This window comes from Pleurodeles waltl, chromosome 5, assembly GCF_031143425.1.
Source record: "Pleurodeles waltl isolate 20211129_DDA chromosome 5, aPleWal1.hap1.20221129, whole genome shotgun sequence".
Classification (NCBI taxonomy): domain Eukaryota; kingdom Metazoa; phylum Chordata; class Amphibia; order Caudata; family Salamandridae; genus Pleurodeles; species Pleurodeles waltl.
In genome coordinates this window covers 1,489,642,678-1,490,796,110 of record NC_090444.1, presented here as the reverse complement: position 1 = coordinate 1,490,796,110, position 1,153,433 = coordinate 1,489,642,678, and the positions used below count along the sequence as shown (strand labels likewise).

The 1,153,433-nt window shown below is 45.3% G+C and overlaps 1 protein-coding gene across 1 annotated transcript; it reads right to left on the bottom strand.

Annotated features, from left to right (window-relative positions):
- Positions 1 to 296,437: 296,437 nt before the first annotated feature.
- Positions 296,438 to 1,104,594, bottom strand: BMP5 (bone morphogenetic protein 5). The gene is made up of 7 exons (XM_069235783.1): positions 1,103,504 to 1,104,594; positions 911,237 to 911,429; positions 761,467 to 761,615; positions 481,217 to 481,414; positions 400,836 to 400,912; positions 319,734 to 319,844; positions 296,438 to 297,155 (listed from the first exon to the last, which is right to left on the bottom strand). The coding sequence occupies exons 1-7, from the start codon at positions 1,103,988 to 1,103,990 to the stop codon at positions 297,006 to 297,008; spliced, it is 1,365 nt and encodes a 454-aa protein (XP_069091884.1). The 5' UTR covers positions 1,103,991 to 1,104,594; the 3' UTR covers positions 296,438 to 297,005.
- Between the last annotated feature and the right edge of the window lie 48,839 nt (positions 1,104,595 to 1,153,433).

The following is a 1,153,433-nucleotide window of genomic DNA, read 5'->3' as shown; positions in this document are numbered from 1 at the left end:
CAGACTTAAGCCTCAGTCTAGAGCTACTCATTGGGTTCCCACATATCTGGAAGAGATGAAAAGGTTTTTAGGTTTGTCTTTTTTGATGGGGTTGATCAGGAAGCCGTCACTGGCTTCTTATTGGTCTACTAGTCCCTTGATGGCAACTGGTATATTTCCTGCAACTATGACACGTAATCGGTATTTGCTTCTTCTTCGTATGCTGCATTTTGTAGACAATGCTTTAGCCTTGCCACGAGATCACCCTGATTGTGACCGCCTTTTTAAGATTAGGCCTGTCCTTGATCATTTTGTGGATCGGTTTTCAGAGGTCTATGTTCCAGGCAAAGAGATAAGTGTGGACGAGTCTTTGGTCCTTTTCAAGGGGCGTTTAGTTTTTAAGCAGTACATTCCTAGTAAGAGGGCACGGTATGGGATTAAATTGTATCTGCTGTCAGAAAGCAGTACAGGATATGTGTATAATTTCCGGGTCTACACTGGTAGGGATTCCAGTATTGACCCTCCTGGTTGACCGGCCACTTTTGGAGTTAGCGAAAAAATTGTGTGGGAACTTGCTAGACAGCTGTTTAACAAAGGTCACCATTTGTACGTAGATAATTTCTACACTGGAGTGCAGTTGTTCAAGGAGTTGTTTAGGGTGGACACTGTTGCTTGTGGCACAATCCATTCTAACTGGAAAGGCTATCCAAGGGAGCTTGTCTGTAAAAAACTTGAGAGGGGACAGTGCAGTGCCTTGCGGAATAATGAGCTGCTAGCTCTGAAATTTTCAGACAGGAGGGTTGTGTACATGCTATTGACCATCCATGATGAGAGTACTTCCCCTGTGGCTGTTTGGGGTCAGGTTGCGGAAGTGCGCAAACCTGCGTGCATTTTGGACTACAATAGGCACATGGGTGGTGTTGATAGAGTAGATCAGAGGTTAGAATCTTACACTGCTCTTCGTAAGTCATATGTGTGGTATAAAAAGTTGGCCCTACATTTATTTCATTTGGCAACTTTTAATGCCTTTATTGTATACAAGGATTGTTCACCCGAGTCAAGGATGGCATTTGTTAAATTTCAGGAGTCGGTGATAGAAAGCCTTATTGTGGTGGAACCGGCAAGAGTTCCTAGAGTAGAAGTGGTGGAGGATGTGGCTAGATTGAAAGATCGGCACTTTCCAGATCACATTCCTCCCACTCCCAAAAAAGACATGCCCACAAAGAAATGTAGAGTATGTGCCCGGAGATCAATCCGGAGGGAGAGCCGGATGTACTGCCCCGAATGCCCATCAAAGCCTGGGCTGTGTGTGCCCAGCTGTTTTAGAAGTTACCACACAAGGAAAAACTTTTGGGAAATACCGTGAGTGTAAGCTGTCTGTTTTATATTTTCATATGTTTCACGGTTGGCATCTGTCGTGTATTTAGTTAGAACTTTTGTGTTTGTAGTTTTGTGCTTATTTTATAATTAGTAGTTTCTTTGTTGTTTATAAATTAAAAAAAGTGATTGAGGTGTGCGTGGGGTGGCGCTTGGCTGGCGGTGTGCGTGGGGTGGCGCATGGCTGGCGATGTGCTTGGGGTGGCGCTTGGCTGGCGGTGTGCTTGGGGTGGCGCTTGGCTGGCGGTGTGCGTGGGGTGGCGCTTGGCTGGCGGTGTGCGTGGGGTGGCGCTTGGCTGGCGGTGCCAGCCAAACGGCAGTCCACACTCCCATCAGCTGGTGTGATTCTTGTATCAGGCATGTGGGCGTATGTAAGTGATGGGCCCTTGAGTGGCGCGGTCTGTCGATGTGAGTGTTGTAATGTGCTGGGCCCGTGGCTGGCGGTGTGAATGGTCTTGTGCGTGTCATGTATGAAAGGTGTGTGAGTGGACTGTAAAGCGGTTGGTGCCTTGTGGCGGCTTTACAGCTCACGAGCTGTGAGTCATTGGTTCACTTTTTTGCCTTTCAGTTATTAGCAGTGCATTTCATTTTTGTGAAATCTCTTGTTAATAAAATTTGATCCACTGAACCATCACTCACCCTCGTGCCAAATCCAACCAGTATGTGTTGTAAAAAATGACAAAACCTGCTCCGCCGTAATCAGGCGTCGCAGCACACCTGTGACACGCTAGGTGCCTCGGGTGGGACCCCGATGATGAAGCATGCCACCAACTTGGTTGGTGGGTGAGGGGTCTTCTTCACATAACCTAAGTGTGTTTCTTTTCACAATTTTAGTGTTTGGCACATCACGGACGTATGTGCACACATCAAAGTGATATATTCCAAAAATACCTGTGTTTGGGGGGAGGGCCCACCTATGTTTTTGGTCCTGCGTGCGGCCTTCATGTAGGGAAACCTACAAAACCCAGAAACGTTTTAAAACTAGGCACCCCAAGGAGTCCAGGGAGATGTGGCTTGCATGGCTCCCCCAACATTTTCTTACCCAGACTCCTCTGTAAACCTCAAAATTTGCATAAAAATGCATATTTTCCTGATTTTTCTTAGTAGGATCACCGCTCCAGCACAAAATTCCTACTCCCCAGTTTTCCCCTCAGTCTCCCAAGTAAAATGACACCTCACTTATGTGGGTCCCCAAAGCAGAGTCCGTCTAAAGATGTATAAAAGAATATGCCCTTATAAACCTGCTGTGCTATCCCTTCTATCCCTTCAGGTTTTGGGCCTTATTCTGTTGCAGGCACCTGGCCCACCCACACAAGTGAGGTATCATTTTTATCGGGAGACTTGGGGAAAGCTGGGTGGAAGGAAATTTGTGGCTCCTCTCAGATTCCAGAACTTTCTGCCACAGAAATGTGAGGAACATGTGTTTTTTTAGCCACATTTTGAGGTTTGCAAAGGATTCTGGGTAACAGAACCTGGTCCGAGCCCCGCAAGTCACCCCTCCTTGGATTCCCCTAGGTCTCTAGTTTTCAGAAATGCACAGGTTTGGTAGGTTTCCCTAGGTGACGGCTGAGCTACAGGCCAAAATCCACAGGTAGGCACTGTTTTCTTTCAAAAAATGGGATGTGTCCACGTTGCGTTTTGGGGCGTTTCCTGTTGCGGGCGCTAGGCCTACCCACACAAGTGAGGTATCATTTTTATCGGGAGACTTGGGGGAAAGCTGGGTGGAAGGAAATTTATGGCTCCTCTCAGATTCCAGAACTTTCTGCCACAGAAATGTGAGGAACATGTGTTTTTTAGCCAAATTTTGAGGTTTGCAAAGGATTCTGGGTAACAGAACCTGGTCCGAGCCCCGCAAGTCACCCCATCTTGGATTCCCCTAGGTCTCTAGTTTTCAGAAATGCACAGGTTTGGTAGGTTTCCCTAGGTGCCGGCTGAGCTAGAGGCCAAAATCTACAGGTAGGCACTTCGCAAAAAACACCTCTGTTTTCTTCAAAAATTTTGGATGTGTCCACGTTGCGCTTTGGGGTGTTTCCTGTCGCCGGCGCTAGGCCTACCCACGCAAGTGAGGTATAATTTTTATCGGGATACTTGGGGGAACGCTGGGTGGAAGGAAATTTGTGGCTCCTCTCAGATTCCAGAACTTTCTGCCACAGAAATGTGAGGAACATGTGTTTTTTTAGCCAAATTTTGAGGTTTGCAAAGGATTCTGGGTAACAGAACCTGGTCCGAGCCCCGCAAGTCACCCCATCTTGGATTTCCCTAGGTCTCTAGTTTTCAGAAATGCACAGGTTTGGTAGGTTTCCCTAGGTGCCGGCTGAGCTAGAGGCCAAAATCTACAGGTAGGCACTTCGCAAAAAACACCTCTGTTTTCTTCCAAAATTTTGGATGTGTCCACGTTGCGCTTTGGGGTGTTTCCTGTCGCCGGCGCTAGGCCTACCCACGCAAGTGAGGTATCATTTTTATCAGGAGACTTGGGGAAACACTGGGTGGAAGGAAATTTGTGGCTCCTCTCAGATTCCAGAACTTTCTGCCACAGAAATGTGAGGAACATGTGTTTTTTTAGCCAAATTTTGAGGTTTGCAAAGGATTCTGGGTAACAGAACCTGGTCCGAGCCCCGCAAGTCACCCCTCCTTGGATTCCCCTAGGTCTCTAGTTTTCAGAAATGCACAGGTTTGGTAGGTTTCCCTAGGTGCCGGCTGAGCTAGAGGCCAAAATCTACAGGTAGGCACTTCGCAAAAAACACCTCTGTTTTCTTCCAAAATTTTGGACGTGTCCACGTTGCGCTTTGGGGTGTTTCCTGTCGCGGGCGCTAGGCCTACCCACAAAAGTGAAGTATCATTTTTATCGGGAGACATGGGGGAACGCTGGGTGGAAGGAAATTTGTGGCTCCTCTCAGATTCCAGAACTTTCTGCCACAGAAATGTGAGGAACATGTGTTTTTTTAGCCAAATTTTGAGGTTTGCAAAGGATTCTGGGTAACAGAACCTGGTCCGAGCCCCGCAAGTCACCCCTCCTTGGATTCCCCTAGGTCTCTAGTTTTCAGAAATGCACAGGTGTGGTAGGTTTCCCTAGGTACCGGCTGAGCTAGAGGCCAAAATCTGCAGGTAGGCACTTCGCAAAAAACACCTCTGTTTTCTTTCAAAAAAATGGGATGTGTCCATGTTGCGTTTTGGGGCGTATCCTGTCGCGGGCGCTAGGCCTACCCACACAAGTGAGGTATCATTTTTATCGGGAGACTTGGGGGAACATAGATTAGCAAAACAAGTGCTATTGCCCCTTGTCTTTCTCTACATTTTTTCCTTCCAAATATAGGAGAGTGTGTAAAAAAGACATCTATTTGAGAAATTCCCTATAATTCACATGCTAGTATGGTCACCCTGGAATTCAGAGATGTGCAAATAACCACTGCTCCTCAGCACCTTATCTTGTGCCCTTTTTGGAAATGAAAAAGGTTTTCTTGATAGCAATTTTTTACTCTTTATATTTCAGCAAATGAATTGCTGTATACCCGGTATAGAATGAAAATGCACTGCAGGGTGCAGCTCATTTATTGGCTCTGGGTTCCTCGGGTTCTTGATGAACCTACAAGCCCTATATATCCCTGCAACCAGAGGAGTCCAGCAGACGTAACGGTATATTGCTTTCCATAATCTGACATTGCAGGGAAAAGTTACAGAGTAAAACGTAGAGAAAAATTGATGGTTTTTTCACCTCAATTTCAATATTTTTCTTTTTCAGCTGTTATTTTCTGAGGAAACCCTTGTAGGATCTACACAAATGACCCCTTGCTGAATTTAGAATTTTGTCTACTTTTCAGAAATGGTTAGGTTTCTGGATCCAGCATTGTTTTCATGCCCATTCCTGTCACTGACTGGAAGGAGGCTGAAAGCACAAAAAATTGCAAAAATGGGGTATGCCCCAGTAAAATGGCAAAATTGTGTTGAAAAATTGGGTTTTCTGATTCAAGTCTGCCTGTTCCTGAAAGCTAGGAAGCTGCTGAGTTTAGCACTGCAAACCCTTTGTTGATGCCATTTTCAGGGGGAAATCCACAAGTCTTCTTCTGCAGCCACTTTTTTTGAAAAAAACGAAATTTTCACTGTATTTTGGCCAATTTCTTGGCCTCCTTCAAGGGAACCCACAAAAGTCTTGGTACCTCTAGAATCCCTAGGATGTTGGAAAAAAAGGACGCAAATTTGGCTTGGTTAGCTTATGTGGACAAAATGTTATGAGGGCCTAAGCGCGAACTGCCCCAAATAGGCAAAAAAAGGCCTGGCACAGGAGGGGGAAAAGGCCTGGCAGCGAAGGGGTTAATTTGATTTTGTATTTTTTATTGTTTTTATTTATTTTGCCTCAATCCATCCATACATCCACCAAGGTGCATAGCCGAGCAACAGCATTCAGTTTTTTTTGGTATAATTCCAATTCCTCTTGGACAACCTGCCTGCGGTGCACTACAGACACAACCAGCATCATTCACTTTTTTAATAATTATTCCATTTTCACTTTGGCCATATTGCCTGCCATAGGTGCACACTACCCTTCTTTTTTTAATGATTATTCCATTTACCCATGCACTTCCCTGACTGCCACAGATGTCTCCTTTAGACATTAAGCAAAAGGCTAAATTTGTATGTTGTGTGTTATGTTATCCTGATTGGAAATTCACTTTAATGGTAAGGGGCTGTGGTTTGACTTTAAAGTGGCTGGTTTATTATTACCTAAGTAACCAACCACATCATTATTTCCTTTGTCTGTACCAAGTCAAAATGTAACAATGCCGGGTTTCACTAAATGTTTTTCCCACTTGTTTGCTTTTAGGTGCAGAAGAGAAGAATAGATATCATCCACAGTACTGCCAAATAGAAAGCCTGTACAGTGACGTCAGTCCTCCAATCCCTTCCGCTTGTGCAGCTCAGTGCTGCTGCCAACTGAGAGCTTTAAGATGACCAAAGAAAGTTGCTTCCAAGAGAGTGGTCGCTGAGAAGAAGCAATTTTCCACCAGTGATGTGCTGACCACAACCTTTTTTGGCAGAAGTGTGCCTGTTGCACCAGCCTCTGGGTAGAAACCTGGGAGCGCCACTCCGGCATCAACAGCACAACACCAACCTAAGCCCAAGATCATGTCTGTCAGAGAGGCAGCCACTGCAATCAAGGTGATGCAAATGAGCAGTGAAGCTGAATTTTATTTCTCCCATTCGCAAAGTAGTATACAATAATTTCAGGAAACACAGCAAAGTGGACAGCAGCCGCCGCCGACAATAGTAGATCTTCCTGAAGTAGGAGCAAAACAGGAGGTCAAGCTTCCTGCCAAGCATGAACCTCCTCTTTTGTTTCATTGACTCCAAAACCTCCAGCAAGAAAAAGCAAGGCTACTACTCCACCATCTTCTCCTAGCACCACTTCTGATGATGATAGGGACATGGAGTAGACCCAAAGCTCTGCCGGGAAATGTCCGGTGAGGCAAGGGAAAAGTTACGTTCCTGAAAGCCTTAGAATTATGGAAGGGGATGATGATGAGGATGACGACTATGAGCCAGTCATTGTGGAAGCTGGCACAGAGGAGTCTGACATTCCTGTTGAACCTGCTCCAAGGGAAGTGGCGCAAGTAGCACTGCCAGCTCCCATATTTGTAAGGTTCCAGCTGAGACCTGCACCAACCCCTACCTCAGTAGAAATATGCATTGCAGAGAGTCAATCAATGCTACACCCATCTACCTCCAGTTCTTGTTCAGACATTGGCAGTGTCCCACTAAGAACGTACTACTGCCCAGGTGGGGACTTTTTGTACGCTTAGCTAACAGGAGGAGAACATTATAATATGCTACATTTGCCACACAAGTGCTCGTCGAGGTAAGTCTGGTTCACATTATGGTGCTGGATGACAAACAACCCACATGAAAAAACATCACTCTATCCAGTAGGAGGAGAACCCTAAAAAAATAGCTGAACGTGGTTGTGGTGGTGAGGGTGAGGAGAGGATGAAGAGGGTGACATCCTCACGCGAAGCAGTCCTGTCCCCAGCAGTGTACCAGAATCACCTGCCTCAGCGACCTCACAATGGCACAAGAAGACCCAGAGGTAGTAGACTCAGAGTCTGATGAAGACACCATGACATACACTGTCTGCCCCATGATAGACACTGAGTCTACCACCAAGTACTTCTAGAAAGTCACCTTCATCAGTGGCCCAAGAAAAGAAGAAAATCCAGGCTACTGTTAAGGGCATGTTTAAGCAGGAGGGGCTCTATGACTGCAACCACCCAATGGTACATTTGTAGAATTGGAAGCTGGCAAAAATGTTAGCACTGAACTACCTCTCTTTTTTTTGTGGAAGGAGTGGGATTCTTAGAATTTGTGGCAGCCATCTGCCTGAAATGGAAGGTTCAGAGTGGGACCTATTTTGTCAGAGTTGCTGTTCCAGTACTGCAATTGTTTGGGGAAGCTTTGCATCAAAGTGTTGCCCACACTATTTGCCTGATGACGGACAGATGGACCAGTTGTCAGGTGACTGATGAAGTACATCACTGCACACTGGATCTCTTTTGCAGGAGCAAAGAAAAAGCTATCTACAGGCCTTGGCCCAGAAGAAAGTTTTAAGAGCTTGCAGCAACTTGCAACAGCAGCCATGTTCGCCATGGAGAAATAACAAACAGTTGTAAGCATCTTGGATGAATTTAACAGCAAAGTGTCAAAATGGCTGTGACCCAGAGGTTTCCAAATTGGATTTGTTGCCACGTACAATGGAAGTAACATGGTAAAGGCCATGGCATATGGTGGCTATTTCAGGGTCCTGTGTTTGGTGCGCTGCATCAATCTTGTTGTGTAACACTTTCTCAAAACGAAAGACAGAGGGCCTCATTACGACTTTGGCGGTCTTTTGGCAAGACCGCCATGGTGGATGCTGCCAAAAGGCCGCCATGTTGGTGGCAATCCGACCACCATATTGCAATACACACTGTGAAGAAACAGCCACATTTCCGAAACTGCCAGGACATTGGAGGACAGAAAAGAGGCAGTTCTACCACCAGCCCGACAAAAATCCACCAATCAGATTAAGATCCACAAATCACCACAGTGGATCTTCCGTGGTGAAAAACAATTGGCGGTGGAAACCGCGGCGGTCTCAACTCACTTCTGTCAGAACACCACACCACATTGGATAGTTTGAATACCACACATCCACACACCCGACACACCTACTCACTGCACTATAAATCAAATCCCTACATAACCCACAATCCTTTCTGTCCATAACGCCACTCACATTCACTAAGAAGCCAAATCTGAAACTAATCCTACTTGGACACAATAGGCGCTCAGACACATCTCACTCAGCACATACCCCACATCAGCACAACTATCAAATTACACACATCACTAGCACACACAATCCATAACTACTGTCTCAAACTCACATTGCAACACCCACATCTCACCAATTACCCAACACTGTACCCTTACACTCACAACACCCCCATACACCGTCTACACAACCACATGTCGTCACAAAAACACCTACCCATGTTTAACTGATGACAAATTGAGGGTCATGGAGAATGAAGCTGTTAGGGGAGAGCCACACCTGTTCGGAGCACAGGTCCAACAAACATCTATTGCGAGGAAAATGGAGTTGTGGCAAAGGATACTTGACAGGGTCAATTCTGTGGGCAGTCATCCATGCACAAGAATGGATATTAGGAAGAGGTGGAACGACCTACGAGGCAAGGCACATTCATGGCATCCAGGCACCAGGCATCCAGGCACCACATAGCCGTGTAGAAGACTGGCGGTGGGCACCCACCTCCTTCCCCCTGTTCACATCATGGGAAGAGAAGGTCTTGGACCTACTGCATCCTGAGGGCCTGACTGGAATACCTGGGAGACTCTAGTCTGGTAAGTACCCACAACACTCATGTCACACAATTGACTAGTCCTGCATGCTTCATCACCACCCAAATCCTCCCTAGATAACTAATTTTGCCACTTCACCTCTCATCTTATCACCGAATGGCGGTCTCTTGCATGCAACCTCTCCACTCAGCCCAACTGCCCTCACATGGACATGGACATATTTATGTTGGACATTGATTGGGGATGGGGAAAGATATGGGAGAGGGGTGGGGCTGATGTGGGTGGAGAGAGTGGCTTTTACATTTTATTATTCATATTTTATTTGTTAGAAAAGGGGAAAAGTTTATAATCCACTCATGTCTGATGGTTTTTGTGTGTTTTACACAGCATTTCTTTTTAATGTATGCTTGTTAGGAGAGTATGCTTCCACCCCCTATATTGCCTACAGAAACATAGATAAACAAGCACTTAATTCATCTACATTAGAAATTAGTTACGTACCAATTAAAGTATTTGACTTCAACCCATAGTTCTCTAACCTGAATAGATGATGGCTGGCAGCTGCTCCTTCCAAGTTCCAACACCTTGCTGAAGGGTTTACCAAGGTGCCTTCTTTATGGTAGTGGTAGTGTGCTAACAAAAAAGGCATCACAGCGAGGCCCCACTCTCATCTAGGTTATCTCCAACTGTAGGATTAATCAAAAGGATTAAAGGCAAATAAATTGAAAGAAAAACAAGAGTTAGTAGGTTCTACATATAAATTTATATTATAGCTTTAGAAAGACTGAGGACAGACTACTACCATTATGACACATTAAAGAATACCTCATAACAAAAACTAGCAATAGTAAATTATTCTGAGCAACGGTGAGCATGGAATGTAATAACTAGAGTTATAAATTCCTTTAATCAGGAAAAATTTACTCAAAGTCTGTACTTTGTAGTCAACAAGGTTAACTGGTTTATTTATGCATAACAAAGGGTTGAATGGTGATGATGTTGAGGAATTATGTTCTTTTTTACTTATGTGTGGTTGCGTAAGTGGGGCTAGTATGGGCTATTGCTCAGGTAATAGAAGATCCCACGGTGAGTTGATATAGCTTTTATCCACATCTGCCCCACCAAGTGTGGGATCTATTTGGTGTAAATTGAGTTTTACCCAAATAAATCACAAAGCTCAGGGGAAGAAGGTTAGGGGTTTAATGAATGGATGGGAAATAGGATTTGGGGAAATGTGCGACAAAGACAAACACAACACAACAACAGTATTCATCAGGGCAATGAGCAGCACATCATCATCATCAATCTGTTCTGAAAGGAAATGAAGGAATGAGTATGACACATTTCAAGTGAATGAAACGCAAACAGTACTTCTGTCTCAGAGACCCAAGTTATATATATCTAAACGTTCTGTCATCTAGGTTTGAAAAAAATCAGCTTAAAAATATGATTGTAAAATGAAAGCTTATACTGTATTGTCAAATTGGGTGGTGCATCTGCATTCTCCTCAGAATGTCTGTCACTCTTGGGTGCCAGTCCGGTAGGTAAGCAAGAGTGCTGAGCTCATCTTTCCCATTTCGTTCGTAGAGGAGAGGAGAAGGCATGCAGATTGTAAAACAGAAACTGTACTGTAGAGTCAGGAAGAAGGACAGAAGAAAGGTAAGCTTCACAAGGAGTGTGCCAAGGAGACTTAGAGACAGAGCAAAAACCTAGGGGACTCAGAGTTTCACTTTTTCCACCAGTGAAACACACACACTCATCAGCTTTTCCCAAATCTATGCACCTCTCTCCAATTAACATAGCTGAGTACTAGGCCTCAGAGTCGTGGTTTGCATTTGAAGTTGATAACTCCCTTCTTCTAACTGTTGATGAGCTAGTTCCACCCTGAGCCCTTCCATCCTCCTCCTGACCCTGAGTAACTCAATCCCAAGCCCGACCTGAGCAAGATAGACATGCAGTGCACTGCTGTTGAAGAACAAGTAGAGAAACAGAATTGCCGTATATTGTATAGATTTGTATTTGTTAACTAAAGTGATTAGTCTGGTCTCTGAAGAACCTGAAAAAAATGGTCGACCATACAGGTAAATGTTTGCTAAATAAGTTTGTAAAGGCCAATTATCTTCAGGAAAAATGATCACCCATCAGGCGCCAAAGATTGAACAACGTTTATAGGTAATTGAACACCCTCCCTCACTGTTTTCCACAACATAAATCATAATGCATCACTCACAATCACTCATTCATTGTTGCAATGGTTGTAGTTAATTATAGTTACCTCTTCCAATACAAACACAGGTAGGTTAGGTACACAATTGTATCTTTGACACAGGCAACACATTGGAATTGGGTTTTATGATCTTCTGTGGCAGCCTTGCAAAGTGAGGCAAAAAAAGGACAGGTATGAGAGGGAGCTAAACATTGTCTCCAATGTCATGAAGGTAATGTGGAAGCTTTTCACTGCATATTGGCCCAACTCCAATCTGGCCATATATGTGGTGGGGCAGCATTAATCAGGCACAAACATAAAGTTCTACTAGCACCTTTTTTTTCAAAGAAAGAAGTTCAACGAGAAAGTAGTTTGTACTCAAACTCAGGTGGTTCACCCAGAAGTTGGTCAGCTAACACACTTGGGGCCAGATGTATCAAGCTCCTGGTTTGCACTTCCTAGCTAGCGATTTTTAAGAAATCGCTATTTGAGAAAGACAAAATGGGATGCATGAAAAGTGCGATTGGGTAATAGTGATTTCTTAAAAATCGCAATTGCTATTAGCGAATTGCAATTAAGGAATGGGACTCCATACATTCCTATGGGCCTTTAAGCCCATAGGTGCGAACGGTTTTGCATTTCCGAATTTGCGATTCGCTAATATCGATTGTGAATTTTAGGAAATGTGATGGAACCATCCGGAATCTGCAGGAATCCACAAAATTCCTACGACTCAGCATTGTCGCATCTATACCGATAAAAGTTCTACCCATATGTCAGCCTAGATTTTTTTTTTTCCAAACTGCCCTTATGTACCCGCTTTGGTTCCCCCTCGATTTCGACATGTTATTGGCTCTTCCCTGTCACAGGCACTTGGCCCACCTACACAAGTGAGGTATAATTTTTATCAGGAGACTGAGGGGAACATTGAGTGGTAGGAAATTCATCCCGGTGTGGTGGTCCCACGCCGAAATGTGGGAATTTTTTTGCTAAATTTTAGGTTTGCTGAGGATTCTGGGAAAGGAAACACTGGGGGATCCATGCAAGTCACACCTCCCTGGACTCCCTCAGGTGTCTAGTATTCAGAAATGTTTGGGGTTAGTAGGTTTCCCTAGATGGCTGCTGAGCCCAGGTCTAAATACGCAGGTGCCTCCCACGCACAAACTGGTAGTTTTGTATTTGATAATTGTGATGTGTCCATGTTGTGTTTTGGGGCATTTCCTGTTGCAGGCACTAGGCCTTACCACCCAAGCGAGGTTACATTTTTATCGGGAGACTTGGAGGAATCCTTGGTAGAAGAAAAGTTGTGGCTCCTCTCGGATTCCAGAACTTTCTATCACCGAAATGTGAGAAAAAAGTGTTTTTTGTTTGCCAAATTTTGAGATTTGCTAAGGATTCTGGGTAATAGAACCTGGTGAGAGCACCACAAGTTACAAAACACAACTACCCCACCCCTCCACCCACCCCTCAAAACTACCTCATAACCCCATGCCCATTATGAGCGCTAAAACGTACCACAACCTCCCCCCATCCTAAAAAACAACTTACTTCCCCAAAAATAAAACTATCCCGCCCCTAAAAACAAAATTACCCCGACCCCCACCCTAAAAATAAAACTACCCCAACCTACAAAATAAAACTACCCCAACTGCCTACCAGCCCCTAAAAACTACCCCTCACCCACCCTGAGCCCTAAAACCTACCCAAACCTCCACCCTAAAATCAACCGACCCCCACCCCAAAAATAAAACTACCCTACCCCTAAAAAGAAAATTACCCTGACCCCCACTTCTGCCCCTAAAATCCCTCCCTAAATGCAAAATTACCCCGAGCCCCCACCCGCCCCTAAAAACAAAATTACCCCAACGCCATAGTCCCCTAAAACCATAGTACCCGACCCCTCTACCCCTTAAAAAAACTGTGTCCAACCCCGACCCCCAGCCCTGCTATAAATATAAAATTACCCGACCTCCTACCCTGCCCATTAAAACCTGATCCCTCAACTGCCCTAAATACAAAATTATCCAACCCCCAACCCTAAAACCCACCCCCCAACCATCCTAAATACAAAAATACCCCGACCCCCGCCCCTAAAAACCTGCACCTTCACCCTCTCTAAATACAAAACTACCCCAACCCCCACCCCACTCGTAAAAAAAAAAATGACCCCCACCGCTCCTAAAAACCCACCTCTCACCCGTCCTAAATACAAAATTACCTCTATCCCTCACCCCTACCCCTAATAACAAAATAACCCCAATCCCCCACCCCACCTCAAAAACAAAACTAACCCCCAGCCCCACTTACCTGACCGCGTCCTGTCCCGGTGCTGACTCCGTTTTTCTCTGCCTTAACCACACATGTGCAGAGGCAGAGAAAAAGGGCAGAGAAAAAGGGAGTCGTTGTTCTGGATGTTTACTGATCAGATGTACTGTTCTGACCAGCCCTTAATGCAACACAATAATCTTCTGTTATAAATCACATATCACATTACCCTTACTACTTTTACAGTGATGACTATAAATACAGTAATATTAATTGGTTTCCTTATGTCTAGTTTAATTTCATTTTTAGACATTATTATTTATTGGCACAAATACTGTGAGGTCATAAACATTACATATGCTGTGTAAGTTATAGTCTGAATTGCTGTTGTGTGAGTTATGGATTGTGCTCTTAAAAATAACTTGAAAATGTCATTGGTTTTATGGTTTTAATTCCGAGCCTAACTACACTTTCGCTCTGGATTCTTAGGTGAATTTCTCTGTTCTTTTTTAAAAATATGTAGAGGGTTGCCATTGCAACTTTCAAGTAGATTTGTCAATAGGGGTCAGAAAAGGAGATGGTCAAAAAATTACATTTCCAGTTTTAAGTTGCATAGGATTATTTGCTCTCCAATACAGAATAAACACCTGAATGGAATTTTGTTAACTATGGTGTAGAAATAGAACTTTTGTCAGGGAAGTACCTTAACTTAGTTATTGGTAAAAATCTGTTAAATAGTTTTCAAGAAATTAGCAGTATAAATGTTTTGCATGCCTCACTTGGAGCCAAGATGTATATCCAATTATAGATATCTGGACTATCAGTTTGTAGATAATTCCGCCCTCAGACAAAAATCATGAAAAATGCTCATATATCATTGGCAAGGAGGAGATATTCTCCTTTCATTCATTTCAGGTCTGTGAATCTGAATTGGGGTCCTTGGGCCATGGCTCTCTGATTCCCTTGATACAGCATATCAAAAATGCTGCCGCTTTTATTACAAGACACAAAGACTCAGTGGCTGCATTGTGAAAAAATAAAGGAGCAATAGAGTGACATGGGGAACATCACCTCAATGCCCTCGTCCAAAGCGATCACCCAGTTGTTACAGACAAATTGCTGTGTTGTTCGTGGACTCTGAAGCTGGGATCCCAGCCTGCAACAAGACCCCCAGGGCTCATGAACTCATGTCAATTGCCCTCAAAACATCTGCAAATTGGTTTTGAAGACCTGGTGGGCATGTCATAGGTTTTTTCAACCCTATACCAGGTCCCTGAACCCCACAGGAAAACAAATATGTGAAGATCTGCAAACTTCAAGACACAGTCCCATAAAAAATGTAGAGTAAAAAATAATTTGTAGGACCAGAAGGTATCTAATTGTCTCACCGCCTTTGGAAGATATATGTTGTGGCTACAGAATGCAGGGCCTCACATTGTGGGTCCTTATGGAAAGAAACTGAAACATAACCTCCAGAGGAAGCTCCTCTGACCCTTGGATAAAGTAGGAAGGGACCCCAAAGGACACCCCTAGTTGTTTAAGAAATTCTGATTTTGCAATGGGGTTCACTGAACCCTCAGTTCTTCAAAATGCATGGGATGCTCAACAAACTTATTTGAGTTTGTGTGGGTCCACGAAACACAAGACTTAAACCCTCATTATGACATTGGTTGTAAGTGCTGCTTACCGCCATGCTGACTGCCTCCAACATACCATGATCGAAGCGGTATACTGCTACCCGTATTATGACCCACACAAAGAAATCTGCCAAAAAATACAGACACACACACAAGTCCGCCAGCCCAAAGGTCAGTGATAAAATGGTGGTACCAAAACCCATACCATTACGCCAACAGAAATAAACCTACTGCATTGTGACACACGAATTACTGTGGCGGACATTCAACCACGGTAAACCATTGGTGGTACAGACCGCCGCGCTCAAAATACACACAACCTAACAAAACACCACCACATTGCACAATTCAAAATACACACACCTGACACCCACCACACACCCACACTACTATAAAACACACACATACACTACCCATAACCCTTTACGAAGAAAATAATTGACAACTGAGAGAGAGACAAGCCAGGAGCACCCACTGAATCAGAGCCACAAAACACCATCAACCATACACCATCCACCCACCTCACAGCACACACCCCAACACATCACCCCACACACCCTCAAACACACCACTCATACTACACCCATGGCACCACAAAGACACCTCAGGTTCTCTGAGGAGGAGCTAAGGGTCATGGTGGAGGAAATCATCCAGGTAGAGCCACAACTATTCGGATCACGGGTGCAGAAGACGTCCATTGCTAGGAAGATGGAGCTATGGCAGAGAGTCATGGACAGGGTAAACACCATATGACTGCACCCTAGAACAAGGGATGATGTCAGGAAGAGATGGAACAACCTACAGGGAAAGTTGCATTCCGTGGTAGCAAGATACCAGATTGCTGTACAGTGGATTGGCGATGGACCCCCACCTCCTCCCCCACAACTAACAACATGGGAGGAGCAAGTCTTGGCGATCATGCAACCTGAGGGCCTGGCAGGAGTAGCAGGAGGACTGGACTCTGGTAAGTCAAATCTTTACTACTTTATCCCCCCACCTGCATGCCATCACAAACTCCTACCCCTACCCTCATTCCCATCACTCCACCACCTCACATATACCCAACCATCACAATCCACCTATCCCAATACCAAGCCCTCCATGCAACAGCAATGCATGGACTCCCATCACAGACCTGCATGGACACCCATCACCACAGCATGTCCACAAGTGACAATCACTTAGCCAACCAAATCACAACTCACACAAGCCAAAGCTGCCTTGGTAATAACAACCATAGGGGAAACATACCTATGTACAAGATGTCACACGTAGAAACAATAACACTGCATTTAAATCCCCACATGACCCCCATACAACATCACCAGAGAGGAGGTACCAGCATCATCCAGTCCCCCCGAAGAGGCCCACAGTGATGACAGCAGCTCTGCATGCCTGGATCACGGTGACCAACCTGGCTCATCAGGGACCTCTGGACAGTCGATGACCCAGCCACAGTCCCAAACCACCACAGAACCGCCCCCTCAGGAAACACCAGCATGACACCCACCCAGTGGGCCCATTCCTCTGTCCCCATAACATGTCAATCAGTAGTGTGTCCACCACTACAGGGACCCCAGGCAACCCCACAAACACAGGACAATCAGGGACCTGGGGTCAGTGGCAGTGGGGACACGGTTCAGGGGACAGAGGCACAAGACAACAGGGAAGCTCAGAGGACTGCTGTGCGACAGGGGGAGGACAGGCCCAGGGAACCGACTCTCCATGAGGCACTCACCAACATCCTGGGAGCATACCACCATTCCCAGGAGACCATGGGCCAGATACTGGCCAAGTTGCAGGAGACCCAGTGGCTGCAGGAGGGACAGTACCTGTGGATCAGGGAGGACCTGAGGCACATCCACAAAACCCTGGACACCATTGCAGGGGTGCTGCAGACATGGCCCACACTATGAGGGAGGCAGTGGCACACCAACGGGTCCCTGACATTAGCCACACCGATGAATAGCCCTCCACCTATGCTGACGCTAGTGGACAGGAGGCCCCGCACTGGAAGAACAGGCCACCAACCACCGACCCCCTGCAGAAGGAGACCCACCACGCAAAGGTCCCTGCGATCCAGGCAGAAGCCAGAAAATATTGCCAAGACCCCCGCCAAGAAATAGGACTCCCCTGAATGTCATCCTTGTGTCCCACTCTGTCACCCTGTCCACCATGAACTGCCATTGCTCTACTTCCTATGCCCCCTTGGACAATGCACATGTGATACAAATTGACTGTACTCTATCCTGGACATTCCTTCACCATCAACCTAACCCATTGCAATACCGCCTACACTTATTATCTCAGAAATAAACACCATTGGAACTACTACATGTATGGAGTCTGTCAATTGATTGAAAAATTTATTAGTTTAACGACCTGTGAACATTGCAATTCAAATGTACCATTACATATATATAGGTATGACCTGTAGTGGGCAGCAGTAAACACACCAGGAGCCAGAATGGGGCACAGATATCTGAAAATAGAGATGTCAAAGGGTTTAGTCAGTGGCCATCGAAATCAGAAAACCAGGCTGCCATGTACAATGTCCAACACAAAACTGCAATGGAAGGTGAGATTACAGTGTCTTACCTGTGTGTCACTGGAAGTACTGTTGAATTACAGTAGTTCTGTTGTCCACATCCTCTTCCTTTGCCTCCTCTTCATCACTGTCCACAGGCTCCATTGCTGCCACACAACCATCTCCAGCCTCATCCTCCTACAGAAAAGGCACCTGGCGTCTCAAGGACAGGTTGTGCATCATGCAACATGCAATGATGATCTGGCACACCTTCTTGGGTGAGTAGTACAGGGATCCACCTGCCAGATGGAGGCACCGGAATCTGGCCTTAGGGAGGCCAAAGATGTGCTCAATGACCCTCCTTGTTCGCCCATCTGCCTCATTGTAACGTTCCTCTGCACTTGGAATACATTTTAGCCAGACACTCATCCATAGGGCCAACCCCACACCTATATACCTACATCAACTGTGTGGGGACCATGGGCTTACCTATTATCCACACCCTCTGCCCCTGGAGTTGAGACATCACATATCGGATTCTGCTATTCCTCAAGATAAAGGCATCATGCACAGAGCCAAGATACTTTGCATTGACATGGGAAATGTACTGGTCTGCCAAACACACCATCTGCACATTCAGAGAGTGAAAGCTCTTTAGATTTCTGAACACCTGTTCTTTTCTCCGGGGGGGGACAAAGGCAATATGTCTACCATCAATAGCACCAATGATGTTGGGGATATGTCCCATTGCATAGAAGTCAGCCTTCACTGTGGCTAAATCCTCCACCTGGGGGAATACGATGTAGCTGTGTATGTGTTTCATCAGGGCATACAACACTTTGGTCAGCACATTTGAGAACGTAGGCTGTGACATCCCTGATGCCATGGCCACTGTCACTTGGAAGGAACCACTTGCCAAGAAATGGAGCACCGACAGGACCTGCATTAGTGGGGGGATACCTGTGGGGTGGCGGATAGCTGTAATCAGGTCTGGCTCCAATTGGGCACACAGCTCTTGGATTGTGGCCATTTCAAGTCTGTAGATTAGGATTATATGCCTATCCTCCATTGTTGCCAGGTCCACCAGGGGACTGTACACAAGGTATGTCTCTATCTCCTATTCATCCTCAGCGCTTGAACTCTAGGGTGAAAAACGGTGAGCAGGTGGTCATATTCAAACATATCCTCAGATTAATATGCTTTTCTTTTTTTGCAGAAACAGTATGTGAACGTGTAGGTCTGTTGATGTGCCTATGTCTGCTGTGACGCAGGTAGGTGCCATGGCCTGTGCCCCCCTGAAATGGCAGACGCCTGACCTGTGAGGAGGGACAAGTGGAAATTAGGTAATTCTACTGGCATTGTGCGCCGTTGCTGGAGGTGGTCGACGGCCGCCGTACAACACCGCATTGGTTATCATTGGGGCCGACGGGTTCCAGGAGCCATTGGTAATGTACGCCAGGGGTGACGGTACGCACTGCTGTGGACGTGACCACCATTTTCTATCAGTTTACTCACTTGCTACCTGACCTTCAACAGGAGAGGACTTACACTGCAAGTGCTACTGTGACCTGTGTCTGGAAGCGACCATGGCTCAAGTGTCTGGGGAAGGACCCCTGCCTTCACTTTGGAGGAGTTGGAGGGACTGGTGAATGGGGTCCTACCCCTGTACTGTTTAATTTATGGTCCTCCAGACCAACAGATGAGCACACTGTGAGCATGATGCGTGGGGCATGAATGTATGGAGTGCTGTGTGTGTAAGCCTCGTGTAGGGGGGCTGTGGGGTCCTGGGCAGAGTGCTGCATGTATGGTGGTCAATGTATGTGCATAAGGGGATGGGAGGGATATTGTGGGCCATGATTATAACAGTCCTGATAGTATGAATATTACCTTTTCTGCTGTATCTTTTTCTGCAGGTCAGCTCCCACCAGAAAAAGGGTATTTGGCGTGCCATTGCCAAGGAGGTGCGGACCCTGGGGTCTTTGACAGACGGAGCACCCACTGCCACAAACGGTGGGAGGACCTGCGTCACTGGGCAAGGAAGACGACGGAGGCCCAGCTGGGGCTGGACTCCCAACGAGGAAGGGGTGCCCGTCGTACCCTGATTTCCCTGATGTTCCGCATCCTGGCATTGGCCTATCCGGAGTTGGATGGGCGCTTGAAGGCATCACAGCAGCCACAAGAGGGTGAGTACAGATTCAGAATCATGACTTTGCACGCGTTAAGGTGTTACCTGGGTGGGGGATGTGGACTTTGGGTGCCCCTAGTCCACGGCGAACATGGCAGGGTAGGTTCCATGATGGGCAATCTCAGATGCACTCCAACCCCAATAATGTTAGTGGGCATCTACTACTGGGCAGGTTCCTGTGGGTTTCAGGTGTGCAGCTAATGGAGTTAGGCATTGTACCAAATGGGCTGGTGACTAGCAGTGTAACTGGTAGTGCATGGCCTAGTGCATAGGGCTGTTTCCAGTGAGTTGTGTACGCCAACGGCAGTGTTGTTTCTGGCATTGACCAAGTGTATCCTCTGTCTCTTCCCCCCGCTTTTTGTTTTGTCACCCTGTCCTTGTGTGCATAGGCATCATCTGGCGGAGAAGCAGAGGCACCGGCGATGGAGGAAGCTGCATCGCACATGGGCCTGGAGGCTGAATCCAACGACGGTGAGGGAACTTGTGGGACGGAGGTCGAGGGGAGCACCATGACAGATAGGAGGGGACAGTACCGACAGCGACACCTCCTCCGATGGAAGCTCCCTGGCGGTGGCAGAAACCTCTGTGCCCACCCCAACTACAGGTACATCCGCCACCCCAGTACCAGCACCGCCCTCCCAGCAGCCCATCAGTGAGTTTCCCATGCCCGCTCACCAGGAGGGTGGGCATCTCCTTCGCACCAGGCACCTCAGGCTCTGCCCCAGTCAGGCCCTCCTGCCCTCAGTGAGGAGGCTATTAACCTCCTGAGATCCCTCTCTGTTGGGCAGTCAACCATACTGAATACCATCCAGGGTTTAGCAGGGCATTTGCAAAAAACAAATGCATACCTGGAGGGCATTCACTCTGGCGTGGCGGCCCATCAGAGAGCATTCCAGGCTCTGGCCAACTCACTGATGGCAGCCATTGTCCCTGTCTGCAGCCTGCCCGCTCCAACTTCCTCTACCCAGTCCCAAACCCCTCAACCCCAGCCTATCCCAAGCACACCTTCAGACCTGCATGCAACCAAAATAAACAAACAGAAGTGGCTCAGGCAACACAAGCACCACACTTCATCCCACAGGCACTCACACAAGCACCATCCAGAAGCAGACATGCCAACATCCACTGCCTCCACTGTGTCCCCCTCCTCCTCCTCATCCCCCTCCCTCCCAGTAGCATCTCCACTCACACTTGCATGCACTACATCCTCACCCACTACCTCCATCACCAGCACACCTATCACAACACACCCCTCACTGGCAGTCACCACCCCCACATCCATGCACATGTCCCCTGTGTCCTCTCCCACTGTGTCTGTGCCCCCTCCTCCCAAAGTCCACAGACGCAAGCACTCAGACACCCAACAGCCATCCACCTCATGACAGAATCCAGCCCATGCACCTGCACCCATTCACAGCAGACACCTCCTACATCCACTCCCTCTTCTTCCACTCCCAAACCTTCACCCTCTTCCCACCCCAGTGTCCCTAAGAAGCTTTTCCTTGCCACCCTTGACCTATTCCCTGCCCCTCCCCGTCCTTCACTTTGGGCCAGGGTGGCCAGAACCCAGCTCAGCACCTCAGCCACCCAGTCCACAGCCACTGTAGATTCTGCAGCTACTGCAGGTGTGAGAGGCTCTAAGGAGGCACCGGTCAGCACAGCCAGTGTGCCTACACCACCTGCCAAGGGCAAGAAGGAGCCGCCAGCTAGCAAGGGCAAGAAGGGGACACCAGCCAGCAAGGGGAAGGTGGCACCACCAGCCAGCAAGGGGAAGGAAGCATCACCAGCAGGCGAGGGGAAGGAGGCACCACCAGCCAGCAAGGGGAAGGGAGCACCACCAGCCAGCAAGGGGAGGAAGGGAACACCAGCTGGCAGAAGCAAGGAGGCACCACCATCTATCAAGGGCAGGAAGGGGACAACAGCAACCAAGGCCATTGTGAAAGGAACTGATGCCGCGGGCAGGATGGATCTGGTGCCTGGGGCTGGAGTGGCATCTGGGCAAAACCAAACCAGCCATAGCACTTCAGCCATCTGAGCCTGCAGGGGAAGGGGTGGAGCCCCCCCCCCCCACTGACAGCACTGCCACCTGCACCGCCACCAGCACTGCCACCTGCACCGATAGCAGCAGCACCCCCAGTGGGCAGCCATCCGAGGCTGCAAGAGAAGGTCTGGGGCCTCCCACCACCACTGACAACACCGCCACCAGCCCCGCAAATGCCATCCCCTGAGCAGCCGTCACAACCGGCGAGCAGTGTGCAGTCGTGACTACATGGACTGTAATGCATCCTGTCCCCTGCAACACCTGTAGGTGTGACACCCAGGTGAGAGACTGTGACCTTGCACCATCCAGGATGAAGCACATTGGGCACAAGGCCCCTTCCAGAACCAGTGGAAGAAGGCATTCACTCACCCACTCCTTGACCCCCTCCTTGCCAGGATGAAGCACACTGGGCACAAGGCCCCCTCCAGAACCAGTGGAAGAAGGCTTCCACTCACCCCCTCCTTGGCAGGATGAAGCATACTGGGCACAAAGCCCCCTCCAGAACCAGTGGAAGAAGGCATCCACTCACCCCCTCCTTGCCAGGATGAAGCACACTGGTCACAAGGCCACCTCCAGAACCAGTGAAAGAAGGCATCCACTCACCCCCTCCTTGGCAGGATGAGGCACACTGGGTGCAATGCCCCCTACAGAACCAGTGGGCAAACCACCCACTTGAGAGACTGTGGCTTTGCACTCCCCAGGACCAAGCAGTGGGAAAACCACTCACTTGAGAGACTGTGGCTTTGCACTCCCCAGGACCAAGCAGTTGGCAAACCACCCACTTGAGTGACTGTGGCCTTGCACTCCCCAGGACCAAGCAGTGGGCAAACCACCCACTTGAGAGACTGTGGCTTTGCACTCCCCAGGACATCGCAGAGGGCATGTTGTCCCCTCCAGGAGCAGTGGCATTTTACCATCTTACAGCTGAGGTCCCCCCTCCCCCATTCCCTGTTCCCCTGAGGTGCCTGTGTGTTTTCGACCTGATGTCCGTGCAGTGTTATCTCCATATTGAGGCAGGAGTCAAGTGTGGCCTTGGCCTATGTGTTATGGCCCCGGGCCATGGACATTTTGGTGTGGACATTGTCCCTCCTTTTGTATACATAGTATATACTGTTTATTGATTCAAGGGCACATTTATCTTAAATTGTACTATTACACTCATTTTACTCCATTCCTTTTGTCCTTGCGTTATTCCTGAGGGTTAAGGGGTGTATATGTAATGTTGTTGCATCTGTTTGTGTATATGGTGTGTGTGTCACTCTCTTTTTCCTCACCACTCCCTTGTGTGCTAGGTGTGGTACTCACCGTGGTCGTCTTCGCCGGCGTTCGTGTTCCTGGTGTAGGAGGAGGTATACCAGCATGGGGAAGATCTGCAGTTCGGGCTCCATGGCGTCGTGGTTCTTCCTTGAGTGTCGAGAGGTGAGTTGTTTCCTTTCTGTGTACTGTTTCCGCTGTGCTTTTTATGGTGTTGGTACAGCCCCGGAAAAGCTGGCGGATTGGCTTGTTGTAATACTGTGGGCGGTACATTGTCTTCCGCCTGGCTGTTGGCGGTTTGTTGCTACCGCCGCTTTATCACCGACCGCCAGGGTTGTAATGAGGGCCTTAGTCCTCTAACCCTTAAAACAAGGGGAGGCCCCAAAGCCAACTCTCTGTGTGTGCAGCTGAAGGTCGTGCATTGGGGAGTGTGGCCATCCCTATGTGTCCAAGGTTGAAAGCCACGACTGTACACTGCTACGTATGGTTGCCTGCAGTTGGTGCAGGGCCTGGCTACAGGCCACGATTTTTTCAGGGTTATTAAAAGATAGCTTGCACTTTACTATTTGTTCACAGATCTGAGAAAGTCCCATGGACAACTCACATTGACTCATCAGCAAACTCCAGAGTTCTGCATCCTGCTAGTTGTTATTAGCACTCTGCACTTCTTGAGCTTTAAATCAGTGTACAGAATCTTTTTAAGGAGCTCTCTCTATCATATTGGAGCAGGAAACTGTTTCTTATGCATCAGTGTTAAGATTTCTCCTATGTAGTTTCTTCACGTCTGTCGGCCTTCATAAAGCACATTTGCAAGCTAATATTAACAACACACGACAACCCTTTTGAAATTGAATCTGTTGTTAGAAGACACCGGGACAATTCATGTGACATATGAGTCCATAAACAATTGACATAGGAGTTATCTGCACCAAAGCATATATATAAAACAATTTAATGGAGAGGAGAAGGCAGTTTGATTGATGTCCGGTTGTGTATGTGTTGTGGTATGTACAGCCTTCATAGTATGTGTTTCCATTCCCCACAGAATATGAGGACGTTTTCCAATATATTTGACCCACCTTAATATGTCACTGCATGTGGTGTGGTAGCATCTGGCAAACTAAGGTATGCAACCTTTCATATTTGACCCTCTTTTTAGGACGGTGTGTTGTCTATTTCTAGCGTCGACACCAGTTTTATCTGATGAAGTTAAGGTTGCACTGGAGAGTCACCTGAGAGCTGCAGAATTCCATCAAAAGCCTCCAATAATGATACTGGAAAATGTGAGGGAACATAGTAAATAGTGCATATATTTCCAGGTTTCTGACAACGGAACAGGTAGGAATGATTATAGTCGTACATACATGGCAAACTCACCGGCATCCGTATCCTTTGAGACTGTCTGAGAGGGGGCAGGGTCTCTCGGAAGTGAACATGAGGTTTGTGCATTCTTTGCCAACCATCTTTACAAAATCCAGAACAAATACTCCTTTGCTGAAGTCTATGTTTTGGAGAGGGCCATGTGAAAAGGTGTAGTTGCGTGCACATGCTCTGCGCATTTGTTTTTACAGGCACACTCTAAAACAGAATTACTATAAAATGAAACACCATGCAGTTTCACTCACTATCACTTTAGTATTCTTCCTAAACATTGAAACACTGTAGAAGGTAAAACCTATTGCAACCGTAAATGTTTGTTTTGTAGAAACTATTTGTAAATAGTAATTTCGAGGGGGCTGTGATTCCTTTCTGTTATTAGTTTCATTAATTGAACAGTGTGGTTATGTACCCTTCAAGGTATCAGTAGTTTTATATTAGAACCTACAGGGTTACAGATTGTTGAGCTATAAACGTGCTGTTATCCCTGAAAAGTGCGTTCATAGCGGACAAGTACTTCAAAGTAAGAAAGAACCATGGATTCCAATCCAAATGTACTTGATATCTTTGGAGATGCTTGCCTTCTGTTGTAGGAAAATTGTGGGAGGAACAACCGATAGTTGCAAAATAATAAGAGTCTTTTGAAGGGTCCAGGTAGATTAAAAGACAAAACAGCACTGCTTGAAGCCTTGAAGGGGCACGTTTGCTGCACTGCATTGTGTGAAAAAGAGAGAGCAGGACAGGTGGAGGCATAATTATTTGCCACAAAGCCCTGCCTACCATTACAAACATGTGGGTGGTAGCATGGCAGCACCCATCAACCACTCAATGAAGACCCCCTTCAAGGAAACTAACGCAATGCAGCACAAACAACCACTCAATGAAGACCCCCTCCAAGGAAACTAATGCAATGCAGCACAAAGCACTACTTTGCGTTACTTTTAGGCAATGTTTTAGAACAAACAAGTTTTGGGCTGGAAAGTGAATAACTAAGCAGCATGTTTGCTCATTTGCGCCTCTTTGCACCAGCACAAAGGGTGTCATTCTAACCCTGGCGGTAAAAACCGCCAGGGCGAATGACCGCGGTAGCACCGCCAACAGGCTGGCGGTGCACCGCTGGGCATTCTGACCGCGGCGGTTCAGCCGCAGCCAGAAACGGAAAGTCGGCGGTGTACCGCCGACTTCCCGCTGCCCTTGAGAATCCTCCATGGCGGCGGAGCACGCTCCGCCACCATGGGGATTCTGACACCCCCTACCGCCATCCTGTTCCTGGCGGGTCTCCCGCCAGGAACAGGATGGCGGTAGGGGGTGCCGCGGGGCCCCTGGGGGCCCCTGCAGTGCCCATGCCAATGGCATGGGCACTGCAGGGGCCCCCGTAAGAGGGCCCCAAAAAGAATTTCAGTGTCTGCCTAGCAGACACTGAAATTCGCGACGGGTGCTACTGCACCCGTCGCACTCCAGCAACTCCGCCGGCTCCATTCGGAGCCGGCTTCATCGTTGCTGGGTCTTTCCCGCTGTGCTGGCGGGCGGCCTTTTGGCAGTCGCCCGCCAGCACAGCGGGAAAGCCAGAATGGCCGCCGCGGTCTTGTGACCGCGGTGCGGTCATTTGGCGGTAACCGCGGTTAGAATCACCGCCAAAGTGTTGATGAATCTGGTGCTAAGTGTCCCAGAAGTTAATAACAATTATATGGCTAGTGTAGTGTTGACGTCTTACCCAGGGCTGGTCTATCTCACCCATATCCTGCAGGGGTTTTGTAGCCCACCCCCTGTTGTTACCGGGATCAATGGGCACACCCTGGGTGATGTAGAAAAAGGTATAAATAAGGAGAGGGGGAAGCGGGAAAAGGTTTTCTCTGCCGACCCGAGCACAGTGAATAAAAAGTCAGTTACTCACCATAACCTGTGTCAGCGTGTTTACTGTGACCTGACAGCTAGCGACGAGGGCGGGCCCATGGGCCCACCCAGTCCCCTATGACATAGGAGATCTCGGGTGTGGTACCTCTGCACACCGGTACCGCATCTCACCAAGCCGGGTGCCGTCAGCGTGTGTGCGCAGCAACACACCCTCCACTGGCCCATAGGTCTCGGCGGCCACTTCCCAGCCCGGCCCTCTGCACGAGCGGTAAGGCATGGCTCCTCCAAGCGCAGCCCTTGGCCCTTTTATCCACCGCCGCAGGTGCTTGTGCGCCCCGCCCCCTGAGCCGCGCGCGACTGGGCCTCCTGCTGTGCCTCAACGTGTCATTTGCAGAGAAGGGCAGGAAAACCCTGCTGGACCCCCAGACACTCAGCCTGCCTGCAACAACGGATGAGCTCCAAGGGAGATGCCTCCAGCTACCTCTTCCAAGGTGCACAACGGGGAGGAGCCTGTTACCTATCAACCCAAGCAACCAGGTCATCCCAGGTCCCACATGCTGCTACACCTGCTGGACAGCAGATCCCACGTGCTGCTACACCTGCCTGACAGCACATTGTGTGTGCGAAGTGTGTCACCTGCAGGAGTCCGTTCTACATTTTTGAGGTGAGGAGGCCGCTGCTCCCATGGCACGGACTGTGTAGCGTTTTCGACATCACGGGAGCTGGCCCTACACAATCCGCATGGTGGAAGATGTGGATGGAGCGCCTCGAAACCTACTTGGAGGCTATGGACGTACAAGCGGAACGCAAGAGACCCCTCCTCCTCCATCTAGGGGGGGCGGACATCCACAAAGTGTACAAGTCGATAATCGAAGCAAGACCTCACACGTATGACACCCTCAAGAGGGCAATTGCGGCGCATTTCGAGTCATATGCAAACCCCCCGACTATGAGAGTTTCTTGTTCGGCCAGGCGCGCCAAACGCCCGACGAGTCAGTTGATGTCTTCTATGCGCATTTGAGGGAGCTACCCAGCACATGCACGCTGCCCGACGAGGAAGACGAAATCCTGGCGCAGTTTATCTAAGGATGCTCCTCATTGAAGCTCAGAGAGTGCATACTGCAACAACCTAACATGCGAATGAAGGACATCCTAACCCTCGGACGGTCTCTTGAGCTGTCAAAGGCACGCGCTGCGCACATGGAGCAGGTGTCAACAGTCCAAGTCAAGACAGAGCCGGTAAATGCAGTGTCCACGAGCACACCACGGACGAAGGAGACAGCCACAGACAGAGACACAAGGACAGACACTGCAAGTGGAGTAGAGGATCATTAATGCACCCCGGAGGGAGGGAAAATGTGCAGCGCATGTGGGAAACTGAACCATTTTGCGAAGGTCTGCCGATCCGCGCCAAGAGCCACGGCACCTACATCCAATAAAACGATCAGAGCATTAGATGCTGCCCCACCCCTGCATTCGGACAGTGATATGGACGACGACCACCAGGTAGTCCATGTGGTGCACACCATCGATGGTCGACGGCTACCCACATGCCAGGTGCTGCTGCAAGGCCTACCCGTACCTGCATTAGTCAACACTGGGGCCTTGATAAACCTTATGGCCGCAGAAGGATTCCAGAGACTTTCCAAGCCGCCACCACTCAAACCGACACAAGTACAGGTCTATGCATTTGGCAATGCTGGACCACTGGAAATGGCAGGAGTCTTCACGGCAGAAATCGCCCATGAAAACACCACCATATTTGCTAAAATCTGCGTGTCCAAAGAAGGCTCAGGGTTCCTGTTGGGCTGCCAGACCGCCCAAGAACTCAACTTAGTGAATTTTGCATTTAGCATCCATGCCAGCAATCTGGAAGACCTTGTAAAAGAGTTTGACTCACTCTTCAAATGGATTGGTTGTCTGAAATGACCGCCCCTCAAACTCCACATTGACAACTCAGTGGCCCCAGTCGCACTCAGACACCGACAGGTAGCTTTCCACCTATGCCGGAAGATAGAGCAAGAACTACGACTCCTAGAGAAGGCAGACATTATCGAGAGGGTGTCAGGGCCCACCCATGGGTGTCCCCGATTGTGGTCACACGAAAACTCAAACAACCGGAGGCTGTCTAAATTTGCGTGGATAGGCGCCTACCCAATCAGGTGACCAAGAGGCAAAGACACCTGACCCCGACCATAGACGACATCGTAGGTGAGCTGGCAGGATCCCGGTGGTTCTCCAAAATGGACCTCAGATCAGGGTACCATCAGATTGTGCTACACCCAGCATCCCAGCCGATAACCACCTTTTCGACACATCTTGGTGCATGCTCCCACCCTGGAAAACCATATGGCAAGACTACGAGCATTCTTCGTGAGACTGCAAGAACACAGGCTGACAGTCCACAGGGAGTAGTGCGATTTCCTCAAGTAGGAAATATGTTTCTTCGGTTACCGTTTCTCTGAACAAGGCATCGGCCCTGACCCGCACAAGGTAAAGGACATCCATGAAGCCCCAGCCCCTACGTCTGTATCAGGGGTCAGGAGTTTCCTTGGCATAGTCACTTATTGTGGCCGATTTATGAAAAACCTGTCTGACATCACCGGCCCCCTGAGGATCCTCACCCGGACTGACCAACCCTGGATGTGGGGTGAAGAGCAGGAGCGGGCTTTTCAAGACACCAAATACGCCCTCTCTGCTGAAACCACATTAGCCTTCTTTGACCCCTGTTGTGAATCACAGCTATCTGTTGATGCCAGCCACACAGACTGGGTGCCGTCCTGGCACAAGAATAAGACTCAAGAAAGTGGTCCCCAATTGCCTTTGCCACCCGCACACTCACACCTGCCGAACAACGGTGCTCCCAAATAGAGCGGGAGGCCATTGCCATCCACTGGGGGTATCGCCACTTCCATCTGTACCTGTATGGCAAGGCATCTTCCGTGGTAACAGATCACAAACCCTTATTACCCCTCTTTAAAGGGTCTTCATCAAAACCGCCTCCGCGGATCGAAAAATGTATTTTGCAGCTACAAGAGTTCGACTTCACTGTCGAATACCAACCAGGAACATTAAATCCTGCCGACTTCTTGTAACGCAACGCCCATCAGGCCACCCCTCAGGAGGTGTCAGAGGCTCTAGAGATGGAGGAGTATGTTCGATGTGTGGCCGACCGAGCCAGACCACATGCCGCTTGAGGAAGTAGTGGCAGCCATGAGCCAGGACGAGTGCCTAGAGATTGACGTGCCGGCTACCTGGTTGAGGGACTACCGACCGCTCCAACATCCCGAGGCTTTCCGCACAGCCAATGCCAAAGCCAGACTGCAAGCCCTTTTCAACGTAAGGCACGAACTGTGGGTAAGCGAAGAAGGGTGCCTGCTAAGGGGGCTCCGCCTAGTAATCCCCGCTAGCCTGGCCACCCGGGCTGTGTCACTGGCCCACAGGGCCCACCAGGATATTGTCAAGTCCAGAAATCAGCTCCGGAGCAAGGTCTGGTTCCCAGGTTTAGACCAGCTAGTGGAGGACACTGTCAAGGGATGCCTGGTCTGCCAAGCCAGCGGAGCCCCGGATCCTCCAGTGCCGGTCATCACGGAGAAGGGTCCCTCAGTTCCCTGTCAGAGAGTCATCGCTGACTTCGGGAGCCTGCCCGAGGGCTCCTACATGCTTGTGATAATAGACAATTACTTGAGATACCCAGAGGTGGAATTAGTGCAGTCTACAGCGGCATCCACAGTCATCCCGAAGATGGAGAATCTGATGGCCACCCATGGCCTATTCGGGGAAGTCCGCTCAGACAACGGACCCCCGTTCAACAGCCGCGAGTGGGCCGACTTCATGAGGTCCACCAACACAAAACATCGCTGAATTACACCCCAGTGGCCACAGGCCAGGGAAGTAGAACGTTTTGATAAAACAAGGTGCTTCGCATTGCTATGGTCAGAGTCCCAAAACGTCGAAAGTGCAATGTACGCTTTCCTCTGGGAATACCAGGTCACCCCCCACGCCACCACGGGTGTGACCCCAAGTCAGCTGTGTTTTGGGTGAATAGTGACAGACGCTATCCCACATCACCTGTCATGGGCAGTCCAGCCGCCGCCCCAGAGCCAGTCAGAAAGACAGAGGTCCCACACCAACGCCTATTCCTCTTGGAGGCGGAGGGTCGAGAAGTATCCATTCAAGTGGGAGACGTTGTTCTAGTGAAAGACCGCCACCCTGGAGGCAAATTAGGATTACCTTTTGAAGCACGGCCCTGGACAGTGACTGCTGTGAAAAGCACCATGATAACTGCACGCCGCGGGTCGGAAGAAGTAACCCGAAACACTGCCCAGTTCAAACGCCTTCCCTGCCCCAATTCCGGGGGTATGGGAGCGATAATCTTGCCACAACTAGAGTCCAGAATGACCATGAGAGAAGCCCAACCCTTCCTGGAGACACGGAAAAACAAGATGGCCCCATAGCAGGAGAGGCCTCAGAAGGCCACCCAGAACTGGCATCCACAACGACGCCAACACCGACTGAAGACACAGTCATGGAGGCAGGTGCCGCCAGCCTAGACCCAAACCATAGGCCAACTTAAGGAAGGTCTTGAAGTTGGTGCTACCAACTAAGGTCTAACCCCAGCCCGTCCAGGCGATCTGCAGACTTTGCACTTGGCTGAACTGTGACATTCATGTGGACGCCCCCCGTCACCGCTGCCCTGTGGACGTTTGACTAATGTTACAATCTTTCTATCTTTCAGGTTGATTCCGTTGTTTGCCCTGTTTGGTTTCCATCCTTCAAATGGGGAGGGATGCAGTGTGGACGTCTTACCCAGGTCTGGTCCATCTCACCCATATCCCACAGGGGGTTTGTAAACCACCCCCTGGTGTAACCGGGATCGAGGGGCACACCCTGGGTGATGTAGAAAAAGGTTTAAATAAGGAGAGAGGGAAGTGGGAAAAGGTCTTTCTCCGCCGCCACGAGTACAGCGAATAAAAGATCACAGTTACTCACCATAACCTGTGTCATCGTGTTTACTGCGACCCGACAGCTAGAAGAAAGTTGAGACTGTGAGAAAGGGAATGGGCTCTGTCTTCGATGCAGGGTTGTTTAAATTTCTTATGTCATCCCCAAGCACGATGCCAGATTACTGCACAAACCATTTATAAATGAGTGCCATATATTGTAGAGAACATTCCTCTTGTGAGAACTCATACGCCCACTGAGCGATCTCTGTTTCCTGACCCCAACCTTTGATCCTCACAGCAGCAGCAGCAGCAACAATTGCAAAGCCCTTCCAAAGCGGGATTAGCTCTGTCCTCTCTAAATAACTGCACAGCCGGAGACAGATGTGCAGCTCTCCCTCGGCGGACCCTAGAGCCTCTCTTGCTACCACTCCCGTAATTCTTGCCTTACGTTTATCGGTGTCTGAATGTTATATATTTTATATGTGTGTAAAACATTCTCAGAATGTTCAACAATAACAAACCAAAGCTGGAAACGGCTGAATTGCAAAAACAGATATTGCCCAGCTGTAAAAATGTAACTAGTCACTGAGTTATCAGACAGTGAACTATAAATGTTAGCTTTATTAAGACCTTCACACGAAGAGAGCTGCATACAGCGGACTCGTGTGTTATCTCCATTTCTGGTAGAGATAGAAAGTTATAAAAGTTTTCTTATGTCGACAAGATAGTTCAGTAAGTTAAGTGTTTGTTCATGGAGTCTGATCTGAAGTGCAAGTTGCATGTTCAAACCCACCAAATCAAGCTCTTCGTCCTTCGGAACAGTTGAGTATAATGTAAGTAAAATGCTTTGAAAATAAACAGGGTACTCGCTTTGGCTGTGTGTTTGGCAATGGAAGCACATAACAAAGGGGCATATTTACAAGCCCTGTGGCTCAGGGCCTCGCAGGAATGTCACAAGTGACCTTGCTGCGCTGCCCTGCACCACAGAAAAGGGGCAGAAATGCACCATATTTACAAAATATGGGACCATATTTATATATTTTTTGCACTGCGTTTGTGTCATAATTCGACGCGAAAGCGGCGCAAACTTACAAAATACAATTATATTTTGTAAGTTTGCACCATTTTTGCATGACAAAATGACGCAAATGAGGCACAAAAGTAGTGTAAATATGGGCGTTGGTGTATTTCTGTCCTTTTCCCATGCGCTGATGCACAAATTGCTGACTAGTGCCAAAGCAGGCACCCTTGAACCATAGTGCAAGGGTGTATGCATTTTCAGAAGGATTGTTTTTGTGCGGGGAGGTACACCTTCCTGCACAAAAACAATCCAGAGAGGCAGTTATAAACTTTGGGTGCAGGGTAGTGTTGCAAGCCTTTTTGTTGCACTGCCCTGTCTCAAAACAAAAGGGCAGCAATGCGCTGTATCTACAAAATACAGTGCATTCCTGTTCTTGTCCCCCATGCTGACACACACATTTATACCACTCTTCCACCATGGTGCAAGGATGCCTGCATTGCGGAGATAATTGTTTTTGTGTAGGAAGGGAAACCACAAGATGCCTTTCATGCAGCACACATAGAAAGAGGAAAAAACAGGAGAAATAATGTTATTTTTCCTTGTTGTGCCACTTTAACTCCACCCATGAGGCAGTGTAGGAATCTGACACATTCTTAGGTTTAAGAAACCTTGCAAAGCTCGGAATGCGTCAGATTCATGGGTGTTGCATGGGAACACCCAGAGCAACACACATGCAATGCCCCTCTTTACACGTGATGCGTGAAAGGGGCCATAACTACAAGGCCATGTAAAGCCACGCAAAGTGATAGGCCACATTCATTGAGATTAAGGGGGTCATTCTGACCTCGGCGGTAAAAGGCCCTTACCGCCGGTCAGAAGACCGCCATAACACCGCCGCGGCCGCGGTTAACCGCCACGGTCATTCTGACCCACAACGGCCAAACCTCCAAAATTCCGTCCTCCACTGCAGGCCGCCACATCAGCGGGCAGCGATAAACTGGAGATGACCAAACCTCCACCGTCACGCCAACAGAAATACGCCCATGCCATTACGACCCACGAATCCACACGGCGGTCATTCAAACGCGGTATTCCATTGGCGGTACACACCGCCGCGGTCAGAATACACACACATCACCAAAACACAGCCACATTGGACAATTTGAAATACACACACCTGATACACATACACACACCACTCCCACACAATCAACCAACTATAAAACACACACCCACATCACCCACAAACCCCTGCGACCAGAATTACTGAGAGAAGGAGAGAGAGACACAGCAGACAATCCAAAGCAAGACACACTGAGGCACACTACACCATCACACACACCACATAGTAGCACAAAGCACCACTCACCAACATACTTATCATCACATACACCACCCCACACCACACCCACACCACCCCATGGCACCCCAAAGGCACCCACGCTTTTCGGACCAAGAACTCCGGGTCATGGTGGAGGAAATCCTAAGAGTGGAACCCCAGCTCTTCGGCTCGCAGGTGCAGCACACCAGTATAGCTAGGAAGGCGGAGCTATGGCAGCGGATCGTGGACAGGGTCAACGCGGTGGGACAGCATCCCAGGAATAGGGAGGACATACGCAAAAGATGGAACGACCTACGGGGGAAGGTCCGATCGATGGTCTCCAGGCACAACATCGCGGTCCAGAAGACTGGCGGCGGACCCCCACCCACCCCTCCCGAATTCACATCGTGGGAGCAAGACGTCTTGAACATCCTGCATCCTCAGGGCCTCGCAGGAGTAGCCGGAGGAATGGACTCTGGTAAGTCCAATCTCAACTACTATATCCCCCCCACCCCACCAGCATGCCAACCCACACCCCCACCCTCACCCCCAACCCCCCAGCACACATCCTCCCTGACAATGTCTCACCAGCACAACCCACCCATCCCAACACCAACTCCTGCATGCCAACACAAATCATGGGCACCCATCACCTAAGCATGACCACTGCACTAACCCCCCCCCCTAACTACTCTCACAACACCTCCCTCAAGGGAATGCCTGCACTGGGGGACAAGGGCACCCATAACACGCACGCTATTGCACACACAGAAACAATAACCAAACTCTCTTACCCCATGCAGGACCCGAACGACAACACACCAGCCAGGAGGGTCCAGAAGTGTCCATCCCACCCCCGGAACAGGCCCACACTGAGGATAGCAGCTCTGTCGACAGTGAACCTGATGACCAGCCCGGACCATCGGGGACCTCTGGGCAGTCGGTTCCCCTCAGGCAGCCACAGGCCACACCAGACCCGACCCCCTCTGCCAACACCAGCACAGCTCCCACCCAGCGGGCCCATGCTTCTGTCTCTAGGACAGCTCAATCAGCGGTGTGTCCGCCACTACAGGGCACCCAGGCTAACCCAACACCCCAACAACAACAGGGACCTGGGGGCAGTGGTAGCGGGCACACCATCCAGGGGACAGAGGCCGGGGGAAACCGGGCAGCTCGGAGGGCTGCTGTGCGACAGGGGGGGAGGAGAGGCCCAGGGAACCCACTCTCCAAGAGGCCCTCACCACCATCATGGGGGCATACCACCACTCCCAAGAAACGATGGCGACGGTACTGGCCAGGTTCACTGAGATCCAGGCACAGCAGGAAGAATGCTACATGGGGTTCAGGGAGGAGCTGAGAATCATCGGGACCGCAATGGGTACCATCGTCCTGGCCCTCCACAGGATAGAGGACGCGTTGCGGGACCATGGTGCACCACACAGGGCCCCTGTCACTAGGCCGGACCAGGAACAGCCTACCACCTCCGCCGGCGCTAGTGGACAGGAGGTCCCAACACCTCGACAGCCCCCCAGAACCCCACCTCCTGCTGAAGAACAACCACCCCGTAAGAGGAGCCTGAGACCAAAAAAAAAGACAGAGTAGGATGTCAAGACCCCCGCCAGCAGGACATACCCCCTCAAGTCTTCCCACTGTCCCACATTGCCACCCTGTCCAACCATGAACTGCCTATGCTCCATCCTTCCACAGGCAAAAGAACAATGCACCTGTGAGACTGAGAACTGGACTCTGCCATGGATATTCCTCCACCCCCACCCATCACCCTTAGAATCACATGTACCGATATCTAGCACTGTAAATAAATCACATTTTGCACACAAATCTGTTTTGAGTCATGCTGTATTATTAACAAATGTATTACATATTACTGTTCAATTTCTGTTCTGTCAATTAGTCATGACAACATACCAATGTCAATACGCTGTATTTCATGTGCGAACCAAGCAGAAGTCAGGTACTGAGTCAGACAGCACTGAGAAGGGAAGGGAAAGGCAAAAATTAATGAAAAACATCTGTGGGGAACTACAGAAAGTACAGATGCAGGAGGCTATAAGCAATTGTGAAATGGCGTGGGTGATTCTTACCTGGGTGTTACTGGAAATACTGTTGTATCACTCTGTCCCTATTGTCTGTGTCGTCCTCAGAGTCTTCCTCCTCTTCACTCTCCACAGGCTCCACGGCTTCTACAACACCACCATCTGGACCATCCTCCTGCAGGAAAGGCACCTGGCGTCGCAAAGCCAGGTTGTGGAGCATACAGCACGCCACGATGATATGGCACACCTTCTTTGGTGAGTACATTAGGGATCCACCTGTCATATGCAGGCACCTAAATCTGGCCTTCAGGAGCCCAAAGGTTCGCTCAATCACCCTCCTAGTACGCCCATGGGCCTCATTGTACCGTTCCTCTGCCCTGGTCCTGGGATTCCTCACTGGGGTCAATAGCCACGGCAGGTTGGGGTAACCAGAGTCACCTATTAGCCACACACGCTGTCTCTGTAGCTGGTCCATCACATAGGGAATGCTGCTATTTCGCATAACATACGCGTCATGCACTGACCCTGGGAACTTGGCATTTACATGGGAGATGTACTGGTCAGCCAAACAGACCACCTGGATATTCATTGAATGGTAATTCTTCCTGTTCCTGTACACCTGTTCATCGTCATTTGGGGGGACTAAAGCCACATGAGTTCCATCAATTGCACCAATGATGTTGGGGATGTGTCCAAGGGCATAGAAATCAGCTTTCACTGTAGGCAAATCACCCTCCTCTGGGAAAATGATGTAGCTCCGCATGAGTTTCATCAGGGCAGACAACACTCTGGATAAGATCTTGGAAAACATAGGCGGAGACATCCCAGATGACATGGCCACTGTTGTCTGGAATGAGCCAGTTGCAAAGAAATGGAGGACTGACAGAACCTGCACCAGAGGGGGAATTCCTGTGGGTTGGCGGATGGGGGACATCAGGGTTGGCGGATGTGGGACATCAGGGATGGCTCCAGCTGGGCACACAGTTCATGGATGGAGGCACGGTCAAGTCGGTATCGTAGTATTATATGGCGTTCTTCCATTGTCGACAGGTCCACCAGCGGCCGGTACACGCGAGGATTCCTCCTTCTCATCGCTAGTCCCAGCGGACGGTGCCTAGGAAGGAGAATATGGAGTACAGAGTCAATCCACTCACAGGTACGTACAACACAGCTTGCACAGTACAGGTAAATTTATGGTTTGATATGTTTGTATGTGTGCCATTGCAAGGCCTAGGCCTGTGTGACGCATTAGAAATTAAGCCATGTGGGCCCTTGAAATGGCCAATGCCTGACCTGTGAAGTGGAACAATGGGATGTGAGGTCACTGCGCTGGCGGGGCACACCGTGGCGGTAGGCGGTCGAAGACCGCTGTGCGAAGACGCATTGGTTAACATTGAAGCCTATGGGTTTCAGGAGCCAATGACGATGTGCGCCGGCGGTCGCGGGACGCACCGCCGCGGTACGCACCGCCGCGGGCGTGACCGCCATTTTCTATCAGCTCAATCATTCGAGACCTGATCATCCACAGGAGAGGACCTATACTGCAAGTGCTGCTGTGAACTCGGTCTGGAAGTGACAATGGCTGCTGCTACTGGTGAAAGGGCCCCCGCCTTCAGTTCAGAAGAGTTGGAGAAGCTCGTGGACGGGGTCCTCCCCCAGTATGCGCAACTCTACGGTCCTCCAGACCAACAGGTGAGTACACTCAGTGCACATTGAATGGGTTATGCCTGTGTGGAGGGGGGGGGATGTAAGTTGGTGGGGTGTGGAGGGAATGGGGAGTGCAACGCACGACAGATGAGAGAATGGGAACCATGACAAGGTTGGGGAGGGGGGGCATGTACTCCAAACATGCAGATATGTGACGGTTTCTCTTTCCCACCCTGTACATGTCAAACAGGTGAGCGCCCACCAGAAAATCGATATTTGGCGTGCCATCGCCGAGGAAGTCCGGAACTTGGGGGTCCACAACAGACGGGGCACCCACTGCCGCAAGAGGTGGGAGGACATCCGCAGCGGAACGAGGAAGACCGCAGAAACACTGCTGGGGATGGCCTCCCGACCTAGGAGGGGTGCCAGTCGCACCATGACCCCCCTGATGTCCCGGATCCTGGCGGTGGCCTACCCTAATTTGGATGGGCGCTTGAGGACAGCACAGCAGACACCAGGGGGTGAGTATCTGCACATTCTCCCATCTGTATGCGCATTGGAGGCGTCTGGGGGGGGGAGGAGGGCTGTGGGTGACATTAGGCCCGGGCGCTCTCTGTAGTGTAGTCCGCTCCCTTAGGCATGGCCCTGTGCCCCCGCCCCCCACCTCTGTAGGGTGCCAAGTGCAGCTACCCATGCTCCAGCATCACCCATGTGCGCGTGTGTTGTCCCTAGACCTGTTTGCCTAGTCAGAAGTACTGAGTAGTGTACCCCAAGTTCGCGACTTAGTGCACAAGGCACCTGTGTCTGTCCTCTCCGCAAAGGGTATTGCTAAGGCATGCACTCAACTTTGTTTAATTTCTCCCCCCACCCTAAATCTTTGTCTTCTTGTGTTTTAGCATCATCAGGCGGAGGAGATTTGGCGTCGGAGCAGGAGGGAGCTGCAGGTCACCAGGCCCCGGTGGGCACTGACACAGACACCGAGGGCACCAGTGATCCAGAGGGCGAGGGGAGCACCACAACGGGGGCCGGTGGAGACACCAGCGACACGGACACGTCCTCGTTTGGGAGGTCCCTAGCGAGGGCGGCACCATCTGTGCCCCCCGCAACAACAGGTACAGCCGCCACCCAGCGCACCAGCACCGCCCTCACAGCAGCCCCTCAGTCTTCGCTCCGTGGCCGCTCGGCCAGGAAGGCGCGCGTCTCCTTCGCCCCAGGCACCTCAGCCCCTGCCTCTGTTACCCCTGCTGCCCTCAGTGCGGAGCTCATTGACCTGGTGAGGACGCTCATTGTTGGGCAGACTACCCTTCTGAATGCCATCCAGGGGGTGGAAAGGAAGGTGCATCGGAGCAATGCCTACCTGGAGGGCATTCATTCGGGTCAGGCTGCCCATCAACGAGCGTTCACTGCTCTGGCCTCAGCACTGACGGCAGCCATTGTCCCTGTCTCCAGTCTCCCTCTTCTATCTGCCTCCACCCTTTCTCTGTCTCCTGTACCTCAACCTATCCCATCCACACCATCAGACCAGCCTGCACACACCTCAACACCCAAGGCCAGCTCATCCAAACATAAGCACCACAGAAAACACAAGCATTCACCCAAGCAACACACAGATGCAGACATATCAACAGTCACTACCACCTCTGTGTCCCCGTCCTCCTCATCTCCCTCCTCCCTCGCTGTGACGTCTACACTCACACCTGCATGCACCCCAACATCAGCCAGTTCTTCCACCACCAGCAAACCCTCCACTACAGTCCGCACACCTGCAGTCACCACCCCCACTGGCATTTACACGTCCCCTGTGTCCTCTCCCACTGTGTCTGTCACCCCCTCTTCCAAGACACATAAACGCAGGCAGACACCCAAACAACAGCCAACCACCTCACCACAGCCTACGTCCCAGTCACCTGCACCCAAGGACAGCACACCTGGCTCTCATACAACCACATCCTCTTCCTCCACTTCCCTCACCACTACTCCTACCCCTTACCTTGGTCCCAAGAAAAATTACCTCTCCAGTTTTGACCTCTTTCCCTCCCCCGACCCACCCCCTCCAACTGGGAAAAGTCCCAAGGGCACCTCAGCCACCACCAGCCCAACTACTACAGTGCAAGTGGTGCATGGCATGTGGAGTCCACCCTTTGGCGGCAGTAACACTTCGGTGAGCAGCAAGGGGACAGCCAGCCCCCCCCAGGCAAGAGGACCCGGAAATTGAAGGGCCGCCGTGAGCGGACAGAGACGGCTGCCCCCAAGGAGGTGACTCCGGCCACTTCACCGGCCACAGCAGCCAGGGGAGGCAAGGGCCCGAGAGCCCCATCTAAGGAGCGGAAGGACAGCAGGGCGGAGAGGACAACCACCAGGAGCGCGGAGCAGGAGGGCCCCACAAGCCCCATCCCGGCTGCAAGGGACGACACCAAAGGGCCCAGGACTCACTCCCCGAAGGGGCCTGACACAGCACGGTCGGAGGGCGACTGAGCAGGGTGTCCAGGCCAGGTATGACTCCCTTGACATACTGCAAGAGCACCGCTGAAGAGGGCCCCGCCGTGAAGACAGGTACCGCTGAAGAGGGCCCCGCCGTGAAGACAGGTACCGCTGAAGAGGGCCCCGCCGTGCAGAAGAGCACCGCTGAAGAAGGCCCCGCCGTGAAGACAGGTACCGCTGAACAGGGCCCCGCCGTGAAGACAGGTACCGCTGAAGAGGGCCCCGCCGTGCAGAAGAGCACCGCTGAAGAGGGCCCCGCCGTGCAGAAGAGCACCGCTGAAGAGGGCCCGCCGTGAAGACAGGTACCGCTGAACAGGGCCCCGCCGTGAAGACAGGTACCGCTGAAGAGGGCCCCGCCGTGAAGACAGGTAACGCTGAAGAGGGCCCCGCCGTGAAGACAGGTACCGCTGAAGAGGGCCCCGCCGTGAAGACAGGTACCGCAGAAGAGGGCCCCGCCGTGAAGACAGGTACCGCTGAAGAGGGCCCGCCGTGAAGACAGGTACCGCTGAACAGGGCCCCGCCGTGAAGACAGGTACCGCTGAAGAGGGCCCCGCCGTGAAGACAGGTACCGCTGAAGAGGGCCCCGCCGTGAAGACAGGTACCGCTGAACAGGGCCCCGCCGTGCAGAAGAGCACCGCTGAACAGGGCCCCGCCGTGAAGACAGGTACCGCTGAACAGGGCCCCGCCGTGAAGACAGGTACCGCTGAAGAGGGCCCCGCCGTGCAGAAGAGCACCGCTGAAGAGGGCCCCGCCGTGAAGACAGGTACCGCTGAACAGGGCCCCGCCGTGAAGACAGGTACCTCTGAAGAGGGCCCCGCCGTGAAGACAGGTACCGCTGAAGAGGGCCCCGCCGTGAAGACAGGTACCGCTGAAGAGGGCACCCGCCGTGAAGACAGGTACCGCAGAAGAGGGCCCCGCCGTGCAGAAGAGCACCGCTGAAGAGGGCCCCGCCGTGAAGACAGGTACCGCTGAACAGGTCCCCGCCGTGGAGACAGGTACCGCTGAACAGGGCCCCGCCGTCTCAAGCACCGCTCCGCTGGGCCCCGCCGTCTCAAGCACCGCTCCGCTGGGCCCTTCCTGTCAAGCACCGCTCCGCTGGGCCCTGCCGTCTCAAGCACCGCTCCGCTGGGCCCTTCCTGTCAAGCACCGCTCCGCTGGGCCCCGCCGTCTCAAGCACCGCTCCGCTGGGCCCTTCCTGTCAAGCACCGCTCCGCTGGGCCCTTCCTGTCAAGAACCGCTCCGCTGGGCCCCGCCGTCTCAAGCACCGCTCCGCTGGGCTCTTCCTGTCAAGCACCGCTCCGCTGGGCCCTTCATCTCAAGCACCGCTCCGCTGGGCCCCGCCGTCTCAAGCACCGCTCCGCTGGGCCCTTCCTGTCAAGCACCGCTCCGGTGGGCCCCGCCGTCTCAAGCACCGCTCCGCTGGGCCCTTCCTGTCAAGCACCGCTCCGCTGGGCCCTTCCTGTCAAGCACCGCTCCGCTGGGCCCCGCCGTCTCAAGCACCGCTCCGCTGGGCCCTTCCTGACAAGCACCGCTCCGCTGGGCCCTTGATCTCAAGCACCGCTCCGCTGGGCCCCGCCGTCTCAAGCACCGCTCCGCTGGGCCCTTCCTGTCAAGCACCGCTCCGCTGGGCCCCGCCGTCTCAAGCACCGCTCCGCTGGGCCCCGCCGTCTCAAGCACCGCTCCGCTGGGCCCCGCCGTCTCAAGCACCGCTCCGCTGGGCCCTTCCTGTCAAGCACCGCTCCGCTGGGCCCTGCCGTCTCAAGCACCGCTCCGCTGGGCCCTTCCTGTCAAGCACCGCTCCGCTGGGCCCCGCCGTCTCAAGCACCGCTCTGCTGGGCCCTTCCTGTCAAGCACCGCTCCGCTGGACCCTTCCTGTCAAGCACCGCTCCGCTGGACATCGCCATGTCATGCACCGCTGCGCTGGGTCCCGCCGTCTCAGGCACTGTTTATGGTTCACTGTGCCCACCATGCCTCCTCCTTGACCAGTGGACTCTGTAATCCACCTGAGAGACTGTGGCTTTGCACTCCCCAGGATGGTACAGTGGGCAACCCACCCACTGTAGAGACATTGAGAGACTGTGGCTTTGCACTCCCCAGGATGGTCCAGTGGGCAACCCACCCACTGTAGAGACTTGAGAGACTGTGGCTTTGCACTCCCCAGGATGGTACAGTGGGCAACCCACCCACTGCAGAGACTTGAGAGACTGTGGCTTTGCACTCCCCAGGATGGTACAGTGGGCATGGTGGCTCCTCGTGGATCTGGCGTCGTGGACTCATGTGGCTGTGGTGGCCCCCCTTCCCTTCCCCCTGAGGTGCCTGTAGTTTTGACATCGGATGCCCCTGCAGTGTTCTCTCCAAAGGACTCAGGTCTCGTGTGTGGGCTTTGCCCTTGTTTCGCAGAACCTTGGCCCACGGACATGTTAGATTCGTAGGATGTGCAGGACTTGTTACTTCAGTGATACACTGATGTGTATTTCTTTTTGGTTTTTGTAAATATTTTTCACGGTTGCTCAATTATTTCCAGGTGCTTTTTTTGAACATGAAAATTTATTCCAAATTTGGTTGTGTCATTGTATTTTTAAAGGGTGTTTGTGTGGTGTCACTGTGACTTCCTGCTCTGCATTGGTGTGTACATATTGGGGGGGTCGCATATGTGTATGCCCGTAACCTTTCTTCCTCCCCCCTCCCGTGTGTCGTAGGTGCAGTACTCACCGTTGACGTCTGCGCCGGAGTTCGTACTCGTGGTAGATGAGCAGGTAGACGAGAGCAGGTATGATGTTCAATTCGGGTTCCATGCTGTCCGGATTCCGCGTGGAGTGTCTCGAGGTGAGCGTTTTCCATTGGAAATGTCTGTTTCCGCCGTGTTTTTATCGGCGGTGCTCCCGCCCCAGAAAAGGTGGCGGATTGGTGGGTCGTGATAGGGTGGGCGGTACATTGTCTGCCGCCTGGCTGTTGGCGGTGACCGCCGCGCTGTTTGTTTGTTCCGCCGTGGCGGTCGGAGTGTTAATGCGGCGGGCTGTGTTGGCGGTTCCCGCCAGGGTCAGAATTGCATTTTTTTGACCGCCGGCCTGTTGGCGGGTTGGCCGCCGCTTTATCACCGACCGCCAGGGTCAGAATGACCCCCTAAGTTTCAGTTTTAAGATATTTTTGTATATATTAAATATTGACTATGTGCATTAAATATATTAAGTGTGTTTAAGGGAAGCATATTTTGTTATTAGCTATACTTACTGTGACACCTTGACTTCCAAATGGGGTAGCTCCTTTTTGATACAGAATTTTTAAGATCCATTTCTTACTGTACGTGCAGAAAAATTGGTTTGTCATATTCTTGTATCAGTGCATACCTTTTCAAACTGAGTTCACAGCGCAGCTATTATAAGACATTAGGGCCCTCATTACAACCCAGGCGGTCAGTGTTAAAGCAGCGGTAATATCGCCAACAGGCCGGCGAAAAAATAAAATGGAATCACGGCCATGGCAGAAACTGCCAACATAGACAGCCACTTTAACACTCCGACCGCCACGGCGGTAGAAACAAACACCGCGGCGGTAACCGCCAACAGACAGGCGAACACAAGGTTCCGCTCAGTGTATTACAACATGCCTATCTGCCACCTTTTCCGGGGCGGTACCAAGGCTATCAAAAGCACGGCGGAAATAGGACTTGGAACAGAAACCACTCACCTCTCGACACCCAGCGAGGAACCAGGACGCCACGGAGCCCAAACTAAAGGTACTGCCCATGCTGGTCTACCTCCTCTTGTATCAGGAGCAGGAAAGACACCGGCAACGACCATGGTGAGTACTGCACCTAGTACATAGGGGAGGGGGGAGGGAAAAGAGAGTGACACATACATGCAACACCCCCACCTCCCACCCTCACCCACAACACCACACACAAAAATACATGCAGCAACATTACATATACACCCCATCACCCCCTGGAAGAATGCAAGGACAAAAGGAAATGATTGTTACAAGTGTAATCTATTAAATATCAGATAGGCCAAATTCAAAAATTAGTATATACAAATATGTACACTAACTGCACAGGTCCGGATATAAATTAAATCATTGTCCGTGGATCAGTGTCCCAAAATGCATGGGCGAAGCCCACACAAGATACCTGACTCAAAACGGAGACAACACTGTAGGGGCATCAGATGGAAAATAAACAGGCACCTCAGGGAGAGGGGGAGGGGGGCACCTCAGCCTGATGAACGGACAACGCCACTGCTCCATGAGGGGGCTCCATACCCACTGATTGGTCCTGGGGAGTGCAAAGCCACAGTCTCTCAAGTCTTTCCAGTGGGTGGTTTGCCCACTGCATGATCCTGGGGAGTGCAAAGCCACAACCTCTCAAGTCTCTCCACTGGGTGGTTTGCCCACTGCTTTATCCTGGGGAGTGCAAAGCCACAGTCTCTCAAGTCTCTCCAGTGGGTGGATTGCCCACTGCTTTATCTTGGGGAGTGCAAAGCCACAGTTTCTCAAGTGGATAACAGCCTCCACTGGTTCTGGAGGGGGCTTTGTGGCCAGAGTGCTTCATCCTGCCAAGGACTGAGGTAGTGGATGTGAATCTCTGCTTGTTCTGGAAGGGGCTTTGTACCCTGAGTGCTTCATCCTGCTAAGGAATGAGGTAGTGATGTGAATCTCCACTGGTTCTGGAGGGGGCTTTGTGCCCTGAGTGCTTCATCCTGCCAGGGACAGAAGGAGTGGATGTGAATCTCCACTGGTTCTGGAGGGGCCTTGGTTCCCAGAGTGCTTCACATGCAGTGTGGCAGGTCCCATTCCCTCACCTGGGTGTGTGTGCCACGAGATTGTCTGGGAACAGGTAGCATGATACTCCATGGAGGCAGGGACACATTCCACCCTGCTGCGACTTCGCCTGCCACCTGCAGGTACAAACAGTGATGGGAGTCATGCCTCATGTACGCTTGGCAGAGTCCAGGACGTCTCCTGCAGCCTCGGACAGCTGCCCACTGGGGATGATTGCCATGTCAGCTGTGGTGGCACTGTGTGAGCATGTCGCGGGGCTGGTGGCGGTGCTTGCGGCGGTGTCTGTGGCAGAGGTGCTGGCAGTGGTGCTTGTGTCAGCACCTGTTGAGGGACACAGCAGGACGTCTCCTGCAGCCTCGGACGGCTGCCCACTGGGGATGATGCTGGGGACTGCTGCTGAGGCAGCAGACATGCAGGTGGTGGTGCTGGTGGCGGTGCAGGTAGCGGTGCAGGTGGCGGTGTCCACCGCCATACAGGTTGATGTTGTGGTTGACAGAAGGGGTGACTCTGGTCCCTCATCCGGAGCCACTGTGCCCTGTCCTGACCTGCTCTTCAGCTTGTGTCCCTTCCCCACCTTTGATGTTGCTGCTGGGGCCTTGCCACTGTCCCCTTTTGGCTTGGTGGAGCCCTTGCTTGCTGGTAGGCGCAGCTTATCCCTCCAGAATGTGGGCACCTTCTTCACCTTGGCAGGTGGCAGAATAACCTGCTCCTTGGCCTTGCTAGGTGGCACACTAGCAGCCCTGATGGGTGGTGCTGCAATGAGACCGGACTTGCTGGGACCACTGTGCTGGAGGATTTGGTGGCTGAGGTGCTGGGCTGGGACCGGGACAGCCTGGCCCTAGGGGAAGGATGGGGGGGAGGTGTAGGGAAGAGGTCAAAGTTTGCGAGGAAGAGTTTCTAAGACACACTGGGATGGGAAGTTGGAGGGGGTTTGGGAGTGGAGGAAGAGGTAGTGGTTGTGGGAGGTGTACGTTTGCTGAATTTAGGTGAAGGTGAATGAGCCGGAGGCTGTTGTGAGGTGGATGGCTGTTGGGTGGGTGTGTGCCTGCGTTTGTGCAGTTTGGGAGGAGGGCTCACAGACACACTGGGAGAGGACACAGGGGATGTGTGAATGGTAGTGGGGGTGGTGATTGCATGTGAGTGGTGTGTGGTGATGGGTGTGCTGGTGATGGAGGTAGTGGCTGAGGATGTAGTGCATGCAGGTGTGAGTGGAGACAATACAGGGATGGAGGAGGAGGACTTGGAGGAGGGGGACACAATGGAGGCAGTGGATGTTGGTGTGTCTGCATGGGGATGGTGCTTGTGTGAGTGCCGGTGGGATGTGTGGTGCTTATGTTTGCCATGTCCACTCTTGTGTGTTAATGAGTGTGCATGCTGGTCTGATGGTGTGCTTGGGATAGGCTGAGGTACAGGGAGTTGGGTCTGGGTGGAGGAAGTTGGAGGGGGGAGGCTGGACACAGGGACAATGTCTGTCATCAGTGTTGAGGCCAGAGCCTGAAATGCTCTCTGTTGGGCGGCCTGGCCAGAATGAATGCCCTCCAGGTATGCATTTGTTTGCTGCAAATGCCTCTCAACACCCTGGATGGCATTCAAAATAGTAGATTGCTCAACAGTGAGGGATCTCAGGAGGTCAATAGCCTCCTCACTGAGGGCACCAGGGCTGACTGGGGCAGGGGCTGAGGTGCCTGGGGCGAAGGAGATGCCCACCCTCCTGGGTGAGCAGGCATGGGAAACTCGATGAGGGGCTGCTGGGAGGTCGATGCTGGTAGGGGGGGTGGCGGCTGTACCTGTTGATGCAGTGGGCACAGAGGTGCCCGCCACCGCAAGGGAGCTCCCATCAGCAGAGAAGTTGCTGTCGCTGGTGTCTGCTCCTTTCCCAGTCGTGGAGCTATTCTCGCTCTCCGTCCCACTGGTGCCTTCTGACTCCGTTACTGCACCCTCCAAGGCCATGTGGGTTGCATCTCCCTCCAGCTCCAGGGCCACTGCTCCTCCGCCAGATGATGCTAATGTATGCAAGGACAGGGTGACAAAACAAAAGGGGGGGAGGACAGAGGGGACACATGTTCAATGTATGCAACACCACTACTGTTGGCGGACACAACACACGGAGCAGCCCTATGCACTAAGCCATGCAGTGACAAGGCAGGGGAAAATGCCCAAGGGGGACTCTGTCTAGACCCATTTCATGCACAGCAAGAACCCATGGGAGCCTGACTAGGTGTAGAGGGCAAATACCACCTTTGGGGTTGGAGTGGGAATGAGCCTGCAAATCAATGGATCTACCGTTGCGTGTCTGCCCTGGCCTAGGGGAACCCACAGCACACCTCCCCCACCCAGACACCTCGTCAAGCGTGCAGAGTCACCTGAATGAGAGTGTACTCACCCCCTTGTGGCTGCTGTGATGCCCTCAAGCGCCCATCCAACTCAGGATATGCCAGGATCCGGTACATCAGGGGGGTCATGGTGCAACTGGCACCACTTCCACATTGGGAGGCCATCCCCAGCTGGGCCTCCGCCGCCTTCTTGCTCGAGCGGTGCAGGTCCTCCCATCTTTTACAGCAGTGGGTGCTCCATCTATGGTAGACCCCCGGGGTCCGCACTCCCTTGGCAATGGCATGCCAAATACCCTTCTTCTGGTGGGCACTGACCTAGAGGCAAAGTAAAGTTATAATGGATGTTACTCTCCCGTACAGCTCTTCTCACACATTGCCCACAAACCTCCCACCCTGGCCCAGACATACATACACACACCATCCTCACATGCTGGCCTGTCCCCCCTTCCATCCACGACACTCCATACAATCATGTGCCATCCACCATGCACACAGTTGACTCATGTGTTTGTCTGGAGGACCGTACAGTTCCGTGTACTGGGGGAGGACCCCATCCACGAGTTTCTCCAACTCCTCCTCAGTGAAGGCAGGGGCCCTTTCCCGAGACACTGTAGCCATTGTCGCTTCCAGACTCCGGTCACAGCAGCACTTGCAGTGTAGGTCCTCTACTGTAGAAGGTCAGGTATCAAGTGAGGGAACTGATAGAAAATGGCGGTCATGTCCGCCACGGTGCGTACCGCCACCGCCGACGTACATCGTCATTGGCTACTGGAACCCATAGGGCCCAATGATAACCAAAGCTGAATTCGACCGCCTACCGCAATGGTGTACAACGCCAGCACAGTTACCTCATTTTCCCTTGTCCCACCTTACAGGTCAGGCAGCCGCCATTTCAGAGGGCCACATGAAAGGCCAAATAACTGCGTCACACCTATTTAGGGCAGGAATATGGACAGACAAAGGCACATAGAGACAATTTAACGTTTGTGCTAAACAGCCTTGTGAAACCTAAGTGTTGTATGACCTTCTGCTCACCGGTATCCTCCATAGGGCACGTCCGCTGGGGCAGGTAATGAGATGGCGGCATCCTCCAGTGTACAGACCCCTGGTGGACCTGTTGACAATGGAAGACAGACACATCATTATCACTTACAGACTTGACTGTGCAACAATCAAATCAAATCAAATCATTAACATTTATAAAGCGCGCTACTCACCCGTGCGGGTCTCAAGGCGCTAGGGGGGAAAGGGAGGGTTATCGCTGCTCGAACAGCCAAGTCTTTAGGAGTCTCCGGAAAGCGGAGTGGTCCTGGGTGGTCCTGAGGCTGGTGGGGAGGGAGTTCCAGGTCTTGGCCGCCAGGAAGGAGAAAGATCTCCCACCCGCCGTGGAGCGGCGGGTGCGAGGGACGGCAGCAAGTGCGAGGCCAGCGGAGCGGAGGGGGCGGGTGGGGACGTAGAAGCTGAGGCGTCTGTTGAGGTATTCCGGTCCCTTGTTGTGGAGGGCTTTGTGTGCGTGGGTGAGAAGACGGAAGGTGATCCTTTTGCTGACTGGGAGCCAATGCAGGTGTCTCAGGTGTGCGGAGATGTGGCTGTTGCGGGGTACGTCGAGGATGAGGCGGGCCGAGGCGTTTTGGATGCGTTGCAGGCGGTTTTGGAGTTTGGCGGTGGTCCCGGCGTAGAGGGTGTTGCCGTAGTCCAGGCGACTCGTGACAAGGGCGTGGGTCACGGTTTTTCTGGTGTCGGCGGGGATCCAGCGGAAGATCTTGCGGAGCATGCGGAGAGTGAGGAAGCAGGCGGAGGACACGGTGTTGACTTGCTTGGTCATGGTGAGAAGAGGGTCCAAGATGAAGCCGAGGTTGCGGGCGTGGTCTGCGGGGGTCGGTGCGGTGCCGAGGGCCGTGGGCCACCAGGAGTCGTCCCAGGCGGCGGGGTGTTGCCGAGGATGAGGACTTCCGTTTTTTCAGAGTTCAGCTTTAGGCGGCTGAGCCTCATCCAATCTGCGACGTCCTTCATACCCTCTTGTAGGTTGGTCTTGGCGCTGGCGGGGTCCTTGGTGAGGGAGAGTACAAGTTGGGTGTCGTCGGCGTAGGAGGTGATGATGATGTCGTGCTTGCGTACGATGTCGGCGAGGGGGCTCATGTAGACATTGAAGAGTGTCGGGCTGAGCGATGAGCCTTGAGGTACGCCGCAGATGATCTTGGTGGGTTCTGAGCGAAACGGAGGGAGGTAAACTCTTTGGGAGCGGTTAGCGAGGAAGGAGGCGATCCAGTCTAGGGCCTGGCCTTGGATCCCGGTGGAGCGTAGGCGGGTGATTAGGGTATCCAATCCAGGAACTGTGTGCCCAGTTGGAGCCTGGCCTGATGTCAGTTATCCGTCATCCCTCAGGAATCCCCCCTCTAGTGCAGGTCCTGTCTGTACTCCATTTTCTGACCAGTCGGTCTTTTCAAACAACAGTGGCTATGGCATCAGGGATGTCCCAGCCAATGTTCTCTAACGTGTTGTCCAGAGTGTTATCTGCCCTGCTGAAACACATGCGAAGCTACATCATTTTCCCTCAGGTGGAGGATTTGCCCACAGTGATAGGTGACTTGTATGCCCTGGGACACATCCCCAACATCATTGGTGCCATTGATGGTACACATGTGGTATTTGTCCCCCCCCCGCAGGAATGAACAGGTGTACAGAAACTGGAAAAGCTACCATTTTATGAATGTGCAGATTGTGTGTTTGGCAGCCCAGTACATCTCCCATGTGAATGCCAAGTATCCTGCCTCAGTGCATGACGCTTATATTTTGAGGAATAGCAGCATCCCTTATGTGATGGGGCAACTCCAGAGGCACCGTGTGCAGCTAACAGGTGAGCCTAAAGTCTCCACACACTTTAATTTGCTGTCTGGGTATGGGAGATTCCCTAATGTTTGGAGGATGTCTAACAGTTGTCCCTCGATATTTGCAGGTGACTCTGGTTACCCCAACCTCTCGTGGCTACTGACCCCAGTGAGGAATCCCAGGACAAGGGCAGAGGAACGCTACAATGAGGCACATGGGTGAACTAGGAGTATAATAGAATGCACCTTCGGCCTCCTGAAGGCCAGATCCTGTGCCTCCATCTGACAGGTGGACCCCTATACTACCCACCGAAGAAGGTGCGCCAGATCATTGTGGCCTGCTGTATGTTGCACAACCTGGCTTTGCGACACCAGGTGCCTTTTCTGCAGGAGGATGGGCCTGATGGTGGTCTTGTGGCAGTTGTGGAGCCTGTGGACAGTGAAGAAGAGGAGGCAGAAGAAGAAGATGTAGACAACCGAAACAACATCATTATGCAATACTTCTAGTGAGACACAGGTAAGAGGATGGAACTGCTTCCCACATCTCATACTATTTTAGGACCTAGCATAAGTCTGCCTTTTTATCTCTGTGTATGGACCTTGACTTGTCACTGTGGCTTTCCATTTCACAGATCTGGGTCCCCATTTGTGCCCTCTGCTATGTTTACTCCTGGCCTACAGCTGTGTAACCTTGGTATGTGAACAGGTACATTGACATTGCTATATTTCAGAGATTTTGCAATTACACATTTGTGAAAGCACAGACTGAGTCCAGATTTTTTGGTGATTCAAGTGTGTTTATTTCTGTGCTAATAAGTAGAGGGCGGTGGGCAATGGGCTGGGGTGATGGTGGTGGAATGTCTATAGCAGAGTCCAGTCTCTTGGTCTCACAGGTGCATTGTCCAATGGGGCATAGGAAGGGGAGCAATGGCAGTTTAAGGTAGACAGGGTGACAAAGTGGGACAGAAGGGTGACATTCAGGAGGGTCTTATTTCCTGGCAGCGTCTTGGCAATGTTATCTGTCTTGTTCCTGGATCTCAGGGACCGTTTGCGGGGTGGTTCTCCTTCTGCAGGGGTGGGGTGCTGGTGGCCTGTTGGTCCTGTGGTGGTGCCTGCTGTCCACTAGCGCTGGCGGAGGTGGAGGGCTGTTCATCGTCCAGGCTAGTGTCAGGGGCCCGTTTGTGTCCCACTGTGTCCCTTGTGGTGTTGACAAGGTCTGCCAGCACCCCTGCAATGGTGACCAGGGTGGTGTTGATGAACTTCAAGTCCTCCCTGATCCCAAGGTAGTGTTCCTCCTGCAGCCCCTGGGTCTCCTGAATCTTGGCCAGTACCGTGCCCATGGTCTTTTGGGAATGGTGGTAAGCTCCCAGGATGTTGGAGAGTGCCTCGTGGAGTGTCGGTTCCCTGGGCCTGTCCTCCCCCTGTCGCACAGCAGTCCTCCCAGCTTCCCTGTTATCCTGTGTCTCTGTCCCCTGAACCGTGTGCCCACTGCCACTGACCCAAGGTCCCTGATTTTCTTGGGTTGGTGGGTTTGCCTGGGGTCCCTGTGGTGGTGAACACACTGCTGATTGACGTGTCCTGGGGACAGAGGGATGGGCCTGCTGGGTGGGTGCTGTGCTGGTGTTTCCTGAGGGGGGAGGCTCTTTGGTGGCTAGTGACAGTGGCAGGGGAACTGACTGTCCAGAGGTCCCTGATGGGCTGGGCTGGTCATCTTGATCCAGACGTGCAGAGCTGCTGTCATCACTGTGAGCCTCTTCTGTGGGGGGACTGGATATGTCTGGCACCTCTTGTCCAATGATGTTGGGTATGGGTCCTGCAGGGGTGTAAATGCATAGTGTTAGTATCTGTGTTTGCCATCTTGTGCATTGGGTGAGGTACCCTCTACTCCTGTGCTTGCATCATTGTGTTTGCCCTTTTGTGGTAGTTGGTTTGGGGTCTGTGTGGGTATCTGTACTGGACATGCTTTGGTGACGGTGGTCCATGCATAGGTGTTGCATGCAGGGCCTTGGTATTGAGATGTGTGGGTTGTGATAGTGGTACATATGTGAGATGATGGAGTGATGGGAGTGAGGGTAAGGGTGGGGTTATGTGATGGCATGCAGGTAGGGTGGGGGATATGGTAGTAAAGATGTGACTTACCAGAGTCCATTCCTCCTGCTACTCCTGCGAGGCCCTCAGGATGCAGTGTTGCCAAGACTTGCTCCTCCCATGTCGTTATGGGGGAGGAGATAGGGGTCCACCGCCAGTCCTCTGTACAGCAATCTGGTGTCTTGAAACCACGGAACGCACCTTCCCCCATAGATCGTTCCACCTCTTCCTGATGTCATCCCATGTTCTTGGATGCTGTCCCACTGTGTTGACCCTGTCGACGATTCTCCGCCATAGCTCCGACTTCATCGCAATGGAGGTGTGCTGCACCTGTGATCTGAAAGGCTGTGGCTCTACCCGGATGATTACCTCCACCATGACCCTGAGCTCCTCCTCAGAAAACCTGGGGTGTTTTTGAGGTGCCATGATGTGGTGTGGGTGATGTGTGAGGTGCTGTCTGTTGTGATGTGTGGGGGGATGTGTTGGTGTGTGTTGTTTAAGGTGCGTGGATGTTGTATGGGTAATGGTGTTGTGTGTCTGTGGATGCTGGTGTTGTGTTTAGTAATCTCTCTCTCGCTGCTTCTTCCAAAATTTTCGCTGAAAGGTGGTGTGGGTAATGTGGGTGTGTGTTTTATAGTGGTGTGTGTATATGTATCAGGTGTGTGTATTTCGAATTGTCTGATGTGTGTGTGTATTTTGAGAGTGGCGGTGTGTACCGCCAAAGGATTACCGCGGTTGAAAGACCGCCGTGTTGATTCATGGGTCGTGATAGTGTGGGCGTATTCCTTTTGGTGTGACAGGGTAGGTTTTGGTATCGCCAGTTTATCAGTGACCTTTGGTGTAGCGGACTTGTGTGGGTGTCTGTATTGTGGCGGATTCCGAGATGTGGGTCGTAATACCTGTAGCAGAATTCCACCACTGCAACCGTATGTTGTCGGTCTTCAACACGGCGGAAGTGGGATTTACCGCCAAGGTTGTAATGAGGGCCTATGTGATCAAACTAAATAGGAGCTTTCAGGTGTGATACAGAGAGGAACATTGGCTCCACCCACGTTTTGGTAGCCATATTTAAAAAACTTGATTCGGCAGAAATTATGTGCTTTTTCTGAAAGAGTGCTTGTATTACATTTCTAATGGGTGTTGAAGGGTTTCCCCTCACCTAACATAGACACTTTGTCAAAACGGAATGAAATGCAAAAGGCTGGCAGAGGCCTGGCGTGGAACAACAAAGCATTGCATCCAGCCTCTTCTTTTAGCCCCATGCCGTGGCATAAGCAGACTAAAATCTCTGTGATGCTCCTGTGGGATGCAATCATAGTGAAGAGCAGTTGCCAACACTGATAAAACATTATGCTGACACACAGTGTACTAAGCATGTGAGTAAGACCCAAAACCGTTTATTGCCTTTATTTATGCCCTCAACTTCACCTGGCTGAGAGGGTTGAGGTGCAGTCCATAGTGGCCGGGAGGCTCACTACATTCATTCACAACTGTACTCTGTCTCTCAGGACTGTGTCTGGCATACAAAGTCATTCAGTCTCTGACTGAGTTGGGGATTTGAGCACAGGTTACAGTGTTGGCTCCGAGGCTCGTGTTGCCCTCCTGTCTATGACTGCATTCTCCTGATGGTCAAGATCCATTGACTCAAAGGCTGGGCAAAACTTCCACCCTGAATGTCGATACCCAAGAACTGTATGGTATTTAGGCCCTAATTAGTGATGCCAAGCTCACCACTGCCGGCTAGCCCTTGTATTGGTCTGTTCTCTTCTCGCTTGTGGGCTCTCTGGTTCATACTCAGAAGGGAATCACTCACAGTGGACCGGAATGGTGTTTCATCAATTCCCGTTCAACATAAGGGTCCATAGGGCTCAGTTGGTTGTGCAGTGTGGTGTTCCTTGATATTCCTATAAGAATTGGTGTACCAGGGTCAGCTGTTTTGTAGATAGTGATCCGTAGCTCCTTATCCAGAGTTCTTATAAAATGCTCAGAATTGCAGTTAACTTGCAGCCACTGAGATATGATTCATAGCTATGGTGAGGCAGTGTGGGCAGCTTTGTAATTCAAGACCTGAAAATGCAGACCATTACCAGTCCTAATCTCCTCTTTGAGACCAAAAAGGACCAGGACCTTTTTCCAGGCCAATGTTGGGGAGTACTGTCAACCCAACTAGTTCCACTATGGGGTATTTAGAATGAGTGTGTACCATCACCAGAGTGAGTGGTGTGCCCATCTGGGAAACTGCCAAAAGCCGAGGCTGACTGTGCTTCATGGAGCCTCACTTTGTTCTTCTGTTATGACCTGTGCTGGGGCTTCTGGGCTGTTGGTCACTTGGCAGGCCTCGCACTGTTGTACAAAATCATCCACAGCTTCTTCCAGACTGGAGAACCACAATTTTTGTCTCAAACGGTTATTTGTCTTAACAGTCCCTTGGTGTCCTCCATGAGCTAGTTCCACCACTTGACATGTTAATCCTGTTTGTATGACTATACGGCGCCCTCATAGCAAGGCCATCTTGGGTGGAACTCAATTCATGCCTGAACCTCCTGAATTGCATCAACTACTCCTTATCTGAGCCTCCCCACTGGCTAGGGTCCTACAGGAATGAGGTCCAGTCACCTTTCCAGGGTGTTGCTGTAACTGTTCCAAGTACCGCATTCTCCAAATGCCTTGGCTGATCTCCTTGAGGCTCAGCACTCTCAGAGATGCTCATTTGCACAAGTTCCGGATGTATTTCTTTGTCTGTCCTGCATCTTTCTCCACCTTGCTATTCTCCGGTGACTGATGTTGGGAGAAGAAATCAGCTGGGTTCTGGGAGCCTTGTAGCTATACAGTTTCATACTGATACTGCTAGAGCTATATCACCCACTGTTGTATCCTGGGCAGAGAATGGGGCGCCATACCCTTGAATAGAAGGACTAGTGGCTGGTGGTCAGTAACCACGTGGAACAGTCGCCTACTGAGGTACGGATGGAAAGGGCCACAAGCCCGCTTTATGGCAAAGGCTTCTCTTCGATCTAGGCATATCTGGCTTCCATAGGGGTGAGGGCTCACCTTGCAAAGATGAGCGGCACCCACCACCCTGATTCCCCCTCTTGCATCAGTACATCTACTGGACTGGCATAAAGTAGGAGCTATGTTCTCTACTTCGGTGTCCATGTATGCCATTGTTGACTTAATGAGGAGTACAGTCTCAATAGGTTGAAACAACTCATCCTCCATGGGGCCCAAGGCCCACCAGGCATCAGCCTTAGTTAGTGTTCTGAGAAGTTCAGCAATGGTAGCCAGGTTGGGGATAAAGTGCCCTCACTAAGTGGACATCCTGAGGAAACTGTGAACTTGCATTGCATTTCAGGGCATAGGTGCTTGCTGGACCACTTGTGATTTCCAAAGAGCAACCTGAATGCAGTTCTTTGGGAAGACATAGCCAAAGAAGTATGTCTCAAAGGAGGAACATTTCACCTGATAAACGGTGATGCCCTAATCTCACAGCCACTGCAGTGTGGCCATGAGTCAACTGTGATGTTCTTCTACCATAGTGCAATATATCACCATCATCACTCACAATCATCATTCCCTGGAGGCCAGACAGAACCTCCCAAATTACAATTTGGAACACCTTGGTTGTGAACAAGATCCCAAAGTTCAGGTGCTCTGGGTGTGTGGAGAAAGCTGTGATGTATATGCTGCTTTCACTGAGCTGTAGTTGGTGGTATGTTGAGATCAAAGTGATGTGCCTCTCCTGTCTGATGGCTTTGGCAGGGTCCAAACTGAGGTGGCATGGTGGGCAAAATAACAGTGGATTGGGATGCAGCCCAAGCGATCACCATTCTCCAATGTCTCAATGCCACTTGATTGATTGTCAGGTTGATGTGTAGTTTTATTAGGGGTGCTCAGAAGCCCTTGGAAATGTCTGGGGAATTTGTTTAAGAGTTCAACTATTTGGAAGGTCTGCATGTTCTGGGTAAAGGACACAAGTCCATGGTCTACCACTGGTATGACACCCAAGGAGGGTCTCAGCTTCCCCTTCAATGATGTGTAACTTTGCTGGGATCTCCTTGCCATTAGACTGGACAGGTGCAGTCATTTTCCTTTTGAGTGGCAGGAATGTGTGTTTCCTGTAGGTGTAGATCCCGGTTGCAAATAGCAAGATCATTGGCCTCGGGTGGACGCTTCTGTAACAGTGGTAGCACATGACTTTGACAGACACCCCTGTATTGTGAGGACTCTGATGGATGTGCCTGCTATAATGACTTTATATGTGGGTTGGGGCCTCGGTGACTCTGGAGGCCTGAGGGCTTTGGTCACTGGTGTTTGCCATTTGCTGCTCTGGGCCCTCAGGCATCTGCAACGTGGTTTCGCTTGCCACAGTTGGAGCATATCTTACATTGGGCTAGGCAGTGTTCCAGAGGGCAGTCATCTCTCCTGCAGTTCTAGCACTGGGTTGTGGTTGAGGATGCCATTGTCTGGGGGAGGGTGTTTCTCACCCTGGTGGAAGCTGAGCCCACAATTTCTGACTTGATGACTGCTAGAGCACTGCTGCTATGTTTGTAGGTCAGCGTCATGTACATTTCAGTGGCACGCACCACCAACAGGTCATGGGAGCATGCAAGGACAAAGATGTCATCACAATACTTATCTTCCTCCCTGAAGTTGGGTTGGCACAAGATCAACCCCGAAGCATCTTGGATCAGCATCCCTGGATGAGCTGTGCCTCGATTTCATTAGGCTGTTATTGGCTGTGCAAGAGTTGGCTAACTCACGGAGGTGGGCGTCAAATTTATTGATTGATTCCCCTTTGCATTGGCTGGCTTGGCACATTTTGAAAGGCTCAAAATCTGGCTTTACCTGGGGGTTGAAATGGGCATTCAAAGCTCTCACTGCAGCATCTTAGTCATCATCTGCACCCACACCAGGGAGGTGTTCGAACAGTTTGTCTTCCCCAGCATAGTGGAGCAGGAGGAAGCACTTCATGATGGTGTCTTGTGGGTTGCCCTAAAATAGTTATTCAGGCAGCTGACCCCCATCCTCAATCTGGGGATGGCGGTGGTGGAATAAGGTACCTCGGGCTCTGTAGCAGGATTGGGATGTGGGAGTTATTAGAGCATGTGCAGCATTGGGATCGTCCACCATGTTGTGCAGGGTCCTGGAACACTAGGAGCACCTTCTGTGCCTCTGGGGCTAGGGGCCATGTGGATAGTCCCTACCCAGCCTTCTGTAGGTTTACCTGAGCCTCATGGAGCAGACACCAGCTCTGATAAAGAGTACCACTGGCACACAGTGCACTGGGAGTGTGCTTAAGTTCCCTCGGTCTCACATGCCTTTATTTGGACCTTCATCATTGATCGGCCGTGAGCGTTGAGGTGCTATATTTCTTGGTCATCGGGCTGTCCATAGTGGCCAGGTGGCTCACTGTAGATCCTATAGGAGTAACATGCACGAGGAAAAGCAACAAGTGCTGGTTGGTGTTGTGCAGCATCACCTTGTTGTTGAAGGTGGTGTTCATGGGACAGGGTTGTGCTGGATGCTCTGACCTGTGAGCTGATGGAACTAGCCACTGGAGCCATCCTCTTTGTTGATGTGATACCTGAAGTCTCAGGGCAGTTTATTTCTTCATGGGAGAAGATGTCCAGGCCTTCAGCGTGCTCCCGGGCCACACGTAAACAGTATTGTGAGCTGATTCAGGTGGAGATGGGGGAAGCTCCTCCTGTTCTAGCCCCAAGGATTTCACCGTGAGGTTGGGCCAACAGCAGCTGAGTGGCTTTTCACAGCCTGCCTTCCTGAATCTTCAACTTGTGCCTCTGGGAACGGTGGCAGCAAAATACGAATTAGTCTTTCAACCAAATCATGGCATAATTTTATGTCCCTGATTTTTTAAAAAAACATGTTGTCCTGCCATTTTCGGTGATGCAAAGATTAGATTTCAAGGCACATAAAACTACTACACAATGGTTTTTGGTTACACAGCCATTTGTTGCAGGTGCCATTTCAATATCTGCAGCAGGAGTTCAGTGCCTGAGACAGACTGGTGACAGGTTTGTCTGCTGAAGCCCCAAGTCTGTGCTGCAAACTAATCAGTGCACTTCACTTTATAGGGCAGCGAAAGTACAGTACAGTCCCTCTCCTTCCAAAGGGGCTGATGCCGGGAGGGATACAAGTGCCACCCTCTTAAAGACTACCAGTTGGAGGTAGCCAGAGAATCTTGCCATTAGTTTTAGGTACTGAATTGTTTAGGTTTGTGTGAGGTCAGCCACAGTGATCAAGATGAAGTGACACCTCTTTCTCCCCTAGTTTTCTTCTAACAGCTTCAGTGTCCTCAAACAAAAGTGAACATCTACTGTCAACCTTGGATATGCTATCTGTATAAATATTTCACAGTTTCAGAAAGTGACTGTACCTATAAATCACCTCTCCATAATGCCATTAATGGTCCATAACTGTGGCAGTGGTCTCAGGATAAATGATTCTCTATAAATGAAAGCACACTTCCCTATGTGCTCCTCATGAAGGGGACAGCCCAGGTTTTTTATGCTATCCTGTCCCTAAAGGTTATAGCACAGTTACCTTTTCAAGGGGTTAGATAGCTTTTCTGGGTTTTCTAAGTTCTCCCTTGAGGGATGTGCAGGCAACTCCTGCCACCTACAGATCTGGATTACCTCCTTTGTCTACCAATGTACAGCCAAAGGACCAAAAGTGATTTCAGGGTGGGTTTCTAACTACCAACTTACTATCATCATCTAAGCCACTTCAGATAGCAAACCCTGAAACTGATACTTCAGCTATGGGATAGAGTTGAAGCTAAGTACTTGCCTGGCCAGCTAGGACCTCCAGGGTTTGCATAAAGAATAAGCTCACAACGGGAGATCACTTATATGCCATGTAGGAGGATCTGGTGTGAGTGACAGGTCCCAAATAAAATACTTATCTCCCTCCCTAGGTAGAAGGATGGGAAGCAGGGTCATGTTTATTCCATATGCCTCTCCTGTGAGAGAAGGAAGCACCAGGTCCTTGGGCCTTCCTCACTGCCTCCTACACTAGTCTTCTCCTGTGAAGTCCTCAGACCTTTAAAGAGGTTGTTTTGAAGACAAACACCCTAAATCACTCTGCGCTTACCCGCTGGTAGCTTGGCATAGAGCAGTCAGGCTTAACTTAAGTGGCAATGTGTAAAGTAGCAGTACAACTCTTAATTTGCAGTAACCCAGTGAAAGACACCACAAAAAGACTTCACACCAGATAAGAAAAATTAAGAATATTTATCTGAGTAAAACAAGAGCAAACAACAAAAATTCAATAAGTAGAGGTCAAGATATGAATCTTTAGAGTGCTTAGAAGTAACTAGATATCAAAGGTTACTTGAGGTCACGCGGGACGGATACAAATCCAAAATTCAGGCTGACCATGATGGAGGGTAGGCCAGCTACAGAACCCACACAGGGTTTGCTGAAACAGGGTCTGCTGAAACAGAACAAATTAGCTGCAGAACCCACTTCTGAGTCCCAGGATTAGATGGGGCTACTCCAGAAAGGGTATGACTCACAGATGGCGGAGTCCAGCAGTGCTAGAAGAGTTGCAGGCAGTCTTTGATGTCCCTGATACTGCAGAAAACAGGGGACAAGCCAACAAGCCCTTGAAGAATTTTGAGTTCAAGGATGTAAAGAACAGCTCTAGTCCTCCTTACTCCAGGCAATAAACAGCAGACAGCAGGCCAAGACAGCAAAGCAAGTTGCAAATTGGCAGCCCCTCCTACAGCACAGGACAGAGAACATAGTGAGCAGTAGGTCAACACAGCAATGCAGTTGCACATGGCAGTTCCTCCCGGCAGCACAGCAGTCCTTCTTCGTTGCAGTGTGTCCAAGGTTCCAGTAGAGTTCTGATTTGGTGGAGTTTGAGGTCCAGTACTTATATCCAAATGTGCTTTTGAAGTGAGAGAGGTTTCAAAGAAGCCTTTAAAGATCACAAGGTCCCTGCCCTTCCTTCCCTTGCTCCAGGCACTCTACGGGGAGTTATGAAGCCCTTTATGTGGGGAGAGGCATGGACCTAGTAAGGTGTAAGTGAGGCAGTGCAAAGTTCTGCCCCCCATCAAATCAGCTAATGGCCCATTAAGGCCCATTAAGTCACACCTAAGCTCCCATTGTGTGTGACTGTCTGGAAGGAATGCACAAAGCACAGCTGTCACCAACCCCAGACGTATTAACAGACAGGCAGAGGCACAAAATGTAAGTAGGAAAATGCCAACTTTCTTAAAGTGGCATTTTCAGACTTACACTTTAAAATCGGACTTCATCATAAGTTGTGATTCTAAATTATGAGTCCAGAGGCACCAAACTCCAAATTTCCATATTTTCCCAATTGAAAGTTACACTTAAAGGCTGCTTCAAGGTAACCCCTATGTTAACCCATGGGAGAGATATTCCTTGCTGTGGTGTAAACCACATTTGATGGGTTTTTTAATACCAGGGCATGACCAACTCTTTAAATACATTGCACCCTCCCCTTTGGTTTATTTATGGCCTACCTTAGGGGTGACATATGTAATAAATAGGAAGGTTTGGGCCTGGCAAATGGCTACTTTGGCAATGACTCAGTGGTCAGTTGCCTTAGCAGGATTTCTGGGATTTGTGACACCAGTGTCTACAAAATGTTGATGTAAATCTTCAAAAACATTTCTCAACCTTTCAATCAGGTAATACAAATTTTCACTATTATAACATTGATCATAAAATCAAATCATTCTCTGACTCCCACCCAAAAGTGCTACATCTGGCAAGACTGTTTCATATTGTAAATTAATTACCAAGGCTTGTTTGAGGAGATAGCCAATCTTCTGATATGTCAAATAAAGAGAAGGGATCGGAGGATTTTGTGGTCCAGTGTACACCCTCCAGTCAAACTGATAATATAATATAATACACTGTTCCAAAACTGGTGAACGGGAAAGGGGAGAAGTCCTGATAATCAGGAGCACAAGTCCTCACACACCACATTTGGTGTCATGCTTCATCATAGGACAGCTCCTCGTCAGGCCGGCACTGCAATGCCTGACGGGCACCCCCCGAAGGGGGGCTCTTTGCCGGAGATCTTTTAGTTAATGATGAAGCCGCGGAACCACATGTGGGTCCGAAAAAGAGGAAAGAAAAAAGACAAGAAGAGGATAAAATTGGCTCAAAACCCTCACTAAATAATTTATTGTTCGCTGTTGGGAATTGGTCAAGATTAAAAAAGTAGCAAGGGAGTGAAACAAGAGGTAATGCTCAGACACTCGTACAAAAATCAAGACAAAGGAAGACGGTAATTATCCGAAGTCCCTCAGTATAAGGTCAATATACGGTCGACATGTTTCGCGTCTCTCATGGTCCAACAGGATCCCTTGACGCTTCTTCAGGACCTATTTATTCATTGGACTTCTCCAATTGAAAACAAAGGAAAATTCATCAGCTCCTGCAACCTAACGCTCACAGTCAAGACATCATTGGTCACTTACTAGAGGTAAACCGGACTGGCTTCCCTTTCCTATTAGTCACCCTAGATACAGGGAGAAAAATGAGATTAATAAATTGCATAACTACTTCATCTACGCTCAGGGAGTAGTACATATAAATGCAAAGTGAAAAATAGTGACAAACTGTGCAACTCATAGTGATAAAGTGGATGGTAGCAACCCATGCTCGTGATATATAGGAGGGCTTACCATCTCTATTTAGAGGAAGTGTTTCATGGGATCACGCAGGCCTGTTGCCCGGTTCACAATGAATCTAATTGCAAGATAAGCATAAGCAATGACAAAAGGACAAAATGTCTCCGTTACTAAATCATCAATAAGATCTATAACATGGTCACTGGAAGTAAGCAGAAATTCATTATATAGTAAGTGGTGCAACACTGGGTACAGATAAAGTGTAGCATACATCCATACGCATATAATAAAGCCGAAATATAGCAGTATAACTACAAATATCTCATCATTAGTTAAAAGATGATAGTGATAATAACCCTAGTATTGGGTATATGTCCAAGAGGTCTGTAAATAGACAACCTTCAGGGAAAGAACTACAACAAGAGAAACAAGTCCTAGAATTACTAAAGGTCGGAGAGCAAGTGTGTGAAGGACACTCAGTAATAAGTGTGAATGGCAGTGATAGGGGGGCCAGGATATACTATCTGTACTGGCTACCTTCCTATTATATGCACAATCACCTTAAAATGTAAATAACACAAAGCCCAGGTGGTAGGGGGATAAATGTTACATAATGGACAACAAGCCGATTACTGTTCCGAGTAGCTAGACAAACAACACTCCCCAGCCAGGCTGCTAAGGGACATGAACGGGAACAATATCCCTAAGTATCGCGTCCATAACGCTCTAAACGGACCTGGAGCACTTACTTGTGAGGTTACGGGCGTGCAATGAGACACCTACCCCCGCGGCTTTATACACTAATATCCCGCAGGCAGCTACACTGAAGGTAGTTGAGACATCCCTTTTGACTGCTAGTCTAAATTCTATGACTCCAGTTCACTTCATCATGCATTGTGCTAGCCTAGCCATGACTAAGAATTTTTTCCAGTTTGAGGACAAACTCTTCCACCAGATTCGCGGTACTTCTATGGGCAGTACTTTTGCCCCGAGCCTGGCCTGCATGTATATGTATGATTTTGAGAAACGTTTCATCCTGCCTGAGTCCAACCCCTTTTTTGACAACATTAAACTATGGCGTCGATACATAGACGACATTCTTGTCATATGGCACGGCCCCACATCTGAAGTAGACTCATTCACCACATGGATAAATGGTCTGGACCCCTTTCTGAACTTTACATCTTCCATCTCCACTACAGAGATCTCGTTCTTAGACCTACTGATTAGTATTGAGGAAGGCCAACTGAGAACTCGAACCTTCCATAAAGTGACGGATCGGAACAGCTTGTTATTATATGACAGCCACCATCCAAAGGCGTTAAGGGACAATTTACCGTATGGGCAGTTTTTACGCCTTCGACGGAACTGTAGTAACCTGCAACAATTTACTATTCAAGCAACTGATTTACAGACCAGACTACATGACCGTAATTACCCGATGAGGGTTATTAACACAGCCTACAAGCGAGCCAAATACAGTGACAGAGAATCCCTACTACAGTTGACTCCTAAATCCACGGAAACCAAACTTACCTGTGTATCTACATTTACACCACTCTCCAATGCAGTCAAAAAAATAATTAACAAAAGATGGTCGGTCCTCTGCAGTGGAGGCGAGAACATCCCCAAGCCTGTTTTTGCTTTTAAACGAACTTCCAATATTAAAGATATGCTGGTACATACTCGACCAAGACCCACCATAACTCCGACCAGTCAAAGGTCACTTTGGGACCTCCCTCCAGTTAAGGGTCATTTCCCCTGTGGAAATTGCAATGTTTGTTCTCTAACCAAACGGGTAGATACCCTTGAACTAGAACCCTCACTAACATGGCGATTGATGAAACATACCAATTGCAATACTCGCAACTGTATCTACCTGATCACGTGTCCATGTAATCTGCGATACGTAGGGATGACCACACGATCTGTGAAAGTAAGGATAAACGAACACCGCAGCAACATTCGCTGTGGACGCGCCACGACGAAACTAAGCATCCACTTTATTGAATCTAATCATACACCAGATGACATGTGGTGGGTAGTACTACAGACCTGTGCCCTGACAGGTACTCGCCCTCTCTTTGAGCTTGAACAACGTTGGGTATACAGACTTAATACCCACCGTCGAGGATTGAATGATGACATACCTTGGTTCAATCTCTCTATGTAGTTGGTTGTTGACAAATCCAGGCTGAACCCCTCCCTGGTCTTGACTGATGCATTATGACTATTGACAGAGTCCCTGATCACAACACACAGTTGTGATTTTTATTTTTCCACGCTTTCTAAAAGAAGCCTTCTTGTAGTTATACAAGGAGTTGATGACCGTTGTCCTCATAAGTCACGTGGGTGGCGAGTCACCAATTTATTCTCAGAATTTGTGACTGGTATATTTATCTGCTTTTCTGGTGATTATTCACCAGTCTAAGATGGCCGCCGCAGTGGTTAAGACTACAGCGACCTCATAGGTGAAGTCCTTTCTCCCTTTTGAGATCTCTCTTACCAAGCTTGACATGGTTGCTTGGTAACAAATTGATTTATTGCTCAACGCGGGTTATTTATACTTCGAGTTCTTAGGCTCGTCTCATATTCGGGAACGCAGCCGCGGGGGTAGGTGTCTCATTGCACGCCGGTAACCTCACAAGTAAGTGCTCCAGGTCCGTTTAGAGCGTTATGGACGCGATACTTAGGGATATTGTTCCCGTTCATGTCCCTTAGCAGCCTGGCTGGGGAGTGTTGTTTGTCTAGCTACTCGGAACAGTAATCGGCTTGTTGTCCATTATGTAACATTTATCCCCCTACCACCTGGGCTTTGTGTTATTTACATTTTAAGGTGATTGTGCATATAATAGGAAGGTAGCCAGTACAGATAGTATATCCTGGCCCCCCTATCACTGCCATTCACACTTATTACTGAGTGTCCTTCACACACTTGCTCTCCGACCTTTAGTAATTCTAGGACTTGTTTCTCTTGTTGTAGTTCTTTCCCTGAAGGTTGTCTATTTACAGACCTCTTGGACATATACCCAATACTAGGGTTATTATCACTATCATCTTGTAACTAATGATGAGATATTTGTAGTTATACTGCTATATTTCGGCTTTATTATATGCGTATGGATGTATGCTACACTTTATCTGTACCCAGTGTTGCACCACTTACTATATAATGAATTTCTGCTTACTTCCAGTGACCATGTTATAGATCTTATTGATGATTTAGTAACGGAGACATTTTGTCCTTTTGTCATTGCTTATGCTTATCTTGCAATTAGATTCATTGTGAACCGGGCAACAGGCCTGCGTGATCCCATGAAACACTTCCTCTAAATAGAGATGGTAAGCCCTCCTATATATCACGAGCATGGGTTGCTACCATCCACTTTATCACTATGAGTTGCACAGTTTGTCACTATTTTTCACTTTGCATTTATATGTACTACTCCCTGAGCGTAGATGAAGTAGTTATGCAATTTATTAATCTCATTTTTCTCCCTGTATCTAGGGTGACTAATAGGAAAGGGAAGCCAGTCCGGTTTACCTCTAGTAAGTGACCAATGACGTCTTGACTGTGAGCGTTAGGTTGCAGGAGCTGATGAATTTTCCTTTGTTTTCAATTGGAGAAGTCCAATGAATAAATAGGTCCTGAAGAAGCGTCAAGGGATCCTGTTGGACCATGAGAGACGCGAAACATGTCGACCGTATATTGACCTTATACTGAGGGACTTCGGATAATTACCGTCTTCCTTTGTCTTGATTTTTGTACGAGTGTCTGAGCATTACCTCTTGTTTCACTCCCTTGCTACTTTTTTAATCTTGACCAATTCCCAACAGCGAACAATAAATTATTTAGTGAGGGTTTTGAGCCAATTTTATCCTCTTCTTGTCTTTTTTCTTTCCTCTTTTTCGGACCCACATGTGGTTCCGCGGCTTCATCATTAACTAAAAGATCTCCGGCAAAGAGCCCCCCTTCGGGGGGTGCCCGTCAGGCATTGCAGTGCCGGCCTGACGAGGAGCTGTCCTATGATGAAGCATGACACCAAATGTGGTGTGTGAGGACTTGTGCTCCTGATTATCAGGACTTCTCCCCTTTCCCGTTCACCAGTTTTGGAACAGTGTATTATATTATATTATCAGTTTGACTGGAGGGTGTACACTGGACCACAAAATCCTCCGATCCCTTCTCTTTATTTGAAGTATTTAGAACAGCAGGCCTGCTGTGGGATTACTGATTAGATAATTTCTCTGAGATCCTCGATATGGATAATTTCCAAGGTCTCAGCTTCGACGATGATATTGTGTCTGCTATTTTGCAGACCCCCTCCATTCTTACCAGCGATGGTGCAGGACCATCTGGTCCCACCAAGGAAGAATGGGACAAACTGTCCTCACTTAAACGTGACTTAATAAAAACAGTTCTACATGGGACCATTATGACCGAATACCTCAGAGCCAATATAGCTCCCAATGGACTACTTGTGTCCAACATGCCCAGGATCTTCCTACAGGACCTTGTCTTTAGGAAGGACTGGGCCCAGATTGCATGGAAGTGCACTCGGGACTGGCTAGTCCTGATCATTAATACATCTAGACGACTAGCAGAGTCCATGGCTATACAGATCACTTTTATGGAGAATACACTTAAAACTACAATCTCTATAGCAGCATTTAAGAGCCGATTAGCAGAAATCAATACTGATTTAAATGAAACAAAAGAGTTTCTAACACAACAGAAGATTACTAAGTTACAGAAAGATATCAACAAGTTCAATAGAGAGAAGGTCTACCCTTATATCAAGGAAGACTACACGACAGACACGCCTTCCGTCTCATCAGATGAATCTTCATCTGGTAGAAGACCTCGCAAATTCAGTCAGAGCTCATCCTCTGATGGATGGAGCACTGAAGACGAGAGACCACAACCTTATTACAACTTCCCACAATACCATCCAGGTCACCCGATGGCTTGGCAACATCCCTTTCCTTTTTATCAACCACGCCCCATGCCACCATATATGCCTTTTTTAGGCCAGGGCAGGGGCAGAGGAAGAGGCAGAAGACGAGGAAGAGGCAGGAGAGTTCATTGGTCACAGGAAGAACCACAGATGGTCACAAGGAGCCAGGGCAAGACCCCCCCAACCAAGATCTAGTGGTGAGTTTGTCCTCCAGGCCTCTCTCCCTTTATGAAACAAGGGCACTGAATAAAGGATTGGGGTATGTCCCCACCCCTAAAACCGACATTTTCCGTTTGCAATGTGAACTTTCTCGGTTCTTCAGAAAAATTCGTCTTCAATTCTTTTTCAAAGACAGATCCAGTGATGACTCTCTCCAGGACTCTGGTCTCAGACGACCTTCCAAGTTCATGCCTCCCACTTCCTCTATGCCCTGTGAGGTCCTGGCTTTCGAAAAAGCAGTTACCTCTGACGTTACGAAGATAAGACCAGAACACAGATTTATCAACATACCTAAAGCTGAGAATGACGCACTCCGAGACCTATCCGCTGATACCAATATCACCATCAAACCAGCGGACAAGGGAGGTGCGATTGTTGTGTTGAACACAGCGGATTACAGACAGGAATGTCTTCGCCTTTTAGGTGATTCCACTTACTACGCGCGGATTGATCAGGATCCTACAGCTAGTTTGCAAATAGAGATCCGTGATATGATAGAGGAGGCCTATAGTAATACTTGGATATCTCAGAAAGAAGCAGAATTTCTGGACACTGAGGATCCGCGTATTCCATATTTTTATTGTCTCCCGAAAATCCATAAGGGCAGATCTCCCCCCCCTGGACGCCCGATAGTCTCAGGGATCGGTTCCGTCCTTGAACCACTATCCATATTTTGTGACCACTTTTTACGACCTCTTGTACAACAATCTACTACTTATCTTAGAGACACCAAAGATGTCCTTAATCTTATTGAGTCCATCAACTCAACAGTCCACGTTAATGCCCTCATTACCCTTGACGTTGAGGCTTTATACACTAATATCCCGCAGGCAGCTACACTGAAGGTAGTTGAGACATCCCTTTTGACTGCTAGTCTAAATTCTATGACTCCAGTTCACTTCATCATGCATTGTGCTAGCCTAGCCATGACTAAGAATTTTTTCCAGTTTGAGGACAAACTCTTCCACCAGATTCGCGGTACTTCTATGGGCAGTACTTTTGCCCCGAGCCTGGCCTGCATGTATATGTATGATTTTGAGAAACGTTTCATCCTGCCTGAGTCCAACCCCTTTTTTGACAACATTAAACTATGGCGTCGATACATAGACGACATTCTTGTCATATGGCACGGCCCCACATCTGAAGTAGACTCATTCACCACATGGATAAATGGTCTGGACCCCTTTCTGAACTTTACATCTTCCATCTCCACTACAGAGATCTCGTTCTTAGACCTACTGATTAGTATTGAGGAAGGCCAACTGAGAACTCGAACCTTCCATAAAGTGACGGATCGGAACAGCTTGTTATTATATGACAGCCACCATCCAAAGGCGTTAAGGGACAATTTACCGTATGGGCAGTTTTTACGCCTTCGACGGAACTGTAGTAACCTGCAACAATTTACTATTCAAGCAACTGATTTGCAGACCAGACTACATGACCGTAATTACCCGATGAGGGTTATTAACACAGCCTACAAGCGAGCCAAATACAGTGACAGAGAATCCCAACTACAGATGACTCCTAAATCCACGGAAACCAAACTTACCTGTGTATCTACATTTACACCACTCTCCAATGCAGTCAAAAAAATAATTAACAAAAGATGGTCGGTCCTCTGCAGTGGAGGCGAGAACATCCCCAAGCCTGTTTTTGCTTTTAAACGAACTTCCAATATTAAAGATATGCTGGTACATACTCGACCAAGACCCACCATAACTCCGACCAGTCAAAGGTCACTTTGGGACCTCCCTCCAGTTAAGGGTCATTTCCCCTGTGGAAATTGCAATGTTTGTTCTCTAACCAAACGGGTAGATACCCTTGAACTAGAACCCTCACTAACATGGCGATTGATGAAACATACCAATTGCAATACTCGCAACTGTATCTACCTGATCACGTGTCCATGTAATCTGCGATACGTAGGGATGACCACACGATCTGTGAAAGTAAGGATAAACGAACACCGCAGCAACATTCGCTGTGGACGCGCCACGACGAAACTAAGCATCCACTTTATTGAATCTAATCATACACCAGATGACATGTGGTGGGTAGTACTACAGACCTGTGCCCTGACAGGTACTCGCCCTCTCTTTGAGCTTGAACAACGTTGGGTATACAGACTTAATACCCACCGTCGAGGATTGAATGATGACATACCTTGGTTCAATCTCTCTATGTAGTTGGTTGTTGACAAATCCAGGCTGAACCCCTCCCTGGTCTTGACTGATGCATTATGACTATTGACAGAGTCCCTGATCACAACACACAGTTGTGATTTTTATTTTTCCACGCTTTCTAAAAGAAGCCTTCTTGTAGTTATACAAGGAGTTGATGACCGTTGTCCTCATAAGTCACGTGGGTGGCGAGTCACCAATTTATTCTCAGAATTTGTGACTGGTATATTTATCTGCTTTTCTGGTGATTATTCACCAGTCTAAGATGGCCGCCGCAGTGGTTAAGACTACAGCGACCTCATAGGTGAAGTCCTTTCTCCCTTTTGAGATCTCTCTTACCAAGCTTGACATGGTTGCTTGGTAACAAATTGATTTATTGCTCAACGCGGGTTATTTATACTTCGAGTTCTTAGGCTCGTCTCATATTCGGGAACGCAGCCGCGGGGGTAGGTGTCTCATTGCACGCCGGTAACCTCACAAGTAAGTGCTCCAGGTCCGTTTAGAGCGTTATGGACGCGATACTTAGGGATATTGTTCCCGTTCATGTCCCTTAGCAGCCTGGCTGGGGAGTGTTGTTTGTCTAGCTACTCGGAACAGTAATCGGCTTGTTGTCCATTATGTAACATTTATCCCCCTACCACCTGGGCTTTGTGTTATTTACATTTTAAGGTGATTGTGCATATAATAGGAAGGTAGCCAGTACAGATAGTATATCCTGGCCCCCCTATCACTGCCATTCACACTTATTACTGAGTGTCCTTCACACACTTGCTCTCCGACCTTTAGTAATTCTAGGACTTGTTTCTCTTGTTGTAGTTCTTTCCCTGAAGGTTGTCTATTTACAGACCTCTTGGACATATACCCAATACTAGGGTTATTATCACTATCATCTTGTAACTAATGATGAGATATTTGTAGTTATACTGCTATATTTCGGCTTTATTATATGCGTATGGATGTATGCTACACTTTATCTGTACCCAGTGTTGCACTACTTACTATATAATGAATTTCTGCTTACTTCCAGTGACCATGTTATAGATCTTATTGATGATTTAGTAACGGAGACATTTTGTCCTTTTGTCATTGCTTATGCTTATCTTGCAATTAGATTCATTGTGAACCGGGCAACAGGCCTGCGTGATCCCATGAAACACTTCCTCTAAATAGAGATGGTAAGCCCTCCTATATATCACGAGCATGGGTTGCTACCATCCACTTTATCACTATGAGTTGCACAGTTTGTCACTATTTTTCACTTTGCATTTATATGTACTACTCCCTGAGCGTAGATGAAGTAGTTATGCAATTTATTAATCTCATTTTTCTCCCTGTATCTAGGGTGACTAATAGGAAAGGGAAGCCAGTCCGGTTTACCTCTAGTAAGTGACCAATGACGTCTTGACTGTGAGCGTTAGGTTGCAGGAGCTGATGAATTTTCCTTTGTTTTCAATTGGAGAAGTCCAATGAATAAATAGGTCCTGAAGAAGCGTCAAGGGATCCTGTTGGACCATGAGAGACGCGAAACATGTCGACCGTATATTGACCTTATACTGAGGGACTTCGGATAATTACCGTCTTCCTTTGTCTTGATTTTTGTACGAGTGTCTGAGCATTACCTCTTGTTTCACTCCCTTGCTACTTTTTTAATCTTGACCAATTCCCAACAGCGAACAATAAATTATTTAGTGAGGGTTTTGAGCCAATTTTATCCTCTTCTTGTCTTTTTTCTTTCCTCTTTTTCGGACCCACATGTGGTTCCGCGGCTTCATCATTAACTAAAAGATCTCCGGCAAAGAGCCCCCCTTCGGGGGGTGCCCGTCAGGCATTGCAGTGCCGGCCTGACGAGGAGCTGTCCTATGATGAAGCATGACACCAAATGTGGTGTGTGAGGACTTGTGCTCCTGATTATCAGGACTTCTCCCCTTTCCCGTTCACCAGTTTTGGAACAGTGTATTATATTATATTATCAATCTTCTGATATGAACATCTTTCAAGTATATGTGTTGTGTGCACATTATAAGGTCAAAATAGTTAGTGCCAACTGAATGTGTCCTCACTCATGCCACAGGTCCCAATTATGGCCTCAACATTTTGTGCATGAAGTAATCTATGTAAAAAGCCTTTAGCCAATTATCAATGTCACCACTCCTTTTGGGTGTCTGGGTTTGGGTTTTCCTTGGTTTAAAAATTGCTTACCATGCAATTATTGTTTCTGAAGGCAATGGGTATCGGACGTATCTTGGTCACAGTGTTCATGAACTTTGTGCTACCAGCAATAACGTTTGTTTTGTGTTCTAGGAATTGTCAAAACTCTTATATCTTTCTTTCTTTTTCCCCTCATCTGGTGCCAAATTAGAAAAAAGATACAGCACGTTAGGCATCTGGCATCAAGGAATGGAGTCATGATGGCCGAGACAGCCAGTAGCTGGCATGAGTTGTTTTTAGCTTAAGTTTCACTATTTTGATCTTCATTCCCTTCCAAGTACCCAGTTTCTATGTGGTTTAATGGGAAAGAGGTGGGCAAGAGGAAGGGTGTCTATTGGACAAAAAAAGTCTTACTGCACTGGCAATGTGAAGATGGCCTGAGGCTGGCCTGGAAGCTGAACAGTGGTGTCTGCTGTTTTCAACATATGTGACATGGTTGCAATTGTAAGTGAGATTCAAGGCAGTGGTGGTTTGTGTGTTTTTATGTAGTTGCATGTATGTGCTCCCTCAGCCAAGCCTCCATTTTCTTTTCTTTTTTTAAATCTCTTTTTATTAAGGTTTTTCAAAAACAAACACAGGGTCACATTGTTTTGGGTACATCATAGTATTGTGAACAAGAACATAAAGTATTAGCAAGAGTACAATATCATGAGCAGATATAAATTTGTGTTGTATTCCTGAACACACCTCGGGGTGCATCAATAGCACTTAAAGCATGTGGGCTCTGCAAGGTCAATATGTTTGGCATATCTATGACATGGGGCAAATCCAGGAGTGGTGTCCTATGTGACTGTGTTACTAAGGAACAGGGAGAAAGAATGCAGCGATCCAGGTATATAAAAGGAAGGATCAGTATGCCTAAGCGAAGCTGTAAGCCAGCCAAATCATGGAAAGTTTCTAGAGTCTCAACATGAATAGCATGGTTGAATAGCATGGTTGGAGGGGAAAAAACATGATGCACTAGAGCAGGTCGGTGTGAGGAGAGGACATGTGCTGTGCTAGCGCCACACAGTGTGGGGGAAAGGGGTCTGCTTGATGCTGTGGATCAGGCCAGGATCCTGTGACTGGGGTACCCCTGGAAGGGGCAAACGGCCCACCAGATCTGAAGGCCAGACGGGAGAGGGGGTGGCGGGGATTAGTTGATAAAATTGGTCCAGTAGTGTGTCTCAGGCATCAGAGAGGGGGACTTTGCTTAGTCATCGGGCTTCCTCATATCTGTTGGCCTCGCCCCTCAGCCCTTTCCCACTTACAGGCCACCCCATGCCATACCACCACCGCTGGTGCCGACAGCACTCTCCAGTGCATTGTCTGAGTACTCTTTGTCAACAGGAGGGCCACGCTGGCATAATGGGCCTAAACTTCGTGCTGTTTCCTGCATTTGAAGATGCCCAAGGAACTGGCCTCCTATGAGTCCATGTCTGGTAGCTCTGTCATGTCGCAAAGGGTTGTGTGTATGTAAGAACAGCAGTGGGAAAAAGATAGACAGGACAACAGCATGTGGCATGGGTCGGTGGATTCCCTAACAGCACCAGGGGCAGCATAATTATGCACGAGAGAAGTAGCAATTGAGTTGGTCAGTGTTAGAAATGGGGTCTCTGGGTGGCAGTCAGTTTGCACTCTGTTCATGGAGGGACCCCCACTCTAATCAGGGTAAGAGAGTTACACGCCTAAGACAACCCCCGCACGCCCCCTTGGCAGCTGGGCACAAGCAGTCAGGTTTATCTCAAAGGCAATGTGTAAAGTATTTCACCAACACACACAGTAATACAGTGAAAACACTACAAAATAGATACCACACCAGTTTAGAAAAATAGGGAATTATTTATCTAAACCAAACAAGACAAAAACAACAAAAATCCATCATTCACAAGTCAAGATATTAATTTTCAAAGTAAAAAGAGTCTTACTCCATAGGAAACATTGGAAACGTTGATTTTACACAAAGTACCTGTTTTGCATTAAAAAAAAAGCGGCACGGGTGAGCATGCATTGGAAAAGTCAGCTATGCATCGCTTCCTTACTCACAAGTGAGGAGATGCATCATTTCTTCTCCGGTAGGGTTGTGATGTGTCGATTTCCTCTCCCGCAAGATAGTGGTGCATTGATTTCCATAAAGGGCACCTCAGGTCTACGCAAGGTCATGATGACTTTAATGCCCAGCAATGATACTTGAAAATTCTAGTCGCGTGTCATTATCAGCAGCCACAAGCAGGTGTTGCATCATTTCTCCCGCCACAATGTGTCGATCTCCTAGCCATAATGCAGGTGGGGCATCAATTTCAGCCGTAAAGCCAGTGGAGCATCATTTTTCAGCTATGTTACAGGTGGTGCGTCGCAATTTTCCCCACACAGTGTTCTCTGCATTTATTTCAGTTCTTGTTCTGCCAACTTCACCTCTCAAGGGCCCAGGGACTAGATAGGAAACCACTTAGCAGGGCAGGAGTCTCAACAGAGAGTCCTGGTGCTGGCAGAGGAAGTATTTGACGGCCCTGAGACTTCAAAACAGGAGGCAAGCTCAATCCAAGCACTTGGAGATTCTTCACAAGCAGGAATATACCACAAAGTCCAGTCTTTGTCCTCTTTCAGGCTGAAACAGGCCAACCCAGCAAAGCACAGTCACAGGAAAAGGGGCAGTGCTCCTCCTCATGCTCTTCAGCTTTTCTCCTTGGCAGAGTTTCCTCTTGGTTTCACAAGTAATCTAAAAGTCTGGGGTTTGGGGTCCACTAATTACACTCCTTTCTGCTTTTGAAGTAGGCAAACTACAAAGGAAAGTTTCTCAGAAGATCCTGCCGTGCCCAGGTCTGACCCCAGACACACACCCAAGGGTTGGAGACTGCATTGTGTGAGGGTAGGCACAGCCCATTCAGGTGCAGTGACCACTCCTCCCTTCACTCTAGCTCAGATGGCTGATCAGTATATGTAGGCTACACCCCAGGTCCCTGTGTGTCACCATGTAGAGGATATTCACAAATAGCTCAACTGTCAGTCTGACCCAGACAGGGAATACACAAGCAGGCAGAGTCACAGAATGGTTTAAGCAAGAAAATGCCCACTTTCTAAAAAGTGGCATTTTCAAACAAACAATTTAAAAAACAACTTTACCAAAAGATTTATTTTTAAATTGTGAGGTCAGAAACCCCAAACTCCATATCTCTATTTGCTATCAAAGGGAAACTGCACTTTAAAGATATTTAAAGGAAGCCTCCATGTTAACCTATGAGAGAGATGGGCCTTGCAACAGTGAAAACCACATTTGGCAGTATTTCACTGTTAGTACATGTAAAACACATCCATACATGTCCCACCTTTAACAAACACTTCACCCTACCCAAGGGGCTACCTAGGGCCTACCTGAGGGGTGCACACATGTATAAAAAGGAGAGGTTTGTGCCTGGCAAGTGGGTACACTTACCATTTCGAATTGGTAGGTTAAAACTGCACACACAGAGAGTGTTTACAGGGGTACTCATGTGGGTGGCACAATCAGTGCTGCAGGCCCACTATTAGCATTTGATTTACAGGCCCTGGGCACCTCTAGTGCACTTTACTAGGGACTTACTAGTAAATCAAATATGCCAATCATGGTAAAGGCAATTACACATACAGAAGGAGCACTTGCACTTTAGCACTGGTCAGTAATGGTAAAGTGCCCAGAATAGCAAAAACAGATTCCAGCACACAGTCAAAGCATGGGCAAAAAAGACGGGAGACCACACAAGGGATGCCAGGTCTAACAGTCAGGTGTTAAGTAGGCCTGATGTACAATAGAAATTGTAATGCTTTTGAAACCTGCATTCCATGAGACCAATTGAGAATATTCCAAAGCCTGTTCCTACTCTTTGTCATGCAGCAGTCTCCCAATATTGTCCTCCCCCACGAGAGCGGGGTTAATAGTGAAGTTCAGGTGTGCACCTTGAGCCCCTGTATAGCCAGGTAATGAGATGCCTTCCAGTTACCATCTGAAGTGGCACCTGGAGGACTGCCTGGGTCAGGGGCTCGTCGTCCGCTATGGACCAGAGAATGGAGAGAGTGCTGCAGAGCTGCCCGTACATTAGGAATTGGCTGGGAGGTATCTCATGGTCAGCTCTGAGATGTTAAAAGTAAGTAGCCATCCCTCAATGAAAAGGGCCCCCACCATGTCCATGGAATGCTTGTGCCTATGGTATAAGTGTCATGCAGTGTAGGTCCTGGGGGAGAATGGGAGGCATTGCAGTGGGAGCATACGGGCATATGATGTAATGTGATGCCTGAAGGAAATCGACCCTGATCATGTATCGCTGAACTCTGGCAATGTGGATGGATCCCGGAGTAGGAGGTGTGTGTTTTGGAAACAGAAGGCTCCGGGCTGTGGTTGCCATGAGAGTGTGTGACTCCTTCTACCATCTCACCTAGCCAGTAGGACAGCTACTGCAGTGGAGCCACCAAACAGTATGCCTCATAAGAAGGGGTTCCCAGCCTTCCCATACTGGTCGTCATCTGCAACTTTGCTAAGGCTTTGCGGTGGTGCCGATCTCCCCAGAACAGTTCTTTCAATAGGATGTCCAGTGTGAGAAAACTTGGCTGATTGCAGAAGCCTCCTAACCGTTTGCCCCCGTTTTTCACTTTTTGCTGGTGTTTCCTGACTCTTATTGTGCCCTGGGCATTGCTAACCAGTTCTAGGGCTTGTGCTCTGATTAAAATGACTATGTAAATTAGGCTAATTATAATTGACAGTATCACCCTACCTAGAAGATGGTAGGGCACGTAGGTTTAGGGGCCTCAGCATAGGTAGTGCACCCATAGGTGCACTGCAAAGGTGCCCACTGTCATTTTAAAAGTAGGTCTGCCTTGCTGACTGCTTTTGAATTGAAGTTGCATGCAAATTAGACTTTGGATTAGAAGTCATTCCAAACTCTTAAACTACCTTATTTTTAATTATATGTCACCCCTAAGGTGTGCTGTAGGTGCCCCCGGGGTTTGGTGCACTGTAACTATAAGCAGGGACCTTATACAAATGGTTTTATAAGCCCTGGTGAGGAAAAAGAGCCAAATTTGTTTTTCTTCATTGTAGTGAATGGGCTCCTTAGTCTAAAATAGGGAGACTGTCAACACCAGAACAGTACGCGCTCTATTGGCATCAAAAATTGCAAAAAAACATCACTTTAAAAATAACATGATTAATGCATTGTGCTGATATGTTGTATTTTACCCTTTTGCATTGCAGAGTTCAATCCTAAACACTTATTCCTAATATGTTTACAAATACTGTTTCTTTGCAAGGTATTGCTACAGGTTTTCAGAGTGGGTTAGGGTCTGGCCTCTTTCCAGGGCCTTCCAGAGACTTTCCCTGCAACATGCCTGGGCGTGGTTCTGGGCTGGGCCAAGACTCTACATAAGGAGAGTCAGTCCAACTCCCAGTGCTCACTATTCAGAGGTTCCAGTGCAGAAGAGCAGCTATTTCCAGAACTTTAGTTCCAGTGGCCTTTTTGATCTCCCAGTTCTGCTTTGAAATCTTCATTGGTGCATCTTGTTCCTGGGTGGTAAGACGGTAGTTGGGTTTATTCCCAATACCGTTTATTTTATCTAGAATTATCTCATTCTAAGATCTGATTGTTTATTTATGTTAACAATTTGTTTTAAGGTCATAGTCATAAAAAGTGCACTCAAGTATTTTTGTTAAAGTGTGTACATGGATGTTTATGAATCGTCAAGAAGCGCGATTTGTTTATAGTTTTGAAACTCATGTTACATTGCGGGCCAGTGTTTATTGACATACACGTGGATATGTATGAATCAGCAGGAGGTGCGATTCGTTTGAAAAGCTTTGAAATCTTGAGTTGCATTGCGCGCTGGCATTTATTGACAAATACATGATTGATCACGAATCGGCAAGAGGTGCAGTTTGTTTATGAAGCTTTAAAAGCTTGTGGAACATTGTGTGTTACTATTTATTGACATTTAAAAGAAGGTTTTGAAGTGGCACGATGTATAATTCGATTTAAGATAATTTCAAAACCTGTCGTTATTTATTGTGCAACCATTTCTTGACTTTGCATGGTGGCATTCGAGTCAGCAGGACATGCAATTTTTTACTAGAGTTTATTTATGTTGTGAACTGCATATTACCATTCCAGGATAATTGCTTGGTACAATTCAAGTTAACAAGTATGGGAAATATTTCTTGAACTATTGAACCCATTGAAAAATATTTCTTCTCTAGTGTTTTAAGAGTGTAATCTGTGTTGAAAACATTTCAAGGAAAATATATATAGGATCAGAAGTTCTAAATGCAATATTATATGCTCCTATTATGCATATTCTTGTTATTCTAATTCATGCTTGAATAAGAAAAGTTTTATTTCAATTAATCTTGATTCCATTACAGGTATCTGATCATCACAAAATCTGTTCATTTTTAAAACTGCAATTCAAGATTGCTCATATTTTCAGAAAGACTTTGTTTATTAATATTTTATTTACTTCAGGTTATATTGTGTGTTCTAACCTTTTTTCCCATTAAAGGTCTCCTTCCCAGCAGTACCCTTCCTAATCCCTTCTTCCCCTCTTGAACTCTCACAGTCTCTGTGAATTGTCTATCAGAGTCTTGGAGTTGTTCATTAGAGGACGTGTTGGGAACGTGCGTAAACCACGAGGATCTGGTGACTCTGACAGAATGGTGAGCCCACAAATTATTATCCTCCTGGTTTTTGTATGTTCTCAGCATGGCCACTCTAGACGAGTTAGTTAAGGCTATCACCCAGCTCCAAGCAGAGGTGGTATCATCCAAAGAACTGACAACCAGCTTAGCAGAGAGAGTGAGTCAGTTGCAAGATAAAGTAGAGAAGAAGGAGCAAAGTCCCACAGGGGTGTTTTGGCCAGGTACTTCTTCTCAGGCTTCTGGAAGTAGTCCAATTTCCCTAAATGTTCCTGCTGCTATTCCTTTAGCTCCCCCAGAACGTTTCTCAGGTAACCCATTGAAAGCGCAATCTTTCCTGGTTCAAGTGGAACTACACTTCACCTGCAGACCAAATACCTTTCCCGATGCCCAGTCCAAAGTAGCTTTCTTGTTATCATATCTGACTGGAGATGCAGCTACTTGGTCAATTCCTCTTGTGCGTAAAAATAGTCTCTTGTTGTATAATTGGAGAAATTTTGTTCGTGAATTTGAGAGAGTTTTTGATCGTAGATCTGTAACACAGTCAGCAGATCATGAATTATTAAACTTACGCCAAGGAAATCAAGACCTAGTGTAGTATTTAGCCAACTTTAACCGGCTGGTTGCCGAGACTTCCTGGCCTGAAGAAAAACAAGCAGTCTTGTTTTACAAGGGACTCAAAGAGGAATTAAAAGATATCTTAGCGCAAATCGATCCACAACCTACAGACTGTCAAGAGTTAATAAATCTTGTCTTGAGACTTGACCATCGTTTAGCAGAACGTAAAGGAACGCACAAAAAGATTGAAAAATATTCATGGCGCGTTCATGATAACAGAGATTCAAGAACTCCGAAAGAAAGAACGTCGGAACCGATGGAAATTGGAACCATCAGAAGACCTTTGACTAAAGATGAAAAGGACTTACGCTGAAAAAATGGACAATGTCTTTATTGTGGGCGAAAAGGTCATTTTGCCAAAGATTGTCCCATCAAACCAAAGAACAAGCAAGGTCCAGTTCAGAAGGTCGCAGCCAATGCACCAGTCGAGTTGGAAAACTAAAACACCCGAGATGCAGAGAAGGGTTGCTCTTGGGTGTCACCGTGGACCCTTCACAATCTAGACATCTTAAACTGGAAATAAGAGTTCAGGTCAAGAAAGAGATCTATTTCAAAAAAGCTCTAGTCGATTCTGGAGCTACTGGGAATTTTGTTGATGTCCAATTGGTTCGTGCATGGGGGATCCCATGTATTGAAAAGAAAAACCCAGAAATCATCCAGGCAGTAGATGGAAAACTCTTGACTGGTGGTCCGGTAACTCTTCAGACTATCCCCTTGTCAATGATTTGTGAAGATAAGATTCTAAGAAAGAAACATGAAGAGAAAATCATTCTAGATGTGATCCATGCTCCCCAATATGGGATTATCCTTGGCTTGCCATGGTTAACTCATCACAATCCAGAAATCAATTGGGCAGAACGACAAATCGTGTTCTCATCTGCGCTATGTAATGAACAATGTTTCCAAAAAAATCAAGTACCAACAGTTTGCAACTCTAACATAGCTACTGCTGCGGAGAAAGAAACTCAGTTGCCCAAACAGTATTCATCGTACAAAGATGTATTTGATGAGAAAGGAGCAGAGACTCTACCTCCTCATAGATCTTATGACTGTCAAATTGACCTAGCCCCAGGTGCGACACTTCCCAACTGTCGTGTATATGCTCTGTCAGAACATGAAAACCAACATTTACGAAAATACCTAGATCAATTTTTGGAGAATGGCTTCATTCGCCCCTCTAAGTCTCCTGCAGCTTCGCCTTTATTTTTTGTTACAAAGGCTAATGGAGAACTTCGAACTTGCATTGACTATAGAGGTTTAAACAAAGTCACCATCAAGAATAAATATCCTTTACCCCTAATTCCGGTTTTATTGGAACAAGTAAAGAGAGCAAAGATCTACACGAAGCTTGATCTTCGAGGTGCTTATCATTTGGTCAGAATGAGAGAGGGTGACGAATGGAAAACAGCGTTCAAGACAAGATATGGCCTCTTTGAATATACCGTCATGCCTTTTGGTCTGTGTAACGCTCCAGCAGCTTTTCAATTTTTCTTGAATGACGTTCTTAGAGAGTACCTCGACATATTTGCCATAGTCTACATCGATGACATTTTGATCTACTCAGACAATGAAAACGAACATGTACAACATGTCAAGAAAATTCTTGCAGCCCTTCGAAAACACCATTTATATTGTAAACTAACCAAGTGTGAGTTTCATGTTACCACAGTGGAGTTTTTGGGGGTTATTCTTACCCCTCAAGGTATGGTGATGGCAGAAAAGAAAGTAAAAGCTGTATCTGAGTGTCCCATTCCAAAAACTGTTCGTGATGTACAGTGCTTCCTGGGGTTTGCAAATTTTTACCAGAGGTTCATAAGTCATTTCTCCCAGACAGTGGCTCCAATCACTAAGCTACTAAGAAAGAAAGAAAAGTTTGTATGGTCCCCAGAAGCTGATCAAGCCTTCTCGACTTTAAAGAAAGCTTTCTCCACTGCCCCAGTTTTAACTCATCCTGATGCGAATCAACCTTTTATAGTGGAAACTGATGCTTCAGATGTAGCAATAGGAGCCGTCTTATCACAACGAAATAAAGACACTGGTCAACTTCATCCTGTAGCTTATATGTCTCGGAAGTTGAACGAAGCCGAACAAAACTATGTAATTGCTGAGAAAGAACTTCTGGCGCCTTTAAAGAATGGAGACATCATTTATTGGGTGCCAAATACACTGCTACAGTATATACTGATCATCGTAATCTTCAATTCATGAGTTCCGCCAGACTTTTGACCCCTAGGCAATTACGCTGGATGCTTTTTTTTGCCGAATTTGATTTTGTAGTAACCTTCCGGCCTGGTAAAGATAATCGCAAGGCTGACGCCTTGTCCCGTCAAGAGTCTACCACGTTGCCTGCATTTCAAGCCTCCAGAGCTATCATTGCTCCAGACAAGGTTCTATGTATCATAAAAACTGAAGATTTCTTCGAAGAAATTCGCAATTCCTTCACTGTTGAAAAATGGCAAACATGGGCCCAAGCTGATCCCAAAAGGTCAATCAAACAAGGTTTACCCTTTCATGATGCTCGTTTATTCTTACCCACTATCAAACTTCGCAAGATAGTGTTTCATTGGTTACATGTTATACCTACGGCAGGTCATCCAGGTATTCTTAAAACTCTTGAACTGATCCAACGTTATTTTTGGTGGCCTACCCTAACAAAAGATGTAAAAGCAATGGTAAACAACTGTGAAGTTTGTGCTCGCATTAAAACAAGTCATTCTAAACCAAAAGGATTATTACATCCACTTCCAACTCCAAGTCGTCCATGGTAACACATTTCATTAGACTTTATTACAGGTCTGCCAGTGGTTCAACAGCATTCAGTAATTCTGGTGGTAGTAGATAGTCTCACAAAATATGGACATTTTATTGCCTGTAAAAAATTGCCCACTTCTAGTGAATTGGCAAACATTTTACTGAACAGAGTGGTTCGTTATCATGGACTACCAAAGGTTATCCTCTCCGATCGGGGGTCACAATTTTCCTCCAATTTCTGGAAGACATGGTGTAAAACACTCCAAGTGACATCTACACTATCTACTAGTCACCATCCTCAAACAGATGGTCAAATAGAAAGACTAAATCAGACTTTAAAACAATACCTACGTGCCTACGCTGAAAAAGCACTTCATTCTTGGACATCTATGCTCTGGTTAGCTGAGTTAGTTTACAATAACTCATTCCACACTTCCATTGGCGTTACACCCTTTTTTGGTTTATTTGGTTATCATCCTAACACCTTGCCCATCACAATTCCTCAAGAAAGTTCTCTTACTCCAGCTGTGTCAGAATCCATTCAGCATTTACATCAAACCCAGAAGCTGATTCAACAGTATCTAGAAAAAGCCAAACAAAAATATAAAAGACATTATGATAAGAAACATTGTGAGGGACCGCAATATCAACCAGGTGACAAAGTGTGGCTTTCCACAAAACATATAGACTTCAAGAAGAAGCATATGTTTAACCCCAAATTCATAGGTCCTTATACTGTCCTTCAGCAAATCAATCCAGTGACTTATAAACTACAATTACCCGGATCCTTACGGATTCATCCAGTGTTCCACACTTCCCTCTTGAAAAAGGCAGTCCAAAAGGTCCATCCTCATCCAGCTCCTGTTTTAGTACAAGGGGAAGAAGAATATGAAGTCAAGAAAGTGTTGGATTCTAAACTGAGAGGACGTAATCTTTGGTATTTAATCTCATGGAAAGGTTATGGTCCTGAAAGCAACTCATGGGTTTCCGCATCAGATCTTCATGCTCCAGTACTTGTGAGACACTTTCATCGTCTTAATCCAAGCAAACCAGGCCCTAGAGCGCGTCTGGGAGAGGGGAGTACTGTCAACACCAGAACAGTACGCGCTCTATAGGCATCAAAAATTGCAAAAAAACATCACTTTAAAAATAACATGATTCATGCATTGTGCTGATATGTTGTATTTTACCCTTTTGCATTGCAGAGTTCAATCCTAAACACTTATTCTTAATACGTTTACAAATACTGTTTCTTTGCAAGGTATTGCTACAGGTTTTCCGAGTGGGTTAGGGTCTGGCCTCTTTCCAGGGCCTTCCAGAGACTTTCCCTGCAACATGCCTGGGCGTGGTTCTGGGCTGGGCCAAGACTCTATATAAGGAGAGTCAGCCTAACTCCCAGTGCTCACTATTCAGAGGTTCCAGTGCAGAAGAGCAGCTATTTCCAGAACTTCAGTTCCAGTGGCCTTTTTGATCTCCCAGTTCTGCTTTGAAATCTTCATTGGTGCATCTTGTTCCTGGGTGGTAAGACGGTAGTTGGGTTTATTCCCAATACCGTTTATTCGAGTATTTTTGTTAAAGTGTGTACATGGATATTTATGAATCGGCAAGAAGCGCAATTTGTTTATAGTTTTGAAACTCATGTTACATTGCGTGCCAGTGTTTATTGACATACACGTGGATATTTATGAATCAGCAGGAGGCGCGATTCGTTTGAAAAACTTTGAAATCTTGAGTTGCATTGCGCGCTGGCATTTATTGACACATACATGATTGATCACGAATCGGCAAGAGGCGCAGTTTGTTTATGAAGCTTTAAAAGCTTGTGGAACATTGTGTGTTACTATTTATTGACATTTAAAAGAAGGTTTTGAAGTGGCACGATGTTTAATTCGATTTAAGATCATTTCAAAACCTGTCGCTATTTATTGTGCAACCATTTCTTGACTTTGCATGGTGGCATTCGAGTCAGCAGGACATGCAATTTTTTACTAGAGTTTATTTATGTTGTGAACTGCATATTACCATTCCAGGATAATTGCTTGGTACAATTCGAGTTAACAAGTATGGGAAATATTTCTTGAACTATTGAACCGATTGAAAAATATTTCTTCTCTAGTGTTTTAAGAGTGTAATCTGTGTTGAAAACATTTCAAGGAACATATATATAGGATAAGAATTTCTAGATGCAATATTATATGCTCCTATTATGCATATTCTTGTTATTCTAATTCATGCTTGAATAAGAAAAGTTTTATTTCAATTAATCTTGATTCCATTACAGGTATCTGATCATCACAAAATCTGTTCATTTTTAAAACTGCAATTCAAGATTGCTCATATTTTCAGAAAGACTATGTTTATTAATATTTACTTCAGGTTATATTGTGTGTTCTAACCTTTTTTCCCATTAAAGGTCTCCTTCCCAGCAGTACCCTTCCTAATCCCTTCTTCCCCTCTTCAAACTCTCACAGTCTCTGTGAATTGTCTATCAGAGTCTTGGAGTTGTTCATTAGAGGACATGTTGGGAACTTGCGCAAACCCCGAGGATTTGGTGACTCTGACAGAGACTTTATTTCAATTAATAAAGTCTCTAAAGGAGCTAAATATATCAAATATGGTATCAAACTTATTCTTATAATAAGTCCAAGAACTTGCCATTGTTGAATTAACTAGTTCAGGGAAAGAGTTTTAGAACTCTATCTGAAAGTTGCCACCTTCAGCTCTGATTGGCCAGCCTCTGGCAGCCTGGCCCGGCTGCCTTGATAAGGTGTGAAGTGGTCTGAGCTGAAGACAAAGGAAGTGCCTGGGGGAGTAAAGCTGCCTCAGCAGATGGTGAAACTGGTCTTCAAAGGAGGGAAGGACATTTGGAGCAGCTCAGGAACTTCCCCATTTCCTACAAGCCCAGACAGCCAGGTATGTTAAGCAATCTTAGCCACACCAGTGGGTGGACTTAGACAGACCTAACCTCCAAAATTCAGATTCTGCCATTTTGTATTTTTAAAGAATGTTGCTCCCTGAGATTGATTTTTGCCACACTTTCCACGAAGTGGTCATCCAAGAGGGTGATGGCCTGCCTGTGATTGGACAGTTGCCCCTCCCCCTTCCACCCCAGGAGCAAGGATAAATAAGGCAGAGCTGCACCCACACCTCAGATCCCTACAAGGAACAAAGACAGAAGAAGGACTGCCCTGCTGGACCCCTGACCTGCACTTGGACACTGCACTCTGAAGGACTGCACCAGCTGCACACTTGGGCTTCACCACTAAAAGGACTTTGCCTGTCTTCATCTGGTTTAATAAGGGACTCTCTGCTAGCTACAGTTGAAAAATAGCTAACCAGAGTCCCCTAAATCAAAACCTGAAGGAACTGAGTTCCATTAGTTAGTGGTCATTTTTGGATTTGAACCAGGTGTATTCTGGGAGCTGGCGTCCTAACCCTCAAGGAGCAACTCAGAGCTTCTGGAACCTTGGGATGAGTTGTGGACTCCTTAAAAGACCTGCTGGAAGAAGATCCAGAGATTTGGAGATGTTTGGAGAACTTTTGGAAAAAACCTCCATAAGGGGACTGTCCCGACTTGGTGAATCAAGCCGGCTCACCTCAACCGTGGCCTGGCCTGACTCGAAGCTTCATCGGGCTGAAAGCTCTCGAGCCTCAGACTTCCAGGATTTTCATCAGGGGCTCCTTGAAAGGCAATCCCATGACATTGACTCATAATTAGCCTGCTATGGAGGGTTATCCCACATCGGATAGAAAAAGGTCCAAAAAACAACAAAGTCCGAACATAAAAAGTTGACCGGGGCATCGCGCGCAGCGTATCCGAGGAGGGTTCCAGGGACGTCAGATCCAATTTCAACTTCGGCCCGGACAAAGATTTCCATCCTGAAAAATTGTCTATGTACAAAGGCAGATTTCTCCGAGGTCTCCTGTGACATGTATCTGAAGAGGGCTCCAGGGAGGTCGGATCAGATTGGTGACTTTGTCCTGCTGAAGAAAATCTTCAAGAAAAAGACCAAGGGCCTCATTATGACTTTGGTGGTCTTTTTGGTCTTGTGGGGGCCGCCAAAAGACCGCCATGTTGGTAGTCATCTGACTGCCGTATTAGGAGTCACACCGTGAAGACCGCCAAAAAACAGTCAGAAATCTGAAGCCACCAGGATACTGGAGGGTGGGAAAGAGATGGTTCCACCACCAGCACCACCTGCCCGACACAAATTCACCCACCAGATTACGAGCCACAAATCACCACAGTGTTTCTTCCATGGTAGTAAACAATTGACAGTGTGAACCGCCACAGTTCAAACTCACATCAGGCAGACCACACCACTATGGACCGTTTGAATACCCCACACCTGACACACATTCACACACCCAACAAACCTACTTACTGCACTATATAACACATCCCTACACAACCCACAATCCTTTGCAACAAAACCGCTAGTCACAAACCCAAAGCGTAGGAGAAAATAATTGAAATAGCACCTTCGCACCATAGGCACACAAATATATCACACTCAGCACACACCCCACATCAGCACCACAAATACAATACACAAATCAAAAGCACACACAAATCTCGACACCCGTCACACCCTCACAACGCAGCACCCACACCTCACCTATTACCCAACACTGCACCATTACACTCACAACACCCCCATACACTGTTGAAAGAAACACTACCATGTCCCCACAAAAACACCCACGTTTCATGATGAGGGTCATGGTGGATGAAAGTGTCAGGATAGAGCCACTACTGTTTTGAGCACAGCTCCAACAAACATCGATTGCCATGAAAATGGAGTTGTGGCAAACGATAGTCGGGAGGGTCAAATTGTAGGCAGCCATCCACGCACAAGGGATGACATCAGGAAGAGGTGGAACGACCTACGGGGAAGGTATGTTCCATGGCATCATGCCACTAGATAGCCATGCACAAGACTGGCAGTGGACCCCTCACCTCCTCCCCCACAGTTCACATAATGGAAGGAGAAGGTTATGGACATACTGAATCCTGAGAGCCTGACTGGAATACCTGGGGGACTGGAGCCTGGTAAGTACTCACAACAGTCATGTCACATAACTGTATTGTCCTGCATGCTTCCTCATCACCCAAATACTCTCAAATTAACTACATTTCGCAATGCACCTTACACTTATTCGCCTAATGCCCCTCTCCTGCATGCCACCACTCCACCCAGCCCAACTGCCAAATAGCCCTTGGCAATGGCACGTTAACTACTGACAAATCACATCATTATGGCTCCTAAAATTCACTAACCAAACTTTTTGAAAACCTTGAATGGGCACAACACATCACATTTCATGCATGTACAACTGAAGTACTAGCAACCACCATTTAGACTGACTTAGTGACGACCAGTACAGGGCAATGACAGAAATGCAATGGCACATATCCACCCCAGTCACGACATCCGCGGACATCACAACCACAGACACGTCTACATGCAGCATATCCACCATTTCTGCAGTCACCACCCCAACAGACAGTCACCCATACACCACGGCATCTCCCAGAACCTCCACGCCCTTCCTCCCATGGTGCATAAACGCCAACACTCACCCACCCAACAGACACCTAGCACACACAAACATACCTCGCACACACATGCACTGAAGACATCCACCAAAACACCTCCTACAACCACTCCCTCTCCCTCCACTCCCAAAACCTTTTGCCATGACTGTCCCCGTGTGTCGAATAAATTTTTCCTCTCAGAGTTGTCCCTTTTCCCTATTCCTTTCCCACCCCGTGTGGCCCCTAAAAGATCTGTGTCCCTCCCCAAGTCCAGCCTTTCCACCTCCAAGTCCTCCCCTGGCCCCCCTGCAGGTAGCCATGCCCCTTTCCCTGCCAAGAAGTCGACCCCTCCCAAGAGTTCACAGCCCTTCCCTAAGCCTTGACCTAAGCCCCCTCCCAAGCCCAAAGATCCAGCTTCCAAACCTAAACCCAAACCCCCTTTCAGCCCCATACCCTGAGGTGCCTGCCTGCCTGCCCCTTTGTGCCCCTACCTGTGGAGGTTATATGGTAGTCAGGAGTCAAGTAGAGGCACTTGGATGTGCCATATGTGCTTGATGCACATATGTGTTTGGACTGGCCTATGTATGGCCTTCTTATGATGTACATAGTTCTATAAATCTATTTATTTATTGCCATACATCTGGGCCAACCAGTTGTTGGTTCCAAGGTTACAATTTTGTTCTGCCTTTCATTCCTTATGGTGGTTTTGGTCTTGGTGGTTTTAGTTTGTGTGTGAATATGTTTTATGTGTGTGGTGGTTGTGCTAAAAGTTGTGTCTGGCCAGCACGTGTCTGTGTATGCATTCTATTTATCCCCCAGAGATGGGTGTGTATTGTGTGATTGGCATGTATGAGTTTGGAACATGAATTTATGTTGATATTGTGTGTTGTGATTGTGTCGACATGTGTTATTTGGAGTGTTGTGTGCCCTTGTGTGGTTGTACTGTGTACATGAGTGGTGATGGGTATGTCAGATCCGTTGTTATGTGTGTTTGCAGGGTATGACGTCTGCTTTGTTGTGTGGATGTGTAATTGTGTGTGTTGATTCTTTGGTGTTGTCACGTTGTGTTGTCTGTATGATTAGTCAAATGGAGGTGTGTATTGTAAATGCTTAACAGTGCTTTTGAGGTGTTGCTGTTGTGGTGTAGTTTTGTCATTTGGTAGGGTTGTGCTTGACTGTGCTGGTGCTGTGTATCTATGGGTTGGTGTGTTTTTTTGTGTTGGCCGTAGTGTGTACTATGTATGTGCGTGTGTGTATGTGGCTGTGTGTGGGTGTGAGTGTCAGTGTGAGGGTACGTGTGTGTCACGATGTGTATGTTGTGTGTGCGTAGATACGTTGGCATTGTGAAACGGTGACAGATGAGTATGCGTACTCACAGTTTCTGTTGTCGTCACTGGTTCCAGAGTCATTGGGTGAGCAGGAGTAGCAGGAAGACGTGTGGCTCAGGTTCCATTGAGGCTCAAGACAGGTACGTGTTCCTGAAGGTCAAGGTCTCCTTTAATAGAGTTGGTTTCCGCCAGGGTTTCGTGATGGTGTGACCCCGGCAGAAACCTTGGCGGTGTGCAGCCTCATAATCTGTCCAGTGGGAACATGGTCTCCGCCTGCCTGAAGGTGGCTACAGTCGTCTGTGGGAGCCTGACCACAACAGCGGTGCCGCCAGTGGATTGGCTGTAGTCTGTTGGGTGAACCGTCATGGTCATAATTTGGTGGTCTGCTCCGCCAGCCTGTTGGCGGTATGACCGCCACCACCAACACAGTGCTCATGAGACCGCCAAACTCATAATGACCCCTTAGTCTAAAGGTGAACTTTTGACTGAGGCCTCCACTTGCAGTAGCTGTGCAGGGCTCTGTCGCAGTTAGCCTTAAACTTTTACTTTGCTCCAGTCGAGGTGCGACCACATATCCTGAGTGGCGCTTTTAGTTTCTATGTACTAAAAAATACTAAGGCCCTCATTATGACTTTGGTGGTCTTACAGTGCTGACATTCTCCTGCCCACCAAATCACGGGTACTGCCAGATTTCTGCCACACTTTGGGCCGAAATCCAGCAGTAGTCATGCTGGTGGGAGGTGGAGTTCTGGCGGTTCGACCACTGGCCCGCTCCGCCATTAAGACACTGCCCGCCATATTATGGGCCACAATACAGCCTGGCCGTGTCCTGCTGGCGGGGTGCTGCCGGCTGTGGAAGTACCCCTTCCTGTTCCCTGCCGAACAACTTTCTCCCAGGAACAGGTAAGGTCATTGTCTGACAGGGGAGGTGGGTGTGGGGTGTGAATGTATGAGTGTGTGGTGTCTGCGTGTGTGCATGAATGTGTGAATGCTTGGTTGTATGCATGTCTGAATGTTGAAGAGAGTGTATGTCTGCCTGTAAGTGTGTATGCATGTGAGCCATCTATTGGTGACAGGTAGCCTTTCCGCCATGGTTTTTGTGGCAATGCTACTTCTGCGGAAACCATGTCGGAAGGCCGGCTCCTAATACCGTCCGCTGTCTTCTCTGGACCGTCAGGTCGGAGATGATCATCTTAGGCCTGGTGGTTCCGACCACCATGGAGGTATGAGTGGAGAAGTACACTCATAATGTGACGGTCTGCACTGCCAGCCTGTTGGTGGTGGGACTGCCACATTTACCCTGGCAGTCAAAAGGCCGCCAGGGTCAAAATGACCACCTAAATCTTTAAAAATGTGTGTTTCCGAATTCATGGCAAAACGAGGAGAAATGCTTTCGTTCCTCCTAGTTTTTACTTTTTGTATGTGTGCTGCTTTCTACTGCACACATAGAAGAAGCAAAATACAATGGATGATTGTTTATGTGCAGGAAGGTGTCCCTTCCTGCACATAAACTGTCAATCCCCTCCATGTAGACATCCTTACACTATGGTGCAAGGATGCCTGCGTTGGCGCAGGCATTTCAATTTAGTGGCAGCGCCGAGGGAAACACAGGACTGTGTGTATTCCTGTAAATACAGTACATCCCTGCCTTTCAGAAGTGGCGCAGTGCTGTGCTGCTATTTTTGGTGCAGCAGTGTGCTGGGACACTTTGGCTTAAATCATGCCTTTACCTCCTAAATTAAGCCTTGTTGCTTGTTGCCAAGCTACCAAGGGTTGAGGTAGGGTTAATTTATTGGACTAGTGGGGGTTAGTGGCCTATTGCTAAGTGTGGGTACTTACCTGCCCTTGCCAATAATCCACTTTCCCATATCCTGATCACGGAAGAAGGAACCGGGGGAGATGTGTGATATAGTACAGCAGTTAGAGGAAGATAACCATGTTTGATAGGGCTATCTTCCTCTTTACCACTAGCGGAAGTTGCTTCCAGAATTGCACCCTGTTGGAAAATGGGTTATTGGTAGGGCAGGTAGGTACCTACACCTAGCAACAAGCCACAAACCTCCACAAAAGTACAGTTAGGTCTCAGTAAATTAATCCCAGCTCTACCCTTGGTAGCTTGGCATCGAGCGTCAAGGCTTAACTTAGGAGACAAAGTGTAAAGCATTCAAATATCACACAACAGTAATTAAATAAAACACAGGAAACAGTTTAAAAATCCAAAACCAATTTATAAAAATAGCTTATATTTTTATCTTTAAAATGACACAAAAACGATTAAAATCGGTTCAGGGGAACCGGAGATATGAATTTTTAAAGTATTATTATTTTCTAGCGCATAGAAACAAAAAGCGCCAATCGGGTCATCTGGTTGCACCAGGACCGGGACAAAGTCAAACTTTCAGGCCGACCGCGATGGAGCCCTGCTCGGATACAGGTCGCGGGAAGCCTCGGTTAAAAAGTTACCTTCTGACTTAGTCTTTATTTTGAAGTTTTTCTTCACCGGGACGAACCTGCCAGTTGGATCCGACCTCCTGGAGCCCTTGTCCGGATACGCGAAGTCGGTTTCCTCGGTGGTGATTTCTACCTTCGGACTTAGTCGTTTTTTCGAGATGAAAATCCTTCGACCGGGGTAAACCTGGATCTTGATCCGACGTCCGTGGAGCCCTTCTCGGATACGATGGCTGGAAGGTCCCGGTCAACTTTTTACGTTCGGACTTAGTCTTTTTTTCGGATGTTTTTCTTGACCGGGACGAACCACGAAGTCAGGCCGGGTCGCGGTTGAGGCAAGCCGGCTAGAATTTCCGCGTCGAGTCGGTCACTTTATGGAGCTTTTTTCTAAAATTTCTCCAATCTTTTCCAAACTTCTGGGGCTTCACCCAGATGTTCTTTTAAGGTTCTTTTGGGGTCCACAGCTCACTCCAAGGGTCCAGAAGTTCTGTGATGGTCCTTGGGAAGTGCGGACTTCAACTCCCAGAGTGCACCTGGCGCAAACTCCTTTTTGGCCACTGGGCAGTGGTCAGCTGGTCACTTTTTCAGGAGTTGGTGCAGGGGACTCTGGTTAGCAATTTTTCACCTGTAGCAAACAGGGAGTCCCTCCTTGAACCAGTGGAAGCCAGGCAAAGTCCTTCTTGTGGTGAAGCCCAAGTGTGCAGCTGGTGCAGTCTTTCTGAGTGCAGGGTCCAGGTGCAGGCCAGGGGTCCAGCAGGGCAGTCCTTCTTCTTCTTTAGTTCCTTTCTTGTTGATTTCTGGAGGGGATCTGAGGCGTGGGTGCAGGTCTGCCAGTTTTATCCTTGCTCCTGGGTGAAAAGCAGGGGGGCCCTGGTCCTCCAATCAGGGACAGGGTCGTCCCCCTGTGATGACCACTTCCTGGGAAGTGTGGCTAAAATCCATCCCAGAAGGCAACAGTCTCTAAAAATCCAAAATGGATGAATCTGATTTTTAGAGGAGAGATCTGGCTGAGCCCACCCACTGGTGTGGCTAAAAATCATAAACACACCCCTCTCCTGCCCTCTCCTAATCTAATCAAGGGGGCACCTAGCTGTCTGGGGTTGCAGGATGTGGGGGTGTTGCTGGGTGCTCCAGATGTCCTTCTCTGCCTTTGAAGACCAGTTTGGCAGCCCTCCCCCTTCCTGCTTCCCCATCTGCTGAGGGGAGATTCTCTCCCCCAAGCACATTCCTTTGTGTGAAGTCAGGCCACTTCACACCTCATTAAAGTAGCCTGGCAGAAGCTGCTGCAGGCTGGCCAATCAGAGCACAGCAGCAAAAACAATGCAGAGCTGAAATTGGCAACTTTTTAGGTAAAGTCTAAACTTTTTACCTGCACTAGTTATATTAAATCCAACAACTGGAAGTTGTGGGATTTATTATAACAATCAATTTGATACCAAATTCTTGGTATGTAACATTTAAGGAGACTTTAAAATTTTAAATAAAGTCTGCCCATTCTAGCCTATGAAGGCCATTTACTTCCATGAGGGAAAAACGAATTTGGCTGTTTTTACCTCACCAGGGCTTATAAATCTACTTTTATAAAGTCCCTGCTTATAGTTACATGGCACCCAGCCCTAGGGGCACATAGGGCACACCTTAGGGGTGACTTATATGTAAAAATAAGGTAGTTTAAGACTTTGGAAGTACCTTTAATTCCAAAGTCGAATTTGCATATAACTTTAATTTAAAAGCAGCCAGCAAGGCAGGCTTGCTTTTAAAATGACACTGGGCACCTCAGCAATGCACCTAGGTGTGCACCACCTATGCTGTGGCCCCTAAACCTACATGCCCTACCATATACTAGGGACTTATAGGTAGGTTAACTTAGCCAATTATAATTAGCCTAATTTGCATATCCATTTTACACAGAGCACAGGCCCTGGGACTGGTTTGCAGTACCCAGGGCACCATCAGAGTCAGGAAAACACCAGCATAAAGTGGAAAATGGGGGCAAAAAGTTAGGGGGCCTCTGCAATCAGCCCCAGTTTCTCACACACCCATCGTCACAGTGAGGACAGGGCCTGTCCCAGGTTCCTGCAAACTAGATCAGCAGTTGAGTGGTACAGGTGTATTCTAAGGTACAGGACCGGGATGCTTTGCCAATGAAATGCGACACCGCCTAGTGACACCTCTCGGGGGCATAACAAGTAAATGCAGGATTTAGCCCAGTTAACGCAGAGGCTTGCGAAATTGGCAAACTTGTGGAACATACCAGCCAGAGGGAAAGAGGTTAGAGTATCGCATGTGGGCTGTCACCTAGGAGGATGCCCCAATCGCATCACTCGTGATGGAGGCAAACAGCAAACAGCTCAATCGCTATCAAAAAGAGAAGGGGAGGACAAGGACCAAAGCAAAAACAACAAGTGATGGACGGAATGCTGAACATTGTCAAACACTCACCCCCAGTCATAGATCTGGGTTTAATCCATCGTTCTGGTCCCCCTGGCTACCAAAACAGCCAGTGAAATGAGCATCCTATGTCACAACCTGGAAGTGGGCATTGTGTAAAGAAACTTTGTGTACCAAAGGAGGCACACGCCTATCCTCATGACGGTCAATACTCAGAACAGGTACTTCCACATCAGTTTGTGAATGCCTTCTTGAGGTCCAGGATGAGGAACATCACCTCAGGGACCCAAGCTGGGACCTGTTCCTATACACAGAAAAGACGTCTGATTTTTTTGAAGACACTCCCATCAGGCTCAAACCTGTTATAGTCAGAGTGTATATGTGTAGGGAGGACCTATGGATTCCTACCGGCTAAAACTTTGTCAAGTATTTTGTAATCAGTGCCAAGGATGGCTATCAGCTGATGGTAGGCCAATAGAGTAGGGTCCCTGTTGGATTTGTACAGGGAGGCCAGGAGAGATTCACAGAGAGACGGAGGCACCTCCACCCATGCCCCTGTGATCGCTCTGAGCATTTTGGCATGTGTTAAATGCTGTGTTGTGCTTTTCAGTCCTGGCCTCTGTATAGAACTGCATTTGAGCACTATGGGGGTCAATATAACCCTGGCGGTTGGTGTAAATGTGGTGGTACATAACGCCACATTATGACATTGGCGGGTTGGCTGAAGCCAACCCGCCAATATACCACACCAACCGCCATGGCGGTAGCAGGCGTTGGGCTGGAGATAACAATCTCCAACCCGGCGTCCACTACTATACTGCTGCTGGCATTTTGACCCTGCCTACCGCCATGGTTTTTGTGGCGTTAAAACCTTGGCGGTAGGCCCTACTAGTGACAGGGGATCCGTTCCCTGTCACTGGTAGGAGATACACCCACCCCCCCAACACTCCCCAGACAACCCCCACCCCCTCCATCCACACTCCCCCCTTCCAATCCCCTCCATATACACACACTCACAGGCACACACCACGCATTCACACACTCACTCACACAGGCACGCATGCATTCATACACACATGCATCCATTCATTCACGCACACATCCGTACATACATTCACACTGACATGCAGGCATGCATTCGCATTTCCATTCATACACGCATTCGCACACATGCACATACAAACGCGAACAACACTACACACACATTTGCATTCACACACATACTCACACATTCATGCACACACACACCCCAAACACACAACACCCCCCATCCCCCTCCCCTGTCGAAAGCCTGACTTACCTGCATCCACAGGGTCTTCCAGCAGGGGACAGGACGGGGCACTGCTACCACCACCAGCTTCCGCTAGCAGAACACCACCAAGCCGTATTATTTTTCATAATACGGCTGGTGGTGTTCACCAGGCGAGGCACTGCTGGTGGTAACAGCCCCACATTAACACCGTCCGCCAGCATGGCCACAGCTGGATTTCTGCCCTTCTTGTTGTGGAAATCTGTCTGTTGTCATATTATGGCGGATGGATGTTAGCCACGGCAACAGCCTTTTGGTGGCCGTCGCCTCGGTAGTAGGTGACATTTACTGCCATTGTCATAATTAGGGCTTATGTGAAATTTGTTATGCCCTGATGTTTCAATGCAAACATCTCTTGACTTTCTGATAGCTGTATGCTGATCATGAAATACAGACCATTTTATTGTCAGCACAGTGTAAGAATTTGGGTTATTGGTTGAGGGGGGTGTAGCTCTCCTTACTCAAGCAGCAACCCAATCCTTTTCAGGATGGGATGCAAGCAAACCTCAAATTACCCTGTGCTAAACCCTCTGGTAGCTTTGCACAGAGCAGTGAGGCTTAACTCAAAGGCAATTTGTAAAGTAATATGTAGCATATCAAACACTAATAAAGTGAAACACAACACACCAATTTAGAATGAAAGAGAAAATCTAGTAAATAAATCAAGACCAAAATGCCAAAAATCCAATCAGTCGAATCAGAGATATGGAATTTTAAAGATTTAAGTGAAAAGAGAACCAAAAAGCCCAAAGCACCACTCGTTGCTATCTGGATGTGCGAGACTGGGAGAAAATCACAAGTTCAGGCCGATCGCGCTGGAGCACGGGTTGGATACAGGGATCAGGGTAGTCCAGCTGAAAAATGATCTTCTCAGTCCAGCCCAAAGAGTCCTATTCACGTTGGAAGGGGCAGCGAAGAGCAGGAAAGTATCATCTGAATAGCTCAAATAATAGGCCTGGCATCATGAACCGCAATTGCTGCAACATGAAGATCCAGTTGATCTTGTGAACAGTCCAGCCTGGGCTTCGCACTGTCACCCTCCACAAACTGTCCATGCTGAAGCATGAAAATGAGGCTGACTGCTTTCCGTTGTCAGGCAGTGCACGCAACAAAGTTTTGGCACCAATGGGCCCATTTGCAGTTGTGAAGAACCCAAAAGCTTCAGTTCATCTCCACTGACGCCACACGAAGGGTCCAGGACCTGAAGGGCTCCACTTGGGCATCAGGGGCTGGCTCCAACTGGATCTGGGTGCAGGTTCAGATGGTTGGAAGCTTGCTATGTCGTGTGGCTCTGAAAAGGAGGCCAGCAGACTAGCCCTTAGAGTCACTATGGGAGTTCTGGGTTCAGCTGCAGTTCTAATCCCTCTGCAGGAGGGCAGCTGGGCAACAATCCAGCAAGGCAGAAGTCAAGCAAGGCAATAGTCCAGCAGGGAGCAAACCAGAAGAGTGGCAGTCCTTTCAGCAGGACAACCATCATTCTTACTGGAAGAGTCTCCACAGGTACTGAAGTATACTGAAGTGTCGGTGTCTGAGGTTCAGTATTTTTACACAGTTGTGTCTTTGAAGTGGGAGAAACATCTAGAGGTTTCTCTTTACAGTACACATGTTTTCTGCTCCCCTTGCCCTGGCTGCAGACTAACTGCAGGGGGTATGTGGTGATAGGACATAGCCTATTCATGTGTAAGTGGAGCTGTGTCCAGCTCCTCCCTCCCATCCTGCCAGTGATGGCCCATCCAGTCACACTAAAGCTCCCATTGTGTGTGGCTGTCTAGGAGAAATATACTGGACCAACTATTACTCACACCCAGCCATGTGACCCAGAGACAGGCTGCAGGCATCAAATGGCTAAAGCAAGAGAATTCCAATTTTCTAAAAGTGTCATTTTCCGAAGTGTAATTTGAAATCTGACTTCACCACAAGTTAGGGTTCTAAATTGTGATCACAGAGACACCAAACATGAACTGGTTGTCTCTTTCACCTTTGGAAACTACATCTATAAAAGTAGTAAGGCAATTCTGCTGGTATCCTATGAAAGAGATATGCCTAGCAGTAGTGAGTTAAGAGTTTTTCACCACCAGGACATATAAACTTAAAAGTACATATCCTACTTTTTAAAGACACTACAGTCTGCCCTATGGCCATGTTAGGGCCTACCCTAGTGGTGACATATGTCTTAAAAAGGAATGGTTGGGCCTGTCAAAAGTTTTTTTGACAAGTTGAAATAACAGTGAAACTGCACACACACAGGCTCTGCAATGGCTCTGAGATATTTTTAAAGTGCAACTTAAGTGGGTGGCACAATCATTTTTGCAAACCCACTAGTAACATTTCATTTACAGGCCCTGGGAACATGTAGTGCCACCTTACTAGGGGCTTACAAGCAAATTAAATATGTCAATTGGGTATAAGCCAATTCTACCATCTTTTAAGGAGACCGCACTAACACTTTAGAACTGGCTAGCAGTGCTAAAGTGCACAGAGTCCTAAAGCAAAACAAAAACCAAGCCAGCTAAAAGTAGGAGGAGGAAGGCAAAACATTGGTAGGTGACCCTGCAAAAAAAGTCCAGGTGCAACAGATATACACACACAGCAAAGAAAGTTTAAAGATTGAAAGAAAGCACTGGAAAGACACACACAACTATTCGAAATCATACTATATGAGGACAGCAATAAATAATGAATTTGTTGAAATGTCAGAGAGCCCAATTATCCCCTAACATTAAAAAACATAGCAATCTGTATTACAGGATCTCAGGAAACCCAGTACCAGCTTCCAAGAGTCATAACACAACTTTAAAAATGATAATTTCAGTGTTTCCTAATATACTACATGCCAGTTCCCTGCAGTAGATAATTTAAAAAGACATATCCAGACTAGAAAAGCTACAAGAGAAACATCTGGTCCTCGGAAATGAGTCAAGAATGTTAACATTGCAGAAACCCTATCCTTAACATACACAAATGATCCCTTCCTTTTATACAACAATGGTAAAAATGAGAAAAGAATAAATATGCCACTGATGAGAAACTAGTAAAACTTACTGAGAGCAACATATAGATGATGGATGCCATGCTCAAATCATGCCCTCCACCATCCTACACAATCCGTGGGTGTTGGACCTGGCCCTTTTTGCAGGGTCATCCACACACTTTATGTGGTCATGTAGTGGTCTGCACTGAAAACAGTAGTGTTCACTTAATCACTGTATGTCAAGTACAAATACAAGTTCTATCCTCACTGCTGGTTACCAATGTTAGAAATCGGGTCTTTGGTTGGCAGTCAGGTTGCACGCGTTCACTCTAGTCAGGGCAATGGAGAAACACACCCAGTTAACCCCCACTCACCCCCATGGTAGATTGGCACAAGCAGAAAGCCTTAACTTAGAGGCAATGTGTAAAGTATTTGTACCCAAAACACAAAGTAATACAGTGACACCCTACAAAATGGACACCACACAGCAAAATGTGGGGAAAACAGGCCGGTGCCTAGAGTCGGGGAGCAAGGCATCCCTGGATCTGATGTGGCGTTGCTCTCTGTGCTGCAGGGCGAAGGAGCAGAGGTGTCACAAAGAGGCGTCGGGTCCTTGCTGCGGGGCAGTGGAGGTGAGGCAGCATCAGTTGCGAGGAGTCACTCCCTTGGCACCTCCAGCAAAGTCGAAATCCGACAAAGTCACAATGCTGTTGGGCGACCTCAGGGCGTCGCGATCATGTCACAGGGTCACAGGGGTTGCAATGGATCGGGTGTCACGAACATCAGGTGTACAACACTCCAACTCACAAGTTCGTATAAACATCAGTGGCTGCAGCGACGTTGGCCTACGTTGACGGTGGAGTCGTCATGCCTTGGTGAGGTCCACCTCAATTTAATAGGACAAGTGACTCAGGAGCAATAAGTGAATTGCTCAGTGAAATAGTCATTAAGTAATATTTATGCAAATTAGTCACTTGACAGTAACTTGAATTTGTGGAGGCATTTTATGTTAAAGCACAAATAAAAGTGTACCAGTGCTGATGGTTGGGATTACATGAAACAAATCAATTATGAGGTTGCTGAAAAGGAATAGCAATTGAGTGGTTAAGCAGTCCAAGATGATGACTATGCATGCGTTAGTGGAGTAGTCCTTCCTTTTTTTATGCACATTGTTGTTGTGGTTCACATTGAGTGTATTCAAATGAGTAAAAAATGCTTGGCACAGCTGACGTAATCAGGGCACAAGCCACAAAGCCTTGTCAGTTCTTCAGATAATAAAGACAGTTTTGCTATCGTAACCGCTGTTGGAGTGCTGACCTCTTCTGTAATTACGAGGGTTTTGGATATTGCAACACGGGCAGCAGGCGTGTTAGCGGCACCTCTGGCGTTTGGAGCACACTGACACCGCAAGCCAGGGAATATGAAAATGTATTGAAAAAACAAAGATTAAAGTAACAGTATAGTTAGGTGAGAATTGAAGTCACAATGCAATGTGAAGTTTAAACATAGAAAACCACTGACCGTCACCAGTTATAGCTAACTTCGGTAGCTATAACTCATGACCTAAGGTAATTCTAACTCACTCCCTCGCCATGTACAGTTTTCTCATTAATAATTTCATTGCAAGTGAGGCAGTGATATTAATGATGTCTTAGAATATAACATGAGTGATGTAACATGTGAGTGGTCCAACCTCCCTTCAGAAAGCGACCTCACGCTGCCCATGGCCTTCGGCTGTGCTTAGTTGTGGGTTGGCCAAAGGGCATGGTCTGCAGCCAACCACCCTGAGGAAGTCAACAGCATTTGGCATAATAAGATGGTTTGTGGTTTTTAAGATACAGAGAGGGTGTGCTTCATTTTACACTTGATGCCCATGGTGATTTTTAAAAATAATTTAATTATGACATATAATTTAAGTTTTGCATTGTCAGATCAGATGGCCCCAGTTTATGTCCCCGACCTTTATGAAGAAAGGTGAAATGAGGACCACTGATTTATTTTTATTTTCTGCCTCTTTAAGTACCTTGATATCTAATTTTAAGGTTTCCCCCAAGTGTGTTTTTTTATCATAGTTCACCTTAAATTTGTATTTGTGTTGGAGGACAAAACAAACGAAACAATAGGCTGGTGGTTAAGTATTGTGAAAATCAAGGTGTCTGGCTAAAATGGGATAAAATCTACCATACCAGTTGGTGAAAGACCTTTTTTTCAGATAAAGGTAATCAGATAAAAAGTGCCTTAGCCCTGATGGTGATCTCTCTGAAAGTAAATGCCACTTTCAGTCCCTTCGTGAGACCATTAGTAAATGCAGGTTGGGCTGGTTTAACAAAGTGTGCTCTGTTGCACATAAGCAGTTCTTTACCCGTAAAATAGTACCTCGGTCAGGGAAGAAGTCTGGTCTTGTGGAAATAATTATAATCAGGCGCTAGAAATACTAAGCAAGGAAATTATTAAAAAGGCCTCGGATGGAATGGAAGTGTCTGAGAAAGGCAAAAAATACTGGAACTTTCTGGAGAGTGGTGAATGCAGCTTATTTTAATAAAACCACCACGACTCTCCAGAAACTATAATTCCTGCCGATAAGTGGGTTGACCATTTTTTTAAAGTTGTCTTCACAGTTTTCAATCCTAATGACTTGGATTTAAATAACCATCTTTCCAAATCATACGTTATGACTTGTGAAACTAAGGGAGCTAAGGTCAGACCCCACTCGATTGCTAATGGAATTCTAGAGAGAGTAACTCATTTAAATTATTGGGGTTTACCATTTGCCTCATCCCTTGACTGGAGAAATATTTTAGCCATTAGAACTCAGCAATTCCTGAGATCAACCAAGGCAGAGTACAGATTTGCTGCCAACTAAGGAGAAAGGCCAATTAAGCCCATTCTTGAGGTATATAAATCTGAATGTACGTTAGTGGGTTCCAATGAGGCCAGGGTTTGGGAATATACCAACCCGATCCCCTTCAGAATGTCCGAAATACGTTTTTATGCCAGTTGGTGTCTGGTCCAAAAAACAGTCCTATTTGTATCTGTCATTTGTAGACAGATATTCCTTATAAGAATGATTTTATAAAAAAATCAGCCCGACATTGCAATTGGTCTCTAGGCAAAATGAGAAACAGCTTTTTCAAAAGCAGTCATCAAGGATTGATTGGCGCTGTATAATAGGGTGGCCATTACTTGGCTCAAATATATAAAACAAACATTTGCTGAACTGGGGGTGTCAGAATTGTTTGAACACCCAGAATGGATTTACGGTTCAGCCAAGATAAGAGTGAAGAACATGTTTTATGAACATCTTGAGACAAAAAGCATTGAATACCTGTTTACAAGACCAGAAGTGAAGGAATACTTTGCACTGGTTTTATCTCTATGAATTGTACGTTGGAAATGAACAGTTTAGATTTTACTTTACTTGCCTAAGGTTGAACGCATTGCACTTTTTGATTGCACTTCACGTTTCAGGCACTTGGTTTGCATGTTTGCCTTCCTGTCCATGTGACAATGTAACCTTACAAAGCACTTATACGTTATTTCGCACATTAGTTTCCCTCGAAACATGTTCTTTTTCCTGTATTGAAGACTATAAATACTGGAAGTTATAAAAAGGCAAAGATTTTAATACAACAACTTTGCTTTGAAATTAAGGCCCATATTAAAGAAAAAGTGGTGCATCAGAGCTGATGCGCCACTTTTTCTGCGCCTTCCTACCGGCACCTAAAAATACCATGGTTGTGCTATGTTTATAATACGGTATGCCATGGCAGTCGTTAGCACAATAGTGTCAACATTTCTGACGTTATTTTGGTGCTTTGCTACACTATCATCAAAAATGTTGATGCTAGTGTAACAAAGTGCATGGAGGACCATAGGTTTGTATGGGAGAGTCATTTTAATACCTGATCTAAGCAGGCATCAAAAATGATGCCAAAAATGGCGCAGTGAAATCTGTTAAATTTCACTGCGCCATTTTTTGCAAGCCTCCTAGTGCAGGAACGCCCCTTGCATATGTCATGCCTGGCACTGGCGTAATGTGGAGTAAGTGTTTACACACATGCATTGCACCACTTTGTAATTATGGTACCTGAAAAAAGCCACTTTAGAGCTGCCTTAGCTTAAAAAAAATTACGCCATGGCGGTGCTAATGTGGTGTTAACAGCTCTTAAATATGCCCCTAAGTGTGCGGCTGTAATCAGTTTTATACGCTACACTTAAAAAATCTATGTTAACCCGTTAAATGCGGGCGTCGGCCACTGGCCGACGCCCACACACCCTCCCTGGTGCGGGTCACGACCAGTGGCCGACACCAGGAAGGGCATTAATAAATCCTCGGGTGCGTCGCACCCGAGGATTTATTTTTTATTTTTTTTCCCCCCCCCGGGAGACACGGAAGCTACCGTGTCTCCCCCCGCCCCCCACCCGCCCCTTTGTGACGTCAGCGCGCCGCGAGGCGCGCTGACGTTGCAAAGGTGTTTTCCCCATGAAAGCAGGAAGCAGCCTTGCGGCCGCTTCCTGCTTTCATGGGGAAAACGGCCTTTTTCACGTTCGGGAAGGCCTCGTAAGAAAGGGGAGAGTCTCCCCTTTCTTACGAGGCCTTCCTGAAAGTGTTTCCTGGCCCCCGATCGCAGCACAGCGAAACACTTTCAGGAAGGCCTCGTAAGAAAGGGGAGACACTCCCCTTTCTTACGAGGCCTTCCTGAAAGTGTTTCCTGGCCCCCGGTTGCAGCTGTGCTGCGATCGGGGGCCAGGAAACACTTTCAGGTTTCCTGGCTCCCCCGATCGCAGCACAGCTGCGATCGGGGGGGTCAGGAAACATTTTGAAAAGGCCTCGTAAGAAAGGGGAGACTCTCCCCTTTCTTACGAGGCCTTCTGAAACTGTTTCTGGCCCCCGATCGCAGCTGTGCTGCGATCGGGGGCCAGAAACAGTTTCAGAAGGCCTCGTAAGAAAGGGGAGAGTCTCCCCTTTCTTATGAGGCCTTCTGAAACGGTTTCCTGGCCCCCGATCGCAGCACAGCTGCGATCGGGGGCCAGGAAACCCCACTAGACACCAGGGATTTCACTTTTGGGGGGCAGCCCCCCCCCCCCGGAAAACGGGCCGCCCCCCCCCCGGATAATTTTCCTAAAAAAATAAAAAGGTAGGTGCCCCCTGGGGAGGGGGGGTGGCGCGATCGCGCCCCCCCCCCCCCAGGGGATTTTTAAAAAAAATAAAATAAAAATAAAAATAAAAAATAAAATGAAATGACAGGGGGTCGCCCGTGGGCAGGGTGACCCCCTGTGGGGGCAATTTTTTTTTTAGATGTTGTAGGGTTTCCCTGGGGGCCATTTTGGCCCCCAAGGAAACCATACAACAACTAAAAAAAAATATATGTATATATCTATATATATATATATCTATGTAGATAGATATATCTAGGTACATGGATATATCTATAGATATATCTATGTAGATATATATTTATATATATATATATAGGTAGATCTGTATCAAAGAGATTTATAAAGCGCGCTACTCACCTGTGAGGGTCTCAAGGCGCTGGGGGGGGACGGGGGGGAGGGAAAGGGGCTAGGAGGTTCACTGTTCAAAAAGCCAGGTTTTGAGGCCCTTCCTGAAAAGAAGTAGGTTTTGGGTCTTGCGAATGTGGGTTGTGAGTGCGTTCCATGTTTTGGGTGCAATGTAGGAGAAGGATCTGCCCCGGTGGTGGTGTGTTTGATGCGGGGGTCAGAGGCGAGAGAGAGGTCAGCTGAACGGACGTTTCGTGTGGGGGTGTGGAAGGTGACTCTCGTTGAGGTAGGCAGGGCCTGTGTTGTGGAGTGATTTGTGTGTGAGGATGAGGATCTTGAAGGTGATCCTTTTGTCAATGGGGAGCCAGTGGAGGGATTTGAGGTGTGGAGAGATGTGTTCGTGTCGGTGGAGGTCGAGGATGAGTCGTGCTGCTGAGTTCTGGATGCGTGTAGTTTGCACTTGAGTTTTAGAGTGGTGCCGGCGTAGAGGGCGTTTCTGTAATCAAGCCTGCTGCTGATGAGTGCGTGAGTGACAGTTTTTCTGGTCTCTGTGGGGATCCATTTGAATGTTTTTCAGTATACGGAGTTTGTTGAAGCATGAGGAGGTAAGAGCGTTGATTTGTTGGGTCATAGAGAGGGAGGAGTCTAGGATGATGCTGAGGTTGCGTGCGTAGTTGGCGGGGGTGGGTGCAGGGCCTAGCGTGGTGGGCCACCATGGGGGGTCCCAGGTTTTTTTGGTGAGGGCCAAAGAGGATTATTTCGGTTTTGCTTGAGTTGAGTTTCAGGTGGTTGGCTGTCATATATACATCACTTTTGTCAATATGTGTGTGGTTTCCCTGGGGGGAAAAGGGTCCGACTTGTCTAGTGGCAGTTTTAGTGCCATAAAGAAGCGCAGAAGGTTTATATGCCTACTGCAAAGAGCACATCTGTATTTTATGTAAATAGCTGAGTACATTAGTAAAGTCTATGGAGAGATGAAGGGCACTTTTGCTGGGTGGTAATGAGGAAATCCGAGGAGGAGGGAGTGGGAGCACCAATAATGATTGTTGGACTGGGCGCAGGAGGTGCTAAAGACTGTGACGAATGGTATGTGACAAGGTGTTTTTTGAGTGTCTTGAAAGTACGTGCTGATTGAGGGAAGAAGCGCAGGTAAGGTGGCCTCTACTGTTGCACGTATCTCACACACACCATCGATTTTGTGACTGTCTACGTAGGCTAGTGTTTTAGAGCAACAGTTTAGCCAATAGCAGAGATGGCATCTTGATGGATGACTGCTGCCTGCACTCGGGTTATAGAGGACCGCTCTGACATAGGATCAGAGACTGAGACATCAGATACTGAGGCAGCATCTGAGGGATAGGACAATGGCGCAGACTCTGGGAGTGATTTTTCAGTCAGAGGAGTCCCATTCGAAAACTCCTCTTCCAGTACATTATGAGGGAGGTGATGAGGACAGTCCTGCTGTCCCTTCGCAAGCTGTTCGTGCAACTGGGTAATAGTGGGTTAGGCCAACCCAGAGAGCAGGTGAATGCGGCGGCAAGCAGAGAGAGAGTGCTCTCTTGGGAGCTCACCAATTTAGTTCAGCCCCAAATTCCACCACCCAAATCATATTGTGGAGACATCAAAATTGTCTATGGCAAAACAAACTGGTTTTGTAAGGCAGGCACCTGTGTTTTTGGTCCTGGATTCGGCGGCCATATAGAGAAACACACTAAACCCAAACATTTCTGGAAACTAGACATTCGGGGGAGTCCACAGAGGTGTGACTTGTGTGGATTCCCCAAAGTTTTCTTACCCAGAATACCCTGCAAAGCTGAAATGTTGAGAAAAAACTCTATTTTTCTCGCATTTCTGTCACACAAACTACAGGAATATGCTGGGATCCACAACATTCCTACCACCCAGTGACTCCTCACCTGTCCTGATAAAAACACTACCCCACTTGAGTGCCTACACCTAGTGCCTGTGTCAGGAATGGATCACCCCAGGGTCAACAGCTGCCTCACGTAAGGACCAACATTGACCGTTGTGTGATCTATTCCTATCGCAGGCACCAGGCCTAACCACACAAGTGAGGTATCATATTTATCGGGAGACTTGGGGGAACGCTGGGTGGAAGGAAATTTGTGGCTCCCCTCAGATTCCAGAACTTTCTGTCACCGAAATGTGTGGAAAACGTGGTATTTTAGCCACATTTTGAGGTTTGCAAAGGATTCTGGGTAACAGAACCTGGTCCGAGCCCCACAAGTCACCTCATCTTGGATTCCCCTGGGTTTCTAGTTTACAAAAATGTGCTGGTTTGCTAGGTTTCCCCAGGTGCCGGCTGAGCTAGAGGCCAAAATCCACAGGTAGGCACTGTTTTCTATGAAAAAATGTGATGTGTCCACGTTCTGTTTTGGGGCATTTCCTGTCGCGGGCGCTAGGCCTACCCACACAAGTGAGGTATCATTTTTATCGGGAGACTTAGGGGAACGCCGGGTGGAAGGAAATTTGTGGCTCCTCTCAGATTCCAGAACTTTCTGTCACCGAAATGTGAGGAAAACTTGTTTTTTTAGCCACTTTTTGAGGTTTGCAAAGGATTGTGGGTAACAGAACCTGGTCCGAGCCCCGCGAGTCACCCCTCCTTGTATTGCCCTAGGTCTCTAGTTTTCAGAAATGCACAGGTTTGGTAGGTTTCCCTAGGTGCCGGCTGAGCTAGAGGCCAAAATCTACAGGTAGGCACTTCTCAAAAAACACCTCTGTTTTCTTCCAAAAATTTTGATGTGTCCACGTTGCGCTTTGGGGCGTTTCCTGTCGCGGGCGCTAGGCCTACCCACACAAGTGAGGTATCATTTTTATCGGGAGACTTGGGGGAACGCCGGGTGGAAGGAAATTTGTGGCTCCTCTCAGATTCCAGAACTTTCTGTCACCGAAATCTGAGGAAAACTTGTTTTTTTAGCCACTTTTTGAGGTTTGCAAAGGATTCTGGGTAACAGAACCTGGTCCGAGCCCCGCGAGTCACCCCTCCTTGTATTGCCCTAGGTCTCTAGTTTTCAGAAATGCACAGGTTTGGTAGGTTTCCCTAGGTGCCGGCTGAGCTAGAGGCCAAAATCTACAGGTAGGCACTTCTCAAAAAACACCTCTGTTTTCTTCCAAAAATTTTGATGTGTCCACGTTGCGCTTTGGGGCGTTTCCTGTCGCGGGCGCTAGGCCTACCCACACAAGTGAGGTATCATTTTTATCGGGAGACTTGGGGGAACGCCGGGTGGAAGGAAATTTGTGGCTCCTCTCAGATTCCAGAACTTTCTGTCACCGAAATCTGAGGAAAACTTGTTTTTTTAGCCACTTTTTGAGGTTTGCAAAGGATTCTGGGTAACAGAACCTGGTCCGAGCCCCGCGAGTCACCCCTCCTTGTATTGCCCTAGGTCTCTAGTTTTCAGAAATGCACAGGTTTGGTAGGTTTCCCTAGGTGCCGGCTGAGCTAGAGGCCAAAATCTACAGGTAGGCACTTCTCAAAAAACACCTCTGTTTTCTTCCAAAAAATTTTATGTGTCCACGTTGCGCTTTGGGGCGTTTCCTGTCGCGGGCGCTAGGCCTACCCACACAAGTGAGGTATCATTTTTATCGGGAGACTTGGGGGAACGCCGGGTGGAAGGAAATTTGTGGCTCCTCTCAGATTCCAGAACTTTCTGTCACCGAAATCTGAGGAAAACTTGTTTTTTTAGCCACTTTTTGAGGTTTGCAAAGGATTCTGGGTAACAGAACCTGGTCCGAGCCCCGCGAGTCACCCCTCCTTGTATTGCCCTAGGTCTCTAGTTTTCAGAAATGCACAGGTTTGGTAGGTTTCCCTAGGTGCCGGCTGAGCTAGAGGCCAAAATCTACAGGTAGGCACTTCTCAAAAAACACCTCTGTTTTCTTCCAAAAATTTTGATGTGTCCACGTTGCGCTTTGGGGCGTTTCCTGTCGCGGGCGCTAGGCCTACCCACACAAGTGAGGTATCATTTTTATCGGGAGACTTGGGGGAACGCCGGGTGGAAGGAAATTTGTGGCTCCTCTCAGATTCCAGAACTTTCTGTCACCGAAATCTGAGGAAAACTTGTTTTTTTAGCCACTTTTTGAGGTTTGCAAAGGATTCTGGGTAACAGAACCTGGTCCGAGCCCCGCGAGTCACCCCTCCTTGGATTGCCCTAGGTCTCTAGTTTTCAGAAATGCACAGGTTTGGTAGGTTTCCCTAGGTGCCGGCTGAGCTAGAGGCCAAAATCTACAGGTAGGCACTTCTCAAAAAACACCTCTGTTTTCTTCCAAAAATTTTGATGTGTCCACGTTGCGCTTTGGGGCGTTTCCTGTCGCGGGCGCTAGGCCTACCCACACAAGTGAGGTATCATTTTTATCGGGAGACTTGGGGGAACGCCGGGTGGAAGGAAATTTGTGGCTCCTCTCAGATTCCAGAACTTTCTGTCACCGAAATCTGAGGAAAACTTGTTTTTTTAGCCACTTTTTGAGGTTTGCAAAGGATTCTGGGTAACAGAACCTGGTCCGAGCCCCGCAAGTCACCCCTCCTTGGATTCCCCTAGGTCTCTAGTTTTCAGAAATGCACAGGTTTGGTAGGTTTCCCTATGTGCCGGCTGAGCTAGAGGCCAAAATCTACAGGTAGGCACTTTGGAAAAAACAGCTGTGTTTTCTATAAAAAAAATAGGATGTGTCCATGTTGTGTTTTGGGGCATTTCCTGTCGCGGGCACTAGGCCTACCCACACAAGTGAGGTATCATTTTTATCGGGAGACTTGGGGGAACACAGAATAGCAAAACAAGTGTTATTGCCCCTTATCTTTCTCTACATTTTTTCCTTCCAAATATAAGAGAGTGTGTAAAAAAGACGTCTATTTGAGAAATGCCCTGCAATTCACATGCTAGTATGGGCACCTCGGAATTCAGCGATGTGCAAATAACCACTGCTCCTCAAAACCTTATCTTGATCCCATTTTGGAAATGCAAAGGTTTTCTTGATACCTCTTTTTCACTCTTCATATTTCAGCAAATGAATTGCTGTATACCCAGTATAGAATGAAAACCAACTGCAGGGTGCAGCTTATTTATTGGCTCTGGGTACCTAGGGTTCTTGATGAACCTACAAGCCCTTTATATCCCTGCAACCAGAAGAGTCCAGCAGACAAAACGGTATATTGCTTTCAGAAATCTGACATCGCAGGAAAAAGTTACAGAGTAAAACATAAAGAAAAATGGCTGTTGTTTTCAGCTCAATTTCAATATTTTTTTATTTCAGCTGTTATTTTCTGTAGGAAAACCTTGTAGGATCTACACAAATGACCCCTTGCTGAATTCAGAATTTTGTCTAGTTTTCAGAAATGTTTAGCATTCCGGGATCCAGCATTGGTTTCACACCCATTCCTGTCACTAACTGGAAGGAGGCTGAAAGCACCAAATATAGTAGAAATGGGGTATGTCCCAGTAAAATGCCAAATTTGTGTTGAAAAATTCGGTTTTCTGATTCAAGTCTGCCCGTTCCTGAAAGGTGGGAAGATAGTGATTTCAGCACCAGAAACCCTTGGTTGATGGCATTTTCAGGGAAAAAACCACAAGCCTTCTTCGGCAGCCCTTTTTTCCCATTTTTTTGGAAAAAACAAAATTTTCACTGTATTTTGGCTATTTTCTTGGTCTCCTCCAGGGGAAACCACCAACTCTGGGTACCATTAGAATCCCTAGGATGTTGGAAAAAAAGGACGCAAATTTGGCGTGGTTAGCTTATGTGGACAAAAAGTTATGAAGCCCTAAGCGCGAACTACCCCAAATAGCCAAAAAAGGGCTCAGCACTGGGGGGGAAAAGGCCCAGCAGCTAAGAGGTTAAGGACATGATAATTGTTTCCGTGCTCCTGATCAATTAGGTTAGAACACTTTATCATTTCTGTTTATGTTTTAGCACTTGCATGGTATGTATTTTTTAACTAGGTCGCACTTTTACAGGTTATTCTTAGCTGAATAAAGACTATTAAAGTGATATGTGACTATCAATTGTAATCTATCATCAGGGACCATTTGGTAACACTGGCTTGTTATTTGGATGATAATTCATATTTTTTTCAGACTTTTGCTGGACCAATGCTCTGCTATATTGGTATAAATTAAATGCTTTAGTGTACATACATTGCACTCATCTGTTCGATGGAAGTTGTATTTTCTGTTATTAGATGTGTCTACTTGCCAATACTGAGGCAGTATTGGTGCACAAGTCAAATACCACGCAATTATTAAATACAGCTACATGTCTATAGTTGCTTTCATTATTTCTACAAAAAAACTGATTGTTTTTACATGGGTCTCCATTAATGTCAATAGAAATGAGCGAATTTTGACATAATTTCATGGTAAAAGTCAAAAGTTCAAAAAACCTTTGGCAGTTTCCCACTGGACTTGTTTTTGTGTTACTGTTTGCCTCGAAGCAGTTTGGTTGGCAGTCGGTGCGTTATAAATAATAAATAAAACCATTACAAAATAGTAAGGGTTTTAAAAATTATTATCATGCTCTTTTCAGTAAGTTGAATGCCTTAATTATTAGTATGGATCCGAAGTGAACTCAAAATCCATGTTTGCTATTGTCAATATTAATCATGAGTCTGTAGTAGATGCTACATATGCAATATTTCATCTCAAACTTTAAAATTGAGTTAATATGTATATATTTTATTACTCTTCTGTTCTTTGGTAGTCCTTCCGTTCTAGTTATTCTTTATTTGTACGTTGTGATACTTTTTATTAGGCCAACAAAGGAAATGAAAAGATGTTTTGCTCAATAAACCTTCACAAGCATATTAAGCAGCATTATTAGGTTCTAAAATCGCTTAAAACCATTGCACTACTCAATGAAATGCATGTCTGTTAAGTTTACGAGCAGTTTGAAGTGGAGTGCCTGGTTTATGTAAATGCGCATGTACTTCCTTTGGTTGTTATAAGGTTTTAAGGCATCAAAGTTTCCTCTAACTTGAATACTAACATTAAAAAGATCGAGAGCGATATATTTGACAACAGGAAATAACATAAAGGATTTACTCTTCAGAGCTGCGTAATTTTATTGTGTTTTGTTGTTTGCGTTAATGCTAACATCGCCACAGTGTAGCTACAGAGCAATCAGAGAGAGACTCAGCACATAAAAACAGAAGAAATAATAGCTAGTTTACTCAAAATCGAGGTATTTCTGGACTAGTTAGAAACCTTAATGATTCCAAGATTCCTACAAAATGAAGTCACTAATGAATCACCATACCGTTGTCAACTAAATTCGACACAAGAAGCAGCACATGAATGTCCTACGCACGGATCTGGACTGGCCACCAAAAGGCGGTCTATCAGAAATGTGCATATTAGCTCCACATTGCACCCTGCAAGCCGGCATTGCCGCGAAGGCTTGAGCACACAAGAGATGAATGGTGGAAGAAATTCTCCTCTCAAGTACATTTTGGTCAAAATGTCACAACGGTTAAACTGAGTACAATTATTTCAAAAATATCAAACAAAACACAGGTTTCCCAGATATTTCTGATCGAGACGAGCCATTCCAATAAACGTCTATTAATAAGGAGAAAGCATTTTCAATAGCTGAAAATATGTGTTTTGCTTGTAAGAAACATTGGGTCAGATTTACAAGGAACTGGCACATCAGTACTGATATGCTAGTTTGCTTGCGTTGCCTGTTGAAGCAGATATGCTAATTAGAAATTATTAATAAATGCTTATATTTTATGTTTATAAAAGTTCATAGAGAAATTAATCATAGAGAAAAATTAATGTGCACATTTGAAAATGTGCCCACGGGAAATGGCAGCCACTTATATGAACTTGTATTAAAATGACAAAAAATGTGTGGAATAATGAAAATGTGTAACAATAATGTAGTAATGTGTCATATTAAGATGTATAACCTATGTTTTGCATTATATTGTAGAGTTAACTGAGTTGTGGCCTAGTCTTTTTCCAGGCCTCATGCAGGAACCAAATTAATAGACGCACAATATGGAAGTTGCTGGTGCATTGAACTGACCGGGAACTGTTTGCTGTTTAATAAAATCTGCTTTGCTAGAGTTTTCTGCAGTGTACCGATATACAGGAAATGATGAAACTAAAATTGTTTCAGTTTGGTGTAAGGTGGACTCGATGTACTTTCCCGGGACTCAAACAATAAAGACACTGACTGGAGAAGAAGATGCAACATTTTCGATACCTGGACCCGGATGATGAGGACATCGTACAGTGAATCAATCAACGAATTAGGAGCATAGAAATATTAGAATTCATAGATTTGCAGAATTAATATTGTAGGATAGAGTCATAACTGCTAATCAACTGACCAATTAGGAATTAGGGGGATGGACTGAAAACTCTAATAAAAAGTCATGACAAGGAGCTAAAAACGTCAGATGCGAGGGGTGAATGCTGATGCCAGAAGACGCGATTTGAGATTATGTCATTGGGCCCATGCTCTTGAGAGCCTGATGCGTTGCTGATCGATTGATTACCTGAGGACAAAGACTGACTTTGTTGCAGGGCACAACCTGAGAGCTGGTGACTGGGTCATTGTCAGAAAGAATGTTCGCAAGACCTATTGGAATTGCATTGGAGGGGTCCTTATCAGGCGGTATTAACAACTACGATAGCTCTGAAGTGTGCAGGACTTCCAAACTGGATACACGCGAGCCATACAAAGAGAGTGGTATGTCTACCAGATCACGAAGAAGCGTTGTTGAAGGCACCAACAACAGGGAAACAGGTCACCACACCTGAGCCAGAAAGAGAGCCAATAAAACGTAAAGTTGAACCAGAGCTTGTGGAAGGTGGTTCTATTACCCATGTAAGAGACGAGAGTGGAGAATTACAGGAGGGTGCAGAAGAACCAATCTCAACGGATACAGCAGGAGAGTCTTACTCATCAGAGGTTCTCCCAGAAGCAGACGTGCTGAAAAGCAGACAGAGCAGGTGGCAGATCAAGAGGGGGAAAGAGTTGAGATGGATCAAAGTCAAAGTGATCCAACTCCTCCAGAGTCTGTTGAAGATCCATCAAGAGAAAACACCAAAAAGAAAGAGAAGGAGAAGAATCCATTCTTGAGAAGAATATTAACAGAAGAAAGAAGAAAAGGAGATAATTGGCCTGAATCGCAGATAGGGAAGAAAAAGGAACTAGTCATAAATGAAACAATTGAGGAAGAAGTGGATACTCTGAGAAAAGAAGAATTGAGTGAAGGAGAATTAAGTAGTGATCGAAGGTTGAAAAGAAAGATAATAGCAAGTCAGCAATACACAGGTCCTGAATCGGCATATGCAACTACCAATGAATGGCAACACAAGTTTATGTTTTTTTGTCTTGATAGAGAAGTTCCGGGTCAGTACCTTGATGTAACCTGAATGTAATCGAGGAAGCTGAATTGTTGAGCTAATCTGAAAAACCTAAGAAAGAGTTTGTTTGAAAAAAAATTCTGAAAGAGACATTAATAACCTGATTTGACATTGAAAACCAGATGTGACAAGCTGCTAATCGATTTGACAAGGATAAAGGGTTCCTGAATGTGAAACTGAACTGTGAGAGAATAATTTTTCTTCATTTTTTATTTTTATTGCACTTTATATGAGAGTTATTTCTGCTTTCTGATTATTTACAGATCATGGTTGCGCTAAATAATCAAGATAGAATTGCTAGGCGTTGTAGATACATGAGTGTTGGATTGGCAGTTATGTGTGGAATAATGTTTATAGTGATGATTGTGGGAATGTCTGTTCATGATATGAAAAGATCTACTATTACTTCTGATCCTGAAACTTCTACACTAACAGCTTTAGAGAGGTTTAAGCTAGATAAGAAGTATTTGTATGACTATACTAATGCTCAAAGAGAGCTTTCTTCTAACATTTTCTATCGCTTGTTGAGTGAGTATGTTGAAACAATGGATGCGAAGATTTGTCTTGTGTGTACGCAAATTCCTTCGTCAGTAGAGGAAGGTGACACGTACCAAAGTTTACCATTAACCTATGGAGTAAGCTGCAGTTTTCTACTAACAAGGTTCTATAACCAAGAGCATATAAAATATTTGTATTCTAACCATGAGGTCATGTTTTTGTTTGTTCCTATTATTAGATACCTGAGTAAAATAGCTAGAGAGCATAATATAGTGTTAGTTAGAGGATTCTTTGAGCCTACATTAACATTTGGGACAGCCTATGTGAATCGTAACAACCTAAAGTGCTTGCTTACACCTTTAGAGAAAAGCTTCATAGGGCATACTGATGATAGGAGAAAAGCACTAAAAAGAGAAATTAGAGAAGGATTTAGAGAAGAGGACTCACAAGAATGATTATGCTTACACTGCTTTTAAAACACAATGGACATTAGCCTTAGATGCACTACATGTGGTACAGCTTTGTATTTATAGGCCAAAATCACGCACCAACACTTTATTTGTGGGAATGAGTGAATGTAGGCATGTGTTTTTGTTTCAGAGTAAGTGGAGTTTTATGCTGAATGGTCAGGACCCTGCGATTCCTGGGATCTATTATGTATGTGGACTAAATTCTTATTACCGTCTTCCAAGAGGATGTATGGGACATGTTATTTGGGATAGTTTTCCCTAAAATTTACCAGATAGATGGCTTAAAGAAGTTTCCAAAATTGACAGAATTACATCATAAGCGACAGGGGAGGGAAACATCTTCTGCAATTGTGGGAGATATCTTTGGTGCAGTGATTCCTTCAGTAGGAGTCATTCTGAATTTGATCAAGATAAAAAAGTTGTCTACTATGGTGGATAACATGCTGGCAAATTTTACAGGGGCAACACTCCTGATAGATACTGAATTAGCCGCGGATAGAACTATGACGCTTCAAAATAGGCTTGCTTTAGACATTCTTTCAGAGAAACACAGCAGAGTCTGTAAAATGGTTAACTCTAGGCATTGTTTTTCCTACATACCTAACAATAGTAAGGAGATAAGAGACTTAGGGGGTCATTACAACATTGGCGGTATAAGGCTCTTTCCGCCGTTCTGAAGACCGACAATTCACTGCGCCGGCGACGGTAGACTGCCACAGCTATTATGACACACATCACGGAATCCGCCGAAATTCAGACACCCACACAAGACCGCCACACCAAAGGTCAGCGATAAACATGCGGAAACAAATCCTCCACCTCCACGCCAACAGAAACACGCCCATGCCATTACGACCCACGAATCCACGCGGCGGTCTTTCAACCGCGGTATTCCATTGGCGGTACACACCCCCACACTCAAAATACACACACATATCCAAAACACAGCCACATTGGACAATTCCAAATACACACACCTGATACACATACACACACCACTCCCACGCATCCAATACAATATAAAACACACACCCACATCACCCACAAACCCCTACGACCAGAAATTCTGAGAGAAGGCCAGAGAGAGAGCACGGAATAGACAACCCCATCACACAGAGGCACCAACACCATCACCCACACAACATCCAAGCACAAACCACCACATACCACTACACTCACCACACTCATCACCACATACACCACCCCACACATCACACACACCACCCCATGGCACGCCAAAGACACCCCCGCTTCTCCGAGGAGGAACTCAGGGTCATGGTGGAGGAAATAATCCGGGTAGAGCCACAGCTATTTGGCTCACAGGTACAGCACACATCAATAGCCAGGAAGATGGAGCTATGGCAAAGAATAGTCGACAGGGTCAACGCAGTGGGACAGCACCCAAGAAATAGGGAGGACATCAGGAAGAGGTGGAACGACCTACGGGGGAAGGTGCGTTCCACGGTCTCCAGGCACCACATCGCTGTACAGCAGACTGGCGGCGGACCCCCACCTCCTCCCCCACAACTAACAACATGGGAGGAGCAAGTCTTGACCATCTTGCATCCTGAGGGCCTCGGAGGAGTCGTTGGAGGAACGGACATTGGTAAGTCAAATCTTAAATATCACATCCCCCACCCTACCTGCATGCTATCACACACCCCCACCATCACACCCTCCCCTATCACCCCAACTCCTCACTAATGTACTAATAACACAACTACACATCCCAAACCCAAGACCTGCATGACACAACTAAGCATGGGCACCCATCACTAAAGCATGCCCACTGCACATACCCAGAACACCCCCAACCATCAGCACACAAGCCCCCACACAGGAATGCCTGCACTGGGGTTCACGCACACCCACCCATTGCACACCATGAAACACACACATGCAATAATCATGTTCTCATACCCCTGCAGGAACCCGAAGGAACGTCACCACACCAGAGGGTCCAGACAACACCACTCCATCCCCAGAAGAGGCCCACATTGACGACAGCAGCTCTGCCCTACTGGATCTTGATGACCAGCCCGGACCATCGTGGGCCTCAGGACAGTCGGTTCCCCTTGCCCAGCCACAGCCCAACACCAAAATTCCATCCTCTGGTAACACCAGCACAGCACCCACCCAGCGGGCCCAAACCTCCCTACCCAGGACAGGTCAATCAGCGGTGTGTCCACCACTACAGGGCACCCAGGCTAACCCACCACCCCAACAACAACAGGGACCTGGGGGCAGTGGTAGTGGGCACACAGTCCAGGGGACGGAGGCACAGGAACATAGGGGAACTGGGAGGGCTGCTGTGCAACAGAGGGAGGACAGGCCAAGGGAACCAACTCTCCACGAGGCCCTCTCCTCCATCATGGGAGCATACCACCACTCCCAGGAGACGATGGCCACGGTCCTGGACAAGTTGCAGGAGACCCTGCATCTGCAGGAGGAGCAGTATTTGGGGTTCAGGGAGGAGCTCAAGACCATCGGCTCCACCCTGGGCACCATCGTAGGGGTGCTGACGAACATTCAAAAGACCTTGAGGGACACTGTGGCACTCCAAGGGGCCCCTGACACTAGCCAGGACGATGAACTGCCCACCACCTCTGCCGGCGCTAGTGGACAGGACGCCCCGCCACAGGACCACCACACCAGCACCCCATCCCCTGCAGACGGACAACCACCACACAAGCGGGCCCTGAGATCCAGGAACAGGACAGAGCAAGATGGCAAGACCCTCGCCAGGAAATAAGACCACCCTGATTGTCCCCCCACTGTCCCACTTTGTTACCCTGTCCAAATCGGAACTGCCCCAGCTCCACTTCCAATGGGCAGATGTGCAATGTACCTGTGAGACTAATAGACTGGACTCTGCCATGGACATTCCTCCACCATCACCCATCACCATTTTACAACCCCCCTTCATTTTTTAGCACTTAAATAAACACCCTTGAAACACTAAAAAAACTGGAGTCCGTCTATGATTTGTACTATCAATTACAGTGTCATAACGGGTTACCCATTGGAAGGCTAACATACCAATGTCACACATCACAAGCCCTTCAAGGATGCAAGCAGTTGACACGTAGGTTACCACATTTGTGAAACTGAAATGTAAGGGGACAACTCAGATAACAAATAGTGAGTAAAATGTCGAGGATAGAGGTAGACGTGTGAAAGTTACTGTAATGTTAAACATGAAAATGTACTCACCTGTGTTTCACTGGAAATATTGCTGGATGACTGACTCCCTGTTGTCGTTTTCTTCTTCCTCAGCTTCATCCTCATCACTGTCCACAGGCTCCACAGCTGCTACAACACCGTCATCTGGATCATCCTCCTGCAGAAAAGGCACCTGGCGTCGCAATGCCAAATTATGGAGCATGGAGCAGGCGATGATTATGTCACACACCTTCTTCGGTGAGTAGAATAGTGATCCACCTGTCATATGGAGGCACCGGAACCTGGTCTTAAGGAGGCCGAAGGTGCATTCGATCACCCTCCTAGTCCGCCCATGGGCATCATTGTAGCGTTCTTCTGCCCTGGCCCTGGGATTCCTCACTGGGGTCAATAGCCAGGAAAGGTTGGGGTAACCAGAGTCCCCCAATAGCCATACACTGTGCCTCCGTAGTTGACCCATCATATCAGGGCTGCTGCTATTTCGCAGGATGTAAGCGTCATGCACTGAGCCAGGGAACATAGCATTTACCTGCGAGATGTACTGGTCTGCCAAACAGACCATCTGGACATTCAGGGAGTGATAACTCTTCCTGTTCCTGTACACATGTTCACTCCTGCGGGGGGGACCAGAGCTACATGGGTCCCATCAATGGCACCTATGGCGTTGGGGATATGTCCAAGGGCATAGAAGTCACCTTTCACTGTAGGCAAATCTTCCACCTCAGGGAAAATGATGTAGCTCCTTACGTGTTTCAGCAGGGCAGACAACACTCTGGACAAGACGTTGGAAAACATAGGCTGGGACATCCCTGATGACATGGCCACAGTTGTCTGAAAAGACCCACTTGCAAGGAAATGGAGCACTGACAGCACCTGCACGTCAGGGGGGATTCCAGTCGGATGGGGGATTGGTGACATCAGGTCTGGCTCCAACTGGGTACATAGTTCCTGGATTGTGGCACGGTCCAACCTGTAGGTGACGATTAAATGTCTCTCTTCCATTGTCAACAGGTCCACCAGCGGTCGGTACACCGGAGGATTCCGCCATCTTCTCATATGTCCCAGCTGACGGTGCCTAAGAAGGACAACAACGAAGAAACAGTCACTATTCCTCCAGGTATGTACCCACAGTCACACAGAACACAGCACCAAATACAAAACCCTTCCTGTATGTGTGTTGAGTGTAGGCCTAGCTATTTGTGACGCAGTAGTAACTGAAGCCATGTGGGCCCCTGAAATGGCGGCTGCCTGACCTCTAAACTGGGACAATGAAATTGTGGGGTAACAGCGCTGGCGTTGCACACCGTCGCGGTAGGCGGTCGTAGACCGCGGCGCAATGCTGCATTGGTTAACATTGGACCCTATGGGTCCAAGGAGCCAATGAACAGGTGCGCCGGCGGTGATGATGCGCCCCGCCGCGGACATCACTGCTGCGGACGTCACCGCCATTTTCTATCTCTTCAATCACTAGATACCTGACCTTCGACAGGAGAGGACCTACACTGCTAGTGCTGCTGTGACCTCGGTCTGGAAGCGGCGATGGCTGCTGCGTCTGGGGAAAGTGCCCCTGCCTTCACTGCACAGGAGTTGGAGAAACTTGTGGATGGGGTCCTTCCCCAGTACATGCTACTCTATGGTCCTCCAGACCAACAGGTTAGTACACAGGGAGCACGTTGTATGGGCTAGGCCTGGGTGGAGAGGGCTGGGTGGAAGAGGGAAGGGGCCAGAGTTCATACTACAGTAAAGCATGGGAATAAATGGGCCACATGGTCAGAGTAGGGAGGGGGCCACTCACATTGACGGTGCAGTTGGTAATGACTGTTCCTCTTTCCTTGTGCATGTCATGTAGGTCAGCGCCCACCAGAAGAGGGACATTTGGCGTGCCATCGCCAAGGACGTCCGGACCCTGGGGGCCCACCAGAGACGGGCACCCACTGCCGGAAGAGATGGGAGGACATTCGCTGCTGCAGCAAGAAGACGGCGGAGGCTCAGCTGGGGATGGCCTCCCAACGTGGGAGGGGTGCCTGTCGCACCATGACCTCCCTGATGTTCCGGATCCTGGCGGTGGCCTATCTGGAGTTGGATGGGCGCTTAAGGACATCACAGCAGACACAAGGGGGGGAGTACAACCTCATTCTGCGGACTTTGCGTGCAGTGGAGGGGTCTGGGTGGGGGAGGTGGGCTGTGGGTGTCCCTAGGCCAGGGCGAGTTCGGTAGGCAAGGCCCATCCGTAATGTAGGCCATGTGGCACTCTACCCCACCTCAGAAGAGTGGCAAGTTGAGGGATAGTTGCCCCTGTGGCATCCATGTGCGCAGATTTCCACCATTGCCATGTAGGCCATATCCCAGAAATTGCATGTGCAGAGGCCAGGAGCACGGCGTTATGCATGGGGCTGCTGCGTCTGTCTTGTCCGCCAACGGTAGCGGTGTGCCATGCACTAAAACTCTCTTTCTTCTGTCCCCCCCCCCTTTTCCTGCTCTCCCTGTTCTTTTGTACATCAGCATCATCAGGCGGAGGTACAGTGGCACCGGAGCACGAGGGAGCTGCATCCCACATGGCCATGGAGGGCCACACCACAGACTCTGAATGCACCAGTGGGACGGAGGGCGAGGGGAGCTTCACGTCGGCTACCGGATCACCAACCAGCGACATGGACTCGTCCACCGATTGGAGCTCCCTGTGGTGGCGGCACCATCTGTGCACCCCACTTCTACAGGTACAGCCGCCACCTCCCCTACCAGCACCACCCTCCCAGCAGCCCCTCAGCATACGCCCCGTGCCCGCTCACCCAGGAGGGTGGGCATCACCTTCGCCCCAGGCACCTCAGGCCCTGCCCCAGTCACCCCTGCTGCCTTCAGTGAAGAGGCTATTGACCTCCTGAGGTCACTCACTGTTGGGCAGTCTACCATTGTGAATGCCATCCAGGGTGTAGAAAGGGAGTTGCAACACGGTAATGCATTCCTGGAGGGCATTCATTCTGGTCAGGCTGCCCTTCAGCGAACCCTGCAATCTCTGGCCTCAGCACTGATGGCAGCCATTGTCCCTGTGTCTAGCCTCCCCTGCCAACTTCCTCCACCCAGACCCAATCCCCTGTACCCCAGCCCATCCCAAGCACACCTACAGACCAGCATGCACACAAGTCAACACCCAAAAGTAGCTCAAGCAAACATAGGCACCACACACACCACAGGCACTCACACAAGCATCACACCCATACAGACACAGCAATATCCACTGCCTCCACTGTGTCCCCCTCCTCCTCTTCTCCCTCCTCCCTCCCAGTCTCGTCTACACACACACCTGCATGCACCACATCTACAGGCACTAGGACTCGCACCAGGACACCCAGCACCACAAGCCGCTCACCTGCACTCACCACCTCCACTTCCATTTACACGTCCACTGTGTCCTCTCCCAGTGTGTCTGTGACGCCCCCTCCAAAAGTACCCAAACGCCGGCAATCACTCACCCAACATCCATCCACCTCACAACAGCCTCCAGTACCTGCACCTGCACCCAAAACACCTAAAGTGACACCTCCTACAACCACCTCCTCTTCCTCCACTCCCAGACCCCCTCCAGCTACCCATCCCAGTGTCCGTCAGAAACTGTCCCTCTGTCAAATTGACCTTTTTGCCTCCCCCCCTCCAATTCATCAGTCCCGTCATAGCGCCTCAGCCAAAAAGCCTCCAGTACCAGTGGTGCGTGTCCCAGGTTTTTGGAGTGCACCGTCCACCAGGGCAAGCAGTAGGACCCGGAGCCAAGACACTGGTAGCCCACCCCCTGTAAAGGCTTTGAAATTGGAGAGTGGACGACGGGACCGTGTCAAGACTCCTGGTGGGACAACAAGTGAAATGGGATCGAAGGCGATTGGTGAGTCATCTGTAACTCCAAAAAAGGTGGGGAAGGTCCAGAGGAAGTCTCCCCAGCCTGTTGGTAGTGTCCAGAGACCACCGCCGGAGTCACAGCCCAGGAGGGCCCAAGTATTGTTTCTGGTCAGGAGACCCCAGCCGGACTCACAGCCCAGGAGGGCCCAAGTATCGTTTCTGGTCAGGAGACCCCAGCCGGAGTCACAGACCAGGAGGGCCCAAGTATCCATTCTGGTCAGGAGACCCCAGCCGGAGTCACAGCCCAGGAGGGCCCAAGTATCGTTTCTGGTCAGGAGACCACCGCGGGAGTCAGTCCCCAGGAGGGCCCAAGTATCGTCACTGGTCAGGAGACCACCGCCGGAGTCAGTCCCCAGGAGGGCCAAAGTATTGTCACTGGTCCAGAGACCACCGCCGGAGTCATAGCCCAGGAGGGGCCAGGATGCCACAGCCCCGCTGCCCAATGATGGAACGTCATGCCACACAACAACGTCCAGTTTGGAGATCGTCATGCCACACACCAATGTCCAGTGTGGAGATCGTCATGCCACACACCAATGTCCAGTTTGGAGATCGTCATGCCACACACCAATGTCCAGTGTGGAGATCGTCATGCCACACACCAATGTCCAGTGTGGAGATCGTCATGCCACACACCAATGTCAGTATCAGAACCACCATGTCAAAGCACCGCTGAACAGGGCAAAGACCGCCATGGCAAAGCACTGTTGAACAGTCCAAAACCGCCATGTCAAAGCACCGCTGAACAGGGCAAAGACCGCCATGGCAAAGCACCGCTGAACAGTCCAGAACCGCCATGTCAAAGCACCGCTGAACAGGGCAAAGACAGCCATGGCAAAGCACCGCTGAACAGTCCAGAACCGCCACGTCAAAGCACCGCTGAACAGGGCAAAGACCGCCATGTCAAAGCACCGCTCAACAGGGCAAAGATCGCCATGGCAAAGCACCGCTGAACAAGGCATGCACCATGTATGAATGAATGGACCGCCACATCAGGCATCCTTATCCCATGTGCAGCTGGGACAGTGACAGGACAGGTACTTTCACGGGGAGACTCATCCAGTCTGGGCACCAGTCACCCTCCAGCACCAGTGGAGACCTGCATCTACTTGAGAGACTGTGGCTTTGCACTCCCCAGGATGGCACAGTGGGCAACCCACCCACTGTAGAGACTTGTGAGACTGTGGCTTTGCACTCCCCAGGATGGCACAGTGGGCAAGCCACCCACTGTAGAGACTTGAGAGACTGTGGCTTTGAACTCCCCAGGATGGCACAGTGGGCAAGCCACCCACTGTAGAGACTTGTGAGACTGTGGCTTTGCACTCCCCAGGATGGCACAGTGGGCAAGCCACCCACTGTAGAGACTTGAGAGACTGTGGCTTTGCACTCCCCAGGATACATCAATGGGCATGGAGCCCGTCGTGGATCTGGCTCCGCATTCATGTGGCTGAGGTGCCCCCCCTTCCTTTCCCCCTGAGGTGCCTGTAGTGTTTCTATCTGATGCCCCGGCAGTGTTCTCTCGGATTTTGTTCGGGTATCTATTGTGGGCCTCGCCCATGCATTTTTGGACTGTTGGTGCACGGACATTGTTGTGTACATATCTGCACTACTTCTTGTATTGTATATATAATTATGAGCGATTTAGAGATATATATCTGTATATTTTTTAATTACATGTTTATTGGCACATTACAATGTTTGACCGAAATTTGCTTTATCTTTGCATTCTTCCGGGGGGATTGTGGGTTGTTAATGTGATGTTTTTTTACTGCATTGGTGTGTATGTTTTAATATGCAAGGGTGGGGTAGTTTGGTGGGTGTCCCCCTAACTTTTGCCTCCCCCGTGACGTAGATGCAGTACTCACCGGTATCTTCTGCGCCTACGTCGCTGTTGGTCGTAAATGAGCAGAAAGACAAGGGCAGGGAGTATTTGGAGTTCCAGGTCCATGGAGTCGTCGTTCCTCGTGGGATGTGTTGAGGTGAGCGTTTTCCCATAGCAAAAGCTGGTTCCGCCGTGTTTTTAACCACGGTGAATCCGCCCCGGAAAAGGTGGCGGATTGGCGGGTTGTAATGGTGTGGGCGATACATTGTCTTCCGCCTGTCTGTTGGCGGTGACCGCCGTGCTGCTTGTCTGTACCGCCGTGGCGGGCGGTGTGTTAAAGTGGCTGTCTTTGTTGGTGGTTTCCGCCAGGGTCATAATTCCCTTTTTTTGTCCGTCGGCCTGTTTGCAGTATTACCCCACCTTTTACACCATCCGCCAGGGTTATAATGACCACCCTACTTACTAACCAGACTAACTCAAGTAAGAATTTGAAAGAGTTAAAGGAACCAGGTGTTTGGGAAAAGGTTGGAAAAGGATTTGCTTCAGTGGGAAATTGGCTTAGTCAAATTTGGGATTGGGTATTATTAAAAATCATACAGGGAATATTAATTGTGATTGCTTGCATATTAGGATTATGGGGTTCATATAAATTATGTCAAAAGGTAAAATTGAAAAGGTCTAAAAATAATCAAGGAGGGAAGAACAAAACAGGGAAAGAATTTATAGAGACGATTTGAGAAGCAGGCAAAATACAGCAGAAACCGAATTGTGAAATGTGATAAAGATTGGTGTGATGACATATTGAGTCATCAGAGGAGGGACTGTTGAAGAAGATATGTGAATTAGAAATTATTAATAAATGCTTATATGTTATGGTTTATAAAAGTTCAAGAGAAATTACTCATAGAGAAAAATTAATGTGCACGTTTGAAAATGTGCCCACGGGAAATGGCAGCCACTTATACAAACTTGTATTAATATTACAAAAAATGCTTGGAATAATGAAAATGTATAATAATAATGTAGTAATGTGTCATATTAAGATGTATAACCTATGTTTTGCATTATATTGTAGAGTTAACTTGTGTGTACACCATATTTATAATACGGTGCACCATGGCGGTCGTTAGGCCAATAGAGTCACAAAGTTTGACACTATTGTGGCGCTTTGCTCCCCTAGCATCAAAAGGTTTTGACATTAGTGAAGCAAAGTGCAAGGAAGCCCATAGGTTACTATTGATGCATCATTTTAACATCTGCTCTGAGCAGACATTAAAAATGAAGCAAAACATGGTGCAGTGAAATCTTTTAGATTTCACTGCACATTTTTGTGGGCCTCCTAATTCCGGAGTGACTCCCTTGCATACATTAGGCCTGACGCAGGCATAATGTGGCACAAGGGGTCGTAAAGTGGCCCAATGCATGCATTGCGCCACTTTGTAAATACGACATGGTGAAAATTGTGTCATCGAGCCACATTAGCGTGAAAAGATGACGCTAGTGTGGTACAAGGAGGTGCTAGGGCATTGTATAGCTGGCCCTCTCTATCTATTTAGAAACATTGGACTAACAAAGGTGAATATGTGCTGTACAGATGTGCCTAGACAATTTAGTGTGACCAGCTAGAAACATTTCCATAGAAAATCCTAAACCAGCAGAAAAAGCTAGTTTTGAATAATGAGTTAGGACCAAATGTCCATCCCTTTAACAGTGTCAGTTAATAGTTTGTTTGCATTCTGATGGGGAAACACTTATGCGTGCCATGGTAAAGCCCAAAATACCAGTCTACGCAGAGTTCTCACTGAAGTTCAAACAGGCTGTCTGTTGAGACAAGGTGCATTACTTTGTGCAAGAGTGTTGCTCACAGTGCCCTGGTAGAGTATCAACAGTTAACATGCAGTGGCTGGGTTACTTTAATTAAATGTAGTCACTGCTTATTTCTTTAGGTCACCCTCCACTTTTTTTTCCTCAGTGTGCTATTATAATCCTTTATGCACAGAAGGGGTAGTATCAGAAAATAGTGGAAAAATAATCTAGTGCGACACACAATTGTAATAAAAAAATCAACTACTAAGGTATCATCATGGTAAGTATATACAGGTAAGTGTATTCTATCCTTCCTTCTCTCTTTTCCATCAACTTTCCATCTTTCTTTTTTCCTTCCTACCTTCTTTACCTGTGTCTCTCCTTCCTTCCTTCCATGCAAAATAGCATCCTTCCTTTTTTCTCTCTTCATTCCCTCTTTAGTTTTGCTCGCCCTTCATTCCTTCCTAACGTCTTTTCTTCATTCTGCCCGTCCATCATTTTCTTTTACCTAACGTCCTTCCTTATGTCTAACATCCTTCTTTCCTTTCTTAATTTAGTTATTTTTTTCATTTCTTCTTTTCTTCTGGGTGACATCCTTCACTCTTTTCCCACAGCCTCACTGCCACCCATCTTTCCTTCCTTTGTTGCATTCATTATTTTCTTAATATTTGTCCACTTTTCATTCTTTGTTTCTTTCTTTGTTTCTTTCTTCGTACATTTCATTTCTTCCTTCCTTCTTCTGGAAAATATGTTATTGTTTCTACCCTTCCACCATGCCTACTAACTACTTCAGAGCATTCTTCCTGCTTCCCTTTTTCTCTTGTCTCCCAAACTACCACCCATCCTTCCTTTCCCCTTTGCTTTTTAATCTCTTTGTTTATTTTTCATTGCATTTCTACCTTCAATCATTGCTTTCTCCCTTTCGTCATTCTTTAATTCTTTGCTCCTTTCTTCTCTACTATCACCCTCTTCTCCTTGCTTTCTGTCTATCCACTGTCCTCTCCTAATCTTCTTTTCTTCATTCTGTCTGCCTCCTGTTCTTTCTCCTTAATTCCTTGATCTTTTTTACTTTCTTCCTTTCTTCCGTCCCCGATTCCCCCTTTCTCCTGCCCTTTTCTGTATCTTCCTTCTTCCCCTCTTTTTTAGGGTCAAGCGCAAAGCGCTCTTTCACTGGTGTAATCTCTCTGTGGGCCTTTAACCACGCCCATGTCAAGCCCATCAGTTTGGTTGGTTCCTGGGCTTGCCTTTTAAAATTAGCGGGATTTAATTAGTGGAAGAAATGCATACATCATACCTTTCCCGATGTATAGCCCGCCTCGAGCGCACCAGCCAACTACTGAAAGCATGCGAGGCTCCATGTTTTTGGTATGGTTTCTGCACAATATTTTCTCTTTTAGTGTGATCTCGCTAGGCAGTAGTAGAGCGCTTTACATGACATCGTCCCCGTTACATGGATTTTTTCACTTTTGCCGGTTCAATGGATAATTGCACTTTTGCTGGTAGGTTTCACTGCTAGCGAACTTCTGTTTCCTTTTGTGTGTTTGCTTTGTGCTCATGGCGGCTGTTGGCTCGCTTATGTGAAACTGTTTTATTTTTCAGTTTATGTGGCAAGAAAAGTCCAGTTAGGAGTTTATAACGCTAATAGCTTTAACTCCAGTAAACGCGAGACCCATTGCATTGCAAATGTCTGTTCATTTATTGCTTCCATCATGCCTGTCTACTTGCTGCACTTCCCTTCTTTTCCCTTACCCTCTAAATAGATCTTAACCCTATCTTTCCTTCATTGACTTCTCCTATTCCTTGCTTAGCAATGTTTTTGTCCCTTGCTCTGTTCTAAGAACATTAGTAATTGTGTAGATGGCGCATAATGTTTCACTATTTTCAACTGCTATATAACTTCAGTTTAAATCGTATATTTTCTTTACTTTTTCTTTTGCTTACCCCTGTGCACTCGTTGTTGCCGGTGATGAAACGAAGGTTTATCGTACCCCAGCGGATGATGATTATATGATCCATGAACGAACTAAGGTTATGACTTTCTTTTACTTCTTTCTGCGTTTTATCCTCAGGGGAAACGAAAAAAGAGAAAGAGAAGCTATTGGCAACGTGAAAAATGAGCCTGACAGGCCTTGCGCCGAAGAATTCACATAAGGGAAGTTAAAGGGTTCTTCAGGAGTTTTTATCTTGTGATACATTAACCTACATCAGACTATGACATTTTCAAACGCAGGTAGTTGTGTCGGAGCTGATCTGTTGATCTCATCTGCCGTCTGCCATTTGTTCTGTAGCACGAAAACTGATATCCAATCCTACTTCAAAAGCAAATGTAGGAAGTAAAGTTTGGCAAGTGGTCGAAGAGACGACAGTCACTCTGCAATAAACAATTTGTACAGCTGATAATTCAGAAATCTAGGCTTCTCTCAGTATCCCAAGAGATGCGGTTGCAAGTCTGCTCAGCACAAAAGAAACAGATTTCACCACACGCAAAAAGCTTTACAACGTACCCCATTCTTGACACAATATTAAGCCAAGGGACGTGACAAAACTTTTTTAACTGGCGCTGTTTAGTGCCCATGGTAGTAAGTGCTTGGTCTACACCAGGAGCAGCTCCCTGTGCCTAATAGGGACGGGGCTGCGCGTGGGGATGGGGGGAGCATTAGTTAAAAAAAAAAAAACTTACCTGCATCATTGCCGCCACCGCCACCACCCAGGCACACTGAGAGCCTGCTCTCTCCAGCCTGGCAACACAGTGTTGGGCTGGAAAGAGCACAGTAACAATACGTGTATTTGGCTGGCCCAAGACAACCGGCCAAACGTACATGTGCACTCCTCCTCAGTGTTGTCATAGCCCGGGCACCCGCCCATTTTACTACAAATCGATAATAAACACAGTTCATTATCGTTTTGTAGTAAAAGGTTTGCAGCTGCTGGCAGAGGGGACGACGTTCCTCCTGGCGAGGAGCCGCACCTGGTGTACACATACTTTACAAACATATAATGAAAGTAGATTTCTGCAGGTGTTGGTGCATATTTATTTTGGGGCATTTTGTTGTGCTGGTGATGTGCTGTGAAGGTCTTTGTGCTGATATGATTTTTGCAGCAATATTGAGATATGATGTTGTTCTATTGTATTGTAGTTGTTTGTTAGTGTTTCACATTTTGTTGTGTGCTGCTTTGTTTTAATTTTGTTGTTATGTTCTTTTGTGCTTGTTACTGTATTATGTTCAGTTGTTTACCCTCAAGGGGCAATAAATGCTGCAATATTTCAAGCCAAATGCAGTCAATGACTTTAACCTCTGAAACCGTGAGGCTTTTTCACCCCCAGTGCTGAGCCCTTTTTGCTATTTGGTATACTTCACAGTTCCACCTTCATAACTTTTTTCCACATAAATTATGGCAAAAACACATGATACCCAAAGCAACAAGTGAGCTGCACCTTAAAATGAGTTTTCATTGTGTAACAACTATATAGAAATTCATAGGGCAAAATATAACTGTAGGAAGTTGGCTCTGTATGCACTATTTCAAAGTAAGGAATAGTATGCACAGAGTCCAAGGGTTCCCCTTAGAGGTAAGATAGTGGCAAAAAGAGATAATACTAATGCTCTATTTTGTGGTAGTGTGGTCGAGCAGTAGGCTTATCAAAGGAGTAGTGTTAAGCATTTGTTGTACATACACACAGGCAATAAATGAGGAACACACACTCAGAGACAAATCCAGCCAATAGGTTTTGTTATAGAAAAATATCTTTTCTTAGTTTATTTTAAGAACCACAGGTTCAAATTCTACATGTAATATTTCATTTGAAAGGTATTGCAGGTAAGTACTTTAGGAACTTTGAATCATTACATTAGCATGTATACTTTTTACATAAAACACAATAAGCTGTTTTAAAAGTGGACACTGCAATTTTCACAGTTCCTGGGGGAGGTAAAGTATTGTTAGGTTTCACAGGTAAGTAAGTCACTTACAGGTTTCAGTTCTTGGTCCAAGGTAGCCCACCGTTGGGGGTTCAGAGCAACCCCAAAGTCACCACACCAGCAGCTCAGGGCCGGTCAGGTGCAGAGGTCAAAGAGGTGCCCAAAACACATAGGCTATAATGGAGAGAAGGGGGTGCCCCGGTTCCAGTCTGCCAGCAGGTAAGTACCCGCGTCTTCGGAGGGCAGACCAGGGGGGTTTTGTAGGGCACCGGGGGGGACACAAGTCCACACAAAAAGTACACCCTCAGCAGCTCGGAGGCGGCCGGGTGCAGTGTGGGAACACGCGTCGGGTTTCCAATAGTTTCCCATGGGAGACCAAGGGGTCTCTTCAGCGATGCAGGCAGGCAAGGGGGGGGCTCCTCGGGGTAGCCACCACCTGGGCAAGGGAGAGGGCCTCCTGGGGGTCACTACTGCACAGGAGTTCCGTTTCTTCAGGTGCTGGGGGCTGCGGGTGCAGGGTCTTTTTCAGCCGTCGGGAAATGGAGTTCAGGCAGTCGCGGTCAGGGGGAGCCTCGGGATTCCCTCTGCAGGCCTCGCCGTGGGGGCTCAGGGGGGACAACTTTGGTTACTCACAGTCTTGGAGTCGCCGGAGGGTCCTCCCTGAGGTGTTGGTTCTCCACCAGTCGAGTCGGGGTCGCCGGGTGCAGTGTTGCAAGTCTCACTCTTCTTGCGGGGAGTTGCAGGGGTCTTTAAATCTGCTCCTTGAAACAAAGTTGCAGTTCTTTTGGAGCAGTGCCACTGTCCTCGGGAGTTTCTTGTCTTTCTTGAAGCAGGGCAGTCCTCAGAGGATTCAGAGGTCGCTGGTCCCTTGGAAAGCATCGCTGGAGCAGGTTTCTTTTGGAAGGCAGGAGACAGGCCGGTAAGTCTGGGGCCAAAGCAGTTGGTGTCTTCTGTTCTTCCTCTGCAGGGGTTTTTCAGCTCAGCAGTCCTCTTCTTCTTGTAGTTTCAGGAATCTAAATTCTTAGGTTCAGGTGAGCCCTTAAATACAAAATTTAACGGCGTGTTTAGGTCTGGGGGGTTAGTAGCCAATGGCTACTAGCCCTGAGGGTGGGTACACCCTCTTTGTGCCTCCTCCCAAGGGGAGGGGGTCACATCCCTAATCCTATTGGGGGAATCCTCCATCTGCAAAATGGAGGATTTCTAAAAGTTAGAGTCACTTCAGCTCAGGACACCTTAGGGGCTGTCCTGACTGGTCAGTGACTCCTCCTTGTTTTTCTCATTATTTTCTCCGGCCTTGCCGCCAAAAGTGGGGGCCGTGGCCGGAGGGGGCGGGCAACTCCACTAGCTGGAGTGTCCTGCTGTGCTGGCACAAAGGGGTGAGCCTTTGAGGCTCACCGCCAGGTGTGACAGCTCCTGCCTGGGGGAGGTGTTAGCATCTCCACCCAGTGCAGGCTTTGTTACTGGCCTCAGAGTGACAAAGGCACTCTCCCCATGGGGCCAGCAACATGTCTCGGTTGTGGCAGGCTGCTGGAACCAGTCAGCCTACACAGATAGTCGGTTAAGGTTTCAGGGGGCACCTCTAAGGTGCCCTCTGGGGTGTAGTTTACAATGAAATGTACACTGGCATCAGTGTGCATTTATTGTGCTGAGAAGTTTGATACCAAACTTCCCAGTTTTCAGTGTAGCCATTATGGTGCTGTGGAGTTCGTGTAAAACAGACTCCCAGACCATATACTCTTATGGCTACCCTGCACTTACAATGTCTAAGGTATTGCTTAGACACTGTAGGGGCACAGTGCTCATGCACTGGTGCCCTCACCTATGGTATAGTGCACCCTGCCTTAGGGCTGTAAGGCCTACTAGAGGGGTGACTTTTCTATACCTGCATAGGCAGTGAGAGGCTGGCATGGCACCCTGAGGGGAGTGCCATGTCGACTTACTCGTTTTGTTCTCACCAGCACACACAGACTGGCAAGCAGTGTGTCTGTGCTGAGTGAGGGGTCTCCAGGGTGGCATAAGACATGCTGCAGCCCTTAGAGACCTTCCTTGGCATCAGGGCCCTTGGTACCAGGGGTACCACTTACAAGGGACTTATCTGGATGCCAGGGTGTGCCAATTGTGGAATCAAAAGTACAGGTTAGGGAAAGAACACTGGTGCTGGTTAGCAGGCCTCAGCACACTTTCAATTCAAAACATAGCATCAGCAAAGGCAAAAAGTCAGGGGGTAACCATGCCAAGGAGGCATTTCCTTACAATAACAAATTAAAAATGAGTATGAAGGAAACCTGTGTATTTTTTAAATGCATGGAAGATGCTGAGCTTAGGAACAGCAGTTATTTGTACACCCCTGAGTTTGTGTATTCCTATACTATCATGTGATTCAGAGAGCATTTTGCACTATGTCTCCTTTTATGCTCACTTTTTTGTAAACCAGAAATGCAAATGATATACTATTCTGTGTTCCCTCATGTCTCCCAATAAAAAAACTCAGTTGTGTGGCTGAGGCTAGCACCTGTGACACAAAACACAACCCAGATGCATCACATTTCATCCAGTAAATTCAACACACATTTCACAATGTGGGTAGCTGCAAAATTTGGGCCCTAGTTCAGACCCCACCCAAGGAAACCTACCATAGCCAGATTGTTATGAAAACTAGACAACTAGGAGTTGCTAAAATACACATTTTCATCACATTTCTGGGAGGGAAAGCGCCAGGAACTGAGGGATCCATAGGTTCCCTACCACCCAGCTTGTCTACATGTCTCCACTTTTGTGTGGGTGCGCCTAGTGCTGATAGCAGAAAAAAGGCCCAAAGCGCAACATGGACATATCAGATTTTTCCACTCAAAACCAAACCCTAGGATTTTGGTTCCTAGCTCTGTCAGCACCAAGGAAACCTTATCAAACCCAGACATTTCAGAAAACTACACACCCAGGATAGTCCAGTGTGGCTCTCACAAGCTTTTGATCCAGAAGCCACTCCAAGCCACAACATATGGATAAAATGCACATTTCCCTCACCTTTCGGTGAGGAAATTTCTAGAATCTGTAGAAAACTATCCTGCAAACCACTCTCTCCCAATAAAAAAGGTACCCCACTTGTGTGGGTAGGCCTAGCACCTGTGATGAGAAAGGCCCCAAAATGCAATGTGGAGGCATCAACATTTCCTGTCAAATTCTTTTTGATTTTACAATGAGGCTAATTGTAGTATTTGTACTCTGGCTCGGCTGCAATCCAGGGAAAACTACCAACCCCAGACATTTCTGAAACCTTGATACCAAGAGAGTCCAGGGTGGTGTCCTTGCATGGATCCCTTGACTTTTTCGTACCCACAATGACCCGCAAACCTCAAACTTTGCCTATAAGGGCTCATTTTCCTTGCATCTCTGTGACATAATTCCCCACTTATATTGAAATAATGCTACCCCACTTGTGTGCCTGAACCTAGAGTCCAAGTCCAGAACCAATCAATTCAGAAAAAATGGGAGTCCTTACAAAGGACAAACAGGCTGCTGAGGGAATCCTTTGTGTTGCTTTCTAATGTACTACAAACTTTCAACAGTTCACTAAACACGTGGACTCTTAAATAGAATTTGTCTAAATACTGATTATAACATGTATGAAGTAGAGATTGGGTAAGCTCCCATTCGATCTTCACAATAGCACCTGATTTGACAGGGCAACCCACAGGATTTATTGCGGAATCACTAGAGCTCTCATAAACATGTACATCTTAAAGCTGTAATAAGTTCTATCACTTGGTATGTACTGCCTGAACAGCCATCCCCTGTTTGACACTATCAAGGACAAGTTGACAACTATAGTGTTTCTAGGAGTATAAAACTCTGGAAACGTGGCAGTGAATGACAAACCCAAATTTGAACAACCTGTCAGGGTCTGGCTGGTCCCTGAGCAATGCAGCAGAATTATTATTGAAATGCTGCATAAGGTATAAAAACAAACATCTGTCTCTATTCCAGACCAGTGCGAAGCTGGGTGCTATCCAAACCATACAAGATCAGTAGGTTGGGACGGCTGCTCTATGCACTATTCCCATGTTCAGCATTAGGCCCAGGATTTTTTCATCCTCCCAATAGAAGTGGGAAGTTGGAAAGTTATAAAAAATGAATGTATAAAAAATAATTTGGTTGCAACCCAATAAGACAGAAGCACATTATGCCAAATTTGTCCCAGACACCAGAAGAACCTTCTTTGTAATCCATGTTTCTTGTGAAAGAACAGCTTGTAGGTTTTTCACAATGAAGTAGGCCATGTGCCCCATCTTCTTCCACCTACCAATGCTCAGGCCAAAGTGTCAGTCCACTTCAGCCATTAATCAATTATTGTAATATTTACATTTTACTTCCACCCAGCGCTCCATAAATCATTGGGGAAATGGGTGAGCACACCTCCATTACTGAGCTATTCACATTTTACTTCTACAGACCATGGAATACATACATCATGGGGCAATGTCTGAATTCACTTCAGCCAATAATTAGTTAACTTCAATGCTAAATTGTATCTGCCCACCACAGCATAGGTCAATGTGTCAGACCATGTCAGCCACTAATCAGCAATTGAACCATTCACATTTTATGTCCACCCAGCACAGAACACATCATAGGACAAAAGATGGAACCACTTCAACCACTATCATTTATTTAGCCAGTCACATTTTACTCCGACCCACCACAGCCTCTTTAATAATGTGGACATAGCAAAACTTGAATGACTGAAAAACAGAACAGTGGCCCCGGGGCAAAAACTGGTACAAAAGAAATACCTGCCATTATTTTCCTTCCCGAGGTGTGATCTTGTCCACCCCAGGGAAGGGAAAACTTAAAAAATCATTGTGTGCCGACATAAGAGGGTGTACCCAATCCAAATTGTTTTGCTTGGGCAGTGACAAAAAGCCACTAGCACATCTATATACATTTTTTTTTTAAATGTCTGCCATATTTTCCCTCCTACGGGGGGCAATTAGAGGCCCTCCAGGGAAGGAAACATCTCAAAATCATTGTGTGCCCCACTGGGGGCTCAACTCAGTTGAAGGAGGGCTGACCAGAATATTGTGTCCGACTAGCTCTAGAAAGCCCCAGGCATATCTACATAAAAATTTATTTTCCCTTCCCTTGGGGGGAGCCAAGGGAAATTAAAGTCTTCAAACATGTGTGCCATAATGGAGGTGGGGGAGCTCAACCCATGACAAAGAAGGCTGACCTGCCAAAATGTGGTGCCTGGGAGTGCCACAAACCTCAATCAGATCCAAGTAAGTAATTAAATGACCACCATATTTTTCCTTCCCTAGGGTGTGGAGGCTTCTTGTGCCTACCTTTGAGGCCAGATTAGCACCTTCGAGGGAGGGAAAAACCACAAATATGACATACGTACCCCATTGGGGGGGTCAACGATTGCCTGGCGGCTGAGCCCCTCTCAAAACAAAAACATCCCTGGTGTCTAGTGGATCACTGCACATGGATCACAGTGTGTCTGTGATCCATGAGCAGGAATCAGTTTGAGAGAAGCATCACTGGAATTGGGAGACTCTCCACATTCCAGTGATGCCTCCTTGAAAGGGAAAAGTGGCAACTTGCAGCCAAAATCCCATTGAACATGTGCATAACTCTACTCAACTGATCATGCCATCTGGTCGGATTTGTGACCTTAGCACCACATGTTTTTTTGACCCATTGACATCATCTGCACTGCAGAGGTATAGCAGTGAACATCAATGGGTCATCCTTAGCATATAAGGGGTTGACGTTGTCTTAAGAAACCATTTACCATTGTAAAAAGTGATGGAATAGATCTTTTTTAGCTCTTCAGATATTTAAGACAAGAGTCACCCAAAACTGAAAAAGAATCCTGTCTCAAATTCACACTTGTGGGGTTCATTTTCCGTGATACTATCAATGGGATTTTGTCATGTTCCAGGTCTGTGCGCTCCACTGATGCAAAAGGAGTCTGTATTTTTCTCCAACTCCCATCCCCTATCTACAGCACATATGTTAATTTGAAAATCCTTGAGTTAGTGTCTGTACTGCTGACAGCACAACATAAGAAACTTGAAGATGGAATTACTGCTCTGTGTTTTAAAGCTGTGCAGTCTTCAACTCATGCACTAACTTTTTTGAGTTAACGTTTGCACTTTAGAAAGGGGAAAAAAATGCACAGACTCCTTCTGTATTGACACAGCTCAGGGAAGGGGAACATGTTGCACATGATGGAAGTACTTGGGATGTGTACTGTTAGCTCATTCTCATTTTTATCAGAAAGTAAACATACTGGGGTATTCTTTTATAGTTACAGGTGGCTGAATAGCATCCCAGTAGGAAATGGGTTACTGGTCAGAGAGAATGTGACTCCTACCCAAGGAAAAAAACAAAAGTCCTGTACAGTCAAATACACAGATTCAGTAATTTAAACCTGGAGTCAACCTGTGGTAGCTACAACACATACTGAACAGGCTTAATTTAGCAAAATGTACAAAGTGGCACGCAACACTAATACAGACAAAAAGTTTAAATATAAAACAATAAATATCTCTCAAACAATTTCTAGAAAATATGCAAAAGATAATTAGAACAGCATAGGCAAAGACAAAGGGTCTGGCATTGGCTGCCAGTCTTTTAGCCATTCTTTTTTTGACTTGTCATGATTTTGAAAAACATTATTGTTCAGAAAGCTTCTGGGCCCTCACTAAATCTGCAAAGCATGTTGTCTAAAGGCATTTTTTCCTGGTCTCAAAAAAGTACACATTACCATGATACATCCAGCAGTGAAGGGAACTAATTTGTGTATGGATGTGCTCCTTGTGAAAGAGTAGCATGCCGTAATTCTTAGTTAAGTCAGTCATTAACTGAAGAAGCATAACATTGCCCCTTGATACATGCAGGAGTGGGTAGAAGAAAAATGTGAATGACACAGTCACAGACTAATGCATGAAGTCTGGCTGAAACCCTATAAGTAACTATGTTGTAGACATTTTAGTATAAACAAAAGGTCTTGGCTAACAGAGACCTAATAAAGCAATATCAGTCTGGCATTTGCTACTAGCTTTCCCTTTGAAAAAGAAAGCAAGAAAAAAGAGAGGAAAGGAAGGAATGAAGGTGGAAAAAGAAGGAAGCTGGGCAGACAAAAAAGGGAGGAAAAAGAGTGAAAGGAAGGAAGAAAAGCAAAAAGTTAGGCAAAAGAAATAAAAGAATGAAAATTGCAAAAAGAAAGAAGAAGCATAAAGGAAGAAAGAAAGAAGAATAAAAGAAGACAAGAAAGAAAGAAAAAACAAAAGAAGAATGGAAAAGAAGAAAGAAGCAAGAAAGAAAGAAGGCAAAACAGAATACAAAGGAAAGAGGGCAAAAAAATGAAGAAAAGACGCAAAAAACAAAGAAAGGAAGAATGAAGAAAAGTAAGAAAAAATTAAGGCAAAATGAAATAAATAAGGAAAAAAGGAACAAAAAAGAAAGAAGGCAAACAGAAAGGCAGGAAATAAAAAGAAGGCAAACAGAAAGAAAGTAAAAAGGTAGAAGGAAAGAATGAAAGAAAGAAGGTAAAACAGAAAATAACATGGAAAGAAAGAACAAAGGAAAATAGGCAAAAAAGAAAAAGTCGGGAAGAAAGAAGTCAAACCTCAAAAAAGAGAGAAGGAAAGACAGTGAAAAAGAAAGAAACAAATAAAGAAACAAAGATGCAAATGAGTAAAGACTACCGGAAAAATGTAAAGAAAACAGAAAGGAGGCAAAATAGAACAGAAGTAGGAAAGAAAGAATGAAAAAAGTAAAGAAAACAGGAATAATCAAAAGAGAATGAATGAAATGCAACATAGCAGGAAATAAGGAACAGAGAAAGAAAGAATGGAGGAAAGAAGGAAATAAAGATGAAGTAAAGGAAAACAGGAAAGAATGAAAGAAAAAGGGAGGGCAAACATGAAAAAAGTATGAAAGAAGGAAGGAAGGCTAAAAGAAGGAACTGAATGAAGGGAAGAATATGACAAGACAAAAAAGAAAGAAAGAAGAAAAAAGGAACAAAACAAGAAAAGGAGAAAAGAAAGATGGAAAAGGGAAAAGAGGGCAAAAAAGAAATAAAGGAAAGAGGAAAATAAAGTGGGGATGAAAAAAGGAACGGAAAGAACAAAGGAAAGGATGAAAGAAGTAAAGAAAGGGGGTTCACAGCATAAAAATATTGGATACTAAAACCCAAAATACACCCATGATGTTTAAATAAAACGGTTACAAGTGTGCTGCAAATGAAACATAACAAAGTTTGGTTTTCTTCCCAGATACTGTTTAATGAACAACCATTTGTGAAACCAACCAAAGGAACACAACATGGTATGCTGTGAAATAGCAGAAGTCTACTTGAAAAGGAATTTACAGCTACACTGGAAGGATACATGAACTGATAAAGCTGGAATGTGCCCCTCTGCTCACTTTAAATGTGTCCTAATATCAAAGCAAGCAACATTGACACTATAGAGAATGAAACTACCTTGTTTGTGGATTGCGCTCCTCGCAAAAGAGCAAAATACAGTCACTCATGGTGACAGTACCAGAGGCTTAAGTAGGCTAAGCCATTGCCCCATACTGTATGCTGTAGTGTGTGGAAGCAAACCAGGAATGACACAACAGGGAGAAGTGGCTGATTATTATTTGTCAACAAGTCTTGGCTCACACTAGAGCTAAAAATTACACCAACATGACTAAAATCCAAGAAGGGGGGACTGGAAATCTGCAAACATAAAGCATCAGCCTGGAAATCACTGTTTGCATTTTATAAGGGTCTTAGATGCCATTTCCAACAGGATGTCAGATGCATCCATTGGGCCATCCTGGTCAAAGTTCTTACCTTCTGACTTAGGGCCTGATTTAGACTTTGGCAGAGGGGTTACTCCATCACATCGATGATGGACATGCCTCCCGCTGAAATATAAATCCATCACATCCTACAGGATTTATATTTTGGCAAACGGGACATCCATTGTAGTAGTGATCTCTTCACCAAACACTAAATCAGGCCTTTAGACTTTTTTCTTATGAATGTCAAAATCCTACATGGGGCAAGGTTAACAAAAATAGTCCTCTCCATTCCAAATAGCTGCTGAATGCAGCCCCCCTAAAGCTACTGGTTTTAGAGGAAAAAGGTCTGAGCCAGGAAAATTAAATGGTAATATCTGAAGGAGTCAGATGCTGTTTTGGCACACCTTTGTGCTAATTGCAGGGTTAATGCTCTTAACCTGTGCAGGGTCAATGCTCTTAACCTCTGAAGTCATTACGGCTTAACATGTCTTTCATACGTCCTACAGAGGCCTCAAGTTGTAGAACACATTTTCTTGAGGAGTCAAGGAGGAGTCAACCAGACTTGAATATGGTTTGAATAAACAAAACTGGACACTTCTCAAATAGAAATAGGATAGGGTTGTCTACTAGGTGATACCATTTTCAAGGACTAACTCCCGTAGGGACTGCATTAACAAAGCAAGAACACAGCCATATTAGATAAAGTAATTTGGTAGAACTTGTTTTTGTTTGTCACAATACTTTGTCTTTTGTGAATGTTGTTTTTTCAGTGTTAGATAGCTTTGTATTTTATGTGTTTGCATTCAAATAACATAAGCATCTTCCAGGTGAGGAAACTAAGGGTGTGGATGGGTACAGTTCTAAGACACTTCATTCAAAAATCTTTACACTGAATTACTTCATGTGTATGCCAGTGAGTAATTTATGTGGTCATTTCTTGGCTTGAATTTACCTACGTTTGCTTCCCACATCATACCATAGTATATGTAATGAAGTCCTCTTGTTGGGCAGATACTTTTCATAATTTCACTGAGTCATTATTTCTACCATCGGAATTAGTCTTTTTTGAACCTTCAAAAATCTTCCAGCAAGGCAAGCCTGTAGTCCTTCAAAAATTGGACACCTTTGTTGCTCTGAATCTTTATTGAATGATATCAAAACACCTCATTATTAAGGTGTGTGTCTTTCTGCATACAGTATACATTTATTCAACTAACCTCAAAAGAGAAGTGTAGGATGTCATCAGTCATTGTATTAATTAATAACCCTGGTCATCTAAATGAGATATTTCACGGGCTGGAGAAACTACACAGGCCCCAGGGTTGTGTCTGAGCGGCAGTCCAAGCTGCTCAGACCAATCCTGACGCTGCTTTCATGCTAAGTTTAGCATGTACGCAGCACCAGGTTTGTTGGGGAGCCTGTGCTGGTGTCCCAGTGAATGCTGGGACACCAGATGAAGAGGAATGATGAGCGAGGCAGCAGGAGACGACGGCAAGTAGAACGCTGTGTTTTTCTTTTTCTTTTGTTTCCCCTGTCCCCGTCATCACCCCGGGTCCCTCTCAACATTAGTGGCCACCGCCGCTGAACATCCATCAGTTTACAGTAAATTAAAAGGGACTATAGAGAGACAGCAAGAGAGAAAATGAATGACTTGTTTCTATTTTGCTTCTCTTTCTGTTGCAGAAGAAAATGAAGTGGAGCCTCTCATTTATATGAAATATTTCAAAGGGTTTGGGTAATAAAATTCAAAGGTGGGAAGTCATGTAGTGGGCCAGTTTGTTTGGCCAAACAGCAATTTCTAGGGGTGTATTAAGTTCCAATAAACACCTCATGTTCAGGTTGTGCGTGTATATGTGCATTATGTCATTTATTTAAGTGCAAACCTCAGTGGTTAACAAAAGAGGTCCTTACATAAGGAAACCAAATAGTTTGTGATGGTTTCCATGGCAGAATCTCATTTGGAGTGGGAAGGGGTAGCCAATGAGTTTGACCTAGCTGCTAAAGGAGCTGTGTCTTAACTATGTGGGGTGAAGTGCCTGTTGAAGAGATGTTTGTTCAGTTATTTTTTTTAAGTCAAGGAGTAACAAACCTATTCAGTTATGTGAACTGGGATGGATGCACCCGCATAAAAAAATATGTGGGGAGGGTATCATGGTTTAGGGAGTGTAAATTTGATCCGGACGAGATGGCTATATTAAGCTCTCATTACATTTACATCTATATCCATTATTTTTCAACATTAGACTTTCACAAAAACAGAATAAACAACATTCTCTAAAATTATGCTTATAGGAACAAGGTCATGTCTTTGGTCAGGCTCAGAAGATGTTAACAGATATTGTCATAATCCCATGTATTCCTCCATTTAAACATGTATTTTACCGTATTTATGGCGAAAATATGGTGACTTAATTGCTCCATGCATTCTATACAAAATAATGCAAGCATATTTCAGTTTTGTGTGAATAACTGGAGTTTCATTTAACCACTTTTTATCCTACACTGTGTGCCTTATAGCATCATTAAATCACCATCTCATTACATTTAGTGTGTTCTAACATGGCGCACAATGACCCCTGACCTTGTAAAATTATATGAAACACACCTCAAAGTGTAACTCGATCTCCAGCGTGTTAAGGTCGTGTCTCATCAACCACCTCATCTATAGCTCTCACAAACCCAAAGTATGAAGGTCTGTCACTCAACCCTGTTGACTATGATGGAGGGTGTTGCAGTCCATGATACTGGTACCAACTCACACAAATGAAACAGGTAGTGGAAGTAAATGCTGCTCAAGCTCAAGAAACTATGTTTTCTGACAGCATGGGAGCTGTATTTTGTTCACCATTAATATCACCTGAGCAACCAACGGGGCAACACAGATAGAGAGTCTAACATGTTGCACTTTAAAGTGGCTGATGCCAGTGGAGCTTGGACAATTTTCCAAGCTTCATAAAGATTGTGTAAAATCCAAGCAAAGAGCAAGTATAGCAAATGAGCCATGCCCATTAAGGAGGACAGATATAAGGCAGTAGTATGTAGCTGACAGGTAATTTTGGAGCACATTGTCACATTGGCACATTTTCCAGTGAAATTTGGATTAAATTTGCAGAGTCATGCAGTTTAACTGATAAAACTATTCACTAAAAAACAAAGGTTACTTGGATGTTATAGTTAGGTTCAATCAATCAATCAATCATTATTTATAAAGAGCAGCTTATCACCCTCGGAGTCTCAAGGTGCTACCTGGGAGATGGCAGTCAGTTGAAGAGCCAGATGTTGAGGTCCTTCCTGAACTGAGGCAGTCATCGAGACAGCCTGAGGAGGAGCAATATCGTGTTCCAGGTTTGCGAGGTAGGAGAATGATCATCCTCCAGTCGTGCTTTTATGGATCCTGGAGATGGTAGTAAGGAGTTTTCTGGAGGGGGTGTAAAAGGAGAGGCAGTGGTTGAGGTAGGCAGGACCTGCGTTGTAGAGGGATTTGTATGCGTGGGTTAGGAGTTTGAAGGTGATACGTTTGTTGACGGGGAGCCAGTGTAAGCCTCTCAGGTGTGTGGAGATGTGGCTGTGGTGGGGATGTCCAGGATCAGTCTAGCCTCAGCGTTCTGTATTCTCTGCAGTCTTGATAGGAGTTTTATGTTGATCCTGGTGTGTTTACTGCAGTCAGGTTTACTGATTAAGAGTGCCTTGGTGACTGTTCTTGCGTCAATGGGGATCCACTTGAAGATCTTCTGGAGCAGGCGAAAGGTGCAGAAGCATGATGACGAGACGTCGTTGACTTGGGGGGTCATGGACAGTGATGAGTCGAGAATGATGCAGAGGTTGCGGGTTCAGAATTTACAGACACAAAACAATAGAAATCCAGCTGTTATAGTTACAATTATTTCAAGTAACTGTAACCTGTGCCCTAAGGTAACTATATTTCACGCCCCTGCCCTGCAAGTTTTCTGGTCAATAGTTTGACTGCAAATGTTGCAATGGTATATTCTGTGCTGTCATAGAAGATGCAATTACTGCTGTAATATGTGGGGGTAACTGGCAGTGCATGGTGAGGAAAAGAGTTATAGTTATCATACAGTACGAGTTATGTATCCAACCCCCTAACCACTAAACCTTGTGCCACACACGGCCTTTAGCCTTTGTCCATGCGCAGCAGGAGCTCACAGTGGACTGTTTTTCAGGGTGTGAGAATAGGTATGAAAGGGTGTATCTGGGTATAAGAGTGGCTGTGAGAGTCTCTGTCTGGGTGTGAGAATGAATGTGTCAGTGTCCTAGTGGGTTTTGAGTGGGTGCATCAGGGTCTCTGTGGGTCTTTGAGTGGGTGTGTGAGGGTTTCAGTGGTTCTGTGAGTGGGTGTGTGAGTCTGAGTGGGTCTGTGACTGGGTGCAGAAGTGTCTGAGTGGGTCTGTGAGTGGGCAAGTGAGGGTCTGAGTGGGGCTGTGTGTGAGTGCATAAGGGCCTGAATGGGTCTCTGAGTTGCTATATGAGTGTCTGAGTGGGTCTGTCAGTGAGTGAACATGTATGGGTCTGAGAGGGGCTGTGAGTGGGTGCATAAGGGTCTAAGTGGGTGTGTGAGTGGGAGAAAGAGATTGAAAGAGAGAAATTGAAAGTGAAAAAGAGTGAGAGAGAGTGTTTTTTAGGCTTTGATGAATGATGTACTTAGAATAAGATATTTCTGACAAATTGAAAAGGAAAATGTATTTGTCAATTAAGAAGAGTGAGATCACCTTTTAATATGAACCTTAAATTTTTTAGGTTTAAAATAAATTAAAGAAGGAAAATGACCACGGACACACCAGGAGTAGAAATATCATCTTTCAGTGTGAGGGTCTGTGACCTTATCCTTTAGGCCTTAGGTGACTCCTTACTGTGATGCTTCTAGACATAGCGATGACAGTCAACCCATGCATGTGATTGGGAAGAAACATGAATGGTCCATCACTAGGAAGATGTAGCAGTCAAAACACTAGTAAATAAACAAACACACTGGCAAGTGGTAATTGGATTTGAACCATCAGCCTACTGACCGCTCTCCATCCAAACGTAACTCTAACATTCATACCAAACATCTTGCTAGTCTGACTTTTTGAAGTCAGTGTGTGGAGAGACTATTGCAATGGCAACCTCGCTCTCTCTTTCATCCCTCTATGGGATGGACAAGAGAAACAGTGTGACAGGACTGCAGGGGAGAGCCTGAATGCCCCCATGGACCTATCTGTCTCCCTGTGTCCTGTGGGAGCCGGCATTGCTCCCACATGCAGGTAGCTGCTTCAAAAAACCGCTCCCTGCTCATGGAAGCAATGTTTTCATCTGTTTCCCTGCACGCATGTTTGTGTGAAGGGAAGCAGATGAAAACTTCACTTACTGCAAGGGAGAGCTATTTGACAGCTCTCACTTGCAGAAAGTGAAGTGTTTGCTCTGACTTGGTGGGAGCTGTCAAAGCTCCTGCCAAGTCAGAGCAAATAGCTATGTCCTGGGGGTGGACACCATCTATGGCTCCTCAAGGCCGCACCGCCCCCCTCCAATGGAAATAGCTTCGAGAAGTTGGCCCAGGAGAGGTGGCATACCCTGGGAATGCAGGGGGCCCAGTGGCCCCCCTGTATTTCATTTGCAATAGTGCCCCAGGGATCTGGTGGTCTTGAGGCTGTGGGGAGGGAGGGCAGGCACCCTCCCCGCATTTAATTTAAACTGTGCCCTGGGAGTTGGTGGTCCCTGGGCTGCGGGGGTTGGACAGAACCCCCCATACATTTTGTTAAAGACCCAATGAGTCGTCAGTCCCTGGGGCTGCAGGGGCCATAAGCCCCCCACTTTTAATTAAACATTAGCCCCTTGGAGGTGGGAGTCCCCAGGGCTGTGGGGGGGGGGGCAGGTGGCCCTGCATACCTTATTAGTTTAGCCCTGGGGAGGTGATGGTCCCTGGGGCTTTGGCCAGCCTCATGCACCTCCCTCCTTAGTTTTTGCCATGCCCTCAGAAATTGCCCCACCCGGCGTGTCATTAAAAGGGCAGGAAACCACCCATTTGTTTAATGTCAGAGAAATCCATGGATCCCTCTGCAGATTTTTCAGATTTAGTTTTTTTTAAAATTACTTTAAGCCATGGTGGGGTCCCTCTTGGACCCAGGAACAGGGCTAAGGGTTGAGGTGTCCCTACCCAGGCCCCTTTTCTTTTTTTAAATCTTTTTTTCTGTGTCTCTGCTGAAGCTGAGTCTCAAGATGGCTGCCTCCACTTCCTTGTTAAAGTTTTGCAGCCAATCAGATATCTGCACTGGCACAGTCAGATCCATGGAGGATCCATGTCCCTATATAGCTATATTTTTAAACTCTAATTTATCTAAAACTACTAAATGGATTTAGACCAAATCACATAAAGTGTGCTTTTAGATAGATAGATAGATAGATAAACATATATAGAGATAGAGAGGTAGATAGAGAGGTAGATAGATAGATAGATGGATAGATAGATAGATAGATAGATAGATAGATAGATAGATAGATAGATAGATAGATAGATAGATAGATAGATAGATAGATAGATAGATAGATAGATAGATAGATAGATAGATAGATAGATAGATAGATAGATAGATAGATATTTCAATCAATAAATCTGGATTTGTAATGGGTATCCAGGAACTTGCAGATCACAGAGAAAGCAGTGGAAACAAGGTAAAAGCATGGAGAAGGCAAACAAAGAACAGGGGGAAAATAAGGGAGAAAACAGTAAGAACAAGGGAAAAGCAAGGAGAAGGCACACAAATACAGGGGAGAAAGCAAGGAAGATGCAGTGAAAACTAGGGAAAAGAAAGGAGAAGGCACACAAAAATAGGGTTCAAAAGCAAGGAGAAAGCAGTGAGAATGAAGGAAAAGCAAGAAGAAGGCACACAAGAAATGGGGAATAAAGCAATAAGAAAACTTTGAAAATTAGGGAAAAGCAAGGAGAAGGCACACATAAAATTGGGGAAAAAGCATGGAGAAAGCAGTGAAATTGAGGGAAAAGCACAGAGAAGGCATTCAAAAAACATGGGGAAAAACAAGGAGAAAGCAGTGAGAATAAGGGACAAGTAAGGAGAAGGAACACAAAAAATGGGGGAAAAGCAAGGAGAAAGCATTGAGTACAAGGTAAAAGCAAAGAGAAAGCACACACAAAAATGCGGAAAGCAGGGAGAAGGATGTGAAAATGAGGGATTAGCAATGAGAAGGCAGACAAATACAAAGTAAAAAGCAAGGAGGAAGCAGTGAAAACTAGGGAAAAACAAGCAGAAGTCACATAAGAAATGGGAGAAAAAGTAAGGAGAAAGCAGTGAGAATGAGGGGAAGCAAGAAGAAGGCACACAAGAAATGGGGACTTAAGCAAGAAGAAAACTGTTAAAATTAAGGAAAAAGCAGTGAAAACTAGGGAAAAGCACAGAAAAGGCATTAAAAAAACAAGGACAGAGCAGTGAGAATGAGGCAAAAGCAAGGAGATCGAGCACAAAAATGAGGGAAAAGGAAGAAGAAAGCAGTAAATATGAGGGAAAAGCAAAGAGAATGTACAAAAAAATGGGGAAAAAACACAGAGAAAGCAGTGAAATGGAAGGAAAGCAAGGAGCGGGCATACCAAAAATGGGACAATACAAGGAGAAAGTGGGGAAAATTAGGAAAAAGCAAGGAGATGGTACACAGAAATGGGGAAAAAAGCCAGGAGAAAGCTGGGAGAACAAGGGAAATGCAAGGCAAAGGGACTTTAAAAAAACAGGGGAAAAAGCAAGGAGCTGACAGGAGCAAGAGCAATGCAGCAGCACAGGGAGAACTGGGTGTTTACATTTTTGCAGCAGATTTGTGGATCTACCACAAACTTAATGGCAAAAGTTAAAAAATCACGTTTTTGGCCCCTGAAGGGGTCCCTGTGAGACCCCACGACCAGGCCTAGGGATTCATGGTATTCCTCCCCTGTCCCCTTCTGTTTTTTTGTTGTTTTTTTTATACATTTTATTTTTAGGACTCGGCTGAGTGCAAGTCCCAAGATAGCTGTTGGCAGTTCCTGGATGAAGTACCCACAGTCAATCACATCTCAGCATCTGTTGGATCCTAAGAGGAATCATGTCTCTAGATGTCTATATTTCTTTTTTTTTTATAACTCCAAAACTAGCAAACAAACTTCCACCAAATTACAAAAAGTCCTCTTTCTGCACAAAGAGCTAGCTTTCTACTAAATATGGTGTAATTCTGTCCAGCAGTTCAGGCTGTTTTTATGTTCAAAATCCCTATGGGAAACTACATGGGGAAACATATTTTCCCAGCCTCCACTTCATGGATCACCCTGAAACCTTCCAGACAGTAGCTAAAGTGACCAGGCCACTACTTTTTTCATGATTCTTCAAAATGTATCACCATTATTGGCAAATGCTTCACCTATGGAATTGGGTCCTATCTATAACTAACTACTGGCTACTGGCAGTAGGTACTGTAGCATACAAACAAAAATGTGTGAAAATTGGTTTAAGTGAATATTTATCATTTGTGCATCATAAATGTAGTGGCTTGATTTGTTTTTATCCTATTATGGCCTTTGTTTCAATCACATATCTGAGATACAAATAGTGTGCTTCATTTTTGTGTTTCTAACTTTGGCTATATTTTGAAATATGTGTACAGTTAACTTATACTTATTTCAATTTTATTATGTTAGAAAAAATATATCCCTTTCTGCCTTCCAATTCACATTCCCCGTACCTTTGTCAGTATGATCGTCCTCATATAGTTCACATTGCAAAATTCTCTCAAGCTTCAGTTCAAGAAAGGAAAATTAACACAAATTTCCATTTTAAAAGAATAAAAAGCAATTTTTCAGAAGCCATTGTCTGTTTGCCGTTTGACCTTAGTCTGTGAACACACAGCAAATAAGACTAGATAAAAATAAAATATAAACTGTAAAATGTCAAGGCATCTTTAATGCTCACCTATGGAACCCCAGATGGGTATTTTGCACCCCTACTGCCATTGAGATACTCTCCAATGGACCTGTGAGCCCAGCAGGGAGGTGGCACATGCAGAATTCCGGGTGTGAAGCCATCCTGCAGAACCGACTGAAGACGCCAAGGACTGATGGTCCACAAGCTAAGGAGGACACCACACACCCTGAAGCCACACTCCCAGAGGTTCATGACCTAAGGCACGTATAATAGTGGGAAGATGGCACGAAAAGGTGGTAGGCAGGCCTATTGGCCATGAATGAAGGAGTATGATGAGTCCCAGCATGGTTTCTGAAACTCTTTTTGTACATTCCTCACACAACAGCATTGCACGGTAGTGTCAGAGACCACAGGGGAAAGAGGTGGTAGGCTTTCGTTTTGCATTAGCACCATACTTGGGCTAATAACAGTATTCTTTTTTTTTTTTTATTGCCAAGGGCCACTTCATTCCTGAAGCTGGGACCTGGGAGGAAAAGGAGCAATCCTAACACCTACCCACAACCAAAAACTGAAAGGAAGTTGGAGAAACAAAGGAAAGAGAAAAGGGACTTTGCTATTACTCGTTGTGTATGATTGCACTGAACAATAAACCAGTTTGACTTTGGCTCCCTTCCCCCTTTACAGGAGTCAATTTCATCCAGCAGCAGTGAGCTGCTTTGCTGCTTTTTGTGTGGTGGCTGACTCCTGCATTGGGACTTCGTACTCCAGGGTCCACCTTACTCGATGCACAGGTGGGGATAGCTCCGTGAGAGTGCTTTTAATGCTTTTTGACTCGTTAAGGCCCCTGCACCCAGGACTGAGGTTAAGTCACCCATCCTGGTCTGGGGTGTTTGTGGAGTCATGGATCTTATTAGCCACCTCTTCTCTTTGTTCTGACGAGGGAGTTGAGACAATGGGGAAGAGGAAGGCAGTGGTTACTGTTCCCACAGAGGAGGTTATTACAACCCTTGATTCCTTTCTGACGTGAGCTGCAGGCATTCTGTCTAAAGAAATTGAATTAAATGAGTGGCGATTATCATTGGAGCTAGGCCAGGATGTTCGGGTATCCTGCAAGTCACCAGTAGCCACCGCCGGGGGGGGGGGGAATTCCCAGTCTTGTGGAATGCCGACACCCATGCCTGCTCTTGACTATGGGTGACTATTATGTGCAATTGGATTTGCCCCACCCCAACGAACTTAATGAACCTCTAGTAAAAAGGAAAAAGGCAGGGACTGCAAGGAAAAAATCCCCTGGGGTAACTGTTTCTGGGGTACAAGGGTGGAGGTGTCGGACGGGCTCCCAGTTTGATTGTGATGTCCAGTGTGCTAGGGTAGAATTAATGTTGAAACTCTCTCCTAAGCCTTTGCAAAACTGGCTGGGTGCTATTGAAATTAAATTGTAATCAATAGTGGGCCAACTCTCTGGTACTTATGCTGGCAGTGGCCACAGTCAATTGAGCAGGGGGGTTGTGATCATCCTTCTGGGCGCTTATGGTCCCAGTACTTATACTGCACCCACATTCCCCACTAGCATCTAGGTTTAGGAACGGTCTGTGGTTGTGAAGGTGCAATGGGGGTTCATGGGCCCAATATACCTAAGTGCAACGTGCCACCTACTCATTCCCAGGATGTGGCAACTGTCCGCACAGGGAGTGCTCTTCAGGAAGAAAGTGGTCAGGGAAGAGGCTCACAATGTCCCTCGAGTAAGTTCAAGGGGCCTGCTGACTTTTTTGCTCAGATGAAAAGTAAAGATCATATGTGTTTCCAGTTACCTCCAGCTTCTACCCCGTATGTGATTATCCTGGCAAATGTCCCCTGCTTAAGGCCAGACTAGTATGAGTCCACTAAGTAGCTGATTCTTAAGTCCTCTCATTGGCTGTCTATGAAGTCCTCACAGATACATGACAGATTATCCCATATTTTTATGGCTACATGGGTGGGCTGGGTGGGTTGTGACCCCCAATGTGTTTTCAGGGGACTGTGTTGTTATTAATTTTGATGTTGCTGGGTTGGTCCCCAATTTATTACAGCTAATCCCATCCTCTTGTAATAAGCGGACCAGAATTTGTGTCCTCCCCTTAGGTTTCTTTTATAGACCTCATGGCCTTGCTGTATACAATGAGGGAGGGGGCAGAGAGTTTCAGGGTCCTTGAGTCAGTCAAGGTTAGTTGGTTTCCCCCTTGGGTTTCACCCCAGAAACAGATATGAGATTTTGAAGCGGTTGGAGGATTGCGATTGACTCTCTGTGAGGCCAGTTATTGTGCCCACTCTCATCATCAAGCCCTTGGTCCTACTGAGGCAGGGGCCTAGGATAGCTGTCCACACAAATTCAATAATGGTGAAGATCTTATCATGGAATATTGCCGGGTTGGGGTGGGAGAAGGACAACTATGTATGGATGGATTTGGTTGCAGATTTTTACATAATGTGTCCCCATGAAACATAGGCAACTGATTCGCCTGAATTGGATGGGTGTTAGAAATGGGGTCTCAATTTGGCAGTCAGTTTACACCCTCTGTCCAAGAAAAACCCCTCACTCTAGTCAGGGTAAAGAAGATACACACCGCAGATAACTCCTGCTCACCCCTTGGGTAGCTTGGCACAAACAATCAGGCTTATCTCAGAGGCAATGTGTAAAGCATTTGCACTCACAAATACAGTAACACAGTGAAACCACCACTAAATGACTCAATTACAATTTAGAAAAATAGCCAATAATTATCTAAATCAAACAAGACCAAAACGACAAAAAATCCAAAAGAATCTGAACCCATAGAAATCAATGGATGTGTTATTTTAGCACAAAGAACCTGGTACACGTAAAAAATAAAGCCGCGCGGGCAAGCGTACGTTGGAAAAGCAAGCAATGTGTTGATTCCTTACTCACAAGTCAGGCTGTGCATCGATTATTTCTCCTCCAGATATGCATTGTTTCTTTCTACGCAGGGAAGTTGATTTCTAGACAGGCAGCCTCAGGTCTGTGCGCTGATGTTGAAGATTTTAACGCCCAGCATCAATGCATGGAAAATTCAGACATGCTGTGTGAAGGGTCTGCATTGAGAACTGGTGCTGTGTTGTATTCTTCAGCCGCGAGGCAGGCAAGGCAGAAGCAGCAACTGCAGGCCAACTCACTAAAGCACACACAGCAAAGGGGTAGTACTGCTCCTTCAGCTCTTCTCCTTGGCAAAGGTTCCTCTTGACCCAAAAGTGTTTTAAACATATGGGGGTTTAGGTCCACTGCGTATACTCATTACTGCATTTGAAGTAGGAAAGTCACTGTTGTTCACAAGATCCTGCCTTGCCCAGATACACTTCAGGGGATTGGAGACTGCATTTTGTGAGGACAGGCACAAGTATTTCAGCTGCAGGTGTCAGGATTCCATATGCAGACAGAGGCACAGAATTATTAAGCATGAAAATGCCTGCTTAATAAAAGTGGCATTTTCAAACAGACAATCTAAAAACCAACTCTACCAAAATATGTACTTTTAAATTGTGAGTACAGATACCTCAAACTCTACATCTCTATCTGCTTCCAAGGAGAAACTGCACTTAAAGGACATTTAAAGGCAGTCCCCGTGTTAAGCTATTGGAGAGATAGGCCTTGCAACAGTGTAAACCTAATTTGGCAGTATTTCACTATCAGGACATGGAAAACACACCAGTACATGTCATACCATTTCAATACACTGCATTCTGGGGGGCCGCCTAGGCTCTACCTTAAGGGTGACTTACATGTAGTAAAAGGAAAGGTTTGTGCCTGGCCAGTGGGTACACTTGCCAGGTCGAATCGGCAGTAGAAGACTGCACACTTAGACACTGCAATTGCAGGTCTGAGACATGTTTAGAGGGCTACTCATGTGGGTGGTACAATCGGTGCTGCAGGCTAACTAGTAGCAGTTGATTTACAGGCCCTGGGTACCTCTAGTGTACTTTCCTAGGGACTCACTAGTAAATCAAATATGCCAATCAGGGATAACCAATCAAAATCACAATTTATACAGGGAATACTTTCACTTTAGCACTGCTCAGCAGTGGTAAAGTGCACAGAGTACCAAAAGCCCGCTAAAACAAAGCCCAGCACACAGTCAAAAATAAAGGAAGCAGAGGCAAAATGATTGGGGAAACCACTCCAAGGATGCCAGGACTAACACATGTCCCTCACAGCAGAAAGTGGGGAGGACTATACAACCTCATTGGAGTTCTCATCACTAAGGCAGGAGAATCTAGACAAACTATCAGCATTGGCGTGTTCTGTGCCAGGGTGGAATTCCACTGTAAAGTCCATTCCCTGTAAGGAGATGGACTGCCTCAACAATTTTGGGTTCTCACCCCTCATCTGCATTAACCATCTGAGGGGGCTGCGGTCTGTCTGAACCCGGAAGTGAGTTCCAAACAAGTAGGATCTTAGGTTCTTCTGTGCCCAGACCACAGCAAAAGCTTCTTTCTCAATTGTGCTCCACTTCTGCTCCTTGGCGAGTAACCTCCTACTAACGAAGGCTACAGACTTTTCTATGCCCTCTTTGTTTAGCTGTGCTATAACTGCCCCCACATCATGCTCTGAAGAGTCAGTCTGCACAACAAATTCCTTGGAGAAGTCGGGTGCTATGCACATGGTTGCCTTCAGGGCATCAAAAATGGCCTGACAGGCCTCAGACCAGGTCACTTTCTTGGGCTACGTCCTGGAAGTCAGCTCTGTCAAGGGGGCAACAATGGTGCCATAACCCTTGACAAACCTCCTGTAGTAACCAGTGAGACGTAAGAAGGTTCTCACCTCTGACTGAATCTTGGGGGGTTTCCCAAGCCAGATTGGAGTCACTTTTGGGTTGTAGAGGGGCCACCTGGCCATTGCCAACCTGGTGTCCCAGGTAGATCACAGATCCCTGCCCCATGTGACACTTATTAGCCTTAATAGTGAGGCATGACTTCTGCAGGGCCTTCAGCACTTCACAGAGGTACTGCAGGTGTTCCTCCCAGCCGGAGCTGAACATTGCAATGTCATCCAGGTAGGCACTGCTAAAACCCTCCAGCCCAGCCAGAACCTGATTGCCCAACCTCTGAAAGTTGGCAGGGGCATTTTGCAACCCAAAAGGCATGACTCTGAACAGGTATTTCCCCTCTGGTGTAGAGAATGCTGATCTCTCTTTGTCTCCATCAGTCAGGGCAAGCTGCCAGTACCCAGACGTTAAGTCAAAGTGCTGAGGATCTTGGCAGCTACTAGCCAATCTATGAACTCATCAGCTCAGGGGATGGGTGTGCGTCAGTCTTAGTGATGGCATTGAGTCCACGGTAGTTCATGCAGGACCTAAGTTAAGGAGTGGCACTGGGGCAGCAGCATTTGGAACCAAGACCATTGGGTTGGACCAAGGGCTGCTAGAGAACACTATTACCCCTAATGCTAGCATCTTGGAAACCTCATCCTTGATACTGGCTATAGCCTTGTCAGTCACCCTGTAGCTCTTATGCTTCACAGGCGGACTGTTCCCAGTGTCCACATCATATATACACATATGAGTAATCCCTAGGGTCAAGGAAAACAGAGAAGCAAACTGTCTCAACAACTAGTGACAGTCCCTCTGCTGTTCCTGGGTCAGTGTGGGGGAGAGGTTCACTTTCTGGCCATGTAGTACTTATTGACATATTTTGAAGAAAGCACTGGTTTTTAGAGTAAGTTGAACAGTAGTATGGTGGATGATGCCACAGCGATGTCAACAATGATGTCACTGAACATGTCATTAATGATGCAATATGTGAGGTCATAAACAGTGGATGTTGGGGTCGAAATGTATGCTAAACTCAATAAACTATAACTGCCAAATTATAATGTTTTCTTTAAAATTTTATTTTGTAACTGCTGTTTTCACCTAACTAGAGTATCACTTTACCCTATGTTTTTATTAGTAAATGTCCATGTGTGTTTAATGTATTATCAGACCTTTCTATACAATAATTTTTTTCAATGACCTTCTGAGTTCTTATTACCCTACCTAACTATCAAACTCTAACCTTTCAACTTTTCAGTGTTTTTCTAGGGTTTTCTAAATTAAAAATATCATCTTACTACCATGCCTAACCATAATGTCACTGCCATGTGGTATGCTGGACCTGCACCCAATCCCACTGGGGTCGCCTCCCATGAATGACCAGAAAGTGAAAGTGCTTATCACAAGATGTAGGGGTATTAGTTTTAGTAAGTCCAGTCTGTGGGCTTTGTCAAAGGGCTCACCATATCAATGTACAAGGCAAGCTTATTGCCTTTGTCAGGGGGTCACCACATCATTATATGAATGCAAGCCTATTGCCTTTGTCAAGGAGTGGCCACCTCACTTAGGGAATCACTCTCTTAATAAAACAGCAACCATGTGATTATCAAACAGTAAAACCAATAGAATCCTATACTATATTAAAATACATTTATTATTAATAACATTTCTCAGTTGAAGGACAAAAGCTTCTGCTCTGGGAATGCTTAGAAATGCTCTAAATCTTTCCTACTGTCACGCTGTTTGCACACCAGGAAAAATAGGGTTATTTTTAATAAATTATTTCTGAGGGGCATTGGCTTTTTGTTGCAGTTCCCCATAATATTTTTGTGACATGTTGGTGGCGCCTGTGCCCAGAGTGGGGTACCACAAAGCAGGAAAACCTATGTGCATAACCCTATGAAGGGTGTTATGGGGCACTTCTTGCCAGGATTGGTGAATTATATATAATTATAAATGAGTGGCTCTGGCTGCTCACTTATTGTCCATTTTTTAAATCTTTAATAATTTTTTTGGCGTACCCCGATCCTACACAGGAATACCCACAGCTTACCATTGCTGGGGCAGTGGGGGCCCCAAGGCTCACAACCTTGCTGGCCCCCTAGCCAGCACCTATCCTAGGCCACACCTTTTTGTCATTTCTTTTTGTGTGTGTGCTCCCATCCCAACCTCATCACCCACAAGTCAGCTGCCCATTGGGGTCATGAAAGGAAGCCCAATACTTGGGGAGGGTGATACTCATCCCAGTTTAATATAAAAAAAATATCAAAATGCACCATAACCCCAGATCATGTCCCATCTAGAAGAGATTTTAATAAAAAAGGGCACTCTGTCCTTTTGGTTTGCAAAGAGTACCACAGGACCATGAAACAATTAGAAATACTTTTTTACTTCTTAGGGGACTTCCCCTTTAAGGATTTAGTGTATCCCAACTCTCTCTACTTATGTCCTTTTCTAATAATATATTCAGGACAGAACACCAAGTCCCCAAGTTCTGTAATGGCTGCCACAACATTTCAGTTCATGTTGCCGCCAGCCAATCAGAGTGTTCCTATCCATTCTGAAGGCTTGAATTTTTGAATTTCAGACCTACTGTCAATATATCTAAAACATGAACCTTAATATTTCAAAGCTACAGAACATATCTACATTAAAGCACAAAAACTCACGTTCTGGGTAAAGATCTAGCGTTCTGCCAAACTTGATATTTTGGAGGCAGCGCTGTCTAACATTCCCTTTAGAAGTTGGATGGTGGAAAAACATTTTAATCCCCCTTTTTTCTCAACTTCTACTGGATTGAGCATCCAAAAAATGTCCAAGAAGGAGCTGAGGTGAATTAACATTTTTTTAAAAACTTTTGTTACAATTCATTTAATGGGGCCACAGTAATAAGCAAAACGAAAAAAACTCCACCTATGGAAATTTTGACTTAACTATAAATTCTCATTTTACTTTGTTATTATCTTTTCAAGACTTCTTAGAAATTGAGAACAACAGGCAGTTGAGGACAGTAAGGGTGATTGCCCACTTGGAATTTATTTATGTAGAGTATTTAGGAAAGACAGCTGTATTACATTTACATGAGATGTTGTACTAAAATTTGAAATGCACAGTTTATGCTATTAAGACTAGAAAGTTGTCTGATTATACAGTATGACTATTAATATGCATAGCGATAATGTACATTTTGTCCTCAATCTTACTAAAGCCACATAAAGATGCCCCCCATGCACATACCTTGATCTGATGTGCTGTTTAGCCCTCTGTTTAATTTTTATATGTATCTAGAAATATGTTTAAGGTGCTCGCGCCGCTTAATTCAATATGCTAATTTGAGTTAAAACAGTGCATATTGTATGCATATGCAATGCGTTTATTTTTGTTTTTGCAGAATGAGTTTTTAGAATCTACTTTTTTGTACATCAATAATGTATATCTTGAATAGAAATCTTGTTCAATAACCCCATAAAGATGACCGCCATGCACATATACTTATTTGACTGACTGTTTAGTTCTTTGTTTATGTTGTGCATGAAACTGAGATATACTTGAGGTGCTTTACCAATTACGCTTGACTAGAGGTGTTGATGTGACTTCAACAGTGTTTATTGAAAACATATATAATACACTCTTTGTACTGATGCATTTTTGTATTACGCATTTAGAATATTGAGTATGTATTTTATATGCTCAGTAACATTCGTCTTGGGTGTTTCAAGAACTCATAGGCCATTGAAGTTCATTGCTGATTTTCACACATATTGTGTGCAGGGAAAGAGATGAAAACTCAGCTTTCAGCAAGCGGTAGATGTTTGACAGCTCCTGCTTGCTGAAAACAAACAGCTACCTTCTGAAGGTGAGCACCTCAGGAGGTAGCAAGCTAGCCCAGAAGAGTGGTGGTCCCCAGTGCCATGTATGGCTCCAAGAAGGGAGACATGACTCCCTTCCTTCATATAAATTTAGCTCCAGGAATGTGGTGGTTCCCAGGGCTGGGGGATGGTGACTCCCCCCCAACATATTCGATTAATTCACCCAGGGAGGTGGAGGTCTCCAGGGATGAGGGGACTGCGTGGTACTTTTACTCCAGGGAGGCGGCTGTCCATGGGGCTGTGGGGAGGGGCGTGTAGGGCACCCTCCTTTCATTTAAGTGTATTTGCCCCAGGGAGGTGGTGGTCCCCAAGGTTAGGGTTCCACGACAGACCCCTTCTTAAATATATTTGTAGCCACAAAGAGGTGGAGGTCACAAGGGCCTCGGAAGTCTGTAGGACCCCCCCTATTTTTTTTTTCAGTTGTTTCCGTGGAGAGGTGATTGTCCCTGGGTTGTGGGGGGTACATGGTCCCCCCACATATTTGTAATACACTGACCCTGGGGAGGTGATGGTACCCAGGTCCAGGGGGGTCCACAGGGCCCCCATTAAATATATGTGGTGCCCTGGGTAAGTGATGATCCCCGGGAGGCAGGGGACCACGTGGCCCCCATGCATATTTTATAAACATACTCCTGGGGAGGTGGCATCCCCGGGGCCCAAGGGTCCACAGGACCCCATTATTTTATTTTAAAGATAGCCACAGGGAGATGGTTTTGCCCAGGGCCCGGGGGCTCCACACAGCCCCCAGTATCTATACTTGCTTTTTGCCCCGCGGAAATGGCGGTCGCCAGGGCATTGGAGGGTAATTTTATATCCTGCACCGGGAAGGTGGTGGTCCCCAGGGCTTTTCAAAGCCCTAGGAGGAGAGCCTGATGGGGGGATTCTATTGTAGAACGGGTTCCACATTACACTAAGCCTGTGGCTTTTAGATAAATGCTAGCATCAAATACTTGATGTGTTTTGGCAGACTGTTTTCACCTGCATACCACACTATAAAACACATTGCATTTCAAACCATTATCCTTTGCTATTCCACTGCAACACAACATTGTCCAGGAGAAGTTTAATTAGTGAAGTCATGTTTTTTTGCTTTTCCTGTTTCTTGATAACTTTTAATTTGTCATTTCTTTACTAAGTAGGTTAACAAATGTATTTAATTTCTTTACCTGATAATGGAAGGGAGAGGAAATCCCCATTTCACTGAGGGAGAATTGTCAGTCATGGTGGATGAAATTATTAGAGTAGAGCCACAATTGTTTGCAGCCCAAGTACAAAATACAACTAAACGGCAAATGTGGTCCAGAATAGTTGACGGAATGAATGCTGCAGCACACAACCTGCACACACAGAAGGAAATTAAGAAGAGATGGAATTACCCGTTCAGGAGTGTGTGTTCCCTGACCTCCAAGCGTCACCAAGAGGCCCAAAAGACTGATGGTGGTCCTCCCTGCTTCCCTCAACAACTATATCCCTGGGAGAAGAAGGTTTTGCAAATCCTATACCCTGAAGGCTTCACAGAAATCCATGGTGAAATGAAGACTAGTAGGTTATACTTCTGAATCTGTCACTAAACCTAAATGTCATTTGTGCTTTTAATTTAGCTGTTGCTAATGTGTTCTTTACCTTTTCATGCATATAAGCCTATAAATATTTCTATTTTGTGCTTGATATTGGCAATTTGTAGTATTACTGATGTTTCTCTCCATTAGTTAATAGTTAAACTGTTATGTGAATTTGGAATTTTTTCTCCATGTTTTAAATTTATTTTTTCCTTGTTTGTTTGTTTTTATGAATGTATTTTGTTGAATTAGAGAACACATGTTTCAATCTCCATCAAATTGTATATGATATTATAGTGCTTGTAAGTATTTCTTCACCTAAAACATATTTCGTATCTGTGTCCATTATTGTATATGTCTGTTTTTTCTACTGCATATTTTAATAGGCATGTTTAACTTACAGTTTGCAAGTATTCTTATTGTTGATTTAAGATGACTACAACTCCTGTGATGCCTTATTTTTGCTTTGTTCAAATAATATTGCAATGTTACTTTGGTCAATCTCTTTTAGTTTATATATTTCACATAAGAAATGTAATCCATACATTAAAAATAATGTTTTGTTGTAATTACTCATAGGCCAAACAACCAGAGTATGTGGACAACCATCTGCCACCGCTCCTAAGGATACCTCCATTCCAGTTAAGGAACACGCCTTCAGTGAGATATCCACTCCTGCAAGACCTAATGATGAGGAGCAGGCTGGTCTGCCTGCACAGACAGCTCCAGTGAGTCTCACTCAGCCCGTACCTGCACCTCCCACTCCACCTGTTACAAATCCCCGGTGGAATGGAGAGTATGAAGATATACTTTTGAATCTGGATACCTTTACTTCCTGTGTCCAAAGGAATATCACCCCAATCTTGTGCCCTCCCAGTCCTGACTGCTGTTGATCCAACACCACCTTCAGTTCAGCCAGGACCCAGTGGGATGGGGCATACTGGGTGAAGGGCACAAGGTAGTGGGGGTAGGGTGGATGGAAGGGAATCTATGGCCCAGCAAAGTGAGGCCGCTGGGTTAATTGTCACCCAGGCCACCCTCAACCATGTCTCGGGATCTCTCAAACAGTCCCAAGACATGAAGGGTCGGGTCCATACAGAGCTCTGGGTGATGAAGCAGTTGCAGAGGGAGCATCATTTCCAAATGGAAAAACTGAACTCAAATTTGGGCTCCCTGACTGGGGTGCTCCAGGATTGTATTAAACCATATGTGCAGGGCTTTTCCAGCAACATTGTCCTATGCCTGTGGTCCAATAACATCTTGGCCAAATACATCTTCCTCAGCCAAAGACAGGGAGACCCTGCCACAAAAGGAAACACCTGTACTCACCTCAGTCCCTGCAACTGTGGATCTTCTAGTCCCCATCAGGAGGGGGATGTTCATGTGGACCAACAGGAGAGGATGGCAAGACCTACACCACCACCAGCAAGAGATGCAGAACTTTATTTCCTCCAGTGTGTGACTAGCATTCACTTTTCGGACTATTTTTGGACACATTTACCATTCTGATGCCAGTTGTCTTTTGCACATAGGACTTCAAACTGTTTTGGCTATTCAATACCCGTTTCATTCACTGTGATTGATTTTTAAAATGTGTGTGCTTTGTTTTGTTTCAGAACTTTTTCTATGTTCTATTGTCTTGTTGAATAAAATTAAAACATTACTGTTAGACTTTTCATCCTTGGCGTGGTCTCCCTTAACTTTTTGCCTCTGTTTCCCAGGTTGTTGATGTGTTCTGGATTCTGATTTTGCTGTTTGTGTTACTCTGGGCAATTTACCACTGCTATCCAGTGCTAACGTACAAGTGGTCCTTCACAAAATGTGTATGTACTTGGCTTATCCATGATTGGCATATTTGATTTATTAGTAAGTCCCTAGTACAATGCACTAGAGGTGCCCAGGGCCTGTAAATCAAATGCGACTAGTGGGCCTGCGGCACTGGTTGTGCCACCCACATAAGTAGCTCTGTAATCATGTCTCAGACCTCCCACTGCAGTGTCTGTGTGTGCGGTTTTAACTGTAAATTCGACTTGGCAAGTGTACCCACTTGCCAGGCCTAAACCCTTCCTTTTTCCTACATTTAAGGCACCCCTATGGTAGGCCCCATGAAGGGTACAGTGTATGGTTAAGGTAGGACATATAATAATGTGTTTTATATGTCCTGACAGTGAAATATTACAAAATTTGTTTTTCACTGTTGCAAGGCCTGTCCCTCTCACAGGTTAAGATGGGGGCTACCTTTAAATCTGATTAAAGTGTAGATTCCCTTTGGGAGCTGATAGACATGGGGAGTTTGGGGTCTCTGAGCTCACAATTTGAAAATACATCTTTTAGTAAAGTTGATTTTAAGATTGTGTGTTCGCAAATGCCACTTTTAGAAAATGAGCCTTTTCTTGCTTATACCACTTCTGTGACCCTACCTGTTTGTGGATTCCCTGTCTGGGTCAGTTTGACCGTTGGGCTGGTTGCACCTCACACTAGACAGTGACACAAAGGGAGCTGGGGTGTAGTCTGCATTTCCTGATGAGCCATCTGTGCTAGGAGGGAGGGGAGGAGTGGTCACTCACACCTGGAAGGGTTGTGCCTGCCCTCACACAGTGCAGTCTCCAACCCCCTGGTGAGTGTCTGGGACTGGCCTGGGCAAGGCAGGACTTCACATTCAAGAGAGACTTTGCTTTGAAGTAGGCCTAGTTCGAAGGAGAAATTGGGTAAAAGGAGGGCACCCAAAACCACAGACTTTAGAACACTTCTGGAAACCAAGAGAAACCTCTGCCTGGAGAATAGCTGAAGAGCTGAGGAAGAAGAGCTGCCCTTCCTGTGACTGTGCTTTGTGGAGCTATCCTGCAGTTGCTGCTTCTGCCAGAGTAGGAGGGCAAAGACTGGACTTTGTGTGCCTTCCATCTTGGATCTCCAAGGGCTTGATTTAAACTTGGCCTCCTGTTGTTTGAAGTCTCAGGAACAGCAGACTTCTCTCTGCCGGCACCTGGAGTCTCTGGAGAGACTCTAACTCTGTCCTGTGGTGCCCATCCAGTTCCTGGGACCCTGAATGGAGAAGCTGGCAGCCTAAGAGGAAGAAATCCACGCACAGAATGCCATGCGGGGAAAAGTTCGACGCAACTCTGATCTGGTGCTGAAAAATTGATGTGCCACGTGGCTGAAAATCGATGCTTGCCTGCAACGCGACCAAAGAACTGATGCACGGAGCTGGTGAAATGACGCACAGTATCACTGACAGAGGCTGGTGAGATTGCAACCCATGCTGCGTGGTTTTTGGGGCATCGTGTTGCTGGATTTCCGACGCAAGTACCGCTGGGCATGTAAAAACAACGCAAGGCCTGCCCAGACCTGAGAGTGCTGACCAGATCGCCACAAGCTCTCCTGCGGAGAGACGAAACAACACGCCCCGACCCAACGAAAGGAGAAACAAGTCCTGCAAGGTCCCGTGAGTGGCATCGATGCATCGCAAGCCCTTTTTGACACACACTCGCCTGTGCAGGGTTATTTTTTTTAACTCACTCAAGGTACATTTTTATGCTAACAGTGTTAGTGTGTGGTTAAAACTACATGAAGACTCTCTTTGCTTTTTAATTGATAACTTGACTTGTGTATTGTGAATTTTTGTTGTTTGGTCTTGTTTTGTTTAGATAAATATTTCCTATTTTTCTAAACTTGTGTTGTGTCATTTTGTAGAGTTTCCATTAAGTTACTATGTGTGTTGGTATAAATACTTTACACAGAGCACTCTGAAGTTAAGCCTACTGCTTGTGTCAAGCTACCAAGGGGGTAAACAGGGGTTAGCTGAGGGTGATTCTCTTTTACCCTGACTAGAGTGAGGGTCCTTGCTTGGACAAGGGGTTACGTGGCTGCCAACCAAAGACCCCATATCTAACAATTACACATTCAAAGACTGGTGTGTTTCTTTTCTCAATTTATTCCATTTGCAGGTTTCATCATACATTTTAAAAAGTTACAATTAAGAAGGTTGCTTATGCATATATAAATGACATGCATTTAATGTTTTTCTCATTTAAAAAATAAATTACAAAAACTACTTATCAATATATGTATTATTATTATATATATATATATATATATATATACATATATATATATATATATATATATATACATATATATATATATATACACACACACATATCTCATGTCCACAAAAATTCACCACATACGTGAAGGAAACATGAACTCAGCAGTGCAGTGAAAACAGTAGTTTAATCGATCACCATAACCTACAATAGCACCAACTGGACAAAATATATTTATTTTCATGTTTAATTCTAAAAAATAAAAAGTAAACGGAAATTAAACGGAAAGTAAAAAAATTAACACATATTTAGAATAAGAACTAATATATATATTTCTACATACCAAAACAAAATCTTTTAAATTTAGAAATTCTGACAAATGACAGCCTAGATGATGTCCCTGGCCTGGATTATTAAAATAAGGACATAACAAGGGATAAAGTTACTATAAATTAGATTTTTGTGTGGGGAAGGATTTAAGAAAGACAAAAGGTTATGCTGTTGTAATGTTTAAGAATGTTTGTGACCGATTTCTCAAAGTAATGTTAGATCAAAACCTAAAAAAACTGTTTTGTTATATTTTTTGTATCCATACAAGTCAACTCCTATCAGAAGAATGAGTTATGGAAGGTCATTTCCAAGAATGTGCAGAACCTCGAGGTCTACAAGCGAACCAGCATCCACTGCAGGAAGTGATGGGAGGACCTACGACGTTGGACAAAGATGTCACCAGAAGTTCAGACCAGTCAGTCCTCCCTACATTCCAATAAGTAAACAAAGGTGTTGCACGGAGTCAGGGAGGTGAGGCATCGCTGGAGCTTGTGCGCCTTTGGTTCCTTACTGTTACCTGGGAGGTGAGGCACCGCTTCCTTACCGTTGCAGGGGAGGTGTTGCTGCTTGGGTTGGGAGTTGTTAGTTCATTACGACAAGGTGGGGTGGATGAATCCAGCAGTTCAAGACGCGATGCGTTAACTTTGTGATTTCGCGATCACACCATTAGGCCACAGGTGCCGTGGCAGAGTCGGGTGTCATGAGCATAGTGACATGGCACTCAGGACATATGTTGTGGCGGGACTTCAGAGGCGCTGCACTGGTGTCGGGCTTGTGTTGTTAGTCGAAGTTGTTGGGCTCAGTGGGGACCACGGCTCATTTGTAGGCAGCGGCATGGAGTAGGACAGCTACAGCATCCAACTCTTTGTCCTGGCAGAATGTCCTCAGTCCAGAAGGATTCTAACTTTGGGAGTCAGAGGTCTGGTACCAATACCAATTTTTGCCTTTGAAGCAGGCAAACTTAATTGAAAAGTCTTTATAGTGCACAAGACCCTGCCTGTCTTGACCTGGCCCCAGACACATTCCAGGGGGTTGGAAACTGCTTTGTGTAAAGACAGGCATAGCTCTATTCAGATGCAAGTGTCAGCTCCTCCCACTACTCTAGCTCTGGAAGAACCATCATGATATACAGGGCACACCTCAGCTCCCTTTGTGTGACTCTCTAGAGTGAACTCACCAACAGTCCTGATGCAGACATTATTTTACAGACAGAATGGTTAACCAAGGAAATGCCCACTTTCTAAAAGTGGCATTTTCAAACTTACAGTTTAAAAACAAACTTCACCAAAGGATGTATTTTTAAATTGTGAGTTCAGAGACCACAAACTCCATATCTCTATCTGTTCCCAATGAGGAATTACACTTAAAAGATATTTCTAGGGAATCCCCATGTTACCTTATGAAAGAGATAGTCCTTGAGATAGTGAAAAACGGATTTTGCAGTATTTCACTATGAGGACATGTAAACTTTTTGGATTTTTTCAACAGCATAAGTAAATACTTAAGGCATGATACATTAATACGCAACTTAAGTACAGAATTGAAAAATGTCATTTGGACTTCTAAAAAATACCTATGTTTTTCCATTGTGAAGTGAGCAAAAATTAAATTATGATAGAAATTATTATTATAGAATAATGGCACAACACTACAGTAAATATTGACACACATTGATTCATATTTTTATTTTTATAAACATAATTTCTAATCAGCCATTTTTAGTCTTGTACACACAATGTACCAAGGCCCATATTTATACTTTTTGACGCACAACTGCGCCAACGCAGTTGTGCGTCAAAAATTTTACCGCCAGCTAACGCCATTCCAACGCGCCATGCGGGTGCCTCATTTATGGAATGACTTTAGCCGGCGCTGCGGACTGGTGTGCGTCAAAAAAAATGATTCACACCAGGCAGCGCCGGCGTATGGGAAAATGGGGGTTGTGCGTCAAAAAATGGGGCAAGTCAGGTCTGAGGCAAAATTCAGGCCTCAAACCGGATTTGTGCCATTTTTTTTGACGCCCAACCTCCATTGACATGACTCCTGTCTTAGCAAAGACAGGAGTCATGCCCCCTTGCCCAATGGCCATGCCCAGGGGACCTCTGTCCCCTGGGCATGGTCATTGGGCATAGTGGCATGTAGGGGGGCCCAAATCAGGCCCCCCTATGCCACAAAAAAAATCTGAAACAAATACTTACCCGAACTTACCTTTACTTCCCTGGGATGGGTCCCTCCATCCTTGGGTGTCCTCTTGGGGTGGGCAAGGGTGGCAGGGGGTGTCCCTGGGGGCAGGGGAGGGCACCTCTGGGCTCCTTCCCAGCCCACAGGTCCCTTAACGCCTGCCCTGACCCAGGCATTAATAAACGGCGCCCATCAAGCTGTGCGTAATTTTTTAAGGCCCACCCCCTCCTGTGCGTCAAAATGACGTCAGAGTATAAATATGGGGCACAGGCCTTAGAGTCATTTTTTGGAAGGGAATGCCTACCTTGCATATAACTAACGCAAGGCTGGTTCCCCCTTCCAAAAAATGACGCACATGGTGGAAGTTTGACGCCCGCGGGGTCGGACGTCAAAGTATAAATATGGGGCAGGGTTTGCGCCGATTGTGCATCAAAATTTTTGACGCACATTCGGTGCAAGCAGAGTATAAATATGCCCCTAAGTGTTTTTTGTTTGATCTAAGCATAAGTTCACTATTCAAAACAACAAATCTGGAACATTCAGAAGTGTGAAACAGTTGCTGAATATAATAGAATATGCAATTGAAAAATTATCACAATTGAATTTGGAGCAATAATGGCAAATATAAAACTGTGACCAAATGGTTCCTGAAAATGTTTCCTACATGCAGGACATAAAGATATATTTAAACCTACATTTAAAACCCTCAAAGCAGGCGAAATTTGAAAATCAGTTATGTTTACACAGACACAATAACACTATTGTATATTTCTTTACAGCATCTTCGAAGGCAGGCGAAGGAGACATTGGCCAAGAGTGCAAGGAAGCTGCTGGTTACTGAGTTTTGGTTGGGGAAGCATCAGGCACTGATATATACAGTGGCATGGAGGGTGAGTGAACTGGAACGGAGGCCAGCACATCTTCATCAGAGGCCTCCAGTGGACCCTACTAAAACTGTGCCAACCTCATCCATATCTACCACCCAGAGATACATCTCAACCATCCCTCTTGCTCCCCCAGTTGGCCAAAGCCTGCATCTAAAAGGGCTGGGGTTTCCTTTGCCACAGGTGCCTCACCACCTGCCGCTGTCACCATGGCTGCTCAGAGGAGGCTATTGACCTCTTACAGAGCATCTCTGAGGCCAGACTGCGATAGTGAATGGCATTCAGGGGATAAACTGCCAAATGCAAGAAATGGCTGCATTTATAGATGCCATTCGTAGTTCGATATCTGCCATGCAGAGATTACTTGCAAAAATAGCAGCCTCCTCACTGACCTAAGCCTCCCAACCTGCCCAACTGTCTGCCCCAACTCAGGCCCCTTCTTTAACCCAAATGCCAACTTCCACCCCAATCCCAAGCACACTCACGTCTTTGCAGGCAGCCACTCAAACATACACATGCTGCACAATAACATACACACAAACACACAAACCAACACAAAAAACACACAAACAACATACATACACAATTGATACTACACCCACAAGCACCATAAGCATAACATCCACAAGCAACAGAAGCACCACAATCACACCACACCCACAACCACCATCACTACCACCACAATACCCCCAAATACCACAATCACCATACCCACAACCACCAAAATCACCACCATAATCACAAGTACCATCACCACACCTACAAGTACCACAACCACCACTGCACCCACAACCATCACCACACCCACAAGCACCGCAACCACACCATTCACCACAACACACTCATCAAAACCAACATGCTCACACAAAACCACAGCTACATACACAACAACAGCAACCAAGAGCAAACAAGCACCCTCATCAGAATATTACACACCAGTCAAAAGACACACATCCAAACACACATAACAAACACCAGACCCACATGCAACTGCTCAACCTACAGACATAAACACATCACCCCCCTCCAGCTCTGTTTACCTCCCCAAGCCAATCCTCTAGCACCCCTCCTACCCATACTCCTTCTAAATTCTTCTCTTACCTTGCCTTAACCCCTACCAAACCTAAACCCACTTCCCCAAGAAAAAGTCTGGTGTCTGCTCTGTGCCCAATAGATGTCCATTCCTGAGGAGGTTACCCTTCGACCATGTATAGGAGGCTAGTTATGAGCAAAAAAACAACAACAAGCTGTTATGTTGGACAAACATTTTGCATTCATTTTTTTATTTCAAATAAATATTGCAAGAGAAAATTATCTAATTTATTAATAAAACTTTTAATTTTACAAAGTTTGTCCTACCATTATTATTCATGTACAATTCACTTATTATTAAAAAATGTAATGATGAAAATGTGAAATACATGTTCTTACTTACATTTATAATAGTAAATACAAATTAATTTTATTATGACATATTTGTAAAGTCCAAACATTAGAAAAAATTCAAAATGGACATTAAAATGTTGGTGTAAGCATTTATCATGATAAAGGACATTTACATAAAAAAATACAATTCATATTTTTACTTTTAACTGTTAATAGAAGTGTGTTTATTTTAACTTAATAAGTAAACAAAACATATACATTACACCTTAACCTTCTGTGTGCCCAGGACAAGGTAATCTCGTCCAAGGCGCCGGTTCCCCGGTGCCTTGGGCGAGATCACCTCGTCCTGCTAGGGGCCCCTGATAGCCAGGCACCCCTCCCCTAGGCAGGGATGAAAGGGGAATCGCTTCCCCTTCCACCCCTGCCCTCCCGTGACCCCCCATGGCGTCTGATGACAGCGCGCTTTCGCGCACTGACCTCATCAGAGGCCTTCCCTCTGGCACTGGAAGCTCAGCTTCCAGCGCCGGATCGGAGGAGGAATGCAAAGTATTTCTCCTCCGATCACGTGGAGGGGGCCTGAAAGGAGAGGAAAGGCCTTTCTGAGCATTTCTGCTGCCCGATCGCAATGCGATCAGGCAGCAGAAATACCACTAGACACCAGGGATTTTTTTTATTTTGTATTTACTAAATAAGGAGAGCGGCGCCTTGGGCAAGGGCCGCTCTCCAGGGGGGCAATTTGTTTTTTGGCTGTTTCTGCCCCCCCCACCCGGGGGCAGATCGCCTTAAATTATTAAGCCGATCTGGGGCAGAAATCCACTAGACACCAGGGATAATCTTTTTTATTGTTTTTTTTATGTTTGGGGAGCGACCCCTTGGGCAAGGGTCGCTCCGGGGGAGGGGGGAATCATTATTAGTCCATTTCTGCACCCCCTGGGGGCAGATCGGCCTTGCGATCTGCCCCCAGGGGGATCAGATATATCTATTATTTCTTGGCCATTTCTGCCCCCCCTTTTTTATGTATGGGGAGCGACCCCTTAGACAAGGGTTGCTCCCCTGTGGGGCAAATTGTATTTAGGCCATTTCTGCCCCCCTTGGGGGCAGATCAGCCTATTTTTGTAAGGCCAATCTGCCCCCTTGGGGGCAGAAACCTCTATACACCATGGATTGGCATGTATGTATGTGTGTGATTTGTTTGGAGGGGGCAGCCCCTTGGGCAAGGGTCTCTCCCAATGGGGGCACATAACTGTTGACCATAACTGCCCCCCTTGGGGGCAGACTGGCCTATTTTGGAAGGCCGATCTGCCCCCAAGGGGGGCCGAAAGCCCACAAGACACCAGGGAAGATTTTTTTTCAAAATAAGAGGTTGGGCCATACCCGCACCCCAAATAAATGGCGCCAAAGTTGTTCTGCCCACCAGTGGGCACATTGGGCAATTACCCTCACCCCGGGGGGGGCAGAGAGTCTACTAGATGCCAGGGAATAAAAAAAATAAAAGAAAATAGTGGGTTGGTGGATACCAACCAGTATGGGCCTGGTTATGCCCCCACCCGAACTGAAGGGGCTAACAGTCTTTCAGCTCTCCCCCGCACACTAAAACATCTTATCCCATGGCAAGCAAGAGGACATTTGATTATATTTTATTTTTGTTTTACATTTGGGCCATGAGAGCTTGGTAACTCTTAAAATCGTCCTACTTGGAATGGTGAGGGCTGCACTTTTTTTTTACTTTGGGACGCTGCCATGTAGAAAAATCCACAAGACCTAGACACATCTGGAAACTAAACATCTAGTTGATTCCAGGGTGGTGTGCTTCACATGCACCCCACACCATTTCCTTACCCACAATGCCCTGCAAACCTGCAACTTTGCTGGAAAGCACATATTTTTCCCACATTTTTGTGATGGAACCTTCCGGAATCTGCAGTAATCCACAAAATTCCTACCACCCAGCATTGTCTCATCTATACCGATAAAATTTCTGCTGCACTTGTCAGCCTAAAAATGTTTTTTTTTCAAACTGCCCTTTTGGTCCCACTTTGGTTCCCCCTCAATTTTGATGTGTTTTTGGCTCTTCCCTGTCACAAACACTTGGCCCACCTACACAAGTGAGGAATTGTTTTTACCGGGAGACTGAGGGGAACGTTGGGTAGAAAGAAATTTGTGGCTCCTCTCAGATTCCAGAACTTTCTGTCACCGAAATTTGAGGAAAAAGTGTTTTTTTAGCCACATTTTCAGGTTTGCAAAGGATTCTGGGTAACAGAACCTGGTGAGAGCTTGACAAGTCACCCCATCTTGGATTCCCCTAGGTCTCCAGTTTTCAAAAATGCACAGGTTTTGGTAGGTTTCCCTACTTGGCGGATGAGCTAAAGGCCAAAATCCACAGGTAGGCACTTTGCAAAAAAACCTCTGTTTTCTTTGAGAAAATGTGATGTGTCCACTTTGTGTTTTGGGCCATTTCCTGTCGCGGGCACTAGGCCTGCCCACACAAGTAGGGTACCATTTTTATAGGGAGACTTGGGGGAATGCTGGGTGGAAGGAAATCTGTGGCTTCTCTCAGATTCCAAAACTTTCTGTCACCGAAATGTGAGGAAAAAGTGTTTTTTCAGCCACATTTTAAGGTTTGCAAAGGATTCTAGGTAACAGAACCTGGTGAGAGCTCGACAAGTCACTCCATCTTGGATTCCCCAAGGTCTCTAGTTTTCAGAAATGCACAGGTTTGGTAGGTTTCCCTAGATGGCGGCTGAGCTAGAGGCAAAAATCCACAGGTAGGCACCTTGCAAAAAACACCTCTGTTCTCTTTGAGAAAATGTGATGTGTCCACTTTGTGTTTTGGGGCATTTCCTTTCGCGGGCACTAGGCCTACCCACACAAGTGAGGTACCATTTTTATTGGGAGACTTGGGAGAACGCTGGGTAGAAGGAAATGTGTGGCTCCTCTCAGATTCCAGAACTTTCTGTCACCGAAATGTGAGGAAAAAGTATTTTTTAGCCACATTTTGAGGTTTGCAAAGGATTCTGGGTAACAGAACTTGGTGAGAGCTCGACAAGTCACCCCATCATGGATTCCCCTATGTCTCGAGTTTTAAAAAATGCACTTGTTTGGTAGGTTTCCCTAGGTGGCGGCTGAGCTAGAGGCCAAAATCCACAGGTAGGCACCTTGCAAAAAACACCTCTGTTTTCTTTTGAGAAAATGTGATATGTCCACTTTGTGTTTTGGGGCATTTCCTGCCGCGGGCACTAGGCCTACCCACACAAGTGAGGTACCATTTTTATTGGGAGACTTGGGAGAACACTGGGTGGAAGGAATTGTGTGGCTCCTCTCAGATTCCAGAACTTTCTGTCACCGAAATGTGAGGAAAAAGTGATTTTTAGCCACATTTTGAGGTTTGCAAAGGATTCCGGGTAACAGAACCTGGTGAGAGCTCGACAAGTCACTGCATCTTGGATTTCCCTAGGTCTCTAGTTTAAAAAAATGCACAGGTTTTGTAGGTTTGCCTAGGTGGTGGCTGAGCTTGAGGCCAAAATCCATAGGTAGACACTTTGCAAAAAAACACCTCTATTTTCTTTGAGAAAATGTGATGTGCCCACTTTGTGTTTTGGGGCATTTCCTGTCGCGGGCACTAGGCATACCCACACAAGTGAGGTACCATTTTGATCGGGAGACTTGGGGGAACGCTGGGTGGAAGGAAATTTGTGGCTCCTCTCAGATTCCCATCCCCCCTCCCCGCTCCCTTGTGTTGTAGGTGCAGTACTCACCGTGGTCGTCACTGCCATCGTTGGAAATCCTGATAGAGGAGAAGGAAGACCATCATCGGCAGTATCTGCAATTCGGGCTCCATGGTGTCCTGGTTTCTCGTGGGGTGTGGAGAGGTGAGTGTTTTCACTTCTGTGTACTGTTTCCGCCGTGTTTTTGTTTGCGTTGGTTCTGCCCCGGAAAAGGTGGCGGATGGGCATATTGTGATAGGGTGGGCGGTACACTGTCTTCCACCTGTCTGTTGGCGGTGTCCGCAGCGCTGTTTGTTTGTACCGCCATGGTGGTCGGAGTGTGAAAGTGGTTGTCTATGTTGGAGGTTTACGCCACTGTCGTAATCCCATTTTTTCTTTTCTGCTGGCCTGTTATTGCCTGTAATTGTTGTTGTTATTGTTGTTATGGCCTGTTATTGTTATTGCCTGGCGGTATTACTGCCGCTTTAACACCGAATGCCAGGGTTGTAATGAGGGCCCAAGTGTTATTGACCCTTGTCTTTGTCTACATTGTTTCCTTCCAAATGAAGACAGTGAGTAAAAAAGAACTCTATTTAAGAAATGCTCTGTAATTCACATGCTAGTATGGGCACCCCCAGAATTCAGAGATGTGCAAATAACCACTGCTCCTCAATACCTTATCTTGTGCCCATTTTGGAAATACAAAGGTTTTCTTGATACCTATTTTTGACTCTTTATATTTCAGCAAATGAATTGCTGTATACCCGGTATAGAATGAAAAACCACTGCAAGGTGCAGCTCATTTATTGGCTCTGGGTACCTAGGATTCTTGATGAACCTACAAGCCCTATATATCCCTGCAACCAGAAGAGTCCAGCAGATGTAACAGTATATTGCTTTCATCGCAGGAAAAAGTTACAGAGTAAAACGTAGAGAAAAATGGCTGTTTTTTTTACCTCAATTTCAATATTTTTTTATTTCAGTTGTTATTTTCTGTAGGAAACCCTTGTAGGATCTACACAAATTACCCATTGCTGAATTCAGAGTTTTGTCTACTTTTTAGAAATGTTTAGGTTTTTGGGATCCAGCATTGGTTTCACACCCATTTCTGTCACTGACTGGAAGGAGGCTGAAGGCACACACAATCGTAAAAATGGGGTATGTCCCAGTAAAATGCCAAAATTGTGTTGAAAAATTAGGTTTACTGATTCAAGTCTGCCTGTTCCTGAAAGCTGGGAAGCTGGTGATTTTAGCACTGCAAACCCTTTGTTGATGCCATTTTCAGGCGAAAAAAACACAAGCCTTTTTCTGCAGCCCTTTTTCCCAATTCTTTAAAAAAATAAAAAATGTTCACTGTATTTTGGCTAATTTCTTGGTCTCCTTTAGGGGAACCCACAAAGTCTGGGTACCTCTAGAATCCCTAGGATATTGGTAAAAAGGACGCAAACTTGGCATGGGTAGCTTATGTGGACAAAAAGTTATGAGGGCCTAAGCAAGAACTATTCCAAATAGGCAAAAAAAGGCCTGGCACAGGAGGGGGAAAAGGCCTGGCAGCGAAGGGGTTAAAAATTGAGATTACATGTAATAAAATACAGTAAATGATATCTCAATAAGAGGATATATAACATATATATCCCAAAGTTATGATTTAAGTTTAGAACTAAAATTGATTTCACATTTATATTGAAAAAAGTTTTACCATGTCTAGTGCTATTACTGAATTACATTTGATTTAAAATATAGGAAACAGTGTAAAAAATGTCTAATACATATGTTCATAATGAAAGTTTATTATATATAAATAAACACATCCGTATGAACAAATTATGGATTTTGATTTATGCCAAGTTTTGCGTAACTAGCCATTATTATGATGTAAGTTTGGACCAAATTTGAAAAACAAATATAATGCTAATACAGGTGTGTTTCTATTATTTTTTAAACAGCAAAATTACACACACATGTGCATTACACATAAAAAAATACATGTAATACATTTTTGTAAATGCATGAATCCATAGCAAATGTAAACATACAACTCAAATGGCATCAAGAGGAAAAAAAGTTTACCTTTGATTAGGGTGAGAATCGGGGGGCTTGGACGATCAGGTTCATAATGGAAATGGAAAGTTTCTATCTTATATACCTTCAAAACCACCAATTTAAGTGTCAAGGTTTACCTGCCGCAGTTACATCAATGGGAAAGCACATCCTCATTGACCCGGAGGAAATATTGGTTATACTTCCTCCGACAGCGGCGAGGCGGGAGGAAAATACCAGCAATGAAGACAGGATATGGACAGACTATCATCTGTAGACCCATCAGGTTCTAAATTGAGCTGGCGGACTGCCTAGTAGGCGGACAGATTCACCGATGGATAAAAAGATGGCGGGACAGATGAGCCAAGATCAAAATCAAGCCCTAAGTGAGTTGAAGAATGAATGTTTTGGTATTGTTGAACGAGTGACTTTACTAACATGTAATAGATTGGCTAAATTTGGTAGTGTTAGAAATTGGGTCTCCTTTTGACAGAAGTATATACCTTGTCCAAGTAGGGAGCTCAATCCTAGTCAGGGTAAGTCAATCACACACCATAAATTAACTTGTGCTCACCCTCTGGTAGGTTGGCTTAATTTAGGATGCAATGTGTAAAGTATTTGGGCAACACACTATGCAGTACGACAGTGAAAACACAACAAAAAGACTATACGGAGTTAGAAAATTAGATTTTAATTTATTTAACAAAACAATATCAAAACAAAACAAATCTAATCAGTAGAAGTTGAGATATGAATTTTTAAAGAAGATGTGCAATTGTTGTGCTTAGAAGCATAAAGCGCCAACCGGGGCTAACTAGTCAGACTAGACCTGGATAAAGCAAAAGTTCAGGCTGACCGCGGTTGAGCACAGGCCAGCTATTGGGATCAACCTTGTCCTTCTGAAAGAGTACATTATGCTTCCGAATGGAATTTGATCCTGCGCCACTACTTGAAGATCGATGACTGCGCACCTCAACATTGATGTATCCCCTGACTTCACAGTTCTGAACTGACACATCACCTTCACATCGTCTCCTCTGCTCCTCACATCTGATTCTTGACCTTGAGGAACCTGCTACCGCCGGAGTGGCCCGCTGTAGGGAAGTAGCTGTTTGTTTTTGCTTAGTTGGAGCTAATAGCTTCCGCTAAGTAAAAGCAAACATAACTTTGCATTGAGCAAGCACTGGCTTTAAAAATGCTCCTGCTAGCTGAAAGCAGAGTTTTCATCTATTTCCCTACCCACTAATGTGGGTAGGGAAAGAGTTGAAAGGATTCCTTCTGCATGCATGGAGCTGCATTTCCAGCAGCTCCCTGCATGCAGGAACAGTGCTGGTTCCAATAGGAGACAGGAGTCGGTGGGACCAGTGGGGGTTTGAGGCTCCCCCACAGTCCCATAGGTTTTAGTGGGTGGCCTGGGTACCCTTGAATATATGGTCGGCTTCTGGGGTCCCTGGTGCTAAAATTGGCCTAGGAATGGGGTAGGGAATGTGTCACTCCTCTCTTTTGAAAACAAGTTTTTGGTCTCAGGATGTAGTGGTCCCCGTGTGGTCTCTGCAGCCCCCCATGAATATTTTTAGACAGCCCTGGGAGGTGGTGGTCCCTGGGGCCCAGAGTGTCCAAGTGGCCTCTCATATAGTTTTAAAATGTAGCCCTGTAGAGGTGGTGATCCCTGGGGGCACTTCTACATATTTTTTCTGTACGGTCCTGGGGAGGTGGTGTTCCTTGGGACCTGAGAGTTCTGCTTGGCCCCCCTATTTTATTTTAGTATGAAGCTCCAGGGAGGTGGTGTTCCCTGGGGCCTGAGAGGGTCTGTGCGCCCCCCATATATTTTTTTAGTGTTGCCTGGTGGAGGTGGTGGTCCCTAGGATTGGGAGGGGTCTGTGCAGCCGCCCCGAGGTTTTTTATTATGTAGCCCCTGGCAGATGGTGATCCCAAGGGCCTGGGGGTTCCGTTCGACCACCTATATATTTTTTAATGTTGTCCCAGGGAGGTGGTGGTCCCTGGGTCCTGGGGGGGGTCTGAGTGCCCCCCTGCATTATTTTGTTATGTCCCCCCAGAAACGTGGGGGTCCCCAGGACCTGGAGTGGCTATGCAGCCCCCTCTCTATATATATATTTAATGTTGCCTCTTTTAAGCTCCAGACCCCCTTGGCTGTGCATGCTGTGGGATTTGGAGTATAATGGGGGTTGATTTCAGCTACTGGCCTGCAACCAGGCCCTGTAGTCAACCCATGCCAAGCATGGTTGAACACTGTGCATGGTGCAGAATTGGTGTGTTTATACAGGGGTTGTCTTCAGAGCCCAGCTGGAGGCTCTGTTACCAACCCCCACTGTGCACGGCCAAAGGCCATGCATGACGTGGGGTTGGGAGGTTGTAGGGCGGTTGGCTGCATGGCTTGGTTGCATGCCAGGTCCGGTGGCCAAGCCCCACCACACATGGTCAAAGGCTTTGACTATTGTGGGATTAGGTGGTTCTAGGGCAGTTGGCAACAAGGCCTGGCTGTAGGCGTGGTTGGATTAACATATAGTAATTAAAATCACTTTAGGTTAAAAAAAAACATAGCAATTCACTGAAAACAAAAAGGTTACAGGGACGTTATAGTCAGGAAACCCAATTCTAAAAACATAGAAAGTCACTTAAAAACCAAAGGTTATGGGGCATTATAGTAGGCTCACATTCAAAATGTACAAAACCATAAAAATACACCTGTTATAGTTAGAGTTACTTCAAGCAACTATAACCTGTGCCCTAAGCTAACTATAACTCGCCTCCTTTCCTCACCTTTGGGAATGCGCGGCAGGGGTTGGCAGCAGGGCCTGGCCTGCGATTACACCAGATTACACCAGATTACACCAAATTTGTCAGAAAGGTAAATCATGGTCGAAAAAGATTTTTTTTGTGGTTTGATGTACATCTGTTCAGTAGTTTTGGAGATATTAAAGGAAAAAGAAATATAGAAATATAGGGATGATGATCCTTCACCGATCAACCATGGCAGATCCACATGCCACCAGCAATGCCGTGATTGGCTGACAGCAACCTAACATGGAAGTTGTGCCTGCCTTTATATGCCCAGGTCACGTCCCAGGGCCTCACAATTTAAGTGCATTGTGATCAAAGTGGTCAGGGTAGAAGTACCCTGAACACATGGATGTGTTTGACAGGGTCACAGAAGGACCACTGAAGGGTGAGAAAGTGCCTAAAAACCTTTTTCCACATGCATCACACACCCACTCAAAGACCCATACATCCACTCACACACCAACTCACAGACCCATACAGCCACCCACAGACCCAGTCAAACACCCACAAAAACCAGTCACACATCCACTCACAGACCCACTCACCCACCTACTCACAACCTCACGTAACTCATGGGCACACTGGCACCCTGATAAAGCCACTAACATACCCACTTACACACCTCACACACCCATTCACAGACCCACACAGCCACTCACAAACTCGTTGACACACCCACTAAGCTACTCATACATCTACATACACATCCACATAACCACTCACACACCCACTCACAGACCCATATAGCCACTCACATACCCACTCAATGACACATACCTCCACCCACACATCATATTATACACCCATGACCACTTACACAATTATTCACAGACCCATACAGTGACTCAAACACCCACTTGTAGACTCACACACACTGTCACACCCCACCGCCCCCATAGGTTTTAGTGGGCGGCCTGGGTACCCTTGAATACATGGTCAGGTTCTAGGGGACAGACCCACATAGTCAGTCCCAGACCCACTCATACACCCATTCACACACTCAAACACTTAGTTATAGATGCACAAAATAACTGGTACATCCACTCACAAACTCACAGAGCCACACATATGCCCACTGTATTAAGTTTGTTGTTCTTTTAAATTAGTGCTTTTGGTTGGGTGCAGATCTGTAGGTCCATCAGAAGCCAAAAGTGTTATTGTTTTGTATTGAAGGTTTGTTTTAGTTTTGTGGGTTTGAGACAGATCCACAGGCCCTAATGAGAAATGTTTTAAAATTCTTTGAAAATAAAAGAAATTAGTGTTTGTGAAAAGGGTTGGATCTGAAAGATCCTTTGTGTTTATGATATGTAGATGATTACATCTAGAACAAGATGTAGTATTTCAAGTTGTTGAGAAACACACTGTTGCCTCTATGAAATTGACTCCATGTTTTCGATTTATTCTGTCCATATTGAAGCGTGGGTTGTTGTGGTATATACAGCCCATGTTGTGGTCTTGGAGGAATACAGATACAGTTTTAATTACATGTTTCCTGGATTTCTCTATCTGTGAACAAAACTTGGTTGACCACTTCCATTCCTGTCTTTGGCAAATGTTGGAGAACACAAAGGTGGTATGTGGGTAGGGTATCATTATTTTACCAAAAGTATCCTTCATTAGGATTTCGGAAAGTGTGCCTACGTCATTGCCACCACAGTGCAGAGTCATAAGGTCTTGATGTTGGTAATCCACAATGCTTTCAACCCAAGGCTGCAATTCATGTAACTTTAGCCCTCTCTAGTCAACGCAAGTGATGTCTACATTAGGTAAACCTCGGTCCCTGTGAATGCCACTCTTCTTAGTACTCTTTCTGGACCGAAACACAATCCACACACAGGAGGCTGCAGCTGAGGGAGGTATTTTTGAAGATGGAACTGTGTTAAAATGGAGAACAGTACCAAAAATATAATATAGCACATTTGATTGGATAGTGGAGATGTACAGGGAAGTCAATTATGTAGTGACTTGAATAAAAAAAAGTAAGTAACTCTGTTATTGGCTTTTGAGAAACTAAACAAAAGATGTGGTGATTGGGATATGCTTGGAATTGCAAACAGTCAACCACATCTGCTACAATTTAATTTAAAGCTAGTATGCTGGTCATGGAATGTGTTGTGAACGTTTCAACTACTGCTAGCTGAGAGTGTTACAAGCATGGTTACTATGAAAACTGAGCTAAAAGAGTGCGGAGGTAAGGGGACCATAGAAGACTGTTCTGTGAAAGTCAAAAGGAGAGTGGTGTTGCTTATTAGGCAGTGTTTGCCTTCTAGTTCAATAGTTTCTTACAAAATGAAATGTAGATTCAAAGTATTATCAGTACAATGCTAAATGATTTTGCCGGATTCCGTGTGGATCTGTGGATCCACCCCAAATTTACACGAGGCATTGATCTGCAGATCTGCCCAAAAACACTACCAAATTGAGCTTTTTAACATGAGTCTTAAGAAATACGGACCATAAAAAGTGTTATAACAAAAATAAAAGATTAAAGGAAGGTTGTGATTTGAGAAGTACAGGACTATTTGTGAAAGTAGAGTGGGAACAGTAGCCAATATTGGTACTTTTGTACTGAGAGGTTAGCACCATTCCTATATTTCTGAATTGAGATTTTCACTGACAAGAGATTCTTAGTGCTACTAGATAAAAATTGGTGAACAGCAAAGAAATTTCACAGGTAGGTCAATTAGCATGTACTTTTAAAAATTATATGTATCTCAAAAGTATGAGTTTATATAAGATGAAAGAAAATGTGTAGGTTCTACACAGATGCAAACAGGATAATAAAATGGGAAGATAGAGGAAGATATTAAGTAAAGACATAGGTGGTCATTACAACCCTGGCGGTCGGTGTTAAAGTGGCGGTAAAACCACCAACAGGCCAACGGATTTTTTTTTAAATCAAGACCGTGGAGGAAACCGCCAACATAGACAGCCACTTTAACACTCCGACCTCCAAGGCGGTACAAACAAACACCGCAACGGTAACCGCCAACAGACAGGCGGAGGACAATGTACCGCCCACAGAATTGCAACAGTCCAATCCGACACCTTTTCCGGGGCGGATTCACCGCGAACAAAAACATGGCGGAAACAGGAATTGGAAGGGAAAACGCTCACTTCTACACACGCCACGAGGAAGCAGGACGCCATGGAACTTCAGATTCTCCCAGCACTTGTCTTCCTGCTACCAGGAGCATGAACGCCGGCGGCAGAGTACTGCACCTACGACACAGGGAGGGGGGAGGGAAAAGAGAGTGACTCTCACACACAACACCCCCACCATCACCCACTACAACACACACACTAATACATAATGATACACTACAGTTACCCCCCCAACACCCCTGGAAGAATGCAAGGACAAAAGGAAATGAGTCGAATTAGTGTAATATATTCAAAGACATGAATCAAAAATATATACACATATAAAGATATTCACACTATAAACAAAAATATACACCAAGAATACAAGTCCAAGGGATTCCACCATAATAGTCCGTGGACCACTGGGCCCAAAATGCATGGGCGAGGCCCACACAAGATACTCAAACAAGACAGAGAGAACACTGCTGGGGCATCAGAAAGGGGAAAGGGAGGGGGGGCACCTCAGCCGGATGAGTGCACGACGCAAGATCCACGAGGGGGGTCCATGCCCATTGATGTATCATGGGGAGTGCAAAGCCACAGTCTCTTAAGTCTCTACAGTGGGTGGGTTGCCCACTGCTTTATCCTGGGGAGTGCAAAGCCACAGTCTCTCAAGTCTCTACAGTGGGTGGTTTGCCCACTGCTGCATCCTGGGGAGTGCAAAGCCACAGTCCCTCAAGTCTTTACAGTGGGTGGTTTGCCCACTGCTGCATCCTGGGGAGTGCAAAGCCACAGTCTCTCAAGTCTCTACAGTGGGTGGTCTGCCCACTGCTGCATCCTGGGGAGTGCAAAGCCACAGTCTCTTAAGTCTCTACAGTGGGTGGTTTGCCCACTGCTGCATCCTGGGGAGTGCAAAGCCACCGTCTCTCAAGTCTCTACAGTGGGTGGGTTGCCCACTGCTTTATCCTGGGGAGTGCAAAGCCACAGTCTCTCAAGTGGATAACAGTCTCCACAGGTTCTGGAGGGGGCTTTGTGCCCAGAGTGCTTCATCCTGCCAAGGACAGAGATAGTGGATGTCATTCTCCACTGGTTCTGGAGCGGTGCTGGTGGCGGTGGTGTCCTTGGCAGCAGTGCTGGTGGCAGCGGTGTCCTGTTCAGCGGTGCTGGTGGCGGCGGTGTCCTGTTCAGCGGTGCTGGTGGCAACGGTGTCCTTGGCAGCGGTGCTGGTGGCGGCGGTGTGCTTGGCAGCGGTGTCCTTGGCAGCGGTGCTGGTGGTGGCAGTGTCCTGTTCAGCAGTGCTGGTGGCGGCGGTGTCCTGATCAGCGGTGCTGGTGGCGGCGGTGTCCTTGGCCGCGGTGCTGGTGGTGGCGGTGTCCTTGGCAGTGGTGCTGGTGGCGGCGGTGTCCTTGGCAGCGGTGCTGGTGGTGGCAGTGTCCTGTTCAGCGGTGCTGGTGGCGGCGGTGTCCTTGGCAGCAGTGCTGGTGGCGGCGGTGTCCTTGGCAGCGGTGCTGGTACGCGGCGGTGTCCTTGGCAGTGGTGCTTGTGGCGGTCTTGTCCGCCGTGCAGGTTTTCCCAGACTTGCCAGTTTTAGTGTGCCCCTTCCCCACCTTGGATGGTGGCGTGGCTGGATCCACACTCCCACCTGTACCCCTGGGAGCGGCTTTGTTTGAAGATTTTTTCCCTCTCTCCCGCCGGGCACCGGCCAACTTTTGGTGTTTTTGAGGTGGGGGACTGTCCGTGCTCTGGCTCTTTGGCACACTGGCTGCCCTGCTGCCTGGCACACTCCAGAAGCCGGTCACTATGGGCACCACTGCTCCTGCTGATGTTGTGGCTGAGGTGCTGGGTTGGGACCTGGAGATGCGGGCCCTAGGAGATTGAAGGGGTGGGGGAGGTGAGGGGAAGAGGTCAAGGTTGGACAGGTAAAGGGCCGTATTTATACTTTTTGGCGCACAACTGCGCCAACGCAGTTGTGCGTCAAAAAATTTTACGCCGGCTAACGCCATTCCAAAGCCCCATGCGAGCGCCGTATTTATGGAATGACGTTTGCCGGCGGAACTGCCTGGTGTGCGCCAAAAAAAATGACTTACACCAGGCAGCGCCGGCGTAGGGGAAAATGGAGCTTGGGCGCCAAAAAATGGGGCAAGTCAGGCTGAGGCAAAATTTTCGCCTCAACCCGATTAGCGCCATTTTTTTTTACTCCCAACCCCCATTGAAATGACTCCTGTCTTAGCAAAGACAGGAGTCATGCCCCCTTGCCCAATGGCCATGCCCAGGGGACTTAGGTCCCCTGGGCATGGTCATTGGGCATAGTGGCATGTAGGGGGGCACAAATCAGGCCCCCCTATGCCACCCAAAAAATTAAAAAAAAAAAAATTGTTACCTGAACTTATCTTAAGGTCCCTGGGATGGGTCCCTCCATCCTTGGGTGTCCTCCTGGGGTGGGCAAGGGTGACAGGGGGTGTCCCTGGGGGCATGGGAGGGCACCTCTGGGCTCCTTCCGAGCCCACAGGTCCCTTAACGCCTGCCCTGACCAGGCGCTAAAAAATGACGCAAAAGCGGCTGGATGTCATTTTTTTTTACCCGCCCACTCCCGGGCGTCATTTTTGCCCGGGAGTGTAAATACGGCGCACATGCCTCGGAGTCAATTTTTTAGACGGGAACGCCTACCTTGCATATCATTAACTCAAAGTAGGTGTCCACGCTAAAAAATGACGCAAACTCCATGGACTTTGGCGCTAGACGCGTCTAACGCCAGAGTATAAATATGGAGTTCTTTTTGCATTGAATTTGCGTAAAAAAAACAACGCAAATCCGGCGCAAACGGAGTATAAATATGGCCCAAAGTTTTTTGGACACACTGGGACGGGTAGATGGAGGGGGTTTGGGAGTGGAGGAAGAGGTAGCGGTTGTAGGAGGTGTACGTTTGGTGACTATGGGTGAAGGTGCATGGGCTGGAGGCTGTCGTGAGGTGGATGGCTGTTGGGTGGGTGTGTGGCTGCATTTGTGTACCTTGGGAGGTGGGCTCACAAACACACTGGGAGAGGACACAGGGGGTTTGTGAATGGTAGTGGGGGTGGTGACAGCACGTGAGCGGGGTGTGGTGGTGGGTGTGCTGGTGATGTAGGTTGGCTGATGATGTAGTAAATGCAGGTGTGAGTGGAGACGGGACTGGGAGGGAGGAGGGAGATGAGGAGGAGGGGGACACAGTGGAGACAGTGGCTGTTGGTATGTCTGCACGTGTATGATGCTTGCGTGAGTGCCTGTGGGATGTGTGGTGCTTATGTTTGCCTGAGCTTCCCTTGTGTGTTGAGGTGTGTGCATGCTGGTCTGAGGGTGTGCTTGGGATAGGCTGAGGTACAGGGGTTTGGGTCTGGGTGGAGGAAGTTGGAGGGGCAAGGCTAGAGACAGGGACAATGGCTGTCAGCAGTGCAGAGGCCAGAGTCTGAAAATCTCGCTGATGGGCTGCCTGACCAGAATGAATGCCCTCCAGGTATGCATTGGTTTGTTGCAACTGCCTCTCTACACCATGGATGGCATTCAAAATGGTAGACTTCCCAACAGTGAGGGAACTGAGGAGGTCAATGGCCTCCTCACTGAGGGCAGCAGGGGTGACAGGGGCAGGGTCTGAGGTGCCTGGGAATAAGGAGATGCCCACCCTCCTAGGTGAGCGGCCACAGGGCAAACGCTGAGGGGCTGCTAGGAGGGCAGTGCTGGTGGGGGGGTGGCGGCTGTACCTGTATATGCGGGGGGCACAGAGGGGCCCGCCACCGCAAGGGAGCTCCCATCAGAGGAGGAGTCCGTATCGCTAGTTTCAGCTCCTGTCCCCGCCGTGGAGCTCCCCTCGCCCTCCGTCCCACTGGTGGCTTCTGAACCCTTTGTCTCGCCCTCCAGGGCCATGTGGGATGCAGCTCCCTCCTGCTCCGGTGCCACCACCCCTCCGCCTGATGATGCTAATGCACACAAGCACAGGGAGACCACAAAAAGTAGGGGAAACAGAAGAAAGACATGTTGAGTGCATGCAATACCGCTACCGTTGGCAGACACTACAAACACATATGCCCCCTGCACTACGCCGTGCACTTGGAGTTCCCTAATCAATCCCAGGGACATGGTTTACAAGGCTATGCCCGATTGCTGCACATATGGATGTCACAGGAGCCTGACTAGGTGTAGTTGGCTCTGTACACAGGTGGGGTGGGGTGCCACAGGACCTGCCTTAAGAAGGGACCCTGCCTACTAAACTCACCCTGGCCTAGGGGAACCCACAGCCCACCTCCCCCACCCGGACACCTCAACTGCGCACTGAATCAGCTCACTGAGAGTGTACTCACCCCCTTGTGGCTGCTGTGATGCCCTCAAGCGCCCATCCAACTCCGGGTACGCAACCGCCAGGATCCGGAACATCAGGGGAGTCATGGTGCGACAGGCACTCCTCCCATGTTGGGAGGCCATCCCCAGCTGGGCCTCCGCCGTCTTCTTGCTCCAGCGGCGAATGTCCTCCCATCTTTTCCGGCAGTGGGTGCTCCGTCTGTGGTAGACCCCCAGGGTACGGACTTCATTGGCGATGGCACGCCAAATATCCTTCTTCTGGTGGGCGCTGACCTACACGAATAGTACAGGGGAAAAGGAGAAGATATAAGCGCCCGCACCACCACAGTCATTGGCCCACATCCCTACCCTTGCCATGTCGCACATGCACTCGCCATCGTTTCAAGCTCGCCTCATTCTCCTCCCCCATTTTTCATCCACACCACTCCAAACAGCCATTGCCCATACAGCATGCTCAGAGTGTACTCACCTGTTTGTCTGGAGGACTGTAGAGTACAGTGTACTGGGGAGGACCCCATGCACTAGTTTCTCCAACTCCTCCGTGCTGAAGGCAGGGGCCCTTTCCCCAGACACACGAGCCATTGTCTCTTCCAGACTGAGGTCACAGCAGCACTTGCAGTGTAGGTCCTCTCCTGTCAAAGATCAGGTATCAAGTGATTGATCAGAGAGAAAATGGCGGTGACGTCCACGGCGGTGCGTGCCGTCACCACCGGTGTACATCGTCATTGGCTCCTGGGACCCCTAGGGTCCAATGTTAACCGATGCAGGTTTGCGCCCCGGTGTTCGACCGCTTACCGCGACGGTTTACAATACCAGAGCAATTACCTCATATCCCCTTGTCCCACCTTACAGGTCAGGCAGCTGCCATTTCAGGGGGCCACATGGCATTAATTTTAAATGTGTCACACATATATAGGCCTTGATTATACACTAAGACAGCCATATGTCGATTTTGAAAAATTTTCATTCAAAGTTGTGTTTACGAACCTCAGTGTTGGTTGACTCTCTGCTCGCTGTTCTCCTCCATAGAGCACGTCCGCTGGGGCAGGTGAGGAGATGGCGGCATCCTCCGGTGTACAAACCACTGGTGGACCTGTCGACAATGGAGGAGCGACATGTGATCATCACCTACAGACTTGATTGTGCCACAATCCAGGAACTGTGTGCCCAGTTGGAGCCAGACCTGATGTCATCTATCCGCCATCCCACTGGAATCCCCCCTCTAGTGCAGGTGCTGTCAGTACTCCATTTCCTGGCAAGTGGGTCTTTTCAAACAACAGTGGCCATAGAATCAGGGATGTCCCAGGCAATGATTTCCAACGTGTTGGCCAGAGTGTTGTCTGCCCTGCTGAAACACATGCGGAGCTACATCGTTTTCCCTCAGGTGGAGGATTTTCCTACAGTGAAAGGTGACTTCTATGCCCTGGGACATATCCCCAACATCATAGGTGCCATTGATGGGACAAATGTGGCCTTGGTCCCCCACGCAGGAGTGAACAGGTGTACAGAAACCGGAAGAGTTACCATTCGATGAATGTGCAGATGGTGTGTTTGGCAGACCAGTACATCTTCCATGTGAATTCCTAATTTCCTGGCTCAGTGCATGACGCTTACATTCTGAGGAATAGCAGCATCCCTTATGTGATGAGGCAACTCCAGAGGCACCGTGTGTGGCTATTAGGTGAGGACATGGACCCAATACAGTGTGACTAGATGTCAAGGACTGGGGATGTCCCTAAGAGTTAGTGTGTGTCTAACAGTTGTCCCTCGATATTTGCAGGTGACTCTGGTTACCCCAACCTGTCATGGCACCTGACCCCAGTGAGGAATCCTAGGACAAGGGCAGAGGAACGCTACAATGAGGCACATGGTTGAACTAGGAGGATTATAGAGAGGACCTTCGGCCTCCTGAACGCCAGGTTCAGATGGCTTCATATGACAGGTGGCTCCCTATTCTACTCACCAAAGAAGGTGTGCCAGATCATCGTGGCCTGCTGTATGCTTCACAACTTGGCTTTGCGATGACAGGTGCCTTTTCTGTAGGAGGATGGTCCAGATGGAGGTGTTGTGGCAGCTGTGGAGCCTGTGGACAGTGAAGACGAGGAAGCAGAAGAAGAGGACATAGACAACAGTAACACAGTGATCCAACAATACTTCCAGTGAGACACAGGTAAGAAGACAACACTGCCTGCTACATCTGTTTGATCCTTCTACCTCTCATCTGTCTGTCATTTGCGCGCAGTGTATGGACCCTGAGTTGTCACTTTCCCTTTCGATTTCACAGATGTGGGTCCCACTGTGTGACATCTGCTTTGTTTCCTCATGGACTAGAGCTGTGTGACATAGGTATGTTGAAAATACAATGGATATAGGATTTTTTCACAATTATTGCAAATACACATTTTCGAAAGCACAGACTGACTCCAGATTGTTTTGTGATTTAAGGGTGTTTATTTAAGTGCTAAATAGTGGAGGGGGTTGTAAAATGGTGATGGTGGAGGAATGTCCATGGCAGAGTCCAGTCGATTAGTCTCACAGGTGCATTGTCCAAAGGGGCATAGGAAGTGGAGCTGGGGCAGTTTAAGGATGGACAGGGTGACAAAGTGGGACAGAAGGATGACAATCAGGGTGGTCTCATTTCTTGGTGGGGGTCTTGGCATTGTTCTCTGTCTTTGTCCTGGATCTCAGGGACCGCTTGTGGGGTGGTTCTCCATCTGCAGGGGGTCGGGTGCTGGTGTGGGGGTCCTGTGGCGGTGCCTCCTGTCCACTAGCGCCGGCGGAGGTGGTGGGCAGTTCATCGACCAGGCTAGTGTCAGGGGCCCCTTGTTGTGCCACAGTGTCCCTCCTGGTGTTGATGAGCTCCTTCAGCACCCCTACAATGGTGCTCAGGGTGGAATTGATGGATTTCAGTTCCTCCCTGAACCCCAAATACTGTTCCTCCTGCAGCCGCTGGGTCTCCTGAAACTTTGCCAGTACCATTGCCATTGTCTCCTGGGAATGGTGGTAGGCTCCCATGATGTTGGAGAGGGCCTCGTGGGAGTGGGTTCCCTGGGCCTGTCCTCCCCCTGTCGCACAGCAACCCTCCCAGTTCCCCTTTTTCCCTGGGCCTCTGTCCCCTGAACCGTGTCCCCACTGCCACTGCCCCCAGGTCCCTGGTGTTGTTGGGTTGGTGAGTTAGCCTGGGTTCCCTGTAGTGGTGGACACACTGCTGATTGACGTGTCCTGGGGACAGAGGTATGGGCTCGCTGGGTGGGTGCTGTGCTGGTGTTTCCAGAGGGGGAGGCTCTGTGGTGGCCTGTACCAGTGTGAGGGGAACCGACTGTCCCGAGGTCCCAGATGGGCCGGGCTGGTCATCTAGATCCAGTTGGACAGAGCTGCTGTCATCACTGTGGGCCTCTTCTGTGGGTGGAGTGGACATGCCTGGACCCTCCTGTCCGGTGACGTTGGACAGGGGTCCTGCAGGGGTGTAAAGGCATAATTATTGCATCTGTGTGTGCCATGGTGTGCAATGGGTGGGTGACCCTGTACCCCAGTGCTTGCATTCCTGAGTAGGACCGTGTGTGATAATGGTTTAGGGGGGTGTATGGGTATGTGCAGTGGCCATGCTTGGGTGATGGGTATCCATGCTTTGGTGTTACATGCAGGGCTTGGGTTTGGGATGTGTGGTTTGTGATATTGGGACATACGTGAGGAGTTGGAGTGATGGGGGTGAGGGCGAGGGTGGGGGTATGTGATGACATGCAGGTGGGTGGGGGATGAAGTAATGAAAGATTTGACTTACCAGAGTCCATTCCTCCAGCCACTCCTGCGAGGCCCTCAGGATGCAGCATAGCCAAGACCTGCTCCTCCCATGTTGTTAGTTGTGGGGGAGGAGGTGGAGGTCTGTCGCTAGTCCTCTGTACCACAATGTGGTGTCTTGAGACCACGGAAGGCACCTTCCCCCGTAGGTCGTTCAACCTCTTCCTGATGTCATCCCTAGTTCTTGGGTGCTGTCCCACTGCGTTGACCCTGTCCACGATTGTGCGTCATAGCTCCATCTTCCTAGCTATGGTGGTGTGCTGCACCTGTGATCCGAATAGCTGTGGCTCTACCCGGATGATTTCCTTGGTCATGACCCTGCACTCCTCCTCAGAGAATCTTGGGTGTCTTTGCGGGGCCATGGGGTGCTGTGGGTGATGTGGGGGGTGGTGTGTGTTGTGATGTGTGGGGTGATATTTAGAGGTGTGTTGTGTGAGTGATGGTGTAGGGTGTCTGTGGATGCTATGGTTCTTTCAGGTGGTGTCTCTCTCTGGCCTTCTGTCGCAATTGTGGTTGTAAGGGTTTGTGGGTGATGTTGGTGTGTGTTTTATATTGTATTGGGTGTGTGGGAGTGGTGTATGTATGTATATCAATGTGGTTGTGTTTTGTAAATGTGTGTGAATTTTGAGCACGGCGGTGTGATCCGCCAATGGAATACCGCGGTTGAAAGACCGCTGCGTGGATTCGTGGGTCGTTATAATGTGGGCATATTCATGTTGGCGTGACGGTGGAGGTTTTATTATCGCCAGTTTATCACTGACCTTTGGTGTGGCAGACTTGTGTGGGTGTCTGGATTTTGGCGGATTCCGAGCTGTGGGTCATAAGGACCGTGGCGGAATTCCGCGGCCGTGGTGGTGTGTTGGCGGTCTTCTGCACGGCGGTAAGCGTTTTTTACCGCCAATGTTGTAATGACCCCCATTGTGAGCAGCAAAGGAGAAAGAAACATGGTTATAGAGAAAATATAGTTATTTTATTAAGTTACTGTGAATACATGTGTTTGGATGTAGATGTGGCTGATCGATTACAATGTATAATTGAATAGTATATAATTTGGACCCACTCACACAGACAGGCAGAAACTCATACACACAGGAATAGTCACAGTGATATAGCCTGACAGTAACTGACTCACTGAGAAAGACAGCAATAAGACCATTCACACACCCATTTACTCACCTATATCCACTTACATAGTCATTCACAAACCAATGCAGGCACTGTCATATCCACTCGGACAAATATGCAGTCATTCATGTACCCAGCACTCACTCAGTTACAGACAGATGTACACAGTCATACATCCAGTCACGCACCTATACAGCTACTCACATACCTATTTACAAACCAATACAGCCACTAACACACCTAGTTAGAGAGCAACAGAGGCACTTACACATTTGTTCCCAGCACAAACAGAGCTGGATAGTGGTAAAGTGCATGTGCTCTCCCATTAACAAGGTTACATCGTTTGATCCACAATTGGGATATCTAATTTAACTGTAAGAACATAGTGCCCAGGGTTTGGTAATTAAATGCTAACTAGTGGGCTTGCAGCACTGATTGTTGCACCCACACAAGTAGCCCATTAAACATGTCTCAGGCCTCCAACTGTTGGAGCCCGTGTGTGCAGTTTGACTGCCATGTCAACTTGGCATTCAAAACCGTTTACCGAGCCTTAATCTCCCCTTTTATTACACATCTGTTACTCCCACAGTAGGCCCTAGGTAGTCCAAAGGGCAGGCTTCTTTGTAGTTAAAAGGTAAGACATGTAATCGTAAAACTATTGTCACTTGGACACATATTTACAGACCCATAAAACTACTCACATTGCTATTTAGAAAATATACTGCAAATTGGTCACCCAGTCAGACAGTGATAGAGGCACTTATACATCTACTCACACACCCACACAGCAGTTATGCATCAACTACTAATAGAGTCATTTGCACACAAGGTTACACACCCCAAAACTGACTAATATAGACACTTATCAATCCATACAGCCACTTACATGCCCATTTGGACATGCATACAATCTCTAGGACACCCAGTCAAATATCCAGACACCCAGTTGGCCTTAGCACTCTATCTACTTTACCACTGCTAGGTAGGTTTAAAGTGCATGTGCTTCTACCCTAAACAATGTTATATTGGTTGATCCACAACTTAGATATTTATTTAATTTATAAATAAGTCCCTAGTAGAATGTATTTCCTGTGCCTACAGCCTGTAAATTAAATGCTACTAGTGGACCTGCAGCACTGATTGTACCTCCCACACAAATAGCCTGTCAGACCTGCCCCACACTTGCACTTGCAGAGCCTGTGTGTGATGTTTTAAGCTGCCACTCCAACTTGCCATTTTAAACCTTTTACCAAGCCTTAAATTCCCCCTTTAGTTACATATGTGAACACTAAGGCAGGGTGATATGTACTGAAAAGATAAGAAATGTACATTTAAATTTTGAGTATCCTGGTAGTAAAAACTACTAAGCTTACTTTTATTGTGTGAGTTCTACTCCTTTCATAGGATAAAATTGGAGGATTCCTTTTACACTTAATAAGCTGTCATTCTTGATTGAGAGGGAGTAGAGCTGTCATGTTTAATACCACTGGAATGGTGTGTAATGTGGTATGTAATGTAAAATTAAATGCATTCAGTATTTGGTTTTCAGACATCTACTTGTGTTGAAAGAGGAGGATTTACAATGGCAAGCAAGGAGGAGAGGAGAAAAAAAGAGGAGAAAAAGTACTAGCTGTACAAAAATGAGATAAAAAAGGACCGAATGAAAAAAAGTAATAAAAAAGATTTGTTGGTAAGAGAACTAAGGAGTTTTTAAAACAGTATGCAAAAAAATGAAAAATGTATAAAATAGTGCAAATACAAAATGAAGGGCCCTTCATCTCAAGCGCCGCTGCACTGGGCACCGCCGTCTCAAGCACCGCTGAACTGGGCACCGCCGTCTCAAGCACCGCTGAACTGGGCACCGCCGTCTCAAGCACCGCTGAACTGGGCACCGCCGTCTCAAGCACCGCTGAACTGGGCCCTTCATCTCAAGCACCGCTGCACTGGGCACGGCCGTCTCAAGCACCGCTGAACTGGGCACTGCCGTCTCAAGCACCGCTGAACTGGGCACCGCCGTCTCAAGCACCGCTGCACTGGGCCCTTCACCTCAAGCACCGCTGCACTGGGCACCGCCGTCTCAAGCACCGCTGAACTGGGCACCGCCGTCTCAAGCACCGCTGAACTGGGCACCGCCGTCTCAAGCACCGCTGAACTGGGCCCTTCATCTCAAGCACCGCTGAACTGGGCACCACCGTCTCAAGCACCGCTGAACTGGGCACCGCCGTCTCAAGTACCGCTGCACTGGGCACCGCCGTCTCAAGCACCGCTGGCCCATTAGCGGCAGGGGCAGGCCCGCATCTGTGTCGGGCAGGGCTGCACGAGCACTCTGGGCACCAGTCCCCCTCCAGAACCAGTGGAGACATGCATCCACTTGAGAGACTGTGGCTTTGCACTCCCCAGGATGGCACAGTGGCCAAGCCAACCACAGTAGAGACTTGAGAAACTGTGGCTTTGCACTCCCCAGGATGGCACAGTGGGCAACCCACCCACTGGTGAGACTTGAGAGACTGTGGCTTTGCACTCCCCAGGATGGCACAGTGGGCAACCCACCCACTGGAGAGACTTGAGAGACTGTGGCTTTGCACTCCCCAGGATGGCACGGTGGGCAACCCACCCGCTTGTGAGACTTGAGAGACTGTGGCTTTGCACTCCCCAGGATGGCACGGTGGGCAACCCACCCACTTGTGAGACTTGAGAGACTGTGGCTTTGCACTCCCCAGGATGGCACAGTGGGCAACCCACCCACTGGAGAGACTTGAGAGACTGTGGCTTTGCACTCCCCAGGATGGCACAGTGGGCAACCCACCCACTGCAGAGACTTGAGAGACTGTGGCTTTGCACTCCCCAGGATGGCACAGTGGGCAACCCACCCACTGCAGAGACTTGAGAGACTGTGGCTTTGCACTCCCCAGGATTGAACAGTGGCCATGGAGGCCCCTCGTGGATCTGGCGTCGTGCACTCATCTGCCTGAGGTGCCCCCCTTTCCCTTCCCCCTGAGGTGCCTGTAGTTTTCCCATCTGATGCCCCTGCAGTGTTCTCTCTGTTGGAGTCAGGTATCCTGTGTGGGCTTTGCCCATGTGATTTGGGCCCAGTGGTCCACGGACAATGCCTGCTACAATGCTCGGACTTGTACATATATGTATATAAGTGTTTTTGATGTGTAGATATATATATATATATAATTCAGCCAGTAATACAATATATTCCAATGTTTAGAATCATTTCCTTTTGTCTTTGCATTCTTCCAGGGGTTTGGGGGGGGTAACTATGATGTATTACTGTGCATTGATGTGTGTGTTGTAGTGGGTGAGGGTGGGGGTGGGTGTGTCGCGTATGTGTGTCCCCGTAATATTTTCTCCTCCCCCCTCCCCTGTGTCGTAGGTGCAGTACTCACCGTTGTCTTCTGCGCCGGCGTTCGTGCTCCTGGTACAGGAGCAGGAAGACAATCGCTGGAAGGATGTGGAGTTCGGGTTCCATGCTGTCCAGATTCCTCGTGGGGTGTATGGAGGTGAGCGTTTTCCATTTGAAATGGCTGTTTCCGCCATGTTTTTATCGGCGGGGCTACCGCCCCGGAAAAGGTGGCGGATTGGTGTGTTGTGATAGGGTGGGCGGTACATTGACTCCCGCCTGTCTGTTGGCGGTGACCGCCGTGCTGTTTTTTTGTGCCGCCGTGGCGGGCGGTGTGGTAATGTGGCGGTCTCTGTTGGCGGTTTCCGCCATGGTCGGAATTCCATTTTTTTACCCGCCAGCCTGTTTGCGGTTTGGCCGCTGGTTTAACACCGACCACCAGGGTTGGAATGACCCCCTAAATGTGAGAAGACGGAGATAAAAGATATGTGGGAAAATAGTTCTGCTAAAAAGTGTTTAACAAAGAAATTGTACAGCTTCAGTTTGAAGATGCTTTCACACAGGGAAATTGGATCCTATGAGCGCTGTGATTGTAGAGTTCATCTAGTTTATATCCTAAGTCAATCTGTGGGTGAGTCTGTACTAGAAATTCAACACCTTGCAGAATTTGACCAAGAAATGACAGACGTAAAAACAAACATGTTGGACACTACTATTTAAAAAACGAGTATACATCTTGAAAATGTTTATCTTTATGAAATACTTCAAAAATAGACGTATAGAAATAATGTCAGAGAAAATGTGGAAGAAGATGACAGGAAATTTGCAGTGGTTGAATATGATCATTGTTTGGCAGGAGCCAGCGAATTAAGTATGATTATCCATTGAAATCTGAGTTGCAGACTGCTGAAAAAAAAAAGAAATTCTATTTAGCACGTCTGCAGCTGTTTAAGCCTTGACATTCTGAATCAGGATTACTAGGAAATGGACTGCCATGAAAACTCTTTCAATGTTGCAAAGGGTAGTACTGAGTATTTCTATTGAGTTTAACTATTTGAAAATATCAAATGCTGAAACTGAACAGAAAGAAACAAATGCTGCTGGAGTAGCTAAGGAGAGTTTTAATCATCGATGATGTGAGCATTATATACAACTTAATGCTTGCCTTTCTACAGTTGAGAAAGCAACAGACTCTAAGAACAGACTACGATGTCCTATTAAGAGGACAACATTTGATTGTTGTATTGGTGATCTACTGCAACTTATACCTGTCAAAGGACAGCCTGTGTTCAAAACACTGTTTCATGATGAAACTCAGAATTCTTTGGGAATCTTTGGAAATGTAAATATTTGGTTAAACTTACAACACAAAGAATTACTTAAGTATATGTGACAAGTATCTGACATTGAATATGGGAATACTCTGAAGGATTTTAGAGTAGGCATTCTTTCAAAAGAGGGAAGACGCCTACTAGAAAGTAATCTTCTCAAAAAACTGTTTCCAACTAGGAAGACAGCAGCGCAGCTAATGTTCACTTTCCTACAAGCAGGAAAACCTATTGTGTGCCTAATGCCTACACTAGAGGAGTGTGTCTCTTTGTGCCTCTTTCAACAAACAATTGCTGGAGTTGGAGAAAGAAGAAAACGGAAGACTAGGGCATCACAATATTGCTAAATGAAAAGTTACAGGCAAAATTGGATTTATTGGAAAAATCTGGTTCACGATCTGCAGAATTGGAGAAATATTTAAGTGTTTGCAGGAACTGTAGAGTACTTTTGCCTCAAAATGTAAATGCTGGAGAAGGATGAGTTAATAGTGCTGTGAATAAAGTTATTGATTTTGTTAGCTTTATTAGGTGGAATAACTAGTAGGTCTTTAGCTTGTAAAGGAAGTCTCCCATTTGTTTGGCTCAAATTAGCTCCCAGAAAGAATTCCATCCCTTTTATATATCTGCACAGATGGAGTGGCTATATTCAGACCATCCAGTTCTACTCAACCTCCTGGTAGATTCAGGGTCCACTGGGAATTTCATGGATGTTGCCTTTGCAAAACAACTCAGGATATCACTTCTGCATACAACCAGTCCTGAGGTAGTTAAAACTATTGATAGCACTTTGTCCTCAGGCCCCGTTACCAAACCTATTTGTGAGTTAACAATGGGCGTGTACTCCAATCATGATGAAATCATACAATTCGATTTGATATGTACCCCTTAATTTAAAGTAATATTAGGAATTCCATGGCTATAAAAACAGAATCCCACCATAAACTGGGTTACACAAAGTGTTACCTTCCATTCTTAGTTCTGTAAAGGCCCTACCAGTTAAAGGTATTGCTTTAAGCATAGGTAATGCAGAAAAAGGAAAACATAAGTTACTTTTGGTATGCCAAGATTTTGCAGATGTCTTTGATGAAGGGAAGGCCACTACATTGCCACTGCATTGTCCCTTTGACTCTAGAAATCCTTCAATGACACTTTTGGTGGCCATTCATATCCAAAGACGTAAAGATCTTTGTAACAAATTGTATGACCTGTGCCCAAGGGACGAGTTCTCACCAAGGCACCGCTGGTCTTTTGCAACCCTTACCTGCACTACCTGGACCCTGGACCACTGTATCTTTAGACTTTGTAGTAGAATTACCAAAATCTCAAACTGGGTTTACCACTGTTCTAAATGTGGTAGATCATTTGACCAAGATGGCACACTTTATTCCTCTAAAAACCTTACCTTCAGCTACACAATTAGTCCATATAGTCCTACAATCAGTAGTCTATTTACATGGTCTTTCTTCAGTAGTCTTGTCAAACCGAGGAACAATTTGTGTCCAAATTTATGAAATGTCTTGTCAGGAATAGGATATGGATGTTCACCTGTCATCAAGTCATCATCTATAATCAGATGGGCAAACCAAAAGTGTTAACCTGTCTATGGAACAATATTTATGTTATTATCTTCTAAACTCAGAAGTGGATTGGGCTGATTGCTTATGGGCAGCCGAATTTGTGTATAACAATGTAATCCATGTATCCACTGAATATTCACCTTTTTAAAGGCATCAGGATCCAAATTATGAAGGACAAAAGGTTTGGTTATCAACTAAACACTTACATTTGAAAGGTGCAAAAAAGTTTCATCTAAGGTTTGTGGGTCCTTTTACCATCATCAAAAGGATTATCAAGGTGGCAGTGATACTAGAACTTCCCACTTCTCTACCAGTTCATCTAGTATTCCATGGCTATTTCTTAAAACTAGTAGCAGACTTTATGCATTGCCCAAAAAGACCTCTCCCAATCCTAGTGGTTAATCAACCAGAGTATGAGGTCAGGGCCATACTAGACTAAACGAATAAGAAACAAACTTTATTATTTATTGGACTGAAAAGGTTATGGGCCAGAAGATTGTTCATGGGAACCAGCAGGACACATACATGCTCCCAGATTGGTTTGTTATGTCCACCATCAATACCCCAACAAACCAAAACCAATTGGGATAGCCCTGGGAGGGGTGTACTGTCAGACCTGCAAACTCGGAAATGCCCCAGTAAAAAACCTTTGAGTTGATAATTTGCATTTGCAGGGACCAATGCTTGTTTACAGAGACCAATGCGTGTTTGCAGAGAACAATGCTTGTTTGAACTAATGCTTGTTAGAGATCAATGCTTGATTGGGAACACGTGTTGCACAAGCCTCCAGCATCCCTACGACTCAGACGGGATGTGGCATCCTATGACTCAGACTGGGAGTGACTGGATGCACCAGGTTTTTAAACCACACCCAGCCTGAGTGAATTGCTTGCTGTAAAGGTCACCGACTGCTGAGAAGGAATCACTGCTCCCCCACTTTTGATCTTCACATTCTGTAATGCTGAGCAATCTTGGAGGCCGCTCATGGAAGAAGAAGAAACTGAGGGAATTAACCCTTAAAAAAACAGGTATGCGCTGCGTGCGATTTAAGAATATTTATTGTTGAAACTTGCTGACTTGAAACTTGATAAGTGAATGTTTCAGTATGTGATGCTTGTAAAAGGGCACACCTTTAGGTTTTAAGGTCATTGGAATGTTTGCCGCTTGTCATGCTATAACGCTTATTGTAGTTGCTTGCATTATACCACAGAAAGGAGTTTCTATTGAACAATTATTATGAAAATGATATACTGTGAACACGTTTATTATCTCTGAGTTTAATGTGGCCTTACTATTGTTGTTAGCGATATGATATACTGTGAATACGGTTATTATCACTGAGTTCAAAGTGCCATTTGCATTACTTCAAATTGTTGCTGGTGATGCAGAAAATTCTGTGTTTCGCGATTAAAGGGAGTTGAAGCTTGTCTTTGCCATGCTCAAAATTATGCTGTGAGAGTGGGAGATATAGACAGTATAGGAGATTCAAGGCTCTTATTTAATTACAGGTAATCCACATTGTTTCTGAAAATTCCTAGAGAAGGGGAGAGCCATCAAATATAGGAAAGGGACCCCAACAGGTACATCTAGCTTGAACATCATGGTTTAACAGTAGAGTATACCTGGGTTATGAAATATTAGTTATTTGACTGATGTGTAATTTATCATAGGAAAGACCGGCTCTTCAAAAACCTTCACTAAGCATCCAGATCCAGCCCTGCCACTCCTTCTCTCATTCATCCCCTTTCCCCCAGGATATTGCAGTGCTGATCATGTGTATTTAAGTGGGAGGCACACAACGTTTAGGAGGAATTGGGAACAAGCAGCTTGGGCAACATTGTGTCTCCATGGGGAGAACAGGTTAGTGCTTGACAATGTCTACAAGGCCATGAAAAGCATGCTAGGTGGCTGTGTATGGCCTTGTAGAAATGGGCTGCCCCACTGTGTCACCAGAACATAAAAAATTACACTTCAGTGGGGCATTATGCCATAGGGACTCGTAAATTAGGTCCTTAGTGTGGCAGGTGTATACAAGCGTTGTTGATGAATCAGTCACTGTAGACAAATTATGTTTTATTAAATGTTCAACATGTCAGCATTCCACACATGACAATGCAGTTGAATGCCTAACTCATGGCCACATATACACAATGCACCAATGATGACATGTGTCCATACCTTCGTTGTGTTCTGATAGGTATAAGGATAATGGGGCTTATTAACAAACCTCTTGTACCACTGGTGCGTCACTTTTTATATGGGAGAAAGTGACACACCAGCAGTGCCATGGGCTTGTACATAAGCTCCAATGTGTTCAGCCCCACAAGCATGTATGCACACTGTTGTCTGCATGCAAGCCATTTCACACTCCACCTAATGCTGTGGTTGCACATACTAAGCTGGAATGGGTTCTTTACAGAGGTGGATACTCAGGAGCAAACATTCTCGATGTCCTGACCTCTTACTTTTGATTGAATCATATCTTCTTGATATAGGTACCTTACATGGTCAAAGTATTAGGTGATTAACATGCATCTTGTGACAGTTGTGCATGATAACAGATATAGGAGTAATTTGTAGAGCTGTATATGCCACTTGTGCAGCTATCTGTTGATACTTATGGCACAGGTTCATGCATGTATATGATCACAGTAGGGACAAGTTCATCTTGCTCTCATACATCTGCCCTTCCTCTCCAACAGGCAACATAAACCAAGACCAGGAAGATGCATATGTCAACCATCTGCAGAGGTACCGCCACATCAGACATGTCTGCAAGGCATTCAGGAGAATGTGGCAGAGGTTCTCAAGGTGCAAGGTTGAAGGATCCTGGAACTCACCACTAATGGTGGGTATAATGAGAGACAGGAGCTGTCACTGGCCCCTCAACTACCCCACCACCCTTGCTACCACAGGTACTCCATGCTACACCTGCTCCTCTCTCAAGTGCAGTACAGGACAATAGTGACTTTCACCAGAGGCTGACAGGCTTGGAACTACAGGTTGCCACTGTGTTAGCTAAACTGGACAGACTACAATGATCAGTGGACACTCTATTGGCCCAACTGTAGTAGACCTGAACATGCTGGCCCTACCCTGTTTTTTATTTTTTTCATGTAATTCTGATGTGTGCATAACATAGTATAGGGATTAGAATAATTTTAAAGTTTTTAACGTTTCATATTTGTTATTCAGCAATTAGGGTGGTTTTTATATATATATATATATATATATATATATATATATATATATATATATATATATATGTGTGTTAGAAATGGGGTCTCTGGTTGGCCGTCAGATTGCACTCTGTCCAAGCAGGGACCCTCACTCTAATCAGGGCAATGGAGATACACACTCAGATAAACCCTGCTCATCCCCTTGATAGCTTGGGAGAAACAGTCAGGCTTATCTCAAAAGCAATGTGTAAAGTACTTGGACCAACATACACAGTAATACAGTGAAAACACTACAAAATGAACACCACACCAGTTTAGAAAAATAGCCAATATTTGTCTAAATCAAATAAGACCGAAATGACAAAAATCCAACATAAACAAGTCTTTTGCTTTTCACTAATGACCAAACTGAAACACTCATGCATGGACAAAAAATTCTGGAATGCGCTTCTTAGTCCAAAGAAGACATTTATTATTTCACTACTCAAGGTTCCTAAAAGGAGATTAGCATGTTGAAAGCACAAGTTTAAACATAGTCACAACATAGAAATTAAAACATACACAAATGATTCTCCACTGCAATATACACAGCAAATTTATGTATCTGTATTATAATGCAAAGCAAATAATGAATTAAAAATGCATCACCGTAGGGCCTGTCAAGTGCTTCATCTTTCTCCTGCCAGCAAGCCGATGAACCCGTTCGACTGCGAGAAAGAAAGATCTCTACCCTCATGGTTGCAGGGATATATAGGGCTTTTAGGTTCATCAAGAACCCTGGGTACCCAGAGCCAATAAAGAAGCTGCACCTTGCAATGGGTTTTCATTGTATACTGGGTATACAGCAATTCATTTGGTTAAATATAAAGGTTAAAAAATAGATATCAAGAAAACCTTTGTATTTTTAAAATGGGCACAAGATAAGGTATTGAGAAGCAGTGGTTATTTGCACATCTCTTAATTCTGGGGTCCCCATACTAGCATGTGAATTATATGGCATTTTTTAAATAGAGTTATTTTTACTCACTGTCTTACATTTGGAGGGAAACAATGTAGAGAAAGACAAGGGTCAATAACACTTGGGCCCTCATTACAACCCCGGCGGTCGGTGTTAAAGCGGCAGTAATACCGCAAACAGGCCGGCGAAAAAAAAAAAAGGGATTACGACAGTGGCAGAAACCGCCAACATAGACAGCCACTTTAACACTCCGACAACCACGGCGGTACAAACAAACAGCGCGGCGGACACCGCCAACAGACAGGCGGAAGACAATGTACTGCCCACCCTATCTCAAGATGCTTATCCGCCACCTTTTCCGGGACAGAACCAACGTGAACAAAAGCACGGCGGAAACAGTACACAGAAGGGAAAACACTCAACTCTCCACACCCCACGAGGAACCAGGACGCCATGGAGCCCAAATTGCAGATACTGCTGATGATGGTCTTCCTTTTCCTCTATCAGGAGCTCCAACAATGGCGGCAATGACCACGGTGAGTACTGCACCTACAACACAGGAGAGGGGGGACGGAAAAGAGAGTGACACACACACGCAACATGCAACACCCCCACCCCCACCCTCACCCACAACACCATACACACAAATACATGCGGCAACAGTACACATACACACCCCACCTGGAAAAATGTAAGGACAAAAGGAATTGACTTGAACAAATGTAATCATGTGTAATCTCATTATCAAAGTTCAAAATCCAGTAAACTAAATTATGTACACCAACTACACAAGTCCGGATGGTGCACCAATCGTTGTCCTTGGAACAATGGACCCAAAATGCATGGGCGATGCCCACACTAGATACCTGACTGGAAACGGAGAGAACACTGCAGGGGCATCAGATCGAAATGAAACAGGCACCTCAGGGGGAGGGGGGGCATCCCAGGCAGATGAACGCACAATGCCACTGCTGCACGAGGGGGCTCCATGCCCATTGATGTATCCTGGGGAGTGCACAGCCACAGTCTCTCAAGTCTTTCCAGCAGGTGGTTTGCCCACTGCTTTATCCTGAGGAGTGCAAAGCCACAGTCTCTCAAGTCTTTCCAGTGGGTGGTTTGCCCACTGCTTTATCCTGGGGAGTGCAAAGCCACAGTCTCTCAAGTGGGTGTCTTCCTTCACTGGTTCTGGAGGGGGCTTTGTGCCCAGAGTGCTTCATCCTGCCAAGGACTGAGGTAGTGGGTGCCTTTCTCCACTGGTTCTGGAGGGGGCATGGTGCCCAGAGTGCTTCATCCTGCCAAGGACTGAGGTAGTGGATGCCTTTTTCCACTGGTTCTGGAGGGGGCTCTGTGCCCAGAGTGCTTCATCCTGCCAAGGACTGAGGTAGTGGATGTGATTCTCCACTGTTTCTGGAGGGGGCTCTGTGCCCAGAGTGCTTCATCCTGCCAAGGACTGAGGTAGTGGATGTGATTCTCCACTGGTTCTGGAGGTGGCTTTGTGCCCAGAGTGCTTCATCCTGCCAAGGACTGAGGTAGTGGATGCCTTTCTCCACTGGTTCTGGAGGGGGCTTTGTGGCCAGAGTGCTTCATCCTGCCAAGGACTAAGGTAGTGGATGTGATTCTCCACTGGTTCTGGAGGGGGCTTTGTGCCCAGAGTGCTTCATCCTGACAAGGACTGATGTAGGGGATGCCTTTCTCCACTGGTTCTGGAGGGGGCTTTGTGCCCAGAGTGCTGCACTTGTAATGTGGCCAGTACAATTCCCTCACCTGGGTGGGTGTGCCACGAGATTGCCGAGGTACAGGTAGCCTGATACGCCATGGAGGCAGAGACATACCCCACACTGCTGCGGCTTTGCATTCCATATGCAGGTGACAACTGTGATGACAGTAATGCTTCATGGAAGCTGCCCAGGGTCCTGGAACTCACCACCAGCCTCGGACGACTGACCACTGGGGATGGTAGGCATGTCTGCAGTGGTGCCACTGTCCGAGGATGTCGCAGGGCCACTGGTGGTGCTTGCGGCGGTGTAAATCGTGGCGGTGCTGGCTGCGGGGTCTATGGTGGCGGTGCTGGCTGCGGGGTCTGTGGCGGCGGTGCTGGCTGTGGGGTCTGTGGCAGCGGTGCTGGCTGCGGGCTCTGTGGCGGCGGTGCTGGCGGCGGGGTCTGTGGCGGCAGTGTTGGCTGCAGGGTCTGTGGCGGCAGTGCTGGCTGCGGTTTCTTTGGCGGCGGTGCTGGCTGCGGGATCTGTGGCGGCGGGGTCTGTAGCGGTGGGGCATGTGTCAGCACCTGCTGAGGGAGAAAGCAGGATGTCTCCTGCAGCCTCGGAAGGCTGCCCATGGGGGAAGAGACTGGGGACTGTCGCAGTGGTGTAGACGTGCCGGAGGCGGTGCAGGTGGCGGTGCAGGTGGCGGTGTTCGCCACCATACAGGTTGGCGTAGACATGGACAGAAGGTGTGACACTGGTCCCTCAGTAGGAGCCACCATGCCCTCTCCTGACCTGCCCTTCAGTTTTTTGCCCTTCCCCACCTTTGATGGTGGCGCAGTTGACCCCCTTGGTGGCAGGTGTTTTTGGCTTCTCCCTCTGGGATGTGGGTACCCTTTTAACCTTGGCAGGTGGCGGAATGTCCTTGCCCTCTCTCCGTGGAACACTGGCAGCCCTGATGGTTGGCGCACTCCATGACCCCGCAGTTGCTGGCACCACTGTGCCTGGGGATGTGGTGGCTGAGGTGCTGGGCTGGGACCTGGAAAGCCTGGCCCTAGGGAAAGGATGGGGGGGGTGAAGGGAAGAGGTCAATGTTTGACAGGAAAAGTTTTTCAGACACACTGGGACGGGTAGATGGAGGGGGTTTGGGAGTGGAGGAAGAGGTAGTGGTTGTTGGAGGTGTACATATGCTGAATTTGGGTGAAGGTGCATGGGCTGGAGGCTGTTGTGAGGTGGATGGCTGTTGGGTGGGTGTGTGCCTGTGTTTGTGTACTTTGGGAGGAGGGCTCTCTGACACACTGGGAGAGGACACTGGGGATGTGTGAATGGTAGTGGGGGTGGTGATTGCACGTGAGCGGTGTGTGGTGATGGGCGTGCCGGTGATGGAGGTTGTGGATGAGGATGTAGTGCATGCAGGTGTGAGTGGAGACAAGACTGGGAGGGAGGAGGGAGATGTGGAGGAGGGGGGCACATTGGAGGAAGTGGATGTTGGTATGTGTGCATGGGTATGATACTTGTGTGAGTGCCTGTGAGATGTGTGGTGCTTATGTTTGCCTGAGCCACTCTTGTGTGTTGATGTGTGTGCATGCTGGTCTGATGGTGTGCTTGAGATAGGCTGAGGTACAGGGGATTTGATCTGGGTGGAGGAGGTTGGAGGGGGGAGGCTGCACACAGGGACAATGGCTGCCATCAGTGCTGAGGCCAGAGCCTGAAATCCTCTCTGATGGGCTGCCTGGCCAGAATGAATGCCCTCCAGGTATGCATTTGTTTGTTGCAAATGCCTCTCAACACCCTGGATGGCATTCAGAATGGTAGACTGTCCAACAGTGAGGGATCTCAGGAGGTCAATAGCCTCCTCACTGAGGGAACCAGGGCTGACTGGGGCAGGGCCTGAGGTGCCTGGGGCGAAGGAGATGCCCACCCTCCTGGGTGAGCGGGCACAGGACACATGCTGAGGGGCTGCTGGGAGGGCGGTGCTGGAAGGGGGGGTGGCGGCTGTACCTGTTGATGCGGTGGGCACAGAGGGGCCCGCCACCGCAAGGGAGCTCCTATCAGAGGAGGAGTCGGTGGTCTCTGCTCCTGTCGCCGCCATGGAGCTCCCCTCACCCTCTGTCCTACTGGTGGCTTCAGACTCCGTTGCTTCACCCTCCAGGGCAAAGTGGGATACAGCTCCCTCCTGCTCCGGTGCCAATGCTCCTCCGCCTGATGATGCTATAGCACACAAGAACAGGGAGACTATAAAAGGGGGGGGGGGGACAGAAGAAAGACATGTTCAGTGCATGCAACACCACTACCGTTGGCGGGCACAACAGACACAGCAGCCCTCTGCACTACGCCATGCACTTATAGTTCCAAGATTAATCACATGCCCATAGGGTACGAGGCCTAAGCCCAATTGCTGCGCACCTGGAAGTCACAGGAGCCTGACTAGGTGTAGATGGCTCTAACCACTAGTGGGGTTGAGGTGCTACATAGCCTGCCTCACAAGGGACCTTGCGTACCAAGATCGCCCTGGCCTAGGAAAACCCACTGCCCACCTCCCCCGCCCAGACACCTTGTAATGCGCGCAAAGTCAGCTGAATGAGAGTGGCCCCTTGTGGTTGCTGTGATGCCCTCAAGCGCCCATCCAACTCCGGATAGGCCACCGCCAGGATCCGGAACATTAGGGGGGTCATCCCTAGCTGGGCCTCTGCAGTCTTCTTGCTCCAGCAGCGCAGGTCATCCCATCTTTTACAGCAGTGGGTGCTCCATCTGTGGTGGACCCCCAGGGTCCAGACATCCTTGGCGATGGCACGCCAAATAGCCTTATTCTGGTGGGCGCTGACCTAGAGGAATGGTACAGGGGGAAAGGAAATTCATTACCCGTCTGGACCATTATACTCATTGCCCCCCGTTCCCATCCTTGCCCTGACGCACATACACTCACCGTCCGCACATGCAGGCCTCAGCCCCCTCATGTATCTTCCATCCACACCACTCAAAACAGGCATTGCCCATGCACCATGCTCACAGTGTACTCACCTCTTTGTCTGGAGGACCGTACAGCTGTGTGTACTGGGGGAGGACCCCATCCACTAGTTTCTCCAACTCCTCCGAAGTGAAGGCAGGAGCCCTTTCCCTAGACACATGAGCCATGGTAGGTTCCAGACACAGGTCACAGCAGCACTTGCAGTGTAGGTCCTCTTCTGTTGAAGGTCAGGTACCAACTGAGTGAACAGACAGAAAATGGCGGTCACGTCCAGGGCGGTGCGTACCGTCACTGCCGGAGTACATCGTCATTGGCTCCTCGGACCCATAGGGCCCACTGTTAACCAATGCAGAATTGCACCGCGGTCTTCAACCGCCCACCACGACGGTGTACAACGCCAGCGCAGTTACCTCATATCCCCACCTTACAGGTCAGGCAGTCGTCATTTCAGGGGGCCACATGCCATGAATTTTAACTGCGTCACACCTATGTAGGCCTGGAATACACACAGTTACAGGCACACTGTGGATTAAGAAATGTGTGCAAATGACATTTTGTGATACCTCAGTGTTGGCTGACTCTCTGCTCGCTGCTCTCCTCCATAGAGTACGTCTGCTGGGGCAGGTGATGAGATGGCGGCATCCTCCGGTGTACAGACCGCTGGTGGACCTGTCGACAACGGAAGAGAGACACATAATATTCACATACAGACTTGATCGTGCAACAATCCAGGAACTGTGTGCCCAGTTGGAGACCGGACTGATGTCAGCTATCCGCCATCCTACAGGGATACTCCCCCTCTAGTGCTGGTCCTGTCAGTACTCCATTTCCTGGCAAGTGACTCCTTTCAAACAACAGTGGCCATTGCAACCATGATGTCCCAGCCAATGTTCTCTAACGTGTTGTCCAGAGTGTTGTCTGCCCTGCTGAGACACATGGGCAGCTACATCGTGTTCCCTCAGGTGGAGGATTTTCCCACAGTGAAAGGTGACTTCTATGCCATGCGACATATCCCCAACATCATTGGTGCCATTGATGGTACCCCCCCGCAGCAGTAAACAGGTGTACAGAAACCGGAAGAGCTACCATTCAATGTATGTGCAGATGGTGTGTTTGGCAGACCAGTACTTCTCCCATGTGAATGGCAAGTTTCCTGGCTCAGTGCATGACGCTTATATTTTGAGGAATAGCAGCATCCCTTATGTGATGGGGCAACTCCAGAGGCACCGTGTGTGGCTAATAGGTGAGGCCAAGGACCCTATACAGTGTGAATAGGTGTCTGAGTATGGGGTTGTCCCTAAGGGTTAGTGTGTGTCTAACAGTTGTCCCTCGATATTTGCAGGTGACTCTGGTTACCCCAACCTGTCATGGCTACTGACCCCAGTGAGGAATCCCAGGACAAGGGCAGAGGAACGCTACAATGACGCACATGGGCAAACTAGGAGCGTGATCGAACAAACATTCGGCCTCCTGAAGGCCAGATTCCAGTGCCTCCATATGACAGGTGGTTCCCTCTACTACTCACCAAAGAAGGTGTGCCAGATAATCGTGGCCTGCTGCATGCTGCACAAGCTGGCTTTGAGACGGCAGGCGCCTTTTCTGCAGGAGGATGGTCCAGCTGGTGGTCTTGTGGCAGCTGTGGAGCCTGAGGACAGTGAAGAAGAGGAGGCAGAAGAAGAGGACATTGACAACCGAAACAACATAATCATGCAATACTTCCAGTGAGACACAGGTAAGAAGATGTTACTGCCTCCTACATCTCATACACTTTCTGGAGCTAGCTTAAGTCTGTAATTTTTACTCAGTGTATGGACCCTGACTTGTCACTTTGCCTTTCCATTTCACAGATGTGGGTCCCACTTTGTGCCCTCTGCTATATTTCCTCCAGGCCTACAGCTGTGTTACATCGGTATGTGCACAAGTAAATTGAAATTGCTATATTCCATGGTTACTGCAATTACACGTTTGTGAAAGCACAGACTGACTCTAGATTGTTTTGTGATTGAAGTGTGTTTATTTCTGTGCAAATAAGTGGCGGGGTTGTAAAATGGCCTGGGGGATGGTGGAGGAATGTCCATGGCAGAGTCCAGTCTATTTGTTTCACAGGTGCATTGTCCAAAGGGGCATAGGAAGTGGAGCAATGGCAGTTGAAGGATGGCCAGGGTGACAAAGTGGGACAAAAGGGTGACATTCAGGGGGGTCTCATTTCCTGGCAGGGGTCTTGGCAATGTTCTCTGTTTTGTTTCTGTATCTCAGGGACCGTTTGTGGGGTGGTTCTCCATCTGCAGGGGGTGGGGTGCTAGTGTCGTGTTCCTGTGGCGGTGCCTCCTGTCCACTAGCGCTGGCGGAGGTGGAGGGCTGTTCCTCGTCCAGGCTAGTGTCAGGGGCCCCTTGTTGTGCCACTGTGTCCCTCCTGGTGTTGACAAGGTCTGCCAGCACCCCTGCAATGGTAACCAGGGTGCTCTTAAAGGACTTCAGGTCCTCCCTGATCCCCAGATAGTGTTCCTCCTGTAGCCGCTGGGTCTCCTGAAACATTGCCAGTACCGTTGCCATTGTCTCCTGGGAATGATGGTAAGCTCCCATGATGTTGGACAGTGCCTTGTGGAGAGTGGGTTCCCTGGGCCTGTCCTCCCCCTATCGCACAGTAGTCCACCCAGCTTCCCTGTTTTCCTGTGTCCCATGAACTGTGCGCCCACTGCCACTGTCCCCAGGTCCCTGATCGTCCTGTGTTAGTGGGGTTGCCTGGGTTCCCTGTAGTAGTGGACACACTGCTGATTGACGAGTCCTGGGGACAGAGGGATGGGCCCGCTGGGTGGATGCTGTGGTGGGGTTTCCTGAGGGGGGAGGCTCTGTGGTGGCTTGTGCCAGTGTTAGGGGAACCGACTGTCCTGAGGTCCCTGATGGGCCGGGCTGGTCATCTTGATCCAGTTGTGCAGATCTGCTGTCATCACTGTGGGTCTCTTCTGTGGGGGGACTGGATATGTCTGGAACCTCCTGTCCGGTGACGTTGGGTAGGGGTCCTGCAGGGGTTTAAAGGCATGATTATTGCTTCTGTGTGTGCCATTGTGTGCAATGGGTGAGTGGCCCTCTACTCCAGTGCTTGCCTTCTTGGCTTGGTCCTTGTGTGATAGTTGGTTTGGGGTCTGTGTGGGTCTCTGTAGTGGACATGCTTTGGTGATGGGTGTCCATGCTTTGGTGTTGCATGCAGGGTTTGGTATTGGGATGGCTGGGTTGTGATAGTGGGGCATATGTGAGGTGTTGGAGGGATGGGGTGAGGGTGAGGGTGTGGGTATGTGATGGCATGCAGGTGGGGTGGGGGGATAAAGTAGTAAAGATTTGCCTTACCAGAGTCCAGTCCTCCTGCTACTCCTGCGAGGCCCTCAGGATGTAGTATTGTCAAGACCTGCTCCTCCCATGTTGTTAGTTGTGATGGAGGAGGAAGGGGTCCACCACCAGTCCTCTGTACAGCAATCTGGTGTCTGGAGACAAAGGGACGCACCTTCCCCCGTAGGTCGTTCCACCTCTTCCTGATGTCATCCCGTGTTCTTGGATGCTGTCCCACTGCCTTGACCCTGTCGACAATTCTGCGCCATAGCTCCATCTCCCTTGCAATGGATGTCTGCTAGACCTGTGATCCGAATAGCTGTGGCTCTACCCGGACAATTTCCTCCACCATGACCCTGAGCTCCTCCTCTGAGAACCTGGGGTGTCAGTGAGGTGCCATGATGTGGTGTGGATGATGTGTGAGGTGGTGTGTGTTGTGATGTGTGAGGGGGTGTGTTGTTTGAGGTGCGTGGATGTTGTGTAAGTGATGGTGTTGTGTGCCTGTGGATGCTGGTGTTGTTTTATGTAGTGTCTCTCTCTGGCATGGTTTCAAAATTCTGGTAGTAGGGGTTTGTGGGTGATGTGGGTGTGTGCTTTATATTGGATTGGGTGTGTGGTGTGTGTATGTGCATCAGGTGTGTGTATTTCGATTTGTCCAATGTGGTTGTGTTTTGTAAATGTGTGTGTATTTTGAGCGCGGCGGTCTGTACCGCCAATGGATTACCGCGGTTGAAAGACCGACGTGTTGATTTGTGGGTCGTGATAGTGTGGGCGTATTCCTGTTGGCGTGACGGTGTGGGTTTTGTTATTGCCAGTTTATCACTGACCTTTGGTGTGGGTGTCTGTATTATGGCGGATTCCGAGCTGTGGGTCGTAAAACCTGTAGCGGAATTCAGCAGCCGCTGCGATATGTTGGCGGTCTTCTGCACGGAGGTAAGCGGCATTTACCACCAGGGTTGTAATGAGGGCCTTGATCTCCTATTCTCTGTTACCCCAAGTCTCCCAACAAAAATGGTACCTCACTTGTGTAGGTCTAGTGCCCGCGACAGGAAACGCAACATAGACACATCACATTTTTACATTTCAATCTGTTTTTACGAAAGTGCGTAGCTGTGGATGTTGCCCCTAGGGAAACCTACCAAACTTGTGCATTTCTGAAAACTAGACACTTACAGGAATCCAGGATGTGGTGACTTGTGGGGATCTCACCAGGTTCTGTACACAGAATCCTTTGCAAACTTCAAAATCTGGCAAAGAAAACACTTTTACCTCACATTTCGGTGCTGCAAAGTTCTGGAATCTGAGAGGAGCCACAAACTTCCTTCCTCCTGGCATTTCCCCATGTCTCCCAAAAAAACTGGTACCTCACTTGTCTGGGTAGGCGTAGTGTCCGTGACAGGAAATGCCCCAAAACACAATGTGGACACATTACATTTTCCCAAAGAAAACTGACCTGTTTTTTGCAATGTGCCTAGCTGTGGGTTTTGGCCTCTAGCTCAGCCGGCACCTCGGGAATCCTAGGAAACCTGGACATTTCTAAAAACTAGACAACTAGGAGAACCCAGGATGGGGTAACTTGTGGTGCTCTTACCAGGTTCTGTTATCCAGAATCCTTTGCATACCTCAAAATTTGGCAAAAAAATACTTTTTCCTCACATTTCGGTGATAGAAAATTCTGGAATCTGAGAGAAGCCACACATTTCCTTCCACCCAGCACTCCCCCAAGTCTCCTGATAAAAATGGTACCTCAATTGTGTTCGTAGGCCTAGTGCCCGTGTCAGGAATAGACCATACAACGGTCAATGTTAGTCCTTACATGAGAGCAACTATTGACCCTGGGGTGATCGTTTTCTGACACAGGCACTAGGTACAGGCACTCAAGTTGGGTAGGCTTTAATCAGAACAGGTGAGGAAACACTGGGTGGTAGGAATTTCGTGGATCCCAGCATATTCCTGTAGTTTGTGTGGCAGAAATGTAACATTTCACCTTTGCAGGGTATCCTGGGTAAGAAAACTTTGGGGAATCCACACAAGCCACACCTCTGTAGACTCCCCCACTGTCTAGTTTCCAGAAATGTCTGGGTTTGATAAGTTTTCCTATATGACCGCTGATCCTAGGACCCAAAACTCAGGTGCCTGCCTTAAAAAGCCAGGTTGTTTTGTGATAGATAATTTTGATGTCTCCACAATACGATTTGGGCAGTGAAATTTGGGGCTGAACTAAATTGGGGAGCTCCCAAGAGAGCACTCTCTCTGTGCTTGCCACCACATGCACCTGCTCTCTGGGTTGGGCTAACCGGCTATTGTCCCACTACACAGACTGTGCTTGCGAAGGGACAGCAGGACTGTCTTCATCACCTCACTCAGAATCACTGGAAGAGGATATATCAGATGGTACTTCTCCTAATGAAAAATCGCCCCAAGTCGGTGCCATCGTCCTATCCCTCAGATGGTGTCTCAGTATCTGCTGTCTCAGTCTCTGATCTTACGTCAGAGCAATCCTCTATACCCCAAGTTAGGGCAGTAAAACGAGACACCATCTCTGCTGCTGGCTAAACTGTCTCTCTAAAACACTAGCCTACGTAGGCAGTCAAAAAATTGCTGGGGGCTGTGCATGTGATGAGTGCAACAGTAAAGGTCACCTTACCTTCGCTTCTTCCCTATTTCATCACATTTTCTCAAGACACTCAAAAAAACAAAAAAGACACACTATTACTTCACCTTGTCACATGCCAATTGTCAGAGTCTTTTGCGCCTCTGGCGCCCAGTGCGACAATCATTATTGGTGCTCACACTCTCATCACCTCCTCCTTGAATTCCCTCACCACAACCCAGGAAAAGTGCCCTTCATCTCTCCATAGCCCCCGTACTCGCAACTACATTTAATTTTGTATCACAGCACAGGTAATGGCTGGCTTTACTAATCCACTCAGCTATTCATATATAATACAGTTTTGATATTTGCAGTAGGGATATAAACCTTCTGTACTACGTTACGGCATCAAAACTGCCAATAGATAAAAGTCAGATCCTTCTGTAGCAGAAACATATTCGCAAGAATTACTTGACTTTTTTATTGCTGCCTAAAAGCTACAGTTGAAACGTGTTAGTTGAAGTATGTGCATTAGTTTCAAGACGCAAGCTCCAAGAGAACTGGTGGCGAATATATATAAATATGCCCCCCCAGGGTAACCACATAGCTATTTAAAAAATTGCCCCCACAGGGGGTCAGCCCTGCTCACGGGTGACCTCCTGTCAATTTCATTTTTTTTGTACATTTTTTACACTAATTTTTAACCCTGGGGGTGCTATCCAACGCCGCCAGGGGTAAACTCACATTATTTATTTTTTAAATATGCCCGGGGGGGGCAGCCCGTTTTCAGAGGGGGCCGACCCCCCTAAAGTGAAATCCTTGGTGTCTAGTGGGGTTTACTGTCCCTGGATTGCAGAGTGGCTGCAATCCAGGGCCAGAAAATCGTTTCAGGAAGGCCTTGTTTGAAAAGGGAGAACCTCCCCTTTCAAATGAGGCCTTCCCGAATGGAGGTGAGGCCTGTTTGAGCCTGTTTTCCCCACTGGAGCAGGAAGTGGCCTTGCCTGCTGCTTCCTGCTCCGGTGGGTAAAATAAGTGTGATGTCAGCACGCCTTGCGGCACACTGACATCAGAAAGGAGCAGGTGGGACTGCAGGGGGGACACGAAAGCTCTTCTGTGTCTACCGATGGGGATTTAAATAAAAAAAGTCCTCCGGTGTGACGCACCAGAAGATTTCTCAAACCCCTCCCTAGTGTTGGCCACTGGTCGTGACCCGCACCGGGGAGGGTGTGAGAGCCGCGGCCAGTGGCTGACACCCGTACCTTTTGGGTTAAGGTGGGTATTAAGGTGGTCGGTAGGTATGTTTAATCGGTCTAATGTGTTTATGTGTAGTAATACATATGTTAAGGATAGGTAGTTTAGGTTAGAGGTTAGGATAGACATAGTTGGTTTTGGAGTGTAAGGTAGGTTAGTGTAGTTTTTTTTTTGGATATAGGGGGTCATTCCGACCGTGGCGGGCAGCGCCCGCCAGGCGGAAACCGCCCAAAGACCGCACCGCGGTCAAATGACCGCGGGGGTTATTTCAACTTTCCCGCTGGGCCGGCGGACGATCTCCAAAAGCCCCTGCAAAGAGGAAGCCGGCTCCGAATGAGCCGGCGGATTTGCAGGGGTGCGACGGGTGCAGTGGCACCCGTCGCGATTTTCACTGTCTGCTAAGCAGACAGTGAAAATATTTGTGGGGCCCTGTTAGGGGGCCCCTGCACTGCCCATGCCAGTGGCATGGGCAGTGCAGGGGCCCCCAGGGGCCCCATGACACCCGTTCCCGCCAGCCTCTTCCTGGCGGTGTAAACCCGCCAGGAACAGGCTGGCGAGAAGGGGGTCGGAATCCCCATGGCGGCGCTGCAAGCAGTGCCGCCATGGAGGATTCCCTGGGCCAGGGGAAAACCGGCGGGAAACCGCTGGTTCCCCTTTTCTGACCGCGGCTTTACCGCCGCGGTCAGAATGGCCCGGGAAGCACCGCCAGCCTGTGGGGGTGCTTCCTCTGGCCTCCACCCTGGCGGTTTGAAACCGCTAGGGTCGGAATGAGGGCCATAGTGCTTACATTTTTGTGTATAAAATATTTTATCTGGATTTACAATACTGCTTCCTCACTCACAGTGTGGCAGTTGACATATCGGACTTTGCTGGATTAGGTCCATGATGTTGACTTCCATGACATTACTTGTAAACATGGTTGACAGGCTGAAGGACTAACGGAGTACCGAATGATAAGTTTGATCAGGAATTGCTGAATGGATCATTCACCATGTGTGCAGACAAAGGGGGTCATTACAACCTCAGCGGTCTTTTAAAAAGACTGCAGAGGCTGCGGGAGCCAGAATACCGCCATTGCCGGCGGTATTCCTGGCTCCCTATTATGACTTTTCCACTGGGCCAGCGGACGGTAACAGTGTTACCGTCTGCTGGCCCAGTGGAAAAGTCACATCAACATTGCTGCCGGCTCGTAATAGAGCCGGAGGCAATGCTGATGTGCAGCGGGTGCAGTAGCACCCGTCGCACATTTCACTGCCCGAAATTCGGGCAGTGAAATGCGCGACGGGGCTATACCTGGGGGCCCCTGCCAAGTGCATGGGCAGTGCAGGGGCCCCCAGGGGCACCCCAAGTCCCCTTACCGCCAGCCTTTCCATGGCGGTGTTTACCGCCATGGACAGGCTGGCGGTCGGAACTCATAATCCCTAGGGCAGCTGGGGATTAGGACTGCCAGGCGGAAGCCTGACGGTATAGTGGAGGGGCCTGCGGTATGGCCGTGGCTATTGCGCAACGGTCAAAATAGCTGGGGGAACACCGCCAGCCTGTTGGCGGTGTTACCGCCAACTTACCGCCGGCCGGCAGGGTCGTAATGACCCCCAAAGTGTTATTTTTGTTGTGGGTAGCCAACAGGCTACATACAGCTTTTCATCCAAATATTATACTATGTGATGCTACATGTAAGGTAAGGGCAAATCCCTGATGTAATTCAAAGTTCTCAGGGATGTGTTACCTCACATACATTTCCTACACACTTCCTCACATACCCTTGCAACACTTGTAACACATATTTGTCACATCATAGTTGAGAGATGGCTAGAATCCACTCACATATCTACCATATGGACAGTCACATATTTCCGCATGTTCATTGAGCTATATTTGAATGGAGAACTTCATACATGTGAACTTGGGGACTGCTTGCTAGTTCCCATGTACATACATTTCAAATACATTTGAGTCCTTGCCCTGGGCTGCATTCTGTAATTGTCTATTCCATTTATTTTCAGTTTGCGTATCAGTACAGTTTCATGGGCCAGCAATAAGGACATGGTTTACTCCATTTCATAATTACTAGTCATAAAACAAGCTGCATGGGTTGTCATGTACACTAGAATGGAGGAACACAAAGCAAAGGAGAAACAGACAATTTAGTACAGAGAGATGCTACCAGTCAGTTTTACATTTGAAGGTGCTAAAGTCCACATCTTCCACCTCTGATGTGTGTGCTGCTACTTGTGAGGGAGGTGTTGGAGGTATCTGAGGAAAAGGATGTCCACACTCATCAGGGGCCTAAGATGTGGCTCCCCTGTCAACAGCAGCATTTCTCTGTGCCAAGTGGTAAGGCAGCATTGCAATGAAAAGGGCTTTGTGGTTGGCCAGGAAAGCATCAATGTTGGGTGGTAAGCACCCATAGTGGTAATGTACATGTCCAGCTTCCGCTCCAGGAACTCCAGGATGTTGTGTATTTCTACCAGTTGTTTGGTAAGCTCGCTGGTGCCACTTTGGCAGGGAAGTTATTCATGCCTCTGCCTCATGACACCAGCGATATCAGCCAGAGACTGTTGGAGTCCACAGTGTTGGTTGTAGGTGCAACAAATAGCGGACAGAGGCACCTATGGACTGCCTCTAGGGTGGCCACCATGGTCTCCATCACCACTCTTAAAACATCTAGCATCTCCCGCTGGACCCCTACAGCACAGCGATGAAAAACTACTTGGGGTCCTCAGAGTCCAGGGCTGGGGGTGCGGTAGCAGGTGATGTTTGGTTTATGCTGGGTGGATCCCCAGGAGCCCCACTATGTTGTTGGCCCTTACAACAGCTGCAGGTGTTGTGTTGAAGCAGTCCAGTATTTCCCGGAGGGTGTCTAAATCTAAATCTAAGGTAGGTAGCCTGTCATCATCATCCAGATCGTCAACTCGGACATGCAGCTGTTCAGGAATGGTAGGTACATCCTCTGCAATGTGAGAGAACAATATCAATGGTGTCTTATGTTAGATGTTGACTTGATTAATGTGTATTTCATTCAGACTCGCTAATGCTTCCAATTGCATACAACATTGTAGCATTGGATATCTGTTACTTCAAGGCATGGGCTCCGATTTCACATGGCAGTATCTATACAACTGTGTGGCAGACAAGGCAGACATCTCTTTCACATGACACATTTTGCAACACAGTTACACAGTTCACTAAGCCTACCATTCCTGCAGTCATGAAATGAGATGCTGTTCACATTTGCCAAGGTGATTTGCCTTCTTTGTTGTGGAGCATATGCTGATTTTGCCTTAACATGTGGACACTACTACTGTTAAGGTTACAACTAATTCCTAGCACGGATGCATTCCATGTGACCATCATAATACCCACTGCTTCTGTGCAGGTAATGTGGCTTTTGGACACATTCTGTAAAGCATCTGTCATCTGAGATTCACCCTGTACACTATGTCACAGTGCCTTGTTGTGCTGTCTTGCATGCACATTGTTTATTCTTGTGACCAAAGGTTGAATGGTATACTTATCCAGGTCAAATATACACTCCAAATACACCTTTTGTGAGGCCATGTGCTTCCCATGTCTTTCGGTCTCCTTAGATTGAATTGTTGCAGTCCATTGCTGTAACATCAATGAGGACAGAGGGCACTGTGTATCAGAACTGAGGCTATGCTCAATGTCACACATCTGTAGGTTACTTGCGCATCCCCCAACCCGCAGTACACGTTTCCATTCTGACTTCCTTGCTGTGCCATGTCTCACAATTCTGACACAGTGGTAGTTCTAACTACTAATCCAGCACTTTCAATACACTGCACACCTATGGGCCCACCAGGGCATGAGACCATATTGGGTTTCAGCACACATGGTCCTATAGCTCCTACTATATCACTTATATCATATGGACAATATCATAAGAAAACACAACGTTCAGAGTTACTAAAAATAAAGGTACTTTATTTTTATGACAATATGCCACAAGTATCTCAGTGAGTACCCTCAGTACGAAGGTAAGTAATATACACAAGTTATATGTACACAAACCCAAAACAGGTAAGTAAGAGTCAGAAAAGTAATGCAAACAGTGTAGAATTACAATAGGTTGTAATAGGCAAACATAGGTCTAGGGGCAACACAAACCATATACTCCAAAAGTGGAATGCGAATCACAAATGGACCCCAGACCTATGGGAGCTTGTAGAGGGTCGCTGGGACTGTAAGAAAACAGTCAGGCTGTCCAAGATACACCATCCCAAGACCCTGAAAAGTAGGAGTAAAGTACACCTACTACCCCAAAAGGACACAATAGTCATGATAGGGGTATTCTGCAAGAACCACAAACACCAGCAGAGCACTGAAGATGGATTCCTGGACCTGAGGACCTGCAAAGCAAGGGGACCAAGTCCAAGAGTCGGGATAGGAGCCCAGGAAACCCCAGATGAAGGTGCAAGGAAGCTGCCTCCAGATGGAAGAAGCTTGGAATTCTGCAACAACAAAGAGGACTAGGAAATTCTCCTTTGGATGGAAGATGTCTCATGTCGCGATGAAGGTTGCAGAAGTGTTCCCATGCAGAAATACTGCAAACAAGCCTTGCTAGCTGCAAGGGTCGCAGTAGAGGTTTTTGGGTGCTGCTGGGGACCAGGAAGGACCAGGATGTCGCCCCTTGGAGGAGGAGGCAGAGGGGGCACTCAGAAACTCAGAGAGCCCCAACAGAAGCAGGCAGTACCCGCAGAAGTACCCAAACAGGCCCTTAGGCAAAGGAGGGTCCCACAACGCCGGAGGTCAACTCAGAGGGTTGAGCACTGCAGGACTGAGTGCTGGGGACCCAGGCTAGGCTGTGCACAAAGGAAATCCTGGAAGAGTGCGCTGGAGCCGGAGCAGCTGCAAATCACACAGTACACCGGTTTGAAGTCAAGCGTAGGGAGGCAAGGACTTACCTCCACCAAACTTGGACTGAAGGATCACTGGACTGTGGGAGTCACTTGGATAGAGTTCCTGTGTTCCAGGGACCATGCTCATCAGAATGAGAGAGACCTCCTTTGAGTAAATGTAAATGTTAGTTCTCCATGCTATATATGTTAGTTTTCTGATCCATTTGTTTACTTTGATATTGACATGACGCTTCACTCAGGGGATGGGTGTGCCCAAAAGAGATCAGGTTGTCTCACTGTTTTAGAACTTGGTGTACAGCTTACTCCGTCACAACAGTGATGGATATCCCATCCGCTGAAATCTAAATCACACTATATTCAGCAGGATTTAGATTTCAGTATATGGGATTTTCGTCACCATTATATGGAGTAACCCATCTGCCAAATTCTAAATTGGGCCTTAAGTCTTAATCATATGTTCAGATAAATTGAGGACTGGGACCAGGTGATAGAAGTCTTACATGGAAGCCTCTGAGTCACAATATCTTGTTTATAACACAATAGACAGACTCTAGTGTGTCCTCTGCACCCTTCTTTTTTGCCTAGGTATTACTCCACTGACACTGCCTGGCATTGCCTGTATGTCCCCCACACCCAGATCAGTAGAGATCACCTTGCTTAATGTAAGTGGACTGACATACTTCAACAAGAGAAAGAAAGCACTTACCTAAAATCTCATTACCCTGATGTGGTTCTGGTTGAGGAAACACACTTGTCGGATGCCAAACATGTCAAATTGAGATGGGGATGGGTGGGTTTAGTGAGATATGTTAGCAGAACACAATGCAGCCATCTGGTCATGCCACCCCACTGAACATAGAAAGAATGGAGTGGGCATTTTCCTGCACAAATCTCTGGGGATACACACACTACAGATGTGGAAAGATCCCATGTGCAGATATGTTTTTGCAAACTTAAAGACCAAGGGTGTAACACTAATTGTTAGCTCGATATATGCTCCAATAGGAGACAAAACAGAACTCTTCATTACATTAGCCAAACTCTTACATCACTTTAGTCCAGCCAAGCTGGTGATGGGAGTGACTGGAACATACCTCTCAACCGATATCTCAACATATCTGTGAATCACAGTGTTGGACATCCCCGGGATAGGTATATTCTATATGTCACCATCAGTGACCATGCCGTAATAGAACTCTGGTGACAGACATACCAGATGGATAGGGACTATGCCTTCACCTCCTGAGTCCCTGGCACATTTTCACACATAGATTTTGTTTAATTGATGACATATTTATCCCCTAATCTGGTAGCATCCTTTATTTTCCAAACAGCACAGCTGACCATGATTTAATCTTGGTTGACTTAGATCTTCAAATCTTGCAAACCTTCAGGCCTACTGGTGCATGAATATGATATGTTACAACGCCCCTGATCATAAACGCAGACTGTGTGGGTACTTACCTCAATATTTGGAGGACAGCACTGACACAGTCTCCTCCATGCAAATGTCCGGTGGCCGGGAAGGCTGCATTAGGGAAAACCTGATAAAAGACTCTGCAGATTTTAAGAAGCACTATAAATCTGAACAAAGCAGATATATAATTTCGTGAAGACCACCATTGTACTGAAAGAATTGCAAAAGGTCAAATTTGATCTGAACACACATTACACAGCCCACGCAGACTCTTTAGCCTGAAACAGCAGCATTATGAGAAAGAATAAAAGCAGGACGAATGCAGGTGATGCAGTTGAAACAGACACAATCTCACAATGCAATACTGGCTACTAGGACCACAAAAGCATACTACTACTGACTTGCATGAAATCCTCCAAGAACACACCACTTTCTGTGAATACTTATAATTCTCAAATGCAGAAAACAACTCACAAGAGGAATAGGAATTTATAGGCAGCCTCACTTTACCAACACTTACCCACGACCAAGCCACATTACTTGGAGACAACATTACAAACAAGGAAATAGCACAGGTAATACATGACATGGTAATAATGAAGGCACCGGGAGGCTATGGTCTCCCAATAGATTTTTATACAATAACTGATCTCTTTATAGTATCTCCACTGGGCAGGTTATGAAGAGAAATCTCAGAAGGTAGTGCTCCCTACAGTAATTTAATAGAGCAACGATATTGCTGGTTCCTAAGCCAGGCAGGTATCTTCTTCAATATGCCAATTATCACCTGATCTCTCTTATAAATGCAGATTTGAAGATCCTAGTGAAGATCCTGGCTACCAGTCTCAAAAATTACATTCCACTCCTCTCAAGTTGAGTTGGTGGCTGGCTGCTCCTCAGCGAACCACCTGAGAACTCTCTCTCTCTCTCTCTCTCCTACTATGACAGGTAAATCAAGATAAGTATGAAAAGCCATTTGGCCATGTGGAATGGCCATATTTGTTTAGAGTGATAGAGTTGATGAGGACAAAGATAGCATTCATTGACACTGCTAGCTCTATAGCTCCCCAATGGCTTAGGTCTCTTGCTGGGGCTTCTCAAACTTTTGTGTAGCATGAAAGGAGTGAGTCAGGAGTGCCTGCTCTCCCTTTTACTCTTCCTGACAGTGTTGGACCAGTCAGCAGCCTCTATTTACAACACACTGCATATCGATGGGATATCCACAATGGCAGGAGCCCATAAACTGTTCTACTATGCAGACGCCATTCTGGTGGTCCTTTCCAATCCCCAGGAATTGGGACAAGCCTTTATGAAAGTGATTGAGACATTTTCATTTTTTTTTTCTGGGAACGGAGTAGACTGGCCAAAATGTCAATGACACTGACAACCATCCTAGCATCCTTAGGGACCTCACCATTCACTTGATGACCCAGCTATCAAAAAGTACCTTAGCATAAACTTAAACAGGGACTTGTCCAAGGTAATACAAGATAACATTACCCCCATCATTGACAAGGTAAAAACTGAATTTATGAATTGGTTGACACTTCAGCTATGACTTTGGGGTAGATTGCAGATTATTAAATGGAATGTGATTCTGAGATTTTGCTACGTTTTTGCCATACTCTGTTTGAAAATCCTATAGACCCTTGTGCAAGAGATTGATCGATTAATTCAGGACTTGGTGTGGGAGAACAAAAGACCCCACCTCAAAGCTAGTAAGTTGCACAGAGAAACTAACAGGGTACTGTGCCTTCCACACTCAGAGCCCTATTTGTTAATCTACCAGTTGGCGGACACCATGCAAATGCTAAAACCTCAGAATGAATCACCTATGTGGGTCTTTTTAGAATGCCACATACTGCAAAGGAAATCCTCATAGCTCTCTACATAACACAAGTGCAAATAGGCCCCCAGAGGAATCATCATCCACACTACACAATACTCCTGGTACCGAGCACATAAATTGTTCAGATCCCTGGACATGGTTCACCTGTGAGCGCCACTGTGGAGACAACGGAGTATCACTATGGGGGGGAGGAAATTGACTGGTCCCAGTGGAGGAAAAACGGAATTCAACATATAGATGTCCTGCTTCACGAACAGGAGATAATTCCATTTGACTTACTCATACACAATTTTGTACTCACAACACTGTAAATATCGCTAACTCACATTTAGCCTGTGAAAACCACTAGGAACAGCATCTTATGAACTAGAGGCCCACTGCTACAATAGCTGTAGGAGGACAATGTTGCAACCATGTGCCACTCTGCTGGGAACGTAAAATAAACCCCTCAATATCTGAGGAAAATTGGAATGACATACTAGAGGACAATGATAGGCTACTTCGGGAGGCCAGGCAGAAAGTTAGCTACTTTATGGTCCTTAATCAATGGCACTGGACACCAGAAAGACTCTACAGGGCACACATCAAGGAAGACTCTAATTCTTGGAGGTATGCTACACTGTATTGCAATACAGTACATGCCCTATGGGATTGCAAGACTCGCTCCCATTATTTGCAATCAGTCTGGATCATGCTGAAGGGTGAACTCAGGGTTGTGGTACTGCTGACGAGTCACCTGTCTTTGCTCCAAGATATGTCAGCCATCCCAAACCTCTCCTGCCCTGAAAAACATTGGTTGAACACAGCCCTGGCAGTGGGAAAGGTGGAGATCCAACGCCAATGGAAATCCACCACACCATTGTCTTATAATAAATGGCTATTGGACTTGCACATAATTGCTACCTTTGAAAAATGTACATGCAAATTTAATGAACAAATGCAAAGATATAAACAGGTCTTGGCCAGTGGGATGCAAGAAATGTCCTCTAATATAATGTTTTACTGACAAAACACACTTAGGGCAGTGTACACGTCTCCTTTCCTGGGGACATTACACACAACATTAAGACTATTGAAATGTTTCAAAGTTCTATTTCCGAGGTCACTTTATAAGGTAGAGATATGTGTGCACATGCATTCCGATGGATGCCCGCAGCTACTGCAAAGCATCACCGGTCTGGACGACTTGAAACCATGAATGAGTCTATTAACACACACATAGTGGGGTGAATGAATGCAAGAAGGAGGAGACAGGATACACCTATACTTTTTTAAACCTCCAAAGGATTAATCTATTCTGGACTTAGGTCCTGATTATGACCTTGGATGGATGGGATACTCCATCACAACTTACCTGTTGGATATCTCGCCCCCATTTTACAAGTTCCACGGGATATAATGGAACTTGTAATATGGCAGGTGGGATATCCATCACCTTTGTAATGGAGTATCCCATCCACCAAATTCGTAATCAGACCCTTAGTATATATTATTAGCCTTTAGAGCAATGGAGCAGTGGAAAATGTTTCATAGTAAGCGGCAGGGGGAACTTGCCATGTCTCTTCACTTCCCCTACCACTTCCTCCCCCTGTGCTCCCCTCTCATTGTCCATCTAGAAGCTACTTACCTTACCTACCTGGTGGCGACTCCTTTATTATAAGTTGTTCTGTCTTGTACAAACGTTTGATGTTGCTGCCGTTCAAGTACATCCATGTGTATGATGCATGTATAACATTATGAAAAAAAACAATAAAGACTACAATATCCCCCACTTCCTTATGCTAAATGAGGTTGCTGAATGCACACTAGAGCAATATGGTTGATTGTCCTGACAACATGTTCTTTATCATTCACTACTTCTATCAGTTCAGGTTCCTCTATATCAACACCACTATTTTAGGTGTTGGTGCTATAGGAATGAATATGTCTTTACTTTGGCCAGCAGGCCACAGGACTATGATGTCTACCTGGCTTTCCATGCCAAACTGTTTTCTGGTAAACCGTGTCAGTCTGCAATGAATTTCATGTATGGCCTAATTGTAAGAAGTCTCAAACTGGAAAGAAGAGCTTCCTTATGGAGCCACCCCAAAAGAACATGTGTTGAAGCAAGGTCAGAGTTTCTTATGTTTTGGTTAAGCTGGGACTGTAGTGGGTGCTGTTGGTGGTTGTTCTTGGAATTTTAAGAAGATAGAAGTATGTGGTTCCAGTGCAAGAGCACATTGAATATAGGTTATTTGCAAAATGTCAGTGTCACTTTCAATATGAAAATCTTTCTTTCTGTCAACTATGTTGGCCTTCTGTGCATCAGAGGAATAGATGGCAAAGACAAAACAATATGATAAAAGAGTAGTTACAGCATCCTGTCATACTGCAAGCCTAGCTCCTTATTCTGCTCCTACCCCAGGTAGAGCAGGTTAGGTAGACTATTGTTCCCATTCAGATTCCAGAGAATTCTTGATTTGCTGGGACACTTCCATTTGTGACTAGCCCATCCCAGTCATTACTGCAGCCACTGCAACAATTAAAGATTTCCGCGTAGGTGTCAATACTAATGCAGTTGTTAACCCAAGGGTAATTCCAATGTCTTCTGCCTAGAGGAATGTGTTGAACACCTTCTCAGAAAAAAAGAAGAGGTTTTAATGCCGGTGCTGTTTTCAGTGGTGGTGACACACTACTTCTCCCCACTGTCCTCTTTATTGGCAGGAGTCTGCTTCTTCTGTGTCATCTTCTTAAATTCTTATTGTTTTGCAACTTGCCAGGGACATCTCTAGACTGGTTTCCACTAATTCACAGGTTTTTTTTTATCTGTCTCAAGCTCATTTATCTGCAGGCATTTAAAAATTAAGAAGGAAGACAGTCAGCTATGTCTATTGTAGAAATGACAACCTAGACTACCTTGATGCTGACTTGATACAATGAGTCTAACACAACATCACAACAACAATTACAACAGCCACAGAGGCCTATGTTAAAAAGAAAGATAAAATAAATGCTCAATGTACCTCCAGGGTTCAGGGGACTCTTGTGTGTGTTAGGCAGGGGCTGACAAAAAGTAAGTAATCTAATCAGAAACTACAACTATAGACAACATTGACAACAACCAGCCCATAAGCAAAATTATAGGAAGTGTAATTAAAAAAGGGTAAATGACAAAAACCTGTGGTCTCCTAAAAGATCATAATGTATAATGCTCCCAGGAGAAAGCCTTTACAAGGTGAAGCACTTTGTTACTAATCATCAGACACATGCACTGGGTTTACAAAATTGTGGAGGACTCTGAGCCATTTTAAGGAAGAAGGTATGAAGTCAAAATACCTGCCAATCTGACACACACTGGCTTTACAAAATTAATTTGTTAGAAATTGGGTCGCTAGCTGGCAGAGGTTTGCACTCTTTCCAAGTAGGGACGGCAATCCTAGTCAAGGTAAGTCAGATACACACCCTAAATGAGCCTGTGCTCACTGGCTGGTTGCCTGGCACAGCCCTGGCAGGTTTTTTTAAGAGGCAATGTGCAACACACACACACAGTAAAAACACAATAAAAACACCACAAAAAGACCCACACCAGGTAAGAAAAATAAAAAATATTTATTAGTAAAACAATACCAAAATGCCAAAAATCAAATCAGTAAAAGATGAGATACAAATTTTTAAAGATTAAACTAAAAATAGTGCTTAGAAGTCACTAGCAGTCAAAAGGCTACTTGAGGCCACAAGGGACCGGTGCAAATCTAAAGTTCAGGCTGACCACGATGGAGGGTAGGCTGGCTATAGAACCCACGCAATGTCCATTGACCAAGTACCTTGGATGGAGGAAAGGTCGATGTCGAGGAGCTAATAAGTAGGCGATGTGGTGATATTTTCCACACAGTCAGGTCCTGCATCAGTGTTGAGTTTTGTAGGGATTAATCCAATGAGTCATCATCGAGCCATGCAGCGAATCATCATCAGGCTGTGCAGGCTGCAAATCTGATGTCATCAAACAGCCTCTGTGTTGGTGTTAAAGGGGCAATGAGTCAGTTCTGACCGGTGCAGTGGTGGCAATACATCGGTTTTTAGCAGAAAGCAGCTGCACACCCCACTTCTGAGGCCCAGGACTAGAGGGGGCACCTCAGGCAAGGGTATGACTCACATATGGCAGAGTCTTGCTGCACCAGGAGAGTTACAGGCAGTTTTTGATGTCCCTGAGACAGCAGAAGAACAAGAGGAAAGCCAACAAACCCTTGAAGTCACTCTGGATTCAAGTAAGATTGGTCCAGTCCTTGTCTTCAACACAGCAGAAATCAGCAGGGAGCAGGGCCCCTCAGCAAAGCAGAGAAGCAGTTCCTCAGAAACGTAATTCCAATCAAACTGGTAATCCTTACAGCTCAGCAGTCTTTACTCCAGCAGAGTTCTTCCCATGTCCAGTAGTGATCCAGTTTGCTAGGGTCAGAGCCCTCGTAATTATACCTGAAAGTGCCTTTGAAGTGGGAGTGACTTTAAAGTAGCTACTTGAAGTGCACAGGTCCCCCTTTCATCCCAGCCCTGGCTCAAGACTATCAGTAGAAGGTAATCATCCCTTTGTGTGGGGACAGGCACTTCCCTAATGAAGTATAAGTGTATGTTCCACCCCACCCTTCCTGTCCAGGAAGGCCAATCAGAGTGTAGATGAATGTGGATTAGTGCTTACACATACCAACCCTTCCTGCACTTGTGGCTGCCTAGAGGAAATGCTCAAAGTGAGCTGTCACCTACCCCAGACATGTATTGTCGAAAGGCTGCAAGACACACAAAGTAGTAAGAACAGAGAAATGCCCACTTTCTAAAAGTGCCATTTCTAAAATAGTAATAATAAACCTGACTTTATCATTAAAGATAATTTATCACTATCATTCCAATATAAAACATGATGTAGCTACTATTTTGTGATCAGGAATTACAATTTAAAAGTGTATTAAGGAATACCCAATACTGGCCTGTGAGAGGAATAGGCTTCACAGTGCTGAAAAATGACTTTGGGATACTTTTATAACCAGGAAATGTAAAACTTAAAAGTACATGTCCAGCCTTTTACTTACAGAGCACCCTGCCCTATGGGCTACCTACGGCCTACCTTAGTGGTGACCTATTTGTAATAAAAGGAGAGATTATAGTTTGGCAAGAGGTTTTCCACGCCAAGTCGAAGTGGCAGTGAAACTGCACACACAGGCTCTGCAGTGGCAGGCCTAAGACATGTTTACAGGCTATTTAAGTGGGTGGCACAAGCAGTGCTGCAGGCACACTAGCAGCGTTTAATCAACAGTCCCTGTGTATATTGTATACCATCTTGGAAAGGGACTTACAAGTAAATTAAATATGTCAGTTGTGAATAAACCAATGTTACCATGTTTAGGGGAGAAGCAGGTGCACTTTAGCACTGGTCAGCAGTGGTAAATTGCTCAGAGTCCTAAGGTCAACAAAAAGATACAGCAAAATGTTAAGGCTAACAGGCAAATAAATTGGGGAAAGAGGACCCTAATGCTGTCAAGTCTGACAAGGGGACAAGCATATGATGTGTCAAAGAAGAAGGCATGGAGGACAAAAAATAATGGCCACTTATCAGACACACACTGGTTTCACAAAATGGTAGATAAGCAAATGGCAAAGAAGGAAGCGTTGAGTCCTGGAATGCCTTCATTCATGGATTGCCCACAAAGAGCTACAGGGCTGATCAGCAGGGACTGCACAAATATATACACCAATTGTAATATGAAAAAATCGTATTTTGAGGGTCAATTTTGAAGGAGTTTTTTATAAATTTTAAAAATGAGTGGGTAAGGTAATTACATTAGATCCCAAAAATTTCAAAAATCACAACAAAAATATTCATGAAGTCCTTAATTGGTTAAATGATTGAGTTTTATGTGCTGTAGTTTTGGCATTCTTCTTGCGTTCATTTAGACTCATGCTCAATAACAAACAATCAAAGTTGTGTTTGTATGCATAGGTCAGGTTTTCTTGTGATAATGATCAGAAAATATGCTGCATTTAAAGATATATGCTAGGACAAGCAGACAATACATTTGTGCTCAGAAAGAATAGACAACACATGTTTTGGTCCCTTAAAGCATGTCAGGCTGGGGCTTTCTCAAGGCTGGAAAGCAATATAGTTTTATAAACCATACTTAAATCTATCAATAATCAAACACTAGAAGTGAGTGTGAAGCTCCCCTGTGCACCATCTGTTTGATCATGTAAGTCCTTATATGTGTACTTAACCCAGGTGTTATCACGCAGTATGATGTGTCTAGGTTAAAGCAGATAGTAAGTGTAATGCTATTCGACAACATGAGATTAACGGAACAGCTTTTATGATTCTGCGTTTTTGAGGACATCTAAGTATAGGTTCTGAATGCTGGCATGCTTTTAAAATAAAACATATTAGTATATCAATACCTTTTTTTAAAATTGATTCATGTTGATTCCTGTGGGCATTTCTGATAGGAATCCTAGTACACTCCTGTCAAGTGCAATATGGTACATTTTAAGGTGGAGTTAAAGTATTTCTAATACAAGTTGGTGCACAAGGCAATTAATTAAAAATCTGAGTAAAGTTCAGATATTAATCTTCTACCTTAGCAAGCCACCATCTCTTGTGATGACAGAAACAGTCACAATTTGCAATCTATCTCATTATTATACAATGGTAGGTAAGATTACATTACATAGAACTGACCTATTATCACATACGTTGTAGTACTGAGGTAGTTCTGCTAAATTTTCTACTGGTTTTAAAGATAGTGGTCACAAATTGCAGCCAGATCTTTGCAAATTAGTAAATCCGGCCCTACATTCCCAGACCCAGCAACTACAATACGCTCATTGTAATTTTATTGTAATGCTTTAACCTCCATGGACTTTTCTTGAATTTCCTAGTTCAAATTCCAGGTCATCCAACAACCAACCAATCAAAAGAATGGTATGCCACCATGAAGCATGAAACAATACATAATATTTTACAAAGTAGTAAGCTGAGCTTAATTGATTTTTTAAAATAAATAAAAAATCGAAGGATGGGTGCTTCGCCTCTAGAATCCAAATCCAAAATGACCCAGAACTCCAAAAAGCACAAGGAGGTGTTTTCAGGTCAGAAAAGGAAGTGTCAATGTTGAAGATCTTCAGGGACAGTACAATGCATGTAAATGGTCCACCACTAGGTACCTCTACAGAACTTTAGAGTAGCCGAACAATGAAAAAGGAGTTGGGGAAAGGAACTGCGTGAAACAATATCTGAAAAGAGAATTAAACAAGGATCACATTTTGTGTAGGTCTTTCTTCCTCATTGTGTTATGTAGAGAAGAAATCCCTGGATAATCATCCTAAAATTCTGTTGATTGCCCCTTGACATCTGCCATTTTGAGGTACCATCAGTCAGTCCAACAACATACCTCTGAATACATAAAACATTGATTACAACCACAATCTTTCTCCTTGAATGATGAGCTTTCACTCAGCGTTTCACCACTTGAAAAGAGAATTGCATACCATAATCTCAGCACCACAGTGATGATAAGAAGATTACCAACACCAGTGTTTTTTACACACTGATGCAACAAACATAAGAAATTAACAATCTACCTCTTTAGCTCAAACCATTATGACACTCTTCTGAGCTTTCCTTCCTGTCTTTGATTCTGTATTATAGTCACACAGGCACCCAGGGAATTCATTCACTCAATCCGGTTATGTTTAATGAGCCATACATGCATTTTACATTTCTACACAATGCTCCCTCTTTTAACTTGAGTTCAACAATTGACAATTCTGCCTATCCAATGCCCTTAAAAATCCTTTTATGAAATCTTTAGTGAGTTTGTATTGATATAGTGGCTGACTCACATTTTCATGTAATCAAAACAAATGGTGCCAAGTCCTTTTATACAAAAATAAAAGCAGTTCTTCAGAGGCCACACCTGCCTGGGTTTTGCCTTGGTCTTGAACTTTCCTTGGCAAGACCCTCTGCTCCTCAAAAAAATCTTCAGAATTGTGAGCAATGTGTCCTGTGTAGGGCCACTTTTATAGGAGGGCCCAACCTAGCTGACTGCCACTCCTGGAATTCTGGGGTATGTAGTCTTGCATCTGTTACAATTATCACACAGTCCTAGTGAAACATGGCACCCATCCCAAGATGAACATCTGCAGCAGGTCCAGAAGCAGAACAATCACCACCAATTTGAAAAAGCTCACAGATGATGTCGCCCACAGAGGATCTTGTACTACCATTTACCCTTTATATCTTTCTAGATGACCAACACAGAAACAGCAATAAAGGCATGGATTCCTGGCAGAACACTTAGGGGGTTATTCTAACTTTGGAGGAGTGTTAATCCGTCCCAAAAGTGACGGTAAAGTGACGGATATACCACCAGCCGTATTACGAGTTCCATAGGATATAATGGACTCGTAATACGGCTGGTGGTAAATCCGTCACTTTTCCGTCACTTTTGGGACGGATTAACACCTCCTCCAAAGTTAGAATAACCCCCATAGTCTGACTCTTTATGGTGTTTCTCCAGTAAAAATAAAATGGATTTAATTTCCCCAATTATGCTTTTAGGTAAAAAAATGTAACTATAAATAAATTTTGATCAATAATCAGTGCCGGAAAGCAAATTACAGTGCGTACATCAGCTGCTCACATTCAAATAAAGCTAGTGCTGTCCCCATGTTTCCAAGATAAGCTTTTAAAGCAAATTATATTTTGTTTTTGCAATGTGATATAAGGAAATAATCTTTGGTGTTTTGCTTTAGAAGCAAAATGCAAGATACAAGATGGGTTTACCTTTAATGCTCCAGCTTAATGTCCTACCAACAAAAGGGTACATTGGCTATACTATGCAAATCCAGAGAAATCAATTTAGCATTCTAGTGATACCAAAGTAATATTAGAACATTGGAATAATGAGAGCTCCGTTGAAGGAAGTGGAGCAGCAGCTGACTATAAAATCTGGTATAGGTCCGCTGCTTTTACAATTACAATATCCTAATATACCACCTCTGCCTGTTCAAACTATATGGATTGTACAGGAAAAAGCAAAAAACAGAGCCTGTGCAGCAGGGCACACAAGAGGCTTTCACCTCCTTTCTCCCTCCTCACTTCTGCTTTCTTTCACAGCTATTGCTATCAATGTTTGACATCAAGCAGCCTTGGCCCTGCACTCAGCTGTTATCAGTTGAGCAATCACATCAACAGCTATGAAGCAAAGGCTTTGGAGACAAAGGGAGTTTCAGCCCCCTCAAGATTCAAGGTGCCTTTTTTTAATTAGGACATTACGCTTTAATGTGGAAGAAGATCAATTCACAGAGGCCCAGGAATATCAAGACCTAGTATACCAGTAAAAGGAGGACTAGGATGAAAAAGAGGACCATGGCAAAGTAGGCCAGGATGGCAGGACCCAGTATGGCCAAACCAGGTGGCTAAGAACAGAACGACCTGAACAAAGAAGACCAAGACTAAGTGGATAGATAATGCTGAATCAGGATGACAATGAGCAGGAGGACCAAATCAAAATGTTTAATGACAAATTGAGGGGCCAGGAGAATTAGTGAGGCCAAGAGCAAGTGGACTATGGCCATTAAGACCAGGGCAAGGTTAGGGAAGATTATGTGAAATAGAATGATTAGAATAAGCAGGAACGGGACTGCGAGGACTAGAGAGGTGACAGCCAAGGGGACCAGAATCTGAGTTACCCAGTGGAGCAGGAAGACCATAAACAGTGGTATCACAGTCAGGCTGGCCAGGATCAGGGGACCAGGAAAGCCAGAGCCACAAGGACCCATAGGACTAAACCAGGACCATAATAAACAGATCCATCCCTAAAGTAGATAATATGAAGACAAGGACCAGGGCAAGGAGAATCAGAATGAACCAAGGCAGGAAGATTAGGAATGCCAGAACTAGGAGAACCAAAATGACAGGATTAGATTGAAAAGGACCAGCACAATAGCAGGATCAGGGTGAGGATCTGTAGTACCATGAGCAGGAGGCCCAAGAAGGGCTAATACAAGGAAGTGTCAGAAGCAGGGCCTAGAAGATGAGGGTCAGGAAGGACTAGACTAAGAGAGTCAGATTCAGGAAACCTTTATCAGAATGACCAGAACTAGTTGGACCAGGCCAAAGAAGAGGTTCTGTAGACCAAAACAACCCAGAAAAGGAGGACTTGGAACAGGACCAGGAGCAAGGCACAACACCAGAAGGCACCGAATGATCTTGAGGAGAAGAAAGAAGACCAGGAGCAGGAGGACACCTGTGGGATTCCTATTCCACATGTATAAGGATATCCCTTTTGTAAATAGTTCTTCTTCATGTTTCTTACGCTGTCAATCCCTAGAAACCTCAGCCTTTTTTACTACACCTATTTTATTGGTAAGTATTTGCAGAAAAATCTGAGCTTGCGAAGGGAATAAAAAGCCAGGACTGTAACACTCTTACCTCTGAGTGATAGCAGGCACTGGCTGGTGCTTGCACAGTAGTCTCAGTGTGGATCTGGTGGGAGAGAAACTGAAACATGGCAGAGAGGTCTTAAGGTGGATGGGTGTAAAAGTGTATGGTCTGTGAAGAGTAGCAGAAAGAGTCAAAGGGCTATGACAGTAATCAAGGTGAAGCTAAGGATCATAGGAAGGCTCGGGGAGCAGAAGAGAGAGTGAGGAAGGCTCCAGATAGATTGTCTCAGATGGTAGAAGGATTCTGAGTAACAAAATGCTCTTATTGCCAACTGCGATAGCACTAGGAACCAAGGCAAGAAGTGATATGATTCAGCACCAGACTAGTGAAAGGTGTTGGAGATACATATGTGGTAAAAGCATTTTGTAAGGCCATCTATAAGGCAATGATTGTTAACATTGAGAGCATAGTGTATGTGAATCCCAGACCTTTGAGTTGATAATCCATGTGCTTTTATGTGTGGTTGATATGGAGCAAGTGTATAGCAATAAGACACCATTTGTGGTAAAAGTCTAAGTGGACCAATCATTTTGCATGATGTAAAGGATAGAAGATACAGCCTACCTAGAGAGAGGAAGTGTATTAAATGCATCATTGTTCCCGGAGAGTGAGACACAGATATTGAAGTGAGGGTGCATGAATTGAAGGCTATGCACAGAAATGTGCTGAGATCCTTTTTAACAAAAGACTGCTGATTAAATCTTCCAGAGTGACACAGGGTAGATGTTAGGAGAGAGGGGTAGGTCAGGGTTTTCTCTTGTTAAATATGACAACGTTTGCAAGGAGGGCTGCCCTTTTGTCTGTTCCTAATGACTGCTCAGGAAGCCTGACAACAGCCAAGTGCTGAGATCTCATGCTTCATTGTGTCCTTGATTTAGATACTCGTGCTTGGAGCCAGCACTATTGCTGCTTCTCTCAGAGCCATCACCTAGCGCAAAGGCAGTGTCTGACTTTAACCAAAAAATTGCATTTAAAGGAGAATCACCCAAATCAGTTCTGCAGGTATGTACCTAGCAACGGGACACTCTTTCAGAGAAGCTTTGAGCTTTATAATTATCTTTCCTTCAGTCATTCATTCAACAATGGGTCAACCCACATCAACCGTCTAGATAATGAGTATAAAAGGAGAACTGTTAAATGATTGATCTGTAGGTCACAAGAATGAAGGTAACAAAATGTCTGTTTATTCTGTGTCTTATTTCTTACAATATTTGTCATAACGTCAATGAATAAAATATCTCTATGATTTTTTTTATTTTATTCTGTGTCTTTGATACCTATGGCCTTTCTCAGGTTCACTGGAAATATTCGTTCATAAATCAATGACATTCAGCACAATTAAGTATAGTCCCATTACTTTGCATGTGGCTACTTAATGCAACACTTCCTCTGCTGCCATAACAGAGTAGGGATCTTTGGGGGACGCACTTTACACTGCCCGTCATTATTTAAGGTAAAACCTGGCTGTAAGGTACAGGGAAAAAATAATGACCCAGACAACCTTGGAGACACCTCCCAGTGAGAGGGGGCCTTTAGTTTTCTGTTTTCCAAAACAAACTTCAGCTTCCAGAACAGGTCACTTAATACTAAACTGATGTTTCTGGTTAGAAATGTTGCATCAAAACCAAGCAAGTGTAAATAAACCCTTGGAAAAAGGCTGACACCAGTGTGGGTGCAGTAGTAAAACCCAACCTCACAAAAGGTCGGTACAGATCAGGGGCATATTGATTAAAAAAACCTATTTCAAGCATCCATCGACTTCCTGCTCTTCCAGACATTTTAAGAAAGCAGCGTACACTTTAACATAGATCTGGGCTGCCTAAAAGATGTGAATATATTAAAGTATCCTTACACTTCTGAAGTGCAAGGAGTTTTAAAATAAGTTCAAGAAAACATAGAAAGTAAAATCTATAGAATTTTATTAAGAACATGAAGTGCAACCGTGATTGTTCCGACAGTCCATCGCACGGACAGACAAGTAATCTGTACGCCCAGTGCCTGGAGACATATGAAAAACAGAGAAGTCCCCACACTGTACCTGCCCTAAAATCGAAGAGAAGTGATCTCGCCAAACATGTAAATTTCAAGGGCAAATAGATCACAGCCTCCACCGAGGCTAAGGACATAAAAAAGGCCCCTAACATAATCTTTGATTAAAACACCTTCCAATCTTTGGCTGAGACAAAAATCAATATGACGGAACTTTGCCAACCTCTTATCATGCTTGGTTTAAGTAACCAGTGCAGAAAACTTTCCTGGGAGAATTCATTAAAAGACATACAAATGTTTTTCAATCAGGGGCTGGAAAGGCCCATGTCTAAGCTGAGACAATCTGATATAACCTTCCTATTAAAACTTGCCTCAGCATTAGACCACACACTGGCCAAAATCAGGAGCGAGGACACTTTAGCTGCACTTGAAATACATGGTAGATTTAAGTCTGAATGCAAAATAAAATGAGAGCAGGAGGGCGAGAGATTGAGAAGACACCTACAGATCCAGTTTTCTTCGACCTGTGTAGGGGAGGGGTTTTGGTGTCCCCAGAGCCCAGCACTATGCAGGGCCACTGAGACACATTGCAAATTATTATATATTTTGTTGTAGTTGGAAATAATCCCCCTATCTGCAATCTGTGGTAGATTAAATAAAGCTCCCATCTCCCTACTTAGGGGCATATTTGCAAGCCCTGTGTGCTGCCAGTGTGTCACTTTTTGTGGTGCACCAGCGGAACACAGTGAAGCCAATATCTAGCCACTTTGCATGGCTTTTCATGGCCTTGTAGATATGTTGTAAGGCAGTGCAATGCAAGTTGCTAAGTCACCTAACACTGTGTCAAGGAGGCATATCAAGGGCGTTGCAGTGGGTGTTTCCACACAACATCCATGAGTTTTGACACATTCCCAAATTTGAAAGAATCTGTAAACCTGGGAATGTGTCAAAACTGTACAACTCACCAGGGCAGATGCAATGAGTTGTTTTCTCAGCACAGATAGAAAGAGGAAAATGCCTCCCAGGATTGTTTCTGTGCAGGAAGGTTGCCCTTCCTGCACAAAAACAATCCTGCCAACAAAGCAGACACCCTTGCTGGTGCTAGGCAGCAATTTATGCCAGAGCATAGGGAAATAACAGGAATGCACTGTATCTTGTATCTTGTAAATACGGTGCGTCTCTGGCCTTTCCCTGTGGCTCAAGACAGCAAGGCAAGGTCGCAGCCATGGCTTTGTCCTATAAATGAGATTAAATGTGGTGGATAAATCCATAAAAGCCAGGAACAGTGGGCAGCGCCTGGCGATGACATACTTGCCCATAATGAGGTGCAGGTTCAGGCACTGTTTCACTGTACCTAACCGGGGATGATTGGCACATACCTGATTGGCATATTTAATTTGCATGTATGTTCCTTGTAAAGCACTATACCATATACCCAGAGCCTGTAAATGAAATGCTGCCAGTGGTTCTGCAGCACTTATTGTGCCACCCACTTAAGCAGCACTTTAAAACATGTCCCAGGCATGCAATTGCAGCTCGAAGGCAGTGTCCCACTGCCATATCGATTAGGCATTTAAAACCCCTTGCCAAGCCCTAAAGTCCTAGTTTATTACATATATGTCAACCCTAAGGCAGACCCTAAGTAACCCATAGGGCAGGGTGCTGTGTAATTAAAAGGTAGGACAGTTTGACATGTTCTCACTTTGAAGTCAGAGAAAAAAAAGCGAACACCAGATTCCCTTGGAAGACAGTCTGACATTTGATCTCTATCTTTGAAGCACAGCAAATGGGACAAGATAAGAACACGATTTAAAGGCCTGGATACAGAAGCCAAGAATTTGTGGAAAAATACCAAGGGCAATGCTGAACAGGCTTTACTCCTCTAGAGGGACGAAGACATGTTGATGAGTCAAAAACAAATACAATCAGAAAATAGAAGGCTAGAAAATGTGAGTTACAATCCACAAAGCCAATGGAAAGCAATGGCCCACTGGCCAGGGAAGTTTTCAGAATGCCCACAAGATGTATTTTTGCAACCAGACAGCTGGGCTGTCTAGTAGGCATCCACCTAAAAAGGGAACAAAGAAAAGAAAGGAACTCTCAAAGACATTCAGACACTTTGCTCCATGACAGACATGACAGGTAGATACGTGGATGGTAAACAAAACTATTTGATTAGAGAAATGAGGGAGGGACAATCTTGGGTCCCTCTCATCTTGGGTCCCCTGGGTAGTTATTGGACACTTTCTGGTAAATATTTTCCTGGAACATGAGGATTTGTGGTATGCATTTTCAATGAAGCGCAGGAGGTGCTAGGAAAGACATGACAGAATTGTGGGGGAGATTTGCTATAATAAGCTCATGGAGCATACTGATCACTAGTACATTAAGCCCTATAAATTAAAGTTCAAAACACTCACAACTCAGATTGCAAAAAAATGAATCTTGAAAGACAAAGATAGGATGACTGCTAATGAAGGCTTCATGTTACCTAATGAAGAACTGTGGACTTACTCCAGTTTCCTTTTGAATCTCTGAGATACAAAGCTATTGTCAGGATTAATGAAGGTAGTCACTTGTTGGCACTAGGTGAAGAAGGGCTCAGTATACATCAGGTAGAGGCTGAGTTTTCTACATATGCTTAAAGAAAGCCAGCAACACAAGGTGGAACTATGTATTCGACTAAGGTCCTTAGGAAGTGTGATGGGGATATTCCACTGTAACATGTATACCAGATATTATTCCCTGAAAATGTGGGGCCTATGTGAAATGCCCCATAGAGTTTAGACTGGATCTTGTCTGTCACTTGGCTGACTGGGAGCATATGACAGGCTCAGTCAGACACCAGGCTTCCTTTCTCATCCTAAATGTGTGCACAAGTTTTATATATGTCAAGTGTGCCCTAGCTAGATCCACTTACCCTAGTGGTCAACAGGATTCTGACCTTATACTAAAAGGTGGGGAGTGGAGATTTCAGCTTAAAACCATTTTTTTCCAGGAGCATTATAATAAATTAGACTTTTAGGTAGTCTTATGCCACAGAAGAGGTCAAAATCCAGAAGCCCAAGAGCAAAGAACACAGGGGGCTTTCACTAGTAGAACCCATCTCTGATGAAAAAGCTCACACTGCACTTCATTAACCCTCACCCTAGCCAACGGCCTATTGTAGTAGAGCCTTGTAAACTTGGATTTTTGTCATAATTCTTTATTGATTTTCAATAATTTCACAAAACATAGGGTATTCAACAAATGGTTATGTTTCAATCACCAAACATCACAGAACTGCAGATACAAATTCTAATTCAAACTTAGTAGATTCCAATAAATGTCGAACATATGCAATAAATGCGTGGAAATAAATAAAAATCAAATTTCCAATAAATAACATGAAAAAAAGTCTCCCCACTTGCCTATGTCTCTCTATTACTATTATATCACTCAAACACAAGGGATGTATTTTGTCACTATCCTATCTTATGAGTTCAAGGGCCTATTTTGGCCTTCTGCCTTCCATGTACTCTACAGTCTCTCTTTTCTGCCCTGCATTCCCTCAAGGCCAATTGTTCTTTAAGTGTCCACTTTTCCTTCTCCTCCCCTTATCTTGCTTCTTACCACCATCATTGCCAACAAAACTCCCTGCACCCCAGTTTTGAATGAAAAAGAAAACTGTTACCAAAACATTCCCTAGGTAAGTACTTATCTGAAGAATATGACTGAGGGACATGGCATACTGTATTGGGTGTATTTTCTCTTACATTTAGAACTCGGCCAGTGGCGCTTGCCTTCATCTTTCTGAAGGGCTACAATATAACAGCCATGTAATCATGGATGCCATTTAGGGGTTGACAGGGGTCACATCTGTGACCCCCTCGCTTGCCATTTGTGACCCCTGGCACTTCCTTTGTGAGCCCTGGCCTCAGAGGTGGCAAAATCAGTTCCTGGAACACAGGAGTAGATCGTCCTATTGGACGTCGGTTGGGGCACTGCTTTCATGCTTTTCTGGCAATTCTTTTTTATTACACAAATAGGGAATCATAATATTCACTATTTGTGTAAGAAAAATGGAGTACAGTTCGCTGGAATATGATTCTATCTGGCAGCAAAGGTAAGTAAAAAATGTTTTCAAATGTATGTGGTGTGCATGTTTGGGGTGAGAGGGTGTTTATGTGAGCGAGAATATGTGAATGTGTTTGCATGTGTAAGAATGTGTGTGTCACAGTAAACGTCAAGTAGCATGTAATGTCACTTCCACTACCCTTGGCATTTTGGCGAATTGACGCCCATGCTTGTAACAGCTATAAACGGTGCAGTCTCTGTATATGTACCTGACTCAGAGCAAGGTCCGGTACTCTCCAAGGTTGCTGAAGCTATGATCATCTGTGCTCCCCCACCAGCATGGATATGAGTAGAGGGCAGTTGTGTTTTACATTAACTACATGACACTTTGTTACCAGATTAGGAGTTATGTTTTACCTGATACCTCATCTGAAAGTAAAAAGTATGACCATGATTGGTCCTTGGTTGTACCTTAATTAATTCAAAATGTCTTCTGTGAAATAACATCAGTTTGATTTGAACCCTTATTATTTAGGGCCTGATTTACTCTCTTGGCAGAGGGACTACTCCATCACAAGTCTGACGGATATCCTGTCTCCCTTATTACGATCTCCATAGGATGTCATGGGATCATATTAAGGTGGACAGTATATAGGCACATTTGTGACTGAGTATTCCCCTACACCAGGACCTAAATCAGATCCTTAATTACCATACAAACCACCAGGCATTACATATTACATTGCATTATATCAGATACTCTGTAGTTATAGTTAAGATTCACAGGTATAGGAGTTCTTCAGAAATTAGGGCCTGGTTTAGATGTTGGCTGAAATGATCCCACTGTCGACTTTTTGACTGAAAACCCTTTTGACACCGTGACAGTCCACCCACATCATTTAGATGTTGGCGGTCCCACAGACAAAAGCCAAGAAACTGCGCGCCTTACATCTGTTTCAGTTACCACACTCCACTGTATGCCACTCCACTGTATGCTACTCCACTCTAAGCCACTCCAGTATATGCTATTCCACTCTATGATATGCCACTCTACATCACTCCACTCTACATCACCTAAGTATTTGCATTTCACTCTATGCTAATCCACTGCATGCCACTCCACTCTACCCTACTCCACTCTACACCATTCCAGTCTATGTCACCGCACTGTACGCAGTTACACTCTATGCCACTCCTTTTCCTGACACTCCACTGTATGCAAATATACTGTGCAGGGGAGGGAAAAGTGGATGCCAGCAGGGTCCCAGCCACCCATGCCGCCATGCAGATTTGGATGTACCTTACTACCAAGAACTTCTGAATTGGTGGATGAGGGGGAAAGGGTGAAAAGTCACCCTTTCTTCCCATTCTGCTTCCATCTACAACTGGACATACCTGGACAACACCTCTTGTCAATGCTGCACTGACCCATGGAGAAAACATGACCCCCCCTCCTTCATCGGATTCAAAGGTAGGGATGCTGCGTTGCCAGGCTACGTTGGGTGGGCACTGCATGGGAGGTTGGGACCACTGCACACATTTACGTCACAATAAAATTTTAAAATCACTGTGACATGCATATGTCAGTGAGGCAATAGGGTTACACATGGTTGTCACACAATGGCACAACCCGCATATTGCACACATACACACTTCATTGTGGTGTCATCATACATTTCCAAATGAATGCTAGCACCATAATGACGGTACACTCACACTGGACAATGGTCTCCATGTGTGTGGTATGGGTAGGTTTATGCTATCTGTTGTGTATGTGAGCCAGTATGTGTAGGTGTGTGTGTGTGTGTGTATTGACTAGTTAAGGTGGAGAGAGCTGGAGTGAGTGATGTGGTTGTGTCCATATGTGTGTCAATTGCATGTAAGACTGATGTTGTGTTCTGTTGCCGTGTGACACCCCACGGTGAGTGTTGTTGTTGTGTGGTGGATGTTGTGATGATGTGTGCAGGGAGAATTTAGTATGGTTGTTTGGGAGGTCATGGTAGTAAACTGAGGTTTGGGGTGAGCTAGATGTGGAAGAGGAGGGAAGAGCTTAGGCAGGGTTATTTTGGAGATGAAAGAAGTCGAATGGGTTTGGGATGAGTCAGAGTGGGGATGGACGATATATTGATAGAGATATAGGGTGATTGGGAGACAGAGTAAAGCTTACAAGGGAGTAACATTTATATTATTTTGTATTTATTTATACAGTATATATATATATATATATTTATATATATATATATATACTGGTATATATATATATGTATATATATATATATATATATTTTAATTTAATTTAATTAATTATATTTTGAATTTTATTTATATGTATTTATAGATTTAAAGTCACAATAATGTTTTAAAATCACTGTGACATGCATATATCAGTGAGACAATTGGGTCACACATGGTTGGGGACACACTGGTACAACACACATATTACACACACAAATACACATGTGCCATTGTAGCGTCATCATACATTTCCAAAAGAATGCTAGCATCACAATGACGGCACACTCACACTGGACAATGGTGTCCATGTGCGTGCATTGCAGGGGACCTGTATGGGTAGGGATGTGCTATCTGTTGTGAATGCGAGCCAATATGTGTATGTGTGTTTGTGTGTGAGGCTTGGCTAGCTGAGGTGGAGGGAGATGGAGTGAGTAATGTGGGTGTGTCTATATATCTGTCAATTGCATGTGAGACTGATGTTGTTGTATATGTTCTGTGATGGTATGATGGACAATGACAGTACACTCACACTGGACAATGTGCATTGCAGGGGGACGTGTACGGGTAGGTTTGTGCTATCTGTTGTATATGTGAGCCAGCATGTGTACGTGTGTGTGTGTGTGTGTGTGTGTGTGTGGATTGGCTACTCGAGGAGGAGGGAGCTGGAGTGAGTCTGTATGTGTGTCAATTGCATGGGAAACTGATGTTGTTTTCTATGTTCTGTAGCCACGTGACACATTATGGTGAGATTTGTTGTGTGGCAGATGTTGTGATGATGTGTGTAGTTGTGCTTTTGTGTGTGTTCATTTGTGTAGCTTACTATGAGGGGGAGCCCAAAACACCTTTTTCCAGCAATTCATTTTCCATATACTTGTGTATCTTGCACAGCGAGAAAACCACTGAAGTGAATTACATGAAATTTAGCAGGATGAGACATTATGGTGCACAGATAATCCTTTTGGGGACTGCAGGTAAGTAGGGTAAGTATGTGTTAAGTTATAAGGCACTTTCACTTAGTGATCTCTGGGACTGCAATATTTTCGGGAACTTTTGCAGTGCCTTGCAAAAGTACAGGGGTTGAAAGCAGCCAAGCAGCCATGTTGCTTTTAGGTACACTTTGCCTGTGTTCTGGGTTTCACCCTAAAATGTAGGTAAATATTAGGCTTGATATTTTTCCTGTACCTGCTACCACTCTATTAAAGTAGTAATATGTAGAGAAAATATTTATAGGCCTCTATATATTTTTTTTGAAATGTGCAGAGTACCACTGTACTGCCTCAGGTGTACTGTGATACCAAAAAAACCTAAAGACATATATGTATGTTAAAAAAATACAAATATACTGTAGTATCATATAGTTTACAAATTTACTGTGCTACAGTGTATTTTCCATTTTTATTTATACATCTTCAGTAAAAAGTATATGCAGTACCACTGTAAAACTTCAAAATTACCATGCGACTTACACATTTTTGTTTAAAAAAGGCCCAGTTCTCCCTGAACTGCTGTAAAAATGTATTAGAAATTATAAATACATTTCTCTACCTACCAACACTTTATTAAGGTAGTACTAGATAGGAAACGACAATAAAATATGCTACTTATCTAGAGCTAAGACCCTAACCAAGAACACAGTGAAACACAGAGAAAATGTCCTAAAAATGATATTGCTGCATTTTACCTTTGGTAAACCCAGCCATTAGCTAATCACATACTGCATTATCATATGCATGTACTTCAGTATACAACAATATATGACTAAGGGCCTGATTTAGAGCTTGGCAGAGGGGGTAAATCTGTCCCAAACATGATGGATATTCCATCTGCTGTATTACGATCCCATTATCAATGAGAATTGTAACACAGCGAATGGGATATTCTTCACATTTGTGATGGAGAAACCCATCCGCCAAACTCTATATCAGGTCATGAGTATTTTAAAAATTATAACTTTGAAACTACTCACACTACAGCTTCACTACCACAAATTACCATTTACACCAACAAAATATATTTTCCTGCCACATTACATCTACATCTGTTAACACATTTTGACACTATATCTGTTTCAGTTACCACACTCCACTGTATGCCACTCCACTGTATGCTACCCCACTCTAAGCCACTCCAGTATATGCTATTCCACTCTATGATATGCCACTCTACATAACTCCACTCTACATCACTTAAGTATTTGCATTTCACTCTATGCTAATCCACTGCATGCCACTCCACTCTACCCTACTCCACTCTACACCATTCCAGTCTATGTCACCGCACTGTACGCAGTTACACTCTATGCCACTCCTTTTCCTGACACTCCACTGTATGCAAATACACTGTGCACCCTCCCACTCCACCATACTCCAATGTACGCAAGTACTCTATATGCATCTCCACTCAACTATATTACACTGTATGCTATTCCACTCTACGCCGTTCAACTTCACCCACTAGACTCTACACCACTCCATAATATGCCACTCTACTCTACAACAATTCACTGTATGCTATTAAACTGTACATTACTCCATTGTATGGCAGTACACTATACACCACTCTACTCTATGCCAATCCACTCTACCATACTACATTCTATGTTATTCTACTCTATGCCACTCTACGCTATTCCACTGTATAACACTTAATTTATGTAACTACACTGTATGCCAGTAACACTCAATGTTATTCCACACTATGCTGCTTGGCTGTACACACAGTGTACACCACTTCGTTGTTCACTATTCCTCTGTACACAACTGCAAGTTATGTGACTCCACTGTTAGTCGCTGCTCTACTCTATGACAATTCAATGTACGCTATTACACTGTACATCACTCCATTCCATGGCACTACACTCTACACACTCTATCCTACGCCAATTCACTCTATCCTACTACACTCTGCACTATTCCACTGTACAAAACTCCACTTTACGCCCTTCTACTCTACCCTGCTTCACTATGAGGCACTACACTGTACACCAATAACACTCAATGTTATTTCATTCTACATAATTCTACTGTATGCTACTCCACTGTATGATGCTCTACTTCATGCCACTCCACTCCATTCCACTACACTCAACACTATTCCACTGTAAGTCACTCTGCTGTATGCCAATCCATAGTACACTATTACACTGTAATCCACTAAAAACTTTCTCACTACACTGTACCCAACTCCACTCTATAACACTCCATGTTATGATATTCTACTCTATAGTACTCTACTCAATGCCATAATACTGGATGGCACTCCACTCTACACTACTCCAGTCTATGCTATTACACTGTATGCCTCTACACTGTGCCTCACTCTACTCTACGCCAGTCTACTGTATTCTACTCCACTATAACCTCTCTATTCTGCTCTATTGCACTCTAGAACTCTCTACTCTTACCTGTCAAGTCTACAAAACTTCACTGTACACACCACTCCACTTTATGCCACTCCACTCTTTGCCATTCCACTTTACGATGTTACACCCTATGCCACTCCACTCTAAACCACTCAAGTATATACATTTCTCTCAATGCTAATCCACTGTATGCCACTTCACTGTACCCCACTCCAGTCTGCGCAACACATCTATATCTCTGCACTGTACGATATTACACTCTATGCCATTCCATTTTATGACACTCTAGTGTATGCCAATGCACTGTATGTCCTTCCACTCTATGATACTCCAATCTATGCTATTCCACTTTATGCAAATGCATTCTACAACACTGCACTCTATGCTACTCCACTCTCTGCCACTCCTCTGTACCCACGTTAGTGTACGCCACTGCACTGTACACTATTCCTCTCTATGCCATTGTACTTCTCCAGCATAAGCCACTCCATTCTACAACAATCCACTGTATCTTATTACACTGCACATCACTCCATTGTGTGACCCAATCCTCTATGCCATTATATTGTATACCAATCCACTCTACAGCACTACACTCTACAGTATTGCACCATATGACACTCTACTCTATGCTAATCACTGTATCCCAGCAACACTCAATTTTATTCCACTCCACACCATTCTGCTGTACACTACTCGACTGTATGCCACCACACTCAATGTTATTCTGCTATATGCCACTCCACTATATGCCACTCCACTCCATGCCACTCCAGAGTATGCTATTACACTGTATACCATTACATTATACAAAACTCCAGGCTATGGTCTTCCACTCTACAACACTCCACTCTATGCCACTAGACTGTACGCCATTCCTGTCTATGGTACTTCAGCCTACGCTATTCCATGGTCCACCACTACACTATACCTCACTCCACTCTACGCACTCTAATCTATGCTGCTCCACTGTATGCCTCTCTACGCTATAGCACACTATGGGGGTCATTCTGACCCTGGCGGTAGACTACCGCCAGGGCCAACGACCGCGGGAGCACCGCCAACAGGCTGGCGGTGCTCCCATGGGCATTCTGTCCGCGGTGGTACAGCCGCGGTCAGAAACGGAAAACCGGCGGTGTCCCGCCGGTTTCCCGCTGCCCTGGGGAATCCTCCATGGCGGCGCTGCAGGCAGCGCCGCCATGGGGATTCCGACCCCCTTACCGCTAGCCTGGTTCTGGCGGTTTTGACCGCCAGAACCTGGCTGGCGGTAACGGGTGTCGTGGGGCCCCTGGGGGCCCCTGCAGTGCCAATGCCGATGGCATGGGCACTGCAGGGGCCCCCTAACAGGGCCCCACTAAGATTTTCAGTGTCTGCATAGCAGACACTGAAAATCACGACGGGTGCAACTGCACCCGTCGCACCCTTCCCACTCCGCCGGCTCCATTCGGAGCCGGCTTCCTCGTGGGAATGGGTTTCCCGCTGGGTGGGCGGGCGGGCGGCCTTCTGGCGGTCGCCCGCCCGCCCGGCAGGAAACTCAGAATAACCGCGGCGGTCTTTTGACCGCGCAGCGGTATTCTGGCGGTTCCCGTTTGGCTGGCAGCACCCGCCGCCAGCCAAACTCAGAATGACCCCATATGTCTCTCCACTCTACGCGATTCCATCCCATGCCACTGCAGTGCACACAATTTCACTGTATGCCACTCCACTTTATACCACTCAATTCCACTCTATGTCACTCCACTTTATGCCACTCCAGTCTACGCCACTTCACTTTATGCCACTCCACTATACACCACTCTACTCTACGACAATTCACTCTATGCTATTACATTGAAGATCACTCAATTCTATGCCACTCTAGTGAATGCCCCTCCACTCTACGCCAATCCACTCTACCCTACTACAGTCTACTGTATTCCAATACATGACATTCCGTTCTGTGCCACTCTACTGTGCACTATTCCACCCTATTCCATTATATGCCACTCCACTATAAGTTACTACGTCAATTCACTATACACCACTCCACTACACACCAATTCACTCTACAGCAATACACTCTATGCTATTACACAGAAGATCACTCAATCCTGTGCCACTATACCGTATGTCACTCCACTCTATGCTTATCCACACTACCCTATTGCAATCTACCTTATTCCAATGTATGACACTCCATTCTGTGCCACTCTTCTGTACGCTATTCCACACTATTCCACTATATGCTACTCCACTATAAGTCACTGTACTGTACACCAGTAGCAGTCTACGTTATTTCACTCTACATCATTTCCCTGTATACAACTCCACTGCATGACGCTAAAGTCTACCCCACTACGTTGTACCCTGTTCCACTCTACAACATTCCACTATGCGGTATTCTATTTTACGGCACTCCACTCTACTCCACTACTTTTTACCTCACTCCCTATACCAATTCATTCTACGCTATTCCACTTTATCCACTTCATTCTATGCCACTCCACTGTACCCCGGACTAGTGTACACTATTTGAAAGTATCTCACTCCAGCGTGTGCTACTCAACTCTATGCCATTCCACTCTACACTATTGTACTCTATGCACTACACTGTACCTCACTCTGCTCTATGCCACTCTACTCTATGCCAGTCTACTGTACCCCACTATCTACACTCTACTCTATGCTTATCCAGTGTAAGTCAATCCATTCTAATACACTCCAGTGTACACCACCGCATTCTACACCAATCCACTTGTACGTTATTACACTTTTTGGTGCTGAAGGCTGTTACACTGTACGTCAGTTCACTGTTCCACATTGCACTGTACTCCATGTCCCTGTACTCCACTTTATTACACCATGCTTTGTGACAGTACATTTTACAGCACACTTGTTGGAATTGGGGGGTCCTCGTTGTCAGAGTATGTATCCTGCATGAACAAGACGCACCACTTTTAGTCAGCGTAAGCTACAAACACACTTAGAGAAAACCTTTGCTCACTCTCTGGTAGCTTGGCACAGCTAGCTATCTGAAGAGGCAATGTGTAATGTTATTGTGCAACACACACAGTAACACAATGTAAACACCCCAAAAAGATTGCACACAGGTTGTGAACAATGGAAAATATGTGTCTGAGTAAAATGAGACCAAAATAATCATCCAATCATTAGAAGCCAATATGTGAATTTTTAAAGTATAAACCAAAAATAGTACTCAAAAGTTAATAGCGCTAAAAGAGTTCTTGAGGAGACGCTAGAGTGGGTTAAATCCAAAGCTCTGTCCAACCAGGATGGAGGAACAGGCCAGCAGCAGGACTCCTGCAGAGCCTGCTGAAAAAGTACCTTGGATGCGTTGATTTTCAGAAGCAATGCGAAGACGATGCGTCGGTTCCGATCCACACATTCAGGGTAGATGTGTCGGTGTTGAGCCTCACAGTCATTTCAGCCTTGAACTCTGTTGAAATTCATGCAATGTACCATCATTCAGCAATGCAGCGATGTTCTTGTATCAGCGATGTGTGGTCGAAGCTCACAGTAGGGTCCTGTGTCATCAAACAGCAATGTGTCGGCAATGTGTCGGCGTCACAGGGCACTGCATCAGTTCTGAGTGGTTCAATGACTCAGATGCATTGATTCTTGCAGGGAAAGTGCCACAAAACTCCCTTCAAAGGCCCAGTACTGGATTGGCACCTCAGACAAGGGTGGAGCTCACAGATGGCAGAGTCCAGCAGCAGTGGCAGGGCTGCAGGCAGTCTTTGATGTTCCTTACACTACAGGAGAAGAGGGGGAAATCCAGCACTCTGGGTCAGATTAGAGGATCCGGTCCTTCCTCAGCGGGGCAAAGAGTAGCAGGCAGCAGGGTGGCTCATCAAGGAAGAGAGCAGTCCTTCTTGGAAAGCAGCCCAGCAGTGGTGGCGCTAGCAATGCACTACACTGCCCTTATTTTACAAACTGACACATTGGACCCAATGCATCAGTTTGGAAAGAGCTGCGTAGGTATAATGCATGCAGGGTAGGCGTTTTCACAGGAAAAGCCATGCAGAACTGATTCAGTGAAATTTACAACATTGCACTGCATCATTCTGCGACTTCACTACATAAAAATTTTACCACCGGCTCAGAGCAGCTGTAAAATTGATGCAGGGATTTTTCCTGTGGGAGACTCTTCACACTGCTGGAGTTGCGTCAGTTTAATGATGCTACTCCAGCAATGCATGAGTTAAGTGCCAACAGATGGGTTCGAATTTCTGACAAATCTGTGTAAACATGCGCCATGGAGTTCTTTATTGTAAATACAGCTCAACCATGGCGTCATTCATGGATATGTGGGAAGCACAAGAAATCTGACACATCGATGGTGATGCATCACATCTTTGTAAATGAGGTCCCCAGTTGTTATACCTAAATGTGCCCTCGCAACATAGTGAGCCAGCCCTGGAGGTTGACGGTTCTCAGAGCAATTTATGGTCCCAGAAGAGTAAACACATGTCCCTCCTCCTTTCCTTTTTAGGACCAGCCCTAGGCAGTTTGTGCTCCCCACAGCTGAATAGGGCCCTCCTCCCCCTTTATTTAGTATTTGTGGCCATAGGAAGGTAGTGGCCCCTGGACCCTACAGGACCAAAGAGGGGGTCCACGCAGCCCCCCTTCCAATTTTTCAATGAAGCCCTGGGGAGGTGGTGACCGGGGCTGTTATGAGCCTAAGGAGCTGTTGCCACTAGGTACTTATAGTTAGGATTTTTTTTTTCGTAGACGGAGCAATTTTTGTTTTGCCAATAACTTTGGAGCCGCTTGACAGATCTTCACGAAACAAAAATTTCAAAACCTACACTTTGTTCAGTTCAGCTACTGTCTTGAAAGTTTTTGGGTGATCCGTCAAGCGTGGGCTGAGAAAAAGGGGAGTCCAAAAACACTTTTTCCCCATTTTAAGTCAATGGGATTTTTTTTATTTTTGAACATGACTACAGCCTGAACCGCTGGACAGAATAACACCAAATTCTGTGATTTGGTGTAATTCTGTTCAGTAGTTTCTGAGATATTAGACTTAAAAAATATAGATATCTAGGAACGCAGATCCTTCACTTATCCAATCGTCCCCATGCTGATATCTGATTGGCTGCCAACACTTAAAGAAGGAAGTGTTGGCAGCCATCTTGGGACTCCACTTCAGTTGAGTCCTTGAATAAAAAGTAAAAAATAAGAGACCAAGGTAGGGAGACCTTGAAACCCTATGGTGCTGGGGTCACAGAGGGACCCCGCTAGGGCTTAAAAGCGTAAAAGAAAAAAAGACTTTGTAAACATTTTCTGATATTTAAAAAAAAATCAGGCATTTTCCTGCCCTTTTAATGAAGCCCCCAGGTGGGCCAAGTCCCAGGGGCATAAGAAAAATAAGCAGGGGGTGCAGGGGGCCCATCTCGTAGGCTTGCCAAAGCCCCAGGGACTGCCATCTCCATGGGACTCAGCTAATAAGGTATGCAGGGGGACCACCTTACCCCCCGCGGACCCAGGGACCACCACCTCCCCAGGACCAATGTAATATGTTATATGGGGACCACGCAGCCGGCCCTACAGCCCTGGGGACTTCCACCACCCTGGGGCAAATATTTAGTTTTGTGTGGGGGGCTAGGTCGCAGCACCAAGGTCTGCTACCTCCCCAGGGTGAAGATTAAGATGTTTGTGGGGATGCCGCACAGCCCCCCACAACCCAGGGGACCACCACCTCCCTAGGACCAATGTAATATAGTGTGCATGGGGGCCACCCGACTCCCCCCACAGCCCTGGGGACTTCCACCTCTCCAAGGTGAAGATAGCTGTTAATGTGGGGTGGTGCATGTCCCACATGCAGCCCGGGGACCACCACCTCCCTGAGGCAATGATTTAGTTTTGTGTGGGAGCCACACTGTTCCCGCCACATCCCCAAGGATCAGCACCTCCCTGGGGCCGATGTAATATGGTATGCAGGGGGTCCACCACCTTCCTGTGGCCAATGTAATATGGTATGCAGAGGGCCGCACCCCAGGGACTGCAACCTTTCCGTGGCCAATGTTATATGGTATGCGGGGTTGGGCAACCCTCTGACAGCCCTGGGAACCAACACCTCCCTGGGGCAAATATTTAGTTCTGTGCAGGGGCCTTCATGGCCCCTCTCAGCCCCAGGGACCACCACCTCCCAGGGCTAAAATATAATAATGAGGGAGGTCTGTTGGGGACCCCCAGCCCTGGGGTCCACCCCCTCCCAAGGGCAATAGGTTGGAGAGGGGCCATGTGGTCCCTCTCAAGGAGCCAATGATGGCCCTGGTAACTGCCACCCTCCCCAAGTCCAGCTCCTGCTATGTGCTGGGATGCCCACTCACGGGAAATAGCTGTTTGCTTTTGCTTGGTGGGAGCTGACAGCTCCCGCCAAGCAAAAGCAAACAAAGTCCGCTTTCTGTCAGTGAGAGCTGTCAAACAGTTTTCATCTGTTTCCATGTACGCAAATATGAGTGTGAGCAGGTGGGAAGCTGCTAATTAAAGCAGCTCCCTGCTTGCGGGAGCAGTGCTGGATCCTGCAGGAAATGGGGAAGTGGCTAGGACTGCGGGGTCCTTGATTCTCCCCCCAATGTCCTGTCACTCTCTCTCACTCTCTTCCATACCGTACTGGGATGGGAGAGAGAGAGAGAGAGAGAGAGAGAGAGATTGTAATTGAAATGGTCTCTGCATACACTCATTTCAAAGAGTAAGACTAGCAAGATATTTGGTACAAATGTTTAGTTACGTTTGGATGCAGAGCGGAACAGAGTTACTTCTGGGATACTAGTAAAGGTCTTATGCTGTCACTCAGTAAACTGAATGTTCAAATCCTAGTATCGATTGGCAGTGTTTGTTTATTCACTAGTGTTTTGACTATTAAGCCTTCCCAGTGATGAAACATTCACATTTCTTTCCAATCACATGCTTGTGTTAATTGTAGTAGGTATGTCTGGAAGGATCTAAATAAGGAGTCCCCTATGGCCTAAATCTTAAGGTCACAGACCCTTGCACTGAAAGTTGAGAGTTCTACTCCAGGTGTGACCAAGGTAATTTTCATTCTTTAATTTATTTTAAGCTCCAAAGTTTAAGGTTCATAGTGAAAGGTGATCTTACTTTTTTAATTGACAAATACATTTTTCTTTTAAATTTCTCCAGGGATTTCTCATTCTAAGTGAATCATTCATTGAAGCCTAAATAAATTTCTATAGCTCTCCCTCTTCCTTTTTTCTCTCTCTCTCTCTCTCTCTCTCTCTCTCTCAATTTTTCTCTTTCAATCTCTTTCTCCCACTCACAGACCCACTCAGACTCTCATGCTCCAACTCACAGCCCCACTCAGACCCTCTTGCACCCACTCACAGACCCACTCAGACACTCATGCACCCACTTACAGACCGACACGGACACTGACACACCCACTCATAGACCCACTACGATAATGATACCCTTAGTCTCACACCTAGACAGACACTCTCACAGCCACTCTCACATCAAGATACACCCTCTCATACCTATTTTCACATCGAGGGAGACAGGCGGTGTTTAGCTCCCACAGCATATGGCCAAAGGCCATATGGGGCTTGGCAGCAGGGTCTGGCCACTGGACAGGCCTTGTTCCCAACTCTCTCCGTGCATGGTGATGCCATTTACCATGTCATGAGTAATGTAATATGTGAGGTCATAAGCAGTGTTTTAGGGGGTGCAAGTTATAGTTAGCTCAGGTCTTGAGTTATAGTTACTTGCAATAACTCTAACTATAACTGCTGAATTTCTCTGTTTTTGTGCAAGTAAATTTGGAACCTAGCTATAACAGTTTACTGGGGATTCATCAAGTGGGGGCAGAAAAAAAGGGGGGTCTTGAAACATGTTTTCCCCATGTAATTTCACACAGAGATTTTAGACACAACTACACCCCGAACCGCTGCACAGAATTACACCAAATTTAACCAAAAGCTAGCTCTTGGTCCAGAAAGAGCCCTTTTTGTTATTTAGTGTAAATCTGTTGAGTAGTTGTGGAGTATGTAAAGGAAAAATAAATGTGTATATCTAGGGATGCGGATCCTTTGCAGAACCACTCATGTAGGATTTGTCGATCTGGGAGAAAAGCAAGGCCCTTATTGGCTAATAGGAAAGATGTGGCCACCATTTTATCTCTCGCATCAGGCTGGGAGACGAAACAAACCCTTAAAACTGACATAAGGAGAGATGGATTGTCAAAAAAATGGCCAATTTTTGTTTATTGTCCAATTCACAGATCCACCATGGGTCTTAGGGCGGACTCCGTGTAAACTTGTGAAGGATCCGATTGAGTGCATGCAGGAGGGTTGGCTGTGTGCGACGGTGGTTTTATTAATGTGTGGTAATTGGATATTACTTTATGGTAAAAAAATGTAGAAATTCACAGAAAAAAACAAAGGTTACAGGGACGTTGCAGTTAAATTGCCATTTTACCCATACAAAACCATATAAATTAAGCAGTTATAGTTACAATCATACATATATATTATTTGTATATTATTTGTATATATATATATATATATATATATATATATGTGTATTCATTGAAGAAAGTTAAAATGAGGGGAAGATGTCAGTTGAAACATGCAGAACACTTGTTTTAAACAGACAAAACCCTAGACATTCACCAGTTATAGATATGTCAAGTATTACTAATGCCTCCGCCATGCACAGTGTTGTCATCAATGAGAGATGTTCTATGTGAGGTATTTAGCAGTGCAAGGGAGGGCACAAGTTATAGTTAGTTTAGGGCATGAATTATAGTTTTTTTAGATAACTGTAACTGGTGAATTTCATTGTGTTTGTACATTTAAAATTGCATTTTTTAACTCACCTCTTTACCTAACTATAACATCAATTTACCCTTTCTTCAGTGAATTTCTAGGGGTTTTATAAACATAAAATAATAAGGCACAAACAGTCTTTAGTTGTGCGCAGCTGGAGGATGAGCACATGACTTGACACATGTTAAATGGACCTGATGTTGTCCCTTTACCATATTCTCATACTCTCAGATTTGTACTATGGGTGAGACTTGTAGGTCTCATGGGGGTCACCCTAATGTATTTTGTAGACACTAATGCAACTGTAGATATTATCTCAATGCAACACTGTCCAATTAGGTATCATTTAAAATCATGCATAGCATTTTAACAATACCTGATCAATGTATTGTATAATACTTGAAAGGCTGATAAGAAAAATGAACAACACGGGATATGACCAAAATGACACACTTATACAAAGAAATAACATATTCAGATTTATAATCAGATGCATCATATATCTACATAAAATCAATTTGAAAGTATTCAGTGTGATGTGAACACACAGTGGTCAAACGTTCATGCAAGCACGGCCCAAAAGTTAAAAGGGTGACCTTGATCACATTAACACAGCGGAGTGGCTCGATTGGGGGTGCAGGTTCCAGAATAAATGTTGGTAGTCCCAAATTTTAAAACAAACAGATACCTGTCCCAAAGGGGTCAGTCAATGAAAATCTCTTTTAGCCAGAAGGATGCCAGTGGTGTTTCTACCCTTATCAATAGAGGCTCATCATCGGGAAAGGAAGGTAAGGACTGGCACAAATAGTTCAGAATGATGAGAATCACAGTGGCAACACACATGACTGCCTGTATGTGGGAATCGAGGCACAACTAGTTCAAAGACTACAGACAATCCAGAACATCCCACCAAGACTCATTCTAGATCTCCCTCAATGCACCCACATCACCCCCCCCCACCTCAAAAAACTCCACTGGCTCCCAGTTCAGAACAGATGCCAGTTTAAGCTCTTCACCCATGTGTTCAAGGCCCTGCATGATTCTGGATCTGCCTACCTCAACCACCGTCTGAGATTACACAAACGCTCCAGACACCTCTGCCTCTTTCACGCGAGCCCATACCCCCTGTAGACGGGTCTCCGCGACCGCGTCCTCTCTCCCTCGCAGCCGGCACCATTCAACCAGCTCCCTCGATACATTTCTGCGTTTCCTTAACGACAGGGGAATGCGGCGCCACGTCACAAGCAACAACTTCCTGGTCCCGGAACTACAAGAGACGAAGGACTACACCCAAGAGGGGTTGAACACCACGGAGAAGGAGAAACCCGGTGGATCGATAGAGACGGAGACGGCAGTACGGAACGTGGACGAATCCTCCAGCGGAGCTGACGAGACTGCAGCTATTCCCGATTGCAGAGAGGAGACGAAGACGCGAGACGCCCGCCACGAAGGTACGGTCCCTCCTAGGGACGAGGGGATCACAGGGAAAACGGGCACCGGGGAAGGGAACAGGGGAGGCGGGAGAGGGGAAGGAGAGGTGCGCTAAAACACTAGGGAGGAAAGAAACGGAAACGGGCACCAGTGACAGACCCCAGCACAGTGGGATATCCTCACAGACCAACCCTGCTTGCTCCCTTCCCACCTTGCAAATAAAGAGTAATACCCGGATCATCCAAAAAGACTTACCTCCATTTATTTTTTTTCTGTTGTTTAATGGTTTTCCGGAAAAACGCCTGAGTGGTCCAACAACCGGACACCTTCTCAGAAAAACCCAAAGAAGGGGACAAGAAAAGAGGAAAAAGAGGAGAATATTAACAAAGACAAGACCAGAACCAAATAAATCCACAAAGAAAGTACTGAACCTGGGACATTCTCTACAAAAGTTAAAAGATAATAAAAGTATACGTTAATTCCCACAACCTATACTTACCTTTCTGTTCTCGTGTACCGCCACAGCCTACCACACCCCCATAAGTAAAGCAGCAGAGCAAATGGGTGCTCCTCTTATCTCACAACTAAAGTCTGGTACAGCCTCTTCCTGCACCTCAGGACCTCCCAAAATCTATGGGAGTTTTGCAGGATGCTGAGCTCCTAGCTCTTCAACTGATACCCTAGACCCTGTCAGCACCTGATTACCCTCACAGGTGACAAACCACACTTTACAAGTTGACTAAGAAAAAAGAATGTCCGGATGTGTGCTCACAAGGAAGTATCTTGCCTTAGTGTAGCCAACAGGTCAATCAAATGCAAATGTATTGCAGCCAACAAGAAAAGAATGAGTGGAGTCCTGCAATCAACCCTTTGGAAAGTGTCCTACGGATCAGCAAAAATGATCACCAGAGGCCATCTGGAAGGGCAAACTTGATGATGCAGTTTATGATAGTCAGCCAGTCAATGTGCTTCCAACAAGGAAAAGAAAGGGGAGATATGCCCCCGTTCATTTACTGGGATACTGGGTTTTACCCATGCTTTAACCCAGCCTGTGAATCAAATTCAGGTTTTGCAACTTTTTGGGACATTTGGAGTTTGGAGTTGTCTTGCAACAACTGAAATGATTTGAGCCTATTAGTCAAAGCAAGGTGGTTTATACAATATTCTCAATATTCTCCTGTTGACTCCCATGTTGTTCACCATACCGTATTTCCACCTCTACATAGAACAGCATTTTACCAAATAGGTGCATGCTTGTAGAGCCTAGCATGTACTTTTAAGGTTTTATGACTTAATAGCCATGTTCTCATAGTGGTTTGTATTATCGGGTTATCTGTTGTTGTGCAATGCTTTTTTGTTGAATGTAAAGAGGACAGCCTCTACTTACTGCCTGTGAGGCATCTCTTTAGGTTCACCACCCAGAACAGCACCTCCTGAACAGCGGAAAACATAGTTGCCTGTTCTGAAATATGTAATTCCATGTGCTAATATTGTATACATGATAGGCCAGACCCCCAATTATCTTTCGGCTATCAACTTATGGCTTTTAAGTATCAGTTTTATGTTACCCCAACAAACGATGAAATGCTTTTTGTCTATAGTTCTTAAGAGTTTAAACAGTACCCTAACTTGCAGCATCCCTAGTATATAATTAAAACAAGGCAGCACTATCATTTTGATAGTTGGGGTTCTGCCCCACTTAGATAGCTGCAAATGTGTCCACCTTACAAAGTCTTTATTAGTCTTTGCTATTAAGAGTAGGATGCTGTCTTCCACATTCGCAGGGTGGATCATTAGTTGTGTGGCCTGCACAAGTAAAGGCTCCACACTCGACCACCACTGGGAATCAAACACCCCACTGTTGCGCTTGACTCCCATAGTGTACCATTGCAGAGCAGGTCAAGACTTACTCAAGGGAGTTGTATGGGCTTAATCACCGTTCATGAGCACACAAGGATAAACACTCAATAAATGATTGTCAAGTCTGTGCTTTTTCTTTTGATAAGGTAAAGATATATGTATCACACACACACATTACTCAATACTACACAACCTACAAATATACACAAGTTGATGGATTTACCTTTAGATGACATTGCGTAATCATTCTTGTCTCTCCTGAGAGAAGATATAAACCAACAACCTACATAGCAGAATGTTCACTTGCAGTCTACTGCAAAATTTGACTGGGAGCAGAAAACCTGATACTGCAATAAAGTACATCTACTTTGGTCACTGGTTGGCTGTCAGACTCATGACTCAAATCAGCATCAACAAGGACCATGTCTAAGCAGACTGGAGTGGTTGGCGTTGCTGGGATTACTCTCAGCATGATCTATATAATCTACCCACACCCCTAAAGGGTGTGGGCTAAAGATCATCATAATCTGTACTGAATTACTCAACATAAAAATTATGCACAGTTGACACAGTCCCTAAAGGACATCACTTGGCTGTTAATCATGATGTAATACCATTGTTCACCAATAGAGGGTGTCTTTACATTTTTAAAACACATTTAGCATAACATGCTACCATTTTAGCTATAGTCCCTAAGTGACTTGACTACTGGAAACACCTGTAATTGCAGACTTTCACTCCTAGAGGGTGTTCACCATTACAACAATCCTGTTGCTATCACAATTCAGGCTGCAAGGACTGTAGCCATGATTTTTGCCCCTACAAGGCCCACCACTCTGAAACAATAGTTCCAGCTGGGACATTGTTTACAAAACATGGGAGCCTTTGTGGGGGGGAGGTGTTAGCCTTTTCATGCCCTACCCAACCTAGGTTGGGGACACAAAACCTCCGGTTGGGGGGAGGCTGCACTGCTCCTGCAGCTCCCTCTATACATTTGCTTCCATTTGGTGGTGAACCCATCCTCCTGGGGGAACGGACAGAATACCCAGATGTGGGTCCCATGCTCCTTATGCCACTGGAATCAAGCTAGCCTTGCTGAGGAGGGGTGATACCCTGAAACCGGTCCCAGGATGCTTGTTTCCAGTCCAGGGAAGACCTGGCCTGGCAGTTAGGGCTGGGATGTTCCCATGGGGAACAGGGTCAAAAAGAATTTGCATAAGGCTGGGTCAAAAGTGGAATGACATGGGTAGCAAAAAAATGATTGATTTAGGCCCAGATCTCTGTACTGGGGTGAATGTTTGACATTGATCAGCATTCCATCCATCACTTGTTCTTTTTGCAATTGTTGCCCTAAGTGGGACAAGTATGCCCAGACGTGGGTCCCATGATCCCCATGACACTGGATTCAGGCTAGCATGGCTGTGGAGAGGTGATACTCCGAAACCGATCCCAGGATGCTTTTTTTCCAGTCCAGGGAAGACCTGCCCTGGCAGTTCAGGCTGGATTGTTCCCATGGGGAACAGGGTGAAGGCTGATTTGCATATGGCTGGGTCAAAACTGGAATGGCATGAGTATGCAAAAAAATGGTGGATTTAGGTCCAAATTTCTGTACTGATGTTGAATGTTTGACTTTGATCATCTTTCCGTCCATCATGTGTTCTTTTTTCCATCCTCCTCAGTTCACTACAAGCCACAATTGAGTGATTTCCAAGCAGGAATGCGGGCAGACCACCACGGGGTATTATGGGTGCTCCTCGCCAGAGCATGCATACTTGATGAGCGGCTCACCCACTGTGCTGGGAGAGCTACTTTGCCTCTTTCTTCATTTTCCCTTGTTTTTATTCATGCAGCCTTGCACTGCATCTTTGTGCCTCATTGGGCATCTGTTCCCACCCAGACACCCCATGTGGTTTCCCTCGTTGGAAGGCAGCTCGGGGAACCCACCCTTGGCTGCCCTCACCGGCTCCCAATGCAAGCAGTGGCTCACAGGCTTCTGGGGGGAGTCGGCAGCACCATTCTAGTCTTCCCACTCCTTTGATACCGTGGCTACTCTATACAGTTTTAATAATTGTGCAAGGGATAGTTTTATGAACTGGTATAGCCACCATGTATTTTTAGAGCTCACATTGTTGCTGGTGGAAGTGTCCTTGGACTTTATTTTCTTTTCTGATTCTAGACTTGATAAGTGTGTTTCTTGTAATAATGCAATCTCTGCTCATGTGGAGGCTATGTAGAATGCCTTTTTGCCATAATTGGATATGCCATTAACATTCAAAGATGTGATCATAAGGATGACTGGAGAAATAATAAATGTGTATCCCAGTTTCTTGAGGAGCCCTCTGTTATGAGCTGTGATTGCTTGTTCCTAATTTACTGGAGAATACCTTCTAACTAATATGGTAAGAATCCTACATGTCTGACAGAAGAATATGGGGTTAAATTCTACTAACAAAAAATCAGATCAGCTCCTTTATCAGCCCTTACTTCCATCGGGGTGCTAAATTCCTGGTGTTTTGCTCCATCTGCGCATTTTGTTTTTGGGTCCTTTCAGGCACCAGCCTCTAAGTTGTTCTGTGAGCCTTTATAAGTAGGAAAATGAACTAGGTGTGGGACAAAACAAGTTAACTCTCAAATACACAACAACGTGCTCAGTAGCACTTCACAGGGGGTCATCAAGAATTGGACTAGATTAGAATAAATCAAAGAATGCATATGTATAATTGCCATTTGTCATACAACTCTTAAAGCTGGAATAGCCAAGTGTGGCAGGTTCATGTGGTCTCCCCTATCAGCTTTTTGAAGACAATACAGATTTGTCCCTAGCATTCTTGGAAGTTTTGTCCTCCCAAACTTTTAAGTTTGTTCTTGTCTGTCTGTGAAAGGTTGGGTAGGGTACAAGTAACAAGGGAGGTGGAACAACAAAGTGCCAACACTGTTACAGTCATGAGTCATGGGTTTGATGGTGTAGTTGAAAATTCAACTAGAGGGGGGAATGTTAATATTGGATCAATCAATGCATACCACAACAAGACACTTTTATGCAAGAACGATACATTTTCATATAAGAACAAAGTCACATCACCCCTTTTGGATTCCCAGCCATGAACTCTCCGTCCACCCCAGCACGTAGGTATGTGATCAGGCAGGCTCTGTCACCCAGGCCTGAAGGTTAATGACTGACAGGTCACAGATGCAGTAACACTTAGCGGACAGCCAAAAACTCATAATCTTAGATCAGATCGCACAGATAGGCAGCAGCACTGCAATGGTGCCTGGAGATTCGTGCCAATAAAGCACAAATCGCCGGAGAGATGCATGCATTCCAAAAAACACCATAATGTTAGATGCCACATGAAGTTAGGTGCACTTAGTCAATCAGGATACAGCACACAGTGACCACGTGCACCTACGGCCAGACATCTGGACATGTACTCACTGGCCCATATCGTGTCCATGCCAGGTCGAGGCCCACCTTCATTCCCTATATGGAAAATGTATCTACAATTGTTCACATATTTCATCAGGGAAAGAATGTTTTACATGTTTATTGCTCCCAGAGAAATTTATAAAATGTGGGTTATTTTAATGTGCTAAGCAAGACAGTCCTCATACCCTGGTCCTGTAACAGCTCTCCCTGGCCTAATGTTTCATTAAACTAGCCATTTCCTGTTTTGCCAGACACTTCTTGTCTTTTGTTTTTTGAGGTAAAATCTCATTCAAGCAACATGAGATATTTCTGTGATACTCATGTAGTACATTCTGCTCGTACCGCCTTTTGTTGTAAATTTCTCTTACTTGTATATACAAATAATGGTTTTTTCTGCCTTATTTCATATAGGGTAGTATTGTTTACATGTATATTTCAGCTATAATTCATACTTTGTACATTTATATTACTTTATTTTGAGTAAATCATTTCCGCTCATCCTTGGTCATTCATAACTGGTTTTACTCAATGCCTTTTCTCCGTTAATTGATTGGATTTTTGCTTAGCTCCCTGGATTGCTGCATAGGTTTAATTTTGTGCCTGAAATTTGTCACTTCACTAACTTCATATACTTTTTTTGCTGCTACAATTCTTTTAAGCCTTGAAAAATGCCTGTAAGGTAAATTGTAAATCAAATTCTATGGATGGAAATCCGGTTGTCCTATTGTTAATGTGAATGTTCATGGTATCATGACACATACTAGGAAAATTCTCAAATACTTTTAATTCTTATTCATTTCCTTCTCACATTACTGGAACATCATCAGTGCATTTCTACCATTTTACAAGATTACCCTTCTGCTTTTATTCTTGCAGTATTGATGTTTATCCTATATTATGCATGTACATTTTTGCATAGGTTGGGGCCTTGCTGGTTCCAACGGGTACTCCCCCAGCTTGTAGAAAATATTTGTCATTAAATTTAAAATAGGAATGGTAAATAATTGAATGTAACACTTGTAATGGGGGATATTCTTATACTTAAATAATTGATGTCTTGAGGTCAACATTTCCATTGTCTCTTTTCCTTCCTCGAGTGGAATATCTCAATTTAAATGTAAGACATCACATATGGGTACACTTATTCCTTAACTAAGTGAGAGAAGGGGTTCCTAATGATATATGTACAAGGGATTTGGCAAAAATTGATTAATTGTCACATCTTCACCACCTGCTGGGGCATTTGTGTTCTTTGTACCCAAGAAAGATCAAACTCTTTACACTTGTATTGAGGTTTGCAATATTTATGGTGGATAACAGTTCCTAATAATGTTCAAGAGTATTTCTTGCTTGTACCATCTGTGCCCAGCAAAAACCCTTACTTACTAAGCCAGAGGTTTTTAGCATTTTGATTTTTGTGTACCCCCACTGAATTACTACTGAGATCTAAGACCCCGACCTAGTAAATTTCTATGATTTGAACTGAAAAACAATGCACAGAAATGCAGAAACAAGCATACTTCAAACAAGCACACAATTTATAAGATATTGGCCCTCATTATGACATTGGCGGTAAATCCTGCTTACTGTCACGCTGACTGCCACCAACTTACTGCTGCCACTGCGGATATGCGTTCACCATGTTTTGACACACACAGACCAATCCGTCAGTATTCAGCCACATACAAAAATCCGCCACACCAAAGGTCAGTGATAAACTGGTGGTATCCAAACCCACACTGTTACGCCAACAGAACAACACCCACCACATTATGACCCACAAATCACTACGGCGGACATTCAACGGCAGTAAACCATAGGCAGTACATCCCGCTGCGCTCAAAATGGACAGACACAAACAAAACAACACCACATTGGACAATTTAAACAATACACGTCTGTCACCCATGCACACACCACACACATACACCACTATAAAACACACACCCACATTACCCACAACCCTTTACCATTTTAAACCATTGCCAGCAAAGAGACATCAAAACCACTGACGCAACTAGAGCAACACACTATTCACACCTATACACCACTCAGGCACCCCACATCACACACCTCAACACATTACCCAACACACCCTCACCAACACACCTCACACAACAACTATGGCACCACAAAGACACCCCTGTTTCACAGAGGAGGAGCTGAGGGTCATGGTGGAGGAAATTATCAGGGTAGAGCCACAGTTCTTTGAAACTCAAGTGCAGCAGATATCGATAGCTAGGAAGATGGAGACTCGTGAACTGGGTCAACGCCGTGGGACAGGACCCGAGAACTAGGGATGACATCAGGAAGAGGTGGAACGACCTACGGGGGAAAGTATGTTCCATTGCAACAAGACACCAGCTCGCTGTACAGAGGACTGTCGGTGAACCCCCACCTCCTCCCCCACAACTAACAGCATTGGAGGAGCAAGTCTTGGCAATCCTGCATCCTGAGGGCCTGCCCGGAGAAGGAGGAGGACTGGACTCTGGCAAGTCAACTCTCTACTACTACCCCCCTACCTGCATGCCATCACATACTTCCACCCTCACTCCCATCACTCCACTCCATCCCACACACCCCACCTTCGCATCTCAGTTATCCCAATGCCAACCACTGCATGCTCTACCAATGCATGGACACCACTCATAGCCCTGCACAGGCACTCATCACTAAAGCATGCACACTATAGAGAACTAATCATTCCACCATCACCAACGTACACAAGTGAAAGCTGCCAGAGCAAATACACCCAAAGAGGTCAAGCCACGGATGCACAATATGTCAGACACAGAAACCATAACACATCATTTACATCCCCATAGCTACCCCAGCCAATGTCAGCGGAGAAGAGGTGCCAGCACTATCCAGTTCCCCAACTGAAGAGGCCCACAGTGATGACAGCAACTCTAGTCTTCAGGATCTGGATGACCAACCTGGCCCATCAGGGACCTCTGGACAGCCGGTTACTCAGGCCCAGTCACACACCACCACAGAGCCTCCCCCATCAGGAAACAACACCACAGCACCCACCCAGCGTACCCACACCTCTGTCCCCAGGACACATCAATCAGCAGTGTGTCCACCTCTACAGGGACCCCAGGCCACACCTCATACCCAAGACAATCAGGGACCTTTCAGCGATTCTCTGAGCCTATCAACATTCCCAGGACACAATGGGCCAGCTCCTGGACAATGTGCAGGAGAACAGGCAGCTGCAGCAGGGACAGTACCAGGGGATTAGGGAGGACTTACAGGCTATCAACAACACCCTGATCTCCATAGAAGGGTTGCTGGCAGACATGGCCAATATTATGAGGGAGGCAGTCTCACAACAGCGGGCCCCTGCCATTAGACAGACATGTGAATAGCCTTCTACCTCCACTACCGCTAGCAGACAGGAGGACACACCACAGGACTCACAGGCCACCAGCACCCCTCCCCCTGCAGAAGGAGAATCACCCCAGAAATGTTCCCTGCAATCCAGACAGAAGCTAGAGACACTTGTGTAGGAGGCTGGCCTGGCTTATAGTGGGTATCTGATGGTACTTACACTTTGTGCCAGGTCCAGTTATCGCTTATTAGTAGATTAGTAGTGTTCTAACAGCTTAGGGTGATAGAGGTAGCTATAGCAGAGCAGCTTAGGCTGAACTAGGAGACATGCAAAGCTCCTACTATACCACTTATATCATATAGAACTATATCATAAGAATCACAATACTCAGAGTTACTAAAAATAAAGGTACTTTATTTTAGTGACAATCTGCCAAAAATATCTTAGAGGATATACTCCCTTAGGAGGTAAGTAATATACACACAGATCAAAATCAGGTAAGTAAACAGTTAGACAAGTAGTGCAAACACTGTAGAATACAATAGAATGCAACAGGAGACAATAGGCATAGGGGCAACACAAACCATATACTAAGAAAGTGGAATGCAAACTTCTTAGGGACCCCAGGCCTAGGGTAGTGTGTAGAGGGTCGCTTGGAGTATAAGAATACACTAAGGGTGTCCAAAATACCCAACCTCAAGACTGAAAAGTAGGAGTAAAGTTACCCTACTTCCCCAGAAACACACAAAATTCGTGATAGGAGATTCTGCAAAGACAACAACTGACTGCAAAGCACTGAAGACGGATTCCTGGACCTGAGGACCTGTAAAGGAAGGGGACCAAGTCCAAGAGTCACGAAAGTGTCCAGGAGGGCAGGAGACAACTAAACCCCGGATGAAGGTGCAAAATGGCTGCCTTTGGGTGGAAGAAGGTGAAGATTCTGCAACAACGGAAGATGCCAGGAACCTCTCCTTCACACAGAAGATGTCCCACGGAGTGCTGGAGGATGCAGACTTGTTTCCACGCAGAAAGACCACAAGCGAGCCTTGCTAGCTGCAAACGTCATGGTTGAAGAAAATGGGTGCTGCCCGGGCCCAAGAAGGACCATGAGATGCCCCTTGGAGGAGGAGACAGAAGGGGTGCTCAGCAGCACAGAGACCCCATGCAGAAGCAGGCAGCATGCGCAGAAGCACTTAAACAGGTGTTCAAGAAATCTGAGCATGGTGGTCGTCTCAACACTACAAAGGAAGGTCCCATGAAGTCGGTGGTCACCTCAACAAGTTGAGCAATGCAGGATGGAGTGCTGGAGACCTGGGCTATGCTGTGCATGAATGATTCCTTGCAAAAGTGCACAGAAGCCATAGCAGCTGCAGTTCATGCAGTACACAGGATTACTGTCTGGCATGGGAAGGCAAGGACTTACTGCCACCAAATTTGGACAGAAGGACTACTGGACTGTCGGGATCACTTGGACCCAGCTCCTGTGTTCCGGGGACCACGCTTGTCGAGATGAGAGGGGACCCAGAGGACCGGTGAAGCAGAGGTTTCGTGCCTGCGTTACCAAGGGAGAGATTCCATCGACCCACAGGAGATTTCTTCTTGGCTTCCAGTGCAGGGGTAAAGGCAGACAGCACTAAGAGCAGGCACCACCAGGAAACATTCGAGAAAGCAGGCAGGCTTAGGCGCTACAATGTTGCTGGTAGTTGTCTTGCTACTTTCTTGCGGTTTTGCAGGCGTCCTGGAGCAGTCAGCGGTCGATCCTTGGCAGAAGTCAAAGAGGGAGATGCAGACAAACTGTGGTGAGCTATTGCATTCGTTATCTGAAGAGAAACCCACAGGAGAGACCCTAAATAGCCTTCACAGAAGGATTGGCCACCTAACCAGGTAAGCATCTATCAAGAGGGGTCTCTGACGTCACCTGCTGGCACTGGCCGCTCAGAGGCCTCCATTGTGCCCTCACACCTCTCCATTCAAGAGGACAGAGGTCTGGGACACACTGGAGGAGCTCTGGGCACCACCCTTGGGATGGTGATGGACAAGGGAGTGGTCACTCCCCTTTCCTTTGTCCAGTTTTGTACAAGAGCAGGGGCTGAGTATCCCTGAACTGGTGTAGACTGGCTTATGCAAGGAGGGCATCATCTGTGCCCTTCAAAGCATTTCCAGAGGCTAGGGGAGGCTACTCCTCCCCAGCCCTTAACACCTATTTCCAAAGGGAGAGAATGTAACACCCTCACTCAGAGGAAATTCTTTGTTCTACCTTCCTGGGACTGGGCTGCCCAGAACCCAGGAGGGCAGAAACCTGTCTTAGGGTTGGCAGCAGCTGTAGCTGCAGTGAAAACCCCAAAGAGCTAGTTTGGCAGTACCCAAGGTCCATGCTGGAGCCCCGGGGATTGCTGGGATTGGCACCCCAATACCTGATTTGGCATGGGGGGACAATTCCATGATCTTAGACATGTTACATGGCCATACTCGGAGTTCCCATTGTGAAGTTACATATAGGTATTGACCTATATGTAGTGCACACGTGTAATGGTGTCCGCTCACTCACAAAGTCTGGGGAAATTGCCCTGAACAAAGTGGGGGCACCTTGGCTAGTGCCAGGGTGCCCTCACACTCAGTAACTTTGCACCTAACCTTCACTAGGTGAGGGTTAGATGTATAGGTGACTTATAAGTTACTTAAGTGCAGTGTAAAATGGCTGTGAAATAACGTGGACATTATTTCAATCAGGCTGCAGTGTCAGTCTGGTGTAAGAATTGTCTGAGCTCCCTATGGTGGCAAAAGAAATGCTGCAGCCCATAGAGTTCTCCTGGAACCCAAATACCCTGAGTACCTAGGTACCATATACCAGGGAGTTATAAGGGTGTTCCAGTGTGCCAATCAGAATTGGTGAAAATGGTCACTAGCCTGCAGTGACAATTTCCAAAGCAGAGAGAGCATTAGCACTGAGTTTCTGGTTAGCAGAGCCTCAGTGGCACAGTTAGGCACCACACAGGGAACACATTTAGGCCACTAACAATGAGCACTAGGGTCCTGGCTAGCAGGATCCCAGTGAGACAGGCAAAAACAAACTGACATACAAGTAAAAATGGGGGTAACATGCCAGGCAAGATGGTACTTTCCTACACAAATGGATTTACCCTTACTACCCCTATCTTTTGGGAGCACTTGGTCCATTGTTCTCGGATCCGTGTTTCCCTGTCCTCTTTGCTTCTTGGCCTGAATCGTTGTCAAAGCAAAGCTATGCCAAGGAATGCCCAGCATTGCTGAATGAACCTCCAACTCCACTTCAGCCCAAGCTGATGTCTCCAAATCATTGCCTAGTAAGCAATCTACAGGTAATTCAGTGGCTACCACAACTTTCTTTGGACCAGTAACACCCCCCAATTGCAATTTACAACAGCCATGGGGTGGCTAAGAGTGTTGTTATGAGCATCAGTCACTTGGTACTGCTGACCAAGTAGGTGTTGATCAGGGTGGACCAGTTTTTCAATCACCATAGTGACACTGGCTCCTGTATCCCTGCAGGCCTCAACACCATATATTAGGGGAAGTTGCTTGTACTTACCCATATTAAGGGGACAAGCAACCAAGGTGGCAAAGTCAATACAACCATCAGAGACTAAAACAGCCTCTGTGGTCTCCCTAGCAAGACCAACCCCAACTACACTATCAATGGTGAGCCCAGCTACACCCTTAGATTGGCTATTTGTAGTAGACTTCCAAACACCACTGCTATTACTAGGGGCACTAGAGGTTGCAGTTGGGGTTCTGGTAGTGGGAGCCTTGGTGTTTTTCTTTGAACAAGTAGAATCACTTGCCCAATGGTCTTTACTCTTACATAAATAACACCATGGCTTCTTTTGATTGTGGGAAGAGGATTTGGACCCACCACCCCTAGAGGATTTTTTTGGGCCTGATGAAGACTCAGAGTGTTCTTTATCTTTGTCCCCACCCTTGTCAGAAGATTTACCATCCTTCTTCTTGCCATCCGTGTCAACCCATGTATGAACTTTTCTGTTCACTTTTGTTCTGACCCATTTGTCTGCCTTCTTTCCTAATTCTTGGGGAGAGGTCAGATCTGAGTCTACCAAGTACTGTTGCAACAAATCAGACACATAATTGTTCAAAATATGCTCTCTCAGGATTAGATTATACAGGCTGTCATGGTCAGTCACCTTACTGCCATGTAACCAACCATCCAAGGCCTTCACTGAACAGTCTACAAAGTCTGTCTAGTCTTGAGAGGACTCTTTTCTGGTATCTCTGAACTTTATTCTGTATTGTTCAGTGGTTAAGCCAAATCCGTCCAAGAGTGCATTCTTCAAAACTTTGTAATTATTAGCATCACTTTCTCTGACAGTAAGGAGCCTATCCCTACCCTTACCAGTGAAGGATAGCCACAAGATAGCAGCCCACTGACTTTGAGGGACCAACTGTACCATACAAGCCCTCTCAAGTGCAGAAAACCACTTGTTAATATCATCCCCCTCCTTGTAAGGGGGGACTATCTTATGCAGGTTTCTAGAATCTTGTTCTCTTACAGGATTGCTATCAAAAACACTGCTGCTGCCACCATGGGGAACTAACCCCAACCTCTGTCTTTCCCTCTCTACATCTAGAGAGTCCCTGTCTAAGGCCAGCTGCAGCTGTCTTAGCTTCAGCCTGGCCTCTTCTATCCTCAGCTTTCTGAGTTCCCTTTCCATAGTGTTATGCTCAGGGTGGGAGGCTTGGGAATTCTGAGACACAGAAGAAATTTGGGAATTGGCAGAGTTTGACCTGTCTCTAACTTGCTGGACTCTAGTAACCTGGCCTTTTGGAGTGAAAGGGGCCCTACTAGTTTGTGACTCCCTCCCACTACCAGTGTCACTAGACGGCCTGTTAGGTGGCAGGTCTTTGTATGAATCCTCCCTAGCATCCTCAGGGGGCTCCTCTGAGTCTTGCTGGGTACCCCCCTCCTCTACCTCCTGATCCTGGGGTGGGCCAGACTGGTTCTGGTCACTTTCTAGGAGAAGACTAAGGAGAAGATCTTTGGTAGGGTTCTTACCAATGCTTAAACCTCTTTCTATGCAGAGACCCCTCAAACGTTTAAAGTTTAAACTACCATAGGTTGCCTGGACAACTGTAGGAGTAAGTTCCACTGCAGACATGATTGTTAGAAAGGGTTTAGGACAGAGAGAAAAAAGTTTAGAAACTTTCAGGGAAAAGAGAAAAACTTTTTCAAACCTTTGAAAACTTTTCTGAAAATTTTTAGAAAGTTTATAGGAAGAAAGTTAAACTGTTTAGGTTAACTGTGTATATTTGTAAGTATTTGGAATATGTTTTTCAAATGAAAAGCACCAATGACAAAGTGGTAAAGCAGTTACAAGTACTTATCCCACCGCTGCACCACCAATGTAGGAGGCTGGCCTGGCTTATAGTGGGTATGTGATGGTACTTACACCTTGTGCAAGGTCCAGTTATCCCTTATTAGTAGATTAGTAGTGTTCTAGCAGCTTAGGCTGATAGAGGTAGCTATAGCAGAGCAGCTTAGGCTGAACTAGGAGACATGCAAAGCTCCTACTATACCACTTATATCATATAGCACTACATCATAAGAATCACAATACCCAGAGTTATTTATTTTAGTGACAATGTGTCAGAAATATCTCAGAGGATATACTCCCTTAGGAGGTAAGTAAAATACACAAAATATACACACAAACCAAAATCAGGTCAGTAAAGAGTTAGAAAAGTAGTGCAAACACTGTAGATTACAATCGCATGCAATAGGCCTAGGGGAAACACAGACCATATACTAAGAAAGTGGAATGCAAACCACTTAGGGAACCCAGGCCTAGGGTACAGTGTAGAGGGTTACTGGGAGTGTAAGAAAGCACTAAGGGTGTCCAAGATACCCCAAGCCAAGATCCTGAAAGGTAGGAGTAAAGTTACCCTACTTCCCCAAAAACACACTAAAGTCGTGATAGGAGATTCTGCAAAGACAACAAATGACAGCAAAGCACTGAAGACGGATTCCTGGACCTGAGGACCTGTAAAGGAAGGGGACCAAGTCCAAGTGTCACGAAAGTGTCCATAGGGGCAGGAGTCCACTAAACCCCGGATGAAGGTGCAAAATGGCTGTCTCTGGGTGGAAGAAGGTGAAGATTCAGCAACAACAGAAGATGCCAGGAACTTCTCCTTTGCATAGACGATGTCACATGGTGTGCTCGAGGATAAAGAGTTGATTCCACACAGAAAGACAACAAACAAGCCTTGCTAGCTGCAAAGGTCATGTTTGAAGAAAATGGGTGCTGCCCGGGCCCAGGAAGGACCAGGAGGTCGCCCTCTTGGTGGAGGAGGCAGAGGGGGCACTCAGCAGCACAAAGAGGCCATGCAGAAGCAGGCAGCACCCGCAGAAGCACTTGAACAGGCATTCAAGAATTCTGAGCACGACACCCGTCTCAACACTACAAAGGAGGGTCCCACGAAGTCGGTGGTCAACTCAGCGAACTGACCAATGTAGGACAGTGTGCTGGGGAACTGGGCTATGCTGTCCATGAAGGATTCCTTGCAAAAGTACACAGAAGCCCTAGCAGCTGCAGTTCACGCAGTACACAGGAATACTGTCTGGCATGGGGAGGCAAGGACTTACCTCCACCAAATTTGGACAGAAGGACCACTGGACTGTCGGAGTCACTTGGATCCAGCTCCTGTGTTCCAGGGACCATGCTCGTTGAGATGAGAGGGGATCCAGAGGACCGGTGAAGCAGAAGTTTGGTGCCTGCGTTAGCAGGGGGAAGATTCCATCAACCCATAGGAGATTTCTTCTGGGCTTCCAGTGCAGGGTGAAGGCAGACAGCCCTTAGAGCATACACCACCAGGAAACAGTTGAGAAAGTGGGCAGGATTAGGCGCTACAATGCTGCTGGTAGTCGTCTTGCTACTTTGTTGCAGTTTTGCAGGCGCCCTGGAGCAGTCAGCAGTCGATCCTTGGCCGTAGTCTAAGAGGGAGATGCAGACGAACTCCGGTGAGCTCTTGCATTCGTTATCTGAAGGAAACCCACAGGAGAGACCCTTAATAGCCTTCAGAGGAGGATAGGCCACCTAACCTGGTAAGCACCTATCACGAGGGGTCTCTGACATCACCTGCTGGCACTGGCCACTCAGAGGCCTCCATTGTGCCCTCACACCTCTGCATTCAAGATGGCTGAGGTCTGGGACAAACTGGAGGAGCTCTGGGCACCACCCCTGGGGTGGTGATGGACAGGGGAGTGGTCACTCCCCTTTCCTTTGTCCAGTTTCGTGCCAGAGCATGGGCTGGTGGATCCCTGAACCGGTGTAGACTGGCTTATGCAAGGAGGGCACCATCTGTGCCCTTCAAAGAATTTCCAGAGGCTGGGGGAGACTACTCCTCCCCAGCCATTAACACCTATTTCCAAAGGGAGAGAATGTAACACTCTCTCTAAGAGGAAATTCTTTGTTCTACCTTCCTGGGACTGGGCTGCCCAGAACCCAGGAGGGCAGAAACCTGTCTGAGGGGTGGCAGCAGCGGTAGCTGCAGTGAAAACCCCAGAGAGCTAGTTTGGCAGTACCCAGGGTTCATGCTGGAGCACCAGGGATGCATGGGATTGGCACCTCAATACCTGATTTGGCATGGTGGGACAATTCCATGATCTTAGACATGTTACATGGCCATACTCGGAGTTACCATTGTGAAGCTACATATAGGTATTGACCTATATGTAATGCACGCGTGTAATGGTGTTCTCGCATTCACAAAGTCCGGGGAAATTGCCCTGAACAATGTGGGGGCACTTTGGCTAGTGCCAGGGTGCCCTCACACTTAGTAACTTTGCTCCTAACCTTCACTAGGTGAGGGTTAGACGTATAGGTGACTTATAAGTTACTTAAGTGCAGTGTTAAATGGCTGTGAAATAACGTGGACGTTATTTCAATCAGTCTGCAGTGGCAGTCCTGTGTAAGAATTGTCTGAGCTCCCTATGGGGGGGGGCAAAAGAAAGGCTGCAGCCCATAGAGATCTCCTGGAACCCCAATACCCTGGGTACCTAGGTACCATATACCAGGGAGTTATAAGGGTGTTCCATTGTGCCAATCAGAATTGGTGAAAATGGTCACTAGCCTCAGTGAGAATTTAAAAAGCAGAGAGAGCATAAGCACTGAGGTTCTGGTTAGCAGAGCCTCAGTGGCACAGTTAGGCACCACACAGGGAACACATTTTGGCCACAAACTATGAGCATTGGGATCCTGGCTAGCAGGATCCCAGTGAGACAGGCAAAAACAAAATGACATAAAAGTAAAAATGGGGGTAACATGCAGGCAAGATGGAACTTTCCTACACAAAAGGATTTACCCTTACTACCCCTAACTTTTAGGAGGACTTGGTCCATTGTTCCAGGATCCATGTTTCCCTGTCCTCTTTGCTTCTTGGCCTGAGCCCTTGTCAAAGCAAAGATATGCCCAGGAATGCCCAGCATTGCTGAATGAGCCTCCAACTCCACTTCAGCCCAAGCTGATGTCTCCAAATCGTTCCCTAGTAAGCAATCTACAGGTAATTCAGTGGCTACCACAACTTTCTTTGGACCAGTAACACCCCCACATTTGAGATTCACAACAGCCATGGGGTGGCTAAGAGTGTTGTTATGAGCATCAGTCACTTGGTACTGCCGACCAAGTAGGTGTTGATCAGGGTGGACCAGTTTCTCAATCACCATAGTGACACTGGCTCCTGTATCCCTGCAGGCCTCAACCTCAACGCCATATATTAGGGGAAGTTGCTTGTACTTACCCATATTAAGGGGACAAGCAACCAAGGTGGCAAAGTCAATACCACCATCAGAGACTAAAACAGCCACTGTGGTCTCCCTAACAAGACCAACCCCAACTACACTATCAATGGTGAGCCCAGCTACACCCTTAGATTGGCTATTTGTAGTAGACTTCCCACCACCACTGCTATTACTAGGGGCACTAGAGGTTGCAGTTGGGGTTGTGGTAGTGGGAGCCTTGGTATTTTTCTTGGAACAAGTGGAATCACTTGTCCAATGACCTTTACTCTTGCATAAATAACATAATGGCTTCTTTTGATTGTGGGAAGAGGATTTGGACCCACCACCCCCAGAGGATTTTTGTGGGCCTGATGAAGACTCAGAATGTGTTTTATCTTTGTCCCCACCCTTGTCAGAAGACTTACCATCCTTCTTCTTGGCTTCCTTGTCAATCCATGTATGAACTTTTCTGTTCACTTTTCTTCTGACCCATTTGTCTGCCTTCTTTCCCAATTCTTGGGGAGAGGTCAGATCTGAGTCTACCAAGTACTGGTGCAACAAATCAGACACACAATTGTTCAAAATATGCTCTTTCAGGATTAGATTATACAGGCTGTCATAGTCAGTCACCTTACTGCCATGTAACCAACCCTCCAATGCCTTCACTGAACAGTCTACAAAGTCTGTCCAGTCTTGAGAGGACTCTTTTCTGGTATCTCTGAACTTTAGTCTGTATTGTTCAGTGGTTAAGCCAAATCCATCCAAGGGTGCACCCTTCATAACTTTGTAATTATTAGCATCACTTTCTCTGACAGTAAGGAGCCTATCCCTACCCTTACCAGTGAAAGATAGCCACAAGATAGCAGCCCACTGCCTTTGAGGGACCAACTGTACCATACAAGCCCTCTCAAGTGCAGCAAACCACTGGTTAATGTCATCCCCCTCCTTGTAAGGGGGGACTATCTTATGCAGGTTTCTGGAATCTTGTTCTCTTACAGGATTGCTATCAAAATACTGCTGCTGCCACCATGGGGAACTAACCCGAACCTCTGCCTTTCCCTCTCTACATCTAGAGATTCCCTGTCTAAGGCCAGCTGCTGCTGGCTTATCTTCAGCCTGGCCTCTTCTATCCTCAGCTTTCTGAGTTCCCTTTCCATAGTGTTATCCTCAGGGTGGGAGGCTTGGGAATTCTGAGACAGAGAAGAAATGTGGGAAGTGGCAGAGTGTGACCTGTCTCTAACTTGCTGGAGTCTAGTAACCTGGCCTTTTGGCGTGAAAGGGGCCCTACTAGTGTGTGACCCCCTCCCACTACCAGTGTCACTAGACAGCCTGTTAGCTGGCAGGTCTTTGGATGAACCCTCCCTAGCATCCTCAGGGGACTCCTCTGAGTCTTGCTGGGTACCCCCCTCCTCTACCTCCTGATCCTGGGATGGGCCAGACTGGTTCTGGTCACTTTCTAGGAGAAGGCTAAGGAAAAGATGTTTGGTAGGGTTCTTACCAATGCTTAAACCTCTTTCTATGCAGAGACCCCTCAAACGTTTAAAGTTTAAACTACCATAGGTTGCCTGGACAAGTGTAGGAGTTAGTTCTACTGCGGGCATGATTGTTAGAAAGGGTTTAGGACAGAGAGAAAAAAGTTTCGAAACTTTTAGGGAAAAGAGGAAAAACTTTTTCAAACTTTTGAAAACGTTTGAAAACTTTTCTGAAACTGTTTAGAAAGTTTATAGAAAGAAAGTTAAACTGTTTAGGTTAACTTTGTATATTTTTAAGTATTTGGAATACATTTTTCATATGAAAAGCACCAATGACAAAGTGGTAAAGCAGTTACAAGTACTTATCCCCCACTGCACCACCAATGTAGGAGGCTGGCCTGGCTTATAGTGGGTACCTGATGGTACTTACACCTTGTGCCAGGTCCAGTTATCCCTTATTAGTAGATTAGTAGTGTTCTAGCAGCTTAGGCTGATAGAGGTAGCTATAGCAGAGCAGCTTAGGCTGAACTAGGAGACATACAAAGCTCCTACTATACCACTTATATCATATAGCACTATATCATAAGAATCACAATACTCAGAGTTACTAAAAATAAAGGTACTTTATTTTAGTGACAATGTGTCAGAAATATCTCAGAGGATATACTCCCTTAGGAGGTAAGTAAAATACACAAAATATACACACAAGCCAAAATCAGGTAAGTAAACAGTTAGAAAAGTAGTGCAAACACTGTAGAATACAATAGCATGCAATAGGCCTGGGGCAACACAGACCATATACTAAGAAAGTGGAATGCAAACCACGTAGGGAATCCAGGCCTAGGGTAGTGTGTAGAGGGTCCCTGGGAGTGTAAGAAAACACTATGGGTGTCCAAGGTACCTCACCCCAAGACCCTGAAAAGTAGGAGTAATGTTACACTACTTCCCCAGTAACACACTAAAGTCGTGATAGGAGATTCTGCAAAGACAACAACTGACTGCAAAGTACTGAAGATGGATTCCTGGACCTGAGGACCTGTAAAGGAAGGGAACCAAGTCCAAGAGTGACAAAAGTGCCCATAGGGGTAGGAGCCCACTAAACCCCGGATGAAAGTGCAAAATGGCTGTCTCCGGGTGGAAGAAGGTGAAGATTCAGCAATAACAGAAGATGCCAGGAACTTCTCCTTTGCATAGACGATGTCACACGGTGTGCTGGAGGATTCAGAGTTGTTTCCACACAGAAAGACCACAAACAAGCCTTGCTAGCTAGAAGAAAATGGGTGCTGCCCGGGCCAAGGAAGGACCAGGAGGTCGCACTCTTGGAGGAGGAAGCAGAGGGGGCACTCAGCAGTACAAAGAAGACCATGCAGAAGCAGGCAGCACCTGCAGAAGCACTTGAACAGGCATTCAAGAAATCTGAGCACGGCGGCTGTCTCAACACTACAAAGGAGGGTCCCATGAAGTCGGTGTTCAACTCAGCGAGTTGAGCAATGCAGGACGGAGTGCTGGGGACCTGGGCTATGCTGTGCATGAAGGATTCCTTGCAAAAGTGCACAGAAGCCCTAGCAGCTGCAGTACACAGGATTACTGTCTGGCGTGGGAAGGCAAGGACTTACCTCCACCAAATTTGGACAGAAGGACCACTGGACTGTCCGGGTCACTTGGATCCAGCTCCTGTGTTCCATGGACCATGCTCGTTGAGATGGGAGGGGATCCAGAGGACCGGTGAAGCAGAAGTTTGGTGCCTGCGTTATCAGGGGGAAGATTCCGTCGACCCACAGGAGATTTCTTCTGGGCTTCCAGTGCAGGGTGAAGGCAGACAGCCCTTAGAGCATGCACCACCAGGAAACAGTTGAGAAAGTGGGCAGGATTAGGCGCTACAATGTTGCTGGTAGTCGTCTTGCTACTTTGTTGCAGTTTTGCAGGCGTCCTGAAGCAGTCACGGGTCGATCCTTGGCAGAAGTCGAAGAGGGAGATGCAGACGAACTCTGGTGAGCTCTTGCATTCGTTATCTGAAGAGAAACCCACAGGAGAGACCCTAAATAGCCCTCAGATGATGATTGGCCACCTAACCAGGTAAGCACCTATCAGGAGGGGTATCTGACGCCACCTGCTGGCACTGGCCACTCAGAGGCCTCCATTGTGCCCTCACACCTCTGCATTCAAGATGGCAGAAGTCTGGGACACACTGGAGAAGCTCTGGGCACCACCCCTGGGGTGGTGATGGACAGGGGAGTGATCACTCCCCTTTCCTTTGTCCAGTTTCGCGCCAGAGCAGGGGCTGGGGGATCTCTGAACCGGTGTAGACTGCCTTTTGCAAGGAGGGCACCATCTGTGTCTAAAGGTCATAATCTTTGATTGACCCTGAGACTTATAGTGAGTTTCTAAATGCCTTTGAAGGTGTCTTCTGCAAATTGTTAAGGCCCCACAAAATTGGAAAATAAGGCTGTTGTGCCCCTTCCCCTCCTTGGGGCACCAGAAGGAAGATAAATATTTAAATAGTCTGTTTGCAGGGCAATGTGGAGCACAAAGTATGCAATTTAGATGACTGGTCGCACCCCTGGCACAGTCAGCCTCCATGCATGTTGGGCAGCCATAGGGGAGCCCAAAGTCTCTCGTGCACTTGCCTGCTCCCTGCTTGCAGCCCCTGTCCTCTGGGGCAGTGAGGAAGCAGGCAAGAACATTCTGTGCTCCCACTAGGTGGGAGAAGGATTCCTCATCTGCTCCCAAGGCGGAAGCAGTGAAGATTCACCCTGCCTGAGCGGCAAGGGAGTAATGCCGTTGGTGCTGCCCACCCCCCCCCCAGACAGGATATGGTCAACACATACAACCAGATTTCTTCATGGTCAGAGGATGAGGGCCCCTGGTTTGTCTGCTCTGTCGACCACTAGGGAGATGGGAAACCCCAAGGCAGAAGATAAGCACAGGGATGAGGCCCCACAGACACCTCCTGCCCAGAAGGGGTAATAAAATAAATATGTACTGACCTCTAGGCTTTGGCCCTCCAAGATGGTAATTTCCAGTGATGCAACAGAGATCCATGCACTCCATTTTCGATGGCACGGGGTGTAATGTCAAATTTTGCTGGGGCATGCTTCTGGTGTAAATGGGCTGATTTTCAAGGTCTTTGGCTTGTTTTGCTCTTGGTGACATACTCTAGTCACTAGAATCACTTTCACCAAGCAATCAGGCCTCTACAGGGTGCACTTTGTTCATAGCTGGTGTCACTGGATCCCTGTGCTAGTCTTTCCCTTTCCTGGTGCTCCTTTCCTGCTGATGGAGGCATCTTGTGTAGCCCTTCTGCTAACAGCCAGGAGAGTACACTACTGCCTAACGTTCAGGCAGTTAGAGGCTCCTGGCTGTCTTGCAGAGCATGTGGGATGGCAATGGAGCCCAGATTTTACCTAACTGGTCCTCGGGGTGTTCGCTAGGTGCATAGGAGGGCTAGTCCTTGGGATCAGCTGCAGCCAAACTCTTTAGCATGGCATAAGGTGGCTTTTCCTCCCTGATGTCCATGATTCTGCGGCTGTCACCTTTCACATCCATAATCCTTCTTATTATATCTCTCTTATGCAGGAGTTTACAAGTGGGGGGTGGAAAGTTCTAGATGTCAGGTACAGCTGACTAATTCTAGGATGTCATATCATCCCTCCACCCTTTCCCAGGCTTCATAAATAGCATTCTGAAACATTCCAACATAGCACTGTCAGGTTTTTCCTGTAAAGATACCCTTTGAGCGTCTCAGCTCCACCTCCAGCTAATATCACTACCAGACACCTTCCCAACAAAATTTCAAAGGAAAGCCTTCTCTGTGTTGGCTCCAGATGCCTGGGCTTCATCTTTTGTTCAGTAGGCCTCGGCTTACCCAGTCTATATGCAATGACACAGCTAATTATCAGATGCAAATTTCTCATATACCCATTTCCTCTCCCACAAACTGGGTTAATCACTGATAATTGCTCCATTTTTGGGGGGAGGTCTTTGTACCCTTTGCTGGGGAGCAGAGTAATTAACTCCAGGAGGGTGAGCCAAAGACCTGAAATCTGATTATGACCTGAATGAAAAAAAATGAAAAAACTGGACGGCTCATAAGGTGTATAAGTATGTTATTGGAATCAGCATGCATGTTTTACCCCAGTTTGACATGTTGCTTGTCTATGGTAGCTTAAGTTAAGTGAAGCTTCATTTTAAAGTATATTTCCTCCATATGTGTAATACAGAGAAAGAACTACAGATTTTCCAGTAAAGCCTACTGACCTATCTATGAATGCCCACTAATATTATTAGGCTACCAAAGATCAACAACCATCCTTGTAGAGTTCCATCTGTGCCAGTCTACCTGTGAGCAATTACTGGGCTGTACACAATGGTAGACTCACACTCACAACCCGCACACATTCAATGCTGTGTGTTCACACATGTTCATATTTTACCAGCCCAGTGCCCCTTACCCTATCTGCACTGCAGTGACCTTTTCTTAAAAGGACAATGGTAGTTAATACAATCAATTTGATTACCATAAAAATGTATTTGAGTGAGACGAAGTTTGTGAGGCTCACCCAAAGTAGGGGTCCATAAACCAAAAGCAAACTAACCTGGTTGGATAAATAGGCATAACACCTTTGCAAAAGCCAGTATTAGCATAAACGTCCTTTCATGAACTTGCTTAGACATTTTATTAGTTTTTACCAGTAAATAATCCAGCAGGTTCTTAAATGATAACCGAAGAAAGTAATTTCTATTGTCATGGCTAGCAATAGTCTATTTGAGGGCACAAGTAACAGGAGACCCTGTCAGATTTGTTTATCGTTGACACTACTTGTCAGTCCAGGTACTCACAAAGCCTCATGCATCTGCAAAGAATGATAAGGCATCAAGGGTAGACACATTATATGAGAGAGATAGTCATGGCTGTTTTTATTATAGCATGCATGGCAGTAATTTTTCCTCAGGGGGTTTGTTATCTTGCCTTCGTTGACCAGCACATTATCTGAATGCACTATACACTCATGATTTGAACAATATATATAGCAGGACAGTGCTTTCTTTATTCTGAGGTAAGGTGGTCTTGCCTACCATAGCTCCCTTCATTTGAACCATTATTCATTGTAATGTTACTATGGAGGAGAAAAGTTAGAGCAAAAGTTAGAGCATGTCGAGTTAGAGTCGAGGTGAAGAAGGTAGCTTGTAGGACATGGAAGATTACAGACATGATCAAGTGACCCTACATGTGAAATACTTGCTACTAGACCTGTTGCCTTGGGTTAAGCGCCTTTACTTAGAGTGATGACAAGTTAATCTAGAGCAGTGTTACTAAAGTGAAATACTTTATGTAATGTTTTATTCACACTTCAGGTACGCCAGTTGAGATGAAAGTTTCTTTTTGCTAATGAGAGGATAATGTTAGCCATTTCCATCTCTAGGTTAGTAGTTTAAACAGAGCTATTCTTAGATTTGACTGATGAGACTAGCCTCAGAACAATTAATGATATTAGTAACAGCAATCAGTAGGCACCCAGATGGGTTTTCCTTAAGGCCTGGTTGTACCCCAACAACAACATTCTGATAGTTATACACAGTACCTACAGTAGTCCAGAAAGTTTGCTGTATCTTTGATGCCACATTCAGATTGACATCTGGTAGTGTTGATTATTTCTTGTGTGCTCTTCATCCTGCCAACATTCCAAGAAATAATCCTAATCATTAAATTGTCACCAGGAATAGTCAAGGTCAAAGCAGCCATGAAGGTGCAGTATTTTGAGAATCTCTGAGTGCTATCATATAATGATCTAATGAAGCTCAATTGTATTGCATCTGATACATTATCACCATAATATTCTCCAGTCTTACTTTCACTGTCCCTTCAACAGATAATTAGCAAGACTCAAAATTTAGTTATGTGACATAGTGGGGCACATTCCTTCTACAGGGCTTTTCAGTTTAACCTGTATCATTTTTCCCTTTTCAGGAATTATTTTCCTGTCCTCCAGCCATTGCCTGTTAACTTGATCATCCTTGGTGAAAGGCAATAGATCAGACCCTTGTATCCATGTTTGAGCTGCGTATTGCAATATCAATTAGAGAACAGCTACAAAGGAAACTTGTATCACCATATGCTGCACAAATTCATGTCTTGGTTGCTTCATGAAGCAAATCAAGTCTCTGTCTGGAGAGAGAACAAATCCAGGATCTATTTAAGGTTAATCAAATTGGTTTTATAGAAAAATAAAAGCTTCCATGACAGAGCTGTTGCTCACAGGGACATTTGTCTCCAGAATGCTTTGATTTGACTGTTGGAGTTGTGTCACTAAATTGAGGGATTTTGTGAGTAATCTGGAGATGATTGATTGAGGCAGAAATGTTTGAGATTGGCTATGTAGAAATTTTTAAAATATTTGTATTTGTGGATTATTGTTTCCTTAACCATTTTGCGGTGTCCAATGGCTGGGCGCCCCCTGACACTGCAGCGCTCCTGTGCTTCCGATGGCTCCCAGCTGGCCACAAACATGGCCCTCAAAATTCCTCTGGTGCAAGCACCAGAGGGATATCCTCCTGCAAAATACAGCCTCGGGAGCTGATTAACAGTGTACTCATTTCTCAAGGCTGTTTTTTGGTTTTCAGGGAAATGATGAACAGCGCACATGGCGCACTGATGTCATTTCCCGGAAAGCAAAAGTGAAATGAGCCAATTGGCTCATTTCACTTTCACTGCCTCAGTGCTCAGGGGACTGTTTCAGGCCCCTAAGCACTGAGGCAGATGGGAGAGGTGCCATTGGAAAGGGGAGAATCTCTGGTTTCCAGTGGATCCCTGCTTGGGTATCACCCAAGGAGGGCAATCTCCAGCAGGGATCTACTCCACTAGACACCAGGGAGGTGGAGTATCCCCTTGGGCAAGGGCTTTGGCTCCCCCTTCTTTTTGGGTACCTTTCAGTCTTTCTGCACCTTCCCCCCAGGGGGCAGATGAGGGCCATAACCCCTGATCTGCCCCTCTGGGGAAGAAAGGCAGAAAGCCCCATAGCACACCAGGGAATATCTTTTGCAATTACCGTAGGGGTGGGGGATACCCATGATAGACCTATCAATGCCCCCACCTCCAAAAAAGGCCAGTCTTTCTGTCCCCCTTGGGGGGAAGATGGTGGTAATAGCCCCTGATCTGTCCACCAGGGAGGCAGAAAGCCCACTAGGAATAAGGGATTATTTTCATTAGTGTAGGAGTGGGGGCTGGCCATTATGGGCAAGGCAATGCCCCTACCCTCAAACAAAATAGGCACAGTCTTTCTGCCCCCTTTGGGAGGCAGCAAACCCTGATCTGCCCCCATGATATGTCCTCCTGAGGGGAAGAAAATCCACTAGGCACTAGCAACTATTTTGTTTTATTACTGTATGTGTGGGGCTGCCCAGTATGGGCTGACAATGCCCCCGCCCTCCAAAAAAGGGCAAAGTCTTTCTGCTCCCCTTGGGGGGCGGATAGGGACAATAGGCCCTTATCTGCCCATGAGGGGAAAAAGCCTGCTAGGCACAAGGGACTATTACGAGCTGCCCAGAATAAGCATGGCTATGCCCCCAGCCCCTCCAAAATGGACACAGGCTTTCTGCCTCCCACCCCTGACTAAAGCATCCTATCTCAATGACAAGCAAAAAGAGGATTTGACTCTTTTGGGTGTTAATTTCACATATGGGCAAGAACTTGTCAAACTCCCAATATCATCTCACTTGCAAAGGTGAACAGCTGCATTTTTTGGCCTTGGGTAGGCTGCACCTAGAAAATCCTACCAGACCCAGTAACCTATAAAAGGTAGACATCTGGAAAAGTCCAGACTGGTGTGCTTCAAATGCACCTCACACAATTGTCTTACCCACAATGCCCTGCAAACCTCCAACTTTGCCTGTAGTCACACATTTTCCCTATCTTTCTGTGATGAAAATGTCCAGAATATGCAGGAATCTACAAAATTCCTTCCACCGAGCATTGCCCCATCTGTAGTGATAAAAGCTCTGCCCCACTTGTGTGGGTGCCCAAAGCAGAGTCAGTCTAAAAATGTATGGAAAAAAAAAACTGCCCTTTTGGACCCAAGTTGGTTCTTCCTCAATTTCAACAAGTTGTTGGTCGAGGGGAATGCTGGGTGGTAGGAAAATTGTGTTGGCAGAGTGATCCCGCTCAGAAGTGTGAGGAAAATGTGATTTGTTAGGATTCTGGGTAAGAAAACATTGGGGGATCCACGCAAGCCACACCTCCCTGTACTCCCCAGCATGTCTAGTTTTCAGAAATGTCTCAATTTGGTAGGTTTCCATAGATGGCCGCCGAGCCTGAGACCAAAAACACAGGTATGCAGGTTGTTTTGTGATAGATAAGTTTGATGTGTCCACTATTCATTTCGGCCCTTCCTTGTGAAGTATTATTTTATAGGGAAACCTGGAGGAACACAGGATGGTAGGAAATGTGTGTCTCTCCTCAGATTCCAGAACTTTCCATCACAGAAATGTGAGGAAAAATGTGTGTTTTTTTCGAAAAATTTTTAAGTTTGCAATGGATTCTGGATAACAGAACCTGATGAGAGCCACAAAAGTCACCCTAACCTAAATTTTTGGGGAAACACTACATCAGCATGTCAGGTCTAACACGTGTGTCCCCCAGCCAAAAGGGGCGGTGGAGTTTACCCAGTTTCTAGGTATCCTCCTCACTGAGATGGAAATGTCTAGACAGACAGTCTGCATTGGCATGGCCCAGACTACTGCAAAGGCTTCTCTTCCTCTGCTCCTGAGGAAGTAGCCTCTGGGAGCTAAACGCTACCGGTTGGTCTAGGCCCTTCTCATTCAGCTGAGATCATACCACCCCAATACCATGTTCAGAGGCATTTGTCTGAACGATGAGTTCCCGGGAATGTTCAGGAGCCCAGAGAATGGGGCGGTGCATATGGCCTGGTTGAGTGAGTCAAATGTGGCCTGGCAGGCCTCGGTCCATATTACACTGCGGGGCTGCTTCCTTAAGGTCAGCACCATCAAGGGACTCAATAGTGCCATATCCCTTGATGAACATCCAGTAGTACCCAGTGATGCCCAGAACGGCTGTGACACCCGTCTAGGTCTTTGGAATGCTCCCAGGCTAGGATAGCCTCAATCTTAGCGTAAATGGGTTTGCACCTTACCCCTGCCCATTCAATGTCCTAAGTAGACCACTGATCATTGCCATATCTGCCAGATACTGGCATTGATTGTGAGGACTGCCTGCTGCAAGGGGGCCTGGAGTACTTCCTGGAGATGAAAGAGATAATCCTCCTAACTCTTACTGAAGATTGCGATGTCATACAAATAAGCAGCTGCAACGGCTTCCATTCTGGCAAGGACTTGGTTTACCAACCTCTGAAAGGAGTTGGGGGCATTCTAGAGTTCAACGGGCATGACCCTAAATTGGTAGTGCCCAACTGGAGTGAAGAAGGCAGTTCTTGCCTTGACTCCCTTTGTAAGAGCGATCTGCCAGGTGAGGTAGAAGGCACTCAAATACTGGGCTCCTCCCAACCTATCGATCAACTCATCCGCCCATGGAATGGGGTGGGCATTCATCTGGGTCACCGTGTTCAGCCCTCTATAGTCCACACAGAACCTCAGCTCAGGTATGGTGCCTGGGGGTGGCTTTTGGTACCAGAACCACTGGACTGGACCAATGGCTGCTAGAGGGTTCTATGACCCCCAGCTCTAGCATTTAGACACCTCGTCTGGACACTAGACCTAACCATATTCGACAACCTATGAGATTTGCTCTTGACCGGGAGGTTATCACCTTTGTCCACCTCATGGGTACCCAGATTGGTCGTTCCCTGGATAAGGGAGAACAGCAAGGGGAACTGCCCCAACATTCATTTGTAGTCCTTCTGCTGGTCAAGAGTGAGAGTGGGGGACAGAATCACTCCTTCCACTGACCCATCCCGCTCCTTAGAGCTCAGGAGGTCAGGGAGTGATTCACTCCCCCCCTCCTCCTCTCTATCCATCACCATTAACATGGTGACCTCAGACCTTTCGAGGCAATTGATGTGTGGCACACTGAGAGGCTGCCTCAGGGCACTGAGATCCACTAGGTTGGGGATCTCCTCTCGTCTCAATTACCTCATAGGGCCTGCTCCATTGGTCCAGGAGGGCCCTTGGTTTCACAGCCTCCATTACCCACAGTGTCTGCACAGGCATCAACTCCACCGGGGTGGCGTTCTTATTATACCACTCTTTCATATCATCCTGGCTGGCCTCTAAGTTGCAGGAGGCTTGCTTCCACTAATGGGCCATTTGGCTACGGACGACCAGCATGTAGCTTTCTACATCCCATGGCATTCTCTTGGGAGACTGCTCCCAGCCCTTCTTGACCAATCTCAGAGGTCCCCTGACCGGGTGCCCGAATAGAAGTTAGAAATAGCTAAACTCCACTTGCCTCTGAGGGGCCTCCTGGTAGGCAAACAACAGGCATGGCAAGAGGTCAACCCACTTTTGTTCAGGGCTCTGGTAAGCATCTGATCATGCTCTTCAGGGTCTTTTTGAATCTCTAAACAAGACCATTGGTTTGGGGGTGGTAAGGGATGGAGAACTTATATGTCACTCCACACTCCTTCCATATGGCTTGCACATACAAAGTGCTGAATGTCATACCCCCTGGAATGAAGCACAACGTCTGGTGTGGGATGACTTGAGCTGCACCAGACAATCTGGTTAACACACGAAGATTTCACTTGTGTACCTCCCTGAAATGAGACACATCTGATGAGTGATGACTTGAGTCCTATCAGACACTTCCGATCACCAACACAATGGGCCTGATTCCGACTTTGGCGGGCGGCGGAGGCCGCCCGCCAAAGTCCCGCCGACAAATGACCGCACCGCGGTCAAAAGACCGCGGTGGCCATTCTTACATTTCCGCTGGGCCGGCGGGCGCTCTCTAAAAGAGCGCCCGCCGGCCCAGCGGAAATGCCCCTGCAACGAGGATGCCGGCTCCGAATGGAGCCGGCGGAGTTGCAGGGGTGCGACGGGTGCAGTGGCACCCGTCGCGTATTTCAGTGTCTGCATTGCAGACACTGAAATACTTTGTGGGGCCCTCTTACGGGGGCCCCTGCAGTGTCCATGCCATTGGCATGGGCACTGCAGGGGCCCCCAGGGGCCCCACGGCACCCCCTACCGCCATCCTGTTCCTGGCGGGAGACCCGGCAGGAACAGGATGGCGGTAGGCGGTGTCAGAATCCCCATGGCGGCGGAGCGCGCTCCGCCGCCATGGAGGATTCTGTAGGGCAGTGGGAGACCGCCGGTTTACCCTTTCTGGCCGCGGCTGAACCGCCGCGGTCAGAATGCCCTTGGGAGCACCGCCAGCCTGTTGGCGGTGCTCCCGTGGTCGGTGACCCTGGCGGTCACCGGCCGCCAGGGTCAGAATGACCCCCAATGTGTTCAATGGTATGCCTCTCTGGAATGAGGCATAACGTCTGGTGTGCGATGACTTGAGCCACAGCAGACAATCCTGATCGCCAACACCAAGTGCTCACTGTTGTACCACCCTGGAATGAGACACAATATCTGGTACATGATGACTTGAGTTGCACCAGACAATCCTTTAGGACACACGCAAAGTATTCCAATTTTGTACCTCCCTGGAATGAGGCATAGCATCTGGTGCTTGATTCACACCAGATGATCTAGCTACACACACAAAAGTTGCAAGTTCAGTGGGGCTGCACTGGTAGGATAATGCACTGCTCCTGGGACGCCCACTCCTTCGAGGGTTGTTATCTATGACACAGACAACACACACAATGAGCATGCAGTTCGGAGCCGCATGAGAGAAATGCAATGCTCTCGACAAAGTTGAGCCACACGGGGTCCGCAATGGTGATTCTGCTCACAACAAGCCAGCCGCTCATGCATGTAGGCGCCCCACAGTGAAGGGCCATACTCCTTGAAATACAGGCAATACTATGAAGGAAGCGCACTAGGCAAAAAAAGGTCTCCTTGCTTCAGTGCTAGCTGCTGCCCGATGAACTCCAGCCAACAATGCATGTGCTTACGAGAGCATCGCTCTCCAGATGGCACCGGCAGAAGATGTAGTTCCCTCACAGGAAGTCTTTCATGTCCCTGAACCTCTATGAGAGAACAGAGGGCACACAATCATACACTTGGATAGCACACTTCAGAGTGCCACACTGCAGCAACCAGTTTGCCCAGGCCAACCACAATGTTGGAAGGGTGTGCAGGCCCTTCCTGGGGCAGTAAATACTTCTTGTATACAACAGAGTTCTCTGGCAATGTGCACCGCGCAGTCCACTGTTTCCGTCCGACATTCCTGCAAGGGTAGTTCTAAGTTGCTGAAGTGTGGTACCAGTAAATACACTGAAGTCTGCCTTTGAAGTTGAGGGTGGTTCAAAGGGTCCCCCTTTGCACCACAGATGTGTCCCCAAAATGTTAGTCTGTATGCCATAGGCTCATGGAATACAGATAGTTATCTTTAATAGGGCCATGAGCTGGCTCCGAGAGGCCAAGTATCAAAACCTCTTCTTCCAATCTATCCTGCCAGATCATCGACTGGCAGTACTGTCATTCCAGGTACCCAGGTTTTATGGCTGTCGCTGGGAAATGCACAGATGTACTTTCCTCAGTCTCCAGTGAAATGGAGTTCGAATTAAAAGGGCACCAAAACTGAGTTTTTAGAACATAGATATGTTCTCTTCTTAGATGTGGCATGTCTAGAGCCTTCCTGACAAAAGGGCCTGTATCATGGGAAAGAGTTTGTCCTCATGAATCCAATGATAGGAAACACCATGAGGCTGCTCCAATGCAATACAAAGAATCATTAAACTAGGTAGAAAAAGCTAAATATTTGGGGAAACACTACCTCAGCATGTCAGCTCTAACAGAGCTGTCCATCAAACTTGCAATGCATTGACAGGAATCACCATGGTGGTGGCTCCTGCACATACTAGAAATGTCCGTTAGGTCAATGAAAATTTCAAAATGTGGTGGGTGGCACCTTCGATAGGCTGATTGAGTAAATTACTCTGTTTCCCTGGTAGAGAAATGGGTCACCCATCAAGATATAAATCAGGACTTTAGTCTATCCTTCCCAACCAACCACAGGAGTATAACTCTAAGGCCCCAAATACATCAGGAGAGGCACATAAGAGATGCAGAGGGTGTCAGGCAGAGCGTACTGAAGAGGATGGCTGGGGATTCAACATATAGGCCTGTCACCAGCTAATGAGTGGGGGTGGCTTATGGCCTCTCCCTTACCAATGGGGGGAATATCCCAGGCCCTAACTGTAGGAAAGTACCATCTTGCCTGGCATGTTACCCCCAATTTTTACTGTATGTATGTTTGTTTTTGCCTGTGTCACTGGGATCCTGATAGCCAGAACCCCAGTGCTCATAAAGTATGCCCTGTATGTGTTCACTGTGTGGTGCCTAACTGTATCATTGAGGCTCTGCCAACCAGAACCTCAGTGTTTATGCTTTCTCTGCTTTTAAAATTGTCACTGCAGGCTAGTGACTAATTTTACCAATTCTGATTGGCACACTGGAACACCCTTATAATTCCCTTGTATATGGTACCTAGGTACCCAGGGTATTGCGGTTCCAGGAGATCCCTATGGGCTGCAGTATTTATTTTGCCACCCATAGGGATCTCAGACAATTCTTACACAGGACTGACACTGTAGCCTGAGTGAAATAACGTCCACGTTATTTCACAGCCATTTTACACTGCACTTAAGTAACTTATAAGTCACCTATATGTCTAACCCTCACTTAGTGAAGGTTAGGTGCAAAGTTACTTAGTGTTTGGGCACCCTGGCACTAGCCAAGGTGCCCCCACATAATTCAGAGAAAATTCCCCGGACTTTGTGAGTGAGGGGACACCATTACACGCATGCACTACATATAGTTCAATACCTATATGTAGTGTCACAATGGTAACTCCAAACGTGGCCATGTAACATGTCTAGGATCATGGAATTGTCCCCCCAATACCATTCTGGTATTGGGGGGACAATTCCATGCATCCCCGGATCTCCAGCATAGAGCCCGGGTACCCCCAAACTAACTTTCCGGGGTCTCCTCTGCAGCTACCGCTGCTGCTAACCTCTCAGACAGGTTTCTGCACCCCTGGGGCCTGGGCAGCCTGGTCCCAGGAAGGCAGAACAAAGGATTTCCTCTGAGAAAGGGTGTTATATCCTCTCCCTTTGGAAATAGGTGTGAAGGGCCTGGGAGGAGTAGCCTCTCCTGGCCTCTGGAAATGCTTTGAAGGGCACAGATGGTGCCCTCCTTGCATACACCAGTTTACACCGGTTCAGGGATCCCCCCCCAGCCCTGCTCTGGTGTGAAACTGGACAAAGGAAAGGGGAGTGACCACTCCCCTGACCAGCACCTCCCAGGGGAGGTGCCTAGAGCTCCTCCAGTGTGTCCCAGACCTCTGCCATCTTGGATGCAGAGGTGTGAGGGCACAATGGACAGCTCTGAGTGGACAGTGCCAGCAGGTGACATCAGAGACCCCTCCTGGTAGGTGCTTACCTTTCTCTGTAGCCAATCCTCCTCTGTGGGCTATTTAGGGTCTCTCCTGTGGGCATCTCACCAGATAACAAATGCAAGACCTCACCAAAGTTCCTCTGCACTTCCCTCTTCAACTTCTGCCAAGGATCAACCGCTGACTGCTCCGGGACACCTGCATAACCGCAACAAAGTAGCCAGAAGGCTACCAGCAACATTGTAGCGCCTCATCCTGCCGGCTTTCTCGACTGTTTCCTGGTGGTGCATGCTCTAAGAGCTGTCTGCCTTCACCCTGCAGTGGAAGCCAAGAAGAAATTTCCCGTGGGTCGGTGGAATCTTCCCCCTGCAGGCACCAAACTGCATCACCGGTCTTCTGGGTCGCCTTTCATCCTGACGAGCGTGGTCCCCAGAACACAGGAGCTGGGTCCAAGGGTATTCGACAGTCCAGTGGCCCATCTGTCCAAATTTGGTGGAGGTAAGTCCTTGCCTCCCCACGCCAGACAGTAATCCTATGTACTATGTGAACTGCAGCTGCTCGGGCTTCTACGCACTTTTGCAAGACTTCCTTTGTGCACAGCCTAGTCCAGGTCCCCAGCACTCCGTCCTGCATTGCCCAACTCGCTGACTTGGACTCCGACGTCGTGGGACCCTCTTTTGTTGTTCTGAGTCAACCATCATCCTCCAATCTTCTAGGTGCCTGTTCAGGTGCTTCTGTGGGTGCTGCCTGCTTCTGCATGGGCTCTCTGTGTTGCTGAGCGCCCCCTCTGTCTCCTCCTCCAAGGGGCAACCTCCTGGTCCTTCCTGGGCCCTGGCAGTACCCAAAATCCTCAACTGCGACTCTTGCAGCTAGCAAGGCTTGTTTGTGGTCTTTCTGCGTGGTTACAACTCTGCATCCTCCAGCACACCGTGGTACATCTTCTGACCAAAGGAGAAGTTCCTGGCACCTTCCGTTGTTGCAGAATCTTTGGCTTCTTCCACCCGGAGGCAGACCATTTGCACCTTCATCCGGGGTTTAGTGGGCTCCTGCCCCCGGACACTTGCGTGACTCTTGGACTTGGTCCCCTTCCTTTATAGGTCATCAGGTCCAGGAATCCGTCTTCAGTGCTTTGCAGTCAGTTGCTGTCCTTGCAGAATCCCCTATTCCAACTTTACTGTCTTTCTGGGGTAGTAGGGTAACTTTACTCCTACTTTTCAGGGTCTTGGGGTGGGGTATCTTGGACACCCTTAGTGTTTTCTTGCACTCCCAGCAACCCTTTACACACTACACTAAGCCTGGGGTCCATTCGTGGTTTGCATTCCACTTTTGGAGTACATGGTTTGTGTTGCCCCAGGCCTATTTCTCCCTATTTCATTCTTTTGTGTTCTACAGTGTTTGCACTACTTTTCTAACTGTTTAATGACCTGATTTGGTTTGTGCATGTATATTTTGTTTATATTAGTTACCTCCTAAGGGAGTATATCCTCTGAGATACTTTTGTCATATTGTCACTAAAATAAAGTACCTTTATTTTTAGTAACTCTGAGTATTGTGTTTTCTTATGATATAGTGCTAAGTGATATAAGTGGTATAGTAGGAGCTTTGCATGTCTCCTAGTTCAGCCTAAGCTGCTCTGCTATAGCTACCTCTATCAGCCTAAGCTGCTAGAATACTTCTAATCTACTAATGAGGGATAACTGGACCTAGCACAAGGTGTAAGTACCACAAGGTACCCACTATAAGCCAGGCCAGCCTCCTACACTAACCTATCTTCTTTTACAGTAGTTCCTGTTTAGCTTGCTACAAGCAGGCCCAAAATGCAATGAATCAGGGCAAAACCAAAATGCCAAAGGTATTCAGCCACATTAAATTTGGGCTCCAAGGCAGGGGCTGTGAGTGAGAGTGTACAGTGGTAACTGTTGTACTTGACCCTTTCTGCAGGGCCATCCCCAAACTATTGGCCTTCACTCTTCCTATTTTTGCTAAAATTGTTTTTGTTGGCTCTAGGAATAAACAGTGCTCAAGTTCTAGTACTCCCTTTTTACAACATGTTAGATCAGCTTTTACCCAATTGGCATTTTTAATTTACTTAGACGTCCATAGGAAAGTGGCACTACCTGTGCCCAGGGCCTGAAAATTAAATGCTCCTAGTGGGCCTGCAGCACTGATTGTGCCACCCACTTACATAGCACTTCAAATATACTCAAAGCCTAGCAGTGCAGCCTGTATGTGTGCAGTTTTAAACTGCCATTCGACCAGACAAAATAAACCTCTTGCTAAGCCCAACCCTTCCTTTTTAATACTGATATGTCACCTCTAGGGTAGGCCCTAGATAATGCAGAGAGCAGGGTGAAATGTTTTTTAAAAATTGCACATGTATTTTTAAGGTTTACATGTCCTGGTGATGAAAAAGATTTAAATTCCTTTTTCACTACTGCAAGGCCTACCTGTCCAATAGGATTACATTGGGGTTTCCTTATTACATTTTATAAGCGTAATTTTCAAATAGGAATAGAAAACCAGTTCAAGTTTTGTGCCTCTGGAACCACAAAATAAAATCTTAATTTAAGGTGAAGTCACAATTTAACCCTTTTGCTGCTAAGCCTTTTCTCTTTCCTGTGCTTAGCCCTTTTTGGCTACTTGGGGTTGTTTGCACTTAGCTATCCACACCAAATTTGTGTCCTTTTTTTCAACCTCATGGGGATTCTTAAGGCGCTCAGTGTTTGTGGATTCCCCCAAAGGGAACAGAGAAATTGGCCAAAATACTGGAACATTTTGCATTTTTGGGGAAAAATGAGAAAAAAGTGCTGCAGAAGAAAGCATCTGCTTTTTGTCTCTGCAAATTGCTTCGACAAAGGGTTCACAGTGCTAAAATCACCATCTTCCTAAGTTTCAGGCAGACTAGAATCAGAAAACAAAAAATGTCAGTATGATTTTGGCATTTTACTGGGACATACACAATTTTTCCCATTTAGTGACAGAAATAGGTCTGAAACCAATATTGGATCCCGGAAAGCTATACATTTCTGAAACGTAGATAAAGTTCTGAATTCAGCAAGGGGTCACTTCTGACTACATTTTCATCCGTAACTTTTTTCTACTATGGTAGATTTTTTAAAGCAATATACCGTTATATCCGCTGGACCTTTCTGGTTGCGAGGATATATAGGGCTTATAGGTTTACCAAGAATCCAAGGTGCGAGGGCCAATAAATTAGCTACACCTTCCAATGGGTTTTCATTGTGTACTGGGTATACAGCAATTCATTTCGTAAAATATAAAGAGTACAAAATAGGTATCAAGGAAACCTATGGGGCAGATTTAAGAGCCCCTTGTGCCTTCGTGCACTACATTACAGTAACATTTTTTTACTCTAATGTGGCCCAATGAGGCCAAAATCGGCACACCAAATTTACGAAAGTGGTGCAATGCATGCATTGTGCCACTTTGTAACCCTTTGTGCTACATTATGCCTGCGCCAGGTATAATGTATGCAAAGGGGGAGTTCCCCCGTTGAGGGGGATTAAAAAATGGCACAAAGAAATCTTAAAGATTTCTTAGCGTTGTTTGTTTTGACACTTTTAGCACCTGCTCAGACCAGGCATTAAAAGGAGGCACACCATTGTTTACAATGGGCTTTGGAGGATTAGCGTCAACATTTTTTACGCTAATCTTGCAAAGCTCTGAGCTAGCATCAAAAATTCTGATGCTAGTTCCCTAACTACCACCATGGTGTGCCGTATCTTAGATAAGGAGCATACATCGTGGCATGGGGGGGCGCAAGAAAAGTGACGCTGCACTAGGTGCAGCGTCACTTTTCTTAAAGCTGGCCCTATGTGTTTCCAAAATGGACACAAGATTTGGAGTTTAGAAGCAGTGGTTTTTGCTAATTTTTTAATTTGTGGTTACCCGTATTAGTATGTGAATTTGAGGGCATTTCTCAAAATGAGTTCTTTCTTACACATTGTCTTACATTTGGAAGGCACAAATGCAGAGAAAGACAATTGTAATAACACTTGTTCTGCTATTCTGTGTTCTCCCAAGTCTCCTATTAAAAATGGTACTTCACTTGTGTGGGTAGGCCTAGCACTCACAACAGGAAAAGGGCCAAAATACAATATAGACACATCACATTTTTCCACTGCTTGTTTCTAGTCCAAGGAGGACATGGCCTGGCAGTTTGGACAGGACTGTTCCCCTGGGGAACAGGGTCAAGATTAATTTGTGTATGGCTGGGTTCAAACTGGAATGGCATGGGAAGCTCAAAAATGATGAATTTAGGCCATGATCTCTGTATTGGGGGTGAATGTTCAGCATTCGGCTCTATCATTTGTTCTTTTTGCAATTGTTGACCTAAGTGAGACGGGTATGCCCAGACGTGAGTCCCGTGCTCCCCATGATCTTCCTTTCCCCCATGCCTCAAGCTAGCCTGCCTGAGGAAGGGTGAAACAGGTCCTAGAATGTTTGTTTCCAGTCCAAAGAAGACCTGGCCTGGCAGTTTGGGCTGGACTGCTCCCAAACTGGAATGGCATGGGTAGCAAAACAACAATGGATTTAGGCCCAGATTTCTGTACTGGGGTTGAATGTTTGTCATTGTTCGGCATTTGGTCCATCACTTGTCCAAAAGTTGGTATTTTCCTGCCTTAGCCATTAAGAACCTGTTCCCTGTTTCTGGCCACATGACTAGGTGTAACTGACAGTTGAGTTTTGTGTATTCATCCTAAACAGCTATACACAGTGAGGAGCTTGGGTGTAACTGGATGGGCCATAACTGGCAGAATGGGTGGGGTGAGTTGGGTCCAGCTACACTTACACGTAAATGGGCTGTGTCCCCTACCACACAAAGGGCTGCATATGCCCTGTGGTTTATCTAAAGCCAGAGCAGGGGAGGGAGGGCACATGTGCACTTCAAAGGCATGCCTCTCAAAAGCTTCCTCCACTTCAAAGGCACAACTGTGTATAAAAACTGGACCTCAGTGATCAACTCTTCAGTACACTTCTGGACTTGTGGATATTCTGCCAGGAAGAAGGACTGCTGCGTTGCTACAAGAACCGCAACTCTGTTGCCCTGCTGCTCTAAAGGAACTGCTGCCCTGGTGTGCTGACCTGCGTCCTGCTGCCATTTTGACTGGGAAGAAGAACTGGACCTGCAACTTCATCTTTAACCCAGGACCCTAGAGTTACTCCAAGGGCTAGTCTTCTGGCCTCCTGAGCTGAGCCTTAGGGACATAAAAGAGTCCCTAACCAGCTCCTGGACCCAACTTTCCTGACCCCAAAGTAGTGCCCCTCAGGTCCTAGACACTTTGGGGGTCATTCTGACCCTGGCGGCCGGTGGCCACCAGGGCCACCGACCACGGGAGCACCGCCAACAGGCTGGCGGTGCTCCCACGAGCATTCTGACCGCGGCGGTTCAGCCGCGGTCAGAAGCGGCAAGTCGGCGGGCTCCCGCCGACTTACCGCTGCTCGGGGGAGTCCTTCATGGCGGCGGAGCGCGCTCCGCCGCCATGAGGATTCTGACCCCCCCTACCGCCATCCTGTTCATGGCGGGAAAGCCGCCATGAACAGGATGGCAGTAGGGGGGGTCGCGGGGCCCCTGGGGGCCCCTGCCGTGCCCATGCCAATGGCATGGGCACGGCAGGGGCCCCCGTAAGAGGGCCCCGCAAAGTATTTCAGTGTCTGCCTTGCAGACACTGAAATACGCGACGGGTGCCACTGCACCCGTCGCACCTTCCCACTCCGCCGGCTCGATTACGAGCCGGCATCCTCGTGGGAAGGGAGTTTTCCCCTGGGCTGGCGGGCGGTCTTTTGGAGACCGCCCGCCAGCCCAGGGAAAAACTCATAATACCCTCCGCGGTCTTCTGACCGCGGAGCGGTATAATGGGGGCGGAATTCTGGCGGGCGGCCTCCGCCGCCCGCCAGAATCAGAATCACCCCATTTGTGTGTCTTAGCAAGCTTACATCAAGCTTTTTGACTGCTGCATGAGGCCACAACGCTTTCAACAAGAATCAGCCGCAAGCCCATGGCCTCGCACTTCAGCACTGACCAGTCACGGGGAACCACCAATGCAAAGCTCCAATCCACCTGTCCATGACTCCTGAGCTGCTCGTTGCACCATGCCGACAGCCTCCTGAGATGCTCTACTTGCTCCTCATAGCCCCCTCCAGCACAAATGGGACTTTTGGCACAACATTTGAAAAGGTGAAACTTCAGCGGGACTAATCAGGGACAGTATCCAACCTGCATTTCATCATGGTCAGCCTGTAATTTTGACTTAGACCTGGTACAGCATGACCAGATAGCTGCACTTTATTCTTTAAAAGATCATATATTTGGCACTACTGATTAGATTTTTCTCATTCTGGTCTTGTTTTATTTATTAAATCATCTTAGAGTTTTTCTAACTTGGTGTGAAATCCTTTTTGTGTGATGTTTTCATTATGTTACTGTTTGAAGTGTTGCACAATACTTTACACATTGCCTCTAAATTAAACATGACTGTTCTGTGCCATGCTATCGGGGGTTGAGCACATGTTAATTTAGGGTTTGGTTGTGCCTCACCCTGAGAAGGATTGTGGTTGCTGCTTGACCAGGGCTCACATCCAAGTCAACCAATAACCCAATTTCTCACATTGGTGACGGAGGTGAAGATTAGGACTTGTATTTGTGCAGTGCCATACAGGGATTTTGTGTACACCACCATCCCATATTTTAGATCATTAAGACTTTTTTCAATTCTCCTTTCTCTTTCATTTGGTCATTTTTTCCAAATGTTACTCCTTCCTCACCTTCATACACTTGGGGCTCACTTTTTGCTGTATCTGTGATACCTTGCCAGAATGGTACTAGAATTCACCAGCCCGTCACTTTACAGTATAAGCGAGCTGAAGGGGTTCTGCAGCCACAGGGGGCTGGCTGTGGGGAGAAGTTTCACTAAGCAGCACCACCGACAGCCCTGAGTGCTTTTGTGGAAGCACACTGGTTGGGCGCTTCAACAGAGGATCAGGAGGTTGGTGACTAGGGGTGGGTGAAAAATTCTGCTTCGCCAGAGGAGTTCCAGGAGTTTTACCCACTCTGCATTCCGATTGGAGTGTGTTGTTCTGACAAAACTCTGCCAACCACCATGTGGCAGAGTTTTTTCTCACACGTGCCTCACCAACTTAAATTGGCTACTGAGAGCAAGAATTTGTGTTCCTGGCATGGGTTTTGGGTGCTAGAACTCCCAGATAAAATTCTAAATGCTGGTGTTGCAGCAGGTCGTGGCAGTTCATGGTGAGTAAGCTGCTGCTCCAGTAAAAACTACTTGGGTGGCAGAAACAAGCTGCGCCCTCTGGAGCACCTCACAGTGTCATCCGCAGTGATTTTACAGCATGGCACAAGCTCCTGGCACTAAAATGCAGCTTGATGTGCCAGAATTCTGCCCACTCACAGAACTCGATGGAATCTCACAGAGTTTCTATATATTTCTGCAGAGTGAAACTCCGCAAGTTCTACCCAACCTTAGTGATGACCGTGAGGGAGGAGAATAAGGATGAGGAGGAAAATGATTTGGCCATGGCTGCAGAGTAGAGGGGGGACCCAGAGACTGAGTCCCCTGCAGCAAGTAGTGAATCCTCCCACACCCTGTTTCCTGAGGAGTTAAAGGACAGACAGGCTTAGAAGGACCTGAGGCTGCAGCTGGCCCAACTGGCTGACGAGGAAAGAAAAGCTGAGGCTGTGAGAGCTCTGGCAGGGCAGAGGAGGGCAGAGGCTGAGCGGGCCTTTGCCAAGGAAACACAGGCCATGAGGCAGAACAAAGGAAAGTTGAGAGAGCTTTGGAAGAGAGAAACATCTTGTTGGCTCATAAACTGAGTCCTAACGAGCTGGACTTGAAAGCCAAAAAAGACAAATACCTTTTAGAGTCCAACAGGGATGGTAGCAGCAAAACTACAGTGTCCAGTGAAGATGGGAATATCCACATACTCATGGATTTGGTGCCTGACTTAGAGGTGGGGAATGACATAGACAGGTAATTTGAGGCATGTGAAGTAGCTCTAGTGATGCACAGGATCCCTGAGGAGGATTGGAGAGTTGGCCTTTGGAGTCATATACTGAGTGATGGGAGGGATGCCCTACTTGCCTAAAGAAGGGAGACAGGGTGCGGCAAGAAATAAGGATTCACTGCAGAAGAGTACAGGTTGAGGTTCACGGTGGGTCAGAATCTGTCTCACCAGTCTTGGGTGGATTTTGTGGATTACTAGTGTAAGGCACTGGATGGTTGTGTGAAGGATGGTGAGGTAAACACCTAACACGGGCTATGCAATTTTATCACCAGAGAGTCACTGTTTTCCAAAGCCACAAAGGCACTGCTCTGTGCCAAGCTACTAGGGGGTTTGGCACATGTTGATGTGGTGTTTGTATGTGCCTCACCCTGACAAGAATTGTCGGTACTGCTTGACCAGAGTTCACACCCCAGTCAACCAGCAACCTTAGTGTCTTCCCACATCAACACTAACATGGAGTCTGAAGCAGGTGCTGCCCCCAAAACAAACACAGAGACAGATCTCTATTAGGACAAAATCAGGGTCCTTCAGCAACCAGGGTGGGGATCTACAAGAATTATCTTGGCATCCTAATCTTTCCCTTCAAGGACACCCAATATTACATGTACCTCAAAAATCTGTCAAGCAGGATTTCACACTCTTTATTCAAAATGAGGCCCACAACCCCGACCCTGTTTATTATTAAGAGCTCAGAGGTGTCATCTCTGCCCATTGAGGTCAGCCTATTGTTTACTCCTGAGAGCCACTGCACACCTATTTCACACACATCCACGGCTGAGCAGAGGCTGAGAGCTGGTAGACGTTTGTGCTAATTAGCCTTCTAACAGTTCAGGCATGTAAAAGGTAACCTTATAAATGGTATTTTCCTTAACTTTTCCTGATAATCCAAATTAACATTGAATTGGATTTTTAATAACTATTAAAAATAATTGTTTATTTGTCTTTTTGATTGGTCAAGTTCACAAGATACAGTATTAGTATTTTAATATCTTCTCTGGTTTTTGTTTACATAGGACAGCGGGGCCTGACAAAGTGAAAGTAGCTTCTTGGGCCTTGCCACTGTAGGGACATGGGGAGGGTGTGACCACATTGCCTCACATTTCAGTACTCAATTTGACCCAGTGCCTCATGGTAAATGCAGTGCATGATGATGCTTACTCCAGTAGTAGTCTTTAATGTTTTACCCTTGTTGCTGCATCCTGTGCTATGTAACTCTAGACACATGTTTATGGATTCAGTCTTTCACCAGTAGAAACCAACAAGTCATTTTGAGAATGCTGTAAATGCTGCCTTAAGTCTGCTCATGTCTCTGTACCACTCACTGGGTACAGGTGCCTCAACACAAGCTTGTCAGCTCAGTAGCTCACTGGGGCCTTTTCAAACAGGAGGAAGGCGGGAGAACACTGCCTCACATCCCAGCACTCAATTTGCCCCAATGCATCATGGTAAATGCAGGCCATGAATACACTTATTTATAGTATGAGGTTGACACTCTTCTGCTCTGCACAATGTTTCTCTTGAATGGCTTGGCTCATGGTTACTTCAGTAGTAGTTTGGGATGTGGCATCATTATTTTTCTACATGCCCCACTTTTGAATACCATGCTCCTTGCCTAGTGGGCTACAAGACCTATATATGGGTAACTTACTGATATTTTTAAATTGGAGCTATTCACCTCTCTTAAGGGTTATTTTAATGTGTTGCACTGCAGGTTGATACTACAACAGTTAGACTACACAGGATAGACCTGAAACCAAGTTTAAACTGGCACTTTAGTAGATGGTACATTAGGTCTTGCAGTCTACAAATAGCATTTAACTTCCAGGCCCTGAGTGCACATTTTCCATCATATTCTAGGGACTTACAGGCCAGTTAAGTGTTCCAGCCGGGAATAAGACAATTGTACCACAGGGATGAAGTGCACACAGTTCTAAAGCCAGCAATAGTATGGGTTCCAGCAGAAGGCATGAAATCTGGGGTGACCACGCAAAAAAGGCACATTTCTTACACCCTCCCATACGTAGCCAGTTAGTTAGTTTGTTAGTGATCGGAGTCCCTGGCTGATGTAGTACGGATTGTTATATTTAAAGTATAAGATTGATACACCTTTGCTCTGCACAACGTTTCTCTTGAATGGCTTGGCTCAGTCGTAAAGATCGTGTTATGCAGTGCCCATAATTTCTGATGTGGCCAGTTATGGGAGTTACCAGTCCCATCAGGAACTGTAAGGTCTGCTGGAATACCACATAGCAAATGACTGTCATAAATTTCCAGGAATACTGCACATATTCCTTGTGAAACATATAAAAGTCAGAAATGCTCACCAAATGTTAGATTAATCTCATTTAATTTCACATGGGAATGTTGGGATCTCCATTGAAGACAATGGAGTAGCTCCGGGCATATAAAAGCTGGTATAAGCCTTCTACTTCAACATTCGAAAAAATTTCTTTTTGTTTTCCCTTTTTAATTTAGAACATTCTACCCTCAGTGGATAAAATGTTCTAATAGCCTTACAGACCTTATGTCTCTGGCTATACCGGTTGTCACCTGCGACTTGGGCCTATTATTTAGGTTCAGGTATTTTAACAATCAATATAGCCCTCGGCAGTGGGCTACAAGGCCACAAATCAAATGCATGACTTTTACCTTACCTTTTTGAACCAGGGTTACTGAGTGCAGTTGACCAATATTGCGTCTTCGTGACAATGTCAAATTATAACACCGTCCATCACAGTCTCTTACTAAAGCTTCATCACTGCTTGCTCCTCTCTATGAAGGCCACTGCAACCAATGTTCTTTCAAATGCTTAGTTTGTGGGAAGTCATCAATAAACTCCTACACAGTGGTTGATTGTGTAGTGCTTTGTCAGAGAGCACTGAAGAAGAAAGTTTAGGGTGTGTCCTCCATGCTAACAAGCATGTAGACCTGATCTCAGAGTCTAATTGCTTGTGAATCTGGTATACTGACTTTTATGTTGTCCCTGGCACCTATCTAATCGGATGTGTGCCTAAAGGTGTAGACCTGTCTCTAACAATGTATGGTTGAAGACCTGCACTGTCACCAGGAGGGGGACAGACAATAAGAGAGTAGAGTGTAAGTAGGTGTTGAAGGATGACATGGCACCTTTGATGACTGTTTAACTATAGAGGGATGTTTCCCCCTTCCTATGTCACATGGAGCTATCCCACAATAGAGAATAATGACAAATGACAGACTAATAGGGTGAGTAGACCGTCTGCATGATCTATGTTTTATGTTGTACAACCAGACAAAACAGGATAGGATTTCAGACAGATGTAAGATAATAACAATAACATAGATTCTGGGTCATTTAACTTTAGTACTGTTGAAAGCCTGTGACTCATATGGAACTAATAAAGAGGGTTATAACATGTCAACACTAAATAGGGTGTAGAGCTATCACAACCTATTGACATCTGACGTATATTTTTATCCATACTATGGACACCTGTTATTAAAAGGGATATCAGGGTGTTGCAAGGTATTTTAAGATTTTAGAAGATCACCATCAGGAAATGGTTGCAAGTGCTTCCTGGAAAATGCTTGAGCCAATCCTGGTTTATAAGGGCCAGGATCAGACCTGATGACTAAGCATGCCACTAATAGAGTGGGTGAGAGTCTTAAAATAAAACCATATGGTATCCTGGTGTGCCAACTTTCCTTGTTTATCTGTGCCTTGATTTATAAGTCCATGAACTGAAGTTTGTAGGATACCTTTATGTGTTGACTAATGGGTTAGGGAGACATCCAATAGCCCTTAACTGTTTTTCATCTCCCTAATTAATAAAATGCAGGTTATAATGAAGCTTTGAATTTTCTTAACCTGATGTGTGCACATAAGCTTAAGCCTGTCTCTAGTAATGTGAGGTCCAGAACCTGCCCTATGATCATGGAGGAGGAGAGGCACCAATTGTGCTCTCATAGTTTACAGGGACTACTGTACCATTCCTGGGTACAACAGTGCTGGCAGCATTTCATGTGAATCCTTAGTATGACCATACCTTTTTATCTGTATCGGTGAAAGTGTGACCTATTGCCACTTCTCATGTCTATGTCCACTGTTTTGTGTAAACTAGAACCTCATGCTATCTTACTCTGTGTGTATGTGTGAGTCTGAGTAATAAAGCCACTGGGATCAATTGTGGATGTACCTGGTTTGAAATGGCAAAGATGGCAGATAAGGACAGCTCCACAGTCAGTGGAAGTGTAGTGCCACATTCTTGTGGCTGGTGGTAGAGATCCGGACACTGACATGGGAAGGATGGAAACAGGTAAACTGCTAGAAATTCCAAAACTTTGTAAGAAAGATGCTGCTGATTGGTCCTTCCTGAAAACTGCCATGTGGTTGATGAGAGGGGTGATATGTGGGGCAGAATTTCCTGTTGCTCAAAAGTTTGAGATGGTGGGTTCAACTCTCCTGTCTAGAAAAAGTATTAAAGTTGCAGCCTAACATCACCATTTTGATCAAGTTCCAAGTTCTTCAGGGCTAAGGAAGAAAGTGCTTCATATAACCATTAAAGGACTTATGACCAGGACTGGTGTCTGCCTGACAGCTAGTTTTCCAGAGGTGAGGGCGCATCACTTGAAGTCTGCATGTTCTGTTTGTGCCTAAAAATCTGCCTGCCTGCTGAGAGTGAATGAGTCTACATGGCCCTACATGAGGAGAGACTCTCCAGAAGTCAAAGGGCAGCAGCTTCATCGCATGGGAAACCCAGGAGAACCTGATTTGCCTGAGAGAGTCCACAAGAGATGTCCTATGTTGCAAGTGGGTCCCCAGGAATCCATCTGCAGCTCCTCATGACACCTGCACCCAAAAGGCTACTTTTTCTCACCACTTGTGTGTCCCCAGACAGCCGATGTAGGTTGCAATTCAGTACTGTCACCACTGAGAAGCTGCAATGGTGCTGTAAGAAATCTGATCGGCCTGAGAAAGAGGTCCACACACCTGCTTTTGAATCAGCTTGAATGAGGACCACAACTATCTTTCCATGGCATTTGAACGCATCACGTCTTATAAGCACCACAATTGCCTTGCTATTTGATCTGCCAATGTCATCCTGGACAAGGGCCACAACTGCAGGATGATTGGGGATCGATACATCAGAGCCCACTGAGCTGCTTTCATCTGTTCCACCTAGATGCCTTGGAAGCCGAAGTTGTGGGATCCGCCAGAACTCCCTGTCAACAACATGACAACAATAAGCGAGTACCACTGGTAACTTCTGGCTGGGAAACACAACTATAACATGCTGATTCAAGAACTTGAGAATGATTCTACCTTTAACCTCAACAGGGGTAAGATTAGAGAATCTGATTGCACATTTAAATCTGTTGGAAATGTTATCTGCACTTGAGCATATTCCATGTATTCAAACTTCCTATATACTCTTTTAAGGTATTGGAAATTGTACAGTTTCAGGAGGCAGTTTTAGCTCACTGGATAAGTAACAAATGCTGATGGTAATTACAGCACATCAGTTAGAGTAGCACATTGAGTAGACGACGGTCTGACTAAATATTAAGGGTGTGAGCATGATCAATATTACAGCCTGTATCCACAAATTAAATTGCATTGTATTTAGTTTTCCTGCTCCATTAAAATACTTGCTTATACAAAAAGAGAAGCATGGGGCTGGAGATTTTGTATTTTATCCTTCGGCTCCCTACTGACTTTTGAACTGTTGCCTCTCCCAATACCCCCCTGAGAAGCCTGTGACTACTCACCTTCATTACCCTACAAGTCAAATTTGGGGAGGCGTAAGACTGGATCCTTTCGCAAAATCATGGTAGGACAAACCAAAGAACACTAGTGGTAAAGAACCTAAATCACCATAGATGCGGCCTTGTAGAACCTGCCTGCCATATGGCATCACAGACAGGGGCAGACAGGGTGGTAACATCGCTGCTGCATTTCAACAATGACTCAGTTGTCCTGCAACTACCAGATTGTAGCCACAAGAAAAACGTGAGAAATCAAGACCGCCCTAGCACAATCCAGCTTACTGAAGCCTGTTTGTCACAGACTACATGTGGAGGGGTACTATGGTAGGTGAAAATTTTAAAGTGATCACAACAGAGGCAAATTCATAATTGACTAAGCTGTACCCACAACATATGGATATTAAAACTCTTCTAATATATGAAGATCAAGAATGTGCCATATTCATAATCATTATGATCATGTCGGATAAATCTGAAGAATATAACAACCAGAATCAGATGAATTGCAAACAAAGTGATAATGATGAACTTGATGGTAAATAGGAAAGTAGGATAATTGAATATTATTAATGACCACAAGCAAAATCTGTAATTTCTTGCATTATTAGGTCTTATTTGTGCCTGATGGGCTAATGTTAATGAGCAAGTGCATCTACGTTTAGAATCAATATTTAAAAAAATCCCCCTATGTCAAAGTGAGCTGTGTTAGTTTAGACATGTTTTAGCAGCACACATCAACAGTACACATAGAAACCTATTTACGTATTTAAAAATGAAGCTACCCTCATAAGGTATAAAGACTAACATATGCCCTGCTGTTAAGGAATTGTCATATTCAAAAACAAGACTTTATTTCATTAGCAAATAAAAAGCCAAGGCTAATGCTAGCACCTCACCGATTATCAAAACTGTATTGTCATTTATCATTTGAAACTCATCTTTACTAATTTACCAGCTAAGTAATAATTCCTTAAGACCCACTTAACAAATGTACCTGATTTTGTTGAAACCTCTGTCTGTGTGTCTATCTAAAGGGTTTGTTCAAGTGTTTTCTGTTTTCTTGGAGCATGTTTTAATGGTGAAAAAATGTCAGGCTCCGTTTCCTAAAAAGGGAACATGATTAATTTAAGTAGGTTGTACTACAACGTGTTTATGTTGTTTTGTGGCTGTTTGGAAAGATTGAAAATTCCCAAAGCTATGTTCACTTTACAGCGTTTTTACAAAAACTAGGACATAGCACGCTCATACAGTTGTGCAGCTCCTAGAAATGAAAAAAGTCGAAACAATTATTCTCGATCTCTCAGTTTCACCTTCCATTTATTCATTCTGACACAGTTCAACCTTTCACCACGTGTAATGGAGCAGAACTTCTAAAACAAAAAATTGTGTTTGTTCAAGCATTTTCGACCTTCGTTTGTTAGTGCCCTTCTCTAAATAAATATTCTATATTATGCTTTCATTGGCACTAAGTAACCAAATTTGTTTAATTTCACATAACAATATAAAACAGTAACAAGATTTTTCTGTCTAATTTTAGAAAAAAATAATAATCGAAAGATGTTTGTTCAAAGTGTTGAAAATGAATGAAAAAGGGCTCTACATTCCAGGAACAAATAATAGGTTTTGCAGCAGAAAGAGTGGGCTTGTTGTATACATTCAGTTAACGTTTTCGTTCAAACAGAAGAAGCTATATACTATTAAATAAATAACAAGTCCTACTATATACATAATACTGTCCATAAGAAACGAAGTAAACTGGATTCAGTTCAAGGATGTTGCTGTATCTGCTAGCCTCTCTCCTTTTAGGCCCTTTAAAATGATTCTTAATTTTGCACAGTTTTTCTTTTCCCAAATTTAATGACATCCGCAGGATCGCACGACCATGTTTCTGTATTTTTTTAAAATGACATTGGAGCTGTCGTCGAAGTAGAGTACGGAGATGGCGTTCAACTTTGTTGGTGCGCAACAGGGCTTCGGAACGTGATCAGGAAACATGAGGTGGACCTGTGAATAAAAATGTATACAACATAAATGGATGTGTTTGAAAAGAAGGATACTATATGTTTATTCGCTGTGACACTGTGTCAAGGTTAGTAATTTGGATACTTAATTTGTAAATGTTGGTGTATAAGTCCACAGTTCTATAAACAACTGATGACATCCCCCAAATGAGTAGCGAGTAAACATTCGCCGTAGAGTAAATGAATAAGTCAGAAACATGCCGTCGCCCACGAGCAATATTACCTTAGATTAATTTATTAGCAGTAAATTATGTTAAAGACGACAGAATCTCAATACCATTTTGGCACCTGAATGAACTATTTTATATTTTTTTAGTTAAGCTATTTTTAGAAGTGTGATACATGCATCTTCTAAAAGTCTAAATAAATTAAATGCATTTGTTTTCGTGGGTGGAATTAGCTTTTCTGATCCCTATTCTCGACTTGGAGTAATCTCATGAATAACCATTCTCTTGCTACTATAGCTTGAGGTACCAATTCTCATCTCCCCCTCATGCCACTTTTCGAAAGGTATGGAATCCACACTTCAAATGTAGTTTCTTAATGTATACTATCATTCAAAGGTTTTATTTCATAATACGTATGTTTTTTTAATTATGTCAAAATATTGCTCCCATGTTTTATATTCCAACTGTAGCACAGTGAATCACATTGTGCTTCATCTTTTTTGGTATTTTCCCCTCTTGTGGCAATTGTTTCTGCCTTGTATTTAATTATTAATTGTATATTTATGCCGCCTTTGCTGTATGCTCTGGAATTACTGTTAATTATCTACTTTGAGAAGGTTTTTAATGCCCTGTGAGTGTATTCAAGGCTGTATAAAACTACAAAAATATAAAATATAAATAATAAATAGATTGCATTACAGTGTGGTTGACCAGTTGTGCCTTAGTGGTGTTGATCTCCATGTTTTGCAGAAATATTTGTGCAATGAGTAAAAAAAATGGACATTTCAAAACAGTTATATAGTAAAAACACCAATTAATAAAAATACCAAACCAAACTGGAAAACTAAAGCAAAAGTAATACAAAATGACACCAAAAGAGAAATTCCAGTAAGGGGAATCAGTAATAAGAATGTTCAAATATTTAGGAAAAAATATTGCCAGAAAGCACTAAACACCAATGATAGTCCATGGAAGTGGTGACCGGGACCTAAGTGTGCTCTCATACTGACTATGATGGAGAGCGAGTCAGATACGTTGAGCAAGTTTGTTTACCTTCTGACTTAGGGCCTGATTTAGAACTCGGCAAATGGGTTGCTTGGTCACAACAGTGATGGATATTCTGTGCCCCAAAATCTGTATCCAATTATATTCTATGCAATTTAGATTTTGACAGGTGGGATATCTGTCACCTGTTCTAAATTAGGCCCTAAGTCTTTTATATGGAGCTCAGAATCCTCCAGCAGAGCAAGCTTGAAGTTGTATCCAAGTAATTTTCACCAAAATTGGACAGCCTTGTCACAAGGTCCTACTTACGCTCCAGATGTCTTTGATGAAAATGTTCTAAGTCCTATCTTTTTGGGGTTACTAGAACAGGTCCTCAGGGCCATTTATAAAGTCCCTAGAGGACTCATTCAAGCAGAGGCCACCAGCAGGCTCCAGACTAGGTCCAGTTGTTACTGGTCATCTGGTCACTTCAGGAAAAATGCCTTTTGCAGCTTGGTGTGTTCCTGTGGCCACAAAAGTGGTCAGCCAACTGATCATTGAAGTTCACTTCTCAGTCCTGGGTACAAATGGGAGCAGATAAAGCTTGTCAGGTTTCCACACAGGTCACAGACACCAGGTCCAATTCTCTTGTAATCTTCTGAATGTCCAGAAAGAGTTTTGGGAAGTTGTGGGTGGGGTACCAGCTTTGTAGGTTTCACTAAACAAAGGATGGATGGGGTGACTCCTCAATAATCCCTACCCAAAGAGGAAAAGGTTTCAGGGGCAATCCCCACTTTTACAGTACATATTGTTTGTCTTACTACAAACCATCCCACATTGAACCGTTTTAAGGGAAACTGTAGATTACACAAGCCTCCTGCTTTTGAGGAGAGCGTGTGTGCAAGTCGAGGGTTTGTGTAGGGAAATGAGCAGTGCCCTCCTAAGGTACATCAAACTGTTTCTAGGCCAGCCGTCCCTCCAACTGCTATGGGGCCATGCTGCCTCCAATATATCCATGGAGCAAAGACTTTCCACCTTCCACGTCTCTCCTTACACTACACGGTGAATGGCCAGGCCGGGGGCCTCTTCCCAATTCAAGTTAATGCAGTTCCTGGAACCTTCCCACCTGTCCTTCCTAAGCTGATAGGGATCACATGCTCCACACCCAGCCCATTCTATCACCAAGCAAAAGCCATTGTTCTGCTCTGGGAGAGCTTGAATGCCTCATTAAGATCAAGCACTGGCTGGGCAGCTGTTGGCATTCAAATAACCCTCCACAGTCTTGAGACAGGGAAAGACAACTTTCCAAAAGCTACTTTCCAAACATATATTAAAAATGTAATTTTATGAAAGAATCACATTTTCTATAAGATGAAAAATAAACTTTGAATGACATTTTCAGTACTTTCCTGGCTAAAGTTGATGATTAAAGTTTCTAATCTATAGTTTAACATTTTCTAGGATCTAGTTAAAGCACAGCCAGTGAAAAAAAAGCTTTTGGAGGCTAGTCACTGGAGGAATCTGCCAAATTTAATGTTACACATGTTCCACTTTTAAATAGTAGGAACTATACCTTGTGGACATCAAGATGCACTTTGGGATGGCATTAATATTTAAAAGGAAGGTGTCCTGCCAGTCAGGATGTGTTATTTTGACAGGTTTGGTTAGGCTACTGCATCTCGGCTACACATGGTATGTCTAAAGCCAGTTTTACAGGCCAACTCTATGGAAGGCACAATAGGTGCTGCAATCTCCAGTTGACATTTAACACCAAGGACCTAGCTGCATTTTCTATGGCATATACTAGGCACTTAAATTAAATATGTGAAGCAGGGGAAGACTACTTAACCATTTTTAAAGGGGAGCACAGACAGTGTATTCCTGTTTAACCTTTAGCATGGATACAGGACATAACGTGCTAAGATCAGCAAATCAGACAGAGAACAAATTGGGAGACATCACACCAAAGATGTCAATATCCTACAAACTCTTTTGAAGTAATGATCTTGGAAATTGTGTCACATTTTCAGGAGTTAGTTTTGGCTGACAGGATAAATAAAAAAATTATTGTAAAAAACTATAAGAATTATTAACACTGTCCACTATCTCCAAGGCACGATTTCTGTAAGAGACCTAATCTATTATTTATTTAGAGGTTTTACATAGTAGTGTTCGTTATTTTACAGTCACTTCACAGCATTATGTATTTCTGTTTAGAGTGCACTAGCAAGTACTTACGTGTAGGGTAAGAAGATCTCAACCAAATGTGAGGCACTGTCCTTATCCAGTGTCACTAAGACACCATCACCTATTTTCAGGCCCAGTAAGGCTACTCTAAACACCTTTTCTTTAGAGCTTTTTGAAACACATGTAATTTAGTACTGCCTTTATTGCCATATTAAGGACTTCCCATTGCTTGAGCTTTGTTATACAAAGTACCTATCTCAAAGTCTTGATTCTTGAAAGTAAGTGGTGTGATAAGGAGCACCTTAGTTAATCATAGGTTTCTGGCTAGGGTGTAGTGTGAGCACGCGTCTGCATGTAACCAAGACTTTTCCATTAGGAGGATTTAAACTTGATCCCTAAATCCACTGGTAGCTAGGGGAGAACATTGAAGATGGGTTTCCATGGTATTGCTCAAAGATTCAGGCTCATTCTGACTTCTTCTTTCAGCAGTTTCTGCAACATGATGATTTGGTTGTTAGAAACCCAGAAGTACAACACAGTAAAATTGCCCTGCCACGCCATCAGAAGAGTACAATGTGACAGGCTATGCAGAACAATGAGATGATCTTCCAAAAGAAGCATAATTGCAAATTCACCATTGGATAGATTTGATATTTGTAATGTTAGGCATGACAGCATTACAGTAACCTTCCCCCAACTTTTTGCCTATGTCCTCCAATTTTCTGACCTCAATTTTTGATGGCTTTAGGACTCTGTGCACTTCACCACTGCTAAAAAGTGTTAAGGTACTTGTGCTCTCTCCCCTAAATCATGGTAACATTGGCTTAACCCCAATTGGCATATTTCCCATAATTATAATCCATAGTAAAGTGCACTGTATGTGCCCAGGGCAGGCAGATTATATGCTGTTTGTGAGCTTGCAGCAATGATTGTTCCACCCACTTAAGTAGCCCTCCAACCAGTAGCCATGTCAACCTCGAAAATTAACCCTTTTGCCAGGCCCAAACCTTTTCTTTTCATAAATATACCTCACTTGTAAGCAAGGCTCTGGACAACACAGAGGGTAGGGTGCAATGTATTTATAAGGCAGGACATGTACTTTTAAGTTCTAAATGTCCCAGTAGTGGAAAACTCCCAAAGTAATTTTTCACTGCAGCAGTGACTATTTCCATAGGATAATACTGTGATTACCTTATTACATTTTATAACTATAATTCACAATCTGGAAGAGAACAGATTTTAAATTGCAGTTCTGAAAATGCTACTTTCAGAAAGTTGGTATTTTCTTACCTTAGTCACTTGGAATCTGTTGTCTGTCTCCAATACATGTCTGGGGTGGGCTGACAGCTGGGCTTGTGAATTTCTTCTAGACAGCCATACACAAGTGGCACTTGGGTGTGACCGATGGGTCATACACAGCCTCTTGGGCCATCCTTTGCAAGATGTGAGGGAGGGGCTGGTACTTACACCTGAATAGGCAGTGAGATGTCCACACACAAAGTGATGCATAACCCCCCACCCCCGTAGTGAGTCTGGGACGGAAGAAAGGACCACTGTGCACTTCAAAGATCTTTATTTGAAGTCTGCTCTACCTCAAAGGGCAAGTGGGTATAGTACTGGACCTCTGACACCACCAACTCAGTACACTTCTGGGCCTGTGGATAATTTGCCAGGAAGAAGGACTGTTATGTTGCTACAAGGACTGCTACTCTGCTGAGCTGCTACTCTGCTGAACTCCTGCTATGCTGATCTACTGCCTCTTGTCTGGGAGTAAGAAGGACTGGACCTGCATCTCTACAACCCAGAAACTTTAATGGCCTGCTGACTGGTTTCCTGTTTTCTGAAGTCTCAGAGACACAAAAGACTTCAACCTCCCCTGCTACATCACCCTAACTTTGCTTGCTGAAAGTCTTGCTCTTTCAACTGGGCCCTTGGAAGTGGGTATAAAGTGCTGCTTCAACCAGAATCCATGCATCCTCATCAGAACTGGAACATCTTCACATTTACATATGTTGGAACTACCGCATCCTTGCCGCTGCAGAGTGGACCCGGTGCATCACCTTTGGAACCAGCACATCATCTTTAGAATTGGTGCATCACCTACTGCAGCAGTAGCACATCACTTTCGAAATCAGCGAGTCACTGGAAACCGATGCATTGCCACAGTTGCATTGAGACAATCAATGCATCTCATCCACTGCGTGGCTTGACACCAATTCATTGCTTCAGCTGCATCTTACATCTTCATTGACAATGATGCAAACTGAATCAAGGTACCTTGGTTTAGCGGGCCCAACTGTGTCCCTGTATCTGGCCCATGCCCAATTGTGTGACGTTGCTCTGATCTTTTGACTTTGTCCCAGTCCAGGGCGACCAGATAAGTGCTAATTGCTTCTAAGCACTATTTTACATCTATTCTTTAAAACTTCATATCTTGATGTCTACTAATTAGATTTTTGTTGTTTTGTTCTTGTTTTAATTATTAAATAAAGCTCTATTCTTCTAACCTGATGTGGTTTATTTGCACAAGTATGCACAAATAGTTTACACATTTCCTCTTAATTTAAGTCTGACTGCTCTGTGCCAAGCTACCAGTGGGTGAGCAGAGGTTAACCTAGAGTGTGTTTGTGACTTACCCTGACTAGGACTGCGGGTCCTGCTTGGACAGGGTGCAAAGCTCTACCAACCAAATACCAACCTTTGAACACTGATAATCAGCAGTTAGGAAAGGAGTTGTGTTTGTGCAGTCATACAGTAACTTGGTATACACTACCCATCCACATCAAGACCATTTAAAATTTTAAAGTCTCCCTGTTTGGCATTTTTTGAATTTTTCCTCAAAATCATGTCTTTGGCTGCTGGTTCTACAACTGTAGACATGGGATTTAAGCTGGCCAGTTAGGAAACCTACACAGTGGCCCTGTTTAGGGACATTTGCAAGGAGATGGGGGTTCCTGCCCAGAGTGCCATAAATAAGGTGGAATTGCAAAAGACGCCGAGGACCTGGGCAGAAGCCCATGCTAAGAATGATGGATTGAGAGAGCCTGAGAATTTATTTTCTGAGGAATCATCTGCACGGGCTGAGGGTGAAATCTCTGAAATTGAGCTCCCCATGAGAGGCAGGAAGCAGTGTTCCCTCTAATGGCCTATCCCCACTCTAGCTGAGAGGGGAGGAAGGAGGAGAGAAAATTCAAGCTGAAGATGGCCAAATTAAAAATTGAGGGTGAGGAGAAAAAGGCTGAGAGGGACTAAGCAGAGAAGAAACTTCTACTGGCTCACGAACTGAGTCTAAAAGAGCTAGTTATCAAGGCCAGGCAGAGATATTCTAGTAGTGATGGTGGCAGCATACATGTAGTAACTGATGTAGACAAAAGGGTTTGTATAGCCAAGAATTTGGTGCCCGATTATGTGGTGAGAGATGACAATGATAAATGAATTTCTCCCTTTGAAGTTTCACTGAGAGTTCATAGGGTTCCTGAGGAGCATTGGGGAAGAAGGGGGGGGGGGTCTATGGAAACACACAGCAACACCTGAACAGGACATACTCTGACATTAGAGGTTCTGGACCAAACTAAGCATACCCATATGAAGGCCATTTTGTTTGCCAAATTTGGGCTGACTTCAGAAAAGTATTGTCAAAGATTCAGGGACAGCCAGGAGCCCCCCCCCAGCCAATCCTGGGTATATGTTGTTCATTATTCCAGTAAGCCACTGAATTGGTGGTTTAGGGGTAGCAAGGTTAGTGATTATATTGGGTTGTGCAATTTAATCATGAGAGAGCACATGCTCAGTATCTGTTTTCCTGAGTTGTGCTAGCACATAGGAGACAGTAAGCTGACTGACCCCCGAATGCTTGCTGAGGAGGTAGACCTCTGGACTAGCACCAAAGTATTCAAAAGGTATCGGGAGGCACAACCACAAATGTAGTTAGGGTTCCCAACAGAAGAAAGAGGGGAGATACAAATCTAAAAATAAGGAGTTCTCAAAAGGTCCCAAAAATAATTCTAAACCAAACAGTGGTGGTCACTCTCAATAAGAAGGGGTTCACTGATCATAAGACAGGCAGGTTTGAACCCCAATATACTGAATGCTAAAGGTATGGGCACTTCAAAGGTGACTACAAATGTCCCAAGAGTTCACAGCCCACCACCGGTGCGCAAACACCAGGATTGGCGAGTGTAGCACTCAGGTAGGAGGTGGTCCCAGTTAGCTTGAGGGACATACATAGGTTACCCTAGTTTCCCGGGGGAGGGGGAGAAATAGTGCCAAAAGTCCACATACCTACAAATACTTCCAAGTATAGGCAGTGGGTCACCATTAAGAGGCAATGGGTGGAGGCTCTGTGAGACACAAGAGCCAGCAGGGCTACTGTCAAGTGTCAGCTGGTTTCTGAAGAGCAGATCCTACCACACACATTCCAGAAAGTCACAGTTGGCAACAATTGTGAGAGACATCTAGCCATCTACTGGTAGCTCTGGTTCCCTTTGAGTGGGGGGTCTCAGGTTCTCTGAAATTTGCTGCGAGCCCTGCCAAGGCTATTGATTGTTTGTCAGTCAATGAACTGGAGCAATCTGCCTGGTGGGAGGTAGAGCTCAGGAGTCACTTGAAGATGATTAAATTGCCTAAATGGGTCAGTGTGGCCATGCAGTCCATGGCTGCCAAGTAGGGAGTTATGGGCTTCTGGAGCCTTGAACAATGGCCCATACAGCTGCCAAGGAGAGGGGCGGGGCATGGGATACCAGCCCCTGAAATTCCCAACCGAGGAGGACATTGCCATCCCAGGTGACTTACTTGAGGTTGCTAGCTGGCAGGTTGAGGGAGGGCCCACCACGGAGGAATTCTGCCATGAGAAGAAGGAGCATCCCACTTTTGAGGGCTTGAGGTGACAGGCCTCAGCCCATGCAGCAGGTGAAGCCTCTCTGGATCAGCTAATCTACTGGGAGAATGGTCTCCTCTATAGCTGGCCTAAGACTCCTGGTACTAGGGCAGCCCATGTGTTTGTGGTCACCCAGTGTTACCGGACCTTCTTACTGGGTTTGGCTCACAATGTACCCCTGGGAGGACATTTGTGGCAAGACAAAACCTTCGCCAGGACTATCTCACTTTTATTGGCTCAGAATGAAGACAGTCTCAGATGCATTCTGTAGGTCTTGTACTACCTGCCGGCCAATGGAAAGCCAGGGGAAAAGCACAAAGCTCCCCTGACCACACTATAAGTAATTGGCAGTCCCTTTAAAAGGGTGGGCATTGGCATCATTGGACCCTTGGACCCCAACACAGCCTTAGGCAACAGATTTGTCCTGGTCTTGGTGTGCCATGCATCCACTACCTACAGGCCATCCCATCTGAGGTCAGCAACCGCACCTGTGGTGGTTAAGGCTCTGATGGAGATCTTCACCCATATTGAGTTCCTCAAGAAGGTAGTGTCTCACAGAGGCAGTCCATGTGGAATGAGTGTGGTGTAACTCGCAGGTTCACCACACCCTGTCACCGCCAAACCAATGGTCTTGTGAAGAGATTCAACAAGCCCTTGAATGGCATAATTATGGGTCTAGTTACCACACAAAAGTATGGGTTTTTTCAAAGGAGGGAGCTAGTATGGGACGCTTCCCACCAAATATATTTCTCTAATCTCCCTCACAAGTCTCTAGTAGTGTGATTATAATTATGGGTCTACCTGAGCTCATGAGGCATAAGTGAAATGTCCTTTTGCCATTCCTTCTCTTTGCCTACAGGGAGGTGACACTGAAAGGAGTAGGTTTCAGATTGTCTGAAATCCTCTTTGGCCAACCTGTTAGGGGACCTCTGAGCTTATCAAGAAGAGATGGGAGAAAGCTCCCAAGAAATGCCCTCCCGGGATGTGCTCAGCTACATGCTGGCCCTCAGCAACTAGATGCACCACTTATAGAAGAAGGCTAAAAGCAATCTTAAGGCAAGCCAAAAGGTCATTACACTCTGGTATGACTAGAAGGCCACTGTTGGAGTTTCAGCCTGACCATAAAGTGTGGGCTGTGGAGCAAGTAGAGCCCAGAACTCTCTCAGACCACTGAACTGGCCTATACAAAATCAAGGAGCACAAGGGGGCATTATCTTGGTGGACCACCAGATCCCTAGATACCCCCTATGTGTACTCCATGTAAAGAGACTTAAGTCTCACTTTGAGAGGTCCGAAGTGAGACTGCTCCTCACGACAGATGAGGGAGTGGAAGAGGAGAGTGAACCTCTATCTGACCTCTTCACTGAACAGTACCACGATGGGTCAGTGGAGTGTGTTAACCTCTCTACCACCCTAACCCCATAACAGCGAGGGAACAATGAGGTGACCATTACCAGTTGCTAGGACAGTTGCCTCTCTGTTCTCACTCACCCCGGACTCATGCATCTGTGTGTCCATGATATTGACACATAAGACAGCACCCTTGTCAAGAACAAAATGTACAGGTTGTCAGACGGGGGAGAGTCAGCATCAAGAAGGAATTCTCCAAGAGGTTGGTTTTAGGGAATATTGAGCCCTCTAATAGTCCCTGGTCCAGTCCTGTTGTGTTGCTGCCAAAAGCTGCCCCACCGGGCACCACACCAGAATGCCAGTTCTGTAAGGACTATCAAAGACTCAACTCAGCCACCAGGATTGACGCGCACTTCATCCATTGAGCTGATGAGCTTATTGACAGGCTGGGCACTGCCAAATTCCTCAGTACATTTGATTTGACATAAGGGTACTGGCAGGTCGCCCTGATTGAGGGAGCTGAGGAGAGCTCAGCATTTTCTCCCCCAGAAGGCCACTTCTAGATGTAGGTGATGCCCTTTGGATCTAAAAATTACCCTTGTACCTTTCAAAGGTTGGTGTAACAGGTCCTTGCTGTTAAGGAGCCCTTTTGTGCAGCCTACCTAGATGACATTGCTGTCTAGAGTTCCAGATGGGAGGAGCACCTGCGGCACCTCTACAAGGTGGTTCAGGTCCTGCAACAGGCAGGCCTGACCATCAAGGCCAGTATGTGCCAGATGGGGCAGGTTTCCATGGTGTATTTGGAACCACCTGGTAGGTGGGACAAGGTGCTGTCCCTCCAGTCCATGATTGAGACTATCATAGCTTGGCAACCACCTGAAACCCAACCAGAAGTCAGGGCCTTCGTAGGCTCATGCTACTACAGAAGATGTGTTAAGGATTATGGCGCCAATGTGGCCCCCTTTACTGAGCTGACTTTGGAGAAGCAGTCCAGATTGGTGCTCTGGACAAAGGCTTGTCAGAAAGCCTTAAGCACCCTAAAGGAAGCCATGTGTACAGCGCCGTGCTCAAGGAATTTTAATTTCTTTAAGCAATTCATTGTACAAACGGATGTTTCAGAGCATGGCACAGGAGCAGCCCTTAGCACAGCTAAATAAACCAGTAGCCTTCATTAATAAGAAGGTACTTCTACAGGAACAGAGGTAGAGTGCAAATGAAAGAGATGCTATTGCTGTAGTGCTGGCACTGAAGAAGTTGAGACCATAGCTGTCTGGGACCCACTTCCTGGTTCACACAGACCACAGGCCCTTCAGATGGATCATGCAGATGAGGGGTGAAAATCTATCCCAAGATGTTGAGGTGGTCCATCTCCCTAGAGGGAATGGACTTTACAGTGGCACACCATCCTGAATCAGAACACGCCAATGCTGATGGTATTTCCAGGTTTTTTCACCTTATTGAAGAGAACTCTCATGGGTTGGGTATCTCTCCCCACTTTCAGTTGGGGGAGCATGGGTTAGACATCACAGCCCAGGGTCATCTTCCCCCCAACGTGTTGCCTACTTCCTCTACTTTTCTGAACTCATTTTTGCTGGCTTTAGGACTGCTAACCAGTGCTAAAGTCCTTGTGCTTTTTCCCCTAAATCATGGTAAATTGGCTTCACCTCAATTGGCACATTTAATTTACTTATAAGTCCCTGATGATGTGCAGTAAATATGCCCAGGGCTTGTAATTTAAATGCTACTTAGGGACCTGCAGGACTGATTGTGCCACCAATTTAAGTAGTCCCTAGACATATCTCAGGCCCACCATTGTAGATCCTGTGTATACAGGGCCATGTCAACCTGGTAAAATAACCCTTTAGGCAGGCCTAACTTCCTGTTTTTATAAATATATGTCACCTCTGACGTAGACTCTGGTCAACCCAGAGTGGAGGTTGCAATATATTTAAAAGGTAAGAATTAAACTTTTAGGTTTTACATGTCCTGATAGTGAAAAACTCTTGAAGTCATTGCGCATCTATGTGTCCCATAGGATAACATTGGGGTTATCTTATTACATTTTATCAGTGTAATTCATTTTCTGAAAGAGATAAGTTTGTCAAGTTTGGTGTCTCTGGAATCACAATTTAAAATCACAACTTATGGTGAAATGAGATTTTAAAAAGCAGTTGTGAAAATGCCATTTTTAGAAAGTTGGAATTTTCTTACTTTAGCCATTTGGTGCCTGCTGCCTGTCTCCTATATGTATCAAGGGTGGGGTGACAGGGGGGCTTGTGCATTCCCTTTAGACTGGCACACAAAAAAGGAACTTAGATGTGACTGATGGGCCATCTACAACTTGATGGGCCGTCCTGGGCAGGATGGCAGGGAGTGGCTGACACTTACACCTGAATAGGCAGATTCCTGTTCCCACACAAAGGACTGCATACCCCCTGAACTAAGTCTGGAACCAGGGCTGGAAGGGAGGACCTCTGTGCACTTCAAAGACCTTTTGTTGAAGTCTTCCCACTTCAAAACCCCAACTAGGTGTAAGTACTGCAACTCTGACACCACCAACTCATTACACTTCTGGATCTGTTGATAGTCTGCTAGGAAGGACTGCTATGCTGCTGTAAGCACTGCCATTCTGCTGAGTTGCTGGTCTGCCCAACCCCTTGTTTGGTCTTTCTCTAAATGAATAAATGATATGATATAGAAGAGATCATCATATAATAATGTATGGCCCTATGTGTCTTATGCACTATCATACTTTTTCTCTAAATATGCATAAAGAGGAACATGGAGAAATTATGAACTGAGTTGATGCCATTGTTAACTAAATTAAAAAAAAATATTGGAACTTATTTGACTCTGTACTAAACTAAGCTAGTTTTGACTGATAACCTTAACTTACACATGTTCAGTCTGCCCCAAAATACTTACTAAAGGGTGTTTTTTATACCTAATGTAGGGTTTGAGCCTCCCAGATACCCAACAGTGTATTACTTTAAAGTTTAAAAATGTAAGAATCAATATTTCTTTCTGTTATGATGTGTGGCACTCAAGGTATACAAACTACATGTCACCTATGAAGAACTACCAATAAAAGTCAGCATATGTTACCTATTGTTTATGGATGTTGTCATTTCCTCATTTAAATAGTTTAACCTGATTCATTCAGAAAATAGATTTATTTGATTTCTTGACAGTACGAATTTAATTAAACTTATCTATCAAATGTATTGAATGTAAATTAAGTACATAAATTAAACAACACAAAGTAGATAGGTTAAGGCTTTGAAACAATCACAATATCAGCTCACTTCATAATCACTTCTGAAAGAAGATTAGCAGATAAGTAGCAATGTATCAATTGTATGTTGCTTTTGGTTGATGGAGATGCATGTGCATGTAAATTAGTAGATTGATATGTAATTTATTGTATTGGTCCAGTGGGCCCATTTTTGTTGTATACTACAGTTTAAAGCAGCAGTGCTTGAATGTTTTGATACAAAGCAGAAGTTAATACTTTAAACAAGTAACCTAGAAATCCCCTATGATGACCCACAAAGTCAAGACACATAGGGGGTCATTCCGACCCCGGCGGTCAAGGACCGCCGGGGCCGGGGATGCGGGAGCACCGCTGCGCCACCATGGGGGATTCCGACCCCCTCACCGCCATCCTGTTCCTGGCGGCTCCGACCGCCAGGCACAGGATGGCGGTGAGGGGTGACGTGGGGCCCCTGGGGGCCCCTGCAGTGCCCATGCCAATGGCATGGGCACTGCAGGGGCCCCCATAAGAGGGCCCCACTTTGTATTTCAGTGTCTGCTTTGCAGACACTGAAATACGCGACGGGTGCCACTGCACCCGTCGCACATACCCACTCCGCCGGCTCCATTTGGAGCCGGCTCCTCGTGGGGAGGGGTTTCCCGCTGGGCTGGCGGGCGGCCCTCTGGCGGTCACCCGCCAGCCCAGCGGGAAAGCCAGAATGGCCTCCGCGGTCTTTCGACCGCGGAGCGGCCATTTGGCGGCTCCCTCCAGGCGGGCGGCTCCCGTCGCCCGCCGGGCTCAGAATGAGCCCCATAGTATTAAAAAACAAAGCAACATTCTCTTGAGTTAACGTACCAGTAAAGGTGATCAGACACTAAAGAAAGCCAGCACAATGATTATGACCCTCAATAGACAGTGACAGAGAACGTCCAGTGTGAAGGCCCCAGGACTCTTCGGTGGTACTAATAATGCTGTTTCTTCTAACATGAAATAATTATGAAATCAAATAAAATTGGCTTAGAAAAACACATGAATTGTGTTGTGGACAATTAGCATTGGAGTTGGCCCTGCTGTGACAGACATCTTTCATGAAGAAAGAAGAAAAGGAGAAGTGGTGACTTCAGAAGAAGCAGAACCCCACATAAAACTTCAGAGGCTCACAACCTAAATCACATTTGGTATCTGGGAAAGGATTATAAGAAGGGGAGGTTGAGCCCCCATAAATTGGACATCTACTAAGCTGTCAGATGGGCTGTGTGAAAAGGTTGACTTCTGCCTGAGACTATGGTTGGGTGTCAAGGCCTGCTATTCTCCCTGGAGGGTGAGGGGACATCACCTGGGGATACCATGATCATCTGCCCTAGAGCACCCCACCTATCTGCTTGCCAAGACCTCTGTGCCCTGTGTGGAAGAGAAGAGCACTGAAGGGAGCAGGGTCCAAAGGGAAGGCCTACCGTGAGGACTCCCTATGCGAGGATTTAGCTGTGCACTGATCCGGCCATGAGCCATGTGCTGGATTGTTTTTGGCAACTGGTGTATAACAGGAGAGGGCCACCATAGACTGAACCATGTGTTGTGCACCGTGGGGTTCTTTCTATTTCTGTACCGCTGTGTTGCGGTGACCCCGTATGCCAGAGGGGGCCACTGGTAAAGCTACCACTTTGAGGAGTGCTGAGACATGTGATCATCTGGGCTGGGACGCTGGTGCTGGAAGAGCATGTGCCTGTATAACCACGTTCCACAGCAATCCCGTATACCAAGAGAGTCTGCTGGTATCAAAGTTGTCAAAGGTTTTGGGGAAGCCACCTGAAGAGTAGACTGAATATACGATCGGCAGGTTGGATCCACACTTTGAGGGAACTGCCTCCAACTTACCACTGAGGACTGTCGGAGACATGATGGATGATGTTGCAACCTTGCTAGCTCCTGTCGAGAGCTGAAGCAAGGATCTCCCTCCACCCTCCCTGTTGAGCAAATTCAGTTTACAGCGTCTTCATGAGCGGGGAGCTGCGCTGACAACTGAGATACCCCTAAAAACACCACTCAGGAGAAAGAGTCTGCATGGCCGGGTGCTGCCACGTGTGTTGTGAGCAGCTCAACCTCTCAAATGTCAGTAGGACTTGCAGATGCACATTGAGGCTTCTGCATCACTGAACTCTTCTGTGCTGCATCAAGAGTCAAATGAGAACTCTTGAGTACAGTCTAATAGTTTGCATTCCCAACATGTGGGCATAAGTGAATGGGGAATAACCCCCAACGGGGTTACACGAAGGAGGGTAAGACGGGGTTTCCCTGACAATAAGTAGAGCCCTGACCTCAATGGAGATAGTTGTTGCTTCTGAATGTTGGACTTCTTTGCATGTGTATAGTTACCAATAAAATACTATTTTTCTTATAAAAGCCTGTATTTGCTGGACATTTATTTATTATTCCTACTGTTTTCACTTTGACTCAAGTCGTTTTCACTGACCTGTATCTACACCACTCATGGGGAGCCTTGACTTCTTGACCAAAGCCACCACGGAGAGTCAAGTACAGAAGGGGTTGTTGGCCAAGTTGAGCAGGATTGATAGTAGAACAGGTCCCACGGCATCAGGTGTAAAAGGCATCAACCACCAGGGTTAGGCCCAGAAACCCCTGCGTGCCCCAGGGCCCACTTAAAGGGATTCTGACACAGGCCAACTGTGAGAAAACAGGGCTGATTGCAGAGGCCCCCTAACTTTTTGCCCCCGTTTTTTACTTTTTGCTGGTGTTTTCCTGACTCTGATGTTGCCCTGGGTACTGCTAACCAGTCCCAGGGCCTTTGCTCTGTGTAAAATCAATATGCAAATTAGGCTAATTATAATTGGCTAAGTTAACCTACGTATAAGTCCCTAGTATGTGGAAGGGCATGTAGGTTTAGGGACCACAGCATAGGTAGTGCACCCATAGGTGCACTGCTGAGGTGCCCAGTGTCATTTTAAAGGCGGGCCTGCCTTGCTGGCTGCTTTTAAATTAAAGTTATATGCAAATTCGACTTTGGAATTAAAAGTAGTTCCAAAGTCTTAAACTACCTTATTTTTACATATAAGTCACCCCTAAGGTGTGCCCTATGTGCCCCTAGGGCTGGGTGCAATGTAACTATAAGCAGGGACCCTATAAAAATTGTTTAATAAGCCCTGGTGAGGTAAAAACAGCCAAATTCGTATTTCCCTCATTGTAGTAAATGGCCTTCATAGGCTAGAATGGGGAGACTTTATTTGAATTTTTAAAGTCCCCTTAAATGATGGATACCAAGAGTTTGGTATCAAATTAATTGTTGTAATAAATCCTACAAATTCCAGTTGTTGGATTTAATATAACTTGTTCAGGTTAAGAGTTTTAAACTTTACCTGAAAAGTTGCCAATTTCAGCCCTGCATTGTTTTTGCTGCTGCACTCTGATTGGCCAGCCTCTAGCAGCCTGGCCAGGCTGCATTGATGTGGTGTGAAGTGGCCTGGCTGCACACAAAGGAATGTGCCTGTGAGAGGGAATCTCCCCTCAGCAGATGGTGAGGCAGGAAGGGGGAGGGCTGCCAAACTGGTCTTCAAAGCCAGAGAAGGACATTTGGAGCAACCAGCAACACCCCCACATCCTGCAACCCCAGACAACTAGGTGCCCCCTTGATTAGATTAGGAGAGGGCAGGAGAGGGGTGTGTTTATGATTTTTAGCCACACCGGTGGGTGGGACTCAGCCATATGTAACCTCCAAAAATCAGATTCAGCCATGATAGATTTTTGGAGAATGTTGCATCCTGGGATGGATTTTTGCCACACTTCCCAGAAAGTGGTCATCACAGGGGGGAGGACCCTGCACCTGATTGGAGAACCAGGACCCCCCTGCTTTTCACCCAGGAGCAAGGATAAAACTGGCAGACATGCACCCACACCTCAGTTCCCTACCACATCCAACAAGGAAGAACTACAGAAGAAGAAGGACTGCCCTGCTGGACCCCTGGCCTGCACCTGGAACCTGCACTCAGAAGGACTGCACCAGCTGCACACCTGGACTTCACCAAAAGAAGGACTTTGCCTGGCTTCAACTGGTTCAAGGAGGGACTCCCTCTTTGCTACAGGTGAAAAATTGTTAACCAGAGTTCCCTGCACCAACTCCTGAAGAAAGCAACCAGCTGACCACTGTCCAGTGGCCAAAAAGGAGTTTGTGCCAGGTGCATTCTGGGAGTTGTAGTCTGCACCCCCCCAAGGACCATCTCAGATCTTCTGGACCCTTGGGGTGAGCTGTGGACCCCAAAAGAACCTTAAAAGGACATCTGGGAGAAGCCCCAGAAGTTTGGAGAACTTTTGAAAAAAGCTCCATAGAGGGACTGACCCACTGCGGCAACTCTAGCCGGCTTGCCTCAACCGTGACCCGGCCTGATTTGTTGGTTCATCCCGGTAAAGAAAATCTCTGAAAAAGAGACTAAGTCCGAAGGTAAAAAGTTGACCGGGACCTTCCAGCCAGCGTATCCGAGGAGGGCTCCAGGGACGTCGGATCAAGATCCAGGTTTACCCCGGTCGAAGGATTTTCACCTCGAAAAAATGACTAAGTCCGAAGGTAAAAATCTCCACCGAGGATTCCCGCATCGCGTATCCGGAGAAGGGCTCCAGGAGGTCGGATTGGACTGGCAGCTTTGTCCCGCTGAAGAAAATCTTCAAAAAAAGAGACTAAGGGGGTTATTACAACTTTGGAGGAGGTGTTATTCCGTCCCAAATGTGACGGATATACCACCAGCCGTATTACGAGTTCCATAGGATATAATGGACTCGTAATACGGCTGGTGGTATATCCGTCACTTTACCGTCACTTTTGGGACGGATTAACACCTCCTCCAAAGTTGTAATAACCCCCTAAGTGTGAAGGTAAACTTTTTACTGAGGCCTCCCTCGGCCTGTAGCCGAGCAGGGGTCCATCGCGGTCGGCCTTAATTTTTGACTTTGCCTCGGTCGAGGTGCAACCAGATGACCCAATTGGCGCTTTTTGTTTCTAGGCGCTAAAAAATAAATAATTCTTTAAAAATTCATATCTCCGGTTCCCCTTATCCGATTTTATTCATTTTGGTGTCATTTTAAAGATAAAAATATAATCAATTTTTATAAATTGGTTTTGGATTTTTAAACTGTTTCCTCTGTTTTATTTAATTACTGTTTTGTGATATTTGAATGCTTTACACTCTGTCTCCTAAGTTAAGCCTTGACGCTCGTTGCCAAGCTACCAAGGGTTGAGCTGGGGTTAATTTACTGAGACCTAACTGGACCTTAGTGGAGGTTAGTGGCCTATTGCTAAGTGTAGGTACCTACCTGCCCTTACCAATAACCCATTTTCCAACACCAACTATCACTCCAGTTACCAAGCTATATCAGCATTAAAGCAGCAAGCTTAAAAGTGCAGGATGGTGTTTAACATATTTTCGTTAAGGTGATTAATTCATAAAAGTGCTACTAAATTAGTATGTCCATGTTGATACAACTGATCATAGAAGAGTGAAACAGTACTAGAACACCAAATCGAAACGAGGGTCCAGGTTCATTTTAATTCTTCGTGACAAATAGATGCCTAGCGATGAAGATTGGTGGCCACATCTCCTCCATTGTCAGAGCAGTTTTTTCGTGTCGCACAGGGATGAATCTTAGCTCTCACCTTGTCAAATGTGACATACACCTACTAAGCTCTATTCAAAAACTAAGTTGTATCATTGCACCAATACACCTTTAACATTTAACAACATCTTAAAACATCAATAATAAACATCACCATCCTAACAAAGTGCTTACGCCAGCTACAAACTTGAATGCAAGATTACTTTCTTCTACTAAATTCCCAGAAATAGAATCCCTTTTCCTCTCAACCTCTCTTAAAATCAATCTCAAACCCTAACCTGTGCCAGCTACAAATTCTTTAGGAGTTTAATTTAATTGCCAAGTGGCGGTTCTGGGAGCTGCAAAGTGAGCGGTGGTGTCCTTGCGTTGGGATGCATCATGCAGTGGCAGTTCCAATGGGCTGTACTGGGGGAGGTGAAGTCCTTGTCTGAACATTCATCAGCTCAGATGGTCTGTAATGGGCAATGTGAAGTCCTTTGTCCAGGGAAGTCTGCACGGCATAGGTGATGTGTCGGTTTTAAAGGCAATGCGTCAAGCAACAAAGGCGATGCACCAATTCTATGGGACTTGTGTCACACCACAGAGGAGATGTGTCAGTTTTGCTGGATTCACAGAAAGGCTGGTAGAGCACCTTCAGGCCCACTTCCAAGGATCCAGGATGGGGGTGGCACCACTTGAGAGGGCAGGACTCATAGGCGGCAGAGTCCAGGTGCTGGATTCAAGTTTTTGAAATTCTGTTATCTCCCTGAGGCTTCTGATTAGGAGACCAACCAACTAGCTCTTGGAGTCACTCTGGAGCCCTGGATTTAGAAATCCAGGCCCAGTCTTTTTCACCCAGGCAAGAGGAAAAAGGGCGGCAGGTTAGCACAGCAGGGCAGCAGTCCATCGGAGCAGCAATTAATCAGAGTGGCAGTCCTTTCTGCAGCATGGCAGTCATTGGTCCTGGCAGAGTCTGCAGGTCCAGAAGTGTAATTAAGATTTTGGTCTAAATGTCTTATATTTATACCTGGTGTCCACATTGAAGTAGAAGATTCTAGAGGTTTTCACCCTCCTTATGTGTCAGGCATCCTGTTCCATTGTTGGAGTGCTCAGGCAGGATCTTTGTGATGTGTAAGTGTGGTGAGTGACAGCACCTCCCCCCATTAACTCAGAGTGGTCCAACCTGCCAACACCTATCTTACCATTGTCTCACTGTCTGATCTGCCAGCTACACTTAGGGGGTCATTCCGACCCCGGCGGTCCTTGGTCGGCGGGAGCACCGCCAACAGGCTGGCGGTGCTCCGCAGGGCATTCTGACCGCGGCGGTTTGGCCGCGGTCAGAACAGGAAAACCGGCGGTCTCCCGCCGGTTTTCCACTGCCCTCAGGAATCCTCCATGGCGGCGCAGCTTGCTGCGCCGCCATGGGGATTCCGACACCCCATACCGCCATCCTGTTCCTGGCAGTTCGCCCGCCAGGAACAGGATGGCGGTATGGGGTGTCGTGGGGCCCCTGGGGGCCCCTGCAGTGCCCATGCCAATGGCATGGGCACTGCAGGGGCCCCCGTAAGAGGGCCCCACAAAGAATTTCAGTGTCTGCTTAGCAGACACTGAAATTCGCGACGGGTGCAACTGCACCCATCGCACCTTCCCACTCCGCCGGCTCCATTCGGAGCCGGCTTCCTCGTGGGAAGGGGTTTCACGCTGGGCTGGCGGGCGGCCTTCTGGCAGTCGCCCGCCAGCACAGCGGGAAACACAGAATCACTGCGGCGGTCTTCCGACCGCGAAGCGGTGTTCTGTCGGGGGAACTCTAGAATGACCCCCTTAGTCATGTCGCCCAGGATGAGAATGCAGACACTAAGGGGGTCATTCCGACCCCGGCGGTCCCGCCAACAGGCTGGCGGTGCTCCGCAGGGCATTCTGACTGCGACGGTGTGGCCGCGGTCAGAACAGGAAAACCGGCGGTCTCCCGCCGGTTTTCCGCTGCCCTCAGGAATCCTCCATGGCGGCGCAGCTTGCTGCGCCGCCATGGGGATTCCGACACCCCATACCGCCATCCTGTTCCTGGCGGTTCGCCCGCCAGGAACAGGATGGCGGTATGGGGTGTCGTGGGGCCCCTGGGGGCCCCTGCAGTGCCCATGCCAGTGGCATGGGCACTGCAGGGGCCCCCATAAGAGGGCCCCACAAAGAATTTCAGTGTCTGCTTAGCAGACACTGAAATTCGCGACGGGTGCAACTGCACCCGTCGCACCTTCCCACTCCGCCGGCTCCATTCGGAGCCGGCTTCCTCGTGGGAAGGGGTTTCCCGCTGGGCTGGCGGGCGGCCTTCTGGCGGTCGCCCGCCACCCCAGCGGGAAACACAGAATCACCGCGGCGGTCTTCCGACCGCGGAGCGGTGTTCTGTCGGAGTTAGAATGACCCCCTAAATGGTTGGGACAGAAAATGCTGACTTTCTAAAAAGTGGCATTTTCAGACTGTGGTTAAATTCAACATTACCATTAAAGAGAGCTTGTGAGTACAATCCTTTAAACACCAAATTCGACCTGTCCACCTGCTTTCAACTTTTTAAATGTAATAAAGTAACTTAACGTTATCCTAAGGCAGAAGTAGGCCTCACAGTAGTGAAATACTAATTTTAGAGTTTTCACTACCAAAACACATAAAACTTAAATGTGCGTGTCCAAATTTTTAAATATACTGCCCTCTGCCCTCTGGGCTATGTAGGACCTAACCTAGAGGCGACATCTATATTACAATGGGTTATTTGGGCCTGGCAAGAGGCTTACCTTGCCAGGTTGAACTTGCAGTTTAGAAATCCACAGACAGGCTGCAATGGGAGGCCTGAGACTTGTTTAATGGGTTTAATGGGCTACTTAGTAGGTGGCACAATCAGTGCTGCATCACCACTAGTAACATTTCAGTTACAGGCCCTGGGCACATGTAGTACCACTTTACTAGCGACATACAAGTAAACTAAATTGGCCATTTGGATGTTACCCAGTTCTATCATGTTTTAAGGAAATAGCACACACACTTTAGCATTGGTTAGCAGTGGTAAAGTGTGTATAGTCCTATAAACCAATAAAAATTGGTTCAGAAAGTAGGAGAGTAAAGGCAAATAGTCTGGTGATGACCTGGCAGAAAACGTTCAGTTCAACAGTCCCCATATTAACACAGTGCTGAAGACAGCACAGTTTTACCTTCATAGTCCTGATGAAGATTCTCCACTTCATGCCCCCCAGTTATAACCAAATAGACATCAATAGTTTTCCTAGGACTAGATTGTCTATGACCTACACTAGCTACCTATTACAGCACGAATCCAACGTAAAACATGTTACCTTGTCCCAGTGGCATAAAGAAACCTGAGGGGGCCCCCATTCAAAATAATTGGAGGGGGGGGCAAAAGCTGCCGGGCTCAGTCAGGGGCACTCAGCCAGGTGACAGCCACCCTTGTAAAGTGCTGGAGGGGTCCCTCTGAAGGTCTGCCACCCCCGCCCCCACCCGTACCACGGGAGCTGCAGGGGCTTTTGTTACACATCTGCCTTGTCCATAAGGTTATCCATGACAGTACATCTCCCAATCTAACAAATGTTCACATTTAAAACATCACATTACAAATGCTCACAAAACTAGGTCAAGCCCTGCATATTATCATTCTCCCTTACGCCCTAATATGTAGATAACAATGTTAAGTTCTACACGTACGCAAGGTAGGAGGATATATTAATTAAATAAATGTACATGAAAGGAAAGGAGAAATTCCGGTCACCTGAGGGTCCCACAGTAATGAGCCATCACCAAGGCTACTTGCTGTGTTTTCCACACATCTGTAGAATCATTCAGCTTTGAGGGATCGGAAATGGGAGCTTCAACGGATTTGGCGTTCTTTTCTCAGAGCCTAGCTGGAATTAAATCTCGAAGAAGCATAACACAAACTTGTCAAATTGTGAATTCGACAAATGTTAACTACTGTATGAGTTCCGACATTCAGCTAAACACCATGCTAGACAAAATGATTTCTCAAGCTGCTGTCATACTTCAAAGCATGAACATCACCTCCCTCCAACAGCAACAAAATGCTTGCCTGAAGGATTATTGTTTCAAGCTGAAATAAAAATATTATAAAAAGGAACACGGTGGGCCACTTACCAGAGTCTGAACTATGGCATGGTTTGTAGCGTTCATGTGAGCATTGAGAGGAAATGAACATTCACCATCACAATAAAACGCAGCGTATCCTTCGGGAGCAATAATCCAGTCCTGAAAGTGAATACACAAGTTTTAAAAACACGCAGAACATGCTGACGGGGAGTTATATCGATGTTTTTTTTTCTTTTTATTCAGACCTACCAAGTGTCAGAGGAAGGCAAAGATGAGCTTCACAGCAGGTATGCTGCTATAAACGAAACCTTTCTAAAGAAAATATAAGCTAAATAAAATGTATTTCAACCTGCCTTGTCTGTGGGTATTTTCAGAAGATATGTACAGGAGGGTGAGTGGCACACTACTCGATTGTTGAAATTTACAAGCAATAATATCCAATGTACGTGGATTGCATGGTTGCTTTTAGTCGAGGGATTTTTCTTTAGGACGAACTATTTACAACTTGTTCTTTTCACACTCAAATGAAAGCAGGAGAACAGTTTGGGAGAGCAGAGAGAAAAGCCTCGAGTACTTCCGCAGAGAGCCCGAGAGGCGGCTGGGGATCGCAAATAATATTAGGCACAAATACAACCGTGGAATTGCACCGTAAGCGTAAGCCTATCGAGCAAGACCGATACTTCCATGGAGGGTTTGGGGAGGTTATCCCCTAAGATCTTTTTTTAATGGGTAAAGTGGGCATTTCCAAAGGACCCTATATTAAATATTGCAAAAAAAAGTCTAGTTGGCTAGTAGGAAGGTCCTAAGCGGAGATAGCAATAGGTAAAGAGAGCTTTCTAGATAGTTATTTCCCTGGTGAATGTTTCCATTCTCCATGAGTGGCCAGACCTAAATGTGAACTGATATTCATCAAAAACCTGCGTCAAACCCAATTGCATTCGTTTCACACCAGCGATGAAAAACATTACTGATTGCGTCTTAATTTTCAGTATGCAGCACTGTATGCTGATCTGCCAAGGGTCGCAGCTGCGACCCTCAGCTTGCCCTTTGCAACTCCTGGCACTGCCTTCGCAGCATGGGCATGTTATGTGCACATTCTCACTGCTACCGAACTCAACTGTTCTTATAAGCAACCTCATGTGAGGCTGAGTAGTCATGCCTGGATTTGACCCTCTGGCCATGGAGTAATAAACATATCACTGTAGTGAATGCATTACAATTGACATTTACATCTTACTATATCATAACTTAACACTTTGTATTTTTCAGTAAATTTCTGAAGTTTTTGTAATATAAAGTAAGATATTATTAGCATACTAAACTATAACTTCATTTTAACCTCTGTTTCTTTCAGTGAATGGCAAGGGTTTTTTAAAGACCTTATTACCATTCCCAATTCTCCATCAGTGGCCAGGCCCTGAACATACCTGCTCACCCCTACGGGCTCCCATCCCCTCACCATGCATGGCCTATGGCCAGGCCCTGTGTCCAACCTCATGCGGGACACTAACCCACAGACACCCACCTCATTTTTTGTGATTCATTTTTTCAGACCCTTTTGATCCTGGTGACCTTCCCCCCATTTTTTTTTTTCATTTTGGGCCTGAGGAGGGGAGGTGGGGGGCTAGGCAGGCAGAATATACCAACCCTGACTCTTTATGTCTTAAAAAAAAAAAAAAAAATCAGGACACATTGATCAAGGCCCATAGTCATGTAATGGAAGCAGTAGCATTTCTTTGCATGTTGCAGTCAAAATGTTGCAGTATCAGTCAGAGCGTTTGCTCCAAAAAGTCCCCTAGATCACAGAGAAAGTTTAATATTTTGAATTCAAGTCCAACTGTCAATATGTCTGTGAACTTTGAACATTGAATGATTCAAAACTACTGAACAGATTTACACCAAATCACAATAGGCACAGTTTTTTGTGTAAAGATCTATCTTTCGGATACATTTGGTATAAATCCATTCAGTTGTTTCGGCTGTAGCATTGTCTAAAAGTCTCTATGGAAAGTACATGGATGTTAGAAATGGGGTTTTTGGTTGGCAGTCAGGTTGCCCTCTGTCCAAGCAAGAACCCTCACTCTAGTCAGGGTAAGTCACACACAATCCAAAATCAGCCTGTGCCCACCCTCTGGTAGCTTGGCACGAGCAGTCAGGCTTAACTTAGAAGGCAATGTGTAAAGCATTTGTGCAATAAATCATACAACACCATAATATAACACCACAAAAATACACCACACAGTGTTAAGAAAAATATATAATATTTATCTGGGTATTTTCAGGTCAAAACGATCAAAGTTGCAATATGAATTTGTAAAGATATCACTGAAAAGTGATATAAAGTGTCTTAAGTCTTTAAAAAGCAAACAAAGGCGGTCATTCTGACCGCGGCGGGCGGCGGTAGCCACCCGCCATGCGGTCACCGCCATGCGGTCACCGCCATTTGGCCGCTCCGCGGTCAAAAGACCGCGGAGGCCATTCTGGCTTTCCCGCTGGGCCGGCGGGCGCCCGCCAAAGGAGCGCCCGCAGGCCCAGCGGGAAAGGCCCTGCAACACAGAGGCCGGCTCCGAATGGAGCCGGCGGTGTTGCAGGGGTGCGACGGGTGCAGTTGCACCCGTCGCGATTTTCACTGTCTGCTATGCAGACAGTGAAAATCATGCTGTGGCCCTGTCAGGGGGCCCCTGCACTGCCCTGCCAATGGCATGGGCAGTGCAGGGGCCCCCAGGGGCCCCACGACACCTGTTCCCGCCATCCTGTTCCTGGCGGTCAAAACCGCCAGAAACAGGCTGGCTGGAAGGGTGTCGGAATCCCCATGGCGGCGCTGCTTGCAGCGCCGTCATGGAGGTTCAGCCCTGCCAGGGGTATTCTGGCGGGAAACCGCCGGATCCCCTTTTCTGACCGCGGCTTTACCGCTGCGGTCAGAATGGACAATGAAGCACCGCCATCCTGTTGGCGGTGCTTCCGTTGCCCGCGGCCCTGGCGGTTTAGGACCGCCAGGGTCAGAATGAGGGCCAAAGTCTCTTTCATGCACAAAGTACCTGGTTTCTGGTGGAAAATCTTCGCAAAGGGCCGCAGAAGAAGAGATACGTGGAAAAATGGTGTGTGCGTCGATTTCTCCCCAGCACACATGGACTTGCGTCGTTATTTTCTACGCGGGGAAGTCATGCGTCGTTTCCCGGCACGCGGACAGTCTCTTTCTATGGATCGCGGGGATTACCAGATGTCCCGGGTCTGTGTGTGGATTCTCCTGCTTGTTTTCTGGCTGCGTGTCGTTCCGCGGGGCTGTGCGTCGAAATTTCACTCTCACGGCAGGCGTCGCGTCGATTTCTCCTTGGAAGTCGGGTGGCGTTGTCCTTGTGAGGCCGTGCGTCAAAGTTCCGGTCGTCCCGAAGGCGTCGCATCGATCAGCGTCGGTGTGCAGCGTTTTTCTTGCCGCGGAACAAGCTGTGCGTCAAAAGTTTCGGCGCACGGAGCGTCCAAGTGAAAAAGAGAAGTCTTTTTGGTCCTGAGACTTCAGGGAACAAGAGGCAAGCTCTATCCAAGCCCTTGGAGAGCACTTTCACAGCCAGGCAAGAGTTCAGCAAGGCAGCAGGCCAACAGCAAGGCAGCAGTCCTTTGTAGAAAGCAGACAGGTGAGTCCTTTGAGCAGCCAGGCAGTTCTTCTTGTCAGGATGTAGTTCCTGGTTCAGGTTTCTTCTCCAGCAAGTGTCTGATGAGGTAGGGCAGAGGCCCTGTTTTATACTAAGTTGTGCCTTTGAAGTGGGGGTGACTTCAAAGAGTGTCTAAGAAATGCACCAAGCCCCCTTCCAGTTCAATCCTGTCTGCCAGAGTCCGAGTAGGGGGTGTGGCAGTCCTTTGTGTGAGGGCAGGCCCTCCACCCTCCCAGCCCAGGAAGACCCATTCAAAATGCAGATGTATGCAAGTGAGGCTGAGTACCCTGTGTTTGGGGGGTGTCTGAGTGAATGCACAAGGAGCTGTCAACTAAACCTAGCCAGACGTGGATTGAAGGGCACAACAATATTTTAGTGCAAAGAAATGCTCACTTTCTAAAAGTGGCATTTCTAGAATAGTAATATTAAATCCGACTTCACCAGTCAGCAGGACTTTATATTACCATTCTGGCCATACTAAATATGACCTTCCTGCTCCTTTCAGATCAGCAGCTGCCACTTCAACAGTGTATGAGGGCAGCCCCAATGTTAGCCTATGAAGGGAGCAGGCCTCACAGTAGTGTAAAAACGAATTTAGGAGTTTTACACTACCAGGACATATAACTACACAGGTACATGTCCTGCCTTTTACCTACACAGCACCCTGCTCTAGGGGTTACCTAGGGCACACATTAGGGATGACTTATATGTAGAAAAAGGGAAGTTCTAGGCTTGGCAAGTACTTTTAAATGCCAAGTCGAAGTGGTAGTGAAACTGCACACACAGGCCTTGCAATGGCAGGCCTGAGACAAGGTTAAGGGGCTACTGAAGTGGGTGGCACAACCAGTGCTGAAGGCCCACTAGTAGCATTTAATCTACATGCCCTAGGCACATGTAGTGCACTCTACTAGGGACTTACAAGTAAATTAAATAGCCAGTCATGGATAAACCAATCAATAGCACAATTTACTCAGAGAGCATATGCACTTTAGCACTGGTTAGCAGTGGTAAAAGTGCCCAGAGGTCAAAAGCCAACAACAACAGGTCAGAAAAAATAGGAGGAAGGAGGCAAAAAGTTTGGGGATGACCCTGTCAAAAAGCCAGGTACAACAATGGAGAACATTGTTTTTGGGGCTTCCCAGGTCCAGCATGATGGATCATGCCAAAACTTTCCAGGCAGGAGCTGAGGTTGATGAACCTTTATCTAAATGTTTCATGAAGGGTTTTCCACATAAATATATATATATATATATATATGTATATATATATATATATATATAGATGTGGAAAACTGCTCCCACTGAGAGTGGACCTTTTACATGTTTTCCTGTCTGCTGTCAAGTGAGCAGGAAAACAAATGAAAGAATTGCTCCCACAGGCAGGGAGCTGCATTTCTTGGTGCTCCCAGTGTGCAGAAGCAATGCCGGCTCCCACTGTAGGCGGGGAGCCGGCACAGACCATGGGGGCATTGAGGCTCCCAAGCAGTCCCCAAAAGTGCACACTGGGTGTCCTGGGTAGGTGCAGGGCACCCATAAACAAGTGGACAGGCCCTGGGACATGGGTTCCCCGGGGCCAAAATCGGCCAGGGGAGGGGGGCCTCATGGATTTGCTGATACCAGGGATTTTCTCAGTAGGATAGAGGATATACATTGGGGGTCAGAAGTTACTTTGATGATGCTTGATGTTAAAGCTCTATACACCAGTGTTAGCCATTTTGGTGGTGTAAAACCCTGTGAACATTTTCTCATGGCTAGGCCATTGAGCTTGTTTCTACACACACAGATGCTCCTTGAGACGATGACATTTTGTCTTAATAATAGCATTTTCATGTTTGACCAAACTCTTTATAGACAAACACAAGGGATGGTGGTGGGTACCTGCTATGCAAATCTTCACATGGGCTAGTGGGAGGAGCAGTTGTCCACCACACCTGAATTCAGTCAGGACATGGAAAGTGTATTGTCATGGCTCTGATTTATTGATGACCTATTTGTGAACTGGCATGGAAGTGAAAGAGAGGCAATGGGATTTGTGGAGTGTATTAAAAGGAATAGTTTGAACTTGGAATTAACTGCAAATTACAGCGGAGGAAGTATAGTATTCTTGGAAGTGGAATTGGCAGTAGTAGGGGTGAAGAAGACATCCAAACTATACCCCAGATTCACAGCGGGTAACAGCCTACTTCATGCCCAAATTAGTCATCCCAGTCAGCTCAAGTAAAGCATCCCGTATTGGGGAGTTAATACAGGCCATATGGAATTGCAGTGAGACAGAAAAGACAATCATGATTGAATGCTTTGCCCAACGAGGTTATCTTAAATGGATCCTGGACAAAGAGGTCCAAAGGGTAAATACCAAATCAAGAACTGAGATCCTTTTTGGCCCTAAGAGACAAACTAGGATCATTACTACATACGATGCCAGATCAGGAAACATATGGGTATCCTGAATAAGAACTGGGATCTCTTACTGTGTGACCCAGTAATAGGTGACACCATTGGAGTAAGACCCAAAATAATTTACCACAAAACAAGATATCTCTGGGACACATATGTGTACAGAGATCAGAGGGCATGACATATTTGGTAGACCATTACGAGGATTTCATGTCTGTGGCAAATGTAGAGCTTGTGAGAATTCATCTAACTTGAGTGAAATTAAGATCCCATAGAATAAGACCAAAGATACCACTAAACTTATTACGTGCAGTAAGCCTTTTGTGATATATGTAATGGAATGTCCATGCGGCTTGAGGCACATAGGCAGTACTTTACACCCAGCGCGCAAGAGAATATTGGAACATGCTAGAGCAATTGCTAAACAGGATGAGCACTATCCAGTGGCAAGGCACTTTGGAACACATCATTTCAGTGATGGGAATTTACTTAGATAGATAGGTATTGTCCCTGTTTCAGTGCACCCCTGGGGAGGCAATCAAATTGTGAAAACAGGAAGCAAAATGGATTGGATGGATTTGCTTAACACCAAAGTTCTGCATGGTTTGAATTCCGATGAGGAATTACGTGTCCATTTTGATTGAGTTTATAATATATATAGTTAATTCACAATGGTAGTATCTCCAATAATATGCTTTATGTTAGAATGTTTTATGTACAAAAAAGAGGTAATTTATTGAGGCACACCTTCTCAGCCATGTGTATAATTGAAAGGTTTGTTTTTAATTTTTTAGGGAAGGGACTCTCACCTGGTGGACTGGGTTTGAGAGACGGCTCCAACAGGGACATGCTACTCTTGTCTTCTGAGCACACCGAGCATCTGGGTGATATCCAAATTCATTTATTATATTTACATTTTGGGCTTATACTGTTTAAATAATATAAAAGTAATATATTCCCATCATTTGGTTACAGTGGTAAGTACAGATGTTTGCAGGAATCTCAGAGTTTGACCCACTGAGGCTAAATGCAATATATACACGCAACAATATTCTTATTTAAGTTTAATTTGGGACAACTGTGGAATTTAATCTTATTTTATTATGTGAGCACATAGATTATTGTTTTTATAAAAAAGTAACCCAATACATGTAGAACCCACTCGAGAACATTTAACTTAAATGTCTTAGGGAAGACCTTTGTGTGGCAAATGTAATAATAGTTGCGATGGGACTGTAACTGAAATTATTCTGGCCACAAAATAGGGACATTATGGGGGTCATTACAACATTGGCGGTAAAAGCTGCTTACCGCCGTGCAGAAGACCGCCAATACACTGCGGCGGCGGCAGGAGACCGCCACAGCTATTATAACACACATCACGGATTACGCCGAAATTCAGACACCCACACAAGTCCGCCACACAAAAGGTCAGCGATAAATATGCGGAAACAAATCCTCCACCTCCACACCAACAGAAACACGCCCATGCTATTACGACCCACGAATCCACGCAGCGGTCTTTCAAACGCGGTATTCCATTGGCGGTACACACCGCCGCGCTCAAAATACACACACAGCTCCTAAACACCGCCACATTGAACAATTACAAATACACACACCTGATACACATACACACACCACTCCCACACACCCAACACAATATAAAACATACACCCACATCACACACAAACCCCTACGACCACAAATTAGAGACGAAGGCCAGAGAGACAGCAAAGCAAAGACAACACCAGCACACAGAGGCACACAACACCATCACCCACACAACATCCACGCACAAAACACCACATACCACTACACTCACCACACTCATCAACACATTCACCACCCCACACATCACACACACCACCCCATGTCAAGCCAAAGACACCCCCGCTTCTTCGAGGAAGAGCTCAGGGTCATGGTCGAGGAAATCATCAGGGTAGAGCCACATCTATTTGGCTCACAGGTACAGTACACATCCATAGCCAGGAAGATGGAGCTATGGCAAAGAATAGTCGACAGGGTCAACGCTGTGGGACAGCACCCAAGAAATAGGGAGGACATCAAGAAGAGGTGGAACGACCTACTGGGGAAGGTGCGTTCAACGGTATCCAGGCACAACATCGCGGTACAGCGGACTGGTGGCGGACCCCCACCTCCGCCCCCACAACTAACAACATGGGAGGAGTAAGTCTTGTCCATCTTGCATCCTGAGGGCCTCGCAGGAGTCGTTGGAGGAACGGACACTGGTAAGTCTAATCTTAACTATCATATCCCCCACCCTACCTGCATGCTATCACACACCCCCACCCTCACACCCTCCCCTATCACCCTAACTCCTCACTAATCTACCCATAACACCAACCACCCATCCCAACCCCAAGACCTGCATGACACAACTAAGCATGGACACCCATCACTAAAGCATGCCCACTGCACATACCCACAACACCCCCCAACCATCACCACACAAGCCCCCACACAGGAATGCCTGCACTGGGGTTCACGCACACCCAACCATTGCACACCATGAAACACACACATGCAATAATCATGTACTTATACCACCGCAGGAACCCGAAGGAACGTCACCACACCAGAGGGTCCAGACAACACCACTCCACCCCCAGAAGAGGCCCACATAGTGACGACAGCAGCTCTGCCCTACTGGATCTTGATGACCAGCCCAGACCATCGTGGGCCTCAGGACAGTCGGCTCCCCTTGCCCAGCCACAGCCCAACACCGAGCTGCCACCCTCTGGTAACCCCAGCACAGCACCCACCCAGCGGGCCCATACCTCCCTACCCAGGACAGGTCAATCAGCGGTGTGTCCACCACTACAGGGCACCCAGGCTAACCCACCACCCCAACAACAACAGGGACCTGGGGGCAGTGGTGGTGGGCACACGGTCCAGGGGACGGAGGCACAGGAACACAGGGGAACTGGGAGGGCTGCTGTGCGACAGAGGGAGGACAGGCCAAGGGAACCTACTCTCAACGAGGCCCTATCCTCATCATGGGAGCATACCACCACTCCCAGGAGACGATGGCAACGGTCCTGGACAAGTTGCAGGAGACCCTGCGTCTGCAGGAGGAGCAGTATTTGGGGTTCTGGGAGGAGCTCAGGACCATCGGCTCTGCCCTGGCCACCATCGTAGGGGTGCTGACGGACATTCAAAAGACCTTGAGGGACACCGTGGCACTCCAAGGGGCCCCTGACACTAGCCAGGACGATGAAATGCCCACCACCTCCGCCGGCGCTAGTGGACAGGACGCCCCGCCACAGGACCAACAAACCAGCACCCCACCCCCTGCAGACGGACAACCACCACGAAAGCGGGCCCTGAGATCCAGGAACAGAACAGAGCAAGATGGCAAGACCCCCGCCAGGAAATAAGACCACCCTGTTTGTCCCCCCACTGTCCCACTTTGTTACCCTGTCCAGCTTGGAACTGGCCCAGCTCCACTTCCAATGGCCCGATGTGCAATGTACCTGTGAGACTAATAGACTGGACTCTGCCATGGACATTCTTCCACCATGACTTCTACCCATTTCACAACCCCCCTACATTTTAATGCGCTTCAATAAACACTCTTGAAACCTCAATAATATTGGAGACAGTCAATGATTGTGAACTTTGTATTGTCAATTACAGTGTTAAAAAAGGTTACCCATTGGAAGGTCAACATACCAATGTCACACATCACAAGCCTTTCAAGGGTGCAAGCTGTTGACACGTAGGTTACCACATTACTGAAACTGAAATGGAAGGGGACAACTCAGTTACCAAATAGGGAGTAAAATGTAGGTACAGGATAGAGGTAGACGTGTGAAATGTAATATAATGTGAAACATGAAATTGTACTCACCTGTGTCTCATTGATTATTGCTGTATGACTGACTCCCTGTTGTCGTTTTCATCTTCATCAGCTTCATCCTCATCACTGTCCACAGGCTCCACAGGCTCAACCGCTGCAACAACACCGTCATCTGGATCATCCTCCTGCGGAAAAGGCACCTGACGTCGCAATGCCAAGTTATGGAGCATGGAGCAGGCGATGATGATGTCGCACACCTTCTTCGGTGAGTAGAATAGGGACCCACCTGTCATATGGAGGCACCTGAACCTGGCCTTCAGGAGGCCGAAGGTCCGCTCGATCACCCTCCTAGTCCGCCCATGGGCCTCATTGTACCGTTCCTCTGCCCTGGTCCTGGGATTCCTCACTGGGGTCAGTAGCCAGGACAGGTTGGGGTAACCAGAGTCCCCCAATAGCCATACATGGTGCCTCTGGAGTTGACCCATCATATCAGGGATGCTGCTATTCCGCAGGATGTAGGCGTCATGCACTGAGCCAGGGAACATTGCATTTACCTGCGAGATGTACTGGTCTGTCAAACAGACCATCTGGACATTCATGGAATGATAACTCTTCCTGTTCCTGTACACCTGTTCATTCCTGCGGGGGGACCAGAGCTACATGGGTCCCATCAATGGCACCTATGACGTTGGGGATATGTCCAAGGGCATAGAAGTCACCTTTCACTGTAGGCAAATCCGCCACCTCAGGGAAAATAATGTATCTCCTTACGTGTTTCAGCAGGGCAGACAACACTCTGGACAAGACGTTGGAAAACATAGGCTGGGACATCCGTGATGCCATGGCCACTGTTGTCTGAAAAGAGCCACTTGCAAGGAAATGGAGCACTGACAGCACCTGCACGTCAGGGGGGATTCCAGTCGGATGGCGGATTGGTGACATCAGGTCTGGCTCCAACTGGGTACATAGTTCCTGGATAGTGGCACGGTCAAACCGGTAGGTCACAATGACATGTCGCTCTTCCATTGTCAACAGGTCCACCAGCGGTCGGTACACCGGCGGATTCCGCCATCTTCCAATATGTCCCAACTGACGGTGCCTAAGAAGGACAACAGCTAAGAAACTGTCAGCATTTCTCCAGGTATGTACCCACTGTCACACACAAGACTACACCAGAAAATTAACCCATCCGGAAAAGGTTTTGAGTATAGGCCTCGGTATGTGTGACGCAGTAGTAATTGAAGCCATGTGGGCCCCTGAAATGGCGGCTGCCTGACCTCTAAACTGGGACAATGGAATTGTGGGGTAACTGCGCTGGCGTTGGACACCGTCGCGGTAGGCGGTCGTAGAGCACGGCGCAATGCTGCATTGGTTAACATTGGACCCTATGGGTCCCAGGAGCCAATGAACAGGTGCGCTGGCGGTGATGAAGCGCCCCGCCGCGGACGTCACCGCCGCGGACGTCACCACCATTTTCTATCTCTTCAATCACTAGATACCTGACCTTCGACAGGAGAGGACCTACACTGCTAGTGCTGCTGTGACCTCGGTCTGGAAGCGACAATGGCTGCTGCGTCTGGGGAAAGGGCCCCTGCCTTCACTGCACAGGAGTTGGAGAAACTTGTGGATGGGGTTCTCCCCCAGTACACGCTACTCTACGGTCCTCCAGACCAACAGGTTAGTACACAGGGAGCATGTTGTATGGGCTAGGCCTGGGTGGAGAGGGCTGGGTGGATGAGGGAAGGGGGCAGAGTACATAGAACAGTCATGCATGGGGATGAATGGGCCACAGGACTAGAGTTGGGGGGGGTCAATTACAACGACGGTGCTGTGGGTAATGACTGTTCCTCTTTCCTTGTGCATGTCATGTAGGTCAGCGCCCACCAGAAGAGGGACATTTGGCGTGTCATCGCCAAGGAAGTCCAGACCCTGGGGGCCCACCAGAGATGGGGCACCCACTGCCAGAAGAGATGGGAGGACATTCGCCGCTGCAGCAAGAAGACGGCGGAGGCTCAGCTGGGGATGGCCTCCCAACGTGGGAGGGATGCCCGTCGCACCATGACCCCCCTGATGTTCCGGATCCTGGCGGTGGCCTACCCGGAGTTGGATGGGTGCTTAAGGACATCACAGCAGACACTAGGGGGTGAGTACAACCTCATCCTATGGACTTTGCGTGCAGTGGAGCTGTCTGGGTGGGGGTGGTGGGCTCTGGGTGTCCCTAGGCCAGAGCGAGTTAGGTAGGCAAGGCCCCTCCGTTATGTAGGCCATGTGGCACTCTACCCCAACTCAAAATAAAGGCAAATTGACGTATAGTTGCCCCTTTGCCATCCATGTGGGCAGATTTCTACCATTGCCATGTAGGCCATATCCCAGTAATTGCATGTGCAGAGGGCAGGAGCACGGCGTAATGCAGGGGGCTGCTGCGTTTGTCTTGTCCGCCAACGGTAGCGGTATGCCATGCACTAAAACTCTCTTTCTTCTGTCTCCACCCTTTTTCTGCTCTCCCTGTCCTTCTGTACATCAGCATCAACAGGCGGAGGTACAGTGGCACCGGAGCACGAGGGAGCTGCATCCCACATGGCCATGGAGGGCCACACCACAGACTCTGAATTCACCAGTGGGACGGAGGGCGAGGGGAGCTTCACGACGGCCACAGGATCACCAAACAGCGACACGGACTCGTCCGCCGATGGGAGCTCCCCTGTGGTGGCGGCACCATCTGTGCGCCCCACTTTCCCCTACCAGCACCGCCCTCCCAGCAGCCCCTCAACGTTCGCCCCATGCCCGCTCACCCAGGAGGGTGGGCATCACCTTCGCCCCAGGCACCTCAGGCCCTGCCCCAGTCACCCCTGCTGCCCTCAGTGAGGAGGCCATTGACCTCCTCAGGTCACTCACTGTTGGGCAGTCTACCATTGTGAATGCCATCCAGGGTGTAGAACGAGAGTTGAAACACAGTAATGCATTCCTAGAAGCCATTCATTCTGGTCAGGCTGTCCTTCAGCGAACCCTGCAATCTCAGGCCTCAGCACTGATGGCAGCCATTGTCCCTGTGTCCAGCCTCCCCCCTCCAACTTCCTCCATCCAGACCCAATCCCCTGTACCCCAGCCCATCCCAAGCACACCTACAGACCAGCATGCACACAAGTCAACACACACAAGTAGCTCAAGCAAACATAGGCACCACACACACCACAGGCACTCACACAAGCATCAGACCCATACAGACACAGCAACATCCACTGTCTCCACTCTGTCCCCCTCCTCCTCTTCTCCCTCCTCCCTCCCAGTCTCGTCTACACACACACCTGCATGCACCACATCTACAGGCACTAGGACTCGCACCAGGACAACCAGCACCACAAGCCGCTCACCTGCACTCACCACCTCCACTGCCATTTACACGTCCCCTGTGTCCTCTCCCAGTGTCTGTGACGCCCCCTCCCAAAGTACCCAAACGCCGGCAATCACTCACACAACATCCATCCACCTCACGACAGCCTCAAGTACCTGCACCTGCACCCAAAACAGCTAAAGTGATACCTCCTACAACCACCTCCTCTTCCTTCACTCCCAGACCTCCTCCAACTACCCATCCCAGTGTCTGTCAGAAACTGTCCCTATGTCAAATTGACCTTTTTGCCCTCCCCTTCCAATTCATCAGTCCCGTCGTAGCGCCTCAGCCAAAAAGCCTCCAGTACCAGTGGTGCGTGTACTAGGTTTTTGGAGTGCCCCGTCCACCAGGGCAGGCAGTAGGACCCAGAGCCAAGGCACTGTCAGCCCACCCCCTGTAAAGCCTCCGAAATTGGAGAGTGGACGACGGGACCGTGTCAAGACTCCTGGTGGGACAAACAGTGAAATGGGATCCAAGGCGATTGGTGAGTCATCTGTAACTCAAGAGAAGGTGGGGAGGGTCCCGAGGAAGTCTCCCCAACCTGTTGTGAGTGTCACGGCGGAGAAGTGCGCCATCATTTCCGGCGGTCCAGACACAACCGCCAGCACCGTTGTTACTGGTCAGGAGACCACCGCCGGAGTCACAGCCCAGGAGGGCTCAAGTATCGTAACTGGTCAGGAGACCACTGCCGGAGTCACAGCCCAGGAGGGCTCAAGTATCGTAACTGGTCAAGAGACCACCGCCGGAGTCACAGCCCAGGAGGGCTCAAGTATCGTAACTGGTCAGGAGACCACTGCCGGAGTCACAGCCCAGGAGGGTCCAGAATCCCACAGCCCCGCTGGGCAATGATGGAACGTCAAGCCACACACCAACGTCCAGTTTGGAGTTTGTCATGCCACACACCAATGTCCAGTGTGGAGATCGTCATGCCACACACCAATGTCCAGTGTGGAGATCGTCATGCCACACACCAATGTCCAGTGTGGAGATCGTCATGCCACACACCAATGTCCAGTGTGCAGTTCGTTATGCCACACACCAATGTCCAGTGTGGAGATCGTCATGCCACACACCAATGTCCATTGTGGAGATCGTAATGCCACACACCAATATCCGTACCAGAACTGCCATGGCAAAGCACCGCTGAACAGGGCAAAGACCGCCATGGTGAAGACCGCTGAACAGGGCCAAGACTGCCATGGCAAAGCACCGCTGAACAGTCCATAGCCAGCCATGGCAAAGCACCGCTGAACAAGACCGCCATGGTGAAGACTGCTGCACAGGGTCAAGACCGCCATGGTGAAGACCGCTGAACAGGGCAAAGACCGCCATGGCAAAGCACCGCTGAACAGGGCAAAGACCGTGTGGGTATGAATAGTCCGGCACATCAGGCATCGTTCTCCCATGTGCAGCTGGGACTGTGACAGGACATGTACTGTAGGAAGTTGGCTCTGTATGTGCTATTTCAAAGTAAGGAATAGCATGCACAGAGTCCAAGGGTTCCCCTTAGAGGTAAAATAGTGGTAAAAAGAGATAATACTAATGCTCTATTTTGTGGTAGTGTGGTCGAGCAGTAGGCTTATCCAAGGAGTAGTGTTAAGCATTTGTTGTACATACACATAGACAATAAATGAGGTACACACACTCAGAGACAAATCCAGCCAATAGGTTTAGTATAGAAAAATATATTTTCTTAGTTTATTTTAAGAACCACAGGTTCAAATTTAACATGCAATATCTTGTTTGAAAGGTATTGCAGGTAAGTACATTAGGAACTTTGAATCATTTCAATTGCATGTATACTTTTCAAGTTATTCACAAATAGCTATTTTAAAAGTGGACACAGTGCAATTTTCACAGTTCCTGGGGGAGGTAAGTTTTTGTTAGTTTTACCAGGTAAGTAAGACACTTACAGGGTTCAGTTCTTGGTCCAAGGTAGCCCACCGTTGGGGGTTCAGAGCAACCCCAAAGTTACCACACCAGCAGCTCAGGGCCGGTCAGGTGCAGAGTTCAAAGTGGTGCCCAAAACGCAGAGGCTTCAATGGAGAGAAGGGGGTGCCCCGGTTCCAGTCTGCCAGCAGGTAAGTACCCGCGTCTTCGGAGGGCAGACCAGGGGGGTTTTGTAGGGCACCGGGGGGGACACAAGCCCACACAGAAATTTCACCCTCAGCGGCGCGGGGGCGGCCGGGTGCAGTGTTAGAACAAGCGTCGGGTTCGCAATGGAAGTCAATGAGAGATCAAGGGATCTCTTCAGCGCTGCAGGCAGGCAAGGGGGGGCTTCCTCAGGGAAACCTCCACTTGGGCAAGGGAGAGGGACTCCTGGGGGTCACTTCTGCAGTGAAAGTCCGGTCCTTCAGGTCCTGGGGGCTGCGGGTGCAGGGTCTTTTCCAGGCGTCGGGACTTAGGTTTCAGAGAGTCGCGGTCAGGGGAAGCCTCGGGATTCCCTCTGCAGGCGGCGCTGTGGGGGCTCAGGGGGGACAGGTTTTGGTACTCACAGTCGTAGAGTAGTCCGGGGGTCCTCCCTGAGGTGTTGGTTCTCCACCAGCCGAGTCGGGGTCGCCGGGTGCAGTGTTGCAAGTCTCACGCTTCTTGCGGGGAGATTGCAGGGTTCTTTAAAGCTGCTCCTTTGGATAAAGTTGCAGTCTTTTTGGAGCAGGTCCGCTGTCCTCGGGAGTTTCTTGTCGTCGTCGAAGCAGGGCAGTCCTCAGAGGATTCAGAGGTCGCTGGTCCCTTTGGAAGGCGTCGCTGGAGCAGAGTTCTTTGGAAGGCAGGAGACAGGCCGGTGAGTTTCTGGAGCCAAGGCAGTTGTTGTCTTCTGGTCTTCCTCTGCAGGGGTTTTCAGCTAGGCAGTCCTTCTTCTTGTTGTTGCAGGAATCTAGTTTCTAGGTTCAGGGAGAGCCCTTAAATACTAAATTTAAGGGCGTGTTTAGGTCTGGGGGGTTAGTAGCCAATGGCTACTAGCCCTGAGGGTGGGTACACCCTCTTTGTGCCTCCTCCCAAGGGGAGGGGGTCACATCCCTAATCCTATTGGGGGAATCCTCCATCTGCAAGATGGAGGATTTCTAAAAGTTAGAGTCACCTCAGCTCAGGACACCTTAGGGGCTGTCCTGACTGGCCAGTGACTCCTCCTTGTTTTTCTCATTATCTCTCCTGGACTTGCCGCCAAAAGTGGGGGCTGGGTCCAGGAGGCGGGCATCTCCACTAGCTGGAGTGCCCTGGGGCATTGTAACACGAAGCTTGAGCCTTTGAAGCTCACTGCTAGGTGTTACAGTTCCTGAAGGGGGGAGGTGTGAAGCACCTCCACCCAGGGCAGGCTTTGTTTCTGTCCTCAGAGAGCACAAAGGCTCTCACCGCATGAGGTCAGACACTCGTCTCTCAGCAGCAGGCTGGCACAGACCAGTCAGTCCTGCACTGAACAATTGGGTAAAATACAGGGGGTATCTCTAAGATGCCCTCTGTGTGCATTTTTTAATAAATCCAACACTGGCATCAGTGTGGGTTTATTATTCTGAGAAGTTTGATACTAAACTTCCCAGTATTCAGTGTAGCCATTATGGAGCTGTGGAGTTCGTTTTTGACAGACTCCCAGCCCATATACTCTTATGGCTACCCTGCACTTACAATGTCTAAGGTTTTGCTTAGACACTGTAGGGGCATAGTGCTCATGCACATATGCCCTCACCTGTGGTATAGTGCACCCTGCCTTAGGGCTGTAAGGCCTACTAGAGGGGTGACTTACCTATGCCACAGGCAGTGGGAGGTTGGCATGGCACCCTGAGGGGAGTGCCATGTCGACTTAGTCATTTTCTCCCCATCAGCACACACAAGCTGGCAAGCAGTGTGTCTGTGCTGAGTGAGGGGTCCCTAGGGTGGCATAAGACATGCTGCAGCCCTTAGAGACCTTCCCTGGCATCAGGGCCCTTGGTACCAGGGGTACCAGTTACAAGGGACTTACCTAGGTGCCAGGGTTGTGCCAATTGTGGAAACAATGGTACATTTTAGGTGAAAGAACACTGGTGCTGGGGCCTGGTTAGCAGGGTCCCAGCACACTTCTCAGTCAAGTCAGCATCAGTATCAGGCAAAAAGTGGGGGGTAACTGCAACAGGGAGCCATTTCTTTACACAAGCCCCCCCCAGCCCACAGGCCAGGAGACTCAGCCAAAGCTGGGAGAGTCTTCCTAGTCTGTCAGGCGAGGAAGAGTAGAGGAAATAGGCTGGTTTGTTGCAGGGCCTACTCTGCCTTACATCCTCCTGTTCAGGTCATTCCCTCTGGGGAACTGACCCACTTCCACAGTGATAGGACCTAGTCTGAACTGCCTCTTGTCTGTGCTTTTTATGTCTTCACCCATTCTCTCTATTTTGGGGTTAGAGGTATCCACCTCTGCTAATCTTATCTTAGCCAGGGTCACCCCTAACTTACCCAAAGAGGTTACCCAGAGCTGGAGTAACCCCACCATGACCAACAGGGTCAGGGGGCCTAACTTGCTATTTGGCATGGGGTCTGACCACCATGCCAAGGATAGTGCAGCCATAAAGGCTAACACCCAGCAGAGGCCACTGACAGCTGTCAGTGCCCAGAACCACACCTTTAGCTCTTCACCTACAAGGGAAGGGGCTAAGTTACAGGCTTCTTTGGGTTCAGGGTGCCTGTCTGCTGTATCAGAGTGGGGGGTTACCACATCTTGTAGTAAACACCCTTCTTCCACTCTTTCTTCTGTTAGCTGAGGAGCCACCCACTCAGGTTTAACAGTTGCCTGACTAGCCAGGACTTCTTGTGGGTCAGGTTGGACTTTAACAGGGCCATTTTTGGAGTTCTCCCCTACAGGAGCAGAATCTCCCTGGCTTGCTGGAACCTTGGCTAAAGGTTGTCCACCCTTCCTACTCTGTTTTCTTTTCTTTTTCTTCTGGGGCTTACTTGCATTTACTGCAGGGGTAGCACCTCCAGAATCCTTGGGAGAGGACTGGCCCTGGACCAGTTCTTCTCTTAGGCTCTGACTAACCTCTGGGTAGTCATTTCCAAGGAGACAATCAAGGGGAGGTCTGTACTGACTACCACCCTTCTCCAGCTAAAAGTTCCACCCACTTCTATGGGCACAAAAGCCACAGGCCTATTAGTGACCCTGTCTGGGCTAACTCTTACTCTGGCCATCTCACCTGGGATGTATTGGTTTGAGAACACCAGCCTGTCATGCACAATAGTGTGACTGGCACAAGTGTCTCTCAGGGCAGTGGCTGGGATTCCATTCACCAGTAGGTGGTGGAAGTGTCTACTTCCCTCTGGAATCTCCAACTCACCTGTTGGACCCTTTTTCCAGTTGAAGGCTATGAAGACCTCCTCATCTGAGGAGTCATCCCCAATGGCTACACTGGTCACCCCTGGGATTTTGCTAGGGGGTTTGTTTTTGGGACAAGAAGTGTCCTTGGTGTGGTGCCCTGTCTGTTTACAGTTATGGCACCATGCCTTAGTGGCATCCCAGCTCTTACCCTGGTACCCACCTTTGTTTTGGGTTGTGTCTCGGGGCCCACCCACCTGGTCTGGTTTTTGGGGGCCTACAGAGGACTCTTTTTCTTTGTTTCTAGTGTCACCCACTTTCTCCTGGGGAGGCTTTGTAACCCCTTTCTTTTGGTCACCCCCAGTGGAAGTTTTGGTTACCCTAGTCTTGACCCAGTGGTCTGCCTTCTTTCCCAATTCTTGGGGAGAAATTGGACCTAGGTCTACCAGATACTGATGCAACTTTTCATTGAAGCAGTTACTTAAAATGTGTTCTTTCATAAACAAATTATAAAGCCCAACATAGTCATGCACTTCATTTCCAGTTACCCAACCATCCAGTGTTTTCACTGAGTAGTCAACATAATCAACCCAGGTCTGGCTCGAGGATTTTTGAGCCCCCCTGAATCTAATTCTATACTTCTCAGTGGAGAATCCAAAGCCCTCAATCAGGGTACCCTTCATGAGGTCATAAGATTCTGCATCTTTTTTAGAGAGTGTGAGGAGTCTATCCCTACACTTTCCTGTGAACATTTCCCAAAGGAGAGCACCCCAGTGAGATTTGTTCACTTTTCTGGTTTCACAAGCCCTCTCAAAAGCTGTGAACCATTTGGTGATGTCATCACCATCTTCATATTTAGTTACAATCCCTTTGGGGATTTTCAACATGTCAGGAGAATCTCTGACCCTATTTATGTTGCTGCCACCATTGATGGGTCCTAGGCCCATCTCTTGTCTTTCCCTTTCTATGGCTAGGATCTGTCTTTCCAAAGCCAATCTTTTGGCCATCCTGGCTAACTGGATGTCCTCTTCACTGGAGTTATCCTCAGTGATTTCAGAGTTGTTGGTCCCTCCTGTGAGGGAACCAGCCTCTCTGACTATTATTTGTGGAGTCAGGGCTTGAGAAGCCCTGTTCTCCCTAGATAGGACTGGTGGGGGGAATCACCCTCCAAGTCACTATCATCATCCTCTGTGTTGCCATCCTCAGAGGGGTTGGCTCTTTCAAACTCTGCCAACAGCTCCTGGAGCTGTAGTTTGGAAGGTCTGGAGCCCATTGCTATTTTTTTTAGTTTACAGAGTGACCTTAGCTCTCTCATCTGTAGATGGAGGTAAGGTGTGGTGTCGAGTTCCACCACATTCACATCTGTATTAGACATTATGCTTCTAAAAGTTGGAATACTTTTTAAGAAACTAAAACTAGTTCTAGAATCTAATTCAAACTTTTACCAAACTTTTAAACTCTAAAAGAAAATGCTAACAGGGACTAACACAAGGCCCTAGCAGGACTTTTAAGAATTTAGAAAACTTTTCAAATTGCAAAAATCAATTTCTAATGACAATTTTGGAATTTGTCGTGTGATCAGGTATTGGCTGAGTAGTCCAGCAAATGCAAAGTCTTGTACCCCACCGCTGATCCACCAATGTAGGAAGTTGGCTCTGTATGTGCTATTTCAAAGTAAGGAATAGCATGCACAGAGTCCAAGGGTTCCCCTTAGAGGTAAAATAGTGGTAAAAAGAGATAATACTAATGCTCTATTTTGTGGTAGTGTGGTCGAGCAGTAGGCTTATCCAAGGAGTAGTGTTAAGCATTTGTTGTACATACACATAGACAATAAATGAGGTACACACACTCAGAGACAAATCCAGCCAATAGGTTTTGTATAGAAAAATATCTTTTCTTAGTTTATTTTAAGAACCACAGGTTCAAATTTAACATGCAATATCTTGTTTGAAAGGTATTGCAGGTAAGTACATTAGGAACTTTGAATCATTTCAATTGCATGTATACTTTTCAAGTTATTCACAAATAGCTATTTTAAAAGTGGACACAGTGCAATTTTCACAGTTCCTGGGGGAGGTAAGTTTTTGTTAGTTTTACCAGGTAAGTAAGACACTTACAGGGTTCAGTTCTTGGTCCAAGGTAGCCCACCGTTGGGGGTTCAGAGCAACCCCAAAGTTACCACACCAGCAGCTCAGGGCCGGTCAGGTGCAGAGTTCAAAGTGGTGCCCAAAACGCATAGGCTTCAATGGAGAGAAGGGGGTGCCCCGGTTCCAGTCTGCCAGCAGGTAAGTACCCACGTCTTCGGAGGGCAGACCAGGGGGGTTTTGTAGGGCACCGGGGGGGACACAAGCCCACACAGAAATTTCACCCTCAGCGGCGCGGGGGCGGCCGGGTGCAGTGTTAGAACAAGCGTCGGGTTCGCAATGGAAGTCAATGAGAGATCAAGGGATCTCTTCAGCGCTGCAGGCAGGCAAGGGGGGGCTTCCTCGGGGAAACCTCCACTTGGGCAAGGGAGAGGGACTCCTGGGGGTCACTTCTGCAGTGAAAGTCCGGTCCTTCAGGTCCTGGGGGCTGCGGGTGCAGGGTCTTTTCCAGGCGTCGGGACTTAGGTTTCAGAGAGTCGCGGTCAGGGGAAGCCTCGGGATTCCCTCTGCAGGCGGCGCTGTGGGGGCTCAGGGGGGACAGGTTTTGGTACTCACAGTCGTAGAGTAGTCCGGGGGTCCTCCCTGAGGTGTTGGTTCTCCACCAGCCGAGTCGGGGTCGCCGGGTGCAGTGTTGCAAGTCTCACGCTTCTTGCGGGGAGATTGCAGGGTTCTTTAAAGCTGCTCCTTTGGATAAAGTTGCAGTCTTTTTGGAGCAGGTCCGCTGTCCTCGGGAGTTTCTTGTCGTCGTCGAAGCAGGGCAGTCCTCAGAGGATTCAGAGGTCGCTGGTCCCTTTGGAAGGCGTCGCTGGAGCAGAGTTCTTTGGAAGGCAGGAGACAGGCCGGTGAGTTTCTGGAGCCAAGGCAGTTGTTGTCTTCTGGTCTTCCTCTGCAGGGGTTTTCAGCTAGGCAGTCCTTCTTCTTGTTGTTGCAGGAATCTAGTTTCTAGGTTCAGGGAGAGCCCTTAAATACTAAATTTAAGGGCGTGTTTAGGTCTGGGGGGTTAGTAGCCAATGGCTACTAGCCCTGAGGGTGGGTACACCCTCTTTGTGCCTCCTCCCAAGGGGAGGGGGTCACATCCCTAATCCTATTGGGGGAATCCTCCATCTGCAAGATGGAGGATTTCTAAAAGTTAGAGTCACCTCAGCTCAGGACACCTTCGGGGCTGTCCTGACTGGCCAGTGACTCCTCCTTGTTTTTCTCATTATCTCTCCTGGACTTGCCGCCAAAAGTGGGGGCTGGGTCCAGGAGGTGGGCATCTCCACTAGCTGGAGTGCCCTGGGGCATTGTAACACGAAGCTTGAGCCTTTGAAGCTCACTGCTAGGTGTTACAGTTCCTGCAGGGGGGAGGTGTGAAGCACCTCCACCCAGGGCAGGCTTTGTTTCTGTCCTCAGAGAGCACAAAGGCTCTCACCGCATGAGGTCAGACACTCGTCTCTCAGCAGCAGGCTGGCACAGACCAGTCAGTCCTGCACTGAACAATTGGGTAAAATACAGGGGGTATCTCTAAGATGCCCTCTGTGTGCATTTTTTAATAAATCCAACACTGGCATCAGTGTGGGTTTATTATTCTGAGAAGTTTGATACTAAACTTCCCAGTATTCAGTGTAGCCATTATGGAGCTGTGGAGTTCGTTTTTGACAGACTCCCAGCCCATATACTCTTATGGCTACCCTGCACTTACAATGTCTAAGGTTTTGCTTAGACACTGTAGGGGCATAGTGCTCATGCACATATGCCCTCACCTGTGGTATAGTGCACCCTGCCTTAGGGCTGTAAGGCCTACTAGAGGGGTGACTTACCTATGCCACAGGCAGTGGGAGGTTGGCATGGCACCCTGAGGGGAGTGCCATGTCGACTTAGTCATTTTCTCCCCATCAGCACACACAAGCTGGCAAGCAGTGTGTCTGTGCTGAGTGAGGGGTCTCTAGGGTGGCATAAGACATGCTGCAGCCCTTAGAGACCTTCTCTGGCATCAGGGCCCTTGGTACCAGGGGTACCAGTTACAAGGGACTTACCTAGGTGCCAGGGTTGTGCCAATTGTGGAAACAATGGTACATTTTAGGTGAAAGAACACTGGTGCTGGGGCCTGGTTAGCAGGGTCCCAGCACACTTCTCAGTCAAGTCAGCATCAGTATCAGGCAAAAAGTGGGGGGTAACTGCAACAGGGAGCCATTTCTTTACATGTACTTTCACGGGGAGACTCATCCAGTCTGGGCACCAGTACCACCCAGTACCAGTAGAGAACTGCATCTACTTGCGAAGATGTATCTTTGCACTCCCGAGGATGGCACAGTGGGCAAGCCACCCACTGTAGAGACTTGAGAGACTGTGGTTTTGCACTCCCCAGGATGTAACAGTGGGCAACCCACCCACTGTAGAGACTTGAGAGACTGTGGCTTTGCACTCCCCAGGATGGCACAGTGGGCAAGCCACCCACTGTAGAGACTTGAGAGACTGTGGCTTTGCACTCCCCAGAATGTAACAGTGGGAAACCCACCCACTGTAGAGACTTGAGAGACTTTGGCTTTGCACTCCCCAGGATGGCACAGTGGGCAAGCCACCCACTGTAGAGACTTGAGAGACTGTGGCTTTGCACTCCCCAGGATGTAACAGTGGGCAACCCACCCACTGTAGAGACTTGAGAGACTGTGGCTTTGCACTACCCAAGATGGCACAGTGGGCAACCCACCCACTGAAGTGACTTGAGAGACTGTGGCTTTGCACTACCCAGGATACATCAATGGGCATGGAGCCCCGTCGTGGATCTGGCTTTGCATTCATGTGGCTGAGGTGCCCCCCCTTCCCTTCCCCCTGAGGTGCCTGTATTGTTTCTATCTGATGCCCCGGCAGTGTTCTCTCGGATTTTGGTGAGGTATCTATTGTGGGCCTCGCCCATGCATTTTTGGACTGTTGGTGCACGGACATTGTGTACATCTCTGCACTACTTCTTGTATTGTACATTTATTTTTGACAGATTTCGTGATATATATATCTGTATATTTTTGTATGACATGTATATTGGCACATTATAATGTTTGACCGAATTTTGCATTGTCTTTGCATTCTTCCGGGGGGATTGTGGGTTGTTCTTGTGATTTTTGTGAATGCATTGGTGTGTATGTTGTAATATGTGAGGGTGGGGGTGTTTGGTGGGTGTCCCCGTAACTTTTGCCTCCCCGTGTCGTAGGTGCTGTACTCACCGGTATGTTCTGCGCCTTCGTCGCTGTTGGTCGTAGATGAGCAGGAATGCAAGAGCAGGGAGTATTTGTAGTTCCGGCTCCATGGTGTTCTCGTTCCTTGTGGGATGTGTTGAGGTGAGCGTTTTCCCATAGCACAAGCTGTTTCCGCCGTGTTTTTATCCACGGTGAATCCGCCCCAGAAAAGGTGGCGGATTGGTATGTTGTGATAGTGTGGGCGGTACATTGTCCTCCGCCTGTCTGTTGGCGGTGACCGCCGCGCTGTTTGTCTGTACCGCCATGGCGGACGATGTGTTAAAGTGGCTGTCTTAGTGGCGGTTTCCGCCAGGGTCGTAATTCCCTTTTTTTGTCCGCCGGCCTGTTTGCGGTATTTCCGCAGCTTTAACACCGTCCGCCAGGGTTGTAATGACCACCTATGTCAGGTGCAGAAGTGGAAATTTAAATGCAACAGGTTTATATCAGATGCATTGTTAGCTTATGCATGGACGAGATAGGGAAAATCTGGAATTGTACTGTACATTATCAAATGCAGAAAATGTATAGATCTCAAAATTATGTTGCAGGTATTTGTTACAACATAGTCTCTTCTATTGTAGTATCTCCACTCTAAGATGGTGGATCGCTGTAATTCTAACCAATGACCGATTTGGTAGAGACCTTTGTTTTTTGTTGCAGATGGAGAGTATATGGTGACAGGTTTGTCACAGCCACCCCATGCGTGAGCAAGGCTGTTTAAGCTTAAAAATGTTGCAGGGGCTGGATGTTGGCAAATAAACTATTTGAAACACCAAGAGAATGTGTCCTCAAGTTTTGGGGATTGTTGTGGTATATATATGTATCCCCAAAATGTTCCCTCCAAAAAATGGTGATTTTTGTTGTGCACAGAAAGTTTTCGGGATGAACTGTCAAGCGGGGGTCGAGAAAAAGTGAATGTTGAAAAGTTGTTTTCCCCATGTTGATTCCTATAGGACCTGTAGACATGGCTACATCTCGAACCACTGGACGGAATTACACCAAATATGCAGACAGTTAACTTTTGGTATGTAGATTATGCTTATTTGGTGTAAATCTGTTCAGTAGATCTTGAGAAATGAAAGTAAATCCAAATTTGTATAACTGTGATCGCAAAGAATTTGCCAACAATGACAAGCTCATGCAGGGAAATGCACTGCTCTGATCGGCTGCCAACAATTCAAACCAGGAAGTGTTAGCAGCAATTTTGAGCCTCGACTTAAGGTGAGTCCCACAAGATTTTTTTTTTTAAAAGACAAGGGTCCAGGGTAGAGTAAACCTGACCCCTTAGCTCTGGTGCTGGGGTTCTAGTGGGATCCCCACAGGGAAAAAAAAGCATCTTTAAAAAAAATGTTCACTGTGAAATCGAGAAACATTGCAAATTTGTTTTTTAAAAGGTACACCAGGTCCCAGGGGCATTGTTGTTTTTAATAGCTGGGGCCTCCTCGCCCCCCTACAGCCCTGGGGACCATAACCTCCCTGAGGCATTTGCTAAATTTGGTGCGGGGGCCACATGGCTCTCCACACCCTGGGGATCACCACTTCCCTGTGGCAAAATGATTTTCTTATGTGGGGGAGACCGGACAGCCTCCCCCAGAGTTCCAGGGACCTCCACCTCCCCGAGGCATTTAACTAATAAGGTGCAGGGGCCCCCTTGCATCCCCGGGCACACTTGGGCAATTAGTAAAAGATGTAAAGGGGTCTTTTTCAGACCCCCAATCACTGGGGACCTCCACCTCCCCTGGGCTATTTCCAAGTTGGAGGGGGGCACGTAAAGGGCAACAAAATAAAAATAAAAACAAAAATATTGTATGGCCTTGAGGTTCCCCCTGCGTTCCCAGATACCCTATAAAGGGCAAAAAAATGAATATTTAAAAAAGAAAAAGACAGCCTAATGGTGAAGGGACATAGACCTTCACACTGAGAGTTGAAGGTTCCACTACAGGTGTATCCGTAGTCCTTTCCCTCCTTTAATTTCTTTTTAACTGCAAATGATTAAGGTTCATACTGAAAGGTGATCTTACTCTTTTTAATTGACAAATACATTTTTCTTTTCAATTTGTGCAGAAATATCTCATTCTAGGTATATCATCTGTCAAAGCCTAAAATACACTCTTTCTCTCTCCATCTCACTTTCGTTCTCTTTCTCTGTCTCTTTCAATTTTTCTCCCACTCACACACTCACTCAGACCCTTATGCCCCCATTCACAGACCCACTCATACACTCAAGCACCCACTCACAGATCCACTCAGACCCCCATTGTAGGAGGCTGGTCTGGTTTGTAGTGGGTACCTTGGGTACATACACCTTATACCAGGTCCAGTTATTCCTTATTAGTGAAGTAGTAGTGTTCTAGCAGCTTAGGCTGATAGAGGTAGCTATAGCAGAGCAGCTTAGGCTGAACTAGGAGACATGCAAAGCTTATGCAATACCACTTATAGTTACACAGTACTTAAACACAAGTAAAGACAATGGGCCAGATGTAGCAAAACTTGGTTTTGCGACTCGGAAATTGCGACTTCGAGCGACTCGCAATTTCCGAGTCGCAAAACCATATGCAGAACGGTGTCTCAGACACCGTCTGCGAGTCGCTATGGGGTCGCAAAGACCCACCTCATTAATATTAATGAGGTGGGTCGCAAATTGCGGCCCCATAGCGACTATGGGCACTCACTAACATGGAGGCCTGCTGTAGTCAGCAGACCTCCATGTCCATGACTGCTTGTCAATAAAGCAGTTTTTTTTTTTTTAAGTGTAGCCCGTTTTCCTTAAAGGAAAACGAGCTGCACCTAAAAAAAAATCCGAAACCTTTTGTTTCGGAATTTTTTCAGGGCAGGTAGTGGTCCCTTGGACCACTACCTGCCCTGAAAAAATATTTTGGGGTCCATTCACAAAGGGGAAGGGGTCCCATGGGGACCCCTTCCAATTTGCGAGTGGGTTACCATCCACTTCAAGTAGATGGTAACTGCGACTCGCGGTCGCAAATGGAATTGCATCCCACTGCGAGTCGCAAATAGGAAGGGAACACCCCTTCCTATTTGCGAGTCGGAAATGCATTATGCGAGTCCGTTCCGACTCGCAAAATGCATTTCTGCATAGGAAACTCCGGTTTGCGACTCGCAAATGGCAATTTTTGCCGTTTGCGAGTCGCAAACTGTTTCCTACATCTGGCCCAATATTCATTGTTGCCAAAAATAAAGGTATTTATTTGGGTGACACAGTACCAAAAATATCTTAGAGACAATACTCCTTCTAGAGGTAAGTATTATACACAATATATACACTAGATACCAAAATTCGACAAGTAAATAGTCATAGAACAATGCAAACAGTAGATGGGAGAAAATAGATATAGGGGCAATACAAATCATATACTAAGAAAGTGGAATGTGAATCACAAATTCCCCCCTAGACAAGTGTAGTGTGTGAAGAATCGCTGGGAGAGTACTGCAAGTTTCCTTATGACACACTACACCTCGTTTTGGGGTCTTTGCAGCAGCCAACCAAGTCTGCAAAGAACAACTGCTGGATTATTGGACCTGAAGCCCTGCAAATGAAGGGGGCCAAGTCCAGAAGTCGAAAGAAGTTCCAGGAAGGACAGGAGCCCCTGCCAACCCAGAAGAGGGTGCAAAAGATGAGTCCTTGGTTAGTTGAAGACTGCAGAAATGCACCCTAGGAAGATGCCAGTGGGTACCTGCATGATGTAAAAGGTGTCCCCCAGTGTGAAGATTGTTGCAGATGAGATTTCGTGTTGGAAGGCACCAACAAGCCTTGGCTACGGCAAAAAGTGTGTTTTTCATCAAAATGCCGCTGGATGGACCCAGGATGGACCTGGGAGCCTCAACCCAGTGTGAGAAGGAAGAGGGGGCTCTCAGCATTTTATATACCCCTAAGGATGCCAGCCAGCACCCCCAGAAGCCACAGGATCCATGTTCAAAGGAGGTGCAAAACACGGTTGATGCAGCACAACAAAAGAAGGTCCCACGCCACCGGAGAACAACTCAGTGAGTTGAGCATCACAAGGTGGAGTGCTGGGGATCTGGGCCAAGCTGTGCACAAAGGAATTTTTCAAAGAGTGCACACAGGCCTCAGGTGGTGAAGAAGATACAAAACACAGGGGTACTGTCGTTCTCGGGGAAGGCAAGGTCTTACCTCCTACAAATTACATCAGCAGGACCTAAGGACAGTTAACTTGATGATGTCCACCCTCTGTGTCCTTAGGAGCACGCTCATTGCTGTGAGAGGAGTCCCAGTGTACCAGTCGTCTCCTTGGAAGGTGAGTGCTTGGAGCAGGAGAGTGACTCTGTCACTCCACGGGAGGTTTTTCGGTCCTTCTGGTGTAGGATGAAGACAGGGAGTCCCCAGAGCATGCACACCATGGAAATTGTTGCAGTTGCTGACTTGGAGCTGAGGTTGCTGAAGAAAAGTGTCTCTTGTAGACACTTTGCTGCGGTTACAGCATTTCTTGGAGCAGGCTGCGGTTGATCCGAGGTCGGAGGATGCTGAAGTTGTTGTGTTGCAGAGGATTCCTGAAGGAAACTTGCAAGCAGAATCTGAAGAGAACCCACAGGAGAGACCCTAAATAGCCCTTAGAGGGGGATTGGCTACCTTATCAGGTATGGACCTACCAGGAGGGGTCTCTGACGTCACCTGCTGGCACTGGCCAATCAGAGCCCTCCAGAATGCCCCCACAACTTGCAAACGAAGATGGCTGAAGTCTTGGACACACTGGTGGAGCTCTGGGCACCACCCCTGGGGTGGTGATGGGCAGGGGAGTGGTCACTCCCCTTTCCTTTGTCCAGTTTCCCACATAAGCAGGGGAGAAAGGGTCCCTGAACCAGTGTAGACTGGTTTTTGCAAGGAGGGCATCATCTGTGCCCTTTAAAGCATTTCCAGAGTCTGGGGGAGGCAACCTCTCCCCAGCATGTAACACCTATTTCCAAAGGGAGAGGGTGCAACACCCTGCTCTCAGAGGAAATGCTTTCTTATGCCTTCCTGGGACTGGGCTGCCCAGACCCCAGGATGGCAGAGCCCTGCCTGTGGGGTGGCAGCAGCAGTAGCTGCAGTGCAAGGCTCAGAGAGCTGGTTTGGCAATCCTGGGGGTCCATGCTGGAGACCCCAGGATGCATGGAATTGGCACCCCAATACCAGATTCGGAATGGGGGACAATTCCATGATCTTAGACATGTTACATGGCCATATTCGGAGCTACCATTGTGAAGCTACATATAGGGATTAACCTATATGTAGTGCATGCGTGTAATGGCGGCCCGCATTCACAAAGTCAGGGGAAATGGCCCTGATCTATGTGTGGGGCACCTTTGCTAGTGCAAGGGTGGCCTCACACTTAGTAACTTATAAGTTACTTAAGTGCAGTGGAAATGGCTGTGAAATAATGTGTGCATTATTTCACGCAGGCAGTCGTGTGTAAGGGTATGGGGAAACATAGGTTAAAATATTGTTAAAAGGATAATGTATATTTTTTAGTTGAAATGTAAATAGCAATGACAGTGTAACATTATCATAAATGACAATGATGAGCAGAGTAGCTGTTGTGGTGGTTATGATTGTGTTTTCTTTGTCTGGTTGCACTGAGATTTTAGATTTATATATTTGTATTTTTAGTTGTTTTTTTATATTAGTTATATACACTGGGGTTATTAAGACTATAGGTGTGGTGTTAAGCACAATAGACATTGTAAATACTACATATCCCAGAATGCCACATAAGGGCATAGTTTAGAGGATGAGTATAAATAGTGCAGGTAATGGATTGATGAATTACGTGAACGCGTTGGTGTTAGTTTTTTGTGTGTCTTTTCATGTAATAAAAGAAGATTGATGGAATCCTGTGAGTGCTGCATCTTTAACTTAATGGTTAAACTAGTGTTAAGATTATTGGGAGTAGGTCCTTCCCTGGTGCTGGCACCTACCACAAACAAGCGCGCCTTTCTTGGAGCTGTTGGAGTTTATGTGATTAATTGAGGCAGCGCCGGAAAGTGAAGCAAAGAGATTTGGACAAAATCGACAATGGAACTGTGGAGTTAAATCGGAGAAAAACGCTTACATAAATCTGAGGTAATTGTGACAGTGCGGGGAGCCCAACTATTTGTGTATGATCCGAGTATCAGCTTGTTTTGAATGCTGACATTGGGGTTACATAATACAAAAGTAATAACAATTGCCAATAGAGTGTTTAAACGTGCACAAAATAGACGTGCGCGCTTTCCAACGAGGCCTCTGGAAGGCACTGGGTGAAATTGAATCGCCCCGGTGCAGTTGTGAAATAAAAACAACATTGCCGCAATACAAACAAGCGAAGCCGGCATGAGCAGTAAATATTGATTTTCTCTCAAATGAGAGATCTTGCCGGCAATAGAGGACCTAAATAAATATTGGATAAGCGAAACACATAAGAACAACGTGGCTCAGGCTTTGTAAATATAAACGGCGTGACCGGGCAAAATTGAAGGAATTAACGCGTGTAGAAATATTGTTATACGGGTCTTTGAAACAGCAATAAAATAACAGATGGGCGATTAAGTAAAACTATGCTGCTTTGCTTTTAATTGTTAAGAACGTGAGAGCTGCTGAGTGGCACTATTAAGATTGAAAAAGTAACGCATGGATTGACATTAGATACACGCTTTTCGGTTTTTACAAAGTAACAAACTATTGAAATAGGAAAGCACTGAGTTAAAAATGCATCAGTTTGGTTAAGCACACCTATTGACTGTATCCGTTAAGTATGTGGATAACATACTCATTGGAGGCTCATAACCTACCGGACACAAAAGGTGGAACTATAAATATAAGCGCTCGAGAATCTGAAAGATGTTAAATAGACCAAATCAGTGAGAATGTCAACTGCCCATGTGTCATGATTGGATGTAACAAACTGCAGTACCTTTAGAAATTGGGAAAGAGCACAGTATATCTTCCTGGCACACAACTTGAGAGTTGTTTTATCTCCGTAGAAAAATTGTTCCAAATCTCGGTTCCTAAATAAACACCAGGACAAGCAGGTGTTTGAGCAATAATATTCACTTTCCAGTAGTGGCAAATAGGATGTAAGAAAGATATAGGGGGTCATTACAACATTGGCAGTAAAAGGCGCTTACCGCCGTGCAGAAGACCGCCAATACACCGCCGCCGCGGAGGTAGTCCGCCACAGCTATTATGACACACATCTCGGAATCCGCCGAAATCCAGACACCCACACAACACCGCCACACCAAAGGTCAGTGATAAAGTGGCGGAAACAAATCCTCCACCTCCACGCCAACAGAAACACGCCCATGCTATTACGACCCACGAATCCACGCGGCGGTCTTTCAACCGCGGTATTCCATTGGCGGTACACACCGCCGCGCTCAAAATACACACACATCTCCAAAACACAGTCACATTGGACAATTCAAAATACACACACCTGAGACACATACAAACACCACTCCCACACACCAAACACAATATAAAACACACACCCACATCACCCACAAACCCTGACAAAAAATCCGAGACGAAGGCCAGAGAGATAGCACAGATTAGACAATCCCACCACACAGAGGCACACAACACCATCACCCACACCACATCCACGCACAAAACACCACACACCACTACACAACAACACTCACGCCGCCCCACACATAACACACACCACCCCATGTTACGCCAAAGACACCCCCGCTTCTCAGAGAAGGAGCTCAGGGTCATGCTGGAGAAAATCATCTGGGTAGAGCCACAGCTATTTGGCTCACAGGTACAGCACACCTCCATAGCCAGGAAGATGGAGCTATGGCACAGAATCGTGGACAGGGTCAACGCTGTGGGACAGCACCCAAGAAATAGGGAGGACATCAGGAAGAGGTGGAACGACATACGGGGGAAGGTGCGTTCAACGGTCTCCAGGCACAACATCGCGGTTCAGCGGACTGGCGGCGGACCCCCACCTCCGCCCCCACAACTAACAACATGGGAGGAGCAAGTCTTGTCCATCTTGCATCCTGAGGGCCTCGCAGGAGTCGTTGGAGGAACGGACACTGGTAAGTCTAATCTTAACTATCATATCCCCCACCCTACCTGCATGCTATCACACACCCACACCCTCACCCCCCCATCACTCCAAATCCTCACTAATGTACTAATAACACAAACCACCCATCCCAACACCAAGCCCTGCATGACACAACTAAGCATGGACACCCAGCACTAAAGCATGCCCACTGCACATACCCAGAACACCCCCCAACCATCATCACACAAGCCCCCACACAGGAATGCCTGCACTGGGGAACACAGACACCCACCCATTGCACACCATCACACACACAAATGCATTAATCATGCTATTATGCCCCTGCAGGAACCCGAAGGACCATCACCACACCAGAGGGTCCAGACAACACCACTCCACCCCCAGAAAAGGCCCACAGTGACGATAGCAGCTCTGCCCTACTGGATCCTGATGACCAGCTCGGACCATTGTGGGCCTCGGGACAGTCAGTTCCCCTGCACAGGCACAGCCCAACACTGACCTTCCACCCTCTGGTAACACCAGCACAGCACCCACCCAGCGGGCCCAAACCTCCGTACCCAGGAGGACAGGTCAATTAGCGGTGTGTCCACCACTACAGGGAACCCAGGGTAACCCACCACCCCAACAACAACAGGGACCTGGGGTCAGTGGTAATGGGCACACAGTCCAGGGGACGGAGGCACAGGAACAAAGGGGAGGGCTGCTGTGCGACAGGGAGATGGACAGGCCAAGGGAACCCACTCTCCACGAGGCCCTCTCCTCCATCATGGGAGCATACCACCACTCCCAGGAGACGATGGCTACGGTCCTGGACAAGTTGCAGGAGACACTGCGCCTGCAGAAGGAACAGTATTTTGGGTTCAGGGAGAAGCTCAGGACCATCATCTCCGCCCTGGGCACCATCGTAGGGGTGCTGAAGGACATACAGCAGACCTTGAGGGACACCGTTGCACTCCAAGGGGCCCCTGAAACTAGCCAGGATGATGAAATGCCCACCACCTCCGCCGGCACTAGTGGACAGGACGCCCCGCCACAGGATCACCACACCAGTACCCCACCCCCTGCAGATGGACAACCACCACGCAAGTGGTCCCTGAGATCCAGGAACAGGACAGAGCAAGATGGCAAGACCCCCGCCAGGAAATGAGACCACCCTGATTGTCCTCCCACTGTCCCACTTTGTTACCCTGTCCATACTTAAACTGCCCCAGCTCCACTTCCTATGCCCAGATGGGCAGTGCACCTGTGAGACTAATAGACTGGACTCTGCCATGGACATTCCTCCGCCATCACCCATCCTCATTTTACAACCCCCTCCCATTTCTGAGCACTTCAATAAACACCCTTGAAACACAAAACAATCTGGAGTCAGTCTGTGATTTAGTAAATATGTATTATCAATGACAGTGTCATAATGCGTTTCCTATTGTAAAGCCAACATACCTATGTCACACATCACAAGTCCTTTAAGGATGCAAGCAGATGAGACGTTGGTAACCACACCCGTGAAACCGTAATGGAAAGGTACAACTCAGTTACCAAATACTGGTTGAAATCGACAGAAAGGATAGAGGTAGACGTGTGAAAGTGTATGTAATGATAAAAAAGAAAATGTTCTCACCTGTGTCTCACTGGAAATATTGCTGTATGACTGACTCCCTGTTGTCGTTGTCTTCTTCCTCAGCATCCTCCTCATCACTGCCCACAGGCTCCACAGCTGCTACAACACCGTCATCTGGACCATCCTCCTGCAGAAAAGGAACCTGGTGTTGCAAAGCCAAATTATGGAGCATCGAGCAGGCGATGATGATCTCGCACACCTTCTTCGGTGAGTAGAATAGGGAACCACCTGTCATATGGAGGCACCTGAACCTGGCCTTCAGGAGGCCGAAGGTGTGTTCGATCACCCTCCTAGTCCGCTCATGGGCCTCATTGTACCGTTCCTCTGCCCTGGTCCTGGGATTCCTCACTGGGGTCAATAGCCAGGAAAGGTTGGGGTAACCAGAGTCCCCCAATAGCCATACACAGTGCCTCTGGAGTTGAGCCATCATTTCTGGGATGCTGCTATTCCGCAGGATGTAGGCGTCATGCACTGAGCCAGGGAACGTAGCATTAACCTGGGAGATGTACTGGTCTGCCAAACAGACCATCTGAACATTCATAGAATGATAACTCTTCCTGTTCCTGTACACCTGTTCACTCCTGTGGGGGGGGACCAGAGCTACATGGGTCCCATCAATGGCACCTATGACGTTGGGGATATGTCCAAGGGCATAGAAGTCACCTTTAACTGTAGGCAAATCTTCCACCTCAGGGAAAATGATGTATCTCCTTACGTGTTTCAGCAGGGCAGACAACACTCTGGACAAAACGTTGGAAAACATAGGCTGGGACATCCCTGATGCCGTGGCCACTGTTGTCTGAAAAGACCCACTATCAAGGAAATGGAGCACTGACAGCACCTGCACGTCAGGGAGGATTCCAGTCGGATGGCGGATTGGTGACATCAGGTCTGGCTCCAACTGGGTACATAGTTCCTGGATTGTGGCACGGTCAAACCGGTATGTGACGATGACATGTCGCTCTTCCATTGTCAACAGGTCCACCAGCGGATGGTACACCGGAGGATTCCGCCATCTTCTCACATGTCCCAGCTGACGGTGCCTACGAAGGACAACAGCGACAAATCAGTCATTTTTCATCCAGGTATGTACCCACACTTACACACAAGACTACACCACTCACAAAACCCTTCCTGTATGTGTGCTGAGTGTAGGCCTAGCTATGTGTGACGCAGAGGTAAATATAGCCATGTGGACCCCTGAAATGGCGGCTGCCTGACCTCTAAAATGGGACAATAGGATTGTGGGGTAACTGCGCTGGCGTTGCACACCATCGCGGTAGGCGGTCATAGACCGCGGCGCAATGCTGCATTGGTTAACATAGGACCCTTTGGGTCCAGGGAGCCAATGAACAGGTGCGCCAGCAGTGATGATGCGCACCGCCGCGCACGTCACCGCCGCGGACGTCACCGCCATTTTCTATCTGTTCAATCACTAGATACCTAACCTTCGACAGGAGAGGACCAACACTGCAAGTGCTGCTGTGACCTCGGTCTGGAAGCAACGATGGCTGCTGCGTCTGGGGAAAGGGCCCCTGCCTTCACTGCTCAGGAGTTGGAGAAAGTGGTAGACGGGGTCCTCCCCCAGTACACGCTACTCTATGGTCCTCCAGACCAACAGGTTAGTACAGAGGGAGCACGTTGTATGGGCTAGGCCTGGGTGGAGAGGGCTGGTTGGAAGAGGGAAGGGGGCAGAGTTCATAGAACATGAATGCATGTGAATGAATGGGCCACATGGCCAGAGTAGGGAGGGGGCCACTCACATCAACTGTGCAGTTGGTAATGACTGTTCCTCTTCCCTTGTGCATGTCATGTAGGTCAGCGCCCACCAGAAGAGGGACATCTGGCGTGCCATCCCCAAGGAGGTCCGGACCCTGGGGGCCCACCAGAGACGGGGCACCCACTGCCGGAAAAGATGGGAGGACATTCGCCGCTGCAGCAAGAAGACGGGGGAGGCTCAGCTGGGGAAGGCCTCCCAACGTGGGAGGGGTGCCCGTCGCACCATGACCCCCCTGATGTTCCGGATCCTGGCGGTGGCCTACCCGGAGTTGGATGGGCGCTTGAGGGCATCACAGCAGACACAAGGGGGTGAGTACAACCTCATTCTGCAGACTTTGGGGGCAGTAGAGGGGTCTGGGTGGGGGAGGAGGCCTGTGGATGTACAGCCAGAAACACGAAGACTAGGCCCCTCTGTAATGCAGCCCATGTGGCACTCTACCCCACCTCAGTAGAGTGCCAAGTACAGGTATAGTTGCCCCTGTGGCATCCATGTGTGCAGATGTCCACCATTGCCATGTAGGCCATATCCCAGAAATTGCATATGCAGAGGGCAGGAGCACGGCGTAATGCAGGGGGCTGCTGTGTCTGTCTTGTCCGCCAACGGTAGCGGTATGCCATGCACTCAAACTGTCTTTCTTCTATCCCCCCCCTCTTTTTTTGCTCTCCCTGTTCTTTTGTACATCAGCATCATCAGGCGGAGGAACAGTGGCACCGGAGCACGAGGGAGCTGCATCCCACATGGCCATGGAGGGCCACACCACAGACTCTGAATTCACCAGTGGGACGGAGGGCGAGGGGAGCTTCACGACGGCCACAGGATCACCAAACAGCGACACGGACTCGTCCGCCGATGGGGGCTCCCTTGGGGTGGCGGCACCATCTGTGTGCCCCACTTCTACAGGTACAGTAGCCACCTCCCCTACCAGCACCGCCCTCCCAGCAGCCCCTCAGCGTTTGCCCCATGCCCGCTCACCCAGGAGGGTGGGCATCACCTTCGCCCCAAGCACCTCAGGCCCTTCCCCAGTCACCCCTGCTGCCCTCAGTGAGGAGGCCATTGACCTCCTCAGGTCACTCACTGTTGGGCAGTCTACCATTGTGAATGCCATCCAGGGTGTAGAACGGGAGTTGCAACACGGTAATGTATTCCTGGAGGGCATTTATTCTGGTCAGGCTGTCCTTCAGCGAACCATGCAATCTCTGGCCTCAGCACTGATGGCAGCCATTGTCCCTGTGTCTAGCCTCCCCCCTCCAAACTCCTCCACCCAGACCCAATCCCCTGTACCCCAGCCCATCCCAAGCACACCTACAGACCAGCATGCACACAAGTCAGCACACGCAAGTAGCTCAAGCAAACATAGGCACCACACAACCCACAGGCACTCACGCAAGCCTCACCCACGTACAGACACAGCAACATCGACTGCCTCCACCGTGTCCCCCTCCTCCACTTCTCCCTCCTCCCTCCCAGTCCCATCTACACACACACCTGCATGCACCACATCTACGGGCACCATGAATCGCACAAGGACACCCAGCACCCCAAGCCGCTCACCTGCACTCACCACCTCCACTGCCATTTACACGTCCCCTGTGTCCTCTCCCAGTGTGTCTGTGATGCCCCCTCCCAAAGTACACAAATGCCGGCAATCACTCACCCAACATCCATCCACCTCACAACAGCCTCCAGTACCTGCACCCAAAACACCAAAAGTGACCCCTCCTACAACCACCTCCTCTTCCTCCACTCCCAGACCCCCTCCAACTACCCATCCCAGTGTTCGTCAGAAACTGTCCCTCTGTAAAGTTGACCTTTTTGCCCCCACCCCCTCTCCAATTCATCAGTCCCATGGTAGTGCCTCAGCCAAAAAGCCTCCAATACCAGTGGTGCCTGTTCAAGGTTTGTGGAGTGCACCGGCCACCAGGGCAGGCAGTATGACCCGGAGCCAAGGCACTGGCAGCCCACCCCCTGTCAAGGCTCTGAAATTGGAGAGTGGACGACGGAACCGTGTGAAGACTCGTGGTGGGAAAACAACTGACATGGGTTCCAAGGGGATTGGAGGAAGTCTGCCCAGCCGATTTAGAGTGTCACGGCAAAGAAGGGCGGCATCATTCCCGGCGGTCAAGACACAACTGCCAGCACCGTCGTCACTGGTCAGGAGACCACTGCCGGAGTCACAGCCCAGGAGGGCCCAAGTATCATCACTGGTCAGGAGACCACCGCTGGAGTCACAGCCCAGGAGGGCCCAAGTATCGTCACTGGTCAGGAGACCACCGCCGGAGTCATAGCCCAGGAGGGCCCAAGTATCGTCACTGGTCAGGAGACCACCGCCACCACCGGAGTCAGTGCCCAGGAGGGCCCAAGTATCGTCACTGGTCAGGAGACCACCGCCGGAGTCATAGCCCAGGAGGGCCCAAGTATCGTCACTGGTCAGGAGACCACCGCCGGAGTCACAGCCCAGGAGGGCCCAAGTATCGTCACTGGTCAGGAGACCACCGCCACTGCCGGAGTCAGTGCCCAGGAGGGCCCCGGCTGCCACAGCCCAGGTGGGCTATGGGGGAACATCATGCCACACACCAATGCCCAGTGTAGGGAACGTCATGCCACACACCAATGTCCGTACCAGAACCGCCATGGAAAAGCACCGCTGAACAGGGCAAAGACCGCCATGGCAAAGCACCGCTGAACAGGGCAAAGACCGCCATGGTGAAGACCGCTGAACAGGGCAAGCACCGCCATGGCAAAGCACCGCTGAACAGGGCAAAGACCGCCATGGTGAAGACCGCTGAACAGGGCAAGCACCGCCATGGCAAAGCACCGCTGAACAGTCCAGAACCGGCATGGCAGAGCACCGCTGAACAGGGCATGCACCGGGTAAGAATGAATAGACCGCCACATCAAGCATCGTTATCCCATGTGCAGCTGGGACAGTGACAGGGCAGGAACCTTCACGGGGAGACTAATCCAGTCTGGGCACGAGTCCCCCTCCAGAACCAGTGGAGAACAGCATCCACTACCTCAGTCCTGCACAGGATGAAGCACTCTGGGCACGAGTCCACCTCCAGAACCAGTGTAGAATGTTATCGACTTGAGAGACTGTGGCTTTGCACTCCCCAGGATGGCACAGTGGGCAACCCACCCACTGTGGAGATTTGAGAGACTGTGGCTTTGCACTCCCCAGGATGGCACAGTGGGCAACCCACCCACTGTGGAGACTTGCGAGACTGTGGCTTTGCACTCCCCAGGATAGCACAGTGGGCAAGCCACCCACTGTAGAGACTTGAGAGACTGTGGCTTTGCACTCCCCAGGATGGCACAGTGGGCATGGAGCCCGGTCGTGGATCTGGCTTTGCACTCCCCCTTCCCTTCCCCCTGAGGTGCCTGTAGTATTTCTATCTGATGCCCCGGCAGTGTTCTCTCCGATTGTGGTCAGGTATATTTGGTGGGCCTCGCCCATGCATTTTTGGACTGTTGGTGCACGGACATTGTTATGTACATATCTGCACTACTTCTCGTAATGTATATATTTCGGCCTGAATTTCGTATATATCTGTATATTTTTGCAAAACATGTATATTGCAACATTACAATGTTTAAACAGGTTTCGCTTTGTCTGTGCATTGTTCCGGGGGGATTGTGGGTTGTTACTGTGATTTTTGTGGATGCATTGGTGTGTACGTTGTAATATGTGATGGTGGGGGTGTTTCGTGGGTGTCCCCCTAACTTTTGCCTCCCCCCTCCCCTATGTCATAGGTGCAGTACTCATCGTTGTCTTCGGCGTCTACATAGATGGTGGTCGTGGAGGAGCAGAAAGACAAGCGCAGGGAGTATTTGGAGTTCGGGCTCCATGGAGTCCTCGTTCCTCGTAGGATGTGTTCAGGTGAGCGTTTTCCCATTGCAGAAGCTGTTTCCGCCGTGTTTTTATCCACGGTGAATCCGCCCCGGAAAAGGTGGCGGATTGGCAGGTTGTGATACTGTGGGCGGTACATTGTCTCCCTCCTGTCTGTTGGCGGTGACCGCCGCGCTGCTTGTCTGTACCGCCGTGGCGGGCGGTGTGTTAAAGTGGCTGTCTTTGTTGGCGGTTTCCGCCAGGGTCATAATTCCCTTTTTTTCTCCGCCGCCCTGTTTGCGGTATTACCGCAGATTTAACACCGTCCGCCAGGGTTGTAATGACCACCATAGTGTTATAAGCCATACAGGATTCCTTGGACAAGAAAAAAGAAAATAAAAAAAGACCCCACAAAGAGACTGCAGCTCAGCATACTCCACAGGTGACATAAGAACTCCTATCAGGTATAGGTGGATTTTTTTTATTAAAAACATGGAAGAAAGACTAGCCAAACGTATTCAGAGAGCAGAATCAGTTTTCGAAATTACCAGCAATACTCAAACCTATGGGCAACCGCCAACAAGCACAGAAACAGCTCCGAAAAATAATGTTAAATACTTATTTTTGCAATTAGAATGTCTGATGGAAAAAGAAATTTCAAAAAGTTGGGAAATAATGACATTGCAAAAATACATACTGGTGGGGAAAGTCCCAAGAGGTCAGAGGATCTTTATTTTACCAAACCATTATTCAGATATAAGTCCTGAAATGCTTGAAGAATGGGGTGTGAGCACTATGGAATGTTCCAAACGTATGATGGAGAATTAAGTATGCTAAAAAGGATATTGAAAAACTAAGAAAGAACATCAAAGAACTGTAGGAACAGATTGGGATGTTAGATCAGGAAGAAGAAAAGGGAAAAATGTAAAAAAAACTATGAATACTTTCCTTGACAAATATGAAAATCAAATAGAGCAATGGAAAAAAAGCAAGTTTCTGAGAGATGCTCAAGACTATGAATCAGGACGTATCTTAACCTTTGCAAAAAGATTTGATATATTGAAACAACAGCTATACTCAGGACACCTAGGGCCTGATTACAACTTTGGAGGAGGTGTTAATCTGTCCCAAAAGTGACGGTAAAGTGACGGATATACCACCAGCCGTATTACGAGTTCCATAGGATATAATGGACTCGTAATAAGGCTGGTGGTATATCCGTCACTTTACCGTCACTTTTGGGACGGATTAACACCTCCTCCAAAGTTGTAATCAGCCCCTTAGATTTGGATCAAACCAAGAATACAGAAACAAGTGGATCGGAAACAGATCTGAACGAAGGTGAAGGAACAAGAAAAAACATGAGAAAAACAACTTTTTTAGACAAAATGAAATTAGTATATTTGGATCAAACAACACGAGGAACAGAGGAAGGGGAGGAAGAGGCAGGGGCCAGGGATGGCAAGACCCTACAGGAAGAGGAAGACGAGGAGGGGAAAAAGGAAAAGACTAAGGGGGTTATTACTACTTTGGAGGAGGTGTTAATCCGTCCTAAAAGTGACGGTAAAGTGATGGATATACCACCAGCCGTATTACGAGTCCATTATATCCTATGGAACTCGTAATACGGCTGGTGGTATATCCGTCACTTTACGGTCACTTTTGGGACGGATTAACACCTCCTCCAGAGTTGTAATAACCCCCTATATGTTACGCAGTCAGAAAGAACAATGAATCCTAAGTCATCAGTCGGGCAATCTGAAAAATGTGATTGTGAACTTATCAAATTACGAACTAAATAAAGTAGAAACAGTAGTCTTACAGAAGGGTTTAAGTTTCTGCCCGGAGAAACATCAGGACTTTGTCCAAACAAGAATTGATCTATATAAGTTTGTAAGAAAAGTGAAATTGGCTAAATATTTTTCCAAAATAGGGCCAACTACGAAACCGGGAGGAGGCCCTAGTATTTGCAATTCAGATTTAAGTATTGAACAAAGTACTGACTTGAAAACAATTTATGATCTGACCCATAATTTAAGAGATGAAGAGATGACTGAAACACAAATACTGGCTACATTGGGCATTGAGACAGATCTAAGTGTCAGAACGAAATTCAAACCTAAATCCAAGTTTTGCCCATCTCTCTCCCCAGGAAATAAAATTGATATATTTCATGATCTTGTGGTGAGTGATCTAGAGAAATTACAGCCCTCTCAGAAACAAGATAAGGAGAATTTGACGAAAGATCAACAAGAAGCGTTGAGAGGTTTAATGGAGAATCAAACAATAGTGATTAAACCTGCGGACAAGGGAGGTAATATTGTAATTTGGAACAAGGATGACTATGTAGAGGAAGCACTCAGACAACTAAATATTAATACAAATTATTGTAAATTGACGGAGAATCCCATCAATTACCTAATATGGGACCTAAATGAAAGATTAGAAAAGTGGTACTCAGAAGGATTGATCAGTTGTGATGAAAAATTGTACATGATGAATGACAATCCAATTATGCCAACGATATATTTCTTGCCAAAAATCCACAAAACCTTAGATAAACCTCCAGGCAGGCCTATAATATCAAGTTGTGGGTCATTATATGAAGGTGTTTCGAACTATGTAGATCATTACTTGGCCCCAATGGTAAGAGATTTTAATTCATATATACAAGATGCTGGAGATTTTCTAAGAGCATTGGATAGTGTAGTGTGGCAATCTGACTATTTGTTGGTAACGATAGATGTGGTTTCACTATATACCTCTATCTCACATCAAGTGGGGATCAATGCAGTGAAAATTTTCTTGTGGCAAAAAAGTATTCACCTCTTGAAACATTCTGAGATGTTATTGGAGATGATAGAATTATGTCTCAATAATAATATCTTTTTGTTTAACCATCAGATTTACAAAACAAATTTGTGGGACAGCGATGGGAGTATCCTTTTCCCCGAGCTATGCGAATCTCATGATGGGGTGGTGGGAGAGATGCACAGCTTGGGGTCAAGAGAACGATAGATACATGGACAAAGTGGTCATGTGGCTTCGTTACATAGATGTCTTGTTCTTGATTTGGCATGGAACAGTGGAAGAATTTGATGAGTTTTTTAGCATATTGAACAAGAATGATGTGGGATTACAGTTTACTTATAAGACAAGCAAAAATGTTATTGAATTCTTAGATGTACTAGTGTATATTGCAGCGGGAGAACTACAAACTACATTACATAGGAAACCCACAGCAACCAATAGTATTTTACATGGCACTAGTTTTCACCCTAGATCTTTGATTAGAAGTATCCCCTATGGTGAATTTATTCATATTAAAAGAAATTGCTCAAATGATCAAGACATGAATGACAAATTTAATGAGACCAGACAGAGGTTCATAAATAGGGGATACACACTGAAATCAATAAAGCAGGGAGAGATGAAGGCAAGGGAAATGACACGTGAACAGGTGTTGGTTAAGAAAAGAAATGCATTAGAGCAGTCAGATTTGGAAAAGAATGAGATTAGATTAATCTTGGATTACAGTAAAGAAAACCAACAAATTGTGAAAATATTGAATAAATACTGGCACCTGATTCAAAAAGATAGTGACATTGGACAACGAGTGGGCATGTGCCCCTCAATTACGTATCGGAAAGTACCATCTTTAAAAGATATGTTGGTAAAAAGTCATTTTGAGATGCCAAAAACTCCTAATTGGTTATCAGTGGGCAATAAGGGTTTCTTCTGTTGTAGAAAATGCAACGCATGCAAAATTGGATGTAATAAAAAATCCATAACATACTTTAGAGGTAGAGAAATTGTGATCAGAGATAGAATTACATGTGAAACATCTTTTGTTGTATATGTTCTGGAATGTCAATGTGGCCTTAGATAGGTGGGCAGTACTATATGCCCCACGGGCAGTGCAAAATGAGGATACCACGTATGCTATGACCAAACATTTGAAAACTCATTCAGAATTGGATTGGCTGTCCATGAAATATTATGGTATTACAACACTACAAAAACATGAACGGGGAGGTGACAGGGTCCAGAGATTGAGACGGTTGGAGTCTAGATATATCATCAAATTGAAAACCAAGATGCCATATGGGATCAATTACGATGAAGAGTTATATTGTCATCTCTGATTTTGAACGTAGAATAAGAACAAGATCTCACTGTCATTGAAAACATTTATTACTAAAAAACATGTAATAATTACAGTCTAGAAAAATGAGGAGAAGTATCCCTATGGTGAAATGGGGAAACATAGGTTGAAATATTGTTAAAAGTCTAATGTATATTTTTGAATTGAAAATGTAAATAGCAATGACAGTGTAACATTATCATAAATGACGATGATGAGCAGAGTAGCTGTTGTGGTGGTTATGATTGTGTTTTCTTTGTCTGGTTGCACTGAGATTTTAGATTTATTTATCTGTATTTTTAGTTGTTTTTTGATATTAGTAATATACACTGGGATTATTAAGACTATTGGTGTGGTGTTAAGCACAATAGGCATTGTAAATACTGCATATCCCAGAATGCCACATAAGGGCATGGCTTAGAGGATGAGTATAAATAGTGCACGTAATGGATTGATGAATTACCGTGATCAAGACCGGGAAGGTCGAAACACGTTGGTGTTAGTTTGTTGGGTGTCTTTTCATGTAATAAAAGAAGATTGATGGAATCCTGTGAGTGCTGCATCTTTAACTTAATGGTTAAACTAGTGTGAATATATATATATATATATATATATATATATATATATACATACATACATATACTGGATATAGTGATGACTGCCCACTTCAAGGAATAATCACAGCTCTTGTCAGGGTGCAACCTCCAAGTCATTCAAATAATCTGGACTCACCTCCTGGTATCTAGCGCATAGAGTAAACAGACAATATGCAAGGATGAACGGCATTTATGCAGTACTAAAACATTAATAAGGTCAAAAAGAGAATGTCAATCACAAAAAATTCCCAAACATAAGTAGAAAAACAGAGCCAAACTGAATAAATAAAATTACACCTAAATTAAAATAATCTAATAAGGGGAAGTGGAGGTATCAGTTTTTAAGTGTCTAAGTGAAAATAACACCAAAAAGAAGAAAGCTCCAAGCGCCTATGGGCGTGGTAGAGCAGACCCAGGTGTAATTTTAGGCTAACATTGATGGAACACAGGTCACGTTGACCAACCAGGTTTGCCCAAGTCAAGGATTTTACCTTCTGATTTGGACTTAATAGACTAAGGGCTTGATTTAGTGTTTGGCGAACAGGCTACTTCATCATAAATGTGCTGGAGATCTCGTCCAGTGTATTACAATTCCGATAGGATATAATGGAATCGTAATATGGTGGAAGGGATATCTGTCACGTTTGTGACAGAATAACCTCATCTGCCAAACTCTAAATCAGGCCCTGAGTCTATTAAGTCCAAATCAACCACAAGAATACATTTTTAAAGCCCTCATGACCTCAACAGGTGCGCTTAGAAACTCACAAGGTGTTCGGCAGAGGCCAACAGCAGTGTCCAGTCCAGATCCAGTTGCCACTGGTCAGCTGGGCACTTCCAGGAAAAGGCTTCTTGCAGCTTGTTGTCTCCCTCTAGCCTCATAGGAGGCCAGCCTTATGACCTTTGGAGTCCAGTTCTTTCTCCAAGGTAGAAGAAGGAGCAAGTACATTTCTTCAGGGCTCAGTTCTCTTCTGATCTTCTGCAGGTCCAAAACGTATTCTGAAGTAGGTGACTGCAGGTGCCACATTTATACGTGGCACTAGCTAGTGGTTGGTGTTAACTTCTGGTCACATCCTAACCAATTGGGTAAAAATATCTAAGGCTACCCCAGCCAACTTTTTCCAAAGTTCCTGCTTGCCGTATTGCAAACAAGCCCAAAACATCACACAATGCGACACTTCATGTCATTTTCAAGATGGCAAAAGTCTTCAGCGCTGAGGGCTGGTGATGTATGTGAGGAGTGAACTATGGTAACCTCAATGTCCTCCCACATGTAACACAAAAATCCTGTTTGAAGGAGGTACTGTACTGTGCTCCCAACAAACCCAGAGACAAAATTCTGTTGGACAAAAGCAGGGTCCTTTGGTAACCACAGAGGGGATCCACAAGAACTGTCTTGGCATCCTGTTCTCTCCTTTCCAAGTGTGTCCCAAGTATTACAAGGGACTCAACAGACCTTTCAAGCATGATTTTACAGTGTGGTTTCACAGGATGCCCACTGTATCACTCTGAAGATTCTGTGGAATTCAGAGGAGGCATCCCTTCACATTCATGTCAGCCTATTGTTTGTTCCCGGGACGCATTTCAAATCTATTTCACACCGATTCAAGGCTGAGCACAGGATGGGATCTGACAGAGGCCTTTGCTAACTGGCCTTCTGATAACTCAGGCAGGTTAAGGATAACTTTTTAAAAGTTACCTTTCCTTAACATTTATGAAGTAAACATTGAATTACATTTCTAATACCTATTAAAAAATGTGTAATTATTTTTTAGATGGTCCCATTACTGACATACAGTATTAGTATTTCAATCTGCACTCTGATTTTCTACATAGGGCAGCCTGCCCCACTAAGATAACTTTTCGTGCCTTATCACTGTACGGAAATGGCAACATGAATTTTCTATGTTCCACTTTCAAATAGCATACATCCTGTCTTGTGGGCCACAAGATATAAACAGAAGTAAGATACTAATATTTAAAGGGATGTTTTCACTTATTGAAAAGTATTATTTGAATGGGTATACTACAGGTTTACACTGCAACAGTCAACCTACAAAGGGTAGGGCTGAAGCCATGTTTGCACTGCCACTATAGTTGATTGCACAATAGCTGTTTCACTCCACAAGCGACATTTACTTCCATGTCATGAATGCATTTTTTACACCATATGCTAGGGACTTACAGGCAAGTTAAATGTGCCAATCAAGAATAAACCAATTTAGCCATGGTCCAATGAAGAGAACAGACACTTCACTACTGGTTAGGAGGGGCAAAGTGTAGTGAGCTGTAAACCCATCACAGATATGGGGTACGGCAAAAGGTGAAAACTCTGGGAAGCATTACAGAAAAGAAGACAATGGTCTGATTTAAAAGAACAAGGGAGCAAATACAATGGGTCGCACATTTGGGACAGTTTGGCTTTCTCAATGGGTTTTAGCCATGCCGAACTGATCCATGGTGCTGTGCAGCATGGATAAAAATTTTTACAAAAAACTTGTAATGCGGATGAAAACAGCATTCTGTAGGCGCATGCACTACATGTGCACGCACCTACAAAATGACATGGGTGCTTTTATTTTTAGTAACTGATTCAAGTTGGATCGGTAACGAAAACAAAAACTAAAATGTTGAGAAAGGGTGTGGAAGTAAAATGCAGGATGCAGGCGGGTGGGGAAGCAAATTGGGGGACAAGGGCAGGAGAAATAACAAGGGGTATGGAAACAACACAAGAAGGGCAGAGAAGCACACAAGACAAAGAAAAATGAGGGGAGCACAGAAGTAAACACAAAAACAGAGACATATGGAGATGGGGGAAGCAACACATGGGATGGAAACAACACAGGAGGGGCACAGAAGCACATGATGAGACTGAGCCACACAGACACCAGGGGGTGAGGGCGAGTACAGAAGTACATGGTGAGACAGAGCAACATAGAGATCAGGGAGCAGAGAAGCCAATGGCAAGACAGATCTACATGGAGATGGGAAGGCTCAGAAGCACATGGCAAGACACAGCCATTTGAAGCTGGGGGCACAGAGGAGCACACAGTGACACAAAGCATCAAGGAGATGGCGGCAAGGAAGCATAGGAGGGAGACAGCTGGAAAACTTAGCTAAAAAGAAAGAAGTAACACCAAACAAATGAGCAGAATAATAAGTTGTATAAGGAAACAGTAATGCAGCAATGCTCCAGGGGAGGGACAAATCTACTATAGGATAGTGATGCAATAAGGCCAACCAATCATAAACAATAAGAGTGATCAAAAACAAATGTAAACTAACAATATGTCTTGCAACAGCCAGCCAATGTGCAGCCTTAGGTAAGATCTAAAAAAAGGCACCAACACATTTTGGTGTACTAGTGCACTGTTATAAGGCCTCTGATGCATTTCTGCATTAGAAAATGACCACTGGTGGCTACTCATCTTTCCTCTGACAGCAGAGCTTAGGCATCTCTAGGTGCGAAGAAAAAATTGCGGTCTCAGGTGGAATGGACTTTTCAAGGGGACAATGTAGCCACTGAAATATGCTTGCAGATAAGGTGACCTGACACATGAACTTACAGTCGCTTGCCAGGTGGCAGGTGCAAGGCGTATGAGAAGCAGAATATGAGATGGTAAGGGATTGGTCTCAGACTGCCTCATCGCAGTCTGAATGACCAAGGGAAGTACAGCACAGCTTGGTAGTAGTTGCCAATGGTTTTAATTCTAGACTGCAAATAAAAGATGGAGTTGGCAGGCATATGTAAAGCAATGTGCACTTGCTCAAATTCACACCTCGAAAAGGTCCAGTATGGTGGCAAAATACTATTACATTTAGATAAAAAGCAACACACAAAATCCATTTCATGAATGACTGTAGCATTATTTAATACAAAGGAGCCTACAATTGCTATAAAAAGGTGTGTTTCGAATTTCCTTACTAGGACAACAAGACAAAATTCCCATTTGTGCTCATACAGTGCCACATGCTTCCCTAGTAGCCAGAGAACCTTAAACAACTATCTATTATCTATTATCTATCTATAGCTATAGTCCTCTTGGTTAAAAAAACGCAATCTGTACACTTCAACAAACAATATAATAATATAATACAAATAAATTCTGTCTCACTGTGTTAATATAAAATTAATCATGCACTTTTACGCAAAACGTTCATATCATTAATATACATATTATAAGTACATTCACAGATTCAAAACATTACAGTACATTCATATTTCTCTCATGTGTATTCCTAAACATACAGTACAATTAAAAAAACTGAAAGTTGAAGATCTATTCGTATCTCAGTCCATTTACAATCATATTTAAAAACATCAATGCAAAAAAAAATCCTGTGGGCGCTGCGTTTCAGTGGTTATCGTGATGGCGTACATAGGGTGCACAGAATTTTAAAGCCAAAAACCAGACATTTCACAAAAATAGAAGAAGGACAATAAGTTTCCTTCAACCAAGCGCTGAGAATGACAGCGGTCATCACCACAGAATTACAGAAGAGGCACTAAGAACACAAATTAAATGCCGTTTTTAAAGCCAGTAAAATGTTTGTAAATTAAATAGCTTTCTAATAACACCTGCTTTGTATTTCTGCTTTAGAAAACAAAAAAATCACTTCTTACAGTTTTCAGGCGACCCGGACACGAGATAAATTTCCCGAAATCTGCTGGAACAGCTGGTGAAAAACAGGGACTGTCCTGGCAAATCTGGGATGCCCGGTCACCCTAGGTGTACACCATTTTCATCAGGACATATTTAAATAACATATTAGTCTAGAATTTATTTCCCAGTTTGGTGCCTGGATCGGTTTAGGACAGACACTTGCCTTCTAACTCCTCTTTGTTGGTGAGTTATCCCAAACACACTTCTTTAATCTTTTGGAGAAATTAGTGCTGATTGTCCCTATATCCAGATATTTTTCTCCCTTATGGGAAGCAGTTCATGTAAAAATTACAGTTCCCTATATAGGACACCTTCTGGAATGCATAGCGTGTTGCAAAATGAATATGACATACACCAGAATGAATGTACTATGTGTCAAAATAAATATGATACCTGGAAGAGTGAATCTGACTTGAACCAAAACAAATATGAAACCAGGCAAATATGCTTCTTAGTGATTATTATGAATAACTCACACTCAGAATTGAATAAGGGATATACTGAAATATATATCAATCATACTGAAATAAATATAGCCCTCTCTGTATTAATAAAGCAATCACTGAAACACATACAATATTTGTCGAAAAGAATGAGACATTTCTTGAAATGCCAAGAGGAATATGACACACATTGAAATTAATATGACAGCTTGAAATTAATATAAGGTACTGAAATGAAAATGCATTATTCTGAAAGGAATATAATGTGCAATGAACATTACATTTATAAAAAAAATGAATATGGTTTGCATTGAAAGTAATATGATACCCATTGACCTGATTATAATATGTATTGCAATTGGTATGAGTCATGTTAAAATCAATATCATCCGTTAATATGAATGAAACATCTATTGAAAGGAATATGACACTTGCTAAGATGAATATGACATGAAATGAATATGAGCCCTTTTGAAATTATTTCAACATGCCTTAAACTGAATATGACCCAAGCTGACATTAAAATGAAACTTGTCAAAAAGCATGTTATGCTTTGAAATCAATATGATACACAGCGACATGAATATTGCATATATTGAAATTAATTTGACCTATATTGAAATGGATATGACCCATATTAAAATTATAATGTCAGGTGTTAAGATGAATGGTATATGCCATTCATTTAAAGCAATATGGCACATGTTAAGATTTATATGAACCATTTTCAAATGAATATGATATCTGATGAAGTTGATATGACCCATATCAAAATTAATATGACATTCATCAAAATTAATATGACACTTATTGAAATGGATATGAAACTATATGACTATAGCATGCTTTGAAATGAATAAAGCACATATTGAAATGAACACAAGCCATGTGTAAATTAAAATGCTCACTGTTTAAATATGGCTTGCCTTGAATCGATGTTGATTTGCTTTAAAATTAACAATACATATTGAAATTAATATTACATATTCTGAAAGGATATGATATGAACACAAATTAATTAACTAAAATAAATATATGTTTTCGACTATGTGCTACATTTGGTTTTTGACAGCTCTTGGACACTGAGCACTTTACCACTGCTGACCAGTGCTAAAGTGCAAGTGCTTTCTGTCCAAATGGACCTGATGATTGGTTTATCCATGATTGGCATAGTTGTTTTACCCGTAAGTCCCTAGTATAGTGCAACATGTGTGCCCAGGACCTGTAAATCAAATGCTACTATTGGGCCTGCAGCACTGATGATTGTGCCACCCACATGAGTAGCCCTATAAACATGTTTCAGACCTGCTACTGCAGTGTCTGTGTGTGCAGTTTTAAACTGCCATTTCAACCTGGCAAGGACACCCACTTGCCAGGCCCAAAGCTTCCCTTTTACTACAAGTAAGGTACCCCTAAGGTAGGCCCAAGGCAGCTCCACAGGCAGGGTGCAGTGTATTTAAAAGGTAGGACATATACTGGGATATTTTACATGTCCTGATAATGAAATACTGCTTTAGGCAAGTACCATCTTCCTTAGCATGTTACCCCCATTTTTACCTGTATGTCAGTATGTTCTTGTCTGTCTCACTGGGATCCTGCTGGTCAGGACCCCCTTGCTCATAGTTTATGGCATAATGTGTGAGTCTCTATAGTGCTTGACTGTGTCACTGAGGCTCTGCTAATCAGAACCTCAGTGCTTATGCTCTCTCTGATTTTAACTTTGCCACTGTAGGCTAGTGACTTCATTTACCAATTTCAATTGGCACACTGGACCCCCTGTACAAGTCCCTAGTATATGGTACATAGGTACCAGGGGCATTGGGGTTCCTGGAGATCCATATGGGCGGCAGCATTTCTTTTGCCACTCATAAGGAGCTCAGACAAACCCTTGTACAGGCCTGCCATTGCAGCCTGCCTGAAATAGTGCACACACTATTTCACTGCCATTTTCACTGCACTTAAGTAACTCATAAGTCACCTATATGTCTAACCTTGACTTGTTGAAGGTTAGGTGCAAAGTTACTAAGTGTGAGGACACCCTTGCACTAACAAAGGTGCCCCTACATAGTTCAGGGCCATTTCCTGAGACTTTGTGAGTGCGGGGATGACATTACACGCGTGCACTATATATAGGTCAATACCTATATGTAGCTTCACAATGGTATCTCCAAATAAGGCCATGTAACATGTCTAAGTTCATGGAATTGTCCCCCATTCCAGATCTGGTATTGGGGAGACAATTCCATGCATCCTTGGGGCTCCAGCATGGATCGCCAGTACTGCCAAACCAGCTATCTGAGGCTTGCACTACAGCTACAGCTGCTGCCACCTCACAGACAGGGTTCTGCTCTCCTGGGGTCTGAGCAGCTCAGTCCCAGGAAGGCAGAACAAAACATTTCCTCTGAGAGCATGGTGTTACACCCTCTCCCTTTGGAAATAGATGTTACAGGCTGGGGAGGGGTAGCCTACCCCAGCCTCTGGAAATGCTTTGAAGGGCACAGATGGTGCCCTCCTTGCATAAACCAGGCTACACCAGTTCAAGGACCCCTTGCCTCCTGCTTTGGCACGAAACTGGACAAAGGAAAGGGGAGTGACCACTCCCATGTCCATCACCACCCCAGGGGTGGTGCCCAGAGCTCCTCCAGTGTGTCCCAGACTTCAGCCATCTTGCTTTGCAAGGTGTGAGGGCACTCTGGAGGGCTCTGAGTAGCCAGTGCCAGCAGGTGACGTCAGAGACCCCTCCTGATAGGTGCTTACCTGATAAGGTAGCCAATCCCCCTCTCAGGGCTATTTAGTGTCTCTACTGTGGGTTCTCTTCAGATTCTGCTTGCAAGTTTCCTTCACTACTTCATCCTCTGACCTCGGATCAACTGCAGCCTGCTCCATGAACCACTGTAACAACAACAAAGTATCCACAAGGGATACTTTTCTTCTGCAACTTCAGCTGTAGCCAGCAACTGCAACAGTTTCCATGGTGCGCACGCTCTGGGGACTCCCTATCTTCATCCTGCACCAGAAGGACCGAAGAAATCTCCCGTGGGGTGACGGAGTCACTCCCCTGCTCATGCAGGCACCTTCCAAGACGATGAATGGTACCCTTGGACTCCTCTCGCAGTGACGAGTGTGCTCCTAAGGACACATAGGGTGGACCCCATTGACATAGGCTGTCCTGAGGTCTTGCTGATGCAATTTGGAGGAGGTAAGACCTTGCCTTCCCTGAGATTGACGGTACCCTTGTGTACTGCGTCTTCTTCAACTCCTGAGGCCTCTGTGCACTACTTGCAAAATTCCTTCGTGCACAGACAACCTGGGCCAGGTCCCCAGCACTCCATCATGTGACGCTCAACTCACTGAGTTGTTCTCTGGCGGCGTGGGACCTTCCTTTGTTGTGCTGCACCAACTGCGTTTTGCACCTCCTTTGTCCCCATGTCCTGGGACTTCTGTGGGTGCTGCCTGGCATCCTGAGGACACTCTAAAGTGCTGAGAGCCACCTCTTCCTCCTCAGAAAGAGTTGAATCCCCCAGGTCCTTCCGGGGTCCAGCCAGTGCCATTTTGATGCAAAATGCATATTTGTCGCAACCAAGGCTTGTTGGTGACTTTCGACACAAAATCACGTCTGCATCCATCTTCACCTTGTGGGACATCCTTTGCATCATGCAGGAACCCGCTGGCATCTTCTTAGAGTGCATTTCTGCAGTCTTCATTCAACCAGTACTGTTTTTTTGCACCCACTTCTGGGTTGGCAGGGGCTCCTATCCTTCCTGGAACTTCTTTTGACTTCTGGACTTGGTCCTAGCCTTATCCAGGTCTTCAGGTCCAGGAATCCAGCAGTTGTTGTTTGCAGACTTGGTTGGTTACTGCAATAATCCATATCACGAGGTGTCCTAAGGAAACTTGCAGTACTTTGCTCCTGCTTTTCTGGGCTCTGTGGTGGGGTAATTTACTTACCTTTACTGTATTCTTACTCCCCCAGCAATTCTGCACACACTACACTTGTCTAGAGGGGAATTTGTGATTCGCATTCCACTTTCTTAGTATATGGTTTGTGTTGCCCCAGACCTATTTTCTCCAATTGCATCCTATAGCATTTCCTATTGTTTGCACTACCCTATGTCTAATATCTTACCTTATTTTGGTGTCTAGTGTATATATTGTGTATAATACTTACCGCCAGAAGGAGTATTGCCTCTAAGATATTTTTGACACTGTGTCACCCAAATAAATACCTTTGTTTTTGGTAACACTGAGGATTGTCGTTTCTTGTGTATAAGTACTGAGTAACTATATGTGGTATTGCATGAGCTTTGCATGTCTCCTAGTTCAGCCTAAGCTGCTCTGCTATAGCTACCTCTATCAGCTTAAGCTGGTAGAACACTACTACTTCACTAATAAGGGATAACTGACCTGGTATAAGGTATAAGTACCCAAGGTACCCACTACAAACCAGGCCAGCCTCCAACATTGGTGGTGCAGCGGTGGGATAAGTACTTGTAATTGCTTTACCACTTTCTTACCTGTGCTTTTCACAAGAAAAGCTTGCTCCAATATTTAGAGCATATATAATATATACCTAGAAATAATTTCCTAACTTTCTAAAAGTTCTGTTTAACTTTGAATTTTTTTTTACAAAGTTCTGAAAAGTTTTCTTCTTTTCTCTAAAAAGTCAGCTCTGTTATTCTACTAACTTTTTACTCACTTTTCCTGAACATTTTTCGTTCTATATGTCTTCTATAGATGCTACCCCTAGAGTTGTGAAAACAACATATGAAAATCTTAACTTTAAACGTTTGAGGGGTCTCTGTATTGAAAGAAGTTTGGGGATTGGGAAGAACCCCATTAAGAAGTTCCTCTTAAATCTTCCCCTCCAAGATGACCAGGGACTCAGCACTGGTCCAGATCAGACAGGGGAAGAGGTAGAGGATGATTCCAACCAGGAAGGCTCATAGGAGCAAACTGACAATCCTGGGGAGGGTACTTCCACAGATCTATCTGTCAATAAGTAACTTAGTACAACTGGTAGTGGGGAGGGTTCACACACAAGTAGGGCGCCCTTCACCCCTAGAGGCCAGGTCACTAGAGTGGCCCCTGTTAGAGATAGATCTAGCTCTGCACACTCTCACGTTACCTCTGTCTCAGAGGCATCCCACAATTCTAACCCTGAGAACCAGTACCTAGATAGAGAACTCAGAAAGCTGAGGTTAGAGGAGGCCAGACTGAGGGTATTGCAGCAACAGGTGGCCTTAGACAGGGAATCCCTGGCTGTGGAGAAAGAGAGGCAGGGTTTGGGTTTAGTTCCCCATGGTGGCAGCAGCAGTGTTAGAAATTCAAATGTTAGGGAACCTTCATTTGACTCTAGAAATCTGCACAAAGTTGTCCCTCCTTATAAGGATGGTGATGACATCTACAAGTGGTTTGCTGCACTTGAGAAGGCCTGTAAAGTTCAGAGGGTCCCTTGTGTACAGTGGTTATCCTTCTCTGGCAAGGGGAGAGACAGACTTCTTATTGTCAGAGAGGATGATGCAGATAACTATAAAATTCTGAGAAAATGCATTCTTGGATGGTCTGGGCTTAACCACTGATCAGTACAGACTTAAGTTCAGAGAGACCAGAAAGGAGTCATCACAGGACTGGACAGACTTTGTAGACTGTTCTGTGAAGGCCCTAGAAGGTTGGTTAAATGGCAGTAAGGTGACAGACTATGAAAGCCTGTATACCTTGAATAATTGTGTGTCTGACTTGTTATATCAGTATCTTGTGGACTCAGATCTGACCTCTCCCCAAGAATTGGGAAAGAAGGCAGACAAATGGGCCAGAACAATGGAGAGCAGAAAACCTACAGGGGGTGACAAAGATGGCAAGAAGAAGGATGGTAAGTCACATGACAAGGGAGGGGACAAAGATCAAAAATAATCAGAGTCTTCATCAGGCCCACAAAAATCCTCTGGGGGTGGTGGGTCCAAATCCTCTTCTCAAAAAGATAAGAAACCTTGGTGTTATATGTGTAAAGCCAAAGGCCATTAGGCAACTGACAGTCATTGTCCAAAACGAAACACCAAACCTCCCACCACCACAACCCCAACTGCAACCACTAGTGCCCCTAGTAATGGCAGTGGTGGGGGAAAAACACTACAAATAGCCAATCAAAGGGTGTAGGTGGGCTCACCATTGGTAATGTAAATGGGGTTGGTCTAGTTAGGGAGATCACTGAGGCTGTTTTAGTCTCTGAAGGTGGCATTGACCTAGCCACTTTAGTTGCTTGTCCCCTTAATTTGGATAAATACAAGCAGCTACTCCTGATTAATGGTGTTCAGGTTGAGGCCTACAGGGACACAGGTGCCAGCGTCACCATGGTGATGGAAAAACTGGTTGCCCCTGAGCAGCACCTACTTGGTCATCAGTACCAAGTGACAGACGCCCATAGCAACACTGTAAGCCACCCCATGGCTGTTGTGAATCTCAACTAGGTGGTTACTGGTCCAAAGAAAGTTGTGGTAGCCACTAATTTACCTGTAGAATGTCTGCTAGGCAATGATTTGGAGACTTTAGCTTGGGCTGAAGTGAAGTTGGTGGCCCATGCAACAATGCTGGGCATTCCTGGACATATCTTTGCTCTTACCAGGGCTCAGACCAAGAAGCAAAGAGGACAGGGAAACTTGGATCCTGGAATAATAGACCAAGTGCTCCCAAAAACTTGGGGTAAGAAGGGCAAACCCTTGTCCACTATCCCTCCCTTCACAGATGATTACCCTTTTGAGGAAGAGGAATTCTCCCCCTGTGCAGAACCTACACCAGAGGAGCTGGAAGCGGATACAGCTGAGCTTTTGGGTGCAAGGGGGCCTGCCAGGGAAGAGCGGAGTGTGGCACAGAAAATCTGTCCCACATTGGAGGGCCTCAGACAGCAAGCTGTCAAGCAGCACAATGGTGATGTCACTGACACACACAGAGTTTATTGGGAGAATAATCTCCTTTATACTGAAGCAAGGGACCCTAAATCTGGTGCCACCAGGAGAATGGTCATCCCCCTTCAGTACAGGGTATTCCTCCTAACTCTGGCTCATGACATCCCTTTAGCTGGGCATTTAGTCCAGAGTAAAACATAGGACAGATTTGTTCAACGTTTTCACTGGCCCCATATGTCAGAAGACACAAAGGAGTTTTGTCCCTCCTGTGTCACCTGCCAAACCAGTGGCAAGACTGATGGCACCCCAAAGGCTCCCTTGATCCCACTTCCAGTGGTTGGGCTACCCTTTGAAAGGATAGGGGTTGATATTGTTGGCCCCCTTGACCCTCCAACAGCTTCTGGCAATAGATGTATCCTTCTGGTGGTGGACCATGCCACAAGGTACCCAGAAGTTATCCCCTTAAGGACCATTAGAGGTCCTGCAGTGGCAAAGGCACCCCTGGGAATCTTTTCCAGGGTGGGCTTCCCTAAGGAAGTGGTGTCAGACAGAGGTAGTAACTTCATGTCTGTATACCTAAAAGCAATGTGGAAGGAGTGTGGTGTTACCTACAAGTTCACCACCCTTATCATCCACAAACTAATGGACTGGTTGAGAGGTCTAATAAAACTCTCAAAGTTATGATTATGGCACTCTCTGAAAAACTCAGAAGGAGATGGGATGTCCTGTTACCATGCCTCCTTTTCGCCTACAGGGAGGTACCCCAAAAAGGAGTGGGCTACAGATCCTTTGAACTCCTATTTGGTCACCCTGTTAGGGGTTCCCTTGCTCTTGTTAAGGAGGGTTAGGAACAAACTTTCAAAGCTCCAAAACAAGACATTGTGGACTATATACTTGGCCTGGGAAGTAGAATGGCTGAGTAAATTAAAAAGGCCAGCAAAAAACCTTCAGGCCAGCCAAGAGCTCCAAAAGGAATGGTTTGACCAGAGGGCTGGCCTGACAGAGTACCACCCAGGACAGAAGGTGTGGGTATTGAAGTCTGTGGCCCCAAGAGCACTCCATGACAAATGGAGTGGTCCCCATCTAATTGTAGAAAAGAAAGGTGAGGTCACCTACCAGGTAGACCTAGGCACTGCCAGAAGCCCCCTAAGGTGCTTTATGTCAGTCGCCTAAAGCCTTACTATGACAGGGTTGACTTAACCCTACTCATGGCTACAGATGAGGGACAGGAAGAACAGAGTGACCCTCTCCCTGATCACTTCTCCAACACTGAAGCAGAAGGAAGACTGTAAAAATCTCCTTGATGGGGTTTTATGAACTCTTCTCACTCACACCTGGTACAACGACCTGGTGTGAACATACAATTGACACTGGAGACAGTTTCCATGTCAAAAGTAAAATGTACAGGGAACCTGACCATGTCAGAGATTGCATAAAAGCTGAAGTTCAGAAAATGTTAGACCTGGGAGTTATTGAGCCTGCTGATAGCCCCTGGGCGAACCCAGTGGTCCTTGTCCCCGGACCGCATAGCAAAGAAGTAAAGAGAGAAATGCAGTTTTGTGTGGACTCTAGGGGTCTCAATACAGTAACCCAAACAGATGCTCACCCTATACCCAGGGCAAATGAGCTAATAGATACACTGGCATCTGCCAAGTATCTAAGCACTTTTGATTTGACTGTAAGGTATTGGCAGATCAAAACGTCAGAAGATCCTAAAGCAAAAACTGCATTTTCCACCATAGGAGGGCATTATCAATTCACAGTTATGCCCTTTGGTTTGAAAAATGCACCTTCCACTTTTCAGAGGCTGGTGGATACAGGTTTTGGACGCTTTTAGTGCAGCATATTTGGATGATATTGCTGTCTTTAGCTCCACCTGAGATGATCACCTGGTCTACTTCTTGAAAGTTTTGGAGAACCTGCAAAAGGCACGCCTAACTATCAAGACTTCAAAATGCCATATAGGGCAGGGGAAAGTGGTTTATCTGGGCCACCTGGTAGGTGGAGAACAGATTGCACACTACAGGGGAAGATTTAGACCATTATGGACTGGCTCCCCCTACTACTCAGACCTGGGTCAGGGCCTTCTTAGGTCTCACTGGGTATTACAGGAGGTTCATTAAGAACTATGGCTCCATTGCAGTCCCTCTTAAAACGTCAGCAGGAAAAAGATGCCTAAAAAGGTATGGTGGACAGCTAGCTGTCAGAAAGCTTTTGAGGAGCTTAAGCAGGCAATGTGCTCTGCAACTGTCTTAAAGAGCCCAAACTACTCCAAAAAATGTGTTGTTCAAACAGATGCTTCTGAATTAGGGGTAGGGGGTGTACTATTACAAATGAACTCAGAGGGCCAGGATCAACCTGTTGCTTTCATTAGCAGAAGGTTGATCCCTAGAGAAAAAGCGCTGGTCTGCCATAGAGAGGGAGGCCTTCACTGTGGTCTGGGCACTGAAGAAGGTGAGACCCTACTTGTTTGGGACTCACTTCATTGTTCGGACAGACCACAAACCTCTTTTATGGCTTAAACAAATGAAAGGTGAAAACCCTAAATTGTTGAGGTGGTCCATTTCCCTACAGGGGATGGACTATACAGTGGAACATAGACCTGGGAGTACCCACTCCAATGCAGATAGACTCTCCAAATATTTCCACTTAGACAATGAAGACTCATCTGGGCAAGGTTAGCCTTATTGTCCCTCGTTTGGGGAGGGGGGTTGTGTAGGAAAGTACCGTCTTCCTTGGCATGTTACTCCCATTTTTACCTGTATGTCAGTATGTTTTTGTCTGTCTAACTGGGATCCTGATGGTCAGGACCCCAGTACTCATAGTTTATGGCCTAATGTGTGTGTCTGTATAGTGCTTAACTGTGTAACTGACGCTCTGCTAACCAGAACCTCAGTGTTTATGCTCTCTCTGCTTTTAAATTTGTCACTCTAGGCTAGTGACTTGATTTACCAATTTCAATTGGCACACTGGACCCCCCTAATAAGTCCCTAGTATATGGTACCTAGGTACCCAGAGAATTGGGGTTCCAGGAGATCCATATGGGCTGAAGCATTTCTTTTGCCACCCATAGGGAGCTCAGACAAACTCTTGCACAGGCCTGCCATTGCAGCCTGTGTGAAATAGTGCACACACTATTTCACAGCCATTTTCACTGCACTTATGTAACTTATAAGTCACCAATATGTCTAACCCTCGCTTGCTGAAGGTTAGGGGCAAAGTTACTAAGTGTGAGGAAACACTTGCACTAGCAAAGGTGCCCCACATAGTTCGGGCCATTTACTGGGACTTTGTGAGTGCGAGGACGCCATTACAAATGTGCACTACATATAGGTCAATACCTATATGTAGATTCACAATGGTAACTCTGAATATGGCCATGTAACATGTCTAAGATCATGGAATTGTCCCCCATTCCAAATCTGGTATTGGGGAGCCAATTCTATGCATTCTGGGGGTTCCAGCATGGACCCCCAGTACTGCCAAACCAGCTCTCTGAGGCTTGCACTGCAGCTGCTGCCACCTCACAGACAGGGTTCTGCCCTCCTGGGGTCTGAGCAGCTCAGTCCCAGGAAGGCAGAACAAAGCATTTCCTCTGAGAGCATGGTGTTACACCCTCTCCCTTTGGAAACAGGTATTACAGGCTGGGGAGGGGTAGCCTCCCCCAGCCTCTGGAAATGCTTTGAAGGGCACAGATGGTGCCCTCCTTGCATAAACCAGTCTACACCAGTTCAGGGACCCCTTGTCCCCTGCTCTGGTGCAAAACTGGACAAAGGAAAGGGGAGTGACCACTACCCTGTCCATCAACACCCCAGGGGTGGTGCCCAGAGCTCCTCCAGTGTGTCTCAGACTTCAGCCATCTTGCTTTGCAAGGTGTGGGGGCACTCTGGAGGGCTGGTAATATGCAGTGCCAGCAGGTGACATGTGAGACCCCTCCTAATAGGTCCTTACCTGATGAGGTAGCCAATCCCCCTCTCAGGGCTATATATGGTCTCCCCTGTGGGTTCTCTTCAGATTCTGCTTGCAAGTTTTCTTCAGCAATCCTATGCAACTACTACTTCACCCTCTGACCTCGGATCAACTGCAGCCTGCTCCAGGAACCACTGTAACTGCAACAAAGTATCCAGAAAGGCTACTGCAACTCTACAACTTCAGCTCCAGCCAGCAACTGCAACAGTTTCCGTGGTGTGCACACTCTGGGGACTCCCTGTCTTCACCCTGCACCAGAGTGACCAAAGAAATCTCCAGTGGAGTAACAGAGTCACTTCCCTGCTCCAGCAGGCAGCTTCTAAGACAACAACAGATTCTCTGGGACTCCTCTCCTGATGACGAGCATGCTCCTTGGAACACAGGTGGTGGACTCCTTTGACACAGACTGTCCTAAGGTCCGGCTGTCCAAATTTGGAGGAGGTAAGAGCTTGCCTTACCCATTTGCAACAGTACCCCTGTGCACCACGTCATCTTCACCGCCTGAGGCCTCTGTGCACTATTTGCAAGAATCCTTCATGCACAGCCTGGCCCAGGTCCCCAGCATTCTATCCTGTGAAGCTCAACTCGCTGAGTTGTTCTCCCGCGGTGTGAGACCTTCTTTTGTAGTGCTGCAGCAACAGGAATTTGCATCTTCTTTGTTCCCGGATCCTGGGAACTCTGTGGGTACCCGCCTGGTCATCCGTGGGTTCCCTACAGTGTTGGGAGCCCCCTCTGCTTCCTCAGTCTGAGTTGAGGCCCTCAGGTTCCTCCTGGGTCCAGCCAGCGCCATTTTGACACAATCTGCGACATTGCTTGAACCAAGGCTTGTTGGACTAATCCAGCGCTACAACTCACCTGCATCCAACATCTCCATGTGAGACATCCTTTGCATCATGCAGGAACCCACAGCCATTTTCTTTGGTGTTCTTCTGCAGACTTCTTCCAACCGGAGAATCCTCTTTTGCTCCATCTTCTAGGTTGGCAGGGGCTCCTGTCCTTCCTGGAATCTTCTGAGACTTCTGGACTTGGTCTCCTCTCTTTACAGGTTTTCAGGTCCAGGAATCCACAATTTGTTGCTTGCAGTCTTGCTTGGTTCTTGCAATAACTCTATTCACGACTTTTAGTGTGTCCTAAGGAAACTTGCAGTACTTTACTCCTACTTTCCTGGGCTCTGGGGTGGGGTATTTTACCAACCTTTGTGGTTTTCTTACACTCCTAGTGCCCCTCTACACACTACACTTGCCTAGGGGGGAATTTGTGATTCGCATTCCACTTTCTTAGTATATCGTTTGTGTTGCCCCAAGGCCTATTTCTTCCTATTGCATTCTATGGTATTTTCTATTGTTTGCACTATCCTATGACTATTTACTTACCTGATTTTGGTGTCTAGTGTATATATGGTGTATAATACTTACCTCCAGAAGGAGTATTGCCTCTAAGATAATTCTGGTCTTGTGTCACTAAAATGAATACCTTTATTTTTGGTAACACTGAGTATTGTCTTTACTTGTGTATAAGTACTGTGTAACTATATTTGGTATTGTATGAGCTTTGCATGTCTCCTAGTTCAGCCTAATCTGCTCTGCTACAGCTACCTCTAATAGCCTAAGCTGCTAGAACACTACTACATTTCACTAATAAGGGATAACTGGACCTGGTATAGAGTGTAAGTACCTAGGGTACCAACTACAAGCCAGGCCAGCCTCCTACAACAGCTTACAACCCACAACCGCACACACCTTAGTCACCATACCCCCAGACACCACCACAACACCCACAGACACATCCACCACATTTGCTGTTGTTTTGTAATATCTGACTTTGTGGGAAGTGTTTGTCACCCAAGACAAGGGTAGATGTTCACTGTATGGATATGTGGGTGTCATTGCATTGTGTTATGCTTGCTAGGGTAAGTATTTCATCTTGTGTTGGCCAATGTCAGCATGTATGGTGTAGATTTGTCCCCTGATATAGATTGTACTTTCGTCTCATGTGTGGGAGCTAGAGTTTTGTTTGCCCACACATGGGGGGTGTTAAATTGTAGTAGCTTCCTTTGGATTTGACTGACCATGTGTCCACTTTGATGTGTGTACCTTACAACTACATCATCTAGATGTCTTGAGCATACTGTTGCCATTGTATGTGCTTTCTTGACTTGCACTTACACATTTGGCAGCTAGGCATATCACTTGGCTCAAGTATTGTTTGTCCCTGAGATACATGAAGGGTCAGTTCCTATGCAAATGCTGTTTTAAGGGCATGTGCAAAGTGAAATGTGTCCATGAATGCTCCTGATGTCGCCATTACTATTATGCAGGTATTGTTTGCATTGTGAGCTTTGGATATTTGTTTCACAGCCTATTGTGCATCCCATTGACCTTCCATTGTGTTGCAATGTGGGTGCTGTGTGGGTCCATCGATGAGCAGCACCTGCGATAGGACGTGTGTGTGATGGGCTCCATGGCGGCACAGGTCATGTAACACTGCCTGCAGGTGAGTTGCTTTCTTTATGCTTTCCGTTTCCACTTGCTGGGATGTGGTGGTTGGACTGCAGTAGGCAACATCATAATGTTTCCATCTGAAACAATGGGTCCGTCGGCCTTTTTGGCATGCCTCGCCCCGCGGTGGTCTACGCTACCTGGTGGTGATGGCGGGACTGTGGCAGTCTTTCCCTATGGGACGGCCAGCACCGTAATACTGTGGTCTGACTGCCAAGCAGATGGCGGTTACAACGCCGCCATGGTGGTACACAAACTGCCAAACTCGTAATGCGACCCTTTGAGAATATGTAACATTAATTTCAATATGTAATGATAATTTAAAGCAAATCCACATAGGTTCAGAGCAAGCCATATTCATTTAAACAGCAGTCATATTCATTTAAACATGGCTTGTGTTCATTTTAATATTTGCCTAATTCATTTCAAAGCATGTTACATTTATCTCACAGTTTCATTTTCATTTAAAAAAGTGTGATATTCATGTTACAGAATGTTATATAACTTTTGATGTGGGCCATATGCAATGACGTGGTCTGGAAAACTTGACTGTGATATGGAATCCTTTGACATAGTCAGTTCTTGATGTCATTGGATTCCATGTGAAGGCAACAGACAGTTGATCACAGCAGGACTCTGTGCCCCTTTCCAGGGTAGAAACATCCTTCATTGCTAACATGGACGATTCAATAAACCTACCACGATTGAACAAATCAGATGTGTGACCACCCGTCATTTCAAAGGTGGCGACGAGGATGAAGTAAGCGATGGACTTCTCTTGCCGCATTTCGTCAACGGAGACGTTCCTGTCAGCTAAGGAGTTATAAGGAATCCTGTTTTTTCTACAAGCTGACTTGAGCGAGTGACCCTGTAAGTGTGTTTGGATTTTGGGGGCACAGAGTTAAAAGTCGGCATAGTGCGTGTTTGACTTAACGCTGTGCCGAACTCGAGATTTGCTTTGGCAGCGCGTGACAAGCTTTAACCACGCGGTGAGTTAAGCGTTACTCGCGCGTGTCAATTTCTTCAAGGGCAGCGCGATACACGCTGAAAGGCGTTAGATTTCGAGCAACTGAAGCGTTATATTTCAGCCAAACTTAGCAATTAGAGGAATACCTCAAGGAATAAGTAAGTGGTGATACTCACAAGATATTTGCTTTCTGAAGAATTGTTGTTCCTGTAGCCGGCAGGAGGTTTTCCGGTCAGCCAAACAAAAGAAGGACTATTGTTTTTTTTCTTCAAGTAACAAGGTAGAAGAAGGATTTCAGGAAGAACAAACGAAAGACTGCTAGTTCTTTGATATATTTCGGCCATTTTTCTTTGTGTCAACATAAAGACTCAACATATTTTTTTTCTTCTTTTTTTTTCTTTTCTTTTTGGTGTCAAAATGTACATTTTTCTTTAAAAAAAAAAGAAAAGGGAAAAATAGAAGATGGAAAATGCAGAATGTGTTGCCCCCTGCTCCTCTTTTACAGGATCCTCGCTTGGAATGGAACTTATGACTACGTTCTTTCAAGGCCTTCTTAGGAGCTATTGATGGACACAAGTTTAGGCCTGAAAGAAAAAAAAAGTTTAATGTATTACTATTTGGGAGTGGAAGGACAGAATATCTTTGACCATTTACCAGTCTATGAATTGCGTGAGGAGGAAGAATTGGATGAATTTGAAATGGCGGTTGCACAATTGGACAAGCATATTACTAAATCTAAGAATGTTGTAGTACATAGGTATAAATTCTTCACAAGATCCCAAAACCCTAATGAAAGTGTCGATTCTTTCATTACAGCGTTAAAAGTCTTAGCTGCAAAGTGCGAATTTGAGAATTTTACTTCTCAACTTATTCATGATCAACTAGTAGTGAGATGCTATTCCAAAAGGAACCAGGAAAAGTTACTAACATGTAAAGATCCGTCTTTAGACAAAGCTATTGACATAGCAAAAAGTATTGAATGTTCTTTGGAGGATGCAAAACAATTGGAGCTTTCTATGTCTAACACTTCTATTTCAGGTACGTTGATGAGTGCACAGAACTATGATAACAAGAAACATGTACGTGCTGAGAAAAAGGAGAACATCTCATTCTCTAGGAATACCTCTTCACCTAAATACAGCCAAAAGACTATGGCCCTCATTACAACCCTGGCGGTCAGTGTTAAAGCGGCGGTAATAACGCCAACAGGCTTGTGGAAAAAAAATGGAATCACGACCACGGCGGAAACCGCCAACATAGACAGCCACTTTAACACTCCGACCGCCACGGGGGTACAAACAAACAGCGCGGCGGTAACCGCCAACAGACAGGCGGAAGACAATGTACCACCCACACTATCACAACCTGGCAATCCACCACCTTTTCTGGGACAGAACCAACGCAAATAAAAACACGGCGGAAACAGTACACAGAAGGGAAAATCACTCACCTCTCTAAACCGCACGAGGAACCAGGACGCCATGGAGCCAGAACTGCAGATCCTGCCAGTGATGGTCTTCCTGCTCCTCTATCAGGAGTTCCAACGACGGCGGCGACGACCACGGTAAGTACTGCACCTACAACGCAGGGGAGGGGGGAGGGAAAAGAGAGTGACACACACACGCAACACCCCCACCCCCACCCACAACACCATACACACAAACACATGCTGCAGCATTACACATACACCCCCTCCACCCCTCATAACGCAAGGACAAAAGGAAATGATTTGAACAATTGTAATCAATTAAAATCGAGTAGTCAAAACTCCAAATCCAGTATATAAAGTTATGTACACCAACTACAGAAGTCCGGATAGTGCACCAATCATTGTCCGTGGACCACTGGGCCCAAAATGCATGGGCGAGGCCCACACTAGCTACCTGACTCCAAACAGAGAGAACACTGCTGGGGCAACAGACCGAAAATATACAGGCACCTCAGGGGGTGGGGGGCACCTAAGCCTGATTAACGCATAACGCCACTGATCCACGAGGGGGCTCCATGCCCATTGGGGTATTCTGGGGAGTGCAAAGCCACAGTCTCTCGAGTCTTTTCAGTGGGTGGGTTTCCCACTGCTTCATCCTGGGGAGTGCAAATCCACCGTCTCTCAAGTCTTTTCAGTGGGTGGGTTTCCCACTGCTTTATCCTGGGGAGTGCAAAGCCACTGTCTCTCAAGTCTCCCCAGTGGGTGGGTTGCCCACTGCTTTATCCTGGGGAGTGCAAAGCCACAGTCTCTCAAGTGGATAACAGTCTCCACTGGTTCAGGAGGGGGCTTTGTGCCCAGAGTGCTTCATCCTGCCAAGGACAGAGGTAGTGGATGTGATACTCCACTGGTTCTGGAGGGGGCTTTGTGCCCAGAGTGCTTCATCCTGCCAAGGACAGGGGTAGTGGATGTGATACTCCACTGGTTCTGGAGGGGGCTTTGTGCCCAGAGTGCTTCATCCTGCAAAGGATTGAGGTAGTGGATGTGATACTCCACTGGTTCTGGAGGGGGCTTTGTGCCCAGAGTGCTTCATCCTGCCAAGGACAGAGGTAGACGATGTGATACTCCACTGGTCTTGGAGGGGGCTTTGTGCTCAGAGTGCTTCATCCTGCCAAGGACTGAGGTAGTGGATGTATCACGCCACTGGTTCTGGAGGGGGCTTTGTGCCCAGAGTGCTTCATCCTGCCAAGGACATAGGTAGTGAATGTGATACTCCACTGGTTCTGGAGGGGGCTTTGTGCCCAGAGTGCTTCATCCTGCCAAGGACTGAGGTAGTGGATGTATCTCTTCACTGTTTCTGGAGGGGGCTTTGTGCCCAGAGTGCTTCATCCTGCCAAGGACAGAGGTAGTGGATGTGATACTCCACTGGTTCTGGAGGGGGCTTTGTGCCCAGAGTGCTTCAACCTGCCAAGGACTGAGGTAGTGGATGTGATACTCCACTGGTTCTGGAGGGGGCTTTGTGCCCAGAGTGCTTCATCCTGCCAAGGACTGATGTAGTGTATGTATCTCTCCACAGGTTCTGGAGGGGGCTTTGTGCCCAGAGTGCTTCATCCTGCCAAGGACAGAGGTAGTGGATGTGATACTCCACTGGTTCTGGAGAGGGCTTTGTGCCCAGAGTGCTTCATTCTGCCAAGGACTGAGGTAGTGGATGCCTTTCTCCATTGAAAGTGATAATTCATGGAAGCTGCCCAGGCTCCTGGAGCTCACCACCAGCCTCGGACGACTGACCACTGGGGATGGCAGCCATGTCTGCGGTGGTGCCACTGGCTCAGGATGTCGCAGGGCAGCTGGCGGTGCTTGCGGTGGTGTCAGTTGCGGCGGTGCTTGCGGCAGTGTCAGTCACCGGGATGCTTGCGACGGGCTCTGTGGCAGCGGTGCTGGTTGCTGGCTCTGTGGCGGCGGTGCTGGTTGCGGGCTCTGTGGCTGCAGGCTCTGTGGCTGCAGTGCTGGTTGTGGTCTCTGTGGCGGTAGTGCTGGATGTGGGCTCTGTGGTGGTGGTACTGGCGGCAGGCTCTGTGGCAGCGGTGCTGGCGGCGGGCTCTGTCAGCGGTGCTGGCGGCAGTGCAGGTGGCGGTGCAGGTGGTGGTCTTCTCAGCCATAGCAGGTTGCCGTCGACATGGAAAGAAGGTGTGACACTGGTCCCTCAGTCGGTGCCACCATGCCCTCTCCTGACCTGCCCTTCAGTTTCTGGCCCTTCCCCACCTTTGATGATGGCGCAGCTGTCTTGCCACTATCCCCTTTCGTTTTCCCTGACCCATTGGTGGCAGGTGTTTTCTGCTTCTCCCTCCGGGATGTGGGCAACCTCTTTAGCTTGGCAGGTGACGGAATGTCCTTGCCCTCGCTCTGTGGCACACTGGCAACCCTGATGGTTGGCGCACTCCAATAGCCCGCAGTTGCTGGCACCACTGTGCCTGGGGATGTGGTGGCTGGGGTGCTGGGTTGTGACCTGGAAAGCCTGGCCCTAGGGGACAGACGGGGGGGGTATAGGGAAGAGGTCAATATTAGCCAGGAAAAGTTTTTTAGACATACTTGGACGGGTAGATGGAGGGGGTTTGGGAGTGGAGGAAGAGGTAGTGGTTGTAGGAGGTGTACGTCTGCTGAATTTGGTTGAAGGTGCATGGGCTGGAGACTGTTGTGAGGTGGATGGCTGTTGGATGGGTGGGTGCCTGCGTTTGTGTACTTTGGGAGGAGGGCTCACTGACACACTGGGAGAGGACACAGGGGACGTGTGAATGGTAGTGGGGTGGTGAGTGCACGTGAGCGGTGTGTGGTGATGGGCGTGCTGGTGATGGAGGTAATGGCTGAAGATGTAGTGCATGCATGTGTGAGTGGAGACGAGCCTGGGAGGGAGGAGGGAGATGTGGAGGAGGGGGACACATTGGAGGCAGTAAATGTTGGTATGTGTGCATGGGTATGATGCTTGTGTGAGTGCCTGTGGGATGTGTGGTGCTTATGTTTGCCTGAGCCACTTTTGTGTGTTGAGGTGTGTGCATGCTAGTCTGATGGTGTGCTTGGGATAGGCTGAGGTACAGGGGTTTGGGTCTTGCTGGAGGAAGTTAGAGGGGGGAGGCTGGACACAGGGATAATGGCTGCCATCAGTGCTGAGGCCAGAGCCTGAAATGCTCTCTGTTGGGCTGCCTGGCCAGAATGAATGCCCTCCAGGTATGCATTTGTTTGTTGCAAATGCCTCTCAACACCCTGGATGGCATTCGGAATGGTAGGCTGCCCAACAGTGAGGGATCTCAGGAGGTCAATAGCCTCCTCACTGAGGGCAGCAGGGCTGACTGGGGCAGGGCATGAGGTGCCTGAGGCGAAGGAGATGCCCACCCTCCTGGGTGAGCAGGCACAGGACTCACGCTGAGGGGCTGCTGGGATGGCAGTGTTGGTAGGGGGGGGTGGCGGCTGTACCTGTTGATGTGGGGGGCACATACGGGCCCACAACCGCAAGGGAGCTCCCATCAGAGGAGGAGTCGCTGTCACTGCTGTCACCTCGTGTCCATGCCGTGGAGCTCCCCTCGTTCTCCGTCCCACTGGTGGCTTCTGACTCCGTTGCTTCGCCCTCCAGGGCCAAGTGGATGCAGCTCCCTCCTGCTCCAGTACCAATGCTCCTCCGCCTGATGATGCTATTGCACAAAAGAACAGGGAGACCACAGAAAGTGGGGGAGAAAGACAGAAGAAAGACATGTTCAGTGCATGCAACACGACTACCGTTGGCGAACACTACAGACACAGCAGCCCTCTGCACTATGCATTGCACTTATTGTTCCTAGATTATTCACATGCCCATGGGTACAAGGCGTAAGCCCGATTGCTACACACATGGAAGTCACAGGAGCCTGACTATGTGTAGATGGCACTAACCACTAGTGGGGTTGGGGTTCCACTGAACCTGCCTCTCAAGGGACCTTGCCTACCAAGTTTGCCCTGGCCTAGGGGAACCCACTGCCCACCTCCCCCACCCAGACACTTCGTAATGCGCGCAGAGTCAGATGAATGTGACTGTACTCACCGCCTTGTGCTGTGATGCCCTCAAGTGCCCATCCAACTCCAGATACGCCACTGCCAGGATCCGGAACATCAGGTGGGTCATGGTGTGACAGGCACCCCTCCCACGATGGGAGGCCATCCCCAGCTGGGCCTCCACCATCTTCTTGCTCCAGCGGCGAATGTCCTCCCATCTTTTACGGCAGTGGGTACTCCTTCTGTGGTGGACCCCCAGGGTCCGGACGCCATTGACGATTGCACGCCAAATATCCTTCTTCTGGTGTGCGCTGACCTAGAGGAATAGTACAGGGGAAAAGGAAGTTCTTTACCCATCCGGACCGTCATACTCATTGGCCCACGTTCCCATCCTTGCCCTGATGCACATACACTCACTGTCCGCTCATGCAGGCCTCAGTCCCCCCCATGTATCTTCCATCCACACCACTCTAAACAGGAATTGCCCATGCAGCATGCTCACAGTGTACTCACCTGTGTGTCTGGAGGACCGTACAGTTGTGTGTACTGGGGGAGGACCCCATCCACTAATTTCTCCAACTCCTCCGAAGTAAAGGCAGGGGCCCTTTCCGCAGACACATGAGCCATTGTCGCTTCCAGACTGAGGTCACAGCAGCACTTGCAGTGTAGGTCCTCTCCTGTTGAAGGTAAGGTATCAAGTGAGTGAACAGACAGAAAATGGAGGTCACGTCCACGGTGGTGCGTACCGTCACCGCCGGCGTACATCGCCATTGGCTCCTCGGACCCATAGGGTCCAATGTTAACCAATGCAGGATTGCGCCGCGGTCTTTGACCACTTACCGCAGTGGTTTAGAATGCCAGCGCAGTTACCTCCTATCCCCTTGTCCCACCTTACAGGTCAGGCAGCCGCCATTTCAGGGGGCCACATAGCATTAATTAATAACTGTGTCACACCTATCTAGGCCTTGCATACACACAGTAACAGGCACAATGCGGATTAATAAATGTGTGCAAATGACATTTTGTGATACCTCCGTGTAGGCTGACTCTCTGCTCGCTGTTCTCCTCCATTGGGCACGTCCGCTGGGGCAGGTGAGGAGATGGCGGTATCCTCCGGTGTACAGACCGCTGGTGGACCTGTCGACAATGGAAGAGAGACACATAATAGTCACCTACAGACTTGATCGTGCAACAATCCATGAACTGTGTGCCCAGATGGAGCCAGACCTGATGTCAGCTATCCGCCATCCCACAGGGATACCCCCTCTAGTGCAGGTCCTGTCAGTACTCCATTTCCTGGCAAGTGGGTCTTTTCAAACAACAGTGGCCATTGCATCATGGATGTCCCAGCCAATGTTCTCTAACGTGCTGTCCAGAGTGTTGTCTGCCCTGCTGAAACACATGCGCAGCTACATCATTTTCCCTCAGGTGGAGGATTTGCATACAGTGAAAGGAGACTTCTATGCCCTGGGACATATCCCCAACATCATAGGTGCCATTGATGGGACACATGTGGCCTTGGTGCCCCCACGAAGGAGTGAACAAATGTACAGAAACCGGAAAAGCTATCATTCGATGAATGTGCAGAAGGTGTGTTTGACCAACCAGTACATCTCCCATGTGAATGCCAAATTTCCTGGCTCAGTGCATGACGCTTACATTCTGAGGAATAGCTGCATCCCTTATGTGATGGGGCAACTCCAGAGGCACCGTGTGTGGCTAATAGGTGAGGACAAGGACCCTATACAGTGTGAATAGGTGTCTGGGTATGGGGCTGTCCCTACGAGTTAGTGTGTGTCTAACAGTTGTCCCTCGAAATTTGCAGGTGACTCTGGGTACCCCAACCTGTCATGGCTACTGACCCCAGTGAGAAATCCCAAGACAAGGGCAGAGGAACGCTACAATGAGGCACATGGGCGAACTAGGAGGGTGATCGAACGGACCTTCGGCCTCCTGAAGGCCAGGTTCCGGTGCATCCATAAGACAGGTGGTTCTCTCTACTACTCACCAAAGAAGGTGTGCCAGATCATCGTGGCCTGCTGTATGCTGCACAACCTGGCTTTGCGACGACAGGTGCCTTCTCTGCAGGAGGATGGTCCAGCTGGAGGTCTTGTGGCAGCTGTGGAGCCTGTGGACAGTGAAGAAGAGGAGGCAGAAGAAGAGGATATTGACAACAGAAACAACGTTATCCAGCAATACTTCCAGTGAGACACAGGTAAGAAGATGTCACTGCCTCACACATCTCATACTATTGTTTGAGCTATCAGAAGTCTGTCATTTTCACCCAGTGTATGGACCCTGACTTGTCACTTTGACTCTCCATTTAACAGATGTGGGTCCCACTTTGTGCCCTCTGCTATATTTCCTCCAGACCTACAGCTGTGTTTCATCTGTATGTTGACATTTAAATTGACATTGCTATATTCCATAGTTATTGCAATTACACATTGGTGAACGCACAGACTGACTCCAGATTGCTTTGTGATTGATGTGTGTTTATTTCTGTGCAAATAAGTGGAGGGGGTTGTAAAATGGGCAGGGGTGATGGTGGAGGAATGTCCATGGCAGAGTCCAGTCTATTTGTTTCACAGGTGCATTGTCCAAAGGGGCATAGGAAGTGGAGCAAGGGCAGTTGAGGGATGGACAGGGTGACAAAGTGGGACAGAAGGGTGACATTCAGGGGGGTCTCATTTCCTGGCGGGGGTCTTGGCAATGTTCTCTGTCTTGTTCTTGGATCTGAGGGACCGTTTGCGGCGTGGCTCTCCATCTGCAGGGGGTGGGGTGCCTCCTGTCCACTAGAACCGGCAGAGGTGGAGGGCTATTCATCATCCTGGCTAGTGTCAGGGGCCCCTTGTTGTGCTACAGTGTCCCTCCTGGTGTTGACAAGGTCCTTCAGCACCCCTACAATGGTGATCAGGGTGCTGTTAATTGACTTCAGTTCCTCCCTGATCCCCAGATAGTGTTCCTCCTGCAGCCGCTGGGTCTCCTGAAAGTTGGCCAGTACCATTGCCATTGTCTCCTGGGAATGATGGTACGCTCCCATGATGTTGGAGAGGGCCTTGTGGAGAGTGGGTTCCCTGGGCCTGTCCTCCCCCTGTCGCACAGCTGTCCTCCCAGTACCCCTGTTTTCCTGTTCCTCTGTCCCCTGAACCGTATGCCCACTGCCACTGCCCCCAGGTCCCTGATTTTCTTGGGGTGGTGGGTTTGCCTGGGTTCCCTGTAGTGGTGGACACATTGCTGCTTGACGTGTCCTGGGGACAGAGGGATGGGCCCACTGGGTGGGTGCTGTGCTGGTGTTTCCTGAGGGGGGAGGTTCTGTGGTGGCTTGTGCCAGTGTCAGGGGAACCGACTGTCCCGAGGTCCCTGATGGGCCGGGCTGGTCATCTTGACCCAGTTGTGCAGAGATGCTGTCATCACTGTGGGCCTCTTCTGTGGGGGGACTGGATATGTCTGGTACCTCCTGTCTGGTGACGTTGGGTAGGGGTCCTGCAGGGGTGTAAAGGCATGATTATTGCATCTGTGTGTGCCATTGTGTGCAGTGGGTGAGTGACCCTGTACTCCAGTGCTTGCATTCTTGTCTAGGTCCTTGTGTGATATTTGGTTTGGGGTCTGTGTGGGTATCTGTAGTGGACATGCTTTGGTGATGGGTGTCCCTGCTTTGGTGTTGCATGCAGGGCTTGGTGTTGGGATGGGTGGGTTGTGATAGTGGGACATATGTGAGGTGTTGGAGTGATGGGGTAAGGGTGAGGGTGGGGGTATGTGATGGCATGCAGGTAGGGTGGGGGATATAATAGTTAAGAATTGACTTACCAGAGTCCATTTCTCCTCCTACTCCTGCGAAGCCCTCAGGATGCAGTATTGCCAAGACTTGCTTCTCCCATGTTGTTAGTTGTGGGGGAGGAGGTGGGGGTCCACCGCCAGCCCTCTGTACTGCAATCTGGTGTCTTGAGACCACAGAACGCACCTTCCCACGTAGGTCATTCCACCTCTTCCTGATGTCATCCTGTGTTCTAGGATGCTGTCCCAGTGCGTTGACCCTGTCGACGATTCTGCGCCATAGCTCCATCTTCCTAGCAATGGAGGTGTGCTGCTCCTGTGATCCGAATAGCTGTGGCTCTACCTGGACGATTTCCTCCACCATGACCCTGAGCTCCTCCTCAGAGACCCTGGGGTGTCGTTGTGGTGGCATGATGTGATGTGGGTGATGGGTGAGGTGGTGTGTGTTGTGATGTGTGAGGGGATGTGTTGTTGTGTGTTGTTTGAGGTGCGTGGATGTTGTGTGAGTGATGATGTTTTGTGTCTGTGGATGCTAGTGTTGTTTCTGGTGGTGTCTCTCTCTGGCCTTCTTTCGGAATTTTTGTTAGTAAGGGTTTCTGGGTGATGTGAGTGTGTGTTTTATATTGGATTGGGTGTGTGGGAGTGGTGTGTGTATGTGTATCAGGTGTGTGTATTTCGATTTCGATTCGTTGTGTTTTGTAAATGTGTGTGTATTTTGAGCGCGGCGGTGTGTACCGCCAATGAAATAGCGCGTTTGAAAGACCGCCACGTGGATTCGTGGGTCGTGATAGTGAGGGCATATTCCTGTTGGCGTGACGGTGGAGGTTTTGTTTTCGCCAGTTTATCACTGACCTTTAGTGTGGCGGACTTGTGTGGGTGTCTGTATTATGGCGGATTCCGAGCTGTGGGTCGTAATAGCTGTAGCGGAATTCCGCCACCACAGCGGTGTGTTGGCGGTCTTCTGCACGGCGGTAAGCGGCATTTACTGCTAATGTTGTAAAGAGGGCCTATGTGTTTTCGGTGCGGTTCTTCGAATCACATTTCTTCATTTGAGAACTGTCCAGCTATTAATCAACAGTGTAGGAATTGCAACAAACTCGGACATTTTCCACGAGTGTGTAGAAGTGTTAAGAAGAATAATGTTTAGTGTGTGCTTAGTGAAGACAAGGAAAATGTACAACATGAGGACAATGAGTTTGTATTAGTTGTCAAAGATAACACATCTGCGGTTAACAAACTGGTGATAGATCCTGATATTGATGTGTTAAAAGAAGGAATTGTAGTCAAACTTTTGGTGGATGCAGGCGCTCAAATTACGACTGTTTCACTAGAAAAGTTTAATGAGTTTTGGGCAAAAAGAACTCTTCTTCCTCCTGATGTTGCCACACTGGCTTTTGAGGGGAGCAAAATTGATTTAATTGGGTACTTTTGGGCTTCGTTGTCTGTATTTAGTGAAACTATTCAAGGCAAAGTGTATGTGGCCAAAAAAGGTATTACTGTCTTGGGGTTGATTCATCAAGCTGATTTTAAGTTGATCATCAAACCGGGACAGGAAAAACCTGTGACTATTGTCAGAAGTAATGCCAATTGTGTTAAAACCGTTTCAGGCACTGTGGATATTTGGCAACAGAAATTTAAGAAATTATTTCAGGACGACTTAGGAAAAATAAAAGATTTTACACACACAATTAAGTTGAAACAAGGGGCAGTCCCTGTTAAACATAAATTAAGAAATGTTCCCTTTAGTGTTAGAACAGACTTGTCCAACTTGCTGATAGACATGTGTGAACAAGGCATAATAGAGAAAGTGGAGGCAACCCTGTGGTTGTCTCTTATTGTTTTAGCAAAAAAGAGTTCTGGGGATTTGAGAATGAGTGTGGATTTAAGAAGCTTGAATGAAGTAATCTGGGTGGACAGTTTTCCGTTACCAAGAATTGATGACCTTATCACGAAAGTAGGTTCTGCTAGTTGGTTTACAAAATTGGATTTAAGATCAGCTTTTCAGCAAGTGGAATTAGATGTTAATTCAAGATATCTTACTGCCTTTGTGACTTCTGATGGAACATTCCAATTTTGTAGATTGCCGTTTGGTCTAGCTTCAGCTGCTGCTGTTTTTCAAAGACTGATGTCTGACATGTTTTCCAACAATCCCAATGTATTGGTGTTTCAAGATGATATTTTAATTTTTGCTGACACTGATATAGCACATGATAAAATCTTAGAAGATGTTTTGAAGACATTGGAGGATAGAGGGGTTACTCTAAGGAAGGACAAATGCATTTTTAAAATTATGGAGATTGAATATTTGGGTCATGTCGTATCCAAACAGGGTGTTAAACCTAAACCATGATTAGTCAGAAGTATTCTTGAAGCTCCTGCTCCAAAGACCAAGGAACAGTTATTATCTTTTCTGGGGTTGTGTGAATTTTATGCAAAGTTTTTGAAAGATTTTGCTAAAACCACTGAATGCCTTAGATCTATTCTAAAGAAAAAACTAACATTTTATTGGTCTGATGAGTGTAATGAAGCATTTGAACAGATCAAACAGTACCTTGTTAAAGCTCCAGTGTTGCAACCCTTTTCAGAAGGTAGAAAGACTGTAGTAACTGTGGTTGCTTGTGAGTATGGTTTGGTGCAGTATTAACGCAAGTTTCAGGTGAAGGTAATGAGAGTACCATTGGTTTTGCATCAAGGACTTTGTGAGTGGTGGAACGAAAATACTCTGTGATTGAGAAAGAACTCCTGGTTTGTCTGTAGAGTGTAGAAAAATCTAAGCAATGTCTTTGGGGTAGACATTTTGTTTTAAAAACTGATCATCGACCTTTGGTAGAGATTTTGTGAGGAAACAAAATAAACAGTCTACTGCTCATATAGCCAGATTATCAGCTAAACTGTTGGAATTAAATTTTTCAGTTGAGTACATTCCTGGTTGGAAAATTAGTAGAGCGGACTGTCTATCTCGCTTACCTATCAGAAAAGATGATGAACAAGAGTGGGAGACAGAAATTGAAGAGTGTTTTATAGCATGTATTGCTGAATTTGACAAAAACTTGGATGAAGGGACTTGGATTAAGTCATTACAAACAGATAGACTGTTGTGTGACGTAAGGCATTTTGTTCAAGCCAGTTGGCCAAAAGTGAAAAGTCTGCCATCTGAGTTACAACCTTTCTGGAAAGTGTCAGACGAGTTGTCCATTGAAGGTGACAAACTGATTAGAGGTGATAAACTTATTCCTCCAGAGTGCTTTAGAAAAGACTTAATTGTTAAAGCACATTCTGGACATCTGGGTACTACCATTACCAAAAGGAAGTTAAGATCTGATTTTTGGTGGCCTGGGATGGATAGAGAAATTGAGGAATTTGTGAGGAGTTTGTTCTAGGTGTTGTATGAGTGACAAAGTACTAGTTACTCAGGAATTTATGGATTCATTTGTGCCGTCGCCAGTTAGAGCTTGGCAGAAAATTGGTCTAGATTTTCTAGGTCCCAATCATGTGTTACCACCTGACATGAGGTATTTCATGGTGATGGTAGATCATCTTTCAAGATGGGTTGAGGTACTACCTGTAAGGTTTCCCACTACACAAAGTGTCATTAAATGCTTGAAGGAAGTTTTCAGTTGTGAAGGTTTTCCAGAACAGACCTTGACTGATAATGGGGTTCAATTTGTATCCATGGAAATGTGTAAATTTTTGAGCAAATGTGGTATCAAACACATAAGAACTCCAATGTATCATCCACAAAGCAATGGTGTTGTGGAACGTATCAATCGTGTGCTTGTGGAATGTGTCCAAACTGCTCTTAGAAGCAATATGTCTGTGGTTCAAGCTATTAAAGAACTTGTCTGGTCCCATCGCACTACACCTCATATTGCCACTGGTAAAAGTCCTTTTGAATTAACGAGGGGCAGAATTGCAGTGACAGAACTATGCCCTTTTTGGATGATTAAGGTGTTTCATGAAGGAAGTGACTTAAAAGAAGCTTGGCGGGTGGCAAGAGACAATTCAAATGTTGGGGGAAGGAAAAGGTTGAGTGGGTTACAAGGAAAAAATAAAAGTCTGCAGGTTGGTGATTGGGTGAGAGTAAAGGATCCGATAGTGGTTAGAAAATTCAAGAGTTACGCAGAAATGCAGCGAGACTGACGGATGGCAGTTGGTCGTGTACCACACGGTTGGCGTTAGATCCCAGTGTTCAGAGGATGGGTGAGGAGAGTGAGGAGTGTGGTCACAAGTTGCCTAAACAAGCGGGTGGTAATGATCTTGTTGGTCACAAGTCATCTAAACAAGTGGTAGATGATGATTTTGTTAATAAAATAAAGTTTGACAGAAAAAAAGTATGAGAGAGTGCCATTGGCCGACAAAGTTTTAGGACTATGTTATGTCCTGAAATAATTACTTATGTAGAAAGTCATTATGTTAAGGATAAACACGGTACTCTATGTTAATTTTAGTTTCTTTGGTCATATGAGTATGCTCACTTTTATGAGTTTGTGTTATTGTATTCTAATTGTTCTTTTATTTGTAAAAAGGGGGAGAAGTGTAATGACGTGGTCTGGAACACTTAACTGTCATATGGAATCCTTTGACATAGTAAGTTCTTGATGTCATTGGATTCCATGTGACGCCAATGAACATTTGCTCATGGCAGGACTCTGTGCCCCTTTCCATGGAAGAAACGTCCTTCATTGCTAGCATCAACGATTCAATAAACCTACCAGGATTGAACAAATCAGATGTGTGACCGCCCGTCATTTCACCATATTAATTTAATCAGGTGTCATATTCATTTCAAAGTGGCTCATATTCATCTTAACATGTGTCATATTCCTTTCTATGGATGTCATTCATTTCAGTGGATGTCATACTCACCTTAACATCTGTCATAATAATTTTAACACGGGTCATATCCATTTCAACATAGGTCATATTAATTTCAATATATGCAGTATTTATTTTGCTGTGTATCATATCAATTTCAAAGCACAACATATTCATTTTGACAAGTTTCATTTTAATTTCAGCATTGGTCATATTCAGTTTAAGACATGTTGAATTCATTTCGGTGGAGCTCATATTTGTTTCAATGCATGTCATATTCATCTTAGCATGTGTCATATTTCTTTCAATAGATACTTCATTCATATTAACACATCTTAATTTTAACATGAATCATATCCATTACAACATATATTTTAATCATGTCAATGTATACCATATCACGTTCAATGCAAGCCATATTCATTGTGATAAATGTCATGATCATTTTAACGTTACTCGTATTAATTTTAGAACATGTCAAATTCATTTCAATGAAGGTCATATTCATTTCAACGTAGGTCATATTAATTTTAACATGTGTTATATTCTTTTCAATCAATGTTAAGTTTATTTCAATGGATGTCATATTCATATTAACACTTGCCATATTAATTTTAAGATGCAACTTATCAATTTTAACATATGTCATATTAATTTGAATATGTATCATATTAGTTTGAATATGTGTTATATTAATTTCAAAGCGTGCATATTCATTTTAACAAATCTCATGTGAATTTCAGCTGTGGTCATACTCATTTGAAGACATGTCAACTTCAATTCAATGGGGCTGCATTAATTTCAACACAAGCCATATCCATTTTCAATCATCTCCTATTCATTTCTGTGTGTCTCATATTCATTGCCATCTCGGTAATATTAATTTCAACAAAATTCAAATGAATTGCAACATGTTTAATGTTCATTTCAATGTACATTGTATTAGTTTCAATGTGCATTGTTTCCTTTTCAGAATATAATATATTAATTTCAATACTTTATATTATTTTCAATCTGTAATATCAATTTCAATGTATGTCATATTTCTCTTAGCGTAAGTCAATCATTTCAAGAAATGCCCCATTCTTTTTGGTGAATATTGCATTTGTTTCAGTGATTGCTTTATGTTTACAGTGAGGGCCATATTAATTTCAGTATGATTTATATACATTTCAATATATTTCTTATTCAATTTGGTGTGTGTGTTTTTCATATTAATCACTAAGTAGCATATTCATTCTTCCAGGTTTCATATTTGTTTTGGTTCAATTCAGATTCACTCTGCCAGGTATCATAATTATTTTGACACATAGTACATTCATTCTGGTGTGTGTCATATTCATTTTGCAGCACGCTATGCATTTCAGGAGGTGTCCAATATGGGGAGCTGTAATTGTGACATGAACGGCTTCCCATACTCCCTGATCTGGGACATCCAATTGTGGCTTCTACCAGAAATACTCTCCTTTTTTTCCGAAACCCAGTGCCTGTGTACAATTCTATTCGTAGTAATCTTCTCAGCGTTAACTGCTCTGCTCCTTTCGTGTTGTTATGGGTGGCAATCATTGCGTTTTGAGTCGCATTTCCTTACTACAGGTGACTTGTGACCTCTCCAGTCGTTTGTAATAAAGAAATAACATAGCTGCTCAACTATAATAACTTATTACTGTCCAGTTCTGATGTGACAACCTCTGCTGTCAGATCCAGCCACCTAGGGTAAAAACAGGACTCGGAATGTTTCTGTAGAGCATGCAAAACAATCTCATCAAACATATGCTTGACTCTCACTTCATAAATGATGAGCAATATTTTAAAAATAAATTGTGCAAATCAGGGGACACGAACGACGGTGTGTATTGGTCTGGTGGACTTATTTCACAATAAATAGTTTCATTGAGAATGGCGTTTTGCTCTAATAAAACGGTTCCAGTAGAACACGTTGTTTTCTTAACTAACCGCTATTAATTGAAGCCTGGCTTCCGTCTACTTTCATATCGCAGCCTTTGCCTTGTCTGGAAAAGAGGTAACTAATCCACAAATTAAAACTAGCAGGTTTGCATTCATGTCTGGTTTTGCGTGCCTGGGAGAAGGCAATATGCAAGCAATTACAAATGTTCAACAAAAAACCTTTGAGAGTGCGACATTATCTTATGCAAACCAATTTCTATGTGTTTGCCTTTCTTCACAGAAAATATTATTTTAGCTTTTCCGTCGTGGGAAACGAGCGGTCCTTTCGACTTCTGTGCAGATATCAAATATGTGTTGGTATCATTTACATGAATATAAATCAAAGCCAGGCCTATTTCGTACTACTTCCCATGTACATTTCACTTGGAAGAAACGGAGAAATTTGGAAAAAAACATTCAGTATGGTGTGTTTAGAGATTTTTGTCAATGTGTGGCTAATTAGGACTAAAGGCAGCATGGAACACAAAGGGTCCATGACATTTATAATCTAATAAGAAATTTCTCAAGCTTTTCCTTTTCAACCTGTTACCCCGATATGATTTTCGCTCACCACATGTGCAAAAAAATAAATTATATGCAGGGTGCAGGCTGGAAATAGTTTAAGTATCTGTTATCAACAACAGACACGAATAAACTCCCATTCTAGAAACTCTGTCAAATGCCTCACTACATAAAAGTCTGACCAGTCTGGCCCTTTGTCTTGCTAATCTGGAGACACAATACTGACTGCAAAGTGTCTCTCCAAAGTCTTGTCTTCCACGAGTAACAAAGCCTGTCACCAACTAAGACTGCAGGATTTAGATTTCAGAGCCTAGGTCCAAAGCGTGAAGTAACTGGGAGACTCTGGGTCATTGGAGCTGGCCAAGAGTTGAAACTGCACTCTTATGTGTGAGGCTGACACCCAATGAGTGACACCTGAAGTTCCCGCTAAGTCTGCGGCAGCACATGAATATAATATATCTTTTAAAATTCAACCAACACAAATTGTTCACTTATTTTTATATAAACAGAAATGTAAGTATAAAATAGCCCTGGAATTTAAAGACAATTTGGCAGTTAAAATGGGGATACATTTACCTGGCTATTGTTAACAAAACCTAAAGCTTCTTTATGGAGATGAACATTGAAAAAACACTGAACTGAAAACTTTGAATGAGGGAAGGCGAAAGTCATAAGTGCATGTGCTAAGTTGCGAATCCTGAATCCTAGATGACTCGTGATTAAGAGCGCGGCAAAGAGTAGCTAGTATGTCACCACAATCTCAGATAGTGTCAATACCAGACCTTACTGGCCCTACGTTTTTGTTTAAACATGTTTGCTTATTCTTAAAAAGACCCCTCACCCACCAACCTACCTAGTTGGTGGCTTGCTTCCTCATAGGTGCCCCACCCAAGATGCCTAGCACATCAAGGGTGTACTTCGATGACTGAGTACAGCAGAGCAGGTTTTTCGACATTTTTGCTGGGTGTATATGTTAATTTGTGAAAATGAGCGAGGTCATTTCTCACTGTTCATTTTTTTTCTGTGGTTAAGAGCCCGACTACAGCATAGCTCAGATGACAAACAAGGCATTCATTTTGACCAATCTTGGATAATTAATAAATATGCAACCAAGCAAAGTCACTGTAGGTCATAATAAAACTTATTGTGAAGAACCGTGAGGAGACAGCTTGTGGCCACATCAGGGGCATGAAGTGCAAAGCCATTATTTTCACATAATAAGAGTAGTTAAGCATGACAGAGGACAAGGAGAAAACATAACACATGGAAATGTAAGTGAAGCTGAAACAATTTAAATTTGTACCCATACCTGCCAGCCCAAATCACGAAAGCTCACATACAGCTCATGTTTCTTACAAGCCTGTTTTTGTTCGCTTGTACTGTAATCTGCAAAGAGAAATACAAATTTAGTATTGATATTCTGAAATAAGGCCTAGTATTGACAATGGAACACACTATGTAAAATAAATCAGAATACACCAGAGCAAATGGAAATGAAAACCAGTTGCAATCTCTATTTACTCTGCAGCACAGAACAACACCTTAATTTACACTGAGCAATTTTTGCAATCCATTTTCTGTTGTTTTACAATCATAAATTGCAGGATTTGCAACTTCAATGCATTTATAAAAGGTAACCTAGCAGGCATAAATCCATTTACTACAGCTTAATGTTACTTGAGAGTAAATCGCAAGGAATGGATGCAGTAGCTGCTGGTGTCAGGGAAAAGTATTGGGGCAGAGTGGTGGGGGCAATAATAAAACAAAACAAAAAACGTATCTGCCACTTGCTACTCTTCTATGGTGCACTGGCTGAGGTGCCCAGACTACCCTACGACCAATCCAGACCGTGCTCTGATGCAGGTAATACCCATGAGAGCAGCATTGGGATTTGGTAGAGGGGGCTGGTTATGCACGCCACTGGGGACTATGAGCCTGTGCCTGTTGTTGTTCACCACCAAGCAATGCAGCAGGATTGGAGGGATGTCAATGCACATGTCGGTATGGCCGTCCTATGTCGGCCGGCAAAACCAACATGTGCACTGACAGCAGTGCCCACCACTCCTCCACCATTCTTCCTATGGCTCCGACCCAAGACTCGGCTCCTAACAAAGAATAAAATGAAAATAAACCTGTTATTTTATTTTTCATTTGCCTCTACTGGCATGGGTAAATACTCCTCCGCCATATCAGAGAAGCCACCGCTAAATGGAAGGGAATTGGATGATTCAAGGTTTGTTTTGCCTCAACACTCTGTAAAAGCCCCCAAACACATCAGTTTATGACTGACACTGACCCTTTTTCACTATGGAAATGGTCAAAAATTGACACCATCCAAAGGCAGGATTAAGGGCCAGATGTACCAAGCAGTTTTGCCCATTCTGTGTCTATGGGGAAATGTGTTCGTACATATGGCCCTAAATCTCTTAGTAAGCTGTGAAAGAGAAGGGATCAGCCCCAAGCATCGAGGAAAAGTAAGTGTTAGACCTGGCATCCTTAGGGTGGTCTTACCCCTGCCCTTTTGCTTCTCACCTCCTGTTTTTGCTGCATCATTCTATTGAACCGAGCACTCTGGCACTTTGCCACTGCTAACCAGTGCTAAAGTGCACATGTTTCTCTCATAAACATGGTAATACTGGTGCATCCACAATTAGCATATTTAAGTTACCTGTAAGTACTTTGTAAAGAGGTATTCCATATACCCAGGTCTTGTAAAGTAAATGCTACTAGTAGGCCTGCAGCACCAATTGTGCCATCCACTTAAGTAGCGCTGAAACATGTTTCAGGGCTACCACTGCAGTGCCTGTGTGTGCAGTTTCACTGCCACTTTGACTTGGCATTTAAGCCTCTTGCCAAGCCTTAAACTCCCCTTTTATCACATATGTCACTCCTAGGGTAGGCCCTAGGTAGCCCATAGGGCAGGGTGCTACGTATGTACTTTTACGTTTTACATATCCTGGCAATTAAAAACTCACAAAGTCCCTTTTCGTTAATGTGAGGCCTACTCCTCTCATGGGCATTCATTTGCAATTCCTTAATATACCTTTAAGCTGTTATTCCTGATCAGAAAGGAGTAGCTGCTTCATGTTTCATATCATTGGAATGGGAATGCTAAATCCTCTTTACTGGTGAAGTCAGACTCAATATTACTACTTTTAGAAATGCCTCTTTTTAAAAGTGGGCATTTCACCGCTGTTACTGCTCTCTGTTCCTGACAGTCTGTCTCCAAAACATGTCTCGACTGGGCTGGGTGACACCTACCTTTGTGCATTCCGTCCAGACAGCCACAACACAGGACACTGAACTACATCTGCATTAATCTGCATACTGATCGTTCTTCCTGAGCAGGAAAGATGAAAGGCATTCACACTTGCACTTCAAAGGGCCTGACCCCACACAAAGGGCTGATTACCCCCAACTGTTCGACTGGAGACAGGGCTGGGATGAAAGTGGGACCCATGTACTTCAAGAATCTGCTTTGAAGTCACCCAAACGTACTGGGGTCTGACCCTAGAAAATCAGATAACTACTGGTCTTGGGTTAAACTATGCTACAGTAAAGACTGCTGTGCTGTAAGGATTGCCACTCTGTCTGGACTGACTGCTCCAAGGAACTGCTTCTCCACATTGCTGAGCTGCCCTGCTGCCTGCTGACCTCTGCCCTGCTGAGGACAAGGACTGGACCCATCTTGCTGACCCAGAGTGTCTCCAAGGGCTTGTTGGCCTGCCCCCTGTTCTCCTGCAGTCTCAGGGACATCAAAGACTGCTTGCAGCTCTCCTGGTGCTGCTTGACTCTGCCATCTGTAAGTCCTATCCTTGCCTGCGGTGCCCCTCTCAAGTCCTGGGCCTTAGAAGTGGGTTCTGCAGGTGATACCTACAAAAACCAATGCATCGCCCTGAGTGCATGCTTACACAGAAGCTGCTGGATGACATCGGGTCCACAGCATGCTCAGCTCGATGGCAAAACCCTGCACGGCTCAATGACAACGCATCCCAGCCCCTTAAATGGAGTTCGACGCTTAAGCGAAACCCAACAGCAAGAATCGGAACTGGTGCATCAATGCCAACGCTTTCCTCCATTAAAGGTACTGAATCAGCAGACTCAACCTACTCTCCATCATGGTCGACCTGAATTTTAGATATGCACCAGTTCCTCCCACCTCAGTTAACCTTTTGACTGATAGTGTCTTCTAAGCCACATTTCACACTAACTCTTTAAAAATTATTATCTGAACTCCTACTGATTGCATTTTTGCCGTTTTGGTTTTGTTTCATTCAGATAAATATTGTGTTTTCTTCTAATTATGTGTGGAGCCTTTTTATGGTGTTTTCATTGTGTTACTGTGTGTGTGTGTGTGTGTGTGTGTGCACAAATTCTGTACACATTGCCTCTTAAGTTAAGCCTGCCTGCTCTGTGTCAAGCTACCAGAGGGTGAGTACTGGTTAAGTTAGGGCATGTAACTGACTTACCCTCACTAGGATTGTGGTCTCTACTTGAACAGGGTGCATACCTCTTCCAACTACAGGCCCAGTTTCTAACAGAAGGGAAAGTGATTTCTCCACAGGGAAAATTATTTCACCAAGAAGAAAACAAAGACAACCAAAACAAATGTTTACTTGCAAAGGGGTGTTTCAAGGCATTTATGGTCTGTGCTGGGGGATTGTCAGTACCAAAAAATAAAGATGTGGGATTGACATGACTTTACCAGTAGTGCGACTGGTACAGTTTTCCAGCAATTTTCCAGACACAGTTATGATGAGTTTTGGGATTAGCCTGAACATATACACCTACATTCAAGTGTAAGAGCATGTGTAAAGGTATAGGTATTTAATATTATTTGTTAATCAGGTCCATGTATCCAAACGTTTCCTGTGATATGAGTCAGTCTTATGACCATTTGACCTATTCAAAATACCAGGGGACACAAGATTGAAACATTACATCTGATCACAAAATAATATGGGATGTGGCTACAGGTTTTACTACTATCCATATCACAGAAAGATGTTTCCCAAGAGCAAAATGGAACAAACTGATTTTGTGTGTGTGTATGTTTTTGTATCATTTTAGAAATAATTTTGAAAAGTAAACATCTAATTTACTAAAGAGCCATTAGTTTACAAGCTTATTTATAACACAAACAGTAGGCATATCTGATCTCAGCTACCTGTGTAATAGATCATGTAACATATTTAATTTACTTTAAATGTAGCTGAATTTATCACACCAGCACAGTAAAATACATATATTTGTGCCAATTTTTATTTTTGAACATAAATAGTAATAAATAAGTTTGTGTCATGCTTGTCCTGATACAAAAATCAGTTGTTACATTATCAGCAATGCAGGCAATGCAATCAAGCATTGGCAAAGGCAATAGGTCTCACACTGCACCTAAACAAATCCATAAAGGCCTTCTTTGAAAAAAATATTTCACTTAAAAAAATTACAAAAGGGATGCTCAAGAAAGTTCACTCAAGAGGGTCATTGTGCAAAAACAAACAAGTCTGCTATCTTGTGATTTGTAATATTCTTTTATATGCCATCCAAAATTGTGGACCGACATCTCAGCATTGGAAATTGGAAAATAAAGCATGCATAGGGTTACCACACAATGGAAGGAGTTGTGATCATCCGAGTGGAAGTTCACAGCTGCTGGGTACTCACAAAAAATATTTTAAAAAAGGGAGATCAGCGCCAATATGCATTAAGCTTTAGTAAATGCATTAGGTTTCATCTATGTGATTTTAAATATTTTGTTTTGTTGTAATTCAATATATTTGACACAAGTTAATCAGTGGGAAATGCAGCATTGTACTTTATGAAATTTGAAATACTGCAGCATTCCTTTGTCAGCAAACGTCTTGTTGCAGCTCTTGTTTGGCTCGATCACCTGCCTTCAGTGTGACAACCAGCAGATGGGGTATTTTTACAAAGGTCAGCGGGGCGGCTAGAGGCAAAGAAGTTAATTTAAAAAAAAACTCATATTGCTAAGAGTTCCGCGGTGGATGCGCAAGGGGCAGTTATCAGATTACTTGCATTAGAAAGTAATTAAGACCTGTTCCAGTCAGTGCCTCATGGCTGCTTGAGTCCATCATTTAGTGTGCAATACGTTGGTGGAGTCCACATCTCCCATTCAGATTACAATGAAACCTTCAGACTGTGTTTCGCTAGTGTTTGTAGGTGGTGCAAGTTAACCTTCAAGGAAGGGAAAACAATATTTTTCCTCTTCTTCTGCTTACTTTTCAAAACAGTGGGCACTTTAACAATCACCGAAGATGGTTTCTAGAACACTTGTGCCTACAGACCACAGAGAGCAACGTGATCATATTCCACGTAAAAGAAAATGCTCACCTTCAGACTAGAGGTGAGGTCCAATGCCCAGCATACGTTTCCCAGAGGCCCATGGGAAGTGGCAGGTTCCCCTTTGGAGAAGAAACTGTGTAAAGATTTGCCTAGATAGCTGTATGCCGTGAGATAGCATGGAGCGTGTCAGGTCTCTCTTCTAAGACAATGGAATGTAACGTACGGCATACATTAGCCAGGGGTCCAGCAAGTTACATACCGTTTTCTCTTATGGTGCTGCTCATGGTTAGACTACAATTCCTACATGCTGATGCACGCCCCTGTAGTTTTGTGGTAAAGGGGCGTGTTAAAGAAATAGAGCAACTATAATTTAGGGCATGGCCCAGTTGCAAAAGAAGCCTAGAAGAGTATTAATTACCATTGAAAAGGAGTCAAGTAGCAGTTTGTCATAGAAGACAGCCAAGAACTCCATGACCACGGCTTATTCAGGACAAAAGCCACCATGTTAGAATCTAAAAATGCTGTGGATGGAGATGAAGTTGCACAGAGACAAAAATACAATGATAAATACAAAGTGAATTTCTAAAACATTGTCAAAAACATTTTTGTTCTAGAAAATCCTAAAATATGTAATATTGCTTTTAAATTTTATGAATAGGCTAGGTGTGTAAAATCAGGCTACACTTAAAAACTATTAACTGTAATCGAATTTTGAAAATAAAAAAACACAATTGGTTCTCCTGGCAGGATGCTTTCCACCAGCAATTGAATGAGGTCACCATGAACATGATGAAATGTTGCAACAGTGTTTCTTCTTTAACGGGGTGATGCCAGCCCTTTCTTTTTGTTGTCAGCCTCTAGATGTGCTCAGGGCCTGTAAATTAAAAGCTACTAGTGGGTCTGCAGCACTGATCGTGTCACTCATATGAGTAGTCCCTTAAACATGTCTCAGGTCTGCCATTGCTGATAACCCCCCACAGTGCTCCTTGCAGACAGGTCTGGGTTGAAAGGGGAACTTGTGCTCTTCAAAACCACTTTTCGAAGTTTCCTCCACTTTAAAGGTACTTTTGGGTATATATGCTGGGTCTGTGACCCCACCAAATCAGACACTTCTGGACCTACAACTATACTCTGTCATAGGCATTGGCCTGGCTGCCTAAAGGACTCATCTGGACTGCTTTGCTGGAAGACTTGCTGGCTTGTTGCCCTGCTGCTTGCTGACCCCTAATGTGCTGGAAGGACTCTGCTCCGCCTTCCTCTTCAAGTGCTCTCCAATGGCTTGGATTGATCTTGCCTTCCATGCTGAGGGGTTATCAAAGACTTTACCAAAGAGAAGAAAATTCAGTGCATCAGAAAATCAATGCAACGTCTTGAAAGTTCAACTCCACACCTAACGGATTAACGCAGTGCATGCTCCGCCTCTAAAAAATCACTCCATCGCCTGCTGGATCGATGCAGCACCTGCTGCCTCTGCGCAACCTGTTCTGACCTTCAGCCCTGGGTGTCAAAATATCCCTGCATTGCAGTGAGGAAAGAAGGCTGCACTCCTGGAAACTGACACATCGCTTAACAGTGTGGAAAGAAGTGGTGCTTCGCCTTTGCCTTGCCAGGAAAATTGACACACTGCTTTACTTTTTGATGCATCTCCTCCTCTGCGACCCCTCTGCGCCATTATTTGTGACGCATCCTAGGTACTTTGTGTTGAAAGCATACAACCACTGATTCTTAAGGATTGAGACTCATGTACACCTTTAAAAAGTGATATCTTGACTTGTGCATATTGTATTTTTTTTTGTCGTTTTGGTCTTATTTTATTCAGATAAATATTATCTATTTTCCTAAACTTGTGTGGTGTACTTTTTGTAGTGTTTTCACTGTGTTACTATATGAGCTATTGCACAAATACTTCACACATTCACTTCTAAGTCTGCCTGCTCTGTGGCAAGCTACTGGAGAGTGAGCACAGGATAATTTAGGTTGTGTTGTTTCTTAACATGACTGGGATTTTTGTCCCTACTTGGACAGGGTACATACCTCTGCCAACTAGAGACCCAATTGCTAACAGCTACCCTCTCACTCACATAGACCGTCACCTGTTAATATTGCTAATTCCACCTATACACAGACCCACTCCAAACTGACTAGAGAGGTGGGCAAGAGCAATTGGAGTATAGGAAGAAGGCTATCAAGAGACTCCCTGCTTGACAAATGGTGAGAAGTAGCAGGGAGATGAAACAATCATAGGATATCTCAAAATAGCTGCCTTTTAGATGGGTCTCATCACTGGGCAGACACAGAAAGAAACCAAAACCATAGACTAGGCGACTGGGACCTACCAAACACTCAGGTGCATTCAAACATGAGATATCTGCACTTAAAAGAATATTTAATGCATAGTTCAAACATGTACCTGCAGAACTCAGGGGAATATAAAGTGTAGCTAGGGAAGAGGAAGATTTGCTTTAAAACAAGGTGATTCACCAGATTACACATAATCAACAGTGCCTGTCAATAGTACATTCTCATATTATGAACACCAAGCATTAGCCTAGTGAAAATAGTGCTCTGCACAATATAAAATTAGTACTCAGAACCAAGAGCCTTGTTGATAGTTTGATCGCACTAGACCAGTGCATTTGTAGGGCGCGCTACTCACCCGTGAGGTGGGGAAGCTGCTACTACTCAAACAGCCAGGTCTTGGGGAGTCTCCTGAAGGTCAGCAGGTCCTTGGTCTGATGTAGGTGGATGGGGAGGGTGTTTCAGGTCTTGGCAGCGAGGTAGGAGAATAATCTGCCACCAGTTGTTCACCTGTGGATGCATGGGACAGTGGCGAGGTCGGCAGAATGGAGCTGACGGTTCGGGGTGTAGAAGGTGAGACGATCATTGAGTTATGCTGGTCCGGCGTTGTGGAGTGCTTTGTACGTGTGGGTTAGGAGTTTGAATGTGATACTTTTGTTGACGGGGAGTCAGTGTAGGTCTTTCAGGTGGGCTGTGATGTTGCTGTGGCGGGGGATGTCGAGGATGAGGCATGCGGAGGCGTACTGTGTCCGTTGTAATCTTTTCTAGAGAGTGGCCGTGGTTCCCGCGTAAGGAGCGTTGCTGTAGTCCAGTCTGCTGCTGACGAGGGCCTGGGTGACCTTCCTTGTGGTTTCGGTAGGGATCCACCTGTAGATTTTGCGGAGCATGCGGAGGGTGTTGAAGCAGGAGGATGAGATGGCGTTGACTTGTTGGGTCCTGGAGAGTAATGAGTCAAGGATGAAAACCAGGTTGCGGGCGTGGTTGGTGGGCTTTGGTGCGGCTCCCAGCGTGGGCGGCCACCAGGAGGCATCTCAGGTGGAGGGGTGGGGCCGAGAATGAGGACCTCTGTCTTATCTGAGTTTAGCTTTAGGCGACTATTCTTCATACAGTTGGCGATGGCCTTCATACCGTCGTGGAGGTTGGTTTTGGTGGTGTCGGGTTCCTTGATGAGGGAGAGGATCAGCTGGGTGTCGTCGGTGTAAGAGGCAATGTTGAGTTTGTGAGATCGGGCGATTTTGGCAAGCGGTGCCAAGTAGACGTTGAGGAGTGTCGGGCTGGAGGGAGGAGCCCTATGGTACGCCGCAGATGGTCTTGGTGGCTTCAGATCAGAATGGAGGGAGGCTGACTCTCTGTGTTCAAGCTAAATAGACCCAGTAAGGAAAATGACTGCACTCAGGGAGCTCCACTAAAGTCAACAAATCTATCTAGCGCACCTCAAGATAAAGACGATCTAGAATCTGTCCACTGTCAGGATTGCAAGTCTTGGTTAAACTTAGTGGAAACCCTGTACAAAATTCTTCAAACTCTAGGCTCAATCTTTCAAGTAATCGTACCCTAGGGGTCTCTTGTCATGCATTCTAGGGAGTTGTAGAAGTAACCATTCCTCCAGTTAACAAAGGACATATCAAGCTGAGCCACCATCTAGTAGCTCCAAAGATGCACTAATAACAACTAAATGGGTATATAGCAGGGTGAAAGCAGAAATTGACTGATCCAGACTAGCATGAATATATGGACCAGTTTGGCTTCTGCTTGCTGCAGGAAACTTGGCAGATGGAGCCATCACACAAGTTAGGCTATAGGACATTCAATGTTAGTGCAGTCCCCTAAACATAAAAGCAGGCCCTCATGGGACACACAGGTTAAAATCTCTTTAAATGTGATCATTGAGGTCCTGAAAATCTCCTTACCAGATATTCTTGGACTAAAGATAGGAGTACAAAATCGAGTCGAAGTATATTTATTTAATGTCTACATTAGACCAAGATTGGCCAGTGCAAAGTCTCTAGTGATGGAACTACTTGATAAAGTCCTTGGTTTAATAGGCCCTGAGGCTGTAGTTTTCATAGGTGAATACTTCAAATACAGGTTTAGGCCCATAAATGGCTTGGAATCAATCTTAGAGGAAGAGGATATGGCAAGAGACATTCCACCCTTGGATGCAGGTTCCTCTGTCTCATGTACAGCTGCTGCTATGCGTCTGGTTCACTTTGTATCAGAACGCGAGCTGAATGCCTGCAATGGCAGGCTGCCATCTGATAGCCCGAGTGCCCATACTTTCAAAAGAGTTGTGACCAAGTCCAGAATTGATTATGTCTTGGAAAGTGCCACAAATTGGGACAGTTTGGTAGATTTTAAAGTGAATAAAAGAGAAGACAGCAACCACTTCCCATTGTGCCTAGCAACATCAGATAAAAATAGTAATCCTGCCCAACCAACAGTTGGTAATAAATGAAAATCAGTCAAATGGCTGTTTATTGTAACTAAACCAGCCATTATGATTGAGATTTACAACGCATTTTCTAACGCCTTATCTCCTTTCATTGGCACACTGCCATCTGATATCCCTATTATATATATTCATTGCTCTCTTGTTGAGAACATACAACCATTCCTGATGTTAAAAAACAGGTTCATCTAGGTGTCCAACAAATAATCCCTGTTACACTAACTTTGCCGAGCAGCTAAGAAGCTATTATTAGGGGTCCTGAAGATTCATATTATGAAGTTAGTGAGAGACCCCAGGGCAGAGTATAAGAAAGTGCTAGTTTTTGATGAAAAGAAACAGGATAAGGCAAACTGGAAAGATTTGATTTCCGCAGCAAGAAATAAAGGTCATGCTACATTTGGAAAATATTAGCTAATAGTAGAAAAGATAGTTATACAAGCACAGATCATTACCTGGATCCTGGTACCAAGGAGTAGGCATTTTACTCACTTATATTTTGAAGTATCAGAGTCCTCGCATACAACACAAGTGCTAAGTTATGCTGAAGCATGATTTTTTGTGAAGCGTGGGTGCATGCATCAGTGGACATATTTGAATTGTTATTTGTAATAAAGTCTAACAAAATCTTTTGCCAAAGAAAACAAGACGTAGCCAAAGGGTTTGTAGTGAGTGCCAGACCGTATAGCTTTGCCAATGCTTCCTTTTTTCCCTTTATCATTCCCCTACTGCAAAGACTCTTCATGTCCTGCCTGAAGTGAGTTGAGTACCTGACTCATCAGCCGGTGATCGACCAGCTGTCTACACTCCCTTTCCACCAATGGTTCCCGCTGGGTATCTACTAGAGTGAAAAACTGCTTGCTGCATCTGCTGCCGGACTTCAATGTTTTTTTTTTTAATCATGTATATTTTCCTGAATTATATCAGATTCTTAATTTTACCTAAGCTATAGTTAGGCTTTCATTTACTTGTTGCCTGCCTACTTAATTTAAGTGAAAGCCATCAGGAAATCATGCTGCTAGGACCAGAATGACTGGTCCCCGAGTGTTCTTTTTGCTTGTTAAATACAATATTTATTTTTATTTGGCAGTATTTTTTTCATCATTCCTTTTTCTGAATAGCTGGCAGGACTTGCTCCCAGTAATGCAATAACTGCGCCTGTTGGCGGCATGTGTAGGTATAGCAGCTAGTAGTTCCCTTCCAGCCCTAAGAGCCCACCTTAAAAATGTCAAGCAACATCACCCATGACCAGGTGTGAATGGGAGCAGACAGCATTCTCCGTGCATGAAACTAAGGGCAACTCTCCCTACTGCCTATTCCTAAATATGCATCCTCTTTCAAAGCACAAATGGGAACTCAAGATATTGGTAGAAGAACATGACCTTGAATTATTATTTGTTAGTGAGAGCTGGCTCACATATATATCAGCCTTAGTCCTGACATGGGTGGTTGTGATGGATTGTAATGTAATTCACCGGGACTGGGTGGGTAAGCAACATCAGGATCTGACAGCCATTTTCCACAATATCTTGAACATTAGATTAATCTTTTCTTGCATGGCTTCCACCTTTAAAGCTTTGATTTGAAGTTGCTTCCTTTCAGCTACACCATGTGCCAAATTCATCTTGACTTATTTGTCACCTACATATTACAGAACATAATAATTTTAGGGTACGTCCTGAATAAAACTGTAATCACACCAGTCAAAGATTGAGTTACATTAATGGAATCTTTGGGTCTTTCCTAACTAGTTACTTTGTCTCCTCGTGCAGCTGAGTATTCAGATTAGCACCATTAGACAGTACTACATTAGTTAAAACCCTACCATAGAGGCGTAGTCTGGCCGCAGGTGAAGATGGCTGCCTGAACTGAGAGCTCCGCAAGGCGGTGGGCCCTGACCGGGAGCGGGGACGCTACGGGGGGCCGTGCAGCCTTATATCTGTGCCCTGAGGAGCCTCTTGACAACGGCACTGATTGTGAAGCTCCAATCGGGGTGCCGGGAGAGGGGCACATTCCATTACATGGTGCCTAAGGAGAGGCACAGAAGTGAGGCCTTCCAGCCTGCATGGAGCTGCAGCCTGTAGTGGCGGCGGTGCGCGGTTGTGGGATCACTACAGCAAAACTAGAGGACAACACCAGGGAGCCGATCTAGTCACCACTCAACCCTGACATCAGACCGAAAGCGACCTAGACAGTGGGGACCCCTGCTCTCCCCATTTGCATCGGGAACCTTCTGCCTTCCAAGCCTCCTGTGGTGCATCCCTGTTGTTGAGTTCAGCGAAGAGTTGCTGAGTTTTCCACGAGCGGCGCCGCTCTGGGCTACAACCCTGCGGGGAGGACACAGTCACATAAAGGGGAATCAACACTGCCTCAACACTGCCAAGAGAGACAATGGGAGATATGATTCAACCCCTCCTCCTTCTGGGCTTCAGGAGGCCCTGCGTTGACGTCTTTGTGTGCCAGTCTGGAGAAGGGGAAGGAGATTTACCTGGATACTAGCGCCAGGTGTCTAATCGCCCGCAACGCATTGCTCTGCTCCGCCTCGCTTTATATCTCACCATCAGCACCAGATGCCCCCCTCTACTTTGCCCTCATGGGGTCGCCAGATCCATATCTGCACAGATAGGCTGCTGTGGAGAAGACTTGGCGGGGGATCTTTGGAGCCATCACCGCTGCTGCAGACATAGAGTAGTCTAGATACAGACTGCTAAACACAGCGAGGCCGTAGGAGCGGGGGCAATCCACAAAACATGACAGCAGGAGCCTGGTGACGCTCGTCCCCCCTCCTCCCGTACCGTCCCTAAGGAGACTTTACAACCAGGTGACGGTCTCTTCCCAACGATGCAGCTTAGGCAGGGGCCAGAGACTCCGTACCGTTTGAACTATTCAACTACCTCTCCTCTCTCCCAAGAAACCTACCCTACCCAGGGAGCCATTGGAATTGTTGTGATATAGGAGACCCTGCGCGCCCACACCACTATATTACCGGAACCAAGACTCACCCCAATCTACAGAAGAAAAAAAAGAATCTGATTCCCCCCCGAGCGCTGGTATTGCTCCAGACAGCCTCAGGCCGTAGGTCGTGCCAGAAATGCCACTGGGGTTGACAAAAGGATCATCCCCCTCCTCCCTCTCCTCACCTTTTCATCACCTACTCGTTGATACTGCACCACGTGAAAACACTGGTAGAGTGGCTTCTAGACCTCAGACCTGCGGGCTGTTCCCACGTCCAAAGACCTGTGATGCCTGGCGGCAAGACGGCAGGTAAATCCTCAGGCAAGCCAGCAAGACAACTCCTTTTTTCTGAATCCCTCCTACATTCAAGACTTGTATCCTCCAAAACAGGATTGCACCTGACTGTTCAGTCACACACCATGACTGACCCGATACAGGAAGCAGCCATGCAACGTATACTTCAGGAGATCACAGTGATAGGTCGCAGACTTCAGGGAATGGACTCTGCTATAACCTCGTTGACAGCAGAGACTAAATCCATGCGCTTAGACATAGCGGGGTTCCAGTCTCGATTGATAGGACTGGAGCAACGAGTGACGACTATGGAAGATCATATTAACACGGCACAAGACAGAGATCAAGAACTTTTCTACCTCCGCAGTAAGCTGATAGACTTAGAAGACAGGAGCCGCAGGGACAACATCTGCATTTTTGGATTACCAGAACACATAGGAGGTACAGATATCCAATCCTTTCTAAGGGATGCCCTCCCCAAACTGACTGACTTAACCTTCAACCTGCCATTGGAGTTTCAGAGGACACACCACCTGGGTCCAAAACGACAGGATGGAGCCCCCAAGCCCCTCCTGATTATTGCTTATCTTCTATGACACGTGCAAGCCCGTCAACTCCTCTTGGCGGGCCGGGCACACGGACCATTTCTGGACGGAGGGATACAAGATCCATATCACAGATGACTTCTCAAAGGAAAACAATGACCATCAGAAAGCATTCTTGGTCATAAGGCCCCAGCTGCGCCAACTGGAAATTAAGTATGGCCTGTTTGAGCTGGCGAGAATGTGGGTCACCAAAAACGTCATATCCAAGGACTTCTATGAACTGGAGGACCTGCGACTTTTCCTAGGTGGCCTACTGCCCCAGTCCATGGATCCAAATACCCCGTCCTGGCCTCTGGAACTACCTACTGACACTCAGGGTGCACAACGCCCATCAGCCACCCTGGGGGGAAGCAGGCCACCATGAAACAGACTATCCTCCCAGAGGCAGAGACTTTAAGAGACTAGCAAGGACACATAAGGACAGGAGGCAAGTATTACAAGCGGTGGCACTCCACACCCAGATATCAGACAGGGACAAGTCTCGCTCCCCCCTGAAACCCATCTCAATTCCCACCTGAAATCACAGCCATGATGCAAGACACTTGAGACCCCGGAGTTCAGTTCGAAGATCAGAAAACTCGCCACTGACTCAGCGGACGGATGAGTATCTGTCTGCATGTTCATATTCTGATGTTAAGATGTTGTGATGTTTTCAAATATGTTCTAGACGTGTGATAACCAGGTTTTGGATATGCCTTATCCATTAACCATGCCTAGTACACCATTGTTTGGTGCTTTAAATATTTCACTGCCCCATTCTCACTGTATCCAGACATGTCTTCTAAAGCCCTCCCCCCTGCCCTTCCCTCTTCCCCTGTTGATGAGCTTACCGCATTGTTCATCTATCAGGCCCCCACTGATGTAGATGATGTAGTAGAGGAGTATTGAGGTCTACACAAGGTACCAAGACACTTAAGAGTAGCAGGTGCCTAGGCACGATGATAGAGCCGCAGGAAGAACAGAGCACAGTGGGCTCTCAAGCACAATGCTATAATAATACACACCTTCATTGGCATGCCGTCTGCTCATCTTACCGCCAGCCCACAAAAGACCAAGCCCTCCCCAGTCCCATCACAGCCGCACAACCACAAGTCTCTGTACCATCATTGTCACCAGTGACTATTAGGGGCTCTCATACACACAGGAGTACCAACACTACTCTCCCAACCCCCCCGCCCCTGTCCTGGCGGTCACTGACACAGGTTTCACACCCCTACCCACTCCCCCTTCTGGTGGCTCATCCCTCTCTCACCTTTCAGCATTGTCCTTAGTCCGCTATACTATTCTTACTTGATATACACAAGACGGTAGGCCGTGTGCGCCCCAGTCAGGGCCCATGTAGTCGAGCGTGTGGCTTCACAGGTTTGGACCCACAGTCCACAGATCCGGACCTGTGGGGCTTTGCTCCTTTCTCTGATCCAACATCACTTTTCTCTTATCGATTAGTGTCTAGTCTTCTTATTGCCCTCCTTCCCCCTCTCTCTTTTCCTCTTTGTCTCTCTCGTTCTCTATCTCACTCACTCCATTCCCCCCTCCTCTCCCTCCTCCCTTTCTTGTACCACCCCCTCCCCTCTGCCCCAATCTCGTCGCAGCTCCCTCTACACCCCTTCCCATCCCTGCCCCCCCACAGGTGGGCAGCTGACACCCCTCATTCCCCCCATTCTACCTTGTCTCTGCCCGCACCATCCCTCACAGCAGCCCCCCTACCCATATAGCTTATCTCTGCCACCTGCCCCCTGTTCCCTTCCGGTTCCATCAGGGCTGGTCATGTTTCCAATGCACCCAACTCACTACAGATCATATCCTGGAATGGTAATGGCCTGGTCCATTTTGTGAAATGTAAGAACATACTCTCCTATCTCCAAAATAAACGGGCTGACATAGCTCTTCTCCAATGACAATGACAATGTTGAATCCAGTAAACTGCACCGAGACTGGGTGGGAAAGGTGTTCTTTAGTAGCTGCCCTGCACAACAGGTGTCGGGGAGTGGCGTCTCCAGGAAATGTGGGGTTGCAATATTGCTCTGTTAGATACTGCCCATAACTGACATAAAAACATGGGCTGATCCAGAGGGGAGATATGCGTTTACCAAATTAAAGATGGGAGACTTCTCGATATGCGTGGGTTCCGTATACGCGCCCACTGGTCCTAAACAATTGTTCTTTTTACAAATCAACCGCCTCTTGGCTGAAATAGGGGCCACCCGCTTTGTAATAGGGGTTGACTGGAATCTGGCCAGGGATTCGGTGCTAGATAGGACCAGTCCTCTTGATGTAAGTAGCAACCATGACCGAGCTATTCTGACAGATGTGATGGCAGGTACTGAGCTGGTGAACTACTGGAGGCTTGCACACCCAACCGACAGGGAATACACTTTCTTGTCACCCGTACACAGAACCCAATCCTGATTGGACTTTTTCCTTGTATCACACAGCATAATGGCCCAAATCCAAGACACCCAAATATTGGATTGCAGTCTCTCTGACCACTCCCCGAACCACCTTCTTGTCCACATGGGTTTAACATCCCTGGGCCGCAAACCCTGGGGATTTGCCGTTTACCGTTACCTTTCTCCCCAGGGCAAGGCACAACTGCATTCCCACATGTCCACCTGCCTGTGTGACAATGTTGCCACTGTGGACTCCAAGAGGGTTCTATGGGCTGCAGCTAAAGTGACCCTGCAAGGACAAATGATGAGAGATGCAGCCTAGCCAATAGAGACAGAAAAGCATGTCACAAGTCTCTAGAGGATGACATACGACTTATCACGTGGCAAAGCCACAACCCACCCATCTCTCCCTACATGTCAATGCCTGAAATGTGCCTGCATGGCCCTCAACGAGTTATACACGTCTCAAGCAGAATATGCGTTACAACGCCTACAAGGACAGCACTACGAGCAAGGAGAGAAGGCCAGACAATTATTGGCAGCACAGCTCTGTCAGAGAGAGGCTGCCCAAGCCATCCCGGCTATCACATCCTCTAACGGGAGATACTTACACACCTGCAGGAAATTGCTAATGTACTTGCGACTTTTTATCAACATCTATATACCCCAGAATTGGTGTCTAGCCCCGCCCAAATAGAGGCCTTTTTAAACTACACTAACCTGCCTCACCTCTCGGCTGACAGCTGCGCCCTCCTTGATGGAGAGACAAGCAGGGTAGAGATACCACAAGCCATCTCCAGCCTTCCCTACCATAAATTGCATGGGGATGATGGTTATCCTGCGGAATTTTATAAGTGGGCTGGCGAGAAGGCGGTTGGCACTGTCCACGAGGCACTTAGTGAGGCATGCCGAGAGAGCTCTTTAGGTGCAATATCCAACAGTGCAAAAATAGCGGTCATACCGAAACCAGAAAGGAACCCCCTACTCTACTGCAGTTACTGCCCATATCTCTCCTGAATGTAGATATCAAGATCCTGGCCAGCGTCTTGGCGACCCACTTGCGTAAAGTTATCCTGTCCTTGATTTACCACACTCAAGTGGGGTTTGTACCGGGACATACCTTTAGGAACCACCTGCGCACTCTTTGCCATGCTCTATGGGAATCCAGGAATATACCGGATGAAGCTCTTGCTTTGTCCCTAGATGCTGAAAAGGCATTTGACCGCATTGAATGGCGCTATCTGTTTGCGACTCTGGAGAAATTCAGACTGGGAGAACAATTAATTTCCAAAGTCCACCTGCTATATGATCACCCCATGGTGCGAGTCAACTGCAGGGGTTTTCTCTCTGACCCATTCCCAATCTGCAGAGGGACACAGAAGGGTTGTCCTCTTTAGCCACTTTTGTTCCTGCTGGTGATGGAGCTGCTCATGGCTACTCTTCGTCACTCTCAGTTGCTTACAGGAATACCGCTGATGGGGTGGGGGGCCTCAAAAATGTACCTCTACGGCGATGATGTTCTACTCACCCTAACAGACTTGGAGCGATCCCTGCCGGTCTTACTAGAGATCATTGAGGGATTTGCGATCCTATCCAGCTACCGGGTAAACTGGGACAAGAGCGAGGTGCTGCCCCTAACACTAGTGACGACAAGGGCCGCAATACATGGATTTCCATTCCGGTGGACCCCCAAATCACCTCAAATACCTGGGGGGACTTGTCATCCGGGGTTCAGAATGACTGGTGGCTGATAACCTGGACCCTCTCATTGCTTGCAAGAAACTGGACTTCTAGAAGTGGTCCCACCTGGGCCTCTCCATGCGGCGGAGTACAGACGGTGAGAATGGTCATTCTACCAAGATTTACGTACATTTTGGGTATGCTTCCCCTACAGGTGCCCCTCTCAACCCTACGGCCAATAGATGCAGCGATTAGAACTTTTGTGTGGCTAAGTTAATGGTGGATGCTCTAGTGGGGGTCTGGGGCTTCCTTCGGTGGAACACTAAGCTCTTGCCTTTCCCAACTGACATACATGCTACCGAGATTCCCGGAACAACGGCAATGGGTGGTCACAGCAAAACTGCTACTCTGCCCTTTCACAAATCAGCCCAGCCAACCAGATGGGTGCAGCATGGTGCAGAGTTCATCGCTTACTCAGAATATACTCTTCTTTACATGCCCAGGCCCCCTTATGGGGAAATGACAGTCTGCGTGTAGGGGGAGCTGCCCTTTGGTGGCCACAATGGAGCGTGGCCGGCGTTGACAGCATAACCCAGGTTATTGAAGTGGACGGGGTAAAATCACTTGGTACACTACTGGAGGAGTACAACCTCCAACCAAGGCAAGAATGGCGCTATCTACAACTCAAACATTGTCTTCAACAGAGTATGGGTGCCGACCTTTGGAGGCTTCAGACTTTGCCAGTAGTTGCTATCTTAAGACATGGGGTCACCTTAAAGGCATAATGGCAGGCCTCTAAGAGGTAATCACACAAAACCTATACTCGCAACCCCTCCTTGAAACGCTACGCTTTAAATGGCATGCCTGCCTACAGATGGACTACGTCATGGTCAGATATTCTAGACGCCCGGGACAGGGGCACTCGAGAAGCCCGACTAAAATTCTGTCACTTTAAGATAATCCATGATTGGTAATGGACCCTGGCGAAATTAAACAGAGCAGGACTTCTATCACATGTGAATTGCTGGCGCTGCTCGGAGACCTGATGCGACTTACTCTACATCATATGTAAATGTCCATCGGGAAAGCCCCTGTGGGAAGCGGTGAGTTCTTTTTTTTTTTTTTTTTTTTTTTTTTTATTGGAAGGAAACACATAACACATATATTCTTATGTCATTATACACTGAAGGCTTAAAAAAAAAAAAATATATTACCAAGTTATATCATACGTACTACAAAACACAAAACCTAGCCACCCCTCAAGCTCTATCTAGAAGTGGTACCCATTGATTTATTCAAAAGGGAGTGGCCCGATCATTGTGGGCCTGTATCCAAGCCTGAAACAGACCCCATATTATCTTCCCTTTCCTCCTGGCTTGTCTCCCCTTCCGTTCATACAATGACATCTCCAAGTGATATACAGACAGCAGCCTAGCCAGCCATTGTTGCCAGGACGGGGGTCGTAGATCCAGCCATGCTGTTGATAAACAGATTCGAAACACCGCCATAGCTACAAAGATAAACGCTCTGTGAGGTCCAGCGATTTCGCCATCAGTCCCAAAGACCATTATCTCAGGCGTGAGGACAAGATCATAGCCCACTACCTCCTTCAACACAGATTGAATACCTTCCCTTGAGGCTTTTAACTCCCCACATGTGGCCATCATATGTATAATATCTGCACCATGCATCCCACATCTTGGACAGTTTGTTCCTGACACACATCCCCATTTGGCAAGATGGGCTGGTGTATGATACAGATCAAACAAAGTCTTGTAATGCTGTGCTTGTAGGGAAGATGATAATAGAGTAGTATATCCCAATTCCAGTGATCTCAGAAAATTATTACTACCATCCGCCAGCTTCTTACTCCACCTCTCCTTGTTCTTTTCTAAATCATCTGCTTCTTCTACCATTAAAATAGGGTAAATTGACCTAATAGTTATGCTGGGCTTAGCCAGAATATCGTTCAACAGTTGATTACTTTTAAATCCCTGGACCCCCCCTGTTTTTTTCGCTAAAAAGTTCCTTATCTGTAGATATTTGAAGAAGTCCCTTTTCTGTAGACCATATTGCTCCTGTAGATCTCGAAACGTCTTGACCCCCGAGTTGTCGAAAAAGTTTCCTAGCCTGGTAATACCTGATGTACACCACTTAGCCATATATCTATCATGAAATATTTCAGGAAGTAATGGATTCTTCTCGATCATGGTATAATAGTTGTATCTACCGAATCCTTTCTTTTTATACCATAATCGCCAGCACTTGTGAGCCGCTCCTAGGACTTTATACCTAGTTTTCTTATAATATCCAGGCTCATGGAATGTTACCAAACACCCATTGGCTGCAGCTCCTATCTGCAGCTCATATATATTGGGGCTATCTGCCTTTATAGCGCCTTCTGTGTCAGATCCCAGTAGCGGACGCATATGCTGAAAGGCTGCTGCCATTTGATATAGTTTTACATTCGGCAGGGACCACCCACCCCTTTCACGGGGAAGAGACAAAAATTTACTCGATCTCCTACACTTGCCATACGCCCATATAAATCTCATAATTATTCTATCAATCTCTTTAAATTTTACGTTAGCAAAGTTCAATGGTATAGCACGAAATAGATACAACAACTTTGGGAGGAAGATCATCTTTATCATATTACATCGCCCTACAATGGTTAAATGTAGATTATTCCATCTGCATGTATCATCTCTAAATTTGGCGAGTATAGGATCTAAATTTAGGTTTACGACTTCATCTACATTTGGTGTAATATTAATACCTAAATATACTGCATGGTCCACCCTCCGTGGATCTTTGATATTTGTGTATTGATTAGCCAACAGCTGTGTCTTAGCTCCATTTAACAGATACCCGGAAAACCTTCCGAATTTTTTCGTCACCACTTCAATCTCTCTCAGTGCTGAATCAGGAGAGGGTATTAGTATGGCTATATCATCTGCATATGCTAAGACTTTGGTATCCCATCCCTGCCTATGGATTGGTGGAATCTTACTATTTTCTTCCAATTGTCTCAGCAGAGGATCTATATACAAAGCAAACAGAAGAGGAGAGCAAGGGCACCCCTGCCTGGTGCCTCTCCTAATTAGTATAGTCTCAGATTGTCCTCCCATTAGTTGTATTTGCGCAGTCGGGGATCTATATAGAGCCCTTACTGCTGTAATAAATTTCTTCCCTAGCCCATAATATTCCATAACGTGCCATAAATACTTCCAATTCACCCGATCGAATGCCTTCTCTGCATCCAAAAAAACAGCCGCCATAGGCTCTTTTGCTACTTCCGTAGAATCAAAGAGTGCTAGGACTCTCTGGATATGATTGGTTGTATCTCTTCCTGGGATAAACCCATGTTGCCGTGGAGAAACCAGTTTTTTAATCACCAATGCCAATCGGACTGCCAAAATCTTTGAATATATCTTGGCATCACTATTTATTAATGTGATCGGGCGATATGAGGCTGGATCTAACGGGGGTTTTCCCTTCTTATGAAATATAACTATATTAGCTAGATCCCAAGATGGGGGGATTTTCCCTCCATTTTGTACCTGAGTATACAACTCCAACATAACCGGAAGCAGAGGTAGTTTGAAAACTTTATAAAATTCTAGAGGGATCAGATCAGGACCAGTAGCCTTCGCTGTGGGCAGATTGTTTATTGCCGTTTCTATTACTGAGACATCTATCTGTTCTCCAAGGCGTGCCTTGTCTTCCTTATCTAGCTTTCCCAACTTAATGGGGTACCAGAATTCTAAAGCATCTTCATCCGAATATACTGATGTTTCATCATAAAGTTCCTGATAATATCCGTGGAACACCTTTCTGATCCCGCCCACTTCTGATGTTACCCCTCCTTGCCGATCTGTGATCTCCCTAATTACCCCTTCCGCTGTTTTCTGGGTTGCCCGAATCGCTAGCAGCCGTCCGACTTTTTCTCCAAACTCAAACCCTTGCGCGCGCTGCGTTAAATATTTCTCTGCTATTTTTTGGGCTATAACCTCATTTGCTGTTGCTTTTATTATGGCAACCTCTTCCTGTGCTTTCTTTATATCTACTCCGGTTTCTATAGCTATAGCCAACTGTCTTTCTGCAGACCGCAGCTTTGCTTGAGACTCTATTATTTTCCCTTGAGCCTCCTTCTGTCTTTTAATACTAAAGCTTAATGTTTCTCCGCGAATACCAGCTTTCAGAGTATCCCAGACAATCTCTACTGGGGCTGACCCCTGATTGAACCCCAAAAATTCAGTTATCCACTTACTCATATGCTCACAATATTCTGGATTTTTTAAAAGTCCCCTTTCAAATGTCCATCTGCTGACTTTTGGTTCTAACCCATCAAGTTCCACATCAAGTACTAAAGGGTTATGATCTGACACCATCCGTGAGTATAACTCAATCCTGGCTTGTTTTAAGAATACAGGGGAGATTAGAAAATAATCAAGCCGTGCTAATTTCACATGTGGAGCCGAGTAATAAGTATATCCGGGATCAGGTTTGCGCAGCTTAACCCAAGCATCCACCAGCCCTAATTCTTGCTGAATAGCACCCATTGCCTTGTACACCCGAGGTTTACGCCCTTTATACTTCTCAGTTGTGGGTGCTAATAAATCCTGTAGTCCCTCCCACGAGCCATTAAAGTTAAAATCACCACAAATGATATAGGGAGGGGCCCATCCTGTGAGCTCGATAGCGAGGGTGTCAATTACAATCGGGTCATCCGTAACTACCCCATATATGGAACATAATGTAAAGCTATTATGGCCATAGCTACATTCTATTATTACCCATCTTCCACCGGTATCGGCCTTTTGCCGAGTAAATTTTAATTTACCAGTCTGGTCTAAAATCGCCACTCCTTTAGTTCTAGCTTCTTGTTTAGACCAGGCAATTGCCTTCAAACCAAGTAAGCCTAGGATCCCAGAGTTTTTATATTCCACGTGTGTTTCTTGCAGGCAGAAAATATCTGCCTTAAAAGTTTTAAGTTCTTCGGCCACTCTCCTTCTTTTATGAGGATCGTTCAGTCCACATATATTGATTGAAACAATTCTGAGTCTAGCCATACCCCTTCCTTTTTGTAAATTCAAAACCTTTCCCTTTGAAATCCCTCAAGTTACCATTTCTGACTACACCATCTCTTGAGTTCCCTTTCCTTCCTTTTCCACTTCTTTGCCCCCTATCTCTCACCTCCATTGATCGTTTCCTTTCCATTTTCTCCCCCTGATTTACCCCTATCGCTCCTCCCCCAACCCCTCCTACTTTCCCCTTCCCCTTCCCACCCCCCCTTCCCTCCCCCAGGGCCAGTCTACCCTTACCCCCTCCCTGATCCCCTCCCTCCCCTCCTGATACTGGCCCCCCATTCTGTTGAGCAATCAGACCCCGAATGGCCTGAATGTTGGTGTCGTGCATGCATCGACCTACCCCACCCACCGGTGCCCCGAGTGCCTATGTCTTCACTAGTTCTTCTATACGCTATACATTTACCCCCATCAAGTATTCTTTTGCCTTAATTTCTGATGTAAAGAATCTTACTTTTCCACTCATTATTGTTTTTAGCCTAGCAGGGGCCAACAGATAAGCCTCCCCTCCTTTCTCAAAGAACGGTTTGATGAGCTGCCGAAGCCGCCATCTCCGCTCCACTGTAGCGTGACAAAAGTCGGGGCGGGTAAAGAAGGTAACCCCATTGCAGGAGCGTGGGGTATTGGGAGGAGTCTTATCGGCTACCTCTTGACGTACCAAATAGCTCCCGAAATAAACCAGAATCGCTCTTGGGTATTTAGAGTCTGCCCGATGTCCCCCCTCCCGACGGTTTATCGGGAACCTGTGAGCCCTCTGCACCTCATTGTCCCAATCCCGATTTCCCAGTTCTGGAAAGGCCCCACGCAACAGAACAACCATATATGCCTGTATATTGTCCCCTTCTAGTCCTTCTGGTATACCCAGAAATCGTAGATTGTTCCTTCTTTGTCTGTTTTCCAAATCTTCTATCTTCCACATCACATCCGTCAGTTGTCCTTCTCGGGCAGTGTTCTGCTCTTTGAGAGTATCAATGTCATCCTCGACTGCCACTATCCGATCTTCCATAGAGCATAACTTGGCTTCAATTTCCATGCATGATTTCACTACCTTACGTACAGATCCTTGCAGCCGCTTTGTGGCGACCCTAGCCCGACGGCTTTCAATCCTAGTCTCCGTTTGTAGCTCTTTGATTGAACTGTAAATTGACTGTAGGATCCCCGTCTCGGTGCCCATCGCGTGAGCATCACCAGAATTACCAATACTCCCGGCTGCGGCTTCTGGATCAGTTTTATCTTTGGTGGGGGTTTTGTTGCCACCGGTAAAAGTATCTGCCAGGCTTATCCCCGAGTAGTCCCACCTTAAAGTCCTACCACTCATAGGTGCCGTAGTTTCTGAGCCCTCTTGTAAACCAGAACGTGATTTAACAGATTTCCGTTGACGAGCCTTACGCACTGTATGTTCCCCACTTGGAGATTTGTTGCCCGTTTCAGAGGTCTCACTCTCATCAGTTTCACTAAAACTGCAGTCGGCGCTGCCAAGATCAGACTCCTCTGTCAGAGAGTAAAACTTGTCACTGCTTTCTCTGCCCCAGTCAGTTAATTGGGGATTTTTCCCCCCCAAGATGTTATCCCGTTTTTTAGGGCTGCCTAAGGGGTTAGTATAATTGTTCTCCTCCACTGTGTATCCTGATGGGCTTCCAATTCTCCCCTCGTTCTGAAGATCCAGCTGTTCGCCTTGCACCATTTGTTGGGTTTGTAGCTGTTCATTTCCGGGGGGACTGAGCACTTTTCCGATTGCTGCCCGGCTGTTGTCTTGATTGCCTGATAGGCTTATTATAGATTTGTCACATTGATCTTGATTTCCCACGCTTGAGTCAGGAGGGGTTGATCCTATTCCTGGCCAGTTATTTTTCGGGGGGGGGGGGTGCATTTGCAGCAGGGGCATCTTGTACTCCACTGGCCAGAAAAGCCATTATAGTTGATTGATTTTTATCTTTCAATTTGTTTTCGAACAGGGAGATAGGGCTGTTGCTTATCTTAGCACTCATCTTGGAGTCTTTCATCAATCCTGAGGTAGAAGTATTTTCCCCCCCCACTTTACCGGTTGTAGACATTAAACGTTTATTTACTCCTGCAGACTCTCCTTTTCCCCTGCCAGAGCGTACGATCTTAGCGCCCTCGCTTTTATTCCCCAGATACCTATTGACTTTGGGTGCCATATTTATTGTTATAGTCTGAGATAGTGATCGAATAAGTCTTGTTATGCCCACCGCTGCCGCCAACACCTCTGTTATTGTTTGTTTAATCACGCTCCTTAATGGCCGTGCGGGGGTAGACATAAACCATAATATATTACTGTGCGTAGTCGGTCGCATTGACACTTCCTAGGGTTCTTCTTCTTCCCTCCCCTAAAAATAGAGTCTCTCAACACTTTTGCCAGATCATTTCTCCTCTATTTTCCTTCCACGTCCTTAATCGTTGTCATGTTATGACATAAATGGCAGCAAAAACGGGTGCAGGTATGCGCAGAGTCCTTAATGGTGGCTATTGCGGCGAGAGAAAGCGCGACTGCTTAATGAATAACAGACAATTGTCACTGAAACGCTGGTGTCCGGAGGGGATACAGTCAGCGCTACTTGTAGCTATCTTGATGTATACTGCAGCTACAACAGCAGTCAGACACGGCGCGAAGCTCCAGTAAACACAAGCTGTATACCTTGCATTTTGCGCCTTCACCTTATTGCTACAAAACAATCCCCTCGTGTTGTGTCTTCATTGTTGAGCCCGGCCATGGGTTAGTCAAATTTCAGCCCGCGATCAGGCTTGAGTCGCCCTGCTCCGTAACGGCTCATTAATTCGCGCTGTTACCTGCGAATGCCGTTATTTGAAAACCGCCGCCTCTGTCTCTGCCGCAACTCTCTCCTCCGCGAAAGAATCCTTTGGGACGCCGGCGATTCTTCTCCGCTCCCGATCCTGCCCGGCCGCAAGCGCGGCACCAACTGCAGCGGCTTCGGGATCCCAAGTGGGCGGGGCAGGAAGACTCGCAATCACACGGCAACCATGTTGCTCCCCTGTGCTTGTGGGAAGCGGTGAGTTCTACCCTAGATAAATCTTTACTGCTCCAGACACCACTCTCCCACTCTCTCATACTCCTACATGATACAGGACCTTGCCCCGCCCTGTCACGACTGCAACAGAGACTGCTGCACATGGCGCTAGCAACAGCAAAGATATGCATCCTCCGCCACTGGAGGTTGACCGTTTCCCCTGCCCCGGAAGAGTGGATCACAGCAATGGTTCGGATAGCCACATACGAATGTGGCATTTATAACTTACAAGACCAGACAGTCTTATTTAATCAGGTATGGGCCTCCTTCCTCACAGAGGCACCATAGCCCAGTCACCAACGATCACCGTCACTATTCACCCCTTACCGTCACTGTTGCCACATCGGCTACACCAGCTTTCCTCCCCCCTCAAACCCTCCCCCTCCCCCCCTCTTACAACCCTTCTCCCTGCCCCCCAATTCAAGGAATCTTAGAGGATGAACTGCATTTTGAAACCTTTTCTAACATCATTTCCCATGTTACCGGAGAAGAGTGATCTCGTTCGATGGCCTGTATGAAGTCAGTATCCCCGTAGACACATACTCTGGGTCTAATCTGAGAACCAATGTACATGGATATCGCTGGCTCTCATAATGATGTTAAAAACTTCCTGTTAAATAAAACGTGTTCCTTCCACAATTAAAAATAGAGATTGTGCGTCCTTTACTGAAGTAATTCTTACTGGATACAATCAAGCCATAACATTCTAGACTCAAGCTTGAAGCCACATTGATAGAAAAGTTTGGTACGAGATCCCAGCTCTCCTTTGTTTCAGGAATGACGAGGGGTCACAATATGCCAGTCTCACAATTATGCTTGAGATAAAATAAATGACACACACATCTTTATGCCAGTGGTGATTACCATTACACCAAAGGGTGGCACAGTACTCTAATGCCAACAATGGTAAGTGGATACAATTCACCAAGGCCATTGTTATGCCAGATTTGGCTAAAGGTGAACACAGAAAGGCTCATTCATTCCAATAGGCAAGCACATACATGTATACATACACTCATGCATACATTTTCTCACACAACACAAAATTCATAAGTCCAAAACTTACCTACAAAGTTAAGGTAGCAGCATATGACTTTGATGTGCTTCCACTGGGTGCAGAAGCAGTGCCAGTTCTCTAGTCCATTGGTTCCCAACCTTTTGACTTCTGTGGACCCCCACGTTATCATTACTGGAACCCGGGGACCCCCACTGAATCATTATTGGAATCTGGGGACCCCCCACGGAGTCATTACTGAAAGCGTGGGACCTAATATGTTAATAATATTTAATTTTCTAAGCAGTCACGGACCCCCTGAGGAGGCTTCGCGGACCCCCAGGGGTCCCCGGACCACAGGTTGGGAACCACTGCTCTAGTCTTTATAAGCTTGTGGACATACTGCCATGCCTAGTATTGTCCCATCATGTGGCATTTGACACGGTGCCTTCTGGATTCCGATCACTGGTGAAGCTTCAGCACTGCCACCCAGATAGACAGGGCACAGGGAGCAGGTTGGAGGCTGCTAGGATATAGACAGAGAGAGAGAGAGGGAGAGAAAGAGGGAGACAGAGAAAGAGGCAGACAGACAGAAAGAGAGAGAGAACAGCAAGGGTGAAGGCAGAGTGCTGACAGGTATTAGAATATCAATTGCTGCTGAATGCTCTCTTTCCCTTTCCAAGATCCTATCTCATCCTTGCTTTGAATGAGCCAGTACTTCTCTGCTATTAAGTGAAGAAGATGGTGTCCTGACTGATGTCCTGTCAGACAAAGCTCAAGGGGGAAATAATTTAGACCTTCATTAAAATACATTTAGCAGCAAGTACTCCCCTTAATTCTGCTGCCCTAAATAGCATTTCACAATGTATCATGTGTTGCTTTCCGAGCACACTGAAATCCTGGCAGTGAAAGGTTTATCTTTCATTTTCATGTCTCTGTCTTACAGGACCGGACCATAGTGATAGTCAGGAATTCCAATATGTCCCTAGACAGTCATTTTACTATTGAGCAGCTGCAGAAATTAATTCTGGTATGCTTTTGGCAAACGAAAGTAAATGGGTCCACTCAAAGATATAATTCACCCAATTATTGGTAAATGCCATCAATATGATGGTCAAATATATATTTGTGTCTCTATCATATGTACATATAAACTTCCATCCTTCAGCCCAGGTTTGTGTTATCGTGAAAATAAAATAGACCACTTTAAGTGAGGCACGTCCACCCCCTCCTTTTGAGCATTCATTTGTCTGTGGCGATACCTTGCTTGGATGTATCCTGGTATTTATTTTATCTATTAAATTTCACCCTCTTAGTTTCCTGGTAAAGGTTGCTATTCTCCTACTAATAAATCCCTCACAATGTGGCATCAAGGTCCACTTTTCTTTCCAACACGCATTACTTCGTTGCTTTCTATTACCATTTGCAAAACGTCTTCCAATGATTTGAAAATGTTCATCTTGTTTTGTTTTCTATTCCCTTCTTGATCTTATGTTTGGTTATTTTACTTTCTTCATTAATTCTCAGATGAAAACTCGATCTCTTAATTTAAGTTTAATTTAAAAAAGAGATACTATGTTTTCTATCACTAAGCTATTTGATTTTCCCGTTCTTCTGCTTCTTTCTGTCATAATCTTGTTCTTCTAAATATTTTATCAAATCAAGGCATTCTCTATTTTTTCGTCTGTTTCTCATTCCAAATTACATCTTCTTTTAACAGGGTTCCGTTCTTTCAGCAATTATGCTACCTTGAACAGCTGTATTCAGTGGAAGTCGGGGGCATTTGGTGAGGCTAGTATCGAGCAGCAAGATTGCTTGTGTGCAGGTTCTGCTGTCTAGTTGGTGCAGACTAGTGGGGGAACTTGGCCCACAGAAGCGGCCTGACTAGGTTATGAGCAGTTTGCAACTTGTGTGTTCCCTCCACCTGCTATTAATAGGAACTCCACACCCCAAACCTCAAGCGTCAGGGAATGTTTGCTTCACAATTACAACTCATCGCCGCACACTGCTGTTCCTTCTGCAAGATCACCGGTTTGGCACCAGGCATGCAGCAAAGTGGCAAGAGAGACAAGAGAGATAAGAGTTAGTCTGTGGTCCTGGAGATATAATTGCCAACGTTCCCTGCGCTTTTCTGACCTAGGTAATAGTAAAGATGTCTGAGCGCTCACTACGACCAAGGAGTAAAATATCAGTGGGTGAGGTTGTGAAAGAGCATCGAGATGAGAACCATGCACGCAAGGTTCTATGGGACCATCAATCCAGCCTACTTTGCCAGTACCTTCCCTTGCTTCCTACTGCATTCACTTGTGGTTACGAGGCGGGTGCCTAAGGGATTGATAGAGGTTTTTTCTCACATGGATTTGAGAAGTATAGACGGCCCGGGATGAGCCATTATTGGCCCCTAGGGACCTAGGTCCACAGGAAGATACCCCGGTAGAGGTGCATGGATTTCAACTAACAGATGAGATTTTCTCTTGATGCTTTGCAGTCTGTTATGCAGCATGTGGCAATTCCATCACTGGATAAAAAGGCAGGTTAATGAAAAACGACACCAGCCGAACTGTGCTGGTGGCAGAAGAGCAGGGTGAAAGCCTCACCCCAGGAGGGAGGGGCAGGGTAGATTCTAGGCTGAACAGGTGTGATCCACCCAGTGTATTTACCAATGTAGTCAACCATGGCTTGGCACGCCCTGATCAAAGTGAGTCAATTTCCCACTTGGGATTGGGGGATTTGCTACATACAGATGCATTTGGTGGTCATGTGGTACATGAAGCCCCCTCACTACAAGTAACTTTGGCCTCTGTGAGACACAGACTAAGACAATATGAGCAGGAGGGAGTGGTAGAAGCAGCGGTAGGGGAAGCTGTGGAACCTTCAGTAAAGGCCTTATTGAAGCCAGTACTAAAGCAAACAAAGCCACCTACTTCCATTTCCCCTTCACCAACACCTAAAGGGAAGCATAAACAGAGGCAAAAGTTGATTAGATTGATGGCAGGGCTGCGATTGTCCCTGAAAGACTTTGGTTTTCATTATGACATCAGCGGTAAAAAACACCTACCGCTGCGGTGATGGCTGCCAAAATACCACCACCGCGGCTACCATCTATCAGCCATTTTATGAGCACTGCCTGACTTCTGCCACAAGAAGGGTGGAAATCTGGCAGTGTTGAATGGTGATAAGCTGGCGCTGCTACCACCAGCACCACCACACAAGTAGAACGCCACCAGCCATATTATGACAATTTATATGGCTGCCGGTGTTCTGCTGGACGGGCGCTGCTGGTGGCATCAGCTCCCCTTCCCTGCCGGAAGACCTCCTCACTCAAAGAAAGTCGGGCTTCCAACAGGGGATGGGAGTGGGAGGGTGTGGGGTGTTGTGTGTGTGTGTATGAATATGTGAGTGAGTGTGTCAATGCATCTGTGTGTGTTGTGTTGTTTGCGTGGTTGTATGCGTGTGAGTGAATGCGTTTAAGAATGGTGAAGTGAGTGCATGTCTGCATGTCAGTGTGATCATTGTAAGAATGTATATAAGCATGTCTGGATGTATGCATGTATGAATGTATGTATGCCAGTGTGTGTATGAATGTGTGTATGCCAGTGCGAGTGATTGGGTGTATGTTTGGTGCATGTCTGCGGATGTGTGCATGTATGGGGAGTGGGGGGTGTGGGTGAGGATCGAAGGGAGTGGGGGTGCATGTGTGAGGATCGGAGGGGGTGGAGTGTGTTTGGATGGAGGGGGGTGGGGGTGTCAGGTGAATGTTGAGGGGGTGGGGGAGCTGCCTACTGGTGACAGGAAAGGAATTCCCTGTCACTGGTAGGGACTACCACCATGGTTTTCGTGGCGTTGCTAATGCCATGAACACCATGGTGGTAGGCAGGCTCATAATGCTGCCGCTGGTACTATGCCAGCCACCAGGTTGGAGATACACATCTCCGGGCCAGTGGCTCATAGCGCTATGGTGGTATGAGTAGAGAAATGTCGAGTTGGCTGCAGCCAACACGCCAATCTCATAATGTGGCAGTATATGCCACCAGCTTGTTGGTGGTCATACCGCCACGTTAACACTCATCGCCGGGGTCATAAGGACCCTCTCTGTGTCTTAGCATTTTCAAGCAAGAAGCCCCCTAACAAAGGCAGAAGATGATCATATTGTGGCATTTACTTTAATGGAAGAGAAAGCAGGAGTCAAACTGGATATAACTATTACAGAGACAACTATACCTGTCTATTCACTGACAATTCATTCCTTCAAGATGGACTGTTGTATGGAAGAGGGTGAGATGGGGAGATGGGAAATGTTTTTTTAGTCCAACGCCCTCCATCGGAGGACATCATTAGGCTGAAATCTGTATAACCTATTAAGATCTCTGCTTATGTATCTGATGTATTTCAAAGTGTACCTCAGAGTGGGGCTGGTGCTCCTATTATGAATAACCATCTAACTAGTAAGGTACAAGTGGTTGAACACAGAGCTATTTCTGTTGAATATGCAGATGTTGTTCGGTCTACCCATGCTGCTATTGGTGCCAGCCTCGGGAAGAAAAGTTGGGGTTATCAGATTTATCCAGCCTGGTAGAGGGGTATCAAATATTGCTTGAATGTATTAGGGGGTTAAGACCCTCTAGAACACATCTTCTCCAACATTCATAAGGGAAAGTGGGTTAGAAATAGTTTATCGGGATGCACACTGTAGGTGACAATCATAAATTCACTGAAGAGTGCAATTCTCAGGCAAATGTGTCTGAGTTTGCAGAAGATATGACAATGCTGAACCTCTTATCCCTTATGCAAGTAACATTCCATGGAATGTTTAAAGCCTTAGTACTGGGTAATGCCCAAAATATCAGTCTAATTCAGCTCCTAGATAATGTAAGTAGGACGTTAAAGAAAAGGGCTGTGATTCCTCCTAGGGAGGGGAGATAAAGGGTGATATTCTGTAGGTTACATGAGAGCATTACTACTTCTGCCCATACTGTCTTTCAGATCTTTATATCAAAATTACCTTATCAGGTCCTGAAAACAGGAAGCACCTATGGGAAGAGGAAAGTACAGCATAAGCTGGTCCTTCAAAATGGGAGGAGAAAGGAGGATTACTAGCAGGAGGAGGAGTGTAATACATGATATAAAGCTAAGTGTACATAAAGAGGGCCCGTTTAGGCAGCCACATTATAAATTGCCAACTAAAGTAGACTTAGTAGCAAAATATAAACATCTAGCCCTTTTGGAAAGATCTGCTAAGATAGGTACAGGAGGGCTGCCTAAACTATCACTGGGTAGGAAACCAGCAGGGGAGGTAAAAAAAGATGAAAACCCATGGGAAAAGTACCTCATAGAGCCCTGTAGCTAAAATAGTGTCCCCCATTAGTAAAACTGGTAAAGATGGAGACAAGGAAAGACCCATTTATCCCAGAAAGAAGATATTAGGTTTAGGGCCCCACCACAGTTACTCTCTAAACCCCAGTCTAAGAGGAAGACACAGCTTTCCAGCTGTTGTTCTTTAAATTAAGCGAGGATTTAAATGCCTTTGCACATATGAAAAGGTTAATTAGTCTATCTTCAAAGGATTTGTTATTGGTGAGTTTTAAGACTGTAGCAGACACTGAGTTAATGTTTGTATCATTTGCCTCTGAGTAGGTGAAGTGTTTTGTTGAAGCTTCAGCAACTGCTCTGGAAGCCCATGGTATATGCTTACAGGACAGTGAGGAGGTATATTGGGAGAGTCTGAACCAGTGTTTGGGCAATCGTGATGGTTATAGAAGAGCCCCATTCTTTGACACTTTGGTTTAAAACATAACCAGGTAGCCATAATCTGGTCCCTCATTTTAGGACAGAAAGTAGGCTTTGGTAGGAGCTGGTAGGAATGGGAAGGGCCACAGAATAGAATAGTTACTGTTACCTTCTAAAATGATAAATTCTAAACTAGAGGGGATCAAGATATGCCTCACCACTCTGGCATGGCCAGATGCCCACTCAAGCTTTGGAGGGACGAAGGTCCATAATTTATATCATATATGTCTTGAAAGGATGAATGCACCATTATCCAACATTAAAAAATGGGCACACCACCCCCGGGTGTGATAGAGGAGCTGACTTGATTGATTGGTAGTACCCGGGGCATCTTTTGCTGAGTCATGTCTTGGTGTGGAACATGCACAGTTTTAAAGCCTTTATGAAAGTAGGAAATTATAAAGTGATCTTGAGTAACTACCCGGTATTGCTCCTCCAGGAACCTTGGTTAATAGAGTGCAGTTGAGGGTTTTGTTTCTATTGTACAAAATGTGAAGCCTTTGATTAGAGGAAGAGCTGTAGGTGGGCTATTAATTTTGGTGTCAATTCTCTGTGGGAGGAAAGTACAAAGCTCAAACCTCCTGCACCTGGGAACTCTTTTCTGTAACTGATTAGTTTAATGATAATAACAGATAATAACTATGTTGAAACAAATGGTTTGTTTAAGTACACATGCTCCACCAGTGTGCTCCATATTTGAGAGCAACTTCCTGAAATTTACCAATGATTTACAAAAACTATGCTTGGATTACTCACATGCTCTTCTTATTGTAGGAGTACACGAAAATCATGTTCAAAGTGCTTGATGTGTCCTTGAAGGACCAGTTGATGTTGTCAAATATCCCCTAGGGGACTTTCTCATTAAGAGACCCCAGAGGGGAAGAGAAGGCTTTGTCCTGTTTAGTTCAGCAGAATCTGATTCATGTTAATGGACAATGATATAAGTGCCACCAGCATCTTTAAATACAGCAACATCTGTATGCTCATTGATTATGTGCTTGTGTCAGTACATCACTTGTACTACATAAAAAAAATAGCATCTGGTGATGGTCTCAGGTGTTCTGCAAGCAGACAAAGAGGCTATTGCAAATTCTCAATCAGGGGTGGTAGCATCAGAAATTATCAATAATATGAAATCCTTCAGAGCTGGTGGCCCTGTATGGCCTTCCATCAGTTATTTCTAAGAAGGACCCCAAGTGGGGAACAATCACAGGCATCCCCCCAGGTTCATGGAGGGGAGCCATAGCAAACTATTATCATGAAAAGGTAAATCAGTCTCACCAGCCAAATATTGTTTGATATTTCTATTGAATGTCACCTCCAAGGTATTTGCTCAGACTTTACTAAAGCATCTAGCTGCCTGGGCATTTGGGGCAGGACTTTTGCCTATGGAGCAGGAAGGGTTTATGTAAAATTCCTCACTAATAGATAACTGTTTCACACTGTGAGGGGGGTGGTAGCAAGGCAGTCACTAGAGTTGGTAGGTTGCCTTCGGTCCTGGTTCGTCAACTTCAAGATAGCGTTCGACAGAGTGGAAAAAGGCACTTTATGGATTAAGCTCTGTAACTGGATGGGGTTGGGTGCCTTTCGAGGAAAATCCTAGTGGAGAATGACAGGGTTGCGTTTTAGCATTACTGTTATTTAGTTTATTCATAGCTGATCTCCCTTCAGCACTAAGTGCTACACACACTTTTTCCCCTAAGATTGGGGGCAAGCACACAAGCTGTCTAATGTATACTAATGACCATGTGGTGATGGAACTCACGCCCTTTGGGCTCCAACATAAACTAAACACATTAAGGCCCTAATTATGACATTGGCAGTCAGGTTACCGCCATGCCAGCGATGGCAGTAGTACCATCGCCAGGCTGATGGTAATGACTGCCAACTTATGACCATGGTGGTGATCCCTCCCATAGACAGCCAATGTACCACCCCAACCGCCAGTGCGGTACGACCACTGCCCACGGTGGTAGCCACCTGCAGGCAGGTGGAAGACAAGGATCCGCCCACCATATTATGACACAGCAGACCGCCAGGATTTTCAGGGCATTAGCACCGCCACCAAAAGCCTGGCAGAAACACATCAAATAAAAGGAGGCACTCACATCCAGGGACACACAGGAGTCCGTGGCCGCCATTGAACCAGAACTGGAAGTCTTCCTGATGCTGTACCACGCAATGGCAGTCCAGGAGCACCAACGCCAATGAAAACAACAACGGTGAGTACAGCCGGCTAGCACACAAGGACGGGAGGGGAGAGTGGCACACACATGCACAACACACACCATACACACACACCCAGAACTATCTGCAGAGTAAATCGACAGCAACAGAACCCAGGAGCAAAGAAAGCTAGGACACATACCTCTGGTCCGACCTCTGTAATCATGTTGGATAACAAGCCTAATGTAAATAAATAAATAATAACATATATACAGACAGGGCCATTGGCCAGTCCAAAGTACGCAAATGGCCACAGGGCTACGTCCAAGGCCCAGATTTGACTCCTGACAACCTTGGCACTCCACTGGGCAGGGGCATCATCGAGATGGTAGGCAGGCACCTCGGTGTGAGGGATCAGGAGAGTCTTCTTGCGAGTGGCGTCCTTGGGCTTGGTTTTGTGAGGGGGTGGGTCCTTGCCCTTCTGTTTGGGGGCAGAGGAGTGGCCTTGGGATGGGGAGGCCAGAGTCCCACTCTTTTGCACCTTAGTAGCAGGAGTACTCTTAGGCGGAGGAACAGGAGTCGGCTTAGAGCTGGAGGTACTGGGCTGGGGAGGTGGGACTTTTCTCTTACAGACAGGATGTGGGGGGTGAGGGAGGGTTGGAGTTCAAGGTAGGAAAGGAAAAGCTTCTTAAGAACAATGGGTGGGGTGTTGGAGGAGGAATGGGAGTGGAGATAGAGGGAGTGGTTGTTGGAGGAGGAGGGTGCAGGTGCATGGACAGTGTGCATGTGTGAGGTGGATGGCTATTGGGTGTCTGATTGGCAGCATTTACGTGTCTTTGGAGGGGGTAGACAGGGTGGGGGGGGACAAACAGGACATGTGGATGTATATTGAGGTGGTGTCTGCAAGTGAGGTGGGTTTGCTGCATGAGGTGGTGGTGGTGGTGGTGGTGGTGGTGGTGATTGAATATGTGGTGTGTGGGGGGCATGTCTGCAGGTCTGCTGCTGTGATGACTGTGGGCAAGGCTGTGCAGGTGGCATGATTTGGGACTGCTGATGCAGTACATGCAACTGTGAGTGCTGATGTGACTGTAAGGGAGGAGGAGGATTGGGAGAAAGTGGAGGCAGTGGCTGTTGTGTGTGCATCTGTGTGTTGGGTATTTGTTTGCTTGTGGAGTAAAGTGTGCTGCCTGTGTTTGTCAGTGTGAGTCCTGTCTGTTGTTTTGGGTCCATGCTTGTCATAATGTGTGCACAGGATGGGCTGGGGGGCAGAAAACAAGGACTGCGAAGAGGTAGTTGGAGGGGAGACAGAAGAAACAGGGACACTGGCTGCCATCAGAGCCTGAAACGATCTCTGTAGGGCTGCTAAGCCACCATGAATGCCCTCCAGGTAGGCATTACATTGCTGCATCTGGGATGCTAGCCCCTGGATGGCATTCACTATGGTTGACTGCCCTACAAAGATGGATCTCAGGAGGTCAATAGCCTCCTCACTGAGGGCAGCAGGGCTGACTGGGGCACGGCCTGAGGCAAAGTAGATGCCTACACTCCTAGGTGAGCAGGCACAGGCAACTGGGTGGGGGCTACTGGGAGGGCGGTGCTGGTATGGGGTGGAGAAAGATGACATAGCTGGGCTGGTCCCTGAGCAGTCCACCACCACCAGGGAGCTTCCATCAGAGGAGGAATCAGAGTCAGTTGTATCGGTCCAGTCTCCCCCATGGTGCTCCCCTCACCCTCTGTCCCAGTGGTCCCCTCGGCAACAGTGTACTCTGCCTCCTGGGTCCCATGGGCTGCAGCTCCCTCACTCTCCAGTGCCCCTGCTCCTTCGCCAGATAATGCGAATGCACACATGGACAGGATGACAAAAGGAGGGAGGAAGGGAAAAAGAAATGTAGCACACGGTCAATCACAGCACCAACAACACAGATGGCATACACATCACAATCACTCCCTGGGACTTACAGTACGTAGAATGGACCACATTGACAAGCTATAGCCCAGGTACTACTGCAGGAAGGAACCCAAACACTAGCATCTGCACACCTACTTGGACCAACTAAGCTCTGTCCGACATTTCATGCTAGCTACCTAGCAATACCGAAAATGCATACCACCCTACATAGCTAAGCAGGACCCTGCAGGAATGGCCAAACCAGCATATTGGGGTATCCACTGACTAGAACCTTGCACCCAAATCCCATGGCAGGCAACAAAAAAGTGAATACCACACACACTGTACTCACTTCCTTGTGGCTGCTATGCTACCCTCAAGCGGCCATCCAACTCAGGCTTTGCCACTGCCAGTATGTGGGCCATTGGGGGAGTCAGGCTCCGACTGGCACCCTGCCCTCATTGGGAGGCCGTCCCCAGTCAGGCATCTGCGGTGCTCAGGGCCCAGAGTCTCAGGTCCTTTCACCGTTTCCTGCAATGGGTGCTCCGCTGGCTATGGACTCCCAGGGTCCGCACATCCTTGGCGATGGCACGCCACAGCCCCTTCTTCTGATGGGTGCTGACCTGAGGGGAAATACAGACAGAGGTACACCATGAACCAGACAATCCAGCCTGTCAAACAAATGGCTCACATACTGCATATGCCCCTACTCAAGCACACACATGATCCATACCACTGCATTCACATTGCCTGCAGCCTTACCCCCCAATGACACACTGCTAGCACACACATACATCTACATGCAGCCATGTCGTATGCAATGTACCCATGATGTATTCACCTGTTGGTCTGGAGGCCCATACAACTGCTCATAAAGGGGTAGGACCCCATCCACAAGCCTCTCCAACTCCTCTGATGTGAAGGCTGGGGCCCTTTCCCCAGTAGCACGGGCCATGTCAGGTTCCAGACACAGGTCACAGCAGCACACACAGTGGAGATGTCATTCAGTGGAAAGTCAGGAATCAAGTGAAGTTGTAGAAAGAAGATGGCGGTCACGTCCACAGCGGTGAACACCATCACCGCAGATGTTGATCATAATTGGTTCCTGTACTCCATAGAGCCCCATGTTAGCCAATGAGGAATTGCACAGCGGTGCAGACTGCCGTCTGCCATGACACCTAACGCCGGCGGAGTGAGGTCACTTCCACCTGTCACTGCATACAGGACAGGCGGTTGCCATTTCCTACTGCTAGTATTTATTTTTAGAATTTACATGTGCGTCATTGGTGTCAACTGTACACACCTAGACAATTCTAGTGTCTACATACATACATGCTCTGTGTACTATGATGTTGTGTGTCCATAGGTTCTGTAGTCACACCCATTTCACTTTTGGCTCACTTAGATACCAATCACTGCGGGGGAATAGGAGGAGGAGGCAAGCACCTGTGCACAGACCCCTTGTGGACTTGGCTACACTGGAGGACAGGCACATCATACTCACCTATCGTCTTGACAGGGCAACAATTGCAAAGCTGTGTGCACAATTGGAGCTTGATCTGCTACCTGCTTTCTGTTGCACCACAGTAATTCCCCCTCTTGTGCAGGTATTGTCAGTGCTCCATTTCCTGGCACCTGGTTCTTGGCTGCAGCAATGTCACAGCCAATGTTCTCGACTGTGCTTGGAAGGGTTTTGGCTGACATGCTCAAACACATGTGCAGCTACATCTCTTTTCCCAGAGTGAAGATTTTCCCACTGTAAAGGCTGGATGCTACGCAATGGGACACATACCACATGTGATTGGGGGCCATTAATGGGACCAATGTTGCCTTAGTTCCTCCCAGGGCAAATGAACAGGTGTACAGGAATAGGAAAAGTTTGCACTCTCTCAATGTCCAGATGGTGTGCCTTGCTGACCCGTACATCTCCCACGTCATTGCCAAGTATCCTGGATCTGTGCATGATGCCTATGTCTTGAGGAATAGCAGTGTCCCACAGGTGATGGCACGACTACATCAGCACAGAGTGTGGCTAATAGGTGAGCTTGAGTCCCAACCCAATGTACATCAGTGTTTGCCTGCTGAAGTCATACTCCATGTGTGTCCCTCACTTCTTCCAGGTGACTCTGGATACCCAAACCTGTCCTGGCTCTTGACCCCTGTTAGGAATCCGAGAACAGGGGCTGAAAATCGGTACTATGATGCTCATGAGCATACCAGGAGGATTGTGGGACGCACTTTCGGTCTCCTGAAAGTCAGGTTCAGGTGCCTCCATTTGACACAGGTGGATCACTATGCTACTCTCCTGAGAAAGTCTGCCAGATTGTGGTGGTCTGCTACATGCTGCATAATTTGGCACTCAGATGCCATGTGCTCTATCTGCAGGAGGAGGGAGTGATAATGCACCTGTGGCAGCGATGGACACTGAGGACAGTGAGGAGTAAGAGAAGGAGGATGTGGACAACAGGACACATATCATTCAGCAGTACTCCCAATGACACTTAAGTAAGACTGTTGATCTATACATGTCTCCATTTTAGCAAAATGCTGTGTGGCTGTAGTGTTGTGCCAGTCACTACCTTTGCATCACAATTGACTGTCACCTATGCCTTCCCTTATTGCAGATGTTGGAGTGGTTACGTCAGTGTACTGATGTCATGACTACATACTGCTGAGACACATTTGTTGGATGGATTGACACATTAAATGACATTTGCACAGGATAATGCAGTTCAATACAGTTCAATACATTGCACATTTCTATCTGATAAAGCACTATTACTCAAATTGTGTTCAAGGGTGTTTATTTGAATAATAAAAACAATGGGAAGTGCAAATGAGTGGGGTGATGGTTGGGAACAGTCCAGTGTAGTGGGCCAGTGTGTTTGTAGCACAGGTCCAGTGTCCAAGGGGGCATAGGAAGAGGAGCAATGGCAGTTCAAAGTGAACAAGGTGACTCAGTGGAACACAAGGGGGACATTCTTGGTCTTGGCAACTGTCTCTGGTGTTTGACTGGGTCGGATCGAACGTATGCGGGGTGGATCACCTCCTGCAGGGGAAGGGATGCTGGTGGCCTGTGAGTCTTGTGGCAAAACCTCCAGTCCACTAGCTGCAGCAGATGTGGAGGGCTGGTCAGCAAACAGGCTAGTGGTAGGGGCCCGCTGGTGTGCTGTGTACTCCTGCATGATTGACATTATTTTGTCCAAAAATTACTTTCTACACAATACTGAGTGGTTTCAACAGATACAAGGGACTGCGATGGGTTAAAAATTTGCCCCATCATACGCTTGCTTGTTCATGGGCTGGTATGAGAAAACACATGCCTGGGGAAAAAATGCCTCCCCCTGGACTGAGTTTATTGTCTTCTGGGGGAGGTATATAGATGACATCATCATAATATGGAATGGAACTATTGAACAACTTACTATGTACCATGCCTTTCTCAATGATAACCCTTACAACGTAAAACTCAGCTTACATTATAGTAAAGATACTATCGACTTTTTGGACATCAGATTTTTTATAGAGCAGAATTGTATATAGAGTGTCTTATATAGGAAATCCACAGCTTGTAACAGTCTTCTGCATGCAACCAGTGCCCACCCGATTTCGGTAATTCATAATATTCCCTTTGGTGAAATGGTGCGTGTGAGACAGAACTGCAGCACCAACGATAAATTTCTCACACAGATTCAACTTGCAAAACAGAGATTCAATAAGCGAGGTTATAATCATAAGATTCTTTCACAAGCAGAAAAACGCATTATGAATATACCCAGGAAAGAGACTTTGATTTCAAAACCTCATGGAGACAATAAGAACCATATGGAATTGTTGTCATTTGTGACCCGTTACACAGCTCATAGTCAGGACATTTTTACATTTCTAAAACGTCATTGGTCCTTACTGACTGAAATCCAGGGTCTTAAAGGACACATATCAAAGAAACCCAGGATTATTTATCGTAGAGGGTTCAACTATGTCCCAGCTATATCTCTGTCCCCAGTCCTACCACATGGCTTTCTACAAAACCGAGGGGATTTTTCACTTGCCATGAATGTAAAATTTGTATCTTTGGTCTTGACAAAACTAAAGAATTTTGTTATAACAACACCAGGACATTCACTATTAAGCATTTCATTAATTGCAATACAAAATTTGCTATTTATGTCCTGGGATGTGCATGTAATATAATCTATGTGGGAAGTACCAAACGCTCTTTAAAACTTAGAATACAGGAACACTTAAGTGCTATTAGCAGCTCACATAGCATTGGTTCATCCTAATGATGCAAAGATTTGGTTCCAGGGGATTGATCATAGTCCCATGCGCCCTAGAGGGGGCAATAGGCAATTGATATTACGTCAAAGGGAGGTAGCCTGGATCTGCCGCCTACGAGCGGTGGATTTGGGCCATAATACTGATCATGAACTTCACTATTTCCTATAGTTTAGTGTCTGTGTTTTGATCAATAAGACAATGTTTGATTGGGACTACAATGTCTAGCTATAGTATCTATACTGTTTATTGTTACTTGAATGAGTTCAAAATTATTTCTAATGGCTTACGGTATGATGCATCAAAATTCAATTCTTATGGACTGGGAAATATTTACTTATACAATGTGAATGTCAAAATGTATAAACTACATGTAAATTTGGTTCTTGTAATGTTATTGTACATATTATTAGAATTGTTCAGCTCTTTATACGATGAATAGGCTTGCTTTGTTTATTATTAAGACCAACACAAACATCTTGTTTGTTTAAATTTAAATTTTTGAAACTTGTATTTGGCCCTCGTTGCTAATCATTTTGGTATTTCTAGCACATCAATTACTATTGGGTCTTATAGGTTTTCTCTTTTCCCTCTCTCTCTATCCACTTTTCTGTGTTTTGTTCCACATTTTCTTGATTTAGTATGTTGTGGCATCCAGTCTGTCATTTTGCTACATCTACTTCTAAGATGGCCTTTTAATTTAGTCCATCTTTTATTTTTGTTTCCATGGAACACTGATGCTCGGCGTTCCTACTTACTTGCAACAAAATCTTTATTCTAAATACTCTCAAGATGGCCACCTTGTGCTGTCCGTCTTTGATTTCTAATTTCTACTCAATACTACCCGGATTTCAGTTTAAAAAAAAAAACTATTTCAACGTTACTCCTAGCAGAGGTTCTTCCTTGTTTCCATGCATCGGGACTGGTGTTTCACTTTCACCGGCCCCGTAACGATAACAACGGTCGCTCTAACCGTGATACTGACTATGGACTCAGCCTGAATCACAATACTTACATTTTCTCGGTAAGACGCTTTCTCTTTTCCTTGTGTCGTGGTATGGTGGTTTGATTTATGGTCCTTTTTACATCTAGGGCGTACTGGCCTCTGTGCCGTGCCTTTAACATGATGGTCTATAACCACCACATGTTTTTAAGTTATATTACTCACTGTGCGATGAGCACTTTATGAGTTAATTTTCTTTTCTTTTTCTGTTGCTCTTTCTTTCCCCTGGATCCTCGGTTTAAATTAATATTATTATTGTTAATTGATGGGGCTTTTTGCCTTATTTGCATTTACATTGCCTCTTTTTCCACGATTATTGACATGTCTACTTCTGTGTGCTATGAACTGCCTGCTGGCTTCCTTTATTTATTTATATATATACATTTCTATATAATTCTTCTTCTTATTATTTTTCATGTTTTGCCCCGCTAGGCATTTTACTTCTTGCTGTATTATTCATTATTGAGACCAACTGGATACTACTTTGGTATGCTGAACCTATTGTGTATTATTTTTCTACACTGTCTTTTTTGACCTTTAAATCTGGTTTCACAATAGGTGGAAACTTTGCCTTCCTAGTTTCCTGGTTTGTGTATTCTACTTAGGCTTGTCCACTCTCTCTCACATTATCTCTTCACATTGTTTTTCTGACTCCTAAATACTGGTTCTGCACTGGGTGGAAATTTTGTTTTTCTGCTTTTTATAGTATTGATGCACCTCTTTTAATTCTTTCTGATTTTCCTTGTCGGTCCTTCCCAATACCTGCTTGAGTTTTCTAAGACACCTTTCATTTAGATATGATATTACTTATGCACATTCAGGCACTTTTACGTGCTTTTACACTGTTTATAATGAGGATTCAGATTGTGTTGGTATGTGTAGTGTATTATCATTTTTTGTATCCATGCAACTATTTCCTTTCCCTTTCTTATATTTCGTATACCTTTGTTCTATGTTATCTTACAGCCCTGAAGAAGCCCTTTTGTTGATGGGTGAAACGCGTTGGCTGTCAATTTTCTGTACCTTATGCCTCAATAAGACAACTGTGCGAATACCAAATATTGGAATTGAAATGAATTAAATGGAAGATTTGCTTCATCACTATTACTGGAGTATTGGACTCTCTTTTTACTGTATTTAATTGTTTTCTTTCCTAGTGGTGCACCGCCTGTTTGAGTTTATTTTATTGGGGCTATTCTTGCCTCTCAGGATCTCTATGCAGCAGAGGCCTTGGTGGAGTTGCATGCCTTTTGATACTAGAAATAATTATTCCTTTACGTAGTATTGTGGACTATTAGGCACTCATAGGGATTTGTGCGTTACCTACGAGCGTGCTACATGGTGTTTTTTTGTATGCTACTCCTGCATGATGTTGGCCATGTCACTCAGCATCCCTACAATGGAAGACAGGGTGGTATTCAAGGACTTCAGTTGTTGCATGACCTCCTGGTGGTGTTCTCCCTGCAGCCACTGGTTCTCCTGCATGATGTTTAACACCTGACCCATGTTGTCATGGGATTGTTGGCATGCCCCCAGGACATTTGTGAGTGCCTTTGGGCAGTCAGTTCCCTGGGCCTGTCCTCCCCTTGGCACACAGCTGTCCTCCGACTGTCCCTGGCCCCCTGTACCTGTGCCCACTCCCACTGACACCAGAACTTTCATCGTCTTGCTTGTGTGGTGTTGACTCAGGTCCCTGTACAGGTGGGCACATTTCTGATTGACGTGTCCTGGATACAGAGGTTTGGTAGTGTTGGCTGTCTGCTGTGGTGTTTAACTCTGATGGGGTTGCGCTGTGGTGGACTGGCAGTGGGATTTGGTAGCCGACTGACCAGTGGTCCCAGATGGGCCAGAGAGTTCATCTAGATCAAGACCTCCAGAGTTGCTGTCATCACTGAGGGGATCTTCTGGTGGAGGACTGGGTTGCCGTGGCATCTCCTCACCGCTAACATAGGCTGGGGCAACTGTGGGGATGTGAGTGACTTGTTAGGGTAATTGTCTATCACATATTGCACATTTATACCTTTCCCAATGATATTGGTGTTGTCCTCCCACATTTGGTAGTGTATGGTGATGGATTGTGGGATTAGTAGTTCTCCATGCTCTCCATGCATTGGTGGTTGGTGTGCATGCTGAGCTGGGAGTGCTGTGCTTGCAGATGTATGGCAGTCAGGGACAGACTTTTAGGTGTGGTAATTGGGGTGGTGCACTGTGTGGGATGGAGTGGGGTTAAGGGAGCGCAGGATGAGGGGGTGAGATGATATGCAGGTATGGGGTGGTGGTAGGTTGGTAATGGTGACTGACCAGTGTCCAGTCCTCCAGCTACTCCAGTGAGGCCCTCAGGATGCAGTATTGCCAGGACTTGCTTCCCCATGCTGTCAGCTGTGGGGGAGAAGGTGGGGGTCCACCACCAGTACTCCTGATGGCGAGCTGATGCCTTGCTGCAATGGAACGCACCTTCCCCTGTAGGTCGTTCCACCTTTTCTGAATGTTGTCCCTTGTGCGTGGATGTTGTCCCAGGGCATTGACCCTGTCCACGATCCTCTGCCATAACTCCATCTTCCTGGCAATGGAGATCTGCTGTACCTGTGCTCCAAGCACTTGTTGCTCTACTCTTACTATTTCCTCCACCATCACCTGCAACTCCTCATCAGTGAAATGGGGGTGCCTTTGTGGGGACATTGGTGTTGTGTGTGTTGTGCAGAGGGCATTGTGTAATGTGGTGGGGTGTGTGGTGTGTGGTGCGTGATGGATGAATGGGTAGTTGTGGTGTGTGTGTGTGTGTGTGCAGTGGTGTCTGGGATTGATGTGGCAAGGTGTAGCGGTCGTCTCATGTTTGTGGGTGATGTGGGGTTGTGTTTTATAGTGCTGTTTGTGGGTGTGTGGGGTGGGTGTATTTGTGTCAGGTGTGTTTTTTTTTCTGCCCAAGGTTGTCGTGTTTTTTTGTTTGGGCAGCCATTTCAGCTGCAGCGGTGTGCACTGCCAATGGTTTACCACTGTTGAATGTCTGCTGTGGTGATTCGTGGGTCATTATTTGGAGGGCGATGTTCTGGTGGTGTAACAGTATGGGTGCTAGTTCCAACAGTTTATCGCATTCATTGGGTCTGGCGATTTGTGGTTGTAGCTATTTCTGTTGGATTTGTGTGTGTATGTCATAAATTGACAGACAGATGTTCACCTCCGCAGTGGTATGTTGGCGGCCGTCACCGCAACAGTATTCCGAATTTACCACAAATGTCATAATGAGGGCCTAAATGTCTGGAGAACAAGTTGTCAATTCATTCTTGGTTCCTAGAAATTATGCGGTTAGAGCAGGTGAAAGACTACAAAAGTTTGAGATGATATTCTCTGATAATTCTAGATGTGACAAGCATGTGACCAGTCGAAGGGTTGCATTTATGACTGAATTGAGTGGTCTGAAGTGGTTTGACCGCAAATATGGTAGTCACATCTTTGAGCCTCTTAGTGAAGTTATATTGGGCAACGTTATTCTACAAGCCCTGTATGGAGCAGAGGTGTTGGCCTTGGATAGACAGGTCACATAGGAGACACTAGAAAGTAGTATTCTGAAATCAATGCTTGATTTACCAAAAAAAAAAACATTTATTCAAGCCATAATGAGGTGAAATCTGTAGCTTGGGGATTTTTGGTAGACGCAAGGGCCGTGCAATATTATTTTATGAGCAAAAGTGGAAGTCTTTGTGAGAAGCATCTGTACAAAGCCTCCTCGAGGTAATGGCAACCTTTCCTGGTAAAAGGAACCCATTAAAAATCAATATGGAATGCTAAGGTCCTCCAAATATGCTGTTTGAAGGGGCCAAATTGAAAACAATTGGCCACATAAAGAGCACGCTCAGGCATTGTACCAAGGAAACCAGCTGGAATGAAGATCTGTTGTATGTAGGGAATAGGAGTTCTGTGGCCCCCTTTTTATTAACCCAGGACAGCCCCAGTCTCTTTCATTATCTTTACAGAATACCAGATAGATGCCTGCAAATTAAATTCTGCATCTGAGGGTGGGAGTTGACCTGGGGTGGCGAATGTCAGGTTTAAAAGCGCAGATAGCTGCTGGGCTAAAGGTACACGGTGTATAATTTGTTGGTGGATTGTACATTTTTCCGAGAGAAAATTAAATATATTCTGTGACCAATCTTTGAAAAATTTGGGATCCGGTTTATAGAAATGGGTTTAAATATGTTGTGTGGTACAACACATCAGGATGTAGCTATTGTTATCTGCCAGTGCTAATGTAATATTGTCTCATCTTATGTAAGGCAATATTCCCCCAGAGTCTCTCCCAAACAGTTATTCACACTTTGTCTTGCACAATGCACTTTTATTTAATTCAAGTAATTGAAATTCTCTGCTGATTTGCTTCTTAATAGGGTATAACGTCTGTGCATCTCAAACATAATAAGTATGTTAATGAATTGAATCTGCTGTAATTTCTCCTACTTTTTTGTTTGTTTTCATGTTTGTGTTGTGTTGTCCTGTAAAAACAATATTTACTCTATTTATTAGTATTTTTATGATACATCTAAATGTTATGTGCATGTTTTTATGATATATCTAAATGCTATGCATTGATTAGTTGGAAAATATTTGCTATCTGTAAGAATGTATTTCTTAAAAATAAAGTATTTGACTAACATAAATTAGGCTATTGTATATTGACAAAACGATTGCAACAGTGGCTGTAAGTGAATGGTCATACATGGGTTGATTTGAAGTTTACAACTTCTGCGGTGTCAGATGGAAAGAAAAATGCTATGCATGAAACGTTTTTCTATTATATATAATTGTTAGTTCACTTCTAAAATATGCCTTGTATACCCATAAGCTTGGGTGCTTAATATATATAAATGTGGCTTACCTGACACTAGGGACATTGTAACCTCATATGTTCAATTTCAATAAGTTAATTTCCCTGTGTGGGTAAAGCTGCATTTTTAGGAACAGGCCAAGTTATGAATAAAATAAATTTTCATATCTAAACTAGGTAAAGCACTACATATCCATTTAGATAAGGCTTTTAATAATGCAGCAGAAAAGTAACTTTAGGAAAGTATACTTTGTACACCTGATAGTAAACTGGTTTGCTTTTCAGCCTTGCTTCAGAGGTGTAATCCACACCATTGGTGTTAATGGCCCATTCCCTGGAAGATAAAGTCTTGGTCACTGGCAGCAGGAAGGCAGGACTGGTGTCAACAAGGGCATTTGGAGTGCAACAGAGCAACGCACAGCTTTCATAGGTTTTCTCTTGATTTGAAAATGCCAAATAGCCTATAATGATCTACAACCACTGATTCCCAAAGCCATTCAAGACTTTCTTTCTCGAACCCCACCTACAGTGAAAATCAGTTGTAGCATGAGAGGGGAGGAAAACAATGCAAAACAATAGGGGAGTGACAAGAAGGAGAACCAGAGCACCTACAGTTGGTGGAAGGCTGGGACCATGGTAGTTGAGGGACACTTCATAGCTTTACAGCATACTGAAATAGGAATTGCTGAAAAGGTGATGGAAAGTATGTGATAAATTAGCCATGATTGGGTGTAGGCAACTCTCCATTCACTGACAAGTGCACATGATAAGACTGCCATTTCTCCACCATCCCCTCCTGGACCTCTGTAATAAACATCTACAAGAAAGAAGACTTGCTTAATATCTAGAGGAAGAAGACTACGGCCCTCATTATGACATTGGCGGTAAGTCCCACTTACCGCCATGCCGACTGCTGCCAACATACCGCCACCAGAGCAGTTTACCGCTACCCATATTATGACCCACACATAGCAATCCCTCACTTTACAGCCACACACACAAGTCCGCCAGCCCAAAGGTCAGTGATAAACTGGCAGTAGCGAAACCCACACCGTAATGCCAACAGAACTACACCCACAGCATTATGACCCACGAATCACTGCGGCTGACATTCTACTGCGGTATACCATTGGTGATAAATATCGTTGCACTCAAAATACACATACTCAAACAAAACAACACCACATTGGACAATTCAAACTACACACACCTGACACACATACACATACCACACCCACACCACTATAAAACGCACACACATACTACCCACTACCCTTTACGACTCAAATAAATTGACAACAGAGAGAGAGAGAGAGACACCAAGAGCATCCACAGAACACTGTCACCCATACACCATCCACGCATCATATAGCACACACCCCAACACATCACCCCACACACCCTCACACACACCACACAGACTACACCAATGGCACCACAAAGACACCCCAGGTTCTCTGATGAGGAGGGAAGGGTCATGGTGGAGGAAATCATCCGGGTAGAGCCACAGCTATTCGGATCACAGGTTTAGTAGACATCCATTGCTAGGAAGATGGAGCTATGGCGGAGGATCGTGGACAGGGTCAACGCCGTGGGACAGCACCCCAGAACAAGGGATGACATCAGGAAGAGGTGGAATAACCTATGGGGGGAAAGTGCGTTCCGTGGTAGCATGACACCAGATAGCTGTACAGAGGACTGGCGGTGGCCCCCACCTCCTCCAGCACAACTAATAACATGGGAGGAGCAAGTCTTGGCAATACTGCATCCTCAGGGCCTGGCAGGAGTAGCAGGAGGACTGGACTCTGGTAAGTCAACTCTTTACTACTTTCACCCCACCTACTTGCATGCCATCACATACACCCACCCCTACCCTCACCCCCACATCCCCACCACATCACATACACCCCACCATCAGAACCCACCCATCCCAATACCAAACCCAGAATCCACCAACAATGCATGGACATCACTCACAGCCCTGCATGGACACCCTTCACTAAAGCATGCACATTAGAGAGAATCACCAAGCCCACAAAATCACTACTCACACAAGGCAAAGCTGACAGGCAATCATGACCATACAGGGCAAAACACCCATGCACAAGATGTCACACGCAAAAACAATAACACTGCATTTACATCCCCGTAGGTCCCCCACCCAACGTCACCGTGCCGGTACCAGCAACATCCAGTCTCCCCACAGAAGAGGCCCACAGCGATGACAGCAGCTCTGGACACCTGGAACTGGATGACCAACCTGGCCCATCAGGGATCTCCGGACAGTCGGTTACCAAGGCACAGTCCCATACCACCACAGAGCCTCCCCCCTCAGGAAATACCAGCACAGCACCCACCTAGCAGGCCCATACCTCTGTCCCCAGGACACACCAATCAGCAGTGTGTCCACCACTACAGGGACCCCAGGCAACCCCACAAACACAGGACGATCAGGGACCTGGGGTCAGTGGCAGTGGGCACACCGTTCAGGGGACAGACAACAGGGAAGCTGGGAGGACTGCTGTGCGACAGGGGGAGGACACGCCCAGGGAACCGACTCTCCAGGAGGCACTCACCAACATCCTGGGAGCATACCACTATTCCCAGGAGACGATGGGCAAGATACTGGACAAGTTGTAGAAGACCCAGCGACTGCAGGAGGAACAGCACCTGGGGATCAGGGATCACCTGAAGGACCTCCACACCACCCTGGCCACCATTGAAGGGGTGCTGGCAGTCATGGCCAACACCATGAGGGAGGCAGTGGCACACCACCGGGCCGTTGACACTAGCCACACCGATGAACAGACCTCCACCTCCACTGCCACTAGTGGACAGGAGGTCCCGCCACAGGAACAACAGGCCACCAGCACCCCTCCCCCTGCAGAAGGAGAACCACCCTGCAAATGTTCCCTGCGATCCAGGCAGAAGCCAGAGAACATTGCCAAGACCCCTGCCAGGAAATGAGACTCTCCTGATTGTCACCGTTGTGTCCAACTCTGTCACCATGTCCACCTTGAATTGCCATTGCTCCCCTTCCTACGCCCCCTTGGACAATGCACCTGTGATACAAATAGACTGGACTCTATTCTGGACTTTCCTCCACCATCACCCCAGCCCATTGCACATCCCCCTCTACTTATTAGCACTTAAATAAACACCCTTTGAAAAAATAAAAGTATGGAGTATGTCAAATGATTTAACTATGTATTTGTTTAACAAGCTTTAACCAGCTATGTATACATAGGAGTGGCCTGTAACTTGCTGCAGTCAACACACCAGGTGCCAGAATGGGGCAGAGATATCTGAAAATAGAGATGCCAAAGGGAACAGTAAGTGGCCATAGAATTGGGAGAATCTGCCTGCCATGTACAATGTCAAATACAAAACTGTCAATGCAAAGTGACGTTACAGTGTCTTACCTGTGTGTCACTGGAAGTACTGTCATATAATAACTGTTCTGTTGTCTTCATACTCATCCTCTGCCTACTCATCTTCACTGTCCACAGGGTCCACTGCTGCCACACGCCCATCTCAGCCTCAACCTCCTGCAGAAAAGGCACCTGGCATCTCAAGGTAAGGTTATGCAATATGCAGCATGCCACGATTATCTGGCAGACCTTCTTGGGTGAGTAGTACAGGGATCCACCAGTAAGACAGAGGCAATGAAACCTGGCCTTCAGGAGGCCAAATGTCTTTTCTATGGTTGTTCTTGTTTGCCAATGTACCTCATTGTAACGTTCCTCTGCCCTTGTCCTGGGATTTCTCACAGGTGTCAGTAGACATCACATATGGGATGCTGCTATTCCTCAGGATATAGCATCATGCACCGACCCAGGATACTTAGCATTGACATGGGAGATGTACTGGTCCGCCAGGCACACTATCTGCACATTCATGGAGTGAAAGCTCTTTCGATTTCTGAACACCTGTTCATTTCTCCAGGGGGGACAAATGCAATATGTGTACCATCAATGGCCCCAATATTGTTGGGGATATGTCCCATTGCATAGAAGTCAGCTTTCACTGAGGCCAAATCCTCCACCTGGGAGAAAATAATGTAGCTGCACATGTGTTTAATCAGGGCAGAAACACTCTGGTCAGCACTATTAAGAACATTGGCTGAGACGTTCCTGCTGCCAAGCCCACTGTCACTTGGAAGGAGCCAGGTGCCAAGAAATGGAGCACAGATAGGACTTGCACAAGAGGGGGGATCCCAGTGGGGTGACGGAAAGCAGACATCAGGTCTGGCTCCAATTGGGCACACAGCTCTGTGATTGTGGCCCTGTCCAGTCTGTAGTTGAGGATCATGTGCCCATCCTCTATTGTTGCCAAGTCCACCAGGGGTCTGTATTCAGGGGGATGTCTCCATTTCCTATTCATCCGCAGCGGTTGTAAGCTAGGGGGCAAAACGGTGAGCAGCTGGTCAGTATTCCCCATTTCCAAACTCTACACTGCATTGCATTTTGTGACTGTAACAGTATGTTGTTGGATGGGCCCAAATGGTGACTAGGTGTACTGTGATGCAGTTAGGTGCCATGGTCTGCCCCCCCTGAAATGGCGTCTGCCTGTCCTGTGTGGATGGACATGTGAAAATGAGGTAATGCTGCTGACGTTGTGTGCCGATGCGGGAGGCGGTGAAGAACCGCCATGCAGCTCCTCATTGGTTACCATTGGGCCTTATGGGTTACAGTGGCCAATGATGATGCATGCCGGCGGTGACGGTACACACTGTCGTGGATGTGACTGCCATTTCCTAGCTGTTCACTCACTTGCTACCTGACTTTCAGCAGGAGAGGACCTACAGTGCAAGTGCTGCTGTGATGCTGCTGTGACCTGTGTCTGGAACCGACCACGGCTCGTGTCACTGGGGAAAGGGCCCCTCCCTCCCCCACCACTGCCAGCACTGCCACCAGCACCCCCACCAGCAGCAGCAGCTCTATTGGGCAGCCGTCCAAGGCTGCAGTGGAAGGGCTGGAGCCTCCCCCCACCACTGCCTGTACCCCACCAGCACCGCCACCAGCAGAAGCAGCCCCAGTGGCTAGCCATCCGAGGCTGCAGGGGAAGGGCTGGAGCCTTCCACCACCACTGCTAGCACAGCCACCAGCATCACTGCCAGCAGTAGCATCACCAGGGGGCAGCCGTCCGAGGCTGCAGGGGCTGGACTGGAGTCTTTCCCACCACTACCAGCACCAGCACCACCAGTGTCACTACTGAGCAGCCGTCACTGCCGACGGGCAGTGTGTAGTCCTGCCTCCGTGGGTTGTAGTGCATCCTGGACCCTGCAAATCCTGTAGGTGTGACACTTAGGTGAGAGACTGTGACCTTGCACTCCCCAAGTGCTGTGTCACATTGCACAAAGCCCCCTCCAGAACCAGTGGAAGAAGCCATCCACTCACCCCCTCCTTGCCAGGATGAATCACAATGGACACAAGGCCCCCTCCAGAACCAGTGGAAGAAGCCATCCACTCACCCCACCCTTCCCAGGATGAAGCTCACTGGGCACAAGGCCCCCTCCAGAACCAGTGGAAGAAGCCATCCACTCACCCCCTCCTTGCCAGGATGAAGCACACTGGGCACAAAGCCCCCTCCAGAACCAGTGGAGGAGCCATCCACTAGAGAGACTGTGGCTTTGCACTCCCCAGGACCAAGACGTGGGCAAACCACCCACTTGAGAGACTGTGGCTTTGTACTCTCCAGGACCAAGCAGTGGGCAAACCACCCACTTGAGAGACTCTGGCTTTGCACTCCTCAGGACCAAGCAGTGGGCAAACCACCCACTTGAGAGACTGTGGCTGTGCACTCCCCAGGACCAAGCAGTGGGCAAACCACCCACTTGAGAGACTGTGGCTTTGCACTCCACAGGACATCGCACATGGCATGTAGCCCCCTCCAGGACCAGTGGTGTTGTACCATCTTCTGGCTGAGGTGCCCCCATTCCCTGTCCCCCTGAGGTGCCTGTGTATTTTCAACCTGATGCTCCTGCAGTGTTATCTCTGTGTTGTTGCAGGAGTGAGGTGGGTCCTTGGCCTATGTGATGTGGCCCTGTGGCACAAAGACATTGAGGACTGGGCAGTGTCCCTCCATTTGTATATATGTCTATACTGTTTTAATTTTGAAGCACGATTGTAGGAAGTTGGCTCTGTATGTGCTATTTCAAAGTAAGGAATAGCATGCACAGAGTCCAAGGGTTCCCCTTAGAGGTAAAATAGTGGTAAAAAATAGATAATACTAATGCTCTATTTTGTGGTAGTGTGGTCGAGCAGTAGGCTTATCCAAGGAGTAGTGTTAAGCATTTGTTGTACATACACAAGACAATAAATGAGGTACACACACTCAGAGACAAATCCAGCCAATAGGTTTTTATATAGAAAAATATCTTTTCTTAGTTTATTTTTAAGAACCACAGGTTCAAATTCTACATGTAATATCTCATTCGAAAGGTATTGCAGGTAAGTACTTTAGGAACTTCAAATCATCAAAATTGCATGTATACTTTTCAAGTTATTGACAAATAGCTGTTTTAAAAGTGGACACAGTGCAATTTTCACAGTTCCTGGGGGAGGTAAGTATTTGTTAGGTTAACCAGGTAAGTAAGACACTTACAGGGCTTAGTTCTTGGTCCAAGGTAGCCCACCGTTGGGGGTTCAGAGCAACCCCAAAGTCACCACACCAGCAGCTCAGGGCCGGTCAGGTGCAGAGTTCCAAGTGGTGCCCAAAACACATAGGCTAGAATGGAGAGAAGGGGGGTGCCCCGGTTCCGGTCTGCTTGCAGGTAAGTACCCGCGTCTTCGGAGGGCAGACCAGGGGGGTTTTGTAGGGCACCGGGGGGGACACAAGTCCACACAGAAATTTCACCCTCAGCAGCGCGGGGGCGGCCGGGTGCAGTGTAGAAGCAAGCGTCGGGTTTTCAATGTTAGTCTATGAGAGACCTCGGGATCCCTTCAGCGCTGCAGGCAGGCAAGGGGGGGATTCCTCGGGGAAACCTCCACTTGGGTAAGGGAGAGGGACTCCTGGGGGTCACTTCTCCGGTGAAAGTCCGGTCCTTCGGGTCCTGGGGGCTGCGGATGCAGGGTCTCTCCCAGGCGTCGGGACTTTAGGTTCAAGGAGTCGCGGTCAGGGGAAGCCTCGGGATTCCCTCTGCAGGCGGCGCTGTGGGGGCTCAGGGGGGACAGGTTTTGGTACTCACAGTATCAGAGTAGTCCTGGGGTCCCTCCTGAGGTGTTGGATCGCCACCAGCCGAGTCGGGGTCGCCGGGTGCAGTGTTGCAAGTCTCACGCTTCTTGCGGGGAGCTTGCAGGGTTCTTTAAAGCTGCTGGAAACAAAGTTGCAGCTTTTCTTGGAGCAGGTCCGCTGTCCTCGGGAGTTTCTTGTCTTTTCGAAGCAGGGGCAGTCCTCAGAGGATGTCGAGGTCGCTGGTCCCTTTGGAAGGCGTCGCTGGAGCAGGATCTTTGGAAGGCAGGAGACAGGCCGGTGAGTTTCTGGAGCCAAGGCAGTTGTCGTCTTCTGGTCTTCCGCTGCAGGGGTTTTCAGCTGGGCAGTCCTTCTTCTTGTAGTTGCAGGAATCTCATTTTCTAGGGTTCAGGGTAGCCCTTAAATACTAAATTTAAGGGCGTGTTTAGGTCTGGGGGGTTAGTAGCCAATGGCTACTAGCCCTGAGGGTGGGTACACCCTCTTTGTGCCTCCTCCCAAGGGGAGGGGGTCACAATCCTAACCCTATTGGGGGAATCCTCCATCTGCAAGATGGAGGATTTCTAAAAGTCAGAGTCACCTCAGCTCAGGACACCTTAGGGGCTGTCCTGACTGGCCAGTGACTCCTCCTTGTTTTTCTCATTATTTTCTCCGGCCTTGCCGCCAAAAGTGGGGCCTGGCCGGAGGGGGCGGGCAACTCCACTAGCTGGAGTGTCCTGCTGGGTTGGCACAAAGGAGGTGAGCCTTTGAGGCTCACCGCCAGGTGTGACAATTCCTGCCTGGGGGAGGTGTTAGCATCTCCACCCAGTGCAGGCTTTGTTACTGGCCTCAGAGTGACAAAGGCACTCTCCCCATGGGGCCAGCAACATGTCTCGGTTTGTGGCAGGCTGCTAAAACTAGTCAGCCTACACAGATAGTCGGTTAAGTTTCAGGGGGCACCTCTAAGGTGCCCTCTGGGGTGTATTTTACAATAAAATGTACACTGGCATCAGTGTGCATTTATTGTGCTGAGAAGTTTGATACCAAACTTCCCAGTTTTCAGTGTAGCCATTATGGTGCTGTGGAGTTCGTGTAAAACAGACTCCCAGACCATATACTCTTATGGCTACCCTGCACTTACAATGTCTAAGGTTTTGCTTAGACACTGTAGGGGCACAGTGCTCATGCACTGGTACCCTCACCTATGGTATAGTGCACCCTGCCTTAGGGCTGTAAGGCCTGCTAGAGGGGTGTCTTACCTATACTGCATAGGCAGTGAGAGGCTGGCATGGCACCCTGAGGGGAGTGCCATGTCGACTTACTCATTTTGTTCTCACCAGCACACACAGGCTTGTAAGCAGTGTGTCTGTGCTGAGTGAGGGGTCTCTAGGGTGGCATAAGACATGCTGCAGCCCTTAGAGACCTTTCTTGGCATCAGGGCCCTCGGTACTAGAAGTACCAGTTACAAGGGACTTATCTGAATGCCAGGGTGTGCCAATTGTGGATACAATGGTACATTTTAGGTGAAGGAACACTGGTGCTGGGGCCTGGTTAGCAGGGTCCCAGCACACTTCTCAGTCAAGTCAGCATCAGTATCAGGCAAAAAGTGGGGGGTAACTGCAACATGGAGCCATTTCTTTACACAAGCCCCCCCCAGCCCACAGGCCAGGAGACTCAGCCAACGCTGGAAGAGTCTTCCTAGTCTGTCAGGCGAGGAAGAGTAGAGGAAATGGCTGGTTTGTTGCAGGGCCTACTCTGCCTTACATCCTCCTGTTCAGGTCATTCCCTCTGGGGAACTGACCCACTTCCACAGTGATAGGACCTAGTCTGAACTGCCTCTTGTCTGTGCTTTTTATGTCTTCACCCATTCTCTCTATTTTGAGGTCAGAGGTATCCACCTCTGCTAATCTTATCTTAGCCAAGGTCACCCCTAGCTTACCCAAAGAGGTTACCCAGAGCTGGAGTAACCCCACCATGACCAACAGGGTCAGGGGGCCTAACTTGTTATTTGGCATGGGGTCAGACCACCATGCCAAGGATAGTGCAGCCATAAAGGCTAACACCCAGCAGAGGCCACTGACAGCTGTCAGTGCCCAGAACCACACCTTTAGCTCTTCACCTAAAAGGGAAGGGGCTAAGTTACAGGCTTCTTTGGGTTCAGGTTGCCTGTCTGCTGTATTGGAGTGGGGGGTTACCACATCTTGTAGTGAACACCCTTCTTCCACTCTTTCTTCTGTTAGCTGAGGAGCCACCCACTCAGGTTTAACAGTTGCCTGACTAGCCAGGACTTCTTGTGGGTCAGGTTGGACTTTATCAGGGCCATTTTTGGAGTTCTCCCCTACTGGAGCAGAATCTCCCTGGCTTGCTGTAACCTTGGCTAAAGGTTGTCCACCCTTCCTACTCTGTTTTCTTTTCTTCTTCTTCTGGGGCCTGCTTGCATTTACTGCAGAGGCAGGACTTCCAGAAACCTTGGGAGAGGACTGGCACTAGACCAGTTCCTCTCTTGAGCTCTGACTAACCTCTGGGTAGTCATTTCCAAGGAGACAATCAAGGGGGAGGTCTGTACTGACTACTACCCTTCTCCAGCTAAGAGTGCCACCCACTTCTATGGGCACTAAAGCCACAGGCCTCTTAGTGACCCTGTCTAGGCTAACTCTTACCCTGGCAGTCTCACCTGGGATGTACTGGTTCGAGAGCACCAGCCTGTCATGCACAATAGTGTGACTGGCACAAGTGTCTCTCAGGGCAGTGGTTGGGATTCCATTCACCAGTAGGTGGTGGAAGTGTCTACTTCCCTCTGGAATCTCCAACTCACCTGTTGGGCCCTGTTTCCAGTTGAAGGCTATGAAGACCTCCTCATCTGAGGAGTCATCTCCCATGGCTACACTGGTTACCCCTGGAATTTTGTTCTGGGGTTTGTTTTTGGGACAAGAAGTGTCCTTGGTGTGGTGCCCAAACTGTTTACAGTTGTGGCACCATGCCTTAGTGGCATCCCAGTTCTTACCCTGGTACCCACCTTTGTTTTGGGTTGTGTCTTGGGGCCCACCCACCTGTTCTGGTTTTTGGGGGCCTACAGAGGACTCTTTTTCTTTGTTTCTAGTGTCACCCACTTTCTCCTGGGGAGTTTTTGTAACCCCTTTCTTTTGGTCACCCCCAGTGGAAGTTTTGGTTACCCTAGTCTTGACCCAGTGGTCTGCCTTCTTTCCCAATTCTTGGGGAGAAATTGGACCTAGGTCTACCAGATACTGATGCAACTTTTCATTGAAGCAGTTACTTAAAATGTGTTCTTTCATAAACAAATTATAAAGCCCAACATAGTTACACACTTCATTTCCAGTTAACCAACCATCTAGTGTTTTTACTGAGTAGTCTACAAAATCAACCCAGGTCTGACTCGAGGATTTTTGAGCCCCCCTGAATCTAATTCTATACTCCTCAGTGGAGAATCCAAAGCCCTCAATCAGGGTACCCTTCATGAGGTCATAAGATTCTGCATCTTTTCCAGAGAGTGTGAGGAGTCTATCCCTACACTTTCCAGTGAACATTTCCCAAAGGAGAGCACCCCAGTGAGATCTGTTTACTTTTCTGGTTACACAAGCCCTCTCAAAAGCTGTGAACCATTTGGTGATGTCATCACCATCTTCATATTTTGTTACAATCCCTTTGGGGATTTTTAGGATGTCAGGAGAATCTCTGACCCTATTTAAGTTGCTGCCACCATCGATGGGACCTAGGCCCATCTCTTTTCTTTCCCTTTCTATGGCTAGGAGCTGCTTTTCCAAAGCCAATCTTTTGACCATCCTGGCTAACAGGGGGTCATCTTCACTGGAGTTATCCTCAGTGATTTCAGAGGTGTTGGTCTCTCCTGTGAGGGAACCGGCATCTCTGACTATTATTTTTGGAGTCAGGGTTTGAGGGACCCTGTTCTCCCTAGATAGGACTGGTAGGGGGGAATTGTCCTCCAAGTCACTATCCTCTTCCTCTGAGTTGCCACCCTCAGAGGGGTTGGCCTTTTCAAACTCTGCCAAAAGCTCCTGGAGCTGTATTTTGGTAGGTTTGGGGCCCATTGTTATTTTCTTTATTTTACAGAGTGACCTTAGCTCCCTCATCTTAAGATGGAGGTAAGGTGTGGTGTCGAGTTCCACCACAGTCACATCTGTGCTAGACATTTTGCTTCTAAAAGTTGGAATACTTTTTAAGAATCTACAACTGGTTCTAGAATCTAATTCAAACTTTTACAAACTTTTAAACTCTAAAAGAAATGCTAAACAGGATCTAACACAAGGCCCTAGCAGGTCTTTTAAGAATTTAGAAAACTTTTCAAATTGCAAAAATCAATTTCTAATGACAATTTTGGAATTTGTCGTGTGATCAGGTATTGGCTGAGTAGTCCAGCAAATGCAAAGTCTTGTACCCCACCGCTGATCCACCAATGTAGGAAGTTGGCTCTGTATGTGCTATTTCAAAGTAAGGAATAGCATGCACAGAGTCCAAGGGTTCCCCTTAGAGGTAAAATAGTGGTAAAAAATAGATAATACTAATGCTCTATTTTGTGGTAGTGTGGTCGAGCAGTAGGCTTATCCAAGGAGTAGTGTTAAGCATTTGTTGTACATACACAAGACAATAAATGAGGTACACACACTCAGAGACAAATCCAGCCAATAGGTTTTTATATAGAAAAATATCTTTTCTTAGTTTATTTTTAAGAACCACAGGTTCAAATTCTACATGTAATATCTCATTCGAAAGGTATTGCAGGTAAGTACTTTAGGAACTTCAAATCATCAAAATTGCATGTATACTTTTCAAGTTATTGACAAATAGCTGTTTTAAAAGTGGACACAGTGCAATTTTCACAGTTCCTGGGGGAGGTAAGTATTTGTTAGGTTAACCAGGTAAGTAAGACACTTACAGGGCTTAGTTCTTGGTCCAAGGTAGCCCACCGTTGGGGGTTCAGAGCAACCCCAAAGTCACCACACCAGCAGCTCAGGGCCGGTCAGGTGCAGAGTTCCAAGTGGTGCCCAAAACACATAGGCTAGAATGGAGAGAAGGGGGGTGCCCCGGTTCCGGTCTGCTTGCAGGTAAGTACCCGCGTCTTCGGAGGGCAGACCAGGGGGGTTTTGTAGGGCACCGGGGGGGACACAAGTCCACACAGAAATTTCACCCTCAGCAGCGCGGGGGCGGCCGGGTGCAGTGTAGAAGCAAGCGTCGGGTTTTCAATGTTAGTCTATGAGAGACCTCGGGATCCCTTCAGCGCTGCAGGCAGGCAAGGGGGGGATTCCTCGGGGAAACCTCCACTTGGGTAAGGGAGAGGGACTCCTGGGGGTCACTTCTCCGGTGAAAGTCCGGTCCTTCGGGTCCTGGGGGCTGCGGATGCAGGGTCTCTCCCAGGCGTCGGGACTTTAGGTTCAAGGAGTCGCGGTCAGGGGAAGCCTCGGGATTCCCTCTGCAGGCGGCGCTGTGGGGGCTCAGGGGGGACAGGTTTTGATACTCACAGTATCAGAGTAGTCCTGGGGTCCCTCCTGAGGTGTTGGATCGCCACCAGCCGAGTCGGGGTCGCCGGGTGCAGTGTTGCAAGTCTCACGCTTCTTGCGGGGAGCTTGCAGGGTTCTTTAAAGCTGCTGGAAACAAAGTTGCAGCTTTTCTTGGAGCAGGTCCGCTGTCCTCGGGAGTTTCTTGTCTTTTCGAAGCAGGGGCAGTCCTCAGAGGATGTCGAGGTCGCTGGTCCCTTTGGAAGGCGTCGCTGGAGCAGGATCTTTGGAAGGCAGGAGACAGGCCGGTGAGTTTCTGGAGCCAAGGCAGTTGTCGTCTTCTGGTCTTCCGCTGCAGGGGTTTTCAGCTGGGCAGTCCTTCTTCTTGTAGTTGCAGGAATCTCATTTTCTAGGGTTCAGGGTAGCCCTTAAATACTAAATTTAAGGGCGTGTTTAGGTCTGGGGGGTTAGTAGCCAATGGCTACTAGCCCTGAGGGTGGGTACACCCTCTTTGTGCCTCCTCCCAAGGGGAGGGGGTCACAATCCTAACCCTATTGGGGGAATCCTCCATCTGCAAGATGGAGGATTTCTAAAAGTCAGAGTCACCTCAGCTCAGGACACCTTAGGGGCTGTCCTGACTGGCCAGTGACTCCTCCTTGTTTTTCTCATTATTTTCTCCGGCCTTGCCGCCAAAAGTGGGGCCTGGCCGGAGGGGGCGGGCAACTCCACTAGCTGGAGTGTCCTGCTGGGTTGGCACAAAGGAGGTGAGCCTTTGAGGCTCACCGCCAGGTGTGACAATTCCTGCCTGGGGGAGGTGTTAGCATCTCCACCCAGTGCAGGCTTTGTTACTGGCCTCAGAGTGACAAAGGCACTCTCCCCATGGGGCCAGCAACATGTCTCGGTTTGTGGCAGGCTGCTAAAACTAGTCAGCCTACACAGATAGTCGGTTAAGTTTCAGGGGGCACCTCTAAGGTGCCCTCTGGGGTGTATTTTACAATAAAATGTACACTGGCATCAGTGTGCATTTATTGTGCTGAGAAGTTTGATACCAAACTTCCCAGTTTTCAGTGTAGCCATTATGGTGCTGTGGAGTTCGTGTAAAACAGACTCCCAGACCATATACTCTTATGGCTACCCTGCACTTACAATGTCTAAGGTTTTGCTTAGACACTGTAGGGGCACAGTGCTCATGCACTGGTACCCTCACCTATGGTATAGTGCACCCTGCCTTAGGGCTGTAAGGCCTGCTAGAGGGGTGTCTTACCTATACTGCATAGGCAGTGAGAGGCTGGCATGGCACCCTGAGGGGAGTGCCATGTCGACTTACTCATTTTGTTCTCACCAGCACACACAGGCTTGTAAGCAGTGTGTCTGTGCTGAGTGAGGGGTCTCTAGGGTGGCATAAGACATGCTGCAGCCCTTAGAGACCTTTCTTGGCATCAGGGCCCTCGGTACTAGAAGTACCAGTTACAAGGGACTTATCTGAATGCCAGGGTGTGCCAATTGTGGATACAATGGTACATTTTAGGTGAAGGAACACTGGTGCTGGGGCCTGGTTAGCAGGGTCCCAGCACACTTCTCAGTCAAGTCAGCATCAGTATCAGGCAAAAAGTGGGGGGTAACTGCAACATGGAGCCATTTCTTTACAACGATTTTCTACTTTTTTATTTTATTACAATCACTTTAATCAATTCCTTTTGTCCTTGCATTATTCCTGAGGGGTACGTGGTAGATATGTGATGTTATTGCATCTGGTTGTGTGTATGGGGGTGGGGGTGTTGCGTGTAGCATGTGTGTGTCACTCTCTTTTTCCTCCCCCCTCCCTTGGGTGCTAGGCGGCAGTACTCACCATGGTCGACTTTGCCGGCGTTGATGTTCATAATGCATGAAGATGTATACAAGCATGGGGAAGATGTGCAACTCGGGCTCCATGGCGTTGTGGTTCTTCCTTGAGTCTCCAAATGTGAGTCCTTTGCCTACTGTGTACTGTTTCTGCCGTGATTTTTATGTCGTTGGTACCGCCCCGGAAAAGGTGGCAACAGGCCTGCCTTAATACAGTGGGTGGAACATTGTCTTCTGCCTGGCTGTTGGTGGATACCGCTGGGGTGCTTCTTGCTACCACCGTGGCGGTCGTTATGTTAAAGTGGCTGTCTGTGTTGGCAGTTTCCGCCGTGGTCATAATTCCATTTTTGCCTGTTGGCGGTATTACCGCTGCTTTATCACCGACTGCCAGGTTTGTAATGAGGGCCTAAAGGACTTCTGATTCCCGTTACCAGCCAAGGACTTGAACTGTTTCCCAAAGGTCAAGTGGGTGGCCTCCAGTTACCTGCCACTGGGACATAAAAACAGAAGGTATCCTGACTCCTAGATTTCCTAACTGACCACTGACCATGGAGGACTGTTGCCTAGAAACCTGCCCTAGGGACCTGAGGAAGAATTTTCCCAGCATTTTACTAGTCCAAATATGTGGCTCTCCTTTTCTGTTTTTAATTGCTTGAGTGCCTTGTTGCTTTTTTTTTTTTCTACTTTTGATCTTCTGGCAAGTGTATTCCAGTAATTCGATCGTATTGTTTTGACTTTAAAATTATTGATAATAATTAGTACTTCTTGAAATTAACGGGTTTCTTTGCTTGTAGCACAGTTACTAGGGGTGAAGTACAGATTTGCTTAGAACAGTTTTTTGACCAAACGAGATTGTGGTGATTTAATTTAATTCCAAATTAATAACCCAATTTTTGACAGGGTTCACACGGCTTTTGTGCAGAGCCATTTAGACAGTCACGCTCAACAGTATTTCCTTTGGTGTATGTTTACTGTTTGTCTGCTATTCACAAACTACAGGTGTAGTTTTCCATGTAGTATCTTTACAATTGTGAGTAGCAAAAAAATAGTTAACGCACACCAAAAGTGTAAGTTTACCTTGGTGAATAAGGCCCAATGTCTCTAGCTCGTAAGGTTTCAGTGCTATTGAACTACTCAGCTTTGTGCTAGCTTTGTGCTAGCTTTCAATACATTATGAGGATTTATTTCTATAACATAGGGATAAGGTAAAAGAACTGCATTTTCAGATTCTGGTGACAATAGTATATTCAATCAATCAATCAATCAGGAATTTGTAAAGCACACTTCCTGCGCCCGTGAGTTTTACATCAAGGGTAAAATTACAAATACCTTTAAAAACGATTTCTTTCTGAAGAAAGTTCATTTAGACAAGACACACAGTGAAACAACTACATCTCATGGCTAATGAACCCCTTAAACACTTGCAATGTTGAAGGAAAATAATTAATTCTGAAACACTGGATTTCGAAAATTTAACTATGCCCCCAAAGAGCAACATATTATGAAAAAGCAAACTACTGGTTGAGTGATGGAAGAAATGACAGAGAAATAATTTGCTATTCCTGGCAATGGAGACACTGCACAGGAGGCAAACTACATGCCCCAGGGAGCTTTGCGAGAAGAGGCAGGGGAGGCATGACAGAGCCAGACAGGTGCCAGAAAAGGGCCGCTTTCTTCCTGTGGTGTGAGACACGCTATACCAGCCATTGGAGTTGCCTCATGGGGGCCTACTACACACCCCAGAGAGCTTTGAGAGAGCAGGTGGGGGGAAAAAAACTGCTTTCTTCCCACAGCGTGGGACATGCCTGAATGCATGCCCAAGTGATGGCCCTCCCAAGAGTGGGCCCGTCTGTGCCTGTCTGCACCCAAACAAGGCCAGGCCACCGCTCTTGGAACTCCAGATTCACTAGAATGTACAAGAACTTGGTAAGACTCTTTCTTCTCTGTAATTATCAACTTGATACCAAGCGACTGGGGATGGTAAGTGTCCGCTGGAGGCTTGTGGAAGCCACTAGCCCTGAGTGGTGAGAGGTGGGGTTTATTTTACATCATTCAGTGTACATCATTAAAGGAAGACATTCGTTCACGGCATGGAACCTTCTCATCGGTGATAATGGGCAATTGCAAATTACCTTCGGCTGTTGGTGGTGCTAAACACCTGCGCAATGGGGCTAATATTAAAATGCTGCTGGTTGAGCTTGGGATTGGCCCCTAACAGTTCTTAGTCATGGTCATAGAGGAGGTGGTCCATTGAGAAAGGCTTAGACCGGGACAGCGGCCTCCAAAGAAGGGCATTTCACAGCTCCCTTGAATGTCTGGGCTGCTAGTAATAAAGGTTGCATAAAGGCCCAAAAGACAGTCAATAGCGGTATCCTCTTTGGTAGGCTCAGATCAATTCAATTATGTAACTCAAAATTGAAAAAGTCCATAAAGGGACCTAAGCCTAAGGCAGATAGCCACTCTTCATCTTGTGATAACCTGCCTTGTTTATTGCCAAGTGAATCCTGCAACTCGATAGTTAACAGACTGATGACCCTTTTGCCAGCAAAATTGGAATTCTTGGTCATCTCTACTTTTTCTGCTGTGAGCTTCAAACAGACTTTCAAAGATTGAAGAAGCCATTAAAGTTTTATGGCCAGTTCAGATGTGTCATCTCATATTGGTAGAGACAGGTGTGGTTTTCCAGATACTGGACTTTCTAGGCAGGGGGCAACTTTGAGGCTACTGCTTATTTTTGAAGAGTGTTACCTCCCAGCCAGGGCACTCTCAGCTTCCAGTTACTTACAATCCATGCTTACAGGCATTACAGCATCCTTCATGTTGCACCAATCAGGTTTCTAGTACTGGTGGAAGCATGCCTGAAGTTTCAAACATACAGCCTCGGTTGAGACAGTCATCTAGTGACGTACCTCATTTGATCCCATCTTCTTGTTTACCAACTAGCTTTTCTCTGGCAATGTCACAGCTTCCAGTTTCAAACTTCACCTGGCTGTAACACCTTATTTTTTTGTTCAGCTAATATTCCTGTGCTGGCACCTAACACCACTGAGAATTATGGACAGCTTAAAACAAAGTAATTCACTGGCTTCACACAAGTTTAGGATATACTCTGCCTTTTTTTAAATGGAAATTATAATCGCTGGGAGAGTTTAATGGTTTGGACCTCAACCAAAGCATTTGGATGGTGACTGCATAGTGGTTAACTTCAATAACCTGCAATCGGCTGGTTTTCGGTTATTGCAGCTGTCATTCAGAAATAATTTATCTACTGGAATTAGAGTGTTTTCCTTGTTTTTTTCTTTTTGTGAGTCACCATTTATGGGTTTTAATAGGCCTAACGTCCCTACTGTTTCTTCCACTATTGCTAGTCCTTTAACCACTGTTCCATCATTCTTGCCCATGGCTAACATTTCTACCTCTAACCGTTTTGCCCCATTAAGTTCACTGTGTGATAATGACTGACTTTTGACTTCTAATGGTAATGGTTTGTCTCCTTGTATGAGTGAACCTAAATTTAAACAGCTGGCCCTTGGTACTTACTCTTTCTTCAGCTGGAATATTGCTGGTCTTGTTAAAAAAGGAAAAACAAAATGGATTTTTATGATATGGCAAATATTAATGTTGTTTGTCTTCAGAAGACGAAGACATGGAATAATTCCTCCGATTTTTTTCTGAATATTTTTTCTTCTTTTTCAGTTCCTGATTTTCCTTTCAATTCCTATTGTCTTTCCAACACTTATGTGTTATGTGTCCATTATTCAAGCAGTGTATTTATAATTTATCCACAGTTTTGCTGACATGTTCTAACTCTCCTGGCTTACTTGTTGTTAATTTTTACCATGCCCCTTCCTTGTCAGGAACCTCTAGTAGTGTAACATCCCTCAAAGATTTCTTTGATTTTTTGCCTAAAGAAAAGTGTGCCTGGAAAAAAGTTATGCATTCTTGCTGGATATTTTATTCTGCATCCTTACCTGAATCCATGCTTCAAGCAGCCAAGTGAAACAGGTAGTACTTTTTTTAGATTCCCTGCACTTTATGCACACTCCTGAAGTGATTGCATGAATTTGTTCCTAGCTGAGTATAATCTGGTTTTCACCTTAGCTTCAGAATTGAATACTTCCCCGGAGGGATATATTCCCACTTTTTTCATCATTGATAATTTTTTTCTCTCCTTCATTGAACCAACCTCTACTAAAATTCAAGGTTATTTTGTGAACATTCAGTGATCCTTACTTTTTATGTTATTTTTCACTGGGATCTAAGCCAGAAGCGACCAGTAAAACTGACTATGTTCAATGGGAGTCTTTCCTGTCAATGATGGTGCCTATAATGGACTATAATGGACCACAGTGATCCCTGAAGTCTTTCTCAGAGATTTTCCTAGGAAATGCCATACTGAGATTGACTTATGTTTAAGTGATACTTCTACTGACACTGTCATTGTGACCTATTTAGATATCTGTTGCAGCATACAAATGATGTTAACAAGCAAGAGTAACACTCAAAGCCTTTTAAATGGTTTGGCTTCAATTGCTCTGGAGCGCATCAAGTGTTCTTGCAGGTAGTCAAGGCTGTACCCAGAGATCGTAAATGGGTTTCTGTATGCCAAACTTCTTATAAGAGCACATTAGGGGAGCAGAAGAGGTTGTTGAAAGACGAAGCTTGGGAACATCTGCTGACTGCAAGCCATCTTAGAGATAGTGCCAGGCTGTGGGAAATTGTCAACCGCCCTCTTTTTAGGACATCTTTCTTTTGAACCTGCTCAGCTGTCTACCATCATGCCCAGGGTATGAGTCAAACACCTTTAATCTATATATGATATGCCTACCCCCTCTCTTACTATTGTGCTAACCACTATTAGTTTTATAATAGATGAGGTCCAGAGCACTATTTGTGTACTCCCTGTAAGGCTCTTGGGCTTATTTAAGCTTAACATAGACTTCTGGGCTCCTCTTTTAACACTATTTAAATACAGCAGTGAAAGAGCACAGTCATGAAGCCTGGTCCATTTCTGTGGTTGTCCCTGTTTTTAAGAGAGGCAATCATTTATACCATCTTGTTGATCAGCTTCACAATCAAGATAGTAGGCTGTATTTTGTGGAATAGACTTGTTGAACGTACATTGGAGCAGAGTGTTTTAACTGACTCCCAGTGTGGTTTCCACCAGGGCCTAAGCACCATCGACCAGAGCTTTAATCTGCTGCAAAATATACAATTTCAAAATAAGGGGGGGCTACATCTTGCATTTATGGATGTCAGTACAGCCTTTGATAGGGTGTATAGGGAGAAACTTTAGGCTATCATGCTGGAGATGAGGGCTGATCCTCAGTTAGTCTTCCTTTTGCAACACCTTCATTTTAGCCTTACAGCTTCAGTGAGATGGGAAAAAGCACTGAGCATTTTAAGCTTAGCCAGAGAGTTCACCAAGGCTGTATCTTGTCCCGATTTTTGTTTACATTAAATAATAACAGCCTGGAAAAGTAACTGACTGAAGTCGGTAGAGACATGCCTAAAATTTGTTCTTCTCTTACTCCTGTCCTGCTTTTTGCAAATGACACAATTCCTATCTTGCACACTGCTTTCGGTCTAAATGTTTTGCATAAACAAGTTGTGGAATTCATGGATGGCTTTGATCTAAGCACAAACTCTCCCAAGTCTCATGGTATGGTAATAGGCCCAGGGTCTACTAAGACTAGATCTTACTGTGTCAAAGACAATTCTAGTAGCCGTGTTCCTGTGTTTTCTTATCTGGGTGTCCCCTATGATTCCTCCTTATCTTGGTCTCCCTTGATAAGTGGTGCTGTTTCTGCGTCCAACTTTGCTTCCAGGCTGGGGCCCAAGTATATTAAAGCCATGGTTGATATTTATAGAATAAAATGCATTTCTGTAGCTGCCTATGGTAGTGATATATGGAGTATACCAACGTGGCCTCCTTGCAACTTCTCGAAAATATGTTTTAAGAATACGTCTTTCCCTACCCCAGAGTGTATCCTCCTTTATCCTACATGAAGAACTAGGGATTAATTATATTGAGAACCCGCTGATGTTGCAGCCCTTTCTCCTCAGGGATTTTGCCATGGGGTTGTCCAGTTAAGCATTTTAATCGCTTAATACTAAAAGACTGTTTGGCTGTAGACCGAGCCGCTAGTATCCAATGGGTTAGTTATATCAAGAGTTGTTTTATTAAGTTGGGCAGAGCTGAGTTTTTTTATCACCCAGACTCCCTAGTTGTGGAGAATAGACCAGGTGAGCTTTTGTCACTTGGAGGGCAAGTTAGAACACACTATTGATCAAGGATAAATTGTCTGTTAGAGCTTATTTATCTCTACAGACAACACTGTTAATTGAACCATACCTTGTCTATAGTATGCCTGTTTATCATTGAGTCCTTTAAAGACATTTCAGACTGAAATTAATGCATCATTTACTAGTAGTCCTGCACGGAAGTTCATTTCGCATTAAATTTATTCCATGCAGCTGTAACACCATCGCGACTCAGGACATGTTGCACTTTACTGTTTTGCACTTTTTACAAATCAATAAAAAAAGCTTTTTATTATTCCACTGTTTGCTGATGAGCATTTTGCACAAGTTCAACCTGCACTGCTCTATCTATTGTTGTTACTGGATGTGTTATCCTTACTTTTTATCTAGTGGTCTCCATTTGAGGAAGATTTTATTTATTTACTATATGATGTAACATCAAAAATCTCCTAGGCAGTTTCTGCTATTATTTTAATTCTGTATTTTTCTTCTTGGCTGATTTGCCTGTCTTTTTTATGTGTACTTTTATGGTTTTCTGGCAAAGCCGAATAAAGATTGATGATGATGATGATAGAGAAACAAATAAGAAAAAAACATAGAAACCTTGCCCGGGTAAAGTCTGATAAAATGTGAACAAAATAACAAGTCTCTATGTGCATAGCAATGGACACTTTTTTTCCAGAAAACCTAAAAGAACTTTCTCATCATAGCCAAATAAGACAGGTCAATCAAGCATATATCACTGTCAATTTCTTATTTACAATTCCAGGTCTTCAAGCATATTCTATTTACGGCCCTAAGGGTTTTGCTACCCAGGTTCTTGAGATGCACTGCTATACCACACTCCTTGGAAGCTACTAAAATAGTAATGTCTATATTCTTTGGCAAATAAATGTTAGTGATCTTTTTATTGGTCCTTTTTCAAAATATAATTTACAACAATATTCACTGATATAAATATCATGCCTTAAATAGCATTCAAAATCATCAACACAAATACTGTCCCATTTGGTAGAGATTTTGGGCCATATTTATACTTTTTGACGCAAAACTGCGCTATCGCAGTTTTGCGCCAAAAAGATTAGCGCCGGCTAACGCCATTCTGAAGCGCCATGCGGGCGCCGTATTTATTGAATGGCGTTAGCCGGCGCTAGCAGACCGGCGCTGCCTGGTGTGCGTGGAAAAAAACCACGTACACCAGGCAGCGCCGGCGTTGGGGAAAATGGCGTTAGGGCGTCTTAAAATGGGGCAAGTCAGGTAGAGGCCAAAAAATCACCTCCACCCGATTTGCGCCATTTTTAACGACGCCCAGACGCCATTTACATGACTCCTGTCTTAGTAAAGACAGGAGTCATGCCCCCTTGCCCAATGGCCATGCCCAGGGGACTTATGTCCCCTGGGCATGGTCATTGGGCATTGTGGCATGTAGGGGGGCACAAATCAGGCCCCCCTATGCCAAAAAAAAAATTAAAAAAAAAAAAATTATACTTACCTGAACTTACCTGAATGTCCCTGGGATGGGTCCCTCCATCCTTGGGTGTCCTCCTGGGGTGGGCAAGGGTGGCAGGGGGGGTCCCTGGGGGCATGGGAGGGCAGCTGTGGGCTCATTTTGAGCCCACAGGTCCCTTAACGCCTGCCCTGACCCAGGCGTTAAAAAGAGGCGCAAATGCAGGGTTTTTTGCCCCGCCCACTCCCGGGCGTGATTTTTGCCCGGGAGTATAAATACGACGCATTTGCGTCGCAGTAATTTTTTTAGACGGGAACGCCTACCTTGCATCTCATTAACGCAAGGAAGGCGTTCACGCAAAAAAATGACGCTCATTCCTCATACTTTGGCGCTAGACGCGTCTAACGCCAAAGTATAAATATGGAGTTAGTTTTGCGTCGAATTTGCGTCGAAAAAAACGACGCAAATTCGGCGCAAACGGAGTATAAATATGCCCCTTTATGTTAAAAACTCTGATGTAATGAACTTTTTCTAGCCAATTTTTAGCATTCAACATTTACATCAGACGATATCCTAGTACTAGACCCTAATAATTTTAGTACCATGTCCTTGTTTCCACTGTTGGCTAAGGTTCTTGAAAAGCTTATCGTAAGTGAAATCATGCAATTTCTGAAAAACATTAATATTTTGCATGCTACCCAAGTGAGTTTCTGATGTGGGCACTGCAAGGAGACCGCATTATTAGTGGTCTCCAAATTTGTCATATCGGCACTGGATAAGGGTAACACAGCTGTGGTAATTCTCTTAGACACTGTATCTTACAATATTTTACTAAAACATTTGGAAACATTTAGGTTTAGGGACGTTGCTCTCAGACGGCTAACATCTTTCACCTTCCCTCTTTTACATCTGGCTTTGTAGACTTAAGATTTGGTATTCAGCAGGGCTTGGTTTTGAGATCTACTCTCTTTGAAGTCTGTATGGCCCCTCTGGTGGAGGAAGTTGAACCATGGGGCTTTAAGATTGTGATGTATGCTGATGACACTCAACTGTTATTTTCCTTTCAGCAAGTTGACAGTACATTGTAGGCCTGGGGGGAGTGCGTTAGGTCGCACTGTTCATGCTGATTTATCGCACTGGGTGCTTGTCCATGCTGTAAAATCAGCGTGAAGTGGGCGCTGCTTCTTTTCTGCCGCTCAAGTAGATTTTCTACTCGAGCAGCAGCCTCCTCAACGTGAATGGAAGGTTTCTCAACATAAGCGGTAGCGACCATCCGTGACCGCCTGTGTTGAGAAATCTTGCTGGGAGGTGGTCTGAAGTAAGATTTTCCTCGCTCACTGTCACCAATTTAACATTGGCAAGAACGAGAGAGGAAAAACTCTGCAAACTGCGAGCAGAGCGGAGTTCAGTGCCCACGCCTAGTTTATTGTAGGTTCATTTTCAGAGGTGCCTGAACGGAGGCAGTTAAATTGCTTGAAGCTTAACAATGATGCCAGCTCTTAAGCCCTTGTTCCTTCCCTCTCCCCTTTTTTCTTTTCCTTCTCCCTTTGTTTTCAATGGTTCCAAGTAAACTTTTGCTACTCTCAAAATTCAGTATTTGAGAGTGATAGTTGACCTCTCATACTCTTGCCATGCAAGCCTTGAGTTGGAAGTTATGGTTTGCGCAGGGGGGCAGCTTTTGGGGGGTGGGTTGGGGGGATGGCTGTCAAAGGATGGGTTTCCAATTTTTCATACAGTTTGGCTGACTGTTTTAAAAAAGAAAATGGTCATGGCTATATTTTTAGACGGACACACAAGGCAACAGGGGCCTGCACATATTTGTCACTTCACGATGACTTCGCAATGACACCTCACGACCTAACAGAGGACTCACCACTCACACTGATGACCTAGAACATCATTGGCCTAGACAATAAAATAAAACAGGGGCTGGTGGCACAATATCTCAAGAGAATGCAACCCGACATAGACTTCCTTCAAGAAACCCATTTACAGGGGTCACATTGCAGATTCCTGGGAAGGGGGATATTTACCCCCCTAGCACATGAGGGATTTTTCTAGAGGAGCTAGAGGGGTAGCTATATTGATAAAGAAAAATATTCTGTTTCGGGTTATACATACATGGGAAGACCCCTACTGCAGATATGTTGGGGTGCAGGGATACAGGGGATGGACTGAGATGACTCTGGTGTGCGTATATACTATTCAGCGACTCCAGACTTCTACCATGGCCAAAGTGATGGACATCCTTTTAGACTCCATCTCCACAATTCATATATTAGGCGTAGATGTTACTCTGGGACACAAGACATGACTGCTCAGTTTACGGCATTGGCATAATTTGTACGTGAATAGGGGTTGGTTGACCTTTGGCCAGACTTTCAACTGACAAGTAGGAAATATTCCTACTTCTCGGGAGCCCATCGGGTATATTCAAGACTAGACTATGAGGGTCATTCTGACCCTGGCGGCCGGTGGCCGCCAGGGCCACCGACCACGGGAGCACCGCCAACAGGCTGGCGGTGCTCCAATGAGCAATCTGACCGCGGCGGTTCAGCCGCGGTCAGAAGCGGAAAGTCAGCGGTCTCCCGCTGACTTTCCGCTGCTCATTGGAACCCTCCATGGCTGCGGAGCGCGCTCCGCAGCCATGAGGATTCTGACCCCCCCTACCGCCATCCAGTTCATGGCGGGAAAGCCGCCATGAACAGGATGGCGGTAGGGGGGGTCGCGGGGCCCCTGGGGGCCCCTGCCGTGCCCATGCCAATGGCATGGGCACGGCAGGGGCCCCCGTAAGAGGGCCCCAAAATGTATTTCACTGTCTGCCTTGCAGACAGTGAAATACGCGACGGGTGCAGTAGCACCCGTCGCACCTTCCCACTCCGCCGGCTCGATTACGAGCCGGCATCCTCGTGGGAAGGTCGTTTTCCCCTGGGCTGGCGGGCGGTTTAACTGGAACCGCCCGCCAGCCCAGGGGAAAACTCGTAATACCCGCCGCGGTCTTTTGACCGCGGCGCGGTAATTTGGAGGGCGGGATCCTGGCGGGCGGCCTCCGCCGCCCGCCAGGGTCATAATGAGGCCCTATATCTTTGTATCCGGGGGAGAACTTTGAGAAATACTTAAAGCTGAATACTTGGCCAGAGGCCTGTCGGACCACTCAGCGGTCCAGCGAGGGGGTGATCTAGGTGCACAGCGAACGCCTCCTTTGGAGTTTGTGTGACAATAAGGGGACACTCCCCCTCCTGGAATCCTGGGGCTAGTAGCCTTCAGGTATACAGTAGGGCCTCCACAAGGTAATTCCTTGTTTAAGGTAGGCCCTTTACCTCTTGTTCTCACCCTCCAGCACTCACTCCCCTTGAATGGAGTAGTTTTTCCTTACACTGCATAAGGTTTAGGGATCCGAGGCCCTGATGAATGCCCCAAGACTTTCCTTGGCTCATTATAGAGGGCAGAAACATGTTGGCCATTTCTAGATTGGCGACCCAGTGAGTCCTTGCTCTCACAGTGGTGTCCCATTTTTGTTTTTAATCGCACCAGCAGACACAATTATTAAAAAGTGTACTCTCACACAAGGTGACTCGTCTAGGTGTTTTTATGTATTCCCTAGCTTAGCTGGATCACACATTTTCCAGAACAGTTAAAATTTACGCACTCCCTCCTGTTCCTTTAACAGTGAGGTTGAGTCCGCCTAGGTGGCGCTGTCCTACCTGGGTGGGGCTAGGTGGTCATATGATGAAGCATGACACTATATAGTGTGTGAGACCACCTAGTCCAAAAAGGAAACACCCCCCTCCCCACTATCAACACCTAACCCTCCACAGTATGCAACACTACTAACTCATCTAATAAGTTCTAGGAACTCCGAGGGATACTTCCCCTGTCAGTAGCTCCTCTATTATAAAGTGAACCCCGTACTCTTGTGTTTGATTTAGGCTGTCGGACCACTCCCCATTAATGGTCCAAATAGGGCGCTTCCAAGACGGGCACTGACTGCAGGCTAAATGCTTGGGAGTTGAAGGATAAGGATACTGCAAATGGTCTCACAGCAGATATAAAGCTCTATTTCCAGGAAAAGGAAGGGACAGTGGAATCAAAGGTCCTTCAAATGGGAAGTATTCAAAACAGTTCTCTGCGACAGGGCCCAGAACAGAATTGCACAAAAAAAAAAAGAATAGGTGGAACTGGAAGGGCTGGAAAACCAAACTCTCAAACTTGAAGGGTCACAAGGCATGAAGAGTAACCCTCTAGTGCTCCAACAAATTGTCTCCCTTCAAATGGAGTACAGGGATTTAGCACAGGAAGGTGCCAAAAAACAAATGCTGGCCACCCCACACTGGCTATATGAAACCGGACACAAGGCTGACAGTCCTCGGGCACAATGGGGTTGTTTGGGACAATGGTACTCATACTCTGAGTGTCATTGAGTTTGCCCCTTACTATAAGGAGCTCTATGGGGCTCGACCACTGCATAACTCAGAAACCATCGCAAGCTACATGGCCACAATTCTCACTCTGGCTTCAGATGCAAATGCCAAGGATTCCTTTAGAAGGAGAGCCAACACTGAACAAAAAATTGGCAGCGATATCTAAATTGTGTCCTGGAAAAACCCCAGTGCCCCATAGGATCATGGTTTGATTTCCACCCTGACCTCCGACGAGCCAGCATAGTGATTTGCCCAAAAGAGGGGCAACCCAGATATAACTGTGGTTCATACCACCCAGTCTCATTACTTAATGTTGAGACAAAGCTACTGCCTTTGATTCTGGCTATGAGGCTGCTGCAGGTTTTTACCTCTCTGATACATCAAGACCAATCAAGGTTTATGCCTGGTAGGTCGACCCACCTTAACCTAGGACCAACACACATCTTGCTAAACAGTGTCCTGATGCAGTCTGCACCACAAGTTTTTCTCTCCTGGGATGCTAATAAAGCGTTTGACCCAGTCCACTGGCCTTTCCTAGAGCAGACACTTCTGAAGTTTGGATTTGGTCCACATTTCAGGAAATGGGTGGCAATACTTTCCACAAACTGGGTTGCAACAGTCAGAATCAATGGGAAAGCTTTGACCGCATTTACAATGGGCAGAAGAACCAGACAGGGTTGCCCCCTGTCTCCGCCCCTGTTTGCTCTGACACTGGAGCCTTTGGCATGTGCAGTTTGGCAACATCCAGGGATCAGAGGGTTCCGCATCACTGAGCAGGATGACCTGGAAGAAAAAAAATTCTTATATGCTGACAATATCCTTCTGTTGTTACCTATCCAGTGAGCACCATCCCAAAACTTTTCCAGGTACTAGGATTTTATGGGTCTCACTCTGGCTACAAGATTAATCATTATTTTATGCACCCAGCGGTTTGACTGACCCGCTGCCATTGCACAGTGGGCTTCGGGTGGCTGACAACACCTTCTAGTACCCAGAGATATTTATCACCTTGAAGACTGAGCTATGTGTGTAAGCCGCAATGTGGGGAGGGTTCTCCGAGACTTTCAGGATGATCTGGTATGGTGGAGGGGCCTGCTCCTCACCCTGATGGGACAAGCGGCCATGCTTAAAATGATTACACTGACCAAATTTACATATGTGCTCCAAAACACTTACTATCCAGTCTCCTAAACATTACTTGTCATAATTAATGGGGAGCTGAGGACCCTGCTCTGGGACGGACGTTACCTGAGAATCTCCCTAAAAGCATTCCAACATAAATGGGGGGTTGGCATTCCCAGACATTGAAGGATATGAATGGGCATCTCACTTAATTAACACAAACAACCGTTTATCCCCCACAAGATCATACAACGTTCCCCTTGGAACGGGCCCTCCTAGCACACAGAACCCTTTTGCATTACCTTTGCAAGCGAGGGAGGCTCTCAGATACTGCCGCCTGCCACTAGGGTAGCACTGGATGCATGAAATAAGGTGCTGGGATTTGACTGTACAATCACTAGGGAAACACCCCTATAGAAAGGTACCTGGTTGTGACAATTCACAAAACTAAGAGACTTTGAACAATGAGGAGTTCTTGGTATTTCTAAGGTAGACAATTTCTTGGAGCAGGAAGATATTATGCCATTCTCCTCTATGCAACAGATTCCATATGAACCTGACCCAATTTCTAAAATATGCCCAACTGAGACATGCTTGGCTGGCAGAAAGGTTGCAGGGAGAGGATCTGCCTGCATATGCCCTGTTAGAGGGACGTATAGTCATGATCAAACTGGAAAGGGAGGCCATCTCAGCCACATATAAAACGATGAATAATAACATGCCTGACAACCTAGGCTGGCTGCAAGAGAGATGGCACAAGGATGTGGGGGAACTTGAAAACAAGAGTCATTGATGCATCCACGCAAAGTGTCCATTAAATCACACTTGCGCCTGCACAGGTTCCATTACGATCACACAAACTACACAAAATGGGTAGGGTGCCAACTACAGACTGTGCTGTGAGGCAAGTTACGGGACCTTTATCCACACAATATGGGAATGCTCATACATAAGACGATACTGGATCACAATTCTCAAGGCTCTTTTAGCCATCTTAGGGGTTCCACTGGAGCCCTGGTTTGCTTTGCTGGGGATCCCAAGTGATATAGACATCCTGTGCTTCAAACACCAATTTGGTTATCTAGCTCTAGTGGTGGCCAAGAGAGATATAGCTAAATATTGGGGAGCGAAAAGGTGCCCTCTTTACATGGCAACAGGGGAGGGACTGTTATATGGCTGCACAAAGGGTGAACTATTACACCAAAGGCTGTCCCACAAAGTTCCTTAAGATGTGGGGTTAGTGGAAAAGCTACTATGGGTTAGATTGAGGGAGACACTGCCACAACCCCCATTCAGAACTCCAGTCAGAGATGAGGGGAATCTGCTTGCCATGTTTTATAGCCTATTCAATGTTCCTGATGCATGGGGTGCCCGAATACCCTTATTAATGAACTGGTGTCTCTCTGTGTTACTAATTGATTTACACAATTATCTAGAGGTTAAAACCTTAATGTATGACCATATTATCATTGTGGTGTTAATGCTTGTATAAAAACTTCAATAACAGTATATTTTTTAAAATAATGATGTCAGAAATATTGGATTTTGGCAACCCTTCCAGCCTTGGAGTTTGGTGAATGGGTACTCCGACTCATATGTGACTGATATCCTGTTCATTTTATTACAAGGGCCATAGGATAACATGCACTTGTAGTTAGACAGACAGGATATCCATCACTGTTGTGGCAGATTAACCCATCCACCAAATGTAAAATCAGTCCCTTAATCTTGATTCCCACAAAGATCTTCTTTGCACAGCTGTCTAATCCAGACCCTGTTAAGGTTATTGACTCAAACATTTTGCATGAAAAGATAAGGTTAATGATGCAAACGCTCATTTGTATTCATTTTACTAACTCTCTTTGTGATATGCAGGGTTAGAAATTATATTTTAATTTTTGAAATACATATTGAAATACTTTTCCTGCCATGTCTCCCACTTTCACAGCCACAGAAAAAGGGGAATGAGTAGGTCACTCTTTCACACAGCATTTGCATTCATAACTTGAGGTTTAAATAGATGTACTGCACACTATAGAAAACACATTTATTTATATCTATTTGTTAAAACCCACTAATGCCCATATGCACATAACCATGAATGACCATGAAAATGACCTTCAAAAATATGTAGCTGCCTGTTTAGAACGTAAAGGTCCAGAATCAAAAGAAGGACCACATGACATAGGCAGATTCAGACAGTATGAGTAGATGCTGTAGTTGCGGTTTTGGCACACCTCCGTCCTTGTTAAGAGGGAGTGTTTTAAAGATGTATGTTTTTGTGCATCATTCACAATGTCTAATATGCATTTTCACACACTATGCTATCTCTAAAGACTGATATAGTATAACTGCCCTTCAAACAAAATTCCTATGAGGTATAGAAGTTAAATAATGTGCTTTAGTTAGGCCAAAGTTCTGTGTGACTCTCATCTTGAACAAGAGTTATGAGATCTCTGTCACTCACTTGTGTTTCTTCCCTGTGCACACCTTGTCCTCGCAGGCTCTGCAGCACACTGTTAAGCTGAGGTCATATTAATATACTTTCATTGTTGTATTGTTTTGCTTGTGATTATCTTTCCATGGTGCAGTTGTAAAATGATTACTTGCAGCTACATCTTCCATTTCTACACTGGACATATACACTTGAAGAAAGACTTATTGTCAGTATTTGATATTTCGTTAGAATATCTCTGGATGACATTAGCAAAGAGAGTGCTGAATAATTAATAATAAATGTGGTACTGCTTAGGTGCTATGGCAATATGACTTTTACTTTCTATGTGCTGTGAATTGCAGAAGAAATGATACATTTGTTCATACCTCAATGAACCTGCAAAAATGTGGATTAAATATACTGTACAAGCATTATTGCATATCAGATGCAAAAATAAACTTGATTGTGGGAGCGAACCAGAAATTTTTCTGAGCTTTCCTATGCTGGAAGAGATTTTGCCCAATTGTCTTGTGATTTTGCTGCCCATTAGGACGTGGAATATTTTTTGAGTTTTACATACTATTTATAACTTTGCCTTTGAAAACCTTCATGGCATTCATTCTGTACTGCCTATTTTTTAATATTTGTAATAAAATTATTAACATTTAATTGATCTAAAATTCAGTTATTGAGTGGCCCCCATTAAATAATTAATCATTTTACTGCTTATTTGATGGTTGGGGAGGTTCTTAACACAAGGGGCATTTTGCCTCATGATATTGAGGTTCAACACTGTCTCATATCCAGTAAACTGTAAGAAGACTGGATGAAGTCAATTTTGGGTTGTCTAAATGTCAGGCTATCATTTTGCTCCCACAGTTATGCAATGTCTTCCATGAGACATGGATAATGTGACTAGGTTTGTTGATGTCAGCAAGTTCTCTTTCATGCACACACATGTCACCTACAGAAGCACATTTATATTTAGGGTGCATAAAGAGGAGGTTCACGACAATGCATGAAATTACATTCCCACCTCTAATATAGGAGTTGAAATGTATTTCTGGCCTTCACTCCTCATGCATTACTCTAGCCATGGAGTAGGGGGTATAAGTGTACCAAGGGACAACTGTGTATCCTGACTGCTTTGTGCTTTCTGCCTGCAGAAGCTTTGCACTAGGACAGAACCTCCATAAGTGAACAGGAGGTTCAACAAGCAATGTTCTCAGTGCATTTATATGTGAATATAGGATATGCATCAATACATGTCTTGACATAATCTTCAGCACAAATCTTTGATGTGGCAGATACATTTAGGAGGAGATATGACATAGTGGCAAGACCTGCTTACTTTGGAACATGAAGAGCCAGTTTGGCCGCAGCTCAACATCATGCTATTCTGAGCAATTCACTTAACCTCCCTGTGTGTTCTCCTGCCACCAAAACGAAATATGCAACATAGTATAGTTCAGTTGTAAAGCACACTGATGCCCTGGGGCCAGGTGGGCAACATAAAAAAACTGCAAGAAAAGTGTGCTAAGAATATGTACACGCTTACACAGATCTGCTTAGTAAATCACCATGAGTGCAACATGTGCTTTTGAGAAATTATTGCTGTGAATCCTGTCCCTTAGAACTGACTGTGAGTTCACATTTCCCTGGGATTTTCTTGTGACTTCTACAAAACATCACAAGGAACATGTTTCTAAACCTTTTTTTGATATGGGAAGTGAAAGTATACAGTGGGTATTTGCACAGAGCTCATTCATACAGATAAGGCACGCTCAGAATAGCCAACCTCCGGTGATGATATGTGGTGTTCTTAGCCAGTACTTGTAAACATTTTTGCAGGGGCCAAAAAGTATGGTCTGTGGTATGTCCACATGCCACACTGATACCAGCAGAGTGAGCATTGGGGTGGTGTAGGGGAAGTGAACCACATATATGGTGTAGACAGTAAGTCGTGGAGTTATTATGAGGATCAAATCATATCCTTCTTATACCTTTCCCCTTAACTGCCATTATGAGATAGAGGTGGGTGAGCAACAGAAAGCTTGAGCCAAGCTTGAGCAAGGTGCCAGGCTTTGACACAAGCTCATCTCAAAGTACTCTTAGATCCTCAAGCCCAAAAACAAACCAACTCTTACCATGGCTTCTGTCGGGCACCCACAGTCTAATCTCACGAGCCAAAAATGAAGGATAAAGCACTGACGTTTGAAGTAAATTGTGAGATAGGAAAGAGATATCCCTATATTGGTTGAATTGGGAAATGTGAAACATGAAAGACTGGGATCCATCCCTGCTTCCCAGCTGACCCTACACAATTTCTTTTTTCACATTTCCTCTTTTTCTTTATAATCACATATCAGACCAGGAGGGATAAATGTTTCTAAGTTCATGCTGGAAAACTATCATTTTAATGAATACCTCTCGAAATAGTGATCCAATCTAATGTACTAAGGTGAAACACTTCTATATGTTATTGAAATACAGTTTTTGAATTTTGAAAAGAGGTCATATTTTAAAATTTTAGTTGCACAATGACAGCACCATCTACCTTCCAGTAGTACATACAGTTCTGATTTTGAACTGGGGTTTGCAGGTGGGGAATACGTCACACATTTTAAAATCAAATTTTGACCCATGGCAAGACTGAGAAAAACATTAAAGGAAGAAAGGAGGAAGAGACATGGGGATTTTTGAAAAGAGGTCATCATATTTTTACATTTTAGTTGCACAATGTCTTTACTTTTGATGTGTTCCTAAGGTAAGTAGTGGAGGCATCTTCTTTTCTTTGTTTCCTTTACTTTAGTTAACTTGTAAATGTTTGCCTGTTTAACAGTTTTCTGAATGTTATCGCTCAGTCAAGTAAACAGCAACCTAGGGTTGCTGTTCACCACAGGGAAGCAATTAAAAGTCAGGAGAGCCACAATTGCCCCCAGGCCATACTTTGAGTATACCTGGTTTAGATATTGTGATACTTGAACTTCCTAGTGACAGCACTATCTACCTTCCAGTAGTGCATACAGTTCTGATTTTAAACTGGTGTTTGCAGGTGTGGAATACCTCACAAATTTTAAGGGATCAGTACTTATTTTTCAAAGTCAAATCTTGACCCAGAGCAAGATAGAGAAAAACATGAAAGGAAGAAAGGAGAAGGAGACATGGGGATAAACCAGGGATGAAGAAGAAGCTGTAAGATGGAGAGAAAGGAGCAGGGAGCATGTGGCGATGGATGAAAAAAAGCACAAGGTGGAATCAAGACTATGAATCCTTGGTGTTCAGCAGCCCTGACATTCAGTAGCACAGGCCATGGGATTCTAAGCAGAACTTTAAGCCTTTTGAGCCCAGTACTTATTCTTTAACAAATTAAGAACTGAGTGCATACCACCCATTTTAATGATGATAAACCATATCTCACTTCAAATGTACACACATATAAATGGACTGAACCTATACATGTGTCTTACCTCCGATACTTGGCGTCTTTGATGATTGTTGTTGATTGGTAGTTTTGTTGCGGTTATGGTTTTTCCTTTTGGTGTTGGCTGCCCTGACAGAGCGCAGCAGCACCTCACTTGCTCTGAAGAAGGCAACCATGAATGGTTGCTTTGACTGTGGACCATGTCTTCCAATCAAGCCGGCTGATTTTACATTGATACTTCGGCCTAAAACAGACAATTTACAACACATTTATTTAAACGTCTATCCTGTCATTACATATTCATGCAAGTCTCATGCATGTCTTAACGTCACATGCACAAGACAACATGCACAAATGCAGGTTGTGAAATCATGTGTTAGTACTTGAGGGTTGTAATATTCAATATCTAGACTGCCCTGTTTTCAGTGTTTATTTTTTCTGGATTTCAGGGATGTTTTCTCAGTATGTCCCAAGTCCTTCGAAATCACTGCTTATGAGTATTTATTAAACTGCCTAACCCCCAAAATAGACAGTACCAGTGTGTTGTGCAGTGATTCTTTAAAGCACATATGTAATTTAAAATAGATGCAATGTAGGGTATGTACTATCTTCCCATTGATAGCATGTTGAATGAACTTATGTTAGACTACTTTACGCATAGGAGATGTGTGTATTACACTCTTAGCTGCACTGACATATCATTATCTTCTCTCACATCTCACTACCTCTCACTCTCTATCAAGACACTGCCCAGTTTACAAGACTATTAATGGATGAAAAAAATAAGAGTGGTATATTCAAATGTTTTAATAAATAATTCCTGGCAAAAAGGTGGGGATCATTTACTGACTTCTTACTGACTATTATGACATTAGAGGGGTGATCAGCTCTTCCATCAGCATAGTACATTGTGGCATATTGTGAACATTTTGAAGTAGACCAGAATCATTTGCAGCCCAGCATTCTAAGGCTCCTGAAACCTGATGGTTTAAAGCATGATAGTCATCGCTTTTCTGCACTCTCTGTCTAAATACATTAAGCTGATGCTGTTGTGTGAACATTCATAGCTGGCAAGTGTCCGTGTGACATATGTTACATTTTAGGTCAGTCCTGCCCTTTCAACATATACCAAATTGCATTCTCGGACTTGAAATTTTACTCTTAACGTTGTAACAATGGGGTTAAAAACACCAGCATTAAAGTGCAATTGAGTAAAAAGCCAGTATTAGCTGAGGGAATCACACAAAACAATGGGACACCTTAAAGCAATGAATTTTGTTGGTGTGTGGAAGGTCTTGTTTCATGTTTTTCACCACTATCCAATTTGCATGTTGACAGCACTCTATTCACAGGTATCTGTCATTACTCCTTGCACTGAATCTTTGAAACCTGGGGCATTTGGCAGGGGACCCACTATAAATACTGACTTGTTCGAAAAGGAGATGATGTATCAATGGGTTTTACCCATTCTGTGTCTGTGGGGAAATGTGGTAGTAAATATTGGCTAAAAGTTGAATGAGACAGCCATTTCAACAATAAGTGAACTATTTTAACACTGTCAAAAGATCTAATATTAATGTAATATTCTTAGATTTTCTATACTGTATAAAATAATTAGATCAGATCTAAAATATGCTTCTAAACCCTACAACTTTATTTGAAGCACACAAATCCGGAGGAAAGAAAATGAAGAATTAACAATATTTGAGTGACATTCCTAAACAGAAAAACCAAGCAAAACAAAATTAGACTAGCCTTTCTTACTGCTAACTGTGTTGGTCCTTTGAGAAAGAAATAAAATGACCCATTATTTTATTTCCCTTTATTTGGATGCCATTTTTGTATGTGGCTGTGCAGGTGTTTATCAGTGCTGATATGTTCATACTAATAAGGGTTGTTTCCATCTCTGTGGTTTTTATCCATTTTTATAACTTTAAACCTAAAATGGAATAGCTTATCAATAAGTAACTTTATTTGAATTCAGCACATTTCGGCGTTCGCAATAAAATAGCACCATAATGATGCAATATACCACTATGAGAATTACATTGGAAATGTACAAAGGACATGAAAACAATGTGCAACACATTTGAACAAGGTCCCTCATGAAGAAGCCATCAGAAACAACCCAGTTATCTTATTGTACCGTGAATAAAAAAGTAGAGGGCATATAAGGATGCCATAAGTGAGTAGTAGAACTTTTAAAAACCATCAGTCGCTTTTCAGATTGCAAGTGACACAGTATTCAGATCTCTGCAGATATAAATGCAAATTGAAGTTCAGCAAGTGTAGATTAAGTACAAAGTTTTAGTCAGGAGTCAAATGTCAGAAATTAGGCGCATGTACAACTTTCAAATAGGTTTGAGTGAATCTCTACTGGTCAAACTGGAAATATTATATTTTATGCAAGAGTTGTGGGAGTTGGAAGGTGGGAACAACCAAGGAATCCACAGGAGCATTAGAAATGAGGATAATAGAATCAGTTGGTTACATATGATGTACTTGTAGCAAATGGAATAGAAACCAGGAAAGCCAGGAATGGAACAGGTAGTGCATGAGAGAATACTAAAAAGTAGCAATGGATCTTGTGGTGGGTCTTCAGTTGGTTCTTTCAACTATTGTGCAGTGACCTTCACGAGGCTGTGGACAGTAAGTGGCAGAGTCGGGCAGGTGGAGGAATCACTATATGGATTGTAATGTTTCATGCTGGAGCTCTTGCAAGCTTTTTTTCTCATCATTCACAATCACATACTCACTAACATCATTTCCACTACAGGACTGATAAAACATTTTTGTGACCACATGAGCTGGGCTCCTGCAAGGTGAACTGGTACTAATGCTAACAGTGCTGAACAATTCTAGGGCCAGATAAAGTCTATAGTGCAGTAATTGTTATAGAAAACCACCAACATGTGGTACCAACAAACCCATTACCATCACATATGGTCCCTCGGGTAACCAAGAAAAATTAACAATCCACTTTCAATAAGTCTACCAGCAATGTTCTGCACCAAGGAGAGCACACATGCCCTTGCAAATCCTATTCTGGATCATTATTGGACGCAAACGAGACACTACAAATGAGCTTTAACTGTCATAAGATTTGAATGATAGGAGTACATAGCTGATAATTGTTTTATGAACAAGACAATATTATGATGATGCCACATCAAAGAAAGTAAAACAGAGGCTGGACCCTGGCATGGCATAGAAGACAGGGTATGGATGCAAGTTGTTTTACCATCAGTTCATCTCCTCATCAACAGTGACTAAATCTGACTGCATTACATGGCATAACATGGCAGCTATGCTCCTCTTTCTATCCCAGCCTTACACCAATGCTAGTTTTAACTGCTATGAGGAGTTTCTTTGCTGAGTCCACATTTTTCCTGCTAATTCTAGATGCTGCCATCATCAGCATTCACTCCATTCATTTATGTAGTTGGCATTGACAGAGCAGGATAAGATGCTGAAGCTTGAGTGCTGTGGCTCAGGGGCATCTCCAGCATGCCATGTGATGTCTTCCTCTGGTACCTAGTGACACTAAACACTCTGGTCACATCTAAAATCTCTGAGCATTTCCTGGTAGTATAGCAGAAAGCCTACATGCTCATGACCCAGATACTGATACATATTTGAACTAGCAATGGGGTCTCCTAGAGGATGTGCAGTGCAGATCATCCATGAATCAACAGCATCTGCCCTGCTTTGTGTCCTGGGGAGGGACCACAAGTGGGAGGCAGGCACAGTCTGTAGGCCTTCTTCAGACTCTCCTACTCACCAGCATTGTCACTGTACTGTCAGTTTCTCCATGCTCCTTGTAGACACATCCTTCCGGCCACACATGCTGCTCATCTGGGCAACAACCAACTGTAGAAAGCTGAAAACAGGAAGTGGGCGGGAGTATCCAATTACTTTCAGTGAGGTAAGATAATTCCTTGCATTCCTGTTTGTTTTGAAGTGTCTAGAGTGAGATACCATCATTAAACTATTTTTCTCTTGCTGTATTAAAGCTAATGCTGACGGTAAGTCTTAAAGCCAGTGAACAACCAAAGCATTTTAACTACAGCCATTTGGACTTCAGCAATGGGAAGAAGTAAAACATTAAAACCTCTGTCTAAGTAACATGTAAGAAACAATATAAAGTGTACCTGATATGACTGAGAGGATGATTAACTGTTTTGATAAGTTGATACAAAGGTATACCTGCTCTCTCAAGTAAATACAGAAATATATACCATCACCAGCTAGGATCTTTAATTTACGTGATATATATAGGATCTTTACCTTATAGGATATATTGTCACCCAATTGTCTACACAGGATTATACTATTCTAATGGCACTGTACTTTAGTTGACTTCAGACTAATATCAGGACTAGTGCATTCCCTCTTGTATACACAGCACGCTTGTGGTTCTAATTATTCTAGTGAAATATTTGAAAATGTGCTTTTGGATGGCTCAGGGTTTCCTGACTTCTTGAGTGAACTTGAATGGCATATTTTGGGCTCTATGTACCTCCAGACCAAAGTCAGTAGTTTGAAATACAGTTGCTTGAAAAACAAAGTGTAACTGTAGAAAATTGGTTTACTGATTGAGGGGATGAAACCTTACTTAAATCTTACTTAAACAGCAACCACAATTCCTGTCAGAGTGAAACACAAACAACACTTGAATTAAACTATGCTTACCTCTCTGGTACCTTGGCACAGAGCAGTCAGGGTGAACATAGAGGCAATATATTTATGCAGCACTTCAAGCAATACTAAAGTGAAAACCCAACACAAGAACAGTCTCACACTAATTTAGGGAAAAATAGAGTAACGTTTTAATAAATTATTTGACAACAAAATGCCAAACATCCAATCAGTGACCCAAAGTTATGCAATTTTTAAGGTTTAAGAAAAAAACAGTGCTTAAAAGCAAAAAAACCCAACTGTAGTTATCTGGTTTCACCAAAGTGGGACAAAGTCACAAATTCAGGCCAACTGCGATGGAGCATGGGCTGGTTGCAGGGACCAAGTTACTCCTGCTGAACAAAGTATCTTAATTCCTGGTTGCAAAACATTACACAGGCTGATGTGGAGGATGGGTCATGCAGAGGAGGTTCTGAGGAGTTGCAAGGTCCTGCACTGAGGATATGTTGTGCAGCAATGGTTCCGATGCAGAGCTGGGAGAAGATGATTTGCGCTGCATCAATTCCAGAACTGGGGCGGCACCACACGGGGGGACAGGATTCACAACAGGCATTGTACAAGTACAGAGTTCAAGGAGTTTGAAGCATTTTCTGTCCGCGAGGCTCTAATAAGGAGGCCAGCAAACTAGCCCTTGGAGTCAAGTTTATGGTCCTGGGTTAAAAAAACAGGCCCTGTCCTTTCCATTCAGGGCAACAGGACAGCAGAGTAGCAGGGTAGCAGAGTAGCATTCCTTCTTGCAGCAGAGCAGTAGAGCAGTCCTTCCTAGTCTGCTACAGGTCCAGATGTGTGGTGAAGAGTTGGGTCCAGGGGTCCAATATTTATACTTGCTGCCAGCTCTGAAGTGGGAGAAGCTTCTAGAATTCTTCCTCTACAGAGGTGTCTAGAATTTCTGGCCTCCATGCCATGGCCACAGCTTATCTGGGGACACAAAAGACTAGTGTGAAATCCTTTTCGTGGGAGCTGAGCAAAGTCTTTGTGATGTGCAAGTGTGGTAGTGATAACTCACCCGAGATGGAACATCCTGCTAACACTTCTTACTCCTTTGTCTCACTGTCTGGGAGTAAATCACAAAGACCAACTGCCAGTTATACCTGGTCCTGTGACTCATGATCCAGGCGGCAGGCACAAAAGTGGTTGGAACAAGAAAATGCCAATATTCTGAAAGTGGCATTTTCAGAACTATAATTTAAAATCCAACTTTACCATTAAATAGAGTTTTAAATGACAAATCTTTTGAAACCAAACTACCTCTTACCAATTAGATGTTGTCACTTATTAAATGTAATAAGGGAACCCAATCTTATTCTGTGGTAGAGGTAATCCCTGCAGAATTGAAAAATGAATTTGAGATTTTTTCACTACCACGACATGTTAAAGTTAAAAGTGTATGCCCCACTTATTAAAAACACTGCACCCTGCCCTATGGGCTGTTTAGAGCCTAACCCAGGGGTGACATATGCATTAATAAGGAAGGTTTAGGCCTGACAAAAGATTTATTTTGCCAGGTCAAAATGACAGTTTCAACAGCATTCACAGACTACAGGGGCAGGCATGTTTAAATGGCTACCTAAATGGGTGGCATGAGTGCTGCAGGCCCTCTAGCAACATTTAATTTACAGTCCCTGGGTACATGTAGGATCACTTTACTGGGATTTACAAGTAAACTAAATGTGCCAAGGGCGATAGCCAATGCTACCATGTATTAAGGAGAGAGTACAAGCACTTTTGATCTGGGTAGAAGTGGTAAAGTATGCAGAGTCCTAAAGTCAGCAAAAACAGGAGAATTGAAGGCAAAAGGTTTGGGAATAACCACAGCAAGAATGTCAGGTCCAACAGTAACAATGTAAGCCAGTCTATCCTTCAAGCATGTATGCCATTATCAATGTCATCTCTGACACAAGTCCTTATGTCATTGTTGTTAAGATTAAGGAAAGTCAGTGAACCGAGGGACCCTGAGACTTATTTGTTTAGTTATGTAATCTGAGGTTCAATTATTACATTTTCTTCTTTGACAGTGCAAGGAAAAAGTTCACCAAACACTGTGCACCTGTGCCACTCAACTATATTTCCCGTTCATCGTTTATGTTCACAGTGGATTTTTTATTTTGTCTTTGGGTTATAGTAATCTAATTGTTAGTGACACATTACATTGTGGATAGGTGTTTGGGAGGTCACAGTTAAATCTACCATGAGACTGGAGGCTCCCACTGGTATCCCCATTCTGTTTCAAAAGAGCATCTTCCTGTTACTGTTTCTAACTAAGCCTTTGCTGATGGCAGTGTGATGTATAGTTTTTGGGATGCCTAGAATTAGCCAATATAAGCATCCCACATAAAATTTACTCCAGATGGCCTGATTCACCCCTCTTTGAAGTTATTTTTTTAATATTGTGTTCCAATCAAACCAAATACTCTTTATTTCAGATTAAAACAAATCCATTAATTAAAGATATACAAAGAACAAATCCCAATTATCATAAAAAGAGGATTAACATGACTTAATAAAATACTACAATTAAAATATACATCACCAACAGATAAAAATGTATCCAATTCACACTAAGTTAAAAACATAGATTCCAGTGTAATTATCTAGCACAAAACTACATTTTTAACCTCTAGGAGGTAGGTCTCAGGGCCCACTCCCATCTTTATCATAATAAATTCCCTCACTGATTTTTTCCTTAACTCGACCTTCTTCCTCTCGGCCCCTAAACTTTTAAGGACGTTCTCCTTCACCCACTGTTTGTCCGAGCTAGTTAAACCCTCTGGTGCATCAAAAATATCTGCACGCCCCAATACACTGGCTACCTTTCTTACATAAACCAGCCAGGGAATTTCCTTTGTGTGATCGCATGAAAGACAATCTTGCAGGATTTCCCTGTTGAGGGACGCAAATTCATTAGTCCAGATAGAAATCCACAATAAAAGGGGAGCTATCATCTATAAAATCCAAATCCAGCTCAACATGCAAGCAAACCCAGGAATATTTTGGCCCACCCCTAGTAACCTTCTACAAAAGCGATTTTCTTCAATCGCAGGGGCCCTATTATTCGTATAGCCCCAAAGTGGGGCCCCATACATCAGAACTGGCAGGTATTTACGCCTATAGACCTCAAGCAGGGGCTTAATAGGTTTATTGCCCACCCTGGCAGCAAACTCAAATGTAGCGCCAACAGTGGAGTTAAAAAGCCTCCCTCTCTTAAAGATACTTGGTTTCCAGGAGCACTTATCAACAAAGTTCACTCCTAGATAAAGGAAATCATGTACTTTTTCAATTACCAGCTCCTTTATTTGTAGCGCACCCACCCTACTCAATGGCTTACCAAAAACCATAAAATGTGATTTGCTGCAATATATCTCTAAGTCTAGGGCTGACATAAATATTTCATAGCCTCTAACTGCCTCACGTAGTCCATTCATGGTACAGGTCATGAAAACTGCATCGTCCGCGTAGATCAATACTGGGATACTTTTGCCATTGATTTTAGGAGCGTCCTTACATCTTTCAGCTAAAAAATCATACAGCCCATTTGTATATAACAAAAAAAGGATAGGGGCCAAAACACACACCTGTCACACGCCCCTGTTTAATTCAAATAATTCCGAGCTTTCCCCATGCTGGCCATTTGCATTGGTTCCTGAGTGGAGATAACGAAGCAGCTCCACAATGTGCGAATTCATGCCCAACCGGGTTAGCCTGTCCCAGAGGTTACTATGATTAATCTTATCAAAGGCACAACTTAAATCCCTAAAAGCGAGATACAGGGTACCCCTCTTAGGTTGTGTATTTTTTGCCAATCTACATAAGCAGGTTCAGGCACTGCTCTAAAGTGCCCAACCCTTCCTTAAAGCCGTACTGAACCCTACTCAAAATTGTGCTTTCAGACATCCAGTCCTCAATACGTCTTACGATAATCCAACCCAAATGTTTTGCTGAAGAATCAAGTAGTGAAATCGGACGGTACGACTTCGGGTCATTACGATTACCCTTTTTATAGACAGGTACTATACAAGCCGACCTCCAAGTAGCTGGGATTCCCACACTAACTGCTGCACTGAGGACATTGAGTAAGATAGGAGCCCAGAGCTGTGGGCAATATTTGTACATATCCATAGGGACAGTATCAGGGCCCGAGGCTTTGTGGCTAGCGCTGCATTGCAGCGCCTCTTGTACCTCCTCAAGGCTAAAGCTAATGGCTAAATCAGGGGAGTGACCATGCCAATTGCCCTTTTGGTCTCCTATAATGCCCCCCGGAAAGATCCCACAAAAGTGGTCCACCCAAGTGTCAGGGGTGATATTACAGCCCAAACCCTCAGTGGTTTCTGTCTCAAAAGAGCCCCTGTTGACCACCTTCCAGAACAGGCCTGGCTTCTTATATAACAATGCTCGTTCCAGATCCTCCCAGGCCCGCTCCTTAAGCTGTTGTTTCCTAGCCCTCAAGACAGATTTATAATGGACATTTGTAGGTAAATTAAAGCAGGCTAAGCCTGTAAAAAACTTTCCCCTCGCAGCAGGGGTAATATATTGCGCTGTCTCAGTGCAGTATGGTGGTCACTAAAAACAGGAAGTCTAGTGTATTGTATCCTGATTTGAGAAATCGTCACCGGAACATAGGGGCTGAGTAACATCTTTATTGGCTAGCTGTGAATCAACTAAAAGCCTTGGCAAAAGATTTAATCTAAACCTTATTAATACAAAACGATGATGGGGAAATCTCACTACCACGTGATAAGGCTCCATTCCAGTGACCATTTTCAAAATAACACATGACTGAACCATCATTTTTTGCAGCTCCTTCTCCTCCCTCAGAGCTTTGGCACTGTTCCAAACTTGCTGTTTTGCAACATCTTTCTTTTTAATGTGTTCCAGCTGCTCAAAGTACCTAGAACAACCCAACTTCTGCAATGAGTCTTTAACCCCTTCGCTGCCAGGCCTTTTCCCCCTCAGGTGCCAGGTCTTTTTTTGGCTATTTGGGGCAGATCGCGCTTAGGCCTTCATAACTTTTTGTCCACATAAGCTAACCACGCCAAATTTGCGTCCTTTTTTTCCAACATCCTAGGGATTCTAGAGGTACTCAGACTTCGTGGTTTCCCCTGAAGGAGACCAAGAAATTAGCCAAAATACAGCTAGAATTTGCTTTTTTTTTAAAAAAGTGGAAAAAAGGGCTGCAGAAGAAGGCTTGTGTTTTTTCCCTAAAAATGGCATCAACAAAGGGCTTTTGGTGCTACAATCACCATCTTCCCAGCTTTCAGGAACAGGCAGATTTGAATCAGAAAACCACACTTTTCAACACAATTTTGGCATTTTACTGGGACATACCCCATTTTTACTATTTTTTGCGCTTTAAGTCTCCTTCTAGTTAGTGACAGAAATGGGTGTGAAACCAATGCTGGATCCCAGACAGCTAAACATTTCTGAAAAGTAGACAACATTCTGAATTCAGCAAGGGGTCATTTGTGTAGATCCTACAAGGGTTTCCTACAGAAAATAAGAGCTGAAATAAAAACATATTGAAATTGAGGTGAAAAAACCAGCCATTTTTCTCTACGTTTTACTCTGTAACTTTTTCCTCCAATGTCAGATTTTTTAAAGCAATATACCGTTATGTCTGTTGGACTCTTCTGGTTGCGGGGAAATATAGGGCTTGTAGGTTCATCAAGATCCCTACGTACCCAGAGCCAATAAATGAGCTGCACCTTGCAATGGGTTTTCATTCTATACCAGGAATACAGCAATTCATTTCCTGAAATATAAAGAGTGAAAAATAGGTATCAAGAACACCTTTGTATTTCCAAAATGGGCACAAGATAAGGTGTTGAGAAGCAGTGGTTATTTGCATGTCTCTGAATTCCGGGGTATCCATACTAGCATGTGAATTACAGGGCATTTCTCAAATAGATGTCTTCTTTACACACTGTCTTACAATTGGAAGGAAAAAATGTAGAGAAAGACAAGGGGCAATAAAACTTGTTCTGCTATTCTGTGTTCCCCCAAGTCTCCCGATACAAATGGGAGTGTAGGCCTAATGCCTGCGACAGGAAACACAACATGGACACATCACATTTTTATATTGAAATCTGATGTGTTTTTTGCAAAGTGCCTAGCTGTAGATTTTGGCCTCTAGCTCAGCCGGCGCCTAGGGAAACCTACCAAACGTGTGCATTTTTTAAAACTAGACACCTAGGGGTGACTTGTGGGGCTCTCACCAGGTCCTGTTACTCAGACACCTTTGCAAACCTCAAAATTTGGCACAGAAAACACTTTTCCCTCACATTTCAGTGACAGAAAGTTCTGGAATCTGAGAGGAGACATACATTTCCTTCCACCAAGCATTCCCCACTTGTGTGGGTAGGGCTAGCGCCCGTGACTGGAAATGCCCCAAAACACAACGTGGACACATCACATTTTCCCAAAGAAAACAGAGCTGTTTTTTTAATAATGCGTAGCTGTGGATTTTGGCCTCTAGCTCAGCCGGCACCAAGGGAAACATACCAAACCTGCACGTTTTTGAAAACTAGACACCAAGGGGAATCCAAGATGGAGTGACTTGTGGGCCTCTCACCAGGTTCTGTTACCCAGAATCCTTTGCAAACCTCAAAGTTTGGCCAAAAAAACACTTTTTCCTCACATTTCGGTGACAGAAAGTTCTGGAATCTTAGAGGAGCCAGAAATTTCCACCCAGCGTTCCCCCAAGACTCCCGATAAGAATGGTAGCTCACTTGTGTGGGTAGGCCTAGTTCCGCGAAAGGAAATGCCCCAAAACTCTATCTGAACACATCAAAATTATCAAATTCAAAACTACATGTTTTTGCTGGGGGCACCTGTGTTTTTGGTCCTGGGCTCAGAAGCCATACAGGGAAACCTACCAAACCCAGACATTTCTGAAAACTAGACACCCGAGGGAGTCCAGGGAGGTGTGACTTGCGTGGATACTCCAGTGTTTTCTTATCCAGAATCCTTAGCAAACCTCAAATTTGGCTAAAAAATCACATTTTTTCACCATTTCTGTGTGGGATCACCGCACCGGGACAAAGTTCCTACCACCCAATGTTCCCCTTGGTCTTCCGGTAAAAATGATACCTCACTTGTGTAGGTGGGTCAAGTGCCTGTGACAGGGAAGAGCCAAAAACATGTCAAAATTGAGGGGGAACCAAAGCGGTTCCAAAAGGGCAGTTTGGAAAAAAACTTTTTTAGACTGACAAGTGTGGCAGAATTTCTATCGGTATAGATGAGACAAATCAGGGTGGTAGGAATTTTGTGGATTCCTCCAGATTCCGGTAGGTTCCATGACAAAATGTGGGAAAAATGTGTGATTTCCAGCAAAGTTGGAGGTTTTCAGGGCATTGTGGGTAAGAAAATGGTGCGAGGTGCATGTGAAGCACACCACCCTGGACTCACCCAAATGTTTAGTTTTCAGATGTGTCTAGGTCTTGTGGATTTTTGTACATGGCAGCGTCCCAAAGCCAAAAAAGTACAGCCCTCACCATTCCTAGTGGGACGATTTTGAGAGTTACCAAGCTCTCATGGCCCAAATGTAAAACCAAAACCCAAAATAATCAAATGTCCTCTTGCTTGCCGTGGGATAAGATGTTTCAGTGTGCGGGGGGAGAGCTGAAAGACTCATACCCCCTTCAGTTGGGGTGGGGGCATAACCAGGCCCATACTGGTTGGTAGTCACCACCCCACTATTTTTTATTTTTTTATTTCATGGCATCTAGTAGACTTTCTGCCCCCGGGATGTGGGTCAGGGTAATTGCCCCTTCCGCCCACTGGTGGGAAGAACAACGTTGGCCCCATTTATTTGGGGTGGGGGTATGGCCATAACCCCACCCTCTTATTTAAAAAAAAAAACTTCCCCGGGGTCTCTGGTGAGCTTTCTGCTCCCCTTGGGGGCAGATGGGCCTTCCAAAAATAGGCCAATCTGCCCCAATGGGGGCAGATATGGGCAACAGTAATGTGTCCCCATGGGGAGTGACCCTTGCCCATGGGGCTGCCCCCCCAAACAAAACACACACACACCAATCCCTGGTGTCTAGTGGTTTCTGCCCCCAAGGGGGAAGCGATTCCCCTTTCATCCCTGACAGGGGGGCTAGCGCTTCCCCGTGGGCCCGATGCAGAACGAGGTGGTCTCGTCCCAGGCACACGGGAACGGTGTGCTGGGACGAGACCACCTTGTCCAAGGCACCGTAGGGATTAATATATCGGAACCATGCTAGCAACAACCTTTATCAAGGCCCAATATCTAATAATCATCTCATTCAGTTTCAATTTTGTATTAGACCAGACTTGAAACCATGTGATAATAGGGACTAAAGCCAACGTCTCTGGAATATATTGTCCAATCCCAATTCCTCATGGAAAATGAAGGTAGGGAAAGACTGCAGGAGACAAAGTAACCTACTTGCAAAGGCACTCTCAACTATCTGAATCTCCCAACAGGTCTTATAGTCTCATAGCCCATCACCATAGGTCACTATAGTCACACACTTAGCTGTGTAAATGTTAAGCAAAGCCTGTGTCGGTTTAGACCCCAATTTACCTGCAAAGTCAAAAAGTGCAGCCACTGCCCTAGGTAAAGCATTCCTCTTAACCTTCCTTTGGAGTACCCATGAACCAAAAAGGGGCTCCAAGGTAAGGGAACATTGTAACCTTCACTATCTCATTTCCTTCCCCAAAACATTTCTTGCAATGCTTCTTCCTATCCCTAATTATCATAACATGAGATTTTGAATATTTTATGTTCATATCAAGGACCTAACCTGGACAAAGGAGTCAAGGAGCCTCTGAAGCTCGACCGTGGTTCTGGCTATCAACATGGTGTCAGCCGCATCTACCAGAGCTGGGATCGACAAAGACCCAACCCATGGAATGTACATTGTAGCTGACCTAAACACCGGACACATGTTATTAATATACAGGATGAACAACAAAGGGGCCAAGATACAGCCCTGCCTCACCCCTTTATGAATACTAATCTGGTCTGTGAGAGACCCTTCATGATGGTACTGCACCATTGCTGTTAATCCCTTATGAAGGTCATGCAAAAGTTTAACAAGACTGGTATCCTTCCACATATCAATTAACATGGACCAAAGTTGACTCTGTTGACCTGGTCAAAAGCTGAGGCCAGATACATGAACGCTAAATACAAAATTTTCCTGTTTAGTCACTGTGTATTTGTCAACTATCAAATTTGCGTTCAAACACTGATCAAGGGGACTTCCCCCTCCTGAACCCATACTGAAAGCAAGAAATCAATTTCCTTTCCTCTAACCAATCCGACAGCCTTGTCAGAATTATCCTGCCCAAAATCTTCACCGAGGAGCAAATTAGCAAAATGTGTCTATAACAACTAGGATCAGACCGAGCCCCCTTCCTAAACACTGGGATAATGATTGAACAATGCCAAGAAGTGGGGCCCTTTCTCCAAGCTGCATTACAAACAGAAGTTAAAACATTTGTCCAAATCTCATTATTGTGGCAAAAACCATCAGGCCCTAGGGCCATATTCTTCGACACAGCTACTACGGCAGCCCCAACTTCCTCTTCAGTAAACCAGGAACCAATTTCTTTGTTAGGCCTGTGATGGACCAACAGTGTCAAACTGTCCATAGTACTGCCATACTAGAAAAATGCTTAACCCACCCAGCTGCTGGGATAGTACAATCTGTGTCCCTATTCTTTTCCCCAGCTAAAAAGGGTGATTAATTAGTTCCCAGAACATACAACTATTTTTGAGGAAAAGGATTTTACCAAATCTTCCCACGTTCCGTACCTAATCTGTTTCATATGAACATCTAAGGCTGACTTGTACCCCCTCTGAAGTGTAGCAATTCTTGTCCTATCTCTTGGATCATCCTTAAGTGCATGTTTCAAACTACAAGGGGCTTAGGTGCAAGTGGTGTCAAACCACCTGTCGCCAGGAAATTGGCTCTATGCTCCCATTAATCCTAAGCTTAACATTGATCTGCCTGCAGATCCTCGTAAAAGCATCCAAAACCAACCCATCTTTCCCCACAGTGTTCAAACAATGATCCAAGTCAGACTTACAGGTATAGTAAGGAGTATCCAGAAACGAAGCATTGGGAATCCTGCAGCACTTTAATTTGAACACATGATCTTGGGTACAATCTCATCATTAGAGGGGCCCCTCCTCACAGACATAGCCCATTAAGTACCCCATTCCATGAGAAGAATAAGCAGATTATGATCACTAAAAGCTGACCATTGAACTTCAAATCACCGGACAAACTTCAATAGAAAGGAAGAGACAAAAATATAATCAATGACTGTATAAGCCCCTCTCCCTTTAAAGGTTGGCACAAAGGGCCCCTACAACAATTCCCTTAAATGTGCCATATTGTGGTATGCCAACACTTTCTCCGAAACCTCAATTCTAATGCATCCTCAAATTGAAGACCCTGTGCAAAATCGTCCTCAGTGATGAGTACTGTTTTCAAACAGTTAGCATGGCATTAATGCTGATTAAAGTCCCCCACTAAGATGGAATAACAAGTGCTTTTATACTTCCCAGCCATAGAAGCTAAGGTGAGGCATAAAACTCCTAGCTGTTTGATGGGGACTCCCCTCTCATAAGAATTACAAATATTTAGGACCATAATGCTCAGGGGACACTCAAAATCTAATTTAACAGCCTGAAAGTGTCTGTCACCAAGGTCCATCTGGGACCACGAACACTTTCAGCTAAGAGACATCAAAAACAATAAGCCATCTCTTGCTCTACCAAAATGAGCCAGCTTGGCAGGGATTGACAAGGTGACATAACCATCTAGGAAAAAAAGTGACTCAACATCCCAAGTCTCTTGCATAGCCACAATATCAAACTCCCTTAATATGTCCAGTCGAGCTTGGTCCACTGCTTTATTGCTCAGCCCCACTATATTCCAAATAAATAACTTCACAAATGGGATTGCTTAATCATAGGCCTAGTTGGTGAACTGGCCCCACTTCCCAGGGAATCCCTGAGGTCCAAACTCAGTCAGTCATTAAGATCCAAATCATTCAAATGTTGAAACAGATTGCTACGTTCCAATGGTGCCAAGCATCCCTCACTTGAATGGACTGGCTCCCCTTTACTAGCGAGGTGCAAGGGATTGCACAATGTTAATAAGAGTCCTGCACCTGGAAGGTAAATGAAGCCTAAAGGAATACCTCCAATCCCCCACCCCAAACTCCTCAGCCCCGCTGCTGAAAAGTGGGAGCACAGTTGACCAGCTGTTTCCTGGTACCTAACACTCAACACCACACAGTCCCCTTCAAAGAGTTTTTCCCTGTTGCCTAGCCACCCCACTTGCCTGGCTGTGATGATGTTCCCACAGTCATAATCCATCAAACCCCCTTTCCCACAACACCAATGTTTAGCTTTCCAGATCAAATCACAAATGGATTCCTCAACCCCTGAGCTCAAAAGAGGGACATCTGCCTGAATAACCACCAATGTGGTAGCAGCCGGGGGAGCTATAACCCAGGTAGGGTGGATCACTGTGCAATATATGTATGATTAATTGGGGCCTCAACCCAGAGGCATCCCTACCACTCTTCTTATCCATGGGTACTAAGGTGGAAGACACCAGAATCTGGTTATCGCGTGAGGTCCTTGAATCACACCTCTCCACCTGGTCCTGATGTGACAACCCTCAATTAATATCCACTTCCGGCCCCTCTCCAGTTGTAAGGGGCTTTGTGTATAAACCCTGCAACACCGCGTTGCTCCCCTACCTCCGTCCTGCTTAGCAGGTCGCTACTCATCACCCACAGGCACCCTAGTATCAATTGGTCCCAGGTGCAATAAGTTCCTATTGGCAGACAAGAGGTGCATAATATGGGTAGACTCTAAACGAGATTTGACTAAAGACAGCCAAGCTCTAATGGGGTCTAAATGGGTGACCAATATTGTCATCCAACTCAATCTCACCAAGTGTAAAGAAGAGTGATTCCCTAGCGGGTCCTGAAAGTGACAAATGTTTCCACCCACCCACACATTGGGGCCCCTGCTTTTTCGGTTTAGAGGCTAGTTCTGTCTGGGACAACAGAATCTGCTCCTTTCCTCCAAGCCCCCAATCACCTGGCGGGCTAAAACATCCAGCTACCTTGAACTGACAAAGTCTAGTGAGCCTTTCCTCACTCTATGACTAACTCAGAACAGTTCACTGCCCTATTATGTTTCTAAACATTAAGCCCAGTTGTCACTCGCATTACCCTACACCAACATTGCAATGAGTCATTTGGTGTATACCAGCTATAAAAGTGTTACCCATTCGTTTGCAAATAGTTACTTTAATATAAGAATTAAATCTGCAAAATAGAGAACGTCCGCATTATCTCCCACCTCTTCTTCCTGCTCTTTTCATTGAACCCTTCTAGGAAGCAACACACAAAAATGTCCACAAAAGGATTTTACTGAGCCAATGCATGTAGGTCCACACTTCCCAAACTGCTGTCTGAGAATGCAGAGACAGATCTAGCCTGGATGGATCTAACTTTGGAAATTTGAAATGTGCTGGATTCTGATGGTAGTACTCATATGGCTCACTGCCCAAACTGCTAATCTTTGAGTATAAAACCTTGAGCTCCCCTGAAGCTCACTGAACATTTTTTATACTCTGGGCCTATGCTGAAGGCACTTTAAAGAGTGTGGAGTCAGTTTGCTGCCTACATTTTCTTGTCCAGGCCTAAGCTTGGAGGCCATTCTGAAGCTCTGCTGGCCTGCTATTTGACTTGTGAGCTTGCTGTATGTGGGAGCCCATAGCCAGTCAAAGAAGAACTGCGACCCTTCAGAGGGCCTTCAAGCACTTTATTACAATACTGCTGAGTACTCACCCTTCATAATTTCTGGTGTTCACAAACATCTGCTGAGCCTTTCAAACCACCTCACCAGAGATGGAGGTGAGCTGCAAAAGACATCCAGTGCTACACTGGCAGGGGAAGCAGTGATTAATCTACCTGACTATCACACTTCCACTGCAATGATATTCGTTTTTTTATCTTTTTCATTGCTTCCTTTTCAAACTGTAATGTTAGCAGTTCTGCACCCAACTGCCTTTGCACTTAACCAGATACAGAGAATTCTCACATTCTGTTTTGATGCGTGGAAGCTCTTGGGCTTGTAATACATGTTCGTCTTGAAACTCAAAAGTTGTTATATCTCTGCTCTCGGTAAAGGTCTCATACATTGATTCCAAGACACCCTCCTCTTCAGTTGCAGGTGCCATTGACACAGGAGTTGCCACTTGTTTTTTTTTGTTCCTTCTAGATGTTTGTGCACCATCAAAGTTATGAACCAGGAATGCTTTTCTGTTTCAGTTGCATTGGAGCTTCCAGTACAGCTTTGTAAACATCACAGCTTAATGAACATTATGTAAGGTATGGCCCTGGATTCATTGTTTTATTTGGTTTACTGTATTTCAATAGAGATTATCACTTTCATTTCATATTACCAGTTTCTTTAAGAGATTAACACTCACATTAAAATTATGGGTTTCTTTGCGTAAATACCATATTACTCTAAATATATATTATATACATTATGCAATATTGGATTTGTGTTATCACACAACTCTTGCAGGACATTCATACTTTTTGCAACTGTGATGACTCAGTTATATTGTACCTAGATCATCATCCCATCATAGTTCATCCTTGACTGCTGTCCAATTTCTACCCAGTTAGCCAATGGAGCTTAAAGGAGGCACTCTTTTGTTTATGGATTTGGTATCTTGAGCTCTGGTTGCTAGAGAACATGACCCTTCTCTTTAAAAGAGAGCCTGGTGGCTCCTGCACCTACCAGACTTGACAGATTTCCTGAACAACTGTATGATTATGTTTTTAATTAACTGCAATTTTAAGTGAATGCCAAGTAGCCTTGGTAATAGCTTCAACTTGAAGCATGACAGAACAGTCCCTTGACTCTTTCACTTTCAGCTGGGCTTTATTGTTGTAGAAATCTCATGGTTTTGATATGTGTTGTTTCTGATCAGTAACAAATTATGTTGTAGTTGGAGTAATAATTAAGTACAATTTCTACCAATATAAGACAACGGAGACACCATATTAGGTGTAAGCATTACATAGCATCCAAAATAATGTGTGCTATAAATTAAGACTGAGACATGGAGGGACTGATTCACAAAGCGGATTCTATGAGTAGGTGGGACTTGCTCTCAGTTTATACTTTTAACTGTCTTTAAACTGATTCAAGCGAAATCAGTAACAATGCAATCAATTCCGAAATTCGATACGTTTTTGGAGGCAATATGAGTTAAAATTATGGCCCTCATTACAATCCTGGCGGTCTGTGTTAAAGCGGCAGGAATACCGCCAACAGGCCGGCAGTAAAAACAAATGGGATTTGGACCCTGGCGGTTACCGCCATCCAACACCGCCACTTTAACACACCAACCGCCAGGGTGGTAATGGCTGCTGGGCTGGAGACTTCAGTCTCCAGCCCCGGCAGCCGTCGCATTCCCATCCTCGGGATTACGACCCGGCCTACCACCATGGTTTCCGGGATTTTTGTACCACCACGAAAACCATGGCGGTAGGCACTATCAGTGCCAGGGAATCCCCTCCCCCACGTGCTCCTGCCCCCACACATATACACACCGACACACGTACCCATATACACACATGCACACATGCATACTCACCTCCACCCACGCATGCACACATACATACCCACACACCACAACACACACCAACATACCTTGTCACACACATGCATCCATAACACACAACACTCACAATCACTCATTCACGCACATGCATCCAACGCGACTCACACCCGCATGCACGCATCCCAAAACATACACACACACCCACATACACCGAACACCACCCACCCCCTCTCCGATCGGAGAACCCGACTTACCTGCTTGCTTGTTTTGCTGGCATAGCGGTGCTGCTGTCAGCAGCGCTGCCGCCATGACCGTCAGCGGTTTTCCGCCAGATTTCTGGCAGAATACTGTCAGTGGTCATAATATGCGTGCCGGCTGGTAGCCACGACAGCAGTAGGTTGGCGGCCGTCGCCGTGGCAGTAGGCGGTCAATACCGCCAATGTTGTAATAAGGGCCTATGTCTGTCAAATTGCCATCACACTCTTAGAATCATTGAAGAAAATAGCATTACGGAGAGGACTTACAACATACCACTTAACAGAAATACTGGCACATAAAAACCCTGGCTTTACAGCAGCTTATAAGGAGAAAATGGAGTGGAGACCATAGAATGCTGACAGAATTAATTGAAAACGGGGATATGAAGTCATTTAACAACAACTGATAACTGGAAAAACATATCATCTCTTTGAGAGTGGAAGATTTCGCTGTTGTCACAGAAGCTCGAGGGATTATATAGCTACTATACACAATCCTCACAACTCCCACCACAGTGAGCAAGTGGCCACATATGAGAAAATGGGAGAGAATGACTAAAGGTACAACATCGAAAGGCAAAAGGAAATGTGAGAAAGCAGTCCAAAATCAGGAAACAGTAATCATGGTAATGATGGATTGGTATTACCTTGACAAGATCAGCCATCTTTTCCATGAAGTCTCAGACAGATGCTAGAGGGTGTGTCTAAAGAAGATCCCTAACACATATGGCGGACTTGTTCCCAGATCTCAGGGTTTTATAAGGAAGTTCTAGTGGATATTAAGAACGTCATTAGTTAATCCATACCAGCTGAACCCAAATAATCATACAACATATCTGCATTACAGGATTGAAAACACATATTTCTACTCCTACTTATGTTGAAAATGGTTCTGGTAAGGCTGTGGAGCCAAAAAAAGACCCAATCTGTTGAACAAAGGTACGGAAAATCCGGTAAACAATGGTCATGGAAAAACCGACAACCCAAATCATAAAATATAATGATGACTTTGCAAATATTTAGGCTCAGGCCTTACGCTATTTGATCTCAAAGTACAAAGACTTAAACTGTCCACCAAGAAATGGAGATCTATGCTTATTTGGTTGAAGAGCTGGAGCAGGGCCTCTAACATGCAATATTCACTAGTAATGCTTTACACTTGTGAGATTTTGGCAAACACCATGAGTTGAATGGGAGTAATGTAAATGTTCATATGAAACATGGATGCTACAAATTATGTGATTTGAAAGTGATTTTAGTGGTTGAACTCCCTGAATACTCAAAATCAAGCTGGAAAAAAGGAATACGCCATTCCTTTTGATGGACTATTAGGAGGATGAACGTTTTCCTCCAAACTACTTCTATCCAGGTATGCTGATGGAATCTATTCTGAGAAGATGAGGTTAAAAATCCTGATTGAGAAAAAATGGTAGGACATTTCAAAGGCAAAAGGTATTCCAAAGCCATGCCTGAACTCTGTATTATGGAATACACCAAAGTTAGGTATTGGAATGGGAGCTAGGTATAATTTCCTGCTAAAAAGTGTAGAGATTGATGTATTAAGAAACCTACTGATTATTCAGTTAGACTGGCTTAAAGAATTAGGAATGTAAGAACTATTTTAAAGTGAGACCATTTGACTTCAGGAGATGGATTGGGCTAGTATCCAATCTCTGACTGAAAAAAGGCTGCTCTTAATATGTGCAAATGAGCAAATGGTGTAAAGGATATAACTATATTTGCTCAAAGCTGTGGATGAGTACTCATCAGCAATACAGATGTCTGACACTGAGTTGTGTTTTCCAGTCAAAGGGAAATATAGCATCAACTCATTCCATGCCTAAGTTGTTGAAATTTGCCAGCTAGTGAATGAAATGTATTTCTCCATCCAATCTGTTCGAAGTATCAACTCAAATGATGGTCTTTTGTGGTTCAGTAGTGATGGCAACCTTTGAGTATTTAAAGCAGTTTTGTTTTATTGTGTGTTGGATGCTAAGCTAATATTACATACAGACATCAAGGTAAGAGCTATTCTAATCTACTTCAATATGTGAGGATAATAGGAGTAATGTTTTGATATTATGTTTCTTCAAGTGCATATTATGTATAGATGGAATCAGGTACAACATTCTCTTTTAAAGTTTTGGAAGTGAGAACTGATGTCATGAAGGTTGTACCAAGGAGTATAGATAAAGAGTGATTTCTGATCATACCTCACCTAAAAACGTTAGACTCTATTCAGACTTTAACTTAGGAAATAACATATTTATATATCTCATGTGAATGACTCTCTTTGTTCTATTCGGTTGCATATTATCACTGGTACTTAATGAGCATAGGCTTAGAATGTCATCACTAAAATACGTATGAGGACAAAAATGGCATAATTTAGCCCATAATAAGTTGAATTTTGCATTTGTAAGCTATTGAAGTTGCACTGTAGCAGAAAAGCATTTTAGCATAAAATGTGCAACGAGCATCATAGAAAAGCTGAATCTTGACTAAGTTTCATGATTCATGGCCAGGTGAAGGGGGCACAGGACATAAAGGGTGTACGATAAAGAAAAATAATAAAACATGTTTAACTGAAAGGGTAAATACCTCACGTCTACACATTTTGCCTAATTTGCTCCCATGATGCCACCCAAGCTCTCAATTTCCTCGAATGCTGTGGTCATGCTGAGTAAGGCAACCTTACCTCTCCTCCCTCGCCGTGAGTAGACTATCACCCCCACTGCCACCATGACATCTCCGTAAAGAAATATTACAATTCAAACCCACTGGCCTGAGAGTTCACTATCCTCCACCCACTAATGCCAATGTTTAAAAATGCAAGAAAGGGACTAAAGAATGCCATCATGTGATCAAGCTATGAAACTCTAATTGGAAATGCTAGGACTAGCTCTAATGTGATTAGCACTAAGACCAAGAAGGAGCTCCTCTTCCTCAAGGCACCAGGCATTCCAAACAGATATGATAATGAGAAAAACTTGATATCAAAGGGAGCGATTAGCTCCTGTGGAAGCTTATCAGCACAATCATCATGGTTCAAATCAATGGATGGAACCACTGGGAATTCATGCATTATTTGAGTGTCTCAGAAAGTTTTAATCAACAATAACTGACACCACAATGCCCCTAGACTACTGACACCACCTCACTACAGATTGCTGTCATCAGACACCCACCAAGTACTGTCACTTCCCAAAACACAATAAACTCTGGATCACTTCACACTCAGAGAAAAGCAGTCTCCTTGAACATGTTGACTGATTTTGACACCCATGTCATCAGCAGTCACTTATCAATAAGGTATGTGAAGTTGGATTTCGAACAGAACACAGATACAATTTAAAATTAAGAAGAGCAATTTATTAACACCCCAGCCAGTGCCTCAATCTCATCCCAACTGCCACCCAAGCTCTCACATTATTTCCTTTACAACATTCTATGTTCCACATTCCAATCTCATGATGTCATCTCATGACTATTCTTTATCATGAGATACCCAAGAAATCGATGCCACACATCTCCCTCCATTTACAATATTGGTAGAATAACATACTTTACAAAAGTGAGAAAATAACATAACAAAGGAATTTTGAATGAATAAAAGAGCCTCCCCAAAACGTAAACCTACATGTCTACTTATTGCTTCAGAACAATCTAGAAGGACAGCTACATAACTAAAGTCATTCATCAATATAAGCTAAATATTCACAAACATCATTTAAATATTCAGGTTGCCTTATTATTCTCAAACTTCTTTGTATGTTCAAATCTCTCTTAATTGAAATAGGATCATTTCATACCGTGTCACTCAGAACTTGAGTGTCTTTACCATTTTCTTTAGTGCATATTTCCTCATGTAATTTCTTAGGTTTAATCACCAAAACACGATTCAAGTTCCTCACTCGTCCATCCTCTGTTTTCACAGCATTTTTAAATAATTTTCTGTCCTTGTGATCTTTAGTATATTTTGTCCTTTGCACACAACCGACTGGTGCTCTTATTTTGAAAGAATCCCCCACTTACTAGTACATTTTGCACTCTCTTGCGATCATCAAACTGCAGCTTTCTCTTATTTTGTTTGTCAATTTCTCTATCTCTCCAATCACCCACACCAATCTCTTTCACCCCTTTATTCCATGCTATCCATCTTGCACACAGCTTGGTATTGGGTGATCCCGCTTTAAACAGTTCAAAGGGGATTTCTACACTAGATGAATGAGGAGTCATTCTGTATGTAATTTATTCCTGCAAATTGTTTCTCCAATCCAGCCCATTTGGTTTTTCCAATTGAACACTCTCCTTCAGAGTTTTGTTTATTCTCTCTATGACACTTTTGGTTTCAGGACGATAAACTGAGCTCTTCCTATGCACCACCCCATTTTCCAATAAAAAATTCTCAAATTCCCTGGAACAATACTGAGGCCCATTGTCAAAAAAAAATGGATTGGTGAAGCTTTCTCTTTTAAATACCTCCTTCAAAAATTTCTATATACTTATTGAAGTGATATCATTCACACACACTACTTCCACCCACCTGGAATGCAATTCAATAAAATAAGTTGTGCATTGTTCCCCACTTAGGGGACCCATTAATCTTAATGGATACCTCATTCCAAGGATGTTTTGGCAATTCTTAAATGACCATTGGTATTTTTCTATATTTTTTACCTTATTCCTGAGATTCCATTCCACACAATCCCGAACAAGTCTCTTGACTTCAACATACTCAGCAGGTCACCAAAAAATTTAACTCAGCCTTTCTTTTGTTTGAACTATCAGCAAATGTCCTTCATGGGCCATGGAGATTACTCTATTCATGAGTGAATCAGGTGGAATCAATCTTGTTCCTCTCAATAAACTGCTGTTGTCTACTGCTAGTTCATGTCACATCAATCTCCACACCTTCCTCAGGATATTCCAGTTACTTTTCAATTTGCACAGATCCGCAACAACTTTTTGTAAATATTTTAATGGCTCTGACTTCCAATTTTCTGTTATTGTGCCATTGTGCCATTAGTAATTTTGCATACACTCACTTCTTCGAAATTACTCTCCTGGCCATTTACATACTTAGCATTCCATCAACCATGACAAATGATCAGCTGGCTGATTTTTTATAACTGGAGCATACCGTAAATGAAAGTATAGTCCTGTAATGAAACCACCCATTGCCTGATTCTCAAGGAGATTTGATCTAAGCCTTTCTACGTGAACACTTCTCTCAGGGGTTTGTGATTTGTTTGTACTTTAACTGGCATACCCCACATAAAATTCCTGAATGTGTTTGATGGCCAAACAATTGACACTGCTTCCCACTCAATAATGGAATAGTTAATCACAGTACCTTTATGACTACGCAAAGCACAGGTAACTAAATGCTCTTTCCTCCCCTGTTTGTGCTATGATGGCTTCCAAGCCCTTGTGTTGGACTTTTTTGCTTATGCAGGGTCATCCCCAATTTATTTGTCTCCTGCCTCCTATTGTGTCTGACCTGTTGCTGCTGGTTTTGAACTCTGAGCACTTTACCACTGGTAACCAGTGCTAAAGTGCATATGCTCTCTGTGTAAATTGTATGTCATTGGTTTAACCATGACTGGCATATGTGATTTACTAGTAAGTTCCTAGTAAAGTGCACTAGAGGTGCCAGGGCCTGTAAATCAAATGCTACTAGTGGGCCTGCAGCACTGGTTGTGCCACCCACATAAGTAGCTCTGTAATCATGTCTCAGACCTGCCACTGCAGTATCTGTGTGTGCACAACTATAAATTCGACTTGGCAAGTGTACCCACTTGCCAGGCCTAAACCTTCCCTTTTCTTACATGTAAGACACCCCTAAGGTAGGCCCTAGGTAGCCCCAAGGACAGGGTGAAGTGTATGGTTAAGATAGGACATATAAACCGCGGCGGGCGGCGGGCGCCGCCCGCCATGCGGTTTCCACCGAATGACCGCCCCGCGGTCAAAAGACCGCGGCGGCCATTCCAACTTTCCCGCTGGGCCGGCGGGCGACTGCCAAAAGGCCGCCCGCCGGCCCAGCAGGAAAGCCCCTGCAACGAGGAAGCCGGCTCCGAATGGAGCCGGCGGAGTTGCAGGGGTGCGACGGGTGCATTGGCACCCGTCGCGATTTTCACTGTCTGCTAAGCAGACAGTGAAAATCTGTATGGGGCCCTGTGAGGGGGCCCCTGCACAGCCCATGCCGGTGGCATGGGCAGTGCAGGGGCCCCCAGGGGCCCCACGACACCCGTTCCCGCCATCCTGGTTCTGGCGGTGAAGACCGCCAGAAACAGGCTGGCGGGAAGGGGGTCGGAATCCCCGCCATGGAGGATTCCCTGGGCGAGGGGAAAACTGCCGGGAAACCGCTGGTTCCCCTTTTCTGACCGCGGCTTTACCGCCGCGGTCAGAATAGCCCAAGAAGCACCGCCAGCCTGTTGGCGGTGCTTCTGCTGCCCTCCGCCCTGGCGGTCATGGACCGCCAGGGTCGGAATGACCCCCATAGTAGTGTGTTGTATATGTCCTGACAGTGAAATATTGCTAAATTTGTTTTTCACTGTTGCAAGGCCTGTCTCTCTCATAGGTTAAAATGGGGGTTATATTAAATTTGATTAAAGTGTAGATTCCCTTTGGGAGCAGATGGACATGTGGAGTTTGGGGTCTCTGAGTTCACAATTTAAAAATACATCTTTTAGTAAAGTTGATTTTAAGATTGTGTGTTTGAAAATGCCACTTTTAGAAAGTGGGCATTTTCCTGCTTATACCATTTCTGTGACTCTGCCTGTTTGTGCATTCCCTGTCTGCGTCAGTTTGACAGGTGGGCTGGTTGCACCTCACACTAGACAGTGACAAGAAGGGTACTGGGGTGTAGCCTGCATATCCTGATGAGCCATCTGTACTAGGCAGGAGGTGAGGAGTGGTCACTCACACCTGAAAGGGTTGTGCCTGCCCTCACACAATGCAGTCTCCAACCCCCTGGTGAGTGTCTGGGGCCTGGCCTGGGCAAGGCAGGATTTCACATTCAAAAGAGACTTTACTTTGAAGTAGGCCTACTGCAAAGGAGAACTTGGGTATAAGAAGGGCACCCAAAACCACAGACTTTAGAAACACTTCTGGAAACAAGAGGAACCTCTGCCTGGAGAAGAGCTGAAGAGCTGAGGAAGAAGAGCTGCCCTGCCTGTGACTGTGCTTTGTGGAGCTATCCTGCAGTTGCTGCTTCTGCCAGAGTAAGAGGGCAAATACTGGACTTTGTGTGCCTTTTACCTTGAGAAGAACTCTCAAAGGGCTTGATTTAGAGCTTGCCTCCTGTTGTTTGAAGTCTCAGAAACAGCAAAGACTTCTCTCTGCCAGCACTTAGAGTCTCTTGAGATACTTCTACTCTGCGCTGTGGTACCCATCCAGTTCCTGGGACCCTGGCAGCATAAGAAGAGGAAATCCACGCACAGAGCGCCGTGCGGGGAAAAGATCAATGTGACTCTGATCTGCGGCTGAAGAAACAATACACCGCCAGCTCCACAACTGAAAATCAACGCTTGCCAGAAATGCGACTGACGACTCGACGCATGGAGCAGGAGAAACAACATGCAGCATTGCTGATGGAGATTGGTAGATCGCAACCCGCGCTGCGTGGTTTTTGGATCATCGTGCGGCTGGATTTCCGACGCAAGTACCACTGGGTGTGTAAAAACAGTGCAAGGCCTGCCTGGACCCGAGAGTGCTGACCACATCGACGCATCGCTCTCCTGCAGAAAGAAGGAACGATGCGCCCCGATCCAACAAAAGGAGAAACAACGCAAGGTCCCGCTCATGAGTGGAACCAACGCATCGCAAGCCCTTTTTGACGCACACTCACCCATGCAGGATTATTTGTGATGCACCAAAGGCACTTTTTCACACTAACAGTGGTACTACTTAAAGTCTTTTTGATTTTTTATTGATAACTTGACTTGGGTATTGTGGATGATTTTTGTCATTTTGGTCTTGTTTTGTTTACATAAATATTTCCTATTCTTCTAACCCTATGTGGTGTCATTTTGTAGTGTTTTCATTATGTTACTGTGTGTGTTGGTACAAATACTTTACACCTAGCACTCTCAAATTAAGCCTACTGCTCTGCCAAGCTACCAAGGGGGTAAGCAGGGGTTAGCTGAGGGTGATTCTCTTTTACCCTGACTAGAGTGAGGGTCCTTGCTTGAACAGGGGGTACACTAACTGTCAACCAAAGACCCCATTCCTAACACTCCTTGGAATTAGCATCTGTAATGACAAATTATTATTTTCCCACAAAAAAGACCTGCAGATCAGGTGCATTCTTGAACTCCTCCTTGAGAGCTACAAACTCTTGAGAACATGCTTTAGACCACAGAAATTCCACATTTTAGCCAGCAGTTATTTTAACAACACAGATTTTTCAGCATACCCTGTATTAGTCTTGCTGTAGTATTCTATTATACTCAAAAAGTAATCCAACTCCTCCTTACAACATGGTGCCTTAAGATTGAGAATATTGTCTATTAAAACTTTGTTTGGTGACACTCCTGAGTGAGATATGTGTGTCCAAGATAATCCAACTCTATGAACCCAAATTTGTATTTATCATTTTTTAACATTAGTCCTGCTTCCATAAATCTACTTAACATAGTATGATCTCTCACATCATGCTCTTCTTTCTTTCCTTCAATGATCAACAAATCATCCTGGTAACACCACACTACTTCTACACCCTGCAACAGCCTTCCCATGGCTCTTTGAAATATGGAGGCCACTGAAATAAACCCAAAAATCATTCTTTTAAACCTAAAGGCCCAAAATGTTGTTGTAAAAGCAGTTAACTCTTATGAATCTTTATCTAGTTCAATTTGGTGGTACGTGGAGGCTAAATTTAAATGCTGTACAATACTTAGCCTCTTTCAGAGTCATAATTATCTCATTAATATTATGTAACAGAAACTTGTCCACAGCCACTTCATGATTCAATGCTCTTAAGTCAATACATAATCTTAGAGCCTCTTTGTATTCTTCGCAACAACAACAGGAGCTAACTCTTCTGTGGCTTCAACTGTTTCAACTAACCCATTTTCACCAATTTCTTCCATTCTTTGTCAACACAATCAAATGTATATGTCTTACCCTTGCTAAGATAGGTACTTAATTTTCCCTTAAGTTAATATGATGTTTGTGACCTACAAAGCAACCTAAACAGTTCTCAAATAACTAGCTGTATTTATGTGCAAAATCATAGGAGTCTTGCAAAATTGACTGAATTTGTACCTGAGGATTGGCATTAGGATCACGTTTGACCCCCAGTTGTCATTAGTGTGGCCACCTTCTCAACTCATCACTATTTTGGAATATATGCATTTTCCCTATGGTTGAACATGTTCCCAGTTTTAGCTGGGACACAAAGTAACCTAACATATAAATCGGATATCCACCATTCCCCCCTGGAGTTATATCCATCATGACAATTTTTCTCTTTTAAATTAACCTCTTCATCTTGAACTATAACCTCTTGTGAGACTTCTTTTACATCTCTTGATATCATTATTTTAGTATTTCTGTTCACTAAAATGACCTTTCTTTTTGCAAGTATTGCAACTTGCACGCAGTGCTAGACAGTAGCTGAAGTTTGTCTTGGTACTGGACCAGCCACATCTGAAACACTCTCCCAAAAACTTTCCTATATTTTCCCTACTTTCTACTTTTCTCTTTTCCACTACACTGGCATCATTCCCTACCTTATTCTCTTTTTGATCCACATTCTTGGCCACACTGAATTTTTTCACACATTTCACCATATGTTCCACTTGTTTTTCAACATTAATTTATTCATCAAGAGGGGATTCATCTTTGAATCACAGTTTTTGTTGGATCTTATCATACTAAACTTTGGCAGGAATTGATCCCTTATTCTTTATGGCTGCATGAAACTTGCATTTATAGGCACATTTTCTCAGACTGGTGACATAGTCCTCCACTGTTTCCTCTAATCCTTGTGCTCTCAAACTGAAATTATGCCTTTCCATTATTGTGCTTGTGCGTAGAAGCAAATGTCTGTCAAAGCTGTGAATATAAATCACAAATTTATTCAGATTACGTTCCTCTTCAAGGCTTAATTCTGGTAGGTTCTACAGCACTTCTTCCCCTCATCTCCCAAGCAATATGAGAGTAATGGACACTTGTGTTCTGCACTTAGGTCAGTACCACACACTCTTGCATAGTTTCCCAAAAATGTTTTCCAATTGCTCAGTTTCACTGCAGGTTCTCCTGGACTATTAAAAACAAACTGTGGAGATCTGATGCTCTACTTTTGATCTACTACAACCTTTAATATTCAGAATGCCTAATCCCTATAAACTGTTGAGGAAACAGCAACTAATACAATAATATCCAATAAGCATGTAAACAATAAATATTGTTAAACAAGTGTCAATCTCAAAGAAAACTAGAGAACAAAAGTGAGTGAACAAAAATGTTAACTCACTAAAGTCCTTCTTCACATTGATGTCCATTTTAGTGTGTTCGTAATCTTACCAAAATGACCCCGAAAAATGTGCTTGCATGAATCAAGGTATGCACAACACCATTTAATGAACCTCCATAAATGACAGGCAATTCTTAACAAGTGAGGTGTGTCTGTCACCGATTTTACCAATGACAGGCAGGGATTCAGGGTGTAGGGTGTGGCTATCACCCCTACAAACAATGACAGGATGACTTCTACCAATATGACAAGGAGCTTGAGCTTGTTACTGCCCACCAACCCTCAAGTTAGGCTTATTAGATTTCCAAAATGGGACCCAATAACTTTAGGGCTATTTTTCAAAGGAAGTTGGGCTTGTTTCCTCACGCCTTTAGAGAAGGCTGGGCACAGGTGACAAACTGATCAGGTGACGCGTGCACTCTCATGTGTCACTGTTCCACACATGTGATTTATTCACAAAATGTCTCCAAATTTGAAACACAGATGCGTCTCACACCACACGTTCCTCCATGGCCTCAATAAATTTCTCCTCTTTCCCCTGGTGCTTTTTGTCCACTCCTATGCACCATCTCCATGAATCAATAATGAGGTGTCACCAGGCTCACCGGAATTATGGTAAGACGTTCTAGAGTCTGCAAAGTGTGAAGTTCTGCTTCGAACACAACACAGATGTAAGAAGAGCAATTTTTTAACATCTATCTGGCTCCTCAGTCTCATCCCTATTGCCACCCAAGCTCTCAGAACATTCCCTTTACAACATTCTACATTCCACATTCTAATCTTGTAATGGCATCTTGTAACCATTCTTCATCACAAGGTGCTCAAGGAAGAAGATACCATAAAGGACATATAAAATATTCTCATCTAATTCTGATGGCCAAATAGCCACCTAATGGAGACATGCTTTTGAGGAAGTTACACTGTCTTCATTAGTGAGCTATTACCCCCATGGTATAGAATCATTCAAAAGAATAGAGATGTATTATTCACTTTCACAAACAGCTGCATTACTGTCCATTAATATCACCAACTTTCCTATTGCTGCTGATACACCACTCAACCATTATCCCATAGGAGAGTTACAGGGACAGATACTTCACTTTATGAACAAGGCAAACATATTTGTGATGATTGGAGGTTTCAGTTTAAGTTGATGCACTAAGATTAAAATCTACAACAGACCATACCGAGAACATGTAAGTACTTGGATTTCAACAGATAGTTTATAGTCTGACACATACCAAGGCACACACTTGATCTTAACTTAACATACTTAACTATCAAATCCCTAGTCTACGGAAATAGCTCAAGACATCTTCTTGCCACTCGACCTTGACTTACCTGACCAACTTTGCTTACAAAATCACTGTCCATAGCTCAAACAACACTCAAATTGCCACCTTTGGTGTGATGCATATTCACAAGAATTAATTATATTTTTACCTTCCTATAAAGGCATTTCAAATAAACCCTCTAGGAGGCTATGAGCTCAAAATATAGCAAAGCTTAAACTTTCTAACCTTATCTGACTGACCTCATTTGCAGATTAAACAACATATATCACATCATTTTACCTGCACTATATAGCCTCCTCCTGTCAAATCGAAAACATTCATAGAAGGTATTAAATAATTCAAAGGGAGTTCTGCAAGTAATTGGTCCTGTTGAAAAGCACTAGCCATTCCTTAGAATACCAATGTTGCAAATGTAATTCCAAAGAGAACAACATTAACTGCATCAACTGCAACACACAGAAAACACTGAAACAAAGAATGTCAACAAAAGTGCACAAAAGAGCAAACCATCTGCATCTCAACAACACCAAGGAGATCAGGTCAAGTTCTTTAAATTCAAAACCTGCAAAATAAACAAGACCAACTTCATTATACAAGATACATCTTTATGGTCACCAATATTTGCAATCATCAACCTCCATCATGACATAGTCACATAAGGGAGGAGCCCCTTCTCCTAATGGATGAGGATCAGGAAACAGCTCTTGTATGCCTTGATCTGCCCTGTCACAAGACACAATTACCTGCATGATATTGCATGGCTCACTAGAGAAATTGTCAGAAATAAAAGAAACTACACTATGCTGAATCAGATTTTTTCTCTCTAGTCGTGGTCAAAATGTCAAGAATGGATTTGCTAAATCTTCCCTTTGGCTGATGCCATGTGATGCTTTCAAGGCACTTTCCTTTCTAGCTTCTTGCTCAACATCCATGTCCACCCTTCTGAAGATCTTTTTAAAGAATGATTAGTCAACTTCAAGATGTGTGCAGACAGTCCTCAAATTAATTTCCAGCATTCCATTGAAAACCTCATGCTTAGACGATGTCCTCCACTGGATAAAGGAGATTTACCTCTTCATGAATACCACCAGGACTGTGATAATAGTACTGGGGGATAGAAATCCTATCTCACTGACCTTCAACTAGTCTCCACGTGTTGAACCCACCTCGACTACCCCTCAAACTAGAAACCAGAGGAAACTATTAGGTTCTGGATAGTCACCCACTCCACAAATCAACACAGCGGTAGTAGAATGGATCAATGCCTAGCTATCCCTACCCTACAGAATACTCCTATAAATCTAAATAAGCCATTAAGTGTTACTAACCAGAAATCTATTCCAGTCCCATCCCAAATACTCTGTCATCATTTACACTGGTCTCTTCGAAATGTTCATAGTTACTCTCCACTGACAGCCAAAAAAAAACACAATCTAATTCAATGTTTTTCTAAGTTTTTGGGGATGAGCTTAGCAGGGGTTCAATGTTCTAGCAAACGTCTTCCTATATATGGTTCACAAAAGTCTATGAGAAACTGTTTCCAAGGATATACTCAAATTAGGAAGAGAAGGGGCTAGGAGGGAGAATGGAAGATCTGGATTGGACTCAGTAGTACCTGAAGTGTGAAAGTTACAGCCATGAGGGACTGATGAATTCCCAGAATACGGTCTCACAAATGTGAAGTGAATCATACTGCATGCCATCTACTGTAAGGCACGATTAAAAGACCAGTTGATTTTATCCTTGCTTGCTTTTCCAAGATATAAGCAATGACCAACCCATGGGTGACAGGGTTATAACCCTTAAACACAGGAGACGTTGGCGGACACTCTGCAGTTAACAAAAAGGAACAGGGAACACCAAGCACAAAGTCCAACAACTTAACATGGGGAAACACCAACAGGAAACAAAATAGATGTGATGGAGCAAAGCTGCATGCAAACTAGTACTACACACTGAATCCTTATAACACACAAAGGTTTCTAGGCAAGTTGTTCCTGGCTGCCTCTGCCTAAATAGGTCTGGAATCCCTCCCAACAATCTCCTTCCTGAATGATGTTTCCTGAACTCAAACTCTAACCTGTACCGCAGCCTCCACATACATATTCTCCAGTGTGTACTCTGCCACTGTTCTTGTTTGTTTTACAAACACCATATTTTACTAGGAATGATATTCCTATGCCTGTGGTTGCAAATCTTGGACTCCAACATAGTTGAGCTGAAATCCTTACAGTTCTCTTCACTATCCAAGAGCGTAATGAAAAAAGTCTCAAGATACTTGCAAAACCTAGTTTCTTGCTATATCCCAGTGGAAACCTCCAGTTATCAGTGCTAACCTGATTCAGCAACTATCATTCTAGCAGTTGAAACATGGAGACAGATCTCTGGGGGTTGAAGGTTAAAGACTTTAGGATGCTCTCAGCATCTTCGAAGGGTATGGGTGGCCATTTTCCAGGAGAGCTTAGACATGCTAGGCATCTGACCCTGCAACTGAACAACCAAGAAGCAGACATGGCCAGCTTAGCAGATGATGCTGCTTGGCCACCTGTGCACCTGCTCTATTGCTCCATCATGCTACAACCTCTTCAAGGCTGTGGTTCCTCCTGCACAGAGCCTTCAGTACACGCCGTTGATCTCTGCAGTTCTACCAAGATCCCCAAAGACTTGAGATCCGCTGCCTACTGCTGAGCGGTTTTCAGTTGCCCTGCTAGTCTTCTTCTCTTGCAGGTGGCTCCTTTTTGCCCAGTGATGGAGGCAGCTGCTGTGGCGATATGTGCAGGGCTCTGCAAGGAGCACAAGTAGCTGTTTGTGGTCCACACTCATACCAGCAGCAGCATCAGCCTTCTGGCCATTTGAAAAGCTTAGCAGAGTTTATGGAGCTGGGCAGAGTCAGGCTGAGGAAGTGTTGGTAAGCTTATTTAGCACTCATGCCATCCATGCTCCCTCTTCTGTGTTCTACGTGCCCTTGCTCTGGCCTGTGTCACTGCACTTGTTCTGCACTTGCTTTTATCATCATTATTGTGTAAATTTAATGCACTGGTTTGAGCTCTATTTGTGCTCTTATTGGTGCATTATCAGTGCCTGTAGTGCCTGGACTTCATTGTACTTGCTGGTATCTGTTACGGTTTTATTAGTATACCTGTCAATACTTGCCTGATTTTGGACTCAAGGGTTTTGTGGAGCCCTAGTTCTGGCATTATGTATAGGTGCACACTCGATCGGCATGGCAAGCCAGAGGATTGGGCTAGCAGCAAGTTAGTAGCAGGGTTGTAAGATTCTGAGGAGGTGAAGCTATCCAGCCTGTTATATTCCCAGGACAATGCACAATTGACACATTTTCAGGTTAGGCGCAGCATTCCAGCAAAGCAAATTACAAAGCCAGAGAAAATCCATCACAAGGCGCAGAAATTAGAACGGTGGAAAGTTCAAGGTGTAAGCAGCTGTCACACAGTGTTAAAAATAACTGGCTAATTTGTCATCTGACAAATACCTGGCAGGTCACTAGGGCTCGTAGCCTGCAAAACATGTGATTGACTCTCAGAAGCATATGCAGCTTACACAGAAACATGACCCTTTTCTTGTAACTGTGAGTGTACTGCAAATTTGGCAAGAACACCACTGCAAATGCCTACAAACCTGAGAGACCAGAGAGCCCAAAAGGCTAATCGCCTTTTGGGCTCTCTGGTCTCTCAGGTTTGTAGGCATTTGCAGTGGTGTTCTTGCCAAATTTGCAGTACACTCGAGACAAGTTAGAAAAATACAGTTCTACCTCCTGAGCTACATCCAGTGATACCTCCTAGTCAGAACCAGACAAATAAGACAGGTCTACTAAAGTACTGGCCTGAAAGTAGTACATGGGGGTTTGGAAGCAGAAAATAAAGCACCAGGAAACTTTATAACTATGCCTGTTTTACCAGTGGCTCATTCAGTGATTCAAACCGACTGCATCTACCAACCAAACAGGTGACCTAGGCCCAGCTGCATCAAGAATCCTTGTGGTAGAGGCAGAGGTACATCGAAACCCTCATAAGGTAAAAGTATGTGGCAAGCCTTCTGCAATTAAGCCAGACTGTGGTAGTCAGGAAAGTGTGTGATCAAGCCCACAGATGGAGCAAGTAGTGTAGGCACTGCCACAGGCAAGAGAGGAGAGAAAGAAGGGCAGAAAGGGGCAGAGAAAGCAAACCTAGACTTCACCGGTGTCATGCTCATTTTAAGGGACTAATCAACAAAGCCAAATGTCATAGATTTACAAGTTGATCTGAATGTTGAAGATTTGTCCCCAAATAACACAGGAAAACCTCAGGAATTATCTAGTATGTCTTTCCACCAGTCTTTCAAAGAATTTGAGTCCTTAATGGGCTCCTAAAGCAAAATTCAGCTTTGTGGATATTGACAGTGGGAGGGATCTGACAATAGACTGTGCCAAGACAGTCACGAAATGTGACAGCGCAAAACCTCTAGAGTGCCTCTTGGAGGAAGACTTGAAATTGCAAATATCAGAAAAAACGCACTGTAAATCAAAGAGAGTTCAAATTAAAACCCTAATCCTGCCCATTGGAAAGTGCACTTTGCTAACACTTGCAGCCATCATAAAAGAAGATGCATCCCTAAAGTCACAACCGTAAAAGGGGACTGAACACTCTAAAATCACAAAAGCCCTTTAAACAGTCATGAAGGCAAGCTTTGGCAAGAAAGAAAGACTAGAAGAAGTATATCAAAATGCCACAAAAGGGAATATTTACAACATAATTTACAACACAACCAGGATGCAAAATCCCGAGAAATGCTCCAGTGGAAACAACTATGCTTGGCTGTTAAGTCCCTTCCCAGCCTCCACCCTAGAAAAAGCTAGCTTATGCATCCAGAAGGCTGATCCCTCAAAGGATCATTTAAGTCATACCTTCAATAAGAATAAATCATGTCAGCATTCGAACACATATAGGTGTATGCAAACAGCCTACAGCGAGCATCAGATAAATCTAACAGCTCAGAAAGTAGGAGGTACTCCAGAACGCACTACACCAATGGCTTTGCCATACAAAGCTGGGAACGCAGCGGAAGACACCTGCCTCATTCCAGACATTAGTTCAAACAAGACCTGGGAGGTCACACATTAAGGCTGAACAGCCGCGAGAAGTAGAACTTCTCAAACATGTTGCTATCGTTAAATAAGCTTTATACAGAATTGAGAAAAGAACCCCTAGAGTTTAGGCAAGCAAAAATAGTAGGAAGAAGTGACAAGTGTGCATAATAAGAAATACAGCAATTCCATATCCCACTGGTCAGAAAATAAATTGCATGCCACACAGATAAGAAAAGCAGTGCAAAATTCGCAAATGATAAAACAAGCACACAAAAAGAAGATAACTCCTCCTAAATATATCTTTCACCAGGAAAAGAAGGCAGAAAGGATTACATCTTGAAGGACCATGTGGGTAATAGAGAATTCCAAGACTACCACTGCCAGGTCAGAACTATTTTGTTATAAGGCAGAAGGCAATGAACTACACAGATCCCATGATGATAAACTGGTGTCACGATTCCTCCACTTCGATTGTAGGTGAGCTAACAACCATGATTTGATTCATGTGCACACCAGTGAGAGTGTATATTACAGGACAGTGGTGGTGAGTGATGGCTGTGTTGCAGGCTCATTTTAACATGGTCAATGTTCTTAGGATATTGATCATTACAATGTTGATGGTGCCCTTTCCCAGTTTGACTGTAGCAATTGCTTGTATTTGCCAAGTCTTTTTGAACTTAGCAGTAATCCTCGTATCCTTTCTCAGTTTCCATAGTAGATTCCACAGCTGTCTCTGAGGCTATAAAATCAGCCCTGCCCCACTCACACATGCAGGTTATTCACGGCGGAAACGGAGGTCTGGTGTTGTCTCTGGGACGCTCTTTGTTGCTGTAAGCTGTCTTTTTTGCTACCATACATCTAAATCCATGCTACAATATTCCCACACATCCTCACTTTGAAGGCTTCTGTGACCATACAGTCTTTCAGTCACAAAATCACATTTTACCTTGTAGTTTCGAACTAAATCATTTATTTTAGTCACAATCTGGTGACGTTGTAATAAACCACTAGCTAGAAGGACCAGTGGTTTCTAATTCTCGTCAAAAGACCAGAATGTTTTATCAAAACATAGCATAATATAACTTAACATGTACCAAAAGAAACAGTATCAGTTTTTAAATGGTTTATATTGAATGCAAAAAACCTTCATATTGAAATTTATGCGTTATAAAAAAAAGTCTGATCTTTCGGAAATAACAACTGCAAACCGTTGGTTATAGTTGTATATATACTTATACACACATGCAATTATATAGTGTATTTCTGCTCAGCATACAATCAGCAAAACAACAGTGGCGTCAGAATGTAAACCCAGGATAAATATGTTTTTGCATTGAGGTGACTGTTACATTTAAAGTCATTACATCGCATGTAGTTCTTACTTGACATATAGGTAAGTATAAAATGGTTTGGTAGTAGGGTGAGAAGAGAAAGGTTTTTAGGGTACAGGGTTGGGTGGGGTTTGGGACGGAGAAGGTTTTTTTTGGTTTCATGATGGTTTCGGGGATGGGTGGTTTAGGTTTGACAAGGTGCTTTAGAAAGCAGAGATGGTGGTGTTTACTCGTAGAGAGGGTTTTTTAGGGTTCAGGGACACGTGGTCCATAAGCATCAAGAGGGTTTTTTAGGGTTCAGGAATGAGTGTTGCACAGGGGTGATAAGGGTTTTTTAGGGTTTAGGGATTGGTGGAGTTTAGGGGCCATGAAGAGTTTTTAGGGTGGAGAGATCAATGGTGTTTAGGGGTGGAGAAAAGGTTTTAGAGTTCAGGGACGGGTGATGTTTAGATGTGGGAAGGGGCTTTAGGGTTCCGGTATTAATGGAGCTTTGGAGTAGAGAGCGTTTTTTTTAGGATTCAAGTATAATTGGAGCTTAAGGAGGAGGGACTGAAATTTAGGGTTCGGGGATGGGTGTTCTTTAGGAGTGCAAAATGTTTTTTAGGGTTCAGGGTGGCTCCTGTTTAGGTGTGGAGAGGGCTTTTTAGTGTTTAGGGATCGGTCATGCATATAGGCGGATAGGTGTTATTAGGGTTCGGGGACAGGTAGTGTTCAGGGGTTGAGAACTTTTTTAGAGTTCAAGGCTGGTTGGTGTTTAGATGTGCTGAGGAAATTTCCTGGTTCAGGAACACTTGGAGGTTTGGAGAAGAATGTTTTTAACATTTCAAATGAAAATGTAGTGCTTTAATACCTTTATTTTTAAATGCTATAACAATAACAAGTTATTACATGCTTGTTGTAACATGGGACGTCAAACTTTCCGTTGGTGCCTTGTAATGTCAATTTACATTACGTTATACTACTATGCGATGCAAAGACGATTGTAGTAATAACCATGAAGTAAAGCACCACAAAGTAATGTATCACTGATATTCGTTGAGAGCACCAATCAAGACAATGGAGTGGCTGGGGCCAATAATGTCTGCTATAGATCCTCTACTCCATCATTTCATTGTTTGTCATTCTTTTTCTATATTTTTAGTGTAGACCATCCTACCGTCAGTGAGGGGAATGTTCTAATTGCATGATAGCCCTTCTGCCAGTTGCTATAACAATTGTTAAAGGCCCTCTAACTCTTATGTGCCCTTACCCTTATAACTTCGGCTCAGGGATTTTAATAAATGGCATAGCCCTCGAGAATGGCCTGTAATGCTATAATAGTTCATCTGTCTAACAACAAACTGAAAGTGAAGCTGCTTTTTGTCACGATTCCATAACTTTCATTAAAGTATGATGGTGTTCCCTAAAAGCTAAGCTGTCTCTTTCTCTTCCCATCTAGTCTTCCGAGGCTTAAAGAAAGCAAAACAAGGTTCTGAGATGCTTCGACGGCATAAATTAAATACATCTGCCCTGTAACGTATTATTGGGGACTAAGTAAACAACTTTGAGTGTCGGTGTGGAGCGCAGAGTAGTATTACCGTCAGAAAACGAGACAGTGTTGTGTGAGTCTGTGCAGCTGCTCACAAGGTGCATGGCACAAGGGCTCTTTCAATGTACGGGTATCGGTAGAACATATATGGCAGTCTGCATAGCGTCAGCCTTCCGAATAATTATCCATTAACAGATTGGAAAGATTTGTTTCAGCAGCTCAAGCATGAATACTACTTAGATTGGTGTGAAAAACAACAATTGCATACAATGGAAAATGGAGGTGCTGCCTAGCCTTGGGCATATGCTTTGAAAATGTGTGAGGCTATTAGACTCCAACTTACGAAAGAACGTACAGCGAATCACGGGAGCAAACCTTAAACCAATAACCATCCAGATTTCCCTTTTGAACATAAAGTTTCAGTGGCTTCGTGCCATGCTCTATATTTCTTAGAAAAACTCTATCACTGGCATAAATGAAAGAGGCGGTTTGATTTGTGGTTAGGGCAGTTTCCATTCTACTTCCACTGTAACAAATGTATTAATTCAGCTCAGACTTCCTCCCCCTGGCAGGCCTGATCCCGTAAAAAAGAGAAATTGGAAATTCCAGCCAAATACCATACCTTGAACTGACCCACTTCAATACATAAACACTTTTACAACATGTTTATTCAGGTGTCACACTTTAAATTGGTTTAAGATGTGCCCTGTGACAGGGAACCCAAGCAAAGGTGAAAGACAAGAGAGCAGAGGGCTGGCATCTATGAGCCGAAAAACAATTTACTGTCGATTTCCATGAATCTAACGCTCTCTGAAATTGATCAAACACAAGTAGAGCCTCCTACCTCTGTTTTATTTCTGTTACTACTCGTTTCTTAAACTTGTAATAAGAGTAAAAACCTGCAAGCATACAAATGTGCTTTATATATTATATCTCACAGCCTGTCAGTAAAGTGTATGCTTCCTTCACTGCATCATCAAAGTAGCACGGATTCCAAACAGCACACAAAGAAGCCTGTGTTGGCTTTTTCCAATAACCTGCTATACGTTTTTGTATCTGTAACTTATTAATACATGATAGGTAAACGTAGGAAATCCAATAAGATTTATGTGCTGAGCTCCGCCGAGGTGTGTGAGGCTTACAAAGCTGGCTCCCGTGCGCTCACAAAGATGACTATTGTATGGGAAGCAAAATATCCATAAAACCAAAGTCAACTCCCTCTAAAACAACTTTTTTTCATACTATTCAGTTTCCTCTCGGTTTCTTTTGGTTTCAGCAATGCGGTATCTATTAAGGTAACACTACAGCCCGCCTGTTTCTTGTCGTGTAAAGATATTGTATATCCACTTAACTACACCAAACACATTCCCTGTGAACACATTAGCTAGCTTACATCATGCTACCCTGGACTTTCTGTTTTCTTGAACTTTCAGAGTTGCTAAAATATCCAGATTAGTAGGAAAGTATCTCACTTATTCCTACAGAACTGCATTCATTGGAGTGGTGTTCGGGATCTGCTCCTCACCTCAGCAGTGCAGGATGTGCACCAAGGCCCTTGTGCAAGCAATACAAATTGGCACCTCTGGCCTCCATTTGGACATGAAACGAATTATGTGTTTGCCATGCAAGGGGGCTCTTACACCCCTACTGCACCAATGATAGCAACACCCGTCTCACCCTCGGGACCATTGCGATGCCCCAGGAAATGAATTGCAATATCCCAGGATCTGACGAGTTCAATAGCAGACACCACAATGCATAAGATGTGAGCCTATTGTTACAGAGCACGCAAGGCAGTTCCAAAGAATATTTTATCACAGAAAATATGACATTGTATGACAATGCCCATGCAAACGACCTACATATTTAGAGACTGAGGGACAGATTTATCAAAAAGGTTCATGCTTTGCAGCAAGACAACTTGATGGTCCTGGTGGTGTGAAAGGACAAGAACAGAAATTAGTCATATCTACTAAGATATGTTACACTCCTGCTCTCTCACTGTGCCAGCACAGTACCAACATAGGCATCCTGGTGCCATGGTGCAAAAATCCCTGTGTTAAAGGTAGGATTGTTTTTGTGCAGAAAGAGACACCTTCCTATGAGGCATTTTCTTCTATATATATGTGTGCTGCAGAATGCAACACAAGTAGAAAGAGGAGATAACAAGGAGAAATACAAATATTTCTCTGTTGGGAAGACAGACTATTTTGATGCAATCCCAGGTTTACTAACCTTAGTAAATCTGGAATTGTATAAAAATCCATGGGTGGATGAATGGGAATGCACATGATCCACCCCTGGAACACCTTCCCAAGGCGGAGTAATGCAAGGCAGCCATGTCTGCTACCCTGCGTTGCTCTGGATTTACTAGCCTCGCAGAGCAATGCAAGGTCGCTTTTCGTGGCTTAATAAATTCCACTGAAGGGCTTGCATTGTCTTTCATCACCTTGCACGAAGCAAGGGCAATGCAAGCCCCTGGTAAATCTGCCCTTGAATTTGGAGAGCAGCTTTATGAGTTTAGTATGTATTATTAAAAGCTGGCAATGTGCATGCATCCATATATTGATGTTGCTTCATAAGCAGCACTGGATTTGTTACAACTGTATATCGGCAGAAGTTGGAAAAGGTGCAAAATATTTCCTATGTGTTATTAAGGTCTGGAAATAGCGTTTAGCTAGTCTCAAGACGTAGTAGGACATGTTATGTCATGTTAACGGAATGTGTATCACTCATTGCTACCCCAAAGGGTATTTGCAGTTCACTTGAAAAAAAAATCCAGGAGACAGAGGTGAGAAAAATTAAAATTAGAACAACCATGTTGTGAGATGTTTGCGGAAAATCAGTAGGTGACTAAAGGAATGTAAGTTAGATGGAAGGTTTTTCCAAAGCTTGGGGCCAAGAATGCGTAAGGAATGGCTGCCTTGTCTTGCCAATTTTAACTGCAGACCGGTGGCCAGAATGAGAGACGGAGATCTGAAAAGTCTAGTGAGGTAGTAGAAGGGATGTGAAACAAGAAAGGCCAGTACCATTATAATACCAGCCCCCTGATATAACTCTGTAAAAAAATTGTTGTCCAGAGATTTTTATTTTTGATTTCTGTTTTTGGATCATTAGAGAAGTAATTTAGCTTGGGTAGACATTGCTGATCCAGCTGAAGTTTTCTTGACAACATTTTTAAGAATGGCAGATGTGTTACAGTGATGATGTGATATTTCAGGAACCTTGAGATCTATATACCTTATTTTGGTGTCAAAACATAAGTTTTGGTGGGCAAGTAGTCCTATAAATACAGATAATAACTCCTCAGAGCAATTCTTCTGCCATTTTCCAAAATGCCAGCTATAATAGAGGAAGAAGAGACATATATAGAAATAAAACAAATAGTAATGGTTTTTAATCCTTTTATGTATGCATACAACAGTTATGATCTGAATATGAAAAAATAATGTTTATCATTCCTGTTTTAGGCATATTTTCATAGTTCACTTTATTTATTTGTTCTGTTAATCACTTGTGGTACATTTGCAAAATGTTGAATATTTGAGAAGAGCATTCCAACAGGGACATCATTTTGTAACACAGGATTTGCAAGTACATGTACGTATAAGTTCTGTGGGTAGAGGCTTTAGAAATTCCGTAGGTTTTAGCACTCCATCAATATTTTCCCAACCAAATTCAAACAGATCTTTCTCTACAGATGCATGATCCAAAAAATGTACACATCTTCTGATCAAGTAGAATGTTCTTTTAATGTGTCCACTCAGAGAATATGCCATAGGTAGGAGGTCACTTAGCGGGACTGATCTCTTGAACTCACTGTACTGAAGATCGTCAAATGTGTGAGAGTCAGACCTTGTTTTCTACACAGGCAAAAGATATTTTTCTATGTCTTCAAAGTCACATTCTTCTTCTGTTTCAGCAAATCCTTTTAGAAACTTCACAGGTTCAGCAGTTAAAGCTCCAAGCTTTGTTCCAGTTTTGCTCATAGTCTCATCCCCCATAAGAATATGTTCCTTGATAAGAACACTGGGCTCCTGTGGGTCAAGTTCTTGTACAGAATATGAAATGGAATTAAGTGTCTTTTCCCACCTATTCCATAGTATATCCATAACTCTGACAATCCTTGACTTATGAACATTTCAACAAATCTAAGTAACACAATAATAAGTTCTGTGTCATTTGACAACACAATGACTCAGTTGGAATCATTTTGAACAGCCCACTCAACATGTGGCACAACACGAAGGTCAGCTTCCTCCCATTTGCTGTTAAGTTCTTGAACAATATGGCCCGTACCTTTTGAATACTTCTCTGCAGGCGCCAACTCCTCATTGACAATCATTCCATTTGCAATAATTGAAAATTCATTGTTCACCGAAGCAACAGCAATGTTTTGGTGAGTTAACATCTCCAAGTTCATCTTGTTCATTGTTGATGACCAGAATTTACCAAGTTCACAGGTATAGGTGTCAAATTTTGATGCAGGTAAAGTCAGTTGTTCTACTTGTAGACATTTGTCTGATTCACTCACTTTCTTTCACAGATAGTTCAAGATAACTGCCAAAGACAATACACAGTTCTTGCAAGGTGCACACTGACTTTGATATCTGTAGAACAGCCTCAATGACCTCTCGAAGTTTTGTACTGATGAAATCGTGACCACTCACAATTGTGACATAAAGTCCACAACAACAGCATTTTTCAATGAGGACACCTTTTTGAACTGAAATCCTTCAGGTGAAAGTTTTTTTTCAAACTCTTGTCTGAGTTTGTGCTTCATTGGTTTGATTGCAGCGTCTCCATCAAATAACGCGTTTGTTGGAAGAAGATCATGTGACAGAATGTCCTTGATAAATTCACACCTTTCTTTTGCTACATCCATCTCTCTAAGTGCTGTTTTGTAGCAACTGGTTGGATGAAAGTCTTACTATGGTAGTTAAAGCATTGAAGTTTAGCTGTTGTGATTATGCCAAACAGCTTTTTCTCTTTCAATACAAGTTCAGTTCTGCGTATAGTTTTGATCAACTTTCCAGGACTTCCAGAAGATGTATCTTTATATCGCTATCCACATATTGTTTGGTCACAATGTTGTGTAGTCACACAGGCTCAGTCATCTCAAAAGGTTTTCCTCACTGCTGCATGAAATTAATAAGGCAGCCAACATATTTAATAAAATGTTCCCCTCTCTTTCCCACAAGTTCATGGTGAGGAATGGTTTCATGATGGGCCCAACATTTTGAATTTGTCATCCCCCAGAAAACATTAGAAATAGAAAGATCTTACTGGTAAACTAGCTGCCATTGAGCAACATATTCACTTTTGCGTGTTTGACAAACAATTCCCTTGGAGCTTTTCTGTGATCTCTGGATTGTCTGTTCCAGTTTTATATCTGGAGCCACAGCATTGAACCTTCCCTTTCTGTGTTTCACCACAAAATGTCTTTGGGTGCATTTTCTGTAGAGGTATGGTTTTTCCACATCAAGCTTCTTCACTCTTCCCAAATACCTGGACCCAAATCACAGGTAGTTCATGCAATCAAATTTGCAAAACACTATAATCAGTGACTCCACAGTCTTCATATGCAGCTCCCAATTTTTCACTAGCGCTATCACGTGTAAAACATTTCCCCAGTACTTGCAAAGTTCTGGTTTTTCTTCACATCCTTTGACACACTCTACAAACTTAGTTTTCAGGTTTTTTGATTTTGAACCTAGTGTGTTGAACATTGCCTGTATTTGCATTATGTGTTTTGCATGAAGTGTTCACTTCTGACATAAGATATGCAAAACCTAATTTGTCATTCTTGTTCCAGAAAGCAGTCCAATGCAATGTTTCTATAGCCTCTGATATGATGAGCATCCCTGTTAACGAACTAACATAACGAGTTCTGGTCAATACTGACTGCACAGTTTTGCTTCCGAAGAATTCAGCCTTGATAAGTGCATTGGCTATGCCACACCCAGTGAGATAACTTCCTGTACACTGCAATATCATTGGATAAAGGTAATCAAATCCTACTGGATTGCTCATAAAAATGTCAGCTACAATACAGAAAACACTTTCATCGCAGAAATGTGGCAGGATAGGCTGGTCTTCAAGCTAAGCATGCACATTTTGGAAATGTTTTAGACCTGTGTATACTTGTTGCGTAGTTTGTGACTGGAGATGGTATTACTGGTGAAAACCTAACCTTCTTCAGTAGGACGGTATTCTGGGAGATCAGAACATGAATTCCAGCCATGGAGGAACTGACTTTTTTCATCCTTTAGTCCGCACCAAATATGCAATGTAATTCAGTTAAATCAGCTTTGTGGACCGCAGTATCGGTTAGAAGAAGATCCATGTCCTCAGCCACTTTGGAACTTTCTGATAGATGGGGACGTGTTGATGGCTTGTAGTGATTTTCAGACGTTGCCAAGGCAGTGTGGCTATGAGTTTACAAAGCTGTGTTTGTTTATGTATGCAGCTGTCACAGATTGTTTTCCAGCAGTTAGTTCATTGGTGCAGTCTTGAAAAAGTACCATGGCAGTATCATGTGTTCTGGATGTTCCAGACAATGAAGAGCTGTCTTCAAAATCAAAGTTGTCAAGAGCAGCAATTGTAAATTCTTTCCTAGTAAAGTGACTTGGAAGTGGTGAGCTGTCAGAAACACAAGATTTTACAGCATGAGCTACTAACAAGTTCCTGTTTCATACTACGTCATATAACTTGTTGATACACCAATCCTATTCACTGAAGTGATTAGCTCTCTACTTTTGCACTTGTCATATTGCGGGCGGTCATCATGTGTAGCAGAGTTTTCGTTTTGCCATGTCTTCAATAAAACAGGATTTGGAAAAGACAGTACATTTGCACAGCATAAGTGTGTCGGTTAATGAGACTGTCTTCCACTTCTTCACTTATATCTTCAAAGCCATCATCAATGTTGTCGGTTTCAGTTCTGAGCTCAAGAACATTAGTTTGTAACAATTTTAATTTGCTGACATTAAACAATGATGTAAAAATGTTAAGACAACAACAGGCATTCATTTTGACTCCCATGATTTGCAAAGGTCTGGGGCATCTCAAAATGTCATTAAGTCCAAAATCTAAATCTTTCAGGACAGTTCTTAAAATGGTTCCTGCTGATTTTACTGCATCCTGTGATCTTATTTTGAACACAAGAACTTTAGGAGTCAAATCAGCTGAGAGCACCGTAAGTGGCTCATTCTTTTTGTTAGACTGACGAAAACATATTCTGTCATTGTACATTATCACCAGATAAAACTTAATTTCATTATTATGGAACAATATAGTGTCATCAATGTTGACAATTATTTCTCCATTGTCACTGAGTGTGAACCCGTAGCCAGTATTCAAAAGTGGCTTTTAAACTTAATTTGCTTTTTCAAAGAGTGCAAACATCACTGAAGGCTGGAGTGATGTTGCTGCTGGAAGCTCAATGTACATTCAAATTTTCGAATGTAAGTATGCATGCAGTTCGGATGGGCATAAAAATCTGCTGCAAACACATCCACCTCACTGTTTAGATCAGCTACTCGGCTGAAAATTTAGGCCCATATTTATACTTTTTTGTGCTGCATTTGCGCCACTTTTTGACGCAAAGGCGGCAAAAATGTACAAAATATAATTGTATTTTGTAAGGTTGCACTGCTTTTGCGTAAAAAAATGATGCAAATGCAGCGCAAAAAAAGTATAAATATGGGCCTTAATCTTGGAAGAAACTAGCTCCAGATAAAAAAATAAGTTTGCCCTTTCAGACTCATATACTCTGTAATTTGTTCTTTCATCAATCCCTTTGGCCCTTGTTCTGGCTAAACCACAGACAACACATTGACGATCCTCTGCTTTCTGACCAGTTGGTAGAGGTAGACAAGGGGTAGCCATCAATTTTCTAAGTAGATGGGCATTGGTTTGGCTGTTGTCGCTTTCTGAGAAGGCTCGGATTCTTGTTGTGATTCACTGTTTTTTTAATCAATTTTTCCAGGCTTTTTCCATTGTCTACAAGGTGTAGCGCGTATTGTTACAATGATAAAATATTTGATCCTCTTCAGCCATCAGTTTCAATCTTTTGTGAACTTCATCTTGCCATATTTCTGCAGCATCTCAAACTCTCTGCTGTGCAGCCGCAGTTGATGTCAGCTTTTCCTTCAGATTAGTTTGGCATATGACGTTTTTCTTTGTTGAAGGAGTCATCAGATTTTTAAAGTTAGCAACGCTCTGTCAGGAGGTAAAGGTCCTCTAATATCACAAGCTTCACTCATGTTTACAAATTTGAATTAACAGAAAAACTAAAACAAAAACAATATTAAAATAAATTGCCAATATGATGGATAAAAGACATCATTATAGAGCAGCTATTTTGGAAAATGGCAGAAGGGCTACTCTGTGGAGTTAATTTCTGACTCTATAAAACTACTTGACCCCCAAAACTTATGGTTTGACACCAAAATGAATTATGTAGGTCTCAAGGTTCCTGAAATATTACATCATCACTCAGCAACACATCGCCCATATTTACAATTGTCATCCAGAAAAATAAAGGCCCAGATTAGCAATGTATGCCCAAGCTAAATTACTTCTGTAATGATACATAAACACAAATCAAAAATGAAAATCCCTGTACAACAATTATTATCAAGGGGCCAGGACTATTAAGAATTCAATGCATGAAACAGAGTTCTTAAACTGGATCTGTTTCTCTATGGGGAACCAGTGAAGGCTGTGCAGTTGACTAGATTTCAAATGAGTTTTAAGAAGATGTCTCACTGTGACATTTAAGATCAACTGAAGCTTCTTTCTTGTTCTTAGTGCTATCAAGATAAAGTATGTTGCCATAATTGAGATATGATATAATGAGGGCTTGAATGATTGTCCTCTAGGTGGACTGGGGAAAGTTCCACAGAATATTCTTCAGTCTCCTGAGCATGCATAAGCAGCAGGCTGTCATTGTCTTTGTTTGTATAAAGATAGACTGCTGTCAATACTGATGCCCAAAATCTTAACTGCAGGCTTGGGGATAAGAGCAGTCTCCAGCATTTCTGGCCACCAGTGAGAGCCCAACAGGTAAGTCTATTTGCCTAATATTCCAAACTCCATTTCACTGGTGTTGAGCTTAAGGCAATTAAATCTCACCCAAACAGTTCCTAAATTGGCAGGAACCCCTAGCTTCAGCAAATGTGAGGGATATAATCAATTGAGTGGCAGCTGCAAAAGAGGTCAGTAAGAACTCATAGGATTCTATGATGTCTACAAGCAGCCATGTATAAATATTGCATGATCTCTAAGGCTCTCCAAATGCTAGATGACATTTAGTGGAGGTGAAAGAGGACAATACAACTTGGAAAAGCACCTTTCTGAAAAAGTTGTACACTGTTCTGCTTTCTTACTCGTATCTCATAACCAAGCTTACAGAACCTCTCTGGAATGCACTTCTGAGTTTAAAGAAGACATTTATTGTTATTATTTCTTCACCGCAAGGTTCTTGAGAGATGAAATTAGTAGATTGGAAGCACACGTTCAAAAGTAGTTGCAGCAATGAAAGCAAAACATATCAAAGTACTTCTCAGTTGCAATGTACACAGCAAATATATGTGATTATATTATAGCATAACTTCAAAGCAAAGCATAAAAGTTAAAAATTCATCACAGTGGGGCCTATAGCTCAGCTTCATCTTTCTGGGGTCTGCAAGTTGATGACTCCGGTCAACTGCAAGAAAGAGATTTTCTACCCAAACGGCAGACAGGCAACTGACGTCTCCGTTCCTGTCTGAAGTCAAGCAGATTCAATCTACCCCTGCAGTAGTCCAGAGTCATCCTTAAAAGCAAACTCAGTGTGAAAACCAAAGAAACTTGGAGAGTGGCCAATTCTCCCGAGCTCACTCGTTCTCAGACTGGATTGCGAGGTAAACACAAAATCTACGTGCTCTTATCAGCTAAGGTCTGGTGTGGAAAAACACAGCTTGGAAAAACACAGCTCATCTGCAATGTCTTAACTGCAATGTCTAACCCCACGTTAAAGCCAATAGCCAGTCAACCTAAATATCAAATGTAATGTCTAATGTCATGTCAAAGCCAATAGGCAGCTAAACTGAATGCAGAATGTAATGTCTAATGCCATGTCAAAACCAATAGGCAGCTAAACTGAATACAGAATGTAATGTCTAATGCCATGCCAAAGACAATAGGCAGCTGACCTGAATACAGAATGTAATGGCTAACGCCATGTCAAAGCCAATAGGCAGCTAAACTGAACAAAACATATAGGGGGTCATTCTGACTCCCGCCGGCCGCGGTATCCGCAGGGCCGGCGGGAGCTGCCAGAATACCGCTGCGCGGTCACAAGACCGCCGCAGGTATTCTGGGTTTCCCGCTGGGCTGGCGGGCGACCGCCAGAAGGCCGCCCGCCAGCCCAGCGGGAAACACCCTTCCACAAGGATGCCGGCTCCGAATGGAGCCGGCGGAGTGGAAGGGGTGCGACGGGTGCAGTTGCACCCGTCGCGATTTTCAGTGTCTGCATGGCAGACACTGAAAATCATGGTGGGGCCCTGTTACGGGGGCCCCTGCAGTGCCCATGCCATTGGCATGGGCACTGCAGGGGCCCCCAGGGGCCCCACGACACCCCATACAACCATCCTGTTCCTGGCGGCCAAAACCGCCAGGAACAGGATGGCGGTATGGGGGTCAGAATCCCCATGGCGGCGCAGCTCCCCAGGGCAGCGGAAAACCGGCAGTACACCGCCGGTTTTCCGTTTCTGACCGCGACTGTACCGCCGCGGTCAGAATGCCCTTGGGAGCACCGCCAGCCTGTTGGCGGTGCTCCCGCGGTCCCCGGCCCTGGCGGTCCATGACTGCCAGGGTTGGAATGACCGCCATAATGTGCTACTGGTGAACATTGAGCAACTAATATGCGCAGTGGTGAAACACAAAGTCATTGGTCAAACACCATTAATAGCATCACATACACCAAGCTAGTGCTTTGTAGGCGATTCCAAACTCTCTCAGTCTCTTAAGTAACACTTTGTTTGAGGCCATATTGAATGCTGCACTGAGATCCAAAAGTACCAGTACAGCTGAACCTCCTTTCCACTATTTCCCAAAGCACTTCTGTAACAACCAAAAGCGCAATCTCTATGGTTTGGGATGGCCCGCAAACTGTTTGAAAGGGATGTAATAGTTGATTATGTTCAAAATAGTCTGAAAGCTGCCTATTAATTAATTTCTTGTGTACTTTTGCCAGTACTGGCAGAAGCAAAATTGGTCGATAATTATCAGCCCACTTGTGATTTTCAATAGACATAAAACTTCTGTCTCTTTTCAACTGACTGGTACCATTTCTGTATTAATGGAAAGATTGAGAAGATCAGAAAAAAATGGAAAGACGACTGGTCCTACCTTTTCAATTGTCCTCAGAAGTACTAGAGAGCCAGATTTTATGTTAAGAAGAATACATTTAAAGTTTCAACATTTATTAAATTAAAAGTCCAGTGCAGTCTGGCATGATGGGCTACTCTGGGTAGGTGATGTTATGCGCTTGTCCTGTGAAAACTTGCCATAAGTATCAGTCACTTTTTAAAAAAAACAAATCAGCCAGCAAATTACATTTCTCCACCAACGTGTCTGGTTATGCCTCTTGTCTGTCGAATTGGTCAGTTCTTGCACAGTGGAGAAGATCTCCCTGGTTGAAGTCTGGGCCTTTCAATTTTTGATGTATAATGATTTCTGCCTTTCTGCGTTCTGATAACATCTAATACCAGCCACATAAGTCTTATTGGCTGTAAGATGATACGATTTTCTCCAAACATTTTTCAGACTTTTCAAACCTTTTCTAGATCTAACCAGATTATTAGCAAAGCATGTAGCAACTGTTTTTTCTGAAAATTCAGGGATAAAGGTATCCATCACTGACGTAATTCAAGATTTCACTTTTTTTTTACAGAGCATTTGATGTTCAGGTCAAGCAGAGGTTCAGAAGAGTTGAGAAGATTGCCAAAAGTTGACCCATTCAGTTTATCCAAGTGCCTGGTGACATGGGACAAAAGGATCAGTCCAAGTCATGAGGAAAGGAGCCCTGGTGTACAGTAGGTCTAAGTTAGTAAAGATCAGGACAAGGGTATGACCTACTAAGTGGGAAGGTTATTTATTCAGCTTGACTAGTAGAGATTAAGATTTCCCTAAATACTGAAGTTAGAGCATTTTAAAGTGAGTAGTGCAATTAGTTCCAATACAGCATCGAGACAAATATTTTTCAGGCCTTGGACATGATATAGAAAAGCCACAGACAATGCAAAATGTTTTGTAAATTGTTAGATCTGACAGCCTTAAGGTAGTCATCCCCCAACTTTTTGCCTGCCTCCTTCACTTCATTTTTTGAACCCTGTTTTGCTGGTTTTAGGACTCTGCACACTTTACCGCTGCTGACCAGTGCTGACATGTGCTCTCTCCGGTAAACATTGGAACATTGGCTCCTACCCAGTTGGCATATTTAACTTACACAATGTGGACAGAGAACAGATTATCCACATGGAAGCAAGAAGATTTGAAACTTATGTATATACATAGAGGTATATTTGCAAAAAGAATACTAGAGCTGCTAATATCCCATGGGTAGGCATTGCTGAGAAAAGGAATTAAATCTAAATGGTGAAGCGACAGGGTCGACAGATACAAAAGAAGTGATTGCAAGAATTTAGGGTTAAAGAGAGTAACCCGGAGAAAAAGGGTAGCACTGGGATTAAAGTGAACATGGATATGACAGAGGAAAAGAGGAGAGCGTGTGAAGTGATGAGGGTGACAGAAGCAGGCATGATGCCCTACAATATATCAATTTATTTACTACTGAATACCTTGTGTTTGATCCAATAGTAATCTTAATGGTCTTAAATACTTGTCCATATTGATCATAACTTGGAGCAATCTCAAAGGAAAACAGTACATGGGACCGTGTGCCTCCCTCCCATTCATAGCGCAAAACAGCCCGACTCCCATTTCTTATTTATGGTCCTGGGAGAGTTACATTTTTGCCATTTTTTCTTTTTTTTTGCCACGGGGTCCTATCCTTGGGTCCCTCCCATGGGGCCTAGGGAGTCAAGGTATTCCCTACTCTGGCCCCTTATACTATTTTTTTATTGACATGTTCAGGACAGGGGACTAAGTCCCTGAGTCCTGTAATGGCTGGCAGCGCATTTTTCTCATGTTGCTGGCAGCCAATCAGAGCGATCGCTTAGCAGCAGTCTGACTCCGGGGAAGTGAGATGGCCCGAGGGAAATATCAAGAGCAAATCAGAACCCTCCATTTTTGAATTGACGCTCCTGCTAAAGTCTATATTAGTAAACTTGCAAGGTGTGCTCATTATAGTGATTATGCTTGATGAAGTCACTAGTTCAACAACTGTCAAAGCTTTTAGTAGCTCAGGGCTATTGTCATCAAAAGTAGCCCTCATTATATAAAAGGTTGGAGACTTCTGATCTAATAGTAGTAAAGAGATGGTTGACCATGGTCAAGGTCATGGCATTTGTTTGAAATATGATTTTCCCATTGTTAAACATTAAAATCAAAAGCTTATCATTTAATTCGTACAAGACATTCAGAATATTTTGCTTGTTGCAGGTCAGTGTTGGGCACGAGGAAGAAGAGGTCAGTTTTGTGAGTTTCTAAATGCAATGATACTGGGTTGTGAATAGGCTTGCTAGACATTATCTCAGAATCTTGTTTCAAGAGTTTTTTATTTCATTTTTTTAAATATTTGGAGGATGGGTGATCTGCCTCTACAAGTATACGAAATTCATCACTTTTCATTCACATGCATTTGCTAAGCTTTTAATTTTTCAATCATATATGCCACTGGTGTAAGTCTCCAATTTTTATTGGTGTACTGTCTCTCAAAAAGTATACTTTCACAGACTTGTCAGTTATTTTGTTTGCAAAAAATCTATAACACAGCTTTTTTATGATTTTGTTTTCAGCAAACTATTGTCCGGAAAAAAAACATAGTTTTTTTTACCTTCTTATAATTTAAAACTTGTTGCCAATTTGCTGACTTTTGGAATAGAAAAGTTCCCCCGCATCGCACTGGAGAGCACTCACCCCTGTCCTGTGTTCCCTTTAGTCAATGATTTTTGGCCTCTGTGTACATGACAATATTTCATATATATTGAGGGCTCAGTGAGGCACTGAATGCATATATAGTTGCTATTTGTGGTATGGAGGGGGACCCATGTGTACCTCTTTCCTATCAACTGACAGGAGTAGCAGCACCTGATTCACCTGCAGGACAGGATTTTGACCTGTTGCCTACACAGGACGAGTTGCCTATAGGCTCTTCTGTTTACATTTGTCTGTCAACTCCTGCTACTCAATCCTTCACCTAATCCATGTGGTGCATATATATATTTAACCTATGTATGTCTTGGAGGATGAGTGTGGAGCATATGTGTTGTGCTCAAGAGTCGCAGTCCAGGAATTCATTTTGGATCTGTTGTGTGTGAATGGCACATTAAGACAGAGGTTGGATAGAGTCTGCTAGATAGCAACGTGAATTTCAGGGCTTCTGCAAAGCATTTTGGGCCAGATGTATCATCACGGCCCATTGCGATTCAGTAATAACGATTTCTTAAAAATCGCAAATGCTATTACCGAATCGCAAATTGTTATACCGGCCCCATTTGCAGCTTTGGGCCTGTTGGCCCATAGCTGCGAATTGTTTGCATTTCCAAAATTGCGATTTCTGAACCAGAAATCACAATTTTGGAAATGCAAAAGGCCAAGGTGCTGGGGGACTAAGGCCCCCTCTCCAGCACCCCAATTTCTTTTTTTTTAAACATGTAAGGTACACACATGCCAAAAGGGCATGTGTGCTTTACATGTTCAATTTAAAAATGCTGTTTTACTGCATTTTAAAATTTTGCACCAGGTTACCACAAGGTTGCATTTCATAGTATTTTGCAAGTGCAAAATGCCATTTTTGGAAAAATCGCAATTTGAGATTTTTTCCAGCATAGCCTTGTGACCTGGAAATTGCGAATCGCAAATTGCAACTCGCAATTTCCAGGTCACAACGCAAGAAATCGTAATTTTAGCGATTTTTTATTTGGGGTCTGCGAATGCATTTCATGCATCGCAGACCACTGTTTTGCACTTGCAAACAGCCGAATTTATCGATTCGCACTCTTTGCGAGTGCAAAACTTTTTAATACATCTGGCCCTTTGTGAGGTATTTTGCTCTGCACCAGTATCTAGGGTGTGAGAGATAGAAAAAAGCAGGTCCCTGTGAAGTGTAATGAGAGCCTTTGCCCGTTTCCTGTTAACCTGAACAGGTTAAACTGGGGTGATTGAGGAAATCTATTATGCTTTGTATACCTTGAGAGGGAACAACTCTTGAATTTCTAAGGTTTTGTGCAAGTAAATTCAGATCCTAACTATAACATCCCTGTAACCTTTTTTAAGTAAATACATATATATATATAGGTATATATGTGTATATACATATACATATATATAAATATATATATATATCTTTATATAGATATACATATAGATAGATAGATAGATATACATGTATATATATATATATATATATATATATACATATATATATATATATATATATATACGTATACGTATACATATATATTCACTTAAAAAAACAATGGTTACAGGGACGTTATAGTTAAGCTCACTCATGCCCGTGTCTAACCTAACCTCTGCCTGTTTTTTTAAATTATTTGTACCACGGATTAGCGACCCCATAATTTCTTTTTTTTTTAAATGCTTTTTAGCAATGGAGCTAAGGGGTCAGGGTGTCTGTACCCTGGCCCCTTTTCATTTTTCCAATTTTCTTCTGGGACTCGGATGAAGCCGAGACCCAAGATGGCTAACAACACATCTTTGTTTGAAGTGTTGTCAGCCAATCAAATCTGTGCACGAGATCAGGAGAGGTTGTGATTCCTTTGCGTCTCAATATATACATATTTTGATTTCCTGAAAGTCCTCAAAAACTACTGAACGGATCAACACTAAATAACAAAAATGGCTCTTACTGGACCAAGAGCTACCCTTTCTACCACATTTGATGTAATTCCATCCTGTGTTTTTTGCGCTGTCACTGTTAAACTGTCCTATGGGAATTAACATTGGAAACGCTCTAAATTTCACCCACCCTTTATCTCAGCCCCTGCTTCATGGATCACCTCAAAGTATTCCAGACAGCAGCTCACTTGACTGCCAAATCACTTTGGGAAATTTCATGAAGATTTGTCAAGCGGCGCCAAAGATATAGGCAGGCAAAAAACTGCTTTTATATAGAAAGTAGGTCCCAACTATAACTACCTAGTGGCAACCATCACTATATACATATTGACATACACATATTACCCAGTGGCACTCACCACTAGGCAGTTATAGTTAGGACTATGTAGACGTGCCTATATGTTTGGCACCCTTTAAGGAATTTTCACAAAAAAGTGCCCCAGTGATTATTGTCGCACACTGGAAGTTTCGGGGTGATCCATCCATACGGGGAGACAAAAAAGTTAAATTTCCCATGTTAATTGCCATAGGACTTTTGAATATGACTACAGCCTGAACCACTCCACGGAATTACACCAAATTTGGCAGCAAGCTAGCTTTTGGTACACAGATTGTGCTTTCACTTATTTGGTGTAAATACGTTCAGTAGTTTTTGAGAAATGTAAGGAAATTCAAATTTGTATATGTCTGGCCGCGACAACTTTCAAAATGATGACGAGCTTGTGCAGGAAAATGCACAGCTCTAATGTGCTGCCAACACTTCACCAAAGAAGTGTTGGCAGCCATCTTGGGACTTGGCTTCAGCTAAGTCCCTCAACAAAATGTGAAACAAATAAAGGGGCTCAGGGTAGGGGCACCCTCACCACTTAGCTCTGGTGCTGGGGCCCCAGAGGGACAACGCCAGTGCAAAAAAGCATTTTTGAAAAATGTTGTCATGAAATTGCAAAATTGGTGAATTGCCAGCAAAAAATGTTTATAAAAACAAGCGCAGGGTCCCGGCGTTGTTTTTTTAAAGTCACTCGATGGGCCGGGTCCCGAGGGCAAAGTAAAAAACAAGTAGGGGGGCACGGGGCTCGCTTCCTGTGATTTTCAGTGCCACCTCCCCAGGGCTTATTTTTTGTTTAATGTGGAGGGCTATGCAGACCCACCTCACAGCCCCGGGGACCATCACCTCCCTGGGGCAAACATGAAACAAAAGAAAGGTGGTCTGTTTTGGACCCCTGCAGCCCTAGGGACCACCACCTCCACGGGGCTGATTTCACAGTAGGAAGGGACTGCATTGCCCCTCTTGAGGAGCCAATGATGGGCATGGGGAATGTCACCTGAGGGTGCCCACCCCAGGACATAGCTGTTTGCTTTTGCTTGGTATGAGCTGACCACTCCCACAAAGCAAAAGCCATCAAACTCTGCTGTCTGTAAGTGAGAGCTGTTAAACAGCTCTCACTTGCAGAAGGTAGAGTTTTCATCTGTCTTCCCTACAAGCAAATATGTGTGCGGGGAAGACAGATGGAAATATTGCTCCTTCATCAGGGAGTTGCTATTAAAAGCAGCTCCCTGCAATGCCGGCTCTCACAGGACGCAAGGAGCCGGCCCTGTCACTCTCTCTCTCTCTTCCATCCCATAATGGGATGGGAGAAAGAGAGAGAGAGAGAGAGAGAGATAGAGAGAGAGATATAAAGAGAGAGAGAGAGAGAGAGAGAGAGAGAGAGAGATTAACATTGCAATGGTTTCTCCCTGCAATGACTTCAATGACTTCAAAGAGTTAGACTAGCAAGATGTTTAGTACGAATGCTATAATTACTTTTGAATGCAGAGCAGATTATAGTCACTTCTGGCCTAATGGTCAAGGTCTTGTGCTGTCACTGAGTAAGCTGAAGGTTCAAATCCTAGTATCACTTGGCAGTCTGTTTGTGTATTTACTGTTAAACCTTCCTAATGATGGAACGTTCACATTTGTTTCCAATCACATACGTGGGTTGACTGTCAAAGGTATGTCTAGGAGGAGCACCACAATGAGTTACCTATAGCCTAAAGGTTAAGGTCACGGACCATCACACCTGAAAGGTGAGGGTTCTACTCCAGGTGTGCTTGTAGTCATTTTCCTCCTCAAATTTATTTTAAACTTCAAAGGTTTTAGGTACATACTGAAAGGCGATCCCACTCTTTTTAATTGACAAATACATTTTTCTTTTCAATTTGTCCAGAAATATCTCTTTCTAAGTATATCATTCATCAAAGTCTAAAAAGACTCTCTATTTCTCTCACTCACACTCTCTTTCTCTCTCTCTGTTTCAATCTCTTTCTCGCACTCACACACCCATTCAGACTCCTAAGCACCCACTCACAGATCCACTCAGACACTCACACACACTGACAGAACTACTCAGACCCTCATGCACCCAGTCACAGCCACACTCTGACCCTCACACACACATTCATAGACCCACTCAGACTCTCACACACCCACTGAAACCATCATGCAACCACTCACGGACCCACACAGACACTGATGCACCCACTCATAGACCCAATCAGACACTGACACACCCACTCTCACACCCAGACAGACACTCTCACAGCCACTCTCACACTCACAAACACCCTGTCACACCTATTCTCACACCCACAGAGACAGGCTGCAGCCAAACCGTGCCATGCATGGTCAAAGGATGTGCGCAGTGTGGGGTTGGGTGGTTAGGTGGGGTTGGCCACAGCATCTAGCCACAGATCAGGCCCTGAGGCAGCCCCCGACGTGCACAGCCCAAGGTTGTGCACGGCATGGATGTGGAAGGTTATAGTGGTTGGCTGCAGGGCGGGCCACAGGCTAGGTCCTGGTGGCCAACCCCCACTGTGCACAGCACAGGGTTGGGTGGTTGTATGGGTTGGCCACAGGCCCTGTGGCAAAATGCCACCATGCAAGGTCTTTGGCCATCCGCAGCAGTGGTTTGATTAACATATAGTAATGAAAATTACTTTACGTTAAAAACAAAGGTTACAAGGAGGTTATATTTAGGAAATAGAATTATAAAAACATAGATATTCATTAAAAAAATTAAAGTTTACAGGGACCTTATACAGGGAGTGCAGAATTATTAGGCAAATGAGTATTTTGACCACATCATCCTCTTTATGCATGTTGTCTTACTCCAAGCTGTATAGGCTCGAAAGCCTACTACCAATTAAGCATATTAGGTGATGTGCATCTCTGTAATGAGAAGGGGTGTGGTCTAATGACATCACCACCCTATATCAGGTGTGCATAATTATTAGGCAACTTCCTTTCCTTTGGCAAAATGGGTCAAAAGAAGGACTTGACAGGCTCAGAAAAGTCAAAAATAGTGAGATATCTTGCAGAGGGATGCAGCACTCTTAAAATTGCAAAGCTTCTGAAGCGTGATCATCGAACAATCAAGCGTTTCATTCAAAATAGTCAACAGGGTCGCAAGATGCGTGTGGAAAAACCAAGGCGCAAAATAACTGCCCATGAACTGAGAAAAGTCAAGCGTGCAGCTGCCACGATTCCACTTGCCACCAGTTTGGCCATATTTCAGAGCTGCAACATCACTGGAGTGCCCAAAAGCACAAGGTGTGCAATACTCAGAGACATGGCCAAGGTAAGAAAGGCTGAAAGACGACCACCACTGAACAAGACACACAAGCTGAAACGTCAAGACTGGGCCAAGAAATATCTCAAGACTGATTTTTCTAAGGTTTTATGGACTGATGAAATGAGAGTGAGTCTTGATGGGCCAGATGGATGGGCCCGTGGCTGGATTGGTAAAGGGCAGAGAGCTCCAGTCCGACTCAGACGCCAGCAAGGTGGAGGTGGAGTACTGGTTTGGGCTGGTATCATCAAAGATGAGCTTGTGGGGCCTTTTCGGGTTGAGGATGGAGTCAAGCTCAACTCCCAGTCCTACTGCCAGTTCCTGGAAGACACCTTCTTCAAGCAGTGGTACAGGAAGAAGTCTGCATCCTTCAAGAAAAACATGATTTTCATGCAGGACAATGCTCCATCACACGCGTCCAAGTACTCCACAGCGTGGCTGGCAAGAAAGGGTATAAAAGAAGGAAATCTAATGACATGGCCTCCTTGTTCACCTGATCTGAACCCCATTGAGAACCTGTGGTCCATCATCAAATGTGAGATTTACAAGGAGGGAAAACAGTACACCTCTCTGAACAGTGTCTGGGAGGCTGTGGTTGCTGCTGCACGCAATGTTGATGGTGAACAGATCAAAACACTGACAGAATCCATGGATGGCAGGCTTTTGAGTGTTGCAAAGAAAGGTGGCTATATTGGTCACTGATTTGTTTTTGTTTTGTTTTTGAATGTCAGAAATGTATATTTGTGAATGTTGAGATGTTATATTGGTTTCACTGGTAATAATAAATAATTGAAATGGGTATATATTTGTTTTTTGTTAAGTTGCCTAATAATTATGCACACCTGATATAGGGTGTTGATGTCATTAGACCACACCCCTTCTCATTACAGAGATGCACATCACCTAATATGCTTAATTGGTAGTAGGCTTTCGAGCCTATACAGCTTGGAGTAAGACAACATGCATAAAGAGGATGATGTGGTCAAAATACTCATTTGCCTAATAATTCTGCACTCCCTGTAGTTAGGCTCACATTTGAAACATACAACCCCATATAGAAATTCACCTGTTATAGTTATAGTTATCTCAAGTAACTATAACTCATTCCCTATGATAACTGTAACTCACACCCTTGCTATGCATTGATAATTACGGCACTCATGATATCATCATTCATAATATCAATGTAGTATTTTCAGTAACAAAAATGTACATAAAAACTGTTCATGGTAGGAGACCTACTGGAGGTCATTGTAGTTAGGACCTAGATTCCATAGAAAAAGCATTTTGACTTGTCTATATTTTGACTTGACACCATTTGACGAATCACCACAACATTTTCTAAAAAAAGTGCCCTCTAGGGTCTTGTTGTGCAAGGAAAGCTTTAGGATGATATGTCAAGCGAGGGGGGCCGTGAAAAACTAGGTGGTCAAAAAAGTGTCTTTTCCATTTCATATACCATAGACTCTTTAAAGACCTATGCAGCATGAACCGCTGGACAGAATTACGCCAAATTTGGCAGAAAGGTAGCTTTCAGTCAACTGATCGCCCTTATTAGGAGGAGCGTGCTAGCGCTTTGACCTGCTTTAAGTATTGTGGGCTTCTAACCATGCCCACCTCTCGCCCCATCATTTTAACTCGTTTGTGGGCTTGCCTTTCAAAAATCCCTTGATGTCATTGGTAATTGCTTTACATTTGTCCCGCCATGGGGAGGTCTTGTCACCACCTTGCAGACTGACCCTGTTCATGGATAAGTGCACAACTTCCAATATACTTCAGCATGGGTAAACTAATTTTTCTTTTGTCTCTCCCCTTCATGCTCCATGGCAGCCATGGCACACACAGCACTCACAGCACCAACAGCGCAAACTCCATCAGTGGTATTGGAGCGCTAGTTACATTGTTCACAGTGCTACCTAATCAGAGTCATTTCTTTTGGCTCTCCCCTTCATGCTTCATAGCTTTCCCAAAACCACTTAAAGATGATAAATGCTTCACTAAAAAAACCACAGAAATCCCAGCGTGGCTCTCCCGTCACAATGGAAGAGCTGACATGATATTCACTGCACACTGGTTAAGTTGCCCCATAATGCTTTGCAAGCATTCTTTTTCAAAACATTGTTGCCCATACCTCAGCCTGTGGTCGTTCTACGGCAAAAGGACCACCACTAAAACATTCAGCATGATGCACTCTTTCTGTTTAGGACATCTCCGGGTCCCCACACTAAGTTAGAGGTGACCCCAATATAATAACCCCTCCTAACATTAAGGCCCCATTTAAGTTTGTTTTAAAGATTGGAGTATTTTTTGTTCTAAGGTTCTCATCATTGTATTAGGTTTGAACATGTGTAAGGCATTATATTCTCTAGGTGATAAATATATGGTTGCATTGCATTACTTTGTGCTATTCTATTTTTGTGCATTGTGGGGATGAATTATATGGTTGTATAACCATGCTTCTGATAAATAACAATTTTACTGTGGTGTTCTTTAAGGGCTGTTCTGAGTGCTTCAGTCAACATACTACACTATTTGCTGCACTTGGTTGTCCCATAATGCTTTGCAGTGCATTCTTTTACAAAACACTTTTTCTGGTCCTAGGACAATGGGACCACCTTCCAAACGTTCTCCACAACCTGATCTTTCTGTCTAGATCATCTCTGGTTTTATTAATCTTTCCTTATTGCAATTATGACCATGACTCAGGCCAACTTAACATACTTATTACACTATGACTGTTTGAACACTCTTGATATGTTTGGGTGACCCCTCTAGTTTATTCCTCTCGTTACTCCTCCGTGGCTGTCTTATTTTGGGAATTGTGCTAGCCAGCCAGCAACTCTGATGGTGGTGTGGTGAAAGTGGTATTCTATTTGAATTAGCATTACAGATTGAAATTAGGATGCTAAATGCTAAACCGGGCTGAGAGCAAGGTGAAAGCAGTAAGAAGGAGGGAGAGGCAGGCAGCAGTCATGGCAAAACCGGGCTGAGAGCAAGGAGAAAGCAGTGAAAAGGAGCGAGAGTTGGACAGCATGCATGCCTAAACCGGTCTAAGCATAAGCAGAAAGCAGTGAGAAGGGGCAAGGAGAAAGCAGTGAGAAGGAGCGAGATGTGGACAGCAGGCATGCCAAAACCAGGCTAAGCATAAGTAGAAAGCAGTGAGATGGAGGAAGACTCAGGCAGCAGGCACACACAAAACTGGGCTGACAGCAAGGAGAAAACAGTGAGAAGGAGGAAGAGGTAGGCAACAGGCATACACAAATCAGGGCTGAGAGCAAGCAGAAAGCAGTGAGAAGAAGGGAGAGGCAGGCAGCAGGCAAGCACCAAACGGGCTGAGTGCAAGCAGAAAGCATGAAAAAGAGGGAGAGGCAGGCAGCAGGTATGTACAAAAATAGGCTGTGCAAAGGACAAAGTAGTGAGAAGGAGGGAGAGACAGGCACCAACCAAACCGGGTTGAGCGAAAGAAGAAAGCACTAAGAAAGAGGAAAAGGATGACAGCAGACACACACAAAAATGGGCTGAGCACAAGGAGAAAGCAGTGAGAAGAAGGGAAAGGCAAGCAGCAGGCACCCACAAAGTCAGATTGAGAGTAAGGAAAAATGCAGTGAGAAAAGGGAAAGGCAAGCGATAGGCAGCACAAAATGAGGTTGAAAGCACAAGGAGAAGGCAGTTAGAAGGGGGGAAAGTCAAGGGACAGGTACACAAACAAATGGGGGGAGCAAGGAAAAAGCAGTGAGAACGAGTGAAAAGCAAGCAGCAGGCATGCGCAACACCGTTTTTTTTGTGTGCCTTCTCTTTGCTTTTCCCTCGAAGGCTGTGCATGGCATATCGTTGATGCGCGCACAAGGGTTTGATGTATGTGGAAGGTTGGTCACAGGACTTGGCCGCAGGCCAGATCCTGTGATCAACTACCTTGGTGCAATAAAAAAAAATCAAATTCACTGAAAAAAACAAAGGTTACAAGGAAGTTATAGTCAGGAAATAGAATTCAAAAAACCTTAGAAATCCTCTAAAAAAATAAAGGTTACAGGGACATTATAGTTATGAAATCGAATGAAAAAAAGCTTAGAAATTTACTTTAAAAAACAAAGGTTACAGGGATGTTATAGTGAATTTACTCACACAAAACCATAGAACTTCAGCGGTTATAATTACCAGCACTAAGTATAAGTTACACCCCCACAGCAATGCACTGCTTATGACCTCACACATTACATCACTCATTACATGGTCAGTGACATCACTGATGAAATCACTGATGATATCTCAAATTACAGCACTAATGATATCACTGATGACATCATCCACCTATAAACTCTCATACCCCACTCACAGGCCTATACAAACTTCTCAGACACTCACTCACACCCTCACACCTCTACTCACATTCCTAGTCACACATCTATTCCACTACACGCAAAAAGATTTACTCGTAAAATGCACTCACACATTAGTTCACTTACTCATGTAGCCAGCCACACAACCACTTACTTTGCCATGCAATTACTCACACACTGACTTATATACCTATAAAGTCAGCTGCACAGCCACCTACACAGCTGATACAATTGTCACTGTTTCTCATACTGACTGAGGCACTCACACACCCATACACACACTCATATACCCACTTACTCAGCAATACAACCACACAAGACACCCAGTCATAAAGACACACTGCGATGAGTCACTCACCTATACAACTACTTGTACACCCACTCACTCACCTGCAAAATAAATAGCACAACCAGTCACTTACCATAGTTTCTCAAACACCCACTCACTTGGGGGCATATTTAAGAGCCCCACCACATTAGCCTCATTTATTTTATGCTAAAGTGGCGTTAAAAGACCACAAACGCCACGCCATATTTACAAAGTGGCACAATGCATGCATTGCACCACTTTGTAACCCTTTGCGCTACATTATGCCTGAGCCAGGCATAATATATGCAAAGGGGGAATTCCTCCATTAGGGGGGCCACAAAAATGGCTCAAAGAAATCTAAGAGATTTCTTTGTGTCTTTTTTTCTGCACTTTGAATGCCTGCTCAGAGTAGGCGTTAAAAGGGGGAATGCCATTGAATACCATGGGTCACTATATACTCTGCAAGAGTAGTGCCATAATTTTGGCACTACTCCTGCAGAGTACATAAAAAGCGTAAAACAAATATGGTATTGCGGTTGGGGGCGCTCAAGGGCACAAGAAAAGTGGTGCTGCACTTTGTGCGGTGACACCTTTCTTAAATATGCCCCCAAAGATTTCAAAGACATTATAGTTAGGTTCTGAATTTACTTGCACAAAACCATAGAAATTCAGCAGTTATAGTTAGAGTTATCTCAAGTAACTTTAACTCATGCCCTAAGGTATCTATAACTCGCACCCCATACACAGTTTTTTTTGGCAACTTTTTTATAAATATTACATTGATATTATCAATGATGTTATCAAAGTTGTCATGAGCGCCGTAATTTGTGGGGTAATTAGCAGTACATGGCGAGGGCGCAAGTTATAGTTACTTTAGGACACAAGTTATTGTTACTTGAGATAACTCTAACTTTAACAATTGAATTCCTATTGTTTTTGTGTGAATAAATTCAGAACCTAACTATAACATCCCTGTAACTTTTGTTTTTTGAATGAATTACTATGTTTTCAAAAAAATCTACTTCTTATCTATAACATCCCTGTATCCTTTGTTTTTTCAGTGAATGTCTATGTTTTTTTTAATGTAAAGTAATTTTCATTATTATACAATAATTCAACCACCTCCGTGCAGGCCTTTGCTCGTGCACGGCTGCGGTTGGGACCTGTGGATAACCCCCTATAACCACCCAACTTCGCTGCACATGGGCTTTGGCCATGTGCGGCAAGGATGTCAGAAGGGCCTGGCCTGCGGCCAGTCCCTGCGACCAACCCTCTTAACCACCCAACTCTGGGAGAGAGACAGATAAAGTGAGAGATTGTAAGAGAGAGAGAAATTTAGGTTTTGATGAATAATATACTTAAAATGCGATTTTTCCAGTCAAATTGAAAAGATATTTTTGTCAATTAAAAAGAGCGAGATCACCTTTCAGTATATAACTTATATATTTATAGCTGAAAAGAAAATAAGGCAGGAAATGACCACAGACTCACCAAGACTGGAACCCTTAACTTTCAGTGTACATGTCTGAGACCTTAACCAGCGGTGGCTCCTTACTGTGCAGTGTCCTGACTTAGCTATGACTAAAATGTCCCATCACTAGGAATGTTTAACAGTCAAATCACTGGAAAATAAACACGCACACTGACATCTTTCTAGTGTGACACTTTGACGTTATTGCATGGAGTGACAAATGCAAAAACGATATCTCTCTCTCTTCCCCCTCCCATTACGGGATAGAACAGAGAGTGACAGGTCCGCGGGGGAGTCTCAAGGTCAATGAGGTCCTAGCTGGCTCCTTATGTCGTGCTTGAGCCAGCATTGCTTCCACAAGCAGGGAGCTGCTCTAAATAGCAGCTCAGTGCTTGCAGGAGCAATGTTTTCATCTGTTTCCCTGCACAATTATTTGTGTGCCGGGAAACAGATGAAAACTTCATTTTCTGTAAATGAGAGCAGTTTGAAGTCAAAGTTCCCACCAAGTGAGAGAAAACAGCTATATCCTGGGTGGGGGCACCCTGGGACATAGCAAGAGCTGGCCCTGGAGGGTGGGGGGCCAAGGGTCATCTATATCTCCTCAAGGGGGGCCATGTGGCCCACTCCAAATGTAAAATAGCCCCAGGGTGTTGTGGCCCGGGGTTGCGGAGTGCTGCGTGGCCCCCCATGTTATATTTGATTGAAGCCCTAATGAGGTGGTAGTCCCTGAGACTGCAGGGGGCACTTTCCCCCCGCATTGTATTGGATTAGAGCCCCTCTGGGACCCCATCACCAGAGCTAAGTGGTCAGGGTAGCACTACCAGGGCCCCTTTTCTTATTTTTTTTTGTGGGACTTGGCTGATACTGAGTCCCAAGATGGCTGCCAATACTTCCTGGTTGAAGTGTTGGCTGCCAATCAAAGCTCTACAGCTCCATGCACAAGCCTGTTACTATTCAGAAAGTGATTAAAGCTACAGATTTACAAATTTGGATTTCCTTAAATTTCTCAACCACTACTGAATGGATTTACACCAAATAACAAAAAGCAAATAAATTCTGTGCACCAAAAGCTACCTTGCTACCAGATTTGGTGTAATTCCGTCCAGTGGTTCGGTTTGTAGTCTTGTTCAAAACCCTTATGAGAATTAACATGGGAAATGCTTGTTTTTGAGTAATCAACCTCGCTGCTTACAGCCTTTAGCCATGTGTATTAGGCAGTGGATATTGGACATGACAAATAACCATGACCAGTGATGACCCCACGTGGACCTGAGGCCTGGCCCCAACATGCCACAGATAGCCAATCCCTGATGAAAACAGCCTTCAGCCACTGGGTATGGCCTCTGACCAGTACAAGTGCAAACAAAATTATTGAAAAACAAGACAGCAATTTTACTGGAAGAGATTGCCTTAAGGAATGACAGAGACACTGATAGCTCAACTGAACTCTGCGATGTTGCTTCATCAAGCATTATTGTGATGTTGAAAAGCATTTACATCATCTAGAAGTTGCCAGGGATAGCAGCTGTGACACCTGGTTTGTGGCACCCAGCGTCAGAGATGCAAAATCAGTGGCAAGAACACACTAGTAGCTCACCTGTATAGGCATGTCCTCCTTGTTTCAAGTACAATATTTGCTATACTAGTAGTGAATAAAGCTAATATTCACTATCAGTGCCTTGTACAACGTAGTGGGGTACATGCAGCACATAAAAGTTAAATTATTTTTTAAAGTAAAGACATGCTTACATTTGTGCAGAGCTGATCGGGGCACTTTCTATTTATAGGTACGTTTCATTTATACAGAGTGTGCACCGATCACCTATGCAATACAAATGTAACTTAAATTAATTATGTAAACATAAAGAAAACTATCCTTACCTTGATGAGGTGGTCCACCTGACTCGCACTCCACGGCAAAGATGTGCATGCCAGCCAATCCAAGCACTGCTGTCATGCTATTTTTAATACCAAACAGCATAGTGCAAAGCCAGGATTGGCTGGGTCAGGGAAACACAATGCTCCATTGGAGACTGATGGGGCTGAGTCGAAGCTCCCATGTAGCGTTGATTATGTAAGCCAGAACTATGCATGTCAGGCTGGCCACAGCAAACAACGCAGCCAATCTGACATGCGCAGTTCTGGCTTACATAATCAATGCTACATGGGAGCTAATGACACAGCCTCAATCAACCCATGCCACATTGCTCCGTAGCCCTACCCCTATCCTAAAGGAACAAAATGCAGCACAATAGGGAGTTGATGCCCTCATGATCCTATGGATCACTTGCCCATGTTTCAGTGTAATAAATAACTAGGCACCAGCAGTTGAAATGGGGCCTTTGCTGAAAGCGGAATTAAATAAAAATGCTTATAAATGAATGTTGCATGCATGCTTGAAGTTGAGAGTGTGTTTGTAGCTGAGAGAGAAATAAAGAGCTTGTGTATATATGTGTCTGTATTTGTGAGCATTTGTGTGAGTGAGATGAAGTCAATGATTGAGAGCAGGGGCAGGTAGTGAGTAAGAATCAGTGTGTCTGTGTATAAGGGAGCATGAATATGAGTGGCGAGTCAGAGAATATGAGTGAGTTAGAGGAAAAATGGGTCAGTGAGATAAAGAGGCACTGCAAGTGAATGAGTGAGAATGAATAATAATAATGAGGGTGTAAGTGAGAGTTAGAGAATGGGTGTGAGTGAGAATCAGTGTGGGTGATAATGAGTGAGTGAGTGTAACTTTAAGTAAGAATGAGTGAGTCAGGGAGTCAGTGTGAGTAAGAATAAGTGAGAATCAGTTACTGAGAGTGAAAGTGAGTGAAAGTGGATGTGGGAAAGTATGCGTCAGCAAGAGCAACAGTGAATGTGAGCAAGAGTTATTGTGAATGAATATGTAGGAGTGCAAGGGAGTATACGTTTGAGTGAGAGAGAGTAAGAATGAGTAGGACTGAGTGTGAGTGAGTGAGAATGAGTGAGTGACTGAATAGGTGAGAGCAAGTTGGTGAGCATGAATGAGTGAATGTGAGTGAGCATGAGCAAGAATATGATGTTAAGCTTGTGATTCTACTAATTGTCTTGTCATACAGAAGGTCATTTTTGGCTTATAGAGTCACCAGCGGCAAAATACAGAACAATGACAATATGCTGGCACTGCTGTGCTTGAGGTAATTTGTGACATAGTAGGCATTAATTTTAAAATACTGGTACTGGCAAACTAGAGGGACGTCTTGGCAGGGGGTGTCTGTTGAAAAGTGTTGTAGCTGGCATGCTTGCAGAAATTCTTGCCATGGAGGTAAACACTGAAAAATGCTGGTAGTACTTTGGAGGTAATTCTCAGCATAAAGAAGGACAGCTGTAGTGGATAGAAGGTAAACAATGATGCTAGAATGCTGGCCCTGAAATACTAAAGTTAGTTATGGACAAAAGGTTTTCCCAAGGTATATGGATGGCCTTCATGGCAACATTTTGGCACTGGCATATTGAATGTACATTTTGATATATGTGGTGCCCGAGACACTTTTTAAATAATTAGGTTCAACTCATGGAGAGCATCAGGTTTGCTTGGCCAGGCATACCATGACAAGACTTGAAAGTGCCCCTTCAATTGCCATGTTTTCTTTTTGCAAATGTATGTACACATTGTGCTTTAAAATGTGCTATTTGACCCCTTTTGTTTTTCAAACTTTTCTCAGGGCAAAGCCCTTTTAGAGGAGGTCTGGCTCACTATCTACACTTCAGGACATGTATTACACCCTATCCCTTTCAAAGATAATGTCAGTACCCTAATATAGGTGGTATCTAAAATAGATTATTTGTCTGTATTGTGTGGTCATGTTAATGATACAGTTATCATAAAACTTCAGCAAAGTCAATTATTATAATTTCTTTAGAGTTAAGGTCGTGTGACACCACTTTATGGAGAGATATGGGTTCAAACAACATACAATGTCACAGCCTGTGATGTAATTAACATCAAACAGTGTGTGATGTTACTACTGCTGGCATTTTAGTGACCCTTGTTACGTTTTTATAAGTAGGTCCATGTTGAAAAGTCTTTACATCATAAATACAAGAACTGATCTATTTCACATATGTTTTTGGAAATATATGTGCAGTATTATTTTGAATTTATATATTACATTTCCCCTGTATTTAGAACATAGGCACATTCTGATATATAATTGCATTATTTATTTAAGTATTTTTAATTTATAAAGTGAAGCACTGCTCAAAAGGATATGAAATATAACAATGATATTTACAAAAAAAATCCATATAACAGTTAAGTAATTGACTTACATTTTAGAATTTACAAAAGGTACATGGAGAGGAGAAGGGTTGCTAGTTTGGTTGTGATGGAGCAAAATTTTCATAAATCAGGCCCTCAGTTGTTTGTGTTCATGAGTGCTATGGGCATATTTATGAGAGGCTTGCGTTGCTGGAGCATCACTTTTTTTATGCTTGGGCAGCGCAAGCCTCTCAACCATATCTATGAGGCCACACAAAGCCACTTTGCATGGTCTCATAGATATGGAGTAAGACAAAGCAGCTCAAGTCGCTGCGTTGCCTTACTCTGCACCAGGGAGGCATTATTTCATAAATACAGTGCATTCCTGCTGCTCCATATTGGCTTAGGGCAGTGCAGCAAGAAGACTTTTGGTGCTGCCCTACGCAAATTCCCCATAAATATGGGCCTATATGTGTTACAATGAGAAACATCACTCATTTTCACAGGTCTGGAAAATGTGGTAAGTCAAAGCCACCAGTTTGTGAAGAGGTATTTACAGGTGTCCCTTGTACATGTGAGAGAAAGCACAAGATGTGTTAAAATAAATGGTTAGTGGAAGAGTGTGTGTTTGTTGTCTGGTAGATTGAAAGACATGCACTAGCATCTAAATGCACTCTTAGTATGTGTTTAGGAACTGTATAAGGGCTACTGACATACAATTGAGCTGAGGGATTGAATACCTGAGAGAAGTAACAATTTAGCTTTCTTTTTTTTTAAAAGATGGAGGTTGTAGGAGTTACTGTTAACGTTGCAATAAAAAGCAGAGAAGCAGAGAAAGAGGATCAAATAAATGAGAAAGAGTGTGAGGAAGTGTGTGTGTGAGAGATAAGGAGAAAGAGAACAAGAAAGATGGACAAAAAGAGGAAGAACTGTTAGAGAATAATGTGCAAATTGTAGTTGGTGTAGGCCAAATACAGTTTTGAGCACAGTGGTGAGAAAATGTAGCTGAAGTTATAATTCAGGCTACATGAAACTATGCATCAGAAAGTTACTCCTTCTTAGAGGATGTTTAGTTTCTTGAGGAAAGCACTACCACCTAAAATAGTCCAGCTGAAAACTGCCCAATCTCACTGACAAATCTGACATTTTAGGCATTTGTTCAGCTTGGATGTACATCCAAGGAGAAGCATGGCACCTTTCTAGGACCATTTATTTTACTGGAAGGGCATTCAGAAAAATAATATTAGTTCATAAAAACAATATAGCTTGTGGGAACTAGTAATCAGTAGAGACCAATTAGTGAGGACAAGTTACAAACAGACTACACAAACTGGTGATGATGAGTTGTGTGGGTTGAAGCACCTGATTTACTTTCTAAATAACATACAATAAGGCAAAGTGGAATAAAGTTGACTGCCAAGAAGAACACATTTCTTTTGTCAAGTGCTGAATCATAGAGTAGAGCCTAAATCTTGAAGATTAATGCAAAAGGCAATATTTATAAAACATAATCAGGATTAATTCATTCTGTCTGTAAATGGAAGAATAATTTGGTCTACAAGAATTATGAGTTGGACATAATTACCTCCAGCAAGATAGACAGCAGAATAGCTGCACCACTATATCATCAAGGTAAGTATATATGAATAAGCTTTAATATTCTTAACTTCATGTCCACATCTACTTGACTTGGAGATATGTATATCTTTAAAGTAAATGAATGTGGATTTAGGAATAGCAAATCTTTACTTAACTATATATACCTACAGTGGGAAATTGGGTTGTTGGTTGAAGAGGGGCAACTGCTGTTCATGCAACAGCCACAATCCCTGTGCGGATAAACCACTAAAGTCACTAAATTAACCACTGTTTAGCTCTGGGCAACTTGGCTTGGCACAGAAAGCAGTCAGGCTTAACTAAGAGGCAATGTGAAGAATATTTATGCATCACACAAACAGTAATAAAATGAAAATACAAGAAAAATCCCACACCAATTGAGAATTATAGAGTATATTTTAGTAAATTATTTGACACCAAACACAACAAAGATCCAATCAGTGGTAGCAGAGAGATTAATTTTTAAAACATCTAGTAAAAACTAGTGACCAAAAGATCAAAGTGCCAGCTGCGTACATACTGTTGTGTAAGCCCAGATAAAAGTTGAATAAACGTCCAAGCGCGATGGGGCGCAGGTGGGATGCAAGAAGCGGATTGGACCCAGTTGGCACTTACCTTTGCACTTAGAAGAAATTTCAAAGAAAAAGTTCTGAGAAGGTAGTAAAGTTCAACATGGCAAGGCTGCAAGAGGTGTCTGAAGAGGAGGCATCATCATCAATGCACTGCTGGATGAAGTTGTGGTGTGTTTTCTACATTCAGGCTTAAGGCCTGATAATGATCTTGGCAGACAGGGTTACTCTGTCACAAACGTGACGGATACCCCATCTGCCATATTACAATCCTATTATATCATATGGAGACTGTAATACAATGGACGGGATATCCGTCACATTTGTGGCAGAGTATTCCATCCGCCAATAATGTGATCAAGCCCTTAGTCACATTTTTGGAAGTCAAAAATCTCCAGCAAGGCAGCAGGCTGTAGCCAGAAAAAGTTCCAAGAGGCCGGATAGTGTTCTGGTGAAGATCTGCTAAACAGGATTTGCTTCTGCAGAAAAGAATGTAGCGGGAGCTACCATGGGGTCAGACCAACCAGAGGTGCACCTTGGGTGGCTAGACAAGCACGTTGGTGCCGGTGTTCCTGTTCTCAAAGTAATTTTTAGACAAAAAATGTTTTAAGTCCCAAGTTTTCGATTTTGGCTATGAGGGCTCCTTTAACATCATGACCAAGAGTCCAGGACTGGTGTGGCACCACTTGGGAGTTTAAGCCTCACTCAGGCTGGGTCTAGGCGTGGGTTCAATATGTTGGGAGCCCTGTGCCTCTGAATAGGAGGCCATAAAACTAGCCCTTGGTGTCACTCTGGTAGTCCTGGGGTCAGGTGACAAAGCAGGGCTCTAGCAGCAGGGCAGGCCTTTGAAGGTTCAAGGCAGTCTCAAAGGCAGCAAAGTAATCCTTCCAGGTGCGGTGCACAGCAGGCCACATTAGCAGCCAGTCTTCAGAGAGTCTTCCACAGGTTCAGAAAGTGAACTGAAGAGAAGATCCAGGGGTCCTATTTTCATACCTGGTGCCTTCTTTGACCTAGATGTTTCTAGTTATTTTTTAGCTATTTTTCCAGGTTTGTGTTAAAACAGAAGTTACAACTAAATTGCTGTAGACTTTCCTTTAGCCTAAATTCTTCTCACATGTCAACGTGAAGAACTGAAACAGATCTCCAACCTGCTCCAGTTTGAACATCTATCAGTAAAAAAAAACATAAAACTAATCAAAGTAGTTTGAGGGATAAACTGTAACAGTTTTTGTGAAAAATAAAAAGTGGTTTCATTGCGAGACAAATCAGGGTTCTGACAGGAAACAGGCTGGAAATAGCAGCTCCCTGCGTGCAGCAGGAATTACGTGATCTCTTTCCATGCCCACATGTCTGTGAGCAGGGAAAGAGATGAAATCTCTTCTTCCAACAAGCAGGATCATTTTTAAAGCTTCTGATTGCTGAAAGCAGAGTGTTTGCTATTAATTGACAGGGGCAGTCACAGCTTCTGCAAAGCAAAAGCAAATAGCAAGGGCCAACCCCAGGTGGGGGGGGTCCTTGGGGCTGTATATGGCCTTGGAGGGGGTCTGTGTGGCCCTCCTCCTTTTGTAAGGATGAATTGGCCCCAGGAAGATGATGGTCCTCAGGGCCTGGGGGGTCTGTGCACCCCCACATCTTTGTTTAATTATAGCCCAGGGAGGTGGTGGCCCGCGTGGACCGGGGGTATCTGCACGCCCCGCTTTATCTTATTAATAGCCCCAGAGAGGTGGTGGTCCCCAGGGCCTGGGGGTGTCCATGCAGCCCCCACATAATTTAACTTTAGAAGCCCTGAGGAGGTAGGGGTCCCTGTGCCTTGTGGGCCAGGGGGCTCCATACATCCCCCCACATAATTTTATTTTCACAACCACAGGAGATGGTGGTCTCCCCAGCACGCCTGCATAATGTAAAAATCAGCGCAGGGGAGGTTGTGGACCCATGCACTAAGCCTAGGAGCTCAGGGTATTCTAACCCTGGTCACCTTTCTTTTTTTTTGTTTTTTGAGACATGGCTGTAGCCGAGTCCCAGAATGGCTGCCAATAAGCTTGGTTGAAGTTTTGGCAGCCAATCACATCTCAGCATGAGATCTCCCAGATCTGCAAAGCCTTCATGTCCCTAGATATCTATATTTTTTTAACCTTTAATATCTCCAAAACCACAGAAAGGATTTACACCAAATCACACAAGGCACAATCTGTACACCAAGATCTAGCTTCCTGCCAAATTTGGTGTAATTCCATTCAGCTGTTTGGGCTGTAGGCATGTCTAAAGACCGTATGGGAAAATGAATGGGAAAAACACATTTTGCCCCCTCCCCATTTTTCTCAGCTCCCACTTGATGGATCAACCCAAAATGGTCAAGACAGCAGCTGAACTGGCATAGTAATTTAGAAAATGTTGTGAAAATTTGCCAAACTGCATCAAAGTTATTGGGAAAAAAACCTCTTTCCTATGGAAAATAGGTCCTAGCCATAACTACCTCATGGTGACCGGCAGTAGGTAATATACATATATATATATATATATATATATATATATATATATATATATATATATATATATATATATACCACTAGATCATTATAGTTAGGACCTAGTTTCTTGACTTACATATATCTTTGGTGCCAGTTGATCAATCTTTCTGATTTTTTCCCTATAAACAAATTGACGCTGACTTCAGCTGCTGTCTGGAAAGTTTTGTGGTGATTAGTCAAGGTGGGAGCCGAAAAAAAGGGGGGGTCCCAAAATGTGTTTTTAGCATGTTAATTCCCATAGGCTTTTTGAACAGGACTACAGCCTGAACCGCAGTAGCATTTACACCAAATTAGGCAGAAAGGTAGCTCTTGGTCTAGAAAGTGCCCCTTCTGTTTCTTGGTGTAAATCCATCCAGATGTTTTTGAGATATTAAAGAGGATTCAAATTTGTATATATAGTTACGCGAGGGTTCCGCAAACCCTCCAAATCTCGCGCTGAGATCGAATTGGCTGCCAACACTTCAATAAGTAAGTGTTGGCAGCCATCTTGAGGCTCGCCTTTAGTTGAGTTCCTGGAAGAAAGATTTTAAAAATAAAAGGGGCCATGGTTGGGACACCATAACCCCTTAACTCTGGGGCTGGGTTTTCAGAAGGAGTCCGCCAGGGAATTTTTTTTTTTTTTCAAAAAACAGAATTGCGGTGGATCCAGTGAAATAAATAAGCATAAGTTCCTGTGCTTGTCTTGATAAAAGTCCCTGGGTGGGCCAGATGGAGGGCATTATTTACAAAAAGAAGGGCAGTGTATCAAGCCACCTCTATGAGGCTTATTGAGCCCCAGGGACTACCACCACCATGATCTAAATCTTTGTAATGGGGGCTGCCTGGACATTCCCGAGCCCTGGGGGTCACCACCTCCTCAGGGCTAGTTATAAGGGATATTATATCAGGATTTTTGTCATGCTTAGAGTGAGGACTGAATAACTATGGAGGAATAATGACAGTAAATCAGCCTCCTGTTGCAAACTAGAAAATAATTTGACAGCATGAGACAATGTGAGTACATCTGATATCTGATGTATTTTATGTTTAATCCACAGGGGCCACTTGAGATCAGATCCCTTCAGATTAATATCAGCATTATTAAATATTAGAGCTTCATAATGGAGACTAGGATGAGTATCTGTGAGTGTATGTGCTTTCTGCCAAGCTAGTTGGGAAGAATACATTATATGATTAGTGGAATTCATATATTACAATATCTTAGAATAACATATTGCTAGATCTAAATCAGATCTAAGGATGGATCATTCCATCATAACCCATAACAGTGTATTCCTGGGAGTAGGTATTATGTATTAGAATGAGCTAATCATTGTGCAATCCAATAATATTCCAAATGAAGAAGACGTAAGCCTCCCCTCTCAGATGAATGTAATTTTGAACTCCTTAAATGGAGCTTGTCTCTGCCCCCAAAAAATGGGAAATCATGGATGTCAATGATTTGAAGATAGATCTCAGGATGGTAAGTGGAATCATACTAAAAGCATAATTAAATTTGGGAGTTGTATTCATTTTTATAATCTGTACTCTACCCTCCAAAGATGTGTTCAGAAGTGTCCAGCATTGAAAGTCTCTTTTAGTTTGATCAATTATTGGGTTTAAATTGTTTGCGATCATATCCTTGAGACCACTATCAAGAAAATCCCCCAAGCATTTCAACTTTGAATGCAGTCAATTGAAAGCTGGGGGTTAGAGGTAGGGCTTTGAATTTTGAGAATATATTTAATTGTGAGATTAGTGCATTTGCAGATGATTTGGGGTGTGAAAGGGTCAAAAGTATATCATCTGCTTAGTAAAAGACTTTGATTTCCCAAGCTATAATATTGATGCCTTTGATGTCAGATCTTATATCGATGGCTAAAGGCTCAAAAGCAAATAAAAATTGTAATAGAGAGAGAGGACATCCTTGCTTAGTGCCACAATGAATATTAAAATATGATGATGTAAATTCACCACACGATACAGATGCAGTGGATAAATGATACATACCACTTGTTAAGGTAAGAAAATCCGTACCAAAATCCATCCTTTCCATCGTATGAAATAAATATCCCCATTCTACTCTATCGAAGGCTTTTTGGGCATCTTATGAAAGAAGAATATTTTCCTCTTTGCCATTTCGCAACTGCCATAATAAGTGTGAAATAATGCAAAGATGAGTAGTGGAGGATTGGCCAGGGAGAAATCCAACTTGAGAGGGATTAATCCAAGAGGCGGTTACTGAACCCAGGTGGTGCGCCAGTACTTTAGCTAAAATGTTGACATCTGTATTAACGAAATAGTTTGGTAACTTGAACATTCTGGGGGATCTTTACATGTTTTAGGAAATCCCGTGATTCAAGCTCTTAAGAAGTCAGGAGGTAAATGTCCCAAATGCAAAGCTTCATTGTATACTGATACCAACAGTGGGTCTATGTGCATTTTAGTAATTTTATAAAATCCAATTGGAAATCCAGCCTCACCTGGCGATTTGCCCGTGACTAAAGAATCAATTGTCCTTAATACCTCATCATTGGTAAGCTATCCCTCTAGTTTCTGTTCCAATATCAATTTTGAAAGATTAATATTGGAGAAGAAGATATTTTATTCAGAAAGATATGGGTGCTTGATAGAAGTATACAAAGTCTCATAAAATGTCTGGAATCTAGACACAATCTCTGAAGAGAGTGTGAGTAGAGGGAATCGTCAGAATGTCTAATGGCGAGAATTGTTCTTGAGCTTTAATGTTGTAATTCAAAGGATAATATTCTCCCAGCTTTTTCCCACGGTCATATACCCGTTTAATGAATTCAGACCAAATATTTTTCTGCATAAGAGGTATGAAGATTATTAAGATCAAATTTTGCAGGTAATAGTTTTTGCAAAAGTAGTTGGTATTGTGTTTGAGAATACATTGAGGAAAGGTGTGAAGTTTCTTTTTCCAATGTAATTCTGGCAGCATTTGTACATTTTTACCAATTGCAGTGTCCCTCATTATCATTCCTCTCAACACAGCCTTTCTTGCATCCCAAAGTACATGTGCAGTGGATACCAAATGTTAATTTTCTTTCAGAAATTGTTCCATATATTAACATAATACTTGTTTCTCTTGCTGAGTTTTACATGAAGGGAAGTTGGGTCTTCATTGAGGTTTTGGGGTTTGTGAGAGTCCTAAGTCAATGCTAATGTCAACAAGATCGTGAGGACAATTTTTACATCAATTATTAATTGCAAAACAGAGGAAGAGGTCAGAAACAATAATTTCTTGCACATATATCATGAGAACAAAAGGGAAAATGGATAATGCCTCTCATAAAGGTGCAGTAGTCTCCATGGTTCTTGCGATGAGTAATCATTAATGAAATCTTTTAACATAATTCTTTCCTTTGCATGTTGTGTATCTGGTTTACCATAGCTGTCAATAAATGAGTCAATCGTAATCTTCCAATCTCCTCCAATCACTACGCGTGTGCTTCCAAATATTACTAATAATTTACTAAATTGGGATTTATAGGTAAGATTAGAATCTGTAGGAGCGTATATTGATTCCACTAATAGAAATGTGTTGTGTATTTGGAGTTCAACAAAAATATAACTACCCTCATTGTCTTCCCAAGTTTGTAGTATTTTATAAGTGAGATGTTTACTACAGAGAATGGCACCTCCACGTTTTTTGGTTTTGTGTGTGTATCATCAGAGGATTTAGGAGTAATGCTTGCATGAATTACTTGGCTCACCCAATCAAGTTTTACATTTTTACTCTTGGAGGGTGTGAGATGAGTATCTTGTAATAAACTTAAATCCAGTTTATTATGGTCAACATACGTCAGAATCTTCTTCTGTTTAATAAAGTGTGTCTATGTACATTAACCCCTTTTCCCCCTCCTGTGCCAGGTCTTTTTTAACCAAGCCAAATTTGCGTCCTTTTTTTCCAACATCAGAGGGAGTCTAGAGGTACCCAGACTTTGTGGGTTCCCCTGAAGGAGGCCAAGAAATTAGCCAAAATACAGTGAAAATTTCATTTTTTTTCAAAAAAATGGGAAAATGTGGCTGCAGAAGAAGGCTTGTGGTTTTTCCCCTGAAAATGGCATCAACAAAGGGCTTGTGGTGCTAAACTCAGCAGCTTCCCAGCTTTCAGGAACAGGCAGACTTGAATCAGAAAACCCAATTTTTCAACACAATTTTGGCATTTTACTGGGACATACCCCAATTTTGCAATTTTTTGTGCTTTCAGCCTCCTTCCAGTCAGTGACAGAAATGGGCATGAAACTAATGCTGGATCCCAGACACCTAAACATTTCTGAAAAGTAGACAAAATTCTGAATTCAGCAAGGGGTCATTTGTGTAGATCCTACAGGGGTTTCCTACAGAAAATAACAACTGAAAAAGAAACATATTGAAATTGAGGTGAAAAAAACATCAATTTTTCTCTACGTTTTACTATGTAACTTTTCACTGCAATGTCAGATTATCGAAAGCAATATACCATTACGTCTGCTGGACTCCTCTGGTTGCGGGGATATATAGGGCTTGTAGGTTCATCAAGAACCCTAGGTACCCAGAGCCAATAAATGAGCTGCACCCTGCAGTGCGTTTTCATTCTATAACGGGTATACAGCAATTCATTTGCTGAAATATAAAGAGTAAAAAATTGCTATCAAGAAAACCTTTGTATTTCCAAAAAGGGCACAAGATAAGGTGTTGAGGAGCAGTGGTTATTTGCACATCTATGAATTCCGGGGTGACCATACTAGTATGTGAATTACAGGGCATTTTTAAATAGATGTCTTTTTTACACACTCTCCTATATTTGGAAGGAAAAAATGTAGAGAAAGACAAGGGGCAATAACATTTGTTTTGCTAATCTATGTTCCCCCAAGTCTCCCGATAAAAATGATACCTCACTTGTGTGAGTAGGCCTAGCGCCCGCGACAGAAAACACCCCAAAACGCAACATGGACACATCCCATTTTTTTTAAAGAAAACAGAGGTGTTTTTTGCAAAGTGCCTACCTGTAGATTTTGGCCTCTAGCTCAGCCGGCACCTAGGGAAACCTACCAAACCTGCGCATTTTTGAAAACTAGAGACCTAGGGGAATCCAAGATGGGGTGACTTGTGGGGCTCTGACCAGGTTCTGCTACCCAGAATCCTTTGCAAACCTCAAAATTTGGCTAAAAAAACGCATGTTCCTCACATTTCTGTGGCAGAAAGTTCTGTAATCTGAGAGGAGCCACAAATTTCCTTCCACCCAGCGTTCCCCCAAGTCTCCCGATAAAAATGATACCTCACTTGTGTGGGTAGGCCTAGCGCCCGCAACAGGAAATGCCCCAAAGCGCAACGTGGACACATCCAATTTTTTGAAAGAAAACCGAGGTGTTTTTTGCGAAGTGCCTACATGTAGATTTTGGCCTCTAGCTCAGCCGGCACCTAGGGAAACCTACCAAACCTGCGCATTTTTGAAAACTAGAGACCTAGGGGAATGCAAGATGGGGTGACTTGTGGGGCTCTGATTAGGTTCCGTTACCCAGAATCCTTTGCAAACTTCAAAATTTGGCTAAAAAAACACATGTTCCTCACATTTCTGTGGCAGAAAGTTCTGGAATCTGAGAGGAGCCACAGATTTCCTTCCACCCAGCATTACCCCAAGTCTCCCGATAAAAATGATACCTCACTTCTGTGGGTAGGCCTAGCGCACGCGACAGGAAATGCCCCAAAGCGCAACGTGGACACATCCCATTTTTTGACAGAAAACAGAGCTGTATTTTGCTAAGTGCCTACCTGTAGATTTTGGCCTCTAGCTCAGCCGGCACCTAGGTAAACATACCAAAACTGTGCATTTCTGAAAACTAGAGACCTAGGGGAATCCAAGATGGGGAGACTTGTGGGCTCTGACCAGGTTCTGCTACCCAGAATCCTTTGCAAACCTCAAAATTTGGCTGAAAAAACACATGTTCCTCACATTTCTGTGGCAAAAAGTTCTGGAATCTGAGAGGAGCCACACATTTCCTTCCACCCAGCGTTCCCCCAAGTCTCAATATAAAAATGATACCTCACTTGTGAGTGTAGGCCTAGCGTCCGCGACAGGAAATGCCCCAAAGCACAACGTGGACACATCCCATTTTTTGACAGAAAACAGAGCTGTATTTTGCTAAGGGCCTACCTGTAGATTTTGGCCTCTAGCTCAGCCGGCACCTAGAGAAACCTACCAAACCTGTGCATTTCTGAAAACCAGAGACCTAGGGGAATCCAAGATGGGGTGACTTGTGGGGCTCTGACCAGGTTCTGTTACCCAGAATCCTTTGCAAACCTCAAAATTTGGCTAAAAAAACACATGTTCCTCACATTTCTGTGGCAGAAAGTTCTGAAATCTGAGAGGAGCCACAGATTTCCTTCCACCCAGCGTTCCCCCAAGTCTCCAGATAAAAATGATACCTCACTGGTGTGGGTAGGCCTAGCGCCCGCAATAGGAAATGCCCCAAAGCGCAACGTGGACACATCCAATTTTTTGAAAGAAAACAGAGGTGTTTTTTGCAAAGTGCCTACCTGTAGATTTTGGCCTCTAGCTCAGCCGGCACCTAGGGAAACCTACCAAACCTGTGCATTTCTGAAAACTAGAGATCTAGGGGAATCCAATATGGGGTGACTTGTGGGGCTCTGACCAGGTTCTGTTACCAGAATCATTTGCAAACCTCAAAATGTGGCAAAAAAACACATGTTCCTCACATTTCTGTGGCAGAAAGTTCTGGAATCTGAGAGGAGGCACAAATTTCCTTCAACCCAGTGTTCCCCCAAGTATCCCGATAAAAATGATACCTCACTTGTGTAGGTAGGCCTAGCGGCCGTGACAGGAAATGCCCCAAAGCACAACGTGGACACATCCCATTTTTTGACAGAAAACAGAGCTGTATTTTGCAAAGTGCCTACCTGTAGATTTTGGCCTATAGCTAAGACGGCACCTAGGGAAACTTACCAAACCTGTGCATTGCTGAAAATTAGAGACCTAGGGGAATCCAAGATGGGGTGACTTGTGGGGCTCTGACCAGGTTCTGTTACGCAGAATCCTTTGCAAACCTCAGAATTTGGCTAAAAAAACACATGTTACTCACATTTCTGTGGCAGAAAGTTCTGGAATCTGAGAGGAGCCACAAATTTCCTTCCACTCAGCGTTCCCCCAAGTCTCTCGATAAAAATGATACCTCACTTCTGTGGGTAGTCCTAGCGCACGCAACAGGAAATGCCCGAAAGCGCAACGTGGACACATCCCATTTTTTGACAGAAAACAGAGCTGTATTTTTCTAAGTGCCTACCTGTAGATTTTGGCCTCTAGCTCAGCCGGCACCTAGGGAAACCTACCAAACCTGTGCATTTCTGAAAACTAGAGATCTAGGGGAATCCAAGATGGGGTGACTTGTGGGGCTCTGACCAGGTTCTGTTACCCAGAATCCTTTGCAAACCTCAAAATTTGGCTGAAAAAACATATGTTCCTCACATTTCTGTGGCAAAAAGTTCTGGAATCTGAGAGGAGCCACGAATTTCCTTCCACCCAGCGTTCCCCAAAGTCTCCCGATAAAAATGATACCTCACTTGTGTAGGGAGGCCTAGCGCCCGCGACAGGAAATGCCCCAAAGCACAACGTGGACACATCCCATTTTTTGACATAAAACAGAGCTGTATTTTGCAAAGTGCCTACCTGTAGAATTTGGCCTGTAGCTCAGCCGGCACCTAGGGAAACCTACCAAACTTGTGCATTTCTGAAAACTAGAGGCTAAGGGGAATCCAAGATGGGGTGACTTGTGGGGCTCTGACCAGGTTCTGTTACCCAGAATCCTTTGCAAACCTCAAAATTTGGCTAAAAAAACACATGTTCCTCATATTTCTGTGGCAGAAAGTTCTGGAATCTGAGAGGAGCCACAAATTTCCTTCCACCCAGCGTTCCCCCAAGTCTCCCGATAAAAATGATACCTCACTTGTGTGGGTAGGCCTAGCGCCCGCGACAGGAAATGCCCCAAAGCACAACGTGGACACATCCCATTTTTTGACAGAAAACAGAGCTGTATTTTGCAAAGTGCCTACCTGTAGATTTTGGCCTATAGCTCAGACGGCACCTAGGGAAACCTACCAAACCTGTGCATTTCTGAAAATTAGAGACCTAGGGGAATCCAAGATGGGGTGACTTGTGGGGCTCTGACCAGGTTCTGTTACCCAGAATCCTTTGCAAACCTCAGAATTTGGCTAAAAAAACACATGTTACTCATATTTCTGTGGCAGAAAGTTCTGGAATCTGAGAGGAGCCACAAATTTCCTTCCACCCAGCGTTCCCCCAAGTGTCCCGATAAAAATGATACCTCACTTCTGTGGGTAGGCCTAGCGCCCGCAACAGGAAATACCCCAAAGCGCAACGTGGACACATCCAATTTTTTGAAAGAAAACAGAGGTGTTTTTTGCGAAGTGCCTACATGTAGATTTTGGCCTCTAGCTCAGCCGGCACCTAGGGAAACCTACCAAACCTGTGCATTTCTGAAAACCAGAGACCTAGGGGAATCCAAGATGGGGTGACTTCTGGGGCTCTGACCAGGTTCAGTTACCCAGAATACTTTGCAAACCTCAGAATTTGGCTAAAAAAACACATGTTACTCACATTTCTGTGGCAGAAAGTTCTGGAATCTGAGAGGAGCCACACATTTCCTTCCACCCAGCGTTCCCCCAAGTCTCCCCATAAAAATGATACCTCACTTCTGTGGGTAGGCCTAGCGCCCGTGACAGGAACTGCCCCAAAGCACACTGTGGACACATCCCATTTTTTGACATAAAACAGAGCTGTATTTTGCAAAGTGCCTACCTGTAGATTTTGGCCTCTAGCTCAGCCGGCACCTAGGGAAACCTACCAAACCTGTGCATTTCTGAAAACTAGAGACCTAGGGGAATCCAAGATGGGGTGACTTGTGGGGCTCTGACCAGGTTCTGTTACCCAGAATCCTTTGCAAACCTCAACATTTGGCTAAAAAAACACATGTTACTCACATTTCTGTGGCAGAAAGTTCTGGAATCTGAGAGGAGCCACAAATTTCCTTCCACCCAGCGTTCCCCCAAGTCTCCCGATAAAAATGATACCTCACCTCTGTGGGTAGGCCTAGCGCTCGCGACAGGAAATGCCCCAAAGCGCAACGTGGACACGTCCCATTTTTTTACAGAAAACAGAGCTGTATTTTGCAAAGTGCCTACCTGTAGATTTTGGCCTCTAGCTCAGCCGGCACCTAGGGAAACCTACCAAACCTGTGCATTTCTGAAAACTAGAGACCTATGGGAATCCAAGATGGGGTGACTTGTGGGCTCTGACCAGGTTCTGTTACCCAGAATCCTTTGCAAACCTCAAAATTTGGCTGAAAAAACACATGTTCCTCACATTTCTGTGGCAAAAAGTTCTGGAATCTGAGAGGAGCCACAAATTTCCTTCCACCCAGCGTTCCCCCAAGTCTCCGGATAAAAATTATACCTCACTTGTGTGGGTAGGCCTAGCGCCCGCGACAGGAAATGCCCCAAAGCACAACGTGGACACATCCCATTTTTTGACATAAAACAGAGCTGTATTTTGCAAAGTGCCTACCTGTAGATTTTGGCCTCTAGCTCAGCCGGCACCTAGGGAAACCTACCAAACCTGTGCATTTATGAAAACTAGAGACCTAGGGGAATCCAAGATGGGGTGAGATGTGGGGCTCTGACCAGGTTCTGTTACCCAGAATCCTTTGCAAACCTCAAAATTTGGCTAAAAAAACACATCTTCCTCATATTTCTGTGGCAGAAAGTTCTGGAATCTGAGAGGAGCCACAAATTTCCTTCCACCCAGCGTTCCCCCAAGTCTCCCGATAAAAATGATACCTCACTTCTGTGGGTAGGCCGTGCGCACGCGACAGGAAATGCCCCAATGCGCAACGTGGACACATCCCATTTTTTGAAAGAAAACAGAGGTGTTTTTTGCAAAGTGCCTACCTGTAGATTTTGGCATCTAGCTCAGCCGGCACCTAGGGAAACCTACCAAACCTGTGCATTTTTTAAAACTAGAGACCTAGGGGAATCCAAAATGGGGTGACTTGCGGGGCTCTGACCAGGTTCTGTTAATCAGAATCCTTTGAAAACCCTTAAAAAAGTGGCTAAAAAAACACATGTTCCTCACATTTCTGTGGCAAAAAGTTCTGGAATCTGAGAGGAGCCACAAATTTCCTTCCACTCAGCGTTCCCCCAAGTCTCCCGATATAAATGATACCTCACTTGTGTGGGTAGGCCTAGCGCCCGTGACAGGAAATGCCCCAAAGCACAACGTGGACACATCCCATTGTTTGACATAAAACAGAGCTGTATTTTGCAAAGTGCCTACCTGTAGATTTTGGCCTCTAGCTCAGCCGGCACATAGGGAAACCTACCAAACCTTTGCATTTCTGAAAACTAGAGACCTAGGGGAATCCAAGATGGGGTGACTTGTGGGGCTCTGACCAGGTTCTGTTACCCAGAATCCTTTGCAAACCTCAAAATTTGCCTATATAAACACATGTTCCTCACATTTCTGTGGCAGAAAGTTCTGGAATCTGAGAGGAGCCACAAATTTCCTTCCACCCAGCGTTCCCCCAAGTCTTCCGATAAAAATGATACCTCACCTCTGTGGGTAGGCCTAGCGCACGCAACAGGAAATGCCCCAAAGCGCAACGTGGACAGATCCCATTTTTTGACAGAAAACAGAGCTGTATTTTGCAAAGTGCCTACCTGCAGATTTTGGCCTCTAGCTCAGCCGGCACCTAGGGAAACCTACCAAACCTGTGCATTTCTGAAAACTAGAGACCTAGGGGAATCCAAGATGGGGTGACTTGTGGGCTCTGACCAGGTTCTGTTACCCAGAATCCTTTGCAAACCTCAAAATTTGGCTGAAAAAACACATGTTCCTCACATTTCTGTGGCAAAAAGTTCTGGAATCTGAGAGGAGCCACAAATTTCCTTCCACCCAGCGTTCCCCCAAGTCTCCGGATAAAAATTATACCTCACTTGTGTGGGTAGGCCTAGCGCCCGCGACAGGAAATGCCCCAAAGCACAACGTGGACACATCCCATTTTTTGACATAAAACAGAGCTGTATTTTGCAAAGTGCCTACCTGTAGATTTTGGCCTCTAGCTCAGCCGGCACCTAGGGAAACCTACCAAACCTGTGCATTTATGAAAACTAGAGACCTAGGGGAATCCAAGATGGGGTGAGATGTGGGGCTCTGACCAGGTTCTGTTACCCAGAATCCTTTGCAAACCTCAAAATTTGGCTAAAAAAACACATCTTCCTCATATTTCTGTGGCAGAAAGTTCTGGAATCTGAGAGGAGCCACAAATTTCCTTCCACCCAGCGTTCCCCCAAGTCTCCCGATAAAAATGATACCTCACTTCTGTGGGTAGGCCGTGCGCACGCGACAGGAAATGCCCCAATGCGCAACGTGGACACATCCCATTTTTTGAAAGAAAACAGAGGTGTTTTTTGCAAAGTGCCTACCTGTAGATTTTGGCATCTAGCTCAGCCGGCACCTAGGGAAACCTACCAAACCTGTGCATTTTTTAAAACTAGAGACCTAGGGGAATCCAAAATGGGGTGACTTGCGGGGCTCTGACCAGGTTCTGTTAATCAGAATCCTTTGAAAACCCTTAAAAAAGTGGCTAAAAAAACACATGTTCCTCACATTTCTGTGGCAAAAAGTTCTGGAATCTGAGAGGAGCCACAAATTTCCTTCCACTCAGCGTTCCCCCAAGTCTCCCGATATAAATGATACCTCACTTGTGTGGGTAGGCCTAGCGCCCGTGACAGGAAATGCCCCAAAGCACAACGTGGACACATCCCATTGTTTGACATAAAACAGAGCTGTATTTTGCAAAGTGCCTACCTGTAGATTTTGGCCTCTAGCTCAGCCGGCACATAGGGAAACCTACCAAACCTTTGCATTTCTGAAAACTAGAGACCTAGGGGAATCCAAGATGGGGTGACTTGTGGGGCTCTGACCAGGTTCTGTTACCCAGAATCCTTTGCAAACCTCAAAATTTGCCTAAATAAACACATGTTCCTCACATTTCTGTGGCAGAAAGTTCTGGAATCTGAGAGGAGCCACAAATTTCCTTCCACCCAGCGTTCCCCCAAGTCTTCCGATAAAAATGATACCTCACCTCTGTGGGTAGGCCTAGCGCACGCAACAGGAAATGCCCCAAAGCGCAACGTGGACAGATCCCATTTTTTGACAGAAAACAGAGCTGTATTTTGCAAAGTGCCTACCTGCAGATTTTGGCCTCTAGCTCAGCCGGCACCTAGGGAAACCTACCAAACCTGTGCATTTCTGAAAACTAGAGACCTAGGGGAATCCAAGATGGGGTGACTTGTGGGCTCTGACCAGGTTCTGTTACCCAGAATCCTTTGCAAACCTCAAAATTTGGCTGAAAAAACACATGTTCCTCACATTTCTGTGGCAAAAAGTTCTGGAATCTGAGAGGAGCCACAAATTTCCTTCCACCCAGCGTTCCCCCAAGTCTCCGGATAAAAATGATACCTCACCTCTGTGGGTAGGCCTAGCGCACGCGACAGGAAATGCCCCAAAGCGCAACGTGGACACATCCCATTTTTTGACAGAAAACAGAGCTGTATTTTGCAAAGTGCCTACCTGTAGATTTTGGCCTCTAGCTCAGCCGGCACCTAGGGAAACCTACCAAACCTGTGCATTTCTGAAAACTAGAGACCTAGGGGAATCCAAGATGGGGTGACTTGTGGGCTCTGACCAGGTTCTGTTACCCAGAATCCTTTGCAAACCTCAAAATTTGGCTGAAGAAACACATGTTCCTCACATTTCTGTGGCAAAAAGTTCTGGAATCTGAGAGGAGCCACAAATTTCCTTCCACCCAGCGTTCCCCCAAGTCTCCGGATAAAAATTATACCTCACTTGTGTGGGTAGGCCTAGCGCCCGCGACAGGAAATGCCCCAAAGCACAACGTGGACACATCCCATTTTTTGACATAAAACAGAGCTGTATTTTGCAAAGTGCCTACCTGTAGATTTTGGCCTCTAGCTCAGCCGGCACCAAGGGAAACCTACCAAACCTGTGCATTTATGAAAATTAGAGACCTAGGGGAATCCAAGATGGGGTGACTTGTGGGGCTCTGACCAGGTTCTGTTACGCAGAATCCTTTGCAAACCTCAGAATTTGGCTAAAAAACACATGTTACTCACATTTCTGTAGCAGAAAATTCTGGAATCTGAGAGGAGCCACAAATTTCCTTCCACCCAGCGTTCCCCCAAGTCTCCCGATAAAAATGATACCTCACTTCTGTGGGTAGGTCTAGCGCACGCGACAGGAAATGCCCCAAAGTGCAACGTGGACACATCCCATTTTTTGACAGAAAACAGAGCTGTATTTTGCTAAGTGCCTACCTGTAGATTTTGGCCTCTAGCTCAGCCGGCACCTAGGGAAACCTACCAAACCTGTGCATTTCTGAAAACTAGAGACCTAGGGGAATCCAAGATGGGGTAACTCGTGGGCTCTGACCAGATCCTGTTACCCAGAATCCTTTGCAAACCTCAAAATTTGGCTGAAAAAACACATGTTCCTCACATTTCTGTGGCAAAAAGTTCTGGAATCTGAGAGGAGCCACAAATTTCCTTCCACCCAGTGTTCAACCAAGTCGCCCGATAAAAATGATACCTCACTTCTGTGGGTAGGCCTAGCGCCCGCGACAGGAAATGCCCCAAAGCACAACGTGGACACATCCCATTTTTTGACATAAAACAGAGCTGTATTTTGCAAAGTGCCTACCTGTAGATTGTGGCCTATAGCTCAGACGGCACCTAGGGAAACCTACCAAACCTGCGCATTTCTGAAAACTAGAGACCTAGGGGAATCCAAGATGGGGTGACTTCTGGGGCTCTGACCAGGTTCTGTTACCCAGAATACTTTGCAAACCTCAGAATTTGGCTAAAAAAACACATGTTACTCACATTTCTGTGGCAGAAAGTTCTGGAATCTGAGAGGAGCCACAAATTTCCTTCCACCCAGCGTTCCCCCAAGTCTCCGGATAAAAATGATACCTCACCTCTGTGGGTAGGCCTAGCGCACGCGACAGGAAATGCCCCAAAGCGCAACGTGGACACATCCCATTTTTTGACAGAAAACAGAGCTGTATTTTGCAAAGTGCCTACCTGTAGATTTTGGCCTCTAGCTCAGCCGGCACCTAGGGAAACCTACCAAACCTGTGCATTTCTGAAAACTAGAGACCTAGGGGAATCCAAGAGGGGGTGACTTGTGGGGCTCTGACCAGGTTCTGTTACCCAGAATCCTTTGCAAACCTCAAAATTTGGCTAAAAAAACACATGTTCCTCATATTTCTGTGGCAGAAAGTTCTGGAATCTGAGAGGAGCCACAAATTTCCTTCCACCCAGCGTTCCCCCAAGTCTCCGGATAAAAATTATACCTCACTTGTGTGGGTAGGCCTAGCGCCCGCGACAGGAAATGCCCCAAAGCACAACGTGGACACATCCCATTTTTTGACAGAAAACAGAGCTGTATTTTGCAAAGTGCCTACCTGTAGATTTTGGCCTCTAGCTCAGCCGGCACATAGGGAAACCTACCAAACCTTTGCATTTCTGAAAATTAGAGACCTAGGGGAATCCAAGATGGGGTGACTTGTGGGGCTCTGACCAGGTTCTGTTACCCAGAATCCTTTGCAAACCTCAGAATTTGGCTAAAAAAACACATGTTACTCACATTTCTGTGGCAGAAAGTTCTGGAATCTGAGAGGAGCCACAAATTTCCTTCCACCCAGCGTTCCCCCAAGTCTCCGGATAAAAATGATACCTCACCTCTGTGGGTAGGCCTAGCGCACGCGACAGGAAATGCCCCAAAGCGCAACGTGGACACATCCCATTTTTTGACAGAAAACAGAGCTGTATTTTGCAAAGTGCCTACCTGTAGATTTTGGCCTCTAGCTCAGCCGGCACCTAGGGAAACCTACCAAACCTGTGCATTTCTGAAAACTAGAGACCTAGGGGAATCCAAGATGGGGTGACTTGTGGGCTCTGACCAGGTTCTGTTACCCAGAATCCTTTGCAAACCTCAAAATTTGGCTGAAAAAACACATGTTCCTCACATTTCTGTGGCAAAAAGTTCTGGAATCTGAGAGGAGCCACAAATTTTCTTCCACCCAGCGTTCCCCCAAGTCTCCGGATAAAAATTATACCTCACTTGTGTGGGTAGGCCTAGCGCCCGCGACAGGAAATGCCCCAAAGCACAACGTGGACACATCCCATTTTTTGACATAAAACAGAGCTGTATTTTGCAAAGTGCCTACCTGTAGATTTTGGCCTCTAGCTCAGCCGGCACCTAGGGAAACCTACCAAACCTGTGCATTTATGAAAACTAGAGACCTAGGGGAATCCAAGATGGGGTGAGATGTGGGGCTCTGACCAGGTTCTGTTACCCAGAATCCTTTGCAAACCTCAAAATTTGGCTAAAAAAACACATCTTCCTCATATTTCTGTGGCAGAAAGTTCTGGAATCTGAGAGGAGCCACAAATTTCCTTCCACCCAGCGTTCCCCCAAGTCTCCCGATAAAAATGAAAAATGATACCTCACTTCTGTGGGTAGGCCTAGCGCACGCGACAGGAAATGCCCCAAAGCGCAACGTGGACACATCCCATTTTTTGAAAGAAAACAGAGGTGTTTTTTGCAAAGTGCCTACCTGTAGATTTTGGCCTCTAGCTCAGCCGGCACCTAGGGAAACCTACCAAATCTGTGCATTTTTTAAAACTAGAGACCTAGGGGAATCCAAAATGGGGTGACTTGTGGGCTCTGACCAGGTTCTGTTACCCAGAATCCTTTGCAAACCTCAAAATTTGGCTGAAAAAACACATGTTCCTCACATTTCTGTGGCAAAAAGTTCTGGAATCTGAGAGGAGCCACAAATTTCCTTCCACCCAGCGTTCCCCCAAGTCTCCGGATAAAAATTATACCTCACTTGTGTGGGTAGGCCTAGCGCCCGCGACAGGAAATGCCCCAAAGCACAACGTGGACACATCCCATTTTTTGACATAAAACAGAGCTGTATTTTGCAAAGTGCCTACCTGTAGATTTTGGCCTCTAGCTCAGCCGGCACCTAGGGAAACCTACCAAACCTGTGCATTTATGAAAACTAGAGACCTAGGGGAATCCAAGATGGGGTGAGATGTGGGGCTCTGACCAGGTTCTGTTACCCAGAATCCTTTGCAAACCTCAAAATTTGGCTAAAAAAACACATCTTCCTCATATTTCTGTGGCAGAAAGTTCTGGAATCTGAGAGGAGCCACAAATTTCCTTCCACCCAGCGTTCCCCCAAGTCTCCCGATAAAAATGATACCTCACTTCTGTGGGTAGGCCGTGCGCACGCGACAGGAAATGCCCCAATGCGCAACGTGGACACATCCCATTTTTTGAAAGAAAACAGAGGTGTTTTTTGCAAAGTGCCTACCTGTAGATTTTGGCCTCTAGCTCAGCCGGCACCTAGGGAAACCTACCAAACCTGTGCATTTTTTAAAACTAGAGACCTAGGGGAATCCAAAATGGGGTGACTTGCGGGGCTCTGACCAGGTTCTATTAATCAGAATCCTTTGAAAACCCTTAAAAAAGTGGCTAAAAAAACACATGTTCCTCACATTTCTGTGGCAAAAAGTTCTGGAATCTGAGAGGAGCCACAAATTTCCTTCCACCCAGCGTTCCCCCAAGACTCCCGATATAAATGATACCTCACTTGTGTGGGTAGGCCTAGCGCCCGTGACAGGAATTGCCCCAAAGCACAACGTGGACACATCCCATTGTTTGACATAAAACAGAGCTGTATTTTGCAAAGTGCCTACCTGTAGATTTTGGCCTCTAGCTCAGCCGGCACATAGGGAAACCTACCAAACCTTTGCATTTCTGAAAACTAGAGACCTAGGGGAATCCAAGATGGGGTGACTTGTGGGGCTCTGACCAGGTTCTGTTACCCAGAATCCTTTGCAAACCTCAAAATTTGCCTAAATAAACACATGTTCCTCACATTTCTGTGGCAGAAAGTTCTGGAATCTGAGAGGAGCCACAAATTTCCTTCCACCCAGCGTTCCCCCAAGTCTTCCGATAAAAATGATACCTCACCTCTGTGGGTAGGCCTAACGCACGCAACAGGAAATGCCCCAAAGCGCAACGTGGACAGATCCCATTTTTTGACAGAAAACAGAGCTGTATTTTGCAAAGTGCCTACCTGCAGATTTTGGCCTCTAGCTCAGCCGGCACCTAGGGAAACCTACCAAACCTGTGCATTTCTGAAAACTAGAGACCTAGGGGAATCCAAGATGGGGTGACTTGTGGGCTCTGACCAGGTTCTGTTACCCAGAATCCTTTGCAAACCTCAAAATTTGGCTGAAAAAACACATGTTCCTCACATTTCTGTGGCAAAAAGTTCTGAAATCTGAGAGGAGCCACAAATTTCCTTCCACCCAGCGTTCCCCCAAGTCTCCGGATAAAAATGATACCTCACCTCTGTGGGTAGGCCTAGCGCACGCGACAGGAAATGCCCCAAAGCGCAACGTGGACACATCCCATTTTTTGACAGAAAACAGAGCTGTATTTTGCAAAGTGCCTACCTGTAGATTTTGGCCTCTAGCTCAGCCGGCACCTAGGGAAACCTACCAAACCTGTGCATTTCTGAAAACTAGAGACCTAGGGGAATCCAAGATGGGGTGACTTGTGGGCTCTGACCAGGTTCTGTTACCCAGAATCCTTTGCAAACCTCAAAATTTGGCTGAAGAAACACATGTTCCTCACATTTCTGTGGCAAAAAGTTCTGGAATCTGAGAGGAGCCACAAATTTCCTTCCACCCAGCGTTCCCCCAAGTCTCCGGATAAAAATTATACCTCACTTGTGTGGGTAGGCCTAGCGCCCGCGACAGGAAATGCCCCAAAGCACAACGTGGACACATCCCATTTTTTGACATAAAACAGAGCTGTATTTTGCAAAGTGCCTACCTGTAGATTTTGGCCTCTAGCTCAGCCGGCACCTAGGGAAACCTACCAAACCTGTGCATTTATGAAAATTAGAGACCTAGGGGAATCCAAGATGGGGTGACTTGTGGGGCTCTGACCAGGTTCTGTTACGCAGAATCCTTTGCAAACCTCAGAATTTGGCTAAAAAACACATGTTACTCACATTTCTGTAGCAGAAAATTCTGGAATCTGAGAGGAGCCACAAATTTCCTTCCACCCAGCGTTCCCCCAAGTCTCCCGATAAAAATGATACCTCACTTCTGTGGGTAGGTCTAGCGCACGCAACAGGAAATGCCCCAAAGCGCAACGTGGACACATCCCATTTTTTGACAGAAAACAGAGCTGTATTTTGCTAAGTGCCTACCTGTAGATTTTGGCCTCTAGCTCAGCCGGCACCTAGGGAAACCTACCAAACCTGTGCATTTCTGAAAACTAGAGACCTAGGGGAATCCAAGATGGGGTGACTCGTGGGCTCTGACCAGGTTCTGTTACCCAGAATCCTTTGCAAACCTCAAAATTTGGCTGAAAAAACACATGTTCCTCACATTTCTGTGGCAAAAAGTTCTGGAATCTGAGAGGAGCCACAAATTTCCTTCCACCCAGTGTTCAACCAAGTCGCCCGATAAAAATGATACCTCACTTCTGTGGGTAGGCCTAGCGCCCGCGACAGGAAATGCCCCAAAGCTCAACGTGGACACATCCCATTTTTTGACATAAAACAGAGCTGTATTTTGCAAAGTGCCTACCTGTAGATTGTGGCCTATAGCTCAGACGGCACCTAGGGAAACCTACCAAACCTGCGCATTTCTGAAAACTAGAGACCTAGGGGAATCCAAGATGGGGTGACTTCTGGGGCTCTGACCAGGTTCTGTTACCCAGAATACTTTGCAAACCTCAGAATTTGGCTAAAAAAACACGTTACTCACATTTCTGTGGCAGAAAGTTCTGGAATCTGAGAGGAGCCACAAATTTCCTTCCACCCAGCGTTCCCCCAAGTCTCCGGATAAAAATGATACCTCACCTCTGTGGGTAGGCCTAGCGCACGCGACAGGAAATGCCCCAAAGCGCAACGTGGACACATCCCATTTTTTGACAGAAAACAGAGCTGTATTTTGCAAAGTGCCTACCTGTAGATTTTGGCCTCTAGCTCAGCCGGCACCTAGGGAAACCTACCAAACCTGTGCATTTCTGAAAACTAGAGACCTAGGGGAATCCAAGATGGGGTGACTTGTGGGGCTCTGACCAGGTTCTGTTACCCAGAATCCTTTGCAAACCTCAAAATTTGGCTAAAAAAACACATGTTCCTCATATTTCTGTGGCAGAAAGTTCTGGAATCTGAGAGGAGCCACAAATTTCCTTCCACCCAGCGTTCCCCCAAGTCTCCGGATAAAAATTATACCTCACTTGTGTGGGTAGGCCTAGCGCCCGCGACAGGAAATGCCCCAAAGCACAACGTGGACACATCCCATTTTTTGACAGAAAACAGAGCTGTATTTTGCAAAGTGCCTACCTGTAGATTTTGGCCTCTAGCTCAGCCGGCACATAGGGAAACCTACCAAACCTTTGCATTTCTGAAAATTAGAGACCTAGGGGAATCCAAGATGGGGTGACTTGTGGGGCTCTGACCAGGTTCTGTTACCCAGAATCCTTTGCAAACCTCAGAATTTGGCTAAAAAAACACATGTTACTCACATTTCTGTGGCAGAAAGTTCTGGAATCTGAGAGGAGCCACAAATTTCCTTCCACCCAGCGTTCCCCCAAGTCTCCGGATAAAAATGATACCTCACCTCTGTGGGTAGGCCTAGCGCACGCGACAGGAAATGCCCCAAAGCGCAACGTGGACACATCCCATTTTTTGACAGAAAACAGAGCTGTATTTTGCAAAGTGCCTACCTGTAGATTTTGGCCTCTAGCTCAGCCGGCACCTAGGGAAACCTACCAAACCTGTGCATTTCTGAAAACTAGAGACCTAGGGGAATCCAAGATGGGGTGACTTGTGGGCTCTGACCAGGTTCTGTTACCCAGAATCCTTTGCAAACCTCAACATTTGGCTGAAAAAACACATGTTCCTCACATTTCTGTGGCAAAAAGTTCTGGAATCTGAGAGGAGCCACAAATTTTCTTCCACCCAGCGTTCCCCCAAGTCTCCGGATAAAAATTATACCTCACTTGTGTGGGTAGGCCTAGCGCCCGCGACAGGAAATGCCCAAAGCACAACGTGGACACATCCCATTTTTTGACATAAAACAGAGCTGTATTTTGCAAAGTGCCTACCTGTAGATTTTGGCCTCTAGCTCAGCCGGCACCTAGGGAAACCTACCAAACCTGTGCATTTATGAAAACTAGAGACCTAGGGGAATCCAAGATGGGGTGAGATGTGGGGCTCTGACCAGGTTCTGTTACCCAGAATCCTTTGCAAACCTCAAAATTTGGCTAAAAAAACACATCTTCCTCATATTTCTGTGGCAGAAAGTTCTGGAATCTGAGAGGAGCCACAAATTTCCTTCCACCCAGCGTTCCCCCAAGTCTCCCGATAAAAATGAAAAATGATACCTCACTTCTGTGGGTAGGCCTAGCGCACGCGACAGGAAATGCCCCAAAGCGCAACGTGGACACATCCCATTTTTTGAAAGAAAACAGAGGTGTTTTTTGCAAAGTGCCTACCTGTAGATTTTGGCCTCTAGCTCAGCCGGCACCTAGGGAAACCTACCAAATCTGTGCATTTTTTAAAACTAGAGACCTAGGGGAATCCAAAATGGGGTGACTTGCGGGGCTCTGACCAGGTTCTGTTAATCAGAATCCTTTGAAAACCCTTAAAAAAGTGGCTAAAAAAACACATGTTCCTCACATTTCTGTGGCAAAAAGTTCTGGAATCTGAGAGGAGCCACAAATTTCCTTCCACCCAGCGTTCCCCCAAGTCTCCCGATATAAATGATACCTCACTTGTGTGGGTAGGCCTAGCGCCCGCGACAGGAAATGCCCCAAAGCACAACGTGGACACATCCCATTGTTTGACATAAAACAGAGCTGTATTTTGCAAAGTGCCTACCTGTAGATTTTGGCCTCTAGCTCAGCCGGCACATAGGGAAACCTACCAAACCTTTGCATTTCTGAAAACTAGAGACCTAGGGGAATCCAAGATGGGGTGACTTGTGGGGCTCTGACCAGGTTCTGTTACCCAGAATCCATTGCAAACCTCAAAATTTGGCTAAAAAAACACATGTTCCTCACATTTCTGTGGCAGAAAGTTCTGGAATCTGAGAGGAGCCACAAATTTCCTTCCACCCAGCGTTCCCCCAAGTCTCCCGATAAAAATGATACCTCACCTCTGTGGGTAGGCCTAGCGCACGCGACAGGAAATGCCCAAAAGCGCAACGTGGACACATCCCATTTTTTGACAGAAAACAGAGCTGTATTTTGCAAAGTGCCTACCTGTAGATTTTGGCCTCTAGCTCAGCCGGCACCTAGGGAAACCTACCAAACCTTTGCATTTCTGAAAACTAGAGACCTAGGGGAATCCAAGATGGGGTGACTTGTGGGGCTCTGACCAGGTTCTGTTACCCAGAATCCTTTGCAAACCTCAAAATTTGGCTGAAAAAACACATGTTCCTCACATTTCTGTGGCAAAAAGTTCTGGAATCTGAGAGGAGCCACAAATTTCCTTCCACCCAGCGTTCCCCCAAGTCTCCCGATAAAAATGATACCTCACTTCTGTGGGTAGGCCTAGCGCACGCGACAGGAAATGCCCCAAAGTGCAACGTGGACACATCCCATTTTTTGACAGAAAACAGAGCTGTATTTTGCTAAGTGCCTACCTGTAGATTTTGGCCTCTAGCTCAGCCGGCACCTAGGGAAACCTACCAAACCTGTGCATTTCTGAAAACTAGAGACCTAGGGGAATCCAAGATGGGGTGACTCGTGGGCTCTGACCAGGTTCTGTTACCCAGAATCCTTTGCAAACCTCAAAATTTGGCTGAAAAAACACATGTTCCTCACATTTCTGTGGCAAAAAGTTCTGGAATCTGAGAGGAGCCACAAATTTCCTTCCACCCAGCGTTCCACCAAGTCGCCCGATAAAAATGATACCTCACTTCTGTGGGTAGGCCTAGCGCCCGCGACAGGAAATGCCCCAAAGCACAACGTGGACACATCCCATTTTTTGACATAAAACAGAGCTGTATTTTGCAAAGTGCCTACCTGTAGATTTTGGCCTATAGTTCAGACGGCACCTAGGGAAACCTACCAAACCTTTGCATTTCTGAAAACTAGAGACCTAGGGGAATCCAAGATGGGGTGACTTCTGGGGCTCTGACCAGGTTCTGTTACGCAGAATCCTTTGCAAACCTCAGAATTTGGCTAAAAAAACACATGTTCCTCACATTTCTGTGGCAGAAAATTCTGGAATCTGAGAGGAGCCACAAATTTCCTTCCACCCAGCGTTCCCCCAAGTCTCCCGATAAAAATTATACCTCACTTGTGTGGGTAGGCCTAGCGCCCGCGACAGGAAATGCCCAAAGCACAACGTGGACACATCCCATTTTTTGACATAAAACAGAGCTGTATTTTGCAAAGTGCCTACCTGTAGATTTTGGCCTCTAGCTCAGCCGGCACCTAGGGAAACCTACCAAACCTGTGCATTTATGAAAACTAGAGACCTAGGGGAATCCAAGATGGGGTGAGATGTGGGGCTCTGACCAGGTTCTGTTACCCAGAATCCTTTGCAAACCTCAAAATTTGGCTAAAAAAACACATCTTCCTCATATTTCTGTGGCAGAAAGTTCTGGAATCTGAGAGGAGCCACAAATTTCCTTCCACCCAGCGTTCCCCCAAGTCTCCCGATAAAAATGAAAAATGATACCTCACTTCTGTGGGTAGGCCTAGCGCACGCGACAGGAAATGCCCCAAAGCGCAACGTGGACACATCCCATTTTTTGAAAGAAAACAGAGGTGTTTTTTGCAAAGTGCCTACCTGTAGATTTTGGCCTCTAGCTCAGCCGGCACCTAGGGAAACCTACCAAATCTGTGCATTTTTTAAAACTAGAGACCTAGGGGAATCCAAAATGGGGTGACTTGTGGGCTCTGACCAGGTTCTGTTACCCAGAATCCTTTGCAAACCTCAAAATTTGGCTGAAAAAACACATGTTCCTCACATTTCTGTGGCAAAAAGTTCTGGAATCTGAGAGGAGCCACAAATTTCCTTCCACCCAGCGTTCCCCCAAGTCTCCGGATAAAAATTATACCTCACTTGTGTGGGTAGGCCTAGCGCCCGCGACAGGAAATGCCCCAAAGCACAACGTGGACACATCCCATTTTTGGACATAAAACAGAGCTGTATTTTGCAAAGTGCCTACCTGTAGATTTTGGCCTCTAGCTCAGCCGGCACCTAGGGAAACCTACCAAACCTGTGCATTTATGAAAACTAGAGACCTAGGGGAATCCAAGATGGGGTGAGATGTGGGGCTCTGACCAGGTTCTGTTACCCAGAATCCTTTGCAAACCTCAAAATTTGGCTAAAAAAACACATCTTCCTCATATTTCTGTGGCAGAAAGTTCTGGAATCTGAGAGGAGCCACAAATTTCCTTCCACCCAGCGTTCCCCCAAGTCTCCCGATAAAAATGATACCTCACTTCTGTGGGTAGGCCGTGCGCACGCGACAGGAAATGCCCCAATGCGCAACGTGGACACATCCCATTTTTTGAAAGAAAACAGAGGTGTTTTTTGCAAAGTGCCTACCTGTAGATTTTGGCCTCTAGCTCAGCCGGCACCTAGGGAAACCTACCAAACCTGTGCATTTTTTAAAACTAGAGACCTAGGGGAATCCAAAATGGGGTGACTTGCGGGGCTCTGACCAGGTTCTATTAATCAGAATCCTTTGAAAACCCTTAAAAAAGTGGCTAAAAAAACACATGTTCCTCACATTTCTGTGGCAAAAAGTTCTGGAATCTGAGAGGAGCCACAAATTTCCTTCCACCCAGCGTTCCCCCAAGTCTCCCGATATAAATGATACCTCACTTGTGTGGGTAGGCCTAGCGCCCGTGACAGGAAATGCCCCAAAGCACAACGTGGACACATCCCATTGTTTGACATAAAACAGAGCTGTATTTTGCAAAGTGCCTACCTGTAGATTTTGGCCTCTAGCTCAGCCGGCACATAGGGAAACCTACCAAACCTTTGCATTTCTGAAAACTAGAGACCTAGGGGAATCCAAGATGGGGTGACTTGTGGGGCTCTGACCAGGTTCTGTTACCCAGAATCCTTTGCAAACCTCAAAATTTGCCTAAATAAACACATGTTCCTCACATTTCTGTGGCAGAAAGTTCTGGAATCTGAGAGGAGCCACAAATTTCCTTCCACCCAGCGTTCCCCCAAGTCTTCCGATAAAAATGATACCTCACCTCTGTGGGTAGGCCTAACGCACGCAACAGGAAATGCCCCAAAGCGCAACGTGGACAGATCCCATTTTTTGACAGAAAACAGAGCTGTATTTTGCAAAGTGCCTACCTGCAGATTTTGGCCTCTAGCTCAGCCGGCACCTAGGGAAACCTACCAAACCTGTGCATTTCTGAAAACTAGAGACCTAGGGGAATCCAAGATGGGGTGACTTGTGGGCTCTGACCAGGTTCTGTTACCCAGAATCCTTTGCAAACCTCAAAATTTGGCTGAAAAAACACATGTTCCTCACATTTCTGTGGCAAAAAGTTCTGAAATCTGAGAGGAGCCACAAATTTCCTTCCACCCAGCGTTCCCCCAAGTCTCCGGATAAAAATGATACCTCACCTCTGTGGGTAGGCCTAGCGCACGCGACAGGAAATGCCCCAAAGCGCAACGTGGACACATCCCATTTTTTGACAGAAAACAGAGCTGTATTTTGCAAAGTGCCTACCTGTAGATTTTGGCCTCTAGCTCAGCCGGCACCTAGGGAAACCTACCAAACCTGTGCATTTCTGAAAACTAGAGACCTAGGGGAATCCAAGATGGGGTGACTTGTGGGCTCTGACCAGGTTCTGTTACCCAGAATCCTTTGCAAACCTCAAAATTTGGCTGAAGAAACACATGTTCCTCACATTTCTGTGGCAAAAAGTTCTGGAATCTGAGAGGAGCCACAAATTTCCTTCCACCCAGCGTTCCCCCAAGTCTCCGGATAAAAATTATACCTCACTTGTGTGGGTTGGCCTAGCGCCCGCGACAGGAAATGCCCCAAAGCACAACGTGGACACATCCCATTTTTTGACATAAAACAGAGCTGTATTTTGCAAAGTGCCTACCTGTAGATTTTGGCCTCTAGCTCAGCCGGCACCTAGGGAAACCTACCAAACCTGTGCATTTATGAAAATTAGAGACCTAGGGGAATCCAAGATGGGGTGACTTGTGGGGCTCTGACCAGGTTCTGTTACGCAGAATCCTTTGCAAACCTCAGAATTTGGCTAAAAAACACATGTTACTCACATTTCTGTAGCAGAAAATTCTGGAATCTGAGAGGAGCCACAAATTTCCTTCCACCCAGCGTTCCCCCAAGTCTCCCGATAAAAATGATACCTCACTTCTGTGGGTAGGTCTAGCGCACGCAACAGGAAATGCCCCAAAGCGCAACGTGGACACATCCCATTTTTTGACAGAAAACAGAGCTGTATTTTGCTAAGTGCCTACCTGTAGATTTTGGCCTCTAGCTCAGCCGGCACCTAGGGAAACCTACCAAACCTGTGCATTTCTGAAAACTAGAGACCTAGGGGAATCCAAGATGGGGTGACTCGTGGGCTCTGACCAGGTTCTGTTACCCAGAATCCTTTGCAAACCTCAAAATTTGGCTGAAAAAACACATGTTCCTCACATTTCTGTGGCAAAAAGTTCTGGAATCTGAGAGGAGCCACAAATTTCCTTCCACCCAGTGTTCAACCAAGTCGCCCGATAAAAATGATACCTCACTTCTGTGGGTAGGCCTAGCGCCCGCGACAGGAAATGCCCCAAAGCTCAACGTGGACACATCCCATTTTTTGACATAAAACAGAGCTGTATTTTGCAAAGTGCCTACCTGTAGATTGTGGCCTATAGCTCAGACGGCACCTAGGGAAACCTACCAAACCTGCGCATTTCTGAAAACTAGAGACCTAGGGGAATCCAAGATGGGGTGACTTCTGGGGCTCTGACCAGGTTCTGTTACCCAGAATACTTTGCAAACCTCAGAATTTGGCTAAAAAAACACATGTTACTCACATTTCTGTGGCAGAAAGTTCTGGAATCTGAGAGGAGCCACAAATTTCCTTCCACCCAGCGTTCCCCCAAGTCTCCGGATAAAAATGATACCTCACCTCTGTGGGTAGGCCTAGCGCACGCGACAGGAAATGCCCCAAAGCGCAACGTGGACACATCCCATTTTTTGACAGAAAACAGAGCTGTATTTTGCAAAGTGCCTACCTGTAGATTTTGGCCTCTAGCTCAGCCGGCACCTAGGGAAACCTACCAAACCTGTGCATTTCTGAAAACTAGAGACCTAGGGGAATCCAAGATGGGGTGACTTGTGGGGCTCTGACCAGGTTCTGTTACCCAGAATCCTTTGCAAACCTCAAAATTTGGCTAAAAAAACACATGTTCCTCATATTTCTGTGGCAGAAAGTTCTGGAATCTGAGAGGAGCCACAAATTTCCTTCCACCCAGCGTTCCCCCAAGTCTCCGGATAAAAATTATACCTCACTTGTGTGGGTAGGCCTAGCGCCCGCGACAGGAAATGCCCCAAAGCACAACGTGGACACATCCCATTTTTTGACAGAAAACAGAGCTGTATTTTGCAAAGTGCCTACCTGTAGATTTTGGCCACTAGCTCAGCCGGCACATAGGGAAACCTACCAAACCTTTGCATTTCTGAAAATTAGAGACCTAGGGGAATCCAAGATGGGGTGACTTGTGGGGCTCTGACCAGGTTCTGTTACCCAGAATCCTTTGCAAACCTCAGAATTTGGCTAAAAAAACACATGTTACTCACATTTCTGTGGCAGAAAGTTCTGGAATCTGAGAGGAGCCACAAATTTCCTTCCACCCAGCGTTCCCCCAAGTCTCCGGATAAAAATGATACCTCACCTCTGTGGGTAGGCCTAGCGCACGCGACAGGAAATGCCCCAAAGCGCAACGTGGACACATCCCATTTTTTGACAGAAAACAGAGCTGTATTTTGCAAAGTGCCTACCTGTAGATTTTGGCCTCTAGCTCAGCCGGCACCTAGGGAAACCTACCAAACCTGTGCATTTCTGAAAACTAGAGACCTAGGGGAATCCAAGATGGGGTGACTTGTGGGCTCTGACCAGGTTCTGTTACCCAGAATCCTTTGCAAACCTCAACATTTGGCTGAAAAAACACATGTTCCTCACATTTCTGTGGCAAAAAGTTCTGGAATCTGAGAGGAGCCACAAATTTTCTTCCACCCAGCGTTCCCCCAAGTCTCCGGATAAAAATTATACCTCACTTGTGTGGGTAGGCCTAGCGCCCGCGACAGGAAATGCCCAAAGCACAACGTGGACACATCCCATTTTTGACATAAAACAGAGTTGTATTTTGCAAAGTGCCTACCTGTAGATTTTGGCCTCTAGCTCAGCCGGCACCTAGGGAAACCTACCAAACCTGTGCATTTATGAAAACTAGAGACCTAGGGGAATCCAAGATGGGGTGAGATGTGGGGCTCTGACCAGGTTCTGTTACCCAGAATCCTTTGCAAACCTCAAAATTTGGCTAAAAAAACACATCTTCCTCATATTTCTGTGGCAGAAAGTTCTGGAATCTGAGAGGAGCCACAAATTTCCTTCCACCCAGCGTTCCCCCAAGTCTCCCGATAAAAATGAAAAATGATACCTCACTTCTGTGGGTAGGCCTAGCGCACGCGACAGGAAATGCCCCAAAGCGCAACGTGGACACATCCCATTTTTTGAAAGAAAACAGAGGTGTTTTTTGCAAAGTGCCTACCTGTAGATTTTGGCCTCTAGCTCAGCCGGCACCTAGGGAAACCTACCAAATCTGTGCATTTTTTAAAACTAGAGACCTAGGGGAATCCAAAATGGGGTGACTTGCGGGGCTCTGACCAGGTTCTGTTAATCAGAATCCTTTGAAAACCCTTAAAAAAGTGGCTAAAAAAACACATGTTCCTCACATTTCTGTGGCAAAAAGTTCTGGAATCTGAGAGGAGCCACAAATTTCCTTCCACCCAGCGTTCCCCCAAGTCTCCCGATATAAATGATACCTCACTTGTGTGGGTAGGCCTAGCGCCCGCGACAGGAAATGCCCCAAAGCACAACGTGGACACATCCCATTGTTTGACATAAAACAGAGCTGTATTTTGCAAAGTGCCTACCTGTAGATTTTGGCCTCTAGCTCAGCCGGCACATAGGGAAACCTACCAAACCTTTGCATTTCTGAAAACTAGAGACCTAGGGGAATCCAAGATGGGGTGACTTGTGGGGCTCTGACCAGGTTCTGTTACCCAGAATCCATTGCAAACCTCAAAATTTGGCTAAAAAAACACATGTTCCTCACATTTCTGTGGCAGAAAGTTCTGGAATCTGAGAGGAGCCACAAATTTCCTTCCACCCAGCGTTCCCCCAAGTCTCCCGATAAAAATGATACCTCACCTCTGTGGGTAGGCCTAGCGCACGCGACAGGAAATGCCCAAAAGCGCAACGTGGACACATCCCATTTTTTGACAGAAAACAGAGCTGTATTTTGCAAAGTGCCTACCTGTAGATTTTGGCCTCTAGCTCAGCCGGCACCTAGGGAAACCTACCAAACCTTTGCATTTCTGAAAACTAGAGACCTAGGGGAATCCAAGATGGGGTGACTTGTGGGGCTCTGACCAGGTTCTGTTACGCAGAATCCTTTGCAAACCTCAGAATTTGGCTAAAAAAACACATGTTCCTCACATTTCTGTGGCAGAAAATTCTGGAATCTGAGAGGAGCCACAAATTTCCTTCCACCCAGCGTTCCCCCAAGTCTCCCGATAAAAATGATACCTCACTTCTGTGGGTAGGCCTAGCGCACGCGACAGGAAATGCCCCAAAGTGCAACGTGGACACATCCCATTTTTTGACAGAAAACAGAGCTGTATTTTGCTAAGTGCCTACCTGTAGATTTTGGCCTCTAGCTCAGCCGGCACCTAGGGAAACCTACCAAACCTGTGCATTTCTGAAAACTAGAGACCTAGGGGAATCCAAGATGGGGTGACTCGTGGGCTCTGACCAGGTTCTGTTACCCAGAATCCTTTGCAAACCTCAAAATTTGGCTGAAAAAACACATGTTCCTCACATTTCTGTGGCAAAAAGTTCTGGAATCTGAGAGGAGCCACAAATTTCCTTCCACCCAGCGTTCCACCAAGTCGCCCGATAAAAATGATACCTCACTTCTGTGGGTAGGCCTAGCGCCCGCGACAGGAAATGCCCCAAAGCACAACGTGGACACATCCCATTTTTTGACATAAAACAGAGCTGTATTTTGCAAAGTGCCTACCTGTAGATTTTGGCCTATAGTTCAGACGGCACCTAGGGAAACCTACCAAACCTTTGCATTTCTGAAAACTAGAGACCTAGGGGAATCCAAGATGGGGTGACTTCTGGGGCTCTGACCAGGTTCTATTACGCAGAATCCTTTGCAAACCTCAGAATTTGGCTAAAAAAACACATGTTCCTCACATTTCTGTGGCAGAAAATTCTGGAATCTGAGAGGAGCCACAAATTTCCTTCCACCCAGCGTTCCCCCAAGTCTCCCGATAAAAATGATACCTCACTTCTGTGGGTAGGCCTAGCGCACGCGACAGGAAATGCCCCAAAGTGCAACGTGGACACATCCCATTTTTTGACAGAAAACAGAGCTGTATTTTGCTAAGTGCCTACCTGTAGATTTTGGCCTCTAGCTCAGCCGGCACCTAGGGAAACCTACCAAACCTGTGCATTTCTGAAAACTAGAGACCTAGGGGAATCCAAGATGGGGTGACTCGTGGGCTCTGACCAGGTTCTGTTACCCAGAATCCTTTGCAAACCTCAAAATTTGGCTGAAAAAACACATGTTCCTCACATTTCTGTGGCAAAAAGTTCTGGAATCTGAGAGGAGCCACAAATTTCCTTCCACCCAGCGTTCCACCAAGTCGCCCGATAAAAATGATACCTCACTTCTGTGGGTAGGCCTAGCGCCCGCGACAGGAAATGCCCCAAAGCACAACGTGGACACATCCCATTTTTTGACATAAAACAGAGCTGTATTTTGCAAAGTGCCTACCTGTAGATTTTGGCCTATAGTTCAGACGGCACCTAGGGAAACCTACCAAACCTGCGCATTTCTGAAAACTAGAGACCTAGGGGAATCCAAGATGGGGTGACTTCTGGGGCTCTGACCAGGTTCTGTTACCCAGAATACTTTGCAAACCTCAGAATTTGGCTAAAAAAACACATGTTACTCACATTTCTGTGGCAGAAAGTTCTGGAATCTGAGAGGAGCCACAAATTTCCTTCCACCCAGCGTTCCCCCAAGTCTCCCGATAAAAATGATACCTCACTTCTGTGGGTAGGCCTAGCGCCCGCGACAGGAACTGCCCCAAAGCACAACGTGGACACATCCCATTTTTTGACATAAAACAGAGCTGTATTTTGCAAAGTGCCTACCTGTAGATTTTGGCCTCTAGCTCAGCCGGCACCTAGGGAAACCTACCAAACCTGTGCATTTCTGAAAACTAGAGACCTAGGGGAATCCAAGATGGGGTGACTTGTGGGGCTCTGACCAGGTTCTGTTACCCAGAATCCTTTGCAAACCTCAAAATTTGGCTAAAAAAACACATGTTCCTCATATTTCTGTGGCAGAAAGTTCTGGAATCTGAGAGGAGCCACAAATTTCCTTCCACCCAGCGTTCCCCCAAGTCTCCGGATAAAAATTATACCTCACTTGTGTGGGTAGGCCTAGCGCCCGCGACAGGAAATGCCCCAAAGCACAACGTGGACACATCCCATTTTTTGACATAAAACAGAGCTGTATTTTGCAAAGTGCCTACCTGTAGATTTTGGCCTCTAGCTCAGCCGGCCCCTAGGGAAACCTACCAAACCTGTGCATTTATGAAAACTAGAGACCTAGGGGAATCCAAGATGGGGTGAGATGTGGGGCTCTGACCAGGCTCTGTTACCCAGAATCCTTTGCAAACCTCAAAATTTGGCTAAAAAAACACATGTTCCTCATATTTCTGTGGCAGAAAGTTCTGGAATCTGAGAGGAGCCACAAATTTCCTTCCATCCAGCGTTCCCCCAAGTCTCCCGATAAAAATGATACCTCACTTCTGTGGGTAGGCCTAGCGCACGCGACAGGAAATGCCCCAAAGCGCAACGTGGACACATCCCATTTTTTTAAAGAAAACAGAGGTGTTTTTTGCAAAGTGCCTACCTGTAGATTTTGGCCTCTAGCTCAGCCGGCACCTAGGGAAACCTACCAAACCTGTGCATTTTTTAAAACTAGAGACCTAGGGGAATCCAAAATGGGGTGACTTGAGAGGCTCTGACCAGGTTCTGTTACCCAGAATCCTTTGCAAACCTCAAAATTTGGCTGAAGAAACACATGTTCCTCACATTTCTGTGGCAAAAAGATCTGGAATCTGAGAGGAGCCACAAATTTCCTTCCACCCAGCGTTCCCCCAAGTCTCCGGATAAAAATTATACCTCACTTGTGTGGGTAGGCCTAGCGCCCGCGACAGTAAATGCCCCAAAGCACAACGTGGACACATCCCATTTTTTGACATAAAACAGAGCTGTATTTTGCAAAGTGCCTACCTGTAGATTTTGGCCTCTAGCTCAGCCGGCACCTAGGGAAACCTACCAAACCTGTGCATTTATGAAAATTAGAGACCTAGGGGAATCCAAGATGGGGTGACTTGTGGGGCTCTGACCAGGTTCTGTTACGCAGAATCCTTTGCAAACCTCAGAATTTGGCTAAAAAAACACATGTTCCTCACATTTCTGTGGCAGAAAATTCTGGAATCTGAGAGGAGCCACAAATTTCCTTCCACCCAGCGTTCCCCCAAGTCTCCCGATAAAAATGATACCTCACTTCTGTGGGTAGGCCTAGCGCACGCGACAGGAAATGCCCCAAAGTGCAACGTGGACACATCCCATTTTTTGACAGAAAACAGAGCTGTATTTTGCTAAGTGCCTACCTGTAGATTTTGGCCTCTAGCTCAGCCGGCACCTAGGGAAACCTACCAAACCTGTGCATTTCTGAAAACTAGAGACCTAGGGGAATCCAAGATGGGGTGACTCGTGGGCTCCGACCAGGTTCTGTTACCGAGAATCCTTTGCAAACCTCAAAATTTGGCTGAAAAAACACATGTTCCTCACATTTCTGTGGCAAAAAGTTCTGGAATCTGAGAGGAGCCACAAATTTCCTTCCACCCAGCGTTCCACCAAGTCGCCCGATAAAAATGATACCTCACTTCTGTGGGTAGGCCTAGCGCCCGCGACAGGAAATGTCCCAAAGCACAACGTGGACACATCCCATTTTTTGACATAAAACAGAGCTGTATTTTGCAAAGTGCCTACCTGTAGATTGTGGCCTATAGCTCAGACGGCACCTAGGGAAACCTACCAAACCTGCGCATTTCTGAAAACTAGAGACCTAGGGGAATCCAAGATGGGGTGACTTCTGGGGCTCTGACCAGGTTCTGTTACCCAGAATACTTTGCAAACCTCAGAATTTGGCTAAAAAAACACATGTTACTCACATTTCTGTGGCAGAAAGTTCTGGAATCTGAGAGGAGCCACAAATTTCCTTCCACCCAGCGTTCCCCCAAGTCTCCGGATAAAAATGATACCTCACCTCTGTGGGTAGGCCTAGCGCACGCGACAGGAAATGCCCCAAAGCGCAACGTGGACACATCCCATTTTTTGACAGAAAACAGAGCTGTATTTTGCAAAGTGCCTACCTGTAGATTTTGGCCTCTAGCTCAGCCGGCACCTAGGGAAACCTACCAAACCTGTGCATTTCTGAAAACTAGAGACCTAGGGGAATCCAAGATGGGGTGACTTGTGGGGCTCTGACCAGGTTCTGTTACCCAGAATCCTTTGCAAACCTCAAAATTTGGCTAAAAAAAAACATGTTCCTCATATTTCTGTGGCAGAAAGTTCTGGAATCTGAGAGGAGCCACAAATTTCCTTCCACCCAGCGTTCCCCCAAGTCTCCGGATAAAAATTATACCTCACTTGTGTGGGTAGGCCTAACGCACGCGACAGGAAATGCCCCAAAGTGCAACGTGGACACATCCCATTTTTTGACAGAAAACAGAGCTGTATTTTGCTAAGTGCCTACCTGTAGATTTTGGCCTCTAGCTCAGCCGGCACCTAGGGAAACCTACCAAACCTGTGCATTTCTGAAAACTAGAGACCTAGGGGAATCCAAGATGGGGTGACTCGTGGGCTCTGGCCAGGTTCTGTTACCCAGAATCCTTTGCAAACCTCAAAATTTGGCTGAAAAAACACATGTTCCTCACATTTCTGTGGCAAAAAGTTCTGGAATCTGAGAGGAGCCACAAATTTCCTTCCACCCAGCGTTCCACCAAGTCGCCCGATAAAAATGATACCTCACTTCTGTGGGTAGGCCTAGCGCCCGCGACAGGAAATGCCCCAAAGCACAACGTGGACACATCCCATTTTTTGACATAAAACAGAGCTGTATTTTGCAAAGTGCCTACCTGTAGATTTTGGCCTATAGTTCAGACGGCACCTAGGGAAACCTACCAAACCTGCTCATTTCTGAAAACTAGAGACCTAGGGGAATCCAAGATGGGGTGACTTCTGGGGCTCTGACCAGGTTCTGTTACCCAGAATACTTTGCAAACCTCAGAATTTGGCTAAAAAAACACATGTTACTCACATTTCTGTGGCAGAAAGTTCTGGAATCTGAGAGGAGCCACAAATTTCCTTCCACCCAGCGTTCCCCCAAGTCTCCCGATAAAAATGATACCTCACTTCTGTGGGTAGGCCTAGCGCCCGCGACAGGAACTGCCCCAAAGCACAACTTGGACACATCCCATTTTTTGACATAAAACAGAGCTGTATTTTGCAAAGTGCCTACCTGTAGATTTTGGCCTCTAGCTCAGCCGGCACCTAGGGAAACCTACCAAACCTGTGCATTTCTGAAAACTAGAGACCTAGGGGAATACAAGATGGGGTGACTTGTGGGGCTCTGACCAGGTTCTGTTACCCAGAATCCTTTGCAAACCTCAAAATTTGGCTAAAAAAACACATGTTCCTCATATTTCTGTGGCAGAAAGTTCTGGAATCTGAGAGGAGCCACAAATTTCCTTCCACCCAGCGTTCCCCCAAGTCTCCGGATAAAAATTATACCTCACTTGTGTGGGTAGGCCTAGCGCCCGCGACAGGAAATGCCCAAAAGCACAACGTGGACACATTCCATTTTTTGAAAGAAAACAGAGGTGTTTTTTGCAAAGTGCCTACCTGTAGATTTTGGCCTCTAGCTCAGCCGGCACCTAGGGAAACCTACCAAAACTGTGCATTTTTTAAAACTAGAGACCTAGGGGAATCCAAGATGGGGTGACTTGTGGGCTCTGACCAGGTTCTGTTACCCAGAATCCTTTGCAAACCTCAAAATTTGGCTGAAGAAACACATGTTCCTCACATTTCTGTGGCAAAAAGTTCTGGAATCTGAGAGGAGCCACAAATTTCCTTCCACCCAGCGTTCCCCCAAGTCTCCGGATAAAAATTATACCTCACTTGTGTGGGTAGGCCTAGCGCCCGCAACAGGAAATGCCCCAAAGCACAACGTGGACACATCCCATTTTTTGACATAAAACAGAGCTGTATTTTGCAAAGTGCCTACCTGTAGATTTTGGCCTCTAGCTCAGCCGGCACCTAGGGAAACCTACCAAACCTGTGCATTTATGAAAATTAGAGACCTAGGGGAATCCAAGATGGGGTGACTTGTGGGGCTCTGACCAGGTTCTGTTACGCAGAATCCTTTGCAAACCTCAGAATTTGGCTAAAAAAACACATGTTACTCACATTTCTGTGGCAGAAAATTCTGGAATCTGAGAGGAGCCACAAATTTCCTTCCACCCAGCGTTCCCCCAAGTCTCCCGATAAAAATTATACCTCACTTCTGAGGGTAGGCCTAGCGCACGCGACAGGAAATGCCGCAAAGCACAACGTGGACACATCCCATTTTTTGACATAAAACAGAGCTGTATTTTGCAAAGTGCCTACCTGTAGATTTTGGCCTCTAGCTCAGCCGGCCCCTAGGGAAACCTACCAAACCTGTGCATTTATGAAAACTAGAGACCTAGGGGAATCCAAGATGGGGTGAGATGTGGGGCACTGACCAGGCTCTGTTACCCAGAATCCTTTGCAAACCTCAAAATTTGGCTAAAAAAACACATGTTCCTCATATTTCTGTGGCAGAAAGTTCTGGAATCTGAGAGGAGCCACAAATTTCCTTCCACCCAGCGTTCCCCCAAGTCTCCCGATAAAAATGATACCTCACTTCTGTGGGTAGGCCTAGCGCACGCGACAGGAAATGCCCCAAAGCGCAACGTGGACACATCCCATTTTTTGAAAGAAAACAGAGGTGTTTTTTGCAAAGTGCCTACCTGTAGATTTTGGCCTCTAGCTCAGCCGGCACCTAGGGAAACCTACCAAACCTGTGCATTTTTTAAAACTAGAGACCTAGGGGAATCCAAGATGGGGTGACTTGTGGGCTCTGACCAGGTTCTGTTACCCAGAATCCTTTGCAAACCTCAAAATTTGGCTGAAGAAACACATGTTCCTCACATTTCTGTGGCAAAAAGTTCTGGAATCTGAGAGGAGCCACAAATTTCCTTCCACCCAGCGTTCCCCCAAGTCTCCGGATAAAAATTATACCTCACTTGTGTGGGTAGGCCTAGCGCCCGCGACAGGAAATGCCCCAAAGCACAACGTGGACACATCCCATTTTTTGACATAAAACAGAGCTGTATTTTGCAAAGTGCCTACCTGTAGATTTTGGCCTCTAGCTCAGCCGGCACCTAGGGAAACCTACCAAACCTGTGCATTTATGAAAATTAGAGACCTAGGGGAATCCAAGATGGGGTGACTTGTGGGGCTCTGACCAGGTTCTGTTAGGCAGAATCCTTTGCAAACCTCAGAATTTGGCTAAAAAAACACATGTTACTCACATTTCTGTGGCAGAAAATTCTGGAATCTGAGAGGAGCCACAAATTTCCTTCCACCCAGCGTTCCCCCAAGTCTCCCGATAAAAATTATACCTCACTTCTGTGGGTAGGCCTAGCGCACGCGACAGGAAATGCCCCAAAGTGCAACGTGGACACATCCCATTTTTTGACAGAAAACAGAGCTGTATTTTGCTAAGTGCCTACCTGTAGATTTTGGCCTCTAGCTCAGCCGGCACCTAGGGAAACCTACCAAACCTGTGCATTTCTGAAAACTAGAGACCTAGGGGAATCCAAGATGGGGTGACTCGTGGGCTCTGACCAGGTTCTGTTACCCAGAATCCTTTGCAAACCTCAAAATTTGGCTGAAAAAACACATGTTCCTCACATTTCTGTGGCAAAAAGTTCTGGAATCTGAGAGGAGCCACAAATTTCCTTCCACCCAGCGTTCCCCCAAGTCTCCGGATAAAAATGATACCTCACCTCTGTGGGTAGGCCTAGCGCACGCGACAGGAAATGCCCCAAAGCGCAACGTGGACACATCCCATTTTTTGACAGAAAACAGAGCTGTATTTTGCAAAGTGCCTACCTGTAGATTTTGGCCTCTAGCTCAGCCGGCACCTAGGGAAACCTACCAAACCTGTGCATTTCTGAAAACTAGAGACCTAGGGGAATCCAAGATGGGGTGACTTGTGGGCTCTGACCAGGTTCTGTTACCCAGAATCCTTTGCAAACCTCAAAATTTGGCTGAAGAAACACATGTTCCTCACATTTCTGTGGCAAAAAGTTCTGGAATCTGAGAGGAGCCACAAATTTCCTTCCACCCAGCGTTCCCCCAAGTCTCCGGATAAAAATTATACCTCACTTGTGTGGGTAGGCCTAGCGCCCGTGACAGGAAATGCCCCAAAGCACAACGTGGACACATCCCATTTTTTGACATAAAACAGAGCTGTATTTTGCAAAGTGCCTACCTGTAGATTTTGGCCTCTAGCTCAGCCGGCACCTAGGGAAACCTACCAAACCTGTGCATTTTTTAAAACTAGAGACCTAGGGGAATCCAAGATGGGGTGACTTGTGGGCTCTGACCAGGTTCTGTTACCCAGAATCCTTTGCAAACCTCAAAATTTGGCTGAAGAAACACATGTTCCTCACATTTCTGTGGCAAAAAGTTCTGGAATCTGAGTGGAGCCACAAATTTCCTTCCACCCAGCGTTCCCCCAAGTCTCCGGATAAAAATTATACCTCACTTGTGTGGGTAGGCCTAGCGCCCGCGACAGGAAATGCCCCAAAGCACAATGTGGACACATCCCATTTTTTGACATAAAACAGAGCTGTATTTTGCAAAGTGCCTACCTGTAGATTTTGGCCTCTAGCTCAGCCGGCACCTAGGGAAACCTACCAAACCTGTGCATTTATGAAAATTAGAGACCTAGGGGAATCCAAGATGGGGTGACTTGTGGGGCTCTGACCAGGTTCTGTTACGCAGAATCAATGCAAACCTCAGAATTTGGCTAAAAAAACACATGTTACTCACATTTCTGTGGCAGAAAATTCTGGAATCTGAGAGGAGCCACAAATTTCCTTCCACCCAGGGTTCCCCCAAGTCTCCCGATAAAAATGATACCTCACTTTTGTGGGTAGGGCTAGCGCACGCGACAGGAAATGCCCCAAAGTGCAACGTGGACACATCCCATTTTTTGACAGAAAACAGAGCTGTATTTTGCTAAGTGCCTACCTGTAGATTTTGGCCTCTAGCTCAGCCGGCACCTAGGGAAACCTACCAAACCTGTGCATTTCTGAAAACTAGAGACCTAGGGGAATCCAAGATGGGGTGACTCGTGGGCTCTGACCAGGTTCTGTTACCCAGAATCCTTTGCAAACCTCAAAATTTGGCTGAAAAAACACATGTTCCTCACATTTCTGTGGCAAAAAGTTCTGGAATCTGAGAGGAGCCACAAATTTCCTTCCACCCAGCGTTCCCCCAAGTCTCCGGATAAAAATGATACCTCACCTCTGTGGGTATGCCTAGAGCACGCGACAGGAAATGCCCCAAAGCGCAACGTGGACACATCCCATTTTTTGACAGAAAACAGAGCTGTATTTTGCAAAGTGCCTACCTGTAGATTTTGGCCTCTAGCTCAGCCGGCACCTAGGGAAACCTACCAAACCTGTGCATTTCTGAAAACTAGAGACCTAGGGGAATCCAAGATGGGGTGACTTGTGGGCTCTGACCAGGTTCTGTTACCCAGAATCCTTTGCAAACCTCAAAATTTGGCTGAAGAAACACATGTTCCTCACATTTCTGTGGCAAAAAGTTCTGGAATCTGAGAGGAGCCACAAATTTCCTTCCACCCAGCGTTCCCCCAAGTCTCCGGATAAAAATTATACCTCACTTGTGTGGGTAGGCCTAGCGCCCGGGAAATGCCCCAAAGCACAACGTGGACACATCCCATTTTTTGACATAAAACAGAGCTGTATTTTGCAAAGTGCCTACCTGTAGATTTTGGCCTCTAGCTCAGCCGGCAACTAGGGAAACCTACCAAACCTGTGCATTTATGAAAATTAGAGACCTAGGGGAATCCAAGATGGGGTGACTTGTGGGGCTCTGACCAGGTTCTGTTACGCAGAATCCTTTGCAAACCTCAGAATTTGGCTAAAAAAACACATGTTACTCACATTTCTGTGGCAGAAAATTCTGGAATCTGAGAGGAGCCACAAATTTCCTTCCACCCAGCGTTCCCCCAAGTCTCCCGATAAAAATGATACCTCACTTTTGTGGGTAGGCCTAGCGCACGCGACAGGAAATGCCCCAAAGTGCAACGTGGACACATCCCATTTTTTGACAGAAAACAGAGCTGTATTTTGCTAAGTGCCTACCTGTAGATTTTGGCCTCTAGCTCAGCCGGCACCTAGGGAAACCTACCAAACCTGTGCATTTCTGAAAACTAGAGACCTAGGGGAATCCAAGATGGGGTGACTCGTGGGCTCTGACCAGGTTCTGTTACCCAGAATCCTTTGCAAACCTCAAAATTTGGCTGAAAAAACACATGTTCCTCACATTTCTGTGGCAAAAAGTTCTGGAATCTGAGAGGAGCCACAAATTTCCTTCCACCCAGCGTTCCCCCAAGTCTCCGGATAAAAATGATACCTCACCTCTGTGGGTAGGCCTAGCGCACGCGACAGGAAATGCCCCAAAGCGCAACGTGGACACATCCCATTTTTTGACAGAAAACAGAGCTGTATTTTGCAAAGTGCCTACCTGTAGATTTTGGCCTCTAGCTCAGCCGGCACCTAGGGAAACCTACCAAACCTGTGCATTACTGAAAACTAGAGACCTAGGGGAATCCAAGATGGGGTGACTTGTGGGCTCTGACCAGGTTCTGTTACCCAGAATCCTTTGCAAACCTCAAAATTTGGCTGAAGAAACACATGTTCCTCACATTTCTGTGGCAAAAAGTTCTGGAATCTGAGAGGAGCCACAAATTTCCTTCCACCCAGCGTTCCCCCAAGTCTCCGGATAAAAATTATACCTCACTTGTGTGGGTAGGCCTAGCGCCCGGGAAATGCCCCAAAGCACAACGTGGACACATCCCATTTTTTGACATAAAACAGAGCTGTATTTTGCAAAGTGCCTACCTGTAGATTTTGGCCTCTAGCTCAGCCGGCACCTAGGGAAACCTACCAAACCTGTGCATTTATGAAAATTAGAGACCTAGGGGAATCCAAGATGGGGTGACTTGTGGGGCTCTGACCAGGTTCTGTTACGCAGAATCCTTTGCAAACCTCAGAATTTGGCTAAAAAAACACATGTTACTCACATTTCTGTGGCAGAAAATTCTGGAATCTGAGAGGAGCCACAAATTTCCTTCCACCCAGCGTTCCCCCAAGTCTCACGATAAAAATGATACCTCACTTCTGTGGGTAGGTCTAGCGCACGCGACAGGAAATGCCCCAAAGTGCAACGTGGACACATCCCATTTTTTGACAGAAAACAGAGCTGTATTTTGCTAAGTGCCTACCTGTAGATTTTGGCCTCTAGCTCAGCCGGCACCTAGGGAAACCTACCAAACCTGTGCATTTCTGAAAACTAGAGACCTAGGGGAATCCAAGATGGGGTGACTCGTGGGCTCTGACCAGGTTCTGTTACCCAGAATCCTTTGCAAACCTCAAAATTTGGCTGAAAAAACACATGTTCCTCACATTTCTGTGGCAAAAAGTTCTGGAATCTGAGAGGAGCCACAAATTTCCTTCCACCCAGCGTTCCACCAAGTCGCCCGATAAAAATGATACCTCACTTCTGTGGGTAGGCCTAGCGCCCGCGACAGGAAATGCCCCAAAGCACAACGTGGACACATCCCATTTTTTGACATAAAACAGAGCTGTATTTTGCAAAGTGCCTACCTGTAGATTGTGGCCTATAGCTCAGACGGCACCTAGGGAAACCTACCAAACCTGCGCATTTCTGAAAACTAGAGACCTAGGGGAATCCAAGATGGGGTGACTTCTGGGGCTCTGACCAGGTTCTGTTACCCAGAATACTTTGCAAACCTCAGAATTTGGCTAAAAAAACACATGTTCCTCACATTTCTGTGGCAAAAAGTTCTGGAATCTGAGAGGAGCCACAAATTTCCTTCCACCCAGCGTTCCCCCAAGTCTCCGGATAAAAATTATACCTCACTTGTGTGGGTAGGCCTAGCGCCCGGGAAATGCCCCAAAGCACAACGTGGACACATCCCATTTTTTGACATAAAACAGAGCTGTATTTTGCAAAGTGCCTACCTGTAGATTTTGGCCTCTAGCTCAGCCGGCACCTAGGGAAACCTACCAAACCTGTGCATTTATGAAAATTAGAGACCTAGGGGAATCCAAGATGGGGTGACTTGTGGGGCTCTGACCAGGTTCTGTTACGCAGAATCCTTTGCAAACCTCAGAATTTGGCTAAAAAAACACGTTACTCACATTTCTGTGGCAGAAAATTCTGGAATCTGAGAGGAGCCACAAATTTCCTTCCACCCAGCGTTCCCCCAAGTCTCACGATAAAAATGATACCTCACTTCTGTGGGTAGGTCTAGCGCACGCGACAGGAAATGCCCCAAAGTGCAACGTGGACACATCCCATTTTTTGACAGAAAACAGAGCTGTATTTTGCTAAGTGCCTACCTGTAGATTTTGGCCTCTAGCTCAGCCGGCACCTAGGGAAACCTACCAAACCTGTGCATTTCTGAAAACTAGAGACCTAGGGGAATCCAAGATGGGGTGACTCGTGGGCTCTGACCAGGTTCTGTTACCCAGAATCCTTTGCAAACCTCAAAATTTGGCTGAAAAAACACATGTTCCTCACATTTCTGTGGCAAAAAGTTCTGGAATCTGAGAGGAGCCACAAATTTCCTTCCACCCAGCGTTCCACCAAGTCGCCCGATAAAAATGATACCTCACTTCTGTGGGTAGGCCTAGCGCCCGCGACAGGAAATGCCCCAAAGCACAACGTGGACACATCCCATTTTTTGACATAAAACAGAGCTGTATTTTGCAAAGTGCCTACCTGTAGATTGTGGCCTATAGCTCAGACGGCACCTAGGGAAACCTACCAAACCTGCGCATTTCTGAAAACTAGAGACCTAGGGGAATCCAAGATGGGGTGACTTCTGGGGCTCTGACCAGGTTCTGTTACCCAGAATACTTTGCAAACCTCAGAATTTGGCTAAAAAAACACATGTTACTCACATTTCTGTGGCAGAAAGTTCTGGAATCTGAGAGGAGCCACAAATTTCCTTCCACCCAGCGTTCCCCCAAGTCTCCGGATAAAAATGATACCTCACCTCTGTGGGTAGGCCTAGCGCACGCGACAGGAAATGCCCCAAAGCGCAACGTGGACACATCCCATTTTTTGACAGAAAACAGAGCTGTATTTTGCAAAGTGCCTACCTGTAGATTTTGGCCTCTAGCTCAGCCGGCACCTAGGGAAACCTACCAAACCTGTGCATTTCTGAAAACTAGAGACCTAGGGGAATCCAAGATGGGGTGACTTGTGGGGCTCTGACCAGGTTCTGTTACCCAGAATCCTTTGCAAACCTCAAAATTTGGCTAAAAAAACACATGTTCCTCATATTTCTGTGGCAGAAAGTTCTGGAATCTGAGAGGAGCCACAAATTTCCTTCCACCCAGCGTTCCCCCAAGTCTCCGGATAAAAATTATACCTCACTTGTGTGGGTAGGCCTAGCGCCCGCGACAGGAAATGCCCCAAAGCACAACGTGGACACATCCCATTTTTTGACAGAAAACAGAGCTGTATTTTGCAAAGTGCCTACCTGTAGATTTTGGCCTCTAGCTCAGCCGGCACATAGGGAAACCTACCAAACCTTTGCATTTCTGAAAATTAGAGACCTAGGGGAATCCAAGATGGGGTGACTTGTGGGGCTCTGACCAGGTTCTGTTACCCAGAATCCTTTGCAAACCTCAGAATTTGGCTAAAAAAACACATGTTACTCACATTTCTGTGGCAGAAAGTTCTGGAATCTGAGAGGAGCCACAAATTTCCTTCCACCCAGCGTTCCCCCAAGTCTCCGGATAAAAATGATACCTCACCTCTGTGGGTAGGCCTAGCGCACGCGACAGGAAATGCCCCAAAGCGCAACGTGGACACATCCCATTTTTTGACAGAAAACAGAGCTGTATTTTGCAAATTGCCTACCTGTAGATTTTGGCCTCTAGCTCAGCCGGCACCTAGGGAAACCTACCAAACCTGTGCAGTTCTGAAAACTAGAGACCTAGGGGAATCCAAGATGGGGTGACTTGTGGGCTCTGACCAGGTTCTGTTACCCAGAATCCTTTGCAAACCTCAAAATTTGGCTGAAAAAACACATGTTCCTCACATTTCTGTGGCAAAAAGTTCTGGAATCTGAGAGGAGCCACAAATTTCCTTCCACCCAGCGTTCCCCCAAGTCTCCGGATAAAAATTATACCTCACTTGTGTGGGTAGGCCTAGCGCCCGCGACAGGAAATGCCCCAAAGCACAACGTGGACACATCCCATTTTTTGACATAAAGCAGAGCTGTATTTTGCAAAGTGCCTACCTGTAGATTTTGGCCTCTAGCTCAGCCGGCACCTAGGGAAACCTACCAAACCTGTGCATTTATGAAAACTAGAGACCTAGGGGAATCCAAGATGGGGTGAGATGTGGGGCTCTGACCAGGTTCTGTTACCCAGAATCCTTTGCAAACCTCAAAATTTGGCTAAAAAAACACATGTTCCTCATATTTCTGTGGCAGAAAGTTCTGGAATCTGAGAGGAGCCACAAATTTCCTTCCACCCAGCGTTCCCCCAAGTCTCCCGATAAAAATGATACCTCACTTCTGTGGGTAGGCCTAGCGCACGCGACAGGAAATGCCCCAAAGCGCAACGTGGACACATCCCATTTTTTGAAAGAAAACAGAGGTGTTTTTTGCAAAGTGCCTACCTGTAGATTTTGGCCTCTAGCTCAGCCGGCACCTAGGGAAACCTACCAAATCTGTGCATTTTTTAAAACTAGAGACCTAGGGGAATCCAAAATGGGGTGACTTGCGGGGCTCTGACCAGGTTCTGTTAATCAGAATCCTTTGAAAACCCTTAAAAAAGTGGCTAAAAAAACACATGTTCCTCACATTTCTGTGGCAAAAAGTTCTGGAATCTGAGAGGAGCCACAAATTTCCTTCCACCCAGCGTTCCCCCAAGTCTCCCGATATAAATGATACCTCACTTGTGTGGGTAGGCCTAGCGCCCGCGACAGGAAATGCCCCAAAGCACAACGTGGACACATCCCATTGTTTGACATAAAACAGAGCTGTATTTTGCAAAGTGCCTACCTGTAGATTTTGGCCTCTAGCTCAGCCGGCACATAGGGAAACCTACCAAACCTTTGCATTTCTGAAAACTAGAGACCTAGGGGAATCCAAGATGGGGTGACTTGTGGGGCTCTGACCAGGTTCTGTTACCCAGAATCCTTTGCAAACCTCAAAATTTGGCTGAAAAAACACATGTTCCTCACATTTCTGTGGCAAAAAGTTCTGGAATCTGAGAGGAGCCACAAATTTCCTTCCACCCAGCGTTCCCCCAAGTCTCCCGATATAAATGATACCTCACTTGTGTGGGTAGGCCTAGCGCCCGCGACAGGAAATGCCCCAAAGCACAACGTGGACACATCCCATTGTTTGACATAAAACAGAGCTGTATTTTGCTAAGTGCCTACCTGTAGATTTTGGCCTCTAGCTCAGCCGGCACCTAGGGAAACCTACCAAACCTGTGCATTTCTGAAAACTAGAGACCTAGGGGAATCCAAGATGGGGTGACTCGTGGGCTCTGACCAGGTTCTGTTACCCAGAATCCTTTGCAAACCTCAAAATTTGGCTGAAAAAACACATGTTCCTCACATTTCTGTGGCAAAAAGTTCTGGAATCTGAGAGGAGCCACAAATTTCCTTCCACCCAGCGTTCCCCCAAGTCTCCGGATAAAAATGATACCTCACCTCTGTGGGTAGGCCTAGCGCACGCGACAGGAAATGCCCCAAAGCGCAACGTGGACACATCCCATTTTTTGACAGAAAACAGAGCTGTATTTTGCAAAGTGCCTACCTGTAGATTTTGGCCTCTAGCTCAGCCGGCACCTAGGGAAACCTACCAAACCTGTGCATTTCTGAAAACTAGAGACCTAGGGGAATCCAAGATGGGGTGACTTGTGGGCTCTGACCAGGTTCTGTTACCCAGAATCCTTTGCAAACCTCAAAATTTGGCTGAAGAAACACATGTTCCTCACATTTCTGTGGCAAAAAGTTCTGGAATCTGAGAGGAGCCACAAATTTCCTTCCACCCAGCGTTCCCCCAAGTCTCCGGATAAAAATTATACCTCACTTGTGTGGGTAGGCCTAGCGCCCGGGAAATGCCCCAAAGCACAACGTGGACACATCCCATTTTTTGACATAAAACAGAGCTGTATTTTGCAAAGTGCCTACCTGTAGATTTTGGCCTCTAGCTCAGCCGGCAACTAGGGAAACCTACCAAACCTGTGCATTTATGAAAATTAGAGACCTAGGGGAATCCAAGATGGGGTGACTTGTGGGGCTCTGACCAGGTTCTGTTACGCAGAATCCTTTGCAAACCTCAGAATTTGGCTAAAAAAACACATGTTACTCACATTTCTGTGGCAGAAAATTCTGGAATCTGAGAGGAGCCACAAATTTCCTTCCACCCAGCGTTCCCCCAAGTCTCCCGATAAAAATGATACCTCACTTTTGTGGGTAGGCCTAGCGCACGCGACAGGAAATGCCCCAAAGTGCAACGTGGACACATCCCATTTTTTGACAGAAAACAGAGCTGTATTTTGCTAAGTGCCTACCTGTAGATTTTGGCCTCTAGCTCAGCCGGCACCTAGGGAAACCTACCAAACCTGTGCATTTCTGAAAACTAGAGACCTAGGGGAATCCAAGATGGGGTGACTCGTGGGCTCTGACCAGGTTCTGTTACCCAGAATCCTTTGCAAACCTCAAAATTTGGCTGAAAAAACACATGTTCCTCACATTTCTGTGGCAAAAAGTTCTGGAATCTGAGAGGAGCCACAAATTTCCTTCCACCCAGCGTTCCCCCAAGTCTCCGGATAAAAATGATACCTCACCTCTGTGGGTAGGCCTAGCGCACGCGACAGGAAATGCCCCAAAGCGCAACGTGGACACATCCCATTTTTTGACAGAAAACAGAGCTGTATTTTGCAAAGTGCCTACCTGTAGATTTTGGCCTCTAGCTCAGCCGGCACCTAGGGAAACCTACCAAACCTGTGCATTACTGAAAACTAGAGACCTAGGGGAATCCAAGATGGGGTGACTTGTGGGCTCTGACCAGGTTCTGTTACCCAGAATCCTTTGCAAACCTCAAAATTTGGCTGAAGAAACACATGTTCCTCACATTTCTGTGGCAAAAAGTTCTGGAATCTGAGAGGAGCCACAAATTTCCTTCCACCCAGCGTTCCCCCAAGTCTCCGGATAAAAATTATACCTCACTTGTGTGGGTAGGCCTAGCGCCCGGGAAATGCCCCAAAGCACAACGTGGACACATCCCATTTTTTGACATAAAACAGAGCTGTATTTTGCAAAGTGGCTACCTGTAGATTTTGGCCTCTAGCTCAGCCGGCACCTAGGGAAACCTACCAAACCTGTGCATTTATGAAAATTAGAGACCTAGGGGAATCCAAGATGGGGTGACTTGTGGGGCTCTGACCAGGTTCTGTTAGGCAGAATCCTTTGCAAACCTCAGAATTTGGCTAAAAAAACACATGTTACTCACATTTCTGTGGCAGAAAATTCTGGAATCTGAGAGGAGCCACAAATTTCCTTCCACCCAGCGTTCCCCCAAGTCTCACGATAAAAATGATACCTCACCTCTGTGGGTAGGCCTAGCGCACGCGACAGGAAATGCCCCAAAGCGCAACGTGGACACATCCCATTTTTTGACAGAAAACAGAGCTGTATTTTGCAAAGTGCCTACCTGTAGATTTTGGCCTCTAGCTCAGCCGGCACCTAGGGAAACCTACCAAACCTGTGCATTTCTGAAAACTAGAGACCTAGGGGAATCCAAGATGGGGTGACTTGTGGGGCTCTGACCAGGTTCTGTTACCCAGAATCCTTTGCAAACCTCAAAATTTGGCTAAAAAAAAACATGTTCCTCATATTTCTGTGGCAGAAAGTTCTGGAATCTGAGAGGAGCCACAAATTTCCTTCCACCCAGCGTTCCCCCAAGTCTCCGGATAAAAATTATACCTCACTTGTGTGGGTAGGCCTAACGCACGCGACAGGAAATGCCCCAAAGTGCAACGTGGACACATCCCATTTTTTGACAGAAAACAGAGCTGTATTTTGCTAAGTGCCTACCTGTAGATTTTGGCCTCTAGCTCAGCCGGCACCTAGGGAAACCTACCAAACCTGTGCATTTCTGAAAACTAGAGACCTAGGGGAATCCAAGATGGGGTGACTCGTGGGCTCTGGCCAGGTTCTGTTACCCAGAATCCTTTGCAAACCTCAAAATTTGGCTGAAAAAACACATGTTCCTCACATTTCTGTGGCAAAAAGTTCTGGAATCTGAGAGGAGCCACAAATTTCCTTCCACCCAGCGTTCCACCAAGTCGCCCGATAAAAATGATACCTCACTTCTGTGGGTAGGCCTAGCGCCCGCGACAGGAAATGCCCCAAAGCACAACGTGGACACATCCCATTTTTTGACATAAAACAGAGCTGTATTTTGCAAAGTGCCTACCTGTAGATTTTGGCCTATAGTTCAGACGGCATCTAGGGAAACCTACCAAACCTGCTCATTTCTGAAAACTAGAGACCTAGGGGAATCCAAGATGGGGTGACTTCTGGGGCTCTGACCAGGTTCTGTTACCCAGAATACTTTGCAAACCTCAGAATTTGGCTAAAAAAACACATGTTACTCACATTTCTGTGGCAGAAAGTTCTGGAATCTGAGAGGAGCCACAAATTTCCTTCCACCCAGCGTTCCCCCAAGTCTCCCGATAAAAATGATACCTCACTTCTGTGGGTAGGCCTAGCGCCCGCGACAGGAACTGCCCCAAAGCACAACTTGGACACATCCCATTTTTTGACATAAAACAGAGCTGTATTTTGCAAAGTGCCTACCTGTAGATTTTGGCCTCTAGCTCAGCCGGCACCTAGGGAAACCTACCAAACCTGTGCATTTCTGAAAACTAGAGACCTAGGGGAATACAAGATGGGGTGACTTGTGGGGCTCTGACCAGGTTCTGTTACCCAGAATCCTTTGCAAACCTCAAAATTTGGCTAAAAAAACACATGTTCCTCATATTTCTGTGGCAGAAAGTTCTGGAATCTGAGAGGAGCCACAAATTTCCTTCCACCCAGCGTTCCCCCAAGTCTCCGGATAAAAATTATACCTCACTTGTGTGGGTAGGCCTAGCGCCCGCGACAGGAAATGCCCCAAAGCACAACGTGGACACATTCCATTTTTTGACATAAAACAGAGGTGTATTTTGCAAAGTGCCTACCTGTAGATTTTGGCCTCTAGCTCAGCCGGCCCCTAGGGAAACCTACCAAACCTGTGCATTTATGAAAACTAGAGACCTAGGTGAATCCAAGATGGGGTGAGATGTGGGGCACTGACCAGGCTCTGTTACCCAGAATCCTTTGCAAACCTCAAAATTTGGCTAAAAAAACACATGTTCCTCATATTTCTGTGGCAGAAAGTTCTAGAATCTGAGAGGAGCCACAAATTTCCTTCCACCCAGCGTTCCCCCAAGTCTCCCGATAAAAATGATACCTCACTTCTGTGGGTAGGCCTAGCGCACGCGACAGGAAATGCCCCAAAGCGCAACGTGGGCACATCCCATTTTTTGAAAGAAAACAGAGGTGTTTTTTGCAAAGTGCCTACCTGTAGATTTTGGCCTCTAGCTCAGTCGGCACCTAGGGAAACCTACCAAAACTGTGCATTTTTTAAAACTAGAGACCTAGGGGAATCCAAGATGGGGTGACTTGTGGGCTCTGACCAGGTTCTGTTACCCAGAATCCTTTGCAAACCTCAAAATTTGGCTGAAGAAACACATGTTCCTCACATTTCTGTGGCAAAAAGTTCTGGAATCTGAGAGGAGCCACAAATTTCCTTCCACCCAGCGTTCCCCCAAGTCTCCGGATAAAAATTATACCTCACTTGTGTGGGTAGGCCTAGCGCCCGCAACAGGAAATGCCCCAAAGCACAACGTGGACACATCCCATTTTTTGACATAAAACAGAGCTGTATTTTGCAAAGTGCCTACCTGTAGATTTTGGCCTCTAGCTCAGCCGGCACCTAGGGAAACCTACCAAACCTGTGCATTTATGAAAATTAGAGACCTAGGGGAATCCAAGATGGGGTGACTTGTGGGGCTCTGACCAGGTTCTGTTACGCAGAATCCTTTGCAAACCTCAGAATTTGGCTAAAAAAACACATGTTACTCACATTTCTGTGGCAGAAAATTCTGGAATCTGAGAGGAGCCACAAATTTCCTTCCACCCAGCGTTCCCCCAAGTCTCCCGATAAAAATTATACCTCACTTCTGTGGGTAGGCCTAGCGCACGCGACAGGAAATGCCGCAAAGCACAACGTGGACACATCCCATTTTTTGACATAAAACAGAGCTGTATTTTGCAAAGTGCCTACCTGTAGATTTTGGCCTCTAGCTCAGCCGGCCCCTAGGGAAACCTACCAAACCTGTGCATTTATGAAAACTAGAGACCTAGGGGAATCCAAGATGGGGTGAGATGTGGGGCACTGACCAGGCTCTGTTACCCAGAATCCTTTGCAAACCTCAAAATTTGGCTAAAAAAACACATGTTCCTCATATTTCTGTGGCAGAAAGTTCTGGAATCTGAGAGGAGCCACAAATTTCCTTCCACCCAGCGTTCCCCCAAGTCTCCCGATAAAAATGATACCTCACTTCTGTGGGTAGGCCTAGCGCACGCGACAGGAAATGCCCCAAAGCGCAACGTGGACACATCCCATTTTTTGAAAGAAAACAGAGGTGTTTTTTGCAAAGTGCCTACCTGTAGATTTTGGCCTCTAGCTCAGCCGGCACCTAGGGAAACCTACCAAACCTGTGCATTTTTTAAAACTAGAGACCTAGGGGAATCCAAGATGGGGTGACTTGTGGGCTCTGACCAGGTTCTGTTACCCAGAATCCTTTGCAAACCTCAAAATTTGGCTGAAGAAACACATGTTCCTCACATTTCTGTGGCAAAAAGTTCTGGAATCTGAGAGGAGCCACAAATTTCCTTCCACCCAGCGTTCCCCCAAGTCTCCGGATAAAAATTATACCTCACTTGTGTGGGTAGGCCTAGCGCCCGCGACAGGAAATGCCCCAAAGCACAACGTGGACACATCCCATTTTTTGACATAAAACAGAGCTGTATTTTGCAAAGTGCCTACCTGTAGATTTTGGCCTCTAGCTCAGCCGGCACCTAGGGAAACCTACCAAACCTGTGCATTTATGAAAATTAGAGACCTAGGGGAATCCAAGATGGGGTGACTTGTGGGGCTCTGACCAGGTTCTGTTAGGCAGAATCCTTTGCAAACCTCAGAATTTGGCTAAAAAAACACATGTTACTCACATTTCTGTGGCAGAAAATTCTGGAATCTGAGAGGAGCCACAAATTTCCTTCCACCCAGCGTTCCCCCAAGTCTCCCGATAAAAATTATACCTCACTTCTGTGGGTAGGCCTAGCGCACGCGACAGGAAATGCCCCAAAGTGCAACGTGGACACATCCCATTTTTTGACAGAAAACAGAGCTGTATTTTGCTAAGTGCCTACCTGTAGATTTTGGCCTCTAGCTCAGCCGGCACCTAGGGAAACCTACCAAACCTGTGCATTTCTGAAAACTAGAGACCTAGGGGAATCCAAGATGGGGTGACTCGTGGGCTCTGACCAGGTTCTGTTACCCAGAATCCTTTGCAAACCTCAAAATTTGGCTGAAAAAACACATGTTCCTCACATTTCTGTGGCAAAAAGTTCTGGAATCTGAGAGGAGCCACAAATTTCCTTCCACCCAGCGTTCCCCCAAGTCTCCGGATAAAAATGATACCTCACCTCTGTGGGTAGGCCTAGCGCACGCGACAGGAAATGCCCCAAAGCGCAACGTGGACACATCCCATTTTTTGACAGAAAACAGAGCTGTATTTTGCAAAGTGCCTACCTGTAGATTTTGGCCTCTAGCTCAGCCGGCACCTAGGGAAACCTACCAAACCTGTGCATTTCTGAAAACTAGAGACCTAGGGGAATCCAAGATGGGGTGACTTGTGGGCTCTGACCAGGTTCTGTTACCCAGAATCCTTTGCAAACCTCAAAATTTGGCTGAAGAAACACATGTTCCTCACATTTCTGTGGCAAAAAGTTCTGGAATCTGAGAGGAGCCACAAATTTCCTTCCACCCAGCGTTCCCCCAAGTCTCCGGATAAAAATTATACCTCACTTGTGTGGGTAGGCCTAGCGCCCGTGACAGGAAATGCCCCAAAGCACAACGTGGACACATCCCATTTTTTGACATAAAACAGAGCTGTATTTTGCAAAGTGCCTACCTGTAGATTTTGGCCTCTAGCTCAGCCGGCACCTAGGGAAACCTACCAAACCTGTGCATTTTTTAAAACTAGAGACCTAGGGGAATCCAAGATGGGGTGACTTGTGGGCTCTGACCAGGTTCTGTTACCCAGAATCCTTTGCAAACCTCAAAATTTGGCTGAAGAAACACATGTTCCTCACATTTCTGTGGCAAAAAGTTCTGGAATCTGAGTGGAGCCACAAATTTCCTTCCACCCAGCGTTCCCCCAAGTCTCCGGATAAAAATTATACCTCACTTGTGTGGGTAGGCCTAGCGCCCGCGACAGGAAATGCCCCAAAGCACAATGTGGACACATCCCATTTTTTGACATAAAACAGAGCTGTATTTTGCAAAGTGCCTACCTGTAGATTTTGGCCTCTAGCTCAGCCGGCACCTAGGGAAACCTACCAAACCTGTGCATTTATGAAAATTAGAGACCTAGGGGAATCCAAGATGGGGTGACTTGTGGGGCTCTGACCAGGTTCTGTTACGCAGAATCAATGCAAACCTCAGAATTTGGCTAAAAAAACACATGTTACTCACATTTCTGTGGCAGAAAATTCTGGAATCTGAGAGGAGCCACAAATTTCCTTCCACCCAGGGTTCCCCCAAGTCTCCCGATAAAAATGATACCTCACTTTTGTGGGTAGGGCTAGCGCACGCGACAGGAAATGCCCCAAAGTGCAACGTGGACACATCCCATTTTTTGACAGAAAACAGAGCTGTATTTTGCTAAGTGCCTACCTGTAGATTTTGGCCTCTAGCTCAGCCGGCACCTAGGGAAACCTACCAAACCTGTGCATTTCTGAAAACTAGAGACCTAGGGGAATCCAAGATGGGGTGACTCGTGGGCTCTGACCAGGTTCTGTTACCCAGAATCCTTTGCAAACCTCAAAATTTGGCTGAAAAAACACATGTTCCTCACATTTCTGTGGCAAAAAGTTCTGGAATCTGAGAGGAGCCACAAATTTCCTTCCACCCAGCGTTCCCCCAAGTCTCCGGATAAAAATGATACCTCACCTCTGTGGGTATGCCTAGCGCACGCGACAGGAAATGCCCCAAAGCGCAACGTGGACACATCCCATTTTTTGACAGAAAACAGAGCTGTATTTTGCAAAGTGCCTACCTGTAGATTTTGGCCTCTAGCTCAGCCGGCACCTAGGGAAACCTACCAAACCTGTGCATTTCTGAAAACTAGAGACCTAGGGGAATCCAAGATGGGGTGACTTGTGGGCTCTGACCAGGTTCTGTTACCCAGAATCCTTTGCAAACCTCAAAATTTGGCTGAAGAAACACATGTTCCTCACATTTCTGTGGCAAAAAGTTCTGGAATCTGAGAGGAGCCACAAATTTCCTTCCACCCAGCGTTCCCCCAAGTCTCCGGATAAAAATTATACCTCACTTGTGTGGGTAGGCCTAGCGCCCGGGAAATGCCCCAAAGCACAACGTGGACACATCCCATTTTTTGACATAAAACAGAGCTGTATTTTGCAAAGTGCCTACCTGTAGATTTTGGCCTCTAGCTCAGCCGGCAACTAGGGAAACCTACCAAACCTGTGCATTTATGAAAATTAGAGACCTAGGGGAATCCAAGATGGGGTGACTTGTGGGGCTCTGACCAGGTTCTGTTACGCAGAATCCTTTGCAAACCTCAGAATTTGGCTAAAAAAACACATGTTACTCACATTTCTGTGGCAGAAAATTCTGGAATCTGAGAGGAGCCACAAATTTCCTTCCACCCAGCGTTCCCCCAAGTCTCCCGATAAAAATGATACCTCACTTTTGTGGGTAGGCCTAGCGCACGCGACAGGAAATGCCCCAAAGTGCAACGTGGACACATCCCATTTTTTGACAGAAAACAGAGCTGTATTTTGCTAAGTGCCTACCTGTAGATTTTGGCCTCTAGCTCAGCCGGCACCTAGGGAAACCTACCAAACCTGTGCATTTCTGAAAACTAGAGACCTAGGGGAATCCAAGATGGGGTGACTCGTGGGCTCTGACCAGGTTCTGTTACCCAGAATCCTTTGCAAACCTCAAAATTTGGCTGAAAAAACACATGTTCCTCACATTTCTGTGGCAAAAAGTTCTGGAATCTGAGAGGAGCCACAAATTTCCTTCCACCCAGCGTTCCCCCAAGTCTCCGGATAAAAATGATACCTCACCTCTGTGGGTAGGCCTAGCGCACGCGACAGGAAATGCCCCAAAGCGCAACGTGGACACATCCCATTTTTTGACAGAAAACAGAGCTGTATTTTGCAAAGTGCCTACCTGTAGATTTTGGCCTCTAGCTCAGCCGGCACCTAGGGAAACCTACCAAACCTGTGCATTACTGAAAACTAGAGACCTAGGGGAATCCAAGATGGGGTGACTTGTGGGCTCTGACCAGGTTCTGTTACCCAGAATCCTTTGCAAACCTCAAAATTTGGCTGAAGAAACACATGTTCCTCACATTTCTGTGGCAAAAAGTTCTGGAATCTGAGAGGAGCCACAAATTTCCTTCCACCCAGCGTTCCCCCAAGTCTCCGGATAAAAATTATACCTCACTTGTGTGGGTAGGCCTAGCGCCCGGGAAATGCCCCAAAGCACAACGTGGACACATCCCATTTTTTGACATAAAACAGAGCTGTATTTTGCAAAGTGCCTACCTGTAGATTTTGGCCTCTAGCTCAGCCGGCACCTAGGGAAACCTACCAAACCTGTGCATTTATGAAAATTAGAGACCTAGGGGAATCCAAGATGGGGTGACTTGTGGGGCTCTGACCAGGTTCTGTTACGCAGAATCCTTTGCAAACCTCAGAATTTGGCTAAAAAAACACATGTTACTCACATTTCTGTGGCAGAAAATTCTGGAATCTGAGAGGAGCCACAAATTTCCTTCCACCCAGCGTTCCCCCAAGTCTCACGATAAAAATGATACCTCACTTCTGTGGGTAGGTCTAGCGCACGCGACAGGAAATGCCCCAAAGTGCAACGTGGACACATCCCATTTTTTGACAGAAAACAGAGCTGTATTTTGCTAAGTGCCTACCTGTAGATTTTGGCCTCTAGCTCAGCCGGCACCTAGGGAAACCTACCAAACCTGTGCATTTCTGAAAACTAGAGACCTAGGGGAATCCAAGATGGGGTGACTCGTGGGCTCTGACCAGGTTCTGTTACCCAGAATCCTTTGCAAACCTCAAAATTTGGCTGAAAAAACACATGTTCCTCACATTTCTGTGGCAAAAAGTTCTGGAATCTGAGAGGAGCCACAAATTTCCTTCCACCCAGCGTTCCACCAAGTCGCCCGATAAAAATGATACCTCACTTCTGTGGGTAGGCCTAGCGCCCGCGACAGGAAATGCCCCAAAGCACAACGTGGACACATCCCATTTTTTGACATAAAACAGAGCTGTATTTTGCAAAGTGCCTACCTGTAGATTGTGGCCTATAGCTCAGACGGCACCTAGGGAAACCTACCAAACCTGCGCATTTCTGAAAACTAGAGACCTAGGGGAATCCAAGATGGGGTGACTTCTGGGGCTCTGACCAGGTTCTGTTACCCAGAATACTTTGCAAACCTCAGAATTTGGCTAAAAAAACACATGTTCCTCACATTTCTGTGGCAAAAAGTTCTGGAATCTGAGAGGAGCCACAAATTTCCTTCCACCCAGCGTTCCCCCAAGTCTCCGGATAAAAATTATACCTCACTTGTGTGGGTAGGCCTAGCGCCCGGGAAATGCCCCAAAGCACAACGTGGACACATCCCATTTTTTGACATAAAACAGAGCTGTATTTTGCAAAGTGCCTACCTGTAGATTTTGGCCTCTAGCTCAGCCGGCACCTAGGGAAACCTACCAAACCTGTGCATTTATGAAAATTAGAGACCTAGGGGAATCCAAGATGGGGTGACTTGTGGGGCTCTGACCAGGTTCTGTTACGCAGAATCCTTTGCAAACCTCAGAATTTGGCTAAAAAAACACGTTACTCACATTTCTGTGGCAGAAAATTCTGGAATCTGAGAGGAGCCACAAATTTCCTTCCACCCAGCGTTCCCCCAAGTCTCACGATAAAAATGATACCTCACTTCTGTGGGTAGGTCTAGCGCACGCGACAGGAAATGCCCCAAAGTGCAACGTGGACACATCCCATTTTTTGACAGAAAACAGAGCTGTATTTTGCTAAGTGCCTACCTGTAGATTTTGGCCTCTAGCTCAGCCGGCACCTAGGGAAACCTACCAAACCTGTGCATTTCTGAAAACTAGAGACCTAGGGGAATCCAAGATGGGGTGACTCGTGGGCTCTGACCAGGTTCTGTTACCCAGAATCCTTTGCAAACCTCAAAATTTGGCTGAAAAAACACATGTTCCTCACATTTCTGTGGCAAAAAGTTCTGGAATCTGAGAGGAGCCACAAATTTCCTTCCACCCAGCGTTCCACCAAGTCGCCCGATAAAAATGATACCTCACTTCTGTGGGTAGGCCTAGCGCCCGCGACAGGAAATGCCCCAAAGCACAACGTGGACACATCCCATTTTTTGACATAAAACAGAGCTGTATTTTGCAAAGTGCCTACCTGTAGATTGTGGCCTATAGCTCAGACGGCACCTAGGGAAACCTACCAAACCTGCGCATTTCTGAAAACTAGAGACCTAGGGGAATCCAAGATGGGGTGACTTCTGGGGCTCTGACCAGGTTCTGTTACCCAGAATACTTTGCAAACCTCAGAATTTGGCTAAAAAAACACATGTTACTCACATTTCTGTGGCAGAAAGTTCTGGAATCTGAGAGGAGCCACAAATTTCCTTCCACCCAGCGTTCCCCCAAGTCTCCGGATAAAAATGATACCTCACCTCTGTGGGTAGGCCTAGCGCACGCGACAGGAAATGCCCCAAAGCGCAACGTGGACACATCCCATTTTTTGACAGAAAACAGAGCTGTATTTTGCAAAGTGCCTACCTGTAGATTTTGGCCTCTAGCTCAGCCGGCACCTAGGGAAACCTACCAAACCTGTGCATTTCTGAAAACTAGAGACCTAGGGGAATCCAAGATGGGGTGACTTGTGGGGCTCTGACCAGGTTCTGTTACCCAGAATCCTTTGCAAACCTCAAAATTTGGCTAAAAAAACACATGTTCCTCATATTTCTGTGGCAGAAAGTTCTGGAATCTGAGAGGAGCCACAAATTTCCTTCCACCCAGCGTTCCCCCAAGTCTCCGGATAAAAATTATACCTCACTTGTGTGGGTAGGCCTAGCGCCCGCGACAGGAAATGCCCCAAAGCACAACGTGGACACATCCCATTTTTTGACAGAAAACAGAGCTGTATTTTGCAAAGTGCCTACCTGTAGATTTTGGCCTCTAGCTCAGCCGGCACATAGGGAAACCTACCAAACCTTTGCATTTCTGAAAATTAGAGACCTAGGGGAATCCAAGATGGGGTGACTTGTGGGGCTCTGACCAGGTTCTGTTACCCAGAATCCTTTGCAAACCTCAGAATTTGGCTAAAAAAACACATGTTACTCACATTTCTGTGGCAGAAAGTTCTGGAATCTGAGAGGAGCCACAAATTTCCTTCCACCCAGCGTTCCCCCAAGTCTCCGGATAAAAATGATACCTCACCTCTGTGGGTAGGCCTAGCGCACGCGACAGGAAATGCCCCAAAGCGCAACGTGGACACATCCCATTTTTTGACAGAAAACAGAGCTGTATTTTGCAAATTGCCTACCTGTAGATTTTGGCCTCTAGCTCAGCCGGCACCTAGGGAAACCTACCAAACCTGTGCAGTTCTGAAAACTAGAGACCTAGGGGAATCCAAGATGGGGTGACTTGTGGGCTCTGACCAGGTTCTGTTACCCAGAATCCTTTGCAAACCTCAAAATTTGGCTGAAAAAACACATGTTCCTCACATTTCTGTGGCAAAAAGTTCTGGAATCTGAGAGGAGCCACAAATTTCCTTCCACCCAGCGTTCCCCCAAGTCTCCGGATAAAAATTATACCTCACTTGTGTGGGTAGGCCTAGCGCCCGCGACAGGAAATGCCCCAAAGCACAACGTGGACACATCCCATTTTTTGACATAAAGCAGAGCTGTATTTTGCAAAGTGCCTACCTGTAGATTTTGGCCTCTAGCTCAGCCGGCACCTAGGGAAACCTACCAAACCTGTGCATTTATGAAAACTAGAGACCTAGGGGAATCCAAGATGGGGTGAGATGTGGGGCTCTGACCAGGTTCTGTTACCCAGAATCCTTTGCAAACCTCAAAATTTGGCTAAAAAAACACATGTTCCTCATATTTCTGTGGCAGAAAGTTCTGGAATCTGAGAGGAGCCACAAATTTCCTTCCACCCAGCGTTCCCCCAAGTCTCCCGATAAAAATGATACCTCACTTCTGTGGGTAGGCCTAGCGCACGCGACAGGAAATGCCCCAAAGCGCAACGTGGACACATCCCATTTTTTTAAAGAAAACAGAGGTGTTTTTTGCAAAGTGCCTACCTGTAGATTTTGGCCTCTAGCTCAGCCGGCACCTAGGGAAACCTACCAAATCTGTGCATTTTTTAAAACTAGAGACCTAGGGGAATCCAAAATGGGGTGACTTGCGGGGCTCTGACCAGGTTCTGTTAATCAGAATCCTTTGAAAACCCTTAAAAAAGTGGCTAAAAAAACACATGTTCCTCACATTTCTGTGGCAAAAAGTTCTGGAATCTGAGAGGAGCCACAAATTTCCTTCCACCCAGCGTTCCCCCAAGTCTCCCGATATAAATGATACCTCACTTGTGTGGGTAGGCCTAGCGCCCGCGACAGGAAATGCCCCAAAGCACAACGTGGACACATCCCATTGTTTGACATAAAACAGAGCTGTATTTTGCAAAGTGCCTACCTGTAGATTTTGGCCTCTAGCTCAGCCGGCACATAGGGAAACCTACCAAACCTTTGCATTTCTGAAAACTAGAGACCTAGGGGAATCCAAGATGGGGTGACTTGTGGGGCTCTGACCAGGTTCTGTTACCCAGAATCCTTTGCAAACCTCAAAATTTGGCTGAAAAAACACATGTTCCTCACATTTCTGTGGCAAAAAGTTCTGGAATCTGAGAGGAGCCACAAATTTCCTTCCACCCAGCGTTCCCCCAAGTCTCCCGATATAAATGATACCTCACTTGTGTGGGTAGGCCTAGCGCACGCGACAGGAAATGCCCCAAAGCACAACGTGGACACATCCCATTGTTTGACATAAAACAGAGCTGTATTTTGCTAAGTGCCTACCTGTAGATTTTGGCCTCTAGCTCAGCCGGCACCTAGGGAAACCTACCAAACCTGTGCATTTCTGAAAACTAGAGACCTAGGGGAATCCAAGATGGGGTGACTCGTGGGCTCTGACCAGGTTCTGTTACCCAGAATCCTTTGCAAACCTCAAAATTTGGCTGAAAAAACACATGTTCCTCACATTTCTGTGGCAAAAAGTTCTGGAATCTGAGAGGAGCCACAAATTTCCTTCCACCCAGCGTTCCCCCAAGTCTCCGGATAAAAATGATACCTCACCTCTGTGGGTAGGCCTAGCGCACGCGACAGGAAATGCCCCAAAGCGCAACGTGGACACATCCCATTTTTTGACAGAAAACAGAGCTGTATTTTGCAAAGTGCCTACCTGTAGATTTTGGCCTCTAGCTCAGCCGGCACCTAGGGAAACCTACCAAACCTGTGCATTTCTGAAAACTAGAGACCTAGGGGAATCCAAGATGGGGTGACTTGTGGGCTCTGACCAGGTTCTGTTACCCAGAATCCTTTGCAAACCTCAAAATTTGGCTGAAGAAACACATGTTCCTCACATTTCTGTGGCAAAAAGTTCTGGAATCTGAGAGGAGCCACAAATTTCCTTCCACCCAGCGTTCCCCCAAGTCTCCGGATAAAATTATACCTCACTTGTGTGGGTAGGCCTAGCGCCCGGGAAATGCCCCAAAGCACAACGTGGACACATCCCATTTTTTGACATAAAACAGAGCTGTATTTTGCAAAGTGCCTACCTGTAGATTTTGGCCTCTAGCTCAGCCGGCAACTAGGGAAACCTACCAAACCTGTGCATTTATGAAAATTAGAGACCTAGGGGAATCCAAGATGGGGTGACTTGTGGGGCTCTGACCAGGTTCTGTTACGCAGAATCCTTTGCAAACCTCAGAATTTGGCTAAAAAAACACATGTTACTCACATTTCTGTGGCAGAAAATTCTGGAATCTGAGAGGAGCCACAAATTTCCTTCCACCCAGCGTTCCCCCAAGTCTCCCGATAAAAATGATACCTCACTTTTGTGGGTAGGCCTAGCGCACGCGACAGGAAATGCCCCAAAGTGCAACGTGGACACATCCCATTTTTTGACAGAAAACAGAGCTGTATTTTGCTAAGTGCCTACCTGTAGATTTTGGCCTCTAGCTCAGCCGGCACCTAGGGAAACCTACCAAACCTGTGCATTTCTGAAAACTAGAGACCTAGGGGAATCCAAGATGGGGTGACTCGTGGGCTCTGACCAGGTTCTGTTACCCAGAATCCTTTGCAAACCTCAAAATTTGGCTGAAAAAACACATGTTCCTCACATTTCTGTGGCAAAAAGTTCTGGAATCTGAGAGGAGCCACAAATTTCCTTCCACCCAGCGTTCCCCCAAGTCTCCGGATAAAAATGATACCTCACCTCTGTGGGTAGGCCTAGCGCACGCGACAGGAAATGCCCCAAAGCGCAACGTGGACACATCCCATTTTTTGACAGAAAACAGAGCTGTATTTTGCAAAGTGCCTACCTGTAGATTTTGGCCTCTAGCTCAGCCGGCACCTAGGGAAACCTACCAAACCTGTGCATTACTGAAAACTAGAGACCTAGGGGAATCCAAGATGGGGTGACTTGTGGGCTCTGACCAGGTTCTGTTACCCAGAATCCTTTGCAAACCTCAAAATTTGGCTGAAGAAACACATGTTCCTCACATTTCTGTGGCAAAAAGTTCTGGAATCTGAGAGGAGCCACAAATTTCCTTCCACCCAGCGTTCCCCCAAGTCTCCGGATAAAAATTATACCTCACTTGTGTGGGTAGGCCTAGCGCCCGGGAAATGCCCCAAAGCACAACGTGGACACATCCCATTTTTTGACATAAAACAGAGCTGTATTTTGCAAAGTGCCTACCTGTAGATTTTGGCCTCTAGCTCAGCCGGCACCTAGGGAAACCTACCAAACCTGTGCATTTATGAAAATTAGAGACCTAGGGGAATCCAAGATGGGGTGACTTGTGGGGCTCTGACCAGGTTCTGTTAGGCAGAATCCTTTGCGAACCTCAGAATTTGGCTAAAAAAACACATGTTACTCACATTTCTGTGGCAGAAAATTCTGGAATCTGAGAGGAGCCACAAATTTCCTTCCACCCAGCGTTCCCCCAAGTCTCACGATAAAAATGATACCTCACTTCTGTGGGTAGGTCTAGCGCACGCGACAGGAAATGCCCCAAAGTGCAATGTGGACACATCCCATTTTTTGACAGAAAACAGAGCTGTATTTTGCTAAGTGCCTACCTGTAGATTTTGGCCTCTAGCTCAGCCGGCACCTAGGGAAACCTACCAAACCTGTGCATTTCTGAAAACTAGAGACCTAGGGGAATCCAAGATGGGGTGACTCGTGGGCTCTGACCAGGTTCTGTTACCCAGAATCCTTTGCAAACCTCAAAATTTGGCTGAAAAAACACATGTTCCTCACATTTCTGTGGCAAAAAGTTCTGGAATCTGAGAGGAGCCACAAATTTCCTTCCACCCAGCGTTCCACCAAGTCGCCCGATAAAAATGATACCTCACTTCTGTGGGTAGGCCTAGCGCCCGCGACAGGAAATGCCCCAAAGCACAACGTGGACACATCCCATTTTTTGACATAAAACAGAGCTGTATTTTGCAAAGTGCCTACCTGTAGATTGTGGCCTATAGCTCAGACGGCACCTAGGGAAACCTACCAAACCTGCGCATTTCTGAAAACTAGAGACCTGGGGGAATCCAAGATGGGGTGACTTCTGGGGCTCTGACCAGGTTCTGTTACCCAGAATACTTTGCAAACCTCAGAATTTGGCTAAAAAAACACATGTTCCTCACATTTCTGTGGCAAAAAGTTCTGGAATCTGAGAGGAGCCACAAATTTCCTTCCACCCAGCGTTCCCCCAAGTCTCCGGATAAAAATTATACCTCACTTGTGTGGGTAGGCCTAGCGCCCGGGAAATGCCCCAAAGCACAACGTGGACACATCCCATTTTTTGACATAAAACAGAGCTGTATTTTGCAAAGTGCCTACCTGTAGATTTTGGCCTCTAGCTCAGCCGGCACCTAGGGAAACCTACCAAACCTGTGCATTTATGAAAATTAGAGACCTAGGGGAATCCAAGATGGGGTGACTTGTGGGGCTCTGACCAGGTTCTGTTACGCAGAATCCTTTGCAAACCTCAGAATTTGGCTAAAAAAACACATGTTACTCACATTTCTGTGGCAGAAAATTCTGGAATCTGAGAGGAGCCACAAATTTCCTTCCACCCAGCGTTCCCCCAAGTCTCACGATAAAAATGATACCTCACTTCTGTGGGTAGGTCTAGCGCACGCGACAGGAAATGCCCCAAAGTGCAACGTGGACACATCCCATTTTTTGACAGAAAACAGAGCTGTATTTTGCTAAGTGCCTACCTGTAGATTTTGGCCTCTAGCTCAGCCGGCACCTAGGGAAACCTACCAAACCTGTGCATTTCTGAAAACTAGAGACCTAGGGGAATCCAAGATGGGGTGACTCGTGGGCTCTGACCAGGTTCTGTTACCCAGAATCCTTTGCAAACCTCAAAATTTGGCTGAAAAAACACATGTTCCTCACATTTCTGTGGCAAAAAGTTCTGGAATCTGAGAGGAGCCACAAATTTCCTTCCACCCAGCGTTCCACCAAGTCGCCCGATAAAAATGATACCTCACTTCTGTGGGTAGGCCTAGCGCCCGCGACAGGAAATGCCCCAAAGCACAACGTGGACACATCCCATTTTTTGACATAAAACAGAGCTGTATTTTGCAAAGTGCCTACCTGTAGATTGTGGCCTATAGCTCAGACGGCACCTAGGGAAACCTACCAAACCTGCGCATTTCTGAAAACTAGAGACCTAGGGGAATCCAAGATGGGGTGACTTCTGGGGCTCTGACCAGGTTCTGTTACCCAGAATACTTTGCAAACCTCAGAATTTGGCTAAAAAAACACATGTTACTCACATTTCTGTGGCAGAAAGTTCTGGAATCTGAGAGGAGCCACAAATTTCCTTCCACCCAGCGTTCCCCCAAGTCTCCGGATAAAAATGATACCTCACCTCTGTGGGTAGGCCTAGCGCACGCGACAGGAAATGCCCCAAAGCGCAACGTGGACACATCCCATTTTTTGACAGAAAACAGAGCTGTATTTTGCAAAGTGCCTACCTGTAGATTTTGGCCTCTAGCTCAGCCGGCACCTAGGGAAACCTACCAAACCTGTGCATTTCTGAAAACTAGAGACCTAGGGGAATCCAAGATGGGGTGACTTGTGGGGCTCTGACCAGGTTCTGTTACCCAGAATCCTTTGCAAACCTCAAAATTTGGCTAAAAAACACATGTTCCTCATATTTCTGTGGCAGAAAGTTCTGGAATCTGAGAGGAGCCACAAATTTCCTTCCACCCAGCGTTCCCCCAAGTCTCCGGATAAAAATTATACCTCACTTGTGTGGGTAGGCCTAGCGCCCGCGACAGGAAATGCCCCAAAGCACAACGTGGACACATCCCATTTTTTGACAGAAAACAGAGCTGTATTTTGCAAAGTGCCTACCTGTAGATTTTGGCCTCTAGCTCAGCCGGCACATAGGGAAACCTACCAAACCTTTGCATTTCTGAAAATTAGAGACCTAGGGGAATCCAAGATGGGGTGACTTGTGGGGCTCTGACCAGGTTCTGTTACCCAGAATCCTTTGCAAACCTCAGAATTTGGCTAAAAAAACACATGTTACTCACATTTCTGTGGCAGAAAGTTCTGGAATCTGAGAGGAGCCACAAATTTCCTTCCACCCAGCGTTCCCCCAAGTCTCCGGATAAAAATGATACCTCACCTCTGTGGGTAGGCCTAGCGCACGCGACAGGAAATGCCCCAAAGCGCAACGTGGACACATCCCATTTTTTGACAGAAAACAGAGCTGTATTTTGCAAATTGCCTACCTGTAGATTTTGGCCTCTAGCTCAGCCGGCACCTAGGGAAACCTACCAAACCTGTGCAGTTCTGAAAACTAGAGACCTAGGGGAATCCAAGATGGGGTGACTTGTGGGCTCTGACCAGGTTCTGTTACCCAGAATCCTTTGCAAACCTCAAAATTTGGCTGAAAAAACACATGTTCCTCACATTTCTGTGGCAAAAAGTTCTGGAATCTGAGAGGAGCCACAAATTTCCTTCCACCCAGCGTTCCCCCAAGTCTCCGGATAAAAATTATACCTCACTTGTGTGGGTAGGCCTAGCGCCCGCGACAGGAAATGCCCCAAAGCACAACGTGGACACATCCCATTTTTTGACATAAAGCAGAGCTGTATTTTGCAAAGTGCCTACCTGTAGATTTTGGCCTCTAGCTCAGCCGGCACCTAGGGAAACCTACCAAACCTGTGCATTTATGAAAACTAGAGACCTAGGGGAATCCAAGATGGGGTGAGATGTGGGGCTCTGACCAGGTTCTGTTACCCAGAATCCTTTGCAAACCTCAAAATTTGGCTAAAAAAACACATGTTCCTCATATTTCTGTGGCAGAAAGTTCTGGAATCTGAGAGGAGCCACAAATTTCCTTCCACCCAGCGTTCCCCCAAGTCTCCCGATAAAAATGATACCTCACTTCTGTGGGTAGGCCTAGCGCACGCGACAGGAAATGCCCCAAAGCGCAACGTGGACACATCCCATTTTTTGAAAGAAAACAGAGGTGTTTTTTGCAAAGTGCCTACCTGTAGATTTTGGCCTCTAGCTCAGCCGGCACCTAGGGAAACCTACCAAATCTGTGCATTTTTTAAAACTAGAGACCTAGGGGAATCCAAAATGGGGTGACTTGCGGGGCTCTGACCAGGTTCTGTTAATCAGAATCCTTTGAAAACCCTTAAAAAAGTGGCTAAAAAAACACATGTTCCTCACATTTCTGTGGCAAAAAGTTCTGGAATCTGAGAGGAGCCACAAATTTCCTTCCACCCAGCGTTCCCCCAAGTCTCCCGATATAAATGATACCTCACTTGTGTGGGTAGGCCTAGCGCCCGCGACAGGAAATGCCCCAAAGCACAACGTGGACACATCCCATTGTTTGACATAAAACAGAGCTGTATTTTGCAAAGTGCCTACCTGTAGATTTTGGCCTCTAGCTCAGCCGGCACATAGGGAAACCTACCAAACCTTTGCATTTCTGAAAACTAGAGACCTAGGGGAATCCAAGATGGGGTGACTTGTGGGGCTCTGACCAGGTTCTGTTACCCAGAATCCTTTGCAAACCTCAAAATTTGGCTAAAAAAACACATGTTCCTCACATTTCTGTGGCAGAAAGTTCTGGAATCTGAGAGGAGCCACAAATTTCCTTCCACCCAGCGTTCCCCCAAGTCTCCTGATAAAAATGATACCTCACCTCTGTGGGTAGGCCTAGCGCACGCGACAGGAAATGCCCAAAAGCGCAACGTGGACACATCCCATTTTTTGACAGAAAACAGAGCTGTATTTTGCAAAGTGCCTACCTGTAGATTTTGGCCTCTAGCTCAGCCGGCACCTAGGGAAACCTACCAAACCTGTGCATTTCTGAAAACTAGAGACCTAGGGGAATCCAAGATGGGGTGACTTGTGGGCTCTGACCAGGTTCTGTTACCCAGAATCCTTTGCAAACCTCAAAATTTGGCTGAAAAAACACATGTTCCTCACATTTCTGTGGCAAAAAGTTCTGGAATCTGAGAGGAGCCACAAATTTCCTTCCACCCAGCGTTCCCCCAAGTCTCCGGCTAAAAATGATACCTCACCTCTATGGGTAGGCCTAGTGCACGCGACAGGAAATGCCCCAAAGCGCAACGTGGACACATCCCATTTTTTGACAGAAAACAGAGCTGTATTTTGCAAAGTGCCTACCTGTAGATTTTGGCCTCTAGCTCAGCCGGCACCCAAGGAAACCTACCAAACCTGTGCATTTCTGAAAACTAGAGACCTAGGGGAATCCAAGATGGGGTGACTTGTGGGCTCTGACCAGGTTCTGTTACCCAGAATCCTTTGCAAACCTCAAAATTTGGCTGAAGAAACACATGTTCCTCACATTTCTGTGGCAAAAAGTTCTGGAATCTGAGAGGAGCCACAAATTTCCTTCCACCCAGCGTTCCCCCAAGTCTCCGGATAAAAATTATACCTCACTTGTGTGGGTAGGCCTAGCGCCCGCAACAGGAAATGCCCCAAAGCACAAAGTGGACACATCCCATTTTTTGACATAAAACAGAGCTGTATTTTGCAAAGTGCCTACCTGTAGATTTTGGCCTCTAGCTCAGCCGGCACCTAGGGAAACCTACCAAATCTTTGCATTTCTGAAAACTAGATACCTAGGGGAATCCAAGATGGGGTGACTTGTGGGGCTCTGACCAGGTTCTGTTACGCAGAATCCTTTGCAAACCTCAGAATTTGGCTAAAAAAACACATGTTCCTCACATTTCTGTGGCAAAAAGTTCTGGAATCTGAGAGGAGCCACAAATTTCCTTCCACCCAGCGTTCCCCCAAGTCTCCGGATAAAAATTATACCTCACTTGTGTGGGTAGGCCTAGCGCCCGGGAAATGCCCCAAAGCACAACGTGGACACATCCCATTTTTTGACATAAAACAGAGCTGTATTTTGCAAAGTGCCTACCTGTAGATTTTGGCCTCTAGCTCAGCCGGCACCTAGGGAAACCTACCAAACCTGTGCATTTATGAAAATTAGAGACCTAGGGGAATCCAAGATGGGGTGACTTGTGGGGCTCTGACCAGGTTCTGTTAGGCAGAATCCTTTGCGAACCTCAGAATTTGGCTAAAAAAACACATGTTACTCACATTTCTGTGGCAGAAAATTCTGGAATCTGAGAGGAGCCACAAATTTCCTTCCACCCAGCGTTCCCCCAAGTCTCACGATAAAAATGATACTTCACTTCTGTGGGTAGGTCTAGCGCACGCGACAGGAAATGCCCCAAAGTGCAATGTGGACACATCCCATTTTTTGACAGAAAACAGAGCTGTATTTTGCTAAGTGCCTACCTGTAGATTTTGGCCTCTAGCTCAGCCGGCACCTAGGGAAACCTACCAAACCTGTGCATTTCTGAAAACTAGAGACCTAGGGGAATCCAAGATGGGGTGACTCGTGGGCTCTGACCAGGTTCTGTTACCCAGAATCCTTTGCAAACCTCAAAATTTGGCTGAAAAAACACATGTTCCTCACATTTCTGTGGCAAAAAGTTCTGGAATCTGAGAGGAGCCACAAATTTCCTTCCACCCAGCGTTCCACCAAGTCGCCCGATAAAAATGATACCTCACTTCTGTGGGTAGGCCTAGCGCCCGCGACAGGAAATGCCCCAAAGCACAACGTGGACACATCCCATTTTTTGACATAAAACAGAGCTGTATTTTGCAAAGTGCCTACCTGTAGATTGTGGCCTATAGCTCAGACGGCACCTAGGGAAACCTACCAAACCTGCGCATTTCTGAAAACTAGAGACCTAGGGGAATCCAAGATGGGGTGACTTCTGGGGCTCTGACCAGGTTCTGTTACCCAGAATACTTTGCAAACCTCAGAATTTGGCTAAAAAAACACATGTTCCTCACATTTCTGTGGCAAAAAGTTCTGGAATCTGAGAGGAGCCACAAATTTCCTTCCACCCAGCGTTCCCCCAAGTCTCCGGATAAAAATTATACCTCACTTGTGTGGGTAGGCCTAGCGCCCGGGAAATGCCCCAAAGCACAACGTGGACACATCCCATTTTTTGACATAAAACAGAGCTGTATTTTGCAAAGTGCCTACCTGTAGATTTTGGCCTCTAGCTCAGCCGGCACCTAGGGAAACCTACCAAACCTGTGCATTTATGAAAATTAGAGACCTAGGGGAATCCAAGATGGGGTGACTTGTGGGGCTCTGACCAGGTTCTGTTACGCAGAATCCTTTGCAAACCTCAGAATTTGGCTAAAAAAACACATGTTACTCACATTTCTGTGGCAGAAAATTCTGGAATCTGAGAGGAGCCACAAATTTCCTTCCACCCAGCGTTCCCCCAAGTCTCACGATAAAAATGATACCTCACTTCTGTGGGTAGGTCTAGCGCACGCGACAGGAAATGCCCCAAAGTGCAACGTGGACACATCCCATTTTTTGACAGAAAACAGAGCTGTATTTTGCTAAGTGCCTACCTGTAGATTTTGGCCTCTAGCTCAGCCGGCACCTAGGGAAACCTACCAAACCTGTGCATTTCTGAAAACTAGAGACCTAGGGGAATCCAAGATGGGGTGACTCGTGGGCTCTGACCAGGTTCTGTTACCCAGAATCCTTTGCAAACCTCAAAATTTGGCTGAAAAAACACATGTTCCTCACATTTCTGTGGCAAAAAGTTCTGGAATCTGAGAGGAGCCACAAATTTCCTTCCACCCAGCGTTCCACCAAGTCGCCCGATAAAAATGATACCTCACTTCTGTGGGTAGGCCTAGCGCCCGCGACAGGAAATGCCCCAAAGCACAACGTGGACACATCCCATTTTTTGACATAAAACAGAGCTGTATTTTGCAAAGTGCCTACCTGTAGATTGTGGCCTATAGCTCAGACGGCACCTAGGGAAACCTACCAAACCTGCGCATTTCTGAAAACTAGAGACCTAGGGGAATCCAAGATGGGGTGACTTCTGGGGCTCTGACCAGGTTCTGTTACCCAGAATACTTTGCAAACCTCAGAATTTGGCTAAAAAAACACATGTTACTCACATTTCTGTGGCAGAAAGTTCTGGAATCTGAGAGGAGCCACAAATTTCCTTCCACCCAGCGTTCCCCCAAGTCTCCGGATAAAAATGATACCTCACCTCTGTGGGTAGGCCTAGCGCACGCGACAGGAAATGCCCCAAAGCGCAACGTGGACACATCCCATTTTTTGACAGAAAACAGAGCTGTATTTTGCAAAGTGCCTACCTGTAGATTTTGGCCTCTAGCTCAGCCGGCACCTAGGGAAACCTACCAAACCTGTGCATTTCTGAAAACTAGAGACCTAGGGGAATCCAAGATGGGGTGACTTGTGGGGCTCTGACCAGGTTCTGTTACCCAGAATCCTTTGCAAACCTCAAAATTTGGCTAAAAAACACATGTTCCTCATATTTCTGTGGCAGAAAGTTCTGGAATCTGAGAGGAGCCACAAATTTCCTTCCACCCAGCGTTCCCCCAAGTCTCCGGATAAAAATTATACCTCACTTGTGTGGGTAGGCCTAGCGCCCGCGACAGGAAATGCCCCAAAGCACAACGTGGACACATCCCATTTTTTGACAGAAAACAGAGCTGTATTTTGCAAAGTGCCTACCTGTAGATTTTGGCCTCTAGCTCAGCCGGCACATAGGGAAACCTACCAAACCTTTGCATTTCTGAAAATTAGAGACCTAGGGGAATCCAAGATGGGGTGACTTGTGGGGCTCTGACCAGGTTCTGTTACCCAGAATCCTTTGCAAACCTCAGAATTTGGCTAAAAAAACACATGTTACTCACATTTCTGTGGCAGAAAGTTCTGGAATCTGAGAGGAGCCACAAATTTCCTTCCACCCAGCGTTCCCCCAAGTCTCCGGATAAAAATGATACCTCACCTCTGTGGGTAGGCCTAGCGCACGCGACAGGAAATGCCCCAAAGCGCAACGTGGACACATCCCATTTTTTGACAGAAAACAGAGCTGTATTTTGCAAATTGCCTACCTGTAGATTTTGGCCTCTAGCTCAGCCGGCACCTAGGGAAACCTACCAAACCTGTGCAGTTCTGAAAACTAGAGACCTAGGGGAATCCAAGATGGGGTGACTTGTGGGCTCTGACCAGGTTCTGTTACCCAGAATCCTTTGCAAACCTCAAAATTTGGCTGAAAAAACACATGTTCCTCACATTTCTGTGGCAAAAAGTTCTGGAATCTGAGAGGAGCCACAAATTTCCTTCCACCCAGCGTTCCCCCAAGTCTCCGGATAAAAATTATACCTCACTTGTGTGGGTAGGCCTAGCGCCCGCGACAGGAAATGCCCCAAAGCACAACGTGGACACATCCCATTTTTTGACATAAAGCAGAGCTGTATTTTGCAAAGTGCCTACCTGTAGATTTTGGCCTCTAGCTCAGCCGGCACCTAGGGAAACCTACCAAACCTGTGCATTTATGAAAACTAGAGACCTAGGGGAATCCAAGATGGGGTGAGATGTGGGGCTCTGACCAGGTTCTGTTACCCAGAATCCTTTGCAAACCTCAAAATTTGGCTAAAAAAACACATGTTCCTCATATTTCTGTGGCAGAAAGTTCTGGAATCTGAGAGGAGCCACAAATTTCCTTCCACCCAGCGTTCCCCCAAGTCTCCCGATAAAAATGATACCTCACTTCTGTGGGTAGGCCTAGCGCACGCGACAGGAAATGCCCCAAAGCGCAACGTGGACACATCCCATTTTTTGAAAGAAAACAGAGGTGTTTTTTGCAAAGTGCCTACCTGTAGATTTTGGCCTCTAGCTCAGCCGGCACCTAGGGAAACCTACCAAATCTGTGCATTTTTTAAAACTAGAGACCTAGGGGAATCCAAAATGGGGTGACTTGCGGGGCTCTGACCAGGTTCTGTTAATCAGAATCCTTTGAAAACCCTTAAAAAAGTGGCTAAAAAAACACATGTTCCTCACATTTCTGTGGCAAAAAGTTCTGGAATCTGAGAGGAGCCACAAATTTCCTTCCACCCAGCGTTCCCCCAAGTCTCCCGATATAAATGATACCTCACTTGTGTGGGTAGGCCTAGCGCCCGCGACAGGAAATGCCCCAAAGCACAACGTGGACACATCCCATTGTTTGACATAAAACAGAGCTGTATTTTGCAAAGTGCCTACCTGTAGATTTTGGCCTCTAGCTCAGCCGGCACATAGGGAAACCTACCAAACCTTTGCATTTCTGAAAACTAGAGACCTAGGGGAATCCAAGATGGGGTGACTTGTGGGGCTCTGACCAGGTTCTGTTACCCAGAATCCTTTGCAAACCTCAAAATTTGGCTAAAAAAACACATGTTCCTCACATTTCTGTGGCAGAAAGTTCTGGAATCTGAGAGGAGCCACAAATTTCCTTCCACCCAGCGTTCCCCCAAGTCTCCTGATAAAAATGATACCTCACCTCTGTGGGTAGGCCTAGCGCACGCGACAGGAAATGCCCAAAAGCGCAACGTGGACACATCCCATTTTTTGACAGAAAACAGAGCTGTATTTTGCAAAGTGCCTACCTGTAGATTTTGGCCTCTAGCTCAGCCGGCACCTAGGGAAACCTACCAAACCTGTGCATTTCTGAAAACTAGAGACCTAGGGGAATCCAAGATGGGGTGACTTGTGGGCTCTGACCAGGTTCTGTTACCCAGAATCCTTTGCAAACCTCAAAATTTGGCTGAAAAAACACATGTTCCTCACATTTCTGTGGCAAAAAGTTCTGGAATCTGAGAGGAGCCACAAATTTCCTTCCACCCAGCGTTCCCCCAAGTCTCCGGCTAAAAATGATACCTCACCTCTGTGGGTAGGCCTAGTGCACGCGACAGGAAATGCCCCAAAGCGCAACGTGGACACATCCCATTTTTTGACAGAAAACAGAGCTGTATTTTGCAAAGTGCCTACCTGTAGATTTTGGCCTCTAGCTCAGCCGGCACCCAAGGAAACCTACCAAACCTGTGCATTTCTGAAAACTAGAGACCTAGGGGAATCCAAGATGGGGTGACTTGTGGGCTCTGACCAGGTTCTGTTACCCAGAATCCTTTGCAAACCTCAAAATTTGGCTGAAGAAACACATGTTCCTCACATTTCTGTGGCAAAAAGTTCTGGAATCTGAGAGGAGCCACAAATTTCCTTCCACCCAGCGTTCCCCCAAGTCTCCGGATAAAAATTATACCTCACTTGTGTGGGTAGGCCTAGCGCCCGCGACAGGAAATGCCCCAAAGCACAAAGTGGACACATCCCATTTTTTGACATAAAACAGAGCTGTATTTTGCAAAGTGCCTACCTGTAGATTTTGGCCTCTAGCTCAGCCGGCACCTAGGGAAACCTACCAAATCTTTGCATTTCTGAAAACTAGATACCTAGGGGAATCCAAGATGGGGTGACTTGTGGGGCTCTGACCAGGTTCTGTTACGCAGAATCCTTTGCAAACCTCAGAATTTGGCTAAAAAAACACATGTTCCTCACATTTCTGTGGCAGAAAATTCTGGAATCTGAGAGGAGCAACAAATTTCCTTCCACCCAGCGTTCCCCCAAGTCTCCCGATAAAAATGATACCTCACTTCTGTGGGTAGGCCTAGCGCACGCGACAGGAAATGCCCCAAAGTGCAACGTGGACACATCCCATTTTTTGACAGAAAACAGAGCTGTATTTTGCTAAGTGCCTACCTGTAGATTTTGGCCTCTAGCTCAGCCGGCACCTAGGGAAACCTACCAAACCTGTGCATTTCTGAAAACTAGAGACCTAGGGGAATCCAAGATGGGGTGACTCGTGGGCTCTGACCAGGTTCTGTTACCCAGAATCCTTTGCAAACCTCAAAATTTGGCTGAAAAAACACATGTTCCTCACATTTCTGTGGCAAAAAGTTCTGGAATCTGAGAGGAGCCACAAATTTCCTTCCACCCAGCGTTCCACCAAGTCGCCCGATAAAAATGATACCTCACTTGTGTGTGTAGGCCTAGCGCCCGCGACAGGAAATGCCCCAAAGCACAACGTGGACACATCCCATTTTTTTACATAAAACAGAGCTGTATTTTGCAAAGTGCCTACCTGTAGATTTTGGCCTATAGTTCAGACGACACCTAGGGAAACCTACCAAACCTGCGCATTTCTGAAAACTAGAGACCTAGGGGAATCCAAGATGGGGTGACTTCTGGGGCTCTGACCAGGTTCTGTTACCCAGAATACTTTGCAAACCTCAGAATTTGGCTAAAAAAACACATGTTACTCACATTTCTGTGGCAGAAAGTTCTGGAATCTGAGAGGAGCCACAAATTTCCTTCCACCCAGCGTTCCCCCAAGTCTCCCGATAAAAATGATACCTCACTTCTGTGGGTAGGCCTAGCGCCCGCGACAGGAACTGCCCCAAAGCACAACGTGGACACATCCCATTTTTTGACATAAAACAGAGCTGTATTTTGCAAAGTGCCTACCTGTAGATTTTGGCCTCTAGCTCAGCCGGCACCTAGGGAAACCTACCAAACCTGTGCATTTCTGAAAACTAGAGACCTAGGGGAATCCAAGATGGGGTGACTTGTGGGGCTCTGACCAGGTTCTGTTACCCAGAATCCTTTGCAAACCTCAAAATTTGGCTAAAAAAACACATGTTCCTCATATTTCTGTGGCAGAATGTTCTGGAATCTGAGAGGAGCCACAAATTTCCTTCCACCCAGCGTTCCCCCAAGTCTCCGGATAAAAATTATACCTCACTTGTGTGGGTAGGCCTAGCGCCCGCGACAGGAAATGCCCCAAAGCACAACGTGGACACATCCCATTTTTTGACATAAAACAGAGCTGTATTTTGCAAAGTGCCTACCTGTAGATTTTGGCCTCTAGCTCAGCCGGCACCTAGGGAAACCTACCAAACCTGTGCATTTATGAAAATTAGAGACCTAGGGGAATCCAAGATGGGGTGACTTGTGGGGCTCTGACCAGGTTCTGTTACGCAGAATCCTTTGCAAACCTCAGAATTTGGCTAAAAAAACACATGTTACTCACATTTCTGTGGCAGAAAATTCTGGAATCTGAGAGGAGCCACAAATTTCCTTCCACCCAGCGTTCCCCCAAGTCTCCCGATAAAAATGATACCTCACTTCTGTGGGTAGGCCTAGCGCACGCGACAGGAAATGCCCCAAAGTGCAACGTGGACACATCCCATTTTTTGACAGAAAACAGAGCTGTATTTTGCTGAGTGCCTACCTGTAGATTTTGGCCTCTAGCTCAGCCGGCACCTAGGGAAACCTACCAAACCTGTGCATTTCTGAAAACTAGAGACCTAGGGGAATCCAAGATGGGGTGACTCGTGGGCTCTGACCAGGTTCTGTTACCCAGAATACTTTGCAAACCTCAAAATTTGGCTGAAAAACACATGTTCCTCACATTTCTGTGGCAAAAAGTTCTGGAATCTGAGAGGAGCCACAAATTTCCTTCCACCCAGCGTTCCCCCAAGTCTCCGGATAAAAATGATACCTCACCTCTGTGGGTAGGCCTAGCGCACGCGACAGGAAATGCCCCAAAGCGCAACGTGGACACATCCCATTTTTTGACAGAAAACAGAGCTGTATTTTGCAAAGTGCCTACCTGTAGATTTTGGCCTCTAGCTCAGCCGGCACCTAGGGAAACCTACCAAACCTGTGCATTTCTGAAAACTAGAGACCTAGGGGAATCCAAGATGGGGTGACTTGTGGGCTCTGACCAGGTTCTGTTACCCAGAATCCTTTGCAAACCTCAAAATTTGGCTGAAGAAACACATGTTCCTCACATTTCTGTGGCAAAAAGTTCTGGAATCTGAGAGGAGCCACAAATTTCCTTCCACCCAGCGTTCCCCCAAGTCTCCGGATAAAAATTATACCTCACTTGTGTGGGTAGGCCTAGCGCCCGCGACAGGAAATGCCCCAAAGCACAACGTGGACACATCCCATTTTTTGACATAAAACAGAGCTGTATTTTGCAAAGTGCCTACCTGTAGATTTTGGCCTCTAGCTCAGCCGGCACTTAGGGAAACCTACCAAACCTGTGCATTTTTTAAATCTAGAGACCTAGGGGAATCCAAGATGGGGTGACTTGTGGGCTCTGACCAGGTTCTGTTACCCAGAATCCTTTGCAAACCTCAAAATTTGGCTGAAGAAACACATGTTCCTCACATTTCTGTGGCAAAAAGTTCTGGAATCTGAGAGGAGCAACAAATTTCCTTCCACCCAGCGTTCCCCCAAGTCTCCGGATAAAAATTATACCTCACTTGTGTGGGTAGGCCTAGCGCCCGCGACAGGAAATGCCCCAAAGCACAACGTGGACACATCCCATTTTTTGACAGAAAACAGAGCTGTATTTTGCTGAGTGCCTACCTGTAGATTTTGGCCTCTAGCTCAGCCGGCACCTAGGGAAACCTACCAAACCTGTGCATTTCTGAAAACTAGAGACCTAGGGGAATCCAAGATGGGGTGACTCGTGGGCTCTGACCAGGTTCTGTTACCCAGAATCCTTTGCAAACCTCAAAATTTGGCTGAAAAAACACATGTTCCTCACATTTCTGTGGCAAAAAGTTCTGGAATCTGAGAGGAGCCACAAATTTCCTTCCACCCAGCGTTCCCCCAAGTCTCCCGATAAAAATGATACCTCACCTCTGTGGGTAGGCCTAGCGCACGCGACAGGAAATGCCCCAAAGCGCAACGTGGACACATCCCATTTTTTGACAGAAAACAGAGCTGTATTTTGCAAAGTGCCTACCTGTAGATTTTGGCCTCTAGCTCAGCCGGCACCTAGGGAAACCTACCAAACCTGTGCATTTCTGAAAACTAGAGACCTAGGGGAATCCAAGATGGGGTGACTTGTGGGCTCTGACCAGGTTCTGTTACCCAGAATCCTTTGCAAACCTCAAAATTTGGCTGAAGAAACACATGTTCCTCACATTTCTGTGGCAAAAAGTTCTGGAATCTGAGAGGAGCCACAAATTTCCTTCCACCCAGCGTTCCCCCAAGTCTCCGGATAAAAATTATACCTCACTTGTGTGGGTAGGCCTAGCGCCCGCGACAGGAAATGCCCCAAAGCACAACGTGGACACATCCCATTTTTTGACATAAAACAGAGCTGTATTTTGCAAAGTGCCTACCTGTAGATTTTGGCCTCTAGCTCAGCCGGCACCTAGGGAAACCTACCAAACCTGTGCATTTTTTAAAACTAGAGACCTTGGGGAATCCAAGATGGGGTGACTTGTGGGCTCTGACCAGGTTCTGTTACCCAGAATCCTTTGCAAACCTCAAAATTTGGCTGAAGAAACACATGTTCCTCACATTTCTGTGGCAAAAAGTTCTGGAATCTGAGAGGAGCAACAAATTTCCTTCCACCCAGCGTTCCCCCAAGTCTCCGGATAAAAATGATACCTCACTTGTGTGGGTAGGCCTAGCGCCCGCGACAGGAAATGCCCCAAAGCACAACGTGGACACATCCCATTTTTTGACATAAAACAGAGCTGTATTTTGCAAAGTGCCTACCTGTAGATTTTGGCCTCTAGCTCAGCCGGCACCTAGGGAAACCTACCAAACCTGTGCATTTATGAAAATTAGAGACCTAGGGGAATCCAAGATGGGGTGACTTGTGGGGCTCTGACCAGGTTCTGTTACGCAGAATCCTTTGCAAACCTCAGAATTTGGCTAAAAAAACACATGTTACTCACATTTCTGTGGCAGAAAATTCTGGAATCTGAGAGGAGCCACAAATTTCCTTCCACCCAGCGTTCCCCCAAGTCTCCCGATAAAAATGATACCTCACTTTTGTGGGTAGGCCTAGCGCACGCGACAGGAAATGCCCCAAAGTGCAACGTGGACACATCCCATTTTTTGACAGAAAACAGAGCTGTATTTTGCTGAGTGCCTACCTGTAGATTTTGGCCTCTAGCTCAGCCGGCACCTAGGGAAACCTACCAAACCTGTGCATTTCTGAAAACTAGAGACCTAGGGGAATCCAAGATGGGGTGACTCGTGGGCTCTGACCAGGTTCTGTTACCCAGAATCCTTTGCAAACCTCAAAATTTGGCTGAAAAAACACATGTTCCTCACATTTCTGTGGCAAAAAGTTCTGGAATCTGAGAGGAGCCACAAATTTCCTTCCACCCAGCGTTCCCCCAAGTCTCCGGATAAAAATGATACCTCACCTCTGTGGGTAGGCCTAGCGCACGCGACAGGAAATGCCCCAAAGCGCAACGTGGACACATCCCATTTTTTGACAGAAAACAGAGCTGTATTTTGCAAAGTGCCTACCTGTAGATTTTGGCCTCTAGCTCAGCCGGCACCTAGGGAAACCTACCAAACCTGTGCATTTCTGAAAACTAGAGACCTAGGGGAATCCAAGATGGGGTGACTTGTGGGCTCTGACCAGGTTCTGTTACCCAGAATCCTTTGCAAACCTCAAAATTTGGCTGAAGAAACACATGTTCCTCACATTTCTGTGGCAAAAAGTTCTGGAATCTGAGAGGAGCCACAAATTTCCTTCCACCCAGCGTTCCCCCAAGTCTCCGGATAAAATTATACCTCACTTGTGTGGGTAGGCCTAGCGCCCGGGAAATGCCCCAAAGCACAACGTGGACACATCCCATTTTTTGACATAAAACAGAGCTGTATTTTGCAAAGTGCCTACCTGTAGATTTTGGCCTCTAGCTCAGCCGGCAACTAGGGAAACCTACCAAACCTGTGCATTTATGAAAATTAGAGACCTAGGGGAATCCAAGATGGGGTGACTTGTGGGGCTCTGACCAGGTTCTGTTACGCAGAATCCTTTGCAAACCTCAGAATTTGGCTAAAAAAACACATGTTACTCACATTTCTGTGGCAGAAAATTCTGGAATCTGAGAGGAGCCACAAATTTCCTTCCACCCAGCGTTCCCCCAAGTCTCCCGATAAAAATGATACCTCACTTTTGTGGGTAGGCCTAGCGCACGCGACAGGAAATGCCCCAAAGTGCAACGTGGACACATCCCATTTTTTGACAGAAAACAGAGCTGTATTTTGCTAAGTGCCTACCTGTAGATTTTGGCCTCTAGCTCAGCCGGCACCTAGGGAAACCTACCAAACCTGTGCATTTCTGAAAACTAGAGACCTAGGGGAATCCAAGATGGGGTGACTCGTGGGCTCTGACCAGGTTCTGTTACCCAGAATCCTTTGCAAACCTCAAAATTTGGCTGAAAAAACACATGTTCCTCACATTTCTGTGGCAAAAAGTTCTGGAATCTGAGAGGAGCCACAAATTTCCTTCCACCCAGCGTTCCCCCAAGTCTCCGGATAAAAATGATACCTCACCTCTGTGGGTAGGCCTAGCGCACGCGACAGGAAATGCCCCAAAGCGCAACGTGGACACATCCCATTTTTTGACAGAAAACAGAGCTGTATTTTGCAAAGTGCCTACCTGTAGATTTTGGCCTCTAGCTCAGCCGGCACCTAGGGAAACCTACCAAACCTGTGCATTACTGAAAACTAGAGACCTAGGGGAATCCAAGATGGGGTGACTTGTGGGCTCTGACCAGGTTCTGTTACCCAGAATCCTTTGCAAACCTCAAAATTTGGCTGAAGAAACACATGTTCCTCACATTTCTGTGGCAAAAAGTTCTGGAATCTGAGAGGAGCCACAAATTTCCTTCCACCCAGCGTTCCCCCAAGTCTCCGGATAAAAATTATACCTCACTTGTGTGGGTAGGCCTAGCGCCCGGGAAATGCCCCAAAGCACAACGTGGACACATCCCATTTTTTGACATAAAACAGAGCTGTATTTTGCAAAGTGCCTACCTGTAGATTTTGGCCTCTAGCTCAGCCGGCACCTAGGGAAACCTACCAAACCTGTGCATTTATGAAAATTAGAGACCTAGGGGAATCCAAGATGGGGTGACTTGTGGGGCTCTGACCAGGTTCTGTTAGGCAGAATCCTTTGCGAACCTCAGAATTTGGCTAAAAAAACACATGTTACTCACATTTCTGTGGCAGAAAATTCTGGAATCTGAGAGGAGCCACAAATGTCCTTCCACCCAGCGTTCCCCCAAGTCTCACGATAAAAATGATACCTCACTTCTGTGGGTAGGTCTAGCGCACGCGACAGGAAATGCCCCAAAGTGCAATGTGGACACATCCCATTTTTTGACAGAAAACAGAGCTGTATTTTGCTAAGTGCCTACCTGTAGATTTTGGCCTCTAGCTCAGCCGGCACCTAGGGAAACCTACCAAACCTGTGCATTTCTGAAAACTAGAGACCTAGGGGAATCCAAGATGGGGTGACTCGTGGGCTCTGACCAGGTTCTGTTACCCAGAATCCTTTGCAAACCTCAAAATTTGGCTGAAAAAACACATGTTCCTCACATTTCTGTGGCAAAAAGTTCTGGAATCTGAGAGGAGCCACAAATTTCCTTCCACCCAGCGTTCCACCAAGTCGCCCGATAAAAATGATACCTCACTTCTGTGGGTAGGCCTAGCGCCCGCGACAGGAAATGCCCCAAAGCACAACGTGGACACATCCCATTTTTTGACATAAAACAGAGCTGTATTTTGCAAAGTGCCTACCTGTAGATTGTGGCCTATAGCTCAGACGGCACCTAGGGAAACCTACCAAACCTGCGCATTTCTGAAAACTAGAGACCTAGGGGAATCCAAGATGGGGTGACTTCTGGGGCTCTGACCAGGTTCTGTTACCCAGAATACTTTGCAAACCTCAGAATTTGGCTAAAAAAACACATGTTCCTCACATTTCTGTGGCAAAAAGTTCTGGAATCTGAGAGGAGCCACAAATTTCCTTCCACCCAGCGTTCCCCCAAGTCTCTGGATAAAAATTATACCTCACTTGTGTGGGTAGGCCTAGCGCCCGGGAAATGCCCCAAAGCACAACGTGGACACATCCCATTTTTTGACATAAAACAGAGCTGTATTTTGCAAAGTGCCTACCTGTAGATTTTGGCCTCTAGCTCAGCCGGCACCTAGGGAAACCTACCAAACCTGTGCATTTATGAAAATTAGAGACCTAGGGGAATCCAAGATGGGGTGACTTGTGGGGCTCTGACCAGGTTCTGTTACGCAGAATCCTTTGCAAACCTCAGAATTTGGCTAAAAAAACACATGTTACTCACATTTCTGTGGCAGAAAATTCTGGAATCTGAGAGGAGCCACAAATTTCCTTCCACCCAGCGTTCCCCCAAGTCTCACGATAAAAATGATACCTCACTTCTGTGGGTAGGTCTAGCGCACGCGACAGGAAATGCCCCAAAGTGCAACGTGGACACATCCCATTTTTTGACAGAAAACAGAGCTGTATTTTGCTAAGTGCCTACCTGTAGATTTTGGCCTCTAGCTCAGCCGGCACCTAGGGAAACCTACCAAACCTGTGCATTTCTGAAAACTAGAGACCTAGGGGAATCCAAGATGGGGTGACTCGTGGGCTCTGACCAGGTTCTGTTACCCAGAATCCTTTGCAAACCTCAAAATTTGGCTGAAAAAACACATGTTCCTCACATTTCTGTGGCAAAAAGTTCTGGAATCTGAGAGGAGCCACAAATTTCCTTCCACCCAGCGTTCCACCAAGTCGCCCGATAAAAATGATACCTCACTTCTGTGGGTAGGCCTAGCGCCCGCGACAGGAAATGCCCCAAAGCACAACGTGGACACATCCCATTTTTTGACATAAAACAGAGCTGTATTTTGCAAAGTGCCTACCTGTAGATTGTGGCCTATAGCTCAGACGGCACCTAGGGAAACCTACCAAACCTGCGCATTTCTGAAAACTAGAGACCTAGGGGAATCCAAGATGGGGTGACTTCTGGGGCTCTGACCAGGTTCTGTTACCCAGAATACTTTGCAAACCTCAGAATTTGGCTAAAAAAACACATGTTACTCACATTTCTGTGGCAGAAAGTTCTGGAATCTGAGAGGAGCCACAAATTTCCTTCCACCCAGCGTTCCCCCAAGTCTCCGGATAAAAATGATACCTCACCTCTGTGGGTAGGCCTAGCGCACGCGACAGGAAATGCCCCAAAGCGCAACGTGGACACATCCCATTTTTTGACAGAAAACAGAGCTGTATTTTGCAAAGTGCCTACCTGTAGATTTTGGCCTCTAGCTCAGCCGGCACCTAGGGAAACCTACCAAACCTGTGCATTTCTGAAAACTAGAGACCTAGGGGAATCCAAGATGGGGTGACTTGTGGGGCTCTGACCAGGTTCTGTTACCCAGAATCCTTTGCAAACCTCAAAATTTGGCTAAAAAACACATGTTCCTCATATTTCTGTGGCAGAAAGTTCTGGAATCTGAGAGGAGCCACAAATTTCCTTCCACCCAGCGTTCCCCCAAGTCTCCGGATAAAAATTATACCTCACTTGTGTGGGTAGGCCTAGCGCCCGCGACAGGAAATGCCCCAAAGCACAACGTGGACACATCCCATTTTTTGACAGAAAACAGAGCTGTATTTTGCAAAGTGCCTACCTGTAGATTTTGGCCTCTAGCTCAGCCGGCACATAGGGAAACCTACCAAACCTTTGCATTTCTGAAAATTAGAGACCTAGGGGAATCCAAGATGGGGTGACTTGTGGGGCTCTGACCAGGTTCTGTTACCCAGAATCCTTTGCAAACCTCAGAATTTGGCTAAAAAAACACATGTTACTCACATTTCTGTGGCAGAAAGTTCTGGAATCTGAGAGGAGCCACAAATTTCCTTCCACCCAGCGTTCCCCCAAGTCTTAGGATAAAAATGATACCTCACCTCTGTGGGTAGGCCTAGCGCACGCGACAGGAAATGCCCCAAAGCGCAACGTGGACACATCCCATTTTTTGACAGAAAACAGAGCTGTATTTTGCAAATTGCCTACCTGTAGATTTTGGCCTCTAGCTCAGCCGGCACCTAGGGAAACCTACCAAACCTGTGCAGTTCTGAAAACTAGAGACCTAGGGGAATCCAAGATGGGGTGACTTGTGGGCTCTGACCAGGTTCTGTTACCCAGAATCCTTTGCAAACCTCAAAATTTGGCTGAAAAAACACATGTTCCTCACATTTCTGTGGCAAAAAGTTCTGGAATCTGAGAGGAGCCACAAATTTCCTTCCACCCAGCGTTCCCCCAAGTCTCCGGATAAAAATTATACCTCACTTGTGTGGGTAGGCCTAGCGCCCGCGACAGGAAATGCCCCAAAGCACAACGTGGACACATCCCATTTTTTGACATAAAGCAGAGCTGTATTTTGCAAAGTGCCTACCTGTAGATTTTGGCCTCTAGCTCAGCCGGCACCTAGGGAAACCTACAAAACCTGTGCATTTATGAAAACTAGAGACCTAGGGGAATCCAAGATGGGGTGAGATGTGGGGCTCTGACCAGGTTCTGTTACCCAGAATCCTTTGCAAACCTCAAAATTTGGCTAAAAAAACACATGTTCCTCATATTTCTGTGGCAGAAAGTTCTGGAATCTGAGAGGAGCCACAAATTTCCTTCCACCCAGCGTTCCCCCAAGTCTCCCGATAAAAATGATACCTCACTTCTGTGGGTAGGCCTAGCGCACGCGACAGGAAATGCCCCAAAGCGCAACGTGGACACATCCCATTTTTTTAAAGAAAACAGAGGTGTTTTTTGCAAAGTGCCTACCTGTAGATTTTGGCCTCTAGCTCAGCCGGCACCTAGGGAAACCTACCAAATCTGTGCATTTTTTAAAACTAGAGACCTAGGGGAATCCAAAATGGGGTGACTTGCGGGGCTCTGACCAGGTTCTGTTAATCAGAATCCTTTGAAAACCCTTAAAAAAGTGGCTAAAAAAACACATGTTCCTCACATTTCTGTGGCAAAAAGTTCTGGAATCTGAGAGGAGCCACAAATTTCCTTCCACCCAGCGTTCCCCCAAGTCTCCCGATATAAATGATACCTCACTTGTGTGGGTAGGCCTAGCGCCCGCGACAGGAAATGCCCCAAAGCACAACGTGGACACATCCCATTGTTTGACATAAAACAGAGCTGTATTTTGCAAAGTGCCTACCTGTAGATTTTGGCCTCTAGCTCAGCCGGCACATAGGGAAACCTACCAAACCTTTGCATTTCTGAAAACTAGAGACCTAGGGGAATCCAAGATGGGGTGACTTGTGGGGCTCTGACCAGGTTCTGTTACCCAGAATCCTTTGCAAACCTCAAAATTTGGCTAAAAAAACACATGTTCCTCACATTTCTGTGGCAGAAAGTTCTGGAATCTGAGAGGAGCCACAAATTTCCTTCCACCCAGCGTTCCCCCAAGTCTCCTGATAAAAATGATACCTCACCTCTGTGGGTAGGCCTAGCGCACGCGACAGGAAATGCCCAAAAGCGCAACGTGGACACATCCCATTTTTTGACAGAAAACAGAGCTGTATTTTGCAAAGTGCCTACCTGTAGATTTTGGCCTCTAGCTCAGCCGGCACCTAGGGAAACCTACCAAACCTGTGCATTTCTGAAAACTAGAGACCTAGGGGAATCCAAGATGGGGTGACTTGTGGGCTCTGACCAGGTTCTGTTACCCAGAATCCTTTGCAAACCTCAAAATTTGGCTGAAAAAACACATGTTCCTCACATTTCTGTGGCAAAAAGTTCTGGAATCTGAGAGGAGCCACAAATTTCCTTCCACCCAGCGTTCCCCCAAGTCTCCGGCTAAAAATGATACCTCACCTCTGTGGGTAGGCCTAGTGCACGCGACAGGAAATGCCCCAAAGCGCAACGTGGACACATCCCATTTTTTGACAGAAAACAGAGCTGTATTTTGCAAAGTGCCTACCTGTAGATTTTGGCCTCTAGCTCAGCCGGCACCCAAGGAAACCTACCAAACCTGTGCATTTCTGAAAACTAGAGACCTAGGGGAATCCAAGATGGGGTGACTTGTGGGCTCTGACCAGGTTCTGTTACCCAGAATCCTTTGCAAACCTCAAAATTTGGCTGAAGAAACACATGTTCCTCACATTTCTGTGGCAAAAAGTTCTGGAATCTGAGAGGAGCCACAAATTTCCTTCCACCCAGCGTTCCCCCAAGTCTCCGGATAAAAATTATACCTCACTTGTGTGGGTAGGCCTAGCGCCCGCGACAGGAAATGCCCCAAAGCACAAAGTGGACACATCCCATTTTTTGACATAAAACAGAGCTGTATTTTGCAAAGTGCCTACCTGTAGATTTTGGCCTCTAGCTCAGCCGGCACCTAGGGAAACCTACCAAATCTTTGCATTTCTGAAAACTAGATACCTAGGGGAATCCAAGATGGGGTGACTTGTGGGGCTCTGACCAGGTTCTGTTACGCAGAATCCTTTGCAAACCTCAGAATTTGGCTAAAAAAACACATGTTCCTCACATTTCTGTGGCAAAAAGTTCTGGAATCTGAGAGGAGCCACAAATTTCCTTCCACCCAGCGTTCCCCCAAGTCTCCGGATAAAAATTATACCTCACTTGTGTGGGTAGGCCTAGCGCCCGGGAAATGCCCCAAAGCACAACGTGGACACATCCCATTTTTTGACATAAAACAGAGCTGTATTTTGCAAAGTGCCTACCTGTAGATTTTGGCCTCTAGCTCAGCCGGCACCTAGGGAAACCTACCAAACCTGTGCATTTATGAAAATTAGAGACCTAGGGGAATCCAAGATGGGGTGACTTGTGGGGCTCTGACCAGGTTCTGTTAGGCAGAATCCTTTGCGAACCTCAGAATTTGGCTAAAAAAACACATGTTACTCACATTTCTGTGGCAGAAAATTCTGGAATCTGAGAGGAGCCACAAATTTCCTTCCACCCAGCGTTCCCCCAAGTCTCACGATAAAAATGATACTTCACTTCTGTGGGTAGGTCTAGCGCACGCGACAGGAAATGCCCCAAAGTGCAATGTGGACACATCCCATTTTTTGACAGAAAACAGAGCTGTATTTTGCTAAGTGCCTACCTGTAGATTTTGGCCTCTAGCTCAGCCGGCACCTAGGGAAACCTACCAAACCTGTGCATTTCTGAAAACTAGAGACCTAGGGGAATCCAAGACGGGGTGACTCGTGGGCTCTGACCAGGTTCTGTTACCCAGAATCCTTTGCAAACCTCAAAATTTGGCTGAAAAAACACATGTTCCTCACATTTCTGTGGCAAAAAGTTCTGGAATCTGAGAGGAGCCACAAATTTCCTTCCACCCAGCGTTCCACCAAGTCGCCCGATAAAAATGATACCTCACTTCTGTGGGTAGGCCTAGCGCCCGCGACAGGAAATGCCCCAAAGCACAACGTGGACACATCCCATTTTTTGACATAAAACAGAGCTGTATTTTGCAAAGTGCCTACCTGTAGATTGTGGCCTATAGCTCAGACGGCACCTAGGGAAACCTACCAAACCTGCGCATTTCTGAAAACTAGAGACCTAGGGGAATCCAAGATGGGGTGACTTCTGGGGCTCTGACCAGGTTCTGTTACCCAGAATACTTTGCAAACCTCAGAATTTGGCTAAAAAAACACATGTTCCTCACATTTCTGTGGCAAAAAGTTCTGGAATCTGAGAGGAGCCACAAATTTCCTTCCACCCAGCGTTCCCCCAAGTCTCCGGATAAAAATTATACCTCACTTGTGTGGGTAGGCCTAGCGCCCGGGAAATGCCCCAAAGCACAACGTGGACACATCCCATTTTTTGACATAAAACAGAGCTGTATTTTGCAAAGTGCCTACCTGTAGATTTTGGCCTCTAGCTCAGCCGGCACCTAGGGAAACCTACCAAACCTGTGCATTTATGAAAATTAGAGACCTAGGGGAATCCAAGATGGGGTGACTTGTGGGGCTCTGACCAGGTTCTGTTACGCAGAATCCTTTGCAAACCTCAGAATTTGGCTAAAAAAACACGTTACTCACATTTCTGTGGCAGAAAATTCTGGAATCTGAGAGGAGCCACAAATTTCCTTCCACCCAGCGTTCCCCCAAGTCTCACGATAAAAATGATACCTCACTTCTGTGGGTAGGTCTAGCGCACGCGACAGGAAATGCCCCAAAGTGCAACGTGGACACATCCCATTTTTTGACAGAAAACAGAGCTGTATTTTGCTAAGTGCCTACCTGTAGATTTTGGCCTCTAGCTCAGCCGGCACCTAGGGAAACCTACCAAACCTGTGCATTTCTGAAAACTAGAGACCTAGGGGAATCCAAGATGGGGTGACTCGTGGGCTCTGACCAGGTTCTGTTACCCAGAATCCTTTGCAAACCTCAAAATTTGGCTGAAAAAACACATGTTCCTCACATTTCTGTGGCAAAAAGTTCTGGAATCTGAGAGGAGCCACAAATTTCCTTCCACCCAGCGTTCCACCAAGTCGCCCGATAAAAATGATACCTCACTTCTGTGGGTAGGCCTAGCGCCCGCGACAGGAAATGCCCCAAAGCACAACGTGGACACATCCCATTTTTTGACATAAAACAGAGCTGTATTTTGCAAAGTGCCTACCTGTAGATTGTGGCCTATAGCTCAGACGGCACCTAGGGAAACCTACCAAACCTGCGCATTTCTGAAAACTAGAGACCTAGGGGAATCCAAGATGGGGTGACTTCTGGGGCTCTGACCAGGTTCTGTTACCCAGAATACTTTGCAAACCTCAGAATTTGGCTAAAAAAACACATGTTACTCACATTTCTGTGGCAGAAAGTTCTGGAATCTGAGAGGAGCCACAAATTTCCTTCCACCCAGCGTTCCCCCAAGTCTCCGGATAAAAATGATACCTCACCTCTGTGGGTAGGCCTAGCGCACGCGACAGGAAATGCCCCAAAGCGCAACGTGGACACATCCCATTTTTTGACAGAAAACAGAGCTGTATTTTGCAAAGTGCCTACCTGTAGATTTTGGCCTCTAGCTCAGCCGGCACCTAGGGAAACCTACCAAACCTGTGCATTTCTGAAAACTAGAGACCTAGGGGAATCCAAGATGGGGTGACTTGTGGGGCTCTGACCAGGTTCTGTTACCCAGAATCCTTTGCAAACCTCAAAATTTGGCTAAAAAACACATGTTCCTCATATTTCTGTGGCAGAAAGTTCTGGAATCTGAGAGGAGCCACAAATTTCCTTCCACCCAGCGTTCCCCCAAGTCTCCGGATAAAAATTATACCTCACTTGTGTGGGTAGGCCTAGCGCCCGCGACAGGAAATGCCCCAAAGCACAACGTGGACACATCCCATTTTTTGACAGAAAACAGAGCTGTATTTTGCAAAGTGCCTACCTGTAGATTTTGGCCTCTAGCTCAGCCGGCACATAGGGAAACCTACCAAACCTTTGCATTTCTGAAAATTAGAGACCTAGGGGAATCCAAGATGGGGTGACTTGTGGGGCTCTGACCAGGTTCTGTTACCCAGAATCCTTTGCAAACCTCAGAATTTGGCTAAAAAAACACATGTTACTCACATTTCTGTGGCAGAAAGTTCTGGAATCTGAGAGGAGCCACAAATTTCCTTCCACCCAGCGTTCCCCCAAGTCTCCGGATAAAAATGATACCTCACCTCTGTGGGTAGGCCTAGCGCACGCGACAGGAAATGCCCCAAAGCGCAACGTGGACACATCCCATTTTTTGACAGAAAACAGAGCTGTATTTTGCAAATTGCCTACCTGTAGATTTTGGCCTCTAGCTCAGCCGGCACCTAGGGAAACCTACCAAACCTGTGCAGTTCTGAAAACTAGAGACCTAGGGGAATCCAAGATGGGGTGACTTGTGGGCTCTGACCAGGTTCTGTTACCCAGAATCCTTTGCAAACCTCAAAATTTGGCTGAAAAAACACATGTTCCTCACATTTCTGTGGCAAAAAGTTCTGGAATCTGAGAGGAGCCACAAATTTCCTTCCACCCAGCGTTCCCCCAAGTCTCCGGATAAAAATTATACCTCACTTGTGTGGGTAGGCCTAGCGCCCGCGACAGGAAATGCCCCAAAGCACAACGTGGACACATCCCATTTTTTGACATAAAGCAGAGCTGTATTTTGCAAAGTGCCTACCTGTAGATTTTGGCCTCTAGCTCAGCCGGCACCTAGGGAAACCTACCAAACCTGTGCATTTATGAAAACTAGAGACCTAGGGGAATCCAAGATGGGGTGAGATGTGGGGCTCTGACCAGGTTCTGTTACCCAGAATCCTTTGCAAACCTCAAAATTTGGCTAAAAAAACACATGTTCCTCATATTTCTGTGGCAGAAAGTTCTGGAATCTGAGAGGAGCCACAAATTTCCTTCCACCCAGCGTTCCCCCAAGTCTCCCGATAAAAATGATACCTCACTTCTGTGGGTAGGCCTAGCGCACGCGACAGGAAATGCCCCAAAGCGCAACGTGGACACATCCCATTTTTTGAAAGAAAACAGAGGTGTTTTTTGCAAAGTGCCTACCTGTAGATTTTGGCCTCTAGCTCAGCCGGCACCTAGGGAAACCTACCAAATCTGTGCATTTTTTAAAACTAGAGACCTAGGGGAATCCAAAATGGGGTGACTTGCGGGGCTCTGACCAGGTTCTGTTAATCAGAATCCTTTGAAAACCCTTAAAAAAGTGGCTAAAAAAACACATGTTCCTCACATTTCTGTGGCAAAAAGTTCTGGAATCTGAGAGGAGCCACAAATTTCCTTCCACCCAGCGTTCCCCCAAGTCTCCCGATATAAATGATACCTCACTTGTGTGGGTAGGCCTAGCGCCCGCGACAGGAAATGCCCCAAAGCACAACGTGGACACATCCCATTGTTTGACATAAAACAGAGCTGTATTTTGCAAAGTGCCTACCTGTAGATTTTGGCCTCTAGCTCAGCCGGCACATAGGGAAACCTACCAAACCTTTGCATTTCTGAAAACTAGAGACCTAGGGGAATCCAAGATGGGGTGACTTGTGGGGCTCTGACCAGGTTCTGTTACCCAGAATCCTTTGCAAACCTCAAAATTTGGCTAAAAAAACACATGTTCCTCACATTTCTGTGGCAGAAAGTTCTGGAATCTGAGAGGAGCCACAAATTTCCTTCCACCCAGCGTTCCCCCAAGTCTCCTGATAAAAATGATACCTCACCTCTGTGGGTAGGCCTAGCGCACGCGACAGGAAATGCCCAAAAGCGCAACGTGGACACATCCCATTTTTTGACAGAAAACAGAGCTGTATTTTGCAAAGTGCCTACCTGTAGATTTTGGCCTCTAGCTCAGCCGGCACCTAGGGAAACCTACCAAACCTGTGCATTTCTGAAAACTAGAGACCTAGGGGAATCCAAGATGGGGTGACTTGTGGGCTCTGACCAGGTTCTGTTACCCAGAATCCTTTGCAAACCTCAAAATTTGGCTGAAAAAACACATGTTCCTCACATTTCTGTGGCAAAAAGTTCTGGAATCTGAGAGGAGCCACAAATTTCCTTCCACCCAGCGTTCCCCCAAGTCTCCGGCTAAAAATGATACCTCACCTCTGTGGGTAGGCCTAGTGCACGCGACAGGAAATGCCCCAAAGCGCAACGTGGACACATCCCATTTTTTGACAGAAAACAGAGCTGTATTTTGCAAAGTGCCTACCTGTAGATTTTGGCCTCTAGCTCAGCCGGCACCCAAGGAAACCTACCAAACCTGTGCATTTCTGAAAACTAGAGACCTAGGGGAATCCAAGATGGGGTGACTTGTGGGCTCTGACCAGGTTCTGTTACCCAGAATCCTTTGCAAACCTCAAAATTTGGCTGAAGAAACACATGTTCCTCACATTTCTGTGGCAAAAAGTTCTGGAATCTGAGAGGAGCCACAAATTTCCTTCCACCCAGCGTTCCCCCAAGTCTCCGGATAAAAATTATACCTCACTTGTGTGGGTAGGCCTAGCGCCCGCGACAGGAAATGCCCCAAAGCACAAAGTGGACACATCCCATTTTTTGACATAAAACAGAGCTGTATTTTGCAAAGTGCCTACCTGTAGATTTTGGCCTCTAGCTCAGCCGGCACCTAGGGAAACCTACCAAATCTTTGCATTTCTGAAAACTAGATACCTAGGGGAATCCAAGATGGGGTGACTTGTGGGGCTCTGACCAGGTTCTGTTACGCAGAATCCTTTGCAAACCTCAGAATTTGGCTAAAAAAACACATGTTCCTCACATTTCTGTGGCAGAAAATTCTGGAATCTGAGAGGAGCAACAAATTTCCTTCCACCCAGCGTTCCCCCAAGTCTCCCGATAAAAATGATACCTCACTTCTGTGGGTAGGCCTAGCGCACGCGACAGGAAATGCCCCAAAGTGCAACGTGGACACATCCCATTTTTTGACAGAAAACAGAGCTGTATTTTGCTAAGTGCCTACCTGTAGATTTTGGCCTCTAGCTCAGCCGGCACCTAGGGAAACCTACCAAACCTGTGCATTTCTGAAAACTAGAGACCTAGGGGAATCCAAGATGGGGTGACTCGTGGGCTCTGACCAGGTTCTGTTACCCAGAATCCTTTGCAAACCTCAAAATTTGGCTGAAAAAACACATGTTCCTCACATTTCTGTGGCAAAAAGTTCTGGAATCTGAGAGGAGCCACAAATTTCCTTCCACCCAGCGTTCCACCAAGTCGCCCGATAAAAATGATACCTCACTTGTGTGTGTAGGCCTAGCGCCCGCGACAGGAAATGCCCCAAAGCACAACGTGGACACATCCCATTTTTTGACATAAAACAGAGCTGTATTTTGCAAAGTGCCTACCTGTAGATTTTGGCCTATAGTTCAGACGACACCTAGGGAAACCTACCAAACCTGCGCATTTCTGAAAACTAGAGACCTAGGGGAATCCAAGATGGGGTGACTTCTGGGGCTCTGACCAGGTTCTGTTACCCAGAATACTTTGCAAACCTCAGAATTTGGCTAAAAAAACACATGTTACTCACATTTCTGTGGCAGAAAGTTCTGGAATCTGAGAGGAGCCACAAATTTCCTTCCACCCAGCGTTCCCCCAAGTCTCCCGATAAAAATGATACCTCACTTCTGTGGGTAGGCCTAGCGCCCGCGACAGGAACTGCCCCAAAGCACAACGTGGACACATCCCATTTTTTGACATAAAACAGAGCTGTATTTTGCAAAGTGCCTACCTGTAGATTTTGGCCTCTAGCTCAGCCGGCACCTAGGGAAACCTACCAAACCTGTGCATTTCTGAAAACTAGAGACCTAGGGGAATCCAAGATGGGGTGACTTGTGGGGCTCTGACCAGGTTCTGTTACCCAGAATCCTTTGCAAACCTCAAAATTTGGCTAAAAAAACACATGTTCCTCATATTTCTGTGGCAGAATGTTCTGGAATCTGAGAGGAGCCACAAATTTCCTTCCACCCAGCGTTCCCCCAAGTCTCCGGATAAAAATTATACCTCACTTGTGTGGGTAGGCCTAGCGCCCGCGACAGGAAATGCCCCAAAGCACAACGTGGACACATCCCATTTTTTGACATAAAACAGAGCTGTATTTTGCAAAGTGCCTACCTGTAGATTTTGGCCTCTAGCTCAGCCGGCACCTAGGGAAACCTACCAAACCTGTGCATTTATGAAAATTAGAGACCTAGGGGAATCCAAGATGGGGTGACTTGTGGGGCTCTGACCAGGTTCTGTTACGCAGAATCCTTTGCAAACCTCAGAATTTGGCTAAAAAAACACATGTTACTCACATTTCTGTGGCAGAAAATTCTGGAATCTGAGAGGAGCCACAAATTTCCTTCCACCCAGCGTTCCCCCAAGTCTCCCGATAAAAATGATACCTCACTTCTGTGGGTAGGCCTAGCGCACGCGACAGGAAATGCCCCAAAGTGCAACGTGGACACATCCCATTTTTTGACAGAAAACAGAGCTGTATTTTGCTGAGTGCCTACCTGTAGATTTTGGCCTCTAGCTCAGCCGGCACCTAGGGAAACCTACCAAACCTGTGCATTTCTGAAAACTAGAGACCTAGGGGAATCCAAGATGGGGTGACTCGTGGGCTCTGACCAGGTTCTGTTACCCAGAATACTTTGCAAACCTCAAAATTTGGCTGAAAAACACATGTTCCTCACATTTCTGTGGCAAAAAGTTCTGGAATCTGAGAGGAGCCACAAATTTCCTTCCACCCAGCGTTCCCCCAAGTCTCCGGATAAAAATGATACCTCACCTCTGTGGGTAGGCCTAGCGCACGCGACAGGAAATGCCCCAAAGCGCAACGTGGACACATCCCATTTTTTGACAGAAAACAGAGCTGTATTTTGCAAAGTGCCTACCTGTAGATTTTGGCCTCTAGCTCAGCCGGCACCTAGGGAAACCTACCAAACCTGTGCATTTCTGAAAACTAGAGACCTAGGGGAATCCAAGATGGGGTGACTTGTGGGCTCTGACCAGGTTCTGTTACCCAGAATCCTTTGCAAACCTCAAAATTTGGCTGAAGAAACACATGTTCCTCACATTTCTGTGGCAAAAAGTTCTGGAATCTGAGAGGAGCCACAAATTTCCTTCCACCCAGCGTTCCCCCAAGTCTCCGGATAAAAATTATACCTCACTTGTGTGGGTAGGCCTAGCGCCCGCGACAGGAAATGCCCCAAAGCACAACGTGGATACATCCCATTTTTTGACATAAAACAGAGCTGTATTTTGCAAAGTGCCTACCTGTAGATTTTGGCCTCTAGCTCAGCCGGCACTTAGGGAAACCTACCAAACCTGTGCATTTTTTAAATCTAGAGACCTAGGGGAATCCAAGATGGGGTGACTTGTGGGCTCTGACCAGGTTCTGTTACCCAGAATCCTTTGCAAACCTCAAAATTTGGCTGAAGAAACACATGTTCCTCACATTTCTGTGGCAAAAAGTTCTGGAATCTGAGAGGAGCAACAAATTTCCTTCCACCCAGCGTTCCCCCAAGTCTCCGGATAAAAATTATACCTCACTTGTGTGGGTAGGCCTAGCGCCCGCGACAGGAAATGCCCCAAAGCACAACGTGGACACATCCCATTTTTTGACAGAAAACAGAGCTGTATTTTGCTGAGTGCCTACCTGTAGATTTTGGCCTCTAGCTCAGCCGGCACCTAGGGAAACCTACCAAACCTGTGCATTTCTGAAAACTAGAGACCTAGGGGAATCCAAGATGGGGTGACTCGTGGGCTCTGACCAGGTTCTGTTACCCAGAATCCTTTGCAAACCTCAAAATTTGGCTGAAAAAACACATGTTCCTCACATTTCTGTGGCAAAAAGTTCTGGAATCTGAGAGGAGCCACAAATTTCCTTCCACCCAGCGTTCCCCCAAGTCTCCCGATAAAAATGATACCTCACCTCTGTGGGTAGGCCTAGCGCACGCGACAGGAAATGCCCCAAAGCGCAACGTGGACACATCCCATTTTTTGACAGAAAACAGAGCTGTATTTTGCAAAGTGCCTACCTGTAGATTTTGGCCTCTAGCTCAGCCGGCACCTAGGGAAACCTACCAAACCTGTGCATTTCTGAAAACTAGAGACCTAGGGGAATCCAAGATGGGGTGACTTGTGGGCTCTGACCAGGTTCTGTTACCCAGAATCCTTTGCAAACCTCAAAATTTGGCTGAAGAAACACATGTTCCTCACATTTCTGTGGCAAAAAGTTCTGGAATCTGAGAGGAGCCACAAATTTCCTTCCACCCAGCGTTCCCCCAAGTCTCCGGATAAAAATTATACCTCACTTGTGTGGGTAGGCCTAGCGCCCGCGACAGGAAATGCCCCAAAGCACAACGTGGACACATCCCATTTTTTGACATAAAACAGAGCTGTATTTTGCAAAGTGCCTACCTGTAGATTTTGGCCTCTAGCTCAGCCGGCACCTAGGGAAACCTACCAAACCTGTGCATTTTTTAAAACTAGAGACCTTGGGGAATCCAAGATGGGGTGACTTGTGGGCTCTGACCAGGTTCTGTTACCCAGAATCCTTTGCAAACCTCAAAATTTGGCTGAAGAAACACATGTTCCTCACATTTCTGTGGCAAAAAGTTCTGGAATCTGAGAGGAGCAACAAATTTCCTTCCACCCAGCGTTCCCCCAAGTCTCCGGATAAAAATGATACCTCACTTGTGTGGGTAGGCCTAGCGCCCGCGACAGGAAATGCCCCAAAGCACAACGTGGACACATCCCATTTTTTGACATAAAACAGAGCTGTATTTTGCAAAGTGCCTACCTGTAGATTTTGGCCTCTAGCTCAGCCGGCACCTAGGGAAACCTACCAAACCTGTGCATTTATGAAAATTAGAGACCTAGGGGAATCCAAGATGGGGTGACTTGTGGGGCTCTGACCAGGTTCTGTTACGCAGAATCCTTTGCAAACCTCAGAATTTGGCTAAAAAAACACATGTTACTCACATTTCTGTGGCAGAAAATTCTGGAATCTGAGAGGAGCCACAAATTTCCTTCCACCCAGCGTTCCCCCAAGTCTCCCGATAAAAATGATACCTCACTTTTGTGGGTAGGCCTAGCGCACGCGACAGGAAATGCCCCAAAGTGCAACGTGGACACATCCCATTTTTTGACAGAAAACAGAGCTGTATTTTGCTGAGTGCCTACCTGTAGATTTTGGCCTCTAGCTCAGCCGGCACCTAGGGAAACCTACCAAACCTGTGCATTTCTGAAAACTAGAGACCTAGGGGAATCCAAGATGGGGTGACTCGTGGGCTCTGACCAGGTTCTGTTACCCAGAATCCTTTGCAAACCTCAAAATTTGGCTGAAAAAACACATGTTCCTCACATTTCTGTGGCAAAAAGTTCTGGAATCTGAGAGGAGCCACAAATTTTCTTTCCACCCAGCGTTCCCCCAAGTCTCCGGATAAAAATGATACCTCACCTCTGTGGGTAGGCCTAGCGCACGCGACAGGAAATGCCCCAAAGCGCAACGTGGACACATCCCATTTTTTGACAGAAAACAGAGCTGTATTTTGCAAAGTGCCTACCTGTAGATTTTGGCCTCTAGCTCAGCCGGCACCTAGGGAAACCTACCAAACCTGTGCATTTCTGAAAACTAGAGACCTAGGGGAATCCAAGATGGGGTGACTTGTGGGCTCTGACCAGGTTCTGTTACCCAGAATCCTTTGCAAACCTCAAAATTTGGCTGAAGAAACACATGTTCCTCACATTTCTGTGGCAAAAAGTTCTGGAATCTGAGAGGAGCTACAAATTTCCTTCCACCCAGCGTTCCCCCAAGTCTCCGGATAAAAATTATACCTCACTTGTGTGGGTAGGCCTAGCGCCCGCGACAGGAAATGCCCCAAAGCACAACGTTGACACATCCCATTTTTTGACATAAAACAGAGCTGTATTTTGCAAAGTGCCTACCTTTAGATTTTGGCCTCTAGCTCAGCCGGCACCTAGGGAAACCTACCAAACCTGTGCATTTATGAAAATTAGAGACCTAGGGGAATCCAAGATGGGGTGACTTGTGGGGCTCTGACCAGGTTCTGTTACGCAGAATCCTTTGCAAACCTCAGAATTTGGCTAAAAAAACACATGTTACTCACATTTCTGTGGCAGAAAATTCTGGAATCTGAGAGGAGCCACAAATTTCCTTCCACCCAGCGTTCCCCCAAGTCTCCCGATAAAAATGATACCTCACTTCTGTGGGTAGGTCTAGCGCACGCGACAGGAAATGCCCCAAAGTGCAACGTGGACACATCCCATTTTTTGACAGAAAACAGAGCTGTATTTTGCTAAGTGCCTACCTGTAGATTTTGGCCTCTAGCTCAGCCGGCACCTCGGGAAACCTACCAAACCTGTGCATTTCTGAAAACTAGAGACCTAGGGGAATCCAAGATGGGGTGACTCGTGGGCTCTGACCAGGTTCTGTTACCCAGAATCCTTTGCAAACCTCAAAATTTGGCTGAAAAAACACATGTTCCTCACATTTCTGTGGCAAAAAGTTCTGGAATCTGAGAGGAGCCACAAATTTCCTTCCACCCAGCGTTCCACCAAGTCGCCCGATAAAAATGATACCTCACTTCTGTGGGTAGGCCTAGCGCCCGTGACAGGAAATGCCCCAAAGCACAACGTAGACACATTCCATTTTTTGACATAAAACAGAGCTGTATTTTGCAAAGTGCCTACCTGTAGATTGTGGCCTATAGCTCAGACGGCACCTAGGGAAACCTACCAAACCTGCGCATTTCTGAAAACTAGAGACCTAGGGGAATCCAAGATGGGGTGACTTCTGGGGCTCTGACCAGGTTCTGTTACCCAGAATACTTTGCAAACCTCAGAATTTGGCTAAAAAAACACATGTTACTCACATTTCTGTGGCAGAAAGTTCAGGAATCTGAGAGGAGCCACAAATTTCCTTCCACCCAGCGTTCCCCCAAGTCTCCGGATAAAAATGATACCTCACCTCTGTGGGTAGGCCTAGCGCACGCGACAGGAAAGGCCCCAAAGCGCAACGTGGACACATCCCATTTTTTGACAGAAAACAGAGCTGTATTTTGCAAAGTGCCTACCTGTAGATTTTGGCCTCTAGCTCAGCCGGCACCTAGGGAAACCTACCAAACCTGTGCATTTCTGAAAACTAGAGACCTAGGGGAATCCAAGATGGGGTGACTTGTGGGGCTCTGACCAGGTTCTGTTACCCAGAATCCTTTGCAAACCTCAAAATTTGGCTAAAAAAACACATGTTCCTCATATTTCTGTGGCAGAAAGTTATGGAATCTGAGAGGAGCCACAAATTTCCTTCCACCCAGCGTTCCCCCAAGTCTCCGGATAAAAATTATACCTCACTTGTGTGGGTAGGCATAGCGCACGCGACAGTAAATGCCCCAAAGTGCAACGTGGACACATCCCATTTTTTGACAGAAAACAGAGCTGTATTTTGCTAAGTGCCTACCTGTAGATTTTGGCCTCTAGCTCAGCCGGCACCTAGGGAAACCTACCAAACCTGTGCATTTCTGAAAACTAGAGACCTAGGGGAATCCAAGATGGGGTGACTCGTGGGCTCTGACCAGGTTCTGTTACCCAGAATCCTTTGCAAACCTCAAAATTTGGCTGAAAAAACACATGTTCCTCACATTTCTGTGGCAAAAAGTTCTGGAATCTGAGAGGAGCCACAAATTTCCTTCCACCCAGCGTTCCACCAAGTCGCCCGATAAAAATGATACCTCACTTCTGTGGGTAGGCCTAGCGCCCGTGACAGGAAATGCCCCAAAGCACAACGTGGACACATCCCATTTTTTGACATAAAACAGAGCTGTATTTTGCAAAGTGCCTACCTGTAGATTTTGGCCTATAGTTCAGACGGCACCTAGGGAAACCTACCAAACCTGCGCATTTCTGAAAACTAGAGACCTAGGGGAATCCAAGATGGGGTGACTTCTGGGGCTCTGACCAGGTTCTGTTACCCAGAATCCTTTGCAAACCTCAAAATTTGGCTAAAAAAACACATGTTCCTCATATTTCTGTGGCAGAAAGTTCTGGAATCTGAGAGGAGCCACAAATTTCCTTCCACCCAGCGTTCCCCCAAGTCTCCCGATAAAAATGATACCTCACTTCTGTGGGTAGGCCTAGCGCACGCGACAGGAAATGCCCCAAAGCGCAACGTGGACACATCCCATTTTTTGAAAGAAAACGGAGGTGTTTTTTGCAAAGTGCCTACCTGTAGATTTTGGCCTCTAGCTCAGCCGGCACCTAGGGAAACCTACCAAATCTGTGCATTTTTTAAAACTAGAGACCTAGGGGAATCCAAAATGGGGTGACTTGCGGGGCTCTGACCAGGTTCTGTTAATCAGAATCCTTTGAAAACCCTTAAAAAAGTGGCTAAAAAAACACATGTTCCTCACATTTCTGTGGCAAAAAGTTCTGGAATCTGAGAGGAGCCACAAATTTCCTTCCACCCAGCGTTCCCCCAAGTCTCCCGATATAAATGATACCTCACTTGTGTGGGTAGGCCTAGCGCCCGCGACAGGAAATGCCCCAAAGCACAACGTGGACACATCCCATTGTTTGACATAAAACAGAGCTGTATTTTGCAAAGTGCCTACCTGTAGATTTTGGCCTCTAGCTCAGCCGGCACATAGGGAAACCTACCAAACCTTTGCATTTCTGAAAACTAGAGACCTAGGGGAATCCAAGATGGGGTGACTTGTGGGGCTCTGACCAGGTTCTGTTACCCAGAATCCTTTGCAAACCTCAAAATTTGGCTAAAAAAACACATGTTCCTCACATTTCTGTGGCAGAAAGTTCTGGAATCTGAGAGGAGCCACAAATTTCCTTCCACCCAGCGTTCCCCCAAGTCTCCCGATAAAAATGATACCTCACCTCTGTGGGTAGGCCTAGCGCACGCGACAGGAAATGCCCAAAAGCGCAACGTGGACACATCCCATTTTTTGACAGAAAACAGAGCTGTATTTTGCAAAGTGCCTACCTGTAGATTTTGGCCTCTAGCTCAGCCGGCACCTAGGGAAACCTACCAAACCTGTGCATTTCTGAAAACTAGAGACCTAGGGAAATCCAAGATGGGGTGACTTGTGGGCTCTGACCAGGTTCTGTTACCCAGAATCCTTTGCAAACCTCAAAATTTGGCTGAAAAAACACATGTTCCTCACATTTCTGTGGCAAAAAGTTCTGGAATCTGAGAGGAGCCACAAATTTCCTTCCACCCAGCGTTCCCCCAAGTCTCCGGATAAAAATGATACCTCACCTCTGTGGGTAGGCCTAGCGCATGCGACAGGAAATGCCCCAAAGCGCAACGTGGACACATCCCATTTTTTTACAGAAAACAGAGCTGTATTTTGCAAAGTGCCTACCTGTAGATTTTGGCCTCTAGCTCAGCCGGCACCTAGGGAAACCTACCAAACCTGTGCATTTCTGAAAACTAGAGACCTAGGGGAATCCAAGATGGGGTGACTTGTGGGCTCTGACCAGGTTCTGTTACCCAGAATCCTTTGCAAACCTCAAAATTTGGCTGAAGAAACACATGTTCCTCACATTTCTGTGGCAAAAAGTTCTGGAATCTGAGAGGAGCCACAAATTTCCTTCCACCCAGCGTTCCCCCAAGTCTCCGGATAAAAATTATACCTCACTTGTGTGGGTAGGCCTAGCGCCCGCGACAGGAAATGCCCCAAAGCACAAGTGGACACATCCCATTTTTTGACATAAAACAGAGCTGTATTTTGCAAAGTGCCTACCTGTAGATTTTGACCTCTAGCTCAGCCGGCACCTAGGGAAACCTACCAAACCTGTGCATTTATGAAAACTAGATACCTAGGGGAATCCAAGATGGGGTGACTCGTGGGCTCTGACCAGGTTCTGTTACCCAGAATCCTTTGCAAACCTCAAAATTTGGCTGAAAAAACACATGTTCCTCACATTTCTGTGGCAAAAAGTTCTGGAATCTGAGAGGAGCCACAAATTTCCTTCCACCCAGCGTTCCACCAAGTCGCCCGATAAAAATGATACCTCACTTCTGTGGGTAGGCCTAGCGCCCGCGACAGGAAATGCCCCAAAGCACAACGTGGACACATCCCATTTTTTGACATAAAACAGAGCTGTATTTTGCAAAGTGCCTACCTGTAGATTTTGGCCTATAGTTCAGACGGCACCTAGGGAAACCTACCAAACCTGCGCATTTCTGAAAACTAGAGACCTAGGGGAATCCAAGATGGGGTGACTTCTGGGGCTCTGACCAGGTTCTGTTACCCAGAATCCTTTGCAAACCTCAAAATTTGGCTAAAAAAACACATGTTCCTCATATTTCTGTGGCAGAAAGTTCTGGAATCTGAGAGGAGCCACAAATTTCCTTCCACCCAGCGTTCCCCCAAGTCTCCCGATAAAAATGATACCTCACTTCTGTGGGTAGGCCTAGCGCACGCAACAGGAAATGCCCCAAAGCGCAACGTGGACACATCCCATTTTTTGAAAGAAAACAGAGGTGTTTTTTGCAAAGTGCCTACCTGTAGATTTTGGCCTCTAGCTCAGCCGGCACCTAGGGAAACCTACCAAATCTGTGCATTTTTTAAAACTAGAGACCTAGGGGAATCCAAAATGGGGTGACTTGCGGGGCTCTGACCAGGTTCTGTTAATCAGAATCCTTTGAAAACCCTTAAAAAAGTGGCTAAAAAAACACATGTTCCTCACATTTCTGTGGCAAAAAGTTCTGGAATCTGAGAGGAGCCACAAATTTCCTTCCACCCAGCGTTCCCCCAAGTCTCCTGATATAAATGATACCTCACTTGTGTGGGTAGGCCTAGCGCCCGCGACAGGAAATGCCCCAAAGCACAACGTGGACACATCCCATTGTTTGACATAAAACAGAGCTGTATTTTGCAAAGTGCCTACCTGTAGATTTTGGCCTCTAGCTCAGCCGGCACATAGGGAAACCTACCAAACCTTTGCATTTCTGAAAACTAGAGACCTAGGGGAATCCAAGATGGGGTGACTTGTGGGGCTCTGACCAGGTTCTGTTACCCAGAATCCCTTGCAAACCTCAAAATTTGGCTAAAAAAACACATGTTCCTCACATTTCTGTGGCAGAAAGTTCTGGAATCTGAGAGGAGCCACAAATTTCCTTCCACCCAGCGTTCCCCCAAGTCTCCCGATAAAAATGATACCTCACCTCTGTGGGTAGGCCTAGCGCACGCGACAGGAAATGCCCAAAAGCGCAACGTGGACACATCCCATTTTTTGACAGAAAACAGAGCTGTATTTTGCAAAGTGCCTACCTGTAGATTTTGGCCTCTAGCTCAGCCGGCACCTAGGGAAACCTACCAAACCTGTGCATTTCTGAAAACTAGAGACCTAGGGAAATCCAAGATGGGGTGACTTGTGGGCTCTGACCAGGTTCTGTTACCCAGAATCCTTTGCAAACCTCAAAATTTGGCTGAAAAAACACATGTTCCTCACATTTCTGTGGCAAAAAGTTCTGGAATCTGAGAGGAGCCACAAATTTCCTTCCACCCAGCGTTCCCCCAAGTCTCTGGATAAAAATGATACCTCACCTCTGTGGGTAGGCCTAGCGCCCGCGACAGGAAATGCCCCAAAGCACAACGTGGACACATCCCATTTTTTGACATAAAACAGAGCTGTATTTTGCAAAGTTCCTACCTGTAGATTTTGACCTCTAGCTCAGCCGGCACCTAGGGAAACCTACCAAACCTGTGCATTTATGAAAACTAGAGGCCTAGGGGAATCCAAGATGGGGTGAGATGTGGGGCTCTGACCAGGTTCTGTTACCCAGAATCCTTTGCAAACCTCAAAATTTGGCTAAAAAAACACATGTTCCTCATATTTCTGTGGCAGAAAGTTCTGGAATCTGAGAGGATCCAAAAATTTCCTTCCACCCAGCGTTCCCCCAAGTCTCCCGATAAAAATGATACCTCACTTCTGTGGGTAGGCCTAGCGCACGCGACAGGAAATGCCCCAAAGCGCAACGTGGACACATCCCATTTTTTGAAAGAAAACAGAGGTGTTTTTTGCAAAGTGCCTACCTGTAGATTTTGGCCTCTAGCTCAGCCGGCACCTAGGGAAACCTACCAAACCTGTGCATTTATGAAAACTAGAGACCTAGGGCAATCCAAGATGGGGTGACTTGTGGGGCTCTGACCAGGTTCTGTTACCCAGAATCCTTTGCCAACCTCAAAATTTGGCTAAAAAAACACATGTTCCTCACATTTCTGTGGCAGAAAGTTCTGGAATCTGAGAGGAGCCACAAATTTCCTTCCACCCAGCGTTCCCTAAGTTTCCGGATAAAAATGATACCTCACCTCTGTGGGTAGGCCTAGCGCACGCGACAGGAAATGCCCCAAAGCGCAACGTGGACACATCCCATTTTTTGACAGAAAACAGAGCTGTATTTTGCAAAGTGCCTACCTGTAGATTTTGGCCTCTAGCTCAGCCGGCACCTAGGGAAACCTACCAAACCTGTGCATTTCTGAAAACTAGAGACCTAGGGGAATCCAAGATGGGGTGACTTGTGGGCTCTGACCAGGTTCTGTTACCCAGAATCCTTTGCAAACCTCAAAATTTGGCTGAAAAAACACATGTTCCTCACATTTCTGTGGCAAAAAGTTCTGGAATCTGAGAGGAGCCACAAATTTCCTTCCACCCAGCGTTCCCCCAAGTCTCCAGATGCAAATTATACCTCACTTGTGTGGGTAGGCCTAGCGCCCGCGACAGGAAATGCCCCAAAGCACAACGTGGACACATCCCATTTTTTGACATAAAACAGAGCTGTATTTTGCAAAGTGCCTACCTGTAGATTTTGGCCTCTAGCTCAGCCGGCACCTAGGGAAACCTACCAAACCTGTGCATTTATGAAAACTAGAGACCTAGGGGAATCCAAGATGGGGTGAGATGTGGGGCTCTGACCAGGTTCTGTTACCCAGAATCCTTTGCAAACCTCAAAATTTGGCTAAAAAAACACATGTTCCTCATATTTCTGTGGCAGAAAGTTCTGGAATCTGAGAGGAGCCACAAATTTCCTTCCACCCAGCGTTCCCCCAAGTCTCCCGATAAAAATGATACCTCACTTCTGTGGGTAGGCCTAGCGCACCCGACAGGAAATGCCCCAAAGCGCAACGTGGACACATCCCATTTTTTGAAAGAAAACAGAGGTGTTTTTTGCAAAGTGCCTACCTGTAGATTTTGGCCTCTAGCTCAGCCGGCACCTAGGGAAACCTACCAAATCTGTGCATTTCTTAAAACTAGAGACCTAGGGGAATCCAAGATGGGGTGACTTGCGGGGCTCTGACCAGGTTCTGTTAATCAGAATCCTTTGCAAACCCTTAAAAAAGTGGCTAAAAAAACACATGTTCCTCACATTTCTGTGGCAAAAAGTTCTGGAATCTGAGAGGAGCCACAAATTTCCTTCCACCCAGCGTTCCCCCAAGTCTCCCGATATAAATGATACCTCACTTGTGTGGGTAGGCCTAGCGCCCGCGACAGGAAATGCCCCAAAGCACAACGTGGACACATCCCATTGTTTGACATAAAACAGAGCTGTATTTTGCAAAGTGCCTACCTGTAGATTTTGGCCTCTAGCTCAGCCGGCACATAGGGAAACCTACCAAACCTTTGCATTTCTGAAAACTAGAGACCTAGGGGAATCCAAGATGACGTGACTTGTGGGGCTCTGACCAGGTTCTGTTACCCAGAATCCTTTGCAAACCTCAAAATTTGGCTAAAAAAACACATGTTCCTCATATTTCTGTGGCAGAAAGTTCTGGAATCTGAGAGGAGCCACAAATTTCCTTCCACCCAGCGTTCCCCCAAGTCTCCCGATAAAAATGATACCTCACCTCTGTGGGTAGGCCTAGCGCACGCGACAGGAAATGCCCCAAAGCGCAACGTGGACACATCCCATTTTTTGACAGAAAACAGAGCTGTATTTTGCAATGTGCCTACCTGTAGATTTTGGCCTTTAGCTCAGCCGGCACCTAGGGAAACCTACCAAACCTGTGCATTTCTGAAAACTAGAGACCTAGGGGAATCCAAGATGGGGTGACTTGTGGGCTCTGACCAGGTTCTGTTACCCAGAATCCTTTGCAAACCTCAAAATTTGGCTGAAAAAACACATGTTCCTCACATTTCTGTGGCAAAAAGTTCTGGAATCTGAGAGGAGCCACAAATTTCCTTCCACCCAGCGTTCCCCCAAGTCTCCGGATAAAAATTATACCTCACTTGTGTGGGTAGGCCTAGCGCCCGCGACAGGAAATGCCCCAAAGCACAACGTGGACACATCCCATTTTTTGGCAGAAAACAGAACTGTATTTTGCTAAGTGCCTACCTGTAGATTTTGGCCTCTAGCTCAGCCGGCACCTAGGGAAACCTACCAAACCTGTGCATTTATGAAAACTAGAGACCTAGGGGAATCCAAGATGGGGTGAGATGTGGGGCTCTGACCAGGTTCTGTTACCCCGAATCCTTTGCAAACCTCAAAATTTGGCTAAAAAAACACATGTTCCTCATATTTCTGTGGCAGAAAGTCCTGGAATCTGAGAGGAGCCACAAATTTCCTTCCACCCAGCGTTCCCCCAAGTCTCCCGATAAAAATTATACCTCACTTCTGTGGGTAGGCCTAGCGCACGCGACAGGAAATGCCCCAAAGCGCAACGCGGACACATCCCATTTTTTGACAGAAAACAGAGCTGTATTTTGCAAAGTGCCTACCTGTAGATTTTGGCCTCTAGCTCAGCCGGCACCTAGGGAAACCTACCAAACCTGTGCATTTCTGAAAACTAGAGACCTAGGGGAATCCAAGATGGGGTGACTTGTGGGCTCTGACCAGGTTCTGTTACCCAGAATGCTTTGCAAACCTCAAAATTTGGCTGAAAAAACACATGTTCCTCACATTTCTGTGGCAAAAAGTTCTGGAATCTGAGGGGAGCCACAAATTTCCTTCCACCCAGCGTTCCCCCAAGTCTCCCGATAAAAATGATACCTCACTTGTGTGGGTAGGCCTAGCGCCCGCGACAGGAAATGCCCCAAAGCACAACGTGGACACATCCCATTGTTTGACATAAAACAGAGCTGCATTTTGCAAAGTGCCTACCTGTAGATTTTGGCCTCTAGCTCAGCCGGCACATAGGGAAACCTACCAAACCTTTGCATTTCTGAAAACTAGAGACCTAGGGGAATCCAAGATGGGGTGACTTGTGGGGCTCTCACCAGGTTCTGTTACCCAGAATCCTTTGCAAACCTCAAAATTTGGCTAAAAAAACACATGTTCCTCACATTTCTGTGGCAGAAAGTTCTGGAATCTGAGGGGAGGCACAAATTTCCTTCCACCCAGCGTTCCCCCAAGTCTCCCGATAAAAATGATACCTCACTTGTGTGGGTAGGCCTAGCGCCTGCGACAGGAAATGCCCCAAAGCACAACGTGGACATATCCCATTTTTTGACATAAAACAGAGCTGTATTTTGCAAAGTGCCTACCTGTAGATTTTGGCCTCTAGCTCAGCCGGCACCTATGGAAACCTACCAAACCTGTGCATTTATGAAAACTAGAGACCTAGGGGAATCCAAGATGGGGTGAGATTTGGGGCTCTGACCAGGTTCTGTTACCCAGAATCCTTTGCAAACCTCAAAATTTGGCTAAAAAAACACATGTTCCTCATATTTCTGTGGCAGAAAGTTCTGGAATCTGAGAGGAGCCACAAATTTCCTTCCACCCAGCGTTCCCCCAAGTCTCCCGATAAAAATGATACCTCACTTCTGTGGGTAGGCCTAGCGCACGCGACAGGAAATGCCCCAAAGCGCAACGTGGACACATCCCATTTTTTGAAAGAAAACAGAGGTGTTTTTTGCAAAGTGCCTACCTGTAGATTTTGGCCTCTAGCTCAGCCGGCACCTAGGGAAACCTACCAAACCTGTGCATTTCTTAAAACTAGAGACCTAGGGGAATCCAAGATGGGGTGACTTGCGGGGCTCTGACCAGGTTCTGTTAATCAGAATCCTTTGCAAACCCTTAAAAAAGTGGCTAAAAAAACACATGTTCCTCAAATTTCTGTGGCAAAAAGTTCTGGAATCTGAGAGGAGCCACAAATTTCCTTCCACCCAGCGTTCCCCTAAGTCTCCCGATATAAATGATACCTCACTTGTGTGGGTAGGCCTAGCGCCCGCAACAGGAAATGCCCCAAAGCACAGCGTGGACACATCCCATTGTTTGACATAAAACAGAGCTGTATTTTGCAAAGTGCCTACCTGTAGATTTTGGCCTCTAGCTCAGCCGGCACATAGGGAAACCTACCAAACCTTTGCATTTCTGAAAACTAGAGACCTAGGGGAATCCAAGATGACGTGACTTGTGGGGCTCTGACCAGGTTCTGTTACCCAGAATGCTTTGCAAACCTCAAAATTTGGCTGAAAAAACACATGTTCCTCACATTTCTGTGGCAAAAAGTTCTGGAATCTGAGGGGAGCCACAAATTTCCTTCCACCCAGCGTTCCCCCAAGTCTCCCGATAAAAATGATACCTCACTTGTGTGGGTAGGCCTAGCGCCCGCGACAGGAAATGCCCCAAAGCACAACGTGGACACATCCCATTGTTTGACATAAAACAGAGCTGTATTTTGCAAAGTGCCTACCTGTAGATTTTGGCCTCTAGCTCAGCCAGCAGATAGGGAAACCTACCAAACCTTTGCATTTCTGAAAACTAGAGACCTAGGGGAATCCAAGATGGGGTGACTTGTGGGGCTCTGACCAGGTTCTGTTACCCAGAATCCTTTGCAAACCTCAAAATTTGGCTAAAAAAATACATTTTCCTCACATTTTGGTGACAGAAAGTTCTGTAATCTGAGAGGAGCCACAAATTTCCTTCCACCCAGCGTTCCCCTAAGTCTCTCAATAAAAATGGTACCTCACTTCTGTGGGTAGGCCTAGCGCCCACGAAAGGAAATGGCCCAAAACACAACGTGGACACAACATATTTTTTCACAGAAAACAGAGGTGTTTTTGCAAAGTGCCTACCTGTGGATTTTGGCCTCTAGCTCAGCCGACCCGGGGGGGGCAGAAATGCCCTAAAATAAATTTGCCCCCCCAACCCCTACCCCCCCCCCCCCCCTCCGGGAGCGACCCTTGCCTACGGGGTCACTCCCCTTGCGTGACATTGGCGCCAAAAACAAATCCCTGGTGCCTAGTGGTTTCTGCCCCCTTGCGGGCAGATTGACCTAAAATCGGCCAATCTGCCCCCAAGGGGGGCAGAAATGGTCTAAATACAATTTGCCCCCCAGGGCAGCGACCCTTGCCTGATGGGTCGCTCCCCATCTCTAAAAAAACAAACAAACAAAAAAAACCAATAAAAAATTGCCCTGGCGCCTAGAGGTTTCTGCCCCCGGTGGGGCAGAAATGGCCTAAAATAAATTTGCCCCCCCGAGAGCGACCCTTGCCTACGGGGTCGCTCCCCCTGCGTGACATTGGCGCCAAAATACAAATCCACGGTGCCTAATGGTTTCTGCCCCCTTGGGGGCAGATTGACCTAAAATCGGCCAATCTGCCCCAAAGGGGGGCAGAAATGGTCTAAATACAATTTGCCCCCCAGGGCAGCGACCCTTGCCTGATGGGTCACTCCCCATCTCTAAAAAAACAAACAAACAAAAAAAAAATCCACAAAAAAATATTTGCCCTGGCGCCTAGAGGTTTCTGCCCCGGGGGGGGCAGAAATGGCCTAAAATAAATTTGCCCCCCGACCCCCACCCCCCCAGGGAGCGACCCTTGCCTACGGGGTCGCTCCCCCTGCGTGACATTGGTGCCAAAAAACAAATTCCCGGTGCCTAGTGGTTTCTGCCCCCTTGGGGGCAGATTGACCTAAAATCGGCCAATCTGCCCCCAAGGGGGGCAGAAATGGTCTAAATACAATTTGCCCCCCAGGGCAGCGACCCTTGCCTGATGGGTCACTCCCCATCCCTAAAAAAACAAAGAAACAAAAAAAAAAAAACACACAAAAAAAATGTGACCTGGCGCCTAGAGGTTTCTGCCCCCCGGGGGCAGATCGGCCTAATAATAGGCTGATCAGAAATGGCCCAAAATAAATTTGCCCCCCCAAGCCCCACCCCCCCGGGAGCGACCCTTGCCTACGGGGTCACTCTCCCTGCGTGACATTGGCGCCAAAAAACAAATCCCCGGTGTGTAGTGGTTTCTGCCCCCTTGGGGGCAGATTGACCTAGAATCGGCCAATCTGCCCTCAAGGGGGGCAGAAATGGTCTAAATACAATTTGCCCCCCAGGGGAGCGACCCTTGCCTAATGGATCGCTCCCCACCTCTAAAAAAACAAAATAACAAAAAAAAAAAAAACACAACAAATAAATTGCCCTGCCGCCTAGAGGTTTCTGCCCTAAAATAATTCCCCCCCCCCCAGGGAGCGACCCTTGCCTAAGGGGTCGCTCCCCTTGCGTGAAATTCACGCAAAGAAAAAGCTCCCTTGTGTCTAGTGGTTTCTGCCCCCTTGGGGGCAGATTGGCCTCATCAAAATAGGCCAATCTGCCCCCAAGGGGGGCAGAAATGGCCTAAATATAATTTGCCCCCTAGGGGAGCGACCCATGCCTAAGGGGTCGCTCCCCACCTAAAAAACAAAAAACAAAAATCACAAAAAAAAAAAAAAAGATCCCTGGTGCCTAGAGGTTTCTGCCCCCCCTGGGGGCAGAAAAGGCCTTCCCGAAAAATGCCCCCCCTGGGAGCGACCCTTGCCCAAGGGGTCGCTCCTTTATGTCAATTTCTGGAGAAAAAAAAAATCCCTGGTGTCTAGTGGGGTTTCAAAAGCCGGATTGCAAGCAATCCGGCTTTTGAAACCCTGGGAGAGACTTCAAAGGGAAGGAAATACATTTCCTTCCCTTTGAAGCCCCTCCGGGCCTCCCCCACATGATTGAAAGAGAAATGCTTCCAGCGCCGATGGGGGAGGCCCCTGTGACAAATCAGCGCGCGCTCGCGCGCTGATGTCACAGGGGGGGTGGTGGGGTCAGGGGTGGAAGGGGAAGGTCTTCCCCTTCCATCCCGCCTTGGGGGGGAGGGGGGTGCACAGGGGGGGCGCGCTAGCGCGCCCCCAAGTTCCCGTGTGCCTTGGACGAGGTGACCTCGTCCAAGGCACACGGGAACTGTAGCCTTGGACGAGGTCACCTCGTCCAAGGCACAGAACGGGTTAAAGGAGACTATTTTCAAAGGTTTCATTAATGCGGGTTGCTTGGAAAAAAGAGGGAAGTTAGGTTGGAACAGTGAATAGAATGAACATTTAAGTGGGTATACAATAATGTAATGGTACTATGAATTTTAAATGATTTTGGAGCCACAATAATCAATGTTGAAATTATTCAAAAAGAAAAGTATATACTATATATAGCTTATACTTTAACAGGGGCAAAAATACAGACATAGTGAATAAGCATAAGCCAAATAACAATTGTTCAGACTACATAGTACAAGCTTCTAATTTGTAAACTTCCAAAACATTTAACTGGGGTAGAGAATGTATGGTGACACGGGGGAAGGGATGTAAGACCAAGAGCATTGCAAATGAACAATGTTAGCATACCACATTTAAGCAAATATAGAAGATTTGGCTAATAGTTTGAGTTATAAAGCAGATCAGAATCATTCCAATGTTATATGTTAGATATTTATAGATTAACAATAATAATACTAACAAGAGAGAGAGAATGAGGATTGAAAGAAAAGATAATGAGAAGAGGAGAAGAAAAAGGAGAAGAGGAAGAGTAATGATTTTGTTATTCCAGTAAAAATGAAAAGATAGTATTTTGTAATAAACGGGAAAAAAGGAGATCAAATAGGAACATGATCAGGCCTTCAAAGGCAATCTCGATTTGTCTCTCTGTTACTACCAGAAGACCATTTTCAAGGTACAGTTTCCCAACCACCAAGATCCTGTACATCTCGAAAATGACCGCTACTCATTTCTTGAGGTGTAGCCCATGGTGTTGAGTTATGTTCCATTCTTAAGTCGTCTTCCTCTGTCATTAAAGAAGGATTCAAAGGCACGACAATCAAAATATTCCATAGTCTGTCCTTGATATGTTATAATCATAGTTGCAGGTTTTAAAAGACCACTTTTGATGTCTCTTTACTTTAACCTAAGATTTACAGCTAAGGATTGCTTCCTCTTAAGATTGGTGAGAGCAGAAAAGTCAGCAATGATGATTATCTGTGCACCCTCAAAATTGTATGGACCATGTTTCCTTGCATTCATTATGATTTGACGGGTCTGCTGGTGACGGAGACAGCAAGCCAGGATGTGCTGAGATTGAGATGTGCACACAGAGTTCTTTGAACACGCCGTGCTTTTAAAACTGCTGCACTGCTACAAAACCAGCTCCCCAGCAACAAAAGCGCCCCTGCCCTTCCAGCCTCCTGAAGATATGCCCGATACCTGGTATGGCCAGTCTAGCCTTGAAATGAAGCCACCCTGAGATTCACGTGGCTTTTCATTCGCTCTTGTTCTTCTTTGTGGAATTCAACCCTGTCATTCACATGGAACTATTAAACTAAATCACTGTAAAAGTTACGGTGGGAGACAGGAGTGAAATGCAATATTTTTTCTAAAGAAGGGTTACAACTTAAAGCTAACCTCTTTATTCAACAATAAATACACTGTGAGACCCTCACAGCATTTTGTTTTTCTCAGCTACATTTTTTAATGCTAGGTCATAGGGATAAATAAAAACACATAGGGTCTGATGCAGATTTGGTTGTAAAATAATTCTTACTCCTGTGCTTGTCCAATGGTCAGAATTCTCAGTAGTGCAGACTTATCACACTCAGCATTCACCTATCAGAATGTAACGGCTGAAAAAGGCCATTTCAATACTTGGACATATGGATTTTGGTGTGATAAGCAATAACATTAGTGCTATTTACCATTACAGGAAAAAAGACAAAAATACTCCAGATAGGTGGAATTTATGGCACCCAATATATTATGCACACAAGGCTACTGGATCTTATAAAGTGTGCTAAATTATGTATACCCCTTCAAAGCACTCATACTCAGGTCCATAGAAACTAATGATAGCCAAATCTAGTAATCAAGAAATAAATTATTGATAAAACCAAACTCTATGAAGCTTTAGAGAAAAATCTATCTCAACATACAGTTGGTTTCCTCTAACTAATAACTGTCTTCTTTGATTATAACTTCCCTTTATTCTGGGGTATTTGGATGATTGATTAGATAAGCTTTAAGATGCAATATAATTTAGAAACGTTCAAGTGAATCTAGGCTATTTTCCTAAAACAGGTTTCCAATGCTTTAAAAAGTATCTTTTATTTAAGCTAGGAAATTACTTCACTGAGTCACCATCAGATTTAACCTGCTAGTGTAACTCTGTAAAATGAGCTATGCATAGATACTGTAGGCTATCGAGCTGTAATCTGTAGATCCACAAAATAACTCACTGTTACATGACTTAGGGCCTCATTCTGAGGCTGGCGGGAACCGCCGAGGCCATTCTGGTCTTCCCGCTGGGCTGGTGGGCGACCGCCAGCCCAGCGGGAAACCCCTTCCCACGAGGAAGCCGGCTCCGAATGGAGCCGGCGGAGTGGGAAGGTGCGACGGGTGCAGTTGCACCTGTCGCGAATTTCAGTGTCTGCACAGCAGACACTGAAATTCTTTGTGGGGCCCTCTTACGGGGGCCCCTGCAGTGGCCATGCCATTGGCATGGGCACTGCAGGGGCCCCCAGGGGCCCCACGACACCCCATACCGCCATCCTGCTCCTGGCGGGCGAACCGCCAGGAACAGGATGGCGGTATGGGGTGTCGGAATCCCCATGGCGGCGCAGCAAGCTGCGCCGCCATGGAGGATTCCGTCGGGCAGCGGAAAACCGGCGGGAGACCGCCAGTTTTCCTCTTCTGACCGCGGCCAAACCGCTGCGGTCAGAATGCCCTGCGGGGCACCGCCAGCCTGTTGGCGGTGCTCCTACCGACCCAGGTCGGAATGACCCCCTTAATGTTGAATATGAAGCAACAAATAAAGCAATCCACTGGTTCAAAAAGGTGAGAAGGAGCAGATCAGGGATTAGGGAGTATATAATTAAGCCCATATGTTTCAGTAATGACCATTTAGCACAGGATTATATTGGACTGAAACTAACTAGGCACTCACTAGCCGAGAGGCTAATCACCCTGGAACACAGATTCAGGTCACCCATAGACTCAAAAATTATACTCAAGTTCAATCCCCACCTTCCTACTCCCAACCTATAAACTATTCACCCAAAACAGCCCAGATTTCTTCACGACCTGTGTCTCCCACTGAGGCTTCAGCAGCAAACCTGTTGCATATTGACAAACTGATGCCATGCCAGGGTGGAATAGCAAAAAATTTAGGACCACTTACAACATCCTCACTTGTTGTTGGGATGGAAGGAGCATTAAATAATAAGTTTAGGCAGGCGATCAAAACGTGAATAACCCACATTATTATTAATTTTTGGCATTCACAATCAACTCCTCTATCCCATCTGCATCAACCCACACAAATCTAGGCAAAGAAGATACTTTAAAGCTACTTTCCTGGAATGTATCAGGGCTTAGGGCTAACATGGGGATCCAGCATGGGGTTCATATATTGATTGACATCACATCGTCCTGCTTCAAGAGACATGGGAGACAGAGCCTGCCTTTAGATCAGGGTTTATATCTTTTCATTCCAATGGTATTCCTTCAAGGGTAGGGAGGGTTTAAGGAGGGCTTTTGATATGGCTGAGGATGGACGTATTCATTACAAGCAGGAAACTGCCTGCTAATGGCAGGGACCTGCTGGGCATAGTAATCAAGACCTAGGGGAAGAGCTAGACAGATAGCAACCCTAAATATATATATGTGTATATATATCTATATATATATATATATATATATATATATATATATATATATATATATATATATATATATATATATATATTCATATATATATGTTCAACTGCTAAATAAGGGGAAGTTGAGTACCGCAGACTGCCTTACTGACATTTAGAGCAGTTACACTATGGCCAGTAAACAATTATTGCAAAAGACTGCAATACACGTATATCTACCTGTAGGACAAAAAGAATTCTGACCTCTTAGATAATTTGAGTGATAATTGTAGATCATTTTATGTCCCTACTGGTGGGTAAAAGAGGCAGTTCATGGTATCCATGAATTAGATGGCCTTATTGGAGTCCCAGGGGCTAAAGGTTGCAAATGGATCTGCTCCTTCTGTCGTTCCGCCACGCCCAGCTTTTAAAAGAGGCCTATGCATTAGTACAATTGATTACATTTTTGTAGATTGTACTCTCTGGGCCTCTCTGATTGACATAAAGGTAACCACCAGAACAGACAGTGAGCACCAAGCTCTAAATGCTAACTTTCAGGCCAAAGCATTCCCGAACTTAAAATCTTTAAGTAGCAAACTAATCAGCACAATAGAAACTATTAACAGAAGGAATGTAAAATGGGCAATCACAGCAACCAACGAAAAAATTCAGACTCAAATTTATAATCTAGTGTCAGAAAAGATGGCTCCTTTAGTGGGCCAGGATAAGATCACAATAAACGTTGTTAGAGTTCATTGTGAACTCATGGCATCATTAAAAATTCTTATTACAAAAGAGAGCAGAAGGGGACATTACTTGACAGCCAATTTCCCAGGAGGGGTGCACACAATATTGTAGGAGAGCAAAAGCTAATTTTGTAAAAACAGTAGAAAAAGGAGAGTGAAGGGCGTTTGGTGTTGCTAGGAAAGAGTATAGGTCCGGTATGACCCGAGCTAAACATTCACTTTATTGGGTTTGTTGATCAAATCATTAACATTTATAAAGCGCGCTACTCACCCGTGCGGGTCTCAAGGCGCTAGAGGAAAAAAGGGGGGGTTATCGCTGCTCGAACAGCCAGGTCTTTAGGAGTCTCCGGAAAGCGGAGTGGTCCTGGGTGGTCCTGAGGCTGGTGGGGAGGGAGTTCCAGGTCTTGGCCGCCAGGAAGGAGAAAGATCTCCCACCCGCCGTGGAGCGGCGGATGCGAGCGACAGCAGCGAGTGCGAGGCCAGAGGAGCGGAGGAGGCGGGTGGGGACGTAGAAGCTGAGGCGTTTGTTGAGGTATTCCGGTCCCTTGTCGCGGAGGGCTTTGTGTGCGTGGATGAGAAGTCGGAAGGTGATCCTTTTGCTGACTGGGAGCCGGTGCAGGTGTCTCAGGTGTGCGGAGATGTGGCTGCTGCGGGGTAGGTCGCTCCCCCTGCCCCTGATGGATTGTTGAGCTCAAACCCAGCCACACTACCTCCCTGAGAAACTCAACTTCTCTACCCCAAGAGTTTGTACTTGGCCCAGATTTAACAGCCACAGTAGGCAGGAAGCTCATGACATCAGAGACAAATTAGCTTAACCTGCATGATTAGGGCCCAGAAACTCCTGCTTGTATTGTGCCCAACCCCCAAAGTGGGTCTGACATCCCTTTCATCTGGAGCATGACTGCATCCTCCATTTCAGACACAGACAAACATAATAAACCCCCACATTGCAGAAATATCAAAGGTTTAAGTTACAAAGTCCATATTGACTTTATATTCTCACAAAACCGAGCAGAACAAACCAAGAAAAAGAACCCTTCCAGTTGCAAATCCTAGCCACTTCCTGTGGAGTCCCTCAAGGTGTCATACTGTCCCTGGTGATATTCTATTGTTACATGGAGGAATTCTTTTCTGTGCACAAATTCAACACACAACAGCAGGCCAATGGCAACTAAAAGGATCTTAAAGTTTTGTTGTTTAGTTACATAGAGATACTGCCTCTCTCCCAACAAGACCTCGATGTTGTTAGAGTGGAATGTTTGGTAATGCTTTGGTGGCACTGAAGTCAGCATTAGTTGACTTTATATTCACATTTAAAAACCTAACTGAGATGCACTAATATGTATTTTAAAGTGTATACGTTTTGTAGCATGGTGGACATTGTGCCTACCATTGGTGGGTATCGTGCTTACCATAGCAGATGTTGTGCCCAACCATATTTATTAAAATTTGTAACCTGATTTATAAAAATGTTTGAGAATAATTCATCTTTAGAATGAATTAATATGAGAAGAAAATAATTATGATTTATGTTGATTTATACAATTACTTAGTTCAAAGTTACATGTGTGCAGAAAAATAAATGCATGTCATACTTAATGTGATGTTTTAACACATATTGCAATTACTATTGAAATGCTTTCAATATTTTATGATATATCAATAATGAGATATATTCACAAGTTTTCATAAGTTGCATGGTTATATTAATGCACTGTATTTCTTGTGTTAGCATCAGTTGCAGTTGCAGCAGTAATGAAAAGGCTGAATCATTTCTGACCCTTAAACTAAATTTTTCCATTAGGCTGTTTCACATGTATAGGAAAGAGTTCTATTGTATTATATGGGAGAGCTGGAGAAATTGGACATTAAGACAGACCCCACTATTTAAACATCTGATCTCGTGTGAAGAGAGGAAAACTGTTGTGAGCCATGTGAAGATCTTGGAATGTATCAACTGATGTACAGAGTTACTAGTTATTGCCAGTGTCACATGGAAGGATGGATGACTTCACACTTACACAGAGAGAATCTGGAGATGTTGCAAACCTCGTGGACATTCTAAATTCCATTGGATAATTGTCTTTTTACAAAATATGTCTCTACGTAGTGGACTAATCATACTACATTGGACATTTCTAGTTAGGCAGAGACTTTTGAAACTTTTAGTCAGTCTCCATTTAGTCAGTCCTCTTCCTTAGTCCCCCCTCTTGATGCATCTACTGTTCTGTTCCTACTCAATGCTTCTACTAGTAAGCCCTTCTTGTATTGCTAATTTGGCCCTTTTAATTTAATTGTGAACTTGCCCCATGCATCTTCCTGATGTGTAGCTTGTGTTTTGCACCTTTTTCTGTTGATGTTCCTGATGCACCCTGCTGGACCTGATGCGTTTTGCGGTTATATCTGACCTGTAAGCTTTTTCTGGGAGAGATGTAAAATTTGCAATGTTATTTGTCCCTTTGCCTTATTTTAATTGGATTAGTTTGCTGACACCTGTTTTCTTTTGATGTTTTATTAGTTAGTCTAATCTAACCTGAGATAGGTGATTTTCTAAATTATTTTTGTCTTCTTTTCCTTTTTGCTTTTGCCTGCATGTTTTAGCCCGTTCCCACGCATGCTTGTTTTAATTTGTGATATCAATAGGGATAACCATCCTCATAAAATTGATGTATTGACCTTTGAATTTGAACATTGACTGATATCACCATCTAATGATTTGAAATCTGTTTCTGTTGCACAAATATTATCATTGCTTGTGTGTGTAATTCTTCTGAAATGTTTAATGGTGTTGATGTTGAGTAGACTAAACTTGTTTCGCATATGTGGTCACCCTATGGTTTTTATTTACCTTTATAATTTAGTTTTACACACTATTTACATTACTTTGTGGTTGTAATGAAGCTTTGAAACTTTTCATTGATTGGAGTTTTGTTTCCATGGCCAAATTGGTTATTGGGTTCACATTTGCTGTTGTAGTGATTGGAATTTGATTACCCCCTTCTGTGCCGCAGGAGTAGTGGTTACGTCCTGCGGCACAGTGCTCCTGTGCCGAGGATGTAACCATTACGTCCTCGGCCCGGAGCCCGGAGGGAACGCTAGCGCTCCCTCCGTGGGGTTCCCCCCCCCCAAGGCGGGGATGGAAGGGGAACGCCTTCCCCTTCCACCCACACCCCCTGTAATGACGTCAGCGTGCGATCGCGCGCTGACATCATTACACACTGCCGGTTGCACTGGAAGCCATTTGCTTCCAGTGCGCATCCGGAGAAACAGGTGAGTTTCTCCTCCGGCGGGTGGTGAGTTGTAAAATAAGAGGCACCGGGGGAAAGGAAAGGATTTTCCTTTCCCCCGGTGTCTCTTTGAGCATTTCTGCTGCCCGATCGCATTGCGATTGGGCAGCAGGAATGCCCACTAGATGCCAGGGATTTTTTAAATTTATTTATTGTGGCAATGTTTTGTGCTGGAGAGTGGCCCCTTGGGCAAGGGTCACTCCCATTTGGGGGGGCATGTTTGTGTGACCATTTCTGCCCCCCTTGGGGACAGATCAGCCTAATATTTTTAGGCTGATCTGCCCCCAAGGGGGCAGAAACCACTAGACGCCAAGGATTTTCATTTTTTCATTATTTATGTTGTGTTTTGTGCTCGGGAGCGGCCCCTTGGGCAAGGGTCACTCCCATTTGGGGGCCATGTTTGTTGTGGCCTTTTCTGCCCCCCTTGGGGGCAGATCAGCCTTATATTTTTAGGCTGATCTGCCCCCAAGGAGGACAGAAACCACTAGACAGCAGGGATTTATTTTTTCGTCTTTATTTCTGCTGTGTTTTGTGCTGGGGAGTAGCCCCTTGGGCAAGGGTCACTCCCATTTGGGGGGCATGTTTGTGTGACCATTTCTGCCCCCCTTGGGGACAGATCAGCCTAATATTTTTAGGCTGATCTGCCCCCAATGGGGGCAGAAATCACTAGAACGCCAGGGATTTTTTTATATGTTTATTTTTCTGGGGGGCGCCCCCTTGGGCAAGGGGTGCCCCCCCAAGGGGGGCATTGAACTGTTGGCCATTTCTGCCCACCTTGGGGGCAGATGGGCCTCTTTTGTTTAGGCCCATCTGCCCCTAAGGGGGGCAGAAGCCACTTAGACACCAGGGATAGTGTGTGTGTTAGTGGAGGGGGGGCAACCCCTTGGGCTAGGGTTGCCCCCCTTTGGGGGCGCGTGTACCAAGGCCATTTCTGCCCCCCTTGGGGACAGATCGGCCTAATATTTTTAGGCTGAACCACTAGAACGCCAGGGATTTTTTATATGTTTATTTTTGTGGGGGGAGTGCCCCCTTGGGCAAGGGGTGCCCCCCCAAGGGGGGCATTGAACTGCTGGCCATTTCTGGGCCTATTTCTTTAGGCCCATCTGCCCCCAAGGCAGAAGCCACTCAGACATCAAGGATAGTGTGTGTGTGTTAGTGGAGGGGGGGCGGCCTTGGGGACAGATCAGCCTATTATTTTTAGGCTGATCTGCCCACAAGGGGGGCAGAAGCCACTAGAACGCCAGGGATTTTTTAAATATGTTTATTTATGTGGGGGGCGTCCCCTTGGGCAAGGGGCGCCCCCCCAAGAGGGGCATTGAACTGTTGGCCATTTCTGCCCCCCTGTTGGGCAGATGGGCCTATTTTTTTAGGGGCAGAAGCCACATAGGCACCAGGGATAGTGTGTGTGTGTTTTTTTTGTTTAGGGGTGGCCCCTTGGGCAAGGGTCGCTTCCCCTGGGAACACACTACTAAAGGTATTTTCTGCCCTGCTTTGGGCAGATAGGCCTATTTTTTAGTAGGCCCATCTGCCCCTATGGCAGAATCCACTTAGGCACCAATTTCTAAATGCTTGATGGTGGGATGTTTGTCAACTGACGAAGTATTTGCATTTGTGATCATTTTTGTCCTCCTTTTTTGTTCTAGTTCAAAGCTTTTGCTTTCTTTGCTGTGGCTCCTTGCGGTTTTCACGGTGGTTGATCTGCGGTTTGCATAGTTGCATGTTTTAGGTAAGTAAAAACAATTTACTCCAAAGGAGTATTGTTGCCATGCATGAATGACATGTTTGTAGGTGGTGTACTTAATGCAGGTTTGTGTGAAATTGTCCTTAGATTTGTGCACAATGATATTTGTGTTGTCTTATTTCTAATTTGCTTTTCTTTCTGTCTTTTTAGTGGGATAACATTGGTGATTGCTGTGTCTTTGCAGAGTAGTTGCTGGTGATTCAAGCTTTTTCAGGCAAGTGAGTGGTATAGTTTTTGAGTTTAAAACTCTTACTAATAAAGCTACACTTTATTACTTATCTTACACAGTGCTGGTTGTTGGTGGTGCATTTGTCCAGTTAATTTTCGTAGGAAAGATCATGGCTAGCCGCAGGATGAACGCTCAGCAGGTGGTTTGTATGCTTTTTGAGTCATTGTCTGATCATGATTATGAGACGGACTCTGCATCTGAGGCAGAGGAGGAAGTGAGAGATTCTGGCAGTGAAGTTTCTGCCGGAGAGGAATCTTCTGATGAGGAAGCCACGCTCAGTGCAGATGAAGGGCCTGCTTCAGAGGAGGACACTGGTGTGCCATTAGTGCAGTAACCTGGGGCTGAAAGGTTTCCCGTTAGAAGACCTGAACTCTCGGTTGCCCCAAACATGAAGCAGCCAGAGTTGCCTGCCTTTACTGGTCTCCTGCGGTGTAGAGTCAATACAGAGAACTTTTTGCCTGTCAATTTCTTTGAGTTATTTGTGTATGGTGTGTTTTTGGAAGAGATTGTTGAGCAGACTAATTTGTATGCGGAGCAGTATTTGAGGGACAACGCTGCTAGATTTAGGCCGCACTCTAGAGCTGCCCAGTGGATTCCCACAAATTTGTAGGAGATGAAAAGGTTTTTAGGTTTGACTCTTTTGATGGGGTTGATAAGGAAGCCGTCACTGGCTTCTTATTGGTCTACTAGTCCCTTGATGGCAACAGCTATATTTCCTGCAACAATGAGTCATAATCGGTATTTGCTTCTTTTTAGGATGCTGCATTTTATTGACAATGCATTAGCCTTGCCACAAGATCACCCTGATTCTGACCGTCTTTTTAAGATTAGGCCTGTCCTTGATAATTTTGTAGACCGGTTTTCAAAGGTCTATGTTCCAGGAAAAGAAATAGCTGTGGACGAGTCTTTGGTCCTCTTCGAGGGTCGTTTGGTTTTTAGGCAGTACATTCCTAGCAAGAGGGCATGATGTGGAATTAAATTGTATATGCTGTCTGAAGGTAGTACAGGATATGTGTATAATTTCTGTGTCTACACTGGTAGGGATTCCAGTATTGACCCCACTTGTTGTCCTCCCACTTTTGGAGTTACTGAGAAAATTGTGTGGGAACTTGGTAGACGACTGTTCAACAAAGGTCACCATTTGTATGTAGATAACTTTTACACTGGAGTGCAGTTGTTCAAGGAATTGTTTAGAGTGGACACTGTTGCTTGTGGCACAATTCGTTGTAACCGGAAAGGCTATCCAAGGGAGCTTGTCTGTAAAAAACTTCAGAGGGGACAGAGCAGTGCCTTGCGGAATGATGAGCTGCTAGCTTTGAAGTTTTCAGACAGGAGGGATGTCTACATGCTAAGTACCATCCATGATGAGAGTAGTTCCCCCGTGACTGTTTGGGGCCAGGTTGCTGAAGTGCGACAACCTGTATGCATTTTAGATTATAATAAGCACATGGGAGGTGTAGATAGAGTTGATCAAAGGTTGGAACCTTATACTGCTATTCGTAAGACTTACGTTTGGTATAAGAAGTTAGCAATTCACCTCTTCCACTTAGCAACTTTTAATGCTTTTATTGTCTTTAAGGATAGGTCTCCAGAGTCAAAGATGACATTTGTGAAATTTCAGGAGCCAGTGATAGAGAAGAGCCTTATTGGGTGGAACAGGCCAGAGTTCCTAGAGAGGCAGTGGAGGAGGATGTGGCTAGATTGAAAGATCGCCATTTTGCTGAGCACATTCCTCCCACACCCAAAAAAGACTTCCCAGCTAAGAAATGTAGAGTGTGTTTTCGAAGAGGTATCCGGAGGGAGACTCGAAGGTACTGTCCAGATTGTCCTTCAAAGCCTGGGCTGTGTGTGGGTGGTTGTTTTAAGAATTACCACACCCAGAAGAATTACTGGGAACAACCATAAGTGTAAACTGTCTGTTTTGTATTTTCATGTGTTCAGTTTCATGGTTAGCATTTCTGTCATGTACTTAGTTAGAGCTTTTTTGTTTGTAGTTTTGTAATTATTTCTAATTAGTTAGTGGTTCCTTTGTTTAAAAAAAAAAAAAAGTGATGCCATTGTGTGTGGAGTGGGGCTTGGCTGATGGTGTACATAGTGTACATATTGACTTGCTGTTGGCTACTGCAACACACTGCCAGCCAAACACCAGTCCACACACACCCATCAGCTGGTGTGATTGCTGTATCAGGCATGTGGGCGTATGTAAGTGATGGGCCCTTGAGTGGCGCTGTCTGTCGATGCGAGTGTTGTAATGTGCTGGGCCCGTGGCTAGCGGCGTGAATGGTCTTGTGCGTGTCATGTATGAAAGGTGTGTGAATGGACTGTAAAGCGGTTGGTGCCTTGCCATGGCTTTACAGCTCACGAGCTGTGAGTCATTGGTTCAGTTTTTCGGCCTTTCAGTTATTAACAGTGCTTTTCATTTTTGTGAAATCTCTTGTTAATAAAATTTGATCCACTGAACCATCAGTCACCCTCGTGCCAAATCCAACCAGTATGTGTGGTAAAAATGACAAAACCTGCTCCGCTGTAATCAGGTGTCGCAGCACACCTGTGACACGCTAGGTGCCTCGGTGGGACCCCGATGATGAAGCATGCCACCAACTTAGATGGTGGGTAAGGGGTCTTTTTAACATAACCTAAGTGCATTTCTTTTCACAATTTTAGTGTTTGAAACATCACATAAGTATGTGGACACACCAAAAATGATCTATTGCAAAACTACCTGTGTTGGGGGGCGGGGGCACTGATGCTTTTGGTCCTGGGTGCGGCCTTCATCTAGGGAAACCTACCAAACCCAGACATGTTTTAAAAATAGACACCCCAAGGAGTCCAAGGAGGTGTGACTTACCTGGATACCCCATCATTTTCTTACCTAGACTCCTTGGCAAACCTCAAAATTTGCATTAAAAAATCATATTTTCCTCACTTTTCTTTGTAGGATCACCGCTGCGGCACAAATTTCCTACCACCCAGCGTTCCACTCAGTCCCCCAAGTAAAATGATAGCACACTTGCATGGGACCCCAAAGCAGAGTCGGCCTAAAAGATGTATAAAAGAAAAATATGTGCTTATCAACTCGCTGTGCTATCCCCTCAATCTCTACAAGTTTTTGGCCTTATTCTATTGCAGGCACCTGGCCCACCCACACAAGTGAGGTATCATTTTTATTTGGAGACTTGGGGGAACGCTGGGTGGAAGGAAATTTGTGGCTCCTCTCAGATTCCAGAACTTTCTGTCACCGAAATGTGAGGAAAAAGTGTTTTTTTTAGCCAAATTTTGAGGTTTGCAAAGGATTCTTGGTAACAGAACCTGGTGAGAGCCCCACGAGTCACCCCATCTTGTATTCCCCTAGGTGTCTAGTTTTCAAAACTGTGCAGGTTTGCTAGGTTTCCACAGGTGCCGGCTGAGCTAGAGGCCAAAATCCACAGGTAGGCACTTTGTAAAAAACACCTCTGTTTTCTGTGAAAAAATGTGATGTCTCCACGTTGTGTTTTGGGCCATTTCCTTTCGTGGGCGCTAGGCGTACCCACACAAGTGAGGTACCATTTTTATCAGGAGACTTGGGGGAATAATGGGTCGAAGGAAATTTGTGGCTCGACTCTGATTCCAGAACTTTCTGTCACCGAAATGAGAGGAAAAAGTGTTTTTTTGGCCAATTTTTGAGGTTTGCAAAGGATTCTGGGTAACAGAACCTGGTCAGAGTCCGACAAGTCACCCCATCTTGGATTCCCCTAGGTGTCTAGTTTTCAAATAGGCGCTGGTTTGCTAGGTTTTCCCAAGTGCCGGCTGAGCTAGAGGCCAAAATCCACAGGTAGGCACTTTGTAAAAAACACCTCTGTTTTCTGTGAAAAAATGAGATGTGTCCACGTTGTGTTTTGGGCCATTTCCTTTCGTGGGCGCTAGGCCTACCCACACAAGTGAGGTACTATTTTTATCAGGAGACTTGGGGGAACGCTGGGTGGAAGGAAATTTGTGGTTCCTCTCAGATTCCAGAACTTTCTGTCACCGAAATGTGAGGAAAAGTGTTTTTTTGGTCATATTTTGAGGTTTGCAAAGGATTCTGGGTAACAGAACCTGGTCAGAGCCCCACAAGTCACCCCATCTTGGATTCCCCTAGGTGTCTAGTTTTCAGAAATGCGCTGGTTTGCTAGGTTTCCCCAGGTGCCGGCTGAGCTAGAGGGCAAAATCCACAGGTAGGCACTTTGTAAAAACCACTTTTGTTTTCTGTGAAAAAATGTGATGTGTCCACGTTGTGTTATAGGTCATCTCCTTTCGTGGCTGCTAGGCCTACCCACACAAGTGAGGTACCATTTGTATCGGGAGACTTGGGGGAACGCTGGGTGGAAGGAAATTTACGGCTCCTCTCAGATTCCAGAACTTTCTGTCACCGAAATGAGAGGAAAAAGTGTTTTTTGGTCAAATTTTGAGGTTTGCAAAGGATTCTGGGTAACAGAACCTGGTCAGAGCCCCACAAGTCACCCCATCTTGGATTCCCCTAGGTGTCTAGTTTTCAAATAGGCGCTGGTTTGCTAGGTTTACCCAGGTGCTGGCTGAGCTAGAGGCCAAAATCCACAGGTAGGCACTTTGTAAAAAACACCTCTGTTTTCTGTGAAAAAATGTGATGTGTCCACGTTGTGTTATAGGTCATCTCCTTTCGTGGCCGCTAGGCCTACCCACACAAGTGAGGTACTATTTGTATCGGGAGACTTGGGGGAACGCTGGGTGGAAGGAAATTTGTGGCTCCTCTCAGATTCCAGAACTTTCTGTCACCGAAATGAGAGGAAAAAGTGTTTTTTGGTCAAATTTTGAGGTTTGCAAAGGATTCTGGGTAACAGAACCTGGTCAGAGCCCCACAAGTCACCCCATCCTGGATTTCCCTAGGTGTCTAGTTTTCATAAATGTGCTGGTTTGCTAGGTTTTCCCAGGTGCCGGCTGAGCTAGAGGCCAAAATCCACAGGTAGGCACTTTGTAAAAAACAACTCTGTTTTCTGTGAAAAAATGAGATGTGTCCACGTTGTGTTTTGGGCCATTTCCTTTTGTGGGCGCTAGGCCTACCCACACAAGTGAGGTACTATTTTTATCAGGAGACTTGGGGGAACGCTGGGTGGAAGGAAATTTGTGGGTCCTCTCAGATTCCAGAACTTTCTGTCACTGAAATGGGAGGAAAAAGTGTTTTTTTGGACATATTTTGAGGTTTGCAAAGGATTCTGGGTAACAGAACCTGGTCAGAGCCCCACAAGTCACCCCATCTTGTATTCCCCAGGTGTCTAGTTTTCAGAAATGCGCTGGTTTGCTAGGTTTCCCCAGGTGCCGGCTAAGCTAGAGGGCAAAATCCACAGGTAGGCCCTTTGTAAAAAACACCATCTGTTTTCTGTGAAAAAATGTGATGTGTCCACGTTGTGTTTTGGGCCATTTCCTTTTGTGGGTGCTAGGCCTACCCACACAAGTGAGGTACCATTTGTATCGGGAGACTTGGGGGAACCTGGGTGGAAGGAAATTTGTGGCTCCTCTCAGATTCCAGAACTTTCTGTCATCGAAAGGAGAGAAAAAAGTGTTTTTTAGGCCAATTTTTGAGGTTTGCAAAGGATTCTGGGTAACAGAACCTGGTCAGAGCCCCACAAGTCACCCCATCTTGGATTCCCCTAGGTATCTAGTTTTCAAAAATGTGCTGGTGTGCTAGGTTTCCCCAGGTGCCGGCTGAGCTAGAGGCCAAAATCCACAGGTAGATACTTTGTAAAAAACACCTCTGTTTTCTGTGAAAACATGTGATGTGTCCACGTTGTGCTTTGGGCCATTTCCTTTCGTGGGCGCTAGGCCTACCCACACAAGTGAGGTACCATTTTTATCAGGAGACTTGGGGGAACGCTGGGTGGAAGGAAATTTGTAGCTCCTCTCAGATTCCAGAACTTTCTGCCACCGAAATGAGAGGAAAAAGTGTTTTTTTGGCCAAATGTTGAGGTTTGCAAAGGATTCTGGGTAACAGAACCTGGTCACAAGTGAGGTACCATTTTTATCGGAAGACTTGGGGGAACACAGAATAGCAAAACAAGTGTTACTGCCCCTTGTCTTTCTCTACATTTTTTCCTTCCAAATGTAAGGCAGTGTGTAAAAAGACGTCTACTTGAGAAATGCCCTGTAATTCACAAGCTAGTATGGGCACCCCAGAATTCAGAGATGTGCAAATAACCACTGCTTCTCAACACCTTATATTGTGGCCATTTTGACAAAGGTTTTCTTGATACCTGTTTTTCACTTTTTATATTTTAGCAAATGAGTTGCTGTATACCCGGTATAGAATAAAAACCCATTGCAAGGTGCAGCTCATTTATTGGCTCTGGGTACCTAGAGTTCTTGATTAACCTACAAGCCCTATATATCCCCGCAACCAGAAGGGTCCAGCTGACGTAACAGTATATTGCTTTAAAAAATCTGACATTGCAGGAAGAAGTTACAGAGTGAAACATGGAGAAAAATGGCTGTTTTTTTCACCTGAATTTCAATATTTTTTATTTTAGCTGTTTCCTGTAGGAAACACTTACAAATGACCCCTTGCTGAATTCAGAATTTTGTCTACTTTTCAGAAATGTTTAGCTTTCTGGGATCGAGCATTGGTTTCTCACCCTGTAAAATGTCAAAATTGTATTGAAAAATGGGGTTTTCCAATTCAAGTCTGCCTGTTCCTGAAAGCTGGGAAGATGGTGATCTTGCCACCGCAAACCCTTTGTTGATGCCATTTTCAGGGAAAAAACCACGAGCTGCCTTCTGCAGCACTTTTTTACCATTTAAAAAATAAATTTAAAAAATCACTGTTTTTTGGCAAATTTCTTGGTCTCCTTCAGTGGAACCCACAAAGTCTGGGTACCTCTAGAATCCCTAGGCTGTTGGAAAAAAAGGACGCAAATTTGGCGTGGGTAGCTTATGTGAACAAAATGTTATGAAGGCCTAAGCGCGAACTGCCCCAAATAGCCAAAAAAAGGCTCGGCACAGGAGAGGGAAAAGGCCTGGCAGCAAAGGGGTTAAATTTGTTTGCTCCAAAGATCCCATCGACCTCTGTGCAAGTGTTTTCGAATCCTGACCCGCTGGAAAAAACACGCTCTCAATGTTGTGCACTTTCCCAAGCTCAACTCAACCAAATCCAAATGTTCTGTCATTTCAGCCAATAGCGACAACTATCAAATTCACTTATGGTGCCCACACATGAATGAACTAGCAGTCATTTGTCAAAAAACTGCCCTTTTTGCAGTGTACTTGCTTTCTTCATCTCCGCTTGAGATGAAGTTTACCTATATAACTAACACTATCTAATTACCTTTGCTCAAAGTAGCAGTGGTGAAACACAGTAGCTGCACTCTGACAATGCCATCCCAGTCCTTTCTGCTGGAATTCCCTCCCTGGGATTTCTCGTACAGAGAATGGGATGGGAGATGCTTAGAAGCTGTGAAAAGCATCCTACTGTCCTATTCGGTAGCAAGGACGTTTCAGCTGTGGGGCACTACCTCGTATTCAATCTCTATTTTTAAACATTTTTCATATATTTGGTTAGCTGGCATTGTTTATTTAAAAATAACATGAAATTGTGAACCGTTTTCTACTAAGAACACCCCTATTTAAAACTTGCCTTTTCAAGTAGCTTTCCCTTCTGTGACATTAACTCATAATTCTTCCTGTATGTCTCTGGAATCATCTCCCGGAAGATCAGCGCCTAGCTACACATCCTAGCCTTGTATAGGTTTCTGACTTAAACCCAGCCACTCCTACCCATTCTGATATGAAGGCGCTGCTTTGCTACGGAACCCAGGATTTCAGCATTGCTACAACTAATGTGATGAGTTGTTTTCCTAGTATATAGCAAGCAAACTGATAGCCACATTCTCTGTTCTTTCTGTTAACTTGTATTGTCTTTCAAAGGTAGCTGGCAGATTCTGATGATGCAGGTTAAAGGAAATGAATGACCTGTATCTCAACTTTTTCGCAACTGTGAGTTTTCAGTATCCTTGAAAAGTAGCGCAATACCTCAGTGCAAACTACCTCCACGCTGTAAATAAACTTTGAGATTTAAGATTTCGTGTGATAAAAATACTTGCTGTTCGGTACTTGTATTCTCATAATTCCTTGTCTCTGTGACCAGCATCATAGGATATGTTATTGGTGCTAAAAGGTGAATACAGTGCACTCCAAAGAGAGAGATCCATCACTCGCACTTCTGCCACTGCAGATGTGTTATCAAAGAATGTCTTTAAGTATACTTGAACCATATGGGGAAGGGTGTTACGTGGGACAGTGGCTGAATCCGGCTTGCTTTTCAAGGGCAGACCATCATAGCCAGGGGCGTAGCTCGGTCAGTAAAACTGCAGGGTGTAAGCTTTAGATTTTCCAAAAATCACGCTGTCACTTAATGTTGATATACATTATATGACAAGCGGGGCGCACAAAACGGGCTTAAGGGGCAGTGTAATGGAAAGGAATGCAGATTGATAGGGGTACTAAGTGACAGAAACACATTATTTTGTGAAATAACCAACATTTTTAAAGATTTTCCAAACAGAAATAGAGAGTGTGTGTGTATGTGTGTTTGTGTGTGTAAAACTTCCTGCTGAAATCTGAAAGATACCTCTCCATACCCCACTGGAAGCACCTGTACCCAACTATTTATCACAAAATATATTTATTGGGGGTGTAACACCCCAAACACCCCATCTGAAGTTGTGCCCCAGATCATAGTCGCATTCTTATTTCTGTTTCTAGATTATTACAACTTTGACATCTGCATTAAATAAAAAACAACACCATCATCTGCAGCAGCAGCTGCCGCAAATGTCAAAGGGGTTGGGGGGATGGGGACAGGGGAAACAATAGAAGAAAAAAAACACTTACCTTTCCCACAGTTCCACTGCCTCTTGCTTCCTTGTTCCTCTGCACCTGATGGTGTCCCAGCATTCACTGGAACACTAGCACAGGCTCCCCAGCAATCCCGGTGCTGCTTTCATGCTAAGCCTAGCATGAAAGCAGCTTTACAATTGATCTGAGTGGCTTGGACTGCTGCTCAGACAGTGCACTGGGGTCTACGCAGTTTATCCAGCCCGGCTGTGTAACACAGCCAGGTTGGAGAAAACTAAGTGTGCATGTGTGTTTGGCCAGCCTAGGATGGCTGGCCAAACCCACATGCACACTTAGTGCACTCCATTCCACCCAACCATGCCCCATCCACGCCCTCCCTACACTACTATCTGAGCCAGCAAATGAAAAATAAAACAATAGTAAACTATCATTTTATTTTTCATCTTCTGGCTCTTAGCCAGGGGGACAACACTCCTCGGCATTGCGAAGGAGGTGCCCCTGATCATCTGATTTACTAAAATTTAGCAGAAAATGCTTGTAGGGGATTGTCTTTTTGTTGTTATGTGGAGAGTGTAAAAGCCTGGTGTCCACCTTGTTTTAAACAACGTTCTGCAATACTCCACGTATCCCAGTAGATGCAAACCTTCCTCTTGTGGACGCTCCACAGGGGCTTTGATCTGCTCATTCAGGAAATACGCAAAAAATGCAGCAGCATAATTTTCGTAGGATAAAATATGTCTAGTAAACGAAAAGTAAAACAGATAGTTCCTAACAATTATAAAACCCACTGCCTGTTGAAATTTGTATGTAATTATTGATGCTGAGGACAATAGAAAACCTTTATTTAAAAAGTCTAAAGAGTAGATTTATCATTATTTCACGCAGCATACCAAGCCACATTGAAGCGATGCATGAAAGGGAAAGGGCAGCAATGTGCCGTATTTAACATGATATGGTGCATTCCTGTCTCCCTTGCGCTGGTGCACTTCGTGCTGCCTTGTGCCAATGCAGGCACCCATTCTCTGTGGTGCAAGGGTGCCTGCGCTGCTGGCAGAATTGTTTTTGTGCAGGAAGGGACACCTTCCTGCACAAAAACATTCATCATAGGCATTTTCCTCTTTCTAAGTGTGCTGCAAAATGCAGCACACTCAGAAAGAGGAAACAATGAGGAGAAATAAAGATATCTCTCCTCATTTCTCCTCCCCTGGGAAGGCATTTCAGGTTTACCAGGGTTGGTAAATCTGGGAATGTGCCAAAATCCATGGGTGGATGCGTGGGAATACCCACACTCTACCCATGGAATGCCTCCCTGCCACAGAGTAATGCAATACAGCAATTTGCATTACTGCCAGATTTATCAAGTCACTCAGGGCCGTGCAAGGTTGCCTTGTGTGGCTTGATAAATCTGACTTAGGTTTTGCATCTCCCTTGTTTCGCATCTAGTAGCCAACAAAACAGCGTCTAGTGACCCAACAAAACTGGGTCCGCAGTGCTTCTTCAGGACCAAAGAAAAGTGTAATAAAGCAATCCCTGTGTAGTCGAACCAAATGTAAGTAATGTAAGCGTAATGCCCGTGAGGCTACTACCTCTCATATGTAAGAGTACTGAAAATGTCCTAGTCTGAGGAATTCTCTAAGATAATGACTCAGGGTAGGGGCATAGGTTACTTTTCAACCTGCAAGAGACAGAAGAAACAGAATCAGGAAGTAATAAAGTCGTGATGCAGTAAATGTAATTTTACTGCAACAGTACATTTTCTGGAATGATGGTCAAATTTCCAATAGTCACTGAATTAATATTGTGCTAAGGGCACCAACCACGGTCACCAATATCAATCTTTAGGGAACCCATGATGAAAAAACATGCACACCCCACGGTCAACATACAAATAGTGACTAAATGGGCTGATGTGCAAAGTTGTACACAGACATATAAACAAAATGGACGTCACACAGTGCGCAAAGACAATATAGTCAGGGGCAGAGATTCTTACCTTAAATGACACTAGTGTAGTGCCTCATAGGTCAAGATAAGAGGCTTGTGCACATCTGCTTGCTAGAAAAAGCAATAATGTATAATCTGAGGCTCCAAATCACAGTGCCTCGAAACATAAAACAGTATGTAACATGCAGACGTACCCACAGGTGTGTAGCGTGGGGAGCGCAAACAACCTACCCTCCTCTTCTCGCCTGCACAGAGACTGAGCAGGAGGGGTGGTCCATTTTTAAAAGCAGTCTAATTGGTAATAGTTTCTAGGTGTTACTCATTCAATGGGAGGCCCATTCTCACCAAAATAGAAGAGGGGCTCCATTTATCACATAAGCAGCAACCACGCTCAGGTGCTGCATCGACCTAAAAGAGGAGCTCCATGTGTATCAACAGTGGTGGCCATATTAAAAAGGTGAGGATGTATTTGCTGAAAGGAAAGCTCCCTTTGGGGCTTCAAAAACATGTCTGATAGTATGTTGCTCAATCCACCCAATTGTCTGACTAACAAATGTTTACAAGGAGCAGGTGCTGCTACTACGACAAGCCCCCTTCCCCATCAGCCTGAGGGGAAAACCACTGTGTTTCTCATATATCAAAGAGTCCTGGTGGCCATATTGTCTTTGTGGACATGCAGGGCCTGCACCCAAGAGGGTGGTCAGTTGTTTACAATAGGCTTGTTAATACAATCTTAGCTCTATTAACCCGTTGGAAACGAAGGACGTAACCATTACGTCCTTGGACTGGCTCACGGGGGCACGCCCCCCATGATCCTCGCCTCTGCGCCCCCACTGCAGGGATGGAAGGGGAATCACTTCCCCTTCCACCCCTGCCCCCTCTGCCCCCGTGGTGTCTGATGTTGTCAGCGCCGATCGTGTGCTGACCTCATCAGAGGCCTGTCCCTCTGCACTAGAATTTCAGCTTCCAGTGCGGATAGGAGGAGAAATGCTTTTGCATTTCTCCTCTGATCACCTGGTGGGGCCTAGAAAGGAATCAAGGGAAAGTAAACGCCTTTCCTTTCCTTTGATGTCCTTCTCAGCATTTCGCGATTGGGCAGCAGAAATGCCCACTAGACACCAGGGATTTCTTTTTTTAGGTAATTGTACATGAGGGGAGGGCTAAATTATTTTTAGGACATTTTTGCGCCCCCTGGGGGCAGATTGGCCTAATATAATTAAACTGATCTTCCTTCAGAGGGGGCAGAAACCTCCTAGGCACCAGGGATCCTTTTTTTTTGTTTCTTTTAATTTTTTATATGTGAGGAGTGACCCCTTAGGCAAGGGAAGCACAATTAATTTTAGGCCATTTCTGCCCCCTTGGGGGCAGATCAGCCTATAAACCACTAGACACCAGATATTTTTTTTGTTTGTTATTGATGTGAGGGGAGGGGCCCCTTGGGCAAAGGCCGCTCCCTAGGGGGGCAAATTATTTTCTTGCCATTTCTGCTCCCCTGGGGGCAGATCAGCCTAATATAATTAGGCCGATCTGCCCGAGGGGGGGCAGAAAACCCTAGACACCAAGGATGTATTTTTTTATGTTTACTTTAGTTGTTTATATATGGGGAGCGACCCCTTTGGCAAGGGTCACTCCCCTAGGGGCAAAATGTATTTAGGCCATTTCTGCCCCTCCCCCCCCCCCCCCCCCCTTAGGGGCAGATCGGCCTTTTTTTGTTAGGCCAATCAGCCCCCAAGGGGGGCAGAAACCACTAGGCACCAGGGATTTTTTTTCTGCGACAATTTCACTAAGGGGAGCCACCAGGGATTGGTGTGTGTGTTTGTGGGGTAGCCCCTTGGGCAAGGATCGCTCCCTATGGGCAAAACATTAGTGTTGCCCATATCTGTCCCCCTTGGGGGCACATCGGACTATTTTTGAAAGGCCCATCTGCCCCCACAGAGGGCAAAAAGCCCACCAGAGATCAGGGAAGATTTTTTTCCAAAATAAGAGGGTGGCATCCCAAATAAATGGCGCCAAAGTTGTTCTGCCCACTATTGGGCAGATGGGACAATTACGCCCATTACACACCCCAGGTGGCAGACAGTCTACTAGATGCAAGGGAATTAAAAAAATATATATATATAGTGGTGTGGTGGCTACCAACCACTATGGGCCTGGTTATGCCCCCACCCCAGCTGAAGGGGGTAACAGTCTTTCAGCTCTCTCCCGCACACTAAAACATCTTATTCCACGGCAAGCAAGAAGGCATTTGATTATTTTGGGTTTTGATTTTACATTTGGGCCATGAGAGCTTGGCTAACTCTGAAAATCGTCCCACTTGGAATGGTGAGGGCTGCACTTTTTGGACTTTGGGACGCTGCCATGTAGAAAAATCCACAAGACCTAGACACATCTGAAAACTAAGCAATGCTCTGCAAACCTCAACCTTTGCTGGAAATCACACATTTTTCCCAAATTTTTGTGACAGCACCTTCCAGAATCTGCAGGAATCTATAAAATTCCTACCATCCACCAATGTCTCAAATATACCGATAAACATTCTGCTGCACTTGTCAAACTGCCCTTTTGGACCCGCTTTGGTTCCCCCTCAACATGTTTTTGGCTCTTCCCTGTCACAGGCACTTGGCCCACCTACACAAGTGAGGTATAATTTTTAGTGGGAGGCTGAGGAGAACGTTGGGTGGAAGGAAATTCTTCCTGGTGCGGTGATCCCACACAGAAATGTGGGGAAAATGTGATTTTTTAGCTAAATTTGAGGTTTGCTGAGGATTCTGGGTAATAACACATTGGGGAATCCACGCAAGTCACACCTCCCTGGACTCCCTCGGGTGTCTAGTTTTTAGGAATGTCTGCGTTTGGTAGGTTTCCCTAAATGGCTGTTGAGCCCAGGACCAAAAACACAGGTGCCCCCCACAAAAACAGGTAGTTTTGTATTTGATCATTTTGATGTGTCCAGATAGTGTTTTGGGGCATTTCCTTTTATGGGTGCTAGGTCTACCCACACAAGTGAAGTACCATTTTTATTGGGAGACTTGGGGGAAGGCTGGGTGGAAGGAAATTTGTGGCTCCTCTCAGATTAAAGAACTTTCTGTCACCAAAATGTGAGGAAAAAGTGTTTTTGGCCACATTTTGAGGTTTTCAAAGGATTCTGGGTAACAGAACCTGGTGAGAGTCCCACAAGTCACTCTATCTTGGATTCCCATAGGTGTCTAGTTCTCAAAAATGTGCAGGTTTGGTAGGTTTCCCTCGGTGCCGGCTGAGATGGAGGCCAAAATCCACAGTTAGGCACTTTGCAAAAAACAGGTCTGTTTTCTTGGGAAAATGTGATGTGTCCATGTTGTGTTTTGGGGAATTTCCTGTCGTGGGCACTAGGCCTACCCACACAAGAGAGGTACCATTTTTATAGGGAGACTTGGGGAAATGCGTGGAGTCCCACAAGTCACCCCACCTTGTATTCCCCTAGGTGTCTAGTTTTCAGAAATGCCCAGGTCTGGTAGGTTTCCCTAGGTGCCAGCTGAGCTAGAGGCCAAAATCCACAGCTAAGCACTTTGCAAAAAACAGGTCTCTTTTCTTTGGGAAAATGTGATGTGTCCACGTCATGTTTTGGGGCATTTCCTGTCACAGGCGCTAGGCCTACCCACACAAGTGAGGTACCATTTATATTGGGAGACTTGGGGGAACGCTGGTGGGTGGAAGGAAATTTGTGGCTCCTTTCAGATTCCAGAACTTTCTGTCACAGAAATGTGAGGAAAAAGTGTTTTTTTGGCCAAATTTTGAGGATTCTGGGTAACAGAACATGGTGAGAGCCCCACAAGTCACCCCATCTTGGATTCCCCTTGGTATCTAGTTTTAAAACATGTGCAGGTTTGGCAGGTTTCCCTAGGTCCTGGCTGAGCTAGAGACTAAAATCCACAGCTAGGCACTTTGCAAAAAACAGGTCTGTTTTCTTTTGGGAAAATGGGATGTGTCCAGGTTGTGTTTTGGGGCATTTCCTGTCACAGGCGCTAGGCCTACCCACACAAGTGAGGTACCATTTCTATTGGGATACTTGGGGGAACGGTGAGTGGAAAGAAATTTGTGGCTCCTCACAGATTCCAGAACTTTCTGTCACTGAAATGTGAGGAAAAGGTGTTTTTTTGGCCACATTTGGAGGTTTGCAAAGGATTCTGGGTAACAGAACCTGTTGAGAGCCCCACAGGTCACCCCATCTTGGATTCCCCTAGGTGTCTAGTTAAAAGAAATGCCCAGATTTGGTATGTTTCCCCAGGTGCCGGCCGAGCTAGAGGCCAAAATCTACAGCTAGGACCTTTGCAAAAAACACGCCAGATTTCAATGTAAAAATGTGATGTGTCCACGTTGCATTTTCTGTCGCGAACATTAGACCTACCCACGCTAGTGAGGTACCATTTTTATCGGGAGACTTGGGAGAACACAGAATAGCAAAACAAGTGAATTTTTTCCTGCCAAATGTAAGACAGTGTGTAAAAAGACATCTATTTGAGAAATGCCCTGTAATTCACATGCTAGTATGGGCACCACGGAATTCAGAGATGTGCAAATAACCACTGCTTCTCAACACCTTACCTTGTGCCCATTTTAGAAATACAAAGGTTTTCTTGATACCTATTTTTCACTCTTTATATTTCAGCAAATGAATTGATGTATACCCGATATATAATGAAAACCCATTGCAAGAAACAGCTCATTTATTGGCTCTGGACACCTAGGGTTCTTGATAAACCTACAAGCCCTGTATATCCCCACAACCAGAAGAGTCCAGCAGACGTAACGGTATATTGCTTTAAAAAATCTGACATTGCAGGAAAATGTTATAGAGTAAAACATGGTGAAAAATTGCTGTTTTTTTACCTCAATTTCAATATTTTTTGTTTATTTCAGCTGTTATTTTCTGTAGGAAACCCTTGCAGGATCTACACAAATTAACCCTTGCTGAATTCAGAATTTTACTTTTCAGAAATATTTAGCTTATTGGGATCCAGCATTGGTTTCACACACATTTCTGTCACTAACTGGAAGGAGGCTAAAATCACAAAAAATTGTAAAAATGGGGTATGTCCCAGGAAAATGCCACAATTGTGTTGAAAAATGTAGTCTTATGATTTGAGCCTGCCTGTTCCTCAAAGCTGGAAAGATTGTGATTTTAGCACCGCAAACCCTTTGTTGATACCATGTTCAGGGATAAAACCACAAGCATTCTTCTGCAGCCCTTTTTTCTCATTTTTTTGTTAAAAACTAAATTTCCGCTGTATTTTGGCTAATTTCTTGGTCTCCTTCAGGGGAGCCCACAAAGTCTGGGTACCTCTAGAAACCCTAAGATGTTGGAAAAAAAGGATGCAAATTTGGCGTGGGTAGTTTATGTGGACAAAAAGTTATTAGGGCCTAAGCGTGAACTGCCCCAAACAGCCAAAAAAAGGCTTGGCACCTGAGGGGGGAAAGGCCTGGCAGCAAAGGGGTTAATATCAATGCCCACGGGAACCAGACTTAACTGACCAGAGGAAAAACACTGTGGTTTGTTAACATAGGTCATCCTATATTCCTAGATGGTGTAGTATAAAGTTGGGTCAGGCATATAAAGCAGGGCAGAGTGCTGTGTCTTGCCATCAATATGTTAGGTATTAACACACAAGACTGTGCTAAAGTGTTTGCTCTTGCCACTACATATCATAGCTGGTCCTGTGTACCTTAAGGAAAGAGTGCATGAGCAGGCCTACCCTGTATACATGTGAAATAGGAATGCAAGAGAGTGGTCCCAAGAAGCTTATCATCTGCTATCATCTAATGGACTAGGAAATGTCCTGCATGTCAACAGAAAAGATGGATCTTGCATAGCAGGACCCAGGAGGTAGTTTAGGATCATACCTGTTGTCACAGTCAGGGAAGGTTCCTATATCATTACTCCTTCTGGAAGATCAGCAGGGGATGTTGCCATGGTAGTTAATAGATTATAAGTCACACCACGGGATGTCATACTTCAAACCAAACTTATTGGTAGAGAGTAAAAAAATCAATTGTTGTTCTCTTCTGTAGACGCCGGCATTACTAGATTGTTGGTTCACTTCCAAGACGGTCCTTCTCAAACAACTATGGGAATCTTAGAAGGTACTATAGTGTTTACACATCTTGTTTGATTCATGTCCACAGCAAATGGTGCTGTGGTGTTCCATCATCCTGATTTTGATGGCTCTGGCAGTCATGCCCATGTAATGTAAACCGCACGGGCACATGATGACAAAGATTTAGTTTTTAGTGTTGCAATTTGTGTGAGTGGGTTGTTTCCAGATGAAGATAGAATTCAATGTTATGTCTTTAAATTGTTGTGTCAAAGAACAACCCCAAAGGATTCTCATGGGTGGTGTCCTGTGACAGGTGGTATGGCTCATAAAGTCTTCTGTGTGTTGATGATTTCAATACGTGCTCTAGTGTGTACAAAGATGTCTTTTAAATTCTGGGAGCACTTGAAAGCAAACTGAGAATGTGGTAGTTCCAAGGATCCAGCATCCAGAATGCACCAATGTTTATTGATTATCTGTTTGCGTCGATTGGAGCTTGGAGTGAAAGTAGTCACACACGTAATGACATCACTGCTTGGTTTCCCAATGCTTTCCAAGAGAATCTCCTGATGGTTGTTCCGTGCCCTTTTTGTAGCCTATTTGATAATCTTATCAGGGCAGTTCTGCTGAGCCAAATTCATGCTCAATGCCTTGGCCTGTCCATCATAGTCATGAATCGAGCTGCAGTTGTTTCTCAGTTGGGGGAGATTCTCTCGTAATGCCCTAGGATTATGGCTGTTGAACAGCAATTGACTGTTACAATCAGTTATCTTCTTGAACGTTTTGGTACTAATCTCCCTATCCTTGATCATGATCATTAAGTCTAAAATAGCGAGTACCTTTATAGAAGTAGCTGAAGTAAATATTAAGTGGGGGTTCAGGGATTTAACACATTAACTGAAATTCTGTCAACCATCCTCTTCTTCTGTCCTGAAAATCAGGACATCATCAATATATATTGATTCACCATGTAATCATATTAAAAATGACTAGCCTGCTTTGGCAGTATGCACATCAACTATGAGATAGCACGCAGTGGTACCTATTAGGTTTTACATCAAGCTGGAGTGCTTAACTGAACCTACCCTTGTGCCCTACTAAGGCCCCAGTTACCAGTATTGTGGAATTACTTGCAGATATTCACCAGAATTAGAGTCCCATAATTAGCGACCAGAATCTCCACATAGAATTGTTACAATTATGAGTTAAACCCAGTGGTCAAAGTGGGTAGGATCAGAGGGGTACAGCGTGCCCGTACCTTTTTAATTAAAGAAAAACATTTCCCAGTTTCCCAGGATGGTTAATTCTGAGTTTTAAAATGCTTCTTTCTGTGAAACCGAGGGAGGGCCAGACAACTAAACAAGGCTGCTTGGCAGGGTGCCTGCTTGCCTGAAAGAAATGTAAATGTGCACAAGTGGTTAATCTGCAAATGTAAAGGGTACTTGGAAGTTGGTATTAGCTTTAATTGATGGTATTACTTGAAGCTTCTGGATGACACTGATTTATTATTTTTGAGGATATCATAAGGAAGTTCCAAGCTGAGCTGTGAAGTGTGTGCTTTTAAAGGACAGTTATAAAAACATTGCTCAATGTACAGTGTGAGTATTACTAAAATCTATATTTTGGAGGCATTTGTATGCTAACCCTTTATGCACATTTTGTAGCATCCTATCTTATACTGTGTGTAGTGAAAGTTTAAAATAGTGACTTGCATATTCACAGTACTGTCTGTCACAAACTGGAACCTCATAGCACTAAACATAAAAAAATCACCTTTCTCCACTGCACCAACCAGAATTCAGTTCTGTGGCTCTCTGGTTACAAACACAGACCTCTGCAGTGCATTAACTAATAAACGTTTCCTAATATATGAATTTCCCACTGATTAATTTAACTTGCATTTATTTTTTATTTAAACTGAGCCTTATTTTATATGTAGCTATCTGAAGGTAAAGGACCGAAAAAAGTTACAGAATACTATGGGTATTCCTAACCACGCCTTCGACCCCACCCCACACTCACTCATCATCCCCCATAGGATCATATTTCCCATACTTTTTTAATGCCTTTTGACCACTGGTTAAACCCCAGAGAAATGGGAATAACTGTATGGTACTCATTTAATGCCTCAGGATTCCACATGGAATTACAAATTTCAAGGGATTTATTTAACACATGTATGATCTTCTCTGAGCAGGTAGCAAATGTGTCAAGAAGTGGGTGAAGGGAAGGGCCACTAAGAGATTAAAGATTGTTCCTGGCAGCAGGGAGCATCAAATGAACCCTCCATTTCTTGTCTAAAGATTGTATTGGAGCTGAGGAATTGCTCTGGGCAACACTTTCACACATCTGTTTTGCTGAGCAGTTTATCAGCTGGTGAAATTAGTTACGATGATCCCACACCTTGGAAACACAGGAGTGGTAACACAACCTACTGATAATTGTGCATAGTGGAATTCCACTCCGATTTTCTGCTCTGCACAACTCGTTATCAGGGCCTAAATGCTGCTACTTCAGCAATCTCCCAACTACAAACTGAAAAGGTTTCTATTTCTTCTTATTCTGTACAGGAACCTAAGGGCAGCTGTTCACAAAGTTGCAGGAGGCAGAGATCTTAGGGCATGGAGGGAGAGGACGTTTTCTAGAATGACGTTAGAGTTTTGCAGCTGGACGTGGTGGAATAATGTTAACCACATTTCACCATAACTCTCAATTTACTCTGGTTTTGCTATGCTATGTATTTAGTACATTTATCAAGCATGCTTATGGTGAGTTTAAAGTGACTTACATTTTTAGTGGCAATAACACAACCTTATAGCCAGCTGCCAAGCTGGTTGTTAAATGACCTGAATCCGATTTTAATGCTGAGGTGCATGCAAAGGCCTATAACGAGGGATACATCTGGTATAGCCCAAAGTGGAAGGGCTATAAGACTATTAGAACATTACACCCACTGAGGGCTGAAAAAGAGAGAAACAGAAAGATAAACATTAGAATGTTGGAGCAGAAGACTTATACCAGCCATCATGAGCCCAGAGCTTCTCCATTGCCTTCAATAGCGCTTGCAACATTCCAGTTTGTAATATAGACTTATAGCCTGCAATAGCAGGCTTTACCGACCGTTAAAGGCCCACTCCAGGGTTAAAAGCCCAAGCTGACCATGAGGGCCTTTTCAAGGAAGTGGGACTTTAATGCTGGAATAGCCCAGCTATGGAAGTCTATAGAAACATTCCACCACTAGAGGGCAGAATGTTCTAATAAATAAAACAAATGCTTCATGGAGTACGAGGGGATTGAAATTCCCTCTGGCTCCACGAGGCCCTTGTTCACAGCAACAACTGTGAACGAATTGGAATGTTGGCACTCCGGGCTTCCACCTGTCATTAGACGCCTGGAGCACTCCACTGTTTTCAATGGAGGTCCCAACATACCAATGTCCTAATACAAGATAAGCTGTAAAAGAGATTTCACTACTTCCACTGTCATGTTTGATAGCATGCTGATTTTGCATGTCTAAGGATAGTGGTATAGGTAGAGCAGAAGGAAAAGAGCACAAAAATATCACAATGGACCTGTGATTTCCTCCTGTATCTTTCTACTGTTCAGCAGAAGTTGCATAAAGGATATGAACTGAGGTTGGGGGAAAGTGTGAGGGGGTAAAATGCATCAGCGGTCCACTGGATAGATATGTGGAAAATGAATTTGATTTAGAAAAAAATGCTTAACATAGATTTAGTTCACTTCACATAGATATGACACATTATTTAAAGTGTATGTTTAAATATTGTGGACAAGCTTTGTTTTTCACTCCTTTTCAGAACATTATCTAAATTCAACTGCAGTCACAATTAGTCCCAGTTAGAGCTGTCAGCCTTAGGGTGGTCTTTCACCAAATGTTTTGCCTTACTCCTCCATATTTTTTCTGATCAAATTTTTGTTGGAAGACCACCAAACCTTTTGCCTTAATTCTCCATATTTTCCTGAGCTTGTTTTAGTTGATCTTGGGATTTAGTTAACTCTACTATTGCTAACCAGTGCTAAAGTGTGTGTGCTAACTCCTTAAAACATGGTAACATTGGCTTGTCCCAGTTCGCATATTTCATTGACTTATAAGTCCCTACTAAAGTGGTACTACATGTACCAAGGTAGTGGACCTTCAGCACTTATTGTGCCACCTAATTAAGTAGGCTTTTAAACGTGTCCACAGCCTACCATTGCAGCCTGTGGGTGCAGTTTTAAACTGTCATTTCAACCTGGCAAAATAAACCTTTTGACTGGCCCAGTGGGTGCAGTTTTAAACTGTCATTTTGACCTGGCAAAATAAATCTTTTGACCAGCCCAAACCTTCCTTTTTAATACATATGTCACCCCTAGGGTAGGCACCAAACAGCCCGCAGGGCAGGGTGCAATGTATTTAAAAAACACTTTTAAGTTTTATATGTCCTGCTAGTGAAAAGCTCTTAAATTCATTTTACACCTTTACAAGGACTGCTTCTCCCATAGGAAATTTTTGAAGTTAACACATTGAAATACGTAAACAGCTCATGTTTAATAGTGTCTCTGGAATTGTAATGAAAAATCCTCTTTTATGGTGAAGTCAGATTTTCAGTTACTATTTTGAAAACACCACTTTTAAAAAGTGGCATTTTTCTACCTTAGACATTCAGGGGCTTATTTACAAGCCCCTTGCGCTGCCAGTGCAGAGTGCAGACCCGTATCTATGGTGCTACGCAAAGCCACTTTGTGTGGCTTTTCATGGCCTCGTAGATATAGTTTAAAGCAATGCAGTCCAAGTCACTGTGTTGCCTTACTCTGCATCAGGGGGGTGTTCCATGGGCGCTGCGGTGGGTTTTCTTACACAACACCTATGGGTTTTGTTGCATTCCCAGATTTACAGGGATCTGTAAACCTGGGAATGTGTCAAAACTGTACGCCTCCCCATGGGAGGTGTAATGAGAAGAAATATCTTTATTTCTTCTAGTTTTTCCTCTTTCTATGTGTGCTGCATCCTGCAAGAGGAATGTGCCTCGATGCATTGTTTTTGAGCAGGAAGGTGTCCTTTCCTGCAAAAACAATCCTGCAAACAACAGAGACACCCTTGCACCATGGTGCAAGGGTGCCTGCATTGGCAAAGGCACCAAATTTTGCACCGGCTGAAAGGACAGGAGTGCACCGTATCTCATAAATATGGTGCATTCATTCCCTTTCAAATTGGCTTAGGGCAGCGCAGTGAAAAAACTTGTTGTGCTGCTGTATGCCAATTCATTACATATATGCCCCTTAGTGTCTGCAGCCTGTCCCTAGGTCACGTGATGGGGTGTAGTTGGCAGTTGGTCTTGTTTGTATTCCTCCTAGGCAGCCACATACACCAGAGAGAGGGTTGTAGTTGGCAGTTGCTCTATTTTTGTATTACTCCTAGACAGCCAATACAACAGAGAGCGTAGGTGTGCCTGGATGGGCCATCACTGGCAGGGTGGCAGGACAGAGTTAAGCACAGTCTCACTTACACCTGAACAGGCAGTGTCCTGCCTTCACAGAAAGGATTGCTTAGTCCCTTTAGTTAGTCTGGAGGCAGATCAAGGGAGGCAGGAAACCTGTGCATTTCAAAGGGAAACCTCAAGAAGCTTCTCCCATGTCAAAGGATGCATTAGGTGTAAATATAGGTCCTCAGACACCAACGCTTCTAGACCTGTGGACTCTACCAGGAATAAGGACTACAGTGCTACTCAAAGTGCTGCCACTTAGATGGACTGCTGCTGTTCTGTGACGAGCTGCTTCCCTCTTGCCTGTGTGAGAAGGATTAGACCTACATCTGTTGAAGCCAGGACCCAAGAGTGACTCCAGCCTGAGGGACAGAAGGATCCAACAACCTTGACCCCAGCACCTGGACTCTGCTATCTGTGAGCCCTACCATGCCAAGTAGTGCCACCCCAGTCCACGCCCTTGGGAGTGGGACTAAAGGTGCTTGTCTAGCCTATCCTTGGTGTCAGCAGACTTGATGCAGCTCCTCTGTTGCCCGATACAACCCCAAGCAGAACCGACACATTGCCTCTGCTGCATGGATTTTCCCAATGTAAGGACTTTGTATCCCTGCCTGCAGAATTCCAGGAACTGCTGCTGTGCAACACATCCTTGATGCACTTGATGCAAGCCTTTGCTTTGCAAGCATCTCGTCGAAGGCATCCTCAATGATGGCGCTAGACTCTGCATCGCAAATCCTGCAGTTTCCCTAAAATTAGCCAGTGCATGATGCATCTTGACACACGACTTCACATTGCAAGCCCCTCATTGACAGCAGCCTCAATGAGGATGCAGGACCTCTCATCACAGCTCCTAGGAATTACCACTGCATGATTCATCCTTGATGAGCAACTCACAACCAGATTAAGGTATTCTTGTTCAGCGGGCCTAGCTGGGTCCCTATATCTGGTCCATGCTTCATTTCAGACAATGTGAACTTGCCATTTTGTCCTGGTCCAGAGCAATCCGATATCCACAGTTGGCAGTTCATGCTTTTTGGCACTATTTTCACTGAAATATTTAAGATTTCATATCTCATGTTTTACTGATTGGATTTTTGTTGTTCTGATCATGTTCTATTTATTAAACATTACTCTATTTTCCAATCTGGTGTCTGATCTTTTTTGTGGTATGTTTTCAGTTTGTTACTGTTTGAAGTATTGCACAAACACTTTACACATTACCTGAAAATTAAACCTGACTGCTCTGTGCTAAGCTACCAGAGCATTTAGCATCGGTTAATTTAGGGTTCCTTGTGACTTAACCCTGACAAGGGTTGTGGTTCCTACTTGAGTACCTTTTCACCCTCACCAACCAGTAACCCAATTTCGTATTGTCTTTGAATATATAAAGTAACATTTTTCAATAGCTTCCTCGGCTGAACGAAGAAGGTTTTGTGTTGAATATTCGTAGTCATGTCCATCAAAATGGTCATGCATAACAGTCCACTTCATTAAGTTTAATTTTTGTTTACGTCCTCTGTGCAACTACACCCTTCAGTTAATAGCTAATGAAAAATATTTGCAAGTAGGTGTTATTCAGGGTGAATTAAAAGCTAATAGCTTGGCTTGTTGTGCAAGTAACATTTTAGTGCTGCCTTTTTACATAGTGGCATGTTACAAAATGGTGTGCTTTCAATATAACATTCAACATTATAAAAGCTGAGCACTTTGGAAAGGAGTTAATTAATTTTCATTCTGTCTCTCATTCACTCACTCTCATTTATCTTTCTGTTTTTGTGCTGGAGAGGACTAGATGTATGGTCATTTTGTATTAGGGCTTGTTATTAATTTCACTACTGCTATATTTGCTGTGGCTACTTGATGTCTCATAAACACATTGTACTATTGCATTTATTAATGATGTGGCTTCTGATTCTAACTATTTTGTATTTTCTGTAATGATTCATTTGATATTCGAATAAATCTAGAAAGTAATAACTGGGAAAAATCTAGTTCAGGCCATTTTCCCTTAATGGTCTTGGCAGTTTATTTTAGCACAGGATTCTTCCTTTCCCATACATTAACCCTCCTTAAAGAAAACTCAGTTGGAGCATCAACAAATGCAGTTTATCGTGTATGGTGCAAAGGTAAAGTAAAGGTTGATAGGGTATAAGAAAGGAGCTGGGGTTTGATGTAATAACAACATCAAGGCAATGAAATGAAAAGCACAATGTCAACACCAGGGATCACAATGATAAAAACAAAGACTAGAAAGTATGGAGGGAGAAGGAACTCAACATGAGACGCAGAGGTTACAAAGAGATGTCTGCAGCAGAGGGTTTGCACATTGTGGTAACTTTATACAAATACCTCTGCAGCAGACTTTCAACCCACTCCTCTAGCATTAATGAAATTGGAACCTGTGACCTATAGTTTACACATAGATCTCTGCTGATGGAGCCATAACCCATCAAGCTATCGTACAAAACCTGGAAAACGTCAGTTGTGTGTAATATGCAGGCCTCTGAGGAGGTACCTCAATTCAGTGATCTAATTGGAACCCATTACCTATGGGTTACAGAAGAACGTTAAAGATATTAATGGCAGAAATGGCTAGCCCAGTCAGTCAAGTTTTTTTGCTTTGAGCTTCTTCACATTCTGGTAATATCGGTCATGCATTTGTTATGAGTATAAAACGTATGAGAACACAAAGAACAAACCAGGACTCACAACTGTAATCTGTGTACCCCATGTGACAATTCTAGAGATCTGTTAAGAAGAGGTCACTGCAGTACAGTGAGCACATCCTCATTGAGAGGTCTTAGTGATATTAGGCCATGTCACCTGCAGTTTACAAACATATTTTCTCATCACAAACACACTGAACTGTATTAATGAAGCCAATTTGTGCTACCCTGCCTTATCCGCCCCTAGAGCCCTGTCTCAGAAACTGGTGTCTCAGAAACTGTGGGCCGCCATGCACTGGTAGGTCACAAGACAAATTTTTATGGTTTTTTGAAAGTCCAAGCAATAAATTAAGATGTTATCAGTTTTGCTACAGCTTCAAAGACAGAGATCAAATGTCAGGCTATGTCTTCTGTGAAATTGCTGCTTATGTTTTTTTGCATGGGATTGGTGTTTACAAATTCCTCTTACTTTGCTGCCTTGAAAAGAAATGTAAATTCAATTATGTGACAACCTTGTTTGGGTACAGGGAGCGAAAAAAGAAAGACTGTATAATGACATTTGCTGTAACACACAACAAAAGCTAAATACCTGTAAATTAACTGTAGACATTCAGCAGTTAGGAAAGCAAAAATGAAATATTTTTGGGGTCATTTTAAGTTTGCTTAAAACAAATATTTTAACACGATCAAAACAAATCAAGACGCTTTTCTTGCACAAATGAAAAATATTTGCTGGAATCCAATTTCATTTGTGTGCAACATAGCTTTATCAGTAAACCTGTATGTCTGTGCAAATGCATAGGCCATTTCAATGGAAAAGGTGCTGTTTGTAAATGGAAGTGCGCTACCACACTATGCTTCCATTATGTTAAAAAAACTCACCTGTCTCATGTCCATTAAAGCTAGGTGGGTCACAAAAGTTTATCATTCTAAAACCTGGCCTGTGGTTCTAAAAAGTTTGGGAATCACTGCCCTATAAGTTGTGTTCAAACTCCTCAAAGTTCAAAGCAACCGCCTTCCTATCTCCTGCACACAGCCTTTGTCTCCCTGTTGCAACTTATGTTTTCCCAGCTACATTTTAAAGAGCCCCTTCTAGATGACTCGCAGCCTAAATGCAAATTTGATGCAGCTATAACACGTGCATTTCTCATCATTGCTTAACATTTAAACATGATTTTATTGGCCCAATATTCTGACTGTTACATGAAGAAAAATGATTGCTCACAATTCCGTAGCCCTCTCATGTGAGTTGCTAATGCGATTTAATACCTTTATATATTTCGAAAAAGCAACATTGAAAAGATATTCTTAAATCTTTTCAGGGTGTATTGCTTGGGGTTGTTATACATTCTGTTTATTTTGGATGTTTGAACAAGTATAACTATGTCGAATGCATCAACTTTTTTCTGCGAATTTCATGATCGATATATTTTACCCGTGTCCATAGTGCCATTTAAAAACGAGTAAAACTGCACTGACAAGGAATCCACGTTAATTTTGAAATCAGCAGAGCGCTCTTAGAGACATACGGTGATTTTTATGAAGCTCAAAATGGAATCTCACTAAATCGAGCTGAGCTTTTGGGAAAGGTCAACACGAAAACAATTACTACACAATGCATATTTATTCTTATCATTACAATGTCCTGTTTGAGTTATCCGTATTTACCTATTGCGCGTTATATGTGGTCTACTTTGAGACCTCAGTCTACATCTAAACTCAAAGGTGTTTCCGGTTCTATAAATTATAGTGGCCAAAGGGCCATGAGGTTTGTGAATCAGCTGCACTCCAAGGAGGGGAGGAGAGCACATCCTGCAGCTCATGAGGTAGGTCATTCAGTGCAAACAGGCGGTTGTTGGTTTTCCATATGGCAGATGATATTGGAGTGCAAACAAGTTCAACGCTCTAGTTTGAAGAACATCTGTTTGCCAGTTTCATTCCTATTGTAAAGCATCGTCATATTTGAAGGAAAAATAAGAAAAGCATGTTTTTCACTGCAGTATGTTTGAAATTACTGCAATCACCTACTTTGAGCTCTTGTTAAAGCTTCGAGTTTTTATTTGACATTTAGACTCACGAGCATACACATTACAAAAATAGTTGTTTTTTTATTTCATTAAAATGGATTCGTATAAAGGGTATGAGGAAAATGTGACATATCATACACATTTGTGAAAGCAATGTGAGGGTACTGAGAATTAAGGGCGGCAATAGGCTAAGGATGAGCTGGGATTATAGATGGTAAAGTGTATCATCAGCTCACGCTTCTTTGTTAGACGGTTTCTTGATTTTGCCTTTTTCAATGTGAATGATTGTTAATTTCTAACTTTAGCAATACTATTCAGGGGAGGGATAGCTGGCCCCTCAAATGTGTTGTAAGGTGTTATGAAAATTAATTTCCCAGGCTGCTGAAGAAGTATGGTTGCAACAGCGAGAACAATTGAACCTCCAAAACTATTGCATCTCGGTTGACTGGTGGCGTAATACTTTAATACTCAATGTCCTCGTCATCACATTCTGTATGGCCCTATGAACAATGGCCCATATTTATCAATATTTCACGCGATGCAACTCAGCAATCCACCATGCTGCATTGCGCTGCATGAAAGGGAGAGGGTGTGAACGAGCCATATTTAACTTAATACGGCACATTCCTGCTCTCCACCTGTGCTCAAACTGCTGCATAGTGCCAATGTAGACACCCATGCACCTATGTAATAGGCAAAATTGTTTTTGTGCAGGAAGGGGCACCTTCATGCACAACATCAATCATCAGAGGCAGTTTCCTCTTTCTAAGTGTGCTGCAATTGCAGCACACTCAGAGGAAACAATGAGGATAAATAAATACATATCTCCTCTTTAATCCTCTAGTGTAGAGGCGTACAATTCTGACGCATTCCCAGGTCTACAAGCCTTGGTAAATCTGAATCCATGGGTGCATACTTGGGAATACCCATGCTCCACCTGTGGCACGCCTCCCTGCCACAGAGAAACGCAAGGCAGTGGCTTGCGCTGCCTTGCGTTACTCTAGATTTATCAAGCCATGCAGGACCAAGCAAGGTGGCCTTGCATGGCTTGATAAATCTCATTTAGGACCTCCTGTGTGGTGCAAGGGGATGCAAATTTATGATAAATATGGGCCCGTGTAATTGGATGTGTAACTGGATAAGTCAATTTGCACTCCTTCTCATTGGCATGCCCTTGATGTAGTATTTTTTTATTGTGGGCCTTCCACTTTACAGTCTTCTATTCATTGATTGGTCTGCTACAGAAAGTTTTAGCTGTTCGGAAAGCCCTAATGTCAGCATAGAACATACACAATATACATGCAACACACAACGTGCAAACAGGGGCGGCTCCCCCATGAGGGCGGAAAAGGTGGAAAAGGGTTGCCCCCCGCTTGCAGCGACAGCTGCAAAACCTTTATAAACTGTGTTTATTATCATTGTTTGGTAAAAGGGCGAGGCCACTGGGGTGACAAGCAGTGAGGAGGAATGCTCAGAACTCCATCTCGGACTGGCCAAACACACATGCGCTGTAGGCTCTCTCCAGTCTAGCAACTGCTGAAATGGGTTTTGGGTCAGATTTTTCAGGCATTGACCTATTTGAGTGAGCCCCCTTGATGCAGTGACTAACAACTGGCCATCACATTTTGGACCAGCCCACTGCATTTTACAGATTTTTACATTGTACCTATTATAATTTTCATTATTCGCTAGTACTAAAAATGGTCCTCACACAGCCACTGAAGGGAAATGTAAACATAGACTCCATCCCACTCAGACAGGCCAAGCCACTCAGTTCCTACTTGCTGCTGCTGCCTTTCCCAGTATCGAGAACTTTTTTTTAAATATATTTACTAGTGAGCACTTTGTAAAAAGCTCAATACTAGAGTACCAAATGAGGGACATTACGGAATCAAGCACCATTTGGACTGTACTCACATTACTACCTCCATAAGCATGGTGTCCTAGAACTGCACACCTTAATGTAGATTTTTAATTGAGGAGTCCAGTGACCTGACTCGTGTCCACACCTGACAGCACCAAGGGTTGCATTTGCTTTTCCTGCAACATTACCTCTCGCTTCTTCTCAGGCACTGCCATGTTTGAGAAAAACTCCAGGTTGGGTCTAGTCAGGGATGCCATGTTATCAGCAGTCAGCTTCTACCAGTCAACTCTTCCATGATTTGGGAAGCAAGTGCCTTGGACCCTGCATGATGGTGTTTTTAGACACAGCCTGCCTCTCTTCTTACACATGACTGAGGTCTATGGACTCTTTATGTGCCATCCACATTATCCTACTTTTCTGATATCCTCCCTCGTGCTACTACGGTGTAAATGCAAATGTGCACTCACCAAAAATAGTAGAATTTTTTGTATTTAAAAATGGGTCATGCAGAAATTAAACGTTGTCATGTCCCTAAAGTGACAAGCCCCCAAAAGCTATTTTCGCTGTGTAAGGCTCTGGCTGTCCTATGATTAAAATTTTAATTCTGCTATCTCTGGTTTGCTACAAGCTAGAAAAATAACTTAACCACTAAATTTAATATTTATTATAAATCCAATTTGATGGTAAAATTATACTCACCATGAATATTTAGGAAAATTCATCCATTACTTACCGTTAATGGCATTACTCCTAGTCTTACTCCCTCACCTTCCTTAAGTAACCAATGAGGCCCCTTGACTCACCTAGACCCCTCCCATCCCTTTTAAAAAGTCTCCCCGTCCCAAGTCCCTCCTGTACAGAAACAAGCCAAAAACAACTCAGTTGTCCTGTACCGGAGGGCGGGAGGGAACTGTAAGGAAAGTGAGGGAGTAGGGCTAGAAGTAACGCCATTAATGCTAAGTAATGGATGCATTACCTCCCGTCCCTACCTCGCCTTCCTTAAGTGACCAATGAGACATAGCAAGAAATCAGGAGACTGACAACTGAGTTGCAATGCGGAAAATTTATTTTCATTACAACCAGTCAAGACACACAAACACCCCTATTCCATCATAGAGGACAATATCCTGTGCCCCAAAACTGACTTCAAACATTCCAGTTCAGCAATTCTGTAGTGCCGAACAAAAGTGGAGGGAGTGGCCCAAGTAGCCGCCCTACAAATCTCCACTAATGAAGCACCTTGCAACTCAGCCACCGTAGCCGCTATACCCCGAGTGGAACGACCCTGAATCCCAGGAGGAGGCACCACCCCTTTCAAAGCATAGGCCAACAACACCATAGATCAGATCCAGAGACTCAAGGAAGCAGTAGACAGCTTCTCCCCCTTCTGAGCAGGCCCAAAATTAACAAACAAAGAATCCCCTTTCCGAAATGCAGCAACCACCATCAGGTACCACAACAAGGCCCAACGCACATCTAAAGCATGCAACCTGACCTCCTCCTCCAAGGAAGGGTTGGAACAAAAGGCAGGGAGGATCACCTCTTGTCAGACATGAAAAGCCAAATTCACCTTTAGTACAAAAGAGGGAACCGGAACCAGAACAACCCGATCCGGAAAAATCTTGCAAAAAGGAAAAGAGCAGGACAAAGCACCCAACTCCCCCAAATGCCTGGCAGAAATAATAACAACCAAGAAACATGTCCTTAAAATCAAATGCTTTAAATCAATGTCTACCAGAGGTTCAAAGGGTGGTTTCATCAAGACATCCAAGACCAACTGGAGGCTCCAGCTAGGAAAAGAAAGTACCGGCCGAGGAAATAAGTTGACCAAGCCCTGAAAAAATGTGAGCATTAAATTTCCATCATCTTTCAAATCCTGCCAAGGACCCTGAAAGGCCTTGACCGGTAAATTAGCCACAGAGAACCCCATACGGGCCCCATCCTGCAAAAACTGCATCACCGCAAACAGTATCCACAGTAGGGTCAACCTGCTGTCGCAGACACCAAGAGGAAAAAACCTTCCACTGACGATCATAGGAATGCAGCATGGACTTGCGCCATGTGGCCTGCAAGGTCACAGCTAAAGGACCAGGCACCCCTAGCCGCGTCAACCCCTGCCTTTCAGCCTCCAAGCCATCAAGTGCAGCCTCTGCATACGTGCCGACTTCAGGAGAACAGGAACCACCTCCCCTTCAGAGGACAAAGAGGAGGAGAGAATATGTCTCCGCTTTGCTCTGACATGCTGGAACCACAGAATGCCCAAAAGCAACATCAGAATCCTTAGAAAAGGGAAGAGAAACTCCCCCACACCAATGAAAATGCGTCATAAATTGTCCCCCCCTCAATCTGGGCCAAACCCAAAAATATTTTTAAAACGCGGGTCCAAATCCCATCTTACCCTGCAGACGGTGAAAACAGGCAGCCGGGAACATGTCCTGCACTGTGAGGCCACAGCCGCAACAGAGCCGTCCAAATCCATCAGATGACTTGGAAGCTGCACCATCAGAGGCAGTCACGCACACCTCCTCCAGATGCAGCCCGGCCAAGAAATCACTGCCAGAAGCCTCACAACTTGCTGCGATAAAGAACGAAGCCCCCCCCAAGGCCCCACCAAGTAGGAGAAAGAAAGGTAAGTATAGCGAACAAAAAGAAACGGTAGGGACCTTGGAGGGGCTTTTTAAAAGGTATGGGAGGGGTCTATGTGAGGCAAGTGGCCTCATTGGTTACTTAAGGAAGGCGAGGGAGGGACGGGAGGTTATTTACTACATTGATGTCATCCCTGTATAGGGCTTGTAACCCACACAGTCGGATGCACAGTATTTACAAATGTGAGATGCAGAAATTTATCACTGTCCTGTCACTAAAGTGATAAGCCCACAAAAGCTATGTTCAATGTGGAAGTGTAAGAAATAGGGTTGTTGGTTGACTGGGGTGTCAGCTCTGGTCAATCAGCAACTACAATACTTGAGCAAAACTTCCAGCAGTACTAAAGTGACAACACCTCACACAAAGGATTAAACACCAAATTAAAAAATAGAACTTCCTTTCACAAATAAAACAAAATGAAAATGACAAGAATTGAATCAGTAGAACCAGAGATATGTAATTTGACAGATTTCAGCGAAAATAAGCCAAAAAGCACAAAGTGCCAACTGTGGATATCTGGTCACACTGGACTGGGACAAATCCACAAGTTCAGGCTGAGTACAAAGAAGGGTGGGCCGGCTACAGGGACCCAGTTAGGCTCACTGAGCTGTGTACCTTAAATCCTGGTTTGCAGAGCCTTGTCAGGATCTGTGTTAAAAATGCATTGTGCAGCCGAATTTATGTATTAGTTCCAAGATTCGGCGAGGCTGGATGGAAAGGCCTGCATCATCATTGAAAATCCTGTCAACTGAGCTTGTGATGCAAAGTCTGGCACTGAGGGTGTGGTGCACTGTTGTGGGTTCATCAGAGAATAGCTGAAAATCTTTTTGAAATAGTAGAGGAGTGCTTACTGCCTCTATGGTGCTGAGGGGAGGGAAAGTCATATCCTGAGGGTTTGTATGGTTCCTCAGAAAGAATATGTGATGCTCCTTTTAGGAGAAATACAACCTGGGCACGAAGTGCTCGCTGGTTCTGGTGGCGTCCATTCTTACGAGCTGTTAGGGTGCGATGCAGAGTCCTTCATCATCGTCAAGGCTGCAATCAACAAAGGGTGCAATGGCCTGAGCTGAGGATTCAGCAGTCCTTCCGAGCAGCAGCCCAGCAGAGTGACTGTCTTTTAAGTAGCACTGCATACCTTCTGCCTGGCAGAGTATCCACAGGTGCAGAAGTGCACTGAAGAGTTGGTGTTTGAAGTCCAGTATTTATACCCGGTTGTGCTTTGAAGTATGGAGGAGCTTCTAGAGGCATGCCTCTGAAGTGCACAGGCGCCCTGCCTTCCTGGCTTGAAACCAACTACAGGGGATGTGCAGCCCTTTGTGTGGCGACAGAACACAGCCCATAGAAGTGTAAATGAGGCTGGGCCCAGCTACATCCTCCCATCGTGCCAGTGATGGCCCATCCAGTCACACCTTACCTCCCCATTGTGTGTGGGTGTCTTGGAGGAATTCACAAAGCCAAATGATCAGCTACATCCATTCATGTGAGCCAGAGGCCAACTACTAACAGGCATAGATTTGTAGGGCTTCATTCCATCTCCATTTTTCTAATTCATTTTGGAGGATGGTTTCCTTTTTTTGCTCTCAAACATTCTAGGAGATTAAGGGGGTGATTCTAAGCGCCAAGCGGGAACCGCCAAAAGACCGTACCGCGGTCAAAAGACTGCGGCGGTCATTCTGGGTTTCCCACTGGGCTGGCGGGCGACCGCCAAAAGGCCGCCCGCCAGCCCAGCGGGAAACACCCTTCCACGAGGAAGCCGGCTCCGAATTGAGCCGGCGGAGTGGAAGGGGTGCGACGGGTGCAGTAGCACCCGTCGCGAATTTCAGTGTCTGCCCCACGACACCCGTTCCTGCTAGCCTGGTTCTGGCGGTCAAAACCGTCAGAACCAGGCTGGCGGGAAGGGGGTCAGAATCCCCATGGCGGCGCTGCCTGCAGCGCCGCCATGGAGGATTCTGCAGCCCAGGGGAAAACCGGCGGGAAACCGCCGGTTTCCCTTTTCTGACCGCGGCTTTACCGCCGCGGTCAGAATGGGCCTGGATGCACCGCCAGCCTGTTGGCGGTGCATCCGCGGTCCCCTACCCTGGCGGTCTCGGACCGCCAGGGTAGGAATGACCCCCTAAGTGGCTTATTGGTCCTGTAGCGTATTGTGAAACGTTAGTGTTTTGAGCCACACATTCAGCTTTTTTCAATGTCATTTCAATTGATTTTCTAATGCATTGGTGAGGAAATTGTTAATCCCTGTAGGGACATTTTAAGGATGTGTGGGCTGCTGGGTAAAATATTTTTTGTGTCCCAATGTTTGAAGCCACTTTGTATTGATTACCACATTTTGGCGCATTAAAACCTTTTTGATGCCAAAACTTGTTATTCTCTTGGTAGGAAAACACCATAAGTGTGACTTGTTAGATGTTTAGTGGACTAGTTCTTAGTATTAGCATATGACATGCATATAGTTCTTGAAATTGTAGCTTTACTTGCTAAATATTGCAATCACAAATATATCTACCTTCATTACTGGTGTTTTTGCTCCAACACTTAAAATCAAAGCACTGCTCTGAGGATTTTCAGCATTCCACTGGTAAAAATCTAGTAACTTTCTGCTAATTTCTCTTCCCCTTTTTGTGCCTCTTCTCTTCTTTATATTTGTGCACTTCTCAGACTAGACAGTTAAATATGATGACGCAGAGTAAGAGAAATGGAATGGAGAAGAGATGTAACAGAATTTAAACAGAATGGTATAGCAAAAGACGTTAAATAGAGGGAAAAAGGGTTAGAGATAGAGATGATCTAGAAAGATATATGAGGCAGGTACAGAGTAAAGTAAACAAAAAAAGCTAAGGTCACTAAAAAAAAACTAAGTGTAGGAAGGTTGCCTCTTTCTAGCCTTGTTTCCCCCACTTTTGGCCTGTTTGTGAGTACATGTCAGGGTTTTTTTAATATCTCACTGGGATCCTGCTAGTCAGGGCCCCAGTGCTAATAGTGGAAACCCTATGTTTTCAGTGTGTTTGATATGTGTCACTGGGATCCTGCTAGCCAGGACCCCAGTGCTCATACGTTTGTGGCCTAAATGTGTTCCCTGGGTGGTGCCTAACTGTATCACTGAGGCTCTGCTAACCAGAACCTCAGTGTTTATGCTCTCCCTGCTTTTAAAATTGTCACTGCAGGCTAGTGACTATTTTCACCAATTCTGATTGGCACAATGGAACACCCTTATAATTCTCTGGTATATGGTACCTAGGTACCCAGGGTATTGGGGTTCCAGGAGATCCCTATGGGCTGCAGCATTTCTTTTGCCACCCCTGGGTAGCTCAGACAATTCTTACACAGGACTGCCACTGCAGCCTGAGTAAAATAAAGTCCACGTTATTTCACAGCCATTTTACACTGCACTTAAGTAATGTATAAGTCACCTATATGTCTAACCCTCACCTAGTGAAGGTTAGGTGCAAAGTTACTAAGTGTGAGGGCACCCTGGCACTAGCCAAGATGCCCCCACATTGTTCAGGGCAATTTCCCTGGACTTTGTGAGTGCGGGGACACCATTACATGCGTGAACTACATATTGGTCAATACCTATGTGTAGCTTCACAATGGTAACTCCAAACATGGCCATGTAATATGTCTAAGATCATGGAATTGTCCCCCCAAGCCAAATCTGGTATTGGGGTGCCAATCTCTTGCATCCCCGGGCTCCAGCATGGACCCCAGGTACTGCCAAACTAGCTCTCTGGGGTTTTCTTTGCAGCTACCGCTGCTGCCAACCCTCAGACAGGTTTCTGCCCTCCTGGAGTCTGGGCAGCCCAGTCCCAGGAAGGCAGAACAAAGGATTTCCTCTGGGAGAGGGTGTTACACCCTCTCCCTTTAGAAATAGGTGTTAAGGGCTGGGGAGGGGTAGCCTCCCCTAACCTCTGAAAATGCTTTGAAGGGCACAGATGGTGCCCTCCTTGAATAAGCCAGTCTACACCAGTTCAGGGAGCCCCCAACCCCTGCTCTGGCATGAAACTGGACAAAGGAAAGGGAGTCCATCACCACCCCTGTGGTGGTGCCCAGAACTCCACCAGTGTGTTCTAGACCTCAGCCATCTTGAATGCAGAGGTATGAGGGCACAATGGAGACTTCTGAGTGGCCAGTGCCAGCAGGTGACGTCAGAGACCCCTCCTGATAGGCTCCTACCTGGTTAGGTAGCCAATCATCCTCTGAGGGCTATTTAGGGTCTCTCCTGTGGGTTTCTCTTCAGATAACGAATGCAAGAGCTCACCAGAGTTCCTCTGCATCTCTCTCTTCGACTTCTACCAAGGATCGATCGCTGACTGCTCCAGGACACCTGCAAAACCACAACAAAGTAGCAAGAAGACTACCAGCAACATTGTAGCGCCTAATCCTGCCGGCTTTCTCGACTGTTTCCTGGTTATGCATGCTCTGAGGGCTGCCTGCCTTCACACTGCACTGGAAGCTAAGAAGAAATCTCCTGTGGATCGACTGAATCTTCCTCCTGCTACCGCAGGCACCAAACTTCTGCATCACTGGTCTTCTGGGTCCCCTCTCATCTTGACGAGCGTGGTTCCTGAAACACAGGAGCTGGATCCAAGTGACCCGACAGTCCAGTGGTCCTTCTGTCTAAATTTGGTTGAAGTAAGCCCTTGCCTCCCCACGCCAGACAGTAATCCTGTATACTGCGTGATCTGCAGCTGCTAGGGCTTCTGTGCACTTTTGCAAGGGGTCCTTTGTGCATAGCACAGTCCAGGTCCCCAGCACTTTGCCCTGCATTGCTCAACTCGCTGAGTTGACCCCCGGCTTCGTGGGACCTTGTTTTGTTGTGTTGAGATGACCGCAGTGCTCAGATTTCTTGAATGCCTGTTCAAGTGCTTCTGCAGATGCTGCCTGCTTCTGCGTGGGCTCTCTCTGTTGCTGAGCGCCCCCTCTGTCTCTTCCTCCAAGAGGCGACCTCCTGGTCCTTCCTGGGCCCTAGCAGCACCCATTATCTTCAACCGCAACTCATGCATCTAGCAAGGCTTGTTTGTGGTATTTCTGTGTGGAAACAACTCTGCATCCTATAGCATACTGTGGGACATCTTCTGACCAAAGGAGAAGTTCCTGGCACCTTCCATTGTTGCAGAATCTTTGGCTATTTCCACCCGGAGGCAGCCCTTTTGCACCTTCATCTAGGGTTTAGTGGGCTTCTGCCCCCCGTGACACTTGCGTGACTCTTGGGCTTGGTCCCCTTCCTTTGGAGGTCCTCACGTCCAGTAATCTGTCTTCAGTGCTTTGCAGTCAGTTGTTGCCTTTGCAGAATCCCCTATCTCGACTTTACTGTCTTTCTGGGGTAGTAGGGTAACTTTACTCCTACTTTTCAGGGTCTTGGGGTGGGGTATCTTGGACACCTTTAGTGTTTTCTTACACTCCCAGCGACCCTCTACACACTACACTAGGAATGGGGTCCTTTTGTGGTTCGCATTCCACTTTAGGAGTATATGGTTTGTGTTGCCCCTAGGCCTATTGTCTCCTAGTGCATTCTTTTGTGTTCTACAGTGTTTGCACTACTTGTCTAAGTGTTTTACCTACCTGATTTTGGTTTGTGTGTATATTTTGTGTATTTTACTTACCTCCTAAGGGAGTATATCCTCTGAGATTCTTTTGGCATATTGTCACTAAAATAAAGTACCTTTATTTTTAGTAACTCTGAGTATTGTGTTTCTTATGATATAGTGCTATATGATATAAGTGGTATAGTAGGAGCTTTGCATGTCTCCTAGTTCAGCCTAAGCTGCTCTGCTATAGCTACCTCTATCAGTCTAAGCTGCTAGAACACTACTAATCTACTAATAAGGGATAACTGGACCTGGCACAAGGTGTAAGTACCACAAGGTACCCACTATAAGCCAGACAAGCCTCCTACACTAAGGATAGGTAGAAATGGGAATATAAGGGTAGAGAAATAGAGGCAGAAAAAAAGGTAAGGTTTTAGAGTGTGATATAGAGACAGTTAGACGGAAATGTAGAGACAGGCAGAAGAGTACAGTACTCCAAAGGATGAGTTAAAGAGACATATATGTGTATGTGTGACACAAAGAGACAGAAAGAGGGGGAGTCAAATGAGTTGATGGTAGAGAAAATGATGTAGTGAAATAGAGGCAGCCAGAAAGGAGTATGGCATTTAAAGAGATGAAGGAAAGGAAACAGAAGCAAAATAAGAGAAAGAGGAGGTGGAGAGATGAAGCAGTGAACTAATGGTGAGGAATATTTAGAGGTTAAGTAATGGAAGGGCAATAGGGTATAGAGAGGTGAGGTAGTGAAGGAGATGTGAGATAGAGTGAGAAATGAGATAGAGAGGTGAGGCAGAGTGCTGATGTAAAGAAAGAGTTGAAAGAGAGGTAGTGAGAGATAAGGTATAAGGGACATAGTGAGAGAAATAGATGATGTAAAGATATGTAGGAATGACTTTCTTTTGTGTGGTGAAGTCCTGGGTTTTTGCCATGGTTGTTTTCTGCTGGTTGTAAAACTCTGTGCCCATTTCTCCTGCCAACATGTGGTAAAATGTCTGTGGTCCTTTTTTAAATGTGATTACATCTGTATACTCCTAATGGGAAAATGTAACTTGCATATACGTCCTTTATATTTGGTACAAAATGTACCCAGGGCCTGTAAGTTAAATATCTCTTGTAAACTGCAGTACATATTGTGCCATGTACTGCAGTCATGGTGTAGAACAAGTCTTCAAGCCAACTATTGTAGCCTGACTGTGGCAATCTAAACACTGTAATTTGACATGTCAAAATATATGTTTTTAATAAGGCCATCAAGCCAAGGTTCATGGTATTTAAAAGCATGACCTGTCTTAATATTATGCTAACCTGTTCTTACAGTGACTAGCACCCAAAAGCTATTTTTCCCAGAGGCAGGCCTGGTAAAGTTCAGATTAAAAATACTAATACTGTATCTTGAGATAGGACTAGCTAGAAAAATAATTAAACAACAATTTTTAATAGTTACTAAAAATTACCTTTTTGTCGCACCTGAAGTTCCTGGAGGTTAAATTTGCATTTGCTATCTTACATTTCCCAGTCAGTAATTTGCATCTTAATAGGTGTGAAAAAGGTGTGAAGTGCCTTTCAGGAGCAAAAAATAGGCTGACCTAAGTGGGCAGCAATGACTTCTCTGAACCTGACAGAATATGGAGAGCATCATTTTTGACATTATAGTGTCAAATTCTACATGAATTTAAAATCCTGCTTGACAGGTCTGCTGGATATACATATACCACGGGTGTGTACTTGAAAGGCAGGGAAATAGAATGCCAAAACAGTTCTTGTGTCTCATGTATTAACTTTCTGGTAGCTGAAAGACCTGGTTTGTCCCACCAAACCTTTATCTTTATGTTCTTAAATATAACAGTGGGGCTACACTTGAAAGGAAGTGCGCATGAGTCGAGCAGTCCAAGGCTTCTCATGGAGGAGGGAGTTGTAGTGTGAACACAGACTCACAACTCAAGATACAGTCAGCAAACACAATAATTCAATGTCCAGCGATATACTTGCTTTTTTTAAAAGTAATATTTATAAACACACAAAGAGAAATATAGTATACACTAAATAATAACACACTCTTCTGCAAGGTCTGCATTGTAGAAATGTCTCACAGGCACCAGCGTTATGCTCTTTTAACTACAGATAAGGTTATTACCCATTTAAATGAAGCAACATCAAGGCTAGAACCCACTTGAGAATACGAGAATTAGACTGGCTTTACTCACTCCTGCTGGAGACAAGATGGAGTAAAGTCGATGGTGGCAGGTGCCAAAGAAGAGCAGTGATTGCTTCACGGCTGGCACAGGGTCTGGACTTCTCTGTTTTTACGATTAATAACCCTGGGTCCCAATGGAAGACTTGATGTGCTCCTGATATCCCAATGACAAAATGGCAGGTCTGAGCTTACTGTTTACATTTGGTTTGTGGGACACTACACACACCTTCTTACACGGTCCCCCACCTGGCATACAGGGGTCACTACCCATGCTCTCAAAATGACGCCCGCTGTGGGTCACAACATTGTCCATGGAGACATCCCTCCCATTGCTACAGCACAGCACCAGGGCAGTTCCCCCCAAGATATATAGAGAACCCACCTGGCATACAAGAGCCACAACCACACACTTCAGACGGAGTCCCACATCAGGTCACAACGTTGCATAGGACACAGGGCAGTAGGCCCCCTTCACCACAATGCTGCACCAGGTCACGGCCCTTAAGATTCAAGTGTGTAGGTTCTCATGTACTGTACACTTCAAGGGCACATATAAACCTAAGCATGCACAAGTGCAAATTCTCATGTTCTGTACCACGTGATAGGCACACATACATTCCAGCTTGCACACAAGAGCACGTGCTATCCAGCACTTCATACAACTCAATGAACTCAAAAGGAGAGTTAAACACACCGCAGCAGAACTTTACAGGAGTAAGTGAAGAGGCAGCATTCCAGTAACAAAGGTAAAAAGGCCTGCATACTCTACTGATCACTAAAACTTAAAACACAGTATGCTGCCACAATTGGCTCATACTACTTAACTCCTGGTAAGGCAAAAGCCTGTCACCACCACTTAAGGGTAGCACTTGGGGTGCCCCAGCATATCTTAGCAAGACCGCGATCCATGAGACAGGCCCTCACAACTGACCAATTTTCTTTTACCAGGGATCCAGATATTACTGCAGCTGGGAAACTCAGGCCACAGTTACACCTCCATTCTCATGCAAAGGACTTATCTGTTCCAGAACTGTTCCAAAACCAAGGCACAACGCTCAAAAGTACTGGCTTGTCAAGAAAAATAGCATCTGGGGATGTATTCTTCTTCCATCACCTGAGCCAGATTACATGTCTCAGCCAAGATGTTTATAAATAAGGACTGTTCTCTGACCCATGACCATTGACTTTATTTATTGGTAATCCTGCATTTTCGATGGCAGTCAATGAAAAATAGTATATGGAAAAGGGCAGGGGGAGGGAGGAACTCTTCAATGAAGAGAGTGTCAAGTCCCTTCAAACCATCAAACCATTAAAAGCCACCTTAAAAAGAAAGGCTGAATGTGTGACACTAAGGTGCCTTGATACCTGCAGAATAAATGAACTTTATAAATCTCTTTTCATTTTATTTCATTTCGCTGAGTAGTAATTCAGTAACTCAATACAACCACACTTGAGCTGTTCTTCTGTCCTCTAACAAAGTTTAAGAGCTGTCAATGACAAATGAGTATGACAAAAGGCTGATGTCTTCGTTAGATATGTTTCTGACAGACTCCAACGTACGAGAAAAATCCCCTGTGAAAGATTGATAGCAGATGCAATATGGGCGTTAGCTCATAGACAAAGAGTGAGAGGCTACATTTGTAAGAATGTACTGCTCTGCTCTGACATGAGCGGCTGGTCAGGAAGCTTAGCTGTAACATTCGTAGTCAATGATCAGTGTATGATGATGCCTATTGATGGTATTTGTGTTCCGATTTTGTTTGATCTGTCTGATGTATTCACACTGTTGACCAACTGAAACTGCTGTAGCATCTGTCTTTTTATCTCAGAATGTTTCAGCAGCTTTGCCCACTCCTTATGTGGCCACCTACTATACGTTGTGTTTCTATGAGACCCTGGCTCTGACATGGCCCTGGCTCTGACATCCTGTGTGCATATTGTGTGTGTGTTTTGTAAAGTGTGTGTGGTTACAGGACTTTATGTGTATGTGAGTACAGGATTACTCAGAATTGCTGGATCCCTTTTAGATTTCCAACGGTTTAACACAGGGCACAAATTGGGGGTACATGTGAGTGGATGGTCTCCACCCACTATTTCCACAGGGTGGATGCCATCCACTCTGCCAGAACTTGGGTCCCACTGTAAAATATGCTGATTGAATCCCATATAACTTTCAAACCACTGAACATATTCAGCAATGCCCACCCATTGTTTGTTTTCGATATGAACAACAATATGCAGGCTGCAAGGTGGTCTTTCCTATTTCAGACTCCAGATGGACCCATAACAAAAGCCAAATTTAAAAAGACATCATGTTAGAGTATCCTGGCTGGGAGATTTCTGGAGCCTCATACCTAGATGCAAATGCAATCGAGGGGAAACAAAGGCACACAGCTAGTTAGCACTTCACACCTAATTAAGAGAGGCACACTTTTTACTTTGTTCAGTCCTTGTACATAAGAGATATGCATGCACTGTGAGAATGTCAGATGTGCTGGTCTGTCCCAGTATTTACACAATATAACAATTTAAATAGCGCTATTTTTTTATAGCGCTACTTATCCCAATGCCATGTGTCAGAGTGGGTTGCATCACACATACACATTATAAATGACAATAATCATACACGTTTTTTAATCAATGTACAGGGTATGTTACATAAAATAGTGAGGGTTGCAAGGTGTAGGAGTCACATATCATCCTTCATAGCTCACTGTGGTATATAAGAAGGATTACAGTGCAACTGCAACTAACAAAAGGTTACATGTCATCTGCATGTTACATGATGTGCTTTACAGGAGATAGAAACTGGGACTAGAAAACAGGCAGATCTTTTCAGCAAATGCATTAGCCACCAGAGTGATCTTACCATTATTATTATTCCCTTAGATTTACTGGGAAGACAAAGATCTCTCTCTGCAGCAGGTGCCTTTACCCCATAAAATATTTTAACATTCAGACTTTGCAATCAATTAAGCATAACAGATTTTCTGCCACATCTCTACTTGTTGCCAATTTCTTTGTGGCAGAGCTTTAAAAAAAGAGTAACAAGAAGAAATATCTCTATTTCTCCTCGTTATTCCCTCTTGGCATGTATACTGCAATCTAGAGGATTGCTTATGCATGACTTCGTATTCAAATAAATGCATTGTGCTGCCTTGCGTTACCATGTGCCAGGTAGGCATTCCATGGGTGGTGCAGGTGAATTCCTGTGCATCTATCCATGTATTTTGTGTACAAATAATATGCGCAGTCTTCTTAAGGCAGGCATACCAGCTGCCCCTGCATCAGCTCTCGAGTCCCACTTCCCTGTTAAAAGATCGCAGTTATTCCTCATTTTTGCAAGCAGACTTTTTAGCTAGGCCCACTAGTGAGTTCAAGTCTTAGAAGTTCCATGATGACTTTGAGAAAGTCAAAATGTCTCTAAACAGTAGCATGTCAGTCACAACAAGTTGCCCCTGAGGCCAGAGTGGAGATTCAGAGTCTGGAATGTGTCTGCAGCCTGGAGGCGAGCAGAAGTATGGTTGCTACAGTAGAGGTGGCAGGCATCCACACACGCTTCTACATATGCAGTAAACCTACCTGAATCTAGCAACAAGTCTTAGGTCTTCCTGGATGTTTGGGTAGTTGTTTCTTCTCACATCTGAATGCAGCTCCAGCATGACAGCCCTCTCTCTTCTCCACATCCCCCTTCTGGCATAAGGGGTTTGTTAACACTGGGGTCACTCTCTGGTAGTTTGGCACAGAGCAGTCAGGCTAATTTAAAGAGGCAATGTGTAGTTTGGACACTCACACAGTAATACAATGAAAACACCCCAAAAATACTCCACACAGGGTAAGGCAAATATACTATGTTTTTATGAGTAGAACAAGACCAAAATCTGATCTGCGCAGCCACAGAATGCATCATCAGTGATCCACGCAGTTGTCGATGCACTGTCCTCGAATTGCAGTGTTGAAATCTTTGAGATGTAGGTTATGCGTCCTAGTCAAGCTGCACAGCTGACAATTCCATGGCGATTCACCTGGGCTAGTGGTGATGCGTCAATCCTGAGCCACGCAGTCAGCGATGTGAAGCCCTCATCCTCAGTGGCAGTAGTGATGCATTGGGGTCTAGGAGGGATGCAGTGGTTCTGATTGGTGCAACTTGGAAGAGCAGGACTCAGAGAAGACAGAATCCAAGTGCTGGTTACAGGTTGGAGGCAATCTTTGATGTCCCTGAGACAGCAGAGGAACAGGGGGCCAGCCAGCAAGCCATTGGAGTTCCTCTGTGTGCAGGTGAGATGGGTTCAGTCCTTGTACTCAGCTGGGCAGAGATCACCAGACAGCAGGGTAGCTCCGCAAAGAAGAAAGCAGTCCTTCCAGGGCAGTATTCCCGCAGAGTGGCAATCTTTGCAGCAGAGCAGTCTTTACTCTTGGCAGAGTTCTTCAATAGTCCAGTAGTGTACTGTCTTGGTAAGGTTAGAGGCCCTGTACTTATGCCTGGTTGTGCCTTTGAAGTGGAGGTGACTTCAAAGAAGGGTCTTTGAAGTGCACATAGGTCCCTTCTTCCTAGCCCTGGATCCAGACTGTCAGTAGGTGGTAATTATCCCTTTGAGCTGTGAGAGGCACTTCCTATTCAGGTGCAGGTGTCAGTTTCTCTTCCCTCTTCCTGCCCAGCAAGAGCTATCTGAATGCAAATGAATGCAGATGAGCTCTCTGTCACACCCACCCTTCCTGTGTTTGTGGCTGTCTAGAGGCAATGCTCAAAGAGTAACTTTCAGTCATCTCCGGTGTGTATTGGAGACAGGCTGCAAGACACACAGAGCAGTAAGAGCAGAGAAATGCCCACTTTCTAAAAGTGGCATTTATAAAATAGCAATGTTAAAACCAATTTACCGTTAAAGAGGATTTATCATTACCATTCTAAATATATGAAACATGATGCAGCTTCTCCTTTCTAATCAGGAATTATAGCTTTAAAATGATATTAAGGAGTTTCCAATGTTTGTCTGTGAGAGGAGTAAGCCTTACAGTAGTGGAGAACGAATTTGGCTGTTTGTCACTACCATGACATGTAAGACTTAGAAGTACATGCCCTACCTTTTATTTTCATTGCTCTCTGCCCTTAGGGCTACCTAAGGCCTACCTTAGAGGTGACATATGTAATAAAAGTGAAGTTTAAGGCTTGGCAAGTAGTTTTAAATGTCAAGTCAAGTTGGCAGCAAACTGTACATACAGGCCCTGCAATGGGAGGCATGAGACAGGCTTGAAAGTCTACTTCAGTGGGTGGCACAACCAATGCTGCATACATACTAGCAACAATTAATTTACAGATCCTGGGTATATTGTATACCACTTTACAAGGGACGTACAAGTAAATTAAATATGCCAGTTGTGTACACACCAATGTTATCATGTTTAAGGAGAGAGCATGTGCTCTTTAGTACTGGTCAGCAGTGGTAAAGTGCTCAGAGTCCTACAGCCAACAAAAACAAGGTCAAAAAAAGAGGAGGAAAAAGGCAAAAAGTTTGAGGTGACCCTTCAGAGAAGGTCATTTTTCAACAGGATTTGTAACAGCACACACAGGGAAATGGTACCATAAATCCGGTGCATTGTACAGGGTGACCACCCTCCTTTTGATAGAGCAATGCACCAGGCTGACAACCATTTGTCATCACTGAGGCCCCCACCTTGCATATGGAGGTCATGGGCAGCACATAAGACTTGTGCATTCACTTTATGAAATTCAGCCACTAAAAGAATGTCTCTTTATTCCCTCTTTTTCACATCAAAGGTTAGAGATTTGTCTTTAGTTCTTGGTGCATGAGGTTAGAGTATGACTGACAAGTTGAAGTCACATGAAAGTCACGTGCATCCTATATGTGGCCTAGATTCTTATTATAAATGGTGCAATATTGCAGTTTATTAACTCAAACACAAGCAAGAGATTGCCTAGGATCACACAATTTGGTCAAGCTGAGAAGCCGGGATCGATCCCATTTTTTCTCGTTTCACGTTATTAATTTCAGTAAATAGATAGACATCTCTTAATTTCTCCTAATTTTTGGCACACAAAGATAGAACATGGGTGACACACAGATGCAGCAACTGTGCAGTTCACTTCAAATAAGGACTGCCTTGCATAGTCCTGCTAGCTCCTCCATGACCCTAATATTTCAGTTTTGTGCAGAAGTAACCGCATCTGTCACACTAAGTAAAAAACGATTTGCAAACATTTAAAATTAGATGCAATATCTACTAGTTCCAATCACTAAATGTTGAAGTGCTGTTTTCCTTGAAAGTTAGTCAAGTTGCTTTTTTGCAGCTCTGGGAATTGGAGAGTGCAGGATAAGGCAGTATTAAATGTTGCCAAATTGTTACCCTGCTGGGGTATGTGAAGCCTTATTATTTCCTTCTTCCACCCATCTACTGCAGCAATGCTGCAAAGTTTGGGATGTACTTTATTACAAGACAATAACATATGGTAGCTGTGTTGTTATTAGGCTCTAAGGTCAGGGAGACTGATGTAATTGAGAGTTATCCTATGTATGAAATGAAAGAGAGATCATGTGTGCTTACTTAGGTCTGGCTACTTCAGGATAGGGTTACAATGACTAGACAAGCCCACAGGTTATTATTACAGTAAACAAGTAGGTTGTCTCCAGTGTACCACGTTGACAGTGTAACATGTCTAGGATATGCAAGGTTCTTATTAGTAACCGTAGTCTAGTGTAGATTGTGATTACTGGCCAGAGTTTGTGGTGTCTCTCGACTTAACTACATTTCCCTACTTGGGTAGCTTTTCTATGAAAACTAGCAGTAATTCCTTCTGAAGGCTCCTATTTCATTGAAAGTGCTAATTGAGACAAGGATTGCATTTGTGCTGTGATTGTGAGTTAAATGTATCACCATGTCTTTCTGATCCTTGGACACTGGGTGGCTTACACTTATTTTGCTGTGGAGCTGATATCTCCTACTGTGAAATTCATGGTCCATTCTTTGTGTGGGTATTTTGGTGGTACTGAATCCAGGGTGACCTGTCAGGTTGCAGTGATGAATGTGAGGGTGTTTTAGATATAGTTTTGACAACAATAAGAATATGAAAAATGCCTACTGCTAAATGAGGAGGTGACATTTTCGGAGGCTATGTCTAATTTGTAAAAACATAAATGCAGCAAACTTTTTTTTACTTTCCTAATGCTGGATGCCTAGGTTGACATAACCTTTTTTCTTCACCACTCTGCTTATTCTTGCAGGTTATTTTTTCATCCTCCTTTATTATTATTATTATTATTTATTGAATTTATATGGCGCACAGCTACCCGGAGGTTTCCCGGCGCTTAAGACAATGCAAGACAAAGGCCAGATCAGGAAATCCACTAGGACAGTTACTGGTTAAAGAGCCATGTCTTAAGCTCCTTACGAAATCTAGTGAACACCCTTTCATGACGCAAGTAGGAGGGAAGAGAATTCCAAAGAGAGGGAGCTAGAAAGGCAAATGAACGTCCCCCCATTTTGGCACGTCTGATTCTGGGCACCTGGAATGTTTGTTGATTGGAAGATCGAAGTGAACGAGAGGGCCGGTAATGTTGGACCAAGGTTTTAAGGTAGTTGGGAGCTAGGCCCATATTAATTCTATGCATATAGCATAGGGCTTTGAATTTGGTGCGATTCTCAATTCTCAGCCAATGTAATTCACGAAGTGCACCAGAAGTAGAGGCAGTTCTGGGAAGTTGGCAAAGAAGCCTGGCCGCAGAGTTCTGAACAACTTGAAGTTTGTGTAGTACTTCTTTATTCGCACCCAAATAGAGCATGTTTCCGTAGTCCAGTCTAGAAATAACCAGCGCTTGGACAACGGTTCTTTGGGCAGCCACAGGAAGCATCCAGAGAATTTTACGAAGCCACTTTAGGATAGCAAAGCAGGTAGAAGCTACTTTGGACACCTGTTGTTTCATAGTCAACTGGTCATCAATAATGATGCCCAGATTACGTGCAGAGAGAGAAGGGATTGGGGGACACCCATCTCAGAAGGCCAATGTTGGGGGCCCCAGAGTGATTTATTGTTTCCAAATATGAGGATTTCTGTCTTTCCTCCATTAAGTTTGAGTTTATTAAAGTGCATCCAATTGGCTATCTTAGATAATCCTATTTGCAAAGAGGGAAGGTTGGAGGTTTCTTTGGGAGAGAGTGAAAAAATAAGTTGAGTGTCATCTGCATAGGAATAGATAGTTAGACCAGCTTGTTCTGCAATACTCGCTAAAGGACTGACATATATATTAAAAAGAAGTGGACTGAGAATGGAGCCCTGAGGGACTCCATAAGGGGATGCGTGAATCAGGGAGGAAGCTGTATGGGAGAAAACCTGAAAAGTCCTGTTGGATAAAAAGCTGGACAACCACGAGAGGGCTTTTCCGCCAATGCCCTTGATGTTAAGAGTTTTTAGGAGAGAGGAGTGAGATACAGTATCAAAAGCTGCGCTTAAGTCCAAAAGGATAAGAGCTACTGTTTCTCCTTTGTCAATTTGTTGGTGGATATTTTCAGTCACACCCAGTAAAGTCGCCTCAGTTGAATAGCCGGCACGAAAACCAGATTGAGAAGGATGAAGGATGTTACTGGTTTCAACAAACTGAGTCAGTTGAAGATTAACGTGTTTTTCCAAAATTTTGGAAAAAAAAGGGAGAAGAGAAATTGGGCGGAAATTAGAGAAAATTGCAGGATCAGAGTTGATTTTCTATAGCAAAGGAAGAACCATTGCGTGCTTCCACCTTGCAGGAACAAAAGCTTTCATCAGTGACATGTTAAGGAACTGCATGATGGAGAGAAGTATGGGGGGATCTAGCTTTTGGAGTACCGTAGTGGGGATAGGGTCAAGCGGAGAGCCAGACTTAATACTTGAGAGGATATTAAAAAAAGAGGCAGAATCCATGGGGAGCCATTCATTAAGTAGGTTAATGTTAATAACTTGGGTCATTTCTTGAGTAATAGAAGAAGGTACAGAGTGAATAGATTGGGGTATAATACTGGTGCTGGAATGATTAGAGTAATTGTGGAATTCAGAATAAATTTGGTCAATTTTATCCACAAAGAAAGTTGCCAGATCATTGCAATTTTTAGAATCAAGGTCAGGAGGTTTGGATAAGCGGGAATCACCAGAGAGTTCATTTACTACTTCAAACAGCACTTTGGGGCAATTCTGAGATTGTAAAATCATCTTGGTGGCATATTCGGCGCGCGCGGTGTTACACAAACGGTGATAATTAAGAAGGGCTAGTTTGTAGGTAGATGTCTTGTCTGGATCATAATTTCTTCGCCATTTCCTTTCCAAGTTCTTGCATTTCGTTTTTTCCATTTTGAGTATTTCTGAAAACCAGGGAGCGGGAGGATGCTGGTAGCCCTGTTTATTCATTTTATTTGATAGAGGAAGACATACATCAATGGCAGAGGTAAGCCAATCAAGGATAACCCCGTCGTCACTTATACTCGTGATCAATGGTAAGGTTTCTTTCAGTGTAGAGTTCAGAATATTAATATCTAACTTTTTCCAGTTTCTGTAAGTACTGGATTTGGCGAGGGATGCGAAGGAAGTCGGACCCAGCTTTAGTGCAATCGTGAATTCCACCAGGAAATGATCAGACCATGGAATGGGAGTGGCTTGTTTACATGAAATAGTAGCAAGATTGGAAAAAATAGGGTCTAATAAATGTCCTGCCTTATGCGTGGGGCCTGAATTATGTAAAACAACATTTAGTGCCGCTAAGTTCGCTAAAAGAGTAGCGCTCGTAGTGCAAGATGTATCATTAAAATGTAAGTTCAGGTCACCTAAGATCAAAAAATTAGTGGTTTCTATTAAAAGGGGAGCAATAAGGTCAGGAAGGGTCGAAGCCCAAAGACCCGCGGGCCAGGAGGACGGTAAATAAGGGCCCCGGAAAGAGTAAAATTAGGTGATAGTAGGAGTTTGAAAAACCCGGCTTCACAGTTTTTAAAATCCAAGTCTACCCATTTACATGTGTAGTCAGTTTTAAAAATTAAAGCTATGCCCCCACCAGTTCGGTCAGTACGATTTCTTCCATGATAAGTATAGTTGGGGGGAAGCGCATACGCCATATCAGGTCCAGAACTCTCATTGAGCCAGGTTTCAGTTAAAATGAGGGCATCAGGTTGTAAGTCCGTAAGAATATTCAGAATATCGCCCTTATGTTTAGGTAGTGAGCGACAGTTTAGGCTGAGGAAAGTGAAGGGGGTAAAAGATAAGTTAGTCTTGTTTGTCAAGGAAAGAATTCGACTGGACTCATAACCAAAAAGGCTACAATAAAGGGGTGGTGGGAGGGTGTAGCTACAGCAAGAGCAGCTGTAGGGGGCTGAATCAGGGTTAAGAAGTGAGCAGAAGGGATTAAGAACAGATCGTAGGTACAGAAGATTATTACGGATGTAAACAACAGAGTTTTGGGCAGGGGTTTTGGCCCCAGGCCCCGGATGGCCGCGGACGGGTGCAGACGGGCTTGCCTTAGGCGCACCTTCGGCGCACCGGCGGCGCGCCCACTGCGCGCGTCCGCTGCGCGTCACGGGAGGCATCTGGATTTAAGCTGAATATTCAGCTGTGGAGCACTTCTAATTGGTGAGCGACCCGGAAATGGTCAATCACTTCCTATGCCTTTATCATTGTTTTCCTATCTCTCTTTCTACTTTCTTCCCTTTCGGTCTTCATATCTTGCTTTGGGTCATGATCTATGGGCGAATAAATTAGCCTAAATCTCATAAAATGAGTGCAGTAGCCCCCCACAGGCACATTAAGTATTGGGTAGGGCTGAGTAAGCATACTTTGCATAGGAGAGTGGTCTTGTCTATGGAGAGGACAGGCAGCTAAAGCAATCACATCTACAAGGAAATGTGCTTCATATGAAATATTATGGACCATATTTAAGAAAATGTGGTGCATCAACTGTGCTGCACCACTTTTCTTGCGCCCCCTCCCACCGGCACCTAACGACACCATGGTTGCGCCGTATTTATATTAAAGCGCACCATGAAGGTCGTGGTGCTTTGCTACACTAACATCAAAAATGTTGATGCTAGTGCAGTAAAGTGCAAGGAGGCCCATAGGTTACTATGGGAGAGTCATTTTAATGTCTGCTCTGAGCAGGCGTTAAAAATGATGCCAAAAAGGGTGCAGTGAAATCTTTTAAAATACTTTTGCGGGCTTCCTAGAGACATAACACACCCCTTGCAAAGCATATTCCTAGTGCAGGCATAATGGGGCGCAAGGGGTTACAAAGTGGCGCAATGCATGAACTGCACCACTTTGTAAATATGGTGCGGCAGAAATGCCACTTCAGCGCTGCCTTAGCGTCAGAAAATTATTCCAAGGTGGCACTAGGGGCTCTTAAATATGCCCCTATGCCTGGTGGAGTAGGCTGGTACTGGACTTAGTTCACTTAATCCTTGGGTAAAGGATGCTTTAAGCTGAGAAAAAGCAAAATTGTTTTATGTGTAGTTTACAAAAGCTTGAGTCTTCGGCCTAAATTAGGTGTTTTTGCATGTATACTCGTAATACTCCCATGACAGACCTACTAAACATATGTGCGTGGTCTTAAGATCCCCCATCTATTCGCATTTGGAATACTGTCTCTGACCCAAAATGTAATTCAATTATTAACATTAATAGGATTGCTGGTATGCCCTAATTTGAAATGTTAGACCAAAATAATTTTGAATTCACTAAGTCAAATGCTGAGAATAGACCAATATATGCTACATAAAGAGACATTCACTTAATTAAGTATAATTCTCCACCTTGCATCAGGTAGGCGTTAAGTGGGTCGTGCTTGGTCATTCCTGTGCAATCACTGATGCATTTTGACGCAAACCATATTTACAAAGACTTGTAAGCATAGGTTTGCATCAAACTGATGGGTCTACCTGAGGCTGGAGTAAAAGACACATTACCTTGTGACTCTAATCATTCTCTTCTACTATCCTTATGCTACCATCCTTATGGAGATTTGTTTAATTGCAAATCAGTGACTGTAACCATTTCTCAGTTTTCCTTATCAACATATCGTTACCAACCTGTAGTTGGTAGATGGTGGGAACCAACCAATTTTCCTTATTTTTTACAGACTATAAATGACATAGTCGTTGTTTGTGATCTTTATTAAGAACTTTCTTGAAATATACTTTTATTGGTTGCATACTTGATATACACTTATTAATTCCTAACATAGGTGTCTGTTGAGGTAGCTTTATTTTGCCCCTCATAGGTAATACATATGTAGATGTTCGGGATGCTAAGAATAGTAGTTGGTTCTCTGTTTAGTCTGTTTAGTCTTCCATAACCTTCCATAACCGTCTCTTTTTTATATATCTAGTGCCTCTTTATTTGAATCATCTGCCTTATATTATTCAATTGTCATTATATTATTAATAATTAAACAGCTTGCATCATAATGTCCTATTGTCTCTGTAACATGCTTTTACCCAATTTATGTTTAATAATATGTATCCAAAATGTTTTAAGAATATTGTCGTTCTTCACACATTCATTGACCTCATTATCTCTTTTCACTGATGTTATTTACTTTATTTGTAAAGGTGACATTGTTGTGACTTTGTGTTAGCTGTATGAGTAACTTCATTAATTGCTTCTACCTAATTTCACAATTTTCACCTCTGTTGATAAATAACTTTTTTTGTATTTGTGTCGAGTTTACACTGCTGCAATATTTTTATTTTCAATTATTTTACATTAAATTATGATTTAACTAACAATTCTGGGAAACAAGTAAGATTGTTCCATACTTCCATTATATAAATCACACCTAACGACTGCCATCCCATTATCCTCCACTATGTAGTCCAATTTAGGACTAAAATGTAATTTAATGCTTAGCATTCATTGCTCAAAGTAACTCAATAGATTACAGGCAATGCTTCAAGTTCCATAATAACCAATCAGATTACCTGCGGTACTAAAAGCTTGTAAAATCAAAATATTATAATACAACTTCGAAGAAATCAGATCACCCTTTTTTACATTAGATTATGTGTATATTAATGGACGAGTAAGATATCTGTGTGACCAGACAATCAGATAATCAGATAATCTGTATAGGCTAAATCTCATTCTCTACCACACTCTTACTACTGTAGTATGAAGTAGTGTCTTCATAAAAAGTTGGTCTGTAGCCCGACAAAATATCCAAAAATATTCGACAACATCCAATGTCCACTAAAGGTCCATTCAAAAGCAATAAAAGCATTACATTAATCACTCAGATCCTGCGTTATTCAGCTTAGCCTACGTTAGAGGATGTTGCTGGGACAACTCAAGTTTACTCAGCCACACTCCAGTAGATTTCTCTTTGATTCCACTCCAGTTAATTAAATCCACTCGCTTCATTCATCTCAGCCAATCGTGGACAATAGAGTTAGTTCTTATATACACTCTGCTTTTAATTTCTGCTCTCAACCACTCCCCGTCTCTTGTGTTACAGTCTCCTCACTGCATTCTGTGCATCCCTCAGTTGTTTGATGAGTGTTAGAAATGGGGTTTTTGGTTGGCAGTCAGGTTGCCCTCTGTCCAAGCAAGAACCCTCACTCTAGTCAGGGTAAGTCACACACAATCCAAAATCAGCCTGTGCTCACCCTCCGGTAGCTTGGCACGAGCAGTCAGGCTTAACTTAGAAGGCAATGTGTAAAGCATTTGTGCAATAAATCATACAACACCATAGCATAACACCACAAAAATACACCACACAGTGTTTAGAAAAATATATAATATTTATCTGGGTATCTTCAGGTCAAAACGATCAAAGTTGCAATATGAATTTGTAAAGATATCACTGAAAAGTGATATAAAGTGTCTTAAGTCTTTAGAAAGTAAACAAAGTCTCTTTCAAACACAAAGTACCTGGTTTCTGGTGGAAAATCTCCTCAGAGGGCCACAGGAGAAGAGGTACGTGGAAAACTGGTGTGTGCGTCGATTTCTCCTCAGCACACACGGACTTGCGTCGTTATTTTCCACGCGGGGAGTCGTGCGTCGTTTTCCGGAGCACGGACAGTCTCTTTCTGTGGTTCACGGGGAGTACCAGATGTCCCGGGTCTGTGCGTGGATTTTCCTGCTTGTTTTCCGGCTGCGCGTCGTTCTGCGGGGCTGCGCGTCGAAGTTTCGATCTCACGGCAGGCGTCGCGTCGATTTCTCCTGGGGAGTCGGGCGGCATTGTCCTTGCGAGCCCGTGCGTCAAAGTTTTGATCTCCCGGCAGGCGTCGCATCGATTTCTCCTGGGAAGTCGGGCAGCGTTGTCCTTGCGAGGCCGCGCGTCAAAGTTTCGATCTCACGGCAGGCGTCGCGTCGATTTCTCCCGGGAAGTCGGGCGGCGTTGTCCTTGCGAGGCCGTGCGTCAAAGTCTTGATCTCACGGCAGGCGTCGCGTTGATTTCTCCTGGGAAGTCGGGCGGCGTTGTCCTTGCGAGGCCGTGCATCAAAGTTTCGGTCGTCCTGAAGGCGTCGCGTCGATCAGCGTCGGTGTGCGGCGTCTTTCTTGCCGCAGAACAAGCTGTGCGTCGAAAAGTTCGGCGCACGGAGCGTCCAAGAGGAAGAGAGAAGTCTTTTTGGTCCTGAGACTTCAGGGAACAGGAGGCAAGCTCTATCCAAGCCCTTGGAGAGCACTTTTACAGCCAGACAAGAGTTCAGCAAGGCAGCAGGCCAACAGCAAGGCAGCAGTCCTTTGTAGAAAAGCAGACAGGTGAGTCCTTTGAGCAGCCAGGCAGTTCTTCTTGGCAGGATGTAGTTTCTGGTTCAGTTTTCTTCTCCAGCAAGTGTCTGATGAGGTAGGGCAGAGGCCCTGTTTTTTACTAAGTTGTGCCTTTGAAGTGGGGGTGACTTCAAAGAGTGTCTAAGAAATGCACCAAGCCCCCTTTCAGTTCAATCCTGTCTGCCAGAGTCCCAGTAGGGGGTGTGGCAGTCCTTTATGTGAGGGCAGGCCCTCTACCCTCCCAGCCCAGGAAGACCCATTCAAAATGAAGATGTATGCAAGTGAGGCTGAGTACCCTGTGTTTGGGGTGTGTCTGAGTGAATGCACAAGGAGCTGTCAACTAAACCTAGCCTGACGTGGATTGAAGGGCACAACAAGGTTTTAGTGCAAAGAAATGCTCACTTTCTAAAAGTGGCATTTCTAGAATAGTAATATTAAATCCGACTTCACCAGTCAGCAGGATTTTATATTACCATTCTGGCCATACTAAATATGACCTTCCTGCTCCTTTCAGATCAGCAGCTGCCACTTCAACAATGTATGAGAGCAGCCCCAATGTTAGCCTATGAAGGGAGCAGGCCTCACAGTAGTGTAAAAACGAATTTAGGAGTTTTACACTACCAGGACATATAACCACACAAGTACATGTCCTGCCTTATACCCACACAGCACCCTGCTCTAGGGGTTACCTAGGGCACACATTAGGGGTGACTTATGTATAGAAAAAGGGGAGTTCTAGGCTTGGCAAGTACCTTTAAATGCCAAGTCGAAGTGGCAGTGAATCTGCACACACAGGCCTTGCAATGGCAGGCCTGAGACAAGGTTAAGGGGCTACTGAGGTGGGTGGCACAACCAGGGCTGCAGGCCCACTATTAGCATTTAATATACCTGCCCTAGGCACATGTAGTGCACTCTACCAGGGACTTACCAGTAAATTAAATAGTCAATCATGGATAAACCAATCAGTAGTACAATTTACACAGAGAGCATATGCACTTTAGCACTGGTTAGCCGTGGTAAAGTGCCCACAGGTCAAAAGCCAACAACAACAGGTCAGAACAAATAGGAGGAAGGAGGCAAAAAGTTTGGGGATGTCCCTGTCAAAAAGCCAGGCCCAACATGACCCCCTACCAGCCTAAAGCCAGGGGAGAACAATCACTATCCTGATGTACTTCCCTGTTTGAGGCGACAGAACAAGGACCCAGGCCCACAACAGCAGGGGCATGCTCCAGTTCTTCGCCTTCCTGACTCCAATTGGATCCCTCTGTCCATACTCTCAGGGCCCACTAAGCCAACCCATGGGGGACCTTTCTCCTTACCTGCGGATCCCATCTGTGCAGCACCTAACCTTACTTTGCTCACAGATGTATCCCAGGAGCAGGATAGTACCACCATGACCAACACAGTGGTGTTGCCCACTCTACCCCCGGGGTGTGACACTTGTCCCCTCCCCTGGGATAACTCTGTCCACCCGGACAGCAAGCCAAAGTGATTACTGACAGCTGCCAGGGATGAGAGCCAGGCCTCTCAAAGCTCTCCAACCACTGTGGCTGTGGAGAGTGGGGGGCGGTAGTCCCAGGTGCTGGGCACCCTTTAACCACTCTCCCTTCCACCAGGTCAGGGATGACAGCCTGAACCTGGCCCTCCCCTCTGGGGCTCTGTACCATCCTGGAGCGGTACCCCCAGAGTCCAACATGGTCAGGGTGCTTACAGAAGTCGCCCTGTACCATTCCTCCACCAGTGCAGGGCTGTTAACCTGCAACTGGCCCTCCAACCTGGGGTCTGTACCTTCAGGTTGGACTAGGGCCCGGGGTGAGGCTTCCCTCCCCCTGCCCTCCCTTCTGGGGTCCAGCACCCTCCAACTAGGAGTGGCCTCCTCAGAAGACAACATGGTAGGGGCACTGTTATCAGTAGCCCCTCCCTCCAGGTCCGGGGGGACACCCTGAACCTGGTCTTCCAGCCCAGGGTCTGTACCCTCAGACTGGATCACTGCCTGGCAAACCAGGACTTTCTGGGAGGCACACCTACCCCCCACCAGGTCAGAGTTTCAATCAATCAATCAATCAGTGAATTTATAAAGCGCGCTATGTACCCGACAGGGTTTCGAGGCGCTGGGTGCTGCTAGCGTTCGAAGAGCCATGTCTTGAGGAGTCTCCTGAAGGTGAGGAGGTCCATGGTCTGGCGTAGAGAGGTGGGGATAGAGTTCCAGGTCTTGGCGGCGAGGAAGGAGAAGGGTCTGCCGCCAGAGGTCTTGCGCTGGATTCGGGGGACGAAGGCGAGGGCGAGGTTGGCAGAGCGGAGTTGGCGTGTGGGGACGTAGAAGTTGAGTCTGGTGTTCAGGTAGGTGGGTCCGGTGTTGTGTAGTACCTTGTGTGCGTGGGTGAGGAGTTTAAAGGTGATCCTTTTTTCCACAGGGAGCCAGTGGAGGTCCTTCAGGTGGGGGGAGATGTGACATCGGCGGGGTATGTCGAGGATCAGGCGGGCGGATGCGTTCTGGATGCGTTGGAGTCGTTTGATGTCTTTCGTTGGGATGCCTGTGTAGAGTGCGTTGCCGTAGTCAAGTCTGCTACTGACGAGGGCTTGAGTCACCGTCTTCCTGGTTCCTGTTGGAATCCACTTGAAGATCCTGCGGAGCATGCGGAGGGTGTTGAAACAAGAGGAGGAGACGGCGTTGATCTGTTTGGACATGGTGAGAGCAGAGTCGAGGACGAAGCCGAGGTTTCGTACGTGGCTGGCTGGGGTGAGTGGGGGGCCGAGGTCGGTGGGCCACCAGGAGTCGTTCCAGGCCGAGGGGGAGCGTCCGAGGATGAGGACTTCCGTCTTGTCGGAGTTGAGCTTCAGGCGGCTGTTGCTCATCCATTCGGCGATGGATTTTAGTCCCTCGTGGAGGTTGGTTTTGGCGGTGAGCGGATCTTTGGTCAGGGAGATGACGAGCTGGGTGTCGTTGGCGTAGGAGATGATGCTAAGGTTGTGTTGACGGGCCAGTTGTGCGAGGGGGGCCATGTAGATGTTGAACAACGTTGGGCTAAGAGAGGAGCCTTGGGGGACGCCGCAGATGAGGTTGGTGGCTTTGGAGCGGAAGGGTGAGAGTCGGACTCTCTGAGTTCTGTCGGAGAGGAAGGATGAGATCCAGTTGAGGGCTTTGTCTTGGATGCCGGCTTCGTGGAGACGGGTTAGCAGGGTGCGGTGGCAGACTGTGTCGAAAGCGGCTGATAGGTCGAGGAGGATGAGGGCTGAGGTTTCGCCATTGTCCATTTGTTGCCTGATGTCATCTGTGGCGGCGAGGAGTGCGGTCTCAGTGCTGTGGTTTCGTCTGAATCCAGATTGTGAGGGGTCTAGGATGGAGTTGTCTTCTAGGAAGTGGGCGAACTGTGCGTTGACGATCTTCTCGATGACTTTCGCTGGAAAAGGGAGGAGAGAGATCGGTTGGAAGTTTTTGAGATCGTTGGGGTCAGCCTTAGGTTTCTTGAGGAGGGGTTGGATTTCTGCGTGCTTCCAGCTGTCCGGGAAGGTGGCGGTGTTGAAGGAGAGGTAGATGATCTTGCGGAGTTTGGGGGCGATGGTGGCGTCGGCTTTGTTGAATACGTGATGTGGGCACCACAGAGTTTAACCTCTGCACCTGACCATTCTGCACTCTGCACCTGACCATTCAACTCAGAGTCACCACCCTGAAGTTGAACAATTGCCTGGCACGCCAGGACTTCCTGAAGGGCACACTGATCCTCCACCAGGTCAGAGTCTAACCTCTGAACTTGGCCATTCAACTCAGAGTCACCACCCTGAAGTTGAACAATTGCCTGGCGCACCAGGACTTTCTGGGAGGCACACCTACCTCCCACCAGGTCAGAGTTTAACCTCTGAGCCTGGTTCCCCAACCCAGGGTCACCACCCTGAGGTTGGGCAATTGCCTGGCACGCCAGGACTTTCTGGGGGGCACACCTACCCCCCCACCAGGTCAGAGTTTAACCTCTGAACCTGGTCATCCAACCCAGAGTCAACACCCTGAGGTTGGACAATTGCCTGGCACAGCAGGACTTCTTGGGAGGCACACCTATCTCCCACCAGGTCAGAGTTTAACCTCTGAACCTGGGTATCCAACCCAGAGTCACCACCCTGAGGTTGAACAATTGCCTGGCACGCCAGGACTTTCTGGGGGGCACACCTACCCACCACCAGGTCAGAGTTTAACCTCTGAACCCGGTTATCCAACCCAGAGTCAGCACCCTGAGGTTGGACAACTGCCTGGTACACCAGGACTTTCTGGGGGGCACACCTACCCCCCAACAGGTCAGAGTTTATCCCCTGAACCTGGTTAGCCAACCCAGAGTCACCACCCTGAGGTTGAACCATTGCCTGGCAGGCCAGGACTTCCAGGGAGGCACACCTACCTCCCACCAGGTCAGAGTTTAACCTCTGAGCCTGGTTCCCCAACGCAGGGTCACCACCCTGAGGTTGGGCAATTGCCTGGCACGCCAGGACTTTCTGGGGGGCACACCTACCCCCCACCAGGTCAGAGTTTAACCTCTGAACCCGGTTATCCAACCCAGAGTCAGCACCCTGAGGTTGGACAACTGCCTGGTACACCAGGACTTTCTGGGGGGCACACCTACCCCCCAACAGGTCAGAGTTTATCCCCTGAACCTGGTTAGCCAACCCAGAGTCACCACCCTGAGGTTGAACCATTGCCTGGCAGGCCAGGACTTCCAGGGAGGCACACCTACCTCCCACCAGGTCAGAGTTTAACCTCTGAGCCTGGTTCCCCAACCCAGGGTCACCACCCTGAGGTTGGGCAATTTCCTGGCACGCCAGGACTTTCTGGGGGGCACACCTACCCCCCACCAGGTCAGAGTTTAACCTCTGAACCTGGTCATTCAACCCAGAGTCAACACCCTGAGGTTGGACAACTGCCTGGCATGCCAGGACTGTCTGGGGGGCACACCTACCCCCCACCAGGGACACACCGTCCCCAAGGGACACACAAGAGTCTGGTTGGCGCAGGTCTCCCGACCTCTGCCCATCCGGCAGAGTCTGGGTTTCCCCCAAACCAGAAACGGTTTCACCTGGGTCATTCTTGGGGGGCTCTGCTCTCAGAGCTGACCCCTGACTCTCAAGGTCCTCCACTGGGGTCTGCAACCCCCTCTCAACCCTATGTCTGGACTTCTGCACCCCCTCACTAGGAGGGGTACTGCCAGACACCAGAACTGTTGGGATGCTGGCTACAGTCACCCCCCCAAGTTCTTCTGACACTGCGGGCTTCCCTCAAAAGGTGGCCCTACGGTACAGGCTAGGCTTCCCTCCTGGTGTTCCCTCATGGAACCCCCTAGGACCTGGGACCTACCTGGGACACTACAATCCTTTCCCACCTCACTCGGTTGGGAACCACCTAGACCACTCCCTTCAGGAGCACCCCCAAATGCCTCTTCAGACTCTCTGGTACTCACCCAGAAGTCTGCCTCCATTGTAAATTCCCTGGGGTCAGAGAACTCACACTCCACCTGGTGTTGGCGTAGCTCTGGAAAATAAGGACCAGACATATGCTCTCCAGCAATTACATCACTCTGCCCTTCACATGTATTAACCACAGTACCCTTCACCCAACCACCCAGTAACTCAACCTTGGAAAAGCACTCTACCTCACCCTCCTGAGACTGGTGAGACAGTATCTGTCTGTCCCTGACACTCAACCCATACTCTTCTGGGATGTCTCTACACTCTATATCCAGGACGTCCACCAGGGGGGAACCCTTTTCTCTGTCACTCTCTGCTAGAGTCAGTAAAGTGTCCCTCCCCCCAGTAGGAATATGACTCCCTGTGCCAGTTCCCCAATCCTTCTCAGGGACCCTGTGCATAACGGGAACTACCTCATACCCTTGAACCGCCTGGGGTGTGTCAACTCCCTTCTTCAAGTTGGGCACCACATCTCTGGGCTTGTGCCCTTCTTCAGCAGTACCGGATGCAAGATTATTGCTGCCACCATCTGAACTGGACTCAGCCCTTCAGGCCTCCAGTTTCAGCTCTTTACAGCAAAGCTCTTGAGCTGCAATCTTTTCTTCTTCCAGGGCTAAGAGTCTTTTTGCCTCAACCTCTGCAAGATACTCCTCTAATTGTTGCTCCTGTCGCCTTTGATTTCGGAGCCATTCATCTATCTCTGGGTCTCTTTCCTCATCTGAGTAGTCTTCCTCCTCATGTGAGCAGTCTTCCTCCTCATGTGCGTAGTCCTCCTCCTCATCTGAGGGGTACTTAGTCATTTGGTTTCTTGCTGCCTCTCTCTCTGCCCATCTTTCCTCCCCCCAGACTATGTAGTGATGTAGCATCTCCGCCTTAGTAGATCTCCTTGCTACAGGAAGGCCCCATTTTCTGCAAAGCTTCCTTAGGTCAGCCTTAGTGAGGTGGTCAGTACGAACAAAGAATGAGTAGGTAAGCAATCCCATTCTGATAAGATCTTACCAGCAAAAAACCAAAATCCAAAGTCCAAAATATCAATAGTATATCCAGGAGGACATCAGAGAATCAAAAGCTAAAAAAGATGAAAAATCAAGTTGACCTTCAACTGTGGGTAGGTAGTGAAATACTTAGCTACTGTATGTCACTGCACAAACACAAGTCCTATCCTCACCGCTGATCACCAATGTTAGAAATGGGGTTTTTGGTTGGCAGTCAGGTTGCCCTCTGTCCAAGCAAGAACCCTCACTCTAGTCAGGGTAAGTCACACACAATCCAAAATCAGCCTGTGCTCACCCTCCGGTAGCTTGGCACGAGCAGTCAGGCTTAACTTAGAAGGCAATGTGTAAAGCATTTGTGCAATAAATCATACAACACCATAGCATAACACCACAAAAATACACCACAGAGTGTTTAGAAAAATATATAATATTTATCTGGGTATCTTCAGGTCAAAACGATCAAAGTTGCAATATGAATTTGTAAAGATATCACTGAAAAGTGATATAAAGTGTCTTAAGTCTTTAGAAAGTAAACAAAGTCTCTTTCAAACAAAAAGTACCTGGTTTCTGGTGGAAAATCTCCTCAGAGGGCCACAGGAGAAGAGGTACGTGGAAAACTGGTGTGTGCGTCGATTTCTCCTCAGCACACACGGACTTGCGTCGTTATTTTCCACGCGGGGAGTCGTGCGTCGTTTTCCGGCGCATGGACAGTCTCTTTCTGTGGTTCGCGGGGAGTACCAGATGTCCCGGGTCTGTGCGTGGATTTTCCTGCTTGTTTTCCGGCTGCGCGTCGTTCTGCGGGGCTGCGCGTCGAAGTTTCGATCTCACGGCAGGCGTCGCGTCGATTTCTCCTGGGGAGTCGGGCGGCGTTGTCCTTGCGAGGCCGTGCGTCAAAGTTTTGATCTCCCGGCAGGCGTCGCGTCGATTTCTCCTGGGAAGTCGGGCGCGTTGGCCTTGCGAGGCTGTGCGTCAAAGTTTCGATCTCACAGGAGGCGTCGCGTCGATTTCTCCCGGGAAGTCGGGCGGCGTTGTCCTTGCGAGGCCGTGCGTCAAAGTTTCGGTCGTCCCAAAGGCGTCGCGTCGATCAGCGTCAGTGTGCGGCGTTTTTCTTGCCGCGGAACAAGCTGTGCGTCGAAAAGTTCGGCGCACGGAGAGTCCAAGAGGAAGAGAGAAGTCTTTTTGGTCCTGAGACTTCAGGGAACAGGAGGCAAGCTCTATCCAAGCCCTTGGAGAGCACTTTTACAGCCAGACAAGAGTTCAGCAAGGCAGCAGGCCAACAGCAAGGCAGCAGTCCTTTGTAGAAAAGCAGACAGGTGAGTCCTTTGAGCAGCCAGGCAGTTCTTCTTGGCAGGATGTAGTTTCTAGTTCAGGTTTCTTCTCCAGCAAGTGCCTGATGAGGTAGGGCAGAGGCCCTGTTTTATACTAAGTTGTGCCTTTGAAGTGGGGGTGACTTCAAAGAGTGTCTAAGAAATGCACCAAGCCCCCTTTCAGTTCAATCCTGTCTGCCAGAGTCCCAGTAGGGGGTGTGGCAGTCCTTTGTGTGAGGGCAGGCCCTCCACCCTCCCAGCCCAGGAAGACCCATTCAAAATGCAGATGTATGCAAGTGAGGCTGAGTACCCTGTGTTTGGGGTGTGTCTGAGTGAATGCACAAGGAGCTGTCAACTAAACCTAGCCAGACGTGGATTGAAGGGCACAACAAGGTTTTAGTGCAAAGAAATACTCACTTTCTAAAAGTGGCATTTCTAGAATAGTAATATTAAATCCGACTTCACCAGTCAGCAGGATTTTATATTACCATTCTGGCCATACTAAATATGACCTTCCTGCTCCTTTCAGATCAGCAGCTGCCACTTCAACAATGTATGAGAGCAGCCCCAATGTTAGCCTATGAAGGGAGCAGGCCTCACAGTAGTGTAAAAACGAATTTAGGAGTTTTACACTACCAGGACATATAACCACACAAGTACATGTCCTGCCTTTTACCCACACAGCACCCTGCTCTAGGGGTTACCTAGGGTACACATTAGGGGTGACTTATGTATAGAAAAAGGGGAGTTCTAGGCTTGGCAAGTACCTTTAAATGCCAAGTCGAAGTGGCAGTGAATCTGCACACACAGGCCTTGCAATTGCAGGCCTGAGACAAGGTTAAGGGGCTACTGAGGTGGGTGGCACAACCAGTGCTGCAGGCCCACTAGTAGCATTTAATCTACCTGCCCTAGGCACATGTAGTGCACTCTACTAGGGACTTACCAGTAAATTAAATAGTCAATTATGGATAAACCAATCAGTAGTACAATTTACACAGAGAGCATGTGCACTTTAGCACTGGTTAGCAGTGGTAAAGTGCCCAGAGGTCAAAAGCCAACAACAACAGGTCAGAAAAAATAGGAGGAAGGAGGCAAAAAGTTTGGGGATGTCCCTGTCAAAAAGCCAGGTCCAACAATGAGCAATGTCCAAAGCTCAATAGTGGGAGGGGACAGGTTCACACTGGCTGCTGCCTTTTTTGCAGCACTGAATCTGCCTCCAATCCTCCAATGCACTGTTTCCAATGGACCCATCCATGTTCAACTTGCTTTGGACTTGTTGACGTCCCGTCTTCTTGCTGCCAGGCCAAGCCAATCCAAACTAAGACAAACAAAACCAAGCCCCTCATCACTGCTATCCAATCTTGGCTCCCTGGGAGTTACAGAAGGTTGCAGACAGTTACAGAGGGACAAACTGGTTCCACGTCCAGTTCCACATCTAGCCGGTATGTAGAAAATCATACAGCAGGCAGAGTACTCTCAGACGTCAGCCTCGAAATAAGGAATTCAGAATGCAAAACATAGAACAATGCCTGAATAGTGCTTTTGGTAGGGGAACAGAAATGAGTTGGCAGATGTTGTCTGACAGAGGGAAGCTTTTAGGCAGGGAATGCCCCTTTTGTCTCACCTTGAGTGCTACTTTAGGAATGCTTATGAAAGACAGGCGTAGAGGTTTAGCATCTTATTGTGCTCATGTTGTCGATGTACCTGCCTGGAGCCAGCATTGTCACTGCTTCTTGTGAGAGATATACATTTTTATTTAGACTGTGTCTGTGCTACATAAAGAACATGAAAGATGAAAAGGAACCACTACAAACTGTATTCTGTACATGGCAGTTAGAACAACATCTACTATCTGGGAAGTGCCTCAAACTATATATAAGGGTCCTTATGGACCAAACAAAGGCATTTATGATTATGCAAAGTAGCACTCCTATAGTAGTACTTCACATACCCATAAATGGTTTAGTGAATCACACCCATAATCGCTTTATGTTTAAGAGAGTCACATTCCCCGCCTCCACGGGCCAGCTGCTAAGGGTAGATGCCCAACCTCTAAAGGCACGCCCTGCAGTAGTGGGTGTGTCCTGTATAGAGTTCCATGTCGCTGTAATTCTTTTTTTAAACTATAAATACATAGGTTGTGATTAACAGTCATGGAATTGCAGTATGAAAAAAAGGGTAATTTGCACACCTAGAGGGAAGATAAGCAGGTTAATCGTTTTGAAAATTGGGGGTTCGGTGCGGTATGTTGGCAATCAACTACTGTACATCGGCCTTTTAATAGCTACTAATATTCTTCAATATAAGCTTTTCAGAGAAGAGAGGACGGAACACAATCAAAAGGCAGATTTACTTCTTTATCATTTCGGCAATTTGCAAATGGGTAAGGAATAGCATTTTTTTTTTAATACATAGGAGAATAGGTCAGATTCATTTGTTGATTAATAAAGATTTTTTATAATATATTATTAGCCTCCTTCAAGCAAAAATCATTTCTCTAAAGAGACGTATAGCGTCACCCTTAAACAGATATTTCTCATAAGAGATGTTACAAGAAAGTCTTTTGTGGACAATGTTTGACTTAACAAAGCAAACCGATTTTTTCAACTATTTCAGTTTATAATGTTTTTTTTTATTTAGGCAGGATGTTTAACAGGAAGACTACAAAGATTATTTTTCAGTGTTTTACATACACCGGAAACACAATGTACATGACCCTCGGATTCTCCTACCAAAGCAGGAGGTCATCTCACCAAATCATAACACACTGGGGTTTTACAGGAAGGGGTTGAAAACAGTCAGAGGTTTTCTCAGTAGCATTAATCCTATTGTTGGTGCAAAAGTCCGCTTTTATAGGAGCGACAATCGCAGAAGCACACCTGGAAATCTAGAAAAGTCTCTCTTTAGGGGTAATCACAAGCATACAAATGTGTCAGTAAAGTGTTTTCTTTTTATTATTTATGCACTGAGAATGTATTTTTACTGATGAATACACTCATTTTCCTTCAATTCTGTTAAACATGTGGATGTTCGCTTTCTCTTCTCTCTGGAAATGCACTTACTTCAGCCTCTGACCTTAGCAATTGGGTATGTTTTTACCAGGACCAGAAATTACTTCCAGTGGGTACCTGAATACCAACAAACTCGTTGGCCCTCATACCGATGTCTACCGCTAACAGGAATGCCCACATACTCAATCCTTCCTCAAACATAGAAAACCCAAAATAGCTGTAAAAAGTAAATTGTCTGCTCAAACAATGCAGAAACGACTATTCTATTCTAAATAAGAAGCGTTTAATCTGCAAAAACATCCATATTTCGAACAGAATTAAAATAAAGCACTATATTAGAGTATAAAGTTTCGCATGCGCCTCAAACACAGTGGCTTGGCTAATTGTGTCTATGAAGACCTCCTATGGTGGCTAATAAGTTGGTAAAACTAGTCAGGACTTATTAAAGTGACCGAATCGTCACCAGGTATTAATTTGGGATGGTGCTTGCAGGTGAAGCTGTCCAGCACTCTAGGGACCAAGACTTATTTTTGATCAGAATGACCGAGAACATGATAGAAAAATGCAGAAATGAGAGAAAGAAGAGGAAGAGAAAGATGACAAGTGACAAAGGAAGGAAGCATGGATGGAAAAGAACCTGCAAGAGTGCAAGGGGTAGAAAGAGTCAAGAGGCATGAAGTGGAATCAACCTATACAGCCATAGGTATTTTGCAACCTAGACATTCACCAGCAGCCATTGATGTCATTTAGGGATTGCCAGGGGTCACAGTGGCGGCCCCCAACTTGACCCTTGCGACCCCTGGGACAGCCTCTGTGACCCCTGGCTTCAGAGGTCGCAAAACCAGTGCCAGGACCACAGGGGCAGCTCCTTGCTTGGGGCCCCACTTCCTTGCTTTTTATTACAGTAATAGTGAATAATACATTATTCACTATTACTGAGTACTGTTAGCTGGTATATGAGCCTCCTTGGTAGCTGAGGTACATACAAAACAATTTTAAATATACGTTGTGTGCGTGCTTGCGTGTGAGAGTGTGTTTATGTGAGAGTGTGTATGCGTGAATTTCTGTGTAAGCATGTCAGTGTGAGTGCAAGTAAAGATGGAATGTTGTGTGATGTCACTTCCGCTATCCCTGGCATTTTGGTGAATTGACGCCCATGCCAGCAGTGCCGGTGGACTCCTGGGAAATACTTTAGGCCAAGGTAATTATTTTTTTACAAATTAAGCACCCAGAAGACGGCCAAATGTGTCATGTTTTTAACACTGAGATTTTAATGAAATTATTAATGATTATTTATGTATTCGGAGCGTTGAATTTGCGTAGAAAATGTAATAAGTTAGAGGAAAATAATGCACGCATCTAAAGGTGTACCCACGTGAGTGGCACCAGTGTTCACGAAGTGTACTTATTAATGGCTTATTATTATGAAATATTGAGCTCATGTTTGATTAATTTAGTAGTATGTCATATTCAGGGTTATGCATGATGTATTAGCTTTATTAATTGTAGGCCTTAACTTAGCGGAGGTCTTGGCCTAGTTGCACGGCCTCATATCAAGCTGCATTTCTTAGGCGTTTAATAAAATGGCTGTTTAGAGAAGTAAGTTGTGATTTTCCACTTGGCTGACCAAATGCTTGTAACTAAAAGTATTTCTCATGAGAACTGCTTGCTAGGAGATGATGTATTTGCTAATGCAACATTGTTGATGTAATGTTTGTGAGACTGACTTTGCAAGGAGAAAACAATGGAGACTATGACTGGAGTATAAGCTGCAACAATATTGTTACCTGACGAGCCAGATGACGAGAACAGTACGGAAGGAGCCAATCATCGACATGTGAACCATGTACTAGTAGAAATGTAGATTTGAGGTTTTAGATTTATTGGACAAAGTGTGAACATGTGATCCCTTGACCAATAGGGACTTCGGAAGTAGCTTTAGGAAATCTAAGTTAGCCGGACTGCACTGAGAAGAGACCATTTTGCCCATTTTCGTTGAGATACTGCCATTGTTTTCTTGACCGTCTTGAGCAGAGACTTGCTAAACTTTACTGCTTAAAGACTTTACCTTTTCTGAAACTTGATGCTGAATCCTGATGCCTTGCTGACCAGACTGTTGTCCTGATGACGAAGACTGTCACAGCTGGCTGATCCAAACTGAAGATAGGTATATTGACTATGATGTTGTTTGCTATGTCTATTTGTTTTTTTTTCTAGGTACCAACCGCTATTTTGATAGAGCCATAGTTAGATGTTTTCCAAATTTGTGTTGACTAAATTGTTTTTGCATTAAGCCCAAACATGCTATTCTAATCTGGTGTTAGTTAGGGTTCTCACTAATGAAGTTCAATACATGGAGTAACATTTGATGTATTTTCTTTGCTGAATCCAAATGTATGTAATATTGTTTGCGCAGTTATTCTTGCTATTAATTTGCACTGTAATTTTAGAATGTGCAGTAGCTCAAGCTTTGATTAGATTGCGGTTCTTTCATCATTTGGGTCAGCCAGTGTAGGTCCTGTATAATTATCAATTGATTTTGAGTTTAACCTACATTACATAAAGGTGTGGTCATTCATGACTGCAAGGTCATGGTGTGTGACAATAACTGACTCCTATTGATTACTAAGGTTATTGATAGTTATTGATTATTGATCTGCAGGTATGGGTTATATGGTGGGAAAACCTCGAAGCGAGTCAAAAGGTTCATTGACCTATATGCGTCCCATTGTACGTTTACTTATTAAGGTCAGACACGCTAACAGGACTCTGTCCCAGATTCCAGGATCTGAAGACTTCAGTAACTAAAGATAATTTCAAGCCAGAAATTACAGGGAGAATAATAAAAACAAAAAGCCTGTGACGGTATTCAGCTGATAAAGAAGCATTAACGTCAGTTGCTTTATTTACTGAACCACTGTATGTCATAACAGAAAGCATGAATCTACTTATAAACTACCACACATTCTAAAATTACAGTAGCTTTTGAAAGTGAGATATTAATCTGCTTAAAATGCATTGTTCAAGCAATTAAAAGTAATATATTGATGTGTTTATTTTGACCGTTCAGCTTCGATGTGTATTCTACATAAGTGCAAGGACATTATGCTTTTCATAGGATGGAAGGAAAGTGTGATATGCATATTAATGAACGCTATAGCCCCATTATAAGGCTGCTGGAAGACAATTTATGTAGGGACGCAGTTTTTCATTTTCGCCTGTATATGATAAAAAAACCACCTTGGTGACTTACAATATACAATTAATTTACCATGTGGGAGGGTTTATCCAATTTATATCTTGTTTTCGAATCAAGAGTGTCTTGGGTATCACGTGCTTTATTTCTGCACGTGTGAGCAAAGGTCTCAATTTACCCCATTTCAGGTAATTATTTGTCCCTTCCTTACATTTACTCTGTATTCTGGTACCAGTTGATAAGCCTTAGCCAATACACATGTAGTTCTACAAGCACTACATTGAAAAAATAGTACTGGGTGATCCACACAACTTATATGATCTGTGGGATGTTTCTGAAAGGAATAAGCTGAATGTAAGTAGTAGGTAAACACATTCTGTGGGTTTTAGGCCAAGCTCTATGCCCTTGCAGCTTCCCTGTGCTCATTTTTTCAGTGGTCTTCCTGTTTTTCCCATTACCCAACTCCATTCACTGTCATGGCACAGACCTCAAGTCGCCCCATATCATTTCACGCAATCTGTACATTTTATATCAAGGGCATAGAGTTGCTATTTTTATTTTCAATGCAGGACTCCAAGTAACAAAATGCAAACAAAATATAGGCTTGCATACATGACTCATATGTGCTATGCAGAAATGCGGTCTTTCACATTTCATCCTTGTGTATTTTTGAGTGTGATTTATATAAACCATTGTATTTCGTCCACATCTCCACTGATCAGGAGCTGCAAAATTCCATGACCACATTAAGGCACTTAGCGCTTGTTTTATACTTTGCTGGACAAGTTATGCCTTCAACAAACGTGACCAATGCCCCGTCTGCCCTTGTTACAAGTGTATTACATCTAAGATCTGTCATATTTCTGATAGAATAACTCGCCCACCAAAGTCTATATCAGGCCCTAAACTATAAAACTCTTTTCAATTCAGGGCTCATGTATTAAATAAAAAGGTCTTCTGGCGACACCAGCAGCCATATGATATTGAAATGAAGGAACTAAACGTAGGCTAAATGAAACTCAACATGAAAATCGAGCAGTTACATAGGAAATATTACAAATATGAACCCTGATAAATTGTGATGTCTAGGACCATGAACCCAGTCATGCCACAAATGCTCAGCCTCCTGCGCACAAATTAAACACTTGGGGGCATATTTATACTCCGTTTGTGCCGAATTTGCGTCGGTTTTTTTTACGCAAATTCGACGCAAAACTAACTCCATATTTATACTTTGGCGTTAGACGCGTCTAGCGCCAAAGTTCATGGAGTTAGCGTCATTTTTTTGCGTGAACACCTTCCTTGCGTTAATGAGATGCAAGGTAGGCGTTCCCGTCTTAAAAAATGACTCCCAGGCATGTGCGTGGTATTTATACTCCCGGGCAAAAATGACGCCCAGGAGTGGGCGGGGCAAAAAAACCCGCATTTGCGACTCTTTTTAACGCCTGGGTCAGGGCAGGCGTTAAGGGACCTGTGGGCTCAGAATGAGCCCAGAGATGCCCTCCCCTGCCCCCAGGGACACCCCCTGCCACCCTTGCCCACCCCAGGAGGACACCCAAGGATGGAGGGACCCATCCCAGGGAAGAAAAGGTAAGTTGTGGTAAGTATTTTTATTTTTTTATTTTTGTGGCATAGGGGGGCCTGATTTGTGCCCCCCTACATGCCACTATGCCCAATGACCATGCCCAGGGGACATAAGTCACCTGGGCATGGCCATTGGGCAAGGGGGCATGACTCCTGTCTTTGCTAAGACAGGAGTCATGTTAATGGCGTCTGGGCGCCCAAAAACAATGGCGCAAATCGGGTTAAGACGATTTTTTTGCCTCAGCCTGACTTGCCCCATTTTTGGGACGTCCAAACGCCATTTTTCCCTATGCCGGCGCTGCCTGGTGTACGTCGTTTTTTTTCACGCACACCTGGCAGCGCCGGTCGGCTAACGCCGGCTAACGCCATTCAATAAATACGGCGCCCGCATGGCGCTTCAGAATGGCGTTAGCCGGCGCTAATTCTTTTGGCGCAAAACTGCGTTAGCGCAGTTTTGCGTCAAAAAGTATAAATATGGCCCTTGGAGAATAATGTTTTCACAGGTTCTATATGTAGTGGGTGGGCAACTTATGCCCATTCTAATTCACGCATCTCAGAAAATGTCAGAAAGGAGCATTACACTACTAGTGCGTTTTATTCCCCATTTGAAGATTCAAAAACAGAGTATGTGTGCTATTTGCCTGCTGGTGGGACCTGCCGAAAATCGTCTAGACAAAATAACACTGTTTGCACTCAAATTAATATGTGCAAACCCGTCGGCATCGGCCCTCTATCTACTGATCTAGGACATTTTCAAAATAGCAATTTAACCTTAAGCAACAATTCTCTGTTACGGAGACAGGAATAGAAACAACACCCATTGCCAGAGACGTGGAAAACAAACATTGTCTAGGAACTCCATTCTCAGCCTTAAGTAATAGACATTGAAAAGGGACAAGTCTGGAAACTACCGAAACTGCTGTCATAAAAAGTATGATAATCTCGCAGCTTTAAAGTGGATATGAACAATTTTAGAAACTTCAAAAACAGTATTGTTACTCAAGATGCTTGTTTTTCCCACTAGAAGAACCTTCTACTTGATTCTTCTGCAGACACTCCCCGTTGGTTAAACCAGGTACACTATCACAATCTGTTTGCTCTGTGAAATATGTTTTTGGCCAGTCCTAAAGGTACTGCTTAGTTTTATAGAGATTGCAAAATTCGTAACACTTTGTCCTCTGTTAAATGTATGTTGACAGCCTGGGAAAACACTAAAACAATCATCCGTATTGTGTGTAATAAATCCATTTTTTAAAGCTACCCAGGATGCATTTCAAATAAAACAAGAGAACCAGAGTATATCTCAATGCAATGTTTCTAGCCGATCTTTATGAATCAGTCAATTGTTGTTTGTATGCAAATTATGGGGAAGGACTGGACATAAAAGCCTGCCTCTTTTGTGCGAAGATCAAAGGCTTATGTTCTTGCTATTTTCCCTGGGAAAATCAAGGTGTATGCATTTGGCCCAGACAAAAGCAGCAGGATCAGTTATCACTTCTGGAGGTTATTCTTTCAGGGCCACATCAAAGACCTCGCTTTATGGCTCTCACTCACAGTTGCATCAAAGGAGGAGCAATGTGTGAGAGCATCACTGACAGATTAGTTCAACCAACATTTCTTGACTTCTTACAAGCGGGAGCTAGCAGCCCTTGGAAAAGGGAGGTTAAAAGATGGAAAACTCATCTTTACACCTTCCACTACCAAGCCAAAAGTCACAACATGAATACCTAAAGGAGGACAAGAATTTAGCGCGATCGTTTCCCTGGGTATATTTAATGTTAATTAAAACGAACGTCATGTAGTGACATTCCTTCCCTATTATTTTCCTAACACATAGCCGTTCACACAATGAAATACAAAACGTTGTGTTACCACTACATTCATTGCTGCCTGGGTTTTCCTGGAGTGATATGTCTTGTTCTGATGATCACATAAAAAGTCATAGTAATATTAAAGGAGAGGATCAACAAGCCATGTGGTGCAAAAGCTACACAAAAATCACGTCCGTGTTTTACTAGTTTAGAGCATTTCTAAAAGAATACATTTTTTATTTTCACACGTTACTTTGCGTTGTTTTGTGCAGTCACTTTTGAATCCATATACATTCTTATTTTTAATGTCTTCGTCTACGTTTTGGGTGCTTTGCTTTGGGTAAGAGACTAAATAGGACGATAATGCAAGGTGCCCTACACAGAACGCTTAATCCTAAATCCGGCAAAAAGAAGCATTCTAAATCGGGCAAACGAATGCCCAGATTTACAATTTTTTTCACCTAAGTAGAAAATGTTACTGTTGGAGATAAGAGGAGCCATGAAGGCGAGAGCAGGAGCTGAGGTTCCGTAGAAAGCAGCCTGCGGACCCTACACCTATTTATTCCAGCATAGTACTGGCATGAATCCATTTTCCAGGGTGGAAAGAGAAATTAATTAGTGGCTATGTAACAGTTGGTGTTTCTCCACAGTAAAGAATGTTTTTCTCCCAGATAAAAAAGCGAGCTTTTGCACAGGGCATCCCATTTTCCGTGTGTAAAATTTACTGTTACTAAAAATTCCTAACAATTGAGAATTGGATCGTGATGAGAATATCACTTGACTTTCTCAGAAAACCGCTTGGAAATCTGTGATTGGCGCAGCTTTCCTTGTAAACTCTAGGAACTTTCTGTGAAACCTAGGAAGTATTAGCTACATTAAGACTTAGCTATGCATCTGTGAGTGTAGATGTACTGCTTTCTTTATCAATCGGGCGCCGTGTGTTTAAAGTATACATTCACTGTACTTTATCTATAAGCGAGTCTACAAATGAGGGACCATGATAATAACATGAATTTGAAAGAAATAGTAATTTTAGAGAAAGAAAGATACAAAGTCTGCGGCTGTACTGTATGAAGATTGCTTGTGCTTTCTATTCTAGGTGTTGCCAGATAAGGCAGATAACTGCAGAAAGACAAGAAATATTATGAGGACAGTAGAAGATAATTACTTTTTGGCTAATTCAAACCCTTTACATTCAAAAATACCACCCGCCTTTTATGCTGAAACTGCAAGCATTAGAAGATGTTCACAGGTCACTGTGCGGCTTAGAGGATTTTTTCACCTCCACTGCTACCCTCTTCCTGTTGGGCAAGCTTACAATAACTGCCCACAGACTTACACAGAGCCAAACAAACTTTGGCAAACCAAATAGGTCTGAGTTGGCAAGCTAGGGTGATGGTTATATTTTTTATTTTGTATGGAAACCATATTCAACAAAAATATAAATAAATAAAATGAAAAAAATGTGTAGTCATCTAAATGTGGTGTCCATATGCTTGCAATATAAGTTGTATATTTTAATATGATATCCTTTGCATATAATGTTACCAGAACAACATGTGTGCTTCTTAGCAGACATGTTCACATAGAACAGGTTATAAACCCATTTTGGAATTAGGAAATATAGTAAGTAGACACCTGTTCCTTTCTGATGGTTGGGTACTAACTCTATTGCTTGTTTTTGTAATAATGCTTGGACCTCTATTTGTAATAGGTCTAAGTGTTGTTTGGACATATTGTGTGCTTTTGGGGGCACATCTGGTGGGAAATTTGTGAATTCTATGCAATAACCATGTTGGATAATGGCTAGGACCCATGCGTCCGTAGTTATGTGTGTCCAGTTTTGGTGGTATGCGGTAAGTCTCCCCCCCACTGGTGTTAAGTGTTGGGGTTTTGTGACATTGAAGTCACTGTTTGGTTTGACTTGTCTTAGGTGTCTGGAACTTTCCCCTTCCTCTTGGGAATTGTCCACCTCTATATGAGCCTCAAAACCCTCCTCTCTGGTATTGTCCTTGATAGGTGGGTCTGGTTTGCGAGGTGGAAGGCTCTGGCGTTTGCATTCAAAACCCCTCTCTAAATTGTGGCTTTCTAAATGTGCCTCTGCCCTGTGGGAAGTAGAGCGCACCCATGGCTTTTGCCGTGTCCGTGTCCTTCTTTAATTTTTCAATTGCTGTGTCCACTTCCGGCCCAAACAATTGTTCCTGGTTAAAAGGCATGTTTAACACTGCTTGTTGGATTTCTGGCTTGAATCCAGAGCTTTGTAACTATGCATGCCTGCGAATGGTTACTGCAGTGTTGACCGTTCGTGCTGCCGTGTGTGCCGAGTCTAATGCGGACCTTATTTGGTTGTTGGATATTGCTTGTCCTTCTTCCACAACCTGCTGGGCACATTTCTGGTGTTCTTTGGGCAAGTGTTGTATAATGTGTTGCATCTCCACCCAGTGTGCCCTGTCTTAGCGAGCAGGTAGGGCTTGTGAGTTTGCGATCCGCCATTGATTGGCTGCCTGTGCTGCCACTCGTTTGCCCGCTGCGTCAAACTTCCTACTCTCTTTGTCAGGCGGTGGAGTGTCTCCTGAGGATTGAGAGTTTGCCCTCTTCCTTGCTGCTCCTACAACCACTGAGTCTGGTGTAAGTTGCTGTGTTATAAACACAGGGTCCGTTGGGGGAGGCTTGTATTTTTTCTCTACCCTAGGCGTGATAGCCCTTCCTTTAACTGGCTCCTGGAATACCTGTTTTGCATGCTTGAGCATGCCCGGGAGCATTGGCAGACTCTGGTAGGAAGTGTGGGTAGATGCTAAGGTGTTGAACAGGAAATCATCCTCGGTTGGCTCTGAATGCATTGCTACATTGTGGAACGTAGCTGCCCTTGATAGTACCTGCGTATATGCAGTACTGTCCTCTGGAGGTGACAGCCTTGTTGGGTAACAATCTGGGCTGTTGTCTGATACTGGTGCATCATATAAGTCCCATGCATCAAGATCATCCTGTGTCATCCCTGTATGCGTAGGTGACTGCATTGGAGGTGTTCTTACCGGGGACAGCTGTGGTGAATGTAGTGGGGAAGGTTGTGGAGAAAACCTTGGTGGTGGGGTTTTATCTCTGGCCACCTTCGCCTTCGGCTGCATTTCTGACTCATGAAATGCCAGCTTTCTTTTGGTTTTGATTGGAGGAAGAGTTTGTATTTTTCCAGTCTCTTTCTGAATATGCAACCTCCTTTGCGTATGGTTTGGTTCCACCATACTTATTTCCTCCTCAAATCTGTGTTTTTCCGTGCATTTGGCTGGAAAGTCCTTGCTCTTCTGTGCAAGAGCTTCTTTTCGGCTCCGAAGCCGCTTTTTTTGGTACCAATGCTTCCGATAAAGCCTTTTTCGGTTCCGACGTTACTTTTCTCACCTTGGGTGAGTCGAACTCTCAGTGTCGAGATCATTCGGTGCCTGAATCTCGACCAGAGTCGGATGTCTTTGGCAATTCTTTGGCTTTTTTCGGTGTGGATGTTTGGTCACCTTCTTTTCGATGGGTTAAGCCATGGCCTGCTGGCGGTGGCATCCCTTTGGCCTTAACGATCTTTGTGTGAGTCTTGGACGGGCAGTTTTACTCACTGTTTTCTGCATCGTCGTGGGTCGCTCACTTTCGGATTCGTAAGAGTCCGTACAGTGGATTCAAATTCTTTCATCCGCCTCGACGTCGAGTTGTTCTCTCGGTGTCGACGCCATTTGTAGTCTTCTCGCTCTTCGATCACATAGGGTCTTTTTTGATCGAAACGCCCGACAGGCCTCACAAGTATCCTCCCTGTGTTCTGGTGATAAACACAGATTACAGACAAGGTGTTGGTCTGTATGAGGATACTTCGAGTGGCACTTCGGACAGAAGCGGAAGGGGGTCCGGTCAATTAGCTTCATCGATGGATGCGGTCGGGCCGACCAGGCCCCGCTGAAGATCGGAAGCCCCGAAGGGCCGCCGGAGCACCTCTGCGATCAGTGCCGATACGATAATACTAACCCGGTACCGAGCGATAACAATACCGTTGAATTTTCGATATTTAGCTAACTTTCCCGATTTGAAATACGGAGCCAAGAGGAACAGTCCGAACCCGATGGCGGAAAGAAAACAATCTAAGATGGAGTTGACGCCCATGCGCAATGGAGCCGAAAGGGAGGAGTCCCTCGGTCTTGTGACTCGAAAAGACTTCTTCGAAGAAAAACTAGATGGCAGGATAATGCACAGCCTGTGTATCTGCAGCTACACATGCCACTGAACATATATATATATATATCTCCTGGTGTTTTTTCTTTTGAAATGCAGCATACTTATTTCAGTCTATCAAAAACTGATCAGTTTTTTATCTATGCTGTGCCAGTTTAAAAGTCTGACTTGGCAAGTCCCATTGCTACCAATTTTTAAAAAATTTACATAGAGTGAATCAAAATAGACTGGGCTTTGGCTCAACCCAGAGAAGTATTCACCTAGTGCTATTGGATATTTGGTGTATATTTCCCCCACCTATCTAGTGACTGTTTTGATATACACGAGAGACTAATTTACTTTGAAATCGTACACTGAATCATCACACATTACATCCTTTATGTCATAGATACCTTCTGTACATAAAATAATCATGTTTTGTCTTTTTTTCAGTGCAGCAGTATTTTTTATGTTTTAAACAGACCTCCAGATTCAATTCAAGCTATTAAGGTAATTATAATTTATGGTGAGCATATACATGGACTGTCTTTAAAATGTCCTCTCTATTTGATTCTTCTAACTCCTCAAATAAATATTCATTGCTGTCATAATTGAGACCATCCACCCTGCTGCTGGTCATCGTCTTCCTTTTCCATTTGTTCATGGTATCACACGTTTGCAGAGAAATCAGTCTTCATATAATGTGTCCAAGGTATGAAAGTTTCAGTCTGGCCACCTGTGCTTTGAGTGATAGTTCTGGCTTAATTTGATCACGGGTCTATCTGTTTATTTTCCTGGTTGTTATTGGTGTTTTCAGAAATATTCTTCAGCACCACAATTTGAAGGCATCATTGCTCTTCCTGTTGTGTTTCTTATCAGTGCAACTTTCACCTCATACAGCGATATGAGGAGTGCCAACACCTGTTCAATTCTGACCTTTGTTCTAGGTTTTCTAGGTTCCAGTGGATACATCAGTGAAACATTTTTATGTCTTTCTTTGCAGTTCTACCCAGTATTAATCTGTAGCACAAATTATGACTTCCTGAACCTTTATTATTTTTGATTTCAGAAAGAAGAAGCTGTCGATCACTGCAAGGTCTTCACCATGAACGTTAGTTTGTTTCTGCACCTTTATTCATTACTTTGATATTTTTAGGTCTGGCTTCACAGCACAGCTGTCTGCAAGTCATATTTTATCAGTTCTTTGAAATGTACATAAAGAAGGATTTGAGCTTTCACATAGGAATATTACTCTCTCACCTCATGGTAGTGTGTATTTAATGTATCATCAGGTTGGCCACTTCTCTCCAGTTCTTTATGAATGCTTTTTCCAGTCCTGCTCCTTTGTGTGGAACCGTAATGCATTCTGGGTGATGCAGTCCTATTTTGTTTTCAGTTAACTAATTAGATGAACAGACCTGAAAGCAATGATTTGTAAGTGAAACATTTCAGACTGGAGACAGGGTCCATAATGACATAGAGTGATGTGGTAATTCTATGTAACATTCTACCACCAAGGACATACTTCCATTCTTATGCTTAAAGGACTATTTTACATCTGAAAAATACTACATCCTGCTTTTTGCTGCGTTCAGTATATTCTGTATGCACTCTGTTATGATAACTTTTTTCTGAGCACTGGCAGATTTAGTCAGCATCTCTGAATGCCTGTGTCTACCTGTGTTGGCACAATAAAGTTAGACCTCTTTGTCTTTGTCAATTCTTCTTTACATTTAGCTGCAGTCCCATTATGTTCCTTGTTTTAATTTTGAGGCCTACCATGTATTATTGAATGCTAGCTGAGAGATTAGATATATCAGCATGACAAAGGTTATTGATGTGTCTTCCACAAAATTTGAATTTACAATCATCTTTCATACCCTATAGTCTATGATTATGCATTCTGTAATCAGGTTCACTAGGTAAGGGGGAAATAATGCTGACTAGTATAACTCCTAGTATGTTTCACCATGCCTGTCTTCACTGCAGCTTCTTGTCCAATGTATAGGTTGGTTATGTCAACAGTTAGATGTTTGGGATATCCATGTTCCTAAGGTCATTCCACAGTCTGACAATTTGACAAGTTCAAAGAACGAGCAATTATAGCATATAGACCATTCTTCAATTTAAAAGCAAGAAGAAAAAAATCATCCTCACTTTGTTACTATTTGAGACATATGAAATATTAAGGATGCTAAAAGATGTGCTTGCCAGTTGATAACAAAACCACTATCTGTCTGTAGTTGGTCACATACTGTCCTACCTGGGTTCTGTGAATAGAATCAAATGATTTTCCTACATCCAGAAACACCACATTTACACTATCAGTTACCTTTGTTGAAAACAACAGAGCCTTTGATATTCTGGAACCCCTTTGTTTTCTCCCTTATTAACAGACACAGTTCTTCAGGTTGTTGTTAACATTGTGTCTGCATTTCCTTTTTCAAACAGATGCAAAGTAAAACAGCATGATAACTGTGATTATAATGACAAAAGCACAAAGAAGAATAACAAATTATAGATATTTAACATGCAAATGAGATTTAAATTTGAAGTTGACTGAAAACTACCATAACAAGAAACAGACAAAATGTGGAGTTGTGAAAAAGCAGCTAAGAAAGCCATTCATAGGAAGTGTTAGATCTGAATTAGAGTGGGAAACAAGGTAGGAGTACAAACAAACTTTAGATCATGCAGACATTAACTACATTTTATGGCCAAAATGTGTTAAGGGAATCCATTATAAAGACAAATGGAATGGCTTCATCTACTGGTTCTTGCCCTCATCTTGGCTATTGTTACCACTGGCCATGTGTTTGGGAGGTAAAAGAAGAGGAGTTTGAAATTGGTGTATATGCTTTGATACTTAAAACTGTCAGCTTAACTTTCCAATAAGATCATACTATATTTTGTAGGAAAATACATCAACGGCATAGAAAGATTAATTGTCACTTATGAACTGCAGCACATGTTGTGACAAAGAAAACAAGGCATCAGGCAGTGTCGCCTGTCCCCTATAGCTTTTAAACCTACCCACAAACCTGTCAGAATAACCCAGTTTCACAGGGAAATAAACTACTTTTAAATATTATATAAATTATCCCTAAGTAAGTCTTGTAGGCCACAAGGTATAGGGCCTATTATTCAAAAAAGTGGTACATGCAAGACTTTCATGTTGGCTTGTACCTACAATGATAACCCACTTTTGGAAACAGTCCTGTCTGCAGGGTCATTCCCCAATGTGTTGCTTTCACTCCTCCATTTTTGTTGAATTTGTTTTTGTTGGCCTTATGATTCTGTGCACTTTCCCACTGCTAACCATTGTTAAAGTGCCTGTGCTCTTTCCTCTAAACATGTCAACATTGGCTTATACTCATTTGACGCAATCAATTTACTAATGCATCCCTAGTAAGGTGCATTACATGTGACCAGGGCATGTAAATGCTTTGCTACTAGTGGGTATGCAGCACTAAGTGTGCCACCCACTTAAGTAGTCCATTAAAAATGTTTCAGGCCTGCCATTGCAGGGCCTGTGTGTGCAGTTAAACTGATGTTTTGACCTGGCAAAATAAACCTTTTGCCAGGCTCAAACCTTCCCTTTTTAGACATATAAGTCACACTTAGGATAGGCCCTGAACAGCCCAGTGGACAGGGTGCAGTGTTTCTAAAAAGTAAGACATGTACTGTTAGGTTTTACATGTCCTGGTAGTGAAAAACCCTTAAATTTATTTTTCACTACTCAAGGCCTAACTTTCCGATAGGATGACACCAGAGTTGCTTTGTTACATTTTATAAGAGTAATTTCCAAATGGGAACTGATGACTGGTTCATGTTTGGTGTCTCTGGAATCCTAATTTAAAATCCCAGTTTATGGTGAAGTCAGACTTTAAAATACAAATCTGAAAATGCCACTTTCAGGAACTTAGGAACCAGCTGAAGTGATCACTGGACACAGGGAAACTGTTTGTGAATAAGGGTGTCAACCTCTTATCTATAGAAATAAGGTGCTTCAACCCCTTGTGCAGCTTCCATGTAGGAATATGGACAATTGAGAAAAATAGGTCACTCCGTATGTACGAAAGTGGGAACTGCAGCATTTTAATTTGTCTCAAACTATTTATTATCGGGCAAACATTTTACAAACTGTAAAATTCACAACTGTTGCTCATACTTTATGTCTAAGAGTATGTGGTGGGTTTTCCAAATTGTTTGAGATTTTGACTAACGGTTTGGTTTTCCAAAGTATATGGGCTGATGTGTTAAATAAGGATTGAATCAAAAAATGTGGTCAAGCTGATTACATTTCTTGATCACAAGTTAATAATGTATTGTGTTTGTTAACTGATGTCATACAAGGTACAGTTTGTTGTTTTTACTTTTAAGAAGTTGGCATTTTCTTGTCTTTACCATTTGGTGCCTGAAGCCTGTTTCTGGTCACATGACTGGGTGTAGTTGGCAGTTGGGCTTGGTAGATTTCTCCTAGACACCTAACACAATGGGAGCATAGGTGTGACGGGATAGGCCATCATTTGAATAGGCTGTGCCCTGTCTCCACAAAAGGGACTTAACAGCCATGCATTGTCACTTCAGCCAGTTTGGAGTCAGGGCAGGAGAGGTAGGGATGTTCATGCATTTCACTGTTTAGAAGCTTCTCCCACCTTCAAGAACTGGGGCACCATTGTGTAAAAGAAGCACCTTAGACACCACCACTTCAGTACGCTTCTGGACCTGTGGATACTCTTCAAGGATGAAGGACTGCTTTACTGCTAAAAGGACTGCCACTCTGCTGGCCTACTACTCTCAAGGAGCTGCTGCCTTGCCATGTTGACCTGCTGTCCTCTTGTGTGTGGAGGAAGAACTGGACCCACAACCCATCCTGAACCCAGGACCCCAGAGTGACTCAAAAGTCTAGTCTGCTGGTCTCCTGATGTGAGTCTCAGGACATAACAGGCTTTCCAAATCTCCTGGACCCATTTCCAACAAGCTTCTGACCCCCAACGTGGGGCCTCCCAGGTCCTGGCCCCTTAGTGTGGATCACAAGTAATCAAAGTCAAGCTTTTAGGTACTTCATAACCAGTGCTTAATTTGTAAATAAAAACTTGATGGTGCCCAAAGCCCTCCTCTTAAACACGCGGCTGCTGCAATTAAATGTGGCAACACAGAATACTGAGGCAGAGTAATCATGAAGCCATCTCTGGCCTCTTCAATCCATATAAAGCCACTCCCTGTCCCTTTATCTCACTCCTGCAGCTTTCTACTTTCTCCCTTTGTGATGCTTTTCTGCTTTTCTCTTCCTCCGTCTTTCCCATATGTGTCTTTTCCTCGCAGAAAATGCTTGAGGCAGAAGAATAAGCCCCGGCCCTCAAAAATAAGTGATGGTGCTCAGCACCAGAAACAACAAGCACAAATTAAGCACTGTTCATAACCACGAAAAAGCCTGTTTGCACCAAAGTCACGCAGCACGATCTGAAAATCAGCACAAGCAACCCCAAACTCGTCTCTTCCCACATCAAGAATTGTTTGCCCATGGAGACCGCCAGTGTGAAGATCCAGCCAACCTGCTGTTTCCGCCACCCCGACCACCACCAGTGACGCTCCTTTTGCTCCTGGTGACCTTCTTCCACAAGAACAGGACTCTTGACAGAAAACGTGAGAAGGTAAACCTTCAGCAGGATTATTCTAGGACTGTAACCAACCCGTGCTCCATTGCAGCAATCTTGAACTTTTGACCTTGCTCCGGTTCAATGGGTCCAGATAGCCAAGGCTAGCACTTTATGCTTTTAGTTGCTATACTGCAGTTTACTCTTTAAAAATGCATAACTCCCATTCTACTGATTGGATTTTTCTCATGTTGGTCTTGTTTTATTTATTAATTTTTACTAAATATTTATAACCTATTGTGGGATCTTTTGTGTGATGTTTCACTGTTTTACTGTTTGAAGTGTTACACATATACTTTACATAGTGCCTCTAAGTTAAGCCTGACTGCTCTGTGCCAAGCTATCAGGGGGTTGAGCACAGGTTAAATTCGGGTTGTTGGGGTACCCTGACTAGGATTGTGGTTGCTACTTGACCAGGGCTCACACTCTAATGAACCATTATCTCAATTTCTACTACCCAACTACCCCAAGGCTATTTTTACTGTGAAGGTCTATATTTGTCCTACTAGAAAAACTAAAGTTCTGAATAAAATGATAACTTTGATATCATTTATTTCCGACAAGCTACTGGAATAATTCAAGCACTATTTTTAATGTTTTTTTAAAACCCAGTTCAGTGGTGAAATTAGATTTTAAATAATTATTTAGGAACCCTGACTTTTAAAATGTTAGATATTGTGTGTCTAACCCTCAAGTAGGTTAATTAGCATTATCCTGCCAGTAACTGGTCTGTCAGTGCTTCCACTAATGACATGTGAAAACTGAACTCAGAATAGAAAAATGGCTCAGGCCTTTTGTCAGCAAGACTTAGGCTGAGGAATGTGACACATATCAGCTCAGGGAAGGGCAGCTGAGGGGGGTTGAGGAACTTTTGTTAACCTGAAAGGCAACAGGGTGAGCTGTGCCAATTCATAGTTAATTAGAACGTGAGACCTGGAAAAAAAAACTACTATCTCCTGTCACCATCACAATCGGAGGGTGTGAGAATTTGGGTTTTTGATTGAAGGGGTTGAAAATCTTTCTCAACCAACAACCATAATTCTTGTCAGGGTTAGTCACAAAAGTCACTAAATTAACCTGTGCGTAACCTTCTGGTAGCTTGGCATAACTGGAGTCATGCTTAACTTAGACACAATGAGTAAAGTATTTGTGCAGCACACAAACAGTCATTGAGTGAAAAGACAAGAAAAATCCCACACCAATATAGAAACACAGAGTAAAATGTAACAAATAAATCAAGACCAAAAGGACAAACACCCAGGCTAAAGTTGAGGCACTACCCTGAACAAAGTATAGAAAGAAGAGCAGATTCATATTTACTAAATATTTCCTACTGCTACATTCACCACCTTCCCTGATGGTCCATCTGACTGCCTAGCACCACACACACACACACACACACACACACACACAGAACTTTCCACTAGATATATACTCTTACAGTACAAAATACTATACCCAGACAATTTTAAAAACATTTCACCCATAGGATATGTGCTGTCCAGGGCAGCACACATAAAATGTGTGCACTATTTGGAGAAATAAATATATTTCAACTTTGCAGCTGTGTCAAGGAGAAATTATTTTTCATGCAGAGCTTGATCTAACAATTTTAATAGATAGGGATTGGCATAAAAGGGTGATTTTGTTGGAATGCCCAACTATCACCAAAGTAATTTCACCATTGTCAAAATAGAAAGTGCTATTTGTGGTATAAAAACACTTTTCCAGCATGAAAACGTTTTGCACTGGTATGTAAATAGCCTTTCAAGACTTTTCCCACTGCGTGACTTTGCATTGCTTTGCAGTTGTGAGAAGTCTCTATAAATCAGCCCCTGTGTCTTTTAAATTCCAAAGTGAAATAGCTTGTGTAAAATACACATTGCTGTACTCTCCAGAAAACAGGCCCACAAGTGATCACTTTTCATGTTAAATTCTTGCCACCTTTATTCTTCATACAGCAATTTGGGAATTTTTCAGTTTCATATTTTCTTTTTCATCACTATGGGCCAATAGAAGCAACTCTTTGCAATAAGGATCATTCATGCAGAACAACAATTTGCACTATGTATACAATCCATTCACACACTGTGCATTCCGCATACTTCCCAGACCTCACACTCAGACACCTCCCCTGCATATCACACAGTTCCTGTTCAGAGTCTACCCAGAATTACAAGGGTCCTAGTGAGTATAGCATCAATATGCAACAGTTCCTGTTCAGAGTCCACCCAGGATTACAAGGGCCCTAGTGAGTATGGAATCATCATGCTACATCTCCCCCTTTTTTAAATAAAAGATGGCAGGCATAATTTAAAATCACATCTCCTCAATCAGTATGCGAGGAGCCTGCACTTGTCTGCTGGCTTGAGTGATGCGTGGTGATTGAGGTCCACTCATATCAGGCAACAGCAGTACAGGCTCAGTCTCAAGAGCCCGACCTGTGCGTGTGGTCACCTCCACTGTAGTTGCAGGTAGGGGTTTAAAGTGTGATGTGTTCCAAGTAATGGACCTCTCAAGATGATGTGCTGTCACCATGTGTCCCTTGCACGCCACCACCTGTAACGGGTCAGTGACAAAAGGAATGTCCTTCTGTCGTTTCTGCCACTGCTTTAATAGTACTCAGTCTCCTTTGTCAAAGACTGTTTCCTGGGCGTGTCAACGCTGATCAGCATACACATTCATTTTGCTCTTACGAGTAGCATCAGTGTCACAAACTCTGTCAGCATTCACTGATCAATCTGATGTTCACTGAGGTAGTTTTGTTCTGATGGCTCTCTCAAATAACAAGGTAGCTAAGCTCTCACCCATTGTAGAGTGAGGAGTTGAGTGATAGGCCCAGAGAGGCTGGAACACAGCTTGGCTGCAATCAATTTCTTTCATGGACACTTGTTGAATTACCCTGTTGAGGCTGCCCATACACCTTTCAACTACACCATTGGCTTGGGCTAGAAGGGTGTACCTTTTTGGTGTTTGATGTTGGGTCGCACAAGAAACTCTTTGAACTCTTGAAGGGTAGATCATTATCGGATATAAGTAAGGATCTCGCGGATACCCCAAGTTGCAAAGATGCCATTAAGCCTTTCTATGACTTTATCATAGGCTGTTGAGAGCAGCGTTTCCACCCAAGGAAAACAGGAATATTCATCTACGACTACCATGAGATGCTGTCCATATTTTAATAATCTGAAGAAGTCAACTGTGATTCTCTCCCAGGCACGGACAAGAAAGACATACATAGTCACTGGGAGCTGCGTCACCTTGGGATACAGGCAATTGCAGATGTGGCATGCTTTCAATTCCTTTTATACTCACTCATCTAGTCAGAAGAACCACACCCTGTCTCTTAAAGCTCTTTTGGTGGCAACAATACCAAGATGTCCTTCGTGGGCCAGCTTGATTACCCATTGCCTTAGGCCCTTAGGTATGATAATTCTTGGGCCTCTCAGTATTATGCCTTCTTGTGTGACAGCTAACTCCAGAAGTGCATTTTTTTACTTTTGGAATTCAGTATTATCAGCCAAAGATCATGTGCGTCATCTCCATGATTGTGTCTCAATGAGTTCTTTGACAATATTCATGTCTTGATCTGTGTTGATAGCAGCAATGATTTGGTCCACACACAGAATTGCTGGTGTTCTGGACCTCACAATAAAATTTAGATATTCTTCAGCTGTCCTGGATGTCAAACTAGGACCTTGTAGTGGTGTTTGTCAAAAGTAATGTGTTGGGTTCTGACCCTTCCCCGGTTTGTGTGCAATCTCATAGTCGTACTCTAGCAGCCTCAACCCCCACCTTTTGATGCAAAGGAGGCATCTTAGCTTTCGGGTTTCCTAAAAAGGTAAGCAATGCCTGGTGGTCTGTGATGACAGTAAATCGTTTCCTTTAGAGGAATACATGAAAATGTTTGCAGGCTCACACCACAGCTAGACTCTCCTTTTTCGGATGGGAGTAGGCACATTCTGTTTCAGACAGACTTCAGCTGGCATAGGCCACAATGTGTCTCTGAGCATTCGGATGGCCATTGTGTTGAGCAAGAATTGTCCCCAGCCTTACCGGGGTCACATCTACTGGTACCTTGGTATGCAGCTTGGAATCAAAGTAGGCCATTTCAGTTGCATTCTCAATTGCAAGTTTTATTTCTTTGAAACTCTGATCATATTCAGGAGACCACTTAAAAGGGACATTCCATTTTGTCATGTCTCTCAATGGTGCACTCACTGTGACAGAATTGCGTATGGATCTTGAGCAGTAACTGGCCATGCCTAGAAAGCATTGCGCGGGTGGGGGCTCAAGCGGATGACAGAGCTTGTACTTGTGTGGTCCTGGAGTCATTCCCCTATCAGAGAATGAGTGCTGAAAAAAACAAGGCCCAGATTTACAAATAAGTGGCGCAGTGCTGTGCCACAAATAGCACCCCTGGGTTTCCCCCTGCACCTGCTCTGAATTAAGCTACCTGTGCCAACGCAGGCATCCTGCACCATACTGCAAGGGTGTCTGTGTTGAAGGGATAGATTGTTTATGTGCAAGAAGGTTCTCCTACAATGGCGATTTGGCACTTCCTAGTGTGCTGCAAAATGCAGCACACATAGAAGTACCAAAGCGCCATTTTCGAATGATTGTTAATGTGCAGGAAGGGACACCTTCATGGCTTTCTGCTCTTTCTATGTTTGCTGCAGAATGCAGCATATATAGGAAGAGCATAAAAGGAGGAGGAATATAAGTATTCCCTCTCGTTGTTGCATGCTAACCCCACCCCGGGGATGGCATTAGTTTTTGGCGCTGCCTCAGATTTACACCTTTTTGTAAATCTGGGGCAGAGTCAAAAGCAATGGGTGTTGCAGTGGAACACCCACAGAAACACCCATTGCATGCCCCTCTGATGCGGAAAACTGCATTAAGCCACTTTTTGCATATAAATATGGTGCAGTGAAAAGCACCACTGGAGCTGAAAATGACGCTCCTTTGGCGCTAGGGCCTTGTAAGTCTGGCCCCAAGTTTGGTTTTGTGAATTTCAAATTTCACTGCATTTAAAGTGAGTTGAGCATCAACAAGTAACTGGCACACTTGAGTCAGAGCATTGTTGTGTTCTTTCTGGGTTCTCCCAAAGACCAGTATGTCATCACTGTAATTGAAAGCATCTGCAACAGGTTGAAATAATCTGCTGATAACGTTCTGAAATATCTCAGCAGCCAAAGATACCCCAAAACTCAGGGGCTTATTTACTATTTACTAGTTTTTGATGCAGGGCAGTAAAGCATGTCACTTTGTTGTGCTGGCCTGCATCCAAAGAAAAGGACAGGACTCTGTGAGGTACAGCACATTCCTGTCCTCTTCCTTGAGACTGGGCACAATTGGCTGCTGTGTGCCAACACAGGCACCCTTGCACCATGGTGCAGGGGTGTCTGTGTTGTAGGAATGGTAGTTTATGTGCAGGTAGGGACACCATTCTGCACAAAAACAATGCAGAATGCAGCACACATAGAAAGAGGAAACAAACAAGGAGAAATAAAGTTATTTCTCCTTGCTATGCCACCCGTGGGAGGCACAGGCTTTTGATGCAGTCCCAGGTTTACAAATCCTTGTGAAATGGGAATGCGTTCAAATCCATGGGGGTTAGTTGGGAACACCCACTGCAGCACCCATGGAATGCCTCTTTGATGCACAGAAAGGCAACGCAACGACTTGCGCTACATTGCCTTCCTCCATATGTACAAGGCTATGAAAAGTCAGGGTCTTCATGAAGTTTTCCAAAGAAAGTGCCTGGTCTTGCACCCTGAAAGTTTGATGCACAAAAGGAAATCTGATGCTCCCTATGATGCTGAACCTTTCCAAGTGGTGTCTACTAAGGGACACATGGTGACTACCTAGCAACCTGGAAATCTTTTACCAGAGACTCTTCTCACTTTAGGCCTGTGTTTCATCAGTCTTCAACTCAAAATGGTGAAAGAAAGAATGACTCTAAAAGCTCAGTGACTGCTGCTGACTCCTTACCAACTTTAACAAGCCCTGACCCTGCAGATGGCAGCTTAAAGCTTCCAGTAACCAGCTCAGATCGTATGATCAAAACACCATGAAGACTGATCCAAGAGATATAGTTGCACATATATATATATCAATGAAATATTCAAATATCTATATCCAAGCAGCCCATCTATTGCCAATATTTTGCCTTTGGCAGTATTGAAAGGTGGTGGCAGTTTCAGGAAGGGGGCACCATTGTTGACCAGTGTGAAATTTACTGACATTGAGAGTAGTGTGCTCCCTGATGCTGTAGGATGATCGACTGCTTTAGGAATGGACAGCTCATTAAGCACAACCTGAGCACTTGTTCTTGAGCTATTCCATTGAATGCTGTGGCACGATGACTCTCTTTAGTGAGCTTGGTAAGTTATTTATTTCCTCCCTTCTACATGTCAGTTTGCATTTTCTAACACCTGGTTGACCTCTGCCTGAGCCTTGCATTGCTCAGTAAACCTGGTAGTATACGTCTTCAGTATTAACAACCCGTACGGTATATAACTTTATTTTTGCCGAGCAGTGCAGTACCTTTTAGTAGGGTCTTGATCGTAGCTTCTTGACCAATGATGCATAAACTCCTTAGTGAAGCTTCCTTTCCAATTAATTACTTCACTCCGACTGGAGTTGTGCTTTGAACTCCACATATGCCAACTGTCCACTCAGCATTCCAATGAAGGCACACAAGGAATACACAAGCAGTTTGCTTAGACTATGGCAAAATCTCCAGGAGAGCACTTTCTTATTCCTGTTACTTATTTCCTATTTCGTTGCCAGTTGTGTCTTCCTAACCTGGGTACCTGCCAATGACTACACTACACATGGAGCTGTAAATCACACATCTTTATTCCTCTGCGTATACCTGTGAACTCCCAGATTCTCAATCAAGATTTCATTACATTCTATTCTAGCAATTATGTCTCACTGATACGGATTCCATTAGGAGCCAGAAAGGTTCCATCCTAAAACATGCAAGACACTACAAAAACAGGTCAATAGTTTGCATCAAGACATTGGTGAATGAAGATAAAACCCTATTATAGTTAGGTGTAGAGCTCAGGTATGAAGAACGTAATATATAAGTGCAGCTTAAACACATTAGACTGCTGTAGCCACTTAAAAGTCGCATTTGCATATTTTATTTAAATAACGAAAAGAATGCTACAGCTGTAGAAATAGTGTAGACAAAGGTTTATCTTAGCTCCACTGTGCAGGTTAGGTTCGGTTATGGTGTCTTTGCCTTTCCAGCTGTGATAGAACAAAATCCTTTTATATTCCCTCAGATGTTTCGAAGGATGAGGGGCAACTTAGCCTCACTTCACTCCCATGTCCTAACAAACCCACACAGCGCCAAAGAGAAGGAAGCAATGGGAAGGGCTACATCATTATTTCAGACAATATGACTAGCTTAGATGTCAGGAAACAGAAGCCTTTGCTGCATTTCTCTACGTTCTTTTAGTGTTGATCTCTGAAAGTAGTGTAGGGCGTCTAATACCGTTTCCAGAGAAAGTTAAAAATGTCAAATACAAAAAGGTATAAACAAAAAGGCTCAAGGTCAGGTATTCCTTAGAGACACCAGGAATTTAAACTAAATCGAAAATAAACGTTAGATACATAAATTACTCGGAAAATGATGTATTTTACCTGAATTAAATAAATATATTCCAAGTCAGGTTTTGCACAATTGCTTACCATCTCCTGTTTCAGCACAGAGTTGCAGACCCAGATTGTTCTGTGGATTAATAACCCAGTGATTGCTGGTCAAAGTGATGTCGAATACAAGCCAGCCCACGTCAAAGGCTTGCACGTTCCGCATGTCTAACAGGAATAGATCTGCATCCCTAAATAAAAAATGAAAATAAAAGGAAAGGAGTTTTAGTAAAGAACATAGTAAATAATTTCCTATGGTAAGGATGTGAAAACATTCTGAATTGCAGAATAGTATTAGGCCTTTGACAAATGTCCCACTATTTCATGTTTATGTGGAAATACTTGGAAGTATGAAGAGCTAATGCTGCCAAGTTCAATAAAAGGTCTTAACTTTAACAAAATATTTGCAAATAATTTAAGAACCACACATCAAACCAAAAGAGGAAAATTTCCAGAAGCACTTCCAATGGCTGAAGAAGTGGATTAATGGAACACTTCTGACATATACTAATACAGCTCTTGTCTATGCAGTCAGAGGATAAGGGGCCTCATTCAAAGATCCTACTTTGGCCCAAGCAGTTCCTATTGGAAAATCCAGTAGACTGTCACATCCAATAGCGTACATTTGAGCTTTTCATGTGGGCTTTTGGGCATTTACTGAACTGCACTAAAGACGATTCCATAATATATTGCAGTTGCATCCTTGGCCAAGAACGAGATGTTTCGTGGGAAAACCATGTTTCCGGCAAGCATGACATTTGAGTGGAAACTTTACGAAGATAGGCACTCTCGGACATGGTCTCAGACACACACAAAAATGCTCCAGATATATCACTTAGCAGGTGGTGCATAGTAAATGGAAGTTCGTAACTACGACGGGGTTCTATGGATGACTACCACAATATATAGATGCTCGAGGTTGATTATCCCATATTTTTGCTTAGTGGCATTATGACTCACCTGAAAATGCCTTCCACTCTTGTGATTAGGAGCCTGAACCAGTCCATCTGTGGAGAGGGACATTTGAAAACCCCCACATCATCACCACCTTCCTACGAGGTTGAGTCTAAATCGGCAGCTCAAATGTTATACATATATTGAATGTCCCCTTCTACCAGCCCACACCCCTCTTTACCTCCTGTTTACATTTACTCTTTCTAAATCTCTTTTTCAATGGTACTGCAAAGATAAATTGTTATTTTTATTGCGTATGACATCATCGTGTTAAGGACCTAGGGTGGATGATTGTAATGATTACAGATGTATACAGTCCCTTTAAAAAAGGGTAAATGTTAAATTAATGTCGCATTGCACCCATAATAGGTAGGAGGTAATACAGTATAGAAAATATACAGCATTAGACAACCAGCAAATCTTGCACTCAAACTTGTACACAAGAGGGGTCCAGAGATGTTGATATAGTTAATTTCACGAGTCTTATAAAAATGCAAACTGAAGTAGTATAGTGAGGGTAGACCTCAAATATATATATATATATATATATATATTAGGTTCGCAGAGCCCTGCAGCACATATAACACAATATGTGCATATGCATCAGCTCCTGCTGCTCAAGTGATTCAGTAAGCTCTTGAATGGAAAAAGTTTTTATTCGAAGAGCAGCAATTATCTATTTTGTCCGAATTATATTGACTACTTCCAGAGATATTGCAATGCTAGGTATGCCTGTTGCCACGACTCCCACACTTCTACTGAGACTTCTAAGCTGTATATGTGTCATTGCACAGTGCATACAATTAAGCTCGTCCATGCCTTCTATGGTGGCATACCATCGATTATCACCAGTACATTCCTCTTGCCAATTCACAGAAGATCGTTATACCCTGCAATAAGAGTTGCTATCCTGCTTGTGGGAGGAGGTGGTTAGATCAATATGGTGGAACCACAGTACGAAAGATGAAGAATGAAGGGGTGGACTGTAGAAATGGTATTCTCCTGTTTCTATCCCCCTCTTCTGGCACTCTGAAAATGATTCCAGCTCAACATAGCCCACCACACCACAAGTATCCTGGCTGCAGAAAGTCCAAGACCTTGACCACCTTGTTGGTGGGGTCAAAAATACTACGTATGTAGCATGTCAGATATGACAGTGGTGGCTAATTCTATTTATGTTGGAACTCTTTAAAGTAATGCTAGTTGTGCTGATAGTATAGTTATTATAGTTATATAAATGTTATTGTGAACTGGTGAGTAGCTATAGATCTTCTGAATTTTAGACATTCATTTTCCAGTGTAATGAAGTAGAGATTTTGACAATGAGGCGTCCTGGATGTGAAGCGATCAATGACTGAATTACCCATGCCTGAATGGTCAAGTCAACATTATCTATCAGTTTCTGTGCCTGAGGCTTTTGGTCCGTTGGTAAGGGGCAAACAAATTGGCTAGGCAGCGCAGTCCATGGCCCTGTAGTGTCTTGTGTATTAGGCATAGGGGCTCTTTCATGAAGGGAAATCAATATGTGCATCGCCTATAAGTATAGTTTTAGGCAACAACATGGATGGAGATCTCGGCCTATGCTGCATAGAACTATGACTGGAATATGGAAACAGCCATTACAAGAGGAAAACAACACGTCTGACACATGTTAACCCTGAAAGCATGTACAGTTCAAGCCCCGAATTTTGAGCTATGTAGCTAGTAAACTAAAATGATATGTTTTAATAACTCTAGACTACAAATTCTCTCTTGAACCTAATCAATCAATGAATACATTGCACTTGCCTAGGTTTTATTTTTTATTTTTATGGGGAGACGGTCTGTTTACAGTCAATCAATCAATAGTTTTTTTTGTTTCAGTTAGTTAAAACCATAACAATGTTACTGTTATTACAAATTCAGTCTATAAAATAGGAATAAGTTAAAAGTGAAAGTGTAAGTGAAAGTGTAACTGTGCATTGTAAACATTCAGACTCTATCTTTCTTAATATATAATAGTAAAAGGAACAATGCTAAAAACCATATACACATCAGATTAAGAGGGATACCATCCCAGCCGATCGTCCGCATTGCTGACACCAATCCCTTCACCCAGCAGAGCTGATTGTCTTGTAAAGGTGTGATTACTTAAGTATGTGTCAGATGTAAGCCATTGTCAGGAATGTCACCAATTTAAAGTTTAATTACGCTTTGTCGGGGTTGAGGCTCACTATTATAGCTTTTCTACATGATCAAATGCCTCTGTCAATAAGTATTTTTTAACAATATTGATTTAAGGTTGTGTCGGTTAGGACAGATATAGACTAGAAGGATAAAATCCTCCTTTTGAGCTTTACAAATTCTGCATTCTGTGGGTCCACTATAGTCCCAGGTTGGTTGACTAACCAATGCTGGTATTTTGCCAAAACGCATGGCCATTATTCTGTGCTTTATGTGGACTGGGAAGGGGATGCCTGGATATGGCACCGGTCTCAAGACGCCATAACCTTTAATCACAATCCAGGCGCGGGATCGAAAACTGAATTTGTTCTTTGTCTGCCAGCCTCGATAAAAATTTTACAGCTTTATCGCTCTTTTAAAAAGATCATATTACGTGTTTGTCCCAACAATTCTGTTAAATCCAACTATTAGTTGGAATTGTCTAAGTATCTGTAGTAGGCCAACTGCGGGTCACTTTGTACCACCAACCATACAGCACTGTTTAGTGAGACGTCTTGTGTTTGCTGTATCTTGAACAAGCATTTTATTGTAATGGGTCTTCTGCCCATGCCTTGCTTTGTAAGTCCAAACTCAAGTCAAATTTGTGCTGGAGATGATATTTGAGGCAACGAAAATGGTTGCCTGTAGATGTTGGTCTGCAGTTTGTCCAGTTAGACTGTGTCTTGTCCTCTTATTGCTACACTTGCACATGTGATAGTTGGGAGTAGCTTGGCAGAAAGGACTGCTAATGGCGGTTAGTTTACTGTTGTTTTTGCTTTTATTCTAGCTCATTTATTATCCTGTGTACTTCTGTGACAAATACAGCACAAAATATCTTTCTGTTGACTACACTCTCTCAGATGTACACATAATAACTATTATTTCCTTTTCTTGCACCTTTTCTTACAGCACATAGGTACAAACAGTCTGCCCATGATGACATTCCATCAATGAGAGAAGAATGATCTTCAGTCCCAGTTGAAAACCCTATACTCCTTAAAACTGCTATCTCTGTGGCCTCTACTGCTGCAGAAGAACAGTATATTGTTGGTGTCATGCGGGATGACACTTCAAAGTCCAGCTACTTGCTGGCCAGCAGACTCACACTTAGGGCAATGTTCTGCATTGAAAATCTACTGGCCCTTGCTAAAAATCCACTTGTTAGTCTTGTCAAAGCTGGACTCACCTCACATCACCCCTCAGCCTGAAGATATTATCAGTTGCATAGTTTGTTTCTACCTTCCACATAGATGCAACTACGTCCAAGTAAAACCCCAGATGAGGCACTTGTCTCTCAAACTAATCTTTAAACTACAAACATTTTGTAGGACAACCAGCTGCTTCTTTCAGATTGCTACATAAGTGAAGGGTTGGCATGGCTAAATGCTGACCTCTAGGAGGATCAATTCTTTGAACAACAGTCCCCTGTGCTGGGTGACATTCATGAAATGGGGGGAGGCATGTGTAACATTACCACCCACCTGAAAGGCCTCTCATGGTTGATGAAGATATAGATGCATAGCCTTGGGAATACAGACAATAGTATCTAGGACACTGAGAAGATGAAACTTATGCAGAACTTGAGAGAGGATGCCATGCTATGCTCATATGAGTCCTCCCGCACAGGGGTCCAACTCAAGCTGCAGGGCCAAGTCAGGCACCACAGGCAACTGGAGGTCGAAAGCCACCTGCAGGGACTAATCCCCCAAACAACCTGCTTTCAGCACACAACTCCCAATCCAATAGGGGGCCAGTATTGTATATCTGGGGATGTGGAGAACCCCCATGGATGCCGATAGGAACTATCACTCCATGAGCACATTAGCCACCATTTTACATCCCATCCTCAATCAACAAACTACTTTTTTTATGTTCACTCATTCCACCACAGAATTTGTATGGAAAAATAACTTTTGTTAACGATTTTGAATAAATACCAATTGTACCTTCCTTCCTTTTTTTTGTGTCATCTATTGTGAGCTTGGGTCTGAAGATGGCTGCATGTGAATAATGTTATGGAATGTGTTAGAGAATCTAAGGGCCATGTGTACAAAAGCATTTTTGCAGTCAGAAATGGCCCAATTCGCAGAATTTAGCTTTTCCCAACTACAAAAATGCTTTTCCATATGTACAAAACAAAAATTGTAATTTGGTAACATGTTACCAAATTGCAATTTGTGTTTAGTGAATCTGTATTTGGAAGTGACATATTTAGGGCATCCCTTCCAAATACCAAATTGCAGTGCTATGTATGAATGTTTTGCAACCGAATTACGGCCACAAAACATTATTTTTTTACCAACACCTCAAGGGTGGTGGTAACCATTTGCAAATGGGGAGGGTTCCTCGCAGCAACCATTCCCCCCCCCTTTATGAATGTTGAAACAAATATTTTTCCAGAGCAGGCAGAGGTCAAAGGGATTACTGCCTACTCTTAAAAGTGAAACTTGAATGTTTCATTTTATTTTTTGCAAATAATCCTGTTTCTTTTAAGGAAAACAGACTGCAATAAAGAAAACATTGTTTTATTAAAAAGCAATCACAGACATGGTGGTCTGCTGACCCCAGCAGGTCACCATCCCTGTGATGGCTGTAATTCCTAATTCGTCACAAATTGCAACCTACCTCATTAATACTCAAGAGCTAGGTCTATATGTGACACCATTATGAATTGCTATCTGAAGTTTGTAAGTTTTATTTCATTATGAATTGCAATTTCCTAATTACGCCTCATTAAAAATCACAAATAGAAAATCTGATTTTTTTTTTTTTTTTTACATATGACTCTAAATCACGTCACTCACACTTATATCAACACACACACTTCATCTACAGGCATGCCACACAGTAAACAGAGGGCCTGATTTAGATCTCATCGAATGGAATACCCCTTCACAAATGTGATTGATACCCCATCTGCAGTACTACAATCATCAGAGGATATAATGTATTTGTAATAAAGCAGACGGGATATCTGGCACAACAACTCCAAGGTTAAAAGATATGAATTCAGTTATATATTTTATAGGAAAAAATAGGACATGAATTTTTGAGGTAGTATGAATATGTGAATTACCCAGCAGATGAGAGAAATATCAAAATAGAAACTGAGTCCTGGAGGAGTCAACTTGGAAAGGAGTTAGCAATAGAAATAAGAATTTACAATGCAACGGGTCTCGCATTTGCTCGAGTTAGAGCTATTAGCTTTGAAAACTCATAACCGGACCTTTCTTGCCACATAAATTGAAAGAAAAAAATGAGCGCGATTGTGCTATGTAAAACCCAGCCCGATCACATTGCATGGAAAATAAAAAGATAAAATAGTGCAGAAACCAGGCTGAAAACATGGAGCCTCGTATGTTTTCAGTAGTTGGCCGGTGCGCTTGAGGAGGGCTAAACACTGTAAAAGGCATTACGTATTCCTGCCTTTCACTAATGAAATCAAGCAGATTTTAAAAGGCATGGCCGAACCAATGAAAGTGACAGGCGTGACATGAGCGTGGTTAAAAGCCAAAATAGAGATTACAACAGGCACAAAACACTCATGTGCTCGACCCTTAAAAAAGCATACCAGTGACATCATGGAAAATAAAGAAAACCAAAAGAAATGTCCAAAACTATAGTCCAACAAATGTTTACAAATCTCAAAGTGAAGTTCAGACTGAAAACTATGAAAGAACTGCATGTTTGCACAGCATAAAATCACATGGCGTTCAATGTTCTTAAATGTCTATCTCGAGGTAAGCAAGCATCATTATTCTTAAATGTCTATCTCAAGGCAAGCAAGCATCATTATTCTCAACAATACCCTTGCTGTATTCTAATACTCAGGCCATATCAGACTGTTTCTCTAGTGCATTCTGTATCTCGCATCCATTTAACTGCCTGCAGCATTATTGACTTGTCATAATTTGAAGCAAAGCATCTCAGTTCTAAAAACTATTAATTTGTGCAAATGTTTCAAAATCTAGTGCAAGGCTGAGTCACAGTAGGCACGCCCATCTTTACTCAGAATTGTTACTGAGCAGACTGCAGTTTAATTCCTTCCATTACCGAAGGGCTGTGGTCAGAACATTTTAATGGGAACTCGTCGCCCCAGCAGAAAATATTATTTCACCTGCTGTTAGCAATTTATGTTATCAACAATTCATTATTTGAAAGCTTAATTTGTGGAGTGAATCTCAAACAATGAACAATATCGTGACAATTACTCCTGCTCAGTGCTTAATTTGTAAAAGAATAAGTTCCAGGGCACAAAGTTTTGCTCAGACGCGCGTGACCTGTGCTATTGACAGTCCAGGTGCTAAATACCAAGGCTGCATTGTCTTGATTCTACCTCATGCCTCTCTAATCAACTACCAGACACTACATTCCTCTTTATCTCATTATTGCAGGTTTTTTTCACCCCCACTTCCTCCCTTTGTCACTTATTTTCGTCTTTCATTTCCTTCCTCTTATCCCTTCTGAGTTTTTTTTGTTTCTTGTTCAGGATCAAAGTCTGTCATGGAAATTTAAATTCTGTTCCCCAAAAATGAGTGCCGGTTGGGGCGCACCTGCAACCACCAGTTTCAATTAAGCACTGCTCCTGGTACAGGTCTGTTGAAAAGATTCTCTGGGATCTATAAATAATGACAGTAGAACAAATATTGTTTCTATCGCACTGTGCCCCGCAAACCTTGACAGTTGTTAATAAGGCCATGAGTAAGCACAGAAACACTTTCCTTTTTTCTGTGTAAAAACCTTGCAGCACACCGACATCATTCCACTTGTCATTAAAAACCACGAGCCAGAAGGTGAGCAAAAGCACCGTTCTTTAAATATGTTTGAAGTGAACAAGTATAGCCTCAAATATCTACACGACCTGTACGCAGTATTTCATTCATTTTTTGAACGATGACATGAACAGCACTGAATAGCACTCACAAGCCAAGTCAGCCCTGCAAGAGAAATGTGTGTACTTTCTTAGAGGATGTGTTGAGTTAAGTCTCATCAATTATTTAGGGCTCATTTTAAGAACTATTAAGTGCTTGAATTCGTTTCAAACTCGATACAGACAAGAGAAAGCCTGAAAATGATTTAATATCAATTAGATTTCAGATAACTGCCAATTATTTTAATTTGAAGGTAACAGCATACCGTTTTGTCATATTTAATAGTTTACTTCAAAATATGACTTTTGATGTGCCAAACCTTTCTCTTAATACATGAACAATCTATAAAAATTAAAAGTTAAAGCTGTAAACCACATACAATTAACGATATACGATGTAAGTATTTTTGTTGCGCTCTGCCGCGTGGATTAAACACTTAAAGGCACGCTTCATTAAAGTAATCAGAAGCGTAATGGTTGCAATACTTTGCAAGGCCTGAATTGGGGTGCAAGAGTATTGCGGGATTTCCGGTAATCACAAAATTACCAAATTTCATCTATGGCTGACAGTATTTTTTTTCAAATTCATAAACAGACCCTGCTGATGAGAGACAAGATTTTTCATTAAATGCTTGTGAATCCAACCTGTTTGCTTTGTTTGCCATGAATAATATACCATACTTTTAGCACTATCACCAGTGACCATCAAGCTGTACTCAATTCCTGCCACATACGAAATTCATTTACAGTACATCTGTTGTCATCCTAATTATTTGACCAAAAACATGTGTCAATTGGCACCTCCAGAACCCACCAGTTGTCATTGCGCTACAGTCTTCAGCTGGGATCTACTCTCTTAATCTGGATCTTAAATAAATGCGTGTCAGGACTTGTAGCTTTCCTTGCAAACAATTAAATCGAGATTGACCCACATGCAAGCAAAACATACTTTTACCTGGAAGTCTCAACCATCACGGAAATCAACTCCCTCAAAGCACGCCTTATTGTCAGCTATGCATGGATGCCAAATGCCTACCTTAGGTCAAATGTAACAAAAGACGAAATCCATCAACATTACCTACAGCCCCAGGGAGCCTCAAATACAGGACTAACTATATTATACAATAAGAAACTGGATGGATTCACAGCACAACTCATTATGAATCAAAAATCACCCAGATTAAACTTCAGCTCTGAGAACTATTTCAAGGAACATGCTTTCACAAAACAACTATCAATTCTTCTCAAAATTAAGTACTACGTTCCTGAGGCAGATGTCAGACACACGATCCAACCCTTGGTCTTATGCAAATAGAATTGTATCAACACTCCTCTCCCCTGCATTTTACAAAGCTAATCTGACTCTTGTGAAGTCTATCCTTTAGGAAGCTGCACGTCTCTGTAAAGCACAATCCCAGATCATGGTACCCCTCAAACAAAGCAACACAGAACTTTTCACAGGTCTTTGCCTTGCGTAAAGCTACCTTCAGCAAAGCCCCATAGCATTCCTAATATAATGTTTTGCTTCCACTAAAACTCCTCAGAGGAATTACATTTTGTCAGGTGGTGCTGACTCCGAGAGATGGAGAACAATTCAAAGGGTAAAATACCCAGATACCGCTTCCGGTAATGGAGAAAATCACCACCACCATTGGGCCAGACACTGCTCCACAGCCACTCCACAACCCTCCTGCCTGCCACTGACAGCTCTGCCCGCTTACCTGAGCCTGATTGCAACAGCTCTGCCTGCATTCCAGAGCCTGATTATGACAACTCCGCCCGTATTCCTGAGCCTGATCTGCCTGAATTCCTGAGCCTGATTGCAACAGATTTGCCCACATTCATGAGCCTGATTGTGACAGCTCGGCACACATTCCTGAGCCTGATTGCATCTGGAAATGCCCCTGCTGATGCTTCCTTTGCACCACTGCCACTCCCACCCGTCTACCTTCCTCCCTTCCGCCCTGGCTACTTTCACCTCCCAGGGCATATAATGGAGGCAGCAGTGTAGTCCTCTCAAAGGCAGAAACAGCAACTGCAGGTCAACCCAGCAAAGCCAACTCACAGGCAAAGGGGCAATACTCCTCCAGTTCTTCAGCTCTTCTCCTTGGCAGAAGTTCCCCTCGATCTAGAAGTAATCCAACAATCTGGGGTTTTAGGTCCACTACTTATACCAAGTTCTGCTTTTGAAGTAGGCAAACACCAAAGGAACGTCTCTGTTGCTCACAAGATCCTGCCTTGCCCAAGCCTGGCCTCAGACACATACCAGGGGGTTGGAGACTGCATTGTGTGAGGACAGGCACAACCCTTTCAGGTGTAAGTGTCAGCTCCTACCTCACCACTGTAGCCCAGGAGGTTCATCGGGATATGCAGGCTACAGTCCAGCTCCCTTTCTGTCACTGTATAGAGGGAATTCACAAACAGCCGACCTGTCAGTTTGAGTCAGACGTGGATTCCACAGGCAGGCAGCAGCACAGAATGGTTAAGCAAGAAAATGCCAACTTTCTGAAAGTGGCATTTCAAACTAACAATCTAAAAAACAACTTTACCAAAAGGTGTATTTGTAAATTGTGAGTTCAGAGACCCCAAACTCCACATCTCTATCTGCTCCCAATGGGAAACTGGACTTAAAAGTTTTAAAGGCAGTCCCCATGTTAACCTTTGAGAAAGTTAGGCTTTGCAATAGTGAAAAACAAATTTAGAAGTATTTCATGCTCAGGGCATGTAAAATACATCAGTTGATGTCCTTCCTTCAACATACACTGCACCCTGCCCATGGGGCTACCTAAGGCCTACCTCAGGGGTGCCTTACATGTACAAAAATTGAAAGTTTGGGCCTGGCAAGTGGGTACACGTACCAGGTTGAATTGTCAGTTAGCTACTGCACATACTGACACTACAGGGGCAGGTCTGAGTCATGTTTACAGTGCTACTCATGTGGGTGGCACAATCAGTGCTTTAGACCTAGTAGTAGTAGCCCTGGGAACTTCTAGTACACTTTACTATGGACTTAATAGTAAATCAGATATGGAAATCATGAAAAAGTCAATTACACATTCCATTTACACAGAGAACACTTGAACTTTAACACTGGTCAGCAGTGGGAAAGTACTAAGAGTACCAAAAACCAGCAAAAACAAAGTCCAGCACACAGTCACAACATAGGAAGCAGAGGCAAGAAGACATGGGAGACTACACCAAGGATGCCAGGTCTAACACTACTACAAAACGTTTTGTCTTTCACGCCTCACTAAGGGGCTGAAAATAGATGTTCACATTTGTCCAGCCTGGTAAATATGTAAAGGATATCCCCCATCTCTATGTCATTTTCAAGACCTGTTGCATCACAGTGGTGGCCAGTGCTCCACATTTATTTCACAGATAAACAAAAGACCCTGCGAGCCAAAAATTCAAGGGATGGTCAAATAAAACAACCTAGAGGTGAAAAATCTTTCCCATGTACTCAGAATCTGAAAACCATCCCTCTGTGTCAAAGGCTTGCCCCATCCCTTCTTGCATCTGGAAGAAAAATTTAATTCACATGTGTTTGCTTAAAACCTCATTCCTCACTAATATGAAGCCTCCCATCAACCTATCACCCACCCTAACACAGCAATGTCTCTTCTATTGTTCCCCTTACTACATTTGATAGACCTGATTCCAGACAATCACACAACTCCCCAAATACATAGCACTTTGGTGAATTTCGTGGAAGTTTTCACTCTGAAAGTGTAAACACAAGCCAAGAAAAATGTTGTAAGTAAGTAATACACATGTAAAAATATACTTTTAACTTATTCATAGAGATAACATTCAAAAACTCCCACAAGCCCATTTTGTTTCTGATGGTGTCAAAACACTGAGACGAGTAGAGACTAGCGGTAAAAATGTAAACATCTTCTCAAAATGCTCATTATGAAATGGTACACTGTGAAGTTTTCGATTATTTCATTATTTACATGCAGTCATTCTTTGTTTGCACTGTTGAAAAACAAAATCTCATCATCTTATTGGATACCAGTTGTTTGACTCCTGTGTCCATGGTCACATTTTCCAGCCAACGTTCTCTACTGAACCCAGTTCTCAGGAACAGCTACTTTGTAGGATATTATATCATGATAATCCCCTATTTACTGATTACCCCTAGCAAATCCAAATTAGAACACTGGCTCATCGGACTAGGTGTTACCATTTGTGACTCATCACTCATGGTGGATAGCACTAAAATACATAATTCAAAACCTAATCTGTGGATAGCTATCAAACATTAGCCTTTATTCTATGCTGCTTGTCCTTTAATTGTATATGATGTTCCTCTAATATTTCTATCACGTCAGTTTAACACCCATCAACTTTTGTATGCAACATTCTCCTACATTCCACTGTCAACTCAACTCCAACTCTAAAACAGAAATGTAAACTGTCTTGCAGCATTCTGCGCCCTGGCCAGCCTTCAAACATGCATTCATTCATCTATATATTCCTCTCCCATTCCTTTCCACCTCCACCAGAGCCCATCCCATTACCATATTAATGTAAGGTATCAGATTATCTTAAATTTCCCCTTCAGAGGAGTCTGGCCCACTCACTATATGATGTTCCCCACAACTGACATACAGTCCATTCATGAAAAAACGTATGCAACAGGTACTGCGGCTTAGTCATTCTCTGAATGTCATATCCTGTCTTTATGGTAGTAAAGAAAATGTACCGGAGATTTAAAATCTGTTCACAACCCAAACTCTTCTCCCATCACTGACGACTCTGAAAATGTTGCACCTCTAAACATAATTTTCTTGTTAGATTATTTCACAAGTGAGGATTTCTCAAAGGTTCTCTGAGGACTACAGAGGCTTAAATGTAGTCACTAAAACTGATGTTCACCCCATACCCAGAGCAGATGAGCTTGTAACCTCTTTAGGACAGGCGCTGAGCAAAAAGCTTTCTTGAGGGTGTCAAAGGTCTTATGACAATGCTCAGTCCAGACCACTTTTCTTGGTTGCTTCTTGGAAAAGAGTTCTCTCAATAATACTACCATAGTACTGTTAGACAACATTAGAGTGGTCTTCCCCCAAAAATGTTGCCTTACTCATTCATTTTTGCTGATCTTGTTTTTTTGTTGGCCTTAGGGCTCTATACACTATACCACTGCTAACCAGTGCTAAAGTGTGTGTTCACTCCCTAAAACATGGTAACATTGGCTTACACCCGATTCCGCCATTTAATTTACTTTAAGTCCCTGGTAAAGTGGTACTACATGTACCAAAGACCATAAATTAAATGCTACTAATGGGCCTGCAGCATTTATTGTGCCACCCAATTAAGTAGCCCATCAAACATGTCTCAGCCCTGCCACGGCAGTCTTTGTGTGCAGTTTTAAACTACCATTTCCTCCTGGCAAAATACACATTTTGCCAGGCCTAAACCTTCCTTTTTTATATCTATAAGTTACACCTAGGGAGGCCCTAAACAACCCCGAGGGCAGGGCCCAGTGTATTTAAACATTTGGACATGTACTTTTAAGTTCTACATGCCCTCATGGTAAGCAATCCTTAAATTCATGTTTTAGTACTGCTATCTTACTTCTCCTATAGAAGAACATTAGTTTGCCAGTTAATAAGTGCTAATTTCCATTTGGGAGCCAGTAGGAATGTTGAGTTTGATGTCTAAAGAATTGTAATTTAACCCTCTCTTTAATGGTAAAGTCAGATTTAAAGTCACAGTTATGAAAAGGACACATTTACAAACTAAGGGCCTGATTACAACTTTGAAGGATGTGTTAATCTGTCCCAAAAGTGACGGTAAAGTGACGGATATACCACCAGCCGTATTACGAGTCCATTATATCCTATGGAACTCGTAATATGGCTGGTGGTATATCCGTCACATTTGGGACGGATTAACACCTCCTCCAAAGTTGTAATCAGGCCCTAAGTCATTTCTTGTCTCAACCATTTGGTGCCTATAGGCTGTATTCAGGGTTGTATGACTAGGTGCAACTGTCAGTTGGTCCTTCTGTATTGCTCCTAAAGAGTGAGATATAGGGTAATAGGTTTTGGCAAGATGGGCAATCTCTGACTTGGTAGGAGTCCAGAGCTGTCCTCTACCACACTCACACATTACAAAGCCTCTGCCTGAGCACACTCACAAAGGGTGTGACAATTGTCTTTTATGACCCCAGACAGGCTGGGGCCAGGGCAGGGAGGTCGACAATTCCAAACACCTCTGGGGGTGGAAACCTCCAGAAGCTTCTCTTACTTCAAAGATGGCACCAGGTATAAATATTGTACCCTAAGACCCAATACAACAACCGTCAGTGCTCCCCGGCTTGTGAGATCAGCACTTTGCGCTACACCAGCGTCAGCTTGCAGTGAAAACCAATGGGAATCTCCAGCAACGACTGTCTGTGATGCCTGACAGAAACTTTGCACTACAGCGACGACTCTCCATCATGCACGGTCTGCTCTTCAGGCCACAGCAGTGACCATCCACAATACTTTCTTTGCTCCCTGGGCCCCCTTTACCATGAATGGAGCTCTTTCCACTACACTTTGGAAGGTAACTCTTTCAGTGAGGATAACCTTGTCCATGTATCTGGCCCGCGCTACATCACGGCAGGCCTGATCTTGTGACTCTCACCCAGCCTTGCATGACCAGATAACTATGAAGGGGTTGCACTTTGTGCTCTTGGGCACCTTACTTACCTGAATCCTTTGAATCTGCAAATTTCCAGTCTACTGATTGGATTTTTGTTGTTTTGGTCTCAAATAATTAATTAGAATTTACTCTATTTTTCTAAATTGGTGTGGGATGTTTCTCGTGTTGTGTCTTCACTTTATTACTAAGAAATACGTAATACACTGTTCCAACCAAAAAAGAACAAAAACTAATGGCGGGGGTCCTAAATTTTAGGAGCACGAAACCTCACACATCCAGAGAATGTCATGCTTCATCATCGCTACTGCTCCTCGTCAGACTGGCGCTGCAATGTCTGACGGGCACCACCCCTAATGGGGGGGCTCTTTGCCGGAGATCTTTTGCAATGATGGTGCCGAAACCCCAGAAGTGAATGAGTGAAAAAGGAGATCGAAAAAAATCGTGGTTAAAATTGGCTCACAAAACTGCCACTGCGTCAATAGTTTTATTGGACCAGATGGACGGTCAGGGCCAAGATTAAAAGATATATATAGTCAAAAGAGTGAACCAGAGGTAATGCTCAATCACTCTGTATAGGATAGTGAAGGGGGGAATTGGGGATTTGCCAAAACCTACCCTATCATGGGTCAACATGTTTCGCATCCTAGTGGTCCATACGGATCCAGTGATGCTTCATCAGGACCTAGATGACTACGTGAATCTCCAATTTATATGAGCCACATATGTTTCCTAATACGAGTGTACAGTTTAACAAAAGCCAGAGATTATCTGGGAGAAATAACCGTCACTTACATATACATGGAACCACTAATTCCTATTTGTCGCCCGTCCTACATTAGAGAACGAGCATCCTAGGAACACATAGACCTATAATCCAGCGTAAATAACGTTTGATAGATACGGTGCTGGTGGGCGGAGAACCTACCCAGGTCCGTGGTCCCTGCATAATCACTTTATTACTGTTTGAAGTGCTGTATAAATAGTTTACACATTGCCTCTAAGTTAAACCTGACTGGTTGTGGGCCAAGTTACCTGAGGGTTGAGCACAGGTTAATTTGGAGTTGATTATGGCTACAAGGATTGCAGTTGTTGCGTGAGTAGGTTCCACTCCACTCAACCAGTACCCTAAATTTCTAGATTGGTGTTCAGCTGTGAAATTAGGATTTGTATCTGTGCAGTACCATACAGTGATTTTGTGTAACACTAAAATCCCAGATAAATAATGTTATATAATTTGAGTTAAAAAAAAAAATCCCCTTGATTTACTCTTTTTGCTTTTTCTGAAATTCACCCTCGGTGTGTAGGAAAGTCCCATCTTGCCTGCCATGTTACCCCCATTTTTACTTGTGTGTCAGTTTGTTTTTGCCTGTCTCACTGGGATCCTGCTAACCAGGACCCCCGTGCTCATAAGTGTGGCCTGAACGTGTTCCCTTGTGTGGTGCCTAACTGTGTCACTGAGGCTCTGCTAACCAGAACCTCAGTACTTATGCTATCTCTGTCTTTAAAATTGTCACTGCAGGCTAGTGACCATTTTTACCAATTCTGGTTGCCACACTGGAACACCCTTATAATTCCCTAGTATATGGTACCAGGGTACCTACGGTATTGGGGTTGAGGGAGGTCCCTATGGGCTGCAGCATTACTTTTGCCACCCATAGGGAGCTCAGACAATTCTTGCACAGGACTGCCACTGCAGCCTGAGTAAAATAACGTCCATTTTATTTCACAGCCATTTTACACTGCACTTAAGTAACTTATAAGTCACCTATATGTCTAACCCTCACTAAGGGAAGGTTAGGTGCAAAGTTACTAAGTGTGAGGGCACCCTGGCACTAGCCAAAGTGCCTCCACATAGTCCAGGGCAATTTCCCCAGACTTTGTGAGTGCGGGGACACCATTACATGCATGCACTACATATAGGTCAATACCTATATGTAGCTTCGCAATGGTAACTCCGAATATGGCCAGGTAACATGTCTAAGATCATGGAATTGTCCCCCCATGCCAAATCTGGTATTGGGCTGCCAATCCCATGCATCCCCGGGGCTCCAGCTGGTCCCCGGGTAATGCCAAACCAGCTTTCTGGGGTTTTCACTGTAGCTACTGCTGCTGCCAACCCACAGACAGGCTTCTGCCCTCCTGGGGTCTGGGCAGCCCAGTCCCAGGAAGGCAGAGCAAAGAATTTCCTCTGAGAGAGGGTGTTACACCCTCTCCCTTTGGAAATAGGTGTTAAGGGCTGGGGAGGAGTAGCCTCCCCCAGCCACTGGAAATGCTTTGAAGGGCACAAATGATGCCCTCCTTGCATAAGCCAGTCTACACCGGTTCAGGGATCCCCCAGCACCTGCTGTGGTGCGAAACTGGACAAAGTAAAGGGGAGTGACCAGAGCTCCTCCAGTGTGTCCCAGAACTCTGCATGAATGCAGAGGTGTGAGAGCACAATGGAGGCCTCTGAGTGGCCAGTGCCAGCAGGTGATGTCAGAGACCCCTCCTGATAGGTGCTTACCTGACTAGGTGGCAAATCCTCCTCTGAGGGCTATTTAGGGTCTCTCCTGTGGTCGTCTCTTCAAATAACGAATGCAAGAGCTCACCAGAGTTCCTCTGCATCTCCCTCTTCAACTTCTGCCAAGGATTGACCACTGACTGCTCCAGGACGCCTGCAAAGCTGCAACAAAGTAGCAAGAAGACTACCAGCTACATTGTAGCGAATAATCCTGCCAGCTTTCTCGACTGTTTCCTGGTGGTGCATGCTCTGTGGGCTGTCTGCCTTCACCCTGCACTGGAAGCCATGAAGAAATCTCCAGTGGGTCGACGGAATCTTCCCCCTGCTAACGCAGGCACCAAACTTCTGCTTCACCGATCCTGTGGGTCCCTTTGAAAGGGTAGCATTGACATTGTTGGTCCCTTGGAAACCAAGACAACTTCTTGGTGGATCACACCATAGCGGACCCAGTTGACATCTCTCTGAGGTCAGTGACTGCACCTGCGTTAGCTGTGGTTCTGATGTGGATTTTTACCTGTGTAGTGTTCCCCAAGGAAGTAGTGTCTGACTGAGGTATTAACTTTAAGACAGGAGACATGAAGTCCATGTGGGATGAGTGTGGGGTACCCTACATGTTTTCCGCACTCTACCACCCTCAATAAACAGGCTTGTTGAGAGATTCAAAAAGACCCTGTAAGGCATGCTAATGGACCTGCCTGCCCCACTAAGGCAGAAGGACAATGTCCTCCTGCCATGCCTGCTGTTTACGAGCAGGGAGGTACCATAGAAGCAGGTTGGGCTCAGCCCATTTTTACTCTTCTATGGACACTCTGTTAGGGGAATTCAAAGCCTTGTGGAAGATGGAAGGGAGTAAGCTCTGAGGCAACCCCCTAAGGATGTAATGCGCTACATGCTGGCTCTCCATAACCAGAGGTAACACTTCTGGAAGAAAGCTAAAGACAATCTTGAAACTAGTCAAGAAGTAATGAAACTCTGGTACACTGGTGGAATTTCAGCCTGGCCAGAAGGTGTGGGCCGTGAATCTTATAAAGCCTAGTGTTCTCCCACACAGTTGGACAGGCCCCTGTGAGGTGAAGGAGCAGAAAGGGGGTACCACCTACCTGGTGGATCTCAAGACTCCTAGAAACCCCTGAAGGGTGCTCCACATAAACTGCCTCAAAGTTGCGTGCTCCTGGTGACAGATGATGGGGTTGCAGAGAAGAGCAAACCCCTGCTTGACCTCCTGTCCACCCAGGAGCATGATGGGTCAGTAGAGGGTGTTAACCTCTCTTCTACTGTGACCCCCCAAAAAACAGCGTGACTGTACCAGTTACAGGGGCAGCTTTACTCTCTGTTCTTCCTCACCCCTGTGCTCACACACTTGTGTACCAACGACATTAGTACTGGGGACAGTAAGTCTGTCAAAAACTAATTTTACAGGTTGTCAGATGAGGTGAGGGCCAGTATCAAGGAGGAAGTCTCCAAGATGCTGGTGTTAGGGGTGATTAAGACCTTTAGCAGTTCCTGGTCCAGCCCTGTGTACTGGTACCAAAGGTTGCCTCAACAGCTGCCCCAACGGTCACCATTCCAGAACATAGGTCCTTTGAGGACTAATGGGGACTCAATTCAGTCACCAAGCCCAATGCTGAACTAATCCCTGAAGCTGATTAGCTCATTGACAGCCTGGGCAATGTTCATGGTAAGCTCACTGACCCCAGAGAGCTTGCTAAGGAGGGTGAAGTCTGAGTCAGCACCTGAGTATCCAAAAAGGTATCTGGGGGCATCACCCATTTTTATTTATAAAGTAAATATGTCTGTGCACATAGGCTGTCTTGAATATGCAACACAAATACTGACCCTTAGCCAAAAATATATATAGCATGCAATATTTTGGTGCACAATCATTTAAGTTTACTGCTGAAAACATAAACTTTATTGTCTCAATATTCATAAGAGTCTTCATTGAGATTTTCACAAACTCTGTTAGTGTTAATATTCAGTCAGGGGGCCCTCCTCAACATTCATAATGTTGTAGCCAAAACATAGCTTCATTACAGTGTTTTCTTTCTAGGAGTTCCTCAGTATCTTTGAGTTTACATTAGGGTATTGGCAGACTGTGCTAACTCATGGGATAAGAAAGGTCTGCATTCTTGACCCAAGAGGGCCACTTCCAGTTCAGGGTGATGCCCTTTAGTTTAAAGAATGCCCCTGCTACTTTTCAGAGGTTAGTAAAAAAGGATCCTACCTGGGAAGGAGGCATTCTGTACCATCAACCTAGGTGACATAGCTCCAGCTAATAAGATCACATGTACAACCTCCAAGAAGTGCTCCAGTCTCTGCAAAAGGCAGGCCTTACTATATAAGCTATGCCTACACTAAACAAACAAACTCTTTGGGATATGAAGTGGTGGCAAAGAGTATGCAGTTAAATTCATGGTCATGTTGAATGATAATCATCTAAACTTAAGATTCAGTAGTCAAATTAGTGAAAGAACGATTGAATATCTGGAATTGAAAGTGCAAGGTCTTAATGGTTATTGCATACCTGTTGTCTGAGTTATGGATCACTAAGCTAACCATAACTGGTGAATTTTAGAGTATTTTTCTAACCATACCTTTACTTTAACTGTTGTGATTTCAGCCAATTTCTGATACTTTTTTATTGAAATGCTACACACAACTTCTTCTATTCTTTTTTTAGCTCAGCTGGATGTGTGTAGCATGGGTTAAGTGCACAGCCTGTCAAACAGCCACACCCTGCACCCATGTCACCCAGGGCAGCCAACCTCCACTTAGTTTCGTGTTTAGCCATTCATTAGAGTTGGCCTGATTTTTTAAAATGTTTTCTTCCCAGGTTGGGTTTTTCAAACCCTTACAGAATTGTTGACCTTAGTTGGACCTCTATAGGGTTTGCAAACCCAGTGCCAGGTCTGAGATCCTATCAGGGAGTCCAACAAAGCTCAAAGACTCGCTGGAGCTTTTAAAACCTTTCCACAGGGTCTGCAAGCAGTGTGGCAAAATCTTCTTTTTTTTTTAAAGTCCTGAATGGTGATACCTTTTGAGGTGCCTCCGCCTTTAGCTCTCCTTGTCCTTTTATGACTCATACATTTATTTATTTCAGGATGCAGCCAGTGGATATTGGTTGAGGTATTCATGTTGCTGACACAGCACCATTTTAATGCTGATTTATGTTTTTTTTGTTTAGGATGTGGGTGTTATTTGGATGTCTTAATCTGCTAGACAGTCAAATTGGTATTCTTTGACTTCTATTGCATGTTCATTTTTTTCTATTTGCTATACTAATCATTTCTTGTAGGAATTAAAGTGCCTTTTTTCATAATGTAAGCATGTCTATGTACATAGGCTGTCAAATATGCAACAAAAAAACCGACCTTTAGCCAAATATATATAGCTGCATTATTTTGTTGTACAAACTTTTAAGTTTAATGCTGAAAACACAAACTTAATCTTCGGACTATTCATAAGAGGCTTCTTTGGAGATTTTAACTAAACTCTGATAATGGTAATATTCAGTAACTCAGCCCTCCTCAACATTCCATAATGTTGTAGCCAAAACATAACTTCATTACAATGTTTTCTTTCTAGGGTATCAGGGTGCAACACATCAAATATAAGCCAACTATTACCCAAAACTTACCATAAGGTAAATTCAGACCTTTTGGCTTTGCTAAGGCATGTTTTGTCTTTCCACTTTTGGGCAGTGATGTATGTTTTCATAAAGTATGTACAAGAGGTAATTAAACATTCATTTTCATTTAGTCTGTTATCTAGTGCATGGAAATGATGGTGTTTGTGGCCTTTGTCAAATCAGGCACCTCCACATTTAACCACACTTTAACAAATATGTATACAAAGGTTTCATTTAACTAAGGTTCCAGTTATAAACAAGCATTAGCAAATCCAACAGGTCCAGCATTGAGAAGCTTGTACAATAGTTTCATTTTCTTTTCCATTTTTTATTGCATACAGGTGCCGAAAAATCAAAAGCTAAAAAGAACACACGCAAACATAATAAACATTACATTAAAACATTACTCTAATGTTGTTTTTCCTAATTGCAAGCTTTTCAGTTGCCCCATGTATGTTCATAGTATTATGTGTGAAGAAAAGAAGAATAAATCACAATATAAATAAGTATTCAAGTTTTAGCTAGCTACAATATTAAACTGCCACTTAAATATTATATAACAACACCTTTAGTAAGCATTGGCAAAGCCAACAGGTCTATGTTAGAAATGGGTCTTTAGTTGGCAGTGGTTTGCACCCTGTCCAAGTAGGAACCCTCACTCTAGTAAGGGTAAGGGAGTCACACAGCTAAGATAACCTCTACTCACTTCCCTTGGTAGCTTGACACAAGCAGTCAGACTTATCTCAGAGACAATGTGTAAAGTATTTGTACACATACACACAGTAACACAGTGAAAAGACCACAAAAGTACTCCACAGCAGTTTAGAAAAATAGCCAATGTTTATCTGAGTAAAACAAGACCAAAACAACAAAAATCCAACATACTCAAGATATGAATTTTCAAATATTAAATAGTAGTAAAGCACTTAGAAACACAATGGGGAGTCCACAGACTGAGTCATTCCCAACAGTCCAACAGCACTTGCGAGGGAGTGGGGACCAGTCACAGAGTCTCACTGACCCCAGGTAAAATGTTGAGGAAACAAAGACATTGCATCAAGTCGGGGAGGTGAGGAGTCGCTGGAACCGGTGCAGGATTGGCTCCTAACTGCATGGCAGGGAAGGTGAGGTGTTGGTTCCAAACTGATGCAGCAGAGGTGATCCAGCGCTGGTGGTGAGGCATCAGTTCCTTATGACAAGGTGGGGTCGATGAATCCAGCAGGTCAAGACGTGAGGCGTCAACATTGTGGTGTCACAATCACACCATGGGGCCACAGTGCTGCAGCAGAGTTGGAGTCAGGTGCCATAGACGTCGATGACACATCACTCTGGACTCATGCTGTGGCAGGACTTTGGTGGTGCTGCAGCAGCAGTGGATGTGTAGCATCGGTCACGGTTATTGCACTCAGAGGGGACCACAGCTTCGGTGCAGGCAGCGGCATGCAGTTGGACAGCAGCATAGGGTCTGAAGTTGCTCTGGAGTCGATGTGCTTGGTTTCTTCTTGGTTGCACCAGAACTCACTCCCAAGGGCCCAGAGACTGGATTTGGCACCACTTGGCAAGTCAGGACTCTCAGCAATATACCTCAGGTGCTGGGAGATGAAGTCTTTGATGTATCTGAGACTTCTTAACAGGATGAAAGGTCAGTCCAAGCCCTTGGAGAACCTTTGGAAGCAGGATGTAGAAAGCAAAGTCCAGTCCTTTCCCTTCCAGGACAGAAGCATCAAGTAGCAGGCCAGCAGAGCAAAGCAACAGGCACAGTGGCAGTCCATCCTACAACTTTTACCTCTTCTTCCGGGCAGAATCTCCTCAGTCCAGAAGGATTCTAATTTTGTGGGGTCAGAGGTCCAGTATTTATATCCCTTTCTGTCTTTGTAGCAGGCAAACTTCAAAGAGAAGTACTTGTAATGCACAAGATCCTACCTTTCCTACTGTGGACCCAGACACACTCCAGGGGGGTTGGAGCCTGTATTGTGTGAGAATAGGCACAGCCCTATTCAGGTGCAAGTATTAGCTTCTCTCACCACTCTAGCCCAGGAAGACCCATCAGGATATGCAAGGCACACCTCAGCTCCCTTTGTGTGGTGGTCTAGATCTAGAGTGAATTCACAGACTGCCCAACTGTCATCCTGGCCCATATGTGTATTGCACATATGGTCAGAGGCACATGGAACCGCATTTTGATACTGGCGGTAAAAAACGCCTACCGTTGCGGTGGCAGCCACCAAAAGACCGTCGGCACAGCTACCAGCCATCTGCTGTATTATGACCACAGTTGGATTTCCACCAGAAGAATGGCAGAAATCCAGCTGTGGCTGATGGCGTTGAGGTGGCGCTGCTGCCACAACAGTGCCACGCCAGTAGACCGCCGCCAGCCGTATTATGACCCATTAATACACCCTGGCGTTGTTCTGATGGCAGCAGCGCCCCGTCCCATCTCCTGCCAGAGGACCCCCTGAACACAGGTAAGTCGGGTCTCCTACAGGGGAGTGGGGTGGGGAGTGTTGTTTGTGTGTGGGGGTGAAGGTTTGGGTGTGTGTGTATGCGGGTGTGTGTTGCATGTTGAATGCGTGTGTGCATGTATGGAGGTGTGAGTGCGTGTATGTTGTGTTATGTGAATGCGTGTCTGCATGTATGTATGAAACTGTGTGCGTATATGTGTATGAATGGATGTATACATGTGTGGATGCATGTAGGAATGGGTGTGTGTATGTCTGTGTGTGCGTGTGTGTGTGAAGGGGTGTGAATGTATGTGGGGGGCTTTGAAGAGGTGGGGGGCAGGGGGATAGTTGGAGAGGAAGGGGGTGAGACCCCTAAAAATGACAGGAAAGGAATTCCCTGTCACCGATAGTGTGGGTTCATAATCCTGCAGGCGGACCAGTGATGGCCGCCAGGCTGGAGATGGTACATTGGCGTGTTGGCCAACCGCCGAGGTCATAATGAACCCCATAATGTTAAGCAAGAAAATGCCCAATTTTTTTATTTCAAACTTACAATCCCAAAACCAACTTCGCCAAAAGATGCATTTTTAAATTGTGAGTTCAAAGACCCCATACTCCATATCTCTAGCTGCTTCCAATGGGAAATTATACTTAAAAGATATTTCAGGCACTTTTCATGTTATTCTATGGGAGAGATAGTCCTTGCAATAGTGAAAGCCAAATTTAGCAGTATTTCACTATTAGCACATGTAAAACACACCAGTACATGTCTTACCTTCTAAATACATTGCACCCTGCTCATGGGGCTGCCTTGGGCTTACCTTAGGGGTGACTTACGTGTAGCAAAAGGTAGGGTTTAGGCCTGGCAAGTGGATGCACTTGCCAGATCGAAATGGCTGTTTAATATTCCACATACAGACACTACAGAAACAGATCTGAGACATGTTTACAGGGCTACTCATGTGGGTGGCAACATTAGTGCTGCAGGCCCTCTAGTAACATTTAATTTACAGACCCTGGGCACCAATGGTGCTCCATACTAGGGACTTACTGTAGGAGGCTGGCCTGGCTTATAGTGGGTACCTTATGGTACTTAGACCTCGTGCCAGGTCCAGTTATCCCTTTTTAGTAGATTAGTAGTGTTCTAGCAGCATAGGCTGATAGAGGTAGCTATAGCAGAGCAGCTTAGGCTGAACTAGGAGACATGCAGAGCTCCTACTATACCACTTATATCATATAGCACTAAGTCATAAGAAACACAATACTCAGAGTTACTAAAAATAAAGGTACTTTATTTTAGTGACAATGTGCCAAAAGTATCTCAGAGGATATACTCCCTTAGGAGGTAAGTAAAATACACAAACTATACACACAAGCCAAAATCAGGTAAATAAAACACTTAGAAAAGTAGTGCAAACACTGTAGAACACAATAGAATGTAATAGGAGACAATAGGCCTAGGGGCAACACAAACCATATACTCCAAAAGTGGAATGCGAACCACAAATGGACCCCAGGCCTAGTGTAGTGTGTAGAGGGTCACTGGGAATGTAAGAAAACACTAAGGGTGTCCAAGATACCCCACCCCAAGACCCTGAAAAGTAGGAGTAAAGTTACCCTACTACCCCAGAAAGACAATAAAGTCGAGATAGGGGATTCTGCAAAGACAACAACTGACTGCAAAGCACTGAAAACGGATTCCTGGACCTGAGGACCTGCAAAGGAAGGGGACCAAGTCCAAGAGTCATGCAAGTGGCCGGGGGGGGCAGGAGCCTACTAAACCCCGGATGAAGGTGCAAAAGGGCTGCCTCTGGGTGGAAGAAGCCAAAGATTCTGCAACAACAGAAGGTGCCAGGAACTTCTCCTTTGGTTAGAAGATGTGCCACAGCGTGCTGGAGGATACAGAGTTGTTTTCACGCAGAAAGACTGCCAACAAGCCTTGCTAGCTGCTAGAGTTGCATTTGAAGATTTTGGGTGCTGCCAGGGCCCAGGAAGGACCAGGAGGTCGCCTCTTGGAGGAGGAAACAAAGGGGGGGGCGCTCAGCAATAGAGAGAGCCCATACAGAAGCAGGCAGCACCTGCAGAAGTACCTGAACAGGCATTCAAGAAATCTGAGCACAGCAGTCGTCTCAGCACAACAAAAGAGTGTCCCACGAAGTCGGAGGTCAACTCAGCGAGTTGGGCAATGCAGGACGGAGTGCTGGGGACCTGGGCTGTGCTGTGCATGAAGGAAGTCTAGCAGCTGCAGATCACGCAGTACACAGGATTACTGTCTGGCGTGGAGAGGCAAGGACTTACCTCCACTAAATTTGGACAGAAGGACCACTGGACTGTCGGGGTCACTTGGATTCAGCTCCTGTGTTCCAGGGACCACGCTCGTCAAGATGAGAGGGGACCCAGAGGACCAGTGATGCAGAAGTTTGGTGCCTGCGTTAGCAGGGGGAAGATTCCATCAACCCATGGGAGATTTCTTCTTGGCTTCCAGTGCAGGGTGAAGGCAGACAGCCCTCAGAGCATGCACCACCAGGAAACAGTTGAGAAAGCCAGCAGGATTAGGCGCTGCAATGTTGCTGGTAGTTGTCTTGCTACTTTGTTTTGGTTTTGCAGGTGTCCTGGAGCAGTCAGCGATCGATCCTTGACAGAAGTTGAAGAGAGAGGTGCAGAGGAACTCTGGTGAGCTCTTGCATTCGTTATCTGCCAAGAAACCCATAGGAGAGGCCCTACATATCCTTCAGAGGAGGATTGGCTACCTAACCAGGTAAGAGCCTATCAGGAGGGGTCTCTGACGTCACCTGCTGGCACTGGCCACTCAGAGGTCTCCATTGTGCCCTCACACCTCTTCATTCAAAATGACAGAGGTCTGGGACACACTGGAGGAGCTCTGGGCACCACCCCTGGGGTGGTGATGGACATGAGAGTGGTCACTCCCCTTTCCTTTTCCCAATTTTGCACCAGAGCAGGGGCTGGGGGCTCCCTGAACTGGTGTAGACTGGCTTATGCAAGGAGGGCACCATCTGTGCCCTTCAAAGCATTTCCAGAGGCTGGGGGAGGCTACTCCTCCCCAGCCCTTAACACGTATTTCCAAAAGGAGAGGGTGTAACCCCCTCTCTCAGAGGAAATCCTTTGTTCTGCCTTCCTGCAATTGGCTGCCCAGAGCCCTGGAGGGCAGAGACCTGTCTGAGGGTTGGCAGCAGCAGTAGCTGCAGAGAAAACCCCAGAGAGCTAGTTTGGCAGTACCCGGGTCCATGCTGGAGCCCCGGGGATGCATGGGATTGGCACCCCAATACCAGATTTGGCTTGGAGGGACAATTCCATGATCTTAGACATGTTACATGGCCATACCATTGTGAAGCTACACATAGGTTTTGATCTATATGTAGTTCACGCGTGTAATGGTGTCCCCACACTAACAAAGTCCGGGGAAATTGCCCTGAACAATTTGGGGGCACCTTGGCTAGTGCCAGGGTGTCCTCACACTTAGTAACTTTGCACCTAACCTTCACCAAGCGAGGGTTACACACATAGGTGACTTATAAGTTACTTAAGTGCAGTGTAAAATGGCTGTGAAATAATGTGAACGTTATTTCACTCAGGCTGCAGTGGCAGTCCTGTGTAAGAATTGTCTGAGCTCCCTATGGGTGGCCAAAGAAATGCTGCAGCCCATAGGGATCTCCTGGAACCCCAATACCCTGGGTACCTAGGTACCATATACCAGGGAATAATAAGGGTGTTCCAGAATGCCAATAGGAATTGGAGAAAATAGTCACTAGCCTGCAGTGACAATTTTAAAAGCAGGGAGAGCATAAACACTGAGGTTCTGGTTAGCAGAGCCTCAGTGATACAGTTAGGCACCACACAGGGAACACATACCGGCCACAATTATGAGCACTGGGGTCCTGGCTAGCAGGATCCCAGTGACACAGGCAAAAACAAACTGACATATAAGTAAAAAATGGGGGTAACATGCTAGGTAAGATGGTACTTTCCTACACTTACTAGTTATTCAAACATGCCAATCATGGAAAACCTACCACCCAAACAATTTTAGGCAGAGAGCACTTGCATTTTAGTACTGGTCAGCAGTGGTAAAGTACCCAGAGTCCTAAAGCCAGAAAAATGAAATTCAGCACAAGATCAAAAACAGGAGGTCAGAAGCCAAAAGACAGGGGAATCCATGCCAAGAGCTGTCAGGGCTAGCATGTGTCCCCCTTGCTGAAATTGGGTAGTACGATCCAACCTCTTAGAAGTTCTCATCACTTAGGCGGAAGAACCTAGACAGACCATCATCATTGGTGTGTTCTGTTCCAGGACGGTGTTCCATCGTGAAGTCCATTTCTTATAAGAAGATGGACCATCTCAACAGTTTAAGATTCTCATACCTCATCTTCATTAGCCGTCTGAGTGGCTGGTGGTCTGTCTGAACCCAGAAGTGAGTCCCAAACTAAGAGGGTCTTGTGCACTACACAGACTTCTCTTTGAAGTTTGCCTACTTCAAAGAGAGAAATGGTTATAAATACTGGACCCCTGACACCACAGAGTTAGAACACCTCTGGACTGAGAACATTCTACCAGGAAGAACAGCTGGATGCTGTAAGAGGGACTGCCAGTCTGCCTGTTGCTTTGTTGTGCTAGCCTGCTGCTAGCTGATTCTGTTCTGGGAGTGAAAGGATTGGACTTTGCTTCCTACATCCTGCTTTCCAAGGTTCTCAAATGGCCATCAAACACTACACCTACCAGCACCAGCCCCAGTGATCTCTTGCTGACAGTCCTAACTTGCCAAGTGGTGCCAAATCCAGTTCCTGAGCCTTTCATAGTGAGTTCTGGTGCAACAAGGAAGAAATTAGTCCATCAACTTCAGAACGACTTCGGAACCAGCACCACTTTCTGACCCCATGCCGCAGCCTGCACCTGAGCTGTGGTCCCTGCTGAGTGCAACAACTGGGTCTTACAGTGCAGGTCTGATGCCTCTGTAGTGCTGATGAAGTGCCGCCACAGCATGTGTCCAGAGTGTGTCCATAGCACCCGACTCTTACTCTGTCGCAGCACCTGGGGCCCCGTGGTGTGATTGCAAAGTCGACACCTCAGGACTTGACGTGCTGGATTCTTTGACCCCGCCTTGTCGTAAGGAACTAACTTCTCCCCTGAAAACATAAGGAATCTATGTCTCACTTCTCCTACCTAGCAGTAAGGAACCAACGTCTCACCTCCCCATGACTGGAAGAAATTGATGCCACACGGGCTCCAGTGACACCTCACCTCCCCGACTCCATGCAACATCTTTGCTTCGGCATCATTTTCCAAGGTACTGTAAACTGTGTCTACTCTATAGTCAGCTAATTCTCCCTTGCAGTTGGTGCTGGACTGTTAAAAGCAACTCTGTCAAGTATTTGTGATAGACTCAGTTGGAGCTATTGTGTTTCTAAGTGCTATACTACATTTATTCTTTGGAAATGCATATTTTTACTTGTGTGTTTTGGACTTTTGTTGTTTTGGTCTTGTTTTACCCAGATAACTATTGTCTATTTTTCTAAATTGGTGTGGAGTACATATGTGGTATTTTCACTGTGTTGCTGTGTGTGTGTGTACAAATACTTTACACACTGCTTCTAAGATAAGCCTGACTACTGGAGACAAGTTACCAAGAGGGTAAGCAGGGGTTATCTTAGCTGTGTGGATCTCTTACTCTGACTAGACTGAGGGTTCCTAATTAGACAGGGACCAAAGCACTTCCAACTAGAGACCCCATTTCTAACAGTCTGTCATTTCACATGGCTACGGTACCTCAAGTCATTACTAGATATCCATCTTGAGTCAGAAGCAACAGCTTGAAGGTTTTAACAAGGCTGCATTCCCTCAAGACTTTGCCAGATTTCCCTCTTGAGTCAGACATAACTATTTAAAAGGTTTTCTGCAAGGCTGAAGTGCCACCGTAGAGAGACGGTTAGATACAATAGTTTGAAACGTCTATCACAAAGCTGATGTGGTTTGGCTTCAACATATACACTTGCATACACACTTTTGTTACTGTAATGATTTGTGTTTGTTTCTACAGGATAAATAAATATACCACAGCTGGTTTATAATGATGATGAGTAAATATTGCATATTTCAAAAAAAATGTCTTGATTGCCATTGAACACTCTGATAATACCAGATACATAAATGTATTAGTAGTCACTGTTAAATTCAAGTGCCTTACATCATATTCTTAGAAAACAACTTTTTAACTGAGTTGCATATGTGCACTGACAAAGTTTAGATGCTTATTTCTAGCACACTCTATTAACAATCGGTGCTGATCTATTGCCTTATGTCAAACCATTCACAAAGCCGCAGTACTTCAAGTGATTGCTAGGTGTTCCTCTCAAATCAAATGCAACTACTTCAAATGCCCTTCATAACGCAGAGAGGGTGTGGCTTCAACATAAACATTTGCATACACACTATTGCTATTTTTGTGATATAAGTATTGTCCAGGGTAAAATGATCTGCAGAATACAATCAAGGGCAGCAGTGAGTAACCTATGTGCTTTCATTGCATACATGCAGCCTTGGTGAATAGTCAAAAGGGTCAACTGATGAATGACACAGACTAAAACACTATTATTCCCTGGTTACAAGCAACCACGATAAATGATCTAAGAAATCCATCCACGTGTGACAGCAACATACTAAAATTTATTTCAAAGATTCCTCAACTGCTACAGAGCAATAACCCATTGTCACGCACTTGTTCAAGAAACATAAGTTATCTTGGTATTGCTCTATGGTGGTATCCATCAACTTTCAGTATGTTATCACTGCCTGTGAAATGCATATATGTACGCTTATAGAACACAAGTTGGTCTTCTAGCTGAGTAGAGCACCACATTTGCACTTTGGTACTTGTAGTTTTGGAGAACTTATGTTAAACCAATAGGATTAACACATCTAATAGACTAAAAGAAAAAAGCCCAGGATTGGAAATAGATCTTACACCTCGTACTTGGTTTACACCTTAGGTCTACACATTAAGTGCTGTACACCAGCTGTACTGATGCCTGCCATGATACTCTCCCTCTCTTAAAGTACAGAAGAAGCCTTCTGATAACAAACCAAACTATGTGCCCTTCAAAGGCAGAATATAGGGAAGCTTCCTGCGTCAATATGGGCATGGAACTGATTATGGAGCATGAGACGTAGCCACGAAGTGCAGGTCCTTTTTAGGTTTCGCCTGCATGAGCGCGCTTGCACACTGTGCTTGTGAAATCTTTTGTTGATAAAAAAACTTTGAAAAGGGCTTAGAAACTGCCCCCTACTCACCTGAACTTACCATTGGCTTGCTTCAACGTCACTCTAATGTATGGGCTTCTGGTTGGGAGCACACCATTTTCACATTGTCTGCTTCACTTTCTGCTGTCTTCTTTGTCATTCATGCCTTTGTGTTGCCTCTTGAGCAAGTACTCCTTCCGGTCACTTGCCATTGGACACTGGCCAGTGTCCTTCCTCTGGCTATGACGCTGAAGGTACTTTGTTTCTGCAAGCCGACTTCTTTGTTCGCTGATGTCTTCTTTCTTTGCTGCTGGATTCTCCGTCTTCTTTCTTCATTGCCCTTCTTCTTTCTTCTTTGTCACACACCGTCTTTGTGGTCTTCTTTCTTCATTGAAGTCACCGTTCTTCTTTGCAGTGTGCTGTCTTCTCTGTCTTCTTTCTTTGCTGCCCTTCTTCTGTCTTCTTTATTTGCTGCCATATTTTCTGTCTTCTTTCTTTGTTATGGTCTTCTTTCTTCTTCGCCGCATGCCGCCTTCTCTCTTCGATGCGGTCTTCTTTTCTCTTCAGTGCGTGCCATCTTCTACTATCGTCTTTCTTCACTGCCCTTCTTCTTTCTTTGCTGCCATCTTCTCTGTCTTCTTTCTTCTTTCTATCTAGCTTTATTATAAGTATTAGAAACATTTTATAATAATGTTTGATTTAAATTTGATAAACCGTTAATAGTTGTTTCTGTTGTGATTTATGTTGAATAAATAAACAACAACAAAACAACAATTACCAGTTTGTCAAATTTAAAACAAACATTATTATGAAAATGTTCTAATATTTTGTAATCCAGTTAGATAAAACTAAAAAACAAAGACAAAACCTATTGGCTTTGCCAATGCGTGTTAAATAATCAGTGGCTTTAATGTGTGCTGTTTAATTGCCATGCAACCTTCAGGCCACAGAATCTGATACACTCAAGTGTTACCTTGGGTGCTATACAAAACAAGCAATGATGAAACATATGGCTTTCAAAGAATGTTCTGTGCTAATGTTAAGTATTACAAGTAGATAGTGTCGTAATGGATATGTATTTGTGTAGAAACAAAGAACAGTAGAATAATATTGGTGTCAATTAAATAAAAGGTCAAGTGACAGGTAAAACTTCATCCCATCTGTGCTTCTGTTAGAGAAAAAGTTATTTAAGACAATTTAATAGCATCTGTGTGCCCTTGAAAGTTCAACATCAGGCAGCTGGATGAATAAACACAATGATCACAGCACTGTGGGGAGCACGCATGGAAAGCCTGCACTTTTTTTGTGGACGCACACAACTTCTGCCCAATGAAAACATTGACTTCTGCCTCCTTGCATGTGGGTGAAGGAAAAGCCTCTTTCCTGGTGTTCTTACACAATTGTCTGGCGACAGCTGCACTGTCAAGACAGACCATAAAAAAATCGAAATGCCCAGATGACTCAGGGGGTTTAATGTGAATGCCATCTATTTCTATCCTGCAGATAACAAGTTCCTATCCAAGTGGGTTCTCTCATGCTTGTAAGATAGATAAATAGTGCCATCCAGCTGGACAACAAGTACAACCAAAAAACAATTATGTTTATTATCAAAAGTCAAAATGTCACTGAAAAATAAAAGAGCATTCCCATTCAAAGTTCTAACCACAAAATACCTAATGTCGAAAAGGAGGTTTTGAGGCATTAGATACCGCATATGCCAAGCTCTAAGGAGAAAATTATTGCTTTATAATTTAAAGGTTTGCAGTGTAGCAGAACATTAAACAGGAGGCTGTATATTTAGTACTGAGAATAGGGCCAGCTCTGAGAAAAGGAAGCAAAATGGGAAAGGTTGGAAACAGTACATAGCTGTACCTGTTGGTTACTGAAATGGAGTGCACAGAACGGAAAAGAGAATGACTCTTGGATGACACCAAATTATTTTATTTTTTACAACGTAGTTATAAAAGCACGTATACATTTCAAAGTGATAATCACATCACACAGTCGGACCAAATGTCTAAGAAAAAGCTGTGAGGTCGAGCTTCTCACGCACTCCAGGGTCTGAGATCACTCACATTCTCCCTTGGTTGGTAGTGTCATCACAACTTGCCAAACATCGATTCTGGTTTGCGATAGCAGTTTATGTGATAATTAAGATTAATAAGGATTATTATGATTGTTAAGTCAAACTATGACAATAATTGCTCCTTATAATACGGAAAAAGGGAGCATGCAATACTATGCAACAATGACAGCACAGAAAGGGAGATGCCAAAGTAGCCCTCTGAGGGAGTGGGCAAGAAATACATTCTGTCAACATTTCTAGGTCACAAATAGAATATATTAGTGAGCAGATCCCTAAATCATAGTCTGTCGCTCTATGACTGTTTTTGTCAATTTTCAGAGACATCAGCGAGGTGTTTTTCACTCTTTAAGCCAGCAGCTTGCCTAAAAGGACCTGGGTGAACCTGACGAATATCCAATGCCTATCACCTAAATTAGATTCATTAGACGTGGCGAGTGTGCACCTACCTAAATGCAGAATGAAGAATGATGCAACAGAGAGTATTTTCCCCATCACTGATTGGTGTCTCACGGATCTTTAGGTAAGCATACGAAGGAAGGACGTTGTAGGAAAAAAGTGTCTGTGGACATTTTGGAAGCAGAAAACATACATCAAAAGTAAGCAGACAGCATTTCTTGAATTATAAAATGTTAGAGAACTAAACAAATGAATCATCGGTTGTCCGCACTCTAAATGAAGGGTTATTAGAAGTCAAAAGTGAGCAAAGTTACAATAAAGACTGCTCTTATTATGTGAGAGCTGCAGTATTTAATAAACCAAGGAGAGAGGGAGCACAAATCTTCTGAGGTGATATTTCCACTCTGTCGTTGTTTATCCACTGCTGGCACCGCGTAGCGTGGCTGTAATAAGAAGACATGCTGCTCAGGTTTGAAGCATCTCAGGCTGTGAGGAGGGATATCACCACACGACACACGCTGGCTCTAGGCTGAGACATACGTACAGTCTGAGGTCTTAAGGATCCTCTGAGAGGCCCTCCAAGAAGCCTTTTCCATAAGCAGTAGAGTGTTCTGATGACGTGCCAATGAAAGCCATATGCTGTAAAGTATTAAGAACCTAAAATGCCCCATTTTACATGAAACATAAACGCAGCGTTCCATTATGTTTCTGCACAAAAGCATATATTGAAGGAGGTACCCTGTCAGTCTACCATGTGGTGCTTTGGTACCGTCATCCTCCTGTCTCGTTCCTTCAGGCATGACTCCTTGGACCTGGCCTACCTGTGCCATTTTCTGCCTCTACCCCCACTCTCTCTCTTCTGTGCTCCTTCCTGTAACTTCTTTTCTCTTCTGTCTCCTTTCTGCGGCACGTTTTGCCACCTTCTGTCTCTCTTCAAGCCCTCTGTCTCTCTTCATGCCTCTGCCCTATTTCTTTGTCATTTTAGCCTTTTTTTGTCCCACTCTCTGCCACTTCTGCCTCTTAGTGTGCCTCTCTTTCCTTCCACTCTTTGCTCTCTTTTCTCTTTTGCTATTTTTTCTTCTGCTCTCTTTTTAGGGTCGAGTGTGCAAAGCGCTCTGTCCCTGGTGTGATCCCTCTGGGGGCTTTTGACTACACCCACCCCAGGGCAATCAGTTTGGTTAGTTTGGGGGCTTTACTTTTTTAATTCGCTTGGTTTCATTAGTGAAAGGCATGCACACGTCATGCATTCTCTGGTGTTCAGCCCTCCTCGAGCGCACCGGTCAACTACTGAAAACATACGCGGTTCCATGTTTTCCGCATGGTTTCAGGACTATTGTTTCTCTTTATTTTGTAGGCAGCACGATCTCGCTGGGCAGTAGTTGAGCGCTTTGCATGACATGAACCCTGTTACATGGATATTTGCACTTTTGCCGGTTACAGGAATAACTGCACTTTTGCTGGTTACATGGATAATTGCACTTTTGCCAATACCTTTGACTACAAGCAAACTTCTTTTTCCTTTTGTGTGTTTGCTTTGCGTTCATGGCGACCGTCAGCTCACTTAAGTGAAACTATTTACATTTCAGTTTATGTGTCAAGAAAAGTCCGGTTAGTAGTTTAAAACGCTAATAGCTCTCACTCGTTTTTCTTAGGCTGCATCTGTCAGCCTGCTGTGTTTTGGTGCTTCGTGTACTATGTGCGTGACTGTCACGTCTCCCTGCCAGGGGCTGGTGTTTGCATGGTGTGGAAAGGTCACAGGTGGCCCCCAGTGCTCTATCATCATCCTGGTCATTTGGCTTGTAATCCGTGTGTCTCACAACAGTAGAGCGAGGAGAGCACGTGGGCGAGAGACTAAAGTCTCGGCAGAGGAACAGGAGACCCTGAGCCTCATTATGTGATCCTGGGCGACTCATGTTACCTCCGCTCGCTTGATTCCTTCATTCGCCAAAACTAGAGTTTACAAACAAGTGTTGCTCAAGTGAGGAGGGCTAAATAAAATCCATATATACGTATGAAAGATAGGCACGTCCCTTTCCATAAAACGAACCCTGAATCCAGTAGAACATGGTCCAGGTCTGAGAGTGCGGTGGGATGAGCCAGTACTGCGAACATTACTTCATGACGTGCGAGACCTATGATAGAATCCAGCCTTTCATCCTTCTTGAATTGATAAAATGAGTTAACAATACCTTGTATTATCCACATTGTTTGATGTGCCCTGTACGACATGTTGCTTACACGGAGGCAACTGTTGTATCACTACCTGAGTAGCTGGTTGAATAGGCGAAACACCATGTTCTAATCCCCGCTTCAGTATTTCCAATGTGTGATCGTGGGCAAATCACATTCTCTTCTTTGCCTACGCTTCCGAATACTCACGACAACGTGGGAATAAAAACAGGCCAACGTACTAAGCATTATACAAAAACCGAACAGGAAATTAAAACAAATCTACAGAATGATTCAAATATGCGTAATGCCCTATTCCGAGGGGAAAGCTGTGCAGAGGAACATATGGCTCATGGGTGCAAAGTAGTGTGGCGTTTTGAAACACTGAGGCCTCTCAGCGGGTAGATGCAGAAGCAGCAACAATATGTCTGCAGCATCTACACCACTGGCCACAATGATTGTCAAGACACACTTTTTAGGTTCATTGATAATTCCTGGTTTATGGGCATGACTTAACCACTCATCGGATTGATGCACCTGCTCTGCGTTTTTATCCTGAAAGAATCAAACAATGCAGTGTGGGACTTGGTTCCCAACAGGGAGACAATTGCGGACCTTTTACTTTTTAAGGACACGCATCCTTCCCAAATAATAACTCAGATTTCTTACAGTCCTCCTGCTTGGTCAAACCTCGCCTGGAACTTCGGGTTGGACTGCTCATATAAGAACAAGAGGGTGACTAAATTGCACATGGCTGTTTTCCGCATAGGTTGGCTTCATGGGCAAAACATGCACTATAATATAGCCCTGATCAACAGTGTATAAGTTTAATTGAAGTATTTCTTGCATCACCTTGCTGGTTGTTTTTGGTACTGTGGTCACTGTTTTTCGTGTTTTCTGGCACCTGTCCTTTCTGATGTGGTTGATGCTGTGATTACAGAGGTGATTTCATTGTTATTAACCCCTTTCTCAGGTTCCTCATCACCCCTCCCACTTTATCCACTACTCCATCCCCCAATTTGTGGCTTTGTGAAGCCATTTTTTCCAGTCTTTTCATTTCCAACTCTCCACAGAATAGTCCTATTTAGCAAGAAAGGCCACTTTTGAAATATTTCACGTCTGCAAATTCTGCTGTTGCCAATCAGCACCAGTAATTTCTGAAATACACTTACACCAAAATGGGGAAGTAAAACACCTGGACTAAGCATAACAGCCTCCACAGAATAGAGCTATACATCTGAATCCGATCGGCCCCATGGCCCACACCATGGATGTGTTGGCTGAAATTAGACTGGTGTGCCTGTTTATAAGGCACTGCGTTGACTAAGGCACATGCAGCTAAACAGGATATTCTTTGAGGTATTGCGCTGCCTTAAATTGCAGACAGCATATCACGGAAACAGGGAGCCTTTTCCAAAATCCAAGGTTTGCTGTCTGCAGTTCGGACAATTTCCTTGTTAAATATCTGCACTTTAGACAGTGCAGTTTCTATACAAAAACTACACATCTCTGTTCTGCATCAATACACACATCCATACAACTCCAAGGGGAATATTTATGAGAGTGTTGTATCACATTTGTAACACCCAAAGTGGTACATGCATGACGCAAGGCTCTAAGTCAGATTCATGAAGCCACAAAAAGCCACTGTGCGTAGCTTTGAGTGACCGCATAGGTCTGGAGTAGCACAACACATCGCAAGTCACTGCATTCACTTCCCTTCCTTGGCAGGAGTTTTTCAGGCATTGTGGTGGATGTTCCCTTTCAAACCCATTGATTTTGACGCATCTCCAGATTTACAAGAACTTGTAAACCTGGATATGTGCCAAAACCTTACACCTCCCCAGAGGAGGAGCAGCAAGGAGAAATATCTTAATTTTTCCTTGTTTTATACTCTTTTTATGTGTGTTGCCCTCTACAGCTCACAGAGAAGGAGTAAAAAGCCCCCAGGATTGTTTTCTGCAGGAAGGTGCCCCTTCCTGCACAAAAATAACGCTGAATGCAACACAGACACCCTTGCACCAACCACTGACCATGGTGCAAGGGTGTCTGCATTGGTGCGAGGCAGCCAAAGGGGCACTAGCGCAGGGGAAAAAGACAGGAATGCACTGTATTGCTTAAATATGGCACATTCCTGTCCTTTCCCTTTGACTCAGAGCAGCGCAGTAGGGTGAGCTGCTGCCCTGCCCTGCAGCAACATTTCATAGATATGCCCCTAAGTGTAGCTTTGCTGACGCCTTAGCTCTGAGAAGTATGTGACATATTTTACTCCCTGACAGAAAAGTATTAGTTCTAACTACGAAAAATAACAGACTAAGACATGCTTTTTTAACAATAATTCATCCAAGAATTGTTTACTCCTACAAATGCATTTGGATGACATGAGCCTTGAAAAAGTGCATTCCTCGGTGGTGATATAGGTTGACAACAAGGGTTCCAAATGGTATTTAACAACAAGACGGTGCTTTACTTAAAGCATAATGTACGTTAAAATTCCCATTATTGTTTAACCTTAACAAATGGGAAGTAAAACATGTTTCTAGTAAAAACGAAAGAACAAATGAAAGATCTGCATATGCCATTAATGGCACATTCTGTAGGATGTGTTACGTAAGGCTCTTCTAGTCTTTAATCATCACATAAATCTATATTAAATAAACATAGCACTCTGAAACATTCTTTGTTACTCCTAATTTCATAATATTTGTGAGTAGTTCCAAATGTGAAGATTAATAGAAATCCAGATTTATTTGGTGAACGTTCTACACTCAATGAACCTTTGCTATGGCTTGCAGGTCTTTGAGTCTTACTGTTTGAGGAAATCAAGCTGGAGCTGAATCTCTCTACACAGAGATCGGAGACTTTGCCAGAATAATATAACCCATTACACATTTTTACAACTTCCCTGAGACAAGGCTGGGAGTAATATCCTCACCAGGTCCCACATCTTCCACTCTCCATCCGTGGTTTTGATAGTCTGAAATGTCCACCCGATATCAAGCTCTGCCATCTTCGGCGATCACACCTCCTCACTGACAGGATGATAACCTTTTCAAAGTTGCCAAGGCTGAAACTCGGTTTCACTGAATATCTGTAAAATGTAGAGAGCTTACTCATATGCAATTGGATTCTGATTTTAATTTGAGAAACATACCATGATGATTCCAGGCACACTTACTATTATTTCACACAATGCATCGCAGCAATGAAACGTTGTGTGCTGCATTGTGAGAAAGTGAAAGAGAAGAAATGATCCGTATTTACAAAGATATTTAGCATTTATGCACTTTCTCAATCTGTGCTGCCTAGCATAAATGCAGTCACCCTTGAACCATACTGCAAAGGTGTCTGCTGTATGTGCAGGATTGTTTTGTGCATGAATCCAAAGAGGAAATAACAAGAAGAAAAATAGATTTTTTTCCTCATTATGCTATTCTCTCTCAAAACCATGCAAGGTGGTGCAAATTGCCCCTTCAGGGGCTTTGTACATTTTCATGAAGCCCCCCAACAGTAGGAGAGGAGCATCAGGAGACTGACAAAGGAGAAGGCTGTCGCAGATGTCCAGAAACCCCAGTTTCCTGCAAGTTGCACCCTTTAGAGGCCAGAAGGTCTTTTGAAAATGCTCCTGATAGCTCGGTCTGACCACCAGGAGAATAATAAGTAAAAAAAAAGCCCAATAAGGCCAGAGATAAACTGCTATATAGTTTTGTAGTTTTAAAGGAGAAGGAAAAAAGCTTGTTGGCCTCTGCTTGATTCCATGAAAAATCCTCTAGGGTGGGCCAAAGCCTGAGGGAGCAGCTCACCCACACTGAATTACTTTCTCATTACTTTCTGAGGAAGTGGGCGTGCATGCCCCCCCACCCTGAGTCCTTATTGCCTTATTTTCCATGGGTACCCCATCTCTCTGAGAGCTGGTTCATTAATTGTCGGGGCCCAGAATAACAACAGAAGGTTGGTGTAAGGATATGCCAAAGGCTGTGAGTGGTGCACACAGGACTCCACCCACAAGACCCAGAAGGAGGAGGAGGACCTGCATGGAGCTCACTGGTGGCACACCTAAGGCCCCCTTAATTCCACTTCCAGTGGTAGGGGTGCCCTTTGAGAGGGTAGGGGTTGACATTGTTGGCCCCCTTGACCCTCCAACAGCTTTAGGAAACAGATTAATGCTAGTAGAAGTGGACCATGCCACTAGGTATCCTGAAGCTATACCCTTAAGGACCACTACAGCTCCTGCAATGGCAAAAGCCCTCCTGGGAATCTTTTCCAGAGTGGGTTTCCCTAAGTAAGTGGTAACAGACAGAGGTAGTCACCTCATGTTTGCATATCTCAAAGCAATGTGGAAGGGGTGTGGTGTTAATTACAAGTTCACCACTCCTTATCATCCACAGAGAAATGGGTTGGTTGAGAGATTTAAGAAAACAGGCATGATCAAGGGACTCCCTGAAAACCACAGGAGGAGATGGGGTGTCCTGTTGCTATGCCTCCTTTTTGCTTATAGGGAGGTAAACCAGAAAGGAGTGGGCTACAGCCCCTTTGAACTCCTCTTTGGAGACCCTGTAAGAGGTCCCTTTGCTCATGCCTGTTTTCATGCTACAGCCCCTTTGAACTCCTCTTTGGAGACCCTGTAAGAGGTCCCTTTGCTCATGTGAAGGAGGGTTTGGAACAACCTTTAAAAGCTCCCAAACAAGACATTGTGGACTATGTGCTTGGCCTCGGATCAAGGATGGCTGAGTACATGAAAAAGGCCACCAAAAACCTTCAGGCCAGCCAAGAGCTCCAAACGCAATGGTATGACCATAAGTCTGTCCCGACTCAGTACCAACCATGACAGAAGGTGTGGGTATTGGAGCCTGTGGCAACAAGAGCACTTCAGGACAAATGGAGTGGACCCCATCTCATTGTGGAGAAGAAAGGTGAGGTCACCTATTTGGTAGACCTGAGCACTGCCAGAAGCCCCCTTAAGGTGCTTCATGTCAATCGCCTTAAACCTTACTATGACAGGGCTGACTTAACCCTGCTTATGGCCAAAGATGAAGGGCAGGAAGAAGAGAGTGACAGTCTCCCTGACCTCTTCTCCACCACTGAAGCTGGTGGCTTAGTGGAGGGAGTTGTACTTGCAGATTGCCTTACTGCTGAGCAGAAGGACAACTGCATAAATCTCCTTGGACAATTCTCTGACCTCTTCTCACTAGTTCCAGGTACAACTACATGGTGTGAGCACACAATTGACACAGGAGACAGTTTACCTGTCAAAAGTAAAATTTATAGACAGCCTGACCATGTCAGAGACTGTATCAAACAAGAGGTACAGAAAATGTTGGACCTTGGAGTGATTGAACCCTCTGAAAGCCCCTAGGCCAGCCCAGTGGTGCTTGTCATCAAATCTCATAGTAAAGAAGGAAAGAAAGAAATGTGTTTTTATGTGGAATATAGGGGACTCAATCAAGTAACAAAAACTGATGCTCGCCCTATACCCAGGGCACAAGAGCTAATAGATACACTGGCTTCTGCCAAGTATGTAAGCACTTTTGATTTAACTGTAAGGTATTGGCAGATTAAGTAATCAGAAGATGCAAAACCAAAGACAGCATTTTCAACCATTGGGGGGCATTATCAGTTCACAGTTATGCCCTTTGGGTTGAAAAATGCACCTGCCACTTTTCAGAGGTTGGTGAATACAGTCCTTCAAGGATTGGAAGCCTTTAGTGCAGCATATCTAGATGATATTGCTGCCTTTAGCTCCTCCTGGGATGAACACCTGGTCCACCTGGGGAAAGTTTTGGAGGCCCTGCAAAAGGCAGGCCTCACTATCAAGGCCTCAGTGTGCCAGATAGGGCAGGGGGAAGTGGTTTATCTGGGCCACCTGGTAGGTGGGGAACAGATTGCACCACTGCAGGGGAAGATCTAAACCATTATTGAAGGGACTCCCCCTACAACTCAGACCCAAGTACAAGCCTTCCTAGGCCGCACTGGGTACTACAGAAGGTTCATCAAGAATTATGGCACTATAGCTGCCCCTCTTAATGTCCTCACATCAAAAAAGATGCCTAAAAAGGTATTATGGACAGATAGCTGTCAAAAGGATTTTTGATGAGCTTAAACAGGCCATGTGCTCTGCACCTGTCCTCAAATGCACTTGTTACTCCAAAAAACTTCATAGTACAAGCTAATACTTCTGAAATAGGGGTAGGGGCATTCTATCATAGCTAAATAGAGGGGGCCAGGATCAACCTGCTGCTTTCATCAGCAGGAGGTTGACGCCTAGAGAAAAGCGTTGGTCTGCCATAGTGAGGGAGGCCTTTGCTGTGGTCGGGGCCTTGAAAAAGTGGAGACCATACCTCTTTGGGACTCACTCTATTGTTCAAACAGACCACAAATCTCTGATATGGCTTAACAAATGAAAGGTGAAAACCCCAAATTGTTGGGGTGGTCCATCTCCCTACAGGGAATGGACTATACAGTGGAGCATAGACCTGGGAGTACCCACTCCAATGCAGATGGACTCTCCAGATATTTCCATTTAGAAAATGAAGATATTTCCAGAGACAATGTAGGTAAGAGTAGCCTTATTGTCCCTCGTTTGGGGGGGGGGGGTTGTGTAGGAAAGTATCATCTTTCTTGGCATGTTACTCCCAATTTTATATGTATGTCAGTATGTTTTTGCCTGTCTCACTAGGATCCTGCTACCCAGGACCCCAGTGCTCATAGTTTGTGGCCTTAATGTGTATACCTGTGTAGTGCCGCCTAACTGTGTCACTGAGGCTCTGCTAATCAAAACCTCAGTGCTCATGCTCTCCCTGTCTTTAAATTTTTCACTAGAGGCTAGTGACTACATTTACCAATTTCAGTTTTCAGGGACCCCCTTCATAAGTCCCTAGTATATGGTACCTAGGTACCCAGGGCATTGGGGTTCCAGGAGATCCATAAGGGCAACAGCATTTCATTTGCCAGCCCTAGGGAGCTCAGACAAACCCTTACACAGGACTGCCATTGCAGCCTACGTGAAACTCACAGGTTATTTCACAGTCATTTTTACTGCACTTAAGTAACTTATAAGTCACTTATATGTCTAACCTTCACTTGCTGAAGGTAAGGTGCAAAGTTACTAAGTGTGAGGGCACCCTTGCACTAGCAAAGGTGCCCCCACATAGTTCAGGGCCATTTACCCGGACTTTGTGAGTGTGGGGACACCATTACACGCGTGCACTGCATATAGGTTAATACCTATTGTAGATTCACAATGGTAACTCCAAATGTGGCCATGTAACATGTCTAAGATCATAGAATTTCCCCCTAATTCCAAATCTGGAATTGGGGAGCCAATTCCATGCATCATGGGGGCTCCACTATGGACCCCCAGTACTGCCAAACCAGCTCTCTGAGGCTTGCACTGCAGCTACAGCTGCTGCCACCCCACAGAGAGGGTTCTGCCCTCCTGGGGTCTGGGCAGCCCAGTCCCAGGAAGGCAGAACAAAGCATTTCCTCTGAGAGCAGGGTGTTACACCCTCTCCCTTTGGAAATAGGTGTTAAAGGCTGGGGATGGGTAGCCTCCCCCAGCCTCTGGAAATGCTGTGTTGGGCACAGATGGTGCCTTCCTTGCAAAAGCCAGTCTACACCTGTTAAGGGAACCCCAGTCCCTGCTCTGGCGTGAAACTGGACAAAGGAAAGGGGAGTGACTACTCCCCTGTCCATCAGCACCCCAGGGGTGGTGCCCAGAGCTCCTCCAGTGTGTCTCAGACCTCTGCCATCTTGTTTTCAGAGGTGTGAAGACACTCTGGAGGCCTATGAGTGGCCAGTGCCAACAGGTGACGTCAGAGACCCCTCCTGATAGGTGCATACCTGGCTAGGTAGCCAATCCTCCTCTGAGGGCTATTTAGGGTCTCTCCTGTGGGCTTCTCTTCAGATTACGACTTGCAAGAATCCATCAGGGCTCCTCTGCACTTCTCTCTTCAACTTCTGCCAAGGATCGAGCTCTGACTGCTCCAGGAAGCCTGCAAAACTGCAACAAATTAGTCAGAAGACTACCAGCAACATTGTAGCGCCTAATCCTGTCGGCTTTCTCGACTGTTTCCTGGTGGGGGCTGCCTGCCTTCACTCTGCACTGGAGGCCAAGAAGAAATCACCCGTGGGTCAACGGAATCTTCCCCCTGCTCCAGCAGGCACCAAACTTCAGCTTCAGCGGTACTCTGGGTCTCCTCTGATCCTGATGAGCGTGGCCTCTGGAACACAGCTGGTGGACCCAAGTGACCCAGACCATCCAGTGGTCCACTGCCTGAATTTAGAGGAGGAGAGTCCTTGCCTCCCCTCCCCAGACAGTATTCCTGTGCACCATTGTAGGAAAGTACCATCTTGCCTGGCATGTTACCCCGATATTTCACTGTATATATGTTGTTTTAGTGTATGTGTCACTGGGACCCTGCCAGTCAGGGCCCCAGTGCTCATAAGTGTGCCCTGTATGTGTTCCCTGTGTGATGACTAACTGTCTCACTGAGGCTCTGCTAATCAGAACCTCAGTGGTTATGCTCTCTCTGCTTTCTAAATTGTCACTGACAGGCTAGTGACCAATTTCACCAATTCACATTGGCATACTGGAACACCCTTATAATTCCCTAGTATATGGTACGGAGGTAACCAGGGTATTGGGGTTCCAGGAGATCCCTATGGGCTGCAGCATTTCTTTTGCTACCCATAGGAAGCTCTGACAATTCTTACACAGGCCTGCCACTGCAGCCTGACTGAAATAACGTCCACGTTATTTCACAGCCATTTACCACTGCACTTAAGTAACTTATAAGTCTCCTATATGTCTAACCTTCACCTGGTGAAGGTTGGGTGCTAAGTTACTTAGTGTGTGGGCACTCTGGCACTAGCCAAGGTGCCCTCACATCATTCAGGGCAAATTCCCCGGACTTTGTGAGTGCGGGGACACCATTACACGCGTGCACTATACATAAGTCACTACCTATGTATGGCGTCACAATGGTAACTCCGAACATGGCCATGTAACATGTCTAAGATCATGGAATTGTCACCCCAATGCCACTCTGGCATTGGGGAGACAATTCCATGATCCCCCGAGTCTCTAGCACAGACCTGGGTACTGCCAAACTACCTTTCCTGGGGTTTCACTGCAGCTGATGCTGCTGCCAACGCCTCAGACAGGTTTCTGCCCTCCTGGGGTCCAGCCAGGCTTGGCCCAGGAGGGCAGAACAAAGGACTTCCTCAGAGAGAGGGTGTTACACCCTCTCCCTTTGGAAAAAGGTGTCAGGGCTGGGGAGGAGTAGCCTCCCCCAGCCTCTGGAAATGCTTTGATGGGCACAGATGGTGCCCATCTCTGCATAAGCCAGTCTACACCGGTTCAGGGATCCCCCAGCCCTGCTCTGCCGTGAAACTGCACAAGGGAAAGGGAGTGACTACTCCCCTGACCTGCACCTCCCAGGGGAAGTGCCCAGAGCTCCTCCAGTGTGCTCCAGACCTCTGCCATCTTGGAAACAGAGGTGCTGCTGGCACACTGGACTGCTCTGAATGGCCAGTGCCAGCAGGTGATGTCAGAAACTCCTTCTGATAGGCTCTTACCTGTGTTGCTAGCCTATCCTCCTTCCTAGGTAGCCAAACCTCCTTTTCTGGCTATTTAGGGTCTCTGCTTTGGGGAATTCTTTAGATAACAAATGCAAGAGCTCATCAGAGTTCCTCTGCATCTCTCTCTTCACCTTCTGCCAAAGGATCGACCGCTGACTGCTCAGGACGCCTGCAAAACCGCAACAAAGTAGCAAAGATGACTACTGCAACCTTGTCTCGCTGATCCTGCCCCCTTCTCGACTGTTTTCCTGGTGGTGCATGCTCTGGGGGTAGCCTGCCTCCTCTCTGCACTGGGAGCTCTGAAGAAATCTCCCGTGGGTCGACGGAATCTTCCCCCTGCAACCGCAGGCAACAAAAAACTGCATCACCGGTCCTCTGGGTCCCCTCTAGGCACGACGAGCGTGGTCCCTGGAACTCAGCAACTCTGTCCAAGTGACTCCCACAGTCCAGTGACTCTTCAGTCCAAGTTTGGTGGAGGTAAGTCCTTGCCTCCCCACGCTAGACTGTATTGCTGGGTACCGCGTGATTTGCAGCTGCTCCGGCACCTGTGCACTCTTCCAGGATTTCCTTCGTGCACAGCCAAGCCTGGGTCCCTGACACTCTAACCTGCAGTGCACAACCTCCTGAGTTGTCCTCCGGCGTCGTGGGACTCCCTTTTGTGTCTTTGGGTGAGCTTCGGTTCACTCCTCTTCTAAGTGCCTGTTCTGGCACTTCTGCGGGTGCTGCCTGCTTCTGTGAGGGCTCCCTGACTTGCTGGGCGCCCCTCTGTCTCCTCATCAAAGTGGCGACATCCTGGTCCCTCCTGGGCCAAAGCAGCATCCAAAAACCCTAACCGTGACCCTTGCAGCTAACAAGACTTGTTTGTGGTCTTTCTGTGTGGGAACACCTCTGCAAGCTTCTTCTCGACGTGGGACATCCATCCTCCAAAGGGGAAGTATCTAGCCCTCTTCGTTCTTGCAGAATCCACAGCTTCTACCATCCGGTGGCAGCTTCTTTGCACCCGCATTTCCTGGGCATCTGCCCACTCTCGACATTGTCGCGACTCTTGGACTTGGTCCCCTTGTTCCACATGTACTCTCGTCCGGAAATCCACTTTGGTTGCATTGCTGGTGTTGGTCTTCCTTGCAGAAATCCCCTATCACGACTTTTGTGCTCTCTGGGGAATATAAGTGCACTTTACACCTACTTTTCAGGGTGTTGGGGTGGGCTATTTTTCTAACCCTCACTGTTTTCTTACAGTCCCAGCGACCCTCTACAAGCTCACATAGGTTTGGGGTCCATTTGTGGTTCGCATTCCACTTTTGGAGTATATGGTTTGTGTTGCCCCTATACCTATGTGCTCCTATTGCAATCTACTGCAACTTTACATTGCTTACATTACTTCCTTTTGCTATTACTGCATATTTTTGGTATTGTGTACATATATCTTGTGTATATTTGGCATCCTCATACTGAGGGTACTCACTGAGATACTTTTGGCATATTGTCATAAAAATAAAGTACCTTTATTTTAAGTATATCTGTGTATTGTGTTTTCTTATGATATTGTGCATATGACACCAGTGGTATAGTAGGAGCTTTGCATGTCTCCTAGTTCAGCCTAAGCTGCTCTGCTATAGCTACCTTCTATCAGCCTAAGCTGCTAGAAACACCTCTTCTACACTAATAAGGGATAACTGGACCTGGTACAGAGTGTAAGTACCCCTTGGTACCCACCACAAGCCAGGCCAGCCTCCTACATTGGTTGTGCAGCGGTGGGATAAGTACTTGCAACTACTTACCACTTTGTCATTGTGTACTTTTCATAAGAGAATAATATACAAAACAAGTTCAGTGTATGTACACCTAACCAAAAAGTTTTGCTTTTCTCTCTTACACTATCTGCTAAGTGCTGAAAAGTACCTCTGAACTTTCTAAAAGTTTCTAAAAAGTTGAAAAAGTTTTTTTTCTCTTTCCTTAAAAAGTCCTGAAACTTTTTCTTTCTTTTATCTGTCCCTAAACCTTTTTCTATCATGTCTGATGTAGGTCCTTCTCTTGATCTGGTCAGCTCAGCTTATGACCACCTTAACTGGAAAGGTTTGAGGAGTCTCTGCATTGATAGAGGTTTAGGGGTAGGGAAGAATCCCTCTAGAGAATTGTTATCTAACATGCTTTTTGAGAATGATAAGGCCTTAGCTGGCACATCCATTGAGAAGTTAGGAGATGGTTCACACTCTGACTCAGGGGCTCCCCTAGTAAGAATGTTAGAAGGTGATCTTCCCAACCTGCCCATTAGCAGACCACCTAGCATAGCTGGTACAAATGTGAGCTCACATCACAGTAGGAATGTTACTCCTGCAGGCCAGGTTGTTAGGGTGCCAACTGTTAGGGACAGGTCTCCCTCTGTTCATTCACGTCATTCTTCTGTGTCAAAGCATGCCCAACCCACCCACCCTGATGACAGAGTGTTAGAAAGGGAACTCAATAGATTGAGAGTGGAAGAGTCCAGGCTGAAGCTTAAACAGCAACAGCTGGCTCTAGACAGGGAATCTTTAGACTTAGAAAAAGAAAGACAGAGGTTGGGGCTAGGACCCCATGGTGGCAGCAGCTGTATTCCAGATAGTAATCCTGTGAAAGAGCATGATTCTAGGAATCTGCATAAGATAGTTCCCCCTTACAAGGAGGGGGATGACATTAACAAGTGGTTTGCTGCACTTGAGAGGGCCTGTGTTGTACAGGGGGTCCCTCAAAGGCAGTGGGCTGCTATCCTATGGCTATCTTTCAGTGGAAATGGTAGGGATAGGCTCCTTACTGTGAAGGAATGTGATGCCAATAATTTTACAGTTTTGAAGAATGCACTCTTGGGTGGATTTGGCTTAACCACTGAACAATACAGGATTAAGTTCAGAGAAACCAGAAAAGAGTCCTCACAAGACTGGGTAGACTTTGTTGACTATTTAGTGAAGGCCTTGGAGGGGTGGTTACATGGCAGTAAAGTTTCTGACTCTGAAAGCCTGTATAATCTGATCCTGAGAGAGCATATTCTGAATAACTGTGTGTCTGATTTGTTACACCAATATCTAGTGGACTCAGATCTGACCTCTCCCCAAGAATTGGGAAAGAAGGCAGACAAATGGGTCAGAACAAGAGTGAACAGAAAAGTTTATACGGGGTGACAAGGATGGCAAGAAGAAGGATGGTAAGTCTTCAGACAAGGGTGGGGACAAATCTAAAAATGAGTCTTCATCAGGCCCACAAAAACACTCTGGTGGGGGTGGTAGGTCCAAATCCTCTTCTAATCAAGTAAAGAAACCATGGTACTATTTATGTAAAGTAAAAGGCCATTGGACAACTGATGCCAGTTGTCCAAAGAAAATCACCAAGCCTCCCACTACCACAACCCCTACTGCTACACCTAGTGCCCCTAGTAATAGCAGTGGTGGTGGGAGCAAACCTACTAATAGCCAATCCAAGGGAGTAGCTGGGCTCACTTTTGGTAATTTAGTTGGGGTTGGTCTTGTTAGGGAGACCACAGAGGCTGTGTTAGTCTCTGAAGGTGCCATTGATTTGGCCACCTTAGTTGCTTGTTCCCTTAATATGGATAAGTACAATCAACTTCCCCTAATAAATGGTGTTGAGGTTCAGGCCTACAGGGACACAGGTGCCAGTGTTACCATGGTAATAGAGAAACTGGTACACCCTGAACAACACCTACTTGGTCACCAGTACCAAGTGACAGACGCTCATAACAACACTCTTAGCCACCCCATGGCTGTTGTGAATCTCAACTGGGGGGGGTTACTGGTCCAAAGAAAGTTGTGGTTGCCTCAGATTTACCTGTAGACTGTCTATTAGGGAATGATTTAGAGACATCAGCTTGGGCAGAAGTGGAGTTGGAGGCTCATGCAGCAATGCTGGGCATTCCTGGGCATATTTTTGCTTTGACAAGGGCTCAGGCCAAAAAGCAAAAAGGAGAGGGTGACTTGGATCCTGGAACAATGGACCAAGTGCTCCCTAAAGCTAGGGTTAGTAAGGGTAAATCCCTACCCACTATCCCTCCCTCTACAGATGATTCAACTTCTGAGGAAAAAGAATTCCCCCCCTGTGCAGAACCTTCACCAGAGGAGCTGGAAACAGACACTGCTGAGCTTTTGGGTGGAGGGGGGCCTGCCAGGGAGGAGCTGAGTGTGGCACAGCAAACCTGTCCCACATTAGAGGGTCTAAGACAGCAAGCTGTCAAACAGCAAAATGGGGATGTCAGTGACTCACATAGAGTTTACTGGGAGGACAACCTCTTGTATACAGAGGCAGGGGACCCAAAACCTGGAGCAGCCAGGAGATTATTCATTCCTCTGAAATACAGAGAGTTCCTCCTAACTATGGCACACGACATTCCCTTGGCTGGACATCTAGGGCAAATTAAAACATGGGAAAGGCTTGTCCCCCTGTTTCATTGGCCTAGGATGTCAGAGGACACAAAATACTTTTGTAAGTCCTGTGTGACCTGCCAAGCCAGTGGCAAGACTGGTGGCACACCAAAGGCTCCCCTTATTCCACTGCCTGTGGTTGGGGTTCCCTTTGAAAGGGTAGGGGTTGACATAGTTGGCCCCCTTGACCCTCCTACTGCTTCAGGCAATAGGTTTATCTTGGTGGTAGTGGACCATGCCACAAGATATCCTGAAGCAATTCCTCTAAGGACCACTACAGCACCTGCAGTGGCAAAAGCCCTCCTGTGAATCTTTTCCAGGGTGGGTTTCCCAAAAGAGGTGGTATCAGACAGAGGTAGCAACTTTATTTCTGCATACTTGAAGGCCATGTGGAAGGAATGTGGTGTAACATACAAATTCACCACACCTTATCATCCACAAACAAATGGACTGGTAGAGAGGATTAATAAAACTCTCAAAGGAATGATAATGGGACTCCCTGAAAAACTCAGGAGGAGATGGGATGTCCTGTTACCTTGCCTCCTTTTTGCTCACAGGGAGGTACCCCAGAAAGGAGTGGGTTTCAGCCCCTTTGAACTCCTATTTGGACACCCTGTAAGAGGTCCTCTAACACTTGTAAAGGAGGGTTGGGGACAACCTTTAAAAGCTCCTAAGCAAGACATAGTGGACTATGTACTTGGCCTAAGATCCAGAATGGCTGAGTACATGAAAAAGGCCAGTAAAAACCTTCAGGCCAGCCAAGAGCTCCAAAAGCAATGGCATGACCAGAAGGCTGTTCTGATTCAGTACCAACCAGGACAGAAAGTGTGGGTCTTGGAGCCTGTGGCCCCAAGAGCACTCCAAGACAAATGGGGTGGACCCCACATCATTGTTGAAAAGAAGGGAGAAGTCACCTACTTGGTTAACTTGGGCACTGCCAGGAGTCCCCTTAGGGTGCTCCATGTCAATCGCCTGAAACCCTACTATGACAGGGCTGATCTCACCCTGCTCATGGAAACTGATGAGGGACAGGAAGAAGAGAGTGACCCTCTCCCTGATCTCTTCTCTTCCACAGAACAAGATGCTCTAGTGGAAGGTGTAGTTTTGGCAGATTGTCTTACTGCTGAGCAGAAAGACCACTGCATAAATCTCCTGGGTCAGTTTTCTGAACTCTTTTCTACTGTGCCAGGCATCACGTCTTGATGTGAGCACACTATAGATACTGGAGACAGCATGCCTGTCAAAAGTAAGATCTATAGGCAGCCTGACCATGTCAGGGACTGCATAAAACAAGAGGTTCAGAAAATGCTTGAACTGGGAGTGGTTGAACACTCTGAAAGCCCATGGGCCTTTCCTGTGGTGCTTGTACCAAAGCCTCACTCAAAAGATGGGAAAAAAGAAATGAGGTTTTGTGTAGATTACAGAGGTCTCAACCAGGTAACTAAAACTGATGCTCACCCTATACCCAGGGCAGATGAGCTAATAGATACACTGGCATCTGCCAAGTATCTAAGCACCTTTGATTTGACTGCAGGATATTGGCAGATCAAGTTATCAGAGGATGCTAAAGCAAAAACTGCATTTTCGACTATTGGAGGGCACTACCGATTCACAGTAATGCCCTTTGGTTTGAAAAATGCACCTGCCACTTTTCAGAGGTTGGTGAACACAGTCCTGCAAGGGTTGGAGGCTTTTAGTGCAGCATATCTAGATGATATAGCTATTTTTAGCTCCACCTAGGATGATCACCTGGTCCACCTGCGGAAAGTTTTGGAGGCCCAGCAAAAGGCAGGCCTCACTATCAAGGCTTCAAAGTGCCAGATAGGGCAGGGGAAAGTGGTTTATCTGGAACACCTGGTAGGTGGAGAACAGATTGCACCACTTCAGGGGAAAAATCAAACTGTTATAGATTGGGTTCCCCCTACAACTCAGACCCAGGTGAGAGCCTTCTTAGGCTTCACTGGGTATTACAGGAGGTTCATTAAGAACTATGGCTCCATTGCAGCCCCTCTTAATGACCTCACTTCAAAGAAAATGCCTAAAAAGGTATTATGGACAGCTAGCTGTCAGAAAGCTTTTGAGGAGCTGAAACGGGCCATGTGCACTGCACCTGTCCTAAAAAGCCCATGTTACTCCAAGAATTAATTGTTCAAACTGATGCATCTGAATTAGGGGTAGGGGTAGGGGGAGTCTTATCACAACTCAATTCTGAGGGCCAGGATCAACCTGTTGCTTTTATCAGCAGGAGGTTGACCCCTAGAGAAAAGCGTTGGTCTGCCATAGAGAGGGAGGCCTTTGCTGTGGTCTGGGCACTGAAGAAGTTGAGGGCATACCTGTTTGGCACTCACTTCATTGTTCAGACAGACCTGCCTCCTCTCTGCACTAGGAGCTCTGAAGAAATCTCCCGTGGGTCGACGGAATCTTCCCCCTGCAACCGCAGGCAAAAAAAGACTGCATCACCGGTCCTCTGGGTCCCCTCTAGGCATGACGAGCGTGGTCCCTGGAACTCAGCAACTCTGTCCAAGTGACTCCCACAGTCCAGTGACTCTTCAGTCCAAGTTTGGTGGAGGTAAGTCCTTGCCTCCCCACACTAGACTGTATTGCTGGGTACCGCGTGATTTGCAGCTGCTCCAGCTCCTGTGCACTCTTCCAGGATTTCCTTCGTGCACAGCCAAGCCTGGGTCCCCGACACTCTAACCTGCAGTGCACAACCTCCTGAGTTGTCCTCCGGCGTCGTGGGACTCCCTTTTGTGTCTTCGGGTGAGCTTCGGTTCACTCCTCTTTTAAGTGCCTGTTCCGGCACTTCTGCGGGTGTTGCCTGCTTCTGTGAGGGCTCCCTGACTTGCTTGGTGCCCCTCTGTCTCCTCAATCAAGTGGCGACATCCTGGTCCCTCCTGGGCCACAGCAGCATCCAAAAACCCTAACCGCGACCCTTGCAGCTAGCAAGGCTTGTTTGCGGTCTTTCTGCGTGGGAATACCTCTGCAAGCTTCTTCACGACGTGGGACATCCATCCTCCAAAGGGGAAGTTTCTAGCCCTCTTTGTTCTTGCAGAATCCACAGCTTCTATCATCCGGTGGCAGCTTCTTTGCACCCTCAGCTGGCATTTCCTGGGCATCTGCCCACTATCGACTTTGTCGCGACTCTTGGACTTGGTCCCCTTGTTCCACAGGTACTCTCGTCCGGAAATCCACTTTGGTTGCATTGCTGGTGTTGGTCTTCCTTGCAGAAATCCCCTATCACGACTTCTCTGCTCTCTGGGGAATATAGGTGCACTTTACACCTACTTTTCAGGGTCTTGGGGTGGGCTATTTTTCTAACCCTCACTGTTTTCTTACAGTCCCAGCGACCCTCTACAAGCTCACATAGGTTTGGGGTCCATTCGTGGTTCGCATTCCACTTTTGGAGTATATGGTTTGTGTTGCCCCTATACCTATGTGCCCCTATTGCAATCTACTGTAACTTTACATTGCTTGCATTACTTCCTTTTGCTATTACTGCATATTTTTGGTATTGTGTACATATATCTTGTGTATATTTGGCATCCTCATACTGAGGGTACTCACTAAGATACTTTTGGCATATTGTCATAAAAATAAAGTACCTTTATTTTTAGTATATCTGTGTATTGTGTTTTCTTATGATATTGTGCATATGACACCAGTGGTATAGTAGGAGCTTTTCATCTCTCCTAGTTCAGCCTAAGCTGCTCTGCTATAGCTACCTTCTATCAGCCTAAGCTGCTAGAAACACCTTGTCTACACTAATAAGGGATAAATGGACCTGGTACAGAGTGTAAGTACCCCTTGGTACCCACTACAAGCCAGGCCAGCCTCCTACAACCATGTGATCTGCAGCTACAGAGGCTTCTGTGCATGTTTCCAAGAAATCCTGCATGCACAGCCAAGCCTACTTCCCCAGCACTCCGTCCTGAGTTGCTCAGCTCCCTGAGTTGACCTCTGGTGTCGTGGAACCTCTCTTTGCAGTGTTGAGATGACCGCCGTGTTCAGTCTTCTTGAACCCATGTTCAAGGACTTCTGTGGGTGCTTCCCTCCTTTCAGTGGGCTCTCTGCGTAGCTGAGGACCCTCTCTGTCCCCTCACCTGAGTGGCGACATCCTGGTCCTTCCTGGGCCCAGGCGCACCCTTTACCTTCAACCATGACATTTTCAGGTAGCAAGGCTTGTTTGTGGTATTTTGCCAAGGAAACAATGCTGTATCCTCCAACACATCGTAGGACATCTTCTGCACAAAGCAGACCCTCCTACCTCCTTTCGTTAGGGCAAAAACCAGCATCTTCTTCCAACCTGAAGCAGCCATTTTGCACCTTCATCCGGGGTTTAGTGGGCTCCTGCCCCCCCTGGACACTTTATCGACTCTTAGACTTTGTCCCCTTCTTTTACAGGTCTTCAGGTCCAGGAATCCATCTTCAGTGCTTTGCAGTCTGTTGTGGTCCTTGCAAAATCCTTTCTCACGACTTTAGTGTGTTTTGGAGGAAATAGTACTACTTTACTCCTACTTTTCTGGGTCCTGGAGTGGGGTCTCCTTTACACCCTTAGTGTTTTCTCACACTCCCAGTGACCCTCTACACACTACACTTGCCTAGGGGTGCATTCGTGGTTCGCATGGCACTTACTTAGTATATGGTTTGTCTTGCCCCTAGGCCTATTGCATCCTATTGTGTTTTACAGTGTTTGCACTACCTTCTGACTGTTTTACTTACCTGATTTGGTTAGTTGTGTATATTTTGTGTATGTTACTTACCTCCTCAGGGAGTATATTCTCTGAGATATTTTTGGCACATTGTCACTGTTATAAATGGGGTCTCTAGTTGGCAGTCGGTTTGCACCCTGTCCAAGTAGCGACCCTCACTCTAGTCAGGATAAGGGAGATACCCGCTCAGATAACCCCTCCTCACCCCCTTGGTAGCTTGGCATGAGCCGTCAGGCTTATCTCAGAAGCAATGTGTAAAGCATTTGCACATAACACACAGTAATAAGTGAAAACACTACAAAAGGACACCACACCAGTTTTAGAAAAATAGCCAATATTTATCTATATGAAACAAGACCAAATACGATAAAAAATCCAACACCCAGTAATAAAAATATGAATGCTGAAAGATGTACTTAGTACAGTTCCTTGAAGTCGATAACTCCACCTGGGGCTATCACGGCGTAGTGAACAACAAAACCAAAAGTTTAGGCTGGCCTCGTCGTCGCGGGCCAGCTGTGGTGTTGGGAAGACCCACAAACAGTACCTTGGATTTGCAGGGTCGTCGTGATCCACCCCGTGAGCTCCGGAGAGCGGTGTCGCTGCCATCGGTGCAGGAGTCGTTGGGCCCTTGAAGACACGCACCTCGGGGATCAAACTCCGGGCTGATGAAATCAGGTCGCTGGCGGAAATGGCGTTGGGGCTGCAGTGCGAAGCGGGACGATCCGACGTGCGGTACCCACAGGTCACGGTACAGGCAACGGCTCGGTGACGGTGTCCAGCGGCGTCGGTGAAACCAGGGCTGCGGTGTGAAGTGGGGCGGTGCAATGTGCGGTGTCGACAGGTCACGGTGCAGGCAGCGTCGTCGTCGTTGCGGAAGCGCTGTCGTCGTAGGCCCAAGCCAGTGGTGCGGGACGGTGCTTTGTGACCCTCACGAGAGATGTCCAAAGGCCATAGTGCAGGCAAAGATGCCTGGTGCCGACACTGGAGCCGGAGGTGCTGGCGTCGATGGACCGGGGTGGCGGCGCGGGACAGGATGGTGCTTTGTGCTCCTCAAGAGCGGTGTCCACAGGCCACGGTGCAGGCAGCGGGGCCGGTGTCAGCAGGAGCGACGTCGTCGGGGATGCCCAGGCTGCGGTGTGAGCAGGTGACGCTGGAGTGCGGGCCCACAGGTTGCGGTGCGAGCAGCGGCTCAGTGAAGTCGTCCGATGACGGCGTCGGTGAGACCAGGGTCACGGTGCGAAGCAGGATAATGTGACTCCGTTCGGCGTCGGCATGTCACGGTGCAGGCCAGCGGCAGCGTCGCAGTGGTTTCCCCTCTTGGACAGCACAAAACACACAGTTCCCAGTGCTGCAGGTCGAGCAATCTTTGGTGTCCCTGACACTTCCAACAGGAGGCAAGCTCTACTCAAAGCCCTTGGAGAATTGTCTCAAGCAGGACACACAGCAAAGTTCACCCTTTGCACTCTTTTCAGGCAGAAGCAGCAACTGCAGGCAAGTCCAGCAAAGCAACACAGCAAAGGGACAGTACTCCTCCTTCAGCTCTTCTCCTGAGCAGAGGTTCCACTTGATTCCCGAAAGATTCTAAAAATCTGGGGTTTTGGGTTTTCTTCTTATACACAGTTCTGCCTTTGAAGTTGGCAAACTTCAAAGAAAAATCTCAAGTGTTTGCAAGATCCTTGTCAGGCCAGGCCCCAGACACTCACCAGGGGGTCGGAGACGGCATTGTGTGAGGGCAGGCATAGTCATTTCAGGTGTGAGTTACAACTCCTCCCCTCCAGCACAGATGGCTAATCAAGATACGCAGGCTACGCCCCAGCCCTCTTTGTGTCACTGTCTAGAGGAGAGGTGTGAACAGCCCAACTGTCAAACTGACCTAGACAGATAATCCACAAACAGGCAGAGTCACAGAATGGATTAAACAAGAAAATACCTACTTTCTAAAAGTGGCATTTTCAAACGCACAATCTTAAAATCAACTTTACTAAAATATGTATTTTTAAATTGTGAGCTGAGAGATCCCAAACTCCACATGTCCATCCGCTCCCAAAGGGAATCTACACTTTAATCAGATTTAAAGGTAGCCCCCTGTTAACCTATGAGAGGGACAGGCCTTGCAACAGTGAAAAACGAATTTAGCAATATTTCACTGTCAGGACATATAAAACACATTACTATATGTCCTACCTTAACCATACACTGCACCCTGCCCTTGGGGCTACCTAGGGCCTACCTTAGGGGTGCCTTACATGTAAGAAAAAGGAAGGTTTAGGCCTGGCAAGTGGGTACACTTGCCAAGTCGAAGTTACAGGCAAAACTGCACACACAGACACTACAGTGGCATGTCTGAGACATGATTACAGAGCTACTTATGTGGGTGGCACAGAGACAATAAACCAGCAAAATCAGAGTCTAAAACAGGGGAGACACGCCAAAAATCTGCCAGGTCTAACAGTCACTAAAATAAAGTACCTTTATTTATAGTAACTATGCGTATTGTCTTTCTTATGATATAGTACCTATATGACATAAGTGGTATTGCATGAGCTTTGTGTGTCTCCTAGTTCAGCCTTGGCTGCTCTGCAATAGCTACCTCTATCAGTCTAAGCTGCTAGAACACTACTACACTCTACTAATAAGGGATAACTGGACATGGTATAAGGTGTAAGTACCATTGGTACCCATTACAAACCAGGCCAGCCTCCCACAGATTATTGCTCTCATTATTTGTAATGGTGATATAACTTTAAATCATAGTATGACACCCTGACAAATCCAGTAGGCTTGCTTTATATATATTTATACTCTCCTTTAATGCATTGCATTGACAAGTTATAACATGTGGTTAGTGTTACTAATGTGGTGATCTCCTGACAGCAATAAGCTTGTCCTATTTAAAATAAAGCCCCGTTATATTGTGACGTTGAATTTGGTATAGAGAGTTGGGGTTTCATGGTTATGGGGATCTTGACACATTAGGCCTGAAATATGAAAAAAGGCTGTCACCAAAGATAGTTCCATCTACCTGATATACATAGTCGTCAAATATTTCATTTTTAGTACTGTGTAATAAAAGTAATTTTTCTTATTAGAAGAAAAAGCAATAACTGGATAGTAACTTATTGAGTGTTGATGTTGCATGCCAGCGATTAGAGATTTCTCTCCGACACAACTTCCCCTGAGTAGGCCTTGGACTGTTCTGCTGTGGTACCCTGAGAGAGTCAAGTGCTACAATGGGATACTTGGTAGGGGTGGGGGGAGTACGTAGAGTTCTGCTACATGGAAATATACAGTGTGGAAAAAAACTCTGTGGACTCGCCTCGCTATGCATAAATGGGCAGAGTTGTGCTCGCCTGCCCATTTGTGCTGATTGGTGCAGTAGCGCACTCTGCGTTGCCATGTGAGCGCAAACAGCACCACACAGTCTCCTGCCCGCAAGGCCATCTTGTTTTTCCTATTTTGTGCATGGTGCTGGACCTACTTCTCAATCAATACTATATCTTTGCCATCCTTGCTTTATCCTACTTACCCTCCCCTGTTTTACATTTATTTCCTTAGTGTGTGTAGTTGTGTTGGAGTATTTTATGTTTTTGCCTCTTTTTTTTTCTCTTACTTTATTGTCCCTTTTTTGTTTTCCTAAAACTTCCTGATTTCTTTCATCTTTCTCTTTATTCCCGCCCAGTGCCATGGCAGAGCGTGGCAGAGGTGGCACTAATGCCAGTGCCACCAAGGGGTGCAACCTTGGGCCATTTTTAGCAAGGACAAGGTGGCCAATCTTGTTTTGTTTGTGCAGAGCCACCTCTCCTCCATGCTGATGGAAGGCTTGAAAGTGGGTACGGCATACAGGAGTGTCGGCTGCTGTGGTGGAGGGTGCGCCATTGCGTACGCCCACTGTTTGGGGTTTGACGCACCCAGCAGCAACTGATGAACCTCTGGGCTTATATTCTAGACCAGGAGAGGGACCTGCTGGACGTGCTGGGCATCTAGGTTTCAGGGCTTGATGAAAGCTAGTAATTATTGCTAATTTTGTTGTGTCCTACAATGCAATTTTTTTTCAAATAGCATACAGCTCACACTCAGAGGTAAGTTAAATTCACATTACATTATAAACATTATGTGATCCAATTTCAGTGAGCCAGGTGCTCAGTGCTACCTAGTTCTGCTCATTCGTTGCTGTAGGTGCTCTCTTGGGCTGATTATTTAAGAAGTTATGTTGACTCCTCTGCCCTCCTGTCACTAAGATAGTGAAAATGGGGTAGTAGTAGTGATATAATATCAATGGGTTTGCGTTCTCTGTGCCTTTCTTTTTATGTAGCTCGTACAGTCCCAAGCAATCTCCCAGTGATGTGTAGTATGCATCTATGGGAAACTGAGTGAGTTGGCCCATCAAAGGCAGTTGTGATTTGCTCAGCAAAGATCATTTGTTACAATGCATTAGTATTTCCAAATGAAGTTTAGGAAATTTGGAATAGGACTTAAGTACATTTTCGGAGTTTAGGAATAAGTCAACCCGATAATATAGGAAATCTAATTTAGAAAGTTGCAATGTCAATATTTTAATGTGTTTGTCTTTGGCTGTCAAAATATTTTCTAGGAGATTAACTGTACCACTAATCTATTTTTTATATCTTCTTTATTGCTTACATGAGCACCCAAGGGCAAGAAAAAGACATCAGAGGTTTGGGCTGAGGATGATGCCCAAGACCAGTGCCACTGCGAGTGGAAGTTCCACCACCACCATCAGTGCCACAGCCATGGCAGACGGCTTTGTCGGCCGGTGTAAGTCCTTGTTAATATTATTTATTTCTTTATCCTCTACCTCTCCCCATTAGAATAATCTTTCCTCCTTTCTCGTATATTATGACTTTTTTGTTAAATGCTCTTTGTTCTATTTAATGCTTATTGTTGTTTTATTCCCTGCATTTTCCTTTTTTCTATATTTCTTGCTTCTGTAGCCGTCTACCTCCTGTGTCTGTACTGATCTGTAGCTTAAGCTTTCTTCTTCTTGGATATGCGGTACCTCTCCCTTAACATTTATACCCTGTGGACTTGTATTGTAAGGCTAAGACAATAGATTAGGTAATCTACTGTGAAGATTGCTGAGTTTGCAGACCCAAGCAAGCTTGTCTATGCTTGTTTGATGAGAAGGCTTTCTATTTTTTGCTTGTGCTCAAATGACAAGATAGTGGCCTTGATTATGGTGAAACCCCCCACAAAGCTGTGTTGTATGTATTGTTATTCATTATCCTAGCAGTTTCAATGACATTCCAGCATGGCAGGAAAGTAGTATGAGAATGGTCCCATTGCATTTGCCAAACAAAACCATATGACCTTCATTGACCAATTTTTTCTACCCCATCTCACAGTCATCATTATATCTCTGCCCCTCCATTATGATTAGCTTTACTACAGGCTTGTCTAACATTGTCAATCAACAAAATCCCCAAAGTGATATTTTAGATGGGAGAGAAGATACTGCCAACTCAACTGTAGTTACGTCTTACAGTTGTATTTTGTTAAAAAATAAAAAGGGGGAGGAGTATCTGGCATCTAAAATGTGTAATATGTTTTCTAGCTGCACAGACCACCAGTGCCCAGGCCAGCACCAGAGCACCAGATGACGTAGCACCACCTGAAGGGGGAGTCTCTGTGGTGGCAGGGATGGGCAAAGGTAAGTCACATTGCATGGTTATTGACAATTAATAGTATACCCACTGTATTTGTTAAGTGAGGCAGATCCCACCTGTTAGAAATGGGGTCTTTAGTTGGCAGTCAGTATACACCCTGTTGAAGTAGGGACCCTCAATCTAGTCAGGGTAAGGGAAATACACAGCTCTGATAACCCCTGCTCACCCACTTGGTAGCTTGGCACAAGTGGTCAAGCTTCTCTCAGATGCAGTGTGTAAAGTATCTGTGCAAACACACAGTAACACAGTGAAAACACCACAAAGTACTCCACACCATCTTTGAAAGTAGCCAATATTTATCGAAAACAAACAAGACCAAAATGACAAAAATCAACCAGACACAAAAAGAGATAGCCATTTTTAAAGTAAAAAGATTCCTAATCCATAAGAATCAATGGATGTGTTGTTTTGGCACAAAGTACTTGGTATGCATCAAAAAGAAAACCACAGGGGTGAGGGTGCATCAGAAAAGCAAGCAATGCGTCAATTCTTTCTCCGCAGGGTAAACGACGTGTCAATTCTTTCCTCGCAGGGAAGGGATGAGTCGATTTATGGACAAACAGCTTCAGGTTGGTGTGGTGATGTCGAAGATTTGACACCCAGGGACGATGCGTGGAAAACCTGGATGCACAGCAGCGATGAATCCACGCTGAGCTGGCAATGCATTGATTTCACTTGCGCTGTGTCAGTTTTTGAGCCATGCTACAGGCGCTACATTGATTTTTCTGCTGCTCGGCTCCGGTGCATGAACTTACACTCAAGTTCTGCCAGCTTACTCTTCCAGGGGCACAGGGACTGGATGTGGCACAACTTGACAAGTCAGGGGTCTCAGCTAGAGACCCCAGGTGCTCGCAGATTAAGTCTTTGATGTCCCTGAGACTTCTTAACAGGAGACAAGGTCAGTCCAAGCCCATGGTGAAACATCATAAGCAGGATACACAGCAAACTCAAGTCTTTGTGTTCTCAAAGGTAGAAGCAGCAACTGCAAACCAACCCAGCAAAGCACCCACAGCAAAAGGGCAGTACTTCTCGTCACATCTCTTCAGTTTTGCTGCTTGGCAGAGGTTCCTCTTGATCCAGAAGTGTTCTACAATCTGGGTTTTTGGGTCCACTACTTATACTCATATCTGTCTTTAAAGTAGGCAAAATTCAAAGGAAAGTCTTTGTAGTGTACAAGACACTGCCTCTTCCTTGCCCTGCACAGCCACACTCTAGGGGGTTGGAGACTGTATTGTGTGAGGTCAGACACAGCCCTTTCAAGTGCAAGTATCAGCTCTTCCCTCGCTCTCTACCCCAGGAAGACCCATCAGGATATGCAGGACACACCTCAGCTCCCTTTCTGTTACTGTCTAGAGTGAATTCACAAACAGCCGAATAGTCCGTCTGACCCAGATGTGGATTCAGAAGCCAAGCAGAGGCACAGAGACACAAAACCAACTTTACCAAAAGATATATTTTCAAATTGTGAGCTCAGAGACCACAAACTGCACATCTCTATCTGCTCCCAATGGAAAACTACACTTAAAAGATTTTTCAAGGCAATCCCTATGTTACCCTATGCAACAATGTAACCACAATTAGCAGTATTTCTCTATCAGGACATGTGAAACACACTAGTACATGTCCTACCATTTAAATACACTTCAACTGCCCATGGGGCTGCCTTGGGCCTATCTTAGGGGTGACTTATATGTAGTAAAAGGGAAGGTTTAGGTCTGGCAAGTGGATGCACTTGCCAGATCAAACTGGCAGCTTCAAACTGCCCACACAGACACTGCAGTAGCAGATCTGAGACATGTTTATAGGGCTACTCATGTGGGTGGCACAGTTAGTGCTGCAGGTCCACTGGTAGCATTTGATTTACAGGCCCTGGGCACACATAATGCACTTTCCTAGAGACTTACCAGTAAATAAAATATGCCAATCATGGATAAACCAATCACCAATCCAATTTAGATAGAGAACACTTGCACTTGAGCACTGGTCAGCAGTGGTACAGTGCTCAGAGTCCTAAAACCAGCAAATATAGATCAAACAAATTAGGAGGAAGGCAGCAAAATGTTGGGGATAACCCTTCAAAAAAGACCATTTCCAACACCACCCATCATGATCCAAGACCTCCCAGCCCATGGCACTTTAGGAGTGTGACCCATGAACCATGATCCCACTCAACTGCAGCATGGTTCAGTCCGGCACTACAGATTTGGCTGTGCAACTTGTGTCTACTTCTGTTAATGTGGCATTTGAATAACTTTCAATGAATTGCAAACCGAAACGAAAACAAGGTGTAATTCCTTCCATCCCAGTGCCCACTCAGACACCTCCTAGTACTGCACTTCCTTATTAGTTCGTAAGATCTGTCCCATCCTACCAAAAACATTGAAAAAAATCATTTTTGGCATGTGCCACATGTAACGGGATAAGTGGTTCACATGGCTTCCATGATGGATTTACGCCTGTTCAAATTTGACATTCATCAACTTTCATTTAAACTACAGTGACTGACTAAGCCTAAGCTTATTAGTCACATAATCCTTGAACCCCCTTACTATTCTATAACAAAACCTCTACCATACCTACCCAGCCTTTTCCCTTTACCTTACCCTCCTGCAGCAGATTAAGGGCCTGATTTAAAGTTTGGTGGAGGCAGTTACTACATCACAAACTTGACAGATATACAGTCTGCTGTATTACAATTTAATTATAGCCTATGGACATCGTAATACAGCAGACAGGATATCCATCATGTTTGTGACGGATTAACCCCTCTGCCAAACACCGAATCAGGCCCTAAGTCAAGTTTCCTTTACCTTCTGCCAAGCAAATTATTTGATTTAAATAATTTGTGTTTGAGTGCTGAGACCAGGAAGTAAAGTGGGATTTAGGCCCTCATTAGAACCCTGGTGGTCGGTGTTAAAGCAGCGGTAATATCGTCAACAGGCAGGCGGAAAAAAAATGGAATCACGACCATGGTGGAAACCGCCAACAGAGACAGCCACTTTAACACTCCGACCGCCATGGCGGTAGAAATAAACACTACGGCGCTAACCGCCAACAGACAGGCGGAAGACAATGTACCGCCCACACTATTACAAGAGGCCTATCCGCCACTTTTCCGGGGCGGTACCAATTCTATCAAATGCACTGCGGAAACAGGAATTAGAAGGGAAACCACTAATCTCTCGACACCCAACGAGGAACCAGGACGCCATGGAGCCCAAACTACAGGTCCTGCCCATGCTGCTCTTCCTCCTCTTGTATCAGGAGCAGGAAAGACGCAGTCGACGACCACGGAGAGTACTGCACCCACAACACAGGGGAGGGTGGAAGGGAAAAGAGAGTGACACACACACGCAACACGCAATACCCCCACCCCCACCCTCACCCACAACACCATACAAACAAATACATGAAGCAACATTACATATACACCCCCTCACCCCCTGGAAGAATGCAAGGACAAAAGGAAATGGTTGTAACAAGTGTAATCAATAAAAATCAGATAGGGCAATTTAAAAAATCTGTATATACAAATATGTACACCAACTACACAAGTCCGGATATTAATCAAACATCGTCCATGGATCAGTGTCCCAAAATGCATGGGCGAAGCCCACACAAGATACCTGACTCGAAACAGAGAGAACACTGCAGGGGCATCAGATGGAATATAAACAGGCACCTCAGGGGGGGCACCTCAGCAGGATGAACGCACAATGCCACTGCTCCACAAGGGGGCTCTGTGCTGACTGATTGGTCCTAGGGAGTGCAAAGCCACAGTCTCTCAAGTCTCTCCAGTGGGTGGGTTGCCCACTGCTTTATCCTGGGGAGTGCAAAGCCACAGTCTCTCAAGTCTCTCCAGTGGGTGGGTTGCCCACTGCTTTATCCTGGGGAGTGCAAAGCCACAGTCTCTCAGGTCTCTCCAGTGGGTGGTTTGCCCACTGCTTTATCATGGGGAGTGCAAAGCCAAAGTCTCTCAGGTGGATAACAGTCTCCACTGGTTCTAGAGGGGACATTCTGCCCATAGCGCTTCATCCTGCCAAGGACTGAGGTAGTGGATGTGAATCCCCACTGGTTCTGGAGGGGGCTTTGTGCCCAGAGTGCTTCATCCTGCCAAGGACTGAGGAAGTGGATGTGTCTCTCCACTGGTTCTGGAGGGGGCTTTGTGCCCAGAGTTCTTCATCCTGCCAAGGACTGAGGAAGTGGATGTATCTCTCCACTGGTTCTGGAGGGGGCTTGGTGCCCAGAGTGCTTCACATGCAGTGTGTCAGGTCCCATTCCCTTACCTGGGTGTGTGTGCCATGAGATTGCCTGGGAATAGGTAGCATGATACGCCATGGAGGCAGAGACACACTCCACCCTGCTGCGACTTCGCCTGCCACTTGCTGGTACAAACAGTGCTGGGAGTCATGCCTCATGGACGCTGGGCAGGGTCCAGGACGGCTCCTGCAGCCTCCGACGGCTGCCCACTGGGGATGATCGCCATGTCAGCTGTGCTGGCACTGTCTGAGCATGTCGCGGGGCTAGTGGCAGTGCTTGTGGCGGTGTCTGTGGTGGAGGTGCTGGTGGTGGTGCATGTGTCTGCACCTGTTGAAGGACACAGCAGGACGTCTCCTGCAGCCTCGGACGGCTGCCCACTGGGGATGATGCTGGGGACTGTTGTTGAGGCGGTGCAGGTGGCGGTGCAGGTGGCAGTGTCCACCGCCATACAGGTTGATGTACTTGTTGACAGAATGGGTGACTCTGGACCCTCAGCCGGAACCACTGTGCTCTGACCTGCTCTTCAGCTTGTGTCCCTTCCCCACCTTTGATGTTGTTGCTAGTGTCTTGCCACTGTCCCCTTTTGGTTTGGAGGAGCCCTTGCTTGCTGGCAGGTGGGGCTTCTCTCTCCGGCATGTGGGCACCTTCTTCATCTTGGCAGGTGGCGGAAAGGCCTGTTCCTTGGCCTCGCTAGGTGGCACACTGGCAGCCCTGATGGGTGGCGCCCGCGATGAGACCGGACTTGCTGTGACCACTGTGCTTGGGGATTTGCTGGCTGGGGTGCTGGGCTGCGACCTGGACAGCCTGGCCCTAGGGAAAGGACGGGGGTGGTGTAGGGAAGAGGTCAATGTTAGCCAGGAAAAGTTTCTTAGACACACTGGGACGGGAAGATGGAGGGGGATTGGGAGTGGAGGAAGAGGTAGTGGTTGTAGGAGGTGTACGTTTGCTGAATTTGGTTGAAGGTGCATGGGCCGGAGGCTGTTGTGAGGTGGATGGCTGTTGGGTGGGTGTGTGCCTGCAGTTGTGTACCTTGGGAGGAGGGCTAACAGACACACTGGAAGAGGACACAGGGGATGTGTGAATGGTAGTGGGGGTGGTGATTGCACGTGAGAGGTGTGTGGTGATGGGCGTGCTGGTGATGGAGGTAGTGGATGAGGATGTAGTGCATGCTGGTGTGAGTGGAGACGAGACTGGGAGGGAGGAGGAGGACGTGGTGGAGGGGGACACAGTGGAGGCAGTGGATGTTGGTGTGTATGGAATGGGGATGGGGCTTGAGTGAGTGCCGGTTGGATGTGTGGTGCTTATGTTTGCCATGTCCACTCTTGTGTGTTGATGAGTGTGCATGCTGGTCTGATGGTGTGCTTGGGATAGGCAGAGGTACAGGGGATTGGGTCTAGGAAGAGGAAGTTGGGGGGGGAGGCTGGACACAGGGACAATGGCTGCCATCAGTGCTGAGGCCAGAGCCCGAAATGCTCTCTGTTGGGCTGCCTGCCCAGAATGAATACCCTCCAGGTATGCATTTGTTTTCTGCAAATGCCTCTCAACACCCTGGATGGCATTCAAAATGGTAGATTGCCCAACAGTGAGGGATCTCAGGAGGTCAATAGCCTCCTCACTGAGGGCACCAGGGCTGACTGGGGCAGGGGCTGAGGTGCCTGGGGCGAAGGAGAAGCCCACCCTCCTGGGTGAGCGGGCACGGGAACCACGCTGAGGGGCTGCTGGGAGGGCGGTGCTGGTAGGGGGGGTGGCGGCTATACCTGTTGTTGGGGTGGGCACAGAGGTGCCCGCCACCGCAAGGGAGCTCCCATCAGAGGAGGAATCGCTGTCGCTGGTGTATGCTCCTGTCCCTGTTGTGGAGCTCCCCTCGCCCTCCGTCCCACTGGTACCTTCAGACTCCGTAACTTCACCCTCATGGGGCATGTGGGATGCAGCTCCCTCCTGCTCCGGTGCCACTGTTCCTCCGCCAGATGATGCTAATGCACACAAGAACAGGGTGACAAAACAAAAAGGGGGGAGACAGAAAAGACACATGGCACCACCCCAACCCAGACACCTCGTCAAGCGCACAGAGTCAGCTGAATGAAAGTGTACTCACCCCCTTGTGGCTGCCGTGATGTCCTCAAGCGCCCGTCCAACTCTGGATATGCCACCGCCAGGATCCGGTACATCAGGGGGGTCATGGTGCGACGGGCACCCCTTCTACGTTGGGAGGTCATCCCCAGCAGGGCCTCCGCCGTCTTCTTGCTCCAGCGGCACAGGTCCTCCCATCTTTTCCGGCAGTGGGTGCTCCATCTATGGTAGACCCCCAGGGTCCTCACTCCCTTGGCAATGGCACGCCAAACACCCTTCCTCTGGTGGGCGCTGACCTAGAGGAAAAGTGAAGTAATAATGGATGTTACTCTCCCGTACAGTTCTTCTTGCCCATAGCCTAAAAACCTTCCACCCTGGCCCAGACATACATACACACACACTATCCTCACATGCTGGACTGTCCCTCCTCCCTCTTCCATCCACGACACTCCATACAATCATGTGCCATCCACCATGCTCACAGTGTACTCACCTGTTTGTCTGGAGGACCGTACAGTTGCATGTACTGGGGGAGGACCCTATCCACTAGTTTCTCCAACTCCTCTGAAGTGAAAGCAGGGGCCTTTCCCCAGACACTGTAGCCATTGTTGCTTCCAGACACAGGTCACAGCAGCACTTGCAGTGTAGGTCCTCTCCTGTTGAAGGTCAGGTATCAAGTGAGTGAACAGTTAGAAAATGGCACCACGTCTGCGGTGGTGCATACCGTCACCGCCGGCGTACGTCGTCATTGGCTCCTGGAACCCATAGGGCCCAATGTTAACCAATGCTGAATTGCGCTGCGGTCTTCGACCGCCTACCGCGACGGTGTACAACGCCAGCGCATTTACCTAATTTCCCCTTGTCCCAGCTTACAGGTCAGGCAGCCGCCATTTCAGGGGGCCACATGGCAGCCCAAATAACTGTGTAACACCTATTTAGGCCAGGAATATGGACAAAGGCACATGGAGAATTTATTTTTGCAAAACAGCATTGTGATACCTAAGTATTGTATGACCCTCTGCTCACCGTTCTCCTCCATAGGGCACGTCCGCTGGGGCAGGTGATGAGATGGCGGCATCCTCCGGTGTTCAGACCCCTGGTGGGCCTGTCGACAATGGAAGAGAGACACATAATTATCACTTACAGACTTGATCGTGCAACAATCCATGAACTGTGTGCCCAGTTGGAGCCAGACCTGAAGTCAGCTATCCGCCATCCCACAGGAATACCCCCTCTAGTGCAGGTCCTGTCTGTACTCCATTTCCTGGCCAGTGGGTCTTTTCAAACAACAGTGGCCATGGCATCAGGGATATCCCAGCCAATGTTCTTGAACGTGTTGTCCAGAGTGTTGTCTGCCCTGCTGAAACAGATGCGCAGCTACATCGTTATCCCTCAAGTGGAGGATTTGCCCACAGTGAAAGGTGACTTCTATTCCCTGGGACATGTCCCCAACATCATTGGTGCCATTGATGGTACACATGTGGCATTTGTCCCCCTCCGCAGGAATGAACAGGTGTACAGAAACCGGAAAAGCTACCATTCCATGAATGTGCAGATGGTGTGTTTGGCAGACCAGTACATCTCCCATGTGAATGTCAAGTATCCTGGTTCAGTGCATGACGCCTACATTTTGAAGAATAGCAGCATCCCTTATGTGATGGGGCAACTCCAGAGGCACCGGGTGTGGCTAATAGGTGAGCCCAAGGTCCCAATACAGTTGACATAGGTGCCTGGGTATGGGAGATTCCCTAATGTTTGGAGTATGTATAACAGTTGTCCCTCGATATTTGCAGGTGACTCTGGTTACCCCAACCTGTCATGGCTACTGACCCCAGTGAGGAATCCCAGGACTAGGGCAGAGGAAGGCTACAATGAGGCACATGTGTGAACTAGGAGGATAATAGAGCGTACCTTTGGCTTCCTGAAGGCCAGATTCCGGTGCCTCCATCTGACAGGTGGATCCCTATACTACTCACCGAAGAAGGTGTGCCAGATCATCGTGACCTGCTGTATGTTGCACAATCTGGCTTTGTGAAGCCAGGTGCCTTTTCTGCAGGAGGATGGGCATGATGCTGATCTTGTGGCAGCTGTGGAGCCTGTGGACAGTGAAGAAGAGGAGGCAGAAGAAGAAGATGTAGACAACCGAAACAACATCATCATGCAATACTTCCAGTGAGACACAGGTAAGAAGATGGAACTGCTTCCCACATCTCATACTATTGTAGGACCTAGCATAAGTCTGCCTTTTCAACTCGGTGTATGGAACCTGACTTGTCACTTTGGCTTTCCATTACACAGATGTGGGTCCCCATTTGTGCCCTCTGCTATGTTTACTCCTGGCCTACAGCTGTGTAACATTGGCATGTGAACAAGTACATTGACATTGCTATATTCCAGAGATTTTGCTATTACACATTTGTGAAAGCACAGACTGACTCCAGATTGTTTTGTGATTCAAGGGTGTTTATTTCTGTGCAAATAAGTGGGTGGGGGTGTGTGAAATAGGCTGGGGTGATGCTGGACGAATGTCCATGGCAGAGTCCAGTCTCTTGGTCTCATAGGTGCATTGTCCAATGGGGCATAGGAAGTGGAGCAATGGCAGTTTAAGGTGGACACAGTGACAAAGTGGGACAGAAGGGTGACATTCAGGAGGGTCTTATTTCCTAGCGGGGGTCTTGTCAATGTTTTCTGTCTTGCGCTTGGATCTCAGGGACCGTTTGCGGGCGGTTCTCCTTCTGCAGGGGGTGGGGTGCTGGTGGCCTGTTGGTCCTGTGGCAGTGCCTCCTGTCCACTAGCGCCGGCGGAGGTGGAGGGCTGTTCATTGTCCATGCTAGTGTCAGGGGCCCGTTGGTGTGCCACTGTGTCCCTCCTGGTGTTGACAAGGTCTGCCAGCACCCCTGCAATGGTGACCAGGGTGGTGTTAATGGACTTCAAGTCGTCCCTGATCCCCAGGTAGTGTTCCTCCTGCAGCTGCTCAGGGTAGGTCGCCCCCCTGTCCCCGCAGCGCCACCAGCTCTTGTGTGTTGCCTTCTCCTCCTTCTGCTTGCTGATCCGCCTGTTACCCCCTCTGCCTTCTGTATCCTGTGTGCTTGTGATCCCCTGTTTGCATTCTGTACCCCAGTGTGATCGCGCCCCCCCCTTTTGCTTCCTGTATCCTTGCGTGCTTGTGCTCCCCTCTCCCCCCTTTTTGCATTTTGTATCCTCGTATGATTGCGCCCCCCCCGTTTATTGCCTTCTGTACCCCTGTAAGACTGTGCCTTCTGTCCCACTCGCCGTTTCCCCCCCCCCTCGCCATCTGTTTTTCCCGCTTTTTTGAGGCCGCCTCGTCCTTTAGGCCTCTCTGCGCCGCTTTTTTCCGCCTTCGCCTTTTGCCGCTTGTGATCCTTGTGGGGCCCCCCCAGGTCTATAATGGCCCTCTATGAAAGTGGGGGCCCAAAAGCCACACAAGAATCAAGTAGTTGGGGCGATTGCGCCCCTAGGGCAGTGACCGGGGGAAAGGGAACTCCCTTTCCGCCCTGTGTCCTGCTTAGGGATAGGCAGCCGCCCTTGTCCACGGTGCGGCTGCCAAAAAGGAAGAAAAGGAAAAGAAACAGGAGCATCCCGCTCCTACTGCAGAGACTGGGGAAGGGGGCACTCCCCGTGCCTTCCCGGAGTCCTGCGATGCGGCTTCTTTGAATCTCGGACCCCTCCGGGGGCCCAAGAAGGCACTCGCCTGCACTGACCTGCACCCGACGTGGTGTGCGAGTTTCTTCAGCTGTTCCTGGGATGCCGTGGTGATTCTGGGTGAATCGGAGGCGGCTGGTGCCCCGGGGGAGCTCCTGAGAGCGGACTGTGCCCCGGCACTAGAAATAGCATGGACCTCACGCTAAACAAAAATCCAAGGTCCGGGTTGCGGCGGTGATTCGAGGACCTAAACAAAGCACTATTCAAAGCGCTAAGGCGAAATCTGCAGCCCGGGCTGCGGCAGTGATTTTCTTCAGCAGGCAAAACGTGCTTTTGAGAAGCACTTTATAGTCACAAAGTGTAGGAAAGTACCATCTTGCCTGGCATGTTACCCCCATATTTCACTGTATATATGTTGTTTTAGTGTATGTGTCACTGCGACCCTGCCAGCCAGGGCACCAGTGCTCATAAGTGTGCCCTGTATGTGTTCCCTGGGTGATGACTAACTGTCTCACTGAGGCTCTGCTAACCAGAACCTCAGTGGTTATGCTCTCTCTGCTTTCCAAATTGTCACTAACAGGCTAGTGACCAATTTCACCAATACACATTGGCATACTGGAACACCCTTATAATTCCCTAGTATATGGTACTGAGGTACCCAGGGTATTGGGGTTCCAGGAGATCCCTATGGGCTGCAGCATTTCTTTTGCCACCCATAGGGAGCTCTGACAATTCTTACACAGGCCTGCCACTGCAGCCTGAGTGAAATAACGTCCATGTTATTTCACAGCCATTTACCACTGCACTTAAGTAACTTATAAGTCACCTATATGTCTAACCTTCACCTGGTGAAGGTTGGGTGCTAAGTTACTTAGTGTGTGGGCACCCTGGCACAAGCCAAGGTGCCCCCACATCGTTCAGGGCAAATTCCCCTGACTTTGTGAGTGCAGGGACACCATTTCATGCGTGCACTATACATAGGTCACTACCTATGTATAGCGTCACAATGGTAACTCCGAACATGGCCATGTAACATGTCTAAGATCATGGAATTGTCACTCCAATGCCATTCTGGCATTGGGGAGACAATTCCATGATCCCCCGAGTCTCTAGCACAGACCCGGGTACTGCCAAAACTGCCTTTCCCAGGGTTTCACTGCAGCTGCTGCTGCTGCCAACCCCTCAGACAGGTTTCTGCCCTCCTGGGGTCCAGCCAGGCCTGGCCCAGGAAGGCAGAACAAAGGACTTCCTCAGAGAGAGGGTGTTACACCCTCTCCCTTTGGAAAAAGGTGTCAGGGCTTGGGAGGAGTAGCCTCCCCCAGCCTCTGGAAATGCTTTGATGGGCACAGATGGTGCCCATCTCTGCATAAGCCAGTCTACACCGGTTCAGGGATCCCCCATCCCTGCTCTGACGTGAAACTGGACAAAGGAAAGGGGAGTGACCACTCCCCTGACCTGAACCTCCCAGGGGAGGTGCCCAGAGCTCCTCCAGCGTGCCCCAGACCTCTGCCATCTTGGATTCAGAGGTGTGCTGGCACACTGGACTGCTCTGAGTGGCCAGGGCCAGCAGGTGACGTCAGAGACTCCTTCTGATAGGCTCTTACCTGTGTTACTAGCCTATCCTCCTTCCTAGGTAGCCAAACCTCCTTTTCTGGCTATTTAGGGTCTCTGCTGTGGGGAATTCTTCAGATACCGAATGCAAGAGCTCACCAGAGTTCCTCTGCACTTCTCTCTTCACCTTCTGCCAAAGGATCGACCGCTGACTGCTCAGGACGCCTGCAAAACCGAAACAAAGTAGCAAAGATGACTACTGCAACCTTGTATCGCTTCATCCTGCTGGCTTTCTCGCCTGTTTCCTGGTGGTGCATGCTCTGGGGGTAGCCTGCCTCCTTCTTGCACCAGGAGCTCTGAAGAAATCTCCCGTGGGACGACGGAATCTTCCCCCATGCAACCGCAGGCAACAAAGGACTGCATCACCGGTCCTCTGGGTCCCCTCTCAGCACGACGAGCGTGGTACCTGGAACTCAGCAACTCTGTCCAAGTGACTCCCATAGTCCAGTGACTCTTCAGTCCAAGTTTGGTGGAGGTAAGTCCTTGCCTCCACACGCTAGACTGCATTGCTGGGTACCGCGTGATTTGCAGCTGCTCCGGCTCCTGTGCACTCTTCCAGGATTTCCTTCGTGCACAGCCAAGCCTGTGTCCCTGACACTCTAACCTGCAGTGCACAACCTTCTGAGTTGTCCTCCGGCGTCGTGTTACTCCCTTTTCTGACTTCGGGTGGACTCTGGTTCACTCCTCTTCCAAGTGCCTGTTCCAGTACTTCTGCAGGAGCTGCCTGCTTCTGTGAGGGCTCCCCAACGTGCTGGGCATCCCCTCTGTCTCCTCTTCCAAGTGGCAACATCCTGGTCCCTCCTGGGCCACAGCAGCATCCAAAAACCCTAATCGCGACCCTTGCAGCTAGCAAGGCTTGTTTGCGGTCTTTCTGCGTGGGAACACCTCTGTAAGCTTCTTCACGACGTGGGACATCCATCTTCCAAAGGTGAAGTTCCTAGTCCTCTTCGTTCTTGCAGAAACCAAAGCTTCTTCCAACCAGTGGCAGCTTCTTTGCATCCTCAGCTGGCATTTCCTGGGCATCTGCCCACTCTCAACATTGTCGTGACTCTTGGACTTGGTCCCCTTGTTTCACAGGTACTCAGGTCCGGAAATCCACTGCTGTTACTTTGCTAGTGTTGGTCTTCCTTGCAGAAACCCCCTACCGCGACTTCTGTGCTCTCTGGGGGTTATAGGTGCACTTTACACCTACTTTTAGGGTCTTGGGGTGGGCTATTTTTCTAACCCTCACTGTTTTCTTACAGTCCCAGTGACTCACATAGGTTTGGGGTCCATTCGTGGTTCGCATTCCACTTTTGGAGTATATGGTTTGTGTTGCCTCTATACCTATGTGCTCCTATTGCAATCTACTGTAACTTTACATTGCTTGCATTACTTCCTTTTGCTATTACTGCATATTTTTGGTATTGTGTACATATATCTTGTGTATATTTGGCATCCTCATACTGAGGGTACTCACTGAGATACTTTTGGCATATTGTCATAAAAATAAAGTACTTTTATTTTTAGTATATCTGTGTATTGTGTTTTCTTATGATATTGTGCATATGACACCAGTGGTATAGTAGGAGCTTTGCATGTCTCCTAGTTCAGCCTAAGCTGCTCTGCTATAGCTACCTTCTATCAGCCTAAGCTGCTAGAAACACCTCTTCTACACTAATAAGGGATAACTGGACCTGGTACAGAGTGTAAGTACCCCTTGGTACCCACTACAAGCCAGGCCAGCCTCCTATACAAAGGAGCGCTCTGGAAGCGCTATGCAGCCGCAGCAGCCCTCCTCGTGCTGGAAGAAGGTTACAGAGGTCAGGGGCCACAGCACCCTGCCTCTGGAGACTACAGAGGGGTGCAGGGCTGGCGAACCCAGCTACAGGTCAGCACACAAGGGGATGCCAGCAGTGTTAGTTTCTCCTAGTGACCAAGCAGGTCACAGGTCAGCACAGCAGCAGCAGTCCAAGGTGATCCTGGTGAGTCCTCTCAACAGCGTCCTGCGTCCAGTTCCAGGTAAGGTTCCTGGAGTTCAAAGTGATGTCCAATGATGTCTAAATTGTGGGGAAAATTTCCCTGTACTTATACTAGGTTTACAGTGTGTTTTACAATGGCCAGGAGAGGTGGTTCCAACCAGTTACAACTGGTTCTGGGAGCGCCCTTTCTCTCCTCCAGCACAGGCACCAAACATCAGTAGGGGGTAAATGACCCTATTGTGTGAGGCCAGGGCACAGCCTTTACAAATGCAGGTGTGCCCCACCTCTCCCTTCTCTCAGCCCAGGAAGGCTTTACAATATGTAGCTGCACCTCTGTGACACCTCCACCCCCGTGTTCAGGCTGTCTGAGAAGTATGCACAAAGCCCCAACTGTCAGTCTGCCCAGACATGGATTGGAGGCAAGCTTCAAAACACCAAAGTCATAAGCACAGATAAATGCGCACTTTCTAGAAGTGGCATTTCTGTAATAGTAATAAAAAAATACACCTACACCAGTAAGCAGCATTTATTACACTATCACAACCATACCAAACATGCCTACGCTACCCCTCATAAATCAGACCCCTTACACATAAGGCAGGGCATTTCCAATGCAATCCTATGAGGAGGCAGCACTCACAGCAGTTAGACACCAAGTTAGGCTGTTTATCACTTCCAGGACAGGCCACGCAACATGGCAGACGTCCTGCCTTCTACATACATGGCACCCTGCCCAAAAGGCTAGCTAGGGCATACCTTAGGGGTGACTTACATGCAGTAAAAGGGGAGTTCTGGGCCTGGCAAGTAAATTTAGATGCCAGGTCCCTGTGGCAGGAAACTGCACACACAGGCTCTGCGCTAGCAGGCCTTAGATGGGTTTGACAGGCTACTTCAGTGGGTGGCGCAAGCAGCGCTGCAGGCCCACTAGTAGCATTTAATTTACAGGCCCTGGGTATATGGATACCACTTTACAAGGGACTTATAGGTAAATTAAATATGCCAGTTAGGTATAATCCAATCATACCAATTTTGTAAGGGAGAGCACATGCACTTAGCACTGGTTAGCAGTGAAAAAGTGCTCAGAGTCAAAATGTCAGCCAACAAAGGTCAGAAAAATAAGGAGGCAAAAAGCAAAAAGTCTGGGGAATGACCCTGTAAAAGGGCCAAGTCCAACACGGTTTTTCCTGAGGTGGGAGGTTCAGTGGTGGTTTGGGACTATGTCAGGGAAACCGACTGTCCCGAGGTCCCTGATGGGCCGGGCTGGTCATCTTGATCCAGGCGTGCAGAGCTGCTGTCATCACTGTGGGCCTCCTCTGTGGGGGAACTGGATACGTCTAGCACCTCCTGTCCGGTGACGTTGGGTAGGGGTCCTGTTGGGGTGTAATGCATAGTTTTAGTATCTGTGAGTGCCACCTTGTGCATTGTGTGAGGTACCCTCTACTCCTGTGCTTGCATAATTGTGTTTGCCCTTTTGTGATAGATGTTTTGGAGTCTGTGTGGGTTTCTGTACTGGACATGCTTTGGTGACGGTGGTCCATGCATAGGTGTTGCATGCAGGGCCTTTGTATTGAGATGTGTGGGTTGTGATAGTGGGACATATGGAGATGATGGTGTGATGGGGGGAGGGTAAGGGTTGGGGTATGTTATGGCATGCAGGTTGGGTGGGGGGTAAAGTAGTTAAGATATGACTTACCAGAGTCCAGTCCTCCTGCTACTCCTGCGAGGCCCTCAGGATGCATAATTGCCAAGACTTGCTCCTCCCATGTTGTTAGTTAGGGGGGAGGAGGTGGGGGTCCACCGCCAGTCCTCTGTACAGCAATCTGGTGTCTTGATACCACGGAATGCACCTTCCCCGTAGGTCGTTCCACCTCTTCCTGATGTCATCCAGTGTTCTTGGATGCTGTCCCACTGCGTTGACCCTGTCGAGAATTCCCCACCATAGCTCCATCTTCCTTCCAATGGATGTCTGCTGCACCTGTGATCCGAATAGCTGTGGCTCTACACTGATGATTTCCTTCCAGCCCCCTTGAAACCCTGCCGGCCGTATAAACAACATTCCAGTGGGCCAGCGGGCGGAAACAGTGTTTCCGGCAGCCGGCCCAGCGGAATGCTGGGCCAGGACATTGCTGACATCTCCACATGGAGCCATCATCAATGCCGCAGTGCGACGGATGCAGCAGCACCTGTCGTGCAGATCACTGCCCGATTGCGTGACGAGGCTGTGCACTGGGGCTCCTACACTTCCCATGTCAAGTGCATGGGCCCTCAGGGGGGGCCCCGGAGCACCCCCTCTGCCAGCCTTTTCATGGTGGGTGAAACCACCAGGGAATGGCTGGCAGAACAAGAGTTCTTTATCCGAAGGGCAGCGCTGCCCTGTCGGATGAAGAATTCCGCCATCGTCAGGCTGCCTGTCGGCGGTAGCCTGGTGGTGGTGGAGGGCCACCTGTGGCGGTCCCCACTATGTTCATTATGTGGCGGTTGAGACTGCCATGCCGGTGGCAAAAATTTCACCACCGCCGGCATGGCAGTCTCAACCGCCAAGTTCATAATGAGGGCCTAAGTGTCTGTGTGGTTTAATTATTTTAGGAAATCCTTTACAAGAAAAAAATCAGTCTGTTTTTTCAATCTTATGCTGCCTCCTTTCAGCCAGTCATTGCTTTTATGTGAGGCATGTGCTGATAAAATCTTGTCCACTTCCTGTAACTTTCTTCATCATATCAAAAATTCCAATGGCCCTAGGAGACCAACAAAATACTAATAGCATATAATTTGAAAAAAACAAGAGTTTGCACTGTTTCTTTCTTGATATAGCTACTCCTGCTTGTCCACCATCGCCAATGACCAGTCAGGAGATTGCAGGCCTCACTCTAGGGCCAGAGGCGAGAACCCACCAGCGGCTGGTGGACGAGGAAGGCCAGGCACATGACCCTGCTCCTGGGTTAAGTCCTGCCAGCCAATGAACTGTGCTTACAGCCTCCAGGCCACACCAGCACCGCCGGCAGCTTGGAGCTGCCCATCCCTGACCTTGTGCCACCCCCTTTCAGACCGGCTACACCATCACTACGTGCTGTGTCAGCTGGTGTACTTGGGCCATAGGATGGCATGACTTAAGGCCTTGATTCAACACCTGGAGACCCTTATAATGAAAGCCCTTTTATTATTATTTTTGTTTTGGTAGGAGGGAGTTGTTGTGGGTGGAGAGGGTAGGAATTTGAGCAGGGCAATTTTCTTTTTTACGGACATGGACATTTTTATACTTATTTTGGATATTAGTTGTAGATGAGGACAGATGTGGGAGAGGGGTGGGCCTGTTGTGGGTAGAGAAAGTGCTATTAAATTGTATAACATTTTATTAAAGGGGGAATCATTACAGACCACTTTGTCTGACCTTTTTTTGTGTTTCACCTTAACTTAGCACTTATGCCTTTTTGCACATACTGGGGGTCATTCTGACCCTGGCGGTCATTGACCACCAGGGTCAACGACCACGAGAGCACCGCCAACAGGCTGGCGGTGCTCTCAAGGGCATTCTGACCGCGGCGGTTTGGCCGCGGTCAGAAAGGGAAAACCGGCGGTCTCCCGCCGGTTTTCCGCTGCCCTCAGGAATCCTCCATGGCGGCGCAGCTTGCTGCGCCGCCATGGGGATTCCGACACCCCATACCGCCATCCTGTTCCTGGCGGTTCGCAGGCCAGGAACAGGATGGCGGTATGGGGTGTCGTGGGGCCCCTGGGGGCCCCTGCAGTGCCCATGCCAATGGCATGGGCACTGGCACGGGCACTGGCATGGGCACTGCAGGGGCAGTAAGACTGCAGGGCCCCGTAAGAGGGCCCCACAAAGAATTTCAGTGTCTGCTTAGCAGACACTGAAATTCGCGACGGGTGCAACTGCACCCGTCGCACCTTCCCACTCCGCCGGCTCCATTCGGAGCCGGCTTCCTCGTGGGAAGGGGTTTCCCGCTGGGCTGGCGGGCGGCCTTCTGGCGGTCACCCGCCAGCCCAGCGGGAAAGCCAGAATGGCGTCCGCGGAGCAGCCATATGGCGGTTCCCGCCAGGCGGGCGGCGATCGCCGCCCGCCGGCCTCAGAATGAGGCCCACTGTCTTTTTACACTACTTCTTAAAGTGCATGCCCATTAGGAGGGTATGCTGCCAGTCCCTATATTGCCTACTGAAACCTAGTTAAACAATTACTTATGTAATCTGCAGAACACGTTAGTTGCATACAAAGAAAAGTAGTTCACTTCACCCCATAGTTTTACCTTAATAGATGAAGTGATGGCTGGTGGCTGCTCCCTCTGGTAATCTTCCAACACCTTACTGGAGGGTTTCCCAAGGTGCCTTCTTTATGGTAGTGAGCTAACATGGAAGGCATCACAGCAAGGTCCCACTCCTACCTAGGTGATCTCCAACTGTAAGATTAATCAAAAGGATCACAGGCAACTACATTGAAAAAAAAGGAGTTAGGAAGTTAAACATATACACTTATATTGTAGCTTTAGAAAGAGTGAGGACAGACTACTACCACCATGACACATCAAAGAATATCACATATTATAACAAAAACCAAAGTTATGAAATTCTCAAGTTAGGAAAAATATACTCAAAGTCTTTACTCTGTAGTTGACAATGCTAAGTGTTTTGTTCAGCATAACAATAGCCTGAATGATGATGTTAACATTGAGGAATCACCTTCTTACTTATGCGTGGTTGGCTAAGTGGGGCTAGTGTGGACTATTGCTCAGGTAGTAGAAGATTCCACAGTGAGATGGTGTGACATTAAACCACATGTGCCCCATCTAGTGTGTGATCTATTTGGTGTAAATTAAGACACATCTAAAAAGAAAAATCACACAGCCCGGGGGAAGAGGGTTAGGGTTTGATGAATGGATGGGAAAGGGGATTTGGGGAAAGGTGTGACAAAGACAAACACAACACAAGAACAATATTCATCAGGACAATTAGCAGCGCATCATCATCATCAATCTGCTGTGAAGTAAACAATGGAATGAGTATGACACAGTTCAGTTAAATGCATTGCAAACAGTCTTTCTGCCGCAGAGAACCCAGTTATTAGACATCTGTTATCAAAATTCTCTGTCTTCTGGATTGAAAAAATCAAAGTATGGAGGAGTAAACTGAACCCACCTAGTACTAAAAATATGATTGTTAAAAGAAAAATGATACTGTAGTGCCAAATTGGGAATTCATCTGCATTCTCCTTGGGGGTGCCATTCTGGTCCGGTGTTGAGTGTTGATCTCAGGTTTCGTCTTTTGTTCGTGCAAGAGAGGAGAAGGACTGCAGATTGTAAAACAGAAACTTTGTGGTAGAATCAATCAAGGAGAAGGACAGCAGGAATGTAAGCTTCGTGAGGAGTTTACAAAGAAGACTCAGAGGCAGAGCAAAAACAAGGGGACTCAGAATTTCACTTTTGCCATCAGTGCAACAAACACACTCTGCAGTATTTCCCAAATCAACACACCTCTTTCCATTCCACTTAGCTGAGTACTAGGCCTCAGAGTCATAGTTTCCCTTTGAAGTTGATAACTTAATTCTTCTAGCTGTTGATGAGGTAGCCCTGCCCTGGGTCCTTCCATCCTCCTCCTGACTTTGAATAGCTCCATCCCAGACCTGACTCACACAAGATAGCCCAGCCCTGTAGTGTGCTGCTGTTGAAGATAAAGTAAAGAAACAGAATTTCAGTATTTTCTATAGATTTGTATTTTTAACTAAAGTTACTGTTTGGTCTGGTCTCTGAAGAACCAGAAAAAAGGAGTGGACCGTACAGGTACATTTTTGCTAAGTACGTTTTGCTAACCTTCAGGAAAAATGATCAGCCATCGGGCACTAAGCATTGCAATTCATCAAAATAAAGTTTACTATTCATTGAACACACTCCTTTACTGTCTGCCACCACTGTCTGCCACCACATGAATCATCCGTCATCATTCACAATTACTCGTTCATTGTTGCAATAGTTGTAGTGGCCTCTTCCAATCCAAGCATAGGTAGTTTAGGTACACAATCATATGTTTGACGCAGGCAACACATTTGAATTTGGTATTGGCACTCCTGAAAATAAATGATCTTCTAAGTGATGCAAAAAAGGATAGGCATGTAACGGAGACAGGCATTATCTCCAATAACATGAAGGAATTATGCAGTCTTCTTTACTGCACACTGATCCAACTCCAATCAGGCCATGTATGTGACTAACAAATGGTGGGGCAGCATAAATCTGACATAAACAATGTTCAACTAGCTACTTTTTCTTTTTTTGCAAAGAAGTTCAAGAAGAAATAATTAAAAAGTTCTATAGTGACACTCTACAGTCTGGGAAGTAGAGTTCATCCTCAAACTCAGGTGGTTCACCCAGAAGTTGCCAAGCTAACACATTTGATGCTGAGCAATCATCCTCCTCCTCCTCCTGGGCTGTGATAGGAATGGTGTAATCATGAGGTATGAAATATTGGTTGATTTTGATCATGGTCAATCTCTCCACATTTTAAGGAAAGAAATTGGTCCTCCTCACTGTGACAACTGTGCTAGCTGCACTGAACACATCCTCAGCAGACACACTGGCTACAGGACAATCCAAATACTTTATTGCCAGCCTGTAGAGCTCTGCTCATTGGTCAATCTTCCCATAAAAATACATCAATGGGTTTTGATCCTCTTTTGGGTCAACCAGATACTCCAGAAACACCCTCTGAATGGTCATTGGTGCTGCCACTTCATTGACCTCTTTTGCCTTCACCTCTGTACTGGACTTAAGACCCACCACTTGAAACCAAGCTAATGGAAAGTTTAGGTCTGACTCTTCTGTTGCTGTTGTTGCTGGTGTTCTCGTTGCTGGTGTTGGCTGCTGTGAGACAAGGCTGTCCTCTCTGGAAGTTGAAGGTGGTACCCCAGAACTGCAGAGTGGGAATCTACATTCCAGCCACTCTTCTTCCAGGTCTTTGACTTGCTCATCAATCCTCCTCTTGAATATTGAAACATCCCCTTCAGAAAAAGGAATTAAAGTGGGCAGAGTTTTTATTTGTACTGTGAATCAAGTAGTGTGGCCACATGAACGATTTGGATAAAGTGATGTCATTTTGGAGCCTTACATTACAGGCCAAGTGAAAGACTAAACTCTCTAGCAAGGTATGCACTTCTGAGTTTTCATTGACATATGTGAGTGCAAACCTTTCAGACACCTCCTTTAGATGGTTATAGCACAAGCAACAATGGGACAGCTTTGCTCATCATAATGTCCTCCTTGCAAACTTCCCATGTGAAAACTTCAAAAGGGAGTAGCATCTGCGTCAGGCATTTGACTAGGCCCTATTTGTCTGCATCCATGGTCATAACTTTCCCAATTGCATACCCTTCACTTTGAATAACATAGCCATTGATATGTGTGCTCTGCTCAAGCAGATGTTGCAACATATAATAGGTCAAGTTCCAAAGTGTTGGCAACTCCTGTATCAGGGCTTTTACTGGTACTCTATTAGCATGCTGAATAACTTGCAACTGCTTCCGGGCTTTAAAAGAATGTCTGAAATGAGTTCAGATTCTTCTGCAGGTGGTCAGTATGTTGCTGACTATGGGCCTGATTATGAGTCTGCCGGTCCCTACACCGCCAGACCTGCGATCAGATCCTCTGCTGTTGTGGTGATCTGATCGCACATCATTACCCTGGTAGTCAGACCACCAAGATGCCACCGTATCGGCCAGGTTCCTGATGGATTGATGGCGAATAAAGATCATGCATGCAGCACCGACCGCTGATTACCACCTGGTTCTCCACAAGCTTTTTCATGGCAGTTTCACCACCATTAAATGCTGATGGAGAACAGGTGCTGGGGGCTACAGGGGGCCCCCTGAACTGCCCATACCCATGGCAGTGGCAGTGCATGGATCACCCTGCCCAGCACCCTCATAATGCGCACTGTCTGCTGTGCACAGAATGCGCATTACGAGGATGCTGGTGCACCCTGTGGGTGGTAGCACTGCCGCCGGCTCGTAATCGACAATGCTGCCACCTCTTTCCCACTGGGCTGATGGGCAGAAACCCAGCAGGAAAGTCGTAATGGGCCCAGAGGGGAGGTAGCTAGTAAGGCGGCAACCTCCCTGTTGGAAGTTCTGCAGACCGGTTATCCTATCCGGCGAACTCGAAATGAGGCCCAATGTCATCTTTTTTTAGAAAGCCTTGCACAACCAGGTTAATGCAATGCGCCAATGATAGGACCCACAAATAACTAGCTTCAGCCTTGACTATGTTACTGCCTTTGTCTGTGGCAACAAATCCAAATCTGCGACCTCTGTGCCATTCAGACACCTTACTGTTAAATTTGTCCAAGCTGCTTGCAGATGTATGTGATTTCTCCATGCCAAATATGGCTACAGTTGCATCCTTCCGAGTGCTCTCTGGGCCAAGAGCAGTAGATAGTTTTTGCTTTATCCCCGCAAAAGATAATCAGTGGTGCGTGATGCGCAGGTAATCAGTAGCCTGACATATGGTCCAAATGTCTGTCATCAGGTAGACAGTGTGGACAACACTTTGCTGCAGAGCCTTGTCCAACCAATTTCAGCACATCATGATGCAGCACTGGAACAGCAACTCTGACAAATAGGTCCGAATTGGAACCTTCCATTTTGGGCAGATGGATGCCACAAATTCTAAGAAACCCACTCCTTTCACAAATAAAAGAGGAAGGAGGTCCATCGTTAACATTTCTGACAGCTTCCCCTTGTATAAACATGCCATTGAGTGGTTGAGTTCATAGGTCCCCTTCTGTCTAAACATGCCCGTAACAGTAGCCTGAATTTTCTTTTTTTCTGGGGCAACTGAAACAATCGACTTTCAAGAAGTAAGTGGTGGTAGACTCAATTTGTGTTGTGAGGCAGTCACTGTATGCTGTGGTGTCACCATCTGACTATGAGTCTTCTTGTGCCATTGTAAAGTTGCTGAGGTGGTTGATTCTGGCATCCTGCTGGGAACCGGGCTGCTTTGCGTGACGATGTCACCCTCTTCTTCCCCATCACCTCCCATCATGATTCCACTTGTAGATTATGTTTTCTGGCTCTCTTCACCTTTACCACCATGACCATGTTCGGCAATTTTTTAAAGGTGCTCCTCCAACCGGATTGCATGATATTTTTTCATATGGGTCATTGGCCTCCAGTACCATAATGTAAACCAGACTTACCTCGACGAACACTTGTGTGTCAAATGGAGCATATTGCAATGTTCCCCTCATGTTTGCTAAGCACAAAAAGTTCCAAACTGGGGAGAAATACTTTGTTTGAGGGTGACTGGATGAACTGGAGGTAGGTGGGTGTGACATTGATTGCCTCTCTGCAGTGCATCCTTCTACTAAGGTAGGGCTTGGCGCTGGGTACTATAAATATGGCAGCAGGCGGTGCTATCTGTGCCACACCCTTCGGAGCAGGCTGAATAGGAGGAGTAATGTTGGACTCTTCTGTGCTAGCTTCCACAATGACTACCTCATTATCGTCATCCTCCCCTTCCATAGTTCTAAGGCTTTCAGGACCTTTTCTTTTCTCTTGCCTCGCCTGGCGTCTTTCAGACTCTGCCTGGGACTACTGCATGTCCCTATCATCATCATCAGAAGAGGTTCTTGGAGAAGATTTTGGAATAGTACCCTTCCTTTTCCTAGCTGGAGATCTGGGAGCCAAATATTCTAAAAGAGGAGGTCCTTGCTCGGCAGGAAGCTAGACCTCATATTGTTCTCCAACTTCAGGGAGATCTACTATTGCTGGCTGCTGTGCACTTTGATCTGTTTCTTGAAATGACTGGATACTACTTTGTGAAAGGGACAAATCAAGACAAGCATCATTGCTCATCGACATCACCATAATTGCAGTGGATGCCTCACTGACAGACATGGTCTTGGGTTTGGGTCGAGTGGTGCTGTTAATGTGGGAGTGCTGCTCCCAGGTTCCTCCCCAGAAGCGGTAAGGTAGGCAAACGTCTCCTGAAAAAGGTCAGCATGCCAGTGGTGAAACCTACTTCTTCTCACTGACCACTTTCTTGGGAGCAACTTTCTTTGGGGCCATCTTAAAGCTGTCAGTTGGCAGTGGCACTATACTGCTGAAGCAGAAGAGATTAAAGGACTGAAATCAATGTACAGGCCTTTTGTATGACAGTAATGTGGGGTGATGGCTCTTCTTATCTTCTGCACCTAAAAGCAAACAAGGAAGAAAAACATTTAGTGAAACGTGTCATTGTTGCAGTTTGAATTAGTGCAGGCAAAGGCAATATTTGTGTGGTTGGTTGCTTAGGTACGAATAAATCAACCACTTTAAAGTTAAACCACACCACCATACCATAAAATTTAATTTCCAACCAGGATCACACAACATACAGATATAGCCCTTTGCTTTATGTCCATCTTTTCTAAAGGAGGCACCTGTGGCAGTCAGAGAGGTGCACGGGTAAATGGAATAATCTTTAAAACAATTAAGGTTAGTGTGCGTCTAAGGCAGGCATGGTGGTCCAGGGGGAAATGGAATCATTATAAAAATAAATAATGATGCTGATGTCTCTGTAGTGGACAGCAGTCAGAGTATCCAGGAGGAAATAGAATTATACCTAAAAAATCTCCATGTTGTTGCTTGGCTGTGCCCCTATGTTGGGTGGATCAAGCAAAATGCAAAACAAATGTAAATAAATAAATAAAAAATACACATACATAAATGTAATTTAATTTAAAAAATACATATTTCTAAAATAGACATTTAAAAAAAAGAATAATAAAATTAAAATAAAATTAAGAATTAAAATTAATAATTAAAATAAAAGAACGATAAATATTTGCCGTTGTTTGTATGGGAGTGTGAAAAGCAACCTATTGTGAGTCAAAGAGGTGCGAAATAAAAGATGCAAAAATGCATGTAATATAAGCACTGTTCATCAAAATCATATTCAAAATATGCATGTACTACATTGATACTCAAGCATATTATTAAACTGATATCAGATCCATTCATGTGTGCCTATGGCAAAGGCACACTTGCTGGATGCACAAAATGGCTGCCAGCCACATGGTCAAACAAAGAGCCAAGCCAAGCCAAGCCAAGGAGGCATGGGGAACAAAGAACACATACCAGCATATGGCAAAGGCACACTGGGTGGAAGCACAAAATGGCTGACAGCAACATGGTCAAACAACAGCGAGCAAGGAGACATAGGGAACAAAGAACACATGCACGCCTATAGCAAAAATACACTGGTCTAGATGCACAAAGTGGGCTGGCAGCCACATGGTCAAACAACAACAGCTAGCAAGGAGGCATGAGGAACAAAGGACACATGCAAGCCTATGGCAAATGCACACTGGCTGGATACACAACATGGCTGTCAGCCACATGGCCAAACAAAACAGAGCAAGGAGGCATGGGGACAAAGAACACATGCAAGCCTTTGGCAAAAGCAGACTGGCCTGTTGAACAAAATGTCAGCCAGCCACATGGTGAAATAACTACAGCAAACAAGGAGGCATGGGGAACAAAGAGCACATGCAAGTCTATGACAAAAACACACTGGTTGGATTCACAAAATGACTGCCAGACACATGTCAAACAACAGTGAGCAAGGAGGCATGGAGAACAAAGAGCTCATTCAAACCTATGGACACAGACTACACAAAATGACCCTTTGCCATATGGCATGGAGAACAAAAACAAATGATGGCTGATGACAAACACATAAACGAACATACACACACACACACACTGGCCATAGTGGTAACACTGGAGAAACCACTACCATTAATTCAGAAATGCAAAACATGAAAACAACACACATCCTCCTATTGCATCAATTATTACTCCACAAATACACATTTTGCAGGAAAAAAACATGAACAGGAAACAATAGCCAAACTTTTTCATTTAAACCAATGCCATCCCTGCCCGAAATTAAGTTTTAATAACATATACCACACAAAACATTTATTTCATGCACTGATGACTAACACTGGGCCTACTGGCTAGATGGTCCGTTGGAAGACTAGGCAACATAGTAAAATAAATTAATATTCCAAATGTAACAAACATGGAGAAAAGGTATTGAACTGTGCAACATGTTTCCTTTACAAAAGATGAAAAAGAAAATGCAAAAAAAAAACTAGGTTGTACTAAAACTCCACACTCCAAACTCCAAACCACCCACCACAATTAAATTTAAAAATCAAATAAAAGTACAAAGCAATACTGGTGCGTACCAATGCAAGCAAACAACACACTTATACAATCGTTTTTTTACTTACTTGTGTGATATCGCAAAAGCAAAGTCCTCAAATCCAAAGGTATATATCCAGCAAAGAGAGTGATCCTTTCACCTTGCAATCCAAGTGAAAAGTGACCGTAAGATGGACAAAGCACTTGTAGGAGCCTGCTGGACAGGAACAGGAAGTTGGAGTCTCTAAGACATTTCCTTCCTATTGGAAGAAAAAGTGCAAAAAAAAAAAATGACTTCTCTGAATGGTCTGTCAGAGAAGGAAATCCACTTGAAAACATCTTTTTAGTAGACTTAGTTGCTTCTTGAGTAGAAAATCCACTCTAGGTGCATTCACAAGCAGCACTATATTTGCATCATCATGGTCAGAAGCAGCAAAAGTGGGCAGAAAATCTTGTGCATGCTTGTTGCGGCTTGGGAATATCGTGGCACTCACGAGTACTGAAAACAAATCTTGCATGCGTGAACAGAAACAAAAAACTCTGCTTTGCACCAGATGGCAGAATTAGGGAGCTCTGTGCTATTCTGCGCAGCATGGAGTGCCTGAGTTCTGAAAACTCCGAGAGCGGAGCAGAGTTTTCAGTCCGGGTCTAGTACTTGGTTCCCATTAAAAAGACATTACTTATTATTTGAGCATGACTCATTTCCTTTGCAATTAATAACCTAATTCTTTTACAAACTTGATTAAGGTATTTAGAAAATGTACAAGTACATAGAGTTGAAGCACCACCTGAAATGTGTAAGGCCAAGGATCAGGGGCATGGTTCAATACCCATACAGGGGTAGTAAGTAATAGACGATTTGGCCAAAAGTTCTTTCATAATTAAAAAATAATCTATTAGAGAGTACTGTTGGTGAACCAGGAAAAACATTCCCACCTGACTGTAGGTTTCTACTAATGCCAGGGATCTACAAAAGCAAGGTTGTTCATGGTCACCCCTATCGCTTGTTGTTCATACATCCTGGAACGTGATGTGTGATTAGGGGTGTCAAATATTTGTTATCGTACACAGATGAAATCTCCTAGAAGAAAGACAAGTCCCGGCATGGGTTGAAGTAAATCTTGAATTGAATAAAATATGCCAGGATCATCTATAATAGGCGCTTATATGAGCAGAAATTAAGAATGATATTATTACATTATTACATTTGAATGTAACTAACATCTATTTGTCCCCAATATTTGATTTGCTTCCCTGGATCTGAACATGTGAGTAGAAAAATACTTGCCCCTAGTGGCATTTCTAGACTCTTGTAAACATACAAAGACAGGATGAAGATTCTGAAGTTCTGCCTGGACCCTTTTGAGATAAATGTAAGAAGTTAACCCTTTAACATTCAAAGTAACAATATTAATCTTTGTGTCTACTAAGTTATGTCTCATACACATACAAATAAGAATACCTACACCACCTGACTATTTTCCTTAAAATTTGACCTCTCCCTTCCTTCCTTCCCTACTCCTCACTTCTACTTCTAACTCCTAGATCCATCTTTCTGATTGGCAGATCCACCCTCCCTACCAATATTGGATGCTGTTGACTGCATCCTACAGCATTTCACCTCCAGTGCTCCACTTACCACACCACACAGTCTGGGCCCCTTCCCCCTTTATTGCTAGGTCAAACCCCTCATTGCTGTAGCCAAACCTACCCCCTATCATTCATTAGTTAGCAAATTGTCCCAGAATGATTAACTGCTGTGCCTCATTTGAATCAGAGACATCTTGGAATTGACAGTGCCAGTTGATCCCGAGATGCATGATTCTAAGTGTAACCAGGATTGCAAATGTAAGAAATTTAGATATTAGAGCACCAACGTCACAATGTCTTCTGGCAGGTTGTATGCTAACTCTTGAAAAATAGAAAGAGTAAAGCCTTGTCAAATAAAGAGACATCTTTTCTTTCGAGCGCCAGCCAGAACCCGCTCCTTGATTTTACACTTTTGAAAGTAAAGCAATGATTGTATGAGATTCCACGTTGCTTGGGGGTGAAAAAGGAACTTGATGGGCTCTGGTGATTCCAATCATGTCACTCACTTCCCAAGCTGTTAAAAAGTAACTGTGCAACCCGGTCCATGAGATTACTTTGCCCAGTCTCTGCACCCTCCAAAACACCTAAAAACCTAAAATTAGGCATGCCAGATTTATTTTCCAAGTCCTCACATTTGGGTATTTAAGTGTGAGTTTGCCACTCATGTGTCAAATTATTGATATTAACCTGTTGTTCAATCTTATAGAGGCACGTTTCCATATCTCAATTTTGGAACATAATATCAGCAAGTTTTTTGTCCACTTCATACATTTTCTGGTTATGTTCTCAACCGTAGGCTCTGCTTTCTGTTTTTTCTTAACCCTTTTAATTTCTTTCATAATACTCTGAAGCATCTGCCATGTGGTAAATATAGAAAATGGTGAATGAGAACTCTCTGATTCTGTGTTGGTCTTGTATTTTGGATAAATGCTGATGTTGGAAGATAGTCAGAGGCAAGATCATATAAATGCATTCCTCTGCCTCAATGACATCTCTAGATTAAATTCAATTAAAGGTGTGTATCAATGCAAGGAACATAGCCTAAAATGTAATGTCCTGTTTTAAGCTTACTCAAGGAATACTCAGCATATTTCACCAGATTAGACCCTAACCACCCAGTATTAGCTTGAAGTATGGTAATAGAAGGTGCCATTTATAAATAGTCGTAGGCCCGAGATCGGGGTGTTATTAGGTGTGATGAGGGTGGGCACTCTGAACTACTAGCTTCCACTTCTTTAATTGAATTTATTATGTAAGCTACAGTGAGATGCGGTCAAGTTGATTTTTGAGACGCCATTATGGTATCAGAAGGAGTATGGCATGGTTCAAGCACTGAGGGGGTCATTACAACATTGGCGGTAAAAGGCGCTTACCGCCGTGCAGAAGACCGCCAATACACCGCCGCGGCCGCAGAATTCCGCCACAGCTATTATGACCCACAACTCGGAATCTGCCGAAATTCAGACACCCACAGAAGTCCGCCACACCAAAAGTCAGTGATAAACTGGCGAAAACAAAACCTCCACCGTCACGCCAACAGAAACACGCCCATGCTATCACGACACACGAATCCACGCAGCGGTCTTTCAACCGCAGTATTCCATTGGCGGTACACACTGCTGCGCTCAAAATACACACACATCTCCAAAACACCGCCACATTGGACAATTCCAAATACACACACCTGATACACATACAAACACCACTCCCACACACCCAACACAATATAAAACACACACCCACATCACCCACAAACCCCTACGACAAAAAACTGAAGACGAAGGCGACAGACAGAGACTACAGCAATAGACAACCCCACCACACAGAGGCACACAACACCATCACCCATACAACATCCACGCTCAAAACACCCCACACCACCACACAACACCACACTCATCAACACATACACCACCCCACACATCACCTACACCACCCCATGTCACGCCAAAGACACCCCAGGGCTCAGGGTCATGGTGGAGGAAATCTTACGGGTAGAACCACAGCTATTTGGAGCACAGGTGCAGCACACCTCCATAGCCAGGAAGATGGAGCTATGGCGAAGAATCGTCAACAGGGTCAACGCTGTGGGACAGCATCCAAGAAATCGGGAGGACATCAGCAAGAGGTGGAACGACCTACGGGGGAAGGTGCGTTCCGTGGTCTCCAGGCACAACATTGCGGTTCAGCGGACTGGCGGCGGACCCCCACCTCCTCCCCCACAACTAACAATATGGGAGGAGCAAGTCTTGACCATCATGCATCCAGAGGGCCTCGGAGGAGTCGGTGGAGGAATGGACACTGGTAAGTCAAATCTTAACTATCATATCCCCCACCCTACCTGCATGCTATCACACACCACCACCCTCACCCCCTCCCCTATCACTCCAACTCCTCACTAATGTACTAATTACACAAACCACACATCCCAACAACAAGCCCTGCATGACACAACTAAGCATGGACACGCATCACTAAAGCATGCCCACTGCACATACCCATAACAACCCCCCAACCATCATCACACAAGCCCCCACACAGGAATGCTTGCACTGGGGTACACGCACACCCACCCATTGCACACCATGACACACACACATGCAATAATCATGCTCTTATACCCCTGCAGGACCACTACGTAACGTCACCACACAGGAGGGCCAGACATCTCCACTCCACCCATAGAAGAGGCCCACAGTGACGACAGCAGCTCTGGCCAACTGGATCCATATGACCAGCCCGGACCATCGTGGGCCTCAGGACAGTCGGTTCACCTCGCACAGGCACAGCCCAACACTGACCTTCCACCTTCTGGTAACACCAGCACAGCACCCACCCAGCGGGCCCATACCTCCGTACCCAGGACACGTCAATCAGCTGTGTGTCCACCACTACAGGGAACCCAGGATAACCCACCACCCCTACAACAACAGGGACCTGGGGGCAGTGGTAGTGGGCACACGGTCCAGGGGACGGAGGCACAGGAACACAGGGGAACTGGGAGGGCTGCTGTGCAACATGGGGTGGACAGGCCAAGGGAACCCACTCTCCACGAGGCCCTCTCCTCCATCATGGGAGCATACCACCACTCCCAGGAGACGATGGCTACGGTCCTGGCCAAGTTTCAGGAGACCCAGCGCCTGCAGAACGAACAGTATTTGGGCTTCAGGGAGGAGCTCAGAACCATCAGCTCCGCCCTGGGCACCATCGTAGGGGTGCTGAAGGACATACAAAAGACCATGAGGGACACCGTGGCACTCCAAGGGGCCCCTGACACTAGCCTAGATGATGAACTGCCCACCACCTCCGCCGGCGCAAGTGGACAGGACGCCCCGCCACAGGACCACCACACCAGCACCCCACCCCCTGCAGATGGAGAACCACCCCGCAAGCGGTCCCTGAGATCCAGGAACAGGACAGAGCACAATGGCAAGACCCCCGCCAGGAAATGAGACCACCCTGATTGTCATCCCACTTTCTTACTTTGTTATCCTGTCCAGATTTGAACTGCCCCAGCTCCACTTCCTATGCCCATATGGGAGGTGCACCTGAGAGACTAATAGACTGGACTCTGCCATGGACATTCCTCCTCCATGACCCATCACCATTTTGCCACCCCCTCCAATAATTAGCACTTCAATAAACACCCTTGAACCACAAAACAATCTGGAGTCAGTCTGTGATTTTTAAAATGTGTATTATCAATTACAGTGACAAAATGCGTTTTCAAATGTAATGCCAACATACCTATGTCACACATCACAAGTCCATGAATGATGCAAGCAGATGACACACGTTGGTAACCACACCTGTGAAACCGTAATGGAAATGTACAACTCAGTTACCAAATATTGCTTCTAATTGACAGACAGGATAGAGTTAGAAGTGTGAAAGTAAATGTAATAGTAAAAAAATTGTTCTCACCTGTGTGTCACTAGAAATATTGCTGTATGACTGACTCCCTGTTATCAATGTCTTCTTCCTCTGCTTCCTCCTAATCACTGTCCACAGGCTCCACAGCTGCCACAACACCGTCATCTGGACCATCCTCCTGCAGAAAAGGCACCTGGCGTCGCAAAGCAAGATTGTGAAGCATCGAGCAGGCGATGATGATCTGGCACACCTTCCTTGGTGAGTAGAATAGGGAACCACGGTCATATGGAGGCACCTGAACCTGGCCTTCAGGAGGCCGAAGGTGCGTTCGATCACCCTCCTAGTCCGCCCATGGGCCTCATTGTAGCGTTCCTCTGCCCTGGTCCTGGGATTCCTCACTGGGGTCAATAGCCAGGACAGGTTGGGGTAACCAGAGTCCCCTAATAGCCACACACGGTGCCTCTGGAGTTGACCCATCACATAAGGGATGCTGCTATTCCGCAGGATGTAGGCGTCACGTACGGAGCCAGGGAACATAGCATTAACCTGGGAGATGTACTGGTCTGCCAAACATACCATCTGTACATTCATGGAATGATAACTCTTCCGGTTCCTGTACACCTGTTAACTCCTGCGTGGGGGGACCAGAGCTGCATGGGTCCCATCAATGGCACCTATGATGTTAGGGATATGTCCCAGGGTATAGAAGTCACCTTTAACTGTAGCTAAATCCTCCACATGAGGTAAAACGATGTAGCTCCTAACGTGTTTCAGCAGGGCAGACAACACTCTGGACAACACGTTGGAAAACATAGGCTGGGACCTCCCTGATGCCATGGCGACTGTAGTTTGAAACGATCCACTTGCAAGGAAATGGAGCACTGATAGCACCTGCACTTCAGGGGGGACTCCTGTGGGATGGCAGATTGGTGAGATCAGGTCTGGCTCCAACTGGGTACACAGTTCCTGGATTGTGGCACGGTCAAACCTGTAGGTGATGATCAAATGTCACTCCTCCATTGTTAACAGGTCCACCAGCGGTCGGTACACCGGAGGATTCCGCCATCTCCTCAAATGTCCCAGCTGACGGTGCCTAAGAAGGACAACAGCGAGCACAGAGTCAACAAATTCTCAGGTATGTACCCACAGCTACACAGAACACAACACCAAATACAAAACTCTTCCTGTATGTGTGTTGAGTGTAGGCCTAGTTATGTGTGACGCAGTAGTAAATGAAGCCATGTGGGCCCCTGAAATGGCGGCTGCCTGACCTCTAAACTGGGACAATAGGATGTGAGGTAACTGCGCTGGCGTTGTACACCGTCACGGTAGGCGGTCGTAGACCGGGGCGCAATGCTGCATTGGTTAACATTGGACCCTATGGGTCCCAGGAGCCAATGATGAAGTGCGCCGGCGGTGATGATACGCACCGCTGCGGACGTCACCGCCACGGATGTGACTGGCATTTTCTATCTGTCCAATCACTTGATACCTGATCTTTGACAGGAGAGGACCTACACTGCAAGTGCTGCTGTGACCTCGGTCTGGAAGAGACAATGGCTGCTGCGTCTGGGGAAAGGGCCCCTGCCTTCACTGCTCAGGAGTTGGAGAAGCTCGTGGACGGGGTCCTTCCCCAGTACACGCTACTCTACGGTCCTCCAGACCAACAGGTAAGTACACAGGGAGCACGTTGTATGGGCTACGCTGGGTGGAGAGGGCTGGATGTCAGTAGGAAGGGGGCAGAGTTCTGCAACCATGAAGGACTGTGAATGCATGTGCCACATGGCAAGGGTAGGGATGGGGGCCACTCACTTCGACGGTGCAGTTGCTAATGACTTCTCTTCTTCCCCTGTACATGTCATGTAGGTCAGCGCCCACCAGAAGAAGGACATTTGGCGTGCCACCGACAAGGACGTCCGGACCCTGGGGGCCCACCAGAGACGGGGCACCCACTGCCGTAAAAGATGGGAGGACATTCGCCGCTGGAGCAAGAAGACGGCGGAGGCTCAGCTGGGGATGGCCTCCCAACGTGGGAGGGGTGCCCGTCGCACCATGACCCCCCTGATGTTCCGGATCCTGGCGGTGGCCTACCCTGAGTTGGATGGGAGCTTGAGGGCATCACAGCAGACACAAGGGGGTGAGTACACTCTCATTGTCATGACTTTGCGCAAAGTGGAGGGGTCTGGGTGGGGGAGGAGGGCTGTGGGTTTCCCTAGGCCAGGGCGAGTTACGTAAGCTAGGCCCCTTCGTAAGGCATGGCCCTGTGGCCCTCCACCCCACCTCTCTAGAGTGCTAAGTACAGGTATACATACCCCTGTGTCATCTATGTGGACAGATGACACTCATAGCCATGTAGGCCATATCCCAGGAATTGCATCTGTAGAGGCCAAGAGCACGGCGTAGTGCAGGGGGCAGCTGTGTCTGTATTGTCCACCAATGGTAGCGGTAAGCCATGCACTCAACCTGTCTTTCTTCTATCGCCCCCCCCCTTTTTGTGCTCTCTCTGTTCGTTTGTGCATCAGCATTATCAGGCGGAGGTACAGTGGCACCGGAGCACGAGCGAGCTGCATCCCACATGGCCATGGAGGGCCACACCACAGACTCTGAATTCACCAGTGGGACGGAGGGCGAGGGGAGCTTTACGTCGGTCACCGGATCAGTAAACAGCGACACAGACTCATCCGCCGAGGGGAGCTCCCTTGTGGTGGCGGCATCATCTATGCCCCCCACTTCTACAGGTACAGCCGCCACCCCCCCTACCAGCACCGCCCTCCCAGCAGCCCCTCAGCCTTCGCTGCGTGCCCGCTCACCCAGGAGGGTGGGCATCACCTTCGCCCCAGGCACCTCAGCCCCTGCCCCTGTCACCTCTGCTGCCCTCAGTGAGGAGGCCATTGACCTCCTCAGGTCACTCACTGTTGGGCAGTCTACCATTGTGAATGCCATCCAGGGTGTAGAAAGGGAGTTGCAACACACTAATGCATTCCTGGAGGGCATTCATTCTGGTCAGGCTGCCCATCATCGAACCCTGCAATCTCTGGCCTCAGCACTGATGGCAGCCATTGTCCCTGTGTCTAGGCTCCCCCCTCCAACTTCCTCCACCCAGACCCAATCCCCTGTACCCCAGCCTATCCCAACCACACCATCAGACAAGCATGCACACACCGCAACACACAAAAGTAGCTCAGGCAAACATAGGCACCACACATCCCACAGGCACTCACACAAGCATCACCCACATACAGACACAGCAACATCCACTGCCTCCACTGTGTCCCCCTCCTCGTCATCTCCCTCCTCCCTCCCAGAGTCGTCTAAACTCTCACCTGCATGCACTACATCTACAGGCACTAGGACTCGCACCAGAACACCCACCACCACACCCCGCTCACATGCACTCACCACCCCCACTACCATTTACACGTCCCCTGTGTCCACTCCCAGTGTGTCTGTGACGCCCCCTCCCAAAGTACACAAACGCGGGCACCCACACACCCAACATCCATCCACCTCATGACAGCCTCCAGTACCTGCACCTGCACCCAAATCACCTAAAGTTACACCTCCTACAACCACCTCCTCTTCCTCCACTCCCAGACCCCCTCCAGCTACTCGTCCCAGTGTTCATCAGAAACTCTTCCTCAGCAACGTTGACCTCTTTCCCACCACCCCCACCCCTCCAATTCATAGGTCCCTTAGTAGCACCTCAGCCAAAATAAGTCAGGTACCAGTGGTGCGTGTTAAAGGTGTGTGGAGTGCACCGGCCACCAGGGCATCCAGTGTGACACGGAGCCAAAGCACTGCCAGTCCACCCCCTGTAAAGCACCTTAAGTTGGAAAGTGGCCGACGGGAGAGGGTGAAGACTCCTGCTGGCAAAACAGCTCACAAGAGTCCCGGGGGGAGTGCCGAGTCAGCTGTGACTCCTCCCAAGGTGGTGAAGGGGCAGAAGAAGTCTCCAAAGTCTCGTAAGAGCAGCACGGCGGAGAAGGCCGCCATCCTCCCCGCCGGCCGGGACGCCACCGCCAGCACTGTCGTCACTGGTCCGGAGACCACTGCCAAAGTCAGTGCCCTGGAGGGCAGCAGTATCATCACTGGTCCGGAGACCACCGCCAGAGTCAGTGCCCTGGAGGGCAGCACTGTCGTCACTGGTCTGGAGACCACCGCCAGAGTCAGTGCCCTGGAGGGCAGCACTGTCGTCACTGGTCCGGAGACCACCGCCAGAGTCAGTGACCTGGAGGGCCCTCGGCAGCCACAGCCCCGCTGGGCACTGAGGGACCGTCATGCCACACACCGCTGAACAGGTCAGACACAGCAAAGGCAAGCACCGCTGAACAGGGCAAAGACCGCCATGGTGAAGACCGCTGAACAGGGCAAAGACCGCCATGGTGAAGACCGCTGAACAGGGCAAAGACCGCCATGGCAAGGCACCGCTGAACAGGTCAGACACAGCAAAGGCAAGCACCGCTGAACAGGGCAAAGACCGCCATGGTGAAGACCGCTGAACAGGGCAAAGACCGCCATGGTGAAGACCGCTGAACAGGGCAAAGACCGCCATGGCAAGGCACCGCTGAACAGGTCAGACACAGCAAAGGCAAGCACCGCTGAACAGGGCAAAGACCGCCATGGCAAAGCACCGCTGAACAGGTCAGACACAGCAAAGGCTAGCACCGCTGAACAGGGCAAAGACCGCCATGGTGAAGACCGCTGAACAGGGCAAAGACCGCCATGGCAAGGCACTGCTAAACAGGTCAGACACAGCAAAGGCAAGCACCGCTGAACAGGGCATAGACCGCCATGGTGAAGACTGCTGAACAGGGCAAAGACCGCCATGGCAAGGCACCACTGAACAGGTCAGACACAGCAAAGGCAAGCACCGCTGAACAGGGCAAAGACCGCCACGGTGAAGACCGCTGAACAGGGCAAAGACCGCCATGGCAAGGCACCGCTGAACAGATCAGACACAGCAAAGGCTAGCACAGCTGAACAGGGCAAAGGGCGCCATGGTGAAGACCACTGAACAGGGCAAAGACCGCCATGGTGAAGACCGCTGAACAGGGCAAAGACCGCCATGGCAAGGCACCGCTGAACAGGTCAGACACAGCAAAGGCTAGCACCGCTGAACAGGGCAAAGGGCGCCATGGTGAAGACCGCTGAACAGGGCAAAGACCGCCATGGTGAAGACCACTGAACAGGGCAAAGACCGCCATATCAAGCATCGTTGGCCCATGTGCAGCTGGGACAGTGATGGAACTGGGACAGTCACGGGGAGCGTGATGCACTCTGGGCACCATTCCCCCTCCAGAACCAGTGGAGACCTGCATCCACTCTGTCTGTCCTTCACAGGATGAAGCACTCTGGGCACCAGTCCCCCTCCAGAACCAGTGGAGACTGTTATCCACTCGAGAGACTGTGGCTTTGCACTCCCCAGGATTGAACAGTGGGCAAACCACCCACTGTAGAGACTTGAGAGACTGTGTCTTTGCACTCCCCAGGATGGTACAGTGGGCAACCCACCCACTGTAGAGACTTGAGAGACTGTGGCTTTGCACTCCCCAGGATAAAGCAGTGGGCAAACCACCCACTGTAGAGACTTGAGAGACTGTGGCTTTGCACTCCCCAGGATAAAGCAGTGGGAAACCCACCCACTGTAGAGACATGAGAGACTGTGGCTTTGCACTCCCCAGGATGGTACAGTGGGCAACCCACCCACTGTAGAGACTTGAGAGACTGTTGCTTTGCACTCCCCAGGATACATCAATGGGCATGGAGCCCCGTCGTGGATCTGGCGTGGTGCTGTAATCCGGCTGAGGTGCCCCCCCTTCCATTCCCCCTGAGGTGCCTGTTGTATTTCTATCTGATGCCCCTGCAGTGTTCTCTCCGTTTGTGGACAGGTATCTAGTGTGGGCCTCGCCCATGCATTGTGGGCCCAGTGGTCCACGGACATTGATATGTGCATACCTGCAGTTCTAATTGTGATGTATGATTTTCGATTGTTTTTATATATCTGTATATATTTGGTTACTGTATTTTGATACATTACAATGGTTGAACTCATTTCCTTTTGTCTTTGCATTCTTCAGGGGGGGTTGGGGGTTGTTACTGTGCTGTTTGGAAATGCATTGGTGTGTGTGTTGTAGTGGGTGAGGGTCGGGGTGGGGGTGCTGCGTGTGTGTCCCCTTGACTTTTGCCTCCCCGTCCCCTATGCCGTAGGTGCAGTACTCACCGTTGTCTTCAGCGCCTACGTTGCTGGTGTTCGTAGAGGAGCAGGAAGACAAGCGCTGGGAGGATTTGTAGTTCGGGCTCCATGGTGGCCTCCTTCCTCGTGGAGTATGTTGAGGTAAGCGTTTTCCCATTGCAAAAGCTGTTTCCGCCGTGTTTTTATCCACGGTGAATCCGCCCCGGAAAAGGTGGCGGATTGGCGGGTTATGATACTGTGGGCGGTACATTGTCTTCCGCCTGTCTGTTGGCGGTGACCGCTGTGCTGCTTGTCTGTACCGCCGTGGCGGTCGGAGTGTTAAAGTGGCTGTCTATGTTGGCGGTTTCCGCCACGGTCATAATTCCCTTTTTTTTGTCCGTCGGCCTGTTTGCGGTATTACCGCAGCTTTAACACCGTCCGCCAGGGTTGTAATGACCACCTGAGTTTGTATGCAAATGACATTGTGCATTAAGGCTGATCTGTCTAATCTAAGCAGAACTGTCCTTGTCTTCAGGTTTTAGGGGAGTTATGTTAATTTCCTGTTGTTATATGAAAGTCAAGTAACCTATTCTGGAACTCAAAAATACTTCTACATTCAGAAATATATTGATTCCATTGGAATCATAAATACTTTATACTAAATTTCCAAGCCAGATGAAAAACAGTGATGATGCAATGAAAATAATAATTTGGCTTTTCGTTCTTTGTAAATTTGGTGGCCATATGCATCTTAGGAAAGGTATGTATTTAATGGAACTCCTAACTGGAAGGTTCATGAATATGCATACATATGTCTTCATTTGTGGACACTAATGCCATCATGTTACGTACAATTTACACAACTCTTATTGTTTTTACCTCAGTATTGATGTATTACATTTAGGTAGCATTTAGTTATGCCTTCTTGCCTAAGGTGAGACTTTTCTCTTTCCGTTTCTTAAAAAATAGGACTTAGGACTCGATGCAATGAACTGTGCTATACTATACCAAATGATTTTTTTCTTTTCTCTATGAAGCTCCCAAAATAAGGCATGTTTAGGTTGGCCCCTCAAATCCTAGGAGAGCACTGTACCCCCTCAAACGTTTTCAGAGATAAGCAAAGGGTGCAGTTCTGATAGTCTGCACCACAGGAAAATCTGGAAGTGTGCATCATTCCAAGGCATGGTAGTACAGTGCATTACAGTGCCCACTGCCTAACTGTGCATGTATGGCATGATTGTGATGGTATGTCCATGGCATGATAATGCCTCACATGAACACTAAGGCCCTCATTCTGACCCTGGCGGTCGGTGATAAAGCGGCGGCCAAGCTGCCAACAGGCCGGCGGTCCAAAATATGCAATTCTGACCCTGGCGGGAACCGCCAACACAGCCCGCCGCATTAACACTCCGACCGCCACGGCGGTACAAACAAACAGCGCGGCGGTCCCCGCCAACAGCCAGGCGGCAGACAATGTACCGCCCACCCTATCACGACCCACCAATCCGCCACCTTTTCCGGGGCGGGAGCACCGCCGATAAAAACACGGCGGAAACAGACTACGAACGGGAAAACGCTCACCTCTACGCACTCCACGCGAGATTCCGGCAGTATGGAACCAGAGTTGCAGGTCATCCCCGCACTCCTATACCTGCTCATATACCAGGAGCACGCCCGGCGGCGCGGAAGACATCGGTGAGTACTGCACCTACGACACAGGGGAGGGAAAAGATTACCGGCACACACCCACCCACCCATACCCACTACAACACACACATCAATGCATTCCCACAGATCACTGTCACAACCCACAAACCCCCCCCTCCGAAATAATGTAAAGACCAAAAGAAGAGATCATAAACGGGCAGATATATTGAAATATGGACACCAGTAATCCCAATAAATAAATAAACTATGTACAAAATATACACAGCTACTAAATGTAGTCCAACCACTGTCCGTGGACCACAGGGGTCCTGTGCAAAGGGGCAAGGCCCAGTCCCACGACAAGAACTCCACGGAGAGAACACTGCAGGGGCATCAGAAAGAAAATAGGACAGGCACCTCAGGGGGAAGGGAAGGGGGGGCACCTCAGCCACTTGAGTACACGACGCCAGATCCACAAGGGGACTCCATGACCACTGGGCCATCCTGGGGAGTGCAAAGCCACAGTCCATACAGTCCATACAGTGGGTGGCCTGCCCACTGGGCCATCCTGGGGAGTGCAAAGCCACAGTCCAAACAGTCCATACAGTGGGTGGCCTGCCCACTGGGCCATCCTGGGGAGTGCAAAGCCACAGTCCAAACAGTCCATACAGTGGGTGGCCTGCCCACTGGGCCATCCTGGGGAGTGCAAAGCCACAGTCCAAACAGTGCATACAGTGGGTGGCCTGCCCACTGGGCCATCCTGGGGAGTGCAAAGCCACAGTCCAAACAGTCCATACAGTGGGTGGCCTGCCCACTGGGCCATCCTGGGGAGTGCAAAGCCACAGTCCATACAGTTCATAACAGACCCCACTGCCACTGGAGGAGGCATGTTGGCCAGAGGACATCCTGCAGCCCTGCCCGAGATAGATCCTGCCCTGCCACGTCTGCCAAAGGGCCAGCGGTTCTTGCCTGGAAGGGCCCAGTTCAGCGCCTCATGCCTTGAAGGGCCCAGTTCAGCGGGTCTTGCCTTGAAGGGCCCAGTTCAGCGGTTCTTGAGACGGCGGGGCCCAGCGGAGCGGTGCTCGAGACGGCGGGGCCCAGTTCAGCGGTTCTTGAGACGGCGGGGCCCAGTTCAGCGGTTCTTGAGACGGCGGGGCCCAGCGGAGCGGTTCTTGAGACGGCGGGGCCCAGCGGAGCGGTTCTTGAGACGGCGGGGCCCAGTTCAGCGGTTCTTGAGACGGCGGGGCCCAGTTCAGCGGTTCTTGAGACGGCGGGGCCCAGCGGAGCGGTGCTCGAGACGGCGGGGCCCAGTTCAGCGGTTCTTGAGACGACAGGGCCCAGTTCAGCGGTTCTTGAGACGGCGGGGCCCAGCGGAGCGGTGCTCGAGACGGCGGGGCCCAGTTCAGCGGTTCTTGAGACGGCGGGGCCCAGCGGAGCGGTGCTCGAGACGGCGGGGCCCAGTTCAGCGGTGCTTGAGACGACGGGGCCCAGTTCAGCGGTTCTTGAGACGGCGGGGCCCAGCGGAGCGGTGCTTGAGACGGCGGGGCCCAGTTCAGCGGTTCTTGAGACGGCGGGGCCCAGCGGAGTGGTGCTCGAGACGGCGGGGCCCAGTTCAGCGGTGCTTGAGACGGCGGGGCCCAGCGGAGCGGTGCTTGAGACGGCGGGGCCCAGTTCAGCGGTTCTTGAGACGGCGGGGCCGTTCTTGAGACGGCGGGGCCCGGCGGGGCCCAGCGGAGCGGTTCTTGAGACGGCGGTTCTTGAGACGGCGGGGCCCAGCAGAGCGGTTCTTGAGACGGCGGGGCCCAGTTCAGCGGTTCTTGAGACGGCGGGGCCCAGTTCAGCGGTTCTTGAGACGGCGGGGCCCAGCGGAGCGGTGCTCGAGACGGCGGGGCCCAGTTCAGCGGTGCTTGAGACGGCGGGGCCCAGCGGAGCGGTGCTCGAGACGGCGGGGCCCAGTTCAGCGGTGCTTGAGACGGCGGGGCCCAGCGGAGCGGTGCTCGAGACGGCGGGGCCCAGTTCAGCGGTTCTTGAGACGGCGGGGCCCAGCGGAGCGGTGCTCGAGACGGCGGGGCCCAGTTCAGCGGTGCTTGAGACGGCGGCCGGTCTATGGCCAACTGCTCATTGCCTGGTGGTGCCCTCCTGGGCAGCGGGGATGGTGCTCCTTCAATGCCCACCTGGGCTGTGGGTGGTGGGGCCCTCCTGGCCAGCTGGGCTGGGTCCTCCCTGTGCAGCGGCTATGGGGGTGGTGGGCTCTCCCGGGGCAGCTGTGCCGGTTCCTCCCGGGGCAGCGGCTATGGGGGTTGTGGGCTCCTCCTGGGCAGCATGCCTGCTGCCTGACCTCTCCGACTTGCTGCCCTTGCCCTCCTTAGTCGTGAGTCTGTGGCCCTTTCCTCCCTTTGGAGCTGTGGCTGGTGACTGTCTCTGGGTGGTGTCCGGGGGGGATGTAGAAGGCGGGCTCCTGCGGCGCCCCTTCCGCCTTCTGCTCCTCTTCCCAGGGGGTGGGCTGGCTGTCCCCTTGCTGCTGGGCGAAGATCCAGACATGCGGGCTGGCGGGCTCCAATACCCCTGCACCCTTGTCAAGGGGGCTGCAGGGCTGGTGGTGGCTGAGGTGCTCTTCTTACCCCGACGAGAAGGAGGGGGGGGCTCAGGGTCAGGAAAGAAGTTAGCAGTGGCGAGGAAGAGTTTCTTGGGACAATGGAGAGTGGTAGGTACAGTGGGAATGGGAGTGGAGGGAGAGGATGTGGTTGTAGGTGAGTCACGTTTGCTGTCTTTGGGTGCAGGTGCAGGAGGGATAGGCTGTCGTGAGGTGGATGGCTGTTGGGTGGGTGGGTGGCTGCGTTTGTGTGGTGTGGAAGAGGGGGTGACAGACACAGTGGGAGAGGACACAGGGGACGTGTAAATGGCAGTGGGGGTAGTGACTGCACGTGTGCGGACTGGAGTGGAGGGTGTGCTGGTGATGGAAACACTGGCTGATGGTGAGGTGAATGGATGTGTGAGTGTAGACGTCACAGGGAGGGAGGAGGGAGACGAGGAGGTGGGGGTCACAGAGGTGGTAGTGACTGTTGGCATGTCTGCATCGGAATGTTGCGTGTGTGAATGTCTGCGTGATCTGTGGTGCTTATGTTTGGATGAGCTTCTCTTGGGTGTTGAGGTGTGTGCAGGCTGGTCTGATGGTGTGGGTGGGACAGGCAGAGGAACAGGAGACTGGGAGGAGGGAGTTAGTAGAGGGAGGCAGGAGACAGGGACAATGGCTGCCGTCAGTGCTGAGGCCAGAGCCTGGAACGATCGCTGATGAGCAGCCTGACCCGAATGAATGCCCTCCAGGTACGCATTGCTGCGATGAACCTCCCTCTCCACCCCCTGGATGGCATTCAAAAGGGTAGTCTGCCCAACAATGAGCGTTCGGAGGAGGTCAATGACCTCCTCACTGAGGGCAGCGGGGGTAACAGGGGCAGGGCCTGAGGTGCCTGGGGCGAAGGAGATGCCCGGCTTCCTGGCAGAGCGGGCACGGGGCGAACGCTGAGGGGCTGCTGGGAGGGCGGAGATGTTGCGCTGGGTGGCGGCTGTACCTGTAATGGCGGGGGGCACGGATGGTGCCACCCCCGCAAGGGAGCTCCCTTCCGAGGACGTGTCCGTGTCGCTGCAGGGTCCAGTCGTCCCCGTCGTGGAGCTCCCCTCGCCCTCCGTCTCACTGGTCCAGTCTGACTCTGTGGCATGGCCCTCCTGGGCCATGTGAGATGCAGCTCCCTCCTGCCCCGATGCCACTTCTCCTCCGCCTGATGATGCTGATGCACACAAGCACAGAAAGACAAACAGAAAGGGGGGGGGGGGAGAGAAATAAAGGGATATTGAGTACATGGATCTCCGGTACAGTTAGTGGACATGACAGACACAGATGCCCCCTGCACTAAGTTGCGCACTTGTGGTCCGCTACGCATTCCGTGGAACATGCCCTACACACCTAGAGTTGACAACTGCACCCATGGATGACACGACCCAGGGATGGCTGTACTGACAAACTACTGAGGGTGGTGGCTGGGGACACAGGGGCTTACGGGGGTGCCCAGCCTACAGATATCGCCCTGGCCTAGGGGGACCCACAGCCCTCCTCCCCCACCCAGACACCTCCACTACGCGACAACAGAGTAGATAATGCTTGTACTCACCCCCTTGTGTCTGCTGTGCTGCCCTCACGCGCCCATCCAAATCAGGGTAGGCCACCGCCAGGATCCGGAACATCAGGGGGGTCAGTTGACGGCAGGCACCCCGCCTACGTTGGGAGGCCGTCCCCAGCAGAGACTCGGCGGTCTTCTTGGTCCCGCGGCGGATGTCCTCCCACCTCTTGCGGCAGTGGGTGCCCCGTCGATGGTGGACCCCCAGGGTCCGGACTCCCTTGGTGATGGCACGCCAAATCCCAATCTTCTCATGGGCGCGGACCTATGTGACACGTACAGGGAGGGAGAAATACCACGTTCAAGTTTGTCTGCATTTTCCCTGCCAGTGGCCCAACGCCCCCCATCCCCGCCAGGCCCCCCGCCATGCCCCCCGCCAGGCCCAACATGCCCCCCATCCCCGCCATGCCCCCCGCCAGGCCCAACATGCCCCCCATCCCCGCCATGCCCCCCGCCATGCCCCCCGCCAGGCCCAACATGCCCCCCATCCCCGCCATGCCCCCCGCCATGCCCCCCGCCAGGCCCAACATGCCCCCCATCCCCGCCAGGCCCCCCGCCATGCCCCCCGCCAGGCCCAACATGCCCCCCATCCCCGCCAGGCCCCCCGCCAGGCCCCCAAGCCAGCCAGTGGCCCCAAATCCAGATTGAATTAAACTCACTTGTTGGTCTGGAGGACCGTAGAGTAGCGCATACTGGGGGAGGACCCCATCCACAAGTTTCTCCAACTCCTCTCCAGTGAAGGCAGGGGCCCTTTCCCCAGGCGCAGCAGCCATTGTCCCTTCCAGACCGAGGTCACAGCAACACTTGCAGTATAGGTCCTCTCCTGTGAAAGTTCAAGTCGCAAGTGGATTAGTAGATAGAAAATGGCGGTCACGTCCGCGGCGGTGCGTACCGCGGCGGTGCGTCCCGCCACCGCCGGCGCCCTTCGCCATTGGCTCCTGAAACCCATAGGCTTCAATGTTAACCAATGCGGCTTCGCGCCGCGGTCTTCGCCCGCCGCCCGCCGCGGTGTGCCACGCCAGCGCATTGACCTCACATCCCACTGTCACACTTCACAGGTCAGGCAGCCGCCATTTCCAGGGCCCACATGGCTCTATTTCAACTGCGTCACACAGGCCTAGGCCTTGCATAGCCACTCAGACACGCCATTCACTGCATAGAGAATCGTTTACTGTGCTAGCTGTGAGTACGTACCTGTGGGTTGCTTGACTGTGTGCTCCATGTTGTCCTTCCTAGGCACCGTCCGCTGGGTTTGGCGAGGAGACGGATGAATCCTCCCGTGTACCGACCGCTGGTGGACCTGTCGACAATGGAAGAACGCCACATTATCCTGACCTACCGTCTTAACCGTGCCACTATACATGAACTGTGTGCCCAGCTGGAGCCCGACCTGATGTCCCCCATCCGCCAACCCACAGGGATTCCCCCTCTGGTGCAGGTCATGTCAGTACTCCATTTCTTGGCAAGTGGGTCATTTCAGACAACAGTGGGAATTGCTTCTGGGATGTCTCAGCCCATGTTTTCGAAGGTGTTATCCAGAGTGTTGTCTGCCCTGATGAAATCCGTGAGGAGCTACATCATTTTCCCTGAGGTGGGCAAATTGGCTACAGTGAAGGGTGATTTCTACGCCCTTGGACATATTCCCAACGTCATTGGTGCCATTGATGGGACCCATGTGGCTTTGGTTCCCCCAAGAGACAGGGAGCAGGTGTACAGGAACAGAAAAAGTTACCATTCAATGAACATCCAGGTGGTGTGTTTGGCTGACCAGTACATCTCGCATGTAAATGCCAAATTCCCAGGGTCAGTGCATGACGCCTACATCCTAAGGAATAGCAGCATCCCTTACGTGATGGAACAGCTAGAGAGACACCGTGTATGGCTAGTGGGGGACTCTGGGTACCCCAACCTGTCGTGGCTACTGACCCCAGTAAGGAATCCCCGGACAAGGGCAGAGGAACGGTACAATGAGGCTCATGGGCGTACTAGGAGGGTGATCGAACGCACCTTTGGCCTCCTGAAGGCCAGGTTTCGGTGCCTGCATATGACAGGTGGATCCCTAATGTACTCACCTAAGAAGGTGTGTCACATCATCGTGGCCTGCTGCATGCTTCACAACCTGGCTTTGCGCCGCCAGGTGCCTTTCCTGCAGGAGGATGGTCGAGACGGTGGTGTTGTGGCAGCTGTGGAACCTGAGGAGAGTGACGAGGAGGAAGACGACGGGGCTGAAACAGACAACAGGGACAGAATCATTGAACAGTACTTCCAATAGGACACAGGTAACAATTCAAAGATAATTTAGTAAATGTGAACTACTCTCCTGCATCTCTGCTGCCTGTCTATTTGCCCCAGTGTATGATGACTGAGTTGTGGCTTTTCCCTCCCTATTTCAGATCTGGGGTCCCCACTACGAGTCCTGTGCTTCGTTTCCCCATGGACTACAGCTTTGTGGCAGCTGTTTGTTGACTTCACCATGTACAAGGACATATTTGCACTGTCATGTCAATTACAATATATTGAAATCACAGCCAGACTCCAGATAGTTTTGTGCAAAATAGGTGTTTATTGAACTGCTCAAAATGGGATGGGTGGTTTCAAGTGGGTGGGGGCTATGGTGAAGGAATGTCCATGGCAGAGTCCAGAGTAACAGTCACACAGGTGCATTGTCCAGAGGCCTGTGGAGAGATGGAGCATGGGCAGTTCAAGGATGGACAGGGTGACAATGTGGGACAGTGGGATGACATCAGGTGGTATCCATTGCTGGCGGGGGTCTTGACATCCTACTCTGTCTTCTTGCGAGATCTCAGGGCCCTCTTGCGGGGTGGTTCTTCTCCTGCAGGAGGTGGGGGTCTGGTGGGCTGCTGCTGTGCGGGGGCCTCCTGTCCACTAGCGCCGGCGGAGGTGGTTGGCTGTTCTTGGTCCAGGCTAGTGGCAGGGGCCCTTGGGTGTTGTTGAGTGTCCGCCCTGGTGTTGACGAGGTCCTGCAGCAGCCCTACCATGGTAACCAGGGTGGAGGTGAGGGCTCTGATGTCCTCCCTGTACCCCCGATAGTGTTCCTCCTGCAGTACCTGGATCTCCTGGAACCGGGCCAGTACCGTCGCCATCGTCTCCTGGGAGCGGTTGTCTGCTCCCATGATGGTGGTGAGGACCTCGTGGAGAGTGGGTTCCCTGGGCCCGTCCCCCCCCTGTCGCACAGCTGCCCTCCGAGTTGCCCTGTTTCCCTGGGCCTCTGCCCCCTGGACGGTGTGCCCACTACCACTGCCCCCAGGTCCCTGTTGTTGTTGGGGTGGTGGGTTATCCTGGGTGCCCTGTAGTGGTAGACACACCGCAGATTGACGCGCCCTGGAGACAGAGGCATGGGCCCGCTGGGTGGGAGCTGTGCTGGTGTTCCCAGAGGGGTTTGGGTCTGTAGTGGCCTGGGCCTGTGTGAGGGGAACCGACTGTCCAGAGGTCCCCGATGGTCCGGGCTGGTCATCGGTGTCCAGGTCGACAGAGCTGCTGTCATCGCTGACGGCCTCTTGGGTGGGGGGTGTGGAGAATTCTGGGCCCTCCGCGGCGGTGTGTTGACGGTCGGGTCCTGCAGGGGTATAGAGGTATGGTTATAGTTTCAATGTGTGGCATATGGGTGTATCTGTGGGTTCCCGTGTCCCCAAGTGCTGGCATTCGTGTGTGGGGGCTTTGGTGAGGGTGGCTTGTGGGGGGGATGTGTATATGCATTGGGCATGCTTTGGTGATGGGTGTCCATGCTTAGTGGATGCATGCAGGCCTAGGTTTTGGGATGTGTGGGTTGTGATGGTGAGACATTGGCGGGGAATAGGTGTGCTGGGGGTGGGGGTGAGGATGGTGGTGGGGGTGAGGATGGTGGTGGGGGTGAGGGTGGGGGTGAGGATGGTGGTGGGGGTGAGGATGGTGGTGGGGGTGGGGGTGAGGGTGGGGTTCGAGGATGGGGGTGAGGGTTGGGGTATGATTTGGCATGCAGGTGGGGGGGAAGCAGTAGTGAAGCTTCAACTTACCAGTATCCATTCCTCCGCCGACTCCTGCGAGGCCGTCAGGATGCAGGATGTTCAAGACTTCCTCCTCCCATGATGTAAATTGTGGGGGTTGAGGTGGGGGTCCTCCGCCAGTCTTCTGCACGGCGATGTTGTGCCTGGATACCATGGAACGCACCTTCCCCCGTAGGTCGTTCCATCGCTTCCTGATGTCTTCCCGATTTCTGGGGTGCTGTCCCACAGCATTGACCCTGTCGACAATCCTCTGCCATAGCTCCGTCCTCCGGGCAATGCTGGTGTATTGGACCTGTGTGCCGAACAGCTGGGGCTCTACCCGAACGATTTCCTCCACCATGACCCTGAGTTCTTCGTCTGTGAAGCGGGGTTGTCTTTGGGGTGCCATGGGGTGGTGTGTATGATGTGTGGGGTGGAGTATGTGTATTTAAGTGTGTTGAGTGTGGTGGTGTGTGTTGTTTTGTGTGTGGATAGTGTGTGGGTGATGGTGTGGAGTGGCTGTGGCTGCTAGTTTGTGGATGGTGGTGTCTCGCTCTGGCCTTCTTTCAGAATTTTTTTGCGTAGGGGTTTGTGGGTGATGTGGGTGGGTGTTTTATATTGTATTGTGTGTGTGGGAGTGGTGTGTGTATGTGTATCAGGTGTGTGGGATTCAAATCGTCCAATGTGGCTGAGTTTTGTTCGTTTGTGTGTATTCTGACCGCGGCGGTGTGTCCCGCCAATGGAATACCGCGTTTGAATGACCGCCGCGTGGATTCGTGGGTCGTAATGGCATGGGCGTATTTCTGTTGGCGTGGCGGGGGAGGTTTTGTCACCTCCACTTTTCCGCCGACCGCTGGTCTGGCGGTCGGTTGTGGCTGTCGGATTTTCGGAGGTTTGCCTTCTGCGGGTCAGAATGACCGTGGCGGGTTTCCGCGACCGCGGCGGGATTATGGAGGATTTATGACCGGCGGTAAGTGCATTTTACCGCCGGGGTCAGAATGACCCCCTAAATTATGTGACCCAAACGTCTATATCATGTAACTATTGGCATGTAAAAATAAACGGGCCAAAGCACCTTCATAGAATGAATACCAAAGGCTAAACACTCAATGAGAAATGCTGCAAATACATATAAAATATGAACCTGTAGAAAATATTTTCTGAATCAAAGAATTCTCAGCAGTTACACTAGAATTACCATTATATGACATTTCATTATCAAAGCAGGATACTGTCTGAAAAATAAATAGTTCACATCAATTAAATTATAATGAAAGAACAAATAAGGAAAAATGAATCAGAGGTGTAGAAAAGGATGACGAATGGAAATACAAGCTGGCATTGCGATACTGACTTGCAGTGTGCCAATATACCCCTGCACAGTTGGAATATCTTAGAGCAGTGACATTTGTTGTAGCTGGAAAATGTTCTGTAGAATAAGCCTCATCTTTCAGGACAGCACTCACATCCTCCTATTGGGGGATTGTGCACCCATGGTCTTTGGTCTATGGTGTGTATTAATAAAGCATGCAGTTGCAGAGTCATCCTGGTGTTAATGCAGCTGGTTATATTTACCACAGTTCTACATTTGACTAGAGATCCTTTAAAGCATGGGTAAGTTGGACAATTGCCCAGGGCCTCCACCTTCCAAGGGCACCCCTTGGAAAATTGAACTTTCTCTCTATTTGACCTCTGCCTACTCTATTTCTCTATCTGACCCTCTCTGCCTAGCATTACCTCTAACTGGATCTCTTAAAACCAATATGAGCTTAAGGATTTTTACAAACCGAGCAACGCATATTTCAACTCTTATGTGTGACCGTGTTAAAGTGTAACATATAATTTAATGTTGTTTGGCATCATGTGTACTTGAAATGGGTCATTAAATTCATATTTGTTCTGTATGGGAGACGCCAAAATATGTTTTAACCAGGGCCTCCTATGGTCTTTGGTCTATGGTGTGTATTAATAAAGCATGCAGTTGCAGAGTCATCCTGGTGTTAATGCAGCTGGTTATATTTACCACAGTTCTACATTTGACTAGAGATCCTTTAAAGCATGGGTAAGTTGGACAATTGCCCAGGGCCTCCACCTTCCAAGGGCACCCCTTGGAAAATTGAACTTTCTCTCTATTTGACCTCTGCCTACTCTATTTCTCTATCTGACCCTCTCTGCCTAGCATTACCTCTAACTGGATCTCTTAAAACCAATATGAGCTTAAGGATTTTTACAAACCGAGCAACGCATATTTCAACTCTTATGTGTGACCGTGTTAAAGTGTAACATATAATTTAATGTTGTTTGGCATCATGTGTACTTGAAATGGGTCATTAAATTCATATTTGTTCTGTATGGGAGACGCCAAAATATGTTTTAACCAGGGCCTCCAAAATCCTTAAGATCGCAATGCCTGCAACTCAAGATGTAGGAAGGTAGCCTCTTTCTAGCCTTGTTACCCCCACTTTTGGCCTGCTTGTGAGTATATGTCAGGGTGTTTTTACTGTCTCACTGGGATCCTGCTAGCCAGGGCCTAGTGCTCATAGTGAAAACCCTATGTTGCCAGTGTGTTTGATATGTGTCACTGGGATCCTGCTAGACAGGACCCCAGTGCTCATAAGTTTGTGCCCTATATGTGTTCCCTGTGTGGTGCCTAACTGTATCACGGAGGCTCTGCTAATCAGAACCTCAGTGTTTATGCTCTATCTGCTTTTAAAATTGTCACTGCAGGCTACTGACTATTTTTACCAATTCTGATTGGCACACTGGAGCACCCTTATAATTCCCTTGTATATGGTACCTAGGTACCCAGGGTATTGGGGTTCCAGGAGATCCCTATGGGCTGCAGCATTTCTTTTGCCACCAATAGGGAGCTCAGACAATTCTTACACAGGACTGCCAATGCAGCCTGAGTGAAATAACATCCACGTTATTTCACAGCCAATTTACACTGTACTTAAGTAACTTATAAGTCACCTATATGTCTAACCCTCACTTGGTGAAGGTTAGGTGCAAAGTTACTTAGTGTGTGGGCACCCTGGCACTAGCCAAGCTGCCCCCACATTGTTCAGGGCAAATTCCCCAGACTTTGTGAGTGCGGGGACACCATTACACACGTGCACTACATATAGGTCAATACCTATATGTAGCGTCACAATGGTAACTCCGAACATGGCCATGTAACATGTCTAGGATCATGGAATTGTCACCCCAATACCATTCTGGTATTGGGGTGACAATTCCATGCATCCCCAGGTCTCCAGCATAGAGCCCGGGTATTGCCAAACTAACTTTCTGGGGTCTCTTCTGCAGCTACTGCTGCTGCCAACCCTTCAGACAGGTTTCTGCCCCCCTGGGGCCTGGGCAGCCTGGTCACAGGAAGGCAGATTAAAGGGTTTCCTCTGAGAGAGGGTGTTACACCCTCTCCCTTTGGAAATAGGTGTGAAGGGCCTGGGAGGAGTAGCCTCTCCTGGCCTCTGGATATGCTTTGAAGAGCACAGATGGTGCCCTCCTTGCATAAGCCAGTCTACACCGGTTCAGGGATCCCGCAGCCCTGCTCTGGCATGAAACTGGACAAAGGAAAGGGGAGTGACCACTCCCCTGACCAGCATCTCCCAGGGGAGGTGCCCAGAGCTCCTCCAGTGTGTCCCAGACCTCTGCCATCTTGGATGCAGAGGTGTGAGGGCACAATGAACAGCTCTGAGTGGCCAGTGCCAGCAGGTGACGTCAGAAACCCATCCTGATAGGTGCTTACCTTTCTCTGTAGCCAATCCTCCTCTGTGGGCTATTTAGGGTCTCTCTTGTGGGTATCTCACCAGATAACGAATGCAAGAGATCACCAGAGTTCCTCTTCACTTCCCTCTTTGACTTTTTCCAAAGATCGACCACTGACTGCTCCAGGACGCCTGCATAACCACAACAAAGTAGCAAGAAGACTACCAGCAACACTGTAGTGCCTCATCCTGCCGGCTTTCTCGACTGTTTCCTGGTGGTGCATGCTCTGAGGGCTGTCTGCCTTCACCCTGCACTGGAAGCCAAGAAGAAACCTCCTGTGGGTCTTCCCCCTGCCAACACAGGCACCAAACTTCTGCATCACGGGTCCTCTGGGTCCCCTCTCATCCTGAGCGTGTAGTCCCTGGAACATAGGAGCTGGGTCCAAGTGTCTTCGACAGTCCAGTGGCCCTTCTGTCCAAATTTGGTGGAGGTAAGTCCTTGCCTCCCCACGCCAGACAGTAATCCTGTGTACTCCGTGAACTGCAGCTGCTCGGGCTTCTGTGCACTTTTGCAAGACTTCCTTCGTGCCCAGCCTAGCCCAGGTCCTCAGCACTCTGTACTGCATTGCCCAACTCGCTCAGTTGGACTCCGACATCGTGTGACCCTCCTTTGTGACTCTGAGTTGACTGTTGTCCTCAGATCTTCTAAGTGCCTGTTCAGGGGCTTCTGCGGGTGCTGCCTGCTTCTGCGTGGGCTCTCTGTATTGCTGAGTGCCCCCTCCGTCTCCTCCTCCAAGGAGCGACCTCATGGTCCTTCCTGGGCCCTAGCAGCACCCAAAATGCTCAACCATGACTCTTGCAGCTAGCAAGGCTTGCTTGTGGTCTTTCTGCGTGGAAACAACTCTGCATCCTCCAGCACGCCGTGGGACATCTTCTGACCAAAGGAGAAGTTCCTGGCACCTTCTGTGGTTGCAGAATCTTTAGCTTCTTCCACCCAGAGGCAGCCCTTTTGCACCTTCATCCAGGGTTTAGTGGGCTCCTGCCCCCCCGGACACTTGTGTGACTCTTGGACTTGGTCCCCTTCCTTGACAGGTCCTCAGGTCCAGGAATCTGTCTTCAGTGTTTTGCAGTCAGTTGTTGTCCTTGCAGAATCCCCTATCTCGACTTTACTGTCTTTCTGGGGTAGTAGGGTAACTTTACTCCTACTTTTCACGGTCTTGGGGGTGGGGTATCTTGGACACCCTTTGGGTTTTCTTACACTCCCAGCGACCCTCTACACACTTCACTAGGCCAGGGGCCATTTGTGGTTCGCATTCCACTTTTGGAGTATATGGTTTGTGTTGCCCTTAGGCCTTTTGCTCCCTATTGCATTATATTGTGTTCTACATTGTTTGCACTACTTTTCTAACTGTTACTTACCTGATTTTGGTTTGTGTCTATATATTTGGTGTGTATTACTTACCTCCTAGGGGAGTATATCCTCTGAGATACTTTTGGCATATTGTCACTAAAATGAAGTACCTTTATTTTTAGTAACTCTGAGTATTGTGTTTTCTTATGATATAGTGCTATATGATATAAGTGGTATAGTAGGAGCTTTGCATGTCTCCTACTTCAGCCTAAGATGCTCTGCTATAGCTACCTCTATCAACCTAAGCTGCTAGAACACCGCTATTCTACTAATAAGGGATAACTGGACCTGGCACAAGGTGTAAGTACCACAAGGTACCCACTATAAGCCAGGCCAGCCTCCTACACAAGAGTCAGATAGAATATAAAAGTTTAAAGAAGATTTCTGAATCTAGCAAGATTGGGCTCAGAGCAGAGACATGTCAGCAGAGAGTTCCAAGATCTTGCAGCAGCACTTAAAAATGCTCCATCAACAAATTCACAAGTCTGAGATGTGGGAGTCTTCAGAAGGAATGTGTAAGCCAAACGAAAAGTTTTAATAGGCAAATTTAAGGAGACTTTAGTGTTTAAAGAATCTGGGTCTGGTGTCTCTAAATAAACACACTAGACCACAAAGGCTAATTCCTCGAGGGGTCCAAAAAGCTCAGAAGGCAGAGGGGGGAATTGATCATTCATAACATGTTTCTAAGTCAGGACAAGTACCTCCACATGGGTCACAATACGTAGGCCACAGCACAGTCACTTAATGAATTAGATCCCTTCTGCCACTTGTGCTGTATCTTCCTGTACATGAGTGCATTCACAAACTTTCATGTGGCTGTTCTCAATGCTACTCAGAAAACAACCCTCATTTATATGCCCCTGGATAGATTCATAAAGTGACAAACACATTTCATAACACAGATTTGGGTTTATGTACTATCTAGAATGCAATGTGCACATAACACAAAATCAGCTCTAACATCAGTTTTGCATTTTGCCAAGATTACATAATATGAGACTTACATTTCTTAAAGTTTAATGACTTACAAATTAATTCATTCCAAATACACATTTCAAATACATTTGATTTAGTGTCAAAATAATAATATAGTGTACAGGATACACCTGACATTCCCTTTCATGTATCTCATTAATTTAAAAACAATGCAAAATAAATAAAGCACTGCAGAATAGCATTCCTATAAATGCATTTGATTCATGGAGAGATAGCTCATCACCAGCATACATGTACATTTAGAGAGGGCCCTTGACTATTTCTACCTTTCCAGCTCTAAATGCATCTATCATTCATTGTCATCCTATTCAAACAACAAAGACCATCACACAATTTGCAATCTTTAAAAACAAATTTGTTATGAATATAAAGCTTTATTGTAATTTTAAAGAATAGTCATTTACACTTCAAAATAATAGAAATGAATTCCTCTTAATAAATACACGATTCACTTTCAAACACATTTTAAAAACTTGTTTTCAATGTGATATGTATTCTAGTCTACAAAGAGAACCCACACAACCTGTGCGTATGTTTCTGCCCCTGTTTGATGGTGGCATTATGTCAATAATCACACACACTAACAATATTATGGCCATCTACTCTAACCTTGATTTTATAATGCCACATCTGTGTAACCAATAGACAATCGTATACATCTGTCTTCCTAAATGTCAGATGTGAGTCCTACCCATCCTAGAACCACCAGACTGAAATGTGTGCTCTGATGATGTACATGCTATTTTTATACATTATACATGGGATAAAATATCTACTTGCCATCCGTTATAAGGATATTGTAAGTCAGCAAGGAGTTCTGTCATCATACATAGGAATGAGGCTGAATATCACAATATATATTGGGAAATAAGTACAGTTCACAGACATATCACCTTCCTATACTTACATCACAAAAACACAAATATTTATAACCAAAATATTGCTGTTGAAAATACCTATTTTTATTAAAATGACTAAGTAAACATAAATTATGCCAAAAAATATCAACTTCAATACATCAAAATATTTAAAAAATAACATTTTCAGCAACTGCTAATACTTAAACATTAGACATATCCATATATTTGTTTTTACACACGCTCACATTAAATCAGGTAATCAACATACATACTTAAGACCTTAAGATTGTAAAAAAATAATAATTAATATTCACCAAAAAAGGCTATAACTGAAAAAAAATCAAACAAAAAGAAAATTAACCAATTAAAAAAAAAACATGAGCAAACTTCACCAATAAAATAACAAAACATGTAAATTAACAACATAAAAGGCACACAAATTTGAACAACTTGCTTCCCCTAAACTACTAATGCTGCAAGAAGAGACTCAGCAAGATTTTGTAACCAGACCCTGAAAACAGAAGTGTAACAATATATACAACTACCTTCCAAAGTAAGTGAAACATGAATTATTTGGTCAATACGCACTTACTTGACTTCAGTTTTGTGCCCATTCATTTTTAATCAGTTCTGGTTCATCTATTTATTGACCTCTCTCATGCAAGATTGAAATCTTTTAGTTGTAGTGTCTACACGATCTTGCAAGGTGACAATAATTTGGGTGTCATCAGCATATGAGGACACCTGGAAATTGAAGGAATGTATCAGATCGGTCAGAGGGGCAACATACAAATTAAAAAGGGTTGGGCTCAAAAACGATCTCTGAGGGACCCCACAGGGAAGGTTATACGGGGGTGAACAAGTCCCCACACTTCACTGACAAAATTCTCTCCTGAAGAAAAGTTTCTAGCAAGCTCAAAGCTGAACCTCTCAGACCTGCCTTGAAAAATCACTGGATCAGAATTTGTGGCTATATGGTATCAAATTCAGCTGACAGGTCCAATAGAATCAGAATGGCAGATCATTTTTGGTCCGCCTGTTTTCTTATGATATCAGTAGTGACCAGTAGCGCAGACTCAGTGCTATGGTGTTTACAGAATCCATGTTGGGAGATATTCAATTGATTGTTTGCCTGCAGAAAAGTAGCAAGTTCTTCATTCATGTGTTTCTCTAATATTTTAGCTAGGATTGGAAGGCGAGCAATAGGGTGCAAATTTTCCAGATCTGCTGGGTCTCCCCCCATGGCTTTTTCTTAATAGGCATAATGAAAGTTTCTTTCCAAATGTTGGGAAATTTTCCTGATTCTAATATTCTGCGTAAATATGTTCTAGAGGGCCTGCTATACAATTGCTAATCATTTGTGTTGGAAAATGGGTTATTGGTAAGGGCAGGTAGGTACCTACACCCAGCAACAAGCCACTAACCTCCACCTAGGTACACTTAGGTCTCAGTAAATTAATCCCAGCTCAACCCTTGGTAGCTTGGCAACGAGCGTCAAGGCTTAACTTAGGAGACAGTGTGTAAAGCATTCAAATATCACAAAACAGTAATTAAATAAAACACAGGAAACAGTTTAAAAATCCAACACCAATTTATAAACATAGTTTATATTTTTATCTTTAAAATGACACAAAAACTAATAAAGTTGGTTCAGGGGAACCGGAGATATGAATTTTTAAAGTATTATTATTTTTCTAGCGCTTAGAAACAAAAAGCGCCAATCGGGTCATCTGGTTGCACCAGGACCGGGACAAAGTCAAAGTTTCAGGCCGACCGCGATGGAGCCCTGCTCGGCTACAAGTCGCGGGAGGCCTCGGTTAAAAAGTTACCTTCTGACTTAGTCTTTATTTTGAAGTTTTTCTTCACCGGGACGAACCTGCCAGTTGAATCCGACCTCCTGGAGCCCTTGTCCGGATACGCGATGTGGGTTTCCTCGGTGGTGATTTCTACCTTCGGACTTAGTCGTTTTTTCGAGATGAAAATCCTTCGACCGGGGTAAACCTGGATCTTGATCCGACGTCCGTGGAGCCCTTCTCGGATACGATGGCTGGGAGATCCCGGTCAACTTTTTACCTTCGGACTTAGTCTCTTTTTCGGATGTTTTTCTTTACCGGGACGAACCACGAAGTCAGGCCGGGTCGCGGTTGAGGCAAGCCGGCTAGAATTTCCGCGGCGGGTCGGTCCCTCTCTGGAGCTTTTTTACAAAAAATTTCAAATCTTCTCCAAACTTCTGGGGCTTCACCCAGATGTTCTTTTAAGGTTCTTTTGGGGTCCACAGCTCACCCCAAGGGTCCAGAAGTTCTGTGATGGTCCTTGGGGGTGCGGACTTCAACTCCCAGAATGCACCTGGCGCAAACTCCTTTTTGGCCACTGGACAGTGGTCAGCTGGTCACTTTTCAGGAGTTGGTGCAGGGGGACTCTGGATAGCAATTTTTCACCTGTAGCAAACAGGGAGTCCCTCCTTGAACCAGTTGAAGCCAGGCAAAGTCCTTCTTGTGGTGAAGCCCAAGTGTGCAGCTGGTGCAGTCCTTCTGAGTGCAGGTTCCAGGTGCAGGCCAGGGGTCCAGCAGGGCAGTCCTTCTTCTCCTTTAGTTCTTTTCTTCTTGAAATCTGGCGGGGATCTGAGGTGTGGGGGCAGGTCTGCCAGTTTTATCCTTGCTCCTGGGTGAAAAGCAGGGGGGTCCTGGTCCTTCAATCAGGTACAGGGTCGTCCCCCTGTGATGACCACTTCCTGGGAAGTGTGGCAAAAATCCGTCCCAAAAGGCAACAGTCTCTAAAAATCCAACATGGCTGAATCTGATTTTTGGAGGTTACATCTGGCTGAGCCCACCCACTGGTGTGGCTAAAAATCATAAACACACCCCTCTCCTGCCCTCTCCTAATCTAATCAAGGGGGCACCTAGTTGTCTGGGGTTTCAGGATGTGGGGGTGTTGCTGGGTGCTCCAGATGTCCTTCTCTGCCTTTGAAGACCAGTTTGGCAGCCCTCCCCCTTCCTGCCTCACCATCTGCTGAGGGGAGATTCTCTCCCCCAAGCACATTCCTTTGTGTGAAGCCAGGCCACTTCACACCTCATCAAGGCAGCCTGGCAGAAGCTGCTGCAGGCTGGCCAATCAGAGCACAGCAGCAAAAACAATGCAGAGCTGAAATTGGCAACTTTTTAGGTAAAGTCTAAACTTTTTACCTGAACACGTTATATTAAATCCAACAACTGGAAGTTGTGGGATTTATTACAACAATTAATTTGATACCAAATTCTTGGTATGTAACATTTAAGGAGACTTTAAAATTTAAAATAAAGTCTGCCCATTCTACCCTATGAAGGCCATTTACTTCAATGAGGGAAAAACGAATTTGGCTGTTTTTACCTCACCAGGGCTTATAAATCTATTTTTATAAAGTCCCTGCTTATAGTTACATGGCACCCAGCCCTAGGGGCACATAGGGCACACCTTAGGGGTGACTTATATGTAAAAATAAGGTAGTTTAAGACTTTGGAAGTACCTTTAATTCCAAAGTCGAATTTGCATATAACTTTAATTTAAAAGCAGCCAGCAAGGCAGGCTTGCTTTTAAAATGACACTGGGCACCTCAGCAGTGCACCTAGGTGTGCACCACCTATGCTGTGGTCCCTTAACCTACATGCCCTACCATATACTAGGGACTTATAGGTAGGTTAACTTAGCCAATTATAATCAGCCTAATTTGCATATCCATTTTACACAGAGCACAGGCCCTGGGACTGGTTAGCAGTACCCAGGGCACCATCAGAGTCAGGAAAACACCAGCATAAAGTGGAAAATGGGGGCAAAAAGTTAGGGGGCCTCTGCAATCAGCTCTGTTTTCTCACAATTTGCATTATTCTAGGGGGACATGGATCATTGGGGGGACCTGAGTGAATGTTTGAAAGGAGGGAGGTAATTTTTGTAGTGGTTAGGGGTGAGAAATTAGACAGAGTTGTTCCACTCTGAGATATGTTATTAGGTTCCAGAATTTGCGCTCCTATAGCCATTTGGGAGGGTGAGAATCCATCAAATATTTTCAGAACTTTATCTTTGAAAAAGGCCGCTACTTTGGCACAGAATTCTTTTTGAATTTTCTAGCTCCTCAGAGGGCGTGGGGGGCTGCTAATGTCTTGATTACTTTGAACAGTTCTTTGGGAACGTTGCCTGCATATCTGATTTTCTGAGAGAAGGAACATGTTTTAGCCTGTTTTATGGCACTTTTATACGTGCCCCATAATTCTCTAAGTTTTGTTCTTTCAACCAAACACGGTTTAAGTTTCCATTTCCGTTCCTATTTTCTGCACCATTTCTGAAGTATTTTAAGTTCTTCAGTATATCAGTGTGGCGAACATTTTTTTCTTTTTTGAGTTTAATCTCCTTCAGTGGAGCTACTGTGTTAATTGCCTCTTTCACCCATGAATTAAAGATAACCATGCTCTGATCTGTGTTATTCTTTACTTTTCTCTGGCTTTTTTTAAGTGAGATCCTCTTTTTGTATACTGTTCCAATTTCTGGAATTTACTGGAGGCGATGGTGGTCTGTTTGAAAGTATTCCTTCTTTTGCATTTTACCTCAAAAGGAATCAAGTAATGGTCCATCCATTCGAGTTGCCTGCATTGTCCTATAGTGGTGAGTTCATGAGAAAAGAAGATCCCATCTAGTGTGTGACCTCCAATATTGCGTAGTATTGATAACCCCTTGGTTCCAACCAAAAGCGGTCATGGAATCAAGGGGAGTGAGGGTCTCACTATCTTCTCTATTTTTCATTTGGAAGTTGAAGTCTCCAAGAAATATGCTATGGTTCGTAGTAGTAAGCGGTTCAATAATTTGCTTCCAATTTCCTAAGAAATATTCATAAGAATATTCTTCTTGGGTCCAGGTGGGCGGTAGACTAATAACCCTTCAATTCTGGGCAGGTTCCCTTGTTTGATCTTGAAGAATCCACCTTCGCTGATATCAGGTGTGACTGTTAAAGGGGTTAAGCTGCAGCCCAGAATCTGTTTAAAGATAATTGTTACCCCGCCTCCTCTCCTATCCTGCTGATCTATTCTTTCCACGCTGTATACCCTGTTTATAGTGTTATGACAAAGTCTGGGTCAGAGTCAGTCCTAGCCCAGGACTCTGTCAAGAATATGCAGTTAAAATTAGATTTCTCAATGATGTCCCTTATCATCAAGCTATGTTTTATTAGGGACCTGACATTCATCAGCCCACATCTCAGTATGTTATTTGTATCAGTCTCTCTGAGAGCATCAGCCAAGGGAGGATCAATGTGTTTATATGAGTGGTCTTTACTGGAACACTGTTTGCACTTCCTGATCTTATGCCTGCAGTTATTTCTTTCAAATAGTGAGTGAGGGGATTCTATCTCCCTCCTGCAGTGTGTGGGAATAAACCTTCTAAGCTGTGCTCTTGTATATTGTATTCGAGTAGGGTTTGTACCAAAATTGGTAGTCTTCCACTGCACGTCCATGGCCTGTCTGGGTTGAGTGGGGTTTGCCGGCACATGTGACTGGAGGGGGGCGTGGCCGCCAGAAAAAGACTGGACCGACACCCTCACCCCAGCCAAGAAAAGCAATATGTCTGCCTCCCTTTAAGAACGAAAGGCTCTTCCTGACCTTTTAGTTTGTTCATAAAATGCTCATATAAAGTGCCAAGGTGCAGAATAAAATTATGTTTCCTCCCTTTCTCCCCCGCTCCGAGAAAAATACTAAAACAATATATAATAAATGGTGCGATATAAAAGAGAGAGACCGGCGGTGCCCCGCAGGGCATTCTGACCGCGGCGGTTCGGCCGCGGTCAGATGCGGGAAACCGGCGGTCTCCCGCCGGTTTCCCGCTGCCCTGCAGAATCCTCCATGGCGGCGGAGCGCGCTCCGCCGCCATGGGGATTCTGACACCCCCTACCGCCATCCTGTTCCTGGCGGGTCTCCCGCCAGGAACAGGATGGCGGTAGGGGGTGCCGCGGGGCCCCTGGGGGCCCCACAAAGTATTTCAGTGTCTGCTATGCAGACACTGAAATACGCGACGGGTGCCACTGCACCCGTCGCACCTTCCCACTACGCCGGCTCAATTCTGTGCCGGCGTCCTCATGGGAAGGTTGATTTGCCCTGGGCTGGCGGGCGGCCTTTTGGCGGCCGCCCGCCAGCCCAGGGCAAATCCCAAAATACCCTCAGCGGTCTTTCGACCGCGGAGCGGTATTTTGGTGGGGGAACTTTGGCGGGCAGCCTCCGCCGCCCGCCGAAGTTAGAATCACCCCCTATGTTTCCTCCCTTTCTCCCCTGCTCCAAGAAAATACTAAAACAATATATAATAAATGTTGCGATTTAAAAGCGCTCGCGCTAGCGTCCTGCATGCGTAAAGTCAAAGGGTTACTTTTTGTGAAGAGTGAGGAATTGCAATCAATATGAAGATAAGATGGGGTCAGTGTGTAAACATTTCTGATGTTTTCACTGTGTTAATATGTGTGTTTGTGCAAATACTTTACACATTACCTCTGAGATAAGCCTTACTGCTTGTGCCAAGCTACCAAAGGTTGAGCTGGGGTTATCTGAGCTGTGTGTCTTCCTTATCCTGACTAGAGTGAGGGTCCCTAATTGGACATAATATACACTGACTGCCAACTAGAGACCCTATTTCTAACAACAACACTACAAGAATCTTGGGTGGCTCTTACAAAAGAACCTAGCAAGGTGTGATGGTATGCTGTACACTCAGTTAAACACAAAGGCCACATCTGGGGCTGAATGTTTTCTATTTTGCAGAGTTTTGATGATTCCAGAGGTTGGTGGTTGCTTACCAACATCAGAGACCAGAGGTGTGCTCTTAGATAAAAACAGAAATACCTTTGGGGCAGTAGTAAAATGAGCTGAAGAAGTATCTTTGAACAGTGGATTGAGCACGTTATATGACTTGATGTTCTCCAATACCACAATGTGTTGCAGTGGTGATTGCCATTTTTACTACACTGTAACAGTAACAGAAAATATATATAATTAGGTGTAGCAAGAAAGACTTTAAGGACCTTACATAATATAATGAATCATAAAGCCTAATCCTGAGATTCATCTGTAACATTAAGGGTGTTAGCGCCTGATGTACAAAGTCATTTTGCCATCACAAAGTCTGCAAATCATAAAATCAAAAGAGTTTGCAACCCTTTTTGTTATGTACTAAACCTATTGGGTAGCAGATTACTGAATCACAAAATGTGCTTAGAAACCAATTGCTATTTGGAAGGAGTCTGGTTGGAGTTATCTTCCAAACAATGATTCATTAGGCTATGTATCAAAGTCCAAAATTCAGCTGCAAAACATTGACATTTACAAATATCTCAAAGTAGGTGGTAAACCATTACCCAATGGAAGAGGTGTCCTTGGATCCCCTTCCCCTAGGGGACTAGGCAAACACTTTCTTTTTAAATGCAGTCCTGCTAGACTTAAGAAATATCGGATGAATGCAAAAAAAGTGTTTGCTTTGTTTAAAATATGATCACAGGCAAGGTGGTCTGCTGACTCCAGCAGGCCTCCATCCCTGTGGTGACATCCATAGTGAGTTGCATTTTGCAGCATACCTCTTGAATACAGATGAGGCAGGGTGGATTGCAAACCCAATGAGTCTGAATATGTTTAAACCACTTGTTAGTACTCAGGTCACTTAAAAAAATTCCTTTCCATTCGTAAAAAGTCAGGGCACAATTTGCAACCACTTTTTGAGTGTGGAAATTTCATATATCAAGCTTATACTTCCTTAAAGTCTATGTAACCTACATCAATGGCTTGCTCTGTAGAATGCCATTTCTTTCACTGAATATTGTACTCTTTTGTGCTTTCCAACAAACCAACGCTATCATTGATTTGACAAGATTCACCTTCCAGAACCTCACAGAACTCCTAATGCTAATACCTCTGCCGGCCTATATTTCTGTGTCTTCCTACTACATGCAGTCAGTGCTACAAATGTTATTTTATTAGGGTATGCTCCCAATTCCCATTAATTCTGACATTAATAAAGTGTTCTAATACTCAAAGGCAGGCTAGTGTAGCATACTCAAGCATATATCAAACAAAAACAAGTTGAAGAAATATTGAAGTTTGTGGACAATGGTGTTTCTAGTAAACATTTAACATTTTCACTGTCTCACAAATATATTTACATTGAATAGAAATAATAATATAAGGTTTAAATCGATAAGGGGTTAAGAATCAAGCTTTTTGATATCCATTGAAAACCGAAGAGCTAAAGCAGTCACGGCATCATACATAGTTGCTTTCATCATATATATTCTTTCACTGAAAATTGGTGGGTGGTACATGATGACACAGGATAGAAACACATGCCTGGAAGCACATTGTTGATCAGGGCTTTAGAGAGGAAAAGATGAACCAGGACAACAGCATATGATAGATTGAAAGTGATAACAAGCAGTGTGTGTTTAAGTAAGAGTCATAGATGCGTGCAAAGAAAAGACTGCAATGAGAGGCACTACATCTTCAAAGAATGCCAGGTATTATGTTGCTATAGCTTTGGTACAAAGAGCCCTTAAATGAAGCTAAGAAAAGCAAAGAGATTGTGAGCAGTTGCAGCGGTTGTGAGCATACCAGACTAGATATGATGAAAAATTCAGTTAGAATATTCTTTAACAGCAATGGACTTAAAGGCATGTTCTTCTATTCAACTCACTATGCAAGGTACTTATTCCTGAGAAACACAAAGAGTGAGCTCATAGCAGGGTACAATACATTTGTCAAATAGCAGCTACTAAGTGATTCATGAAGTGAAAACAACCATACCTGTTGTTTCCTACTTTAAACTATTCTCTATATATTGAACTAGTGGAATTTAGCATAGAGTGATGTGCTGCTGATGAGTAATTGAGTATAAATAACAGATCTATGTTGGGAATTAATTTTGCTTGAAGGGTTTACTCTCACAATTTTTTTAGGATTACTAAATCTGCTTTTTCAGTATCAGCTTTCTTAACAGATTTAACTCAAGCCCATTGTCCTACCACCAATTTCACTTTGAGTACTCCATACTTGGCGTCAATTTTTTTTTCTGGGCTGTCAAAATACATATTTTTACTTCTTCCTCATTATTCTGTACTAAAGCACATTAGTACAATGTACCAGCACTCCGATCCTGCTTTTGAAGTTGGATATATATACTCTCAAAACGTCTGGACCCAAACAATACATCAGTAACCTTTTCTTTCTTTCCGATCAAAAGACTCCATTACAGTCTTCTAAATTTGTAATGTAATTAAGAAAGTACTCTTTCCACTCACACCATTGTATGGCAGGCTCACTAGCTGTTGCTAAGAATTCTTTGGGTGAATACAGGTGCAATGCAGAGTTTATAACTGTAGGAGTAGCCTTGCTTGTATACATTTTGCAACTTTCACTACTCAAAGTCTCTAAAGTTTGCACAGCACAGATATTTAAATGAAAATAAAAAAATAGTTTTTAAGCTAAAACTATCAGCAGTAATACATTAATATTGTTATTACACTAACTTATTGTCTTCAGATAAAGCTTTACATAACTAATGATCTCTTTCATCTCATGAGTGAATTCTGCATAAATTATCGTTGAGTGTTTTTAATTGTTACACTCCGTGTCTTTCACTAAAAATACTTATTTTTAATAAAATATTATTATAGTTTTCCTTTATTTGTTTTCTGTCTTAGAAATGAGCAGTTTAATTTGTTCCCCGTCTTTCAACTCGGTCTGTTCTGTTTATATGGATCCAATATGGCTACACGCTTGGGTTTTGACCCTACGTGATGACATGTAAACGCGCTCTTGTCACATGCGCAGCATTGACATTGCACACCTCAACAGGTGCCCACTGCGACTTCACAAGCTCCTCAGCACACTGTCTGCCACAATGAATGAGTTCCTCTTCACGTGGCTCCCACTGTGAGTTCACAGGCTCCTCAGCATCCAGTCTACAGTCCAGCAGTTGAGAGGGCTCCATTGTGGCTTGTGAAAGTGTTGCGTGCCTTCTCAACTGCCAGATACAAACTACAAGGTAAAATCACTAAATAGTGCTCAAAACTTGTCTCACCACAATGCAGGAAACAAAGTAACCTGTAGCTTTGTGAAAATACTTCAAACTGGGATTTTCATTTGAAATAATGGTTCAACAGTAACCCACGTATTAGTCCAACAACAGCACCAAGCTTGCAGGAACATAAACCTTCCAATTCCATGGGTTCCTGAGGTTGGTCAATTTGTCACCAATTTCTGTAGTGAGGATAGACACAAGTAAATTGTGTATATTCTTCTTTATTGAATAGCCTCATATGACACACGTGAGCTAGCTCATATATCAATACTGTACAGCTCCTTCTGTCTCAACATTCCATGCATCATCTAAAACATCTATAACATGCTAACAATCTGATTCTACATCTTATATGACATGGATACATTCTGCATGGAACAAGTGCATAACTAAATACGTTCCATTACTACAGTGAACTCGTAGCAAGGTACAATACGTTTATCAGATGGCAGCTATTCAGGGATTCATGACATGAAAACAACCATACCTGCTGTTTCATATTTTAAAATATTCTCTATACATTGCACTAATGGACTCAAGTGTTGAACAAAGTGCTACTGATGAGTAATTCAGTATAAACACCATATTTATGTTGGAAATTAATTTTGCTGAGAGGGTTCGACAATTGTTCAACTGTGAGCTAAATACAGAGAAAAGAAATGAAAAAAAACAAAGTTGATTATGGAGACTAAGGAAAGAAATGCGACAAACCTCAAAAGCTCCAGGAATAACTACTGAAATATGAACGTTTGAGGGTAGAAGTGATTTCACAAGGAAGAAACATGTATCACAGAGGACAAACATCTTGTGAATGTATAGACAGGTAACAGATCAACATTCAAGGAGGAATCACTACTCCTGCAGATTCTTGGCTAGATAACAGAGAACAATTTAGAATGGTAAATGTCACAGGCAAATAAGGTCAGATGGTCAGTGTAAGTGGAATGATTCAGTACAGGAACACTAATTCCATAAGACTCAAAGGTAACAGAATCTTCAGGAGCATTTCTTGAAAATCAGAAGAACAAAATTAAAAATAGTTGTCCATGACCTAGAAAACAATCAGGAGACATTTGACATATGAATGCTCCAAACATTGATCTAAAATTCAATAGAACATGGCACAATTTGGATCACATTTCTCCTCAGCTAACAAAACAAAGAGTGAGAATCAACAGTCCACAGCCCAATGTGAAGATTGAGATGAAAACATATATGGTAATATGTGACGCCAACTAAGTGAATATGAAATGGGCTTTTTGAGTCATGAAAGTAGGCAGAGCTATTAACATCATAAAAAGGTACAACTAAAGAGCTCCAGGAGCTAAATTATCATGCTTGATAATATTGTGCTAAAGATCAGTTAGAACTGAGAACTAGATTATCATCAGCTTGTCCTGGAGGATATTTGATCATTAAAAATGGGGATGGGCCAGACAGGACAAATTGAACCATGCTAAAATGATCCTTACATCTCACCCTCCATATCCATTCTTAGCAAAGTTAGATCATAAAGGGATTGAGCAACTGGATCTCATACTAACATACTCTGGTGAGAAAGCACAAATGAGAAGAACTTGAGGAGTATTTCTTAATGAAACATTTGGGGAGTGGCTGTAATCCTCTGATCCACAGTGGCAGCTGTTCTCAGTGCATTTAGAGGCAAAACACATTAATATATTTATTTTTTTGGTAGACAGCCCAGAACTAGGATAATGGTGAAGAACACAGAAAGTGAACAAAGCTAATGAGAGTTGACCAGCAAGATGACCAATTGATTCAACTAGATTATACACCAGAGGGCAACAAAATTGTGACTGAAATTTCCTCAGAGATTAATGAGGCATTAAAGTCATGAGGCACACATCCTGAGTTAGAAAAAAGATGCCTACTGCAAAGAACTATGTGAAATCCACAAATGTATGATACAATACAATGCACTAAAGGCAAATTTCAAAGAAAAAGGAATTTATGTACGATAAGAGGGGGCATAGAACAATCTAAAAAGTGTATAATAAATGGAAAAGGTCCAGAATGTAAGACGATACCAAGAACAAGCATTTGCAAAGCCAATAGGTCTCACCTTGGGGGGGCCTATTGGTTTTATCATTACCTTTTGGCTATGCTGTACAACATGCCGTACAAAGCAGAAGGAAACAAAGTACCCCAAGACACCCTCTTAAGTTAAACAAAGCACAACTCACATTACACAATGGGAAGTGGACAGTGAGATAACAACATATTCCACAACTCTAATTAAAACAATTCCAATAAATGAATCCTCACGTCTTCCTGATGCCCAGAAATCAGCATTGAACACCTCTAGGTGAAGGCAAACCTCTCTGAGTACATTCAGGAGCATATTTACAAGAAATGTTGCATTGCTGAATTGAAGCAGTGATGCGTCAAAAATGCTTGTGATGCACATAAATCCATAACATTGCCATGGATTGTGCCATATTTACCATATAATTGTGGCAAAGTTCCCCCAGATGCATCAGAAATTCTGACGCACCTTGGGTCCTTATGCCAAGGTATAAGGACCCAAGGTGCGTCAGAATTTCTGATGCATCTGGGGGAACTTTGCCATAATGTTTAGCCTCAAAAGTGGTTGCATCGCTGAAGTTGGCCTCAGAACTTATGCAACTTCAGCGATGCATCATAATTTAGAACTGCTGCATCAGTTTTTAATGACGTTAATAGCCTAATGCTTTAGGATCAATGTAAGAGACTGTAAAATAGTGGAATATCACCTTATACACTTTTACATTGGTCCTGGATGGAGGACGTAATGTATGCAGTAATTCTATGTGTCATATTACAGTGGGCATAGTCTACCTAGGTGTGTGTAGGGACCTGAGTATGTATGAGCTAGTGAGTGACAGTGTAATGTAAGTGAATACAAGTATGTGTTGGAATGGGAAATGGCAATACATGTATTGCCTACCTTTTGTGTATACTTACCTGTTGTCCTTTGATGTACACAGGATTGAACTTGGGGACCCCTTCCTCCATGGAGAAGTGACAATCGTGGCCTGTCCCTTGCAAAACGTACACGATGCCACATTGTCTTTCTGCAGAGGGTGGCGGAATCATAGGTGCCATGGCCCAATCTTGATCAAGGGGTCCTACAACATGATTTTCACATGTATAGACCTACTACTAGTAAAGGTGAAATGAAATAAAGACATATTTCCGTTGTGTAAATTGATTTCAGCCGGTCAGATTCCTGTTGCAAAGTCAATGCATCATTTTTACACCTGGCTTAAGGAAACATAGGTATTTTGATGCATTTTAGACTCTGTGCATCAATTGCCTACAATGTGTCACTTCCCTGAAAACTTGTAAATATCGATGTATCGGTTCTGCATGGGATTTAAAGAGGGAACATATGCCTTGCATATGATTAACTTAACCTGACGCAGCCAGTTGTAGCACAAGTAAAAAATGGCACATGGGAGAGAAAAGTGACAAATTATGCCTAATGTGTCACTTTGTAAATATGAAGCACTGAATGCGCCATTGCTGCGTCATTTACTTTTCGTACCCGTTTCCTGAGTTCTTTGTGAATTCCTCAGTTATACATGAATATGTACAACTCTCATTTCAATATGGATATAAAAAAAAAAAAGAAAAAGACATACAGTGAAATTTTTCAGCCAGCTACCAGATTGGAGATGCAAATTCAGTCCTAGAATGGAGAGGGAGCAGTAGCTATACTTGAAGCATGGAAGCAAAATGTTTTTTTGTCAGTACTTCAAATTCCTCATTCTACAATGTTTCTTCTCGTAAGAAACACATGCCATTGTATATTTACTGAAGTGCACACCTCAGTGGAAAATGACCTGAAGACTTTCTCTTCCATCAAAGGCGAATTAACTTTCCAAACAAAAGGATACTTTGGGGCAATTATGCTGCACACAGCATGTGGAACGTTCCAGCCAAACTAGCAAGCTATTGCTGTGTGTTGTATTGCTACTGAAACACCACTCAAGAGGGGCAAAGAGTGCTGGTACACAAAAATGTAAAAGTAAAAAATCTGCACAGTTCTTACAGAGACTGAAGCGTCAGACCGTCCAGCACAAGCATGCAACAACCGCTGCAAATATGAAAACTCAAGCAGCAGTCAGTTAAAGTTGGTTTCCGGTCATTTTTCTTTGCAATTAGTCATGATACTCCTTCCTGCTCAGAGTGCCCACTTGCTGCTTTTAAGCAAGTAATGTCAAAACCAATAAATCATGGCTTAAGCAGCGGCATAACATCAGCCCCCGCAGTGCAGGAGGACCCTTGAGCTCCAGGGGTCCCCCGGCCTGAGAGCTCATCTCTAGGTCCTGAGTGGTGGGGGTTATGAGGGAGGGGGCCCTCTCCATGTAGTTTGCAGACCCCCCTCAAGTTTTGTTATACCACTGGACTTAAGAACCTCATGGCTCTGCTAATGCTAACAAGCAACATCATCATTAAGGATGTATATATTTTTAATTTACTGTTCTCAGATGGATCGATAGATTAATAAAGGGCAGAAGCACATGGGCAGACAGTAAATGGTAAGGAAAATACTGAATTCCTTAGTCAGTAAGCTTTCAGCATGTACCCAATGTGTCTTTGAACCAAACAATTGTGCTGTCTCATAGGCTATAACCTAAAAATGGCCTCAGCCCATTAAAGTAGACACAATTATTGAACACAAGGGTCAAGAAACTTCAAACTATTGGAAATAAACCACAAGCAACCCAGAGGTCTACAGAGCCATACCTGTCCTAGATATTCACCAGGAAAGTCTTTTTAAGGTTACGTTTCGGGTGCTTTGGGCTGAACTGAAAAATGTAATATTGTAGTCTAGGTCTATGTGGGTCCAAAAAAAGGAAATACCGATAGGCTCTTTGTGGTAATGCACATCATCAATAACTTTGTGTACAGTAATACATGACATTACATTTGGTCTTCCATGATTGCAACAAAGTGTCTGATAACATCAACCAATCAACTTGAAAAGTTGGGAATCTGACAGGTATCAGAGAATATGATCTGAATCCTGGACATGGCCAAAATCCTGCAAGGGAGAATAGTGAATGATGGATGTGCCACCTTAACAACTGCTATGGAGAACATGACCAAACTTAATGGATCCAAAAATGTGATCCCACTCTTTTCCATACGACTCAGTTTACACTTGTAATATATACTAAGCTCATCCATGGATCTACCCATAATAGCAAATGTTGTCTTAGTCCAACATGGTATTAACTTTTTTCTTCATTTGCTGTACAATGTATGTTTAAGTAGTGTGCTGTTGATAATTTAAAAATAAGATGGATGTGATAGTCTTCATCTGTTGAAATCTTCTTTCATGTGCTAATAAAGGGGGAACAATAATGAATAAAATAAGATAAAAACAAAACAGCTCCAATAAAGAGAAATGGCTGTTTTAATTTTTAAAGAATTAAGTGAAAATAAAGCCAAAAAGCACAAAGCACCAATTACAGTCCAAGGAAGTGGTAGACCAGGTCAGATACAACAAGTACATTGGTATCAGTGAAAGTCTGGAACTCAGAAGATTGAAAAAAATTGAAATTGCTTCAAAGGTCCAGATGTACAAAGTCCTTTTGCATTTCCTAACAGTCCAAATCGGTGTTTTGGGCCGTTCGGAAATGTGAAACGGCTTTTGCTTATGTACAAAGGCCTTTAAGAAATCACAAATTGTGTTTTCTACCCTGTAGAAATTGCAGTTTGTGATTTCCAAGTTGGAAATTGCAAATAGGGATTTCCTATTTGTGATTCCAGTTCTGATGTGTAAGGCATTTCCTAAATGCGACTTGGGCATTTAGGAGTTGCAAGTCAGTGGTAACCAGGTGCAATTAAAAAAAGCACCACAAAGCGTTAAAAAAAAATTACAATACAGCACACACATGTCCCTTTGGCATATGTGTGCTCTACAGGAGCACTCTATTGTTTGGGTGCACCACAGGGGGCCTTTTGCCCTTTGCCATTCCTGGTTTTGCATTTCCTAAATAGTGATTTCTTCATAGGAAATTGATATTTAGGAAATGTAAAACCAGGACCTTGACTAAACTGCAATGGGATTTTTTTGATTACCAATTACCTAATAGCAATTCCTACTATTTAGGAATCGCTATTTGGAAATCGGTATCTCTGTACATTGCATTTCCTAAATAGCGATTTCAATGAAGTCATTATTTAAGAAATGCAAAGTAGCATTTTTGTACATCTGGCTCTAGTCCTAATGTAGAAGCGTCCTGTTTTTCTGAGAAGAAATCTTCTCACTGAGGGGGTCAGAGGAGAAATTGTTGCGGCTATGGATCTGAAGGTCAGATAGTTGAAGCAGGTTGGTCCCACTGTAGCCCTGGCTATTGTAGCTTTAGAAAGCTTGAAAATGTTTTAATTTGCAAGATTTGCAAGGCAGAATGAAACGTAGTCAGTTCTAAGCTCCCCAGAACCTCACAGGAGAGCGCTTAGTGACTCTCAGGCTGTCTAGAAGAGGCCAACAGCAACGTTCAGTTCAAGTCCAGTTGCCACTGCACAGCTGGATACTTCTAGGAAAGTACCTCTTGCATCTTGTTGTATACCTGTACACTTTGACTTTTGCTTGTGCCAGGCAAGTGACAATGTTGTTTTGGGTCATGTCACTGAAGGAACAGGTCACTACTAATGACACACATGTTCCACTCTTAAATATTATTCATCCTACCTTGAAGGCAGCCAGGTGTGCTTAGAGGTGACTAATTTAATGTTTAGAAACAGATTTCTGTAGCTGTCAGATGGGTGATTTTGTCAGGCATTGGAAGCAGGGTTTAAGCAGGATACACATGGTAGGCATAAGGCCATGTTTTCACTCCCACTCTAGTGGGAGGCACAATAGCTTCTGCACTCCACAAGTGGCACTTAACTTTCCATGCCAGGGCTGTATTTCTGCTCAATAGTCTATGGGCTTGTAGGGAAGTTAAATAGTTAAATGCACAAATCAAGTGTTAACCCAAATTTCTATATGTTTTAGGGGTCAAAGCACTTAAACTGGCCACTTGACAGTAGTGTTCTGGTTTTACAGAGTTCAAGATTACCAGCTGATAAGCCACAAAAAGTGAAAACTTGCAGTGACCACCCAATAAGGAGTGCATTTGCAACAGTAAATTCATACTCACATAGAGCTAACATTTAAAAACAAAGGTGTATAGACAACTGTTATGATGCAGGACTATCGAACACAGTGGTGTCTTGCGGGCGTGGTATGTATGTGTCTGGGAGGATACAGAGAACTCACCTGGGCCTAAATATGGGCCCACCAGTACAGGTCCTCCCAATGCGTGCAGCAGAGCTTCTCCACTGAGCTTTGACACTCATTGCACTGCAGTACTTGGTGATGCCACACCAGATTTGGTCCTCAGCTGTATGTCTCCCCATGAAGCTAACGGTACATATCTATAATCCTTTCCATGGTGATATTTGATTTTGGAAGCAGAAAAAGGGAGGAGGCTTCTCTTCAGGTTCTCAGCTAGGTTGGAGGTAATAATGTTGCAAGGTGTGGCATGGTGGAGGAGGATGCTTCTTGGAGGAGATGGTTCAGAATTAAAACAAATGGCAGACTTCCTGTTCTTGACTGCCTGTTCCTGTTTTTCATTTCCTTCTTATTCGTGGTAAACAGAGATCTCTGCCCTGAGTGCTGAGATTCTGCAACACTTATGAAGGAAACCTTCATACATGGGGTGGAGATAATGCATGAGGTTTTAAGCATATTGGCTTTAATAAACACATTTATCTTCATTGGAAACAGTGGGTTTACAAATGTTCCCCCTGTGTGCCGTGCCCACATTTTTACTACCTCCTTACAATGAATGTTTTTTTTTTAGTATATTTGCTCTGCAGTGATATTTGCTCTACCTTATTGGTATCGGTTAGTATTGGTATCCTCATTGACACAATTTTGTTTTTGGCATTAAGGCTTTACACATTGGTATTTCCTAGTATTTGTCCGAGACACTTTAAAAGAATGGATACTAATAGAAGCTGCAGATGCACTGGGCTTCCAGTAGATGACTAAAACATGTAGCCCTAGTTAGATGGTAGGGTACTAATAGCCCTAATCCTTTTTACAACTTTCTAATCCATTCTAAATACTCCCATATTAAATAATACTTAGGGACACTGAAGACTGTTTTAACTTTTCTTTTCTCTGACACTGAGAGATTTTCTCTCTCTCTCTCTCTACACAACAAATACACTTGTTCCTAAAATGGTGGTCGTAGCCCACTTGAGCTCCAGTGAAGTCAGGTGTGGAATGATAGATGATAAAGCATGCCACAATTGTTTGGATGAAGGCCTTGCAAGTCCCAGCGGCATATCTTTCCAAAATCAGTACCAGCAGATAAACAAAGGCTTATACTACTTTAGAGTGTGTTTAGTAATTGGTGGGGATGACAGAAGAATAGGCCTTAAGGAACTCTCTCCCCACATCATTGACAACAAACCATCCAATCACATACATGCAGGAACCACACCAGCAGCTCAAGAGAAAAAAAAGAAAGGCAGTATCTGATCCTGCACCTCCATACCCTGATGTCGTCCTGGGCCACATCTCATGTGACCTGATGTGACTATAGGTCAAGATCAACAGTGTGTGTAAGCCCTGGAGTATGGTAATGTTATTCAACACAAAATAGGTTACAACAATCTTGCACACAACTTCTGGGGAGTACACCAGCACACCCCCATTAGGGTCTGGACATGTGAATTGTGACTTGAAGACCCAAAAAGTCCATTCAATAATGACTTGTGTAAGTGTTAGTGCCCTATTTAATTTCAGCTGAGTTACTATGGTTGGACATCTGTATGTGTAAGGAGAGCAGGTAAGAGCATTCTCATTATCACCTGCAAAACAGAAATGTGATTTTTTAATACAGGGGTATCTTTCATATTTGTTCACATAGTGTGTGGCAGGGTAATGTGTGTGTGGGAATTGTGCTGTAGTGATGAATGATTGTGTTTGATATGCCACGCCCATGTACAAATATAAGTCCAGTATGAGATGCTGTTGCTTATCAATAATCCAAACGCCAATTAATTTCCAAGTAACCAAATGATGGACAAGAGGCGATTGTTGGGAAATGAAACTGCTATGTGTGTTTCCAGGAAGGGCAGCATAGACATCAGTGAAGCAGCACTAGTAGTCTGCCTGCAAATGAACTGAAATCCCAGAGATGTTCATTGTAGTAAAGGTGTGCTGTGTGTCAGGTGGCTGAAGTGCCTTGTGGGTTCATTCAATGACACCTAGCACTTGAGGGAAGTGGGAAAAAGCATATAATTCCCTTGCCACTCTTTTCCTTCCCACCAGTGAGTGTGGCATGGCGATAAACTTGTGCACTCTTCTATTTAGGTATCTCTGTACCTGATGTACCTGATGCAAGCAACGGGATGGGCTTGCCTGTGAAATGCCAATGTTGCAATGTAATGTATTGTAGCATACAGATAGAGTTTACTACACCTATGTGGGGCACTGAAGTGCTTGCCTACATGTGCAGCTTGCTACACCATATAGGGTATGTGGTTGGATGGATATTGTTTTTGTTTTGATCCTATGTGGGAGGTGTCTCAATGTTGCACTTGATGACCACTGAGGTACAGTCATCGTTTTACGGGACACAGCCTGTAGCAATGTGTTAGATGATGAGGTGAGGTGAAGTTTTATGGCTTTCAGTATGCAGTTAGCTTTCAACAGCTCTGCAGGGCCATTTGTGGTATTTGATATGATGTAGTCTGAGTCTGCATAGCTGGTTACTGCACTGGGTTGTCCAATCTGAGATTTTAAGTATATTTCTTTTAGGCATCCTGGGCTGGCATAGTTGGAGGGTGAGAGAAGTGGAGGGATCTGTAAGGATGGGAAATTTTATTATCATTGAATATCTGAGTGTCTATGTGAGGTGTAAACACACAGTGGGATTGTATAGATATTTGGGACCTGCCGTGAATTAACTATATTAAAGTCCTCCAAAAACATCCAAATAGTGTATGACAGATCTCTTTAGTTGTTCTATGCCCGTTCATTTGGTGCACAGTGCTGGTGATGAACAATCCTCATAGCAGATATGTATTATGTGAAATTAATAGGTCGAAGTTACAATTTGCTGACCACTTTGTATTATGGTTTTAGTATAATTGTAGGACATGGCAGTTATTTATGGAAGTATACAACCAATAATGTCACAGCAACCTACTGGTTAGCCCTTATTTGTTTAACTCCACAATGAAAGCAGCTTGTTGGTTGAGAAGTTTCAATTCATGGGATGTAAGCTGAAAGACGCCCTTTAGAGTGTGACTATTTTGTGGGCTCAGTTGCCTGGCTGCAGGTGGTGCATTTATCTAGGAAATAGCCATGTTCCCAACAGCCTTTGGAAGTGCAAGTGCTCCTGGTTGCTTATAGTGCTGGCTGGTGGTGAGTTCCAGAGCTTGGCAGTTTGTACTAAGGAAGCAGTTACTCTTATGGATTTCTTATAGTAAGGTGGTACGACGATAAGTGGTACAAGTCTGGAGTGCAGTGTTCTCTTTGGTTTGTACTGGCTGAATTTAACATGTAAATATAACAGTACTTTTTCTTGGAAGACTCTGTGAATAATGCACAATGCATTGAACATTGCCCTTGTAGCTATAGGTAGCCAGTGAAGTGATTGCAGGACTGGGGCCGCCCATTCTCTTGGGTGAAGGAAGAGAAGAAGCCTTGCAGCAGCATTTTGGGTGACTTGTATTTTGCATGTAATTGATGCAGGTACCCCAAGGTATTGGCATGGTAAGCTTGGAGATTACAAACATGAATGTCACGCAGTTAATTTTGTACGCAAGGTATGGGAAGACGCTACATAGTGTTTTCATTGTGTAGAAAGCACTCTTTGTAATATTGTTAGAATGAGGTATAAAGCATAAATCTTAATCCATAGTCACACCTAGGTTTCTACCTTCTTGTGATGTTGTTGGAGGGGTTTCAAGGACAAACGATTAAAATGATTGGGTTGTCAACTGCATAGTTGTAACAAGTGAGATTGTAAAATATAATTTGAATCAGAAAGGGGGTTAGGTAGATATTGAATAATAGCGGGACATGATTGATCTCTGATGAATGCCACAGTGGAGGTGATGTGAAAAGGGGCAGTTGGACTGCACTTTGTGTGTGAGATAAGAAGCAATCCATTTTAAAGCATGTTCATGGTTTCTGATTAGGTGAAGTCTTTGCAGTAGGGCGCAATGCTGTGTGGTGTTAAATGCAGCCAATAAATTATGAGGTTAAAAGGCAGCTACTCTGTTCTTGTCCACTGTGAGTTTTAGATCATCTCAGATGGATATATTGGCTCACTCTGTGCTGTCACATGGTCTGAAATAGGACTGTCGGTCTGACAGTAAGCCATAACGTTTAGTAAAATTAGGTAGTCGAGTAAACACTGCTCCCTCAAACCTTTTTTCCTAAGAATGTCCATTATATATCGCCTGTAATGTGCTAGATCAGATGGGTTGAGGTTTCTCCTTTTGAAGAGAGGTCTGACATAGGAGATTTTGAGCTCATTTGGGAAGGAACCACGTTCTTGGGACTTGTTAAGGAGGTATGTGGCTTATTGCAGGGGAGACCTGGAAAACTCCAGCAGCCATGAAATTGAATGTGGCCAGTATTTTGACATAGAGTGGATTAGCCTGGAAGCAGGTTGTAGGTGAATCCAGCTCTTGCTCCCAGCCAAAAAACATGCCCAGGGTCATGTCAGGTGGGAAGCAGTAACTGTCAATGGCAGCTTCCCTGGACATGTCAATAGTGTTGCTCTTTTGCCTGTAAACTCCTAATCGTCAAATAATTTCTCCTAATGGGGCAAACACTTATAGATGATCACTGACATAGTGAAGGCAGAAATTAGGTTTGGTGTGTGTTCCTTTCTTATGTGGTCAGCCCATTTGCAATTGGTGGTTGTTGAAAGAAGTTTCATATGGAGATTGGTGTTGGTGTTCAGAACAATATTCATTTAATTAACAGGTGTGTTAAAAGTATTGTAATACTTGTAATATAAATGTCACCCATTTGCATGTAAGGAAAAATTGCTAGGCTTTTGAAATATACATTTCCCCATGTTCAAATAATATACAACCTTTTAGTTGCAGAGACTCCCTATTTTATAACTTTAGATCTACAATTATGAAAAATATATAAATATATTTGACAATAGTAATAACATATCATTGTTTTTACAAGTGGCATCAACACATTTACGTTTCCCTATACTGTATCACACAGAGCCTGTCTCCCTATGGTAAAGTATGTGGAAAAATAATAAATGTACTGATCTTGTACAACAAATGTACAAACATTTTCTGTAAAGCTATCATTAAAATAATTTGTATTTATTTATTTTAAATGTACAACTTCAGTAACAATATTATTTCCTATTGGGTTTTACTTTAAGCTCTCAAATCCATAATATTCTTAGGGAAGAGGCTGCAATCCCAGTGGTTGGCCATGTGGGGTGCTAGAGTTACTAAAACTCTGAGTTATAGTATTTTGCTGCTGTTTGAGGTTCCTTGTTAGCTATAGTAACTACAGAAGTATAATTTATTAATAGATATAGAGTTACTTTACTGTGAGAGAGTGTTGACATCTCTCCTTAAACACCTCCCAAATTCTCCTTAACCCCTATTTACGTTTCCCTACTCCCCCCTTAGTAGTAAGTATTCCCCATTTTCCAGTCACTTTCCTCTGTCTCACCAACATTAACTACTAAAAAACATACATACATGGGCAGAGGCAATGCACTCAGGTGGCGATCTCTGTACAAATAAGCATAGGAAAGGCCTAGGCAGAAAAGCTGCATCAGTGCTTGTGAATAGCATTTTGTAGTACAAAATCCAGTCTAACACCACTGGTTGTTAGCCTAATGTTTATTAGCACTGTTCATAATGAAATAAAGAAATAGACTAAGACATAAATATTATTGTGAGGTGACAAGAATAAACTGAAATGTGAAGCATGTACCACTAACACTGCAAATATATAGAGTTTAAAAAAAGGTCACTCCATCCATTAGCGAGCTTACCCATAAATTAATTTTGCTTATACCAAACATAGATACGTGTCTGTCAGACTCCATTCAGATGGGCCATAGAGCAACAAAGGCTACTGGACCTCAGCATCAATGGTTGAAGTCATTTGCCCCTGGTGTCCTGGGGTCTGTCTTATTATGGCTCTGTAGACTGGGACAAAAACATCACTTTCCACACTTGACTTTCATGATAGTGAATACAAGCTGTCACAGCCTTCTCTGGGATCTAGTGTGGGAGGCACATGGTCAGAACTCAGCAGTCAAATAACAAACACAACCTCATACTGTCAAGCTCAGAGCTAATATTTTATATAAAAGCAAAGAACTTTAAGCACGCAGCAAAACTGAATGCTACACAATTCAGTGGAAACAACTTATACGATTGCAAACTGAGTTGGGTTAAAAAGTGAGTCACTATTCCCCTTCATCCTCAAATCTTCCTGGCATCCTCCTTCCTCTTACTATGGTCAAGGTACAATCCCCAACACACTATGGGTTTAGGCAGGATTAGACTCAGAAAGCTCCAAACTCTCATAGGTCAAATGTGCAAGCCAGTTCAATGTCTCTTTATGCCTTGGCAAATATTTTGGCATGCACAAAAGTCTCACCTGTGCGCATTTAGGCCCTCATTACAATCCTGGCGGTCGGTGGTAAAGCGGCGGTAAAACCGCCAACAGGCCAGCGGTAAAAAAAATTGAATTATGACCATGACGGAAACCACCAACATAGACAGCCACTTTAACACTCTGACCGCCACGGCGGTACAAACAAACATCATGGCGGTCACCGCCAACAGACAGGCGAAAGACAATGTCGCGCCCACACTATTATGACAGTCCAATTTGCCACCTTTTCCGGGGCGGATTCAAAGCAAACAAAAACACAGCGGAAACAGGACTTGGAAGGGGAAACACTCACCTCTACACACCCCACGAGGAACCAGGACGCCATGGAGCCTGAACTCCAAATACTCCTTGCCATTGTCTTCCTGCTCCTATACCTGGAGCACGACCAACGGCGGATACGACCACGGTGAGTACAGCACCTACGAGACAGGGGAGGGGGTAGGGAAAAGAGAGTGACACACACACGCAACACCCCCACCCCCAGCCTCACCTACAACAACACACACACCAATACATGCTGAAACATTACATTTAGACCCCCCTGGAAGAACGCAAGGACAAAAGGAAATTATTGTAACCATTGTAATCAATAAACATCCATTAGTCAAAAATGTATATACACTATAAACAAATATGTACACCAAGAATTCAAGTCCAGGTACTGCACCTATATAGTCCGTGGACCACTGGGCCCAAAATGTATGCGCGAGGCCCACACAAGATACCTGATCGAAACGGAGAGAACACTGCAGGAGCATCAGATCGAAATAAAACAGGCACCTCACGGGGAAGGGAAGGAGGGACACCTCAGCCGGATGAGTGCACGACGCCAGCTTCACGAGGGGGATCCATGCCCATTGATGTATCCTGGGGAGTGCAAAGCCACAGTCTCTCAAGTTCCTCCAGTGGGTGGGTTACCCACTGCTTTATCCTGGGGAGTGCAAAGCCACAGTCTCTCAAGTCTCTCCAGTGGGAGGGTTGCCCACTGCTTTATTCTGGGGAGTGCAAAGCCACAGTCTCTCAAGTCTCTCCAGTGGGTGGGTTGCCCACTGCTTTATCCTGGGGAGTGCAAAGCCACATTCTTTCAAGTGGATAACAGTCTCTACTGGTTCTGGAGGGGGCTTTGTGCCCAGAGTGCTTCATCCTGCCAAGGTAGTGGCTGAAGATGTAGTGCATGCAGGTGTGAGTGGAGATGTGACAGGGAGGGAGGAGGGAGACCTGGAGGAGGGGGACACAGTGGTGGTAGTGGATGTTGGTATGTGTGCATGGGTATGATGCTTGTGTGAGTGCTTGTGGGATGTGTGGTGCTTATGTTTGCCAGAGCCACCCTTGTGTGTTGAGGTGTGTGCATGCTGGTCTGATGGTGTGCTTGGGATAGGCTGAGGTACTGGGGATTGGGTCTAGGTGGAGGAAGTTGGAGGGGGGAGGCTGGACACAGGGACAATGGCTGCCATCAGTGCAGAGGCCAGAGCCTGAAATGCCTGCTGTTGGGCTACCTGGCCAGAATGAATGCCCTCCAGGTATGCATTTGTCTGTTGCAACTGCCTCTCTACACCCTGGATGGCATTTAGAATGGTAGATTGCTCAACAGTGAGGGATCTCAGAAGGTCAATAACCTCCTCACTGAGGGCAGCAGGGCTGACTGGGGCAGGGCCTGAGGTGCCTAGGGAGAAGGAGATGCCCACCCTCCTGGGTGAGCGGCCACGGGACAGACGCTGAGGGGCTGCTGGGACAGCGGTGCTGGTAGGGGGGGTGGCGGCTGTACCTGTAGATGTGGTGGGCACAGAGGGGCCCGCCACCACAAGGGAGCTCCCATCAGATGAAGATTCATGTCACTGGTCTCAGCTCCTGTCCCCGCCGTGGAGCTCCCCTTGCCCTCCGTCTCACTGGTGAATTCAGACTCCGTTGTCTGGCCCTCCAGGGCAATGTGGGATGCAGCTCCCTCCTGCTCCGGTGGCACAGTTCCTCCGGCTGATGATGCTAATGCACACAAGAACAGGGAGACCACAAAAAAGGGGGGAAGAAAGAAGAAAGGGATGTTCAGTGCATACAATACCGCTACCGTCGGCAGACACTACAGACACAGCAGCCCTCTGCACTACGCCATGTACTTGGAGTTCCCTAATTAATCACAGGGACATGGGGTACATGGCCTATGCCCGATTGCTGCACACATGGAAGTCACAGGAGCCTGACTAGGTGTAGATGGCTCTTACCACTGATGGGGAGGGGTTGCCACTTAGCCTGCCTCACAAAGGGTCCTTGCCTACAAAGCTCGCCCTAACCTAGGGGAACCCACTGCCCACCCCCCCCCAGACACCTCCAATGTGCACAGAGTCAGCTGAATGTGAGTGTACTCACCCCCTTGTGGCTGCTGTGATGCCCTCAAGCGCCCATCCAACTCCGGATACGCCACCACCAGGATCCGGAACATCAGGGGGGTTACGGTGCGACGGGCACCCCTCCCACGTTGGAAGGCCATCCACAGCTGGGCCTCCACTGTCTTCTTGCTCCAGCGGCGAAGGTCCTCCTATCATTTCCGGCAGTGGGTGCTCCAACTGAATGGACCCCCAGGGTCTGGACGTCCTTGGTGATGGCACGCCAAATATCCTTCTTCTGGTGGGCACAGACCTACAGGAATAGTACAGGGGAAAATGTAACACTTTTACCGTCCGGACTGTCACAGTCATTGTCCCACGATCCCACCCTTGCCCTGACGTACATACACTCACCGTCCGATCATGCAGGGCTCATCTCCCCCCGTATCTACCATCCACAGCACTCCAAACAGGCATAGCCCATACAGCATGCTCACAGTGTACTCACCTGTTTGTCTGGAGGACCGTAGAGTAGCGTGTATTAGGGGGGGACCCCATCCACTAGTTTATCCAACTCCTCCGATGTGAAGGCAGGGGCCCTTTCCCCAGACACATGAGCCATCGTCTCTTCCAGACTAAGGTCACAGCAGCACTTGCAGTGTAGGTCCTCTCCTGTCGAAAATCAGGTATCAAGTGAGTGAACGGAGAGAAAATGGCAGTCATGTCCGCAGCGGTGCATACCGTCACCGCCGGCGTCCATCGTCATTGGCTCCTGGGACCCATAGGGCCCAATGTTAACCAATGCAGGATTGCGCCGCGGTCTTCGACCGCCTAACGCGATGGTGTAGAACGCCAGCGCAGTTACCTCATATCCCCTTGTCCCACATTACAGGTCAGGCAGCCGCCATTTCAGGTGGCAACATGGCATTATTTTTTAATGCATCACACATATATAGGCCTTGCATATACATAGAGACAGGCACATAGCGTATTGACAAATGTGTGCAATACTATTGTTTTTTTCCTACCTCAGTGTTGGCTGACTCTGTGCTCGCTGTTCTCATCCATAGGGCACGTCAGCTGGTACAGGTGAGGAGATGGCGGCATCCTCCGGTGTACAGACCGCTGGTGGACCTGTCGACAATGGAAGAGGACATGTAATAGTCACCTACAGACTAGATCGTGCCATAATCCAGAAACTGTGTGCCCAGTTGGAGCCAGACCTGATGTCAGCTATCTGCCATCCCACAGGAATACCCCCTCTAGTGCAGGTCCTGTCAGTACTCCATTTCCTGGCAAGTGGGTCTTTTCAAATAACAGTGGCCATAGCATCACGGATGTCCCAGCCTATGTTCTACAACGTGTTGTCCAGAGTGTTGTCTGCCCTGCTGAAACACATGTGCAGCTACATCGTGTTCCCTCAGGTGGAGGATTTGCCTACAGTGAAAGGTGACTTCTTTGCCCTGGGACATATCCCCAACATCATAGGTGCCGTTGATGGTACACATGTGGCCTTGGTACCCCTCCACAGGAATGAACAGGTGTACAGAAACCGGAAGAGCTACCATTCTATGAATGTGCAGATGGTGTGTTTGGCTGACCAGTGCATCTCCCATGTGAACGCCAAATTGCCTGGCTCAGTGCATGACGCTCACATTCTGCGGAATAGCAGCATCCCTTATGTGATGGGGCCACTCCAGAGGCAACGTGTGTGGCAATGAGGTGAGGACAAGGACCCTATACCGTGTGAATAGTTGTGTGGGTCTGGGGTTGTCACTAAGGGTTAGTGTGTGTCTAACAGTTGTCCTTCGACATTTGCAGGTGACTCTAGGTACCCCAAGCTGTCATGGCTACTGACCCCAGTGAGAAATCCCAGGACAAGAGCAGAGGAACTCTACAATGAGGCACATGGGTGAACTAGGAGGATTATTGAAAGAACCTTTGGCCTCTTGAAGGCCAGGTTCAGGTGCCTCCATATGACAGGTGGTTCCCTATACTACTCACCAAAGAAGGTGTGCCAGATTATTGTGGCCTGCTGTATACTGCACAACTTGGCTTTGCTACAACAGGTGCCATTTCTGCAGGAGGATGGTCCAGAAGGTGATCCAGCAATACTTCCAGTGAGACACAGGTAAAGAAGACATCACTGTCTCCTACATCTGATAAAATTGTTAGACCTATCAACTGTCTGCCACTTTCACCCAGTATCTGGACCCTGATTTGTCACTTTGCCTTTCAATTTCACAGATGTGGGTCCCACTATGTGACCTCTGCTATGTTACCTCATGGACTAGAGCTGTGTGACCTAGGTATGTAGACATTAGAATGGACATTGGGTTTTTCCTCTGTTATTGCAAATACACAATTGTGAAAGCACAGACTGACTCCAGCTTCTTTTGTGATTCAAGGGTGTTTATGTAAGTGCAAAATAGTGGAGGGGTTGTAAAATGGACAAGGGGTGATGGTGGAGGAATGTCCATGGCAGAGTGCAGTCTATTTGTCTCACAGGTGCATTGTGCAAAGGGGCATAGGAAGTGGAGCTAGGGCAGTTAAGGATAGACAGGGTGACAAAGTGGGACAGAAGATGACATTCAGGGTGGTCTGATTTCTTGACGGGGGAGTTGGCATTGTTCTCTCTCTTTGTCCTGGATCTCAGGGACCGCTTGCGGGGTGGTTCTCCATCTGCAGGGGATGGGGTGCTGGTGTCGTGGTCCTGTGCCGGTTCCTCCTGTCCACTAGCGCCGGCGGAGGTGGTGGGCGGTTCATTGCCCAGGCTAGAGTCAGGGGCCCCTTGTTGTGCCACAGTGTCCTTCCTGGTGTTCACAAGGTCCTTCAGCACCCCTACAATGGTGCCCAGGGTGGTGTTGATGGACTTGGGTTCCTCCCTAAACCCCAAATACTGTTCCTCCTGCAGCCGCTGGGTCTCCTGAAACTTGGCCAGTACCGTTGCCATCACCTCCTGGGAATGATGGTACGCTCCCATGATGTTGGAGAGGGCCTCGTGGAGAGTGGGTTCCCTGGGCCTGTCCTCCCCCTGTCACACAGCAGACCTCCCAGTTCCCCGTTTTTCCTGGGCCTCTCTCCCCTGAACCATGTGCCCACTGCCACTGCCCCCAGGTCCCTGCTGTTCTTGGAGTGGTGGGTTTGCCTGGGTTCCCTGTAGTGGTGGACATAATGCTGCTTGACGTGTCATGGGGACAGAGCTATGGGCCCGCTGGGTGGGTGCTGTGCTGGTGGTTCCTGAGGGGGGATGCTCTGTGGTGGCCTGTGACTGTGTCAGGGGAAACGACTGTCCCGAGGTCCCAGATGGGCCGGGCTGGTCATCTAGATCCAGTTGCACAGAGCTGCTGTCATCATTGTGGGCCTCTTCTGTGGGGGAGTGGACATGTCTGGAACCTCCTGTCTGGTGACGTTGGGTAGGGGTCCTGCAGGGGTGTAAAGGCATGATTATCGCATCTGTATGTGCCATTGTGTGCAATGGATGGGTGACCCTGTACCCCAGTGCTTACATTCTTGTGTAGGACCTTGTGTGATATTTGGTTTGGGGATCTGTGTGGGTATGTGTATTGGACATGCATTGGTGATGGGTGTCCATGCTCTGTTGTTGCATGCAGGGCTTGGTGTTGGGATGTGTGGTTTGTGATAGTGGGACATATGTGATGAGTTGGAGTGATGGGGGTGAGGGTGGGGGTATGTGATAGCATGCAGGTAGGGTGGGGTATATGGTAGTTAAATATTTGACTTACCAGAGTCCATTCCTCCAGCTACTCCTGCGAGGCCCTCAGGATGCAGTATAGCCAAGACCTGCTCCTCCCATGTTGTTAGTTGTGGGGGAGGAGGTGGGGGTCCACCGCCAGTCCTTTGAACCGCAATGTGGTGTCTTGAGACCACGGAACGCACCTTCCCCCGTAGGTCGTTCCACCTCTTCCTGATGTCATCCCATGTTCTTGGGTGCTGTCCCACTGCGTTGACCCTGTGCCATAGCTCCATCTTCCTAGCTATGGAGGTGTGCTGCACCTGTGATCCGAATAGCTGTGGCTCTATCTGGATGATTTCCTCCACCATGACCCTGAGCTCCTCCTCAGAAAACCTGCGGTGTCTTTGTGGTGCCATGGAGTGGTGGGGGTGATGTGTGAGGTGGTGTGTGTTGTGATGTGTGGGGTGATGTTTAGGGGTGTGTGGTGTTTTGTGCGTGGATGTGTATGAGTGATGGTGTTGTGTGCCTCTGTATGCTGGTGTGGTCTTTGCTTTTCTGTCTCACGGCTTCTTCCAAATTGTTCGTTGTAAGGGTTTGTGGGTAATGTGGGTGTGTGTTTTATATTGTATTGGATGTGTGGGAGTGGTGTGTGTATGTGTTTCAGGTGCGTGTATTTTGATTTGTCCAATGTGGTAGTGTTTTGTAAATGTGTGTGTATTTTGAGTGCGGCTGTGTGTACCGCCAATGGAATACTGTGGTTGAAAGACCGCCGCATGGATTCGTGGGTCGTGATAGCGTGGGCGTATTCCTGTTGGCGTAACGGTGGAGATTTTGTTATCGCCAGTTTATCACTGACCTTTGGTGTGGCGGATTGTGTGGGTGTCTAGATTTTGGCAGATTCCGAGCTGTGGGTCGTAATAGCTGTAGCGGAATTTCGCGGCCACAGCGGTGTGTTGGCGGTCTTCTGCATGGCGGTAAGTGGGATTTACCGCCAATGTTGTAATGAGGACCTTAGTCTCTTGCCCATGGTATAGGCCAAGCCCTGTTATTTATAAGCTGGTTACTTTAGCAGTTTGGGCTTTGTGGTAAATGCAGTCCAGCCTTCTGCATTCATTGCAGTGGCTTTGCTATTGCTGGGACCATGCCAGCAGTTTCATTTGGAAGAGTTGCCGGAACAATAAGCGAGGCAGATCTGTGCCATGTTCTTCATCTCTGAGAGCGGGGAACATCCAAGCCAACCAAAAACAGGTGTTCTGGAATGGCAGTTGTGGCCCCCAGCTGAATCTCTCATGGTGGTGTCTTTCTGGCTGATGTGGCTTCTGGGGCAATGTGGGCTTGCCCCTTTACTGAAACATGGCTTCCACTTACAGTGCCTGCAGCTGCAACATCAGTCTCTTAAGTTGACAGTAAACTGTCAGGCAGCACAGTATCCATATTTTGGTATAGTATTATGTAGCTCATAAAGAAACTGTGCAGAACAACTAGGGGGCTCTCTTCATGGCTCAGGTCACTCCAGGCTTTGCTCAGTGCATCTCAGCTTTTTTGTAGGTGTTCTTGAAGAGCATACATAGTGGGGTATCTTCCTCAAAAGTCTCTCCTTCTGTGTTCCAAGACACAATCCTTCACTCTATCAGCAAAAAGGCAGGCTTCTAGGCATTTCATGCATATCTTCTGCATCTCCGGCAGAAAATGCAAACTTTAGGTAATGTCCCTCACCTCTGGGAGACTGACTACCAGCCAGGTTTGAGCCCTGAACAAACAGCAGCTGTTCAAGTATTGTACGGAGCACCCATTTCCTTGGTCAAGTGGAAAGTGGGCCTGGAACCACGAGGGGTGATTTGGATTTCACTTTTATACACATTTTCCAGACATATGATTTGAACCCTGTATCTAAGGTTTCAGAACTGAACGGATTGCTTCTCTTTCAAATGCTATTCTAAGGCTTCTCTCTAGACACAGCATGTCTGATATATAATGGTTATTACTGCAGGTCACAATGGGGCTGGCTCCAAGCAGGAGTATGCAACACATGAGCGCAATGAAGTGGACCTTAAATGCAGCTGGCTGTTACTAGCCTCCCTGACCCAGTTATTAGGGATAAATAAAAGGGCAGACACTGCTTAGAAACGCCCTTAAACAACAGAAACTGCAGTCCTACACAATACCCCTACCATCTACCAACGCTCAGTGCACAGGAAGTTCTAATCAGCAGCCCTTTGCTAACGAGGTTTTGTAGGAGGCTGGACTGGCTTGTAGTGAGTACCAAGGGGTACCTACACCTTGCACCAGGCCCAGGTATCCCTTATTAGTGTATAGGGTGTCTAGCAGCTTAGGCTGATAGATAATGGTAGCTTAGCAGAGCAGCTTAGGCTGAACTAGGAGACGAGTGAAGCTCCTACAGTACCACTAGTGTCATATGCACAATATCATAAGAAAACACAATACACAGATATACTAAAAATAAAGGTACTTTATTTTTATGACAATATGCCAAAGTATCTCAGTGAGTACCCTCAGTATGAGGATAGCAAATATACACAAGATATATGTACACAATACCAAAAATATGCAGTATAGTATTAGAAAACAGTGCAAACAATGTATAGTTACAATAGGATGCAATGGGGACACATAGGGGTAGGGGCAACACAAACCATATACTCCAAAAGTGGAATGAGAACCACGAATGGACCCCAAACCTATGTGACCTTGTAGAGGGTCGCTGGGACTGTAAGAAAACAGTGAGGGTTAGAAAAATAGCCCACCCCAAGACCCTGAAAAGTGAGTGCAAAGTGCACTAAAGTTCCCCAAAGAGCACAGAAGTCGTGATAGGGGAATTCTGCAGGAAAGACCAAAACCAGCAATGCAACAACGATGGATTTCCAGACGAGGGTACCTGTGGAACAAGGGGACCAAGTCCAAAAGTCATGATCAAGTCGAGAGTGGGCAGATGCCCAGGAAATGCCAGCTGTGGGTGCAAAGAAGCTGCTACTGGACAGTAGAAGCTGAGGATTCTGCAAGAACGACAAGGGCTAGAAACTTCCCCTTTGGAAGATAGATGTCTCACGCCATGGAGAGTCGTGAAGAAGTATTTTCCTGCGGAAAGACCGTAAACAAGCCTTGCTAGCTGCAAAGCTTGCGGTTGGGGTTTTTGGGTGCTGCTGTGGCCCAGTAGGGACCAGGATGTCGCCAATTGAGTCAGGGGACAGAGGGGGCACCCAGCAAGACAAGGAGCCCTCTCAGAAGCAGGCAGCACCCGCAGAAGTGCTGGAACAGGCACTACGAAGTGGAGTGAAACGGTGCTCACCCGAAGTTGCACAAAGGAGTCCCACGCCGTCGGAGGACAACTCAGGAGGTCATGCAATGTAGGTTAGAGTGCTGTGGACCCAGGCTTGGCTGTGCACAAAGGATTACTTCGGAAAGTGCACAGGAGCCGGAGTAGCTGCAAAACACGCGGTTCCCAGCAATGCAGTCTGGCGTGGGGAGGCAAGGACTTACCTCCACCAAACTTGGACTGAAGAGTCACTGGACTGTGGGAGTCACTTGGACAGAGTTGCTGGATTCAAGGGACCTCGCTCGTCATGCTGAGAGGAGACCCAGAGGACCAGTGATGCAGTTCTTTGGTACCTGCAGTTGCAGGGGGAAGATTCCGTCGACCCACAGGAGATTTCTACGGAGCTTCTAGTGCAGAGAGGAGGCAGACTACCCCCACAGCATGTACCACCAGGAAAACAGTCGAGAAGGTGGCAGGATCAGCGTTACAGAGTTGCAGTAGTCGTCTTCGCTACTTTGTTGCAGTTTTGCAGGCTTCCAGCGCGGTCAGCAGTCGATTCCTTGGCAGAAGGTGAAGAGAGAGATGCAGAGGAACTCGGATGAGCTCTTGCATTCGTTATCTAAGGAAATCCCCAAAGCAGAGACCCTAAATAGCCAGAAAAGAGGGTTTGGCTACTTAGGAGAGAAGATAGGCTAGCAACACCTGAAGGAGCCTATCAGAAGGAGTCTCTGACGTCACCTGCTGGCCCTGGCCACTCAGAGCAGTCCAGTGTGCCAGCAGCACCTCTGTTTCCAAGATGGCAGAGGTCTGGAGCACACTGGAGGAGCTCTGGGCACCTCCCAAGGGAGGTGCAGGTCAGGGGAGTGGTCACTCCCCTTTCCTTTGTCCAGTTTCGCGCCAGAGCAGGGCTGAGGGGTCCCTGAATCGGTGTAGACTGGCTTATGCAGAAATGGGCACCATCTGTGCCCATGAAAGCATTTCCAGAGGCTGGGGGAGGCTACTCCTCCCCTGCCTTAACACCTTTTTCCAAAGGGAGAGGTTGTAACACCCTCTCTCTGAGGAAGTCCTTTGTTCTGCCATCCTGGGCCAAGCCTGGCTGGACCCCAGGAGGGCAGAAACCTGTCTGAGTGGTTGGCAGCAGCAGCAGCTGCAGTGAAACCCCTGAAAAGGCAGTTTGGCAGTACCCGGGTCTGTGCTACAGACCCGTGGGATCATGGGATTGTGCCAACAATGCCAGGATGGCATAGAGGGGGCAATTCCATGATCATAGACATGTTACATGGCCATATTCGGAGTTACCATTGTGAAGCAACACATAGGTATTGACCTATGTGTAGTGCACGCATGTAATGGTGTCCCCGCACTCACAAAGTCCGGGGAATTTGCCCTGAACAATGTGGGGGCACCTTGGCTAGTGCCAGGGTGCCAACACACTAAGTAACTTAGCACCCAACCTTTACCAGGTAAAGGTTAGACATATAGGTGACTTATAAGTTACTTAAGTGCAGTGGTAAATGGCTGTGAAATAACTTGGATGTTATTTCACTCAGGCTGCAGTGGCAGACCTGTGTAAGAATTGTCAGAGCTCCCTATGGGTGGCAAAAGAAATGCTGCAGCCCATAGGGATCTCCTGGAACCCCAATACCCTGGGTACCTCAGTACCATATACTAGGGAATTATAAGGGTGTTCCAGTATGCCAATGTAAATTGGTGAAATTGGTCACTAGCCTGTTAGTGACAATTTGGAAAGAAATGAGAGAGCATAACCACTGAGGTTCTGGATAGCAGAGCCTCAGTGAGACAGTTAGTCATAACACAGGTAACACATTCAGGGCACACTTATGAGCACTGGGGCCCCGGCTGGCAGGGTCCCAGTGACACATACAACTAAAACAACATATATACAGTGAAAAATGGGGGTAACATGCCAGGCAAGATGGTACTTTGCTACATGTCTCTACTAAATTTCGATTGTTAATCCCTCTAACTTCCCTCACTTCTCTTTCCTGGTACACAAACACAGGCAATATACTTTCACTGTATGGGGGATTGCTGTTGTCACCCTCCACTGTGTACCATGCTAAAACAAGGGGCATTTGAATGAGTCCCACTGGCTGTAGTACTCGGACTCATACAACACAGAGTCTCCTACTACATGATATGTGCTACACACTCCCTGCACATGGATGCACTCAATATGCACAGAGGATGCACGTGCAGATTACTGGGTCTCACATACAGCGGGACTTTATGTGAGAGAAGCTAGTAGGCCTGCTTTCCATAACACCGATAAAAGGGTCTGTTCACACAATTGATTCCAGAAGCACAGTACGCTGCACCACTGCAGCCAGGGCATGTATAGCAGTCCATGCCCACTACAGGGCGTGCTTAGTGCACTCCTCCAGCCCCGGAAAGGTTTCTGGACCTGGCATTGACAGGACTAGGACACTATTCACATGTTAGATTAAAGTGAAAAGAGGATCAAAACAAGAAATCAAGGTAAAAGTTTAACACGAAATCATGCAGTCAGGGCTGGGATAGCTGCTCGTTCACCATGCTGAGTACATTTTCAGCTCAACAATTTTAATAACATTAGCACCTGACAGCCTATTTGCACTTTGACACAAAAGAACTCTGCCAAAAATACGCTTTGCTTAATAGTCGACTCTATTTTACTCCTGTTTCCTATTGAGGAGGTCCATCTTAAAAGAATAATAGGGGTTTTATTTTCTATAAATAGTTTTATTTGTTTTGAAACATCTGGCAACTATGTTTTATTCTTATATTAGTAGTTTGGCACAAAAAGAAATGGCTTGAAATATTAAAATAAAGAACTGAATACAGTCGGACATGGGCCTTCGTTTCATTTATTGTTAAATTGCAAAAAAGCAATCTCGAAGCACCTTTTTCTAAAGAAAAATCAAGAATCAGGACATCGATTGGGAATTACTGATTGCTACATTTATTACAGTTCTCAGCAACACGTGACACTTCAATAGAAAATAATGTAAATCAATACGATGTTTACGCACTTAGTAAACAATCGTGTTACCTGTTAGGATTTTCCTTTATGATCTGATAAACACTAATCTTCAGGGTTTCATTTTCAAAGCGAATGTTGCTTCGATCCTTGTATATCCGAAATTCAGCTGCTGTCACTGCTTCTCCGTGAGGGATCTGAGTGAGGTCAAAGCGAAATTCTTTGTAGTGTCTGCGTTGATGAGAAAAATCCTTGTCTCTTTCCACTGCCAAAAAACAAATAAATTTGTGGGTAAATCCTGAATAGAGCAAACGATTAACGGTGAATTCACTGTGCTTAAAAATGTAAAACAAACAAGGTGGTTGATTTCAACTGAACAAATAGAGAAACCACAAATCCAGGCATAGCTTCCGGTAGAAGGAAACATGTCATGGCAACAGTTTTCAGTTCAAAAGGAAATAAACCTCAGTAGTCTAATGCTAACTCCAGGAGCCAGAATGGAAAAATATGAGAAAGTAGAGTACACTAAAGGTCACTAGAAGTACAGAAACTTTAAAGTGCACGTTTTAAACTTTAGTGTCTCATGTCATCATGAAAACATTCACTTTAAAAGTGTGCTAATATCAGAAGTGCCAAAGCTATAACTGTTGTATCCTAGTAACCAGTCCGGGGTTGTTTAGAACATGGGTGTGGAATGTGATGGTTTGAAGTACGAGGAAGGGTGGAGCCGGATGTGTCTTGAGCCCTGGCAGGGGTTGTTCCTGTTTACTTGAATAAAGAAGACTTGTCCCATTCATGGTTGGCATCGTTTATATCCCTACCTAACATTGGCGACGAAGGTGGGATGTGGGCATTAAAAACAATATCAGAAGAAAGCCCTGAAATTCGCGTCTACGTCATCCCCTGCCAAAGGAGGGCGAATCCTCGGAAGTAAGAGAAGAAGAAGCGCGGCATTAGTACGCAGGTCCGGGTTGTACAGCAGGGGCCGAACAGGAGTAACATCCAGCAAGGTGTCATTTCGAAGAAAAAGGAGCGGATGGACAAAAGCGGCATAATTCACGTACGCCGCCTCAATTAAGGTGTGTATGTTAATGCGCGTGCACGGAGCAACAAGGGGCATTTTGAGTATTTCTAATAAAATCTTACAGCGTTTCTGTGGAGGGCTCTTGGAGGACGCGCGAGGAACCGCGCGTGCAGCAAGCGAGGAACAGTGACGGTTGTTGGGTGACGTCATCACGCCAACAACGCTACAGCACCAACATCGTGATGTGGTGTTGTGTGCACGCAGGTAACCACGGCAACGACCGTAACAAGGAAAATTGGTAATAAACAGAATTTCTTTCACGACAACTACGCTACAGCACCGACAGCGTTACGGGGTGGTGTATGCACGCAAGCAACCACGGCAACGGCTGTAACAAGAGAGAGACTGGTGAAATAAACAGAATTTCTTGCAAACCCGTTTAAAAAAAAAAAAAAACGACACAGACAAGGGAGTTTCATATGTTGTGTATTTATTCTATAAGGGTGTGAAACTAATAAGGTAGCAGCATGGACATGTCATCTATTTTGGCGCCAGTGAAATTTTTACAAAGTCCAGGTCCACCATGTATGGGATGGGAAGACTGCGCAAAGCTTTTGAGACATATTTGGAGGCAATTGGAGGAGTTGCTTTCGAACCTTTGCGCAAGTTAGCTATTTTAAAACACTGTTCGGGTGTCGATGGTCGGAGAGTACTAAAAACACTACCAAGACCCAGTCGTAATGTCTCCTCAAATGTGGATGGTGAGGGAGATGATGACTCATCATCACCTTCTGACAACTTCAGTGGTGATGAATACAGTGTAGCTATGAAAGCATTAGATGACAATTATGGCCGAAAAGTCAGTGTAGTTGTTGAAAGACACAATTAGAGACCAATTCATTAACAAAACAAACAACTCCAAAATTCAAGAACGGCTATTGGAATTGAAGGATCCCTCGCTACAAAAGACGATCAATATTGCAAGACGTATAGAGAACACTTCTAAGTACTTATCTGAACTTAATCTTAAAGAATGCAATAGTGTAAGCTTTTCAAAAGACGTGAACGTTATCTCCAGGTCAAATAAAGGGGATCTTGTAAAGGGGGATAGAAAAAGGGAAAGGGAATGTTATAGGTGCGGTAGCAGTAATCATACCGCGGAGGCTAGCAAATGTCCTGCTACCTTGGTGAAATGTTACCAATGTAAGAAGATAGGGCATTTTGCACGTGTATGCAAGTTGGGACGAGTGCAGAAACAGCGACAAATATTTTCGGTGAACAGCATCAAGGTGTGTGATGATACACAGTATAATGTGGATGATGTCGATGAAGATGAGAATGAAGATGAGGGCAACGTTGAAGTGTTGACTATAGAAGAATATGTGGGAGCAGTTGGAGATAATTACGCCCCTCCGAAGTGTATGGTCAGGATTAATGATAAAATGGTGGAAATGTGGGTAGATTCATGTTCCCCGTACACCATTGTGAGTAAACAAGTGTGGAAAGAGTTGGGATGTGGTGAACTCAAGCCCACGAATATCAAACCTGTAGGATATTGTGGAGACAAGTTACCTCTGATTGGTTACATAATGTGTACTATAGTTTTCAAGGAAAGGAGTGCAAGGGTACCTGTTTATGTGGTAGAACACAGGAAGAGTTTATTGGGGTGGAGTGAACAAAAATCTTTGGGAATAATATTGAATCCTAACCATCCTGATCAAGTGTTAGTAGTAAATGATGAAGAAAATAACAAATGGCGGGGAAGGTTTCCCAGTTTGTTTTCAGAGAATTTGGGTTGTTTGAAAAAATTCGAGCATCGAATTGTAGTCAGGACGGGTAGCGCTCCTAAGATACACAGAGTAAGGAACGTACCATTTGCTTTGAGATCACAATTAAAAGAGGAGTTGATGAGATTGTGCAAGGATAAAGTTATTGAGCCCATCGAGTCGTCAGAATGGCTTAGTCCCATTGTTTTGGCACGTAAACCAAATGGAAAATTACGCATGTGCATAGATTTGAGAGATCTCAACAAGTGTTTGTCATCTGTAAGGGGGGCTAAGTATTTTTCATCCATCGATCTGTCGAATGCGTACCACCAAGTACGATTACACCCATCATCTAAGAAATTAACTTCTTTCATTACTCCTGAGGGCATGTTTCAGTGTGTTCGTATGCCATTTGGATTGGCATCAGCGTCCTCAGTCTTTCAAAGAATTATGAATAGTATTTTATCAGGAATTGAGAAAGCTGTAGTATTCCAAGATGATATTTTGGTATGGGGTAAGGATATAAGCGACCACAATGAAATGTTGATTGGCGTTCTGAAAAGATTACAAGATTCTGGTCTTACTATCAGTGCGGATAAATGCAAGTTTGGTGTAAAGCAAATAGAATATCTTGGTCACACGTTATCTGAAGATGGTGTGAGGCCAAAGAAAAAATAGCTTGATGCCATAAAAAATGCGCCAGCTCCGGGGAACAAGGAGCAACTACGATCATTTCTGGGTCTGGCAGAATATTATTCCAAATTTGTTCCACAATTTGCCGCAAAAGTACATGTTTTGAGAACACTGATGAAATCAAGGGTTCAGTTTGTTTGGTCAAGGGAGTGTCAGGAAGCTTTTGATTTAGTAAAAAGGGAAATTTCAGAATCTGTAAGTCTTAAACCATTTGATCCCAATGATCAGTCTATCATTGCAGTAGATGCTAGTGCATATGGACTTGGTGCGGTTTTGATGCAAAAAAGGAAGGGTCAAGAAAGAGTGGTAGCCTTTGCATCGCGCACTCTTAAAGGAGCGGAGGCTACGTATTCGGTAATTGATAGGGAAGCACTGGCTTGTTGGTGGGGTGTCAATTACTTCAAAATATATGTATGGGGCAATAGGTTTGAGGTTAGAACAGATCACAAACCCCTAATTGACATATTTTTCACTAAAGGTGCTGGCAATGCCACTCCTAGGATAGCTAAGTGGATGTATCGTTTGCAATATTATGATTTTGAGCTGACATATGTGCTGGGTTTGATTAACAGGTATGCCGATTGTTTGTCGCGCATTCCTTTACAGGATGTTGAGGGAGATGAGGAAGACGTTAATGGTGAAGAATGGGTAGTGGCCAGTATTAGTGAATCGTGTGGAGGCAACATAGGAAGGGAGGAGTGGGTGAAAGCATTAAAGGATGATGAGGATTTGAGCAAGTTGTGCGACAGTATTGTGAATCCTTCTAAGTCACCCAATTCCAAGGAGGGGCGTTGTGAATATAGTAAATTATGGCCAGAATTATCTGTGATTGATGGGGTTTTGAGAAGAGGTGAAAGATTAGTGGTACCCATGGGCTTGAGAGAAAAGCTGGTTAGTCTATTACATGAGGGTCATGGTGGTATGACTGGAATGAAGAGAAGAGCGCGAGTAGATTTTTGGTGGCCGGGTATGGACAAGGATATAGAGAGATGTGTTCGCAACTGCATAGCATGCATGTGTAGTGACAAATCCCATGTGGTAAGAGAATCTTTTATATCGGGCACTAAATTTCTGGAAAAACCCTGGCAGAAGGTGGCAATTGACATTTGTGAGCCGTTCGTTTCCAAAGGTATAATGGGAAAATATGCCTTAGTATTGGTAGATTACTTTTCTAAGTGGCCAGAGGTGGCATTTGTGAGTGATGTGAAAACTGACAGTGTGATTGATTTTTGTGAAGAGGTGTTCCGTAGGGAGGGTTATCCTGAGTGTGTAGTGTCTGATAATGATCCACAATTTGTGTCTGAACAGTTCAGGGACTATTTGAAGGATTTGAAGATGGAACATTATACTACTGCTGTATACAATCCTAGGGAGAATGGTCTTGTAGAGAGATTCAATAGGGTGTTGAAAGAGTGTGTTCAGTTGAGTGAAGAACAAGGTATGAATTGTAAAGAAGCAGTCAAAGAAATGATGTGGAGTTATCGGAATACCCCTCATGCTGCTACCGGCGAAACTCCTTTTTCCCTGTTAAAAGGGAGGGTTGCAGGTACCAAATTAACACCACCATGGATGAACAAAGCTAATGTTAAATTGTTTGATAGAAAAGAAATAGAGAAGAGAGTTGAAGGGTATCAGGACAAATATGTCAACAGACACAACGACTGTGTGGGAAGAAAGCATGGTTTGTTCAATGGAGGAGACTGGGTTAGGACATGGGTACCGAGTAGTCAAAGGAGGAGTTTGTCTAAATGGTCTAAACCCAAACAAGTTGAGGTTGGGGTAGGAAACAGCGTGTGGTTAAGTGGTGGTAAGAAATGGAATGTGCGAAAGGTTACTAGAACCCATGTATACGCATGTATACAATAATATTAAAAAAAATACTTCTTTTGGGTCTTATTGGTGTACAGTATAATCCCAGCTGATAGGCTCGATGTTGTTACCAAAAGGACTGTGAGAAAATGATTTTGGGACATAGGAATAAATAAGTGAAGTGCAGCAGATGGCCAAACATGCAATTGTCGCTCGCTACCAGCATATGTACACCGCAAATTTTAAAGGTTTGCATTTTCTAGCTCCTTTCATTAATGTTTCAGCCGTATGCAACCAAATATAGCAAGGCATACAAGAAACGTGCAGGAAAGAAAGATGAATTCAGTGCAATACAGTGCCTTCAGGGTACCTTTGAGAGAAGCTAAAAAATATGATTGCCACAGCAATACACCTCTTGACCCTTAGGTATTCATAAAGGTAAATTACACTTTTTGAGTGATTTACATGTGTAATTTAGTCTTAGTTTGAGTAACTTTACTTTTTTTGACTATGGTCTTCCTTCAGCCATCCTGACTGACTCAGTTAGCATAGCTGTGGCCAAGGCGCCTCAGGTCAGGCAACGTTCAGCTTACATCCTCACTTTCCCTACTTAGCTCAGCCCATTATGAAAAAGGAAAGTCCATTGCTGCTTGCAACAGCTACAGCTACTGCAATCCCAGTACTCTGTGTCACATTTGATGTAGAATTACCAAACAGCACTAAAGTTACAAACATATTACAATTGTGTTATCCCCCTTGACTTTGCTCCCCTTAGAACTATTGGCACACAACTTGACAAACCAATACAAAACTAATCCTGTCAAGCTTCTATCAAATTGTGTGCAGAATCCTCACACAGTATGAAAGAAAAAAAAAATACAATGGGAAACTGGGGCAAATTTGTATTTAAAACTAATAAGTCACATATGTAAAAGCTGATTAATATACATTACTTTACATCACCTCAGTCACATTAAAATATGTAATCTTACTTTTAACTGCATTCATAAACCTTCCTAATGCTATAGACACATCCAAATCTCGTACGTTAACTATCAGGCCTAAAGCCATATTTCTTGACCAGGTACCATATTTTGAAAAAAAAAAGGTTCCCTACTACTACTACTTCCTCATTACTTAATGCATCAAATATTAATTCTACTGATGGCGTGGTCTTCAAATATTCAGAATCCCATTTCAGTGTTATAGTTCCAGCTAAAACCTTTAGGGATTTTGTTAAAACTGGGAAACCATTCCTATGATCCTTTTTTGCAAAATAATTCATATCTTCCTTTAAAGCTGGTAATCGCTTTTACTAGGTTAACTGCCGCTGCCTCCCACTATTCTGTACTTCTTGGCAGCAGAAATTAGATAGTTTATGAGCATTTTCCACCACTAACAATTTGTTTATAAAGCATAGCAGGCGTATACCTACAAGCTGAACCCATGATCCGAACACATATTTGCACCTAATTGTTTGGATCATGGCTTCTTTTTAGTCATTTTAAAACTTTATTTAATGTGACACTTTAGGCCTCATTATGAGTTTGACGGTTGGATCGCCAGACAACCATGATGGCGGTCCTGAAAAGACTGCTATGTTGGTGGTCTTTCAGACCACCATATTAAGAGTTACACAGGCAGGACCATCAAGCAAAAATGGTAGGCTGCCAGTGGTGCGGCAGCCTGGAAATAAGCGGACTGACCTCCAGCACTGACAGCACCGCGACCAACATTGAGCATTTTACAAGCAAACAGTCGCCATGGTGGTCCCTTCACTCTGTTAGCAAATGGCAGTCCGAACCATGGTGGGTCATGGTCAGCATAGTTCTAGACAACTGCATATTGAATGAATTTGAAAACAACACATCTTACACACAATAGCAAAGTGGAAACACCTGCAAAGGACACTATAAAACAGACCCCTCCACAGAACACAATCCTTTGCATTTCCAACGCAAAACACAGAAGTCAGAGTGTCTCTTTTCCACAGAGTACATATATTAGACAACCCTTTTTTCACCATCCCATAAACACCCTTCACACACTTGTCCATTCACACCTTTTGCACTTCCCTTGTTTAGTAAGTCACCCGTTTGTTTCACCGTCACATAAAAAAAATCCCTGTTTTTCAGAAGATGAGTTAGGAGTCATGGTGGATGAAATCATAAAAGTAGAGCCACAATTGTTTGGAGCACAAGTCCAGCATACTCCTCTCAGTAGGACATTGAAGTGTGCGACAGGATTGTTGACAGAGTGGATGCTGTAGGCACCACCCTCTGCACAAAGAGGACATCAGGAAGAGGTGGAATGACATCAGGGGTAAAGTCTGTTCCCTGTTCACCAGGCACCAGCTGCAGGTCAAGAAGACTGGCGGTGGCCCTCCCAGTTCCCCATTACATCTCTTTCCCTTTCCCTGGGAGGAGAAGGTGTTGGCCATCCTGCATCCTGAGGGCTTGACAGGAATAACTGGGGGAGTGGAGTCTGATAAGTCACAACACAAAAAATGTCACGAAATTGCAATGTCATGCATGATCATAGCTCAACCCACTGTATTGTTTGTGTACCCCCACCAACATTCAATACCCAGAGTATCTGAGTGTAAACATTGGCAATCTGCATTGTTGAACCCAACATCACAGCATCTAAGGTTCATGACACGCCATTGGGCCAAATGGGGCCTGTAAGTCTTTCAATGTGCAATAATAATCCCAGTACTCATTGTATGTCTCAACAGGTAAATGTTATGCCCAAACCTAAATGCAGTCTGCATACAGATATGTTGTACCCAACATCTGTAAATTGTGTGCAGTAGAGAGACTTACCTGACTGCAACTCCCAGCTGCACTGTTTCTATTATTCAAAACACCAGACCAGTCTTCACTTGTCCATATACCCCTGTATGGTAATTCTCAACTGAGGGTTACTCACTTGGGAGGGTACCATTTGTCAAATGTGGGAAGTAGAGGGATTGACCTGACTGCTAAGGCCAGGAGGGCCTGTTTCTGTAATTCCAACCATCAGCCAACCATGAACCCAGTATTCACATGCCCAAATACCCCTGTTTGGTAACTCTCAAATGAGGTGTACTCACCTAGGAGGATACCATGTGTATAGTGTGCGTAGTACCGAGAGTTACCTGACTGCAACTCCTAGGAGGCACTGTTTCTCCAACTCCAAACATCAGACCAGTGAACACTTGTCCAAATACTCCTGTTCAGTAACTCACAAATGAAGTGTACTCACCGGAGGAAATAACATTTTATAGTATGTGAAGTACAGGGAATGGCAAGACTGCAACTCCCAGCAGGCCCTGTTTACTATAACTCCAACCACCAGCACAATGGTAACATGCCCCAAGACATCGGTTTCTTAACTCCATTTGTATAGTGTGTGTAGTACAGAGAGTGACATGACTGCTAAGGCCAGGAGGCTCTGTTACTGTTACTCTACTTCCCAGCCCAGTGTTTTCTTGTCCAAATACCATAGTTTGGTAGCTCACGAATGAAGTGGACAGACCTGGGAGGATAACATTTGTATAGCGTGTGTACGACAGGGAGTGACATGACTGCTAGGGCCAGGAGGCTCTGTTACTGTAGCCCCACTCACCAGCCCAGTGTTCTCTTGTCCAAATACCACTGTTTAGTAACTAACAAATGAAGTGTACTCAACTGGGTGGATAACATTTGTGTAGTGCGAGTAGTACAGGGACTGACTTGCCTGCTAAGGCCAGTAGGCCCTGTATCTATAATTCCAACCACCAGCCCAGTGTTCACTTTTCCAAATACCCCTGGTCCTCAACTCTTAATTGAAGTGAACTCACCTCAGAGGATACCATTTGTATATTGGGTGTAGTAGAGAGAGTGACATGACTGCAACTCCCAGGAAGCCTTGTGTCTCTTATTCCAAACCAAAGACCCCTATTTGGTAACCCCCAATTGAAGTTTACTCACCTGGAAGAATACCATTTGTCAAGTGTGTAAAGTAGAGGAAATAACCTGACTGCAACTCCCACACGGTCTTGTGTCTCTAACTCCAAACACTTGTCAAAAAGACCTGTGTTTGGTAACTCCTGATTGATGTTTACTCACCTAGGAGGATACTATTTGTCAAGTGTGGAAAGTGGAGGGAATAACCTGACTGCAACTCCCAAAAGGCACTGTTTCTCTAACTCCAAACACCAGACCAGTGTTCACTTGTCCAAAGACCCATGGGGCAACTCTCAATTGAAGTGTGCTCACCAGGGAGGATCCATTTGCTAAGTTTAGGAAAGTAGAGGGAGTAACATGACTGCAAAGCTCTATGGACCCTATTACTCTAACTCCAACCAACAGCACAGTGGCCACTTGTCCAAATACCCTTGTTTTTCAACTCTCAAAGTATATTCACCAGGGAGTGATCAAGCACAGATCATGTCCAAATCAGAGAGTATCTGTCAACATAGCTCCATCTTGACTTGCTAAACCAAGATAAAATATTTGAGGACATGAATGACACCTTACCCAGTGTTCATGACAAGTATTCATAAGGATTCAAGATGCCTCTCCAGAACGGTATTGGCAGGAGACACATGCACACTGCACTGTGCACATGATGACTCAAGTCACATATACAACAAAGTGCTGGGTTTGCATCACATTCAACTAGGCCTCCAAATTGGCAAAGCCATATCTCGCATAGCCATTATTTTGCCTGCACTGGTGGCAAGATTTCATTTTAAGGCCATCCTCCCAAGTGCCAATGATCTACACATTTCAGCAGCTGCTTGAGTCAAAATGAATTGGCATGCTTCACAAATGGCATGTCAATACACCAAATGCCATGGTTATCTGCCGATGGGCACAAAGAGGCCACATAACAACCTGCCAATACCCACTGGATGAAGCCCTCAGTGAAGTAGACACTCCTGGATGTCTGGACATAGAAGATGGTTCTGGCCCATCTGGGCAACCTGGTCAAATGGCAAAAGTGAGACTGTGCCCACATCCACACCTCCTAGCCCGGTTGCCTCAACATCACAGGCAACCATTCGTCCCCCCCAACCTGTGTCCCGAGCACAATGTCTACCATCTCGTGCCCCCAGTCCTGGATCCTGAGTTGCAGTGCAACACTTCCGACAATGAGGGTCAAGGAACAAGTTGAAGAGGACACCCTGTGGCAAGGGCACAGGCTCGTGGGGGCAGGGTGCATGGGAGGGATGGGGTGGGCCAGCAGGGTGAGGCCACTGGGGCTGCTGTCAGCCAGGAAACCATCAGCCACGTCTTGGGGGTTTATCAAGAGTCACAAGGATTGATGGGCGAGGTATTGACCGAACTCTGGGAAATCAAACAGCTACAGAGGGACATGCACAGAGACATGCAACAATAGTTAGAGGCCCACAATAACAACATGACCTTCCTAACAGGGGTGCTGAGGGATATTCACACCACTCTGAGCAGGGCTTTTCAACAAGTCTACCCCTTCTTTTGGCTCATCAACATCACTGTCAACCACTGGAAGGGAGGACCTGCCAGAGGAAGAACCAGCCCCAGACATCCCTGCCTCTGTAGCAGCAGATCCCTCCCACTACGGAAGCGGGGACATCCAGCAAAGAATCTAGGAGATGCAGATGGCAAGACACCCACCACTGCCAGCAAGTAACCTCTGCCTAAAGGACCTCTGTTGTGTGCCACACATTCACTTTGTTGACTGATTCTCAACCACCAATGGGAGGAGTACTCTGGACTTTGGACACCCAGTGGTGTGGCATCTACTATGATTTCATTCATTATGACTAACCCCTTCACTTTACATTTTTGTTTCTTTCTGTCCAAAATCTATTTTCTGAATTAGCACTGTAATAAATTCACCCATCACAAACTCATTGCCTGCTTGCTTATTTTTCACCTTTAGCTATGTAGAGATATACAACTATGTGAACCATACGAGGAATATACAAGTGACTTGTGCAAGCAGGGATATATTGCAGGTACACAGTGTCCATCTCGGGATTACAACCATTACACACCAACACATTAGTACAAGTGTGTGGTCAGATCATAAATTGTATTACAGCATTCAGCACGTATGCTGTCCATATGTCTGGACTTTTGGAAACGAGAATGAGTGACTCATACTGAGAAAATGAACATATTTCAAGGTACAGACCCCCAGACTATGGAAGGAAGGGATTTGTCAGACATTTTCCTGCAGAATAGGCAATCATTAGAGTGGTAGATGTCAGCAGCTTAAGCCTTATAACATAACACACCAAAGTAATCCAAAATCACATAATCATAGAAAAAGACAGATGGCAGTACAACAGTCAATGATTACAGGGACATCATAATCAAACTCACATGGTGACACAAATATATCAAGATGGGGATGTGTTAGAAGCTATCTTACCAAGTAGCCTTGCCAGCACCCTAGCTGGTTCTAAAACACTCAACTCCACACACTCTCACAACTACAGTTCATTGTACAGTCACAGTCGTTACATCACATGACATACATCCACTCATGAAAAGTAGCTGCTGAGATTTTCTCGCAAGTCACCTCCTTCCTCTTCACCACTGTCATCCTCACTTGGCATTTCAGGAGTCTCACTCAGTGGCAATGAAGGCTTCCCATCCTCTGGTATATACAGGATATTTCTCCTCAGGGCAATGTTATGGAGCATGCAGCATGCCACAGTGATCTGACAGACTTTCCCGGCTGAGTAGAGGAGGGCTCCACCTGTCCAGGCAGATAAATCTGGCCTTCAGGAGCACAAAAGCCAGCTCAACTGGCATCCGTGTTCTTCCATGGGCCTCATTGAAGCTGACTTTCCCTGACATAGTTGTATTCCTCAGCAGAGTCAACAACCAAGGATGGTTTGGATATGCAGAGTCTCCAGTCAAGTAATGGGACATACGTTCAACTCACATCATGATTGTAGCACCTGACATTGCATGCACACAATCAGGACAGGCGTGACTTACCAACCAGCCAGGCCCTCTCTGGGTGCAGTTGTGACATTATTTGTGGTATAGTGCTGTTCCGCATAAGTAAGGAATCATGGGCTGATCCTGGACACGGGGCACAGACATTTGAGATGTAGAGATCTGCCAAAAAGACAACTTGCACAATGATAGAATGGCGGTCCTTTCTGCTGCAATAGATTTGTTCAGTGGCCTGTGGTGGCACCAAGCCAACATGTGGCAATCAATGGCCCCCACCACATGTGGGAGGCAGGCAAGACAATAAAAGTCAGCCTTCACATTGGCTAAATCCTTACATTGGAGCAACTGATATAACTGTCAATGTGTTTCAACATTGCTGAGAGCAAATCCTTCAACACCAAACTGAACATAGGTTGGGACATACAAGCCGATATGGCCTCCATATGCTGGAATTACCCTGTGGCTTAGAAGTGCAATACTGACATGACTTATACAATGGGTGGTATACATGTTGGATAGTTGGAAAACTAATAGCTGTCATCAGATCTGGCCCAACCTGACGGCATAAGTCCACTATTGTGTGCCTGTCCAGGCAGTACATCATAATAACATGCCATTGCTCCATGGTCTGAAGGTCTGGCAGTGGACAGGAGATTGTTGCATCCTTCCTCTGCCAGGGCACCTATGTGTGAAAGACATGATTTGGAACATTAGTCAGTGTGTCCACAGCAACATACATGATGCATGCCAAAAATATCATGTGACAAAGCATTTCTGACTGGATAGACATGGCACACAGTACACACCACAGCTGGCAAGTCCACAAGGGTCACATGTAACCCCCATGGTTGTCAACACATGTGCTCACAACAAGGATTTAGACAAACCTTAAAGATGTGCTACACAATTACCCCTCAAAATGTGCCTTTATTTTTTATGACTGCCAAAAAGACAGTCAACAGTGGTGGACCATGCACTGCTGTCAAATGCCATATGTGCCCTGCAACACACTACACTGGTGACAGAATAAGAATGTGTGTGATGCCACAACACATATACTGTATGTATGATACAGTTTACAAAGCCAAATACAGCATTTCAGGCTGCCAAAATGGCGGATGCATGACCTACTAAACTGGAAATTAGGAACCGCCCATGACCGCCGGCGGAAGTTGTCAGGTAGTTTCCAACCTGGGCCGACACAGCCATAGGCTAACGTTGTTGCCTGTGGTGGTCACGGCCCAATGGCTGTGTCCGCTGGCAGTGACAACTGCATATATGGCAGACGTGACTACCATGTTGTGCACATTCACTCACCTGACTACTGACACTGCTGCCAGCAACTCCTACACCACCTGAGCAGCTGTGTATTGCCTCTGGGAACAATCATGCGTCATCCAGCAGGTGGTTGAGTCCCTACCTTCTCTCCAGTGGAGCTGGAGAGGTTTGTTGATGAGGGCCTACCCTTGTTTTAACAGCTCTATGGCTCACCAGAGGAGCTGGTAAGAATCCCATAGGCACAATTGATTTTATCTACACCATCCTTTCCCTCCTCACAGGCTACAATGTGCCCTTGTGCGCCCCTAAGCAGGGTACTGGGTACGTCTGCAGATGGAACAGGGTCAAGACTGATTTGCATATGGCTGGGTCCAAACTGGGGTGGCATGGTGAGCAAAAGAACAATGGATTAAACCCAGATCTGTGACTGGGGGTGAGTGTTTGACAATGTTCAGCATTCCGTCCATCACTTGTTGTTTTTGCTTTGTCGCCCTAAGTGGGAAGGGTATGCCCAGACGTGGGTCCCGTGCTTCCCATGCCTCTGGATTCAAGCTAGCCTGGCTGATGAGGGGTGAAACCCCGAAACTGGTCCCAGGATGCTTGTTTCCGGTCCAGTGAGGACCTGGCTTGGCAGTTCGGGCTGGACTGTTCCCATGAGGAACAGGGTCAAGACTGATTTGCATATGGCTGGGTCCAATCTGGGGTGGCATGGTGAGCAAAAGAACAATGGATTAAACCCAGCTCTGTGACTGGGGGTGAGTGTTTGACAATGTTCAGCATTCCGTCCATCACTTGTTGTTTTTGCTTTGTCGCCCTAAGTGGGAAGGGTATGCCCAGACATGGGTCCCGTGCTTCCCATGCCACTGGATTCAAGCTAGCCTGGCTGATGAGGGGTGAAACCCCGAAACCGGTCCCAGGATGCTTGTTTCCGGTCCAGTGAGGACCTGGCTTGGCAGTTCGGGCTGGACTGTTCCCATGAGGAACAGGGTCAAGACTGATTTGCATATGGCTGGGTCCAAACTGGGGTGGCATGGTGAGCAAAAGAACGATGGATTAAACCCAGATCTGTGACTGGGGGTGAGTGTTTGACAATGTTCAGCATTCCGTCCATCACTTGTTGTTTTTGCTTTGTCGCCCTAAGTGGGAAGGGTATGCCCAGACGTGGGTCCCGTGCTTCCCATGCCACTGGATTCAAGCTAGCCTGGCTGATGAGGGGTGAAACCCCGAAACCGGTCCCAGGATGCTTGTTTCCGGTCCAGTGAGGACCTGGCTTGGCAGTTCGGGCTGGACTGTTCCCATGAGGAACAGGGTCAAGACTGATTTGCATATGGCTGGGTCCAAACTGGGGTGGCATGGTGAGCAAAAGAATGATGGATTAAACCCAGATCTGTGACTGGGGCTGAGTGTTTGACAATGTTCAGCATTCCGTCCATCACTTGTTGTTTTTGCTTTGTCGCCCTAAGTGGGAAGGGTATGCCCAGACGTGGGTCCCGTGCTTCCCATGCCACTGGATTCAAGCTAGCCTGCCTGATGAGGGGTGAAACCCCAAAACCGGTCCCAGGATGCTTGTTTCCGGTCCAGTGAGGACCTAGCTTGTCAGTTCGGGCTGGACTGTTCCCATGAGAAACAGGGTCAAGACTGATTTGCATATGGCTGGGTCCAAACTGGGGTGGCATGGTGAGCAAAAGAACGATGGATTAAACCCAGATCTGTGACTGGGGGTGAGTGTTTGACAATGTTCAGCATTCCGTCCATCACTTGTTGTTTTTGCTTTGTCGCCCTAAGTGGGAAGGGTATGCCCAGACGTGGGTCCTGTGCTTCCCATGCCACTGGATTCAAGCTAGCCTGGCTGATGAGGGGTGAAACCCCGAAACCAGTCCCAGGATGCTTGTTTCCGGTCCAGTGAGGACCTGGCTTGGCAGTTCGGGCTGGACTGTTCCCATGAGGAACAGGGTCAAGACTGATTTGCATATGGCTGGGTCCAAACTGGGGTGGCATGGTGAGCAAAAGAACGATGGATTAAACCCAGATCTGTGACTGGGGGTGAGTGTTTGACAATGTTCAGCATTCCGTCCATCACTTGTTGTTTTTGCTTTGTCGCCCTAAGTGGGAAGGGTATGCCCAGACGTGGGTCCCGTGCTTCCCATGCCACTGGATTCAAGCTAACCTGGCTGATGAGGGGTGAAACCCCGAAACCGGTCCCAGGATGCTTGTTTCTGGTCCAGTGAGGACCTGGCTTGGCAGTTCGGGCTGGACTGTTCCCATGAGGAACAGGGTCAAGACTGATTTGCATATGGCTGGGTCCAAACTGGGGTGGCATGGTGAGCAAAAGAACGATGGATTAAACCCAGATCTGTGACTGGTGGTGAGTGTTTGACAATGTTCAGCATTCCGTCCATCACTTGTTGTTTTTGCTTTGTTGCCCTAAGTGGGAAGGGTATGCCCAGACGTGGGTCCCGTGCTTCCCATGCCACTGGATTCAAGCTAGCCTGGCTGATGAGGGGTGAAACCCCGAAACCGGTCCTAGGATGCTTGTTTCCGGTCCAGTGAGGACCTGGCTTGGCAGTTCGGGCTGGACTGTTCCCATGAGGAACAGGGTCAAGACTGATTTGCATATGGCTGGGTCCAAACTGGGGTGGCATGGTGAGCAAAAGAACGATGGATTAAACCCAGATCTGTGACTGGGGGTGAGTGTTTGACAATGTTCAGCATTCCGTCCATCACTTGTTGTTTTTACTTTGTCGCCCTAAGTGGGAAGGGTATGCCCAAACGTGGGTCCCGTGCTTCCCATGCCACTGGATTCAAGCTAGCCTGGCTGATGAGGGGTGAAACCCCGAAACCGGTCCCAGGATGCTTGTTTCCGGTCCAGTGAGGACCTGGCTTGGCAGTTTTGGGCTGGACTGTTCCCATGAGGAACAGGGTCAAGACTGATTTGCATATGGCTGGGTCCAAACTGGGGTGGCATGGTGAGCAAAAGAACGATGGATTAAACCCAGATCTGTGACTGGGGGTGAGTGTTTGACAATGTTCAGCATTCCGTCCATCACTTGTTGTTTTTACTTTGTCGCCCTAAGTGGGAAGGGTATGCCCAGACGTGGGTCCCGTGCTTCCCATGCCACTGGATTCAAGCTAGCCTGGCTGATGAGGGGTGAAACCCCGAAACCGGTCCCAGGATGCTTGTTTCCGGTCCAGTGAGGACCTGGCTTGGCAGTTTTGGGCTGGACTGTTCCCATGAGGAACAGGGTCAAGACTGATTTGCATATGGTTGGGTCCAAACTGGGGTGGCATGGTGAGCAAAAGAACGATGGATTAAACCCAGATCTGTGACTGGGGGTGAGTGTTTGACAATGTTCAGCGTTCCGTCCATCACTTGTTGTTTTTGCTTTGTCGCCCTAAGTGGGAAGGGTATGCCCAGACGTGGGTCCCGTGCTTCCCATGCCACTGGATTCAAGCTAGCCTGGCTGATGAGGGGTGAAACCCCGAAACCGGTCCCAGGATGCTTGTTTCCGGTCCAGTGAGGACCTGGCTTGGCAGTTCGGGCTGGACTGTTCCCATGAGGAACAGGGTCAAGACTGATTTGCATATGGCTGGGTCCAAACTGGGGTGGCATGGTGAGCAAAAGAACGATGGATTAAACCCAGATCTGTGACTGGGGGTGAGTGTTTGAAAATGTTCAGCATTCCGTCCATCACTTGATGTTTTTGCTTTGTCGCCCTAAGTGGGAAGGGTATGCCCAGACGTGGGTCCCGTGCTTCCCATGCCACTGGATTCAAGCTAGCCTGGCTGATGAGGGGTGAAACCCCGAAACCGGTCCCAGGATGCTTGTTTCCGGTCCAGTGAGGACCTGGCTTGGCAGTTCGGGCTGGACTGTTCCCATGAGGAACAGGGTCAAGACTGATTTGCATATGGCTGGGTCCAAACTGGGGTGGCATGGTGAGCAAAAGAACAATGGATTAAACCCAGATCTGTGACTGGGCGTGAGTGTTTGACAATGTTCAGCATTCCGTCCATCACTTGTTGTTTTTGCTTTGTCGCCCTAAGTGGGAAGGGTATGCCCAGACGTGGGTCCCGTGCTTCCCATGCCACTGGATTCAAGCTAGCCTGGCTGATGAGGGGTGAAACCCCGAAACCGGTCCCAGGATGCTTGTTTCCAGTCCAGTGAGGACCTGGCTTGGCAGTTCGGGCTGGACTGTTCACATGAGGAACAGGGTCAAAACTGATTTGCATATGGCTGGGTCCAAACTGGGGTGGCATGCTGAGCAAAAGAACGATGGATTAAACCCAGAGCTGTGACTGGGGGTGAGTGTTTGACAATGTTCAGCATTCCGTCCATCACTTGTTGTTTTTGCTTTGTCGCCCTAAGTGGGAAGGGTATGCCCAGACGTGGGTCCCGTGCTTCCCATGCCACAGGATTCAAGCTAGCCTGGCTGATGAGGGGTGAAACCCCGAAACCGGTCCCAGGATGCTTGTTTCCGGTCCAGTGAGGACCTGGCTTGGCAGTTCGGGCTGGACTGTTCCCATGAGGAACAGGGTCAAGACTGATTTGCATATGGCTGGGTCCAAACTGGGGTGGCATGGTGAGCAAAAGAACGATGGATTAAACCCAGATCTGTGACTGGGGGTGAGTGTTTGACAATGTTCAGCATTCCGTCCATCACTTGTTGTTTTTGCTTTGTCGCCCTAAGTGGGAAGGGTATGCCCAGACGTGGGTCCCGTGCTTCCCATGCCACTGGATTCAAGCTAGCCTGGCTGATGAGGGGTGAATCCCCGAAACCGGTCCCAGAATGCTTGTTTCCGGTCCAGTGAGGACCTGGCTTGGCAGTTCGTGCTGGACTGTTCCCATGAGGAACAGGGTCAAGACTGATTTGCATATGGCTGGGTCCAAACTGGGGTGCATGGTGAGCAAAAGAACGATGGATTAAACCCAGATCTGTGACTGGGGGTGAGTGTTTGACAATGTTCAGCATTCCGTCCATCACTTGTTGTTTTTGCTTTGTCGCCCTAAGTGGGAAGGGTATGCCCAGACGTGGGTCCCGTGCTTCCCATGCCACTGGATTCAAGCTAGCCTGGCTGATGAGGGGTGAAACCCCGAAACCGGTCCCAGGATGCTTGTTTCCGGTCCAGTGAGGACCTGGCTTGGCAGTTCGGGCTGGACTGTTCCCATGAGGAACAGGGTAAAGACTGATTTGCATATGGCTGGGTCCAAACTGGGGTGGCATGGTGAGCAAAAGAACGATGGATTAAACCCAGATCTGTGACTGGGGGTGAGTGTTTGACAATGTTCAGCATTCCGTCCATCACTTGTTGTTTTTATTATTGTTTGTCGTCATGTCCCTTTACTTACTGGCTTGTGTGTTTTACACTTGTGGTGTGTGAACAAATGGAACATTTCTAGCTTGGTGTTTCTGACATGTGTGTGACTCAACCATTGTGCCAAAACTTCTGATTGTAATCTCTTGAGTTGTCTTTTGCATCCATGCAGTTAAACGTCCATCAAAAGAAGGAGATATGGAGAGCCATCACCCAGAAGGTGTGGACCCTGTGTGTAAGTTAGACTGCTTGTGTGCCTGTTGTTGTAGCCTGCGTGGCATCAACTAATGCACATTGTGTAGGTACATTGTACAGGTATTGGTAGCCGGTACTATATGTTAAGTTCAGTCACAATGTGTTGTGTGAGGTTATTTGGGGTCCTACATCATCCTTGTGCTGGATGCACCTAACTAGGTAAGGAAACTTTACTGCCATCCAATGACATCTCTTTGCTCATGATTGTTGTAAATGTTGGATAACATATATGTGCATGACAGCATGAGCTATGAATGCATCTTGTATGAGTCATTTGAGGTTCTTGTAAGCAATGTGAATAGTACTACAGATCTTTCAACCCATATCTGGCCTTGCCAAACTGTAGTCTGGAATCCATTTCCTGACTCACTCTGCCCTTCAAGATGCCACACACATCACACGCCAAATTGCTGATGGCCACATGATGTACAGTCATTGTGGAAGCAATGAAAATGGAGTGACATGTAGGTTCTGTATGCTCTGCCTGTCAAATGTATTTCCCAGCATGGGACATAGTCCATGCTGGGGTAGAATCGCTGTGGCTATGCAAATGTGGCCCTGTGCCCACTCCTTGTACACCAGCAAAACCTGGCATGTGGACAATATGATGCTTTAGTGGCATTCTAGTGAATGCCTCAGTCTATAGATTAAATTAGCAATGGGTACTGAGGTAGAACTCAAAAGTAGTGCATATGTCCATAATGCATCATTGTCAATGTTTGTCTTTGACTCATGGAAGGTCCCTTACTCCCACAGCTCTGTTGTCACATTCACATAAGTAATATGTGTCCTGTACAGGCTTATTGCACTGACAGTCCCACAGTGCATCCAGTGTGTTGATTCCTGGGAGGCCATGATTTATGAGTCAGTACCTTGGTCACATAGCAGAAATTGTAGAATGCCTACCTTTCTATGTTGGATGCCATCTCTATAGGATAGGCACATATGTCCAAAGGAGTGCTCTGTGGTACAGGTACATACCACAGAAGCCACACCTGAAGTGACTTGAGTCAACATTTGGTAGTCCACATGTCCACACATGCACAAGGAAGACACTTTCTGTACCCACCTTGCCAGACCCTTCACTGTCACTCAAGTGTAAGGTTGAAGTCTGGACCATGGCAGTTGCCTATAGGGACTGTATGCAGTGTGTCAATCTTGAAAAGTGTGAATGTGTTGGTCCGTTCATACCTAAGATCTTTCAACTCATATCTGGCCTTGCCAAACTGTAGTCTGGAATCCATATCCTCACTCACTCTGCTCTTCAAGTTGCCACGCAAGCCACAAACCACATTGCTGATGGCCACATGATATACTGTCATGCATGGAAGTGATGGAAATGTGAGTGTCATGTAGGTTCTGTAAGCTCAGCCTGCAGTGACCAGGGCCAGTCAAATGTATCTCCCAGTATGGGTCATAGTCCAAGCTGTGGGAGAGTCACTGCCGCTATGCAATTGTGGCACTGTGCCTACTCCTTGTACACCTGCAGATCCTGTCAGGTGGCCTATATGAGGCTCTAGTAGCACAACTTGCCCTGAATATCTCAGTTTACTGACACAATTGGGAATGGGTACTGAGGTAAATCCCAGGACTAGTCCATTTATGCATTTTGCATCATTGTCAATGTGTGTCTTTGACTCATGACAGGTCCCTTACTCCTCAGCTCTGTTGTCACATTCACAGAAGTCTTTTTTTGTCTTGTACAGGCTTCATAAAGGACAAACCCAAAGTACAGACAGTGTGTAGATTCCTGGGAGGCCATGACGTGACCCATTAGCTTAGTTACATACCAGAAATTGTACAAATCATACCTTTGTTTGTTGGATGCCATCTCTATAGGTTAGAGACATATGTTTAAAGGAGTGTTCTGTGATACAGGTATATACCACAGACACCTACCCTAAAGTGACATGAGTCTGCATTTGTTAGGCCACATGTCCACACATGCACAGTGAAAACACTTTTCGTACCCACTATGATAGCCCTTTCATTGTCACTCAAGTGTAAGGGTGTAGTCTGTATTATGGTAGTTGCCTGTAGGAAGCGTATGTAGTGAACCAATCTTGCAGAGTGTAAATGTATTTGTCCAGTCAGGCCTAAGGAGTTTACCCTTCAGAAGCCACATATGTGCGTAGTGTTTTATTGTGGCTCACATCACAGTACATGTTGCTGGGGCATGGGCTACCTGATGTCAGTAGGGCTGCTTAGTCATTGTAGGCCCTGTGCAGGGTAGTGGGTTAGTCTGTACATGGATATATATGTCTATAGTCATGTCCCTTTAATTATTGGCTTGTGTGCTTTACACTTGTGGAGTGTTAACAAATGGAACATTTCTAGCTTGGTGTTTCTGACATGTGTGTGACTCAATCATTTGTGCCAAAACCTGTGATTGTAATCTTTTGATTTGTCTTTTGCATCCATGCACGTAAACACCCATTAGAAGAAGAAGATGTGGAGAGCCATTGCCCAGAAGGTGTGGACCCTGAGGGTCCACAGCCAGCGGAGCACCCACTGTTGCAAGAGGTAGAAGGTCCTGAGACTTTGGGTCTGGAAGATCGCAAAGGTAAAGCTGAGGCAATCCTCCCAGTTTAGGTAGGGGCACATCGGACCATGACCCCACTAATGGCCCCCATTCTCACAGTGGCCTACCCAGAGCTTGAAGGGCATTTGGGGTGAACACAGCAGCCACAAGAGGTGCGAATAGGGCATATTCCTAACTGTCACATTGCCAAGTTAATGTGTTAGGTTCTGACATCTCCCCAGTGATTAGGGATGTGCCATGTATGACACCATAGATGAGTGACTGTTTGTGTAGATATGTCATGTGGTGCATACTGATGTGCCTTGCCTATTGGCCCAGGGACCTAGGACAGTCGTTCCCAACCTGTGGTCCTGGGACTCCTGGGGGTCTATGAAGCCTCCTCAGGGGGTCCACGACTGCTAAGAAAATTAATTAATAATAACAGATTAGGTCCCCAGCTTTCAGCAATGACTTAGTGGGGGGGGGGTCCCAGGATTCCAATAATGATTCAGCGGGGATCCCCAGGTTCCAGTAATGATAAAGTTGGGGTTCACAGAAGGCAAACGTTGGGAACCACTGACCTAGCACATAACTGTGTACAAGCCACAAACAATGTGCTCTCCAGGGACAACATATGGCTGTGTACATTGATCAATCAAGTAATGTTTGTTATTGTAGTGGGTGTAAATACTATGCAACAGACCACTATTCCTCAGTTTTACAGGCCAAAGGAAAGGAAGTGATGTATCACTGTCCTCATCCATATGTCTGGTAAAATGAGTATATTTCCATCTGCCACCCGGAGGCTACTTGTTTTCATTGTGTAATGGGGGCTTGTGCCTCATTACTGTAATGTGCAGATGGCCATGATATATGTGACAGAGCATACATTGTTCTTTGGGTCAGCTACAGAACAATACTTCCCCTTGGTAAATGGGGAATGTCCATTGGCATGATTTGTGTGCCATTACTGTTTTGAACATTCCTTGTGCCCACATGTTAGCATGTAGCCCTTTCTTTTCTGACAAAATGTGTACACTGCTGTTTAATGCATGGTCTACATTAGTTCATGGGATGATTACTGTATTCCCACACATATATGTGCATGCCAACCTGTGTGTGAAATAGGACATTTGCAATGGGGGTACATTTCATGTGGTGCTGCATTCAGGAGTGTGTCACCATTGATTGTTGGCTGACACCTACCCCAACCGTCATTGCATGTCATTTGGCATGTACAACTACAGTAGCAATTAGGGATAAGACGTGCATGACTACATCTTTTTGCCACAATGTGCATTCCCAGGCCATTGATGTGGCATCAGGTAGCAAAGTGCACTGCACATATGTAATGGGTATGGTTTGCAACCTGACTGTTGGCATGCATCATGGAGTGACTTGCAGTTATGTTGAAATCACATGTGGATGGGTACAACCATTTATCCACAGACATCTGCGTTCGTAGGACCAAAATAGAGACAGTGGTGTAGCTTTCCACAGGGCAACATGTTAAGGGACTTCTATGTGTACTTAAAAATCTCTAAGCCTCTCCAACATACAAGGAACTAATGGGCCCATATTTATACTTTTTTTGTGCCATATTTGCGGTATTATTTTATGCAAAAATGGCACAAACTTGCTAAACTTAATTGTATTTTGTACATTTGCGCCACTTTTGAGTCAAAAAATTATGCAAATGCGGCGCTAAAAAAGTATAAATATGGGTCATACTGTCTACGGATGCAATCAGAGTATGCAATTGTAAGTGGTGCCAGATATTAGTGTGATTTCCCTGGGGCTTGCTGATTCATTGTGTTGTGGATTTTAGGGACTTAACTCCCTGTCAATTTGCACATGATGGCTACAGTGTACATTTCCATGCCAAATGTGTGGCATTTTCACTTGGTGACATGCATTGTTGCTATGTTTCTAGTATGACATGAGTAATTCTATGTCACCTTCTCCAGGCTACTGTACTGTTGTCAGCAACATGACATCTTCTCGGAGCATCATTTCCCATTGTTGTGTTACTGTGTATGTGACAAATAAATGTCTGCGTTTTGGGTGGGATCTGTGGGAATAAAGTTGGCATTGACATACTAGTGTATGACAACAGGTAACTGAGGTATGCTCCATGCGGCAAAGCATTGAAGGTAATGTGGTCTCCTACTTTTTCAATAGTTACTATGTTTGCACAACTTCAGACATATATTCGTAGCTATCTGAGATCCTGATTTTCATGTGGGCAACTGTTGACAGTTCAGATGGCATGCATGCAGGGGTCACTTAGATGGAGTTTGTTATTGGGCCTTCTTGACATCATGGCAATGTTTGCTAATCACATCTGTTAGTCAAGCGTGATCAAAAACATGTGGTGGCCCTTTTTCTCTTTGTATTTTCAGCATCAGCCTAGGCAAACGAAGGAGACAGGGCACAACCAAGTGGGGAAGCATCTGGCCACAGGACCTCCAGTCAAGATACCACCAAGACAGAGGGGCCCAATGGCCCAGAGGGAATGGGGAGTGCCACGGAGGAGACCGGATCTACATCCTCATCATTGGATTCTACCTCCAGTGGCCACTCCCTAGTGGTGGTGGACCCATCACAACGTACTCCTGTACCATCTTTGTCCACCGCCCCCAGTTCTATCGCCACCCTGACTGCTGCTCCCCACCCAGTTGGCCATGGCCGCTCACCTAAGAGAGTGGGCTTCTCCTTTGCTGCAGCCACCTCTGCCCATCTTACCCCTGCTGCCCTGAGTGTGGAGGGTATTGATGTCCTGAGGAACATCTCTGTGGGTCAGACTGTGATTGTGATCCATGGGATGGCCAGTCAAATTCAACAGACCAATGCTTTTCTGTAAGGCATTCATAGTGCCATGTCTAGCCTACAGAGATCCTTTCAGGCTCTGGCCTCCTCAGTGATGGGTGCAAGTCACCCCCCTCCATTCTGCCCCTCCACCTCCCTCTCCCCAATCCACATCCCCCATTACCCTACCTATCCCAAGCACACAGACACATCAGCACACATCCACCTCAACACACACAAGTAGCACACATAAACACAAAACACAATGGCACACAGGTACTCAGCATACACCCACAAATGCAAAATCAGCCACCACTTCAGCAGACACCCCCACAACCCCCACTGACCCACACACCACATCAAGAATACCCCCAAGCACCACTACAACAGGGAGTGACACATCCACCACACCCACTATACCAGTAGACACCACCCCAACAGGCACACAGACATCCCCCACATCCATACTTGCAGATACCACCCCAACAGACACACAGACATTGGCCACATCCATCATACCTGCAGACACCACAGCAACAGACACACAAACATCCACCACTACCAGCATACATGCAGACATCACCCCAACAGACATATACATCCACCACTCCATCACCCAGCACCTCCACCTCCCAGCCCCAAGACAAACAAACACTGACACTCAGACATGCAACAGACACCACTCAAACAGAAACATACCTCATACATGCACATACCCAAGACATCTACAACCACATACCAGAGGACCACTTACTCAACCTCAAAATCCTCAATCCCTTCTGATGCCCACCCCTATGTTCTGAAGAAGAGTTTACTTTATGAGCTTGCCCTTTCCTCCCGAGGCCCGAACCACATCCCAACCCCCCTTCCACATCCGAGTCCTCCCCTGTCATACCTGCCCCCCTGCAAGCACTCCTCCCCCAAGAAGAACCCACCCCTCCTTAAGAAAGAGTCCACCCCTCCCAAGCCCAAACCCTCCCCATCCCAAACCTGTCCCCACTCCCAAGAATGATCCCTGAGGTGCCTGCCTGGCCACTTGATGCCCCTTCCTATTGAGGTTCTCTGGCAGTAATGGGCACAGTACTGTGCAATGACTTTATGATGGACTGGCCAACGGCCTTTGCGCATAATTGTTTTGTATAAAATAAGCCCAAATAGTTTTTAATACACATTTGTCCTGCAATTCCCTTTCTACCTGTATGCTGTTCCAGAGTCATTTGTGTTGTCTGCCTGTGGTTGTGTGTGTTTCAGCCTGATTGCTGATCTATTTGCTGTTATTGTGAAAATCTGACTTTGTGGGCAGTGTATTTATTGACTGTTTGGATATATGCTTGTTAATGTAATTGTGATGTCATTACATTGTGTTCTGTTTGGTATGGTAAGTATTTCATCTTGTGTGGTCAAATGTCAGCATGTATGGTGTTAGACATGTCCCCCTGATATGGATTGTACATATGCCTCATGTCGGTCAGCTTGAGTTTTCTTTGTGTAGACATGGAGAGTGTTCAGTTGTGCTACCTTTGTTTGCATTTAACCACGCATGTGTCTGTATTTCTGGGTGTACCTTGCAGCTACTTCATCTAGATGTATGTCCTATGCAGTTGCAGTTGTATTTGCTTTCTTGACTTGCACTTCCACATTCTGTAGCTAGGCATGTCACTTGGCTCTAATATTGTTTGTCCCTGAGATACATGTAGGGCTCGCTCCTGTGCAAATGTTGTTTAAGGGGCATGTGCAAAATGTGATCTGTCCCAGTGCAGCATCCTTCCCTGAGTGTGCCTGATGCCCCCATCCCTATTGGGCAGGTATTGTTTGCATAGTGAGCTTTGTATATTCATCTCTCTGGCTACTGTGCATCCCATTATCCTTCCATTGTGTTGCAATGTGGGTGATGTGTGGGTCTATACCAGGTATGTTTAATGGGAGTGGTGTTTGTGTTCCATGACACATCCATACATGTGTGTTGAATCTGACAACAGTCCATGGCATGTGTGCAATGTGTGAGTGTCAGTAGTATTGGAAGATGTGATGTTGCTGTGTTGTTGGTGTTGTGTGGCACAATGTTGTGTACACTTCACTGTCCCTGTGCCTAAGATGTGCAGACATGTGTTTTTGTATAGTGTTATGGTGCAGTGTGAGTGACCTGCCAAAAGGGGGTGTTTAATGGCTGCGAATGTGTCCTTCTTTGTGAATGACTCCAACTATATACACAACAAGTGTTCTTGATGCCCGTAGCGTGACCCCCAAATCATGTGGATGACCGCGCAATGATCTGTTGTTCAGCTTAATGACATAGGTAGGTGTGTGTACTTACAGTCTATTGTGTCCACAGCGGCGTGGATTTTGTTCACCTTCGATGAACAACACCAGCAGCAGGATGTGTGTGATGGGTTCCAAGGCGGCACAGGATGTGTAACACTGCCTGCAGATGAGTTGCTCCCTATATACTCCCAATTTTTGCCTTCTGAAACATGGTGGTTGGACTACAATGGTCACATTGGTGGTTTGCAGCCTAATAATGTGTCCAGCAGAAACACTATCTCCGCCGGTGAGACTGCAGAGGTCTTTGCTCCATAGGCCCACATGACTCGTAATACAGGGGTCGGACCGCCAAGTGGATAGAGATTGGACCGCCACCGCCGTCATGGCGGTGCATGGACTGTCAAAATCGCAATGAGGCCCTTTCTATATTCTTACAGCTTGATATACAAAATCTGCTCCACGTAATATCATTGGTGGAATTTTAAACATCTATGCAATCATAAGAAGTGACCGTGAGTACCCACAGTAATTCCAATTAAATCTTAATAGATCCCATGCCCATGTTGCTGCGCTTACTTTTTGAAGATGAAAGTGACTTGTCCAGTTTAAGCTGTTTGTAAATTGTAGACATAGATGTTCCTAGCTTTTCCCTTGCCCTATTCTTTCCTTCTAGTGAAACCATTTGAACTGCTGTTGTTTTCTTACCAAAGATCATTATCTTGGTTTTTCGGTATTTATATGTAGGAAATGTATTTCACAATACTTTGCAGGGACATTTATTTTTTATATGCACACCTATCGCAAAATAATCCATAATAAATCATCAACATACAGTAAGTAGAGGATATCTATATTTCCCATCTTGGGTGAAAACAAGTGAGTTTATGTTAATGTAGTTGGAAGATCAACTACATGAAGACTGAAACATGTAGTTGCCAAAACGCAACCTTGGCGTAGGTCATGTTCTACTTAAATGTTTTTGGAGAGTAAACCCACCACATTGAGTTCTGCCTGTGCCCAATTAGATGAATGCATTTGCTATGTTAAACATAGCAAGCCAGTTGGTATAACCCACATAAATAATTGTTTCCATAGGTGGCCTCTATCCATTGTATGAAAGGTAGTTTGAAATTCAACACAGCATGCACAGGGCCTTACTTCTAGTGACTTCTGAACAATTGCCCATAAAGAAAAACACAAATACACTGTTGAATGGCCTTCTCTAAAGCACCCCCTGCTCTAGAGAGATGAGGATTTTTTTTTATTAACATTTTACAATTCTTTAGGTGTGTGAGGAGACTTTTAGCAAATACTTATGAGCTAATATCAGCCAGGCATATTAATCAGTATGTGTTAGGTTGACTCCTGTTAACTGTTAAAAAAGTTATTAGTTAATCAACACATTTTTGCTGTTTCTTTTAACTTGTCCTCTGTTTGATGCATCTGCATGAATTTGGAAAGCCCACAAGTAATCTCAACATACAAAAGCCCTCATTATGAGTTGGGGTATTTCACTCCACATTGCAGTAATAAGTCTCATAGACAAAAAGATTGTGTTTGAAAACTCTAAGGATAATAAGTCCAGGTCTGGGGCTATCTGAGCTGCAGGAGAACGGGCTGTGTGCAGCAGCAGAGTCTAGCTCTGCCTGCCCCTCCAGCAATCAACATGAAAACACCAAGCTGCAAGTGTGCACATATAGGCCAGCAAGGCCAGGCTCAGTGTATACATGGAAAACACCAATGTGCAAGTGAGCACAAATCGGTAACCTATGACACGTTCAGCATACACATGGAAAACACCAATGTGCAAGTGTGCCCAAATCGGTAACCCATGTCAGGCTCAGTATATACATGAAATCACCGATGTGCAAGTGTCCAAATATAGGTAAGCCATGCCGGGCTCAGTATGTACATGAAAACACCGATGTGCAAGTGTGCACATATCGGTAAGCCATGCCAGGATCAGTATATACATGAAAACACCAATGTGCAAGTGTGCACAAATCGGTAACCCATGAAACGTTCAGCATACACATGGAAAACACCAATGTGCAAGTGTGCAAATATAAGTAAGCCATGCCCGGCTCAGTATACATATGAAATCACCAAAGTGCAAGTGTGCACATACTGGTAGACACCACTTCCTAACTTATGTAAGGAGGGCGCACAGGCACTTTCACACTGTACCTACAGTGGGAAAACACCCAGACCCCTAAGGCCACTTAGAGAGAATCAGCAAAACCTCAAGAAAGAGACAATCTCCTTGGTTGGGAAACTGACGTGGGGGTTCTCCCCTACCAGGGCATGGGACACCCTTGTGTATCTGCCCTGCCTTTTGACTACCACCTGCTCTGCCCTCTGGGAGGTGCTCCAAGGGAAGCGGAAGGTCTACTCTGGGCTGTCCCCAGTGGGGAAGATTCCACGCTGAGTGTAGGCGCACCTGCACTTCCACAGGCCTACACTACCAGGCCTGTAACATGTTTGTCAGGTAACTCTGTTGAGTGGCACACTCAGTTCAATGTTCCACTAGTTGCCAGAGCCGTACCTAGCACTGGCACCTCAACCAATCACATAAGTACCTCTTCCTGGTATGAGTAGGAAGGGCACACACACTTTCTCCCTGTGGTACAGTAGGAAAGTGCCCAGAGTCCTAAGGCGATGCACAGAGAGTCAGCAAAAACTGGGAGAAAAAAGCAAAAAGTTTCAGGGAAATACACTAAGAAGAGTTATTTCCAATAGACAACCCTCAGTGTTATCGTCCTAACTCTTTGATTGATGTGGTAGTGAAGGTTCTAGGGAGGGAGGTTCTAGGGAGGGTAATTTTAAATAGGTTGATAGTGTGGTCTGATGCTAATGATAATATTTCAGAGACTCAATATGGCTTCAGGCATCACAGATTGACATCCGATCAATGCTTAAATTTATACTTAATTATCAACAAGTACACAATTGCTCGGTCAGAATCCCTCCATTTGGCCTTCATGCACCTGACATCTCCTTTTGACATGGTTAACCATGCAAAACTGTAGGTTTGCTCCTTGTGATAGGGCTGGATCCCAATATCATGGCCCTTTTATCTGACCTCCACTCTGGTACATCTGCATTGGGGCAGTTCTCTTAAGAAAATGATCACACTTTGCCTTTTTCCACAAGAACAAGTGTTCATCAGGGCTGCATCCTTGCACCTTTCCAGTTCGCCATCTACATTAATGGTCTTGGACAAACACTTCTCTCTGTCCAGGCAGATTGTCCAAGGGTGGGATTGAGATCACTCCTGTCACTCTTAAAACTGAAAAGGGTGAAGGACCTGTCTGTAGGGCGTGCAGCATCAGCTAGAGAAAGGCCAAGTTGACAAAACCCTTAGTGAGGAGTCACATGCTTTTGCAAACAGTACAGAGCCTTTCTTTGAGCAAATATCCAACATGAGGGACTGGATTTGTCTTAGCTAGGATCAGAATGAATCTGTTACACCATCTCTTGGCATCACCGAGTGGTCGATCACACTGTGGCTCCTTGTTGCCCTGCGGCTGCGACAATAAGTCTCCACAGGACACTTTTAGCAGTTTATTGTTCCGTTTCTGAAGATCCTGAACTTCACCTGAGTATGCCCAGCACTGATGTATCTGCAGTTGCTCCCCAATGACCATGTTTTATATGTTGTCTCTTGTTTTCTACGAGTCGCATTGAGATCTATGTTTACTAGACTCAATTAAATTGTATTGTTGTTAATGGGAGAGGGGGGTAATTCTGTTTTTATTGATGTCTGGTAATAAATTCATATCTTTTTAAAATTCATGCACATGTTTTATACTTGTATGACTGCACTTGCTGTGTTATTTTGTTATTTATGGTTGTTTCTACAATCAAATAAAGATTTTATGATGATGATATCTATAAGTGCCATTGCTGAGATCAAACTTTCAAAAAGTGGCACTTTCAAATGTGTAATTTGAATCTGACTTTACTACAAGTTAGGATTTCTCATTACAATTTCAAAGACACCAACCATGAACTTGTTACCTGCTTCCAATTGGAAATTACAATGTATTAAATGTAATCAGGTAACTCCAATGTTACCCCAGGGGAGAAGTACGCCTGGTAGTAGTGAAAAGGAATTTAAGAGTTTTTCACTACCAGGAAATGTAAAGATCAAAGATGCATGTCAAAATTTTTTATTACATTGCACCATGCCCTATGGGCTGTCCATTGCCTACTCTAGGGGTGGCTTATATGTATTAAAAAAAGGCAGTTTTGGGCCTGGCAAAAGGGTTATTTTGCCAGGTAGAAATTGCATTTTTAAACTGTACATGAACAGGCTGCACTGGCAGATCGGAGACATGTTTAAAGTGCTACTTAAGTGGGTAGCACAATCAGTGCTGCAAGTCCATTAGTTGCATTTAATTTACGGGCCCTGGACACATGTAGTACCACTTTATTAGGGACTTAGAAGTAAATTAAAAATGGTAATTGGGTATAGACCAATTCTACCATGTTTAAGAAGAAGCACAAGCACTTTAGCAATGGTTAGCAGTGGTAAAGTACGCGGAGTCCTCAAGACAGCAAAAATGAGTTGAGAGTGTTAAGACAAAACATTTGCGGATGACCCTACAAAAAGGGCCAAGTCCAACGGGGTTTATTGTACATGTGTGATAACTACACTGTTAAACTATCAAGTATTTTTTTTAAATACATAAAAGTAATAGCAGATTGTACTGTTTGTTAAGCTAACAGGAACGTAAATGAGACAGATCATGGGAAATGAAGAATGATACAGAAAATTAATGAGACTGAAAACGGTCAGTCGCAAGGAGCACACTGCAGACAAAGATAAATTGACTGTGACAGAATTGAAACAGGATACAGTACGTTTAAGGAGTTATACCACTATCTCCTCACTTTTAGGATGCATACCGAAATTAAACGCTCTGGCTTTTAAAGCACGTTTCAGTATCTGGTTAAGCCTCGTCTCGCTGACAGAAAAGAATGTAACAAGAGATAATGAATAAGGCTGGGTTTTTAATGAAGTCATGTTTGCACTGCTGAACAGATCTTGTCAAAGGAAGTCACCGAGCACCCATTCATGGACTTTGTATTTCTAAAGACCTGCGTTTGCAAAATTAATAATACATTCTTATGCACAAATTATTTTGAACTGGGAAGTTGGTGTACAGTTGTTGTATTTTTATTATAAGCTATAAAATCACGCTTTGCATTTATCTTGGCACAGTTCCCAAAAATAGCTGCCCATAAATGTTTGTATTTATCGCAGCGTTCTGCATATTTAACTATTTTTTGCAACGAACATTTGATATTTGTATTTCTGAAGAGTGATGATTGTGGGATTCTGCATTGCTATAGAGTTAATCAGTACACGTTGATCACACAGGAGATAACTGGTGTATTGTTATGGTTAGATCAGAGGTTCCATTGAAACGCCATTTTTGTTTTGGTGGATCTGTTCAGAATCTGCCATTCCTTACCAGATCAACTTTTAAAGTTTTCCAAAGATTAATCAAGCAACATTAACATTAAAAGCAAAGCAAAAATTACTTTTCAATAGAAACTCTAATCTAACACTTATTAAGGTTTTTTTTTTTTTATATAACAAATGGACATTTGTAATGTTCTTCCATCTTTTAATTTCCACTTTTGGGGTTTTGTTCTCCGTACAGTGCATTAATCCTGCCCCAAATCCAGTACAGTGCAAAGATTTTGAGATATGGTTTTCTTGCTTTTCTTGGCTCAGCACCTCTGCTTTAAGTGTTTCATCCTCCTCTGGTCAGCAGCGATCACTCCCACTGGCACCTCAAGTAACACCTCTTATGCTTCGACTTGAGGTGTGTTCTCATAGTCAAAGCTCTGAAATGATAGAGCCCTTTCTACTCACTGGTTTGTTTCTGGTCAAAAAGATTGTAGGTGGCCACCCTGGCAATTACCTTATTTTTGCCCAGAAAATAGACAAAGGACTCCCAGTTAAATCAATTGTGTTCTTCTCAGGTTTTGTCATCTCCCCATGAAGATCCTCTCTCCTCAGCAGATCAAGCAGATGTCTAAGCCAATTGTTGCTGTATCTTGTCTGTAACACTGCAGTCACTGCGAATCTCAACTGCTCAGGTCTCCTGCTCCTCTCAAAATGATGAAACAGATTCCAATTGCCAAGGAGTAGATACTATTGATGTGGTGGATGGTTACTTGAACTCTTAACCAAAGAAAAGCGTAGAATGCTCTATAGGAAATGGTTCACAGGCTCAAACAGACCTCTATGGTCCGTAGAGGAAGTCCTGCTCTTGTTGCAAGGCATGCCATGTCGAAGGTCTTGATTTACAGAAGGCAGGCTCAGAGCATTTTGAAAAAGCTGATTTAACTATGAATTCTCCCCCCCCCAATACTAATTACTTACTAAGAAAGAATGATCACAGGCATAGAAGTTTAGCGCTAACTACAATCCTGTACTCTCTAACACTAAACAGAGGAGTGGGGTCTGAACACAATCATTAATTCAGTAACCTCCACTCCCAGCATGGACTTTCTAATCCATGTATTTTTAGAAAGTCTTCTTCATGTCAGTTAATTCACTGAGAGGGTGGTAAGGCAATGATAGACCAAAGTGTGGTATTTTCTAGTAAATCTAGGCATTATCTTTTCTGTACAGGGTTTACATGACAGTATGCAAAAGAACTATCAGTCCAGCTATCCATTCATCACAACGATCCTAGAATGCCTTTTTTACATAAAGTTCTCCAAACTCTCCCTACTTCTATCTAAACAATTACTGTGCACAAAGGCCCTCTGACAAAACGCATACCTTAACTTTAAAACCAGCAGTCTCTTCAGAATCATCTATCAGGTTCCTCTCATCTCAAACACTTTTTTCCTCTTCCCTATCTTCTGCATTGCATTTTTCTCCACAGAACAATAGATACCTGGGAATACTGTTTGAATACTTACTTATACAATAATGGCATTACAGGAACGTGCAGACGTAGCCATAGCAACAGAACAATTATTCCACACTCCAGACGCCAAATAAAGGCATTTCTCAATTTACCCCTTGCATTAAATTAATTAAATGCATTACAGCCGCTACTACTTATAACATCAGAATGCCTCTAAATGATTTTATTGTGGAAAGTGCAACGACTCTTAACAATGTTAGACGTTGTTTAGCCTTCAGAGGGAAAATTCACACGTTTGTGTGCTGTAATGTACATGTACATTGCTTTCTCCAGTAATTCTGACAGCTCAAAATGCAAGCCCGAAATTCGTGAACAATAACCCTTCATCTTCAAACCTTCCTTTTACATATTTTCTCTTCAATGTACTATGGTTAAAACTTTGTAGTAGCTTAGATATTTAGCAATATTTTGAAAACGTTCACAAACTAACACAAATTGGCAGTTTTTTATCAAAACTATACAAGCCTGCCACGCCGTTCATGACTTCCGGGAAACAGTGTAACTGCATAAATGGTTTTGATATATAAACTACACTCGTGCTGGTAATTTCTCTTGGAACTTTACAAGTCTAGAACAGAATAGAGATAAATGTATTATTCAGAAAAGAAGTGCAATAAAAGGCCTTGTCTGAGAGGAGCACTTAACCATGCCATATTTATAAATGAACCAATGATTGCATTTTCCCTGCAGCCAAAGATGATTCATAAAATATCCTTTTTATTTCAGTTAAGTAACTCTATTTCAGTTTCTATCTGTTTCTATTTCACTATGAATATTTCAGAAAAGGGTTTACAGTAAATCGGTGTTGGTCTTTTTGATAGAACTGTTTGCCATATGGACAGATTAAAAATGGGGACCATTAATCCAAAATGACTGATGGTGTTCAGCCCCTGGATTCTTTGTAATATCGCCTAAATAAATGTTTGGAAAAAGCACCTGTGACAAAAGCACATTTGCATACTTCAGTCAAATATCTTTATACATGATATGAAACTTCATATTAGGAATCAGGGCTTTCAAGTTTAGAATTACTGTAATGAAAGGAAGATTGCCTATCAGCTCATTGCTCGTTGGTGCTCTGAGCCAGAATTACAGCACACACGTGATGTGAAGACGTTACTTGGGAAGTGCAGAGAAGTTCACACTCGCTGCAGAGAGAATGATGAAGGTACCAACTATGTTATTTTTCATTTGTTAGATTTATTGTACTTTTTTAGTTTTTTTGTTGCTTTGCATAGCACATACGAGATACAAAGTGCATCGGAGTGCTTAACATAGCAGCCTAACATCGCAACAGATCAACAGAACACTTAACATGGTAGCAGATGAAAGTAAATCAGATAATAATAACGTCTGCAGATATATAAAGGAAAACATATGCAATACAGAGATTGTCAAATTTAAAAACTGGATAATTCTCCATTCATATCCAAATTATTTACAGAGAGTAGAATAGTGCTTCAGGAGTTAGTATAAAAAGGTTCTACAAAAAGACAGGATGACCAGACTAGGGACAAGAAAAGAAAAGGTTTAGATGCATGAATGTTGTTATTCTCTAGCGGGAAGTTTAGATCTCTTTAGAAGGCTCAGTATAAAGGACAAGTCTAGCTAATAGGTTATAAAGATATATTTAAAAATTTGGGGCCAGGTTTTTTGCAAGCGGAGCTCTTGAGAGACATTATTTTTGACGCCTTTTAGTTCAAAGATATGGCCTACTACTTCCTGTTTTCACTTCTGAGTTCATTACGGTAACTGGATAACAAGACAACATAGTGACAGACTGAAGAAAACATCTTTTGTGGAAGGATAAAAGCAATAGCAAAAAAAATCTCCACGTACAGAGGTAGATCAAGAGTAGCAGCTCGAATCTTTCTAGGAGAAGCAGAATGTGGCATGCCGTCCGAAGCTGGCACCTGACGTGACAACTGCTGTCGCGGGAGTGAGAAAGACCATATAGACACCGGCAGACTGCCACAGTCCCTCAACCTCCTTACTTTACGGTGGCCAGCCCACTGGTGTTCCCTTGGGCGGCAGCCCTCTTGTCGGGGGCATTTCGAAAGACAGCCTCAGTGTCTCTATGCTGCAACGTCTTCTTTTTTCCAGACTACTCTGATGAGGATCTCTGGGATAGGTTATACTGCCTAATCCAAAATAGCAGTTCCTCCATTGCTCTCTATGGGACCTTCCCAATCCATCATGGTGGTCTGACTTAATGTGATGTGTTGTCTGTCTTGGGCCTAGTTAAGGAGTAGTTTGTGTTCACTCCTTTGCATAGCAATGATTCCAGGTGTCATGTGGTGTGTTCCAGCACTCCAGTCCTTCCTTAGCCTCCTCTGGAAACTGTCTACGTCTTTCCTGTTTGTTTTCAGTTTTCTCCAGTCATCTTCTGTTGTTTTGGATCCTCCAGCTCGGCCCTGGTTCCTGACTTGATGTCTGGCTTTTTTCCTCTTTGGTGGGGCCAATTCCGGAAGGCACTTTCTGCTTAGGTGCTTCCTGTGTCTGTAGCAATGTGGCTACTGGAAGGGGTCACCCATATTGCTGGCATTCAAGAACTGTGAAAACCTGAGCCTCCAGTCCAACCCACAGCCAGAGGCTTTCCGCCAGGTGTAAGCTCTGTGGCACATGAAGAAAATCAGAAGCCTTCTGGAACAAGCAACAAGTCACAAGCTCAGTTAAAAAACACCAATCAGACTGATAGCTCCCTTTTATACTCTCAGATAGAACTGATGTAAAACAGGAAGGACAGAAAAAAACAGTAAGTAATATCTTGCCACAGTGGATTGGGAAGGTCACACTAGAAGCAGGCACTAAAGTAAGTTACTTCCTAATGAAGTATTTAACCTGCAACATAATTAAACTAAAAGGACAGGCTCTGGGTTCTCAACGGAAAGAGGCAGAACTAAGCTAGAGCATGTCGATCCAATATTAAGAAAAGGTTTGCTTGATCCCGGTTCAGAGTTTTGCATGGAACCTCTCAGCTGACAACCAGGAACAATGCTAAAAAGACATGGGAGAACAGCCCAGCCAGCCATGGCCAGACCATAAATGCACAAGGCAGTTGAGACAAGCTGATCCAATGTGCCACGCAGAGGAAGCCCACCATATTCTAGCATGAGCTACAGAAAGCAACATGTTTCTAAATGGTAAAAGACCACACCGGAGAACGTGACCCTTAGAAACAAAACAGGAGTTAATTACAACCTTCAGCCTGGTCAACCATCTGCATGGATTTAAATAAGGCCGTTATTGACTTGTATACAATTCATAGACTTGAATAGCAACATTGGGCTCCTCGTTCATTAAATGTTACTATCCAGGTAAGTTGTTTGTTCTCTGTATCATTTAAAATATGGCCAATTCCTTTATTCAACATCTATCAATAACCTGTATCTAGATAGTATCAACGTGCCTTACCCAATGACTAAGAAAAGCAACCATAACCAATTATGACATATAGGCAATGCACATGGCTTCATGTTAAGCTCAAATATGCTAATGTAAGAAAGAATGTATTGTTAACTGTAACAGTGAATAATAGAGTAAAAGAGTAACAAGAGTGAAGGGGATTAAGGGCTGAAAGATATTTCATAACATGGCCCAAATGAGAAGACACAGTAGTGACACACAAGTTAATAAATTATACATTCGAAAATATACTAACAAATATTGCCTCACACTAAGCTCTATACAAGAGGTATTACTTACACAAAAATGTTCCTAGAAGGACCAACAAAGTTGGAAGAGTGAACAACATTACAGAAAATAGCTTCAACGTCTAGCCTACTTCTCTAGGTTAAGGCATTGCATCTTTATTAGAATGGCTTGTCTAAATTGTTAAGGAGTGTGAACTGATAAAATATAACAGAGCTTTGAAATCAGTGCTGGTAAAAAGACATTGAGGAATACATCACTTTTTCATATCAGAGATCAAATGACAGAATTATGTAAGTAACGGTCTTTAAATTAGCAGCAACACTATAAGACACACCTTCACTGTCAACATCAAGGTTGAAAGCTTTAAAGTTGATTTATGATCCTCACTAGAGCTGAACAGACTTTGCATAATTTATTTTTACATAATTTTAGAAAACCATACAAAATTGTGCAAAATTATGTGAAATCCGAATCGGACATTAAACACAGTGGGCCAGATTTAAGAAAAGTGGTGCTGCACCCAGTGCAGCGCCATTTTTCTTAAGCCCCTTAGTGGTCCTAAACGCCACCATGTCTGCGTCATATCTAAAATGCGGCACACCATTGCATTAGTTAGGGAACTAGAATCAACATTTTTGACGCTAGTTTTGAGTTTTGCAGAATTAAAAAAATGACGCAAAGAAAACGCTTAGCTTTCTTTGCGCCATTTTTTTGTCCTCGCTAATGGGGGTATGCCCCCCTTGCATACAATTATGCCTGGTGCAGGTATAATGTGGCGTAAGAGGTTACAAAGTAAATTTGACGCAGCGATTTTGACCGCGTTGGGCCACATTAGCATAAAAAAAGGATGCTAATGTGGTGCAAGGAGGTGCAATGAGCTCTTAAATCTGCCCCTATATTTTAGCAAGCAATGCGTCCTTGTGCCCATTTTGGACGCAAAAACAAATTTCACACTAAAAATAGATAAAAAACACAAGTAGTGAAAACAACAGCCACTTGCTGTTTGTTTGTTTGCTCCTGCAATAGGATGTTTATACACTGAACTTGAAATTACGCAACGTGGCATGATGTTGTCATTTAGGGAATTTCGCATAACAAGCATATCGAAAAATGCTGGAAATTACGCAAGATTATTCTGGTGTAATGAACCTTTCAACTGGACATAATACAGACAAGACATGCATTACCTCTAAGGTACTGCTAAGCCTGCTAAACCATAAGGAAGATGTTAATTTACAACCAGAATGTAACCTGGAAAGCCAACTTCTGTCTCTCCAAAGGCAAATAAATGTACAAAATGAATAAGAATATTCACTCATCCCGAAACCGCATCAGTGGATATGTAATAGGTTAATAGACAGAAGCTTATTTGTTAACAGATGTATATGATTCGTGCCAGCTCGTTTATTTGAAATGCCCTATCAGATTAAGGTTTTATTTGAATTTAATTTAATTGAAAGAGTTACATTTTACTATCGCTAACACTAAAATATACATTTCAATGACAACTCATTGTTTGAAAATATTTGTGTATATTTCCTTTTAAATGTGCAATTTGCTTTTGCAAGTTTTTTTTTATTATTTCCTAAACTGTTTTAAGAGGTAATTGGATACGGAAAACTATGCCAATGCCCATCATGATCTTCACCCGAGCCACAATTAGATCACTAACTTAATTCTTTCCTCACCCAACCTGACCCTACTCAGTATAACACTAATGCCAGCTTGTGTCTAGACCTTACTATATACCGAACTACCCTTGCCCTGTCTTCAACATAATTCCAGCCCTGACCCTCTACTCGTCTCCTAATCATTCTCCTGACCTTGAAACAATTACCCCAAACTAACTTGATCCTTTCTCAACCCTAATGCTGACCATAAACCTGACCCTAATCATCACCCGGGCCTCTTAGTGTCTGTACCCTCACCCAGACCTTTACAATACCTCTAATTTCAAATTGACCCGAACCTTTTTTATTATTCCTTTTTATTAAAATGCCCAAACCTTTATTTACAGCGAGCCTGCTTCCACGTTAAACCATAGCGTCACTTGTAGCTAACCGTAATCTTAATGTTATAAACTGACTAATTATATACGACTTTCAATGGAAGCCATCATCATAACATGGATTTCTAGTACAAAACCCACTTACTATTTGCATTGAAATAAGACCAGTGGAAAATGAGGCCTAAAGCTTGTGGTTTGGTATATCTTGATCCTCCCTCTCTCTAGGGCCTCCAGGAACTCCGAAAAGCAGCAGAATGGTGGTTGACCGCCTGCCTTCTAATCTGCCTCTTCTGGGGAGCTATACACTCTTAGCCTCCACAGACCTGAGGGAAGAAGGGGGTACCAACCACGGCCAATTCCTGCGAGTGAAGGTCTGTGAAGACCTGTGCTGACAGGGGAATCCAGGCCAACCTGGCAAGGGTCGCTCACATTCAGCATGACGCTGGTCCTTGGCTCTGATGGATTAAACAATTGCTTTCTAAGGATATATTTCAGTAATACCTAATCGGATTGTATCTAGTGCAAACATTGTTATGTGTTCATTGAAACAATGCATTTCAGAACCCAGCTGATAAACCTCCTTAGATTAGTTCTCAAAATGAATAAATCTTTGTCACTGTGAAGCTACTAGTGACTATCAATTAAATGCTATGCAGGCTCTCAAGCAGCTTTTACGTTTAGTAATTAACCACCTGCACATATTTACATTTCTGTTAGGTAGCAGGCAGTCAGCTGAGGAAGCCTGTTTCTTTGGCTCTCTGTCCCTCTCTCGACTTCACCTCACAGGAGACATGAGACACTCTTTATTTTCAGCCGGAGGCACATCAAGGTCTACAGTAACTGTCTATGTGCAGTTATTTTTTTAACAAAAAGTATGAGAACTGTTTACACCCACTTCCACCTCATGTCATTTCAGGTGAGTCAAGGGGGTGGCAGGGAGAAGGCCAGAAGGGTTGCATTCAGATGCAGAGTCCTGGAATTAATGGCCCAGGAAAAAGAGTGACTGAGTGAAATCCAGGGATATTGTAAAAATATGACCAAGAGGAGGGGCACTATGTGAAAGCTTATTTTTATCACTTACAAATGAGGAGGGACAGCCTCCTAAAAGGATGCCCTGTGGAAATGGGGGATGTTAGAAATGGGATCTTTGGTTGGCAGTCAGGTTACCCTCTGTCCAAGCAAGGACCCTTGCTCTAGCCAGGGTAAGTCACACACAATCCAAATTATCCTCTGGTAATTTGCCACTGAGCAGTCAGGCTTAACTTAGAAGGCAATGTGGAAAGTATTTGTGCAATAAATCATGCAATAACACAGTAGAACACCACAAAAATACACCACACAGTGCTTAGAAAAATATATAATATTTATCTGGTAAAATGCAGGTCAAAACGATGAAGATTCAATAAGTATACGTTGAGATATCACTGTAAAAATGATATAAAGTGTCTTTAGTTTTTTAAAAAGCAACAAGTGTCTCTTGCAAGCACAAAGTACCTGGTTTGTGTTCAAATTCTCCGCAAGGGACCACAGAGGAGGAGATGTGTGGAAAACGGGGAGGTGTGCGTCGATTTTTCCAGCGCACACAGATGATTCGTCATTGAGTTTTCATACAGGGCAGACTTTGCGTCGATTTCCGGCACGTAGACTGGGATCGTCTTTGGGTTGTGGGGTTTTTGGACACCCCGGGGACGATGTGTCGAAATCCTGGGCGTGCAGGATGAAGTCACAAGGTGCTGCGTCGATTCCTCTCAGGAAGTCGGGCTGCATCGTTCCCGGTTGGCTTTGTGTTGATCTAGTGGGGCGTGCATAAAATTTCTGGTCACAACGCTGAGGCTGCGTCGATTTTCTCCTTGCAAAGTCAGGCTGCATTGTTCCGGTTCGACGTGCAGTGATTTTCTCACCCTGATGCAGGCTGTGCATCGATTTTCGCCACACAAGGAGTTCTTTTGCAGGAAGTATTTTTGGTCCTGAAAATTCAGGGAACATGAGGCAAGCTCTATCCAAACCCTTGGAGAGCACTTCTCAACACAGCCAGAGAGCAGAAAGGCAGCAGGGCAACAGCAAGGCAGCAGTCCTTCTCAGAAAAGCAGTCCAGGTAAGTCCTTTGGGCAGCCAAGCAGTTCTTCTTGGCAGGTTGCAGGTTCTGGTACAGGGATTCTTCACCAGTGGTGTCTTGCCCAGAAGTGTCTGTGAAGTAGAAGTGTCTACCTCAGAAGTGTCTGGATTGGTAGGGTCAGAGACCCTGCTTAAATATCCAAATGTGCCTTTGAAGTGGGGGGGACTTCAAAGAGTGGCTTAGAAGTGGACTAGGTCCCCTTTCAGTTCCATCCTGTCTGCCAGGGACCCAGTAGGGGGTGTGGCAGTCCTTTGTGTGAGGGCAGGCTACTGTCCTTTGACATGTAAGTGTCAGGCCCTCCACCCTCCCAGCCCAGGAAGACCCATTCAATATGCAGTTTATGCAAGTGTGATTGAGCATCCTGTGTTTGGAGTTGTCTGAGTGAATGCACAAGGGAGCTGTCAACTAAACCTAGTCAGACGTGGATTTGTAAGGCACAGAAGGATTTAAGTGCAGAGAAATGCTCACTTTCTAAAAGTGGAATATCTAAAATAGTAATATTAAATCCAACTTCACCAGTCAGCAGGATTTTGTATTACCATTCTGGCCATACTAAATATGACCTTGTTACTCCTTTCAGATCAGAATCTCCCACTGAAACAGTATATAAGTGTAGGAAAGTACTATCTTGCCTGGCATGTTACCCCCATTTTTACATGTATGCAAGTTTGTTTTTGCCTGTCTCACTGGGATCCTGCTAGCCAGGACCCCAGTGCTCATAGTTTGTGGTCTGAATGTGTGTACCTTTGTAGTGACTAACTGCTAACCAGAACCTAAGTGCTTATGCTCTCTCTGCCTTTAAAATAGTCACTATAGGCTAGTGACCATTTTCACCAATTCTCATTGGCACACTGGAACACCCTTATAATTCCCCAGTATATGGTACCTAGGTACCCAGGGTATTGGGGTTCCAGGAGACCCCTATGGGCTGCAGCATTTATTTTGCCACCCATAGGGAGCTCAGACAAATCTTACACAGGACTGCCACTGCAGCCTCAGTGACATAACACACACATTATTTCACAGCCATTTTGCACTGCACTTAAGTAACTTATAAGTCACCTATATGTCTAACCTTCACTTAGTAAAGGTTAGGTGCAAAGTTACTAAGTGTGAGGGCACCCTTGCACTAGCAAAGGTGCCCCCACATAGTTCAGGGCAATTTCCCCGGACTTTGTGAGTGTGGGGACACCATTACACACGTGCACTACATATAGGTCAATACCTATATGTAGCTTCACAATGGTAATTCCGAATATGGCCATGTAACATGTCTAAGATCATGGAATTGTCCCCCCATGCCCAATCTGGTATTGGGGTGCCAATCCCATGCATCGTCGGGGCTCCACTATGGACACCGGGTACTGCCAAACCAGCTCTCTGGGATTTTCTCTGCAGCAACTGTTGCTGCCACCCCACAGACAGGGTTCTGCCCTCCTGGGGTCAGGACAGCCCAGTACCAGGAAGGCAGAATGAAGAATTTCCTCTGAGAGATGGTGTTACACCCTCTCCCTTTGGAAATAGGCGCTAAGGGCTGGGAGGAGTAGCCCTCCTTGCATAAGCCAGTCTACACCGGTTCAGGGAACCCCCAGTCCCTGCTCTGGCACGAAACTGGACAAAGGAAAGGGGAGTGACCACTCCCCTGTCCATCACCACCCCAGGGATGGTGCCCAGAGCTCCTCCAGTGTGTCTCAGATCTCTGCCATCTTGAATCCAGAGGTGTGAGGGCACACTGGAGGCCTCTGAGTGGTCAGTGCCAGCAGGTGATGTTGGAGACCCCTCCTGATAGGTGCATACCTGACTAGGTGGCCAATCCTCCTCTAAGGGCTATTTAGGGTCTCTGCAGTGGGCTTTTCCTCAGATAATGACTTGCAAGAATTCACCAGAGTTCCTTTGCATCTCCCTCTTCGACTTCTGCCAAGGATTGACCACTGACTGCTCCAGGATGCCTGCAAAACTGCAACAAAGTAGCAAGAAGTCTACCAGCGACATTGTAGTGCCTAATCCTGACGGCTTTCTCGACTGTTTCCTGGTGGAGCATGCTTTGTGGGCTGCCTGCCTTCATCCTGCACTGGAAGCCACGAAGAAATCTCCCGTGGGTCGATGGAATCTTCCCCGTGCTTCAGCAGGCACCAAACTTCAGCGTCACCAGTACTCTGGGGCCCCTTTCATCCTGACGAGCATGGCCCCAGGAACACAGGTCACGGACCCAAGTGACACAGACTGTCCAGTGGTCCAACTGTCCAAATTTAGAGGAGGTAAGTCCTTGCCTCCCCTCTCCAGACAGTAATCCTGTGCACCGCGTGAACTACAGCTGCTAGGGCTTCTGTGCACTTTTGCAAGAAATACTTCATGCACAGCATAGGCCAGGTCCCCAGCACTCCGTTCTGCATTGCTGAACTCCCTGAGTTGACCTCTGGCTTCGTGGGACCTGCTTTTGTAGTGTTGAGACGACCGCCATGCTCAGTCTTCTTGAACCCGTGTTCAAGGACTTCGGTGGGTGCTGACTTCTTGTGCATGGGCTCTTTGTGTTGCTGAGGGCCCCTCTCCCAAGTGGCGACATCCTGGTCATTCCTGGGCCTGGGCAGCACCCTTTTTCTTTAAATGCAACCTTTGCAGCTAGCAAGGCTTGTTTGTGATCTTTTTCCAAAGAAACAGCTCTGCATCCTCCAGCATTCTGTGGGACATCGTCTGCACAAAGGAGAAGTTCCTAGCACCTTTTGTAGTTGTAGAATCTTCAACTTCTTCCATACAGAGGCAGCCATTTTGCACCTTCATCCGGGATTAAGTGGGCTCCTGCCCCCCCTGGACACTTTCACGACTCTTGGACTTGGTCCCCTTCCTTTGCAGGTCCTCAGGTCCAGGAATCCATCTTCAGCGCTTTGCAGTCTGTTGTGGTCTTTGCAGAATCCTGTATCACGAGTTTAGTGTGTTTCTGGGGAAGTAGTAGCACTTTTCTCCTACTTTTCACGGTTTTGGGGTGGGGTATCTTGGACACCTTTAATGTTTTCTTACACTCCCAACGTCTACCCACTACACTAGCCTAGGGGTGCATTCGTGGTTCGCATTCCACTTTCTTAGTATATGGTTTGTGTTGCCCTTAGGCCTATTGCATCCTATTGTATTCTACAGTGTTTGCACTACTTTTTGACTGTTTTACTTTCCTGATTTTGGTTTGTGTGTATATTTTGTGTATTTTACTTACCTCTTAAGGGAGTATATCCTCTGAGATATTTTTGGCACATTGTCACTAAAATAAAGTACCTTTATTTTTAGTAACTCTGAATATTGTGTTTCTAATGATGTAGTACCTATATGATATAAGTGGTATGGTAGGAGCCTAGTTCAGCCTAAGCTGCTCTGATATAGCTATCTCTATCAGCCTAAGCTGCTAGAACACTACTAATCTACTAATACGAGATAAGTGGACCTGGCACAAGGTGTAAGTGCTATCAGGTACCCACTATAAGCCAGGCCAGCCTCCTACAATGAGGGTAGCCCTAATGTTAGCCTATGAAAGGAGTAGGCCTCACAGTCGTGTAAAAACAAATTTAGGAGTTTTACACTACCAGGACATATAAACTTCACAGGTACATGCCCTGCCTTTTATCTATATAGCACCCTGCCCTATGGGTTACCTAGGGCCTACCTTAGGGTTGACTTACATGTAGAAAAGGGGGCGTTTAAGGCTTGGCAAATACTTTTAAATGCCAAGTCAAAGTGGCAGTGAAACTGCACCCACAGGCCTTGCAATGGCAGGACTGAAGCATGGTTAAGAGGCTACTTGTGTGGGTGGTACAAACAGTGCTGCAGGCCCACTAGTAGCATTCAATCTTACTACAGGCCCTGGGCACATGTAGTGCACTTTACTAGGGACTTACAAGTAGATCAAAATATGCCAGTTGGGTATGAAACAATGTTACCTTGTTTTAAGGGAGAGAGCATATGCACTTTAGCACTGGTTAGCAGTGGTAAAGTGTGCAGAGTCCTAAAACCAGCAAACACAGTGTCAAAAAGTGGAGGTAGGCAGGCAAAAAGTTTCAGGTGCCCATCCTAAGGCCACCTTAATGCTGTCAGGTCTAACAATTACCTTATTGCATTTAATAAGTTACAACTTTGTTTGGGACCAGGTAGAAATATACTTTTGTTTGGGAACAGGTAGAAATGTCATGTTTCGTCTCAAAAGAACTCAAATTTAAAATTCTCCTTAAAGGTAAAGTTGGATTTTAAGTCACAATTCTGAAAATGCCACTTTTACCTGACTGTGATTAGAGTGGCAGTTGGGCTTTGTGTATTACTTCCGGACAGTGCAACAAACAGGGCCTAGATATTGGCAGGATATGCCATCCTACCAGGCTGCGTGGGATGGAGCTGTTCCCTGCCCAACTTACATTTCCAAGGTCCCCTTGGATCCTGGGCAGGGAGGAAGGAAATTCTAGAACAATCTGTGGGGAAAAAATCCATAGGTTTCTTCAACTTCAAAGCTGGCTCAAGGTATAAAAATAGGATCCTTAGACACCTGCTTCAATTGACTCATGGACCTACAAAAGGCTTCTCTGAAACTAGGAGGACTGCCCTGCTGCTTGATACCTGCTAATTACTTCAGATGGCTACCCTGTTGCTGGAAGCCTGCCTTGAACCTTCAGAAGATCTCCCTGCTGCTGGAATACTGCCTTGCTGCTTGAACCCAGGACTACTAGAGTGACTAGTTGGCTGACCTTCTGTTCTGAGCTATTGGTTTACCCCCAACCCCCTCCCACTCCAGCCCTCCCCCCGACATACACGCACCTTCACACACCATCAAACACACGCATTTACACACTCATACCCACATTCATCCATGCATGCATACATCCATTCACACACACACACATCAACACACATTGACATACATACATGCACACACGCATGCACACAACACAACATTTACGCACTCACACATCCATACGCGTATACACGGACAACACGCATCTCACACCCACATACATGCACACACAGCCATAAACACACACGCACACACAATACCCCCCACCCACTCCCCTGTCGGAATCCCGATTTACCTGATTGCAGGGGGTCCTCCAGCAGGAGACGGGATGGGGCACTGCTGCCAACAGCAGCGTCCACCAGCAGAACACCGCCAGGCCGTATCATGTGTCATGATACGGTCTGCAGTGGTCTACTGGCGTGGCACTGCTGCTGGCAGCAGCAATACCTTACTGCCATCCAGCGTTCACTACCCACCCAAAGTTGAAGGTCAACTTGTTTTTTTAACTTTTTCTGCAATTTCATTTTATGCCTGAGTTTTAACTGAATCCTCATTTAACATGTCTCTGGCTGGGTCTCAAGCAGGGACTGAAGATTTTGACCTAGCCAAGCTGGAGACATATATTGTTAAACAGCTGAAGGGGTTCTGCAGGGTTATGGGAGTACCTACCCAGGGTGCCTCCAAAAAGGAGGAATATCAAAAGGCGCTGAGGGTCTGGGCAGAAGCCCATTCTGATGAGAATGTTGAGGAGGGTCCACAGGATGCCCTCTCAGAGGATTTCTTGCCAATAGTGTGGGATGTTACCTCTGTAATTGTGCCCCCTCCAAAACCAGGGAGCAGTGTCTCTAGTCATGGCCTAACCGCAGAGGAAAGGAGGGAGGAGAGAGAATTTCAATTGCAAATGGCAAAGTTAAAAATGGAGGCAGAGGAAAGGAAAGTTTAAAGAGTGTCAGAGGAGAGGAGAGCTGAGGATGCTCACAAACACAGGATGCTCAGTCATACCTACACACATCTGCATACTGAATGGGTCTTCCTTGTCTGGAAGGTTGGAGGGCCTGACACTTGCATTTCAAAGGACAGTGGCCTGCCCTCACACAAAGGACTGCCAACCCCCCTACTGGGACCCTGGCAGACAAGGTTGTACTGAAAGGGGACCTTGTGCACTTCAAAACCTTGAAGTCTCCCCCACTTCAAAGGCACTTTGGGGTATATAAACTGGGTCCTTGGCCCTACCAAACTAGACACTCCTTGGGACAGATACTCTGCACCAGAACCTGCAACCTGCCTAGAGAAGCTGCCTGGCTGCCCAAAGGACTCACCTGGACTGCTTCGCGTCAAAGGCCAGCTGCCTTGATGTTGCCCTGCTGCCTGGCTGACCTCTGGCTCGGCTGAGAAGTGCTCTCCAAGGACTTGGATTGAGCTGGCCTCCTGTTTCCTGAAGTCTCAGTGCCAGAAAGACTTAATCTCCGCAAAGCAACTCCTTGTGCGGTGGAAATCGACCTACAGCCTGCCAGAATCGACCCACAGCCTGTCCCTTTATCACCGAATCGGAACGACGCAGCCCAGCTCTCCGAGTGGAGATTGATGCAGCGCCAATGTTGGGACTGGAACCTTAATGCACAGCCCACCAGATTGATGCATCGCTGGAACGGCGCAGCCTGACTTCCATCGAGAGGAATCGCGCAGCGCCAGCCGTGTGGCAGAAATTCCACTGCATCACCCACCAGATCGACGCAATAGCTGTGACTTCGCCCCACATGCCCAGGATTTCCACGCATCGTCCCTGGGCATCAAAAGACCCCGCACTGCAAAGAGGATTCAAACCTGCATGCCGGAATTCAACGCAAAGCCCTTGCCGCATGGAGAAGAATCGACGCATCATCTGTGTGCACCCGCAAATCTGATGCACACCTACCTTTTTTCCATGCATCTCCTCCTTTGCCGTCCTCGTGCATGTACATTTTGACGCAAACCAGGTACTTTGTGCTTACAAGAGACAATTGTTGCATTTAAGAACTTAAGACTCTTCTTATCATTTCAAAAGTGATATTTCAACTTGTGATTCTCAAATCTTGATCGCTTTGACCTTAATTTAATCAGATAAATACCCTATTTTTTTCTAAACCTGTGTGGGGTCTTTTTGTGGTGTTCTCACTGTGTTATTGCATGATTTATTGCACAAATACTTTACACATTGCTTTATAAATTAAGCTTGACTGCTCACTGCCAGAAGGTGAGCACAGCATAATTTGGATTGTGTGTGACTTACCCTGACTAGGATTGTGATCCCTATTTGGACCAAGGTGTATACCTCTGCCAACTACAGACCTTATCTCTAACAGTAACCCAATGTTATCCTTTGGGAGAGGTATGCCTCACAGTAGTGAAAAACAAGTTTAGGAGTTTTTGATATCCAGGACATGTAAGACTTAAAAGTAGATGTCCAATATTTAATTAAACTGCACCCTGTCCCATGGGCTGTTTAGGGGCTACCTTAGGGGTGACTTATATGTATTAAAAATAATGTTTTAAGCCTGGCAAGGGGTTAATTTTGCAAGGTCACATTGGCAGTTTAAAACTGCACCCAGACTGCAGTGGCAGGCCTGAGACATGTTTTAAAAGGGTTTTTGAGTAGGTGTTACAATATGTGCTGCAGGCTCACTGGTAACATTTAATTTAGTTGTACAACTTTACTAAGGACTTATAAGCAAGTTAAATGTGTCAATTAGGTGTAGGCCAATTTTACTATCTTTTAAGGAGTGATGACAACCATGTTAGTAATGGTCAACAGTGGTCAAACAAACAAAAATGTGTTTCAAAAACAGGAAGGGAGTATGCAAAAGGTTTGGGGGAGAGAACACCCTAGGACTGACAGGTCTAACATGTGTACCCCCAGGCGAATGCAGGTGGGGAGAAATACCCAACCTCCTCAGTAAGGCAGAAGAACCTGAATAGACCATCAGCACTGGAGTGTCCTGGCCAGGACTGTGTTCCACCTTAAAGTCTAATCCGTGTAGGGAGACTGACCACCTCAACATTTTGGGATGCTCATCTGTAATTTGCGTGAGCCTCAGAGGGGAGCCCTGTGGTCTGTCCGAACTCGGAGGTAAGTTCCAAACTTGTGCGGTCTTCACTGCCCAGATGACAGCAAAAGCTTCTCTTCCAATAGCACTCCAACTTTGTTTCCTGGCAGATAACCTCCTGCTTCTGAAGGGCACAGGTTGTATTAGGCCCTCCTCATTTAACCGTGTTAGTACAGCCCCTTGTCATGCTCAGAAGCATCTGTCGGCCCTATGAACTTTTTGGAGGCATCAAGGGCCTTTAGTACAGTTGCATTTACATGACATCGCTGAGGGTGTCAAAGGCTTTCTGATTGACCTCTGTCCAGATCATCTTCTTGGGCTGCTTCTTAGACATCAGCTCAGTTAAGGGGACAACAGTGGTGCCATAGCCCTTAACAAACCTCCTATAGTAACCAATGAGGCCCAGGAAGGCCCTCACTTCAGTCTGAGTTTTGGGGTGGTTGCCAGGCCAGGACAGTCTCAGTCTTGGCTATAGTGGCTGCACCTTGCCTGCACCCACCAGGTGTCCCAGATACCCTACAGATCTCTGTCCTATGTGACAATTGCTGACCTTGGTAGTCAGACATGTCGGTTGCAGAGCCTGATGCACCTCCTGAATGTGGAACAGGTGATCTGAACAGCTGAAAGTGTAGACAGCTATATCATCAAGGTAGGTCGCACTGAAGGCCTCCATCCCAGGAAGGACATTTTTTTTACCAATCTTTGGAAGATGGCAGGGGTATTCTTCAATCAAGAGGAGTGAGCACAAGCACTTTAGCACTGGTCAGCAGTGGTAACATGCACAAAGTCTTAAAGGCAACCCCCATTACCAAAGAGGCCTCCCCCTGATATTCCCTGGATCGAACAACCAGGCAAGGGGAAGGAGAAAGTGAGTATTGGAGGAGGTACCCATACACCTGAACATTCAAAATTAGTTGGGAGCCCTAATTTCTTATCTTTACTGTCTCCCACTTACAATGTTCACATATTTGCAAGTCAATGTCATATTTGAGTTCCCTTATTCTTTCGAATGATGCTCATATCTGTTTCCAGATGTCCATCTTGTGAGACTGTGTCCTTTTCAAGTTATGCCACTGCCCCAATTAATAGCTATGCTTCTTCTGTGAAGCAGGTGGACTACTAGTACATCCTAGCTTAGACCTACTGAAAGAAACCCATCTAGCATGAGGAGTGGACGAGGCTGGGAAACAAAGAACCAAGAAGATGTTTTCTTCTAGTGGACTTGTTCATGGCAGACTGGCCAAATAAAGAAAAAGAATTGATAAAGCCGAAAGGTTTGTTCAAACCATATCTATGAAGTATTATTTTATTATTTCATTATTATTTGTAAAGGTGCGGAATAGACATAAAAAGTGTGAAAGTGATAAAAAGCAAAAATGCTTCTCTCTAAAGATGAATTGCATGTTTCCAAAAACAATAAGTAAAAAATGACATCATTGCAATATAAAATAAAAGAAACATGATCAGAAAGAAGATTTAGAAGCAGAGATTGGCCTGCCAGCATTCACAATGAGGATAATTTTAGGAGAATGTGCACAAGTGAAAAAGCCCGGTTCTGGCCTTTTGAGTGAAGAGAGCCAGTGGTGGAAGTGGGCTATCCCATTGTCCCAAAATGTGAATGACATGTGAACAGACAAATAGATAAGGAGGCATGACCATAGCCCTGTGTGTAAATATAAATATCCATTATCATTCTGATTTATTTCTGAAAAGTAAGGCTGACAAGACTATCTCTAGGCCGGACCCAAAAATGTCAATCCTATCCCTAATGTTTATGCATCGTTAGACACACCCTAGATGGGTGTACATTTTGACCTTGCATTCTGAGACAGTGGGAGCATCCCAATCTTTCCCTACACTGATTAGTTCACATTCACCTTATCCACACAAGTCACATAGTTGCATTTTCCAAAGCTATATTTTCTTGTGAAAAAATTGGTTCCACACATTTATTGCCTCTTGATGTTTTCTTTTTTAGAGTACCTGGTTGATGGACATCTGCCATCTCACTCCCTGAGTCTCACTTTACTACATTTACACCATTGTGAGGCCTAGAGACTAGTATGATACACTGATCATATTGAAACAATTAACTTCGAGTATAGATCCAATGTAACTTTTATCATATCTGCACTCCTTCTGGTGCTTACAAATATGTCATATTTCTCTGACTCTGTTACTAATGAGATTCTCAGCCTTTGTTCACCTTGCTAGACCAAATTAATTACTCTACTGTCCAACTGGAGATTCAAAGGCCTCCTGACATAATAGGGCCATTGCCCAATAATTAGGTCCACTCCTCGGAGAGGAGATGGTGGGCACGTGTTAATTGCCTTTCACATTGCACCTCATGTGTCAAGGCTTGCTTCTACAGAAACAGACTTCTTGAGCCAAACAAAGAAGGGGCCCCGGTTTGAATTTTTGGAAGGAAGGGACCAGGCAGCCATGTCAATAAGGTGTGTGTTTTCAGGTCCTCATAGAGGGCTTTCATCAGACCACTCCAAGTTGCCATGTTGGCATGTCCCAAAATGCTGCGTGGGACTCGGGGAGAAATATGGGCCAATGCCATGATTGCCATCCCTTCTAATCTGGTATCTTGTTCCCGGGGGCTCAGACAACCAATGCAGTGAACAAGAAAAAACAAAAAATGGAAAACATCAGCGCTGCCACACTCTGAGAATGATCTGATCAATTTGGTCACCAATGGCCTCCAGTTCCCAAGGACCATAGAAGGATATGTGTCAGATGTTTATCTTGTCCTCCGTGCCCATGAGAGCTGGGAGCACCCTACCTCAGCTTCAAGGACTATGGGCAGGAGCTGGAATGGTGGAGCTGGCTTTTCAGAGTAGTGTGGGCTGCAGGGCCATGCAGGATTGGGTTTCTCCATGGCCCATAGCCTAGCAGGACTCGGGGATCCCCAGAGGAGAAGGGATACCTGGGTCCCCTTCAAGCAAAGGTTGTGCTACCATGCTGCACCATAAATAAAAAAAATACCCACAGCCAAAAGGCATGGCCACACAGAAGAGGGAATGGTCCATAGACCGTAGTGAGCTGACAGCTGAGCAAGAACTTGCCTCATAATGTAATGGGGCACCCCAGGAAAATCTGTATATTTGTTCAAATGGTGCTCCGGAAGTGTAGAGACACTGCCAATGTCAACTCAAGTGTTGGTGGAGCTGCCAGGAGAGTAGCAGGCCCTATAGGAACCCCCATTTCCATTTTTATGGACCCAGGGAGTGGTTTTCATCCATAGCAACAATTCTTGGAGCTTCGGCTTCACCTAGAACCTCTGGAGTATAGGGGCCACTGTTAGTGAGTCTTAAGACTTATCTGGCATCATGTTAACAGTTAAAGAAAAACATATGCCCACATTTTGTTAAAACTGAAATGCTTTAATAGACAATGGCAATGCTGACAATGAATTATTCCATGTTTAATCATGAAAATGCTTTATGACAACCTCAAGGTTAACAGTCAAACATGCAATTTTGTAATGACGGTCATTAAAATATTATGAAATACTTTCCCTCCCCCCTTATACTGTGACTGATATATGTGGGGAGTATCATGGGTTCAGGGCTCGGTAAGGCTGTGAACATTTAGGAGGGTGTCATCATACGGATTTTCACCTGCCATTATTATATGTATATGTGTAAATGTAAATGCATGCATAGTTATGAGTAGTGTGTGAGTAATCAAATATACTTTTTCTTTTTATAAGAAACTGACTGGACATTGATTTATTGGATGTTATATGTCACATGCCTGCAGACTGGGTTATTAGAAGAAACCACCTCCCTAGAGTACTCCTTGGACTCCTCTGCTATGCTACCCTGAGAAAGTCAAGTTCTACAGTGGGGTACTTGTTCCCAATCGACATAGGATGGGGACTTATTACTTGTGAAGGACTCATATCATTCACAACTAATACATCACTCTTGAAGACTTCCCCAACATTTGTTTCATTGAATGCGTTATACTTTCATTGATGGTAAACTGATTAAATAAGAGGATTTATTTTTCACTACTTTGATGTACAACCATGTTCTAGCTCTAACCTTACCGTCTCAAATACTGTCTTTGAATTATACTCCCCTGCACAAAAGGGCTGTGATTTGACTGATTTATTAAACTTGACATGTATACTAATGAGAGAGCGTAGTTTAAATATTACATATTAGATGTGAAATGCTTATACTTAACAATGCTGCATACAAAACGATCGCAAAATATTATTCGCTTGAATGTATTCTTAATGCAATTATAAGTGAAGTTGCTGTTGTACACATATACTAATGTCGACTATAAGAAATAATTGTTTGCATTTACTAAGATTGCATTTATTAGAATCCATAAGTCTTAAGTTAGCGTGAGTCGAAAACTTAGCTGTGTAGCTCTCATATTAAAGCATACTTTTCTGTTTCTTCAGTGTGCTGACTCGCAAAAGTCCATGACCCAGTATGTGTTCTTTTCTTTGTTTTATGTAACAAGTCATGCACCGTTCCTATCCACTTGCTAGATGCTTTAGTATAAGTTTTATACGTTTGCAACAATCTTCTAAACATCCAAGGACATTCGACCATGCAGAAGAGAACTTTTGACCTGAAGAACGTGCCAAAGAATGAAGTAACCCCGGATGTGCCACCTACGAAAAACATCAATTATGAAGACCAATCAAAGTGTTATAAATTATCATAGGGTGGCAAGTGCATTACTTAATGTATAATTTGATAGGTTAAAGATAGTGGGGTGAAGCGACTGTCCAATAGAATTTTGGGGGAAGGTATTGCCAAAAGGGGATAAAAACCCATGACACAGAAGACTCGAGAGAACTAGGTAGGGAATGATATAAATTGCATCCTGAAACTTTGTCACTCTGTTTGATGACTTGAGACTTAATAAACCATCCTCACCCTTAGTTTTCCCCATTACACTTTCCTCCTTATGAGGGAAGTGTCCCCTGTTCCCTTATACGAAATAGATTGACGGCGATCTAACTGATGTCCTGAAGACGAAGACTGATCCTGTATGCTGACTCATTCTGAGGAGGGTAATTATGACAATTGCTACTGTGATTTGTCTATATGCTTTTCCTTTCTAGGTACCAACTGCTGTATTTTTGGATAAAGAGTTAGTTAGATGTTTTTCAAATTTATGTTCTAAATTGTTTTGCATGAAGTCCAACATGCTGATGCCAATTAGTGGTTAGATTAGATATTCACCTTGACTGAGAAACGGACATGACTGACGTTGTGCTATGCTGAACTGGGACTTATATGATGTTCTATGCATTCTGATCTGTGTATCTCCTACATTAGAGCTTTATATTCGTGATTTTTGCATTGTTAAGATCTTATCACAGTTGCCATATCGTGACTATGCTCTTTGCTTCTCGGATTTGAGATTAATACATTTGCTATTAGATTGTAATCAATAGGGAATAAAATTCACAAAACTTCAATAAAGGTGTGGTTATTCATGACTGAAAGGTCATGGTTGCGCCGACAGTTTAACCAATGTCTAAATTGAAATATATGGTGGTGATATATGTTGATAATATCATTGATATATTGCTTGACATATTGATCAGTTACCTCGTCTTAAGGTGTCTCACCACTGGGTCAAAAGATTCATCGGCCTAAAACGAGTCCTAATATGTATAAATTAACATAGAGGGATGCGTTAACAGTTCTGGTAGCAGAGCGACGGTTTGGCCATTGGGGGCCCTAAGAAGGAGATTCATTGTTTAATTTGTTTTTCTGTGATAATGCAATTCGGAGGTATGATGGGTTTCTAAGTTCGCTATGGCTTTCCTGGGATCTCGGAGCCTGCCTAAATGAGTTGGGAATGTTCTCGGCGCCATAGTGTGCGTGGTTTGGGTGTTCGCGCTTGCCTAAGCTTATGCATCTTGCAGGTGGTTGTGAAAAATGTGGGTGTATTTAGGCCAAATTAAGTGTTGTTTAGCGGGAGTAGGCATACTCCACAGTATGAGAGTAGGGAAGTCGGCGTACTTCATGTGAATGTAGCGCTTGTTGCTCAAAATTATCCACGTGGTTGGTTGTTGTGTACGGACCTGTCGAGGTCTAAGACTCCGGAGTATGAAGATAAATGTGGTTTATGTTGTAATCTGTGCGGTTTAATAGGTCAATCGGGCATGGTTGACAAGCCGAGTTTGAGTTATAATGTGTGTATGAAACCTTCGATGGAGATTTGACAAATTCTAAAGTGCACTAGAAGGAGTCATTGACAAGTCGAGAGTAGAATTTGCGGGCCGAATTCTGCTTGCGTATGCGGGAACTGATAAGGAGAGAGTAGCGGCTGAGGCTTCAAGTGAAATCTCGGTAAAGTTCTGAAGCGAATGTGTTATCCTTCCTGTAGTAAACCGACAGATTTGTGTTGTCATTTTAGGATGCTCGCAATAATTTGCATTAGTTTGTGTGAATTGTAAGGGTCAGTGAGGAGCAGACAAACCGCAAGACTTTGTCAGCTGCAGTGTGTGTGAGTGTGACGTCAGTGGTGCCGCGCTGAGATAGGTCAGATGTCGAGAGGGGTCGCGCACGGATTGGCTGCCGTCCGTGAGAGGCAATAGGTTGAGAAAGGGCAGGTGAAGAGTGTCCTGGGAACTAAGCCATTTCTGATTAAATACGAAATAAGAGAATCGCAAAAATGAATTTTGTCAAAGCATTCAAGAGCGCTCTAAAGGGAGATGTATATATTGTAGCAACCGATGGGGAACCTACACCACCTGAGGGTACACCAGCTTATACGGTTATAGAAGAGAAAGGTGTCGCACCTTGCTTATGGATGAAACAGTGGTGCAAATTGACAGAGAAAGAAGGGTGTCTAGCATTCCCAGAACATGGGACGTTTAATCCCAAAGTACTAGAAAATCTGAGGTGGATGTTAAGTACACAAAAACTACCTCCTAGACCGGCACAATATGAGGCTTTAGCGATTTGGGACTTGATGGCTCTTAAACATAGACAAGAAAGGTTTCAGGGAAGACTGAGAAGGGCAGAAAAATCTTATGCAGAGGCTAGATGAGATAGTGAGAACAAAATGTGGAGACGGGGAATTGTGGACGGGTTGAAGTTATTCCCAGGAATAAAACAGGGAGAAGAGACGCAGGGAAAGAAAGCCTCTTGTAAAACCGACAAAGACAAAGGCAAATCTAAAGAAAATAAGAGATCTTGGGAAGAGGACGATGATTCAGACGATGAAGAATTCATGGATAGACTGTTACATGATCGTCAGCCACCGTATGCGGTGAGCGACAGTGTTCCTAGTACTAGTCTGGGTCCTGGGAACCAGATGCAGGAAAAGGGAGTTACTGATACAGCACAGACTAGTGATACAGCTTTGATACAGAATGGTGACAGTGTACCTACTGCACCAGACTTGTCGATACAGTTGCAGCCTCCACTGCAGATAAAGAGAATTTACCCAGATGTTCCAGTGCTTGAGACTACTACAAACTTGGTAGTGCCGCCAGACCCGATATACACAAAGCCAAAGCTAATACAGATTGAATCGACTCCGAAATTAATGTCTCAACCACAACCACAGCTGATACTAGGATACAACCCTGTAGCAGGAACACCATTAGTACCGGTTCCGGGTACATTGGAACAGACCTATGGTGTCGAAGCTCTAAGAGGTCTGGGTCCAGGTCAGACACCTGACGTTATATCATTACCCATTACTGTTGGTCCCCCAGTACCATTGTATGCACAAGGTAAAGCAGGGGTATGTGATCAGGGAGTGATGACTCAGGAAGCGATAAGAGAAGGGCCTATGGGAACTCCACAGATAATGGCCCAGAGAGAGCAGGTAAATGAGCCTCCAAGACCCTTAATGGACCTTAGTCCAGTGGGGGCACCTCTTGAAGCAATGCGTCAAGCAGGTTTGGGAGTTTTAACTCCCCAAACCATGAGTACGAATACCTCACATTCTCCAATGATGCATGCAGGGAACATTTCACTGCAGGGTTTTACGGTACAGCAGTTAAATGAATGGTTGGAGAAAACCTATACTTCACAAAAGACTACAGTGACTACAGTTGAACCTGAGAAAGAAAAACAAGACGAATACCTGAACCTTGTACGATTAGGAGCAGAAGCTGCTGAGTTAGTGGAAGGGACAATGGGAGTAAATAGATTGGAGTCATACACAGAAGCAGAATTAAGATACCTGTGCCCCAAAATTACCAAGGAGGTAGGCAAAGTACATCAGAGATTGGCAAACTTAGCAGACAAATACAATATCGATATCGGAAGCACTAAACATTTGAAAAGGAGTTACAGAATAGATTTCGATTCAAAAGATTTTGAACACATGAGATCCGCAGGCATGAAAGCACATTTGAGAGAACTGTTGCAGAGTGCACAAATCTGGGGTGCATTCTAGAAATGGGAAGACCGATGGGCAAAGAAAAGAGATAAGGGAAAGGGTGATAGCCCAGGATCTAATCAAGCTAAGACCTCGCCTGATCTGGAATCGGTAAAAATATTGCCTATGAGAGAGACAGCTGGCGGTGTTTTAGTACATGTGCCATGGACTAGAGGAGACATTTATCTTTTACTAATGATTATCCAAGACTGAGAGAGAAGCCGATCGAGTGGTAACAACAAACGGACAGGTTTGTGAAACTTGCAAAGTGTCTTTGGGAAGACTTGAATACTTTGTTCGAGATCATTGTTCCGCCTGATTTGTGGCTCGAGTGCAAGAGAGGGGTAGATTGGCCGACGAAGGAGCCGGCGAGAGATAAAGTGACTGGAGCACCCTCAGAAGAGGTGATGAAATATTATCATAAAGTGATTGAATTTTTAAAACAGAAGGTGTCGCCGAAGGTGACCGATTGGCAGAAAATCGACCGAACCTCTCAAGAGGTTAAGGAGTCAATACATGCTTATTACGAGAGATTGTTAAAAGCGTTCAAACATTACAGTGGTACTGAGACTATCGAGCCTAAGGATATGAATCACCTTGTGTTTAGATTCGTCGAAGGGTTGAGACCAGAGGTTAGCCAAATGATTAAGAATCATTTGATTTGTTGGCAAGCTAAACCGATTGATGAGGTATTGCAGTATGCAAAGTACTGTAGCGATGAGATCGAATTGAAGCAGAAAAGGTTAAAGGAAAAGGTGATGGTGATGCAGATAAAGGCTGCACAGGCTGGAATACAGGGAAATGGAGTTCAACAGATGATACAGCTTCAACCGCAAATGAATGGTATGTTTCAGGCTCAACCAAGAGGCCGAGGTCGGGGGTTTGTGAATCGTGGTTCGGACATAAATAATGTTGTTGTCCAAAATGATGTTCAAGGGGTGAAAAAGATGTCACTGTGACACGCGTGCGGGGGCGTGGGACACTGGAAGCGGGAGTGCCCGAATATGACACAAGATGGTGCAGTTCAGCAGAGCACTAATGTTGGTACATTACAGAATTCACGAGGTCCGAAGGTGAGACATCAAAACCTGAATTTTCAGAATAATTTGGTACAAATGCAAGGGGTACAGCCCATACAACAGATGCAAATGCCACGTTTCCAATCAATACCAATACAGCCAGTGCAACAGCAGATTCCTATGGTGCCTAGACAGCAAATGCAATTACCAATGGCTCCGATGGGACAGCAACAGGTGATGCTTCCTCAGCAGGTCACAGGTCAGGTAACAAATCAAAACAATACTGTGCAACAATTCCCATTACGAGGTGAAAATGGCATGAATGAGGATTGGTCAGATGATAGCTCAGACAGTGAGGAGTGCAGGCTTGCAGCATCCTTAGAGGTGGATCAGAGAAGCCCATATGTAGAAGGGAAGGTTATGGGCTATAAGGTTTCGTTCCTGGTTGACACAGGAGCTACGCGCTCCACAGTTAGAAGTGTAGAAGTTCCAAGATTACCTCTCTCAGGGCGTACTATACGAGTGGTTGGAGTAGCAAATCAGTACCTGACTAACCCGATTACAGATCCAGTGCAAGTTGAAATTGGCAACTTCCAAGGGCTACATAGATTTGTAATATGTGATTCAAGTCCAGTATCCCTACTGGGAAGGGACTTACTCTGTAAGACAAAATGTTTGATTACCTGTTCCAACGATGGAATTGAAGTACAGACAAATAGTGACGATGAAAGAGATGAAAGTCAATTTATAGAGGAAGAAGAAGGGACAAATGAAGACTATCCATTAATTACCTTATTCCCAATGCATACTTTGATTGACCTGCCTGTCGAATTGCAAGGAACAGTGACAGAGAAAGTGTGGGATTTGACCGGAAAAGAAGTAGGATTGATAAAAGGGGTAGAACCAGTCAAAGTTCAGATAAAGCCGAATGCAGTGTTCCCACAGGTGCCACAATACCACATGACCCAAGACGTCCTCATTGAGGTGTCACAAATAATTGCAGATTTTCTCAGACAGGGAGTCCTGAAAGAAGTCTTGAGCAGTCCAGGTAACTCTCCCACAATGGGTTTAAAGAAGCCCTGTGGGAAAGTTTGAATTGTCCAAGATTTGCGAAAAATAAATGAAATTGTGATAAAATGCTGCCCTGTGGTACCTAACCCAGCAGTAATAATGGTCCAAGTTCCCTGTGATGCTGAATGGTTTACCGTAGTAGACCTATCACAAGCCTTCTTTTCAATACCTCTACATGAGGACAGTAAATTTTTGTTCAGTTTCAAATTCCTGGAAAAGGTGTACAGTTGGTGCAGAATTCCTCAAGGGTTTTCTGAGTCACCATCCATCTTCAATCAGATATTGAAAAAGGATTTGGAACCTCTTGTGCTGCCTTTTAATTCAACTCTTGTGCAGTACATTGATGATTTGCTAATTGCATCCAAAACCAGAGACAGTTGTAAATACGATACCATTGCATTACTAAATCATCTGGGAAAAAATGGACACAAGGTATCACCCAGAAAGTTACAATATTGTCAGAAGGAAGTGAAATACTTGGGACACTTGATTGAGAAAGGGTCCAGAAGAATATCAAAAGAAAGGATAACAGCAGTTTTGCAAATGAATCCTCCAACAACAAAAAGAGATGTCAGGATGTTTTTGGGAATGGTGGGCTACTGTCGTCAGTGGATACCCAACTTCTCAATCATCTCAAAGCCTTTAATAAAATTGACAGGAAAGGAAGTAAAGGATGAGCCATATACTATAACTTTGTCAAAAGAGGAGCTTTAATCATTTGTAGAATTAAAAGAATGCATGTGCAGGGCACCAGCATTGGGAATGCCAGACTACGAGAAACCTTTTCTGTTGTTTTGTCATGAACGTGATGCTTGTTCTTTGTCTGTCTTAACACAGGTCCACGGAGATGCAAATTGCCCTGTAGCATATTTTTCAGCTACCTTGGACCCTGTCGCAGCAGCCTTACCGGGTTGTTTGCGTGCAGTTTCAGCAGTTGGTCAGAGCCTTTTACAATGTGAAGGCATTGTCATGGGATAACCTCTGACAGTAATGGTTCCACATTCAGTTGAAATTCTGTTGACACGAACTAAGACTCAACACATGACAAATGCACGTCTCACTAGGTATGAGACGATCATACTGGGGTCACCAAATGTCACTCTCAAAAGATGTACTGTACTGAACCTGGCAACTTTACTTCCTAATGAAAGTGCTGAAATCAAGTATGGGGAAGAATTTGAACATGATTGTCTTGAGGTGACTGAACTGTGCACCAAACCTCGCCCAGACATACAGGATACCCAGTTAAAAGAAAATGATTGTATTATGTTTGTCGATGGGTCCTTTCTAAGAGATTCTGCAGGAACATTGAGAGCCGGTTATGCGGTATGTACCATAACTGGCATTGTCGAAGCCTCCTGGCTCGAGAGAGTGTTTTCTGCACAAGTGGCAGAATTAATCGCCCTTACTAAGGCATGCCACGCAGCTGTAAATTTGAAAGTCACTATCTATACTGACAGCAGATATGGATTTGGAATTGTGCATGATTTTAGCCAACTCTGGTCACAGAGGGGTTTTATGACTTCCTCCGGTTCCCCTGTGAAAAACGGCGAACAAATAAGAGATTTGTTACACGCGATTCAGTTACCTCTCGAAATTGCCGTGGTGAAGTGCAGTGCTCACACCAGATCACAAGATTTTGTGTCTATGGGAAACGGTTATGCAGATCAGGTCGCAAGGTTTTGTGCACTGAACTGTATATTGTTTAAGGAGCAATGGGAATTGTTACCACAAACTGAAAATGACACAAGTTTAAATCTAGCATTACGAGTGGTTGATACCTTAGACGAATTGAAAACATTACGAGGTCGTGCGAGCAAGGAAGAAAAACGTTCCTGGCAAAGAATGCAATGTGTACAAAGAGCTGATGATTTATGGGTCTCAGAGGAGGGAAAGTTGGTTTTGCCGAATAGCCTTTTATCACAGTTTGCCCGGCTCTACCATGGACAGGCACATCTGGGAAGAGATGCCATGATCAGAACCTTTAAGATTGATTGGTTTAATCCAAAATTCAGACATGCCGCAGAAATCACTTGCCACAGGTGCGTCATCTGTCAACAGATGAATGCTGGAAAAGGAACTGTGGTAACTTTGAGCCACATTGGGAGAGCTGGAGGTCCATTCAACAAAATGCAAATGGATTTTATTGAAATGCCTGTTTGTGGAGGATTGAAGTACGTGTTGGTGATTGTGTGTGTTTTCAGTCATTGGATTGAGGCATATCCCACACGTAGGAATGACAGTCTTACAGTTGCAAAACTACTACTCAGGGAACTGATACCCAGATTCGGGTTTCCGGTTTCTATAGAATCAGATAGGGGGAGACACTTTGACAATGAGGTGATTAAACTTCTGTGTGCCGCACTCAACATTGATCAAAAGCTGCATTGTAGCTATCGCCCTGAAGCATCAGGATTGGTAGAGCAGATGAATGGTACTTTGAAATCAAGGATGGCTAAAATGTGCGCAGCAACTAACATGAAGTGGCCAGATGCCTTACCTCTAGTGCTGATGTCAATAACAAACACACCAGACAAGAAAACAGGACTGTCCCCCCATGAAATCCTCATGGGCAGAGCTATGAGATTACCAGCAATGCCTGCAAATGCATTAGTGAATATTACAGATGATATGGTGTTGGATTACTGCAAAGGTTTGGCTGACGTGATTCGCTCTTTTTCTCACCAGGTGGAAGCTAACACATTGCCACCGATTGGCGATCCAGGCCACTCTCTACAAGCCGGCGATTGGGTGGTTGTCAAGAAGCACGTGAGAAAATCGTGTCTAGAACCACGTTGGAAAGGGCCATATCAAGTAATATTGACTACTACTACTGCCGTGAAGTGTGCCGGAGTTCCCAACTCTATACATGCCAGTCATACAAAAAAGGTAGCGTGTCCTGTTGAAGAGGAACTTGAAGTTTCCGGCACAGCGAATTCAGGAAGAGAAGTCTCAGGGCCAGAGAACAGTCAAGAAGGAACTGAGACTACCGGAGAACCTACTGAGAACCTACTGAGAACAGCCTTGTCCCTCAAACTACTGAGGTGACAGAGTGCCTATCTCAGTAGAGGCAGCAGGAGAACTAAGCCATGGAGAGGTTCTCCCAGAAGTAGATGAATACGGGTTAGAATCTGAACCCAACATAGAACCAGAAGAAGAAAGAGAAGGAGAAACCGTAAATACAAATCAAAACGTGTCAGAGTTTCCCAAGCCAGTTGCAGGTCCGTCAAGAGAAAACACCATATCAAAAGAGGAGGGTGCTGTCCAACGTCCTGAAGGAAAACATCGAACCAAGACACATAGAGGTGACAATTGGTCAGACAAACCACACCCTAAGATAAGAGAGGTATCAAATGACACAATAATAGAAGAGAGTGATACTTCACAAGCAGATGATCTGAGTGAGGGAGAACGACAAGGTGAAAGAAGATTAAAAAGAAAAAGAATTGCAAACAGAAGATATACAGGTCCCGAATGGGCATATGCTACCACCTCTGAATGGCAACAGGAATTCCTAGCATTCTGTTTTGATCGAGAAGTACCAGGCCAATATTACGGTACCTGAACATAATTCTAAAGAAAACTTGGCTAAGCTTGAAATTTGGAAACTGAAAGAGAGACTTTATAAACTACTGGAAGTGACACTAAAAATCGGATTTGACTTTTGAAGAAAACCTGATTGCGACAAGCTGCTAACCTGAATTGACAAAAAGAGGTCCTGGAGTGAGTGAAGACGCTTTAAAAATCCACAGAAGTTGATTCTCAAGTTGATTGTCCATCTGCTATTCTAATTCTATACGAACATGGCTTATAATAGAAATATTAGCAAGGGAAGTAAGGTGTGTGGTTGGTTAGGCCTTATAATAGGTGTTGTGTGCGCAGTAATGATTGTAGGAGTGATTGTGGGAATGCCGTGGAGAGAGAGAGAAACTATTAACGCAACTTCAAAACCTGAAACTACTACCAAACTAACACCGTGGGAGAGATTTGAGCAGGATGCAAGACATATGCATGAGGGAACTAATGCAAAAGGGGAACTTTCTACTAATGTCTTCTATCGCTTACTAAACGAATATGTGGAAACCATGGATGCAAAAGATTGTTATGTATGTACTAAAATTCCTTCGTCTGTACAGGAGGGAGTTACCTATCATAGCCTCCCTCTCACTTATGGAATAAGTTGCAGCTTACTACTAACAGGATTCTATAATCAAGAGCATGTGCAATATTTTTACTCAAATTTGGATGTTGTGTTTTCCTTTGTGCCTGTGACTGAATTTTTGAAAAAGCTAGCTAAAGAGCATGATATAAAAATAGTTAGAGGATTCTTTGAGCCAACACTTACATTTGGGACTGCTTATGCACATCGCAATAATTTGACTTGCTTATTGTCACCTGTAGAGAAAAGCTTTTTAGACCATACAGATGATAGACGCAAAGCACTGAAAGAAAGATTAGAAAAAGGATTAGAGAAACATACCTATGCAAATTATTATGCTTATACTGCAATCAAAACACAAGGCAAACTAGCTATAGATGCATTACACGTAGGTAGGCTGTGTGTATATAGGCCAAAATCTGATCAAGACAATTTGTTTGTAGGCACAAGTGAGTGTAGGCATGTGTTTTTGTTCCAGAGTAAATGGACCTTTATGTTGAATGGACAAGATCCAGTGATCCCTGGAATCTATTACATCTGTGGGCTAAATGCTTATTACCGTCTCCCTAAGGGACGGTATGGGACATGTTATTTGGGGATAGTATTCCCAAAGATATACCAGATTGATGACTGAAAACAAATACCTAAAACGTCTGAATTACAACATCCTAGACAAAAAAGAGAATCAGTGGCGGCTGTCATTGGTGATATATTTGGGGCTATAATCCCATCAGTAGGGGTTATTTTGAATTCTATGAAAATCCAAAAGTTGTCTACTATAGTGGATAACATGCTGACAAATTTTACAGGGGCTATACTCCTGATGGATACTGAACTTGCTGCAGAAAGAGCTATGACTCTTCAAAATCGGCTTGCTTTAAACATTCTTTTAGCAAAGAGTGGAGGGGTCTGCAAGATGCTCAACGAGCGTCATTGTTGCTCATTCATACCTGATAACAGTAAGAAAATTAGAAGCATGCTTACTAACCTTACTAGAGATAGTACAGACTTGAAAGATCTGAAAGAACTTGGTGTTTGGGAGACGTTTGGAAAAGGAATTGCCCGAGTGGGAAGCTGGTTTACCAACATTTGGAATGGGGTACTTGTAAAAATAATAATGGGTCTATTTATTATTTTGGCTTGTCTATTAGGATTATGGGGAGCATGTAAAATAAATGATAAAGTAAAAAGAAATTGGACCAAAAGAACCAGACGAAATGAAGAAAGTGAAAGAGAGAAAATGTTCAATGAAATATGGGAAAGTTCTCATAAAGGGCAAGATGTTGAAATGCGTATTATGCGCAAGGTGAAAAATTAAGATCAAAGAGAAAGATTTGTGTGATGACGAGCGTCATCAGAGGAGGGACTGAGAGAGCGTAGTTTAAATATTACATATTAAATGTGAAATGCTTATACTTAACAATGCTGCATACAAAACGATCGCAAAATATTATTCGCTTGAATGTATTCTTAACGCAATTATAAGTGAAGTTGCTGTTGTACACATATACTAATGTCGACTATAAGAAATAATTGTTTGCATTTACTAAGATTGCATTTATTAGAATCCATAAGTCTTAAGTTAGCGTGAGTCGAAAACTTAGCTGTGTAGCTCTCATATTAAAGCATATTTTTCTGTTTCTTCAGTGTGCTGACTCGCAAAAGTCCATGATCCAGTATGTGTTCTTTTCTTTGTTTTATGTAACAAGTCATGCACAGTTCCCATCCACTTGCTAGATGCTTTAGTATAAGTTTTATACGTTTGCAACAGTCTTCGAAACATCCAAGGACATTCGACCATGCAGAAGAGAACTTTTGACCTGAAGAACGTGCCAAAGAATGAAGTAACCCCGGATGTGCCACCTACGAAAAACGTCAATTATGAAGACCAATCAAAGTGTTATAAATTATCATAGGGTGGCAAGCGCATTATTTAATGTATAATTTGATAGGTTAAAGATAGTGGGGTGAAGCGACTGTCCAATAGAATTTTGGGGGAAGGTATTGCCAAAAGGGGATAAAAACCCATGACACAGAAGACTCGAGAGAACTAGGTAGGGAATGATATCAATTGCATCCTGAAACTTTGTCACTCTGTTTGATGACTTGAGACTTAATAAACCATCCTCACCCTTAGTTTGCCCCATTACACTTTCCTCCTTATGAGGGAAGTGTCCCCTGTTCCCTTATACGAAATAGATTGACGGCGATCTAACTGATGTCCTGAAGACGAAGACTGATCCTGTATGCTGACTCATTCTGAGGAGGGTAATTATGACAATTGCTACTGTGATTTGTCTATATGCTTTTCCTTTCTAGGTACCAACTGCTGTATTTTTGGATAAAGAGTTAGTTAGATGTTTTTCAAATTTATGTTCTAAATTGTTTTGCATGAAGTCCAACATGCTGATGTCAATTAGTGGTTAGATTAGATATTCACCTTGACTGACAAACGGACATGACTGACGTTGTGCTATGCTGAACTGGGACTTATATGATGTTCTATGCATTCTGATCTGTGTATCTCCTACATTAGAGCTTTATATTCGTGATTTTTGCATTGTTAAGATCTTATCACAGTTGCCATATCGTGACTATGCTCTTTGCTTCTCGGATTTGAGATTAATACATTTGCCATTAGATTGTAATCAATAGGGAATAAAATTCACAAAACTTCAATAAAGGTGTGGTTATTCATGACTGAAAGGTCATGGTTGCACCGACAGTTTAACCAATGTCTAAATTGAAATATATGGTGGTGATATATGTTGATAATATCATTGATATATTGCTTGACATATTGATCAGTTACCTCGTCTTAAGGTGTCTCACCACTGGGTCAAAAGATTCATCGGCCTAAAACGAGTCCTAATGTGTATAAATTAACATAGAGGGACACGTTATCACTAATAATTAAGGTCAGATATATTGATTAAGTTCTTGAATACTGGAATCAATAGCACATATGCTAATGGCCCAAAAAATTTAAAAAGTTTGGTTAGCCTCCAAATCAAAAAGAATGCAAAGGTATCATTTTAGCGTTTTCCTTAACACTGTATAAAGAATCAGACCGGTACTGCTGGGAATGCTCATGAGCAAACAACCACTAACATCCACTAACAGAATCCAGAGAGCAAAGCTCAATTAGAGTCTATAGTCGTCACAGAAGAGTCGTCACAGGTTGTTTCTACTGATATGTTGTCTCAGAGAAATACTCACTGCATGAGAGGGCAACATTAGGAGAGATAGGCCTTCTGCTGGATGCATGAATCGAAAGGAAAGACATTCTATCTCACGTATTATTATGGTATTGGTCAGTAATGCTTAATTATAATGATTAATGTTAACCACAGCTGTTTATGTGCAAGAACAACGAGCAAATGGACTTTGATTAATGTTGTATATCCTGTGTGTGCTTTAGTGAGATACAAATTAGCAGAACAGTGAACATCATTTATGACTGTTTATAAATAATGTTCTTGGACATTGACACGCTTTTTTGGACAGATGGTTTCTATGGGCATTCTCGTCTCTTTTCAACATTTTCGTCAGAATTCAGTATTTAATTGTGTTACCTAATTTAGAGCTACTATGAAAGTAAACAGCAAAATGAACAGAGGCATGCGTTATCTAAGTTAATGGTGCTTTGGCAATTGTGGAAATAAATACAGAATATGTTCAACTACATTCAGTTCAATAATACCACTAATATCATTCAGTTCAATAATACCACTAACATTTGTATTTTACCTTAATTTTAATTGTGTGCTAAAATGAGCATTGTACTGTTTTATTTCCCTTAGGTATGTGAACTTTATGAAGGAGAACATAGAGGTCATGGGACCTAACTCTTAGGTTTGTTCCCTGACTGTTTTATCCTGTCTCCCACTACCTCTCTTGTATTTTCTTATGCTTTGTACTGAATTTTGTTCTATAGGTTTAGCATTTCTTAAAACCCCAAAGGTCGAGACGGTTTGAGGAGTTTAGCTTCACAAGATCTCCAAAATGGGAGGTGCAGTGACTAGGGGTGCCAATTGGGCTGCCTCTGCAAAGTTGCAGGAGAAAGGAGAAAGAACTATGTGGAGTAGTGGGTTGTTTAGGATGGCCATGCATGATTGTGTGTGCCTGCATGGAGGTGTGTGTGTGTTTGTGTGTGTGTTTGTGCACGACCATGTAGCAGCATACACACCAGTGAGTACATCCTTTTCCTGAAAATGTGACGACAGCTATCACATCAGACAACTGATTTATGGTCCTGAGAGAGCGTAGTTTGATATTACATATTATACACGTGAAATGCTTATGATTAACAATGCTGCATTAAATAAAATATTCATTGAAACATATTCATTAACGTAAAGGATTTTCATTTGTGTAAACTAATGTCATTTGTAAGAAATAATCGTCAATAGATTGCCAAAGCTGTGCACATTAAAACGCATAAGACTGCATTTGTTAGGACTCGTATATCTTAAGTTAGCGTGATTCAAGCAAAGCTGTGTAGCTCTCATATTAAAGCGTATTTTTCTGTCTCTTCAGTGTACTGACTTGCAAAAGACCATGACCCAGCAATTGTTCTTTTTCTTCACTAGTTTGCAACATCCCCGATTCTCCCATCCGCATGTTAGTAGCTTCTAGCATAACAGCTATATACTTTGAAACATTAATGGACACTTCCAAGGACGATGGAGCGAGAAGAAGAGAACTTTTGACCTGATACGTGCAAAGTCGATGAAGTAATCCCGGATGAGCCACCTACGAAAATACGTCAATTATGAAGACCAATTAGAAAGAAAGGAATTATCTAAAATGACAAAATGCATTACTTAATGTATAATTTGATAGGTTACCAATGGTGGGGTGTATTGACTGACCAATAGAATTTTGGGGGAATGTATCATGAAAAAGGGATAAAAACCCATGACACAGGAGACAAACGACATTGAGGTAGGGAATAATATTGATTGCATCCCGAAACTCTGTCACTCTATTTTGTGACTTGAGACTTAGATAAAACCATCCTTGCCCATAGACTGGCCCTTACACTTTTCTCCTTATGAGCAGAGTGTCCCTTGCTTAATTTAGATAGACTGACGGCGATCTAACTGATGTCCTGAAGACGAAGACCGATCCTGTATGCTGACCTATCTTGAGGAGGGTAATAACAAATGTTGCTAAAGAAATCTACTTACTTGCTTTTCTTTCTAGGTACCAACTGCTGTATGTTTTTGATTAGAGACCTTAGTTAGAAGTTTTCCAAATTGGTGTTCAAAATTGTTTTGCATGAAACCCAACATGCTAATGCTAATTAGAGGTTAGACGAGGTATTCATTCTGACTGACAAACTGACGTGACTGACGTAATGCTATGCTGAACTAGTATCTTTAGAAAGTTCGATGTGTTACGATTTGCTTATATCCATCTGATTGTCTATGCTACTGATCTTAGCATTATCGAAAGCTTATTATGGTTGTCATCTTGTGACTGTGCTTATATGCTTCCTGGCTTTGAGATTGATGCATTTACTATTAGATTGTAATCAATAGGGAATAAAACTCATAAAACTTCATTAAGGTGTGGTTATTTATGACTGAAAGGTCATGGTTGCGCCGAATGTTTATTAATGCCTAAAGTAGGATATATTTTGGTGTTAAATGTTAACAATGTTATTGACATATTGATTGATATTTTGATCAGTTATCTCGTCCTACGGTGTCTCACCACTGGGCCCAAAGATTCATCGGCCTAAAACGAGTCCTGATATGTATAAATTAACATAGACAGACGCGTTAACAGTTCCATACATATTATTTTAGGTCGATCCTGTCCGACAGTGCAGACCTATTTGGGCTTACCAAGAACTTGCCTCGCCCCAATGCTAATGACTAATTGGCTTTAATGTCATTTTAATTTCCTTGCTCCTTATTAGCTTGCTTTCTATAAATAAGACAAAAAGGTGCCAGAGTCATTATGTAGAAATTCAGATGCTGTAGCACCTTTTTCTTTTTTTAATTTAGCCATGCTGCATAGCAATGGAGATGCTTTACAACACGCTGGTTGTGATCTGGTAACATAAACTAATACAAACAAATATTTCTTAATTTGACACATACTCTGATTTTTCTTCGAATAATCCTGCTTTGACCTATTGTTCAATGTACGATCCATGCTTCAAAGAAACATTGGACCCTGTGCATGACAATCCTTGTTGATATTCGCACATTAAGTGGTTCAGTTGAGTAGAGAATATAAAGTTTGATATTACCTAGGATGGATCGAAGAGGCACTGAAGTATTTATGAGTGGCCTGTTACTTCGCTTAACTTTTAGAATATGGCAATGGAATCTGGGGCAGTTTATAGGTTACTTTCCCTTCTTTGTTACATTAGATAATTCAATAGGAAAAGCACGGCTCCCGTTGCTGTACCTCCTAGGTCAATATTTCATACTTAGGGGAATAGTACACTGTTACATACAGTTATTGTTGCATTAACATGGACATTTTCTCAAGACTGAATACTTATTCTGTTAGTGTCAAATTACTGTCTGTATCATTGAATTTTACCTGCTATGTCATTCATAACTTCTTCAGTGGATGATACTGCCTGCAACTTTGTAGGTTGCTGTACTTAAAATTAAGGGCCAGAGCTACAAGAAAGTTGTGCATAAGTCCTGATGTGCCACTTTTCTTGCGTCACCCTTACTCCCCCCTAATGTCACCATGGTAGCGCTGTATTTAAGATACAGCACACCATGATGCAGGTTAGCACAATAGCATCAAAATTTATGATGCTATTGTGGTGTATTGCTGGATTAGTGTAATTATCTATGGCACTAGTCTAGTACAACACAAGGAAGGCTCATAAATTATTATGGGCCCGTCACTTTACGCCTGTAATGTGCAGGCATTAAAAATGACTGAAAAAATGGCGCTGTGAAATCTTGTAGATTTCTCTGCCCCATTTTTTGCAGCTTCCCTGCGAGGCAACACCTCCCTTGCATACATTATGCCTGGGGTTGGCATAATGTGGTGTAAGGGGTTACAAAGTAGTGCAATGGTAGCATTACGCCACTTTGTAAATATGTTGCGTCAGAAATGCCCACCTAAAGCCACATTAGCATAAAACAAATGATGCTAATGTGGAGCAAGGAGGTGCAAGGGCCATGTAAATCTGGCCTAAGGGCCCCATTTATACAGTCATTGTGCTACTAGAACGTCACCTTTCCCGACGTTCCAGTGGCAAAATGCCCTGTTCCATATTTACAAAGTGGCACTAAGCCACTTTTTGTGGCCTAACGCCACCTTGTAAATATGGCCCCTTTACACTCATGACTTTGTGCGAAAGGCGCGTGCAATGGGTGTTGCTCTGGGCGTACCACTCCAACACCCACTACATTTTGATGCTGCCCCAGATTTACGAGAAATCGTAAACCTGAGGCAGCGCCAAAAACTAATGCCACCCCAGCGAGGCATTAGCATGGCACAACGAGGAAAAATACTTTTATTTCTTCTCGTTTTTACTTTATGTGTGGGTGCTCCATTATGCAGCACCCACAGAAAGAGCAAAACGCCATTAATGATTGTTTATGTACAGGAAGCTGTCAATTTGCTACTTCAATGTGTCATGAATTCTGCAGCACACATAGGACTAGCAAATCACCATTATTGACCTTCCTGCACATAATCAATAATTCCCTGCAACACAGGCACCCTTGCATAATAGGACAAGGGTGCCTGCGTTGGCGCTAGGCAGCTCAATTTAGAGCCAGCACAAGGAAAACACAGGGGTGTGCTGTATTGCAGTAAATATGGCGAATCCCTGCATTTCTGAAGTGACTCAGCGCAGTGCTTCCAATTTTGGTGCAGCTCCATGCTGCACCACTTCTTTGAAAATGAGGCCCAAAGTTCTTTTTTTAAAGAAAAACCCTGTTATTTCTCTGCCCCATCATTATAATTACTGGCGGACTTCGTTACCAAGCCCATCAGAATTGAAGGGACGCTTTTATGAAGGCCTTGGTTGTCTACTCCCAAACTAGTGGAATGCTTTTTGGTTACAAGTTTAATGTTAAATTTAAAATCGGCATTTCGCTCTGCAACAGATTAATAGGTCTGGCTTCACAGCAGAGCTCAATCACTACATATTGTTTCCAGTTCTTTCAAATTTTCATAGTCTAGACTTGAGCTTTGTCAAAGACATATTTGTACCGTTCTGCCTATAATGAGTTGTTTGCATTGAAATGCATGAGGGACTATTTAACATTTGAAAAGTATACTGAGTTATCACACATCACATACTTCACCGCTATGTTTTACCTCATACGTGCCTTCGACACAGAAAGCAATAATTTTTGTTTTGGTTTTGCACTCTAGGAGGCTTTTTACAATCATTTTCAGGAATCTTGTGCGACTCACACTTGTGACTTGTGTTTACACACACACACACACACACAGTAACAGCACGCAATCCACAAAATTATCAAAATAGGTGTGGCTTTAATGTGGTAAACCCTGGAATCACAGATATGTGTAAATGTAATTTACTTATATCAGCACAGGCCTATTAGATTTGTGAATGCTAGTTCCAGTTGTTGTATGTGAAGGAAGGACCAATCACTGCTTTTGCTCTTTCACAGAGAGTGGTGCATGAACTAAAATTAAAGTTGTTCCATTTAAAATTTGAAAAAAGTATTTTATTGAAGTTATGGCTAATTAATCAAAGCACATCTCAGAACACTGTCTGGTGATGAACTGTTAACTGCCAGTTCTTGTATACAAAGACCCACTATTGAATACTGGATGGGTTGAAAAACATTTTCTTGGTAATCTCTCTTTTATCTTGCGTTTTTTGTGGCTTAGGTTTCATCCGAATTTCAGGGTTTCTCCGAACCTCTTTAGTCACTGACTTCAGGCTCGAGTGTTTTAACTATCTAGCCTAGTCAAATTTAGAACTCTAAAGAAAATTCGGTGAAGGAGTAATTTTTTTTTCAGGGATAAATTGGAATTATACAAATGCAATGTTTAAAACAACTAGTACTAGTTGATAACTGGCACACCTGCAGTCTCACCTCCTACCTGAAAAGGATTCTCATCAAATATACAAGGTTCCCCTTGCCACTGAATGTAATTAAGAATTTCCATCTTTGGGACCAGTGACTTGTCTGTAAGTCCATAATGGCAAATATAATTGTGTCTGCCCGTCACTGAAATACAGCAGATTGTTCCATACTGCAGTGTCTTCTAACATTCAGCGCATCATTAACCAGCATGTTATGTTATGTGATTTCTGTAAAGCTCTCAAGGACCAAAAAACAAGCTTTCTTTCCCCTAAGGGTAAAAAGAAGCACAACAAACTCCTGAGAAAAACATTACAAGGCAGTAACAAGATTAGTCTTATGGGAAGACATAGAGGTAAGAAGTGACCCACTGCTGAAAACCAATAGAGACAACTAGCAAATGGCATCAATATAATAAATCTTCCATCCACGATAGTTTGTGGATTAACCCATGATAGGGTAACATGTCAGGCGGATTTATTTTATCAGGCAGCCCCCCCTACATTTACTCAGCTATTCTGCTAACTATTTCGTCATTCTTCACCACCGCAATCCATTCACTTATAAATATGCTTCCCTGAGAAGTATTAGACACAATGATTGTATCATCACCATCCACTATCTCATTCTCTTCAACCTCTGGCACCGGCCTGTGTGACGGTCAGACTACACATTACAGATGCCCAGAATATACTCCACTTTAAAGTTGAACTTTGAGAATTTGTACTAACATCTGGCCATACGTGGAGTTGATTTCCCACATCTTTTGTTGCAAACAAGTCCAGAAGCGGTCAGCGATCAGTATGTAAAATAAAAGAATGAACGAGATGATTTTTAAAGCACAAACAGCCGCCCTGAACCGTGTCTTGGTGCTAAATAGAAATCCTTTAACAAATTGTCTAAAATCATTCACCCCCTCTATCGTGCCAGTGCTTCTTTCTTGAATATTATTCCAGCTTTTTTTTTTTAAATGGAGGCGATGTACAAGCTATAGTTTAAACTAGGTGTTCTATTCTTGAAGCAGGACAGTTCAACTCCCACATTGCTGTTGACCAAAATAATAAGTTTGCATTTGGTATTAAACGGCTAAAAAGGCAGGATCCTTTCCAGTATCCTTCCCTCATAGAACTAACTCAGTCTCACATCCATCACACCATTTAAACCTGATATTTGTTTCATGAAACATGACCTGGTGGCTTCCAGTGCTCAGCACCAGCAGTTAATTACCAAAACTGGCACTTCAGCCTGCCACATGGTGATGCTGTTTGTGTGATATGGAGACGAGCTGCTCAACACAGTTGTTAATTAATACAATATACCTTAAAATGGCTAATGCCTGCTTCCAAAGCCATTTTTATAGCTTTGGGGGCCTGGAAAAGTCTGACCTGACACTCTTGGAAGAGTGTGATGCTTAGTAGTTGTGTTGGTACTGGCAGTGCTCACAGAATCAACGGGCTAGTGCAAGCTACAGTGGCCTCCTGATGAGGGCCTGGGCCCTTAACTTTTCATAAACTAAGCATTGATTTGATCTTATCTGAAAGCATTGAATAATGTTTAAATAATTTTCTCCTAGTTGTAGGAAACGTCTAAGGGGCTGATTTAAGAAAAGTGGAACTCCACCCAGTGCAGCGCAACTTTCCTTGCACCCTCAGCATCCCCCTATCGCCACCATGTGTGCGCCTATTCAAAATACAGCTTGCCATGGCACAGGGTAAGGGCAATAGCGGCAGAATTCCTGATGCTATTGATACACAATGCAGGAGTACCACCAACATTTTGGCACTACTCCTGCAGAGTACATAGGGGGCCATTGTATTCAATGGCATGCCCCCTCTTAATGCCTACTCTGAGCAGGCATTATAAGTGCCGAAACAAATGATACAAGGAAATCTCTGCGATTTCCTTGCGCCATTTCTTGGGCCCCCCTAATGTGGTCATGCCCCCATTTCAGATATCATGCCTAGTGCAAGGGTTTAAAAAAGTGGCACAATGCATGCAAATATGGCATGTGTAAAAACCTGCCTTTGCATTAAAAAAATGATGCTATGGCAGTGTTAAGGTGGAGCTAGGGCCTCTTAACATAAGTGTATTCTTATCCATAGTTGTACTGACTTTTTGTGTGTGGTGGTGGACAATGCAATGCAGGAATCCACGACAGAGCGCTAGACTGGGTCACCTCCCTTTTCACTGGCAGCACCCAGAGAGTCCCCCTCCCCCCATTCTGCTCGGAGGCCACCTAAATCATCTGTGGCGTACCCCAGGGTTCATCCCTCAGGCCGACCCTCTTCAGCGTCTACAAGGCCCCGCTAGTTAACATTGCCCGATCCCACAACCTCAACATCATCTCATACGCCGACGACACCCAGCTGATCCTCTCCTTCACCAAAGACTCCGCCAAGACTAACCTCCATGAAGGAATGAATGCCATCACCGAATGGATGAAGAACAGCTGCCTCAAACTTAATTCCGACAAGACGGAAGTCCTCATCTTCAGCTCCACCCCCTCCACGTGGGATGACTCCTGGTGGCCTGCCACTCTCTGAGCCACTCCAACCGCGCACGCATGCTAGGATTAATCTTGGACTCTTCATTGTCAATGACCTAGCAAGTCAACGCCATCCCCTCCTCCTGCTTAAACACCCTGTGCATGCTCCGAAAGATCTACAAATGGATCGCCACTGAAACCAGAAGCCTCGTAAGCAGGCAATGCCCTCTATGCAGTAACCATGGCCAAACTACAGAAGAGGCTGCAACGCATCTAGAACGCCTCTGCACGCCTCATCCTGGACATCCCCTGCCACTGCCACATCTCAGGCCATCTGAGACACCTGCACTTGCTCTCAGTCAACAAGAGAATCACCTTCAAACTCCTCACCCATGCTCACAAAGCACTGCACAACACCAGACCAGAATACCTCAACAGACGGCTCTCCTTCTACACCCCGAACAGCATCTCGCTCCGCCGACCTTACCCCCACAACCATCCCATGCATCCGCAGAACTACAACCAGCGGCAGATCATTCTCACACCTCGCTGGACGTGGAACACTCTTCCCAGCCACCTGCGTCAGACCAAAGACCTCCTTACCTTCAGGAAACTTTTCAAGGCCTGGCTGTTCGTGCAGTAGCAGCACCTCCACGCCCTGTCCCAACCCCCCATCTCAGCACCTTGAGACCCTCACAGGTGAGTAGTGCACTTTACAAATTCCTTATTGATTGATTGTTTTTTTTATTTTGCGGCAATTCCCTCTATTTTATGGCCCAAGTAATCTTCACTGCCCCTATTAATTTTGCACTTTTCTTTGGAGGTAGTCAGACATCGCCCTCTAATATAGACAATAACTTGAATAAAGCATTGTTGTGTTCAGGACACATTGGACTAAAAACAAAAATACAGTCCCAAAAATCAGACATTAGGTATATTTTAAAACAATTGGTCTGTGGCATGCTGTAAGACTGCTGACACTGAACTGAAAGGCATGCATTTGTACCTAAATGCTCCTTAAGGAGTTATAAATGATGTCAATGCATTGGATTCTTCATGCCGTGCAATCAGGTGATATGTTGATTACAGAACAAGGGTCAAAAAATGGTTGTGCACTTAATTGCTGCCACAATAATATTTGACAGTGGATGATGGTCCACACACTCCTTCCAGTCTCTCAGATCTACACATACCCTTACACTGCTATTCGTTTTCCAGGTAGCCACCAAAGCTGATAGCATTCAGACGATTTTATTTAATCAATCACACCTTCCTGACATTAACATTTGAGTTCCTTTCTTAATTCTTTGTTTATAGACATTGGCACATTTCTCATGTTGTCTACGTAAGCACTTTTTATTGTGACATTATCTTTTTATAATTTAGCTACATACAAAACCCTTTAGCAGACTTTATGAATACTTTATGAAATAGCTTCTCTAATTTGGCTCTGATAGGAATAAATGGGGACTAGCTCCATCATTAACTCCCTTTGCAGGACCCAACTACAACAGATTGATGATATAAACATTTTTCTAATTGCATTTAACCTTCAAATTGAAACTAGTTTTAAAATATTCACTAACCCATACTAATCTGTCCCACAACTCTTTAAAAGAATGCCTGGTGGGCTTAACTTGACATGCAAACAGTTCTAACAAACCTGCACCTAATAGTGTGTACCTGGCCCCCAAGGCTGCAAGACTTTGTACTTAATTTTCACTTATGAAAATATTCCAGTAGGATCTAGTCTTATCTGGTCCCCCCTTCACAAATCTGCAGAATAATCTCTTCAGCCACTCTTACTGTGGCCTGAACCTTATATGTTCCAAGTCCACCCTCATTCCCTGCTTTAACACTGCACATGAGGGCATACTTTCCCTTTGCTCTACACTTATGACATGTTTGGCATATTGAAGTACTGCTTGTTGCTACATGCCCTCTTAAGCAATACTGTAAGCCACGCGTATCACATGTATAGTGTGTGGCTCACTCTTTACCCACTATACAAAGGTGTGCTCTCTACATTTACTATCGGCTTTACTACTTGTACTCTATCCAGCAAAATTAGCATTGTGAGCTAACTGCTTTAACCCAATGAACATTGATTCAAATTGCTTCTGTATTGAATAGCTTTGTCTAATATACGTTTCTCTGTCAAAATAAATGTTCCTGAATTTTCATGTTACACATCTTATGGATGAAAGGATCCTCAATTATTTTATCGTGAAATGATTTATAGTTGCATGTAGCAGGTAGAGTTCATTTAGCAGAGATAAAAATGTCAACGGTTTCTCTATAAAGTTGAGCTATTCCTAAACATCTAAGGGGGTCATTCTGACCTTGGCGGTCCATGACCGCCATGGCGGAGTGCGGCGGAAGCACCGCCAACAGGCTGGCGGTGCTTCCTGGGCGATTCTGACCGCGGCGGTAAAGCCGCGGTCGGAAAAGGGGAGCCGGCGGTTTCCCGCCGGTTTCCCGCCGGTTTCCCGCTGGCCCAGGGAACCCGCCATGGCGGCGCTGCTTGCAGCACCGCCATGGGGATTCCGACCCCCTTACCGCCAGCCTGTTTCTGGCGGTGTCCACCGCCGGAAACAGGATGGCGGGAACGGGTGCCGTGGGGCCCCTGGGGGCCCCTGCAGTGCCCATGCCACTGGCATGGGCAGTGCAGGGGCCCCCTAACAGGGCCCCACAACGATTTTCACTGTCTGTTTAGCAGACAGTGAAAATCGCGACGGGTGCCACTGCACCCGTCACACCCCTTCAACTCCGCCGGCTCCATTCCAAGCCGGCTTCATTGTTGAAGGGGCTGTCCCGCTGGGCCGGCCGGCGGTCTTCTGGCAGTCGCCCGCCGGCCCAGCGGGAAAGCCGGAATAACCGCCGCGGTCTTTTGACCGCGGTGCGGTCTTTCGGCGGGAACCGCTTGGCGGGCGCCGACCGCCGCGGTCAGAATGACCGCCTAAGTCTAGCTACTACTTCCTTCAATCCTTTCCAATTATTTTCATCCAGCTGATGCATAGACTAATGTTCCTCTAAATATTCTACTTCATCACCATCGTCCATTAGAATGGAAGGCAAAGGTTATAAAGCCCAGCTTCTTACTGTGCCTAAACTTTGGTTTGCTAATGCCAGTTTTCATTTGTTAGTGAATATGTCAATGCCAATGGCCTCCACATAGGTGTCAACTGCTGCCAATCCAAATATGGCTCTCCTGAAAACAGTGGGCATTGTCTTCCTTCCATGGTGACTTGGCTTCTTAATGAATGACAGACATGCTATAGGTTATGTCTAACAACTGCCACATTAGTGTTCAGTGTTTCAAACCCTTTTATTTTCACAAAGCATTGATTGAACTATCGTATATTATTTATTCAAATGTTTTTCCCTTTTCTGTTGGCCAGGTAGTTGGTGCTGTCTAGTGTGCTTTTCTATTTGTGATTGCTAAGAAACTATTTTCATGCATGAAGGATGCCACACCACAATGAGGTAACAAGTACACATGCATGAATGAATGATGTCAGCAACTGGCAGAATCACAGCACACCTACTGAGGATGACAAACCACTCACACTAGGTCCATTAATGCTGCCAACGCCTCCCACAGATTTACAGATGCTGCTGCACAGGCCCAGGCCATCTGTTCACCTTTTCTGCAAAACATATTAGATCCTCCAGACAGCTCTGCCATCACTCTACCATCTCTCTAGCATCCCCTGCACAATTTCAGGGGGCTCAACAAAATATTTCTCCTCACAGGGTAATGCCCACTCCTCGCCATTGAGGAAACCATGGCAACACAGACGTAGTATGAAAGAAATTGATTAGGATGCATAAGTACAACCCATATAAGGAGATGAAATGCTGCAAGCAACAATCTTGAAATCTCTGCTGCAGTCCTTTCCACTTGTAATTGTACTACAAATTCCATTCTAGAAAATCACAGGTCTTTATAGGTTTAGAGGGGTAGTCTGAATCTTAATCAAGATTGGAGGTTTCAGTGATGACGCTAAGTATTTTCTGCTTGGTTCACCTTGGTATATTCAGTCGATAGTTGAGAACTGCACCTAGCAACCATTTTAGCTTGCAATTATATATTTGGTGCTCAAACTGGAGAATTTAAGTCAATTACATGGCCTATCAAGGTAAAAAGAGGAGTACTAGTTAGAGAGTCAAGAATCCATAAGCATAATATTATGACTAATAAGGTTTTTAGGGAGAGTAGTGATAGAAACTTTAACTGAGTTAAGAGTAACAGTTCCTTCTATATATTTCTTCATGGAAAAAAGAAGAACTTCAAAATAATACAGAAGTAAACAGACCACGCTACTTGGCAAGTGGCAAATCTGGCAAGCCAGATCTCCCAATCTCAGGCTACATCCAGCGTAAGGCATTTCTGATGAATTGGGACATTAACTTATTGGGCTTTGGTGAGGTTGGCAATAAGTGCAATAAGGACTTTGGCAGCATAGTTTACTGATCCATTCAATAATTGAATGTGCTAGCAATAAGGACCTAGTTTTTGAAGGTCCTAAAGCTGGTGCAAGTTCAAACATGCTTTCAAGAAAAGCAGAGTTCGACCCTGGCAATAAGTGCAATAAGGACTTTGGCAGCATAGTTTACTGATCCATTCAATAATTGAATGTGCTAGCAATAAGGACCTAGTTTTTGAAGGTCCTAAAGCTGGTGCAAGTTCCAACATGCTTTCAAGAAAAGCAGAGTTGGACCCTGGAGGGCACCAGACTGTAAGGATAGGAAGACTGAAATTAGTGTGGGGCATGCTTTGAATAAAGAGAAGCTTAGAAGAGGGCATAACTCAGGCAGAAAATATAAAGCATTACATGGGACTGTAACAACAGCTGCAATCGCCTTCCTTACAGCCAGGGAAAACAGGCAGCATTGAAGATATAATATTGGCAGCGCAGCAGCTATATCAAAGCCAGAAGCTGGTGTGATCCAGGAATCAGGATAAGGTTGTCAATTTTAGAGGATGCATGGCAAGACAATGAGCATTAATGTACCCAACCTGAATTTGAGGTATAGTGGAAGTACTTATTGAAGGGCATTAAAGAGTTGGGGAGTGGCTGGATGGAAATTGCCACAATAATTTCTCAGGGCAGCAAGGAGTTATACCAGCTTCACATCAAGGGTTGTGTCAGAACGGCAATTTAAAGTAAAACGTGACAGCTTGGATGATCCCTGATAGGCTCTGAAAGGTTTGCATTAGGCAAGCCTTTAGGGAAATAAAATGTGGCTATGTCAACACCATACTAACGTGGCCACTGCACATGGGAAAGAGGAATGTGCATGAGCAAGAAGCAGACTCCGCTACCTCATCAACCCACTGATTTCTGCAATAAAAATTGAGGAAGAAAAAGGAAGCAAACCAAAGTACACAGGCAACCAAAGAACAAAACAAAGTTCTGTGTAAAAGTGCTTAGTGAAGCAACAATCCTGGTGCTGTGGAAGCACATCCTCCTAAGTCAATACCTCACATAGGTGTAACCCTACTTTAAATTGAATGCTAGACACATAACCACTTCATACCACAACTTAACCAAACTCATCCCAAATCTAAACATTTCCTTGAAATTGTGGACATTAGTGAAACAAAAAGTTGTTAAATTATCTGTCGCTGTAGCCTAGTTCTCTGCAAACCCCCCCATAATATTCAATGAATACGTGCCACAATGGTTCATTATCATCCACAACAGTAGGCATTGATATAATGATGGAGGATAAGGTTATCTTTATAAGAAAGTTTCAATACATGAAAATCAAGGATTCCACCTGTAATGCTTTAAAACACCTCATCACTCATTGTTCAACCAAGTTCCATTCCTCCTTCATGCCAACTATGATTTGCCTCAAACAAAGTTTCAAAAACGCAGTTGTTGAAATATAACTTTGGAGAATGACCTTGTATGTTAGAACCAATCACATTACCTTCCCGGATTCCTCCCCATCATTTAAGATAGAGATGGGGTGAATTTCTCATTTTGTAAACTAAACACATATAATTGGAAAGTGCAAAACTTTATGCTGAATAGTACATATATATTAAATGGAGTTATATAGGAAGTAACCATACTTAGCCATTGCAAGCACACAACTGGTGAAACATAATATACTGACTTAAGTTAGCCTGACTACTGATGCCATATTAAACATTGATTTTAAACTTTAGGGTTAGTAGGTCTGTTTTGCATTGGACTGTCTCTTGCACAAGATGTTTTTCTCTTCCACTGCAGATGCTGTAACATCCAAGAAGCCGTCTTTATTGATGATTGTGGGGCCCCATATAGACTTCACTGTTCATGTAAATGTTTACTCCCTCTCAATTTTCCTTGTTGATGAACAAAAGTCCATACTACAAATGGATGAGGTTATTTAATGATTACACTTGAAGGCTGAGATACAAGAATTCCTGCTCCGGCAAGGGTGGCAGAGTGACAGTTAATGTCACAGGTAAAAAGGAGCTAAAATAATTAAATTGCCAAAGGTTAGAATTGTCCATGTCCCTAATGTCCATACCACTTCAAGGCTGAAGGAGTTTGCAATTCCCAAAGAGTTTGCAGTGGCGGAGGAATGAGTATCAATAGTGTTGTGCATTGCAATTGTCTATGTTGAGTTTATGTTATTGTGTTGATGTTATATGTCTTGTGTTCTGGTAACGTCTATGGTTTGATTGTGAACGTTTGCATAACCCCTTGATGCTGAGCAGTTGAAGGTGTTATCACAGTCCAAAACCCTGGGATAAGATATGAAAGATAAACAAGAGATATTTTGGTATTACTTGTATGCTAAGGATTTGTGGTGTTGGTTTGTGAGGTTCTATCGACTGCACGATTAAGCTAGAGACCGTATCAAATTGCTGTGACTGCATTAATAGTGATTGGTATTACTGGAACCTATTGCACAAAGAGGATGCTATATCAGTCAGAGTGATTTCCGCTGATCGAGATTTCATCTGTGTGTGTGTGAAGGTTAAAAGGATAAATTCTTGTGTGAATCAACCACTTTGAATTCTTCAGTGGAGCAGACAGGATTTATTTGTTTATTTTGCTTGCTTGAAATTGAGGAAATTAGTGTATGAGAAAATTGTAAATGATGGTTAACCACTGCGAGGACTGACGATTGCATCAAAGAGTTTCCTGGTGCGTAGTATCATGCTGAGATTGGTTGGTGAGTTATCAGCTGCAGTATTGTGATAGGTACATGAAGGACAGGGCTGCGTTGGCACTGGGAGTGAATAATGATTTGTACTGAACTTTGATCTAAACAAAACATTGAACACTATAAAACATTTCATTTGTTTGGTTAGGTTTGATTAGAGTAATTTTTAGTTTGACTTGGTTTTTGGGAGTAACTGTGGGATAAAGGATTTGGAAATGGGCAGCTCTGGTGATTGTGTTGGTAATAGGATGAATGTTTGTCATTGCGGACTTGAAGTATTTTCCAGGTGATTGGGGATTGACTTTTGGTAATAGGATGAATGGCTAGTGTAGCTATAATGGGTGATGCTTTTTCAGGGCTCCATGGGAGTCTTTAAGTGTGGCAGTTAAAAATGGATGATCTTTCATGATTTGTGAAGCAGTTTTCTCATAGGTCTTGATGGATGCCCTTTAGGGGGGACTGGTTTGCTAGTATGAGAACAAATTGTATTTGTGGAGGGGTTATTATTCTTCCAATATGCTGTGACTGATAGTCTAGAAGGAGTAGCAGTTCAAGAAACCCCTAGCAGGGTGTCATCCAATGTGTAGCTTACACACAGGTTATCTGATTGGTATTGATTGGTTTCACTCAAGATTAATGTAATTAGAGTTTCCCTAGATGTTTTTGATGTATCACAGCAATGCCCAATGAGCAGGTTACATGCATTCTAAGGGGGGTGGGGGGGGGGGGCAGTCATATGATTGTGATAACAAATGAACATCCAATGAGAAAGTTACTTAAATGTCAGGATGCCGGTATTGATTGGTTGTGCCTGAACAAACGAAGACAGAGTTTCTCCAGACTCTATGGGGCTCGTTACGAGTATGGCGGTATATAGACCACCATACTCCCAGTGATGGTCTGGCCCACCACATTATAACCCTGGTGGTCGAACCACCAGAGAACCGCCGGCTCCGCCAGGATCTTGGGTCCCGGTGGACTGAAGGTGGCAGAGGTCTTAATCCACCAGGTAGGTGCTGCAAGCAGCACTGCCCTTGGGGTTAGGACCTTGTTTGCCATCAGTGGTTTCATTAAAAGGCTGTTAGAGAACAGGTGCAGAGGCCACGGGGGCCCCTGTACTGCCCATGCACTTGGCAAGCGCAGTGCAGGGGTCCCTCTGGCCAGAACCATCATAAAGTTTACTGTCTGCTTTGCAGACACTGAATATCGTGAGAGTGCTGGTGCACCCTTCAGCCAAAAGCATTGCCACTGGCTCTATTATGAGCCTGAGACAATGCTGTAGCCTGTTTGCTGCTAGTCCAGCGCAAGCGGAAACTTAGATTGCCGCCCGCTGACCTACCAGGAAATCCATCATAGCTCCGGTAGGGAGGTCTCCCCGCAGGCAGCGGCCACTCTGTCAGGAGTTTGGCGGATCGAGTTTTCCATCCACCAAACTCGTAACCAACCCCTATGGGTGCACTTTTATGGAGGAACTGTAAATTGAGTGGGGCACTGCTGATTGGCTTTCCCTGAATGACATGTGTGACATCTCTCTTGAGTAGGGGAAAGGTGTTGGAAGTTAGGTGTGTTTGGACTCCTAGATTAATCAGAAACTGACCTACAAGATTGCTGGAATAATTTTTGTGTGGTTTGTGTGATTGATTGGGGGTGAAACAGTGGAAAATGTTCGGTCTGATTGGACTAGTCTGAAAGAGAGGTGAAATGTTTGGTGAGATTAGCATTTTGCTGTATTATTGGAAGCATCTTTCTTTCCAGTTTTTATGCTAAGATACGATGCGCTATGAGAAGATATGGTGGACGGTGAGTGTTGCTGAGATTCTGGAGGTGTGTACTCTGTCATGTGACTTTTTTTATGGATTTAATTTTGGTGGGGAAATTGTTCAATTGGCAGTGGTGTATGCGAGTGTCTTGGGGATTATGTGTATAGTTTTGGGGTTTGTAAGGTGTTGGAAGTGTTGTGGAGTCCTGGATTGGTCAGGAATTGATCCAAAAGATGGCTTGAATCATTGTTGTGTTTGGTTGTGCCATTGGTTTGGAGGTTAGACTATGGAAAATGGTGTTCATTAAAATTGGACTAATAAGAAATAAAGGTGAAATGCTTGGTGGGATTAGCATTTAACTTTGTGGTATTGGTGGAGGCATCTTTAATTCCAGCTTTTTATGATAAGACTTAACATACTAAGAGATAAAGATTTATTTTGGTGGAAATACATTTCTAAGTTGGGCGGTGTGTATGTGAGAGTTTCAGAGATTGTGTGGATGGTTACTGAGTTTGTTGGTGTCACTGCAGTGATGTTTTCACTAGTGGAATTCAAATTCCATTAGTGATACTTCAATAATAAAATGTTATGGTGATGGCTGTGGTATTATGATATGGGATAAGGGTGCAAGTGGTGGTGGTTTTGTTATGAGCCACTTGATTCTGTCATTGTAACAGTTTTGAAGAGGATGTTCACTGAAGATGTGTATGAGAAATTAAGCATTATTTTATCTCATAGAATTGATCCAGTGAGTTATTGATTATAGGGTCATAACTATACCATTCTGATGTGAGTACATTTCAGTATTTATAAATTAATTGAATTTTAAAGTAAAAACTTGTGGTAGGCAATTGCTTAGTCAATTACATAACCAAAAAAGTGTGTGAAGTTGAGCTCAGTTTTTGTACATATGGAACTAAGGGCCAGATGTATCAAAGGATTTTGCATTCGCAAACCGTGCAAATTTGTAAATTCCACCGTTTGCTAATGCAAAATCACCTTTCACGATGTATGAAAGACAGTTGCAGCACAATTCTAAGAAATCGCTAAAATAGCGATTCCTTAAAGTTGCGACTAGATTTTGCGAATTGCAGTTAACAAATCGCAATACAATGTATGAAACATTCGCAAATTGCGATTAGTGGCTAAAATGGGTTCTTGCATGTGCAGTTTACCACAAATTGAAATCACATGGTAAATATGCGCACCCTATATAAAGAGGCCCAGAATGCATCAGCCCTTTTCAGCAATGGCTGCCATCTACGTCATGGCAACGAGGATGAGGATCCTGGCAGGTTTGAGGAGCGGGAGGAGGAGACACAAGTGCATTTTTAGAGTGTGCATTACCCTTTTTGATCAGACAGAGGAAGAGATTTTTGACAAGTGCAAGTTGAACTCTGCCATTATACTTGACCTAATAGCTGATTTACAACCCCCACTGCAGCGACACACACAAAGAATCAATGCCATACCCACTCATATGCAGGTATTATGCTCCCTGCACCTCTTAGCCTCAGGAAGCTATCAAGGGGTCACTGCAGCAGCTGGAGGTGTATCACAAAGTGCGCTTTCACGCTTCTTTAATGAATTCCTAAATGCAATGTTGACTAAATTACATCTGCACATAAAATTCCCCAACACTCCACAGGATTTACAAAAAACTAAATTAGATTTCTATCAGGAAGTCCAATTTCCACATATCATTGGCTGCATTGATGGGACACATATAGCAATCTGTCCACCATCTGCAATAGAGTACATATATAGGAATAAGAAAAGTACATATTCAATGAACATCCAGGTCATATGCAATGCCGCCAACATTATAACTGATATTGTGGCCAGATAACTTGGTACCACACATGATTCATAACTCTTCAGGCACAGTGAAATACACACAAGACTACTAGCTGGGGAGTTTGATGAAGGATACCTACTTGGTAATGTAAAAGTGAACAATGTCATATAACATTTATGTGATGTCACAGAAAAATCTCATATTGCACTACTGTAATTCTAGGAGACAGTGCATTTGCAGTGCGGTCATACATCTCGACACCCTACCTCAATCCTGCCACGCCAAGTGAACGGAAATACAATGTGGCACACAGGAGGACACGAGACGTGATTGAAAGGACCTTTGGCCTGCTTAAGAGTCATTTCCAATGCCTGCATAAGAGTGGGGGAGCTCAACAATGCAGTCCGGAGACCACCTGCAAGATTGTGGCCACATATGCAATGTTGCACAACATTGTAACAACAAGAGGCATACCAGTCGAACCCACAGAGACGGACTCCGGTGAGGATGATGACACATTGTCACCCCTTTCACTCAGCAGACAGAACCAGAGCAGCAGAGGGCAGACAAAAATGTGCTGAGCCTTTACTTCAGAACATGTATGTGTGAATAGGCCATAGGTAATCAAAAGACACAATCAGGTCCCAATTACAGTGTGAGACTACTAACATTATAGTATCAATGCATTGCTACATAATAAGCAAGGCCCTGAACTTCTTAACATTACTTTTTACATCCACGGTCTCCACTTGAATGCTCTGTAGGCTCAGTGGCACCTCTTTTTGAGTGTTCAGAGGCAGAACTGTGTCTGGAACTGCAACACCTAGAATCCATCACAGGGGCTGTGACACTGCTGAGGCTAGAGAGCTACTCATTATCCCCACCACCCAGATCGCTGTTTGCAACACTCCAGCCTGTCTGCATTGTCTCCAATACATTAGTGACTTGCACCAATCCTCGTGCAACATCCTGACTACAATTTGCCATTTCCACTTGCATGCCCACAGCGTGACAGCAAAGCAGTAGTGTTAGTGAGCCGATTGACAGATCATCTGAACCCATCCAACCTACCCATCAATTGGTGAGGGCGCCTACAGTGGATGACATGCTCCTGCTCCATTACAGTACAGAGTTCCTTAATGGCATTTGTCATCTCCCCTAGGTGTTCTGCTGTAGCTTGCTTTCTGGGACCTGTAGTGAGTGTTTGCTAAATAACTGGTTATGGTTCTTGATCACCTCTTCTGCGAGCACCTCCAATTCCTGCTCACTGAATTTTAGTTTTCATTTTCTACCTCCTGTGTACTTGCCATTTCCAGCAGTAGTTCTCCTTGTCCTGGTTGACTCTCCTGGGTGCCTCCCTGGTGCTGGACTGGGTCTCTCTGCCTGTTCCTGTGGCTCAGGCTTTTGGAAACAGCATGTGCTGACTCATTTCCTGGTTGTGATGTCATTATGCTGCTCCAGAATACAAAATTGCAATTTGTGATTTTCAAATACCGATTTGCTATTTTTACCAAATCGCTATTTGGTACTTGTAGGAGGCTGGCCTGGCTTGTAGTGGGTACCAGAGGTACTAACACCTTGTGCCAAGTCCAGTTATCCCTTATTAGTGCAGAAGAGGTGTTTCTAGCAGATTAGGCTGATAGAAGGTAGCTATGGCAAAGCAGCTTAGGCTGAACTAGGAGACATGTAAAGCTCCTACTATATCACTGGTGTCATATGCACAATATCATAAGAAAACACAATACACAGAAGTACTAAAAATAAAGGTACTTTATTTTTATGACAATATGCCAAAAGTATCTCAGTGAGTACCCTCAGTATGAGAATAAGATATATACACAAGATATATGTACACAAACCAAAATTATGCAGATAATAGCAAAAGGAAATAATGCAAGCAATGTAAAGTTACAGTAGATTGCAATAGGTGCACATAGGTATAGGGGCAACACAAACCATATACTCCAAAAGTGGAATGCGAACCACGAATGGATCCCAAACCTATGTGAGCTTGTAGAGGGTAGTTGGGACTGTAAGAAAACAGTAAGGGTTAGAAAAATAACCCACCCCAAGACCCGGTGTAAAGTGCACATACTACCCCCAGAGAGCACAGAAGTCGTGATAGGGGGGTTCTGCAGGAAGAACAAACACCAGCAATGCAACAACAGTGGATTTCCAGACCTGAGTACCTGTAAGACAAGGGGACCAAGTCCAATAGTCGCGACAGTGTCGAGAGTGGGCAGGAGCCCAGGAAATGTCAGCTGAGGGTGCAAGGAAGCTGCCACCAGATGGAAGAAGCTTGGAGTTCTGCAAGAAAGAAGAGAGCTAGGGACTTCTCCTTTGGAAGACGGATGTCCCACGTCACGATGAAGCATGCAGAGGTGTTCCCACGCAGAAATACCGCAAACAAGCCTTGCTAGCTGCAAGGGTCGTGGTTAGGGTTTTTGGGTGCTGCTGTGGCCCAGGAGGGACCAGGATGTCGCCACTTGGATGAGGAGACAGAGGGGGCTCCCAGCAAGTCAGAAAGCCCTCAGAGAAGCACGCAGCATCCGCAGAAGTACCTGAACAGGCACTTAGAAGAAAATTGAACCGGAGTCCACCCGAAGTCACAAAAGGGAGTCCCACGACGCCGGAGGACAACTCAGAAGGCTGTGCACTGCAGGTTAGAGTGTCAGGGATCCAGGCTTGGCTGTGCACAAAGGAAATCCTGGAATAGTGCACAGGAGCCAGAGCAGGTGCAAATCACGTGGTACCCAACAATGCAGTCTAACATGGGGAGGCAAGGCCCTATCTCCACCAAACTTGGACTGAAGAGTCACTGGACTGTGGGAGTCACTTGGACAAAGTTGCTGAGTTCCAGGGACCACGCTCGTTGTGCTGAGAGGGGACCCAGAGGACCGGTGATGCAGTCTTTTGTTGCCTTCGGTTGCAGGGGGAAGGTTCCGTCGACCCACGGGAGATTTCTTCAGAGCTCCTGGTGCAGAGAGGAGGCAGGCTACCCCCAGAGCATGCACCACCTGGAAACAGTCGAGAAAGCTGGCAAGATGAAGCGATACAAGGTTGCTAGTAGTCGTCTTGCTACTTTGTTGCAGTTTTGCAGGCGTCCTAAGCAGTCAGCGGTCGATCCATTGGCAGAAGGTGAAGAGGGAGATGCAGAGGAACTCTGGTGAGCTCTTGCATTCGTTATCTGGTGAGATCCCCAAAGCAGAGACCCTAAATAGCCAGAAAAGGAGGTTTGGCTACCTAGGTAGGAGCATTGGCTACCAAGAGAGGTAAGAGCCTATCAGAAGGAGCCTCTGATGTCACCTGCTGGCACTGGCCACTCAGAGCAGTCCAGTGTGCCACAAACACCTGTTTCCAAGATGGCAGAGGTCTGGGACACACTGGAGGCGTCTGGGCACCTCCCCTGGGAGGTGCAGGTCAGGGGAGAGGTCACTCCCCTTTCCTTTGTCTAGTTTCGCACCAGAGCAGGGTTCGGGGATCCCTGAACCGGTGTAGACTGGCTTATGCAGAGATGGGCACCATCTGAGCCCATCAAAGCATTTCCAGAGGCTGGGGGAGGCTACTCCTCCCCAGCCCTCACACCTATTTCCAAAGGGAGAGGGTGTTATACCCTCTCTCAGAGGAAGTCCTTTGTTCTGCCTTCCTGGGACAGGGCTGCCTGGACCCCAGGAGGGCAGAAACATGTTTGAAGGGTTGGCAGCAGCTGCAGTGGAGACCCCGGAAAGGCAGTTTGGCAGTACCCGGGCTCTGTGCTAGAGACCCGGGGGATCATGGAATTGACAATTCCATGATCTTAGACATGTTACATGGCCATGTTCGGAGTTACCATTGCTGTACATAGGTAGTGACCTATGTACAGTGCACGCGTGTAATGGTGTCCCCGCACTCACAAAGTCCGGGGAATTTGCCCTGAATGATGTGGGGGCACCTTGGCTAGTGCCAGGGTGCCCACACACTAAGTAACTTTGCACCCAACCTTCACTAGGTGAAGGTTAGACATATAGGTGACTCATAAGTTACTTAAGTGCAGTGGTAAATGGCTGTGAAATAACGTGGACGTTATTTCACTCAGGCTGCACTGGCAGGCCTGTGTAAGAATTGTCAGATCTCCCTATGGGTGGCAAAAGAAATGCTGCAGCCCATAGAGATCTCCTGGAACCCCAATACCCTGGGGACCTCAGTACCATATACTAGGGAATTATATGGGTGTACCAGTATGCCAATTTGAATTGGTAAAATTAGTCACTAGCCTGTTAGTGACAAATCTGGAAAGACGGGGGGAGCATAACCACTGAGGTTCTGGTTAGCAGAGCCTCAGTGGGACAGTTAGGCATCACAGAGGGAACACATACAGGGCACATACTTATGAGCACTGGGGCCCTGCCTGGCAGGGTCCCATTGACACATAGACTAAAACAACATATATACAGCGAAATATGGGGTAACATGCCAGGCAAGATGGTACTTTCCTACAGTACTCACTATTTACGATTGCGATTTTAAGAAATTTTAAGAAATCGCAAAAGATTCTGTTATGGTGTTGTTACATTGCATTTTGTGAATCCCAGTTAGCAATTTGGTATTCACAATTGCGAACCTTCATACATGTGGCCCTAAGTTTCAATAGCACTGGGAATAACGGTTTGGGAGAATTTGAGCTCAGTGCACTGTGGGTTAGATGTGATTAGGGTAAAAGAGTAATGGAATATAACACACCTGTTCTGTTATACTGTATATAATAATGCAGCTTTGAGTGTCAAGAGGGTACATACCTTTTTCTCCATTTTTTGCAAAGGGATGTAGGAGATGTGGGGTCAGGAGCCTTGGTAAATGTTATCGTTTTTAGTGTTTTAAGTGGCTTTAAATAAGCAATGTGTATATTTATTTACAGCCCTGATGAAGTCCTCTTGAAAGGATGAAATGCATTGGCTGGCTGGAATTTGGTGTGTGAAGAATACAAGTTTCTGAGCACTCATGATCATGGCTCCTGTGTGTTAATGGACCGAAATAAGGATCTCATATCTTGGCGGACTGAGTTGCATCATTGTAATAATTGTGTTGATAACACTGCATGGGGCCTCCTCCCGCGTCTAAATCAGCAGTGAAAGATCTGGGCAAATCTGGGCATATGGCTGGACAATGATGTTAGCCTCAAGAAACAAGTAACTACTCTGGCAGGTACTTGTTTTTGTCTTCTGAGAAGGCTGAAACCCATTATTGGCCTCTTTCAGCCACACATTTGCTAGCTGATTATCCAATCTCTCATTCTATCCCACTTGGACGACTGTAACATTCTGTATCTGAGTTGTAAGAAATCTGCCTTAAAGACGTTACAGTTGGTTCAAAATGCAGCAGCCAGATTACTGTTTTCCCTTTTGAAGTTCTGCCCCTATGAGGGTCGCCGTTGCAAACTCCACAGTCTTATGTTGGAAGGGAGAATTCAATTCAAAGCCCTTAGCTTGGCACGCAGAATCATGAACGTCGAAGGTGCTCCCATTCTGTTCTATCTTTTGCACCCTAATCACCCAACCAGAGCACTTTGATCAGCTGATCTTAACCCTGCATTATTCCTCCGCTCCATAGGAAACAGGATGGCAGCCGCTCATTTTGAGTATTAGCTCCGATGCTCTGGAACAGTTTGCCTCCCGAAATATTCAGAATCACCTCGAGTTTAGGAAAAAGCTCAAAATGTGGCTCTTCAGCAATTAAAATGTTCTTTCCCATAGCTGTCTGGTGTAGTAATTTCGTCTGGTGGCTAGGGCTGGGAAGCTCCAATTGTGGGGCAGCCATGGGCTCTATTTCTCTAGTTAATATAACATAACATAACATAACGTAACGTAACGTAAGATAACATAACATAACATAACATGATAAATCATGAATGTTTTGTGGGATAGTTTTGAGCACACCCTATGTTAGTTAGATTTGCACACTGAAAACAACTAAATTGATTAACTCACTTTTTGTTGAGTCATTGCAATAATGACATTTTTCAAAACTCTTAGAGGTTTAATAAGATTCGATGTGCGAAGTCCTGTCAGTGAGGCCAAGGAAACTCCACCCCAATATATCCCACATCATTATATGTCAACAAAGTTAGGGCTCCATACATGTCTGTGCCTTTGTCAACAGTACAAAATCACAGAAATGGAGGGAGCATTAAGATTTTCACAATATGGTACATATGATCTGAAAGTCATTGAGAATTTGAGAGAAGAACTCTGTGAGATGAAACCACCTCCTAGAAGCACACAGCATGAAGCATTAAAAGCTTGGGGGCGTGCAGCTCATGGTGTTTGGACAAAATATCAAGTTTTAAATACTGAGTCACAGAAATATGAGAAAAGAAATATTGTGATGCAGAAATATCGTTAAAAGAATATTGATGTTTTAGGTAAGTAATATCATTGTTATCAATATTGTTGTTGTTAATATCATTTTCAATATCATAGTCATAAATAATAATGTTGTAATTATTTTTTGTGTTTTGGTTTGTGTTTTGGTTCATATATTATTTTTGTGTGTTATTATTGTTTGTGTAATTGTTAATAATATTTTAATAATATTTTAAATATATTTGGTAATTTTAAGTGATTTATATTTTTTAATTTAATAGCTAATAATAATGCATTGTGTCATATCGAAGATAAATAAGTATTAATTAAATTACAATTAATAACTAATGTGTTATTACTTATTAAAATGATTAATAATTATTTAAATTGCGTAATCATTATATTTTTTAAGTTATACATTAGGCGTGGGCTGCTGGTTTCATAGGGGCATGGGATAGGAAGTTACTCAAGGAATAAATAATTAACAATTAAATATCAATTTATTAGTAATGATTTAATTGATTATTAATTAACCCTCTTAAGTCCAACACTTTCCTTACTTTTGCACAGACTGTAGTGGGAGTAGTACATTTTACCCCCCTGAAATTGAACTCTTTCCCTACTATTACACCGACTAGAGTGGTAAAAGCAAATTTAATCCCTCTGAGGTCCAATGCTTTCCTTATTCTTGCACAGACTGGAGTGGGAATTGTAAAGTTCACCCCTCTGAAGTCAAATGCTTTCCTCACTGTTACACAGACTGGAGTGGAAATAGTAAATTTTCCCCCTTTAAGTCAAGTGCTTTCTCTACTGTTGCATAGACTATAATGGAAATAGTAAAATGTACACCTTTAAAGTCTAACTTTTCCCCTGCTGCTGCACGTCCTGGAGTGGGAATACAAAATGTAACCCCTCTGAAGTCCAACGCTTTCCCTAAAGTTGTACAAACTGGTGTGGGAATAGTAAATTTTACCCCTCCAAAGTCCAACCCTTTCCCTACTATTCTAGGGACTAGAGTAGGAATAGTAAATCTTACCATTCTGAAGTCCATTTATTTTTACTAATATTACACAGACTGGAGCTCTAAAAGTAAATTTAATCCCTCCTAAGTCCAATGCTTTCCCTACTCTTGCACTGATTGGAGTGGGAATAGTAGATGTAACCCTTCCGATGTTCAATGCTTTTCCTACTCTTGTGCAGACTAGAGTGGGAATAGTAAATATGACCACTCCAAACTCCAAAGTTTTTTCTATTGTTGCTCAGACTGAAGTGGGAATAGTAAGTTTTACCCCTCCCAACTCCAACACTTTCCCTACTGTTGTATAGACTTGAGTGGAACTAGCTAATTTAGTACCTCTCAATTCCAACGCTTTCCCTACTGTTGCACAGACTGGTGTGGGAATAGTAAATGTAACCCCTCCGAAGTCCAATGCTTTCCCTACTCTTCCACAGACTAGAGTGGAAATATTAAATTTCACCCCTCTGAAAACTAACACTTTACCTACTGTTGTATGGAGTAGGAATAGTAAATCTTACCCCTTTGAAGTCCAATGTTTTCCCTAATCTTACACAGACTGGAGTGGGAAAAGTAAATTGAATCCCTCTGAAGTCCAATGCTTTCCCTACTCTTTGACAGATTGGAGAGGAAATAGTAAATGTAACCCCTCCGAACTAAAATGCTTTCCCTACTCTTGCATAGACTGGGGTAGGAATAGGAAATTTTACCCCTCCGAAGTAAAATGATTTCCCTATTGTTGCACAGACTACAGTGGGAATAGTAAATTTTACCCTTCCGAAGTCCAACTCTTTCCCCTACTGTAGCACAGACTGGAGTGGGAATAGTCAATTTTAACCCTTCGAATTCCAGCACTTTCCCCTTTCCCAACTGTTACAAAGACTGGAGTGGGAAAAGTAAATGTTACCCCTCTAAAGTCCAACGCTTTCCCTACTATTGCACAGATTGGAGTGAAAATAGTACATTTTACCCCTCCAAAGTCCAAAGCTTCCCCTACTGTTGCACGGACTGTGGTGAGAATAGTAATTTGAAACCCTCCGAATTCCGACACTTTCCCTACTGTTGCGCAGACTGTAGTGGGAATAGTACATTTTACCCCCTTTGAACCCTAAAGCTTTCACTGATGTTGCAAAGACTGGACTGGGAATAGTAATTTTTACCCCTCCAAAGTCCAACACTTTCCCTACTGTTGCACAGACTGCAGTGGGGTTAGTAAATCTAATCCCTCTGAAGTTCAACACTTTCCGTACTGTTGTACACACAGGAGTGCAAATAGCAAATATTACCCCTCTGAAGTCCAACCTTTTCCTTACTGTTGCACAGTCTGGAGTAGGAATAGTAAATCTTACCCCTTCAATGTCCAATGCTACGGAAAAGTATATCTCTTATTCTTAGACTTAGACATTGTTTAAATATATCTATCATTATTATTACTATTTGTTTATTTTTTACTTTTAAACTATTTGTTTATATATATATGTTCTGTTTTTATAGTTTTGAAGTAAATGTATTTTTTCTAGATTTTAAATTATTTATATTTCAATCAATTTGGTAATTTGTTATATGGATATGCATGTATATATCAAAACATTCAAGATCAGCAATCGTAGGGGGGCCACTAACGCGGCCGTAGGTTCAGGGTGCCGGCAACCCAACAAATTACGCAAAATCAATCCTTTATCGGAAAAAGGAACAAAGCACAAACTCCCAAGTCCAGAAAGTATATCAGATTTATTTGATTGGCTTCACCAACGTGTTTTGGCCAGAGCCGTGACCACGGTTAGTGGTATATAGTTTTACAAACCTTTAAATGCTTCCATAATTAATTTAAAAAAGGACTAATACAACACATATAACAGTGGGCACCATCTTGGAATGTGGACTGGACACATCTATACAAATAACATTGACATCCTGACATAAATCTTTTTGGTTGTAAAATCAACTGTTATGATTCTTTTTACTTGTTATCGATACCAATCACCAATTAAATAATGTTTGCCAGTACTGAAACTTCCCTATGTGATTGTATCCAAATAGCAATGGATTTTGGTGCAGTATTCCTCATTTTCCTTACCTCTTTCATTTAATATGGGTATTGGAAAAAAAAGTCCCAAAATCCATTCTTTACAGATTCAATAAGATCGTAATACTCTTCAGAAAAGCACATATGTTGTAAACCTTGATTCCGCTCGTAATTAAAGGGATACCTACATCAGATAGGCAGTATCTGTCTCCAATATCTGATACATGTATTCATATTAACTGTACTAATTTACCATGAACATTGTATTGCAGGGCAACCTCTTCGGTAATGAGGCATTGATATTCTTTCAAATTCGACTGATTTTGCGTAAAATGTATATATATATATAGCAAAAGTTTCCTTGACCAGCTACAAAGAAAGCAGTCAAGACACCTTCGGAAAGTTGCAAAATATATTAGAAATAGCACAAGGTTGTTCCTCCCAATGCGTTTCAGCCACAGCCTTGATCACGGATGGGGGAGTCAAAATTCAAACTACATAAATAGCAAAATACACCAACATAGAAGATGGACTACAAATGCAATACAAACAAACTAGTCAAAAAGGTGGTCGCCATCTTAGAGTGTTGATTTCTCTAAATTATCTCAAAATAAATTTAAGAAACCTTTCAATTGTCCAAAGAGAATTATCATAATGGAAACAAAATTAACTCTAGATTTAAGAGCGCATCTTAGAACACATAAGGGCAGTGCAAAATGAGGACATGTCTTATGCTATAACGAAACATCTGAAAACTCACCCAGACCTGAATTGGATGACCATGAAATACTATGGTATAGCAACTGTACATAAACATGAACGAGGGGGTGATAGGGTTCAGAAACTAAGACGTTTGGAGTCGAAATATATCATCAAATTAAAAACCAAGATGCCCCACGGAATTAATTACGATGAGGAGTTGTATTGCCACTTATGATGTTGAAATAGTAATGACATACTACTGTCCTTACAGTAAGCCAAAGATAGATGATTATGTTCTCAATGCAGAATTCGAAACAATAAGGGGGAAAGCATCCCCGTAGCGACCTGAAAGCTATAGCTTGGGTGATGACTATCAATTATAAGGTATTTATCATTAGTAATAAAAGTTATGACAGTAGTATCCTATATACAATGTAACATGTATGGAGGAGTAGCAATTATTCAAGTTGTCATTTTGTTCACACTTTATTGTCACACACTTGTTTTGAATATTCTGGGTGTATATTAATTCACTTGTCTTCTTGTGTTATATTAGTAACACTTTTGTGGTAAGTTTATGTTCATTGGTGATATGCTATTGCACTAGATATGTTATATACAACTACATATCCCAGAATGCAACATAAAGGCATAGCTTAGTGGAAAAGTATAAATGGCACATGTTTTGAAGTAACAAGTTACCGTGATCAAGACCGTGAAGGTCGAAACGCGTAGGTGTTAGGTGGTGGGATTCTGTGAGTGCGGCATCTTTAACTTAAATGTTAAACTGGAAAAATGATTTATGGGAATAGGTCCTTCCCTGATGCCTGCACCGACTAGTAGAGCACGCCCCTCTCTGTGGATCTGTTGGAGCCTAATATATATATATATATATATATGTTTCTATATCAGTACACTTAAAACAATCACTTATAAAATGTAAAATAATGTAAAATATATGTTTTAATAATAGTGTTACTTTATATATATGTAAATATACATTTACACACACGCATGTATATGTCTGTGTGTTTATATAAGTATATATTTTATATTGTATTTAATACTAGTTACATTTATTTTGTACAATATATTAATGTTATAGATTAAAATATGTAAGATTTGCTTGGTTAAACTATATATATATATATATATATATATATATATATATATATATATATATATATATATATATATATATATATATACATATATATATATATATAGGTTGAATTAAATAACCAGAAGTTAATCATTAGCGTTTTACTCATTTTGCACAAGTAATAATCAATGCAGTATATTAAATCTACCTGCTGCAATATTGTACTGAAGGTCTGACAGTAGACAAACATGTTTCCTTACCAAGGCTCAAGGTAGAATAGTAATTGCTCTTACACTAACAGTTACTGTGTTAGCATTCTAGTTCTTTTAGCTGCTATAAGTATAGATAGAAATACTTAGATCTACACCTGCATCTGAATGACTTTATCCTTTCTGAAGTTCTTTTTCACAAAAGAATGAATTCTCATCCGCAAACTAAGGAGATGGAGCCAGTTTGTTTTTCTTTAGATACCTTACAAAGATAGGCATATAAACAAAATTTGACATGCTCAGTGTGGCCAATTTAGAGGGAAAGATAGCTCACATGCTTCATAAGGTAACAAAACAAGCTGTTCTGAAGAACACATGGAAAGAAGAGGAAGATGAGTATCAAAACAAAATGATATATCCCAAATTGAAGTTAGATAGATGAAAGAAAGGGAAACTATGCTTTCACAAAAGGAGAAATCCCATGAGAACCAGACACATTGAGGTAACTACTTGTGGGCATACATTTGAAGACCTTGGAGGGCCTCTTCAAATATTAACTAGGGAGGAACCAGTTATTCCTGGAGAATATATTTTACTTGTCGGTAAGTTGCATTTTTTAATTACCTATTGATTGAGAAGATGTCTGTTATTTATCTTTATTGTTCCATAAAATGTATCATGTAGATACAATACATGCTCTAACAATGAATCCATTTCACAGACATAAACAGAGTGCAATTGATGGGACACAATTAGGAGAAGATAATTTTGGTGCAATCATTTCCCCTGAGGTAGTACACCTCAATGATGAGAAAAACAGAAAGGTTTCTAAAGTAGTAGATAATATAGTCACTAGTATATCTGGTGTTTTGCTTCCAGTAAATACAGAATTAGTAGCTATTAGATCAATGGTTTTCCAACGTAGGTTGGCTTCAGACATATTGCTGGCCGAGAAAGGTGGAGTGTGTGAGATGTTGAAAACACAACACTGTTGTCCATAGATACCCAATAACAGAAAGATGATAGAAGAATTTGCAAAGAACATTTCTGACTTAAAGCCTGAAGTGGAAAGTTCATAAGCAACAAATGGGTTAGGAACCTTAGGTAAAGGAGCTTCAGCTATTAGTAACTGGCTTGGAAATATTGGTAGTATATTCTTGGGGGTTATAATTAAAACCTATATTGATTATTGACATTTGCTTAATATGTTTAATTGCTATGCGTAAAGGATTTAGATGTTACTTAAAAGAAAGAAAACTAACGAAGAGAAAAATCAAAGGAGAAATTAAAGGAAGAAAAAGTAAGGATTACAAGAATTTGAAGGAGGTGGAAACTTTAAAGAGTAAGGTAGATGACTCAGCAAAGACAAAGGGTGCTCCTTAGAGATTCCGTTGTTATAAATTGATAAGTATCAGAGGGGGAAATTGATGGAGCGAATTTCCTAATTTTGAAAACTAAAGGCATTTAACTGAAATATGCAACATTTTATGCTGAATAACACACATAAAATAAAATAAAATTTTGTAGTAAGTAATCATACTTTGGTGTTGCAAGATCACAATTGAAGTAACCTAATGTACTGACTTAAGTTAGCCTGACTACTGATGCCATATAAACATTGGTTTTACACGTTAGGGTTAAAAGGCCCGTTTTAGCATTGAATTAATGTTTTGCACAAGATGTTCTTCTCTTCCATTGCAGATGCTGTAACTTTCCAGAAGTCTTCCGTTAGCTAGTGAAAAGGCATTTGTCATGTCTATAATGTATTAAGAAAAAATTGGCATATACTGAATTCAGTTACACTGCCAGAAGGCACCATATCTAAGAGACCAAAAATGGTTTACCGAAGAGGTAATACTTTAAAAAATATGTTTTGTCCCAGCTATGTTAAAGACAACTACAAAAAATCTGAGGTAGGAACATGGTTGGATGTGAAACCAGAAGGTTTCTTTACACGTGGAGATTGCTCTATATGTAAAATAGGAATTAATAAAATAAAAAAAATCAAATATAACATTCCGAAGGAATATACCATTAATTATTTTATTAATTGCTATACAACATTTGTGATTTACATCTTGGGTTGCTCATGTGGCAAACTGTATATTGGCAGTAGTATACAGAGTTTAAAGACAAGAGTGATGGAACATATAAGAGCTATAAAAAACAGAGATATAAGATATCCTGTGGCCACACATATACAGTTATCTCATCCTACCAATACTCAGATTTGGTTTCATGGATTAGAACATGTACCTCATGATAAAAGGGGAGGTAATAGAGAATTGTCATTTAGAAAAGCTGAGGCAAAATAGATAAGTAGATTACGAACAGTGCAAGAAGGATTAAACATTAATAATGAATTTCACTATTTTTGGGGGACTTGATGATGAGAAAGATCAGTAATGTAAAGAAGCTGGAATGTCAATAGTGAATTCTATTACATTTTGGAGTTTAAAAAAAGGACGCTTTATATGTGTTTAGAAGCTGAACATTAGGGGCCTGATTCAGACCTTGGCGGGCGGCCGAGGCCGCCCGCCAAGGTCCCGACGACAAATGACCGCACCGCGGTCAAAAGACCGCGGCGGCCATTCATACATTTCCGCTGGCCCGGCGGGCGCTCTCCAAAAGAGCGCCCGCCGGCCCAGCGGAAATGCCCCTGCAACGAGGATGCCGGCTCCGAATGGAGCCGGCGGAGTTGCAGGGGTGCGACGGGTGCAGTGGCACCCGTCGCGTATTTCAGTGTCTGCATAGCAGACACTGAAATACTTTGTGGGGCCCTCTTACGGGGGCCCCTGCAGTGCCCATGCCATTGGCATGGGCACTGCAGAGGCCCCCAGGGGCCCCGCGGCACCCCGTACCGCCATCCTGTTCCTGGCGGGAGACCCGCCAGGAACAGGATGGCGGTAGGGGGTGTCAGAATCCCCATGGCGGCGGAGCGCGCTCCGCCGCCATGGAGGATTCTGCAGGGCAGCGGGAAACCGGCGGGAGACCGCCGGTTTCCCGCATCTGACCGCGGCCAAACCGCCGCGGTCAGAATGCCCTGCGGGGCACCGCCGGTCTGTCGGCGGTGCTCCCGCCAACCCTGGCCCCGGCGGTCTCTGACCGCCGGGGTCAGAATGACCCCCTAGGTGTCTTGGCTTCTGGATGTTAAGTACATTTGGAATTAGTTTAGGATTGAGTATTTAACCAACTATGTGATAACATTTGTATGACATAGATAGGTATATAATATTGGAAACATTATTTGTCACTTTAAAATGGCGGCCATAAAAACTTATGGTTCAATATGGAGTTTCTTAATGTGTTATTAGGTGGAAGCATTCATTATGAGTATAGAAATGATGCGAGAGAAAATAATGAATAATGAAAATAATATTATAAAGTGATTTTGTTGAAAGATACATAAGCGTATAGTTCAAAGTGCCACTTCAAAATGGCCGCCATATTTACATAGTTAAAAAACGGGATCTTCTGATGTATTTCCCGGGTTGATGTATTCCCCATGGTTAAAAGTGCCACTTCAAAATGGCCGCCATAGTTACATGGTTCAAAACAGGACCTTTTGAGGAACTCCCCAGGTGAAGCATTTGTTAGAAATAAAGATCGAGGTTAGGGAACGTAAACATCTTTGCTGGTAAGGTGCCTGATGGCACTATACCGAGGAGTAATATCGCGAAACAATATTGGAAATCGTTTGTGTAGAAGGCATATAAATGTGTGGTAAAAAGTGCCACTTCAAAATGTCTGCCATCGTTACATGCTTTAAAACAAGGTCTTCCAATATTCTCCAGGTGGAAGCGTTTATTACAGTATAAAAACGATGTGTGTGAACACAATCGGTTTCGCTGGCATGTTGCCAGATGGCGTTCTGCCGTGGAGCGCGTTACACATGCTGTAACCGTGAGGTATGGATTGAGGTTTCTGTTGTAAGAATTTGCACTATGACTATATATTGTAGCAGGCACATTGTATTCTGTCTTAATAGACAGTAAAATAACAACATATATTGACATGTAGTTTTATTTTTTAATTGAAATGCAGCAGTTTGGCAACATCGTGTGCTGAGAAATAGAATAATTTAAATTTTTAAACTAAAATAGTTTTGGCTATAAGTGTTTATCAGTATGAAAGCAAGTGCTATTATGAAATGGCTACTAAAAAACATAAGGTTGCAAACGAGGTTTTGTTAACGGAAGATGTAATCAATTTGGTTTAACAAAAAAGGATTGTATAATAAGATGTACGCTAAACACATATGGTCCGAAAAGAGCCCCTTTTTAAGCGGGACATCCGGATACAAATGACTAATGACAATGTATGAATGGCACTGAAGAAATGTGGTCATTTTCATTGACTTGTATTCTGGAGGATGGTTGGGTTTAGATTGTATTCCAGACTGTATTTAGGAAACGTTAGTTGCAATTACATGTCAATATATATTGAGAAACAAAATCAGGTTACATGAGGAGGATAGAGTTTTTCAACTGTAAGAAGCTATAGACATTCTATTATTATGTTAAGAAATTAAAACCATTTCTAATATTGGATCTCTAAAAAATAAAAGTATAATAAGATGATTGAGGTGCATTTGAAATAATGAAGAAAAAGGAGGAAATGAATAAAAGAATTGATAATGATGGAAAATGTTATAATTAATAACTCTATAGTATTGTAAATATGATTTATATAACAATTTTATCAATATAGACGATTTGACTTAGAATTCAGATGGTTATGAGATTTTACTATAAATTGAGATCCTTTTTCTCTTTATGTCTCTCTTTATGATCAAATCACTATTTCACTTAATAATAAGAAATAATTGTGATGATGACAAAAGGTGATTTTAACTTTTTTCACGGCATTTTATATTTAAAATTGGTGGAAGATGTAGGTAAAGTGTTATATTGATGTATGATTTCATGTGTTTATATTCTTATAGCCCTGAAGAAGTCTGTTAGGACGAAACACGTTGGCTATGGCTATGGATTAGTTATTGTCATTGTGGATGAATAAAGAACAAACGATTTCATAAGAGCTTATTTCTGAATCATGTGATTTGTGAAGATATGTGACAATAGTTTTGGGGACATCAAATGGATACTTGGATGTGCTGGGTCTTCCTTTTAAGGCATGTGTTATGTATAAGACAACTAATAATAAGGATCTCACCAGAAGGAGAGGAGATGGCAGGAAACACAACTCGTGGGAAGAACTATATGAACCACAAGATGTTCCTTTTATATCATTTCATGGACTCACTTCTGTGCTTCATTGTGAAGACATGAGAAAATAGGGAGTTCACCTGCTCCCAAACAATTGCAGAGAATTGATTGGTTGCTGGTACAAGAATCGTAATATTTGTTTCAAATGATGCTTTGGTAGATTTATACGAGTTTTTTCCTTAGTTTGAGAGCAGAGCAGGACTGGATAAGCGAGACCCAGGTATGGCTGCTGATTTATAGCAGAGAATGCTTCAAACTTTACACATTTTCTGTTGCTTGAGTGCAAAGGCTTCAAGCCTATACATTCTCTCTGCCTATGCATTCTCTCATTAGAACTCTTCATTTGTGTTTCTGAAGCTGACACCTTTTCCATGATTATTGAAGAAATTGATCTTTTCGTGCCTAACCCTCTATTAATTTAGATTAGGGATTTCCTTTATGGAACACACTTGTATTTTCTCCATTTTATTTGTAAATGCTACTAATGGGATATGTTATCTTGTTTTGAAATACAGACTAATGGATGATTTGAATCTGTAACGATGATGACTAAATATTATATTTATTGAACAAATTAATGGATTTAAATTAATTTGTTGCTAAAACTCATTAACTCACAACAACTCTCTTTATTGATTTTTGAGGATCCCCAAATGGGCTTCACTGTTCTGTCCATGGTGTTTGATGTAAATGTTTGCCCCTTCTTAATTCTTCTTGTTGACAAAAGAAGGTTCATACGAAAATGGCTGGGTTATTTAATGATTACACTCGAAGGCTGGGATACAAGAATCCTTGCTCTGGCAATTGTGTCTCACGCTAACTTCTGTTAGAATTGGCCCAATCTTCAGAGTCACAGCCAAACTTTTTGCCTTTACCCTCCTGTTTTCTGAAACCATTTTTGTTGGCTATTAGGACTCTGAGCAGTTGTTTACAGTTTACTGCTAGCCAGGGATAAAGTGCTTTTGCTCTCTCCTTTAAACATGTTAAAATTGCCACAGTTAATATACCTGTAAGTCCATAGTACAATGGTACTACATGTCCCCAGTGCCAATGAATTAGAGGCCACTAGTGAGCCTGCAGCACTTATTGTGCCACCCACTTACATAGCATTTTAAACATGTCTCAGGCCTGCCATTGCAGCCTGGGTGTGTAGTTTTAAACTGCCATTTCAAGTGTCGACCTGGCAAATTAAGCCTTATGCCAAGCCTAACCCTTCTTTAACAACCCATATAAGACACCTTAAGGGTAGGCTCTAAACAACCCATAGAAAGGGTGCAGTGTATTTAAAATGTTGAGCATGAACTTTTAAGCTTTACATTTCTTGATGGTGAAAAACTCCTATATTCATTTTTTATTACTGTGAGGAATCCTCTTCAATAGGATATCATTGAGTTTCCTTATTATGTTTAATAAGTGGTAACTTTCAATTGGAAGCTGATTTGAATGTCAAGTTTGGTGTCTAAAGAATTGTAATTTAAAACCCTCTTTAATGGTAGAGTCGGATTTTAAGTCACAGTTCTGAAAATGCCACTTTTAGAAAGTTGGCTTTCTCTTGTCCTAACCATTTGGTACCTGCAGCCTCCATCCTAGGTCACATGACTAGGTGTAACTGGCAGTTGGCCTTTGTGTATTTCTCCTTGACAGTGAGACAAAGAGGGAATAAGTGATGGAAGGATGGATCTCCTTTGACTTGATGAGGGGAAGGAGCTGTCACCTTCCACACTTACATTCACAAAGCCTCTGCCTAACCACACTCATAAAGGGTTTGACACTAGTATTTTGTGACCGCAGACTAGCTGGGGCTAGAGCAGGGAAGCAGGAAATTCCAAACACCTCTGGGAAAGGAAGCCTTTTAAATATACTCCTACTTCAAATTGGTCACCAGGTATAAATAAAGGACAACCAGGCTCAACTCTTCAGTACACCTGCAGGACTGCTGTCATGCTTTGTCAGAAGGACTGCTACTCTGTTGCCATGCTGACCTGTTGCGAAATAAGAAGGACTGGACCTGCATCTTGATCCCAGGACCATCAGAGTGACTCCATGGGTTAATTGGCTGGCCTCCAGATCGGAGACTCAGGGACAGAAAATGCTCCAACCACCTTGAACACAGCCTGGACTCTGCCTGCTGTGAGTCTTGCCCTCCTAAATGGTTCCATCCCAGTCCTGGAGCTTTGGTTGTGGTCCTGAGGGTGCTCTGCCAGCCCAACTGTGGTCCTGTGAGGAGATCCAACGTAGTTTGATGCATCTCCTTGCAGCCACATCAAAACCACTTCTACATGACTCATCCCTGACACAGAACATTGCATCGCAGACCACAACTCCTTCAGAACTGCTGCTGTACAATGCATCCTCAACACAGGCCGTCACATTCCAAACCCCTCGATGATGATGGAGGACTTCACATCAAAACCCTGCAACTTCCTCAGAAATTCCACTGCGCAATGCATCTTTATCGCAGGACTTCCAACTTAAAGCCCCTCGTTGATGGCACCCTCAATGATGACACCAGTCTCTGAATCACAACCTCGCAGCTTCCTCAGAACCACCGCTGGACAATTCATCCTTGACAAGGGATCTCACAAGGATCTGCAACCAGTATGTATGTTAATTTGTTTAGCTGGACTAACTTGGTCCCAGTATTTAGCCTGCTGAACAAACACAGTCTGCCTGAACTTGTGACTTTGTCCCCGTCTCTTGTGGCCAAATAGCCACAGTTAGAGCTTTGTGTTTTTAGGCACTGTTTTCACTTACATCTTTAAAATTGCACATCACTGGTTCTACCAAATGGATTTTTTGTCATTTTGGTCTCAAATAATTTATTCAAATGTACTCTATTTTTTTAAATTGGTGTGGGACTTTTCTTGTGTTGTGTTTTCACTTTATTAATGTTTGAAGTGCTGCATAAATACTCTGCACATTGCTTTTAAATTAAACCTGACTGCTTTGTACCAGGATACCACAGGGTTAAGCACAGGTTAATTTTGAGCTGACTTTTGTTTCAAGCTGACAAGAATTGTAGTGGCTGCTTGGGTAGGGTTTCACCCTCCTCAAGCAGTAACACAATTTCCTAATATTTCCAAGATGCTTATGATGTTTAGCATGTTATCCCTATTGCCAAGTTGCTACTTTTCAGCTTCAGAGCACATGAAACCCTTCAACACCTCTTGTTAGACCTGTCAGCCTTGTTTTTGCTGGTCTTAGAACTCTGTACACTTTACCACTGCTAACCAGTGGTAAAGTGCATGCGCTCACTCCTTAAAACATGGTAGCATTGGCTTATCCCCAGTATGTGAATTTAATTTACTTATAAGTTCCTAGTAAGGTGGCACTACCTGATCCCAGAACCTGTAAATTAAATGCTACTAGTAGGCCTGTAGCATCTATTATGCTACCCATTTTTGTAGCCCTTTAAACATGTTGCAAGCCTGCAACTATAGCCTATGTGCGCAGTTTTAAACTGCAATTTTGACCTGGCAAGATAAAACACTTGCCAAGCCCAAACTTTCCTTGTTAATAAATGTGTCACCCCAAGAGAAGACCCTAAACAGGGTGCAATATATTTAAAAAGTAGGACATGTAATTTTAAGTTTTACATGTCCTTTAGTAAAAAACTCTTAAATATGTTTTTCACTATTGCAAGACCTACCTCTCACACAGGATAACACTGGAGGTCCCTTTTTACCTTTAATATGCTGTAAGTTCCAAATGGGAACAGGCAACCCATTCAGTGACATTAGAATTGTTATGAAAAATCCTTTCTCATGGTATACTCAGATTTAAATTACAATTTTGAAAATGCCACTCTTAGAAAGTTGGCATTCTCCTCAATCATGAAAGAAATCTATCAATTAATCAATCAATCAGGAATTTGTAAAGCGCACTACTCACCTGCGAGGGTTTCAAGGCGCTGAGGTGGGGGGGGGGGGCATGCTGCTACTGCTCGAACAGCCAGGTGTTGAGAAGTTTCCGTGAAGTTAAGGAGGTCTGACTCAGGTGGGTGGGAAGGTTGCGAGGTCGTCGGAGTGGAGATGCTGGGTCGGGGTGTAGAAGGAGAGCCGTCTGTTGAGGTATTCTGGTCTGGAGTTGTGCAGTGCTTTGTGAGCATGGGTGAAAGTTTGAAGGTGATTCTCTTGTTGACTGGGAGCCAGTGCGGGTCTCTCAGATGGCCTGTGATATGGTATTGGCAAGGGATGTCCAGAATGAGGTTTGCAGAGGGGTTCCTCTGGAACCTCTGGAACCAGCCTCTTCTGGAGTTTGGCCATGGCCATGGCCATGGCTCCTGCATAGAGGGCATTGCCGTAGTCCAGTTTGCTGATTACAAGAGCTCGGGTGTCTGTTCTTCTGGTTTCGTGTTGACTTGCTGGGTCATGGAATCCTAGGTTGCATGCGTGAACGGTGGGAGTCGGAGCGGCTCTGAGAGTGGCAGGTCACCAGGAGTCATCCCATGTGGAGGGGGAGGAGTGATAGATGAGGACTTCCGTCTTGTCGGAACTGAGTTTGAGGTAGCTGTTCTTCATCCATTCGGCAATGGCCTTCATTCCTTCGTGGAGGTTGGTCTTGGTGGAGCCCTTGGTGAGGGAGAGGTTCAGCTGGGTGTCGTCGGCGTATGAGACGCTGTTGATGTTGTGGGATCGGGCGGTGTTAGTGAGCAGGCTATGTAGATGTTGAAGAGGGTCGGGCTGAGGGACGAACCCTGGGGTAGGCTGCAGATGATTTTGGTGGGCTCCGAGCTGAATGTGGGTGGCGGACTCCTGCATTAGCCATTTAGTACCTGTAGCATGCCCCCGGGTTACATAACTGAGTGTAGCTGGAAGTTGGGCTTTGTATATTGCTCCTAAACAGCCACACTGAATAGAAAGCTTAGGTGTGACTGGGTGGGTCATCACTGGCAGGAAGGGAAGGTGGAGCTGGGCACAGCCCTACTTACACTTGAATAGATTGGGTCCTGTCTCCAAACCAAAGGCTACATACCCTCAGTAGTTAGTCTGGATCCAGGACAGGAAAAGCAGGATGTCTGTGTCCTTCAAAGGGAAACCTCTAGAAGCTTCTATCAATTCAAAGGAAGGCCAACGTAACAAACCTTGGACCTCAGACACCGAATTTTCAGTAAACCTCCGGACCTGTGCATGTCATGCCAAGAAGAAGGACTGCTGTGTTGCTGAAAGACTGCTATTTTGATAGACTTCTGCCCTGATGGACGACTGCCATGCTGGACTGCTGCCTTGCTTTGCTGACCTGCTGCTTGCTGCCTGCTGCCCTCTTGCCTATGTGAGAAGGACTGGCCATGCAACTGTAGAACCCAAGACCCCAAAGTGCCTGCAAGGGCAAGTTGGCTGGCCTCTTGACCAGAGCTTCAAGGATAGAAAGCTCCAACCAACTTGAACACAGCACCTGGACTCTGCCATCTGTGCATCCTACCCTCCCAAGTGGTGCCATCTCAGTCCTGAGCCCTTTGAAGGGGGCCTAAAGATATTCTGCCAGCTCATTTGTGGACCAAGCAGAACTGACTCATCCCATCTGCTGTGTGGCACAATCCTAAGCAGAACCGATGCATCGCCTCTGCTGAGAAAGCTCTCCCGACTCAAGGACTCTGCATTGACCTCGCAGCCCCAAATAGAAGCATCATCTGTGCAAAGCTTTCCCGACGCAAGCCCTCACATCATCGCAAACCTCTCTGTGACAGCAGCCTCAACAATGATGCAGGATCTCGCATTGCAGTCTATCAGCTCTCCTAAATCAATGCATCCCTTTGTCTGTGCAATACACCCTAGATGTGTCTTTGTATAACAAGCCATCATTGAATGGATCATCTAAGATGATGCAGGACCAAACATTTCAGCTTTTCAGCTCCTCAAAAACGGAGGCATCACCTCAGATTTATCAACTCATATTCGTGAGGCATCCTCGACACAGGACCTCTCAAAGTTCTGCAACCAAGATTTAAGGTACTCTTGTTCAGTGAGCTTAAATGGGTCCTGGTAACCAGCCTGCACTCCATCACAGTCAGCATGAACTTGTGACTGTGACCCAGACTGGCACGACCAGAGGTCCGCATTTGACGCTGCGTGCTTTTTGGCGATTTTTTTACTGGTGTCTTTACACTTATATAGCTCTGGTTCTACTGATTGGATTTTTGTTGTTCTGATCTTGTTTTATTTACTAAGAATTTCTCTACTTTCTAAACTGATGAGGGAACTTTTTGTGGTGTGTTTTCACTGTGTTACTCTTTGAGGTGTTGCACAAATACTTTAGATATTGCCTCTGAGTTAAGCCTGGCTGTTCTGTGCCAAGCTACCCGAGGGTTGAACACAAGTTAATTAAGGGTTGCTTGTGACTTCACTCTGACAAGCACTGTGGCTCTTGCTTCATTAGGGCTTCATCTCCCTCAACCAGTAACCCAATTTCTTACATCCCTAGAAAAGCAAAGGCTGAAATGAAGGCAGCAAATAGATGGCTAAACTTGGAACTAGTACACCTGAAAAAGACAGGCTAAAACTTAAAGTTACGGGGGGAAGTGTACAGCTGAGTGAGACAGGACACCTCAAAAGGTTCCTATATGAAGATATCATATAACAGAAGACATGACAACATTATACTACTTTTCTTACTTTATCATGAATATGCAAAGCATTTGACAGAACGAGGACACAGTTCTTACTTTTTAGCATTATTGAAAACCAGTTCCTGTGGAATGCTAACAAGGCTTACTAGCAACAGTGCAATGATCCACTTTACCTCTGCAAGCAAGACTGAGAAAGTTCATGACACAATCAAAGATTAGCCTAACCTCATCATCCTCTCTGCAATTCATACATCGCTTTCAGGATTGCCAAGCACCAGCAAAGCGTCTGTCGTTCACGTGCAAATGCATATAGACATAGGCAAACATTTTTACATGCACTTCATGCTCAAATGTTGTTTATCACTTTACAGTCTTCTTTACTGGCTTTGCCACTGCTGGGGGAAAGGTAGCAATGAAGGTTTGCTTTCTGTATATAATACAAACAGAATAAAAGAAATGGAATATGGCAAACAGTATGACAATTGAGTGAACGTTTCTGATATAATGGCGTCCCTCATGTATTCCACTGGAGGTGCTTCATAGAAAGTGGAATGATGCATCAAGCAAACAGCCAACAGCATGAAGTGAGAGAGTAATACTTCTTTTGGTGTAGCCAAAGTCCACTCTAAATATACTTCGGTAACAATGTTTTGCAACCAGGCCATCCTTACAGAGCAAATAATTAAGTTAAAAATCCTCTGACCCACCACCATATTTCCACCGAAACATGCCATGCTGCTTGCAAAACATAGGCTCCTACTACACAGCAACCTGGAATCTGAAATCCAGAACCCAAAGAGCAATCACCCATCTCAAATATAAGTGAATTAAGTACAGTGGAAAAGCTATCAGGGATCTAATATTCTGTGTCTCCAAGATTCTGAAGTCAGAATGGATGGTATTGCCCTGGCAACCTCTGCTTCAAGAAGAAAACTAAACTATTTATCTTTAAAGAGGAGTAACCTGATCAGTCATATGATTCTTGAGACATGAATGCCCCTCACCAAAAGGACTAATTAGTGTCAATTCACTAAATACTTTATCAAGGTTATTTTTAAACCTTGTGAGCTCTAAACAATCTCACTTCAATTGCTCTTTCAATAATCTAAGCTATCCGGTGCATCAATAAGCTTGAAAACATGTTTTCATATCTTTAAACATCATGTATTATTATTTTACTTACAGAATGTAATACCTTTTGATTAATTAATTAATCTTAACTATTCACACAGAGTGATTATGGCCTTGTCATTTTTAGAACAAAATATTACTGCGCAGTACTGGACTCAGAATTAATCTCAAAATGCATCAGGCTGTCACAATTTCAAAACACTGCAGTCTGCCATGCCAATCTTTTCTGTATTTTCTAACAGTCCCTAATATGTGTTTTAAACTGTGATTTATTGGGGAAATAGTATTCTAAATAAAATTGAGTCTGTGAGACTTGGCTGGGAAATATGACTTAAAAGACATTTCCTGTTGAAGCTTCCATGAAACCCCACTTATTAGGCACTTTCCTGTGCAGCTGGCTATCTTTGTTGCCCAAATGACCTGATTGCATATGGAGGAGAGGACCCTTACAAGGTGGCACAAAACTGTGACAAGGGATGTCCATGTCTGCTTGGTTCATGTGCCATCCCAGGCACCAAAAAGGGTAGCAATGGCTACAGACCCACCTGTTCATCCCAACATTGCCTAGGATCTCCCAATGTAAACATATAAAGAAGATCGCTGTTTCAATCTATGATCCCTAGAGGTGAGCAGAAAACTGGCTGTCGAAAGGCTGATTGATGGAATTTGAATAGCCTGCTACTGCTTTTAGATCACTGATTTGCAGACCTTCTTGCTCCTAAATATCTGGCTATGAACAGTAGATATGTTGATGTGGGAATTACTGCTGTACCACTTTCATTCTTCAGCATAATTATTCTGTTTTAGTTCAGATTCTGGAGAGACTTCAATTAGAGTGTGATTAAGTTGGACAATGTATGATACCTCTTGTTTCTTTAATGGGGAGCCTTTTTTTATCAATGTGCTTAGATATAAGCTTCACAACCCCTTGAAAGTCAGCAAAATAATCCATTACACAGTAGTTCCTGGGCTTGCAGGCTAGACACAACAGGTCTACAAAAAGATGCAGATAGGAAGTGGTGTAGCAGGTGTAGTTGAAAATATTACCACCAATGTCACTGGAATGTGTAACACAATTATTCAGGTAAAGCAAACCACCTATTCTGTGGATTTGAGGGATGAGAATGCTGAATGAACCACAATCTACATTTTATTGGCTTTTACAAACATGCTGATAGTCCATCAGTAGAGCTCTAGTGAAGGCCTGGATTAAAAAAACACTCAGGGCATAATTCACAAAGGGCCCCCCACACTCGTGGCAGAGGCCCCGCAGACTTGCAACAGGAGCCTGCACTTGTGAGGGGACCTCTGCAATGGCAAAATACAGTATGGAGGTCCTGCTACGACTGTAGGACCCCCGTCATGTGTGCAGGGCCCCTGCCACTAGTGCAGAGAGCCTTTGAGAATCGAACCCTAAGTGTAAATCATTTGAGAATATGAAGTGTAGACTCAGACATAACAACTTGAATTCAATATAAAATGGTAAGGACCACTTCTTTACCACACCAACACAGCATGTGACTGGTTAGGTGTCTGGGAACATGATTTTTGAGGGCTCAGGACCAAGAAAGAAGCTGACAGGAGACAACTACAATCTGACCACTCTAATAGTGTTATGAGCATAGAAGATGACTTGGATACACATGTTGTTCTTAGAGGGGTAGTTGGTGATGAAGGGCCTAAAACTCCAGTGTCTACTTTTCTGAATATTGGTTGTTATGTCCTCTCTGGTTCATGTGAGAGCTAGAATACTAAGGTCAATGTGAACATCCAAAAGCTATGTGGATAGTAGTAAGGAAATGGACACCAGAGTCCTGGATGTGTAGCCACTGTTAGGACTGCTGAACAACACAGCAGTCTGAAAGAAGAAATGCAGGAGCAATTCATTTTACACTACATACACCCATTCTCCCAGACCTTGCAAGATGGAGCTGTATGTATGTCCATGGCCATGCAACCAAACCTAAATACATTGTTACATCTTGGATTGCCAGGTAGTGTTTAAGCAGGGCTATTGTCATGATGCACACCACAGATTTTGTTGCTTTCTTGTGAGCCTTACAATTAAATATGCAATAGTGGATTTTATTTCCATTTACTGCAAATAGATGGAGAAAACACCCAGTTGTGGGGGACATTGGGAATCTGAGTGAGTAACAAGACCAGCAGTGTGTGATGTTATTTGGCTCAATTCAATTGCCTTTTTATCCAAGGTGAAAGTTAAGTGTTTATTTCTCTTTTTTTTTTTTTTATTCAGTCTATTATGTTACGATTAAACCTATTCATGTGTGTTCTGCTATGCATGTGAGGAAAAGGACAAAACTTCTGACAAAGATGTTTTATTGAGGTGCCAGGTCTTCACTGTGGGCAATCAAGTACAAATGCCAATCTGCAATATTTGTGGAACAAATAGTTTCCTAACAAACCACGGGTGTTCTACTACATACAATGGCACGAGGTGCAACTGATATTTCACCGGGAAACACACAACTGTGTTGGAACGCATGCAGTTATCTAAAATGGAGGGAGCCTCTATTTGCTACCTCATGCTCTAAGTAGGTTAGTGTGCCTGCTGCGTGTAACTGCAGGTGTAGATTAGGTGGTGGGCAATCTCTAATTGAGTGTCAGGGATGCTACAGAACAGGGAATAAGAGCATGGATAAAGATGTTGGGGTCTTTCAACTGTCACAGCAAGGTCAGGAGTGAGTGCTTTGAGCATTTTTCAGTACTGAATAGCAAGTGGTTACGCTAGGGTGTGGCTGCAGAGCTGTGTGTGGTTTACATGAATAGCACCACAGATGAGGTCTCAGGCGCACTGGCAGAACTGGTAGTTGAAGTTACAATAGCAGGTGAGCTCCAGGGTAGGAGTGTGAATGCATACATTCAAAATACTAGTTTGACAATGTTAAAATTATGAAATGAGCTAGGTGTTCCCAAGTATCTCTGTTGCTATAGCCCATACTGTTCCTAATCTGTGCGACTGAGGGAAGCTTCCCATGTAGGGCTTTGCTGAGCTGTAAGCGGACTATCTTGTATAAAATGCATGCCCCTCTGTATGTAAAGGAATAACATGTCATGATAGCCTGATTAATATGTACATTTTAACTAAAATAGGCATCTGCTTGTTTCTGCAACACTTTTGTTATGTTATGAATGTTGGGTGTATTGTTGAATTCTGCACTCATTTTTGTATTTTCATTTTTAGTGATGCCACCCCTATGTTGTCATTAGGGTCAAAGCTGGTATGACACCACTTCTATAATGCCATCAGGACCAAGGGTGTGTGATTTTACTTCCTTTTCTAGTCCTTAAACCCAAAGTCCTCTTTGTCAAACTATACCCTAAGGGCTTAAGCCTCTTGGGCCCTTATTATGAGTTGTACATTATCAGAGTGCAGTAATTACACAACTGGAGTTATCGTTTCCGAGCAATAAATTTGTGAACAGAGCGCATGATTGTGAGTTTTTTCAGGCCCGCAGCTTTGAATTTACCAATCGTAAATTCTTCATGATATTTTCTACACATAGCTTTTCACTCCAGTAATACCGGCTGACATTGCCACATGGAAAAACCACATATCCTCAGAAAATGTCCATCGACAGGAAAGAACATGATAAAACATGAAATATGTCACTTCTAAGTGAATACTTTACTCCCTTTGCATCATAGGTGTGCAATATGTGTCTTTTATTGGTGGCAAACATGATTGTACATTTATTTGACATTTTTACATTATCTGGCTTCTGCTGATTCTATTTGGCTGCCTTCTTTGGTTTTCCCATTCAAAGAAATTATTGGAAAGCAAAAGGCACACCTAGTAGGAAAATCTTAGAAACATCCACCAAGGCTTCATAGCACTTGAGAAATGTGAAATTTAGTGGGCCAGGACTGCAAAGTTACTGCAAAAGTTAATGCTGTGTCTTCAACCCTACCCCTCCCGGATGTGAAGGGCTGTAAAAAAGGGTTCAAGATATTTAACATCATGTAACAGATTTAATATCAAAACCCAGATGTGACAGTTTGGGCACAAAAGGAGAACCAATGCTACAACTCACCTGGGAAAGAGCAGATGAGGAGCATCAAAGTGTTTCACACTTAAAAGGGATACAGGGTAGAGCAGAAGCTGGAGTGTTGAGGAACATGATAAGTGTCTAAAATACACTTCTCATACGTATGAGTATGTATATTATACATGTTGCTGTTCAAAATGTGCAGTAGTTAAATAAGATTTAAATTGATACACACCCACTCAACTGAAATATTTTTGTAAAAAAATGCACTTGGAATAATTTCCTTCCATTTATTTTTTATAATATGACATAGACATTCAGTAGGTTATTATTCCAAATGTATAAAAACTCAGACCTCAGATCAGGTTTGTGAGTGGTGGTCATGAGACTGCCAGGGCTGGTGTGGAGATTGACCAATGCCAAAGCAGCAGTCTGGCCTCCACATTATGACTGTGACAGAGCTACCATAGTCAAACTGCTGACACTGCCAGGTTGTCACCAGTTGACAACCTGGCAGTGCTGGCAGTTAGGGATGTTGAATTCCTATTGCCCAATGCCCAGGACATATTGTTTGGAGTCAAGGGCAACAGGTGTTGATGTTTATTTTGTTGTTGGGACAAGTAGGTCCAACCCCCTGCAGCACAAACCCTTTGGTATCAATTTATAGAGAATGGAACTGTCTGCAGTTGAGGTAACATGTGTGCCCATTTGTTAATCCTGTTCAAACTTGTATTTAAGGTTCATTTATGAAATGCCTTCATTATTAGGGTGAGCGCTGTAAATAGATGTTTTAAGGTCACACTGCACTACTGATGCAGTAAAAAAAAAAAAGTGTACACATGTTTGAAAAGTTTAACAAATTGAGCCTAAGTATAATGCTCTCAGAATGCTCTCTGCTTAGATGCAAATGTTTGCAGAAGCTATTAAGCAAGATTTATGATTCCTAGCTTTCCAAATAAAATGTTCAGAAAAAAATGCAAGTAAGAAATTTTAGGTGCTATTTCTTTGAAGTGTCACTTAGTTAAATGTGTTGATGCATGCTAGTATTCCCCAAAAATATTCCTAATGGAAAATCACTGTGACCATTTCCAACAAGATAATGGGAAGCATGAAAAGAAACAAGCACTGGCAGAGCAACCGATCCGACATTTCTTGTGAGTCATTTGGTTTCGTCAATCCGTGTCTTGTTTTGATTTGGCTTTTGAAGCACGTTCGTGTTGTGGGAGCTGCCAGGCCCTCACCTTTGTAACAAACACTGGCAAAAAGAAAAACTAAGTTTTTGGTCTCAAAAAGCACATTTTGCCACCAGTGGCATTACAAAGGCCCTGCAACCTCCCTCACAAGGACCCCCTGAGCACAGCACCTGCCATGAGTGAGTCTGGAGGGGGGCTCCATGTTCTTTGCAGGGGGGGTTCCCAACAGTTTTGTTACGCCACTGAGTGCCAAAGTAGTTCCTAGTACTGAATAAAACTACTTTGTGTGCCAATATGCTGTTTGTGGAAGAGCGAATATGATTACACACAGTAAAGCCAGCCGATAGATACAGAAACAGAAGTTTAATAAAAACAAAAAGTCTTTGTTAACCGCAGACCTAATTAGAGACCATATTCTTAAGGAAAGTCACAAAAGTGCACGCATGGTATAAGTCTTTGAATTAGTGGCTTTTTATGTATTCACAAGAACTTACAGAAGTATACCAGGAAATAGCACTCCTAGAAAATATTTGTGAACTGTATTTTAGCACAAACAAATATGCATGTGTAGATTTGCTCATGTGAAAATCTATTGAGCGTTTACAAGTTCACTTTTTTCCCAACCCTGGAAGAACTTCTACTTCTGCCATTTGTCAGGAGGAAATTTCCAACCTGTCTCATTATAGGAAAAGGTCAGAGAAGTGCTGGTGAAAATCTTTAAAACATGCAAGTTAGTTGGTTTGCAGACTTAAAGGCATTCCAGCCCTGGATCTATTGCTTACTGCTTCCTCAGCTCCAGTATGTAAATCTGCAGAAAGGTGCAAAATAAGGAAATCGCTATAGTATGGTTTGAAATTGCAAGTATTCAAGCCCTACTATAGTAGTAGACCTAGCATAATCAGAGAGGCTATTATCAAAGCTCTTACATAATGAGATTGCTGCCATAATTTGTTGCCGCACTACATGGTACCAAAGAGACAAGTAGATTTTTTGATAGGATAAGTAGATTTGAGAAGCAATGTGTCCCATGGACAAGTAGATATTTTATTAAATTCCACACCCCTGGCAGAGCTTCTTTCAGCACTGCCCTGGGGATTACGATTCCCCCATGAGGGCCCCTGCAATGCCCATGCACTTGGTATGGGCAGTGCCCCCCATGGACAGCCCAGTTGTGCTTTTCACTGCAAACACAACGGGTGCTGTCACACCTGACCACCGCCACATTTCCGCCGGCTCAATTATGAGCTGGTGTCAATGTTAAGGCCCTGTTCCCCACTGGGTCGGTGGGCTATCAGGTCACTCTTAATAGGGCTGGTGGGCGGAAGACTGGCATGGCAGTCTTTTTTGCGAATGAGTGTGATGGGCGGCGTCTGCCACCCGCCAAACTCATAATGAGGGCCTATGTCCTATATTAGCTAAGTAAATATGGAGGTAGAAAGGTCCAGCACTGAAAATAGAATATAAAAAAGAAATGCTAAACTTATTCCATAAAGGTTTCAATGTATAATTATGCTTTTCGGATGTTCCATCTGGGCCATACATATTTTTTTATAACTTGTAAAGTCAAACTTTCATACATTAAACAAACCTTTAATATTCACATTTACTGTACCTGAAGATAGCACAGCAGCCATCTATTTTTTGTGCTCCACCACCTGCTAGGAGATCAGAGGTCAAGGAATCCAAAAGGCCCCACCTGCTTGTTGTTCAACAGACACCCCAGCGACAACTACTTTGCAATTTACATCAGCTCCCTTCAGACAAACAACGGCTGAAATACCCATACAAGAAGGGAATGAGGAGGAGGAAAACGATATATCAATGCCTGTTGTATGGCCTGATGCTTCTTCTGGAAGTCCTCTTGCAGAGGAAGGTATGCAACCACCAACCACAGTAACACATACAACTGACAGTAACAGTAATAATTCTGTGGCAGAAACTTTGGAATTGCTGCCAGGCACAATCTCTGCAATGGAGCCTGGTCATGTTCAGCTACTGAACAATTCCAGAGAGTCAATTAAGGCCATTATATTGGCTGGCAGTCAACTTCAAACTCTGATCATAACTCAGCCAAATAAGTATTGATCTGCCATGTGACATCACATCCAGCTGTGCTGTGATTGTGTGCAGCTCAAATGCAACTCGTGGTAGATCTACCTGAACAGATATTGAAAAGATGGGCAATACACCACATGAAGCATTTAAAAAGAGAATTTATAAAAATGTTAGCAGATGGTCATGTGGCAAGTTTAGGTTCCTTGTAGGCACATACAATTTTCTTCACTGTGCCCCTCTTGCAGCAATAGAACAATATGAACTTATTCCACAGAGCCTTAACCCGCCCTTGCACTCCTGTAGTCAATATGTTAAATAGGAAGCTGAAGTCCTTGGAGACAGAATGGCAGTCTGCCGCTGCCTGACTCCTGCAACCTTTCAACACATGAAACTTAAGAAGAGTGATGAGAAAGAGATATTCAATAGGAAGAAAGCATTGTAAAGTGAGGATAGCATGACAATAAATGTGAATATTAAGTTTTATCTCTTATCATGGGCATGAGGCATCTCTCTTAATGAAATTAAGATTCATGGAAAACATAATATGTGCACATGACCTATTTACAGCCATTTATATGTATGTGAAATAATCAAATGGGGCAATAAAATCTTATTTTACCTTTGATAGTCTACCTCTCCCTGCTTGAGGATTATTTTCTCCACAAAGAATCAAGCGTTCATAAAAGATATTGCTCATAAATCTGCTTTTTCTGGTTCCTTGAGTCTGATAGAGGAGAGGTTCAAATTGAGCTACAGGTTTATATGTCCCCTCCCCATCCTGCTAACCATCTACTTTATGAGGTAGTTGGCTAGTTATGTAGAGGCCCTGTGATCTGCTCCACAGATCAGAGCCAGGAATAGAAATTTGCTCTGTAAACAGCTACTTTTTTCTACCTTTTCCTGATAGCACACACAGAAGGTGAGTCAACCCCTCTTCATTGATGGATCACACATGTGAGACCTGCGTGGAAACACCCTGTCCTACCGCAACATCTGGTCTGGTAAGTCCTTCCCTTCCCCTGTCAAGGCCCTATAACGTATGAGGTGACATAGAGCTAATGTCAGATTCCTCTGTGTGCCCTGGAAGCAAGCCCTTTCAAGTGTAGGTGGGGCAGGAACAGCTCCTCCCCAGTCATCCTGAAAGCATGGCCCATCCTGCCCACACTTAGTTCCCTTTTGTGTCACTGTCTGGGAGGAATAAACAAAGTCCAACAGCAGAGCCATTTACAGCCATATGACCCAGGATATGGGCAGATGTTTAAATTGGTTAGGGCAAGAAAATGCCAACTTTCTAAAGGTAGCATTTTCATAATTGTGACTTAAAATCTGACTTTAGCATTAAAGAGGATTTTAAATTACAATTCATTTGAGCTGAAACATGACATCTTTACTTGCTTCCAATCCAAGGTTAAATGTAACAAGGTAACCCAGTGTTAGTCAAGGGGAGAGACAGACCTTAGAGTAGTGAAAAACAAATGTAAGAGTTTTTCACTACTAGGACAAGTAAACTTAAACTTGAATGTCCTTCTTTTCAAATACAAGGCACCCAGCCCTATGAGCCTTTAGGGACTATCTTAGGGGTGACATATGTATTAATTGCTTTGGGTTTAGTGAATTAGTGGACAATTATTCACCTGATATAGTGTTTCTAACAGAAACCTGTGCAAACCAAACTTGTAACACAGAATTAGTGTTTGCAGTACCCAAGGGATTTACCTCCTTTAGGATAGATTGCAAGGACAAACACAGTTTTGGGATCTCAATTATTGATCGAGATCACCTACAAATTGGATGTGAGGAAGCTTCGTAAGTCAACTGTGAAGCAGTTATGTTTATTTTCAAATTAGTAATAGGGAAGTATTTATCCGTCTGCTGATTTATCGACTACCAGGTCCAAAAACTATGTTTTTTTAACGCTAAATGAATATTTTTAGTCTTGCATGCAATACCCCAATTTTACCATTTTAGGGGATTTAAATTTTAATCTTGAAACTCATAAGAATGGTGACACAGAGATATTGATTGCCAATCTAAACATCTTCGACTTGGTTCAATTAGAGGAACAAGCAACGCATCCGGTGGGACACACACTGGATGTCATTTTTTCTGACCGTAAGGGATTAAAAATTAAATCTTATTTATATTTGAAGTTGACTAATCATAAAGCTATATTGTTTACACTAACAACTTCAAAAAGAGCCAAACCAGGAAATAGTGGAGAGTAGCATCTTAAGTGTAAAGTCTGGAATAAGATAGATTCAACAACATTTCTTGAGACCCTGGGTAGTCTCAACCTGTGGTATATTTAGATTCAGACACTGCAGGCACAAATTACAAGACTGGATTGATACAACATTTGCCCTAGCCTTTCCCTTGGTTTTCAACAGACCTGAGGCTTCTTAAACAAAAGTGTAGGCATCAAGAAAGGATATAGAGGGAGAGATATTGTGAGACAGAGAAACCCAAATATAAACAACCTTTAGGAGAATATAAGCAACTGACTGTTAAGAAAAAGATAGAATATTTCTCAGGGATAGTCAAATCATCTAATAACTCAGTGAAGGAGTTATTTAACACTGTTAAAAAACTTGGTTAGTATTGACACAACTAATACTTTTGTACCAGACCAGGAGATGTGCCATAAGGTAGCTAACCTTTTTTTAAGTTAAGATCCAGGAAATATACTGTAAATTTGCTTCCAACCATAATTCTAATAACAAAAATGATGTTTCAGATAATCTACAAGCTTCCCGCGGTACACTTTTAGAGTTCCCACTGCTGACGGAAAAAAAGGTGAGTCAGCTTATTGACTTAACTAAATCTGGCTCTCTATGAGACTCCTATTCCCTCTCTATCCTACACTTAGCATCAAAGGTAATTTCAGGTCATCTTACTACACTCCTGAATCTAATCATCCAATCAGGATTTTTTCCCACCAACTGGAAGAAAGCTTCTATTCTTCCTTTACAGAAGAAGCCCTCTCTGGATCCTAATAAGGCAATCAATTATAGCCCCATATCCAGACTCTCCTTTCCAGCTAAAATACTAGAAAAGCATCTACATTCTGAGCGTTCATATGTTTTGGATGCAATGGCAATTTTAGATGATGCACAGTATGGTTTTAGAAAAAAACATAGCATAGACACAGCCTTGACTGCAGCGGTGGAAGAAATAAGAATGATCCTGGACAGGGACGGGAACGCGGCACTGATCTTATTAGATCTTTCTGCCACTTCAGATTCTCTTAAAATTTAATTCAGATGAAACAAGAGATTTTACTGTTTGGAAAAAATACAAGTTTCTGCAAATCCAATTGGTGGCTTTAGGACCTTGGCCTTCTACCTTCTCCCGTTCAAAGGTTAAAAATTTAAGGATTACTTTTGACAGTAAGCTCACGTACGCATAACAGATAAATCAAACTACTTCTGCCTGTTTTTATTTGCTGAGAACTTTAAAAATATTGCAGTTTATTTCTTTTGATCAACAAAAAACAGTCATCACTACCTTAATGATGTCCAAGATTGATCATTGTAATGCTCTTTATTTAGGAATTCAAAAAATACATTTGAGCAAATTACAAGGATTACAAAATGCTGCTGCACGCTTGTTGATGAAAATCCCTAAACATTCACCAGTTTCTCAAGCTATCAAGCAGCTTCACTGGCTTCCTGTGGCAAAGAGAGTGGCTTTAAAAGTGCTCTGTTTGGCCTACAAAGTGCTTCATGATACAGGCCCTCATTTTATGAGGAAGATTTCTTGCTGGTATAGGCTGACCAGAACTCTCTGGTCCTGCCATACTAATTCATTGGCTGAACGCAGAGTAAAAAGAGCCTTCTGGGAAAGAAGAAGTTTTTCTGAGGTTACTATTAAATAATGGAATACTCTTCCTTTGTGTATTAAAGCATCCTACGCCCTCTTGCAGCTCAGGAAACAACTAAAAACATGGATTTCTTACAAAAAATCTGCCTCTTTAACATCATCATTTCTGTTTCTTTTCTGTTTTCATGGCACATGCGCCAGCGCAAAGACGCCTTAGGTCATTTGAGTGATTTATAAACACATTCATTCAAAAAGAAAAATTTAGGCATGGCAAAAGTTTTTTGGGTCAGGTTCAAATGGAGTTTAAAACTTCACTACAGGCTGAAATGGCAGGCCTGAGAAAAGTTTTAAAGTGATACTTTAGTAGGTGGCACAATGAGTCCTGCAAGCACACTAGTTCCATTTAATTTACAGGCCCTGGTACGGTAGCACCCAATTCTAGGAACTTATCAGCAGTGCCACTGGAATTATGCGATTGTGATTTTGGCATAACTATAGATCTGATATACTTGCCACAGAATCCATCTTCTGCCACATGCCACAAAATGTTTCTAGCTTCAAAAGTTACAAAAAATGCAGCAGCACATGTTGCCGGGCAATGAAGGCCCTTTGCAAAGCTGGGCAAGTCACCTTTCTGTTGCTTATTTCTATATTTGGGTGTTAAACTTGTACTAATGAGGTGCAATCAATCCCAGACAGTGGTAGTAAGTTTAAAAATGATGAACTAATGAAGTAATACAATTACAATCTGTGCCGCAAAATTTGCCTTTTCTTGTCGCATAATTTATTCAATCCTACCGCAAAATTTGGCCCTCTCCTGTTGCATAATTCAAGTGGCCCTGCTTATAAGTAAATTAAATATGCCAATCAGCTGTAGGCCAAGTTTACCATGTTTGAAGAAGAGAGCACAAGAACTTAAGCACAGGTTAGCAGTGGTAAAGTGCACGGAGACCTAATGCCAACAAAAACAGTTTCAGCAACAGAAGGCAAAAATCAGGGAAAGAACCTGCAAAAAGGACTAGGTCCAGCAGTTCTAGTTCTGTATGTAGTTCTGTATGTCTTAATGATCCTGTTCAGTGTATATTATGCACATTTTGGCCATGGCAAGCTTGCTTCAGATTTGGAGCAATGAGTAAAGCCACTAAATACAAAACATTCCCTCAGCAAAGAAGTTTACAAAACTACTCTTTCTCCGAGAAACTCTTAACAGTAGGTCTCTTCATTACGTGACCTGCGTATGGGTATAAGAGTGGCTACATAGAAGGAGACCGATCTGGAAGAAATGCTGTTGTTGTCAGTCACAAAAGCAGGCAATTTATGTGATACTTAATTGCTCTTGGCCTGCTTCTCAGGAATTGCCGCAGCCTCCTTTTATTGAATCACAGTTAATAGTTAACAAGATTATGTTGTATTTCTCTTGCTGTCAGTTTATTGGTTTCATGCAAACGAGGCTACCCTTACAATGCTGTTTGCCGAAGGCACAAATACATAAACTGCTATCTCAATATAGCAATCCTGCAACAGGAAGCAATTAAAGGCAATTAACAAGGGGTTCAGATGGTCATCTGATAAAACGCGCCCTTTAAAGGTCAGGACCACTGAGGTTGCAAGATGCTGGAGACAAAACAAACACGATCATAAATTTGAGGCGATATAAAGCAAAGAGAGCTGCCAACGGGAGAGGTATATTTAAAAGCACTGACTAGTCTCTACGGAGCGCTTCCAGGGCTTGGGTCTTAAGGATCAACTATCTTGACCTCAGCCGAGCGGCAGCTTAAAGGAAACTGACGGAAACGTCATGTTTTTAAAAAACATAAAGAATGGAATTTGTTTTCACGTAGCAGTTCCAAATGAAAGCCATGTTCAAGATTATCATCTCGGTAATACAAGCCGTATGTCTACAAATTGGGTCGTTTCACAGAACATAGCTCCCACTTTTCCTTTTCTAAACAAATATGTTGACAGCAAACAGATGAAAAACAGGAACAGCTTTTTAAAAAGACAGCATGCACTTTTGAGCGGCGATACTTACATGTGCTTGAGACTTCCACCCATTGACAATATGTATTAGCTACAGAGTTCTGATTCTGAACTCATCAGCCAGAAGCAGAGATGGACCTGAAGTGACAGAGAGCAGTGTGTCTGCTTTTGAGTTCGAGTCCGCGCTAATCAGAATCCGTCTTTACCAACAACTCCTTATCTATAGCCATTGCTTATTCACAGTGTGAATGGTGGGGAATATAGTTATCATCGTGCCTAGGCATGTATGAAAACAGTGATCCGCACTGAACTCTCTACCTACCGCCCACACCACTGATGAGCAGGCGGACTTGGTCAGTCAACCCCATAATGCACGAGGCCGCAACAAGAATGGGGCCACGACCAGGTCATGGCAGCCTATCTTTTTCTGAAAGCAGCCATCTTGAGCATAGCCTACTGAGGAAATGTCAGCATAGCAGGATGGACAACGCGGCCCTGATGCACAGCAGTTATTATATAGAGGGAGCTGCACATGCATGTTATATTTACACGTTTTTACATCATAGATAGCAACTAAACGCCTGAGCTTATATTTTTCATATTGCATCGAGTAGCTTGTGGTTAAAAGCCTTTCACGAGCCTGCCAGCCCTGATAGACATCCACTGGCTCCAGGGGGCTAAATTCAAAGTTCCCAATGTCTTTCAAGTAAGAACTCATCAAAGTCCAACGTACTTATATTCTCTATTCTAAAATTACACTCAAAGTCACAGCCAAGTTCAAGCTAGGCCAACCAGCTAGTACAAACCAGTTTAATTTGTTAGACTCTCTATAGCAGATGGATTCAGGGCTCTGGAATGAACTAAGTGCCAACCATATCTGACAGCATAAAAAAAATATTCAAAGAGATCTACTAACCTTGTCAATAAGCCATTAACACTACAACCCCCTCTCCAGAATGGGGTACGGTGTGTTGAGAGCAGTGTAACGCCTCTGATTATTGTATTTGATATTAACATGAAACCTTTGATACTTTTACTGATATTGGACCATTCATCATCTAGACTGGGATTGAATGTTTCTAAAACTACTCTCATTTTAGAGATAACTCGGTCAAAAGCCAGCTTTATATAAAACATTATAAATGATTAACTAAGCCCAAACCAGTTTGACTACTCCGCATACTCTGCCTAGTAGACTGAGATTACATACATTCAAAATACACGGCAAATGTACAGTGCAGAAGCAAGAGTTATATGCATACACATCACATTTCTGGTTTTGAGCGGCCCATCAACATAATGCATCCATGTGTTGGTCCATCCTTCCATTATCTCTAATAATAACCAATTTCTAAGTGAGAGGTGTTCAATGTAGGCCAAGGCTGACCGGATCCATGACAGACTTTCAGCATTGGATTAATTGGGACTCATTTACAAATTCAAAAGGTGTCCAGAAAACCTGGCAAGTTTCCTGCTCTCCTTGACATACGTTGAACCATCTAACATTAAATGGTAATTGAACAAATTCCATTTTAATTTTACCTTATTACTGTCTATGAAAGTGTACCAATGGAAAAGCTATCTTTACAATACGCATTCTGCCGTAACGGACAAATAAATTAATGTTAACCTTTAATAAAACCAGCTAAAAGTGTGCTTCCCTGTCTCCTTTTGAACATCAGATATACCATCCTGCTTCACGAGTCTACCTTGGTGTAATTTCTTTAATATGAGAGCACAAAAAGGCGGCATGCCATTTTAAAAATACAGCAAAACCACTTGCAGGGTCTGTGGAAGTTCATTTTCAGATGCACATTTTTAACAAAGTTTGTGTTATGCTCATGTAAACCCATACATTATCTTGATATTTACTTTAAGTCGAGGAAGATGTATATTTTGCCTTTTAGAATAGCTTTGTAGTCCAAATTAATGGTGTGTATTTTTTTATAATTTTTCAGCAGCTGTAGGTGGATGCGAATCGCAGAACAAATCCACAGTTTTTGCTGGATCCGTGCCTGTCTAAAATTGGAAACAACCACTGGCAAAGCCAATAGGCCTCACCTATGATACCTTTTAACTTTGCCAAAGTTTTTTTGCAGTGCTGTACAGCATCATGGCTGCTGTGCAGCAAGTCTAACAAAAAAATGTTGCAATGACGCACAACCACATTATTTTCTAGGCGTTTGCAGGCTTTCAACACACATGCACATGCCTACACAATGACACAAGTGTTTTATTTCTTCTTAATTATGGTTCCAAGGTTGAATGATGAATAACAACAAACATCGGCAAAGTCAGATCTCGCTTTTTGTTTTCTCTATTCCACAGTAGTTGTGTGAATAGTAAATATAGATTGTTTTTGACATGGCAAGTGAAAAGATTTACCCACCACCCACGGCCTTACTAACTACAGCTCTCATATTAGCTGGTCCCAAGAGAGTGAGTATGTTATGCGGGCCAGTTTTTTTGTATTGCATGCCGGAATTTGTAAGTAACAGTTCCACAAGTTCTGAAAAAAAAAGATTTGGATGAGCTACTTTTTTTTTATTTTTTATTGCTTTGCCATGTAGTTACTGCATCAATTCGAGGTGTTGGTTTCGGTTTTTGCAGATTCTGTGTGATATATTACTATTAATAATCTCTGAGGGGATGGCATTTTCTAAAGTAGGGAAAGTCTCAGAAAATAAAACATTTTTGTTTTTCCTCTGATGCACGTGAATAGAAGCATATCTAAAGGCACCGCTTTGAATGAATATACAAAAGTTCGCATTGGCTTAGAAACATCTACCACCCTTTAATGTGTAGAATATATTTCAAGGGCCCCTCTTGAATAGAAGAAAATAACTGTTCTCTTTACCAACCCTACGTCTGTAATGATCAACAGCAATAAGCATCTGGTTTTCTTTTGGATGTCATTGACTGGATGGTCACCTTTAACAGCTAAATTTGATTGGGATATGAGACGAAAGTGTGTGCATATGTGCTTGTGTGTCTATGTCTGTATGTTTGTGCCCATGTGTGGTGTGTGCCTGCCCGTGTTTCATCATGTTTGTGATGATCCTGGCAGGGGGCATTTAAAAGGTGAGAAGGTGGCAATATTTTTATGTAATATTGCACTCCTCTAAAAACAAATACATTTGGTGCCCAAAACACACATGGCTTTATTACATCATGTCCCCTCCCTTTTCAAAGTTAAAAGTAGCACCCAGATTATATATAGGATGAGTTTTTAATGAGGATGTGAATTAATAATCATGATAAGGTATTAAATTATGTCTTAATTTAAGCAGGGACCATGTTCTTGCTTGAAGCTGTTTAAAGACAGCAAGACATTTACCCCCATCAGTGGTCCAGCAGAAAAAACAGAAAAGAGGCGACTCCCTTTATTCCCAGATGTACTGAAACATTTGAGCAACAAGAAACTCTAGTTAGCAGTCAGATGATTTGCGGCCTGGACAGTCACAGCACGACATGTTTGTTATGTTATGTATAATTCATTAACTTTAAGTCAGCAATCCACCCAGCCACCACCGCCCGGGTCAGGTGCACCACCCATGGCTACCTGAGTTCAGTCATCAGAGGAGGGATTGTGAAAGCTGAATTAACTACTAATGATTTTGTTTATTAATAAGTAAAAATTTGCATGGAATGAGGTTAATGTAGAAAATAATGTGCAATTTGGAAAAAGTGCCCACTTGAGTGGCCACCATTAACTACGTAAATGTTTTAGTGAAAGCATATCATTAGTTATTATGCACATGTAGAGAAAAATTTACCAGTATGTCATATTAATAGGTTTATGTTATGTATTTGATTTATTAACTGTAGGCCATAAGTTAGCAAAGTTTGGGTCTAGTTGCAAACCCTAAGATGCAGAGTTTAATAAATGATGGGAAAAGTATTACCAGACTACACAATTAATGCTACATTGTACACGCTTTGCTGGCCAAACAATTTGCAGATGTCTTTAACTTTCTCATGAGAATTGCTTGTAGAACCATGTTGTACTAGAAAATATACAAATGTTAATTTGATGCATGAGACTGAAATGTTCCCAGGAATCATCAATGGACACACTGACTACAGTACGGATTACAACAAAGGAGATACCTGAGGAGCCTGACGATGGGAACAGAAGAAGAGCCAATCATCAACATGTGAAAGACAGTTTTGTTATATTTTAGACCGAGTTTTAGTTTCCATTGGATCAACTGTAACATACGATTTCCTGACCAATGACAATGTGGGAAGATACTTTAAGAAATTCTAACTTAGTCTGACTCCAGAGTTCCGTGACACATTTTTGCCATTTAGTCACTGGTCATTTTGCCATTATCCTATTCTCCTTCTTCGTGCAATTTGTTTGGGGAGCTGAACAGTTCCTGATGATTTTTCTTTATAAACATCCTCATAGAGTGAATTTGGGCTAATGCTGATTTCTTAGCTTGCTATACTTAAATGGTTCAGAAGCATAAAGCCCACCATGTTTGATCAATTTTTCCTTTTATTTCCCGTTATCGACGCTGACCAGACAGATGTCCAACTTACGAAGAGAATCGCAGCTTGCTGATCTCATTGAGGAGAGGTATTACAAAATTCTACTGTTTGCTGAAGGGTTTGTTCTTTAAATCTCTAGGTAGCAACCGCTAATTTTGAAAGAGCCATAGTTAGATGTTTTCCAAAATAACTTTGTCTAAATTGTTTTTGCATGAAGTCCAAACATGCTATTCTAACTAGAGATTTAGTGAGAAACCCTAATGCTGACAAATGTTATTAACTGAGAATTTATCTTGTTCACCTGCTGAAACCAGATGTATGTCATTTCTATTGCGCAGTTACTATTGATTTGGACGGTAACTCTTGAATGTTTAATTGTAAGTGCTTTTGTTAAATTGAGATTCTTTAGAAGATTTGGCCAGCCAGTGTTATTCATATATGTTTCTCATTTGGTATTGAGACTAATATGTGTGATGTTAGCATTGATAATACAGGGAAATAAACCTTCTAACTCTTACTAAAGGTGTGGTTATTCATGGCCACATGAGTCATGGGACGTAACGTTTACTGACTCAAGTTTTGACAAATTGATTGTTTATATAATGTGGGCCAAAAATCATTTATGAAAAGAGTTTGAGAGTAATGATGGTGAGATGCCTCTAAGCGCATTCAAAAGGTCTATCGAACTTCTAACGCGCCCCCTTATGAATAAAAAGACCAAATAAGGTCAGACATGCTCACACAGTCACAGCACAACATTTGTTATGTTATGTATAAATCATTAGTTATAGGTCAGCAGTCCACCCCATCCCTCACCCCAGGTCTGGCGTGCCACCCTTGGCTACCTGAGTTCAGTTAACTTGCACCAGTGGGGCTTGACAGTCTAAAGCAATTTAATCAACATTCCCCTCATATTCTGTACAAACACAAGTCATCTCACAATACCACTATTGTGAGTTTTTTTCTGTTCAAGCCCACCCCATCCTGTCATTGTCTTCCATTTTATAGTCTTCTTAGGCCTGGAAGTAATAAAAATGAATACCAGGGCACTAAGAAAATCAACAAATACACATTTTACTGTATTTAAAGTTGCTGAAAAACAAGCATTCTTTGAAATACAAACCCGTCTTTTGTTATTTGCCGGGTGATATAGCACGTTTACTTTACTTTGGCTCACACTGACACTCTCTGAGGCTGTGGCACATACTTTAGTTCTCTTGGGCTGGCGCAGGGGCAACAGGCAGGTCCCTTACTTGGCCAGCTGGCAATGATTTGGACGTCCAGGACGGTAGAGCAACCGCCACCCCCAGTGCATGATTCTTCTGGTAGCATACGTGGTGATAGTGTTCTCACTCAGTGGGTCTCAGCTGCCTAATGAGGAATGGCTACCATTGTGGTCCGGACTCTATGGTTTTAGAAGACTGTAATTGTAATTGTATTTATATAGAGTTTACTATTCCTGACGAATAATGGCACAAACAACATGCTATAAAATAATACAAGTGACGACACTAAAAAAATAGGCATTTCAAAAGCGGTGTATACTAACAGAATTGCCTGCTGGTGATTACTTCCTTAATCGTTAGCACCATTATCATCATAACTGGTACTTGTTTCAATCCATGTTGAAAGGATGTCAATCTAAGTCAACCCTGTTTGAGTTTGAGGAACTGTGGTTTACACACGCCGCTGGTGCAGGCACTTAACCCTCTGAGCTATCTCACTAAAGCCAGTAAGAGCTTCTGAAACATAGTATGAGTCCCCAGGACATACTGAATCATGCCAGTAACAATCAAGCAAAGAGTGAGGCAGACCACAAGCCAGACACACCCTGCATTCCACAGGTTCACACTGATCGTTTCACCAATGAAATCAGTATCATTCTTACAGCGGGGCCTCAGACCTGAGTCACAGGGGGCATCTCTTAACACTGAATCGGAGGAGCCAGCAACTTTACTCTTTCCTGGGCTATAAGGAAGATGGCCCGCTCACAATGGATGAATGAACAGATGAATGAATTAATACATTTATAGATGTCAATTAAAGCAGCAAGTGGTATCCCTGGCATCAACTCTCCTACCCCGGGCTTCAAGGGTTTTATGAACAGCAACATTAGAAAATAAATGGGGCTCTTAGGTAGGGTAGGACTAATGTAAGAAAAGAGAGTGAAGCCACTGACCTGGAAGCTCAAACCAGAGTTTCCTGCCAGTGTTAGCTAAGCTTCCAGAGAGAGGCAGGAAGCCAGCGGAGCTTTTTGTGAGCCTTGAACCAAGGGTCCTTCTGGCTGAATCCTGTTGCTATGCATCCTACTGCATTCTAGTACTTTTATAGATTAGCCAGAGGTTTATCAGAAATCTTCTATTGTGCCGATGATTTGGGAGTTAACAATTCACCACAGGTTGCCCAGACACCAGCTCTCTGTAACTGCAGCATGTGGGCCATATTTAGACACCATTTTTTAAGGATACTTTTCAAATTACCACTGATGACCAAATGGTTATTCATGCTGAGCTAAGGAGAATACAAACATGTGACTTTCTAGGCAAATATAACAGCACTCCACATGGGGTAATGGTGCAGGAAATCACAAACTGAACAGCCGTGTGGTACGTGTGCAAATACTTTAAACCAATAACTACAAACCTGTGTATTCTGAGGTGAGGTGGGGCTGGGGAATGTAAAGGGGTTTCTGGTTGGGGATGGTAGCAGCCTGAGCTGCACCAGAACCACTCAAGAACCATCCTTTCAGCTGGAAACCATGGCCAGGATATAGGCTGGAATACGTACTACTCCATTTCTTCCTTGGGCAGATCACAAGCTGTTATTTACTCACAAGTATGTGGCTATAAATACAGTTATGTGCACAAACAAAGCCCACTGCTAACAGAGGTACCTTTGCACCCTTGTTATTCCTTTTTGTGGTGATTTTTGTCATACAAATTGTGTTTATCAAAAAAGAGAACACTTTCTTGTATGCCAGGTCACTTCCTAGTTGTCATAAAGAGAGCTTACTACTTTGCCCAGCCAGTTAATGCTACTAAATAAAATGACCTTAAATTTGGAAGCATTTAAGTAAAACTAAGCTCCCCTTTTTCATTTTTTAGGCTCAAGAAGCAGCTGATGGGTTTGGTGGATTGACCGTAACTCTGGTGAATCTCACAAAAAGCTGTGATCCTTTCCACACAAGACTGAAAAGCTAGTCCAAGATGCCGGAGGTTATCAATTAGTGGTTGCACGAAAATAGATAACAGTGATCCTTGGAAAACTCCACAGGTCAAAGCTGAAAGAGTCAAAGTTAGTAAAGGATACCAACCTAACCACCCATACCTGCTGCCAAAACTAAACCACACCTCAAAGCAAACTTCAAAGCATCCATGGTGCATGCCTGTCATGATGATCATGAGGCACCGGGCTTCCAGTGCCATGGCCTCGTAGGCTGGGGTCAGGTCAGATGATCCCAGTGGTTACAGGATGAATACAGCGGTCGCCCGCCATGGTGCAGTGGGACCAGAGGACAGCTGCTCTATTGCGGCACTTAGAGCTCATGGTGACTCAGTCAGGACTGGCCTCATTAACACTCGAGTCAGCTGCAGATGGCTGGGGTTAGGTCGAAGGGCAGGACCTATACTGCTGCGGTGAGCTGGGCAGCTCTCAGCCTCTGTGCCCCTCGTGAAAAAAAACAAGCCTGAATGTAAACAAGAGACGCATGAGTGTAGGCTTCCGGCCCCAGGCTGTAACATCCGGGCCGATGAACAGCTGTCGAGTGCCTTGCAAATAAAATCAAAGTGCGCAATGGTGAAACATTAAAAGGGGTACCGTTCTAATAAAAGAAAGTTTATAGGCCTATTTTTAATCACATTGGAATTCGAAAGGCAGGGGGAGCAGCTCTGAGAAGGAAAGCCTTCCCCTGCAGCTGTGCAGAAACAAAATCTACAGCCACAGAAGCTGAACACAAGCAAATATTCACATGGACAGGAAACAAATAAAAAAAGAGTTCCCCCAAAGGAACAGATAAAGAACAAAGATGTGAAAATACAGTAGTTGCTCCCTGCTCCTTGGAGGAAACAAAAGTGAAAAAGGAGGATCAAAGAAGGATTGACCACTAGCAAACAAGGATTTTTTTAAAGACAGGCAAACAATCAAATGAAAGTAGTAGGTGTGGATTTAACCCCCCAAAGAAGTATACTAAAATATACAAGAGGTAGAAGCTCGACCTAAAAAGTGATGCAACAGCATTTTAAAACATGGTGCAAAAGTGTAAAAATTAAAACAAAGGAGCTGGTTGCGGGAGCGAGTTGGGGGAGGGGTTAGGAGGAAAGGCAACAAGGTGGGCAAAGGGGGAAGCAACAGAAGGTAGAAAACACAGGACCGGAGGAGAAACACATGGGTGAAAATCCCACAGGTGAAACCTCAGGGTCAGTGAGAGGCTGCGTAGAATGGGAGGGAGAAGCACACAGGCAATAAAGAGCAGCGCGAGAGTGGATGGCGAGAGAGAAGCACATAGATGGGTGAGAGCAGCATGGAGAGGGGAGAATGAAACAGAATGAAGACAGCTGGAAAACACATGCACTTTCATGGAGTGCATAAACAAAAAGAAACAAACATTTGCAGTGCAATAGGTCTCACATTTTCTTGAGTTAGAGCTATTGCAGTTGGAAGTTCATAACTAGACATTTCTTGACACATAAATTGGTCAACCCTGTCTTACAATTTTGTCTTTTCCTGCCATATTTTGGTGGTCACTGGTGGTTACTGAGATCCAAAATCACAAGCCCTTGATAAGAGACAATGGAAAATAAGACTGGAAAGTATTTTCTTTATCTTTTAACAGAATTAAGTCTTGCAAGCATTCTTGCTTCATATTTCAACAAAGCTATAATGAAGTTAACAATAGCAGAGCATACTGAGAAGATTTATGGCCCCAATAAAGGATATAACCCATGACCTGTCTGCGATGTCCTGAGTGCTGGCAGGTGGGCCCTGGAAGAGACTCCAGATGCTATACGAGGCTAAGCAAGTTTCACATCATTGATTCTAAGTTTAGCTACATTATACCAGAAAGGGCATATTGTGGCTTTTGTGGGCAGTGATCCAAAGGACGGCATGTTTCTTTTGTGAAATAAGCTTATTTTAGGAAAAAGAGGTGAGGACAGCACTGGAATAAAGCGAAAACAAATGTCAGCGGTATGGGAGGAACAGAATGCTGCAATAAAACATAGGCAGCTACAGCCTAAAACACCCACAGTGAAAAGGGAGCACCAAAGAAATTCCAGAGTATAAAGAAACCAAACTGGAATGATGCAGTAGTTGGTCACTGCTCTGAAACAGAAAAAGGAGGGAAAAAAGGCAGAACTGACCACTAGCGAGCAAGAATTTTTGAAGGGCACTGCAAGCAACAAATGAAATTGCTTTAAGCCATAAGAAGTATACTCAAAGCATACACGAGATCGAACACTGACACTCGACCAAAAAGGTAGTTCCATAAGAGCGAGCAGTGGCAGCATAGAAGGCAGTCAGTCCAAGAGACTGATATATATAGTAGCTATTCTCCCTGGGAGGGTAAAACACAAGTTGGACATCCTGAAACAAGGAATGCCATTGAGTAGAAAGCAAGCAAATAAGGACGACAATGAAACAAAACAATGGTAAGCAATAGGATGATTTTAAGCACAGGTATGCTCTTGGGAATTCCACAATATGTATTTGCAACTACACATCTGTGCTGTCTGGTAGGCTTAACCTAAAAAAGCAAACAGCTGATGGTAATTTCACAGCAGTTCACAGACAACTGCAAAGGTATTGTTTGTACAGTCCTAGATCACACTTCTATAAATCCCTCCCCCCTTGCTTAATGGGTCAGACTGATCATTTCAGTTTCTTCCTGGCAGACAACTGCTCTAGAGCTGGCAGGATAGCAGGGTGTGTTAGCTTATGAACAACATTGAAACTGGGCAGATTTTGGCTTTTTGTTTAGCTCAATTGCATTCCACAGGTAAACCACAAAATGGCAGGTGTTAGAAACTGAGTCTCTAGTTGGCAGGTGTATACACCCTGTCCAAGTGGGAACCACAATCCTAATCAGGGTAAGTCAGTTACACAACCTAAATTAACCTGTGCTCACCCTCTGGTAGCTTGGCACAGGGAAAGCAGGCTTAACCTAGGAGTCAATGTGTAAGTATTTTTGCAATACTTAATTACAGTAGCACAGTGAAAGACACCACAAAAAAGACACACACAGCAAGGAAATACTTCTTGTATAGGATCAAAAAACAAAGACAACACGCTTCCAATCACTTACCCTGAACGGCCTAGCTTGCTGCCCATGTAGGCAAGTATGTCAGTGCTCTACATAGACGTAGTAAGAGCAGTTTAATACAATACAATAACATCCATAAATATATAACATGTCAGATGAAAGGAGGGGGTGATATAATAATAATACTAAAACAGTGCCTCTTGCCTCTTTTTCAAGATATTGAAATGTCTACTAGGATCAGCATTTTAATGCAGAGGTTCCACAAATGTAACTTGTATAGGAGAGGTGCCATGCATGACTGAGTCAGAGACAGCTATATTGTACATGTACTGTGTCATGCAGGTTAAGCAAATTTGCAAAGCTGCTAGGCTGCTAAGGAAGAGGTAACCCCTCACTTGGTCCTGAATGAACAAATACAATTATATATAATTAATTGCAACTAACCAGAATGTTTTTGTTGAGGGTTTGGAGCAACATCGGGTAGATAGAGCTCGAGTTCTATATGATGGCACTTTGCAGGAATTCTTCTATCAACATGTATCTGACTAGGGATATGGAGGTTCATGCTCCAGAAGCACCATCAGCATCCAACCACCTTTTCAGATCAGAATGAGGTGTCAGATCATTATCAGTGACAGCAAGGACTTTTGGGCCAGGCACTTCATTGCTCTGATGTCAGATGAGTGAGTAACCAGGTTTCAAAACCTATGCTTTCTGTCAAGGCATTTTGTGGAAGATAAACATAACATTGTTATATCTCAGATCTTGCAAAAATACCTGCAAACATCTAAGGATTATTCTTGGGAATGTGTACAATAAAATATCTGCTAGACAACTCAGTTGTATGACACATCTTGATATTAGCAGGGGTCAATAACAAGATGGGGGCTGATAAAAATAGAAATATTCAGCATACATCAAATTCATACAATGAATGGTCTGACTTCTCTGGTGAAAGAAAAATAGAGAGAAGTGTCAAGTCATTAAGCTATAGTGGTCAAGGGACAGCTGATGGGACATCAGTCTGGAAGAAGTTCCTTGTTCTCTCAATTTCAAGGTTGAACAAAGGACAACTACATAAGTTTAGAAAAATAGAAGTTATTTATCTGGGCCAAGTGAGACCAAAATGAAAAAATCCAATAAGTAATTCTGAGTTATAAATATTTAAAGTACTGAAATAAATATAGTGCTCGCAGGGCACTTGCATCTAGTAGCACATTGCGATCACGCTAGATCAAGCTAAAATGATAAAAATCCACATCCAGGGATCAGTGGATATGCGTTATCAGAGTTTCCAACAGAAACAGTGTTCAATCGACATCCAAATGAAGAGATCTCAACAGATCCCTCAAGACTGGTAGACTTGGGCAATCGCCTCTCACGGGTGCATGGGGCCGGTTACAGAGACTTCCCGGGACTTGCTACTCACAGTACCTTCCTTTTGGGAGACGTTATGGAGCTTACGGCTTCGAAGTCCGGGGCTCACAATGCTGTGACCTCCTTCCTCTGGTTGTAGGCAGTGCACGATGTTGCCCTGGCAATGCTTGGGATTAGGAATGCTGTGATTTTGTGTGCTGCACTACGTCTACCCCCTCCGCCAAACTCTAAAACAGGCCCTATGCTATCAACGTATGTGACATATAGCACTCTAAGGTTATCATATGTGATCTGCAGAGCTATGCCTAAATAATATACGGCCAAATAAAACATTAGGAAAGGAAGATTAGGAAAGTTCCAGGAGAAATGTTTTTGGGCATTGAATGCCTTGCAAAACAAAGTCTCAGAATTATCCAGAAATGTTTTACCCATTGTAACTGTCACTTTTTTCCATATTTACAGGGTGAAAGTTTAGTACTTTGTTTTTCTGTGACACAGTTTAATAGGAAGGGAGAAGTGTGTATGCATGTGTGTGTGTTTTATGGTATTCTAGCATTAGTAATATGCCACCAGGTAAACCGAATCACCTTAATAAAGACTAGGGAGCTACTGCTTTCTGCCACTGACCAGGATCATAGCTGTGCAGTAATACTTCACATTTAAACTTTCACACAGAATACTATTGTTAGTCCTGTCAGCCTTAGGGAGGCCTTCCTCCAAACATTTTGCCTACTTGCTTCATATTGTGCTGATTTTTTTGTTGGCCTTAGGACTCTGAGCACCTTACCACTGCTGACCAGTGCTAAAGTGCATGTGCTTCTCCCCTAAATATGGTAATACTGGCATATATACAACTGGCATACTAAATATTCTTGTAAGTCCCTTGTAAAGTGGTATACCATATATCACTGCATAGCCTGTGTGTGCAGTTTTTCTGCCACTTTGACTTGGCATTTAAAACCCTTTGCCAAGCTTAAATTCCACTGTTATTCCATATACGTCGCCCCTCAGGTAAGCTCTAGTTAACCCAGGGGGCAGGGTGCTATGTCAATAAAAGGTAGGACATGTACTTTTAAGTTTTACATGTCTTGGTAATGAAAAACTTTAAAATACATTTTTCTCCTCCATGGGGCCTACCCCGCCCATTGGATAGTGTTGAGGATTCCCTATTGCATTTAATACGCTGTAATTTCCAATTGAAAGCAAGTTGATATATCTAGTTTGGTGTCTCTGAAATTGTAATGATAAATCCTCTTTGATGGTAAAATTGAATTTTTCATTACATTTTGAAATTGCTACTTTTAGAAAGTTGGCATTTTCCTACCCTTAGCCCTTTGTGTCTGTAGCATGTAGCCTGGTCTAGGTCACATTACTGGGTGTAACTGACAGTTCAACATTATTAATTACTCCCAGACAGTCATGAAATAGAGGGATTAGGTGTGCCTGAATGAGCCATCTGCTGACAGGATGGGAGGACGGAGCTAAAAACAGCCCCACTTGCAACTGAATAGCCTGTGCTCTTCCTTCACACAGAGGGCTTAACAATCTCACAATATCACTGCAGCCAGCTTGGACACAGGGTGAGTGATTCAGGAAAATCCATGCACTCTAAATCCACTGCTCCCATCTTCCAGAAGCAAGGCACCAGGATATAAAAAGAGGACTTAATTCACCAACCCTTCAGTAAACTCCTGGATGTGTAGATACTCAAAGAAGAACTGCTATGCTTATGGAAGGACTGACACTCTGCTGGACTGTTGCTCTGAAGGACTGCTGCCCTGCTGAATTGCTGCCCTAATTGTCTTGCTGTTCTGCTGCTTTCTGCCTGGGGACAAGGACTGGGTCTTCAACTATCCCAAAACCCAAAGAGTGACTTGCAAGAGTTATTTTGCTGGCCCCCTATTTAGAGTGACAGGGACACAAAATGCTTCCTCCATCTTGACCCCATACCTGGATCCAGACTGAGTGAATATTGATGCTCTAAATGGTGCCCTTCAAGCCCTAGACCCTTGGAAGTGGTGCTAAGTGTGTCCAGTTAGCCAAAATCCAAAACTGGAGACTGAGAATCAGGAGGAGTACGGTACAAACCTGCTCACCTATTCTCCTCAGGTGCATCACTATTGACTTTGCAGCTTCTCCAGCTACGTTCTTCTCTGCAGCAACAAATCATTTTCAGTGGTCCTTCGCTAAAGGGGTATCCCCCTCAAGGAAACTGTCTTCTGATACAGCCCTTTGCCTCACCCTGCTGGAGATTTTTGACTTCCATTTCAGAGACTAAGGGCCTAATTTAGAGTTTGGCGGAAGGGTTACTACATCACAACAGTGACGGATATCTCATTCACCAAAATCGGCAGACAGGATATCCTCCACCATTGTGACAGAGTAACCCCTCCACAAAACTATAAATCAGGCCCTAAGTCTAAACGGAAATATTCACAAGCTTTGACCCAAGGATATCTGATGACAATGCTCCCTCTTGGGACACCTCCTGCAGTCTTACACTCCTGAACTTTACCTTCTCAGAAACTTTTCTGCAGACATTTTTGAAGGTAAGAGTTGACCGTGCCCAATCCACTTCTTGTATCCTAACTGCGCTCCATCACGGTTGGCCATATTTTTTTACTTTGACCTGGTCTCGTGCAACTAGATGTTCTTGGTCGGTGTTTTGATTTTTTATGTGTTCGTTTTTACTAAAAACTTTTACAATTCTTAATTCTGGTTTGTTGTTTTGTTGTCAACTAACTCATTACTCTGTTTTTGAAATTTGTTTGGAAGTTTTCTTGTGTTGTGTTTTCTCTTTATTACTGCTTGTGTGCTACATAAGTATTTAACACATTGCCTCCAGTTTAACCCTAACTGCTTTTGTGCCAAGCATCCCAGGGTCAAGCACAGAATAATTTAGTGACCTTTTGTGATTCACCTCACAAGGGATTGTGGCTGCTGCTTGACCATTGCTCATACCCCAGTCAACCAACATCCCAATTTCTCTTTCCGTACTGTGTTGCAGTATTATAGTTCTTATTCAATTGGTTTTGCCCATCTATATTTTATTTATTTTCCATAATTATTTTTACAGCTGTGTTTCTGTACATTACCCTTGTACTGAAGATTACCTTACACTCTCCTAGTATGACTGTGCAGGCATTTCATTAACTGATATTGCAAGATATCTTTTCTGGGCCCTTATCTTTGGAATTCTTTAATATTTCATTAATTATTGCACAAATTATCGAAGAACATTGTAACATACTAAAAGTTGCCAAGAAATCAATGACCCACATTGTTAAGGATGGAAATAACCTCCAGGTATAATAATCATTTTCACTAATTTCAGAATATATTCAAATTGGGCCCTTCAGTTCTTTTAATGTAGTGCATCATTATTAATAGAGAAAGCTCAAGATGTTTTATGCGCATGCAAAGAAACTCGTTAAGGTCCCATTTCCTGTGTTTCTTCTCGATCGACCTTCATCACAGAATATATAGAAAATCAATCAAATTTGCTCCCATTTAATTCCATAGAATGTGTCACAGTGTCATTGGTGTATACCACTTCCTTTATGTGTAAGTTTCTATCTACAAATGGTCTTTAAAACATATTTCTTTCTGAAGTCTTCTCCCAGGTGAAAGCTATATGACACCTATAGAAAGGAAGATAGGAAATTCTTGTCTTGCTGTTCAATTATTAGAGGGTATACCTGATGCCATTTGGTTAGCGGTTATCCTATACAAAACAGACACACATTTATCAGCAGAATAAGTTTCTTTTCACCTGCTTTCAGACAGAAAGCTGAAATAAATGTCAATGTAGGTACTTTAATGGCCATTTTCCAATCATTGTTGTTGTAACCATATTTTTATCATTATATGTCCTACTTTAAATAGGTGAATAAAACAATTTGTGTTACCCTCCTGATTCTGATGGATCACTCAAAATGCAAATCTCAAGCTTTTCAGTGACATCCATTGCTGTGAGTGCCAAAAGATGAGAGGATCCCTTATTGTTTTTATCACCACACATTTTTGTATACTATGTGAACAAGTTTTGCAACATCTCTGAATATTGGAACATGAGTGTGGTAAATAGTTTGCAATCACTGGTGGTGCACAATTCATTAGATTAACCTTAGTTAATGACATACAACTTTCCATTTGTATGATTGACGTTGGCAAGATGGAAGATATGTGCGCCCAACAAAGTAAAACAAGGATAGTTCTATTCCCTACTTTTTTCTCTCCTTCTTTGTTTACAGGACTTAACTGTAGAGAATATGCAAGGTTTCCTCCCAGGGAGGCACCTGGAGGTTGCACCTAACCAGCTACATTTAGGCAGCTTCCACCTGGAGGTTGCACCTAACCAGCTATATTTAGGCAGCTTCCACCACAATGCCTTCCTAAAAAGTTTTAGAGGAGAGAAAATCTTCTCCAGCATGGTTAGTTGGATTTCCAAACTAAGAAGTTGCACAGACTTTAATTTTCAGTTTGCTGTTGTTGGTCTTCATGATTTGGAATATAAACTAGAGCTTTCCTGCTGCTTATCAAACACCTACTTATAAGGTGATTGTGCTGTACTGAACCTCAGACTCAACATTAAACTGCTTCTTTTTATCTAAGCCTTGGGTGCTCAACCAAGTCTACTCAATGAGAAAAGAGAAACTTAGGAGGCTGGTTTTACATCACACTTGAAGTTCTTAGGGTCTGATCTAGAGTTTGGAGAATTGTTGGATGTTTATTAGGGCAACAGAGTAAATCACTCAAGCACCCTGAAGTACATACTGTCCCCCAAGTCTAGATATATCCGCCATCCCCATCATGGCAATTCCTGTCAATGCTGTACAAGTTTGACAGAGGTCTCCATCAAACATGATGGCCTTCTGCCAAACTTTTACATAGTTTTACTTTTTCAAAAACAAACAGGAGTTTGTTTTGAAAAAAGTAAAACTAAGGACCCCTGCTGGAAAATGACCCTCCCTGAACGGTCACTCCAAACTTTTGCCTTCCTCCTCCTCATTTTCTGACCTCATTTTTGTTGGCTTTTAAGATTATGTGCTATGAGTGATAAACCCATAAGAACAATCTGTCATCCAAAATAGTAAGGAAACGATTGACATTCACAAACCTTGTATATATTGTCTAATACACAATACACAATACAGTTATTAATTGTTAAGGTATGTTAAGAGCGTTTGATTTATTGTAATTATGTACAATGGTAAGCTTCTGTTTACCTTGGAATGTTGGTCAATGGTCTAGCTGGGAGTTTGCTCTGGAATGTTGGGGAGGCTTGAAGTGGGTCTTGTCTGTGAGGAGTCCATGGAATAAACAGCTGATCTTAACTTGTCTGTGTGGTCGCTACAGAACTTATTTGGTTGCTACAGAACTTATTTGGCGACGAGTATGGGATGCTGCTGAGTAGGCTGCGCAGGGGGCAGTTGGACTCCTCACCCGTGGGTCCAGTGATGATTTCTTTGGCTGGATGTGATTATTCATACCACTTGTGATAAGTTAGAATGGAGCTAAGGCGCCTAATTTCACCTCAGGAGCAATGCACGGAGGCAAGGTACTGTGTTATTTCATACTGGCCAGCGTGTGAAAAATCGTACTTGTGCGAAGTTGGTGAACAGCGAGTGGCCCAGCACAGCCGTGATCGTCGGCACTGGGAAGTGTTTTCAATTATCCTGTGAAATGGCACAGTGTGGCGCGATGTGTGATCGTTGACACCGGGGAAGCGCTTCCTGAACAGCGAGTGGCCCAGCACAGCCGTGATCGTCGGCACTGGGAAGTGTTTTCAATCATCCTGTGAAGTGGTGCAGTGCGGCGTGACGTGTGATCGTTGGCACCGGGGAAGCGTTTCCAGGCTTCTTCTGAAGTTTTACAGCACAGAGCAGACTAGTTGATGCGGTGTCTCTACACGGGAAGCCGTACAGTACTGTGGCTAGACGATTGTATGGAGCAGCGGGAAGCGACGCAGGTGGTGAAGGAGGAGGGTCCTGGGCAGAGCCGGGGCTTGTGAGTGTATTCACAGGAATTCAAGGGCACAGAGGGAGGCGTGCGTTGACGACCAGAGGCGTGTTTGCAAATGCCTAGGAAGAACACAGAGCTTTTGTGTTTACGACGCTGATACCTGGCTGTTTTTTTCTTTTTTTTTCTTTTACAAGTGCGGAATAATCACCATAAGGGGGTGTGTTCCAACAACCCCCGAGGGGTGTCCTGACTTATAAAACAGTTGTGTCTGATCTGTGGGCTGAAGATATTTTGAAGCTCATGTTAATTAATGCAACTATATTAAGTATTAAGGAAAAAAAATATATATATATACACATATGACACAGATATTTTTAGATTTGAATTCACAATAATGCAAGATACGACTAGCTGTGTAAAAAAGTGTATAATTTTCATATTTCTAAATTCATTGAGGAACATTGCCTGTGTGTACATTTGAGACAATTTTGTGAACTAGTTCTCATTTTGGGTGTTCTTTACGTTGGATGTCAATAAGGCTGCTGCCAGCATGTCACAACCCCCTCCATTCCTAAATGAAGTAGGAGAACCCAGTTTGCTCTGGAAGGACTGGATAAAATTGTTTGAATCATACTTAATAGCAATTGGTGGGTAGAAATTCTCACCGCTGAGGAAACAACATATCTTACTACATAATTTAGGCATACAAGGACGGAAAGTCTATGACAACTTAGGAGAGCCTGAGGAAGAGGAGGAGGAGGAGGAGGGGGACGAGTTAGAGGGGTATGAGACAACTCTTAAAAAATTAGAAGGTCATTTTGGGGTAAGAGTAAATGTGGTACTTGAGAGGCATACATTTTTCAGTAGGACACAAGGTAGAGATGAGAAGGTCTCCAGTTACATTGCTAGTCTCAAAGGTCTTGCAACAACTTGTGATTTTGGGAATCTATAGGACTCTCTAATCAGAGATTAATTAGTAAGATGTACCAACAATAGTAAAGTGCAGGAGAAACTATTAATATTAAATCCATCATTAAGAGAAGCTGTTGAAGTAGCCAAAGGTATTGAGCACACAGCAGAGTGTATGAGATTAATAAAAAGTACCACCATAGTTGATGAGGTAAAGGAGGTCAAGGCTATTCCCAATCAAGAATGCAAGGAATCTAAAGGGGAGGAAGAAATTAAAGCCCAAGAAGTCTCACTAAAGAGAGACACTACAGGAAATACCAAAAGTAGATGCTACAGATGTGGAAATGTTAGACATTTAGCCAACAGTCCTGAGTGCCTGGTCCGAAGTTGTATATGTAGGAAATGCAGTGCCAAGGGACATTATGCAAGAGTGTGCAAGGGAGAGAAGAATGAGTATAATGGCAGGAAAGTAGTGCACAAAGTGGGGGACTCCCAGGATTCTCACAGTAAATTTGTATTGCAAGTAAAAGGAAGCAGTGAGAACAAATGTAAGAATATCATGTATCCATCTTGTGATATAATTCTAAATGGTGAACATGTAAGAGTATATGCTGATTCATGTTCTCCATTCACCTTCATAAATTACAGCATCTATGAGAGTAAATTCATGGGGAAAGGATACAATTTACAACCGACAGACATCTCTCCTTGGGGATACAATAGTGATCCCATACCGTTGAAGGGAATGATGAACATGCATATAACCTTTAAAGACAGATCGACCATAGGTAAAGTATATTTCACCAACAAAGGTTCTAATCTGTTAGGATGGGAACATCAATGGGAGTTAGGCATACGCCTAGACCCTAACAGTGAGGAACCAGTATTGCTGGTAGAAAATCCGGATAGTGAGTATGCAATATGCAATGAGTTCCCTGGTATCTTTGAAGATAAATTAGGCCGGTTGGTTAATTACCAACACAAGATCATAGTGAAAGATGGTGCAGTTCCCATTGCACATAAAGTGATGCCCGTACCACTCTTAATGCAGGAACCCCTAAAACAAGAGTTACGCCGTTTAGAACAGTTAGAGATAATTGAGCCGATTGAAAGCGCTCCATGGTTGGCACCTATTGTGGTCACCAGGAAGTCTGGAGGGAAGGGCATACGTGTTTGTGTAGACTTGAGGGACCTGAATGCTAACATTTGGGTAGAAAGATTTCCGTTACCCAGAATCAATGAAATGCTAAGTACTATGAGTCCTGCAAAATATGTTAGTGTCATAGATCTATCTTCAGCATATCATCAAGTTGAGTTACACCCTTCCTCATGCTCACTCACCTCTTTCATCACACCGTTCAGAGCCTTCAGGTACCGTAGGATGCCATTTGGTCTGGCATCGCAGCAGGGGTGTTCCAACGCATTATGCAGAACATTTTGCAGGATGTGGAACATGTCTTGTGCTTCCAAGATGATGTCTTGATTTATGGCAATAGCAGGGCTGAGCACGATGACACCTTAAGGCAAGTGTTCAATGTCTTAAGCAAAGCGGGAATGACAATTAAGAAGGAAAAATTACAATTTGGTATAGCATTGGTAGAATACCTCGGGCACAAAATCACAGAGGAGGGTGTCCAACCTAAGTATGACCTTGTAAGGGCTGTGGAAGAAGCATTGGCTCCTAATAACAAACAAGAACTCAGATCATTCTTGGGTCTGGCAGAATACATGGCAAAATTCGTACAGAATTTTGTCATGGTCACAGCACCCTTGAGGGCACTCCTAAAGAAAGATGCTCCGTTTGTATGGAACAGTGAATGCCAACAGGCATTCAATGATATCAAAGAAGCCATCACTCACTCTCCACATTTAGGGAAATTTGATCCTAAATTGAAAACATATGTGACCACAGATGCGAATGGTCAAGGATTGGGGGCAACGTTATCTCAACATGTTAATGGACAGGAAAGAATTGTGGCCTTTGCATCAAGGACGCTGGGTGGAGCAGAAGGAAATTACTCTACCATTGAGAGGGATACACTAGCCTACTTCTGGGCCATAACACACTTCAAATTTTTCTTATGGGGTTAACCAATCACGATTAAGACGGACCATAAACCCTTAGTCAACATATTCACAACACAAGGCAGGGAACGTGCCACCCCACGTATCGCCAAGTGGATGTAGGGCCTTGAGGGTTATAATGTTGATGTTGTATATGTTCCTGGTAGCAAAAATACTATTGCTGATTACCTGTTGAGACCCACAAAGCATAACCCGGAAGAAAATGGCAGTCAGGAACGTAAAGAGGAATCACAGACGTGTGAACCCGTGTTGTGGGTCGACTTAGCTAGTCTCACTATGAAGGAATGGGTGGAGGAAACTGGAAAGGATCATGCACTACAACTACTTAAAGAAAGAATTGTCAGAGGTTGGCCGAATAAGGTAAAAGATGTGGAGGAAGATCTAAAAAGTTATTGGAACGTCAGATTGGAACTACACATTTCCAACGATCTAGTAATGAGAGGTGAAGGAATTATACCCCCCTGTAAATATGGGACAAATTACTGGAACTTGCACATGAAGGACATCTAGGGCGTAGCCTCACCAAAAACAAACTGCGTGCTACGTATTGGTTCCCGCAGATGACTAGGGTGGTGGAGAATGTGGTACGAGAGTGCACTGCGTGTGCTATGAGTGATAAAACCAACTTAACATGTAAAGCCCCACTATCACCTGTGAGCACTCCTGTGAATCCCTAGGACAAATTCGGGCTAAACATACTAGGTCCTATAAATTATCTGTGGAGCAAGGGTCACTACATTTTTGTCCTAGTTGATTATCACTCGCATTGGACAATGTTTAAGATTGTGAATCAAATAACAACTGTGGATGCTATTAATTTCCTAACTGAGGCATTTATGAAGGAAGGAATTCCCAGCACATTAGTAACCGATAATGGTGTACAATTCACTTCTGACACCATGAAAGAGTTCCTTAAGAAGTGGGGTGTCCATCATTTCAGAACTGCTTTACACAACCCCAAGGCCAATGGGTTGGTTGAGAGAATGAACAGGATGTTGAAAGAGTGCATTTAAAGAGCTAGAGTGTTGGGAATGTCGAGTGAAATAGCGATAAATCAAATGTTGTGGTCGTACCACACCACTCCCAATGTAGTCACAAGATTGTCACCCTTCCAATCCCTAAAAGGAAGGCAGCCCGGAACCAAATTGAATCCTAACTGGTTAAAGGGGGGTGAGCATGTATGTGAACAAAGAGAAATGTCCGCAGAGTGTTTCCGACGCAAACAAAAAAAATACAAGAGATGGTACAATAACAAATTTGGGACCAAAAATAGAACATGGCATGTAGGCCAATGGGTCAGGATCAAGCTTCCTGCTTGTGCACAAAAAGGTAGTAGCAAATTTTCAGAACCTATTAAGATTAATGAAATATACAGGAATGTGGTTAAGTTGGAGGATGGTAAAATCTGGAGTATGGACCATATTGTGTGCCACCGTGGGACAGTCGACAGGCAGGAAAACGATCCAGCTACTAAAGACCACACCGAACATGCTTCAAGTGCACAACATAGAAGATGTAGTTCCCGATTCAGGAGAGTGCCAAATTGGCATAAGGATTTTGAATTATCTTCTTGGGGGGAGGAGATATGTTATAAGCACATGAGAAGTCAAGGGAAAACCATAAGAACAATCTGTCATCCAAAATAGTAAGGAAACGATTGACATTCACAAACCTTGTATATATTGTATAATACACAATACCGTTATTCACTGTTAAGGTATGTTAAGAGCTTTTGATTTATTGTAAATATGTACAATGGTATGCTCCTGTTTACCTTGGAATGTTGGGCAATGGTCTAGCTGGGAGTTTGCTCTGGAATGTTGGGGAGGCTTGAAGTGGGTCTTTTCGCTGTGAGGAGTCCATAGAATAAACAGCTGATCTTAACTTGTCTGTGTGGCCGCTACAGAACTTATTTGGATGCTACACAATCCCTATATCATATACATTGGTAGCAAGAGCTGGAGCAGGAGCCATCTCTACTGTGGCAGGGTGACCACCATGCCGCCTTCATAAAGTCACCCTTACCATAAATGTCAATAACACGTTCAAGAAATGTGTATGTCTCTGTTGTACTTAAACACTGAAAATAATGTCTCTGTCTGCCTTATATTGTGCTTCAGCCAGTGCACGTACATATGGGCCACATTTACTAAAATAAAGTGCAACGTAGCATGCAAACATGAGTTGCTGCAATGTGTTGTGCAGAGGGGAGACTGTAGACATAGACATATTTACTAAATAGGGCTGGTTGTTGCTCGCTTCATCTGCACATGCACACAAACAGGTTGCTAGTAGCACACACCATGGTACAATGGGGAGTACATGAGCGTGATGTCTAGCACAGGTTGGGTACTGGGTACTTCATTCAAAGTCATATGCATTGACAATTTTAACATTGTGCACAGTACATACCAGCACACATGCAATGTGTGAACTTTTTGGAGAAATATTTATATTTCTCCTACTGCGTCTGCCTCAAGGAGGCGTTATTTTTTTATGAAAGGCTGGTTTGACACTTCTAGTCGATAGGGTTTCACATAAAAACGCATGGCTGCTTGTGCTGAAGAGTCCAAGAACCACCGATGTAATGCCCCCTTGCCACAAAGTAGCACAAATCGCTATTTGTGCTGTAAAAGAAGACCCTTTTACAGCACAAAATAAGTTGTGTGCTGGAAAGTAAACACCTACTTAAGAGGTCGTGTCACTTTGCATCGCCCTCTGAGACTTTGTAGTGGCTAAAAGACTTGATAAATCTGTCCCTGGACTGGATACAGACAAAAGATGGATGACAGTGCCTGGTAAATGTTCAGGCAGATCAATTGCAATATCTATAACCATATATCTCTACAAAAAATAATTATGAGGATTAACACGTTATTCAACAACATAAAAAGACCTCATGGTTAGCAAGTGTTAAATAAATTTTCTAATGGGTGAACTTTTTTTCCTTATGTCAATACTTATTCCATTGTGCTGATTCATTGCCAATTATGGCCCTCATTTCGAGTCTGGTGTTCACTAGACTGCCAGACTAGTGAATGGTGGTCGGACCACTGCCAATTACAACCCTGGCAGTCAGGCCACCAGGGAACTGCCAGCTCCGGCAGGATTGAAGATCCCAATGGTCTGGTGGTTGCGGCAGTCTTAATCTGCCAGGGCAGCGCTGAAAACAGTATTCCCTGGGGATTAAGACCCCCTTCTCCACCAGCGGTTTCATGGCGGTAGCACCGCCATGAAAATGCTGGCAGAGAACAGGTGCATGGAGCCCCAGGGGAAGCCCTGCACTGCCCATGCTCTTGGCATGGGCAGTGCATGGGCCCCCCTGGCCAGCACCATCGCAATGCTTTGCAGACAGTGAACATTGTGAGGGTTCTGGTGCACCCTGCGCTCAATAGCATTGCCGCCCGCTCGATTACGAGCCAGAGACAATGCTGTGGGCTGTTTCCCTCTAGGCCAGTGAGCGGAAACTCAGGTTTCCGTCCGCTGACCTAGCGGGAAACTCTTAATGAGGCCGGCGGGGTGGCAGCCACCATGGCGGCAACCGCCCCATTGGAAGAACTCATAATCATCCCCTATGTATATGTTTTTTTGTCAGCCACTGTATCAACACTTGTCCCCAATACACACAATTAGTGAGTAATATATTTTTGTCACAGATTCTAACACTCTCTCAGTCATGTGAGCATATGCATAAAATGACATTGGTATCCCACTATCTGTGACCATGAGGATTTCTATCTGCATGCTATTGAATGTGTATCAATAGTATTTTACTAGGCGATTACGCCATTTGACAGGCAGAAAATATGTCAACACCATAAATACCTGAATATAAGTCAGGAAGAGCAGTATTCTTGGGTGGGAAAGTGCTCTGCCTCACAACAGGCTCAGTGTCTCTTTCCACAGCTTCAGTGTTAAACCGACCATCAGACGATATCACAGGGCAGCCTTCAAGTAGTAATTAGGACCTCGATCATCCTTCGGTCAAATAAGTCTGTGACCAGAATATGGGTCCTATTACAGGTGAAGTGGTACGTAGGTATCTAAAATCTACACCCAGAGATACTCTTTCTGAGAGTCAAAGCCACACAGGGGGCCTGCAACTATGAGTTTTTTTCTCAGGTCCTAAAATATCAGATTCACTGATCACAAATTCCTTACATGACTTTTGTGCATGCAGTTTTTCCATGCAGTAATACCATCTGATACTACAGTACAGAAAAAAAACATGCATGTGGAGAAAATACCTAAGGACATAAAATGACATGTAAAAACATGAGACATGCAGCCTTTAGTTGCTTTCTTCACTCCCTTCATAAAAATAAAAGTGCAGTTTGTCTTTCACTGCAGAAAAAACATATTTTACAACTAAAACCAATCCTTGGAAAATAACAGCCGTCCAGGTAAGAAAATATTTAAGACATTAACCACGGCCTTTGAGGACCTGGGAAAGGTGAAATGTAGTCATGCAGAACTATAAGTAGGTACAGAAGATACCCCCGGACAGTGGAGGACTGTAAGCAAAGGTTTCAAAATCATAACTATCGTGTTTCCAATTAAGAGTCGGGGAGAACAGTATTCCAAGGTGGGACTATGCTCTGCCTGATCGCAACAGACCCAGTGCTCCCCACATGCTACAATGTAGGCGGACCGATAATCAATGTGTACTTCAATAGCATCAGATCTTTCATAATCACCATCAAGGTTAGTTCTCTTTTCAGTGTTCTTAAACACCAAACAGCCATTGATACAATCTTGCTGTGTTCCATTTTCATGGTCTCAAACTAATTATATGTGTGAGCAAAATGTAAACAACTTAACGGAGGAAAATATTCAATTAACTCCAACGTGCATATAGCATGTAGGGCACAAATACTATATTATTGTTTGTATAATAATGTGTTCTTATCCAACATAGGAGAAACTAGAGAGTCGAAACTCCTCTCTCTTTGCTTATCAACTAACTGTATCCTGATATCACCAAATATAATCATAATTAAAAATGCTCTGGAATGCTCAGTGGTTGTGGGTGCGTGCATTTGTAGGTGCAAGTGCAGGTGTCTGTGGGTGAGTTTGTGTCTGTGTGCATGTGAGTTTGTGTGTGTGTATGCATGTGTGTTAAAATGTATGAGTACTGTGCCACAGTATCCACCCTTGGTAAAATGATGGACCTGGTAGAGTGGTGGTCATTTTCGGAAACTTGGCATCCATGGCACGATGATCACCCTTACTAAAATGCTATCCATAGCACAATGGTGACAATTCTTGACACTTGTGGCTATTCACACTGATCCTTGGATGATGGTGGCAGTTCTTGTGTTTTTGTGGACACCCATGTTCGGATATTGTCATTCTCATGCTGACCTTGGTATAATGGTGGCAATTCCTATCATATAGCACGCTGTCACAGTGCGACGAAGCATATCTCTGACATAATATCGCTCCTAGCATACTGACTGTGAGACATTGCTCACCCCGTAGGCCCAGTGCGCATCCATAGTATTAAGGTGATCCTGGCACCATGGCTGTAATAACTAGTATGATGTAGGTACCCATTGCATAATGTTTCCTAGTTGTGGCATCATGTATGACCTGGTTCAATGATGGGTCTATCAGAATAATTTGAAGATTATGCAGGGGCTAGGTTGGCATTGTGGAATAGAATTCTGCAGTTGCCTACCATAGTTAATAATTGTAAGGCTATTAAAAAAATTGATTATTATTAACACTATTAAGATCTGATCTCTACAAGATTTGGCACGTGCACTTTACAGAATTTTTAGCTTAATTGATAAATTGTATGTACTGTAAATAGGGTAAAAAGGTACATGCTGTTAGAGGGAATGTGTAATGTTAAGGTGGGTGATAAAAGTTTACTAGTAGAGTCTGATAATGGCATATCATGTATATAGAGGTTGGTTGTTTTCATTTTTAAACTCTTTTGCTGGAAGGGTTTGGGTCTTTCTATAAATTAACTTTTAAATGTAATTTATACAGAATGGCATTATTGAGAAATGTATTTTAATGTGTAAATTTGTATCTCTGTTATTGTATGGCTAAATGCTGGAACAATAAAGAATATTAATTGATTGCAATTACTTTGATTAATTTCCAATCTCTCATTAGAGATCGGTCTGTTAGGGGGAAATGCTAAAAAGGATACATTGCATGCTTTCTCCAATGATTTTCTCATAAGGTTGTGATTCAATGGTGCTTTTTGGGTCAAGCCATCTAGACAGCATAGCTGTCTGGTTGAAAAAGATGTATTGTGGGTTATCAAGAACTTAGAGGGTCTTGAAGCCCGTCCATTGATTATCACTGGGTGACATTTCTATCACTCTCCTCTGCCTGCTTCTTATTCGATGACTAGTCTTGTCATTCTTCTGTCAGTCCTTCCCAAGGAAATGTTCAATTTACTTGAGTCCTTCCACTGCTCACTTTTGGGGAACTAATTTTTTTGTCCTAAGCACTCCACAGAAGTGCACATCCTTTCCAGTTGCCTTCCTAGTGTTTTACTCTACCACCTTCTCCACTGCTGTTTCTCGCCCCTGTGTTTCTTCCCAGGCTCTCCTTTATGATGAACTCATCCTTGCCTTCTACTGCCCCCTCCTGTCTATGGCTCTTTGTTAGTTTCTTGCTATTGTGCTTCTCCACCCACACCTTCACTATGATGTCTCTCTAATGGGCATCAATTTACCAAAATGTGCCATGGGTAGCTGAAGTGACATCACATGTCTTGTGACTCCGAATGATGTCACAGGAAGTGATGTCACATTGAATTTGATCTTGCCGACATCACAGGAAGTGATGTCCCATAACCTCCGACCCACAACAAAAATCACAGGAAGGGACATCTAGCGTCAAAGGCCTCCTTTTACACAATCATAGCCAAAACTACCAGATGTACAGCTGTTAGCTACCAAGATATAGCCTTTATATGCATGCACCAGTCATCTGTTCTCAGAAACTATTGATTGATAAGGGTAATAAAAACATCTGATTCCTGACACCAGTAGTTTTGTATTCCCTACAGCACCTAATTTGTAAAAAGGGCCAAAGAGATAGGCCACATACCTGATTTTAAGGGCCTAGGAGTGGTCTACAGCAGTGTTCCCCAACCCCCGGGCCGCGGACCGGTGCCGGTCCGTGGATCAATCGGCACCGGGCCGCCACACTGTGGCCGGCGGTAAATGTTTGATAATTTTTCCGTGGCCCGCTTGTCACACAATGGGACAAGCGGGCCACGGAAAAATTATCAAACATTTACCGGTCCGCGGCGATAAAAAGGTTGGACAACACTGGTCTACAGGAAGGAAAAATTCTGTGGGCTCTCCTTTGCAGTTTCTTCAGTGGTACCCCTGATTCACCCAGCCACCACCTTCCCCATCCTTATTCCCACAAGTAGATTGGTAGCATAAGCACTGCATCATTTTTCTTCTTCCTCCCTTCTTCATCTTTTGTTAGCTAAATCTTCCTTCCCACTCTACCTTTTACTTCTCCTCACCCCCTCCATTTTAGTAAATGAATTCCCCTTTGAATGTTAGGCCTCTCCAGTGACCCAGCATGGCAACAAAATACAACGAAGTTTAAGAATGGCTGTATTATCGGGGCATGTATATTCCAAGACTACACCTGGGATTGGGGGTCAGCCAAAGTACCACAGATAGAAAATAAACATCGTTTGTGTTAGAGGTGTAATGAAATGAAGTGAGGCACTGATTTTTTAACTCTGCCTTTGCATTTATATTAACATCATGTTTGTTAGAACAATATAAATAAAGCAAAAAAATACAAATCTGGGACCCATTTTAACCTGCAAAACTATGGACTAGGCATGATGACCCTCCAAACTATGCATAATTGGGCACTGTAAACTCCCATTTAATTACAGAGCTTTAGAGCCATAATGAGACATGAAGCGTTACGACAAAAGCAACCCATCATTACCTTATGAGGTGGACTCCTGGCCCTGTTTTAAGATACCTGGGATTAATTCTGTACTCAGAGGGAAGGCCCTGATGCTGCCAGCCCAGTGGCCATGTGATAACTATGCATTCAGGGAGGGACAGGTGGTGACACAATGCACTGAAACTGAGGTAAAAGTGTAGCAGTGACTCGGAGATCCTACTTCATGGAGTCTGTGCCTCACTGCCTGTCCTGAGCAATGTATCCACTGAGAGAGCGTATTTGATATTACATATTATAGACGTGAAATGCTTATGTCTAACAATGCTGTATTAATAAAACATTTATTAATAGCGTATTCATAAAATGGAGAATCGTTCACATGTATAAACTAATGTCAACTATAAGGAATAATCGTTTATAGTTTGCCTAACTGAGCACATTAAAACATATAAAACTGCATTCATTAGAACTCGTATATCTTAAGTTAGCATGAGCAGAAGCTGTGTAGTTCTCATATTAAAAGCGTATTTTTCCTGTTTCTTCAGTGTGCTGACTTGCAAACGACCATGACCCAGCTATTGTTCTTTCTGTATTAGTTTGTAACATCGGGATATTTTCCCATTCGCATGCTAACATCTTTTAGTATAAAATGATTGTGCTTCGAAACATTTATAGATACTTCCAAGGACAATGAGGCGAGGGAACGAGAACTTTTAACCTGAGACGTGTGCCAAGCTGATGAAGTAACCCCGGATATGCCACCTACGGAAGACCGATTATGAAGACCAATCAGAAGACTAAAAATTATCGAGAGATGACAAATGCATTACTTAATGTATAATTTGATAGGTGAACAATGATGGGGTGTATTGACTGACCAATAGAATTTGGGGAAATGAATTACTAGAAAGGGATAAAAACCCATGACACAGGAAATAAACATCACATTAGGCTTTAGGTAGGGAATGATATTGATTACATCCCGAAACTCTGTCACACTATTCTGTGATTTGAGACTTAGACAAACCATCCTTGCCCATATTACTGCCCCTTACACTTTTCTCCTTATGAGGAGAGTGTCTCTTGCCTCTAACTTAGATAGACTGACGGCGATCTGACCGATGTCCTGAAGACGAAAACTGATCCTGAATGCTGACCTAATCAGAGGAGGGTAATTATATAATTGCTAATGGAAATTCATTTTGCCTTTTCTTTCTAGGTACCAACTGCTGTGTATGTTTTGATAGAGACCTTAGTTAGATGTTTTCCAAATTGGTGTTCAAAATTGTTTTGCATGACGCCCAACATGCCAATGCTAATTAGAGGTTAGACGAGGTATTCACTCCGACTGACAAACTGACGTGACTGATGTGGTGCTATGCTGAACTAGTATCTTAGAAATTCGAAATGTTATAATCCACTTATATCTATCTGATTATTCATGTTACTGATCTTTGCATTATCGAAAGCTTATTGTGGTTGCCATCTTATAATTGTGCTTACCTGTTTATTGACATTGAGATTAATGCCTTTGCTACTAGATTGTAATCAATAGGGAATAAAACTCATTAACTCCATTAAGGTGTGGTTATTCATGACTGAAAGGTCATGGTTGCGCCGAACGTTTATTAATGTCTAATTTGATGTTAAACATTGACAATGTTATTGACCTATTGATTGATATTTTGATTAGTTATCTCGTCCTACGGTGTCTCACCACTGGGCCCAAAGATTCATTGGCCTAAAACGAGTCCTGATGTGTATAAATTAACATAAACGGACGCGTTAGCAGTTCTGGTAGCAGAGGACGGTTTGGCCCTTGGGGGCGCTAGGACGTAGTTTTCACTGTTCAATTGTTTTCTTGTGATAATGAAATTTGGAAAGATGATGAGTTGCTAGATCTGCCATGGGCTTTCCTGGGATCTCGGAGCCTGCCTAAATGAGTTGGGAATGTTCTCGGCGCCATAGTATGCGTGGTTAGGGTTTTTGCGCTTATTAAATCTTATGCACTTTGCAGGTGACTGTGAATACTTGAGTGTGATTAGGCCAAATTAAGTGTTGTTTAGAAGGAGTGGGCGTACTCCACAGCATGAGAGTAGGGAAGTCGGCGAACTTCATGTGAATGTAGCGCTTGTTGCTCAAAATTATCCACGTGGTTGGTTGTTGTATACGGGCCTATTGAGGTCTAAGACTCCGGAGTATGATGATAAAAAGGTTTATGTTGTAATCTGTGCGGTTTAGTAGGTCAATCGGGCGTGGTTGACAGATCGAGTTTCGAGTTATGATGCATGCGTGTAACCTTCGATGGAGATTTGACAAGTTCTAAAGTGCACTAGAAGGAGTCATTGACAAGTCGAGAGTAGGATTTGCAGGTCGAATTCTGCTTGCGTATGAGGGAACTGAGAAGGAGAGAGTAGCGGCCGAGGCTTCAAGTGAAATCTCTGTAAAGTTCTGAAGCGAATGTGTTACCCTTCCTGTAGTAAACCGGCAGATTTGTGTTGTCATTCAAGTGCTAGCAATAATTTGCATTAGTTTGTATGAGTTGTAAGGAGTTAGTGAAGTGTGGACAAGCCGCAAGACTTTGTCAGCTGCAGTTTGTGAGTGTGACGTCAGTGGTGCCGCGCTGGGATAGGTCAGATGTCGAGAGGGGTCGCGCACGGATTGGCTGCCGTCCGTGAGAGACAATAGGATGAGCAAAGGGTAGGTGAAGAGTGTCCTGGGAACTAAGCCGTTTTCTGAGTAAATATAAAATAAAATGAATTTTGTTAAGGCATTTAAAAGCGCATTGAAAGGAGATGTGTATATCGTTGCGACTGATGGGGAACCTACACCACCTGAGGGTACACCAGCTTACACGGTTATGGAAGAAAAGGGTGTTGCACCGTGTTTATGGATAAAACAATGGCGTAAACTGACAGAGAAAGAAGGGTGTCTAGCGTTTCCTGAACATGGAACGTTTAATCAAAAGGTGTTAGAAAATCTGAGGTGGATGTTAAGTACGCAGCAACCACCTCCACGACCAGCACAGTATGAGGCTTTGGCAATTTGGGACCTGATGGCTCTTAAACATAGACAAGAAAGATTTCAAAGGAGACTGACAAGAGCTGAAAAATCCTATGCAGAGGCTAGGTGGGATAATGAGAACAAAATGTGGAGACGAGGAATAGTGGATGGGTTGAAGCTGTTTCCGGCAATAACTCAGGGAGAGGAAACACAGGGAAAGAAAGCTTCTCATAAAACTGACAAAGAACCAGTCAAACATAAAGAGAATAAAAGATCTTGGGAAGAAGAGGACGATTCAGATGATGAGGCGTTTATGGATAGACTGTTACATGATCGTCCGCCACCTTACGCGGTGAACGAGAATGCCCCAAGTACTAGCTTGGATCCTGGGAACCAGACGAAAGAGAAGGGTGTTACTGATACAGTGCAGAATAGCGATACAGCTTTGATACAGAATGGTGTCAGTGTACCCACTTCTCCAGACCCGCCGATACAGTTACAGCCTCCACCACAGATAAAAAGAATTTATCCTGATGTTCCAGTACTTGAGACTACTACGAACTTGGTGGTGCCGCCAGACCCGATATATACAAAGCCAAGGTTAATGCAGATTGAATCAACTCCGCAGTTAGTGTCACAACCGCCGAAACTGATACCTGGGTATAACCCAGTAGCGGGTCCTTTAAAAGAACCTGCACCAGGATTATTAAATCAGACCTATGGTGTTGAAGCTCCAAGAATCTTGGGAGCAGGCCAGACACCTGCCGCTATATCACTACCCATTACAGTTGGTCCCCCGGTGCCGTTATACGCACAGGAGAAAACAAGGATGTGTGAGCAGGGAGTCCTAACTCATGAAACGATAAGAGGAGGGTCTCTTATAACTCCACAAATAATGACACAGGGAGGACAGGCTAGTGAACAATCAAGACCCTTAATGGACCTTAGTCCAATAGGGGCACCTCTTGAAGCAATGCGACAAGCAGGATTGGGAGTCCTGACTCCCCAAACCATGAGTACAAATACCTCATACACTCCAATGATACATGCAGGGAACATTTCATTGCAGGGTTTTACAGTACAACAGCTAAATGAGTGGTTAGAGAAAACCTGCACATCACAAAGGGCTACAGCAACTGCAATCGAACCTGAGAAAGAGAAACACGATGAATACCTAAATCTAGTACGACTAGGAGCAGAAGCTGCTGAATTGGTGGATGGAACAATGGGAGTAAATAGGTTGGAGTCTTACACTGAGGCAGAATTAAGGTACCTATGTCCTAAAATCACTAAAGAGGTAGGCAAAGTACACCAGAAATTAACGAATTTGGCAGACAAATACAATATCGACATTGGGAACACAAAACATTTGAAACGGAGTTACAGATTAGATTTTGAATCAAAAGATTTTGAGCACATGAGATCCGCAGGCATGAAGACACATTCGAAAGAGCTGCTGCAAAGCGTACAAATTTGGGGAGCATTAGAGAAATGGGAAGGTCGATGGATGAAGAAAAAGGATAAGGGAAAAAGAGATAGTTCAGTGTCTAATGAAACAACAGTCACACCAAACTTAGAGACAGTAAAAATTCTACCTATGAGAGAAACAGCTGGTGGTGTTTTGGTGCATGTGCCTTGATCCAGGGGAGACATTTTGTCCTTTACGAATGATTATCCCAGGTTAAGAGAAAAACCGATCGAGTGGTATCAACAGACAGATAGATTCGTGAAACTTGCGAAGTGTCTCTGGGAAGACTTAAACACCTTGTTTGAGATTATTGTTCCGCCAGATTTGTGGCTTGAGTACAAGAGAGGGGTAGATTGGCCCACAAGAGAACCGGCAAGGGATAAAGTGACTGGAGCACCTTCTGAAGAGGTGATGAAATATTATCATAAAGTAATTGAGTTTTTGAAACAAAAGGTGTCGCCGAAGATGACTGATTGGCAGAAAATTGACCGGACCTCTCAAGAGGTTAAAGAGTCAATACATGCATATTATGAAAGATTGTTAAAGGCATTCAAAGATTACAGTGGTACCGAAACAATTGAGCTGAAGGACATGAATCCTCTTGTGTTCAGATTTGTCGAAGGGCTGAGACCGGAGGTCAGCCAAATGATTAAAAATCATTTGAGTTGTTGGCAAGCTAAACCGATTGATGAAGTATTGCAGTACGCGAAATACTGTAGTGACGAAATTGAGTTAAAGCAGAAAAAGTTGAAGGAGAAGGTGATGGTGATGCAGATAAGAGCTGCACAGGCTGGAATACAGGGAAATGGTGTTCAGCAAATGATACAGCAACAACCGCAATTGAACGGTGTGTTTCAGGCACAGCCGAGAGGTAGAGGTCGAGGGTTTGTGAACCGTGGCGCGGATATGAATAATGTTGTGGTTCAAGGTGATGGTCAAGGAGTGAAAAAGATGTCACCATGCCATGCGTGCGGGGGCGTGGGACATTGGAAACGGGATTGTCCAAATATAATGGTGGATGGTACAGTTCAGCAGAGTAACAATGTCGGTACATTGCAAAATTCACGAGGTTCAAGAATGAGACACCCGAATCAGAACTATCAAAATAACTTGGTACAAATGACAGGGGTGCAACCTATGCAGCAAATTCAAATGCCGCGTTTCCAGACAGTGTCAGTACAACCAATGCAACAGCAGATCCCTATGGTGCCTAGACAGCAAATGCAGTTACCTCTGGCTCCGATGGGACAGCAACAGGTGATGCTTCCTCAACAGGTCACAGGTCAAGTAACAAGTCAAAACAACACTGTACAACAATTCCCACTAAGAGGTGAAAATGAGATGAATGGGGACTGGTCAGATGATAGCTCAGACAGTGAAGAGTGCAGACTAGCCGCATCCTTAGAAGTAGACCAGAGAGGCCCATATGTGGAGGGAAAAGTAATGGGCTACAAAGTCTCATTTTTAGTTGATACAGGAGCTACACGCTCTACTGTTCGCAGTGCAGAGGTACCAAGATTACCTCTCTCAGGGCGCACCATACGAGTGGTTGGTGTGACTAATCAGTATCTGACTAATCCAATCACTGGCCCAGTGCAGGTGGAAATTGGAAATTTCCAGGGCCTGCATAGATTTGTTGTGTGCGATTCAAGTCCAGTGTCCTTGCTAGGAAGAGACTTATTGTGCAAAACCAAATGTTCAATTACCTGTTCCGATGGTGGAATAGAGGTTCAGACAAACAGTGATGACGAGGCAGATGAGGGTCAGCTTATGGAAGAAGGAGGAGAGATGAATGAAGATTACCCTCTAATTACCCTTTTTCCAGTATTTACCTTGATCGATCTACCTGCTGATCTGCAAGGATCGGTGATAGAGAAAGTATGGGATTTGACTGGAAAGGAGGTTGGATTAATAAAGGGAGTAAAACCAATCAAGGTGCAGATAAAGCCGAATGCAGTGTTTCCACAATTGTCACAATATCACATGACTCAGGATGTCCTTATTGAAGTGACCCAGATAATTGCAGATTTTCTCAGACAGGGAGTTTTGAAAGAAGTCCTGAGTAGTCCGTGTAACTCTCCGATTATGGGTTTGAGAAAGCCCTGTGGGAAAGTTCGAATTGTGCAGGATTTGAGAAAAATAAACAAAATCGTGGTAAAATGCTGCCCTGTGGTTCCCAACCCAGCAGTAATAATGTACCAGGTTCCTTGTGATGCTGAATGGTTTACCGTAGTAGACCTATCACAAGCGTTTTTCTCGATTCCACTTCACGAGGACAGCCAGTTTTTGTTCAGTTTCAAATTCCTGGATAAGGTATACAGTTGGTGCAGAATTCCTCAGGGGTTTTCTGAGTCACCATCCATCTTCAATCAGATATTGAAGAAGGATTTGGAACCTCTTGTGCTACCTTACAATTCGACTCTTGTGCAGTACATTGATGATTTGTTGATTGCATCTAAAACCAAAGACAGCTGCAAATATGATACCATTGCCTTATTGAATCATTTAGGGAAAAACGGACATAAGGTGTCACCTAAAAAGCTGCAGTACTGTCAAAAAGAAGTAAAATATTTGGGGCATCTGATTGAGAAAGGGTCTCGAAGAATATCCAAAGAGAGAATAACAGTTGTTTTACAAATAAATCCCCCAACAACAAAGAGAGATGTCAGAATATTCTTGGGAATGGTGGGCTACTGTCGCCAGTGGATACCCAACTTCTCGATCATTTCAAAACCATTAACGAAACTGACAGGGAAGGAAGTTAAGGATGAACCATACACAATCACATTGACAAAAGAAGAGCTTGAGTCATTTCTAGAGCTGAAAGAATGCATGTGCAGAGCTCCAGCATTAGGAATGCCTGATTATGAGAAGCCATTTTTGTTGTTCTGTCATGAACGTGATGCTTGTTCTTTGTCTGTTTTAACACAGGTCCATGGAGATGCAAATCGCCCTGTAGCATATTTTTTGGCTACTTTGGACCCTGTCGCAGCAGCCTTACCGGGTTGTTTGCGAGCAGTCGCAGTAGTTGGTCAAAGCCTTTCACAATGCGAGGGCATAGTTATGGGATATCCCCTGACAGTATTGGTTCCACATTCTGTTGAAATTCTGCTGACACGAACCAAGACACAACACATGACAAATGCCCGACTTACCAAATACGAGACAATTATTATGGGGTCACCAAATGTCACATTGAAAAGGTGCACTGTACTGAACCCGGCAACTCTACTTCTCATTGAGAATACAGAAATAAAATATGGGGAAGAATTTGAGCATGATTGTCTGGAGGTAACTGAGCTCAGTACCAAACCTCGCTCAGATATAAAAGATACCCAGTTAAAGGAAAACGATTACATTATGTTAGTTGATGGGTCCTGTCTAAGAGATTCATCAGGAACTTTGAGAGCTGGTTATGCAGTATGTACCATGTCCGGTATAGTCGAAGCCTCCTGGCTCGAGAAAGTGTTTTCTGCACAAGTGGCAGAATTGATAGCTCTCACAAAAGCCTGCCATGCTGCTGTAAATTTAAAGGTCACAATCTATACAGACAGCTGATACGGATTTGGAATTGTGCATGATTTTGGCCAACTCTGGTCACAAAGAGGGTTTATGACATCCTCTGGTTCACCAGTGAAAAATGGAGAACAGATAAGAGATTTGTTACATGCGATTCAGTTGCCTCTTGAAATTGCTGTGGTGAAATGCAGTGCTCACACCAGATCACAAGATTTTGTGTCAATGGGGAATGGTTATGCAGACCAGGTTGCCAGATTTTGTGCATTAAACTGTATATCCTTTAAAGAACAATGGGAGCTGTTACCACAACCTGAGAATGACACAACGTTAAGTTTAGCATTACGAGTGGTTGATACCTTAGACGAATTAAAGACACTACAAAGCCACGTTGGCAAGGAAGAAAAATGTTCTTGGCAGAAAATGCAGTGTATACAGAGAGAAGACGATATTTGGGTATCAAGAGAGGGAAAGCTAGTGTTGCCAAACAGTCTTCTGTCACAATTTGCCCGATTGTATCATGGGCAGGCTCACTTGGGAAGAGATGCCATGATTAGATCATTTAAAATCGATTTGTTCAATCCAAGATTCAGACATGCCGCAGAAATTACTTGTCACAGATGCGTCATTTGTCAACAAATGAACGCTGGAAAAGGAACTGTGGTAACTTTGAGCCACATTGGGAGAGCTGGTGGTCCATTTAATAAGATCCAAATGGATTTCATTGAAATGCCTGTTTGTGGAGGTCTGAGATACGTGTTGGTGATTGTGTGTGTTTTTAGCCATTGGATTGAGGCATATCCCACACGTAGGAATGACAGTCTCACAGTTGCAAAACTACTACTCAGAGAATTAATACCCAGGTTCGGGTTTCCGGTTTCTATAGAATCAGATAGGGGAAGACACTTCGACAATGAGGTGATTAAACTTCTGTGTGCCGCACTCAACATTGAACAAAAGCTGCATTGTAGCTATCGCCCTGAAGCTTCAGGACTAGTCGAACAGATGAATGGTACTTTGAAATCAAGAATAGCAAAAATGTGTGCAGCAACAAACATGAAGTGGCCAGATGCGTTACCTCTAGTGCTGATGTCTATGAGAAACACGCCAGATAAGAAAACAGGATTGTCCCCACATGAAATCCTCATGGGCAGAGCAATGAGGTTACCGGCGGTACCTGCAAATGCACTAGTGAATATTACAGATGATATGGTGTTGGATTACTGCAAAAGTTTGGCTGACGTGATTCGCTCTTTCTCTCACCAGGTGGAAGCTAACACGTTACCACCAATTGGCGAACCAGGACACTCTCTGCAAGCTGGAGATTGGGTGGTTGTCAAGAAGCACGTAAGAAAATCGTGTCTTGAGCCGCGTTGGAAAGGGCCATATCAAGTGATATTGACGACCACTACTGCTGTGAAGTGTGCCGGGGTTCCCAACTGGATACATGCCAGTCATACAAAAAGGGTAGCGTGTCCTGTTGAAGAGGAACTTGAAAATTCCGGTGCAGAAACCTCAAGAGGAGAAGTCTCAGAGTCAGAGATCAGTCAAGAAGGATCTTAGACTACAGGAGAGCCCGCTGAGAACAGCCGTGTCCCTCAAACTATCAGTGAGTTCGAGAGAGGTGACGAAGTGCCAATCTCAGTGGAGGCAGCAGGAGAACAAAGTCAAGGAGAGGTTCTCCCAGAAGCAGACGAATACAATTCAGAAACTGAATACAGTATCGAACAAGGAGAAAGAGACGAAGAAGTGTCAAATTCAAATCAGAACGAATCAAGATCTGCCGAACGAGTTCCAAGCCTATCGGGAGAAAACACCATATTACCAGAGAAGGGTGCTGTCCAAGGCACTGAAGGAAAACGCCAAAGTAAGACGAACAGAGGTGAAAATTGGCCAGAAAATTCACACTTTAGAATAAGAGAAATAGCAAATGAAACAATAATAGAGGAAAGCGATACCTCACGAGCAGACGATCTGAGTGAAGGAGAACAGCAAGGTGAACGAAGAATAAAAAGAAAAAGAATAGCAAACAGAAGATATACCGGTCCTGAATGGGCATACGCTACAACCGCTGAATGGCAACAAGAATTCTTAGCGTTCTGTTTTGATAGAGAAGTACCAGGCCAGTACTACGGTACCTGAAGAAAATACAACAGGAAGATTGAAAAGAAAGACATTGAAAATTGTGAAAGCTAAAAATAAGAATCTTAGAGAAAAAAAAAACTACCGGAAAGTGACATTAAACCTGGATTTGACTTATAGAAACCTGATTACGACAAGCTGCTAACCTGAATTGACGAAAAGGGTCCTGGATTGAGTGAAGACGCTGTAAATTACGCAGAAAGAGTTTGCTACTCAGAGTTGATTGTTGATCTACTGTTCGATTCTATACAAACATGGCTTATAGTAACAAGGGAAGTAAAGTATGTGGCTGGTTAGGACTTATGATAGGTGCTGTATGTGCAATAATGATCGTGGGAGTGATTGTAGGAATGCCATGGAGAGAGAGTGAAACTACTAATGCAACTTCAAAACCTGAGACTACTACTACAACTAATAAACTATCACCATGGGAGAAATTCGAGCAAGACACAAAACATCTGCATGAGGGAACTAATCCAAACGGGGAGCTTTCTACTAATGTTTTCTATCGCCTACTGAATGAGTATGTGGAAACTATGAATGCGAAAGACTGTTATGTGTGTACTAAAATTCCTTCATCTGTGCAGGAGGGAGTTACTTATCATAGCCTCCCTCTTAAGTATGGGATTAGTTGTAGCTTGCTACTAACAAGATTTTATAATCAAGAGCATGTGCAATATTTTTATTCAAATTTGGATGTTGTGTTTTCTTTTGTGCCTGTTATTGAATTTTTAAATAAGTTAGCTAAAGAGCATGATATAAAATTAGTAAGAGGATTCTTTGAGCCAACACTAACATTTGGAACTGCTTATGCACACCGCAATAACCTGACATGCTTACTGTCTCCTGTAGAGAAAAGCTTTTTAGATCACACCGATGATAGACGCAAAGCATTAAAAGAAAGATTAGAAAAAGGTTTAGAAAAACGCACTTATGCCAATGACTATGCTTATACTGAAATTAAAACACAAGGCAAGTTAGCTATAGATGCACTACACGTAGGTAGACTCTGTATATATAGACCAAAATCTGATCAAGATAATTTGTTTGTAGGAACGAGTGAATGTAGGCATGTGTTTTTGTTTCAGAGCAAATGGACCTTTATGTTAAATGGACAAGACCCAGCGATTCCTGGAATCTATTACATCTGTGGGTTAAATGCGTATTACCGTCTCCCTAAGGGATGGTATGGGACATGTTATTTGGGAATAATATTCCCAAAGATTTACCAGATTGATGACTTAAAACAACTACCTAAAATGTCTGAATTACAACATACTAGACAAAAACGAGAATCAGTGGCGGCTGTCATTGGTGATATATTTGGAGCTATAATCCCTTCAATAGGGGTTGTCCTAAATTCTATGAAAATTCAAAAGTTGTCTACTATTGTGGATAACATGCTGACAAATTTCACAGGAGCTATACTCCTGATGGATACAGAACTTGCTGCAGAAAGAGCTATGACTCTTCAAAAACGGCTTGCTTTAGACATTCTTTTAGCAAAGAGTGGAGGTGTGTGCAAAATGCTTAATGAGCGACATTGTTGCTCGTATATCCCTGATAATAGTAAGAAAATTAGAAACATGCTTACTAACCTGACTAGAGATAGTGCAGATTTGAAAGATCTAAAAGAACTTGGTGTTTGGGAGAAATTTGGAAAGGGAATTGCCCGAGTGGGAAGCTGGTTTACCAACATTTGGAATGGGGTACTTGCAAAAATCATGATGGGATTATTAATTGTTCTGATTTGTCTATTGGGATTTTGGGGAATATGCAAAATTAATGAAAAAGTGAAAAGAAATTTGGCTAACAGAACCAAAAGAAACGAAGAAAGTGAAAGAGAGAAAATGTTTAATGAAATATGGGAAAGCTCACATAAAGGAAAGGATGTTGAAATGTGCATTATGCGCAAGGCAAAAAGTTAAAACCTGAAAGATTTGTGATGACGAGCGTCATCAGAGGAGGGACTGAGAGAGCGTATTTGATATTACATATTATAGACGTGAAATGCTTATGTCTAACAATGCTGTATTAATAAAACATTTATTAATAGCGTATTCATAAAATGGAGAATCGTTCACATGTATAAACTAATGTCAACTATAAGGAATAATCGTTTATAGTTTGCCTAACTGAGCACATTAAAACATATAAAACTGCATTCATTAGAACTCGTATATCTTAAGTTAGCATGAGCAGAAGCTGTGTAGTTCTCATATTAAAAGCGTATTTTTCCTGTTTCTTCAGTGTGCTGACTTGCAAACGACCATGACCCAGCTATTGTTCTTTCTGTATTAGTTTGTAACATCGGGATATTTTCCCATTCGTTTGCTAACATCTTTTAGTATAAAATGATTGTGCTTCGAAACATTTATAGATACTTCCAAGGACAATGAGGCGAGGGAACGAGAACTTTTAACCTGAGACGTGTGCCAAGCTGATGAAGTAACCCCGGATATGCCACCTACGGAAGACCGATTATGAAGACCAATCAGAAGACTAAAAATTATCGAGAGATGACAAATGCATTACTTAATGTATAATTTGATAGGTTAACAATGATGGGGTGTATTGACTGACCAATAGAATTTGGGGAAATGAATTACTAGAAAGGGATAAAAACCCATGACACAGGAAATAAACATCACATTAGGCTTTAGGTAGGGAATGATATTGATTACATCCCGAAACTCTGTCGCACTATTCTGTGATTTGAGACTTAGACAAACCATCCTTGCCCATATTACTGCCCCTTACACTTTTCTCCTTATGAGGAGAGTGTCTCTTGCCTCTAACTTAGATAGACTGACGGCGATCTGACCGATGTCCTGAAGACGAAAACTGATCCTGAATGCTGACCTAATCAGAGGAGGGTAATTATATAATTGCTAATGGAAATTCATTTTGCCTTTTCTTTCTAGGTACCAACTGCTGTGTATGTTTTGATAGAGACCTTAGTTAGATGTTTTCCAAATTGGTGTTCAAAATTGTTTTGCATGACGCCCAACATGCCAATGCTAATTAGAGGTTAGACGAGGTATTCACTCCGACTGACAAACTGACGTGACTGACGTGGTGCTATGCTGAACTAGTATCTTAGAAATTCGAAATGTTATAATCCACTTATATCTATCTGATTATTCATGTTACTGATCTTTGCATTATCGAAAGCTTATTGTGGTTGCCATCTTATAATTGTGCTTACCTGTTTATTGACATTGAGATTAATGCCTTTGCTACTAGATTGTAATCAATAGGGAATAAAACTCATTAACTCCATTAAGGTGTGGTTATTCATGACTGAAAGGTCATGGTTGCGCCGAACGTTTATTAATGTCTAATTTGATGTTAAACGTTGACAATGTTATTGACCTATTGATTGATATTTTGATTAGTTATCTCGTCCTACGGTGTCTCACCACTGGGCCCAAAGATTCATTGGCCTAAAACGAGTCCTGATGTGTATAAATTAACATAAACGGACGCGTTAGCAAGCCACTACAAAGATCTGATGACTACCAGGAGCTGAAGTCTGCTGGAGAAATAACATTCTGAAACTCAACTTGACCATTCTAGAGTAAATTGTTCGGATTCTCGAGCAGCAATGTTGTCCTGTAACAAGGGGGGAAGATACACCGTCAGGTCACTGGGGTTAATTTGGTAACCATTTATTGACTAACGGAAAGGAAGCCTACAAGTAGTTTCAAATGCGATAGTGTTCCTGCTTCATTGGGCCCTATCTGCACAACACAGACTCGCTGTAACATTCACCACAATAAACACAGCAGTGACATTACCAGGCCGACTCTAATAGGGCATGTGACCGGATAGCAAAGGTAAATTGAAAGGGTGTTTCACCTTATACTACTCCTTTGTCTTAAACTACACTACTGCAAGCTACAAAAACAATGAAAACATCACTGTCTTTAGTAAATACTTTTAAAAACATGGGTCTCATCAAACATTAATCACCAAGTTCTTTCTGATCCTGGATGCCGAACTGAAACCAGGGTTCGCAGGGGCACAGCCAGGGGTCGCAAAGGGGAAGCCAGGGGTATCATTTGCTACCACTGGCTAAATCTCTCTCTCTCTCTCTCTCTCTCTTTGCTCCGCCCACACCTGCACACTCCTTGTTGTTTCCCTCACCATCTGCTTTAAAAAACAATGTCACACTTTTGTTGTTTTTCTCGCACTCAGACTGCAATCCGTAATTAAAAGGAAAAAGACGACTGCGTTATTTTGAAGGTGCTCGGGTCTACGAAGCGACCCAGGCGATCACATCATAGGCTTGTTTTTCTTCTTTAGCCATGCTGCACAACATATGGGAAGCTGTAATACGTCGCTAAAAAACATTGACTAAGCCAATGGGCCCCAAGAGAAGCTCTACCTCACTTTGTTTTGAAGAAAACCTTCAGATAGGCCACTTCTTTAAATTAATTGCAACGGGACCCCAGATTTTAATTTAGATTGCATACACTGTTTGATGTACATATATTAATGTATTATTTATGCGAGAGTTCAGACTGGGAAAAGTGAGGAAGAAAATCAAAACCATTTCACAGAGAGTGCGTGTAAATTTGCATGCACAATGCGTGTGTGCTATAGGTTACTTTTGGTCTAGAAAGGGCTAACAGGCTGGCCTCCGAGGCCCAGGATGTTGGGGGCAGATGTAAAAACTGTGGGCCGTGATGTCTCTTGAAAAAGACAGTGAAAGCAAAAAAATAACCTCACACAAAAGTTAGCCATGAAGTGACCAAAATTAGATTCTTAATTTATGAAGGAGTTTGTGTAAAAGGAGGCCTTTGACGCTAGATAGACAACAGTGTCTGACTTCTTGTATAATAAGTGCATTTTTTAATGTAGTGCACAAGAAGTGACTGCGATACAGGTTACATCGCAACATAGTACCAAAATCGAACTGCTTCTGGGGCACAACTAGCTAAAAGAACAATTTGAGAGTGACGGGTGCATGTATTTAAGCCAATTGTCTTGCATCGCAATGTGATACTAACTAATCTGCCTGCAACGAGAGGTATCACGATTAGTGCTTCGACTCTAGACAGAGCTGTGTGCGGGAATCCACCCCCACCACCTGTTTGAAACGCCCAGGCCAGAGCAGGGCTTCTCCACAGCCCCAGGCAGGCAGAACGATCCTCTAATGAAAGGCTCCACACCCTGCCAATAGCTGCTGGGGGGCAGCGGGCAGTGATTGGAAGAAGGGAGGGTGAGCAAAAGAAAACAGAGTGTGGGAAACAATTACAGGGCACGGCAACAGCTCCACTCTAGAAACCCTGCGGAGCATGTCTTTAGAAGGAGGCCGCAAGTGACACTTCATAAACTGCTCGTTTTGCAGGTCCTTGCACTCGCAGCCCTGCATGTGAAATTACAACCCCCAGCCCCGAAGAAAGACTCCCTGGAACCAATCAATTCAAAGCTAATGCTATCCTTTGAGACAGGAGCCGGGCAAAGAATGAGAGCCAGCAAATGAGAAAGAGACTGACCCAAGACTGTCCCGAGGACAGGGAGGTGGCCGCGAAATGTGCTCTGAAGCGCTTCAAACATGATGTGGTGCCTTATAATTAAGGGGAGATTTCAACACCACTGGCTTCAGTCTTCTCATCCGTGGAGGATGCCCTGCCAGACTGACCCCAAGGAGTTTCGTGGTGTCAATGAGACTTTCTGTATTACACCATCTATAGACTGACCACTTCAGAGTTAAGAAAAAAACTAGAAAATTATTTACTTTTCTAAAAGTCCTCATAGGAATACCAGGAAAAAAGTCTTCCACTGAGCTTTTTCATAGTAATCACAAACCAGAGTCACTCACACGCAATATTTCTCCATGAAATTAATGCCCTCGAAATCTCCTTAACCATATACCGTAGGAACGGGTGAATGTGTCCAATTTAATTCGTCCAAATACATCGAACAACCAACCAGTTTGGGTGATCTTAAGGACAAATTAGATTAATCTAATTTGGTAGATCAATCCAGTTTCGAAACAAAATTGTTGAACCCAGAACATTTTGAAAAAATCAAATTTAACAAAAACGAATCAATTTGTAAAAACAAAAATACTAATAATTTTTAGCAAAAACAAATACAGACAATTGGTCAAGCCCCACAATTAAATGCTTCACACTAGAATCAGTGGTTGAAGTGCATGAACAAAAGTGTGGGAACTGCGATCCTAGGTATAATGGGGGTCTGGTCATTGGGTCTGGGAATGGGGTCAGAGACATGGCTAAAAAGAACAAAACATTCTGTAACTTCTTTGTTGGTCTTTCACCTACAGGTAAATGCATTTAAAATATAATACACACACCTTACACAAAAAATGAAACTTAAACCTATCTGTAGTAAATGCATTTTTGAGATAGGACAGCTCGGCTGGTTAATGCAATCACTTCAGATGTGTGTGGGTGTAACGGAACAGTCACTGATTTAAATTCTGGTACTTGGTGGAAACAGTGATACTATTTATAGTGCAAGCATGTGATAGAAAGTACTGTGAACAAGTAGGTCATTAGTTAAAAAAAATATATTAGATACAACGTAAGATAGGTTTTACACAGTGTAAATAGGTTGTCACAAAATGTGCAAAGGGATTTTACTTAAATGTTTATAGTGGTTTTAAAAGGTATATTTTTTAGTGATTCACTGATTGTACCCTGTGCAAAGCCTTTTTTTATTGGTTCCCATTGTTTAAAAAGACAAATTCTAGACTCTGTCCATTAAAGCTTATAAGCAGAGAAGACTTGTTTCTTCTTTAACTGCCCCTCCCTTATCTCACTTCACACAGAGAGGTCCCTTCTTCTCCGCTTTCAATCTGCAGCAACTCAACTGTTCAGGATCTGTTGTTTTTTTAAATAGAAAGTATGGGGACTATTTTGATCAAATTAATAAAGCTTGGGAACCTAAATATGTTTGCCTAAGTTTTTGGCCTGTATTCTTATGTCATGTTTGATTTTTTAGCATATGACACAGTGAAGTGTGCAGTACAAACCCAAGAATGGACCACAATAAGTGTTTCTCTTGCGGGGTGTGTCTTTGATCACTTAGAAATTATTACATTAATTTTATGCCGATTTCCTTCCTGCAACATAGATTCAGACCTGGTGACCACATAGTGAAACATAAGTATGTAAGCATGCAGATTTGGTAAAAATACAAATTCTGAATCACAACAGGACTCAGACTACATTGATAGGGATTCTCTGGTTCCGACAGAGGCCGATAAACCATTGTTGCACTGACACAGGCATAACTTGAACACCTAATTTGTTGGAGAATGAATTAACTCCCCTGCATCCAACTAGTATCCTCTTGTTCTCAACAGTATCGGGGAATCTCACAAATAAAAAAAACGTTAGATTTAACTCATAGCAAGAGGTCCCTCAAAAAGGTTGAACCCATCCAGATGTCCTATCACCCTGGATGAGGAAGGAAATGAAGAAGCATGCCACAGATAAAGATAAACCGTGGGTGAGAGTCATTTAATAACCCTACTTGGGTGTCACTGCATGGTAACTGTGATTTCTCAAGATTGAGCACAGAGAAAGTGAGTCTTGTTTCATTGATTGTGTGTCCTGTTTGTGCTTAGACAACTTCCAGGTTGTAAGAGAAATAACATTAGCAGACTCTTTTCAAGGTTAGAGTTTCAGCAGTCTAGGCCTTATCTTTAGAGAAATGAGCAATTGGCATGCCTCTAAATCCTTCTCCTTTCACCTCTCTCTGTGACTCTGAGCTCCACAGAAAAAAATTTATCAATACGTGAGAGGGGGCAGAGAAGTCTGCCTGTTCTTGCAGGTAACCATGGGCCAGATGTATGAATAAACGGCTTTGCCAATCGCAAATAGCGATTTTTAAGAAATCGCTATTTCTGAGTCGCAATAAGCCATGTATCATGATTGCAATTCAGAATTAGGAATTAAAAAAAAAACGCTATTTGTGGTTTGCGAGGCCCATTTACCAAATCACAAATTTGCATTTTCGCAAATTGCGATTCGGTAATTGAAAATCGCAAATTGCGAGAAAGCACACCTGGAGGAGCCTGATGACATCACAAGCAGGAAGTGAGTCATCCCAGGCAGTTTCAGGTGCCACACTCTAACCAGCACTCAGAGAAAGTCAGCCCAGCCACACTGAGCAAGTCTCTGGAGAAGGCAGCAGCACAGCTGAACAACCATGGACACCTCTGCCCAGGGAAAGGATAAGGGAGAAAGAAAGCGTAAGCTGAAATTTAGCGAGCAAGAGCTGGAGGTGCTGACAAAAGAGGTGGTCAGGAGCCATGACCGGCTTTTTGTCAAAAGCTCACTCCAGGTGCCTGAGAGTGAGAAAAGGAGACTCAGGGCAGACATCCAAACAAAGATCTGTGCTGTTGGAGTGGCACAGCGCTCGGTAGAAGAAATTAAGAAGAGGTGGTACGACCTGCAGTCCCGTGCCAAGGAGAGGGTGGCAAGACGACTGCAGGAGGCCAGGAGCACAGGAGGCGGCCCACCCACAGAGTCACCCTCTACCCCGATAGAGGACCTAGTGGAGTCCACACTCCTCCCTGAAGCAGTCAGTGGGGTCACTGAGATTGACACCTCCGGCACACCAAATACCAGCAAAGGTAAGTGCAATATTGAATTGTAACCCCATATGTGTGTATGCACAAAAGCCCCTTAGGAATTAGCAAGTAATGTAAAACATTGTGAGAAGTAGTCCATTCCACATCTTAGAAGCAGCACAACAATGCATTATGGGAGTGGCAGTCCACAACCCAGAGCTGAAAGTAGGACATACAATGTAATTAAGTAGAGCGACACCCAGAAGAACACAACACCCACAACACAGTGAAGAGAAGTACCTGTACCTTTATTACCATTGTGTTACCGTAATTGTAACAAACATAATTGACATGCTGCATATTGTTGTTGCAGGTGGGCCAGGCCCAGCAGCCACAGCATGTGCCAGTTTAGGGGAGACTGACACCCATCCTGCTTCAGACTCCAATATGAGTGGGTCTCAGAACTTTGCACCACTCTGACGCAGGCCTAGGGCACTGCCAGAACTCTGTCAGGACTCTGATGAGCAGCAGGAAGGCCCACATACACCATCCCCATCTGGCAGATGCACCCAGATGCAGGAGCCCCGTTCGCAGCAGACCACAGCACCCCGCAGGATGGCTACAAATGCAGGTGCACAGGCATATGAGGCAGGTGAGGGAACCTCCTTCTTTGGTGGCCTGGAATCGGCTATGTTGCAACAGCAGTGCCTGCAGAATAAAAAGATCACTGCATTACAAAAACAGATGCAGCAACATAATGCCAACATGGGGGGGCCTGCATCGCCAACTGGAGTGCCTGAATGCAAACATTGAACAGCTGCATGAGGGACAGGTCCAGGCATCTCAGGACACAAGGGAGCTCACTTCTGCTGTGAGGGAACTATGTCAGGAGCTGCGCCATGACAGGGTGAGCCACCGCAGGCAGGAGTGACGCTTCATGAGCATGTTCGGGGGATTTTGTCGCTCTGTCACTAGGCTGGCTAATTCCACCTCCCAAATTTCACATTGTGCAGTGGCTGCACAGGTTGAGGCAGCACACAGCAGCAGGGATGTGGCTCACAGACTAGTCCAAATCACCAATGTGATTGACAATATCATGGGAAAGAGGTAAGCCACACCTAGCGAGCTTGGACTGGGGGACACAGAGGACACTTCCAGCCTCAGCAGCCTAGCCGTGCCCGCAATGGACACCAGATGGCACAGCGCCAGCCACAGCACTGCCACAAAGGCATACAATCGAGGTGCCAGTGAGGCAACTGGGCACTCGAGTGGCGTGCGTGGCCGCAAGAAGTGACTGTAGTGGCCACAGGGGTAATGAGTACACTATGAAGGAATAGTGCTTTACTGTGAACTGCAATTGTTTTTTTTTTAATCACTTTTGTTGGTATTCGTTAGACTAACATTACCTGTCATTAAGGTAATAAATTTACTCACTACAGGTACATTTGTCAGTGGATTTGTGTTAACATACTTACATCTGAAATGGTTGTGTGTGATGTCAGCACGCCTTTGCCTTCCCTCTGCTGCACTGGTCCTGTCTGCTGGCTGTAGGGGTGGTATGGGATCATCATCCTCATCTGAGTCTGGCTCCGATATTTCCACAGGTATGCCCCTGGTGGTAGCTATATTGTGCAAGATTGCACAAGTAGCCACTATTCTACATGTTGTCTCTGGGCTGAACTGTAGTGCCCCTCCACTTTTGTGGAGGCACCGAAAGCGACTCTTCAGCAGCCCAAAGGTGCGCTCCACCACGTTGCAGGTCGCCTTGTGTGCTGCACTGAATCTCTGTTCTGCTGGTGTTGCAGGATTGAGGTAGGGCGTCATCATGTAGGTGCACACTGTGTAGGCACTGTCTCCTGGAAGGGACAGAGGTTATACTGAGTAACTGAGCCATCTGACATCAGCACGCCATCAATGCGCCAGTGTACAGAGTGTCAATACCTAGTAGATATCCTTCTCCAAACTCCCCAGCTAGCAGTCTTGTGTGAATCCTGCTGTGGCGAAAGATGTATGAATCATGTGTGCTCCCTGGGTACCTGTCCACAAGATCAGTTGTGATATAAGAGGCATTGCATATCACCTGGATATTCATGGAATGTTGGTATTTACGGTTGCAGTACACATACTCTGTGGCTGATGGTGGACAGACTGCAACATGTGTCCCATCTATGGCACCTAGGACATGGGGGAACTGTGCTATCTGGTAAAAATCTATTTTTGTATGCTATATTTCCTGTGGGGTGTGGGGGAATCTGATGTACTGGTGTATCCTGCTCAGCATGGTGTTCATAAATGCACTGAAAAATCTAGAGAAGGTACTCTGTGAGACACCTCCAGCTGCTGCTATGACCCCTTGATAGCTCCCTGAGGCAAGTAGGTGGAGGGAGCATAATACATGCACATGTGTGGGGATGCTATGAGTCCTATGTGTGCTGCGCTGCAGTGTGGGTTGTAGCTCAGCTATCAGATCAAGTATCATGGCTGAGTTCAACCTGTACTTCTCAAATATTTCCTCCTCTGGTCAAAAAGTGTAATGCGCACTCTGAAAATGCGCTCCTGTCTCCTCCTCCCTCTCCTCAAACCTGACAAGATCCTCATCCTCCTCGCCATGACGGAGAGTGCAGCCATTGTGGAAAAGAGTCTGAGGCATTCTGGGCCTCTTTGTATAGGTTGCACCTGGTTACCACCTGGTTTCATTTAGAGGTATTTTGCATGTGCAAAATGCCATTCTGCGAAAAATCGCAATTTGCGATTTTCTGATGCATCGAATTGCGAATTGGATTTGTGAATCACATTTTGCGCCTCACAATTTCCTACTGGAAATACAGAATTGCAAAATGCGACTCGCAAAAACAGGTCACAACGCAAAAAATCTCAATTTTTGCGATTTCTTATTTTTGGTCTGCGAATGCCTTTCATGCATCGCAGACCATGTTTTTGCATTCGCAAACAGCCAAATTTTGCGATTCACACCTTTTGCGAATACAAAAAAGTTTCATACATCTGGCCCCATATCACTTAGTGAAAGGCAGGAGCAAGGCCTACCTTTTCCTGATGTCCTTTGTGGCAGAGCACTGAGAATATAACTGAATTTGGGCGGGAAATAAACTATCAACTTCAAAGAGACTTGCAACAGACCTCATGTCCACCTTCCCCTACCAGCTGAGCCACCTATTGCTAAGCTGACCTATACTTTTTCATGGCATATGATAGAGCTGTCACTCATCTGTTACAGTAGGTAGAACAAACCCTTCTGTGCAACTGATGACAACGCTATCTGTCTCTTATAACAGATGGGGAAGATTTGGCTGATCAACTCTTTGTTCTTCTGGCAGGTATTTCAATCAATTTAGACAGCAAAGTTAACTTACATATGCCTCAAACAGCAGACGTAGCTCTCATCTGTTAGAGGCAGCAAGGCTATACTTTTCGCTGCTGAGTTGTCCCTGGATAGGCACATACCTGACCGTTTCTGGTTATCTGTCTATCTGTTCAATTGTCAGTTCTGCTTGTCTTTGTCTAATTATCCCAAGGGACCTGGGAAGCACCCTTCAAGGAGAAGGACTCTCAAAAGACAGGAAAGGAATGTGGGGTAGTTGGAAAGAAGGGCCTCAGAAATGAACCTGACGGAGACAAAGTTCAAAAAGTACTCTATTAGGACAGGAAAAACAGGAGTGCAGGGAGACATGGCAACTCTTACAACTGGAAGGCACTGGACTGGGAAGTATCTGACACAACAGCAGAGGGATGTTCCACATGAGAATAACAGAAACAGTGCAAGGTATGGAGCGATCTGGTCCAACTACAAAGGCTTGAAAAGCTAGGGTGGCATATTTCCTTTAAATCTGGATCGGGCTCTACACCCTACACTGCTCTATAAAGACTCAGAAATACAACTACCTAGGTCATTTGCAAAAACACAAGACCCATTTCTGCTAAGGAAAAGACTGCCATAGTTAACCCAGGTTAGGCAGAAAATATCAAAGCCCGAACCACTGTGGCAAACTACCATGCAGACTTAACCTAATTTGCACTTGACATTCGCATAGAATAGGTGCATCCCATATGGTACATGTCTGTGAAGATAACCCACACTCTCCCACGCATGACAATGTGTTTCAGGAGTGGTATTCACTCACCTGGATAAATGACAACTACTGGAGGATGAATGGACAAATGTGAGAATACAAATATGCAGTAGTAGAATATAAACGTAATGTAATCAAACAATCAAGTTAGTTGAAACACTGACATTTGCAAAACAGGCTGTTTGAGTTTGGGGTGCCAAAAGGTTCACCTAAATGGTGAACTTGCAGGAATATATCGAAATCACACTTGTGTCTTGCACCTAACACACAATGAAGCTAAAAGGCATCTTTGCAACACTCACTTTACATATTTATCACATCCTTGTGTGTCATGCAGATGTGCAGCAGGCCAATGCGGAGAAGGTAACTCTTCACTAAATTAATTTATACAGCAACTATACCTCCATAAGGTCGTTTTAGGATATGGAGGATAAAGGAGAGCACAAAACACATAAAATGTTCATATGAAGCAGGTAAAAATTAGATTTAGAAGTCTTTCAAATCCCTGGCTGAAATGGAAAAAAGGCAGGTTACTAGTAACATTCTAAAATTCAGTTGTTTGGATACCCGGTGAAAACAGGCAGCAGGGAGTTACAGAATAAGTAACCTTGAATGTGCAGTGGTCTTTCTCCATATATATTTCAGCTATTTTTGGTCAAGGACAGTGTGGGTATTTAGTGTGTGATAAAGCTGGAAAGAATGTCACACCTAATTTTTCACCGGGGTGCGCAGTATTTTCACCACACAAGTGAAAGTATGCAATATCCAAATTGCTGACCTTCAATTAGTGGAAAATTCCCAATTTCCCTTTCCGGTGCTTGTGCACAGGAGTAGTCCTTAAGGTTACAGTTGAAACAGCTATATCTCCCCCACCAGATTATTGTATCTTCAAATATAAATATGTTATGTCCTTAGTAACACTAAATAGTAAAGAAAGAAAGGGCCTTCAGATTCCCTCCAGCCATTGCTCTACTGGAGTGTCATTCACATTTTAATTTATCCCACAGGACAGCAGACATAGAGAGGGAGACTGTGTTAGGCCCTCTTGGACACTTCCAGGCCATATCAATTAGATTTGTATCAGGTCACTGGGCAATCATTTGGTGTTTGGCTTGTTAGGCAGTGGGAGTGATGGCACTCCAACCCCTTAGTCTGTATCTAGGGCAGGGCAGGGCCTGGGAGAGGCAGGTTCTTGTGCACTACAAATACTTGCCTTTGAAGTTTGCCTACTTCAAAGGCAGAAATGAGTTTAAGTAGAGGACCCAAAACCCCAGATGTTTAGATTACTTCTGGATCAAGAGGAACCTCTGCCAAGGAAAAGAGCTTGATGTTTGAGGAGGACCTGCCACTCTGCCTGTTACTTGCTGCCTTGCTGTGCTGGCATGCTGCTGCTGCTTCTGCCTTAAGAGTGAAAGGACTGGACTTTGCTTTCTGAAATCCTGTTTGTGAAGTTTCTCCAAGGGCTTGGACTGAGCTTGCCCCTGTTCTGAAGTCGCGGGGCCATCAAAGACTTCATCTGTCACCATGTGGGCTCTCTTGCTGAGACCCCTCCCCTGCCAAGTGGTGCCACATCCAGTCCCTGGGCCCTTGAAAGGAGAAGCTGGTGAACCCTAGGTGAAAATCCACGCTCTGGAGCAGAGCGGCAGAGAAATTGATGCAGCGCCTGCACTGCGGCTGAAAAATCAATGCAGCGCCGGTGAAATCGATGCATCACCACCTCAGCACGGATTTATCGCTGCTGTGTGTCTGGATTTTCCACGCATCATCCCTGGGCCTCAAAATCTTCAACATCACAACATGGATGTGAGGCTGCTTGTATGACCTATTGTTTTCCTGGCAGAGAAAGAATTGACGCAGGGCCTCACTTGCGAGCAAGGAATCAACACATCATTTGCTTTTCCGACGTATGCTCACCCGTGCAGCTTTATTTTTTACGCATACCAGGTATTTTGTGCTAAAACAACGCATCCATTGATTTCTATGGATTAAGACTCCTTTTGCCTTAAAAATTCATATCTTTGCTTGTGTTTCGTGGATTTTTGTTGTTTTGGTTTTGTTTGATTTAGATAAATATTGGCTATTTTTCTAAACTGGTGTGGAGTAATTTGTGGTGTTTTCACAGTGTTACTGTGTGTGTTTGTACAAATACTTTACACATTGCCCTTGAGATGAGCCTGACAGCTTGTACCAAGCTACCAAGGAGATAAGCAGAAGTTTTCTGATCTGTGTATCTCCCTTAACCTGACTAGAGTGAGGGTTCCTACTTGGACACTGACTGCTAACTAGAGACCCCATTTCTAACAGCTTTCTTCCAAATGTGGAAGTAACAGCCCCTGACAGGCAAAGAAGTTCACCTCAATCTGTGAACTTTTACTCATCTTACATTGTAATGTTCTTCAAAAGTTTACAGTAGAAATTAAAAAGCTTTTGAGATCTTGACATGGTAATGCCTCACTGCTACAACCACCCATGATTAACACAACTTCACAAATTACCACCACCTTCATTACCATCACCTTCATTATTACCACCGTTATCATCATTACCACAACAAGTATAGCATTACCAAGACTACTACCAATGCACCCACAATGATTACCACACCATCATTACCAACACCTTTGAAACCATTACCACTACCGCAACCATTATCAATACAACTATCACTAAGAATCACAATAACTACCACCATTACCACCCAGCACTAACACTGCTATTACCAACATTACTCTCACCACAATTACGACCACAGCAGTTAGAGTGATCATCATTAAAGCCACAATTGTTACACCACCTTTCCATTAATAGCATCATTACCACCTCCAATCACTATACCATTACTACTGCTACAAATACCAGCACGACAATTACCACATTAATGTTATCATTGCCAATTCTACTACTGGTACACCACCACTACAATTGCTACCACAACTACTACTGTTATCACCAACATTACCACCACAAACACTACCATTATGACGACCAGCATCATCCCAACCATTATCACCACAATAACCTCACCATCATTACCATTTCTACCACCATCAATATTACCATCACCACAATTACCACCACCACTGTTACCATCCTAATTACAATCACAATTACCACCACTCTGAAGACCTTCACTGCCACCACTATTATCACCACCACAATTATAAGCACCACCATCATTGTTAGAGCCATTACAACAAGCAGCACCCTCATTTCCACCACCACCAATAACAAAGGAACCTCGTCCATTACCACCACCTCTACAACTGCCACCAACATTAACACCTCAATTACCACCACCTCTAATTCCAGCACCATTACTTGCACTACCGCTATCACCACCCCCACCAGCACCATTATCACTAGTATGATCACTATCACAACTACCACCATTAACACCTCCATCGTTGCCAGCAGCATTACCACAAATTACCCACCAGCACCACTACCAGTAGCACCTTGATTTCCATTTCAACACAATATAATATAATTGTCATTGCCACCAATATTAAAATCACCATTGCCATCACCATGGCCAAAATTAGCACCCCAATACAATTATCACCACCACCATTAACATCACCACCTTTGCCACTGCCACTATCATTATTAACACCAAATTACCATTACCACTAACACCATTAATGTTAGTATCACACTTACATTTACCACCCACACCATTATCATGACCATCATTGCCAGCACCACTATTACCCTCAACAGCATTACTACCACAATTATCAATACCAATACCACAAAATGTAGCACCACCACAACAATTACCAACATATCTATTTGCACCATTACCACAACTCTATTACAAACACCACCTCCATTATCATCATTAACACCGCCACAATTATGACTGCCACTAACATTATTAACATTGCCATCACCATTGCCATCATTGACACTACCACTACTAACATCACCACCATTACTCCATCACCACCTAATCCATTAATACCATCACCACCATTAACCCCTCTATCATCATCACACCACGACCATCATCTTCATCAAATTTTCAATTACCCATACTAGTAACAATTTCATTGACACCCTGACCATTGCAACCAACACTGTTAGCATTGACACTGCTGCTATCATCATTGCCAACATTGCCAACATCACCTCAATCATCACTGACACCACCAATACTACCACCAACAAAAATGTTATTATCACCTTCAGTACACCAGTACTACTTTAATCAATATAATTATCACCATTAGCACAATCAGTACTATCACTACCATTTTCACCACCATTACCATCACTGTTACCACACTTACAATTGCATCACTAATTGCCAGCAACATTACCTCCAAATACTACCATCACTGCTGCAGACAGCACCACTATTTCCACTGGCACAAATATTAAAACCACTACCATAAACCACTATTCTCTGCACCATCTCCTCCAAACACCAAAGCCACCACCATGTTTGGCACCTAACATAACATAACATATTGGCACTACCACCAACATTATAACCACAATTATCATTACAACATCTGCCATTAGCACAACCATTTTTATCACAACACACATTACCAACATGATCACTCCCACCACCACTATCACTACCACTACCACACAATTGCCTCTACAGACAACTCCACCACCATTACTACTACTGCCATTACCACCATCATTACAGCCACAACTAATGCCAAAAAAAAGTCTTTTGACCACAAAATATGATTACCCCCACCATCTTTCAGTGAACACCACCATGAATACCAACACATTTCAAATAATCTCCACAGATAGGGAAGAGGGTGTGGTGTTACGGCCAAAGCTGTTGACTTTGGAATTGAGGAACCAGGTTTGAGTCTTGACATCAGCTCAGACATCCTGTGATTCAAGGCAATTCACTCAATCTCTCCATGTCTAAATATGAATGTGACCTTGTGTAATGTAAATGGTACAGATGTAAAGCACCCCAATGTCTTCAGGTTGAGTTTGTGCTATTGTAAGCTGCAAAAGATAAAATGCCACCACCATTACAGTCACCAACAATACACCATGGCCATTGTCTACTTTGTTATTACTTCCATCGGTATTACTTCCACCAACCACACTCCTACCACCATTACAGTGACCTCCAACATCATTACAAACATTGCCACCATTATCATTCCCACCACCATTACCACCACAACAATTAGGCCACAAACGTTACCAACAAAATCACTATCACCATTAGTTCTTCTACCACAATAACCATTACCACCATTAACACTAGGATCACCAGCCTCATTACTGTCACCAACATTACACCCACCTCCATGACCACCACTACATTTAGCACTACCATCGCTATAGCCACAATCATTACACCACCATTACCACCTCCAACACCAATGTTCCTCTGGGTGGTTTTCTCTCTGTGTGGTAATAGAATGCTTGTGCGCATGCTTTTCTAAGCTGTATGAGAAACTGGCTGATGAGGGTTGCTAACAGGCAAATGAAACAGTTACCAGTTATACAAATGGAAAGAGGTGGGATTTTATTTGGTACACTGAGCCAAACGCTGCATTTTAAAACACAATTTTACCATTATATTGGCGTACAAGAAAAAAGGTGAGATATGCCAGTGATGGAGAACTCAAAACCAAAACATATTTAGAGCTTAATACCAGCCACAGTATAGAAAAACATGATATTTCTTAAATGAAAGCACTCTTTAAAAGCATCATTTGTTATTCACAGGGAGAACACTAAGATGCAAAAACATGTATTGCAATGAAAGAAACTATCCTGGTCTGAAAACCAATGCCTCTGCACAATATTAACCTTCAAAAAGCATATTTATGTTTCTGTGGGAGGCTTAGCTTTCATCAATACTTATGTCAATAGTACTTTTTTGCAAACTTAGAAAAATTAATGGCTAAATGGGCCAGGTGACATTTTAACCCGTGACATGCAGATTAGCCACATTCTCCTCATAAAGGGCATTAAAAACCTGACCTATCTTGTTTAATTACTTGGTTTTGGATTTCCTATATTTGATTAGGAAACAAGAAATGTTTGAAAAGTCAATAAGCAGTGTACTCAGCAAATAAATAAATACATCTTTAGATATTTATCTGCAGGACTAAAAAACATCCAGTGCACTAGAGCTCAATGAGACTGCTAGTCTGATACCTACAGCCATGTGCATGCCAGCATAATGTGTGTACAGAAAAAAACAGATTACTTCCACTTCAGTCTATTCCTCTGGTATTCCCTTTTGTTTTACTTAAGTGTCAGCAAAATAAGCAATGTTCTAAAAGGAAGTGATAGAGAGTTAAAGAGTATAATCCTATTGACAGAAAATCTGCACAAACGCCTAAGAAGAGCACTCTGAAGCCCTGAGCAGAGAAACCATCATTGTCACACATAAAAACTTTCCTTCAGTCATTTTCAAATCACACGTTTAACACAGCCTCTCTGCGATCTACATGAATTAGCTGATAATTACAGGGGCTATGAAGTGTTAAGAGCAGTGGTGTCACTCCTGACTGGTTCAGGGCCTTTTCTGCAAATGTTCTAATTTCTTGTTTATAGCAAGACCAGAAACATGCTTCTAAAGTTTCATTTACCGGGAGACTTCCTCCCATTTATCTTGTGAAACAAACTATGGTCCCTCACATTGCACAGAGCATCTTGAGGCCACTTCTGTCACCACAACCTCTGTCACCACCAGAACAACTACTATCACCATCACAATGAGCACCATCACTATAATGCCTACCACTATCACCAACACCTCCACTGCTGTTGCCACCAACAGCATCATCATCTCCACTATCAAAAACACCACTATCAGACTCAATGTTATCACCACTACCATCATCACCTCTATCATGAACATGACCACTATCATTGTCAATACTACAACCACCACTGCTACTACCTTTCTCACCATTATAATAGGGGTGGACAGAACTCACAGAGTTTCACATTGGAATTCCTCTGTTACAGAAAAGCTCAGTGAGATTCTGTGGAATTCTGCTGAGCGTAAAATATGAAGCTCACGTTGCAATTTAACACAGGTAGCGCGAGCAGTGCCTAAAATCAGCATGAGTAGAAGCATGCATTGCACAAGGGAACGTGGCTATTGGAGATAGACTGCCATCCAAACTGACATGCTCACTTAGTGCACACTGACTCCACTCCCCCTCCTCCCATGGAACAGTCCTGCCCCTCCATGCACCTGCTGGCTGAGCCAGCAGCTGAAAATGAAAACAATATCAAAATATTTTTTTATTTTTCAGCTGCTGGCTCAGTGAGTGGGGCGACACTCTTTGGTCATTGCGAAGGAGCCCTCCCTGTGCATACTGTGCTTAGCGCTTCCCCACAAGTGACTCCGCACTTTCAGAAGAAAATGTCAAATGCCAAATTTACTAGTGTATAAAAGGTTGAAATGGATTGTATATTTTTAAGCATCATAAAAGTCATGGTTTTTCTACAAACGTTCTTAACTCATGTAGGACTAAAAGACCTATGCACATTTTTTTTTACGTTGTGCAAGAAATATACCAAGGTCACAAAAGGCAAATTTGGGATTTTTGCCATCCCTTACTTTCAATTTGTTGTTTATAGTTTGCTAGTTCCTAATTGAAAGTAAAGTAAAAATAAAAAAATAGTTGGAAACCTTAATGATTTTGATGTCACAAAAAATGCTGTATTAAGGAGATTTATACGCACAAAATATTGCATACCTTAGATGAAAGTAGAATATTTCACAGTGACAAACAAACACATGCTTCCCTAATAGTTTGTCTGGTTGCTGAATTCGCATTTTACTCATACATATGCCATGTATGGCCTTCACCTACACGTCGGCAGATTTAAAGATTTCCCTGAGGGGTTTAATTATTTTACCTTACAGGATACTAGGTAGAAATACCTGTTGCACTTGGAGGGTTCAGTACAATAAAGAGAAACCTATTTGCTGTTCCCTGCATGTCAAGCTTCTGCTTCCACAGATTATGTTTTTTCATTTTTTTATATATGTATTTTATTTGAAGGCCACTACTGTACAAGTCACATGCTGTCCTAAGGGTCAGTGAAACCTGTAAAATTAATCCTGGATGCACTTTTTTCCACATATAACTTAGTTTAGTTTGCTCAACAAATCTGACATGTATTTGCAGAAAAAATGTGTACAGGCTAGGGAGAACCAATACCCGTGAAGAAATGGGGAGAGGTAGAGAGCCTGGCTGATAGACAAGCATGTAGAACGACTTAGGCTGAAAGGCACACAGAGAAACAGTCTCACCAACACAAAGACAGACAGGAGGCAAGCATTACAGGGCTCAGGGAAGAACACCTGTCTGTGAGTTCCTCCTTCCTCTCACATGTTTTGGTGGACTGTTGGCCTGTGTTCTTCACAGTGAGTATTCACAGGAGTGCACAATGTGCTGGATGCCATGAAGACATCAGTGACAAAAACCCTTTGGTGGCTGATGGATCCAGTGACGTTGTCCCTCTTCTCACATAATCCGAGGCAGAGCTTTAACAATGGTACAAAATGCACCTGCCCCCACTAGTCTTGGCATTCAGGTCAAAGGACAGCATGGCAGACCTGGCACATGAAGGGAAGCAGAAAAACTGACAGACTGACCAATAACGGCCAGCAAGCAGTACCTCTGGAGTGATAAAACAGAAAAAGAAGATAGGAGGCAGGTTGACATGAACAATGGAGCATTGCCAGAGAGAGCTACGATGAGACATGCAACACATGTGGCACCTGATGTAGCAAATAGAATAATCCTATATGCTTCATCAGAAAGAATGACATGCCATTGCAGCATCGGCCCGGGTTACCTGGGCCAGGAGTTAGTCAGGGAGAAGGCCCCATGTACACTCCCTCAAGGGGGAAAAATTATAAATGAATCCTGTACCGACCTCCGGGGTGCTTGGCCCGCCTCATTGGTAGTCTTAGTTGATAGTGGTGGACTGCCATGTGTTTTGCTTTTTTTGCCTGAAGACAAAGAGCAAATTCTTTCAAAGTGTTTAACTCAGACCTGATGGTCCAGTTTCAATGTTCCTGGGCTCTTTTACTCCTGGTGGCAAGCTCTAGCCACAAGGAGCATTTTCAGCAGGCCTGCTGGCATCAAAAGGGAAATGCATTACGGGGAGCTGGTTTCATTGGCTCCTTGTACCAGACTGCTCCTCTACTTTTCCCTACACAGATCCCATGGTGCCTCGCAGTCCGGCAGGGCACATGAAGAAGGGATGCCCGGGAATCCACGTGTTCCCCAAATGGTCCTCAGGGAGCATAATGGAGAGCTGGAGAGACCCATCTAGTCAACAGGGTTATCTGTAGGCAAAGTCCGTAGCCCATAAGAGGCACCAGGTGGCTTGTCCTTCCAGCTGGCCACGATTCTGAAGTCGTCGCCATACAGATGCAGGGTCTTGCTCACTGCCTTTCTCTTGTGCATGGGTTTTTAAGTGTGACTGGAACATTCTTGATGCCATGCACCCTTGGCCAATACTAGGAAACAACATCATACTTCCACTGATGTCACAATCCTCCCGCACAGCATTTTGGGACAATCCAAAATTCTGCCATCAAGTTTTCAGGGTGAAGAGCTCCTTTGGAGACCTCAGCCTCGCCCTAGCGGACATCATTACCAGCTACCTTCCCACCAAAGCTTCAAAAGGGAGTCTCTTCTATGTTACCTTCAATGTCTGGGTTTCCTGCTTTGTTCACTGGACCTGGGCTGTCCCAACCCAGGTGCAGTGTGACAGCTAATTACCAGATGCAGGTCTCCCTCTCCACCCTTACCTTCTCAGAAAATTAATCAATCACTGATAATTGCTTCCTTTGTGTGGGAATACATGTGTTCCCTCCGGTGGGGAACAGTGTAGTTATCTTGGCCCAGCAGAGGCACAAGTGTCCTGGAGTCTGATTCTGAGCTGAGCCAGAGGAATATGACAATTATGGATGACCCATAAGATGTACATGTATGTTACTGGCACTTAAAGATTCAAACTCAGCATGTACGTTTCACTCCAGTTTGACGCCTCGCTGGACTGTGTAGTTATATGTCAAACAAAGCTGCACAATAAGGCAAATTTCAACTATGTGTATAATAATAAAGTGACACTGCACATTTTCTAGTAAATCCTACTACATATCTATGAATGCCCACTAATATTATAAGGTTTACCCCATATCAGCCCCTACCCTGGCAGGGTCCCTTCTGCACTACGCTCCTATGTATAATTAGCAGGCTGCAAATGATGATAATCTTACAGGTGCAGCCCACATACGCATGTGCACACAAGTTCACATGTAACCAGCCCAATACCCCTTATCTTAATTACACTGCAGCAGCCTTATCTCAAAAGGCAGGCACTGGCTGTAACTATGCTCCGGCCAAATACTGCACACTTACTGTTGGTGAGACTCGGGTAATGAGACACACCAACAATAAAGGTAAAAAACTAGGTGATGATCAAAAAGCAGAAAAACCTGGTGTACCATTTAGGCATAACCCATTTGCAACACATGCTGCCGCTAGTTGAAACTAGAAGAAGAACTAGCCATTGCTCATGGGGATTCTTGTCTAGTCAGTGGTAACAAGTGGTGATAGCTTCTGACCAGACACAAACCACTCTCTGGCTTTCTGCCTCCACAGAGATCTTATGCTGGCCTTCCTATATTAAAACCACCCACCAAACTCAACTATGAGACCACCTCTCCCCACAGGGAACACAGGCTGCATTAGGAACTCTCCTGATTTTAGGTATGATGCACCTAGGACACTAAAAGCCTTTATGTCTGAGAAGGTCTTGGCCCATCCTTGTCCTGAGTCTTGCCACACTGCACCCACCACACCATTCCTGTAAAGGGTTCAGTGCCTCAGCACTGATGCCACCACAACAGAGAGGTCCACAGGTCACTCACTGTTCTACTTCTAGAAAGTACATAACTCAGTATCTCACTCATCTTGGTCACTACACAGTAAAGATAAAAGCCCCTCCCATGACCTCTGACTCTCACCCACAGTAGTAAACCTGGGGTCTTTTGCTGCCACCACCCCTTCTCAGGGGGACTGGGGAGACCCCAGCCCAATCATAGAGTGCTGCCTTGACAAGAGTCATCCTCTGGATGTTGTCACCATAGGAACCCCTCGCCTGTGTATCCTCAAGCCCCACCAGGTCACCTGGAAGTGCCACTGGGAACTGTGTAGGCCACACCTTACCCAGGCCCCACTCTGGACCACTTTCAGGTCCCCATGTGGTCCAACTGGAGATCAACTATCAACCTTAAAGATCTCCCAGTGAAATCCGACAGGACACCCAAAAGAAACACACTGCCACCTCCTACCCTGCTCAGCTGAGGGGCCAACCCCACCTGCTGATTCCCTCAATGGTGAATCAGGTCTCTGGAGGGTTCCGAGGGATGCATCCCAAGACCAGTACATCTAGAGTGCACCATGCAGGAGTCTGCTGGGCGAAGTCCTCAACAACCTCACTTCTGACAGGCCAAAACAACCTCTCGGACAGACATCTAACACCAACCCAGACTGAAGCACAGTGACCCTTCTCTTAAGATAGGCCCCAGCTGTCCACCTGGCTATGCAACTACCGGCACACCCACCACCTAAACCTGGAATCTGTCCCAACTCATACACCTAAAGTGCACACACCAGAAGTCTGCCATGCAAAGTCCTCTGCAACCTGCTCTTCTAATAGGTCAGAACAACAGTCCTGGACAGGAGTGCCTAGCACCAACCCAGACTGATACACAGGGTCCTTTCACTTAAGATAGGTCCCACCAGGCTACCTGGTTGTACCACTGTGGGTGCACAAGCCTTCTGCACCATTGTACTGGGACTGCACCCATCAGCCAAACCAATGTCTAGCTAGCCAGAACTTCAAGGGTCCTCAGGCCCACACCCCAAGGCTGCTACACCACAGGTGCACCAGGGAGACGTCAGCTAAAGCAGAGACTCTGCAGCCTGTCCTTCTGACAGCTCAGAGCAACAATCTCTCAGAATGTCACCAAAGGCATTTCGAGCTTGCTGATGTATTTATTTGTAAATTATTGTGCAGTAGTTAGTAGTAGGAGGGGGAGGAAGAGGAAGGAGGGGACACATAAATAGATTGATGCATGGATAGCCAGACGTGGGCCTTGCAAATGGGTGGATGGCAGGGGAATAATAGAGGCCACTGCAGCCCCTGCAGAGCTGGCGGCCAGCTATTTGTGGGACCACCCAATCCTTTAGGGGACACCAATCAGGCCATTGAAATATTGTGATGTAGGAGATATTGGGGGGGCCTCTCGTCACATTCTGCAGGGGGGCCCATCATTTTGTGTTGGAAGGATGGATGGATGCGTGAGTGGATGGATGGATGTATTTTATTACACTAGGAAGTTACGTTTAATTTGAATGAGCCAGATTCAAAATCTGAAACCAAAATATACCCTGGGCAGACTCTGCTCTTAACATGGTTTGGAAAATAAATAATGTGAACTAAGCTTGACTTTCAAACCAGAAATGCTAATTGGAGACTACTCCGGTTTTATTACTGCACTCATAAAGTTAAATTCAAAGCACCACGTGACACCAACGTGAGGGACAAACAGAAATAATTCCTTTGCATAAGGAAACTACACCAACACAGCTTCCAGTAAAGGACACACGTATTGATCTACCATATACAGCCAAAAAGCATGCAGGAGTAATCCGTGCACATGTTGTTCGGATGTTAGCTGCACTGCTATGTCTGCAAGTCGATGGCGCCTTGGTAAAGTGGGAGATTCCAGCCTGACTCCGGCACGGTTATGTCTCAGCAGCAGGACTTGGCTGCTGTCAGTGTCTGCCCAGGTTGGCGCTTCTGACCCTCGGCCGCTACATCATAATATTTTTGGAGAGCCTGCCTACCCTCGCTGTCTGCCGCGCGCTCACCCCACATGATGCGTGGCCTAAACGTTTCCTTCCTGACTCACGGGTCACAGGCTCTCCCCGCTGGTTTGTAAACACGCCCTCACAAGTGATAGAGACGGGCATTCTGAACCCTTCCTACGAGTGAGTGATCAATGCGAGGCTGGCACCCAAATGACCCTTTACATCCCAAAGTGTTCGGACAATTATATGTTAAACAGAGAAGGTTAACACTGCAGTGCTTTAAATGGGCCGGTACTGTCCGGTACTGAGTACCGGCACTTTTCTATTTTGAGTGGGAGAGTACCGGCACATCTCAAGAAAAACGTAATACTTTTAATTGGGGAGTATCGGCACTTCTCAGAAACAAGCAGGTACTCTAGCACAGAGCACCTGCACTTTATTTTTTCCATTTCAAGCACTGGAACAACACATATACATCGCGCTTTTCGTTGTAACCGTTCGTTTGTCGTTGATGCTGTTCCCGCATGCCTTCTTAACAGCTTTCAGGGCCTTTCGAGAAGAATAAACCAACAGATGCTGTTCAGGTACCTGCCGTTCTTGAAATAGCAAAATAGAAGTTCTGGTACTCTGTACCAGAGTACCTGTTTGTTTCTGAGAGGTGCAGGTACTCCTCAATTAAAAGTTTTACGATTTTCTTGAGAAGTGCAGATACTCTCCCTCTCAAAATAAAAAAGTCCCGGTACTCAGTACCAGACAGTACCGGCCCAGTTAAAGCACTGGGTACATGAATAAAGCAACACATGCCTGCCTGCTTGGACTGCAAGGGGTACGCGGGATGTGCCTGGAAATGCACAGGCAATCAGACATACCTGGGGCACGGTGCAGCTAGACGAAAAAATCATCTTGCCCATTAACTTGCATCGGCACGTGTGACATTTTAGAATATATGATATAAAATGCGAGTTGACTAACCCAGAGTCTTAGGTGAAAAAAATAGTTTGGGATTAATCGCATTAACTAGACCGGGCGCTTGTGTAAATTCTTCAATGGAGTTTCAGCGACTTAAGCACTTTGGACGCTGGATTGTCGTTATGTCACATATGCGCCGATAGTATCACGATATGGGGCATAGACAAATACACTGACGGCAAGGAAACGCTGATACATTTTTGTTTTACGTGTGTTTTGCACGAGAGCCCGCTTGTTATCATAGCAACACAAAAAGGTGCGAAACGTGAAATCTAAGAAGCACGGAGAGGTCCCCTCAATACACACCAGTGGCTGATTCAATGAAACATAGGTTTTTCCGAGCTGCATTTGGCGAAGATGCTTGGAGCTTGAAGCCAACAAACAGCTCAACACCCATTCTTCGAGCGATGTTTCCACTTTCAGCCCTGTGGCTGGGCGTGACACTAAAATGATGATGGTTCTTGACTAAGCTCTGCTGGAAAAATGTCTTCAGCATTATTAGCCGAGTTTCCAACTTTCACCGGGTAAAAAGGCTACTGGACGGTGCATGTGACGCTGCTGCTGGGCGGGACAGGACAGGAGGCGTCCTTTCGTTCGCGCACAACAGGACACAACAGCCAGTTCAGGGCGTCAGTGTGCTACATGTAGTAGAACTGCGGATCTACCCGGGAGGACGTGAGAAGCTGCCGGTATTTACTAACGAAATACTGACCTGACAAATAGCATAAACATTTATACTTATGACCAGAATACGAGGATGTAGTTCTAAGGGAAAAAGCATAGCACAGCCAATCAATTAAACGCTTTCCCAAGAAGACGTACTCAGACGTTTAGTGCTCAGACGAATTCCGATCTAGTATGGAAATTAAGAGGCATGCGAGGCTTACTTCGCATCTAGTATTTCGAGCCAATGAGTTGCAAAGGATCAACTCTTCGAGTTTACTCTGTTTATCTTTGGTTTAGCTTCCAAAGTACTTTTAAACCACTCATCTGCACGCTGTTGGGAAAAGATTAACTTCAGAGCATGGGGACACAAGACACTGCCACAGTAGGAACATTTTCAAAGGACTCCCAGCTACAGATGGAGATGCGTACACTGATGAGAATCGTCCCAAGATCACACATGGTGCGCAGTTATTCATGGAAGAGTAATCACATCATAGTTCGGTTTTACGCCATGAAAAGAAGGGTTTTTAGTCCGAAGCATTCATCACAAGGTGCACGCCGCTATTTCACACGCAGGCACCCGGTAGTCAATAAATGTGTCAGCAGGCCAATCTGATTTAGTAAACATGAGACTGAGGAACGCACCACATTCTGTTGCTGATCTAAACCACGAACGGTCTCACTAAAATGTTATCAGCTGCCCACTGGAGACTTCTATTGTAATCAATTGGTTCTCAAAAGCACATAATCGGTCATTGAATTTAAAACAAACCGCCTTCTATTTATTAAGTCAACTGTATTTGTGTTCGTATTTTTCACATATTGTCTCATTCCAATAAACGACGGTTTCAACAGAATTGCATTTACACGAATGAGACATTTACTAACGCGTTTGAGAGCGTGAAAGTGAGGGTTTCAGAATATTACAAGTACTGACTACTCGAAAAACACTTTTCAAACTCAAAATTTAGCGCCAATTTTTCAGAATTATTCTCTGACTCCAGTCCAGACAAGATGTATTTTCTTGTATCTCACGTCTCTGTGCCTGGGGTAGCGCTCTGATTCACACCTACTCAGCTTGCTCGGTGAAACACCAACCCGTGCCCGTGCGCTTATTCCCAGCGCCATTTCAGGAATGAACCACTTTGCGGCACCCCCAGATTTCCTTAAGGAAGAGACGCTAAAAACAGACTAGGTGTTCAGTTCACAGAAATAGTTCCTTCCTTTCCTTAAATTGTTAATCTGACATTAGTTATCCACTTGCCAACATGCAGGCACAACATTACATCTACGATAACAGCAAAAGCATGGTGAATATCAAAATTAGCTACAAAACAAAGGGCCCTTGTACAGAATGGGCCCCGGGAGTGTGAGCCACTATTTCATTGGGTGTACAGAAGCCATCGCGGGGTCAAAACTAACATTATTTCCGTGTCTGACAGCCTGTTCCCTTTCAGCAAAGCAGGCGTCGTGTCAACAGCCACCAGTACCAAGAACTCGGCGCATTCCGACGACTTCACAAATTAAAGGTCGAAGATCATTAACAGTATAATTTCATACTTACAGCTGGAGTCAATATTTTCAAAACATGTAGGAAGCGTTGAATTCTAGCTGAGAATAAGTAACGGATTTTGTCTGCTGTGTATATATGAAAAAATAGAATCCCCTGAAACTAATATTAAATGTGTCCTGTAAACGTAAAGTGCGCATAATTCTTGAAAAGAGTTACCCTTTTCTCAGATAGCTTTGGTGAGCGTGTACAGCGTCCGTCAGAATGGCCAATGGTGTTTATATTTGAAAGCAGATAAAGATGAAGCTTAGAAACTCCCAAGTGTTTCATCTAACCCCGCGAGAGTGCAGCTAGAGAAGCAGCACCATGCTTTAACTTATCTTACAACAACATTGAGGAGGAAAAAAACCCGGTAACTAAAGGGAGGAACGTGATGAAGTGATAAAATATGCCTGAAAAAAACTCCTGGCCGAGATGGAAATTCCAGCAGAACAGTAACGCGTGGGTTCTAGATGTGTGCTTTATCGAAATCGGATAATATATATCTATTAGAAAAAACATGGGAACATTTTCAAGGTAATAAAACACACGGACCAGGATTAATAGGCATAATTAAGACACTGACACCAGTTCCAAATCGTAGCCAGAAATACCACTCTTTTCACTGCATTTTAGTTGAAGCAGGGTTTCCGAACCTGGTGTGGGTTTAGACATTTAAGCTATGTGCAGTATATGTTATCCAGTGACTACAGTACTCTTTTTTTATCAACTTCGGAAGGATGAATGGCTTTCTAGACCTGAGCTTGTGTTCAAACTCATGCTTGTACCAGTCTCCCCTTGAGCTAAAGGACTTCTTCATGGAAGTGTAGTAAACTAAACAGCCACATCAGAGACTAGGTCCAGTAGAACCACACTTAAAAGAACGTCTCTCATTTTTCGGAGCACAGATCAAATACATTTCGCACTTGTCAGCTGGGGTAACCATCAGGTAAGGGCGAACATATCATTCATGTCACACAACATCATCCCTGAGTAAAAAGTTAGGCCCGATGGCACCTACCGAGGTTGACGAAGCTCATAACCATGTCGGCGTCGTTGAGGAAGTTGGCGTCGTGAAGGCTGGCCAAAGGCGGGCTCTGCGTGGAGGGGCTGCTGGCCCGGTACAGCTGCGCCCGGCGCGGGTACCCGTTGGCCGCCGCGGGCTGCGCCTTACGCAGGCCCCGGCTCTCGGGTGCCGCTGCTCGGAGACTAAAGCCCAGCTCCTCAGCCGTCTCCTCTGTGGTCATGGCGTTGTATAGGTCGAGCATGAAGAGCGGTGCCGAGGACGCCTGCTTGCCAGGTGAGAAGGGACGCGGGCGGTGCGGCAGGCCCAGGATGGATAGAATCTCTCTCTGGATCTCCTTTCTCTCATGGCTTCTCAGCCGCCTGTAGATGAAGCTCGAGTGCACATGGTTGTCCCCCAGGCCGCTCTTGCCCTGTCCTGGCAGAGCCCAGTAACTCCAGAGAACCCAGACGATGCCCTGGAGAACTAACCTGCTCTGCTTCATGCTTTATGTCCCAAGTACCTCCGTACGCTGACCTCCGCTCGAACCACTGCTGTTTCTTCACACCTTCAGTCCTTGAAAAGTCGTACGCTTCCAGCCACAGACAGGTGTGTCGGCTGCTCAGTACAGCATCGTCTCCAAATGGCTCATTCCGTCAAACCCCGGCTGTGACAGTATCCCTACTGCAGAAGTTCAGGCATGTCAACATTCCTTTTTTTTCACAATGATTCCTAGTGCCCCTTCATAGTACCTACATTTCAGCGCGCATGCTCATTGCAGAGTGGGGCAAGTTGGTGTGTGAGTCCCGTGGTCTCGCGCCGCTTGTGGCTGCCCGTGCTCACTTGTGCGTTCTCAGAGACGCAGCGCGCCTCACTGGTCCTGAGCCGCGCTTTGATGCTGCAGCGCGCAGTTAGCCCACATCGTGTCCATCACGCACCTTCCTCCAGCCCCTCAGTGCACACGCCCCTGCGGAAGCTTCAGATCTTCTTCGACAGTGCCCTGCAGGTCCGTCCCGTCCTCTGTTCACACTGCCACGGTATCCACCTCCAGCTGGCACACACGCACTGGCTCCCTCACTGTAGATCTGAAGGCTCGTGTGAGCACAGTCCTGCTGGAAAGAAGAGGCTTCTCATTGTAATCTGAACCGGCAAGGCAAACATATTTTAACCCCTTCGGCTGCTAACAGAAACTGAACCCTCATTTTTGTTTTAATCTGTGCGAATGTATCTGCTTTACTGATTTATTTAAACTGGTGGACTGAATGGAGACCACTTAAAGAAGCACGTGAAGTTCTAAGTGTTTGAAACACGCCCACTTCATTCAAAACATACGTTTTCGAAATGTGAGTTTCTTTAAAACACCATGTGCAACAGGTACACGTAAAAGTGATGCCAGCAGGGCCGTAACATGAATTTTTACAGTATCTGTTTTAGATATTACGGGCAAAAGAAACCAGCATGGAAATAGTTGCCACATTTTGAAACACTACATGCATTTTTCACTATACATCAACAGTAATCGTATCGCTCTCAACAAATGATTGCATTGTGCTTTTCTAAATGTGGTAATTCTTATGTTCCAGTAGGGCCCATCTGCCCCACACGTACCGTGTCATGTACCGTGCCATGTATTCGTACAATGACCTATCTACTTTAACTCAGCACGAGATGTCCCCGCTTTGCAGAGGCGTCCCTGTGAATTACAGAAGCAGGGGATGACAAGGGATACCATCAAAGGACGCACATTTTATCCTACGTATGAAATGCGGATTTAAAAGCAACTAATCCCCTGTGTGTGTAGTAATATATGTGTGTAGAAATATATGTGTGGTACTGTATGTGCGTAGTAGTATATGTGCAGTAGTATATATGTAGCTATATATATATATATATATATATACATATATATATATATATATATATATATGTGTGTGTAATAATCTATGTGTGCAGTAATATATGTGTAGTGTACATGTGGAGAATAAAGATGTGGCCCACAGACATCGTCCTTATTCGATGCTTCACTTTAGGAGAAACATTTGCATTCGGGTGCTTACTGTTATGTCAGTGTGTAATAATCTCTTCCATCGGGTCATATCCACAGGGCCTCAGTTGCCCATCACAAGTATTGCTCAATCTTATCTTGCAGATAAAGCAGTGGCCAAGCAGGAACTTAAACTGAACAATGATCCGCAGGAGGACCGTGTTTAGCGCTGTGCTGGCAAGAGCTCTCTCAAGTGTAACATCTCCTGCGACCGCATCCCGACCACTGGTGTTCCGGAATGAAACCTAGAAATATCAAAGAGTGCAATGGTAGTAGGACATTGTATTCCGGACTGTCCCCTTGTTAACAAAGACAAGCATTTTACACTTGAAAAGGCCCTTGCCGAGTGAGTCAATTTTTTCACCCACTGGTAAGGAAGGATGCACCAGTCCACGATATAATCAGCTGATTATGACACGCCCACAAAAGGACATCTAGACTGCTTGTCAACTGTATTTACCCCAAACTAGTACTTGTGTTTGCAGGCAGAGTGTCTTGTAGCTAGGAATGCACGAATAAGGGTAGCTGCACAGTAACCCCCGTTTACACCCCCGTAACTTATTTAAAAATAAAATGCTCCCTGAGGAAATTTCTTTGCAAAATAGCTCACAAAGGAACGTAACATTTACCAAGCTCCACTTTAGTGTCAATATCTCCATCAATATCAAAACTACATTTTAAATCAATTACGATAACCTTTTGGCTAAGGGTGCTCCCCATTTATAGAAATGAACAGATTCCCACTCAGCATTTAGGGAGATGTACTGTAATTAAAACGTTTATTCTTTCCTATCACAATTTCCATTTTTTGTTTGGAGCACTAATGTTATTAGTCCTTTGTAGTTTCTTTAAAAACTTGGCTATATTCTCTAAATTTATTTGGCATTTTAAGAAATCTTGTCACTCAATTTCATCACAAATGATGATGGGCACTGCCACACCTGAGGTACTATTATTGGGCCTGAATTTCTAGTAGAATATCACAGGTGATGGGTTTATCTAAAACAGCTTGGCCTCTAGATAATCTATATAAAGATCAAAGTTATGCCAGATGGTTTTTGTGAGCCCTCTTATTTCAAAACGACCAGGTTTAAGACACCGCTAGACTACTCACAAATTCGGGCAGTAATCTCAAAAAGATCAGTGATATCCAAAAATACACGATATACCTCTGTATAGTTTAATTCACCATTTCCTTTTCTTCTCACAATTTATGGCCAGCAACCTGGTCACACTAATCTATGGAACACAAGACAACTGTTTGAAGCCCCCATCTTTAGTCCTTTAATATACTTCCCTCCACTTTCAGCATGTCTCAAGATTTTTTTTCAATTTCCACAGTTAAAAGATTTTATTAACAAATATCAGACACTGAATTTGACTATAGCTTTCAAAAAGTCTTCGAATGTATCACATCTCTAAAACAAAAAGGACTAATAGGCAAAGGCTATTAACGATTCATGAAGAAACACCCAGATAATCTGCAATTTATTTGCAGATAAATGGTCTTTTAAATAAAAAATAAAAAATCCATATATGAAGTACAGCAATGTATTTTTGAGTCATAAAACCTTGAATGTGTCACAGTTAAGAATACGTAATTATAAATTAATACAAAACATACCTTACACCCAAAAGGCAACATCTGTAGGGGATGTGGGACCAATGCTAATTCTTTTTGCTGTGACTATGCCAAGGCAGTCACTTTGTATATCTTCTTTAATTGTCATAAAATAGAAATCTAGTGACACAAAGTATTAAAAAGTTAAACACATTACGAGTATTTTTCCACCAGTTAAACTGTTATTTCTTTGCCCAACTTTACAGACTGTGAAATTCTCTGGGATTATATTTAAAGCAATTCTTCTGGCAAGACTTCGGATCCCAAAAGGTTGGTTAAACCTGGATATACTAACAAAAAGGGAGTGATGAAATGAATTTATTGACCTAAATGTTTCGGAGATGGCCCTAAGTTTAAATAAAACAGGCCAGTCCAATTTATTAACAATTTGGCAGCCTATTATTCTCTTTAAGAAGACACTTTCCTAGAGGAAATTCTTATGCATCTAGACACTTTTATTATTTATTATGCTCACGTCATTACAATATGATGTTCCTGTTTCTTATGTTGCTGCTCTCTCTTCATGACAAGTGTATGAAGTACTTTATGAACTGCTTCATGACATTCAGGAAAGTATGATAGTCTAGATTTTTTTCTGCATCGCTTAATATCTGTTCATCTTCCAAAACTAAAAATGAAAAAGAAAAAAAAATATGCCAGTGTGTGTGAGTGTGTTTAGGCTGTGGGTGGGTGTTTATAGCAGGCAGCAGTTGGCAGCTGTGGAGTGTTGGAGTGCAAACATTATTAATAAACATTATGCCACTTAAACATAGTGAAATAACATATTAAAAAGCTCAACTTAAAAATGTGTATTAATAAATAAAACGTGTAGCTGAAGTGGTGGACACCATACACAGGAATAAATATGAAAAATGACTGTCTAATGAAAATGTATTTTGTTTATTCATAATTAAATGTACTCAAAATTGAACATTAATATGTACTAAAAGGATTAATAGTTTAAATATAATGAAATGTTTTATTCTTCATGTTTTAGCATTGGTTTTAAAAAGGCCTCACATTTTTGTAATTTTCCATATGCACTGTTTTAAAAGTGTTAACGCTGCAAACTAATGTTTCTCTAAGCATCCTAGGTGACTTTTACACTGTGGAAAAGTTATGTACTTATGTTGTAACATTTGTCTGTCTTCCTGGGATGAGATAATGTGTACCCAGGAACAATAGTCTTCGTTGTTCATGAACAGCCATCAACAATTGTATTCTTCCCTGGAAACTGGTGACTGTAGTGAGGGAAGATGGTCCAATCATGAATGGAGAAAAGAAAAGATACTTCTGAAACATGGAGTGAAGTTAATTGGTTCTGACCTAAACCATTCCATCGTCTGATCAATAGAAGCTTAGCTAGTTGCTTTCTAGGATTTGATACAGCAAATCATTAGGCGAAGCAAGAGAAATTCCATTTAGCTTCAGTGCTGTTTAGCTGTCTTAGCTTTTTGTCTATGATTCTGTCCGTTCAGATGCATTGAGGCCAAACATTTATGAACCGTTCCCTATTATGTCATTTTATAATGAAGAAGACCAGGAGATGCTCCACTGAAGAAGACATCGCTGCTTGCTGATCCATTTAGGAGAGGTATAACCAAATGTGCGTTTGTCTATCTTGCAGATTTTTATGTTTTCTTTCTTTAGTGAACCCAACCGCTATTTTCGTTTGGCACCATAGTCAGATGTTTTCAAAATTAATTTTTGTCTTCTTTTCTTTTTGCATGAAGCCCAAACATGCTTTTCGAATTAGAGTAATAGTTAAGAATGTCAAATTCAAAATTTGACTGTTTCATGTAAATTGATTGAAAGCAATTCATCAGTGATAACTAAATGTATTCAGTTTCTAATACTCATTTGTTATTATTGTTATTTTGCACTGTGGTACTTGAACGTTCAATGATAAATATTCTGTCTATACTAAGATTCTTTAGAAGATTTGGTCAGCCTGTGTTATTCTTGTATTTTTATCATTTGGCCTTGCGTTTGATTTATGTGATCTTAGAATTGTTAACCTAAAGGGCAATAAATGTTTGAACTTTATGAAATTGTTGTGAGGATTTATAGCCACATAGGTCATGGTGTGTATAACTTACTGTCTCCAAATTGAGAGTGATGTTTATTGATTTGAAATTTTTAATGCTGTTTGTTCGGATGATATCACACTCCTATCTGAGTCCAGAGATTTGTGTTGACCTCTAAGGATAATTGATGGTTACCCTATACATGTCAACTTTTGAATATATTATCAAAAGAAATATAAGGCTGGACACACCCACAGGAGTCAGGTGTTAAGCCTTTATAAGAGGCAACTGTAGGAAACTGGGTTCTAGTCGCAAAAGCGCCCCACATTTTCTGCTTGTTTTTTTATGCAACTTTGACTGAAGCGCACTGGGATTCTGCTAACCAGGTCCCCAGTGCTAGTGTTCGATCCCAAAACAAGACACCTGGTCACTTGATCCCCACGTAAACAGGCTCTTTAACACCTCTATAACTTCCTAGTTAATGGTACCTCTGGTACCTAAGGCAGGGGTACTAAAGAGGATCCCCCAAAAGCTTCAGCACAGCGTGTGACACTCTAAGGGACCCAGCACCAAACTCATACAGACTACCACTGGAAGCTGCGTGACAAGGTGCACCAAAAAGTGAAAACACAACATGGCACTCATTTGTGTGCCTGGTCCCCTGTAATACTCGTGAGTCACTCATACAGCAGGCTTTACAGTCCTAAGGCAGGTTGCATTATATTACAGATGAGGGCGTATCTGCATGAGCAAAAATGCCCCTCCTATGTCTTTGTCAATTCTTAGACACAGTAAGTGAACAGGGGAGCTATTTTAAATACATGTGGTGGACACTTGTCAATAGGAGTTTACCAGCCACATGATGGCTTCACTGAAAATAGGGATATTTGGTATCAAACATCTCATATTAATAAATCTTCACTGATTCCAGTGATGCATTTATTAATGCATGCTCCCAGACAACAACTTTAGAGCTTGTAACCTACCAACTGCTGGCAGGCTGACTGACTTGTTTCCACCAGTCTGCCACCAACAGTTGAATTTCTGACCCCCCTCCAAGGGTGAGAGCATATGTTTTCAGAAGGTGAGGAACAAAGCTTACCCTGTGCACTGTGGACTTACAATGTCAAAAGCAGCCTCTGTTTGCAGGCCCCCTGGACTGAATATTCTCCGATTGATGCCTCAAGACACCTCTGCACACGCCACTGCTGGCCCATGGAGATGTGGACGTAAGGCGTCCCCAAGTTCCAGAGCATCATGAGAGCTAATCCAACTTGCTGGTTCAACCTGACTGGCCTCCCAGTCCAAACCTACAGCCTCTTTTTAACCAGACAGATTCCCATTGACTACCACTGGGCACTACATGCTTTAGCACACCTCTGCACCTGTCTTCCCCAGTGCCACCTGTTGTGACCTGTTGCTGTGGTCTTGGACCTTGCCCCATAGTTAAGTCCAGAAGATTGGTCCCATAAGTCACTGTGAAGTACCTGAATGTAGTACATGTTTTCCCCCTGTTAGAAATGGGATCTCTAGTTGGCAGGTACTTTGCACCCTGTCCAAGTAGGGACCCTCATTTTAGACAGGATAAGGGAGATACCCACTCAGATAAACCCTGCTAACCCCCTTGGTAGCTTGGAACGAGCAGTCAGGCTTATCTCAGAAACAATGTGCAAAGCATTTGCACATAACACACAGTAACACAGTGAAAACACTACAAAAGGACACCACACCAGTTTTAGAAAAATAGCCAATATTTCTCTGTGTAAAACAAGACCAAAACAAGAAAAATCCAACATACAGGGTTCAGTGTCAAATATATGAATTTAGTAACATTTAACTTAAAAATACAGTTCCTTGACGTCGATAGCTCCACCTGGGGCTATCACGGCGTCGTGATCAACAAAACGAACAGTTCAGGTCGGTTCAGGCCATCTCTGGCATCGCGGTGCCGGTTCCGGAGTCAGTGTGGTGGTCATCGGGCCCTTGAAGTCACACACATTGTGGATCGAACTCTGGGCTGATGAAGTCAGGAGCGCTGGTGTGGATGGCATTGGGGCTGCAGTGCGAATCGGGACAATGCGGCGTGTGGTGCCCACAGTTCACGATGCAGGCAGCGGCTCAGTGACGGCATCCAGAGGCGTCAGTGAGACCAGGGCTGCGGTGTGAAGCAGGGCAGTGGAGGTGCGGTGTCACCAGGTCACAGCACAGGCAGAGGCGTTGTTGTTGCTGAAGTGCTGTCGTCTGTAGGCCCTAGTCGGCAGTGCCACGCAGGACGGGCTCTGTGTGGTGCCCACAGGTCGCAGTTGACATCTGTTGACGACACTGGAGTTGATGATGCTGGCGTTGGTGGACCGGGGCTGCGGTGTGGGAGGGTGCTTCATGTACCTCACAAGTGGTGTCCACAGGCCATGCTGAAGGCAGCGGCGCCGGTGTCAGCAGGAGCATCGTCCTTGGGGATGCCCGGGCTGCGGTGTAAGCAAGGCGATGCTGGAGTGCGGGGCCCACATTTTGTGGTGCAAGCAGAAGCTCAGTGAAGTTGTCCGATGACAGCATTGGTAAGACCAGGGTTGCGGTGCGAGGCGGGGAAGTGCAGCTCTGTGTGACGTCAGCAGGTCACGGTGGAGGCCAGCGGCGTCGTTGACAGCGTCGCAGTGTTTTTTTCTCCTTGAACAGCACAAAACATACAGTTCGTGGTGCTGTAGGAAGATGAGACTGAAGTCTTTGATATCCCTGAGATTTCCAACAGGAGGCAAGCTAAACTCCAAGCTCTTGGAGAACTTTCTGAAGCAGGATACACAGCAAAGTTCACCCTTTGCTCACTTTTGAGGTAGAAGCAGCAACTGAAGGCCAATCCTGCAAAGCAACCCAGCAAAGGGACAGTACTCCTCCAGCTCTTTAGCTCTTCTCCTTGGCAGAGGTTCCTCTTGATTCCAGAAATATTCTAAAAGTCTGGGGCTTGGGGTCCAATACTTATACCCCTTTCTGCCTTTGAAGTTTACAAACTTCAAAGGAAATTCTCAGTTGTTTGCAATATCCTTCCTTGTCCAGGCCAGGACCCAGATACACACTAGGGGTTTGGAGACTGCATTGTGTGAGGGCAGGCACAGTCCTTTCAGGTGTAAGGGACCACTCCTCCCTCCCCTCTAGCTCAGATGGCTCATCAGGCTATGGAGGCTACACCCCATCTCCCTTTGTGTCACTGTCTAGAGGAGAGGTGTAAACAGCCCAACTGTCAAACTGGCCCAGAGAGGGAAACCACAAACAGGCAGAGTCACAGGACGGTTTAAGCAAAAAAATGCCTACTTTCTAAAAGTGGCATTTTCAAACTAACAATCTAAAAACCAACTTTACTAAAAGACGTATTTTTAAATTGTGAGTTCAGAGACCCCAAACTCCATATTTCCATCTGCTCTCAAAGGGAATCTGCACGTTAAAGTTATTTAAAATCAGCCCCCATGTTAACCTATGTGAGAGATAGCCCTTGCAACAGTTAAGACTAACTTTAGCAGTATTTCACTGTTAGGGCATGTAACATACATCAGTTCATGTCCCACCTTTAACATACACTGCACCCTGCCCATGGGGCTACTGAGGGCCGACCTTAGGGGTGCCTTACATGTAGTAAAAGGGAAGGTTTAGGCCTGGCAAGTTGGTACACTTGCCAAGTCTAATTGGCAGTTTAAAACTGCACACACAGACCCTGCAATGACAGGTCTGAGCCATGTTTACAGGGCTACTTATGTGGGTGGAACAATCAGTGCTGCAGGCCCACTGGTAGCATTTGATTTACAGGCCCTGGGCACCTCTAGTGCACGTTAGTAGGGACTTACCAGTAAATCAAATATGCCAATCATGGATAAACCAATCATCAGTACAATTTATATAGGGAGCACTTGCACTTTAGCACTGATCAGCAGTGGTAAAGTGCGCAGAGACAATAAACCAGCAAAAACAAAGTCCAGTACATCATAAAAACAGGAGGTCAGAAGGCAAAAAGACAGGGGAGACACGCCAGGAAGCTGCCAGGTTTAACACCCCAATAGGATAACATTGGGCATCCGACGCTGAAAGCACATCTTCACCCCAGTGCCGCTCAAGGTGACCTGTTGGTGCTGCCTTTGACCTCAGCCCATACTTACCTTACGTCCAGGAAATTGGTCCTGTAAGTAACTGTACAATACCTGTATGCAGTATTTGGTTTTCCTCCATAGGATAACATTGCCACCTCTGACAAATGCACTGTAGACTTTTAAAGCCTGAAAGTATTTGTCTTGCAAAAAGTACTTACATGGTAATATTCATTCAGGTCCCTAAATATATATATAAAGAAATGTGTTATTTTCATAAATTGGTGTGAATCTCCTTACTGAGTTTTGTGCATCATTTATTGACTGTGTGTGTTTTTGCAGGCAGATGTCTAACACTCCTCTCTGATAAGCCTAAGGCTGCTCGACCACACTACCCCATAAGAGAGCACCTTGGGATTGGTAGAACAAGCCCCTGTCCACTACTAAGGGAACCCCTCAACGCTTTACACAATGATCAGGTTTACCAATTATAATACATGTATTGCAAACTGGCTTTTGTCTAGGTTGAAAATATAGAAGTATCACACACTTACATCAATGCAAACTTGCACACAATCTCTATGATTGCCCATCATAAGTGGCCATAGGTAGGCCCACTACGTTTATCTGTTGCCCTTGAAAATCACTTCCGGAAGCACCACTATTCAAGAAAATGCTAAGACATATTTTGTAGTAACAACTGGTGTAGTTGTGTGGTGGGCTTGGGTCACAGTGTTGTCAATCACTAACTCTTTGGAGGTACAACTGTCACCAATACTTTCAAATAGCTCCCAAAGTGAGACACTGGCTGAATTACAGACTGTGGATTAATGTACAGTTAGTGATTAGCTCTATTCATGTTTTGAAGTTTGTCCGTGAACTATTATTCAGTCAAGGGAATCCACTGGCTTTGCTAAGCAATAGAGTGCACACTTTAATGATAGCGCTGGTATATTATGTATGAGTCTATCATTGCTTTTAAAACCACACATTGGTTCATTCTCTGTTTCAGTCCATTGTGATACTCTGGGCAGTAACCTCTTGGATATGTTTTACCCCAAACTGATCTGTAGCTCATGGGGGGCTTCATTTATGAGGATCTAGCGGCACACTGCACTCCTGTGGCGCAGGTGGCCCATATTTAAAAGACCATGCAAAGCCACCTTGCATGGCTTTTCATGGCCTTATAAATATGGACCCCTTTTACGGATAACAATGTGTGGAAGGGGCATTCCATGGGTTACTACGCAACACCCATGGAATCTGATGGAATCTGACGGATTCCCAGATTTATAAGTCTGGGAGTGCATACAATTCCTACTCCACCTCAGGGTCAGTGTTAAAGTTCAATAACATTATTTCTCCCCGTTTTTCCTCTTTCTATGTGTGCTGAAGTACACATAGAAAGAGGAAAACACCATTAATGATTGTTTATGTGCAGGAAGGTGTCCCTTCATGCACACAAACAATCATCCCTGGAACGCAGGCACCTTTGCACCATGGTGCAAGGGTACCTGCGTTGGTGCTAGGCAGGAATGCGTATGCCAGCGCAGGGAACAAGGACAGAAACGTGCCGTATTTTATAGATATAGCTCATTCCTGCCCTTTTGTTTTGACGCAGGGTGCACAGCAAAAAAGGTTGTGGTGCTGCCCTGTGCCAATACTTAGTAACTGAGGCCCTGGGTCTCTCCAGTCTCTATTTTCAAGATAATCACAGTAACTTCAACCATCCAAGGCCTGGGCTTTAACAGGAATGATGGGTGCAGTTAGCTTGCCCACCAGCTTTTATTGGCAAGATAAAGACCTGGTTTTTCTGAACATGGGGTAGATTTAAGAAAAGTGGAAATGCACTTACTTGAGAAGCTGATTTGGGTTCTGATTGGAACGTTTTTTTCTGGAACAAAATATGGACCAGAGTCTTTAAAATATCAAGATCGGCCTCTACCACTCAATCTATGTTTTTTCTTTATCATAGATTATATCATACACCAACTTCCCTAGCCAGATTCGATGTCATACCTAGTCCTACTTGTTGGTCATGTCATTGCTCGAATGGGGATATGCTCCAAATTCTTTTTTTATGTCCCCCTACTGCTGTTTTTTGGCAAAAAGTATTGGCCCAACTTTCAATAATTTTTTACTATAAAACACCCTACGTCAATTATCTCAATTTCTTTACCTAGCTTATCTGATAAGATACATGCCCATGAAAAAGGATTATTTGACCTCATGTTGGCCTTAGCTTTTCAACAAGTTACAATTAACTGGAAATCCTCCTTTAGTATATCTTTTGCAGCTTGGTGGAATAATGTGTGCCATTATCATCGTTTGGATATTATTTTTGCTTCTGTTTGTAGACTCCTGGTGAATAAAGATTTATATTGATCCGCATTAATGAATTTTCTTAACAGTAAGGTTAAACAATGTGATCAATCCATTAGGTCTGAGAATTTTAAACTACCATATTTTATTTTCTCTGTTCTTTTCTCTGAAACATGGTTCTAGTTTTTCTTATTACACTTATATATTACTGTATATGCCTACCTAATCTTCAAATACAGACTTGTACTCCCAGTTCCCCTTTTATGCCCTCCCTCGTCATTTATAACATCAAATTGTAAACAGCTTTTATCTTTTATATAGCTAATTAGCTTTGTACTTTTACTACTTTTTGTGTTGATTGACTATTGTTGATTTTCAGATATTGCATAATAAAGCTGATTAAACTTTAAAAAAGCACTGCAGAGATCCTCATATATATCTAACAGTTTTGAGGCAACAATAAAAATGACAAGATAACGCTGATAGTTAATGTACCTGCTGGAGAGAGATCGGGGTTTTGTCTAGCGTCAATTGTGACTCATTTAAGGCAGCTCAGGGGGTTAATATGCCTGCTGCAAAGAACATGTGCTATGCAGAACACAGAACAGTATTTTATGTGCCTAGCTCAGTGGGATACTGCTGTTGCCACAGAGCTCCTTTTGTTTTTGTGCAGTTCATAAGTTACAATCATAATCTAGCACAGTGAGTGACAAACTGCCATCAGAGAGCTGCAGGCAAACTGCATGGTACAGATTAGAAAGCTATGTTTTCCCAGTCTTTGATTATCCTAATTTTGCTAAAAAGGGTTTGTTTGGGTAGAAATAAATTGTTATTTTAAAGTCAACTCTAAAAAGGTGTTATATTTTGAATCTTGAGTTCTTGCTTCCAGAGACCAAGCACTATTAAAAAATGCCTTCTAATATGAATGACATGTAAAGCCTCCAACTTGTAGTCCCCTTTGTCAATATTGTCTATACAATGATTTATACACAGATTATTGGAAATGGCCTTTCTGCAGGGTCACCGCCAAACTTTTTGCCTTCCTCCATCTCTTTTTCTGACCTCATATTTGCTGGCTTTGGGACTCTGCACACTTTACCACTGCTAAACAATGCTAAAGTGCATATGCGCTCTCCCTTAAACATGGTGACTTTGGCTTTTACCCAATTGGCATATTTAATTTACTTGTAAGTCCCTAGCAAAGTGCACAAATGTGCCCAGGGCCTGTAGATTAAATGCTACTAGTGGGCCTGCAGCAATGATTGTGCCACACACATAAGTAGCCCCCTAACAATGCCTCAGGCCTGCCATTGCAGGGCCTGTGTCTTCAGTTTCACTGCCACTTCGACTTGGCATTTAAAAGTAACTGCCAAACCTTAAACTCCCTTTTTTCTACATATGTCACCCCCTACGGTAGGCCCTAGGTAACCTATAGGGCAGGGTGCTATGTAGGTAAATGGCAGGACATATACATGTGTGCTTTATATGTCCTGGTAGTGGAAAACTCATAAATTCATTTTCCACTACTGTGAGGTCTGCTCCTTTCATAGGCTAGCATTAGATGTTCCCTCATATACTGTTTGAGTGGTAGATTCTGATCAAAAAGGGGAAAACAGACCATGTTTAGTATGGCCTGAATGGTAATTGAAAATCCTGCTGGCTCGTAAGGTTGGAGTTTATATTACTATTTTAGAAATGCCACTTTAAGAAAGTGAGCATTTCTCTGCACTTAAAATCCATCTGTGCCTTACACCCTGTCTCCAATCCATGTCTGGGCTGGGTTGGTGGACAGCTCTCTTGCGCATTTCACCCAGAGAACCACAAGCACTGGATCCTCAGTTACACTTGCACACATCTGCATACTGAATGGGTCTTCCTGGGCTGGAAGGGTGGAGGGGCTTGAAACTTACATTTCAAAGGCCAGTGGCCTGCCCTCACACAAAGACTGCCACACCCTCTACTGGGACCCTGGCAGACAGACCTGTACTGACATGGTACCTTGGGCACCTCAAATTCACCCTTTGAAGTCTCTCCCACTTCAAAGGCACTTTTGGGTATATAAACTGGGTTCCTGAACCTACTAAGTCAGACACTTCCTGGGGCAGATACTCTGAACCGGATCCTGCAGCATGCTAAGAGGAGCTGTCTGGCTGCCCAAAGGACTCACCTGGTCTACTTTGCTGTGAAGGACTGCTGCCTTGCTGTTGCCCTGCTGCCTTGCTGGCATCTGGCTCTGCTGAGAAGTGCTCTCCAAGGGCTTGGATTGAGCTTGCCTCCTGTTTCCTGAAGTCTCAGGGCCAAAAAGACTTCTTCTCTTCCAAGAACTCCTTGTGCATTGAAAATCGATGCACAGCCTATCGGAACCGACACACAGCCTGCCTAGCAGTAAAAGAATCAACGCATCGCCACTCCGGAACGATGCAGCCCAGCTCCCCAAAAGGAGATTGACAGCGTACCAGAGTTGCAACCAGAACTTTGACGCAAAGCCCACCAGATTGACGCATCACCAAGCTGGAATGACGCAGCCCGACTTCCTGTGGGAGGAATCGACGCAGCGCCTGCAGTGCGACAGATACTCCACAGCATCACCCACCGGATCGACACACTGTGACTTCATCCAGCATGCCCAGGATTTCCAAGTATCGTCCTTGGACATCAAAAGAATCCGCATCTCAAAGAGGATTCAAGCCTGCGCACCAGAATTTCTACGCAAACCCCCTGCCGCGTGGAAAAGAGTCACCGCATCATCTGAAATCCAACACACACCCTTAATTTTCCACGCATCTTCTCCTCTGTTTTATTGCATGATTTATTGCACAAATACTTTATACACTGCCTTCTAAGTTAAGCCTGACTGCTGAGTGCCAAGCTACCAGAGAGTGGGCACAGTATAATTTGGATTGTGTGTGACTTACCCTGACTAGGATTGTAGTCCCTACTTGGACAAGGGTGTATACCTCTGCAAACTAGAGACCCAATTTCCAACACAGGCTATCTCCTAAATTCAGAAGTCTTCGGCGGGACTCGCAAAGGCCTTCATCCTTCAGCTGCGTCTACCAGACAGTCCTACAGCCAGATTAATTCAATGGACAAGGACCATATTGACAAATCAACATTGTGTTATCTTATATACACATGGTTGTTTGAACATCTTATTTTAAGAACTAAGGACGATTGCTGGATTCTCGTTTTTGTATATATTTTCATGATGAGGAAACACCTGAGCACTATATCATCTGTACCTTGTATTCATACTATATGAGAATATATAACAGCAATGGAAATCTTTCCGATCTCAGTGTCTGTGTTTTTTACACCCTAAATGTAAAATCTACAGTAAGCTCGGTGAGGAATACATTTATTGTGGGGGACTTTGGATTTACACAAGTGGTTTCCAACCTCACTTTTGTAAAAGAGCCATATGTTGGACACTGTATTTGTACATTAAACCTTGATGACAGCACCACTGTTTATTTCCAGACCTTCCCATAGACATATTTTACCTAATGAATAATGATAGCTGCATAAATGTTTTCAGTTAACTCTACAAATGTTTCTAGTTATACAAAGAACACTGTCAATTAATGAATAGAGACTTGTACTAAGTTAGGTAATGGAGAATGTTAGCCCTGATAGCCTTAGGATGGCCTTCTCCCAAACATTTTGCCTGTTTATGTACTGTCTCTCCTAAACATGGTTTGATTGGTACATCCGCAATTTATATATTTAATTTACTTATAAATATATATTAAAGTGCACTAAATGTGCCCAGGGCCTGTAAATTAATTGCTACTAGTGGGACTGCAATATTGCTTGTGCTACTCAAGTAGCCCTAAAGCAAGTCTCAGGCCTTCCATTACAGAGCATGTATGTGCAGCTACACTGCCATGTCGACTTGGCATTTAAAACTTAAACTTCTTGCCCAGCCTTAATCTTATCTTTTACAACATATACGTCATCGCTAAGGTAGGCCCCACATAGCCCATAGGGCAGGGTGCTATGTTATTAAAAGGCAAGACATATATTGTTGGTGCTTCATGTCCTGGTAGTGAAAAACTCACAAATTCCTTTTTAGGTACTGTCAGGCCTAACCATGCCATAGGTTAACATTGGGGATTCCTTATTACATTTATTAAGTGGTCATTCCTAATTGAGAAGCAGTAAATTTATCATGTTTTGTACCTACTGAATTCTAATTTTAATTCTTCTTTAATGGTAAAGTCAGATTTATTGTTACACTTTTGAAAATGTCATTTTTAGAAAGTTGGCATTTTCCTGTTCTTAGCCCTGTCTGCCTGCACCCTGTCTCCAATATGCATTTGGGGTGGGTGACAGTTGGACTTTGTGCATTCTTTCCAGATAGCCAAACACAAAGGGAGCTTAGGTGTGACTGATGGGCCATCAACATTCTGATGGCCTATCCTGGGCAGGATGGGTGTGAGGATCTGACACTTACACCTGAATAGACATTGTCCTGCTTCAACACAAAGCGCTACATAACCCTTAAAGCGAGTCTGGAGCCAGGGCAGGAAGAAAGGACCTCTTTGCACTTCAAAGACCATTCTTTGAAGTCACCCCCACGTCAAAGGCACAACTGGACCCATCTCGCTTGAACCCAGAGTGACTCCCAGCGTTTGCTAGCTTTCCATCTCAACCGGCGCATCTTTGCTGGTGCATCGAAAAACCCAGCACTTTGCACTCAGAACCACTGCATTGCCTCTCGAACCACTGCTTCAGAAACAGCGCATCGCCACCACTGTGTGAGAAGATCAATGCCTCCCTCCTTCAAGTGTAGAGTAACCCGGCTCATCACACTCAGAACTGCTGAACTCAGGACCAGCGCTTCACTCACCGGAACTAATGTATTGCCGCAGTTGCGTGGAGAAATCCGGCACAACACCCCCAACTTCATGGAGACCATAGACACCTCCTTTTGTGACAAAGAGTAAAATACTTTTACTCAGCGGGCCCTGCGTGGTTCCTGATGCCGATCTGCACTCCAACATGGGTGGCCTAAACTCTTGACTTTGTCCCGGTCCAGCGTGATTAGATACCCCAAAAGGCGCTTATTGTTTCTAAGCGCCCTTTTCACATATATTCTTTAAAAATTCATGTCTCAACTTCTACTTTTTGGATTTTGGTTGTTTTGGTCTTGTTTTATTTATAGAAATATAGGGCCTGATTTAGATGTTAGGGGGCGTAATGGGTCCACTGCTACTTTTTCAATGAAAACCCCGTCCATCGGTTTGGCAGTCTGCCCACCAGCCCAATTAAGATGTTGGCAGTCCCATAGACGAGAACCTTCTTGAGTCCTGCCGACTCCACCAAGGATCCCCATATGCTGTCACAGCACTATAGAGTGGTTGGAGGCAGCACTCGAGTCACACTTACCACTATGCAGATTTGAATGTGTCTTACCGCCAAGGAAAATGTGGCAGTCAGACCTCCAATTCTGACTTGGTGGATGGGGGATAGTGGGTTGAAAACTCACCTTTTTATTAATTCCACTTCCATTTCTGGCCGAACATGACTGGATGACACCCTCTGTCACTGCTGCCACTGGATCATGGAGACAACATGACCGTCTGTTGCTGCAGATGAAGGTAGGCAACCCACATTGGCTGTGTACATTGGTGGTCACTGCACATGAGATCAGGACTATTGCAGACATATGCATGTAACAGTAATGTTCTTACATTACTGTTACATGCATATGTCGGGGATACAAGTGAGTCAGACACAGATGGAGACATCCTGGTACACAACGCATATCACACACATACATAAATGTCATTTTGGTGTCAGTATTCATTGGCAAATGAAGGCTGGCACCAATAAGATGGTACATTCACACCTGTCAACTGTGTCCATATGTGTACATTGCAAAGGGACATGTGCCTGTCAAGTTCTGCTTCAAGTTGTGTGTCGTCAGTACATGTATCCATGTGTGCAATGTGATTGGCTGGTTGAGGTGGATGGAGCTGGAGTGGGTGATGTGATTTTGTCGGTATGAGTTCCACTTGCATATGACATTGATGTTGTTGGTTATGTTGCTTGCGTGTTGTATTGCTGCATGAAACATTCAGGTGAGTGTTCTTGTGTGGTGGTTGTTGTTGTGAGGTGTGTAGTTATGATGTTGTGTGAGTGTGTTTGTGTAGATGAGCATGTAGCTGGGTTGGTTGTTGTGGTTGTGTCGTGTGTGGGTGATGCGTCAATAGTGTGTGTATGTTGTGTCATATATATATGGCAATGTGTGTTTGCAGCATGCATGTGTTGTGTTGTGATGGAATGGCAATGGATAATAGTGTGTATGTGGTGTGCTGTGTCATGTGTGATGCGGGGACACATATGGCAGAGGTACAGTGTGTGTGTGACTTACATGTATTCCACAGCCACTGGCCAATGTACATTCGACCCACAATGTCCTCCATTCATCAGGAAACCGCTGCCAGTACAACACCTGCAGGACTGTAACATCTAAATATGCCAGGCAGAACACCGTCAACTTGACAGTCTTCTCTGATCCGCTGCCGTGGCTGCGGCGCTTCAGCAAAGACATTTGCCATGTGAAGGCTGGAGGAAGACATTATGGCCCTCATTCTGACCTTGGCGGGCGGCGGAGGCCGCCCGCCAAAGTCCCGCCGTCAGCTTACCGTTCCGCGGTCGAAAGACCGCGGCGGTAATTCTGACTTTCCCGCTGGGCTGGCGGGCGGTCGCCTTCAGGCCGCCCGCCAGCCCAGCGGGAAAGAGGCTTCCACGATGAAGCCGGCTCGGAATCGAGCCGGCGGAGTGGAAGCTGTGCGACGGGTGCAGTTGCACCCGTCGCGTATTTCACTGTCTGCGCAGCAGACAGTGAAATACATTTAGGGGCCCTCTTACGGGGGCCCCTGCAATGCCCATGCCAGTGGCATGGGCACTGCAGGGGCCCCCAGGGGCCCCGCGACCCCCCCTACCGCCATCCGGATCCCGGCGGTCGGACCGCCGGGGTCTGGATGGCGGTAGGGGGGGTCGGAATCCCCTCGGCGGCGCAGCAAGCTGCGCCGCCGTGGAGGATTCAATGGGGCGGCGGTACACTGGCGGGAGCCCGCCAGTGGTGCCGGTCCGACCGCGGCTTTACCGCCGCGGTCGGAATCCCCATTGGAGCACCGCCGGCCTGTCGGCGGTGCTCCCGCGGTCCTCCGCCCTGGCGGTCTTTGACCGCCAGGGTCAGAATGACCGCCTATGACCCTTATTACGACCCTTGCGGTGGGTGATAAAGTGGCGGTAATACCACCAACAGGCTGGTGGTAAGTACTGCCAAATTATGACCATGGCATTGATATCTCCGATAGACAGCCAATGTACCACACCGACCGCCAGGGTGGAAACAACAGCCACCACAGCGGTAGCCACCTTCAGCCAGGTGGAAGTCAAAGTTCCACCCACCATATTAAGGCCCTCTTTATGACATTGGCGCTAAGTCCCACTTACCGCCATGCTGACTGCCGCCAACATACCGCCTGCGCGGAGGTTTACCGCCACCCATATTCTGACACACACATATCAATCCGTCACTATACAGCCACACACACAAGTCCCCCAGCCCAAAGGTCAGTGATAAACTGGCTGTATCCAGACCCACACCGTTATGCCAACAGAACTACGCCCACAACATTATGAGCCACGAATCACCACGGTGGACATTCAACCGCGGTAAACCTTTAGCAGTACATACAGCCGCACTGAAAATACACACACAAATACAAAACAACTCCACATTGGACAATTCAAACTACACACACCTGACACACATACACACACCACACCCACACCATTATAAAACACACACACTACCCACAACCCTTTAGGACTAAAGAAATTGACTACAGAGAGAGAGAGAGAGACACCAAGAGCACTCACAGAACCAGAGCCACAGAACACCATCACCAATACACCATCCACACACCTTACAGCACACACACCAACACATCACCCCACATACCCTCACACACACCAAACACACACTACACCAATGGCACCACAAAGACACTCCAGGTTCTCAAAGGAGGAGCTAAGGGTCATGGTGGAGGAAATCATCCAGGTAGAGCCACAGCTATTCGGATTGGAGGTGCAGCAGACATCCATTGCTAGGAAAATGGAGCTATGGCGGAGAATCGTGGCTATGGTGGTGGACCCCAACCTCCTCCCCCACAACTAGCAACATGGGAGGAGCAAGTTTTGGCAATCATGCATCCTGGGGGCCAGGCAGGAGTAGCAGGAGGACTGGACTCTGGTGAATCAACTCTTTACTACTTTCACCCCCCTACCTGCACGCCATCACATACCCCCGCCCCTACCCTCATCCCCCTCACTCCACCACCTCCCACATACACCCCTCCATCACAACCCACCCATCCCAATACGAAGCCCTGCACGTAACACCAATGCACGGACCCCCATCACAGACCTGCATGGACTCACATCACTAAAGCATGCACATTAGAGAGAATCACCTAGCCCATAAAATCACTACTCACAGAAGGCAAAGCTGATAGGGCAATCACAACCATAGAGGGCAACACACCCATGCACAAGATGCCACAAGCAGAAACAATAACATTGTATTTACATCTCCACAGGTCCCCCACACAATGTCACCGGAGAGGAGGTGCCAGCAACATCCAGTCCCCCTACAGAACAGGCCCACAGTGATGGCAGCAGCTCTGGACACCTGGATCTGGATGTCTAACCTGCCCATCAGGGATCTCCGGACAGCCAGCTACCCAGGCACAGTCCCATACCACCACAGAGCCTCCCCCCTGAGGAAAACCCACCACAGTACCCACCCAGCGGGCCCATACTCTGTCCCCAGGACACGTCAATCAGCAGTGTGTCCCTGTATGTCCCATACCACCACAGAGCCTCCCCCCTCAGGAAACACCACCACAGTACCCACCCAGCGGGCCCATACTCTGTCCCCAGGACACGTCAATCAGCAGTGTGTCCCTCACTACAGGGACTGTAGGAAAGTACCATCTTGCCTGGCATGTTACCCCCATTTTTACTTGTATGTATGTTTGTTTTTGCCTGTGTCACTGGGATCCTGCTAGCAAGGACCCCAGTGCTCATAAAGTGGGGCCTATATGTGTTTCCTGTATGGTGCTTAACTGTATCACTGAGACTCTGCTAACCAGGACCTCAGTGTTTATGCTCTCTCTGCTTTTAAAATTGTCACTGCAGGCTAGTGACTAATTTTACCAGTTCTCATTGGCACACAGGAACACCCTTATAATTCCCAAGTATATGGTACCTAGGTACCCAGAGTATTGGGGTTTCAGGAGATCCCTATGGGCTGAAGCATTTCTTTTGCAACCCATAAGAGCTCAGACAATTCTTACACAGGACTGCCACTGCAGCCTGAGTGAAATAACATCCACGTTATTTCACAGCCATTTTACACTGCACTTAAGTAACTTATAAGTCACCGATATGTCTAACCCTCAATTAGTGAAGGTTAGGTGCAAAGTTACTTATTGTGAGGGCACCCTGGCACTAGCCAAGGTGCCCCCACGTTGCTCAGGGCAAACTCTCCGGACTTTGTGAGTGCGGGGACACCATTACACGCGTGAACTACATATAGGCCAATACCTATATGTAGCGTCACAATGGTAACTCCGAACATTGCCATGTAACACGTCTAGGATCATGGAACTGTTACCCCAATACCATTCTGGTATTGGGGTGACAATTCCATGCATCCCCGGGTCTCCAGCATAGAGCCTGGGTACTGCCAAACTAACTCTCTGGGGTTTTCTCTGCAGCTACCGCTGCTGCCAATCCTCAGACAGGTTTCTGCCCCCCCGGGGCCTGGGTAACCCAGTCCCAGGAAGGCAGAACAAAGGATTTCCTCTGAGAGAGGGTGTTACACCCTCTCCCTTTGGAAATAGGTGTTAAGGGCCTGAGAGGCGTAGCCTCTCCTGGCCTCTGGAAATGCTTTGAAGGGCACAGATGGTGCCCTCCTTGCATAAGCCAGTCTACACTGGTTCAGGGATCCCCCCAGCCCTGCTCTGGCCCGAAACAGGACAAAGGAAAAGGGAGTGACCACTCCCCTGACCACCACCTCCTCAGGGGAGGTGCCCAGAGCTCCTCCAGTGTGTCCCAGACCTCTGCCATCTTGAATGCAGAGGTGTGAGGGCACAATGGAAACCTCTGAGTGGCCAGTGCCAGCAGGTGATGTCAGAGACCCTCCTGATAGGTGCCTACCTCTCTCTGTAGCCAATCCTCCTCTGAGGGCTATTTAGGGTCTCTCCTGTGGGTTTCTCAGCAGATAACGAATGCAAGAGCTCACCAGAGTTCCTCTGCACTTCTCTCTTCGACTTCTGCCAAGGATCGACCGCTGACTGCTCCAGGACGCCTGCAAAACTGCAACAAAGTAGCAAGAAGACTACCAGAAACATTGTAGCACCTAATCCTGCTGGCTTTCTTGACTGTTTCCTGGTGGTGTATGCTCTGAGGGCTGTCTGCCTTCACCCTGCACTGGAAGCCAAGAAGAAATATCCTGTGGGTCGACTGAATCTTCCCCCTGCTAACGCAGGCACCAAATTTCTGCATCACAGGTCCTTTGGTCCCCCTCTCATCTCGACGAGCGTGGTCCCTGGAACACAGGAGCTGGATCCAAGTCCCCCAACAGTCCAGTGGCCCTTCTGTCCAAATTTGGTGGAGGTAAATCCTTGCCTCCCCACGCCAGACAGTAATCCTGTGTACTGCGTGAACTGCAGCTGCTAGGGCTTCTGTGCACTTTTGCAAGACTTCCTTTGTGCACAGCCTAGCCCAGGTCCCCAGCACTCCGTGCAGCATTGCCCAACTCCCTGAGTGGGACACCGACTTCGTGGGACCCTCTTTTGTTGTGCTGAGATGACCGCCGTGCTCACATCTTCTGAACACCTGTTCAGGTGCTTCTGTTGGTGCTGCCTGATCTGTGTGGGCTCTCTGTATTGCTGAGCGCCCCCTCTGTCTACTCTTCTAAGGGGCAACCTCCTGGTCCTTCCTGGGCCCTGGCAGCACCCAAAGCCTTCAACCATGACTTTTGCAGCTAGCAAGACTTGTTTGCAGTCTTTCTGCGTGGAATGAACTCTGCATCCTCCAGCACGCCGTGGGACATCTTCTGACCAAAGGAGAAGTTCCTGGCAACTTCTGTTGTTGCAGAATCTTTGGCTTCTTCCACCTAGAGGCAGCCCTTTTGCACCTTTATCTGGGGTTTAGTGGGCTCCTGCCCCCCCTGGTCACTTGCGTGACTCTTGGACTTGGTCCCCTTCCTTTGCAGGTCCTCAGGTCCAGGAATCCGTCTTCAGTGCTTTGCAGTCAGTTGTTGTCTTTGCAGAATCCCCTATCTCGACTTTTCTGTCTTTCTGGGGTAGTAGGGTAAATTTACTCCTACTTTTCAGGGTCTTGGTGTGGGGTATCTTGGACACCCTTAGTGTTTTCTTACACTCCCAGTGACCCTCTACACACTACACTAGGCCTGGGGTCCATTCGTGGTTCACATTCCACTTTTGGAGTATATGGGTTGTGTTGCCCCTAGGCCTATTGTCTCCTATTGCATTCTATTGTGTCCTACATTGTTTGCACTACTTTTCTAACTGTTTACTTACCTAATTTTGGTTTGTGTGTATATTTTGTGCATATTACTTACCTCCTAACGAAGTATATCCTCTGAGATACTTTTGGCATATTGTCTCTAAAATAAAGTACCTTTATTTTTAGCAACTCTGAGTATTGTTGTGTTTCTTATGATATAATGCTAAGTGATATAAGTGGTATAGTAGGAGCTTTGCATGTCTTCTAGCTCAGCCTAAGCTGCTCTGCTATAGCTACCTCTATCAGCCTAAGCTGCTAGAACACTACTAATCTACTAATAATGGATAACTGGACCTGGCACAAGGTGTAAGTACCACAAAGTACCCACTACAAGCCAGGTCAGCCTACAGGGACCCCAGGCCACCCCACAAACACAGGATGATCAGGGACCTGGGGCCAGTGGCAGTGGGCACACGGTTCAGGGGACAGAGGCACAGGACAACAGGGAAACTGGGAGCACTGCTGTGTGACTGGGGGAGGACAGGCCAAGGGAACTGACTCACAAGGAGGCACTCACCAACATCCTGGGAGCATACCACCATTCCCAGGAGACGATGGGCCAGATACTGGACAAGTTGCAGGAAACCCAGCGGCTGAAGGAGGGACAGTACCTTGGGATCAGGGAGAACTTGAAGGATATCCACACCACCCTGGTCACCATTGCAGGGAGGCAGTGGCACACCACTGGGCCCCTGACACTGATGAACAGTCTTCCACCTCTGCTGCCGCTAGTGGACAGGAGGACCCGCCACAGGACCAACACGCCACCACCACCCCTCCCCCTGCAGCAGGAGAACCACTACACAAACGGTCCCCGCGATCCAGGCAGAAGCCAGAGAACATTGCCAAGACCCCGCCAGAAAATAGGACTCTCCTGATTGAAACTCTTGTGTCCCACTCTGTCACCCTGTCCACCTTGAACTGCCATTGCTCCCCTTCCTATGCCCCCTTGGGCAATGCACCTGTGATATAAATAGAATGGACTCTATCCTGGACTTCCTCCACCATCGAGCCAGCCCATTCCACTACCCCCTCTACTTCTTAGCACTTAAATAAACAACATTTGAAAAATAATACAAGTATGAAGTCTGTCAAATGATTGAACTATGTATTCGTTTAACAAGGTATAAACACTGCAATAAATCTGTACAGTAATGTATACATAGGAATGACCTGTAGTAGGCTGCAGTCAACACACCAGGTGCCACAGTGGGGCACAGATCTCTGAAAATAGCGATGCCAAAGGGTGCAGTAAGTGGCCATAGAATTGGGAGATTCTGCCTGCCATGTACAATGTCAAACACAAAACTGTCAATGTAAAGTGAAGTTACAGTGTCTTACCTGTGTGTGAGTGGAAGTACTGTCGTATTATTGCTGTTCTCTTGTCCTCATCCTCCTCCTCTGCCTCCTCATCTTCACTGTCCACAGGATCCACCGCTGCCATAAGCCCATCTCCAACCTCATCCTCTTGCAGAAAAGGCACCTGGCGTCTCAAGGTAAGGTTATGCAACATACAGCAGGCCACGATTATCTGGCATACCTTCTTGAGTGAGTAGTACAGGGATCCACCAGTTAGATGGACACAACGAAACCTGGCCTTCAGGAGGCTGAATGTCCTTTCTATTACTCTTCTTGTTTGCCCATGTGCCTCGTTTTAACGTTCCTCTGCCCTTGTCCTGGGATTCCTCACAGGGGTCAGTATCCATGAGGGGCTGGGGCACCTAGAGTCACCTGCAAATATCGAGGGACAACTGTTAGACACACACTAACCCTTAGGGCCAACACAATACCTATTCACCAACATCCACTTGGAGAGAACCAGGGCTCACCTATTTGCCACACCCAGTGCCTTTGGAGTTGAGCCATCACATATGGGATGCTACATTTCCTCAGGATAAAGGCATCATGCACAGACCCAGGATACTTTGCATTGACGTGGGAGATGTACTGGTCCACCAGGCCCACCATCTGCACATTCATCGAGTGAAAGCTCTTTCGATTTCTGTACTACTGTTCATTTCTCCGGGGGGTGGGAACAAATGCAATATGTGTTACATCGATTGCCCAAATGATGTTGGGGATATGTCCCATTGCATAAAAGTCAGCTTTCACTGTGAACAAATCCTCCACCTGGGGGAAAATAATGTAGCTGCGCATGTGTTTAATCAGGGCAGACAACAGTCTGGTCAGCACTATTGAGAACATTGTCTGTGACATTCCTGCTGCCAAGCCCACTGTCACTTGGAAGGAGCCAGTTACCAAGAAATGGAGCACGGATAGGACTTGCACAAGAGGGAGGATCCCGGTGGGGTGACGGATAGCAGATATCAAGTCAGGCTCCAATTGGGCACACAGCTCTGTGATTGTGGCTCTGTCCAGTCTATAGGTGAGGATAATGTGACTGTCCTCCATTGTTGCCAAGTCCACCAGGGGTCTGTACATGGGGGGATGTCTCCATCTCCTATTCATCCGCAGTGGTTGTAATCTAGGGGGCAAAAAGGTGAGCAGCTTGTCAGTATTCCACATTTCCAAACACTACACTGCATTGCATGTAGTGACTGTAACAGTATATTGTTGAACAGGCCCAAATGGTGACTATGTGTACTGTGACGCAGTTAGGTGCTATGGCCTTCTCCCCACCCCCGAAATGGCATCCACCTGTCCTGGGTGGATGGACATGTGGAAATGAGGTAATGCCGCTGACATTCTGCGCCGTTGCGGAAGGCGGCCGAGTACCGCCGTGCAACTCCTCATTGGTTGGTATTGGGCCCTATGGGTTACAGTGGCCAATGGTGATGTACGCCGGCAGTGACGGTACGCACCGCTGCGGATGTGACCCTCATTTTCTATCTATTCACTCACTTGCTACCTGACCTTCAACAGGAGAGGACCTACACTGCAAGTGCTGCTGTAACCTGTGTCTGGAACCTACCATGGCTCGTGTCACTGGGGAAAGGGCCCCTGCCTTCACCGCTGCAGAGTTGGAGAGACTGGTGGATGGGGTCCTACCCCAGTACTGAATGCTGTATGGGCCTCTAGACCAACAGGTGAGTACACTGTGAGCACAATGCAGGGGGCATGAATGCATGGAGTGCTGTGTGTGAGGGCCTCGTGTAGAGGGGTTGGTGGAAGGGTTCTGGGCAGCGTGATGCATGTATGGTGGGCAATGTCTGTGCGTAAGGGAATGGGAGGGGCATGGTGGGCCATGAGTATAACAGGCCGGACGTTCTGATTGATACCTTTTTCTATGTGTATTTTTCTGCAAGTCAGCACCCATCAGAAAAAGGGTATATGGCGTGCCATCACCAAGAAAGTGTGGACCCTGTGGGTCTAAGGCAACGGAGCACCCACTGTCCGAAACGGTGGGAGGACCTGAGATGCTGGGCAAGGAAGACGGCGGAGGCCCAGATGGGGATGGCCTCCCAAATGAGGAAGGGGTGCCCGTCAAACCCTGAAACCCCTGATGCCCCGCATACTGGCAGTGGCCTATCCGGGCTGGATGGGCACTTGAGGGCATCACAGCAGCCACAAGGGGGGTGAGTACAGTTTCCCAATGTACTACTTGCGCGTGTTGTGGGGTTGTCTCCGGGTGGGTGATGTGGGCCTGTGGGTGCCCCTAGGCCAGGCCGGACATTGCAGGGTAGGTCCCATGTTGGGCAGGGGCTGATGAACACCACCTCCTACCAAGCTAGTAGGCATCCAGTACTGGGCAGGGGTCTGTGGGTGTCAGGTAGGCTGCTATTGGCATTAGGTTTTCCTGCCCATGGATTGGTGACTTGCATTGCTACTGGTTGTGCATTGCCTAGTGCGTAGGGCTGTTCCCTGTGTGTGTGTTTGTGTGCACCAACTGTGGTATTGCTGGCGCCATTGACCAAGTGTATCCTTTGTCTCCCCCCCCCCTTTTTGTTTTGTCACCCTGTCCTTATGCGCATTAGCATCATCTGGCGGAGGAGCAGAGACACCGGTGATGTAGGGAGCTGCATCCCACAGGGCCCAGAAGGTCGAATCCACCAATGGTGAGGGCACCAGTGGGACAGAGGATGAGAGGAGCACCACGGCAGAGACAGGAGGGGACCTCCTCTAGTGGAAGCTCCCTGGTGGTGGTGGACACCTCTGTGGCCACCCCAACTACAGGTACAGCCGCCACCCCCGTACCAGCACTGCCCTCCCAGCAGCCCCTCAGCATGTTTCCTGTGCCCGCTCACCCAGGAGGGTGGGCATCTCCTTCATCCCAGGTACCTCAGGCCCTGCCCCAGTTAGCCCTGCTGCCCTGAGTGATGAGGCTATTGACCTCCTGAGATCCATCTCTGTTGGGCAGTCAACCAAACTGAATGCCATCCAGGGTCTAGTAGGACATTTGCAACAAACAAATGCATACCTTGAGGGCATTCGCTCTGTCGTGGCGGCCCAACAGAGATCAATCCAGGCTCTGGCATCCTCCCTGATGGTAGTCATTGTCCCTGTTTCTAGCCTCCCCCCTCCAACTTCCTCTATCCAGTCCCAGTCCCATTCCCCTCAACTCCAACCTATCCCAAGCACACAGGCAGACCAGCATGCACACAAGACAACACACAGGAGTGGCTCAGGCAAACACAAGCACCACACATCTTCCCACATGCACTCACACAAACACCATCCAGATACAGACATACCAATATCCACTGCCTCCACTGTCTCCTCCTCGTCCTCCACCTCCCTCCCAGTAGTGTCTCCACTCACACCTACATGCACTACATCCTCATCCGTTACCACCAGCACACCTATCAGTACACACCCCTCACTGGCAGTCACCACCCCCACATCCATGCACACGTCCCCTGTGTCCTCTCCCACTGCGTCTGTGCCCCCTCCTCCCAAAGTACACAAATGCACCTCACAACAGCATCTAGCCCATGCACCTGCACCCAAAATCAGCAGACACCTCCAACAACCACTTCTTCTTCCTCCACTCCCAAATCTTCATCGTCTTCTCAGCCCAATGTCCCTAAGAAGCTTTTCCTCTCCACCGTTGACCTCTTCCCTACCCCCCGTCCTTCACATCAGGCAAGAGTGGTCAGAACCCAGGCGAGCACCTCAGCCACCCAGTCCATGGCCACAATAATGTCGACAGCTACTGCAGGTGGGAGAGGCTCCAGGGATCCAGGCATCAGCACTGAAAGTGTGCTGCACCAGCTACCAAAGGGAAAGGCAAGGTGGCACCACCAGCTGGCAAAGCGAAAGGCAAGGAGGCACCACCAGCTGCCAAAGGGAAGGGCAAGGAGACACCACCAGTTGCGAAAGGGAAGAACAAGGAGGCACCACCAGCTGTGAAAGGGAAGGGCAAGGAGGCACCACCAGCTGTGAAAGGTAAGGGCAAGGAGGCACCACCAGCTGCCAAAGGGAAGGGCAAGGGGCTTGCACCAGCAGGCAGGAAGGACAGGAGGCCTGGTGCTGGGACTGATTCTGAGCCCCCACCACCAACCATGGCGGTTCAGCTGTCTGAGGCTGCAGGGGAAGGGCTGGAGCCTCCCACCACCACTGCCTGCATCGCCACCAGCACTGCCACCAGCACTGCCACCAGCACTGCCACCAGCACCCCAGCAGCAGCAGCCCCAGTGGGCAGCCATCCGAGGCTGCAGCGGAAGGGCTGGAGTCTCCCCCCACCACTGCCTGCACTGCCACCACTGAGCAGCTGTGAACGCCAGCAGGCAGTGTGTAGTCCTACCTCCATGGGCTGTAGTGCGTCCTGGCCCCTGCAAATCCTGTAGGTGTGACACCCAGGTGAGAGACTGTGACCTTGCACTCCCCAAGATCTGCATCACAGGGCACAAGGTCCCCTCCAGAACCAGTGGAAGAAGCAGTGGGCAAACCTCCCACTAGAGAGACTGTGGCCATGCACTCCCCAGGAGCAAGAAGTGGGCAAACCACCCACGAGAGAGACTGTGGCCTTGCATCCCCCAGGACCAAGCAGTGGACAAACCACCCACTACAGAGACTGTGGCCTTGCACTCCCCAGGACCAAGCAGTGGGCATGTAGCCCCCTCTAGGACCAATGACGTTGTACCATCTTCCGGCTGAGGTGCCCCCCATTCCCTGTCCCCCTGAGGTGCCTGTGTATTTTTGACCTGATGCCTCTGCAGTGTTCTCTCCATGTTGTTGCAAGAGTGAGTTGGGGCCTTGGCCTATGTGTAGTGGCCCTGTGGCCCACGGACATTGAGGACTGGGCAGTGTCCCTCCATTTGTAAATATGTATATACTTTTTGATTTTGAAGCATGTATTTATACTATTTTATCTTATTACACTCACTTTAATCAATTTCTTTTGCCCTTGCTTTATTGCTGAGGGGTACGGGCGGATATGTTGTTGCATGTGGTTGTGTGTATGGTGTTGGGGATGGGGGTGTTGCATGTTGTGTATGTGTGTCACTCTCTTTTTCCTCCCCCACCCCCTGTGTGCTAGGCTGCAGTACCCACCATGGTCGTCGTCACCAGCGTTGATGTTCGTAATGCAGGAAGAGGTATAGCAGCATGGGGAAGATGTGCAACTCGGGATCCATGGCGTCGTGGTTGTTCCCTGAGTCTCCAGAGGTAAGGCCTTTGCCTTCTGTGTTCTGTTTCCGCCGTGCTTTTGTTGTCATTGGTACTACCCCGGAAAAAGGTGGCAAATAGGCCCATCTTAATACAGTGGGCGGAACATTGTCTTCTGCCTGCCTGTTGGCGGTTACACCCATGGTGCTTGTTGCTATTGCCGTGGCAGTCGGTGTGTTAAAGTGGCTGTCTGTCTGGGCGGTTTCCACTGTGGTGTTGATTCCTTTTTTTTAACCGCCGGGCTGTTGGCGGTATTACCACCGCTTTATCACCGCCAGGGTTGTTATGAGGGCCTAAGACCCTGTAAACCGCCACCTTTTCCGGGGTGGTAACAATGCCAACAAAAGCCTGGTGGAAACAAAGCACAAAAGTGAAAGGACTTACCTTTGGAGACACAAGGAAGAACCACGCCGCCATGGAACCCGAACTGCAAGTTTTCCCAATGATCTTCTATGTTATGCTCCACCTGGAACACCAACACCGACGAAGAAGATGACAGTGAGTACAGGCGCCTAGCACACAAGGGAGGGAGGGAGAAAAACGAGAGTGACACACACACACACACACCAGACACACAAACACCACACACACACAACCAGCTGCATTACAAAAACAATTTGTCCCCGAAAATCTGCAGAATAATGCAAGGACAACAGGAATTGACGAAAGTGATTGTAATCAGTTCAACATCAAAATTAATAATCCGATTTGGCCATGAAACAGATATGTACACTTGTATAAAAAAGGAACACTTCCCAGTCCAAAGGGCCCACATGGCCACAGGGCACAGCCCAAAGCCCAACTTGAATCCTGCCCACAACCAGATGGAACAGTGCAGGGGCATCAGTTTGCAAATAGGCAGGCATCTTGGGGGGGGCACCTCAGCCGGATGTGGGAACAAGCCCACTGGTTCTGGAGGGGGCAGCGTGCCCTGTTCTTTGTCCTGGGAAGTGCAAGGCCACAGTCTCTCGAGTGGGTGTCTTGCCCACTGGTTCTGGAGGGGGCAGCATGCACTGTGCTTTGTCCTGGGGAGTGCAAGGCCACAGTCTCTCGAGTGGGGGTCTGGCCCACTGGTTCTGGAGGGGGCAACATGCCCTGTGCTTTGTCCTGGTGAGTGCAAGGCCACAGTCTCTTGAGTGGGTGCCTTTCCCACTGGTTCTGGAGGGGGCAACATGCCCTGTGCTTTGTCCTGGGGAGTGCAACTCCACTGTCTCTCGAGTGGGTGTCTTGCCCACTGGTCCTAGAGGGACAACATGCCCTGTGCTTTACCCTGGGGAGTGCAAGGCCACAGTCTCTCAAGTGGGTGTCTTGCCCACTGGTTCTGGAGGGGGCAACATGCCCCCTGCTTTGTCCTGGGGAATGCAAGGCCACAGTCTCTCCAGTGGGTGTCTTGCCCACTGGTTCTGTAGGGGCCAACATGCCCTGTGCTTTGTCCTGGGGAGTGCAAGGCCACAGTCTCTTGAGTGGGTGTCTTGCCCACTGGTTCTGGAGGGGGCAACGTTCTCTGCTTTGTCCTGGGGAGTGCAAGGCCACAGTCTTCCAAGTGGGTGTCTTGCCTACTGGTTCTGGAGGTGGCAGCCCACACAGTAGCCCCTAGAGGGGGGATTACATGGTGTTCACCCACGGTGTTGGCTGCGTGCTGGTGGTGGTTGGGGGAGGCTCCTGGGCAGCCCCTGCACGCCATGATCCCTGAATGCTGGTGATTGTTGGGGGATACTTCTGGGCAGTCCCTGCACTCTGTGATGGCTGCATGCTGGTGGTGGTTGGGGGAGGCTCATGGGCAGCCCCTGCACTATGTGATGGCTGCATGATGGTGGTGGTTGGGGAGGCTCCTGGGCAGCCCCTGCACTCAGTGATGGCAGCACATCTACGACTGGTGGTGGGGGCCCTGTGACTGCTGCTGGTGGTGGCGGTGTTTGCCTGACAGCTTCCGCTGGCGTAGAGTGCCTCTTGTCCTTCTGGTCATGGGTTGGCAATCCCTCACCCTTCCTGACAGGGGTGGATGGGCTCTTCCCCTCTCTGCCTGGTGGTGCAGGCTCCTTCCCCTTCCTCACAGCTAGTGCTGGCTCCTTCCCCTTCCTCACAGCTGGTGGTGGCTCCTTCCCCTTCCTCACAGCTGGTGCTGGCTCCTTCCCCTTCCTCACAGCTGGTGCAGGCCCCTTCCCCTTCCTCACGTCTGGTGCAGGACTCTTCCCTTTCATCCCTGGTGGTACTGGCTCCTTCCCCTTCAGTGTTGTAGGTCTGGTATCCTTACCATCATGAGTAGGTGGCACTACCACTGTCCCCGTGGAATGTTTGGCTGAGGTGCTGGGCTGTGTCCTTGGTACCCTGCCCATACGTGCAGGACAGGGGGGGTAGGGAAGAGGTCAAGTTGGGCAAGGAAAATCCTTTTAGGGACGTTAGGGTGGGAGGAAGGAGGAGTAATGGGTGTGGAGGATGAGGGAGTGGTTGTTGGAGGTGTATGTCTGCTGGATTTGGGTGCAGGTGCATGGGCTATATGCTGATGTAAGGTGGATGGCTGTTGGGTGTCTGAGTGCTTGCGTTTGTGTCCTTTAGGAGGGGGGACAGACATAGTGGGAGAGGACACATGGGACACGTGCATGGATGTTGTGGAGGTGTCTGCCAGTGAGGTGTGTGTTTTGCTTGGTGTGGTGATGCTGGTAGTGGATGTTGATGTAGTGCATGCAGGTGTGAGTATGGACGTAACTGGGAGGGGGGTAAAGGAGTAGGAGGGGGAGACAATGGAGGCTGTGGATGTTGTTGTGTCTACAGCGGGATGATGTGTTGTGTGAGTGCCTGTGGGATGAATTGGGGTGCTTGTGTTTGACTGTGCCACTCTTGCGTGTTGCCTTGTGTGCATGCTTGTCTGCCTGTGTGCTTGGGATGGTTTGGGGTTGAGGAGAATGGGACTGGGAAGTGGAAGTTGGAGGGGGGACGGTAGAAATGGGGACAATGGCTGCCATCATAGAGGAGGCCAGAGCCTGAATCAATCTCTGTTGGGCCGCTACTCCACCGTGAATGCCCTCCAGGAATGCATTGCATTGCTCCATCTGGGATTCCAGCTCCTGGATGGCATTCACAATGGTTAATTGCCCTACAGAGATGGATCTCAGGAGGTCAATAGCCTCCTCACTCAGGGCAGCAGGGCTCACTGGGGCAGGTCCTGAGGTGCCGGGGGTGAAGGAGATGCCCACCCTCCTGGGTGAGCGGGCACGAGCAACTATCTGAGGGGCTGCTGGGAGGGTGGTGCTGGTATGGGGGTAGTGGTTGTACCTGCAGCTGGGGTGGTCACAGAGGTGTCCGCCACAACCAGGGAGCTCCCATCGGCGGAGGTATCTGAGTCTGTGTTGTACCCTCCAGTCTCTGCCATGGTGCTCCCCTCGCCCTCTGTCCCACTGGTTCCCTCAGCGTCGGTGGATTCTGCCTCCTGGGTCGTGTGGGATACAGCTCCCTCTGTTGCCGGTGCCTCTGCTCCTCCGCCAGATGATACTAATGCGCATAAGGACAGGATGACAAAACAAGAAAGGGGAGGAGAGAGAGAAATTATACACTGGGTCAATGACTGCAACAACACCACATTTGGCGTACACAGAACCCTCACACACAGGGAACAGGCGCTACACACTATGCATTGCACTACCAGTAAAATGGCTGGTCACCAAGGCATGAGGAGGGGCCCACACCGCCAACTGCAGCACACCTGGCACCTGGGACCCACGCAGCCCTGCCCAGACGTCAATACTAGCAAGCTAGGTAAGCAGCATTTTCCATTCACACCCTTAGCCACCAGAGGACCTACACTGCTATGTCTGGTCTGGCCTGGCCTATGGGAACCCAAGGACACACAAACACCACCTGGATACCACCCCACCAGCCATAAGTTGTAATGATAGCCACTGTACTCACCCCTTGTGGCTGCTGTGATGCCCTCAAGCACCCATCCAGCTCAGGGTAGGCCACCACCAGTATGTGGGCCATCAGGGGGGTCAGGGTCCGACAGGCACCCCTTCCGTCTTGGGAGGCCATGCCCAGCTGGGCCTCCATGGTCTTTCATGCCCAGTGTCTCAGATCCTCCCACCGTTTGTGACAGTGTGTGCTTCGCCTGCCATAGACACTCGGGGTCCGCACCTCCTTGTTGATTGCACACCATATTCCCTTCTTTTGATGGGCACTGACCTGCAGAGGCAATACAGACAGGAGAACACCATTAGACAAACAGTCCAGCCTGTCACACAAAAGGCCCACCATACCCGTTTGCATCACCACTGGCACACACATAGCCCAGCGCACAACATGTACACCGCCAAGAGGACATCCACCCACCCCCCTTACACGATGCCTTCACACACAACTCCATGCATTCATGCCACATGCATCGTGCCCACAGTGTACTCACCTGTTGGTCTGGAGGCCCATACAGCAGTCTGTACCGGGATAGGACCTCATCAACTAGTTGCTCCAACTCCTCAGAAGTGAAGGCACGGGCCCTTTCCCCAGTCACACGGGTCATGGTAGGTTCCAGAGACAGGACACAGCAGCACATGCATTGTAGGTCCTCTCCTATAGAAGGTCAGAAAAATAAGTGAGGATTGAGCTAGAAAATGGCGGTCATGTCCATGGCGGTGCATACCGTCACCGCCTGCATAAATCCCCAATGGCCACTGTACCTCTTAGGGCCCAATATAAACCAATGAGGAATTGCATGGCGGTTCACGACCGCCTATCACCACTACACACAACGACAGTGGAATTACCTCATTTCCACCTGTCCCTCCACACAGGACAGGCGGTTGCCATTTCAGGGGGGGGGGTGAATAGGCCTATCGATTATTCATGTGTCACAGGATATATAGGCACATACTTTTTAACTACACTGTCCCCAAACATGATTGAATGATGTAGACTGCTGTTGTGGTTCCATTGTTCCAATTGTGACAGCCTACTCACTCTTGTGTCCCCTAGATACCTACTGCTGTGGATGAATAGGAGATGGAGACATTCCCCCATGTACAGACCCCTGGTGGACTTGGCTACACTGGAGGACAGGCACATTATACTCACCTATAGACTGGACAGGGCCACAATCACAGAATTGTGTGCCCAGTTGGATCCTGACCTGATCTCAGCTATCTGTCGTCCGACTGGGATCCCCCCTCTTGTGAAAGTTCCATCAGTGCTCCATTTCCTGGCAACTGGTTCTTTCCAAGTGACAGTGGGCTTGGCAGCAGGAATGTCACAACCAATGTTCTCAATAGTGCTGGCAAGTGTCTTGTCTGCCCTGATAAAACACATGTGCAGCTACATTGCTTTCCCCCAGGTGGAGGATTTAGCCACTGTGAAGGCAGGGTTTTATGCAATGGGGCATATCCCCAATATAATTGGGGCAATTGATGGAACACATATTGCATTTCCCCCCCCCCCCGGCAAAATGAACAGGTGTTCAGGAATCATAAGAGTTTCCACTCCATGAATGTGCAGATGGTGGACCAGTACATTTCCCACATCAATGCTAAGTATCCTGGGTCGGTGCATGATGCCTTTATCCTAAGGAATAGCAGCATCCCAAATGTGATGGCCCTACCACAGAGGCACAGGGTGTATCTAATAGGTGAGCCTTGGTTCCCACCCAGTATATGTTGGTGTATGCCTATGCTGTTGGCCATATAGGATAGTGTGTGGCTAAATGTTGTCCCTCAATATTTGCAGCTGACTCTGATTACCCAAACCTATTGTGGCTGCTGACCCCATTGAGGAATGCCAAGACAGGGGCAGAAGAATGTTATAATGAGGCACATGGGTGAACCAGAAGGATCATTGAGAGGACCCTTGGCCACCTCAAGGCCAGGTTCAGGTGCCTCCATCTGACAGGTGGATCCCTGTGCTACTCACCCAAGAAGGTCTGCCAGATAGTAGTGGCATGCTGCATGTTGCACAACCTGGCCCTCAGATGACATGTACCTTTTCTGCAAGAAGAGGAGACTGGAGATGCACCTGTGGCAGCAGTGGACCCTGAGGACAGTGAGGATGAGGAGGCAGAGGATGAGGATGTGGACAACAGAACATTGGTGATACACCAGTACCTCCAATGACACACAGGTGAGACAGTGCAACTTCACATTTCTATGACTATTGGTCTATTCTGTATGGCATTAGCATGCTGGCATTACCCACTTTTTTCCCCTTCTTACTGTTACCTATGGATATTCATTTTACAGATGTTGGTGATATGACAACATTGTCCTGATGTGATCACAACAGCCAGCAACAGGTCATTCATTCTATGCAGCTGTTTCAGTCAATACAAATTTGCAATACATTAAATACTAGTAGTCGAGTTTTATCCAAGGATGTTTATTGTTGTGCTAAAATATAGGTGGGAAACTGCAATGGAATGGGTTGATGATGGAGGAAAGTCCAGGGTATTCTTCCAGTCTGTTTGTAGCATTGGGATTAGTGAGATGTGTTGGTGGAGTGTGTGGGATGTGGTGGAGTGATGGGAGTGAGGGTGAGGGTGTGTGATGGCATGCAGGTATGGGGGTGATAACTGTTGAAAATGGACTTACTAGTGTCCAGTCCTCTGCCAACTCCGGCGAGTCCCTCTGGAAGCAGTATTGCTAGTTCCTGCTCCTCCCATGCTGTGAGTTGTGGAGGAGGAGGCGGGGGTCCACCGCCAGTCCTCTGTATGGCAAGCTGATGTCTTGCTGCTACGGAACGTACCTTCCCCCGTAGGTCATTCCACCTCTTCCTGATGTCGTCCCTATTTCTTAGGTGCTGTTGCACGAGGTTGACTCTGTCCACGCTTCTCCACCATAGCTCCATCTTCCTTGCTATAGATATGTGCTGCACCTGTGCTCCAAAGAGCTGTGTCTCTACCCTGATGATTTCCTCTACCATGACCCTTAACTCATCCTCAGTGAAACGGGGGTGCCTTTGTGGTGCCATGGGTGTTGTGTGATGTGTGTGGTGAGGGTGTGTTGGGTAATGTGGTGGGGTGTGTGATGTGGAGTGTGTGGGGGTATATGGGTGAATGTAATGTGTGTATCTAGTTGTCTCTGTGCTCTCCTTCTCAGTCTCCTAGTGGCAATTGTTGTACGTAAGGGGTTGTGGGTAATGTGGGTGGGTGTTTTTTATAGTGGTGTGTGTGTGTATCGGTGTCAGGTGTGTGTCTTTAGTATTGGCCAATGTAGTGTTGTTTTCTATGTGGGTGTCCATTCTGAGTGCGGAGTATGTACCGCCAATTGTTTACCGCCGTTGAATGTCCGCCGTGGTGATTTATGGGGCATAATGTGATGGTCATTGTTCTCTTGGCGTAACGGTGTGGGTTTTGGTACCGCCACTTTATCACTGACCTTTGGGCTGGCGGATTTGTGTATGTGGCTGTAGTCTATCGGATTGGTGTGTGTGTCATTATATGGTGAACGGATATTCACCAGCGCGGGGGTAAGTTGGTGGCCGTCAGCACGACGGTAAGCGAGATTTACCGCCAGTGTCATAATGAGGGCCTATGCCACTTACATGATTGGCTTTAAGAGGTGATTTCAAACTTGAATCAGAGTGGCCAAAAAGTTCAGTCAGCACGTCATAATCAGATATTTTCAATATGTTAAAATAACCATGTTTAGTTCTAGCAAAGTTACATATAAGTAGTTCCATAAACACCACAAGCCCTTGAAGCATTATTTTAAAATGATGTAATAACAAATATGGAATTTGCTCAGTAATGGGATTTAACAGTGCTATATAAGACTGAATGAATATTCCATTTTACTAAGGCCTGGTTTAAAATTATTAAAAGTGACTTTTTCATAAAAGGTCAGAGAGCTCACTTTGTGGTCATATAATATTAATCAATAATCTTATTCTCGGACTTACATAGATTTTTGGTGAATGTGTCCAACTGATGATTTTGTTTAAGTTCTTCATTTCTTATTGAAGTCTGGACAGCCCTCAGTTCTTGTTCTGTCAGGGTCCCTCCACTGCAGAATTTCATTGAAGGTGTAAAATGGTCTTCAGCATAGACCAAAAGATCATTAGGAGCAGATGATCTACATTCACTGTGCTGGGGCGAAAGCATGGTAAGACCAATTACACAAATCTCAATGCCTGTTATCTATCAATTAATCAATCAATCAGTTTTTTTAAAGTCGAGCTACTCACCCATGGGGGTCACAAGGCGCTGGGGGGAGGGGAGGAGCCTTAGCCGAAGAGCCACGTTTTAAGGTACTTCCTATAGATGGTGAGCGACAGGCTTTGTCTGAGGTGCAGGGGAGGTTATTCCAGCTCTTTCCTTCAATCTAGGTGAAGGATCGTCCTCCGGTGGCGGTTTTGCTGATGGGAGGGATGGTGACCAGGGCCATCTGGGAAGAGCGGAGGGATCTGGCAGGGATGTGGAAGGAGATGCAGTGGTTCAGGTACGCTGGTCCTGTGTTGTGTATGGCATTGTATGTATGGGTGAATACTATTAATGCAATGGGAACAGGAAGCACAGTAAACACATAGAGAAGAGTCAGGAGCTTTGATAGCATTTTTTATAATGGAAAGGGCTCTGGTATGAGCTTGCCTTTGAAGCTCCGGTGGCTTCCTTAACCCCAGTAGTACCCTAAGTCAAAAAGAGTGAGGCCATGTTTCTTTAATTTTGGCAGAAGGAAGGCTCTTCTTGTAATTGAATGGCCCATGTGAGGACTGTGAGACCACAACAAAGTGACCATGAGGTCTTGCCATCTTGGAAGAAGTATAGAATAGTGCCTATTGTGATAATTGAACTACAGGCCAGAGGAAGTGCAGCAAAAGGGGGATAGATGCTGCTGTTGGAACTTGTCACCGATAGGATTTAGGGACCTGCATCAGCAATGGCAGAGGTACAACTATTTCTTTGGGCTGCCAAGGCAAAACCTCGGAACACTAGTGGACTTGGGAAAAAGTAGAAGAGGAAGAACCTGCTATTTGTGCCTGCCTGAGAAAAGTATTAGGCCTTGGGTCTTTCTTTCCCTTTTACCAAGAATGGAGTTGCTTTTCAAGGATTAGACTAGCTGGTCTCCTTTGGTCCCAGTGATATAAAAGACAAGAAGGGCATCTTTAGAGAAGAACCACACACTAATGAGTCCTGTGGTAGAGCCATAGTTGAAGAGAGTTTAATCTGTGCCCCGGTATTCTGGAAAATGTCAGCAACTTTCTGAAATTTAGGAATATTTAATAGGAAGATATTCAATTACCAAAACAACATGGACTTGACTTTCAGCTGTAGCCCTGGAGCAGAGATAGGGAAGTCAGTTTCCTCTTAGAATCCATGTCCTGGATTCCCCTGATGAATCCCTTAAAGTTGGAAGCATTTGGGCACATTACCCTCCAAGGTAACTGTCTATGCCCACTTGTCTTGTACGAAACAGCACAGATTGCTGGTAACAATTTTTCATTTCTGGAGCAAGAATGGCCTTTGCTGGCTGTTTCATGTAATGCACATTGACTAAATTGTTTTCACTCGTATGCTTCATTTGCGTGTCTCTTGAAATATACTTGAGAAATTCAAATCTTCTGACTCCCCCTGTCCAATTTCTACTATTTTTGTCTTGTTTTAATTACACAGGGCCATATGTAAGAAAACTGAAAATTGCTGATCGATAATTGCGATTCAATGCAAATTGCAATTACCGACTCGCAAATCAGAATGTACGTAGGAAGTGAACACCAATTTAGCAATTCGGTGCTGAGTCGCAACGCAATTTGCGAGATCGCAAATTGCTATTACCTAAATTCCGTCAGGAAGTGTTACCGCATCACATTTTGTGACTTGGACTCACAAATTGCGAATGTGAGTCGCAATTAGCGAACGGTAGCAAAATAATAGAGAAACTTCACTTCTTGGTGCTAGGTTTTGACCTTAGAATCAGGAAGTGACTCCCATAAATGTGGGAGGAGTCTAGGCAGCACATACAGCAGAGGCACAACAAGCAGAGAGGTGCAACTGGAGCCTTCGCTAGCCAAACAAAGGAGACAAACACAGCAGGGAGGAAGAGAAAGTTGAAATGTTCAGAAAAAGAGTTGGAAGCCCTCACTGAGGAGTGCTGCCTATATCATGAGGTCTTGCTTGGGAAGGCAGGAATGACTGTGCCTGACTCAGAGAAAAAAAAAATATGGATGGACATACAAACTAAAATAAATGCTATTGGATTCAGTCACCGCTCCATTGAGGAAGTGCGCAAAAGGAGACAAGACCTCTGGTGAAGAACCAAAGAAAAGGTTGCAGAGCGGATGAAGGAGGTGCATGGATCAGGTGAGGGGACCATCCCCTTACCACCACCTACAGCAATCGAAAGTATGGTGCAGACCACACTGGAGCCGGAGTCCGTTGTGGTAATAGGGAACCTGGACAGTTCAGCACCAGGAACTTCCAAAAGTAAGTTGGACATTTCACATTTTCACACTTCTCATGGCACTATGCACACAACCTCGGTTCACAAAAGCATGCATCATTCAGATAATTTCATGCCTATAAGTCCAGTACAAGTATAGTGCCTTATGGGTAAGCAATATGTGTAATGTAGTCCAGTAGTCCAAATAGTGATGTAATCTAATTTTAATAAACCAAACCTCTGAGAGGTACCGACAGTGTATCCCCTGTGTCCCACAGCTCTCCCTCAGGTATCCACTGATGACCCCAGTGTGGAAGGAGGTGATTTTGCCACTATGGCAGCAGAGGAGACAGTCAGAATTACCAAAGAGGAGTGAAACCCACACACCATAACTTACAATGACCCTGAACCCACAGGGGATACAGATGTGGATAAGAAGGGTGCACATCTGCCTCCCAGTCCACAGATGGGTGATAGCCACCCAAAGAGAATTGCAGAGTATGGGCGTAGAAGGCATCGTCAGGCACATGATGCATGTGACAAGGATGGCAGTACTCAACATTTTCTGGGAGTGGAGGCATCCCTACTCAACAGTCAATGCCTGCAAAACAAGCAAATGTGCTTAATGAAGAGAAAGTTACACCATATGAAACAGATTCCAACACAAGGATTTGGTAACGTGGAAACACAATTGGCAACATGGTCAGCCTCACCACTGCCTTCACTGACCTATGCAGGGAAATGGTCTCAGATCGTGCCCATGTAAGGTGCCATGATCTCAGCACTGCTGCACGGATGGACCAGCTAAGTCAGTCCATTGGCTGTCTAGCCACAACTACGACATGCCTGTCATGATGCACAGTCACGCTCCAGGTGGAATTCTGACATTGTGCTGGAGATGTGGCTAGGGGACTAGGTCGCATTACTGCAGCTGTCGACCTACTACAAGCCTCCCACGCAGCAAGAGGCACTGGTGACACCCCTCAGGACAGTGAGGACATATCCAGTGTGAGCAGCATTTCAGCCTTGGATGCCTGCAGCCTGCAGCCTGCAGCGTAGCAGTGCCCGCAGACATCTGTGGACCAACCAGGCACAGGCCATGGTGGTCATAGTTGTAGGAGGATGTGATGTAATGAGTCTGGCTTACGCACATGGCTAAAACATGTTAGATGATGTAAAACCACTTTTGTTTACTTATTGGTACATGCCACTGTATTCCTATTGACATAATGCCATCCTGACATTATAGGATATTTGTTTTCGACAACCTGGCTATGTGTTTTTGACATTTGTGAGGGCAGTGTCAGTTGTCACTTCCCTGGAAAAGTAATGGGTTGCAATGTGATCCCGTCACAGCCTGCCCTCCATTACGATGCTACCATCCCCAGGCCGTTGTAGTGGTGGCTCCTGCTCCTCATCCGCAGATTCTGTGTCATCTATGGTGAGATGTAGGCCATGCCTGGTTGTAATGTTGTGTAGGATTGCACATGTAGCCACAATCTTGCATGCAATCCCGGGGCTTACTGGAGTGCACCTCCACTTTTGTGCAGGCATCTGAAATGTGATCTTAACATGCCAAAGGTCCTTTCAATGACAGCTCTGGTGTGCCGATGTGCAATGTTGTAGCGCTGCTCATTCTGATTTGCAGGTGTTAGGTATGGGGTGAGTATCCATGGCCTCAATGCACATGCACTGTCACCTGTGTAACAAAACAGCAAATGTGAGCATGGCTTTACCTGGTTATGCACTTACACATATTTGTGACATTGGTGTGTACTACACAGTACCTAATAAATATCCATCATCATACTCCCCACGTTCTAGGTGTTGGTGTATTCCACTGTGCCTGAAAATGTATGCATCATGTGTGCTTCCTGGGTATTTTGCCACTTTATCGGTAATGACATTGTGGGAATCACATACAACCTGGATGTTGAGTGAGTGATTACATTTCCTATTGCGGAACACATACTCCAGATGTGCAGGAGGACATATGGGTACATGTGTCCCATCCACACACCCTAATACATGGGGAAGTTAGCAATTCTGTAGAAGTTCACCGTGGTGTTGTGTATTTCATCCATATTCATTAGGAAGGTAAATTGTTGGGCATGTGTGCGAGTATGACATCTAAGACCCGTCTGAAGAAACGTGACAAAGCAGTTTGGGACACCGCACCAGCAACAGCAATCACCCCCTGGTAGCTACCTGAGGCCAAGAGGTACAGTGAGCACAGCACTTGAACATTTGTGGGGATGGAGCAGCTGCACAGGATATGGCTTTCTATCTGAGGTTTTAGCAGTTCTATGAGCTCTGAGATTACTGTACTGCTCAGTCTATATTTTTCATATATTTCCTCCTCAGTCTGTTGAAATATGGTCTGCCTGGTTCTGTATATCCTCTCCTGTCTCCGCCTCCTTCTCCTCCTCCTCTGCTGGTCAGCCTGGAATTGCCTCCTCCATGCAATCACGTAGAGTGCAGCCATTGTGAAACACCCAGATGCCTTCTGGGTCTACTTTTATACTTTGAATCTGCTTACCACCTGTTTGGAATCAGTGCTAATCTGGATGTTCAAAATGGCATATTTGCGACTAGTCATAATGTGTGAATGCCTTGAACATATTGTTTGTGAGTCCCAAATTGCAATTTCCTATTTACGACTCACAAAATCAAGTCGCAATTATTTCCGATTCGTTAATTGGTTGCATCGTTATTTGGGATTGGTGTTTTGCTTTTTGCACCGTCACAAATAGGGCTGTGACCCATTTGTGAGTCGCAAAACATACTTATGTGTGCCCCTAAATGAGTCCTGTTTGTACTAAATTAATTTTGAAACATTTTCTGTAATATTGTCCAGGTACTGCATATATCCATTACTAACATTTCTCAAAGAAAAAGCTTATTGCTTTGTGCCACAACTACCAGGGTTAAACCTAAGTTTTCTCAGGGAAACTGTATTTACATAGTAAAGCATTGGATGACTGACTTAGTGATGGTGCATAAATTGCTATCCCCAGGTGCAATAATCCAGGATTTGAAACTGAAATGTGTAAATTCACATTACTAGCATGCTAAATTAAGCATGTGGAGTCAATTTTTTTCTATGTTTTTGCTGATTATTTCATGGTCTCTCCTTTCACTCTCCTAACAGTTTCAGTTCTTGTGAGAGTCATTGTTCTTATTTTCCAGGATTTGAAACTCCTTTCTCACATAGCATTCCCCTTGTTCATGCAGCATATTTTCTCCAGGTCTTCCTTCATCAGTTACTGAAGTAGAGGTGAATAGGGGTGTAGCATAGTTTAGCTTCCTTGCTCAGATCCATTGTCCTCTACAAGGTGTCTTTTGGCTAGACATGAAATTGCAGCTAAAGATATGCTGTAGTGCAAGGAGCTTGCAGTTTTGCATTGGAGGCACCTTGTGCTAATTCATTAGTTTGGCGACCTCTGACCCTGCATCCTTGCAGGCAGGTGGCTTCCTTCTCACCACTGCTCCGGTAAGTGCTGCCATTGTTTTGGGATTGTTTGGGCTTGTTTGGGCTTGTCTGGGCTTGTTTGGGCTTCTTGGCTTCTCCTCTCCCAGAAGGCCCCTCCCCCCCCTCCTCCTCAGAGCTCTTCCCGCTCCTGACTCCTGCTGCCCCCGCACTCCCATTGGAGGTTCCCCTCCCTCCTCTCAGCTGCCACCCCCTCCCACCTCCCCTCTTATGCCAGCCGCAGCGCGGAAGCGCCCAGCGGGCGCGCCGCTGGTGCACCGAAGGCGAGCCAAAGGCAAGCCCATCTGCGCCCGTCTGCGCCAAGACCGCGCCCAGCGCCAGACCCCCTGGCCAACACGCCTCCCGCGCCACCAAACACATTTACACTGCCAACGAACTCCATGCCCTTAATCCAGGACGCTCCTCCATCTGCTTCCAGTCCACACCGACGTGCACCAAAGGACCCTTTTCCTGCAAAGCCTGCAATTTCACCTGCAACCTAACCTCCAAACTCCAAATCAAAACAGACAACCACCTAAGATGCATCCTACTTAACACCCGCTCCATTCACAAACATGCAATTGAACTCTGGGACCTCCTGACCACATACTCGCCCAACGTCGCATTCCTCACCGAAACCTGGATGAATTCGGCCTCAGAACCAGATGTAGCCATAGCCATACCAGAAAAGTACAAGAAGAGACCGAATCAACAGACCAGCAGGAGGAATCGCCTTAGTCCACAAAACACCATAAGAGTCTCCACTAACTCCCACGACACCATCAACTCCGCCGAGCACTTCCACTTCAAAATCCACATCAACGCCAACAACACACTCAGAGTAACACTGGTCTACAGACCCCTTGGACGCAGACCGCAGTTCTGTAATGACATCACCGACGCCATCAGCTCCCAAGCCATCGCCTCAACAGACTACATCCTCCTTGGTGATCTAAACTTCCACCTAGAAAATAACATCAATATCAACACCACCAACCTAATCGACAACCTTGCCAACTTCGGCCTCAAGCAACTCGTCACTACACCCACCCACTCCGGAGGCCACACACTTGACCCCATCTTCTCAGCCAGCAACCACGTCTCTTTCAGCCACACCACCAAACTCAGTTGGACAGACCACCGCTGCATCCACTTCTCCTACCAAAAACCAGTCACTCACCACCACCGCACACAACCCCCCGACGCAACTGGAGCAAAATATCAACGGATCAACTGATCTCTACTCTCGCCCGGGTGCCACCCCCTGGGACCCCAGATCCCAACATAGCCACTACCAACCTGCATCGCTGGATAGAAGATTGCGCCAACACCCTCGCACGGCTCAAAAAAAAACCAAACACCTCCCACAGAATCAAGGCCAGCTGGTTCACCCCAGAACTACAGGAATCCAAACGGCTATGTCGCAGAATGGAAAAAACCTGGCACCTTGACCCTACCAACTCCAACCACATCGCTTTCAAGGATGCCCTACTCAAACACCACCAACTGATCCGCACCACCAAAAGGACCCTCTTCAAAAACCGCATCAACACCAACGCTCACAAGAGTAAACAGCTCTTTGGCACCGTCAATGAGCTCTCCACCCCCAGGACCTGCTCCAACAAACCCCTGCCATCACAGGAGTTCTGCAACTCACTGGCAACCCACTTCTGTCGAAAGATAGAAGAAATCCACAATAGCTTCAAACCCCAGACCCACCAGCTGACTACAAACACCCAAGAACCCAACGCTCCAAGCAACACCCACCTCATCCACACCTGGACCCCCGTCAACGTAGAGGACACCGCCACCACCATGGCCTCCATCCACTCCGGATCTCCATCGGACCCCTGCCCACACCATATCTTCAATAAGGCAAACATCATCATCGCCCCCCACCTCTGCAAAACCATCAACAGCCAACTATCCCGGTTCCTGGAAGACAGCAAGGTACTCAACACCTCCCAATCCGGATTCCGCAGAAACCACAGCACTGAGACTGCACTCATTGCTGCCACAGACGACATTAGGACCATGCTCGACGAAAGAGAAACAGTAGCACTCATCCTCCTGGACCTCTCCGCAGCTTTCGACACGGTATGTCATCATACTCTCCGCACACGCCTACACAACACTGGAATCCGCGACAAGGCACTCGACTGGATCTCGTCATTTCTCTCAGGCAGAACCCAGAGAGTCCGCCTCCCACCGTTCCTGTCAGAAGCTTTTAGAATCATCTGTGGCATTCCCCAAGGATCTTCGCTCAGCCCCACGCTCTTCAACATTTACATGGCTCCCCTCGCCAACATCGCATGAACCCACCACATCAACATAGTTTCCTACGCAGATGACACTCAGCTCATCCTCTCCCTCATAAAAGACCCTACAATTGCAAAGAACAACCTCCACAACGGACTTCACGCCATCGCCAGCTGGATGGAAATCAAGCCACCTCAAGTTAAACACAGACAAGACAGAAATCCTCATCTTTGGCACCAACCCCTTAACTTGGAATGACTCCTGGTGGCCCACCTCCCTAGGAACCGCGCCATCACCCACCACTCATGCACGCAACCTAGGATTAATCTTGGACTCCACACTCCTCATGACTCAGCAGGTCAATGCCATCTCCTCTTCCTGCTACAACACTCTCTGCATGTGCCGCAAAATCTTCAAGTGGATTCCCGTTGAATCCAGGAAAACTGTTACCCACGCCCTGGTCAGCAGCCGATTGGACTACGGAAACACCCTATATGCAGGAATAAGAACCAAACTCCTCACAAAACTGCAAAGAATCCAGAACGCATCTGCCCGCCTCATTCTGAACATCCCACGCCGTGACCACATTTCCCCCCACCTCAGAGACCTTCACTGGCTACCAGTATCAAAGAGAATCACCTTCAAACTCCTCATCCACGCACACAAGGCCCTCCACAACATAGGCCCAGCCTACCTCAACGACAGACTCACCTTCCACACCCCCACCCGCAATCTTCGCTCCGCCAGCCTCGCCCCCGCCTCCATCCCCCGCATCCGCTGCACCACCGCCGGAGGAAGATCCTTCTCTCACCTAGCCGCCAAGACCTGGAACTCCCTACCTCTCCACCTTCGCCAGACCCAAGACCTCTTGACATTCAGGAAACGCCTCAAGACATGGCTCTACGACCAGTAGCTCCCCCCCCCAGCGCCTTGAGACCCTAACGGGTGATTAGTGCGCTCTATAAATCCTTGATTGATTGATTGAATCCTTGATGTTATATGGTGTCTGTTTTGATTCCAACCACTGAAGATCTCCCTTTCACATGATCACAAATATTGGCTAAAATCCCCTCAGTTATAAGGCTCACTTGCATTTGTTCTACTGGCCTAACACCTAGGATTTTCCTTAGTGTTCTGTTTTAGACAAAAGGCTACTTTATTGCCAAGTTTGCTACAGTACTAGAGCAATTTTCCAGAATTTGTTAATTATCTCTTAATATATTACTCATTTCACAAAACTGCCAAACCCATCTTCATGCTCTATTTCCATGCCTGTACCACTCTCTTGTTCTTGTTCTTATCCTTATCCTTATGGCTGTCCTAGCGAGTCCTCTAGTCCAGTATTTTGGTATCCCTATTAAGCCATCTCTACTCTTTGTTTTCTTATTTCTAATATGATCTTTCACACCTGGGTAAAGAAATGGCATAACTTGATGTAACTTTTTTCTTTTTCTCAGAAGTAGCTGGAGTGAATCCATGTAATCTGCCCTCTTAATTTGTTCACTTGCACTACTTTTATTGCTTACTCTTGAACTCTGTGATGTCCCTTTCTTTAAAATAGATATTTGATCTTGTCTGCCCCCAACAACTCTGGTATGCGATCTGTGAATAATGTACTTGTACTAATACTTTCTGACTAGATGAATATCTTGGCTATCCATCACAATGTCCTTTCCTATTCATTAAGTAGTCATGAGTTTATTTTCTCCTCAGCAAATATTAGAGAGGGCAAGGGCCTTTCCCCCCATACTGTTCTTTGATTTGCTGGCGTGCTAGCCTGTGATGGGGCTAAACCAATCTTAGTTTGCTTATGTTCGATTCAGGGTGGACCGGGCCTGGTATTTCTGGTTGGACTGTTCCTAATGGTGCATGGTCAAAACTTATTTGCATATGGCTGGGTCCAAACTGCGGTGGCCTGGCGTGCAAAATAATGATGGACTGGGAGGCGGACTGAGTAAGTACCTCTGGATGTGATTAATTCAAGTATTCCACCATCACTTTTTTGTATACTTTAGACTATGAAGGAGTAGCGCTTCTGCTGCTCCCTGAAACCTTACAGTCCAGACGAAGAATCAAATTTTGTCCCTTGGACTGACTACAAACAATACGTGGGAGCACCTTTGCCAGCCACATCTAAAATTTACATCATGCATAGCCAAAAAAGTGGAGTATTGTTGGCCACAACACTTTCCCCCTTGATCAAAACAGTAATACTACAAAGGATATGCTCCCTCCCCACAGGAAATTCAAAGAAGTCTCTTGCTCCAGTCAAGAGCAGTCTAGTCAATACCAGCAAGAATTTAGGATACAAACACTTGCAAATTGCTACCCTTGGCCACTACCTGCAAGATTGGACATGCAGGAGCAGCGCTGCCGCTGCAGTTCGGGTCAGTATTCAATATGTTCCAGTCAGTGCTTATAGTGCCTCTGCTTGCTGACTTGACAGCAGTTAGTAGCTCACCACCATTAGACATGTATGCATGTCCTATCAGTCAGGAAATAACTAATAACTCAATAGCAAAAATAGCCTACATCACAATGACTCTTTGGTCATATTTTAGAATAAATGCATAAATTCATTGCAGCAGTGTAATTTTGCTTTATAGCTTTACACTAGAAGGGGAATCTGAAAACATAGCAGTTAGTCTCCTGTGTACAAAAGAAAGTCTTAGTTGTTCAGTGAGTGGTATGTCGGCTATAAGGGGGACATTGACACGGGTTCTACAACAAATGAAAACAGAAATATAACATAGAAAACATGGAGGAAAGGCATTCTTGCCACAAGAACAGAACTTTGCAGACCTATATTAGATAACTGGCATTGTTAAATTAACATAACCTAAAGTAAAGTGCACATTTACCCCTTGGGCATCTTGGTGATCAGTGACAGGTGTTTGTAACACAACCCAATGATACTCATTTTACTAACCTTGGAAGAATGAAAAGCCGAGTGAACGTACTGGTATTTGAACCTGTGACTATGAGGTTAAACACAGATCCCTGTGGTAAATACATTTGTCCCCAGAGCCACCAGTTCACACTAATGTCTTAGCTGTTAGGAGCTGCCAGACAATTCCTCACTGCATGCATCTTTCCATAAAAAAATTGGTAGCTGTATTCAATACTTAAACTGGATATTTGACAACCCCTAAAATAGGCACAAAAAACTTTCTCTTTGTAAATGTCAAATATCATGTGAAAGCCCACAGAGAAGGTCACAACTTACCACATGAGCTGACAAGCAACATTATATCACAGCAAGTGGGGCCTCCATGTTCAAATTAAAAAGGAACATTTTTCTGAAACTGCAATTCAAAATTTTTACTCAAGAAACTTAGCTGGCAAAAAACATTGGAAATGTAGACAACACTAACAATGAGGAGTAGTATGTTCTAATTACTCTCAGCCATTGGATGAGAAAGTGGGTTAATAATTTTGGAGGAAGAGACCAGTGGCAGCTGCCACTGAACAGGGGTGGCGGGCGGGACGAGGCGCAATGGCACGGGAGTCGGGGATACATTTGAAAAAAAACACCTTTGAGGGGAGACACATTTGTCTCCTCTCTGTCCTCTTCCTCTTCCCGGCTGCACAGACTCCTAGCCAATCA

Bases quoted from the DNA above. Each gene is read 5' to 3' on its own strand.
- BMP5 (XM_069235783.1), bottom strand. From the start codon at position 1,103,990: ATGAAGCAGAGCAGGTTAGTTCTCCAGGGCATCGTCTGGGTTCTCTGG. The intron at 761,616-911,236 runs GTAACACGATTG...TTTTTTATTTAG, and splicing joins ATAAAGGAAAATCCTAACAG to GGATGCAGATCTATTCCTGT. The intron at 297,156-319,733 runs GTAAGTGGCCCA...TTTTATTCACAG, and splicing joins ATGCCATAGTTCAGACTCTG to GTCCACCTCATGTTTCCTGA.